Source organism: Caretta caretta, chromosome 1 (genome assembly GCF_965140235.1).
Source record: "Caretta caretta isolate rCarCar2 chromosome 1, rCarCar1.hap1, whole genome shotgun sequence".
Taxonomy (NCBI): Eukaryota; Metazoa; Chordata; order Testudines; family Cheloniidae; genus Caretta; species Caretta caretta.
This window is the reverse complement of record NC_134206.1, coordinates 282476019-283629451: the sequence shown is the minus strand read 5'-3', so window position 1 is coordinate 283629451 and position 1153433 is coordinate 282476019. Positions and strand designations below refer to the sequence as shown.

Sequence of the window (1153433 nt, the reverse complement as noted above, 5' to 3'; positions counted from 1 at the left end):
TTGGAGAGTGGTCAGTTTAGATGAGCTATTACCAGCAGGAGAGTGAGTTTGTGTGTGTATGGGGGTGGGGGGGATGTGAGAAAACCTTGATCTATGCAGGAAATAGCCCGACTTGATTATGTAAAGAGTTGTCACTTTGGATGGGCTAGCACCAGCAGGAGAGTGAATTTGTGTGGGGGGTGGAGGGTGAGAAAACCTGGATTTGTGCTGGAAATGGCCCACCTGTTGATCACTTTAGATAAGCTATTACCAGCAGGACAGTGGGGTGGGAGGAGGTATTGTTTCATATTCTCTGTGTGTATATAAAGTCTGCTGCAGTTTCCACGGTAAACATCTGATGAAGTGAGCTGTAGCTCACGAAAGCTCATGCTCAAATAAATTGGTTAGTCTCTAAGGTGCCACAAGTACTCCTTTTCATTCTGTACCTGTTTAAGCATGGTCATTCTACAGCCAGTATAACCTATTCGACTGGTATCCACACTGCCCTTCCTCCTTATATACATTCTCCTACCCATGGCTGTATCCTTTCTTACTTTGTTTTCTTCCCTCTCAGTGCTAAAATCTGGCGTGGAGATTACTTGGACATCTCCCAACCATCTCCCCCAAATTCCTAGTTTAAAGCTCTCTTAATCAGTTGTGCCAGCCTCCATCCTAGAAGTCTATTTCCTTCCCTACTCAGATGAAGTCCATCCCGAGAGAACTGTCCTCTGTCCATGAATGCCTCCCAGTGGCCATACATCCCAAAGCCCTCCTTATAGCACCACTGCTAAGCCATCTGTTGATAGTCATCATCTTATCACACCTTTGTTGCCCTTCTCAGGAACAGGCAGAATCCCACTAACGGTCACCGGAGCCTCGATTTCCTTAAGAGTCTTCCCCAGCCTAGCATAGTCTCCCTTAACACTTTCCAGCGAGAATCTAGCTGTATCATTTGTTCACACATGAAGGATAATTAGGGGATTCTTTCCTGCTCCCTTTAGGATCCTTTTCAACCTCAGGTCTACATCCCGTATCTTAGCACCTGGAAGACAGCACACCCTCCTATTCTCTGAATCAGCTCTGGTTACAGGCCTGTCTATTCTTCTCAGTAAAGAGAACCTGATCTCATAGACCTGCCTTTTCCTGGTGACGGTGCTGTTCTCCAGTCTATCCCCTGTTCCCTCTGGCTGCAAGTTCTTTCCATTCCTATTCTCCCTTGTAATCCTCTTCAACCCATCTTGTATCCTCCTGGGGCTCATATTTGGTGTAGTCTCCATTGACTCTTCCCCTTTTCCTATAGGACTAGCTGCTCTTCTCTTCTTCCTTGCCTTTCCACCTTCAGTGACTACCTGCTGAGCCCCTTCTTCATTTTCCAACTCTGCAAACCTGTTTTTGAGCTCTATTTCTCCTTCACTAGCCCGTCTTTTCCTCTGCCTGGTTCTTTTAGTTACATGCTTCCACTGACCACTTTCCTCACCCAGTCTCCCTTCAGACTTCCTAACTCCAGGCTGAATTTAGTTCTTGGAATTAAATTACTTTAACTTTTGTCCTGTAATTATATCACCCAAACTCCTAAGTACTGTTAAGAGCCTTTTAGACCACAAACTGATGTCATGTTAATTACTGCTCCTGGGTCTAAATTTTTCTTAATTTACAGCAGTATAAATCCAGAGTAACTCCACTGAAGTAAATGGGGTTAGTCCAGACGTAAGGTGAGGTGACAGAGCAGATTTTCATAAAAAGTTTTTGTTGCTGCTGAAACGTTTGGAATAAGTGTGAAAGAGGGATGAAGTCACTTCAATGGTAGTCTAACTGTATTACATTGAGATGCATAATTTCGATCATTACAGTTATATTTTGCTTCCTTGCTTTTCTGTGGTTTAAATAACATAATGCCCTGGGGACTAGGAGCAAAATGGAGCCATGACTAATCATTGTGACTTGCCATAAGGCATGTCAAGAAAACCCCCAATTTTTGTGATGTAAATCACTTCTGATTTCCTTTCCAAGACTTAAAAGCAGTGTTATTTATGGTGAAATGAACAATGCACAATATGCCAAAATGTGCAGCTATAGACCAAGCATCCCCTAATTTTGCTGATGCTGTTGTCTGTGAGTGTTTGTGTCTACTTACTGTAGCTACAACAAATAATGAAAAGGACTCTTTGAACTACGCTCTGTTTAGTCTATATCAGAAATATTTAAGTATACTCTTTTGACTCTCTGTAGCGTACAGTGCAGCATCAGCATTTCAGCATGCACCTGAGAAGGTGAAGGGCTTCACTCCATGTATGGGTGTAAAGATTTAATGTACAGTTAATAAATGTAGCCTGTGTACTCCTGCCCTCTGGAATACAGATTATGTGGAGACCAAGAATTAATCCAACCTAGGAACCATACTAATGGTTCCCCAGTCAAGTTCATGTTGAAAATAAATACACTCCTGGCAGAGGCAGCTTCATGGGTTTTCCGCTCCATGGAGCTATTTTATAGTGCAAGGTACTTACCACTGAGCCTGAAAAATCCATCTCACTTAAGGTCTGCCAATGAGGTGAATTTCCCAAGTTGTTAAGGTACCTTGGGAAACTAAGAATGATGCCCCAATTAACCTTTTGGGGCCATATCCTCAGTCATACTAAGGCTGCTTCATGCACTCTAGTAGCACAAAGCAGCCATAAAGCAGGCTGACCAGCTAAAGGAGGATCGCCAACCCCCCTTCAAGTAGTTTTTAGTGTAGCTGGGCAAAGGGGGTATTAACATGCCCTGGCATTCCCCAGCTGTTGGATTGGCTCCTTGTGAGAACTGGCAGCCAGGAGTTAAATTACAGCAACCCTAAGGCTGTCCACACTTATGTTGAGGACCAGATTGGTGCTTGGCCTGTCCCAGGATTGGGGGTGTAAAGGACCTGTCTCCCCTAGCACTGTGCATCTTGGGTACAGCCCAGGATGGGACCGTGGTCTGGTCTCAGTGCATTTTCTCTCTCTGGCAGGCAACCCTTGATGTACATTTACAAAGTATCATTGGTTGAATTCTGCCTTGCCGTATAAATTCAGGATTGGCAATACTGGCATTACAGAGGCTGCATCTGGGGCTGGCACAGAAAGTTGAAGAAAGAAGGGGAAATGTTTCTGACCTGTAAAGTTTTTTCCACAGGGTCCCCTACACCAGTCATATAGATCCCTGGTTTTCAGATTAGCAGTTTTGATTTCAGGCAGGGAGTGAGTTCTATTTTGTAGACAATTTTTCCCGAATTGCTTTTGGCATCAACTGAGCCAGCCTGAGAAATATGAAGGGCTTGTGTCAAAACTGAAAGGGGCTGTTGCCATCTTTTGGGATGGAGGAATTATGCCCAAGTAGGTGGACTAATATAAGAAAGCTCAAAAAATTCAACAGGTGTGGAAATGGCATACATCATAGAATCATAGAATATAAGGGTTGGAAGGGACCCCAGAAGGTCATCTAGTCCAACCCCCTGCTCGAAGCAGGACCAAATCCCAGTTAAATCATCCCAGCCAGGGCTTTGTCAAGCCTGACCTTAAAAACCTCTAAGGAAGGAGATTCTACCACCTCCCTAGGTAACGCATTCCAGTGTTTCACCACCCTCTTAGTGAAAAAGTTTTTCCTAATATCCAATCTAAACCTCCCCCACTGCAACTTGAGACCATTACTCCTCGTTCTGTCATCTGCTACCATTGAGAACAGTCTAGAGCCATCCTCTTTGGAACTCCCTTTCAGGTACTTGAAAGCAGCTATCAAATCCCCCCTCATTCTTCTCTTCTGCAGGCTAAACAATCCCAGCTCCCTCAGCCTCTCCTCATAACTCATGTGTTCCAGACCCCTAATCATTTTTGTTGCCCTTCGCTGGACTCTCTCCAATTTATCCACATCCTTCTTGAAGTGTGGGGCCCAAAACTGGACACAGTACTCCAGATGAGGCCTCACCAATGTCGAATAGAGGGGAACGATCACGTCCCTCGATCTGCTCGCTATGCCCCTACTTATACATCCCAAAATGCCATTGGCCTTCTTGGCAACAAGGGCACACTGCTGACACATATCCAGCTTCTCGTCCACTGTCACCCCTAGGTCCTTTTCCGCAGAACTGCTGCCTAGCCATTCGGTCCCTAGTCTGTAGCTGTGCATTGGGTTCTTCCGTCCTAAGTGCAGGACCCTGCACTTATCCTTATTGAACCTCATCAGATTTCTTTTGGCCCAATCCTCCAATTTGTCTAGGTCCTTCTGTATCCTATCCCTCCCCTCCAGCGTATCTACCACTCCTCCCAGTTTAGTATCATCCGCAAATTTGCTGAGAGTGCAATCCACACCATCCTCCAGATCATTTATGAAGATATTGAACAAAACCGGCCCCAGGACCGACCCTTGGGGCACTCCACTTGATACCGGCTGCCAACTAGACATGGAACCATTGATAACTGCCCGTTGAGCCCGACAATCATACACACACACACATACACATACACACACACTTCATGGTAGGTGAATAAAAGGATTCAGGTACTGTATTGGGTACGGTAAAAGGAACTAATGAGGAGGGAAGATTAACTTTAAGTTCTTTTCTTTTCCCATAAATCCATACTGTCCATTACAATAGCCCTCTTTGAGTCTCAAATGAAACATGCTTTTGTGCAACTATCAGAATATTTTGACTTGTTAGACTAGATTATACTTCAACATGAGTGAGAACACCACTGCAGTCAATTTATCAACATCATGGGAAGCATTAGATACGGTGGCCCAAAGCCCCAAAGAAATGTGGGTATCTATCTCCCATTGAAATCAGTGTGAGGTAGGTGCATAAATTGTAGAGATAGAAAGGGTAATGAAACTGACTGGTGCCATGGAAAAGTTAGGACTAATATTTCAGGGAGAGGTGACACGATAGCAATATATAACTGTAGACGCACCCATGTACTATTTATTACAATGCTAGAGCTGGGCCATGCCCGGTGAAATTGTCAGTAATTTAAAAAGGGGTACACAGAATGCATAATTAATTTATGATACTGCTACCAGCTATTACTGAGGCCAAGAACTAAGCAAGATTCAAAAGGGTTAGACACTTTGAAACAGCATCATCCACAGTTCTGTTTTCAATGGCAAAGCTTTAGAGGGAATGTAAATCCTCCTGCATAATCCACCCACTAGTTGCCTTGGGGTAGGAGGAAACTTCCCCTCAGTTGGCAAGTTATGCCACCATTGTCCATTTTTCTTAGTGCACTTTCAGCTGGGCTGTGGGAGGAGGTAGATGTCTGCTTTGAGCTGCCATAGCACCACCTCCTCAGTTCTATTTTGTAAATGCTGTTCTGCCTCACCCTACTCACTCTCAGTGATGAATATAGCTTATTCCAAGGGCAACCAACCAATGCATCCTGTTGGGGCTAGCTTTAAAAAAAAAAAAAAAAGAGCTGGGTGAAGAGTAAGAATGAAGCCTTCCTTAGAGAAAAAAAAATCCTAGCTCCATGAATCCACCTTATGCTTCCATCTGGTGCTGATACCTGGACTGGGGGTGTGTGACTAAGTTATTTCTGAAAACCAGGGAAAACATAGGCCATGACCACCGTGCATCTTAAGCTAAGTACCTTTGATGGCTGTTCCAGCCGGTCTAGAAATTGTCAAATAAAATTCTGCTGCCGGTGGCACAGACAGGATAAAGAGGCGTGTGCGTAATAGAAATGACTGTGCTGGGGCTCAGATTTACTTGTGGCAGGGGTGTACTATAGAGCTGCAGGCCTGCTCCTGTCCTCATCCATGGATTAGTCAGCCATTGTGTGCCTGCTGAGCAGGGCCTAGAAGAAAAGGGGATTTTGGCCCATGCATCAGTTTGCTCCTTGAGGGTTTGATTGAGTCATATGCATTCCTTGCATATTACTTAATGTGAACTGGTCAGATGAGCCCAGTAGAACCATCTCAGGAATATGCCCCCACTCAGTGTAGGAGCCTAGCTCCTGTTGTTGGAGCTTCCCAATCAAGAGCCAGGGAGTAGGTGTTTGCACTGGCTAGCTTTGATGTTAAGCACTCTTGACTAGCTATAGTTAAGTCTGCAACTTTTGACATTTTATTTTTGAACTACAGCACCATCCCTAGGAAAGAATAAGTGATAGTATTAAAAAAACCACGAGTCAGGGGCTTTGTAAGCCTCCTTAAGAAAAGCCAAATCATAAGTCCCCTCTGCTGGGTCCACCCCAGAAGTTAATAACTTAACCTTGGTCTGCAAGCTGGCCTGACATCAACCTTTCCCCTGGGGCTGGTGTTGTTTCAGTTTGCGTACAAACCACCTTGGAAGGCCCCAGGTGGAACCAGCACTTAGCTAGTGTTAAAAGGTGCCATTCTGTGTACAAAATACTTTGCTTTGTTAACAAACATGCTGAGATGGTTCCTTGTGTTACTGTTCCTTATGCAGAGGGTGCAGCAAACCAGAGACTGTGTTCCAATAACAAAAAGGACAAAGAAGCATTAGTATGGAGAATGCTTTCCCAGGTGTTTGGCTGCTAGGTCTTGCTCACATGCTTATTTATTTAGGGGGTTGGCAGAGAAGTGATGAAGGAATTTCCCCCCAGGGCAGAGACCCTAGGAGTTTTACACCTTCTTTGGCAGGATGGGGCATGGGTCACATGCTGGCTTGAACTAGTATAAATGGTAGATTCCTTGTAATGTGACATGTTTAAATCAGGAGTTGAAGACTTCAGTAACTCAACTGGTGGTTAGGGGGGTCTAATATAGGGGGAGGTGTGTGATGGTCTGTGGCCTGCAATGAGCAGGCAGTCACACAAGATGAACTAAGAAAAGGAGTACGTGTGGCACCTTAGAGACTAACCAATTTATTTGAGCATGAGCTACAGCTCACTTCATCGGATGCATGCCGTGGAAACTGCAGCAGACTTTATTTATACACAGAGAATATGAAACAATACCTCCTCCCACCCCACTGTCCTGCTGGTAATAGCTTATCTAAAGTGATCATCAGGTGGGCAGGACAGTGGGGTGGGAGGAGGTATTTTTTCATATTCTCTGTGTATAAATAAAGTCTGCTGCAGTTTCCATGGCATGCATCCGATGAAGTGAGCTGTAGCTCACGAAAGCTCATGCTCAAATAAATTGGTTAGTCTCTAAGGTGCCACAAGTCCTCCTTTTCTTTTTGCGAATACAGACTAACATGGCTGCTACTCTGAAAGATGAACTAAGCACTTGGCTTTCCATGGGTTGCTGGAAGCTAGAAACAGCTATGCATCCTTGGACTTGGAGAAATGGCTTTAATCACATACAGTGCTTTCACAGAGCCACTTCAGAGTAGTTTGTGATTGCTAGTATCTCCTCTTATCAATTAAAAATAAGTCAGCTTCATTTTATTCCTCTTCCTTTCTCCACCATGTCTGGCAAGCAAGGAAGCACTTCATTTTAAATTACGTTAGGACCCTGTAAGTTTTTCCTTTCTAGACTGATTAGCTACATACTAAAAGAGATAAGAATGAAAGGATTGGACTTTACCGTGGCAACCTAAGACTCTAGAGTAAGAGAGCATGGTAGTGTGGAAGACTGAAAATATTAGCGGTCATTACATGTAGAGACAGTGGTGAAAGTTCCTTGATAAGATGTGATTGAGTGATGCCCTTTTAATATTTTGGCAGTAGCAGCAGAGGTCAATCAGTTTTTGGCTGCGTGCACAAACAATGCAGGAACATGCCTATCTTCTCTAGACTTTTAAGAGGTTCCATCAATAATGCTTGTTTCCTTCTTCCCCATTCTACACAACTTGCCCTCCCCCAACCTTTGGGGCTGTCACATAGTTGATTACAGAGCTGCAGGATTTCAAAGACTACATCCATTAACTGCCTCATCACCTTTTTTTTTTTTTTTTTTTTTAGAAAAGGGGGGGTTCTTGTTTGCAAGGCTTACTTGCCCACTTGGTCAGTTCAAGTCTAACTAGTTTCTATTAACTCATTATCTGTTTTTCAAGCATTGGAACAAGACTGCAGTGTTCTCCCAGGCATGTTTTAGAAGACTAACAATTTGTTTGAACTTTAAATGTTAGTTTGTGCAGTGAGAGATAAAAAGGAATCTTTTAAAAAAGTGGAAGTCAAATCCTAGTGAGGTAAATAGGAAGGAACATAAACACTGCCAAATTAAATGTAAAAATGTAATATGAAAGCCAAAAAAGGAGTTTGAAGACCAGCTAGCCAAAAACTCAAAAGGTAATAACAAAATGTTTTAAGTACATCAGAAGCAGGAAGCCTGCTAAACAACCGGGGGGGGGGGTGTGTGTGTGTCCTGGACGATTGAGATACAAAAGGAGCATGTAAAGACGATAAAGTCATTGCAGAGAAACTAAATGAATTCTTTGCTTCAGTCTTCACAGTTGAGGATGTGAGGGAGATTCCCAAAGCGGAGCTATCTTTTGTAGGTGACAAATCTGAGGAACTGTCACAGATTGAAGTGTGTACTTTATGGAAAGATGGTCCTTTGTGCCCTGTTTTGTTTTTTTTTTTTTTTGCTTGAAAAGAGTTTGGAAAGGGGCTGTCAGCCCAGTTTGGGTGGACAGAGGTGCTTATGTATCCCACTTGTGGGTGTGGGTTGTGTCCCTTTCTGTGCCTGAAACACAGAGGCTATCAGTCTAACAGACTTCACCAACAGAGCCTGGTGCTTGAGCTCAAGCGGTGGAGACCCATGCTTTCAGCTCAGGAAATCAGCGACTCAAGTTCTTTTCATTGTTTCTTTAGAGCTTTGGCAAAAGAAATGGTCACTTCCCCAGGTTTTTATTCTTCTGATGCAGTGTCACTAGTTCTCCAAGAATTCTTCAGGTCTAGCACTGTATACCCTATTGGTGAAATCCTGGACCCACTGAAGTTACTGGGAGTTGTGTCATTGACTTCTAAGGAGACTGGATTTCACTTAGTATTTCTACAGTGGGCAGGAAACGGAAAAGTAGACAGAAACATGACTAAATTAAGGCAAACCCAAGGCCCTAGGTACACTCACAATGCTCCCCCACAGCTCTGTCTCCATATGGAATACCTAGTAATACCCCCTGCATCCTCTAGTACTTACCCATGCAGATGCATTCTAGTTATGGGGTAAGTGAGCAGGGCCCACTCCCCACTTCTCATGCCAGAGTCCATTGCTGAGGAGGTGTTGCCAAGGGTGCCCCTATTCAGCAGGTCTCTGAATGAAACCCCCAATGGCATACACAGGGCAATTCAAGGCTCTTCTTCCCCCAGTCATAAGGGCTAGAAGCTTTTTAAGTTAAGCAGAAACTGGTGTAACCACATGACTCCAGGTGCTGAGGCACTAGGTCCGAGTGCCTTCATCCAGCACTGGTCTCAAGCTCTTTATACTGGTGAGTCAGAGGGTAGCAGTTTTTACCTGATAATTTAAAGATAAACTAAACAAAAAAAAGTCACAATATGCAAAGCTTTATTGAAGTGGAATGACAGTGCTAACAGTGTTCATTAACATCTGGTCTACAAGAAAAATAGAGAAATATATAGTGCTTTAGTATTTGGTAAAAGCTTGATCTAAGCAATATTATAATACACTAGTGTCAGTTTCACAGTAACTAGTAACACTTAAGCTGTGCCTTGTTGCAGAGGAAGAGTCTCTATGAACAATGATCAGTCTTGGATTTTACTCTTTCACTGAGCATGAACAAGGGCACCTGCTCCCTGCCCATATCCAAATCCTTTGGGGCCAAAGTTCTTTGCATAGCAGCCTGAAAGGAAGGGGAAAAAAAAAAGCAATGTTTTCAGAAAAGACATGTTAGGATGCCTGCAAGTTACTGGACTTCTATTGCTCAGGACTGCTCAGCAAAAGCAGTGTTCATGGAAGGATGCTAGAGAATAGAGCATTTAGAGCCATTTAACTATTCCTCAAACAGATCAATAAGTAATATTGCACAGTTGCAGAACAATTTTTAGCAATACTGCAGTGCTAAATGTCAAACACTGTCAAAAGGGAGGAATCCTTCTGAGATGTCAGCACAGGATTCCCACTCCAGATCCGAACTGGAGATCTCTACTCCTTAGAACACATGCTACTCTGAACTGTAGACTGTTAGGGTTCCAGCATGTTTCTTCAGCTTACCTTTACAGTAAATTTCACCTTCTTTCTCAGTCAGGGTTGTGGATTCTAGACTCTTCCCACACTTGGCACATCGGAAACAGTTTTTATGCCAAGGCTAAGAGAAGCAAAGAGTATAAGTCATTGTATTTACTAGACACTCTTGAGAGTAACTTTTAAATAGCAATAGGTACACAGACTCCTGTAGCCTAAAGCAGACAAGGATCCTACTCTAGGAGTTTTCTGTTTCTCACTTAAATAATGCAACAACATGATAGATGACAGAGACCAGCTCTTTTAACAGATTGTTTCAGATGCAAGTCAAAGAAATATTATGCTTTAGGTAAAACACTAAATACATTTAGGTTTTGCCAGAATCTAACAACTGCAGCCCCAGCCACTTGCACTTATCTTTAAAACCCTCCCCCACCTTTATCTTGGTTTAAAGGACACTGAACTGGTTTGATTAAATGGTGTTTTCCATGCAGAGAAGCTGCTATACGAAGGGAATTTTGCATCACAGTAATTGGCCTACCTGACTCTTTCTGGCTAAATATGCTGAAAAAACGGTTTTTAGCCAAACCTTGCTTCGATTGTGTGTGTCCCTGCCCCCCCACACCCTATTCAGCAAAGAACTTTATCAAAATCTATTTTACCTTTCCAGCTCCTATTACTTTCTCAGCAGCATAAACAGAATCACCACATCTAGAGCATTTCTCTGCACCTCCAAATTTCTGAGCAAACTTTGAAGTATTTGGACTTGTTGTAGGTCGGTGAGGAGATGGTGTGCTAGAAGAGGTATATAGTAGGTCAGTCTTGTGTGCCTATTTACCCTCTAAAACAGTGGTCCTCAAGCTTTTCATGTCAAAGCCCCCATTGCCCCTGTCTATACCCGCCTTCCTCAAGCCACAGTCAGGAACCAGGGCCAGGAGTGGGGCCGCAACTCGAGGGGAGGGGTGGACAGGGGTAAGGAGGCCTAGGCTGGGGCCAGAGCTGTAGTCGGGGCTAGGAGCCAAGGGCCAAAGTCTAGCTGAGGGCAGAACAGGGCTGGGTGGTGCTCCCTCCCAGCCCTGTCACATCCCCTGAACGTTCCTCCATGCCCCTCAATGAGGGCACACCCCCAGTTTGTAGACAACTGCTCTAAAAAGAGGAGAGCGGGGGATATCTGAATACAGGATACAAATAATTATTTGTAACGATACACACCTAGGTTTCGCCAGAATCCTTAATAACTGCAGCCCCAGCCACATGCATTTGTCTTTAAAATCCACCCTCACCTTATCTTTTTTTTTTTTTTTAAATCAAGACACTGAAGTGGTTTGATTAATGGTGTTTTCCATGCTGAGAAGCTGTTATTTTAAGGCAATTTTGCATAATAATAATTGACCTATCTGACCCTTGTATTTAGTTAACGACAACATGATGTTAAGTTTCCTCCATGCCATAGTACTTCCCAGTTACCCAGAAGGTGTAAACACCACAAAGTAGTATCTAATACCGGATGCTGACTTGGTGAGCCATTGCCCAAGTCAGTATGCCAGTTTCTAAATTAAATTTGGAGATACTGAATGAACAACCTCATGAGAATTTACATCTCAACTGTTAAGATTAGAAGCTGGAATTTTAGCAAGACTGAGCTACGAACAGTTGAACTTTAATGGAACTAGATGTCCAATTAAACCTTTCATGAAGTCATCAGAAGTGTGTACTAGTTATGGCATTTGCTGTTTAGATAGCAAACTCCTACTCTGAACAGGTTTTGATATAGCTTTAAGTACTTTTAACTGACCTGCTTTAAAGAACCAATTCTATCACACTTTTGATACTGCCTGGCCAACTAGTTGCTATACCTGACAGACTGAAATGCAGTAAGGCACTTCAATTTAGAGCAGGATTAAGTTTTCCATATAGACAATAAATCTGTATACCACCTCAAATCCTCCTTTATTTTAATTCATAAAAAGAACACAACCTTGTCAAAGCTTAGCATATGAGCCTATCAGCCAATAAGTCAGATTTGAATACTAAACAAGACATGTTCAGTAATCTTTAAACTTGCATAAAGCCAGTAACCAGCACAATATAATTTTTCATAATCCAGAGAGATTAAAAGCTTGATCCTAAAGTCTTGCCTTCAGGTAACTCCCACTGATAACAGTGAAAGTTGTGTGCAGCAGGACTGCAGGAACACGCATCATGGGTTCAGTGCACCTCTGACCTACAGTGTCTCTCTACTTCAATATTCTGCTGTGGGATATGCTGGCATTTTAGTGTGTTTAGAGCATAGCCACATTATACATCTGTAAGAGCATTTGGCCTTTAACTCCTGCATGAAGAATCTTTAGCACAACATGAAGATCACATGCCAACTGTACATCTTGCAGTGAGATATAATGAAGAGTTGAACTTACTTGTCATGCTTGATGCCCAGTCTCTCGCCTCTGTCCATGTTGAGTGTACCTGCTCCTTGGCCATAGCCATAACCTTTAGGACCATACTTTTTTCCATAGCAGGACTTGCAGTAAACCTCATCATCATGAATTGCTACAGTTGTGCTGTCTAAGTTTTTCCGACAAACCACTGGGGAAAAAAAAAGTTTTAAATTGCCAGAAGCCATAGCACATGCAGTAAATAAAAAAAAAAAAAAAAAAAAGTCAAATGCCAGATGTCATGGGTTCCCCTGTCCACAGTTGTTCCTTATGAACTCTTCCTAATGAGCTGTGGGACTGCTGAAAATTAGAGGAGGCAGCTTCTCTTTTGAATTGGTGAATTATGTTTAGCTTCATAAAGAGGCTCTATTCCCTCCCACCCTCATGGTGATGATATTTAAAGAATGGAAACTTGTTGTAGTTTGATTAATGAGGTTACACAGAAAACCAGATACTAAACTCAGCCATTTCCACTCTTGCTTCAAGTTACATGGAAACAAGCATCTGCATCAGTGCAGAAGCATTTAATTGTCTGACAGTTCAGGGCCCTCTGTTCACATGGGCAAGCTGCTTCTCCACAGCTTTTGTACTGCTATTTTAGACCCTGGGGTTTGTTTTACTTTTTATGGATACCAGACTAGAACTGTAAACCCAAGAACCAGATTGCTTTCAGTAACCCAATAATTTCATCAGAGGTATCTTTCTATTGCAAGTGGCTGATCCTCCTTTTCGGAGGAATGCAAAACTTCAGGAAGAATGAAAGCATGTGTGAACGGCAACATTTTAGCAGGCAAGAAAGAATTAGATGTATTATGCAGATTGATCGGAGGACAGAAGTTAAGACTTGCCCAAGGTCACATTGTAAGGACTACAGCTATTTCTGCTTCCCTCTTCTAAACATTGCTTTTGTAACTAAGTTTAGTGCCCTTTCTTCAGTCATAGCATTTTGATGCCTGTACAGGGTGCAGGTTGGACTGAAAGCCCAACTACAACCCAGTTCTTTAAGACTTTGTTTAAAAAAAGCTGTAAGAGCTTCAAAATACACAGAAACCTTTGTTTATTGCATGGATTCTGTAGACCAGTGGTTCTCAACTGTGGGTCGGGACCCCAAAGTGGGTCATGACCCTGTTTTAATGGCTGGTTTGAGCTTCAGCCCCCCATACCCAGGGTGGCAGGGCTCAGGCTTCAGTCCCCACTCCTGGGGTCATGTAGTAATTTGTGTTGTCAGAAGAGGGTGCAATGAAGTTTGAGAACCCCTGCAGTAGACAGTTGATACACGGCATTTTATAGTAATTAAGAGCAATTAATCAATTTTAAAATACAAGTCTTTAGTTTTGCTGAGTTTAAAACAAAGACTTAAAGACATAAACATGACCTTGGCTTCGCTCATAGTGAAATATACTAAACCAACCAACTGTTTGACTGCATGTTCCAAGTTTTAATAGAAGAAACTTCTATAAAAACTGAACTTAAGCCAACTGAGCCACAGCCAAATAATTTGCTACAATTGCTGTAGAGTACCAGGAAAAGGAATATAAACACACCTATATCCCATCACCACACATAGATGGGATGTTGCAGATATTAGTGGCAAGCTAATTTTGAAAGTCTTCCTGTTTGTAACTGTAGTTTCCTTAAAGCAAGGCTGAACCCTAATTCTGTCCCCAGATAGTTGAGGCCAGAAAGCTGGGCAAAGTGACACTGCATATTTGCAATAAGTTGAAGTACTCTGGTTTTGTTAGACAGGCAGTTTGTGAATTTTTAAGAATACCTTTTTTCCAACTAATAAACAATCTTTACAGCAGAAAAAGCTAGTTTTGATGCCTGAATGAGTTGGTTAGACTGAAAAATAGTGACTTGGACTCTATTCATCTGAAATAACCCACAGCCTCCTATGCCAAGGAGGGCTAGGATTTTCGCTCCGCTAAACGTATTAGTTAGAAATTCAGCCAAACTACTGATGCTTTAATATCCTACGCAATCTACATGGACCTGGGTGAAAGAGAGAAAGGGAGGACTCATTTAATTATTCCTTCAGCCCTCCATCTACTTTCCAACAGATACAGAGGTAGAAGCTTGGCTCTACAAAACTGTATCGAAACAAATCAAGCCTTCTTGCTGTGCCATTACCTGTTTGGACAGAATTCAAATGTAGGTTTCTCACTCTAAAACATGTTCCTTGCCTTTTTCCAGACATAAAGTTGTGAAGGAGAGATCTAGGCTCAGTTTAACAAGTCTCTTTAGGACCTCTCCCACACCAGAGAGGAACACCTTTCTTCAGTGGTTCTGGTTGAGCTCTCCCTCTACTGACATGGAGGTCCTTATGAAGCATAAGGGAAAGGGTGACAAGTTAACCTAAATCTGACAGCATTCATAGCATTCCTGGGGGCCCCCAAAACTAGACCACTCTGGTAACTTGCACTGCCATTCAGTTTCCCACATGCCAACTCAGAGCCTTTATTATGTAACCCCAATGGATACATTTGTAGAAGAACATCTTGCTCTGACACTGTTCAGTCAGACATGCAACAGAGCCACTGAAACTTTCATTGACAAGAGTTGGCATGACACGAAAAGCAGCATGTGAGGAATACTTACTGCAGAGAAAGCAGCATCTGTGGAAGCTCCTCCCATCACACTGAACCTCTTCAGCATGGTAGACTGTTCGTCCACAGGCACCGCACTTGTTACCGCCTCCCCAGTTTGGCATCCTGACTCTGTGAAGATACACCAGTAATCTGAGACAGAGCAGCAAGATCGAGATTGTTCACTGAATTATTTCACAGGTACAGTTCTCAAAGAGTCAATACAAAAGAGTCTGAGCTAAGAACTGTAGTAATTTAACACAATGCTGCCAGTCTGCCAGATTTTTGGCCGTTTTGAGCCTAGTTCTATAAGAAAGTGTCTACAGTAGTCAGATTGTGAGTACTAAACACATTCTACATCCCAGATAGTACTCATAGGGTCAAACAGCCTTTATGGGCTTATCTGTAATGCTGCAGGAGCCTCCAATTAAGCAAAAGGAACAAATCTTTAAACCCTTAAGTTCCCACTGTTGTATGCAATATGGCTTGGTGCATTAAGCAGGAGACCTGGAAACAGAAGATAATGCCTCCCAAAAACCATTTTTTTTACATTCCCTGTTCAGAATTTTGAAAGTTACATGAATTGGATATGCACAAAGTTGCATGCATAATGGCTTTACTGTACCTTGAATGAACACCCTCCCAGACGGATGTAATTTCAGTTTCTATACTTCATTAATCCGGTTTCTCTCTTCTGATGGAAGCCAACCAATTGTGCCAACAAAGGCATTTTGTTTTTCTGCAGAGTCTATGCCTTGGAAAATGGCATAAACCACAAAGTTTGCCTAACTGGAGAGCAATTTGCTATGCTAAGAACAGTGTTTTTCTGAACTAGTGTCTGAAATTTAGTGGTTAATGGGGATCATTTCTGAGGCATCCTCGTGCTAGTGACATAAAATCTCACCTTCACCAGGCAGGCATGTGCAGTGAGCCCAAATATTCAAAGTAGTAATTTTGTGAAAGAAAATGGCTGACAACCACAAGCATGTAGTATTATTTCTTGTCACGTACTAAGCTGCAGTAAATTTTAGGAACACCATCATTATTGCACTTACTGGTTTGATACTTAAATATTTGCTAGTAGAGACACTCCACCCCCTACAGCTGTAAAGGAAAACTAGTGCTGCTAGGATGGCACTTCTGTGAATGCCAAAAGCTAACTGCTGAAAAAAATTCCAATTTAAGCAGAAGAGCACTACAGTTAAGGTAGACACTGGGAGGCCCTTGGGACAACTGGATTTTGTTTCTCAAATGAGACTGTTCATTAGATGTAATTTTCCAGACAGTCAAGATAAAAACATTGTTAGTTCTTAAATCTTCTTTATAGAGTGCTGTTGCAGTGAGAGGTCAGGATTTTTAATGAGAAAATAAATCTTAGAGTTCAGCTGTTTCCTCATGCTCCCTCCCCCTACTTTTTTCCATTTGTTGGCTCTTGTTCAAATGGAGACTGTGAGCTCTTTGGGGCAGGGCCCATGACTATACGCTGAACACCACAGTGGAGGCCCAGTTGTTAGTTTTTTAATGCAGACCCAGAATTCCATTGATGTTGTAGTTTTAAGACAAGGATTTCACCTATGTGTAAATATTACGGCAGTAGGGTATTGACATAGGGAAAGTTTACAGGGTCACAAGGCCTGCCTAACAGCCCTTGGTGCCTTTGAAAAGTTCTCCTATACGAATCAGAGGTAGACATGGAGGGGGGAAAAAAAAGTGGAGGCTTCTCTGGCAGAACTCAGCCTCTCTTGCTACCTCCAATTACTGAAAAGGCAGACCTGTCCCTGATCTGTGCTTTGGACTCCATCTTATTAGTCAGAGGTTGATAGGAATGACATCTGAAGCTCCCTCTCACACTCACCCATCCAGGACCTTCTGTTCAGGGAGGATGTGAAGAAAGAAAAGGGGAGAAGTATTTTTCTCCCACCCCCCCAACTTTCAAACCTGCATTTGCTGTTCCTAGTAGTTCCCCCAAAGAGCAGTAGCAAGTACTGTAGTCAGTACGACTCCTGACCATGGCCAGTGGGTATAATAGGCCGGGGAAGCTCAGCTTCCCCTAGTGCTGGCACTCCCGAGACTCCAGAGAGGTTACTGATGAACCCAGAAAGCTGAGTGGCAAATTCTGCCTCCTCAGCCACCCTAGAACCTGCATGGGGCATATGAAAAGTTTCTTCCGATGACAGTGAGACCTTTGATTGGGGTCTGGGGAGGGGAGGAATGGCGCAGCTGCAGCTGGCCCAGGGCTCCTCCAGTCAAAGGAGGAGTGCTTGGGCCTCCAGCCAGCCCAAGGCACCCCCAGCCAAGGGGGGGCAGATGCTCATGACTCCTCCAGGTGGGGGGCTTGTGGCTCTGGGGGCTAGCCTCTCCAAAGGGGGGCTCCACCCACCACCCATGCTCTTGATAGTTTCACTGCTGTCTGCAGGGTTTTGAATTGGAGTTGTAAGGCTGACTAGTGTCCTATAAAGGAATGCTTCCGAGTCACTATCTTTGGGAAACCAGGCTGTATGAATGGCTTCTGTATCTTTGTAGACCAAGGATTGTGTCTCTAGGGTTACCACAGCTCCTTGAGGAACTGAAAACAATAGCGGGGATGATTAAGGCAAAGCACAGTGGTTATAAACACCTCCAGAGAAGTACCACCTTCTTAGGAGGCTCTCAAACCAGATTCTCCAGAGACCAATAGACAAACGACTTTGGGATAAATGGACTGACCTTAAACTGACTTGGGGTCTTCATTCAGATTCCTGATCTAGAGACTGATCAGAACTTTAACCACAGGGAAAACCCAGTGGTGGGGATTTGAAGGACTGACACCTACTAGAGCCCCAGACTGGCTTTGGGGTGACCCTTGGTGTGCTTTTAAACATGCATGTAGGTTCTTTTACTGTTATATGCTATTGCTGTAATGGTTTTTCCCTTAAGAGTAAATGTGCTTGCTTAGAAGGAGCTGTGTGGTAACTTATCACAGCTAGCAATACACTGTTCACTGCCCTTGGAGAGAAAGCCAAGTGTAGACACTAGACTTTAGGCAGACTGGCGTGCTGGGGATATCACAGCATAGATCAGGGAGCTGTGCAGCCTGAAAAAAAAAATCCAGTCAGAAGGGAGTGAGATACAGGTCTCTGCCCAGAGAGGGAAGGACTGGGAGCTGGAAACCTTTAAGTGGGTGCCCTTGGGGGGATCACAGAGGGGAAAATACAGTTTCAGGACAAGGGTGACAGCATGCCCTTCAAAAGGAATGTTGCTTAGTAACTGCTAAGAGACCTTTGCTCAATGGGGGGGGGGGGGGGGGGGGGGGGGGGGGGGGGAGGAACGACAGCCACTAGTGGAATGTGGGAAAACAAGATTAACTGATTAACTCAAATTGGGACATCTTAAGCAAATTCTTAAGCAGAGGTTTATGGAAATGTTCTGTTTAATACAGAAGTGGCTTAGTAGCTGTTCCATTTGTGGTGGTGACATTAATTTAACTACTGAAATATTTCTTTGTGCACCCTTTCCAAGAGGTTAGCACAGTTGCTTCTCAATGGGTTGGCAATAACTAATACTCTGAGCGGGCTAGTAAGATTTGTTTTATGACACCACTATTTGTCATTCTTGGCATCATTCTTGGCATTGGTAGAGTCTAAAAATTAAGATTCCATTTCTTTTATTCAAGTGTTTGGCTGTGTTACCACACAGCAGCTGACATCAATCATGGCAAACAGGGTCCTCTGAAAGAGGGATACAGGCTGCATTTCTCTTCCAAACCCTTGTACATTAGCTGCAGAATGGAGAAGAGATTCCTTCCCACTTTGTATGCGTCTGAGAACAGGCCAAGTTGAAATTTTGTTTATTAAATAAGCTTCTTTCTTGGGCCTCACAGGGCTTTGGCACTGTTACAAGGCACTGACCTGCCTTTTGTTTGTTTTCACATTTGAACCCCCCTATGTACACACACATTATTTAATTGCCTCTTTCTTATAAAAATATTTAGTAAGAAGGATAGTCCCTGTACCCAATCACTGGGGCTGAGACCCAGGTTCACAGCTCAGTTACAGCCTTACTGGGAGAGTCAATTAATCTACCCTGTGTCTCTGTTCCCCAGCTGTCAAATAGGGAAAGCACTGCCATACCCCAGAGAAGCACTGGGAGGATAAAATCCATTATGAATTACAAGATGCACAGATACTACTGTGATAAAGGCTATGCAAGTATCTAGACAGAATTTAAAGGAAGTCAGAATTTGATGTTCTTAAGGCTTTTGATTTTCAAACTTCAACAAAGGTTAGTGCTTCAAGAAGGTGGGTGTCCCTGAGGAGACAAGGCCAACTGTCCTCCCCTTTAACATTTCCATAGGAGCTTCTATAGCAGTATTCCTTGAGCTATCAGCACAAGTCATCCCCAAGCAGTCAAGATTAGAAGACGGACTTCAGTGAGAAGCAGTCTGTTAATCTGTTCCACATACAGCACCTCAGAGTGGCCAGATAGCTAGAGAACACGGTATGTAGTCCTGCCCTAAAGATCAATTCTTTCCACTTAAAAGCTAGATATCATGTGTTCTGTCTACATTATTCCAACATGAGCTATGCTACACATTAGAGCCCCACAGGCAGATTAATAGCATTCTGATTTCAGTCCTCCGAAGGGTAGGGAGGATGTTGTAGCTCATGAAAGCTGCTTGCAGAACTTGATAAAACTTCTGCTCGTTCAGGCAGGCCTTTAATGAATTTAAGAGCCATTGACGTGGTACTAAGTTTTCCAGATGTTTGTACCAACGGTACCCTATAATTCTGAACTATTTTGTTTTTAGGAGTTCTTGGCAGCCACCCTCCTCTCCACAGGAGCATACACCTGGACTTGCAGTATGCGCCTGCCAAGAGGTACTCAGTTCTATACCCTGCACCCCTTCTCAGAGTGGTGCTCTGATTTATGCCACGTTGAAAGCCATGACTGTACTACCCCGCTCCCATTCCCCAGTTCGGTGCCATTCTCTGATGGGAATATAGGGTTAAGTCAGCAGTCACTAATATTTAAGCAATTTTTTTAAAAATAAAACAATGCAAGTGTTTGAAATGTTTCATTCTACATTAAAAAAACACCTTATCTTAAAAGGTGTTCCTTGCCCTTGCTCAGTGATTGGTCTAGAAACTCACATTTCATATTATGTTAAGTAAAGCATTTGTCCGAGGGTTGGACAAAAATTCTGTAGGCAGTTGACCTTAAAGCTTTGATTCTTATTGAAGATTGGACTCTTGTTTTGTGCATTTAAACATGCACAGTGTGTAGAGTCACAAGTAGGACATCTTGCCTAAGCAGCAGTCCGGAAAAGAAGCCAACTTTAACCCTTCAGAAGTTTTAGCCATGATGACAGAACTCAACGTACTAGTGAAGGACACAAGAGCCAAAATTGATCGAGATATTTTACAGGCAATATGCTAAACAGCAGCATGTGAGGAAAGTGCTAAGCCATACTCCCATGCAATTCAAAGGGATCAAGGCAGTGAGGATGCCTCAAGAACACCTAGAGGCAGCTACTGTGCCCTGCAATTAGGCGACCAACCCTGTTTGCTACCAAAAGAAGAGATACGTACACACAGTAGTAGGTGCATGGGTAGAGCTGTGCCTTCCAGGCAGCTCCCCATCCAGGAACCTTATACATTATCTACACATTAAAAAGGATACCTGGGTTTGAGTTTCCACTAGATGCAGTCAAAAGACTAGAGTTTTGTCAGAGCCAGCCAGAAGCAGAAAAGCTATAAAATTAAAGCAATAGGAACTTAAAGAGTGGGGTTACTCCCCTGCACATAATATTTTACATAGAGCTGCATGAAATGTTCACATAGCTGAACAGTTCACAACCAAGTTGCCGTCACAAGCGAACTGCAAACAACTAACTGTTTCTGGGTTTTGGAGTCCTGGCCCATGGGAAAATGCAGCATTTCTTTACTTAGTTTCTCCTGCTCAGCTCTGCCCCCCAAACTGACACTTTCCATTTTCCACTTCAATATTTATCCCACTTCTAGAACTAGTTGTGGGAAACAAGTATGCAGATACTAGGATTATCACTACAACACTTCCATATACGAGCATGCACTAGTATAATCTCCCTATGGCACAGAAGGGCCCAGTTAGCCACCTTCGATACTAAACCACAAAAACAAAAAACTCCACAAACACGCACTACTGGTTGGATACGTCATGGGGCAGTGACCTGTTTGGAATCCTGTTAAAAAAGGCAGGGCAAAACTAAGATGCTCTCTGAGCCAATGGAGATTCCCCCATGCCCTCCACACCACAAGATGACTGTTGCTTCACAATGTTCTCTGTCATTCCACTGGATGAGAGGACTGTCTCCTGCCAAAGCCCTGCAAGTTTATTTGCTGAGCGCTCTGAGCTGGTTCAACCATTCAGTCATGGAACCTGACAAAATAGCAAGAGACCTTACCCCAACTGTCCAAATCTGCACAAAACTTAGCTACACTGTACAAAACTGCCTCAAAAAACAACTCACCTTAGAGTCTGGAAAATGTTGCACTACTTTTAGAGACACTTCCCCCCCCCACGCTCCCGATGCAGTGTTTTAAAAAAAAAAAAAAAAAAAAAACTCCATGATGCTTTCATACAATGGCAACCTAGAAACAGGGAAATGTGAAGCATTTACTATTTAGTGTTTAGTATTTATAGTTTCTACTGATAGGCTGTTGTAGCATGAGATTCCTCCCCCTCCAAAAAACCCAAAAAAACCCATGCAACTTTCTTAGGGCAAGAACTGTCTTGTACAGCATTGTCAGCACTTAGCACTTAATAGTCAGATAATCAAGTTTTACCTGCTGTGTACTTGAACTTCTGGAAGTAAACCCTGCTTCAGGGAAGTGAGCCCCTGCTTATGAAGAGCGCTGAGGGAGGGGGGAGAGAAATCTTTCAAGCTACTAATCTTACATCAAGCCAGTTTTAGATGTACATCGGACTAGCTTTTCTAATAGCTTTAATAAGAGACCCCACCAAGCCATTCTAGTCATGTACTACTCCAAATTTGTTAGTGTAACCATTGTGACAAAAACAGAATTGTTGAAAATGGAATTGTTTTGGCCAGGAACATAAGTAATCAGCTTGGCAAGCTAATGCTATGTGCACACATATCCACTACAGTGGAACCTCAGAGTTATGAACACCAGAGTTTCGACTTGACTGGTCAACCACGCACCTTATTTGGAACTGGAAGTACACAATCAGGCAGCAGGAGAAACTAACAAACCAACCACCCCCTGCACAAAATGCAAATACAGTACCATACTGTGTTAAACGTAAACTAACAAAAAAAATAAAGGGAAAGTTTAAAAAAAATTAGACAAGGTGAAGAAACTCTTCTGTGCTAGTTTCGTTTAAATTAAGATGGTTAAAAGCAGCGGTTTTCTTCTGCATAGTGAAGTCTCCAAGCTGTATTAAGCCAATGTTCAGTTGTAAACTTTTGAAAGAACCACCACAACTTTAGGAACGTTTCAGAGTTACCAACACCCTCCATTCCTGAGGTGTTCGTAACTCTGAGGTTCTACTGTATGTGCTTCTTTTCCACAGGTATCAGATAGCAAGTGAATTTAGATTGCTTCATAAACTGATGTTTTGAATTTATGTACGTTAGTCCACTCACACCTTCCTGCCTTCCGTCAACTCAAACTTTGAAATGCAAACCCTCCAGACCCACTATTCTCAAGTGATTTTGAAGCAGCTCTTTGCTCTCTTGCCCTCCCGGCCCCCCAAGATGCTGGAGATTCATAGACAGTAGAAGATATGGTTGAACTCAGTACCCCACAACAAGCTGGGCTACTGATTCTACACTACCATTACCCCACAGAAACTGCCAGTTAGTTAACTTAGCTAATTTAATGCTATATAGCATAGTTTTAGGAGATTAAGTTATTGCAAGTATCAATCTAGTGTATCCAAACAGATGTACGTGTCAGGGTCAAGGCATTTCTAGCAAACTAGCAAAATACTAATTAGTCAAGCACCCACCGATATCCGCATTATTTAAACCATCCAATATCCAGGGATTTAATTTGGCCAAGGAGAAAGGCAGGGCCGGATTTTCAATTAGCCAGGTGCCTAGGGGCACTAGTGTTCTAGGGGCACCTGACCCCTCTAAAACTCTGTGCAACACGAATGTCAGCTGTAGGCAGGGTGGGTGCTGTTCCCAGGGGCACGCATGGCGTAAATCCAGCCCTTAGCCTAATTAACCCAATATATTTTTGCAGAAATGCCCAGAATTGGGGGCACACACTCAAGTTTACTGGGAGACCACAAAACCCGCACAGGTGGTATTTTGGTCTCATTAGGTAGCGAAAGCCATTTCGCTGCCATTTGAAATCACTGCCCTACTCACCCGAGGTGCATCTGCCCCCAGGGCTGGTTGGGCCAGCTTCAGGCTCCAACACGAATGCACCGCCCCAAGGAGTCACTGCATCTAGGAGGTCCGACAGGCCAGGGATTTCCCAACCCGAAGGATGCCGCGATAGGAACTGGCAGAGAGTGGCTCGGCTTCAGAGGCCCTACACGGTGCCGTGAACCCTGACGCTCTTCGGTGAGCCACCTGTGATGACGCCCGGCCTCGCACGGAAAGCCCAGCGGCCGGGGCTGGAGAACAGGCGGCAGTACGGAGGAGCCCCGGCCAGGGCAGCGGGCCGCCCTAGCCCGACCCCGCGGGCCCCCGCTCACCACCCAGGGAGTCAGTGTGCGCTGGGGCGGCGGGGTCGCGTCTCTCTCGTCCCGCGCCGCAAGCCGGCGGGGGGAGCGCGAAGCCCGGCAGGCGCCCAGCGGCGGGGCGCTCGGGCTGTGAGGCAGCCCCGGGGAGCGCGGGCAAGGCAGCGCCCAGGGCAGAGCAGCCGGCAGCCCCCGCGCGCTGCCCCCCGGACCGCCAGTCACAAGGCGGGGCCCCGCTGCAGCGCCAGGACGCCGCCCGCCAGCCCAGCCAGGAGCCGCCGGCCCCGGGGCAACCGGATACTCACCGCAGCGCCTCCGCTCGCAGCAGCTCGGGGAAAGGCGGCAGCAGCAGCCGGATTCACTCTCCGTAGCCGCCGCTGGGGCGGCCCCGGCGCCTGTTTAAAGGGTCCGAGCGCGGCCGGGGCGGAGCTAGAGCGGGAAGCCCAGCCCCACCCGCCCGGCTCCGCGCGCCTCCCCGGCCAGTCCCCGGCCCCCGCCCCTGGCCGGCCGCAGGCCCCAGCCACTGGGGACCTTGAACCAGCGGCCTCCGCTGCAGACCCTCCCCGCACGCCCCGGACGTCTCCTGGAGGAAGGTTGGGGTCCCGGTTTGCAGGAGCTCAGCTCGGGCGGCTCTGGGAGTGCTCAGCCGGGGAGCTGGATTTCAAGGCTCCGCGGCCGCAGGGGGGAGTGTTAATCTAGGGCTGGGCGTGCAGGTAGTTTGGAGACGGGGTCTTATTCCCAGCCCTCCCCCTCTTCTCTCCCCGCTCCCAGCCCGTAGCTGTGTCAGACAGCTGAGCTCCGCTAGCTGGGCTGAGACTGAGCGTCGCCTACAACTGCAATCCGGGGTGACCACAAGAAACGGCACGTTTCACTCTGCTTTCTGCCATAGCAACGCAGGCGTCTGGAGTAAGTGTTCAGGCTGCGTTCGCAGCGATCCTTCAGAACCCACTTCAGAGGACGGTGGCAATCAGATGGTAGACATCTAAAAAAGAAAGCGGTAAAGCATAAAATCTTGTCTAGGAGAAAACCCTTATTTTTTGATAAATGTCTGAGGAAATAATTGTGCGAGCAGCACTTTTCCGGCTCTTGAAAGTCAGTAACCTATAACCTCTTGTTACTAAAGAGAGAGATTTGCTAATAAGACAAAGCAGCTTACTTTTCTACAACACCTTTCATCCAAGAGGATCCGAAGGTGTTTTACAAAAGGCCATGAATCACTTCACCCAGGTTTGAAATGCAGCCGCTTCTGGAGCAGAGTGTAGCATCTGAGTTACAGGATAGAAGGACAGGATGTGAAAAATCCTATACGTAATAATGATATAGAAAGGTACATATCCAAATTACAATTTAACCATGGCTAACAACTCCATACTCTTGCACAAATGCTGAGGGATCTTTATTGACCACAAATGGGCACAGCCTCCTATTTATATCTGATCAGAAGGATTGCACCTCCATCAGTGCAGCACCTCAAGATATCATCCTGAATTCTTAATTGAATTCTTGACTAGTGGTGAACTTGGGTTTTGAATAATGTTTAATTCTGTGTTAGAAAACAGTTCTCTGGGAGCCATGTTTGAATTGTGTTTTAATGTCATTTTAAACATGGCTCCTTCTTTAGTATCAACAGGATCTAGTGCGTTGATTGTTTTTGATTCCTCTCTATCTATAGTGTTTTCTCTGATCAAGAAGAAGCCCTGTTTATTAACCAAACACTAAATCAGCAGAGTATTCAGACAAAGGTGCTCTTTATTTCAGCACAGGGAGTACTTTCTCAGCAAACTCTTATGTGTGGGCATTTTCTTACAAAACACTATAATTATTCTAAAGTAAAATGGCATTTTTGATAGCATCACTTCCTGTAAGCCCTAAATCACAACACCTGCTGCACATTCAGAGACCACAAATTGTCCGTATTATAAGATTAAAAATTACATCCACAACAGGCATGTGAATAACAAGAACAAATGCTAGCTGGCCTCTCCCATTAGAATGAGATAATAGGAGCACTTAGTGTTCAGAAGTTGCTGCCTGTGTTTGTGATGGTTACTTGCAGATATTTTCCTTCGTTATTATTATTTTTCTTTCTCACTGCAATGAATGATGAAGGGCCACATTCTGCTGCCTTGCTTATGCACTCCTTAGAGCTTTACTCCATGATCAAACTCATTGCTTGCTCTCTTGTGGAGTAAGGTAGTACTCATCGTAAGTAACCATGGCAGTCTGCCCCAAAGTGATTTTCCACAGTGATGCAGCACAAAAAATGCTAGCATTTATGTTATAAGAGGCCCTATGGGCTTTAGAGAAAAAGAAAAACAAAAAGAAGTAGTTGTTAGCTGACTTTCATGTCCTTCCTTTGACACTGCAATAAGAGAAAGGATCTCCTCTGAAAGAACAAAAGAGGTGGACAGAGCCAGAAGTTTGGCTACTGCAGATTCTGTTTATCGTGTCTAATGCACATTTCCTCTAGTCTGACCAATCCCGCTCCCAGCCCCACAGTGAGCTAGCTTGGAGATAGAATATTTATCTCTTCACCATGGTTCCCCTCCATATGCTAAGAAGTTTTTTCTTTTGATAAAGCTTTCTAAAGACTATTATAAATATAAACAAAGGAAATCTAAATTAGAATAAAATGACTTTACAGTTCTGTTAAGATTCTAAACTACCTAACACAAGGAAATTCAGAAACCAATTGGCACTGTTTTTAATAACTTGTCTTATTGTAACTAGAGGCTGAGACCTGTACAATAGCTTGACACTATGGAGTGAGTTCACATAGATTAGCTGACCGTCTTAATTCCAAGACTAAGTTTCCCCACTTTTGATCTTTTGTCAGTCTAATGTAGGGGCAAAACTATGGGGGAAAGGGAGACAATCATAAGTTTGTTGACACATCAATGACTGTGTTGACGCACAGCAAAATCCTCCAGAAAAAAAATTAACAGTATTGTATATTTGAGAATTTTGTATAGCTCTGTATTCACTATATTTTGTAGAATCACTGTCTGAAAACAAGAATCAGGACTCATTTTCACCTGTGTTTCGCTTTTCTCCACATAATATATTTGTTTTGATTCTGGCTGTTCCTGTTGATAAACATAAACTTTCCAGTCAAGGGAGCAAAAATTGAGATTTTTCTGTACTTTCAAAGGTCATATAAAGGGAGGAAATTGTATATTCAGAACTTTGTACAGATAAAATTTGCATCTGATCCCCTAGCACCTTGACTCATTACGTTTCCCTCCTTGTTTAATCTGCAACCTTGGATCAGGTCTTTATTGCCCACAAATGGACACAGCCTCCTACTTATATCTGATCAGAAGGATGGCACCTCCATTAGTGCAGCACCTCAAGATATCATGCTGAATGGTTAATTCCTACTCTTCATTGCTGAATTCTCTGTCTGACCTCCACCCTGACTCCTTCAACATTGCTCATCTATCCCCTCTTCCAGGCCTTCTGTAACTTCCAGTCTATCAATGACCATGACTCCTCTTCTGCTCTAAGACCCTCTCTCTTTCCTTTCCTCCATTGTCTAGTCATTGACACCTCCTTTGACCCTCACAAGGTCTGCCCAGCCAAGCTCAGCGGTAGCTCATTCCCTCCAATCACTGCTTATTTGAATAAACAGGATTGTTTTACTGCTACTTGTTCTCTCTTTGTTTGTTTGTTTGTTACACCCTATGCTAGGATGTAAATTCTTTGTGTGGGAAAACTTTTTAAAGAAGAAATTGTCTTTTTAATTATATATGTGTACAGCACCTAACACTTGGGTGGGGGGAGGCTACTTCCTGTTTGGGGCCTCCAGGCACCACAGTAATATAAATAATGATAAAATCATAATTGGCTCCTGTGCCATTTTGGGAACTTGTGAGCAGGAGCTCCTCTTTCAGACAGATAGTAGCATGGGGCAGTGGCCAGGAAAATGAAACTGGCAGCCACTGGAGCCTGGGACAGGGAAGAGGAGGAGGAGGAGTTGGTGGGCTGGAAGCTTGACTCACACACCTGGACAGCCAACCCCATCTCCTCAATAGCCTTCACAAACATGGTTAGCGCCATCCTGACATATGCAGCCAGGCCAAACCAACATTTGGAGAATGATTTTGCTTCCCAGCAGCAGGAACCCAGATGACGTAAAAAACACCCAACTTCATAGGGAGTGTCCCCAACCCAGCTAGCTGTCCCCAAAAGTCTCAGCTACCATAGACATCGGGCATAAAGAGAAGTCAGATCCACCAGCCAGCAATCACCACCCACTAACTAGAGAGGATAGCCAGCCTGCCCAAGTCTGGACATAGAAGAAGAAAGAAGGAGACTCCAGATTCCAATGTCCAGGGGGTGGGGGTGAGGCCTGGCTGCCAGGCTGGAATTCAAGAGTAGGCCAAGATTTGGACCAGCTGTACTCCAGAGCGATGTGTTTGCCTTGCAGTGGAATATCACAACTGTGAGCATTGTCAGCTATGAAAGAGTTTTGGGGTGAGTTAAAACCTGGCCTGTGTGTGCCCACATGAAGGTTTCCTGTGGATTGTAAATACACCTTTGCCATTGTAAATAGACCCTTTCTTCAATCAGTCGTATAGAACTTCAATGCAAAGGACAGTGTGTATGTGCCCAGTCACTCTAAAAGTAATGAAAAAAGGCTTTCTTTGTCCATCTCCTATAAATCAACATTTAGATTCACTGTGGTGTGTGTGAAAGGCAGGGGTTTTTTTTGGGGGGGGAGGTGTTTTTTCATTTGTTTAGGGTTTTTTTTGCTTTTTATTTTTTTGTAAGGGGAGCTTTATTATTTCCATGACACTGAGTCTAGATAAAACTGGATCCTGCCAGTGTTTGGCCCCAGCCCCCAAATTCCACTGCTTAAATCAGTGGTGGGCAACCTGAGGCCCGCGAGCCACACGCAGCCCGTCAGGGTAATCCACTGACGGGCCGCGAGTCAGTTTGTTTACATTGACCGTCCGCAGGCACGGCCGCTAGCAGTTCCCATTGGCTGGGAACGGTGAACTGCGGCCACCGGGAGCTGTGGGCAGCCGTGCCTGCGGACATTCAATGTAAACAAACCGTCTCCCGGCCCACCAGCAGATTACCCTGACGGGCCGCAGGTTGCCCACTACTGGCTTAAATGGAGAACAAATCTGGCTGCTGCAATTGCACACACAACCCTCCCTCCCCCTCTTCCCCAGTAAAAAAAACCCCAACCTAACCTTTGACATGCCTTGGTGCAAGAGTGCCACAGCCACAAAAATCCAGATCTGGTACCTGGATCCAGCGGTCATTCTGAGTTCAGCAATTTATAATTAGAAAAATGTTTTAAGTTTGGATAAAAAGATTTGAAAACATCTACTGACTTTTTTGCTCCCTTTATGGAAGTGGCATATATAGGTTTAGATTGTTGGTAGGGAAGTATTATTCTGTTTCCTTCTGATTTCCTTGCCTGTGTTGAATGACTTTATAAAGTTTCTGAAAGTATAAACAAGCAGCACTCTCCCGTCACTTGTAAAACCGTTGAAACAAAGCATGCGCACTCTCCCCAAATCTTTGGTCATAGCTGTGCTGTAATATATGACAGTAGGTTTTGCTTCTTTTTTTTTTTTGAGGCTGAATAAATCACAGTTTGTCTGACCTAGTTTGCTTCCAGAACATTTGTTGTATGTCGCAATCTTTAGCCTTTTTACAAACCACTAAGGTCTTTCCACGCACCTGGGATCATCTTATCCTGGATTGCTTTTATAAATGTTGCCCCAACTTCTGTCTACTTAAAACAAAGAATGTCAATCTGCTGTTCTATTACTGCTCCTTGTTATTATTTTGTATGTGTGTCTGTGTGGTGGGGAATTATTCTGCTTCTCCCTTTCTGGATTTTAATGAGCCTTGATAGTTATACCCTGACATGGTTATTATTCAGAGTATCTTGTACTATTAATAAAAGTATTCTTGTGAATGCTGAAATATTGTAGTCAGTAAAACAACAATAAAAAGATTTGTAAGTCATCCCTCCCCCCCACTTAATATGAAAGATTATTTTAAAGCCAAAGGTAGGCCTTCTCATTGCTATAAACCTTAAAGACCAAGTATTACACAGTGATATCCTCAGTATCTCAATTAATTTCTCAAAACCTGTTCATAGCAAAGGGGGATTGTAAAGTAAGCTTTACACAGTATTAGTGAGAAAGAGAAGCGAAAGCAATTCATGCTGTAACCTTTATTTGCCCCTCATCAGATATGCTTTTTCCTTGTCTAAATTTGCATACGTTTTAATACTGCTTTCCTCATACATAGTGCTTTTCAGTCGTAATCTCAACCAACTATTTAATTTATTGAACAAAAATATAAACTAATGATAAATCAACAAAATTTGAACAAATGCACAAAGAAGGAAGCACAGGCAACATAATTGTAGAGTTTACTGTACAAAGACCTATGATTATGACTTTTGAATGAGCTGTTAAGTTCCAAAATATAGAGTTAGTTAGAGATATACGTCCAAGGAAGCTTCTGTATAAGTAAGTTACATTTTTAAAAGTAATTCCCCTAACCTGAGAGGTTCTCTTTGTAAATTCATACAATTCTAGCTAATCTAAAAAGCCCTGTTTGTTTACATGTGTTTCACCTGTATGGAAATCATTATCACCTAGTGACAATGAGCACTTACTTTTTTAATGATTACTGAATTACATGATCTTCCACTCCTTAATCAATACAGTTCTATCAAATCTACAAACAATTGCTTAGTGGTTTGAGCACTGGCCTGCTAAACCCAGGGTTGTGAGTTCAATCCTTGAGGGGGCCATTTGGGGCAAAAATTGGGGATTGGTCCTGCTTTGAGCAGGGGGTTGGACTAGATGACCTCCTGAGGTCCCTTCCAACCCTGATATTCTATGATTCTATGAATTGCATCTTTGTTTACCTGTATATTACCTACATGAAGATCATTGATGCTACTCAACATCTAGGTCATAGGTCAGATTTGTGACCTTATTTCAAGTCTATGCAAAGTGACCTTGCGAATGACATACAGCATGACATTCAATGCCTAATAGTTTCAAAGGAGTTTGTTATTCACACATTGGCTCTCATTGAAGATTTGCCTGCTTTTAAGATTAGAAAAGGTTATTTTTAAGGATAAGCTTTGTTCTAAATGATAACTAATGCTGACCTGCATCTGTACTTAGGGCCTGATCTAAAGCCCATGGATATCAAGGGGAATCTTTCAACTTTGGATCATATTCTCAGAATCCAATTCAGCAAACTGTTCTGCTCAGTTGTCCTCATGCCCTGGTGGAGTGCCATTGACTTAAACGGGGTCATGATATGTGCAGGGCTGTACACATGCAGGCCAGCCTGCAGTCACAAGACCTCAGTTTTTCTGAAACATGCCTGCAAATAGGCTGTACTGTTTTACAATCCTTAGATGTGGGCTTTCAAAACATTTTCAGCTAAGTTTGATCAGGGCTGTAAAGGAATTCTTGTAAATGGCTCAGCTCCTCATTAAAGAAGCGTGAGTGGAGTGAAATTCCTTGTTTAAGCAACTCTTTATAAGACATTGCTTAAAGAGGCAGATGTCTTATATTTATTCTGTTTTTTCTACCCCATGTTTAAATCCTGGTTGAGGTCTCTGTAGGCTTATCAAAAACCCACAAAGAAGATGAAAAAAACATACAATTTGTATTTAATCCTAAATACATCTAGTGAAGTAACTTGCCATGCAGACTGCTGGTGCTGATGCTATCAGGGTCATTGAGCTTAGAAGCTGAGCAAAATATTGAAGTTATTATATTCAAGTTCTGAGGTTTTCAGAAGAGCTCTCAGAAAAGCTTAGCAAAACTTGAACTCCATTTAAGGTGCCAGCTCAGCAGAATGCTAATACCTGTATTAGTAATGACATCACTCTCCTGGCAGGGAACATAATTTTGGTTGAAAGCATTGGTTTCCTTAATAAAGGTTGACTTACTCACTGTGCTTACAGGGCCAGATTGTGCCATGGAAAAACCTGTGGGTGAGGGCTTAACTGGTCTCAGAGATTTACAGGAGCTGTCACTGTCTGACAGAATTTCATTAGTTGCAGAACTAAAGCTGAGGTCCCAAACAGCTTGTTTCAATAATGCTGTGACTTTCTTTGAAGACAGAAACGAAGTGCTTTTAATATTCGATAGCAGACACAGAGTGGCTATCAGGGTGAAATGGGCTGACTTTGCCACAATGTGGCATGACTGCTGAGAGATTTGCTGGGGATGGGCCCAGACTCGTCACACAGCAGTGTCTGATATGGGACCATCTGATTAGCAGATGGCAGTATTGCCATGAGATGAAAAATCAGAAGACAAACCGAAATATATCGATGAGATTGGAAATAAATCTCATATTTACACAAACTCTGTTCCCAGTATGAGCACCCTGTGGCCTTCCCAAGCACTGCGGCACCATTGCATCTAGCTTCATATCCTGTAAGAGCAGAAAACATAAAAGAAAATACCCCAGGGTAGGGGATTATTGTTGCATTCTCTGTTTGCCAGCTAGAGAGCATCACTTCAGGCTTGGTTGTGTCACCCCTCTTTTGCTGGCAACCAACCCCTCTCATACCCACCTCAGATCTAATTTTCTTGGCTGACTGTGAGGTCCTAGGTGACCCAACCCACTGTAAGCTTTGCTAGGAAAGGAGAGGAGGGACCCAAGGATCCCTTTGGTGCCAACTGGCAGAGGGCACAGGGAGTCCATAGGATTTTATAGGGATCCCCGGATCAGATATCTGCATAATAGTTCACCAAAGGGAGGCATGTGAGGTCTCTACTGAGAGCCAGTAGCCCACTGGTCATCATAATCATTGTGAAATGTATGGGTGGATAATATTTAAGGAATTATGTAGCTATATGTAGCTTATGTTGTTATGGTCTTGGAGTTAAGGCTGGTTACCTCGAGATGAGGTAACTTGGAAATGTTCCTTTCAGGCAGAAGGTAAGAGACACCTATCTTCTTGTCTGGCCATTTGTGTATTGTATACCTCACACTGTGTACCTATTTACATACTGAGCCAGAGGCTGAATGAATGAAATACTGAGAGATCTGCAAGAGAAGAAGTCTACGGGATTAAATGAACAATAGGGAGTGCCCTGTTCATGAATAAAGATACAGGATTAGTCTGGTATATCTGGGAATACAAGAAGACACACTTAATACTTCACCTGGCAGGCATACTCACAGTATGCTTATCTCATGAAAGGAGGGTCACAGCCAGCCTGGCTGTAAAGCACTGGAAGGATTTTGGGTGAGCAATACTCTACAGACATGAGAATATCTTGATAATTAAGTCTAGGCCCTACGAGGCATGTTATAATTTTATTTTATAGGTATCCATTTGTTTCCAATACTTGTATTTGCTACTTCTTGAATCTCTATGCTTTGTTTGTTCAACTTATACTTCATTTCACTACAAACATAACTAAGTGCTGTGTGTGCTAAGTGAAGCAGTGATCTGAGGTGGATCTGGTAAGCTGGGGTGCACTGTCTCTCTGGAAGAAGTGAATCTGAGTGTCCAGTGGACCAGGGGCTGTACACTCCAGGCAGAACCTTGGAGGGCTCGCGGGTTGGGGTGTGCCAATTGCTAAACTGTATTGTGACAGCGGGGCCCGTGAGGCCTAGAGGGGAGTGAATGGTGTCGTGGTTGCCAGTGGAGTTGGGGAGCTGACTCACGGCAGGCACAGACAAGGCTTCCTCATGCTAAGGGCAGATGGTAGTGAAGTGCCTCACAACCCTAAGTGCCCCTGGGAACTGTCACAAGTTCCATTCAAAATTCCATGAGATTCTCCTAGTGGAATTTCCTTTGCATCTTTCCATAAAAGGAGAGGGACTCTGGACCTCACAGAAGAAGCCAAGGGGTTGTATTCTATAAACTCAGCAGCATTCTAAACTTCACTGGAAAATCATACCTCATCTCTGTGGATTCTGGCCTCTTCATACTGTTCCTTTGGCCTCCCTCCCTTTGGCAGCATGGCTTGCTTACGATCCATGACGCCACTGTCTTTTCCCCACAACGACCACACCCTTACCTCTCCCCTCCAATGCAATGGAAAGGGAGGGGCACTAACTCCCTGAATAGACTTCTGGCAGGAAATCTGGCAGGTCCTAAGGGGAGTAAACTGAAGTGAGAGGTTGCTCTGTAACTCCTTTGTTCCCAAGCATGTCTCCTCATACTTATAGAGTTTTAATGACGTGGAGTTTCTATAGAGGAGCTTGGTGGGATCACATCCTGTTTTGTCTCTTCCACCTGTGATAGGGAGCATCAGAGGTACACCACAGAAATCCTTCATTTTCAGTTCACAGTAACAAAATATTGAAGGGTGGATGTTCTCCATTCTGTGGAAAACCTACTGAAGGAGAACACTTATGCTCAAAGATACAAGGGCTGCTGATGAGCCAGAATTGTGCTGCCTTAATCACCTGGCAAAGCTGAATATGTGGCATCGCAGAAAGGGCTTTGTTTTGCTTCTTATTACAGCATGGGGAGCTTGTTTTTATCAATTCGGTTATTTTTATTTAAACTTTACCTAACAGCAACCAGAACCTGCAGCCGACTATTGTCTGTTCTGTCCCCTGACATCTGGGATGACCAAAATGGAGGATGACCTTTGGTCTCTGCAGCCATACTCCGCATCCATATATAAAAATAGCAGCGTCTCCCCACAAGGGCAGTGGGCATGGTCTCCAGTCCATACTGATTGAGGACGTGTGGCTAAGAATTGCTCAGATTCAGGGGAGCTCAGTCTTTATGTGCACAGCAGCTGTACCGCGGCTTCTCTCTGGCTTCCTAGTGGTACAGCAGGCTCAGTAGCCATGCTCCTGGTGTTCCCCCAGTGTCACTGCATTCCTGTGGCTCTTCTGAGGGGGTTGACAGGGTACACACAGGCAGCCCATCTGGCATAAATTCCACTACTTTGGGACAAGAATATATGAGAGCAGTTGTCCCCCTTTTCTGCCTGTGCTGTCTGACCTGTATAGTTGGTGTGCAGGGTTAGTGGTAGCTATCACATGATGACTCCATTTAGCTGTATTTTCCCAGGTATAACTTAAACTCAGCGGCGCCCATCAATGCTGTGTAATGGAAGGAAGCATATGATCCTCAAGTCTTAAGTCTGTGTTATAATTACTATAGTTGGTGCAGGTATTTTAATGACTTCTTTTACTAATTAATTATCTACTTTTACTGGTGCGAATAATTAAATGTACCCTGGAAACATTGATTGTGTGTGTGTGGCGGGGGGAAAGAAGGGGAGGTTTCAACAGGAAAAGCATTCAGGTCAAGACTGAATGCTTGCAGATGTCACTGTGTGGTAATTAGCTAATGCTGACATATAGGCCAACATAATCTACAGTGCGCCCTCATTATTGTCAACAGGACACCTAATCCGAGGCATGCAGCCCAGACTGTGTACCACTGAGTAACCAGGCATCATAATGCATTCTTCTCTTGTGTGGTTTCTTTGGATGATAATTTATATCACTCCCTACCTCACATATTGAGAAAAACTAGCTGTGCATCAAAGAAGAGTACTAAGAGCTACGGTCACTCAGCATTGCAAAATCTTGGCAGTGATCTTCATATCCTGGCACAAGACCACAGCAGCAGTATGGCTACAAGGGCATTCAGGGCCACTTCTCCATGCTGTTGACGGTTTGTTTTCAAGCCTTTGCTTATTAATTGTCTTTAGCAATGTGCTCCACTTTGAATGGACCTGGTTACATAACACACACTGCGTAACAGCGCACAAACCTAGTTTTCCAAGACAAAACAGGACATGTCCAGTACGCTCGTCACTAGCTACAAAACACTCATGTACAAATGAGAAGAAAGCACTAAAGAGATTTCTATAGAATGTTGTTTTCTTTTTTCAAGTGATATAAAATCTTCAGATAAAGGGAAATTCCTCACATAAAAACCACACAACCTACAAGGTTTTCCTTACCTGTCTTCTGGCAGCAACTTTGATTATTGAGATTGAAATAGTTTTTTGAATCAATTATTCTTTTATGTCATTGGTTTGCTTTTGACATTTCATTGGGCCTGGAGAGTGAGCATAGGTGTTCTGCGTCTGATCGATTTCGCTCTCTGTTGAAAGTCAATTTATCATTTTGATTGACGTGCATCAGCACAAGGCTGTAGTATTTGCTTTTCCAGCATTGCAGGGGAATGTTTAGTTTAACAAACTGAATTTTATTCGTATTTGCTTACAGTGCATGAAAATAATTAATTCATTGCAATTTCTCGCATGGTGGGGCATTAATCTTGGTTGGGACCTCTAGGTTCAACTGTAAATAATAATAATTTTAAAAGTGTATTACCCCATAAAGTTGATGGCCTTGTACACATGTAGAAGGACACGCACCGTTCCCCAAAAAACTTGCAGTGTAAATAAAATGAGACACAAGGACAGGAGTTCAGGAGAGGGTGACTATGGGGATTATTGCTTGAAAAGGTGGGATTTAAGAGGGGACTCAAAGGTGATGGGGTGGGATCTGAGTTATTACAGGGAATTCTTTCCTGGGTATCTGGCTGGTAAATCTTGCCCATATGCTCAGGGTTCAGCTGATCGCCATATTTGGGGTCGGGAAGGAATTTTCCTCCAGGGCAGATTGGCAGAGGCCCTGGGGTTTTTTCGCCTTTCTCTGTAGCATGGGGCTCGGGTCACTTGCTGGAGGATTCTCTGCACCTTGAAGTCTTTAAACCATGATTTGAGGACTTCAATAGCTCAGACATAGGTGAGAGGTTTATTGCAGGAGTGGGTGGGTGAGATTCTGTGGCCTGCGTTGTGCAGGAGGTCGGACTAGATCATCATGATGGTCCCTTCCGACCTTAATATCTATGTGTCTATGTGTGATGAGGGAGGGTGCTTGGTGGGTGAGAACAGGGGGAACATTATAGGCACCGTGACGGGTTGCCTTCCTTTAAGTTGCCACCTGATATACTGGGATGCCACTGAGCCCACCTGTCCTGCCAGCCTGGCCCCCCTTTACCCTGTTTTGCTGAGCCAGGCTCTTAAGCCTCCTCTAGCACACACACAGGCAGGGCCACACCCAGCTGCAGAAAGAGACAGACACTGAGATCAGCTCTGGGAAGACTCAGCTCAAGGGACTTGCCCCAGCACTCAGGTGCCCACCTCCTTTGGAGTGCAGGCCCAAAAGTATATTGTCTTGTGCTGTATAGAAAAATCTGCACAGCGCAAGTTCATAAAAATTCGCCCTCTCCCTCAATATGAAGAGAGATGTGCACAGCTTCTTCCCACCCCCCGCCCAGATATTGATTGCACAAACTGGGTTATGTTATAAACAATCTACTTAAACAAGGATCTATTCCCTATTAATAGTAGGGAAACTGAGGATCTGAGGATTTTCTGGACAAAACTCAGGATAGGCTTCTAGGGGCACAAAGCTCTACAGATACAGAGCAGGTTGCACAGAGGAGCCAAGAGGCCAGTGAAGAAGCTTGGCAACATGTGACCTCCAGAAGAGGTAAGCGGAATGTCCGGGTTCCAGTAACACAGACACAGGTAACTAACCGCTTTCATGTTCTCTCCACAGGTATCGTTGAGGAGAGCGGACCAGATGATATGTCTGGGGCGAGAAAGCAGAAGGAGACTCCGCTGTTTGGAAGGCATGAGATGCGCTGTCCTGAGGTTGGGAGTTCCACGACCACCACTCCCAAGAGGAGAAGGCGGGTGGTGGTGGTCGGGGACTCGCTCCTCCGGGGGACTGAGTCATCTATCTGCTGCCCTGACCGGGAAAACCGAGAAGTCTGCTGCTTGCCGGGGGCTAAGATTCGCGATGTGACGGAGAGACTGCCGAGACTCATCAAGCCCTCGGATCGCTACCCCTTCCTGCTTCTCCACGTGGGCACCAATGATACTGCCAAGAATGACCTTGAGCGGATCACTGCGGACTATGTGGCTCTAGGAAGAAGGATAAAGGAGTTGGAGGTGCAAGTGGTGTTCTCGTCCATCCTCCCCGTGGAAGGAAAAGGCCTAGGTAGGGAGCGTCGAATCGTGGAAGTCAACGAATGGCTACGCAGGTGGTGTCGGAGAGAAGGCTTTGGATTCTTCGACCATGGGATGGTGTTCCAAGAAGGAGTGCTAGGCAGAGACGGGCTCCACTTAACGAAGAGAGGGAAGAGCATCTTCGCGAGCAGGCTGGCTAACCTAGTGAGGAGGGCTTTAAACTAGGTTCACCGGGGGAAGGAGACCAAAGTCCTGAGGTAAGTGGGAAAGCGGGATACCGGGAGGAAGCACAGGCAGGAATGTCTGTGAGGGGAGGGCTCCTGCCTCATACTGGGAATGAGGGGCGATCAACAGGTTATCTCAAGTGCTTATATACAAATGCACAAAGCCTTGGAAACAAGCAGGGAGAACTGGAGGTCCTGGTGATGTCAAGGAACTATGACGTGATTGGAATAAGAGACTTGGTGGGATAACTCACATGACTGGAGTACTGTCATGGATGGTTATAAACTGTTCAGGAAGGACAGGCAGGGCAGAAAAGGTGGGGGGGTAGCACTGTATGTAAGGGAGCAGTATGACTGCTCAGAGCTCCGGTACGAAACTGCAGAAAAACCTGAGTGTCGCTGGATTAAGTTTAGAAGTGTGTGCAACAAGAGTGATGTAGTGGTGGGAGTCTGCTATAGACCACCGGACCAGGGGGATGAGGTAGATGAGGCTTTCTTCCGGCAGCTCACGGAAGCTACTGGATCGCATGCCCTGATTCTCATGGGTGACTTTAATTTTCCTGATATCTGCTGGGAGAGCAATACAGCGGTGCATAGACAATCCAGGAAGTTTTTGGAAAGCGTAGGGGACAATTTCCTGGCGCAAGTGCTCGAGGAGCCAACTAGGGGGGGCGCTTTTCTTGACCTGCTGCTCACAAACCGGGTAGAATTAGTGGGGGAAGCAAAAGTGGATGGGAATCTGGGAGGCAGTGACCATGAGTTGGTTGAATTCAGGATCCTGACACAGGGAAGAAAGGTAAGCAGCACGATACGGACCCTGGACTTCAGGAAAGCAGACTTCGACTCCCTCAGGGAACGGATGGCCAGGATCCCCTGGGGGACTAACTTGAAGGGGAAAGGAGTCCAGGAGAGCTGGCTGTATTTCAAGGAATCCCTGTTGAGGTTACAGGGACAAACCATCCCGATGAGTCGAAAGAATAGTAAATATGGCAGGCGACCAGCTTGGCTTAATGGTGAAATCTTAGCGGATCTTAAACATAAAAAAGAAGCTTACAAGAAGTGGAAGGTTGGACATATGACCAGGGAAGAGTATAAAAATATTGCTCGGGCATGTAGGAATGTTATCAGGAGGGCCAAATCGCACCTGGAGCTGCAGCTAGCCAGAGATGTCAAGAGTAACAAGAAGGGTTTCTTCAGGTATGTTGGCAACAAGAAGAAAGCCAAGGAATGTGTGGGCCCCTTACTGAATGAGGGAGGCAAACTAGTGACAGAGGATGTGGAAAAAGCTAATGTACTCAATGCTTTTTTTGCCTCTGTTTTCACTAACAAGGTCAGCTCCCAGACTGCTACGCTGGGCATCACAAAATGGGGAAGAGATGGCCAGCCCTCTGTGGAGATAGAGGTGGTTAGGGACTTTTTAGAAAAGCTGGACGTGCACAAGTCCATGGGGCCGGACGAGTTGCATCCGAGAGTGCTGAAGGAACTGGCGGCTGTGATTGCAGAGCCATTGGCCATTATCTTTGAAAACTCGTGGCGAACCGGGGAAGTCCCGGATGACTGGAAAAAGGCTAATGTAGTGCCAATCTTTAAAAAAGGGAAGAAGGAGGATCCTGGGAACTACAGGCCAGTCAGCCTCACTTCAGTCCCTGGAAAAATCATGGAGCAGGTCCTCAAAGAATCAATCCTGAAGCACTTGCATGAGAGGAAAGTGATCAGGAACAGCCAGCATGGATTCACCAAGGGAAGGTCATGCCTGACTAATCTAATCGCCTTCTATGATGAGATTACTGGTTCTGTGGATGAAGGGAAAGCAGTGGATGTATTGTTTCTTGACTTTAGCAAAGCTTTTGACACGGTCTCCCACAGTATTCTTGTCAGCAAGTTAAGGAAGTATGGGCTGGATGAATGCACTACAAGGTGGGTAGAAAGCTGGCTAGATTGTCGGGCTCAACGGGTAGTGATCAATGGCTCCATGTCTAGTTGGCAGCCGGTATCAAGTGGAGTGCCCCAAGGGTCGGTCCCGGGGCCGGTTTTGTTCAATATCTTCATAAATGATCTGGAGGATGGTGTGGATTGCACTCTCAGCAAATTTGCGGATGATACTAAACTGGGAGGAGTGGTAGATACACTGGAGGGGAGGGATAGGATACAGAAGGACCTAGACAAATTGGAGGATTGGGCCAAAAGAAATCTGATGAGGTTCAATAAGGATAAGTGCAGGGTCCTGCACTTAGGACGGAAGAACCCAATGCACAGCTACAGACTAGGGACCGAATGGCTAGGCAGCAGTTCTGCGGAAAAGGACCTAGGGGTGACAGTGGACGAGAAGCTGGATATGAGTCAGCAGTGTGCCCTTGTTGCCAAGAAGGCCAATGGCATTTTGGGATGTATAAGTAGGGGCATAGCGAGCAGATCGAGGGACGTGATCGTTCCCCTCTATTCGACATTGGTGAGGCCTCATCTGGAGTACTGTGTCCAGTTTTGGGCCCCACACTTCAAGAAGGATGTGGATAAATTGGAGAGAGTCCAGCGAAGGGCAACAAAAATGATTAGGGGTCTGGAACACATGAGTTATGAGGAGAGGCTGAGGGAGCTGGGATTGTTTAGCCTGCAGAAGAGAAGAATGAGGGGGGATTTGATAGCTGTTTTCAACTACCTGAAAGGGGGTTCCAAAGAGGATGGCTCTAGACTGTTCTCAATGGTATCAGATGACAGAACGAGGAGTAATGGTCTCAAGCTGCAGTGGGGGAGGTTTAGATTGGATATTAGGAAAAACTTTTTCACTATGAGGGTGGTGAAACACTGGAATGCGTTACCTAGGGAGGTGGTAGAATCTCCTTCCTTAGAGGTTTTTAAGGTCAGGCTTGACAAAGCCCTGGCTGGGATGATTTAACTGGGAATTGGTCCTGCTTTGAGCAGGGGGTTGGACTAGATGACCTTCTGGGGTCCCTTCCAACCCTTATATTCTATGATTCTATGATTCTATGGTTGTAAAACCTTTTCTATAGAAAATGAAACTTAATTTTATAGCCTCAGCCTCCTGGCCTCAGGAAGTAAAAACATTTTCTGTAAAGCACAGGAATTTTCTATATTCTTCCCAAGTGCTGCGTGCCAGCTGTGTTGTTAGAATAATTCCCCCGGTACTCTGATGCTTCTCTTAATGTATCTAGAAGTGCATTACCTGTATTCTTAATAAAGAGCCCATTGATTTATATTCTATTACCATCAACAATGATTTTTATTAACTCATCCCCCAAAAGTATATCTCCTGAATGCAAAAGTATTTGTCTAAAAATAAAGTTTATAGAGACTGACTTAGCAGGTAGAATTTTAAGTAGGATTTGGTATATACATAATGAAGTCTCATTCACCATAGTCACATACAATGTTATTTATTCTGCCCAGCAGACTTTAGTGGAAACAGATGTGGGCCATTTAAGTAAAAACTGTCTTCTTCTAACCCAACCCAATGGAAATATGACTAGTGCCACTGAAAATCTTTTTTCTGAGATTTTATCTATTGTTCCCCATTCATTTTCTTCTCTAAATTGCAGTTCCCTTTTGGCTAAAGTATGAAATTATGGCCTGCAATATTTCCCCTTGCGTCTTCTGTACCTTTACTAGTGTTTTCTTTCCTAAAGTAAAACATTCTTTCCTGCTTTTACTTACTGAGTCATTACTACTCCAAGTATAAATTCATAGATTCTCAAATTTCTTCAGATGTTTTCCTGCTTGTTTCTTTCTTCTTATTTCCTTTCTGGCTGCTTTGAACAGACTGTTTAAAACATACAAAACCAGATTTTCCAGGTAAATCTATTCTAAGCCGCTTGTGCTATAACGGATGTGGGCTATAGAAGTTTGAACAATAAAAGTGGTTTTACAAAGGTAGATCATGCCAGACTAACCTGATCTCTTTCTTTGAAGAGATAACTGATTTTTTTTTTAGACAAAGGAAATGCAGTAGATCTAATCTACCTGGATTTCAGTAAGGCATTTGATAGAGTTCGACATGGGAAATTATTAGTAAAATTGGAGAAGATGGGGAGTAACATGAGAAGTGAAAGGTGGATAAGGGGAAACTACAATGGGTTATACAGAAAGGTGAACTCTCCAGCTGGAAGGAAGTTACTAGTGGAGTTCACCAGGGATCGGTCTTGGGACCAATTTTATTTAACATTTTTATTAATGACCTTGTGTGACCAGAGTCCCGGGGAGCTGCACTGAGGTCACTCAGTTAGGGTGAACTTCAAAGAATGGGACAGACAATCCCCAAAGCTGGTGGATATTCCAATACTTAGATTCACCAAGCCAGCACAAAACTGCTTCTATAATACCTCACCGGTTACCCTGAAGCCAACAATACAGTTCCCTTAAAGCAACCCAACATCAGGCTCCCACGCAGACACCCAAGTCAAATATGATGAGGATTACTGAAAATCTTATTCATCATATAAGAAAGTTCTACTCATCCCAAAGGATTGGACACATTACCTCCCAGATCTTACCCAAATGCACATTTACAGCCAATTCTTATCAACTAAACTAAATTGTATTAAAAAAGAAAAAAGAGAGAGTACTGGTTAAAAGATCAATATACATACAGATATAAGTACAGTTCTGAGATCAGATTCATAGTAGAGATGATGAGCTTTGCAGTTGCAAAGAGTTCTTTCAGAATTAGTCCATTAGTCCAATGTCCATGTTCAGGGCAATCCAGTTAGGACTGGAGATCTCAGCCTTATGACTTACACTTCCCCTGCATGAAGCATCAAGCAGATCTGAGGTAAAAAGGATCAGGACCCAAGGGGTTTTTATACAGTTCTAGGCCTTCTCTTGACAGGTCGGAGTCCTTAAGTGAACAATAGGCAATCATGGAGACTTTGAAGTAGACCTATTTCCTAATCATCAGCAATAATTAGCTACCGGGATTAACATAAGGCAATTGTCTGTTTTTCCACCATTCACAGGTGATTTGCTATACATTTCAAAGAGAGATTAATACAGTGATATTACTATGTTTACAGTTCATTTAAATGTTAAGTTGTCCTTTTGATCTCTGAATTAACAGAATACAGCCTAGACAGGGACTGTTTGATTACATTGTTAACCTCTAACAGTATATATGTAAATACACAAAAACACAAACATTATCTACCAATATGTTCCTAAAGGTTGAATCTGGGTCAATTAGCCTGCAAGCTGCTTAATCCTTTCTGGCCATGCGTCACACTTTGTATAAGATTCGTTGCAATTATATAACAGTGGTAGCAATAATGATTTGCATGGTCATACTCTAATCAGATAATGTCGCACCTTGGCACAAAAAATGGGAACATGCTAATAAAATTTGCAGAGGACACAAAGTTGGAAGGTATTGCCAATATGGAGGAGGACTGGAACATCATACAATAAGATCTGGAGGATTTTGAAAACTGGAGTAATAGAAATTTAATAGTGCAAAGTGCAAGGTCATACAATTAAAAACTAATAACAAGAATTTTTGCTATAAGCTGGGGATGTATCAGCTGGAAGTGACAGAGGAGGAGAAAGACATCGTCTGGAATACTGTGTGCAATTCTGGTTTCCCATGTTTAAGAAAGATTAATTCAAACTGGAACAGGTGCAGAGAGGGATGACAGAGGAATGGAAAACCTACCGTATGAGAGGAGACTCAAGGAGGTTGGCTTGTTTAGCCTAACCACATGAAAACTGAGGGAGAGATATGATTGCTTTCTATAACTACACCAGAGGGATAAATACCAGGGTGGGAGAGGAGTTATTTAAGTTAAGGGCCAATGTGGAAACAAGAACAAATGTATATAAACTGGCCATCAACAAGTTTAGGCTTGAAATTAGACAAAGGTTTCTAACTATCAGAGGAGTTTCAGTGACGTTCTGGACTAGCCTTCAAAGGGGAGCAGTGGGGGCAAAAGAACCTAAGTGGCTTCAAGATTGAGCTTGATAAATTTATGGAGGGGATGGAATGATGAGACTGCCTACAATAGCATGGGGCCCATCTGCGAATGCTAGAAGCAAAAACTCCCAACGGTGGAGATGGAATTGTAGATGGGGAGGGCTCTAAGTTACTACGGAGAATTCTTTCCCAGGTGTCTGGCTGGTGGGTCTTGCCGAAATGTTCAGGGTTCAACTGATCACCATATTTGGGGTTGGGAAGGAATTTTCCCCCAGGTCGGATTGGCAGAGACCCTGGGAGTTTTTCACCTTCCTCTGCAGCATGGGGTACAGGTCACTTGCAGGTTTAAACTAGTGTAAATGGTGGATTCTCTGTAACCTGAAGACTTTAAACCATAATTTGAGGTCTTCAGTAACTCAGCCAGAGGTTAGGGGTCTATTACAGGAGTGGATGGTCGTGGTTCTGTGGCCTGCAATGTGCAGAAGGTCAGATTAGATGATCACAATGGTCCCTTCTGGCCTTAATGTCTATGAGTTCATGAGTTGAAGTGCCTGTTGTGACCATTCTGCAGCATGCTATTGTTTAGAGAAGCAGTGTGGTGCCGGGAACACACACAGGTCTGGGAGAAAGGAATGCCTAAATTCTGATCCTGATTATGATATTAACTTCATGTGTTTTGTTGAGCAAGCTGTAGGCTTGTCTAGACTAAGGGTATGTCTACACTACAAAATTAGGTTGATTTTATAGCAGTCAATTTTTAGAAATCGATTTTATAGAGTCAATTGTGTATGACACCACTAAGTGCATTAAGTAGGTGGAGTGTGTCCTCAATACCGTGGCTAGCATGACTTACAGAACAGTGCTCTTTGGGTCGATATCCCACAGTTCTCACAGTCTCTGCTGCCCATTGTAATTCTGGGTTAAGCTCCCAATGCCTGATGGGGCAAAAACATTGTCGAGAGTGGTTTTGGGTACATGCTGTCAGTTGCCCCTCCCTTTCTCCCTCCCTCACTCTCTGAAAGCAACGGCAGACAATCGTTTCACGCCTTTTTTCCTGGGTTACCCGTGCAGATGCCATAGCACGGCAAGCATGGAGCCCACTCAGCTCACTGCTGCTGATGTGAACATTGTAAACACCTTGAGCATTATCCTGGAGTATGTGCAGAACCGGGCTAAGAGACGCCAGCATGAGGATGATTGTGATGAGGACATGGACACAGACGTTCCTGAAAGCATGGCCTGTGGCAATTGGGACATCATGGCGGCAGTGGGGCTGGTTGATACAGTGGAACACCGATTCTGGGCCTGGCAAACAAGCACAGACTGGTGGGACCACACAGTGTTGCAGGTATGGGATGATTCACAGTGACTGCGAAACTTTTGCATGCATAAGGCCACTTTCCTTGAACTTTGTGAGTTGCTTTCCCCCGCCCAGAAGCGCAGGAATATCAAGATGAGAGCTGCCCTGACAGTTGAGAAGAGAGTGGCAATAGCCCCATGGAAGCGTGCAATGCCTGACTGCTACCGGTCAGTCGGTAATCAATTTGGAATGGGCAAATCTACTGTGGGGACAGCTGTGATCCAAGTAGCCAATGCAATCACTAGCATTCTGCTATCAAGGGTAGTGACTCTGGGAAATGTTCAGGTCATACTGGATGGCTTTACTGCAATGAGGTTCCCTAACTGTGGTGGGGCGATAGATGGAACACATATCCCTATCTTGGCACTGGACCAACTTGCCAACAAGTATGTAAACGTCAAGGGGTACTTCTCAATGGTGCTGCAAGCACTGGTGGATCACAAGGGACGTTTCACCGACATCAACATGGGATGGCCGGGAAAGGTGCATGACACTCACGTCTTTAGGAACTCCGGGCTGTTTGAGCAGATGCAAGAAGGGACTTACTTCCCAGACCAGAAAATTACCATTGGGAATGTTGAAATGCCAATAGTTCTCCTTGGGGACCCAGCCTACTCCTTGCTCCCATGGCTCAGGAAGCCATACACAGGCAGCCTGGACAGTAGTAAGGAGCAGTTCAGCTATAGGCTGAGCAAGTACAGAATGGTGGTCGAATGTGCCTTTGGATGTTTAAAAGCTCGCTGGTGCTGTTTGTTGACTAGGTTAGACCTCAGTACAACCAACATTCCCATTGTTATTGCTGCTTGCTGTGTGCTCCATAATATTTGTGAAAGTAAGGGGGAGATGTTTATGGCAGGATGGGAGGTTGAGGCAAATCGCCTGGCGTCTGATTTTGAGCAGCCAGACACCAGGGCGATTAGAAGAGCACAGCTAGGCTGCACATCAAAGAGGCTTTGAAAATCAGTTTCATGACTGGCCAGGCTTCGGTGTGACAGTAGTGTGTGTTTCTCCTTGCTGCAAACTTGCCCCCTTTGTTGATTTTAATTCCCTGTAAGCCAATCACCCTCCCCACTTCGATCACAGCTGGCAAAGGAAATAAAGTAACTATTGTTTTGAAACCATGCATTCTTTCTTTATTAATTAAAAAAAAAAGTGAGATAATTGACAAGGTACCCCAGGTGAGGTGGGGTGCTGGAGGAGGGAAGGACAAGGCCACATTGCTTATTGTAGCTACACTAGAAATCAAAACTGTTTGAATGACAGCCTTCTGTTGCTTGGGCCATCCTCTGGAGTGGAGCGGCTGGGTGCCTGGAGTCCTCCCTCCCCCCGCGTTCTTGGGCATCTGGGTGAGGAGGATATAGAACTTGGGGAGGAGGGCAGGCAGTTATACAATGGATGCAGCAGGGGTCTGTGCTCTTGTTGGCTTTCCTGAAGCTCCACCAGACACCTCATCATCTCTGTTTGCTCCCCCATTGGCCTCAGCATCACCTCCTGCCTCTGCTCATTGCGGTCACTTAATGCTTTTCTGGCCTCTGCCACTGAATGCCTCCATGCATTAAGCTGTGCCCTATCAGTGTGGGAGGACTGCATGAGCTCAGAAAACACGTAATGGCGAGTGCGTTTTTTTTGCCTTCTAATCTGCAATAACCTCAGGGACAGAGATGATAGGGGGAGCATAGAAACATTTGCACCGGAGGGGAGATAAAAAGGGAGAGTAAAATTTAAGATGATACATTTCTGAGAACAAAAGGGAGACTCTTTCACAGTGAATCAAGCAATTCACAGCTGACAGCACATGTGCTTTAGATACAAGGTCGCATTTTGCCTTTTATATTGAGCACCTGCCGGTTTGGTGACACATCACAAATGGCTGGGCAACAGAATTCGGTTTCCAGGCAGCCATAGTAAGCCTTTTGGTACGTGGGGTTGGCTTCTTACACCTTCATAACATGTGGGAATGATTTCAAACTGCAGCCCCATCCTTTCCCATAGCAAGCAATGGATTGGGTTTCACATTTAAAAGGAGGGGCTGTGGTTTACGGGAGGATGTGCAGCAAACAGCTTCCCCCCACCCCACTGTGTGGCTATTCTCTGGGATGATCCGTTTTAGCCAAGCACAAACAACCCAGCATGAACAGGGTCCTTTTACTGTTCCCTTACAAAAATTCCCTTATTTCAGCCAGCTGACCATGAATGATATCACTCTCCTGAGGCTGATACAGAAAGATAAAGATCGAATGGTGCTTGACATTTCCTGCCACGTTTTGTGCTGCAATGATTCCAGACTACTTGCTACTGGCTTGGCATGGTAAAGTGTCTTACCATGGAGGACGAAATAAGGCAGCCCTCCCCAAAAACCTTCTGCAAAGGCTTTCAGAGTAAGTCCAGGAGAGCTTCATGGAGATGTCCCTGGAGGATTCCCGCTCCATCCCCAGACACGTTAACAGACTTTTCCCGTAGCTATACTGGCCGCGAATGCATCCCAATTCTTCAGGGCAAATCAAACATTAAACACTATTGCTTTTAAACCCTGTACTGTAGTTACCAATGTGCACTCACCAGAGGTGCCTTCTCCGGCTTAAGGGTCGGGGATCCCGCCTTGGGAGGGTATTGGCTCCAGGGTGATGAAAAGGTCCTGACTGCCGGGGAGAATGGATTCACAGCTTGCCTGCTGCACATTCTCCTCCTCCTCCTCTTCCTCATCCACAAAGTCCTCCTCACTGTGCAGGTGTCCACGGACAGTGGTGGGGTAGTGGTAGGGTACCCCACTAGAATGTCATGCAGCTGATCATAGAAGTGGCATGTATGGGGCTCTGACCTGGGGCGACCGTTTGCCTCCTTTGTCTTTTGGTAGGTTTGCCTAAGCTCCTTAACTTTAATCAGGCACTACTGTGTGTCCCTGTTGTAGCCTCTCTCCACCATGCCCTGTGCGATTTTGGCATATATATTAGCATTTCTTCTTTTTGATCGGAGTTCAGCCTGCACAGATTTTTCTCCCCATACAACAATCAGTTCCAGTGTCTCCCATTCACTCCATGCTGGAGCTCGTTTGCAGTTCTGGGGGGAATGGTCACCTGTGCTGCTGAGCTTGCCACACTGACCAAACAGGAAATGAAATTCAGAATTTCTCGGGGCTTTTCCTGTTTAACTGTCTAGTGCATCGGAGTTCAAAGTGCTGTCCAGAGCGGTCACATTGGAGCATTCTGGGATAGCTCCCAGAGGCCAATACTGTCGAATTGTGTCTGCACTACCCCAAATTCGACCCAGCAAGGTCGATTTTAGCACTACTCCCCTCACTGGGGAGGAGTACAGAAGTCGATTTTAAGAGCCCTTTAGGTCGATGGAACAGGGTTGGTTGTGTAGATGCAGTCATTTTAAAATCGACCTAACATGGCTAAATTCAACCTAACCCCATAGTGTAGACCAGAGCTAAGATTTCAGAGTATGTTGTTAGAGCATGCTACTTAACACATTAGCTAACATATTTTAAAAGTCTAGAGTAGACAAAGGCACATGCCATTTAACACATGCTTAACTAGTCATGTTAAAGCTTAGTGAGGAGCCTAGGCTTTAGCTTAGCCAATTTAACATGTGTTAAAGTCTATACTGTCTTGTCTACAAAAGACTTAATATGTTTCAGCAAGCATGTTCTAACAATACATTCCTTTAAATCCTGGTCTAGACAAGACCACAGAGCCTAATCCAAAACCCAGTGAAGAAAATTAGAAGACTCCCAATGACTTCAGTGAGTTTTGGACATCCATTAATCCTTTTCTTTGTCAGTTTCCCCCATCTGTAAAGCGGGAATAATAATAACCAACTTCACAGGAGGTGTGGTGAGGCCTAAGTAGGTAGGGCTAGATCATGAGATCATATGCAAACTGGTACTCTGAAGTTGTAAAGTGCTCAGGGTTATTCTTATGGTACCATTCCTTTAGCAAACAGCCTTTTGTTTTTCATTTCTGGTCTGCAGTTTCAGATATTTTCCCCTCCACTGGCCACATGGACAACATTCAAAATTTAACAAACTTGGAGTATCTTACAAAATGGAGCATCTCATAGCTAAGATAATGGGGCAAAAGTATAACCATCAAACAGGATTTTGCAATATTAAAGCTTGTTTTGTATTATTTTTGCATCCTGAAATCTAACCTATACATTTCATTGTACATTATAACACAGGAACTTTCATTCCAGACTGTTCTTACTTGGCAATAATACTCCATCTTATGCCCACCAGGCACTGTATATATTCCTTCACAACTAACTTTGAATGTTAAGCAAATAATTATCTGTTTCTGAAATTCACAATTTAAATTATTTTTTTATTTATTTACATGTACATTCCTTCTATTTTGTCTTGCAGTCAGATATCTTTTTCAATTCAGTATTATTTTCTTAGCCAAACATGTTAACAAAATCAAAACTGAGCAACTGTTGCTAAAAGGCAGGCATTTTATGTGGAATGTAATACAAAGTACAACGATTTCTTATTTCAAATAAACACAAGATGGACTAAAACTACTTTTTATTGTTTGATTGTACTTTCTATGGACCAAAGCTTATTGAAATCAATGGAAAGACTGAGTAATTTCACTGGGCTTAGGATCAGGCCCTATATAAACTGGGAAAATCAGCTGAGAGATAAGCACTTTAATTGTTGGTGATACTGTATTTGCTGACAAATACAAGTAGTAGCCATTCACTTGTGCTATCTTTGAGTTCAAAGAGGGCTCGGCAAATCCAGTGCCCAGCAACAGAGCCTCTGATGTACTGACCAGCTGCTCGCTCAGCACTGTGTGGTTCATCCTTCCTGTTCAGCATCTTTGGGTACAATTTTCAAAAGTGCCTATCAGACTTAGGAACTTAAGTCCCATTTTCAAATGGGGCAGGCACTTCAGAGATTAAGTCCCACTGATTTTCGATGAGACTTCAACTCCTTAGGTCCAGATTTTCAGAAATATTAAGATGCTTACAGATGCAGATTGGTACCTTGCTAGATTTTCAAAAGCCCAATTAGCTGCCTCGGTCCCATTTGTTGCAATGGGAATTAGTTGCCTAACTTTCTCAGGAACTTTTGAAAATCCCTCTAGGCACCTAGCTGCATCTTTAAATTCCTTCGAGAATCTGTTCCTAAGTGCCTGAGTGTCTTTTGAAAATGGGGCTTAGTCTTCTAAGTCACTTAGGGTATGTCTACACTACGAAATTAGGTCAAATTTATAGAAGTCGGTTTTGTAGAAAGCGGTTTTATACAGTTGATTGTGTGTGTCCCCACTCAAGTGCTCTAAGTGCATGTAGTTGGCGGAGTGTGTCCACAGTACCGAGGCAACTGTCGACTTCCGGAGCGTTGCACTGTGGGTAGCTATCCCACAGTTCCCGCAGTCTCCGCCGCCCATTTGAATTCTGGGTAGAAATCCCAGTGCCTGATGGGGCTAAAACATTGTCGCGGGTGGTTCTGGGTACATATCATCAGGCCCCCGTTCCCTCCCTCCCTCCGTGAAAGCAAGGGCAGACAATCGTTTTGCGCCTTTTTTGTTGAGTTACCTGTGCAGATGGCATACCACGGCAAGCATGGAGCCCACTCAGCTAACCATCACCATATGTCTCCTGGGTGCTGGCAGACGTGGTACTGCATTGCTACACAGCAGCAGTTTATTGCCTTTTGGCAGCAGGCAGTGCAGTATGACTGGTAGCCATCATCGACGTAATCCTGGGTGCTCTTTTAATCAGGCGCCTGGGCAAACATGGGAGTGACTCAGCCAGGTCATTTCCCTTGTTTCGTCTCGTGGCGATTCAGTCCTACCGGCAGTGTGCTGTCTTTTAACCTCCAGCCAGCAGAATACGATGGCTAGTCGTCATACTGCACCCTCTTCTGCCGAGCACCCAGGAGATGATGATGGCTAGCGGTCATACTGCACAGTCTGCTGCCAGCAAGATGTATAAAGATAGATGAAGTGGCTCAAAACAAGAAATAGACCAGATTTGGTTTGTATTCATTTTCTCCTCCCTCCCTCCTTCCCTCTGTGAAATCAACGGCCTGCTAAACCCAGTTTTGAGTTCTATCCTTGAGGTTTTGAGTTCTACCCTTGAGGTTTTGAGTTCTATCCTTGAGGGGGACATTCAGTTTCTCGCAAAGCCACCCCCTTTGTTGATTTTAATTCCCTGTAAGCCAACCCTGAAAGCCATGACGTCAGTTGCCCCTCCCTCCGTCAGGGCAACGGCAGACAATTGTTCCGCGCCTTTTTTCTGTGCAGACGCCATACCACGGCAAGCATGGAGCCCGCTCAGATCACTTTGGCAATTAGGAGCACATTAAACACCATGCACATTATCCAGCAGTATATGCAGCACCAGAACCTGCCAAAGCGATACCGGGCGAGTAGGCGACGTCAGCACGGTGACGTGAGTGATGAGGACATGGACACAGACTTCTCTCAAAGCATGGGCCCTGGCAATGTGGGCATCATGGTGCTAATGGGGCAGGTTCATGCGGTGGAACGTCGATTCTGGGCTTGGAAAACAAGCACAGACTGGTGGGACGCATAGTGTTGCAGGTCTGGGATGATTCCCAGTGGTTGTGAAACTTTCGCATGTGTAAGGGCATTTTCATGGAACTTTGTGACTTGCTTTCCCCTGCCCTGAGGCACAAGAATACCAAGATGAGAGCAGGCCTCACAGTTGAGAAGTGAGTGGCAATAGCCCTGTGGAAGCTTGCAATGCCAGACAGCTACTGGTCAGTCGGGAATCAATTTGGAGTGGGCAAATCTACTGTGGGGGCTGCTGTGATGCAAGTAGCCAACACAATCAAAGATCTGCTGATATCAAGGGTAGTGACCCTGGGAAATGTTCAGGTCATAGTGGATGGCTTTGCTGCAATGGGATTCCCTAACTGTGGTGGGGCCATAGACGGAACTCATATCCCTATCTTGGCACCGGAGCACCAAGCTGGCGAGTACATAAACCGCAAGGGGTACTTTTCAGTGGTGCTGCAAGCACTGGTGGATCACAAGGGACGTTTCACCAACATCAACGTGGGATGGCCGGGAAAGGTACATGATGCTCACATCTTCAGGAACTCTGGTCTATTTCAAAAGCTGCAAGAAGGGACTTTATTCCCAGACCCAGAAAATAACCGTTGGGGACATTGAAATGCCTATATATATCCTTTGGGACCCAGCCTACCCCTTAATGCCATGGCTCATGAAGCCATACACAGGCACCCTGGACAGTAGTCAGGAGCTGTTCAAGTACAGGCTGAGCAAGTGCAGAATGGTGGTAGAATGTGCATTTGGATGTTTAAAAGCACGCTGGTGCAGTTTACTGACTCGGTTAGACCTCAGTGAAACCAATATTCCCACTGTTATCACTGCTTGCTGTGCGCTCCACAATATCTGTGAGAGTAAGGGGGAGACGTTTATGGCGGGGTGGGAGGTTGAAGCAAATCGCCTGGCTGCTGGTTTCGCACAGCCAGACACCAGGGTGGTTAGAAGAGCACAGGAGGGCACGGTGCACATCAGAGAAGCTTTGAAAACCAGTTTCATGACTGGACAGGCTACGGTGCAAAAGTTCTGTTTGTTTCTCCTTGATGAAACCCACGGCCCCTTGGTTCACTCTACTTCCCTGTAAGATAACCACCCTCCCCTCCTCCCTTCGATCACCACTTGCAGAGGCAATAAAGTCATTGTTGCTTCACATTCATGCATTCTTTATTCATTCATCACACAAGGAGGGGGATAACTACCAAGGTAGCCCAGGAGAGGTGGTGGAGGAGAGAAGCACAAGGAGAGGTGGTGGAGGAGGCAAGGACCAGGCCACACAGCACTTTAAAAGTTTAAAACTTTAAAACTTATTGAATGCCAGGCTTCTGTTGCTTGGGCAATCCTCTGGGGTGGAGTGGCCAGAGGGCCCCCCCTCCCGCGTTCTTGGGCGTCTGGGTGACGAGGCTATGGAACTTGGGGAGGAAGGCAGTTGGTTACACAGGGGCTGTAGCGGCAGTCTGTGCTCCTGCTGCCTTTCCTGCAGCTCAACCATATGCTGGAGCATATTGGTTTGATCCTCCAGCAGCCTCAGCATTGAATCCTGCCTCCTCTCATCACGCTGCCTCCACCTTTCAGCTTCAGCCCTCTCTTCAGCTCACCACTTACTCTCTTCAGCCCACCACTTACTCTCTTCAGCCCGCCACCTCTCCTCCTGGTCATATTGTGCTTTCCTGCACTCTGACATTGTCTGCCTCCATGCATTCATCTGTGCTATGTTAGTGTGGGAGGACAGCATGAGCTCAGAGAACATTTCATCACGAGTGCATTTTTTTCGCCTTCTAATCTTCACTAGCCTCTGGGAAGGAGAAGATCCTGTGATCATTGAAACACAAGCAGCTGGTGGAGAAAAAAAAAAGAGGCAGTGGTATTTAAAAAGACACATTTTCTAGAACAATGGCTACACTCTTTCATGGTAAACCTTGCTGTTAACATTACATACACAGCACATGTGCTTCTGTTCCAAGGTCGCATTTTGCCTCCCCACACCACGTGGCTAGCCCCTCACCCTGCCCCCCCCCCCATGGCTAACATTGGGGAACATTTCTGTTCAGCCACAGGCAAACAGCTCACCAGGAATGGGCACCTCTGAATGTCCCCTTAAGAAAAGCACGCTATTTCAACCAGGTGACCATGAATGATATCACTCTCCTGAGGATAACACAGAGAGATAAAGAATGGATGTTGTTTGAACGCCAGCAAATATACACTGCAATGCTTTGTTCTACAATGATTCCCGAATACGTGCTACTGGCCTGGTGTAGTACAGTGTCCTACCATGGTGGGTGGAATAACGCTGCCCTCCCCAGAAACCTTTTGCAAAGGCTTTGGGAGTACATCCAGGAGAGCTGCAAATGCCAGGGCAAATTAATCATTAAACATGCTTGCTTTTAAACCATGTATAGTATTTTAAAAGGTACACTCACCAGAGGTCCCTTGTCCGCCTGCCAGGTCCGGGAGGCAGCCTTGGGTGGGTTTGGGGGGACTGCCTCCAGGTCCAGGGTGAGAAACAGTTCCTGGCTGTCGGGAAAACCGGTTTCTCCTCTTGCTTGCTGTGAGCTATCTACAACTTCATCATCATCATCTTCCTCGTCCCCAAAACCTGCTTCTGTGTTGCCTCCATCTCCATTGAAGGAGTCAAACAACACAGCTGGGGTAGTGGTGACTGAACCCCCTAAAATGGCATGCAGCTCATCATAGTAGCGGCATGTTTGGGGCTCTGACCCGGAGCGGCCGTTTGCCTCTCCGGTTTTCTGGTAGGTTTGCCTCAGCTCCTTAAGTTTCACACGGCATTGCTTCGGGTCCCTGTTACGGCCTCTGTCCTTCATGCCCTGGGAGATTTTGACAAAGGTTTTGGCATTTCAAAAACTGGAACGAAGTTCTGATAGCACAGATTCCTCTCCCCATACAGCGATCAGATCCCGTACCTCCCGTTCGGTCCATGCTGGAGCTCTTTTGCGATTCTGGGACTCTATCATGGTAACCTCTGCTGATGAGCTCTGCATGGTCACCTCTGCTGATGAGCTCTGGCCAGCGTGGCAAGCTGCAGGTGACCATGCAAACAGGAAATTGAAATTCAAAAGTTTGTGGGCCTTTTCCTGTCTACCTGGCCAGTGCATCTGAGTTGAGAGTGCTATCCAGAGCGATCACAATAGAGCACTCTGGGATAGCTCCCGGAGGCCAATACCATCTAATTGCGTCCACAGTATCCCAAAGTTGACCTGGGAAGGCCAATTTAAGCGCTAATCCACTTGTCAGAGGTGGATTAAGGAAATTGATTTTAAGAGCCCTTTAAGTCGAAAAAAAGGGCTTCGTTGTGTGGACGGGTGCAGGTTTACATTGATTTAACGCTGCTACATTCGACCTAAACTCCTAGGGTAGACTAGGGCTTAGGCACTTGTAAATTTTATCCTTTGTTTCCAACCTGTCCATTCAAAGTCTGGCAATGAGGCCACAGGCTAGTATGTCACCATGCCAGACACTTTTTCCAGTGTGCTCACGTACCTGTTTTACTTGTTGTGCTCCTGCCTTGGTAGCTGGATTGTATGTGTTCAAGCAGCCTTTGTGTTCACTTGTGGAGATATCACCACCACCACAGAGACTGGAAACCTAGTAATAGGTGGGGAGAGGCCCATTATGCCTTAATTCACCTAGGGCCCTGCTCTGATAGTGATACTTAACAGAGTTTTACATAGGCATTTAGGGCTAGACTCGCAAAGGGACTTAGGCCCCAACTGCCACATGAGACACATAAGTCTCAGATTTTGGTGCCACCACAAAACTGCCACTCAGCTGCCACCTAACCCTGGAGTCACCTAAACTCGCTTGATGCCTATATTTTTGCAGTAAAAGTTCTTTGTGTCTATAAGCATGCACACTGCTGCCTCAGTCTAGGTATCTAGATGCCAAAGCCCCAGTGCAATTCACAAACAGGGGGGAAGATAGGATTTACTCCACCTATCTTGCATATAGGGCCTTACCTAGTAGGTGTACGCAGAGGCCACCTAATTCTACAAAAAGCAGCTGGTGGAGAAGGGGAAAAGACTTTCCCTTTTATAACTTTTAGCCCAGTTAGACTTTTTAGCTGGGCTGCGGAAGACCACTGGTTTCAAGCCCCACTCTGTCAGATGGGGCAAACATGGATTTGAACTTGGCTCTGCTACTTCTCAGGTGAGAGGCCTAGCCACTGGACTATGGAATAGTGGGATGGGCTTGTCCCTCAATCTCTTCTGTTGACATAGGTCTGCTTGGATGGATAAATAAATCAGCACGGGGCCAGAAAGAGAGTGACTCTGTAGCCTGGTGGGTAGGGCACTCATTGGGGCAGTGGAGGATCCAGTCCCCCTGATAGAGACTATTTAGTTATCCAGAGTGTAACATCTTTAACAGGAGAGGCTGAGGGAGCCCCAACATCAGAGTATCCTATAGCTCAGTGTTTAGAGCACATCAGCTGAGAGGTGGCAAATCTCTGTTCTAAATCCCTTCTCTTCCTCCAGCAGACCAGGGACTTGAACCTCAGTTCTCTCATATCCCAGGTGAGGGCTCTGATCACTGGGCTGAAAGTTATGAGGGAGGTTCTTGTCATGCTCCTCCTCAAGTGGGTTCACAGCTGAGAATCCCAAGCAGACATGGGCACCTCCCTTCAGGCTGGCCTTCGGTGCTGCACTTCCTGGGCAGCGTGGGGCTTAGGACACACCCTCCCACTGGCTAGCGTAGGTAGCTCCGCCTGCTGGGTTTTTATGACTTCCATTCTTAGGCACCTATCTCCCTTTGTGAATCCCCATAGTTTTCTAGGATATGTCTACACTGCAATTAAAAACCCGCAGCTGGCCCAAGCCAGGTGACTCGGGCTCACAGGGCTTGGGTTAAGGGGCTGTTTAATTGTGGTGTAGCCATTTTGGCTTAGGCTGGAGTCCAGGCTCTAGGATGCTGAGAGGTGGGAGGGTCCCAGAGCTCAGGCAGCAGCTCAAGCCCAAACCTCTATGCTGCAATTAAGCAGCTCCTTAGCCCATGCCCCGCAAGCCCAAGTCAGCTGGCATTGGTCAGACACAGTGTAGACATACCCCCATTTGCCTAAAAATTAATCACTGCAGCACTCAGCATCACAATGCCTATGCTCCTTTGTGAATTTAGCTCTTATGGCTCAGCATACCAATGGTTGACATCGTCCAGCATCCTAGTTAGATCCTTAGCTGGTGTGAATTGTCGTAGTGCCATTGGAATCAATACTTTCCTGTCTCTATATGTTGCATAATTGCACAACACTATATGATGGGACAAAATTCTTCTTGACTCCAGCGGGTGACCATGAAGGAGGAGAACTGGTAGCTTTTTGTAATGATTCTTCTAGCTACTGTATCTTCAGATGTTGTTTTTATTCAGATAAGTCTAACCCTTTCCTGACTCTTACTAAGCTAACTGCCTCAGTAATGGAGTACTTGTGGCACCGTAGAGACTAACCAATTTATTTGAGCATGAGCTTTTGTGAGCTACAGCTCACGAAAGCTCATGCTCAAATAAATTGGTTAGTCTCTACGGTGCCACAAGTACTCCTTTTCTTTTTGCAAATACAGACTAACACGGCTGTTACTCTGAAACCTGCCTCAGTAATGTCCATGGCAATTTGTTATAGTGTTTATTTATTTGCATATACTTCTATATACTTCTTTTTATCCATTTTACTTGACTTGTCTTTTAATTCCATGAAATGCTCTGTTGTTCTTGCATTATGGGAAGTGCAGGGCACATTACGGTACATTGGCTTTTAAATCCCTCTTTGTGGGGGAGCTCTACCGCTCCCTCACTCACACACCTGTAAGCCCTTCTTTGGCTCTTTTCTAGTTTTGCTATTCCCAGTTTGAGATGAGATGAAAAATCAATGCCATATGTACTGTGTTCAGCATTTTCATATGGGCTGTTGGGACAGCATGGGTCTTTACAGCATAGCACATGCTTTACCAAGTGCTTTAATGCAGCGCCTATCCAGTGCCAAATCTAATCTTAGAACACATAATAGAAGAAAAAGAGGTATTCTAGAGATCAAAGTTGGTCAGGAAAGATCTGGACCCTCATTTCAATTTGAAATTGAAATCCATAGCTTACATCTAAATTATTAAAACTAAGCTGTTGTTCCTATGGCTTTCCATTCCCTTTGCAATTTATTCATTTTTTCTTTGTATAATGAAATGCCTCTAGAGCCCGACCTATTCTTAGTTTGTGTCCTCTTATTCTTGTAGTGAGCACTAGATCAAGTCATCCTCTAGCACACAATCATTTTCATTGCTTTCGCAGTTTTGACTAATCCCTTTTCTCCAATCTAATTGCATTGAACTTTTTGAATAACTCAGATCAAATCTCTGTATTGTTCTGATTTGCTTCAGCAGCACCTTTTCCATTCCATTTTTACAGTTTAATTCTTATTTCATGTTTTAGATGTAGAACAAGAAAGAACTATTGGAAGACTAAATATATAATGGAAAACAGTGATGCAGGATATTACTGGTATGTTAGAATTTAAATATACTTATAAATAATTGGATGCGTTGATTAGACACAGGCATGTACGATTTACTAAATTTTATCTTAGTCATATATAGTAAATCACTGTAAGGAGTTCATATTTGATTAAAGGTGTCTATTATTGTTGGCATTAAATAATATTTTTTCCAGAAATGCTAAACCATTTATGGCACTAGACCGGTTTGTTATTTTGGGAGTAGATAAAGTCTTTCATTTAGTTTTTTGGCACTCAACATAGCTCTTAAAAACATTTTGCTTTGTTATGATTTAGATTTTCTGTTGCTGTTAGTTCCTAGTATTAGGTGTAATCTTTTTTGGATGTCTTCCCGGAAGGTTTAATTTTTTTGTGAGGTAGGGGATGGCATTTATAGGTCATGTGCAGCAATGTACCTGCTTCATTGCAATGTCAGCATTTATAATTTGTTCCAAGATCAGTGGCTGTCATTGTTGCTGTTCACTAGATATCAAATATTAATTTTCATATAACACACAAACGGCTCAATTATGGCTTTTTTTTTTTTGGTCACTGGTGCAAGTTTTGTTCCATTTTCTATGTGGCGTGTAAGTATAAAGAACTTGATTCCTAAATCTATGGGTCCAATTCAGCAAGACACTCCTTATGGCCGGACTCTTGTGTCTGGGTGAGCCCCAGGAAGTCAGTGAGACTTTAAACGGTGTAGGGGTCAGCCTGCAACTTGCTGTATTGGTGTCTCAGTTTTTATGTTGTCTTGATTCCGGGAATTCCCATTGATATCCTTGTGAGTTTGCTTGAGTAGGGATCGAGTAAGGCCCCAGTTCAGCATATGCTTGAGTCCTATTAGCTTGAATGAGGCTTAAGCAAGTGTTTAAAGTTAAGAATGTACTTAACTAGTTTGCTGAATTGGGCCCTCACTTTGAGGCCCCAATACTGTAATCTTTGTACATGCGTTGGAGTCAATGAGACTAATTACTCAAGTGCTCCTTCACTTTAGTTAGGGTTGCAGAATTGCACCCTGAAGGAGGAGCTCAGGATTTGACCCAGTAAAGGGAGGGAAGTTTATCTCCTGTTGCCATCTATGCATCAGAGAATCCTCAATGCCTTTGGTTTCGCTGGGTTCCACATTTTCTTGACAGTTCAGTAAAGGTGGTAGGGTTGGGATAGTTTGCATTTGGGGTCTGTAGTTCTCTTGTGTAAGCTCTGCAGTCTGACATAGTTATGTGATTGGAGTGCTTCTAAATTGAAATGTTCCCAAGTTTTGCCACACTGTTATTTTTTAATATCTGAGCAACCGACATGAATCCCTCCAATTGTCCAGTTTTGCCATAGAGATATTTTTTTGGTTGATCCCTAATACTGAGTTTCCCTGCATAGGGCCTAAGCGTGCCACATTTATGCATGTATTTAACTTCCCACCTACAAGCAGTCTCACTGGAACTATTTACGTGCATAAAGTGTGTAAGTGTGTCCTAGATCGGTCCCATAGATACCTGTTCATGAAAATATTTAAAACAGGCTGGCATTGTTTGCCTGATAACGCCACATTCATAGCTGGTAATGATTATGCTGGGAAATAAGTGGGTTCTACCTGTATTGCCAGTGTTCATTAAGGGAAGTGGGGGTGGCTTGAGAGAGAGAGAGTGGGGGGAAAAAAGATGGAGAATTTATTTTGCAAATGAAACCAAACCTCAGGAAGGGAGCAAGTTTTGATCTGATCTGCTGCAACTTATGTGAGGTGTGTTTAGAGCAGGGGAGGGAAGCCAGCTTAAAATGAAGAGCTATCCCCTATCCATAATCAGTTTTCACGTGGGGCCTATGCAACAGTTCCTGGACTCCCTGATTCTCACCTAGCTCCCTAACAATGCATCTGCAACTGTGCAAGATTGGGGGTAGGATGACGTGGATAGTGCTCATAGCATATACGTGTACAGTGTACCTGTCACCATTGTGCACAGATTCTTGATCCATTAAGGACCCCCATAGGATGGGAGCCAAGAATGAGTAATCAGTGCCAGGGGCAATGCTCCCCCAATATTGTGTGTGGAAGAAATCTGCAGCTTCAGGGACCCCTCTGTGTGCATTTCAGGTGGAAGAGCTGTCCTAATTAATTTATAATCTGAGTTAAGACACAGTCTGAGGAGAGAGGGTAACAAGCACTTGGGGCAGGAGGTAGGGAAGGTTGGGAAAGGGGTCCAACAATAAGCTCATGTGAATGTTTTGGTTATTAATTCACAGTTGAGTGTTAGTAAAATATATACACATACCACTACTGGGCCAAATCCTGAGCACTTTACTCCATTTGTACTCAGTCAAACCTCCCACTAACTTCAGAAAGTTGCCTGAGTACAGACTAAGTATAAGTGGAGAATTTCACACATTATGAAAGGAAGACTAGGGCTGAAATGTCTGACAAAAGAAATATGATTTAAAGACCGTTTTGAAGGAGAAGAGGGTGGAGGCATGGGGGACCTACGCAGGAAGTGGGGGGAAGTCTTAAGCATACGGGAAATACTAGATAAAAGCCAGCTAGATTCTACTGGAGCGTACAAGATAAATGTCAAAATAATAGGCTCAGATAATGTTTCTTCATGGCTCAGTTGTTTGGCTGGCTTGTGATTGGCTCCATTGCTGTAGTTATTTCCAGGATAGTTGTCACTGCAGGCTCGTCAGTTTTACTTAATTCTCTGGCATGTTCAAAGAATGGATCCCAATTAAGGCCATTTTCTTAAACTTCATCATTGTGGTCACGGCTCAATTTGTGCATTCCAGCTACATGACAAGCTTGGCAGAGCTGTTCTGGCGTTGAGGGAATTGCTTGTAACTCCCATTTCCAGACAATCAGGATTTTTCCTATCAGCATGAGATGGTCTGCTAGTTTTAGCTCTGATCCGAATTTGCTCAGACCTGAAAAGGCTCCCAAGAGGAAAGTTGGAAGAGTAACTGGGACCTGTATTTCTTTCATCTTAAATACATCTTCATGAACTGTCAGAAGGGAGCTTTGAATCACTGGGAGTTGAGGGCACTCAGCACCTCATAGGAGGCATTCAGCAATGCACAGGATCAAGTCCTAATTTGGGATACAGGCAAAAGAAATGTGTCAAAATATTGGTCTCTCCACACCGTAACAAGCTACAGTTCTGCTAGTCACCAATCAGTTGTAGGCTGCAGGTTTTGAGCCCAGTGAGGTCAGGGACTTAATGGATCATACTGTTTTCTGCTGTCTTCCTCTATCATGCAACTCAGTTCTTACTCTGATATTAACTGGAAAAATGGCTTTTAAGTTCTTGCACTAGTGTTCTCAAAATCCATACATTAAGTGTTTATTTCCTGTTTACTATCAAATAAAGCCATTTCAAATGAGGCTAGTTCTTTGCTTGGTTTTTTGGGGGTTGCTGTGTACCTAACAGTATAAATTTGGCAATATAAGTTATATCAGGAAGTACAAGAATACTTTATGTAGATACTTTATAAATTCTGAAGGGAGGAATATGCCACTAGTAAAGGACTGTTGATAACTGTCTACCCCTATTTGCAAGATTTCCCAGTAGCTAATTTTTGCTGGACTGAAACATGAGTTGCCTTACATTTGGGATAGGGCGAGAGGTTTGTGGTATTTCCATCTTTGCGCTGGCCACAAACATTGCTTCTCAGGAAGTTAAGATTGAAGAACAGAAATGATGCTTCCTTAAATTCACTTTGTTCCATAATGAACTGAGGAGATTTTAATTCCAGCTTCTTGCCTTCTGAGAGTCCTGCGAGACAGGAGATGTCTATTTTTCAGTACAGTAGAATCCCTCTTGCCTTTAAACAATTTGTGTTATAATTTGTTAAAATGTGCCTATCCATTACTGTAGGGGCATATAGTTAATACATATCTCAGAAATGCAAAATGTCTTTACTACCAACATTAGAGAGCTCTTTTCAGCCACCAAAGCCATCAGGAACTACCATCCTCTCTCCTCAACTCACTGACATGCATTCAGTGGCTCTCTTCAAGGAAAACCTTCTTAATCCAACTCCCACATTATCTGAATGTAGGTACAAACCTCCTTTTAACAAACAAATTTCATGTCTTCTGTTCCAAAAAGCTAAATGGGGTTGTAATCTACGCTATTGCTCTCAGCTGAGAAGCTTCTTAAGAAGAAAGGGAAGGGTTTTCTTGCCATTAGCAGAACATGTTCTTGGTTTTAGAAGTTTGGATTGAGATTCCTGTGTTGAATAAATGGTGGGCAAAGAAGAAAAGAAGCATTGCTTTAGATGGAGTTAGGGGGTTCAAACCCAACAAGATAAATTGAACTTGTGTGTGATTTGGCATTTCTCTCAGACTGCTGTTTTATGACTTACGGCACTATTTTACTCACACTTTGGATCAGTCTACACTACTAAATTTATTGTGATGGGGAAAATTATTATAATATTGTAGTGTTATAATAATTTTGTTTTGCTAGTGTGGACAGGACCAGATCTTACCAGGACACTAGGGTTGTGAAATGGTTCAATAGCATTGTTGTTGTAACATAATTTAGATGTGCTCACATTGGCAAGACCAAACTGTATTGCTGTATATTATTATATAGTCAGAGAAGACTATGTTATAATGTACTGTCACAATATAGTAAACCTTGTAGGGCTCTTTCAGAAAAAAGAAACCAGTGACCAATATTTCTTCTTTGAATAAGGTTTAATTTCTGAAATTTTGAATAATTTTTGTGTAGTACAGGGAAATTTTTTTCACCGAAGCCCACATTCAACTTCAAAGCCAAACTGCTCTCACTGAAACAACAATGTACATGTTGTAACAATACTTGCCTGCAGATGCTAACTATTTAGAACATTTTTTTCCATGTGAATCATCCATTCACTCAGGAATAAAATTATCCTGTTAAATAGAATCTAGCCCCATGACAAAAAGCTTTACATGTTTGTTGTAGGTTTGTGTTTCATAAAATAGAAAAGCATCTTTTACTATTAAAATTGTATTAGTTTCACATTACTAATTTATGATTACTTAATTTTTTCCTGTGTACACAACACGTTTTCTTTGAGACATAAAATAAGACCATTTCCTCCCTCACACTAATGCGAAAATGCCAAAGTAGAATGAATGTCAAAGGCCTCGATCCTACAATGAGATAAAAGCAAGGCTGATCTTAGCATGAGGACTGATTTCTATGGGGCTACGGGTGGACAAGGAGCCAGTCTGCATGCATCTTGTTGCAGGATAAAGTTCTAAAAGAGAAACATTCATTATTAATCATTCCCATTCCCTTGCTTTTATAATTGAAAAATACAGAATTGTGTGTTACCAGAAGTCTGTGTTATGCTTTAAAAGTAGAGGATCATCAGGTAACACGAAAAGTACATTTTTCTAGTCACGAGACAGGCAGAGTGCTAAGCGAGCCCCCATTATCAGATGCTGAGTCTCACAACTAAACAGAATGCTGCTTTTCATAGATATTATGTTGGTCCGTTTCACAGCCCAAACGAAAAGTAAACAAGATCACCAGTTCCAGGAGTGATTAGTTCTGGTAATTGTTGTGCTGCTTTCTTTGTGCAGTTTACTTCTATAAATACACACTTGGGGAATAATTTATCTAGTGTACCAGGACACAGTAATTTCCTATATAATTTCATCCAATTGCTACAGGAACTCATTTTGGGTTAGCAGCAGTTCCTCATAAATCATTAGTAACCATTAACTTTGTGATTGCTAATCAAGATTTCCAGGCTACATTCTCAACCTCTAAGTTCTTCATTAATCAAATTACTGACATTCTTAAAGGCAGCAGTCTACATCATGTATTTTCTGAAAAAATGTTAGGGACATCTTGATGTCTTTTAAAAATTATCTGCTTCACTCTGACTGATCCATAGGAAAATCAAAAGCTTTCTGCAGTTTGCTGTATAAATTGCATTCAGGTATTTTGCACTTTGTATTGATGATGATGATCATTTCTCACGGTCTGTGATACTAAGACTAAGAATTACATTGTTATGAACAAAGCTAGACAAACATTTAAAGAAGAAATTATATCAGGCACAGTATTTCCCCCATCTGTGTGCCTCTTCAGGCCAATGAAGATCCTACCTATTTATATAACTATTAATCGCATCTTTTCCTCAAGGCCCTGTATGGTAGTAACCTAACTTCCTATTGAAGAGACCTTTTGGAGCCCCTCAGTACCACTCTTGAAACAGATGAAGGCATTGCTGCTAAGTGACATAAAACCTTTCCTAAAAAAGAAAAGGAGTACTTGTGGCACCTTAGAGACTAACCAATTTATTTGAGCATGAGCTTTCGTGAGCCACAGCTCAAGTGAGCTGTGGCTCACGAAAGCTCATGCTCAAATAAATTGGTTAGTCTCTAAGGTGCCACAAGTACTCCTTTTCTTTTTGCGAATACAGACTAACACGGCTGTTCCTCTAAAACCTTTCCTGTCTTCCAGTCACCTGGAGATACAATCCCAATGTCCTGTTCCACTACAGCCCCTTTGCACTACGCCAATAGCACAAAGGGGACAGAAAGCCAGGGGATCTGGCCAGCTGAGAATCCCCCCAGTACATCGCTGGGAGAAATGGGGGTCAGCCAGAGTTTCTCTGCACTCTTCCATCTGTCCCCTTGGGACCATAGTCAGCTGAGCATAAGTTAACACAGCCCTTTGAGCTGTTCTAGCTTACACTGGCCCCAGAACTGGGGAGCTGCAAAACTGATGTAACCACAACCTCTGCCCTTAGTAGGATTCTGCACCAATTATAGCTTGGCCAGACCCCAAAAGCAAGTCTACCGTGTCTATGGTTTTCCTAGCCTCTGCTGACACAACTTCGAGAAGCCAGACCTGAAAAATCAAGATCAGGTCTCTTATGGAGTGTGAAGTAAAGGGTTAGTACAGAAATCACTTATTGGGGGTGGGGGGGGGGGGTGGGATGTTTTCTAGCACTGTGCCCACAAAACTGCTGGGCAGAAAAGCCCAGATCCACAAAGGGATTTAGGCTCCTACCTTCTGTTAATTCCTAAATATCTTTATGGATCTGGGATAAACTTCTGAACCCTAATCTGTGCTCTGACACTGAGACCTTAAGTGAGCAACTCAAATTCTCTCTTTCAGTTTTCCCACTTGCAGAAAGGGGATCCTAACAATTATCTCAAAGGGCCATTGTGAGGATGAATTTGTTAAAAGCACATGGAAGAGGAAAATGAGGAAAGTAGAGACTATTTTATGAAAAATATTTTTTACCTATGATTGACTAGGACACACAATAACATGCTACTTTAACAAACAATGGCAAAGGAACTATTCAGTGAGGTGAGGATTTCTGAATTACTGTTCACTGCCCTTTGGCCGGCGCCCTGGCCCACCACTTTTGCATGCCAGCATTGGAGGCCTGGCCCTCTGGAGCCATGTACTCCTGTTGCTGCATGTCAGTGCTGGAGCCTTGCCCCAACCACTGCTGCTTGTTGGTATTGGAGTCTTGCCCCAACTGTTCTTGCGTGCTGACCCTGGAGTCCTTCCTTACCACTGCAGCACATCAGCTCTGGGGCCCTGCGCTGTGGTCCCTGCCTGGTAGAGAAGAAAGCTGATCACAATGTGATTCAAGCATCAGGACTGATTAACTTCGGGTATAAATTTAGTAACGGAGATAAACTACTTACATGTGTACCTCACAGGGTGTTGTGATGATTAATTGGTTAATGTTTGGAAAGTCCTTTGATAATGAAAACATTACATACAGTGCAAGGTTTATCATTGTTGCTTACTATATGAATCCCTTGCCATTACATTCGCTATTAAAACAGATTTCCCATGAAATGGTATGTCATAGCCACATGAATAAGATCAGGCCCTGTTCAAAGTGGGCTTATGACAATGAATTCCAAAGGAACGAACACTCATTTGCCACTAATTGTAAGGTGACTTTAATAAAAGCTTTGAACAGATTCCCAACAGCACATATTTTCCAGAGACTGACTGGTAATGTTCAGTAAAACTGAGAACAATATGACCATTAACAGTATGTCAAATGTCATCCAGAGTTGCTCACATGATTCATCACTTCACTGCCTCTTTTGTGCCTGTATTTTCATACTTTCGAAGGGAGAGGACTCATAGACCAGACACCATTTGATGGGACTGACACAAGGAAGAGGATTTTCATAATTGTGTCAAAATTTGGACTCCCTGAGCAGTGTTTTTGTAGAAACTTACAAGATTCAGTTCAGTAAACCCCTAAGGATGTGTGATTAGTCTTTGGGGAAATGAGAATTTCACACCATACTTTTCTTAAACAAGTACACAGTCACCTTCATGGTTGCGGTTTCAATCGTAAAACAGATTGTAACAGCACCAAACCCTTAAATTTAAAGATATAAAACTATACCTCAGAAAAATACTTATTTTCTTGACTGATGAGATATCAGTACTGTCATCATTTGAACTTCATAATGAAATATCATTATTAATAATTTACTGTTTATACAGCCTTAAAATATTCATAGCTCTCTAAATGAATCTGTTTTTTTTTTAAAAAAAGGGGGGGAGGGGAATTGAGCCCTGATTATGCAAATTTTATTCAGGCAAAATTCTCATTGAAGTGCATAGAAGTTCCTTTCTGCATCAGGTTAAGACTGTATGTTATTGTTCCGAGCCTGATCCAAAACCCATTGAAGTAAGTGGGAGTCTCTCCATTTTCTTCAATGGGTTATGTATCATACTATAATTTTTTAGAGCTGTTTGAAGTGTGTGTTTTTTAAAAATGGTTTAGAAATATTCTCAATCAATAAAAGTGCCAAATTTGATTAGCTAGGGTCATGTTAGTTTATAATTAGTCAATATTCTGACAGATGCCAGCTACTTATGAAAATGTTTGACAAGTTTCATGAATGTCAGCATGAAAGTTTGTCTGAAAATGTGTGCTGGATATACAGTAGAACCTCAGCGTTACAAACACATCGGGAATGGCAGTTGTTAGTAACTCTGAACTGTTCCTAACTGAACAAAATGTTATGGTTGTTCTTTCAAAAGTTTACAACTGAACATTTACTTACTTAATTTACTTAATACAACTTGAAAACTTTACTGTGCAGAAGAAAAATGCTGGTTTTAACCATCTGAATTTAAATGAAACAGTTTCCTTACCGTGTCAAATCTTTTTTTTTTAAACTTTCCCTTTATTTTTTTTAGTGTTTATATTTAGCCCAGTACTGTACTGTATTTCCTTCTTTTTTTTTTTTTTCTTTTTTTCTTTTGGTCTCTGCTGCTGCCTGATTGCGTACTTCCAGTTCCAAACGAGGCATGTAGTTGACCGGTCAGTTCGTAACTCTGGTGTTCGTAACTCGGAGGTTCTACTGTAACTTGTTCGCTATTCTCCTGTTTTTAGAGTTCCAGTCATCCAGTCAGAGAGCAGGAACCAACACCATGTGACTTAGGTGACCAACCACAAAACAAAAATAGCCAATTTTTGAAGCAGTTTGCGAATAACTCATTAGCTGAAAATGATCTGTCCAAACTGTTTTGCAAATACTTACAGATAACAAATACATCTGAGGAAAACCAGGAGTAGCTTGTGGAGGATTTGCTTACAAAAAATGGTCTAAATTTGTAACTAATGTTCAAAACAAATAGTTCAACCAGCTCGTGTTTAATCTGTGACAACTGGCACATTTTTCCCTGGTGATGGAGAAAGTGACAAATGGATGAATGTATTATGATGCCCAAATTCCCTATTTAGGTTAAAAAAAAAATTCAAGGCACTCCTTGCTGTGCTGTCAATTCTCTTCAGAAGTTTAGCAGATGTTACTCCAGTCTGCTCCTGAACCCATTTGGAATGACAATTGTCAGTGTCTGAAAGCCTGTGTCAAGGTTCCTCCCCCACTCTGAACTCTAGGGTACAGATGTGGGGACCTGCATGAAAAAACCTCCTAAGCTTATCTTTACCAGCTTAGGTCAAAACTTCCCCAAGGTACAAAATATTACACCCGTTATCCTTGGAATGGCCGCTACCACCACCAAACAATTACTGGTTACTGGGGAAGAGCTGTTTGGACGCGTCTGTCCCCCCAAAATACTTCCCAAAACCTTGCACCCCACTTCCTGGACAAGGTTTAGTAAAAAGCCTCACCAATTTGCCTAGGTGACTACAGACCCAGACCCTTGGATCTTAAGAACAATGAACAATCCTCCCAACATTTGCACCCCTCCTTTCCTGGGAAATGTTGGATAAAAAGCCTCACCAATTTGCATAGGTGACCACAGACCCAAACCCTTGGATCTGAGAACAATGAAAAAGCATTCAGTTTTTACAAGAAGACTTTTAATAAAAAATAGAAGTAAATAGAAATAAAGAAATCCCCCCTGTAAAATCAGGATGGTAGATATCTTACAGGGTAATTAGATTCAAAACATAGAGAACCCCTCTAGGCAAAACCTTAAGTTACAAAAAAGATGCACAGACAGAAATAGTTATTCTATTCAGCACAATGCTTTTCTCAGCCATTTAAAGGAATCATAATCTAACACATACCTAGCTAGATTACTTACTAAAAGTTCTAAGACTCCATTCCTGTTCTGTCTCTGGCAAGAGCAGCACACAGACAGACCCTTTGTTCCTCTCCCTCCTCCCAGCTTTTGAAAGTATCTTGTCTCCTCATTGGTCATTTTGGTCAGGTGCCAGCGAGGTTACCTTTAGCTTCTTAACCCTTTACAGGTGAGAGGAGCTTTCCCCTGGCCAGGAGGGATTTCAAAGGGGTTTACCCTTCCCTTTATATTTATGACAGCCTGGAATTATCCAAGCATGTTGATCAACAGAAATCACTTCAAAATAAAGCTATTGGTGTTTTGCAACTGCATGGTGTAGAAGACATCAGAGTATAATAGGTACTGGGCCAAATACATTCCTTATGTAACACCACGGAAATAAGTAGAGCTACAAAAGGAATGAAACTGGCTCTGTAAGAATCTAAAGACCTCACAGATGAGACTCCTTTATTCCCAGTGCTTATTTCAAAGCCAAGAAACAGCTAGGATCAACCATATGAAAATGGAACATTTTATAGTGATGGTCCAGAATATTAAATTTTAGTAATCTTTGACTCCAACATAATCTTTGCTAACAATATTATATTGTGGCTGTAGTCTCTTCATAGTTAAGGTTGCAACTAGTTTCTGTTAAGAGGCCCTATTTTACGCATTCCATTTCCCCCATAACTTTGGCTTGGAAAATTGGTTTGACCAGAAAATTACCAGAGTTATTCTGAAGACCAAGGAGAGAGTTCCTGCAAAGTTTGAAGATTATCAGAAAAATGAGTTATGGGTTGTTGAGTGGTTCACGACTGTGAGTGCCAACCTCAGGACAGACTCTCAATAAGAGCGGGTGAGGCCCCAAGCTGGTTGTATGTTCTATGATTAGAATTGTAGAATCATAGAACTGGAAGGGACTTCGAGAGGACATCTAGTCCAGTCCCCTGCACTCGAGGCAGGACTAAGTATTATCTAGACCATCCGTGACTACTGTTTGTCCAACTTGCTCTTAAAAATCCCCAATGATGGAGATTCCACAACCTGCCTAGGCAATTTATTCTAGTGCTTAACCACCCTGACAGTTAGGAAGATTGTTCCTAATGTCCAACCTAAACCGCACTTGCTGCAATTTAAGCCCATTGCTCCTTGTCCTATCCTCAAAGGTTAAGAACAATTTTTCTCTCTCCTCCTTGTAACAACCTTTTATGAACTTGAAAGCTGTTATCCTGTCCCCTCTCAGTCTTCTCTTCTCCAGACTAAACAAACCCGATTTTTTCAATCTTCCCTCATAGGTCATGTTTTTTAGACCTTTAATCATTTTTGTTGCTCTTCTCTGAACTGTCTCCAGTTTGTTCACATCTTTCCTGAAATGTGGCACCCAGAACTGGACACAATACTCCAGTTGAATCCTAATCAGCGTGGAGTAGAATGGATGAATTACTTCTCGTGTCTTGCTTACAATACTCTGCTAATAACATCCCAGAATGAGGTTTGCTTTTTTTGCATCAGCGTTACACTGTTGACTCATATTTAGCTTATGATCCACTTATGACCCCCAGATCCCTTTCCGCAGTACTCCTTCGTAGGCAGTCATTTCCCATTTTGTATGCGTGGAACTGATTGTTCCTTCCTAAGCGGAGTACTTTGGATTTGTTCTTACTGAATTCCATCCTATTTACTTCAGACCATTTCTCCAGTTTGTCCAGATCATTTTGAATTTTAATCCTATCTTCCAAAGTACTTGCAACCCCTCCCAGCTTGGTATTGTGCGCAAACTTTATAAGTGTACTCTCTATGCCATTATCTAAATCATTGATGAAGATATTGAACAGAACTGGACCCAGAACTGATCCCTGCAGGACCCCACTCGTTATGCCAGTCCAGCATGATTGTGAACCATTGATAACTACTCTCTGGGAACGGTTTTCCAACCAGACTGGAAGGACTGAAGGTTCTGTTGGTTCTGCTTTGAGCAGGGGATTGGACTAGATGACCTCCTGAGGTCTCTTCCAACCCTAATATTTTATGATTCTATTATTCTAAGAGAACACCACCTGCACTCCAAACTCTCTCACCCTTACTCCCAGAGCCCTGTAGTCACTTCTGATCTGCTGAGGGTCATACATCACAGTATCATTAGTGTCCACATGGATGAGTAGCATGGGAGAATAGTCAGAGGGCTGGATGATCCTCGACAATCCCTCTGTAACAGCTTGGATATGGGCCCCTGGCAGACTGCATACCTTCCAGCAGCCAGTGTCCTCCCTGTACCAGAGCCTTATCCTCCTCCCCTAGTGGTGTGACAGCAATCCTCTCTTGCTGGATAGTGTCCTCAGCCTTGGAAGTCTCCATATAAATACTGTCAATGAATTCCTCATGCGCACGGATGCTCCTCAGCCTGGCCACCTCCTCCTGTACCTCTCCCACCTGCTTCCTGAGAGATTCCACCAGGAGGCACCTCGCACACTGGATGGTCCCCCCAGCCTGGCTTTCTGAGAGTGGGAAATGCAGGCCACAATCTCTTCAAATCCACACCAGGATCTGGGTAGAGTCATCCGTGGTTAGGTTCTCTGTCTGGATACAGGCGCAGGTGGAGGAGACAAGAGCTGTGTTGGCACTGGCAATGCAGCCCTTCCTAACCATAAGGATTATATTACAGCTCCAACTCCCTCTCTCAAACTCCCCTCTTCAGTCGCTCCCTTTGGTTGCTTAGCCTCTGGCTTTTAAGGCCTTCCCTCCTAGGTCAGCCTTCCCCCCTCATTAATCACACAGGGGGAGGGTGATCACAAGGCTGATTAAGGCTGATCAAGGGAAAAACGTCTCAAACTGTCCCCAAACACACAATCCCAATTGACCCAATTGACCTTGTAACTGAAAAACCTGAAAGAAAAAGAAAAACATGAACACAAACAGCCAAAAAATCTCACTCACCCCAAGGTTAGTACTCGCACCTTGTTCGTTCAGCAGGGGGATCTCCTTCGTCCTCTCTCAAACTCCCCTGTTCACTTTCACCAAACCAGTAACCAATGTGAACTCCTGACACACTATAGCAGTCTTACCATGGAGTCACAGACAGTCTGTTTCGGCATTCTAATCTATGTTGCCACCCAGGCAAACTGGGCTTAGTGATTGTTGGTTTACATACACCAAAGATCACAAAAGATTCAGGTTGCTTCCAGTCACTTATCTCTAGTCAATTTGTTCCTCAGATCTCACATCAAAATCAGTGCTTTAGCCACTTCAATAACAAAACAACTAAGGATTTATTAAGTAAGAAAAGAAATGGGAGAGTTATTACAAGGTTAAAGCAAGCAAACATATATACACAAATGAGTTACAGGCTATAGTTTTAAAAGGTGACAGAGTGCTACAATCTGTCAGCTCTCTGTGTCTTTGAGGACTAACCCAGTTGACCCTGGGAATCTCTGTTTCTGTTTCATAGCTTCGGCCCTGCCAGAGTCCAAACAGCAAAAGAGATGAATTTTTTTGTCAACTATTTTTATTTCCTTCTTCCAGAATTCAAGCTGATAGGATGAGCCCTTCTGCACTCTTCATGGGTGTGCAGGGGCAATTAGCAAAATCTTTGTATTGTGGTTTCCCCCAGTGGCCCATTTAGTTTTGACAGTCCTTTCTGATGGACAGGAGGTAATACCTTTCATAGGGATTTAGCATTTTGCACTAAGGGCTTGTCTACACTGGCAATTAACAGCGCCGCAACTTTCTTGCTCAGGGGTGTGAAAAAACAACTCATTTTAATAGTAGTACTCTGAGCTTTCCAATGTGATGGATCTGACCTCTCTCCCCCGCCACGGCAGCCCTGGAACTGGGATTGCGAAGGATGGGGGGTCTCTCTCTTTTCCACAGCAGCCACAGAGTTGAGGCTGGGAAGGAGGGCTGTCTCTCCCCGGCAGCCGCAGCCCTGGAGCTGGGGAAAGTTACCTCTTTCTCTGGCCACTACAGCCCTGCGCATCCCAAATTCCCTCCACCCCGTCTTCTCGCCGCACTGCCCCCTCCCAACTACCCCCTATGCTCCCCCAAGGCCACCACCTCACCTTACTTGTGCATCTGCTCCAGTGTCTAGGCACCCAATTAGTGGAGCCGTGCAGGTGTGGCTCCACTAATTAGGTGGGTGGCCTTTCATTCTCTCGTGTGCGGGTGCACACCTTGAGGGAAGTATCTGCGGACCATGTGAATGGAGCTCGCGGACCACTGGTGGTCCACAGACCGCAGTTTGAGAACCTCGGCCCTAAACCTAAGCTAAAGGAAAAGCTCCTTGAGGGAGCTTTATGTTCTTGCTAAGCTGCAACCAGTCATTGTACATCAACACTGTCACATTAAAATCAATGGCAGAATTAGGCTTAAAACTATCTGCAATAAATTTAGTCAGTGCAAGGTTTTCAGGGAGATTTAACTGTACAGAAAACTTGAAGATTCAGTACCAAGCTGTTTTTCAGCTAGACTACAACAAAGAACTGTTGGACAAAATTCAAAATTTCAAATCAAGGAACATTTTTAAATGACCCATGTGATGCTGGCAGACCAGATGCCAGCTTTTGCTAAGGCTTTTGGCCTTAGTTGAGCACTGGCAAACTTATTTCTGGAAACCAGTCCAGCTCACCTGTGTGTTAGGATGGTTAAGATGGGTATTGGACTTATAACATGTTTAGTGCTTAGACTTTATGAAATGCTTATAGTTGCTACATGTATTTATCCTACTTCTAATGTCTGTATTCCATGCTCTAAGGAAGTGGTCACCAACCGGTCGATCGTGATCTCCGGCGGCGTAGCAGGGCTGCTGCTAAGGCAGGCTCCCTGTCTGCCCCGGCCCCATGCCACTCCCGGAAGCAGGCAGCGTGGTCCTGCAGTCCTGGGGATGGGGGGGGGCAAGGTTTTGTCTCCGCTGCTCCTGCCTGCAAGCCCTGCCCCTGCAGCTCCCATTGGCCAGAAACGGGGAGCTGTGACCAATGGGAGCTGCGGGGTGGTGCTTGCAGAGAGGGGCAGTGTGCAGAACCATGTGCCCCCGCCCACCCCCTGGGGGCCACAGGGCGCATTAGCCTCTTCTGGAAGTCGCGTGGGGCCATGGTAAGCAGGAGGTTGCCTTAGCGGCAGCCACACTGCACCACCAACCAGGAGCTGCCGGAGGTAAGTGCTGCCCAGCAGGGGGCCGCACCCCAACCCCCTCCTGGAGGCAGCACTCCAAACCCCTTCCTGCACCTCAACCCCCAGCCCTGAGCTCCCTCCCACAGCCAGCACCCCAGAACCCCTCCTGCACCCTGAACCCCCTCCTATACCCCAAGCCCCAGCCCTGATCCCCCCTCCCAGAGCCAGCACCCTTTACCCTCTCCTGCACCCCAACCTCCTGCCCCAGCCCAGAGTCCCTTCCTGCACCCAAACGCCCTTCTAGAGCTTGCACCCCTCACCCGCACCCCAGGCTCAGACCAGAGTCCTCTCCCACACTGTGAACCCTTTGGCCCCAGTCCAAGCCTGCACCCCCTCCCGAACCCCAACCCAGTGAAAGTGAGTGAGGGTGGGGGAGAGCTAGCGATGGAGAGAGCAGGGCAGGGCTTTGGGGAAGGGGTGCGGCCTCAGGGAAGGGGCAGTGTAGATCCTGGGTTGCCCTTAAATTAAAAAAAGTGATCCTGGACATAAAAAGGGTGGAAACCACTGCTCTAAGGTAACACAAAAGTGTTTGCTATATAGGTAGAACAAAAAAACTTTTATTAAGTTTTTTTTTTAATAAAGTGCTTTCATCCAAAGCACTTTACAATAGTTAGCTAACAGTACAAAGGAGCTGTTGGGGCTGCCACTTGCTGTTTACCTAAGCGAGACCAACGACAACCCCGGAACCCAGGTACCCTCAGACTGGGAGCGTAGGAAGGAGCCCAGGGAAGCTGAATAGGGTTCAGCTAAGTTACTGACTGCAAGCTGGACAGTGTGTTGCAGCCGGATTCCCTGCTGACTCAGCGGTGGATCAGTTCCCCCACTGTTAGGGCCCTGGGCTGGGACACAGTGGAGCAGGTGGGCCTATGTCTCCCTACATCCCACAGTCAGGGCTGGTAGCCTCCCCACCTTTAGGTCAGGAGGCCTGCATTGGTCTGACGCCAGCATGAGCTAGGACACCAGATGGTTTAGCAGGCTCTCCCATCAGAGAACTAATCTCCCCCTAGACTGCTGAGCTGCTCTGCCTGACAGCAGGCTAGAGCCCCCTTACCTGATTACTGCCCTGCCCTGATTGGTAGACAGATAGGCTGAGCAGTAGTAAGTCTATCTGCCCGCGTAAGTCTGACTGCAAGCTAGAGCCGTTAACTGATTATGGCCCTGTCCTGATTGAAGGTGCTAGGCCTAGAGACTTGCTGTCACCTGGCCCGACTGTGGGGCAGATCCATTAACTGTGTGCTGCCCCACTCTGGCTGAGTGTCGGGGCTACCAGACCCAACTGATACCCAGCCTGGACTGAAGACTAGGGCCTATTAATTGTTGGCTAATTCCCCCTGAACGGAGTCGCTCTAGAGCATTGCAGTGAGGGGCATGGTCTCCCTCCTTGACAGGTGGAAAGAGAACTGCAACTGCCTTACAGGAACAAAGTAAACAAAACTCTAGTGTATGCATATCCAAGGTTGTAGCTACAATCCTATTCTAGAAAAAGCGACAGAGTAAAAAAGCCAATCTTATAAGGGTAAGGGTGTCTACACTGGGGGATATACCAGTATTACTAAATTGGTTTAAATTCACATCTGAGATTATACCAAAAATACTTTGTAGAGAAGTTCCAAGTCTGATTTTGATCAGCCTTATAACTGGGTGGGGGGATAGGGAAGGAGAAGATTTTCATGATTTCAAATATTTATGGCTAAAACTCATTGACAGCTGGAATTTTTCTTCTTCTTTTTTTTTTTAAACTAGATGACGTACGGTTTGAGACTAAAGGATTTTAAAATGGCTTCCTTCTGAAGTTTTTGCAAAGGATCCATAATTACTTTTATTCTTTTATCTGCCAAGCAAAAAAAAAAAAAAAATCACATTATACCACAAGATTTGAAACATGGATAGATTTTGACACTGGTTTATGCAAAATGCATTTTTCAAGGGAAGGAAAAATAAATACTTAGAAAATTGCTATTTCCATCATTTTTGTTTAGATCACAGAGAGGAAAAAACCCATTGCAAAGAAGAATATACATGTTGTGGTATGACCCATCAAACCAGGCTATTTTTCAAACGTGAAAGGAGACGTCGGGATGTGGTGAAATAACTCTTGCAACTGGGAAATTCTAAAACCAGAAAGATTTTATTTGAAAACAGGATCGAAATGTCTGAGTAAAAACAATGCAGCTACCTCCCTCACTGTTTACAAATAACATTCCTGGTATTTTTGGCCAGCTACTAAAATGAAATTTTCAATTGCCGTGGTGGTGTATGCTGCAACAGTTTGATCATTTGTAATGACAACACTGGAGTCATTACATTATGAACCAGTTTTGCTAAAAGTATAAATCTTGAGAAGTTAAGTAACCCGATATTCCTTCTCCACTAAGCTGATATTCTTCCATTAACTCAAAAATCCACTTTCATTTCTTCTTCCTTTCTGCTGCTCTTGCACTAATTTACATATGTTTTGGCCCTTCCAAAATACTCTGTTTTCCAATTAGATCCCTCCATTACATAATAATTAAAGACAAATCAGATTATGGTGATTAGCATAAATTATAAGACATTTTGTTAATTTCTGAGGGCATATTTCTACAAGGGATAACATACAAATTAGAAGGCTAATTAGGCCAAAATTACCTTTGCTAATGAATCTAAGTAGTCATTAAATCCGCTAACAGAAGGGGCATTTTTCTGCATTAGAGGCTGAAGGTGTAATTTTTCAAGTACCAACACTAGCAGTAAAATCCTTGAAGTTTCAGGAAGATTAAACTAAGGGCTCAGTTCCAAAAATATATTATTTCTACAAGAATCTGATTTTTAATCTTTATACTTTGAAGGTCTGAGGAATGACTAAGATCATTCCTTTAAGAGAAGAGGACAAGTCTTCAAGTAGAGAAGTTTCATTTTTGCTGGGGGTCAGGACAAAGAAAGGGGTTCAGAAGAACCCATATGAAATTTTACATCACAGTGTAAGTGTAAACTGTACATTATGCAGATATCTTGTAAGGTTTTAATGTACCTTAAAATGTAATGTCCTGGTCTATCTCTAAGAGAGGCCATGCCTCCTCACTGTCATGCCCTTAGCACAGCAATCAGTTAGTGAGGCAATTAGCTGTCTTTAAAGTTTCAGGCCATGTCAAGGTTCCTCCCCCACTCTGAACTCTAGGGTACAGATGTTGGGACCTGCATGAAAAACCTCCTAAGCTTATCTTTACCAGCCTAGGTCAAAAACTTCCCCAAGATACAAAATATTCCACCCTTTGTCCTTGGATTGGCCACTACCACCAAACAAATACTGGTTACTGGGGAAGAGCTGTTTGGAAACATCTTTCCCCCCAAAATACTTCCGAAAACCTTGCACCCCACTTCCTGGACAAGATTTGGTAAAAAGCCTCACCAATTTGCCTAGGTGACTACAGACCCAGACCCTTGGATCTTAAGAACAATGAACAATCCTCCCAACACTTGCACCCCCCCTTTCCTGGGAAATGTTGGATAAAAAGCCTCACCAATTTGCATAGGTGACTACAGACCCAAACCCTTGGATCTGAGAACAATGAAAAAGCATTCAGTTTTCTTACAAGAAGACTTTTAATAGAAATAGAAGTAAATAGAAGTAAAGAAATCACCTCTGTAAAATCAGGATGGTAGATACCTTACAGGGTAATTAGATTCAAAACAGAGAACCCCTCTAGGCAAAACCTTAAGTTACAAAAAAGATACACAGACAGAAATAGTTATTCTATTCAGCACAATTCTTTTCTCAGCCATTTAAAGAAATCATAATCTAACGCATACCTAGCTAGATTACTTACTAAAAGTTCTACGACTCCATTCCTGGTCTATCGCCGGCAGAAACAGCATATAGACAGACCAAGACCCTTTGTTTCTCTCCCTCCTCCCAGCTTTTGAAAGTATCTTGTCTCCTCATTGGTCATTTTGGTCAGGTGCCAGCGAGGTTACCTTTAGCTTCTTAACCCTTTACAGGTGAGAGGAGTTTTCCCCTGGCCAGGAAGGATTTCAAAGGGGTTTACCCTTCCCTTTATATTTATGACAGGCCACTTGGGCTGGGCTGAACAATAAGAATCTATGAACCTCAGCCTTCAGGCAGGGCTGGGCAGCAAATGGGTAGAGGGCTCAGACCTGCAGCCAGGGCAGAGTAACAAAGTGTCTATGAGCCCCAGTCCTCAGCCAGGGCAAGGCAACAAACATTCTAAGAGTTCATCCCTCAGACAGGGATGAGTATTACAGGGTCTAGCATCCCAGCTCTGGTGGACGGTAAACTAGCACAAGATCCTGGCCTATGGTGGGGAGGCTGGGTAGGAGGACCTGGGCCCATTCATCTCCACTGGGTCCCAGCCCAGGGCCCTAACAGTGGCAGGGCATCCCATCACTAGGCTCAGGGGGGAGTCCAGCCTCAACACACTGACCTATCTGCAGGCAGCAATAAAGCCAGACTACAGTCAGCTGTCCCTGGGCTACTTCCTCCCCTCCTGCATCCAGGGGTCATCCTCCATTTTCCCAGAATATATTGCCAACAGGAGTCCCAGCAGCTCCTCAGTGTCAGGAATAGCAGGGCACTCTGGAAGCTCACACAAGCCCTCAGGGCAACAGCAGTCCTCCTTGCTGTCCCACTCCAGTAGAGGGGAAAAAGCATCTATCTCCCACCCAACTGAGTTGCAGGGCCCGCCTTTTATACTTCCACTTCCTGCCCTCAGCTTCCAGCAGGGTGGGCGTGGCTATCCTGGCTCTACAATCCAAGGGGCGGGTTGTGGTCCCTTCTGGTCTATCTCTGAGGGAGGCCATACCTCCGTGCTACAGTACTACACCTGCAATTGTTCCCTTGAGGCCTCCTTCTGTATAGTAGAACAGCTACAATTCATCTCTTGGCCTTGTCAAAATGAGTTGGGTTACTACTGAAATCTATGGGGTTCCATGCAGGTGTTGGGTCTGCCCAAAAAAAGCTCATTGAAGGACTGGTGTTTGGCTATCTTTTGATAGTTTATGATCCAAGCCCTCTTATTGTGGGAAAACTCCTGTTGAAGTTAAGGGAATTAGTCATGACAGGAAGGATAGTCCTGTTGTTAGAGCACTAGTCTAGGACTCTGGCAACCCAGGTTCTTTTTCTCTTAGAATTCCTGTGTGACCTTGCACAAGTTACTTTGAGACCCAGCTCCTCAAAAGCATTTAGGTGCCTAAATGGGAGTTAGGTGCCTTAAAGGATCTGTTCCTCAGTCTCTCTGTGCCTCAGTTCCCCACCTGTAAATTGGGGATAATAGCCTTTTATAGCAGTGTTATGAGTATAAATGCATTAAATCTGAGCGGCTCAGATACTACACTATTGGAGGCCACATGAGTACCAAAGAGAGAGTGAGGATGGCAAGAGTTGGAGCTATTTTATTTACAGGTCTGTAAAAGGTATTATTCAGAGCTTTTTCACCTAGCTTTCAATGGAGAGCCTTGGCACCATATATATATATTTTAGTTGAAGTGTTATAGTTACGCTATTTCTGTTTTAAGACCCCCTTTTTCAGGTGTTAGTTACTGCTGAAACTTTCAACCTCTGAGCTGAACTTTTCTTCACCTGGTCTCACCCCAGGATAAATGTCACTGGAAAGTTTAAGTGAAAATGCCTCAGCTGTTTCTGAGGGTGAGGAAAATACTCGGCCTTTATATTTTAAAAGAAAAGGCAATAGCTGTAGATCTTTTTGAACAGCTCGAGTGCTGAAATGGGTGCGGGGAGCAAACTGAAATGTGACAGGAAAATAGGCCTTAAGGACAAGTGCTTTCAGTATTCCAGTGAAACTAGACAAGTTTCAAAGGCTGTTGAATGATAGTTGTTAGTTACAGTATGCACAACTGTTTATATCTCCCATGTCCTAAAGAAACGTAGGTTGCACGGTGCATGGTTGTATGGTTAACTAGGCTGCATACTGAAAAATGTTGTGATCTAATGCATTGCTCCCTTCCTCATTCACTCTGCAGCAAGTCAGAAAACAGTAGGCTGCAAAAATGTAGTAATGAATAAGCAGTAAGGTCCAGTAAGTTGTGAGTAGCTCCCTGTCTCCTTTAGGTTGGCTTGGCCTCCAGGGGGCACTAGTGGGAGCACTCAGGAGAGTTGAGGGACAGCAATTGTGTCTAGCCCCCAGGTAGGGAGAGAAAGCTCTTTATACTACCGCAATGGTCAGGCACAAGTAGGCCATGGCTGTGCACTATTTGAAGTATTTGTTCAGGTGGGCCTAGACCCAACCAAAACTAAAGGCCCTCCCCCTCAGCTGAGGGAAAGGAGCCACTAACCCAGGTTTTAATTGATTTCTTGGGGCAACAAATGAAAGTGAGTGAGACCAGAGGTAAGGCATCAGAGATCCAGAGGGGAACAATGAGAAAAGTACCCCTGACAGCACCTACTGCTCCTCAAAGGCATTCAGGGAGTCAGTGGACACTGCCCAGAGGAACTCTGCCTGGATACATGATTGGATTAGGTACCAGACATAGGGCCCACAGTCATAGAGCACTGCCTTCATGGAGCTTTCTCCTCCTGGAGTGATATATGGCCATCTTGGCCAGTGCCAAGAGAAGGTTGACGAGGAGGGCTCAAGACTTTGGGGGGCCACAGATGGGGTGTGTGAAAACCAGGTGGTGTGGGGAGAAGTGGAGCCAGTAAGTAAGAATTTCTAGAGGAGCTGGAAGAGGCCATAGCTGTGCATCTATTGCAGTTTCCGGGAGACAGTGGGCCTAAACCTGCCCTTAGGTTAGGACAAGGAAGGATTCCCAAGCTAGGGTTACGGTTGCCAAGAGTAGGGTTCCCTGGTCTAGGGTTAGGGTTGTCATTTGTAGGCCTCCCTGGGTTAGGGTCCCCAGACTAGACTTAGGGTTGCCAAAGGTAAGGTTCCCCAGGGTATGGTTAGGGCTCCCAAAGGTAGGGATCCATTGGTTATTGTTTGAGTTGTGAAGAGTAGGGCCCTCAGGCTAGGGTTAGGATTAGGGTAGCCAAGTGCAGAGCTTCCTGGGCTACAGTTAGGGTTAGGACAGGTAGGGCTATCTTGGCAATCGTTAGTGTTGTGAAGGGTAGGCCTATTTGGTCCCTGTGTACATGATAGATCTGCAAAGGGGATCCAGCTAGTAAACAAAAGGGGAAGGCCCAGAAAAAGTACAGATCATCAACTGACAACAACTGAAAAAACAGGAATGGAGGTGAGGGTCAGTGCTTTATAATCAGGGTTCCAGAGGGGCACAGCGAGCAACTGACAGTGCCTTTTGCTCCTCAGATGAGTCCAAGGAGCTAGTGGATGCTGCCCAGAGATACTCTGCTTGGCGACAGAAAGGAAAGGATTCAGAAAGGAATCGAAATAGGCCCCACAGTTGCAGAGAAGTCCCTCCCACCCCTTCCAGCTTCCTTTTCCTGGTATGGTGGATGGCTGTCATGGCCACCGCTCGGAGGAGGTTGACAAGGAGATCTGGCAACTTTGTGGGGCCATGGATAGCATAGGTATAGTTCAGAAAGTGCAGGGAAAAATGCAGCCAGAACCTCAGTAGGAGATTCTGGAGAAGCCAGAAGAGGGACTGCAACCTGGCTTAATCAGTGTAGATGTGCACGAGTGTCTCCCTCTCACTACAAAATGGAAAGGTGTTGAGGGAGTTCATGTACCATGCCAGGTACACACCCATGCTCACAGAACTGTGAAGGCACCACCAGCTAACATCCCCAGCAGACCACGGAACCAGAGCAGAGTACATGCTGGCCCACCAGGTTCCTCGCCATCTGCAGGTGGTAGCAGGTCCTGCCACTTGGTGTTGGGGCAGGACATGAGGGCGAGGAAGTGGATGGTATGAAGCATGAGCATGCACAGATTTTTCTGGGCACGGTCTGGTGGCGGACCAGCAGGATGGTGTTCAGCTGGCTCAGATGGCATGTCAGGCACTGCTGGGGAGGCTTGCGGGGCAGGGGCCTGACAACAAGGTCTGGAGGGTTAGGGTTGAGAGGCGGGCGGGGAGCACCTACTCACAGGATCTGCTCAAGGAAAGCAAGAAAAGTGGAAGGCAAGGCTGCCCTCCTCAAGCACATAATGGGCGACACACTGGGTGTGACATGGACAACCCCATGAACCAGCCTAGCTCTGGAGGGTCCACCCACTCCCTCCAATTGTAGCAGGAAGTCCTCCCCACTTGGCAGCTGCTATGGATCTGGTTGCCAAAATTAGCTTCCAGTTCCTGAGGAGGTCCTGGTAGAAGACCAGCAGCTCACAGAGGTCTTAAGGAAGACCTCTAAGGTGGAGATAAGAGCTGCCGGTCATATCAGAGTGTTTGGAGGTGGTGGAGGAAGGCGTGTGCCAGCACGCTCTATGCCGGACTACCTGCACTGTAAAGGAGTCTCTGGAGGGCTGAAAGGCAGAAGGCATGGACCTGTCTGCAGCTGCTGACCAAGCCCCAGCTACCCTCCTCCAGGTGGAAGCTCAGGACCCCAAGAGAGACCCAGTGCAACCCCAGTCAGAAAAACTCCAGGATATTCTTTTGGAGGCTGGCCAGGGTTCCTGGGGGCAGGCTCAGGGTGTTGAACTGGTGCCAGAGCATGGACAGGACCAGCTGGTTGAGCACCAGCACCCTCCCTCGAAGGGAAAGGCACTGGAGCAGCCCTGTCAACCTCTGCAACCAGTCAGCCATCCTGACCTCAAGCACAGGCCAATTCTCCAGCAGGGAGGGATCGATGGCAGAAAGATAGATGCCCAGATAGAGCAGCAGACCCATGCCCCACTGGATGGACAGAGCATAGGTGGGAGGGAGCTCACCTCACCACCAGGCCAGAGTTCTAGAGCCAGGTGACCGGGGTGGAGGAGGCTGCTGAGTAGATGAGGCTTTGGCAAGCCTCCACCTGCACCAGGTCTTCTGGGTGCTAGGCCATGAGGAGCATGTCGTTGCCATATGCTGACAGGACCACCCACAAGTCTGGCTCTTGCAGTGCCAATGTCATCATCCTCTTGTGGAGGAGATGGAGGATGGGCTTAATGGTGATGGTCTAGAGCTGGCCAAGCAGTGGGCAGCCCTGACGCACCTCTTAACTGAAAGTGATGGGTTCAGTCAAAGCCCAGGTGAGCTTGACCAGGCCACAACTTCATGGGGACATGGACAGGGTGTGAATATATGAACAATTGTAGGGAAAAGTGCAGCCAGAACCTCAACAGGAGGTTCTGGAGGAGCCAGAATAGGGGCTGCATCCTGGCACATTCTAGGTAGGTGTGTGACAGGTTCTCTCTAATGCCGCAAAAGGAAGAGGCATCAGGGATGGGGGTGAACTGCGCCAAGTATACACCCATGCTCACTCTTCATGGAGGAGCCGCCAACTGATATGCCTGGCAGGCCGTGGGACCAGGGTGGAATAGAGGCTGGCCCACCGGGCTTCCTCACCCTCTAAAGATGGTAGATAGTCTTGCCACTTGGTATTGAGGCAGGACATGAGGGTGAGGAAGTGAAATGTATGGAGCACGAGTGTGTATAGGGCACGCAGCCGGCTCGGGTTATGGAAGGGAAGGGAAGGGGTCAGGGGGGCTCATGGGACAGGGGCCTGATGAAAAGGTCCGGAGGATCTGGAGTGAGGGGTGGGCGAGGAGTACCCTCTCACAGGACCAGCTCAAAGAAAACCCGAGAGGTGGGTGATGAGGCTGCCCCCACCTCCTGGAGTATGTGCAGGGGGGTCTGAAGGGTGGAAAGCTCCATGCACCGACCAAGCGCTTGGGGATCCACCCAGTCCCTCCAGTCATAGTCCAGGAGGTCTTTGATTCTAGTGGTTTCTGCCAGGACCAGCCTCTGGTGCAGCGAGGGGGACTCTGCCACCTGCACACAAAGTTAGGGGTTGTGTGGCAGGGGTTCCATGAAGAGGTCTGCCCCCTTGGTGGTTGCAATGGAGCTGGTTGTCGAGAACAGCTTCCAGGTCTGGAGGAGGTCCTGGTAGAAGACCAGCAGCTTGGAGAGGTCTCGCAGAAGACCTCGTGGGTGGAGAAAAAAGAGCTGCCAGTTGTATCGGAGGCCTCAGGTGGCAGAGGAAGGTGTGTGCCAACGTGCTCCATGCCGGACAACCTGCACCATAAAGAAGTCTCTGCAGTGCCTTGGAGGCAGAAGACATGGACCTGGCTGCAGAGGCAGACCAGGCACTGTCCTCCCTCCTCCAGGGAAAGACTCAGGATCCCTGAAGAGACCCAGTGGAGTCCTGGCCAGAAGAAATCCAGAGGTACCCTCTGGAGCCAGGCCAGGATCCCCGGGGCCAGGCTCAGGGTATTGAGCCAGTGCCAGAGCATGGACAGGACTAGTTGGTTCAGCAGCTGCACCCTCCCCTGCAGGAAGAGGCACCGGCTCAGTTCTGTCCATCTCCGCAGCCGCTCACCCACCCTGGCCTCCAAATCCTGCCAGTTCTCCGGCGGAGAAGGATGCATGGCAGAAAGGTAGATGCTGAGATAGAGCAGTGGACCCAAGCTCCACTGGATGGCTTGAAGCACAGGTGGGAGGGAGCTTGTCTGCCACCTGTCACTGACCATCAGGCCAGAGCTCTTGACCCAGTTGACCCAGGCGGAGGAGGCCGCCGAGTAGATCACCTGGCAGGCCTTCACCAGCACCAGGTCGCCCGTGTCCTGGACCACAAGGAGCACGTTGTCAGCGTACACCGACAGGACCAGCCACAACTCCAGCTCCCAGAGCACCAACCCTGCCAACCTCCAATGGAGGAAACAGAGGAAGGGCTCAATTGCCAGAGCTGGCCTGACAGCGAACACCCCTGACATACCCCCCGCCTGAAGCTGACCGGCTCAGTCAGAGTCCAGTTGAGCCTGATCTAATACTCTGCAGAGGCAGACAGAACCCAGAGAAAGCCCATGAAATAGGGCCTGAAGCCAAATGCCTGCAGAATGCAGATGAGGTACTCATGATCCATCCTGCCAAACACCTTCTCCTGGTCCAGAGGCAGGAGTGTGAGCAACAGACCATTCCAACTCACCAGATGGAGTAGGTCCTGGACCAGATAGAGGTTGTTGAAGATGGTCTATCCCAAGACACTGCAGGTCTGCTTGGGGTATATCATGTCCGCCAGCATGAACCCCAGTTGTAGTGAGATGGCTTTCACTACAGCCTTGTAGTCTGTGCTGAGGAGCGAGATTGGGTGCCAGTTCCTTAGGTCGCAGAGGTGCAACTACTGCAGCTTGACGCTATGAGGAAGAGGGGCCTCCTTCCCCACTTGAGAGTGAGGGACCACTACACTGCTCTAGCCAGTCCTAGTTGCCCTCGCTGACCATAGAGAGTTCATCCTACAGGACCCCACAGGCGTTGGTGTAGATTGAATCTGGGGAGAGGAGGCTGGCATAGAAGGCCCTGGCCTTTCTGCACATCTCCACTGGATCTGTGATGGGGGTGCTGTCTTCTTCCAGGAGGCAGGTGACGTGCTTCTTGGCCTACCTCTTTTTCTCTAGGGCATAGAAGCGGGACAAAAAAATCCATCTCCTGAAGGAGCTGTATGTGGGATCGAACAAAGGTGCCCTGGGCCCGATGGTTAAGAGCCCAGACCTTGTCCTGATTATCCTGATGCTCCCTGCAGAGAGAGAGATCCCCAGGGCAAGCTGCCAGGTGCACCTCTAGCTCCAAGATCTCCCTTTCCAACTACTCTATTGCTGCATCCCTCTTCAACATGGCCCACTGGGTATCGTTGCGACAGAAGAGGCTGTGACTGAAGTGCCAGTAGGCTGGCTTCGGCCTGTCAGGAGTCAGCGAGGCCATCATGGCCACCAGGTAGTGGTCTGAGAATGGGGCTTGCCTGATGCTGGAGGAGTGGGCCTGCAAGATGTGAAAGCAGTAGATGTAAATATGGTCCAGCTGGGAGCAGCACGACTGAGTGTCCTCCACCCAGACAAAGGCAAAGGTGGTGGAGTCATCCAGGTGGTAGTTATGCCAGACGTCCACCAGGGATTGATGGTCAACAATCTCCCTGAAGACATCTGTGGTGGCCTGGCTCTTTGCCCTGAGAAAGTCTCACCCATCCAAGGTGGTGTTAAAATTCCTACCCAGGACAAGGCATTCCTAAGGATCCAAAGTGTCGAGGAAAGCAGATGCCTGCCGTTAGATGAGCAACCATTCTGTCCCTGGTATGGGGCATAGATGTTGACCAGATTGAGAGTCAGTTCCTCTACACAGACATGAGGTGCAGCAGCACCCGCAGCACCTCAGCCCAGAGGTCTGGGGAAACTGTATGGCCACACTGCCTGAGAGTGTGGTGGCTGAAGTATGCCCTGTCTCCTCTCTCCAGCCATCAGCTAGCTTCAATAGCCGGCTTGGTGTGAATTTCCTCCAGGAAGAGCACAGAGTACCCTCCTACCAAAGGAAGAAGAGCACCTGGCACCTATGGAGACCCACTCTACAGCCCCTGACATTTTGGGATGCAAAGATGGTGGGCCTCATTGCTGGGGGAGTGAATCCTTAGGGCCAGGAGCACCAGCTGCCTCCGCAGAGCCACACAGAAATCCATGGCCCATCCCAAAAGCAGTCAGGGAATCATGGAAGCTGTGGGCCTGCTGGTAGGCTGTGGTGTCCTGCTTTGTGGTCCCCTTGCCTTCCCTCACTGCGGCCCTCATGGCCTGGAGGAGAAGATCGAAATTCCCCTCTGCTGGAGAAGAAGCTGTACCTTTCCCTTGGAGCTGTGGGTGTCTGCCAGGAACTAGTGCAGGGACTGCAGTGCAGTGCAGTGGGGTCGAACACTGTGGACTCAACTAGTCAGCCCACTGACTCCCAGTCATCCTCCAGCTGGGTCCCCTCAGCATCATTATTGCCTTTAGGCAGGGGTGGGCATGCCCTTCTCTTGAGGGTAGTGGACCCTCAGCACAGCCCCATTTCTTTTAGCACTGCATTGTCTGCCTTTCACCCTTGTGTCAGGGACCATGGCAGAGGGAGAATAGCAGCCCTAGGTGGTACAGGGAAGAGATAAGCAAAAAAATCATCTTTCCAGGGTTGTCTCCCAAAAAAGGGAAGAAGACAACCTCGGGGGTGGCACCAGCACAGGAAGTGCAAGAGAAAGGGGTGGGAGTGGGATTACAGTTCCCTGGCAGCCAACCCACAGAGGTATGCCACCAGCTCCCTGGGCACCAGGGGCATTGGGCTAGGCATGGGAGGGCCCATCAGGTGGGGTGCACTCTAGGTTGGGCCCCCCAAACTGCTCAAGTGACAACTGCTCTGCCCCAAGAAGGGATGCCCCAGAAAGCCCCGAGCCTGTCTACTCGGCACTGGCCATTGCCTCAACAGGCTCAGTGGCCTCTGACTGTGTGCCATCTAAGGCCAGGCAGATGGAAGAGGCAAGGGGGATGCACCCCAAGGATGAGGATGGGGACAGTGTCCAGGGCAGCAGCTTGAGGAAGAGGAGAAAGAAGAGGAGGAGGAGGGGGCACTTTGACAGAGTAGGTGCCAGACTAGCAGAGAGTCATCCATCCCCTGGGTGACAGGAATTAGACCCAGTGACTCGATCTCCACAAACATGGCCTGGGAGACCCTCACCTGCCAAAATGGGGTCCTCCCCATTAGCAACCATGGCAAATTCCACCTCAGCACCAATGGGAAAGGGTGGGAAATGGAGAGATGGAGGGGCTCCCTCTGAGGCCTGCTCCATACAGGACTCCTGGAGGGAGGAGGCAGCATTACCACCCTCTGGCAGCTCCAGCCACTGGATTTTCTCAGGCGGTGGGTGGGTGGGTGCAGAAGTAGGCCTAGAGATGGCGGCCCCCTTTGAGGAGATGCTGGACCCTCGACTTACGCTTGCTGCATTTACCCTGAGCCAGGACCCAGCCCTTCGAGGTGGTATTGGTGGAGGGCTGGCCAGCAGGGGCCAAAGGCAATGGAGTCAGGGCTCGGGGAGGCAGGTGTGGGGGAACAGGGTGGTCTCCTTCGTGGGTGCCTCTTCCAGGCCCTGAGCTATCTCAACATCCCTCTCCTCCTTGGGCCTTACCTAAGAGCTGGCATTAGGGGGGAGGGATAGCTCAGTGGTTTGAGCATTGGCCTGCTAAACCCAGGGTTGTGAGTTCAATCCTTGAGGGGGCCATTTAGGGATCTGGGCCAAAAATTGGGGATTGGCCCTGCTTTGAGCAGGACGTTGGACTAGATGACCTGCTGAGGTTCCTTCCAACCCTGATATTCTATGATCAATGGCAGGGCCTACCTGTTTGGCTGGACACAACTGTGTGGGGATTGCCTCAGTGTCGCCAGAGTGGGATCACTTCCAGGTGGGGCTTTTGCCCCTTTTTTTCCCCTGGCCTTTTCCCCTAGGCGAGGGGGCTTCCTTGGTGATGGTGGAGGAGGTTTGTTAGCATTGTAATCCCTCCTAACCTGTGCCTGCTGCTGCATTGTAGGAGCTGTGGGGGCGGATGGGGGGAAAGCCAAGATGAGGCAACAAGGGTGACCAGGGGTCCCTCTCCTCAATCTCTTTCCCTTCTCCGCATGGGTGAAGCTCCAGAGCAGAAGCCCTGCACATTGCTGAGTTGGAGTCCACCATTAAGGACGGTGGCGGGAACAGCCACCAGAAGGGAGGGTGGGAAAGGTACAAGGAAGGGAACGCTAAGCTACATGTGGGGGAGAAGGTTTCAAATGAAACCTGGGGGTTGTCAAGAGAAGCAAGAAAGGTGAAGGGCACAACAGGCACTGTGTATGTGTGGGTGGGGGGCACCAGTTCCTCTGGTTGCACCGGATGAGGGACAACTGTATCAGTGAATGGGAGGTCACAAGTGCAGGGGAGTGTGCAGGTGCATGGGGTGAGTGGGCCAGGTGGGGCTACAGCAAGCAACGAAGGGGGAAACAGAACAACAAGGAATTGAGGGCTTGGGCTGGGCAGTGGAAGCAGACAGGTGACCTTCTTGGGACTAGTGCAGGCAGAGAGGCAAACAAACTTGCGAGGGGACTGGGTGGGGCAGGCAGCAAAGGGGAAGGAGGCAAACTGTAAGGGGTGGGGGCTGGTAGGCAGAGTGGGGGAGAGAGTTGGGGGACGAGATGGGAGGGGTAAATCCAAGAGCGTGGGGGGCATCACATTCCTCACAAGTACATGTGGCAGTCTGCTGCTGCAGTCCAAAGGTGGAGAGGTGGAGGGAAGCAGGTTGGTGAGCAAGTGGAGGCAGTCCACAGGTGGACTTTAGGAGTTTATGGTCTGGGGGTAGCAGCAGCTAAAGCCCAGATCCAGTAACAGCACCTCCAGCCTCCTTATCCTCATCAACCACAGCAAAGGTTACCCCCTCTCTCCGCAGCAGCAGTAGCAGGAACAGCGCATACACACCCCCTCCTCTGGCAGCAGAAGAAGCAGCAATGGCAGCCGGCTAGAAGACTCGCCCAGGAAGGAAGAGCCCGGGGAGGGCTCCCCGGGCTAGGGCTTGGGTTGCCATTTGTAGGGCACCCTGGCCTAGGGTAGAAATGGTTAGGATTGCATAGGGTAAGACTTCCAGGGTTATTGTTAGGGTTGAGAAGGGTACAGTTCCCCTGGCTGGAGCTAGTGTTTCCATGGGTAAGGCTCCTGGGCTAGGGTTAGGGTTAGGACAGGTAGGGATTCCCGGATTACTGCTAGTGTTGCTAAAAGTAGGACTCCCAGTGTTACGGTTAAGGAAGCATTTCCAATGGTAGGGTTAGGGTTAGGACAGAATGGGATTCCTGGGATAGGGTTAGGGTTACCAAGGGTAGAGTTTCCTGGGTGATTGGTAGTGTTGTGAAGTGTAGGGATCTCCAGGATAGGGTTAGGTTTGCCAAGGATAAGGTTAAAGGCCCTTCCCCATAGCCTTGAGGAGGGGCCAGTGAACCCAGGCCACAACTCAATCTTGGGGGCAACAAATGAAAAAACAGTGACAGGAGTGAAGGTCATAGGGTGAGAATCAAGGAACTGGAAGGAGACACTAAGGAGAAAACCCCGACAGCGCCCAGTGCTCCTGAAAGGCATCCAAAGATGAAATGGACACCGCCCAGAGGAACTCTGCTTGATGAGGCAACAAGGGTGACTCACTAGGGATGTGACTGCACTAGGGATCAGAAGTATTTGCCACAGTCACAGAACATCCCTCTGTCCAGCTCTGGTGTGATGAATGGCCATCATGGATAGCTCCAAGAGGAGTTTGACAAAGAGGCCTCGTGACTTTGTGTGGCTACAGATGGGGTGTGCAAAGATCAGGAGATGTGGGGAGAAGTGCAGCCAGAACCTCAGTAATAGGTTCTGTTGGAGCTGGAAGAGGCCATGGCTGTGAAATGAAAGAGGTAGGGCTCTGAGATACTGCTTGCACAAGGTTGATGATGGGGTCAACTGTGGAACTCCAAGCATGGAGGCCTTAGCATACATAGTTTGTGTGGAAGTAACAGACTACCAGCCTAGAGCAGGTAGATGTGAAGGACTTAGTTCTGTTTTCTGCATCTACCACAGCTGAAGAGGGACTGAACAAAATGAGATAGAGGCACACACAAATTGAAGCAGTAAAGCAAATATCTCCATGCCTTACTTTCAAATCTGTGAAATGAGGATATGCTTCATTTTCGTGTCCTTTGTCTTCTCTATTTAGATTGTAAGCTTCCTGGGGCAGGGCTGTCTCTTCCTAAGTGTATGGATGTCACCTTTTACAATGGAGCCATGATGTCAGTTGTGGCCATTAAATGCAACCATATTTTTAATGGCAAGAGTAATTAACTAACCATTGTAACAATTTATCAAGGGTTCTGGTGGATTCTCCATCACTGACCATTTAAAATCAAGATTGGATGTTTTCCTAAAAGATCTGCTCTAGGCATTATTGGGAAAGTTCTATGGCCTGTGTTATACAGGAGGTCAGACTAGAGGATCGCAGTGGTCCCTTCTGGCCTTGGAATCTATAATAATAGTAAATCATCCAAAGATGGCCCTATTACATTCAATCTCTCTCTCACACACACACATACATGTCCCCAGAGGAGCTCTCATTGCCACTCCGTTTGGTTACATTTACATCAATTGGCCAGGGGTTTTTCATCACTAGAAAACGTTACTCTGTTTGACAAAGATTATAAAGAGACAAATTAGTGGGCACGATGTTGACCACAACTTCTCAGTCAGCGTAGGCCAAAGTAAATCACATTCAGTATCGTCAGTCGCTCATGATTAGCGGACATGATGCTGAATATAACTTGTCCTAGTCTACACTGATTCATCATGGTCAGCACTGTGCCACCTAATTCATCTTTGTACAGTCTTGTTCAAACACAATAACATTGTTTAGTTAAGACAAGCCCTAGGAGACTTCCTGATTAAGGTTAAGGGAAGCATACTTTTTCTACTTTGGTAAGAAGGTTTTTTGGCAAAATAATGAGCCAGTTTATAAAATTAATCTTCCCTGTGGCCCTGTGTCAGAGTGCTAGAAGCTACACAGGTGAGCCAGCACTTTGATCACTCAGGCATCTGTCAGCTCCCCTTGTAGGATTGCCAACCCTCCTGGTTTCACCAGGAGTCTCCCGGAATTGGGCTCTATCTCCTGGAGGCGACTGAAGTCAAACTGGGAGATTTTAGGCTGCTAAAAGTCCGGCAGCGTAGCAGGGCTAAGGCAGGCTCCCTGCCTGCCCTGGCCCCATGCCGCTCCCAGAAGTGGCCAGCACACCCTTGCAGCCCCTGCCCCAGGAGCTGCAGAGAAGTGCTGGCCACTTCTGGGAGCGTCGCAGGGCCTTAGCAGGCAGGGAGCCTGCCTTAGCCTCGCTGCGCCACTGCCCAGGAGCCGCCCGAGGTAAGTGCTGCCCAGCCGGAGCCTGCACCCCTCACCCCTTCCCACACCCCAACCTCCTGTCCCTGCCCAAGCCTATAGTAGTTACCAAGCAAAAAAAAAAAGCTGGAAACCATAGGGTATCAAGGAATCCCAGATGACAGAGTGTGATAACTTGCTTCTATTAGTGGATAACCTAATACCTAAACCCCTGAAGCTAGATATTAAAGAAAAACCCCAGCTCTGCTGAAAGGTGTTACAGAATCTCTGCGTACAGGAAAGGTAAGAAAGGTGGCCAAAAAAGGCAGGTTAAAACAGCCTGTCTGATAAAACAGGCTGGAAGCAGATCCTAAACGCTGTTAAAGCTGAAGGAGACATTACTTAGGAGGGTAACAGGATTCTGACTTTTCTGACCCAAGCCACAGGATGCGGGCCAGACAAAAGTGAGCACTTAGGAGGTGAAGTGGCTCTTCTATTCCTGTAAAACTCCATCATTTCTCTGGATAAATTTGTGAATTCTGGGGGACATAAATTCTGCCAAACCTTTACCTGAGAAGATCACTAAGGCAAATGTATTTTGTATCTTGATAGATTGAGGGGAAGCAAAGGATTGAGCTACCTAAGTTGGCTGCTTATAACAGACACTTCAAGGACATGGATACCTTAAAATGCTGACAAAACCCATACTTTTGAACATATGAACTTACCTGATGTACCCTGACTTGTGATTACACCAATCCTTTGTTCACCTGGCTTGGTTTATGCGGCTTCCCTGGACAGACTCTGATCGTTTAGTACAATGCAGTTTATTTTTCAATTACTTCCCTTCAGTTGTATGATATATAATTTCTGACTGCAAAGCAACACAGTTCCACTTGCATAGTGTGACGGGCCTGAGTGTCCCCTGCCTTGCAGCGTGTGCGATCATTTACATGAGTGCAAAATGAATAAAAGTGTACAAAATAATACAATTTTGATTTGTTAGCATTTTACATCCACTGTATGCTCACTTTGCACAGGTGTAAGTGACTACAGAGAGTGCAAGGCCGCAGAGAATCAGACCCAAGAAGAATTCTGAGCTCAACAGGGACACTAGCACCCTTTTTCACACTTTACTTTGATTTAAAAAAATTGCTTCTGGTATCCAGGTATAGTTTTGTCTAATCTCTGTCTGACTTCTACACTTCAGAAAACAAAATGAAAAAGGGCAGCTTGGAAGGGGCATGATAAGGAGAAAAATGGGTGGGAGGAGGAAAGCAAACGTTAATCGTTCAGCTGGGTTCCGGACGGAAGAGGAACGGGTTTGTTTATGTGACAGACAGAATGTGTTTCAAAGGGAAGGTGCTCCCATGACCGAGCAGTTCATGAGACAAGAGGAAAGGGCGTAGCAACAGTTCCAGTTCCTGAGCATCCGGACTTCAGTCTTGACAGCAGCTTAGTCTCTAGATATCAGAACATTTCCCAGCAAAGCTGGCTCAGTGGCTCACTTGGTCATTGTATTAATATGTGTCAATGGAGGGCAGTGCTTCAAAACTTTCGGAACCATCTCACCCTTCATAAAATCAGGAACAGGGCTAAAGCTTGACTTTGTGAATACAAACTCAGAAAGTCAGTTCTGTGGGTATTCAACCGCATACCCATGCTATTTCAGCCTGTCTTCAAACTGACTGGCTGGGCCTAAAGTGATGTTTATTACTACGAAGCTTGATAATTGAAACTACATTGTAGTCACTGGTACTGATCATCCATTTCTCCTTTCATTACAAGCTTGCGTGGCTGCAGTCAATAAAAGCAAGGCTTTGTTAAAATTCCCTTTGCACTGTCCTGGTATCCAGCCTGCCTATCCAACAGCAGTGATTGCTCTTAGCTCCTGAGCAAGCTCCTGGCTTGCTACTAGAAACCAGACTGCACATAAGGATAGAATACAAACAATTTCTTTTCTGCCTTACTTCTCCCTCACATGTTTCCTGAGCTGAGTAGTTTGAAGAAAACATATCACACTGTTTTTGGCCTGTAGTCTCAAAGTTCCTCTTGTGTACTCACTCTTCCTAATGGAAAATGAAAGGGATTGCGCTGGCCATTTTGGTATCAATGGTTTCAGGGGAGCAATCTGGGGGTATGTCTACACTACAAAATTATGTCGACCTAAGTTATGGCAACGTACTGCCACCACATTAATTACATCACTTGTGCATGTCCACACTACGCTCTTTGTGTCAGTGATGTGCATCCTCACCAGGCGCCATAGACAACTCATGCCTCCCCATACTGTGGGAGCACAATCTAAATGGGAGGACAGGTGACCTTCCCTAGTGTCTCCTCTGCCCAGTGACACCCCCGGCCCTGCGCCCAGCCTGGGATTGCTGCGCTCTCCCCGCTCCACCAGTGGTGGGGAACTCTGTCCTTCTCCTGCTGCACCACCCCCTGTGGCACATTTGGCCACTCTTCCTGGCAGCCTGGCCCGGGCAGGGAGCAGGATGGAGCCACTTCTCATGGGGCTGAAGCTGGCTGCTCTGGGTTGCTGACTCTGTGCAGTGCAGCAGCTGTGTGAGAAAAAGCCTGGCTGGGGAGGCAGCAGTGGCCCACTCCCTGCCAGGCCCAGCTGTAGGGGACACGAGCTGAGTGAGCCAGAAACATGCTGGGGAGGAGTGGGGACTCCGAGTCTCTCGGCCCCTGTCCCTGGCACCTGGGCCCGGGCAGGGGATGGCCTGCCGCCACCTCCCCAGCCAGGGTCTCTCAGGCAGCCGCCGCACTGTACAGAGCAATGACCCAGAGCAGCCGGCATGACAAGGGCTGGTCCTTCCACTTCCAACGTGGGCAGCCGGTATTGTAGGCTGGGGGAGGCTGTGCCTCTCAAACAGAGTAGCATGGCCCTGCCCATGTTACGCCCCCAGGCCAGGCCCCCTCCTGCAGTTCCCAGCACTTTCCCCTGACCCAGGCTGGCTGGGGCTGGCCAGCTTGCCTCCCACAGGTACTCAGGATGGCTGGCTGTGGGGCAATGCTGCCCACCCGGCGCTTGGACTGTGCCACCTGGCGCACCAGGACTGGGGCCTCATCCCCCGGCTGCCTGGCACTAGGGCCAGGGGCTGCGATGGGGGTGCTCCGGGCTCCTGCGGGAAGGCTGAAAGGGAGGGTCCTCTAGCACAAGGGGAGTGGCCTGGGGCTAGCCTCCCCCAATTGGCTGGGTCACGGGCCACCCATGACTCCCTGCCTGGGCCTGAGTGCCAGGGACAGAAGCCAAGTGAGCCGGGGGGAAGGCACAACAGTAGAAGGACAGAGCCCTTCTCCCTCCCCCTCAGCAGGCCAAGCAGAAATCTGGGGGGCACTTGACCCTACATGCCCCTCCTATGCATCACCTATGCCAGGAGCGCTTGCACCGATTTAACAGTCAGCGTGAGGTGTTGTGGGACAACTTCTTGAAGGCAGCTACAGTCAACGTAAGCCATGCAGTGTCTACACTGACACTGCATCGACCTATCTACATTGACTTTGAATCTATACCTCTCATGGAGGTGAAGTTATTAAGTCAGTGTAGTGGGCGAGTTACATCGGCAGGAGCGACATTTTAGTGTCGACATTTACAGAGTTAGGTTGACGTTGGCCTAACTCTGTAGCAGATCAGGCCTGGGTGAGAGCGAAAGACTGTGATGGCAATAATAAGACATTTTTTCCTCAAACCAGGAATCAGCAATGACTGGGTGATCAAAGGGATGTGAAGACTTTCTTCGTTATGCATCAAACTCCATAACAACCTAGTCTATCATTTGTATTCCTACTCTCCTGGAGCACTGCACAGCACTGCACTCCCAAGGAGCATTTCTAAACACTCTTTAGTGGAGCTGCCCAGGATAGATTTAACGTATGGACATCCCCATTCACCCTGTCCTAAGCCAGATGTTGCCATCTCTCCTTATTTCTGTCCATTTTCTCTCCCACTTCTCCATTTTTTCTTCTTGTCTGTGCTTTTTTCCCATTCTGGATGTTTTGCATGGTTTTCCTGACTCTTTCTTTCCTTATTTTTTTTTATCCCTCGCCTTGTTTCCCTGCTCACCAGAAGGCTACATACTTGCGGGGGAAACTTGATCTGGCAGACTGTCATCTGGGCTTGTAGTTCTGTGCAAGTGAACTCTGTCTGAAGTCAGCTATGTGAGAGGCCACTACAGTAGCAGGCAGGGAAGACTTTCAGTGAGTTACCTGCCTCTTTACCTACAGATACAGCAAGCAGCATGTGGGGTCAGGAGGGACCTAGATCTGGCCTTTTGAAACTTTCTCCACCACCCACCCTGATCCTCTCCTTTGTACCCCTTCCTTGACCTGAACGTGTCCGGTTCCTTCTCAAGGAAGCCCATGTACCAGGTTTGTGGAACACTGTCTTAGGCCATTAGATTGCTTTGTACCCAACATGTCTTCAAACCGTATTCCAGACAATGACCATAGCCTTTTCTTTTGTCTTGTCACCTTTACATCTCTGCTTTGATTACAGAGTTCTTTTTCCCTTCAGAGCACCAGCAGGGAACTGCCCTGATATGTCAGCTCATCTTTATTTAAACAAAAGAAGTTTTTATTGGCAATTTACATGTAGATAGGAAACAGCAATAAACAGGTTGTTACACACCTGATAGGGATATTTAACTGTGAAAAGCAGCTTCAGACCAGCCTTCATGGGAGATTTGCAAAAGCACAAATGGGAATTATGAGTTTGCAGCCCGTGATGTTCAGTGGGAATCAGGCGCCTAACTGCCCTTTGTGTTTGAAAATCTTTCCATAATTTTTAAGTTACAAAATATAGGTTTCAGAGGAACAGCCGTGTTAGTCTGTATTCGCAAAAAGAAAAGGAGTACTTGTGGCACCTTAGAGACTAACCAATTTATTTGAGCATGAGCTTTCGTGAGCTACAGCTCACTTCATGTAGCTCATGAAAGCTCATGCTCAAATAAATTGGTTAGTCTCTAAGGTGCCACAAGTACTCCTTTTCTTTTTGAAAATATAGGTTGACCACGTCCAAGATAGGTTTCAGAGCAGCAGCCGTGTTAGTCTGTATTCGCAAAAAGAAAAGGAGTACTAGTGGCACCTTAGAGACTAACACATTTATTTGAGCATAAGCAGATGTAGCAGAAATCAGTTCAGCCCTTGACAGTCTGTCAGCATCCTTTAGAGTAGCCCCTCTTCACTGCTATGATCTTAGACACCCGGTGCAGGCCTAGAATGTTGTTTCTCTGAATTGAAGGTGTTACCACCTACAAAAGGTGCTGGATTTTCCTGTTCTGATGTCAAAATACACATTAGCTTTTGTTGCACTCACACCCCCTGCCGTTTGAAGTTTAGAGAAGGCACAAAATGCCAGTTTCCTTCTTTTCTTATTGCAAAAATGTGTATTGACTTTTGTAAAACTCTCTCTTTGGTGATAGGAAATCCTTGTTCCTTTCATTGTCTCTTTTATCCATTTGTTTAAACAGAAAGGCAAGTTTTAAAACAGTAACAAGCCCAAAATTCTTCAGCTAATTAACTCTTTATCTTGCTACAGACTTCAATCAGCACTTTTTCATGAAGCAAAACACTTCCAGTGCCTCAATCCTGCATTGCTTATACCTCTAAAATTCCCAGTGACTTCACTGACTGCTACTACATTGATGAGCATGGTATCTTACCCTAGACAGACAGATCACATCCAATCATGTTAATTATGGATTCTCACTGGTGGCCACCTGGGCAGATGTGCAGCTTTTGAATTAAGCAAATAGGAGTATAAATCTAATTTAACATTATCCAGAAAAATAGAAATCAGTTGTACGGCTGCAGTAAATTAATCCAATATTTAGCAAAAAACTTTCTTTGGGCCATGTATTATCAAGTGCCTTGGGATAGCAGGCCTGAGGGAGCTGACTTCACAGAATCCAACATGGCAGTAGCTGACCTGAGTGACACTTGATGGTGCAGACTGCAATGGACTGAAGCCAACAGAGTGGGGAGAGCTGCCTCCTGGTTCTCATTTGACCCCCACTGAGTTTAACTGGATATTTAGGAGTGCAGCTTAAGCGGGTGGGGACTGTTCTGTGAATAAGAATTCTGGGCTCCGACAAGCCAGGCAGTTAATAACTGGGATGGTGTGGTTGGCCACCCCTTGCCATATACTGTCTGGGTTTTACTCATTTCATTTTTTTAAATCTATAAAGAGATGTGTATCTTGTTTTTCCAAATAAAAATTATTTGTGATTTCACATTCCTCCAAGGGACTCCTGAGTGCTTGCAAGTGGGGAGGAAACATCTGTTATGGTGACTGGGGGACAGGGAGGAATTAAAAGGTCCTAAAACTTGGGAGAAGTTAAAGTTTTAGGTGGGAGCTCAAGCCAAACATTTTGTTTATTTTAAGTGGAATCCCCGGACAGCAATATAACTGTTCCTACTCAGGATACTATGGATACTTAGCAGAAAGGTTACATAATAATAGGTTATATGACACCTTTTGAATGTTCGCAGTATGCCTTTGACAAACGCTTAGGGTTTATTGGGAGTTAGTCTATGTATTCCTGTAGGGCCTAGAAGCCCTGGTCACAGAGTAGGGTGCGTTGTGCTAGGTGCTGAATAAACACTAAACAATAAGATGGTTCCTGCTCTGCTAGATGGTGCTATGGCAGATGGTCTTCCTAGTTCTGCCTATCTGAATGGAGAGCAGTTAGTTTTTGAAGAAATGCCTGGTTTCCCCTGTGGTGCAGTTCTTTTTAGAAGATGAGGATATCACCAGTAAAGTGTGCTTTAGCTGGTGGGACGTTCTGCAAGTCACTCAAACACCTTGGTGACTCCATTTGCAGATGTGTAAAATGGGTGTAATACTTACTGTAATGTTCTGGCACCATGCAATGTTTTGTGTGCTTGCATGATGGTTATGACGTGTAGGCAGCAGCTATGCGAAAGACAATGAATTAGAGAAACTGTGAGTCTGTGGGACAGCTGGAAATAAAATTCAGGGATCCTTACTGCCAATCTCCTGTTCTTACTATTGAACAATACCAGTGTACCATGTTTTACTGGCTAAATATATGTAAGTGCTTTATAAGTATCAGAGAGGGAGAGCAGGTGAACAGCTCATCGGAGGCTACCAACTTCAAAAGAAGAAGCTAGAAAGGCAAAGAGAATTACCTTGGGATCTTGCTACTCCTGACATATGGTGGCTGCATCAGTCTGTTTCCAAAATAATTCTAGAGATTTGCAGAGTCTTAGCTGCAACAAACAAAATAAAGTCAGTTTTTCTGTCTAATAAATGGTTCAAAATGCTTACAGTTCTGGATGCCCCCAATCCTGTTCTTAATAAAGTTTTGCCAGATTGGACCATAACGAGCAAGATTGGACACTAACTAACCTGTCTTTTGAAACACAGAACTATCGCATTGCTCTTGCAATCCCTGCCCAGGAAAAAAGCTCAGGTGTTTTGCTTGTAAAATGACTACAGGATCGGGCCATAGGGTATTTCAAACATTTCAAGATATAGCCAGCAATGGACTTTTAATGCTTTGATCATTTACTGCTGATGTTTTGTGTTTTTCTCATTCTGCCATTTTACCACTGATTTTTACAAGAATGTATTTTATTTCACAGAATTGAACAGAATTTGGACAAAGAGTCATCAGTTAAGATTCAGAGGGGAGTAACCATTATGAGGTAATCCCAAAGTTGCAAGTAGTCCCCAAACCCTGCTTGCGTCTCCGTCCTCCAAGCATGACAGCCTCTCCTTAATGTGAGCACTCTTTTCATTCCCAGCATGCAATGTCTGAGATGGAATGCTCTTGAACATATTTAGGAGACATGATCTGTGGTAGAGCTGATATCTAAAATAATCGAGGTGTTAAAAACTGCTTTAAAACAGAATTGCATTCCTGTGAAGTGATATATTGTAAATTAAATAATGTGTCTATCAAACTGAAAGTTAATGGCATACAGTTTAGAATTAGGCATCTAGTATAGTATTCATATCTAGAAATTCTTGTTCTGCTGTCTGAAAATGACCATGAGTTTTACTGTGATGATTTTAAAATACACCAGAAATATTTGGTTTATGTAGTTTTTCACTTTGTGTCAATAATATAGAAAAAACATAGATGCCTTTTTCACTTACTTGGTCCGAACATTTTACACAGTGTACAGCTGTGGGTCAAATGCTACTTTCCTTACTAGCATGTGTCCTCCCCACTGTCTTTTATGGGATTATTTGGATGAATAAACTGAGTAAAGATTTTTTTTTTATCCATCACAGGCCTGATCCAATGCCCACTGAAGTTGATGGAAAGACTTGTTATAGCAGTCTCGGATGATGACCCAGCACATGTTGTTCATTTTAAGAACACTTTCACTGCAGATCTGACAAAACGCAAAGAAAGTACCAATGTGAGATTTCTAAAGATAGCTACAGCACTTGATCCAAGGTTTAAGAATCTGAAGTGCCATCCAAAATCTGAGAGGGACGAGGCATGCAGCATGCTTTCAGAAGTCTTAAAAGGCAACACTCCGATGCGGAAACTGCAGAACCTGAACCACTAAAAAAGAAAATCAACCTTGTGCTGGTGGCATCTGACTCAAATGATGAAAGTGAACATGCGTCAGTCTGCACTACTTTGGATTGTTATCTAGCAGAATTCATCATCATTATGGGCGCATGTCCTCTGGAATGGTGGTTGAAGCATGAAGGGACATATGAATCTTTAGCGTATCTGGCACGTAAACATCGTATGATGCTGGCTACAACAGTGCCATGTGAATGCATATTCTCACTTTCAGATGACATTGTCAACAAGAAGCAGGCAGCATTATCTCCTCCAAATGTAAACAAACTTGTTTGTCTGAGCAATTGGCTGAATGAAAAGTAGGACTGAGTGGACTTGTAGGCTCTAATGTTTTACATTGTTTTATTTTTGAATGCACTTTATTATTTTTTTGTATTATTCTTCATTTGTAAGTTCAACTTCCATGATAAAAAGAGTGCACTACAGTACTTGTATTAGCTGAATTGAAAAATACTATTTCTTTTGTTTTTTACAGTGCAAATATTTGTAATAAAAATAAATATAAAATACACTTTGTATTCTGTGTTGTAATTGAAATGAATAATTTGAAAATGTAGAAAACATCCAAAAAATTTAAATAAATGGTATTCTATTATTGTTTAACAATGCGATTAATCGCGTGATTAATCAAGATTAATTTTTTTAACTGCACAATTAATCACAATTAATATTTTTAATCGCTTGACAGCCCTAGTGGGAATGTAATTCAGACAAAAACTGTAAGAATTATTGCAACCACCTCAATTGCTTACAGATGTTCCAGGTAGGCATGTAGATGTCTCTTTTGTTTCCGGAAGAGGTCTTGTACTATTTTGCACCTATTCAAAGTGATTTTTCCTGTTGTGACTGTTTCTTACAGGTAGGCGCTAAAGTTTTACATTGTTTTGTTTTTGAGTGCAGTTATTGTAACAAAAAAAAATCTACATTTGTAAATTTATAAATTCACAATAAAGAGATTGCACTATGTCTGAAGTAAAACAGCTCCCGATCTATCATGTAAAGAGCAAAAGCGAGGTATGGCAAAATACAAAAACAGTGCATCAGTGTGTGGAGGATAGAAAAACCTTATAGACAAGTGAAATGACGGCAAGTGAAAATAAGATGAACATATTCCTACTTTTCCTTCTGGTGTGAATGGATTAATGTCATGATAATAACTATACTTAGGGACAACATACAGTGGTTTTTTTTAGGGGAGGAGGAAATTCTGAAGCATAGAATTTAAAGACTGAAAAGTGCTGTGTGGCCAAATTTGGAGATGGAAAGCAAGTTATATACCTTTACGTTGCCTTAGACTCCCTGAAGCCTGCTTACCTTGCTTACCAATGTGTGCTGGTCAGGGACTCCAAGCTGGTGTAACCTACATCCTAAGGAGCTGGAACATGGTGTAAAGTTGTGTAAATTAAAGCAGGGAATGGCCTGCTATAGCTTAGATGTTCTCACATACTCCTGTTGGTATTTTTCTCCCTTTTTTGTTGTCATCTGGCCCCTTAGTATATGAGTTACATCAATTTAGGCTCAAAGGGACAAATTCAGAGATGATGTGACAGGAGGGGTAGTGTAAATGACACATTGGTAAATGGGTGGGTGTGAGTCTAAAGGAGTCTAAGATAGTGTAATATGCACATTGAGAGGGCTGGAAGAAGGTATAAATTACACTGATTTATGTATCCTCATAATGGTCTTAAACACTCCTGTGAATGTGGCCTAGTGAGTTCATTTCCCTGCAAATGCAGGAGAGTTCCCTACAGTGAATTTGGAAGGCAGCCAGGCATTTTTAAACTTCCCAGCAACTCCCTTTTGAGAATCACTCCAGAATGGTTAGCTCTGGATTCTAAGATATTTGGTATTTATGCAAGAACAGGTTCTCAAGGTATTTCCCTATTCATCTTGCATGAATCTCAGTGCAAATCAGCCCAGTTGTGCAAGAATCATTAGCAAATGGTTTGAGTCCTCCCCTTCTCGCTTCATGACCTGACACAAGAAGGAAATAAGATAGACAGTGTGGCAGATGTTGACAAGAGGAGGTGGAGATGGCCCTGCCTCTGTTCAATGAACATTTGTTCATTGGACAGAACATATCACAGCTGCAAAAACTGTTTGGGATGACCTTTGTGAAAATGCAGGCCAGAAAGAAGGTTGCATGATATATTTCTTCAGTTAGGTATTTAAAATTTACTGCTTGCCACTTGAAGGACACATGGTCTAGTGAACACTGAGTTTGGTGCCAGGAACTCCTGAGTGCTAATCTCAGTTAACATGGACTGCCTCTGTGACCTCATGTAAATTCTTTAACCCTTCTGCTTCAATTTCCCCATCCGTAAAATGGAGCTAATGATAGCTACCTCCTAGGGATATTGTGATCTTAATTAGTTAATGTTTGTAAAGTGCTTTGAAAATGTAAGTGCTCTTATTACTTCAATGACAGTTAATGTCATGCACTTAGGAAGGCATCCCATCATTTAGAACATACTCCCCAGTTGAGTCTATCATAACTACCCCGCAGAATACAGCATTCAGAGCCATCCCTGCAACCTTTAGGCTTGATTGTTGTCTATTATTTAATTACTTCAAGAAACCTCCAGAACAGTCACTGTCTTTCCAGTGTCAATTATTACCTCCTTCTTTTTAGCATTTAATTAAAACAATGAATTATGTGATTTCTTTTTACAGCGCAGTATACAGGAGCTAAAGTGTTTTGCATGCTTCAGCATGATTTGTCGCTCAAGGCAGCTGTAAAATGATCTTTTCTATCAGGAATGATTCATGTAATCTAGAGCACCTAATTTCCAAGCAAACAGCAAAATCCTATTTAGAACTGGGAGCAACTATTAAAATGAAATAAGTTTGAAACAGATACATTTATCTTGTGCTGAATCTCTGGAAGCCATTGGCAGGTACTGTTATGAATGTCTGTTGGAGGTTTCAGACTAATATACCTACATGATTTACAGTGTAGTCTAATACATTACCAGTAGAGCTCCCCAGGAAAAAGGAAGCAATGACAAATTTAGCTGAGGGCCAGGTGTCCAGTGTGGATTTTCATAGTGGCTAGGCTTAAAGAGCCAAATTCTGATCTCAGTTACTCCAGATTTATACCAATGAAACGGGTCAGAATAGGGTTGCCAACTTTCTGATTGCAGAAAACCAAGAACCCTTGCCCTGCCACCTGCTCCGAGGTCCCGTCCCTGCCCTGCCCATTCTCCGAGGCCCTGCCCCCACTCACTCCAACCTCACTCCTTCCATCGCTCGCTCTCCCCCACCCTTGCTCACTCACTCATTTTCACCAGGCTGGGGTAGGGATGTGGGAGGGGGTGAGGGCTCCAGCTGGGGGTGCAGGCTCTGGGGTGGGGCTGGAGATGAGGCATTTGAGGAGCAGAAGGGAGCTCAGGGCTGGGGAAGGGGGTTGGAGTGTGTGGGGGTGAGGGCTCTGGCTGGGAGTGCAGGCTCTGGGGTGGGGCCAGGGATGAGGGGTTTGGGATTCAGGAGGGGGCTCTAGGCTGGGGGCGGGTGCAGCTGAGGGGTTCGGAGTGTGGGAGGGGACTGCGGGCTTGGGCTAAATGGTGGCAGCACAAAGAGGCCATAGCAAGGCTCAGGACTGAGCCCAAAGTCAGCCTCACATGTCAGTGTTGGTACAGGGTGAGGCCAGAGGGCTAGTTAGGATACTGGTGTGCAATAGTCTGTAAAATATGTGGAAACACGAGATAGCTCAAGGAAAAGGATGTTATCATCCCCTGTAATTGGGTTTCTGTATCGTCTTTGGGCTTGTCCTCACAGAGACTCAGGCTTAGTTTACAATTAAAAAGTTCTGTTGGCATAGCTACATCTATCAAAGGTGTGCAAAATACTCACACACCCTAGCGACGTAGCTATGCTGACAAAACCCCCAGTGGAGCTGCAGCTATATAGATGAAAGAGGGCGAGGCGATGTTCCTACATCGAGAGACAAACGCCTGGTCGTGTAGGCTGCATCTATACTCCAGGGCAATGGCAGCATAGCTATGATGACGTAGCTATGCCTGCATAGTCTCTGTAGCGTAGGCATTCCCTTAGTGTGCGGCGAGCCAGAATGTGGATCTACCGTGCACGGCCTGCTGCTCATTAAGTTGCCATGTGGACTCTCCCACCATGTCCTTAGAGTTCCGTACATCTGTTGGAAACAGGAGGAGGTCAAAGCGTGCTATGGAACTTGTAGTGCATGGTAGCAGGGTCCACGCAGCCAATTAGTGCATGGCAGTCAGTGCGCTGCAGATTTATACCCCAGCTTGCTGCGTGCTAACTCTCCATACAAGCCCTTTGTTTCTGGATTTTAGATACAAACAACTGCATTTAAAAAAAAGGCAAAATAGGCTCCAAGTAGCTATAGGGCCAGGGCCAGCAATACCTTACTCATGGGGAGTAGTCCTTAGTCTCAGCAGCAGTCTTATTCAAGTCAATGGAGGGGGTTGCAGGATTGGGTATCTAGCTTTGAACATACTCAGCCCAATGTGTTGGAAACACAGAGAGGTGTATCAGCAGAGCAGATTGTCAGGGTGCAATAATAATATTGGCTTCACCATACAAGTGACATCTCTTATATATTTGACTTTTTTTCTCTTATTTGCTGCTAATTTAGAGACTGCTTAGGTGTCCTTCTCTCCACAATCTTCTCTACTTTTGAATCACTGCGTAGGTGGGAGTATATTTGCTGATGATAATCCAAAAGTTTTTGCAGAGGGAGACCGCCAGAGCTAGATTTCTTGCAACAACACATTGGTGGGGGGAAAAACAGGTAGGAGAGGAATGTGGAACCTACTCAGAAACACAGCTAAAAACATATCATGGAATTGCATAAAAAATGTAACTACAATTTCCTACATATTACCCCACTGGGGAACAAGTAGTAAGAACGGCCTGCCCCGCTCTGGAGAGGTCAAAGGGTGTAGCCTCAATATATCAGAAGCGGGATACAGAGAGAGGCATAGAAAAGATCATAAAGAGGGATGCAGGGAGAGGCATACAAAATATCATCAGAGGGGTACACTACAGAAAGAGGCATACAAGAGATCATAAGAGGTGCTGGAGGGAAATTCACACAGCCACTGAGGTAGGGTACAAGCAGGAAAAATTGGGGGCTACTTTCTAACCTCCAAGACAGCTTAACTCTGTCAGTTGTGTTGTTTAGGCATAACCTGTGCTTGACTTGAAAACTCTTTGGTGAGGGGTGTTTACATCAGTGGTTGGGGATTCTGAGGCAGAGAGGGTCAGTGTCATCTTCCTCAGGAAGTCCCTATAGAATCTGAGGGGGGAGTGTAGTGAGGCAGAGAGGCCTCCCTCCAAACTTGAGAGTGAGGGACCACTACACTCACTCTGGTGGGCAGAACCAAGCCCGTCCTGCCCCCCTCGCCAGAAGTACCAGAGTGGGAGCCAGGGAAGGAGATGAATGGCTCCATTCTACTGCAGAACCCTGGAGCTGAACCTGTGCTGTGCAGCACCCTGCTCCCAGAGGAGACTGACTCTGGAGAGAAGTTGCCGGGACTTCCATTCGCTATGTATCCAGAGGAGTCAGAGGATCTGTGTGTGGTGGGTTTCCTGCAGGGTGCCACCTGGAACTGAAGTACTACTGAGCCCCCCTGACCCACCAACCTGGGCTCCTTTACACTGTATTACTGTGACAAGCTCTCTCTAGGCTCCAGCCTGCACTTTCACCAGCAACCATACAGGCAGGGACACACCCAGCTGCAGTTACATGCAGACGTTCTGATCAGCCCTGCATGGGCAGGCTCTAACTACCCAGCTACTCAGGCATGCACCCCTTCTGGAGTGTAAACCTAAAAGTATATTGTCTTGCGCTTCATAGGGAACTATACAGCTTAAGCTCATAAAATTCACACACACACAATGTGGAGAGGAATATACAACAGTTTTCTGCCCAGAGTTATGACTCCCACACGCTGGTTTTAGACAAAGCAAAAACAAGTTTATTAACTACAAAAGATAGATTTTAAGTGATTATAAGGGATAGCAAACAGATCAAAGCAGATTACCTAGGAAATAAACAAAAATGCAAACTCAGCTTAATATACTAAAGAGATTGGATAAGTGATGATACAAGCAGCCTGCAGATTCTTAAGGGGCAAGCTGCACTTGCTTACAGCTTGGAATCCCCAGGTGTTCCATTCACAGGTTAAAAATCCCTTTAGCCTTCATCCAGCACTTCCTCCAGTTCAGTCTTTGTTCCTCAAGTGTTTCCAGGAGTCTTCTCTCTTCTTGGAGGGGCATCAGTGAAGAACCACAATGGTGTCATTCCCCTGCCTTATATAGCTTTTTGCATATGGCAGGGAACCCTTTGTTTCAAAGCTTGGTTCCCACACCAGTCAGCAGAAAAATTCTGATTTCTCAAGATAGAGTCCAGCACAAGGTGACCTGGTCACATGTCCCTGTAGTGTCACAGCAGCCATTACTCAGTGGCTATTTGTAGAGTTCTCAGGAAGGCTTCCCAGGTGAGGGATAAGCTTCTCCTAAGGCCTATTGTTCTCTCTAATGGCTCATTAAGTTGAATGGGCCCTTCCCAGCCAGCCATCTAGACTGAGAGCCTTTTGCCTAGTGGGCGTTACCCAGGTGTAACTACATGTGAGATACAGATACATAGTTAATATTCATAATTTCAGGTACAAAAATGATACAGGCATACTAATAGGATAATCATATTCAGCAAATCATAATCTTCCAATGACATCTCACATGACTTATCTTGCATAAAATACATCATAACTATATCATAATTAATGATAAATAATATCGCTATGAAGACTATGGAGTGCAGTGTCACACTGTGGACTACAAACCGCGCCACCCAGACTGTGGTAAGAAATAGCCCAGGGAAACCAGACTATAGTCCGGTTTTGTTGCTGGAGCTCGAGTCAGCGTTTTGGCTGGATGCCCCCTCTGACCCAGCGGCAGACCACTCTGCCACTGTTAGGGCCCTGGGCTGGGACGTGGTGGAGTCAGTTGGGTCCATATACCACTACCCCCTGCTACTCTACCTGGGGGTGGCAGCTTCCCCGCCACAGGCCGATAGGCCTGCCTTTGCCTGCTGTCTGCCCAAGTTAAGACACCAGATCTTTTGTTGCTCCACCCTGTCTGAGGGTTGGGGCATGCTAGATTCTTACTTGTTGTCAGCCCCTGCTGGGGGTCTGTGGGCTAAAGACTGCTCCCTGCTTTGTCCCCCCCTCAAAGGGGCAGAGCCTAGACTGTGTGTTTGCTGGCTGCCTTAGCCCCAAAGCTTTGGCTAAAGCCTGCTCTTCCCCATCTGAAAGGGCCCAGGGCATCCCCTTGTAGACTGTTAATTGTTGTCTGCACCAGCCAGGAGACTGCGGGCTGAAGACTGATTACTGCTCAGCCTCACCCAAGGGGACTAGAATTCCAGACTGTTAAAGGTGATTTATGGCTGCTAGGAGGCAACTGACGGTAGACTGCTTACTGATCAGCCCCGCAGTGGGACCCGGGCCCAAGTCCTTCTGCCAGACCCAGTGAGGCAGAGTAGCGTCCTTCCCCACTGGAGAGCGAGGGACCACTACAGGGGGTAAGACAGTGGGGCTCTTTTGATCCAGCCCCATCTCCCACCTAAAATTCATGAAACCCCAAATGTGTAGCTAGGGCTTCTACAGGTTTTGAGGTCTGGCTTTGGTGGTGGTTTGTATTAGCTGAATACAGCTTCCCCTTTCTTCCATGTGAATGTGATGGATCCCTTCTTCATCCTCAGCAGATCACACAAATCCTGATAGTATCTAAGTTCACCCTTCCTGGGGTTTGGAAGGAAACTCAAAAATCCTAATGCAACATAAACCTCATCCTATGCCCCCTCTTTGAGCTTGGTTGTTCTGAGGGTTTCCTTCCAGGACCTCCTCAGTTCTTAGCTCTCTACTTTCCACTAGCCTAAAGAGACACTCACACCTCTTTTATAGCCAGGTTGGAGATAGCTGGACCTATCTGCCAGTATTACTCAGAGTAATTACCCTGAATCTTAATGCAGGATTGTATCACTTGAGTACAAGGTGACTCAGCAGAAAAGCCCTGCATTCCCATACATGGTCTCCATGTCTGCTGTCCTGTTACATGTGGGTCCAAGGTATTTTTGTCCCATATTTGCACAAGTTCTTTTCCATCTGTGAGTGAAGCCAATGAGAGTTTTGCTGTGTATGGAGTGAACTCTTGGGGAAGGGACAGGTTTCATTCTGAAACTTGCATAAATTAATAATAATAATAAATAATTAATTAATAAGGACTTCAGGGTTTGGCCCAGATTCATGTTAAAACTTTGACACTTTAATTTCTAAAGACTGTCAAGTTTGCAATGAAGAGTATACTACTCCGTTATTTGAATGATCTTCCACAAGGTTTAGTTACTGAATCATCATGTGAGGTTTCTGAATGAGTTTCCTTTCCTGTAATTATTAGCTCACCAGCTTCCTGGCTTCTTGCAATCTCATTTTCTCCTGCAGTCTATGTTCCAATCACAGATATAGATAAATAGATCCTACGGATAATCATAAAGGTCTTTGTTCATTAGTTCACAGCCAAGTGAAGCTGAGCAGACTCTTCTCTGATCTTGCCATTGCTGAATGGAAACAGAACATTTTATTATGGTAGCATTGCTTCAGTGAAGCTTAATTGCTAAACTGAAACAGTCTAAAAGTTTGTAGGGTGAGAGCCCTTGTCGCTGTGACTGGACTGATCAATAACATATCCCTAGACAGAAGACTTGTTAAGCAGGAGTTAAGGTTACGTTACTGATGTGTAATGGCTTACCAGAATGCTGTAATTATGTACCATACAAGGATTACCCAGGTCATTCAGCTTTAAAAGAAATCAAAGAATGTTACAGTATTGCCAACTTTTGCAATTTTTGGTGACTGGCAGGATCTTGGCTGGGGCCAGTGACGTGATGACGGGAGAAGTTCCAGTCCTCTAGGGCATTTGACCCCTCCTTGTGGGAGAGGGCAACCCTCTGATTGGATCCCTGACCCCCTTCACCTCCTGGGGCAGAGCAGCCATGCAGAGCTCTCTCCCCCTCCTCTGCCCCTCAGCAACCTGAGGCCAGTCTGACAGGAGAGGTATGGGGAGGAGAGAACAGAAAGAGCCCACTAGCTCAGGGTGACTCTGCTCCTTCCTCCCCCTACTTCAAGCAAGGGGGAAGGGATGGCTCCTCCCCCCCATAGCATCCCATCTGGAAAGAAGTAGGGGAGGTGAAGAGCACCTGAAGCTTCCCCCCCAACCAGCAAGAGGGAGAGGGACCACACTAAAGCTCCCACAGGCCTGGGAGATGGGGGTGAAGAACCCCTGGAGGAGCAGAAGTGAGGCTGGGGGGATGAACTGATGGGTGGACTGAGGTCTGGGTGGGGGCTGAACTGATGGAGGAATGGGGGGGGGATGTTGTTGATAGGGACATTGGGAGCAGACAGAATTAATTACTGGGCAGGAGACGGAGAGCTGAGGGTGAGAACTCCTGCAGTAGGGCCAAGATCACCTTTCCCAATAAACTGGGGAGAGTGGACAACACTAATTGTTATACACTGTGGATGGGCAGTTTACAAATCAAGAGACGGATCATGGAAACACAATATAGTTTCTTTTTTTAAAATATCTCATGATTATTTCGGCAAATCTCATGATTCTTGATTTCTCAAGGTTGGTAACACAACATTAATGTATAGAAACACTCAGTGAAGTCACCCAAACAACTGTAGGTCTACCCCGAACAGATGCTATGCAATAACCATATCATAACAATTAAAGCATTTTATGTCCCAGATCAGATTAAACTGATGTTTAAAAGATAAATTAGGTTGTTTATTTTTTCCCCTCAAGGGATCCCTACGGGGCAGAGTTAATTTTTCCTGCAAAAACAGTATTAGTGGCAATGATGCATGAAAAGCAAATGCCCCGCCTGTTTGAGTCTCAGACCTCTGGGGCTCATAAAAATTCTGTAAACTAATTTTTTGTCTTTGGAGTGCACCAAATTGCACCAGGTGTTAGGTATTTTTAAAAATCCTCTTTGGGAGGGTGCAGCTGGACATTGCATTCCACTCTTAAAGAAAAGAGCTTGAGAGAAGTAGAGAAGGAGATTGGAGATTTAGGCTGGGATTCTCAGAGGGAGTCCAGGGAATTGGGCAGCTGGGTGCCTAACTGTCTTGGACTTCTTTGAAAATCCCAACCTAAAAGTCAATGTCTAGATCAAATCGCATTCATGTGACTCAGAGATGGAGAGCTGAACATTCAGTGTTTGGAAAGTCCAGGTTTTTTATGAGCCAAAATGTGGTGAAAGCTCTGATTAAATCTGGCGAAAGCTGACCAGCCAGTGAACCCAGCCAAGCTAGCCTTGTGCCTGATGGCTAAGGAAGAGAAGGATGGCAGAGACACTGTTACAGAAGACTGGTTTAGTCAGAACAGAAATACTTTCTGGTTGGGAAAGTTTTGATAAATTTTTTTTGTTCAAAAATGCCAATTAGGCACAACCAAATTTTTTCATGGGGAAAATTTAGAAAGGAGTTGGTTTTATCTCCCTGTGGAACAGGAAAAAAATTCAAAATACTGAAAACGTTTGCAGGATGGGAAAATCATTTTCCTGCCTGCTCTAGTCAGAAGTGTCTGTGCTTCCCACCCAGAGCATCTGTCCACAGTGCTGCTGAGGCTTCTGCATGACAGATCTTAGGATGAAAGCTGCTGCAGAAGAGCACCAGGCGAATGCTCAGGCTGGAGTGTCTGGGATCTGTTGCCCTCTAAAGGATGAAATCTGTGTGTCCTAGGCCTGCATTACCACTAACTGAGGCCTGGTCTACACTACGAGATTATGTCGGATTTAGCAGCGTTAAATAGAATTAACCCTGCACCCATCCACACAACGAAGCCATTTTTTTCAACATAAAGGACTCTTAAAACCGATTTCTGTACTCCTCCCCAACGAGGGGATTATTGCTGAAATCGACATCGCCGTTTTGAATTAGGGTTAGTGTGGACGCAATTCGAAGGTATTGGCCTCCGGGAGCTATCCCACAGTGCACCATTGTGACCGCTCTGGACAGCGCTCTGAACTTGGATGCACTGGCCAGGTGTACAGGAAAAGCCCCGGGAACTTTTGAATTTCATTTCCTGTTTGGCCAGGCGAGCTCATCAGCACAGGTGACCATGCAGAGCTCATCAGCACAGGTGCCCATGCAGTCCCAGAATCGAAAAAGAGCTCCAGCATGGACCGAACGGGAGGTACTGGTTTTGATTGCTGTATGGGGAGAGGAATCCGTGCTATCAGAACTACGTTCTAAAAGGTGAAATGCCAAAACATTTCAAAAAATCTCTGAGTCCATGAGGGACAGAGGCTACAGCAGTGACGCAACACAGTGCAGCGTGAAACTTAAGGAGCTCAGACAAGCATACCAGAAAACCAAAGAATCAAATGGACACTCTGGGACAGGGCCCCAGACATGCCGCTTCTATGCTGAGCTGCATGCAATTTTAGGGGGGCTGCCACCACTACCCCACCCCTGTCCGTGGACTCCGATGATAGGGTACTCTCTGCCATGCCTGAGGATTTTTGTGAATGGGGAAGATGAGGAGGAGGAGGATGAGCTTGAGGAGAGCACACAGCACACCATTCTCCTTGACAGCCAGGATCTTTTTATCACCCTGACTGAAATACTCTCCCAACCCAACGAAGCCGGAGAAGGGACCTCTGGTGAGTGTACCTTTTTAAATATAATACATGTTATAAAAGCAAGTGTTTTTTAATGATTAAGTAGCCCTGAGGACTTGGGATGCATTTGTGGCCAGTATAGATACTGGAAAAGTCTAACGTGTCTGAGGATGGAGCGGAAATCCTCCAGGGACATCTCCATGAAGCTCTCCTGGAGGTACTCTAAAAGCCTTTGCAGAAGGTTTCTGGGGAGAGCAGCCTTATTCCGTCCTCCATGGTAGGACACGTTACCACGCCATGCTAGTAGCAAGTAATCTGGTATCATTGCATGACAAAGCCTGGCAGCGTATGGTCCCGGTGGTTGCTGGCATTCAAGCAACATCCATTCTTTATCTCTCTGTGTTATCCTCAGGAGAGTGATATCATTCATGGTAACCTGGTTGAAATAGGGGAATTTAATTAAGGGGACATTCAGAGGTGGCTGTTCCTACTGGGCTGTTTGCCTGTGGCTGAAAAGAAATCCTCCCCGCAGTTAGCCACGCGGTGTGGGGGGGGCATTGGCACTAAGCTGTTTGCGTTTGGCTAGCAGGGATCTTCCCTGATACTAGCCATGTGGTGGGGGGAGGGGTAAAGCGATCATCCCAGAGAATTGGATTGGCGGGGGGGTAGTTTGGTTTCTGCTGCTGCACGTTAACAGGAAAAACGCAGTACTAAATGACCAATTCAATGTGCTTTGCTTGGTATGGGAGAGGAGGGCGCTGCTGTTATGAAGGTTGCAGAAGCTGAAAGACTGTCGCTTACCATGGCCGCCTGCAAGCTGAATTCTTTTGCCCTGCAATGCGTGTGTGATCTCTAACACCAAAGCCGCTGGCACTCAATATAAGATGCAAAATGTGACCTTGTATCAAAATCACATGTGTTATGTAAAGTGAATAGTGTTGTTCACCATGAAAAAGTATAGCCATTGTTCTGTAAAATGTATCTTTTAAAATACTTCACTCCCTTTTTTCCCTCCAGCAGCTGCAAATGTTTCAAGCCTCCCTTCTCCATCCCAGAGGCTATCTCAGAAAAGGCGCCAAAAAAAACGCACATGCGATGAAATGTTCTCTGAGCTCATGCAGTCATCCAGCACTGACAGAGATCAGCAGAATGTGTGGAGGGACACAATAGCAGAGTACAGGAAAGTGGCCGATGAACGTGAGGAGAGGTGGTGGCAGGAAGATCAGAGGAGGCATGAGGCAACGCTGGGGCTACTGCGGGATCAAACGGACATGCTCCGGCGTCTGGTGGAGGTTCATGAACAGCAGCAGGATCACAGACTGCCACTGCAGCCCATGTTTAACCACCCTCCCTCCTCCCCAAGTTCCATAGCCTCCTCACCCAGATGCCCAAGAACGCGGGGGGTGCGGGGGTGGAGGCTCTGGGTACCCAACGACTCCACCCCAGTGGACAGCCCAAGCAACAGAAGGCTGTCATTCAAGAAGTTTTAAAGTGGCCTTTTACTTCCCTCCTCCCCTCCTCCCACACCCCACCTGGGCTACCTTGTGAGTTATCTCCCTATTTTTATAATCAATTAATAAAGAATACATGTTTTTTAAATGATAGGGACTTTATTTCCTTTGCAAGCAAGCTGTGATCGAAGGGGGGAGGGTGGGTGGCTTACAGGGAAAATAGAGGCAACCAAGGGGTGGGTTTTCATCAAGGAGAAAAAAACAGAAGTGTCACACAGTACCCTGGCCAGTCATGAAACTGGTTTTCAAAGCTTCTCTGATGCACAGCGCTTCCTGCTGTGCTCTTCTAATCACCCTGGTGTCTGGCTGTGCGTATTCAGCGGCCAGGCAATTTGCCTCAACCTCCCACCCCACCATAAACGTCTCCCCCTTACTCTCACAGAGATTGTGGAGCACACAGCAAGCAGCAATAACAATGGGAATATTGGTTTCGCTGAGGTCTGAGCAAGTCAGTAAACTGCACCAGCGACCCTTTAAACATCTAAATGCACACTCTACCACCATTCTGCACTTGCTTAGCCTATAGCTGAACAGCTCCTTACTACTGTCCAGGGTGCCTGTATATGGCTTCATGAGCCAGGGCATTAAAGGGTAGGCTGGGTCTCCAAGGATAACTAGAGGCATTTCAACATTCCCAACAGTTATTTTCTGGTCTGGGAAGTAAATCCCTTCCTGCAGCCATTTAAACAGACCAGAGTTCCTGAAGATGCGAGCGTCATGAACCTTTCCCGGCCATCCCACGCTGACATTGGTGAAATGTCCCTTGTGATCCACCAGTGCTTGTAGCACCATTGAAAAGTACCCCTTGCGGTTTATGTACTGTCTGCCCTGGTGGTCCAGTCCCAAGATAGGGATATGCGTTCCATCTATATCCCCACCACAGTTAGGGAATCCCATTGCAGCAAAGCCATCTAGTATGACCTGAACATTTCCCAGAGTCACTACTTTTGGTAGCAGCAGCTCAATGATTGCGTTGGCTACTTGCATCACAGCAACCCCCACAGTAGATTTGCCCACTCCAAATTGATTACCGACTGACCGGTAGCTGTCTGGCATTGCAAGCTTCCACAGGGCTATTGCCACTTGCTTGTGAACTGTGAGGGCTGCTCTCATCTTGGTATTCTTGCACTTCAGGGCAGTGGAAAGCAAGTCACAAAGTTACATGGAAGTGCCCTTACACATGCAAAAGTTTTGGAGCCACTGGGAATCATCCCAAACCTGCAACACTATGCGGTTCCACCACTCTGTGCTTGTTTCCCATACCCAGAGTCAGTGTTCCATGGTATGAGCCTGCCCCAGTAACACCATGATCTCCAAATTGCTGGGGACTGCAGTTTTTAGAGAAATCTGTGTTCATGTCCTCATCACCGCGCTTCCGTCACCTGGTTTTTCAGTTGCTGGTTCTGCATAAACTGCATGATAATGCTCAAAGTGTTTACAATGGTCATAATTGCTGCAGTGAGCTGAACAGGCTCCATGCTTGCTGTGCTATGGTGTCTGCTTGGGTAATCCAGGGAAAAGGGCATGAAATGATTGTCTGCTGTTGCTTTCATGGAGGGAGGGAGGGTTGAGTGATGACATCTAGCCATAACCACCCGAGACAAATTTTTGGCCCCATCAGGCATTGGGAGCTCAGCCCAGAATTCCAATGGGCAGCGGGGACTGCGGGGACTGTGGGATAGCTACCCACAGTGCATCGCTCGGAATGTCGATGCTTGCCACAGTACGGTGGACACATTAATGTGCTTAGTGTGGATGTATGCACTCGACTTTATACAATCTGTTCCCAAAAATTGACTTCTGTCAAATCGGAGTACTTTCGTAGTGTAGACATGGCCTGAGACTCTGCTTTAGCTCCAGGGGCAGTGGCCTGCTGTTCTCTATAAGCATCAGAGTTTTGTCTCCACTGCTGCTGTGGAGTAGTGAGTGGCCATGCTGTTCAGTCTGCAAAATGTTAACAATCAGGCCCTGAATACACACTCCAAGTAATACACAAAATCCCCTCTGGGACTTTGTGGAATTTGCCAACATCACAAACGCATCATTGTTCTATTTCTCTTCTCTCCTTATTCATTCGCATCTGCCCTTCTCCTATTCTGACCCTGCCATTAAAGGTCCTGCCAGGGATCTCAGGATCAGCACTGACCTGGTTCTCTCTTCCCTGGAAGTTCTCTTCTAGTTCTTGCTGCCTCCCCCCCTACCCTTCTCACTCTTGTTCCTGCCAGACTTGACAGAGCAGATGCTGAGGCCTGGATTGAGGGTAGGGGACAGATCCCTCTGAGGTCATAATGTCATGCAGTTTCACTAGACAAATACCAGCCCTAGGAGCAGGAAGGCGGCTGGGTCCCCTGCCCCTCACCTCTCATGTTGGGCTCCCCCAACCCCAATTTTGTTCTTGACTTCTTAGCCATTTTAAAAGTGGTATTTTATGTAGATTGTGGTTAGAGCAGGGGGGACCAGGAGGCCTGACTCAACAGTTCTATTGCTAGCTCTGCCATGGAGTCACCATGTGAACTGGGAAAAGTCACTGCACCTCTGGGTCTCTGTCCCCATCTGTGAAATGGCGATAGTAAAATCCCTTGCTGTTCAGAGTGTCTGGTTATGGTTATGTGAAAAGCACATTTGTGTAAAAGGGATGAAAACTGAATAGATTCCCCAGTCCCACCCTTCTTCTCTGTGCAGCACCTCCTCCCCTCATCCCCTGCAGGACACAAGGTTTATCACAGGCCACAAAAAAAACTGTTGGGGGGAGGGGGTGGGGGTGGGGAGTTGTTAATATACTGAGAACACCAGATCTGCCCCAGGGTGAAATCTTGATCGACTGAAATTCGTGGGACTTCTGCCATAGACTTCAATGGGAGCAGGACTTCACTCCGAGACTTTAATTCAAAACACATAAGGGAAAAGGTTGTTTCCTTCTGAGACACTCAAAGAACCATCCATTCAGCAAGTGCATTTGGAGGAATTTAACTTTTCTCTTTTCTAAATTTGCTCAGTTAAATTACAGTAAACATTTCAGCTACCTCTATTTAATTGAAGAAAAGTAATTTCCTCAGACTGCTAAGGACCTGACTCAGAGTGGGGGGCCTTTACCTTGACTTCAGTGGGCTTTGGAGCAGGCCCTAAGAGGGGAAATCTCCTTCTTCAAGTATCCCATTAAAATCAAGCGATTTCGTTTAATAACCTTCAAACCAAAGCTCCCTCTTTTAGAAAAGAAGGGTTTCTTCCCACATATCTCCCCCTTTGCAAAACTCTGCCTTTGAGAGGAGAAAGAATCATGATTCCTTTACCTCCTGATTCCAACAGTTCTACCACCACAGCTGGAGTAGTGTCACACTCAAAGCTCATCTGGTTACATTTGATGCTGGCATCTGCAATCCAGCCAACCACCAAACTGAATCTTGAGTATGGGCCCTAGAACTGTGCTTCATGTTGCAGCTTGATAGACACACAGAGCCTGATTCTGATCTGTCTCTCACCATTGCAAAGCAGGAGTAACTCCAGCAAGGTCCAGTGGAATTACAATATAAAACCAATATGAGGTTAGAATCAGACCCTCAGATGTCCCCCTCACAATCCTGTGCTAGGCCCAATCTGTATTCTTACCCTAAAATCAAGTTTTGCTGCACAAGCCCTCTCCAACTATATTTGACCAAGCCCAGCAAGTTAAAGGAATAGTGCCCCCATAATTATACACATCAGTAGCCCTGTGTAGTTGTGCCATCTCCTCCCCTCAAAAGCACTTGCCAGCTGCTTCCAAACTCCTCTCAGGTCCCTCAGACACACTGTCTTTATGACTCACTGCTCACTAATCATTCCTCCAACTGCCCTTCAGGTGACTTATGTCTGTTCAGCAGAATCATCACATCAGCATCCTGTTAGACTCTGACTTTTAGCCCTTCCCTCAGAACCACCAAACCGCTCACTTATTCCTAGATAAATAAACTGCATTAGGCTACAGTGAAAGATGAGAGTACACATCAGTAATTTGGGATTTTAAAAAAATGCAAGAAGTTTGTAACTATCCCCAAACAACCATTTTAAAGCCAGGAAATTCAGAATTAAGATTAAAATATCCAAAGATAAGGTGCCCAAATGCACAGTTAAGGCACCAAATCAACCTTAACTCTGCCCTATAATGAGGCCATACAATGACTGCACAATTACAGTTAATACATACTTAGACCCAAATTCTATTAAACTGATTTTGCTTCAGCGTTGCTGCCTTAGGAATGATTTCAATCTTAGCAACAACAACAATGGAACGTTTTGCAAAAGTCCATCCCAGAAGTGCATGCTTCATCTGTGGGTTAGCAGCTCCAAGGGATTCTAAGAAATCTCCTCCTCCAGTCCCACCTTGGTGTTCCTCACGGCCAAATCTGGGATACTACAGGACAGTGGTGTCATGTTTTAGCTCCTGAATTTTCTTGCAACAAATGTTGTGTCTATTAATCTGTATGGTTAGTAACATTCCATGATGACAGGGCTACTTGCATGCCTTTTGTTTTGTTTGGTCTTGCACTAGCTACCCATAGTCTATTGATCAAGGGATTGCCAAGGACTGCTGGTAATTATTTCTATGTCACCTCATGATCTCACTGATGTTCCCCTTTTCCTCCTGTCCCCATTACACTCACTTGGTGTACTTGGACTTATATTAGAATGTAAGTTCTTCAGGATAGGAACTGTGTCTTTGTATGTGTTTGTACAGGACAATGAGGCTCCATACCTGCTAGGGCAGGGGTGGGCAAACTATGGCCCGTGGGCTGGATCTGTCCAACAAGCTGTTTTAAGCCGGCCCGTGAGCTCCCGCTGGGGAACAGGCTCTGGGGCCTGCTCCACTCCCGCGCTCCAGCTGGGTCGCCGGGTCGGGGGCTGCACCACACAGCTTGGCCCCGCTCCTCCTAGAGCCAGGGCGCTGGGTTGGGCGCCGCACAACGCAGCTCCCGGGAGCAGCCACAGGGCCCCACTCCAAGGGTTGGGGGCCACTCCATGCATAGGAGCCAGAGAAGGTACATGCCACTGCTTCCAGGAGCTGCTTGAGGTAAGCGTAAGCACAGCTCGGAGCCTGCACCCCGAGCCTCTCCCCATGCCCCAACCCTCTGCACCAGCCCTGATCCCCCTCCTGCTCTCCAAACCCCTCAATCCCAGCCTGGAGCACCCTCCTGAACCCCAAACCTCTCATCCACAGCCCCACCCCAGAGCCTGCACCCCCAGCTGGAACCTGCACCCCTTCCAGCACCCCACCCCAGCCCTGATCCTCCTCCCGCCCTCCAGATCCCTGGGTCCCAGCCCAGAGCATCCTCCTATACCCCAAACTCCTCATCCTCAGCCCCACCGAAGCCCACACCCACCACCTGAGCCTTCACCCCCTCCCACACCCCAACCCCAATTTTGTGAGCATTCATGGCCCGCCATACAATTTCTATTCCTCGATGTGGCCCTCAGGCCAAAAAGTTTGCCCGCCCCTGTGCTAGGGGCTCTGGAATGCCTGTGCAATACAACTAATAAATCATAATGATTATAGGAACAGTTCTTAGGGCATCTCTGGCACCTTTTTCCTTTTCAAGATGGAGCAGTTGTCTGGAAAAGGGCTGCTCATCTATCCCAGGTATTATCAGACTATGCTGATTTTTTGATGTCCAGCATCAAATGAGTGAATTTATGAGCTAGCTTGGGGCTGGCTAACGTCAGTGGCTACCAACATGCCCAGTTCTGACAACTCTGCACAAGAGGGTGGAAACAGCACACAGAGTTACTTGATGATCGCATATCAGGTAGACAGTGAGACAACTAAATTACATCCATGGCACCCAGAAATAAGTGCAGGTACACAAAGGGAGAATAAAAAGTTTGCTTATGGGCTAAATGTATTTAAACCCCTCTACAGTAAGCCAAGATCTAAAAGCTGGTGAGAAAGAGTGATCCATTTTTATATGTTTTGAAACCTGAATGCATCTGTTTCCAGCTACTGCAGATTTTGAACATGATCGGTTACCCTGTGTTGAGACTATTTATTTCAGTTCTTTGGAGTCTGATCGTATAATGGAAAAGGTGTCAGGAGGTATAAAGAAAAATGTCTCTCAAAATTCCCAGCAGCTGCAATTAATTTTTTTAAAAACATATTGAATTTTAAATTATGCAGAAAACATGAGCAATGGCATAGTTCTTGCAGCACAGGGAAATAGGAGAAATAATCATATGTGTCTTCCTGCTGCTGAGATATACCCGCTGTTACAGAGCTTGGAGCTCATTGGAAAAGTTTATATCCTGATACAGCCGCCGCTTATGTGGGAAGAGTTGGCAGATATGCCAAGATTGTGACATTTACATTGCTTCAGCTGTCAGTTCAGAAACTGGAAAAAGGCCTCTGGGTTTTTATCACTCATGGATTCAATTTCTCAGACAATGGGGAAAGCCAGAATTGCTCATTACTTCTGAAATATGTGTACCATATGATGGGTATGAAGTGTTAGGACAAACTGGTCCTGCATGGGTACACACCGTGTGGGGAGGAGGGTCGGGAGGGGAAGTGGCGAGAGGATAAAGTATCACTGTTGCTCTGCATTGGGGCTCGACGCAATCACTCTCTTTGAACTCTCCTGGGACCAAGGACTGTTGTAGGCTAGTAGCAATCAGTGTTTCTAAAGGCAACCCAGAGAATTACAGCCCCTGCATGGAGAGAGTAGATCTGTGTACCTCACCAGTGAATGGAGATGGCCCAGTTCAGCGGGCAGTACAGATTGCATTCTTGCCACAGGGGTAGTAATGACAATGGTCTCATTGCACGCCTTGCAGCTCCTGAAACAGGCACAAGGCCACAGGAGTAGCTGGGTTAACACACCTCCACACCACCCCCGGAGCCTTAAATATACAATATACCGTAGCCTTTCACCGAAAATGAAATAATTTTGGTTATAAAACAAAATTCCTAGCAGAAATCATTTAGTTTTTGCTCCAAGGCACCTTATCACAGACTTTTTGATGTGGACAGCTGGTGAAATCTTGAGTTGGGATATTTAGCTGTGTGTGCTGTTTTGTCATTGCTGTGTGGTTGTGAACAGTTCAGCTACGTCTACGTCAGCTAGGAAAATTGTGTGCCCAGTCTTACAGTTAGTGTTTACTTTCAAGTCAATGAGTGACTCTCTTGCGTAAGGCTTTGCAGAGCTAGGCCCTACGTTAGTACCTTTCTAGTGAATTATTCTTCAACACAGTTCTTTGAGCATCATCAGTCCAGATCCCCACTCTTGGAATGCATCCTTGCCCTGCTGCAAGGCCCAGGACCCTCTGGAAAGCTTTGACCACCAGGGCCAGCGTAGACTTGTTTAATTCTCAAAGGGTATATCTACTCTATGAAATTAGGTCAATTTTATAGAAGTTGATCTTTAAACATTGATTTTATACAGTCGATTGTGTATGTCCCCACTAAGCGCATTAAGTCGGCGGAGTGCGTCCTCAGTACCATGGCTTCCATCGACTCATGGAGCAGTGAACTGTGGGTAACTATCCCACAGTTCCCGCAGTCTCCACTGCTCATTGGATTTCTGGGTTAAGCTCCCAATGCCTGATGGGACAAAAACATTGTCGTGGGTGGTTTTGGGTTCATGTCGTCAGTCTCCCCTCCCTCCATCCCTTTGTGAAAGCAACGGCAGACAATCGTTTCACACCTTTTTTCCTGGGTTACCCATGCAGATGCCATAGCACGGCAAGCATGGATCCCACTCAGCTCACCGCTGCTGTTGTGAACATTGTAAACACCTCGCACATTATCCTACAGTATGTGCATAACCTGGCTAAGAGACGCCAGCATGAGGACGATTGTGAGGAGGACATGGACACAGATGTTCCTGAAAGCATGGACTGTGGCAATTGAGACATCATGGTGGCAGTGGAGCTGACTGATACAATGGAACGCCGATTCTGGGCCCGGCAAACAAGCACAGACTGGTGGGACCGCATAGTGTTGCAAGTATGGGATGATTCACAGTGGCTGTGAAACTTTTGCATATGTAAGGCCACTTTCATTGAACTTTGTGAGTTGCTTTCCCCTGCCCTAAAGCACAAGAATACCGAGGAGAGCTGTCCTGACAGTTGAGAAGGGAGTGGTGATAGCCCTGTGGAAGCTTGCAATGCCTGACTGCTACCGGTCAGTCGGTAATCAATTTGGAGTGGGCAAATCTACTGTGGGGACTGCTGTGATCCACATAGCCAATGCAGTCACTGACGTTCTGTTATCAAGGGTAGTGACTCTGGGAAATGTTCAGGTCATACTGGATGGCTTTGCTGCAGTGGGGTTCCCTAAATGTGGTGAGGTGATAGATGGAACGTATATCCCTGTCTTGGCACCGGACCAACTTGCCAACCAGTACGAAACCTCAATGGGTACTTCTCAATGGTGCTGCAAGCACTGGTGGATCATAAGGGATGTTTCACCAACATCGACGTGGGATGGCTGGGAAAGGTGCATGACACTCGCATCTTTAGGAACTCCAGGCTGTTTGAGCAGATGCAAGAAGGGACTTACTTCCCAGACCAGAAAATTACCATTGGTGACGTTGCAATGCCAATAGTTCTCCTTGGGGACCCAGCCTACCCCTTGCTCCCATGGCTCAGGAAGCCGTACACAGGCAGCCTGGACAGTAGTAAGGAGCAGTTCAGCTATAGGCTGAGCAAGTGCAGAATGGTGGTCGAATGTGCCTTTGGATGTTTAAAAGCTCGCTGGCGCTGTTTGCTGACTAGGTTAGACCTCAGTGCAACCAACATTCCCATTGTTATTGCTGCTTGCTGTGTGCTCCATAATATCTGTGAGAGTAAGGGGGAGACGTTTATGGCAGGGTGGGAGGTTGAGGCAAATCGCCTGGTGTTCGATTTTGAGCAGCCAGACACTAGGGCGATTAGAAGAGCACAGCTAGGCACGCTGCGCATCAGAGAGGCTTTGAAAACCAGTTTCATGACTGGCCAGGCAACAGTGTGACAGTTGTGTGTGTTTCTCCTTGCTGCAAACCCACCCCCTTTGTTGATTTTAATTCCCTGTAAGCCAACCACCCTCCCCCCTTCGATCACAGCTGGCAAAGGAAATTAATTAACTATTGTTTTGAAACCATGCATTCCTTCTTTATTAATTAAAAAAAAGTGCAATAACTGACAAGGTTGCCCGGGTGGGGTGGGGTGGAGTGGGGCAGGAGGGAAGGACAAGGTGACATTGCTTATTGTAGCCGCACTACAAATCAAAGCTGTTTGAATGACAGCCTTCTGTTGCTTGGGCAGTCCATTGGAGTGGAGTGTCTGGGTGCCTGAAGCCTCCCCGCCCCCTGCGTTCTTGGGTGTCTGGGTGAGGAGGATATGGAACTTGGGGAGGAGGGCAGGCAGTTATACAATGGATGCAGCAGGGGTCTGTGCTCTTGTTGGCTTTCCTGAAGCTCCACCAGACGCCTCATCATGTCTGTTTGCTCCCCCATTAGCCTCAGCATCGCCTCCTGCCTCTGCTCATTGCGGTCACTTAATGCTTTCCTGGCCTCTGCCACTGAATGCCTCCATGCATTAAGCTGTGCCCTATCAGTGTGGGAGGACTGCATGAGCTCAGAAAACACGTCATGACGAGTGTGTTTTTTTCGCCTTCTAATCTGAAATAACCTCAGGGACAGAGATGATAGGGGGAGCATAGAAACATTTGCACCTGCGGGGGGATAAAAAGGGAGAGTAAAATTAAAGATGATACATTTCTGAGAACAAAAGGGAGACTCTTTCACAGTGAATCAAGCAATTCACAGCAGACAGCACATGTGCTTTAGGGACAAGGTCGCATTTTGCCTTTTATATTGAGTGCCTGCTGCTTTGGTGACACATCACACACGCCCTGGGAAACAGAATTCGGGTTCCAGGCAGCCATGATAAGCCAAAGAGTACCTGGGGTTGACTTCTTATGCCTTCATAACATGTGGGAATGGTTTCAAACTGCAGCACCATCCTTTCCCATAGCAAGCAATGCCGGTTGGGTTTCACTTTTAAAAGGAGGGACTGTGGTTTTCGGGTGGATGTGCAGCACACACCTCTCCCCACCCCACCGTGTGGCTATTCTCCGGGATGATCCCTTTTAGCCAAGCACAAACAGCCCACATGAACAGGGTCCTTTTACTGTTCCCTTACAAAAATTCCCCTATTTCAACCAGGTGACTATGAATGATATCACTCTCCTGAGGCTAACACAGAAAGATAAAGACAGAATGTTGCTTGAATGAGACCAAAACCCAGGACCATTCACTGCCATGCTTTGTGCTGCAGTGATTCCAGACTTCTTGCTAGTGGCTTGGCGTTGTAAAGTGTCCTACCGTGGAGGATGAAATAAGGCAGCCCTCCCCCAGAAACCTTCTGCAAAGGCTTTCAGAGTACCTCCAGTAGAGCTTCATGGAGATGTCCCTGGAGGATTCCCGCTCCATCCCCAGACATGTTAACAGACTTTTCCAGTAGCTGTACTGGCCACAAATTCATCCCAATTCTTCAGGGCAAATCAGACATTACACACTATTGCTTTTAAACCCTGTACTGTAGTTACAGATGTGCACTCACCAGAAGTGCACTCACCAGTGCCTTCTCTGGCTTCAGGGTCAGGAATCCCACCTTGGCTCCAGGGTGATGAAAAGGTCCTGGTTGCTGGGGAGAACGGATTCACCGCTTCCTGCTGCGCATTCTCCTTCTCCTCCTCCTCTTCCTCATCCACAAAATCATCCTCCCTGTTGTGTGAGACTCCCCCTTTGCAGGTGTCCAGGGACAGTGATGGGGTAGTGGTAGGGTCCCCCCCCCCAGAATGTCATCCAGCTGATCATAGAAGCGGCACATATGGGGCTCTGACCGGGAGCGACCGTTTGCCTCCTTTGTCTTTTGGTAGGTTTGCCTGAGCTCCTTAACTTTCACGCGGCACTGCTGTGTGTCCCTGTTGTAGCCTCTCTTCATCATGCCCTGTGCGATTTTGGCAAATATATTAGCATTTCTTCTTTTTGATCGGAGTTTGGCCTGCACAGATTCTTCTCCCCATAAAGCAATCAGTTCCAGTGTCTCCCTTGTGGTCCATGTTGGAGCTAGTTTGCGATTCTGGGGGAACTGGGTGGTCACCTGTGCTGCTGAGCTCGCCATGCTGACCGAACAGGAAATGAAATTCAAAATTTCCCAGGGCTTTTCCTGTGTACCTGGCTAGTGCATCGGAGTTCAAAGAGCTGTCCAGAGTGGTCACAATGGAGCACTCTGAGATAGCTCCCAGAGGCCAATACCGTTGAATTGCGTCCACACTATCCCAAATTCGACCCAGCAAGGTCAATTTTAGCACTACTCCCCTCACCAGAGAGGAGTACAGAAGTCGATTTTAAGAGCCCTTTAGGTCGACGGAATGGGGCTGGTTGTGTAGATGTAGTCATTTTAAAATCGACCTAAAGAGGCTAAATTCTACCTAACCCCGTAGTGTAGAGCAGGGCTAACTGCTGGTGTTCAGACACCGTGGTAATGGGTGCAGTACAAGAATGAGAATGCACTGGAATACAGCAGCTTTCCTGCACAGCACAGAAAGGGACTAACTGTGTAGCTGTGAGCTGGTTAAAACACACCAGCACTGACTCTGGGCTATTCCGCATCTGATGAAGTGAGCTGTAGCTCACGAAAGCTTGTGCTCTAATAAATTTGTTAGTCTCTAAGGTGCCACAAGTACTCCTTTTCTTTCTGCTATTCTCATAATACAAAATATCAGGTCCCTACATAAGCAGTCATACAGTTTTGTGAACTGGTGTATATGTATGGGGAGACTTTGGCAAATCAGTAAAGTGCCTGAAACCACTATGGCTTATTGCTACAAGCAGCCAAGTCAGCAGGCTGTAAATTAGCCAAGTCAGCAGGCTTAGCTTAACCAAGGCAGGAGGGGGTGCCACAGAGAGGGCAGCTTGACCCCGCGTCCTTCCTGATAAGAATTGTGTTGAAGTTGCTGATACATGCATCTTAGAAGAGCAGGATGTGCCCCAGGAATGTTTATTGGGGCCTCAAGGCTGCAAACTCTGGAAAAACCCACACTTGGTTAATCGATAATCAGAAGGAACCTCTCGCTTGACCATTGAAACTGCTTACTTAACAAGTTTGCTTTAAGGGACATGTCATTCTATTACCAATGTATAAATAAGGGGAAAAAGTTTGAGTTAGTGGGACTCTTCAGGACTGGACTCTCTCTCTCTGGATGCATCTTGTGTTTCCCAGCCACACTCAGCTCTGGTAATTATCAAGGGTTGGGGGTGTTTTACTAACCTGTTGTGGACGTGTGTATAGGTGCTTGAGACTAAGTAAAGTTTAGCTTTAAGTGAAAGCACTCTTGTGTTGTCCTGTGTGTGCCAGCCATTTATCAGTCGGACGGCCATGTCTTCCCTGATTTATTTCCTGACACCACCGCGCAGAGAGTAAAAGTTACCAAGAGCTTTGGGTTGAAAGAACCCCGGGTAACATATATGTAAAAGAGTTAATCTTTGTCTTCACTGGCTAAAGAAACTAGTTAGCATCTTTTTAGACCACAGTGTTTAAACATCATTCACTAGATAGGGATTAGCATGGTTTCCCTGGCCAGTGTAGACATGGTATTAAACACTGAAGTGACATATTCACAGCAATTTGTGTTGCTAAATGGATGTGCTGCTGTGTTTTGTATCAGCTGGAGCTTTTTCAGCATGTATGTCTTCCTTTCTAGCAATGCATTTCAATAATCAGGCCTAGAGGTTATAAATGCATGGATCACCGGGGTCATATCTGTCCCCAGGATCAAACGAAAAAGACAAGACATCACTGAGACAAATTTAGTGAGGAAAAAATGTCACCTGGTTGCAGCCAGTTGTAAATAAAATGTCATTCAGTAAAAGGTCCAAAACTGAATAGCAGGCTCCTGACATATTTACATGCTATGTTTCACAGAAGTGCTCTTATTAACATACCCACATACACATAGCCTCCGCTTAAAATTAATGTATACATTTAATGTGAGGGACTTGTTGGCACTCTGTGTTATTACTGCCAGGGCTTTTTTATCTACACTTATCCCACACCTTGTGGTATCAGTTTCAGTTTATATTTCTATCACTCCTTGGTGTACCTTTCCCTCAGTTTTATGAAGGCAATTAGCGTTTACCTTATCTCCTTTAATCTACTGGGACTAAGTAAATTCCTGGTGTAACTCCACTGACTTCAAGGTAGTCACATTTGTTCATCAATCTCTTTAAAAGGAAACCAGTATGTTTATTCAAATGTAACAGAAAAAAACCCAACAAACACTCTGAGTCATAGTCACATGTACATAAAGGTACCTTTACGCTGGTCTGTCAGTGTAAAGACACCATAAATCACAGAAATCATAGAAATGTAGGACTGAGAGGGAGCTCGTGAGGTCGTCTAATCCAGACCCTTGCACTGAGGCAGGACTAAGTATTATCTAGACCAGTGGTTCTCAAAGCCGGTCCGCCGCTTGTTCAGGGAAAGCCCCTGGTGGGTTGGGCTGGTTTGTTTACCTGCTGTGTCCGCAGGTTTGGCCAATCGCGGCTCCCACTGGCCGTGGTTCACCATTCCAGGCCAATGGGGGCTGCAGGAAGTGGCGCGGGCCAAGGGATGTGCTGACAGCACATCCCCCTTCCAGGAAGCAGCAGGTAAACAAACCGGCCCGGCCCGCCAGGGGCTTTCCCTGAACAAGCGGCAGACCTGCTTTGAGAACCACTGATCTAGACCATCCCTGACAGGTACGTGTCTAATCTGTTTGTAAAAACCTCCCGTGATAGAGATTCTACAACTTCCTTATGTAATTTGTTCCAGTGCTTAACTACCCCGACAGTTAGGAAGTTTTTTCCTAATGTCTAAACTAAATCTTCCTTGCTGCAATTGAAGGCCATTGCTTCTTGCCCTATCCTCAATGGTTAAGGAGAACAATTTATCACCCTCCTCTTTATAATGGCCTTTTATGTACTTGAAGACAGTTATCATATCTCCCCCCACCCCATTCTTCTCTTCTCCAGTTTAACCAAACTCGGTTTTTTCAATCTTACCTCATAGATCATGTTTTCTAGACCTTTAAGTATTTCTGTTGCTCTCCTCTGTACTTTCTCCAATTTGTCCGCATCTTTCCTGAAGTGTGGAGTGGTGCCCAGAACACTCCAGTTGAAGCCTTATCAGCGCGGAGTGGAGCAGAAGAATTACTTCTTGTGTCTTGCTTACAACACTCCTGCTAATACATCCCAGAATGATGTTTGCTTTATTTTGCAACAATCATAGGTGCTGGAAGTGGGGGTGCTGCCGCACAACCTGGTTCAATGTGGTTTCCATCATATATACAGGGTTTACAGTTTGGTTCAATGGTTCTCAGCACTTCCACTATATAAATTGTTCCAGCACCCCGGCAACAATATTACATTGTTGACTCATATTTAGTAGGCAATCCACTATATCCCTGAGATCCTTTTCCGCAGTACTCCTTCCAAGGCAATCGTTTTCCACTTTGATTTGTGCAATTGATTGTTCCTTCCCAAGTGTAGTACTTTGCATTTGTCCTTATTTAATTTCATCCTATTTATTTCAAATCATCTCTCCAGTTTGTCAAGATCATTTTGAATTCTAATCCTGTCCTCCAAAGCACTTGCAACCCCTCCCAGCTAGGTATCCTTGACAGACTTTATATGTGTACTCTGTATACCATTATCCAAAACATTTATGAAGATACTGAATAGAACCAGCTCCAGGACAGGGCCCTGTGGAACTCCACTCAATATGCCATTCTAGCTTGACTGTGAACCATTGATAACTACTCTCTGAGTATACTTTTTGAACAAGTTGTGCACCCACTTTATAGTAGGTTCATTTAGGTTATATTGCTCAAGTTCGTTTATGAGAAGGTCATGTGAGAGAGTATCAAAAGCCTTATTAAAGTTGAAATATATCACATCTACTATTTCCCCCCATCCACAAGGCTTGCTACCCTGTTGAAGAAGGATATTAGGTTGGTTTGACATGTTACTTATCACCTTATTTATTCTAAGTTTTTACAAATTGATTGTTTGATTATTTGCTCCATTATCTTTCCAGGTACGGAAGTTAAGTTGACTGGTCTGTAATTCCCTGGGTTGTCTTTAATCCCCTTTTTATAGATAGGTACTATATTTGTTCTTTTCCAGTCCTCTGGGATCTCTTCTGTCCTCAATGTGTTCCAACGGTAATCACTAATGTCTCACAGATCTCTTCAACCAGTTCCTTAAGTATTCTAGGATGTATTTCATCAGGCCCTGCCGACCTGAAGACATCTAATTTGTCTAAGTAATTCTTAACTTATATATGTATATATTCCAGTTTGTGCATATGTAATTTACTCCACTTTGAGGACCTTTTACATTGTCAGAGTGGTGTAAAGAGGCCTTGGTGTAAATAAGGATCTGTCCCTCCGTCATTGTCATACAACATAAATCCCATGACTTAATTTTTTCCCCAAGTTTGTTAATATAATCACTACTGGCCTAAAACAGTTTCATTCAGCCTCACACTATCAAAGCAAACACGGTTGTCACTTTTTGTACTTCGCATTCAGGGACAAACTCATTCCAGTGAGAGATGGAATGTAATAATTTGTGATGTCTTTGTTGTGGCACAAAATCAGCCCTGAAGATATTTCAGGACTGTTCTAATGCCTTGCCTGACATAGGACATCCATGTCCAAGGTGGGACTGTTATTTGAAACACGGAGGGACTGGTGGCCACTTTATATGATACAGCCTCCCTAAAGTCTGTGGGAGTTACAGAGCTAAAGCCCAACACACCCCTTGAATATCTACCCCGAAATATCAAAATCATGCAGCTGAATTACAGACTTTAAACATAGAAGATTGTAATGGAAATGCTAAATACCCACACACAATTAAATATAATGTTAAAATATTGTGACTAATTTGTATGCTACTTTGGGCACTCTGAGTGCCTATATAGCTATTTCAAACATTGTATAATCTTGTAATGTGTAGAGCCCAGAGACTGAGAGACTCCAGTCCTTCTCAAATAGAATTCACGGCTGTATATTGATTTATTAATTGCTGCTGCCAGAACTCATGACTTCGTCTAAACCAGTGAAAGTAATATCTCGATATGCCAGTGGAATCAATGGGTTAATAACTTGGAGAAAAGATTTTTACAGTTCTTTATTTAGGCAAGCAGAGGTACATAGGCCTTCTGCAACAATCGAGTCATTTGATTAAAATGAAACAGAAAAGCTTCTGAGACCAAGCTGGCATGGATTCTCTTCATTGTATAAAGAGCACTAGTTGTGCCACACAAAAGTTCTTTTGGAAAATACACTGGTTGGCAGAGGGACAGACTAGATGATTAACAGATTGTTTCCATCTCCAATTTCTAGGATTCCTTTTAAGGAACCACTCAGTCCATTTCCCCCCACCCACCCCCTACCCCCCGATGCTTATTTAATGGCCATATCCTGTGAAAGATTTGTTTCTAGATTTCCTTTCTTTAGTATTGCTGTGGGCTAGACTCTGACTTGGACTATGCACAGGTAGTAGGCACTGCATACCTTCCAAAACAGGTGAGTGGGTGGGGCAGGAGACAGGTAGAGCCTTTTCTCCACCCCACAGCATGCTAGCCGCCACAGAGGGTGTAGGCCTGGTATAGGCCAGCATTAAATTATTATCACCCTCTGGAGCAAGGGGGAAACAGGGAAGAAAGTGTGCCTCAGAGGGCTGTGCCTAAGCAGTCATACTTACACATCCTAGGCTACTTATGGGGTGATACAGCTTAAGCAGTTGCTTCAAGTAGTAAAATCTCTCCCATTTGATGGAACTGATCTGGGAACTTTGGTTGCAGTTTGTTGGCAGGATTGGGCACCTCAGTCTGTGTCATTGTGCAGGAACATATTATGAACCCATATAGTGAGTCCACATGTTCATATCTTGGTTTCCTCTTGATGAATTTGGGATGTGTTTGATACGTCAGGCCAGCTCCTCAATTGATGTAAACGTTGTCTTTAATGGATGTATGCACTTTTACACCAGTTGAGAAGCTGGTCCTGTTGTATGTTTACTGTGAATGACAAAGCTATTTCGGGCATCAAAGAGAATCTCCTTACTGCAGTTCTGTTGGTAGGATTTACATATCCAATGTCACCATCCACAAGTTTCTGAGTTTCATCCCAGTATAATTATCCAGAGGACAGAATGAACTGATTCAGGGAATTGTAGTGAGCAAGCACCATAGCAAGATACCCATTAAATGACTACAGTGTTTTGCTGACATTGCGCATTTTTTGCAGTATTGTTTCCAGTATCATACCACAGCTGTTCTATGTTTTCCTAGATTTGAATGAAGTGACCTAGCTTCTTTTCTGGTTCAGATGTGGGGGACTTGTTGGCACTCTGTGTTATTAGTGCCAGGGCTTTTTAAACACCACTTATCCCACACCTTGTGGCATCAGTTTCAGTTTATCACCCTGTTTTCAAACGTGTTTTCAAAGTTGTTTCTTGTTTCCCATACACTTTTCCAAGCTGCTTTCAACAGCTTGTGTCTTGGTGAGTGGATGTAGGGGAAAAAAAGCTACAGAGGGTATGAAGGACATAGAAAACTGAAACAGTGTCAAAACATAGGAGGTAATAATTAGCACTTAGGCAGTGCTCTTCATCCATAGTTCTTAAAGCACTTTATAAACTGGTTAAGTATCTTCATTATCCCCTTTTTGCGGATGTGGAAACTGAGGCATGGAGAGGTATGGGCCAAGATTTTAAGTCACTCATGATTTTGGAAGCCTTCATTTTTGAGTGCCCAATGTGAGCCACATTAAAGGGGCCTGATTTTCAGAGGTGAGTGCTCAGGACTTTTGAAAATTTGGCCTTTTCAGGTGTCTCACATTGGGCACCCCAAAATTGAAGCACCCCAAATCACCAATCAGTTTTGAAAATCTTGTCCTAAGTGATTTACCTGAAGTCACACAGCACATCTTTGAGGGAGCTGAGAGTAGGGCCCAGGTCTCTTGAACCCGTTGTCTTGTGTGGTATCCACTGGACTCCACGGCTGTCCCCTTTGGATGCTGCTGCCTTGGGTGAGCTGAACATGGAACAAATGGTGCCAGTGGATTTATGTTATAAAACTTGCCTAAAAGCCAATATGACCTGCATGATTATATTCTTTACCCCTGTGATCAGTGATTTTGATGCTATGGTCCTTACAAAAAGTTGTGATGGTCCTAGCTAAATGGTCTTCACCGTGTCCATACTTGGCATAAACATTATGATAATTGACACTGGGCTTTAAGATAGCGACCAGGAACAGAACCAGATATTATTGTAAAGTGTTTAGCGTTAGGCATAGTGCATTTCTGTGGCTATGTACATTGTTTTGCCAAGATACAGGATAAATCCACATTTGTGCTGCATGTGATGCGTGATTTGGGTTATTGTAGTTATAGGTAATGTTTCTAAGAGCTAACTGCGGAGCAGAAACTGCAGCCACATGTAGACTGTACAAAATATGCTCAATCAATAGAAATTCTGATCCTGATCAGAGGTTCAAAGCCTGCTAGGGTCAGCTCAGCCCTTGAGCTTAGTGTTGTTTTTTGAGTGTGTCTCAGATGGTACCTGAAAGGCAGATATCCTACCTACTCTTTGTGAACACTAAATATCTTACAACAGTGTTCATAAGAATTGATATTCCTGGCCAAAACTTCCCTTGTATCCCACTGTGGGAAGCCATTCACTGTGCACTAATTGTCTACTTGGCAGCTGTCCTCCTCCCCAGAGGTGGTAGCATGTCAGTGATGGTTTATGATGGTTTATGTATCCAGTGTATAAAATGGTGAGATCATTGGAGAGGAAAGGTGCTACATAAATGTGAAATGATTATTATTTTGCTGGTTCCTACTAGACCACTGTCTTTTTTAGGTTTCAAGTATTACTTGGAGAGGAAAGTAATATCTTATTCTTCCCCCAGTTATGACAAATTATTTCATCTAGTCTACCTTTGGCCAGGGAGAGGCATTAAACAGTCCTTTCTCCCTAAAAAGAAAAGGAGTACTTGTGGCACCTTAGAGTCTAACAAATTTATTTGAGCATAAGCTTTCGTGAGCTACAGCTCACTTCATCGGATGCATTCAGTGGAAAATACAGTGGGGAGATTTATATACACAGAGAACATGAACAATGGGTGTTACCATACACACTGTAACAAGAGTGATCAGGTCAGGTGAGCTATTACCAGCAGGAGAGCAGGGGGGAAAAAGTCTTTTGTAATGATAATCAAGGTGGGCCATTTCCAGCAGTTGACAAGAACGTGTGAGGAACAGTTGGGGGGGTGAGGTGAGGGAATAAACATGGGGAAATAGTTTTACTTTGTGTAATGACACATCCACTCCCAGTCTTTATTCAAGCCTAAGTTAATTGTATCCAGTTTGAAAATTAATTCCAATTCAGCAGTCTCTCATTGGAGTCTGTTTTTGAAGTTTTTTTGTTGAAGAATTGCCACTTTTAGGTCTGTAATCGAGTTACCAAAAAGATTGAAGTGTTCTCCGACTGGTTTTTGAATGTTGTAATTCTTGACGTCTGATTTGTGTCCATTTATTCTTTTACTTAGAGACTGTCCAGTTTGGCCAATGTACCTGGCAGAGGGACATTGCTGGCACATGATGGCATATATCACATTGGTAGATGCTCAGGTGTCTTACTTTGGAATTTAGGGCTATAGCTTGTAGCACTAATAATTACAGTGTGTCTGCAGACAGAAGAAATCCCAGTCGGTGTACATGAACATACAATCAATTTTCAAGGTAATATGTTAAAAATGATTCAAGCCCATACACAGTCTCTTCCTCATTATTGAGGTATAATTACTCACTTTGGCTCATTATCTTCCCATTGGATTAAATAGTCATTGTAACCTTCTTCCTCTATCTCAGAATCTAGTCCTGCACAATGTAAACCAATTTCCTTTTGACAGTGTGATTGAGCTGTGTGTGCATGGATGAATATGGCTACACAAAGAACTTCAGGTATTAAATATGTCAGTTTTGCTCTTTTAATTAGTCACTTAAACTTGGATAATACAACATGGAAATTATTACCCTTGTCCATTTCTTCTTGGCAAAATCAAGTATTTAAAATAAAGTAAAAGCCTCTTAATACTGCCCCCCAGTCCATGTAGTTTCCTCATCAGCCAAATCTTGAGTTCCTATTGAAATTACTGAGCATTTTACCTGTGTAAAAACTGTGTAAGCCCCACTCCACTCAGCCGCCCCCAGACCAGTGATCTGCTACAGCCTGAAATGCTCTTTGTACAATGGGACTTAACTATGGCTTCTCTCCCTCCCTAGTGAAGTCAATGGGAGCAGGAGCCAGCGCTATAAAAGGTGTTTCACTATTTTAAGGTGGGGGCTTGATCCTGCAAGCCTTATTCAGTGCAACCTCTCATTGACTCCAGTGGGAGCATTGACTACAATGGGAGTCAGGATGGAGCCCGATCAACAAGTTGTCTTTCAGATCTAGCTCCCAAATCCTGTAAACAAATAACTGGAGGCTTTCGTTCTCACTGCATATTTGTGCTGCACTTGGAAATAAGGAGGGTTAGATTCACTGGGCTTCTTTCCATGTTGTTTTCTGTTCATCTTACCCAAATAGGTATTCTAAGCAGTGTGAACAATCGTAAAAAGTCACCCACTGGCTGGCAGGTATTAAAATAAGTGAATTACAGGGAAAAGATTCTGACTGCCCTGCAGGGGGCACAAGTGGGGCTGGGCATAGATGTCTTTCAGGGGGCAGCCTGGTGTGATCATAGAATCATAGAATATCAGGGTTGGAAGGGACAGTCCATCTAGTCATCTAGTCCAACCCCCTGCTCAAAGCAGGACCAATCTCCAGCTAAATCATCCCAGACAGGGCTTTGTCAAGCCTGACCTTAAAAATATCTAAGGAAGGAGATTCCACCACCTCCCTAGGTAATGCATTCCAGTGTTTCACCACCCTCCTAGTGAAAAAGTTTTTCCTAATATCCAACCTTAACCTCCCCCACTGCAACTTCAGACCATTACTCCTCATTCTGTCATCTGCTACCACTGAGAACAGTCTAGATCCATCCTCTTTGGAACTCCCTTTCAGGTAGTTGAAAGCAGCTATCAAATCCCTCCTCATTCTTCTCTTCCGCAGGCTAAACAATCCCAGTTCCCTCAGCCTCTCCTCATAAGTTATGTGTTCCAGTCCCCTAATCATTTTTGTTGCCCTCAGCTGGACTCTTTCCAATTTTTCCACATCCTTCTTGTAGTGTGGGGCCCAAAACTGGACACAGTACTCCAGATGAGGCCTCACCAATGTCGAATAGAGGGGAACGATCACATCCCTCGATCTGCTGGCAATGCCCCTACTTATACATCCCAAAACGCCATTGGCCTTCTTGGCAACAAGGGCACACTGTTGACTCATATCCAGCTTCTCGTCCACTGTAACCCCTAGGTCCTTTTCTGCAGAACTGCTGCTGAGCCATTCAGTCCCTAGTCTGTAGTGGTGCATGGGGTTCTTCCGTCCTAAGTGCAGGACTCTGCACTTGTCCTTGTTGAACCTCATCAGATTTCTTTTGGCCCAATCCTCTAATTTGTCTAGGGCCCTCTGTATCCTATCCCTACTCTCCAGCGTATCTACCTCTCCTCCCAGTTTAGTGTCATCTGCAAACTTGCTGAGGGTGCAATCCACACCATCCTCCAGATCTTTTATGAAGATATTGAACAAAATCGGCCCCAGGACCGACCCTTGGGGCACTCCACTTGATACTGGCTGCCAACTAGACATGGAGGCATTGATCACTACCCGTTGAGCCCGACAATCTAACCAACTTTCTATCCACCTTATAGTCCATTCATCCAGCCCATACTTCTTTAACTTGCTGGCAAGAATACTGTGGGAGGCCGTGTCAAAAGCTTTGCTAAAGTCAAGGCACAACATGTCCACTGCTTTCCCGTCACCCACAGACCCAGTTAACTCATCATAGAAGTCAATTAAATTAGTCAGGCATGACTTGCCCTTGGTGAATCCATGCTGACTGTTCCTGATCACTTTCCTCTTGTCTAAGTGCTTCAGAATTGATTCCTTGAGGACCTGCTCCATGATTTTTCCAGGGACTGAGGTGAGGCTGACTGGCCTGTAGTTCCCAGGATCCTCCTTCTTCCCTTTTTTAAAGATGGGCACTACATTAGCCTTTTTCCAGTCATCCGGGACTTCCCCGGATCGCCATGAGTTTTCAAAGATAATGGCCAATGGCTCTGCAATCACATCCGCCAACTCCTTTAGCACTTTCGGATGCAGCACATCCGGCCCCATGGACTTGCCTGCACAGCCCTGAGTGCAAAGTGCAGAGGACTGTTAGCCCCACTAGCCACACTACACCTCCCTCCCTCCCCTGGGATGAGCTGAGAAGGACGGGCCCATGGCCCTGACCCCTGTGTGCACTGGTGGTGGCTCTAAGTTAGTGGTGGAGGGAGTGCATGCTGTACACTTGCAGTAAAGAGACTTAAGAGCTGCTCCTGAATGTTGTGAAAGCCAGAGCCATCCTGGCAGTGGGATTGTGTGCAGAGGCGCATCGCTCCAGCAGCAGTACCAGAGACATTGCCGCTGACTCCACTACTGCTGATGTGGTGCTCCACTGCAGCCTCACTGCCAGGGCAGCTCTGGGCTTTAATAGCTACAAACTGGCAGATAACGGGAAGGGGAGCAAGAAAGAGACAGAGAGTGAACACTGTGATGGTGCCCCCCATAAGGCTTTATGGAAATATGCTTATGAATGTATATAGGACATAACTGGAATATGTTTTATTCTACATATGCCATATAACATGTCTCTGTAAAGGTCATGATCTACTGAATCTATTAATCCTATTTGTATGTACGTGTCATTTTTGTATTTGAAGTTATGAATATTGGCTGTGTACTGGCTTGATTTTTCAGTAGCCTTTGTAAAGCATTTGGTCAGTTTCTTGAGAAAGGAATGTGCAAATTAAGTACCCAATCAAGAAGTACTTAAGGGACAATGGATCTTGGAAGGCTCCAATCCACATAAGAAGTCTACGTGAGGATGTTCAAGGTAGCAGGTAAGCAATGGCTGCTGCCTGTAAAAACTGAGTCATGCATGGACATGTGACTTGTCCATGTGACTCCAAAACTCCATCTTGGAGCAGGACTTTGCATAGGAGAGAGGAGGGGGGTCTCCACCCACAAGAGAAAATCTATTTAAGCCCGTGAGAGAGCCCTCCATTTTGTCTTCAGCTGGCTCAAGAGATAGCCTCTCCACCCCCAAGAATACCTGAAAGAAACTGGAACAAAGGACAGTAACTACAGGAGGTTTGAGTGATTGCTGGACCCAGATTAGAAGGAGGCTAGTCTGTAAAAGGAAGCTTACTGGAACACCACTGAGGGTGAAATTTTGTCTGTATTCAATTTTCTTAGACATAGACTTGCATGTTCTATTTTATTTTGCTTGGTAATTCACTTTGTTCTGTCTGTTACTACCGAGAACCACTTAAATCCTACTTTCTGTATTTAATAAAATCACTTTTTACTTATTAATTAACCCAGAGTATGTATTAATGCCTGGGGAAGGGGGGGCAAACAGTTGTGCATATCTCTCTGTCAGTGTTACAGAGGGCGAACAATTTATGAGTTTACCCTGTATAAACTTTATACAGGGTAAAACAGATTTATTTGCGGTTTGGACCCCACTGGGAGTTGAGCATCTGAGTGTTAAAGACAGGAACACTTCTTAAGCTGCTTTCAGTTTAAGCCTACCGCTGTTAGGGGATATGGTTCAGACCTGGGTCTGGGTTTGCAGCAGGTGAGCGGGTCTGGCTCAAACCAGGCTGGGCACTGAAGACCCAAGCTGGGAGGGCAGGGAAAGCAGGGGCAGAAGTAGTTTTGGCACATAAGTTGGAAGCCCCAAGGCAGCCCCATCACAAACACTTCCTGTTACTGACAGCTGTGCTACACATTCTCATTAGTGCCATAGTCATCATAACTTCAAGAATTCTGGGGCAGTTCCTCTTCTGGAGTAAATTCTCATAACTCCATGGAAAGCAATTGACCTAGGACAATTTGCACCATCTGAGGATCTGCCCCATTATATCTGTCCAATCTGTCTAATCATTTACCCCATCCTTGTCACTGTACTAGAATTGCTGGGTCTCTCATTGCCTGAGGATGGAACTCTATTAGTTCTCACCAAACTTTAGGGCTATAGCTTCTTCAGAGATTATCTATTAACCCCCTCATTGGAGAGCTGTTTTGCCGGAACTGATGTGAGTGTTCTGTTTTTTAACTAAACCAGCATGATCCCATGCATTTCCATGTACGTGAGTTTGTATGGATATCTTCTTTGTTTTTTGACTTGCAACTCCTGTCACTGCATCCTCACTTTTCCTTTCAGTTTGAGCTATGATCAAACCCCCAGATTCAAAGTGAAACAGGGGAAAGGACAAGTATGACCTGCTATCACATCGGACTGCAAAGTTCACCCGTTTTTTGTGCATAACCATAAACCGACCTAGGTTTGCTCGACTCTGGGCCTAGGTAGACTTGAAAGGTTTGAAAGCCTCAGGGAATGTTTTGATTGGTTCAGTTCAGGTCACTTGAGCTCAAAAAGGATATTGGAGAGAAAGAAAGGGGTTTCAGACATGGACAATGAGAATGATTAGAGGCATGGCTAGACTTCTGTAGAAAGAGAGTGAGCCCTGGTCTACACTGGGTGGGGAGGAGTCAATCTAAGTTATGCAACTTCAGCTACGTGAACAAAGTAGCTGAAGTCGATGTACTTAGATCGACTTACTGTGGTGTTTTCACCATGGTGAGTCGACTGCTGCTGCTCCCCCTTCGACTCCGCCTGTGCCTCTCATGGCGGTGGAGTACAGGAGTCGACGGGAGAGTGCTCAGGGGTCAATTTATTGCATCTAGACTAGACATGATAAATCGATCCCCGCTAGATCGATCGCTGCCTGCCGATACAGCGGGTAGTGTAGACATAAAAGATTTAGATTCTATTTGAGTTCTCTGGTGTAATAGGTCTGTAAGGCTATGGAAGTTATTCCAGCCATGAGGCAGCAGAAGCCTCTTGACTAGCTCCACTGCTGTTTTTGGCCTGAGAGAGGATCCTTGCATCTTCTGCAGAGACCCCTAGCCCCCAGCTCCTCTATCTGGCTGGGTACTCAGTAGATGCCTGACTGAGCCTGAAATTCAGTCTCTTCTCTAATATTATACACGAGAAAGGCTGCAATAGCTTTTGCTGCCTCAGTCTCTTACAGGTAATCCTGTATCTAAAGCATCTTGTAGTATTTTGCAGATGTCTGTTAGAACTAATAGGTTCCAGTTCATCTGATGTCAACCGCACCCATTTCAAGCGGAAACTCACATTAAAAACCAAGGGTGCACTCGTGGTCAACCGGCAAGATTAAGGTTATTCCAAGATTCTCAGACGCGTATTGAAATAACACAATGGTAGATTTTTATTATATTGCAGGTTGGTTGGAACTGTCATGCTTTCATAACTTCATCAGCTACTTGCTGGGCCCAGGGTAACGTGAGGAAAGGAGTTGGTAAGACAGGAAAGTTCAGATTTGGTGCTAATGTGTTAAAGGAATGGGACTAACACTTTGCATTAACTGTACTAGCACTTTTCATCTGAAGGTCTCAAAGCCCTTCACAGCATTAATCAACATCAGAGCACTTGTGAGATAGGAAAGTTTTATTAGTTAATTATTATAACTATTTTACAGACGGCTAAACATAGAGTGATTTGTTGAAGGTCTCACAGTATGTTGGGAGCAGAGTTGGAATAAAACAAAGTAGCCTGATCCTCCTCACTCTCTCCCCAGTGTACATCTGTGATAACTCCATTGAAATTATTAGGGTTATGCCAATGTAAAAAAAATTGCCAATGTAAAAAACACAAAAAATTATTAGGGTTATGCCAATGTAAAACTGGTATAAGTAAGAGGAGAATCCAGACCCAAGAGTTTTAACTCCTAGGCCATGTCTACAGACCAGCAGTCGTAGGCTGTGCATTTTTTTCTAATTCTAGAAGCAATTCTAGAAGCAATTCTAGAAGCAATGGGTGCCTTAGTGTAGATCAGATGCCAGTGCTTTTACAACCAGGATAACTAGAGCTGAAAAACTGAAATTGAAAACAATCTTAAGTGTACACAAGACCCAAATTGTGTCCTCCAGCTAAGAGCGACTGGGCCAGATTCACCTCTGACACCAATGTAAGTTGGGCGTGATCCCCCGGACATCAATAAAGTTACACTGAAGTAAATGAGAGGAGAATGAGTCCCATTCATTCCGCCTCTAATCCAAATCCTGCCCAGGACTTCCATTTCTGTGTATATGCTACATTTATTAAAGCCACTTTGCATTCCAGGCACATGCAGATGCTTTTAGCATCAACTAATTGTTACCAGTTAACAGAGACAGTAGAGGGGAATAGGGTCATTAAACCACATATTGTTGGGCTATCAGTTGAGGCTCTGGGACAATAAAAAAACATATGGCATTGTACTGCCACTGTTCCAATATGAGACGGAGAATGAACTCACAAAAAAAACAAATAAGAAATATTTATTCTTCCTCTAATCAATTCATTTTTGTGGAGGAGAGTCTTTATATCCACAGCTCACTTTTACACTCCCCAAACTCTTTCCCTTCACTAGGGCCTGATCCAGAGCCCATTGAAGTACATGGAAAGATTCCCGTTGACTTCACTGGCTTTGTATCAGAGCCCTAAAGTACTAATCATGTCCAGAATATGCCCATTGCAATGGATGTTTTGGTTGCATTCTGTTGTAGCAAATTACAATATTTTGGGATCTACTGCACCTATAACTGCCTTACCTGCAGCCTGCCCGCTAATGCATGTTTTCTAGCTCTGCAAACTACTGAACAGCTTCAAACAGCTGCCATTTAAAAAAAAGAAACCAGCCTCACACAAAAAATGTTTCATCCTTTCCCCAAATATGGAATGTTCTCCCCAAAATTAAAATGGCCTCCCATTCAGGATGGGCAATATTCAGACCTGGACCAGGGACAGGATTAAGACTGGACATTGTGTGACCTCGCGAAGTGAATAATGGAAGCTTTATACATTTGGAAAGTGCCTATTTACAGTTTCCCAAGGAGCCACAAGGCACCAGAAGGTCCTGAGATATCAGACGTTGAAGTCAAGATATCTTTACATATAGAAAAGCTCTTCTGTTACTTTTGGAGGTTTTTAAATATATCGTAGTGTCATAGAGTTTAAGGCCAGAAGGGACCATCAGATCAGCTAGTCTGACCACCACCAACACCCAGCACCTGCACACTAAACTCAGCCACTGATATTAGCCCCAAGTATTACAGCCCATGGGAGACTAGACTGTTATGTGCCACAGGAAGAGAATAGGAGGGACGGAGGTGCATCAATGCCCAAGGCCTGCACAATGGCAAGGAAATGATTAAGTGAGTCCTGGCGAATGACCTGTACCCACACGCTACAGAGGAAGGCAACCGCCCCCCCACTCCCGCTATCTCTGCTAATCTGACCTTGGGGGAGGGGAGGTGTGATCTGTTAGACCCTGACAGATCCAGCCAGCCAAGCACCTGAAAGAGAGAATGCTCGGTTCTACCTCAGAGCCCTGGCCCACCTCTTCCAATGTCCCATCTCCGGATGTGGACATCCTTGATGCTGCAGAGGATGGAGATTAAAAAAAAGAAAAAGAATACTTTGGGGCGTGAGGGTGGAGTCCTTCGTGACCCCTGCAGGTGGCCAGCTGAAACCCTGAACCATGAGCTTTTAGGCACATAAGACATAAACGGAAGTGAGTCCCAGGGCTGCTGAGACCTGCCCCATACCACTTATATTGTTTCTTTCTCTCTGATCCCCACTACAGTTAGACTCATGGTAACAAAGGAATCTGACCACAAGTGGAAGTTTACAAAACTTAGTCCCAGTAGAATTTTTAAAGTTTTTTTTAAAATGTGTCATATAAATACAGTGGAACGGTGTGGCATTAACATTTCACTGGCGTTCGTTTGAGATAACATGTTATTTCATGGTGATAAAGCCTTCATCTTACACCACAATATTGGGCACTCGTGTATTCCAACACATATGTAAATCAACCTCATATAGCTCTAATGTGAAACTGAGTTGAGGACAGTATCCTAAGAACAAGCCGCAGTGTCTCCAGGACTTTTTCCTGATCGGCCATCTACACAGTAGGACAGTCATCAAGCTTCCATTTAACAAAGACTAAAACAAAGCTCAGCATAACACATGTAATAGAAGTCAAAATATGATCACGAATGACTGAGGTTGTAGCCATTCCCGAGCAGCAAATGGTGCAGTGACAGCTATAGCCAAGTACCCATTTATACTGCCTGTGTACCAGTCTTTAAGAAACAGTGAAGGGGTAGCTTTATTGCTGGGAGGTCCGGCGTTACCATGTTAGTTCTACCTCCATTCCATCCTAACTCCTAGGATCAGAGTTTTAAAAATCCTGGAGCTCCTCCACTTCTGATGGCTGGTATTTCACTGAAGGTGCATTCGACCCTGATGGACTTAAACACTGAGACAGCAGCAGCCTAAAGATCCTGGCCCTTGTCTGGCTGATATGTGCCTGAGGGTTCCCCTGGTGGTGGAATGCTGGGGAAGTGGCTCCTACCTCATTCATTTTCTGGTCCCTGGAATGGGGCATAGCCAGGGAGCCATGATGGCTGGCCAATTCCTAGAGGCTTGAACAGCTTCTTAGTGGCCAATGCCAGCCAGTGTAAGGTGCTCTAAGTAAGTTGCACCCCAGGACCAAGCCAACAACCGCAGCTTTGTGTTTGGGGGGGGGGGAGGGAGGCAGGGGAGGAAGCTAAAAGTGGCTCAAAGCCCACCAGTGCTGTGTCAAGCACAGAAACCATGCCTCTAAGGATCTGGCCCAGTGTTAACAAATTAACAACTCAATCCATTCCCCATGGACGTCAATAGCAAAATGCCCATTGACTCCTAGAGGGAGCAGGATCACAGCTGAGGCTTTTGGGGCCTGAGCCAGTGTGCATGGAAAACAGTGGGACTCATTCCTTCAACTTCAACAGGCTTTGCACCAGGCATTTGAACAGTAGCCTAAAGTGAGGGGAGTTACACAGCTGTAGATGAGAAGAGAATCAGGACTTTCATATATAATGCCACCAGAGCCTCTCGACAGGCCACGTTTAACAACAGAGTTGCACCAGGGATAAATTTAACCCATTGTGTTTGTAGCGTTGTAGTTCCATGTTTCCTTTCTTTTAATTTTGATACATTTTCAATGAAAATACGGGTCGACCAGATTTTTTTAACTATGTATTGTCTCTTTGACCCTGCTGCGTTGTTCTGTTAGGACAAGAAATTTATTATCTGAGTCACGTATCTCTTTGGTACAATTCTGTTTGTTTACAAAGAATGCACACAGAGTCCCATTCCCCTGAACAAAGTAGGAACAAACACCAGCAGGCAGCTTCCTTGCTCAGTGATCCGCAAGCCTGCCTTGCCAGCCAGTCCTGTGCCCCAAGGAGCTGTCCTGCTCTGCTCGCTTGCCGGCCACGCTCATACCTTTCTCTTAGGCTTTCTGACTGCTTTTCTCTCTGCCACCCACACAAACACATCTGCAAACAATCAATGTCTCAGCCCCTGCATTTACAATCTGCCCCAGGGACATGCTCTGATTCCTCCTGAGTTACTTCTTGAGCAGGCTTTCCCAGGTGGCCCAGTGCCTTGGGCAATATCTTCAGCTAGCTTACTCCATAAACATGGTCCCCAAACCTTTTACCTCGTACCCCCCCTTACTCCTGTCTGCACACCTACGCTGGAGCCAGGGCTGGGAGGGGACCACGGCTTTGGGGGTGTGGGACACACAGGCAGGGGTGAGGATTTCTGAGGCTATGGCCACAGCTGCAGGTGAGGGCAGGGCCAGGAACAGAGCCTTGGGAAGGGGATAAAGGGGGGTGGGTGGGAGGCTGGGGCCAGGAGTGGAGCTGTCCTCCATGGGGGTTGGCTCCCTCCCTGTCCTCCATGGGGGTTGGCCCAGGCCCCCCCACAAAATGTTTTTGAGCCCCCCCTGGGGGGGCACTCCACAGTTGGGGGACCTCTGCCATAAGGGGACTCAACTGCTTCTTCCATTTAGTCTGAATGAAGGGTGGCCTGCACATCAGCTTTAATGTGGTTTGTGATGGCCTATTGCTCAAAGACACATTTGAAGGCAGCCATTAATGCCTTTCAGCATAACAGTATTAGCCCTGATCTACACTAGGAGTTGAGGTCGAATTTAGCAGCATTAAATCGATTTAACCCTTTACCTGTCCACAAGACAAAGCTCTTTTTTTCGATTTAAAGGGCTCTTAAAATCGATTTCCTTACTCCACCCCCGACAAGGGGATTAGCGCTGAAATCGGCCTTGCCGGGTCGAATTTGGGGTTCTGTGGATGCAATTAGATGGTATTGGCCTCCATGAGCTATCCCAGAGTGCTCCATTGTGACCGCTCTGGACAGCACTCTCAATTCAAATGCACTGGCCAGGTAGACAGGAAAAGGCCCACGAACTTTTGAATTTCATTTCCTGTTTGGCCAGCGTGGCAAGCTGCAGGTGAGTGCAAAGCTCATCAGCAGAGGTGACCATGATGGAGTCCCAGAATCGCAAAAGAGCTCCAGTGTGGACCGAACGGGAGGTACAGGATCTGATCGCTGTATGGGGAGAGGAATCCGTGCTATCAGAAATCCATTCCAGTTTTCGAAATGCCAAAGCATTTGTCAAAATCTCCCAGGGCATGAAGGACAGAAGCCATAACAGGGACCCGAAGCAGTGCCACACGAAACTTAAGGAGCTGAGGCAAGCCTACCAGAAAACCAGAGAGGCAAACGGCTGCTCCGGGTCAGAGCCCCAAACATGCCACTTCTATGATGAGCTGCATGCCATTTTAGGGGGTTCAGCCACCACTGCCCCAGCCCTGTTGTTTGACTCCTTCAATGGAGATGGAGGCAACATGGAAGCAGGTTTTGGGGACAAGGAAGATGATGATGATGAGGTTATAGATAGCTCACAGCAAGCAAGTGGAGAAACCGGTTTTCCCGACAGCCAGGAACTGTTTCTCACCCTGGACCTGGAGCCAGTACCCCTCCCGAACCCACCCAAGGCTGCCTCCCAGACCCGCCAGGCGGAGAAGGGATCTCTGGTGAGTGTACCTTTTAAAATAGTATACATGGTTTAAAAGCAAGCATGTTTAATGATTAATTTGCCTGGGCATTCACGGCTCTCCTGGATGTACTCCCCAAGCCTTTGCAAAAGGTTTCTGGGGAGGGCAGCCTTATTCCGTCCACCATGATAGGACACTTTACCACTCCAGGCCAGTAGCAAGTACTCTGGATTCATTGTAGAACAAAGCATTGCAGTGTATGTTTGCTGGCGTTCAAACAACATCCGTTCTTTATCTCTCTGTGTTATCCTCAGGAGAGCGATATCATTCATGGTCACCTGGTTGAAATAGGGTGCTTTTCTTAAGGGGACATTCAGAGGTGCCTGTTCCTACTGGGCTGTTTGCCTGTGGCTGAACAGAAATGTTCCCCACTGTTATCCACAGGGACGGGGGAAGGGTAAGAGGTAGGGGGAGGCAAAATGCGACCTTGGAACAAAAGCACATGTGCTATGTATGTAATGTTAACAGCAAGGTTTACTGTGAAAGAGTGTACCAATTGTTCTATAAATTGTCTTTTTAAATATCACTGTCCCTTTTTTTTTCTCCACCAGCTGCATGTGTTTCAGGGATCACAAGATCTTCTCCTTCCCAGAGGCTAGTGAAGATTAGAAGGCGAAAAAAATGCACTCACGATGAAATGTTCTCTGAGCTCATGCTATCCTTCCACACTGACAGAGCACAGATGAATGCATGGAGGCAGACAATGTCAGAGTGCAGGAAAGCACAAAATGACCAGGAGGAGAGGTGGTGGGCTGAAGAGAGTAAGTGGTGGGCTGAAGAGAGGGCTGAAGCTGAAAGATGTTGGCAGCATGATGAGAGGAGGCAGGATTCAATGCTGAGGCTGCTGGAGGATCAAACTAATATGCTCCAGCATATGGTTGAGCTGCAGGAAAGGCAGCTGGAGCACAGACCATCGCTACAGCCCCTGTGTAACCAACAGCCCGCCTCCCCAAGTTCCATAGCCTCCTCACCCAGATGCCCAAGAACACGGTGTGGGGGCCTCCAGCCACCCAGCCACTCCTCCCAGAGGATTGCCAAGCAACAGAAGGCTGGCATTCAATAAGTTTTAAAGTTTTAAACTTTTAAAGTGCTGTGTGGCCTTGTCCTTCCCTCTTCCACCACCCCTCCCGGGCTACCTTGGCAGTTACCCCCCTATTTGTGTGATGAATGAATAAAGAACACATGAATGTGAAGTGACAATAACTTTATTGCCTCTGCAAACGGTGATCGAAGGGAGGAGGGGAGGGTGGTTAGTTTACAGGGAAGTAGAGTGAACCAAGGGGCGGGGGGGTTTCATCAAGGAGAAACAAACAGAACTTTCACACTGTAGCCTGGCCAGTCATGAAACTGGTTTTCAAAGCTTCTCTAATGCGCCCCGCACACTCCTGTGCTCTTCTAATCGCCCTGGTGTCTGGCTGTGCATAACCAGTGGCCAGGTGATTTGCCTCAACCTCCCACCCTGCCATAAATGTCTCCCCCTTACTCTCACAGATATTGTGGAGCGCACAGCAAGCAGTAATAACAATGGGAATATTGGTTTCGCTGTGGTCTAACCAAGTCAGTAAACTGCACAAGCGCGCTTTTAAACATCCAAATGCACATTCTACCACCATTCTGCCCTTGCTCAGCCAGTAGTTGAACAGCTCCTGACTACTGTCCAGGCTGCCTGTGTATGGCTTCATGAGCCATGACATTAAGGGGTAGGCTGGGTCCCCAAGGATAGCTATAGGCATTTCAACATCCCCAATGGTTATTTTCTGGTCTGGGAAAAGAGTCCCTTCCTGCAGCTTTTGAAACAGACCAGAGTTCCTGAAGATGTGAGTGTTGGGGACAGTGGGGCATGGCCACTAGATAACTCGAGGGGATGGAAGACCACGAGTGTCGATGAAGCCCCCTCGCACTAGGCCCAGGTGTCCTTGCCCCTCCCCCCCCCCGCCTGGAGGCACTTGCAGCAGCTCTGTGTACTAGGCCCAAGTGTCCTTGGCCCCCCCGCCTGGAGGCAGTTATGCTGAGAATCTGGAACAATATGTTGCAGAGTCAGACTGCCTGAAACTAAGCAAGGCCACACAGGGGAGATATGGAAGAACAATGCTGAGTAAAGCAGCTTTATGTATAGTTTAACAAATGATACAGAGAACCAGGGAACTAGCTGGGAACTGGATTGGCTGGCTATATGGATACTTAGGGCAGCTTGCTATTGGATAAGTATGCTGGGAAAAAGGATGTATAAAAGCCTGTATAATTTCCTGCTCTGGGTACAGGATTTGAGATTCAAATCTCCCTGTACCTTTTTGAAGCTTCAAATAAACTTTTCTGCTTCTCCACCCCGTTGTGATTATTGGGTGTAGCACACCGGGTAGCGAACCAACTCAAGCTGTTGTTCAGCCTCTCGGCACTGGGTGCCGGCAACACGAGCATCATGTACCTTTCCCGGCCATGCCACGTTGATGTTGGTGAAACGTCCCTTGTGATCCACCGGTGCTTGCAGCACAATTGAAAAGTACCCCTTGCGGTTTATGTACTCGCCGGCTTGGTGCTTCGGTGCCAAGATAGGGATATGGGTTCTGTCTATGGCCCCACCACAGTTAGGGAATCCCATTGCAGCAAAGCCCTCCGCTATGACCTGCACATTTCCCAGCGTCACTACCCTTGATATCAGCAGATCTTTGATTGCACTGGCTACTTGCATCACAGCAGCCCCCACAGTAGATTTGCCCACTCTAAATTGATTACCGACTGACCGGTAGCTGTCTGGCATTGCAAGCTTCCACAGGGCTATTGCCACTCGCTTCTCAACTGTGAGAGCTGCTCTCATCTTCGTATTCATGTGCTTCAGGGCAGGGGAAAGCAAGTCACAAAGTTCCAGGAAAGTGCCCTTACATATGCAAAAGTTTCGCAGCCACTGGGAATCATCCCAGACCTGCAACACTATGCAGTCCCACCAGTCTGTGCTTGTTTCCCGGGCCCAGAATCAGCGTTCCACAGCATGAACCTGCCCCATTAGCACTATGATGCCCACATTGCCAGGGCCCATGCTTTGAGAGAAGTCTGTGTCCATGTCCTCATCACTCTCGTCACCGCGCTGATGTCGCCTACTCTCCCAGTTTCGCTTTGGCAGGTTCTGGTGCTGCATATACTACTGGATAATGCGTGTGGTATTTAATGTGCTCCTAATTGCCAAAGTGATCTGAGTGGGCTCTATGCTTGCCGTGGTATGGCGTCTGCACAGAAAAAAGGCGCGGAACGATTGTCTGCTGTTGCTCTGAAGGAAGGAGGGGCGACTGACGACATGGCTTACAGGGTTGGCTTACAGGGAATTAAAATCAACAAAGGGGGTGGCTTTACATCAAGGAGAAACAAAAACAACTGTCACACAGAATGGCCACCTCAAGGATTGAGCTCAAAACACTGGGTTTAGCAGGCCAATGCTCCACCCACTAAGCTATCCCTCCCTCTGGTATTTAAGGCAGGACTGAATCTCCATTAAAGTTTTCAAGGTGCCCCTGGCAGACCTCACCAAAATGATTGTCGGCCGTTGATTTCATGGAGGGAGGGAGGAGCAAATGAATACAAAACAAATCTGGTCTATTTCTTGTTTTGATCAACTCCATCCATCTTTCACATCTTTGGCTGGCAGCAGACGGTGCAGGAGGACTGCAAGCCATCCACATTTCCTGGCTGCTCGGCAGAAGATGGTGCAATAGGACTGCTAGCCATCCTCATCTCCTGCCTGCTCACCCTAAAATGGCACAATAGGACTGCCTGCAGGACTAAAGAGAATGACCTGGTCGAGTCACTCCTAATTTAGTCCCTGCATCCATGTCTGCCCAGGCGCTCCTGACTGACCTTACCAAGGCAGCCAGGAGCATCTCGGACATGATGACAATGGTTTACAGACCTATTGCACCATCTGCTGCCACAAGGCAATGGGTTGCTGTTGCTGTGTAGCAATGCAGTACCATGTCTGCCAGCACCCAGGAGACATACGGTGACAGTGAGCTGAGCGGGCTCCATGCTTGCTGTGGTATGGCGTCTGCACAGGTAACTCAGGAAAAAGGCGCGAAACGATTGTCTGCCCTTGCTTTCATGGAGGGGGGATGGAGAGAGGGCCTGACGAGATGTACGCAGAACCAACCGCGACAATGTTTTTTGCCCCATCAGGCATTGAGATCTCAACCCAGAATTCCAATGGGCAGCGGAGACTGCGGGAACTGTGGGATAGCTACCCACAGTGCAACACTCCGGAAGTCGACGCTAGCCTCGGTACTGTGGAAGCGCTCCGCCGAGTTAATGCACTTAATGCACTTAGAGCATTTTGTGTGGGGACACACACAATCGACTATATACAAACGATTTCTAAAAAAACGACTTCTATAAATTCGACCTAATTTCGTAGTGTAGACATACCCTTAGTTTCAGTCTGCTCTGGGCTGCTCAGCCAAGACATTGGGCCATCCAGACTTTTATCCACAAAGCTGCTGCTTTTAATTTTCCCTTCTTATTAAAAGAGCTAAATCAGGGGATATTTACCGTTCCTGCTCTAATTACCTTTTTTTACTTCAGAAAGCAGAGTTAAAAGCACAGTACAGGTGATAAGCTACTGCAATTTGCATTTCTGATCTTTCATATGAAAACTAAAATTCAGTTCTTTGTAGTGGAGTTGGACCAGAGTTAATGTTCCTCACACCACATTTACTCTTGTTAAACTTGTTATCTTTTTCAATTAAAAAGAAAAACTTAAAACTGGTAAGGACTCAGGAAAAAAAATCCACTATTGAATCCACTGGGAATACTAGCAGGGGTTTTTTGCTACATACAGTCAGTCATAACTCACAGGTTTATTGCATACTACAAACATTTGTTCCCAATGCAGGCTACTAGTTCACATTTCCTTAAATGCTGGGGTCCCAATTTTGCACCAACTGGAATCAATGGCAAAACTCTCATTGACATTAATGATAACAAGATCAGGCTGCAGGTTAAGCAATCAACTTGTTCTTTTGCAATTAAAAAAATGGAAAACTCAACAGAAAGTGAAATGCTTTAGCTGATTTAACAAATATAGCAAGTTTTCTACATTCCTGCACATTAAAAATATATTGCAGAATTGCTGCTGACCTTGACTCATTATGGAAGAAGAAAATGCAAGCGACTGACTGCCCCATCTCACATTAAGCTTCTTTGCAGGTAACATGTCTATAATTGTTTCAGGTGAGTCTCTGGGTGAATGCTAATGTATAATACCTTGCATTGTTTGCCTACACCCGCCTATTAACACATATTGTGATTCACCAATTTAACACAGAGAAACAACCCACAACCTTCTGTGTTCACATAGCCCTTTGTGAGAAAGAGGCGTCTTGGGCTACTGCCATATTCTCATTTTTTGGGCTGGGGGAAAGGCAGTTAATGGCTAATAAGCATGCACAACAATATGATTGCAGTTGCATGGCAACGAAAACAGACAGCAGAATATGGGAGCACTGCGATGAAACACATGAGCGTGTGAGCATACATTCAGGTACAGGGAGAGGACTCCCTGGTGGATTAATATGAATGCTTTGTTAATATCTTTGATAACCAGGTGCATGTAGGAATGTAGTTTCAATGTTAGTACTAATTATTTAGGCTGGACCGTTATGCTTTTAATAAGAACAGATTTAATTTTTTTATTAAAGCTAATATTAAAAAAAAATCTAATACATAAGTTGGGAAAAGAGTGTCTGTACACATCTGGGTATAGTGCTTAGATTATCCACAAATAAAGTTAGTTTTTAAAAGTCATATGATACATAGATTATATAATCAGCAATAACCCAAATTTAGGTGAATAGATTTAACAATACAGTTTAGATATTAGAATCTGAATACTCGAGTACATCACTCATGAAAAGTTATACGGAGATTTGGTTGTGGAAAGCAAAATATATCAATGAGTGGAGATTGTCCTTCAGTAATTGAGAGGTAGGTAGGTTGTCTAGTTAGAAAATACAATCCATGAGGAAAGTATTTGTTACTTTCCTGACTGCGCTTCTCAGCAACCCACCCCCTTTGAAAATGATGGGCTATATGCAGGTGGCTGACTTTAAAAAAAAAAAAAGTGTTTAGTTTTATAACTATAGCTGTCACATAGACACTAGTGCCATCTCGTGGAGAACAAGGGCAAGAATATTGCGTGGTTGCTAGAGGGATGGGATGGACCAGCATAATTAATGCACAATCTGTCATCTCACTAAATGTTTAATTTCTACATTCCAGAGGAGCTGCATATAGATGTGCTGCATACACAGACAAGGTGGGATGCACAACCTGCTCCATGTATTAGAAAGCCATGGCCCACTCACTCAGGTGCATGGGCTTCACTGTGTAGGTTCCAGGGGGCAGTCCATGGCCTGGCCTCCTTGCCACTTCCTTTTTGATGATTTGCTCCCCAGGAGCAAGTGGGACCTGCAAAATGCTGGGACTGCTCCTGTGGAATGCCTTGGTACAACTGTGCCGAGGATTGGGGTGGCTTCTGGGTAGGCCCCTTCTACCATCCTGCACGGGCTGTGCAAGAGCCACTCGTCAACTGAGGGACTGATTTAGACAGCAGAGCGTTTATTTAGTGGAGGTGATGCACAAGATGGAAAAACTCATCTTCAATCTCAGACTAGGGGACAGATTTTGACTCCTGATGTGGCCCTTAGATGCTGTTCTGGCTGCATATAGCAACCATACAGCTGGTTGTGGGGGGAATTCCCTCAGCATAAGTACAGTATAGGTCTGCTGTCAGGCGCCCTACACCGCCTGCCCCTCAACCTGCAGTGTTGGGGGCAAGGGGTTGGAGTGGAGGAGGGAGCAGGGTAGTAAAGCAGAGTTCTGTAGTGACTCTGAGGATGCTCTAACTTACGCTTGGGCTTGTTCCCGTCCCTGGAGCATCCCAGAATCAAGGTACAAAAGTGAAGTAAAACTTTCTGGAGGCACAGAATTGGACCCTGAGTTTGGAGGGTTGTAAGTTAGAAAAAAAAATCCTATTATTTTACTTGAAAATAGCACATTTGGTATAGAAGTAGAAAAGAATAACACAAGGGAGCTCCTAATGCCATATAATAATACCTAGGTCTTACATAGCATATTTCATCAGTAGATTTCAAAGCCCTTCACAAAGGTCGGTCTCATCATCCCCATTTTCCAGATACGGAAGCTGAGGCACAGAGAGGAGAAATGACTTGCCCAGGGTCATGCAGCAGGCCGGTGACTGAGGCAGGAATCAGAGTAGCAGCCGTGTTAGTCTGCATTTGCAAAAAGAAAAGGAGTACTTGTGGCACCTTAGAGACTAACCAATTTATTTAAGCATAAGCTTTTGTGAGCTACAGCTAGTGAGCTGTAGCTCACAAAAGCTTATGCTTAAATAAATTGGTTAGTCTCTAAGGTGCCACAAGTACTCCTTTTCTTTTTGAGGCAGGAATACAACCCAGGTCTCCAGAATTCCATGCAGTTTAAGGCTATGGCTACACTACAGCCTAAGTTGACGTTAATTATGTCATTAAGAGGTGTGAATTAGCCACGCCCCTGAGCGACATACTTATGCTGACTTAGGTGCCAGTGTGGACAGTGCTATGTTGGTGTGAGAGCTTCTCCCACCAACAGGGCTACCGCCGCTCACAGGTGCTGGAGTAATTAAGCAGACAGAAGAGTTCTTTCTCATCAGCTTAGAGCAGCTACAATAGAGTTTACAGCAGCACCCAGGATGACACTCTTGAAAGCAGGGGACAGAGCATCCTTGTCTATGGAGTGACATAGCAGGAGACTAGGCTGAATCCACACCTGACCATGCATCAGAGCATGTTAGTGTAAGCGGATTCTGGATGAGCTCTCCCCTGACATCTAGTGGTGAGCTGTGGAAAAAGATTTCAGAAGCGGATCTTGTTTGCATGGACACACCCACCCTGCCTAGGTGCTCAGAATGATGGGATTGCGTGTCCAAATGATCACTTGTGGCTGGTGTTGGATCCCCGGACTCCTGGAGCAGAAGTCATAAAGGGTTGTTATCCTTGTTGTGTGAACTGAGGGCGGCTGGCAGAGAGGCGTGGCAAAGAAGCTGGTGGAGAGGGCCAGGGTAGACCCCCCCGCAGAGGCATGGCAATCAGCTGTTAGGGCGATGAGCGAGTGCCTGAGCTGTGCAGGGTGGGAGGTGAACTCTGTGGACGAACCTCTGAACTCTGGGGCCACACTGGCCAAGGACAGCAACTGTGAGTGGGGTACAGAGAAGGAATGGGCATGTTAAAGGGATTTTTGGGTTGCTGGACTTAAGAACTTGAGGGGAAAAGGACGCTGCCCAACTTACTTGGGGGTGGATCTTTTGCTCATGGTTTATGTTTATGAACCCTAGTTGCAGTGTTTTCCCAAATTAATGCTGAGTTGCTTCCCTCCTTTTATTAAAAGTTTTTGCTACACTAAGACTCTGTGCTTGCGAGAGGGGAAGCATTGCCTCTTAGAGGTGCCCAGGGGGTGAGTGTAATTGTCCCATGTCACTGGGTGGGGGCTCGAGCCAGTTTTGTGTTGTATTGTTGAAAAGGAACCCCTAGAACCCTGAACCCGGCCCTTGTTGCTGCTGGCTCCACCTGGTAGAAGGGTTACATTACAAAACTTGTCTCTTTTGTAATAGCTAAGTCAAGGCATTACAGCAGCAAAGAACACATGGTGTGAGACTCAGGACTAAGTTTCTGAGAGGCACAGCCCAGAATTTGCAGTTGAGGGAGGCTAAGATGGCTTTAAGCCATTCTTGAGCCCTGCTGATTCTGAGCTACTCTGGAAGCCAGAACAACTCTAGCATAATTTAGAGAGACCCTCAAAGCAGTTTGTTGTTTGACAATGGCACCAGCACTGCCCAGAATCTCTGCAGCATGTGCCATGGCCCTAGCCTGACACTCCCCTCTGGCCCATAGCCCCTTAACATACCTGCCTTATGAGGGAGTTTTTGAAGGACAGCCTGTGGCTGTCTCCCTCAATTTCTGTACTGGGACTTTTAGAGCATCAGGATTTCCTCCGCACTCTGAACTCTAGGGTACAGATGTGGGGACCTGCATGAAAGACCCCCTAAGCTTATTTCTACCAGCTTAGGTTAAAACTTCCCCAAGGCACAAATTCTTTGCCTTTGGATGGTACGCTGCCACCACCAAGTGATTTAACAAAGAATCAGGGAAAGGACCACTTGGAGTTTCTATTCCCCCAAAATATCCCCCCAAGCTCTTACACCCCCTTTCCTGCGGAGGCTTGAGAATAATATCCTAACCAATTGGTTACAAAGTGATCACAGAACCAAACCCCTGGGTCTTAGGACAATAGAGAAATCAGTCAGGTTCTTAAAAGGAGGATTTTATTTAATTAAAAAAAAAAAAAAGAAAAAAGGTAAAAAATCACCTCTGTAAGTTCAGAATAGAAAATAACTTTACAGGGTAACAAAAGATTCAAAAACACAATAGAACTTCCTCTAGGCTTAGTTTCAAAGTTACACACAAAAAAAAGGAATAAACCTCCCTCCAGCAAAGGAAAAATTCACAAGCAGAACAAAAGATAATCTAACACACCTTGCCTGACTTTTACTTACAATTTTTGTAACATGAGAAAAGAAAAGGAGTATTTGTGGCACCTTAGAGACTAACCAATTTATTTGAGCATGAGCTTTCGTGAGCTACAGCTCACTTCATCGGATGCATACTGTGGAAACTGCACACAGTATGCATCCGATGAAGTGAGCTGTAGCTCACGAAAGCTCATGCTCAAATAAACTGGTTAGTCTCTAAGGTGCCACAAGTACTCCTTTTCTTTTTGCGAATACAGACTAACACAGCTGTTACTCTGAAACCTGTAATATGAGAGACTTTTAGGATGGTTTATAGGAGAAGGAGTTTTATGACCTGATACTTCTCTGCTTCCCAAGAGAACACACAAAACAAAGCCTCCCTCCCCACCCTAAGATTTGAAAGTATCTTCTTTCCCCATTGGTCCTTTTGGTCAGGTGCCAACCAGGTTATTTGAGCTTCTTAACCCCTTACAGGTAGGAGGGAATTCTAGGCTACCCTTGGCTGTATAGTTATGACAGAGCCCCTTTGCACTATTCTGGGGCTTTTACTCAGTATACAGGGGCCAAAGAAGAGGTGAGAATCTCACCCATGGTAAGGAAAGCTGCAGACCCTGGAAACCACTCTGAGGTGCTCTGTGTGGATCTCAGTTACTGTATTTGGTGCTCAGATGCTAAAGTGATGAGCAACCTGGATACATTTTAGATAGATAAAAGCAAAAAAAACTCCTCCACCATGGCTGTGGTTTTTTTTTTTTTTTTTTTAGTTCTTTTATTATTTTGTAAAGTTTTAAGATTTTTCTAAAAGGTATTAAAAAAATGCAACGCAACAACAGTGTGCTTGTAGTACAGTTATACGCAGGTAGCTACAAAGAACATCACTAGATAAGAGGAAAAGGAGGAAGTGATGTCGAACCAGTGAAGAACAGTTACAAGCAGCAATAAAATTAATATCTATATAAAACTAGCAGTGCAATGATACAAAGAGGAAGTAGCTTTACATTAAAAATACAGCTTTTTAAATACAGAAATAGCACCTTTTACAAAAGAAATTGAGAAATGTAAACCTGGTAGGTAGATTCAAGTATATAAATTATACACCCCCCTCCCCACCCCCATCCCCCCCAACACTTGTACCAGAGCATAAAGGTTTCACAAACCCTGCACAATATCGTGCACGTGCACTTTCCTCAGTGCAAATTCCAATCCTGCTTCTCTTTCGCGGTTTTGCTGATTTGTTTCACTGAACACAATGGAAGAGGAAGTATAGACTGCCATTGCCTCGACTACCACAAATAGGTCTGCTGCACTTGATTTGGGGTAACTGCTGCAAGTTCTTCTGCAGGTAGCATGGTTTGATAGGTTATTTTACACTCCACAGTGGTCTCGCTCCTGCTCCTATTTACCTGGGTGAGAGTTTTGCCATTGACATAAATGGGACAGCGTCAAGCCTCCTAGCAACCCTTGCACTCTCTGTATATTACAAAAGCTAAGTAGGCCTGATTCTGCTCTCACCATAATTAGTCTAACTCCACTGACTTCAATAGAGTTATGCCTGATTGGCATTGGTGAAAATGAGATCAGAATCAGGCCCAGTGTTTTAATGAAAAGTCAACATGTGGAAGTAGATATTGGAAACTGAAGATTTTCTGTCCCTGTTTGTTTAAGAATAATTAGGTCAGTCATGAAACAGAGCGCCCTTACTGACAAAATGAGATGGGCTTTGCAATGATGATTTAACTGTGGAGTAAAAAGGCTTAATATTTTAGATCACTCCTCCTCCTTCCAGACTGCCATTTCACTAACATGCTGCTCACAAGTACAGGAGCAAACAGATTGTACGGAGAATCTACACTAGTCTCACAATCTGGAACAATAGCAGTCTGTTTCAGGCCTGAACAGGTACTGACTTGTACTAGCTGAGGAAGAATCACAGCATCAGTAGCTGCAATTATGCTTGGCACTATTAATGTTAGCTACAGACTTCATTTCACTTTGGAAAGCAATTTATAATTGGGTGTGTAAGAAAAAAAATGAATCAAATACAATCATGTAAACTTGCAAAACTGTAGTGTAAAAAATAAAACAAGTTTTGACAGTGGTAAGGTTTCCCTTCCCCACACCTGAAATTTTCTGTTATAATTCTCCTCTCAAGTTGTTTTTGTTTTTCAAAAGGGATTAAAATACTCCCTCCTTATAAGGCTGTTATTGGTCTACTTCTAACATAAGGCCACCGTACTCCCACTTCCAGCTCCACTAAAATTCATTCTTAAATTCCATATTGTAAGGACACATTTCCTTATAAAAAAACCCACAACAACATCTTTCACTCCCAAGACTGGAGAAGTAGCACACTAGACTGTCTGCTCTCAAGGGAGCAATACCAGTAAACACACAACATTCTCACTGCATGAAAGAGCTGATGTGGCTACCCATATTTCTGATAAAAACTCAAAACAACATGATAATATTAAAAAAGACTGAAAAAATACAATTGCAGACTAAGTTTGTGAAAATATCTCAAATCAGTACTAACCATTACATTATTTCCACTCTTTGAGGACTCTGAACGCTAAGTGTGACATATGCCTTTCTTTATTCCTACCTTCCCTCCAGGAATAAAGGTAACTACCTCCCCCTCTTTCCAAATTCATGACTCCTGCTCATTGATATTCTCTTTCTACAATTTAGCCATATATGTGCCTAAATGCAAACCCTCTCATTTTTCAAGTGTATTCAAACATGCCATTCATGGGGGACCGTCCCTGTTCTTAATCTCCAGCCATATTAAAACGTAGTTGGATAACTATTCTTTCTAATGAGAGTTACCAAAACCCCCTATTGTCACTGGTGAACAGTTATGCACACGAGTATTCCCTTTGGAAACTGGATCTAATCTTGTGAGTAACTGCTCATCACTGTAATCTGGCTTTAGAGAGAGATTCTAGACCATATATTTCAACTGGAGATGAAATCTTAATACACACATTTCAAAGGTTCACTATTCCCAAATTAGTCAGATTGTGTTATTTAGGAACCAGCTTCTAGACTATTTGTCAATTAACTTGTACATGTTGCCCAGTAAAAGACACAAGACAAGGACTAATACAGTTCATTAACACAACTACCAACAAAAGTTAAGATTCACAGTTATTTTGGTCTTAATATTTTTCATATGTATACATTCATCCATACTGTAAGTTTATTAGGCTTTTGTAAAACAAGTGCAGGGAAAACTGTACAACAGCCAATTAATATTCAAGTAGTCGTACCCTGAGAAAATCTGTTATTTTGAGGCTGCAAAAATTTTGCACTAAATCCCATTCCAATGTACAAAATAAATAACAAGAGGCTGCATTGCTGAGGCAGAACTTGACAGATTGGAACCCAGCAAGCCGCTGCTTTTACAACTGCAGGAGGTTATCGTTTTTTACCACAGATTTACTCAGGGTAAGTAGAGGACATGTAAAAAACACTCACCCTAGATAAGTGCTAGACAGCTCATTTAAAAACCACCACCCAAACAAACAAGAAAAAACAAAAAAGCTCCATGAGACTCCAGTAAGTCTGTTTGCATCTCCTCACAGCAATATGATATTTTTCAAATTAAAACCACAAATGCAATTTGATGCTCACATTGCTGCACCGTGCACAAAGTTTGAACCCTAACTAGTATTAAATGAGCAATTAATAAAGATATTTCAGTGATAGGGATGATTCATGAAAGAGAAAGTTAAAGAACTAGTGGGCAAATACACAACAGGGAAGTGTGCCAATAGGGATGATATTTTAACATGCTCCTCTTGTTATGCGATAGCTGCTTCTTTTGTAACAACTATGAAGTCATATTACACTATGACCACACCTTTGCAATGAGCTGGATTAGTCACTGCCACTACTAGAGATTTCTAGTCTTCTCTGAACAGAACTGGCATTTCTGGTTTGGTTGCCTTCATTTTTCTTCCATGCAATTGGATCTCCAAGGCTGCCGGGAGTTTTGAAAAATGCTTCGTGATGTGTAGGACGAATGCTCTTCGGAGTAAGTGGGGTTGATGATGGCTAGTTATAAAAATGAAACAAAGCAACTCAGAAGTGTCTTATCCAAAAGTGAGAACACACAAAAGTGAGAATTTCAAACCAGGTGTCTAAAATTAGGCTCCTAAATTCATATTTACACAACTGAAAAAAAAAATCAGACAAATTCAGTTTAAAGTGCCTGCCCTACCTCACTGTCAGGTGCCCAATATGGATTTTAGGTGCCTAGTGCTAGACATCTGGTTTGAAAACTTTAGCGAGAGCTTTATAACACAATCCTTTTCCTTGGATATGCAGCCTATCACTCTTTTTAGTGGTTATATTGGGATTGATTTTTGAATTCTCTGTTACAACAACATTTTTCATAAGTTTGCAAACATCCAAAAATATTATTTATTTTTAATGGCTCGGCCATTCCCCAGTAGCGAAATAATAATTTAAAAAGAGTAAAACTAAAGCAAAAACAAGCATAGTGGATATGAGAAGCAGGTAGCGAGGTACTACAACTAGGGCTCCATGTCTGTCACGAAAGTCACAGATTCCATGACTTTCCGTGACTTCTGCAGCAGTCAGTGTGGCTGACCCCAGGGCCACCCAAGCAGCTGGCTCTGGAGCCAGTGTTCAAGTGGCCCCAAGGGCAGCCACACTTACTGCTGCTGGAGTGGCCCCGGGGCCAGCTGCACTGGCTGCTGCTGGAGCGGCTCTGAGGCCAGCCACACTAGCCACTACTTGGGCAGCCGGCCCCAGGGACTACCTGAGCAGCGGTCCCTGAGTAGCCAGAGAAGCCACTGCTCATTGGCCCTTGGTAGCTGGTGTCCCTGGCCTCAGGGCACTCCCCCCGCGCAGCAGTGGCCCCTAGCTCCTCTCTCAGTAGCAATACCCCCTCCCCCCCCCCCCCCCCGAGATTTAGTCAGGGGTATTTATAGTTTGTTTATTGCTTACTGACCATAACCTGTCCATGACTTTTACTAAAAATACCTGTGACTAAATTGTAGCTTTAACTATAATGAATGCAGTTTGATCTCATTTATAGAGCTAAACACAGCTGATTTCCTCCCCATTCTGAATTTGTATTTGTGATTTCTTTACCTAAGAAAAATCACAAACACTGTGTTAATGGCATTATTGTTAACGCTAGGTTGCAATCAGTGGTGAGCTGGTTCGCACCAGTTCGCTGGAACTGGTTGTTACATTTAGAAGCCCTTTTGGCCGGTTGTTAGGGACAACCAGTTCTAAAAGTGGCACCTTAGGTGCCAATTCCGTGGGTGCTCCGGGGCTGGAGCACCCACGGGGAAAATTTGGTGGGTGCAGAGCAGACACCAGCAGCTCCCTGCCTGGCCCCAGCTCACCTCACCTCCACTCCGCCTCCTCCCCTGAACACACTGCCCCACTCTGCTTCTCTGCCCCTCCCGGTTTCCCGCGAATCAGCTGTTCGTGCAGAAAACCTAGGAGGACTGAGAAGCAAGCGGCGGCTTCGCGCTCAGGCCCAAAGAGGCGGAGCGGAGAGGAGCTGGGGGCACGAGGAGGGCCACCCGTGCTGCAGCAGGTAACCCGGGGGGCGTGCAGGGGAACCGCTCCCTGCCCCAGCTCACCTCCGCCTCCCTGGGCCTGAGCGCGAAGCCACCGCCTGCTTCTCAGCCCTCCCAGGCTTCCAGCACAAACAGCTGATTCGCGGGAAGCTGGGGGAGGGGGCGGAAAAGCAGAGCGGGGCGGTGCGTTCAGGGAAGGAGGTGGAGCGGAGGTGAGCTGGGGCTGGGAGCTGCCAGTGGGTGGGGGCTCTGCACCCACCAAATTTTCCCTGTGGGTGCGCTCCAGCCCCATAGCACCCACTGAGTCAGTGCCTAAGACGCCACTTTTGATGTGATCAGTGGAAGGAGCGGCTGCTCCCTCCCAGCTATGCTACCCGCCCCCTAGGAGCCAGAGGGACCTGCCAGATGCTTCCTGGGAGCCGCCCCAGGTAAGCCCCACCGGGACTTCCCACCTCGTCCCTCAGCAGGTCCCTCTGGCTCTTAGGGGCAGGGCAGGGTGGGCACCCACTACAGTGGCCCACGAGACCCTCCTGCCTGGTTCTGGGGGCAGTCAGGGGACAAGGCAGAGGGGTGGATGCGGCAGGGGTCCTGGGGGGTGGGGTCAATATTTAACCACAATGGTAACCACTGCACCAGCGTTTGTTATCCTCTCACTTTGAGACAGAGGAACACACACCCTCTGAAGCTGAGTAAATAACTCCAAAACCAATTCACTTGCATTCAGTCTCAGCCACTTGACCCCAGGACTGCACTTTCGTATAGCTTCCCTTTAATTAATTCCTCACCTGTTGCAGTTTCAGAAGGGTGACTGGAGGCCCCGTACAAACTGGGGATTCCAGTTTAACGGTGCGGCAAGATCTTCCAAGTATAGGGCTCAAATGTACCGCAGAAGGAACCGGCTGCTGTGGATCCACTGAAGGTATTTTGGAGGTCTTCGGAGTAACCATTGCTGTGGTGCCAATACAGACGGGCGTTGTCGACGTTAGGCCAGGCATGCTGAAATTCGTGGACGCAGTGTTTGGAAGAGAGCCAGGAGGAGCAGAAGAAAGCGGCCCGGTGATTGCTAGAGAACAGAGAAGAGGGAAGGGTGCCAAGGATGTAGACGGCACTACCACACAGGGAACACCAAGAGATGGTAACTGGCTTGCAGGCAGACCAACAGCACCAGGGGGTTGGTTTGCAGAAAACAGGAAGTTAAAACCACTTAATCCTAAACCAAAAAAAAAAAAAAAAAGAGAGAGCAAATTAAGGAATTAATGCAGTTTGCTAATTGACATTAACCATACTACACAGTTATTCGGTAAAAGGGAGAAGGCAGAAAGTGAAGTTGTTTAGGAAAAAGGTAATATGAAGGTTATAAACAGCCCGAGAGAGCTGCTCAGTCTCTCTACATTTGTTATACTCCCACCTTTCCTCTCATCTTCCTTTTATACTTTTCTCTCTTTAGATTGCCAACATCTGTAATGCACCAAGCACCATTTGCTGTTATAGAAATAACAAAAGAACCATAAGCTGCACCCTGTATACACAAGCTTAGTACTTGTTTCCCCACTAATAGAAATAATTGACTGAACTACTTAAAAAAACAAAACAACTTATACACAACTTTAAAGTAGGGCTGTCAATTAATTGCAGTTAACTCAAGTGATTAACTCAAAATAAAATTAATGATTAATAAATTAGCCATTTTAATAGCATTGTTAAACAATAATAGAATACCAATTTAAATGTATTATAAATATTTTTGGATGTTTTTCTGTTTTCAAATATATTGATTTCAATTACAGCAGAGAATACAAAGTGTACAGTGCTCATTTTATATTATTTTTTATTACAAATATTTGCACTGTAATAAAGGAAGAAATAGTATTTTTCAGTTCAGCTCATACAAGTTCTATAGTGCAATATCTTTATTGTGAAAGTGCAACTTACAAATGTAGATTTGTTTTTGTTACATAACTGCACTCAAAAATAAAACAATGTAAAACTTTAGAGCCTGCAAGTCCTCTCAGACCTACTTCTTGTTCAGCCAATCGCTCAGACAAACAAGTTTGTTTACATTTATAGGGTGCTACCTGTAATTCCCCACCCTGTCAGGCACTTTCACGATAAAGAGATTGCACTACAGTACTTTTATGAGGTAAATTGAAAAATACTATTTCTTTTGTTTATCCATTTTTACAGTGAAAATATTTGTAATAAAAAATATAAAGTGAGTACTGTACACTTTGTATTCTGTGTAGTAACTGAAATCAATATTTTAAAATGTAGAAAATATCCAAAAATATTTAAATAAATGGTATTCTATTATTAACAGTGTGATGAAAACTGTGACTAATCGTGATTTTTTAAAAATCTTGCGATTAATTTTTGTAATCTTTTGACAGCCCTACTTTAAAGAAATAACAAATTTATAAAAATCCACTTGTTAAGGGCCCAATCAAACTAACTGCAGTCAATGGAAAGACTTTCATTGTTTTCAATAGGATCTGAACTGGCATCCAATAAATTGGATCTTCTGAACACCTTCATCAACCTTTCAAAGTAAGATCCCCAGCCCATAAGTTGCTCCACATAGGGGAACCCCTGCATCCATGTGGAGCTCTAGTGTCTTTGACTCAGTGTCACAATGGGACTAAATTCCAAGAGAGCAACCTCTCCATTCCACAGCAGCTTACTCTGTTGCCATAAAATCCTCTTCCCTAGACTTCACTCAGGTGCCTGGAAAGGGGAAAGCTTGTAACTGTCTTTAGGAGAGCAACTCAACTCCCTGGACCTCAGTTGCTGCACTGTTCTCCAGGCTGCTGAACTCACCAGCATAATCTTCTAGTTCTAGTTGGCTACAAACTGGACTTCAGCTCTGGCTCCCTGCTGTCTAGCTCCATGGACCAAAGCATGCATTGTAATGCAAGTAACTATCCCTTGTGCCACCTGCAAACTGCTTCTGGCAAGGCAGGGAGCCAGAAAACAAGAATTTACGTGCCTGGCAATAAGAATAGGACAAATTCTGCAGCAGCAAATTCCATGACTGTGGAATCCACAAAGCCCTGCTTGAGATGAGTGAGGCAGTTCTCACCTGCTAGAGCTATTATTTCAGGCTCATGAAGACACCAAACACTAAGGCTACATCTATACTACAAGCGCTACAGTGGCACAGCTGCAGCTACACTGCTGTAGTGTAGAAACTACAGTGACAAAAGGGGTTTTTCTGTCACGGTCATAAATCCATCCGCTCAGGAGGTGGTAGCTAGGTTCATAGAATCATAGAATATCAGGGTTGGAAGGGACCCCAGAAGGTCATCTAGTCCAACCCCCTGCTCAAAGCAGGACCAATTCCCAGTTAAATCATCCCAGACAGGGCTTTGTCAAGCCTGACCTTAAAAACCTCTAAGGAAGGAGATTCTACCACCTCCCTAGGTAACGCATTCCAGTGTTTCACCACCCTCTTAGTGAAAAAGTTTTTCCTAATAACCAATCTAAACCTCCCCCACTGCAACTTGAGACCATTACTCCTCGTTCTGTCATCTGCTACCATTGAGAACAGTCTAGAGCCATCCTCTTTGGAACCCCCTTTCAGGTAGTTGAAAGCAGCTATCAAATCCCCCCTCATTCTTCTCTTCTGCAGGCTAAACAATCCCAGCTCCCTCAGCCTCTCCTCATAACTCATGTGTTCCAGTCCCCTAATCATTTTTGTTGCCCTTCGCTGGACTCTCTCCAATTTATCCACATCCTTCTTGAAGTGTGGGGCCCAAAACTGGACACAGTACTCCAGATGAGGCCTCACCAATGTCGAATAGAGGGGAACGATCACGTCCCTCGATCTGCTCGCTATGCCCCTACCTATACATCCCAAAATGCCATTGGCCTTCTTGGCAACAAGGGCACACTGCTGACTCATATCCAGCTTCTCGTCCACTGTCACCCCTAGGTCCTTTTCCGCAGAACTGCTGCCTAGCCATTCGGTCCCTTGTCTGTAGCTGTGCATTGGGTTCTTCCGTCCTAAGTGCAGGACCCTGCACTTATCCTTATTGAACCTCATCAGATTTCTTTTGGCCCAATCCTCCAATTTGTCTAGGTCTTTCTGTATCCTATCCCTCCCCTCCAGCGTATCTACCACTCCTCCCAGTTTAGTATCATCCGCAAATTTGCTGAGAGTGCAATCCACACCATCCTCCAGACCATTTATGAAGATATTGAACAAAACCGGCCCCAGGACCGACCCTTGGGGTACTCCACTTGATACCGGCTGCCAACTAGATATGGAGCCATTGATAACTACCCGTTGAGCCCGACAGTCTAGCCAGCTTCCTACCCACCTTGTAGTGCATTCATCCAGCCCATACTTCCTTAACTAGGTCAACCTTACTTCCTAAGGTTGACCTAGTTGTGCCTGCCGTGCGGGTTAGGTTGCCCTAACTACATCACCAGACATACATTCTCCTTTTCAAGGTTCTCTTTACAACCGTAAGGGCTAAAACATTAAAAAAAATAAAAAAATAAAAAGCAGCTCTGGTGCCAAAGAACAGGACTGTTGTGATGGATAACATGCGTTACTTTAGGAATACGGGAAGCCTTCGTTATTCGCTGTAATCCATATTTAGGTACCTAAATAAAAGTGTACTGGTTTTGAGAGAGTTGCTGAGTACAAGCAGCTCCCATTGACTTCACTGGGATTGTGGGTGGTCAGGTTTTCTGAAATTCAGGTCACTTTTATTTAGGTGCCCAAATCTGGATTTAAGAACCTCACTTAAGATGCCTAAATTTTCAAGTTTAGGCCTCATCGTTTAGTCATAATGTATCCCTGTGAATCTGTATAGTCCTTACCTGCAGCTGGCTGCACATAGAGATACTGTGGAAAGAAGGGTTGTTTGGTATTTTCTTGAGAGATGTGCTCTTTTCCCTGTGAGGAATCTTCAAGGTCTCTGTTCCGAGATTGCTTTTCCTGCTCCTGAGAATCGAAAGGTTTAGTTGTATCCTCTTCTGCAGCCTCATCAGCAGCAGGAGTTCCTAAGTCAAGATGAAAAGCTCCTAGATGCACATTAGAGGCACAGCTGCTTCCCAGGGGATGTTCTACATCAGGTGGCTCAAAAGGTTTCTGAGCAAAAACAGAATTAGGAGGGAAGAGTCCAAATTAAAATAGTGTATGAGGTACCATCTCTCAGATACTTTCCTTGACTGAAGAGTGAAATTCACCCAGGTGCAGAGGGCCAGCACAAGGCCTATGCACCACTTAAGTCATGGTTTGAGGGCTGCACAGTGCACGGGCCATCTGCACAGGGCTAAATTTCACCTTAAAGGCTTAGACTTATTAAATAGATGTAGTTCTCTTGCAGAAATACCCCTGAAGTGGGGTGTTTTTTGTTTTTTTTATGTGAAGGAAAAACTCAACAAGGATTGTAGATCCCTTGTAGATGCCCCAGACAACTCAGATACAAACACTGATGTGAGGCCAGGACCTGCCCCCTACTTCAGCACCTGAAGTGGACTCTGAATGTGATCCTCCTCCCTTTGTAGAAAGTGGCTCATTGGCCTCCAAGGCCCCATCCTCTCCCCAGCCACTCATCCTGCTGAGGGGAGAAGTTGGCCTGGGAGAACAGAGAGGGAGGCAAGACAGGGAAGAGGGGAAGATGCATATCACCTCCCCTATGGCTCTGTAGAATGAGCCATGCTGCCAAGGTGAATCCTGCTGGGACAAGAGCTGGTGTGGAGGAACAATGTCTCCTGTGGAACTGCCAGGTTTGGAGGCAGCTCCAGTGACAGGACAATGTGGAGAGGAATCCTGACAGATTTCTTCCCCTCTTGAAGGTTTTTCTGTGGTAGGGAGTGAGCTGGGCAGTGGCTCTGTGCAACAGGTGATCCGTGCCTCATTGTGAGGCAGTCATTTTTCACCAGAGGCACAGCACACATCTTCCAATTAATGCTTCACCAAATGTATTTCTCCCCGCCCCTGATTATACTTGTGCGGGGAGGTGGCATTTGTTTCTCTAAATAGGTATCTGCAGTGAATGTTTATCTGCAGAAAAGACTATTTCAAGTAACACAAGTATCTTTCCCCTGCTCTCAGCCTTAGCAACAAAGTTGGGTGTCAATTAAATGCACTTCCCTACCTTGGGTAGCACCAATGAGAGGGGAACATCACTCTGCTCCATAGTCTTCCTTTTAGCAGCTGGCTCTATGCTGGCTGCAGGCGTGGAGAGAGATGCACACTTCTGGGAACTACGCTTGTGACAGTTAACAGCACATACAGCAGCTTGTGGCTTTAGGGGTGAGGCCTGCCCCTCAGGGCTTCTGTTGCACTTTTCTCCTGCAGTTGGAAGGTTCTCCGTTGACAGACTTTCCTGAGGACTGCCACATAGCATGAAGAGAGATGCAGCGGGGAGGTAAACAAAAGGCTGGTTGGGGAGCAGAGCAGGTTTCCCATTCTCTGTTTTGGAGGCTGCCAAAGTGGGAATCTGCAAAACTTGGCCATTCATACCATTTGGCAGAGAGAAGTGTGACATGTCTGAGTGAGCAACAGGAAACACTGGGTGAGGTAAGGGGTTAAAGCAAAAATCAGAGTCCCCAGGATCCGGAAGAACAGAGAAAGGAGAGATCATGGCTGGGTTCCTTGATGAATTTAAGATTGTTTCAGTGGCACAAATTTTACTCCTAAAAGATGTAAGGAAAAGAGGGGGAAAAAAGTGTTTAGTTCAGAATGACATCCCCATAAACCACCCTTAAAATAAAACAGTGAGGCTCTCTGGGATTGTGTGTGGAGACTACCTGACAGAATATAGTAATTATCCAACACTTTATCAGTCACTTAACATATCATGTCAAACCACAGAGAAGCTGACTCACAGATTCTTTTGCTGTGCTACCATTCAGTTCTTTCAATAAGTGCTAGCAGGGAGATACAACATGCACCCACATATTAAGGGCTCCATGCTATTCTCACCTACGTTAGCAGAGGGTGTTTGGAATTTGGCAGTGTAGCAGAACAGCTCTGTAGCATGCTTACCCCTTTCCTCCAAAGAAGCCTCTCTGTGGGGTTTAACTTCCAGCCTTTTAGATGGGGAGGAAACAGTAGCTCTCATTAGCATATTCTGGCTCCAAATTAATGAGTAAAGTCAGTATTAACTTGCATGGAGAGTAGATCAAAAAACCCCAAAAGATTTGTCGTTTTGTTAAAAATATTTTGTTTCATCTCTTAGCTATTAAAAACTTTCCCCCTTTTTCCATTGGAAAAAAATGAGGGTTTTTTTTTGTTTGTTTGTTTTTTAAAAAAGGGGAGAGGAAGAATTATTTCTTCACAATTGCAAGATGGAAATTCTGTTTTTTGTTTCAAAATTTCAACAAGCTCTACTTGTACAGGTTGCACTTCCACAAGTCCAAAAACCCCCGTAAAGGTTCTGGATTCAGCAGCCAGTGTGTGCATGGGCTATTTTTAAGAACCATGCTGATACAGGGCTGGGAACCAGTACAGAGGCACTGCAGCCCAAAGTCACAGTAGAAGTTAGGTGGCTCAATACCTTTGTGACTCTGGGCCTGGGCCTGCCAGTGGATGACCCAAGCCTATTCGTAGCTCATCTGAAACTGGTTAAGGGAATTGAACCCCCACAACCCTGACGAAAGAATGAAGGAGTACAAATTCAGTTTTCTTGCCCCACTGGGGTGGAAAAAGCTCATGGTTAAGGCTACGATTTAGTCACGGTCCATGACCTGTCCATGACTTATACTATAAATACTCCTGACTAAATCTTGGGGGGGGAAGGGCCACTGCTGGGAGGGAGGGGCACCAGACCCAGCCCACCAGCTACCAGGGGCCGCCAAGCAGTGGCTGCTCTGGCCACCCCTGGGACCGCTGCTGTGGGGGAGCTGCTGCTCGGCAGGGGGGGAGGGGGGAGGAGGAGGTGCTGCCCGATGGTTAGGGGAGGAGGGCCAGGAGCAACATTTGCCAGGGCCTGCTGTTAGGGGCTGCTGAGCAGCAGCTGCTCCAGCTGCCTCTAGCACTGCTGCTCAGGTGGTCCCCAGGGCCAGATGCCAGGGGCTGCTTGAGCAGTGGCTGTTGCGGCTGGCTGCGGGGCCACCTGAGCGGCTGGCCCTGGGGTTAGCCACAATGGCTGCTGCAGAAGTCAGATGTCGCAGAATCTGTGACTTCTGCAACCTCCGTGACAGACATGGAGCCCTACTCACTGTAGGAGAACTTGTAGCCCTAAGCATCCAATAAATATATTGCATGAAAATTTCAAAACACTCCAGGGGATTTATACATATATAGTCCATTAACTGTATAGGAAGATGTGCCTAATTCCCCATGACTGCTTTGAAAATCTCAATAGCTGTTTTATTTCTCTATTAAAAGTGACGCATGTTGGTGTGAATCTTTTACATGCACCTGGGAGAACAAAAGCCACCCGGAGAGCCAATTTCTATTCTCTAATGGAAGTCACTGGAAATTATAGATCTCCATCTCAAGTGCAGACCTTGACCTTAAATTAAAATGCACAGGGCAGGGAACTGTGCAGACTTCAAGTTTTAAGACCCAACTTACTTTGTATCCTTTTCCATCTTCTGTCTGCAGACAGCTGCTAGATTTATCATTTTGGAGCAGTATTCATCTGAACCTACAATGCAAGCTGAAAGAACAATGGGACATTGAATTAAATTACAGATTTACTAAGCACATTTTCATATTGGTAATACAAAGAATGGAAAGCAGTTTTTCTACCAAGGCATGTTTTTATAACATTCACTATTTGGTCTGAGCAGCACCTCTGAAGAGCGGAGCACCCTCAATGCCTTGCAAGAATCACCTCAGCATCATGCAGGCTTGGGACAGTTGACAGGGAATTCTGGAAGGACCTGCAATTGCTTTATAACTTTACAATTCTAAATTGTGAAAGTGCTATAAACTGGATTGTTACAGTAAACTCCATTTTACCAGGAACGAAACAATAAAAATCTGTTCTCTTTCTATTTAAAGAATCTTAATCTGACTGTGCCAAATTTCAGCAGAAGAAATAGCACCATACTTTCAGTGTTTAGAGAACAGAAAATGTACTGAAAAATAAAAGCACTGCTCCAAGGCTGAAAAGTGACTGTTAGTGGCAGACACAATGGGTTAGGAAAGAGCAAAAATTCTTGGTAGTTACCTTGCCTTTCCCTATGTGGGCTGTTGGGTTCAGAGCTGACCTTCCTTTTGATCCCTTCAGAAGGCTGAACAGTGTTAAATGAAGCATGCCGTGCAAGCCTCTGTTTTCCATTAGCATAGGTTTGATGTTGGGCACACACCCCTCTTTTCAGTTCTGGTAAAGCAGCAGATGTTGGAACATCAGTTCTCAGTTCATCTAAAGGAATTGGTTTTTGTAAAGTTATCACCTGAAGGACACCTGTTGTCATGGCAGCTTCTGCCCTGTCATGGAGCTTTGCTACAGACACAGCAGAAGAAAACCCCTTTAAACCCTGTACTATTCTAACACCACAAAACTATGTCAGAGCTAGCAGACAAGACAAGGTCCCCCATACCCACTCCAGGACTGTATATAGCTCAGATCCTGGGCTACATCTAAGCTCTACTTGGAGCAGCTGCAGGGAGTAAAATGGGAAGATGGGGAAAAGTATCATTAACATGAACTCTTACTTCTCCTTTATCCTAGGGTTGGCCTGCCCTAAAATAAAGCGGCATAAGGGCTCTACTTTGAGCTGTCTCCCAGGGGCATGTCTGGGAGTCAAGGATCACCAGGAGGTAGGCACACCATGGTCATGCCCTTTATCTCCCAAAACAAACCCCTCCATGTCAGGGGACAGGAGGCAAAGGAGCAGCTCTGCACCACCCAGGTGATTCCCCATGTAGGGGGAACAGTCAGCTGCCTATTTAGCACCACTGGATGAGCCAGAATGTGGCCCTAAGGACCTGATTTTCCACTGCTTTGCACCTTAAACTAGTGTAACATGCAAAAAAACAAAAAACCCCAAATGTATCCATAAATATCTCCATTCTCACGTTCTGGCAGGGATTTTAAAGGCTGCCTAGATAGGTGACCTACATTAGGAAATCAGACACTACACATTTATGGGTACAGAAGGTAATGAATTCTGACTCACTCTTCAACTAGAAAACAATCACATAAAATTTGGGAAAGAGCAGGGTGGTTTAAAAATTTTTTTTTGATTGTTTTGAAGAAAAACAATTTTTTATTTAAATTGGATTTTGTTATTTAAATTATAAGTTTTTCTTTTTAAAAATAAACCAGTTTAAAAAGAAATCTGTATGAATACAAACTATGTAAAGGCCTTAACTTATTATAATCTCTTAAATAAAAAATGAAATATGCTGAATCCATGAGCCTCTATCAAAAAAAACCCAACCAACCAACCAAAAACAATGAAAGGCTGCTTTTCTATAAAAAGAAAGAATCAGGGAAAAACAAATTAACTTTTGAGGTCTGGCTTTATAAATTTGGCACACTAGGTCATGTACTGTATTAAGGGCTTATTTTGTTTAATAAAAATAAATGTTATATGAGGTTGTGTGCTTAATTAAATTCCAGTTACCATCATAATGCAGCTTGACACAAATCATGAGCACAAAGTTAATTATGTAGTAAATAAGCAATATATTATTCACCATTTTCTAACACACTAAAAATGTACAATTAATAAATAAGAGTCTGACAATATTAAGCTATATAATTGCTTATATAAATGTATATAGTTATTGTGTACCCTCCTAGGTAGCCAAAAAAAAAATTCAAAATTGAATGTAAAGGCTCTATTTAGCTATAAATCAACATATTTTAACGGTTATATTAACCAGTGAGAATGTACCTTTCTTTAGAAAATAGCTGAAGTACAAATGGAAAATTATTAAAACCGCTTATTTAAACTGAGGCTTTCCACTTAGTGATTTAAATCAATCTACTTTGGAAGACAGTTCCAGAAAAATACATAAAAACAAACAGACAGCCCTCCCCCTCCCAACCACCAACTACACAAATTACCACTATTTCCACTGAATTCCACAGGCCCAATCCATTTGAAGGCTGGTTTGCGACCCCTTTCTTCTGTGACATGCACTTTCTTTATGAGCCCTAGGCTGGTCAGAACGTTGGCGATATCATACAGTCTTCGTACCTTTGCTGGAAGGTAAACAAAAGTGTAAAGAAATATACTGTAAATATGCCTGTACAACAGTGGTCCCCAAACTGTGCAGCACACTCCCCTGGGGGGCCCAGAGGAATTTTTTTTGGGGGGGAGGGGGGGCGAGATGGGCCCAGGTCAACCCCCATGGGGGTCAGGGAGGAAGCGTCACCCAGCTCCACTCTGTCCTCAGCCACAGCTTCGGCCCTGGCCTCGACCCCGAGTCCCAGGCTCCTCTCCCGGCCGTGGCTCCCAGCTCCAGACCCCTGCACAGCTCAGCTCTTGGCCATGGCCTCTGAGGGGAGGACAGGTTGGATTATGGGTAAGGAGGGGGCACAACAGAAAAAGTTTGGGGACCACTGCTGTACAAGATAATGAATTTCTGCCATAATGTCAAGGTAACTTTGGAAATAGGTTAAAAGGAAGTACGTCAGTTTATTCAGAAGTCACTTTGGAAAAGCATCCTCTCTTCCTTCTGTCCAATGGTTGCATTCCCCAGCAAGAGCAGAACTGCTTGATAAAAATGTTTCATCCCATCTTGAAGGCAGCAGCATAGGAGAAAACTCACATCAATCCATTTTTTGTTTTTATAATCCCTACAACTCCAACGGATTGAATGATGATGTAGCTGGATGACAACACCCATAAATTGTGCAGCTGAATGCTTCTTCTCCCCCCATATCTGAATATTCAGGGCAGGGGTAAGTTTTATATATAGTTAAAAAACCCTTAATCACAGATGATTCTATCCATGTTGTCTGAGATGGGGGAAAAAAAAAAAAAATCTCAGATGTCAAACTGAATATGCCTCCATTTCCCTGCTGACTGATGATTAATCCATTTCTTAACAGTGATACTCACTTTTAAACTTGCTGTGATCCGCTGCATCCTGGCTTTCTTCTATCAGTATTTTTGCTGCTATGTCAAGAGTGACTATCTTGGTTTTGGAAACAAGGAACAGCATGACAAACTTTTGGCTCATAATCCGCAATGACTTGTCCTTTCTGCTGTTTGCAGATGCTGCGTTACAAACGAAACACGAGTCTCTTAACATATGTCATCTATTACAGACAAGAAAGCATTAAGAAGGTTTCTCATGTACAACAAGGATAAAGTGTTTCCTTGTTGGAAAGCATAAATCTTTTTACAGGCAGCAAATAATTATGTAAGGCAGATGGACATCAGCATTTTAGCCGTCTTCAAAGGGTAATAAAAATTAAAGCGTAAAGAATTGGTTTTAATTGTTATGGAGTCTGGGCCTGATTCCCTGCTCCATTGCAGTATAACTGTTGAGTGCCATGGAGTTTATACCAACATTTGACCAGTGTAACAGAGTGAAAGATCTGGCCCTCTGTTATAGAAAAGGACAAAGCACTATTTACCAGTCAGAAGGGGACGGGGAGAAGAGAGAAACAAAATGTTTGACAAAGTCCTTCACAAAAGGCTGTTATGGAAACTAGAGGGACAAGGTGGGTGAGGGAATCTTTTATTGGACCAACTTCTGTTGGTGGGAGAAACAAGCTTTCAAGCTTACACAGAACTCTTCTTCAGGTCTTGGAAATTTACTCAGAGCGTCACAGCTACGTACAAGGTGGAGCAGATTGTTTAACATACCGTATATACTCGTTCATAAGCTGAATGTTTTTAGTAAAAAAGGGAAGCATTAGAGAAGGGGGTCGGCTTATGAACGGATATAGAGAGGGGGAGAGATGGGACACAGCCCCTCCCCCAACAGAGGGGGCAAGGAGAGGCAGCACAGCCAGCAGACCCAGAAGGGAAGAGGCAGGGTCTCCGCTTCTGGCCACGCTGCTCTCCCCACAGCCTCCGAAGCAGCTGCAGCTCCGGGGCTGGCAGGCTGCAGCCGTGCCGCCCAGTCTGGCCCAGCGCGCCAGAGCAGACTGCGGCTGCGCTGCGCGGTCTGGCCCAGCCCGCCGGAGCAGGCTGCAGCCAGGCCAGAGACATCCTCCCCTGGCCCGCCCCAGCTAGGGTGGGAAGGGATGGAATGGGGAGAGTGTGGGGGGTGGTCACAGGGGTTACCCCCAGCTTCTCCCTGCCAAAAATTTCCCCACCAGTTGATGTCCCGGCCCGTCAGGGTAAACAGTTGGCACGCCAGGACACTTTGTTTACTTAGGTTTACCTCTGTGCCTGCGGACACTTGAGGTAAAAAAAAAACCATCTCGGCCCACCAACGGCTTATCCCGATGGCCCAGGAGCCAAAGTTTGCTGACCCCTGAATTATAGGGTCGGCTTATGAATGGATCATGGAAAATTTTCCATTTTTACTTATCCGTCTTGGGGGGCAGGGTCGGCTTATAAACGAACCAGCTTATGATCGAGTATATACGGTAACTAGTTAACATGTGTTTCAAGGGACTTGTCAAGGACAGGCCACTGAGTGTGAGGGGAAAGACTGGAATTGCTGCCATCTGTGCTGTACCTGCACTGTGAATAAAAAGAGGAGCCTCATTTCCGAAGTGGTGAATTCAGCACCTTTCACAAGCAATATCATGTGTTTTACATTAATAAACAAATCAATTAAATAAGAAAAAAGCTACAGTGTATGTTGAACAGTATGACTGCATCTGTATACAATCAACCATTAGTCATCTTACCAGAGGGGCAATCTGCCTCCGAAAAGTCAAATAACTGTCTGTCTTGGGAATCCAGAAAGGTCTCCTTTTTACATTCTCCAAATTTATACTCAAGGTCCTGCTCTTTATGCTGGAAGTAAGCCATCTGTTCTTCGTATTTCTGGAGCTCTCCGATTTCCTGAAGGTTTTTCAGAGTTTGACTCAGGCTGTGTCGTCCGTGCCAACAGTACTGATTCTTGGCCACACGGCTAACGAGGTGCAATGATTCCAGAACATTCACTATGTCATAGATGCGCCTACGCTCAACTCCTGTTTTAAGGAAGAAAAGCATGCCTGTTTTTAAAAGCATGCCTGTTTTTAAACATGCTTCTACTCACTCCTCCTTTTTGTATAATCGTGCACTGAACAAAATCTACTCACAGCAAGTTCCCTCTTTCATCATTTCCCTGGGTAAGTCACAGAGTCTGCTCCTACTTAAATCAATGGGAGTATAGCCACTGGGCCCGATTTCCCATTGCCTTGAACTTGTGTAGTACTGTGTAAATTACAGGCCCCGTCAAATACATCACAAAGTGTAAAGCAATGGAGAATTGGGCCTATAGTCTTCAATGGGAGCAAGAGCAGGACTTTAATCTCTGACCTCATCTACGCAAAGGGAAATTTTCAAAAATTCCCCATAGGTACCAACTCTGGTTCAGCTCTACTGGCGTTAGCAGTGTTTGGAGCCTGAACGATTACCAGGCCAATGCCTGCAGTCACCATTTTAAACAGTCATCTAATCCCACTAAGAGCTAGTCTAAATGACAAAGTGCTGGCAATAGCTGTCTGCCTTAGGGCTCACAGCATTACTACCAGCAGTGGAGCAGAACAAGCATTGGTAATGGTGGGAAGTTTTGAAAGATTTCCCTAATGTAGACAGGGTCTCTATGTGCATGTTTACCCATCTGTAAAATATAGATAATATTTACCAGTCTTGTGGGTACTGGGACTTTCCAATTTGTTATTGTTTTAAAGTGCATGGAGATTTTTTGTGTGAAATGTGCTACGAAAGTACTGAGTGCTATACATAGACATAATTTACAAGACTAGTTCCTTTGAGCACCAGTACCATAAACCCTCTCCTACATGATTCTCTGCATAGAATCCCAGTGCCTTTAGCAAAGGTATGTTGATGGGAAAGGAGATGATGGCACATTGTACAAATATCTTGACAATGATTCCCAGCCCCACATTGCCCCCAAACACTGGCACTGGAGCCCAAAAACAATTAAGATCAAGATATATATTTTTAGCAAAGCGCACCAATGTCACCCTCCCTCCCATCCCAATCCTCAGTAGTCTGCCAATAGGCTAAGAAGCTGTTCAGAAGAAACAAGATTAAGTTGCTAGAGTCAGTGAGAATCTATGCACCCTGTAATGTATTGAGATAAATTTAGTCTCCATCTGCAGTCTGATCCTGCATTTCTTAACATTGCTTTAACATTCCTATGGACTTCAGTGGGAATTTTGGGCAAACAAGGAATGCAGGATCAGATCCCTCACAATAAGATTTAATTAGCAGGAGAGCTGGAGTGATGTCTGAAGAATTTGTAGATAAACAGGAAGGGAGAGAACAGACAGATATCTAAGCTAAAGTCTGTAGGCTTGACTCACACACTTCTATCACAGGGAGAGACTGTCCCCCAGGCAGTTTAACCCTGGGAGAGGGGAGATGGTGTTTGCACCTCTGTCTTCTCTCATGGGTACAGCCAGAGAAGTGCAGCTTTAATCTGTGAACCCTATTAATGAAGGCTGCCCAGGTACCATAGACCCCGAGCAGAGACTGGGAAGCACTGTGTACTGCTGTGACTCGTAAATGGATTTTTCATAGCCAGGAGCTGAGTGAATACAGCTTTACCTATTGATGGCAAAATCTACATTAAAGCCATTATTTGCTACACAAAGATCAGGAGTGGTATAGGAAATGAAAACCAAAGGGGAAAACAAACCACTATTTTAAATAAGACACAAACTCTACTACTACATTTAAATAAACTCCTTTGTTTTAAGTCACCAATGAAATATTTCTCAAAAGGAAAAAAGAATCCAAGTAATTTCATGTCCAGTTAGCAGTGGAGGACTACATGTGTTCAGCTTCATGAGGGCAGAGTACTGGGATTTCATACTAAATGGGGATAACTCTAATACTTAAAACAACAATTCCTATAAAAAAAAATTCTTAAAAAATGATTACCATTGAAATCAGTCCTTATCTATTTGATTTATTCTTTTCTGCATTCTCTTCTGTTTCGCTAAGTCTTTGTGAGGTGCCCAAAAATGAACACAGTACTTTAGGAGCTGTCTCACTAGAGCCACATAGGGAGTAAATCCCTTCTCTGTTCCCACTCCATCCTCCTTCCCAAAATATAAAAACTGCATCGAATTTTCTGAAAGTTCTTATCTAATTTGCTGTCTCTTTCCTATGAAATAAATCTTTGATCTGAATTATTTTTCTCAGATGCAATACTTTGCATTTATTCAGGCTGAGTCTTATTTTGCTATCTCTATTATTTATAGTCTCTCTGGGTCCCTCTGTATTATTTCTTTGTCATGGATGAGGTTCACAATAGCTCCCGATTAAGTCTGACTTGCACGTTTAGTTAACACACAGTTTACTACTTGCGGATAATTAAAGAGGATGTTAAAGTTGACCAAAGATAACATTGGTCCCTGAACCACACCACCCAGATGCCTCCACCCAGTTCAACACATTGCCATTTATCATTCCCCTTTTTGCAGTCCTTCTGCCAGTTTTCAATGTGCAAGACATTGTTCACGTCCAAGACAATTTGACTATTTAGATTCTGGAAGATACTGTATCGGATGATTTATTGAAATCAAGATATACAACCTACTGATTTCCCTCAGCCACCAATTTGTAGTTCTAACCAAAAATTCGCCACAGTTCTTTTGCATGATTTGTTCTTTATAAATCCTGCTGCTTACTGCTCAGACTTCAATTAGCAAGAAAATAAAAATCTAGGCATACATATTTAGCAGCAAGATTAGTTCACCATGAGAGCACTCAGAGTGATTTGCAACTTTTTTTTTAAATGATAGGGTTATGTAATAATGTAGTGGTAGAGATTTTTTTAATTATTGAGCACCTGCAGCTCTTGCTTAATTTAACTAGAAGGGTGCATCCAGCACCTCCAAAAAACAAACAAAAAAACCCAGACCTTAAATGTATTCTACAAACTGCTCAGTTCTTTTAAATGGGATCTACTTTAAGTGCCTTTATGTGGTAGACATATTTTAAAAGACTGAAGTTGTCCAGTTCTTGCAGCATTTATTTCAGGCATACATACCAAGACTAGAAGCCACTTCATCCAAAGAAATGGTAGATTTTTCTGCTGACAAAGGGTAACTTGGGTAGCGAGCTAGAAACTTTTGGCATAAGAGTCCTAAGCTCTTCTGTTTTCTGCTGGGTCTCTGCTTTTCAAATTCATCCACTGTGCCATCATCTACCATATCATACTGTTGAAAAATAAATGTTATTCCTTTATTGTAGAGCTTCAACAGGCATGACAATAGAAAAACAGGGAACATTTCAGATTCTAACATTCAAGCTCAGACTACTGTTACAAAGGATAAAATACACATGCCCAAGTGCCTTTACACAGGCTTAGAATGTGATCTTCTCTTTAAGCATCTGGGTCACATGTCTTGACTCATGAACTTGTTTTATCCAAAATCCAGATACTGTGGAGATTATGAAAGTATTTACAAGGACATCCCATGGTGGCCAGGTGTTGGAGGACTCAAAAGGTGTAACTATGTTCCCACCACCAACAGATAAGATCTTATTTGGAAGTAACATTCCCTTTTGAGACCATAAAAAGGAGGATTTCTGCAAACACCTTGGAGTGTCACTGACCATAGATGTCTACCAACCACCAGAGGGCTCCTGAAAAACCTCTGCATAGAAATTCCACCATCCCTCTATTTGTGGGTATATTGCTTTAAGAGCTCAGAGGCATGTGACCCTAGTTCTGGGGGATAAAATTCAGCTGTCTCAGCATCTTTGGCTTTTTTTTTTTTAAAACATGTTTTGGCAGGTTGTTAACTGAATAAAATCCTGTGGAAAAGAATTAGTAGGCCCTTGTAGTATTCCTGAAAGCTGGAGACCTCAGGTATATATAAGAAGGTATGTTTGTTACAATAGCCCCTAAACAATGAATGGACTGTAATTTTTATTTGGACTAGTAATTCTGAAGTATTGATTCTCTTGTTGGAGTGAAGTTGTGTATGTCAATTGCCTGTGAGCTTTTTTTAACTCTTAAGACTTTCAGTATCTCAACTACCTCTTGCTGTAGCATAAGTAATGAACCCCCATGCAACAGATTATGCTTGGGAATAAATGCCCTTGGTTTTCAAATGGTTTGAAAACTGCAGTTTTCACCTAATGTTTTTGTAATCTATTTTTCCACAGACAAGATTTTGTTCATGAGGGTAAATTTAACAAAAACTGAAATATGGTCTATTAATTTATTCCAAGTAACATACTGAAGAAATTCAGAAAACTTGGAGCAGTCACGTGCACAATAGCTGAGTTAAACTCCATTTTAAACAAACTTTACTGTACTGTTTAGTCAATAACTACTTTTAAAAATACTTAATAATAATACTTACATGGCTTTTCAGCAGTAGCTCTCAAAGTGCTTTATAAATAAAGCCCTACCAAATTCACTGTCCATTCTGGTCAATTTCACAGGCAGAGGGTTTTAAAATTGGTCAATTTCACAGTTTCAGATGTTTACATCTGAAATTTCACTGTGTTCTAACTGTGGGGGTCCTGACCCAAAATAGGACTGTGTGTGTGCGCGCGTGTGTGTGTGGGGGGGAAGAGGGTTTGCAAAGTTGTTGTGGGAGGCGGCCTCCCCAAGATTGCCATCCTCACTTCTGTGCTGCCTAGGCAGCAGCTTCCAAGCTGCCTGTAGTTCTGGGAGATGGGTAGGATCTCCCCCATGCTGGTAGGAGTGCCCCAGTTGGGGCTCCTAGCTGCTAGTCCAGGGCAGTGACCAATTAAGGCAGGGGCCCCTGGCCAATTTGGGGGCCTCCTGGAAAAATGGATGCCCCACCCTGGGGCTTCTTCTGGGGCTAGAAACCCTGAGCCCCAGCAGGAGCCCTGGGGGAAGACGCCTTGAACCTGGGCAGCCTTGAGCCCTGACGGCCTCAAGTTCTGGCTGGGGGGACCGAAGCCCCAAGCCTGGATTACCCCAGCTGTGGTGGTGGTGAGGCAGCCCCAAGCCCGGGCTGCCCCGAGACCCGGCTGGAGCAGCAGGGGGCAGAAGCCCTGTGGGGAGGTGGGGGACGGGGTGTGTGTGTGTGTGTGCCCTCCAAACCCAGGCTGCCCCAGCTGCAGCTGGCAGGAGCGAAAGCCTCCAGTCCTGGCTGGCGCTGCTGAGGGAGGAAGCCTGGAGCCATAGCAGGAGCCACCGGGGGTGTATGTGTGTGCAGAAGTCCCGATACCAAGCAGCGGGAGGTGCCCCAACCTCCAGCTGGAGCGACAGGGAGCAGAAGCCCATAGTCTGGGCTGCCTCGGCGCAGGGGGCGGGAAGGTGGAATCCCCCAGCATGGGTTTCCCCAAACCCTGGCTGGGACAGGGAGAAGGACCCGAACCCAGATTGCCTCAGCTGCAGCTGGCAGGAGTAGAAGCCCCCAGCCTCAGGAGCTGCCAGGGGAGGAAGCCCCAAGCAGCGTCGGGAATTACGAGGTGGGGGAAGTGGAAGCCCCGAGCTTGGGCTTCCCCAAGCCCTGGCCAGAGCAGGGGAGGCCCCCCAGCCTGGGCTGCCCTGGCTGTAGCCTCTGGGAGCGGAAGCCCCGAGCCTGCCAGGAGCTGCTGGGTACTGAAGCCACAGCTCAGGGCCCAGAGCCGGGACAGAAGCTGTGGAGGGGGGAGGAGCCTGCAGCCCAGCTCCTGGACTGCTGCAGTGCAGAAGTTAGGGGGTACCACCCTCATTTCTGTGCTGCCTCTGGAGGTAGGTCTGATCTCCCCACCAAGAGCAGCCGTGCACGGGAAGGACAACTCCTGTCTCTCCCCAGCATAGCTGGACTAGCAGCTAGGAGCCCCAGGCTATCGGCAGCAGGGGAAATCAGATTTTATGGGGAAAAGGCTTATTTCATGGTCCGTGACATGTTTTTCATGGCCGTGAAATTGGTAGGGCCTTATTTATAAAGGTCAATATTATCAGCCCCATTTTACAGATGGGCAGACTGAGGCACAGAGATGAAGTGATTTGCCCAGGTCACCCAGCAAGCAATGGTAGAGCTTGGAATAGAACCTATGACTCCTCAGTCCTAGTCCAGTGCTCTATCCACTAGGCCATACTGCTTCACCAAACCCAGCAATTATTTCAGTTATCGTTTTGGAGAAGGAAACAACTAAAATTTAATGTAGCATTTTTTTTTTTTTTTTACACATTGCTTGTTGAAAGCTAAGTTGTGTGTGATCTTTCAATAACTTTGTTAGTCTGCTTGCCCCAGCTCTGTCTTTCCCCCACCATTATTCAAACAAGGAAATGCTATAAACTGGTTCAGTGCCGTACTCGCTCCTAAAGAATTGTGAGCCTTTATGCCTATAAAATAGCATTTTCTTAGAACGAGGGCCTAGTGACTAGACTCTAGTTAGTTTCATGTTGCTGTTGTTAGATGCCCCTTTTGCCAGTGGTTCCTATGAGCAATAACTTGGGATGGGGAGCTAATGGAGCAAGAAACAAAAGGAGGGGATGCTGCTGTTGGATGAAAGCTGAAATTGCTCTCCTACAGCTCCAAGCTGTTTGGAGGGTGTGGGTTTTTTGTTTTTTTTTTTTTAAAGGAAGGATGGGGAGCAGAATCCCCTAGCAAAAACCCAACACCACGTTGAATGTAAAATCCTGCTTAATCAGGAAACCATTCAGGTGTAATTTTTGACTATTCTCATCCTGACTGTTAGATGTGGAGGTGTGTTTTGCTGAATGAGGTATAAATGTGGTTTGCCAATCCAGTGTGGCTAAGGTATACAGCTTCTACAGTCCTATTTTTAAAAATGCCCAAGACTTGGTTAGTTTGTCTTTAAAACAGTTGTACAGTAGCCAACTGCGCTGTTATGCTGAATCTGTTTAACTGACTTAGCAGTTTTCCTCTCCTTGTGGCTAGGCCTTAGTTTGAAAAGGACATCAATTGGCAAGGGAGGGGAAGTAACCATCCAGTCTCCGAGTATCTGAAGAAATACTTAGACAGTAAGTTTTTAAGATGGTGATCTTTGTCTGAAATGGCTTGCACGCTGGCATTGCTATATAAATGGTCATCTTTGAGGACGCTTTCAAATAGCACTGCTCTCCACTCCTAGTAAAGGTGAGTGGCAGGAAGACTGAGGAAGTAATAGTATTTTTTTAAACCAAGTAATAAAATATCAATTAACTAGTCAGCCTGCAGCAGGTAGAAGGCAGTGTGTGTCAGTTATGTCCAAGCTTACTAGATTAAGTCTCTTACCTGTACAGAATCAGGAAAAGCATCATTCTGCTCACTGTTCTCAATTGGTCTGAAGAGCTCTTTCTTCTTTTCCCTGTCCCTCATGTCAGGGCTAGCAGCACTAATAAGCATCTTCAGGTTAGCTGTGGGGGTCCATGGATCTGCCAGAGGTCTGTCGACAAGCTTAACAGGTGTAATTGGATTTCTTTCTGGGGTGCAGCCTTTTTGCTTTGATAAATCAATTGGTTCATTTTTCATGGGAGTCTTTGGATTCATTCTGGATTGATCAAATATGTTTTCCTATGAAAAAGAGGATCATTTAGGGTTGAAGAGAAGCAACAGTCCACCAGTCAATGCCATTGTTCATATGAAGGTAATGAGTCCCATCATACTCTGACATATATTTAGCATAGCTCTTATTAGCATCAGATGCAGCAAAGTGTATACCATACATCAGTGTATGGTGTACAATGCAGATAAGATACCACCATGAATTGCTTCAGATGAAATCAGTCAGTCAAACCTGTTGTCTGTCAGTCTTCTATGTTCTGCCTTTTCATATAAGCCAACTGTGCCACAACTGTAAACCAACTGGTCCAAATTATGAACCCAGTTTATCCCCTGGAGTCTTCCTGCTGAATTTGGACTGAAGCTTAAATAGTTCACTAGTTACTTTGCACTTAGGAAAAAACATAGCATTCTATTTTGGAATCTCCATAGTGGAAAGCCCTTTTTGGGGATTTCACTGAAATCTACTCAGCCCAGATGGAACACTTCCCTAATTGAAGCAAATTGACTGCTATAGTATCTACTGCTCAAAACAATGAAAATATATAACTAAAGCAGTATTAACGATAGTCAAGCAAGCTGCTGGGAAGGGGAAATCTACATATGACTTGTTCTCAAAGTAAGGTAAGAACAAGAATTACCTCCTTGCCCCCAGCTACATGATCTGATGCTCATTTTTCACTTAGGTTCTTATACAGGAATGAGGCTGTGACTACTCTTTTGTCCCTTCCCCCTACCACAAAAGTTGTGTTACAGTCCAACTTACTTAGATGGATTGACTCAAGTAGGCATCAATGTCATTCCTTAATTAGCGGGAAAAGCTGCTTTTGAGCAACAGGTACTCCCTCAGTTGAACAGGTTTCTCACTCTACACCAGAGGGGGCAAACTACGGCCCGCAGGACCGTCCTGCCTGGCCCCGGAGCTCGTTGCCAGGGAGGCTAGCCCCCGGCCCCTCCGCTGCTGTTCCCTCTTCCCCCACAGCCATGCCACTGCGTGGGCAGCACTCTGGGTGGTGGGGCTGCTCGCTCATGCACGGCAGCGCGTCTGGCTCCAGCTTGGGTGGTGTGGCTCCAGACATGCTGCTCTTAGCCACATGGTAAGGGGGTCAGGATGTTGGATATGGGGCAGGGGGTTCCGGGGGCAGTCAGGGGACAGGGGGTGGTTGGATAGGGCAGAGGTTCGGGGTGGGGGAGTGGCAGAGGATGGGGAACAGGGAGGGTTGGATGGGGGTAAGGTCCCAGGAGGGGGCGGTCAGGGGTAGGGGGTCCTGGAAGGGGGCGGTCAGGGGACAACGAGCAGGGGGGTGGATGGGTGGGGAGTTCTGAGGAGGGCAGTCAGGGGCAGAAAGTGGGAGGGTGCGGATGGGGGTGGGGGCCAGGCTGTTTGGGGAAGCACAGCCTTCCCTACCTGGCCCTCCATACAGTTTTGCATCCCGATATGGCCCTTGGGCCAAAAAGTTTGCCCACCCCTGCCCTACACTAACAGGATGGAGAGAATGAGAAAAATTAGTCTTACTTGGGCTTTGTTTGCTGCAACGGAGTATTACCAGTGGGCAACACATCACGCACAGTTAACCTAAAGTCGATGGATCTAATCTGTTTACTGAATCTGCCAGCTACCACTGGATTTTTCTTTGTTATTGTTCTGATCACTGATTCTGGACTGACCAGTACCCAGAGAAAGCCATTGGTACTAAAGCCCTACCAAAAATTTTTTAGCCCTGAGAGATCACAAGACATCAGACATTAAATCATTCTGATTACCATTTAATAACTTCTGATGCTTTACATGGATTAAAAATGGCAGTTTCTGGCTTTCAAATGGTATGACTCAGTTTCTCAATCTAGCAGTTTGAAATACTGGTTGCAGATATCTCAGATGAAGTGAGAGGTAAGAGATGAAGAAAGTAAAATGATAACCAGAAATTAATATCAGATTTTACAACTTGCTGTTCTTAGAAGCCAAGTCTTTAGTATCACTGGAAAGTGTTCTTAAACTATAAGGGCTAGAAATGAGACCCTGAAACAGTTACTGGTCCCTCAGTCAAGTAGTGTTTTTGGTGTTTGTCCTGAACCGAACATAAATTCCTCCACCTCAGATGTGATGTTTTAAAATCTCTGCAAAATGAATTTTAAAAACATAACCAAATATACATAATAGAACTTTTGGGATAGATATTGTTATAAAAGTGGTCTCATTTTCATTGTTGGTGCTGCAAGGCAGAAGTTCACAGAAAAATGTACAAGATGGAAAAGCTATCTAAAAGGCATAAGTTTTTATATGAATTTCAGCTAAAATTATTGCTCCATTCAATTCTCAGTGGCTCGAGAATTATAGCTAATTGATAAGGAGACATCATAGAATTTTGTTTAAACTAGTGCACTAGTTTATCCAATTTAATTGGAATGCAGAAACTGGATTTTAAAGTTCAAAAATTTAGCCAGATGTTATTGCTCCTAATAGAAAGCCTTCCATAGTTTGCTATCTGGGGATGAGGACAGACATCCAAAGAGTAGGAAAAGGCACTGTGCTCTGGACATTCAGAATGATTACATAAAATATTATAATGCCCAATTGGATTATCCACAAGAACGTAAAGGAAGATATTTTTATTTCAGATAAGTGTTGTGACTTAATACACTGACAAAAAGGGTTCAAGGTAGGGGTGCTTCCTGGTATACATGTTCAGTATAGTTAATCCACTTAATATAGTCTTGGAATTTCAAATGTGGCAAGGATTCAACACTTAATCTAAAATAGAAAAAAAACCCACCTTTATATAAAGCTGTTTTTTATTATGCTTGGTGCTAATGTAGTTATAACAAAAGCAGATACCTAGAACTAGCAATCAAGTTACTTGAAAGTTATCCCTCTGAGCTCCCATTAATTCACCCAGGTGTACAAACGTTACACTGAGCAGCAATAAGTAATGGCTGAAGCTGTAAATGGATGCCGAACATGTACCTACTATCTAGCCTTGACATCTTAATCCTCCTCACTGACTCACCTATCCCAGTTTATCTTAAAAAAACAAACAAAACAAAACAAAACACAACCCTTCCTTTCTCCCAGTCCCATATACTCCTTGGGAGGTCTTTAGATCCCAAATTTGCCATTACCCACATGGATTCATAGTATGTGTAAAAAGGTGAAAAGAAGAGATTCTGGGGTGCCTCTTGCTCCAAGGAGGTTGAAAGTACAAGGGGAATGTAGAACAGGGAGAAACAATTTTGATTATGTGCATATAATATAATGTTCCATCAGAAGTAGAAGGCCAAGGTGAAGTGGTCACATTGTTAGCTAAGACACTGCATCAATCCATTAAAAGGCTAGCAGAGCAGTGATGCAGCTGTCCAGTTAGTCTTGATTTGCAAACAACAATATTGCCAATCCTGAAAGCTTTTTGAAACATGCAGACCCATAAGATTTTAACCTTAATACACACAACCAGCTCCTAGTGCACATATGTGTATTCTAGGCTCTATCGTAAGCCAGCAGGAAGCTTACAGAAATGCCCTGGAGAGGGGATATTTAAATGATGTGCTCCTGGGAAGTACATCTTCAGATGCATCTGCCTCATTACTCACCTTAGACCTGTTTCAAAACTATTTTGGCTGGGTCTAACCCTGCCTCATCTAAGCCTATGCTTTCTGCATCCTTTCACAACCATATGTAACTGGGTCTCAGTGTGCTCCATACAGTTACCCAATATGGCTTTATACATAGGATTTTCTGTAATCCTTTCCCCAGATGGCAAAGGTATTGTTAATGTCCTCTTTAATTAATCCTGACTAAATTCTTGACTGCTTCCTTGAAAGGACAAGGGGGTGGAGGGGAAATGGGCCTTTCATTCAATTTAAAAGCCAAGATGTCTCCTATTTCCCACCCCAAAATTATCAACTTGACATGCTGGCAGGAGCAACTGAGCTGGGAAGGAAGGAAAAACTAAAATGGCAGAGAGAGGAAAGAATATTACAATGTTATATTTTAGTCTTGGTGTTTAAGAGGGCAAACTTACTACCTTGGGCCTTATCTCAAAGGTCAGTGGGAATTAGACATAAACAGTCCTATAAATAATAGTTTATATTCTTAAATAGCCACAGACTAGCAGGTTATATTCATCTCTAGTACAGAAATACTAGTACACGTTTGTAACATGCTAAAACCATTTTCAGAACCTACCAAAGTCCATTCACCTGGAAAAAAAAACAAAGGTAGTTCAAGGTACAACACATTTTGCAACAAAATTCGAAGTCCTCAGGTGTTGGTGTTGCAGTATTGGCCATAAATCTTACTCAGAAACACTGTTAAGTGTTATCTGTGTCCATTTACTCACCTTTTGTGCATTTTTCCCATCTTCATCTACCAGATCGATTCTTGTGTGTCTTGGGCTGATCAAGTCTTTTAGTGTTAAGCAACTTACCTCCATCTGTAAATTATAAAATTGCACAGGTTAAGTTTGATATTACTTCATTTAAACACACACACACACACACACACCGATTTCCAGAGGCTAATCTATAGTTTCCCTCCCATCCCCAAAAGGTGACCTTGGCAGCCTGCAGCTGCCCTCCTGTGACCGTCACCAACTCTCAGCGTTAGCCCCAGGAATCAGCCTTTCCCTGAGAAATGCTGGAAAATCAACCCCGTGGGACACGGCTGCAGTGCGTGAGGAGGGAAGGCGGCTGAGCGAGCTACCCCAGCTCGGTGGGAGCCGGCGGCGACCGAGTCAGCAGCGCCGAGGGTCTCCTGCGGGGCAGTTAGTTTTGGCGCAAAGAACCTGGAGGAATCGCAGCTTTGAATGAATGGGACAGAAGAGCGGCCGGCCAGCCCCCGGCGGGGAGAGCTCGGCAGAGCCCCGCTCCCCCTGGGCAGCGGGCGGGGGCTGCCCGGCTGCCCCTGGCACTGAACCCCCAAGTCCCCAGGCACGAAAGGAGGGGCGGCTCGTACCTGCTGATGCAGTTGGAGGCTCAATTCAGAGCAGCCTCCCCCCCCCCTCCATATTCCCCAAGCCCGGCAGGCTGGAGCGACAGGGGGAGTGCGCGGCAAGCCTAAAGAAGTGGCTGGGGCTCTACTGGGGGGAGGGCGGCCCCCCTCCCCCGCGGCTCGTCAGCCCTTACCTCTGGGATACAGCCCTTCCCGGCCCTCGCTCACGGCCTCCCCCGCAGCAGCGCCACGCACTCCGGAGCAGCCGGGAGGCGGGGGGTGCATGGGGGCAGCGACGGGAGAGGAGAGCGCCCTGTGCCCAGCCGCGGCCGCCCCGCCAACGTGCCGGCGCCGCTGCTGCCGCTGCCCGGAGATGCCACTCGGCGCTAAAGCTTCTATTCTGGCGCCCTGAGACTCACTTTTACAATCCGGCCAATCAGGCGCGGCCGGCGGGGGAGCTCCCGCGGCGGGCCCCGCCAATCAGCGGCGCCGCCCGGCGGTCGGAGAAGTTGGCGCTAGAGTCGGCGCCTTCTCCCTCCGGCGGCGGCCGCTTTTCGCTCCCTTCCCCGCCTCCCCCGCCCACCTTGGTACCTGGGATGCTGCGGGGCGGCGCAGAGGGCCGGGCGGCCCTTTGTTAGGCATGAATGGGCCGCTCGAGTGCTGCTAGGGGGAGCCTGGGCGGGGAACAGATGGAGCCGCCGGGAAGATCACGGGGGGGGGGGGGGGGCGCGGAGCCACTTCGCTTTCCCCCTGCCCCGCTGCCTGCTGTGGAGGATTGTTCAGCCGCTTCCCCGGCCACGGGAATTCAAGTCACTAGGGACGCGCTCCCTGCTGCCATCCTTCTGACTGGGGGGGGGGCACCGCTGTATTTCTGAGCTGGGGGGGGGGGGGGGCAGTTCAAATCCTTCCACTTTCCGAAACAACACCGGACGCTTCACTGTTAGGAGTTGATCTTATCAAAAGTTTACTGTACAGCTGTGTAGGATCAAGCTTGCAGATGAGACCAAGCTAGGGGGAGGGTTACAAACACTTTGGAAGACAGAGCTAAAAGTCAGAGGGAGCTTGATAAATTGGAGAACTGGGCTATAGACAACAAAATGAAATGCAACAAAGACAATGTAAGGTGCTACACATAGGGAAGAAAAACCAAATGCACAAATACAAAATGGGGGATAACTGGTTTGGTAGCAGCACTGCTGAGGAGCATCTGGGAGTTGAGGTGGATCACAGCCTCAACATGACTCAGCAATGCAATACTGTTGCAAAAAGAGCAAATGTAATTTTAGGTTCCGTTATCAGGGGCATCACATGCAAGTCAGGGGATGTGACACAGTACCGCTCTACTCAACGCTGGTTAGGCCTTGTCTGGAGTACTGTGTCCAATTTTAGTCACCAACGTATAGAAAGGATGTAGAGAAACTAGAAAGGATCTAGAAGTGAATAGCAAAGATGATCAAAGGGATGGAATGCAAGCCATAAAAGTGAAGGCTGAAGGAACTAGATATGTTTAGTGTGGAAAAGAGGAGTTTAAGGGCAGGGACAGGATAAGATACTTGAAAGGCTGCCATTAAAAAAGATGGAGAAAAGTTGTTTTGTTCTCCAACAGAGAACAGGACAAGAGGCAGTGGGTTCAAACTACAGCATAGCAGATTTAGATTAAATCTGAGGAAAAACTTCTTAACTGTAAGAACATTAGGACAAGGGAACAAACTGGCTGGGGAAGTCATAGAAGGTCCTTCACTGGAGATTTTCAAAAGGAGGCTGGATAACTATCAGTTTAGTCACCAAAAAAAAAAAAAAAAAAATCCTGCATCTTGGCAGGGGGTTAGACTAAACCCTTTCGGTCCCTTCTAACCCTATGATTCTAAGAGAGCGCAGTCTTGGGGCAGAGGCTGGGGGTGGTGGTGGGAATGGACCTAAAGCTGCCTGTATTCAAATGCTCCCAAACTTGGAGTGGATGTGGGTCAGGACCCAGATTGTGTAGCGGCCTCCAGTCTCTAAAAACAGGCCAGGTCACTGTGCGTGTGATAACTGTGTTTATGAACAGGATCAATGTTAGCTGGTTGACATAGTCATAGAACCATAGGGTTAGAAGGGACCGCAAGGGTCATCCAGTCTAACCCCCATGCAGTCCAGTCAGCAGATCCATGTGAGTGAAGCGAGGAATCTACACCACAGTACTTAGAACTTTAAACATGAGGTAATTCCTCACAATCTCACCCAGGCTGTTTGAAAGGTTAAATGCTAAAATAAGCATATGCTTCTGTGAAGGCAAAGATCTTGACACAAATTCTTCATAGAATGCTGGGTCATTCCCGCCACCCGCATTCAAGAGACGCAGAAGTAATTGTCCAATAGTCCTCTCAAAGACCAGAAGAATCATTTTCCCTGGAAAAATTCACCCTAACAAGATGTTGGAGTTTGAAGTTCATCTCTGGGAACAATCACATGCAAACAGTTAGTATACCTTCATGAAAGGCTCAGAATATGTACTATGCTCATTGAAATGGATAACATCAAATTTTAATCAATGGCTATATATAGTAAGCACAGATGAGAACTCTGTCTCTAACATCAATAGAAGGCAAGGGCACTATATTGCCCAAAGTTCAGTCTGACAGCACTCCAAATGCATAAAGATAAACTAGGGAGAGCTGCAGCAACTAATGATAGGGGTGGTTCCTATTTTTCTGGAGTGTAGAAACTCAATGTCAACCGCAAGTTCAAAGGGGATGGGAAAATGACAAAGTAATTGATGTCTGCTGTACAGTTGTACAGCAAACTTTAAAATGTTCAATCTAAACTTCTCCTAAACTTGAGATCATTAGAGCATTCATGAAGAAGTCCCCAGCATGTAATGTTGTTAGTGGTTTTGTTTTCTATGTTTAGTTTGTATTTATGATAATTAGTCTTTTGCTTCCTTAGCTACAAGCATACTGATGCGTCTGTCCTGTGCTTTTTTGTTTGTTTGTTTTGGGTTTTTTGGTTCTTTTCCAGAAGGATTCCCTTCTTGAGTTACTTGTGACTCTTTGTGGGAGTTTTCACATATGATTAAAATCACTAATTCTGGTAACTTGTAAAATATTTATTTTTTGTCATTACATGGCATTTGTTGCTCGAAGTCAGCTTTGAATTTAACTTTATTCCAAAAGTCTAATCACTAGGAAACAGGACTATGAGTGATTTCAGAGTAGCAGCCATGTTAGTCTGTATTCACAAAAAGAAAAGGAGTACTTGTGGCACCTTAGAGACTAACCAATTTATTTGAGCATAAGCTTTCGTGAGCTACAACTCACTTCATCGGATGCAGTGAGCTGTAGCTCACAAAAGCTTATGCTCAGATAAATTTGTTAGTCTCTAAGGTGTCACAAGTACTCCTTTTCTTTTTGAGGATTATGAGTGGTATTGAATTGTACAGATGATACCTTAACTTACTTATTCTTATCAAGAATAGTACCCTGCTCTATTCTATTCTCCTTTCAAGGTTACTTACTGAGAAAGTTCCCAGATCACTATAGTTTGTTGAATGGAATGAAACACTAACTCCTTTCTTTAAAAAGACCGTGGCATTCTTTAATTGCTCTTTGTGTGCCTTATGGGAAAATGAATGCTAATTTGTGATCCATAACCTATTAAAATGTATAAATTATTAGTAATTCTGCATTCGTATCAGCAATTACATACTTAGAAAACAAACTTTATTCTACCCAATAGGTAAACTAATACAGCTCTGAGCCACTGTCTATGCAGTGACTCATAAAGCATACCCAACTGAAAGAACTCAGTCAGGCCAAACGAGAATCTTGCATCACACTTTACTATAGTCAGATACTGGTTCTGACAGGCTATTGGGGAAAAACAAGTTCAAGATCTGAGAACCCTTTGCAGTGAGCTGCACTCCCCTCTAAGTAGGGCCCTACCAAATTCATGGTCCATTTTGGTCAATTTCATAGTCATAGGTTTTTAAAATCGTAAATTTCATGATTTCAGATATTTAAATCTGAAATTTCATGGTGTTGTAACTGTCGGGGTCCTGACCTAAAAAGGAGGGGTGGGGTGGGTGAGTGTGTGTGTGTGTCACAAGGTTACTGCAGAGGGGGTTGCAGTACTGCTACCCTTACATCTGTGCTGCTGCTAGCGGGGCACTGCCTTCAGAGCCGAGGGCCTGGCCAACCAGCCACCACTCTCTGGCTGCCCAGCTTTGAAGGCAGTGCAGAAGTAAGGGTGACAATACCGTGACCCCCTAAAATAACCTTGCAACCCTGGCAAATCCCTTTTGGATCAGGTCCCCCAATTTGAGAAACACTGGTCGCTCCCATGAGATCTCTATAGTATAGGGTAAAAGCACGCAAAAGACCAGATTTCACGGGGAGAGACCAGGTTTCACGATCCGTGACGTGTTTTTCATGGCTGTGAATTTGGTAGGGCCCTACCTATAGGGCTGATAAAAATGAATGTGCTATTTAACAAACCCATTATTTATCCTGATATAATAAACTTTCACCTTGATTGACATCTTATCTCTGTTCTTAAACTGTAGATTTTATTGATCAGTCATAAACAGCTGCACATTAATTAGTAATCTGGCAAAAGTCTGTGAATTTATTAGGAGTAATGGATTTCTAATTGGAGTGTAACTGCATTGGCTATAGTTCCAGAACAATGACCTTCTAGTTCCTTTAGAAGGTTGTTGATGATTGTGGGCTTGATGAAATTCTATGCCCTGTGTTATTCCGAAGGTCGCATTAGAAGATCATAATGATCCTTTCTGGCCTTAAAATCTATAAGTGATTAAACAGAAGCAGAGGCATCTATAGACTGGTGTGAGACCAGGGAGTCAGAACCAGATAAGCTACACTATGTGTGTCTCATTTAAAATGCTACTGTTTTCTAACATCTTCAATGGAACCGGGGCCTTTAATAGACACTTGAGTCATTGTCTCTTCTTGCTTTAAGTTAAAGATGTCTCTGACTATAAATTGCTGAATATTTAAGCTCACTGGGAATAGCAGTATTGGTAGCAGTAACTCTCTCTTCTGGGATACAGAAATTAAAAATCTCAAAACAAGCCAGTTTCCAAAATCAGAAGTCCTCAAGTAATTTTCAAGTTGTAAGTTTGCTTCTAAGTTTGTTCACCGTTAGAAAAGGTTTGTATTGGCTAATATGCACTATTGTAATAGTTTAACAAACTAATTACTCGGGATAGTTATTACTTTACTGAAAGTAACTCAGACCATTTCCAGGAAGTCATGTTTTGCACTATTGCTTTACATGTAACAAGCAACAAGAGCAAGGAGCGGGTGAAACAACACTTCCTTTTCTAGATATTCCAACTGAATCAATCTTGCTGTTCTTGAGAGGAGATTAACTATTGTATCTGTGAACATGCATATCAAAAAATGCTTCCCCTAATTATTTTCATCTCCATACAGAATATCTACAATGTATGTCAAATATTCCAGTACATCACACAGGGTAGGCTTATAAAAGTCAAATGCTAAATTTAAGCAACACTGATCCATTTCTGACTCCTCCCCTTTATTGAGTCTCCTCTAAAGAAGCAATATTCCGTAAGATTATTTAAATTTCTTGATGACTGGAGAGCACACATAGCATATGTAACTCTTCTATTTTTACTGTGTAACCTATATTACACTCGCTCTTTAGAGCCGTGCCATGTATATTACTGAAAAATAAAACCAAAATACGTTAATTTAATGCAATTCAATTTTATCTTTCCTGTTGCAGACCCTGAAAATATATTCTCTTCTATGCAGGATAGGGCTAAATATGCCAGTGCTATACAATATATAGGTAGCACAATACAAATGCTGTACTCTGGCACAGGCGACAGAAAGCATTTGGTTACAAGTGAAATACTTATACACAATTTTAATTTATTAATATTTCTATAATGCCTTCCACCTGAAGAGTACAAATAACTTTGTAAACGTTAATGCTTTTAAACCTCATAAGATTACTTTGAGGGAGGGAAGCATTATTGTTTTTGTTGAAGACTGAAACTGAGACGTAGATCAAGTGACTTGCCAGGATACACAGGAAGCCTTTGGCTGAAATAGAACTCTAATATCCAGAATCAGTCTTGCACTTCATCATGAGATTCTTCAAACTTGCTGCTTTCACAGGGTCTTGAATCTTTAACAATGACAGGCTTACACTCAAGTGTTTCTCATTCATTTGTGTTAAATGTATTAACAAAATAAACATTTCTAAACTCTCTGAATAAAACTCTCTTCCCTCTGATTCAGATTTCACTTGTTTGGTGTCAGTCATAAACCTACTGTACTAGTTCTTCATTTGATTATGGTCTTTCCTGAATAAGGGAGAGATAAAGACTCAAGAATCTAATATAAAGAAAATCAAAATGTTTATTTATATTATGGCATCAAAGTCTCAATCAGGACTGAAGCCTTATTGTACTGGTTACTGTAGAAATATGGAGACAGGTTCTATTCTGGACAGTTTACAATCCAAAATTTTTTTGGGAAACCTTTCAGAGCTCCTTTATACATCAGAAAGACACAGGAGAACACAACCCCCACTCTTCCATTACAGGTTCCTGTTATGGAAAATAAATTAAAATAAGTGTCTTTCTTTTGTTTCATATTGCATTAGATCCAGAGGTGAAAGTAAGCCAGTCCGGTGTATCAGCAAGAGCCGTTACACAGCCGACCATACCAGCAGGAGGCAGCTTCCCCAGGGGGGCAATTTAAAAGGGCCCTGGACTCCCGATAGTGGCTGGAGCCCCTGGTCCTTTAAATTGCTGCCAGATCCCTGGGATAGTGGCAGCAGCTGTGATTTAAAGGGCCCGGGGCTCCCGGCTGACGTTACCACAGCAGGAGCCCCGGGCCCTTTAAATCACCACTGGAGCCCCGCTGCCAGAGTGCCAGGGTAGCAGCAGTGGCTGGGAGCCCCAGGGCTCCCAGCCACCGCCACAGCTACTGCTACCATGGGGCTCTGACGGTGATTTAAAGGGCCCAGGACTCCCAGCTGTGGCTACCGAAGCCCCAGGCCCTTTAAATCGCCGCCGGAGCCACAGGGTAGCAACAGCAATTTAAAGGCCCCGCCCCTTCCGCCCAAGGCCCCGCCCCTCCTGCTCAGGATCCCATCCCTGCATACCAGTAAGTCCCTTAAGTTACTTTCACCCTTGATTAGATCTCTACATCCCAGTAACAGTTGGTAGCCCATTATACTGATTGCTGTTGAGACCTAACATAAGATCATCTCTGTCCCAAAGGGCACAGTCTCCACTGCTTTAACTTTAATTCAAGGGTTGTAAATTTGCATACCCAGCTATGAAACTCCAGAAAAAAAACAATGCATAACTATTCCTATATAACATTGATAGATTAATAACTATAAATGTAGTGAACATTCTGTACTACAAATATTCAAAACTGCTCTTTGTTGCTTAAGTGCTAAATTTTCATTGTGCAAAATGGCCTGCAGGCTAGTTCTCCCTATGGCTCTGCCACTTGGAAAGTTGAGCTTTTTTAATTGTGGGTACAAAAAAAATAAATAAATTTTACAGCCCAGTATTTCCCCCCCTGACATTTTCAATCCTTTGAGACCAAGAGTAGAAAACTTCAGCTGAAAAGGAGGATGTTTTTCTGAAAGCATAAAAAGAGGTTATACCGGAAGTCCCAATGTAACCCTAACAACATGTTCTACCAAGAGAAATCTTTAAGGATCACACAGCAAAATAGTTACAGTGAAACCATCTAACTCTTCACTAACCACAAATATCATCCTATTTGAGGAATACAATCAAGAAAAATCCAGGCAAGAATGAAAACAGAGCTACGGGTACTTACAGGTCCCCTCAGTTTTGTACCACCTTTGTCTCTGGCCCATTTCTATTTAGCTCTGAGAGTGAATACCACTTCACTGTAGTTTTGCCATTCTGCCCCCATTCTTGGAAAAGTTCCTAGATTTTCAGGCCAGAAGTCATTGGATCATAGTCTGACCTCCTGTCTAATACAGGCATTAAATTTCACTCTGTTACTCCTGTGCTGAGCCCAGTAATTTATGCTTTCATTGAATGCGACTTTCAGATAGGCAGTCAGTCTTGATTTGAAGATGGTAAGAGACAGAGAATTCACCACTTCCCTTGGTTGTTTGTTCCAATGGTTAATCATCCTCACTGTTAAAAAGTTGTGCATTATTTCTAATTTGAATTTGTCTGGCTTCAGCTTCCAGCCAATGAATCTTGTTACATCTTTGATCTAGTGGAGGATGAGCCTTTTGGTACCAGGTATTTTCTCCCTGTGAAGGTATTTATTATACTAATCAAGTAACTTTTTTCAGAGCTGGTCTACACTACCGCTTAAGTTGATGTAATTTGCGATGCTGAGTGGTGTGAAAAAGATACTCTCCCTCCCCTCACCCCCGCTCCCCCGAGCGATGCAAGTTACAGTGACTTAAGCACGGTTCACACTGACGCTTCTGCCTCTCGTGGAGGTGGAGTAATTATGCCGACAGGAGAACGCTCTCCCATCAGCATTGCGCATCTTTACCAGACGTGGCATAGCTGCACTGGGGCAGCTGCAGCGATGTAGCACCATATTGTAGACTTGCCCTCAGTCTCTTTTGATTGAGCTCTTTAAGTCTCTCACTGTAAGGCATTTTCTCCAGCCCTCACATCATTTTTGTGTCTCTTTCTTGCACCATCACCAATTTGCAACACCTGTTCTTTAAAACTGACACCAAAACTGTACAAGGTGTTCCAGTATCAGTCTCACCAGTGCCATATACAGAGGTAAAATCACCTCCCTACTCTTACTTACTACTCTCCTGTAGAGGTAGGTGGGAAATGGTTTTACTATCCTGGAAAACTTTGAGATTTCAAAAAATTGGGATGAAAATGCAATCTTAAATTTTGACAAACTGAACATTTTGGTTTGGATCAATGGAAACATTTTGTTTTGATTTTGATCTTTTTAATCTCAAAATAAATTCTGCTTTGTCCTGTCCTCATCATTATTTACCACTCTGCCAATCTTTGCCATCTGCAAATTTTATCAGCAGTGATTTTATTTTACTTGCAGAACATACACTGTGTTCCAAAATACCAGGTGCCTGCCTGCTATTTGAAATCTGTCCCCAAAACTCACTGCTTCCACAAACTAGCCCACACCATTAAAACTGCCACTGCCCACCCATCTATTTAAAATAAAATGGTGAAAGCAGTTTCAAGATGGTCTCCTGTGCTTTTTCTTTTTGCCTCTTTAGGCTCTGATCCTGCAGTCCAATCCACACAGGCACACCACCATGCCTACATGAAGCCCTATTGAAGGATTGGGCCTATTACTGTAAGCTCTTAAGGGGAGGGACGTTGATTAGTTCTGTGTTGTGTACAGGGACAAAACACAACAAAATGAGTTGAATAAGTTCTCCATCTGCAAAAATGTCACAATAGAATCCATTTTACCTGAAGGATTCTGATAGCTCTGTTTTATGAATTCCACTTTCTAGAACAAGTATGTTATGGTTATGCTGCACATGCAAGTATATTTTTGTCCGTCCTACCTTGAAAGATCTACAACTAGATATCTGAACTTAACACTCCCTGCTCCCCACTAAATTTGAGGTAACTGGATAAAAATGGACCTATATCCAAAAACAATTGCAATTAGCCTTTTAAACAAAGCTGTTAAGCAATGGTATTAAAAGAGCAATACCTTATACATTTCCTTTGTGAAGAGCAGTTCCTTTCTTTGGGCCCAAATCTGCAATAGGAAGGTGTTCAGCATGCTGCAAGATCAGACCCTCAATTTATTGGTTTTAGTGAGATGTAAGAACAGAAATATCCAAAACAAGATCTGGTGGCAGTAATGGGGGACTTTAACTACCACCGAGATGTCTGTTGAAAAAGTAATACAGCAAAGTGCAATGTTCCACACATTTTTGGAATGTATTGGGGACAAATTTTTGTTTCAGAAGGTGAAGGAAGTAACCGGGGAACAGCCATTTTAGACTTTGTTCTGACTAACGGAGAGGAACTGGTAGTGATTCTGAAGGTGGAAGGCAATTTGGATGAAAGTGATCATGAAATGACAGATGTCATGATTCTAAAAAAAAGGAAGGAGTGAGAGCAGCTAAATAAGGACACAACAGACCTCAAAATAGCAGATTAACAAATGCAAAGAACTGGTAGTAAGGTCCCATGACTCCTGTGTCTACACTACAGCCTATGCTGGCAAAATTTATGTCACTCTGGGTGTGACTATTCCACACACACACACACACACACGTACGTACCCCAAGCAACATAAGCTACACCAGCATAAGCAATCATGTGCACAGCACTAGGTCAGCGGGAGAAGCTCTGCTGCTAGGGTGACCAGACAGCAAATGTGAAAAATCCGGACAGGTGGTTATAGGAACCTATCTAAGAAAAAGACCCCAAAATTGGGATGTCTGGTCACCTATCTCCTGCCAACATAACTTACGCTGCTCGTGGAGGTGGGATTTTTTTATGGCGACGGGAGAGCTCTCTCCAGTCAGCATTGAGCATCTTCACCACACGCACTGCAATGGTGCGGCCATACAGGTACGGCTATGCCACTGCAGTGCTATATGTATACACATGGCCTTAGGCAGAGGTTTTCTGAGCAGTATTTGGCTGGTGAAATACTTCAAATATTGAGTTTACATTACCATTCATTTTAATTCTGAGAGAATAAATCATAGCAGGCGCATGTTCTCCTGGTTGTGTCCGAGCTTAGAGGCTTTATACTGTTATGCTGAGAGATACTGGTGACTGCTTGGATCACAAACCTCTTTGAGATTGGGTATGAGTGCACCCTTCACTTAAGACCGTTGTAAGAAACACTTAACGGGCCACCCCTAGAACAGTAGGTCTACACAGCAGCTGGGAGGTGTGATTCCTAGCACAGGTTGACAGACTTGTGCTAGCTAAGGTCAAGCTGGCTCATTAAAAATAGCAGCGTGGCTATTGCTGCAAGGGCTAGCGGCTTGAGTCCAAGCCATACAGTCTGCTCAGAAACTAGCACCATGTGGGCGCCACTGGGTATTGGTCTGACTGGGTGATGCAGGAGCTGGGGTCAAATGAAGGCAGAACAGAGGAACTGAGGCCTGGTCTACACAATGCAGTTAGGTTGACACAAGGCAACTTCCATCAACCTAGCTGAGGATGTGTCTACACTTAAATTTCACATCTGCTGATGTAACTGCCCTGCTATGCTGACTTAATAATGCCACCTCCCCGAGTGGCGTAGAGTCAAAGGCAATGTAGCTAGAGCAGTGTAGACACTGCATTACTTACACTGACTTACCGACCTCCAGGCACTGTCTCATAATGCCCCACACTGACTGCTCTGGTCACTGTTTTAAACTCCGCTGCCCAGGCTCCAAGTGGACAAGAAGCCATCCCTTCCCTTTAAAGCCACACACATACTCATGGCTGTGAGCTATCCCCCCGCTTCATTTCTCCAACACCCCCTCTCCCCAAGGGTTATACTCACCCTGGCTGGTGCTGTGACTGACACTGTGCTATATCAATCCCAAGGAGAAGTGAGAATGCAGAGCGCATAGCTTTCTGGGATCAAGGAGAAAGAGTTCAGTGTTGTAAGTTTTGATTTCTGTCATGACTGAATATACTGACAATGGTACCTCTGGGTCTTGTATCTGTAGCTGCTAGTATTGTGGTCTTGAGGGTCCCTCCCTCCACCCCCATGGAATGCCTGAACCATATAAGGAGGAGAAAGAAAGTGGACTTGGGATGACGTGTCCCAGGAGATGCTGGTAGCTTGTGCTGCATCAGAGAATGAGACCAGAGCCTGGGGGATGACTCTTGGAGACAGCATGGAGAAGGAAAGAGTGGAGAGGGCTGGGAATCCAAGCAAGAAAAGGAGAGGGAGATGCACCAGGACACAATGGGCTTCTCATGTACAAACAGAAATGCTGTGGACTCTGGTAGCTCCGCAGGTTCAAGAATCCCATGCTTGCCTCCCTCTTCAGCCAATAGCCTCAATGTCAGGACCTCCCTACACCCCCCTTAACATTCCATGTTGTATCAGGGGTCACTGCACTGCCCTTCCACTCCACGCCAGTGGACATTAATGACAATCACATCTGCATACACACCCTGACCGGTGAAAGACATGGTGGGCATATGCATACCTGAAATGGAAATGACCATTCTTTCTCCTCCATAAGTTCTGTTCCCCTAATTTATTAAGTTTTATTAAATTCTAAATGCTTGTTTATTTGCTGGGTTACAGAATAAAATTCTATTTTTTGGAACATATTTCATCTTTATTAGTTCCCAATATATGTTGACTGGTGCTGAGTAGACCTGACATGCACCAGTTTCCTGTTATTTCATTTTATTCATTTTATCCATAACATCATTCACAAACAATATTAATAGGTGCATTGGCAATGTTATATTCCTGCATACACAGCACTCACTGCAAGGTTCATACTGGGCTGCAAAAGAGCAAGGCCAGACAGAGCACACTGCAGCAACACACACTATTCTAGCTCACTATTAAAATGGTCTTTCAAAGCCTTCCAAAGCTGCATAGCTCAGCATTGAGCTCTTCCTATAGCCCTTGTATGTGGCTGTTCAAATTCAGCAGATAGCCACTCCACATCTGCACGTGCAATGTAATAACTGTGACAGCTGTATGCCGATGTAACTTAGGTCAGTGTAGCTTTGTAGTGCAGACATGGCCTGAGAACAGACAAGAATAGAGATAAACGTAGAGGCAGAAACTGAGAGCCAGGCAGCAACTTTCAACTGGAACATCCCCATGGCCCTAAACTTTGATTCAGATTGAAAAGGGGCAACCAATATTTACATCTTTGGAAATAAAACTCCCTCGTATAATCATAATGCCCAAGTGTTTTGAAAGGTGGATACACTTGCCTAACATTGTTGGTCTTTTAGATGCAACTCAGGTGCCCTTAAGGGCAGTATAACATTTCACTCAGATATTCAGAGATGCCAATAAGAAGATGTGGTGAAAATAATATAAAATCATTCCTGGCCATTTATTGTATCTTATGGAGGAAAAATTTGCAGATCATGCTAAGTGTTAATGAATAAAGTAGTACTTCATGTAAGCATGATACAGTGCAGTGAGTTTCATGAAGAACATCCCTATGAAGTATTTACACCTATTTTACAGATAGTTTAACTGAGACACAAAGAAGCTAAGTGACATGCCAAGAATCTGCTGGTGACAGATTAGGGAATAGGCAACCGGAGTCTTGTCTGTTCTAACCACTGGACTCTTTATTTCAGGAGAAGAGTAAAGACCTTTCTCTCAATAACTTCTGCTAGAGGATTTAGATCTGGGTCAGTTGCCCAGTAGGGGCTATTATTGAGTTCCTCCTTACTGAAGCTAATGCTGGTGAGACCAGTACCATGTTCCATTATATTTCTCAAAAAAATGGATGGTTTAGAAAGCCATTAAAAATAATTCCTTAGCCATATTACTTGATAAAATTCTTGGTTTTAATTTCACATGCTGGACTTAACTCTGCTTCAGATAAGACCTTTTTCCACCAGCAGTTCCATCCAATCCTAGAGTACTCGCTTAGTGGGGGAGAAAAGCAGAAATGGAAATCAAATATCTTGGTCTAAACCAAGGCCCGCAGTTTACTCTGCTGTTTTTAAAGGCACTTACAATATTCATAATGGACATATAGCCAGGTGTACCATAAATCATGGGAGTACAGCTTTAGCTGAATCTTGCAACAACCCAGAATCGTCAAGTGTCACCCTGTCATTGTTGCTGTGATCATCTCAATCAGATTTTAATTTTTTTTAAAAGTAAAATGTAAAACGGAAGGGCTTGTATTTTTGGAATCATGATACAGGATCTTATCTATTGCTACCATTGGCATTGCAGCTATAAACTGCATAATTATGCTGCAGCAGTGTTCTGTTTTTGTACAGCCCTCTAGATTGTGTGAATGAGCTGCAGGATGTGCTATCAGATGCTTCCTCTACCTTGGGGAATTCAGTCTTGGCATGAAATTAATCTCTTACAGCTGCTTTGATAGAGCAGGTGAAAAGTGAAAATAATTATCAAAGCTCCATGGCTGCTGCTAATTGTATGAAACCTCTGAATATGCCTGTGCCATAGGTCTCTAGCATAGCTTGTATTTCACTGAAATGACAGTGTTTAAAATAAAGAGCAGCACCATTTTCTTCTTGAATGGCTGCAAAGGCTAACTAGTCAATCACACAGTTTTAAAGAGTCCCTCATATTCTCAGTGCAAGCTTTGAATTAATTGCTTATTCAACATGCTCAAAGTCATAACATGCACAACCTGGGCTACCCAGAGTACATAATGAGGCAAGAAGAAACTATTTCTCAATCTATGATGTAGGACAGTGGCTCTCAACCTTTTCAGACCCTTTCAGGAGCCAGATTTGCCTCGTGTACCCTCAAATTTCACCTTACTTAAAAACTACTTGCTTACAAATCAGACACCAAAATACAAGTGTCAAGGACACTATTACTGAAAAATTGTTTACTTTCTCATTTTTACCATATTATAAAATAAGTAGAGTATAAATATTGAACTTACATTTCAGTGTCTAGTAAGTAGAGCAGTATAAACAAGTCATTATTTGTATGAAATTTTAGTTTGTACTCACTTTGCTAATGCTTTTTATGTAGCCTGTTGTAAAACTAGGCAAATGTTGATGAGTTGATATACCCCCTAGAAGACCTCTGCATACCCATGGTTGAGAACCACTACTCTGAAACCTCATATAGGGTAATGATTCCTTAGATGTGATGTGTAAGCTTGATGGAAGTGATACACATTAACAGCATGATCTGTCCTTTTTAAGGAGGCATGGAGCCTGGGACCGTCCAATCGCTGTTCCTTGAAATGGCCCCTTTAAGGAAATAAGTATTTTTTTTTTTTGAAGCAGAAAACTAGCTGGGTAATGGGGCCAGGTGTTATTCAGATAGTTTCCTTCTTAACATGATAAAACCCAGCTGCAAGGTGACTGATGTAAGGAAAGAAAGCAGATAGTCTAGAGAGGAGAATTACAGGGAAGTATTGAGTCAGGAGAGAGGCTTTCTGGAATATACACCAGAATCTGAAGAGATTGGGGGCTGTAAAAGCCTGCCTGAATCACAGCACATCCCCAAGAAGGAGGGCTGAGGCGATTCTGAACCAAGGTGTTGAAGTGTGAGAGTCTCAGGATTAAAGTTGTCATCAATGGGAATATGGATGGTCAGGCTTACTGCTTAAGGCAAGGGTGGTCAGGCCTAGGGTTAGAGCTGGAATCAGGAATAGAGTACAGCTGGGAACAAGGCAAGCATAAGAGAGATCATAGTTGTGGCCATGTGTATTGAATAGCCAGATATTAAATCTTGCTGTTAAGCAGTCAGGTGCGGTTGTCAAGCAAGTAGCCTGCCCTGCTGTAGCTTGGCTGTGCTTATAGACCCCCTTTAGAGTAGGCAGGGGCAGTTATGAGCCCTCATTCCTGACAAAGGGAGGCTCTGTGGAATGGGGCTGGTGCCTGGATGGAATGCACTGTAGAAGCCTACTCAAATTGTGGCCCAGCCCCAGGGAAGGAAGTAGTAGAACCCCTTTTCCAAGAAGGAGTTGAGTCAAAGAAACTGTATAGGAGGAGTCCTAAGCAAAGGACTCCAGAAAGGCTAGGGGCTGTGGTGGTACTGGCAGAGCTCCCTGGCTCAGAGGGAATGGGAAACATGAAGCCTTGGAACAAGGGTGAGTTGGAACTGAAGCTACCTGGTGCCCAGGTAAAGCCCCCCCATTCCTGACAAGACTTTCCCCTCATCAACCCTACCCCCTTGAAACACCCACCATCTGAGCCCCTTTGTACTCCAGCCAGAACCCCTACCTTCAGTGTAACCTTATTAGGGCAGGGTGGAAAATGATTTTCCCATCTTGTGAACATTTTCCTGATCTCAAATGTTCAGTTTTGTCCTGGTGTGAAACCTGAGATCTTTTGAAGTTATATATAAACTCCCAACAATCAGGTTGTTTTGAACTACAACTGAATTTTTTTTTTCATGTTTTTCTTGTCAAATCAGGCAACAGGAAAAAGTCATGTTTGGATTGAACAAAACATTTTCAGTGTTGACTTAAATCATTTTAGAAATGCATTTTTGGCAAATTTACTATTAGCTGAAAAAATGTCACGCAGCACTATTGACAATCTCTTTCATTGGGGAGGAGGAACGCTGCTTTGTAGGTAAAGAGGCTTGTTGCATCTCATAAATGTAGGTAGGTAGATCATGGTTTATACAGTGCTTTGAAAATTGTAAAGTACAATAAGTGCAAAAAAATACCTAGAAAAAGTGCATTGAGCCATATCAATCATGGATATGTTGAACTGAAGTGTACAAGATTGGGTATATGTGTCACATTTTGAGTAGAATTTGACTTGATTCATGAATGTGCTAATATATGAAATGGCTGTCAGCAGATTTTGATTCTGGAAAGCAACTAGTGCTAGAAAATTTGACAGGATAAAATTTAAATGTGTCTGTCATTCACTACTTGTTGGTCCTTATGGACTTTTTTTTAAAAAACAGGTATGGTATCTGTCTATGTTGGCATCTTAAATGACAAACCATGATGCTATAGTTCAGAAATGATACATGCATGAGATGTGGAAGAGAGAGTATAGTAAGTAACCTTCTGTATTCTAAGTAATTTCAACAAGAGCACACTAATAGCTTCAGCAGACAGGAATAACTGTCAAACTGGTGCTGAAAAGATCCTATTAAATCAAAAGGAAAGAATATAGGCCCTCTATCAGCAAAAGCAGCTGGAGTGCTCAAGTCCATTCTGTGACTTCTGAAACCTACCTCCTCAAAGAAAGAATATTGCCTCCACAATGAACTTCATGGAGCCCAAGAAGGCAGAGGAGAAGTAACAGCAGAACGGAAGCTGGGCAGAACTAAGGTCAAGTACAGCACTCCACTAGGAAGTGGGAGACCTGGGTTCAAGTCTATGCTCCAAATCAGGCAGAGTGGGGATCTTGGTCTCCCACCTCCTGGGTGAGTGCTCTAACCACTAGGCCAGAGGTTCTCAAACTGTGGTCCACAAGCTCCATTCAGGTGGCCCGCGGATAGTTCCCTCTAAGGTGTACACTGGGTGGCCGCACACGAGAATGAAGGATGAGCGTGAGATCCACAAAGGGACTTAGCCACCTAACTGCCACTTTAGGCACCTAATGCCAACGTTTGTTACCACTGGGTCTTCAGACTCACTACTCAGCTGTCGCATAACCCTATAGGTGCCTAAATTCCCTAGGCACCTGAGGTTCTGTCAGTAAAGGCCCACAAGCACCTAAGTGGGCATGTGCAAACCCACCTAAATTCTGATGCTGCCAAGATGCTTGGTGACCTTGCTCACACCTAAGCGCCAGCAGGGTTCACAAACTAGAAGTTCCCCCACCTATCTAGCCTGTTGGGCCTGATCCGGTAGGCATGCTCTGAGAGCACCTAACATGCACAAAAGATAGCCAGGCATGTGTGTCCTCAGATACCCAATAGCCTAGTGCAGTGGTTCTCAAACTTTTTTTTCGCGGACTACTTGAAAATTGCAGAGGGTCTCGGTGGACCACTTAATGATCCTTCCAAATGTTTGTACTGTTAGCTAATTATTGTAAAGCGCTTTGGATAAAAGCATTATATATTAAAAAAAAAAAAACCTTAACTCATTTTTTGTAGAACAAAAAAAACTATTATGTGCTTTTATAATATCCGTAGTCTTACCTTTCTAATGTGATGGATGTGCCCTCTCTCCCCTGCTGTGGCAGCCCCAGAGGTGAGGCTGGGAAGGAGGGCCATCTCTGCCTGGCAGTCGCAGCCCTGGAGCTGGGGAAAGTTGCCTCTTTCTCTGGCCGCCGCAGCCCTGCAAATCCCAAATTCTTTCCTACCTACTCCTCCCAAGGTGGCCACCTCACCTTACATGTGCATCTTCTCCAGGGTCTAGGCACCTAATTAGTGGAGCCATGCCTGCATGGCTCCACTAATTAGGTGGATGGCCCTTCATTCTCGTGTGCGGCTGCCCAATGCACACCTTAGAGGGAACTATCCACGGGCCACCTGAATGGAGCTCTCAGACCACAGTTTAAGAACCTCTGGCCTAGTGGTTAGAGCACTCACCCAGGAGGTGGGAGACTGAGATATGAATCCTCACTCTGCTTGATTTGGAGCATAGACTTGAACCCAGGTCTCCCACTTCCTAGGTGGGTGCTGTACTCCCTAGGCCATTGTGGGACTCTCTAAAGCTCTCCTGTTAAAACTGTTCCACTTCATATAAGCCCAGTGGTTCTCAAACTTTTTTTACTGGTGACCCTTTCCACATAGCAAGCCTCTGATGCAACCCTCCCACCCCCTTATACATTAAAAACACTTTTAAATATATTTAACACCATTATAAATGCTGGAGGCAAAGCGGGGTTTGGGGTGGAGGTGGAGTCGTGACCCCCAGTTTGAGAACCCCTCATATAAGCCATGATCTGTATTGGGCCAGAGAGGCAGGCTGTAGCCCTATGGCTAGGGCACTTACCTTGCACACAGGACATCTAACTAGGGGGCTATTGGCTATAATAAGGGGTGTCACACTTTTCATGTGAGGTATGACATGGCTTAGGTGTCCAGTTCCAGGAGAGGGTTCATGGCTGAGAAACCTAAATGGAGAGAGGCACCTCCCTCTCGCCTGGCCTGAGGCACCTAACTACCTTTGAGGAGCAGAGTTTTGGCCTTGCACCACTCCTTGGCATTTACTATTGGTTAGCCTAGGTAGCTCTCCACTCACCTGCTGGTTTCTGTGAATCCTATTATTAAGCACCTAACTCTCCCCATGCATTGTATAGGGAGCCTGGGTGCTTAACTTGAGGCTGAGGGCTCCATGGGGGGCCAGGGGCCTAAACACTGGGCACTGCAATGCTCAAGCCCCTCTATGGATTAGGCTGATGTAACTTGTACAACATCTAGAATGAAGATGTGTGCCCTGAAACCATTCTGCTGTTCATGTCCCTTCAACCCTCAAGTCAGTTACTGGGGAGAGTAACTTTTACATGAACCTGAACCTTCTTTCAATTAAAAACTATCTTGTACTTTATGAAAGAGCAGGTACAAAATATGCTTGAGTAGAGTAGTTGTAGAGAGGTTTCTAGAATATCTAGTCAGAATAAAATGAGTTATCAAATTGTATGAGAAATTGGACTTGGTTTAAAAATATTTAATAACCACAGATGTAAAGTCTTCAAAGGTATTTTTAGCCATTTCTTGTCAGTTTTACAAGAAATGAAGAGGGAGAATCCAAGGGAGTAATTTTTGAACGTAAAGTGTAATTATCATGGGTTGGGGAAGTAGGGGTATTGGTATGAAGGAGGCCAGGCAACCATATTTCATTTTTATAGCCAATATAATGTGGTGACAAAACACAAAGGGGGGATAATTTCTCTCTTCCCTTCTGCCCTGAAAACAGCTGCATAAACCTGGTGCTTTGAATTTTGAAACATTCAACTTGCCTAGAATCCCATTTAGTAAGTTGGATAGCAGTCAGGCAGGGTGGCTGAGAAGTCCTGTCACTCAGCAGCATGAACACACCCTTTCCTTAGATCATCTCTCCCAAACTGATGCTGGAGAAGAAATTCCTCCTGGTCTTAATGGGTATGTCTACACTGTGTGGTAAACCCAGATTTGTGGGACCAGGACTTGGTGTTGTCAAGCCTGGACTTGAGCATCCCAACGGCATGGGTTTACAGTTGCTGGATTGGAGTGTCTCAGCCATGCTAGCACATGCATACTGCACTACTCAGACCTTTTGATTCAGGTCTGCAGCCTGACCAGCATCTATGCTGCAAAATGGCAGGGCTTGGCCCCAAATTACTGCAGAACTTGGACTCTGAACCAACCCCCGGCAGGGTTCTAGGAGCTTGGTCCTCAGTGCTGGCTAACCTGAGTCAGTCTGATTTATGTGGATGGAAGAGGGGCTGGGGTTCAAACCTGACACAGAGCCCAGGCTATGTACAGTGTTGATGTACCCAGGTTCCTCACTTCCACCCATTTTGCTCTGAAGGACATCCTTCTCAAACTGACTGGCTTAATCTCCAGTGACAAAATTGGGACTAATAGCTTTTTGCCAGTCTTTACAGCATATGTGGCAATGTAGACAGAACTCGGGTACTCTTACAATTGTTGTCTAACCCTACTTTTGGTGGTGGTAGACAACGTGGTGATAAACATAGCTCAGCGAATCTAGACTAAACTTTCACCATGGCAGCTCCACTGGTGGGAGCACTAGCCGTGAATTAAAGGTCTGATTTTTCTTGATGTATACAAAACCATCCTCTAACCTCTATGGTGCAGCTGTTATGCATAGGCCTGAATTTGCTCCTTTAGCATCAGCTAAAAGCTGCTTCCTGGACTTTATTGAGGGAAATCTTTATTGCCATTGTAGTGGAGATCTTGGCGTATACAAGGACTTGTATAATTCCAAATGAGATTAGATCAGATCCTTGCCTCCTCATCCAGCTTCTTGCACTGCACAGACAGTACAAAGTAGCCCTCTAGTGTAACTGGGGGTTCCCCCGAAGGAAATAGCTGGGTGGTGTAAAGCTGATATACTTGCCCCTTATCACTGCTCTCTCCTGCATGTCAGGACAAGAAGATAAGCCATGGTAACCGTGGAATTGGACAGGGATAGCAGACTTTGTGCTTTTGTGATCCTTTGGCTGACAGAGTGGTAGATATTGTGTAGAGACAGACTTTTTTTTTTTTTTAAGCCCCCAAATGAGTTCACCATACTTCAGCAATCATCATATGGAGATTTGGCAGTGCCTATTATTTTTACTTTGACACTAGTATGTGTCTCTCTTGTGACCGTTATGGGTTTGATTTAGAAATTACCGGGTGAAAATCTATGGCCTGTTTTATGCAGGAGGTCAGATTAGATGATCATAATAGTCCCTTCTGGCTGGCCTCTGAATCTATGAAAGATTCAGTCGTCTCTCATTCATGCTCAGCATTGTAGTTGGAAGGCTAAAGTATGCAATTGCTCACTTCATTAAAAAGGGTGTGGGGGTGTGTGTGTGTCATATGTACTCTTGTGTTTTCCTGTTAATTGTTAGCAGCCACCCAACTTATAAATTAATGCAGCACTTTAAGCAATTCCATATTAACATAAATTTAGACAAGGTACACCACTTATTGGATCAACAAATAAATTTATGCATATGTTTTCAAGCCAAAAAATCTCTCTCATGTGTTGGCAGTTCTATTGCCTATAAAAAAAATTCTAATCAATCAGAGTGCTAATAGAATAAGTTCTCCAGATTCCCTGGATAGCTATTTAAAAACAAACAAATGTAATCATTTTAGTCAGGTATGTTGAAACAGCACTTATTAATGCTAATGCATTTGAGGTCTTTGCTGTAGCCTTTTCTGTTTGTAAAAAATGCACTTTGTTTTTAATTATCCCAACAACAAAAGAACACCAAATAAATGGAAATTCATAAGTATCAGGCCTGACAGCTTTCAAATGAGAATGTAATGTAACTATTTACCGACAGGTGGAATGACCATTCTGTTCACTCCATCTTTTGTTACGTTACTGCAGTTAACAAGATAATACATTAGCTGGAGAGTGCCATTGTCCAATAAGGTTTGAAAACAAATTATTCAGTATATGAATTGTAGGGAAGCAATGTGGGCAAATGGACAGAGCACTAGACTGAGACTCAGGAGACCTGGGTTCTATTTCCTGGCCACTGGCTCACTGTGTGATGCTGGGCAAGTCACTTCCCCTCTCTGCCTGAGTTTCCTCATCTGTAAAACAGGGATAATGACCTTGAAATCCATTGTAAAGTGCTTTGAGATCTGCTGATCAAAACAGCTAGGTATTACATTTTTTTTTAATACAATGCCCTATTTTTGCTACATGTCCTTGTAGACATAGCCTGCAATCCCCACTTGGAGCTGGGCCTGTGATTTCCAGTTCAAGCAGACATCCTCGCACTAGCTCCATCAAGCTAGCGTGCTAAACCTGTAGTGTAGCTGTGGTAGCATGAGCAGCAACAAGTGGCTGCATGGACTAGCTGCTCCAAGTATGTACCCCTGGGGTCTGGGTGGGTTTGTACTCCGAGCAGCTAGCCTGTGTCACCATCAACTGCTGCCCATGCTGCTATAAGGACGTTATCTTTAGCGTGCTAGCTTGAGGAGAGCTAGTGCGAGGATGTCTGCACAAGCTGGGGCTCACACCCCTAGCTCCAAGATTGGATATCGCCTCAGAGATTCTAAAGCAGTGGTTCCAGTGCAGGGGCAGGAGGAGACTAATTCGGGGAGGGTCAGTGCAGAAGAGCTGTGGGGGCAGGAGGAACAGCTTGACCGCAGACACATCCTGCCTCCTGCAGCAAATATGCTGTTCCTTAGGTGTGTGTCAGTTTACCAGTGTGAAACCTGCCTGACTTTCCACTGTGCTTCTTTTTAGGGCTTGTGATGCAGCCACATGTGAAAGAGGGCTGTCAATTCAGCCAGCAGTCTGCAAGCCCAGACTTGCCTTCTCAGTCAGGGAGTGGTGCTAGTAAGCAGTCCTCCCAGCATGAGCAGCATGTAGCAGTCTGTTAAACTGCGGGGGGAGGGGAAGGAGGAATAAACAATGAACGCAGCAAAATAGCAACTATTAAAAGGGGACAGGAAAAAAAGAAACAGGAAGGGCGGGGGAGACAGGACGGGACGACAAGGGACCCAGCAAAGACAGGATGAACATGGAGCCAGTTTGTCAACACCCAAGTAAACCTATGTGCTCTGTGTTGTACAAGACACAAACACAGTCCTACCGCGCCTCCAGAGAGCTTGTACTTAGTGGCAAGCGTAGCTGCGTGTGATGCAGAGAGACACAAAGGGGAACCCTACCTGATCTGTCCCCAGGAAGGATCTGTTTAAAAAGGTTATGAACCATTTTTCTCTAGTGCTTAAAATTCACTCTTTACTCTTAGCAGTTGCCATATGTGATCAAAGCACTGGTCTGAATTTAATCTTTTTTTCCTGTCCTCTGTGAGTGCCCATATCTGCTGTTTAACAGGAAGGCCAAGATTTCAGAGTGAAATAATGCACCTAGTCTGCTGCACAGTGATGTAAATGTGGAAGGAAAAGTGTTTAATTTCAAAATATCAACCTCCAGTTTTTGCTATTGTTATCTGTAGGGATCAATATACCAAAACACTTAAGAGTACTTCAAAGAGAGAAAATGCAGCTTTCCTCAAACAACGAGAGGCCAGTCTCCAAGTTCATTAAATGGAACTCCTTTTTTTTTTTTCCCTAGCTTATTTCTTAGCAACACAATTTAGATAACAAGAAACTATTGGCTATAACACGGGTAAGGTGAGTGAGGTTATTAAGAAAGAATGAGAGCTAAAATCAAAACCTCTTGGCTGAGATTTTCAAAAAGGACTAGTGACTTTGAACGCCTCAATTTTTGGGTATCCCATGTGAGACCTCTTTTTTTTTTTTTTTAAAAGGGACTATGTATCAAAGGGTGGGTGCTCAGCACTTACCTTAAACGTGGCCTCATTTTCGGGATCTCGGGTTGGAGTCCCAAAAATTGAGATACTTAGGCCCAGATATTGCTGAATTCAACGTTGCATTGCTGAACTGATTTAGGAGCCTAACTATTGTTTTCAAGAGATTTAGGCTCCTAAGTGCCTAATTACCTTTAAAAATCTGAGTTCACATCATTACTGACTCTGAAAGTTTTGACCAAGATTGTGTCACGACACAGTGAGCTTGAGTCTCACTTTACCCCACTCTGGCAGTGTAAAGAGGCCTTAGAGAAAGTGTAAATTACATGTAAGGACCTCTTACAGTGCCAGAGTGGGGTACAGCACCTTAGAGTGTAAATGAAAATCAGCCCGATAACTTAATCTAGTTTTACTCCTGAGTAATAACCATTTAATTGGACCAGCTCTCAGGCCAGCTAATCTTTCTGCCTCCCTGTGCTAAGGGGTCGTCGCTTGGGCTCAGAGGGATCCTGCAAATAAGCAAGCACAAGGGAGGCCTGTGGCATCTTTCTCTTTTCCATCTCAGGCTTTCCACAGGATTTTGGGACTGGGGCAAAAGTGACCTTCATGGCACTTTCTCCTCCCTAGGCATCTGTCTGCTCAGCTACGACTACGACTCAGCTCAGCTTGAAGCATCATTAGTAGGCATCCTATCTGCCACTCCTCCAAAGGGTTTGAGCTGTCTAATCAGTCGCTGCCAGGAACCATATTACTAGTACCAAACTTCTATGGAAAAATACCTCTTCTCCCTCCCCCCGCCCCAATAATATTAGATTGGGGTAGTCTGCACTCCTGGCAATGAATCCCCTGAGAAGAAAGTTTTTCAAGGCAAACGTGTAGCCTCCCTGCTACTTCATGCTGTGAGAAGCAGCTCACATAGTCACCAGCTCAGAGGTGACAGCTCTGAAGAATAAAGGACAAAACAAAACGTTTGCTTGCTGCCACTAAGCAGAGAGTCCAGCAGGAGGCTCCAGAAAGGACAAGGACTCCAAAAGCTTGCTTCACCTGGGTGATCTGAAACATGGAGCCTGAGGAGGCTGGGCCATGGAGGAGAAGGAGCTGTAGCTGGTCCAAGAATCTGGCTGACATGCAAGGCCAACCAGCTATAGGCTCAAGATACCTTGCACTTGGAGCAGGAAAAGATGCAGCATCCCTGTTGCTCTGATGGAAGGAGGAAATAAACACAAGGACCCTGGGCTTGCTGGTCCTAAGGTGGGATCATAGAGCCCCTTTGGAGAGAGGCATACGTGTGCTCTACCATTCTTGGACATTAGGTTGCTCCAGGAGGTGGCTCCAATGTTGCCATCTCCAGCAAATTTGTTTGGGAGTCTCATTAATATTTGGTCTTTTTCTTTAAAGACCCATTTTCTGCACTCATGTGACTGAGTGTCTGCTTTCAGATTTGTTTTTTTTTTTTAAAGTACATTTCTAGCCTTCATTGTTTCAGGCTTTTCCCTGAAATCATGAATCTAAAGTGCCAACACCATAAGGCAAATATAAAGAAACAGAAGCTACATATTTGTAAGCCAAATGCATGACTTCTGAACATCTGATTCTTGATTTTTTTTAAAATGTGTGGGATTAGCAATACTGGGCTAAGTGTAAGGTCAATGTAGTGGAGTTTCCTTAGAGCCCCCTATTAATGTTAGGGTAGTAATTCTCCACCTTTTCCATGTCATGATCCTGTGCTACAGAAGAAAAAAGCTTTGGGGCCGCTTTTGTAAAATGCACAAATTCTGTGTAAAATGCATTGACTCTTTATGAATAAATTTATTTCTAGCCACAAAAGAGTGTTTGTGACCCCTTGAAACCTCCCTCCCCCCAGGTTGTGACTCTGCCCCATCAGGCTGAGTGTTTATGTATAAGGGGAACATTGCTCAGACTGAATTGTCTTGAGAAATGTTTGTTTGTGTTTTTTGTCCCGTTCCTTTAGGACCATTACAGGGACTATGAATCCAGTAGTTTCACCTAGAGTCTGTATCCTGTCACTAATTAGATGCTGTCGATTTCCAAAGCATTCATGGTTCTAGGCCCTTCATAGTACAGATAAAACACTCCTGCTTCAAATAGCCTTGTGTATTGGTGTTAGAAAAGTGAGACAAAACTATGGCTTAGGCTCCTCCAGCCAGCAGCAGCTTCTGATGAGGCCACTGAAAACCAGCTGCTATTGCAGTTGTTCCCAGAACAGCTTTACATGGTGCAGTACCATTTCTGGGCTTGGGAAACCAGTGTCAACTGGTGGGAAAGGATCATTCTGCGGACCTGGGATGACCGGCAGTGGTGAGAGAATTTCAGGCTGGTAAGGGCAGTCCTTTTTTTTTTTTTTTTAAGAGCTGCACTGAGCTACCTCCACCAACAGTGCACCATACCCATTGAGAAGCAGATTGCTATTGCCATATGGAAACTGGCCTCCCCAGAATGTTCCTGATCCCCAGCCAATGAATTTGGCCGAAGGAGCTTGACAGTTGGGCCCATTATCATTCAGGCATGTGATGTGGTAAATCTCTGAGACTATTGATGGCTTTATGTGCATGGGGTTCCCTAACTGTATGGGGCAACTGATGGAACCCATGTGCCTATCATTTGCCCCGGCTCCACAGCTTAGAGTTTATAAATAGAAAGGAATATTTCCCCACAGTGCTCCAAGGGCTGGCTGACCACCATGGCAGGTTTACAAACATAAATGCAGGGTGATCTGGAAAGGTCCATAATGCTAGGATCTTTTGGAACTCAGCTCTATTTATCTTAATGAATAAAGGGCAGTTTGCCACCAGGATCGCTATGGAAATTCATGCAGAGACCACTCCAGTTAGCCTGTGAGACCCAGCTTGTCCTTTGCTTCCCTGATTAAGGAAGCCATTCACAGGCCACTTGCACAGAAGAAAGGAATTATGTAACTACCACTTCAGTAGCTGTAGAATGACAGTGTGCATTTGGCCATCTGAAATGAAGATGGTGCTGTCTGTAGAAAAGGTTGGAAGTTACTCGGGGGTGAGACTTGCCTAAGGCTATAGCTGCATGTTGTATTTTGCCCAATATTTGTGAGAGTGAAGGAGAAATCATTAACAATGGGTGTGAGGCTGAGACATGAAGACTTGCTCAGCAGTTTGAGTAGCCAGCCAGGCATCCACGAGAAAACAGAAATGGCCGGGGCAGTCCTGTGAGGGATGCCGATTGCTCGTGCTTTGACTCTGAGGCATGAAAATATTCTGTGGTACTTCCACCTGTGATCCTGCGGGGGAGCAGAGGGCTTGTGAGCAGCATGGTATCTCTCTTCTTTTTTTTTTTTTTTAAATTATTATAAATTGATGGTAGAAGAGGCACATTGTGGTACTCTTTATTTCCCTTGTGTCTGAGCCTTATACGTTTCTTATACGTTTCTAAAATGTACAGATTCTGTGTAAAATGCATTGCTGACTCTTTATGAATGAATCATTTTTATTATTAAACAATTTATTGTTTAATAAATGTTTAATTAAACAACAATGAAAGAAAGCTTTAAATTGATGCAGTGCGGCAGAGGGCTTCAGCACCCAGATGAGTCTTGTGTCTGTCTCTCCTTGTTCTCGGGCCTTCTGGTGTTCCCAGCTATCAGGGGTGTTCGATGGCTTGAAAGAGCTGGCCTCCCAGGTGCAATTGTTCTCGCCGCCCTGAGCTGGGGCGGGAATAGCATGTGGGAGCTCAGTTGCAGGGGCACAGTGTGGAACATATGCTGGTGTTCCCAGTACCATGTATTGTCCAGAGGATGCAGAACATGTCTGTTCTATACAAAATTTCTTTTTCTATACAAATACCTCAGCAGGGAGTTGTAGTCCAAATACCTTTACAGTCCTGCAGTGACTATATGTACCTCATGTAAACTGAGACTACTAACTTCACTTCTCTTTGGGTAATCACTGTCTCAATACATGGTTGACTTTTTGCATGACTGAGTGTTTTCGCTATCTGAATATGCTATGGGAGGGGAAGAGAGGTGGGGTAGGGTAGAGGTTGCAGTTGTGCCATGCTGCTGAAGGCCATTTTCAGCAAGGGAACAGGGTTTGATCAGGGGAGGGGAAAGAGGAAGAATAGGTAGATGTTGATAGCTGGGGCTTTAGCATGAGACAGAAGCAGATTCCCTGGCAAGCACAGATGCAATTTTGAAAGTGTTTTGGGAAGGTGAGGAGGGGATGCAGCAGGTGGGTCCTGAAGAGTCAAAGGCTCCTAGCTCCCATTTGCCTATAATGGCTGTGGCGGTTGGGCAACTGGAACAGAATTTAAGTGGAATATGAAAATCTACATTCAGAAGTGAGTTCATATTCAGCTAAAGGATTTACTAATAAAAGAAATCTTATCACAAAACTTAAATCTAGCCCAACCACTAGGGGTTCTCAGAATTCCAATATAGGACTTGATTTTCCAGAAAATCATTTCCTTCAACATTTGTTACCACTTCTGTGCAATGCCAACTCCAGTTAAGGATTTTGTACTGTAACTTCTGTTTGTAACTCCATATTGGTCAAAAACTTTCATTTTTTTTAAAAAAATAATTCTCTTCAAGATTTTAGAAGAAACCAAACCTAGTTTTGACTCAAATAAATTAAATCTATTTTGTAAGGACTTAACATCACAGTCAAGTTTCCCTGAAAAAATATTCAAGGAGAACCTGTGTGGAAGCCTGACTTTCTGTAAACTCAAGCAGAAAGAGGCTTCAGAAAACAAAGTAAAACCAAAAAGCTTAGGAACCAATTTTCTTACATACTGCCTTTGATGGGATGTTCTGAATGTGTCCAAAAAGTGTCACTAAGCAACACTAAAAATAACATGCAGTTTCAACATTCAGGTATAATAAGTGGTAAAGGTGCAGTAATGAGTATTTTTAAAAAAACATCATAGATACTAAGGTCAGAAGGGACCATTATGATCATCTAGTCCGACCTCCTGCATAACGCAGGCCACAGAATCTCACCCACCCACTCCTGCGAAAAACCTCTCACCTATGTCTAAGCTATTGAAGTCCTCAAATCTTGGTTTAAAGACTTCAAAGAGCAGAGAATCCTCCAGCAAGTGACCTGTGCCCCATGCTACAGAGGAAGATGAAAATCCTCCAGCGTCTCTTCCAATCTGCCCTGGAGGAAAATTCCTTCCCGACCCCAAATATGGCAATCAGCTAAACCCTGAGCATATGGGCAAGATTCACCAGCCAGATACTACAGAAAATTCTTTCCTGGGTACTCAGATCCCACCCCATCTAACATCCCATCACAGGCCATTAGGCCCATTTACCATGAATATTTAAAGATCAATTCATTACCAAAACCATGTTATCCCATCATACCATCTCCTCCATAAACTTGTCAAGTTTAATCTTAAAGCCGGATAGATCTTTTGCCCCCACTGCTTCCCTTGGAAGGCTATTCCAAAACTTCACTCTGATGGTTAGAAACCTTCATCTAATTTCAAGTCTAAACTTCCCAATGACCAGTTTATATCCATTCGTTCTTGTGTCCACATTGGTACTGAGCTTAAATAATTCCTCTCCCTCTCCGGTATTTATCCCTCTGATATATTTATAGAGAGCAATCATATCTCCCCTCAACCTTCTTTCAGTTAGGCTAAACAAGCCGAGCTCCTTGAGTCTCCTTTCATAAGACAAGTTTTCCATTCCTCGGATCATCCTAGTAGCCCTTCTCTGTACCTGTTCCAGCTTGAATTCATCCTTCTTAAACATGGGAGACCAGAACTACACATGGTATTCCAGGTGAGGTCTCACCAGTGCCTTGTATAACGGTGCCACTTCTGAAGGGAGGGACCCTTGATAAAACACACTCCAATACTCCCCTTCATAGCATGAGTCTTTCCACCCCTTACTATGCTTATGGTTTTTTAGGAGGGTGAGTTGAGAGGGAGGCTTCAGTTTTGGTGGAGTCATGGAGTTTGTTGACATATGGTCAGTTTGAAAAATTATACATATTTTAAAGATTAGAGGCATGTCCAGTTTAATAGGCATATGCTGGAGAATGTTATGGGGACTTGGAATAGAGAACTGGTCCTTTAAGTGTAGGCATGGCCAGGCACATGTTACTGGATATAGCCCTGTGGTAGTCAATTGGCTTGTTTAATGTACTGTATACTGAATAATAACTCCAGGGCTTTATCTGTAAAACTAAACTGGTTCCTTTATTCAAGAAATATTTACAAAGCTGTTCCAGCTGTAGTTTAGCATTCCCAGCCATGTGCACATGGTGTGTCTTCCTGGTTCCTTCTCTAAACTCTTCCTTTCTGCAGCTTCTGTTCCTCCATGTTCCATGGAGGTTGCTACACAGCTGAGCAGTAATGGGTAAGCTGAGTGTGAATCTGCTGCTGCTCTTTTTCTCCTGTTCAGGAGGAGGCCTAGTTTGACTGTAGCAGTGGAAGAGGAGGGGAGGCACTGAGTCAGAATGTCTGGAATACTCTGAGAGAAGCATGGTATTGGGAGTGTATTGGGACCCAAACAGTGTTAAGGTCTACAGAACTGAGTTGCCTACAGCCTGAGCCATGGAATTTGAGGCAGTGTGGAACTAGGGATTCTTTCAAGACCAAGTTTAGGAGACAGTCTGGGAGAGAGCAGGAAATACCTGGTGTAGCTCTTTCTACAGAAGAGTACAGGAAAGTCAGCTGCCTAGGAAGAGCCAGAGGCCAAGAGTCTGGAATGGAACCAGCAGAGTCCTTTTGTGCTGAGGGAACTGGGGCAAAAATCTGCAGGATTTTGGTGGAGCAGGATGAGTCAGGAGGCCTTTGGAAGGTGTTGGGAACTACAAGATTAAAAATAGCTGTGGTGGTCTTGGCTGCTGGGGCCTTCTCCAGTACCTGTCTCATCTTGAGCAAGAGAGCATTCAGTACAGCCCTCAACTTTATCAAAACATTTCAACAAGGTCTAGTCCCCATAAAGTCACTGCCTTCTGACTCTGACCCAGGTAAAATGCGTTGATGTCTTGACCGTATCAGCAGAGAGGTCCAGGATGGAATCATCAGGATGACCGAAGTCTCTCCTCAGCTACTCTGGGAGGCACTCTCTCCAGGTAAGGTGAGACTCAAACTTGCAGGGGGCAAGCTTGGTTGCTCCCTGTGCAATACCTGTTCTGTGATTGATAGATCTCACTATCCTGCTGTAAAGTCGCAATATGGTACTCTTGATTTGCACTAAAATTCACTTACTCTAAGTTTGCTAAAAAGTTTTTATAATTGTATGTATTGCCACATTCATGTCTGAGTTGTACAAGCATTTTCAAGCTTTAAACATTGTTTAAAGACCAAATACTCTAATTCTGACAACTTTTAGCCTTACCATATATTTAGCTCCCTCTTTAGTGACAAATAAGTGAGCAATGGGTTCTATTTGGTTCCTAATGCAGAAGGTGGTTTGCATTTTCCCCTCTGCTATTCATAAACTAACTGAGATAATCTGGAATCACAAAACAGGCTGAACCAGGCCTGATGCAAATGAGACAGAAATGAAATTTAGGACATGAACAAGTGTAATGTAAAAAATACACCTCTGACTCTGTAAATGAAGGTTTTTGGATTGTTCTATCAACCTCATCAATATCAATTCAATTAGAGCACATCTCTGTATGATGTTGATTGCCCTCACCTTCTCATTGACCTCCTATTCCATAGTTGTAGCAATGAAGGATTCAGTCCTACAAGGCCCAGAGTGCTTCCTGCAATGTAATGATTATCCTTAATGTTAAGGGTCTGATCCAATCCAATTCCTACTGAAGTCAATGGGAGGCATTTAACCTTAATGACTATTTGGGAATTGAGGCTGCTTTGCACAATACAGGAGGTGTTTGGGAGCCTTGTAAGACTGGGCCATTAATGAGTAAAAATGCTGACTGATCACTTGTTAAATACAGTTTATTATTCGTTTAGTTTCTATAATCAGTGGTATATCACTAATCCAGCTATGAATGATTAAATGTACCTAGAATTCAGAGAGGATCATTTTTATGTTCTAGACTAACACTTAACTCTCACATTGAGACTTTCAGGATTCCCCTGTTTTAGATGAATATACTCTTCTTTTTTACTTCCTATCCTAACTATTGGAAAAAAAAACAGGAGTACTTGTGGCACCTTAGAGACAAACAAATTTATTAGAGCATAAGCTTTCGTGGGCTACAGCCCACTTCACCCCTATGTTAAGTATCCTCACACTTCTTGTAAACTGTCTAAATGGGCCATCTTGATTATCACTACAAAAGTTTTTTTTTCTCCTGCTGATAATAGCTCATCTTAATTAATTAGCCTCTTACAGTTTGTATGGCAACTTCCTCCTTCTCTGTATGTATATATCTTCTTACTATATGTTGTTCCATTCTATGCATCCGATGAAGTGGGCTGTAGCCCACGAAAGCTTATTCTCTAATAAATTTGTTAGTCTCTAAGGTGCCACAAGTACTCCTGTTCTTTTTTGCAGATACAGACTAACAAGGCTGCCACTCTGAAACCTGTAACCGTTGAAAGACTGTAGTTTTTTGTTTCTCTCTCTTTGTGATGGAAACCCTCCCAATATAACACAGCATTTTATTTCCTGAAATGAAAAGAATATACAGCACTTCTCAGCTTCGGTTCACATATCAATGTTTGTTTTCTGAAAGAGGTGCAAGGTGAACGGTACCATGATCAGTGTCAGCTCAACAATTGGATTACAGGCATATGCATGAACAAGGGAAGAGGAAGGAGGTACGTTTAAAGGCATTTAACACAGAAACCAGTTTAAATTTTCTTTATCTTTAAAAGAATTTTTTTTTTAAATGAAGCTTCTCAGATCTTTACCAGGGTCACGATGCTAAGGCCAAATCATGTGAAGTGCTCATCACCTTTTGGACTGCCATTGAAGTCCCAGTTCAACCTGACTTCAGGGGGACCAGTCACAGGTATAAGAACTATACTCCATTGTAAATTGCAGGACCAGGCTATCCCTGAATCAAATAGACCCCTGGTGTACCAGGTGAAAGTTCAGTGGTGCAGATAATTTTAAACCTAGCATTGCTTAAATATATTTGATAGGGTTTGTGAAACATATAGAGTTTTAGAAGGTATTTGAATTAAAGCATAGTGTGTTTCAGGGGCAATAGGTGGCACAGACAATGGAGATGAAGACACTGTGACTTGAAGCTGGTAAGAGTTCACACATGGAGGGCTGTCTAATTTGGGAGCTTCATGAGCTGTCGTGGGATAAGGGGGAAGGTCCTCTCATGGATCAGTAACTGGCTAAAAGACAAAAAAGGGTAGGAATAAATGGTCAGTTTTCACAATGGAGAGAGATAAATAGTGGTGTCCCGTGGGGTCTGTACTGGGACCGGTCCTATTCAACATACTCATAAATGATCTGGAAAAAGGGGTAAACAGCGAGTTGGCAAAATTTGCAGATAGTTACGTTCCAAGCTGACTGCGAAGAGTTACAAAGGGATCTCACAAAACTGGGTGACTGGGCAACAAGGTGGAAGATAAAATTCAATATATATAAAAGCAAAGTAATGCACATTGAAAAACCATCCCAACTATACAAAATGATGTAAATTAGCAGTTGCCACTCAAGAGAGAGATCTTGGAGTCATTGTGGATAGTTCTCTGAAAACATCCACTCAATGTGCAGCCGCTGTCAAAAAAAGTGAACAGAATGTTGAGCATCATGAAGAAAGGGATTGCGAAAATATCATAATTCCTCTATACAAATCCATGCCCATACAGTGTGGGGTTCTGGTCTACCTGTCTTAAAGATGTATTAGAATTTGAAAAGGTATAGCAAAGGGCAACAAAAATAATTAGGGATATGGAACACCTTTCCATATGAGGATATATTAAAAAGACTGGAACTTTTCAGCTTGGAAAGGAGACAACTAAGAGGGGATATGATAGAGGTCTATAAAATCTTGACTGGTATAGAGAAGGAAGTGTTATATACTCCTTCACCTAACATAAGAACCAAGGGTCACCCAGTGGAATTAATAGGCAACAGATTTAAAACTAACAAAAGGAAGTCCTACTTCACACACTACACAGTCAAGCTGTGGAACTCCTTGCCAGGAGATGTTGTGAAGGCCAGAACTATAGCAGGGTTCAAAAAAGAACTAGGTATATTCCTGGAGGATAGGTCCACTACTGGCTATTAGTCAAGATGGTCAGGGATGCAACCACATGCTCTGAGAGACACTAGCCTCTGTTTGCCAGAAGTTAGGAGTGGATGACAGGGGATGGATCACCCAATGATTACCTGTTCTATTCATTCCCGCTGAAGTATCTGGCATTAGCCACTGTTGGAAGACAGGAAACAGGGCTAGGTGGACCTGTATGGCTGTTCTTATGTTTCATAGATTCTGTTCTTAGTAATGAGACAAGCTATAATACATACTGTATCACAATTGCATTTAAATTAGCATTGTCTGAATGGGAAGACTGAAAACAATAGAATAAGTTGGTTAAACTCTTTTGTAAAGGTATTTTACTTTCCGTACTTCCACACAATAGATTACCTTTTCCTACATGAGCTATTAGTAAGGCAAAAAAGTAGCTTAATTTCCATTCTAGGAACAGCAGATGGAACTGTTTAAGTTATGCCTCTACATAATCTAAAAGAGAACAAAACATGATATTTTCACAACATGGGCAAAATTCATCCCTGATGTAATTCTATGAATTCCAATGGATGCTCTTTACCTTTCGAAGGGTGACCTGATCTTCAGATACCCGAATAAAGGCACTCAACTTTGGCAATGTTGTCATCTGTAATTACATAACGAGCCAAACTGATGCCTGGGGTAAGGATGTCAAAGCTGATGGAGTTGTGCTTGGGATGAATTTGTCCCATGGAGTCTTTAGCAAAAGTAACACATTGCAGGAGGAATGTAGGATTTCTTATAGGAGGAGTCAGTGAAGGTAAGAAAAGTTTGTTTCTTGGAGCAGTAAACCTATCTATTTGCTTTGAATGTAAACCTCTTACCTTTTATACATTAAATCTGTGAAAATGTTAGTGGAGACCTTAAATATATGAATGATATGCCTTATTCTGCCATCTCTATTGTTTGTCTATTTTTTTCCTTTTCTCAACTTTTCCAGACAACCACCACAGAGTATTTCCAAAATGTCTCTTATTTCTAAGACTTTACAACCAGCATAAAAACTCCTTGTTCCATTACTGCCACATGTAACCTCACCTAGTTCAGTACTGGTAGAAATCTTAGAAGGCCTCACAGTGGAAAATCTTTAACCCCTTACCTTCCTTTCCTGTAGTTCTTCATTTTTGACACTTCGGACACTGGTATTTCCAGACTGTCAGCCCAGACTGTACAGAGCTAGGAGCATAAATTTAAGATCCTTTTTCTTTAAAAATCTGGGCCCAAAATCCTGTCTAGCAAGCTTATAGAGGGCCTGCTGATCAGCAGGGTGGGAGGGTTTAAGCACATGATACATTTACTGTAATTTGGTAATTTAGCCCATGTTAGTTAAAGGAAAATAACTAATATTTTTGTGAAGAACTGTTGGCCAGAGGAACTTTTGGTGTGTCCTCCTAAAACTGCAGTAATGGAAATACTGATGCTATATTTCACCAAAACCTTAAACTGGCATTTATTTTTCTCTTCAGTTCTGATTATCAAGAGATGTATGTTAACAAGGGGCAAAGCTCCTATGTATCCGCTTTCTCCTCTTGCCTGATTCAGTTGGGAATTCCATGAATTGGTGCTAGTGACATCACAGCTGGCTTCTGAAGAAACAATTGTGAGGTTGAAAATGCTGGCACTTACTTATGCTTAAATTTCATTGTAACACCAGGAGGGAAAGCAAATATTGATAATAAGGCTTGGAGCAAAGTCACTTTAAAATAAATGTTTGCCCCAGTACAGTGCTGCTCCATTTTCCAGGCCATAGTCGGGGCTAACATACCTCATTGTTTCTTTTACTACTGCATTAACAACTACTAAATTGTAATATGTACCCTATTTAATTTAACAGGAAATCTGGAAAAGGTCTTGGATGATAGTGACCTTTCTATTTCTTCTGTCACAGCTCTTTTTCAGCCTTGTTACAGCTTTGATTAAACTGTAAAAGAAACTGGATATATTGATGGTGCAAGTGCCATCCTTCAGACCAGAGCCTAGGAAGAGGATGATGTAGTTCTCTAATCTCAGCTGTGGCTATTGGATTTATTTCAGTGCTGCATTCTGCATTCACAGATGATATTCATGGGGGACTGAATGGGTCAGGGAATTGGTAATAAGCGATAGAGCCTCTCACCTCTAGGTTACTGATCTGAGTCAGCTCTGACTAGTGGTTACCAGGAGCAACTCACATCTGTGGTGTGTCTGATCGATGTAAAATGAGTTGGTGGTCTCTGCCAACAAGGATGCCAGTTTGTTGAGCTGTTTCAGCAGTCCCAGGATTTATATGTGCAAGAACAAAGCTTTTCCCCTTGAGGAGTTCTCTCTAGCAGGTAAAGACACATTATTAGCAAGTGGTAATGGAGATTCTTGTGCAGCATTTACTATGTGCATACCAGGGGACTTGAGTTTTCAGGAAGTTCAATCGAGCACTTTTCATTATCACTAAAATTCGTATGAAGAAACAAAAATCCAAAATATATTCTTGGAGTTGTTTAAGAGGAGGTAGGTAGCTTTTCAAATCCCCTCTGCACTGCTTAGCTGTAAACTGAGAGGGACTCAAGGGGTGTGTGTGTGTGTGTGTGTGTTTTTAAATGACATCAGTGCCTGTGTATACAGAAGGCTTTGCTATCCATAGTGCTGGTTGAAGAATTTGTTAAATTGCTGAATTTCAGCCTTTTTTTTGTTTGCAAATAGATTGGCTCTTAAGAATCTGTACAGTTGTAACTGGTTCAAAGTATTTCAACAATTTCATCCTAAAAGTTGCTTTGGAACAGGTTTTGCTATTTGTTACTCTCTCCTATGGTATTGTTTCTGTACTCTAATTGGATGAGCCACTAAATATGGGCAGGGGGGGCATTTAGGCCCTTCATTCTCTCCAGGAGAGGGTGGGAGCTGTTTGTGGGCTTGGGAGGAGCTAGGCCATCATGATTAGAACATGCTTAGGTTATTTTAAAATTTCCTTTCCAGTTCTGTGCAGTCCCTATTATGAAGCTTGTGGATAGCTCCTTGCATGGCTTATTTAAATTACTCTGTGCCATGGATTTTTGTACTGCCCTAACTAGAGGGTGTAACATACTCATCTCACTTAACGGCATTAGTGCCAGGATTTTGGGCTGGAGTTTAAGGAAACATCTTGAATCCACTTTGTGTTGTCTGATGTTCACTTAAAATGTCATACTTACTAAGTGCATTTATTGAACTTACTGGTGTCCACTTTACCACAGTTATGTCTCAAATAAATTAATATTTTGTGGCAGAGGTATGTGTGCATTGTCCTTGTGGTTTCGTCTGATCTTTATTATAATCTCTGTCAGTGCTATAAGGAATATTTCTAAAAGTTATTCTTTTTGTAACTACACACAGTAAATGGAGGGGCTGTGCTTTAATCACCAGAGAAGATGTGCATATGGGTAAAGCAATAGACTCAGGATATCTGGGTTCTTTTCCCCAGCTGTGCCACAGATTTCAGCATAACTTTTGACAATTTACTGTGTCCTTGTTCCCCATTTGTCAGATAGGGAAGTAGTATTATCACCATCTCATGGGAGATGTTTTGAGGAGAAATTGTTAATGCATGTCAGGTTTTAAGAACTAAAATAACATGCAACAGTTTGGTGATGCTTCTGCTGTCAGTTCTATAATTTATTTTATTGGCCTTTGTTTAAATGGCTGATACACTGCTTCCACTTGCCTCTCTTGAAACAATGTATTTAATGACAATACATACCTGTTATGGGCCTGAAATCTTTTTTTCATCAAGAGTCAAAAAGAAAAAATATAAATGAAATATGTCAAATAGAAATGTGATTTCTAACTTGCCAGAAAGTTCATATTTCCCCCCACTTCCTCCAGTTTTACTTACAAGTAATATGATCTACTAAGTCCCGTCTCCCCGTTCCTCCCCCCGCCCCTTGTAACTAAATGGTTGTCAGCTTAGACATGTCAGGACATTTCCAGTCAGATGCTCAGATAAAAACTGAAATTGCCTATACCAGCAAAACAGGAAATGTAAAAGTGGCACTTACCACCATGGCACTTTTCAAAGCGCTGGTAGAAAATTCACACTGTAGATGAGTCTACATCAGTTCCTCCTCTGCACTTTTTCAAATCATGTATAATGCTTATCAAAGAATCTGATAATGCAGCTAGATCTCTGTAGTAGGAGGCCATGCTGTTACATAAATATACACCTACAATGCAAGTGTGGAAGAACCCAGTATGAAAGTATGGTGTTCTGTTGTGTTCAATTACTGGGTGATAGAGAGCTAAATTATGGGACTACAGCACTGAAAGATGATTAATAAAGTTAAAAGAAAACTCAATTATAGCTCCAGAATTAACTTTTTTTTAAAAAAAAAAACAAAAGCCCTTTCAAGTACATGCTTTCGACAAAGACTAACATTTTAGTCATGTAGAACAGTTTTCCCTCACCTGTATAGGTTAGTCTCTTTTCCAGACCACTGCAGAATGTGAGCACTCCTTCTCTGATGCCCCTAAACTAAAGGCAGCATAGCTGAAATGCATGAAGTAAGATGAGATGACAAATGCTGTGTAGGAAAGGCCTTTGCAAACTGACTGATAAGTACTATTTGAAGCCATTTATCAAATCAAAATAGATAATTTCAGTTGCCTCCTTTTATAGGTATATTATTGGACATTTCCAGGCTCCATAAGTGAGTTAGGCAAGTGCCATTTATTCATCTGCACTGTTTATGCCATAAAACCAGCACAAAAGAAAAAAAAACAAAGATGACAAAATTCATTTGCCTTTAATTCTCCATGAAATGGCATCAATCTGCAGCCAAAGGCCAAATCAAAGTTATGCTCCTCAATCTGTTTGTCTGCTTCTGTGCCTGACTTTATCATTTGTTATGCCTAACCTTGGTTCTGTCGGATTTTATGATGATGATCTGGTGTCATTGTTTGCTGTGGTTTTAGTTTCAAAAACTTGTCTGCAGGATTTGGTCCTCTCTAGTGCACTGTACTTTTGTAAATGAATTGTATTGGTCTAAAATGCAGTGGGAAGGGCTAACCACCCTGATTAAGATTCCATCTGAGATCCTAGGCATGTACGTGGGCTGCCAGCTCCTCCTGCCATTCATGCTGTGGCTGCTACACTTCCATTTTGAGAGCGCTAGTTTGATTAGAGCTAGTACGGGTATATTTACTTGAGATAGAAATTACTTCTCCAGTGTAGAGAGACCCTAACCATGTTTTGTACAAACACACTAAGGGATGTGTTTCATTGGACACCGGTTGAGGAAATCTCACTGAAGTAAATGAGTTCCCTTTCATGGAGCACTTTACAGTATCCTACTCCAACAGACATGCCTTACTAAAGGTGCAACACAGTTGGGCGAGGTGGAATAATGGCCAAGTTTTGCCTTTTAAATCCCCATCTATCCCCTGAAATAATAGGCTGTTAATGTTTCTCTCCACACGGCTGGGGTCCTTGTGAATTCTCACTCCTGGCTCCACCAAGTCTTTGTACATGGTTGAACCTATGCCCCAAAGAGCTTACAATCTTACAAAGAAAAAAATAGTGGATGCAAGCGGGGGAGTGGGGGTACCGGAGTGAGACTACAGTGACATATGAATCTAGCACAGTTTATTTTTGAAGAGCTTCGTGGAAGAAGTGAGACTTGCAGAGGGCTTAATTTAATATCTTTGAAGAATTAAAGTAAAATGTGGACATCCAATTTTGTTTTGATGCCACCATTTTTGGTTATTTTTTATTTTTCAGATAATATAAAACAAGGATGAATACCAGTAGCCAAACCCCCCGCCCGGATCAATTATACATGTAACCCTTCTGCCCGTCAGAGTTGGCAGCAACAAGGGCCGGGTTCAATATCTAGGGGATCCATTCCAATAACACAATGCAAACCGGCTCGAGCCCCCACCCAGTGACCTGGGACAAATATATACCACCCCCGCTGGGTGCCTCCAAGAGGCAATACTTCCCCTCTCGCAAGCACATAGTCTGAGTGTAGCAAAAGCCTTTGTTTCTCTCTGTTATTAAATGTGGCATTATGTTGGGGAAACACCACCACCAGGATTCATAACACAACCCATGAGCAAAAAAAAACCCACCCCAAGCAAATTGGGGCATGCCCTTTTCCCTTTGGTTCTTGAGTCCAGCAACCCCAAATCACCCAAAGTCCCAAAAGTCCAGTGCCCCAAAAGTCTCTGTCCCTGGTCAGGGCAGCCCCAGAGTTCGAAAGTTTATCTGTGGAGCTTTACCTCCCAACCTGTGTGGAAATGGGACGGGGGTAAGAGGCACCTTACATGATCTGAAGCTGACCGCTCCATAGCGGTGCTCCACTCTGCCAGCTGCCCCACGAACTCCTTCGCTCAGCTGTGCTCCGCTCCGCTCGCCACCCCACGAACTCCTTTGCTCAGCTCCACGGCCCACAAGCAGCTCCTGCCATCCACAGACTGCTCCGCGTCAAACTGCTTCACCAGCCAGTCCACAAGGCACTCCAGCAGTCCCGCAAACTGCTCCACAATATATCTTCAAGCTCCCCCACTACTTAACACAACACTCAGTGATTTCAGCTCTTAGGTGAATTCAGCTTGTAGTAGGGAAGCCCCAGTGCTGGTGCACTGTCAGCCCAAAGTGAGCTCAGCAGCCTGTAACTAGATTCTAATGAAATCAAAATTAGCTCTGATATTCCACAGTGGAGAGAGGAGGAAGTGCAATTAGCATGTAAGGCCCTCACTAAGGGGCCCATGCCACCAAGTATCAATACTTGTCCCCAGCCTCTCTCCATTCACATAGTTTTGGAACCCATGACCCTTGCCTAGAGAGTGCTACTTAGTTGATGGTGAATCCCTCCATCATAACAAAAGGCCACGTACACTTCCCATAATCAGGGTAATAATTTATTCTTCCTGCCCCAATAACAGAGACACTGGGGATCCCACAGCAGCCAAAGTGACCATTTGGGCAGCTATGGTCTCATTCTAGGTGTGGTGGGTGTGCCTATGCAAATGAGATCGGCCCCTGAAGTTCTTTTCCACAACTTGCCACACCTCACCACCAGATGTCAGGGTGGAGCTCATCCTGACACTGCTTACATCCTCCCCCCAGCCGAGACTTTGTCGTCCCGACAAATCACACTCCCTTTATACCAACTCATTGGTTTCCTCCAAAGGGCCTCAGGAAGCCCACTTTAGCTTCCACAAGCCTGTGTGCTAAATGTATTGGCTCCTCACTAGTCACCCCAGGTGCATCATAAGTTAACCGTTTCACTTGTCTTATCACCCTGTCTCGTCTATTGAGAATCTCTGTTGCCGAGGTAATGGGAAAATCCTCTTGAGTGACGGATGGAGAGGCTTCCCTGGAGGGTCCCTCGGCTACTGGCGTAGGCCCCTGCACTCCTAGTTCTAACGCTGGAGGGTCCAAGGTGCCTAGGACATCCTCTACCTGTCTGTCCCCATTGTCCAATAACCTGTGTGTGTCATCACAGGGGGGGTCTCATCAGCAGCACCGGGGTATCAGAAAGGGGCCTAAATAGTTCTGCCATTGGGTTTAGGGCGGAAGAGGGAAAACTCTCGTTTGGTTGAGCTGATCGAGACTGAAATCTTGTCTCCATCCCAGGATACACCAGGGTTGTGTCTTCCTCCTCAGACTCACTCTCAGATGTGCAGAATAGGGGTAAGTTAGCTGCAGGGGGCCCACTGTCTGTGTTGGATGGCGGCTTTGGTCTAGCACCTCTGTTCTGCCTGGCGGCCCTGCCGTGGCCCATCTCATAAGGGGTGCTTACCAATTCCCCCACAGGGAGCAAAAGGTTTCTATGCACCGTCTTTATTTGCCCTGGACCGTCTTCAGGTTTGATCTTGTAGACCGGCAGATCTCCCAGCTTTTCCATCACCAGGTAAGGTATTGCCTTCCATCGGTCAGCTATCTTGTGTTTGCCAGCAATACCCAAATTTCGCAGCAGGACTCTGTCCCCCGGCTGGAGCTCCTGCGAACGCACTCTAGCATCATATCGATGTTTGTTGCGGTCTGCGTTCTTCCGAGCCGCAGCGGTAGCTAAGCGATAAGCATCCCGCAGCTTTTCTCTTAGTCGGGATACATATTGCTGATGAGTTTCATAGCTATCTCCATCCTCTGATACACCAAAGCACAAGTCTATGGGTAATCTTGGTTCTCGCCCAAACATCAAGAGATATGGGGTGACTCCCGTAGCATCGTTCTTTGTGGCATTGTAGGCATGCACCAGAAATGCGACATGCTGGCTCCAGGTTGCCTTCTGCTCTGGTCGCAAAGTTCCCAACATATCTAATAGGGTTCGATTGAACCTCTCTGGCTGAGGATCACCTTGGGGGTGATAAGGCGTTGTCCTAGACTTTTTAATTCCTGATATCTTCAGCACCTCCTTCAGAAGGTGACTCTCAAAATCCCGCCCCTGATCAGAGTGTATCCGAGCTGGGAATCCATAGACTGAGAAATATTTGTCACACAATACTCGAGCAACGGTGGTGGCCCTCTGATCACGTGTGGGATATGCTTGTGCATACCGTGTAAAATGGTCAGTCACTACTAGAATGTTTCCAACATTCCTCTTGTCTACCTCTACAGACAAGAAATCAATGCATACCAACTCCAAAGGTTTGTTGCTGGTGATGTTCTTGAGATATGTAGCCCTCGTGGGCAGAGTTTTCCTTTGAACACATCGAGCGCAAGTCTCACATTTCCTGCGAACATCTTCAGCCATTCGGGGCCAATAGAACCTACTACGAATAAGTTCCAGGGTCCTCTCCATCCCTAAATGCCCAAAGTCATCATGCAGGGCCCTCATGGCCAGGGCTCTGTACTTTTTTGGCAGTACTAGTTGTGCTCGTTGTTTTTGTAAAGGGTCAGTGGTCATTCGGTGTAGCACTCCCTGAATCAGTTTTAGTTTGGTCCATTCTCTCAATAGTAGTTTACCCTCCGGGTTAGGTGGGACAACCGCAGCTGGGCTTCGCCCCTCCCTTTTGGCAAGTAGTGTATCACGAATGTCAATATCTTGCCTCTGGGCTTCTTGCCAGTCAGCCGCATTGAGCATGGGCAAAGGAGATTGGTCTAATGCAATATAGTTCACTGAAGCAGAAGGCATGCATTCAGGGGGCAGGCCCAAAGCTTCTGCAACACATCCCTGAAGGCCCTCACGGGCCTCTGGCTCTCGGCGACTCACACTGCAAATAGCTCTCACTCCATCTGTGGGTATCACAGCAACTTCTGGAGCCTGCGGACGCCTGGACAATGCATCTGCATCTACATTGCTTCTCCCTGATTGGTACTGAATGCTGAACTCATAGCTAGCCAAGGCGGCCACCCATCTCTGCCCTGTAGCATCCAGCTTAGCACTTGTTAACACATAAGTCAGTGGATTGTTATCTGTCCACACCTGGAACTGAGCACCATACAAGTAGTCTCGAAATTTCTCTGTGATGGCCCATTTCAAGGCCAAAAATTCCAGCTTGTGGGTGGGATAGCGAGTTTCACTATCAGACAATCCTCGGCTGGCAAAGGCTACAGGTTTACATTTGTCTTCCACTTCCTGGTACAGGACTGCTCCCAGACCCTCCAAACTGGCATCAGTATGCAGGATAAATGGTTTGCTTGGGTCAGCAAAAACTAGGACTGGAGCATGAGTTAGGCAAGTAATGATTTCTCGAAAAGCCCTTTCACATCTCTCATCCCACCGTGGCCCAAATGGTGCAAAGGGGCCATCGTGTCTCTGCACAGGAGGCTTTGGGGACCTCCCCTTATTCTTGGACTTAGATTTGTTCTTGCTGGACTGATGTCCCCTGGTAAGATCATTCAGAGGCTTTACAATCGTAGCATAGTTTTTCACAAATCTGCGTTAGTAGCCACTAAATCCAAGAAAGGTCTTGAGTTCTCTGTAGTTACTTGGACATGGCCATGTAGTGAGTGCTTCTATTTTATCAGGATCAGTACTCACACCCTCTTGGGACACAATGTGACCCACATACTTCACTGAGGTGCTGCAGAACTGGCATTTGTCAATTGAAAGCTTCAGACCATAATCCTCCAACCTATCAAGCACTTTAAGAAGTCTTTCTTCATGCTCCTCTAAGGTTCTTCCAAACACAATCAGGTCATCCAAATAAACTAACACTTGCAGTAAATTCATGTCTCCCACAACTTTCTCCATGAGACGTTGAAAGGTGGCAGGTGCTCCAGAAATCCCTTGGGGCATGCGTTCGAACTGATAAAACCCTAATGGGCAGATGAAGGCTGTCTTCTCCTTATCTTCTTCTCCCAGAGGGATCTGGTAGTAACCACTTCGAAGATCCAACACAGAGAACCACTGGCTTCCCAGCAAACAGTCTAAGGCATCTTGCACTCGAGACATAGTGTACTGGTCGACCACAGTACGGCTGTTTAGGGTGCGGTAGTCAATACACATCCGGATTTTCCCATTCTTTTTGCGGACTACCACAATGGGTGAGGCGTATGGGCTGCGGGACTCTGTAATGATGCCATTCGCAGCCAGCTCCTGAAGATGATGTCGCACATCTTCCATCTCAGAGAGAGCAATCTTCCTAGATCTCTCCCTGAAAGGTCGAGAGTCATGTAGTCTGATATTGTGCTCTACTCCTTTTGCACATCCCACATCCCACTCATGCAGTGAGAACACCTTGGATCTTTCACAAAGTTTCTTCCTCAGGCGATCTTTCCACTCCTCGGACACTGGTGAATCTCCAAAGTCAAACTTTGCTGGGTCTATTGTCGGAACTTGAGTTTCACACTGGGGTTTTACAATCAACTCAGGCTCAAAGAGGTCTGCTATCTTTTGTCCTTGCTTCACAACAACATCACGACTCATTTCATTAGCAATCAGTATAGTCACCCTTTCCTGGGCTTCAGCAGGTAGGGTTATGACTCCACTGGGGACCAGCACTCCTTCCGGGAGCTCTCCTCCCATCGTCTGCTCTATCATTGCTAACGTCCCTTTACTGCCTTTCAGACAGGTACTCATGACAAGCACTTCTTGCTCCGTCCTTGCAGGCACTACTAAGGGGGTCGTGCCCGTGTACTTCAGTGCCCCAAGCGGTAGCTCAGATGTGTCCCTTTTAGCGCTCTCAATTTTCCTATAGGCTTCAGCACAAAGCGTATGGATCATCAGGGTATTCAGGTATTGGTCCCCAGCCTGCCTTCTGCAGTAATCCGCGAGTACCTTGAAGAGACTGGAGTTGGTCCCTATCAGCACAGACACATCAGAAGTCCCTTTAGGGTCAGGGCATATTAAGGCAGCTGTGTCTACCTCTTCTCTTACCCCAGCAACCTCCTCTGGGAATTCCAGGTGCACGATGACATACCCTTGATAGGGGTATTCATCCATGCTGAGGCCACACAGGCCAAGGCCAGTCAGTGGCTGTATAGGCAGGTGCCTAAGCATCTGTTGGTAGAATGACTGAAATATAATAGTCACTTGAGATCCAGTGTCAAGCACTGCTTTACACTCCACCCCTTCGATCCTCACCGTGACCTCTGCTCGAGGCCCTATCAGTCCTGCAGGGATCCCAGCTGGACAGTCTTTTCTGGGGGAATCTTCAAATCCTGCAGACCTGGGGGGTCCCCGTCCCCAGACCCTCTGGCAGCTACCGGATCTCTCCCAACTGATCCTCAGCTTTCCATACACTAAGGAGGGGTTTTCTTCATTACGGCACTTGGCAGCACTGTGTCCATCCTAACCACATCGGTAGCAGAAGAATTGACCTTTCCCCCTTCACCTGGGGGGAATGGTGGCTCTAAGTGCGGGCTTCTGAATCGCCACAGTTTGAGGCTCCTTATGCCTGGAAGTCTTAACTCGGTCAACGGTACTTTGCAGCTCAGCTATCCGTTCCGTCAGGACCTGCATTTGTTGGGCAAGTTCCTCTCTGGTGCTCACCATCAGTACACTGGCCGTTTGCAGTGGTGTTGTACTGGCTGGCTCCGATGTTTGGGCTTCCCAAAACTCACTGGCAGCCTGCCTTTCTTCCTCCTCTCTGACCTCTTTTATCAGCTGGGAGTAACTTGGGGGATGTTCCCGTCGTTCTCTTAGCTGGAGATGAAGTAGAATCGGGTTCTGATACTGAGTTCCTCTTACAATTTGAGCCAGTCTGGTCTGATCCATCTGCTCAGCAGTCACTGCTCCCCTCATGACAGCTCTCTGAAGCAGTCTCTCCAGTCTCTGTATGTAGGCTGAAGCCTTCTCGCCCTTTTGTTGTCGGGAATTAAGGAACTTACAGCAGCTGTCTTCAGGGCCCTCTACGCTCCCAAAGTTGTGTTCAAGGGCCTCTAGGCAGTCCTTCACACTGACCCCAGGGTCAATGAGCTTCAGGGTGCGAATCACATCTAATGCTGGGCCGCCAAGGCTCTCTATAAGGCATCTTCGCTTTTCTGCATCTGGTACGGCCCACTCTTGCAGCATTTCAGTGGTATGCTCTAACCAGGGTTCAAACTCCTCCTCCCCAGCAAATAATCTTAACTAACGACAAAAGTCTGACTCAGCATGGGGCAGCACAACCTTTTCCAATGTTTGCCCCAGAGCTTTTGTCCAATCATCAGCCGAGGCTGCAGCCTCTGAGCTAGAAGCTGCTGAGCCAGGGCCCAACAAACCTGACATATTAGCCATTATACAAACAGTAATTTCCTCAAAATATAAGCACAAACAAAAAAAAATATAAATTGTTTCCCAATGTAGTGGATCACTCAACAGGTGCTTGCGAGGGGTACTGACCCAGGCGATCCCGGATGAGCCCCCAAAAATGTAACCCTTCTGCCCGTCAGAGTTGGCAGCAACAAGGGCCGGGTTCAATATCTAGGGGATCCATTCCAATAACACAATGCAAACCGGCTCGAGCCCCCACCCAGTGACCTGGGACAAATATATACCACCCCCGCTGGGTGCCTCCAAGAGGCAATACTTCCCCTCTCGCAAGCACATAGTCTGAGTGTAGCAAAAGCCTTTTAATAACAGAGAGAAACAATGTGGCATTATGTTGGGGAAACACCACCACCAGGATTCATAACACAACCCATGAGCAAAAAAAAAACCCACCCCAAGCAAATTAGGGCATGCCCTTTTCCCTTTGGTTCTTGAGTCCAGCAACCCCAAATCACCCAAAGTCCCAAAAGTCCAATGCCCCAAAAGTCTCTGTCCCTGGTCAGGGCAGCCCCAGAGTTCGAAAGTTTATCTGCGGAGCTTTACCTCCCAACCTGTGTGGAAATGGGACGGGGGTAAGAGGCACCTTACATGATCTGAAGCTGACCGCCCCATAGCTCCATAGCGGCGCTCCACTCCACCAGCCACCCCACGAACTCCTTCGCTCAGCTGCGCTCTGCTCCACCAGCCGCCCCACGAACTTGTTCGCTCAGCTGCGCTCCGCTCCGCCAGCCGCCCCACGAACTCCTTCGCTCAGCTGTGCTCCGCTCCGCCAGCCGCCCCACGAACTCCTTTGCTCAGCTCCACGGCCCACAAGCAGCTCCTGCCATCCACAGACTGCTCTGCGTCGAACTGCTTCACCAGCCAGTCCGCAAGGCACTCCAGCCGTCCCGCAAACTGCTCCACAATATATCTTCAGGCTCCCCCACTACTTAACACAACACTCAGTGATTTCAGCTCTTAGGTGAATTCAGCTTGTAGTAGGGAAGCCCCAGTGCTGGTGCACTGTCAGCCCAAAGTGAGCTCAGCAGCCTATAACTAGACTTCTAATGAAATCAAAATTAGCTCTGATATTCTACAGTGGAGAGAGGAGGAAGTGCAATTAGCATGTAAGGCCCTCACCAAGGGGCCCATGCCACCAAGTATCAATACTTGTCCCTAGCTTCTCTCCATTCACACAGTTTTGGAACCCATGACCCTTGCCTAGCGAGTGCTACTTAGGTGATGGTGAATCCCTCCATCATAACAAAAGGCCACGTACAGTTCCAAGCACAGTTCCCATAATCAGGGTAATAACAATTTATTCTTCCTTCCCCAATAACAGAGACACTGGGGATCCCACAGCAGCCAAAGTGACCATTTGGGCAGCTATGGTCTCATTCTAGGTGTGGTGGGTGTGCCTATGCAAATGAGATCAGCCCCTGAAGTTCTTTTCCACAACTTGCCACACCTCACCACCAGATGTCAGGGTGGAGCTCATCCTGACACTGCTTACATACACATTTCCCTTGATGTCTCTCTTCTTGTAGAATGCTACTGAAAATGTAGCAGTATTGCTATTTATTCCCATAGTTCCCTCCACAAGAATGCTCTGCACTTGTTTTTCAGAACACTAAATTTTTCTTATTTGAAGCAGGACTTAGAAATAGCAGAACATACACACTTGCAACTACAATCAGCAGTATATCTGCATTTCAGTTTTTACAAGCGTGGCCATGCCGCTGTACCTCGGAACTAGGAAGGTGGGTGTTCCTTGTATTAAAATTTTCCACACAGGTGAAATTAATGCTGAATTACTTTTTACATAACCCAGTGAAGCCAGTTAGGTATTATATAATGTTAGTCTGTTTCCAGGGGGTACAGAGTAACGGTGTTCACAGTCCACCAGACTTAATCACATCCTTCTGGTCTGATATGTATTGAGATGTGCATTTCTTTGATACCTAGGTGACCAGCTAGCAGTCTGACATCCAGCGATGATTGTTGTACAGTTATTGAACAAACAACCTGAGACAGACAAAGATATGAGCAAAAAGCTAGTAAGAAATGTGTGACACTGATAATCATCACTTGAATGGATCCTCTCACAAATAAACATCAGCTTACTCACCTCTTCACACACTGGTTTTTCTCTAGTAAGCCTACAGTAGCAGCCAAACTTGTCCATTGTTATACCCAGGATGAGGAATACAAAGGGCACAGGGTGCCTTGGAGGAGCTTTTGGCTTCCCTTTTAAGAGAAAGTTGAGATACGAAAGTGCAACGTGTGCCATTGAGAAATTGGGCAGGAGGAGGGGCGGTGGTGCTGACTGTTCTCTTAAGTCTAAGATTTTGATGTGTGTTGGAGGCTTTTCTTTTAGTGTAAAGTGCTGTCAGATATCATTGGATACCTTTTTGCTCTTAAGGTCTCCAGCCTTACACTAGTGTAATTCCTTTAACCAGAGAGAGCTACTTAAGATTTACAGTAGTGTAAAGGAGAGCAGAATTTGCTCTTGTGTGTGAACAGGGCGATGCACACTTGTAATGCCACTAATGCCTTGTTTACACAAAGTTGCACCAATTCAACTAAAGCTGTTTTAAAACCGTTTCAGATAAACGTGTGCCAAAGTCTGGGAGGATACTTACTTCCATTTAAACCAGACTTATTTTCATTTAGCTTTAAAAAAAGATTCCTCAATAAAGCTAAACGGCAATAGACTGCTCTTTAAAATCAAAGTAGTGGTTAGAAGTGTTTGCATCACTTTAAATCTGTTTTAAAAACATGTTAAACTAGTGCAACTTTCTCATGTAGTTGAAGGGTAAAATTCCCCAAAACTACCTAATTCCCATTTTCAAGAGTCACTTAGGCTTGAAAGACCCATTGACTTAGGTTTGAGTCATTTTGAAAATGGGACTTAGGCCTTGGGAGAAATTTCTAAAACAGCCTAAACAGCAAAACAGTCTCTAGAACCCGCAAAAGGGTTCACTTCGGGTGGAGCAAGGACCTAAACTTGGGTCACCCACATTTGAGGGGAGTACCATCACCAATCGGCTATTGGTGGAGCCTCAAACTGACCTCCCCCTTCCCCTCTTGGTTTTTCTGCAGTAGGACAAAAATTTGGAAACCTCAATTTTCAATCATTTTTTTTTTCTGGACAGCCTCACCAATTAGCGGTGAGTATAAAAACACTGCTATAATTGTTACTTTGCAGGCATCCCAGCAGACAGGCCAAGTACTGATCACAGAGAAAGAATTACACTCAAATCAGAGGTGATTCCCTCCAGGTCAGGGCTAAGACACTGGCAGGTAGGTGGAGCCTTGCTTTGCCTTTTTCCATGCAGTAGCAGCTTTATGAATGAAGTAGGCTTTAGTTTCCAGGATTTTGCTGATACTTTGCACGAGTCCTAAAGTAGCATTTTAAAAAAATATATTCAAAGCCTAGTCAATATCTAATCACAAGAGTATGTAAACATCAACACCCAGATGCCACAAGAATGAACTCTGGAAATAGAGCATAAAAATTCACTATCCATGTGCCATATGTACATTCTAAAGAAAATATTATACATGAAAATTTATTCATTCCCTCACAGTCCTTCCAAAATAGCATATGGAAACACCTCCTTATGCATTCATTTTGTTCCTCCTCACACCTGTTAGCGATTTCTGATATTCTACAAAAAGAAGCAGCCATTCACTGTTTGAAAGCAACTTTTTGGCCCACGCCAACTGAACAGCTTGTGCCACCAATGATTTTGACAAAAGCTGTTCACCTAAAACATCAGAAAAGTGAATCATAGTTAGCAGGGCCATCTCTTCCCTGACTAAATAAATGAGTTAGCCGCAGGGTAATATACAAATCTTCTGCTACATGCTGATTTAAATTACCGAAGTTTTTTTTAAGTTACAATTTAAATTGATTAGCATTTTAGACTGTTAATAAACCTAATCAGCTTTCAACAATATCACTAAGCACAGCGGCCTACCAGAATAAAAAAATGTAAGAGTTCCAGTTTGGATTTTAAAAGTTAAAAGTATTTCCATCATTCACTTAAATCTATGCTGGATTCTCCCTCTACTATCCTTGCACCAATCTTCTACCATCCATTACTGCTATAGATACAAGGGGTTATGACTTCAAAAAGTCAATTAGAAGTCTGGAATGGAAGCTCTCCTGTACTTATTTCCTCTCTGCTGAAGATACCTAGCCATGAGAGTGGCATTATTTCCCAATACATCAAATCATTAGAATTTATATCTCACCATGTGGTAGAAGAATAGAGATGCAGTTATGTATGCATCACCTTAAATATAAAGCATATAAAGACTACTTCCATCTCTTCTGTTTGGTACAAGGCATGCATGACGATGCCCTTATAGAACAGAAATACTACCATTAAAATACTTTCACTAGAGAGGAGTGAGATGTAAGTTTCAAAATTGGCTCCAGATTTCAAATTTAGCCCAAAATTGTGGGTGTGTGTTATCCAAGGTTTTGGTTCTGACTCAACTCTAAATCATAAAAAAACAGCAGGGATCAAAATTCCAAATCCATTAACCTCTTAAGTGTCTGCCAACTTATACTTAAATAATCAAGTCTTATTTATCAAATCCAGTAAGTAGAAGGTCTAGTGCAGTGTTTTCCAAACTTGTTCCACCGCTTGTGCAGGGAAAACCCCTGGCGGGCCGGGCCAGTTTGTTTACCTGCCGCGTCCACAGGTTTGGCTGATCACGGCTCCCACTGGCCACGGTTCACTGTGCCCGTCCAATGGGGGTTGCAGGAAGCGGCAACAGGTACGCCCCTCGGCCCGCGCCACTTCCCGCAGCCCCCATTGGCCTGGAGCAGCGAACCACAGCCACTGGGAGCTGCGATCGGCCGAACCTGCGGATGCGGCAGGTAAACAAACTGGCCAGACCCACCAGGGGCTTTCCCTGCACAGGTGGCGTCCCAAGTTTGGGAAACACTGGCTAGTACATAAAGCACTAGGACCTCTAATATCAAGTTTGCCAATGGTGTGTTGGATGGGCTTGTTTAAGTCTCTTAACCAATCAGTATTTGTTCCATTATCTGTATATCCTGTACATAAATTATACCATACTAAAATTTTACCTTCCAGGGATGTCACAGAGATTCATTCGTACAATGTTTTAAACATGTAAATGCTGAATAGTATTGTTGTAGCATGTAAATGAGAAGTGTTGAAGTCTTGAAGAACTTGATGCCCTCTTGTGTAATTAGACCAATCAAAATCAGTCCCTTCCTCTTGCCAGAAATTAACAAAATGAATTTTAAAACAAGTTCATACAAATTTGAATGAAAATTATTTTTGTAATTTTTGTGGGGAAAATCCCACTCTTTTTACTTCCTCTCTGCCCATTAGAAAAGGTAGTAGCAGTAAAAAAAAAAAAAAAATCCCTCTCCTCTCTGTTGCTTTCCATACTTTTCTTGGGGGGGAGGGGGGAGGAAGGGGAAAGAATTTTTTAAAGAAAAAGTGAAGACAAAACATCCCTCATGGTGGAGGGGCAGTGTTACTTTGTGTAGCTTAAGGAGAGTTAAAGTGTGAGACAGTGTTACAGTCAAAATAAAGGTGCTTTTTAAAGTAACTTTCAACTCTAACACTGGAGAGAAACTGTTTCACTTTAAAAATAACACTTTTAAAAGTAAGTGTTACTCCCCCATTTAAACTGTTTTCCAGTAGACAAAAGGGGAAGGGCAGTGAAAGACTAAGAGGACTGGCATTTCCTTAGAAATTAGAATTAAGAAATTTTGAAAAGGGGCATTTTTTTACAGGGTTTCCCTTTAAAAAAAAAAAAGAAAAAGAAATTAAAAGAAAATTGCATCAATTAATTTTTGATGAAACCCTCCTTAAAATACTTGTTAATTATGCAAGAATTGCAAGGACCCATTTCATTCTTTTTATAAATGGAAATGGGCTTTTTCACATTTACTGGGGTAACTGCACCTCTGATCCCTCCTGATCTAAGTGCACCCCCTTTAGGTCTCAGGCCTTGAGCTGTTACTTGTCTCTTGGGGTGGAATCACATGATTCTGCCACTCAGACTGGGCCCTGGGTTGTAACCCCTAGTAATGAGCATGAATCAGCAGGTCTGACTTGTATCAATGACAGTGGTAATCAGTGACCAAACAGCCTACCTAAAGCAAAGTATTTATTAGAACAAAAGCATTTCAGAGAATTTTAAATAGCCTATACAGAAGCCTGCTTCCTAGATATCTACTTTTCTTCCGCATGGAGACCTTACTAATAAGACAAGCTCCCAATAGATTCTTTCACAGAGCCTCTCACTTTCCCCTTGTCTCCCTGTCAGAGCTCACTGACAGTCAGCGGATAGCCCCTGGTGACTCTCACTCCCCTCCTCAAACCCCTTTTGCAGGGATCAAGATGCTTTTTAGGTGGTCTCTGGCCTCTCAGTATGGCAAAACAACTGTGTCACTTCAGCCTAGATCCTGGAAGGATGTAACTGTCTTTCCATCATGGGCTTGACTGTTCATATCTGGAAAGCCATTGTGCCACTTCCACGCACAGAGTAAGACCCCCCTGAATTCAAGCATTATAGGTATATCAAACATTCTACTACTCTGCCCCCAATAACTTCTCTTCACTGACCAAGTCACATAAAGTGTTCATAAAATTACTACAATGCAGTATTGAAATGTTATGACAGATGTGGAGCTGGTATGTAGTCTTAAAACACAACTTTTCTTTATCCTGATTTTGATCAGTTCAATATTTGAGCATGTTCATTTTCAAAGTGTTGGTCGGAGCCAGTTTTGAATTATAAAGGGGAGAAATTCCACTTCAGAATAAAATGGTGAGCAAAAACTCCTTGAGTGTCTTTGTCCATATTAACACTGTAAATATTTCAAAAGCAAGAGTTATCACCTAGCAAGTGCTAACTGCAGGTGTAGACTCATAATATCTTTATAGAAATAAAATGGAGTTTTACTTATGCCCTGCAATCCACATCTTCTCACACTACAGTCTTGGAACAGTTCCAGTTCTTTCCCCAACTTCTGCTTTCACCTATGGTTTGGACTAGTGGAAACTTAAAATACATGCCTTTATTTTCCTCACCCCGTTTTTGTTTCCGCACCACCATTTCATCATCTCTCCTGTGCGTGCATGCATGCACACAAACTGTCTTACTATGTCTTGCCTGGCCAAACTTCTTAGCTAAGTATTGTTGAGCTGCTAAACTACATATTACAATATGTAACTAAACACAGAACAAAAGGCAAGGCAAATATGGAACTTAATTTTGATAGTGATTCCTTTTAATTGTATTAATCTTTCACTGATGAATCCTTAATTAATATTGGGAATTCTATAAGGGCAAGCCATCTGGAAGGCTTGGTAAGAGATCTTTTCTCTGGGTAAAGTATGGAAATCATGCATTTATATAGCCCCTTCCCCATGGAAATCTGAAGCCATTAAAATAATAAATTTTAAATCTTACACCTCTGTGAGGTAAGAATTATTCCTTTTTTTACAGGTGGAGAAACTGCTACAGAGGGACTGTTTTTGTGTGAGTCATTTGTTTTTGTTTTGTTGTGGATGTGTAGTACTCCTTGTAGCCATTTCCAGGTGAACAAAGTAGGCGTAAAACATTGCCACTCTGATAAGGTTTCATTTTGCACAGGTGTAAATAATTAAGAAAGTACATGGGGGGGAAAACATGACCTTGCCAAAGTGTGTGGTATGGATGGGAACAGAACCTGGATCTGTTTCCCAGATCTGTGCTGTTCCATTGTAACTGATAAGTATGTCTGATAGCTTACAAAGATCATGTGTTAGTACTTTTCTACATAAACATTTTTTCACAGTAATTAAATGCTGGGTAGGGTTTTTTAACTTAACCAAGAGATGTAAGCCAGCTCTAATTGGTGCCTGAAGCAACAACAGTAACTTTCAGTGCAAGGGAGAAAGCTAACTTTATCATAATTCTGGGTCTAAGACACTAATTTGCAAAGCCATATTCAAAAGCTTTGTCTTGACAGATTGTAGATGCTATGTCACATAAAAAACAAGATTTGGTGCTTCTAACTGCAAAGAGATAGGAAGCACGCTCCAGGGAGCAGTGAATTGGACAATACCCTTTATGGCAGTCAGCCAAGGCAAGACACATGCAACAATACAGAAATGTAAATCAGCGGTTCACAGGCAGTCTATCAAACACTGTGGCTGTTATCAAGTTTGTTCATAATGAAAAATGTGTTCATCAATTCTTTCCTCTTCTATACCTCTCCTCCCCAAGCACTCTTCTCCAAGAACTCTGACTACGGCGACACATCTATTAAGATGTACTGTACTCTCCAATAATTATGCTTCATAATGTACATAACCAAAACAGGCAATTACAAACATATAAAATCAGGTGACAGTATAGGGAATATAGAGAAGCAGCCTTCATTCATTCTATGCATAAAGATATCATGCTTCTGTGCAGAATAGTTTGGTTATCTGGTAATCTCTTCAGCTACCAGATAATTATGCACACCGTAGTTGTCATTTTTCTTTTAAAATGATTTTTTTCCCAACACTTGCCACACAGTGCTGGCTGAGATGCCAGTTATTTTTCTATACAATAAATGCAATAAAGTCAATAACTGAAGTAACGCTGCGTTTATAAACAAAGCACCCTATCTGGGCTTTTGGTTACGTGTATAGCATCTCTTGATAGCAGTGGAAGGTATGTGCACGTTTTTGTGTGTGTGTATACATACAGACAAAATATTGAAATACAATGACTTTTACAAAGTCAAGCACTGAAAAAAATCAGGACATGCAATAAATAAAGTTGCACCTATAATCTTTGACACTTTGTGTGTATGTATTATGATAGCCTTTAATTACATGATCACGTACTATCTTTTCCACGGGACTTCTGCTTCATTCAGTATATAGGATGCTCAATGAATGAGCAGCCGTTCAATATGTCTTTTTATCATCATTCAGTGTGTGGTCTATGTCTTACTGCACCCTGCACTGAAAGATACAGTACTTTCCTCCTGGGAGCTTCTGTGTTAGTACTTTACAAACATTAGTAAACTTACATTTACAATTCCTCCCAGAGAAAAGAAAATATTGTCCCCATTTTACAGATGCAGAGCCAAGGCACATATACGACTTGTTTCTGCCATAATAAAAACCTGAGCTGTTCCCATCTCTGCCAAAAGTAGTCTTGTGTGATATCTGTTACCATCCTCTAAAATGGGGACAATGGTACCTGCCTGCATCATAAGATAAGGGTGTGAGGCCTTGCTATGACAGATACAGATTTATTAACCCTAGTCAGTGCAAGAGCTGGGACGAGAACTCATGATCTCTGACTCTGCGTGCAGCACATGTTCCTAAGGCCCACACGCAGCTGGCAAATATTGTGCAGCTTTGTGCAACCTGTCATCAGTCAGGGGGAAATAAGTGATCACTTTTTACGGCACCCTGGAACAGTAGAAAGGACGTGAGAGGTGGCAAGAGCCTGTCCTCTTGTACCTTGCAAAAGCAGGTGCTGTGAGCCTTGATGACGGGGAGGAGCAATTGCAGGGAAATTTCAGCGCTGACCCTGAAGCTCTAGACTGGAGCATGCTCGATGAAATGAAACGTTCAGAGATTTTTAGCATCCAGCCTCATAAAAAGCTTTGCGCATGTACAAATTGAAACTCTAACTCCACATTTAGATGGATAGTCATGGGGACATCAAAAGAGCCCTCTCTAAATTCCAGGCTACTCCTGGGCCAAATTTCTAGCCCCTTGTCCAAAGCATGGAGGTACTAGAGCTTCTCAAACACCAGGTATGAGAATTTAACATAGGGGAACATATGCTTTACCAAATCCTGTTTGTTGACAATGATAGCGTATCATTTCAAACATTTCTTCACTGACCAGCAGTTTGTGTACTAAGAACCCCAACCCTTTCTGCGACACGAAGAAAATTACTGTGTTTACCAAGACAATTATAGAACCTCTTCTGTTGTATGAAAACACAGACATTTTCATTTGCAAAAATGTTTTGAGCACCAAAGAAAAAGGAAATATTTTTTCGCACAATGCATAACTAGATTGTGGACGTCATTGCAACAGGATGTCATTGAGGACAAGACTTTAGTAAGGTATAAAAAAGGAGTGGATAGTTTTATGGATAAGAATGTCCAGAGTTAGAATTATAAATTCTAAGAAAGTTCTGGGAGGGGCACAAAACTCCCTGCTTCAGGTCTTAAACAAATCTCTTGACTATTAGGAGTTAAGAAGGAGACTGTCTTAGGGGGTTGCTTATTCTACATCTGTAGAATAGGGTATCTTGCACCTACCTCTAAAAGTTCTGGTCTCTGAGATCATATACTAGGTGGAGCAGGAGTCTGATCCAGTATGGCAATTCCTGTGTACAATTTCTTAAAAGCCAACACATTCAATACAAATTGCAACAGGAAAAAATCTCCACTCTAGAATAAAATGAACACTATACCAAAATGCCCATTGCCCTTTCCCCTTACAACCCCCCAAGAAAACATATGGTCTCCGCACCATGACCTGAGGCTCAATAGACTGACTCTGTCAGAATAGAGAAAGTAAATTCCATGACCCTGTGCTTCCCAAGGCATTTGAAGCTGGAGGGTAGAAACCCTGGCTAGTTTTCTTCTGGGGACAAACCCTTCCCCCAACCAAATTAATCTGGGGACTTCACCGAATCTCCCTTCCCACTTAGCTTCCTCCTACAGACTTTTTCTTGCAGCAAATGCTGTTGTAACAATGCTTTGTTATAGCACTTAGCAAGGAATTTTATTAGACAATGGAAAATAGTATTATTGCTGAAGCAACTTCGTCTCTCTCTGGCTTGCTGTAGCAGTTTTGCCTAGAGCCTCTAGTCCTCTTCCTGTAGCTTCTTGCTGCAGATAAAAAGAAAACAGTATGCATAACCTCAAAGGGATGATGCTCCCCATTTTAATGGTGCTGGTGCTCCTGTATTTGAGGTGTAGGAAAAGTGCCTTCCTCTTGCTTCCAGATCACTGAGATGTGGGGGGACCTTTAGTGTGGTGGGTCCAGGTACCTTTCCTTACCTGAACTCCATTTCAGAGATGTCGGGCATGGAGAGGGCCTATGAGGTCCTCCTTAAGACTCTCTCTTCCTTGGATGACTCTCAGTCAGCTGTAGGTGAACTTACCATTAAGCATGCCCATTTTATTCCTGCATGTTGTTCTTTAAAGCCACTCATTGACTCTTTGCCCTGGAATATGGGCGAATTTGGGCAGCTGTGTATGTCTGCATTCACCTTTATGGGGCCTCTTCCTGGTGAAGAAATCAACCAGGATAACAAGTAATCTCCAGAGCTATAGGCTGAGAGATTTATGGAGATCTATTAGACAAAAAGGCGTCTTAGATACAGTAAAATAGAAGTAACTTAGTAAATTAAATATAACAACTTTAATATAATGTACAATTAACTATAATTTCTCACTTACTATATTAGTGCTCTGTGCTTTTATTTGATCTATTTGCCAGCTAAAATTTCTGAACATAAATTTGACCCACTCCACTCACTTATCTATTTAAGTTTTATTTTCTTTGGTGTGGTTTATTAAATTGAGGAGAGACTGAAAAGAGGCAAATGACTTGTACAACAGGCTCTCTTCTATACTTGAACTAAAAAACCACTTTAATTTCAATATGTAAAACCCAACACTTTTAATACCAATGTTTAAAATTTGTAAATATCAACCTGGGGCTTTTTAACAAGGGGCCCAATTTAGCAGAGCACTTAAACACAGCTGCCTTGAGCCCATTACATGTGTAAGACCTGCTGTGATGGGTGTATAAACCCAGCACAAGTCAGGAAAAGATTAATGGGCTGCTGGGACGGCCTACTCAGGCCCACCCTATGATACCTGAAGTAGGTGCCAGGCTTTGAGGGAGGAGCTCATTGCACTTGGAGTCTGGCTAGAAAGGAAAGCAAATCTTAAACTCTCATTGTGGTAGAGATGCTGATGAAGATTGCTGTCTACCAGGACCTTCCTGAGGAAAGGTAGGCCTGATCCAAGGTGATTGCCTGGGCTACCAGTAACTGACTTAGGTTTACCCATGTCCAGGAGGGACAGAAGTATTTGTTACCTGGACACTCCGCAGAGTTCTGGAGGGGTGGAGAAGTTTACATTTGTGTGTGTTTATTTTGGACTTTGGGTACCTTGGAAGAGGTGGAATTTTTGCAGGATTTTCTACCCAGGATAGGCTGGAGGCCAGACAGCTGAAGAAGAGGAGGGAAGTAGGGGTAGAGCGCTGCTGCCCTGTGCTGCACCAGAAGGGGACACAGGGAGGCAGTGCGGCTACACCTGGTTATAGTCTCACTCTGGTAATTACAGTGGATGGGATCCACAAGGGACTTAAGCATTCCAACACTGAGCATCACAGTGCCTACCTTTTAAGGGGCTGGGGGGGGGGGGGGAATCACAGGAACAACACTGTGATGCACAAACCAGAGTTAGGTGCCTAGGCTCCCTGTACAATTAACGGGGACAGGAGACAGGCCCCTAAGAATGTGATCCACAAAAGGCAGCATTCTAGATGGTGAGCTGCTACCAGGGGGTGGGTGTAGTTAGCTAGTGGTTAGAGCACTTCCCTGGACTGTGGGAGATCCAGGTTCAATTCCCCCTCCCAAGCAAAGGAAGAGAGAGGATCTAAACGGTTGTCTTCCTCCTCTCAAGAGAGAGCTCTAACCACTGAGTAATGGGGTATTGGATATGGGGTTTCCCCAATCTCTCCTGTTGAAGCTGTTTCACTGTGGGTGCCCTAAGGTGGGAGACCTGGGTCCAGTCCCACTGCTCCAATCACTTGTTCATTATTTATCCACAGAGGAACACCTCCAACAGGAGAGGCTGAGGGAGACTCAACATCAGAATAGCTCAGGGGTTAGAGCACTCTCTGGAAAGGATTTAAAGATCAGCCCCCACAACCTTTCTCCTGCTCTGGTGTAGAGGGGGAAATGAACCTGAGTATCCTGCATCCCCAGTGAGTGCTCTAACCAATGGGCTAAGAGCTATAATGTGGTCAGCACCATCATTTCCTCTTGCTTCTCTGGCCATATTCTGAATGGGACTGGATCCGGTAGGCATGCTCAGAGGCTGCCTACTAGATCAGGCCCCGTACATGAGATAGGCGGCCAAACTCCTACCTTTCCCTAGTTTGTGATTTGCTCTGAGGCTTAGGTGGCAGTTAGGTGTCTGGATGCCTGGAGCGAGGCAGCAGTAACTTAAGTACAGAGGGAACTTTTACCCTGAAAACTTAGGTAACACGTGAGTTTAGGAGCCTACAGTGTATGATGCGAGTTTTGGGGATCACGATAGAGCCAAAACTGGGACTTAAGTATGTCTACACTGCACCCTTCTTTTGGCAGCATGTAGAGTACATACACTACACTCCTCTAGCCCAGTGTAGATGGTGAGGCACTGCTTAGGTAGGTAGAGTAAAGACACGCCTGAACCCTTTAGGTATGTACCCAGATCTCTGCTTGCCCAACCAATGCCTTTCCTATCTATACTACTAGTTTTAGCAATGTGGTGTCCCAGTGCCAGATTCTTTCCCCGCTGCTTCCCCTTGCCAGAGCCCTTCACTATGAAACATAGCTGCATACCACAGTGCAGATTCAGCCCGCTTTTCACTGCGGGTGTAACTACGCATACCCTTCATTCCATTGTAAGGGATGTGCCGGGTAGATGTAGTCTTAGGTACCTAAACTACATTAGCACTAATTGTCTCACTTGCCTTGACTATAAAATACTAATTCAGATGGCCGACTTAATAGACAATCATATCTTTATATGGCTGAACTGTTCTCTAACCTGACTTGTACATGCAAAAGGCCAAATGCTGGATTACCAGGTTAATGGGTGTGGAGCCAAGCTATACCTCTATCACTTGACTAGGTTCCAAACCCACAGAACATGGCTTCGTGCTGGAGGGAAGAGGTTCTCCCCTTGGCAATGGATGCGGAGCTGCACTGTAGCCATCCAGTCCATTCTCCAGAGGCAGACTCCACTCCCATTCTGGCATCTCTGGGGTTTGATCTGCAGGTGAGAGGATGCCTTCCAAAATGTCTCTGCATGTGGAGTACAACACCCGCTAAAACAAAATTGGTGGGGTTATGCAGGAGCAAAAGAGAGAGGAATCCAGCCCTGTATATATTGCTGCTTGAACAAAGCTGTATATTTTCATGAAATACTGAGTATCTTTAAGTGATTGACAATTGGGCATTGAAAATGGAGTGATGATCTATTGACCATTCAAGGAATGAAACGTATGAAGAATTTCTAAAGAAGTAAAACTCTACTCCAGACACTAAACTTGCTGCTAAAATTGCAATGTAAATGAAGTACTAAGCTACTCGGTTTGGGTTACAATCTGAGGCTGTCAGAGGATACCTGTACGTTACCTGAATGCAACACATTTAAAAGTCTACCCTCATGTATGCCCTTGCAATTCCATGGGTTGTATGCCTGCTGAATTTGAGCTTTCCGTACTGGAAAATGCATACACACAAATTAAATGAGAGCCATAGTGTAGAAATAAGACCATTCCCTACAGTTCCTAGTGTAAGGGCAGGTCTACACTACACTTAGGTTGATCCACTTAAATTGATCTAACTTATGTCGCTCAGGGGTATGAAAAAGACACCCCCTGAATGACGCATGTGACCTAAGCACTGTCCACACCAGCACTATGTCAGTGGGAATGATGTTTGCTTTTTTTTGCAACAGTGTTACACTGTTGACTCCTATTTAGCTAGAACCCCCAGATCCCTTTCTGCAGTAGTCCTTACCGGGCAGTCCTTTCCCATTTTGTATGTGTTCAATAGACTGTTCCTTCCTAAATGGAGTACTTTGCATTTGTCCTTATTCAATTTCATCCTATTTACTTCAGACCATTTCTTCAGTTTGTCCAGATCATTTTGAATTTTAATCCTATCTTCCAAAGTACTTGCAATCCCTCCCAGCTTGGTATTGTCTGCAAACTTTATAAGTGTACTCGCTATGCCATTATCTAAATAATTGATGAAGACATTGAATCAAATCGGACCCAGAACTGATTCCTGCGGCCAATGGGAGCTGCAGGGGCGGTGCCTGCAGATGGGTGTGCAGAGCCGACTGGCCGCACCTCCGCATAGGAGCCAGAAAAGGGACATGCCACTGCTTCTGGGAGCTGCTTGAGGTAAGTGCCACCCAGAGCCTGCACCCTGAGCTTCCCCCTGTGCCTCAGCCCCCTGCCCCAGCCCTGATCCCCCTCCTGCCCTCTGAACCCCAGCCCGGAGCACCCTCCTGCCCCTCAAATGCCTCATCCCCAGCCCCACCCCAGAGCCTGCACCCCCAGCTGGAGCCCTCACCCCGCCCCCGGTACCCAATTTTGTGAATACTCATGGCCCGCAGTACAATCTGTATTCCCAGATGTGGCCCTTGGGCCAAAAAGTTTGCTCACCCCTGCCATAGGTAGTGCTATGTCAATGGGAGCTACCACCTCTTGAGGTGGGGGAGTACCTACACTAATAGGAGAAGCTCTTCTGTCAGTGGAGGTAGCAGCTTCGCTAAGTGCTACAGGGGCATCGTATCTTACAAGGGACCAGATTTTAAAGTTGGATTGCAATTATCAAAATAGTTAAAGCTGCTTTCAGTGTATACATTCTCTTTTTAAGAATTACTAAGTTTGTGTCACAACCTTATTGCTGTTTGTCAATGTATTTATTGAGTGAATAAGAAATCATTTAGTTTATTATTATCTGGATATTCTCATGCTTGGAGGAAAATGAGGTGGCTGGCTCACAGTGAGAGGTACAAGTTCATTTTTCCATTGTACATCATGACCTAATGCAACTCTCTGGCTTTGATTCACTCCTAAGTTACTTGCTCATCCATACTCATGAAAATTGTCATTCTTTGAATTTTTGATTCTATTTTATCCTTGAAAAAAGTAAAATGTTAGAATTCTATCGATGGATAAGTCAAAGCTAAAGATTTTAATGCTCATTTTACTCTTTTACATCATGTGTATTCATCAGAACACAGTGTATGGTGCATGTAATGGCAATTGAGGAGAAATGTTAAAAGATATTCTGAAGGTAATGGCCAAAATATTTTTTCGCTTCACTTTGCTTAGAATTTTATATAATTAATTGGGTAAGCACAGTGGTTTGCTACTGTAGGATTGTGGTATGAGTTGTAGGCTGCAGACACCAATTCTTCTGAAACTTTTGTACAATCTTTCTTCACCAAAGACCTACATGTATAAGGAATGTTTGATTTCCTCAATAGCAAATACTTACCCAAGAATTTACCAATAATGTTTTGTGCCATCCAGCAATGAAGTATATATGTACTACATTTGTTTTATAGTATAACACAGATGTATTTACCTATATAAAGATTCATGATTATTCCTATGTATATGAATTTTAGATTAATCTTTTATTGCAGCTACTCCCCATTAAACCTTGGCAGAACATATGCTTTTAAACATAAGAATATATATGAAGAATATTAAAACACATTTAAAACAAAAGTGACACATGCTTTGCAAATAAAGGAAAAGTATTATTTGGATCCATACCAGTGCCAAATTGACAATGTTTTAAATTCATTTTCAACTTAAGTTGGGAGACAAGGGAGGGAAAGGTAGGAAATTACCCTGTTTACATCCTGCTCCTGCTCCCACTGAAGTTGGTGGCAAAACTCCCATTCAGGTCACTGGAGGAAAGAGCAGTTCCTTACACTGCAGATTAACAAAGTTGACCAAACATGTACAAAAAGGCTTTTTCTCATAGCAATGCATGGGAAATGTATGTGGCACGTAACTCCTATAAATGGCATGGGAGTTGTGTAAAGCTCCAATGAATCGATAGACAAATATAGACTTGACATGAGCTAAGTTGCATAATTCCTGATTCATATAACTTTTTTTAAAATATACCCTTTCTCTGCACTTTGCCCAGTGATAACATTTAATTTTTTAAATCAAGAATAGAAAGAAACTTCCTTGCTAAGGAATTAAAAAATGTGGTTCTTTATCAAACAGAGCATGTACTAAGTACTGAAATACTCTGAAGCAAAAGAAATTAAATTTTCTGGGCTATACAGCACTAGTTGTACTGTGGTTTTTATTATTTTGTTACTTTTGATTGCCACAGGTCACACTTAATATCACCAAGAACATCTTGCCTGCTCCAGAGTAATGCAACACAATTTAGAGATACAGCTGCAGAAAGGAGAAAAATGTCTCCAAGAGCAGCTCAGGATCATAGCCGTGAACTTACATGACATGCACACAGTGGCTGCTTGGAAGCCTACATTTGCAAGCTGCTCTTTCCTAAGAGGTGATGTGATTTGCCTCAGCCTTTGAGAGAGGCTGCCAACTAAAGAAAACCCTCAGATTCATCTGTCATATGTTAATCCTCAATTTCAGCCACATGAAACTGAACAAAGGTACCCAGAAGTGAGCTTTGCTTTAATAATTGACTTAAAGTCTATAAAAAAACAAATGACTCACAACATCAATACTTTTTGAATTCATGCCAACTTTTGCTTTCCTCTTGCCCTATCGATTGTTACAGGTCCAGGGCACGCCTCCACTCCAGCTCTGTTTTATGTGTGAGATTGTGTATTGTTTCTTTAAATGTATAGCAGACGGAGGGGCTGAGTAAAAGTTCTTTCTTCAGTGTTAGAAGAAAATGGTGATGACTCAGCCTCTGTCACATGCCGCTCTCTAGTGTCTAATACTGTTCTCATTGAAGCCAGTAGGATTACTGCCATTGGGTCTGATCTAGCATTCCCTGTGCATCAAAAGTTCCTATTAGACAATGAGAATTTTGGCTTCACAAAGACTGGGCCCTTCGTTTCATACATTTTACCATAACAGTGCGGATTAGAACCAGTATAAAATGGGGCCTGAGCTGCAGATATAGGGATTTCACTTCACCCTTTCTCCCACAGCCAGAGTGGTGTTTGGAACTGGAGCTCTGGTTTAGTTCATTTTAGAGCTACATTTGGATTGGGATTCTGAACGCACCCTTGCTCCCCAAAAATTCAGTGATGTTCACATCCAGGCTGTTAATTCGGGTCCATAACTAGATTTAAACACATACTAGAGTGTTTAAGGTAGTCAACCTGGCTAGGGCTGCAAAGAAAACTTCTGAGCCTCAAGGGACATAAGGAAGGTCAGAGAGCGTGTGTGTGTAATTTAAGGTCACAAAGAATTGATTTCCACATTGCATTTGTTTGAAACCTAGTTATTTGACATAAAGGTACACAACAAAAATAAAATGTCAAGTAGCAACCAAAAAGAAACAAAACAAAAAAGGAATATATTGTGTCATTAATGTAGGGTGGAACAGGAAAGCTAGCAGTTAAAGTCTTTCTAAGGAAGGGTTTGATTTATTTCAGTAGAAAGGAACTTAAATGTAGGAAGATGACCATTGCTATTGAATGTAAATTTTTATAAGAGATACAAACCTCTCAAAATCTGGGTAACTAAAACATAGGCAGGTAACTACAGATGCCCAAGTGGTCTGCTTTAGCATTTGTTGTAAGTAATCAACTTTAAACAGTTTTGATTTAAAGACTACAAGTAATGAAGAATCCAGCACATCACTAGGTAAGAATTACCAGTGGTTAATTACCATCACTGTTAAAAAATACATCTTATTTCTAGTCTGAATTTGTCTAGCATCAGCTTCTCACGTTTGGATCTCATCATGCCTTTTTCAGCTGAATTAAAGAGCTGTGTAATATCAGAAATTTCTTCCCTGTGTCATGTAGTATTATTACACTATGATAAAGTCACTTCTTAATTGTCTCTTGGATAAACTAAATACCTGTGAGTCTAAAGAAACTTAAGCTAAGGCATGTTTCCCAGACCTCAAATCTAGGAACCTGTGGCTCTTTTCTGAACCCTTTCCAGTTTTTCAGCATCCTGTCTAAAGTATGGACACCAGAACTGGACACAGTATTCCAGTAATGGTCAAACAATCCCATATGCAGAAGTAATACTATAGCCCTTCTCTTACTAGGTATTCTCTTATCCATCCATCCAATGGTCACATTCACTCACTGCTCTACAGAATTACACTGAGCTACAGAACTGCACTTATGTTCAGTTAGCTAGCTACTGTAACTCTCAAGACCCTTTCAGAGTCATAACTTTACAAGATACAGCCCCTTGCATCTTATAAGTGTCACCTACATTCTATAACCACTTCTGCCATGGGCAATCATATCTAGTGGTTGAAATGAGAATTCAGCCTATGGAGTAGAACTGGGCTCAAGGTGGGGAGAGTCCAGGAAGAAGCCAAGGGTCAGTACTGGAGGGACAGAAGACAAATGCCAGAGCCAAAGGCTAGAGAGAGAGCCAGGGATCGACATCAAAAGACAGAGTGGGAGCAGGCATGGTACACATTGACCAGTCACGGATCTGATGAGTGGGCCAGGCTTATAAGTAGGGTGGCTAAACCAGCAGCCAATCAGGGCCATGGCTACTCTCTCAGTTCCAAGGCAGTGGGACTGGGCTCACTGGTTGCCTGACAGCTAAATTAGTCGGGGAGCAGGCCAGCAGCTTGTCCTAACTGGTCTGGACCCTGACACATTCCTGGTTCCTAGAAGTATGATCTTGCATTTGGCTGTGTTAAAATGCATGTTGCTCAAATGAGACCACCTTACTAAGCAATGCAGGTCAGTCTATGTAACTGACCTATCCTCATCATTATTTATCAGTCCTCCAGTTTTTGTCTCCTGTTCAAATTATACAAGCAATGATTCTATATTTTCTTCTAGATTATTTGTAAAGATATTGAATTCTCAGTGGGTGAAGAACAGAGCCCCGCAGGACTCCACTACAAATATCCACATTAGTTGCTGATTTCCCATTTAAAATGACTTTGAGATCTATCAATTAAAGAGATTCTAATCAATTTGAAATGGGCTATGTGGATTTTGTATAGTGCAGAATTTTATCAGAATATCATAGCTAACTCTATTATGGTGGCACAATTACCTTAATCAATCAAATTTATGAGATCAAACCATAACAAGTTTGTTTGATATGACTTTCCCCCCATAAAATCCAGTTGGTTGGTGTCAAGGTTCCTTCCCCACTCTGAACTCTAGGGTACAGATGTGGGGACCTGCATGAAAAAAACCCCTAAGCTTATTTTTACCAGCTTAAGTTAAAACTTCCCCAAGATACAAACTATTTTTCCTTTTGTCCTGGACTTTATTGCTGCCACCACCAAGCGTCTGACAAAATATAACAGGGAAAGAGCCCACTGGGAAACGTCTTTCCCCCCAAAATCCTCCCCAAACCCTACACCCCCTTTCCTGGGGAAGGCTTGATAAAAATCCTCACCAATTTGCATAGGTGAACACAGACCCAAACCCTTGGATCTTAAGAACAAGGAAAAAGCAATCAGGTTCTTAAAAGAAGAATTTTAATTGAAGAAAAAGTAAAAGAATCAACTCTGTAAAATCAGGATGGTAAATACCTTACAGGGTAATCAGATTCAAAACATAGAGAATCCCTCTAGGCAAAACCTTAAGTTACAAAAAGACACAAAAACAGGACTATACATTCCATTCAGCAAAACTTATTTTATCAGCCATTTAAACAAAACAGAATCTAACGCATATCTAACTAGATTGCTTATTAACCCTTTACAGGAGTTCTGACCTGCATTCCTGCTCTGGTCCCAGCAAAAGACACACACAGACAGAGAGAACCCTTTGTTCTTCCCCCCAGCTTTGAAAGTATCTTGTCTCCTCATTGGTCATTTTGGTCAGGTGCCAGGGAGGTTATCTGTATCTTCTTAACCCTTTACAGGTGGAAGGGTTTTTACTCTGGCCAGGAGGGATTTAAAGGTGGTTAGCCTTCCCTTTATATTTATGACACTTGGCATTAATTATTTTGCCATCTTTTAATTCTTTACCAATTGCAATCCATATCAGTCTTTTCATGACTTTACCTGGGATTGATGTCAGGCTAACTTGCCTCTAGTCTTTTCCTAGTCCTCTCAAATTTTGCCATTGTTTCAAGTTTTGTTAAAAGTAGGCTGTCAAATGATTAAAAAAATTACAATTAATCAGAGATTAAAAAAATAGTTGTGATTAATTTCAGTTTTAATTGCACTGTTAAACAATAATAGAATACCAATTTAAATTCAGCATGGAAGCATGGCCTCAAGAATGGTGATTGAAGGGACATATGAATGTTTAGCACATCTGGCACATAAATACCTTATAACACTGGCTACAACAGTGCCAGGCAAATGCCTGTTCTCACTTTCAGATACATTGTAAATAAGAAGCGGGCAGCATTATCTCCAGTAAATGTAACCAAACTTGTTTGTCTTAGCAATTGGCTGAACAAGAAGTAAGACTGAGTGGACTTGTAGGCGCTAAAGTTTTACATTGTTTTGTTTATGAGTGCAGTTATGTAAAAATAATAATTCTACATTTATAACTTGCACTTTCATGATAGAGATTGTACTATAGTACTTGTATAAGGTAAACTGAAAAATACTATTTCTTTTGTTTATCTTTTTTACAGTGCAAATATTTGTAATAAAAAATAAAGGAAGCACTGTACACTCTGTATTATGTATTGTAATTGAAATTAATATATTTGAAAATGTAGAAAAACATCCAAAATATTTATAATACATTTAAATTGGTATTCTATTATTGTTTAACAGTGCGATTAAAACTGTGATTAATTGTGACTCTTTAAAAATCTTGTTAACTTCTTTTGCCTTAATCGCTTGAGTTAAGTGCAATTAATTGACAGCCCTAGTTAAAAGTGAACATCGGTGGCTCGGAGAACTCCTTGGCCAATTCGTTTAATACTCTTGAGTACTAGTTATCCAGCTCTTCAGATTTAAAAATGTTTAACTTTCACAGATGCTATTTAATATCCTCCCTAAGTACTGATGGAATAGAAAGATTTAATTAACACTGTAAGACAAGAATACATCATTCTGCTTCTTTCCAAATACAGAATGGAAATATTTATTGACTACTTCTGCCTTTTGGCATTATGATTGGTAATTTTACCATCATTGTCTAGTATCAGTCCTACACCATTATTAGGATTATTTGTTCCTGATACATATAAAGAATTCCTTCTTAAAACCTATTGGCTGTAGACTTTTCATTGATACCTTTTGGTTTCCCTTAATAATATTTGCATTTCCTAACTGCTGATTCGTCTTCTTTCTTTTTGTTATTTTATTATTTATTTTATTGCTGCTTTTACCTTTCCAGGACAGATTTTTTTTCTCCTCTATTTTTGGGCATGTTAAACTATTTTCAATGATCAGTCACATTTGTTTAAATAGTTTCTCCCACTCAATTTTGCTGATAATTGTTTGTAGCTTTGGGAACCTGGCCTTTTTAAAGCGCCACTTGTGAATGTGTGTATATGTATATGTATATATATTACTGATCAGGACTATATCTATTTGTGCATAGCAAATACAACTGGAGCATTATCACTTACTTCGGGGAACTGTGACGGGATCCCTGGGGTACAACCTAGAACTGTTGGACCATTGTGACCCCTTAACTTTCCAGCCTGGGCCTTCTCACACAATGCTTTGCTAGTGACAAGCAGCAAACCCCTCTGGGAGCTGTTATCACTCAGCACAACAGCAGGTGAAGCCACAGATCCAGCCAGATTGCATGAAGGCACCCAAAGCCTCTCATGAATCACACAGAGAAAGGCACCAGCGAGTTTCCCCCAGCTCCCCAGCCTAGGAACTCAGAACTGTACCATCTTGCCCTGGTCAGAAACCTGACTGGCCTAAGTTTATTACCCAGTCCACCCCTCCCTTAATGTGGCGAGGACATGCACCAGCTTTTGTATACTGAGCAGAGGTTTCCCAAGCACTTCAAGCAAAATACACTGTTTTAGGTAAAATATAAAACAGGTTTATTAACTACAGAAAGATCGATTTTAGGTGATTGTAAGTAGTAGGGAGAAAAGAACAGAGGTGGTTACCAAAGAAAATAAAAATAAGCACTCAATCTATATTTTAAACCTCATTACACTAGGCTGTATTTAGATCAAGCAATGTTCTCACCCCACTGGATGTTACAGTCTTTAATGCACAGACTTCCCCCCTGAATCCTGGTCCAGTCTCCTCAGATGAGCTTCGTCTTCTCAGCATCCCAGTCACCTACAGTGTAGGTGGGGGAGGAGAAAGGCCCCCTCATGCTGCAGCTGTTCCTTATTTTATACCCTTGGTATTTGTGCCTGACAGACACTAGCTCAGGCATGTCCTGGTGGGCTTTGCTGAATCGCGGTGCACAAGCAGCCCCGAGTCACAGTGTTTGAGCAGTTCCCATTGTGTAGTGCTTGCATAGTTGAGTCATACGGTTGACTAATGGGTGGTCAACACCCATCTGGATAGAGATCCTTACAGCACATTTCAGTAACAACCATACAGCACAATCTCATAACTTTATACACACTAGCGAATACAAATTGGGCCAGAACCAAGGGTTTCAGCAGATCATGACTTGTCATATGATATCTTACATGGCATACTTTGTATGAAACATATCACAATTATATGACATTGGTGAATATGAGGGTTCCAGGGTGCTTCTTAGGAGTCCAGAGTGCCATGGCAACCAACAATTTTTAGTTCAGTTATCAATTCATCTTTATCTTTTATAAGGTCTAATATAGAATTACCTTAAGTATTGTAACACATTATAATAGACAGGTCAATAACACCAATAAATTATCCACATAGAAAGATCTTATTTCCCCTAACAAACAAAGCAAAAGGAGAATTTGATACTATGGAAAAGCTGGGTGTTACTGAAAATCTTGAATACCCTACTGTGACATTCCCCTCTGGCGTTACCTGGACCGGTGATCTGCTAGGCCACTCCAATCCTTGACTCTGGGAGCCAGCCTTACCCTGCTCTGCTGTGAGAACCCCCACTCCTGGGCTGTTCATGCACAGCCTCGAGCATGTAACCTGCTCCCAGCTACTTGCAGATGAATGACACTAGCCAATATCTCTGGTCCCAGACACAACCCTAGGAACCCCCATCTTGCAGTGCCCAGTTATGCCCGCTGGACGCTGCAAGCTTATATCAGTTTGTCAATTTAACAAAGAAATTGATATGTACCAGGCTTGTTCTCCCAAGGGGAGTCTCTGACACACTGCAAACCAAATGCACTGCTTCAGGTAGAATAAACAAAAAGATTTATTAACTATAAAGATAGATTTAAAGTGATTATAAGTCAGGGCATAACAAGTGAGATTTGGTCAAATGAAATAAAAGCAAAACGCATTCTAAGCTGATCTTAACACTTTCAATGTCCTTAAAAACTAAGATGCTTCTCACCACAGGCTGGCTCTTCAGCCAGGCTCTCCCCTTTGATTAGTGGTTCAGTCGCTTGGCAGTGGTGGTGTCTGTAGATGTAGGCGGAAGAGAGAGAGCATGGCAAAATGTCTCTCTCTTTTATCATTTCCTTTCTTGCCCTCATGGCTTTGCCCCCCCTTCCCTCTTCAGAGTCAGGTGCGCATTACCTCATCGCCGTCCCAAATTGCCCAAAGGAAGGGGATGACTCCCCATCCAGGGTCTAACAGATTCTTTTGTTGCTGCCTAAGCCAGTGTCTATTGTTCCTGTTTGGCTGGGCTGGGTTTGTCCCATCCATGCCCTGACAAGGTGTGAACTGCCTCTCTGTTCTTCGAGAGTTTTTGCATGGGCTTGCTTTAAGCCATGAGGATACATTTTCAGCCTCATAACTATATACTTGAAATTATAGCCAATAACCTTACTATAACATTACTGTAACAATTACTATAACATCACTCTAACAACCATGCTCAGTGCATTATGAGCCTTCCGAAGACCCAACATGACAAACTTTGCATTGGATACCACACAATCATTTTATAAAGATGAACATGGGCGTGCTGGGTGCTCCTCCAAGGTGCAGAGTGTCACACCTACAGCCTCTGTTAATATTTGCAATTGAAAAGCCGATTAAAAATCATATGTATAGATCCATATGAAATAAATAAAACCATAAGTATGTATTCGATTTTAAATGACAGTTAAGATCTCAGAGGAAAACATATTCTCAGCATTAGATGCAGAATGTGCATCTTGATTCAAATAACTTTGCCTGCCAGACTTGACTTAATATGCCATTTGGCTGTTATACATTTGAGCAAATGCTGATTAGCATTACTTTTAGAGTTTCCAAGGTGTTTTAAAGAGTAAACTTCACAGATATGGATGATTACAGGATGCTGAAATTATAATGTATGACCTAATGTAGGTTAGGAACCCTAAAGAGCACAATGAAATAGTTAAACAGGTTTTGTAGAGAGCAAGAAAAACACTCAACTCTCAATCTAAAGTAGGAATAATTGATTTAACAGAAACAATGTCCAATATGGATATGTCTCCAGAACCAAATAAATAACACCTTTCTAATTACGTTGTGGTGCCACCAGAATACAGCTTGTAAATAGTTACAAGGGCTTTAAATGGCTGGTGGGGGAAAGCCATAACAAATTAAATGGTTGGTGGGGGAAAGCCATAACAAATTCACTGAGTCAGTAGAGGGGATCTGTCTGATCCCACTAAAATAAAAGCACTAGTGGCAGTGATCACTTCACAAAGCAAAACAGATCTATAGAGACTTATGGGGATGATAAACTGTTTGGCAAAATTTGTTCCAAGTATGTCTAAAATACCCTGAGGGTCAGTGCTGGAAAATGACTGTGTGACAGATCAGCATTAATCTCTCAATCCATATTTGATATAATGCAGTGATGTAGGGAGAATTAGAGGAAGATGCGCTCTGGGTCTTCAAACTCAGATGTGAAGCAGAAAATGAGCTGGATTCAGGCTGAAATCTCCAGCCAGGACAGTTAATATGGAAAAGCATGACTACTGGGCTACTGCACAGAGAAGAAGGATCTTGCAATGGGGACACACTTATTTGGAAATAAGATGTGAAGGGGGGCTGGGAAGTAGTTACTGAATACTACATGTCTTCAAAACAGCTTCAAAGTGTTCACAATAGTACAGGAAACAGGAACCAAAGCTGTTCAGCCAAAGCACTGAAAATAATCCCAAGTGAGTTTGGAGCGTACAAAGTGGACATTTCATAACATAACTCCTCGGAAGATATATCTGGGTAAGTATCTTTGTGTAAGAGGTCATGAAGTCAATGGAGCTACATAGATTTACACTAGCTGAGGATCTGGCCCAATATCTCTGTAGGCTGCTGGCTAAAGGATCAGCGGGAGAAGAGAGGATACAGTCTTAAGCAATATTTTACCTTCTCATTTTCTCCTTTGAATAGGAACGAGGCAGGCTAGCTTGGCACAGATTTATTGGCCCAGATCCACACAGGGACTTAGGTGTTGCAATGCTCAGCATCACGGTACCTAACTTTTAAGCACCTAGAAGATCACAGGAACAACACTGCAATCCACAAGGCCTGAGTTAGACATCAAGGCTCCCTATATAATGAATGAGGAAAAAGAGGTGCTTTCGAAAATGGCTCACAAAAGCCAGCATGCTAGGCAGGGAGTGGCCTAAACTAACCAATGGGAGATGCTGATGAGAGGGGTTTGTGCTAAGCCCCACCTCTCTCACAGGGATAGGTGCTGACATCCGAGCTGCAAGGAGACACCTATCTCTTAGTGATCCACAAACATGAACCCCTCTCCTGGAGCCAGGCTGCTTTGGTGCCTAAATAATTATTTGTGGGAATGAGTTAGGTGCCTGCCTCCCTGCACACAACATGGCTAGAGGAGGAGGTGGTGCCCATCTTATTATTTTTAGCCTGGTGATCAGAGCACTTTCCTGATTGTGCAAATCCTTTCTCCCCATCAGACAGAAGAGTGGAGGGAAACTGAACCTGGGTCTCCCTCATTCGTCTGCCAGATTATGAATAAGACCCAATCCTGCAGGCAGCCTCTGAGCACACCTACCAGATCAGGCCCTGCATGTGAAACATGCAAGTGAATGACTCTCTTCCCCTGGCTTGTGGAGTGCTCTGGGACTTAGGTGGGAGACAGGTGTCTGGATGCCTAGAGCAAGGCAGCAAAGCACAAACCCAGAAGCAGACACTTCGGCTCTGAGGGAACTTCTACCCTGGAAATGTAGGTGTCAAGCAAGTTTAGGCACCGACAGTGTTCAATGGGAGTTTTGTGGATGGCCGTGGAGCCTACATCTGGGACTTAGGCACCTAAGTCTTGGGTTTAGGTACCTATGCAGCTTTGTGGATCAGGGCCTTTGTGCATATCATTTCTGTATTAATCCATCCTGTATCACTACAGCCCCTTTGATTATAGACTGGAGATTTCATGTCGACTGTCCTAAAGAGATTAAACAAATTAATTGATGGTTAATCACATTAGGGATTGGCCAAGAGCAAACCATAAATGTCTGTAGTCTGGAACAAACATTTAAGGTTACTCATGTGGGATGATCACTGCTGCTTATGGGCACTGTGACCATCCCAATATCATCTGAATATAAAACCATCAAGTGGTCCCGATGTATTTAAGTGTAATGCTTTTTGTGTGTATGTGTATCCACACCAAGGCACAATTGACGAGGACAGGCATGGCACAGGTTCTGAGTACTGCTAACAAACCACACTTCCCACATGCATGCAGAATTTCAAGAATTTGCTAAGACTTATTAGCACAGTACATCTCCTTGCCAGGAGAGCCACAGAGTAACAGGATAGCTGCTGGAGCCATTGAGACAGTGAAAAATCTCTTCAAGTTAAACATAACAAAGATCCTTATCTGCCCCTGGTGGAGATTAGAAATACACCAGGAGCAAGACTGGCTGTCTCAGCAGAAATACTAATGAGCAGATGAACAAGGACTCTTCTTCCCACAAGAGCAGTTCCTCAAACCTAAGCAAATACCAATCTTTCAAGTATAGAGAAGGCAAATAGAATAGTCTTACTATGACAGAAAACAAGGATAGAGTGAGAGTCAGACAACAGATTTATCACAGAACAGATATTCACATTTGGAAGCCAGCAAGAATTGTTACTCCACTTGGGAGCAATTGCTATAGGTTTGAGAAATGAGGAGAGGCACAGGAGAAACTGTCAAAAATGTACTTGAAATAAGACAGTCCAGATACCTGTTTATAAAGGACAAAAATGATATCTTGATTGCTGAAAGAGCAGATGGGAATATGTGAGAATCTGTATCAGTGGTAGAAGAATCAGTGCGGACCAGCATTGCTCTGAGCCAAGAAAGCGCTTGGCTGAAACCGCAACATAATCAGCCTGGGTGAGTCATGTTAGTTGCTGTATCCTGAGAAAAACAGCCAGGACTGACAAACTATAGCTGACTCTGCAGCTGTGAAATGTGTTTCCAAACCTAGTGATCTATCTGAGTTGTTTTTGAGGAATTAAAGAAGCTAGGACAGGCCTTCTGTTGCTAGGACAGGGGTGACAGTGCAAACAAATGTTAAACCCCTGAGCCTGAACAGTGTGAACTAGATGTTTTCAGAAGCTTGAACAGATTCTGTACAAGATGAGTACTCATGCAGCTAATGGAAAGGGTGTTGTCTCTCAAACTAACCTTTCTGCTGTATGATTATTAAATAGTGCAGCTCCCAGCAATTAACTAACACTAATCCTAATTATGCTCACAAGAAAGAAGCCCACAAGTTTTATAAGATAAGGGGCAATATCACCTAGATTTCTTTTATAAACAAACCCAGCAATGTTAATTTCAACTGTATTCAGAATAAATATTTCCTGTCTTGTCCCCAACAGCAAGGAACAAAATGGATAATGGAGTAAAATATTATAATGAACTGGCTGGTATGCCACTGCCCTCTACTGGATGGAATCAGAACTCCTCAAGTGTGTGAGAGACCATATACCGAGGTACTGAGGGCTAAAACTGTACCTCATCTGTGAGAGTAACATTAAGGGGCTGTGCTATTGGACCAGCAGACTATTGGTTTTATTGCCACTACTACCATGACATTAATGGTGGCCCTAGGGTGCGGCACAGTGACACAGGTGTAAGCAGCCACAGAATTGTAATATTTTCAAACTTACAAAAGGTATTCTAAAAATACGCGTTAGAAAGTATTGCTTGATATTGTAATTCCAATTTGCCTGTTATCTTATTTTATGGAACTACAAATAGAAATTTGGATTGAACGTGTCCACTGCTAACAGTACAGCGGTGGGAAAAGTCAATTGTAAAAAAAAAATCTGGATTTTTCAAGAGTTATTTTTTATTTTGGTTTCTTTTCAATAAGGAAATGGCAAAAGGAAGCTTCTATATCAACAGAAATGAAAATGTCTTAGTGGGTTTAAGCATATCTAGTTAAAATGCTCTAGATCATCAACAGTTTAAAGTTAAATGGATTTGTGCTTACTGCTTCGAAAAGATAAGTATGTATTTTGCATTTTGTGATGGCATGTTTTCTCAACTTCGTCATCTGCGATGTAATCATCATTGTCTTCAAAAAGCCACAGCAAAGGTGCTTGTAGCTATCTGGCAGCCTCGTTTTTTTCAAGTCATGTTTTGGTGACATTTGGTGAAAAGAAACCTATTGCGATATAACTCAGTCATTTTAATTCAATTTTCTTTCTTCTTATTTCAGATATATGAAAAAAGAAAAGTTAATTAAACAAGGAATACCAGCCAGAGTACAGCAGCGGTGACATTATTGCTCTGCAGTAGTGAAATTAAAAGCTTGCCTACTGCCTTAGAAAACTACAGCTCCCTGTAAGTTGATTCATGCTGGCAGATCTCTGAGCTCATGAGGAGCTCCACTGACCAGCTCTCTTGCTTATCTAATGGGACCCAACATTGGCACATGGGTCAGAGAGGCAATGTGGTCTAGTTGATAGAGCATTAGACTGAAACTTGGGTTCAGTTCCCAGCTCTGTCACTCACTTGTATGCAGGGCTGGCCTTACCATGAGGAGAACTGAGGCGGCTGCTTCAGGTGCCAGATGGGAGTGGGGGGCACTAGGACCAGAGTGTAGAAAATTGTGTCTGCTGCTGGTACATATGTATTCTCTCTGCTCTAAATGCACAGAGATGGTGGAGTGTGTGCTGGAGGAAGGAGAGCACAAGAGACATAACAGGCAGGCAGGAGAAAAGGTGAGAGGGAATAAACAAAAAGCAGCAGGAGCTGAAGGGAGAGAGAGGAGGAGGAGCCTCTTATGTAGCCTCTCTAGCAACCCCAGGAGCCTGGACTGATTAACACCAGCTTCTCAGGGAGCTTCCTGTTTCCTGATGCTTCCCTGAACCCACTTGAGGTGAACAGGCAGTCAACTGAAGTAGTAGGAGCCAGTTAGGACCTTAAGACGCTGAAATCTTCCCTGACTCAGGCCCTGCTACCAGCCTGTTTAATTGTCCCCTTCAATTGAGTGTTGAGAGCCACTATAGCTGGCGCAGAACAGCAGTCATGAGTGAAAGAAGAAAACGCCCCTCTGGGGCAGCATTCAGAAAAAGAAAGAAAGCAAAGGAAGCTGTTCTACCTAAGCAGGAAGGAGCTCTCCTGAGATACATAAACACAAATGTTCATGGGGAGCCTTCTGGCTACAGTGAGGATGTGAGTGGTGAGGAGATGCCTGATTGTCCAGTTAGTCAGAGTGCAGGTGACCTGGCAGCTACTGCAGCATCCATATCTCCATCTCAAATGGATGTAACCATGCACTTTCCTGAAGAAAAGTGTAGATCAGAGAAGAGTGTGGTGGAGGCGCAAGAAACAGCTGCTGAGTTTAGTTCCTTAAGTCTAGAGGATCCAGGACTGTGGACCCACTTGAGCAGTAGCCTGAGGGACTTCCTTGTACTACATGGGCCACAGCAAGTGAAAAATTTCATGTTCCCCAAAGACAATGAAAATAGAAGTTTCCATCCAACACTTTACTGGCATGAAATCCCCAATGATGACAAAGTGGAGAGGCCATGGCTTATGTACTCAAAAACCCAGAATGCTGCATACTGTTTTTGTTGCAAACTCTTCCAGTCTAATGTTCCAGCCAAATTGGGTTCTACAGGAACAAAGGACCGGAAAAATCTGGCTAGAAATCTGGCATGCCATGAGAAGGCAGCAAATCACCAGAGAGCATTCCATAGGTGGAAAGAGCTTGAGATGAGACGAAGGTTAAAGGCCACTATAGATGAGCAGCATCAAGAGAAGATTGCATCAGAGTCTCTTTACTGGCAAAATGTTCTGAAAAGGGTCATTGCCATTGTGAGAATGGTTGCTACCCAAAACCTAGCACTGCGTGGCACTTTAGATCAGCTGTATGTGCCAAACAATGGAAACTTCCTTAAAATTGTGGCGGTGATGGCTGAGTTTGATGCTGTACTTCTGGAGTATGACAGATTTATGTTACCAATCTTTCTGGGGCATCAGGTGATCAGGCTGAGACTGCAGAATCTTTAGGGAGGAGATGACGGAACACACCACGTAACTCAGTTTTAAAACTTTATTGATAAAATGATAAAATAACAGCAGAGAGTGATGGGTGCTCCTCATGTCACTCAGAGGAAGGAAGAAAGCGTTAGTGCCCCAAGCCCTAACCCACTTTCATACTCACACACGCTCTACCCAAGGCTGGCCAAGCCTGGGTGTAACAGAAGCGGAAGAGGGGGAAGGGTGGACGGGAGTTCTGTCCTGTACTCACAGGTCGTCCAGGGTCTGCTGTGATCTCCGAATTACTCCAGCTCTAAGGAGGGTTTTAAGTCCTGGATTCCTTTGGGAGTGTTCCATTCCACGACCTCTGTTCCTGGTGCTCTTTGTGCCAGTCCAAACCGGCTCCAGGGATGCGAAGCTCTGCTCCCCCCCACTCGTCGTCTCACCTGTGTTTTTCATCTCTGCAGCCCTGGTTTTTTCATGGTTGGCTGTGGAGAGATAAACTTCTCGTCTAGCGCCATGACCTTGGACTAGGGCCAGCGTCTTATCATTGGACTGAGCTTGCTAGCTACAGTGTTGAGTTAACCCTTTCTCTGAAGGGTTAAAATCCATAGCTGATGTAATAACTTGGTATATGGATTTGTGTACAGGCCCAAAGTCCAGAGTTTGGTCAAGAGATCAGAGGCCTAGCAAATAGTGATTAGCTAAGAGAAAGCAGAATAACCAAAGATAACCTTGCTTTTGCTAAGATATGCCTAGTCAGCAAAATGCCAGATGTTGGGGGCAATAATTGTGTCTTATTCAAAGTTGCAAATAGAACAAAGAAGCCCTGTTTCTGTTGTGTTAGTTTCTTCTGCAGGGAGATGTTCTTCCCAAACATCCAACCTTGAGTTTATGAAAGGTTCAAGCATGTCAGTATAAGATATGGCCTCCTCCCACCTCCCTTTTCCAGGAACCAATGCCTGCCTTAAAACACAAATGAACAACTTGAAAGAATCTTTATTGCCATATACTTTCACTGTTTCTTTGCTTTTACCCCTAGATATGTACCTGTCAGACAATCAAAGGAGCTACTTCATTCCTATGGACCCCAAATCAGAATTCAACATATATCTTTTATACTAATACATTTTCTGAAGTACTAATTAAATGTTAAATATTAATTTGTCAACTTGAGACCATGAGCGGAGACATTATGCAACCTTTGACCATTGGCTACTGTGCTCTCATGTCTTGCTGCTAGACGTATCCGGGGGTGTGGGACTGCCTACCCCGTCACTTTCCCCCGCCCATGGAAAATCCATATATTCCATTGTGATCAATTGATTGACAGTGTCTCTAAGCCTAATAAGCGAGGTGACACTCCATCAGCGCTGTACGTAATAAACTCCTGTGCTTGACCTCTACACGGTATGGATTTATGTCCTTCATTCTCCTTCCCCCTTTGGCCTCTTGCAGCCTGCAAAAGAATCTTTCACTCTTCACTCACATCTTTGACCCCCAGTGCTGATCTGCCTTCCCCAGGGGAACCCCTGAGGTTGTGACAGGAGCATCTAAGAGGAGCCACCACCCAAGAAATGTACACACACCACTACCATGGAAAAACATTCAAAATGAGATCATACAGTTACTGGCAACAAAAATCAAACAGAAGATTATGGCAGATCTGCAGTCAGTAAGATATTAATCTGTTATTCTGGACTGCACACCTGACATCAGCCATATGGAACAAATGACTTTAATGGTGTGTTTTGTAACAACAACAGAACCTAGTGAAAATGTTCCTGCAATCGTGACTGTCAGAGAGCATTTTCTAGAATTTATTGACACTGACGATACTACAGGAGTTGGTATGACAAATGTGCTTCTTAAAAAGCTGGAAGATACGGGTATTGCAATAGCTGACATGAGAGGTCAGGGCTACGATAATGGTGCCAACATGAGAGGAAAGAACAGAGTTGTGCAGACAGGGATCCGAGAGTTAAACCCTCGAGCTTTTTTTTGTCTTGTGCAGTTCTCATTCATTGAACTTGGTGGTCAGTGATGCAGCATCAGCTTCTAGTGGGGCTGCTGAATTTTTAAATGTAATTCAAAGCATCTATGTATTTTTCTCTGCATCAACTCATCAATGGCAAATTTTGAAGCAACATCTGGGAACATCCTCTCTGACACTGAAACCACTGAGTGCCACATGATGGGAAAGTCAAGTGGAGGCAGTAAAACCTATCGAAAACCAAATTGGGAAGATAGATGATTCCATAGTTGCCATTATGGAGGATAATGCTATGACAGGAACTGTTCATGGGAGAACCATGGCAGAGGGAAATGGAATCACCAGAAACATACATAACTTCAAATTTCTGTGTGGCTTAGTGTTGTGGCATGACATACTGTTTGAAATAAATGTTGTAAGCAAGAGACTCCAAGGTGTTGACCTTGATATATCTGGAGCAATGGAACAAATGGACAAAGCAAAGTCATACCTACAGTCTTACCAGTCAGATGAGGGATTTCAAAACATTCTGAAGAGTGCACAGAAGTTGGCAGAGGAACTTCACACTGAAGCTTTTTTCCCACCCATTCAAGAATACAAGAGTCACCGAAGAAGAAGACATTTTGATTATGAAGCACGGGCTAATCCCATAAGAGACCCCAAACAACAATTCAAAGTTGAATTCTTTAACTAGGTGCTAGATTGTGCAATACAGTTAGTTGAAGAACATTTCATGCAGCTCAAGGAACGCAGCAGTATATTTGGGATGTTGTATGATATTCCAAAACACCTCACTATACCTGAAGAAGACCTACACCAGCAATGCAGGGCACTAGAGACAGTGTTGAGACATGATGATATGCACGATATTGATGCGAGTGATTTAGGGCATGAACTGAAAGCCCTTTCAAGATGCATTTCAGCAGGATCAACTCCAAAGGTTGTTCTGGAATATATGTGCATAAATAAGATGACCACGCTCTTTCCAAATGCTTTTGTTGCTCAGCACATACTTCTAACACTTCCTGTAACAGTTGCCAGTGGAGAATGCAGCTTCTCCAAGCTGAAGTTAATAAAAACACATCTACGCTCCACAATGACACAGGAGACGCTGGTCGGCCTTGCAACCATCTCAACAGAGCATGAGCTGGCCCAGACTGTGGACCTTCAGGAAGCAGTTCAAATCTTTGCAACCAAGAAGGCACAGAAAGCACCCCTTTGATTATTCAAACAGATAAACATTCCAGGGTTTACTATGGCAGACAAGAAAAGTTAAATTTGCTGTTCAGGCGTTTGAAAGTTAAGTGTTACTTAACATTTTTGAACAAGACATTTTAAGTTGTTTGTTCTCCTTTATTGGGGTAGGTAGCAGAGCAGTACCATGAGAGGAGTAGAACAGGAAGAAGGCAGAATTGAGACCTTTCAAAGTTTTGGCCCAAGCGAGGGGACATGGTGGCATCATTTGAGCTCCCCGCCTCAGGTGCCAAAATGTTGTGGTTGTATGAACTGGGGTAAGTTCTCTCTGTGCCTTGATTTCCACATCTGTAAAGTGGGGATGACACTGACTTTCTGTATAAAGCACTTTGTGATCTATAGGGGAGAGAAACTATAATCAGGACTACATATTATTATTATTATTATTATTACAGGTCCACCTGCTGAAATCAGCTCACAGTATCAGGGCCTAGCCTCAATAATCCCTATAGTGACTCTAAGGAAGTAAAAGGGAATTTTGCAGATACTGAGGAAATATGATTTATTTGTCTTACTTAAAATAGGCACATTTCTAAAGGGCACCACGGTACAAAAGCCCACATATGGGAGGAAAAAGCATATGTTCAAACATTAATTGAAGTAAGGCATTATATACTTGAGCAAACCAAAGTAGATATTTAAATTCACAACCCACACAGACATCTGGCAACTGGACTATGCAACTGGCTGATATTCACGCTCCTATTCTCACACATTTCTCAGGTGTTGCTTATTTGTATTTTCCAGTTCCAGCATGCCTTTTCAATGCGCCTACCCAAACAGACAATATTGTCAGAGACAATTATGTCATTATAATGCAGACTGTTTTTTCCCCCTTAAAGAGAAAGTTAATTAAATAGATCTTGCTGACGAACACAGAAATTGGGATGTTTTGTCAACTACAGAGTTTTGCATGTTATACTCAGGACACTGCATTGCTTCTGTTTTAATGAGCCATGATATAAAATATGTTCCTAGACATGAAAAAAAATTCAAGTAGTAGGAGCATGCTCCATTTTACCGCAGGGCAATGAGATCCAAAAGCAGGTGCAACAGATACACTCAGGCTTCAGGGGGAATAGTACCAATTGCTTTAATCATCATCCTTCCCTGGAAGCCACTGAAATGAATAGGATGAAAGGCAGATTGAGGAACCCTTCATGGCCCCAGGTTCACAAAGGCTGTGTAAGTGGGAAGTTGGAGGAAGGGATGTGACTACTTGTCATACACAAGCAATCACTTGCAGTCTAGTGTGAACATGGAAAATTTGCTTTACCTGAACCTTCAGGTAAAGTTCTAGTTATCAGTGGGGAGTGTAACTCTCCCTCTCCAAACAGAATTCTTTCACATGAACCTCTTCGTGTATAGTCCTCTAATTTGGCACACTCCTTGTGTATTATCCTAAAATACAATCCACGGGGAAGATTGTAAATGCTGATGAAACACAACACCTGACTTCTTCTTACCTAGCACCAAATAGGTGAGGGGGAGAGAGTATTTCCCACAATGTGCCTGACAGCAGAAAGTCTGCAAGGGGAGGAGGTGACGGCTACAAACTGCTCTCTGGCCAGGACCAGTACAGCACAAAAGTCAGGTGGAGCTAGCTAAGCAGTACATGTTGTAGAGAATACAGAGACCCGGCACACTGTGTTTGGGGTGACTGCAAGGCTGTCAATGTTTCCTCTTTACATAGACTCTTACCTCCTTGCTCTCTAATGCCTACTGGCCACTCTGAATAGTGGCGCTAAACATTCACAGCTAACACCACATCCCCAGTTTTGAAGAGGGAAGGATGATAAAACCTTTACCCAAACTTTTCATTAAACAACATGTAACAGGAATGAAACAGCAACACAAAACAAGAACAAACAGCCCTGTGGTGGTCAGGGAGACTGCCTTACCCTTCAGCCTTGTGTCAGGGATTTATTCCTTTTAAGACATGCTGCTACTAGTCCTCTGATTTGCTTTTATTCCCAAGAATTTATGTAATCCTCCAGGAATACAGGAGGGTGTCTGTTTCCAGCTGGGTATCTCCTTGCAGGGAGGACATACTGGCAGTTTTATGTGGGCAGGTAGTGTGTTGTTCACAGGTTCAGTCTCAGGGTAGCAATCTGAGTGTATTGGAGGTCCATCTGGTGATGCAACAAGACAATACCTAATCCAACAGATGATTTCTGATAGTAAACAAAGAAAGGAGGATCGAGGGTTCTGACACATCCCTACACTGTCCCCTTTTCTTGAGCATTTTTCACCACAATGTGATCTTCTGGAATTAGTACTCTCAAGGATTTGACTCAAGGGTCCCTGTCAAAGTCCCTCTTCTGACGGGTTTTGTATTGACCATCCTTCTTCCGTAGTCTCTAGGAAGTCAGGCTAATAAGGTTCTATTTGGGAAGGGATGGATGGGATCGTGGTCCTCAACTTTCGTCCATCAACAGTTCTGCAGGGCTGAATCCATTTGCTAGAGGTGTTGACCAGGATGCCAACAAGGCAAGATGAGGATCTGAGGATTTAGAAAGAAATTGTTTTAGTGTCTTTACTGCAGGTTCTGTTTCACAGTTACTCTGGGAAAACTGAGGGCTGGATGTGACATGAGTGAAACTGCAGGTATCTGAAAACCTTTTACAGGTCTCAGAGAAAAATTGAGGGCCATTGTCAAAGACAACTTGCTCTGGAATCCCGAAATGGGCGACAATGGGTTTTATCCTCTCCACAACTGCACTTTATGGGGCTGAGCAGCCTGACAGTGAATCTTTAGAAACAATGAGTCATTGAAAGATCAATTGTACTATTCAGATAGAAAACATCAGTCCCAACTTTCTGCCATGGCCTCCCTGGTACAACAGGTGGCAATAAGGGTTCTGGTGGGTTGGTTCCAATGCAAGCCCAAATATCACCTTACTCGGTGCTCTGTTGTAGTTGTTTGCTCATCCCAGATCACGCAACAGATTGTTCAGCTCTCTCCTTGCATTCTGTAATGTCTTGATTCCCCTCATGTAGTCAAGGATTTCCTGTTGCAATCCTGATGTAGAGATAACCAGCCTGGATTCTTTCCAAAACAGACCTCAGTTTATGGTCAGATCCCTGGAAGCCACCCAATGTGGTTTCATAGAGATTTCTGACTTGTCCGTTTTCCTTTTCCCCCTTTTTGCAAGGGTGTTCTGTGACCTGTTTGGGTCTTTAATCTCTTCATGGTGTCAGAGTGGGATCAAATACAGAGACCCAGAACACCATGGTTGGGGTGAATGCAAGGCTGTCTTTATTCCCTCTTTAACCAGATTCTTACCATTCCGCTCTATGCCCCTACTGGCCGCTCAGAGTAGTGAGTCTAAACCTTCACAATAACACCACAGTTTTGACCAGAGCACCTGGAAATTTTGCTCATTTGGAGATTCCCCTCTGCAGTGCCCACAGGTGGAGTTCCTAGGGCACCTTTGGTAGAAGTTAGTTCCCCTACCCACAATCTGTGAAAAACTAGGAAATGATAGCAGCAGAGTGTATCCTCTCCAAGCACAGGGGCCCTTGCTGATGCCAGGAAGGAGCTAATGATCAGACAGGCCTGATCCTTCAAGCCTTACTCTGAACACGAGTATAAGGGAGTTTTGTTTAACTATGGAGTGCAGGAATGTGCCTCTAGTTCCAGTTTAGAGTTCACAGGAAATAGCAGGGAAGGTGGTGAGGCTAAAAAAAGTGACTATAAAAACTAATCTTCTTGTTCCATATCTCTTTCCTCCTCCAAGTTATTTCTAGCAAATTTGCTCACTTTACAATTTTTGTTTTTTAAATAACTGGCACTGACAAAGTTTCTCTTGAGGGGACTGAAGAGGAATGCAGTCGCACTTAAATAGTGCACAGCAACACTGCTCAGCCAGTGAAAGCAGAAAGTGAAGGATAAGGTAAGGCTTTAGGTAAGGAGAGCATTAAGTCTATTAACATTAATATGTACATTAAAATTCTCAGTGAGAATTTACCCAGGACCCAAGCACTAATACATCTACACTAAGGGTACACCCCCACCTGGAGCTGAAGGTGTAATTTCCAGCTCAGGTTGACATTCGCATGCTAGCTTTAATTGAACTAGTGTGCTAAAACCAGAAGGGCTGCTGCTTTACTATGGTAACCGATGTAACCTAGGGTCTCAGGCACGACTGTATTCAGGATGGCTAGCCCATCCTACTGCCCACACAGCCATGATTACGCTTCTATTTTTTAATGTGCTAGCTCAATCAAAGCTAGCATGTGAATGTTTACCAGAGCTCTGAAATTACACTTCCAGGCAGCTTGCAGTATAGACATACCCTAAGTGCTCTGAGGGGTTTTAATGACTGCAAGTGGTAAAGACCTTGATTATATGCTTCATGCAAAAGGCAACCCCACAGTGACCTTTACTAGTTGCTGGAGCATAGATTCGGTACTGACTATATGGGGAAATCACCTGTCCAATCACCTGGGCTGCTTCCTGTAGCTCCTGGTGGTACCCATTCAATGTTTTCCAGCCCAAGACTGACCCAGTCATAGAATCATAGAATATCAGGGTTGGAAGGGACCTCAGGAGGTCATCTAGTCCAACCCCCTGCTCAAAGCAGGACCAATCCCCAATTTTTGCCCCAGATCCCCAAATGGCCCCCTCAAGGACTGAACTCACAACCCTGGGTCCAGCTCTGCTTACTTTCTGAGAGGTAACAAGATGGCAAAATGGGGTTGTATGGCTGTGCCATAAATAGACTTAAGGCAAATATAAATGTTATCATCCTTGTAAATCAACTCTGTGTGTATTTTTCCATCCTAACTGTGTCTTTGCTTATATTCATCCAGAAAACACCACTCTTATCTACACCCCAAGGGGTGTGATGTGTTATAAAGGGAACTATCAACAATGTTGCCATGGGCATTGATAGAAACTCCCCTCCCGCTGGGCTGAAAATATGTGCCTAAATTTATGAACCAGTGATCAGTTTCCTTCCCCTTTCCCCCTGGAACTTAGTAATAAAATTACTCTTTTGGAATCTACATCAACTCAGTGTTTGCTTTTCAGATTGAAAGGAATCTGAAAGTGGATTGAAAAGAAACAAATAAACCCACAATTTAGAATAAAAGGAGAAAAAATAGTGTCTAGAAATACCTAAAAAGCATACAACATGCTTGTTACTCAAAGCATCCCTGCCCTTCAAATATGTCTCTCTTCTGTCAAGGGGATACACTACAACAATATTCAGTTCCAGGAACATGCAGGCAACGTGACACATTAAGAAAACAAATAAAGAAAAGCTTGTTCTAAAGCCTCCTGTAAATGACTAGGAATTCTTTAGCACTGTGCCAAATACCCTTCATAAAGATGCAATTCTGTAATGAACATGCCAAACACTTCTGACATATGTGTCATTCATAGCTTTGTCACTCTACAGAGAAAACTCTGAGCTCTCGTTTTCTAAAATTGGCTTTGCTTTATGGAAGAAAAGGATTCCAGCAGTGCCCAAAGGTACTCAATGGGGTCAACTCATTGTAGAAAATATACTATACATCATAGTAATCTTTGTGTTCATGTTTGTCACCTCCTTTTATTTTCACTTCTGTTTAACTCCCTTTCCAAATACAGAGGCCCCCAAATTGATGGAGTTAAGTGATCTAAATCAAAGATCACTGTCTCTCAAGACAGATCATGTCCTATGAAACTTCTTTGGCCTACAAATCACTGCCTTCCTTCTAGCAGGTGGTGTCTGCTAATGTAAAGCTACTTAGCCAATTAAATGTGACTCTGGGCAGTAGGGGTTTTTTGTGCTTGTCTCTATGGAAAAGGTAAATAACCAAATGAATGTGGCTATGGGTGTTACCAATGTATTTAGCTACTCCCCTTGTAATCTCCCCTCAAAGTTACTGTAAGAGCTTGACTAGATTTATCAGCTGCTTTATAAGGAACAGCAAGAAACCTAAATTAGAGGTTGCTAAGTTACAAACCGGTTAAGACAACGGCGTGTTTCCAAATTTATACAAACACCATGTCTTAATTCCAGGAAAGCATAACAAACAGGCTCAGCTGAAGATGGCACCAGCTCAGAGTTGGTGAGCTTGTAAGATGGATTTATCTCTCTATTTCTCTGCAGGGTAATTCAAAGAGGCAGTACAGCATTCATATTCTATTACAACATATAAAGTCTGAGAGAAATAATGCCTAATACCCAGCATGGGGGCTTTTTAATGATAAAGACATAATATTATGCAGCATTTCCCACAAGTCAAGCTGTGCAGGCCTTCAGTACAATCCTCCTACAAATACACCCAAACATGTATATTCTGAGTACATGAGGAAAATAGGCCATTGTTGCAATGCGTACAGAATAGATCTGCCTGCGTACACAGATAAGATAGACATTAATCCGCAGATTGAGGAAATGGGATTTGAGCTGTGCAAATTCCAGTTCAAAAGAGGAAGTCTTCTCAGCATAGATGTCTTTGTTATCAGTGTATGCTTAGCTAATAAATGGTTTATTAAAAATTACATGGCTGTGAGTGGCTTACATACATATTACTGGGCTTGGAACCCTGTGGAATTACAGACTAAAGCACGGGGGAGGTGGTCAGGAGAAGTCTATACAATGTATGCAGAAGCACTAGGAGTGGTGGAGGTTTTTCTATAGGCAGCACCTTGTAAGTGTACTTAGGTCCCTAGCTTTTATTTTTTCAGATGTTCTTTCTAAATCATCACAGTTTATCAAATAAGGCTGCATACCAGCATGATGGGAGCCGTACATTGTTTAGTGAGGGGAAAACTGCTAAGTAATTTAGGGTATGTCTTCACTACCTGCCGGATCGGTGGGCAGCGATCGATCCAGCGGGGGTCGATTTATCGCGTCTAGTCTAGACGTTATAATCGACCCTCGAGCGCTCTCCCGTTGACTCCTGTATTCCACCGCCATGAGAGGCGCAGGTGGAGTCGACAGGCGAGCAGCAGCAGTCGACTCACCGCGGTGAAGACACCACAGAAAGTCAATCTAAGTACGTCGACTTCAGCTACATTATTCACGTAGCTGAAGTTGCGTAACTTAGATCGATCCCCTCCCCCCCAGTATAGGCCAGGGCTTAGTTCCCCAAATTTGTCACCTTAGTGTCACCGTAGGTGTGCTGTCAGGCACCAGGCGGCAATGCAATTAAATGTAAGGTCACATGGCAGACACCTTTAAGCCCACGAGGTTGCCATGTTCAGATGTGTGCTAAATAGCCATATGGCAGGGAAAGGGCTAAAGAGGTTATTTAAAAATATATTAGGTGGGGCATCCTCTGTATTGTAAAGACCACATTTAGCCTTCAGGAAGGTGCAGCAGGGGTGTAAGTTAGAGGATTTGCCCGTAAATAGCTAGGTGGTTCTGTTGATGGTAGGTTTTTTGGGAGGCTCTTAACAAAAGAGTCTTAGGGGCTGCCTAAATGCAGTCCAGTTGCCTATGGTTCTTGAGGGGCTATTCAGCAGCCATGAATAGTTGGAGAGCAGAAGCCCCCTTTCCCAGGCCATTCTCCCTGCACTGGTGCAGGGGGGTGGCTGGAAGACAGAGGAAGTAGAGTAACTGTACCATCTCTGTGCCTCTTGGAGGGTTCCCAGGTAGCTTCCTGGTTGCACTATGCTGCCTGAGCAGTGGCCAGAACCTGGCTTGTATGAAATGGGTAGTGGTTAGCTTGTCACAATCATTTAAAAAGTTCAGTACAGACTTTGAGAAATGGGGAGACTTAGTAGGTCTGTACTCCAGTTTTTACAGTGCAGGATTGTTACCCATGTTATATCAAACAGTCAGACATATGTTCAAATCCTAATTGAGGTCCAGCTTTAAAAAGCTTTGGCCATCTAAGCCTAGTCTCTTTATTACAAAGAAACAAGTTCCTGATTTCTTAAACTATTTTAAAGTGAATTTAAGCCTCATGTAACATGTTAGATTGACAGGACAGGGGACTCTTATTTATCTACCATAGACTTGGGTTAACAATCCAAGCACTAAATTCACTTTAAAATATAGGGGCAAGACCACAAGATACACATTAAAAATGTTATACTGTAATTTAGAAGCTTATGTCCCCCAAACAGTAACAGTTCAAAGCTCTGAGCTTTTCTTCCACTTACAGATCATCCTTATCACATATTATTTTCCTTTATACCTTGCTCCATTCTGAGCTTTAAATGTCTCCTGAAAAGGAATTTCACTACCGAGAAATAACTAAGTCCACTCTCTCATCTGCTCTGACATATCCAGTGCATCCACACCATTGTAATATACATTAAATCCTCTTTGTGCTGGTTAAAGTCAGTGATCCTGGTTGCAGCTGCAGTAGAAAAAATGTTTTGTATTCACTATTATTTTTCACAGACATACATTTATGTTTTCCTTTTGGCAGGATTTCATATCTAGGACATCCAATAATAAATTAACCCCATATGGCAAGAGTGAGTCTAGACTGAGCCTTTCTGTTAGTAGCCTTGGGAACAGATGGTCTATTGGTTCATTATGCATTTGTCAGTACACTAATCTCTTACTATCTAACAGCAGCTGATTATAAAAAGTAGCCCTCACTCCATGTTACTGGAAATCACAATGGTCCCTACCACCATCGCTACCATTTTAATCATTACAGTACCACCTTGCACAACTGCTGGAATTGAAATGATGGTTGAAAAAACAGCCTGAGGTATGAGGTAATGGGTTTTTATTCAGTCTTCTTTTCTTACCTTTATTACTATAGTTAGCACAGAGGCATGGTTCTCCCCCTTCAGGGTATGAATAACTTGTATAGAAGTTACGAAATTTAATGGGAGTTACTTATATTCCCGAGGAAGAGTAAGGAAATTGGGTCCCAGGATTTTTATTTCCCTTCCAAATGAAAGAAGGCTATTTGTCTAAAATAAGGGAAGGGCCTGGATGGGAAGTGACCCTGGATGTGAATGAGTATTTGATATTTTTGTTCTTCAGTTTGTGAGCGAGACCATACAGTCTTCACTCCAACAAAAGCCCATTGACTTGATTGGGAGATTTGTCTCAGTAAGGACTTCCAGATTAGACTGTTGTGGCCTGCACCCAGTAGATCTAGCTCTGCATCCGTGTGTGTGAGCACATGTAGCACTAATTAAAAACATTACTTTCTCATCTGCTGCTGGCACTATTGTAGTTTTTACTTGGCCACACAATTGGCTTTACACAAGCAGTCTTGCCAACTCTTACCATTTTATCACAAGCATCGCGATATTTGGTATTTCTCTGAAAGCCCTCGCTCCTGCAGTCATGTCATTACATAAGAAACTGATTTTAAAAAAAGGTTTTAGTCCTTATGATTGCAGAGACAAGCTTGAAAGTATGATCCTTAGAGGCTCAAAAAACAGAACAGTATTCACATTTTGTACAGAGAGATCAAGATTTTTAAGCCAATCTCATTGATTTCTGAACATTTAGCATTGGCAATACTACATTAGCTAATAACAAATTTAACCTACTGTACTCGATTCATAATGTGGCCATGACTTTGATCGCTATTTACTTTTGATAAAATAAATTACAAAGGATCCTTGCATGTATGTTTCCATGATCAATGAGTAAAATAATGCATATTTTCATCAGCTGACCTGCATGGGCGGCCAGTGACCCGGCTGTTGGAGGAAGCTAGCCCCTGGTCCCAGTTTCAGATGGCCAGGTGCCACGGCCCCAGCACCAGCCACCCTGAGTCCCCACAGCAGGCCTCAGCCACAGCCAGCCTGGGCCAGAGCAGAGCACAGGGAACTGCAGGAGGGGGTCTGGGGTGGAGCATGGGCAGGGCCACGCCAGGCTTTTTGGGGAGGCACAGCCTCCCCCAGCCTATAATACCCACTACCCATGCTGACCTGGACTGTTGTTTTTTCAGATCCACATGCAGCTCTCCACATGGGAGAAGGTGTAGCTGTCTAAAAGGTATCATACCCCCCTCCCAATGATCCTGATTTGATGCCACTTTGGACTAGACCTAGACGTTTCCTGAACCTATTTCCCAGCTTCATTATGCTAGGTGGAAGCAGAAAGACCATCTCTGTGCTTCTTCTTTATATATCTGCTCTAGCCAGTTCAGCTATGAAACTGGGTCAGGAAACTCCTAACTTTAGCCCTAGACTTTAGCAGCAACGAGGAATTGGAAAACTGATCATTTTAGTATACTGTTTAAAAGCATCTTTGTAAGCTAAGGACTGTTAGGGCTTTCCCCCCTGAGGCAGCAAAGCATCCTTTGTTTTCAGAGCAGGCTGAAGAAAACCACCCTCCAATTTTGTCCTGCTTAGGCCAGAAGAGAGAAATTATCTGTGAGATGTGACTGTGCCTTAAACTGGCAGGATGCATCATTTTCTTTCTTTTCCTTGTTTCCCCCATATTTTCCTATTACTTCTGACTACTTTCCCTGCCTATCTCAGGCCCTGATCCTGAAATTCACTGTGTGTGGACACAGCACTGCATCCCATGGAAGTGCATTGACTTCAGAGAGCAGGGGTGCGGGAATAATTTGTATAATGAGGGTGCTGAGAACCACTGAACCAAACTGTAAACCCTGTATATAATGGAAACCACTTCAAGCCAGGGGGTGCGGGAGCACCCCCAGCACCTCTAGTTCCAGCACCTATGTCAGAGAATCTCCACACACAGAGAATTGAGGTTCTAAGTGTGGTCTATGTACAAGATATTTAAATTAGTTCTCTGCAACACCCATTAACAACTAAACAGCATTTCCTCTCAGTAAGGCCAGTAAAGCAAACCATACTTGGAGGCAGCAGGACAAAACCTTTAGGAAAATTTTTAAACGTGATTTTAAAGTTCCTTTTCTGATTTTTCCCAAACTCTCCAGAAAAATTGAACCCTCAATGAACCCTCAATGAGACATGGTATATGAAAATTAATGGATTTGGGGTTTTTTTGTGGAAGCTAGCACTGGGGTTTAAAAATGTGACTTAGAATTAACTAACTGCCAATCCATAATATAGCTCTTCATAGCAGTTCTTTATCAGTCCATAAAAGACTGATAGTTAAGTCACATTAGTTATTTAGGCCTGGAGCCACAAAGGGACTTAGGGCTTGTTTACATGGTGGGGTAATGTGCACTACCATTTCTAAAGGGGTGCAATTTCTAAAGCTCATTAATTGGTCTGTGTAGACCCTGCTGGTACACTTTAACATAGTGCTGTTTGAAACAGTACTATGTAAAAGCACACTGGGGAACATTTAGTGCACACCAGAAGGGTCTGCACAAACCAAATAATGTGCAATGCATTCGTGCCTTTAGAAGTCACACTCCCATTGAGCACATTACCCCGCTGTGTAGACAAGCCCTTAGGCATAGTGATGTCTAGCATTTTAGGCATCTAGGAAGTCCCTGGAACAGCAACGGGATACACAAAGCCTGGGTTGGGTGCCTGGGTTCCCTATACGATGTATGGGGAGAGACAGGCACTGAAGAATGAGATCCACAAAACCCTCCAGGTTACGTAGCAGCTGAGAGGTGGTTTTGTGGATCACAGTGGCTGGATGCCTGAGTCCCTTTGTGGACCTGGGCCTTCCAGAGCAGTAGTGTGCTGGGCCCCAGTCCTGCAGTGAGCCAGGATTCTCACGTCCACTCAGAGCCTAACTGACTTTAATGCAGCTACCTGCAGGACCTCATCCTTGCAGAACCAGCTGCCAGATTAGGGCCTTGGTTAAGTGCATGAGGTAACATAATGAACTACTGGTTTTTATTGGACTGATAAATGAATGTTAGGGAGGGCATTAATGCTTAAAATGTATGGTTTCAGAGTAGCAGCTGTGTTAGTCTGTATTCACAAAAAGAAAAGGAGTACTTGTGGCACCTTAGCGACTAAATAAATTGGTTAGTCTCTAAGGTGCCACAAGTACTCCTTTTCTTTTTTCTTAAAATGTATATTATTCATATAGCATGAAGTATAGTAACATGCTTATAACACGGGTAGAAATAGATCAAAGCTTCATATCCAATTTTCCTTTAGCTAAATATAAAATCTATGTCCCAAGGAATCTTTATTTATAATTTATTATAACCTTAGAAAAATCTCACAGTGGTTTACAAATTACACTCAGGAAAGTTACACTGAGCACATTCTAACGCAGGGGTTCTCAAACGTCATTGAACCGCGACCCCCTTCTGACAACAAAAATTACTACACAACCCCAGGAGCGGGGACCGAAGCCTGAGCCCTACCATCTTGGGCAGGGGGACCAAAGCCAAAGCCCAAGGACTTCAGCCCCAGGCGGGGGACCTGTAACCTGAGCCTCACCACCCAGGGCTGAAGGCTTTGGGCTTTAGCTTTACCCTGGGTAGTGGGGCTCGGGCTTTAGCCCCGGGGGTGGGGCTCAGGCTTCAGCTTCTGCCCCTGCAAGTCTAAAGCCAGTCCTGGCGACTCCATTAAATCAGGGTCGTAACCCACTTTGGGGTCCTGACCCACAGTCTGAGAACCACTGTTCTAACTTAAACATTGTGTTTTCCAAAGAGATTTGAGTTGATTACTGGAAACACAAAGCCAAACTGAAGAGAGCAGCAAGTTTCACAAAGAGAAGCAAGAACAGGAACTGGCATGATTCATACCAACATTAACCAGACTATATAACAGAAAAATAGATAATTTTTAAGGCTTTGATGAGATCGTATGCACCACCAGTCATAGACACCAACTTTTCCCGGCACCGGTGGGTGCTCGCCCCCGGCCTGCCCCCTCCCCGACTCCACCCCTGCCCACCCCCCCGCCCCTGCCCTACCCCCATTCCAACCCCATCCCCAAAATCCCTGCTCCAACTCTGCCCCCTCCCTGCCCCTATTGGACTCCTTCCCCAAATCCCCACCCCGGACCCCCCTCTTCCTGGAGCACGCTGCATTCCCCCTCCTCCCCACTCCCTCTCAGCACTTGCCACCGCGAAACACCTGTTTTGCGGTGGCAAGTGCTGGGAGCTAGGGGGAGAAGCGGGGATGTGGCATGCTCAGGGAAGGAGGCAGAGCGGAGGTAAGCTGGGGTGGGACGCTGCTGGAGGGTGCAGAGCACCCACCAATTTTTCCCCGTGGGTGCTCCAGCCCCAGAGCACCTACGGAGTCGGCGCCTATGCCACCAGTAGAGACAGCAGCAGCATTTTTAAAGTACTGAAAAGCTTTTAAAGTCTACATTACAAACAGGGCATTGTAATAATCAATACAAGCAGTGGCAAAAGCATTAATTAAAACAGCTGCAGTATCAAGATCCTGTGAAGTATAGATTTAATATAATTTCTGTAAGTGGAAAAAAGAAATCTCACCTATTTGTCTTGTATTCTGGCTAATTTGCTACAGATAAAAAGTTTTCATACTCTTCCTTTACCGCTGATTCATATCTGAAGAAAATTAGTCAGTCACAATACATTTTTGTATGGGAGCTACAGTCTACCACCAAACCTCTTGTTGTTTGGAGTTTTTTATAGTGACCTAGGAGGTCAGCTGATGTAATATATCCACAGCACATAGACACTGTGAGAATCCATGCATAATCAGGCCTGGAGGGACATCAAGAAACCAAAAATACCATGTAACATCTGCATAACAATATCCAAGGTTAGGATGTGTGGTGAAAGCTGCCATTAGAATTCTGTAGACAGAGAACTACACAAGCCTCAGGACAAAGGCATGTGGGGAACGAGGGATTACTGCTAGTTAGATAAAAAAGTAAACAATCTAACACACCCAAATCAAACCCACACAAGCCAGTGGTACGGGACTTAAAAGATAATAAAGCCTGTCCAGCAAATCTATTAGCGACATAGTGTCAGATGTTTAATTCAACTTGCAGAAAATCCCACTCACCACTTAGTAGCATGCACTATTCTAAACATGCAGTAGGACCTACTTGTTTTAGAAGATAGGTAGAATGTAGTGATGTACCCCAAATACAATCGCTTGATGACTGATAAAACAAATTGAGTGAAATAGTCAGAAATCCAGTTTCTCTGTTTTTCAGGGTGAAGACCTATTTCCACTCTCTACAGATGTGTCAATCCCCTCTCTCCTTTTTTTCTTTCATCTTAATTTAAATATATTGATGGTAGTGTCTACTAACTGCAGATTTTGCAATCTGTACTCTGATCTCAGGGTAACAGGGTGATCTGCCCCTTTAAAGGCAGCTAGCCTTTCCCAAAGGTCTGTTTGGCTAGTCCTGTCTAATTTATCAGACCCAGCAAGGAAGGGCTATAAAGACTAGAGCTCAGCAGCGGGAGGGAGATGGGGTCCTGCAGTAGGCCCTGAAGCAGTAGAGGGATCGAAGGGAAGGGTGCGTCCTCCTTCCAGCACTAAAAGAAGAAAAGGGAAAAGTCTCTGGGAGCTGTAGCGCAGGGTGGGCAGAAGAATTTATTTTTGTGTTTGATGTTTTTGCCTAAGATCTATATTTTAAGAATAAAACTGCCTGGAAAAAGGCTGTAGTGTGGCAGTCAAAGCTTCCTGGATGGGTGGAATTCAGGCCAGTTGACCACATATGGTGGGGAATGTGGGCAGGTGATCAGCCCCGAAACTGAGGGAAATTGAGGCAGCAGCCAGACGGGGTCGGTGACCCTGTGACACTCAGGTTGGACTCAGAGTCACTCAGTCAGGTGAAGAGAGTATTTTCGTTTTCAAGTCATTGAGTCATGACCTCTTCTGCGCATCTACACTGCACCAAATAAGTAATGACAATCACAGTAGTTCTGGTGATACAGTCTGTGATGCAAAAGCTGCATAAGTGAAAAGACCCACTGCATATTGGACTGACATATCCATCAATTCTCACTAAGTTTTAATTGGATAGCCTCAGTCAGCTCTTACTAATAACTGATGAATATCCCTCTGAGTTTACCTTGCTTTAGTGTTAGCTGTGTTTACCGAGCTACCCTTAAAAAAGGTGTTTATAATACTTTATCATGGTATGGAAACTTTGCAGTATGTTTTCCTCCATTTGTTTTTGCAAATATAATTCACAAACAATAGAAATCACTGTTCTCTATGGAAAGTTAGTGGTGAAAGAGGGGTAGGGAATTTGTACATTGTTTTAAGGGAAAAGGATGTCATGTGCAATATCGTGAGAAAAGTAAACAGAATGCAGCTCTTTGCATATTGTGGGCAGAAAAACAAGTCCAGGAAACAGGTTCTAAAATGGGTTGGACCAGTGGAGGCGACCATGAAGCAAACAAAGTTGGCTATTTTTTGCAAATATTCAATAACAGAGAGAAGAAATAGTTGCTGGTGGCTGGCTAGTAGTATATAAATAGTCATAGCTAATTTTTGTTACTCTTTTTCATGTACATGGTGCCTTTCATCCAAAGACGTCAAAGCACTTTACACACATTAATTAAATCTCACAGCACAACTCTAGGCAGGTGATTATTACTACAGTACAGTAAATGGAGAGAGAGAAAAGCTGAATAACTTGCCTCAGGTCACTCAGTGAGTGGCACAGCTCAGCCTAGAACCCAGGAGTCCAGACTGCCAGTCCCCTGCTGCTGCACAGATGACACATCTTTCCCCCTTTCTTGTCAATCCAAATATGTTTTCTAGCAAGCACCAAAGAAACCTTATTTTGGCAGATCAGAACACAGCTGCCAGAGCTGGGAACATTAATTGTGATACCTAGGTCACTTTCCCAATTGCCAGAATGTGGCATGTGATTTCAGGCACCCTGCCTCCCCAACCCAGGAGAATTGAAGTCTGTGGTTTCCATGGGAAACAGCTGAGACTAGAAGCATCAACTTGCAAAATATCTTGAGAATTCAGCTGATTTATTTGTCATGCCCTAAACACGTCACCACTGCATGCATTAGCTGTCAGGAGCTTCTTATTTGTGCCAAATATTGCTAGCCCTAAACATAGAGGGCCAAATTCTGAACTGACTTACATACTAGACAATCCCTTTGGATTCACTCTCTTACTGATATGTTGAAGTCAATGGAATAGAATGGAGTTTAAATCAGCGCTCAGTGGTTTGAGCATTGGCCTGCTAAACCCAGGGTTGTGACTTCAATCCTTGAGGGGGCCATTTAGGGATCTGGGGCAAAAATTGGGGATTAGTCCTGCTTTGAGCAGGGGGTTGGACTAGATGACCTCCTGAGGTCCCTTCCAATCCTGATATTCTATGATTCTATGACTGCTGCAGGATTTTTAAAGAAAACTGAACCCACCTTTCCCAGTGCCACATTTTGAAAGATTACATGGTGAGAAGCAGTTTTCACCCATATATAATTTTTAATTGCACTTGATATTAAAATTTTGAAACTCTCGTCAATGCCAACCGCCTATCTGAAAGGTGCTGTTATATTTAATATGTGATGGAAATATCGGGCTCAGTTTTAGTGGCACCGAGATATGTGATATATCCCCTTTTAATTGGTTTCACAATCTGAAAAAGAACTTCAGTCATCTAATTCAGTGTGTAAGCACCACCGGAGTTATGCCAGGAAGGAATTTAGCCCATTATGTTTTATTTTTCTAATGGTTCAGGTGATTGTTATAGCTGGAACAAAACTGTTTTTCATTGTCACGGGGTCCCAGTATTTCCTGTCACATACAATATCATTTTCCAGCAATAATATAACGTAGAGTATCTCAGAACATTCAGAAGAATTAATAAAAGGCTAAATCCACACCCTACCGAAGTTACTTAGGGAAGTCTATGAAATGTGCCATGTCTCCAATGCATGCAAGTTTGCAGACCCACAAGCAGAGGCAGAGGATGTGGCCCTCTAATTGCAGGTGCATTCTGGGATCCGTGGGGAAATCCTGCAGAATGGCTAACTGATGAAAACAACCTGATTAAAGAAAACAATATTTTATCATAGGGGTTCTCAAACTGTCACCCGGGACCCCAAAGTGAGTCACAACCCTGTTATAATGGGGTCACCAGGGCCGGCATTAGACTTGCTGGGCCCCAGGACCGAAGCTGAAGCCCGAGCCCAGGGGCTTCAGCCCCGGGCAGCAGGTCTCAGGTTACATGCCCTCTTTGCTCAGGGATGAAGCTCCTAGGCTTGGGATTTAGTCTACCAACCTGGGGCGGCAAGTTCAGGCTTCAGTCCCCTCTCCTGGGGTCATGTAGTAATTTTTGTTGTCAGAAGGGGGTCGCAGTGCAATGTTTTATTCCAAACAGGATCATCTCTGTAGCTAAACATCTCTGTCTCCATCTTGAAGTAAAATAATCTACCACATTTGAAACTATATACATTGCTGGGGGAGGAGGGAAGCATAATTTCTTACATCATTTAAAACCACAGTAAATATACATCTCAGTGGAGTACTGCATTTAAATATCCCTACCACCCAGTGTCTACATAGCATTAATCTTCAGACTCATTGTTACAAATCATTTCAATTGCAATCATTCCCTTAAACTGATTTTAGTTAGATTAATCTTATTTCTTCTCATTAAACACATCTTTCATGCAGCGTATAAACCAATAATCCAGTTGTAATGATTCTTTTGATTCTTATCAAAAAGAACAGTGGAGAATCAGAGTTAATGATAATAACATAGGGGCTACATTTATTCAGCTAAACTTAGAGTCTGCTGTTTGGGTGGCAGAGCTTCTGTGGGTTTTTCTGAAGCGCCTGCCTAAGGGCTGAAGTGAATAAAATTCAGGAGCTGATAGTGTCTTTGGGCATTGACTACAGCATCTGGGCATTGGCAATGCTTTCCTTCCACTCTCCTGGAATTATCCTAAATATGACATCCCTTTGTCTACTGTATATGTGGCATCTGACCCCATACACATGTTAATTTCCTTCATGAAAATAATGTAAGTCTATTTGAGTTAATTTAATAAAATATTTTTAAAAGCCCCGAGAATATGGTGCACCTGAAAGGTGCCAGATTGACTGAAAACCTCTAATTATCCCTAGAATGTTTCTAACATGGGCCGCAGCAGTGCAAGCTTCCCGACAGTGCCATCCTATGATGCTTCAACCCTGACACAGAGAGAGATCACAAACCAGAGGATGGTTCAGTGTCCATGCCCATTCAAACCTGGGCATCTCTGCTAAAACTGACATCAAGGTTGCCAGTCCTGGGTTTTATGATGTGAACATTTGTCCTCATGTCACACAGGCCCTAAGATGCTACCACACACTTGTAAGCTCAGGCTTTGAAAACAAACCCAAAAGCATGTGGGCACTTCTGCATTAACATGTGTGCACTGAGAGATGGGTGTGCAAAAGTGAATGTACACTTTTGTGTGAGCAGGTTTGGAAATGTGGGCCACAATATACTGTTGATTGAATGTGTACCATGAGAACAGAGATACCAGCACAAAGGGTAATGCTCTCCCTATGCAAATGACAGCACCCTTTTTGAAGTTTCTCTGCATTGAGTTTATGAGAAGGAGCACATATTTTTTTGCTTATGCTTATCAGAGCTCTGTTAATGGCCATTTTCATGCTCAGTTTCCTCAAGGTTGCAGTCAGCTAGCTGATTATAGAATGTCAATATTTATAGGAAACCATAATGTACAGAGCTAATGACACAATTCAATATTAATGAAGAGTGTTTTCATAAATATCAACATTCAATAATCATCACAGCTTCCGCATTAATACTTCCTCTAATTTCAAGCGGTAATGAACATGTTTCTTAAAGTTTCCAAGCTGCAGATCATCCATCCAGTATGCTTTTGACGACTTCCATCTGCTGTGTTTTGTACTGAGAAGAAAGGATCATGAGTCCATATTCCCTGCAACTAACTTTGAATGGGGCACTGATCCTGCAAGTTATCTTGTCACAATCTTTGGCTTTTTGGACTGATGGAGATCAGGGATATTTTGGAGATGATGACATGCATACGTCCCAAGTGCAAGATGAATAATCACAGCAGGAGCACCTCCTAGATTTATCCATTTAATTCCTATGTCTGCCTTAGAAGAGATCAATGGATTCTTTTCCCATTTGCAGGATGAGCATTGCATTCTCAAGCCTTTTAAGTAAGGTGTATGTGGATGAGAGAAAGTTCCAGCAGGGTATGCCATTGATTAAGAGAGTGGCACCCTGCCACCAGGTAGAAAGATCCAAATTTTAAAATGAATTCTGTTTCAGTCATAATTTATATTTATACAGCACCTTACATCCTGGAGTAGAATCACAGAATATCAGGGTTGGGAGGGACCTCAGGAGGTCATCTAGTCTAACCACCTGCTCAAAGCAGGACCAATCCCTGACTAAATCATCCCAGCCAGGGCTTTGTCAAGCCTCACCTTAAAAATATCTAAGGAAGGAAATTCCACCACCTCCCTAGGTAACGCATTCCAGTGTTTCACCACCCTCTTAGTGAAAAAGTTTTTCCTAATATCCAACCTAAACCTCCCCCACTGCAACTTGAGACCATTACTCCTTGTTCTGTCATCAACTACCACTGAGAACAGTCTAGATCCATCCTCTTTGGAACCCCCTTTCAGGTATTTGAAAGCAGCTATCAAAGTAGCCCCCAGCTCTTTCTAAACTCTATATATGCAAGAAATTAAAGTCTTAAAAATAAAAATCCATACCCACAAAACAAAAAGTGAACAGAAAGTTTTGAGACCTGGTTCAATGTGCTGACGTGGCAGGGGAGATCATTTTAGAGACAAGAACCACCCCAGTGAAGACTTTGTCTTCTATTGTCTCAAGATTGTAATGAAGGATGGTCAGCAACTCCAACCCCAAATCTTGTGGTGACATATAAACTCATAAACATTCCCTCAAGCACAGTCCCATACTATTAAAGCCTTTAAATACGAATAGTAAGCCCTTGAATTGAACCTCATGGATTTTTGGGAGCCAATTTTATTAACAATGCATTGGCACCATCACACTCACAGACAAAAGCTTTAAGAAGTCATTCTTCTGTGTTTAAAAGCTACCACCTGTGAATAGCACATCTGAGTAGCCAGCATAGAGGCCATGCAGGAAAGGCTCACAATGGCAAGGTTCATTTCTGGGGCATTTGGGGAGACAAAGCTTACCACTTCTGAATAGTTTAGAAATGAAAAAAATAATCCAACATTCTTGACACTGCTGAAATATGTGCTTCCATGTTCAGTTCACAATTAAGAATTACAACTGCATAATTGCAACAGTAGAGAGAACCTCAGCTTTATATCTTATCCAAAAGACAGCCCTTCTACTGTTCCCTAGCCCCAGACTGTCTCAGTGAGGAACAGTATCAACTATGGAAGAGCTGACCCCACTTTCTGCAACACTTGGGTTTCCTTAAGGAACATCTACACAGGGACACTTAGAAAAATGAATCCAAAATTAACTAAAGGTGTGAATTAATCTTAATTAAATTAAACCACATTAAGACCACTGAATGGTGCGTCCAAACAAGAGGTTTAGTGAGGTTAATTAATCCACTTAAAATTCACATGGTTAGTTAAATTGGATTAACAGCATGCCTGTGCAGACAAGTCTTTAAAGGCTTCCCATCCACATACTAACCAGACTTGCTTTTACTTCAGACAAAGACTTCTATCAACTTAAGTGGGCACTGAGTCAGGTCCTTATATTGCAAGATCTGCTGAAATCAGCATGAGCTGGTATTTCAGCAGGTCATTGTGCTGTAAGCAGAAGTGACTTGTCAGTGGTGTAATTTTTTTTTTAAAAAAGGAGTGGGTAAACTAACCTAAACTAAACTCCATTTTCCCCAAATGAGCAATGGGTAAACTCTGTTTACTTGCTTTTGCCCTCAGTGAGACTATTGCTTGTCATATCCACCCACGCACTGCTATTCTGACCATCACAGCAAAGAGATTTCTGTATGCAAAGAAGCAACATGATGGTACCAGAAATTAAAGGATGAAAGCTCTTCCTAGTCATCACTGAGTGGGAGAGGAGTGGAAACAAGGTGATGAGGAGCCCATGTTTAATTGCAGGAGGAAATGGTGGGGTGGCAAAATCTAACTTAAGAAAAGAAAGAAAATGTAGCTGGCTTTTCTGCTAACAAAGGAATATCTACTGGACTAAGCAGAAATCTGGGAACCAGGGACTCTTGAGTTTTAATGCCACCTGTCTAATTCACTTGCTGCATGGGCTTGTCCACTCTGGTAAGTTCCCTGTGTCTATTTCTTCATCTGTAAAATAATGGAATGTGAAATAATATCTAGCTTAGTCACAAGGATGCTGCGAGACTAATGTAGTTAATGTTTGTATGCTATTGTGAAAAATACCAAATGCTGTGTAAGAACTAAGTGTTATCATTTTTTCCTTGTCTTGAATGGTAAATGGTTCATTTGCATAGCAAAATCTCTTTATTCAAAAATTTTAATTAATAGTGATAATCATTAATAAAATTAGTTATATCCACATTCACTATCTCCTGGATCATCCAGAGCTGTAAAAGGCAATGCTCAATTCCTTTGTCCACTGCCCTTTTTCATTATATTGACATTGGCATAAAATAAAATTCTTGATCTTTCTATAGTACAAGTTCGACCTTTTGTGCAGTAATATGAAGAACTTGTGACTGCAGAAAGCTAATTTTACCTAATTTTCCTGTGGGAATTAGGGAATAGGGCCAGATATTAAATTTGCCTCCTTTTGAATAAAATGTATCAGTATTTATGGCACATTTTGGAAAACTGCATTAACACTGTTATGCATAAATAGATCTTTGACATGAAAGTGTGAAGTAGATCCTGAAATAGATGTTAATGCAAGAAAAGGGTCATATTTTCAAATGCATATTAAACATTTCCCCTGGGTTCCAAAAGTGTTTGCTAAACAATTGCAGATGCAGATTTGTTTTGCTGTGAAATGCTGTTTTTGCCACCACCTGATAGGAAGCCAAACAAAATGATCCATTAAACAACTGTAATCACAAAATGGAAACCTCTTTCCTTGTTAATTTGAAATAAAGCACATTAAAAGAAAGAATGACATTTTAAAAGTTATTTAGAAGAGTGAATAATTATTTTTCTGTTCAGAATTTGTCGCCCCCTTCCCCCCCCCCCACAAAAAACAGATGTTAACCTTATTGCATTATGGCTTCTACCAAAGCTCCCTTGTTGTAGTAATTCAAAGTAATTTGCATGGATACGTTGTAGTTTTCTTTGATAGGCCTCCTAGCTGAAGTCCCTTTAATTCTCTTAAGCATGTGCATTGCCTGTAAACGTTGGACAGCTTAGGAGAAAGAAGTATTCAAAAATAGGCACAATTCCTTCATTTAATTGTTTTTCATTTGAATTAAAGCAGTGCCTAGATGCCATGTATCACCGCCAGCTGTGATTGGGGCCCTATTGTGCTACAGCTACATAGAGATAGTCCCTGAACCAAAGAGTTTACAGTCAAAATGGACAAATCAGACAAAAGGCAGTAGGGCAAACACAGGTTAAGTGACTTGCCAAAGGTCACACAGCAGGTCAGTGGCAGAGCTAGGAACACGTGGTGAGGAGGCAAAGTCAGCAAGAAAGCAGTAGGGCACTAAAGAGAAGCGTACTGATATGATCCTGCTATAGTGTGAAGAATGTATTTATAGATACTTGGTGCTGACATGACAGCATACTCTGACAATAGGGAATGTGGTCTGAAGGAAAAGAAACATTGTTGGCCTGAAATCCAGTAAATACTTATGATGTCATCCACAGACCATGAAAACCTGCTTCCACCTTTGTACAGGGATTTTCTTGGGCAAATGTTTATAGTTTATGATGGGCCTGTATCGGAGATCGATGGGTGGAAGCTGCTGAGGGAAAGTGGGGAATCATTGCACCCTCCTGCCATCTTGGCCATGACCACTTCTCGTCCCACACTGCCCACTTTGTAAGTGACCTTACCCTTTTTGGAACCATCATCTTAAGGGAGGCTGGGGCTGCTATTTGCCAGCCCAACCTCCTTCCCTGAAAGACTTTGTTCAAATGGGTCTCTATTCCAGAGTTTACACTGGCATAAACCTGGGCTGAATAAAACCAGAGCAGAATAATAGCCTAATAACACAGGCAGGACAAGACATACGCATAAGGACAAAGCCTGTCAAGGCAGTTTCTTTCCCTAGCCATCTCTGTCTCTCGGAGTAGTGAATGGCCATTTTCCGGAAATCATTTAAAACTAGTATAGACCTAGCCCTACAAAAAGATACCTCCTACCAGCCATTGGGGCTCAAGGTTATCAGCGGAAATACCTCTTAAATTCCTTTTATTATTCATCTGGAGTTTAAGAAAACACTTTGAATAGTGTAATACTGTGTACCCAGTAGACGGATGCCAGAGATTGCATTAAAATAGTATAAAGACAGCCTGAACTGTCTAATATGCTGGGCGATCTACATCCATATATTAAACTGTATTGATCTGTGTGCCATGGAGAAAAAGATTAAACAATGAATCAGGCCACATACTGTCTGCATCTTAGACACACAGGGGTGGTGTTTTTCACTGCTGCACAGGGAGGCTTGAAACCCTCATTAATTGTAACAGGAGTTGAATAAGCTCAGAAGAGGAAGCCTATAGATTGCAATACTTAGATAGGCTGGCTGTTGCAGAGTGAAAACGAGCCAGGGTTTCTCTGTAATCCCCCAGCCGTGCTGTTTGAAGGAGAAGGAAGGACAATGGTTTGGAGTGTGAGGGAATCTTCTACAAGAATCTGGAAATGAACAGATCCAAGTGAATAAGGCTGGAACCACCCAACAAGTGCACATAGCCACTACCACGGCGTGCAACTTTCCTACATTTGTAACCCTCTAGTCCTGCTATGTCGCTAAAGTGGAGCCTTGGGAACAGCTCAGCTGTCAAGAGGCTGTGTGCTCCCACCAATAATTTTTTAAGAGAACTGGCTCTTCAGCCAGCTCAGAAGCTCCTTTCTGCCTTCCACAGGCTCTCTCCTGCACTTACCTCTCCACGGCAAGCTGGCTGTTATTCCTCTTACAGATGCTGATGTAGCTGCTAAACTTGTGCGGCTGACCTGCTGCTGCTCAGGGTCCTGGTTGCCACGTTCCTCTGCTTGCTGCTCCTCCACTCTCCACTCAGCCTGATTTCCCAGTGCTTCCTGATGCACTCACTTCACTCCATCGGCTCCGGCTCCCAGTCTGCTGATCACAACCTCTCTCACAGCGGTTCCTGCTCATCCAATCTCCACTGGAGAAGAGATTGTCTTTTAGATCCTCATCAGCTACTGTACCATTGATTTCCCTCCAAACCTGACTGGAAACAAACATTGGGAATGAAGGAACTATTAAAATGTGTTATTTAATAATAAAACCCCCTCACCTCCTGAATCACCACCCTCAGGCGAAGGACTTGGGGCCTGTTGTTTAGTACTCCAAGCTGATGTGGCAGGTGGCCACTGCACTGAGTATTGCACACATGCACACGAGACTGACTAAGGAGCAGTAGGAAAGTCTGAAATTCAGAATCAGTGTCAGGAATTCTGAGGGCTGCCTCTGGTCTCAAGAAGCCAAAGTGTTTTTAAAATGCTGTTCTACATGCATTCCGGGCAGGGCTGGATTATCCATTAGGCTAATATGGCTATAGCCATAGGCCCTCCTATTTTTAGGCCCTACTGGTAAGGCAGGGGGTGCGGCTGGGGCTGAGTTGGGAGTGGGTGGGGGGAGCGAGCGAGCTTGCTCATGCAGTCCTGCTGAAGCGCTCCTGGCAGCAGGAAAGGCAAAGCAGCCCCCTGTGGCTTGGAAGGAGCTCAGGTCAGCTGGCAGCATGCTGCGTCTCCCCGCGCAGCAGGAACACGCTGTCGGGTATCCGGTTAACAATGGTGACCGGACACTAAAAAGCCAGTTACCACAGGAACCCGTGGGTGTAGTTTGAGCAGATATTGTGTGTGTCCCCCAGCTTGCCCTACCCCCAATTTCTCCGGAGCTCTGCTTAGCTGTCAGGGAGGGAAGAGGCTCCCTCTGTCCCTTTCCTCAGCTGAGGCTGGCAGGCAGCTCCAGGATGCTGGGTCCTGGTGCCTGCTGCCCATCTTCTATGTATGCTGGGTCCCATTTCTGGACAACTGGTGAGTGACGGGGCCGGGGGAGCAGAGCAACAGGGTGGCAGGGGGAAGAGGCAGTATTAGATGGGAAGCTCGCGCAGAACCTGCACACGCTCTATCCAGCTCCAGCCGGAACTATTGCCCCTCCCATGTATAAGGAACGAATTCCCACACATTTGTAGGAAAAACAAAACAAAACATCCCATTCTGGGTACCAGTACTTTACATATTACAGTACCTTCCATCGAGGGGCTTCAGATTTATGATGCACTGTGTTCAATACTGTATTGAACTGTACTAAAAATCAAAGAAATCCATTTTTTTTCTTTGATGTGTTTTTCTGTACTGGGATGCACAGGCAACCAAGTTCTTTCCTTATGCTCAGCCTAGTTCCACAGATCAACACATCTTTGTACTTTTAAGGGGCTGCAAAAGCACTGGAGGAAGCTCAACACATAAATCCCCTTCTTAGCAGGCTTTGATAGAAAGACTGGCTGAATAGTCTAAAGGTAGGTTCTGTCCATGTGCTGGTTCTCTAGCAGTTCAATCCACCATAAAAGTACCTTTGATTGAACGTAAAGCTAAATAAAGCTGAAGTTAGTCCTCATTTTTCTGCCCCAACTCAAACCAGCTTCTTTCCCAAGTGGAAAATGTTGGGTAAGCATGGAATGTGTGTGGTTCGAGAAGGGAATGAGAACACAGGCCAATTCCTGCTGACAGTTATACCTGTGTAGCCTTATTGACTTCCGGGAGAACAGATTTTTGCACAAGAATAGATTTTGGTCCCTTCTGCTTTTTCACACCTGGTATAAGCGGAATCTCATTCACTTTCCTCCTCTAAACTCTGAGCACTTTAAGGGAAAAAAATAAGCAAGATCTGCTTGATTTACACATACAAATGAAACAGGAAGCTCTCCCTTCATTCTACACCAGCCTTAAACAAACACCAGACCTGATGTAACGAGGGTGTCACTATAGCAGGTTTGGTTGGTTTTGTTCTTTTGAAAGATCTTTAATGGTTCTTTTAAGATGCTGATTTTCAGTGAAGTCTTTTTGTTCAGTGGGGCAGAGAACACAACAGGGAATAGCTCTGTTTTGTCAACTCCTAGTCATTCAGAAGCTGAAAGGCTTTAGATTAAGTTTGTTTAATGTTTGTACAGCGATTTTGAAGAGCTAACATAGTACAGAAGTGCTAAATGTTATGACTGGGCAACCATCTAAAGATCTGTGTCCCTTCTAGCTGTTACCTTTTTCTTACGGAAAGCTTAAAACAAACAAATGCAAACCGTAGGGGGCTGGTGCACACAGAAGTCATGCTCAAAAAGCTTCATGTCAGAGCTGCTGATCACACATTCTAGACTAGATAATACTTAGTCCTGCCATGAGTACAGGGGACCGGACTAGATGACCTCTCGAGGTCCCTTCCAGTCCTATGATTCTATTCCATGATTCCAATTGTGGAAGAGCTTGGTGACAGAATGGCCTGATGTGGTGAATCACTGGAGATTAACTACACAAACTGTATCATCCCACAAATAATATTTGGGTTCAATGTGAAAACAGTAATTCATTGTCCTCAGCCAGTGCAATAATGGGAGGGAGCTTCCAGACCAAGACAGCCTAAAATGCAATTCCACCCAATGTCATTTTCCCACTACTACTTCCTCTGCTCCAGTGGATTTTACACCTGAGTGGTTTTCTTGTACATAATAAAAGCTGGCTGCCTCTCAGACTGAAGTCAGAGTGAGATGGGATATGTGGTGTAGAATCCATAGCTTGGGGGAAATACCTGCAGGGCTTGGCTTTGCACTGTGCCATGTGGAGAGCTGAGGGTAGAAGCACAAGGTTGGAAGAGGTGAGCAGGATGGGGAATGTTGCAGTGTTCATCCTCGTACAGATGAGCACTCCACTACCTAGGAGGAAGGAGGCCTAAGAGAAGGACAGCATAGCATCCCTCGTGCTACCTCTTACTCGGAAATATCTGTTTGAAGAACTGAGTGTAGTGAGAGTAGAATAAACTTATTAATTTTACAAAAATAAATAACATGTAAATATGTATGTAGAGAAATGTTTGATTTCATAATTTTTTTTGCAATACGTAATTCATACTTAGGCCCTTCCCGCCCATTAGACTTATGCCCCACCAGAACCTTAATCCAGCCCTGTCTGTATGGAGATATTAGGAGAGCTGGTGAGACACAGGTGACAGTCCCAGCAGTACCTGGGCAACACCAAGCTACATCTTTACATCATACAGGAAAAGTACCGTTTCCCAACTCTCTTAATGCCTAGCCAAGACCATTTCCAGCATGAAGAATAACTGGCTAAAGCTGAACCCAGGCAAAACTGAGGTGTTGCTTCTTAGAAAACGAAAAGCACTTCTAAGAACTTTCCGCTTCTATTGAGTGCCTTCAGCTTGTTAAAAAGATGTTCAACTTTGGGCTCCTCAGTGGTTTAGGATGCCCAAACAGCAATAGCAGGAAAACCCACACGTCTCTCTCTGCAATTGGCCAGGAGATTGTGATGCACATCATCAGACCTGGCCACTGATATTCTCTCATTCCCTCATTATAAACCCAGACCTGGCCACTGTGATCCGTGCATTCATGGCCTCCAGGCTTGATTATCGAAACTCCTGTATAGGAATGAAACCATACCTCCTCAGAAAGCTCCAGCTGGTGCAAAACGCAGCAGCCTGTCTGTTCAGCAACACAGGTCACTGTTAGCCTGTCACACCAGTGCTCTGCGCACTGTACTGTACTCTCTATTCAATAAAGAATCTAATTCAAGATCTCTCCTGATAAACTCCAATATCATAAAGGGCTTTGAGTGTTACCCAAGAGATCACCTCTCCCTCCACAGTAGTGATGACCCACAACAGCTACATTCCACTGGAACCATGAAACTGTCAACTGAAATAGAGGAGACTTCTGACCGTGGAGTCGGAGCTTCCATGGGACCTGGATCCATATCATGGAACTAACTACCCAAAAAGATAAAAGTGACCATAGGCATCACTGTATTTAGAACAAAATTCAAGACCCATTTCTTTCACTTGACTTTCCTCAAAAAGCTCTTCACTCAGACAATTAAAACAATTTATAAGCTACTTCTCCTACATGTTGAAAAGAAAGAAGGTGAAAGATCAATTTTGCAAGATTTTGGAGGTGTTTAGATGTTACTTATGCTTCTCATCACTATATCTGGAGGCACAGGCGCCGACTCCATGGGTGCTCTGGGGCTGGAGCACCCACAGGAAAAAAATAGTGGGTGCTCAGCACCCACCGGCAGCCCCATAGATCAGCACCTCCCCTTCCCTCCCAGCGCCTCCTGCCCACCATGGATCAGCTGTTCAGTGATGTGCAGGAGGTGCTGGGAGGGAGGAGGCAGACCAAGGGCAGGGTGTGCTCAGGGAAGGGGTGGAACAGGGTGGGAAAAGGCAGGGTAGGAACGGAGCAGGGGTTGGAAGAGGAATGCGGGGCCTGAGGCAGAGCAGGGGCCGGGAGGGTAGTCAAGTACCCCCAGGAAAATTAGAAAGTCGGCACCTATGTCTGGAGGGATTAGCTATGGCAAGCTTCCCCATCAATACACTGTCATTGTGAGCTGTGGAGACCTGCACATGTCACTCTACAGAACCTGAGACCAAGTGTCAATCAGAAAGTCATTTGAGAGTGAGTTGCTCTTTCTCCTTCATAGGCTGAGCCTTCTGCTTCTGCTCTGTGGTCATCCCCTACTGACCTGAGGGCAAAGTATCCCAAACTCAAAGCCAGTAGTGGGTGATTGTACAGCCCCTAGGATGTTTTGCAGTTACCCAGGCACAGCCAAGGAACTGGGGATGGAATTTCTGCTGAAGTCAGCATATGCTGCCTTTGTGGTTTGACTGTATGATTTATACAATAATTAACAATTCTGGTCACAGCAAATTGTAATGGAAAGCAAGAAGAAAAACAAATATGATCACGTTGAGGTGAATGTGTGGTTCCTAGGGAAAGGGAAACTGCAATTGGGTTAAATAAGGGCACTTTAGAAAAGTAAACAGAGAAGCCTGTTTCCAAAACCAGCAGTTTCTTGTTTTAGTTGTTGCACAAACCCTAAAGATGTAATATAATTGTAATATAATTTCTGCGATGTTAGAAAATAAATAAATAATGCAACTAATATTTTGAGAGACAAGGTGAGTGAGGTAATCTTTTATTGGACCAACTTCTAATTATTACTATTCTAAATATTACTTCACCCAGAAGATGGTCCAATTAAAGATATTACCTCACTCACCACCTCTCTCTAATATCCTGGGACCATCACATCTAATACAACAGTGCATATGCTAATATTTTGGATATATGTACTGTATGCTTATCCAAGGATCCTTAAGCATTTTACAGACCATAGTGGATTAACCCTCAGAGTAAGGAGGTAAGGAAGTATTATAATCTCATTTTACAAAAGGAAAAAGTGGGGCACATAGTGGGGATGTAACATGGCCGACACTACTCAGGAAGGGTCAGGTAGAATGAGGCTGTGATCATGAAGAAGATATTGGCGGGGAGGGTTAAAATCCACTCAGTTGGGTATTCCATAGCAGCATGAGGAACCATGGTAGGAATGAAAAGATGGAAACACTGAAGAATGAAAGTTTAATAACTTATTACATTGATTGCATTTTATGGACATGTCCCAGAATTAATATTTTTACCACAGTAGTGAAAAGAATAAAAGAACCATGTCCACAGACTAAGCTACAATATAACTTGGAATATACATAAAGAGTGAAATACCACTTAAGTTGAAATGTATATAGTATGTACATTATTTTAGCAGCTAGATACTCCAGCTGATACTGGGACTAGGCACTGTACAAATCATGACAACACTCCCTACCTCAGAAAGCTTGCAACATAAATAGAAAAGACAAACAGGAATGAACAGAGGCACTAAGAAGTGAAGTGGTCACACAGCAGATCAGTGCCAGAGCCAGGGATGAACCCAGGTCTCCTGAGTCGTAGTCCTAACCATAAATTCACAAAATTTGTAATTTGCAATTGGCAGGCAGGCTACATGTTGTACGGTTCTTGAGATTGGATATAATGATCTATAGCTTTTATTATGATCAAGATACCATACTCTGACACACAAAAGACAACATTGTTCATTTTCAGAAAAAAGCCTGGCATATTTAAAGAACTTCTCAGAGGTCATTTGATGAATGAAAATTGAATTAATTATTATTTTAAGGTGTGAGCCATTTCTATTAATCTAACTAAACCAATCCTGAGTTACACAAAATATAGACATCCATTTTAAGTGGTTAAGTCTAGGTAAGGAAGCTAAGCCAAAAGGAAGCAGAGTGCAAAAGACGAGAAAAATTTTCTTCTTTGGAACCTAGTTAGAAGATTATCATCTCTCAGGCTCTTGCACTGAGTTTTAAGAGAGATTCTGGCTGAAAATAATCAGAGTGGACTGTGTCTAGATATTGATGCATACTTTATTGCACCAAATACATGCCAGTCCATGATATGTTCAAAGATCTTTGAAATACTCTGTGCAGAATACACAGAAAGATTGTTTATAGATTCATAGATACTAAGGTCAGAAGGGACCATTATGATCACCTAGTCTGACCTCCTGCACAATGCAGGCCACAGAATTTCACCCACCCACTCCTGCGAAAAACCTCTCACCTATGTCTGAGCTATTGAAGTCCTCAAATCGTGGTTTAAAGACTTCAAGGAGCAGAGAATCCTCCAGCAAGTGACCCATGCCCCATGCTACAGAGGAAGGCGAAAAACCTCAAGGGCCTCTTCCAATCTGCCCTGGAGGAAAATTCCTTCCTGACCCCAAATATGGCGATCAGCTAAACTCTGAGCATAGGGGCAAGATTCACCAGCCAGATACTACAGAAAATTCTTTCCTGGGTAACTCAGATCCCACCCCATCTAATATTCCATTGGGCCTATTTACCATGAATATTTAATTACCAAAACCGTGTTATCCTATAAAACATGCTTAGAGGAGAGCATACAATATTTTTTGAGAAAACTAAAGATGAGTTATCCAATACATTTATTTGATTTCCAGGACCAAGCATTTGCAGTCTAGACTTACAGCTGTCATTTTAAAAAATACTTAATCAGTCTGTCACTAGACTGTTTATATTGGTGAGGTTTCCAACTTTGCATCACAAGAAGATGAAAAATAGAGCAGGAGATACCAATATTTCAGAGATTTTCTTTTAGGGGAAGAGATGTAATGTGTCTCCAAGGCAAATATATGGGCTGCTCCAACCCCCATTCTTTGGCCCTGTCACAGGAGGGTGAATTGAAGAGTTGATATTTTCTCATTCCCTCATGCAAAGTGAAGGAAGCACCTTCTTCCTCCAGAAAAGAGGAAGTTGTAATAAGTGCATATTAAAATATGCACATTAAAATATGCACCTGGACAAAAGGGCAGCCAGTTCATACAACTGAATGTGTGCAGGGGTGTATGAATGTGTCTTGCCACTTTTCAGCTCATCCATGATTCCCAGATATAGGGAAGAATTAATCAAGGTATTCAATCAGCATAGATCTCCCAACATGGAGAGAAGGAGCATGGGATCATTCGGTCTCCTTTGACAGGCTGTAGTGAATCGACGACACACCGGTGCGGTGTCTCCTGCTGGTCATCCTGGGAATTAGCTCTCCAGCCTAAGGAGCACCCTCTGCAGGCCGGTGTCTCGCCTGTCGCTGGCCCCCCATGTCCCTCCCAGACCCCGGTGCCCCTCTACCTCAGGGTTCTGCCCCCAGCAGTAACCCACAATCTGGGTCTCCCCACCCAAGGGAACCCCTAACCCTCTACCCCCACCTAACCTCAATGGCTACTGCCAGTCATCATCTAGCTCCCGCTCACTGGGGCAGACTGCAGTCTGTAAACCACTCATCATCAGCAATGAGGTTGGATCAGCTGCCTCTGCCTGTCTCTGGGCTGCACCTCCCAGCCCCAGAACCTGTATAGGCCTTTAGCAAGGCCTCAGCCTGGGGAAGTTGCTAGGCTGGAGATCCCCAGCTCCTCTGGCCTTTCCCCAGCCCTGCTCCGCTCCGTGTACCCTTTTTCCCTAGGCAACTAGATCCTTCTCTCTCAAGAGCTAGAGAAAGAGTATCTCAACTCCTCCCTGAGCCCTTATATAGGGCCAACTGTGGCCTGATTGGGGCGCGGCCCCAACTGTGGCTGCTTCTCCAATCAGCCTAGTTTATTGGTTTCCCTGGGCAGCCCTTTCCCAGGGCTGTTTTAACCCATTCAGGCCAGAGTGGGGTGACCGCCCTGCTATATGGGCCTTAGAGGGAGAATTCCTTCCCTCTTCCCCACAAACCAGAGAAGGTAAAACAAGTCATTTTCCAGCATGTACAAGACGTATAATTGTGAGTTGAGGAGCTGCTTTTCTGGAAAAAAATATAGTCCAGCACTTCTCCAAAGATTTGCCTGTGTCTTTGTAATTTGTGTTACCTGGTGCTGAAGGTTACAGTCACTCCACAGCAGACTCTGTGAAACAGGCCAAAAAAAGTTATTTTGACAAAGTTAGAAGGTGGTCAAAAATAAGGTTAAAAATGGAAATTATCTGAAATCTTAAAGCTGCAAACAGATTTATTTTAAAAGTCACCTTCAGGGAGCCTTATCTGGCTGGGTTGGTTAGATTAGTTCTCATGCTGTTTCTTGAACAGTATAGAGGCCACTGAATGCATTATGCACCTCCATGATATTCTGTCTTGAGCCTAATATGGTGTGTTATGTGGTAGAATGCCCGTGAGGGACAGGCATCTGTTGACACCATCCAGTCATCATGTTTTAGATCTTCCAAGGGGGTCTTTTCCATCCAGCTTCCATTGGGTCAAAGTCAAAGATGATTCTTGCAGGGAAGCTGGTAGGCATTTGGAGAAGATGACCATACCACCTTGGAAAGCATTCGGTGACCATTTGAAAGAGAGGGACCTGTTTTTCAAACATTTTGGTTCTTTGTAAAACTACCCAACTGTTCTGTTAATGATTTGGGATGTTAAACAGCAGGGATGGTAAAAGTTGCATGACACTGGAGATTCTCTACCTCTGTGGTTGAAGTCACCAGGTGATAACTCTACTCCAAGCGGCATGTAGCCTTCTTCTGAGTGACGAACAGAGAGGGGACAAAAAAAGGGTGCAGGGGAATAACAGAAGTAGAAAAAGAGATGAGCAAAAATGTCTGAAAAGAAAGATGGCGACTGTGCCAGGGTGTAAAGGGACACAAGAGTAGTGCCCTCATCTTTCAATCCATTAAACAGTGGCTCCTTCAGGAATAGTTGCAAACAACTAAACTATGGAGTCACGACTGTGATACATTATCTCTTCCCAGTAGTGAACAGGAGAACTTGACCCATCTTTACTTTCATCTTTGCTTCTCACATAATCTTGTCTATTTCAGTTTCTGACTGAGGCATGATTAATTCCTAATGACTATCCAAAAAAAAAAACAACAACAAAAAACCCTGGGTAACTAGTGAAAAGGGCACATTTATTCTGCTGTTTGTTAGCTGGCTTTAGCATCATGGTGTTGAGTCTTAATGCAGCAGTATGCACTGCACAGGAATTTACTTCTAGAAATGATGCAATGTTTGAGCATCAGCATGGGTTGTCAATCATTCCTTGGTATTCCAGAAAACAAGATCAGGAGGTATCCATTTAATCATCTGAGCTACCCTTGGTAAGAGGTTCCTGATTGCTGTATCTTTTTAGATATTCAAGGTTTGCCATGGCAGAACCAGAGCAGCATTTTTAAAAGCCTAGAAGTACCTACTGTTGTCTGTGTATGGTATAGAAGTAGTACATTTTCTCCGTCAGGCACATAGGAATTGCTTGAGTACATGGAAGGGCAATATGGAGAATCAGTAGTAAAGAGTATGATTTACAGGTGTGCCATGCAGATTAAAATACACAAAAATCGTAAGGAAATTTACAATTTCAAAGCAATTTGGGATTTAAGCCAATTTGTCAATATTTACATAATCCACCATTTCTTTAGCTATCTTCCCTGTATAATAAGTTCTGGTGCATGGAAGTTTATTTCTGCTTTTAATGTTATCATGTCACTGCAGCATAGTAGGAGAATGATACCAGAGTAAGGAAAAGGATTTTCTAGACTATCCAACTATTTTTTCCTGACAATTTTTAATGGATTTTAGGGCCAGCTAATTTTCAGTTCAGTCTCCTCAAAGCCCCTTTACTAATTGTTGGCAAATGAGGTGCCCATGTTAGGAAGCACCTGTAGGTGTTCATGACCTGGCAAAGTGGCAGATCTGCAAGGCCTTGTTTAACTAAGTTATTACCCTCTCATAATGATTTCTTAGAGTATCTTAAGAAAAACATGGGCCTGAAGTAAAAGTGAATTGAGATAAACGTTTCTATCCTCTTTTTTAAAAAAAGGCTTATCTGCGATGGCACAACTCACTAACCCAATTTGCTGGCATTTCCACCATGAATCCTGTTTTTCCAGAGTTTAGAGAATAAAAATTCCCCTTGGTTTGTAACTTGGCTATAATTCTGAGGTATAAACACTTGCAAAAAATCAGTTTGGTCTTTAAGTAATCTGAGTCATAACTATTCTGTGGCCTCATAAAATTCACAGTGATCAGTTATTACACTCACTATACTTATTATAACAATATACATTTCACAGACATCAACAGTAGAACTTAGGATCAAAATCTCAGACTACTATGACTTGTGCTGAAGAAAAATCTCACTCGCTGTAGTATTTAGGCATATGTCTTTTGTAGGCTCACCACTGCTAGTCACAAACATAAAACTGGTCAAAAAATGGGAGAAAATTCTGCAAACTCTCTGGACAGATGACTTCTCCTGTGAAGCACCATGGCCTCTCCTCTTGGAGATGGGAAGCAGTACATCATGGGAGTCCCTGAGCATGATTCACAATGGGAAATGTAGTCCCATTTGGGTGCCACAGAGGAGAATGAAGACATGACACAACTGAACTACAGCTCTCGTGCAGCACCACAGCAGTATTCCCAAATGGAAATATTTTGGTTTCGGGACATTCATTTTTTCCGTGAAAAAAATCAAAATTTTCCACAGAAAGCAGACGTTTTTCATGATTATATTGTATTTTGTCAAAAACGCAATTTTTGGTTAAAAAAGAATTTAGATGGACATTTTTCAACCAGCACTACAAATACTTGAGCAAATCTAGTGAGGCAGTTACGAAGTGACAAAAGAAATGTCATGGGACACCTGGCTTCGATTCACTGTCCTGATCTCACAGTTTCTGGTGTCGGCATTGCGCGGGAGGTGACCCAGCCTTGGGAGGGAAGCCCCCTCTTCAGCTGATTAGCACTAGTGCTGACAGTATCTAAAGATACTGCCTTTCTCAGGATGGAAGGTGGCTGCAACATGGGCATAGAGAGTGGGTGTATATTGAAAGTGTGGACTATGGAACTGCTCTCCAAGGAAGGTAGAGAATTCCTGGAGGAAAAATAGGAGTTTGTCAGGTTAAGATGCTTTCTGTTCTCACATAACTGAATTTGCTTTGATCTGAATTTGACAAGTGATGTGTATATTATCCAACTGCAAGCACTTTGATCTCTTAGTTTAAAAAAAAAACAACAACTAGCCCAAGGGCCAAAATCTGCTCTCAGATATGTGCACAAAACTCCCACTGTCTTCAAATTATTAACTATGAAAGGTGGGAATGGACCAGAAACATAAATTACCTGCATTTTCAGAATTTCAAGAGTGTCCATGTAGTTCAGATAGTAGGACTTTCCTATCTGGGCCAGGAGATTTTGGGTTTACATTCCACACCAGGATTTTGGTTCAGTACAATGTTAGAGGTGTTGATGTTTGAATGAGGTGTTAAACTAAGGCTCATCCGTACCTGGGGTCCAGGGAAGTTGATTTTCCTGTTGATGAATTTTTCCTGTTGATTTCAGTGGAGCCAGGAATTTATCCCAGCTCCTAAAATTAGTCTTAGCTACATAACCGTTATTCTACCTAACAGCCACCTTCTCAGTGAAACTGATTGTAACATCAAAGGCTCTGAATGACTTATCAATGAAATGGCTGCTACATTACCTATAGAGTCACTGTACTACTAGACTTTGTCTTGTAAATGAAAAATACTGTGTACTGTAAAACCAAATTATAACCTCTGTGCATAACATTATCCTCTCTAAATATTGTCCAAACAAATACTTACAGTACTTACATTAAAAATATAGTAATTGTAGCTCCAGCAATCACACTGTAAAGTACTTAAATACATATTTACATGATCCATGTATCAGATGCCATAATAGTGCTTGGTAGTGTTGGCTCTCAGACTTCTGTAAGGAATGTTAATATTTTTACACATTGTTATAACTTCCATATATCTTGTTGCTTTGATGAATTGACTTGCCCCTTGATGGCCATTTTAAATTTAGGATCTTGACTTTTGCCTGAAATCTAAGCTGAAAATGTAACATTGGTCTAAAAATATTACATTTAACATATCAATTTATTAAATCCCTTTTCAGGAATATCTTTCATCAGTTGTAAAAGTCCTTCCAGTACATACAAAACCAAGTCCTTTCAATCCCATAGGAAGCCCCATTCAAGTCAATGGAGACCTACCTGTGTAGATCAGTTTGAAGCATCAGGGCCCAAAACATTAGTGCTTGTAATCTGTTTGGTATATGCTAGAAATATAACAGTTCAAATTACTTATTAGAAACTGAACTGTAGTTTCCCTTTACTTGTGCATCTGACATGTAATTAGTATGAATGAGTTTTAGAACACTGCTAGGCACACCTGAGACTTTTGTTTATCTGGTAGTATCCACCTTATGGGGTGTACTGTATAAGTTTTCACTGTCATTTCAACTTGTATATAATTGGCTCTGGTATATGAGAGCAGATGCAGGGCTATTGTCACAGCTTTTCATTTATATGTTTAGGGTGAAATTCAGAACAGAGGGCCAAGAAACCCTACTATAAGCCCTGGGTGAATTTCTCTCCACAACATGAAGCTCTCCTTTCTGCCCTGGTGATGTTAAATTAAACCTGTTCACAAAAAATAGTTCATCCAAAAAAAAAAAAAAAAGCTGGTTTTATCTCATTTTTACCCAGACAATGTACACAAGACCCAAAATTCCATGTACTACCTCCTCCACCCCACCTGCTACAAACTCCTATACTCTGCTAGCTGTGGGGGAGTCCGCCGTACTGAGTCAGACCAATGGTCCATCTAGCCCAGTATCCTGCCTTCTGACAGTGGCCAGTGCCAGATGCTTCAGAGAGCAGGAACAGAACAGGGCAATTAAGAATGATTCATCCCCTGACACCCAGTCCCAGCTTCTGGCAGTTGGACATTTAAGGACAGCTAGAGCATGGGGTTGCATCCCTGATGGATCTATCCTCCGTGAATGTATCTAATTCTTTTTTTAACCTAGGTATAACTTTTGGCCTTCACAACATACCATGGGCGCCAACTTCCCCTCTGCCCGGTGGGTGCTTAACCCCCCACTCCTACGGCCCTGCCCCTGTACCATCCTCACCCCGCCCAAATTCCATCCCCTTCCCCAAAGTCCCCACCCCGCCTTTTCCCACACCAGCCTCGTCCCCTCCCTGTCCCCATTCCACCACCTTCCCCCAAGTCCCCGCCCCTACCCCACCTCTTCTCCGCCTCCTCCTCCAAGTGGTCCCCGCTTCTCCCCCTCCCTCCCGGAAAGTGCTAAGTGCTGCCAAACAGCTGTTAGGTAGCAGACGGGCAGTGCTGGGAGGGAGGGGGAGTAGTTGGGATGCTTAGCCAACATTTTCCACTTGGGAAAGAAGTTAGTTTGAGTTGGGGCAGAAAAATGAGGACTAACTTCAGGTTTATTTAGCTTTAAGTTTAATCAAATGTGAGGTACTTTTATGATGGATTGAACTGCTAGAGAACCAGCGAATGGACAGAACCTGCCTTTAGCCTATTCAGCCAGTTTTTTTATCATAGCCTGCTAAGAAGTGGATTTAAAATCCTTGAGGGAGAGGGGAGGGAGAAACCTACAACATTATGTGTTGAGCTTCCTCCAATGCTTTTGCAACCCCTTAAAAGTACAGAGATGCATTGGCCTGTGGAATTCGGCTGAGCATAAGGAAAGAACTTGGTTGCCTGTGCATCCCAGTACAGAAAAATACATCAAAGAAAATAATCCATGTTAACCAGATACCTGGCAGTGTGTTCCTGCCACACAGGGAGATACAGATGGGAGTGAACAGAAACAGTAGGCTGCTGGCTGAACTGCTTCCAAGCCACAGGGGGCTGCTTTGCCTTTCCTGCTGGCAGGAGCGTTCCAGCACGGCTGCGTGAGCAAGCCCACTCCCCACCCCATCCTGCCCCAGGTACGCCCCCTGCCTGACCAATAGGGCCTAAAAAATAGGCGGGCCTAAGGCTATAGCCTTATTTGCCTATGGGTTAATCCGGCCCTGCATATAGACATGATATAATGTGGGGAAGAGGACTGAGCCTTGTGATACCCATACAGGTGAGGGCTCTGGAGGTTGAGGAACAGTTCCCCTTAATGACCCTCTGGATTTGGTCTAAGAGGAAGAACCTGAACCATCTCAGGGCATTTCTGTTAATCTCTACAGTAGTCGTGCCCAGACTTTTCCCTGTCATGCCCCTCTCTTACCAGTAATGGAATCTGTCCACCCCCACCCCCACTGCTGCACAGCCAGAGCTTCCTCAGCAGAGGAGCTCAGGCTGAAGGCGGAGCCGGGGGCAGAACTGGGAATAGGGGAGGAGCTGAGGCTAGATGCAGAGCTGGCCTGGGGGTGGAGAGGGAATGATGGCAAAGCTGGACTGAAGGCGGAGCAGAGGGCAGAGTGGAGCTGTAGCTAGGGTCGGAGCTGGTCTGGTGGCAAAGGAGGACTGAATGGTGCTTCCTCCCTACCCCCCATGGGGGCTGACCCAGGCCTCACCACATGCCCCCCTGAATGCTCCACTGTACCCCCCCTAGGGGATGCACCCCACAATTTGGGTACCACTGTTCTACAGCCTCTTGGAGATTGGATGGGAATATTTAGTGATCACTGGTATCAAATGCTACAGAAAGCATGGGTGTCTTTCCCTTGTGTATGGACAACCAGAGAACAACAAGTGTTGTCTCAATAACATGCTCTGGCCTGAAGCTTGACCAAGAGGGATCCTCAATACTGACATTTGAGAAGTGTTGGGGGCATGACCTGTGATGTGTTTGTTTTGCGAATGACTAAAAAACAATGTCACAAATCCAACACCTTTCACAAGAACTAATTTAATTTGAAAAGCCTGTGAAAAGGATCCCAGTTGCCCCCAAACATTAGCACAGATTTCCCATACCAGTCAGCTGAACTGGCAACCCACTGCACATGCTCCCACCATCAGGTTGTTACATCTGACGTATTTTACAGATTCTGAAATCTTCCTGCAAAGCAGCATTGTGTTACAATTCTAGTCCTAAACTACTGCAATTCCAGACCCCCTGTACTGCAATAGATTTACTTGAAATTCATAAATTTCCTTATCGGCAATAAGATTCCTTAATGGCAGAAGCTGCAGGGGCTGGCAATCGCTGTGCCAGCTCATTTTTTGTCTTGGTTTGGTGCTGGGGCATTTTTTTGGATGGTTTCATTTGCAGTTTGTGGTCCTTCAAGTTAAGATGATGGCAGGAAATAACAAGTTTCAGAGTAGCAGCCGTGTTAGTCTGTATTCGCAAAAAGAAAAGGAGTACTAGTGGCACCTTAGAGACTAACCAATTTATTTGAGCATAAGCTTTCGTGAGCTACAGCTCACTTCATCGGATGCATACTGTGGAAAATACAGTGAGGAGATTTATATACACACAGAACATGAAAAAATGGGTGTTATCATACACACTGTAAGGAGAGTGATCACTTAAGATGAGCTATTACCAGCAGGAGAGTGGGAGGGGGGGAAGAAAACCTTTTGTAGTGATAATCAAGGTGTGCCATTGCCAGCAGTTAACAGGAATGTCTGAGGAGCAGTGGGAATAAACATGGGGAAATACTTTTACTTTGTGTAATGACACATCCACTCCAGTCTCTATTCAAGCCTAAGTTAATTGTATCCAGTTTGCAAATTAATTCCAATTCAGCAGTCTCTCGTTGGAGTCTGTTTTTGAAGTCTTTTTGTTGTAATATTGCGAACTTTAGGTCTGTAATCGAGTGACCAGAGAGATTGAAGTGTTCTCCGACTGGTTTATGAATGTTATAATTCTTGACCTCTGATTTGTGTCCATTTATTCTTTTACGTGGAGACTGTCCAGTTTGACCAATGTACATGGCAGAGGGGCACTGCTGGCACATGATGGCATATATCACATTGGTAGATGTGCAGGTGAACGAGCCTCTGATAGTGTGGCTGATGTGATTAGGCCTTATGATGGTGTCTCCTGAATAGATATGTGGACACAGTTGGCAACAGGCTTTGTTGCAAGGATAAGTTCCTGGGTTAGTGGTTCTGTTGTGTGGTGTGTGGTTGCTGGTGAGTATTTGCTTCAGGTTGGGGGGCTGTCTGTAGGCAAGGACTGGCCTGTCTCCCAAGATCTGTGAGAGCGATGGGTCATCCTTCAGGATAGGTTGTAGATCCTTGATGATGCGTTGGAGAGGTTTTAGTTGGGGGCTAAAGGTGATGGCTAGTGGCGTTCTGTTATTATCTTTGTTGGGCCTGTCCCCTGTAGTAGTTGACTTCTGGGTACTCTTCTGGCTCTGTCAATTTGTTTCTTCACTTCAGTAGGTGGGTATTGTAGTTGTAAGAATGGTTGATAAAGATCTTGTAGGTGTTTGTCTCTGTCTGAGGGGTTGGAGCAAATGCGGTTGTATCGTAGAGCTTGGCTGTAGAGAGTGGATCGTGTGGTGTGGTCTGGGTGAAAGCTGGAGGCATGTGGGTAGGAATAGCGGCCAGTAGGTTTCCGGTATAGGGTGGTGTTTATGTGCCCATCGCTTATTAGCACCGTAGTGTCCAGGAAGTGGATCTCTTGTATGGACTGGTCCAGGCTGAGGTTGATGGTGGGATGGAAATTGTTGAAATCATGGTGGAATTCCTCAAGAGCTTCTTTTCCATGGGTCCAGATGATGAAGATGTCATCAATATAGCGCAAGTAGAATAGGGGCATTAGGGGACGAGAGCTGAGGAAGCGTTGTTCTAAGTCAGCCATAAAAATGTTGGCATACTCTGGGGCCATGCGGGTATCCATAGCAGTGCCACTGATTTGAAGGTATACATTGTCCCCAAATGTGAAATAGTTATGCGTGAGGACAAAGTTACAAAGTTCAGCCACCAGGTTTGCTGTGACATTATCGGGGATACTGTTCCTGACGGCTTGTAGTCCATTTTTGTGTGGAATGTTGGTGTAGAGGGCTTCTACATCGATAGTGGCCAGGATGGTGTTTTCCGGAAGATCACCGATGGATTGTAGTTTCCTCAGGAAGTCAGTGGTGTCTCGAAGATAGCTGGGAGTGCTGGTAGCGTAAGGCCTGAGGAGGGAGTCTACATAGCCAGACAATCCTGCTGTCAGGGTGCCAATGCCTGAGATGATGGAGCGCCCAGGATTTCCAGGTTTATGGATCTTGGGTAGCAGATAGAATGCTGCTAGATCAACCAGATCGGGGTTCCAGGAGTGTGTCTGTGCGGATTTGTTCTTGTGCTTTTTCAGGGAGTTTCTTGAGCAAATGCTGTAGTTTCTTTTGGTAACTTTCAGTGGGATCAGAGGGTAATGACTTGTAGAAAGTGGTGTTGGAGAGCTGCCTAGCAGCCTCTTGTTCATATTTCAACCTATTCATGATGACGACAGCACCTCATTTGTCAGCCTTTTTGATTATGATGTCAGAGTTGTTTCTGAGGCTGTGGATGGCATTGTGTTCTGTACAGCTGAGGTTATGGGGCAAGTGATGCTGCTTTTCCACAATTTCAGCCCGTGCACGTCGGTGGAAGCACTCTATGTAGAAGTCCAGTCTGTTGTTTCGACCTTCAGGAGGAGTTCACCTAGAATCCTTCTTTTTGTAGTGTTGGTAGGAAGGTCTCTGTGGATTAGCATGTTGTTCAGAGGTGTGTTGGAAATATTCCTTGAGTCGGAGACGTTGCAAATAGGATTCTAGGTCACCACAGAACTGTATCACGTTCGTGGGGGTATTTTCCAGCTTTGTGTTACCGCCGTATCCTCAGTTATGTGAGGACTCCTTCTCTATCCCATTTTGATCTGCTGCTACATTTTCTACTCTGTTTGCTGGTTCTTAAAAGATCAAAAGCCTTTTTTTTATGTTTAGAAAAGCACATTAATTACCCAGACAGGTTTGGTTTGCTGAAGGTTGTGTGTATTATCCATTTAGCTGGAGGTTTATCATGCTGTCATAATAATTCATCAAAGAGATCACAGTTTGCTGACAACACTGGTCAACTGATGTGACCCACAAGGACCACCTGTGGTGGACCTGATGAAACAGCCTGTAGCTCTTACTCCAGCATTTCTGGCATGCTTTATGTGCCACTGCACCTCAGGCATGTGCTATGTATCTTCCATCAGGTCTTCAAGAGACAAGCAGAGTGATTCAGAGAGTGCTGATAAACATAGAAGATATGAGTCACAGCTGCCCATGTCATCTCTTCTTCTGAGGTTACCATGGCTGTAAACAAGGGAGAATAGGAATAGCCAGACAATCAATTTACAGAACACTGAAAAGGTCAAGATATTATAGTATGCTGTATTGCACAGAATATACAAGGTACTAAAATTCTGATGCTTCATTCTTACGACAATAATTGCAGTGCAAGGTTAGAATGGCACAAAATTCAAGTGTTGTGACAAGTATACAAAGCAAATCCATACCTATTTCAATTACATGCTTACTGCACTACTTTTGTCTGGTCCTCTTTGGACCACTAATATTTAGGTGTTGTGTCTGAGCACAAGAAGCTTATTTGACCAGCAATTCAGGCTGAAAATCTTAATGCTTGTTTTGTTTCCCCAAGACTGACGTTATTCTGGTTCTGAAATGTGGGGTAACCTCAATCAACCTGTCACCTCCTACAATGGAGGAACTATAAGCTTTTTTTTTCTCCTCTCCAGCCTCTTCTCCTTTCCAATTTTCACTTCCATTCTTTCACATATTATTCCTCATTGTGGGGGAAAGAAGTTCTGTTGGTTTGATTTTGACTAGCTGTTCTTTTTTAACTGGGGCCAATCCCTCCTCTATGCCCAAATCATCAGCATGACTGCAACTTAGCCTGCCTCCATCATTTGGGTCTTTGGGACAGAATATTCCACTTTTTAAGCTCATGGCTCCAGTCAACTTTGAACAGGTGGGTTATGGGAGATAGTGCAGCATGGACAGTCTCTGGAGTTCCAGGATCCTCCACATTTCTTCTTCATCCCCTCACCCATCTCAAGAGATATTGAAATAGATCAAACCACCCTGAAGGAAGTCTCACACACCTGAATGCTAGAGGTAGTAGAAGCTGCCCCCAGTCTGCAATGGTCCTCAGCCCACATGGTCCACCAGCATCCTGCTGCCTTCCAGCTCTTCTCCCCTCAGATGTGGGTTGTCTCACATCCAAGCCGGGCTCCTCTCCGGTCCCGTTCTCCCCTCCCTAGGCTATGGCCCAGAATGTCTCCTGATGCCACCCAACTCAAGGCCCTGCCCCATCGAAGGGCTGATGGCTGAAAATTAGAGGGTTATCTTTGGGGGGGGGGGTCAAATAGAGCACCCCAAGTCTAGCCGCTGCCTCTAGAGGAGGGTGGGACTTGGGTCACCTAGTTTTAACCTTTGCATGTGTCCTACATAGCCTTAGATATTTTTTCATAGCATCTGCTTGTTTTATATATGACAAATAAAGTATCTGAGTTTTTTTGTATGTAAAAAGAAAAAAAGACAAAAGGTGCCCAGAGCTCTACTCCATAATATCACAGTTAAAAAAAAAAAAAGATCAAGAGGAATTCAGGCCATCTTAGCCAGCCAGAGCTGATGTGGTGGGTAAAGGAGATTCAATTCATGCCTGAGACTCTAGCTTCCATTATCACTTTATCTCTCCAAGAGACTTTCTGAGTTCAGTGGATCTCACAGAAGCTTATTTGTATCTTCCAAGCAGACCTAGTCATCTGCAATTTCTCCCATTTTGCTACAGAAACCTCTGCTATAACAAAGCTACTAAGAGTGTTGTACAAGCTTGTTTCTAATGTTAACCTCCCAGCATCACCAAATGGCACTTCAGAGTACTTTTGCTTTGTAATAATGAAAATATAACTTTTATGATGGCTTGTGGTTATTGTAGTTGTGCTATAACAGTTTACAGGGTTATTTTAATCTAAAATACGTTGGGTTTTGCTTCTCAGTTCTCTGTTTGTTTAAAAGTTTTTGTAAATGAAGCATAAATGAACTAGAGAGCATTTTCTGTGAATCTGAGGTTGAAGGTGCAAGCCAGGGTCTGAATGACCTCTCTCTTGCCATCTATTGATGAACTGGGGGAAAAGATCTCAGGAGCAGACTGTATTTGCATAGACACACCTTCTTTGCCTATGTGATCAGCAGACAGATCTGTTTTGCCCAAGTGATTAACTCTGGCTGTTCTGGTTTAAAAGTCTTGAATGCAGGGGTAATGAAATTATTATTTCTTATTGCATGACTAGAGGCCAGCAGAACTGTACTTAATATGCCCTAACTGAGAGGGTCACCCTAAACTGAACCTCGCTCGCTAAGCAGGAGGTAGTGATGTTAATGCCAAGTAGCTATTAGTAGTAAGAGGGATAGATGTTTGTATGTAGTATGAGAATTCTGTTTAATTAGTTCTAAGTATTGTTTGATTCTCTAGTGCTTAAAAACAGAACTGATAAGACTCCGGTTGGAGTCTTTGTTTCTACTTAGTGATTGCTAGAGCTGAAAACACTGATGAACAGTTTTAAGAGACTGAACCTTAGGCCTGGTGTGGTGGAAGACAATGCGGAGGGTAAAGCCATAATAAGTGAAAGCCTATGCAGTGAAATCAAAGAGTTGATATTGTTAAAAACTGGCCTAAGTGGTATAACTTCAGAGCACCTAGAGGTGGTGGCGGCAGCAGCAGCAGCGGTATTGCTCAAATCCCCCCCCCCCCATTTCAGGAGTGGCAGATGAATCCGTGGGAATGCAATCCTGAATTCTGGAACTTTGCTGATCTTAGGCAACCAACCAGCTGTGGGTGGGGTGCAGCAGAGGGAAAGGGGAATGGTAAGTTAAAAGGGCATTTGTCCATCAGACTTTCACACTGCAAGGTGGGAAACTGAGGCAAGGAACTATTACCCAAGATATTGTGGGGAGGATGTTTACTTATGGTTTGCTTTTGAATTGTTGTTGTGATGTTTTCCCAAATTAATGCTGAGTTGCTTCTGCTCTTAATAAAAGTTTTCTTTTGTTATATGCAAACTCGGTGCTTGTGAGTGGGGAAGTATTGCGAAGTAGTGTTTCGTTTCCCTAGATTTTTGGGTAGGGGCTCGAGCTGGTTCTGGTTTGTAATGTTAGAAGGAACCCCTAGATATAGAACCTGGCCCTTGATGCTGCCTACACCACCTGGCAGAAAGATTACAAAAGTAATAGCTCAAAATCAAAGAGGACTTTTCAGCAGCCAATTTGGATCCCCAGCTGGGTATTCCTTCACTTGAAGATAGCATATAAAACATCCAGTGTATGGAGCTGAGAGAAACTGCAGCAATTGGGAAATGGAAGATTCAGAAAGACTAAGGCTATAAAAAGAACTGAGCAAACTGGTAAAAAGCTGTGAATTTGGTTAAGGGAGCTGAGAGTTGGCCCTTTCCTCAGAGTCAGACTGGAATTACCAATATTATATGTGCAGCTGTCACTCATTATTAAGGTTGCCTGACACTTCCCATTATAAGACCCTGTTGTTTTCAGTCGTTTATAACTTTGCCAAACTTCAGACATTTAGGCAAGGGGAAAATACATTGTTTTGCCCATGTTAAAAATTTTTGGTGACCTTTGCTTTGAACAGATTCACCTCCCACATGCATTGGAGCGGGGACTTGAAATTTGGCACAGGGCTGGCCTTTGTGTCAGGAATGTGCCTTTTTACTCTCCTTGTGAAAATCCACCCAAATTTGGCCCACTTATAAGCTTTTGAAAAATCACAGTTTGCACATACTCAGTAGAGATTTCTTTGATTATTACCAGCTTGAGCCACTTACAGCTCCTAGTGCTGACCAGACTGCACAGAATAACTGAATTCATGCTTTCTCAATCCAAGGTTACAGGGGCAAAACTGGAGTTTCACTGGAATGGCTGCTCCTTGGGGGGGAGGGGGGTTGGGTAACCAGAATGGAGACTCCAGGGAATCTATTGCTCCTGTGCTCTCAGTGACCCTCCTATTGGCACCCAGGTAGCATTGAGAATGAAACTGTGAATCAAATACAGAGGGGACAAAAGCTGGACTGGGGAGGGAGAAAGGAGTAGATTGGGACAAGGAGACTTGTGAAACTGTGACTGGGATGGGAGAAACTGGGATTGGGAACTGGGGCTGGAAGTGGAGGCTGGAACTGGGAGTCAGGCAGGGAGGTTGAGCCTGGTTGCTGCAGGGTGGGGAGGCTGGAAGTGCTTGGGCAAGGAGACTAGGACTGGGAAGGCAAGAGAACAGGATAGGGACAAGTAGCCAGGGGTGGGGAAGAGAGAGGACTGGGACAGGTGTAAGTTGGAGGGAATGAGGCAGAAGGAGTCAAGCTTGGGAGGAATGGGCAGAAGAGTCTATGCCCACTACAGAACACTCCCCTCCAGGGCGTAGAATGGAAACCAGGTTTCCAGAATCTCACCATTTCCCTGCTGTCAGAAAATGTTTGTGAAGCACTGGCAAAGTGTTTCGCCGCAGGTGCGGCTCTTGGTGGTAGTAGCAAATATTCAAATGAGAACTGGCAAAGTGTGTGTCTCATCCCCCTGTAGCGCTGGCCCATGCAGAAGATGACACCATATTAGTGCTATCAGTTACTCCATTAGATCAAGCAGATCTAAATGTCCCCCCAACACCATCTGATGAACCATGTAGATGTCAATATGGTGTCATGGTATGGATTTGGTTTGTCAGTTTGCATTTTCAAAAACCACCCCCCCGCCCATGATTAAGGTTGCAAAGTCAAGCACTCACAAGTTAGGAAATGCCAGAATTAAAGTTGCTTTTGCAACCTTACTTGTGCCCCCTTGTGCATATGCATTGTGATACAGTCTTTAATTACATGATCACACACTATTTTTGCCACAGGGCCCTCCCTCAATCAGTGCACAGGATGAAGGGTGCTTCCTGAACAAGCAGTTATTCAATATTTTGTTTTCTCCTTAAGTAGCTGCATGCCTCATTTACTGTGAACTATTCAAACCCTGCTCTGAATTCTTAATTCTGAAACCTCCCAAGTTTTCAGTGCTTGACTTTGCAAACTTTATAATGTTCTTTTAACATAGGTGGTGGGGGGGTAATTATATGTAAATCAAGAACCCACATACTTGCTTCTGGTGAAGGTTGACATCTTATGGATAGACTTTTCAGGCTTTGAGAGGCGTGTGTGTGTCTCCTGGGACCTTGTGGGGAGGTTCTGCCAAAGGATGAATCCAGTAAACAGATAAAGAATGCACTGCCTCTCCACTGGGGAATGTGTCGCTAGACTGAGCGTATTGGCTCTTGTCTCCCAGAGAGTTTTCCAGCAAATCCCAGAGTTCCCCACCGACACTAAAGGGAGCAAAGCCTTCTGATCTAAAAGAGCCAATGAAACTCATACAAGGTGACACAAAAACCTAGAGGGTGGGCAGTGCACCCTCACCACCATGGCTTTATATAAACTAACAAAGTCAGAAAGTGAAAACAGAAAATGGATTAAAAGAAACAGCTGGTTAAGCAGCTCTACTGCAAATACCCAGCAGGAATGCGGGTGCTTTAGAGAAGGACAGCATCAGGTCACTCTCTCTGCCCTGGATAAGGGTCTCCACTCTAGTATTTTCCATGCAGTTTGCACAGGCCATATACAGGCTAGCAACTCTCATGAGTGTCATGCACCCTGCTCTTGCCCATGGCCCAGTGAGAAGCTGCCCTCCACTCAGGAGCTGCTGCCGGAGACGTAGGTCTGGTGGCACCCACTAGAGGCTAGTGTTGGTAGCCTGGGCGGATGGCTTTGGAGCACAGGTCTCGGTAGCCGCCATCAGAGACTGCTGTTCCAGGCTTGCAGCTTCCTCCAGAGCCTCAGCGCCCTACTGGGAGGAGGGAAGCAGCCACACTGCCAAACCAAGAGCCGAGGGCACCAGCAGCAGCTCCAAACTGCAGGGAACAAAGTCAGAGGATGGGTCCCAGCCAGGGCAGGGGCAGAAGGGTTAGCGGGACCCCTGCAGGAAACCAGCTGCCACTGAGCTACTCGCTTCTTCCCACTGCTGCTGGATTCCTGCCTGGGGCAGTACCTACTTGGAGAAGGATGGAGCTCTGGGAACAGGGCCTGAGTACAGGCCAGGGAGCAGGGGAACACTGACCAGAATTTAAGGTGTAAGTGAAGCGGAGGGCCCAGGATTCTGTCTCCCATCATTCCAGAGGCAGGGGCAGGAGGCCCCCTCAGTTTCCATGTGTGCCCTGGGGGTTCGTGTCAGACTGATTTTGCATACACAGGGTGGGTGGGGATGGGGATGGAGACAGACTTGAAGACAGGAGTTATGTTGTATAAATCTCATGAGTTATAAGATCATCTGCTGATTTTTACTTATTTATTTGTCTGTCCCCTGACTTTTGATCTTGTGACATTGGCAATACTGGCTGTTCAGAGTCTTGGGTTTTTTCTATCAAGGGCAGGGACTGGTGCTTGCAGAGGATAAAATGTGAACTTGGGCTCTACCCTCAGTTCCCCCTTTGTCTCTTCCAAATTTCAGAACTGCCTGTCCTCAGCCTTTTAATCCTTCTCCCCTTGTGGAAAAATTCATGGCTTTTAATTCATGCAGAGAGTTTCTCACGACCTTCCCCAAAGCCCACTGGCTATTTTCTGAAGATGTGGGTGCTAGCTGTTTTGATATTTGGATTAAAACCAGTGCTCCAGAAAGAGGGCTTATGCAATTGCTTTCATATTGAAGTCTCTCTTGGAAGCAGATCTGTATTTACATGAACCTGTCCTGTTTGTGTAGTGAAGGGAGACATGCAGGCTTACACACAAATGGTAAACCCCATGGAGGTGCAGGTGAATGTGCCATCCAGGGGAATTCAATACCTGCAAAAGGCTTTGCGTATTTAAAGGTAAAATACCCTGATGTGGAACTCTGCAGCCTTAATTAATTATTTTTGCTTACACTCCTTTTCAGTTATTAAAGATTACGATACAGCTTTTGTTTTGGACATTTACATTTATTAGCAAACGTGTATTACTAGTGATAAGAGGTTAGAGTGTTTTCCTAGTTGAGTACGACCAGTTTGTTCTATACCATAAAATATACAGGATGTGCAACATGGCTAAGTTAACATTTATGGTAGAGACTTCAGCTTTTGGAATTTCCCAACTTTTTAAACCTTAACATTATGTTAACACTGGCTGTGTGCTTTTAATATGCAGTATACTGCTGGAAGCAGAAACAGAACACAACTTTTTGCCATTAGGTAATTCATGAGTCTTAAAAAGTAAATTTTGTCCAAGGTGAGGAATTACCACATGGAGGATGCTAATGCACTTGACAAGTGATATTGAGTAATTCTTTATGACTGGTGAGAGACTCCTCTAGGAGTTGTGGACAAGGTCACGTGTCCATTGGTGATGTAATTTCTAAGGAAATGAATGTACCTAGTCCACAGGGACCGATTTATTATTTTGTCATTGTATGCTTTTCTTTGTTTTGCCCCTCCACTTACATGAATGCACATGAGCTAAGATAATTGATCTCATTTAAATACACAAGCCAAGATACTGCAATTTTAAATTAATGTGTTGCCCTTAATTATTCTAAATATCTTTGAAATAAATTTACATTTAAAGCACTCCATCCTTTGCATCAAATATATGCATTTATATCCCACAGGAAGAGAGAAGAATGTAATTTGATATAATATTTTCCTATGCACAATTCTGCAAATCTGAGTTACATCTGTCTCAAGAGTACTCGCAAAAAACTTCCCTCCTTTTCTTCTTCCATCTGGTAACTTTTCTTTATTAAGTATGAAAAGCCTTGATAAGCAGAATATGTTAGATATTACAACCACCTTTCTGATTGCTAAGGTGCCTCTCCCCTTAGGATTTAAGCATCTCTTTATTATTCCCCAGTATGGTTAGTAATAGCATGTTGGTTGGTTACCTACAACAAAATGGCAAAAATATTGAATTAATGTAATGAAATAACTTCTAACTAAGATTGGCAGCAACTTTCCAATAAATAGTTAAAACCACTGCAGAGGCTCCTCGCTGGTAAATAAATTGGCTTAGAAAACGTTTGACAGGCATTGTCTTTGACCTGGAGGGTTGCTTTCCAGTGCACTATTGATGAAAACACTTTTCTTCAAGTGGTTACTTTTTGTATTGTCTGGCAGTCCCAGACAGACAGACTTCCACAGCTGTATAACCTGTGAGGCGCAATGGTCAGAAACAAGAAAATATGCCTTCCAGGGGAGAAGTGTAACCACACAACTTTTTTGGAAGCTGAGAGAGGCCATTACAAACAGACTAGAACTGGACAGAAAGGAGTTGGTGTGGTGGGTGTGTTGCCACCCGTTCAAAACAAAACTCTGTAGGAACATACTGTAAACAAAGTATTCTAAGATAATTTACTAATCCTGTGTCTTATAAAAAAGAAATAACCTGCTCCTTGAGTCTAAGTTTCCCAGCTGACAATTATCTTTTCCTCTTTTCTCAGAGATGCATCACCTGAAGTCTTGTACTGTGCTTTATTATTAAGGATATTAGTACTGTTGATCTCCCTTCTGTCTTGCACCTTAGAGAGAGGCAGGCATGTGTGCCCTTTTACTTTCTATGGCACTTCGCAAACTACAAGCAAAAATCCATATTATTCTGTTTAGATAGCATAATCAGTATATTGCAATTTATGGTGAGATTTGAATAATTGGGCATCTGGGGAAACTGAATATCAACACCTGCCTTATGTTACATCCTTGCCAATGGTCTTTTCGTTTCCTAGTATTAAGGTCTTGTAGTATTGCTAGCTGTTGTTTCTCCCATATCTTACCATTTTCCTAAATGGCAATTGTTGATTCAAGTGCCTGTAATTGTTCAGGAGAGGCAAACACCTCACTGTGCTGATAGATTTTTTTTTTTTTTTTGGTCTTTTGAATCCAAGTATCACCCTTTTCGCTCATTTCCCCCACCTGCCCCAATGTGCTATTGGGTACAGTTTTGACAGCAGCAATGCTGATTTGCTCTCACAGTCGTAATAAATCCCAGGTCTAGCTAGCAGGTGGTGTTAAAGGGGAAGTTTTCTCAAAGACATAAATGGGATTTGCGGGCCTTTTTTGCCGTGGAAAATCTCTCCCTGTGCCACCACTGGCTAAGTAGTCGTCGTCCTCCTCCTCCTCTTATGCGGAGGGAGGTGAGGAGAAACCCACACCTTTGCCACACCCCCAGTATAGGAAATGGGGAGCCCTGGCATGCTGACTTAGTGGCTCTTTCTCCCCAGGGGTTGGCTCTCTGCCTGGAAGTCTTTCTCTTTCCTCCTCCCATCCACCTAGGCTTCCTTCCTCTCACTCTGTGGTTAGTCTCCCTCTCAGTGCTGGGACATGGAGAGCATGGGCACCTGAGGATCTTCTCTCCCTTTCCCCTACCAGGATGGGAGCAGGTATGATGCTGTCACCAGCAACAGAGCTGATTTGGGCCATCTGAATACTGGGAGGCAAAACATTCCCAAGAGCTGAAATAATTCAGCAGCCCCTCCCCACGCTACATAACAGCTATACTGGGTGAGACCAAAGGTCCATCTAGTCCAGTGTTCTGTCTTCCGACAGTGGCCAATGCTAGGTGCCCCAGAGGGAATGAACAGAACAGGTAATCATCAAGTGATCCATCCTGTCGCCCATTCCCACCTTCTGGCAAACAGAGGCTAGGAACACCATCCCTGCCCATCCTAGCTAACAGCCATTGATGGACCTATCCTCCATGAATTTGTCTAGTTCTTTTTTGAATCCTGTTATAGTTTTGGCCTTCAGAACATCCTCTGGCAAGGAGTTCCATAGGTTGACCATGTGTTGTGTGAAAAAATACTTCCTTTTGTTTGTTTTAAATCTTCTCCCTACTAATTTTGTTTGGTGACCCCTAGTTCATGTGTTATGAGATACAGCCGTACTGGCTTTCTTCTGCAATATATTTACAAGGGCTGCATGGTGCTAGTTACTCTGGGTGAAAGCTGCCCCTCCTATGGGCTAGACTTGAACAACCGTGGAGCTGCCCCAGGGAAGTGGGGAGGCTAAACTGATTTGAGTGGGATCATACATGGGTAGTCTGAAACAGGCCAATGCGGCAATGTCCAAGTGGGTGGAGGACATTTGTAGGTCAGAGGGTGAAGGTGGGTGAAGGTGGTAGCTTAATGAGTTGCTTAACCAACTATCTCTATTCACTGGTCACAAACTTTGTGTCTGTGTGCAGGTTGCATTTGTTGCTACAGTTTACTTTGTAGCCTGGCTTCAGATCGGGGCCAGGATCCCATCCTCTAAACCCCTGTGTAGGTCTTGCAGGTAAAGCCCATCTGCTCAGGCTTGGCCTTGCTCATGTCATTTTGATATAGGTGTAATTAAAAACAGAGAGGCTGGTTACCTTTCAGGCATACTTCTTAGCCCCAAAAATTGCAGGTGCAGGTTTTGCATACCTTTCCCCTCCCTTTTTGTCCATCTTTTCTGTTTAGATTGCAACTGTCTGGTACTACATGTGTGTACAGTGCTTATTGCAGATGAACCCTGGTCTTTGTTGGGGCCTTTGGGTACTACTGAAATACATATCATTCATAATGCATAAGGCTTCTCATAGAAAACAAAAATATACTCATGCCTTGTGTATATCTCTGGACATCTATATTTCAGCATGTTCATTGCAAGGTCCCTACAGGAAACTTCTAGTTAAAACGCTTCGTGCCCCCCCCCCATCAGCTGGAAACGATCTTAGAAAAGCTGAGATTTTTCTCAGGCACTATCCCTTTAAATTCCAGCTGTGCGGCTAGGAAACAGCACCACTCGCAGCAAAGCACTGGGCTGGGGCTGCTGGTGTGAGACTGTCCTTTTGCTTCCAGCTCTGGCAGCCAGGCGAAGATCTGATCACCCTGCTGAGTCCTCTGGGGGAGGGAGAGAGGAAGGGAAGAGGGAAAGAAAGAGAGAGACAGCGAGACATACACAGAGGAAGAGGCATAGAGCTCCTGCTCAGAGCTCATCTGCTCACTGGATCAGTTTCCTCCTTGGTGGTGGAGAGGATGAGGGTGGCTTTTCCCCCCCCTCCTCAAGATGATTTCCATAGTAACCTGATCAAGTGGTGCAATTTAGCAAACTGAGGATTTTCACTACCCCCCTCAGAATGACATCTGACAGGTAAGACTACAATATCCAGTGGATAGATATTTTAATCACTTAGATGCTTCAAAAGTTCTTTTAAAAAATATAAGCTACCCAGATATAATTCTGCTTATATTAAATAATGATGCAATTTCAGGTGGCTGAAATACCTCCTCCCCCACCAACACACATTCTCCCTCTTTTTATTGTCTAACAATTGTGCCCCCTACCCACCAGCCTTCCCCCTCACCCCCCCCAAAAAAAATTGTCCTAAGAGGGTCGAGTGATGGGTTTCCAGAGAGGAGTCTGGACAGGCACTAATGCAGAGGGCCAAGCATTTGGCTCTGGGGTAGAGGAGTAGGTTGGGGACTGTCTACTTTGGAAATGCTGAGTGTTTGCTCCAGCGGCTTGTGCGTGGATGGTTGTTTTAATGCAGCAGCAGCATCACCTACATGGCCAGAACCCAGGCAGGCTTTGGGGGCGTTGGAGCAGTGAGTGAGTGGGATGTGTTGCCTGGGGTTTCCATCACATGAAAGGAGGATGCTTGCTTACCTTCTTTGTTTCTTTCTAGATTGGTTTTTATTCCCTTCCCTTTGTTTCTCCTCTTTTTGATGTTGCCCCTCATTCCCTTCCTTCTTTCCCTGGTTCTCTCATCTCCTTCCTTCTTTCTTTTGTTGTTTGAGGGGGAGATTAAAACACACCCATGGACTTTACCTTAAAATCTGCAACATGTAAGAATACAGCCACACAACCAGGCATTTTCAGTCTGGCCAACACCTAACTGTATATCTATCTATATATATCTATCTATATTAGTACTTTATTGCTCTTTCTCAGATTCTGCCATAACACATTGTACCTAAACTGTGCTTCCTCATTAGAAAATCGTCTATTTCAGCCTAGCTCTGTGCTCGCTGCTGGAGAGAGGAGACATGTATTGTATGTGGCATTAGACATTGATCTAGGAGCTGGTACCTTCATTTCGCCAAAGCAGTCATTGAAAAGAAGTTAATATTTTGATTTGTCTCTTTGGCCATATTAATGTTTAGCTGTAAAGGCTGGCAGATTAGGGGGGTGTGGGCAAAAGGAGTGGGAGGTGGGAGGAAGGAGCTGTAGAGATGGGCAGTTTTTGTGTGTGCGCGCATGGGGGGGGGGGGGAGAGGAGAATCACCAGTGCCTGGCAGTTGGTGTGTGTGTCTGAGGGGAGAGGGAGAAAGTGGAGAAAAGCAGCCTGTTGTTAATTGCCTAGGTTACAGTTCCTGACTCTTTGGACTCTTCTGTGTCCTAGTGCCCTCCATATTAGCTCACTGCATGGGCAGCAGGTCCAAGGGGAGGTCTCAATCTGCTCTCTGGGGAAATGATCCGGAGAGGTACTGAGCACCCACAACTTCCTTGGGAACTGGCAATGCTCGGCATCTATAGGCACTATGTAAAGAAACATTAGGCTGTAATACTTCCTTATAAATTCAGTTGTTGAGTTTAGTGTGAGGGTGCTCAGTGCTGTGGGTTGCCTGTGAGATATAGGAGGTCAGACTTGAGGATCTTGAGGTCCCTTCTGGCCTTAATCTCTATGAATTGGAGGGATTTCTTGGCCAGGATCATCTAGAATCTCTCTGTATAAAACTATGCTCCTTGACTACTCAAAAGGACCTGACCAGTAGACTGCAAATCTACTTGGACAAGTGACTGTAACGTGGCTTAGTGTGGTTCCACATTTCTCATCTCATTGACTTTTAAATGAAATTTGCTCAGTTTACATGTATCGAGATATTAGTTCAAGCTGCCAGCCCTGAGAATTCTAAGAATCAAGCTGTGTCCTTTCCGTTTCATGCATCCTCATCAGCAAGAAATGTTCTGCAGAAGTTCTTCCTTCACTTGTACATGTACTCCCTCATTGTCTTCAAATATTGACCTAGGTTACACCTGCGCAATCCCACTGTCTCCACATTGGGGTGCACGGGTGTAGAACGTGTACAACACTGGAAGTTGCTCAGATACTACAGTGATGTGTGATATAAAAGTCTATATGAAATAGAATAGATGAGGGCAGAATTTGACCATGCAAAATGAATTCAGTTAATAATTTCTTCCATTGTAGTGCTTAGATTACTGTGATTACTGGTGTTGACAGGCTGAAAATTGTGCATCTAGCTAGGTTTCAGAGTAACAGCCGTGTTAGTTTGTATTTGCAAAAAGAAAAGGAGTACTTGTGGCACCTTAGAGACTAACCAACCTAGCTATTTTATGCTAAATCTTACTAAAATTATTACTGATATTCTGCCCTTTGTTTTCTCCCTAAACTTGTTTATTTCACTGATATATCATAATTAGCCTCATTCAGACAATGCAAAGATTCACATGTCTGAAGATTATATTACTTTATGCTAAAATCAAGTCATTTATAGTTAGTTGTAGGCATTCTGGTAAAGGTGGTACTTTGAGGGACCACTGATAAAGTTTTTCCAGATGACACACAGATTTAGGGAGTGGTAAATAATGAAGAGGACAGATCACAGACATAGAGTAATCTAGTTTGTTTGGTACGGTGGGTGCAAGCAAACAATATGCATTTTAATATGGCTAAATGCAAATGTATACATCTAGAAACAAAGAATTCAGGCCATACTTACAACACGGGGGATTCTGTCCTAGGAAGCAGTGACTCTGAAAAGAGATTTGGGAATCAAAGTGGATAATCGGCTGAACATGGCCAAAAAAAAAAAAAAAAGTGAATGGGATCCTTGGATACGTAAACAGGGGAATCTTGACTAGGAGTAGAGAGGTGATTTTACCACTTCTGGAGCATTGTGTCCAGTTCTGGTGTCCGCAGTTCAAGAAGGATGTTGATAAATTGGAGAGGGTTGAGAGAAGAGCCATGAGAATGATTAAAAGATTAGAAAATGTGCCTTATACTGACAGACTGAAAGAGCTCAGTGTATTTAGCTGAACAAAGAGAAGGTTAAGGCGTGACTTCATAACAGTCTATAAGTAGCTACGTGGGCAACAAATGTTTAATAATGGGCTGTTCAATCTAGCAGACAAAAGTATGTTAAGATTCATCTGCTGGAAGTTGAAGCTAGACAAATTCAGACAGGCAATAAGATGTCAATTTTTAGCAGTGAGGGTAATTAATCATTGGGTTATGGTGAATTCTCCATCACTGGCAGTTTTTAAATCAATGCTTGGATTGGATTCAAAAGGAATTATTTGGGGGAAGTTCTATGGTCTGTGTCATGCAGGAGGTCAGACTAGACAATCTCAGTGGTCCCTTCTGGCCCTGGAATCTATGAACTACTAGATTTATCTTTATTGTGCTGATCACCATAGTTTCTAGGTACTATAGACTTTAAGGTCAGAAGGGACCATCATGATAATCTAGTCTGACCTCTTGCACATGGAAGGCCACAGAACCTTACTTACCCACTCCTGTAATAGACCTATAACCTCCAAGTGAGTTACTGAAGTCCTCAAATTGTAACTTAAAGACTTCAAGTTACAGAGAATCCACCAGCAAGTGGAATCCACCCATTTAAACCACCAAGTGACCCATACTGCAGAGGAAGGCAAAAAACTCCCAGGGTCTCCACTAATCTGACCTGGGGGAAGATTCCTTCCTGACCCCAAATAAGGCAATCAGTTAGACCCTAAGCATGTTGGTAAGACCCACCAGCCAGACATCAGGGAAAGAATTCTCTGTAATAACTCAGAGCCCTCCCCATCTAGTCCCAACAGATGGAGATGGGGCGATATTTGCTACTAGCAGTCACAGATGGGCCACATGCCATTGTAGGCAATCTCATCATATCATCCCCTCCATACATTTATCAAGCTCAGTTTTGAAGCCAGCTATGTCTCTCTCTCCCCCGCACCCCCACCTGCTCCCCTTGGGAGAATGTTCTAGAACTTCTTCCTCTGGTGGTGAGAAACCTTTGTCTAATTTCAAGCCTAAACTTGTTTATGGACAGTTTATATCCATTTGTCAACATTGGCCATTAACTTAAATAAGTCCTCTCCCTCCCAGGTATTTATCCCTCTGATGTATTTATAGAGAGTAATCCTATCTCCCTTCAGCCTTTTTTGATTAGGCTAAACAAGCCAAGTTCTTTGAGTCTCCTCTTGTAAAATAGGTTTTCCATTCCTCTGACCGTCCTAGTATTCCTTCTCTGCACTTGTTCTAGTTTGAATTCATCTTTCTTAAACATGGGAAACCAGAATCACACATGCTGTTCCATATGAGGGCTCACTGTGTCTTATATAATGTTACTAACACTTCCTTGTCATTGCTGGAAATACCTCACCTGATGCTTCCTAGAATTGCATTACCCTTTTTTGTGGCTGCATTCTGAGATTGACCAATACACTCAGGTCTTTCTCTTCCTCTGTCACTTTCAGCTGATAGGGTTTCAGCTTATAGAAAATAGCAGATTAAAGGAGCCAGTTGCTGGAATTACTATGTTCTTCTTTCCTCCTGTAGGTTATATTTCAGTGGGTCTTTTGGAGGAAGGAGGGTATGCTGGTCATCCATTGTTAGAGTAAATTGTATTCAAATAAATTAATCTTGCATTGCACTCTAAATATATGAGACTTGTCTTAGTCTGAGTTATGGCAGGAGAAAGTTCCAGAGCTAGAGGCATTTTACTGAAAACTCACCTCCTCTAATACCTGCAAGTTCCCTCATGGTCTCCATCAATCATAGCATCCCCTAGAACAAAGCAATCGAGGTATTGATCACAATCCTGTGTCATGCTGAGCTTCAACTCCTGTTGACATTTGTGCAAGCTGACAGTGCTCACACCTTGCAGGAATAGGCCTTGTTGTGTGCAAACATTATTGTTCATTTTATATTAAAATACTGCCTAGAGAACCCAGTGAGGGTCCAGGTCCCATGTACAGAGTACTGTACAAACAAAGGTATACATAGGATCCATATTTCAAATTAGATGGAAAGCTCTTTGAGACGATCTAATTTGACACACAGCAACTGAATGTAATAAAATAAAGGAGGACAGGCAGTTATATAGATTGGCAAATACTCATATTGATGGCTCCGGACCTCTAGATTATTTAATACAAATTGTTTTTAAAATGAAATAAAATCAGCTATCCTCAATTATCTCACAACGTAAACATCACTGATTGACTGATTTCTTGTAGTAATCACAGCAGAATTTGGCTCATCAGGTGATATTTGAAATACAGGTAGTCCATGATTTAGGCTGGACTTAACCAAATGAAGTCTTTTAGATTAGAAAGAAGATATAGAAAATGGTCTGATACCAGGTAGAAGCCAGTGAAGAGTATCGCTCACTGGCATAACATTTTCTCTCTGAATTGTTTTAGGCAGGAGATATGCTTCTGCATGTGATACCAGTCAAAAATCCTCTTAATAAAAATGTAAAAAGTACAGAACTTCCTAAAGAACTACTTGAGTGATAGCTTCAGAGATTTCTTGTAAGTTATCACCTCCCGAGATTTTATTGAAATCCTCCTATATAAAAAAACAAAAAAGAAAACTTAGACAAGATTTCTGAAAACTCCTGAAAAACATGCACATTGGAGAAAAAAGATTTAACACTAGAAAGCCTATGAGTCAGTTGAGTGGGATGATTTCTAATACTATAAAGAACTCTGATTTGAGGGATAACATGATTAAAATATGTATTATTTTGAAAAGGGGTGCCTGTGCTATTTTGATGCTCTTGGCATTAGCAATGGAATTATTAGCTATGTGCTTTAGAAATTCTCCCGCTATCTTTTCTGAAAACCATTTTGGTGAACAGCTGTCAAAGATGTGTGAAGAATTATTAGCAGTAAATCATGAGCCTTGGTTGTGCAGGTTGGACCTCTCTAGTCTGGCACTCTCTGGTCCGGCAACATCTGTGGTCTGGCATGATTTTATTTTGTGGTTTTTATGCTTTATCTACTTATTTCCTTGTGCCAATACAATAAACTTGTGTAACGACACTAACACTTTGTTATGAAGAGAGCCGATAAGCCTTGGCTAGGCTGTGTTGCAAGCATTGGTCTGTTTATTCGCCTTGGCAAGATAAAAATAAAAAGAGACCCGCTCGCTACAATGTTGACCTCCGGGGTTCGGTGAATTCTCTGGTTCGGCACTGGTCAGGTCCTAAGGGTGCCTTACTAGATAGGTTCATCTTGTACCTGAAAATCTGAAATCCTGAGCAAATGACTTATTTTGGGAAGAGCAACTGCATTAACAATATTTGCTTCACTCATATTCTAGTATATTTACAGTGGTTGAATTCCCCTCTCCCCAAATCATAATTGCAACATCTAGCTTTTTGTGGGTGAGTAGAATGTCTTAAATTCACACAAACACCTTACAATTGCCAACTGAGTTTATGGATGCAGGGGTGAGTGTTCTTCAGTTTTATATTAAATGGAAAACTGACTTCGGGAACTGCCTGATAACTTGGTAATGAATACTGAGAAGCAAGCAGGTTTCAGAGTAGCAGCCGTGTTAGTCTGTATTCACAAAAAGAAAAGGAGTACTAGTGGCCACTAGTACTCCTTTTCTTTTTGAGAAGCAAGCAGTGTGCAGTAGGTCATTACAGTTAAAGTCTATTTACCAAGGAGGAAAAGATTTGATGGTAAAACTTTAGCGTGACCATATAATTGTAGGAATAGAATATTCACCCAGTAACCTGATAGGGGAGAGAACTACATATCTCATACTAATTATTTGGGAGGGCAGATTCTTATAGTATAAGATATATACTCAGATAACATAAAGAGAAAGTGTCAAAAAATGACAGGGAGTCATCTGATGATTTTTTTTTCTTCAGATCAACACAACAAAATTGAGACACTCTGATCTCTCTTTAAGGACATTGCAGACAAATGCATTATCATTCCTTTAGAAAAATAATTCCAGTCAACTGTCCTAATGCAGAAGCCTTTGCTCACACAAAACTGATTAGTCATCCAAACAGCGAGAATAGTTTTAAAATAAGAGCCAATAGATCTTAACTTGGAATATTCACAGGAGAATTACTTCAGTTATTTAAAAGCATGTCAGTCTGCATCAAGCATCATGAGTTATGCTACAAACAATTACATAGAGAATGCTAGACTCCAGCTAAAATAGCGTCATTTTATTCAAAAGCATTCCCCCGGGTGGCTTAGAAACAAATTAATTGGAAGGCCTTGGTTCATATGTTTTGGACATGCTCTCCTCTGAATAGCTTCTGAACATATGTTACAGAAATTATGGAAGGTATATTAAGAATCTATATAGGGCCAAATCCTAAAATCCTTAGTTTGTGAATGGGAGTTGGCTTGACTAAGGACTGAGTAAATGGGAATAAATATTGAATTAAGAACATTAGTATTCAGCCTATAGTAAATTTTTCCAAGTGTTTGCTTACGTCAGGATGTAAACTGCTCATTGAACAAAGCCACACAGAAACATGCAGTGTTTATAGTCATTTTGTATCTTTCTACTGAGCTGTGCTCCATGGCTGTAGACTTGAATCTGGGCCATCACTGGGGAGGTTCTGGGAGGTTTCCAATATTGGGAGTTTCCTTGGTAGATGATACCAAGTAATAGTCTTAAACATGACACTGCTGCTTAAAAGATACAGGTGATGATCCGAGCTTAACACAAATACATTATTAGTTTAGATGTCTACAAATGATGACATTTAAATCCACATTTTCACTGGGCATGGCTTAAATGATGTTGTGATCTCCTGGTCATTTTAATATTTCACTGCAACTGCTCTTTTTCAGCAGGAGACAGAGCATTGAGTCAGTTTTGATTAAGCATCTTTAATTTGACATTGAAAGGTGGATTATGTTAGAGACAAGACATAAATTACTTTCTTGTTTACTGTACATTGGCCTTAGGATTTTTTTTCTGTGATCTCATCCATAGATGAATCAATTAGGCGCTACCATCCCCTTACTATTTATTCTGAATACTTTGACAAAAGCTTAAGATTGCATATACTTGGTTCATATTTTCAGTCTCAGGTTTATTACATAAGAGACCTTAGCACATATTCGCTTTTGGATATCTTTAATTATGTATATGTTGTGAACAGTTTACAAATTAAGTATAGAAAAAAGAAATTCCTTAAGTCATCCTGTGGGTGACTAGTAAATAATTTGGTAACTCATGTCAGGGCAACCTGGAAATCCGTGGAAAATATACCATTCAGTTATTTACATCTTTAAATGTTATCCCTAGGGAATGTTCTTTCAAATGGGTAGCCACCCACATTGGATAAAGCATGCTGACTACATGTTTGCTTGAATGCTGAACAGTGAAATAGTTAACAGCTTTGGGTTTTATATTATCATTAGTTTTCAGAGTCAACACCCCACTGAGATAAGTGAAGCAGCCCAAATTAGCCTCTGAGAGCTATTGTTACCATTCTTCTGTATGCACAGTGAAGAAGATAGCACTGCACGGGTTTATATTTAATGGTTAATTTTACAACAAGAAAATTCTATTCTAGTCTAGTTATTCTACTAAACCTCTCACTATGAACTTAAGAATATTTTTTTTAATGAAAACATTTTGCAGCAAAAATTGGAAATACCCAAACTGAAGATGCCCCAAATCTGTGGGATTTGTAGAACTTTCATGCATTTAGATTTTCATTACCCTTACTCCTACTGTTCTGGGTTGTTACATTCACTATAAATTTGCACCATATAACAGGACTGTTCGTACGGAAGTAGATGGCACAATGGATTAGTGCACTTTGCCTCTCAATTTATGGACTCAAATTTTGGTTTAGGTCCCTAGTGGACTGACTATGCAGAAAGAAGACAATGTAGTCAGCAAAGGATTTCTTCAAAGAATAATTTTATAACCAGAAATCAAAATGAGTTAAAATAATCAAAAAATGTAATAATAGAAAACTCTCCTGTCCTGGAGTTTATGCCAGTCCTCTGACCCTGAATTTGGAGGCCTTCCTTCCTTAAGGGGATTCTTCCTGTTCTGTCTCCCCAGCACTCACTCTTAAAATCCATTCCCAGAGTACCCGTGCAAGAGAAAGGAAAAAGCCAAAGAGCAGGAAGTGCCCCTGTACTCTCACTCTCACAAGTGAAAGTGATTTTGCTTCATTGCTGTGCTGGATATTTGTCCATCAGAAAGTCATCTCACAATTTGATGATATCCTCCTCAAATAAGGGCACACAAGTGAAATAGCATGAGTTGGGGGTTAGGAATTAAGTGCATTGACAGAACTAGGTAGCAAAATTTGAATAGTCCTTGCTTATATTATTCCTGACTAACTGGATGCCTTCTGGTATGGTGTGCCTTATAAATATATACATATTATTCCATCTATCTTAAGAGCACCAACAGGTTAGTTAGCAAAATATAGGACTATGGTACCTAATTTCAAGGTCAATACTTCAAATAAGTAGAGGGGAGAAAGGAAATCTGACTCTCTTCCCACTAGTCCTAAAGCAGCTTGGCCTGAGTTTTTCTCTGTGTACGTTATCAAGATCAGATACGTAGTCTTAATTCAGAAATTTTTGAATTCAATATAAGTTTAGATGTGTTAGTAATTAAGAACCTGGTGCAAGTAAATGCAACTCCATTGACATGACTGGAGCTCTGCAGGCTCACACCAGGTCTGAATTTGGTCCCTCATGTTTAAATTGATGAATACAGTTTAAACGTTGTTTATAATACAACTCCAAGCTCTGGTTAGCAGCGCCAATGTAAAACTGCTCTTCTGTAACTCTTTCCACTGAAGATGACGGAGATTTTTCTTCTACCGTAATTTGACAGTGTTCAAGAAAAGCTCTCTTTCTATAAAGAGTGCAGTAATGTTAAGGATGGGAAGTTTCATTTGCTTCCTTCTGACATTTTTTGAAGAGGATTTGTGGCTCAGAACTCTCAAAGGATCCTGATTGCACAACAGACCAATGTTTTATCCGTGAATAGAGGTGAGATGGTAATTGCAGCCCACTTTCAATCTCTTCCCATGCTCCTCCAGTCTCCAAGCCATGATATTGTCTCTCTCAGTAAGCTCACTTAATTGTTTCATGCAGCAGTTTTGGTGTTAGCAGGCTCCAAGACTTCTTTATAATGACCAGTCAGTTGTATTCAAGTGCAGTAATGACTCATTTCAACTGTCTAGGGGCATGGACTCTCACAGACTTCGACAATGAGCAATTTTCTGTCCTGTCAGTGATCTAAGTATTTAAACCATGCTCCTCACCATGCTTTTACAGAATTGCACAAACCCAAAACGTAAAATCTAAACCTATTTTAGCTTAGTTACCCATTTGGTGGTTCTACCTTTTCATGATGGGCAGTGTTTATTTTATTATTGTTGGAAAGTTGTGGCTAAAAGATGGCTTGTGGTGCATAGAGAGATGCTACAGGGTTGTGATTGTTCATAAGCCTTCTGGAAGGAGTTCCATAGCCAATGGCCAGCCAAAGGGAAGACTATCCTCTTCGTCTATTCTTCTTATCCTTGTTGTTGATATTTTCCATTACTCTTGCTAGAAACACAACAGTCACCCTGTATCTAGATAGTAGATACTATTGATACCAACAGGAACTCTTCACATAGATTGGCATACAATATGGACTAATGCAGGAACAGTTAGTACTTTATTACTCTTGTGGCCTGGAACCTCAATATGCATCAGACAGAAAATATTCTCTCTAGGCCAAATGTAGGTCTGATGTTAGTGGGTACAAGTCTACTGCGTTTGAATGGACTTGCACAGGGTCCGAATTTAGTTCCCATATGCCAAATGTAATATGTTATTTGATATTAATTCTCTAAGAAAACATGTGTGGTTTGATGTGCTTCTGTGGTATTTACTAACAAAACAAATGGATTTTTATTGAGCTGTGAGCAAGAACAGGGTAAAATAGGGTATGCATTCTGTAATACCTCAGTGTTATGAGGAAAATTAATAGATCATTGATTTTTCAGATGCTCAAATTAATGAATGAGTTGGAACTTGCTTTCAAAAAGTAGTAGGCCAAAAATGTCACCTGCCAGTTGTGTTTGGATGAAGGCATGCATGTAATGCTTTCATCCCTTTGCATGCTCTGTTCTTATGAGCAGATACTGAAACTGAAATTTACAGAAGTTCTGCTTCCTGAGATTTTATTTTTTGCAAGATTACCATTCAAGGGTCTGTTGGCATAAAGCAATTCATAGAATATCAGTGTTGGAAGGGACCTCAGGAGGTCATCTAGTCCAACCCCCTACTCAAAGCAGGACCAATCCCCAATTTTTGGTCCAGATCCCTAAATGGCCCCCTCAAGGATTGAAGTCACAACCCTGGATTTAGCAGGCCAATGCTCAAACCACTGAACTATCCCTCTCCCCACTGATAGTGTTCAATGACCTATACCCATAATTTAGTCTTTGGGGATTGAAATTGATTTTCCTCATCTCTGACATGAGAAAATCTAGTGTGTGCCCCTCCACCCATCTCCTGAAAGTGTACAGTGGACTAATTAGCAGATATTGAGGCATCAGCTTTTAGGGCAGCAGAAATCTGCCTTGAGAGCACCAGATTGAGCAGTTTTGTCATGTGTTACGATTCTAACCAGCATTTATCAATCCCTCTGAGGATTTCCATAGTCACCAGGTAGGTCATAAAATGATGTTACTGGGCCAAGATTCACAGTAATGGATCCTCCCCATCCCAGCCCTCCTACTCTTTCCTTTCTTACTGCCTCTATGCTACCACACATGGAACAGGGCTTTCAGCTACACAGTGCACTCCCTACCAGCCCCACCCATCCACCTGCAAAATGGTGCAGGTTCCACAGCCGGGGGAGACTCCAACCCACTGAGGACATGGGCTGGATTTCATCCCCAATGCTAACCACTCTTACTATGAATTATGTTCTGGATTCACATACCGTAGACCCATCTATGACCACAAACATGATTTAACTCCTGATAATATTAATCAGAACTTCTCTATGGAAGCCAGCCCTTCAGTCAGATGCACGCATACCTCCCTGTGAAAACCAACAAGCCAAATTTGGAGTAAGGTGCAGTCCTTTGAGGAATTTAGCCATAACATAAAGCTCCATTGCCAGTCTGTCCTGCTGAGCCCAGGTATATCAATTGATTTAAGAACAGTGGTTGATTTTTTTTTTTTAAACATAGTGCTGCAAGACTTAGGTACACTAGGACGAGCTAAACACAAAGTTAAATCCTTGACTCTGATTTTTATTGATTCTCTCCTGCCCCCCCGAATGTCATTGCTCGCTTAGTGGTGTCAGTGCAACCCGCCCCTTTCAACCACCGATCTCCCCACCCCCCTCAAAAATCATGCTTCTGTACATAACATGATGAAGGCCTATTTAGTTCAGCTCAAGGGTTTATGAAAATCAGACCTTAGTAGTCAGAGATGAAAAAGATGTATTATATCACTGAGTCCTTTCCATCTGGAAGGAATGAATACAGGAATAAATTCTGTGTTGACTTGCACCCTTTGTGCCTTCAGTGGGATTGTGTTGGATTCAGACTGGCTCAGATATTGGCCAATAGTCTCTGGATATGGGATGTAGTGATTAATGCTTCACTCGGTTCAATAGTTGCTTCTTTGCCTTTTTCAAAAAGTTACTTCAAAACAAATGTGGAATTTTTAAAATAAGCTTTTAATTGTTAATTTTCTGACACTCTTTTAGATAATTTTTATATTTTGAAATTAACTCCAAAACACTAGAGTATATCCGTAGAGAGACTCATGCTAAACAGCACAGGGGTTGTTGAGATTAATTGTTCAGATGAAATTGACTCATATTCTGTTCTCTAGTGCACTGGCACAAATCTGCAGCCACTCTATTTAAATCAAGAGATTTACTTTGGATTAACATAATTATCGCTAAAATCAGAATCTGGTCCAGAGTACCTGATTCTCCTCTTGCTTACATCAGTTACACTGGTGTAACTACACTGACGTCAGAGGAGGCAATTTTGTTTTGTAACCGTGGTTAGTGAGACCAGGTCCATGATTTAAAAAAATTAACATGACAAACTCTTCAGAAAAGAAATGACGCTGTTGCTTCTCACCAGTGATCAGGTTTCTCGACTTTGGAACCAGATGGCAAATCGTGTTTTCTGTAGAGCAGTGCTCTGAAGGTTGAGTGCTAAGTAGTTACTACTTTCCAACCATGTGAATCCGTGGGACAGAAGGCAAGAGTAGTCCAGGGGAGTGTTTGAAAGACAAGGAGGAGGAGATCATGCTAATGGAAAAGAGGTGGGTGGTAATCATACATTAAGGACCTTGGGATATTAACCTTTGATTTGAACATGGTTTTTTCACGCTTGATTTATAGTTGAAATAATTTTTGGGAAAAGTTCCCTTTGGCTTTTCAAACAATACAGAAACATTTCTGGTTATTTTGCTTGTTTACAGAAAGGGGAAAATGGAATGGTGTTATTCATACTGACAGTCATTTGATTGCATTTATAGAAGTAGCTGACTGCCTCTTATTTGGAGCCTATACAATTTCATTTGGAGAGCAACACATGCTGCATTCATCGAGAGGATTAGCTGAATTCCATGAATTAGGAGGATGACCTTGCAGCATATAATATGTTTGGCTACATGAAAACCTTTCATTATGTTTCCTCCTGCTTTTTATGTTCCTGGAGTTTGTTTGTTTGTTCAGACCCTCCTTATTTATGCTTTTTTGAGTGAACTTTCATTTCAACATAGGACAGAAGTCTGTCCTTACATAAAAGCATGGGACTCCTGTTGACTCCAGTGAGAACTACATGCCATCTCAGAGTAGGATTGGGCCTATGCCGTGTGTAGGATGCATTTGTTGGGTTGACTCTTAATCTATTTGAATAGACTATTTTATATTTTAACTTCCAGGCTAACAAGTTGCCCTCTTCATAAATGACTCACTGTCATCTTTCCAAGATAGATTAACTGAGTTCAGTGCAATTTGCTGTGTTTTGTTCTTCGACCTTAAAAACTGAGATTCTATCTTAGTCTGAATATTAAGGCTGATATTTTCCAAGTTGCTTAAGGGCTTTGGACATTCAATTCCCATTAAAAGTCCAAATCCCTTAGGTGCCTACAAAAATTGCACCCTAAGAGCTGTCTTGAAAAAGCAGAAGTTTGCCCAATGTCTTTAGCCAGATTTTCTTCTTTCCTTAACACATGCCGCTAATGGACATGCATACTATAAATAGATATCTTCCAGGCTGCTACCCTTGCGTCCAAGAGAGGTCAGCACTGTAGTAGTGGTTTCCCCCTCCCAACTCCCACTTGTATGTTTATAAAGAGCTTTGGGATGAAAAACTCTATGTAAATAACATGTGGTTCATGTTTTGTAATGATACTATGCAGGGAATTTTTTATATTTTTGCATAAAATGCAATTGCATGAGCAATTCTATTTTCTATGTAAATCTCTAGGTACAGTATGCAAAGAACATAAAGCTATAGTCTCTGTTGAACTTTAGTTATGCTGAGATTTTAAAAAAGGAGTAGATGACACGAGTGAAGCCCAATCACCATAATGGTGAAGCATCTTCATTGTATAATACAGAAATATACTGGATCCGTTAGCTTTTTCAGTGATGGAATTAAAATAGAGGCATTCTAAGAATGAACCAGTGTGAATGACTGATGAGTTTCTGAGGGAATAAGGTTATATTGTTCTTGATAGTTTTCAGTGAAGTTTACATGAATGTGAGTGCAACTGCTAGATGTGGGAATGCAGGCATTTGAACTGCCAGTGGCTGCCTAAGGTAACTGAAGTGAAGACAAATGGGTCCTTGAGGGCAACTGAAAGCAACATAGTTGGGGAGACAAAACCTGTTAATTCAGTCAGTTTTATGTAACTTCTGATTTAGGTCAGTATGACAGTGCAGTAAGCTGCGTATAAGGTGAAAGCCATTGCTGAAACTCTTAGCTAGATAACCTGTATCAGCATGTCTTTTGAGGAAGAGAGACCATCAAGAGCACATCACACCCACGCTCAGCACATTCCACTAGTGCCCGCCTGGATTTTGAAAACACTTCAGGGTCCTGTTCCCAGTCGCATTAAAGGGCTAGGGCCTGACTAAGAAACAACTTCTCCATTTGCAGCCAAATAGGTGTGCTTGACAAAAGTGCAACACCTGATATAGCTCGGGGTGAAACTCTTGGGAGCATGGGGCAGCGTTCTCAGCAGAGGCTTTGGACTGTAAAATGCCTTCTTACCAAAGAACAGAGTGAAGCTAAACCAGACTAGTTTCAGAGTACAGTGAAAGACCCGCCTTTCTCAATCAGGCTTCCCTCAGTAATGAGGTCTGAAGAAAACTCTCTAGCTGGATGGGAAACAAGAAGTGTGAAGAGCAAAAGGGTGGGGAAGAAGAAGCACCCAAAGCAAAGAACGGAGGAGAGAGTAACAGATGTGTGATGCACAGGAGTGCTTGAAACTGGCTGATTTTTATTTCCTGGCCCCAGTCATATGACCTGGGTTGACTTACAGTATTGCCAATACCAAATGTTCAAAAATTATATACCAGACATCTGTATGTCACAATTATGGATGCATTAGAGACACTTCAGACAGTTACTTTATTTTAAAGATTTTTCTTGTTGCAGCACTGACGATAATGGTTTAAAATACTATTTTCCACTTGGCAATTTTATTGTAATGCCTTCTGAATGGGTTGGTTTTAAAGGAATGCTGAATATAATAGTGTGCTGATCCGTACACCAGGTGATCAAATGTGGATTGGTCCTTGCTGCATCTGCACCCTATCAAAAGATTATTAGGATGAGGCTTTATAATGTACACCCTTTCTCTTTGGAGATCACATTTTTTCCTCCTTTTATATCCTCTAATCTTTTTTTCATGTAGAACTTAGTGAACTCTGCAACTTGTGCTGAAATAATGCAAATAGAAGTTTTGCGTCGGTGTTGCCAAAGGCACATTTAAGGGGAATATTAGCTGCATTGCAATGGCAAATATACTCAATAAGCTGAAATCTCTGCTACTCAGAGGCACCACTCAGTTGACGAGAACGGAGTTGTACTCATCTAGAGGTTTGATCCTGCAAGGTGCTGAATACTGTGGCCTTGATAAAGAAAAAACATTTAAGCACATTCATAGTTCCACTGACTCCAAAGTTAAGTACATGCTTAAGTGTTTGTCTGGATCTGGGCCAGAGTACTTGGAGTCTTGGAGGATCAAGCCCTGTGCCAACAGTGGATTTGGCTCGGTCATTTAAGGCCAACATTTGTAAATTTGGTTGTCTAAAATTAGGCACTTAAATCAATAATTAGGCCCCTATATAAATGGCCTAATTTTCAAAGATGGCCGCTTTGTTTCTTCTCCAACTCACCTCTCTGGGCCTTTATCTATACTCCCACAGTGCATGGGATGACCTCCCTATCTTTATTTCCCCAAGCCACAATCTTCTCATTCAAATCCACTCCAAAACACTGTCTTCTTTACATTGTGTGAATTAAAGTGGCTTTACAAGAAATTAACGGAACCATCAATGTGTGCGAATACTTGATCTGATTACTGTAACCAATATTCTTCTTCACCCCATTCATTCTATTTTTTTTACTCTCACTTACTGTGTCAGAACTAAAATAGATTAGATGTCATTCAGGGCAAGGACCATGGCTTTATGTTTGTTCTGCAAAGCCCCAAGCACATATCTGAGCACTATGTAAATAATAAAAATATTAGCTGAAAGTTTAGCCTGTATTTATGAACTTGGGCCTGGCTCAAATATGGAATTTGTAACAAAACCCCAAATCAGGTGAATAACAGCTACATTCATAATATTTTTGCACCATTCAGGGCCCAATTTGCTTTCATAGATTTTTAAGGCCAGAAGGTACCATTAGATCATCTACCAAGACCTTAGTGGGATGATGTACATGAGAAAGGTGTTCAAGATTTAGCTGCACAACCCAATTCTGGCTGATTTAAAACCCAACTATAGTTTCCCACAAAAAGAGCTCCTTGGTTTTGTGTGCATTCCATTGCAAGACGTCGGGTTCCCTACTGTCATGTGACAAAAATGCCCAAGTCCCAATGCCAACATGGGCTTCTAAGTCATTTAAGTGCCTTCAAAAAGGGTACATGCTTTTCCACTCAAGGAAACAGGGTTATGATGCAAAGCAGGTTTTTCCCCTTTAAAATTCGGCACATGTTTTATTATAGCGATGGGAGGGCTGAGAACAGCAGCAAGAAATGGGTGTTTGCTGCCATTTCCTGTAATGTGGGGATCCAGGGCTCCTCAAACATCTTTATGGTTACAATAAACTGCAATCGTTCAGGTTTTTGGGGAGTACTGAAAGGAAAACCTCCCATTCTTCTCCTGTTCATCACACTGATAAGAGCCTCATCTTTCTCCACTCTCCGAATGCAATAGCCTCTCTCTCTCTAACAGTTTTTATTATACAAGAAGGCAAGGCCAATTCAGAATACTGAAAAATGTGCCTTTCTCCTCGTCGGTGGAGAATGGACAGAGTTCAGGGGTAATACTCAGGTTTAAGAGTATCCTTTGTTCCCTCTCTTCCCTATCCTTTCCTCCCTCCCCTTTTCCCCCTTTCCCCCTTCTCACCCAGTAGTAGTGAGTTATCTGAACAGCTCTCTCATGCCATGAATACATTTAACATTGATATGTATTCTCTTTGTGTAACAGTACACTTATCAGAGGAAACAAATCAGACTATTTATTTGTACCACATGGCAGCATGTGTCTGGGAAAATGATCAAAATATTCCACCACATGCAGGACACTCGAGAGCACTGTGTTTGTGGATGTCTGGGTGGGTCCTTCAGTAATTTGCATTTCTCCCTCTTTTATTTTCTTCAACTTGCCACCCACCCAAGAAGGCTTGACATGCCACTCTGAGAATCTCCTTCCTCGCCAGGTGTAAGTAATGTCAACCCTGAGTGTATCCAGGATGTTCTCTGATTCCCCACCGGGTAGCACATTTCACTGCTACTGCACTGCCAGGCTGGCTATGGGCTAGCTCCATTCTGGTCTACTTCTACCTGTCTTCTCAGAGAGGCATCCAGCTGTTTGCAAATTGTAAATATAGCATCTCACTTACAGGTCCATTACAACTGTTTGGTTCTCCAGTGCCAAGCAGTCATGTTGATTTTATTAAATCTAGTAAATTTGGAATGTAATCTTTCAGACCATTCCAGAAGTCTGCCAGGAAGGATATGTGCATGCTATTTTGACAGATGTCAGACAGGGCCTAATTCTGCCCTCAAATACCTTCATGCAGCTCCCACCTATCTTTGTGGGAATTGTGTGTTCAAGGGGCAAACTGGACCTGCAGTGTGAAGAGAATATCTTGCCATAAAGTAGCTTGAACAAGCACTGGAAAAGATTATTATTAATTTCCATTGCATAGTGCCTAAGACCCCCCAACAGAGATTAAGGCCCTCATTGTACTAGGCATAGTACAAATTTCACCCTATCACACGGAGCTCACAATAGGATTTAGATGATGTACCACAGACAAATAAACAGACAAACACAGAGGTGAGGAGAAAATTGGAAGGACAAGGTAATTGTAGAGACAGGTGCATTTCCATGTATGCATTATTAAAAACAACAATCCTATATTGACAGGAGATAAAAATTAGGAGGTCTTTAACCTCCGTTTTATGATACAATGAATAGTGTCTGTCTCAGTGGCAAGAACCTGTGTGCTAGTCTTATTGGGTGAAAGACGAATCTATCTGCACCTTTTACCATGCTTAAAATTGGGATTTCAACCTTTCTATGCAATTTATCCAAAATATCCCATAGACTGTGAGGTAATGCTTTCTGATGGTGACTTTCAGATGTTGTCATTCTCGTGTCATTTCTAATATGCTCATTAAACAAGAGACAGCTGCAGTCCATCCTCCCACACATTCCACTACTGGTGAGCTTGGGGCTGACATGAAAAATCCACAGGAGTGAAGCAATTCATTCTTTACACGATGTGGGTCCTAGGCTTCTTTTCTACAGTTGAGATTGGCAATTGAGTCAGATCTCATCTAGCAGTTTGGTGATCTAGTCTGTTCAGCCAGGTAGGAATGCATAGCAGCTGAATTTAAACACAATCCCAGGGGTGAACAGCTAGTGTTTTATGCAACAAGCTGCAGTTTAGTTACCATAACAACTTGGTGCACACTTTGTAATCTTGGCACTCTGCCTCTGATGTACTACAGTCATTCTAAAATGGGCTTTTATTTTATTCTTGTAAAATCTCTTGGTACATAATAGTTCTTTTGGACTAAGGGTGAAAACCCCCCCCGCAGGTCAAAGTCCTTACTTTTCACTGTGTTTATGCTGACCTTTCTAAATTTCATTAGTATATAGAACATGTGGATACCAGAATTATGCCATTTTGCTTTCTAATTGTAAACACTGGAAAGTGTGTGTGTAGTAGATATCCGCACAGAAAAAAAAAAACCACTTGTAGATGACAATTTCAGTTTTCTGGAGTTGAAGGGCATAGTCAGTTTTATACAGCAACAGTAAAATATTACCCTGACTGTAATGGCATCATATTGTTCCCATAGTATGGAATGATTGGAAGCTCAATCAGGATAGAAGCAATGTGACACAGGTTATTAGTGTAAACTAATCATCACTGTAAAATTTAAAAACCACATTTAATTATATTGATGTTAAAGGGACACTGTCAAGAATGATATATCAACATTTGCCTTTTCTCTCGTCTCTATCTGTGTGAAAAGTCCGTGCAATTTCCCATTTGACCTATTCTCCTCTGGTTTCTTTAATATAGCAAATTTTCATCTGATACTAATATAGTATTGTTAACTCTCATGTTTTTATCACAACACTTGTGGTTTGGGGTTTTTTAAACCTGTTTCATTAAAGTATGATGAAAGACTAACAGATCACAAATTTTCTCTTAGTCAAAATGGCCACCATCTCTGATTGTGGCCAGTGGAGCTGAAGACAGCAAGATGGCTACCATTTCCCTATGGTGTATCTGCATGTGGAAGCGAGGCTGTCCTTAATAAAATTGGCTACAGTGCCACTTCCCGATATTGAAGTAAGGTTGACAACTTTCTACTCGCACAAAACCGAACACCCTTGCTCCGCCCCTGCTCACTCCATTCCCTGCTCCCTCTGTCGCTTGCTCACGCCACCCTCACCGACTCGCTCATTTTCAGCAGGCTGACTCAGGGGGTTGGGTTGCGGGAGGGGCTGAGGGCTCGGGGTGGGGCCAAAAGTGAGGAGTTCAGGGTGTGGAAGGGGGCTCTGTGCTGAGGCAGTGGGTTGGGATTCAGGAGGGAGCGAGGGCTCTGGGGTGGGGCCAGGGCTGAGGGGTTTGGGATGCAAGAGGGGGCTGTGGTGTGGAGCTGAGGTGTTTGGTGTATGGGATGGGGCTCCAGACTGAGGCAGGGTGTGTGTGTGTTGGGGGTGAGAGCTCTGGGTTGGGGCTGGGGGTGAGGGGTGTGGAGTGCAGGAAGGTGCTCCAGTCTGGGATCGAGGGGTTCAGAGGGCATGAGGGGGATCAGGGCTGGGTCAGGGGGTTGGGGCACGGGGGAGATGTGAGAGCTCCAACTGGGGGTGCAGGCTTGGGGGTGGGGATGAGGGGCTTGGGGTGTAGGCAGGTGCTCCAGGCTGGGACCTAGGGGATCAGGGCTGGGGCAGGGGGTTGGGTCGTGGGAGGGGTACAGGCTCTGAGCAGCGCTTACCTCAGGCAGCTGCCGGAAGCAGCAGCATGTCTCTCTGCTCCTATGCAGAGTCGCAGCCCGGCGGCTCTATGTGCTGCTCCATCTGCAGGCGTCGCCCTTGCAGCTCCCATTAGCCATGGTTCCCGGCCAATGGGAGCTGCAGAGCCAGCACTTGGGGCAGGGGAAGCATATGGAGCCCTCTGGCTGCCCCTACGCATAGGAGCCAGAGGGGTACATGCTGCTGCTTCCGAGAGCCGTGTGGAGCCACAACAGGCAGGTAGCCTGCTTTAGCCCCGGCCTCTGCTGCTCCGCCAACTGGACTTTTAATGGCCCGGTCAGCAGTAGTGACCGGAGCCACCAGGGTCCATTTTCAACCGGGCATTCTGGTCGAAAACGAGACACCTGGTAACCCTATATTGAAGTCAGACCCACAGTGAGATGGCTGCCACTCTACAGGACACCAGGACTGTGAGGAGCAGCAAATACACTGTGAATGGTGTATGGGGAAGTAGGAGACAGATTTAAGGTGTGCAGCAGAATGGGGTGGGAAATGAAGTGGAGGGGGTCCAGAGCAGGGGGAGGCAGGGTGATCGATAGGGGGGAGTGCTATCCAGCAGAGAAGGGTGTCGGGGAGGGGGGGAAGCAGAAGGAATCAGGGAAGCATTGTTTCTTATGGCTAAAACAGTCCTATTTTTTTTATTGTGACATTATTACTCATATCAAATATTGATGCAAGCTTTTTGCATAGAAACACTGTCAATATAGGTTCATTTCTGGAATATTACACATACTTTCAACACTGAACTTTAAAAAATATATTTAATGAAGGGAGATTCTATAACACTGTGCCCTCTAAGGATGCTCGTTACTCATTGGGTACCCATTAGCTAACATTGATTAGTTATTTCATGCTTATTTGTGAATGTCATCATCTGTTCATTTCTTGCAGTACTATATAAACATAAAAATTTACTCATATTTAATGACACCGTATTTCTTTTCTGCTGTTGCATACAATGTACAACACTAATTTTTAGAAGACTCTCCCAGCCGACACATTCCTCTGCACTTTGTTCAGCTAAATTCAGAAAGCAGGAGTTATTGTAAAGTTCTTTAATATATATATCTCTGTAACTCATCAACCTTAAAAAGTAATATAAAGTCTATGTGCAAGTGTGAATTTTGATGCATTAATCTCAGTGATTCTCAAACTATTTACCATCCAGCCCTTCTTTTATTAAAGGAAATGGATGGCAGTTCCCCTATTTTAGGGATGAAGAGAGGGCAAATGGCATGTCTTTCTAAGCAGCCAGGGAGAGGCATGTATCTTTGTGTGCATTAAAAATGGACTTGTCAACCTGAAATTATGACATGTGCATTGGCAAAGAAGTAGAGGGAAGTTTAAAAGGTGAAAACAGACTGAAAAACATGACTTGATGGCTTGTAAAATCTCATGAGTTTTGATCTCTTGAGGTTAGCAGTACTGCTAATGGGAGTTCAGGCCACAGTACAGCAGAACAGTTAAGCACATGCATAACTTTAAGCATGTGAGTAACCTCCCTGAATTCAAGATAACTTCTCTCATATATTAATGTTAGGTGGGTGCTTTAGTGCTCTGCTGGATCGGAGTCCAAGTGGACTAGATCTGCGGTCTTTACTTTGACGTAAGGATTGTCAAATTTGGATAAGTCCCAAGGACTAAGAAATCACCAATGGCCAAAATTTCAACATGGCCTCCAGGTCGCTTCAAACCAGCCTCTATATTTTGCATCAGTAGTTTTGAATTTGCAAATGTTGTAGAGCCTCACAAACATTTGCATTCACCAAACAGATAGATTGAGATAAAACTACCTGATATGTGAATGGGAAATTGCTTTCTTATGCACAAATTTGGGTATAGAGGTAGAGGCAGATTCTAAAAGTGTTGCCTTATCTATTAAAATACTATTGTTTCTTGAATGCTTTTTTTAAAATGTCATTTGCCCAACATTTGTGGTTCAGCTACACAATAACCTGTCTGTGTGTGTGTGCAATGAGATACTACAGTTTAAGGCCAAGATTTTCAAAAGTGATTAGTGATTTGGGGTACCTTAATTTTGGGGGGTCAACTTCAGACATCTTACAGAGGCCTGAATTTCAGAAAGTGAGAAATACCCATCCTCTGACAGTTAGGCCTTAAGTTGGACCAACCAGAATCCCTTATCATTTTGAAAATGTTGGTCTAAAACATTTCAGCAATTATTGCAAGGAACCGTGAGTAAAAGATTTATTTTAAAATTGTAAAATACTGTAACTGTCTTTTAATAAATAAACAAATCTCACGGAAGAATATTTTTCTACCAAATTTCTGAAAGACATTGCACTGCTTGTTTATCCTCAAGAACTCATCCTCCTGCAATGATAGGTTGAAAACATAATAACCCTTAAAATGAATTTCCATGTAAATACAGATGAAAGTCATAATCCAGTGGAGAAAGTCTGCTGTTTATTGCTAAATCACTGTAACTGCCTCCTTCTCTTTCAAACCCACAAGAATATAGTGGAATAAAGAAATTTACTATCTCTCTATGCATATATCATCCAATTGTGATTCCTGGCCCAGTCAGCGCCATCGAAAATTTAACCACAATCCCTTGAGTATAGATGGTCAGCGTACTAGTGTACTATTCAACTGAGTCAGTACTCCAGTTGGTTTCTTAATGCAGAGTGGTTTTCCATGTGCTGTTCTAGCCATCCTGGTTTATGTTGTCCAAACAAATAACAGTGCCATGCAAATATTTTGAGGGATTTATGCATGACCAATTTTGATGAAATTCCCATTCCCTATTTACTAGATTTTAATTTTCTATAATACATCTCAGGTAGCTCAGTATTTTCTGAATTTCTGAGATAACAGCTTGAGCATTTGTATTCTGGTCAGAAAAATGGGAAAGACTCTGAAGTTATTGTACTTTTCAAGTACTAACTGTATTATTAGCAAGAAGAATTTGCTTTATATGGTAATTTGAGGCCATAACCAAAAAAGTATATACTTTCACTAAAAAAGTCTTTCTATGTTTTTTCTTCTGTATTTCAAAATTATAGTTTGAAAATCAGCAGACAATAAACTAAGTGGTTTTAGGACAACTTTTAAAGTAATTTTTGTACCATAAGCAATCAGAAACATCAACTGCTCATTTGTATGACTTCCAAAATGCTGACTTTGTCTTTTTTTCAATAAACATAATAAGTAGTTGCATAGGAATATACAATTTTAAAAACAAAAAGAAATTATTGTGAGGTACTGGAATGTTTCATGTACTGAATGATGAAATATATAGTTCAAGTATTTGTATTATGTTAAGCATCAGATAAGGGAAATGTATTTGAAAGCACAGTTCATATTATTTTAATATTTATAGAATGGTAGTTTGTGTAATTGTTTTGTATGGTTTTTTGCATAGTTATTGCCTTCCAATATTGGTAGGGAAAAGACATGCAGCATAAAAGGAAAAGGAGGTGACTGAGCAGAAATAGTTTTCCTGAGACTTTTTGCTTAAAAAAAATTAAGTGTCTGTAGGGAAACAAAGAATGTGCTAGAACTTCACAATGCTGCTCCAGTACAACACCAGTGAAGCTGTAAACATTAAGTACTTTCAGGGCTTGAATGAGAATGGAACTCTCCATTTACAGGGAAATCTCTTCAGAGTCAGATGGAAGTGAACTGGTTTTGAGTTCGTTTTATTCCATTCATTCCCCCCCCACACACACACGCACTTGTTCAGCTTCTCCCATGTTAAAGCTTTTGAACCGTGATCGAACATACTATAACCGTTTCAGAGCAGTGGAAATGAAGACAGCTAAGGGGTTTTTTTGCTTTTCATAGCAACAAATCCTGTTTCTCCATCGTTCTTATCTAAATCATTTGCAGAAACAGTAACTTGCACTTTTTTTTTTTTGGTAACTTGGTTGGTGCCTGAGTGTACATGGAATTCAGTTGTTGACTTCTTAGTAGTCTGAAGTGAGCAGCTAATACTGTGTTATGACTTTGTGCCCTCAGCTCTTCTGTTCTGATTCTCTCTTCCTTTATTCTCAAATTTCTATTCTGTCTGATACTCCACCACACCCTGCATCTTTAGACCCTGAGTCTAAACTGTCGCCTCCAGCCCACACATATTTTCAGTAATGCTCAAATATAATTGAACACGTCCACTTATCTTTCTTCCTAAAGAACTGAGGAAAACCCACCTATCTCTAATGCTATTTGTTTCTCCCATCTAAGAATTTCTCTTATCAGTTTGCCTATAAGACATCTATGTATATTTCCACAGTTTTTCAGACTCCCAACTCCATTAGAATTAAGAATGAGGTGAAAAATTTACATAGCAATAGTGGAGAATACAATTTCTTCATTAAGATTAATTTCTTTGCATCTTCTTAAGGCCCCAGTTTGGCTATGTCTGCCATATAGAGTTTGTGGCAGGAGTGGGGGCCTATGCTGATTCAAATTTTGAGAGAGGCAAGATCATTTGATGCACTATCTTTATATAGCCGGCGTGGAGGGTTAATAGCAGTAAAATAATGCCCATAGGTAAAACAGTTCTTAAGCAAGTGGTATATTCCTTAACTGAAGAGTGTTTTTTTAGCCACAATACAGTTGTTTGTTTTAATAAAATACAGTCTTCCATAGGGCTCAGAGTACATGTGCAAAATTTAATCAAGCACTCATAAATACATAGAAACCCAATTATTTCAGAAGTGGACAGAAAAGACCAGGTCTCACAAAGGCCAGTATATCTGGAATATTTTGCATCAACATGCAGAATGAATTTCAAATCCAAGATCCTCTGCCAGGAATGCTCTGGCCCTACCTGCTAATTTGAGTGCCTCAGTTGGTGTCAGATGATGAGGCAAATCACTGGGCACAAGACAGCTTGCCAGTTTTTATTACAGCTTTTAGTGCCTTTGTAGATGGTTAGTATTTGTGTTTAATTTTGGGTGATTTCCTTCTCCCCTAGTTTGTCTTTATCCTTCTCTCACCCCTATTTTGCTGGTTGGGAGAAAATTACTGTTCTTGCTCTTCTTGTGGAAACAGTCATGCTAGAGAGGAGACAGGTTCCATGGGTGTTTCTTCCATTCCCTGTTCTAAAGGCTCCACCAGGAACAGTATTTGGGGAGGCGGGGGACTATAAGGCCCCTGCTAGGAACAGTATTTGCAAAGAAGGCACTATGTGTTTCCCTCTCCTCCATGTACCACCTTGTTTTACTAAGTTCTGCTTCGGTCAGGGAAATGTAGCGCCAGAAAGGATTGAGATGAGCTTCTCTATTGGTTGAGGATGGAGCGCTAGCCCTGCACTGGTCTCTTTTAACTGCCACCAGTGCGCTCTTACTACTGGCACTGTCTGTCTCTTGCTGTCCATGTCAAATGTCAGTGCTGAGATGTACCGTGTTAACCAAAATATTTTGACTAGTCAGCAGCAGGATACCCTCAAGCAGTTATTTTGCTAATCTCAGCATTTTCTACCTGCAGAGGAAAAATGCTAACAGTTTCTGTGTGACCCTTATTCAGTGCGACGGCTACATTTCACTGTCAGCTTATATTTCACATTGCATCTTGTGATTTGATGCACAGTGCAAGGAACTATTTTTATTATCTACCGCATGATAAATAAGATCTAAATGAGAAGAGCATTCTACAGTAGCTCAGAATCAAGAACAGTACAGAGTGCTTCCAAGACTCTAAAGAATGGCCAGAATTATGGGCAGAGACCTGGACTATCACAGACTTTTTTGACTGCCTCATTATTTAAATAGCTACTGATAAATGAGGTGCACAAAATGACACTAAAATGACTTGTGATGTCAGCAAACATTGCTGCCTAGAAATGGCCAGCTGCTGCTATTGCTCTGAGAAATCAGAACCCAACTTTGCCTATTGTGTTCAATTCAAAATCAGAAACTGTTTCTGATCCCTTCTGGTAGCCTGTGGGGGAAAGGTCCATTTTGCCCAGAAGAAGCGGGAAAGAGAAAAGGGAAAGAGCCTGTCTGTGTAATGTAGTTGGTATATTAGTCATTTTTAGAGGAAATTAAAATCAATATTTCTGTGATTAAAAATAATGTATCGAATATTTCCTGTTTGAGGGTGGTTAGAGCGACATATTGCAGCACGTAGCTGCAGCTGACTAGCAATATGGATTAATTATGACCACCAGCTACTGAATCTCTTATTATATTTTTAATCTGTTCCTACCACTGACTATGGTATGAATGCCAACATACAGCTCTGTCAGCTAACCAAGCCTGTCCCTACTCAGTCAATAGAGAAATGAAATCAGTGGGAATTTTTGCCTAAGAATGTAAGATTGGACCCATAGTTTCTGCTGACTAGTAGGTATTCTTTGGTGCTCAGTGAGTTCTTTTGTTTCTTCATTCATAACAGTGTTCTATACTAAAAACATATACGTTATAAAAAGTATTCTGTGGGCTCTGTTCTTGGATTTTTTGTTCTACAGAAATTTAAAGGGATAACTGGTTCAAATCCTAGAGGGTCAGATTGTGCTAGGATCTATATATGTGCATTTGGTGATGGGAGGAAAGGGCATAAGGAGCCTTCCCCACAACATGACTTGTGCCTTTCTGCACATTAGCCAAGCACAGTCGTGACACTTTCACTCGGAAAGCATAAGGACTCCCAGTCTAGTCCCACTAGACTCCCCAAAGTGGGTGGCTCTGTGATTCTGCTCCCACTTAATTTCTCCATTGATCAATACATCTTGCCCCCAAAGAATGGCAGAGGAAGTGCACATCTTTTTTCAAAGCAGGGGATGCAGCATCTGCACTCCTGGGCCTTGTCTATAAGAGAAAAATAAGTACCATTAATTAAATTCACTGCTGGTGCGGCTCCAACAGTGGAAACTGTTGTATAGATAAAGCTCAGGAGCTTTTAGCCACCGTGTCATCTAACCTGGTCCAGCAGACATGTTATTAAAATGACTGAGCTCTGCCTACATTACAGCTGACACCGATGAATTTGGGGTCCTCATTTTGCAGTGTATATGCAACCTCCCCTTGAGCTCCAGGAGGTGTTGTGCCTAGTCAGACACCATGTAATACGGGGGTGACGTGATGCCCTTCTGTACTACCCCTTAAGTAATTGGTCACAATGTAGCCTTGACTTTAAAACAGAAGAAAAGTCTTTGAGAGCCAAGACATGAAGTCCTTGCTTGGACAAAATCTCTGTTGACCTCAAAAGTCTCCTGAAATCAGTGAACTCTGGATCAGGCCTTTAGCTCAGACAATGAAGACAGATTAATGCATTAATGACTTTCCGGTTCTGTTGCACAACTATGAACATGTCTTGATTGCAAGCCCTGCTGGGGAATATTTGACTCCAAACAGTTTTACACTGATTTTTTTTTTAAATCATGAAACCACTTCTACAAATTATGGCTATGCTCCTGAAAAAAATCAAGTGTCATCCTATGAGTGGTTCATTTAAGTCCTGTGTCAGGTTTTGTAAAACCATGTTCTTATTGACTTTTGTTAATAAATCCTGAAATAGAGCTCTCAGCTATCTAGTGACAGTATTCCTTTGTTTACATATATAAATGCATGTCTTTAGATTACTAATGTGGATGCATGTTGGTAGTTTAATGTTTGTGTATAGGTTAGCTACCATTTAGAACTGAATTTTGTACATAATTTTTGGCACACGTAAATAACAATACCTAGACCTTACATACCAAATTTTATTCCTGGATCTTGAGGCATTTTTCAAAGAATGGATAAGTGACTTAGCCAAGGCCACACAGCAGGTGTGGCAGATCCAGAAATAGACTCTTGATTGCTTAGAACAGAGCCTATTCAGTGGACCATGCTGGTTTATAAAAATGAGTTTAAAAATCACCATGACTTAAAAGGAGAATGTAAATATATATGGGCCCAACCCAATTCATGTTTCACTTAAATTAATACCCAAGCCAGGGCTCAAAACATTACAGCCCCATGGCGGGTGCGGTGTGGAATAAGAAAACTTCAATGTTCTTGTCTTTAGCATTACACACTTTTTAATTAGTAGTTTTATTGAAGCTACTTTAGTCCTCTGATTTTTTAAAACATTGTCTTTTTTTAATGTAAACTTGCTTCCTTGTATATCCAATTGAAAGCCAAAAAGCATTTCCAGTTTGATGGTCTCATGGGATATACCCATGAATTCCCAGCAGTGTGAACAGACAGCCTAGATTCAATTAAGCAGGTTGGTGTACTCACTCATTCGTAACAATATGCTACAGTGGGTTGCAGATAGGGTTTTGGTTTTTTTAATTAATTGGATAAAAACAAAATTCCTACTTTATCTTAAATTTTTTCTTAGCTTCAAAATTACCGTTCTGATATGTCTCTTCAGTTTCTGGGAGCAAACACTCTGAATTTGGATGTGTTCCTGCCATACAGAAATTTGAAGGCTTTTGAATTATTTTAAGTACCATTCTATGAACCTTAATGTTAATTCTTTTGTTAAGTCATCAGGTCATCACAATTTTTTATGTTAATAGAAAAAGCAACACTTATTCAGACAGGAATGTTATAGCACATTGTATGGAGCAAGCAACTCTAAGGTACACGTCTTCCTATGAGGTTACAAAACAATCTCTGCCTGATAAATTTTATCAACAGGCATTCTGAAAAATCGCTGATAGACGACAGTGTTCATTTGTGTCACATGTTGTTGTACCATAGTGATGTTTTGGGTTTGTAATGCATGTTTAAGAAAATCTTTTCAAAAATAAAGCTGTATAACCAATACTTTAAAAATGCTTGAGGGGATCATTTTATTAATCCTATATGCAATATCCTTCCTGTCAAACAGTAGAATTTAGATGGCAGAATCAATAATGTAGGGCCCACATGGGAGTTGCTAATACACAAATTAGAGCATGGTGCTTCTGTGCTTGATAAGCAAGAAAGCTTGTATTCTTTCAGCCTTTTATTGCCAAACAATCAAAGAGAATTATGGGCAGAAACAATCCAATAAAATAAAATGGAATATTTCATGAACTGAGATGTTTACTAACAAGAATAGAAGTAGTTCTTTAAAACCATTGCTGCGTACAGTAGTTTGGAGTTTACAGTTTAGCAACAAAAGACAAATTACCAGTGTCTTCCTTTAAAAGTCTAACATAGAGTCAAACCAACATCTAATAAGATATAGTAACATTAATATGAATTTTATTTGTGTTTCTGGTGTACTTGAAAATTTTTTTGCTACATAAATTCTTTCTATCTATCTGTTCCATACACCAATGTTCATTCAAGTTACTCTGTGAAAATATTAAGGATGTCAATTAGCTATAATGAAGTAATGTAATTTATTGTCTAATGGTTATAATAATGATCTAAATATATTGAACATGAGGCACCAAGTGACTGCTCTGGTAATTGTTCAGATATATGCTTGTTTTTGTAATCAATGCATTATTCAGACTATCTTCAGTGGAATTTATTACCTCATTTTCAGTTTCAAACTACTTAAATATTCAGTAGCTAGTCCCACAGAAAATTGCGATCTCCACGGCAAAGAATCATGGTGTCAGAGGTCATGGTGGTTCTTTTTCATGTCTTTGAAATGACTCTTTAATATTCTAAAAAGGGCAAAAAGTATGGAATTTGCATTTAAAGCACTGCTCTCTGATGTTACATTGCAATGAGTATATCTTTTAGATAGTGGACATTTATCACTGTATTGCTCTTGAATCTGGAAACGCTGCAGAAGGTAGCTGAAGAACCTTTACAATCATGCAGTTCAAGGTAATACATCAGAAACTGTCACATGATTACTATGGTAACCATCAAGCCTGTGGTGTAGCAAGCAGGGTAGGTACAATTTTCAGCTCATCAAGTGTTCATGGTGATTTACTTGTTGACACTGCACATTAGATATAGCAATGTTAATGCTCTCTTCAATCACCAGGGACGAATACCAATCCCCCATTTTATAAGGTGATATGCCATAGTGACCTCAGAGAAACATTTAAAATGGTAAAACTGCATCTCTGTCAGTAAATTTGGCATAAAACAGCATAAATTACTGGGTTTAGAATGCTATTTTAAGCTGTAGTAACTTTGTCTGAAAGGTATTTTCTAAGTACTTCCAGATAAAGGAATTATTAGGATTCAGTATGAAAATCCTGTGTTTGCTTAAGCATCTGTAATAAGGGTACATTGTGCGAGCGTGTGATTGCAACATCACCCAGTTCTGTGCTGGCAAGACTGTGACAGCTGTGTTATACAATATGGTGATTTGTCTTTGCTGTCCCATGGTATTCTCCATAGAAATGATCTGAATTTCTGAATCAGTATTGCCATTGCTGTTATGTCTTGAACTGATTATTTGAAAATGGTACATAGTTTGCATTTAAGGATTACACACACATCTGGTTTGGCTCTTTCAGAGGTATATTGAACTCCTTGTACCTTGGTATCGGGTAGGTGTGCAGAATAGTCTAGTGGCTAGGTCAGATTCAGGAGGTTCCTAGAATGAATAGATCTACTTAACCATTTTGTGTGGGGTTTTTTTTTAGCGGTACAGGGCAGGGTCTCTTACCCATCTAAAATCAACCCAATTATAAAGTATAGGTAAAAGCAGGGACATAGTAAAAGCCAGATCAGCATATTGGCTTAGGTTTTCAGGTTAGAAAAAATTGCATATGAACCAATAAGAAACATTCTATTAGACTAGCATTCCTGAAAAAGAGCTGATTTATTGTGGAAAGGATGTTACCCTGTTTAAAATAATCCAGAGATTTGATGCCTAGCTGCATTCACCCATCCATTCATTCTTCTCAGACAGTTCCATGTGTTTTGCAGTTTCCGGGGTCTTTTAGATGAGACAAGGTTCTGTGTACTCTGAATGAATATTTAAAATTCTCAAGGCAGTTTTCTCAGAGTAGGTAGTCGCGCCAGTCTCACTGGCCAAAAATTCCTTCCATTGCTCAGCTGTGAAGTGTGCTATCTACCTAGTAGTGTTTGTGTTCAGCTTCTGTTGAAACCTCTTTGTTTTTATGCAGTTTTTTAAATCTCAGGGAGCCATTTATTGGCTGGAAATAAAATGAGGCTTTGTCTTTGTGTTTCAATTCCTAGATGGTGGAAATACCACACAGAGATCATAATTGTGCTATTTAAGCCCCATTCATGGCTCCGTGAGGTATTAGAAAGCTGTGGAGAGCATCAAAAGAAAATAATTAAAATACAGATCTTCAACCCCCATTTGCACACCATCTCCCACTTAAGCTCTTTAAGAAATGTCTAGTTTTGACTTAGTTTTCACCTTCAGAATGGTCAGTACATTGGCTGGTTTGATGAATCTTACTCCTGCCTATGTCACAATATTGTGGGGCATCTATGCAGGACATCTGGAGCCCATCTATCAATAGTTTCTCTGCTGACTGCTATTCCAAGTCCTTTCCCTTCAGTGTTGTCAAGAATTGGAAGGAGACTCCATGGAAAAAAGTACTAAAGGGTCAGCATTATCTTCTGTGGAGAAATCTTCTCACATTTGAGCAAGGATGTTGCCACAGTTTCCAGGCCCTAAAACCTCCCAAAACAGGAAGGAATGGATTTTGTGGGATCAGTGAGCAAAGGGGGAGCATGCCATTGAGCGACTTCTCTTCCTTTTCCATTCCCCCCAGGGTGTTTTTCTCTTCTGCATATATAACTAGGGAGAGAATATGGGCCATATTTTGTAATATACTTTGGGATCCTTGAGGATGAAAAGTTTCATGCATAGTTATTAGGATTTACCTACAGTTGCCACAGAGTGGTATATATATCATAGTTATCTCCCAATGTTGTTATGCCAATTTATTTCAGCTGAGGATCTAGCCCAGAGTAACTGCACTATTAAAGCTGCATACCAAAGCTCTTCTCAGTTACAGTTTGACACGCGAATGGGTGAGTGTATTTGAATTTCTCTAGTTCAGTTTCATTGATGTCCCTTTTGAAAGTATCATCATAGCAAATCCCAAAGGGAGGTAGCCTTCTGGCAGAACAAGGCCACCCAGCTCGATCTCTAGGTGGGTCGTTGAGGTAGTCTGGTTGGATATTCAGTTTATATCCATCGTTGGCGATCCTATCTCACCACCAAAGCTTTTGGTGACCACGTGATCACTGGCCATGTAGCAGCATTAGTTGGAAAACATGCTTTATAATTTGCTGGTCTTTCATCTTAATAATATGTCAATACCAAGAAAGCCTCCAAAATCAAACCACTGCTGATGGAAGCAATTGCTGGGCTTGGCTATGAATATCCTCATTACTGACCTTGTCCTGCCACTTAAGATGGAGCAGCTAATGAACATGATGGGAATCAAAATGTCAGTCCCTCTGAGGTCATTCATGGTGTGAGGGCGTTTACACTGAGCTGACCACCTGGGCATTTGTCACATTTGTCACAATTTGTGACAATCTGGGCATGTGTCCTTGTTGCTGTAAGTTTCTCTGCCACTCAGGCAAAAAGGACCAATGGAACCTTGTGAAAGAGTAACACTGTTTCGCAAGTAGAGGTGTTACAGTTTAGGTGTATAGAGATCAGCCTGGAAGTGATAACTCAAAGTGCCTATACACCTAAAAGGTAGCCAGTAAGCTTTAAGTCAATACTGTGAACAGAGTGAAACTCTCATTTATGCCTTGATGCTATCTCCATAGTGAAGTTTGTCTGATATGATTTAATGGAGAGACTTGTTCCTTAATAAAAGGTTAGTTTTCTTCTTTATTGAGACTTCCCTTAACCTAATAAAACAATGTACACACACCATCCTGTCTAATGACTTGTGTTCTATGGATCAGTTGTGCATTGTACTGCAGGGAGGTGGGATTTATGAGGTCAAACAACATAGAAGTAAAATACTGTACATTACAGGGGAAGGAAAATTGCAAAAGAAAGAGCATGTTTTTGGTTAAAATTATGATGGAGATAGATGATGTCTGGTATTACTTTCCAGACCACAGTTACTTAAAGATTGTAGTTTAAACTTCCCCTTTCTGGCAAGTCAAAACTGGAGCTTCATGTGAAACATTTATCTTGGCTTTGCTGCTAAGTGGCAAACAAATAAGCATTCATGTTTTCAAAGCCCTGCTAAAGTCCTGTCTATGCTGAGATTTAAAACCATTTAATTACCTTTCTAGACAAACATGATTGAATCTAGTTCTTGTTAGAAAGCTACTAATATGGTTTCCTTGGCCAGCTCACACAAAAGTTGCTCTGCATGTTTTAGCCAAGTTACTTACCTAGAGAGAAACTGCTAGCCCCCTTAATAACAAAAGCTATGTTCAGAAGCTCTTCTCTGTATAGGTGCTAATATAATTTCAAATATCTTGGTAAACAAAGTCTAAGAAGAAAATACTAACTTAACATCACAAATGTCATAGACAATTTGGTCATAGGCAAGACCTTCTGTATTTTGCAATTTTGCCTATGCAAAATTGAACTTTTGTCACAAAATTGTGATTCAAAATCTAAGCTTTCATTAAAAATAAAATTGTTCCCAACATTTATGGTTGCAAAGAAAACCTTCAGCATGCAAACCGCTGTCTTCTGATAACCTAAAACTATGAATGAGAGGAGTAAGCTGCCATATTCACCTCAGTGGGTTATTAATTAAGAAATCTACCAAGTTGACGATTTCAAAATCTGTCTGGTTAAGTGTTTGACTGCTAATCCTTTTAGCAGACATCCAGCTAATTTGCCATCCCACAGTCCCCAAATAAATATTGTACTGATTATAGCATTTATTTTTATATTTAATTTAATTAAAAAAACAAAACTATAAGCTGCTGCAGAATTTCCATTAGAAGCTACAGAGTCATGCTGCAAAATTTAGGTCCAGTGTTACACATAGACTACACAGAGTCTTGGTAAAAGTTGCACTTTCCGATAGACTTTGCTGCACCAAATATGAAGTATGTGTTCATTTGAAAAAGGAAGTTTGTAATCAGAAAACCTGAGAAATCTCACTGCAGGGATTCCTTTTCTTTGTTTCTCTTTATTGCATATAATGCTTCTGCCCCTTCTGATTCTGAGGGCCGCTGTCAGACAATTGTTTTTGATGGCTTCTAAATGTTATTCTTCCACTACTTTTTATGCAGCTTTGTATTGTCGTTTCATCTTGTTTCCACAGTTTTCACTGATTCCATTCCTAAGCACCTCCTGGATTCTACCAATGGTGCGACCTGATAATAGGAAGGCAGTGATGCTATGGCAACTTTCGCTGCAATGGTGCTCTGTGAGGACTACCCATCAGTCCAGTCTGCTAAGATGGGTAAACACTGATAAATGGGGGCTAACCCAATTATTGTCAATGTTATGCAGTAGCAGAGCAAGAGTCTTTTGTAATGCTCTGACTTAGTGCTTTTTATATACTGTGACACTGAGCAGTCGTCATTATCTCAGTGTTTTATTTTTTAAAAGCAGTGTCTTTAAAAAAGGCTTATAGGGAAATCCATTGTTTTTTAAGGTCCTGAATGTTGGAAAGAAAAAAGAAATCTGTTTTCTAATTTTTAATTTTTATATTTTTATAGGATTTATTTTGTTAAACGCTTGTTCTCAATGCATAAGGAGACTCAGCCTCCTGAGGTTGAAGGTGAGGAAAGTCATCCTTGCAGAAGAGGAAATCCAGGACAGCTCTCTGAGTCATCTTTGAGATGCCTGAGTCCTGCGGGGGTTGGGTGTAGTAGTAAATATGGGAAGGCCTTGCATCTCAAGAGGCAGCATTTCATGGGCATCCTACAGTCTCAAAGAGTGGGACAATGCTAATGGAGAGGCTGTGCCTTAAAGGGAAAAAGGGTATTGTGGGGGAGGGAGGGAGGAAGGGAGGAAGATTGGGGGGGTGTTATACATGAAATGCAAGCTGGGTGGCTTTCTGAGTGTGAATGGGGAGCTATGTGGGGATGAAAGGTGTTTCTGGGGCAACATATGTGCGTCTGAAAAATTTCTCACAGATCGGGCAAATGACAGCACAATGTTGGGGCTGGAATCTGTGAAGAGCTTCCAAGGGTGTGGGAGTGTGTTTTTCTTGGAGTGGACAGGTGGCTGAGGGGAGCATGAATGCTATGGAAGGTGTCTTGGTTCAGAGGGCAGGTGTTTCACAGGTGAGCACCTACAGTGTCTCTCCAGTGGAGGAGTATATGGAAAAATGCAAAGAGAGAGAACATTTGGGAAGGAGCAAGTCACTAATACCCTTTTCCAAAATGTCTGCCCCCTCCCTCCTGCCCCACTGTAGGAGAGCAGTGTTGCATGTACCACATTGTGTATCTTATTTTCAAGTCATTATCTTTGTAGCCTATTTCAGTTGCAAATCAAGTAATTGACTTTTCATGTCATACAAACCTAAAATATATTGTTTTAAGAATCTAGGTGGACAGCAACATAAATCAAGTAGGAGCAGGTCACTGTTCTGTGTTTCTTGATCTAAATTGAGAGTATGCTGTAATGAGACTTAAAAAGAAATAGAGAGGCTGGGTTTGCTGTAGCAAAGTATGTGTTTGTGACTGACAGCCCACAGAAGGGAAACAGAAGGCCTCACACATGCAACTGGCTATGTCCAGGGTCAAACCCTAGCAAAATAAGACCAGATAGATGCACAAGGAAGAATTTCTCCCAGTTCACATCAAAAGGAGCAGTTAGCCTGGTCTACAATTGAACAATTTGCCAGAAGCTTGTGTTGGTATGATTTTAAAATTAAATAAATCACACGCTGATAGTTGCAGTGTTGTACTCAGTAGTAGTCATCTTCCTTTTGGGCTAACAAATGTTTGACATACAGCAGGGTTATCCAAATGTCATACCCAAGGAAAAGGAACAATGGAAAAAAACCCATTTGAATTTATAGATATCAGGTTTTGTTTCTAATACAGTTTTATAAACCTTCCCTCTCCATTTACATTTTTGGGTTATTTTAATTTGTTTCCATAAATATCAATTAATGTATTGTATATATTATCAGTGGTTAGAAGTACACAGGAAGGGAAATTTCTGTGTTTACTGGCTTTTTAGTGTTCCATTGTTGTAGATTTTGTTGTTTCCTTCTCTATCTGAAATTTCCCCCCCTTTTCTACAGGATTTTTTTGGTTTTGCTATTCTTTTTTATGCATGAGTTTTCATGGAGGTTCTTGTTGTTTAGTTTAGTCATTAACAACAGTACATTTCTGGAGAACTTCGAATCTGTTTCTGCATGAGTGGAATGGCTGCTTCAGATCAAATGAGCAGGTGACTCTTCTCAGTTCAGATGCGTGCAGCCAGTGAAAATTTGTCTCGTGTTCTCCAAAGCCTGGCAGACTCATGGGCTAGATTTACGAGCGTTAGAGTATTGTGCCAAAGGTTCTTGTAAAATGTAGGTCCATTCCTCTTTTATTGATATCCTCCTAGTTGTACTTTCTCAGAAATATATTTGTTTCACATCTAGGTTATGGGTTCAAATTTCAGTGAGCTCAGTTGTGACTGAAAGCCTGTGCCATCCCATAGTTATTTGACTTACAGTTTTCTAAGCACAATGATGCACAGAGGGCCTCAACAAAAAAAATTAGACCTTCACTGTCAATCTCAGTGGAGAAGCAAAGTATGAAATGGGGAGCCAAATGTTATGCGCATTTAAAACTCAGAAGCAGGCCTTCATTTTTAAAATACATACAAATGTTCGCACACAGCTTTCAGCTTCTTCTCTCCACTTGTAACTTATTGCTTCCTGTGTTTCCAATGCTACTAATGCCAAGCTTACTGGTCTGTAATGTCCTCGATTCTCTATGAATCTTTCTGAATATCCGTGTCAGATTAGCTTTTCTTCTGGCCATGGGCATCTCCTCTATTTCTAAGGAGATTTTCTTTGGCTTGTCTGCTAACGGTTCTCCTGTCTGTCCAAATTTCTTTCAGCAGTTTGGTATTGATCTGGCTATTGCGTCTGAGATCTCAGATGCTCTAACGTTTTTATAAAATGTTGATCAGCTGAGCTGAGATCATCCCCTCCACTTGTGCAAGTGAAGGGGAACTAAGGCAAGTAAAAGGCCTGAAGTCAGTCTGGAAAGGGGAGGAGTGCTATCTCACCACAGGACAGCATTAACTCCCATGCAATCCCCTCCAGAGCTGCTACTGAGCAGCTGCTGGAAAACTTAGCCAGTGACAGCACATGGAACAGCAAGGAGCATCAGCTGTTTACTCAGGATAGCTCCTGAGCCTGCAGATCTTGGGACTGCCCTTTTCCACTGATCTCTGAGAATTATGGGGCTGTGAGACATCTACATGGGAGTCTCCAAGCCGTTCCCAGTAGAGGGGTTGATGTCCTGAAAACTACATGAGAGTTACTTCATGGATTTCTCAGTCCCCTTCTAACAACAGCTTGGGTTTGTTTGTTTGTTTTTTGGTGGGAGGGGGCAGTCTGGCCCTTGTTTTTATGTGATATTCATTCTCTTCAGCATTTCCCCTTTCTCCCCTGAAAAATGTATCTTTCCTTGGTCTTTTGTATGAACGCACAGAATACATTTTATTTTATGGCAGTCTTCCTGTTCTGGAAATAAATTACTTTCTGAGTTGCTTAGCAGTCTCGCTCTCCCTCCTTTTCACCTCTTATTCCTTTTATGTGAAAAAGCAGGGTTTTTTTTTATCCTAACCTCTTGTGCAGTCTACTTTTCATGTTGTGCATGTATTCATTTCTTTGATTTAGTTTTAAGTGCACTCTGAAATCTTTAGATCCCACCTCCATTCCCTGTTGTTTTATCCCTCTCTCTTTCTTAGCCTTGCTTATTTTTTGCAGTATTCTTCCCTCCCCCCCCGAATGAGCTTTCTACCTTCCTTCTCTCCATCCCATTTTGTAAAGTACTCCAAGGATACAGCATCCAGTAATTCCCACATTGTTCAAAATTTGTGCTTTGCAAAAATCCGACCTCCCACCCATTTTTGGTCTTTTGTAATTTTAATTACAAACATAAGCTGAATTATAATTCCCCTTGATTAGGTAACAGCTATATTTCCTGTCATATATATATATATATGATTTGTCTCCTCTTAAATATCTGTTTCTTCCCCAATCTGGGAAAAGCTTAACACCTGAGCATGTTCCTCAGAAACTGTTGCAAAACATGGAGTAGGTCTGCATAGGTGTTACTGAGAGCAGAACTTGGGCTTTAAATTACAAATATTTGTAAAATACTTGATAAAACAGGTGTTAAATAAATGTCATTTGTAGTCAAAATACTGACTTCCATTTATGCTAGACACAAGTGACCACACCACATCTTAAGTGGGGGTTAGGAGGAGGGTCACTGTCTTGGCTTGCTGGAGGAAGGGTAGGAGTGCTTTACAGGTTGGGGGGGGGGCAAGGAGGTCAGAAGCTGTTGCAAAAAAGGGGAGGTGGGGGGTCAGTGTGGTGATGCTGACTCATTCTCTGGGAATGGAAATGTGGAAAGCTTGAAAAGGGGCTCGCCTGGGCATGAGAAGCCCCGTCTCCATGTAACACCCACCCACCGTCCCTGCTCTTGAGGTGGCAAATATCAGGTTTGGTTTGGACCTGCTGCAGCCACTCCTTTTTAGACGAACTGGGAAGGAATTTTCCCCTCATCACCATATTTTTTTGCCTTCCCCAGCAGGTGTCAGGGAGGACCTATTATGGTGAAGAGGAAAGGGGCTTAGGCTATATGTCGCAACTCATTTTGTAAGTGTGGGGTGGAAGTCCAGTGCAGATACTCCATAGGGAAGGCATCTAGTGACCTGATAAATGGCCTGGTAAAGGACTTAAAAAGGAAGTGTAGGTTAAAGGAACAGAATAGTGGGGTGGTGTTTTGGGGCTCCTCTGATTGGTATAGCAGGGAGCCAACCCCACTTTCTTATAGTACACTTTAACCCTCCTCCGAGATGGGCCAGATGATAAGGTCCCAGCAATGGATTAGCTGGGGAAGAGGACCTCTATGGAAAAAGAGGGGGAGCTGGCAAAAGACCCCTGGGTAATTATGGAATGAACATGGCGTTGCCTGCACTGTACACTTTTATCTGCTGGGTAGTCGCAGACATCTAATAATAAAGTTGTGGCCTGATTAAATCTGTATCAAGTGTCTCCTGCCCTTCTTACAGTATAGCTGGACAATGAAATAAACCTTAATGTCAGTAAGTACTGCTAGGTGCACACTTATGAAAATCAGGCCACCTATTTAGGATGACTACCGTTACGCACCTGCTTTTGAAAATCTTGAACATAAAGTTAATTATATTTAACTGCTGTCTGGTATTTCAGTATAAAAACTTAAAGCAGTACCCAGAGTTATCAAAGTATACTGCTGCATTTGGGACTGATTCCGTACATATTCAGGTCATGCTGGAGAGCGAGTTACTTAAGGTAGATAATTTAACATTGTAAAAATGCTTGGGGATATCCTGGACAGCCTCTTGGGGAGGGTTGTCTTTTATTAAAAGTCATCTTCAACACAGGTTTCTATGTACAAGTCTGTTGCTTCCCCCAGTACGAGATCTTCAGAACAGTTTATAACTGTCTGCATTTACCCCTCTCTTAATTTTCATTCTCCTCTTGCCAGGTTTCAATTGATTCCAGGATGATAAAATCTATTTTTGTGCTTGTATTTCTGGTGTCTTTCTTTTCTTTGTCAGGCTTCTTGCATATATGTGTACAGCACAAATGGAGTGTCCTCTGCATGACCTCCCTACCATTTTCTGAAGTCTTTAGCACTGTTTTCTGAAGTCTTTTTTGCTCTCTAGACTTTACAGTATCGGTTTCACTGCCCAGTACTATTTCCTCCTGTCTACTGATTTGCTTGTTTTATCTGTTTGTTACGTCCTTTCTGGTTGCTGTAAAACCCCATCCTCTCCTCTTTTCCTGTCGGAAATGGCCGTTGCTTGGGTTAGGTAATTAACGGCTTCCCACCAGATCTAAGGGCTGGAAACCAACTGGTGTTTTGAAGGTTGATGCAGGTTGCAGGAAATAATTAGCCTTTGATGCCTCCCCAGTTCATCCAATGGCAAAACACTGAGGCCTGGTGTATACCGTGTTATTTATTTCAGTGTCTAAAAGCACCTATCTGTAAGCATTTCTAGGCACTTATACAGCATTCATAAAAAACACATACAATGGCAAGGAAAGTGTGTTAGCATGATTTACACAAGAGGTGTTGCTGGATGTCAGATGTAACATTCCCATAGTGATGTCCATGCCAATGGTAGAAACAGCTGTCCTGCTAGTGTAGACAACACCCTGATAGCAAAGCAAGAGGCAGTCCTAGGTGGCTCCTCACTTGAATGGTGGCCCCTTGCCTCAGGCATGTAACTAAGCATGTAGCTAAGATTTGGGGCTGAAAGTAGTAGCTGTAAGCTGACACGACAATTTTCAAAAGCTTGCATGGATATAAGAGGTCTAGTTAGAATGTACGTTTGGGTGCTTGGAGGGTTTCCAAATCAGGAATTCTATGAGATTCCCCATGATGGATGGAACTCGCACACCTCTGAGGTGTGGACAATGCTACTTACTAGAATGGAAACTACATGTCCCATAAAGTGTGTGTGTGTGAGAGAGAGAGAGAGAAAGAGAGAGAGATGATGTTTATGACTCTTGTGTCCTACATGTGTAGTCCCAGATCCTCTTTAAAAATAAACCACCCCTGCTCAGAACCTTAGGTTCTGCTCTTCTCCTTTTCTATCTGTACTACTCTTTCTTACAGTTTATATGTTCTCTTTCCCTATTTTTCTTCTTTCCTCATTTTTACTGCTACATCCTTCAACCTGCTCCCTCCTTTCCCCTTTTTCCTAGCTCTTATATGTCTAATTTTCACATCTTTTGCTGCCACACAAATTCTCTCTCATTCTATTTTCTTACCTCCTTCCACTTCCAAGAAATAGATTCCATTTTGACCCTCTGTGCCCTGCCACAATTTGATAGTGAGTCCTGGTGCTGGTGAGGAGAAATCTGGACTAGGGCCCAAGCTAGGCCAACAGAGTCCTGCCTATGTTGTCAATGTGTCTCAGCTGCCTATAGGCTCACTACACACAGCCCTTTCCGGAGTTAGTGCAAATCTCTGACTCTACTTATGGAGGTCTTGAGGACTTGTGTGGAAAGGAAGGCTCACTGGAGGCCAAGTTGGGAGTGTAAGCTGACAACATGTGATAGACCTGGTGTGGGATGTTCCTAGTGGCACATTTGCTCTTAGCCAATCTCAGTTGTTAATTTTGCCAGTTTAGCTGGTGAAATTTGCCCCGCTAGGTGATAAGGCTGCTTCAGGACTTTGTAAGATTGATAGAGGCACTGGAGTAGGCTTTCAAAACAAGGACATACATGGTGTTCAGGAGCATAGGCAACCCTAACCCAATGGCCCTTTCCTGAAATATTAGGGCCAAGTTTTGGAAAAATTTTACACCAGACAGGAGCAGGACAATGAATAGAAAATGCAACAACAGACCTATCAGGGAAGGTGAGCGCCAGCTTAAGTTTTCCATTATAAGTGTAGTCCCTCCCCTGAGGTTTGGTTCCATCTCCCTGGCGCTTGCTAATCAGAATGACTTTTTCCTTTCCTTATATGGGTTGGGTCCTTGGTTCATTGTTGCACGACCTGGTGCCTCCACCTCTCTGTGCCTGGGACACAAGCAGTAATGGCCACTGGGAAAATAACTAATAGTCCTATTTTTAACAAGGAGCCTGATCCAGTGCACAAGAAACAAAATACAATAATACAAATCCCTGCCAATAAAATCCCATGCCCAAAAATAAATACAACAAAGGGGGACTTTACTGGGGACAAGAAATAGAGGTGCTAGGGAAGGAAGGTATTAGTGTTAACTAAGAAATACTAAAACATTAATAATGCAGCAAATTCCCCACCCCTAACCACTGTACCCCAAGCCCCAACTCCCTCCCTGGCACCCAGTTGGAATGCCTAGAGTCCAGAGGAGGGTGTAGCTGCAGTGCAAACATTGGCTGACTTAAAGAATGGAGCCCTCTTACAGCGTTTTCACGCCTGGGGGGTAGCAGGGCCCTCCCTTGGCTCCTTGGTCCCGAGTCCTGGGGAAGTCTCGGCTGGCTCTGGGTAGCTAGTACTGGGCTGGTTATTTGCCTCCCTGGATGCCGGTCTCTGCAGCACTGGAACCGTTCAATCACACACTAGATCCCACAGCAGTTCAAAGCTTCCCTTTGTGAGGATTTGGAGCTAAGCAGACAATTTGACTCCTAGGCTGTTCTCCTCCTTTCTCAGCTAAAGTCAAAGGTTCCAAAAGTGAAACTAAACTTAGTCCCTTCCCTTTGTCTGTGGGTCAGGCTGTTCTGCCCAGCCCCGAGCTTTACTGGCTCACAATTGGGCCAGCAAACTGCATCTATAAATCACTCCATCAGAAACCTCCCGAGTGGTCCTGGCTAGAGTTTGCAGTCATTTCTGTCCCTGCCCTGTATTCTAAGCATGCTGGGAAATGGTGCCCCGAGGCTCGGGAGGAGTTGTTGCTGTACTCCATAGGGTAGGACTCCTAGAGCAGGGGTGGCCAACCTGTGGCTCAGGAGCCACATGTGGCTCTTCAGAAGTCAATATGCGGCTCCTTGTATAGGCACCGACTCCGGGGCTAGAGCTACAGGCACCAACTTTCCAATGTGCCGGAGGTGCTCACTGCTCAACCCCTGGCTCCAACACAGGCCCTGCCCCCTTCCCTGAGCCTGCCATGCCCTCACTCCTTCCCCCCTGCCACCCAGAGCCACAGAACAGCTGATCAGGAGGTGTGGGGAGAGAGGGGGAGGTGCTGATGGGCAGGGCTGCCGGTGGGTGGGAGGCACTGGGTGCGGGAGCTGCTGATGGGCTGCTGAACGTATTACTGTGGCTCTTTGGTAATGTACACTGGTAAATTCTGGCTCCTTCTCAGGCTGAGGGTGGCCACCCCTGTCCTAGAGGCTCAGTTCAGTGTTCTAAGATCTGACAAACTCCAAAGGAGGTTACACAGATATTGAATTTTCTCAGAATGTGCACTCTTTGGGGTAGAGACCATGTCTTCCTTTGTGTTTGTATAGTGCAACCCAAGTCCTGATTTGTAGCCATTGGGTGCTACCATATTAGAAATAACAGTAATAAATCCATGCAGCCCTCTTCTACCATTGAGCCTAGGGTATGAATGTTCTCCCTTCACTATACTGTAGTTTCACTTTTAATAAGCCTTATTTACATTTTAAGATACAAAAATTCAACCTTAACTAACGACAGTAGAGAAAAGACTGTATTTAATATGTTCATTGACTGAAATGTTAATGTTCAACACTCAGCTTCCAGGGAGAAACAAAACAAAACAGTGGTGGAATTATATGTGTGAAAGCAGGAAATTGGTTGGGCAAGCTTTCCTCCTCTCATCCTCAAACATGATTATGTTTTTCTGCTGTCTGCTGATCAGCTATTGACTTATTGGCACTAGGATTAGACTTTGCAGTGAATAAATTACCAGGGGAAAAGTATGTTGCTCTCTAAGAATAATCAGCTTTCTTGGATGCTGCGTTCACTGGAATGCTCAAGATTTAATAGAAGCAGAGACTTTTCTTCTCTGTTTACAAAACTGTCACAAACCTGCATTGCTGACAACTCACATTGGCCAGTTACTGTATGTTCTCCTTGGTGCAGTGCTGTTGAACTGTGTATGGAAAAGTCATTAGCCCCAATGGTAAGACTTGCTAAAATGACTAGAATAGAAATAAAAAATATTCAGAAAGGATTAAAACGAAATTAGCAGGGTTGGGGGAAAATGTCATCCAAACACCAATATTGTAAAGAAACAGTATCTAGGAGGCTGTAACGCAGATTAGGTAACATGGGGCCACTGAAGACACAGGTGCTGAATCAGACCTGTGGCCCCATACATGCTGGGAAGGCCCATCATGGTCCAACCATGTTATAACATAGTCAAGCCACTGCTGTGTTTCTATTATGGTCAACTCCCAAGATAATATTTTCTAAGCAGATGGTCCCCTAAAGGGAGAGAAGACACCATGCTCTAAATGAAGTCTAGGATGTTTTATTGCAATCACCTCGGGAAAGTAGTAGTGAAATTTGTTCTCTATTTTTGGCTTGGTTTTTGGGGTTAGAGTTGCCTGGCACAATTTTGAACTCTTATCTCCTGTAAATCAAAGATTAGAAGGTTGCGTAGGTGATTTAAGGGCTAATTTTCAGTGCCCTGGTTGGTGCATATTTGTACACCTACATTGTGCTGCACAACCTGATGTGCATATTCAAACAGAGGATTTGCACTTCTAGACACATGCACATCAAGATCTTGCACTTTTGCACCCAGTTGTCATCATGCAAAACAGATGTATATTTGCATCTTTGCAAATACAAAGTTACCCAGCCGTATGCCAAAAACTGGACTCTGAGGACAACTGTAATTTATTTCTAAGACTTTTCAAGTAGCTGATATGCCAGAATTTGTTTGGCAAAGATTCAAAACTACCAAAGTAAAGATAACAAATAATTATCTTATATCTGACACCTTCATTCCTTCAAGACTGCTATTCATGAGACATTTGAGGAAAATTCTGATTAACTTAAATGTCTAAGGGCACCCTGTGGGGTTTAGTATCCTCATACCTTCTTGTCAACAGTCTAAATGGGCCATCTTGATTATCAATACAAAAGTTTTTTTTTCTCGTGCCGTTAATAGCTCATCTAAATTAATTAGCTTCTTACAGTTTGTATGGCAACTGGGGCCGGTTTTGTTCAATATCTTCATAAATGATCTGGAGGATGGTGTGGATTGCACTCTCAGCAAATTTGCGGATGATACTAAACTGGGAGGAGTGGTAGATACGCTGGAGGGGAGGGATAGGATACAGAAGGACCTAGACAAATTGGAGGATTGGGCCAAAAGAAATCTGATGAGGTTCAATAAGGATAAGTGCAGGGTCCTGCACTTAGGACGGAAGAACCCAATGCACAGCTACAGACTAGGGACCAAATGGCTAGGCAGCAGTTCTGCGGAAAAGGACCTAGGGGTGACAGTGGACGAGAAGCTGGATATGAGTCAGCAGTGTGCCCTTGTTGCCAAGAAGGCCAATGGCATTTTGGGATGTATAAGTAGGGGCATAGCGAGCAGATCGAGGGACGTGATCGTTCCCCTCTATTCGACATTGGTGAGGCCTCATCTGGAGTACTGTGTCCAGTTTTGGGCCCCACACTTCAAGAAGGATGTGGATAAATTGGAGAGAGTCCAGCGAAGGGCAACAAAAATGATTAGGGGTCTGGAACACATGAGTTATGAGGAGAGGCTGAGGGAGCTGGGATTGTTTAGCCTGCAGAAGAGAAGAATGAGGGGGGATTTGATAGCTGCTTTCAACTACCTGAAAGGGGGTTCCAAAGAGGATGGCTCTAGACTGTTCTCAATGGTATCAGATGACAGAACGAGGAGTAATGGTCTCAAGCTGCAGTGGGGGAGGTTTAGATTGGATATTAGGAAAAACTTTTTCACTAAGAGGGTGGTGAAACACTGGAATGCGTTACCTAGGGAGGTGGTAGAATCTCCTTCCTTAGAGGTTTTTAAGGTCAGGCTTGACAAAGCTCTGGCTGGGATGATTTAACTGGGAATTGGTCCTGCTTCGAGCAGGGGGTTGGACTAGATGACCTTCTGGGGTCCCTTCCAACCCTTATATTCTATGATTCTATGATTCTATGATTCCACCTTCTCTGTATGTATGTATATATCTTCTTACTATATGTTGTTCCATTCTATGCATCCGATGAAGTGGGCTGTAGCCCATGAAAGCTTATACTCTAATAAATTTTTTAGTCTCTAAGGTGCCACAAGTATTCCTGTTCTTTTTGCGGCTACAGATTAACATGGCTGCTACTCTGAAACCTGTGAGGTTTAGGGTGTTTTATAGGGACAGTCTAAATAAATGTAAGTCACAGCAAAACTATGTTTATGGCCACATTGTACCTGACAGGTACTGGTCTATTTTGGAAGTGGTGCAGAGTCATATCACCTCTGGCTTGTAGGTCGTGTGCACACACCACCTTCCCTTAAGAGGGGATATCAAACTAATCCATGTGTAAGCTGGGGAATAGTGCCGCTATTGTGGGGAACTTTCCTGGCTTCTGCACTACCCCGGTGAAGTGGGCTAGTGAAAGGATGTGAGTCCTCGCTCCTACTTCCTTTACCCAGAGGCCTCCCTGCCCTTGAGGACTCCCCTTCTACTCTCCTGTCTGGCAGAGTCCTCGTAACCCCAACAAGACTGGGCCCAGGATTCCTGGGGGGCTCGACCCCCAACCCTGCTGTGGTCACCTAGGACAGGGGCTAGGGTGCCCCACTCCGGGGTATTCTCTCTGCACTGGGCGCTTCTCTGACCCACTGATCATTACATACAATTTAAAGCAAATGCAAGTTATTTAATCAACAATTAATTTTAAAAAGAATAAGGAAAAATGGGAAAGGTTAAAGGAAACACATCACCCCGCTCTGTGGCAGGGAACATCACAAACAGTGTCTCTGGAATGTCAGGGCAGTTCCCAGCCTGTTCCTTGTAAGTCCCAGGCCTCCTTCTCAGGCCCCGGCTGTGCTGTAGGGATGCTGCGGGTCGGATACTTGCTCTGGTGGTGGCCACACGCTCTCAGGCTCTAGGTGGCAGGGCCCTTCTTCCCAGCGTTGCCCCCGCCCTGTCGGGGTTACCAATCCCCCTCCGAGTCTGGCCTGCAGAGCCTCCTGGCTGAGGCGTTTCCCTGTGCTGGGCCCACTGTCCAGGATCCCCCACCCCGTCGCTCTCCTCAGCTGCTCGCGACACCCGGCTCCGGACTGCTCCTGCTCCAGCTCCACTCTGCCTCAGCATGGCTGCTGCTCTGCCTCCAGCTCTCTGGGTTGCTTCTCTGGCCCCTCTGGCTCTGGTTGCTACAGCTCTGCTCCCAGGACAGGTCTGCTCTGAGGGCTGCTTCTGTGACTTTGCTCCCAGCACTGACCTGCTTCGCGGGCTGTTTTTCTGATCCCTCTGGATCTGGCCCAGCTCTGCTCCCCAGCTCAGCTCGGGCCCCTGCTTTCTCCTTAGCTCAGCCCCACTCTGTCTGACCCAGGCAATTCCAGCTCACATGGAGGACGGGACCTCCCTGGCCTCCTGACTCCCTGATTAGCCTGCCCGCCCTTTCATTCAGGCTGACCTGGAGCATTGGCCTCTCCCCATTGTTCCTGGGGACTGTCCGTCTCAGGGTCCTGATTCCCCATCGACCCTTCTCCTTTGAATACTGGGAGCTAGCAACTAAAACACCCCCACTGAATGTTAGTAAGGGGGCAACAGTCCCCTTTCATTTGCAACATCTGGCTAGAGTAGAAAGAGGGGGTCAGTATGTGGTCCCACCTATTCCCCTCTCCTTGATCAGTGCCACAAGGTGTGCTAGGAAGGAGCAGTCCCTGAATCCAAGAAACACTGTCATCTCTTCCAGGTAAAATATTCTGTTGCTTATTATAGCTCTCAAACATCAAAGCTAGACCGAGGGGTTGAAAGTGTCAATATGTTATTAATTCTACAATGGCAAGTTCCTGGCACCAGTCATTCAGATAAAGCACTGCGATAAAGTGAAGCAGTTTAAAATTACAGCAAGTTCAAAGCAGATACAGTCTTTCAGTTGCAGTATCTTCAGGTGAAGAACTGAGATGAGATTGGTGAACTTTGATTGATCGTTTGTTAATCACACCAACAGGCTGAGCTGACACAGCCATCTGCCCTTACAAGGTACTGTGCTGCCATTCATTACTATCCTGTCAGTCACACTGACTTGTGCAAGAAGTGTTTTCAAGAAAAATTAAACTCATGCACGTAGCACGTGGCACAGGTGCAGCTCACGTGAATTCCAGCCATGTGCATTTCACGGGGGCTGTGGAAACTGAAAGCGCAAGTGCCCTGCTGGTGATTTCAAGCAATTTGGGGAAGAAGAATTAGATTAAAGTGCAACTCTTAAAAAGCACCATCTTGCTCTGCCTATGAGCTCTTTGTGGCATTGAGCCGTAGCTGCTTACTTTACTGTTATTAGCATTGTGGGGTCAGTATAGCTGTGAGGTTGCAGGCTGCAGGGGCAGTCCTGTGTGTCAGAGTCCTATGTGAAGCAACATAGTGACCCCATGCAACTTGTGTGTGCCATTGCCACCTTTCTCCCACTGCAGTGAACTTCCTCCTTCATTTGTTTATAAGGCTCAGTAGCCTCTGGTGACAACTCTGCCTACACGGACTGGTAAATCATGTAGTGGAGTCCAAGTGCTACTTTCTCAGTAGTGGAGGGGAGGGCATTTCAACCTCTGTAGTGGTCTGCTCATGCTAGAGCAGGGTTGGCAAACTTTTTGGCCCGAGGGCCACAGCTGGGTGGAGATATTGCATGTAGGGCCATGAACGTAGGGCTGGGGCAGGGGGTTGGGGTGTGGGAGGAGGTGTGGAAGGGGGGTGTGGTGTGCAGGAAGGAGCTCAGGGCAAGGGGTTGGGGCGCAGGAGGGGGTGCAGAGCGTGGGAGGGGGCTCAGGGCAGGGAATTGGGATGCAGAGCGTGGGAGGGGGCTCAGGGCGGGGGTTGGGGTGCAGCTGGGGGCTCAGGGCAGGGGTTGGGGTTCAGGAGGGGGTGCAGAGTGTGGGAGGGGGCTCAGAGCAGAGGGGTGGGGGGTGTGGCAGGGGGCTCGGCAGGGCGCTGGGGTGCAGCAGGGGGCTTGGAGTGGGGGCTTAGCATAGGCAGTTGGGGTTCAGGAGGGGAGTGGGGTGCAGCAGGGGCTCAGGGCAGAGGGTTGGGAGGCAGGGTGCAGGAGGGGTGCGGGCTCTGGCCTGGTGTCGCTTACATGCTGCTTACATGGGTTGCGGGCTCTGGCTCCACACCGCTCCTGGAAGTGGCCAGCACCACGTCCCTGCGGCTCCTGAGACACATATGTGATCTGGGAACATATGTGATTGTGTAGGTCTTAGGCCACCCTAGGTGGGTTGGATTCTGTTCTGCCTTGTGAATCATCAACAAAACTCATCAGCTATAAATTCTTGTTGAAGGCACTGTTGTGCAAGACACAGCAATTAAAACAGCTTGATTTATTTTGAGATTCCAGGTTGAATTTGCAGTACTGGCAGATCAAAAAAGCATATTTGGAGTTGCAAACTGGCTGCACTTTATATGTGAGTTAGTGAGAGAGAATAAATATGGAACTCCACAATGTCATTTTTATAGTTACTTTCAGGGTATAACCACACTTTAATGAATTTAAGCTAAACTTTTAAACAGCTTTTCACTTCCTTGGAAGAATGTTTATTTGCTGCCATCATCGGGTTTTAGAAATATTTTAGATGCATTTTGAACCCTTTGCATAACAACAATAAAATGTTCAATAGCTCTGTGTGTGTGTGTGTGTGTGTGTAATTTCTAGTTTGTTTTCCTATTTTTATTCTACACAGCAATGCGGCAACTTTATTATCTGTCTTGCAGACTGCTAAACAACAATTATGTGACCCACAGAGACCAATTAAAAATGGTTCTTGGCTGTTTACTTCCAACTTTTACACGGGGCAGCTTGAAAATTGTGCACCAGAATCTTAGCTATTCATTGCCCCCTAATAATCTTCATTTAACTCCAGCAAGCTGTCTGATCACTGGGGGAGGCTCAAGTGGGAACAGCAGTTCTTTTCCATTAAGAAAATTTCCAACCCTATATGAATCTATTCACTAAGGGAATTTATCTCTTCCCCCACCCTGATATAAGCCAGAAAGCGACTGTAATGCCCAAGGCTTCTATCATGTAAAGCTTTTGGCTACAACAACCACAATGGGGAATTACAAACAGAAATAGATCTGTGGGTGGGACATGATGATGTGCAACATCAGAGTGCAGAGGTGCAACAAAAGGGAGATTATGGCAGAGCGAGAGATTTGGATAGTTAATTGGGAAAGTGTTGCCATTTAGTTATATAGCAATGGTGCTGAAAAATGTTCAGAGCCATTGTTAATGGCGCAGCTTCCTGTTATGAAACAGTGATTCATAGATGTGAGGACACAAAAGTTAAGTTTTATAAGGTTGTGGTGAATCCCATTCTGTAGATGGCAGAGGCTCAAAATTGTGTGACTAAATATATTATTGTTCTCTTCCCACTATCCACCCTTGATTTGACCCCCTACTCCACTCATGGTGTGTTATGATACATTTCTTGACTTTATGAACACATCTTCTCTTCTTTTTGTGTATGGAATTGAAATAAAATTAAAATGTTAGGGCCATATGATACTATGTGGTTCACACTGAAATTAGGGTTTATTTATGTGTTTTAGGAGGCTGAAAGCAGCTGCGGTATCTCAGGATACCAGTGTGTGTTCTTATCACCACATTCTGGCTGATTTATAACTTCTCTAATTGTGTTACATACAAGGGGAAAATGGCATAACCTACAGTATGTAGAATGGAAAAAATGGCATAACCTAAAATATGTGGAATGGGTCCATACCATTGGGAAAGGATGGCGCTTCGGGAGGATATTTGAATTGTAAGTTTAATGCCTAATACTAGGGAGTTGACTGGCTACATGCACTTTTGCACGTGTCAGCTAAATCACAGACAAAATACAAAAATTCTAGCATTCAGGAACATTGTGGATTTGTGACAGTCTCTAAAAGATTGGGGTGCGTAAACCAATGATTAGTTAGTGAGACATTTCCCCCCCGTTCATGTTACTTAAAGGAAAATTCTACCTATTTTCCTTAATAAAGCATTCCAAAATTTCAAGAGCGTTTGGCAATATACTTCATTGCTTCTGGATGAGCAAAAGGCATTGAGCGGGGTTTTCTATTTGTCATCACTGTCTCCTAGTATGCACAACTAATTGGAAATTCTTATCCAAGCTGTGAGGTTGCAGTATTTCATTGCACATGTAAAGCACTTCACATACATGCTTTCAGGCTGCAATATGATCAGTTTCCTATGTCATACTGCAAACTAGCTGTGTTGGTGAATATTTTAGCTGACTTTCCCTATGACACACAACCCTGTAATCCCTGCTGATAAATATGCATCTTGTGCTATATAATTATTTGCTCCATGTATCTTAATTATTTTAGGTTGGAAGCATTCAAGTAATAAGTAGAATGCTGTTTGGGCAAATTTTATGCACACCTCTTAGGCCCCTAGGTACACAATACTGAGTGCCTCTATTACACAGTCATACGTATTATATACTATTGGCCTGTGTTTGTGACATTTTTGCTAAAAGCTGACTGGCAGTAATAATACGTTTTATAGCTGTCTTTCGGATTATCAGATGGGCCTGTCTGTGCTGTCCATTGATTCCTATAAACATTAAATGTACTTCAGATAATACTATAGATTATAGTCATGATCATTTTGGGAAATTGAACTTTCAGGTGACAAATTAATAGACTTAGACCAACAACATTTTCAAAACTTGCCTTTGACCTGGCAAGTTGTGGGTGTCCAATTTGACATCTGGTACCTCAAGGTAGGCACTTAAATTAAAGAACCCAGAATTAGAGGCTTCTACTGGGTTTTTTTTCACCTTCCTCTGAAGCATGGGGTATGAACCACTTGCAGGTTTAAACTAGTATAAATGGCGGAATCTCTGTAACTTGAAGTCTTTAAATAATGATTTGAGGACTTTAGTAACTCAGCCAAAGGTTATGGGTCTCTTACAGGAGTGGGTGGGTGAGGCTCTCTGGCCTGCAATGTACAGCAGATCAGACGAGATGATCATGATGGTCCCTTCTGGCCTTAAAGTTATGAGTCTATTTGTAAACTTTGGTCTTAGACTCCACTGTGTGAAATATGCCAGAATGAAGCTTCTTGTAGTAATAAATCTAGCCCCATATCTGGGACTGTCTGTATTGGCTGGACACTGCAGGCCAGCACCTCAGAAATACAGTCAAACTACTCCCATAGGTGGAATCACTGACTGGGACTGGTGCGGGTGAAAGGCATCTACTTTTCTTTGTTACGCACAGCGATTTTAATTTTAACCATTTATTTCCAAACGGCAGCACCTGGCTCTTGAAATCTTTAAAAAAAAAAAAAAGAGTTGTGCATAGTAATGTGTGAATTGGAATAAGGCTTATTTACCTAGGAAAGGGCAGTAATTAAAAACTAGTACACAAATGTGTAGAGCATGATCAAGTGGCATGTGTGTGATTCTTAGATAGGTACTTGAATATTCAGAAGCAGCCTATGAACGGGTTCCCTTGTCAACTGATGATGTTGGCTTTTTTATATGATCATAAGTATATTGTGGTTTTGAAGGGGCTGGTATAGATCGTTGTAGCAAATAGTCATTTAGTAATCATATACAGTCTACTCCTGATTATCCAAACCTCTGCATTAGCTAAATCCCTTCCTTGACCCCAGGCATGAGATATATGCTTCAGAGGGCATGTGTCTCATACGGGGGGACAAGGAAGGGGATTGGATAATGCGGCAGTTCAGATAACAGAGCAGAGGCCCCTGGCCGGGACTGTGAAGAGGAAAAGCCCCCAGTCGTGGGGGAGGCAACCCTGCTGCTGAATGGCTCCTGCGGCAGCGCAGGGAGTGCGTGTCACCTTGCTCTCACACATGTGAGGGATTGGGACCATGACAGGGCTATCCTCTGCCCCACCAGGACTGCAACTTTCCCTGTACCTCATGCCTGAGGCATTGGATGTCACTGGCCCTGTGGCAGCCCAGGGAGCCCTGTGCAGCCCCATCGTGATGTGTTTTTTGTAACTGTGAATTTGGTAGGGCCCTACTCATGGAAGAGAGTGTCAATAGGTGGTTTAACACATTACCAATACATAAAAAAAGTGAGTGGTTTTGTGTGGATAAAAAAGATTTCATGACTCTATTTCCTCCTTCAGATGTCTAAGCTTTCTTGCAGTTTTCTGAATTATTCCTTCAGGAATCTGTGTCTGATAGGGAGGAAGGGATGTGGGTGTGGGTATGGGTGTGTGTAGGTATGTGGATCTCTGTTCTTTCTACTACACCTATGTCAGACTTTTCAGATTGATGCACTCTGTTTTGTGAGTTGGGGCCATATATCCTTATTGTTTTTTAAGAAAGCTTTCCATTTTCATTTATTCCTCCCCTCTTTCCTTTGTGTGCCTCCCACTGTATAGGTCCTCTGAACTAATACCATAAGTGACAACCAGTGGTGGTAATGAGGCTGCAGACTTCTTTATAATTGAACCCTGTCAACGCTGTCCATTAAGTCTGCAGTGTGTGTGCTGGCTCATTAAACCAAGCCACTATAATTTCTTCTCTCTGTGGTTTTCTCCCCCCTTCCACAACATGGCATTTGTTCAAATAGTCAGTCCCTTATTTTATATGCCGAGGTTCAGGAACGAGTTGCTAAGTGCTGCTGTAGTTATCTGCTTGGCTGGTGACACACTACAGGCCCGCCAGCTGTAGGCCGGAGGACCAGGTCAGGGTTGGAGAGTGTTGCTGATTATGTACCTAAAACAGAGACGCAGTTCTGCTAAAACTATAGATTCCATCCATTCAGATTTCACACATCTTGAATGCCTAATGCCAGTGTGCATATGAATAGTTGTATGTAGACATAATTTAAAAAAAAATCAGGGAGTATAGTGCACTGAACTGGGAGTCAGGAGACCTGGGTCCAATTAATTCCCTGGTTGTCTTCTGACCTGCTGTGTAACGTTGGACAAATCACTTTACCAGTCTGTGAATTTGTTTCTCCTCCCATCATCTGTCTGTTCTGTCTATTTACACGACAAGAAATTTGGGCAGGGATTTTTTCATTTACATTGTGTTTGTACAGAGTCTGGCGCAATGGGATTCCTCTCTCAGTGCATCTAGGCATGGCTGTCATTCAAATAACTTAAAGCAAAAATAAATCTGAATGATTTAAATTGGAGAAGGAAAAAATATTGATTAAAAATATCCCGTCCGTCTCTCTGCCAATGCAAGATTTTCTTCATCAGTACATATTCTATTGCTTTTATTCTAATGTGTAGTATAAACACTCCCAAGCAAAAGAGTTTTGTTCCCGTTACCTTGAGAGATTATTTGACAGTCACTCTCAGGAAGATTTTTTGCATATTCAGAGTAAGTATTTCCTCTTACTTTCATCTCATGGATCCTAGTTAAATTCTGCCCCCCTTTTTAAAGTTATCATAGGTAATTGGTTCACCTCCTATTTTACTATGACACAGTATCAGTGGATGTCAAATACTACCTGGTCTCCAGAGAGGCACCTTTGAAAAATTTAGGATTTTAGACCTTAAACCTAAATATACAGAGAGATTTCCTGGACCTAGAATGAATAGAGCAGCCTTGTCCTTGTATGTAGAAAGCAGTAGTGCTTGGAGCACAGGCCTGGGAGTTGAAGACTCCAGGGTTCTGGTCTCAACTATGAGACCGATGGCTGAGTCATTTCACCCTCAGCATGGATGGGCATCAACTCTATTGATCTACCCTTCTATGGGTTTTATATAGCCCCCATCACTGGACCTCACAATCCTTAATGTCTTTATGTGCCCAACAGCCCGGGAGGTTGGGCAGTAGCATTATCACCGTTTTACAGATAAGAAACAGACACAGAGAGGCTAAGTGATTTGCCCAAGTCACAGAAGAAGTCTGTGGTGGAGCAGGAGTTGAACACAGGTCTACCACAGATCAGGCTAGCACTCTAACCATGGGACAATTCTTCCTTTCATCCTTTTTTGTGCTCTGTTTCCCACACTGCTTTGGAAGAGAGAGAAGGAGCTGGAGTAATTGAAAAGCCCAATAATACATAGCTCTTATATAGCGTTTTTCATCAGTAGTTCTCATAGGCTTTACAAAGAAGGTCCTATCATTATCCCCATTTTACAAATGAGGAAATCGAGGCAAAGACGGGCGGTGACTTGTCCAAGGTCACCCACCCAGTCAGTGCCTGAGCTGGGAATAGATCCCAAGTTTCCTGAGTCCAAGTCCAGTGCTCAGAGTGATAGAATTGAAGTTCCAGGGGTTTTTATTATGTGTTTTATGACTTCACCCATTCGTGAAGAAGAGCAAAAAGTGTCTGCCTGTTTGATAGGCTTAGGGTCTGTGTGTTGACTTGTTTTTTTTCATCTGAAGCTATGGTTGGCGGAAGAAGCTTATATTTTTCTTCATCGGGAATCTACGGCTATTTTTTGTTGCCGTAAGGTGCTTTTTATTTCTATAATATACAGACACCTAGACACCTCGCCTTAATACTATGACACTAATATTTTGATTTAAAAAACAGCTCCTAAATCAGCAATATTGTGCCTGGAAATTATTTTCACTCTTTTCCTGAGACTTTTCAGACTGTAATGTCTTTTTCTACAGTGTCTGATAATGCAGTGTGCAATATTTCTTCATAATATCAGAAAGAAGCATTAAAATGTAAAATTAGAATAACTGAGTGCAATACAGTAAAGCTCATTGCAATAGGTTAATAGACAGCATCTGTGCAGGTTCTGCAAAAAAAGGTTATGTTCACTTCCAATAAATGTGTACAACTTGTGTCTGTTGATGGACATATGCACTAGAACCTCAGGAATAATACACAGCTCTTAGAATTTTCTTTAGGATAGAAACATCTTACAAACCCACAAACCTGGACCTTGATTTTCAGTAACCTGGAACGTTCTATCCTATTCCCTCCTCCCCCCATCTCCCCTACTTGAAGATAAGGAAGGGAAAGCTTCATGGGAGTTTTTAAAAACGGAGAAGCTGCTTCTTTAAGGTAACATTCTGCTCCTTTCCAGCATCAAAATACAGTTGCCTGTGGAAGCTCCAGAGTAACAACCTCAAGGTGCAGCCATGGCACAGCTTTAAAACTGACAAGTGGAAGCTTTGGTTTGTGTTCTTCTGACAGCCTGGGTCCTTCAGATGCTCCTTTTACAGTGGTAAGCAGGAAAACCATAATTGTGTGTGTATGGGTATACATGATTGTGTGGCTGATATAGTGCCATTCAGAGGAAAATAATACAGTTAAAAGGTCTAAACATCTACCAAATGTACTGGCAAATACTGGCTGCCTAATAGAGGTGGGTTTTTTTTATGACGGGTCAAACATAACTATTTTGGAAAGCTGGGGATAGTTTAAAGTGGTCTCTTAAGATGGTGGGTTGCCTGTGAGGGAGTGATCCATAGTGCAAGTTTCAATGTGTGTGTTATCTATTACCTGTGCTTCTGTGTTTCAAGGGACACTAAGCTGAGGTTCTTATTTTGTCGATATGTGATGTGAGGGAATCATAAGGTTTCAGTCAAGCTGTGTTTTAACTCCAGATCTCATTCTGCTTCTTGTTTTACACACACACACACACACACACACACACACACACACACACACACACACACACACACACACACCTTTTTAATATGGCCTGCACGGAAGAAGTGTGAAAACTACAGTATTGCCAGTCCCAAGCACTCAAAAACCATGAGTCAGGCCCCCAGAAATCATAGAATCATAGAATATCAGGGTTGGAAGGGACCTCAGCAGGTCATCTAGTCCAACCCCCTGCTCAAAAGCAGGACCCATACCCAATTAAATCATCCCAGCCAGGGCTTTGTCAAGCCTGACCTTAAAAACTTCTAAGGAAGGAGATTCCACCTCCTCCCTAGGCAACGCATTCCAGTGTTTCACCACCCTCCTAGTGAAAAAGTTTTTCCTAGTATCCAACCTAAACCTCCCCCACTGCAACTTGAGACCATTTCTCCTTGTCCTGTCCTCTTCCACCACTGAGAATAGTCTAGAACCATCCTCTCTGGAACTACCTCTCAGGTAGTTGAAAGCAGCTATCAAATCCCCCCTCATTCTTCTCTTCTGCAGACTAAACAATCCCACTTCCCTCAGCCTCTCCTCAGAAGTCATGTGTTCCAGACCCCTAATCATTTTTGTTGCCCTTCGCTGGACTCTCTCCAGTTCATCCACATCCTTCTTGTAGTGTGGGGCCCAAAACTGGACACAGTACTCCAGATGAGGCCTCACCAATGTCGAATAGAGGGGGACGATCACATCCCTCGATCTGCTCGCTATGCCCCTACTTATACATCCCAAAATGCCATTGGCCTTCTTGGCAACAAGGGCACACTGCTGGCTCATATCCAGCTTCTCGTCCACTGTCACCCCTAGGTCCTTTTCCGCAGAACTGCTGCCTAGCCATTTGGTCCCTAGTCTGTAGCTGTGCATTGGGTTCTTCCGTCCTAAGTGCAGGACCCTGCACTTATCCTTATTGAACCTCATCAGATTTCTTTTGGCCCAATCCTCCAATTTGTCTAGGTCCCTCTGTATCCTATCCCTGCCCTCCAGCGTATCTACCACTCCTCCCAGTTTAGTATCATCCGCAAATTTGCTGAGAGTGCAATCCACACCATCCTCCAGATCATTTATGAAGATATTGAACAAAACCGACCCCAGGACCGACCCCTGGGGCACTCCACTTGACACCGGCTGCCAACTAGACATGGAGCCATTGATCACTACCCGTTGAGCCCGACAATCTAGCCAACTTTCTACCCACCTTATAGTGCATTCATCCAGCCCATACTTCCTTAACTTGCCGACAAGAATACTGTGGGAGACCGTGTCAAAAGCTTTGCTAAAGTCAAGAAACAATACATCCACTGCTTTCCCTTCATCCACAGAACCAGTAATCTCATCATAGAAGGTGATTAGATTAGTCAGGCATGACCTTCCCTTGGTGAATCCATGCTGACTGTTCCTGATCACTTTCCTCTCATGTAAGTGCTTCAGGATTGATTCTTTGAGGACCTGATCCATGATTTTTCCGGGGACTGAAGTGAGGCTTACTGGCCTGTAGTTCCCAGGATCCTCCTTCTTCCCTTTTTTAAAGATTGGCACTACATTAGCCTTTTTCCAGTCATCCAGGACTTCCCCCGTTCGCCACGAGTTTTCAAAGATAATGGCCAATGGCTCTGCAATCACAGCTGCCAGTTCCTTTAGTACTCTCGGATGCAACTCATCCGGCCCCATGGACTTGTGCACGTCCAGTTTTTCTAAATAGTCCCTAACCACCTCTTTCTCCACAGAGGGCTGGCCATCTATTCCCCATGTTGTGATGCCCAGCACAGCAGTCTGGGAGCTGACCTTGTTCGTGAAGACAGAGGCAAAAAAAGCATTGAGTACATTAGCTTTTTCCACATTCTCCGTCACTAGGTTGCCTCCCTCATTCATTAAGGGGCCCACACTTTCCTTGGCTTTCTTCTTGTTGCCAACATACCTGAAGAAACCCTTCTTGTTACTCTTAACATCTCTTGCTAGCTGCAGCTCCAGGTGCGATTTGGCCCTCCTAATTTCATTCCTACATGCCCGAGCAATATTTTTATACTCTTCCCTGGTCATATGTCCAACCTTCCACTTCTTGTAAGCTTCTTTTTTATGCTTAAGATCTGCTAGGATTTCACCGTTAAGCCAAGCTGGTCGCCTGCCATACTTACTATTCTTTCGACACATCGGGATGGTTTGTCCCTGTAACCTCAACAGGGATTCCTTGAAATACAGCCAGCTCTCCTGGACTCCTTTCCCCTTCATGTTAGTCCCCCAGGGGATCCTACCCATCCGTTCCCTGAGGGAGTCGAAGTCTGCTTTCCTGAAGTCCAGGGTCCGTATCCTGCTGCTTACCTTTCTTCCCTGTGTCAGGATCCTGAACTCAACCAACTCATGGTCACTGCCTCCCAGATTCCCATCCACTTTTGCTTCCCCTACTAATTCTTCCCGGTTTGTGAGCAGCAGGTCAAGAAAAGCTCCCCCCCTAGTTGGCTCCTCTAGCACTTTCACCAGGAAATTGTCCCCTACGCTTTCCAAAAACTTCCTGGATTGTCTATGCACCGCTGTACTGCTCTCCCAGCAGATATCAGGAAAATTAAAGTCACCCATGAGAACCAGGGCATGCGATCTAGTAGCTTCCGCGAGCTGCCAGAAGAAAGCCTCATCCACCTCATCCCCCTGGTCCGGTGGTCTATAGCAGACTCCCACCACTACATCACTCCTGTTGCTCACACTTCTAAACTTAATCCAGAGACACTCAGGTTTTTCTGCAGTTTCGTACCGGAGCTCTGAGCAGTCATACTGCTCCCTTACATACAGTGCTACTCCCCCACCTTTTCTGCCCTGCCTGTCCTTCCTGAACAGTTTATAACCATCCATGACAGTACTCCAGTCATGTGAGTTATCCCACCAAGTCTCTGTTATTCCAATCACGTCATAATTCCTTGACGTCACCAGGACCTCCAGTTCTCCCTGCTTGTTTCCAAGGCTTTGTGCATTCGTATATAAGCACTTGAGATAACCTGCTGATCGCCCCTCATTCTCAGTATGAGGCAGGAGCCCTCCCCTCACAGACATTCCTGCCTGTGCTTCCTCTCGGTATCCCGCTTTCCCACTTACCTGAGGGCTTTGGTCTCCTTCCCCCGGTGAACCTAGTTTAAAGCCCTCCTCACTAGGTTAGCCAGCCTGCTCGCAAAGATGCTCTTCCCTCTCTTCGTAAGGTGGAGCCCGTCTCTGCCCAGCACTCCTCCTTCATGGAAGACCATCCCATGGTCAAAGAATCCAAAGCCTTCTCTCCGACACCACCTGCGTAGCCATTCATTGACTTCCGCTATTCGACGGTCCCTACCCAGGCCTTTTCCTTCCACGGGGAGGATGGACGAGAACACCGCCTGCGCCTCAAACTCCTTTATCCTTCTTCCCAGAGCCACGTAGTCCGCAGTGATCCGCTCAAGGTCATTCTTGGCAGTATCATTGGTGCCCACGTGGAGAAGCAGGAAGAGGTAGCGATCTGAGGGCTTGATGAGTCTCGGCAGTCTCTCCGTCACATTGCGAATCTTAGCCCCTGGCAAGCAGCAGACTTCTCGGTTTTCCCGGGAGATTGGGTTAAAAATCATCATGAGACATTTAAAAAAATAATACATTTGGGGTTCTTCATATTTGTCTTGTGGTGTTTGAGCCTCAAGAACATACTTTGGTCACGGTTTTTGAGGGTTTTTTTTCCACAGTCGCAAGGGCCTCCTTTTTTAAATGAAAGCTGAGAATTTCATGTAATTATAGAGTTGAGGAAGTTTAAAGAGAGACACTGAATATCATGAAACCTGCGATAAAATCCCAAGGGTGGGCAATACTGAAACTAACTCCTGGATCCAATCATTTATACGACTCCGCCCACTGACGTCCATTTTACCTTGGTCCTAAAAGTCTGAGGAAACCCTTTTTTCCACTCTGGAGTAATTTAGGTCTGGATTTCTTCAGTAATTTGACTCCGTAGATTCAAGCAGAAAACTTTATGAGGCAGTTCCTCTCATCCGGCCAAAGCGTGCGCATCGCAAGATTTGTGAGTTGGGACAAAGGTAACTTTCACCCGCTTTTTTCAGTCCCCAAACCCTGGGGCCAGTGAGCTCTGGTTGGGGCGAGAGGCTGCTATAACTAATACCAGCTGCCCACTGTCCCCAAATAGCTACGCTAGTGGCCAGGAAACTTTGGCATGTAGTTGTGCCCTGGCCACACCCAATTCTTCATAACATACTCCCAGAACTGCTGGTGGGGTGGGATAGTGGGACAGGAGCCATTGTATCCACTCTAAACCACCTGAGGAATCCCCTCCTTCCATCCCCCCGCCCCAGTGTTAGGGGGAATCCTCAAGAGACTGGTTAATTTGGTTTTAGTGTTACTAAATCACACAGAGCAGCCAGATACAGTGTTACCATACCATACTACTGAAAGATGGCAACCAAATAGGAGTGGCAACTATAGTCCTGGAAAGAGCTGGAGGCAAACTGACAGCGCTTCAAAACAGGTCAAGTTCGTCTATTAAAAGCCCATTTTGTAATGTAGATGTTATTTTTAATGCAGTTTCAGATGTAAGCCTGTGGGCTCATTCAGATATATTCAGAATTTTAGGAAAGATCATCTGTCTGGATGTAACCCTGAAATACTGCCCTTTTGTCTATCAGAACTTGTGTGTGTTAGGTTTTTACTTTCCCTTCTGGAGAAACAACAGTAAAAAAAACCCTGAAGTTATACCTTGTGCTTGGAAAAGCTACTCACCGTGAATACTTTCCTTTTCTTGCTCCCTAGTTTAGAACAACGGAATGCTGGAAATACTTGATTTGTTTTGCTCTCTCGTCTAGTTTACCATACTCCAAAGAGTGATGATTTCATTTATTGTTAGGCATGTAGTACAGCTTTGAAGCCTCATAAACTTTAGGTCCTTTTATGATCTTTGTTAAACTCTCTTTAAAATATACAAATACAATAAAATTATATGGGGAGTTATTTTGAACATATAATCTACTTCAGGTTAAACTTTCCAGAGATTTTTTCCATGGTGGAATTCACATTAAGGATTTTTAATTTTTTTATTAACATAGAAAACTAAAAACCTGCTGTGTTTGTGAATATATATGTGTGCTGTTTCTTTTTAAAAGTGCAGTAAGTCAGGAAGATGGGGAAGGCTGTAGGTGGAAGCTCTGCAGTGAAGCAGAGAGACAGTGGTTTTAGAGAAAATATGATTTTCCATATTCTAATAAAGTTAGAAGAAAGTAACTCTGTGATTCTTTATTATACTCACATGACTGTGTTGTATATAGTGCATCATGTTCAAAAATACACACTGGTCTCTATCACTCTCCCATTTTCTCCCATGGAAAAATACCCTGAAATTTAAGTTAAAACTTCAATCAGCATGGAGTCTGAGAATCTGTGGGGAAATCAGGATCCATTTCCATGCATCTTGGAACCTCCAAATGAACGGGCACCCCTACTCAGCTGCTTCTCTGTCCCTCTCTGACTTGGCAGCATGGCTCATAAAGGGCCTGTTTTCCTTGCAGAGTTCACTCAAGTTACAACTTGAGAGTTGTCCCTAACTAATTCTAGCTAAGCTAACTCGAGAGGCATTAACTTGTGTTCTCTACACCTGAGTTAACTCTGTACTGAAGACACAGACTCAGTTACAAGCTGTGCTGCCCAAGACTATCTATCCTCTTTCTCTCAGGGGTCAAAGTCATGGAGGGACAGGTAATGTTGCAAACAGCTGCATTAAGCTCCCATCCAGATTTCTGGTTTGGAGGGAAGAGTATGCTTTGCAGAGCTGCTTCACCTGTGCTCTATCCCCAAAACCAGACATCTCACCCATTTGTTGGGGGGTAAAAAATCCTGGAAACCCAGCTGCACAGTATGTGCCTGGAAGGTCATCTGTGGGTTCAATGAGAACATGTTTGTCAAGGTTCCTTCCCCACTCTGAACTCTAGGGTGCAGATGTGGCAACTTGCATGAAAAAACCCCCTAAGCTTATTTTTACCAGCTTAGGTTAAAACTTCCCCAAGGTACAAACTATTTTACCTTTTGCCCTTGGACTTTATTGCTGCCACCACCAAGCATCTAACAAATATATAACAAGGAAAGAGCCCACTTGGAAACGTCTTTCCCCCCAAAATCCTCCCAAACCCTACACCCCCTTTCCTGGAGAAGGCTTGATAAAAATCCTCACCAATTTGCATAGGTGAACACAGACCCAAACCCTTGGATCGTAAGAACAAGGAAAAAGCAATCAAGTTCTTAAAAGAAGAATTTTAATTAAAGAAAAAGAAAAAGAATCACCTCTGTAAAATCAGGATGGTAAATACCTTACAGGGTAATCAGATTAAAAAAAATAGAGAATCCCTCTAGGCAAAAAAACAGGAATATACATTCCATTCAGCACAACTTATTTTATCAGCCATTTAAATAAAACAGAATCTAACGCATATCTAACTAGATTGCTTATTAGCCCTTTACAGGAGTTCTGACCTGCATTCCTGCTCTGGTCCCAGCAAAGAAAAAACACACAGACAGAGAGAACCCTTTGTTTTCCACCACCTCCAGCTTTGAAAGTATCTTGTCTCCTCATTGGTCATTTCGGTCAGGTGCCAGCGAGGTTATCTTTAGCTTCTTAACCCTTTACAGGTGAAAGGGTTTCTTCCTCTGGCCAGGAGGGATTTAAAGGTGGTTAGCCTTCCCTTTATATTTATTGTTGCACCGGTTTTTCTTCTATTCTATGAGGGTAGGGCTTTCCCCTACTCAGTTGCCTTTCTTTGCACCATGCATGAGGCCCCAATGGGTTGGAAAACTTCCAAGTAGAGCTCATTAACTGGGACTTGTCTTTCACTACTTAATGGAAAATCGTGGGTGTCTCTCTGGTCACTAGATGGAGGAGTGCGTTACAGCTGAGTTTTGCTGCCGTTAGCTTTCTGATAAAAGGCTTTTATGGGTGATCTTTAGTCATTCACCCTGGACAGTTCATCAGGTAATCGTTTTGAATGCATTGTTTGACTGATGAGAGAGGCATTCCACAGACAATTTTAAGGCACTATTCACCAGAAGATCAAGCCACTCCAGTGCTGAAGTTACCTGGGAGCGATTTTATTGCGTTGAGAAATGTGACTGCAATTGCCAAGATGTGTGTACATCACACAAACCTGATTTTTGTTAGTTCTGGGTACAAATGGCATAATAAAAGTGTCTGGCATCAGGCACAATGAAACTTCCACAAAGTGTTTTGAATACCGTGAAGTACACATGCATGTTTCCTAGGAGAGCTTTCCTTTACATTTGGATGAATTAGCTGCAGAACTGTGGGGCAAATATAAATAACTAGGTAGTGCAGGTGGTGTATTAAGGTTGTCCCATTTAAGACCTTTTCCGTTATAAGACCCTATTTTCAAATCATAGACTTCAAGGCCAGAAGGGACCATCATGCTCCGCTATTCTGACCTCCTGCACATCACAGGCCACAGAACCTCACCTACCCATTCCTATAATAGACCCATAACTCTGTCTGAGTTACCTGAAGTCCTCAAATCATGATTTAGAGACTTCAAGTGACAGGGAATCCACCAAAAAGAAAAGGAGTACTTGTGGCACCTTAGAGACTAACCAATTTATTTGAGCATGAGCTTTCGTGAGCTACAGCTCACTTCATCAGATGTGAGGGGGGAGGGATAGCTCAGTGGTTTGAGCATTGGCCTACTAAACCCAGGGTTGTGAGTTCAATCCTTGAGGGGGCCATTTAGGGATCTGGGGCAAAAATTGGGGATTGGCCCTGCTTTGAGCAGGGGGTTGGACTAGATGACCTCCTGAGGTCCCTTCCAACCCTGAGATTCTATGATTCTATGATTTCTATGTATACCGTGGAAACTACAGCAGACTTTATATACACACAGAGAATATGAAACAATACCTCCTCCCACCCCACTGTCCTGCTGGTAATAGCTTATCTAAAGTGATCAACAGGTGGGCCATTTCCAGCACAAATCCAGGTTTTCTCACCCTCCACCCCCCCCACACAAATTCACTCTCCTGCTGGTGCTAGCCCATCCAAAGTGACAACTCTTTACATAATCAAGTCGGGCTATTTCCTGCATAGATCCAGGTTTTCTCACATCCCCCCCACCCCCATACACACACAAACTCACTCTCCTGCTGGTAATAGCTCATCTAAACTGACCACTCTCCAAGTTTAAATCCAAGTTAAACCAGAACATCTGGGGGGGGGGTAGGAAAAAACAAGAGGAAACAGGCTACCTTGCATAATGACTTAGCCACTCCCAGTCTCTATTTAAGCCTAAATTAATAGTATCCAATTTGCAAATGAATTCCAATTCAGCAGTTTCTCGCTGGAGTCTGGATTTGAAGTTTTTTTGTTTTAAGATAGCGACCTTCATGTCTGTGATTGCGTGACCAGAGAGATTGAAGTGTTCTCCAACTGGTTTATGAATGTTATAATTCTTGACATCTGATTTGTGTCCATTTATTCTTTTACGTAGAGACTGTCCAGTTTGACCAATGTACATGGCAGAGGGGCATTGCTGGCACATGATGGCATATATCACATTGGTGGATGTGCAGGTGAACGAGCCTCTGATAGTGTGGCTGATGTTATTAGGCCCTGTGATGGTGTCCCCTGAATAGATAGGTGGGCACAATTGGCAACGGGCTTTGTTGCAAGGATAAGTTCCTGGGTTAGTGGTTCTGTTGTGTGGTATGTGGTTGTTGGTGAGTATTTGCTTCAGGTTGCGGGGCTGTCTGTAGGCAAGGACTGGCCTGTCTCCCAAGACTTGTGAGAGTGTTGGGTCATCCTTTAGGATAGGTTGTAGATCCTTAATAATGCATTGGAGGGGTTTTAGTTGGGGGCTGAAGGTGACCGCTAGTGGCGTTCTGTTATTTTCTTTGTTAGGCCTGTCCTGTAGTAGGTAACTTCTGGGAACTCTTCTGGCTCTATCAATCTGTTTCTTTACTTCTGCAGGTGGGTACTGTAGTTGTAAGAAAGCTTGACAGAGATCTTGTAGGTGTTTGTCTCTGTCTGAGGGGTTGGAGCAAATGCGGTTGTATCGCAGAGCTTGGCTGTAGACGATGGATCGTGTGGTATGGTCAGGGTGAAAGCTGGAGGCATGCAGGTAGGAATAGCGGTCAGTAGGTTTCCGGTATAGGGTGGTGTTTATGTGGCCATTGTTTATTAGCACTGTAGTGTCCAGGAAGTGGATCTCTTGTGTGGACTGGACCAGGCTGAGGTTGGTGGTGGGATGGAAATTGTTGAAATCATGGTGGAATTCCTCAAGGGCTTCTTTTCCATGGGTCCAGATGATGAAGATGTCATCAATATAGCGCAAGTAGAGTAGGGGCTTTAGGGGACGAGAGCTGAGGAAGCGTTGTTCTAAATCCGCCATAAAAATGTTGGCATACTGTGGGGCCATGCGGGTACCCATAGCAGTGCCGCTGATCTGAAGGTATACATTGTCCCCAAATGTGAAATAGTTATGGGTAAGGACAAAGTCACAAAGTTCAGCCACCAGGTTAGCCGTGACATTATCGGGGATAGTGTTCTTGACGGCTTGTAGTCCATCTTTGTGTGGAATGTTGGTGTAGAGGGCTTCTACATCCATAGTAGCCAGGATGGTGTTATCAGGAAGATCACCGATGGATTGAAGTTTCCTCAGGAAGTCAGTGGTGTCTCGAAGGTAGCTGGGAGTGCTGGTAGCGTAGGGCCTGAGGAGGGAGTCTACATAGCCAGACAATCCTGCTGTCAGGGTGCCAATGCCTGAGATGATGGGGCGCCCAGGATTTCCAGGTTTATGGATCTTGGGTAGTAGATAGAATATCCCAGGTCGGGGTTCCAGGGGTGTGTCTGTGCTGATTTGATCTTGTGCTTTTTCAGGAAGTTTCTTGAGCAAATGCTGTAGTTGCTTTTGGTAACTCTCAGTGGGATCATAGGGTAATGGCTTGTAGAAACTCGTGTTGGAGAGCTGCCGAGCAGCCTCTTGTTCATATTCCGACCTATTCATGATGACAACAGCACCTCCTTTGTCAGCCTTTTTGATTATGATGTCAGAGTTGTTTCTGAGGCTGTGGATGGCATTGCGTTCCGCATGGCTGAGGTTATGGGGCAAGTGATGCTGCTTTTCCACAATTTCAGCCCGTGCACGTCGGCGGAAGCACTCTATGTAGAAGTCCAGTCTGCTGTTTCGACCTTCAGGAGGAGTCCATCTAGAATCCCTCTTTCTGTAGTGTTGGCAGGGAGACCTCTGTGGATTAGTATGTTGTTCAGAGGTATTTTGGAAATATTCCTTGAGACGGAGATGTCAAAAATAGGATTCTAGGTCAAATCAGCAAGTGACCCATGTCCCATGCTGCAGAGGAAGACAAACAAACAAACAAAAAACCCAGGGTCTCTGCCAATCTGACCTGGGGGAAAATTCCTTTCCAACCCCAAATATGGTGATCAATAAGATCATGACTGTGTCAGCAAGACCCACTATCCAGACACCTAGGAAATAATTCATTGTAGTAACTCAGTCTTCCCCATTTAGTGTGCCATCTCTGGCTATTGGAGATATTTGTTACTAGTAGTCACAGATCGGCCATGTGCCATTGTAGGTAATCTCATCATATCATCCCCTCCATAAATTTTCAAGCTCAGTCTTGAAATCAGTTAAGTTTTTTCCCCCACTGCTCCCATTGGAAGGCTGTTCCAGAACTTTACGCTTCTGATAGTTAGAAACCTTCTCCTAATTTGAAGCCTAAACTTATTGATGGCCAGTGTATATCCATTTGTTCTTGTGCCAACACTGGCCATTAACTTAAATAGCTCTTCTTCCTCTCAGGTGCTTATCCCTCTGACTTATTTATAGAGAGAAATCTCCCCTCAGACTTCATTTGGTTAGCCTAAACAAGCCACAGTCCTTAAGTCTCCTCTCATAAGATAGATTCTCCATTTGTCTGAGCATCCAAATAGCCCTTCTTTGCACCTGTTCCAGTCTGAATTCATCTTTCTTAAACATGGGAGACAAGAATTGCACACAGTATTCCAGATGAGGTCTTACCAGTGCCCTGTATAATGGTAATAACACTTCCCTATCTCTACGGGAAATATCTCTCCTGATGCATCCTAGGATTGCATTAGCCTTTTTCACAGCTGCATCACATTGGTGACTCATAGTTGTCCTCTGATTGACCAATACAGCCAGGACTTTCTCTTCCAACTGATATGTTCCCAGCTTATAGCTAAAATTCTTGTTGTTGTTGGTCCCTTAGTCCATGAGTTTGCGTTTTGCACTATTCAATTTAATCCCATTTCTAGTACTTCAGTTTTCAAGGTCATTCAAATCTTCTTGAATAATGTTCAATCCTTTGTATTGGCAATACCTCCCAACTTTGTGTATTTTATCCCAATTACTGTTTACCTCTATGTCCTTAACTACTTTCTCTTTCAAAATTAGTTCCAAGACCTTGCATACAACTGAGGGCAAACTAATGGGCCTGTAGTTTCTTGGATCACTTTTTTTCTTCCTTTCTTAAAGATAAGTACTATATTAGCAATTCTCCAGTCACAGATGCATTCATTAAAAATCCTTGCTATTGGGTTTGCAATTTTATGTCCCAGTTCCTTTTATATTCTTGGATGGAGATTATCTGGGACCTTCAATTTTGTCCCATTAAGATGTTTAAGTTTAACTTCCACCTTGGCTATGATAACTTCCAAATCCTCATTTCCATTAGCAACCCTGCAACTACACATAAGCTCTTCATTGCCTTTGTTAAAAACTGAGGCAAATAATTTGTTTAGGTGCCTAGATTATCTTTAATCTCCACCCCATCCTCAGTTCTTAGCAGTCCCACTTCTTTCCCTGTTTTATTTTTATTTATATGGCCATATACTTAAAACTTGCTTAAAACTTTGCCAAACTTTAGCTGTTTGGGTTGAAATTTTCCATGCTGGATGTGTGTGTCAGACTGGTGGGTTTTGGTTTTTTTGATGAAATTTTTAGCAAAAATTGTTTGGCCATTTGCCAGAAATTAGGTTAGGGGAAATATTGTTTTGTCTATATTAAAATCTTACAACTACCTCATTCAGAAGCTCTAGCGCCTCCTTGTTTTAGATCAGGTATTTGAAATTGGAAAGGGGGGTTGTCTTAGTGTAGAAATTTGCCTTTACTGTTCCTGTGAAAATTCATTCAAATCTGGCCATGATATGATTTTGGTAGGTTTGGGAGCAAATCGATAAACTAAACAGCAATAAGTCACCAGGACTGGATGGTATTCACCCAAGAGTTCTGAAGGAACTCAAATGTGAAATTGCAGAACTACTAGGTGCAGTTAGTTACCTATCATTTAAATCAGCTTCCGTACCAAATGACTGGAGGATAGCTAATGTGACGCTAATTTTTTAAAAGGGCTCCAGAGGTGATCCCATCAATTACAGGATGGTAAGCCTGACTTCAGTACCAGGCAAACTGGTTGAAACTGTAATAGAGAAAAAAATTGTCAGACATATAGACAAACATAATTTGTTGGGGGGAAAGTCAACATTGTTTTTGTAAAAGGAAATCATGTCCCACCAATCTGCGAGAATTCTTTGAGGGGGTCAACAAGCATGTGGACATTGGGGATCTACTGGATATAGTGTACTTAGATTTTCAGAAAGCCTTTGACAAGGTCCCCCACCAAAGGCTCTAAAGCAAAGTAAACTGTCATGGAACAAGAAGAAAGGTCCCCTCATGAATCAGTAACCGGTTAAAAGATAGGTAACAAAGGGTAGAAATAAATGGTCAGTTTTCAGAATGGAGGGAGGAAAATAGTGGTATCCCCCAGAGGTACGTATGGGGACCAGCACTGTTCAACATATTCATAAATGATCTGGGAAATGAGGTGGCAAAATTTGCAGGTAATACAAAACTACTCGAGATAGTTAAGTCCCAAGCAGACTGCGAAGAGCTACAAAAGGATCTCACAAAATTGGGTGACTGGGCAACAAAATGGCAGATTAAAATCAAAGCTGATAAATGCAAAGTAATGCACACTGCAAACATAATGCAAACTATGCATATAAAATGTTGGGGTCTAAATTAGCGGTTAGCACTCAAGAAAGAGATCCTGGAGTCATTGTGGATAGTTCTCTGAAAACAGCCAATCAATGTGCAGCAGCAGTCAAAAAAGCGAACAGAATGTTGGGAACCATTAAGAATGGGATAGATGATAAGACAGAAAATATCATATTACCTCTATATAAATCCATGGTATGCCCACATCTTGAATACTGTGTTCAGATGTAGTTACTCCATGTCAAAAATATATATTGGAATTGGAAAAGATTCAGAAAAGGGAAACAAAAATGTTTAGGGGCATGGAACATACCTGAGGAGAAAGAAATAAGATAGGGACTTTTCAGCTTGGAAAAGAGACAACTAAGGGGAGATATGATAGAGGTCTATAAAATCATGACAGATGTGGAGAAAGTAAAAAAGGAAGTGTTATTTACTCCTTCTCATAACACAAAAACTAGGGGTCACCAAATGCGATTAATAGGCAGCAGGTTTAAAACAAACAAAAGGAAGTATTTCTTCACACAACACACAGTCAACCTGTGGAACTCTTTGCCAGAGGATGTTGTGGAGGCCAAGACTACAACAGGGTTCAAAAAAGAACTAGATGAATTCATGGAGGATAGGTCCATCATTGGCTGTTAGCCAGGATGGGCAGGGATGATGACCCTCACCTCTGTTTGCTAGAAGCTGGGAATGGGCGACAGGGGATGGATCTGTTATGTTCTTATGTTCTCTGAAAACTACGTTCACACATGTTAAGTGGTGCAGCTGGTTGAAACTCAGAATTTCTGTTCTGTAGGAAATTCCAGCATTGTGAAATTTATTTTTGTTTCAGTTTGGAATGAAAACTGTAAATCTTGGAAATTTTAATGTGAAATTAAATATTTGAAAACTTTTTGTTTTGTGTCAATCAAAGTGTTTTGTTGTGGTAAAACTGAAATGTTTAGTTCACATTTTCATTTTTTATTTTATATTAAATTATCACTTTCAGTATAAACTAAACGAAACTTTGGAATGAAAAGCAATTTTGAAATGTAAAATCAAAATGCAGTGCTCTGATAAGGTTGAAATTTTTTAAATTCCAATTACACTTTGTTATAATTTTTTTTAAACAACATTTTGTTGAAATTCACACATTTTTGTGGAAAGTTTTGGTTTCAATTAAATGGCAGTTTTTTGGTGGAATATTGTTTCACTGGAAATTTTTTGACTAGTTCTATTCAGAGGAGACTTCTTAGTTTGTCAGATGAGACACAGAAGAGTGTATCTACACTGAGCCTGTTCCTTCCCAGGTCTGCAGAGCTGAGCTGAATTTTCCCTGCTCCTTCTGGCAGCCAGGGGTCATTGTAGCCCTAGGCACAGGAACTGAGATCAGATTAGGTGCTCTCAATGCTCCCCCTGTTGGAAGTTATAGGGAGTGAGGAGGAGAAGGAGGGAGCAATATGACTGGAATACAGAAAGGCGAGAAACTGGGCCTGGGTGGATGGTAAGGGGAAGACTGGGGTAAGAGGATATGGTGGGAAGACTGAGATTATGCCTGGAGAAGGGCAAACACAGTTGCCATTTTTAAAAAGGGGAACAAAGAGGACCCAAAGAATAATCCCATAGATCTAGAGAAAGAATAGAGTGCCTATAATATTTGTAAAGCAAATTTACTCTCTTGTTTGTGCTAAATGACCTCTGCTTTTACCTATATTTCTTCACTGCATTCACTATCCAAGTAGCTAAAGAGGATAAAATACCAGTTGCTATTAAGTATAGGTAGTTTCCTTGTGCCGAGTTCTCCTTTTCTTGTGGAGAAACCCAAGACGAGGACCAGAAAGCCAGAAAAATCTGCAAGGTTTATTTTCGTTTCCTGTAGCATGTGCCTCCTGGTGAGAGGAGTTTGAGGGTTGGAGGGTGAGGTCTCTCAGCTCTGCAAATCTAAGTGGATTAGAACTTGTGGATAAAGAACTCACTACTTGTGTGGAGTAAGGAGTCATCTGCATGGATGTAGCTTTTCTCAAAGCCCTCTCTTTCTTCCCTAGCAGGATAGCTTTTGTTATAGATATTCTGTTATTTAGGTTCCTCTAAAGGATCTAAAGGAAGTTATAGCTCCCAGCTGAATCAAGTTCTGGCTGGATTTCTTAACCCCCTCCCCCGAAAACTACAGACATAGAACAACTCTGTAATTACCACTTCCCTAGAATTCCACAGAGTCCCATATAGAGGAGGACAGTTCTATAGAGCAGTATCCCTCTTTCCATGCAGGCAGGAGATAATCCATCTACTGAAAGTCAGCACCAGATCCTGGAGTTTGTTTTGCAGAAAGAGAATGGAGAGACCTATAACAACCAGTCCTACAGTTTACTGAAAATAATTTAGAAAAGAAAGACGAAAAAATGTATCGCTAGGAAGAAAAAGAAACTGGGTAGGAGGATGATTCAACACTCTAGATCTCATTAGTATTAAGAGACAGGGTATAATATATGCTACAAATCAGTCACCTAAATTAAATTGCAAATTAGTCTAATAAAATATTGCATGGTAATATGATAAGAACTAAAATACAATATTACAATGTCAGTGGTAGGTTTCAGATCTTTTTTTTTAACATTTGAATTCTAGAAAGGTTTTTAAGGGCAAAACAATGGCTTTGCAATGATTACACACAAATCTTATTCAAGAGAAACGTAAAAGATCTTTTGGAAACAAACCTTCTTGAACTATGCAGTGCTCTGGAATTATTATGCCATAGGCTATTTTTAATTGATACTTCCCAGCATTTTGCAAATGGAGCAAAAAGTGTAATGCTTGGAGGCATGTGCATGAACAACGCAGGGCAAATGTGCGGCAACTGTAGGTCTCCCTTCCCCCTCCCTTCAAACCTGTGAGGCCTTCAAGTTGGAAAATAGCATTTAACTACATTTAGTGGCTAAATAACCCTTTGTTATTTAAAAATGTGAATATATAGGGCTCTGTTTTTCCATTGTTTATATGTGAAGTAGCTCATAATTCCACATAATCTGAACACAGATTTTTCATTTATTCTCTGTTTTAGCATCTGGTACATGTCTCTGGAAGATGGCCCAAATAGGGGTTTGCTTAGTTGTTAAGCATCAGGAGACACATCCCTGTATTTCTTAGGTATCCAAACTTCCACTGAAGGCAGTGGACATTCTGTATATGCAAAGACTGGAAGATTAGGCCTCAAGTTTGATATGTGCCTAGCCTTCCGACAACCACATATTTAAATCACAACAGGACTGACCCAGACTTCTATCTTCCCAGGGCAGATAAACCAGTTCATTGTGTAGTACTTTAATTTCTGTGAGTTTGGGGGCAGAGAGAGGGAAGACTTTCGGTGAGACCTTAGAAACCAACACCCGTCTACTCTGCATGGATGTTAATGGTCCTATGAAGTGCTTCATAAACATATGGTTTTGTGTTAGAGTCCTGAATTTTCTAACTTACTTAAATGGCTCTCATCACCATAGTAACGGAGTGCCTCCTTGGTCAGACAGTTCTTCCCTCACTCCACACTGTTGTTCAGTGTTCCGAAAGCTGCTTTCCTATGGCCATCCATCCAGTCGTCAGTGGTGTAGGCATCTAGACTGCTAAGTGCTTCATGATGAAAGGCTTTAAAAACCATTAAATATGGTTGAAATTGGCCCATGTGGACAAGTTGAACTCATTTTGCCCTCCTGACTCCCTTTTTAACATCTTGAAAAAATTAGGTGTGCAAATTAGTTTCTTCTGGTTACTTGAGCTCTGACTTATGCTGTGAGCACTCGAGGCCCGTACAGCTGAAGTCAGTAAGCAAATTGACCTCAATGGGAGTTTGATCAGTTCTTACTCAGCAGATTGCCAAAGCCCTAATTGAATTTGGTAGCATCACTAGTGCCATGTTTTTACTTAGATTAATGAGTAATATCTCTTTCTTTCCTTTTATTCCAGTGTAAAATAAAATAAATCGGAGAGACCAGAGATTCTTTTGACAGAACATGGAATATGCAAAGGGATGCAGTCAGTTTGATAAGCGACTCTCCTTTTTGAAAATGCTTTACTTACTATTGTTAAACTAAATCCTAAGATTACCATAATTGAAATCAGTTACAGGAACTGAGGTCTAGTTATAGGAAACCAGATGATGAGTCACCCATTGGTTCTATTCCTGGCTCTGCCTCCATCGAGCTGTGTGACCTTGTGGAAGACACTTCACTTTTGTGTAGATAAAACACAGAGATATTTTTTTTCTCTAATTATAATTCTCTATTGTTCTACAGTAATTTTCACCTCTACAGCCCAAAGCCCTTTATAAAGAAAGTTATCACTTACCCCCATTTTTCAGATACCAAAGCTGAGGCACAAACACCTAAAATATGTTTAAAACCCAGAAATCCTGAGGTGGTTTTGCAGGTTTTTTTTAAATCAGTCCTTATACAGGCCAACCCCTGCTACAGTCAAACTGAGTAAAGCTCTCAAGGTTTAGCCATCAGTGTTTAGTTTGCTTCTGTGAGTTAGACACTTAGTGTTACCTGAACTTAATGATTTTGTGTCTTAATTTCCTATTTTTCCTCCCAAAATTGAAAAAAAACATTTCAAACCAGGTTGATTATATTATAGGGCACACTCAGACCCAATAGCATGTTCATTTTATATGGTGATCTTGATATACGATGCTCTTGATTTCATGAGGTGCCACTCCCTAAAAAGACATGAAAATATTGTTTTCAGTTTCATTCGGACGCTGACCTACCACTAAACATGTATTCATATTGTGACAGGGTCAGGCCAGATGGCTACAGGAGAGCGATAGAAGGCAGATATATTAGCCCCAGGTTAAGTAGGTCCCTTTTCCCTGGGTAAGGTAACAGGGAAGGTTCCCGAACAATCAGGAACCTTCTGGAGACAATTAAGACAGACAGGCTGATTAGAACACCTGCAGCCAATCAAGAAGCTGTTAGAATCAATTAAGGCAGGCTAATCAGGCACCTGGGTTTAAAAAGGAGCTCACTTAAGTTTGTGGTGTGCATGTGAGGAGCTGGGAGCAAGAGGCACTTGGAGTTGAGAGTGAGAACGTGGACTGTTGGAGGACTGAGGAGTACAAACATTATCAGACATGAGGAGGAAGGTCCTATGGTGAAAATAAAGAGGGTGTTAGGAGGAGGCCATGCGGAAGTAGCCCAGGGAGTTGTAGCTGTCGCACAGCTGTTCCAGGAGGCACTCTAGACAGCTGCATTCCACAGGGCCCTGGGCTGGAACCCAGAGAAGAGGGCGGGCCCGGGTTCCCCCCAAACCTCCCAACTCCTGGTCACACACAGGAGGAGTTGACCTGGACTGTGGATTCACGAAAACAGCCAAACTGAGGGCTTCCATGAAGCTCCAAGACGAGCAAATCCGCCAATAAGCGCAAGACCCACCAAGGTAGAGGAGGAACTTTGTCACAGTATGTATGTTTAGAAGACTGCACAGCCTTTTGCTAAACATGCTTGTGAACATGAACAGTCTGGAGTTTAGCCATAATGTACAAACATATTTAAAATCACCATGCTCCACTGAATTCAAATGAACATGCTAATTCTACAAGTTTTGTTCAGGAGCAACTGTGCTATGATTTCTTTCTCTCTCTCTCTCTTTATTTTTTATATTTTACATGGCTATAGTTTGGGATTTAAGCAACTAAAGACCAAACTTTGGAGTTTACAGGGATTCAAGTTGTTAAACTGAATTATGTCTTTTTTTAATACAGTGATGCAGATTTTTTACCAATTTTTTATAAACTCATTGAGTTTCATTAACTTGTTCAGAAGGAAGCCATATCTGAATTTATTACACATGTGATACATGTGCACACCGGAAATTCATGGATGGCATGTACTCATATGGATCTCAATTCAGTATTTACTTAAGCAGAAAGTGGGGTTTTTTTAGGTGTGTGTGGGGGAAGAGTGTATATATACACAAACACCACAAGGAATGTTTCTTTTTTTAACACAATTTGATTTAAAATTGTCCCCTTAGTGGTTTGTATTATTGTAAAGTCCTGCCACAGAACAAGTAATAACAAAAATAACTCATTAATGACGGTTTTTGTTTGGACTCAGTCCAATGCCTGCAGCTTGATGTCTGATGAGTAGACAGTCCGTAGCATTTTATCCATTTCCTAGATTGGACATGAGAGAGTGCCTGGATTTCTGTGGACTAATTCATTCTTAACTTGTCTTCAGCAATAATGTCACAAAGAGCCAATAGCAGGATACAATCTAAATTATTTTGGCATTTACTGTTTGCATTATTATTTTAATACAGCAATATGAATGAAATAGAGGGTTTAGACTTGTTGGCTCCATGTTACAATAAGGCTGTTGTCAGCTTGGCAATAGTGTAGTGTAGGGCCAAAAGGTCACAGACTGAAACTGTCATTGCAGAATCTGGATATCTTCTCAGATCAGGGTTTAAGTGCTCACCAACTAATAACCAAAAACTTACTTGTGACGAGCTAGGGGTGTGTTTTCAAAGTAATACATAGGAATTAGACATACAACTCTAACAAAGAGGAAATTGGGTGCTTCATTATTACAATGTATGGGGCAAATTTACAATAAACTATAATGAAACATTACTCTTGATAGCTTTTGGTTTAGGAGTAGGCAGGGTTGTCCTTGAGGAGAACAGTATGTTTCCTTACTGAAATGCATACAGCATTATTTTTCTGTAGAGTAATGTACAATGTGCTGGGCTGGTAGAATTGTTAATCCTTTGACTCAGGCCCCGATTCAGAAAAATGCTTAAGCACATGCCTAACTTATAACATTTTATTTTCGTTTGGACCCTTCTTTCTTGCTATTCTATGATTTAAAAATATCTTCTAATGAGATATTGTGGTTCCCCATGCCCTGCAATTGTGAGGCGTAATTTACAGCAGACATCTGAGGGCGGTGGGGGGAAGAGGGGTGTGTGTGTCAAAGATTTAAAGGTGTCTGATGAAAATTGGTAGAATATGTGATTCACAAATGGAGAGAGCACTGTGTATTGTGTAAAGAAATACGACCTTTTGTTTGTTTTAAACCTGCTGCCTATTAATTTCATTTGGTGACCCCTAGTTCTTGTGTGAGCAGAAGGAATAAATAACACTTCCTTATTCACTGTCTCCACAACAGTCATGATTTTATAGACCTCAATCATATCCCTCCTTAGTAGTTTCTTTTCCAAGCTGAAAAGACCCAGTCTTATAAATATCTCCTCATAAGGTAGCCATTCCATACCCCTAATCATTTTTGTTGCCCTTTTCTGAACCTTTTCCAATTCCAATATATCTTTTTTTTGAGATGGAGTGACCACATCTGCATGCAGTATTCAAGATGTGGGTGTGCCAGGTATTTATATAGAGGCAATATGATATTTTCTGTCTTATTATCTATCCCTTTCTTAATGATGCCCAACATTCTGTTTGCTTTTTTGACTGCTGCTGCACATTGATTAGATGTTTTCAGAGAACTATCCACAATGACTCCAGGATCTCTTTCTTCAGTGCTAACCGCTAATTCAGACCCCATCATTTTATATGTATAGTTGGGATTATGTTTTGCAATGTGCATTACTTTGCATTTATCACCATTGAATTTCATCTGCCATTTTGTTGCCCAGTCATCCAGTTCTATGAGATCCTATTGTAGCTGTTCGCCATCTGCTTTGGACTTACCTATCTTGAATAGTTTTGTATCATCTGCAAATTTTGCCACCTCACTGTTTACCCCTTTTTCCAGATCATTTATGAATATGTTGAATAGGACTGGTCCCAGTACAGACCCATGGGGGACACCACTCTTTACCTCTCTCCATTCTGAAAACTGACCCTTTATTTCTACCCTTTGTTTCCTATCTTTTAACCAGTTACCAGTCCATGAGAGGACCTTCCCTCTTATCCCATGACAGCTTACTTTGCGTAAGAGCCTTTGGTGAGGGACCTTGTCAAAGGCTTTCTGAAAATCTAAGTACACTATATCCACTGGATCCCCCTTGTCCACATGCTTGTTGACCCCCTCAAAGAATTCTAGTAGATTGGTGAGGCAGGATTTCCCTTTACAAAAGCCATGTTGGCGCTTCCTCAACAAATTATGTTGATCTATGTGTCTGACAATTTTGTTCTTTACTAGAGTTTCAACCAGTTTGTTTGGTACTGAAGTCAGGTTTACCAGCCTGTAATTGCCGGGATATCCTCTGGAGCCCTTTTTAAAAATTGGCATCACATTAGCTATCATCCAGTCATCTGGTACAGAAGCTGATTTAAATGATAGGTTACAAACTACAGTTAGTAGTTCTGCAATTTCACATTTGAGTTTCTTTAGAACTCTTGGGTGAATACCATCTGGTACTGGTAACTTATTACTGTTTAGTTTATCAGTTTGTTCCGAAACCTTCTCTCATTTGTCACCTAAAAAGAATGGCTCAGGTTTAGGAACCTCCCTCCAATCCTTAGCCGTGAAGACCGATGCAAAGAATTCATTTAGTTTCTCCTCAATTGTCTTATCATCCTTGAATGCTCCTTTAGCACCTCAATTATCCAGTGGCCCCACTGTTAAAGAAGTTATAGAAGACTTCCTGCTTCTGATGTACTTAAATTTTTTTTGCTATTACTTTTTGAGTCTTTTGGCTAGCTGTTCTTCAAATTCTTTTTTGGCCTTCTTAATTATATTTGTACACTTCACTTGCAGAGTTTATATTCCTTTCTATTTTCCTCACTAGGATTTAACTTCCACTTTTTAAAGGATGCCTTTTTTTTTTTTTTTTTTGCTGCTCACTACTTCTTTTACTTTGTTGTTTAGCGGTAGTGGCACTTTTTTGTTTCTCTTTCTATGCTTTTAAATTTGGGGTTGTCATAAATATAAAGGGAAGGGTAAACCCCTTTAAAATCCCTCCTGGCCAGAGGAAAAATCCTCTCACCTGTAAAGGGTTAAGAAGCTAAAGGTAACCTCGCTGGCACCTGACCAAAATGACCAATGAGGAGACAAGATACTTTCAAAAGCTGGGAGGAGGGAGAGAAACAAAGGGTCTGTGTCTGTCTGTCGGTATGCTGCTTTGCCGGGGATAGAACAGGAATGGAGTCTTAGAACTTTTAGTAAGTAATCTAGCTAGGTATGCGTTAGATTATAATTTTTTAAATGGCTGAGAAAAGAATTGTGCTGAATAGAATAGACTATTTCTGTCTGTGTGTCTTTTTTGAAACTTAAGGTTTTGCCTAGAGGGATTCTCTATGTTTTGAATCTAATTACCCTGTAAGGTACCTACCATCCTGATTTTACAGGGGTGATTCCTTTACTCCTATTTACTTCTATTTCTATTAAAAGTCTTCTTGTAAGAAAACTGAATGCTTTTTCATTGTTCTCAGATCCAAGGGTTTGGGTCTGTGGTCACCTATGCAAATTGGTGAGGATTTTTTACCAAACCTTTCCCAGGAAGTGGGGTGCAAGGGTTGGGAGGATTTTGGGGGGAAAGACGTGTCCAAACTACGTTTCCCAGCAAACCCAGTTAGAGTTTGGTGGTGGCAGTGGTTATTCCAAGGACAAAGGATAAAATTAATTTGTACCTTGGGGAAGTTTTAACCTAAGCTGGTAAAAGTAAGCTTAGGAGGTTTTCATGCAGGTCCCCACATCTGTACCCTAGAGTTTAGAGTGCGGGAGGAACCTTGACAGGGGTTTGCATTTAAATTGAGTCTCTATTATGGTGTTTTTAAAAAGTTTCCATGCAGCTTGAAGGGATTTTACTTTTTGCACTATACCTTTTAATTTCTGTTTCACTAACTTCCTCATGTTTGTGTAGTACCCCTTTCTGAAATTAAATGCTACAGTGTTGGGCTGCTCTGTTTTCCCCGCCACGGGGATGTTAAATTTAATTATATTATGGTCACTATTACCAAGGGGTCCAGCTATATTCACCTCTTGGATCAGATCCTGTGCTCCACTTAGGACTAAATCAAGAATTGCCTCTCCTCTTGTGGGTTCCAGGACTAGCTGCTCAAAGAAGCCGTCATTTAAGGTGTCAAGAAACTTTATCTCTGCATCCCGTCCTGAGGTGACTTGTACCCAGTCAATATGGGGATAGTTGAAATCCCCCATTATTATTGAGTTTTTTATATTTTAATAGCCTCTCTAATCTCCCTGAGCATTTCACAGTCACTATCACCATCCTAGTCAGGTGGTCGGTAATATATCCCTGCCGTTATATTCTTATTACTAGAGTATGGAATTACGATCCATAGAGACTCTGTGGTACTGTTTGGTTCAGTTAAGATTTTTACTTCATTTGATTCTACGCTTTCTTTGACATATAGTGCCACTCCCCCACCAGCATGCCTTCCTATATATTTTCCTTCCTATATATTTTGTACCCTGGTATTACTGTGTCCCATTGATTATCCTCATTCTGCCAAGTTTCTGTGATGCCTGTTATATCGATATCCTCATTTAATATGAGGCACTCTAGTTCATCCATCTTATTATTTAGACTTCTAGCATTGGTTTACAAGCACTTTAAATCTTATCACTTTTTAGCTGTCTGCCATTACATGATGTAATTGAATGGGACTTTTTTCATTTGACTGTTTCTCATCAGATCTTACCTGTATTTTATCATCTTTCATCCTCTGCTTCTTACTAGGACATAGAGACACTCCATTAAGAGATCCTCCCCTAAGGGATGTCCAAACCACATGCTCCTCTGCACCTGTCAGCTTTCCCCCAGCCCTTAGTCTCTCAACAACCTTTTTAATTTTAAGTGCCAACAATCTGGTTCTATTTTGGTTTCGGTGGAGCCCATCCTTCCTGTATAGGCTCCTCCTTTCCCAAAAGTTTCCCCAGTTCCTAATAAATCTAAATCCCTCCTCACTACACCATCGTCTCATCCATGCATTGAGACCCTGCAGTTCTGCCTGTCTAACTGGCCCTGCGCGTGGAACTGGAAGTATTTCAGAGAATGCTACCATGGAGGTCCTGGACTTCAAACTCTTACCTACCAGCCTAAATTTGGCCTCCAGGATCTCTCTCCTATCCTTCCCTATGTCATTGGTACCCACATATACTATGACCACTGGCTCCTCCCCAGATGTTGTTTCCTAGAATAATAATCTGCATTATAGCACTGGATTCGGAGTTAAAACAAAGCAAGCAGGAAGATTCTGATCAAACATTGAAAGATATTTGTTTCAAAGTACTATTGTGGAGTCTTAAAGCCATGTTAAGCTCCTCCTCAATTCTATTGTTCTTCAGAGGCTTTTCAGCAACATTCAGTCTAATTTAGTTTTCCCTTGCAATATTCTATTTAAATTAGTATTAAAGAACTGTAATACAAAGGATTAAAAACAAAAAATAGGACTTTTCTAGCCCAAGAGCCCTGGTTGTAACCTTGGATTTGTGACCAAATTGTTCTATCACAATTTAAAAAACGTTCTTTTGTCACAGTTTCACTTCTTTTCTGAAGAGCTAAATTGTGATTTGGACTACATGCCTTTTAAAATGGAGGAGGAGACAATAAGAAAACCCTTTATACTTGGTTCCCTGCAAGTGGGAGTAAATGATGGTACTTATCTGCTTACTCCCTTTCTCTGAGCAGTTTGGAGAGGAATAGAAATTGCCTTGGGTCCACTTATCCCGCTTGCTGGTTGTCCAGGTGGGGGTTGGGGTGACAGTAATCTATTGCTGCTAAGAAAAATATGTATCCACCCTCTGAGAACAAGTAGCTCATGGATCACTGAACAATGATATAGTGTGGGGGGAAGATTTAGTGATCCCTCTGGAACACAATGCCTTCTGGGTAGTGCTGCTCACATACCACCTCTGGCTAGGACTGTACTAGAGGAATGGTCTAGCTGTGAGAACTTCTTTGGTAGTAAAAACCATTTGAGGACCTATATTGTGTATTTTCAGTGAGATGCTGTCTAAAATGGATTCAATACCTACTTCCATCAAGTGGAATATGCTTGGTGTGTGCTCTCTCTCTGACTCATAGCTTTTATAGCTCTGTTTTCATCTGCAGTCTTTTAACCACTCAGACCCTGAATTTGATCAGTCATTTTCTGCAAGTCTGGTTCAGGCCTGGTCAGTATTCGGATGGGAGACTTCTTAAAAACCAAGACAACTCCATCAACAACCAAGCCCCCAACATGTGGCACTGTTGAGGGTTCAGTAGGTGGCACTATCCTCTGAGCCTGCAAATCACCAGTAGCAGAGAAAGCCAGTGTGAACAAGATTTCTCCAGAGATAGGGAGGTTAGGGTGTAGTAATTCGCTTGCCAAACCTGGGGCATGACCCCAGACATTTTCAGTCATCCACTGCCAGCATTCCACCCCCTTACCGGGAACAGTGGTAGTGAACTCAGCACGCTTCCTGGAAGTTAATGGAATCACTGATGCGATGGCTTTGCCTCGGCTGTCCCCTGGCCTGCGCCCAGATCCTAACTCCATGTTAGGCTCAGTGCACCAGTGTGTGCAAAATTCCCCAAAGTGCCCACTTCACAGCCATTGACTATGAAAGATTGGCCTGACAACAAAGTTCAGGTCCAGAACTGAACTATCTGAAAGTTTGGATGTGTTTGAATGAGGGTTTTTTGTATGGGCCTGCCTCTGTGGTCTATAAACCTATCCTCTATGTTTTATACAAGAAATCCCAACTGCTTGCTCTGTGTGGTGTAACCCCTTTGGGGTTTAGAGAGCATGGCTAATTTAAATTTTTTTTCCTAAGGGGGGAGGGGAAGCAGTGAGAGAAAGGAGGGAAACTCTAGGGGGTGGCTCTGGAGCTCTGGAGAGAGAAGAGCTGCAGCAAGCAGGCCCTCGCAGAGCGAAGCAGCAGAGAACCTGCCTGAAGCCTGGGAAGGACAGGGCGGCCAAGATAGGAGCCAGGAGGAGCACTGTGCCAGGGAGGAATCGCCCGGGAAGGACAGGCTGGAGCTGGACCCAATATCAGTATCACTGCTGCCCAGAGCTGCGTGAGGCTGCGAGTACTGGGGCTTGTGACTCTGCACTGGGAACAAGGAGGGAGGCTGCTAGCTAGTTAAGTGGGGAGGTGGTCACTCTGTGTGGCTTTGCAGAGAGCGGCAGAAGAGGGCACTGGAGGGGTTTGTTGGGGAAAGTTCACTGGCACCGAAGACGACCAGGAGCACCCAAGACTCACATTGGATTGGAACTTTGTTCAGGACTCCTGAACTCTGTGTGCAGACACATTCCTCGGTGTCTGCCCTTTCAGACTGTGCTACCACTGGGCCTGTGGGGCCTTGGTTTGGATGCAACCCTGTTTTACCGCTCCCCCTATATTTCCCCTTGTTTTTCTCCTCCCATCCCTCTGTAAATAAATATTTCCCTTTCTTATATCCATTGTACTTTTCCAGTGGCTGTGTGTGTTCACTCTGGGGGAGTTGGAACAGGTGCCCCTGGGGTGGAAGAAATTTTTCCTGCTGCATTCCTGCGTACGCCTTCTCTTGGCCAGAGCTGCCTGCAGAGCAGACTCCATCCTGGTCACAAGGACACTAAAGTTACAGTGTTTAGATGATATCTGCTAATCCCATCAAGTAGATTGCTTTTCAACCTCTGCTCTTGGAGAATGTTAGGGCATGTCTACACTACAATAAGGATATTTCTAAACTGTGATAAAAGACCCACGGCAGAGCTGTGGCGGGTCTGGGTCAGTTGAGTTGGGCCCACAGAGCTCAGGCTTTGGAGCTATAATATTGCAGTGTAGATGATCTGGTTTAGGCTGGAGCCTAGGCTCTGGGATCCTGGAGTGGGGAGGGTCCTCGAGTCTAGGCTCTGGTCTGAGCCCGCACTGCAATTTTATACCCCTATGAGCTTCAGAAAGCTTACCTGGGCTAGCCATGGCTGTGCTGTGCGTCTTTTATCACAATGTAGACGTATTCTTGATCATCCACTTCCCACTGTTGCTGGTTGCTACAAAGCCATCATGTAAATAGCCATTTACATGTTGCTAGTTTATAACATACTTCAACTTGGGCAATTAAGGCCTATATGGCACCCCATCTCCTGTAGTCTGTCATTATGGAGATGCTGCTGAAACTCGTTATACAACTGCTGGAGCCCAAATGTCCGACCTGAATTAAGCAGAAACCTTTTTCCCCTGAGGTGGTTAGCTGAAGTGCTGCATTTCTCTCCCAGATGCTGAGAAAATTCAGTCTGTATAGTCCTCATGAAAACAATGTTAAAATTAAACATTCCATGGAAAATTTACATCGTGTCACACATGCTTTCAAAAATAGCATCTTGTCGATGGCATTCAAGCAACAACATTTAGTTGTGGTATTTTCACAGCTTTTTAAGACATTTAATGATATTTGACATTGAAATATAATGTGAATCTGCTTTCATTTACAGTGTGCTTTGGGTTAGCAGTGCCTGGGTTGATTATAAAAAGAAAAGGAGTACTTGTGGCACCTTAGAGACTAACCAATTTATTTGAGCATAAGCTTTCGTGAGCTACAGCTCACTTCATCGGATGCATACGTTGTATGCTGTAGCTCACGAAAGCTTATGCTCAAATAAATTGGTTAGTCTCTAAGGTGCCACAAGTACTCCTTTTCTTTTTGCGAATACGGACTAACACGGCTGTTACTCTGAAACCTGGGTTGATTATGACTGCTGTCTAAGAGCATGTCTATACTGCCCCACAGTTTGGATTTCAGGAGTGTGAGTATCCGTGCACATCAAGTATTGCACTATTACCCTCTGTGTGGGTATGAACTTAAAGGCCCCACTTTGCACTAATGTGGTCCTGTGTAAAGAAGACTACATTAGTGACCAAACAGGGCTACGTTAGTGTAAACTAGGAACCTTTAAGTTTGCTCCCACAGCATCCACATGAGGAAATTATAGCATAGTCCTTTGGTACATGCTGGAAATCACTCCGGCCCCCTAAACTAGTACAGGGGAGTGTAGTCATAACCAAAGGCTGCGAGCAGGGATGCTGGAACAGTTTCTATAGCGAGGGTGCTGAAAGTCATTGAACCAAACTGTAAACTCTGTATATAAGGGAAACCACTTCAAGCCAGAGGGTGCTGCCAGCACCCCCTGGATCCCTAGTTCCAGCACGTATGGGTGTTAGAGAATGGGCCACTTAAGATTGCATTCAAAAGCTTTGTTTCCTTTAGTTGCTTTCTTTTAATTGGAGCACCTGTGGCAATTTTTATTAGTTTCCTCATCCACGTTTGGAACAAACTTCCCATTAAAAAAGAGAGTTGGAAGTGCTGCGCTTTCATAGCCAGAAGGCACGTCAGTCAAAATCAGCCGTGGCTAAACTGGATGTTTTGGAGTGGGGACTGCTATAGTTAACAAATTCTCTCCAGCACCAGAGCTCCTTCCTCTTAGCGCCATATGAGGCCCGAGGTAGTCAGTTACAGCTCTCTAATTCTGCTGGGCAGCTATAAATCATGCTTCTGGCATAGGGTCTTCAAAAGTGGAAAATTTGCATCGTATTGTGGAGGTCCACAACACCCTCTGCCCATTCCTGATATACTGACCCCAAAGTGGGGAGATGGGGGAGCAGTGAGGACACAGGCTTCAGGCCTGGCAGTGACACAGATATGCAAGCAAGGAGTTCCTCTAAGCCGAGTAGTAGGATTCCCTACTAGTGATGTATGGCAGAATAACAGCCCCTTTACACCACCTGAGCGGTACAAATGGGCTGTAACCAGGCTCGAAAATGTGACCCTATGTTGTCTTGTGTATTGGCTGGTTCATTCATACATGTGTGTGCACAGTAGGGGCCAGAGAGCAGCACGTAGAATGGCATATCAGCTGGGACTCAGAAGTAAGTCTGTGGGGGGGGGGGTATATGCATCATCACCTTCAAGTTTCACTGAAAGCTGCCATTGATTTCAGTGGGGGAAGAGTCGGTCCCATCATCCCAGTAACTGCCCTTGCTTAGGTGTGCTGTCCTCAGTGAAGAACCAGTGCCCTCAAATGCAGTGGGAGTGCGGGGGACACACAGATGACACACACAAATGTGAGCAGATCCTCAGCTCGGTGTCCATCTCAAACGCATGATCTTGGTGTCCACTTCTCCCAGCTCTTTGGGGATAGGGCTGTGGAGCATGCAGCTTCTCATGCGGATGGCCTTGAGCACATTCTGGGTCTCATTCCATAGTTAGGAGAGGGACAGAACAGGAAGAGTGCTCTCACTCAGCTTAATTTGAGAGAGTCACTAATGTAGGAGTCACAATCTGGCCCCGATACTAAGATCTATCTGTAAAAATAACTGCATCTTTATATAGGAATAGGTTTACCATGTAATCAATGATACCCACCGTAACAAAGCCTGTTTTTATGCAGCTGGCAAATGTATAAATAGTCTGCCTGTAGCAAAAACATGTTGTCAAGTCATTAACTAAGCACAGCATCTTGCACTGTTAGACTCCTGCAGCTCAAAAATCCATCTCTTGTTCCCAAACTGTAATAGCCAAATATATGTTTAGATAATAGCAAAATTACTTAATCAGTATTAAGAGTCTCAGAAAATAACCCACAAAAGAAAGGAGGTTTCTGATTAAGATCTTGGGGTTGAACTAGGTATTGTCCTCTGTTAGAGTGTCCACAGTACGGGCCAATGTTAAATGTCTGAGTGATTTGGGCCTGCAGGCTTTGAGGTCCGGGCACAGCTCTGGCACAGTCACAAATAAAGTCTGTTTCAACCTTGCATAACTTTTTAGAACCTTTTTTTCCTTAAATTTTTGCGCATGTCACAGTTGGGTTCGTCTCTCCATGCATAAGCCTGACAGGCCTGACTTGCACAAGCATGGTATGAAGTTGCACACCAGTGTGTGTGCTTGCCTCTATATGTCTGTCTTTACACAATCAAAGAACTAAATTTGTATTTCCTAGGGCTGTGTTAGAGAAGGGAAAGGAAGTGTGTTAACTGAACTAGCCCTGTACTTGAGAACAGCCACAGAGATTCCAGTTGAAACTATGGAGCAAAATAGTAGCCACAATAAATAAGAGAGTTTGCACCAGACAGCATCCCTTTCACTGAGATGACCCTAATGACCTTTTCTTTGAGTGGCCCAAAGACTGGTAACATTGGCTGGTAACGATTATTTTGAAAGGACTGTGACACATTCACATTTTAACTGGATAGAACATGTTTGGGCCTGTAGATTGTGAGGTTCTGCTGTGGAAGGAATATGGCCTACTGCTTAGAAATCAGGACTATGAGCCTGCCAAGATTCCTTGCTTCTAATCACAGCCCTACCACTATCTTCCTGTGTGATCTCTGACCAGTCACTTAACTGCTCAGTACCTCAGTTTTCACATCTATAAATTAGATCAAAAAGGTGCTCTTTAAATGAATATCTCTCTCATCCCCCCCTCTACTTGTACCCACTTAGTTTGGATGTTCTTGGGGCAGAGACTGTTTTTATTATGTCTAGTACAGCATCCAGTATAACAAGGCCCCAATGGTAATACAAATACATAATAAGCCCTCAAAGCCCTCCCCCCCCCACTAGAAGCATTACATACATTTATATTCTATGCACAGTATTATTATATTGCTTTTCAGTGAATGGTCATGGGTCCTCTCTAAATGGCAATGTGCATCTTTCCCTTGTTAGCTTCATCACTTCTCATCCACTTGTTTCATTGTTACCTACTGATTGTGTCTTGTCTCAGTTTAGATTGTAAACTCTTTGTAGAATGGACAGTCCCTTATTAGCAAAATGAGGCCTTGATCTGATTGGCAACTCTGGCTGTTAATGTAATGAAAATAGTAAATAATAGTAATTTCCCCCTGAGATTACAGATATCCACAGTGATTTGCACTGTTAGTAGTGTGGACACACTTATCAATAGAAATTTTAGTTTAATACACATGGGTGGAGTAAAGTGAAATATGTGACTGCTTGAGATTTATTACTGTTTGTACAAGGGAAGCAAAGGTACAATGTACACACACAAGCATAATTGCCATGCTTAGTATTAAATGTTTATTCAGGTTTTATGCAAGGGTCAGGGAATATCATTATAAGTCATATCAATATAATATTACAGTTGTGAAAGGAGTGTGTTTCTCTGCATTTTGTTATGGAAGAAAAAAGAAAGTTATTCTAAGTAGTGGATAAGGTAATTCAGAGTTTGAAATGAATAGGTGTAATGGACTTGTGCTTTTTTTTTTATAGGCTCTAATTCTTGGGCTGTATGTCAGTGCAACAAAGCTAAATGCTGCCTGCGGAGACGTCTGATTTATTATCAGATTGTTACACTATTAAGGACTACACAACCAGAGGGAGATTTTAACGGATTGTGGCCGAGAAAAATGTATGATCTTGCAAATGTGGAAATACTGTTTAATTTTCTAGCCGTAGTCCTGCCCTCACTGAGACTTGTACAATCCCAATGAAGCCAGTGATGTCAATAGGTTGCACAGATCCAAGAATTTGACCCTTTGTCTCCAGTTACAATACTCCTAGGGAGTGGTCAGTGTGCAAATGCAGTTTCAGTAGAACCTCAGAGTTACTGACCCCTCAGGAATAGAGGTTGTCTGTAACTCTGAAATGTTAGTAACTCTGAACAAAGCACAGTGTGGGCTCCAGATCCAGCAGCTGAGAGTCCAGGCCAGATTTCAGCAGCAGTTGCACTTCCTACTCAGCACTGGCATGAGTTTGCAAGCTTTTCTCTCTCTCTCTCTCTCTCTCTCTCTCTCTCACACACACACACACACACACACACACACACACACTGTGTCCTCCTCCCAGCCCCAGCGGAGGGCTGGTACAAGCAGTGCATCCCCCTCCTGGCAGGGGGGTGCAGGGGTGAAAGTGCTGCAGACCCCAGCGCTGCTCCTGTTCTGCTGGCCTCAGCTATCTTGAGCTGGCAGCCCCCAATGTCTTGCTGTAGGTGGCCGCCCCACAGGTGGTGGTGTTGCTGGGGACAGATAGCCCAGATGTGCCTACCTTTAAGATGCAATACAGGGACAGTACAGTATTTTCTTTCTTTTTGGTCTCTGCTGCTGCCTGCTTGGTTAATTCCGGTGTCACATGGTGTGCGGTTGACTGGTTAGTCCGTAACTGGTGTTCATATTTTTGAGGTTCTGCTGTATTTGTTTTTAGAAATTGCCTTCACAATTACTTGTCTAAGCCCAGCTGTCAATGGACAGTCCAAGGAAATAGCAGCTCTTAACTTTTTATACTCCCATGGCAAGATAATGCATTATTAAAACAAAATGAGGTTATGGTTTGATTAATCTTTTCACTATCATATAATAAGAATAATGTTAATGGCATCCTGGCAACAAGCAGCTTTTATGAGTATCCAGTGCCTTGGCTATGTTTCAGTGTTTAATCACTCTGCCATGAACAATATTTCTGAAAGAGTAACTTGCAGTGAGCATTCTGATTCATCAAGAACATCCACCACAGAATTATTAAACAATTAGTCTCGATAGGTCATATTTTCATGGGCCATTAGTACATGCCTCAAGTGTTTTGGGAGGTATGAGGCTGTAGTAATAGCTGTATTTCAGCAGAAATAGAAAATCTATATACTTAAATGAATGTAGCAGGTTTACCAAATCCTGTTATTTTTCTTTTCTAATCTCCTACAACCTGTTCTGCACCAGAATGGTTAACTATAAATCCCACTGATCCTGCAGTCCTTACTCAGGCAACATTCCTGTTAATGTAATTGAGAATTAACCCTGAGTAGAGACAGGAGGATGGGTCACATAAAAGTAAGGTGAAAAGAAGGAACTGGAGTCAAAAAGAGTTTTGCCAGTGACTTCAGTAGGAGCAGAAGCCTACCCATTATGTTTTGCTAGGCTGAGGATGGTGGATTTGAATCCTTTATAAAAAGTGACACTGTCACGGTCAGAATTACTTCTGCTGCCTTACATGTATATGCATCCATAATTCTCCTTTTCTGTTCACTGTCCTTCCAAGCTTTTCTGGGGAAAAGAACCCAGGAACTGATCTGGCTCTAACCAATTTTTCTTGAAATATTACATTCTCCTTCTGACATACTAAAGATTTGTTAACTTAAAGGTACGACAGGCGATTTAAGCCTATTTTTCAAAGAGGTTGAAGCCAGGCAATTGTAATAGGAGTTTGAGTTAAAATTCCATTATTCTGAAGTAGTCAAAGTTCAGACATCATTAGTTGCCCTAGACATAAAATGAACCATTCCTATCTTGAGATGTAAAAGTATCATTTATTACCAAAGCTACATAATTGCTTTAATTATTCACAGCATTTCCCGGGATTGATTCGTCTATGGCTTTTACAGGAATTTGACTTTATTTTAAAATGATAGAAACATGCAATATAAAATTCCTTTATCTGTGGTATATTTAGCCTTGAAAACATTAATTATTTCCCTCCTAAACCAGAGGGTAGCATTTTTCTCTTTTCCTGTTAATTACAAACCTAACTCCTGAGATGTCAAGACCACAGTTATCCATGTTAACAGAAGTATGGATTTTCACATTTTGCCTTGAATTATTGCCTAGTATTAAAAGATACTTAATGAAAGATTGTCTGATGTTAAATTAGCTTTCACATTCACTGCTTCCAAAGAATAATGTTAAAATAACTTTACAGCCATGGTAAATTTAGACGGTGAAAAACAATAGTTTTTTAAGATGTGTGATTTCTCTACGCTTGCCCATCCCAGTCAGCATTTGGGTAATTCATTTCAGCTATTTTATGCTCAACAGCTTATTTTCCTTGAACTATATTATATTGATCTTTGTCATTTATCTAAATGCCATTATGTGAAGACACACCAGAGACCTTCAGGTTTGAGTAGGATAGAAACAACAATGACTTGTTTCAATATGTTTATTTTTTACACATTTCTGTGTTTTGAAAGTACCACACGGGAGGTATTTGTAAAGTAAGAAAATGTTGCCCCATCTTGTAGTCTGATTTGTATGGATGTGGGGCCCCAGTGCCTATCCTGAGTACTATTGATTTAACTGGAACTACCACTGGGCAAAACTGTCCACGCAGTCAATTAGATTGCAGAGTTGGGATCCAGAAAATAAATACATCAATTCAGGGGAGATCTTTGCTTTCACACTAGGAAAACTTGGTCCAACTCCTGCAGCATTTACTCACATTACATAAGAATGGCCATACTGGGTCAGACCAAAGGTCCATCTAGCCCAGTCTTCTGACAGTGGCCAATGCCAGGTGCTTCAGAGGGAATGAACAGGGCACGTAATCATCAAGTGATCCATTCCCTGTCACCCATTCTCAGCTTCTGGCAAACAGAGGCTAGGGACATGATCCCTGCCCATCCTGGCTAATAGCCATTGAGGGACCTATCCTCCATGAATTTATCTAGTTCTTTTTTGAACCCTGTCATAGTCTTTGCCTTCACAACATCCTCTGGCATGGAGTTCCATAGGTTGACTGTTAATTGTTTGAAGAAATACTTCCTGTTTGTTTGAAACCTGCTGTCTATTAACTTCTTTTCATGATTCCTACTTCTTGGGTTATGAGAAGGAGCAAATAACACTTCCTTCTTTACTTTCTCCACAACAGTCATGATTTTATAGACCTCCATCCTATCCCCCCTTAGTTGTCTCTTTTCCAAGCTGAAAAGTCCCAGTCTCATTAATCTCTCCTCAGCTGGAAGCTGTTCCATGCCCTATCATTTTTTGTTGCCCTTTTCTGAATCTTTTCCAATTCCAATATATATTTTTGAAATGGGGAGACCACATCTGCACACACTATTCAAGATGTGGGCATACCATGGATTTATATAGAGGCAATATGATATTTTCTGTCTTATTATCTATCCCTTTCTTCATGATTCCCAACATTCTGTTAGCTTTTTTGACTGCCGTTGGACACTGAGTGGATGTTTTCAGAGAACCATCCACAATGACGCCAAGATCTCTTTCTTGAGTGCTAACCGCTAATTCAGACCCCATCATTTTATATGTATAGTTGGGATTATGTTTTGTAATGTGCATTACTTTGCATTTATCACCATTGAATTTCATCTGCCATTTTGTTGCCCAGTCACCCAGTTTTGAGAGATCCTTCTGTAGCTCTTCGCAGTCTGCTTTGGACTTACCTATCTTGAGTAGTTTTGTATCATCTGCAGATTTTGCCACCTCACTGTTTACCCCTTTTTCCAGATCATTTATGAATATGTTGAATAGGACTGGTCCCAGTACAGACCCATGGGGGACACCACTCTTTATCTCTCTCCATTCTGAAAACTGACCATTTATTTCTACCCTTTGTTTCCTATCTTTTAACCAGTTACCAGTCCATGAGAGGACCTTTCCTCTTATCCCATGACAGCTTACTTTACTTAAGAGCCTTTGGTGAGGGACCTTGTCAAAGGCTTTCTGAAAATCTAAGTACACTATATCCACTGGATCCCCTTTGTCCACACGCTTGTTGACCTGCCTGAAAGAATTCTAGTAGATTGGTGAGGCATGATTTCCCTTTACAAAAGCCATGTTGGCTCTTCCCCAGCAAATCAAGTTAATCTCATTAGTAATCTCATGTATGATTACTTGAGGAATCTATGTACAATTTATTAATTGCAGTTTGATGTTAGGGACTTTCCTTTTTTATCTGTTTCTGGCTGCAAACTCCACTTTGGGGCTTGCTTGCCTTCTCTATGGTCCTTTTACCTCCATGTTGGACTGTGAAATTCCAAAGTGTGGTGACACAGGACTAACAATGGAGGGTTATTAAACCTTGATTCACAAGGAAGCCCCTTTGGACAAAGGGCTGTTTACCATCCAGAAGAAACAGTCTGCTAAGCGCGGCTGATAACTAAGCAATGGACGACTTGATGAAGGACTTTGATCATCTTCTCAGGCTGATAAGGGGTCACCTGACAAAGGGGACTGGAGGTTATAACAGAAAGGATCTCTTACTGGCCATTTCAGATAGAGATGAGACAAGACCAGATAGACAAGACCAGGTTTCAGAGGAGAAGCAGGAGGGCAGGGAAAAAGGAAGGATCCCAGATTGCTTAGAAGACACTGATCCAAATCCCAAAAAAGATTCCATAGTAGTGAGGAAACTGCGGTGGGGATGCATAAAGGCATTTTATTGTTTTGTCTGAATTCATATATTTCTTGTGCTGTCTCAAGAGTGATTGGTTTTGCAAACTTCTGAAAAGTCTGTTTCATGTACTTCAACTATCATGTATCCTTGGAGAAGTAAACTGTAAGCCAGAGTGCCCACGAGGTGCAATTATGGGAAAGGCTGTGCTGAAGCAACCATGGAGTGGGGGGCAGTCAGCACTGGTCTTGGTGCAGCTGGACTGTCAAGACCCATTTCTGTGAAGGGGTAGCAGAGACCCTGTGCCCAGGAAGCATGCCAGATAGCATCCCAGATAACCTCTGAGGATAGGACAAGAAGCAATGGGCTTAAATTGCAGCAAGGGAGGTTTAGGTTGGACTTTAGGAAAAACTTCCTAACTGTCAGAGTGGTTAAGCACTGGAATAAATTGCCTAGGGAGGTTGTGGAATCTCCATCACTGGAGACTTTTAAGAGCAGGTTAGACAAACACCTGTCAGGGATGATCTAGATAATTAGTCCTGCCACGAGTGCAGGGGACTGGACTTGATGGCCTCTCGAGGTCCCTTCCAGTTCTATAATAGGTTAAGAAAAGCGACAATGCTGGAGCATACTCAGAGCAAGGGAAGCTTATGACCACATGGGTCCATCATGTGGGACCCATGCCCAGTAGCAGCATGGTGAGTGTAGAGCAGCTTTGTCAAGGCTGTGACACAGTTGACTTCATCTACTAATTTGAGAAAGGGCTGGCACTTGAGGCCCTTCGCTTGAACTGTAGCCCTTCACTGCTGTACGAGTCATGCATAAACGACGTGTGTTTACGATGCTGTGTACGTGTGGTAGTGGGAGCTAATTTTATTGTTTGGCATTTTTTAAGGCTTCACATTTACTATGGTAGCTTTATAGCTTTATTAAACAGGCTTGAGGAAGAAAGTAGCTTCATTCAGTTTCTGTAAAGGTTTAGTTGACTATGCAGAAACTAGTGAACAAAGATATCTTGTACACTTGTGATCTTTTTTGTTAGAAAATATTACTAGCAAATGGTATATTTGTTTCAGGAGGCTTTGTAGGGTAGGTACTTGAGGGGTTGTGGGAAGAAAAAGCATGACAGAACTAATTGTGTAAAATGTGATGTGCAATGTAAAAAAAACAAACAAGACAATGGGAAAAAAAACTATTAACATTAAACACTAATTGCCTACCATGCCATGACTCAGGCCTTGCTGACTCTGGTACCTTATCGGTGAGCAACATTTCAACTGCTGCTTACTCCTACACCTTTCAATTACCAGGCTTCGTGGTCTCACTTTGTAGTTTTAGGCACTCAACAACTACAGATGTTGTTTTCTTGAACTGTCTTCCCCGAGTTAGAAAGGAGATAGATTTGCCAATAGATTTGAACATTTCCAAATATAATTTTAAAAATATATTTATATGAGGGGGAAGATCCTGACAAATATATTTTAATGAGGGGGAAGATCCTTAGCTGGTGTGAATTATCACTGTATTAAAGTTAAAGGAGCAATGTCACTTTATCCCTGTAAATGTCTGCATACATATGTTTTGAATTGGGGAGATTTGTGTGTGTGTGTGTGTGTGTGTGTGTAGGCTCCTGTTTTTGCATTGTCAGAGTGTGATACTGGAAGCCAGAGTTATGTTCCTAATACACTCAATGACATGCTGTGTGATCTTGGGCAAGTTATTTTACCCCTGTCTGTGATTCAGATTGTGTGTGTCTGTGTGTATCTATATGTAATGTTACACACAAAAACTGTATTAAAATAATGTTAAAGTTGCAAAGTCAAGCACTCAAAAATTAGGAAATGCCAGAATTAAGGGTGTCCATGCCTGCTTCTTACTCCAGTCTCCCCCCTCATAATCCCCTAAAGACCTGGCTCTTCTCCCTCTGCCTTCTCCTTCTCACTGACTAGAAAGCCAATAGGGACACTGAGAGCATGGGAGAGACAGTGTCCCTACTCTCCATTCTGGTGCTCGGTGCCCAGCAACTGGGAACAGCAGTTGAACACAAAAAAAAGTTCTGTTCAGCCACGGCAGATTGGGCTGGAGCATGCTCAGTGCAGGTGGAATCTTTGGAGAATTTAGCTGCCCAATTCCACCAACCACATGTGAACTGAGACTTTCAGAGGCTCATCACTTACCACATTTAGGCTGATTTTTCATAGGAATCATAAAAGATACATCTCTGACACCAGGGTGACCTGCCTGCCAAATTCCAAATCCCTGTTCCAAAGCATGAACACGTAGAGCTTCTCAGTTAAACAGTTGTAAGAATTTGTTAACATAGGAAAAACAACTTTTTTTCCCTTAACTGTTTTCTGAGAAATAGCTGAGCCTTTTTGCTGAAATTCTCCCAAAAGATTTAGCCTCAGGCAGATACTTGACATGAAAAATTGAAGCTAACTAGTTAAAGATTGGCAAAGTTATAATCAACTTAAAACAGAGTATTATGATGGGAAGTGTTGTGCAACCTAAACATTAGGCAGTGCTAGGGTGTCACTATTATATCTGTGTGTGTGTGTACATACAGGTACAGTATGTGTATGAAAGTATGTAAACATCTGAGTATTTATATTCTATTACATAACATTTAATTTGCATAGCATTTTCCATCTTAGGAGCTCAGAGAATTTTACAAATATAAATAGATTTATCATCAAGCCCCCTGTGAGTTAGATAAGTATTTAGATAATATTTTTATGGATTATAAAACCCAGTCTTTCATTTCCTGATCTGGTGCTAACCACAAGTTTATCCTTTCTTTTTTTAATGGAGCTATTATTAATAAAAGTTTGTGCAACAGTTCTCAGTAGAGGTTGTTAGAGATCATTGAGCCAAGCAGAGTTAAGGTAAACAGTTCATTAGCTGCAGAAAGTGATTGTTTGGAGAATATTTACTTTTAATCTAAGATAGAGGTTCATGGATTCATTGTAGCAGCATATGAGGCTCTCTGATATTATGGGGATGTGTACAGTATAAAAAATTTTTTTGTATCATATAATCATAAAACTTGCATATGACTATTTTCTTACACTTATACTGTTCTATTGTTATGAAAGAGACCTTTACTACTAAATATTCTCTCAAAAACCAGCTAAAAGGGATTTTATAAATGTCATGTTACTTTTTTTAAAAAAATCCTTGTTTTTGCAAGTCCATTGGTCTTTTTTGTCTAATTTGTCAGGAGTGCCTTAGAGAAAATCAGAAAGGTATATCTAGCTGTGGGAGATAAATGAAAGCTTTGCTTTAAGAAATGTAAAGCATAACTATGAACTGAAATGTGACTATCTAAAAAGTGCACCTTCTCACCCACAAGATCTGCTCCTACATTTTTATTCCAAGTTGCATCTGTTTATTTTAATGACAAAATGAGTTTTCACTGCATTTTACTCCTGTTAGTAGACATACCAGAGCAATGGAAGAGTGATGTGGGCTCTGTTTGGTCTTAGACATAATCAACAAAATTGTTAACTAAGTTCCAATTGCAGGGCCAAATTCAAACAGTGCAGGTGCACATGTGTATTTCAGTGCGGAACTTGAAGGCTATGGAGTTGAAGAGGTATAGCTGAGGACAGAATTGGGTTTGTTGAAACATTTTTTTTTTACTGATACTCCTATGTGAGTGAAAAAGAACCTAGCTTGACATTCAGAACCTAGGACCTAGGTTGAGGTTGCAGGGCTAGGGGAAAAAAAAACTTTTTATATGTGGAAACTAAGTAAATTTGATCTGGAAATCATTGATGCATCAAAAGAAAAAAGTGTGGACTTCCAAAAAAGACACTTCTTGAAGTAGAACCACACTCTGGGCTTCAGTGGGCTTTGGACTAGGTTCCTAAACACATCCTTGCTGTCAACAAAGCCATACAGGAATTGGCGTGGTAGTGTTAAAAGTAGCAAAATAGTTGCTAATATATATTGGTATTTTTGCTACAACCGAGAAAATACTATGAATTAAAATGTATACTTTTTTATATGCTTTAATTTAGGTTTTCAAAGGTTTTTTTAATTTCCTGCTTTTATGCTAATACTGCTTATCGTCCTGTTTGTTCATTAAAATAAAGTCTGAGTTAAATTTAACATTTTTATTCAAAGTCTGGGAAAAGAAGTCATTCTGTTTCCTCTCTGTCATTTGTCCCACAGGGCTGTTCAGATATTGTTACAGTTACGTGCATTTGGGGAAATTAACAAGGATCCAAGTTACAGTGCTGAATATGCTATAGGCATGGTGCAGTATCTTCCCTTGTTACACCTAAATTCCATTACTTGGCAAGAGTAAAATCCCTGTAGAGTTAAGCCAAGCAAGTTAACTGATATAGAGCATTGGCTGTCTTCTGACACTGTTCGTGAGTATGTATGGATAGTACATTAGTGTAGTAATATATTGACATGCAAGGCAAGGTTCCCGTTGAAATCCATCTGGCCTATAGATAACATTTATAAATATGATTACTTAATATAATAATGATGCATGTACCAGGGTCCAGGTTGTCCCCCCTAGATTCATACATGAATGAACCCTGTGTATTTAACCCTCCTTCTAAAGGAGGGATGCTGTGGCACCTTACAAGCCTTCCTCAAAACCCTGAGGAAGGTATCCATGGATCTGGAGTCCAAGCAGGGCGCAGAGAGGAGAGGGAGGCAGGGCTGAGGGGAGGTTGGAGGGACATATGTTCCTCCAGTGGACCACATGGAGATTCTCAAGAAAAGACAGAAACATCCTGAGGCAATATTATCTTCTCTGGGATGTCATCAGTTCAGTCCATCCCAACCCCAAGGTCCCAGGAAATCACCGGAAGCGTGGCTCTGTTGGAGAGCCATGGGGGCCAGACTACAAGCTTCACGTGGATGATCCTGGCCTCTCAAAGAGCCCTGATTACTCCTGGGGATCCTCCATGTTTGGGAGTGGCAGGGAATGATTCAGGCTGGGGTAACAAATACGGTTAACATCCATGTACTCATCACACATCAGTATAGAAATCTGGTTCACATTCATTATGAGGTGCTGAAAGGGGAGGGAAGGAGAGAAATCCCAAGTTTTACCTTTCAACCCTCTAGAAGAGATCACACAAAAAAAAGTCTCCTCTTTCGTGTCTGATTTCAGTAGGTCACAAAAAGCAGGAAATTTATGTGCCTTTTAGAACTAGAATCTGGAAAAAAAAATTCATTCATTCCTTGTGGGCCTTGTGATTACAGGAAAAATACAAAACTGAAATTTGATATTTCTGTTATAAGTCACCTAAAGGTCATCGATCTAACAATTTATGAAACATATCGTTTTCTACTGTGATGTCTTCATGTTGGGTATGAGGCCTCCAATTTGGAGAAACGAGGGGAAAGTGAGCTCCTCTCAGGTCACTAGTTCTATTGAATGGATTTTAGTAAACAAATTTAAGCAAAAACAGACTCCAATGAGAGACTGCTGAATTGGAATTAATTTGCAAACTGGACACCATTAAATTAGGCTTGAATAAAGACTGGGAGTGGATGTGTCATTACACAAAGTAAAACTATTTGCCCATGTTTATTTCCCGCCCCCTACTGTTCCTCACATGTTCTTGTCAACTGCTGGAAATGGCCCACCTTGATTATCACTACAAAAGGTTTTTTTTTCCTCTCCTGATGGTAATAGCTCACATTACCTGATCATTCTCATTAGAGTGTGTATGGTAACACCCATTGTTTCATGTTCTGTGTATATAAAATCTCCCCACTGTATTTTCCACTGTATGCATCCAATGAAGTGAGCTGTAGCTCACGAAAGCTTATGCTCAAATAAATTTTTTAGTCTCTAAGGTGCCACAAGTACTCCTTTTCTTTTTGCGGATACAGACTAACACGGCTGCTACTCTGAAATTTAAGCAAGACATCCAAGTGTGTTTAGATGGTATCAGCGTTGACAGCCATCTTTCACCAATAGGTGGAGACTATCCACTAATACTCAATGTGTATGTTCAGCTATGCATACGATTGTGTACAATACATACATCAGCTTAAATGTTGTGCTTTGAAAATAATTAATCAATCATTAAGCCATATCCTCTGAGACATTAGCTGTGTGTATGAAAAAGGATTATATATGGTAATAAAGTTACTTGTTTTGTATGTAAAGCTTAACTATAATATACAGTAGCCTTTTGGAAAGATGTTGGGATAAAATTTCTGAATTGCAGGGCCAGGGAAAGCAGGATGGGAATAATTGGGGCCAAACTCTACTCTCAGTTACACCCACAAATCCCCCAAACTTTAAAGTAACTAGGATAACTTTTATGGCATTGCATGGGTGTGACTTACAATGAACATGCCTCCTAGTTTTCTCTCTGCAAGTAGCTGTTAGCTGGGTTTATGACATGTGTTTGATGCATCTTATTAGTAATAGCTGTCAGTTGTGGAATTTCTGGAAGTTATACCAATATTTTTGCGGCTACATCTCTACTCTTGACAAGTAATGGATACTGACATTCCGTGGCTCAGGTGACATAGATAAATCTGCACATGGGATTCTCCTGTGTCTTGTGTCTGTGGTAAGAACCTTAAAATCAATGTGTCCTTTCATCGATTGCTGGCAGGTGCATATCTTTGAGTTAAAATGTGGGAGCCAGGAGTAGTATTGTGCTGATTGAATGCAGCACTTTGCCACAATGAGCAAAAATTCGGATGTGGTTAGGAAGAAATCACTGGAGATTTAGAGGTTGATTTGGGAAGCTGCTGTAACTTGACAGCTAATTGATAACTTGGTACTGTAGCTCTGTTTTTACTATAATTGGATGCAGGTGGAGGACTTCTTCTCATCTGGAATTAAGAGATAGCAGTACACAAACTTTCCTGAAAGGATAATGGTGATAATGCTGCCCTCTGTTTTTGTCCATTTGCACCTGTCTTTGACAGCTTGTCTATTTGGCCCTTAATCTACTGTATTTTGGGGGTGTTTTGTGGGTAAAAAATATTTCCCATACATTTCTGCTATGTAAAGGATTTCTGAGTTTTTAAAGGTTAGGATAGTGGATGGGTCTGTACAAGTATGTTAAAAAGAAAAATGTCAGCATTATTTCAGAAATAGATGTTTTCAAGTTTGGTTCTCTATAGGTAGTTCTGGTAGGGTACCTTTATTGGTCCAAATCACTAGTGTAATTTAGTAGCTAATAAGAATACACAAAAGGGTTATGAATAAGGCTCCTTATATAGTTTTTCGTTGCAATATGGTGAACTAAAGGAGTGTTCTGTGATACTAGGTGATGATCCATGCATTTCAAGTGTTTTTTCAGACCTCTCTCTAACCAGATAACCAGGAAATTAGAGAACTTGCTACTGTCTTGGACTCTGGCTCTGAACGAAGAAAACAATGAAGTTATTTGATCAGCTCACAGCTGACTGATCAAATCACTTTATAACCTCTACAATGCATGTGTCTCCGGAGGGAGTAACTAGATTTTTTGTGTTAAAGTAGGGAAAAGGGAAGGTGCTCATGTGGAAACTACTGTTCACTCCGTTTCCTTTACTGTATGCTTTTATGTCATCAAATAAAGTCAGACTCTCCCCACAGTATTAGATAGACAAATACTGCTCTACTTCGTCCTCTTTCTTTGTATAGGGCCATTCTGAGTTCAGAGCCTCCATCTTTGGAATTAATTCCTCCTTCAGGTCTGAGAAAGGCAGAGTTTACCTACCTTCAGGATGTGGCGCAAGGCACATCTGCTTAATTTGGATGTTAGCCAGTTGATGGGTTTGATGCTGATTGAGACTGGGGGTTGTTGATTCTTTTCCTTGGCTGAGAGTCTGTCTTCAGTTGATGGAGGCAGGGGCATGGATTGGTCTAATATTGTGCCCACCATCACTCAGTATCTGGGCATGAATGCAAAAAATTGAAAATAATATCAATTGCTTTATCAGCAACAGGTCTTGGTGGTCCTTCAGAGTGAACATTTGGTGTCTGGCCATAGGGCAGATCCATAAGATGATTGAGAAGTATGATCCTCCAGCTGCCTCAAGCTCAATAAGATTTTTAAAAACTTTCCAACTTAATTTTCCGAACTCAACTACTCTTAGAAAGAGGCATTTCCTCCCTGCAAGAGACTGCATATCTTTGTGTACTAAAGAAGCTTATTGGAATGGATAAATCAGAGATTTGACAGAAGATATCTTCTGACTGCTAAATCCATCTCTCCTGGACATTGGAGAGCTGCCCAGTAGATGCAGTGTTTGCTTTGGCTACCCAGTTTTGGGTCGAATATAGTGTGCCCTTTACTATTTTATAAATTGAATTTGAACATGCACCTTTACTTGTCATTTATTTGTACCCACTTTCAGATAGAGGTGGATGACAGAATAGGAACTGTATGAGTGGTGACAGTCCAAGATTCCCCTCTTCATTCTACCCTCAGTGCTGACCTGGAAGGGGACATCTGCAGGAAAGACAGGGTAGTATAATTTCCATTCTGTCCTTTTGCTATGGATGCAAATTAATGCTAGTTGCGGTGGAAGTTCTACGTTATATGGACTGTTTTCTAGTGGGAATTGGATGGAGGCTAACAGCAGTCCCTCAAAGGCAGTCGCTACCAGCCTGTGGTAGATTTGAACCTTGAAGTGAAATGCTGCATATTCCATACAAATGAACTTTAAATGACATTTAATACATGTAGAAGAAAACTGCTTTTCTAAGAATAACTTCATTAATCTTTACACTTCATAAAGATCACAATATACATTTTTTCTTGATTTCTTTCCCCTACATAAACTAATCTTTGCAAAACCAAAATTGCTGTACCTAGTTTTTAAAGGTCAATGTAACCTTTAGAATGAGTGGGGGAGAAATGAAGCTTGTTTCATTTAAGGCTCTTTGGTGCTTATTAGACATTGGCTCAGCAGGGAGTTCTGGGAGGCACTGTCTGTCTCTGAATTCCCAGGTGCACAGCTTAATAGGGTGCAGTGGGCACTCCACTTTGCAGCCAGCCCACTCTACCTTGGCCCCTGCTTCCTCCCTGTACCTTCCGGTATGACAGCAGCACTCAGCAGGAACCAGTCCTTGAACTCTTTGGGTACAATACACTCCTTTCTGCTCCCCATCCCAAAGCCTTTTGCACCACTGAAGTCCCATATAGGCCTTTTCGGTGGTGATTAGGCTTCATGCAGGTTCTGTGGTCAAGAGTGACTTTTACCCAGTGAGTGCAAGGACTGTAGTTGTGACAAGTAACTCTTTACACCTTATTAACCCCCTTTTACTCCCCTTTCCCCCACACTCCCATGCAGGAATTGGACACAGTCTAGCTTTTAGAAAGGAACTGGCCTCTCAACTTCCACCTCTACCTAGCACATAGTCAGCCTCGATTATGAGCAAGGCCTGTAGTACTGCACTGCAACATGGACACTCAGGTCCACAAGCACAAAGGAAAAAGTCATGGGATGTTCTGATGTGGGTCTCTCTCAGTCTCTGTAGTTGAAGTCATTCCACTTTGTATTCGATAATTAATTTTTTATTGAGCCAGAGAGGGAATGATTTTTGCCCAGTGGTTTGGGCACTCAGCTGAGAGATCCCTCTCCAGATCCCTTTTTCTCATCAAGCAGAGGGGGGAATTGGACCAGGGGCTACATGATGGATGAGTGTCCTAGCCACTGGTCTACATATAATTCTTCCCCTGCCCCTAGCTGTTATTTTGTGGAATTTGGCAGGAATTTGAATTTGAACTTTAGCCAACTGACTTAAACAGAGGGTTTCTGCTAAATTGAGGGTATGTCTACTGTGACAAAGCTCTATCCTTGCCTCCGTGGGTCCCGTGTTTCCTGGCGGATTTTGCTAGCCTCAGAGGCTCACTGTGACCCTCCACGTAACCCTTCTCTCTCTAGAGACAAGGGTCACAGTCTACTGAGCTATTTTCATCATAAGCCAGTGAGGGAGGGGAGGAGAAGTTATCCTTCCTTGCACAGTCTCTGTTGTCTCCCAGTCTCAGTGATTAATCAGGGGGCAAAGGTGGCGGGGCGGGGGGAAGCCTGGGCCCACCCTCTACTCCGAGCTCCAGCCCAGGGACCCTAATAGTATCAGCTATGGTAGCTGACCTTTTAGAAACATAACATGTACAATTCCCTGGGCTACTTCCCCCACAGCAGCCCTCACTTCCTCAAGCTCCTCTTCACCCTTACCTCAGGGTCTCCTTCCTTGTGCCTGATATGGTGTGTACTATTCAGCCTCTCCAACAGCACAACTTCCTTCCACAGCTCCTGACATGCACACCCACCTGACTAACTGGGAGGCTTTTAACTAGTTTCAGCCAGCCCGATTGGCTTCAGGTGTCCCAATCAACCTAGCCTTCTCCTTGCCTTCTGGAAAGTTCTTAATTGGCCCCAGGTGTTTTAAATGACCTGGAGCAGCTGCCATTTCACTTATCCTGGTACCAGGGATTTGTTTAGCCTGGAGCTAATATATCTATCTCCCACTACTTTTCCATAGCCATCTGGCCTTGCCCTGTCACATATTTCCCTCCCCCCCTCCCCCCTCTCCCCGCTCAACACCATAGAGTTGGGCATCTTGGGACGCCAGGCAGTATGCTCGTGACAGACCATCAGCATTGCCATGGTGGCATCCAGCCCTGTGCCATATGTGGAATTGGAATGGTTGGAGGGATAAGAACCACCTGGTGACCCTTGCATTCTTTTCCTTATTCCGCTGCATCCACTGGAGGGGTGCATGGTCCGTCACAAGAGTAAATCGCCGGCCTAAGAAGTAATAACGCACTGTCTCCATAGCCCATTTGACAGCAAGACATTCTCTCTTGACTACTGCGTATTTCTGTTCGCTTGGGAGAAGCTTTCTGCTTAGGTAGAGGATCGGGTGTTCCTTTTCTCCCACCATTTGCGACAGAACTGCCCCCAACCCCACCTCGGAAGCGTCTGTTTGTAAAATAAATTCCCTGTTAAAGTCCGGGCTATGAGTACGGAGTCATTACAGAGAGCTGTTCGAAGATCTGTAAATGCCCCCTCTGCTACGTCGGTCCACTTTACCATGTCTGGACCTCGGGCTTTCACCAGGTCCGTTAGGGGACTTGCCCTAGTGGCGAAGTGGGGAATAAACCATTGGGTAGTAGCCTACCATGCCTATGAACGCATCGACCTGCTTCTTTCGGGTTGGCCAGGGCCAGTTTTGAATTGCCTCTGGCTTATTCATTTGGGGCTTCACTATGCCCCTTCCCACAATATATCCCAGGTACCTAGTCTCTGCTAGCCCTATGGCGCATTTAGCAGGATTAGCAGTGAGGCCAGCCCGCCTTAAGGTGCGCAGTACTGCCTCAACTTTCTCCAAGTGGGTTCTCCAGTCTGGCGTATGGATGATGACATCATCTAGGTATGCAGCTGCATAACTAGTATGGGGGCGCAGCAGCTTATCCATGAGGCGCTGGAATGTGGCTGGGGCCCCATGTAGCCCAAAAGGGAGGACGGTGCACTGGAATAGCTCATCCAGGGTGGAGAATGCTGTCTTTTCTTTAGCTTCTTTGGTCAGAGGAATCTGCCAGTACCCTTTTGTCAGATCCAGTGTAGTCAAGAATCGGGCACTACCCAGTCGGTCAACCAGTTCGTCGATGCGTGGTACGGGGTATGCATCAAACGGGATATTTCATTCAGTCAGCGAAAGTCATTACAGAATCTCATGGTACTGTCAGGTTTAGGCACTAGAACAATGGGACTGGACCACTGACTGTAAGATTCTTCAATAACCCCTAATGCTAACATTTTCTTTACTTCGGCCTTGATTTCTTCTCTTTTGGCTGCTGGGATTCGGTAGGGTCTCAATGTTACCTGGGCTCTGGGGATCATGCGGATGTGGTGATAGGTCTCAGTTGTCCACCCTGGTTTTGTAGAGAACACATCTCGGTTGCGATTAATCATGTCGGCTGCCTTGATCTTTTGGATCGGCGTCAAGTCGGATGATATCCTCGCTTGCTTGTGTAAGTTATCCTCCTGGGGAAGGGTCTGCTGCATGACTAAGCATGCCTCTCGATCGTGCCAAAGTTTTAGAAGATTGATGTGGTAAATTTGCTCCGATTTCCGGCGGCCTGGCTGCCGCACCTTATAGTTCACCTCTCCCAGGGCTTCGATTATTTCGTAGGGTCCCTGCCACTGGGCCAACAGTTTACTTTCTGCTGTGGGCACCAGTACCATCACCCGATCCCCTGGTTGGAACCGTTGAAGCTTCGCTTGGTGGTTATAATGGGTTCGTTGGGTCTCCTGTGCTCTCTCCAAGTGTTCCCGTACAATGGGCGTAACTCGGGCTACCCAATCTCTCAACTGCAGTACATGCTCAACTATGTTCCTTCCGGGATTTGGCTCCTCTTCCCAGGCTTCTCTGGCTATATCCAATATGCCCCAAGGGTGGTGCCCATATAGTAGTTTGAATGGAGGGAAATCCGTGGAGGCTTGCGGAACCTCCCGGATGGCGAACATGAGGTAAGGCAGTAGGGTATCCCAATCTTTCCCATCCCGGCTCACCACTTTCCTGATCATGGCCTTGAGGGTCCTATTGAACCTTTCCAGAAGGCCATCTGTTTGTGGGTGGCATACAGAGGTCCGTAGGGCTTCTACATGGAGCAATGAACAGAGATCCTTCAACAACTTGGACATGAAAGGTGTCCCTTGATCAGTCAATATCTCCTTGGGTAGTCCAACCCGGGCAAAGATCTGTGCTAGCTCCTTAGCTATTGTCTTGGAAGCTGTGTTGCGCAGGGGAACAGCTTCCGGGTACCGGGTTGCATAGTCCAGTACAACAAGCACATGTTGGTGGCCCCGAGCTGTCTTCTCTAGGGGCCCTACCAGATCCATGGCTATCCGTTCGAAAGGAACCTCTATTATTGGAAGAGGTATCAAAGGAGGCTGCAAGTGCGGGTGAGGGCTATGTAACTGTGACACTCCGGACAAGAGGTGCAGTATCGCCGGACATCGTCATGTACTCCTGGCCAGAAGAGCTTCTGCAGGATCTGTGCCTGGGTTTTCTCTACCTCTAGGTGTCCTCCAAACAGGTGACTGTGGGCGAGACTCAATATGGCTTTTTGATGTTTTTGTGGCACCAGAAGTTGTTGTATCTCTTGCTCCTGCATTTGCACCACACGGTACAGGAGATCTTTCTTCACTATAAAGTAAGGTCCCGGACCTTCCCATCCACTGGTATCCCATTGATCTTGGCCACCTCTTTCCTGGCATTATCGTATCTGGGGTCCTCTGCCTGGTCCCGCCCAAAAGTCTCTCTCCCGGGACGAACCTGCCCAAGCTCCCAGGGGCCAGCTTCTGCTTCTTCCAACGGCTTGCCGCCGTCATGGCTGGGGGCAGCTTCTGGCTCACCTTCTGTGGTGGAAGTTTTTCTGTTGGCTGCTCGCGTCCATCTGCCTACTAGGGAGGTCTTCTGGCCCTGGGTCAGGATCCGGGTTCCCAAGGCCTTCGCGGCCTTCCTCTCTTTTTTTGTCTTCCAGGTCTTTCGGGGGGCTGAGAACAGATCCTGAGAAATCTCAGCGAACATCGGGGGTTGACATTCCCCCGGTGACAAGTCGTTGTCCTCAGGGTCCCCACCTCCCTCCAGCCTCTCCCGGGGGAGTAAATTATCAAATCCTGGATAGTCCCTCCCAATGACTACAGGATATGGGAGTTTAGGAACTACGTGCACGGTCACCTCAATGGGGTTTCCCTGAATCTCTGTCTCCACTGGGATGGTGGGGTAGTGGCTCACGGCCCCATGCACGCACGTCGCTGCTACGCGTTTGCCTTGCCCCATCACATTACACTGCAACAGAAGACCTGCAGCATGGCTGTGGCTGCTCAGATTGGCTGACTCAGGCTCGTTGGGCTTGGGTTGTGGGGCTATAAAATTGCAGTGTAGACATTTGGGCTCAGACTGGAGTGTGGGCTCTGAGACCTCGTGAGGGGGTGAGTCTGTGAGCCTGGACTCCAGCCTGAGCCCAAATGTCTACACTGTTGTTTTTAGTCCCGCAGCCTGGTCCCTGATCGGGGCTCTGAGACTCAGTGCTATGATTTTTTTATTGCAGTATAGACATACCCTTAGTGACAACTTCTTGTTAGGCAGCCCCACAGCTTCCTCAGGATTCTGCCAGTCTTAACTTTGCCCTGCAGGTTAACCATCGGTATACTTCTATTCCTAGAATCTCCAGAAGCGTCTCCCTGCAACATCCAGCCTCTGTCACACAAATTAGCGAGTCTGCTGTCCCTAAAGAGACAGAATGCACACCAGCCTGTTGGCACAGCAGAGGATGCACATCTCACTTTACTTAAACAGCACTGAGATGTAAAACAGGAATTAATAAAGAACAGAGATTTAAGTGATACTAAGCAAAGACAATGGAAAAAGAAAATGGTTACAAATAAAACAAAAACATGATGGTGCTTCCTAGTGACTAAAGTGTAACTCAACAGGCTACAATCCTTGACTAAGATAAGATAAGTTTCTTCCCTAAAGAAACCTTGCAGTATCATTCACCCCCATGGTAAGAGATCCACCATTCAAAGAGACAAAGAGCGTTGTCCTCTTTTTGTCCCCTGATGGATAACAAAGGAGTTCTCTCCCCTTCTTATAGTCCAGTTAACCGTTGGGAGCTGACATTAAAATGCAAATGAAGCATCCTTTGTGTTGGTTTCATGATATTTGATTCTCAGCTGAGACCAAGGCGAACAGGTAAGTCAACATTTCTTTGCCTGGGGAAGGCTTGCAATCCACCCTGCTCTGTTACATGCTTTTAAACTTGTTTTCAATAGACACGTACAACTTTTCAGTTAACATACATCCTGCAACATCCATGATGACTGGCATGCCATTCATTTTCATTTGATACCCTACACAACATTCTTTATAGATAAATACCCCGACAGCAAAGTGTTAGGTTTAGAGAGTTGGTCAGGCTTGATACGAATTGCTGTTACATGGCAGTGAGCCCTTTGCCAGTGGGCAATGAGGGGTTCTAAAGGCACACTTCTGTGACACTGGGGCTCAGTGTCTGAGAAAAAAGTGCAATTTAGACTGTTTTTTTCTGACAAGGTTAATTCCCAGTTGTTCAGCTTTGGTTTGTTTTTAGAAAAGATCACGTCCCCTGCAGGATACCAAATTTGTACCATATTGTAGAATTCACTGTCTGTTTTTGTACTCTTTCCTATGAAGTAGCTCTATATAATGGAGCCTGAATTACTGTATATTGCCAATTTGCCAGCATTACACTGAGTCGAGATCTGTTGTAAATAGCATTTTTCAGGTAATTTTTGTGAAAGCCTTTGCCCTGGATTTGTTATCTTAATTCTTTATTGGATCTTCCTTTATTGGTATCAGAGCAGTTATTTAATTTCTTCAGCAGCAGAACACCAAGGTTTCACAAATTAAGGAAATATCAGATATTGGATCGTTTGCTTTCAAATTACATGGGGATTTTTTTCAAAAGCCAGTTGATTGCATTCATATTCTGGCAGTACTGTACAGTTAACATGAATGAACATATGAATTACATATGAAGCAAAAACAATCCTGCAGTCCTTTGATGGGAGGTAGATGTTGCTTTTATTAGCAATGCATATATTTTTGACAGGCCCGCTAATTGTGATGTGTAAGATCAGGAGCAAAGCTGGGTATGCTTGCGATTAACATTGGCATTCCGATTGACCATAAGGGGTATTAGAATCCAACACTCCGAGAGCTGCCTGTGCATATTGTTTATATTTGATGTATGAAGTGCATAGCAAGACGGGGTTACAGCAGTTCTGAAATCATAGCTGTTCCATATTTATGGTTGCACCTGATTAGTTCAGCTTAGCATCCGTCTTTGCATTCAGTTCTGCCTCAGCTCGCTACTCGTTCAGCAAGAGAAGTGCTTGCATTTTCAGGTGTGTGTGCATATGCTTAAAATGAGAACATTTCAAATGTCAGACCATAGCAGTTTGGAAATGATATTTTATTTAAATTTTTTAAAGCTCAATGAAGGAAGCTGAGCCAATGTGTAAGGGACTGCGGAAGACTCTGTTACGGCCTAGCTAGGGGAAAACCGCTTTCTCGCGCCAACGGTCATTGTAGGACACAAAGAACTGGCTGTAACCAGCCCTTGGCCGGTTTCAACTACCGCATATGGCCCCTTGCGAGGTAGAGGAAAACCCCTTAGGAAAGTACCTAATTATATATTCATAATATGTTAATATGTAGGGCCTTTTTACTGCTGCTTGTCCACCCCTTCGTCGGACTCCGTCCCAGGCATAGCTCCGGTGTGCTGGGTTCCCTGCCTCCGTGACTGCAACGCTTGGAGTCCCCGTTGTGGGTGTGTCACTTACCTTCATTAAAGCCAATAACTCGCTGCTTTGCTGCGTGGGAGCCTCATTCTTTCGGAGCACTCCTGCCAGGCCTAAGGCCTAGCACAAAACACAATGTAAAGCTATGGCTGAAAATTTAAATGCAAAAAATGTCAGGACATTCAAAGTGATGCTTACCATAACAACCATGATTCTCACACCTTGCTTTGTATACCAGTATGTGCCATTATTTTTTAATGCCTTACTACATGTTTGGCTGATTTACTGTAGAAATGATTGTTTTGAATGTCCTGATCTGGGCATTTAAATGCTCAATTGTAAAGTTAAGGCAGAATGCAGGGGTTTTGATTGAATTCCCTTTTCTCGAATAAAAACAAAAAAAGAGAAAATTCAAGAAATTAAAAATGGGTAAATCAAGACACTCTTGTGAGGAGACACAAAGTACAGAGTTCTCCTATATCCCTGCACTCAAAAGTGAGAGTGGAGATCCCTTCTTACCCCATTCCAGCAATAAGACCACTGGCGGAGAGGGGAGCAGCAGGAAATCTCTTTCATCTAGCAGAATTTGCAGTTCCCTGCTCTCTCTCTTTCAGAAGCAAGGAGGAGGTAGAAGGATTGAAGAAAAAGAGAGAGAGAAAACATGGCTATAGCAAATGGGAATGCTGGGAGCTTTTGCAGAGGGAGTGCAATTGTTGGGATAATACCACCCCCACGCTCACTTAAAACCCTGCATATAAGGGTTAAAATAAGAGTATGAGAGATCATGGGTCTCACACCCTCCTTCACAGATCCCCAGGTAATCCTCAGACCACAGTCATCGCTCAGAAGCTTGCCAGGACTAGCAGGGAGGGTGGGCTGGTTCATCATAGGCACCACCATGAAGTGCTGAACTGGAGGAAACATCCGGCCTCTCTGATTGATTGGCTCAGATTCACTATATAAGGCAAGAGGAGGCACAGGAAGTTGTCTGAGCAATTAGATGAATCCCTGGATGGCTGCTACATTGGACACTGCCTTCTCTTGTCCCTGTCTTGTTCCTGATTCCTGCCCTCCTGCCTTGTTCCAGATCCCTGCTTTTATGCCCCACCCCTGGCTTCTAATGCCGGCTTTGACCCTGGCTCAATTTCTGACTCTGACTCTAGTTCTGACCCTTGGCTTTACTCCTGACTCTGTCTCCATCGCTGACCTCTGGTTCCTGACTCCTGTTGTGACCACTAGACCTCACTGCCTAAGTCCCAGTCTATGGCAGACGGGGAGCTGAAGGAACACAACTCTGCATCCACTCCCTGGCCTGGAGAAAGGGTGCTCTCCCACAGCTTCCCCTCCTACTTAGTTGGTGTAGTGAGAGCTCCCTCTCCTGTTAGAATCAATTTTAGATTCTGCCTGCATAATATTAAGAATGTTCATTAATATTTCAAATACACAGTTCCCTGATGGAGAAGGTAACATTCATTATACAAATATTTCCTGGCTGAAGAAGGTCCTTTATTTGGGGAACAGAATGACACTGTCACCCTGTAGTGCTCTGTACTTTCTGACACTTCAGTCACCATATCAGAGTTGTCATAAGAGTGCTTGAGTCAGGTAATTCCAGAGCTGGGCCTGACATATAAAGAAGCAGTTTACTGGTTGTGTACACAAAGATGCAGCCACCACAACCAAAGGAAAGTTCATTCTAGACTTATACCAATCACCATGGCGACATGTATTCTCTGCTAGCAACTGGAATTATTCTTTAAAGACTTTAATTAGAAGAAGGGAGCGAGCCCCTCTCTCTTTTTAACTTATTCATTAATGATTTTGTCAATCACTATGATCAGAGTTAATTGTTATCCCTAAAAGTATATCCAAAATGTTAATTTTACACAGGTCTAGTTTGTTGCACTAATCCTGATGTCTTAAGACTCAAAGCCTTTCTCACATTATTCTCACCTGTGTGTGTGCATGTGTGTTGAAGTTGATTTGCAATTGTCTTGCTTCAGAGCCTCAAGAATGGTTCAGCACAGTGCTCTGGTTGTGCAAGTGGTTTGCAAAGGAATCATAAATTGAGAGAGCTGAGTTTGCCAAAAGGTCACAAAACCCTGCACCTCACACTCCCATCCAGAATACTTTTCTTCTGAAAATTTCTCTATGCACCTGGAGGGTGGGCACTCCTGAGATCTTCACTGGGTATTGGACAGTTGCTCCCTTTATCTGCTGTCTTCAGAGGGAGGCCTGTCCCATTACTTTTAGAAAAGCTTGTCAGGTATTGGCTGAAGGAGTATGGTACAGCCTCTGGCTAACCTGAGCCTAGCTCTTCAGAGGTTCCTGCTCCAACATCCCTTGCGGTTTCCCAAACTACATGCAGGGGATGGGGGGCTCAGTCTGAAGGAAGTGCCAGCTCCTTTCCCAGAAAACATTTCCCAGATTTGGGGATCAGCAGGTGTAGCAAGAGGGTCCCCCAAAAGAATGATGATGGAGTGGCCACACAGCTTCCTCTGAAGATACTGAGAAAAGGGAGCAGAGCAGAAAACATTAGAGTGGGTGCAGTGGGGGTTACTGGTCAGTGTGCCATACCCTTCACAGAAGATGTCATATAAAGTAGACGTGTCACAGCTGTGGGAAGAGAGCAGGAGCAGATGCTCACATGGCTTTGCTGTTTTGTAAATCCCTAGTGGGGACGGCATTGAGTACATGACTACGTAACCATCGTTAAGCAAAATTGTAAAATTTTGTGTGGCCGTAGTGAGCACATGCTTGAGCCTGGACTTCAGATTTGGCTTGGGGCACCTTCTTTTGATGACATACAGGAGTCGCCTTTACATATTTAACATTTGCAAACAGTGATGTTGCAATATTTCCCTACACTTAATATGAGAGAGGCTGTGTGGATGGATGGTCTGAGCACAGGACAGGGAGTCAGGAACTTGTGTGTTCTAATGGTGACTTGCTTTGTGATCCTGTGATCAAATTATTTAACCGCTCTGCTTTAATTTACCCTTTTGTGTAATGAGGCTAATAATAGTCACCTAGTGTCCAGTGTAGTTGGCACTTTGTAAAGATTGCACATTACACATTGTAAAATTACTATTACAAAGTAATAGTGTTACAGGCTAAAGTATAGAATTTGTGTATGCAAATAACAACTTCTGCATTTACATGAATGTTTGAATGAGCACATTCACACCTATGCGAGCTGCACACACAAATGAAATGCACAGTTGTGCATAACCCTTAGTGTCTGACCTTTTTGTCTGAATCTTGTGCTACCCCCCACCAAAATAGTTAAAACATGATCTGAAGCTGTGGGCTTGAGCTAAAATTTGGTACTTCATCACTACTCTGAGATACTATTGTAAGATGGAAATAAAAGTAGTACCAAGTAGGGTTTTGTTTGCTTTGACCATAATAAGTAGATTTATGGAATTGGTCGAACAAGGAAACAACCCTGATGTTGAGGGAGGTGACATCACGCAATACACTTGAGAAATTGCTGACAAATTCTTCATTCAAGTGATGATATAACCTTAAATGCTTCCAGAGTCAGTGTCAGTTTGGGATATTAGCTGCATAACAGCTAGTCATGCGAAGTGGATCTCCCCATAGGCATCCCCCAGTTTAGAAAATATTATTTTGAGTAACTGTTATTTGCTTCTTTGTGACAGCTCCCCTCTTTTTGGTTTATTTTTGGGCCCATTTTCAATCTGCTTTTTCTTGAGCAGTGCAATAGGATTAATTCCCTAAGTAACTTAGCAGTTTTGTGCAGTGTCCCTAAAAAACTGACGTTCTGTGCTTGTATTCCTGTGTATCTCACCCGTGGTATTGTATGTCACTTTTGAGGGGAGCCACGATAATGCGGTGTTCATTTAAATGTCAAATTTAAAATGTATATCTGAGAGTTAAGGATACAACCCTAACTAATTATTCACCAGAGGATTCTGAAATTCTGTGTTAATGAGGAAAAACATGCAAAAAACCAAATGGCTGAACATCAAAAGCTGATGTAGTGAATGTGCAAGAGATTTAAAACTGGAGAACCTAGAGCAGCCCTTGCCCAACATGCATGGATGAAAAAGGAGTGAGTTTAGATGGCTTAAAGCAATAGGATATGAACTAAAATCCCCAAATGCCAAAGAGAGTGAGGAAGACCTGAGACATCCGCAAATCAGGAGTCCATGTGCCCCGCATGAATGAGGGATGTAAAACTGATGGAACTGTTTAAATGTGGAAATATAATGTGGTATTTTTGGAACCTGGAGGGAGAGATAGCTAGGTAAATCTTCCCAATCCCGATAGGTGAAGACAACACTGGTAACATAGGGAATCTTCCAGAAGAATTGGAATTGATGAGTATACTGTTAGTGTAACCCACATACCTCCTGGGTGTGGTGTTCTGTCCCATCTAGTGGCATTGAGAGCACTTAAAGAGAGAGATAAAATGAGTCTGCTCTACAGCCTTAGCTAACAGTGAGTTGGCTTTTAGCTCATGTGGTAAAGGCTCATGCTTTAAGCCCCAGAGGTCCCAGGTTCAATCCCACCCGCTGATGACTGGGATCTGTCGGTGTTACGTTAGCACCCAGGACTGAGATCACCATTTGTTTGCCACGTAGGGATTCGGTTACATCAAAAGTTGTGACTGAGTATTCTGGTAGCAACCACAGCAAGGAACACACATATTTCTGCATTTGGTGAACAGAGTAGCACTGTTGATTTTGGAGATGGACCTTGCTATGCTTAGCCAAGCCTTTGATGCCTCAAAATCAGACTAATGTAAGTAATTCTGCATGATGTTACATCTTGAAACCACTGGGAAATTGCTGCTGCAGAATGTGGCTGCCATTTACGTAGCAGTTTTACACTAGCAGCCTACACCACCAGTGCTCTGGAACCTGCATTTGAATTTGAGTAGGATGCTAGTTGGTGGTTTGTTTGTTTTTTTGACCTGGAAAGCCCTGAATGGGTTGAACTTAGTTAAACGAGAGACAACATCTCTGCTTGTGTCATGCTGCCATTGACAGAGGTGCTTGAGCTGTTGACCTCTCATGAGTGGGCAGCTGTGAAGGTGCTTTCTGTGATGACCTCTATAAAGTTTCCTGAAAGAGTATGGGAACATTTGTTCCTTTGTAGCTTTAGTTGCCCTACAGAACGTTATAGGAGTGAGGTGTTCATAGTGTGGTGATCAGTCTGTTGTTTGTTGTTATGATGCTTAAGATATTGATGAGATTGTGACTTTGTTACAAAGGTACCCAGATGGGCATCTGTTGAATGGCAGACATCTCTTATAAATGGAAATAAATACAATAAATAGGAAATGTATATGGGACTGTACTAGCAAGTGCGAGTGGCCTAGAAAATATCTTTTGAGCAGATCACTGAATGCTAAAAGATTCCAGGGGTGCAGGAGGCAGCGGCAGTGGGGGTGGCTATGGTGTTACGGAGTACCTTTCCCACGGATTTTAAAATACTTGCCATTTAGTGGATTCTTTATGAGTCAGAGAAACAATTTATTTTATATTTTATTTTGTCTGCCCCTTTCCCCTTCACTCCATATTTTTCCTGCCTTCTGTTGTTTATCTTGGCTCATCTTTTCCTCCATATTTTAGTGTTGGTTCTATTTCTTTCTGTCTCCTTCCACCTTCCTTATTGCTATTCCTCTTTCTTTCCCCTGCATTGTTTTCTCTCTTCCTCAATGATTTAATCATTGCCTTCCCTTCAGTGTCTCCTTCACTCACTTGATCTCGGTCTTTTCCTTTGTCCTCCTGTTGCCCTTAAAATACAGTCTCTCTATTCCCTCATGCACTCTTTCCTTCTTCCCAATACACACATCCTCTACACCTAAAACCAGTGCTACCCTCTCATCAGCAATCTGATATTTGCACTCCCTCCCCTCCCCTCCTCTCCCTCCCACACAAGCATCTCCTCCAAATACACTGTCTCTTGCATCCATAAAGAAAGAAAAGAAAATGCTGATTATGACCCCTTAGGCACCAAATCCCACTTAATCTGGTGGCTAACCTGCATATGCATGTAATGTTTCACTGAGCAACGAACATGGCTAATAATATTCCAGTACACATTCTGGTTCAAACAGTAAAATGTATATATTTGGAGGGAAAAAAGTTCCCACAATGTTAGGCTTTAATATTTTCTCTTATTTTTAATTAATTTCTAAGCCCTCCAGCTACCAACACTACTCTGAAGCTTCAAAGTCTTGGATAAAACAAAGAAAAGAAAAAACATCGAGAAAATGAATGAGGCAGAGTTGTGGAAACTAGAGAATGAATAAAATAACACAGAGTTTACTTGCCACTGTTCAAGCACATTGGATCAGTGATCAGCTTTCAGCTATTTGTAGCCAAGATTTACGAAGATGCACAAGTGAATAGGTCAGGTTTTCACGCTCCTACACATAAAAATGTGTGCATGTTTATGTCTAAGATATATATCTCATAGGTATGTTTACCCATATGAATGACCTTTAGATGACTGACTGATTGCCCATGCAATTCCAGTAAATGTGCATGCATTTTGTTATGCGTGTTTGTGTATGCAAGTGTCTAAAAAAACTATTTTGTTCATCTTGGCAGCGCACACAGCTCTGTTACCATCTATTCTCGAGCTGGTTTCCCAGAGGCACAGGCAAGGATGTTCTCAGTGAAGTGTTAGATAACTGGTCTGCAGGCCTTGCAGAGGCTGCTACCTCATACACCTCAGTCTCATCTGAAAATAAATTGTGTTCTGGCTGCTTTTACTGTTAAGGTGCCCCTGTCCTTTCCCAGGGTGAACTTTACACATCTCAGAAATTCTGCAGGGCTGTCTCTCTCTTGCCTAAGGAATGGAGGCAAATGGTATTGAATGGCTGGTACACATCTCTCAAGCATCAGTTTGCTTATGCCATTGTGCATCTGATTCTGTGATATACTGAGCACACTCATCTCACACAAAGGGCTCAGATCTTTGGCCTCTCCACGCCTAAGACTCCAGCTATTCAGTCTCATTGAGGGTGAAGGAAATATGTGCCCAACAGTAACATAGAAACCATAGAGTTTGCCATATTGGATCAGGCCATTGGTCTCTAGCAGTGGCCAGTTCCTGATCGGGGCTTTACACCCCAATTCAGAAAAGCACTGTCAAGCTAAGTTCCATTGACTTCTTTAGTATGTTCTTAAAGTTAAGCATATGCTTAAGTTTTCTGCTGATCTGAGGCCTTAGTGGCCAATATCTAATTGTTTCAAAGGAAGGTAAAATCTTCCATAATGTACCTAGCAAACAGTATGCTGTTGTACGTGAGAGGAGGGGTGAATTCTATTATAACTCTGCAATGAGTTGATGCCCTGAAGCATGAAATAGCAATCAGTTTCTGTGCCATGAGTATCAGACGGTGTGCCTTTCTTATCATCAGTTCAGTAATACAGCAACAAACAATTTTATTTTATGAACTGCCATTCAGAAGAGGCCCAGCCTGCTGAATTGAAGCAAATTAACACGAAGTTCAACCAGCAGCAATATATATATTTCTAAACCTAATTATGAAAAGCTAATTTAAAAAGTGTTCAGAGGTTAGAGCCATAATATATAAAGTATACTCTAATATAATACATAAAATATATTCTAGTTCCATTACCTATCTCCCACTTCCCCCAGAGAAGATTTAAACTTGACCCTAGGCAATTTCCTGGGAAAAACTAGCTTAGGGCAGAGTGCTGGTAAATGCTGACTTAAACCCAGATAAACCAGGAAACTGGGAAAACTAATTGCATCAATGTCCATCAAGCACAGAAGGAATCTTTTCAAACTTTGGATACAGCCATTCAGAACTGAGGAATAGGCTCCGTCTATCTACTACATCAAAGTTGGTCTTCTGCTACAGAATGCTACATGGCCAAATGGACCAGGACTGGTAGTCTGCAGCTCTGCATGCTTCTATAGCTTAATGCTTCAAGCCTACAATTTAGCATTATTGTCGTTTTCATATAATCAGTTTTTGTCTTTTGTCTGTATAATATTGAAAACAGAAATATTAGTCAAGACCTGTATAACTTCCTTGAGAAAATACCAAATCAGAATGTATACAGACATTCCAATATTCCATATGATAACTGTGTATATTAGTATTATGCCAACTGCATTTTTATTTTTTATTTATACAACCCTAATTTAATCTACGACTCTAATGCTGTATATAACCACAATTTGACTATGTAACTAAAACTAAGAGTACTGTGGTGGTCATCAATGAAACAGTTTTCAAAATAGAAAATGTCTTATGCTGGGACAAAATCGTTTTTCCCAGGGTGGTACAAACCATGAATTTACTTGGTGAAAACTACTTCCGGTAAATACCATGCCACCCCTTGCCCATAGGAATTAACAGAGATCATTAGTTGATGTGCACAAGCTATATGGTGGGATCTAAGGAGGAGGTTTTTGGAATTAATTGAGAAACTTAACAGTAACAAGTCACCAGGACCAGATGGCATTCACCCAAGAGTTCTGAAAGAACTCAAATGTGAAATTGCGGAACTATTAACTATGGTTTGTAACCTGTCCTTTAAATCAGCTACTGTACTCAATGACTGGAAGATAGCTAATGTAATGCCAATATTTAAGAAGGGCTCTAGAGGTGATCCTGGCAATTACAGACCAGTAAGTCTAACGTCAGTACCGGGCAAATTAGTTGAAACAATAGTAAAGAATAAAATTGTCAGACACATAGAAGAGCATAAATTGTTGCGCAAAAGTCAACATGGTTTCTGTAAAGGGACATCATGTCTTACTAATCTATTAGAGTTCTTTGAGGGGGTCAACAAACATGTGGACAAGGGGGATCCAGTGGACATAGTGTACTTAGCTTTCCAAGGTCCCTCACCAAAGGCTCTTACATAAATTAAGTTGTCATGGGATAAGAGGGAAGATCCTTTCATGGATTGAGAACTGCTTAAAAGACAGGGAACAAAGGGTAGGAACAAATGGTAAATTTTCAGAATGGAGAGGGGTAACTAGTGGTGTTCCCCAAGGGTCAGTCCTAGGACCAATCCTATTCAACTTATTCATAAATGATCTGGAGAAAGGGGTAAACAGTGAGGTGGCAAAGTTTGCAGATGATACTAAACTGCTCAAGATAGTTAAGACCAAAGCAAACTGTGAAGAACTTCAAAAAGATCTCACAAAACTAAGTGATTGGGCAACAAAATGGCAAATGAAATTTAATGTGGATAAATGTAAAGTAATGCACATTGGAAAAAATAACCCCAACTATACATACAATATGATGCGAGCTAATTTAGCTACAACTAATCAGGAGAAAGATCTTTGAGTCATCGTGGATAGTTCTCTGAAGACATCCATGCAGTGAAATTAATGGGTAGCAGGTTTAAAACAAATAAAAGGAAGTTCTTTTTCACTCAGTGCACAGTCAACCTGTGGAACTCCTTGCCTGAGGAGGTTGTGAAGGCTAGGACTATAAGAGGGTTTAAGAGAACTGGATAAATTCATGGAGGTTAAGTCCATTAATGGCTATTAGCCAGGATGGGTAAAGAATGGTGTCCCTAGCCTCTGTTTGTCAGAAGGTGGAGATGGATGGCAGGAGAGAGATCACTAGATCATTACCTGTTAAGTTCACGCCCTCTGGAGCACCTGGCATTGGCAACTGTTGGTAGACAGGATACTGGGCTGGATGGACCTTTGGTCTGACCCAGTATGGCCATTCTTATGTTCTTAAGGGTTGGGCTATTTTTCGGTAAGAAGGAAAGAACTGAGACCATGTCAGGATTTTACAATGTACCAATAACCCAAGCAATGACAGGAAAGCATAATACAACCCATGGTTTAGTTTGTCAATCTGAGCAGTGCCATTTTGAATAGACTGAAGACAACAAGTAGATTCCTTTGAAGCCTGAAAGATAAAGCACTGCAATTAGTTTACTCTTTAAGTCACAAAAGCATGGACCAAATGCTCAGCATTAAGGTCATTTAGACAGTTTGCTGCAGTGCATAAATGATAAAGTGAATACTTCTTATTTCCATTTCTTATCGGAGAACTTAAAGAGAAATGAATGCAAACCTTCAAATATTGCAAGACTTTTGGAATAGCATCATTACATCTTGAATGACAAGCTCAGTACTTGAAGTAATATTTTTATCTGGTAGGAGAATTTACTTCTAAAATTAAAAATTACTTTGTTACTCTTGCTTTTGTAATAAGCATGTTAAGGTTATCTCATCAGTACCTTAGCTTATCTTCTTCTGGAAAAGTAATTACCCTTTACCAAATATAAATTACAAAGGACAACCCAATTGTAGAACACATGCACTATATTTCCGAGGCTTTAGTGAGTGGGAATGCTTTTGTTTTAGAATAAAAACCCCATAGTGGTGCAAACCGATAATAACTGTCCATGGAAATATTATAAAACATCATTAGAATTATTTACACAGATTGCACTGGGACAGTCTTTTCATTGCTTTCTTTGTCTTATATGAAAAGGATATTCTGTATTAGGCTTAGTCACATGCTATGCCTGGATATAGTTAGTTACAGAATATATATTGAATATTCGCCCAATTATTTACATTGCAGATTTAAAGTATTATACAGTGCAGTAACTACTCTGCTTATTAAATTTCTGTATCCTGAACCCTTCCAAATTTTTCTTTTGATGCAGTATAAGGCTTGTTGAGATGATTACATTAATAATACATTGCTATCAAAAATTAAAGTGCAGCACAGAGAACATGCTAATAGGTTTCATTGATTTACACTTGTAAATGGGTGCAAGCAATCAGAAAGCAGGTGCAAACCTGACTTTAAATGAACCTGCAGTGATAATACAGTGCCAGAATCAGTGGTAAGATTCATAGCTCTGGAGTTGAATAGGGAAAAATGTTAAACATAATGAAGTTACTGAGGTTAAAGCTTCTCTGGGATTTTTTTTTCCTGGTGTGAATTCTAAAACTCATTTCAGTGATTTCACAGTTTCCCATTCCATTTCTCTTTTGATTCAGTTCTATATTCTCAATTTTAAAAATACAGTAGTGGGGAGGGAGTAGCTTAAAATAATACGCAGGATGAAAAATATACTCAGATTTTTTAAAGCATTAGGTAGGATTCAGAAGGATCAGAAAAATACTCAGTGACTATTTAGCTCCAGCTAAGCACAGCACTCTACAGTTTGATATTGTTTGTGAGCCACACCATCACTAGTTTTGGACAAGGTAACTATTCTTCTCCAAAAGCAGAAAAATGTATTATCTGTCATACGAAATCCCAGGGAGAATATAGAGGAGTCAAACAGAACAAGATTGGCTGTCCTTCAATTTGCTGGATTTTTGTTTTTCAATGAAGAGAATTGTATTACCATTTGTAGAGATGTGGGGCCATGTTTGCAGCTGGGCGTCTACTAGATCTCTATTTCCATACATGCAAGATTACCTCTGAAAGTAATCAACACACATACTTTAAAAATTCTAATTCATGTATATGCAAGAGTTAGAATTTGCACACACTAAACTGGTTTGGTCAAATAGATTTTGACCTGCAAAACACAACATTGGCATGGATGTATTAGAATTGTTCCCATGTGTGCATGCACTAAAAATTTGCTCCTGCCTAGTATGAGTATGTGTATTCTCTCTCTCAGTTTTGTGCATACACAGTAGGAAGTTGTGGCCACAGAATCAAGCCCTTGCTCTTTTTTAATCATCTCAGATACTCCATTTTAGTCTTGCAGGCATTCCCCATGGCTTATTCAGGACCACATAGGCAGCACCGAGAGAGAAGCACACTTATTTTTGGTACAATCTGTAATTTTTTCCCCCTGGAGTCTCTCTCTGTATCTGGGTATACCCCCTATTCCTGTAATATCTGAGCGTTTCACAGACGTAATGAATCATCACACACTCTGGTGCATGGAATCATTAACACCCCCATTGTATCGACTTAGAAGTGGGACATAGGGAGAAGTAGAGGAAATTTGTGTCAGAGCTGGAAGTAACTGTATATGTTAGCGGGCTATTCCTATGTCTTTATTTCCTGTAAAGCTTTAAATTTCAGTCAGTGGAATTTTAGATATATTGCACCAGTAGCAGGGGGTTCAGGCTTTGAGGAGAGCAACTGAACACCATAATCCTGCATCTCTAAGAGGGAGATCATAGAATCATAGAATATAAGGGTTGGAAGGGACCCCAGAAGGTCATCTAGTCCAACCCCCTGCTCGAAGCAGGACCAATTCCCAGTTAAATCATCCCAGCCAGGGCTTTGTCAAGCCTGACCTTAAAAACCTCTAAGGAAGGAGATTCTACCACCTCCCTAGGTAACGCATTCCAGTGTTTCACCACCCTCTTAGTGAAAAAGTTTTTCCTAATATCCAACCTAAACCTCCCCCACTGCAACTTGAGACCATTACTCCTCGTTCTGTCATCTGCTACCATTGAGAACAGTCTAGAGCCAAATGCTCTAAATCTGTGTGCAGAGGTACTCTGTTGATTCACCCATGAAGCCAGACCAGGTGGGTTTCACTAAGCAAAGATAAGAGGCTGAGAGCCCCCCTGACAGAAGAGTTAAAGGGATGGGAGAGAGAATCTTAAAAAAGGAAGGTATAAGAGTAAGCAGGAAGCTAGAACCAAATTTATATTAACCTGTTTTGAAACATAGCTGTACATCAGCTGTTTAATTTTGAGTTAGGACACACAGAAAGCTGAGTAAAGGCAACCACTGAACTTGGGGTTGAGTTGTTTAGGCCTACCTGCCTTGTGTTATGAGGGATGCATGTTTACAGAGCCAAATGCATCCAAGCTATTACTTTGTCAGTTTCAATGATGTACCAGTAAAGATGAATTTGGCCCATTTGCTAGCCAGGTGGGAAGGAACTGCCTCTCATCAACCTATCATTCGCAGTCACTCCCAGCACACATACTTGCAGATTGCCAGCCTGAACGTAGGCCTACAAACCCAGAAAAAACTGCTAATGTTGCTCTCTCTCTAGTGGTGAGCAGTTTGCTTCCACCAACACTTTCCCAGCACTTCAAATCCACTTTTTTTTTTTTTTTTTTAAGACTCAGTAATTTTTGACACTCTGTTTTTGGAAAAGTCGTATAGATTTAAAAGAGATGACATGCTTCCTATAGATATTTTAACCATCCTACAGAATTTAACAAAAGAGTTAATGAAAATGACCTGGTCTGGCAGCCTGATTAAGCCAAACTGTATTCTAGCTGGCAATCTGCCAGGCTGTGTGGGGTTGGTGGGGTGGTAGGTGATTGATACTGAAGGGCATGCACCCTTTTGACTTGATGGTGAATGCAGCAAATTCATCCTCTCTATAGAATTCCACAAACTCATTAAAACATTTCATAGATAGGTCTAAATCTCCACTAAATGCTACATTTTTATAACTAATGTGCATAGAATCCTATGGATTTCACCCCATTTAATGTAAATTCTATAGCAATTTTACAGAAGCATTTGGCTTAGCATTGGAGATAATTACCAATGAACCCCTTAACCTAATGCTACTGACCCCAATTCTATTTACATATACCTGTGGCTATTAGGGAACATTAAATTTCCCATTGGCCATATGGTATGTTTGTGTGTGCTGTAGCTTGGTGGTTAGGAGAGAAGAAAGTCAGAGCTATCCATTCCATGACAAGGCTAAGGAGAAAATGTTGCTTTCTGAATATGTATTGGCTGGTAGCTAACTCACTGAGGTTCTGCTAAACAGAGTCCTTATTGTGCCTCCATATTAGAAAATACTGTATGCAGAAGGAGACGAGTTGAACAGAGGCAGGAAAAAACACAAAAGTTAATTATATGTGAAATGGGGAAAAAGAGAGGAAGGACACGTTTGTCGAGAGCGTCATATTCTCCTATCTTCAATGGGAAAGAAAGCAGGAAAAGGGTTCTGTGAGAATAATACTTTGACTCTTGGGTGCATCTGATTAATTTCAGTTATAGAGGCTGCAGTCACATTGAATATTCTCCACGTGTTTCACTTTTCCTTTTTGCCTGCTGATGTTCAAATAAAAATTGGTAACTCAGTCAGATAGTCATATTTTTTTCATACAATGTTCATTGAAAGTAAGTTCAAAAACAGGAATTCAAGTCAGGAATTCATTATAATCAAATTATTTTCTTGTGCAGTCTGTTTATGGCACTCAACTGTACTAAATAATATTACTGGACTTCTTAAGCCGCACCTTATTATTATTATTAATTTATTTATTATTGCCTGGTTCATTTAATTGTAATGTTCATTACAGAGTTTGTGAGGTGTAGGTTAAAAGTAAAAATCTCTGGAGTTGAGCTGCCAATAATCATGCTAGGAGTTTTAATTATAGAACAATTCTTCTAATTATTCTGTTTAATTCTGAGAAGCAAAGGTCACTAGAATAAATTTTCCTTGTATGAATAAGCACTAGGGAAATTATTTAAGATCAGCCTATTACTATGTGAGATGACAGTCCATTTTACCATTCCAAGAGCAAATGCACAAAAGGTACTTAGGGGTCAATGTGGGACCAAATATCTGTACTGTTTGGGTGGTATTTTAGGGTCACTTTGGTGATGTTAATATACACAATTTTTAAGGGGAATTTCTATAAGTGCTCAGCACTGGCTTGACTGGTACCATTAAGTCCGTGGTGAAAGTCTCATTGATTTCAGTGGGAAGAGAATTAGGTCAAAGGCTGAGAACTTCTGAAAATCTCACTCCTCCTTCCAATATAGGAGGGAGAGTATAGTCCAGTGGGTATTACAAGTGACTGGGAATCAGTGCTGCTGGCTTCTCCTACTGGCTCTACTACTGATGAGGCATGTCGCCATGTGTAAGTCACTTAACCGATCTTTGCCTCATTTTACTGATCTTTACAATGGGAATATTAATACTTTTCTATCACACCAGATTGGTGAGGTTTTGAGAGCCTCTGAAGAAAAGGCATTACTTAATAGAAGTACAAAGTATTATTAACTTTATTATTATAATAACATTGGAATATACTTGGTCCTAGTATTTGTGGTCATCAGATGCCACTGCTTCGCTTAAGCATAATCAACCTCCGAAGCTTGTTATTTGCTCCATATAATTTGCTGCTATGACCATTAACACCTAAATATAACCTTTAAATTAAGTTGATGACAGAGATCCAGGTTCTACCCTTAGATGCTCACACTCAACTCCCAGTGGATTTAAAGCTACCAGTGGCCATGATTGGGCCTAATATTTTGATCAGTTTTTTCCCCCTCCCATCATTTTGCATATGTAACTCCATTTTTCTTGCTCAGAGTTACGTATGCACATCAAGAGAAGAATATGGAATGACTAACTAGTTGTCTTTTAAAGCTGACATTCTAGGAGTGACTGTAAGAGTGCCTTTATGAAACAAATGATTCTGTGAATGCTAAGTGTTGAAGGTAACTTGTGAACGTTTCTGTGGGGACATTTTTTTGATGGGTAATTGAAGAAGGCAGAGTTAAAATATATGATGTTATGCAGTGACTGAAATTGAACTGGGAAAAAAACATAAACAAAATGGAAGGCATTCGGTTTTTCAAAAGGAAAGCTTTAATGGACATTGGTGAAGAAGAGACCTTTGGGTGGCAGGGAAGCACAGTTTCCTGCTTTTAAAAAGAATTTTGAGCTCACAGAAATAATGAAGAGTTATTATTTAAAGTTGCTTTGAGGGATGCATTTAAGGGTTGTATGTTTCTATGCCGTGTTTCTTTTTTCATTTGCAGACCCCTAAAAAATTTTGAATGGAGGTCCAGACCCCTTTGGAAATCTTAGACATAGTCTGTGGTCCCCCAGGCGGCTGTGGACCATAGGTTGAAAATGACTGTTCTGTGGTAACGACAGCCTTTTGCTGACCCTTTAGACATAGTCTACGGACCCCCAGGTCCACAGATCACAGGTTGAAAACCACTGTTCTACACTAAGAAATTGCACAGATGAGTAGGACAGTCACTTTATTTTTGTCAAATCAGAGGGCCATAATCATTCATTGTGTGATATGTCCTATAAAGATGTGAGACTATGTCAACTGGATACACCTGATAGAATATGAAAAGCTTTGTATTTATACTAGGGCTGTGAAGTGATTAAAAAATTATTGAGATTAATCACAGAATTAAATTTTTTTATCTTGATTAATTGCACTGTTAAAAATAATAAAATACCATTTATTTAAATATTTTGGTTGTTTTCTACATTTTCAAATATATTGATTTCAATTATAACACAGAATATAAAGTGTACAGTGCTCACTTTAAATTTATTTTTGATTACAAATATTTGCACTGTAAAAAACAAAAGAAATAGTATTTTTCAATTCACCTAATACAATTACTATAGTGCAATCTCTTTGCCATGAAAGTTGAACTTACAAATGTAGAATTAGGAACAAAAAAATAACTGCATTCAAAAATACAACAACGTAAAACTTTAGAACCTACAAGTCCACTCAGTCCTACTTCTTGTTCAGCCGATTGCTCAGACAAACAAGTTTCTTTACATTTGGAGGAGATAATGCTTCCTGCTTCTTGTTGATAATGTCACCTGAAAGTGAGAACAGGCATTCACATGGCACTGTTGTAGTCGGCACCACAAGATATTTATGTGCCAGATGCACTAAAGATTCATATGTCCCTTCATGCTTCAACCACCATTTCAGGGGACATGCATCCATGCTGATAACGGGTTCTACTCAATAACAATCCAAAGCAGTGCGGACTGACGTGGGTTCATTTTCATCATCTGAATCAGATGCCACCAACAGAGGGTTGATTTTCTTTTTTGGTAGTTCGGGTTCTGTAGTTACTGCATCAAACTGTTACTCTTTTAAGCCTTCTGAAAGCATGCTCCACATCTCATCCCTCTCAGATTTTGGAAGGCACTTCAGATTCTTAAACCTTGGGTCGAATGCTGTAGCTATCTTTAAAAATCTCACATTGGTACCTTCTTTGTGTTTTGTCAAATCTGCAGTGAAAGTATTCTTAAAACGAACAACTTGTGCTGGGTCATCATCCGAGACTTCTATAACATGAAATATATGGCAGAATGTGGGTAAAACAGAGCAGGAGACATACAATTCTCTCCCAAGGAGATGAGTCACAAATTTAATTAACACATTTTTTTTAACGAGCATCATCAGCATGAAAGCATGTCTTCTGGAATGGTGGCCAAAGCATGAAGGGGCAGACAAATGTTTAGCATATCTGGCATGTAAATACCTTGCAATGCCAGCTACAAAAGTGCCATGTGAATGCCTGTTCTCACTTTCAGGTGACATTGTAAATAAGATGCGGGCAGCATTACCTCCTGTAAATGTAAACAAACTTGTTTCTCTGAATGATTTGCTGAACAAGTAGGACTGAGTGGACTTGTAGGCTCTAAAATTTTACATTGTTATGTTTTTGAGTGGAGTTATGTAACCAAGAAATCTACAATTGTAAGTTGCACTTTCACGATAAAGAGATCGCACTACAGTACTTGAATGAGGTGAATTGAAAAATACTATTTCTTTTATCATTTTTACAGTGAAAATATTTGTAATAAAAATAATATAAAGTGAGCACCTTAAACTTTGTATTCTGTGTTGTAATTGAAATCAATATATTTGAAAAAGTAGAAAAAAATCCAAAAATATTTAATACATTTCAATTGGTATTCTATTGTTTAACAGTGCGATTAAAGCTCCAATTAATCACAATTAATTTTTTTGTTAATTGCGTGAGTTAACTGTGATTAATCAACAGCCCTAATTTATGCCATTCTTCTTTGTTTTTTTATTTATATTGGCACTTGAAATTAAGAATATTTTTAAATGCTGAGAACTGTCTTCTACAGAGCAAAGGGTATTTTTCTAAAATTAATTTTAAAAATTGCAAGTGAAACCTTCTTACAGAACTATATGATTGATGTGAGAGGGGATGCCCCATTGCCAAACCATGGGCTGAGGTGGAGGTATGTAAGTCAACATGAGAAAAATTTGATCTTCAGGCTGTATAGTAGTTAACTTATATTTTTTTAAAAAAGTTATTTTTTTTAAAAGTCTAAATCAAAATGAAACACTCTGATTGGATCTGATCTGAAATTTTTTTGGCTCATCAGTTCCTGAAAAAGTTTTGACATTGTCCTGTATTGGGATGGGAAAATTTTCAAAAACTCAAACTCTTGCAGGATGAGAAAACGGTTTCCTGCCCAGCTCTCGTGACCATTCATCTAGTAGCACTGAGCAATTGATATTGTTGGCAAACAATGGCCAGTATTCTCTCTTGCCAATATTTTAATGTGCTGTCTCAGTACTTAAAGTGTCCTCCTCTTTGAAATAGTCATTAGACATGTCAGCAACACAACAAGCCTATTCACTGGGTATAAGGAAGGGAATGCTGTTGCCCAGCTTCCTCTAAGCTGGACCAAATTGTATTGTCTGATCCACCAATAGGCTCATCTGATTGTCGATGGAAAAGATTTTTGTGCATGTTTAAAGGTTCTGGTGTCTTAACATTTCTTGTATGAGAAACAGTCTGTCCTGGTTACATCAGATTCTTTGCATATGTCTGTGAACAGCATGAATGGTTCGGCAGCAGGGCAATAATGTGATCAGCGGCAGGGCAATAATGTTCACACTATGATTTCTGGCTTTCTAAGCCACTGTTTAAGTATGGAGGTGGACAGGCAGTCTACAAGCCCCTTACCCTTGCACCAGCTATATGTTTTCCCCTGACCTTTGCCATTCCTTTATGCAACAGCTCCATTAGGGGGATCATCTGATTGAATGTGGCTGCATCTGCACTCTGTCCGTGTCTGAATTCCTCAAAGGGTTTTGTGGATTTGCCACAACTGCACTGTGACCTTCCACTTCTGCAGGTGGAGACTTACATCCCCATTTCCCATTGTATTGAGTATTGCACAGTTCATCACTACTTCACATTAGGAAAGATGCTTATCGAACATGCAAAAGGTGATTGCCACTGATCTGAATTGTGAGACCACATTTTTCCTTCTCCCTCTGTATTTGCAGCCTGAGCATATGAAAATGGCCATTTATAATTTTACTGAGATTGTTCTTTCCTTTGAGACATGTTTGTTTTTTTCAGCTTAGAGGATGACTCACCAGTGTCCATGGTGATGACTTCAGAAGACCTAACTGATGTCATATAGTAAAATAGAGATTGTAAAGTGCTGCACAGCATAATGGTATCATGCTGTGTTGTAAATATTTCCCTTTATTTCTTAATGCTACCAGATGAACTTGAGCAGGTAGCATCACTCTTTTCTACAAAAACAACAAGGAGTCCGGTGGCACTGTAAAGACTAACAGATTTATTTGGGCATAAGCTTTCATGGGTAAAAAACCACTTCTTCAGATGCATGGAATGAAAGTTACAGATGCAGGCATTATATACTGACACATGAAGAGAAGGGAGTTACCTTCTCTTCATGTGTCAGATTGGCCAAACCGGACAGTCCCTTCATAAAAGAATAAATGGACACAAATCGGACATCAGGAATGGTAACATACAAAAGTTAGTAGGAGAACACCTCGATCTTCCTGGACATTCTATAACAGGTTTAAAAGTAGCTATACTTGAACGAAAAAACTTCAGAAACAGACTTCAAAGAGAGAGAGCAGAACTAAAACTCATTTGCAAATTTAACACCATTAGTTTGGGCTTGAATAGGGACTGGGACTGGCTGGATCATTACAAAAACAGCTTTGCCTCTCCTGGAATTGACACCTCCTCATCCATTATTGGGAATGGACTACATCCACCTGATCGAATTGGCCCTGTCAACACTGGTTCTCCACTTGTGAGGTAACTCCCTTCTCTTCATGTGTCAGTGTATAATGCCTGCATCTGTAATTTTCACTCCATGCATCTGAAGAAGTGGTGTTTTACCCATGAAAGCTTATGCCCAAATAAATCTGTTAGTCTTTACAGTGCCACCGGACTCCTTGTTGTTTTTGGGGCTACATACTAACAAGGCTACCCCCGACACTTGACTCTTTTCTACATTATCTGATCTCTCGGGTGATTCACTGTTTAAGTGAAATGTATGTGGCACAGCATAAATAGGGCTGTCCTACAATGGTAGGAATTTCAGTATATAAATGGAAAGCATCACACAAGCTCTTAGTAGCTAGACGGTCTTTAGTGTATTGTGTGTCTTAACTATTTCCACCCTTCTTTATGTAATCCCTTATGGCTGTTAATTCAGTAAGACAGTGTATACTGTACAGAGGCAGTCAAAGCATTATGCATACAAAAGCCCTTAATGAGATTAGTGGGGAATTCGCTAATGGAATGAATAGAGTAATTCACTGTATGCAAAAATAAATAAAGCAAAGCATAAAATACCATAGAAGATTAGTGGGGAACTCTGAATGGAATCTTTGAATCTGTATACAACCTGAAAGTATGAGTGGAGAAGGCCCATATGGGCTAGGAAGTGGTGGGAAGAAGAGGAAGATCTGTGGGGACTAGGCAGGCCAAAGGTGGAGTGTGGCAGGGATCAGGGATCTATTGAACCCAGTAGCCTTCATATCAGGGGCTCGAAAAGCTTACAAGCAAAAGAAACAAACAAAAAGATTCAGATTTAATTATCTGCATGAACCCCACAGTGACCTCAAAAATAATCTTGTGGTAGCATCTAAATCCAACGTGTTTAAGAGATAAATCTGAACAGTTGGAAGTACCTTTAAAAGCCAGATTGAATTCTCTATTACCATTGCAAACTGATGTTAGATTTCAGTGAAATTATTTGTTTTGGTAATAGTGTAATTATTAAACCATTTCCTGCTTTTTCTTATGTGTCTCTCTCATCAAGTTGGTCCAATAAAAGGGATTACCTCACCCACTGTGTCTCTCTGAAATCATACTTGACTTTCTCCTTGTGATGAAATAAAGTATAAATGCATGGCTAGTATTACACACACAATACAATCTATTTAAGTTTCGACTTGTGTCATCTCAGATCCACCGTAAACAGATGGGTGAAAAGGATCCTAGCTCTAACTCTTAACTTTTGTCACCACAGACCACTTTTAATATCCATACAGTTACGTAAGAAAAGGTGAGAAATATACATAAGACCCACATCAGCTATTATTTTACTTCTTGCAACTAGTGTAAGGTGAATTTAAATTAATGACAGTCTTTACTGATTTTTTTAAAGACATTACCTGTATTTATCAGCTTTTAAATGCCACTTCCCACCTTGTGCTTCACTCACTTGTCACTTGAGAAGTCATTTACCATCCATTTTCATGGCTCCTGTGATCACTGCAATAGAAAGTATATCAACTTACCCACTCTTCAAAATGTTTCCATGAATTTGACAGCTGATATCTAAACAAATCTATTACTAAAATGGAGTAATAGGAAGGAGAATATGCCACTCCTAGTTTTGAAGATAAGTTTTTAAAATAGAAGGCACACACAGCCTGCTATTATATGCAAGAACCTGTTTTCTCGTTACTATAATATCACAAAGAAGATCAAATACAGCTACAGTATAGAACATGCCATTTGTACATGTTTATATTTTTTTAAAAAAAACCCTTTATGATGTCAGAAGACTTATTTTATAATGTGATAATAGTCACACAGCAGTAGTTTGAATATGTGTTTATGAGAGGCTGACTTGAAGGAATTCTTTTCAATAAAGGCCAAAATAGGCTCAAAATATTATTCTTTCCCCCTTTTTTAGTTTTCTTAATCAAATGAATGTAAGCACACTTTGAACACTTTGGGCCAAATCTTCAGGTGCACCTGAGATATGCGCAGTGCACATGGGTAGGGGGGATACAGATACTTTTCAATCACATGAACTCCCCAAATCTTGGGGCAGCTGGTGAGCAAGGTAGCCCGTGGTGCATTTTAAAGTAGCACTGAACTTGCACTGGCAATAACAGCCCTGTGAGAATGCCTGTGCAAGGGAACTCCCCAGCTGACTTTTTAAGACAGCTCTCTGTTCCAGAAGTTGTGTAGAAGGGACAGAGTAGGGGCAAGGATCAGGTCCTATGTTTTCAGGGTATTCTGTTAGGTTATATTTGTGTGTTTTGAGACTTAGTCCTCTACTTCCGGGTCTAGTGAAAAATTATTTAGAAATTTTACTCTAGTTTTTTATGGACAGCTGACCTTTCCTAGCCTGAGAAAATAGTATTTTTCAACTGGAGAACAGGATGTGTGTGTGTGCGAGAGGGAGGGATAAGGAGGTTGGACCCTGAGTTTTCTGTTCTTGATGCAAAAAGCATAGGGATATCTATTGCGATAGAATGAGAAAAGCTATGTAAATCTTTGCCTGTTGGGTCAGAGCATATGGAGCTTAGCATTGCTTCTTCCCTTACAAAGAGCATAATGCAAGGTTACATTTGTTTGTTTTAAACTAAACCGTACACATTTTCAAGGGAAGGTGAAGCAGATTGTACTCATAAAAATGCAGACACAACTGTCTGTGCCCTCAGAAGTTGCAATTATATAGGAAAACAGAAATGTCTGAACACAGAATGGGCGTGTGCATGCACAAGTACGTGTGCAATTAGCCATTTCACAGGGGCAAATATGAATTGCAGCAAGGCCCTGCTCCAACTCCCATTGAAGTCAAAGGAAAGACATCAATTGACTTTACTGAGAGTTGTACTATGTCTCACGTTCACGGTTATGGGCACAACTTTTGTGCTCTCCCTTGCAAAAGTAGCTCAGAGTGATTAAGATACGAAGAGAATGAATCATTTCATAGACATCATAGACATCATGTTATCGTAATTATGTTGACTTGTTTGGGAGGGTGCAAACTATTTTAGGGATATTTATTATCATTCTAGAGGTCATTTTGGTGAAAAAAAAGTGTTTATATTTTCCCAAGCTCCACTCACAACCCAAGCTTCTCTCATTGCTGATGCCAAAGTGAAGATGCCACTCAGAGATGCTCAAATAAATTTGTTAGTCTCTAAGGTGCCACAAGTACTCCTTTTCTTTTTGCGGATACAGACTAACATGGCTGCTACTGTGAAACCACTCAGAGAAGAGTAAGCAGATCTTTAGAATGTAATTATCCCTATTCATTCTTGCATGGCTTGATCAGCCTTGGAATAGTTAACCATGGTGACAGCTACATTGTCAACATTAGGCTTCAGGATTAACACCCCATTCATCTGAATGGGAGCAGTTCACCCTTCTTTGAACTAATGTTCCAGATTGTCCATTGACCAGACAGAGACACTATGATGGTTCAAATCTAGATGACGTTTTTAAGATTATCTTCACATTTCTAAGGGCTAGAGACTTTTTTTAAAATGAAAGCTTGGGATCTGGAACAAGATGATTGCAGCTACCACCAAATGTACTGATTCACTGAGCCGGCACTAGCTGGCCCTTTGACACTGAGGCATCCCAGGATAAAGGAGCAGGTAAAACTCCAAAGATGCTGGCCAGCTTAATGGGATGGGCTTTTTGGAATATACCCAGGTGTTTGTTGAATGCCAAGAGCTCGTATTAGTTGGAGATAGTGAGATGAAAAGACCAGGTTATGTGGCTAGAAGAAAAGGCTGGAGAGGAAGCAGAGGAGGGTATGGGCTATGGACGGCAGATTTTTTGTTCCTGTTTTAAAGGGTGCCCTTCACCAAATCATTGTAAAGGGAGCCTCTAAATATAGCACAGTGAGGTTTGGGGAAGTGGGCAAGATATTGTTCTTCTAGTCCTCTCCGCAGTTACATCACTTATGTAGACAGACAAAGGGGATAAGAGGAAACTATGCAGAAAGCACTAGAAGAAGGAGTGCTGAGTTGGGGCAGGAGAAATAGTGGAATTTTGCACTTTTCTTTTTTGTCTGCTCAATGCCATTTTCAAGATTCTGCACAGTATTCAAATTCTACTTCCATAGAGGAAGCAAAGCTAGTGGTTACTAGTTACATTGCATCCTGCTTCAGTGGTGCTGAGATGAGGTGAAGTAACATCATTTTTTTAAAACAGAGGGATCATGGTGTGAGGAAAAGCAGTTTACTCTGATGACTTGCATTGTGTGTGAGTTTTTGTGAATGGTCTTAGCTTATTGTCTCTCAGATGGAGAGCTTCAGTTTTGTAAGAACCAACAGAGAGAGGCTAGTGATGCTTAAAAAGTATAACCAGATGTAACTGCGAGTGCTCCAATTTAAATTTCTTGAAAAATTTATTTGCACTCATTATGAAAGCATCAGATTTGTGGGTTCTCTTCTTTTTTCCCCGACATGATTTTCTCCTCAGGCAGTAAAACATTAATGTGAGTATAAAGCTGCCAGTTGTGGAACTATCCTCAATAATAATTGTTAGGAGGGAGTTATTTGACTTCTGTTTAAGACTGAATACTGATGATTTAGGCAAATGTGTAAACTGTGGCTTGTTGTAACCAGCAATAGTTTCTAAATTGATTGTGTTTGTTCTGAATATACCTAAAGGCTTTGTTATAAACTTAGGTTTTATAAATTAAAGTATAAAATGAAAATCACTTCACCCACCACTGCTGTTACAGCTACCCCTGACATAGAACATGACAACTATTTAGAAGCTGAAGATGTTACAAAACTACACAAAGTTTACAACAGGAAATAAAGAACTGAACTGAAACTACAAGTTCATAGTGAACTGAAACTACAAGGAGGATTTTCAGTACATAGCGGACATTACCCAAACTGCAACAAATTTAAGGCTGCATTAGTAATTTGAGTAGAATCCTTTTATTTTCATGGCTTGTAAACTGCTTTGAAAATTCACTTTGGACTGAGGCTTTGTTTCCAGTGACTCACTCTGTGAGAACCTTTTCAGTTAAACTTCCCAAACTTCTGTCAAATGGTTTATAAGTTAGTTAAGTTAAACTTCTTCTAAGAATTTCATATTCATTTCTCCTAATTTTATAATTTTTACTGCAATTCACCTCTGAAAATTGGAATTAGGCTTCTAAGTCACTCAGGTAGTTCTGAAAAATTTACCTCAGGTTCTGAAAATTTGGCCCTATAAGCCAAAGCCTCTGGGTCTATTATCTTAATCTCATAAGATTTGTAACAGAGTGGGGTGGGAGTGGGGGCACCCAAATTATAAATCTCCTAGTTATGGGAAAATAAAACACATTTTCCTCAATTTTGAAAGTGTTTCCATTTTCATATGTTTGAACACACATTTCAATTTAAGCAAATATTAAGACCTAAATAACATAGGTGGATTCTCAGCCTAAGTGCTGCTTGGAATGTGAATTATAACTTTACTTGTCAATATAAATACATAATAAGGGTGCATTTTATGGTTCCACAAAATAAGCTATTTTAATTAAGTACTGCATGAATTTATAATATTGTATTAATCATGACAAAGGTGTGGCATGTAATTGTTAAATCTGTTGCATGGCTTTTTTGCTAGATATTTATGTAATTTACAAATGATGAGGTAATTAACATAACTTATTTGAGAGATCCATATTACTGTCCTTAATTACATAGTCCCAGCAATTTGGCATATTGAAGATACTCTGATAAGAACTCTCATGATCCCGTTCCATGCAGTCCTTGCTTCCTGCCCTCCAGACATCTGATTGTAATCCTTAAATTTCTGAGAAAATCATCATTTCAAGATTATCATAATGCATGTAGTCTGGCGAATCAATCCCATTAATCTGTGTTATCCTAATTGTCTTGGTTATTCTTAGTTTTATGCTTTTTGTAAGTTCATTTAAAAAGCTAATGTTAACACAACCTTGAGGTTGAGAAATTAAGCACGTCCAATATGGTCTTTGTATCATTATGAATGTTTTCAGCTCATACAGCCTATAATATAGTACATACTGGGTCATTCAAATTTAAATACTCATAACTTTAAAACTAATGAATACATTTTTCTAGAAACTGGTTTACGTAGATCTCACTGACACTTAAAAATCAAACCGACTCTTTCCGCAACTGGTACCTATTTATATTTTGTATATATGACTGGAAGCAGTTGGGAAATAAATGCTCTCAACTCCCTTAAAGAAATCCAGGAAATTTCATTCTAACGGTATGCATCCGATGAAGTGAGCTGTAGCTCACGAAAGCTCATGCTCAAATAAATTGTTTAGTCTCTAAGGTGCCACAAGTACTCCTTTTCTTTTTGTGAATACAGACTAACATGGCTGTTACTCTGAAACCTACAGTAAAGACAGTATTTGAAGGAACTTCTTTTACGCAGAAGCTTAGGTGTGCCTGAGCTGAGCTCAGTGCACTGAGGGGTGAATTGAGAGAGGTGGCTTTATACCACCTTTCTGCCCTCCACAATACTGAGATTTGCTAGGGACTGTTACAGCCCCTGGCACATACATTAGAGCAACATTGGGGCTTCTCTACTTTATACAAACAGAAATGAGACTCTGAGCCATTTTCCCAGACTCTGGTTGCGGGAGTGCATCACGTTATGGTCCCACCCTCACATGACGTCTCCCCATCCTTGACACACACCGCCATGACCAAGGTTGGGGAATCCTCAGCTACCTGTTTCAATCAGCTTTCAATCTCCTTTGTGCCCCTGAAGTGGACTGAGCTCCTTATCTCTGAAAGAAATCTCTTTTCATCTGCAATCTTTGTTATAGTTAAATAAAGAAATACTTCAGCAGCTGATTAACTGTTCTAGGGACTATTTTATACTTCCTTCTCTTCAGACAGTGGTTATATTTAAAAATAAAAGAGCACTGGAGATTTAAAACTAGAATCTGAGGATGACCTGCAGCTTTTCTTTAATAGATTATAATCTGATTCCAGTCAGGTAGTGATAGCATAATTAGTTGCCTGGTATTTCAGAAAGTGGTTGACAGTGATACAAAATTATGTGTTCCTCCAACTGAAATGAAAATAATTGACAGATTCATTTGACCATGCGAGATATTAAGTACTCCCCCTCGCTCTCTCTTTTTGCATTATTGGAGGACAGTATTTTTCCCCATTACCATATACCTGCCATGAACAGTGGAATGTCAGAGCACCAGCCAGAATATATGAGAAGAGACAATATGCCCTGCAACATCTAATATACATGTGCATAAAGCCAAAAGATCAGAATGGTCCTTTGCATTATTACTTTACACCTATTTTTTTATTTAATGATTACTGTTGATTTCCTTTGTTGACATTACCCAAAGCAACTATATAGCACTGACTTGAAACAATTCTATAGCATTGGGGCACTGCACATGAATTAATCAAATACAAAAAGGGGCCTGAGGTATATTTTAAAAAGAGAGAAGAAGATTAGAGGTGACATTTTATCTGGATAATGCAAAAAGAAAAGCACAATTATTATTGAATAGAAAAGAAACTGGTAATCCGATACACTAGAGAAGATGGGGAGGTGAGTACAAAAGAAAAGGTAATTAGAGTGTGAAGAATGGGTTGGTTTAGGTGGTGAAAAGTTCAGGTTGTATGCAGTGGTGGCAAATAGGGATTAGAGGGTTAAAGCCAGTTAGTGGATGAAATGGTGAGGAATCTGTTTCATTACAAAGGGATGAAAATCTAGGCTGCTTGGGAGAGGATTAGTACTGGGAAGTGATAATTGCAGTTGGAAAAGGAAGACAATAAAGATATGCACAAAGAAGAGGATAAAATTTTTTGAAAAAGAGAAGTAAAAAACAGGATTTAGTGGAACAGAAATTTGCCATTTAAGAGAAGTCTCTCATTTAATTCTGGAGGAGATGACGATAACACAAATGACTAATCAGTTTGGTTTTAGTTTTTCTTACATGGTTTGTCTCTCAAAACCTTTCCTGGAGGACAGAGGCAGAGGTGTCACGGTTGTGATTATGTGAAAAGGATTTGGAGCACTTACCATTTTTAGCTGCTGCCAGGTATGCTCTGAGGGGTAAACTTTCAAAAACACATTTGGATGATGCACATACAAAAGCTTGAGGCTTGCTGGCTGTTAATGGATTTGAAATGCACAGCTCCCATGCCGAGTTTGCATCCCTAAATCTGACAAGTGTCTGCCCATTTCTCCTCCAGTAGATTGATTATTTATATATTTTTAATAATGGCAGGACATTTTATGCAACATGTGAATTTCTGTGCTATTAGTGGAAAATTCTGGTACCTGAATAATTCTAGATGCTAAGAATAGAAGAGAAAACACATCAGGTTCTACTCTAAATGATAGCCATTGGAAAAAAGGAAGGTATAGAATGGTTTGACAGATTTTTTTTTTGTACATGAAATTGCAGCGACAGTAAATACAGTTGGTCAAATCATGGTAATATGTATTCAATATATTATTCAACGATTAAAGGGAAAAATCATTGAATGAATTATTCAATAACTATTATTCAAGCATTTACAGATTAATTTAAAATGTAGTCACAAATAAATTATTTGAAGCAACATGACAAAATTAGTCAGATAAATCATGTGCAATTAATGATTTGACCAGCTCTAATGACTGAGTCTGTGTAGACATTGTTTACTATTATTGTTTATTACTTACATAGCACTCAACATGTACGAGGGTGGCACATTAGAGAGATATAAAATACACAGTCCCCGCCCCAAAGACTTTATAAAATGAAAAAACTACATACCATAATTAATACATTGGGATATTTGGAAATGGATATTTACATTTCAAAGCACTATCCCCTCTGTAAAAGCTGATGGCTTTCCTGAGATGATCCAGGAGGCATGTGATGAGGTGTCCACCCCACATAAGACTTGAAGGGGTTAAGGTGGCCAGCTAGGCCAATTAGCTCCCCAACCTGCATCTGGAGGAGGAGCTGGGGCAGGGGGGACAGGGATTAATTAGACACAAGGCTCAGCTGGACAGGAACAGGAGGGGCCTGTATAAAGCCCATGAGCAAAGAGCAGAAAGGGGGCTGCAGGGAGGAAGTCTGCAGTCACTCTTTGTGGGAAGGGACGTGTGTTTGAGGCTAGAGATCGGTTGCCTACAGTTAATCCCTGGGAGGAGGGAGTTTGAGCTGGCAAACCCAGAGAAGGGGGAGAGCTGGAAAGGCTCAGGGGAAAAGCCAAGGCAGAGCTTGGCTACCAATGAGAGGGAGGGACCCTGAGCTGGAACCCAGAGTAGAGTGCGGCCCCGGGCTCCCCTATGAGCCAAGGGAGAAGTGGTGTGTACCATGGTGGAGAGCAGACTGCCTGGGACGGTTCTTCTTGGAAGACTTTGATATCCGAGAAGGGGAGGACCTTAGTGACCTGGCGGGAGGGCCAAGTCGCAAACAGGAGGCTGGAGCGAGAGGGTGGACAGACTGCCAAAGGAGGGCACTAATCCCCAGAGAGACCAGGGGGAGGTGCCACTAGCCGTGAGTGGACCATGTGACAAGGTCTCTTTACAGATGTTTGTGTTTTTAATTCCAGCAGCCACAAGCTGGTGATGCTATTAGTTGGATGATGTGATCTCAGAAAAAGCAAAGAAATAAGATGAGATTATGTACATACTTGGGATTATGTACAACAGCTTGAGATTCACTAGGCAAAATAGGAGGTTACTACCAGACAGCAAAGTCTTCTCAGCTTGCTCTGTGGCAAACAGACTAGTTTCAGAATCAGAGTTTCCTAATAAGTTTCTCATGAGCATAGTTTGGGAAGGGTATGGGCAGGCGTGGAATTTTCCCCCTCCCCCCATGTGTGGCCCTATTGGCCTGATTGGAGCTGCCCCCCAAATATAGAAGTCAAACTACACCTATGAATTGTTTTTGGGTTTCATGCCACTGCTTGTGGCTAGGGTCTTTATTACTTATTTCATGTGTACTAAATAAATTGGTTTGGGCCCCCCACTACAGAAAGGATGTGGACAAATTGAAGAGAGTCCAGCAGAGGGCAACAAAAATGATTAGGGGGCTGGGGCACATGACTTACAAGGAGAAGCTGAGGGAACTGGGCTTATTTAGTCTGCAGAAGAGAAGAGTGAGAGGTGATTTGATAGCAGCCTTCAACTACCTGAAGGAGGGCTCCAAAGAGGATGGAGCTAGGCTGTTCTCAGACATGGCAGATGACAGAACAAGAAGCAGTGGTCTCAAGTTGCAGTGAGGGACGTCTAGGTTGGATATTAGGAAAAAAATATTTCACTAGGATATTGGTGAAGCACTGGAATGGGTTACCTAGGGAGGTGGTGGAATCTCCATCCTTGGAGGTTTTTAAGGCCTGGCTTGACAAAGCCCTGGCTGGGATGGTTTAGTTGGGGATTGGTCCTGCTTTGAGCAGGGGGTTGGACTAGATGGCCTCCTGAGGTCTCGTCTAGCCCTAATCTTCTATGATTCTATGATAACAGAGCCCAGTCAGGAATAAAGCCCACTTTCATAGATACCCCTACTGTACAAACATATAGATGGTGACTGTCCCTGCCCTAAAACAACTAAACTAAACTGAGACAAGTTGCAGCAAGTGACTTTGACAAACAATATGAAGGAAGAGGTGAGGGAGAATAAGGGTAAGAAAATGATGGTGAAATGATTCCATACATATCTATTGCACAACTCGAGTTTTCTGTCTGGAATGTCTGGGGAGTTATCGATGGCTACCTTACCAAAAATGGTATAGCTCAATTGTTTGTTATGAGAAGAGCATAGATTCACAAAAGACTGGTAAATAGAAGTACTTAGTCAGTACTGTATACGCTGGTTTGAAGCCTGTGAGTTTTGATGAATATCCTGGAGAAAATAGTAGCTGTACAGTTGCAGGAATATTTGGCCTCTAATAAAATTATATGGTATACTTCAGTCTAGCGCAAAGCATGGACACAGAACAGGTTGCTTTTATTAGTTTCGAATTATTTGCATGACTTCAGTAGCAGGGGGCATCCTCAGCTCCCCAAGTCACTTACTTAGGTGCCTACTTCTAAGCAACCAAGTTTGAAAATGTTAGGTATAGTACAGTAAATGTCCATAGTATTAATATAAGATCTTGGAGTGCTTTGCAGCTCCACACTAGCCGCCTTCTGCATGGAAAAAGATTTTTCTTGTGGAGAAGAAGCTCAGAACTGAGGCACTATGCAGATTAGTGTTGCTGTTGTAACCATCTGTTGAAAGTTAGACTTAGCATCACGCCATATGCTGAGAAAAGGCAAACCATTGAAAACTTTGATGCCTAAGGAAAGGGATGATTGGTGTGACTTTTAGTTCCTAGTAAACTATCTCTTTCTAGTCCATTGGTTCATCTAGTTATCTAGTAAATCTAGAAAATCTTTGTGGTAAGTAAGAGCCTTTATGCTTCATCCTATACATATATTGTATTTTCACACACTAAATAATTGGAGGAGGAAATGCTGTACTTCTATACAGGAAAAAGAAAGATTCAGATTTGAAATATTCAGTTCTTTTTTTTTGTCTAGCAATAAATCTGAAATTGCCTTTGAAATTGTTGAATTATCTGATTTAAAAAGCACTAGCATTGCAACTGAATATGCTTAGCATTTGAAAAACAAAGACTGTATTTCTTTTAAAAGAAACATTTAATGGGTAGCTTTTCTGAGGGGGATTTACTCATTTCAGAGGGACCAGGATCCAGTCCTAAATCAGTGGGAATCTGGTTGTTGACTTGAGAAGTAACTGAATTGGACTCTCAATTATCTCAACGCTTAGTTGGACAAGGAATTAATAGACTAGATTACAGGAGTTTTGTAGTACAAAGAATCTCAGAATGTATCATCATAGAAAAGATTGTGGCTAATAAGACAATGCCATTGTCAAAAAAGTGGAAGATGTCTTTGACCTCTTATTGTCACTTGAATTGAGGTGGTCAAGCAAAATTTATATTCTAATCAGAAAGAGAGTGTGAAAGGCCACTGTATATGTAAAAAGAAAAGGAGTACTTGTGGTACCTTAGAGACTAACAAATTTATTTGAGCATAAGTACTCCTTTTCTTTTTGCGAATACAGACTAACACGACTGCTACTTTGAAACCTGTATATGTAAAAGGAGTTATGTGGGTAGGCACTAAGAAGGTTAGGCTGGTCAGAGATTCACAGTTTCTATCCTTTCATTCATTTTGGTTAATTTCTCTTTTTCAACACCCTGTAGTTGGACAGGTGGAATTATTATTTGTGAATAAAAGATCTGAGTAATTGAGTCCTTTTTCTGTTTAACAACACTGTCACTAACATCATGAGTTCTGCAAATGTATTTGTTACTTGCGAGTATTTGCCAATTAACTATGAAAAAATTTCTGCCGATGGGTTTTTGCCAACAAGTCACTTCTACTTTTCACTGTTTGTTATTCAGTATTTGTGATGTCTGATTGGTCTGTTGAGTCATATGACATTGTTTTGACTCCTTGATTAAATGACAAAGTCTTTCTGGGAGAATAATTTATGACCTGTATAGCACATGGCACATGGGTTACTGTAGTTCATGAGGAATTGCAAGTATTTGTGTGAAGAACAGCCATTCCACAAATAGTCATGTGACTAAAAACCCTCTTGCTGTTAAAGTTTAGTAGTTACAAATTACAGAGGGTACAAACATGGTTGAACTGAACAGTTGAACTGAACAAATGTTCCCACTGTTTTTGCAGTAACCCAGCAGTCCTGCCCTGTGCCTTTGCTCACAGTATTACTGTGAGTAATTGCTTCAACATGTGCCCAGTAAAATTAAGGCAGTTCTAAGAGTCAGTCTATGGAGGGTACTCTAAGACTGTTGTAGCTGACTCCCTTTCTCTGTCAACATCAGCCAGAAGTCCCTAAAGGATCAGTACCAAAGCAAGTGTCTCAGGGACATATGAATGATCCTTCTGAATTATTTGGGTTTTGTGGGCCTTTTGAAGAGAACTATAAATATTAGGTTAGCCTCATTTCATCTAGAGCCTTTCCTCTTGGATATAACACATGGTAATCTAGGTTATGAACTCTCTCCTGAAGAATAAGAGGAAATTCACCAAAATATGAAATGTTCTTCTCTGGTAGGAAAGATTTCCTTGATCCCATGACTCTCTAAGGATTTCTCCCCCCAGGGTAAAATTCTGTGCTGCTCCTCTAAGATTTGGCTTTAAGCAGTCTTTGTGCCTTCCTGATCCTGGGTCACTCTGGGGGCTTGAGTGGTCCCTAGTGTAATTTGCACATCTTTGGGGGGGCGAGTCTAAGTTACAGTAATGTCCTTGGCCTACCCTATGGGCTGCAGCCGTGCCTGGAATCTCCGCAGCAGTGTATGATGCGGCCCTATTCCTGCCACCCTCATAAACAGCAGGCCACCCTCCACTGCAGCTTGTGAGAGGGTCCTTGGGAGGCAGCCTTATGGATGTCTTCCATTGTGCTTGCGCTGAGGGAATCCTCCCACAGCTGCAATTCAGGCATAGTACCCTTTTCAGCTGCCTCATCCCTTTGCTGCGGCATGAAGGGGCCGGGGGAGGAGGATATCTCACTGAGTACATTTACAATAAAATTGGTTTACAACATTTTTTCTACTTTGTGTGTCATTAATCAATACAAACAGTTCTAAACAAGAGCTGACACAGTTCCATCTGCGTAAATCTTGATAGTTGGGCTTGTGCAATATTTCACAGTTCAGTATTTTCATGTTCTCTAATTTAGATGAGTCCGCTACTGAACATCACCAGGAGAGAAATGTGAGCTCCTTTATTATTAAATATCGCTTGGAACCATTAAGGTTCCTTAAAACAATAATGAAAAATTACTTTGTCTTTAAGAAGCAATATTTGATATATTTCCTTTGAGATACGGGCCATGAAGTACTGTGCAAGTACTAGCATACAGTATTCTAGTGCTCTGAATTAAAGGCGGCCATTTCGTTATGTTAGCATCACCAGTAGGTCACAGTCAGATAGGGATCTTCTATGGTCTCATCAGAGCAAATTAGATACAATGGGCTAAAATGAGTGATGTGGTGACTCCACTGAGCTATGAGGAGAGTGGAATATATAATAAGGCACCCGCACACATTTCTTTGGGCTATGGGAATAATTGAAAATATGTCCCTCGGGCCAGTGCTTAGAGAATGTGATGGAAGGGCAGCAGAGATCGGAGAGCAGTATCTAAAGTGAGTGTTGAAAATTAGAGTAAAAATTGTAACCAAAAGCTTGAAAGAGAAGCTGTGTTGTCAGCTGGAAAAAAACAAACAAATAGGAGGTTAATAAACTGCATCTAGAAATGAAAGCTAAGATTAGAATTGACGTTTGGCCAGGAGGTCTTCCAGGGCTGTGGGAAAAAATAGAAGCATAGAAGTAAGACGGCTTTTTTCACCGTAGCTTGGGGAATGCCTCTTAGTGCAAACATCACCTCTAATCCTGTTTTTGTTTTTCTCAAACATACTTCAATAATTATCCTTTTCTTATTTTGCTGCCTCAACCCTTTAAAATGAAGAGGGATAGTGGAGACAGAGAGAGAAGAGCATTTGACTATCAGCCCTTTATAAATTAAATGCACTGTCTGTGCTCTCAAACAATTTTTAATATTAAAGCCATTTCTTGGGTCCATATACCTTTGGTGACCTTCCATGTCTGTTTGTGGAAAAATGATCTTTCTTTTAACATGGCTGCCAAAAGTTTGGACCTGACAGCTGCTATTGTACAGCATATTTCAGAAGTCAAGGCAGAACCTCATGTTAACACATTCATCTTTGAGAAATAGCCATTGTTCTTTAGTAAACAAATAGCCCGAATGGTACTGACTGCCGAGGGGTCCAGTGTTTGTAAAGTTTTGGAGCTTTAAGGAAAATAGCTGATCGTTAATTTATTAAAAATCTTCACCTACGTCTGTACTGCTCCATTCTAATCCAGGATTTTCCCTAGTTTTGAATCGCTCCTGAATGGCTACAGGAAGATGGTGTTTCAGAGAGGTCTCAGAAATGCAGTGCTTTCTCATGGTTTGGTGAACCAGCTGTTCTGTTTTTTTTCTGATGGAACAATCCAGCTGTGCAGGGTTTTGTTTATTATCTATAATTGTTGAGTAGATGTAGAGGGGAATAGTCCCCTGCAGAAATAGGGCAAGATTGTGTTCTATGTGCCCATGCAGCAAATCAGGGAATGTAAGGTGATTTCTTCCTGCCCTGCATGGGTTACCCATATTGTGGATCACAGCATAGTGGGGAGAGCAGTCTCTGTGAGGAGCTTCCATACTTGTGGGCAGGGCAGAGGCTTCACTTCCCCTTCTTGCTCCCTCTAAATGAACAGGCCAGCACAGAGGCAGAAGCAGTACACTAGGTAAAAGGCTGTTGCAGATTACTTTCCTCTGGAGCGTGCAGAAAACCACGGACTGAGTCATGACTAAGTCACAATTCAGTCTGTGGTCGGCTTGTGGGTAGTGTATATGGGCCTCTTCCCAGTTCTCTTGGTAACTTCACAGTCAAACCTGTATTTAAAATAGAATGACTTATAATTTAATCTAGACATACTAATGGAGTGGTGTGTGTGTGAGAGCATATAAAATCAAGTGGTGTGTCTCTGATCATATAAAAATGTTATCCCGCTCCTGACGTAGTGCTAGAGATGCTAAGCTTTGTGGTTCTGTCAATCTTATCACTCACAAGGCAGACTGGTAAAAGACAGGACAATATGTGTTAATGTGTATCTACAGCAGTTATACTACAATTCTCTTATATACTGTGTTATCATTAGAATTGAAATATCAAAGGCTACAAAGCAAGACCTTCAAAGGCTTTATTGAAAATCTATTTTTTCTTTACCATTTGTTTTAATTTTAAATCTTATGGTAAAGCACTATGAAAGAAGCATTTTGTGCTCTTGAGACTACATTTTATAATGCATTTATACAAATCTGGTAGAATTTGCATTGAAACATGTATGCTAAAAGTTTCATGATCTTATACAACTGTGGCCTAGTTTATAGTTGCTTCCTGCTGCAAATGATAGAGGTATCACATGGAGAGTTTTCGAGAACGCTAGCAATCCCACCAGTTGCCTTTATAATTTCCCCATGACGTTGCAAGAAAAAGAAGAGTGGCAGCTCGTTTCCGATCAATAAAACAATTTTTGCTACTCAATGAGAGAGGGGAGCCACTTTCATTTTCTTTTGCAGGCTCATACTTTTATGAGTAATTGCTGGCCTGCTTTGTAACTCATTGCAGCATTCTTAGGCAGAGTAGGAGGTTAGTTAAATTTTATGACCTACTTATATATTTAAGAACTAGCTCTTTATAATGTAGATCCATGATTGATGCTCAAATAAATTGGTTAGTCTCTAAGGTGCCACAAGTACTCCTTTTCTTTTTGCGAATACAGACTAACACGGCTGTTACTCTGAAACATGATTGATGTGTGTGCCATTAATCAAATAGTTTATATTTTCAAGAAACCCATTTTCTTTTATACATGAATGGTTAGTCATATAAAAAGGGGGAGATGTTACTGAGTGAGGGGATAGGAAGTGGATGTTTTTGATGGGGAGGTTGGATTTATGACCAGAAATAATATTGTGTAAGTCTAGGATGTGCAACAGATATAGCATCTATAGAAGCTATAATGCAGTGGAGTATTTCTTTTGCTTTCTACCCTTGCCTCCTTTGCAGTATTGTCCTACAAAATGATGCCAATTGGTAGTAATGAGACACTGATGCTTCTAATATTACAAGTGAAAGCTGATGTGCCTTTCACCACTGAAAGCTGTCAAGTCTGTAGCTTGTGATAAGCTGCCTCAGTAATGAAGGCAAAGTCATTGGCAGTCCCTCCATTCTGATGTCTGTGCTTATGAGTGGATTATTTAGTTTTGTCTGAGACACAGGGATGTATAACATCACTGCAGTTCCATACCAGAGATGCTAGGTTGCTGTTTTTCATTGAACATCCTTGCTTTCCCTTTACTGACTCTCCTGCTGCTTTAGTGTTTCTTTGGATTGTTCAGGATGAATCTTGAGACATTTAGGAGCTAGGTAATAGCTTGGCCAAGCTGCCAGCCAATATGTTGCAGATAAAGCAACACTTAAAACTTTGAATATGTTCCTTTAACTGATTCTAATGAACTTTATTTAGCACCCAAAGAACAATAGTCTACATCACAAAAATAAATATATTAATCTGCTTGTACTAATTATTATTAGACATACAGCAATGGATGCTCAGGGACAATGGCAGATTTAATAATCAGCAAGGTCAGCAAACTGTCACGGCCCCTCTTCCCCCTACCCCCAAATCTGGGGCCCCCGTCTCCTTGTCCTGTTTGCCAGTGGCTGAGGAACAAAAAGATGGGCTCCGGTGCAGGTTTTTATTGTGGGCCCCCACATGGCATCATGTCCCACATTCAAATAAACTCTCACTTCCCTCACCCCACCCCAACTTGTCCCTGCCTCTGCACCCCTGCTCTGGTCCCCCCGGACCAGGCCCTGCACCAGTGCTGCTACTGCTAGAGCCGTGACCCCTGTTCCCGCCAAAAGCCAGAACTGCTGTCATGGGAGCCTGAGCCATGAACCATCCCTGCTGCTTTCACCAGAGCAAGAGTCAGAGACTCAGCAGAGAACAGCGCACTGGTTCCTGCTGCCTGCATCTGAATTTGCCTGGGCAATGGGAACAGAGGAAGGGCATCCAACCTAAATGGAGGTTCTGCCATTGGTGGTCCCACTAATCAGAACTCGTGGCAGAGCCACCATTTTAGAGGCCCCCTCAGTACGCAATTTCAAATGTGGGCAGTGGGGATCAGTTCATTGCCCTTCCTAGAGATTTCAGAGGACCACAAACAATGGCAGCAGCTGGCACGCCCTGGTTCTCATGGGTGACTTTAATTTTCCTGATATCTGCTGGGAGAGCAATACAGCGGTGCATAGACAATCCAGGAAGTTTTTGGAAAGCATAGGGGACAATTTCATGGTGCAAGTGCTAGAGGAGCCAACTAGGGGGGGAGCTTTTCTTGACCTGCTGCTCACAAACCGGGAAGAATTAGTGGGGGAAGCAAAAGTGGATGGGAATCTGGGAGGCAGTGACCATTAGTTGGTTGAGTTCAGGATCCTGACACAGGGAAGAAAGGTAAGCAGCAGGATACGGACCCTGGACTTCAGGAAAGCAGACTTCGACTCCCTCAGGGAATGGATGGGTAGGATCCCCTGGGGGACTAACATGAAGGGGAAAGGAGTCCAGGAGAGCTGGCTGCATTTCAAGGAATCCCTGTTGAGGTTACAGGGACAAACCATCCCGATGAGTCGAAAGAATAGTAAATATGGCAGGCGACCAGCTTGGCTTAACGGTGAAATCCTAGCGGATCTTAAACATAAAAAAGAAGCTTACAAGAAGTGGAAGGTTGGACATATGACCAGGGAAGAGTATAAAAATATTGCTCGGGCATGTAGGAATGAAATCAGGAGGGCCAAATCGCACCTGGAGCTGCAGCTAGCGAGAGATGTCAAGAGTAACAAGAAGGGTTTCTTCAGTTATGTTGGCAACAAGAAGAAAGCCAAGGAAAGTGTGGGCCCCTTAATGAATGAGGGAGGCAACCTAGTGACAGAGGATGTGGAAAAAGCTAATGTACTCAATGCTTTTTTTGCCTCTTTCTTCACTAACAAGGACAGCTCCCAGACTGCTGCGCTGGGCATCACAACATGGGGAATAGATGGCCAGCCCTCTGTGGAGAAAGAGGTGGTTAGGGACTATTTAGAAAAGCTGGACGTGCACAAGTCCATGGGGCCGGACGAGTTGCATCCGAGAGTGCTGAAGGAATTGGCAGCTGTGATTGCAGAGCCATTGGCCATTATCTTTGAAAACTCATGGCGAACGGGGGAAGTCCCGGACGACTGGAAAAAGGCTAATGTAGTGCCAATCTTTAAAAAAGGGAAGAAGGAGGATCCTGGGAACTACAGGCCAGTCAGCCTCACCTCAGTCCCCGGAAAAATCATGGAGCAGGTCCTCAAAGAATCAATCCTGAAGCACTTACATGAGAGGAAAGTGATCAGGAACAGTCAGCATGGATTCACCAAGGGAAGGTCATGCCTGACTAATCTAATCGCCTTCTATGATGAGATTACTGGTTCTGTGGATGAAGGGAAAGCAGTGGATGTATTGTTTCTTGACTTTAGCAAAGCTTTTGACACGGTCTCCCACAGTATTCTTGTCAGCAAGTTAAAGAAGTATGGGGTGGATGAATGCACTATAAGGTGGGTAGAAAGTTGGCTAGATTGTCAGGCTCAACGGGTAGTGATCAATGGCTCCATGTCTAGTTGGCAGCCGGTGTCAAGTGGAGTGCCCCAGGGGTCGGTCCTGGGGCCGGTTTTGTTCAATATCTTCATAAATGATCTGGAGGATGGTGTGGATTGCACTCTCAGCAAATTTGCGGATGATACTAAACTGGGAGGAGTGGTAGATATGCTGGAGGGCAGGGATAGGATACAGGGGGACCTAGACAAATTGGAGGATTGGGCCAAAAGAAATCTGATGAGGTTCAATAAGGATAAGTGCAGGGTGCTGCACTTAGGACGGAAGAACCCAATGCACAGCTACAGACTAGGGACCAAATGGCTAGGCAGCAGTTCTGCGGAAAAGGACCTAGGGGTGACAGTGGACGAGAAGCTGGATATGAGTCAGCAGTGTGCCCTTGTTGCCAAGAAGGCCAATGGCATTTTGGGATGTATAAGTAGGGGCATAGCGAGCAGATCGAGGGACGTGATCATTCCCCTCTATTTGACATTGGTGAGGCCTCATCTGGAATACTGTGTCCAGTTTTGGGCCCCACACTACAAGAAGGATGTGGATAAATTGGAGAGAGTCCAGCGAAGGGCAACAAAAATGATTAGGGGTCTGGAACACATGACTTCTGAGGAGAGGCTGAGGGAAGTGGGATTGTTTAGTCTGCAGAAGAGAAGAATGAGGGGGGATTTGATAGCTGCTTTCAACTACCTGAGAGGTGGTTCCAAAGAGGATGGTTCTAGACTATTCTCAGTGGTAGAAGAGGACAGGACAAGGTGTAATGGTCTCAAGTTGCAGTGGGGGAGGTTTAGGTTGGGTATTAGGAAAAGCTTTTTCACTAGGAGGGTGGTGAAACACTGGACTGCGTTACATAGGGAGGTGGTAGAATCTCCTTCCTTAGAAGTTTTTAAGGTCAGGCTTGACAAAGCCCTGGCTGGGATGATTTAATTGGGGATTGGTCCTGCTTTGAGCAGGGGGTTGGACTAGATGACCTCCTGAGGTCCCTTCCAACCCTGATATTCTATGATTCTATGATGTGGTTGCCAACCCTCCAGGATTGTCCTGGAGTCTTCAGGAATTAAAGATTATGTCATGTGAAGAAACCTCCAGGAATTCGAACAAGGAAAGCTGGCAACCCTCAGCAGGCATATGCTGCGCAGCTGAACAGCTCCGAATCTGCAGGGGCCCTTCAAGTGCATGGGCCACTGAGTAGCTGCACCAGCTATTCCTCGGCCACTGCCACCTGCCAGGCCCACCCTGACAAGTAGCTGGGTCAGTCATCGTGGCAAGGGGCCCTCTTGCTGCCTCAGGGCTGATGCAGTTGCATGTATCTAATGGTGCCCAAGGCCAACAGGACCCCATTTTAATACAGGTCCCAGGGGACCCACCCCCACCTGTTCTGCCATGTCCTTGAAAAATCCCACAGCATTTAAAGATGCCAAGCATTTGAGCATGCTGGTGAGAGCTGAAGTTTCCTATCACATCCTGCAGGAGTCACAGTCACTGGGCATACTCCAGCACTGAAGGGACTGCCATTGGGAAATGTAGTTTGTTCCTTTAGCCTCCTCTTGCGGTGGGACAATCAGAGATGTGTGTCTGCCTGCTCCAGCCTCTCCCCATCCCCACAGCAGCCTCCCCAGCCAGACTAACTTTAGTTGTGCCTACCTCTTCTGGATTTTGCACAGAAAAAAGTCAACATTTTTTTTAGGATTACCCTACAGCTGAAAGATAAAGTAAGGAGCACAAAAATACACTTGATTTAGGCCTATACTTCCAACTTAGTTATTCTCACACTGGAAGATATCTGCAAATGAAAACCAAAAATACAAGGAGAAGTTCAGTTTTAGAAAATGAAAAGAAAGAGCGTTTTGTTATTACAGACTGCTTCCAAAGATCCTAAGCAGTAGAAACTATCATTTTGTAACCTTCCTGATCAACTTCTGCATTCTAAAGTAGAAAGTCAAGAACTGCTTGTCAATTCAGCAAGCATAAATCTGTTATTGTGTCAAGGTTTAAGTCAGGAAATGAATTGTGCAGTACCACCGAACTTGCACCTGGAGTAGGAGCTGATGATATTTTCCGAGAAACTTTGCTTGAAACCAGCACAACTGTAGATGAGCTACAAATCAACAAAGCCAAAGATCTCATAGATGACCCTAAAACCAGAAAAACCCAAAGACCCTGCAGCTGAACTTGAAGGGATAAATACCAAAGGCCCTCTAGATAAGCAAGTCACCAGTGAATCAGGTCAAAGCAGTCTTCCTGCTGAAATAAGTTTGATGTTCCCATCTGATAAAAGCTGCTTTCAAGATTCTGTTTTATCAATTGAGCAATTATGTATGCTTGTACAAATTGGTCCTTGTCAGCCCACTGAAAGCGATATGCCAATGGGCAGTTTCCTTTTTTCCTCTTCATTTTATGGAATGAAAAATGCACCACATGAAAATTTGCATGTCAAGTGTCTTAGCACATCTTTCACACTATGCACACTGTCACAGTTGTTCGTTATTTGGGGATATAGAAATTTTAAAATCAACATCTTTAACAGTGATTGGAAAAATGCTAAAGTCAATATCTGTTCGTGGGAGACGCAGCCATGCAGTTACATGTGGTAGCTCTACGGTTTGCATGTTTTGATAAACAAGCATCTGAAAATATTAGGACATGGGAAGAAATACTAAAATATTGCTTGGCACAATCAAAGCTTTGGCTCTTTTAGGGCTCCTCTTTCACAGCCACCTTGAAGTGCTGGAGAGCAATAATTGTGGGAATTACTTGAGCATTAGGAAGCTACTTGACAGACATCATACCACTTTTGCCCAGCGTATCACTGACACCGAGAGAATGAAGTACTTGAGCAAAACAGTTACTGCTGAACTTAAGTCTTTTAACATCCGAAACCAGAAGGCATATACTTAATAGCTACCAAGAAGTTAATTTTTTTTACTGCCATTGCAGATGCAACCACAGATATTAGCTATGTTGATCAAACGGCCAATTTGCTTATATTGGAGGAAAATTAAATATAAAAGAGCATTTTGTAAGCTTTGTGGCAGTAAGTGCAGCAGGTGCTGCATCCTTGTGTGACCAACTACCTAATGTTTTATTCTGCAAGTATGGATTAGATGCCAAATATGTGTCTGGACAGTAATCTGATTGGACCGTTGTTAGGGCTGGAGATTCGTGGAGTACTGCAAGCAAAAATGAGAGAATATCTTTCAGGCAGTGAGACAATGTATGCACCATACATCCACTGCCCAGCACATCAAATTAACCTAGATTTGGTGCATGCTACTGAAGAGAAGGCCAATCCAGACCTGAAGGTTTTCTCCACAGCTTTGTGGGAAATACCTAAATATTTCACAAACTCTAACCATGGATGTAAAAAAAACAAATGATTGTCTAAAATAATCTTTATCTTAAAACTCTTGATCGAGAGAGTACAGTTTGGCAAATGATTAATCTGTTTCTGAATGCAGGAATACTGAGGATTTATATCAAGAAAAAAGCAACCTGTCTTTGATAAGGTACCTCAATCTGTTATGGTGGCATAGGATCTTAGTTATCATGGCTGCCACCTCTGGAATTCTGCAGTCCTTGACCTGTTCAAAGTTCTCCAGACATTTTGAGAGCACAGTGAATGAGCTCAGCAAACTCAGATCTGGAGAAAAAATTGAGGAAATTGTAAAAATATCAGAACAGGTGGGAAGCAATAGGTTTTGAAAATTCAAACTATGCAACCCACAGAAAGAAATGCGTACACTGAATGGATGGTGAATTTGCATATGATTCTGTGTTAGAAGCAAAGGATCACCATCCAAGGAAATATTTCAAGGTCTTAAATAATGTGATCAGGGAACTAAAATCTTGATGTGAGGGATTTCAAGAGGCAGCTACTCTATTTCGTTTCCTTCATCCCAGGCAACTTCAGAGTATAACTTTAGAAGAGTAAATGAAGGAAGTTTTTTAACTCGTGGAAAATACTCATATTTTTCTTTAGACTTGGTTCAAAAGATTGTATTATTTTACAAAGGACACAGTTGTTTGTTTTGTCATTTGCAGTCCAGCTGTTTTTTGAATTTCAATGTATCAAGTTCTCTTGATGATGTTTGACTACAAATGGAAATGTTGTGTCGACTTTTTTCTCACCATATCAATTGGAGTGGCTAGTGCTGAATGCAGAAAAAGCACATTAAGACATGTCAAAAATGACATGGTTCAACACTATCATAGATATGGCTGAGTGACCTTGTGTCTCTCAATTGCCAGGAGAACAAGATAGCAAGGTTGGAGCTGGACAGCATCATAGAACAATTTGCCAAGTAAAAGTGTCGCTGTGGTATGAAGTTCCAATAATTGGAAATACCCAAGCCAATAGAATTGGGGTGAGATCCCACTTTTGTTTAGGCCTGTGACTTTTATTTTATGTTTTGGGTTTGTTTGTTTTTTACTTTTTATCTTTAAAAACCTTGACATGACCACTGGTCCCCATGCTGCATGTTTGCTGACCATGCCCTGATCCTTAAATCTGTCCCTGCTCCAGGACTGCATAAAAATATTGACCAGATAATATTTCGGTTACTAGTATGGGTTCCATGTCGAAATCATGATGGAGGTAATTCTGAGGACTTTGCTCTTGTTTGAAGAGTTTCTGATCCATAACTAACTTAATAAAATAATTTTTGAAATAAACTCCATATTGAAACTTGAATACTAAGTTTCTCCAAATAGTTTTGTAGGGTAAGTCACTTGTTCTGCTAATATGAAGGAACAGAAGTAACCAGAGTGATAGAAATTGTTTTAATGGGGATTCTCAGCAATGCTAGTCACTTTGGATGACAAATTTAAAATAAAACAATGAAATAAAAATAAAGATGACTTTCTAGCCCCATATGTTTCACAGATCTTCCTTGACATACTGAGATAACAGGGAGTGACAGTGCTCTTTGGATTACAGACTTTTATAAAGTTTTGACAAGTGGATCCCTGAATACCGGATATTTCTCAGCATGCAAGCTGTAGGTTTTTGGTCCCATTTTTTAGAGTTGATTAACTGAAAAATATAACTCACTGTGACAGTCTGTTTCCCTGTGTTCACCCTTTCTACAAGACTATTTAGTACAAAGTATGCCTTGAGACATATCATTTGAAAACTCATAATCTGCTGAACATTATTGTCCAAGTTAAATATGTGTGGCAACATTGTATGTAAAGTTATGAAATTCTGTTGTATAAGACATGTTCCAAGTTTAGAAAAGCAGGCACAAACCAGTTCCTTAGAGACAAAAGGCAAACTGACGCCTCAGCCAGGTGTCAACAAAATCAAATGGACTGTCACCTGGTTAAGTGGCCATTGGCAGGAAAAAGGGTGTGAGCGAGAAATTTACATGTTGGCAAAGAAAAAGCTGGAATTTCCCTCCCCCGCCCATAGACTTGCTGTTGTCTGAACCCCACCTGGAGATGATTCTCAAAGAAGAGAAATGCTATAAGTAAAGAGAGCAAACTGCTCAGATTACCTCTCTTCTCTCATCTCTATTCACGGCATCAACAACACTAAAAAGACAAAGGAAGCATCACTGAACTGCAGGAGTGTTCATGGCTGAAGAAATGCAGCCAGACTGCTGTAAGCATGTGGTGAGAGAAACCTTTTTGCTTTGAATTTACTTAGCTTGCTAAGTAAGGTATTAGTTTGTGTTTCACTTGTCATTTCTTTTTAACCAATTCTGACTTTTATGCTCATTACTTGTAATCACTGAAAATCTATATTTCTGTAGTTAATAAACTTGTTTTATCTAAACCAGTGTGTGTTTGGATTGAAGTGTTTGGGAAACGTCATTTGAGATAGCAGGATTTGTGCATATCATTTTTTTATTAATAAAATGACGGCCTTTCTATGAGCTTGTATTGTCCAGAAGGAAAGAGCTGGGCAGTACATGATGCACATTTCAGGGGGCAAGTCTGGGACTGGGAATTTGCTAGTGTCATTCTGCAACATAATTCTTGGGTGGCTGTCTAGATCACTCATGACTCAGCTGGGAGTAATTTATATGGTAGAGGCTGTGTGGGAGCTGGCTAGGAGCGGTTGCTTTCACAGCAAAGCACTGTAAAAGGCACCCCATGTTGGAGAACTGAGGGGACATGGCTGTTCAACAGTCCAGATTGTACCCTGGGTAACGTCCCACTCCCAATGTACATTTTCAGGTCTATAACAGTATGAGATAAAACAGTGAGCTTAACAGAGTAAGAAATGCAAGGAAAATAAATCCCATAATTTGGAGTGTCTAAGCTTTACATGTACATAGGAATGTGATTTATTTGGCAACTTGGCAAGCTTATGATGTTAACTTCTAAGATTAAGGTGTGTAAGAAGCTCATGAAGGACAGCATTTATATTTCCCCTGTTTTCTCTGATGCTGGTTATCTGGCTGATTATTTATCTAATTAGGTCTGACAGAAGTGAGCTGCATTTGGAAAAGATTTGGGAAACAGTAACATAGTAGCTTAGCACAAGCACCAGCTACACAGCCAGTTATAATAGTAATCTTGTAAATACTATTTTATTGTCCTGAAAGGCATACTGACTTGTTTTAAATTTTGTATGAAGGATTTCTAGGATCTAGTATTAGTGAATCACCATTACTTAAAGTTCAGAACCACCCGAGCACTTTAACCTGATAGCACTTCAAAGGAGGAAGAATCCTTGTGATGTGTGATGTTCAGTAATTTCAACCTTAGTCTTGCTAAACCATCAGTTGTGACATGTTAGAATTTTCACCAGTATTGCAGAATTTGGGTAAGTGGAGCACCACAGCATTTTGGCTGTAAAAGTGGTTTTCCTCCTCCTCCTTCACAGATAACTGACTTTTTGGGACATGGTCAGAAATAGTCCTCTAAGTGGGTTTTCTAAAAGCACTGATTGCTACGCTCACATTTCTGCTGCTTTGTTTTGGAATGGTTTTCCTTGTAACTTCTTTGACTAAATGCTATTTTGAAACATGTTTGTTTCTTTTTCTGAGTGAGTAGAGAGGACTGGACCTTGGATTTTCAGAGCCCTACCTGTGTAAGGTATGGGGCCATGTGAGCAGGTGTTACAAACCTGCTCCAAATAAATTTACATAAGCTCTTTCTGGTACACAGATTTATAGGTAACACAAATAAAAAATAAAGTTTCTCACCACACTTGGCACTTCTTGTTGGATCTCCCTATCCCAGTCCCGAGATCCCTCTGACCAGAGGGTCATGCCCACCTTTCTTGTATCATAGTGAATTTAATAAGCTGTATTCTCCAGTCAGCAGAATTTACTCTGTTGCTTTATTCAAGATTCTAAGTCCTGTTAACAGGATAGAAAAACAGACACAATCAAGAGGGGGGAAAAGGGTGCTTATCTGGGAGTTGGGGGGAATGATTTTTACAGCTGACACAGTGCTTATCTGTGGGGAGTCATAGAGAATTGGTTCCTCTTTGCTGGGAGTGGGTTCTCAAAGAGTGTAGTCATGAAAAATGTATGCCCCTCTCTGAATGCCTACATGGCCCTCTAAGTAAGACTGCTGCTTAAGAGTAGCGCTCCATGCCCTTTACATATCCCAGACTGGCAAAGAGGATTGGAGGACCTGCACAACAGTAAGTTCTCTGAATCGCCACTGAACCCTTTATGCTGCCCACCAGGGAGCACTCATGGAACAAGACTCCTTGCTGTCATTGTTCAACCCAGTGGAAATCCTGCCTCCTCTTTCGCTGCAGACCCACACTAGTTCCATTGCCAGAAGATCTTCTGTGGTGTCGAATTCAGGGCTTAAGTAGCACTTAGTGATGAATAGACCTTTGGTAAGGCCCTCTGCACTGTGGTGAATTTCACAATGACCCTTTACTAAAATCTGCTTTCTGAGCCTGTAAGATCTTTATGACAGGGACTGTTTTTGAATCTGTTGTACAGCACCTTGCACAACGGAGCCCTACTTCTGGTTAGGATTTTGCCACGCTACTGCAGTATAAATAGTGAATGAGAATAATACAGAAAGAACCAAGTGTTATACCAGGTGCTTTCTTGGGGCTAGAAGTTGGGGTGGCGGGAAATGGTATCCCAGAATGAAGGGGAGAATCCCAATTTCCACCAGAAGGATTAGAATTTCTGGACCGTGCCAAGTAGGGCAGTTGTGGGGGTGTGAGAGCACCTGTGGACTGAGTTGCATAAATGAGAGGAGGACATCATCCTACGCAATCTTTACTATCATTGCTCCTGTTCTATAAAGTCAGTAAAATTGTACATGATGATGAAAATCACATATTTGCTTCCTCTAGTGTATTTATAAACATTCACAATTATATTGCATTTTAAAACAACACAAAGTATGCTAATGTTTTAGGGTCAGGTTTTCAAAAGCTTCCAGCATCTCCCATCAACATTAATATTGGCTTTAATTGAGTTGCTCTTGAATTACTCCAGGGTGACTGAGTTCTTAATTTTTATTCCTTCCCAAAGAGGATCTTACATCAGTGGGAGCTGTTAGTGCTGGGCACTCTTGAAAACCCTGTCGTTGACATAAGTACCAAATAGGAGCTACTGGGTGATGAGCTTTGAAAACCTGTCCCTTGGGTTTTTATTGGGATTTAGAAAAACACAACATGTAAACCATTAACCAAGTCAAATGCCAGCTATGGCCAATAAAATGCGAAGCCATTAGTCCATCCAAAGTGTTAATCAGTCTGGAATCTAAAAAGCTGTAGGATAAAATTTTCAAAAGCATCTGAATGATTCAGAAAACTAAGTCCCATTGAATTTCAATGAGAGGAAGGATGGTCCGTTGGTCGGGGTGCTAGGTCTGGGCTGTGGAAACATTTCACTGCTCCGTGTGACCCTGGGAAAGTCAGGTAGTTTCTTAGTGCCTCAGTTACTCATTTGTGAAACAGGGATACTGCTTTACCCATGAGGAGAAATTCATTAAAGATTATGAGGAGCTCAGATGGTTCAGTGACCGGAACCTTTGTAATTATTTCACTTGGGCACTTTTACATGTAGATCTGTTGGGAGGATTCACAGCAGGAAGAGTTGCTTTTCAATGTCACTAGATCTTGGGCTTATCTGAATATTTCTTTCATGCTGTGTTAAGATGAAGTCTAGCTTATGTATCTTTTCCATTACTACCAAAACTGCCCGATACAATTTACTGTAATTTAAATGAATTTGCAGTACCAGGCTGTTTTGCTGATATTGTGAAAGTGGTAAGTTACACTTGACAAATAGGGCATGATTCTGCATCTTTTCCCTTCTTACACCAATGATATTCTATTATGGAAGTTACTCATGATTTGCACAGGTAGAACAGGGAGCAGTTTTAGACCCATCCTTTTTACTTTTTCCATTTGTGACATGAAAAAAAGAGGGACCCAGGTGACATTGCCACCTCCAATGGCTCTGGCTAAATCTAAAACATCATCTGATTTGGAGACTGGGGGAAGCAGAGTGGAGGAGGAGGGAGACAAAGTGTCCTTTTCCTTCCCTACCGTATTTTTTCTCTTCCTAACTCTTTTCTTTTTTCTTTCTGACTAATAAGAGTCAGGCTCAACCAGCCAAGACTGTATATTTTTTAACAGCTAGAATCTGTATTTTCTATCTTTGCTGTTGTTTTAGTTCTGCTTTTGTATGAGTCGGTCTTGTTTTGTCTTTTGGGAAATGGGATCGGAGTTTAGCAACAACAACTGCAGCCTAGTGCAACTAATGTCTCTTTTCATATAAAGCACAGTTGTTACCATCTTTATTACCATCTAAAAGACTGGATCAAACAAGGTTTTTGCCCCCCTTTAAAAACACACTCTATCTAGAGGAAAAGGGAGCAAGGGATGTTGTTAAAATAAAAGTCTGCTTAATGCTATACGTTTCAAATGCTCTAACTGTTTTCCCGTTTTCTGTATCTTTAATAAAATGTTAAAAGGATTTTTAGTGGTGTGTTCACTGTTGTACGAAGCAGGCTGAGGTCCTCTGTAGGCCAAACCCTGAACCTTGTTTAAACACTGCACAATGTTGGACTATTTCAGGGTCATGTTAACACCTTTTAATCCTTGGGCCCCCTTTCTACCATCTAAATTAATACAACAGGGACAATTTAATGAATTAGCTCAAGGACAAACTTACCTGAAATAATAATTATGACCTATATTTTTGCCTGCTAACATGATGGGGATTATTTAAGCAGCAGTGGGCTCTGCCCAGCACTGAAGCTTGTTAGCAATGCTGTCTAACTTTATTTTTGCCTCACCTCATATTTGATGTGTGCCAGGATTTTGTTTAATCTTTTTCTTTATAGTAGATTAAGACACTACAAAATGTGCCATAGGAAACAGTCTTGCATTGGCAAGGAGATGAATGATTGAATACCCGTGGGCTTCTTCCAATTCCAGGTTTGATTAGTCTGTGATTTTTCCCAAGTATATGAATATATAATGGCTTGTTTTAAGAGGTTAGCTGTAAAATAGTGGCCTAAGAAATATAATTCCCAGTTGAGGTTACTTTTTTATTATTATTTTTTGTTCAGATAGCAGTATTTTATCCAGCTATTGCTTGAAAAAACAGATACAGGTACCTGTTTCATTACTTTTTTTCTTTTAATTAAATTGTGTTGGCATTTATTTTAAAAGAATGAAACAACGGGGCTGATTTTGAACTCGCCTCTGTGTAATTCAGGTACAACTCCACTGAAGTCAGTAGAGTTACACCAGTGAAAACCAGTGTACGAGAGAGGACTAGTTTGTTGAATCCCTGGTCTTTTCCTGAAACTGTCTAATAACGATTTCTGCTTCTTTCTCTACAGCAACTTTCCTATGGTGGAACAGGAAGGACATAGTGTCAGAATTTCTTCCCCAGCTCATTTAACTCAGTACATTCTGATGAGAGTATATATAGCAACTTTAGCCCTGATCCAGCAAAGCACTTAAGCATATGCTTAATTTTAAGCAAAGAAGAAGTCCCATTAGTTTCAAGCATCATAAACTTAGTGTTGTGTAGTGTCATTATGACAGCCCTGAAGTCCAATAAAGACCAGTTGCTCAGCTTCTTTCCCTTACGCTCATTGCCCCTCACCTTCCTGTCTTCCAGTAACCACTTAGAAAAGTAAAGCCAGCAATTGGCACAGTAATAAACCTTCCTCAGTAAACAAGCACAACCTAATTATAACATCAGGAATGGGAGGGCTGTCTTTGAGAGGAGTAGTCTGCAAATGCTGGGCCCCCTTTTGTGTTGAGCCACCTCACTGAGCTTTTACGTTAATATAATTGGTGAATTTTTTATGTTAATGTGTATATATGTCTGTTCATATTTCCACACAGCAGCAGATCCATTGCATTTAACATGAAAAATAAAAATTAATTTGCTCTAACATTAATCATATTTTATGGATGAGGTTCATTTGCATTGGGTTTTAATTTTTGTTCATTTACCTACAATTATCACTGCAATTTACAGAAAACTACAGTTTAGTCATGAGGGACTTTAGAATAATGGAGTAGTGAATGAATGCATACATATATGTTTCAGTTCCAGCCATCTGCTAGACATTTGAGTTGGGAGTTCTACTCTGCTGATTTGAATCCGTGCTGGCAACTTTGTAATCCCACGTACTGTTGTCTACTAAAGGGGCGCACATGTTCTGACTTCGGATGTGCATGTGTCACTGTTGTGGAAGTCCATGCAGGATGGTTATGCCACAGCTTTCCCTCTATGGATGTTCTCTTTCTCTTAGAGTAGACTTTTTAATAAAAGATTATGTCTTAAATTGATGACTTATTTCTTTCTCTTACCTGGGATTTGAGACTGAGTTATTGTGCCCACCCAAAAAGAAATCAGCTGGGAGAAGGAGGCCCCACTGAACTCCTTTGTGAAGCTTGATTGTAGTGGGGCAGAGCAGACAACTGCTGTCAGTGGACTCTTGCAGGCATTGTGGCACTCCACTGTGAGAAGAGAAAATGTTACTCTGTTAAATATGTGACTATGTCACTAATAAATGTGATTCTGTACCATGTGTTAAGTGGAGGGTGATGGGGATACAAGCTCCTGCTTCAGGTTCTTTAGAAGATCTTAGCTCGACATTTCCATACTCTCCAATATTTTCTTTTACTAGAGGCAAAGATTTCCTGGCTCTCCCACCTTTGGTTTTGTAAAGTGTACTAGTTTTTCATAGATTTTATTCTTCAAGTTATTGGTACCTATTAAAATTCTGAACCACAGATAGAAAAAGCTGTTTGTCTTGGAATTGTACAGTGGTGGGAGAATGACTTCTCTTGACTAAACTATATGGGGAAAAATATTTACTTCTGCTGCTACCTCATAGAAATGCAGCCATTTCCTTTAACCACAGGGTCTGTTGAATACATAATTGTGCTTATGACCTTTTTTATTGTGTTATGAATTGTATCATAGGAGATTATGTGTTATCTAATATTAAATTAACTGTTTAAAAAGAGAATATATGATCACAGTCAAAAACAATATTTCTCATGCTCTAAGGAAAAAAGAGCACAAATGGTCTACATGCTTTCCCTGTGTGTATGTTTGTGTATATGACAAATGAAATAAAATCTCCTCTTAGCTTTTGATTTTCACAAGGGCATTTTGTTTTTATAGCATTTGTTTTACTTTATTTTTCACTGCTCTTGCATAATACGGTTAAGTTCATACAATGATTCTTAATTTTCAAAGTGAGTTATGGCTAGTACAGCTATTTTTCTTTGGTACTAAACAAACCCTTGGCCTCTTTAACATACATGAAGTCAACTCCAAAATAAACCTTACCACACATAAAGGGATGTATTGTAAAATAAAACTAAGCAAAGGAAATCTGTACAGAAAGCACAGAAACAAAGCTAACAAACAAACAAACAAACAGCAGTGGCAAAACATAAACTACAGTTACCGCCTTTTAGGTGACCGCAAGTTACTAAGTTAGACCCAAGATTTTTAAGATGACAATTCCAAGTTAACCCATTATTTTATTCTAAAGTTCAATTTATTTTTATTGCAGATATTTCACTTGTCTCTTTGATGATAACCCTTGGCACAACCCAATAATGGCTGCTAAATTTTTGGTGGAATTGTTACTATTTTAAAGTAAACTAATCTTATTTCAACCACTTTTCCTATGAAGTAAAAGGAGAGTGAGAGTTCTTCAGACTCCACTCAGAAAATGTTGACCTGTGTTAGCGGTAATTAACATGGTTCCTTTTGGGAAATCATAACTAAGAACCCGAATATAGCCCATGTTTCAGAGGTATCTTAATAAATTTTCTAATATGAATAATTATAAATCAATAAGAATATATTTTGGGACATACACATACAATGCCCCCCTCAGTCTTCCCCTTCTCCTTTCACCTGCTTTTGTTGCATCCTATTTAAAGCATCCTTTGCGGAAGACTCACTCCTCCATTTTAAATAGACTGGAAGGGTCTAGGTACGCACACACACAATTACCTAGAGCCTTCCAATCTATTTAAAATGGAGGAGTGAGTCATACACACACAGAGAGAGAGAGGTTAACTTTGAATTGTGATCTTAAAAATCTTGGATCTAACTTAGTATTTAAATAGGTTTCCACCAGGTTGTTTGGCAGCATGTTTTTAATGGAAACAGAAAATAAATCTTAAAGGGAGTAAATGCTTATTGCCATACTTATTTTTATATAAGACATTTAATGTGAAATTCATTCCCTGATCAGAGGTCCTGCAAAAGTCGCAAACCCCACTTAAATCCTGAAAGAATAATTTAATTACCACTCTTAGCACTATAAGAGCATAAAGTAACAGCAGCCAAGGAGCAAGATAGTCTAGGCAGACATCCATGATACAATAGCTACAAGGCCCACTAAACTATTAGCCCCTCTCTTGCATGAAATCTACTTCTGGCTGAGCTCTTCAAGCCTCTCTTGGATGTAAAGATTAGGCCAACATTAGGCCCTCTCCCTGGGGTTTCCAAAACTCTTGCTGCTTCAGTGGCTAGCTACTAGGATTTCTTCATCTCCTCCACTTGAGGACAATTGGTCATTCTGCGTAGTCAGTTTGAACAGCAGTCAGAAACCCATTGTTCTGGATTACCAAATGCTTCAATGCAGAAACCCGATTTACTGGTAGAGGAAAATATCCTTTTTTACCCCCACGTACCTACCGTTTGGGTTTGTAGTTTAGCCAACATCCACCCTGTCAAGGAGTGCTCAATAAAACTCCCTTCAGATATGTCAACAATCCTTTGTGTAGAGGTGGAACAGTAGTTTTAAAGTGAAATACCCATCCCCTTGCTCCACAGCTCCTCTAGTTCGCTGCTGTCTTGACCATCTCGCGCTCCTCCATTAATTTGTGTATCAGACAGTTCAGACTCTTGCCTCACTCCCATCACATCTATTTTGATAGTAAAATATGTTGATATCTGCCACTGCAGTGTCTGAAAATGCTCTCCTGTACACTTTGGTTCTTCCGCCACTGTAAGAAGAAACTTGAGTTTACCTATCAGGGACTCTTCCATTACAGCTCTTAACATGGAGCTCAGTGAACTGATCATCACCAGCTTGTCACTGTGGATTTCCCACATTCGTTTCCACTCCTCTAGTACAGTAAATATAGTCTGACTCTGCAGCAGCTTGTCTTGGAGATAGGATACTGCTGATGATAACAATGTTTGTACTCTCACAATTTTGGCTAACAGCAAATAATGTTGTTTGTTTTTCTGATTAGAGGTATGCTGAACCTCTCTGTATTGTTGGTAGACATTTTCCGTGGAGTTGGCTTTACTCTCTGACTGGTATAAGAATGCTGTTTAATGCATTCTGTAAAGATAAATTCTTGCAGCAATATAGAAAGATTGGAATAGAAACATAAATAACATCATTCACTTCCATTTCTGTAGGGGAATATTATATGTGAACATTTTTTTTTGCACTTCTGGCTCTTAGACACTCTTTCTTGAGTGGATGCAGTACTTGTCTGTTTATACTTGCTCTTCAGTCCTTAGGTGAAATCCTCGCCCTACTGAAGTCAATGGCAAAACTTGTATGGACTTTATTGGCGATTCTACCCCTCGTGTTTATTCTTGCCTCTCACATTGTTCTTTTGGACATTGCATCTTGTTTCTATTATCAAGATTGTATTTAAAATTCTTTGTTCTAAGATTGTACACTAGTTCTTTGATTATGACCAAGCTCAATACAAAATTGTGGACTGAATAATATTTTTGTAACTCTCTGGCATGGACAGGTCTATAGTTCTCAAAATCTTCAGAGCCCTGATTAATAAATGAGCTCATGTACAATAATTGGAGCTTTTACAAAGGCCACAACCTTTTGAAAGTATTGTACCACACATCTGTGTCTGAGGTACTGAGGTCATTGAACATTGTAACTGTGCTCAAATATTGCAGTATTTCAGATATCTTCGTGTGTTTAATCTGTGTGTTTTAATGTACCCATCACCGAGCATCTGAGTTTATATGAGTTAGAATATCTAATAGTCTCTGATAACCCTGTTGGACAGCTCTTGGTGAACACTTTCCCTTTAAATGTTGACCTGTGTAAATGTCTTGCTGTGTTTGCAAAATTATTCTTGCATCTGTGCCAAATTTGCAAAATTCCTTCTCTGTATACCATCATTTTACATGCAATATATGGCTACCTGGAACAGCCTGCGGAGGAGGATAAACTCCAGGCAGGAGGTACTAGGAAGCAGACAGACCCTCAGGGAGGAGGAGGTTTTGTTCTATAATTGGTCACTGTAACAGGGTGGCTTGATCCATGGGCTGCAGAACCTGGGGCTAACCCAGCCCTGATTACAGGATGGGCCAAGCCTCAGTTGAATCAGGTGATCCCAGGATAAAAAGGACAGGGAGTTGCAGTACAGGAGGGAGGCCCAGGGAACTGCAGCTAGGTTTATAGACACTCTTCAGGGAGCAGGAAGGCTCCTTCAGAGCCCTAAGTTAGCAGGTGAAAAGCACAAGAAAAAGGAAAGAGTGAGGAAAGCTGTCCAGCCCGGGAGCCCTGGGGGATTCCCTGTCCAAGAAACAGGGGAGAGACTGAAAAGGCCTGTGGAGAAGGATATACTCCAGGCAGGGAAGCAGACAGACTGGGAAGCAGAGAGACCCCCCAGAGAGCAGGGATCTGCACCCATCTGAAAGTGGGATGAAGATGGTGAGAGTTTTCGTTTTGAAAGACTGTTATTTTGGACTACGGGAGAGGGAGACATGAATTAGGGGTGGGGGCCTAGAGGCCCAGTGTGTTCCCAATGGGTTAAATAAATGAGGCCCCTTGTGGGGATTGTTTAAGAACTCACAGTTCAAGGGTAGGTCAAAGAGCTCTGAAGGGAAAACAGAGGCACTCTGCTGCTGAGTGACCTCCAGCCACAAGGGGGTGGCCAACCCTGTTAGTCACATATATTGTTTAACTCTCTATAATGCAAATTTCCATAATCTCTCCAAAAATGCAGGAATGCTAATGTACAACCTCATACAAAATTCATTACCAGGCCAATAGACATTTAAATATAATGTTGTTGTTGCTGTGTAAAGAAATGCCTATGCTGGTGATGAATGGATTTGTCTATGGACTGAGCCATAGTCAGAAGAAGTGTATTGTTCTTCTTCTCATTTACATAATTAAATAATAAAATGCCTGGATATTGCAAATGCTAACTCACCTCTTACCCCAACATGTGCTCCACATAGATTTGTAGTTTATAACATGTGCATTTGATTATGGGCATCTCTTGTTTCTTGAAACTATTTGACATCTGGAAGAATGTCTTTATAATGTCTGCATATCTTGAGCTGCTTCCAGAATCTCTTGACAGAAAGCTCTTTTCCTTCTGTACATTAAGCAGGCTAATGGCTATGTCTTTTCAATATTAACAACCTAAAAGGACTATAGCTCCAGTGAAAACACTGCCAGCTTCCATTTGTCTTTCCTGGAGGCTGGAACTTTTTGACGGTGCCATGGGTACAAGTAACCCTTTTTATGGCAACCGACAGGTGTTGGGATGTTATGGGTAGATGGAGTGCAGGGGGAAATGAATGTCTGCATTGGTGAGTACTGATGCTCATATTTCTTGCTGATATAAGTGCATTTCTTGGTAGTGTTGCTGTACATGCTGCATAAGCAATAATGAGCTCTTCCTAAAATGACTATTTGGGGCCAACTGCAATTTCTCTCTGTAAAATACTTAAAAAAACATGCAGTGACTTTAATGACATGGCATATGTTAACAGAGCAATCACTGTTTATGGCTAGTTTGTTGAAGGGTAAGAAAAAAGCATTTATAGAAGTATAGTGCATGAATAATATGATTGGCAGAGTCTATAGCTGATACAGAAATATGCTAATATAGTAAACTGCTTGGGAAATGTTAGTTGCAGAACAATTCTGAGGCTATATGTGCCTATGAATAAAAGTTCCATTAAACAAACCATAGCCACTGTTGCAGCGGAGGGGGGTTGTCTTCGCTTGCATGTCTGGTAGAGACCACTGTTTAAAAACTTGGGTTCCCCTCTGTGCAGAGAACTGTCACAAAGCTCTGTGCTTTGACTTTGTCAGTGCCCAGTGTGTAAAGGCATCTGTATGTTTGTCTGATACGTATTAGTTGTATAGTAAACTCTTAGTACCTTCATTGAAAAGGATCATTGTGACCAGAGGCATATCTGGCTGAAAACCTGTTCTCAAAGAGTCGTCATCAATAGTTCACTAACAGACTGGAAAGACATTTGGCACACTTCAGGATGACTGTATGCATATTTCCCCCTTCATCATCTATCAAGGGCACCCACTCTAAGCTTCTGGCTCCTGAACCATCACCTCTCTTGCATGGAGATCAACCTCTCTCTCCCTCCTGACTTTAGTTTTTTCTAGGCTGCAGAGTAACCTGCCTACATTGTGATATCTTCAACAAGCCAGACTGCCTAAAGAGGCTAGCGTCTGCGCTTTGCTTTCTCTTTGAAGGTTTTGACACCTGTAATCACTAGCAGGTATAAGTTACCATGCTGCTCTTTCTAAGCAAGTTCATTTATTCTTAAGGTGAAAGGGTGAAAGCATTGCAGATAAGATATATTACAACAAAATAACATACACATACTAAAAAGTTTACCAGAGATTACCCCCAACTCCAGTCTTGGGCCCTGGCCAGTGTCAGTCCTTCCAACCCTTCCCTAAAAATTGCCTCCCCCCTCTTTGGTCAGACAGTCCTGTCTGTTTGCTGGATCAGAAAGAAGGACTGAATCAGTTTAAACTCAAGCTATTTATCCCAAAATCCTTTCTTTGTCTGTTGATCTCTGGAGAATCCTGTTTGAATGAGCTTATGCGAGCTGCCCCAGGAGCTGGTACCACTATTTTTAGTTCCTGGAGGAGGTATGGTAGTAGGGAGTAGAATGCAATCATACATAAGCAATTTATTTAAAGTAATGTTCCCCAAAGATAGCGTATGGGGTTGCAATATTCTGTATCTCACCCGTAAAGAAGTTATAAACAATCCTGGCCCACAGTAATATATAAACAATACAATAAGGACTGTCAAGGATATTGTAGGAAATTGCCATTCCTGTCACAGATGTATGTAGTGAGATCCCATAGAGGTCTGTCCTGAGTCCAGTACTCGTCAAAGTTTTCACTAACAACTTGGATGTTGGAGTGGAGAGTATGCTTATAAAATCTGCAAATGACACCAATAGCACTTTGGAGAACAGGATTAGAACTCAAAATGATAAATTGGAAAATTTGATCTGAAATCAACGTGATGAAATTCATTAAAGAGAAGTACAAAGTGCTGCACTTAGGAAGGAAAAATCAAATGCACAAATACAAAATGGGGAATAAATGACTAGGCATGTAAAAGTCAAATACTCTGGAATGTTAACGTGTTGTATGCAAGACACGGGAGGTAATTGTTCTGCTTTACTTGTCACTGGGGAGGCCTCTGCTGAAGTATTGTGTCCAGTTTTGGTCACCACACTTTTACAAATACACGAACAAATTGGAGAGAGTCCAGAGAAGAGTAAATAATAAAAAGGGTTAGAAAACATGACCTGTGAGGAAATGGTGAAAGAATTAGGCATGTTTAATCTAGAAAAGAGAAGGCTGAGTTTGGACATGATGGTCTTCAAATATGTAAAAGGTTGTTATATAAAGACGATGGTGATCAGTTGTTCTCCATGTCCATCCAGGGTAACAAAAGAAATAATCAGCCTGGTTTGCTGCAAGAGAGATTTAGGTTAGATATAGGAAACACTTTCTAACTATAAGAATAGTCAGTCACTGGAACAGGTTATCTAGGGAGGGTGTGGAATCCCCGTCATAGAGATGTTTAAGAACAGGATAGAGAAACACCTGTCAGGGATGGTGTAGGTATATGTAATTCTGCCTCAGCATGGGGGGGATGGACTAGATACTCTCAAGAGATCCCTTCCAGCCCTGCATTTCTACACTTCCCCTTTTTTAGGCTGTATGCTCCATGATACCTTCAATCTGTGGTAGCCAAAAAATAAATATTTTTCACTGACCTTCCAGGTTCCAAGGCTAGAAGGGACCATTGTGATTATCTAGTGTGATTTGTATAACATAGGCTTTCCCCCCAAATAATTTCTAGTGCACACTTTCTCGAAAAAAAATTCAAATCTTGACTTAAAAATTGTCAGTGATGGAGAATTCAGCTCAATCTTTGGTAAATTGTTCAGGTGATTAAAATGTACGCCTTATTTCCATTCTGAATTTGTCTAGCTTGTTAGTCTGTGATGCTTTCTTGGGGTGCCCAGAACTTGTTACTCCTCTGCCTTAGCAAAAGAGAGACTTGCTGGAGCTAAACTGGGTGACTTCTCCCTGTCACTCCAGTCTGTTAGCACACCCCAGACAAACTTCTCAGGACTCTGCCAGCTCTTACTTTACCTTGCATGTTACACTTGATGCACCCCAGTTCCCAAGCCCCCTGGAAGAGCATTCCTTTGGAGTATCCAGCCCTCGTCACTGCACACTTGCAGAAATGACCACGTCTGCTATCTCCAAAAAGACAGTGCATACACCAGCTTATATGATTACTATTTGATTACAATTACTATTAACTTGGTCATGTAGTATGCATTGCTTGATTTCCCAGGTAGCTGTCACCGACCGCCTCTGAAAAATGAGTCTCTGCTTGCTAAGTGGTATGAAGAGATGCAACTCTGTCCTGACAAAACACAGCTTTATTGACAGCAATAATCCTGCAAATATCTAGGGGCAACACAGATTATTTATCACAAAAAAAGGGAAGAAAGTGCTGCTAATAGATCTTTAGTGACCCAAGGGAGTGGAAACATGGAGCCTGTAACCTGCAAACCAAAGCGGGAAGACTCCCTTTATGACTTAGGACTTTCTGGCATCGACATGAAGGATTCTAGTTCCCTTTGTGCTCTCTCCAGTCCGACTAACGTAATTAATTTCAACTGAATATTTTAAAAAGGAGCAGTAGGACAGGGCTGTTTTGTTCAATGGACATTTTTTCATCTATAAATCAGCTGGTTGATGGCTGTGCTGACCTGGGGGAGGAGGAGAGAATTCATTAATGCTGCTAAAGTAGTTTCAATTCAGTGTCCTGGCCAAAATCCAGATTGGGTCAAGTTTAGGATGTTCATTTCAGTTAGATGATCATGTAGTTGGCCTTTTGTTAGCTTCTCTATTAGCTTGCTCTGACGTGGGAGGTGTGACCCTGGGTTGTAGTTGGCTAGGACTAAAAAATCAGATTGGGTTTCTTCAGAGTTGATCAGACTACTGTGTGATTGAAGGAGGAAGGGAAGAGTCCTTCTCTGACTGATACGTTGGCTATTTCAGTCAGGAGTGGCACCAGTTGTTCATAATTCTCTTTCAGAAGCCAGGAAGGGCATGGTTCCGATTCACAAGTCTTGGATCGGGACTCCTGTAGGATGTCCAGACCTTCTTGATGACTAAAGGTACTGAACTCTGGGAATGCTGGTGGGCTGTCTGTTGGTGGATATAAGCATAGTGGATCCATTCTGTGTGAGAAGGCTTTCCGAACATTCATGATCTTTTCATCAATGGAGGATGATAGTTCTTCACAGTGGTTGCTGCTTGACTCCGATGCAGGTTGTAGGCATTAAGGATTGCTGAAACCCTGGATAACTCCTTGTGCTGGGATTTGGCAGCCTAAGGGTATGTCTACACTATGAAATTAAGTCAAATTTATAGAAGTCGGTTTTGTAGAAAGCGTTTTTATACAGTCGATTGTGTGTGTCCCCACACAAATGCTCTAAGTGCATGTAGTCAGCGGAGTGTGTCCACAGTACCGAGGCAACCGTCGATTTCCGGAGCATTGCACTGTGGGTAGCTATCACACAGTTCCCGCAGTCTCTGTTGCCCATTTGAATTCTGGGTAGAAATCCCAGTGCCTGACGGGGCTAAAACATTGTCGCGGGTGGTTCTGGGTACATATCATCAGGCCCCCCTTCCCTCCCTCCTTCCGTGAAAGCAAGGGCAGACAATCGTTTTGCACCTTTTTTCTTCAGTTACCTGTGCAGACACCATACCACAACAAGCATGGAGCCCGCTCAGCTAACCATCACCATATGTCTCCTGGGTGCTGGCAGACGCGGTACTGCATTGCTACACAGCAGCAGTTTATTGCCTTTTGGCAGCAGACCGTGCAGTGTGACTGGTAGCCATCGTCGACGTAGTCCTGGGTGCTCTTTTAACCGACATCGATGAGGTCGGGGCGCCACAGCAAACATGGGAGTGACTCAGCCAGGTCATAGAATCATAGAATCATAGAATATCAGGGTTGGAAGGGACCTCAGGAGGTCATCTAGTCCAACCCCCTGCTCAAAGCAGGACCAATCCCCAACAGAATCATCCCAGCCAGGGCTTTGTCAAGCCTGACCTTAAAAACTTCTAAGGAAGGAGATTCTACCACCTCCCTAGGTAACGCATTCCAGTGTTTCACCACCCTCCTAGTGAAAAAGCTTTTCCTAATATCCAACCTAAACCTCCCCCACTGCAACTTGAGACCATTACTCCTTTTCCTGTCCTCTTCTACCACTGAGAATAGTCTAGAACCATCCTCTTTGGAACCACCTCTCAGGTAGTTGAAAGCAGCTATCAAATCCCCCCTCATTCTTCTCATCTGCAGACTAAACAATCCCACTTCCCTCAGCCTCTCCTCAGAAGTCATGTGTTCCAGACCCCTAATCATTTTTGTTGCCCTTCGCTGGACTCTCTCCAATTTATCCACATCCTTCTTGTAGTGTGGGGCCCAAAACTGGACACAGTACTCCAGATGAGGCCTCAACAATGTCGAATAGAGGGGGACGATCACGTCCCTCGATCTGCTCGCTATGCCCCTACTTATACAGCCCAAAATGCCATTGGCCTTCTTGGCAACAAGGGCACACTGCTGACTCATATCCAGCTTCTCATCCACTGTCACCCCTAGATCCTTTTCCGCAGAACTGCTGCCTAGCCATTTGGTCCCTAGTCTGTAGCTGTGCATTGGGTTCTTCCGTCCTAAGTGCAGGACCCTGCACTTATCCTTATTGAACCTCATCAGATTTCTTTTGGCCCAATCCTCCAATTTGTCTAGGTCCCCCTGTATCCTATCCCTGCCCTCCAGCGTATCTACCACTCCTCCCAGTTTAGTATCATCCGCAAATTTGCTGAGAGTGCAATCCACACCATCCTCCAGATCATTTATGAAGATATTGAACAAAACCGGCCCTAGGACCGACCCCTGGGGCACTCCACTTGACACCGGCTGCCAACTAGACATGGAGCCATTGATCACTACCCGTTGAGCCCGACAATCTAGCCAACTTTCTACCCACCTTATAGTGCATTCATCCAGCCCATACTTCTTTAACTTGCTGATAAGAATACTGTGGGAGACCGTGTCAAAAGCTTTACTAAAGTCAAGAAACAATACATCCACTGCTTTCCCTTCATCCACAGAACCAGTAATCTCATCATAGAAGGCGATTAGATTAGTCAGGCATGACCTTCCCTTGGTGAATGCATGCTGACTGTTCCTGATCACTTTCCTCTCATGTAAGTGCTTCAGGATTGATTCTTTGAGGACCTGCTCCATGATTTTTCCGGGGACTGAGGTGAGGCTGACTGGCCTGTAGTTCCCAGGATCCTGCTTCTTCCCTTTTTTAAAGATTGGCACTACATTAGCCTTTTTCCAGTCATCTGGGACTTCCCCCGTTCGCCACGAGTTTTCAAAGATAATGGCCAATGGCTCTGCAATCACAGCCGCCAATTCCTTCAGCACTCTCGGATGCAACTCGTCCGGCCCCATGGACTTGTGCACGTCCAGCTTTTCTAAATAGTCCCTAACCACCTCTTTCTCCACAGAGGGCTGGCCATCAACTCCCCATGTTGTGATGCCCAGCGCAGCAGCCTGGGAGCTGACCTTGTTAGTGAAGACAAAGGCAAAAAAAGTATTGAGTACATTAGCTTTTTCCATATCCTCTGTCACTAGGTTGCCTCCCTCATTCATTAAGGGGCCCACACTTTCCTTGGCTTTCTTCTTGTTGCCAACATAACTGAAGAAACCCTTCTTGTTACTCTTGACATCTCTTGCTAGTTGCAGCTCCAGGTGCGATTTGGCCCTCCTGATTACATTCCCACATGCCCGAGCAATATTTTTATACTCTTCCCTGGTCATATGTCCAACCTTCCACTTCTTGTAAGCTTCTTTTTTATGTTTAAGATCCGCTAGGATTTCACCGTTAAGCCAAGCTGGTCGTCTGCCATATTTATTATTCTTTCGACTCATCGGGATGGTTTGTCCCTGTAACCTCAACAGGGATTCCTTGAAATACAGCCAGCTCTCCTGGACTCCTTTCCCCTTCATGTTAGTCCCCCAGGGGATCCTACCCATCCGTTCCCTGAGGGAGTCGAAGTCTGCTTTCCTGAAGTCCAGGGTCCATATCCTGCTGCTTACCTTTCTTCCCTGTGTCAGGATCCTGAACTCAACCAACTCATGGTCATTGCCTCCCAGATTCCCATCTACTTTTGCTTCCCCTACTAATTCTTCCCGGTTTGTGAGCAGCAGGTCAAGAAAAGCTCCCCCCCTAGTTGGCTCCTCTAGCACTTGCACCATGAAATTGTCCCCTACGCTTTCCAAAAACTTCCTGGATTGTCTATGCACCGCTGTATTGCTCTCCCAGCAGATATCAGGAAAATTAAAGTCACCCATGAGCACCAGGGCGTGCGATCTAGTAGCTTCTGCGAGTTGCCAGAAGAAAGCCTCATCCCCCTGGTCCGGTGGTCTATAACAGACTCCCACCACTACATCACTCTTGTTGCTCACACTTCTAAACTTAATCCAGAGACACTCAGGTTTTTCTGCAGTTTCGTACCGTTTGGTACAAACGGTCATTTGTTTCGTCATTTCCCTTTTAAGTTTCATCTCATGGCGATTGAGTCCTACCGGCAGTGCACTGTCTTTTAATCAGCAGCCAGCAGAAGATGATGGCCAGCAGTCATACTGCACCGTCTTCTGCTGAGCATCCAGGAGATGACGATGGCTAGCGGTCATCTCCTGGATGCTCAGCAGAAGACGGTGTGGATGCTCAGCAGAAGACGGTGCAGTATGACTGCTGCCAATCTTGCTGCCAGCAAGATGTATAAAGATAGATTAAGTGGCTCAAAACAAGAAATAGACCAGATTTGTTTTGTATTCATTTTCTCCTCCCTCCCTCCATGAAATCAATGGCCTGCTAAACCCAGTTTTGAGTTCTGTCCTTGAGGTTTTGAGGTCTATCTTTGAGGGGGCCATTCAGTTTCTTGCAAAGCCACCCCCTTTGTTGATTTTAATTCCCTGTAAGCCAACCCTGTAAGCCATGTCGTCAGTCGCCCCTCCCTCCATCAGGGCAATGGCAGACAATCGTTCTGTGCAGACGTCATACCACAGCAAGCATCGAGCCCGCTCAGATCACTTTGGCAATTAGGAGCACATTAAACACCACACGCATTATCCAGCAGTATATGCAGCACCAGAACCTGGCAAAGCGAAACCGGGTGAGTAGGCGACATCAATGCGACGACAAGAGTGATGAGGACATGGACACAGACTTCTCTCAAAGCACAGGCCCTGGCAGTGTGGGCATCATGGTGCTAATGGGGCAGGTTCATGCAATGGAACGCCGATTCTGGGCTCGGAAAACAAGCACAGACTGGTGGGACCGCATAGTGCTGCAGGTCTGGGACGATTCCCAGTGGCTGCGAAACTTTCGCATGCGTAAGGGCACTTTCATGGAACTTTGTGACTTGCTTTCCCCTGCCCTGAGGCGCAATAATACCAAGGTGAGAGCAGCCCTCACAGTTGAGAAGCAAGTGGCAATAGCCCTGTGGAAGCTTGCAATGCCAGACAGCTACCGGTCAGTAGGGAATCAATTTGGATTGGGCAAATCTACTGTGGGGGCTGCTGTGATGCAAGTAGCCAACGCAATCAAAGATCTGCTGATATCAAGGGTAGTGACGCTGGGAAATGTGCAGGTCATAGTGGATGGCTTTGCTGCAATGGGATTCCCTAACTGTGGTGGGGCCATAGATGGAACCCATATCCCTGTCTTGGCACCCAGAGCACCAAGCCAGTGAGTACATAAACCGCAAGGGGTACTTTTCAATTGTGCTGCAAGCACTGGTGGATCACAAGGGACGTTTCACCAGCATCAACGTGGGATGGCCGGGAAAGGTACATGACGCTCGCATCTTCAGGAACTCTGGTCTGTTTCAAAAGCTGCAGGAAGGGACTTTATTTCCAGTCCAGAAAATAACCATTGGGGATGTTGAAATGCCTATCGTTATCCTTGGGGGACCCAGCCTACCCCTTAATGGCATGGCTCATGAAGCCATACATAGGCAGCCTGGACAGTAGTGGCAATAAGTTTCCCCACATGGTTACGCCAGTGTGCCTCAACCCTGACCTGGAGGGATCATGTGTAGTTTCCGTGTCCTAATCAGTCCTTTGCCTCTCTGCTGAGACTATGGCCTGGTCTACGCTACACATTTAGGTCAATGCAAGGCAGCTTTTGTCAACCTAGTTGTGCATGTGTCTACATTTAAATTGGTCTCCCTGCTCTGTAAGTGCCCTATTACACCAACATAATGGTGTAGAGCCATGTTTGATGTACTAAGGCCAACGCAGTGCCAGTGTAGACACTAGGTTACTTATGTTGACACTAACTGTCTTCTAACAGATGTCCCACATTGCCCCACATTGACTGCTCTGGTCACTATATTGTCCACTGTCCAGGGGTCTAGGAGCCTCCGCTCCCCTTTAAAGCCCCATTAATTTTTGAAATTTCCCATTCTGATTGCCTGGTGTGGTGAGCACACCTAGCAGCTCTCCATTGCTGAGTGCAACTGTCCAGCTGCCCATGGCGGCTACACGCTCCAGATGCACTCCTTCCTGCAGTAGTCAGGAGATATTGGCTCTCCTGGGCCTGTGGGGAGAAGAGGCTATGCAGCCACAGCTCTGAACCGGCCATAGAAACATCAACATCTATGAGCAGATTGCTCAGGGGATTCAGGAGAAGAGATATGACAGGGACCAACAGCAGTGCAGCATGAAAGCCAAGGAACTGCAGCAGGCATACCAGACGGTCAGGAAGGCCAACAATAATTCTGGTGTCAAGCTGCAGACCTGCTGCTTTTACAAAGAGCAGCATGCCATCCTCAGTGGAGACCCTACCCCCACTCCCCCGCAGCACCATGGATACCTCCGAGCAGGAGTTACAGGCCCTTGCCGTGAACAGTGAGGAGGAGTTGGTGGTGGACGAGGAGGAGGAACATGGGGGACAGGTGACTGGGGTGCATCTGCTCAGTGAGTCGGAACCTGTTTTTGACTGCACTGCAGGCCAGTCAGTCCCACCAGTTGAGCACGGGCGAGCCCGATGCTGGGGAAGGAATCTTGGGTAAGTGTGTAGATACATTTCCCATTACAGGGATGGCAGTTCACATCTTTTGTCTTTTCCTTGATTTACTTGTGCTAGAAAAGGTAGTGGTACAGCCAAGAGAGGTAGAGTTGCTACCTGCTTTTCATTCCCCTCTAGAGTTAGGCAGCGGGGGCTACGTAGAGCAGTTTGTTTATGTACAAAGGGATGTCCCTTGACTCCTCCTGAGAGACCTCGAGGAAACATTTTGGAAGGTATTCTGCAGACCTTTGCTGAACATTTCTAGGGAGGGTTGCCTTATTTCTTCCTCTGTGGCAGGAGACTTTCCCATACCCTTCAACGATAACTCAGCAGACAGCACTGCAGTACCCCGGCTAGCAGCAAATGGGCCCAGGTGGCTTTGGGACTCCAGCAACAGCTGTGCTCTCTCTTCCTTTGTTACAGTCAGAAGTGAGATACCAGCTAAAATCACCACTGCTTGTGGAAAATGGTGCCAGTATTCAGTGCCACTGCCCTACACTACTAGAATAATGCAACCAAGCAATTCCCTTGGGAGTGAGTTCAGCATCTTAAGTTTTGCTTTCTGTAGTGAATATGCTGACAATGGTGTTTTATCTTCAGCTACTGTCATGCCCCTTCCACATCCACAGAATGTCTGACCCAGGTAGGGAGGAGAAAGAAGAGGACTTGGGATGACATGTGGAATAAGATTCTGCAAGCCAGTGCTGCATTGGACTGTGAGTATAGGGCTTGTAGGATGAACATTGCAGTCAGCCTGAAAAAGTAAAGAGTAGAGAGGAGACAGTCCCAGGAGGAAAAGAAGAGGGAGATGCACCAAGACGTAATGGGGCTTCTCAGGCAGCAAACTCAGTTATTGCAGGCTCTGGTGGACCCGCAAGTTCAACATCCCTCGGCTCACCACCCTCTGCAGCCCATTGAGAACTTAAAATCCCTTATACCACCCCTCAACGTTCCACGTGGCATCAGGTTGCTGCTCTACCCCTACCACTTAATGCTGGGGGACATTAAAGGCAATCACAGTTTCACATACACTGACTGTGAAAGCCTCAGTTGTGTATGTGTAGCTGAAATGGACATGAATGTTCTTTCCCCTTCATAAGTTCTGTTCTCTTAATATATTAAGTTTTATTAATCTTTTAATGTATTTGTTTTTAAATTGTATGGGTGTTTTCCACTGATTTTGTTACAGAATAAAATTCTGTTATTTGGAACATAATCCGTCTTTATTAGTTCACAACATATGCTGCCAAGTATTCCGCAGTTCTGAAAGAAACCAATTATCTATTACTGCAGTGTGTCACAAGTCATAGGATCATTCACAAACAAAATTAATAGATGCATTGATAGTGTTACACTCCAACATGTACAGCAATCACCACAAGATTCCTACCAGGCCCCCCACACTCACGAAAAACAGGGTCAGGTATAACACATTAAAACAACACACACTACTCTGGCTCACTGTTAAAATTGTCTTTCAAAGCCTCCCTAAGTAGTATAGCTCCACATTGAGCTCTGCTATTAGCCCTTGTATCTGGCTGTTCAGATTCAGCAGACAGCCTCTGCCCTCCTCCAGGTAGCTTATAATCATTGGGATACTTTTCTCACTGAGATCCAGTCTTGTGAGTTAATAACACCAGTGACCCTTCAAATGACCAAAAGCACATTCAACTGTCATTCTGCACCTGCTGAGTTGGTAGTAAAATTATTCCTTGGTGCTGTCTAAGTGGCTCGTATACGGTTTTATAAGCTAGGGAAGCAAGGGGTTGGCTGGGTCCCCCAGGATCACTATTGGCATTTCAACATTACCAATGGTAATCTGCCAGTTGGGAAAGAGAGTCCCTGCTTGCAGCTTTCTGAGCAGTCCTGTGCACCTTCCTTGACCAGCCAACACTGATGTCGGTGAAGTGTCCCCGGTGATCCACCAATGCTTGCATAACCACAGAAAAGTAGTCCTTCCTATTGATGTACTCAGTGGCAAGGTGGTCTGGTGCCAAAATAGGGATATGTGTGCCATCTATCGCTCCAGTGCAATTCAGGAACCCCACTGCTGCAAATCTGTTTACTGTGTTCTGCACATTGCCCAAAGTCACAGTCTACGCAGGAGATGATAAATGGTCCCAAAATTGTGCGTCACAACAGCTCCTGTGGTAAATTTCCTGACTCCAAATTGATTCCTGACTGGTAGTAATCTGACATTGCAAGCTTCCATAGTGTGATTACTGCTTGCTTCTCCACTGTCAGTGCAGCTTTGATTGTGGTACTGCTGTGCTGGAGGGCTGGAGCAAGCTCAGCACACAGATCCAGGAATGTGGCCTTGCGCATCCAGAAGTTCTGCAGCCACTGCTTGTCATCACAAACCTGCATTCTGATGCAATCCCACCAGTTAATGGTTGTTTCTTGGTCCCAAAAGTGGCTCTCCACTGTCTGCAGCTGATCTGTGAATGCCACCAACAACCTTGAATTGGTTCTCGCTATGTCCCCTTGCAATCTGTCCTCCAAGGAATCATCATGTTCCCCACTCGTTGGGTTCTTCTTGCGGCTCTACAGGTCCTCCAGGATTGTGCAATGTATGCTTACAATGCTTATGACAACAGTGCAGAGCTGTGCGGGCTCCATGCTTCTCTCAGAGATGGTGGACAGTGAGGAGGACAGCACAGCACGAGTTTGTGGGAGTTTGAGGAAAAGGCTTGAAAATTAGGGGATGCAAACAACATGATAGGATGAAGACTGTTGCAAACTGGGAAGTTGACCCCATGCTCCCAGTCACCCCTGCACGACTTGTTTCAGCCCCATGATGCATTGCCAAAATTTCCCAAAAGACAATGCGCTGCATGCGCAGCAATTTGCACAATGGGATACCTACCTGTGATGCACCTCACTCTGCATCAGTACTAGCACTCCTGGTGAGTACATGCACCGCCGACACAAGGAGCCAAGTAAGCATGCGCACAAGTGACGTACCAACTACAGCGGCTGTATGCCAGCGTAACTTGAGTCAACGTAAGTTTGTAGTGTGGACATGGCCTACCCATTAGTGCCAGTTCTGCTGTTGGTGGTGTTTTGGGGTGCACAGTTGTCCACTAGGAAGAGGTCTGAGACCATTTAATTTTTCATAGGCCGCCATTCAGCCAGGAGATGGCAATACCTTTTGATAGCTACTGACCTGAGCTGGATTTTAAGTGATTAACATGCAAAGGAAAGGGAAGACACCCTCTGAAAGAGAAGGGAGAATAGTATAAGGGATGAAGCATATGAATGCACAGGTACATAATGGTTAAAGTTGTCAAAGCTGTCACCATTTCATGCTGAACTAGGAAACTGGCAAAAAATAATCAGTTAAATCTTTTGCCTTCAGTGTTTCATTGATGTCACAGTAAAGTATTTTTATAGATGCTAAGGGATTTGAAGATGGTTGTCAGCCAGTCTGTAAAAGGCAGTGTCTGGATTGGTTGGGGAGCACTGATATTGTTTCAGCTGAATATATTTTCTTTATGAAAGCATGTGAATAAAGAATCTCTGTGCATTAGGTGTGTAATGCATACTATATGTTTGTTAAATTACAGGCCTTGTTTTCATATTGACTTTGTATGATCAATAGTTAATATATAAGGAAATTTACAAATAGGTAACATTTCATTATTATTACTAGTTTTACTGTTATGTGGTAATAGCACCAGGGGCTGTTCTTATTTGTTTCACCTCATTTAACCCAGTCCTTTGAAAGTTAGAGGGCATATTTCTCTGTGTGAATCAATTCACACACATTGCATGTAGAGAATTACACTCTTGATATAGTGATGCTGGTGGTGTAACCTGACGTCTTCAGTGGTATATGAAGAATTTGCCATTAAGATGTTGCACTTCATAGACTTAGAGCCCAATAGTATTTCCACTGAAGTCTGAGTGTATTAATATTGACTCCAAAGGAATCAGGATTCGGTCTTTAGACAATACATATTGAGCCAGATTGTGAACTCCTTATTAGAGCTGTGCAAAGAAATGATTTTTTTTCAGTTCACTGACAATTTTGAGAAACTGGGGGGAAAATCATATTGGGTTGACCCAAAGCCAAAATTTGTTGAAATATTCAATGAATTGAAGAAAAAATGTTTTGATTTCAAGATATTTTTAATAGTTTTAATTTGTGAAAAGTTGTGCTGTCACTGAATCTGCATTTTCTACCCTTCCCCCCACCCGCAAAAAAAATTTCTCCTCACTCTATTCCTGTTTAACTTGCGTCACTTATGATTGTCTAGTGACCAGTGCCAGTACGTGGATTTTTATATTGAATCCAGGTAAAATACTGTGTGCTGGCTTTCTGCTCACCCTAGCAAATATGACAGGTTTCAGATTAGCAGCCGTGTTAGTCTGTATTCGCAAAAAGAAAAGGAGTACTTGTGGTACCTTAGAGACTAACGAATTTATTTGAGCATAAACTTTCGTGAGCTACAGCTCACTTCATCAGATGCATTCAGTGGACTGCACTTCACTGAATGCATCCGATGAAGTGAGCTGTAGCTCACAAAATCTTATGCTCAAATAAATTTGTTAGTCTCTAAGGTGCCACAAGTACTCCTTTCCTAGCAAATATGATTTTTTTCATGTATTGGATAACTGCTGATTAAGCTATTTTACTTCCATGTATCTATTTTGGAGAAAGCCATTCACGTGTTCCTGAAACCCTGAATATATCCTCTTTTCTCCTCCTCTTAGTATTTACTGTACTCTAGGCTGTGTGCTAGAGACCCAACTTCTAGTGGGCAATGTCTGGTTGAAACTCTTTTGCAGCCAGTCAGTAACACTACTAATCTAGCAGGGTGATGCAGCGTTTTCCCATCTGCTCCAGGGGGTTGAATTTGCAACAGTCCCGAACCTGCCAACAAAAGACCAGACTCATCTCTATGATATAGTGGTATGAAGCATTAAACGTAGGGCTGCCAGGCTAGTGAATGCAAACCACACATAAATTAAACAATTAAATTCTTGCTTTATGTTGCTAGGAAATATATGGAATGATTAAGGTCTCTTTGTGTGAAGTGCTATGTAAGGAGTAGCTTGGGTGGTTGCACAGTAATACTAGACTCTGATGACAGCAAGCATTCAACATACTGTAGGTTTAACACTCTTAGGCAGCTCACTTTCTTCCTGGTATTGGTTTCTGGGAAGGATGAGCTGTCACCACTCTTGATGTGTGTAGAGAACAGAGGTCTCCTGAGATAAGGTTGTTCATTATGCTTCCTGAAGAACCATTACATTTCTATCAGTGCAAAGTGATCCACTCCTTGGGTAAAGACATTGTTTTCTGATCCTTTTCTTCTATGCTAAACTCCACTTGGACAAATTTGAATCTACAAACAGCAAGAATGTAGAAATCTGTAAGTAGTAATATCAGATTCATTTTAGACAGGATGTTACAATGGATGACTAGATGAACAAATTATACATTCTTGCTGCATTGTCTGGTATGTACTCTGAACGAACCTGTATAAAACTGAAATATGCCATTCAAATCAAGTTGCTTTGTATAGATTTACTGGATTGTATATGTGGTTGTAATGTTCTGTTTTAAAAGATGTCAAAATTTTATCAGCTTCATTATAACTTTAAGTGTTGTGTAGTAAAATTATTACCATAAAATCTTGGGTTTTTTGAACAGCGTGTCTTTTTCTGGGGCCTCTTTTAAGCAAATGCTTCAAAAACTGATTTTAGTACAAAATATTGGCATATTAATAAATGAGGAAAAAACAATGAGGAAAAACAAAGTGTAAAACTGTAAATGTACCAAATCTATATTTAATCTGTGTGCATATACATATAAATAAGTCTACAGCATATAGCTGTATGTATGAGTGTATAATACTGTGTGTGGGGGAGTATTTGTGTGTATTACTTATATTAATGTAAATAATGCCACATATATGAAAGGTGTATTTGTAGATACACTGTGGTCTGCTCTAAATTACCCAATTGTACTGAAAAGTTCTCAGTTATAGAAAATTAGAAGTATTGGGATAATATTATATTAGAGTAGAACATTTTTTTATATTTGAAGGAAATTGTATAAAACTATTAATTGCCAAAAAAATTCTTTGTCTCTCATCACAATTGACAGTATAATTCCACTAAACAATTTAACACCGTTTTTCCTCCGCCAGTCTGAGTATCTAGTCAACATATACATCAATTGGGCTAGATTTTATTATTTCAGAAATCAGATTTGTTTAAAAATAGTGAGTTCTGCTGTTGTGGTCCTCTGTTTATTGTTTCATTCAGCCTCTATAATTGCTCATCCTTATTCCAGGTAGTGCTAAGGATAATGAAGCCAAGATGTCACATATATGATACGCTAGTGTCAGCTAGATAAACATTCGTCACAGCCCTTACCAGTTTATGGACATATGCATTTGATCACAACAGTAATCATGTTTGTTTTGGGAATGGCAGTGGTATGATTGCTGATGACCTCTGACCTTTGCATTTGTTTGCTACATGTTACTCTTTGTTTGCTACATGTTATGAATGGTGATTATCAATCATGTCTCTGAGACTGACAATATTTAGACATAAATGCCTCACTGCAAACAGTGCACATTTCATGGTCTGATTAAGCAGTGTCTCTGCATGAACCACATTTTAATAACTAGTAAGGCAAGTTACATGACAGTTGTCTTAACAGAGAAATAAGAATTTTGTATTGTTAATCATAATGTCCTTTTTCTCTCCCCTTAATTTACCGCATTTACAAATATCTTCAGTGTGTGCGCTTTTAGCACTTTTAACAGAATTGTAACTGGTGCTGTTTAAAAAACAAGAGTGTATTTCCTACACAACAAGCTTTTAAAAAGGGCAAGTTTTAGTTCAGAGCTGTACATGTAATCATTGTTTTGCTGCTTACAGTGAGGGGAAATTTACTAGTGTTATTCTCTATGGAATTATTGTGCTTCAAGCACAAATTTAATTCCACTGCTTGAAGATAAGGGGTTTTAAGGAAAAGTGTTTAAAGCTTTCTTTAGTTGTTAGTGGTTTTATTTATATATTTTTAGAAGGCAAAACAGTATTAGTGTTTTTCTTGTATGAGTCTTTGATGGTTTGAAGGTTATACAATACTGCTAAAGGGAAATGTTGCTTGGTGAAATTTTATAAAGAGGATTAAAATAGCATTATTCCTAGATGGCTATAAATTAGTAAATACTGTTACAAGCCTGCAGTACCCTACAAAATTGTAGTGATCTAGGGGTAGGGCTGTGTGTGTGCGTGTGTTTATAAAATACAAAAAAAATGTGGAACTAGTAATGTGCAATGGAGCCTTTCATCTTTTGGTCATTGGTTTGCATCACGACCAGGTCAACCACCTTTTTACGATGTTTTACTGGCCTAAATAAGTTTTAATCATATTACCTGTGAAAAAGTGGCTACATTGCATACAAAAATGCATAGGTACAAATTTTGCTTACCTTATGCAACTAGGGTGAAGATCACCCCTGTGCAGAGGGCCAGCCCAAGGCCTATGCAGCCTTTAGTGCCTCAGAAGGCATAGGCATGACCATTTTAGGGTGTGCAGGTGTACAAGTCCCATTAACTTGATTGGAAAGACTTGCATGAGTGAAGTACCATTGGTGCCAATTATCTAGGGAGGTCCCAGTTTACAAGCTCTTTATGGGTACATCTACATTGCAAAAAATCAAACCAAAACAAAACAAACAAAAAAAACCCAAAACACAACAAACAGCAGCGAGTCTCGGAGCCTGGCTTAACTGACTTGGGCTCATGGGGCTGTGCTATGGGACTAAAAATAGCACTGTGGACGTTCTCATTCGGGCTGAAGTCTGGGCTCTGAAATCCAGTGAGGGCAGTGGGTCTCAGAGCCTGGGCTCCAGCCCAAGCAGGAATTTCCACACTGCTAGCCCCGTAGCGAGAACCCTGTGAGCCCAAGTTAATTGATCCAGTCTCTCAGACTCACTGCTTCAGGGTTTTCTGTTTTCTGTGTTTTGCAGTGGAGATGTGCCCCGTAAGGGTTTAGACATTTCCTCTTTAGGACAGAAATGAGTAACTGATTTCCAATGGGAGTTAGGTGCCTAACCTGCTTAGGCAATTTAGAAAATCACACGAGGCAGCTATCTGCATCTTTAGGCACTTAGTGCCAGATTTACAAAGGTGTCTATGTCTGGTTTGCAACATTTTTTAACCTATTACATTCAAAAGGGACTTTGGCTTTTCAGAAAGCAGGGGCGAACCAGTGAGATGATTACCTAATACATCACACAAGTGCTTAAAGGATTATATAGTTAAATTCAACCCTAGAGCTGGATATTTTTATAATTTTCATGTGTATATCATTTTTTTTACAAACAGAATATTACTGCAGAGATCAGTTTTTGATCCCACCTTTTAAAACATCATCTTTAAAGATCTGGGTGGCAGAGGGGTAAACAGCATATTAATGAAATTTACAGATGGTACTTACATTGGAGAAGTGCCAACAACTGCCAGGACAGAGGAAAAAAGGCAACAAATCTAAAAAGTGTAGCTATGCAGGGAGAAAACAAGAAATTCAATTTGGAAATAAAATTAGGGCAAAATAAATCTATAACAGAGATTTCAGTGAGATGGAGAAGCCTTGAAAGTAGTAATGACACTTAAAGGTGATAGGAAATTTGCTGTGCACTGTGTCACATGGTAGAAAAACAGACCAATTCACTTTTGGGTGGCATATGTCTCACAGAGCAAGGAGGTAGTGGGAGATCAGACCTAGAAATTTGTTTTCAGTCCCAGATCTGCCACGACTAGATGTGAGCCCAAACTGGAAACCAGAAATTGTACTTCCATTTTCCTCCCCAAATTTTGAAAAGGTCTGGAACCCACATCAAAATATTGCAGCGGAGGAGTGTATAATGAGCCACTATTTCTTCCTTGTATCTCAATATCCTTGAATTTAGGAACACAGAAGTTGCCATAACTGATCAAATCAGTGGTCCACTTATTTCAGTAACCTGCCTTTGGCAGTAACCAGGACCAGAGGCTTTAGGGCAGTGGTTCACAAACTATGGGGCAGGCCTCCCAAGGGAAGCGCAGAAATATGTTTAGGGAGATGCGAACTGTGTGTGCTTTTTTTTTTTTTTTTAAAGAGCTTTGGTTGTCAGCTCCTGGCAGCTGGGGCTCATGCAGAAGGGCTGTGCACACCTGTGAGGTGTGGGAAAGGGGATAAAGGGGATTGCTGGATCCTCCCCTGCCTGGGGTTTACTGCCAGATTCCCCAACACCAACCAGGGCTGACAGCCCAAGCTCAGGCTCTCCTTCTCCACTCCTCCCTCACTGGGAGGTGGCAGTGGGGCTCTGGCTGTCAGCCCCAGGGCAGTGGGGCACCATCTGTCAGCCCCCTCCCACACCCCAAACCTCTCAGCCAGCCTGGTGAAAATGAGCAAGTGAGTGACAGGGGGGGGGAGGATGGAGTGAGCGGGGGGAGGGGGACCTCAGAGGAGGGCGGGGCAGGGGGCAGGCCAAGGATGTTCAGGTTTGTGCAAGTAGAACGTTGGCACTCTATCCTCTTGCCTAAAGGAAGCTGTTATTCCAAATGGGAGGATGGGCTGCTGGTGCCATGGGCTGGATATAGGAGGTGGTCTGTGGGACCCCAGCCCTCTCTTTTCCTTTCCCAGAGTGGTGGTGGTGGCGGCGGGGAGGGGGGGGGGCTCTATCCCCATTTGGTATCCTAAGAGAGGGCAATGGCCTACTAGTTGGGTCTACATGGTTTATGCGGGGATCCGAGCTTGTTGGCGCTCTCTCTCCCACTACTTCGGAAGATGGAGGTGTTCATGGTGCATGTGGTGCTCCAGAATGTGGGATGGGACACTGGGGCCGTGCACGGAGTCTGGTGGATAGTCAGGGGATGGGGAAGTGGGCTACCTGGCCTGGCTTTCCTGTACCTACCCCATTGTTATAACTACTGTGGCAGTTCCCAGGTGTTTGCATTCTAGTGCATGCTGCTAGTGCTTTGGCAGTGGTATGGGCGTAGCTCTTTAGAATATGCATGTGTTCAGTTATTATTTCGGCATGCTGCTAACATTTTTCCTAAGGTACACAAGACAGAATGGAAATGGTGACTTTTAACCATTTACATCTCAACCAAACCTAATGGAATTTCCTGGCACAAAAAGAGGCAGTTATTTAGTCTGAGGGTTTTCTTTTTACCAAATTCCAAAGGCCTGCAAAAAACAATGGAGACGTTAGAGCTTCTCAAAAAAAGATTGCAAGAATCTTTTATGGGGCTAGGTAGCCTAAATACAGGGGTTGCTACAAGTTCCTTCAATTTTATTTATTTAATAAAAAACTCTTATTTCGTTGTTATGGTCCAATCCTATTTAGAGTCCTGCTACATTTTTGGTCTTGTTGATATCTTGTGTCAAAGAGTTCCACAGGGTAATTTAACACTGAGTTTAAAAAAACTGTATTTACTTTTATCTATTTTAAATTCACTGCCTTTTCAATGTCATTGCATGTCCCCTTGTTCTTGTATTATGAGACAATAAATAAGAGTGCCCAAATTACCTTCTCCATCATGCTTCCCTCAATTAAGGAGCTCAAGGAACTGACTTATGAGGAAAGACTTGAAAGAACTATATAGGCCAGGTTTCTACAGTTGCCTAGAGGTGCCGAGCACCTGCAACTCCCATCATCTTCAGAGTCGTGAGTGCTTAAGTACCCTTGAAAATCAGTCCTTACATGAATATCTTGACTTAGTGATAAGTAAGGGGTTGTCTACATAAGAAAGTTGCACCAGTTTAACTTAAGATATGATTAAAAACTGATTTTAACTGGCACAAAAGGCTGTGCAGACACTTGTTTCAGTTTAAACCAGGTCTGTTTTAGTTTTGCTTAAGTTGGTTTTGAACAGGTTTAAACTAATACAAAGAAAGCCATTCTGAAACCGAAGTAAGAGTGACCACACAGTAATTCTCACCAGTTGAGCTAAATTGGTTAAAAAACATAAGTGAAACCAGTAGGGGGCATGGTAAGTTTATTTGAAGAGTGTAAGGAAGGAAGTTAAGGAATTAAGTAAAATGGTTCAGGAGGCTATAACTAGGAATAGTGGGATGAAACTGAGAGAAAATTTAAGGCTGAATTTTAAGAAAAAATTTCTGGCATTGAGATCTGTTATGCTGCTTAATATAGTCCTGAAGGAAGTGCTGTGAACTGCCTCGCTTTTAATAAAGATAGAATAAAGCTGTAGAAAATATACTGTAGGGAACAATCCTGTATTGCCAAAGAGATGGGCTAAAGAACCAGCTCTAATTTATATGAGTCCAGCAGTTCTCAACATGTGGGTTGTGACCCCATTTTAAACCAGGGCTGGCTTAGAGTTGCTGGGGTCCAGGGCTGAAGCCCAAGCTTCAGCCCTGGGCATTGGGTCTCAGGTTACAGGCCCCCTGCCTGAGGCTGAAGCCCTTGGGCTTCAGCTTTGGTCCCCCAAACCCGGGGTGGTGGGGCATGGGCTTTGGCCCCCCGCCCAGGGTGGCGGGGCTCAGGTGGGCTCAGGCTTTTGTTGTCAGAAGGGGACTGCAGTGCAATGAAGTTTGTGAACCCCTGTATTAGTCTATGGTTCTATGATCGTGGAGACTCAAATAAAAGGACAGTCTTCCAGGTCATGGTTCAGTTGTACCAGTGGGGAAGTGTGTTTGTGCTGAAACATTCTGTAGACTTTGGTCTCCTGGGCTTATGGTTGGTGCCTTTTGGTCTAAAATTCACATGTAACTTTTTTACATTCCATTTTTTTTTAAATAGTTGTCTCGCTTGCTGAGCTAGTCCTTTGCAATGTTTTATCTAGCAGCTGTTTGGTGATTCAGCCACCTATTTATTTAAATCATTCAAATTAATTGCAAGAAGGTAGTCTGGACTCATGTAGAATATTAAGTTATCAGGCCTGTGAGAGATGTGGAGCATTGCTTGCTATATTTAATATGCAGCTGTATCTAATATCCAGAGATAAACATGTGGTACACCTGAAGATGCTGCAGCTAAACAAATGTTGTGAGAATTAATTGGCAGCTTTTGAAGCAGCCATGAAATTGACAGGGACATGTTCTGGGAAGATAGATATGATTTTTGCTGTATCACTAGTAACAGGTGTGGATTTAAAATGCTGCAGAAAAAAGCAGTTAGCTGTTTGATCAAATTGCATTATTCAGCATGTTGTAGAGCACACTATGAGAGACTTTCTTTTTGATTTAATGGTATTTTTAAGATTGGAGGATTTAGAAATATCGATGGAGCAGTATGCCTTCTCCAGTTTCCGCTATTGTATGGTAGAGGGTTTAACCCTTTCATGGGGGGAGGGATAGCTCAGTGGTTTGAGCATTGGCCTGCTAAACCCAGGGTTGTGAGTTCAATCCTTGAGGGGGCCATTTAGGGATCGGGACAAAAATTGGGGATTAGTCCTGCTTTGAGCAGGGGGTTGGACTAGATGACCTCCTGAGGTCCCTTCCAACCCTGATATTCTATGATTCTATGTAAGTAATTTGTAGGACTGCTCTGTTTTGGAAGGGTATGCGATTTCTTTTATTTTAAACAATGCCATATATTATACCTGAGACCTTAGGGAGCACCTTTGTCTATTTGACTCCTTCACTGCTGCCAGACAGAACACATTTCTCAGTGGAAAGGACTGTCATTCATAGGGTATCAGGCTATGTCGGTCCGCATTGCAAGAAGCACTTTTTTTGTGTGTATCTGGTTACCAGGAAGAATAATTCCCCTCAAACTTTTCACTGCTTCAGAAAACTGATTAACACCTATCAATAGTGGACTGTGTCAGGATTCTGAAAAAATATATAGTGAAAATTACATTTATTATTACTAGGACTGTCAAGCAATTAAAAAAATGAATCATGATTAATCACAAGATGAATCACGCTGTTAATAGAATATTTATTTAAATATTTGTGGGTGTTTTCTACATTTTCAAATATATTGATTTCAGTTACAACACAGCACAGAACGTGTCCAGTGCTCACTTTATATTTATTTTTGATTACGTATGTTTGCACCATAAAAAACCAAAAGAAATAGTATTTTCAATTCCCCCATTACAAATACTGTAGTACAATCACTTTATCATGAAAGTTGAACTTACAAATGTAGAATTATGTACAAAAATAAGTGTAAAACTTCAGAGCCTACAAGTCCACTGAGTCCTACTTCTTGTTCAGCCAATCGCTCAGTCAAACAAGTGTGTTCACATTTGTGGGAGATAATGCTGCTCGCTTCTTGTTTACAGTTGTATACAGGCATTCACACGGCACTGTTGTAGCTGACATTGCAAGATATTTACGTTCCAGATGCACTAAAGATTCATATGTCCCTTCAGACTTCAACCACCATTCCAGAGACATGTGTCTGCTGATGACAGGTTCTGCTCAATAACAATTCAAAGTAGTATGGACTGACACATGCTCGTTTTCATCATCTGAGTCAGATGCCACCAGCAGATTTTCTTTTTTGGTGGTTCGGGTTCTGAAAGCATGCTCCACACCTCATCCCTCTCAGATTTTGGAAGTCACTTCAGATTCTTAAACCTGGGTTGAGTGCTGTATCTTTAGAAATTTCACATTGGGTAACTTCTTTGCGTTTTGTCAAATCTGCAGTGAAAGTGTTCTTAAAACAAACAACATGTGCTGGGTCATCATCCAAGACTGCTATAACATGAAATATATGGCAGAATGCAGGTAAAACAGAGCAGGAGACATACAATTCTCTCCCAAGAAGTTCAGTCACAAATTTAATTAACACATTAGTTTTTTAACAAGCGTCATCAGCATGAAAGCATGTCCTCTGGAATGGTGGCTGAAGCATGAAGGGGCATACAAATATTTAGCACATCTGGCATGTAAATACCTTGCAATGCCAGCTACAAAAGTGCCATGCAAACTCCTGATCTCGCTTTCAGGTGACATTGTACATAAGAAGCAAGCAGCATTATCTCCTGTAAATGTAAACAAACTTGTTTGTCTTAGCGATTGGCTGAACAAGAAGTAGGACCGAGTCGACTTGTAGTCTCTAAAGTTTTACATTGTTTTGTTTTTGAGAGCAGTTATGTAACAAAAAAAATCTGCATTTGTAAGTTGCACTTTCATGATAAAGAGAATGCACTACAGTACTTGTATGAGGTGATTGAAAAATACTATTTCTTTTATCATTTTTACAGTGCAAAAATTTCTAATATAATAATATAAAGTGAACACTGCACACTTTGCATTCTGTGTTGTAATTGAAATCAATATATTTGAAAATGTAGAAAAACATCCAAAATATTTAATAAATTTCAATTGGTATTAACAGTGCAATTAAAGCTGCAATTAATTTTTTTTGAGTTAGTTGCGTGAGTTAACTGCGATTAATCGACAGCCCTAATTTTTAATTTTTATTACAGTAGCTCCTGGAGGCCCCCACCAAAATCGGATCCCTGTTGTGCTAGATGCTATACATACAAGTAATAAAGAGAGAGTCTTTGTCCCAGGGATCTTACAATCTAAATAGACAAGAAAATCATGGGAGAAAGGACATATTATTCCAATGTTGTTGATTGGGATTTGAGACCAGACAAAATCTGGGCCTCCTAGTAAATCAATATTTGGGATCTATAACATTAGAGGACAACAGAAAAGAGAAAATAGACATAAAAATTAAATCCATTTCCTCCCCCATTACATAGGTTTAATAACTTGTAACTTTGCTTATAGGCCAAAATGCCTAATTTCTTTCACACAGAGGAAGGCATGTCTGAGCAAGGCTTATCAGACAGAATGAGCAATGTATCTTCTGTATCTCTTTTCAGCCTGCAGACTTTGAATACAAAATTACAAGTTTCCAACACAAGCATCAAACATTAGTGCACTCCTTCCTACAGTTTGGTGCATAACTAAAGCAGTAAGCCAAATCCGTAAGAGAGAGGTGTGAGCCCATGCCAAAATGGTCTGAAGGAACTATTGCAAAGGAGTAACATGAATGGGGCCTAATTAAAAAAAAAATAAATTAAATCCCTATGGAAACATGGAACTTGACTCGTCTGTCAGTTGCCTATGCATAGCATCCAATTAAGTCAGTGGAGGTTGGATGTGCACAATTGGGTTGTCAAAGCCTGTGGAGGGTGTGTGTGTGTGTGTGTGTGTTTTAAACCTACATTAAGCCCTTTCTCAGCACATTAGCCTGACCTTGGCATTTGAAAAGGGGTCATATTCTTGCACAGATGAACTGTTCTTGAACAATTTCTCCAGTGCATTAGGCGTAGACAAGACTTTCTTCAACATCAAACATGTATGTCTTTTTTCTTTAGTGACTGAAATTCAATCTTTATCTTCATTGTGATCACTCACTTTCAGTTACTGTTTGAGTGCCCCTTCATTCTGCCTACATTGTTTTTTTATTTCATCGCTTCCAGATTAGCTTACTGTGATATTGGTACTTTCTTTTCTAACCAAAGTTTTGATTTTTGTTAATATAAATTGTTCTTTGCTTCTGCAATCATGTAAAGTATATGAATTTATCCAGTTATCTAATATCCCTATCTAGGTTTTATGCTGTGCTATCTGATCACTTATCTTTGATTTTTGACATGAATCTAGGTGAAACATGGATGATTTTTACTTTTTTTAATGTGACTTTTGGGTTCATTCAGGTTCTAAAATCAAAGCAAAAAATGAGCAGTAGCAACTCAAAACAAAACAACATCTAACAAAGAAATAAGGTTTGCACAGCTCCTTGGGAAATGACATTTCAGAATGAGAGAACAACTTCAAAACAACGAGTTCTTGTAACTCAAGATGTTGCATGCCCGCTGCATTGCTAGCTCAGGCTTCAACACTTGAGCTTCAACCCACCCCGCCCCCAACGGGTCAGCTAGCTTGAGTTTAAAGCATTACTTGAGCTAGAGCAGGGGTGGCCAACCTGTGACTCTGGAGCTACAGGGGCTCTTCAGAGGTTAATATGCAGCTCCTTGCATCGGCGCTGACTCCGGGGCTGGAGCTACAGGCGCCAACTTTCCAATGTGCCAGGGAATGCTCATTGCTCAACCCCCTGCTCTGCCCCAGGCACTGCCCCCAACTCCACCTCTTCCCCCGAAGATGCTGTGTCCTTCCTTCTCTCCTCTACCCCTCCAGAGCCTCTTGCACATGCAAAACAGCTGATCACAGCAAGCGGGAGGTATGGTGGGGAGGGGGAGGCACTGGGGCCTGGAGTGGGGGAGCGGATGGGGGGCTGCTGATGTATTATTGTGGCTCTTTGGCGACGTACATTGGTAAATTCTGGCTCCTTCTAAGGCTCAGGTTGGCTATTCCTGAGCTAGAGACTTGTGTGTGTGGACAGCAGTCGAGTTAGGGATAACACTTGAGTTATAACTTGAGTTAACTGTGCTGTGACGACACGTAGATTGGGTCCTTGGGCTACAGCCCCTGTGTGCCACTCATGATTTCTCTGCAGGCCGGACTAGGTTCAGCACCTGGGAGTCTTCCTTTGGGTGCTGTGACCATTGGTGAAAACGGTGACCCAAAGCAGCTTTCTCAAACCAAAGCATTTAACCTGAACAGCAGGCACAAAGCACAACACAGGAGTAGGATTTTAGTACAATAAAGGATCTGTACATAAGACTATCTGACCTATATCCCTAGGTAAGCCTGTCTCACCTCAGACACCCCAGCCGCTGGAGTCTGCGTTCACCTTAACTCTAAACAGCCCATTTCCCCTGTTCAAAAAAGGTGTCTCTTCTTAAGTTCAGTCAAGTCTTTTGCCTTCTCTTGTGTCTCCTAAGCCAGTTTAAGCCATTTTGACTGGCTCCAAAGGGTGTCAGAGATGGGCTTCACAGCAGATGACTCCGCTTTAGCTCTGGTGTTTTCAGAGATGTTGTCCTCCTTCCTGTGCAGCCACCCCTTTCTTAATTAACCCCTTGTATTGATAAATTAAACAACCTCACAACAATCCAGCAAACAGCATATATTCATAAAATGTTAGAGGCAGCCTCGTGTCTTTCACACTCATCTCAAACTATTATTACAATATGATATATGTGTTTGTAACTAGAGCAACCAGATACTTACATAAGAGTAATTCATGGTCTTTTACAGTTGTAACCCATTCTCTCCAATTCATTATCATCCTTTCCGATATCTAAATAGATTCTGTAAGCTCATAAGTGCATGCACCTTTCTTCTTAGTTTGTAAAGAACTATGGACTCCTCCTGTGCCAGCCGTAGTAGTAAAAATATGGCCAAAGTATACTCACATGTGTATTCATACAAATAACAAACTCATATTTTCCCACTAATGGTTCCCAAAGCACTTGGCAAACTTTGCATGTACAAATTATGTTGTCCACCACTGAAGTGCAGCCGTCTCAGAGTTGAGATGCTACATTTGTTTTAACAGTGTTCAGTAACACTACAGAACAATTCTGAACAGGAATGGAGAATATTATGTATCATTGAAATTAGAGGGGGAATTTAGATAGGGAATTTAAGTAATTGCACGAGTTGAAATATGGCCAAGTCACTGAAGATAACACCTCTATTCTAGCACGAAGTGCTATAAGATATATATTAATTTAACATATTTGAAAGAGTGCATCTCCAGCAGCACAATGCCTGCTCAGATGATAACCCAATTTTGTTTAGATGGTGGCACTCAGTCATGTGTCTTGGTGTAGAGTACTTTGCCTCCAAAAGATTTATTTTGCTGCATTTGAGTTCTTTAGAAAATATGATAAAAAAGTGGAATGGGGCACGTAGTTGATATTGACTCTCTCTCAAGAATATATTCTTGGATATATTTTCTCTCTCTGATGCTTGATGGCCAAAGAATGATGATGGAAGCGAGAAAGAACATTCCTGTCTGACACTGTTTTCACGTATGAAATAAAATGATATATAATAGAGGCTGTATAGGTGCTATGCAGAGCATCTCAGTCCATATAATGAAGTTGCTAGCAAAAGCTAAAATGAAGTAAAAAAAAATGATCAAGTACATTCATTTGACTTTTGTGACAGGACTATAGCCAGAATCCAAGCAAACTCCATTCTGGGAGATATTGCTGACTGCTGGGGGTGAAAGTAAGGAATTACAGTTGCTTCAGCAGTTATAGCATTATAGCAATGGCTTCTGGGAGTATGATAACCAACGGACAGCTCCCACATATTGCTAGGGAGCACTTTGCTTTAGCTAAAAAATGTGAAATGTGGACTCAATACAAAAATGTGCACTCAGCCTGGTAAAATAAAGGGAAACACTATCCTGGCCTGCAAAATATCACTACAGAAGCAAAACAATACAAATCCTATGTTATCCTGTGGTGGTTTCTTTTTTTTTTTTCTTCCAAGTTTGTGCAAATCTGTTGCTTGTGAAAATGAAGGCCTAACTTGGCATTGGCTAGAGCAGGAACCGGTCAGGCGCATGCACTCCATCCTGACCAAAACAGTGCAGCTGGTTCACCAGTGGTCCTCCCTAGAACATAGAATAAAAATAATATGTGGTGATTTTTGTCATGTGAAACAATGTAGGGACTAAGCCAGTCCCACCAAACTAGCTATGTTTGAGTCCTAAAGCCAGGGTTTAAACAAGGTCTTCCAAGGTGGATGCTGACATATTACCCTATTTTGCCATCTCACCTGCAGGGTAATTTGTTTTGATTTATTTATGTTGAGTAAATTAAGAATCAGGACGTGATGAGGGAACTTGGTCCATACTACTGTATTTCTTGCAAAGGGTAATAAAAATATGGAATAAGTTACCTGGAAATGTTATTGGAACAAAGAGTCAAATCCTGCAGCCCGTAATCAGTCCTTTCAGTGAAAGGCAATAGGAACCTTTGCCTGAGTAAAGATTGAGGTGTTTGTCCTAAATAGTATAAGTTAAAGCAGCACCTAACTTTGTGTCTGGTGATCAGGCGGATTAAGAGGAACAGTGATGATGGAGGAAGATGTGATTTAAAATGTCATTCAAGCAAGGAAGGCATATTAGACTGGGTGGCCCTTTTCCTTTTCTTAAGGAGACTGTTCCTGCACCATTTAAAAGTCAGTGGGAGTTTTGTCATTGATATAAATGGGAGTAGGATCAGGGCCAAGATATTTCTCATTAGTTTCATTTACTGAAACTTCCAAAAGTGAAGAATATTTCAGGTTATTATTATTATAATTTATCTATTAATAATATACTTTGCTCTTACAAAGCTTTTCACCCTCAGATGCACATTACAAAGGAAGTTAAGTATTGTCTCCTTTGAGTCCTAAGGATGCACGGCTGATCAAAATAGGTACATCTTACTTTTTATACCATCCAATTAAGGACCTTACACAATATCCGTTGAAGTCAGTGAAAGCCTTGTCATTGACTTCAGTAGAGCTGAATCAGGCCCCAAGGCCCAGATTTTTAATGTTATTTAGGCACTGGTGCACTCAACATTAGAACTCCTAACCCATTCAAGAGCCTACATTTCATTTTCATTTCCTAAGTGGAGAGATGTTCTGGAGAGACATGGGCTCAAAATAAGCAGAGGAAAAAAAGCATATGGTGTGTAATTTTAATAATGTGAACACTGAAGAATTATGCTTGAAACTAGATGGTGTGACAAGATGGCTGATGTTAGTCTGGTGGGTCTGGAGATTTTCTTGGTGGGGAGCTAAGATGCCACCCCTTGCCCCTGTTCTTGGGGTGTCAATGGCCCCACTAGTGGCCCAAGAAGGTGGTAAAGGAGGGAAGCGGGGGAGGAGTCTGAATTTGCTCCTCACTCTGAGCTCCAGCCCCACTCAACCCCTGCGTGTTCTTATCCTCTTTCCCCTTGGGTAGGGTACCTGCAGTCCTTAGATGCTGGGGAAGGGAGTCTCCCTCCCCTACCAGGGTAGCATCCCCCTTACTTTGGTTTTCTGATTTTCCAAGTCTCACAGCACACCTCCAAGCTCCAGTCCTCTCTCCTTCCTCCTCTGCCTCTGTCTGCCTGAAGCAGGAGGTTTTATTAGGTTCCTAACAGGGCCTTAATTGACTGCAGGTGATCCAATTAACCTGCAGCCACCTTCCCTAGTCTACAGGGAACCAAGACTTAATTAGCCTTGAGTTTATATATTTCCCCTCTAGTACTCTCCCACTGTTCCCTGGCCCTCCTGTATTACAATGGGCAGACAATACCAAAAACACAAAGTTTCAAGTATCTGGGTTCCAGAATCTGGAAATTGGAATTGTCTGGCTCAAATGGAGAGAGAGAAATGATGTAGTATATGACAGGAAGATACCCGTAAGATTAAAAGGGAAAGTCTATAAAATAGTGGTGCATCCAGTTTTAATGTATGATGCTGAATGTTGGGCAACAAGAAATATGAGCAAATGATCTGTTCCATTGAAATGCTAATGTTGAGATGGATGAGTGGTGTAAACAATAAAGACAATATGAAGAATGTGTAAGCTAGAGTCATGCTCAAAATAACACTCAGAAAAAAAAAACAATGAGGAAGCGTAGGCTCAGGTGGCTTGGTCATGTAAAGCACCATCTAGACGAGGTGGGTAAGAGAATCCCTCAGATCAAGCCTGAAGGAAAAAGAGGCTGACCCAAGAAGAAGTGTTAGGATGTCATAAAGGAAGACACATTTGTATGTGGGATGATAGATGAGATAGCACTGAACTGAGAGCACTTTGGAGGGAGAGGATTTGTAGAGCGGACCTTGTTTGGGATAAACGCAAGGAAGTGCCTTAGTTTCTTGAAGATGAGACTTAGCTTACTAAATAAACTAGGTTTTGCAGCGCTTAAATACCTTTAAAAATCTGGGCCTGATTGGTTTATGTGCCAGACTGTATTGTGATATGTATTTTGAAATGATCAGAGATTATCAGTAAATGTTACCTCTCTGTTACCTGAATGAAACTGTTAAAGAACTCCCTTGTTCTTTGTTCTCTGTTGCCTTACTAGTCAACTGACTGACAGAGCACTGTCATCAAGAGTTTGATACTTGGATTTTTCATTACAGCATGAATAATGAGAAATACAGTTATGAAAGGCAGACCTGTTTTTTTTACTATTATTGCCTACGTGTTAAACAAATCCCATGTAAAATAAAATAGAGAATTATAAATTTGGGGCTACCTTAAATCTGATTTATCAACTCAGGGCATGAGTTACAATCCCTCATGTTGAAAAGTTTGAAGACCGCTGAAAAAAGTACTGAATGAAATACATACAGACTGCCTTTCTGTGCATTGCATGTTTAAAGTAACAAGGCCAATCTAATAAAAAATATTTGTATTCAGTTCCGCTCCTGCATTATAACACCAGTAGTTTCACAGTATGATGGGATTGCTTAGTAAAGGGGATAATATGATATACATGTCAGACAACAAAATGAACCAAGAAGTCAAAATCAAGCAGTTCTTATCTTGGACACACTGAGCAATAAAATTATTTTAAGTCTGCAACAAACTTTGCAAAGTCCAGATGATGTTTGGAGCAACAGCATTTCATGTGTGTATCCTCACACCCTGCAATTTATGGATTTAGGACACCCCCAAGAATTATTGAAGTTTATAAACTATTACTGAAATTTATCTGCTTTGTGATGCAATATAACCTTTTCATTTATAAAAGTTAGTTTTTCACTGTGCAGGTACAGTAAGTGCTAATAATCATACTCAGTACTGTTCATCTTAAGTATACTTTAGAAACATTAAGGGCTTGGTCCAAAGCCCCCTGAAGTCTGAGATCCTTTTCGTTGACTATAGGGGCTTTGGATCATGCCTTAAATAACGCATAGAAACATATTTTCCATATAGTGTAAAGATTTTGAATAATCTTTTGTGAGTATTTCCATAACCTGGTGCTGCCCTTTTCCAGTTGAAAAAAAATAAAAGCACTTTCATCTCAGAATCTACAATGCCAAATGGAATCAGTTATTTTTTCTGGGTTTTGTACTTCAGACTAAAACTATGCTTGGCAAAACAAAGCTTCTCATGTGATGCACTCATCCGATTAGTTCCCCCATGCAGTATAACACACTGATTTCACCATCAATCCCCTAACTCACCAGTAGAGATGTACCTTTATTTATCAGGATACCCTGACTGAATGAATGAGTAGCCATTTGCTGTTATCACAAATATAACATACAGTGGAAAGAACTAAATGTTGCACATTTCAGTGGTTCTGGGAACAACTACAGCTTTATTACTCACAGAACCTCTGCTGGATCAGTGAGATGGACTTTGACTACTCTGTTTTGAGTTGGATACTTTGGGTATGTCTATACTGCAATGTAAGCCCCAGGTTAGTAGAACTCAAGTTAGCGGTCCCTGGGTTTGTTAACCTAGGGCTTGGGTATCTACACTTGTTTGTAACCCCAGGTTAGGAATTGTTGAACCCTGGGTTCCAACCTAGGGCTCTAGCATGTATGCTGCAATATGTGAGCCTGAGTTCAATCACCCATATCTCAGACTTCCTAACTCCCTCCCAAAATGTGCCATTCTAGCCTTTTGTTCATGGTGCAGTGTGGGAAGGCATGACGGTCCGCCTAACTTGTCTGTCCAGAGGACAAAGCAAGTTCGCCTGTGGGATTGTGGAATACTTTTGGTGGACTCCTAGAGCATGTGTCCAGTGGGGCCACGTCTACACTGCAAAACAGTAGGCCTTGAACCCTGGTCCTGGCTTGACTCAGGCTGAGACCCTCAACCCCTGTGGTGTCCTGGGACCCTGGATTCGATCACTGGGTTAGTGTGATTTGTGTGTAAATGGAATGGGGGTTAGGCTTGTACCTGAGCTTACATTGCAGTGTAGACATACTGATTGTGTGCTTTACCCTGTGCTATAATGGGCTTTCACTATGTGTGTCATTTTTGCATGCTCACTTTAATTCCGCTGTTGGGTTTATCACATCCACTGTTCATCCTCATGCGTAACAGTTCACCTAACATATGGCAGTAGCCCTGCACAACAAACGCCCATGGTGTATCTTCTTAATGAAGTGATTCATGAGAGACCTTGCTCCTGTCACGGTAGAGGAACTATTGTTTCTGGGGGTTTTTTCTGATTAGAGTAAACATGAGTGTCAGAAACTGAAAACTACATAAGAATCCCTGATCTCACTCCATTGACTCCAGTATGTTCTGCCTTTAAAGTCTTAGGCAAAAATACAAAACAGAAGGAGGAATAAACATGGAGAAGTTCTAACCCTAGGAATGGGTTGGAAACCACGTGGTAGTGGGAAATCTTCTGTCACAGTCTGAGCAAAGAGCAGCATCCAAATATAAATGATCTGAAAGTGCAGAATACTCATTGAAATCCTGATATGAATTACAGAAAAACTTTTGGAACCTTGGGTGCGTAAAGTTTGATTCCCAAAGCCACAGTTAGGCAGCTAGATAAATGTGCCCTGAACTTCAGAGGTGATGGATCTCCCCAAGAAGATAATGGCAGCATGAAGCTGCTTTTATCTAGGTGCCTAGATATGCAATTTGGAGACTAATTTCAGGCACCTAAGGTTTCAAATTTTTGGCCTGCCTACATATTGTGATAAATTACATGTTGACCAATACCCATATACCCGAGGGCCTGTTTCAGAGCCCATTGAAGCCAAGGGGAACCTTTCTATTGACTTTGTTGGGTTTTGGATAAGGTTCTGTATGAGCGAATAATCTTTTTAAAACTAATTTTATTGACATAAATGACATATTCTATTGCACTTGTTCTACTACTGCTCGTTTCTTTATACTCTCTAACTACAAATATATTTCATTTCCAACCAAATGGTTATAAGTCACACTGAATATTGTGCATTTAAAATGTATTGACAGTATCATAGAATCATAGAATATCAGGGTTGGAAGGGACCTCAGGAGGTCATCTAGTCCAACCCCCTGCTCAAAGCAGGACCAATCCCCAACTAAATCATCCCAGCCAGAGGTCTGTCGAGCCTGACCTTAAAAACCTCTAAGGAAGAAGATTCTACCACCTCCCTAGGTAACGCATTCCAGTGTTTCACCACCCTCCTAGTGAAAAAGTTTTTCCTAATATCCAACTTAAACCTCCCCCACTGCAACTTGAGACCATTACTCCTTGTCCTGTCTTCTTCTACCACTGAGAATAGTCTAGAACCATCCTCTTTGGAACCACCTCTCAGGTAGTTGAAAGCAGCTATCAAATCCCCCCTCATTCTTCTCTTCCGCAGACTAAACAATCCCAGTTCCCTCAGCCTCTCCTCATAAGTCATGTGTTCCAGATCCCTAATCATTTTTGTTGCCCTTCGCTGGACTCTCTCCAATTTATCCACATCCTTCTTGTAGTGTGGGGCCCAAAACTGGACACAGTACTCCAGATGAGGCCTCACCAATGTCGAATCGAGGGGAACGATCACGTCCCTCGATCTGCTGGCTATGCCCCTACTTATACATCCCAAAATGCCATTGGCCTTCTTGGCAACAAGGGCACACTGTTGACTCATATCCAGCTTCTCGTCCACTGTCACCCCTAGGTCTTTTTCCGCAGAACTCCTGCCTAGCCATTTGGTCCCTAGTCTGTAGCGGTGCATTGGGTTCTTCCGCCCTAAGTGCAGGACCCTGCACTTATCTTTGTTGAACCTCATCAGATTTCTTATGGCCCAATCCTCCAATTTGTCTAGGTCCCCCTGTATCCTATCCCTGCCCTTCAGCATATCTACCACTCCTCCTAGTTTAGTATCATCTGCAAATTTGCTGAGAGTGCAATCCACACCGTCCTCCAGATCATTTATGAAGATATTGAACAAAACCGGCCCCAGGACCAACCCTTGGGGCACTCCACTTGATACCGGCTGCCAACTAGACATGGAGCCATTGATCACTACCCGTTGAGCCCGACAATCTAGCCAGCTTTCTATCCACCTTAGAGTCCATTCATCCAACCCATACTTCTTTAACTTGCTGACAAGAATACTGTGGGAGACCGTGTCAAAAGCTTTGCTAAAGTCAAGAAACAATACATCCACTGCTTTCCCTTCATCCACAGAACCAGTAATCTCATCATAGAAGGCGATTAGATTAGTCAGGCATGACCTTCCCTTGGTGAATCCATGCTGACTGTTCCTGATCACTTTCCTCTCGTGTAAGTGCTTCAGGATTGATTCCTTGAGGATCTGTTCCATGATTTTTCCGGGGACTGAGGTGAGACTGACTGGCCTGTAGTTCCCAGGATCCTCCTCCTTCCCTTTTTTAAAGATTGGCACTACATTAGCCTTTTTCCAGTCATCTGGGACTTCCCCCGTTCGCCATGAGTTTTCAAAGATAATGGCCAATGGCTCTGCAATCACAGCCGCCAATTCCTTTAGCACTTTCGGATGCAACGTGTCTGGCCCCATGGACTTGTGCACGTCCAGCTTTTCTAAATAGTCCCTAACCACTTCTTTCTCCACAGAGGGCTGGCCACCTACTCTCCATGCTGTGATGCCCAGCGCATTTCAATTAAGTACAATACATTTAAATTAATTTATGTGAGCTTCATCCTATCAATTAAGTCAGTTCAAATGCAATTGGCTTTTAATTGCACTAAAGGCATCAATATTCCACAGTTTTATTGTAGCACAAGCTTGAAAATATATTTTTGGCTCTTTCAGTTATTGTTAATAATAGAACAATGCGTTTTGGCAAGCAAATATCACTTGTATTGATTTTATTTCCAACTGTAATCCTCTACAAACATTTGTTTTTAAACTTCTTACACTGGCTGGGGACTTAATAATTTGACTGTGAGTTTTCTCTTGCCTCATGACCCTGTCCTTGGCAGGTGGACTATCACCTTCCTAAGACACTGACAAAAAAATGTTCTGGAATAGTATGGCCAAAGGATGTAGGACTAATATCTGTGCCTTTGCTCTGAGCAGTTTTTATTGGCCTTTTTCCTGGTACACTGCACAGAGTTGCATATGTGGGTTTTGAGAATGGTATCATATATAGCCTATGGTGGTGAGGGTGACAAGCAGCTAACCTTCTCAGAGTATGGCATTTCTTACAGCTAGACTGACTCACAAAGCAGCTTTAGTAACTACATTCAGTAATAAAAGTGTCATAGAGAGGAGAGAGAATTAACTACAAAGGGTGATGACAAATTTTAAACTAATCTTGTTACATATCTTTTTCTCAGCAGGTTCACAGACGGGATGTAACCTTATTTAAAATGGAAACTTGTGATGGAAGATAACGGTTGGAACTAAAGTATTGGGTGAATGTTTCTTTTTTAACGGGTGACCTTTTAAAAACGATATGCTGGTTCGGAAGGTACAAGGAGTAAATTGCAAAGTTTATTTTCTCTACTCGATCGATGGATTTTTTTAATCATTCCTTGGAATCAGTGAAGTTCAGAGAAGGCATGTGATGGAAAAAGCAGCAGGTCTGTGTGTTTGTAGTTCCCACATTTTGGATTAGTTTGCTGTCTTGCTGAACTGATTCCGTTTTGACGGGCAGGGCATGAATGGGATGGATTTATCTTCAGAAATGAACAGACATGGAAGGAATCCAATAAGTCACAAGCTAGAAGATCAGAAGAAGGTAAGATTATTGTTGATGCTAATTAGTTATCTTTGAACTGCTTATGCATTCTTAATGTGATTTCAGTAAGCTGGAAACTAAAATGCTTTACAAGATATATTAATCTGCCTTTATTATTGCTGTACAGCCGACTGTTGTTATGAATCTGAATTTCATTATTACATGATCATTTTGCTACTAAACTCTCCTGAATTTGTTTAGCAAAGTAGTTGACAAAACTTTTACTTTGCTGTCAATGCTGACTTCATGCCAAAGTCCTGCTGATCTGGAATATGTGTTTAACTTTGTGCTGACCTTGTCTAAGTGCTTTATCCCTTACAGTGAGAGCATCCCAATAGTAATTCTGAACAGTTCTGTTATCAAACTTGTCATTAATTTTGGTTCATGTTTCTGGACTACCTTATGTAGTTTAATTAAATAAAATGACTTTATGTGACATCAAGCATCCTTTTGGCTGATATCGATCCTTCACTATGATAGATCTGACTTTTTTTGTGATCCCAAGAGGATAGGTCGCTCTTGGAGGCACACCTTCCGAATCCATTTCTGTTGCTTCCTTAGTATATGTTCTTAAAATGTTTGAGTGTTCATTGCACAGGCTTGAGTTTGACATTCTTCAGACTGCCCCATTTTGCCTCAGTCCTGTAGTGGGGCTAGTACAGTGCTATTTATGTCTTGGGCTTCTCTTGAACACAGACTGGTAAATGTTTAAAACCGTGTGATGGTTTTTTGCTCAGGGACTAGGATGAGTCCATCAAACACTGTTTCACTTGTGATCTAAGCCAGAATATAAATTGAGTAGACTAGTTAATACATGAACCTCCTGTGGCACCTGCCCATAAATAAAACTGTAGCAAATGATGCCTACTGGGTTTTATGGGTTCCTTAGCATATGCACCTGTTCAGCATGTGCACCCTCCCCCCTGAAATAATAATGTAAAAAAGAAATTGGGAATTTCCTCCTTCTCCCCACTAGAATGAAAAAAAAAACATGCGAGGCCCTGAGCTCTGTAGGTCTGAGTTCAAAGAACTTGCAACCAGTTCTGAGAGTCACTGCACTGGGCAGTAACATTTCATTGCTTCCAAATCACTTTTAAGATTCCAGTGGAAGACTGGTATGTTTCATACTGAAAAGTTGATTATTATACAGGTTTGTCAATAAGAGCCACTAAAACTTGGGAAGTTAAATAGAAGTAAAAGTCATTGGCCAAGTAATTAATTTTGAACTTGAATTGAAAGCTACAACTCAGTGGACTTTACTGACAGCCTAAATGCAACTCATATACTTTAAGGTCAGAAGGGACCATTATGATCATCTAGTCTGACCTCCTGCACAGCTCAGACAACTGTTGCAAGTCCAGTCAGAACTCAATACTTGGAGCATCCCTGGAGTCTATGTGTGTGTGTCTCTCTGTTGTTAAACTAGGCCATTCACAGCTGTTAGTCTTCTGAAAGTATTGAGAATTGCTGGAAATATAACAGGATAACACGTATGACAAAACGTTGTCAAACTATTGGTACTGAGAACATTCATTGAGCCTTTGAGCTCCTTTTTGTGTAACAGAAAATACTCAAAGATATGATGTGGCATAATTGACTTAGCTTGAGACGTCTTTCCAATCCCAATTCCCATTTGTCTACTACACAAAAGAAAAAGATGAGCAATATTAGTATTAATCAAAACACAAGTATTGCTTTCTGAATATTATCCAATTCTGAGTGGAATGTGCTTCAGTCTGGTATTTTAAACAAATCTCTCTGGTTCCCTCCTTTCCTCTCTTTCTGAAAATGAAATATTGCTCCTTCCTGGCCTAGCAGTGGTGCTGAACCTATTATGCAGCAGATCTAGGTTCGGGGGAGACTCTTGTTTCCTAGAAAGATGGAGATTGTTTCAAGGGTGGTCTGTTGTACTTGGGGTCAATTTCTTTTCTTTAAATAAGTTTGAGGATTCTTTATCCAGCACTAGAAGAACTAACTAAGCAAGAACTGGAGAACACTGTTTTATAGCTTCTAAAATCATTGTGTCCTGTGATCTAGATATTTAGGAATTAATAAAAAGCAACAAGAATTTCTGAAATACATTTTTATTGCTAATGGGCATCTTTAATCTTTCTGTGAGAAGCTATTGTTATCTGGTTCATTAACGAATAGACTGGTATGATTTTAAAAGGGTTTGTATGTTAATCATCCAAGACTTTTCAAGGCCTGGTTTGTAGTGTGTACAAATGTGAAGTGCAGGCATAAGCAGCGTGGTTATTTATTCACATTGTACCTGGTTGAAAGCTAACACAGAAATAAATTTGGCAGCATTGTGCCCTGCTTTTATAGAAGATCGCACTTCCTTTGGCAGACTGCCTGACTCAACTTAGTACCTCCAGCGCTCTGGTGAAACAATACTGCCTTACCTGGATTGGGCCAGGCAGAACCAAACTGAAGTTCTTGCATAACCCATATTCTCATAGGTAAACAGAAAACTCAGTGCTCTGGGGAGGTTTAGTTGTAGCATCACAACTTCCAGTGGCCACTCTGCTACCTTGTACATGGCAACATTGTTTTCGTGATGGACAGTTGAGCATGAGCATAGGGAATCCTAAAACAAGACAAATGATAAAAACTCATTTTTGTAGTAGGTACTCGTGACTTTTTAGTTACATGTACATTGGTGCCCATTAAAAAGGTAACATTTACTACCAGATACTACCAGATGGTATGTGATATCTGCCCAAATTGCACATTTTTGGGCTGAGGGGGTTAATTCTACATATAAGATAAAATAGAGGTCCATTACCTCACTGTGTGGTAACCTAGAAAATGTCCTATCTGTCTCAATATGTACTTATGTAGCCTTCATTACTGATAGGTGTAAGTACTGCATGCTTATATGACACTCATACTGTGCAGATTTGCATTCCATTGTATGTGACCTGAATTTTATATCTGTACATACTTGTCCCATGGCTGAACACCTGTGCAGTCCAGGAGTCATTGGGTAAATCCCATGATAAAATGATAATTCTAATGATTTCTTTCAGTATTCCATTACATCTAAAGAACTGGCAAGTGTCACACAGAACCTGCATTTGCCCCTCTCCTCACATTCTCTCAACCCTGCAGAATTTTTGCACATAGCCAGGCTCCAGGAATGAGCAGGAGTTTTTCTGAAGCTACTCCTTTCACCCATGGGGGCTCAGTGGTGCTGGGTGCCAGAACTGACAGCAGGGAGACTGTGTCTTCAGAGATCTCAGTGCTCTCACCTATTGGCCACAGCAAGAAGGAGGAACCTACCTGACTTTATTGCTGGGGTGGCAGGACCAGAGGGGAACAGGCTGGAAGAGTTTAATTTATAGATATCAAGGCCAGAAGGGATTGTTGGGATCGTCTATTTTGACCTTCTGCAGAACAGGGGCCATAGAACTTCCCTGAATTAATTCCTGTTTGAACTAATGGGCTGGGACAAAAGTATCAGAATGAGGGTAAAGGAGAAAGGGCTGTTGCAGGATCTCATACCACCTCCGTGATCATCAGGATCTTCTGGCCCTTCCGCCACCTTCCAAAAATGCTCCCAGGGTCCCTCACCCCAGGCTGTCCCTCTGGTTCATATTAGTTCTCCAAACTCCTCAGTCGTCCCTCCAACCCTGTGCTTCTGTGAGGTACCATTCCCAGGGCTCTGGGGCACCCTGACAGGGAAATCAGTGCCCATTTCGTACTGGAAATAAATGTCACTTGTGCAGCTACCTGCCCACAAAGCTTTAAGACTAAACTCTTAAGATCTTCATCTATTTTTTGTTTGCATTGCGTACTGTAATTGCTGCATTTCTTATGTTATCTAATCATACAATTCAATGACACATATCTGAATAGCTAGGGGTTGTCTTACAGACTTCAATATGATACACACGTTTGACTTTAATACACCCTGAAGTGTACAGGGAACATGAGGATATCAGCTTGAACAACTGGCTCCTGCAGTTTGCCATATTTGACTATGTTAAACAACAGTGAAGGCTACTTCAGCTGTATTTCATTATTCAGTATTGTACCTTTTGTTTTATAAATCCACTGAAAATCAGTGATCTGCTCTTCATATGCATAATTTACAGTCAACAAGCACAAATATATATAATCTATTTTACTTGCTTGCAAAAGAACGTCCGGTATTCCCCAATTAACGTAGCTATTTTTTTGCAAGTCTTGCTGAAGACATTCCTTTGATGGACTACCCAGGTTCCTTGGTATCTTCAAAAAACACCTGCTAGCCTGAGGCGGACAAAGGAAAGCATTTGAATGATTGCTGCAGCTGTGGCCTTGTCAAAGTAGGAGACCACATGCACGTAAGGGTGCATGTATGTATGTGCATACGTGCAGGTGTGAGGCAATGCTCAGGCAAATAATAAAACTGCAATATCTTCAAGCATCGCTTATGCAGGTGACCTTGTGTAAGCTTGTAAAAATGCTTTCAGAAAGATGGAAAAAGTATAAAAGGCATCCCAGAAACAACACTGCTTCATCGCTCAACAAAGTTTTGGCATGTCTGTTTTGTTGTCCTAGTGATTTACTGCTCTCTCTTTAATGTTACCTAAAGATGGGGACGGAGGGGAGGAGGGAAGAGAAAGAGAAAAATAGGTTCTCTCTGATATCTACATTCAGTATACCTGACACATTTTCTTCCTTTGACAATAAGTGTTTTGGGAGTATATTTGTTCATTGAGGTCTTGGTCTATTAAAATATTTCTTGTTTGTATTTAAAATCACTCCGTTTTAATGGAATGCTATAGTAATGGTCTTTCTGCACTCTCAGTAATAGGATTTGCTACATCAGTGTGCTTACATCATAGGTAAGGACATAGGCCCAGATTTTTAGAAGTATTTAGGCATTGCTCCGCTCCACTTTGCAACGTCTAGTCTCACTTTCAAAAGTGACCAAGGCATGTAGGAACCTAAGTAATTGACTTTCAATGGTACGTAGGCTCTGACGTCACTTTTGACAATGAGGCTTAAGATCTCAAGTAGTTAGGCATTGCAGTGCTGAGCGGAGCAATGCCTAATACCATTACAAATCTGGGCCGTAACATAGTCTGATTCTGCAATCTTGACACACCTCAAGCTCCTACTGTACAAAAAAAGTATAAATGTCTAAGTGAATCCTAAATTAGCAAATATTTTTCTTGGTATTCTCTATTAACCTCCCTAGACCAAAATTTGAACAAGTTGGAAAGCTAAGAATCCATAATTTGTAAACCTTGGTATTATATTAGCATATAAATAATTTGACCTATGTTCCTGATATAATTTATATTATCAGGAAACGTTAATTTTTGAGAACTTTGAGATTTTAAGGGCCTGATCCAAAGTCCACTGAAATCAATGGTCTTCACTGGTTTTGGATCCTGCCCTAAAGCTTTGTCTGAGCATTTTACAGAGATTGTATTTACTTTCAGTTCAAAAAGTGCTGGGTCCTGCAATCCTTATATAGGCAAAAGGACTGCTGATGTCAATGGAGTTTTTCTTGGCTACAAAAACTCCAGAATTAGGCAAACAAATAAAAAAGTAACAGTAGCAAGGCCAGCACACCCAAAAATTAATTTAGTGTTTTTTAAAATTACCTAGTTGAATAAAATACTAACCATAACAATGGGAGTTGTAACATGAAAATTCAATTTTTTTCCATCATCAACAAAGTCAGTTCATGGGTATCTTGGACATGCAAGTGACATGAATGTGTGCATGCCAGCAAAATGTACTGTTCGTCTAGCCTTGCTGTTTTCCTTCTTGTAAGGAGGAGGATTTTCAATTTTATAAGAGTGCTGTTCTGTGTCCTGCCTACTTACTAAAATGGAGCAGATGGGGAATAGTGGAAGGTGTGTTTACTAGCATTTCAATTTTCCCATTTAACTCTCTTTCCTAGATTTGGTTTTGGAAGGGTCACATAGCTGAACAGGGATCTGAATAATGTTGCAGATCTCCTCTTGGAAGGCCCCTCTCCCATCCACCCAAACATATCTTGTCTCTTCCCAAGTTCTCCTGTACTGCGCTGGGCCCCACCTTGCCTCACCACATCCGTATGTCTCTCAGGGAACACTTTAGAAAATGAAGGACTGAAGACCTAGTTAGGAATTGTAGAGCCCCAAAATCACATTCACTACTACCATGTAAAAAGAAAAGGAGTACTAGTGGCACCTTAGAGACTAACCAGTTTATTTGAGCATAAGCTTTCGTGAGCTATAGCTCACTTCATCGGTGAGCTGTAGCTCATGAAAGCTTATGCTCAAATAAATTGGTTAGTCTCTAAGGTGCCACTAGTACTCCTTTTCTTTTTGTGAATACGGACTAACACAGCTGCTACTCTGAAAACTACTACCATGTGTCTCTCAAAAAACTGAGAAGACTCCTGTCCATTGATTTTTACAACAAGCAGTGTGTTTGTCCCTGGTTTTGCCATTGTTGTGAACTGGGCACCCGAAGGCAAAGCCACCCAGCTGAGCAGGTAAAATTGACTGCAGGATGACTGAGTTGTATTAGCGTTTGCACAACATGCCTCAAATGGCATGTGACCAGGATTCATCACTGAATTTGGTCGGCTGGTTGGATCATTAGCTTTCCCGGCCCGGGCCAGGTACTGATAGGGAGCATGACATGAACGCTGATCCTGAGGGCATTTGTGTTTCAAGAACCATCTCATAGCAGGCCTGCCATGTGTTGCCACCCTCCCCTTTCCTTCCCCCTTTCCTCCACAATGCCTCCCTGTGAGCCATGTTCCCCAGCACAAGTCTCTTGATCCCCTTCTACCCATCTGCCAAAACCCTCCTGGGCAGACTCCCTGGCTCCCCCCTGAAATCATTCCATGTGCTGCTCTGCTATAAATTCTCCCAATTGTAAAATCCATTTACTCTATGTTAAATGTGCAGTATTTAACACACTCTATTATACAATGGGAAAACAGATTTTAATAATTCAACAAATAACCTTTTCCCTTCCCTTATTACTATTTTAGGACCATGCTAATAAATATGTAAGCATTTGTGTTTAATATGTATTTGTTCTGTTCATTGCTTTTTTGATTTTCTGTAGCAGGCTCTTAATTAGAAATGTTTTGACCCGAGCTGAACATAAATTATTGGTACTTTCCTTTAAAAAAAATTGCCTGGCTTTGTTTTGTTTTCTGTTTTTCATCCTTATACATTAGTCCTATAACTGGCTGCTTTTCTTTCAGCCCGATGTTATCCTTTAAGCTCTTGCTGCTAATGCGTGCTTGATACAGAATAAAACTCATTACGGAATACAAAGTAGAAGTTACACCAGAATGTCGTCTCTGTCTGGTCGAAGGGACTCAGCTGCTTAGCAGTTGTTTGTGTTGGCAGATTTTTGTGTAATCAAATAGCTGAGATGAACACTGCTTTGTATGTACACATACTATATTATTTCCTGACATGCACTGGAGAGGGGGTTGGAGGAGAGAGAAGGGTTTGTGATTTGTTTTGTTCTGATTGCCTTTTTTGTTTTCAATGCCTTTCCAGCAAAATGTAGGTTGTAAACACTGGAGTAATATAATGATTATTGATTAATTATATAACACAATGGTACTTTGCTCAGCAATAAAAAGTGACAGATTCATGTCTCCCTGAATTTAGAATCTTAATGAAACTTACAAGAATGTAAACTTTTGAACTAGATATTATGGGGCCGTGTTTATTCTCCTTTACTTAAGGTGATTACTACTTGTATTCCAGTAAGGGCCAAAGATCCCAGTCAGGATTGAGGCCCCATTGTGGTGGGCTCTGTAAACAGAGTAAATGCCTCAAAGAATTTACAATCTAATTTGAAACAAGGCACAGCCAGAAGAAGTAGGAGGGGGCATGAAAATAGTGACAATAAGGCCATATGGTTACATAGCTTTACTATTAGGCAACTTGATGGTTTCCAATAATTTCTAACATTTTTGTTTGTCAAAAATAAAAAGGTTGTAACCAGCCTTCCATTATAAATCCTATTTTTCATCCCTTGCTATCTACTTTGACAAAGAAAATTCTCCTTCTTAGCCTTGGGACAAAGGAGAAGTATTTTGATTTTGGTGGCAGTAAATTGCTGAGCAAATAGGCTAAGACATTAGGCTTTTCTGCTGCTGCTGTTCGCTAGTAAGGTTTGAGTAACCAGCCTGTATACATTGGCTGCTATTAAGTGGTCAGTGCTTGCCAGCCATGACTGTCATTATTTCCTAATCCAAGTGAATGTGAATGATAATTATTTAGCTGCTTCTCTCTTAAAATTGCTGCCTTTCAGCATTTTGGTCAGTGGGAGCAACTTATGCTGGAGGCAGTGTGGTTTAGTGGATAGAGCACTGGATTGGGAACCAAAAGAACTGGGGTCCAGTCTCAGTTCACTCATAGACCTGCTGTGTGTGACCTTGGGAAAGCCCTGGTATCCGGATAGGTAGGTCTACACAGCAACAAGACACCCACTGCTGGCCTGTGCCAGCCAACTTGGGTTCACAGGGCTGGGGCTTTTTCATTGCTGTGTAGACTTCTGGGCTCAGGGCTAGAACCCAAGCTTCAGCCCTTAGTGTCTAGGAGCTGTGTGCAGACACACCCTCATGTGTCTCTGTTTCCCTTCCTACCTTTTGCTTTGTAAAGGTTTGGACTCCCCCAGCGGCACCTCCTGCTGGTAGTTCTTGGGAATTAGCTCGATTTCCAGCCCAGAGTACCCTCCGCAGGCCAGTGATCTGCCCTACCACTAGTCCCCGGTCCCTCCCAGTGCCCTTGCCTTAGGTGCTGCCCCCCTGGCAGTACCCCCACTCCCTGGGTCTCCCCACCCCAGAGCACCCTCACCCACTATCCCCACATCACCCCAGTCGTGGCTACTGCCAGTCACCATATCGCCCCCGTGCCAGACTGCAGTGTAAAAGCCAATAATCACAGGCAACATGGGGTTTGGACTGGCTGCCTTTACCCACCCTCAGGCTGCCCTCTGCAACCCCAATACCTATATGGGCCTGGGAAGTTGCTGGCCAAGGGCTTCCCAGCTCCTGGGGCCTTTCCCCAGCCTTGCCTCACTCTAGGTCCCCAGGTGAATTCCCCTGCAGCCAAGCCTGTGTCTCTCTCTAGCCAGAGAGAAAAGGAGTAGTTGTGGCACCTTAGAGACTAACCAATTTATTTGAGCATGAGCTTTCGTGAGCTACAGCTCACTTCATCGGATGCATACCGTGGAAACTAATGTCTTCTGCAGTTTCCACGGTATGCATCCGATGAAGTGAGCTGTAGCTCACGAAAGTTCATGCTCAAATAAATTGGTTAGTCTCTAAGGTGCCACAACTACTCCTTTTCTTTTTGCAAATACAGACTAACACGGCTGTTACTCTAAAACTAGCCAGAGAGACTCTGTCTGACCTTCTGGCTCCCAGCCTTTATAAGGGCCAGCTGGGCCCTGATTGGGGCGTGGGCCAGATGTGGCTACTTCCCCAATCAGCCCAGCTTCTAGCCCACAGCCATCACCAAGGGCTGGCTTTTCAGCCCTTCAGGGCAAGAGTGGGTAACCATTCTGCTACATGTCTGCATAGACTGTTAGCCCTTCAGGGTGATTGTAACATGGTGACCAGCCCCTTTATGGGCCAGGGGACGTGGGTCCAGCCAGTCCTGTTTGATCATCAGACCCAGCTGGGAAGAGGTTAGGTGTTTTCTACAAAGGGCTGAGAGAGCTCAGTTGGAGGGGAGTTGCAGGAAGGAGGTTAGCTACCTGGAGCAATGGGGAGAGATGCAACTGGAAAAGCATCTGGATCCCTGCAACCTGCTTTGGTTGTGAGTTTTGTGTTTGATGAATAAAACTGTGCAGCGAAGGAAGGTTTTAGAAAACACGGGGCATTGTGTAAGTCCTTCCTGAGCTGAAGAGAGACCAGTGGCATACAGCGAGAGTCTCTCTTACTTTCCATTTATACCGCATCTAGTACAATGTGGGATCTTGGCTGGGACTTCTAGGTATTACTGTCATCTTATTATTAATCATCACAACCTTATGACATAGTTGTAACATTTCATGATCCCACATCATGATATTACAACAATAGTACATGGGTCCCAAAAGATATTCTGGACTTTTTAATGTGAGATTCCCCTTTTGAAGTGTGGTCAATCCTCATATTAGCAGATTAGGGGTTGACAGTACTGTCTGAGTGATTTTTCTAAGCCTTAAATATTGCGCTTGTTTTTGTAATCAAATTAGCTTCGGTCAAAGTGTAATCCGCTGTTTCCCTTCCCAGAAATTCCAAACTTCCTAGGAACCAGTCAGATTCTCCTCTGTGTTGCAAGTTGGGTTCAACACGTCCATGATTACAAACCTATAGCTAGAATTACCTCTCAAACTTGTTAAAAATGAATAAACCAGATCTTCCGCTCCCTTGCAGCCTCTGACAGAACAAATAAGCCTCAAACATAAAAAAATCAGAGAGGAGTTTTAATACGCAGATAGACTGGAGCAGAGACAAGGTGGGTGAGATAATATCTTTTATTAGATTAAGAAAAACTCCTATTGGTCCAATAAAAGATATTACCTCACCCCTCTTGTGTCTCTAATATCCTGGGACCAACATGGCTACAACAATACTGCATAGATTGGAGCACTTTATTTGTTCAGCTTTTTTGCTTGGTGCTAGTTGTCCTGCCATGTTTTACATTCTGCTCCAAGTGCTGAGAAGGTCTTGCTGTGTTTGGAATAACAGGGACACTTTTTCTCAACCGCTCTGTATGTTTGATGGCTGCTTTACTAATCCATTGTGTTATGTTGTCTTGAAAGATTTGAATTGGATTGTAAAGTCTTTGGGGCAGGGACTGTGTCCTCCAGGGAAATTGCTTAGTGCAACTGGGCCCCAAAGCTGATTGAGGTCTCTGGGAGGTTCTGCAATACAGATTTAACATAATTTCTTCTACTTTATTTGTATGTCTGTCAGGTGGAGTTCCCAAGCTATCCTGCTCCTGTGATTCACAAGCACGCTGACTCTTCAGGAGCTCTCACCAAATTTCAATGAGATGCCTCTTTCCTGCTGCTGTAGCCGAATCCAGTGACGAATTAGAGCAGCTAGTGACTATATTAAAATTTGTGTATTTGTGAGAGGGAAATAAAGGAACTTTTTAATACTCTGCATGCCATAGCAAGTCATCGCGTATGGGTTGAATGCATGCTTACAAAGTAGTTTTAAATTATATCCACAGCTGCTTATATAAACTCATTCTTCCTTATTACATATTATATATATAAGCATACCTATTCTTAAGCAATTTGACAGAAACTGAGTAAAACCAAACCTGTTTAGTATTTGACTGCTACATAGAAAGGCTACCAAGTGGTATTATTAGTTGAGCCCTTTACTACATATTATTATTTTTATTTTATTACTTTATTTATTGTTAATATCACAGTAGTGCTAGACACACCCACTGAAATTGGCAGCCCATTGTGCTAGGCATTGTACGAACACATGGTAAGACACAACTCCTGCCCTAAAGAGCTTACTGTCTAAATAGAGAGAACAGAAATGTGTAGATGAAAGGAAGTGTTATCTCCATTTTACAAATGAGGAACTGAGGCACAAATAGATGTGAATCCAAATCCTGCCTGTTTCAGTTCAGTGAGATTGCTCACATTTGTAAAATTAAACATTTGCAGGATCAGGTGTTGTCAAGGTCCCATAGAGTTTATAGCAGAGGCAGAACTTGAACCTATGTCTTTTGCAACCCAAGCCAGTGCCTTAACAACAGAACCATACTTCCCCTCTGTATTGTGCCTTATGATTGCAAATTCTAGTGGTACAGTCATGCTGTATTTGTACATAAGGGCACTGTTGAGATATTTAATAATTTCCAAAAGTAATGTTTGGTTACCAATATCCTTTTTTCTCCAGTGCCAAAGTGCAAAGGAGTGTCTAAAGGGCAGAGAAGCATTTAGGGAAGGTTTGCATTTTATCCTCCACTCTGAACATCCTTCCCTTTCTCAGTTTCTGTTACAACTAAACATATAAATATTCATTTTGATCAGTAATTAGGTGTATAAATATCCGGTGTATTATTGTATACCTACTGTATATAAATAGAGCAATGTTTGGTTGCTTAAGGGGAAGAAAAAGTAGACATAACTACTAATTTTTTTAACCGACACTTCAGTGTTGTTGTATTTCCAGTACATGAAAACAACATTTATTTAAAATTGAAGGATACTTTGTTTTTGTTAAATTGGAATGACAAAAAGTATTAGTTTATCATAGAATCATGGTTAAATCTGGTATAATTCTGTTTTAGTAGAGAGGGAGACACTACCTGGTACATCAGTCTTCTTTTCAATACGTTTTTAATATTACATTCCTTCATGTCATCTTCATCTGTCAGCATCATATATTGCTATTCCCTTCAACTGAATTTCTTGCCAGAGTGACATAATACAGCTCTAGCCCTTAGGCTTTGCGACTCAGAGGAAAAGCATCCTAGCTTCCAGACTTTTTTTTTTAAATCTGAAGGTATGCAGCAGGCCAGTTGCTCTTCCAGTCTAATGTTCATCATTCATGAAGGAAAAAATAAACCTTTGAATTGAATGTGCATTTACAATTTGGCTCATCGACGTTTTTTTCTGCCTGCCAGTTCATGGTTTGCTTCTCCTTTCCTTCTCCATTGCTTTCCCCCTTCACTGTCAGCCTCATTCTCCCTGCTGGCAATACTCCTACCAAGCTCTTCCTACACTCTTGCCTTGCTCTTTTTTGCTTTCACTTCCTCGTGTACTTTCTCCTCTTCCTTCCTTTTCCCTACTCCCTTGCTCGTGTTAACTCCCCCTTCTATCATTCCCACTCTCATTCCCTTGCTACCCCTTTTTATGTAGAATGTAGTCACAATGAGGCAGGCCAATAAGCACGTTGATCTTTTATTTAAATGTTATATCCCTTCCCCCCATCTTTCATCTGTTTCTGTGACATGTCAGTTCCTCAGAACAACATTTGTGTCTTCCTGTGTTTGTACAGCATCTAGCACAATGAGACCTGGACCTTAACTAGGGCCTTTGGGTAATACAAATGACAACAATAGTAGCAACAATAAATGGAAATATGAAATATTCCTTTTGCTGTATGTCTCAAAAAATGAGTTTTTAAAGAAGTATGAAATCTACATTTCTTAGGCTTTGCTGATATGAAATCTCATTTTTGTGATTTGATTTCCATCCACGGATGTTTATTGTGACTAATTCGCCATCCTTGTCTGTAATCAAGGTGGCAGTTGCACTTCTCACACATGCTTTTTCTTTTTGTCTTATCTCATTTGCTGTTATATTCTATTTTAATTTAATCAACCAGGATTTGAGCACAACATAATTCATCCACGGAGAGGAAGGGAAAAGGCTGCCTCTCTCTGCTGCATGTGGTGGCAAAGTCTCCACAGACAGCACAGAAGGGATCTCTGATGTATATGGAGAGAGACCCCTTGAAAGGGGCTGCTTTCAGCAAAATCAAGCTGATAGGCTTGGTCCCCCCTCTCCACGCCCAAAGGTCTCTTCCCCTGACTTGAAAAAGAGCTCTGTGTGGCTCGAAAGCATCTCTCTCTCACCAACAGGTGAGTGTCTCTCTCTCTCACCAATAAAAGATATTACCTCACCCACCTCGTTTCTCTACTTGTGGTAATGACATTTGTTGCGTCAGTTCTGTGAGCGAGAGCACAGTAATACTCATGCCCACAAGTAAAGAAATCTAAGGGCAGCTGCCAACGCTCTGTTTTAATGAAAGATTTTTAAAGCATATGCCCACAATTTGCATCTTGGAATGGATGAATTCCAGCAGGGTGTGTGAAAAAGGTCACATGGCTCTGTATGTACTGGTTGGCATCAGAAAAGAGAACAAGAGGAGACTGTAATACATAAACACATAGTGGTTCCCCGTTATGACTCTGAGAGCTCTAATAAGCTTCAACAAAGAACCAACAAATGCTACATCTTTGACACTGCAGTTGCCACCACTGAAAAGGAACATTTACCCACAGTTACCACAAAGTAGAATGTGAGGTGCTAGTGTTATTTCCCAATACTTTCCCTACCCTTGTGGTAACAATGGGAAAATATTGACTTTTTAATGGTAGGCACTTTTTCTGGACCCACTGCTTATATGCATCTCATTGTAAACTTCAGCTGAGGCACATTAATGTTAAGGCCTAAGCACCTTGATTTTGTTGACTCTTGTGTTACGTTTAGATCATAAGCTCTTTGGGACAGGACAATTGTCTGTCTTTTGTGAAGCACCTTGCGCACTTTTGTGGTTTATAAAATAATTAATAATAATGCATATGTATGCATTGTTATACTGGAGTCATTAGTACATTGTTTTCAAGAAGAAAGATATTAAATCATGGGACAGGAAGTGAGAGTTCTATTCCCACTCCTACCAACTTCTGTGTGACCTTAGGCAAGTGACTTAAACTCTGTTTTCTCCATCTATAAAACTAAGGAATTTGCGACTCTTAATTAATATTCACAAAAAGCTTTGAGATACGCAGATGAAGGCCCAATATATTTGCAAAGTATTTTAAAAATACATTATTTATTTATTTTTATTAATCATAATAATACATGCTACTTTTTATTTTATTATTCATTTTATTGTTGTGTTCTGGTAGTACCTAGAAGCCCTGCTCATGGACCAGGATCCCACTGTGCTAGGCATCTGTACAAAAGCATAACAAATAGATAGTCCCTGGCCCACCATTAGATGGTCTAGTCTGGTCTTTTTGTCTCTGACAGTGGAATATTCCAAATTGTTCTGTAGAAGATGACCCCTTCCTTGCTATAAAAACAAAGGTCAATTGTGTAGTGTTGTGCTATGTGAGGGAGTTGGGGAAATTATTCATCTTAAAATAAGGGAAGGTTTACAGATTAAGCTCCCTCCCCAACTACCTCGACCAAGAAGGAGCATATACCTTGAATCATGCTAGTTGTTATCCCTTGTAACTTTTTGTTTAAGTTACATTTTTACATTACATTTACATTTACAGTTACATTTAAGTTACAAGTTAAATTTTCCTAGTTAGTTTCTTGGATCCTGTTTATTAAATAAAAATATCAAACCAAAAATCAAGAATTCCAGTCACAGTTGGGACAAATCACAGATACAACAAGAAAAATCCGAACTCTCCCTAGCCCAGACTCTTTATCCGGAGAACTAGCGGATCAATTTGATATGGATCCCCATGCCGATTGCCATTTTGCCAAGCTCATCTGTTTTTATTTTTGTTTTTCCTCAGTCATTGCTAGCAACTAAAAGACTGCACAAACAGCGAGACTATAGGTTCAGGTGAGTTGTTCTGCACCTGAAGACAGGCTGGACAGTAGCTCTGCCATAGGTAGTATTAAAGTACTGTTTTAGCAACTGCCACAGTCTCAAAAACAAAACAAAAACAATGTACGCGGCATATGTCTGCCCTCTTTTACTGTCGTAGATAAGGCTAAATCCTCTGGTGTCTGAGAAAGTCAGAAAGGCAATTGTCCATAAGTCTGACCGTGCATCAATGGAACTTTTATTTTTAGGTCGAGAGATCCCAAATAAAGATATTAAGGGAGCAGAATAGCAGAAAATGTTCCATGGTATCCTCTGATCCAGAGCAGACTTCCTGTGGGCAGCCTTTATCTATTGTGTGCTTCCCTCGTAGGTTACCTCTGACATACAATTTACTGTGAAATACTTGCCACTGTATTATCCCTGTACTTGAAGGGAACTCTAGTTTGTGTTTATATGTTACACTTGGTCATAGTTATCTAACCTCTTCCAAAATGACAGTGACCGCTTTGGTTTATTGATTCTCAGTTCATCAGGTTGACTATACATTGTGTAGAGAAATATGTCCTTAATTAATTTAAACATGTTCTACCTATCAATTAAATTGAGTGTCACCTTATTCAGAGGCTGAAATCTGATTGTGTCTCACAAAGCCAGATATTTATTTTATATACCCGTATACTGGCCTGTAAAGTAAAGCAGTGCAGGACAAATATCAAGTGTGGGAGAGGGGAGAAAGAGAATAGAAAAGAGCTATCCAGAGAACTGGGATTTAGTTCTTCCCTGGAAGCAGATGGAGCTGGTAACACTGAGCTTTCGAGTGGCATCAGTCCCTTCGTAGAAAGAGTTTTCTGGCTCTCAATCCAAAGCAGCTCTGTTTTTACAGATTTTACTAGTTGTGGAAGCCAGCTTGTATGGCAGCCCTGGCCACAAACAAATAGAATAAAATGGCACAAATAGTACCCAGGAGTCCAGGAAGCCAGAGCTTACATTACTTTAGGTTTAAAAGCTGCTGTATAAATACTTGGCTTCTCATACAGAAAAATACTTCTGTTTTCTACATTATTCGGTAATCTGTGGTAATGATCCAAAACAATGCAGTAAACACTGTTATAAGCAGAGATGGGCCCAAGCAGAAAAATTCAAATGTGGACCTGTCTTTCAGAAGTCCCAAAGTTTGTGTTTTTAGATCGGGGGGTTCATTTTAGCCCAACTTGAATCAAGATAGAGGGTGGCTTTTGTTTTTCTATTTTTTTTTACAAATATGTTGCATTTTATAAGGGCTGCTGTATGCAAATTATACAGAATGAAGACAGCTGCAAAGTACCCCTCAGGTGGTCAGTACTTCTTTTCCTTTCTCTCTCTCTCTCTCTCTCATTGTTGAGAGAATGATTAATGCAAGTTAAGTCATTCTTCCACAGTGTACACACAAAGTGTGGCTGCTGATTCTGGCCAATGCAAATTTGAGTTGTCAAAAATCGTGTAGTGTTTTCTTGATATGTCAGTTCATGGCAAAGCTAGAGAGAGAGACACACAGACAGAGTTCTCTTTTGTTAGCAGAACAGCTGGCAGAACAGACTGGAAATTGTGCTCTTCAGGAATGAGCTTTCACCAAGGTAAGTCCAGTGTCAGATCTTAAAGTGCCAAATTTGCAACCCACATTGTGCTGTTTTGTTGAGTAACACGGAATTTCAAAAGATTCAAGTGAAACAGTGGGAAAATAATTTTTCTTTAAAAGAGGGGACTGTGACTGAGGTGATTGCTGTGGCAGCTGTCCAGAGAAACTGGAGGCAGCTCTATGTGGGAATCAGACACTCTACAATGGTCTAATTGTTTATTTTGTTTCATTTCATTTGTAATCAACTCCTCTCTTTCCTTAATGGGACTTTACTTAATAAAACAAGCAAGTAAAATGCCCATTAAGGAAAGAAAAGAATTCATTACCAGCATATAATACTTGTGAAAATGCTTCTCGAATACAGGATCTTAGTTAGAGCAATGCTGTTTTGATTACGTTAAATACTATCATTTTCTTTTCTTCCTCTTTTTCCCTTACACAGCATGTGTTTATGATTGCCATGGGCATAAAGTTCCCAGAAATGCATTATTTGGAACAAAAAAGGACTTAGCTGAGGGAAGGAGAGATGGTGTTGGGGGGTTCTGTGTGGGGAAAGCACACTTTGCTTTTAATATTTATTTTCTATATTTTTTAGTAACACTGGAGATTTTAGAAATCTTTTACTACTGTACATTAAGGTTAATGCTAGGGATCAAAAATAAGAGTGTAGTCTTTTGCTGTACTTCCCAAAATACAGATCTTGTTGATTATTTCACAAGTATTTCATGTCTTGTATCTAAGAAGTGTAGCTTAGCAAATGTTCCTGGTATATGCCATATGCAGCTATAACACAATCTTTGTTTTAGCAAATTTCATTATGAATTACTCTTCAAACGGACTAATACAGTAGATATCCATACAGTGATTTGGATAAATGAAATATATGGAACTGTTGTTAGTGATTCCCAAGATAAGGCTTCCTTTAGATTTGAACTAAAATCCCTCTTTGTTACACTGTAAAGATTTAAAGGAGTGTCCAGATGGGTGGCACAAGGGGCCTGATCCAAAGCCCACTGAGATCAATGAGAGTCTTTCCAGTGACTTAAGCAGGCATTGGGTCAGGCCCTTGTACTCTTCAGAGGACAACTGAGTTTTCCATATACAGGAGTGAAGTTCTGGAAAACCGTCAAAGAGGAGCAGTGGGGGCAAAAAACCTAACTGGCTTCAAGACTGAGATTGATATGTTTATGGAGGGGATGGTATGATGAGATTGCCTACAATACCATATGGCCCCATCTGCGACTGCTAGCTGCAAATATTTCCAATGGCCGGAGATGGGACACTAGATGGGGAAGGTTCTGAGTTATTACAGAGAAGTCTTTACCGTGTACTTGGCTAGTGGTTCTCTTCCACATGTTCAGGGGGTTTAACTGATAGCCATATTTGGATTTGGTAAGGAATTTCCCCTTCAGGTTAGATTGACAGAGACCCTGGGTTTTTTTGCCTTCTTCTGCAACGTGGGGCATGGGTCACTCACTCATCTGAACTAAAGTAGATGGTGGATTCTCTGTAACTTGAAGTCTTTAAGTCATGATTTGAGGACTTCAGTTGCTCAGCCAGAGGTTATACGTCTATTACAGGAGTGGGTGGGTGAGGGTCTGTGCCCTGTAACGTGCAGGAGTTCAGATGAGGTGATCATGATGGGCCCTTCTGGCCTTAAAGTCTATGAGTCTCTGTAAAATTTGTAGTAAAATATTTACTACATTTTGCAGGAGAAACATTGAATAATATTCCTGTTTTAGAAAATGTCCCTGTTTATCTCTCATTTATTTGGCTAAAGAACCGCAGTCTCCATGAACTGTCAATTTTTAGTACATATGCATGTACGCGCACACAGATACATTATGATAACATCGTAGTCATAGGCCACTTCTGAAAATTTAAGATTAAATAATCAAGAGTTCTTCACCTCATTCAGAGCAACCTAACAGGTATGCCAAGGAAATCCACCAACTGCTCAGATCCAGCAGCTACTCCCCTTTCTGATGCTAGATGGATCAGCTGCTTCTTTGGAATTGCAAGCTGCCAAGCTATGACAACATGGACTTCAGCTCTTTCTCTCTCTCTCTCTCTCCCACCCAGTCCCCCACCCGCATCCTAGACCCTGCTAATGGGTTAATGAAGAATTTGTAGACGTTGGGAGTTGAAGCCAAACTTGCATCTCTGCTACACAGGCAGCTGCTCCCTTTGACAAACCAAACTCTGGTCTTTCGACTTCCACTGTACAGGCAACATAATAAGGGTTGTTTTGTAGGCCACACAGAAATGGCTGCAATTACATTTTTTTTTCTGGGGGAGGGGGGGAAGTCTTAACAATGAAGTTGTGGATTTAAAAAATAACCAACTATCAAGATTCCTTCCCCACTCTGAACTCTAGGGTACAGATGTGGGGACCTGCATGAAAGACCCCTGAGCTTATTCTTACCAGCTTAGGTTAAAAGCTGCCACCACGAAAGTTTACACAAAGAACAGGGAAAGAGCCCACTTGGAAATGTCTTTCCCCCCCAAAATCCCCCCAAGCCCTACACCCCCTTTCCTGGGGAAGGCTTGATAAAAATCCTCACCAATTTGGATAGGTAAACACAGACCCAAAACCTTGGATCTTCAGAACAATGAAAAAACAATCAGTTTCTTAGAAGAAGAATTTTAATTTAAGAAAAAGTAAAGGAATCACCTCTGTAAAATCAGGATGGTAAATACCTTACAGGGTAATCAGATTCAAAACATGGAGAATCCCTCTAGGCAAAACCTTAAGTTACAAAAAGACACAAAAACAGGAATATTCAGCACAATTTATTTTATCAGCCATTCAACAAAACATGGGGGAGGGATAGCTCAGTGGTTTGAGCATTGGCCTGCTAAACCCAGGGTTTTGAGTTCAATCCTTGAGGGGGCTATTTAGGGATCTGGGGCAAAAATTGGGGATTGGTCATGCTTTGAGCAGGGGGTTGGACTAGATGACTCCTGAGGTCCCTTCCAACCCTGATATTCTATGATTCATATCTAACTAGATTGCTTACTAACTTTTTACAGGAGTTCTGACCTGCATTCCTGCTCTGGTCCTGGCAAAAGCATCACACAGACAGACAGACCCTTTGTTCCCCCCCCCCTCCAGATTTTAAAGTATCTTGTCTCCTCATTGGTCATTTTGGTCAGGTGCCAGCGAGGTTATCTTAGCTTCTTAAGTTTTACAGGTAAAAGGACTTTGCCTCTGGCCAGGAGGGATTTTATAGCACTGTATGCAGAAAGGTGGTTACCCTTCCCTTTATATTTATGACACCAACCAAAATCTATTACAGAGGATCCCTCTTGGCTTGGTAGTTAAGACAGTGTTGAGAATTGTGCTTTACAGCAAGATAGAAATCTTTGACTGAATGTGGTCTCCAGATGTATTACAATAACTCTTCAGAGAATGATTGAATTTTCTCTAATAATATTTACTTATTTACTAACATTGACAAAGGAAACAATTTAAAATGACCCCTTTGTGAAATTTCATCCAATATTCTAAGATTTCTGTAACTAAAGAAATGTCTAAATGTCTAAATGTCACACACATACACTTTTTCATAGTACCTCAAACACAGGGTGGTCTTCAAATTTTGCTCATATATATTATTCCCCATATTTATTAAAACCTAATTTAGATCTGTGAAAACAAGCCAATGGAACGGCCAAGGTCTCCCAATGATTTCCATCTCCAAAGCTGCCCAGCTTGTCTGCCAAAGCTGTGCTTCTTTCATATACCCCACCATCTCTGGATATAGTGGAGAAAAAAGGAGGTAATACTGGAATGGTGGTAATGGATTTGGAGATGAGAGGGATTGCTACTATGGGGGCATTTTGAACAGGAAACAGCAGCACCAAAGAGAAACTATGCTCTGAACCTCCTGTGATTTGTCATAGTTTTATAGATTCCAAGGCTGGAAGGGACCATTGTGATCATCTGGTTTGACTTCCATGAGTTAATTCCTGTTTGAACTGAATCACATCTTTGGCTTTTTATTAAAAATAAATAAATAAATAAAAATCTTGATTTAAAAATTGCCCGTGATAGAGAAACCACAATAATCCTCATTGTTAAAAAATTATACTTTATTTCCTGTCTGAATTTGTGTAGCTTCAATTTCTGGCTGTTGGATCGTGTTATGTCTTTTTCTGCTAGATTGAGAGCCCATTGTCAAATGTTTGTTCCCCGTGTAGGTATTTACAGACTGTAATCAAGTCACCCCTTATTCTTCTCTTTGTTAAGCTAAATTGATTGAGCTGCTTGAGCCTATCACTATAAGGCATGTTTTCCAGTCCTTTAATAATTCTCCTGGCTCTTCTTTGTGGAGTGATCAGATGTGTGGCTAACGACTATAAGTGGGGACTTCATGACTCCTCCCTTTGCCTCAGTGGCCAGTTAGAAGATGTAGGCCACATATTTGCAGGGTGCATCCATGGTGAAGGGCTGCCTGGTTCCTGCATGGACTTGCTAATGTGCTTCCTTCAGCTGATGAATGGTTAAGATCTTTAGACTAGCATATGTGACTTGATAGTCTATGTAGATGCCTCCCCCACCCCATACACAGATATTCTGTGAACTCTCTCCGGTATATCAATGTGCTTCTTGAATTGTGGACACCAGAACTGGACACAGTATTCTAGCGATGCCAAATACAGAGGTAAAATGACCTCCTTACTCCTACTCAGGATTCTTCTGTTTATGCATCAAAGGATTGCATGAGACCTTTTTGGCCATAGCATTGCACTGGGAGTTCATGTTCAGATGATTATCCACCATGATGCCCCCAAATTTTTTTCAGGGTCACTGCTTCCCTGGGTAGAGATTCCTATCTTATAAGTGTGGCCTACATTCTTTGTTCCTAGATGAATGCCTTTACATTTGACCATATTAAAATGCATATTGTTTGCTTGGGCCCAGTTTGCCAAGAAAGGCAGATAGCTCCATATCAGTGAGCTGTCCTCTTCATTATGTACCACTTTCCCAATTTTTGTGCCATCTGCAAACTCTATTAATGATTATTTTGTTTTTTTTCCCAAGACATTGATAAAAATGTCAAACTGTGGCTGCACTGCTAAAGCACTGGAATTTAAGTGAAGGACTTCTCCTGTCCAGCATGCTTCTCAAATCAGTGGGAGAGCTCAGGGCAGAGGTCTGTTGTGGAGCAGGCTATGGAGGAGAGTAGTGAGGGGGAGTGAGCCTCTTCACCCTGTCCCAATTCACTCTTCTCACAAAACCCACCTCTTTTCTGAGGATTTAAGGATGGTGGAGTTATTTGAGGATGGCTGGGGCCTTAAAAAGAATGGGGTGTTTATTTAGGGCTTAATTCTGCCATCCTTTCTCCTCAAGTCATCCTACTGAGGTCAAGGACAGATCTAAGATATTCGGTCATTCAGGTTGTGTAGAATGGGGCTGTACTGGCCTGGTTTGTTTCATTTAAATGTTTGTATAGTGTCTAGGATCAGTGCTGTTAGTATGTAAATTAGTTTGTGGAAACTCTGCATCTGTATGTAAATTCAAGTAAATAATAAACCATATTTGTATCTATTGCATAAACTGGCTTAACAATTTGCCCCTGGCACATTCCTGAGTGATATAAGAGTGGAGGGTCAGTAAATTAGGATTCCAGCACACACATCATCATAGTGCAAAACAGTCATGTAGGTGATGCAGCGTTTCCACAAACTACATTACAAAGAAAAATAGACAAGCCAAAGTTAATAACAAAGTAGAATATGGTGAATACTTAAGTCACCACACAGTGATATCTGAGGTGACCATATTTTTCTATAATCATATAGAAGATGCATTAGTAGGGTGACCATATGTCCTGTTTTGGCCAGGACAGTCCCCTTTTTAAGTTCTGTCCTGGCCATCCTGCCTTTTTTGACAAAAATGGTCATTTGTCCCATTTGCTCTGATCGGTTGGCAAGAGCAAATGACTAAATGCTCAGTTTACCAAAACATTTGGGTGCACCCCCGTAGGGGAGTGTGGAGGAATGTGGGGTGGGGTGGTGGAAAGTGACACGAGGTGCTGAGCAGTGCGGAGGTGTTTCAGGCAGCAGGAAGCGAGGGCAGCTCTGGCGAGCCTGCGGGCGGGGTGTGTGTGGGGACTCTGGCGAGCTCCATGGGCTGTCCCATTTTTACTTTAGGAAATATGGTCACCCTATGCATTAATCGTAAATGTTGACTTTAATTGTTGACCTTTTTAATTTGCATTAAACATAAAAAAGAAACTGGTTTCAGCAATGGGAAATCAACTTGGCTATTTTTACCTGCTCTCCTTTGCAGACAACTGTACACCCCTCTAATGGAGTCAGAGCTTAGTTAAAAAAAAGAAGACTAGGATGGAAAGAAAAGAAAAGCCTTTACTTTAGAGATCACTGTGGGAGATAAAACTGTTTCAGCCTGCTGTCACATTCACAAATGGTGACTCCCTTTATGTACAGATCTGCTTTGACATATTATTGATAAAAGAAACATGGCCATCTTGGTGATGGAATTTAAAATTCACCTTTTTTTTCCTCTGTCTCAAACATTCTGCTTCTAAGTGTGGTCTTTTGTTAGAGAGAGCACGATTGGGTATTCCTGAGACCTCAAGATTCCTGCACTTGGTCTTCATCAGAAGTTTGATACTCCTTGTCTTATGTTTTCTTCCTATAAATATGGAGTCCTTTCTCAAAAGAAAAGTTGCTAATCTTCTTCTAACAATTGCACAAGAAGTCTTACTGTAAAACTGTTAAGACCTCAAACATTTGGCCTTTAGCTGCTATCTACGCTGTACGTCTTGCTTTTATATTTGAAAAGGCAGCTGCAGGAAAAAAGGGTTGTACAAAAAGGTGCAGAGAATTATTCCAGTAATAATAGCATAGCTACTCCCTTTGAATCACCTACCAACATTGGCAGGCTTGCCACTGCAACCACCTGTGAGCGTCCCTAAATCAGATTTTTTTCTTCAACAATATTTTCGTTCACTTATAAAATTAATACTTTGTTGTTCATCAATATTGTTTAATTTTAATAAAAGTAATAAAATTTACCAACACAGAAATTTATCTGCTTCACCAATTCAGGAACCTGCTGGTTGAAACAGGATTCAGATGAATAACATACTTGTAGCTGTTTAGGGAATCCGAAGTTTTTTACATGAAGCACAGGATATATGCTGGCTATGAGAACCAAGCTCAGCCTCAGTGCCCTAGTAATGCAGATTCCTATCTATAGGAGGAAGCACTGGAAGATAAGTACCTACAGCAATTTCAGATAAAGATATAAATGTTAGGTCAAGTTACCTTCAAAAGAGTTCTGCATTTTGTGGTGAGAGTTTTGAGAGTCCCAGGCTGCTAGTGATATGGAAAATAATATGGAAAACGTGAGAATATTATTGGACTGTTTCATGAAGGTGACTTTTAGTGAGAGTTTAATTGGACTTCTGAGTCAATGAGGCTCTAAAGACCAATGAGAAGAGAACCAAACTGTGGCTCATCAGAATAAAAATACAATTTATCTTTTCCCTGGTTGAGAATCTAAGGAAACTGACTGGCCTTTAACATGCAGATGAAATGTAAGAAATTGTTTATCTGAGTGCAGGTTTTTTATATATGACTTTTTATTGTCCTAGTACATCTCTAGGGCAAATAAAGAGGTTTTTGATCATCCTGTGTAACTAAACTTTTTAATAGGGGGTAAGGGGAAAAATACTGTATGAGTAGGAAATGAATACTTGTGCTTCCTTCCTCTAAGTCAGTTTCTTTTCTGAACCATTCCACAAGATAAACATAACTGTGCCTTTGTTTGAAATCGTCTGCAGTGGTAAGAGTTATTAATGTAACAATGACACTATCTTTGGTAAAATATATTTGTCAATTACGGGTTGTCTCAGCTGTCTTTATCCTGCAGAATTTCTCAGGTACTATCAGATTTCTCTGAGATTCAGTAGTGCTTGTTCAGTTTTTGAACTGGTATGCCAAATAAAATAATTTAGCTTTTTTGGGGGGAAGGGAAGTATATATATAATGCTGAAAGAATGAATGAAGTTGTAACATAAATGGGATAAAAGGTTCAAGTGCTGGGTGTAGCATGCGTTGTGTCAGGCTGCAGGACTGAAGACAGATTAGTTGAAATTTGAAAGCTCTTTTGAAGTGTTGTTTGCATTAATTGACACGATGCCCACTAAACCCTGCTTAATGACCATCATTGGCCAGCAGGTAAGTTGTGACTATGGTTTACAGTACAAAAGTTGGTCATTTCCCTGTTACCTCATTCTACTTCCTTCTGTTTGCTAAACCAACATTGTAAGCTCTGTGGGACAGAAACCATCTCTTTACATCATGTCTGAATAGTGCCTTGTAGAGAAGGCTTATTTTTTAATGTTTACATTTTAGATTTAGCCATCCTACTTTTGCTAAAGACTAAAAAACATGCTTTCCGTGCCAGTCGGAGCATTTAGGCAGAGCTTGGGCAGAAGTCTGAAGTGTCACCCTGTATTGCAGGGTGAGACAATGCTGGGGGGGACGGGACTCCTTTTTTTTTATCCTCTGTCATATTGCAGATTTGCAGTCTTTGGATACATGCAAATACCTGCTTTTGGCTTGGTTTGACAGTAACCCTTTTAGGAGGAATAATTAATACTACCATAACTATCCTTACTATCATTATTATTTATTAGTCACATATGTTCAGGAAGCCCTAAGGGCCACAGTCATGATAAGGGAGTCCCATTGTACATACACAAACAAAGACATAATCTCTGTCTTGAGGAGTTTAAAGTCTAAGTAAAACAGGTAGCTTATTTAGGGAAATTAGGTCTCCTCTAAGAGCAGTTTCTGCTGTCTCTACCTTCCTTATGTCCTTATTTATAATATATTTTAAATGTCCAGAAGTCAAAATATTTGAAGGTTAGAATGCAAACAATAAACTGGAAATATTTTACCATATTAATGTAGAAGAATTGAACAATTAAAATAGTATCAGAGCTTTAAAACACTATAGAAGATCATAGATATTTTTGTGTAACAGTGTCGTCTGTCAGGATGCATTTAGATACACTGATACTTAAGCACGAATAATACATGTGGTCAAGGTAATACAGAAGAAATGTCAGTTTACTCTGTTGTAAGTAATTTTACATGCTAGGTTTTATAGTTCAAAAAATGTTTTAACACTGATTTGTTTTCATTGTTGTTATTATCCCACAGGCTTCACTGAGTATTTTTAGCTGTTCTCTGTTTTGAAAAGCAAGCAAATAGCTTAATGCAAGTGACAATTAATGTACAGTTTCATGCTTTCATTTAAAAAAAAATCTCTTTGTATATAACCTGCCTCTGTGGATTTCATATTGTATAAGCAGTTGATAGTGTTTCAGTGTTAACTTACATTATGGTGGAAAGGGTTGTTTCATGGCACTTGCTGCCTGTGAAGAGCAATGAACAACTAAACCTTGTTGTGTATGTACAGTTGATTTAAGTTCTGCCCCTTTGTGATGATTAACTGCAGTGTAATGCTGAGATATTACTCATGCCGTTTTGTTCCTTTTCCCCTAATTTAAAGGAGGATACATGGTTAAGGGGGAGATTTGCAAAGGCACAAATGGTGAAAGCTAATGGGACTTAGGCACTTAAGCACCATGTAACTTCTCTACAAGTAGTTACATTACCGTAATGCCCAGAAGCTCCAAACAGAATCCAGGCCCTATTGTGCTAGGCATTACACAAACATATATGAAGATATCGGTCCTGTCCCAAAAAATTATTCAAAATCTAGGGCCTTGATCCTGCAAGGAACTTATTTCAGGATCAGAGTCTAGATGAGCATATTAAACTGAGTAATGAAAACATTATTTATGTATAGGATTCTGTATAGCTTTGTGGTGTTCCATTTTCTTAGAGGTAGTGGAATTAATGCAGCAGTATTCTTATGAATTGAATAACATGCCAACCACACCTATTTCACAAATGTATTTTTTCAGTTTCAGATAGTCTAATGCTGGCATGGGGCAATAGTCTAGCATCAGAAGATGCATGAGATCACTTTTTTGTTTTCATGCTGATAAAGGGAAAATATTCCTAGCAAATATTTGGTGGTGTTCTATTGTTTCTGATGATGAAGAGAAAAGAACGGCTTAGGAGTTGCAAAAATACAGGTGCTTCCTTTAGTTTCATTATAGCACATGCAAGGAAACGCAGCTATGTGACACACCCTGACAAGAAGGGAAATTCACTGCTTTATCTTATCTGCCTCAGGACAATATACTCAATAAATAAGGATGAAGGGGGCATTAGGTGCTATGGAATTTGAAACCAGAAATCACTGATACCTTTGAGCTAAAAGGGAGAGGACTCTACTACAGTGACAGGGCAGGCTGCTTGAATCAAATGAAAGTGAACATCTTTTGTATCCGAATAGGACATAGTTGTATTGATAGCTGAATTTACAAGATTTTGTAGCATTCTCTTCATATTTTGCCAAGATTAAGGTGACATCTTCTAGTTGCCCAAGAACTTCAGCAGGTTTGATGGACTTCTATCTGCAAGATGGAAGGGGGACTCTTATGAAGGGTAGACTGGCTTTGTGTGTTAAAGATGATGCCCAAGTTTGGAGTATAAACAGCAATGAGCACATCTAGAAGCAAATTGAGGTAGAAGTAAATATTTTATCCTTAATGGCAAAATACAGCACTATTGCTGCATGTCCTTGGTTATGTGTGTACTCTTAATGAATATTATACTGTAAATTAATTTGGTAGGTATAACAGCAATGTTCATCAACATCAGGAATAAACCATCTCTGTCCAATGTTAAACTATTGTTGTATGGCTACTTCTAAAGAAGTTTCCAACTTCTCTTCAACCTGCATGCTCAAAGATCTTAAGACACCTTCCACCTTCCTTTCAGCTTTTGCCAGACAGCATCATTATTTATTCTTTCCACTAAGAAAGCATTTTTGGTGGCCATGTATTCCACTTAAAGAGCTTGCAAGTCTTTTCAATGAATTTCTAAGACATATGAACTAGAACTTGCACTGAAATCCCATCAGAAAAAATTCTCTCATCATTATATGCTAAATGCTAAGGACAAAAACGTGGCATTTAAAATCATAATACTAGATAGCAAATCATGCAAAACTGAAGTAAATTGAAAGACAGTAGTATAGAATTGGAAGAAGATAAACTTCTGTACTTAAGACCATGGTATAATTTGGATGATTCAATATTTGTGAGAGAACGTACTCTGGTTACAGAGAACAAAGCAGCTCATCATGGTTAACACAGTTACCAAGGGACTGATTTTCCACTTCCATGCAAAGTCTATGTAAAGTGCTGCCAATCTGATTTAGCAGTATTTTAGTGACTTTGCACATGAGTTGCACAAGTGTAACTAACTAAATAGGGTGCAAGGCAGTGGAGAATTGGGCCTCAAACTTTAGCTGTACTCTGAAGAATGACTGTGTAAAAATGGCCCCTTCTTACTATACAGGTTTATGTGATGTGATCATTCAGAGATGCATCTACTTCTTCAGTAAGAAAAATGAGTTTTCAGTCCTGTGATGGGGTGTCCATCCCACATGAGCCCTGGAGGGGTTAAGATGGGGAGCAGGACCAATTAACTCACTAGGCTGCACTTGGAGGAGGAGCCAGGGAGAAGGGATTAATTAGAAGAGACTCAGCAGGGGCCTGTAGAAAGACCAGTAGCTGAGAGCAGCTAGGGGGCTGCAAGGAAGTAGTTTGCAGTCACTCTTTGGGAGAAGGGAGATGGGTTTGGGGCTATAGCAGCAAGTAGCCTACACTTACTCTCTAGGTGGAGGGAGTTTTGCAGCTGGGAAAACCCAGAGAGGTGGAGGAGGAGCCAGAAAAGTAGGAAAGGCTCAGGCAGTGCTTAATTTGTGCCAAGGCTGAGCCCGGCACCTCTAGGATTGGCAGATAAGAGCCCCAGAACCTCTGGGCTTGCTGTATCACTTATGAATGTAAAAAAATGGCTTGAGCCCCAGCACCTAATTACTTGAATTCCAACACCTCTTTCATTACAAGCTACAAGCATTGGGCCCAGGGGAAAGGCAGCAAGGTCTGAGATAGGACAGACTTTGGCTGCTGATGAGAACCCCTGAGCTGGAACCTGGAGAAGAGGATGGGCCTGCGTTTCCCTACTAGCTACTAGGGGAAATGGCACAGATCAGGCAGGAGAGAGAGTACTGCCTGGGGCAGTTTTCACTGGAAGACTCTGATACCCTGCAAAGGGGGGATACTGATAGTGACCTGGCCAGACGGTTGCAGAATAGAAACTCCCTGCTTGGAAAACACTGAAATGGATATATTATGTTGCCATCTGGTGTTGATGGATCTTCAAAATGTATTGATTACCTTGTAAGAGTTTTATATTACCTTAGTGCACAGGCTATCTGTAGTGCCACACTCTCCAGTTCATTTCTCTCAAAGATCCGTTATGTGAAAATGCTGTTCTGAGACATCTACTTAGAATGACTGGTTGGTTGAGCCTTATCATAAGGAGGAGAAAGAATGGAGCAGGAGCCTTCAAAGCTTTGCTGCCATCACTGAGGTTATGTTGATTTAGTGTTCATTGTTGTGTGTCAGTGAAGTGTGCCTTGAAGGTGATAGCACTGTTGAACTCAAACTGAATGTACTAGAGCGGTTTTTAGTACCTGAGATGTTGGAGTGGCACGGCAGAAGAAGGGCAAATGCTTGGTATTATTAAGTATTAAGTGAAAACTTGTGAACACATTTTTGCCTCTATATTTGTCATTGCACAGCAGTGCCAAAATCAAACTAATGTGATGTTAATGAGTAACTGCTAACAAGCCCCCAAATACAAATTTAAAGGAAAGAACTCTTTTTTGTGGGACCATTCACCTTGTCCTATCCTTTAGTTCTACCTTCTCTCCTAGGAATTTCAGTGTGTGTATGTATATAATGCATATTCTGTGTGCTAGGGGTGTTTAACCTATAGTCTTAACTGTGGCCCTCCAGGGTGACTGTGCTAGGAAGAAAAATTGTATTTATATTTTATTACAAATTGAAAATGTGTTTTCCCCAATAGCTTTTTTTCCCCCTGAGAGAGAAGGGGAGAGTGAAAAGCAAAATAGCCGTTGAGCCTTCGGAGGAGGGGAGCAAGTACTGAGAGAACAGGAAGCTCAAGATATGTAGTCTCCACAAGAAAAGAAGAGGAAAGGGACCAAACTAGCTGCACACAAATAGATGCAGTAATGCTGGTCCTCCCTGGAAATTGAGTCTAGGAAGAGGGAAGGAAGCACTGGTTCAACAAAAATAAGGTAGGGGTAAGAGTGATTAATTTTAGGGCAAGGAGCAGCCACTGCAGTTGTTTTTATAATGGTGATAGGGCCCCAGTAATTGTCTTGAATTGATTTTGAGCAGGGGGCAGGTCAGGGCGGATCGGTGTAGTAACAAGGGATGTGGGAAGGTGGGGGTATTCCTGAAGAGCATAGCGGGGAAGAGGGCAGAGATTTGGGGGTTAGGATGTGTTCCTGGGCAACAGAGTCCAGACAGCTAAGTCCTTGAGGTTTTCTTGGGAGGGAGGGAAGGATGGGGTTGCTGGCGAGGAAGGATGCCTCCTCCTTCAGGTCTTTAGGCTGAAAAGGTGGTTTCCCAGCAGATGGGTTGGGGTAGAAGGCTGTGATGAGTTGTGTTTCTGAGGGACTGGAGGGGGCTACAACCCAGGACGTTAGAAGGAAGTACTTTCCACTCCAATTCTGTCTGATACTCAGGAAAAGCAGCTGAGCAGCTTTGAACCTTTGGTGTTCAGGATCTGAGTTGAGAAATACTTTTATGTTCTCAGTGTAGCTTATTGAGAATTTAGGAGAGGATAGCAAGAAGAGGGAGGGAAATGACCACTTTAAATGGCCCTTCCCCTCCTGAATGCACCCCCTTGACCTTTTGAAATAACCTGATTGGTCCTTGGGTTTAAAATGTTGGATACCACTGCTGTATGTTATGATAGATGTATGTCATCACTAGCAGTATTTCAGGACCTGCTCCAGTTGAAGTCAATGGGAGCCTTGTCATTGATCTGAAATGGGAGCAAGATTGAGCTTTAAGCATTTAAGATAATTTTTTTTTACATTTTTTAAATTGAGGGATGATATTTTTCATATTTCATTAGAAAATACTTGTCTTGGGATGTAGGGTTTTTTTTTATTAACTTGTCTATTAGTTATTAGGAGCAGAGTTCATAAACGATGAGGGCTTTTAAGGCTCAAACTAGTGGCCTCCTTACTGAAGGAACATTTTCTTATGAGAGCTCACCAATTTTCTGTACTTATTTTTCTCAACTTGATTCAGAATCTTCATTTTTAAATGAGTCTAACCACTGAGGTCTACATGTTGTGCTTTGTACTTTATGTGAAACTAGTCTGTACTACCCTAAGCTTTCTATACTTTCCTGAGTTGCTTTTTATAACAAAAATCTGATGTTAATAAGCTCTCTGTGCCGTGCCGCTGACCTAGTTATGTGTGACTGGAGTCAGAATGGGAAGAAAAGACTGCTGTTTTTCTATTTTTGGTTTTTGCTGATAAAATAATTTTAAAATATCAGATCAGAAAGACCACTAGCTATTCTTTAAAAAGGTAAGCATGGGAAATATTGATTAAAATTGCAGACTAACAATGACTTTAATACAGGGATTCTCAAACTGGGGGGCAGGACCCCTCAGGGGGTTGTGAGGTTGTTACATGGGGGTTTGTGAGCTCAGCCTCCATCCCAAGCCCTGCTTTGCTATCAGCATTTATAGTGTCTTTAATATATAAGGGGGGTGTCACACTCAGAGACTTGCTATGTGAAAGGGGTCACCAGTACAAAAGTTTGAGAACCACTGCTTTAATATAATCTTTTCAGAAAATTCACATATTGGCTTTGAAAAGCATATTTCATAAATGCAATAACTACTGTAATATGCCAGTTAGATGATTTTTTTTAAATTACAGGATTTTACACTCAAAGCCATGTGTTAGATTTTTCTATGTTAAGAAGGATATAACAGATCTTTTTTTGCTATCTTCTTACCTTGTCAGTTTAGATTATATTTTAAAATCATTCCTTTATTTAACAGTGTAACAACTTATACAGACCAAATTACCTCTTTAAGGGTGACCTAGGCAAAGTAATATAATACCAATTGTTTTGATTTAATTTAAATGCTATTCTTTGAATATAATGATATTAAACCCTCTAAATAAATACATGCACATGAAGATCAAGAATTAGCAGGAAAAGACACTTGGAAATCACTGAAGGAGAATGCATCAATTTGCAGATGCGTTACTGCTATTCTGATCCTAGGTTTTTAATGATTTTCAAACAAGTAGCAGATGCTGTAGGAAATGTGTAAGAGTGTATCACATTAGCCCTGTTCAGAATGTACTTGCACAATTCATAAATATAAGATAAGGCTCCAGTATTCTGCCATTCAGAACAATATACCGTATTTTAATAGACATGCAAATGGGATTAGAGTTGTGCAGGATCATTACCGTTCACATCCTTGAGCTGCTGTAAACAGTGGGAATGTCATTGTCTGTTGTGGGCTTGTTAGCCTGTTTCTTTCTGTCAGAAGCTTTGTGGAGTAAGTCCTTATTAGAACTAATCACAAGTGTCTGTTAGGGCACTGTTGTTCCTGCTCATGTTATTCAATGAGAACGGGGCATCTCCTGTATTAACACACTTGTGGTTTATCTGATTTCAGGCATTGATATTTTTACCACAAGTCAGATACAAATAAAATGAAGATTTGGAACTGAAATGTTTCCCCTTTCTATCCGTGCCATACACATATGAACCCCAAAATATTTGTGTTCTCCTTCCAGCAAACAGTAACATGTTGGAAGAAGAAACCCCACTATCTTTTGATAGTGAGTGGGGGAAGGGACACTGAACCAAAATGTTTCTAGGAAGGCTTTTAGAGATTTTGTCTGTTATTTATTCTTTCAATTTGTATGTATGTTTTTAAAAAAACCACCCATCCAGCTGGTGCCTCTTACAAACGTTTAGATGAGATATTGCAATACATATACAAATTCAGTAGCTACTACTCCCCATACAACAAATAACCAAACACAAATCAACTTAACTTACAAATACTCCAGTTTCCCCAGACATCCCAACCATCAGTCATCTCCCGCACTTCCCTAAGCTTGAAAATATAGATCTACCTTGCAACATGCCAGGGAAGTCAACAAATCTGGGTTATTTTCCAAATGACAAATGTCCTCATGAAGAATGCCCTATTGGCAGTTCTTTCTGTGTTAAACTGAGAGAGACCCAACTCAAGCCCCTCTGCTATCTCACCTGGGGCAGTACAGCACGTGGACAGAGGTCGTCTCTCAAATAGGCAGGTCATAGCAATTGAGGGCTATATGCACAAAACCAGCACCTTAAACTCAAGATGGAAATCAATAGGTAACCAGTGCTCCATGATATTGCCAAGTGAACTTTGTATTTTGTACCAGCCTTGGTTTCTGAATGGTTTTAAGGCATAGACCCATCTAGAGTGGGTTGCATCAGTGTAACACATGGCCCTGATCATGGCAATACTGTCCACATCTGAAAGAAATAGTTGTGAACTTCTCTCCAGGCACAGACGGTAAAAATCAGTATTGGTCTTAACTGGTCATCCGGTACCAGATGTGAATCTAACCAGACCATTATAGTGCGAACTTGAGTGACACACCACCAAAAGATTCCTTTCAATATAATCTTAACATATCTTCCAGTTGATTTCCTAGATTAACTGGAATATTTGTTGCCATGATAAAAACACTATAGTTACGATTGTGCTTAACATTTCTGGTATGGACTGTAGTTCTTGAGGGTCTACTATGTAAATTTGTTCCAGGCTAGAACTTGACTTGGTTTTTGTCTTGGAAATGATATTTTTTTTTAACAAATTTAGTTTAAATTGGTCTACATAGATTTTAAATTTAGACGTTTTTACAATTTTGTCTCATGTATTTACAAGGAACTGACAACATCGTGAAATCTTAGATGATCAATTATTATTAAAGATTGCTTGTTTTGTATTGTAAGCATATATGTTACTTTACAAACATAGCGTAAGGCATGTTTCCTGTCTAGTAGAGTTTATAGTTGAATATGCTGCTATTCCTTCAGTGCCGTCTGTTTAAAAATATGGGGATCATATGTCACAACTTTATCAAAGTCTGGCAGTGAGTTATTTTGGGCTAACAAATATTTTAAGTGTCACGGGCTTGCATGAGCCAGTGGAGCGCCTCATGAGGTGAGCTCACCAAGTCTTACAACAGTCAAATTAACATTCAGCTCAGGATGGTCCACTAGGGCTTCACATTCCATAAAGTAAACAAAACCATCTTTTGTTGACTCAAACAAAACGATGCATTCAGAGTTAGGCCTGGACTAGACCAGTTTTCTTAGGTTAAGACACAGGGAAATCCTTCCTCCCTTGTTCCAGCTTCACCCAGCACCCTTTGGAAGAAGCAGCCAGCCTTTTTAAATCCTCCCTGCTGGGCCCTGGTTGGCAACTGCCTGCTCCCAGCCCTTTTAGCTGCTGGAGGACCACTTTTCAGTGGTTCCATCTGCAGCTGGTTCTAGGTGGTCTTTCTAGGCAGCTACTGGAGGTCTAAGCTCAATGCTCTTTTCCTCAAAAGAACCACCACCTTGAGGTGGGATGTGCCAAGGCAGCGAGGGCCTCCAGCAGGAGGCAGGAAATGCCTGATATACTCTGTCACAAAAAGCTTTATGTTCAGTTATGCTGTTCTTCAAATAATCCTTTCTAATGGTTATCCCTCTTATTGTCGAAGATGTTCCACCCTTCTTCCTGTTTTCTCCTCTTTCTCCTCCTCCATCATGGGCACTATCCTGCAATGCTTATTCTGGGAAAATTCTCACTGAAATTTGCAAGAGTTTTTTGCATGAGCAAAATATATAGGATTGGCCCTATATTATTATTTATTCCAAAGATACAGGTATGGTATATCCTCACTTTTAAGCCTGTGCTCCTGACTGAGACTAAGGCAGAAATTTCCTAGGCTCAAGCTGCAAGGTCTTCACCATCTGCAGGCAGTGTCACCCAGCAGCCCCCTGATGCTGCCTGTCACAAGTTACTGATTGTCGTCGGTGGAGGAAATTACTTGCATTGCTGTGGCCAGCTGTCATGCCACCCAGCTCAGTTTGCAGCTTAGCTTATTTTACATCAGAGGTTTTGGGTCCTGTCACCACATCTTTCTGATGCCCATCACTTTTAATTAACATTTTAACTGTGTCTGGTCAGAATGTCTTCGAAGGAATATACTAGTTGTGCCGCAGCTAATGCCTCAGGGCTTTGAGTCCTAAGGCTTCCCATACCTCAGACTCTTAAAATTGCTCGATTACTGCTTGGTGACTGTTCCCTCTCCAATCCCACATTTCTGAGTATGTGGGAAAACCCAGTAGCTTCAGAAAGTATCTTGAGGATGGGCATACTGACTAAATCCTCCTGTCAATTGCTGCCACTCTGTTGGAATCAAAGGCCCATTTAACCTAGCTAAGGATCTAGCCCATTGTGTCTGTCATGGGCAAACATGATTTTAGCCTCCTGTGTCTTGGAAGAGGGGTAATGCCTGGGTCAGCTTGTGGCTCAGTGCATAGTTATTACCACTGCGTTGAGCAAAATTGACAGAAAAACCTAAAAGCTTCACAATAACAGTTTCCAGGCACAGAACTCTGGGGTCAGCTGGCTGAGCTGAAGGACTGATGCTCTCATATCCCTTCTTTGCCTCACTGATGTGCCTTGCTTTTCACCTGCAGGAGGATGGGTCTTGTACCACATGTCTGGCTGGCATTGTCCTGCTCCCCCTGCTCTTGTCCATGTGGCTCTGTAAGGCAAGGACAGAGTTTGGCTACAGTGGTAAATTTAAACAAACAGGGCCTAATTCTTGTTTACACCAAGGCCACTTTACATCACCCTGGCTGCGTAAATGGATCTTATGGTAGATATAAATTCCACTACCAATTGTACAAATTCAAAAGGAAAAGTATCATAGCAACATTAGCTCATCCATGTTGCATATGTCTGATATGTAATATTTTGGATATTTAGGTTATTAAATGTATTCCCCAATACACACATTAGTTAAGTGCTGTGTGAGTTAGTTAGCCAGCTTTTATAACCTGAGTTTTTGATTTCTAGACTCTGTTTAAATTCACAATCTTAATATTGCAATACAATTTTTGCATTTTGTTTTAATGAATTTCAAAGAGCACTGACCTAAAAGCTCCCGGCTCTGTAGAAGCTGGCACTTCTGGATGCAGCTGCATTCTGAGCCTTGGCATCTGCTGTTTGAAGTTGCAGCTTCAGCTTGAGCTGTGTCTCCTTCAGAGGGGAAGCAAACACATTCCTAGTCTCCTCAGACAAGCTGTGCTGGATGCCTGCTTCCTCACTTTTCTCAATATCTACACACCTAATCATGTGTAATCCTTATGTTACCGTACACAAGGAAAATATTGTGTGCACACAACCAAATGAATTTGTGATTGTATATGTATTTACACAGACACATACCTGTATTTTACCCTACAAACCAAATCACTTTGGAACTATGTTTATAATGTCTTTCTGTTTGCCAGAAGCTGGGCTGGGAATAGGCAACAGGGGAAGGATCACTTGATGATAAACTGTTATGTTCATTCCCTGTGGGCACCTGTCATTGGGCTCTGTCAGAACACAGGATACTGGTTTGGACCTTAGGTCTAATCCAGTATGGCCGTTCCTATGTTCCTTACGTAGTAGATCAAGACCCTCTGAAAAGATTCCATAATCTCACTTGACTGTTTTGCCTTGCTATTCTGGGTCCTTATGTCATATACCAACTGACATTGCTCAACTGACATTGCTCTTTTTTCCATAAACAGGGATATGAATCTTTTTGGGAAAGAACAGCTTCATTTTTTCAGGCCTTCCCGGTGGAGACACTGGGTCCACACTATGCTAGAAGACTGCATGTGTCAACCGTTCAATAATAACAGAGGCCACTTAAACCTCCAAAGATGTAATGTCAAAGGTCTGGACAATTTTAAGCTGCTGATCAAGTTTTGGTGGAGTTTTTTTATCAACTTCAAAGATAAGTTTGATTGCATTCAGAGGAAAATGTGACTTCTTTTGTTGGGTGTCAGATACTTGTGCTCACTGAGGCTCTTAAGGTGTTCGGCAAACTTTAGGGTATGAGCTAGGATTTGTATATATGCCCCTCATGGCTAGTTAAAATCTAACAGGCAGACATTGAGTCCAGAAATAGGGTGTCAGATGGTAGGGTCCTTCGCAGCAGTGCAGAGCTGTTTTTCTTGTTCACGCTGGTGTTTGGTTTAAATATCTGGTATCTAAATATCTCTCTGAAATAGAAGCAACAGGGAGAGGGACATGTAGATCCTACAGGGAAAATGTTAGAACATCTAAATTCCAAAGAAAGCTTAGATTGATGCTTAGGTTTTGTTTGGTGTTATTTAAGTTAACAATAAAGGTAGATCCCAGAAATGGAGTAAGTTTATACTTGAGAGCGCACACGTGTGCGTGCGCGGACTTGGTTAGGAGCAGAATGCAAATGCCACCTGTTTACAGTTCATTATTGCTGGAGTTTATCTGCGTCTCGCTAATGGCGGAGAGTGATCTATCGTCTCAGAAACAAAAAATTGTTTGGCATTTTGCTCAATCCTTTATTTTTCCTTGACTCACTGCATTCTGCTTTTATACTTAGTTGTAGTACAGAGACTGTCTTGGAGTCTTTAGTTGACCTCCTTTTAGAGGTGGACAAGAATGTTCAGACACTTGTTTATTTTTTGTTTGGTTGATTTTTTTGGGGGTGGGGAAGGGGACGTCTTTTTTTTTTTTTTTTTTTTTAAAGATCTGTTAACTGCCTTACATACCATTGATCTCCAGGTTTTATTGGGGTCGCTGTGACTTTAGTGAGGGGTGACTTCAGTTTCTCTATCCTTTTCCCTCTGAAAGATCTCAGAGTGTAGTACTGTTGATTGCACTTTTGTCCTGTACGTTCTTAGGCCTTTTCACAATAGCACTGACCAGTTTTCCTAGTTTTGACATGGCCTCAGGGTTAAGCGTGTTTCTATTCTGTAACCACTCCTTTGAAATGTGTATGTAAGGCTACTTGGAGAGATAATGAGGCAATTTGGACTGCAGTGCTTTGCAACCAAACTGGACTTTTCAGTTTTTCAGGTTTCTGGATATGTGATTAAAAATTAGGGCCTGAATGAAGAGTGTTTTGAAGCTCAGTCTGGATAGGATAAATGTGATGCTGATTGGCTGTAGAGTTGAGATCAGCTCTCTTGACAGATATTTGCCCAGCTTTGTTAGTAAGGTGTGTGGTTGAGGGGTCCTCCCTCTGCTTTCAATTATCACAGTAGACAAAAATCAATTATACGTCTTTAATTGGAACCTTTCTGTTAAGAGCCAGACCTCACCATGTTGGTCCATGTCTTTGTCACTTCAAAACTGGATTACTGCAATGCACTGTACTTGAGGCTATATCTGAAAACCCTTCAGAAACTTCTGCTGGTGCAGAATTAGTCTTCCTGCTTGCTTACCAGTGTTTCCTGCAGGAGACCTGTGCTCCACAGTATGCATGGGCTTCCAGTTAATTTCCAGCTATACGATTTTATTAGTAAAGAAAGGAGATGGAAAGCAGAAATATGTTATGGCAAAATAATTATTAAAAGAAAAAATGAAATTGAGAATAAAAATAAAAATAAACACCCATTACACACAGCTATTTGTTTTACATCTGCTATGAACTCACCACAATATTCCAATAAACAGGTTACTTGCACATAGCATTTGCTGTAATTCTGAAGTATAAAAATAATCGATTTACATTATATCAAAAATGTATTTCACTTGTACTATATATACATATACGTTACACTGTGCAAATTAGGGCATTTTCTGTTTCTGGGCCCTTAAATATATCCTCATATATTCTGCATTATTGAAATCCTTATTCTAACTATTCTATTTTGAGCCTTAGCTTTCCCTCCTTGTTAACTCTGTTTTTAATATTCATTATGAGGTATTAATGAAATTCTATTTCTCCTGTTGAGAGTATGCTTGTAATACTAGCAGACTATCATGCACAGTGGTAAGGAAATTAGATTAGCTTTTTCTCACATTAACAGATTGATTCTGTGTGGTGGCTTTATTAATTTACTCACATCTATTTCAAATCACTCAGTGCTGTTCTGTTCTTTACGTGCCACAAATACTGTAAGATTGAAAAATAAAATTATCATGAAGAGCTAGACTTGGATGTTTTCACTTGTATTTGTGATGTGATCTAATTTGATTTCTGCTTTTCAGATGCTTCAGTCATAGTCACAGTAAATTATTGTGTTATTATTTGCCGTACAGCCAAAATGTAATGGGTTCATGAATCCAAAGCATGAGACATACTGTAGATATTCTTTAAGAGGTACAGTGTAATCAGAAGATAAAGCATTTGAAAGAACAGCTTTAAATAAAATATGCTATTGGTTCATATAAGAAATTTTTGATTTTTAAATGCATTGTTTTTATTTTTAAAAAGTAGTCTCCATGCAATTCCTCTTCTCTTTAGAAAAGAGTCTCGTAATTTACAGTAAGTCCTCTCAGAAAGAGAAGAAAACAAGTAAATCTGGGAGCCTGGTTATGCAAGCTTTACTCCCGTTCAGTAGTCCTCATGGTCGTGCTTGAATCTGCTCTTGTGAGTAAAGACTATTGAAGATAAATAAGAGTTACAGAATTGGGTCATAGGTTATTAATGGGGTGATGCCAAATGTTTCCTACTGTTTTATCTGGTAAAACTGTTATTGCTGTAATTAAATGTTTCCTGCTGACTGGGGTGGTGTTCAATGAGCGTAAGAGGGGTAGAATCTTTAACAGTACTTAGACCAGAGCTTCTCAAGCTATCTGAGGTTGGGGACCGGCAATTTTTTTTCCCTATGTGCGCGCAGACCGGCAGCCGATGGCTCCGCAGACCACCACTTTGTGTAGCACTGTTTTAGACTACACCTCGATCTTTTTCAGTCTGCTGTTTGGCTAATGCTTAGTCAGCTTTTAGTAGTAGTTTTTGTTTTGTTTATTTAAAACATTGAGGCCAGTCTACACAGCAAGTTACTGCAAAGCAAGATGGTGTGCTGTAGATTCATACCCTGGCCTGCTGTGCAGTAATTCTTTGTGGAGACAAGCCCTGAGATTAATATTGCATAAACAGCTTTATGTAGATGTGTATTGTATTGTTTTGTATCTATAGCCAGAGCCGCCACTTCTTGTAGTTTTTACCTATTACTATTGTGAAGTTCTTAGGGTGGGATTTTCAAAAGCACTCAACATTGGCCCAGCTCTGCTCCAGTTGAAGCCAAAGACTGTCCCACTCTTATTTGTTAAGAACTGGTTAAAGAAATTTGAAATATGTTGGGAAGCAGTGTGTCAGAAGCTGTGGCTGTGTTTGGCATGGGACATACCCAGGTATGTGTATACAGGACTATGACTTTAAGGCCGTGTTGAGTAGGGAAGCATGGAGGGGCTGTCTAATTTATCAGCCCCAAGATGCGCTATGCCTCGGGCAGGCAAGACATGTCTGGAAGGACTAGGGGAATTCATGCAATTGCCTTTGTTGTACACTTTAATAGGAAGCAGTGTCACTATCCGTGGACCACATCAACACCATCATTGGTGCATAATGTGTGAGGGTCATGAATCTAGCCCAGGGGTGGGCAAAATTTTTGGCCTGAGGGCCACATTGGGGTTGCAAAACTGTATGGAGGGCCGGATAGGCATCCCCAAACAGCTTGGCCTCTGCCCCCTCCCACTTCCTACCCACTGACTGCCCCCCTAGAACTCCCCACCCATCCAACCCCCCTGCTCCCTGTCCCCTAACTGCCCCAACCCCTATCCACACTCCTGCCCCCTGACAGGCCCCCCGGGACTCCCACACCTATCCAACCCCCTCTGTTCGCCGTCCCCTGATCACCACCCCCAACTTCCACCCCATCCAACCGCCCCTTGACAGGCCCCCCAGGACTCCCACACCTATCTAACCTCCCCCTGCTCCCTGTCCCCTGACTGCCCCTCAGGATTCCCCCCCTCCTTACCATGTCTCTCAGAGCAGCATATCTGGCAGCTGCGCTGCCTGGCCGGAGCCTGCCGCACTGCCCTGCAGGAGTGTGCAGCCCCGCTGCCCAGAACGCTGCCTGCGCGGCGGCATGGTTGCAAGGGGGGAGGAAGCAGGGGAGGGGACGGGGCCTAGCCTCCCTGGCCGGGAGCTCAAGGGCCGGGCAGGACAGTCTCGCAGGCCAGATATGGCCCACAGGCCATAGTTTGCCCACCTCTGATCTATCCCCTATCTAGAGTCCCCCACTCCTTGTGTGATAGGAACTCAAGCGCTAAGTTTGTGTCAAACTTCTGCAAAAAGTAAGGGGAGGTGGCTTCTTGTGCCCTCTCCCTTCCCTCCCTTGTGCACCCACACAGCATATTATGCACAGTCAAATCCATAGCTTCTAAGCTCTGTACTGTGTCCACCAAACAGGCTAATTTATCCACTCAGCGGAGAGTGATGGAAAGCTGTGCCACCCTCTGGGGAGTTTTGGAGGGCCTGTGTCTGAAGGAGGCGCAAACTCTTACCAAAGAGTCCAGTGCGCAGGAGCTGGATAGGCTGCACTCCAATTTGGTTAGTGGGCGAGTGCAGATGGAGGGGTGATGGTCTCACCTTTTCCTTCTGCCTTTGGGATTCTCTGTGGCCCAAGGGTGCATTAAATGAGCAGTCCCTGTGCTTCCTGGCTTGCAGGAGCTGCAACTGTTTTAGGTATTTGTGCAGGCTCCTTGCACACTGTCCTCCTCCCACGCAGGAGCCTATCTCAGTCTGACCCATATGCTGAATTTAGCTCTTGAATGTACTTTCCCTCATTGTTTCTTGAACTCCACCATGGACTATATGTAGTTTCATGGATAATCAATACTTTTGACAAACACATAGTACAGATGAAAAACAGGGGAAAAGATGGTTCCAGCCTAGATTTTTTTTTTGAAAATTTGGAAAATATCAAGAAATGTTGGACCTGGATAACTACAGCTGTTTTCTCCTGATTACTGCAACCTAGAAAAACCCATTAATTGTCTATCAGAATTTTCAGGTAATGAAGGTCTGAGTGAATTAGAGCAATTGCAGTAAAGAAAACCTAGGACCCCGACTTTGTGCGAGTGGACCTTGGTGCCTGCCTGGATGCCTGTTGTCTTCAGTGAGGCTCCACACAGGTGTGTGGGCCTGCCTGAACTCAAATAGTTGCAGGACAGAGGCCCTACTGTGTATGAGGTGCACCACTTTTTTCCAGTGGTGTATGTTACACTTCCATTTTCAATAAGGGATTCTGTAAACATTGTGTAACTTCTCTGTCTGGGTTAGTAGCTAATCATGAGACTGACTTGATTTTTGATACACACACACACACACGCGAAATCTTCTTATTCTACGTCTGAAATGCATAACAGTTACTGTTCTGTACATTGCCTAATCCAAGTGATGCAAGGGCCCAATGCTCTACAATACTGTTATTAAGGTAGTGTCAAGCTGTCTGGCGTGGCTCCAGGGTAGGAGTACCAACCTGAGACCAGACTGTAAAGAAGAAGGAACACACACCAAATTGGTTGTGAGTTCTATACTTAGATTTCACCAATCAATTATCAAGTGTAAACTCTTTAGGCACCACAACAGCCTTAACATGGAGTCACAGACCGTTCCCTTGGGTATGCCCATCTATCTTGCCATCCAGCAGGCTTCCCTTTGTGATAGATGGTCCCTTACATTAAAAATCACAACTATATTCAGGCTACTCCCAGTCCCAAAGGACCAATCACTTACCTGAGATCAGTTGCACTTTAGATCTCACACCAAAGATGACCGCTGTAGCCAATCCTATAATAAACTAACTAAAGATTTATTAACTAAAAAAATGAGAGTTATTTACAAGGGTAAAGCAGATACACAAACACACACCAGTCTTAGGTTCCAAAAAGTGGTAGAAGCTTCTATAATAAGCAAGTTTTATATGTCCTTTAGGGCTAACCAAGGCTAAGCAGCTGGGGATTCCTTGCTTATGCTTAGAAATCTTGTTCTCTCAAGATCCAAGCAGCATACAGATCTAGTTTCTTCCTGTCAGGGATTTATATTCTCTTTCCCTAGAGTTCAAGCTGATGGGATGAGTCCTTGTGCACATCTCTTCCTGGGTATGGAGGGAACAGTCAACAAAGTGTTTTGTCGTCTGATGTTCCACGTTGGCTTGTCTGGTTTCTATGGACTTCCTTTTGTTGGGCAGGAAATAACACTCCTGTGGCAGACTAGAATTTCACTCTTGGTAATGTTTCTCTCCTGACTGTGGGGCTTTACAGTTTCAGAGCAAACAAACTTATACAGTTCCAAAGCAAATGCTTAAATATTACTTTATAACATGGGATACAGAGATAAGTGAGATTAATGCAATTTACAGGCATTTCGTAAAGTCTGAAGACATTTCTATAAACTTAACATCTATTTTAACAATGCTGACATAGAGGTGAGACAGACTGGTTTCCAGTTATACATTGGCCAGTGTTCAGTTGAGTTGGCACCTGGTCTGTCACCGTCACAGGCAGTTCATCTGCTTTTTATTTGAGGTGGTATTTTTATTATTGCCTACATTTATTCTGAAAGGATGGCTTATCAGTTTGGTGATTCTAAGAAAAGGAATAGAAGGAATCTTTTTACAAGGAAGTCTTTAAATGGTCACACATATAATCTTACATTTTGGCAGCTACCACCTTCTCTTTCAAATCATTTTGTGATGGTTGGTTCTCGATGGAAGCATCATCTACTGGTTAGGGGGTCAGTTCCTCCTTAGTGCAGGGGGGGAGGGGAGAGGAAAGGGGTTTGGTAGAGAGGCCCAGGTCCTTGCTTTCCACCAGCCTCCTGCCCAGGGCCGCCTAAGGGTTGCCAAAGGCCAGGCACCCAAGAGCACCTTACAGCTACCTTCCCCGGGGCACTGCCTACACCCCCACCTGCCCTATAGTCCAAGTTTTGCATTCTGTAGCAAAAGGTACTGAAGAAAAGTTATTACCAGACGATTGGGCCTAACAGGTAAGCTCTTTTTTTCCCAGAGGAACTGCTGCATTCTCCCTTCTCAGGAGATCCCAGTGCAGGTCCTTCTCTCTACCTTCTCAGAAAGGGTCTGACCTGTCTGGCTTCCTTTTAAGCTCCACCTTCATCTGGCTCATGCGCTGCAGGTGTGTGTGTGTCTAGGCCAAGAATTGCTCTTTAACCCCTTCAGTCTCAGTGCGTGGTTTATACCCCCTGTCACACACACCTTAAAGTCTCTCCTGCCCATGAAGCCCCTATGAAGTAAGTCAACAATAGTATTTATTTTTGGATATTTAAAAAAATAACTGTTGAGGCACAAAGATATGCACTTAACTGAGTCACTTGGTAACTGCATTGGTGAAACCCTTGCATGTCTTTGCCCCATTATCCTTATGCTATATTGTGCCTGTCTTGTTATATCCTATCCAGAATTAAATTAAAATGTCTTTGGATTGCCGTTCTGTCTGCAAAGCAACTGGTTGCTGTAAAAACAATAAATAGAATAACAAGTCATAATGCATAGCATACAGTTGCAGAAAGATTCACATGTATAATAATGTTTCATTGTTTCATGTTCTCTATGTATATAAATCTCCCCACTGTATTTTCCACTGAATGCATCCGATGAAGTGAACTGTAGCTCACGAAAGCTTATGCTCAAATAAATTGGTTAGTCTCTAAAGTGCCACAAGTACTCCTTTTCACGAATACAGACTAACACGGCTGCTACTCTGAAAAATGGCTAATATAGCACTTGCTTACACATATGTTGCTTGTAAATTCCCGTGAAAGGGGCACTCTTCTGTTCATTATAGCAGGCTTGATCCAGGGGCAAAGCTCCTATTTATTTTGGCGCAAAATGACCCATCGATTAGGATGCTAGAGAAGTGGACAATATGCATGCAACATTGTTCCTTCACTACAGGTATATTGTTGCATTATCCTGTTGCTTGTTTTTCAATGTGTAGCATTTCCTCTGAAGGAGCTGCTTGAACCACAATGTCATGGTCAGCATTTAAAAAAAAAAGATTAATTGGAAACTTGCTTTTATTACAAGAGGCCTAGTGTGGATGCTGACTTTTGTGTTTCTATAAGTGGTCCATACATCAGGCTTAGGGGCTGTTTTCAAGGGAGAATGTTGCAGTGTGTATGTCACGCCTTCCCAATAATGCCGGAGCAGAGAAGCTACTTTTTAGTGTGTCTGGGAAGGGGACAGGTAGAAGAAAATTGTCTGGTAAAGAAAAGAGGCTTGATTCTCTCTTTGAGTTTTGGGCTCTCTCCAGCAGTAAATTCCTCTGTTGTGGAGATGTGTGGCACAAGCTGTGTTCTACCCCTGTTCTACTATAGGGCCTGGAACTGATTGGGTCAGCCTGGTGAGTTGATTCATGGTCACACCATGAGGAGTAGATTGCATTGTCCTTCCTCAACTTCCTCCCATGGGCTCAAAAACTCAGGTGGCATCAGACCACCAACAAAAATAAAATAAAATGCTGAAGTATCACTTGACTTCCTCCACCAGCTTTCCCAACCAATGCCAACATAAATGGACAGTATTGTGAGTAGGGTCCCCTCAACATAAGATTCCTGGCCTAAGGGGTTTTCCCTGAGAAAGATAGTGGGACACAAATCTATTTCACACAGGTATATGGGGCCATCACCACTGCGATCAGGTGCTCAGGCATATCAGTTCCTATCAGTTCTTAGTACTAAAGTGGGAAACTTGATGGAAAACTAAGGCTATTAAGAGGCATTGGAAAAAGTAGACTTACAATTCTGGCTGCTATTACACACTATAGAAGGTATTAGAGATCACGTGCAAGTTGAAGCAGTCCCTGGAGTAAAACAATAAAAAGTGCTACTTTTCAAGGGGTAGCTGGAACAAAGCCAGGTGCTGAGGTGAGGTCAGTAATTGCCCTCAGGTGCATCAGAGTTCTCTGCATGACTCCCAACCAACCCTTTATGGAATTAACCCCGATTGGTACCAGCTTCTTTTAGTTTGGGAACAAATGACTATCTACAGCTTTAGTCAAAGTGAAGTTACTGGATATTGTACAGAGGGGTCCTGTATGCATCTATGGGAACAGCTTTGCCCCAGTCTCAAGCAGCCTATGGAAATGCCAGAACATGAATTAAACCATACATCTAATTCAGATCAGAGGAATATAACCTATTCCTTCTCAAGGGCTGCTCCCCATTCTATTTCTAGCCTCAGAGAATAAGGAACAAACAGAGAATCGTTCTGTCTGAAACATCTGAACAAGTTCCTAAAGTAGTCTTAGCTTCACATTCCCATTTTACCATACCACAAACAGTTCTCCTGCTTTGCATATGGATGGTAGGATGCGGGTTTTTTTCAACTTTGATCATTGCCATTTAATCTGACCAGTGCTCCCAGGGTCTCTTTCAGGATCATCGTATTATACAAACTTGACTTTAAGGAAGTAGGAAATTTACTTCTCTTTCTGGATAAGATTTCTGATTAGGGCTCAGTACAGAGGAAGACAAAACAAATTTACAGAATGATATGATTCCTTCAGTATCTTGGATTCATGCTAAACACAGTAGTGTGGTGCCAGGGAAGATGACAGCCTGGGGTGAGGGTGAACACTATCAGGTACAAGATCTCATCTCAGGAGAATGTTAACTGAAGATGGGCATAAAGAAACACAAGTGGTGTGTCAAATAAAAATCCAGTTCTTTGTGAGAACTATTGGGAATGCTGATCTCATACAGAGATGTGGTTCAGTCACCCCAGAGTTCACATGATCCATACCCAGTTCTCTTGGTCTCACTGAAGAGGTCAACTATTGCAAAAACTGGTCCTCCATCCAGGACCAGACAAGTTCAGAATGTATATTTGGATGAAGTGATTAGCACTTTTATGGACCCTAGAAAGAAGTTAACCAGTAGAACTTTCTATTGGCTGAAGCAAATAGACAAGTAGTTCTCACAATCATCATAGCACTCATTCCCAAAGTAAATTAAACAAATATTCTTCCATCTGTCAAGTGTCAAAGCTCTAGGAGCATTGAATCTCAGGGCAGCAAAGTCATTTCTGCTGCAGTGAGATCTGCTAGGTTGCCATGTGGCCATTGATACATGAATCCATCACTTTCTCCCATTGGTCATCTAATCTTTAGCCAATGCCATTTTTGGCTGAAGTCTTCCCCTCCTTCATTGCTTAGGGAAAACGAGAGGATTTTTTGTATACCACATTTCAGATGCCCATAATTAATGGATGGTCCTGTTTTCCACCCTGGAGGCATGCTGCTATGGAAAGCCCATTGTAACAGATTGGTGGACCATAGCATAGTGAAGAATAGGAAAAATTATCTCTGCTTACCTGAAAATTTCACTTCTTCATGTAATTAAGTCCAAGATCTAGCCTACTCTGGAGACAAATGAATCATCCTAAACGGAGATGGAAATTGACACCCAAAGATGCAGGTTTATTCTGTTAGGGGAAATTATTCCCATAATCTGCAATAGCAGAAACTGTTATTTTTCTTCAATAGTTAATGCAACCTGTAAATTAGGGTAGTTTTATTCTATTTTCCTAACCGTGGAAGTTGTCTCAACTGGAGGTAACTTTATGGTTGGGTCACTCTCCTCTGCCAGTGACTGACAGGTTTGTTTTGTGTCCCTATGCTTCAATCAGGCCAAAGTATCCCTTGTAACTAATCTGTGAACTTTATTACTTGGAGAAAGGAATTTGTCAACTAAGCACGGATAAATGGTCCTAGTCTATATTCTGTGCCCTACCTCAGAAACCTTGAAACCGTTTTGTTTAACCTGAAATAAGACTCACATATTTTTTTCAGGTTTCAGAGTAACAGCCGTGTTAGTCTGTATTCGCAAAAAGAAAAGGAGTACTTGTGGCACCTTAGAGACTAACCAATTTATTTGAGCATGAGCTTTCGTAAGTGAGCTGTATTTTTTTCAAACAATCTTCTTGGCAACCTTTGATCTTTTAATGTTGAACTTCTGTTGCAGTAACCTAGATTTCTAAGTTGTTTGCAGTGTTAAAGTCATCTTGGTCCCAGGATATTAGAGAGAGAAAAGATGTTACCTCACTCATCTTCTCTCTCTAGAGTTCTAAGGTAATTCCTGACAACAAGTCTATTACTCAACATGAACCCTGATCCAGAATCAAAAGAATCATTTTACTTCTGCATTCCTTTTTGCATTTCTTTTAATGAATTCTCTATTGATTTCCTTACTACAGGGAAGTTGACAAGGATTTAGTTGTAGTTAGTCATTGCAAAGTCATTATCTGGTTTGCATTCTGTACTTTGCTGGTTGTTGCTTGTATTTTTCTATGTTAATTACAAAAATTAATATAGAAAAATACAAGCAAAAATACAAGCAACAACCAGCAAAGTACAGAATGCAAACCAGAGTAATTTGAGTATGAGCAAACCAGAATGCATTTGAGTAATTTGAGGTCTGTGGACATTTAAAAGAATGAAATGCATGTTGTAATGAAACTCTTAATAACAAGAATCTGTAAGAACTTTTTTTATTGAAATGTCTTTTTTAGATCTGCATTAGAGCAAGGCAGAGATTGCAAACAATTTTGAAGAAATATTTTTTTCAGATTTTTAATAAATTTGTTTAAACTGTCAGAGTTGGCAGCAACAAGGGCCAGATTCAGTATCTAGGGGTTCCTTTTCAACAATACAACACAAAACCAGCTTGTGCCCCCAGTCAGTGACCTGTGACATTACACACCACCCCCTGGGCACCTCTAAGAGGCAATACTTCCCCTTTTGCAAGCACAGAGTCTGAGTGTAGCAAAAAACTTTTCATAAAAAGAGGGAAATGATGGAGCATTAATTTGGGGAAACACCGCAAACAGGGTTTATAAACATAAACCATGAGCAAAAGACCCACCACCAAGTAAGTTGGGCAGTATCCTTTTCCCCTCGGGTTCTTAAGTCCAGCAACCCAAAAGTCCCTTTAATGTGCCTGTCCCTTCTCTGCACCCCAGTCACAGTTGCTGTCCTTGGACAGTGCAGACCCAGAGTTCAGAGGTGCATCTTCAGCTTTCACCTCCCACCCTGGGTGGAGTGGGGGTGATAAGGAGGCACCTTACTCGCTCTGCTGCTCGGGCACTCACTCTTCACCAGCCGCCCTGCTGACCACACATCTCCACCAGCCATGATAAGATGTCTTCAGGGCCCCCACACTTAAGAGAGCTCTCAGTGATTTCAGCTGTTAGTAGGGGAGCCTCACTGCTGATGCACACTGGGCAGTCTCTTGCATCAGAGACACTGTCCCAAAGCAGGTTTAATACTTAGGCCTAGATATCAATAATTTCAGCTTTGCTGTGTTTAACAAGACTCTCAAATGAGTCTAACTTAGCTGTTATACAGTGGAGAGGAAAAGTTAAAGGGTGTTTAAGACCCCTAGGCAATGCCCACACCACCAGGTACTAGTACCTATCCCCACCATCTCTCAACTCACTGGGCTTTGGAACCCATATCCCCTGCCTAGTGAGTGCCATTAAGTTGAGGGTGAGTCCTTCCATCGGGATATGCCAGGTACAGTTTTGCTGCCCTTGATTCACACAACAAGGATAACTAGCTTTTATTACTCCTGCCCCAATAACAAGGAGACTGGGGATCTAACACTAGCCAAAAGTGATCATTTGGGCAAGCAATCCCATCATGCTGAGCACCTAGGCAGGGTGGGTGTGCCCATGCAAACGAGATCAGCTCCTGAAGTCCTCTTCCACAGCTCACCACCATGTCAGGGGAGAGCTCATTCAAACTCTGCTTACAACTGTATTTGCACCTCCTTTGTGATTACTTTCCATAAAATATTTTTGTAAACACATTTTTTGGCAGTAATAGTCATCGGCCTTCAGTAGCCTAGGACAATATCTGTGTGAATATGTGAATTTGTCCTGAAAATATATCTCTTTTTACAGACTTATGAGACAACCCAATAATTTCATGCAATCAAACTCAAAGATATTGCCTCTGTGGCAAGGTAATATATTTTAACTGCTGATTCGTCTGACTTTCATGGTATCAATGCATTTTAAAGTTGCATAGAAAGCTTTTATCATTTATAGGAGGTTCAATATTTTCATCCAACATACTTTCCAGAGAGTATGGAATGTTTTTACATGAGTGCTCTCCTCTGGCCTCTTCAACGAGAGCTGCTAATCTCAGATTACAGGTTTTCCTTTTGTTCTCCAGAAATCTGATTTTACAATATAGAAAATCCATTGACCTGACCCAGGACACCAGAGAGCTTTACAGCTGTCCATTTCTGTTTGTATAGTCTGCATATTGTCAAATACAGCTTTAATAGTGTTTTCTGGTATTTCCGAATTTTCTTGCTAATTCAGGGCTAAAATAAGGGATTGCTCCTAACCCATTGTAAGAAACTACAAGGAAATGCACTGTTCCAGGAACAGTCCAGGGAAGGTATTGTGGTTCTTAGAGTCACAGTGGGAAGTCACTCATTAGTTCTGCTGGTTGGTATATTGGAGATAGTGGTGCAAATGTTTTGCCTATTCCCCACTCACCCTTATGGGGCGTGGGGGGTATGGGGGGAGGGAGGGAGATATGGAATAGAGGCCCTGTGGAGACTTTTCCTCCTCTCAGTCTCAGACTGGTGATCTGGGGTCTCTGTATATCCTTGAAATACTGAGGGGAAGTTGTTCCTCACACAGACTGTGAAGAACTGTGGTGATTAGTACCATGTCAAGTGAGGTAGGATAGGATCTGTCATTATATGTAAATGTGTGGGGGAGCTCTGTGGCAGCTGCTGCAGCCCATAGCCATAATGTAACTTCCCAGGTTGGAATCCAGCCAGGACAATGTGGTTAACATCCCTGCTTCTATGAGAAATATTAGTAATCAGGGCCTTGGTTTTAGGCTTCAGTAAGGAAACTGCATCTCCAACAGCATCGTGCCCCTTAATGTCATGCCAAGAGCCCTGGTTCTGTACTGACTCAGAGTTAAGAGAGCAACCTAGCAAATAATGAACACCAATCCTGGGGCACTCTGGATTTCACCGAGGAGGTCTTCCAAGTGCTGACTAACGTCAATATTTTGTAGCTTGTGAAATCTGATGAGATTATAACTGGAGGCTGTGTAACTGTTTCCATCATCAAAAGGAAAGATATTCATCTTTGAAGGGGATATTGAGAAAAATAATTATATTAGGCTAAATAATCAGCAAACTCTGGGAGAAGCAAAAATCAGAAAGAGGTTAACACTTCTCTTTCTCAACAACTGCTCCCTCCCACAAGAGTGTCATTTTTATCCCCCCAGAAGCCCTTTGACTTGAGTTTCCAAGATTGTTGTTTCTCCTGTGGTTACAACCTAGGACCTGCCCCCTTGACAAGCTAATCTGGTGAATTCAATAGGGTGTTGGAGGGAGGACCTCAGAGTGAACGGCTCCTGCATTGTCTCTTAGATGTTGGCCAATGACTGGCTATCTGAAGCCAATGGTCTCTTACCTCCAGTGAGCCTCTTCTTGAATTGACTTCATGTTTTCATTCAGTAACCCCTGTGACAAAGTTTCTGCTCTACCTTGGTGGTTCTTGCGCTTAGTGGTGGATTTGCTCACCTTGGAGCTTCACAGCAGCCCTCAGCTTGGCCATTTTTCTGAACCCACAGTCCAGGTCGACGACTCCTGTGTCTGACCAGGAGTTGGGAGGAACCCGGGCCCGTCCTCTACTCCGGGTTCCAGCCCAGGGCCCTGTGGAATGCACCTGTTTAGAGTGACTCCTGGAACAGCTGTGCGACAGCTACAACTCCCTGGGCTACTTCCCCATGGCCTCCTCCCAACACCTTCTTTATCCTCACCATAGGACCTTCCTCCTGGTGTCTGATAATGCTTGTACACCTCAGTCCGCGTTCTCGCTCTCAGCTCCTAGTGCCTCTAGCTCCCAGCTCCTCACACACACACCACAAACTGAAGTGAGCTCCTTTTTAAAACCCAGGTGTCCTGATTAGCCTGCCTTAATTAATTCTAGCAGCTTCTTGATTGGCTGCAGGTGTTCTAATCAGCCTGTCTTAATTGTCTCCAGAAGGTTCCTGATTATTCTGGAACCTTCCCTGTTACCTTACCCAGGGAAAAGGGACCTACTTAGCCTGGGGCTAATATATCTGCCTTCTATTACTCTCCTATAGCCATCTGGCTGACCCTGTCACATCCCCTTACAACAGACCAAATATACAGAACATAACTATTCCTCAACAGTTACCGACCAATTCCACATCCTTCACACAAAAATAGATGGAAAAAATGCTTTACACACACAAGAGAAGCTGTAAATTCTCTGCTTATTACCTGATTTACCTGTTGCTGCTCAGTATATTGCTCCATTGAAAAACAAGTAGTATGTAAATGTATTTGCAGTTGGTCTTTGATCCCAGACAGGCATGTTATTTTCACATTTTGTACTCTGGATCCTGAAAATGAAATGTGCATGTATTTATTTGGAGAGTCTTGGAATATCTGGGTGCACAGGATGCTTAGACCCACCATAAAGCTGCCATTTTTACCCAGATTAAGGGAGCAATAGTTCATTTTTTGTACATGAGGATTCATCATATTACTCATGCTCCATGAAATGAGAGAGTTTGTGAATTTTTGTTTGTTTATTTATTTTTTAGAAAACATGTAGGTAACATCTGTGTGAAGATTCACTTTTAAAAATTCCTACTCCCTTTGTCTCACTTGTGTTGATGATGACGTCCAAGAGATAGCATCATGACTCCTCTGCTTCCCCTCCCTGCCCATCTGCTTTCTGCCGGCTCAGAGGTACTAAAGTAGAAATAGAAATTACTCTTCACATCTTTTCCTCTTTAGTGTCTCCATTGATAACACTTGACTTAACAGTTAAAGATGTAATTCTCAAGAGTATGCACTTATTGAAATACAAATATACAGTATACATAGAGCTTGCTTTGTGCAAACTTCTATATGCCAGCAATATATCTAAGCAGCCTTACTAAATGCATGCTCCTTACCTGTATCTGTATTATGTAATTAAGGGCACATACTCCATGATTTTGCAGAGAGGGTATTAATCAGGCATCTGTTGAGGTTATCCAATTAAAGCATAAAGCAAGAGTGTTGGGGATAGCTCAGATAGACATTTCATTTATCTTTTCTAGACTCAAAGAATGAATCATAGGTCACTTCCAGCACTTAACTTTGCTCTCCTTTCAAGGGAGTTTTACCACCGATTTCAGTGGGGAGGTAGGCCAATGCACTTTTGAAAATCTCACCTTAACTGTATATGATTTATTTTGTATTAAGGAAAACAGAGAAAGGAAGAACAAATAAGCAATCTCCATGTGAGTGAGAGCAGAAATTCCCATTCTACAACAAAAGGTTGAGAAAACCTGACCCTTGAGGAAAGGTTAAAAAAATGTTTAGTCTTGAGAAAAGAAGACTGAAGGGGGACCTGATGAGTTGTCAAATGTGTTAAGGGCTGTTATAAAGAGGATGGTGATCAGTTGTTCTCCATGCCCACTGAAGGTAGGGCAAGAAATAGTTGGCTTAATCTGCAGCAAGGGAGATTTCAATTAGATATTAGGAAAAAATTTCTAACTACCGGTAGTTAAGGATATTAAGTACTGAAATAGGTTACCAAGGGAGCTTGTGGAATACCTATCACTGGAGGTTTTTAAAGACAGGTTAGACAAACACCTGTCAGGGTAGTCTAGGTATACTTTGTCCTGCCTCAGTGCAAGGGAATGGACTAGATGACCACTTGAGGTCCCTTCCAGCCCTACATTTCTATGATTCCATTATTCTGGATTCCCCCTACCAAATATGCAAGAAAACTTTTTCCATTTCACAGGTGCCATATGGATTTTTGTATTTACTGTTAGCTCTAGGGTTCATACCACATCTTGCATAACACAAAATAGTGCTTTCATCAACAGAAATATTTGACTAACGTAACTTTGAAATGTCGTTACTTAGTATTATCCTAATGAGCCCACACTGGACTCTATTCTGTCTCATGTTGAATGCTGGCCTTTGTTATTACTTAAAAAAGGAGGTTTTTAGTCCGTGATTAAATTGAATAAATAGCCATTTAAAATGATTACACTTGTCAAAATAAAGAATGGGAGTTGTATTATTTTTTAAAAAGATTACATGGTTCCTGAGAATTTTTTTTATCAAATAAAATGGAGGATCAAAATAACCAATAATTGAATTAAGTATCATTTGTAATTTTGATTGTTGAACCCTGTCTGAATTCTTCCTTCTGTTGATATTTGAAATTTCAAGGACACTCTTGATGTGGGATTGTCTGTTAGAGGCAATGTCTGCCGATCCTCTGCAGGCATTTCATAGAGGTTTCACATGGTGTGCCCTGTCAATTTAGTTCACACATGATATATAGCATTAATTATCCGTGGGCTGCTGAAAGGATAAATGCTTTTATTATTACAGGATACCAGCTAGAAGAAAAGGACGAACAAAGACAGTTGCCATTATTTCACTACTTTTTTTTTTTAAATTGTCATTTTCTATTCTCTTAAACTCAGTGATTGTTTAAAAAGGACTGATTCTTGCAAAGACTTTTGTGTTCAGAATAACTCTATAAATATATTCAAAAGTAATTAATAATAGGTATAAAGAAAAAAGAGGTGATACAGATGGAATGCTGAAGTATACAGTTGACTGTATGCAAAGAAAATCTAGCTTTGCCCATGTAATAAAACTAACAAACAATATAGATTGGAATGATGCTTTCTGTATTAACTGGTAGTTAAAATGGGACTATGTTGATATTAATTTTTTACTTTCCCCTCAGAACACTGCTGTTACAGAAAAACAGCTATCAAAATAGAAGTGGGAAAAAAGATGCCATCTTTACCTGGGGAAATAACACACAATCAAAGCACTTGTCAGGCTGCACAGAATTACAGTGGGGCTGGGTTACAGGGTGCCCTCTATAGAACATGGATTTGATTCACTCTACAAGCCAGAGTATGGGTGTGTCAGTGCAGGATTCTCTGCAGGAGGGGAGAGTAGGCTGCAATACTGCTGGCTTAGGGTGACCAGAGGGCAAGTGTGAAAAATTGGGGTAGGGGGTGGGGGGCAATAGGTGCCTATATAAGAAAAAGCTCCCAAAATCGGGACTGTCCGTATAAAATCGGGACATCTGGTCACCTTATGCTGGCTGTCCATGGGCAGCTTTAAAAACTGACTATATCTTCATAGGAGCTCTGTCAGTTGAGACTGTACAAAAGATGTGCTGAATAAGCCATTTCCCAAGTGCCCTGATCCAGCTCCTTTCCGTAGCTGCTTCCCTGTCCAGTTTGAGGGCTGCCTTAGTCAGTTCCAGGCCCCTTTCCTGCTGGAAACTATGCAGTGAATCTGATCACCTGAATCTCAGTAAATCTGCCCCACTTTCCAGTTAATCTGTCTGATAGCCATGTACAAAAGATTTGATCATGTATAGGTGTTCTTTTTTTTGGTATGACTAAAAATAAAATACAATGGAAATTGCCCAAATGTGTACTCATCTCACGGGAAAGTTTTTGCTTCATTTGGTAACTATGATCACTCCTTTTTTTCCGTGGCATGAGCCAATGATTCTCCCATTGGGGATTAGATTGTTGCTGCTATGTAGCTAGGCAGACATTGGAGCCAGGAGTGATTTGGTTTGCTGGTAGTTCCTGCAGCAGCCACCAGGCCTACAGAAGTTCATGTACAGTGGCCACTGAGAAAAGACTTCACAGAGGTGCAGCGTTGCGTCCTCCACCCCAGTTTAGCCCTCTGAGGAAGAACTGAAAGGAAATAAGACTGTGTAGGCCAAGACTGAGTCTCTAGTAAATGACCTGAGGGCTTGCAACTTGACAGTTCTTGGAGAGGAACAGAATGATTTAATGGAATTAATAGAGGAAAAAAGCACTGAGAAAATATTATTATCCTGGATAGGAAACAAGTCCCAAATACACTAACATTAGAAAATATTCTGTAAGGATCAATCCCACACAGATGACCTGAAAAAGGCTTGATCCTGTAATTCCTGCACATTTGGAACTCCCATTGATTTCCTCTGTATGCATGTTGTCAAACACGTGTGAGGGGTTTTGAGGACAAGAGGGCATTCAGAATGCTCAGGAAGAGCCCCACATGGCATCCCAGGATAAATGACTCCCATGAAAACCAGAGGATAAGGAACTGGTTCAGCAGTTCTGTTCATCTCCTTTGTTTGCATCCTACTAATTCTACATCACTGACTCTGTTCTGTTTCTCCCCTCTGGACTGCTATCACTGAGCTCTGTTCAGTCTACTCTCGCTCTCTCTCTCTCCATAGGTTCAAAAATCAGCTGCTATTCCTAGCCTGCCTAGAACCCTCTGATACTAAGAGTCATTCCCTTTTTAAAATTTTCTTTTAGGAGCAGAGATTACAGGGATAGCTCAGTCTTATAAGACATATATTGCTTAGCTGTTAGAGTGTGAAAGGTGAGCACCTCGCACCAGGGGTCAAATTCAATCCCAGGCCTCTCAGTCCCTGAGTTGTTGATCACTGAAACCATCAAGAGAGCATTTTGTCAGTTTTTACGGCTGACTCTAACCCTCCTGGGCATTCTTGAGTTGCAGCTCATGAGATGTCTTTTTTGCTGTGCTGTTTTTTTCTGTCTTCAGTCTATGCTCTGTATAATGAACAGGACAAAATTCCAAGCCAAATTTTATTAAAAGGAAATCACTAAAAACATTCTGCTGGCTGCTTGTGTACTCCTTGGGAATGCTTTAACGGTTGTGCTTAAAAGGAAAGGTCACCTTTTACATAAGTGCTATTATTCTATGACTTTCAGAAATCAGAGACAAAGGTAGGACCCTCATTGAGGCTGTAAACACAAGGGGCATCCGACTGGTGTTTCCTGATGTGGGATCCTGAACACTAATAACACAGTTCTGCTGAGACACCACTTAGAATATTGAATTCAGTTAAATAGTCCAAGGATTGGAATAGAGGGAAGTCAGAGAAAATGATTGAGGCTAGCGGTTTTATTTGAGGAATAATTTTAAATAAGAATATGTAGGCCTTGATTCTGCAAAGATTTATGCACATGTGTAAATTTTATAGACTGTGAATAGTACCATTAAATCCAACAGGATTATTTGTGTACGTGTGGGAGTGGGGGACTGATTGGTATGGATGGGGCAGCAAAATGTCTAGTGCCAGCCCTGTTGCCTGGTGTTCTGCTAGTCGTAGCTCAGTTCTATCTTGAGGAGAGCCTCGCAATTTGGTTTTGGTCATATCTTGTACACTGACTTTCTGCAAAGGAGACTGCCATTCTGGAAGCCATTTCAGTAGGCAGAGTAGGACGAACGACAACAGTTACCTTTCCCCCACCCAAAGTGATTTCTATGATATTGAGAGGAAATATTGTACCTATTAAAATGCTTTAAAAACAAAACAAAAACCTCACTTTTTCCCCCCTCCAAACTTTCCTGGCTTGGCATGTATTTTCTGGAATGCTGATGCTGCAAAGGAATTACTAAGTCACATTGAAGAGGGGCAGATCTGTATGACACTATAGGTGTGTAGCTCTGAAGTTAGCTCGGAACTGAATAAAACCTGAATTTAATAGCCAGTATTTGACGTAGGTTCTCAATTATTATCCCTGATCTACAGATAAGTAAATTTAGGGCACTATCCTAAAGATTAGTAATTAGAAAGCTATTTGTAATGTGATTGGCATTTGTGTACCCCAATGATACAAACTGTATTAAAACCTTAAATAGTTATGTAAGGGGACTGTTGCCCCCTTACTAACATTCAGTGGTGGTGTTTTAGTTGCTAGCTCCCAGAACTAAAAAGGGGGAAGGGTCGTTGGGGAATCAGGACCCTGAGACGGACAGTCCCCAGGAACAATGGGGAGAGGCCAATGCTCCAGGTTAGCCTGAATGACAGGGCAGGCAGGCTAATCAGAGAGTCAGGAAGCCAGGGTGGTCCTGTCCTCCGTGTGAGCTGGATTTGCCTGGGTCAGACAGAGTGGGGCCGAGCTAAGGAGAAAGCAGGGGCCCAAGCTAAGCTGGGGAGCAGAGCTGGGCCAGATCCAGAGGGATCAGAAAAGCAGCCCAGAGAGAGCAGAGCCTGTCCTGGGAGCAGAGCTGCAACCCATGAAGCAGGTCAGTGCTGGGAGCAGAGTCACAGAAGGAGCCTGCAGAGCAGACCTGTGCTGGGAGCAGAGCAGCAGCAACCAGAGGCAGAGGGGCCAGAGAAGGGAGGTGGAGGCAGAGCAGCAGTCGTGCTGAGGCAGAGTGGAGCTGGAGCAGTCTGGAGCTGGGTGAGGTGAGCAGCTGGGGAGAGCGAGGGCAGTGGGCCCAGCACAGGAAGACGCCTCAGCCAAGAGGCTCTGCAGGCCAGGCTTGGATCGTAACCCCGACAGGGCGGGGGTGACACTGGGAAGAAGGGTCCTACCACTTAGAGCCTGAGAGCGTGTGGCCACCACCAGAGTAAGTGTCCAACCCACAGCATCCCTACAGCACAGCCAGGGCCTGAGAAGAAGGCCTGGGACTTACAAGGAACAGGCTGGGAACTGCCCTGACATTCCAGAGACACTGTTTGTGATGTTCCCTGCCACAGAGCAGGGTGATGTGTTTCCTTTAACCTTTCCCATTTTTCCTTATTCTTTTTAAAATTAATTTTTGATTAAATAACTTGCATTTGCTTTAAATTGTATGTAATGATCAGTGGGTCAGAGACGTGCCCAGAGCAGAGAGAGTACCCTGGAGTGGGGACACCCTAGCCCCTGTCCTAGATGACCACAGCAGGGTTGGGAGTCGAGTCCCCCAGGAATCCTGGGCCCAGCTTTGTTGGGGTTACGAGGACTCTGCTAGACAGGAGAGTGGAAGGGGAGTCCTCAAGGGCAGAGAGGCCACTGGGTAAAGGAAGTGGGAGCGAGTACTCAGATCCTTTCACTAGCCCACTTCACCGGGGTAGTGCAGAAGCCAGGAAAGTTCCCCACAATAGTGGGACTATTCCCCCGCTTACAGATGGATTACTTGGCTACACCTTTCTGTTTGTTGAGCCATGAATAAACTTTCTTGAGTCATTATTTGGTTCATCTCCAGAACTGACAGAACTCAGTACTTAAGGTCTGATTTGGATTCAGTGGGAGTTGCAGGTCTTCAGTACCTTTGAAAATTGGGTCATAATCAAATTGCCCACAGTCACACAAGTAGGTTGTGGAAGAGTGGGATATAAATCCCATGTGTCTAGGCTCCCAGAAAAGTCAAGCCAAAGGGGAAAGCTTTGAAATTAAAATTGTCCAGTTGAAATGTGAACAGATCTTTTAAAAATGACCAAGTACAAAAAAAACTTTCAGAACCTCAATTATTAACTGAATAAATGGTAGGTTTAAACATTAATAAAGTATAACAAAAAAGGTTTCCTCATTTGACGAGATCTTTATTCAGGCTTTCTTTGTGCCTCTTGCAATAATTATTAACATGATCAACACTTACAGCTCTGTAAAGAAGGAAGTTCAGCTTTGGGTATTAGTTAAATTGTTAGCTGTTGCTGGGTGAAAAACCTGAATGCAGCTCTTGGCAGATGTGAAAACAAAAAGAATTGTTTACTTTTAAAATGTGTTTTACTGTTATAACTAAGATTTCAAATAATTGTATGTATTTTTTGTTTAAAGCATTTCAGTTCAACTTTAGTTTTGTTACTATCCATTTGAATAAGCTAAGTGGTGGCATTATAAGGTATAAGGGACTTTTGGAGAAGTGAAATGTGAAGGTAAATAACAACTCATTAGGATTTTGGCAGTAAATACTGGGTATATACTACTGTTACACTGGTGGCAATTCTGAATGCCATTTGGTGGGATATTAACAGGAGAGGTTGATGCTGTATTTTTTTTTAATTGCCATTTAGATTTTGTGTCCATGAAAATATTAATTTAGTAGTTGCAAACAAAATGGAAAGACAGGGTGTGTTTCATTTCATGGTACTTTGTTAGCTGTACTTATTATTTTGTAGTAAGGATTGCTGAACTCTGGGTTCTAGGTTTCTGTAGTCATCATCACTTTGCTGAAACTGCTAGTTGCAAACATAAAATTATATGGGTTTAGCCTCAGTGGGAAATTCGCAAGCATTTTTAATGTGGTTTGAGTAAATAAACATTTGTCATCTTTCACATTCCAGGTGTATAAAGAAATCTCAAACCCGTTTATTAACTGAGCTGAACATTGAAAAGATACCATATACAATAGGCAAAAATACCATTTGCTTGGCGATAATTACTAGTGTTCATTTTCTCACTTAAGTGATAGGACACATCACACTGTTGCCATAGCAACCTCTATTCTGTTCCATTAACTGCTTAATGTGAATTTATGAATGCAAGTTTCAATGTGTGAAGAAAAAGGCTTGAAATAGAGTGTGATTCATCATTTAAAATGTGTACAGCCAAGTTATGGGCTAATTGGACCTTTCTTATTTGTTTTTGAATATTAAAATAGCATATATTATGATCTATAAATTGTGTGGGTAACCAATTAAGCAGGAAGTAATTTAATATTAAATGAATTTCAAAATGATTTAAGTATTTCTCATTTTGAAAATGTTTCAACCGTTTTGTGTGACATTAACAAAATAACATCATTTTATATTTTTATGAGGAGTTGGAAGGACATTGGCTTTTTTATGGTATATTTGAGACATGTTGTATGTCATTCTATTTTAGTTCAGATTGTTAATTTTGGGTTTATGGGTCTTATATGATCCTCACTAATTTAACTCCATTATTTTAATTAGTGTTACTCCTGATTCACAGCAGAGAAAAAGGAGAACTCTTATGGTTAAGGCACTGAAAGGAGCTGTGGATTCAAATTCTGGGTCTGGTCACAGACTTCCTTTGTGACCTTGGGCAACTCACGTCATCTGTGTCTACAGCAGTTCCTGCCTGTAAAGTGGGAATAAAAAGCCTTGTTATATCCCACCTTTTGTGTGTCTTGCCTGTTTAGGCCAGATCCTGTAAACACTTATGCTCATGTATAACTTCATGCATGTGAGCAGTTCCATTGAGTGTTAGTGTCTGCAGGATCAGCACCTTGGATTGTAAATTCTTTGGGGGCAGGAAATATGTCTTGATTTATTATGGATAGGGCCCTACCAAATTCACAGTCCATTTTGGAGAGCCGTAGCTGCTGGCTGGGAGCCCAGCTCTGAAGGCAGAAACTGCCACCAGCAGCAGCACAGAAGTAAGGATGGCATGGTATGGTATTGCCACCCTTACTTCTGCGCTGCTGCCTTCAAAGCTGGGCACCTGGCTAGCAGCTGCTACTCTCCGGCCACCTAGCTTTGAAGGCAGTGCAGAAGTAAGGGTGGCAATACTGCAACCTCCCCATAACCTTGTGACCCCCCCCTGCAACTCCCTTTTGGGTCAGACCCCCCAGTTTGAGAAACGCTGGCCTTCCCCATGAAATCCGTGTAGTATAGTGTAAAAGCACACAAAAGACCAGATTTTATGCGGGGTGGGAGACCAGGTTTCATGGACCGTGACAGATTTTTCATGGCCGTGAATATGGCAGGGCCCTAATTATGGATTAGGCTCTAATCCTAGCTGCGGTTTATAAGCACTACCATAATGAGAATAATACATTAAAAAACAAAATAAACCCTACATTAAAGGAATGATATTAATATTGCAAAGTAAAGCACCCAAAAGTTAATCAATGACAGAATTAAGACTAATTGGGCAGGATGGTCCCGAAATGTATATTTCCAGTCCTGGTCCCAGGCTGCATGACTCTGGGATGGCATTTTTCCTGGATTCCCTGCAGCGCCGCTCCGTGACTGCCCTAGGCTCAGGGGTGGCACCAGCCTCCTCTTGGTGGGGTAGGGGCTCAGGTGGGCCTTAGGCTCCTCTCACCACAAGGCCCCTCCCTCTGCTCCTCCTCTTCTCCCTAAGGCCCTGCCCCTGGCCAGACCAGAACCTAGAGCTGGGCAGTAGTAAGAGCCACCTATGGAGTCCAGGCTGCTGTAGGGAGCCCTGGACCCTCTGCCTGACCAGGGTGGTGTGACCTGGGAGACAGAAGGACAGCTTGGGGGCTGCTCTTGGACACACCTGTCCCCTGCCCAGGGCAGGTGGAGAGTCTGGGGCTCCCCACAGCAGCCCAGGCTCTATAGGTGGCTCTTATCACTGCCTGACTCTGGTTTCTGGCCTGGTCATGGGGCCTCATAGGGAAGAGGAGGAGCAGGGGATGGGGCCACATTGGGGGGTGAAGCTCCTGCATGTATCAGGTTTTTGTATTTTGAAAAGGTAGTCAGCCTAATTAAGACTTCACATACAACCTTAATTTAGCTCCATTCTGCATATATGTTAGGATACAGCCTTTAATTATTTGATCACATACTACTTTTGGTAAGTTGTTCAGTGTTTAAGAATTGTTATTCTTTCTTTGGAAAAAAGTCTCAAACTATTCAGTGACGAGTATAAAGAAGTAGGAAGGAAGTGTTTAGGTTTACTGGGAATAATAAGAGATGCACTTTTTTATGTTTGATGCTTTCAGACTGACAATTGTTCTCATTACAGCATCTGTAATCAATCCTTTTTTAATAGCACATTCTCAGTAGAATCAGACCCTGGGCTTCATTTTCATGTAATTCCAGGAAAATTTCAATTTTATATTTGTAATTCAGAAGTTCACCTTTGAGGATGTCATGTACTAGAATGAAAGACGTGCTGTGTAGATAGGTGCTTTAGTAACATATAAGGTCAGACATGACTCACTCCCATGTCCCTCTCCCTTTCATTTTCCATTTTTTCCTCTAGATTTTTCCCAATCCTTTTATGCCACATTTAACATTTTTGCTGTGTATCTCTATGGCTCTGTCAGCAAATGAGGATTGCTGCTATTCTGTATTAAGGATGATTCCTACCACTACTAGTCACGGAATCAAAGAAGCAAATTCTGCCCATAGATGTCTGCATACATACATCTCTCATTGAATCAGTGATAGTCACATGTCTGTATCTGGGGTAGACAGTTTAAGGTCAGTTGGGAGCTCTTGATATTTGGCTTCATAAGTATGTGGTGTTGTCTTAAGATAACCTAACTGAGCTTTTAAAACAGAGAAGATTTAATAGAGTCCTTGACTTTAAGTCTGGAGCGGTGTAGGGAGCAGGGGATGGTGGTCAGGCCTAGTGGTTAGTGTCAGGCACCTGGAACCAGAGCTGGGGTCAGAGTCAGATGCCAAGCCTAATGTCAGAGACACAGTCAGGTGCCAAGCCAGGGGTCAAAGCTGGAATCCGTGTCATGGGTAGGGTGTAGCAACAGGGACCTGGAGCGAGGCAGGATACCAGGAACAAGGTGGGAAGGCAGGGCTCAGGCAAGTAGGCAGGGTCAATACTAGGAGACAGCCAAGGATTCACCTAGTAACTCAGACAACTTCTTGTGCCTCTTTCTGGTTTAAGTAGAGCTTCCCAGGCAATTGGTGGGACTGGATGTCACTCCCAATCCGAAGCCTCATGGGCAGGGCCCTTTATAGCTAGAGCTACTTTAGCTTTCCTTCTCCAGTGGTTTGGGTGGTGGCTGTGGTCTGAATGCTGCCAGGAGACCAAGGAAGCCATTATTGCTGTTGGAATGCTGACAATAAATGTGATCATAGATGAGTAAAATTAAGTCCTCTAAGCTTCAGGCAGTGGTAGTCCTTTTGGCATTCACAGAAAAGATGCACAAATATTAAAATTTTCTGAACATATGTGAAACAGATAAATAAAATTAAATAAATGTTTAACTTCCAGGGAATAAAGTATTCTGTCATGGAGAGAGTCAGACAGAGCGGGGAAAATGAGAAGTTTGTTGATGTGGAAATCCACGTTCACGATAGATCTCCATCATTGCCAGATTTTATCTTCTCAGTAAAAAAAAAAAAAAAAAACAGAACACCCTGAAGATATGTGTATGAGTGCTTTTAATAAAGTAGGAGCTCAGTTCTCTTACTTATCCAGCAGATTTTACTACAATTTAACACACCACCTTACTACAATTTAACACACCTCCTTAAAATTCAGTGCCTTGAAAGAGACTTTCTCTGTTGCTTAAGATGGGAATCTGTGAATACTTTAAAAATGAGGAATGTGTCCCTTGAAGAGTCATGGGACTGGATAAGAGAAAAATAAATGGGCCGTGAAATCGACACACCTAGAAGTGATGGTCTGTTGGAAAGATCTGGCCACCAGGTCACCCATCTATGGAAGAGGCATCATAGCTATCAAGTCGGCGGCCATCAAGTCTGAAAAGAAAGTGGGCTTGGGTACAAGAGAATGATTATCCTTACTGGTGAGGTGGGAGAAGGGAATGTTAATGATGGAAGGAATAATCAGAGAGTAATTTTCCTTTTTCTAATCACTGAACTACCCCGCTAAACTATGTTAAGAGTACTGTGGAATAGGATAGTTTGCATTTTCACATGTTGTAAGCAGGATGAAGTCTTCTGAATCATATTGATAAAGACATAATTTCTCTTGTTGGTCTGGACTCCTAGAGCCTTAGACTGTTGTTCGAAGAAGACAGGAGGATCTGGGTGACTTCCAATGTAAGCCACTGCATTGTGGGGGAGAGTCTGGAGGACCAGCCAGCTGGCATAGCTGCAATTCTTTTGTAGCTTCCTGTTCACATTGGTAGAAACCACTGTAGAAACTGTATCAATTCAGCAAGAGCTGAACTCTAAAGGATTTCTCCCAGGTGTTATGACTATATACATAGATGCAAGTGCTTCAAGGTCAAAATATTTCAGTTAATGGTTCCTTGCAAACCCTTTTCATTTATTCAGCCAAGACTTCATTATGCCTGGTTTCTACTCAAAACCATGAACCAGAATGTCTGCCCTGCAATAGGTCCTGAGTAACCCCTCTTGGTTTCAGGGTTTGCAGTGAACGTTTCAATGATTAGAAGAAGTTAGATATTCATAAGTGGAAGTTAGGATGACCAGATGATAGTTAGGAAGAGACGTTATTTCTTTGTAACCTTCTAACATAAAAGCGATAACTTTATTAGATTACATATGTGTAGAGGGTGTTCACGTGCATACAGTTTATTACTTGTATTGCAGGAGCAATGCTAACCCCTTTTTAACAAGAAAACCTGATGCAAATGTGTGAATCAGGGAGTGGCAAAAGGTTGAAGTTTAATCCCACAATTCTTTTTGGCAGCATGCTATTAAACAAACAAAACATAATCATGTACTATTTGTTGGATGGTTGTTCTAAAGTGCCTTGACTTTACAGCTGCAGGCATTGTATAATATAGCAACACAAAGAGGTGTTGTAAGCATGTATAGTTAAGAGAGGGGAAAAGAGAAAAAGGAATCAGGGCAAATGGGAAAAAAATGGCAAGAGAATTTACTGAATTTCAATAATTATAAAATGATCTAGGTCACTGTTTTATAAGGAAAGAATTTTTTTTTATGTTGCTTATTTCATGTTCCTGCTATCCCACTGGGAACCCTATGCAGGAATATTCCCCTCAGTACTAAAATAGGCAAGGTATTATAATAAAAGCAAATAGGGGGTCCCCTTGAACTGGTTGTGGCCCTAAGCAATTGCTTAGGGCATGTCTACACTACAGACTTAAATTGACCTATGTTAAGTAATTACTGTGGTGGCTGATGCCCACAATTCCTTCCTTCTGTTGGTGGTGTGGTGTCCTCACCAGCAGTGCTTCCACCTACTGAGGAGGGGCAGTGTGGGGGGCTGAGAGCCAGAGCTCTCAGCTCCATGCAGCTCCCCGGCGGGAGCCCAGGTGCCTCCTGGGCTCCCCGCTCCCAGATGGGAGCAGGCCGATCACCCAGGTTTCTCACTTTCCCATTGCCCGCTGGGGCTGGGGGCCAGCCCCTATAGCTTCTCGGCCCTGAAATTGACAACAGAGCCAACAGCTGACACCCTAACTACACCGACATAAACCCTACGCCTCTTGTGGAGGTGGAGTTATTGTGTCGGTGTAGTAGGGCACTTACATCAGTGGGACAAGGCCTTATGTCGACCTAACTGTGTAGTGTAGATCAGGCCTTAGTCTGCTAATGCCTAGCGCTTGCTCTGCTTATATTCAGTTTTAATTATTGGATTGAAGTCAGGGGAAAAAATAGTTTTAAACATGGAGTTGAAGCCACGGAAATATAGCTAAATTAACAGTGGGTAAAAAGTGACATGATTTAAAAAATGTTGAATGCTCCTGTGTTTTTGATACATCTATATATTAAGGTAATGAAAGCCATTGTATTTCTATCAGCAGCAGATTATCAAATGTTTAAAATGATTTACAGTGTGTGGAGAGCTGAGTAATAGATTTTCAACAAAACTTGCATCATTCCATTTAGGATTTTGAAGCCTGCTGATTTAGACCCAGATTCAGCAAAGCATTTAAACGTGTGATTAAGTCCCAATGATCTCAACAGGACTTAGAAACGTTTAAAGTTAAGGATGTGCTTAAGTATTGTGCTGAACAGGGATCAACTTAAGCATGTGTGTAAGTGCTTTGCTGAATCAGGGCCTGAATGAGTAGGCACTGATTGATCTCTGGTTATAGTAGAGGTATATTAGAGAGAGGAATAGTCTGATTTTTCAAGTCTCCTTTAGTATAGCCAAAACCCACCTTTGTTTACAATTGCTTATTCTTTACAAATATTCTGAGTATTTAGGTAATACTGAATTGTTTTGCATTTAAATCTAAGTTTCAACTGTTCTGTTACTTATGAAGAATGCAATATATCCTCTCCAAAATTACAGCACTTGCTTTTTAAGTAAAGAATGAATTTTCTGAGAATTTCCAATAAATCCATCAATTTCTACACCTTAACATGTTTAATTTTCTTTTAACGTTAATATTAACTCTGGAGTTCCTGGATTTGTTTGTTTAGGTAATAATTACAACAACCCTATATTGTATTTTACCCTAAATTACTGATTCTATTCTCAGTTTTAGCTCCATCTTAACATAGTTTTTCTCTGACAATGGGTTAATCAAGAGTTAGATTCACAGATGGTAGACACCCAGCGATGATACATCTGACTGGAGTGGGATGCTATAATTCTCCTGAAGTCAGCCAGCACTACCCCAAATGGGAGTAGGTCTGATGGACAGGTAACAGGGCCAGGAAGCTGGGAGATGGATCATTGGATCTTTCAGTGATCTCATGACAAGGTCCATCAGTTGAAATCCTCTGGGCTGATTTAAAGCTATTCACAAGGGTAGAACCTGTTGGTGAGGGACGTCATAGTTTCCCCTTCACCACAGCTGTCCTTGGTGGTCATAGGGGGTGCAGATTGTACTCACAGAGGTTAAATTTGCCCCAGTTTCCTAGAGGGGATTTTAAGGCAAAGAATGCATATTCTGGATATCGTGTTACAAAGTTATAGGCATCAGACTGTTTCTTGAATGAACATTCGCCAAAACACTAAATGGGTAATCCCTGATTTGCAAATTTCATGAGTCTTAATTTGATTCTGATTATCCTATAAAACCAAGTAATTGGATGATTTCAGTCTGTAACATAACTCCAGAGTGACTAGAATAAAAGAGATGCAGTTATTTCAATTTTCTGTTTAGTTAATATTTATGTACTTTCTGTGGTGGTCAGTGTGGGAGGTTAAAGAGCAGTGTTTTCCAGTTAATCCTAGAATGTACTCAAAAACAGGATTTGTGAGTACAAAATCCTGAGCCCCTTTTATGTGATTGGAATGGATGGCTGTGTAAGCAATCTCTTCGGGGGGTCATGAGTTTGAGGGATGGTTAGCTTGATGTGCAAGGGTTGGTGGATGGGATGTTCTTTTGGAGGGAGGTGCAGAGCTGCTCAAGGTCCTGTAGGGAAGTTATACAACTAAATACCCTGTGCCCTCCGCCAAGCATCTCAACCTTGATCTTGGTCCTATCCTTAACCCTCTTCTCCACTGGGAGCTAGGAAGGATACAGTAATCCCTAGATGGAAGGAGAGCGGTGTTGGAACAGGAGACCCGACATTAAAAAAATAAACACATTTGTATCTAGGCCTGTCCCAGCGTGGCTGGCTCTTATGAAGGGAGATAAGTCCCAGCCCACCTGTGACATAGCTAATTTGACTCCTCAGGTGGAGAGAATTCAGCAAGTCATGTGACTACACGGAGACTCTGGGAAGGTATTAAAACAGAAGCCTGTGGTTAGTCAAGGAAAAATGAAGCTCTAGGAAGGGAGTTGGGGCTGGGCAAGAAGACCCATCTGCAAGTTCTCTTTTCCTTGTGGGAAGAAGGCAAAAAGGCAGGCCAGGCCCTGAATCTTCTCCATGTGCTTAGAAAGCAGAATGGGGAAGTATCTCAGGCATGAGGGGTTGTGCCCAGGTTTAAGGCTGGGTGGAAGAGTTTTGGTGTTTGGTTTTAGAACTTTATGTTAATGAAATCAGACCCCCCAGGAGGGCAGTTACTGGGTGAGCCAGAAGGTGTGGAGTTCTGGAGCCCTGAAGAGGGGAAACCGAGGCATGGCACTGCAGAGTGACCTCTGACCTCAAGGGCAAGCACAGGAGGTGGCTGCCCTGTTACAGGGCTCCAATCCAGCAAGGCATTTGGCACATGTTTAATTTTATGTATCTACATAATCCCACTGACAGCAAGGGACTACCCGTGTACTTAAAATGAAGCAAGAGCTTAAATGCTTTCCTGGATTGGGGCCTTGGTGTGTGTGGTGGGGGTAAGGAAAGCTCAACCTCAGAGCTGTTGGCCAGGTGAGCTGAGGAGAAACTTATCCCCCCACCAAAAAGAGATGGGGAGGCGCTGAACAGCCTAAGTTCTTCCTCGATACTGTAATGAACAGTGCTGTATACATCCTTGGATTTTTATAAGTGAGCATTACAATATCCAGCAGGCAGATGTGGGTGGAGAAAGAGATTTCAACTCCTGTCAACAGAAAGGATGGGTCCTAGTCACACCTCAGTGGAGTGCCTGATGCTGCCAGGATGCAAGCAGAACTGGGTCAGGTCACACACTTTTGGTGGCCTCTGTAGCACAGACATGCCAGGATGCAGGATTTAGCCTCACATTCATTTTTACACCATTAAACTACAATGCTCCCGATAACAGAGCATGTAGGTAGTTGTTCCATTGTTTATCTGTTCAGAGACTGTGTGGAGTATGCAAATATGATGCTTTCTTTGTGAGAGCAACAGAGTGACATAAATCCTGCCTGTTCAGCTTTATGTTGTAACTCAAGAGGCGCTTACAATTGTTCAAATCACAATGTACTCCCATTTCTCCTTCAGATAATTATCTTTATTTTATTTTGGTTAAAAAGAACGTGTAGTAGTTTGAGATTGCAATTAATAAATAAAAGGTTTTCACAGCTAATGGGTTCCCTTTCATACTCCAAGGGCAACCTTTGTCTTGCTGTTTTTACAGCTTTTGCCATATTTATTTGTATAGTATAGCACAGGATAGAGTGAGGTCTCCTTAGAGATTTATTCAACTAGTGATTATCAATTGAAAAACTAATTTCAGATAATCCCCATGGGTGAGCAGGACTCCTGCCTCCTCCAGCACATAGATGGATGGTGTTCACTTAATGAAGAACTATGCAATATTGTGTTTTGTCCTCATTGTTCAATGTGTGACCGCAGGCCTTATTAGCTGCTCGCTGTTCACGCCTTGCTCAGAAGACCAAATTAATGGGTTTTTCTTTGGTGTTATAATAGATCACTATAGTGTCTGAGTGCGTCACAAACACTAATCAGTCTTTCTGGAAGTATTTTCTTGTGTACAGGTTGCAATGTTTGATGGGTTTGTGCATGTTTAATGTCTATACTGTGATTTCTGGCTAAGGGAATTTGAGCCAGAGGTGAAACTGGAGGAAAATATAGTCAAATATTGTCACTGAGCCTTGTTGTGTCCAAAGACATACATTCTGGGTACCTCAGAATCATTTAAAATAATCAAAGGGTTTGGGGTAAGGCCAGAATCCGATTAACTGCCATCCTTGGATGAATGAACAGATGAATGAAATGAGCTTGATTCTTAATTTCTTTACTGTTTTGGAGGTATGTATTGGGCGTCTAATTTTCTCTCAGTGCAGGGACAGTTGCACACACAACTTCCCAATGCACTGAGAAAACAATAATAGACCCTTTCATCAGTAAACACAATTAGAGATTACTCTGTGTTCTGCACCTACTGTAATTGCAAGGACCAATCTCATTAGATTCTGACTACAGAGTTTGTCCTTTCAAGCTGTAAGCATTTTCCATGTGTCACCCTGTTGAGTGGCTTCTGACCGAGAGTGCCAACCTCAGAGCACACTGTCAAAAAGCAGGGCAGACACCCCAAACTGGTTTTATGTTCTATAATTAGATTTCACCAACCTCATAACAAATGTGAACTCCCAAAGTACTCCAATATTCTTATAATGGGGTCACAGACAGTCCCTTTAGACACTCCAGCTGGACTATGTGATAAATGGTCACTTGCACCACAGATCACAAAATATTCAGGTTGCTTCCAGTCCCAAGAGACCAAGTCAATTTGTACTTCAGAGCTCACACTAGTACAATGTTGGTAGCCAATCCTGTAATGAACTAACTAAAGGTTTATTAACTAGGAAAAAGGAATAAGAGTTATTTACACGTTAAAGCAAGCAAGTATATATACACAAATGAGTTCCAATCTGTAATTCAAAAGGTAACAGAATTGTTGTAATCTGTCAGTTCAAAGTGTCTTTCATGTCTACACCATACCCAGCAGCATGGGGATCTCCATGCTTATGTTTTGGAATCCTTGTCCTTCAGAATCCAGACAGCATAAAAGAGATTCAGTTTTTCCTTGTGAGGAAGTTTTATACCCTCCACTTCAGAGTCCAAAACTGATGGGACAAGTTCAAGCTTAGGACTTTTCTTCCTGGAGGTAGTTAGGAATGCAGTCAACAAGCCTTCTGTCCTTTATGCTACACAATGCCTCATTTGCCTTCAGTGGGCCATCTTGTATTCAGAATGAACATTTTACCTTAATTTCTGATGCTTTTTCTTTTTGGTGAGTTACACAATTACAGAGATTTACAATGCAAACATTCAATATAACTTTATATCATGAGCTATAGCGGCTAGAAGTGAGATCAATACATGCAGCATCCTACAAGCATTTACAAAGTCTAAACACATTCTTATCAATTTAACGTCTAATATCACACAGGTAAGCAAGCCTGATTTCCAACTATGCGTTTGAAAGTGTTTAGTGAGACCTGGGGCCTTGGAATGAGCTGGCACCTGATCTGCCAGCATCACAACATGATTTCAAACTGGTTGCAATTATTATTTTTTCCTGCATCAGTTCTGGGAGCATCTAGGGCTGAAATATTAACATTTTAAAGAAATACAGGGTACTAATCTGTGACCCATTGCATCTGGCAGTGCATTTCTCTAGTACATTTACGCAAAAAATATCTGGTATCTGCTAAGTGTTGATGTTTTAAATTTAGGCATCTGCTGCAGTTTTTTCAACTTTAAATAACTAGGCCAAAATTTGAAAATTAAATGCCTCAAATTCATACATTTAAGTGACTATTTAGACACCTGACTTTGTAGCCTGATTTTTAGAAGTGTTGAGCATTTGCAGCTCTCCTTGAAAATGTTGATTTCTGCTCATAATCTTGATCTCAGATAGAACAGGCAGTATAATTTGGGAGCACTTAATTGTCAAACCAAAGATGTTTGACAGGAAAAAAACAAAGAATTATGTCTGTGTTTTTATATATTTGATTACTTTTCTTGAGTGACTGTGCAAACAACTGTACCAATGTTCTTAACTTATGAAATTGCTCCAGGAGCAAAAATAAATACTTGCAAAATGCAAAGCATTGGAGAATTGTCTAGGGCTGGGAGCTCTGGTAGCATTAACTGTACTATACTCGGGCACTTTTCAGTAAGAAGTGTCACAAGGAAATTTTTCCATAACTGAGTCAGTAAGAGCCTCTCGTTTATATTGTGTGGCTTAATGTGTTCCTTTAAAATTTCCTTTTAAACACATTGTGCTGGGGAATGGCATTTGCAATGCTAATGCAATTAAGTAATAAAAGTCCTTCTTAAGCACTCAGTAGGATTATGGAAGTATAGAAATTTGTAGATTTCAATATAAAGAAGAAAGTAAAACGTTATTGAACCCTCAACAGAGCATAATCCAATAGCAAAAATATTGTAGTAAAAGTTTTGTGTAATTACATGAATTACACTTGATTTCAGTGCAAATAAGAAAAAAACCCAAAGTTATTTTTCCTTTTGAGTCTGGTTTTCATAGGAGCTATTTGTTCCATTCCCTAAGCTAATGTAAGAGCATTTTCAGTAGTCAGGTGCCTCTGTAGTTTCCACTCCTCCACATTACAAAACTGCATGAACTATGAACCATTTAACTTACTATCATATATGTTAAACTACTTTATATATACATTTGTACTCTAAAAGGTGGAGTTAAAAATCAGAAATGTTATACATGGATTTTCCTGCGAAAGCTGATATTCACACCTACCCAGTTTTAAGGAAGAGATTGCTTTTTTGGTTCAAGGTATTTAGGGAGCCATCAGTGGAAAGCCACCTGGCAATATGAGCTATGACTTAAAGGGATGGATGTTCTTACCTTGAAAACTGCTGCTGTGGCTGTCACTGGGAAGGAATGAACTGTAGGCAATAGCAATTCAGGTCTTCTGTAATAGTTCAGGCTCAATTAGAAATATCTTTTTTTATTGAGTAACCCTTTTTTTATTGAGTAGTACTATCATCAGTAGCCCTTTACGAGTGAAATAAAAATGAATGTGCTTAACGAGAAAAATCTTTTTTTTTTTAAGTTTTCCATCAGGTTTATTATATCTTTTTGGCGCTTGGTGTTGGGACCAACACACCAAGGTGGAAGTAAAATAATTAGATGTATCTTTCTAAGACAGCCTTGTAAGGCTACGACATCCCGTGAAGCTTTCAGTCCAGAAAGAGAGAGATTCCTGAATTCCATGTTCAGGCTTAATTAGTTATGTCCTTATGATGATGAGAGAGTGTTCTTTCTGATTTTGTTCAGTATGTTTAGGCTTTTGAAATGGAGCGGCTAATACTTTGTGCAATGGCTTACAGGAAATATTTTCCCTTTCATTCTGTATTTGAAATTGGAATGAATTACAGAGTAAAGTTTCTGCATATTATTAAAATCACCTTTATCAGCACTGGGAACTTGACAAGAACTAGAAGCTAGGGTATTTTTTTTTATTGGAGATTGCTGAGAAAATAACATATCAGTGAGGCAAATTTGTCTAAAAAGCACTTCTCTTTGTTTGCAGGCTTGCTTCTTCACTGCCATTGTGGACAACAGTGAATTGCAAAGTTGAGGTTTCTATTACTGTTTTACATATTGCAAAACCTGTTATCAGGGTGACCACATATATTTCAGAGACATACATGGCAACTGTTTTGAAAAATATGGGACAAAGCTTATTTTTAAGAGAGCAAACTCCATTATGGTTTTTATTTAGTGTACAAAATCCTACATTAGAATATACAACCCTTTGCTGAAATATAGGGCACAGTGTGCATGATGATAAAATTGGATGTGGGATGTAAGACCTGAAATAAGGTGCATTCCGTAAAATATTGGACAGGTATAAGGTCCTTATTCCTTACACTTTATAGATGATTAGATAGTCCGGTATTTTCTATCAAGTATTTTCTAAAGTATATTTGCTTTGAAGAAAATATGAGACATGAAAACCTCTGTGAGAAGATGCTCCTCTCACTTGGGATGCAGATGACAGGCCAACTGACGTAAAAGGCCATTACTTATTTGATTCCTCTGGTTGGATTGTGCTGGACACTCTCCGGGCTCGCCTTCCCTCCCATCTATGCTGTAGACAACGTTCCCTGAAGATAACACTGCCACCTTGAGATCAGAAACTGTAAAAACATATTCAGGAAATACAGACAAGACTCTTGTCTTCTAACATTGTTTCTTTACGGTAGGGGAATTAGCTATCTTTAACTTGAAAACTTAACTCTTCTGCTCAAGCACAGTAAGTCAACCTTTGTCTCAGATAATCAAACTGCTACTCATTAAAAGGTGATTTTCTTACTTTCATCTTTAGTAGTGTCTTTTGGGTGCTTAATTGTGAGCTTAAAAATCATTCTGCTGTGGATGCCTAAAAATATAATTTGGACAGCTATTTTATTTCAATGAGCTTTTTAGTTTTAAGTTATTCTTTTGATTGGGCCTCCCTGTAATCTCAGATGTCACTGATTAAAGGCCAAATTCCTACCTAGGTTACCCCTAGACAGCCCCCCAGTTGCCTCCCATGTAGATGTATGGGTGCACTGATGACAAAGCTGTACCTGTTGATGCAGAGGGGTAAGTGAAGGCAGAATTTGGCCCTAATTGAGAATTTTGCTGAAGAAGATAAAATCTCTTTGAGTTCACTGAAAAAAAAATGCATCTGCAGATTCACCTTCCCTTCTTGTATCAGCCCCAATATGTTAATTGACTTGGGCTGATCTATAAGTAAGTAAGTAAGAGGGAACTAATTAGCATTGCAAGGCTTCAGGAGCAGGTTTTGTTTTAAATGGACTGTGAATTATTCTGCTTGAAGACATTGCTTTACCAGCTACTGCAACTATGCTCTAATGAAACTTGACCATTATTTTGACACTTAGTAAAAATGTATTTGATGGAAAAATATAACCCCCAATATGCTATGCAATCTTCAGCTTTAATTCTCTTCCTAAAGTTTGCATACAGTTAGTTTTTTTTTCTGTTTAGACATTTACACCCGTCAACATAAGCAGCAGTATTTCCATTCCCTTCCTCTTTGTCTGTTTTGTCTATTTAGACTGTAAACTCTTCTGGTAGGGATGTCTCTTTCTATGTGTTTGTACAGCACCTAGCACATTTGGGCTCCAATATTAGTTGAGGCCTCTAAGCACTACTGGAACACAAGTAATAAATAATGACAATAACAATGGAAGGAAGATGCTCCTGTGGTTAAGTCTTTGGACTTGGACTCAGAAGATCTGCTCCTTTCCTGTGGTTCTGCCACAGACTTCCTGTGAGATCTTGGACAAGTCCCCTGGGGCCAGATTTTTAAAGGTATTTAGGTGCCAAGTGGAATTTTGTGAAGCATTTAGGCATCTAGCACCCATTGAAATTAATGAATATTTGGCACCTGATTGCTTTTGAAAATCCCATTATGCATGTAAATACCTTTTAAAATCAGGCTCTTAATCTCTCTGTGCCTGAGTTCCCTATTTGTAAACCACAGATAAAAATGCTCCCTTGCCTCAGGCATGTTTACTATATGTTACTATAGAGATGCTCAGAATCTCTGATGATGAGCACCGATAAAAACTTGAAGTGCGGAACAAAATGTTAAGACAGCGTGTCTCTCTTCTCTTCCTTTGTAGCATTGTCTTAGATCTCTTCCCTTATATCCCCTTGTTACTCATTTCCATTTCATTTTCACTGCACAGTTTTTGTTGCTCCAACATCATTAGGGCTGTTCTTGTAATATGTTAGCAGAATAGCAAGTAGAAGGCTGATCAAAGAGAGCGGACCTGATGGCCTCAGAGCAGCACTGCATTTCCACACAATAGGGATCAGAGGAGTGGGAACATGGAGAGAACTGGCAGGAAAAATGGTGGGCAAGGGGAAGGGACAGAAGGGATTTAGTGGCAGGAAATCAAGAGGTGGTCTCTAAATGATGACCAGAAAACGATCCCCAAAGTTGGGATTTCTTGAGAAATGTTTTATTGCAGTTGTTTACTTACATGTAATAAGCACATAATAGTGTGGACAGTACATCAACATTGTTTTCTTGTAGCATGGGTTAGAAGATGGAGAAAAATGTTGTTTGTTGAGATTGTGGTATTGTAGAGGCTTAACCAGATATGGAAGTTGGAATACTGTGCCTGTAGCTTACTGTTCTTCCATTGACTCTCTCACTGATTTTTGGAAGGATCTGGAGAGAGAAAAATGAGTGTTAGCTTTCTCCCTTCAAAAGAAAGAATATAGCTGGCCCAGCCTGAGTATGAATGCTGCTGAGTAAGTACATTACAGACTTACTGCTCTAAATTGTGCGTTTATAGTGGCGTCAGATTTTTCGATAGAGCCGTTAAGTGTAGCACTCATTTCCTGCATATTTAAGCATTCTCTTCAGGAACTCTGACAAAGGAAAATATGTTAATTCCTTTAACCATCAATTATCAAATTCACATGTTGTACATCAAATGATCAATCAGAAGAATACCTCATTTTAGTGAAAGAGCAATTGTGATAGAGATGTGTCTTACATTATTTTTAGTTTGTGCTATATTGATACTCTGTCTTCATGTTGGCTGGAAGCAAATGAGGCAAAACCCTGCACAAGTCACATGAAGCCTGCCTGATGGATCGATTCAGTTAGCTTCAGTAGAGTGTATATACAGCATGATGTGGATGTGTAAGTAAAGTAGACTTTAATGTTATACCTAGCACAGTATTACCAAAAATGTGAATAGGAATCAAAAAGGGATGTTAAATGTATCTTTGGATTTTGTTATTGGCACCCATCACTGCAGTCTTAAAGGAAAGACTTTTTTATTTTGTTGTTTTTGTTTTAAGCCATATAAACGTGAAAGGGGCTGGATTGACAACACTGGAAATCTATGTCATTGATTTGTTTACAGCACACAGGAACCAATGTATAATTACTATGGGTGGTCATTTTTGTGATTGGAGGCATCTTTTCACTGTAGAGTGGAGTGATACTACCCATCTATTTCAAATAGGCCACCCATTTAAAAAAATTAAGAAGGTTTTATTATTTATATCTCACGTGAATATAGCAGTAACATTTTATATGAAGATGTAAATGTTTAGTCAAATTTATGTAATAAGGTAGACACTACAGACCTGACACATCATATGATGAGCATAATGATCTATATAATAAGATTCCAGTTTTGTCATCTGTCTGTATGTCACTCTGAAGCCTAGAATGTCTGCTGAGTCAGTGAGAAGCAATGGAGACAGCTACAGGCATGGTTAAAAGCTCTTTTTGTTCAGAATATCAATAGATTAAATCATCACGCTGATTCGCAGTCTGTTACTATCCAATTTGTAAGTGCTCAGATATTTTAACTTTATGAATTACACATGTGCAGTGTACAGCTAAGTAAAGTACGTATCTATTCCATGCCAAGGTTACTAACTCAACCAATCACCACCATTTCTCTACAGCTAATTTTCATACCACAGTTTCACAGCTGAGCAGAGATGGTGGATTACTTGGCCCAACTGCTATACCTATTCAGCAGCACGGGCTAGTCATGGACTAGAACCACATTCTGCTAGGTGCTATACAAATACAAAACAAAAAGATGGTCCCTCCCCCAGGGAGCATACATTCTAATAACAAGACAAGAATCAAGAGAGGGACACAGCGAGACTGGTGGGGCAGTACAAGGAAACAATAAGACAGTTTCGGTCAGCTTGATAGGCGGTGGTCTCAGCGAACCAGGAACCTAACCGTCATGTGTTTTCTAGTCCTCATGAGAAAGGAGAGATTTGAAGATGAATAATGAGGTATCTTCATGGAGAGCACCATCCAAGCATGTGGAGCAGCATGGGAAAAGTCATGAAGGTACTTGGTTAAGAAGTGGAATGTGGATGCTGGTATCATGAGCTGCTTGAAGGCAGGAGTTGAATTCTCGATAGAGAAGGAGAGATAGGATGGGGACAGGCTGTGAAGAGCCTTGAAAGTGAAGACCAGCAGTTTGATTGATGCAATACAGAAGGATGAGCCAGTGGAGGGTAGAAGGAGATGATTGATATGGTCAACGTGCCGGGCGAGAAAAATGAACTTTTGCAGCAGCATCTGGATGGATATCAGCAGGACAAGATTACATTTGTCAAGGCCAGAGAAAAGGATATTGTGGTTCTCAAGACATGAGATGATAAGAGCCTGGATTGGAACTTTAGCTGTGAGGATGGATAGGAAAGGCCATATCTTAGAGATGTTACGCAGAAAGAATTGGCAAGCTTTAGACATAGTTTGGAGGTAAAGACATCAAGAGAGGTCCACATGAAAGATGACGCCCAAGTTGCAGGCCTATGTAACAAGTGGGGTGGCAGTGTTGTCCACAAGAAAGAAGTAGAGGAGAGGGGGAAGATTAAGTGCTCTGTTTGAGCCATATTGAATTTAAGCTGACAACTAGACATCCATGAGGAGATGTCAAAGAGACAAGCCAAGATTTTAGTTTGGATGGAAGGAGACAGGTCTAGAGAAGAAGGTAGAACTCTGAACCATCCGCCTAGTGGCCGTAGTTAAATGTGTTTAGGGACGAGATCAGCCAGACGTGAGGAGGAGAGGACCAAAGAAACCCCTCTGGAATCCCTACAGAAAGCTGGAGGTGGATGAAGAGGATTCTTCAGACTTACACACTGAAGGAACTATTTTTAAAAGCTTGAAAAGAATTATGTTCTTATGTGAAATACTAGTCAGAAATCTATTTTTATTTTAATTGGGTTCATTTATTTCATCTCCTATTTATGAGAGATCGTTTCAAGGTTCTCATTTATTTTTATTATTGTAGCAGAAATTAACTTACGCTTATGTTTACTGTTTTTATTTACTAGATGGAAGTTTATCTGCTGCAGCTCCCTGCCTGCTACTTCCATAAATCACTCAGCATAACTAGATCTTGTGTATCAATCAGTACTTACCCGTGTACCTACAATTTAACAACAGAAGCTAACTAAGAGGTAAATACAGGGCCTAATCTTTCCTCCCCATGCAAAGCTTGAGTAAATTGGCTTTGAGCAGGGTTTCTCCATGGGGATAAAGGAAACATAATCATTCCCTACACCACAAAGGGGAAGAAAAGCTGCTCCATAGCTGCAGCTATACCCTCTGAACCACTGCACTCCTTGCTCTGGCCCCAGTTAAGTGAAAATCTTAGAGATGTCCTTACATCAATTTGTGTTCAGCAAAGCACTTAATTATGTGCCTAGTATTAAATTCACTTGGACTTAACCTTAAAGTTAAGTACATAAGTGCATGTTTAAGTGCTTTGCTGAATAGGGCTGGTTTGCTGTACTGCGAATGGAGAGTGTGGCCTTTGGACCCTGCTCTTCCCCCAAAATTCACCTCAGTGATACTGCAGATGGAGCCTCTTGAGAGCACAGTTTAACAGAGCTCAGGGCTTTCCCTGACTTGTCATCTTTATTCACAGAAATGGCACTGGTTCAGCTCCCTTTCGGGACCTAATCATCTTTAGAGAGTGTATGCAGGATTTTGGCTGTATTATAGCAGAGCTCAATTAGGGTTGAGAGTCGCTTATTGTTTACAAGACCAACTTGACTATTCTAAGGGCTCTAAAATCCACAAGCTAACTCAGTTTGCCTTGACATTTGATGTACCCCATGGTGGTGCAGGGTAGTAAAAATGTGATGCAGCTGTGAGGAAAAGGCTAGTTTCATTCTGGGAAGTATTAATAGCAGTGTTGTATGTCAGATAAGAGAGAGGTAACTGTCCTGCTGTACTTGGCATTGGTGAGGCCTCAACTGAAGGACAGTGTCCAATTCTGGGCACCGCACTTTAGGAAAGATGTGGACAAACTGGGAAGAGTCCAGAGGAGAGTAACAAAAATGATAAAATACCCAACCTACTATGAAAGGTTAAAAAATCTGGGCATGTTTAATCTTGAGAAAAGAAGACTGAGATGGGACCTAATGATAGTCTTCAACTGTGTTATAAAGAGGATGGTGATCAATTGTCCTCCATCTTCACTAAAGGTAGGACAGGAAGTAGTGGGCATAATCTGCAGCAAGAGAGATTTAGGTTGGATAGCAAGAAAAACTTGCAAAGTACAAGGGTAGTTAAGCACTAGAATAGGCTTCAAGAGAAGTTGTGGAATCCCCATCTTTGGAGGCTTTTAAGAACACACTGGACAAACACCTGTCAGGAACGGTCTAGATTTATTTGGCTCTGCCTCAGCACTGGGGATTGGATTTGATGACTTCTCAAAATCCCCTCTAGCCTTACATGTCTATGAATATATGGTAAATTCTGGGGTCATTTCATCAAAGGGTTCCTGATACACAACCCACCTAACTTGAGCTGTGCATAACATTTTCAGATACTTACAGCTTTTTTTTTTTGGTGCAGAGCTATTGACTCTCGGGGGATGTGGAGATTGTGGTAGCAGGGCAAGCTCTGTGCTGTTTGGGGAGTGCATGGTGGGGACTCTGCCTCTCTGCCAACCTTTAGTGTGGTGTTCTGATACCGCTACTGAGGGGCCAGCACATCCCTAGATAACAACCCTTAGTAGTATATTTACAGGCCAGTAAGCCTAACTTCAGTAGCAGGCCAATTAAATGAAACTACAGTACAGAACAGAATAATCAGAGAGATTAACACAGTAGGCTGGGGAAGAGTCAACACAGCCATTGTAAAGGGAAATCATGAGTCACCAGTCTGTTAGAATTCTCTGAGTGGGGGTCAACAAACATGTGGACAATGGTGATACAGTGTACTTGGACTTTCAGAAAACCTTTGCTAAGGTACCTTACCAAAGTCTCTTTACCAAAGTAGGTAGTCATGGAATAAGAGAAAAGATCCTGTCCGGGATCAGTAACTGGTTAAACGATAGGAAACAAAGACGAGGAATCAGCATCAGTCCCAAAACCTAACAGAATGTTAGGAACCATTAGGAAAGGGATAGATAATAAGACAGTAAATAACATAATGCCACTATATAAATCCATGGTATGCTCACATCTTGAATACTGAGTGCTGCTCTGGTTGCATCATCTCAAAAAAGGTACATTAGAACTGGAAAAAATACAGAGAAGGGCAACAAAAATGACTAGGGGTATGGAATAGCTTCCATATCAGGAGATATTAAAAAGACTGGGACAGTTCATCTTCTAAAAGAGTCTACTAAGGCAACGGTTCTCAACCAGGCATATGTGTGCCTCTGAGGGTACACAGAGGTCTTCCAGGAGGTAATCAACTCATCTAGATATTTGCCTAGTTTTACAACAGGCTACATAAAAAGCATCAGCAAAGTCAGTACAAGCTAAAATTTCATACAGATAATGTCTTGCTTATACTGCTCAATACACTGTACACTGAAATGTAAGTACAATATTTATATTCCAATTGACTGATTTTATTACTATATGGTAAAAATGAGACAGTGACCAATTTTTCAGTAACAGTGTGCTGTGACACTTTTGTATTTTTATGTTTGATTTTGTAAGCAAGTACTTTTTAAGTGAGGTGAAACTTGGGGATACACAAGACAAATCAGGCTCCTGAAAGGGGTACAGTAGTCTGGGAAGGTTGAGAACCTCTGTCATAAAGTACCCGACCCAAAACAGATGCTTTATTTAAGGAGAAACATAGCTAATACGGAAGAAATCGTTACTCCTTCAATTTTAATTAGATAAACAATACACACAGGACACAGATTCTGATTTTTGTAAATATACTTTCAGGGTGTGGGAGGAAATAATGTATATTTGTTTAACATTTAGGAGTTATACCATGATACAACATAGAGAACAAACTTTGAACTTTATACTCTGTATTCAGTTTTCTAATGCTACATCTTTTGTTATTATCAGTATGTTATCGTAACATTGGGCTGCATCACAGAATACCCCCAAATGATTATGTTACCATGTGGAGCCTTTGGATGGATATATATGACCTTTATAAAATAGTCATTTGGCTAGGAGCCTGGAAAATCCTCATACACTAATTAGAGAGGGGCCTAAGCAACAAAATTCAAAATCTAAGTTTCTGTCCAGATTTTGAAGTCAAGGTCTTCTGACTCTCAGTCCAATGTCTTCTCCACTGGCACACACTACCTACTGTATATACTATGGCCCAGAGAGTAGATCATCCCTTTCTTTCCAGCACTGGAAGGACTGCACTTAGAATTCTGCTCAAGTTGGCACTAGAAGTGTAGCAACAAATTGGAAGGAATTCAGAGAAAATCATCGACAATAATTAAGGATTTAGATTCATGAAGATATATTAAAAAGTAATTATATTTAGTTTGACTAAATGATGAAATAGCCAATATGCTAGCACAAGATGATTTTTATGGGAGATAGCTGAGAAGCAGTAATTCAGAAAAGATGGTAGATGGTTGTCTCTGCAAACACTTTGTTGTGATATGAACATTATTGCTTGGCTGCTTCTTTGCTAATCCACAGAAATTGCATGCTAGAGGGTTGTACAGTGCCTTACATGGCAAGCTGAATTTCAATGGTACGCATTTTCCTGCATAATCATGTTAATGTTATTTAATCAGTGGTTGTGTTGTTGTGCCATTTACAGTTTATCACACTTTCCTATCCTCCGGGGTGGGGCCAGAAATGAGGGATTCAGGGTGCGGGAGGTGGCTCTAGTCTGGGGCAGGGGGTTGGGGTGCAGGAGGGGGTTCAGGGTGAAGGCTCTGGGTGGCACTTACTTTGGGGGGCTCCCTGGAAGTGGCAACGTGTCCCCCATCTCCTAAATGTAGGAGCGGCCAGGAGGCTCTCCACAGTGTGCTCTGCCTCTGCTCGCAGGCGCTGCCGCTGCAGCTCCCATTAGCTTTGGTTTCCCCCCGGGCCGTGTCTATGTCTGGGAGTGGAGGGACATGTCACTGCTTCTGGGAGCTGCGCAGAGCTGGGTAGGGAGCCTGCCTCTCCTGTGCCAACAGGACTTTTAATGGCCACCAGGGTCCCTTTTTGACCAGGTGTTCCGGTTGAAAACTGGACACTTGGCAACCCCTACCTAGCATAATGGGGATGGAGCCACTAGGCATTTCTGTAATGGAAATAATGGATACTAATAATTGTTATGTGACCTATTTATTAGTAGGCTAGCAGAAGCAAGGCAGAGTTTCCAAAATAGTGACATTAGGCACAAATTCAGCAACAGAGTCACATTTATTTATTGCTGGAAGATGGTACAGAGGCAGGTCCCCTCCTGTTGCTAGATTTGCTGTTACAAAACAGTTCCCCTTTTTCCCAGAGGCAGGAAACACCAGACACAACAATGAACTTCCTCGGAGAGTTAATTTCTCCGACCAGGGTTCTTCCCATTTGGGAGCTGAAACACCATTTAGGATGATTTGTAGCTTTTTAGAGAACATTTTGTGTACCACGTACTGGGTAATAACATGAAAGGATGTTACGTTTCTTAAAATGAAACTGTCTCTTTATTAAGAGAACTATCTACAGAGATGCAACAACTGCAGCTAGGATTCCAGCCATGGACATACAGACTGAGTTCCTAGGGCTTTCTCCAAATTCTTCCATCCTGCAACCTGCGCTCCCTTCCTCCAAGTTCCATGCAGGTTGCTACAGTGCACAAGATGATTTTGCTGATCTGTCATTTTGTTGTACCTTATACTTTAGCTTTGTTTGGATTTTAACCTCCATTTACGTTTATGGGGCAGGGACTATGTATTCCTTTTGCTTGTACTAAATTGAGCACATTGTGGGCACTTAACAAATAATAAATTAAATGTTTGTTTTGGTTTGATTAGTTGTTGCAAACCTGCAGGCATACTATAAAGTCTAGTGCACAACTCATTGTAGAGTAAGGATAAAACCATAAGCCAGAATTTTCAAACTTGAGTGTCTAAAGTTAGAAATCTAGATAACTAGCTTTAAGCACTCAAGGTTGAAAACTTTGGCCAAACCATGAGGGGAAAAGACTTCCGTTTCAATATGTCAAACAAGTTGATGTAGATTGTAGATTATGCTGATAATGATAGAGTGAACAAAACACTGAAAATCAGCTGAAGGAGCAAGAAACTAGCTGAAAGAAAAAAGTTGCTTTAAGATAAAAAAGAGAACAGAGTAATAAACAGTCTGGTTGTGATGCAGAAATTCTCATAAGGCTGTAGTCCAGCCCCCGGTACACACATTATACTCCCTCTTCAGCATTACATAGATGTCCAAGAAAATAGGCATGACTGAAAAACAAAACCCTATTAAGAGAGCATGGAACAATCTGGATTTTGCTAGTTAAAGGACTTAAAGCATGAAAGAGAGAGCTGAGACTAAAATAAGGTGAAAGATGTGCATGAAATAGCAAATAATATTTTAAATGCTAGTAGGGATGCCTGAGCTAAAAGCTTTGAGCAGTTCAGACAGTTAAAGTTTCATAAAATAGCCTTTTAAAATCCTCCTGCTTAATATGATTCAGTATAATTTTCCAGACTGCACAAGATGATCCAGACATTCATTGGCTCATCAAATCCCAGTTTAAATAATCTAAAAGACTGTACAAAAAGTTGAGCCAGGAGTTTTCTGTCATTTTCTCCCATGGAACTACTTGTTTGAAAATATTAACTCCTGAAAATTCTGGATACTGAATTTGCTGGATCTTCTCAATATCCACATATCACCAGTGGCTTTACTTATTCAAATTTACACTAATTGTACAGAAAACAGTGGATGTCCCAATCTCTGTGCACTGTTGACATTCTTAAATATATATTCATACAGAAACGGATTCATGTATTTAATCTGAGATAACATTACCGATGAAAGAAAAGGAGTACTTGTGGCACCTTAGAGACTAACCAATTTATTTGAGCATGAGCTTTCGTGAGCTACAGCTCAGTGAGCTCAGTGAGCTGTAGCTCACGAAAGCTCATGCTCAAATAAATTGGTTAGTCTCTAAGGTGCCACAAGTACTCCTTTTCTTTTTGCGAATACAGACTAACACGGCTGTTACTCTGAAACCTGTCATTACCGATGAAGTGAGCTGTAGCTCACGAAAGCTTATGCTCAAATAAATTGGTTAGTCTCTAAGGTGCCACAAGTACTCCTTTTCTTATTACCCAGGAAATATGTGATTATAAAAATAAATAAACCATACAAACAAACTCACCCCCTCCAGCCACTCTCCAGCTTTACCAACCTTCTTGCAAGTAAGGGAGAAAAGAAGGGCTTTGTATTTTGTTCCAACACATGATTAAAATTTTATAACATTTTATGTGCTTTCAGGGAAATGGGAAAAAAATAAGAAATATTTTAATAAAGAAAATACGGTTTCTGTTCTTTAAATCGCCAGATTGGTGCTTAGCTATTAATGTGAGTTGCATCTAAAGTAGGTAGGGAGGACCTGGTCTATCTAATTTATCTATTGTGTCTGTTTTGTGTGATGAAAGGGATCATTTGACTTAGCTAGAACGTGTTTCCCTAGCAGCAGAAGATGGCTATTGTTTTAACAGCTTTCAAATTTAAAAATGAAATGCAAGGGACATGAAAGGTACCCTTGTCTCTGCTTTTCCATAAGTAAGTGCCTCAGGTTGTTATAAGGTCAACTAATATAAGGAAAAGAAGATTTGAACATTTATGAGGAGGAGTTTATAATCCAAAATTTAATCCAAGGGATCATAACTGCTGAATTTAAAGATTTAGTTGACTATGCAGATGGATGCAAGAGCCCTTGCTTAGAGACTGAAGTAATTTTACCAGTTTATAAGGGACACTAGGCTGAAGTTAAAATGAAATGTACGGTGTGTCCTATTAAAAGTGAACTATGCAGCATGTGAGGAGAGAGATTACCTGGGTTTACTCAGTTATTTTTAGCTGAGGTATATTCCACAGACTTGGGTTAACTTTTTTTTCTGACAATCTCCATTAGCAAGATTGCCTGTTAGGTAGGAAAAGCAGGTAGGAAACGGGGCACTCCCTGAATTTCTACTTAGATCTTCCACTGCTTTGTTTTCATGGGGATGATCCCACCCTACAGAACCAGCAGAGGATTCAGCTCCCTAAAGAAGTGGTTCCCCAGAAATCTGCAGAGGTTCTATGCCTTTCCACTGATTCATTGGACTGTCATGATGTGAACAACTGCTGTTGTGAACCTCCTCCCTAAGGGATTATCAGAGTGTGAGGGCAATGAATGAGATAATGTTGACAGGGAAAACATGAATTTACTTTGAATAACCCCATACAGTTGAGAGGGAATACTGCCATGGAACCAGGCATGATCTCTCATTCCCACCCTTCTTACTGTTGACCAGCCTCCTCCCAAGTAACAGATCCTTGTGGATGGGGCTTCTGCAGGGCTAGGGAAAGGACTACAGTGCACAGACCTATTACTTTCTCTTCCCCTCTTCATTGTCCAGGCTAGATGCAACGGATATGCGAACCCCAAAGTTAGAATGATAAAAATGGGTGCCTTATGGGTGTTATAGGTAGAGAGCATAGTAACCTATACTTAAGGTTTCCTAATACTTTAGATTATGACTGTCTGTTTTCAGTTGCATATAACTCAGGCTGAATTTTCCATGCTTAGTCTCTGCATGAGTTTGAACTTTTTTGCACTACACACACATAGTATTTCTCTTTCAGAAATGCTCTCTTCCCATCCCTGCTGTATTCCCAGTTCCTCTGAATTTATATATTCCTTTGCTCTATTTTCACTATACCTTTCATTAATTTTTTTCTCTCTGCTCCTTCTTTCACAGTGTCCTTTAAGCAGCAAATAATTCTAATGGCATGCAAGTTCACACCATACTTTCAAACACATCATTTGAATGGATTTGTGACTAGGCAGAACTACCGATACTTGGTCCATCCCCAACTCTTTGCTTTATCTAGTAAATTTCTCAGTTTCTTTTTCTCTTCTTCTACTGACCTTATTTTCCAGTTCCTTTAACGCTTTGCTTACGTGCTGAAACTTTCGTCTCTTCAGGCATGAAGCGATTGTCAGCAGGTGACAATCTTCGCTTTTCTGGCAGTTGGCCCATAACATCAGGAGACTGAATTCTATCTGGCCAGTGGGGATGATCTTCCTCCTGTCTTTTGCTCTGGCTCGTAAAGGGCTTGGAACAACCTCTTACACTGGGAAAGCATATCCGGATAGTAGACATTCTGGGACATCCCATAAGCTGTGGCCTAAGTCTCTTACTTAAGGAGTGAGAAGAGGCATAATATATTTTAATTGTTATTTATTATTTGAATTGGGGTTGCCCCGGTTGCAAACCAGGACCCCATGTACTAGGCACTGTACAAACAGAGAACAGAAGATGGTGGTTTGAAAAAATAAGGCACACAGGCCTTTTTACAGGAGAACTTTTTTTCTTGTGAAAAGTGAAAGTACCAGATATAATACAGAAATTGAATAACGCATGGTTCTCTTTAAATGTGGGTTTGGTTATACAAGTGGATGGGAAGAAACGTTTTGTTCCCAACTTTCTGACATTTGAACACTCAGGACCAAATACTCTCCTCGTATGAATCAATGTGACTATGACACAGAAAATTTTCGGAAATTAATAATTCAGGGTTGAAGACGAGGTTTGGAATTGAGTCAAATAATATTTGACAGTTTTATCAATCAAATTATGAAATGTTATGAAATATACAGGACACACGTATATAATTACCTTTTATTGACAGACAAATCCTTTTTATGAGAGGAAAGATTTCCTGGAGGCAGTGTTGCAGTATGTGTGCATTCTTTGTTCTCTTTATGATGTATCCCTAAATTGATAAAAATAACAATTGGCAAATTGATTTATCCCTAAATTTTTAAAGTGGTGCTCAAGGTTTGAGCTATACATCTCTCTCTGACTTTAATTGACTTCCCATTGACTGAGAATTTACATGTGTAATGGTTGAGATATTTTTTGGAATAAGACCTTGTGTAAATCTCAGATATTGAAAAATCTGGCCAAGGAAGTGTTCCGTGTGTTGTTGCTGAAGTTTCTGCATATTTGTGTTTGGTTACATGCTGCTTGGCATGCTGCTGGCTACATGTGCATGGCAGGCGTTTTCTTTTATTTAGTCTCGCATAAAAATACCCTGGGCACATTACACATAAATTGTTACAATAAATGGCTCAGCCACTCTGAATGAAACCAAGACAGGATATCTGACACCTTGCAGAGGGCAAAATAGTAACAGCTTCTGAAATCTAAATTACCGTTTGACTTTCCCAAAGGAAAGTCTTTTCCTAGCTGTTCTGTCAATATTTTGGACTCAGGGAATCAAACTCTCTACTTGGATATGTGCAACGGCACTTGAAGCCATGTGAGTTTTACATAAGTAGCAGGGGACAGAACTGAGCTGATAATTGAATAATATATAGTGAGCTAAATCCTGAAGTCCTTACTCAGACAAAGCCCCTATAGACTTTAACAGGAGTTTTGTGTAAGTAAAGACTTCAGGACTTGGCCCAATATTTTTATGAAAAATAATTAATGTTATTTTTTTCTAAGTAGGTATCTGTACATGTAGGGGAATTAAATTATGTGTCTTTGGCACTTTCCCCATGACTGTGCTGAATCTGGTTAAGAGTGAGATAATGCTGTAAAAAGAGAAATAGCTGGAAGGTAAGGGGGAAACTGTACAATCCTGCTGTTGTGGAATTTTATTAATCTTCTGATACAGAAATTCGCAATCTGGGGTTCCAGATGGAATTCAGATACAGCTTCATTTGCTTTTAGGTATCCAGAAGCAACCAAGGATTCAAGAGAAACTTGGTATTCAAGAGACCTTCAGTATCAAAAGGTGGTAAAATCCTTCAGCAAAGGGAGTTACATAATCTTGCCCTACATCTTCCCACTGTTTGTTTCATTTTACCAACATTATCTCTGCCTTATCCAGACTGTATGTTAGCCAGCAAGCTTTCTGGCTAGACAGTAGGAAAGCAGCACACACATTAGAGATATCCCTCGATTGTGAAAACATTTCCAAGTTCTCTTTTGTTTCCAGACTCTCACTAGCTCTGATCTTCCCAGTTCCCCATATGTGCTTGTTGAATAATTCCACAGTGCTTCAGAAATAAGAATGAAAGTTGAAATTTTCAAGGCTAACTCAGGGATTTAGCCACAGGACTTCCATTGATTTTAATAGTTATCTGGCTAAATCCCCAAGAACATACTGATAGATTGCAGTGTGTTAAAGGTTAAGGACATATTACAGACCAAAAAAGAAGGCACTTTTATTCACCCAAACGTTACCAATTACTTATCAGTTCTGTTACTTTTCATTGTGCTTTATCACTACTGTGCGTTTAAGAAATGTCAATATTTTTATTCTTTGTATAGTCAAATGTGATGTAATGCAGGATATTTCCATTCGGGAGCGTGTTGCTAATTGTTGTTAACAATTCTTCATACAAATCAAACATGAACTGCTAGTATTATCTGACTTCTTAGGTATTGCTTAATTTAAAGACCAGAATGCTATAGTTTGACCTGATGGCTATTAAATTCTGAGTCAAGTGTCACAAATATTACTAATTAGATAAAATGCCCCACTGGAAGTCTTTGATGATAGTCTCAATTTAATATGCTCTTGCAAATGAATTCTTAGACTGTGGAGCAATTAACTTGTCACTGTGTAAGCCGTTACATTTACTGCTTAAAGAATTACTCTGAATTCTGAAATTAAATCTTGTTACTGTAGTTCAGGAATTCTGCATTTTTGAGGTACTGGCTAGATGGATTCAAAACTTTGTCTTTGAAGTACAAAGTTGTAAGGTCACAGATGAATTCAACCTCTCAAGAAGGGTAACCTATGATTAAAAAAATGAAAGGTCATAGAGGGCTAAGAAGAAAGAATAAAAGAATACTTTGATTTAACTTCCTCTTTTCTTTCTTATAGTAATCCAAATTTGCCAGACCCTATCTAACTGTATATTTGACTTGCATATGAACAACTAGAAGCCAAGTTGAATTGCCTTTGAGGAAAGTCCCTTTTGAATAGCGGTCCTTTCCCCCATCTATTTAATATATCTACAACATAGAGTCTTTAAAATGAATGCTGGAGTTTTCATCATTATATAATATGTACAATATTTAATGTACTATATATAATATGTAGCATTTTAAATTGCCTCTTTGTATAAGTAAATCTGAGTACCTCTGTTCTCAGGAAGATGTATTTATATTCAAATGAAATCAAATCTTCTTTTCCATACAAAGCTGGATTTGGTTCTGTAGGGGCATCTAATTATGAAACCACATTTTTCAGCATACTGGTGACTGAATTCTCTCCCCTCTTTTTTTTTTTTTTAAAAGAATGAGCTTCCGATGTTTTCTGTAGAAAGTTAAGCCCCACTGACATTGAGTAATTGTCTTTACAGCTCACATACACTTTGAATTTAAAATTTAATCTGTTCAAATCAGCTTGCATTACAAGCGACTTGTGCTTAGCATGTTCCATGAATGATTCAGTAGATCTTAATAGCTACCTTAGTAATTTCTTATGAATCATTGAAAGAGATCACATTAGTAAATGTTGGTGGTAAGTACTAGGAACACTTTGCTTGAAATAGTTTACCATGAGCATTGTTGAATCAAGAATCTGTGTCTGTAACTGCCATAGAAAGAGTTGTTTACTGCCTCTTAGATTTATTGTATTTGAAGAAGAGGGCATTCAAGATTTTCCAGTTTCTTCCTGTGAAACATAGAATTAGTGTGCCAACCTGACAGCCATAGTACAATGCTTGCCAGCTTACATACAGAACTATGCCTCATTGGCCAACTCATGGAGTAATATAAATATATGTAATGTCAGGAGTGGCTTAATATTGTCAATGAGATGAGAGAAAGTGCTTTTGGCTTCCACAGAAATCCTTCCTTATATTATATTCATTATAGCATATAGAGTAGTTTTGCATTTCTGTAAAGGCAAATAGTATTAATAGCAATTGGGTGAATTGAAATATCTCATGGGAAGTATCATTAGAAAGGGAGGTTCATGTTTTGTAAACTTGATGTTCTAAGGACTTATGAGTAGTATTCAGTGCAGCAGCAAAGGAAGTATAGTGCTTTTTCCTTATTATTCTTCACATAAATATGTAAATTATGAATGGGGAATGCTATTATTTTTTCTGACATGGTAATTTTTGGTTAGATTTAGCTTCTTGGTGAAAGAGAAGGCTAAATATCATCCTTTTGAGAACCTTAAATCTAAACCGTGGAGCTGTGATTATCATATGTTCATTATATTTAGTGTGTTTTGCTAGAAAAACTTTCACTTTTTTTCAAAGTCATAAATATCAGTGAAAAGTGATACTTTTTAAAGCCATGAAACTTTAAGGTATGTTCATGGCTTTGGGACATTGTATGGTGATGCAGAGTAACTATGATAAATTGAGCCATATAGTTCCAAAGAGAGTCAGTAGAACCTGAAACAGTCATAGAATCCATACATATATTTAGTACTGGAAGAGACCTTGAGTGGTCAAAACATGACCAAGTACTTAACTATCCTTGTAATTAGGAAGTTTTCCCTAATATCTAACCTAAATCTCCCTTGCTGCGGATTCAATTGATTACCTCTTGTCCTACATTCCTTGGACATGGAGAACAGTTAATCACTGTCTTCTCCCTAACAGCTATTAACAGGTCCCTCAGTCTTCTTTTCTCAAGACTAAATATGCAAGATTTTAGAATGATGTCTAATATAATTTACTGTTTGGGATTTTTAAACTAAATGAATATGGATGCAGTATTGTAACATATGTGGGGCTTCATTGAGATGGTTCGTTGACCAACATTGACTGGGGCTTATATGAAGAATGTATTTCAGTAAACAAAATTCTAATAACATCAGAGCACTTCATTTTGACTGTAGTTATTTTTTGTGTTATATTACATAATAAAATCTAAATGGTAAAGTCAAAATGAGGTGATTCATTAATGCCATTTTGATATTTCCAAAATGAATTTTTTCAAAACATTTGTTTTTTGAGAAATTTCAAAATATTTACTTTTTGTTCCAATTCAGGATGCAAGGAAATTTTGAAATGTTGGAATTTCCTGCCAAATGGAGGAAGCGCTACTGTAACCCACACCTCTTGGGTGTGGTGTTCCGTCCTCTCTAGTGGCACGGAGACCACTTAGAGATTAATGAGTCTGCTACACCCTTAGCTAACTGCCATGAGGCTTTTGGGTCATGCATTTAGCTCCAGAGGTCCCAGATTCAGTCCAGCCCGCTGATGACTGGGGTCTATCAGTGATACACTACTCTTTTGACAGGCAGCCAATTTGTTTCTGTCTCAACACTGCTGGTTTATATTCTGCAAAGACGTTATCATGGTCTATTTTATTTTGGTCTATTTTTATTTCAGTTTTCCTATTAGACCATAGAATGGAGTAAGCAAGTTTCTTCTCAGCACTTGAGACTTATGGGTCTGAAACATTATCCCCAAATAAAATGATACAACCAGAGCAGTGCAAATATGGCAATGAAATTGTTAATGTTCAATTTGAGGTTGTTTGAGTTTTGTAAGATAGTTGAAAATTTATATTACTTTTTGCATTTATCGTCTGAGAAACCATCTTCAGTGGAAATTAACAAATGTAAATGTAAAAATATTTCACTAAATTTATGAAATATGGAGCGATAAGAAGCCCATTTTTCAGAAAAGTATCACCAGCAAATAATTTTTTCTTTGATGCAAAATTTTATTTCACAAAAAGAGAATTTTTGCTAGTCATGAAATCTCCCAAAACAAAACTGCACAATTGTATATTTTCCCACAGTTTCGTGCAGCCTTTGTTTCAAGAGATATTTTAGTTCTAAGTTATAGACACTCTTCCTTGACTAGCCTTAGAAGTTAATGAGGTCTGCTGAGAGATGTCGACCTGTATATGACATATACAGTAGTGGTGGGTAAATAAGTGTACCAGCATGTTAGAAAGTTGTAATCATCTCTGTTCCTGCACAACAGTTTTATGTATGGAATTATCTTTCAAAAAGCGAAGCCTGCTCATTTAGGACTCAATCTTGCCAGGTGTTGAACAGACACGTGAGGTGGGCGTTGAGTGCCTTGCAAGATCGAACCCTTAATCAATCCATCCTCTATGTAGAACACCAGTGTTGAGAATGTCTGAGGGATATTCTTCAAAGTAAGGGCTAAATTGTGCTGTTTAGGTGCTGCCCTAAGAATGGAGAGATGGAACCACACCTCCCAAGGGGGAGTTGCAGGGCACTCTAAGCGTCAGTGTGGCCTATAAGGGATCAGAGTCAAACAGTCCAACAGTTACTTGAGAAGTTATGCATAAATATAACTACAAAAAATAGCATCTCTCTCTCTAATTAAATGTACAATTGGGGTGGTGTTAGACACAGTCTTATGTTTACTTCTCTGTGTCTGAAATGAACAGACACCATGTAGGAGCTTAAATACCAAAGTATGCTAAGATTACTTAACATGGTTTGTGATACATTACTGTACATACATATGCATTAGTAAATATATGCAATTTTATGAATATCTGTTACCCACAGCAGTAATACAGTACTGGCATTTATATTGTGCCTGCTCTGCTGGGTGGCCTGGAGCAAGTCACTCATGTGCTGTGTGCCTCAGTTTCTCCATCTGTAAAATAAGAACAATGTGGGTCTCCATAAGTGCTTTGAGATCTACTGATGGAAAGAGCTATGGAAAGGCTAGGTATTATTATAATTTCCCATGTGATGGCCCCAGATTTTTACAATCCAGCCGTGGATCCACTGACTCAGTTTTTCTTCCTGTGTGGAAGAAGCTGAAATTTTCTTATTAAAACTCCTATCTCCTCTACAACGATAATGGACTCAAGATGGCCCGGTTATAACACTGTTATCCCTGGGTGTAATACAAGTAAAAGTATTGTAGATGGGAGCCAAGCACCTCCATGACTTTGGGGTTAAGTACTGATGGCCTCCAGGGAGGGGCTGCTTCAGGAGGAAAAGGGTGTTCAGCCTCAGGCCATGTCAGCCCCAGAAAGTTTTGCCAGTAGCAGCAAAGCAGGCCAATGGCAGGGCCAGGAATACAACCCAAGGCTTTAGCCTGGTCTAGTTTACATTCAGGGAGGAGGGATAGCTCAGTGATTTGAGCATTGGCCTGCTAAAACCAGGGTTATGAGTTCAATCCTTGAGGGGGCCATTTAGGGATCTGGGGCAAAAATTGGGGATTGGTCCTGCTTTGAGCAGGGGGTTGGACTAGATGACCTCCTGAGGTCCCTTCCAACCCTGATATTCTATGATTCCATAACATCCCAAAGTGCTTCACAAATACATGCAAGTGTGTCTATATGATATAATGCTACAGAAATAGCTGTGGTGCACAGTATAATTGACAAAAGGGGGGAGAGAGAATTTTTGGCCAGTGACATGGGGCAAGCCCTTACTCTTAAAAAAATTATTGTGGAGTCTGTTTGAAGCAAGAGTTCAGTTTCTCCTAATTTTTCAATGGAAAATGGGAGGCAACCTAGTGACAGAGGATGTGGAAAAAGCTAATGTACTCAATGCTTTTTTTGCCTCTGTCTTCACGAACAAGGTCAGCTCCCAGACTACTGCACTGGGCAGCACAGTATGGGGAGGAGGTGACCAGCCCTCTGTGGAGAAAGAAGTGGTTCAGCACTATTTAGAAAAGCTGGACGAGCACAAGTCCATGGGGCCAGATGCGCTGCATCCGAGAGTGCTAAAGGAGTTGGCGGATGCGATTGCAGAGCCATTGGCCATTATCTTTGAAAACTCATGGTGATTGTGGGAGGTCCCGGACGACTGGAAAAAGGCGAATGTAGTGCCCATCTTTAAAAAAGGGAAGAAGGAGGAATCCGGGGAACTACAGGCCAGTCAGCCTCACCTCAATCCCTAGAAAAAGCATGGAGCAGCTCCTCAAGGAATCAATTCTGAAGCACTTAGAGGAGAAGAAAGTGATCAGGAACAGTCAGCATGGATTCACCAAGGGCAAGTCATGCCTGACTAATTTAATTGCCTTCTGTGATGAGATAACTGGGTCTGTGGATGAGGGGAAAGCAGTGGACGTGTTGTTCCTTGACTTTAGCAAAGCTTTTGACACGGTCTCCCACAGTATTCTTGCCAGCAAGTTAAAGAAGTATGGGCTGGATGAATGGACTCTAAGGTGGATAGAAAGCTGGCTAGATTGTCGGGCTCAACGGGTAGTGATCAATGGCTCCATGTCTAGTTGGCAGCCGGTATCAAGTGGAGTGCCCCAAGGGTCGGTCCTGGGGTCGGTTTTGTTCAATATCTTCATTAATGATCTGGAGGATGGTGTGGATTGCACCCTCAGCAAGTTTGCAGATGACACTAAACTGGGAGGAGAGGTAGATACTCTGGAGGGTAGGGATAGGGTACAGAGGGCCCTAGACAAATTAGAGGATTGGGCCAAAAGAAATCTGATGAGGTTCAACAAGGACAAGTGCACTTGGGACGGAAGAATCCCATGCACCGCTACAGACTAGGGACCGAATGGCTTGGCAGCTGTTCTGCAGAAAAGGACCTAGGGGTTACAGTGGACGAGAAGCTGGATATGAGTCAACAGTGTGCCCTTGTTGCCAAGAAGGCCAATGGCATTTTGGGATGTATAAGTAGGGGCATTGCCAGCAGATCGAGGGACGTGATCATTCCCCTCTATTCGACATTGGTGAGGCCTCATCTGGAGTACTGTGTCCAGTTTTGGGCCCCACACTTCAAGAAGGATGTGGATAAATTGGAAAGCGTCCAGCGGAGGGCAACAAAAATGATTAGGGGACTGGAACACATGACTTCTGAGGAGAGGCTGAGGGAGCTGGGATTGTTTAGCCTGCAGAAGAGAAGAATGAAGAGGGATTTGATAGCTGCTTTCAACTACCTGAAAGGGGGTTCCAAAGAGGATGGATCTAGACTGTTCTCAGTGGTAGCAGATGACAGAATGAGGAGTAATGGTCTCAAGTTGCAGTGGGGGAGGTTTAGGTTGGATATTAGGAAAAACTTTTTCACTAGGAGGGTGGTGAAACACTGGAATGCATTACCTAGGGAGGTGGTGGAATCTCGTTCCTTAGAAGTTTTTAAGGTCAGCCTTGACAAAGCCCTGTCTGGGATGTTTTAGTTGGGGATTGGTCCTGCTTTGAGCAGGGGGTTGGACTAGATGACCTCCTGAGGTCCCTTCCAACCCTGATATTCTATGATTCTATGATACAATAGCTACATTTAGGACAGCTTAGCCATTTAAATAGTGAAATAACACAAGACAAACATTGACTAAATGTGGCACGTTCATAAATCTACATATGGGAGTTCTGACTATAAGAGGAGGAGCTATGCTAGTCCTAAATATGTTTTGTTTAAAAATACTATTTAAATCACTAACCCCTTTCTAATCAGGCTTTCTCCACTGACAGCGTTGGGCAGAGGATCTGCTTCTGCTCACTTTGCACCATTCAGACAGCCAAAGGGAGTGGAAACTTCCTCTAAATCACCGATTGAGGATACCTGTGTTATGGGGGAGTCCCCAGTAGGCACAGAGCTGGAATAGCTGTCTCCTACACCTCCCTTCCTATAATTCAGGGGCACTGTGCATGTTGGGGTGGGAAAGGGGAGAACGGGGGAGTGGCTGGAGCACATTGCACTTTGGCAACACCCAGCTGTCATATGAACCCTAAGACCATAGCCAGCTGATGCCATTTAGAGTAGCCCCCAGGCTGTTCAAACTCATGGTGGGGCTGGAGCGGGGGCAAAAAATCAGGGAGCCATAACAAGCTTCCTGACAGACAATGGAAACTGCAGCAGAGACTCTGTCCCCACATAAAGAAAAGGAGTACTTGTGGCACCTTAGAGACTAACCAATTTATTTGAGCATGAGCTTTCGTGAGCTACAGCTCACTTCATCAGATGTATACCCCACATACTTGTCTAGAGTGAACCAGTGCCGATGTAGAGAGAATAATCACAGCAATCAGCCATATAAAGGCAGCCATTGAAAGCTATAAGTTGTCTACTATATATGTGCAGGACCAGGATCTTGTGCTGGTGGATTGCATTGCAGGACTGCAACTTCACTCAGCATAGGGTGCTCTGATTTTGTGTCTGATTTTTGTCTGGAGTGGTCATGAGGATCTATAAACAGAATATTGCAAGCTGGTGGGAAGAGGGAAATATGTGCTGGCAATGAAAAGGACCGTGTAAATGCCTCCCAGGAGTAATTAAAATATGTTCCAAAATATTTCACTTGTTAAAAATCAAGTTGATAAAGAAATGTTGTTAAAATCATGCCCTTTTGTATATTAGAACTCATGGGTCTGATTCTGATCTTACTGGTCTTTTACATCTGTGTAACTTTACTATCAGAGTTACTCCTCATTTACATGGTGGCAACTGATACCATACTTGGGAATATTGCTTTGATTTATGTACCAGATAATGTATCCTCTAAGCTACATGGGTAGTTTTTTACTGTCTCCTATGTAAATTTGTAAGTTGTTAAATTTTCTACACCAAAGCTCCACTGTTGTTCCTTGAACATAGTGGAAATATAGTGGAAATATAAGGAGAACTAAAAGCACAAAATTAATAACCTTGTGAATTTAAGGGCGCAGATTTGAGATAAAGACTATTTTCTGGCTTATCTACCATCTACATGACTCTTTTTTTACAGTTAGATTTAATAGCGTACATACTTTTTTTGTTTTCTTGGTGAATAGAAAGTTGTTTTATGTTTTTGTTAAAGACAACATTTTACGATCAAAATAATTCAGTGTTATAGTGTAGTGATCAGTTGAAAATGGAGACAAAATGCATATACTTCTTTCATAAAAATGTGATTTCCATAGGATTTGAACACTATTTTTACAATATAAGGAGGATCCTTTAGCCACTTAGCTATTTTCTTAACATCCATGGGATTTCAAGTAAATTAATTTGCAATAGAAATATATTACCTCACACTGGACACCTGTTACAAATAGCCATGTGACATTGCACCCCATAATGCTTTATAGAAGTATGCTTATGAGTGTAAATATGACATAACTGGAATATGTTTTATGCTAGATATGCCATGTCACATATCTGTGCAAAGATTATATTCTTCTGCATATATTCATCCTATTTGTATGACTGTATCACTATTGTATCTGAAACTAGAAATATGAAATATAACTCTGAGTTCCTATTGCAATTATGCAAAGTGTGGGCCATTAATGGTGGTTTGGAAACTTGATGGCTCCCATTAACCAGGACAACTGACTGTAGATGGCTCTATTTACTTGTAAGCCTTCCTGTGAGTCAGGACAGGAAGAATGAAGGCTTGGGGTCTCACAGGACATGTGACCTTGTCACCTAATAGTGGAATCCATCTTAAACCTGGTGCTTTTCCATTTAGGAGGTGGAGTGGAAAGCCAGAGAGGTACAAAGGATTCCTGCCTTGTGCAAAAGATATATAAGGGGGTGGAACAGAACAAAGGAGGCTGCAGTCATGAGAAATCCCCTAGCTACCACCTGAGCTGGAACAAGGACAGTACTGGGGAAAGGATTGGGCCCAGAGTAGGAAGGCATCCAGTCTGTGAAAGAAGCTTATTGAAACATCTCTGAGGGTGAGATTTTATCTATATTCAGTTTTCTACTGTATTAGGCTTAGACTTGCGTGTTTTATTTTATTTTGCTAGGTAATTTACTTTGTTCTGTCTGTTATTATTTGGAACCACTTAAATCCTACTTTTTGTGTTTAATAAAATCATTTTTTACTTATTAATTAACCCAGAGCAAGTATTAATTCGTGGGGGAGCAAACAGCTGTGCATCTCTCTCTATTGGTGTTACAGAGGGCGAACAATTTATGAGTTTACCCTGTATAAGCTTTATACAGAGTAAAACGGATTTATTAGGGGTTTGGACCCCATTGGGAGCTGGGTATCTGAGTGCTGGAGACAGGAGCACTTCTTAAGCTGTTTTCAGTTAAACCTGCAGCTTGTGGGGGACGTGGTTCAGACTTGGCTCTGTGTTTGCAGCAGGCAAGCGTGTGTGGCTCAAACAAGGCAAGGGACTGAAGTCCTAAGCTGGCAGGGAAAACGGGCTCAGAGGTAATCCCAAAGGGGTTTCTGTGATGCAACCCATCACAATCCATTTTAGCTAAACACCTTCTTCCCTAGTCTACATAAAGTCTTACTGTCACTTGTAGAGTGACGATGTCAGTAAAGGCAGAAGAATCTAGCATCAGAAATGCACTGCTGTGCACACAGGCAGACCCCTGTTCACCATTCCATCCCTATTCAGCAAAGCACTTAAGCACATGCTTTGCTATAGACACATATTTAACCCTCATATATTTCAGGCGTTCAGATGCTTTGCTGAATCAGGACCTAAACCCCACATTTGCGGTTTGCAAAGGAAAGTCTGACCCTACCATTATTATAGGGTTACAAATGATGCTGCAATAATAAACAATACCAATTACAAGTTCTGTCATTATTGGCAGAGCTAGTTCCTTTAAAATTAACAAGAGAATTTGGATGACCACAGTTTCACCATAACCAGACCTTTTTCGTGTGGAGTTGTCTTTCCCTGTTATAAATGGCTCTGGTAGCACCCCTCATTATTAGGATTGCTTTACATGTCCCGTTATACGACCCTGTTTTCAGTTGCTTGTAACTTTGCTAAACTTGAATGATTTAGGCTGAAATATTCCAAGCCAGGTGCCTGTCTTAGGCTGAATTCTTTTGGAAAGTTTCGGCAGAGAGGTTCAGCCCTTTCTAAGAATGAGGCTAGACAAAAATATTTCATTTTCCAAATATTAAAAGTAATGCTAGTGATCTTTTCTTTAGGGAGTTTTAGTGTCCCTGGGCTTTGCAACAGGGACTTTCAATTTGGCATTGGAGTGGCCTTTGTGTCAGGGATGTTCCTTTTACTGTTCTTGTGAAAGTCCTCTCAAATTTAGCATATTATAAGGCAGGGGATTGAAGGAAGAGCAAAGACAGGCTGACAGTTAAAGCAGTTGAATGCTGTCCTAAAGAACTAGATTAAATCCCACTCTCGGCCAGAATTCCTGTATGATGCTAGACAAGTCACTTAAACCAAAACTTTCACAAGTGACCACTAATTGTGTGTTCCTCATTTTCTGGGTTCCCAGCTTGATGCTTTGGGTGTGATTTATAGAAGTGCAGAGTGCTCACAGCAGTAACTGTGCTCCGAACAATGCTATATCATGCTAAGTACTCTGAAAAATCAGGTCCTAGGCATTTTAAATTGGACATCCAAAATTAATGGAAATTTTTGACCTTAATTTCTCTCTGCCTCAGTTTCCCATCTGTAAAGTGGGAATAACAATACCCCTCACACAGGTGTTGTGAACATAAACTGTTTGTGAAGCACCCACATACTATAGTGATGAGCAGCATAAAAAAAAAACATGAGGAAAGTAATAATTCTGTATTCAGACCAAGGTTTGAATAGTGTATAGGAAATAAGGCATGTGGTCAAACATTGAACAACTAGGACAATATCGAGTAGCTGTTCATTAAGTGAGCATTGTCCATTCTGTGCATTGGATGAGGCAGAGGTCCTGTGGAAAAAATAGTATGGAATCATGTAATTAAAAACTGCATCATAATGCATATGCACAAAGAGGCCAAATTAAGGTTATACAGGCAACCTTAATTCTGGCATTTCCTAACTTTTGAATGCTTGATTTTGTAACCTTAATATATTAAATGCTCTTTTAATGTTACTTTTTGTGTGCAGTGTTCTATAGAGTTAAAATCGAAAAGTTGCTGTTTGCAAATATTTTATGCATTTCAGACGTGAACCCTCTCACTCAATGGCAGTTTTCATGAAAGTACAAGGGTAGAATTTGGCCCTCCATTTGAGAAACCATAAGTTAAGAAATTCAGATTTGAGTGAAATGAACCATATGTTATATGCTGTTGAAGCAAAACAATGCATCTTTTGCTAAAATGCATCCCATTGTGCCTGGTTTGAAGAACAGGTGCTAGGTTTCTTCTTTCACTATGAATTTCATAGTTTGTTAATTTCTGTCACAATATCGATATTATTTAAAATAATATGTTTGTAAACTAACATTTGGCCTATAACTATATAAAGAGAATTATGTTTAGCTTCTTCATAGAAGCGTAATATTGTAGCTCATTGATATAAGCAAAATAAAAGTTAATGTAAGCAGCAATAAGATTTAGCTCTGTCCATAAAGTCAACTTTTTTAGAAACATAAAATACACATGTGTATTTTTGACACAGTAGTGAATCAGAGACTTCATTTAAGGGTTGGAGTGGGAGGGTGAAGAGGCTGGAGTAGTTGTGACTGTACTTTGCTCTAGAAATGGAGTCTAGAAGGTTTGTGGGGAGAGAGTGAGTTTTGTATGTGTTGGGGAAACACGTATAATATCTAAGTAACAGTGACGATATTTTTGTAAACATTGCCTGCTGTTCCAATCCCTGAAGCCTATTAGTTGTGCCACGACTATCATTAGAATGTAAGCTCTTAAACCCAGATTTTTAAAGGTAGTTAGGCATTGCTCTACTCAGTATTGCAATGCCTAACTAATTTAGAAGCTTAAATGTCACTTTCAAAAGTGATTTAGGCACTCAGGGAGGCCAAAATTCCATTGCAAGTCAATGGGATTTAGGATCCTAAGTGCTTAAATTACTTTTGAAAATTATATTTAGGCTCATATATCAGTTCGGTTTCCTCTAGCTAGCCAGATCATTTTGTTTGGCCTGCATAGAGGCAGCTGGTGAAATTATTCTTTGGGGTGAGTGCTGAGCAGGGAATAGCTATGGGTGGACCTGGGTTGCCCACAACCTACCCAATTAGCAATCAGGTCCACCTAAATATGAACACTAGGCATAGTGCTTAAAGTGAAGGTTGTTGAAGGGGGTGCAAAGTGGAGTGGAGCCCCAAACTGGATGCAGGAGCTCATGCACTGAGGTGCAACATCAACCATCTCTCTATCACTGCTGCAGGGGAGGGGATCTGCTTCATGCCTCCCCCCCCCCCCCCGCTCTGATTACTGCCTTCCCATTGGCTCCCGGCTCCCACACCCAATCTGATTGTGGCCACCTCCCTGCCCCCGGTGAGGGAGGCTCTGGGAGCCCCTGTACCAATGGGGAGGCAGTAATCAGAGCTGGGTGGCACAATGGCAGAGCTGGTTCTCTGCTGGCATAACAGAGGGGCAGCTGGGGTAAATTTGAGTGGCATTGTGACTTGATGCTATGGGTTCTGCTGCTCCCAGTCTCTGCCTCTGCTCTGCTCAGGAGCTGCTCAAGAATATCTGCTGCCCTAGCCAAAACTCTCACAAGTTTGGCAGCGTTTGTTTAAGAAAGGTGAATTTGCCATAAAATGCCTACAATAGGCATAATCTCAGCATTTCTACTGAGGCAAGACTTACACAAGTTGTATCAAATTAATATCAAAATACTATAAACCACACAAAAGCTTCCATGAACATCAATTCACTGCAAAGTCTGGCAACACATGCCTTAAAAATAATGTAATCAAATGCATTTGGACACATGAGTGTATGGTACTTGCAGCTTCACATAAGTCTTTGTTGCGGGCAGTTGGCAGTAGACATTATTTTACTTTTTCTATTTGGATGAGACTAACCTGGAGCTACAAACAAATAAAAAAAAAAGTCCACATGAATGTTTCAATAGTAAATTGAAAATCTATAGGGATTGTGTAATGAAGAGCCTGTGTTCCCTGCCTTTTAAGACTAGCAAATATGTTTCTTAAGACATGAACATCTAACCTGGTTGTCAGAAGTTCCATATGGGAATCAGTAGATCAGGACTTTCTTTGCTTTCTTCACTGCAAAATCTCTAACCACATCATTTAGATCCAGTGCTTCGGGTAAAACATGTTTGACAGATTATTTCAAGACCCACTAACCACATTTGAGACACGGAAGATCGCACATAAGAGTTTTGGTTTTGAGTTTTGGTTTTATGAATTTTGGTTTTGAGAAGATGCGCTCAGCACTGGCAACAGTTATGTGAAGTGTCAGAAGAATACGCAGGGCAATAAATGTATTGGGGAAAACTGATGCCATGTTATTCAGGCAGCGGATGTATTCCAGCTGTTGTGTAGGACTGGCCTTATGTTCCACTCTGTAAGCAAGCACTGTCAATTTATCTCATAACTCTGAAGCATATATATCCTTCAAATCACCATCTGTCTGGATGAATTGGAGAACAGTGCACTTTTCAAATAATGTCTCCTGACTCCTTGAAGGCAGTTCAGGAATTTCTACTAAACACTGAAAGACTTACTAAGTTTTTGATGTTGAGAAAATAATTCCTCAGCTGACTGTATGGCAGTATCACTACTGAATAAAAGAAGTTCACTTTGGAGCTCTGTTCAAGGTTGACAGTTGGTTCATTGCAAGCCTCAGTGAAAGAGTCTTCTTCCTTCAGCTTTTGACTTGGATCTCTTCTTCAAATCTTCCTTGTAAGTTAAGTGATTCTGCTAATTGTCAAGCAATAGCAAGTGCAGATGCAAAACTGCAATCTGACCAATAGTTTTGACAGAAATCTTGTAGACTGCTTGCTTAATTGCTTGACATGGAGGTCAAGTTTTACCACTTGTAAAGTCTTGCTCACTATGTTAATTTCAAACAAAATATCATGCCCTTCCACTAAGCTGCACAGAAATTTGAAATTAAACATTTGTCCAGTGATGGATCTTGCTTCTTGCGAGATTTGCTTCAAGAAGTACCCGTGTTGCATCATCAGCTATGGCTAGTCTGACAAAGCTCTGTCCTTGCCTCCATGGGTCCCGTGTTTCCTGGTGGATTTCGCGAGCCTCAGAGGCTCACTGTGACCCTCCACGTAACCCTTCTCTCTCTAGAGACAAGGGTCACAGTCTACTGAGCCATTTTCATCATAAGCCAGCGAGGGAGGGGAGGAGAAGTTATCCTTCCTTGCACAGTCTCTGTTGTCTCCCAGTCTCAGTGATTAATCAGGGGGCAAAGGTGGGGGGGAGGAGAGCCCGGGCCCACCCTCTACTCCGAGCTCCAGCCCAGGGACCCTAATAGTATCAGCTATGGTAGCTGACCTTTTAGAAACATAACATGTACAATTCCCTGGGCTACTTCCCACAGAGCAGCCCTCACTTCCTCAGGCTCCACTTCACCCTTACCTCAGGGTCTCCTTCCTTGTGCCTGATATGGTGTGTACTACTCAGCCTCTCCAACAGCGCAACTTCCTCCCACAGCTCCTGACATGCACACCCACCTGACTAACTGGGAGGCTTTTAACTAGTTTCAGCCAGCCCCTGATTGGCTTCAGGTGTCCCAATCAACCTAGCCTTCTCCCTGCCTTCTGGAAAGTTCTTAATTGGCCCCAAGTGTCTTAATTGACTGGGAGCAGCTGCCATTTCACTTATCCTGGTACCAGGGATTTGTTTAGCCTGGAGCTAATATATCTGTCTCCCACTACTTTTCCATAGCCATCTGGCCTTGCCCCGTCACAACAGCCATGCATCGTGCACTTCTCAAACTTGAAACCTTAATGCTCTGACTCTGCTTTCCCAGCTTGTTCCAGACAGTTGTTTCACTGTAAGACCTGAGTTTCTGTTATTTCCAAAAATATCCCATTGATACGTTGACAGTGAAAAATAAACAAAAATTGCCTGAATGACCCCACCAAAGCTTTCTGCATCAGTACAACATCCAGCAGCATTGTTCAGTACCAGGTTGAGCGAATGGGCGTTGCTAGCCATGAAAAATGTTCAAGTTATGGTTGTGCACCCATTTCTGCACTCCACTATTCTTTCCCCTCATATTAATTCTGTTGACGTAATCATGTCTGCAAGAGATAGTCCCATCTTGTTTAACTTACGGAGAAGAACTTCCATCATACCTGCACCAGTTGAATCATTCAGTTTCACAAAAGCTAAGAAGTTTCCCTATATTTCCATGTTTACATCTTGTTTTCCTCATCTTGTGGAAATCTATCTTACAATCACAGTGATTTGTTGTATGTGTCTAATTTCTGGTGTACATTCAAAGATGACTGAGTAATATTTTGACTCCTTCACCAGGGATAAGATTTTGCCTTTGATTTTGATACTAAGAGGTCAATCAACTCTTCTGAAAGTTTTTTTTCCCCAAGGGAATGAAAATAGGATTTATTTGATGTTATTCTTCTCAAATGTTCTTTTGCAATGCCATCAAACATGCCCATCAACTCTCAAATTTTACAAAATTTCCGTTACTTGATTTATACAGCCTGTCTGAATGGCTCAGAAAAGCCAAGTTCTCAACAGCAATTGTCCAAGAATGAGCCATAATTCTGTGCAGATCATTGCCCCAGTGTTCTGTTTTGACTTTTATACACTGATGATATTGATCAACTGTCTTATTACAGTTTAATCTTTCTTCCATTTTCCCACATCTAGACCAATGAGATGTGATCAAGAGATTTTTCATGACTGCAGATAATTTTTTCCAGTTTCAAATGCCATCGCTTGCCAGCCCAGACATCACATTCAAAGTAAAGATCTTGCAGCAAAAAAAAAAAAACACTTCCACTGCTTACTGAGTAAAGTTACCAGATCCTTGCAACAGCCCCACCAGTTGACATATGGTGCTTGTAGTGATTTGGAGCAAACTTCCTGTTTCCAGAGTGGGAAGTTCAAAAGATTTTACTTGCGTGGGTCCTTTTGCCACTAGCTGTTCTGCAACTCTTCAGTTTATTTTGGACCATTGGACAGTATCAGATCAGCATCAGTCTTCTTTTCGCTAGTGATGTTGCTTATAGTACTCATATAATCACTATCTTTTCCTGAAGAGGCTTTGTCCGACTCCAATCCAAGAGTGGTTTTTACTTCAATGACTTCATCACCAGGCAGTTCTGGTTCCTTATTTTCACAAATTTCCTCCACATCTCCAGTATTAGCAACATTCATTTTTCATATATTTTAACATAGAACCTTTCTGTGACTCACAAAAAGAATCTTTTTCTGCTTTGTGTTTTTCATATTCTGCACCAGACAAATACTTTCCGTTATCTGACATTGTAAAGCTCCAAGAAGCAAAAAGCACTTTTTAAAACTCATGTTGGTGTTTGCAGGACCTGAATGATCAAAAAACTCCTAACTGAGGTCATTCATTGTTGCTAACAGTTTGTGACCTCAAGTAGGAGTTTGTTATTTAAGGTATTAGTGACACTGGTAGACTGCTTTATAATGAGTAACTGAATTGTAAAACTATCATTTTGTTCTCATTTCAGTTTCGTCAGTCAAGAATTGAAACTATAAATAGCTTCTACCAGCAATTTGCTGCCTTAGAGAGCTACCTAGTTTGCCTATAGCTAGAGTGGCCCCCGGCTCTGCTCCCCATGGATACAGGCTGTCTGTCTTGTGAGGAGCCCAGGTCCCAGGCTTCCCATCAACACAGGGTCCATCTCCATCCCCACACCACCCAGCTCTTATTTCCTCCCCATTGACAGAGGTGTGCCCTGCCCACTACTGGAGGGACCCTGGTCAGAATCTCATTGGCTCTCAGTTCCCAATCAGCCAATGGGGAGAGTCTGAGACTGTGGTGATAGGGAAGCAGCGGTGAGCAGAGTGGTTCTGAGGTAGGAGCAGCTTTAGTAAAAGACTGTGTCCTGCAGCAATCTGCCTCAATCTTTAATTAAAAAAAAAAAGGCTGTATGGCTTGTCAAAGGGTTTCAGTAGATTTTGTGGTCCTCTACTACCTTAAAATTGCATTGCTGTCCCTGAGTTATGCATTGCAATGCTGAGTGCAGCAATGAATAAATACCTTTAAAAATCTGAGTCTTAAGGCCAAGGATTTTGTCTTCCTATACATTTGTAAACCACCTAGCGTATTTGAAGTATTACCTCAATATATACAAATAATAATAATATTAAGAGTTATAATAATTAATTTACAGTAGTTGTGATTACTGTATATAGATTTAATCAGAAATAGTGCCAAGCGAGAGCTTTTACATGCACAAATCTTTTCAGCATTTGGAATGTGCTGAAGTAGGCATGAAAGGCTTGAAAGATAAAGAAGGATTTTAGGAATTTTAATACCACATTAGTTTTCAGGCCAGACACAGGGCTTTTATGTTTGTTTTTATCAAGAATGCTTCAGCTACAAAAAGAGAGATAATTTTGCAAACTACATTTTTTGCAGGTAATTAGTCCCTAATGTGTTCTATAGTTCTTCTTGGTGTTTTGGAAACATTCTGAAATAGTTCAACATTTCATGTTTGCAAAGGAGTAACTAAATGTAGATTTTTTTTTCTATTTGCATCTGTGTTTCACAGTAATAAATTCCATGTGTTATGTTTTAGCATATAAGCTCTGATTCATTTAACTGGGAATGGAACAAACAGTGTAGACTTGAGTACCTCCTGCTTTTTATCTTTCATACTCTATCATTATTTGCATATTGTTGGGATTCATGTTTTGTAATACCCAGACTAACCAGCATTCTATATTACCTATGCTATTAAATATGCAACACATATTACTGCTGTATTGTATGCTATTAGAATATGTGTCTGGTACTTGAAATGTCTTAGTAAAAACAATAAAAAAGGTGCAGAATGAACATACACACTTTGTTTTTAGTACACACAGTGCCGTAATACAGAACAGGTCATGATAGATTATCCCTGGCTCTTACACTGGGGTGGTGTGAGAAAGGGAAGGGTGCAAAGATTCATGCTGCCCATTGTAAGGCCATAGGGGAACACTGTGATTAACTGGTCTGACCTCCTGCATAACAAAGGCCTCTATCTTTTTTAGAGAAACATCCCATCGTGATTTAAAAATTGCCTGTAATGGAGAATCCACCACAATCCCTTGACAAGTTGTTCCAGTGGTTAAGTACTGTCACTTGTTAAAAATTTGCATCTTATTTCCAATCTAATTTTTTCTGGCTACAGCTTCGAGCCATTGGATCTGGTTAGACAGTTGTCTGAAAGAACAAAAAGAAGGAGGAGGCTTTTCCCCTTTGTGTGCCCAGCACAGGAGCCCGAGCCAGTACCTGCACTCAGGAAATGCGTGGACTGTTCCCTCATTGAACCCCACAGGGCACTAATCACCTTAAATGAAGCAGAAAGGAGACAAGTCTCTCTAAAAACCACATTGACCACAGAGGCCACAATCCAGCAAAGTACGTAAACACATGCTTAAGTTCCTTACTGGATCACAACCAGCGTTAGGGGAACAAGCTCACTGTTCTAGAAAGTGGTGCAGGCCAGGCTGCACGGTCCCGTCCCCTTCCCCCCCGCCCCAGTGCACTGAGCTACCTGGGCAGGGTTATTGTGAGGCACAATCCCTCCATCCTCAAGCTCATGATGGCATGGTGAGACTTTGCATCACCCCTCCTTTGGGCTGGGGACTAACTGTCACAAATGGACCATTAGTGTTCATCTTGCCTGAATTTCCAACTTTCACCACAACATTGTAGTGTGGTGGTTACATTAGCCACAACATCAGTGCTTGGTATTTAGGTTCATTTTTCTTTTGAGAGTTGCATGTGGAATCCTCAACCTGACCTGCAACTGAATGAAAAAGTAACAAAGAATATGACTTTGGGAAAGGATTTCCTCATTAATTGGGCCTGATATTTATATATTACTAAATATGACTGGCATTAGGCTGGATTTATCAAAGAGATACCAGGTATCTGTAGATATTTATTTTTAAAATGTTAATAAGTGGCACTGCTTTCCCAGTACAAAAGTAGAAAGGACTGCGAATAGATATTAGATCCTGTAACTTTCACCTCAAGCTTTCTTGTTAGAAGAAAGACCACATTGGTAGTAACTGACAGTTAATTATAGCCTGCCAGTTGTTGGTTGGCCTATATAAAATGAGTTGATAATTTCACTTCAATCCAAAATGGCCAGATACCCACAGTTTCAGGCAACACCATGACAATTAGCTCTAATTATCATCATAGCATGAAGTTTCAAGAAGGGGTAGGGGGAAGAACTGAATTAGCCTGGAAACAGAATTATCCTCTCATCCTCTAGAGGTGCTCTTTCCATTGTAGTATTGGCAGAGCTTTGTGGGATAAGACTGCATCACGACTGCCCTGTGATGTAATTGATCTGCAGATCAGCAGCACACTTTCAGTTTCTGTAGCTATGAATCAGTCACCTGTCACAGTTAAACACTAAGCATCCAGATTCTCCTATCCATACTCATGTTGAATAGTGCCTTATTCCAGGAGTAGCCCTACCAAAGTCGATATGACAGCTACTGGAGTAATGTGTTACTCAAAGGAAGGGTATCCAAATCTGTTCCTAAATTCATTTTTTAAATGTTTCTCATATCCAAGAGTAGACAAACAATTGTGAAATTTACTGCATGTTTTACAGTAAAATTGCACTTACTCTATATAGCTTATGGACCAATTTGATGTTAACGAAATGCCATTTCTCTGGAAATGTGATACTTATTGCTGGACTAATCATTTACTTCCAAATTTTAAAAAAAGGAATTGTACTTATTAATTTAAAAACCAATCACCAGTTGTCATCGAATCCTGCCGACTAAGTGAAGAACTTTGTACCATAGTAGTTTGAACCAAGAAAAACATTCTGAAATGAAACTTGGTTCCTATCACCCTCTTCAGTATTATGGAAGGTCAAAAAGTCTGTTCAAGAAACAGGAAACACTGTGTGTTTAAGAACTGGTTTAATGTAAATCTGACAGAATATTTAGAAGTTAGAAAGATGTAGACAATGGTTTTTAGGCTCCCTCTTTGAAAGCCCTGATGCCTGAAAAATTTCAATGTGTTTTATTCTTTCATCAACCATGCCCAGAGTAGTATTTCCATTTCATAAATGGAGCTAGAAATCAACTTCCCCAGAGCAGCACATCATTTCCCAGTTTCAAACCCTGATAAATGTTATGATTTCTATACGCTGATACATAAAGTCTGTGAAGAGTCTTGATGAAGACAATATTGGAAACCTAATTCCTAATCTGATCTGCTGTGAATTTTCAGTTTAAAGAGAAACTTGATTGTTATGGTGAGGGACAACAGATTTAATAAAATGCATAATTGGATTAGTATAAATTGATACCATAATCCATTACTGCTCAAAAAGGACAGAAAAACAGTTTTTTTTAATTAATGGTTGGATTTTCCCCCTCAAGATAAGTTCTTGCTTACGTAAACTTACATCAGGAAAAAGAAAAGGAGTACTTGTGGCACTTTAGAGACTAACCAATTTATTTGAGCATGAGCTTTCGTGAGCTACAGCTCACTGTAGCTCACGAAAGCTCATGCTCAAATAAATTGGTTAGTCTCTAAAGTGCCACAAGTACTCCTTTTCTTTTTGCGAATACAGACTAACACGGCTGTTACTCTGAAACCTTACATCAGGAAAGTAATTCATATTGGAGCTTCTCTTTGTATATAGTTAGATACAAATTCAACGTTATGATTTCTGAAGTTCATAAAAGTCAGAAGCAAAGGTGCTATCAAATCACTACAGAAGTGGATACGGGCCAGGTGGTAAAGATAGTCAAGTGGGATTTGACCACAATAAAGCCTGTTCATTCAAGGCCATTTAAAAACTCAATTAATGTCATGAGTCATTGTTTGACAATTCAATTAAAGTCTATGACTTTCCCAGTTGATTTAATCAGTTACTTCTGCCTAATTTAATAGATCCTATGTCTTTAGCTGTTAAAGCATGATCGGCATTTCCATGTTGAAATGGTTATACAGATATCATGATTTGGCACAATTCAAAAGAATTCACTGTGTCTATCTGTGCATAGAGGTACCTACAGAAAATATAGAAGATGTTCTTTATATACATTGTTTATTGTTGAAAATAAGATCTGAATTAGGCCTTTTAATGAAGCTTCAGCCCTTTTTCTTTACAATCTGTGGTTTGGAATATGCTTATATAAATCTTACGTACTCTCGAAAATGAATGTCAGGTTTTATGAAAGCATTTTGATGTTAAATCTTTCCTTGCTTAAAGAACTGGTTCTTGGATTTGAAGAAGACACCTAAAAGACTTCTTGGCATTGGAAGCATTTAATGTATTATTCGACCAATTACGTTTAGAATAAAGAAAATTATTCTTCCTTTTCAATTCATTTGAAAGATGTCCTTTTGGCAGCATTTTAGTTTTGTGATTCAAATATTCACTTTCCTGAAAGTGAGGACTACAGGTGTATACAAACCCTAATGTTGTTCATCATATATACTATCTGCATTGAAAAGAGTTAGCACTATTAGATGTAATTGGTCCAGCTCCTCAGCTGGCATAAATTGGTGAAAGTGCATTGACTTCACTGGAGCTATTCCAATTTACTCTAGCTAAGGGTCTGGCCCAGTTGACTAGTACATTGTAAAAAGAAGTAATTTTGTGAAACATTTGTTCCATATATTCATAGATATATAATGACTGCCCACTTCATTTCTCTTAAAATACATTTAAAAGTTCTTGGAATTTATTTCTTATCACTGAATTTACAAATAACATTCTGCGGTGTAATCTTCTTTATGTGGTAACTGCATATCTTTTCTTTCATCCTTTGTGAAGTCTGTGGAAATATGGGAAGGATGGCCAAGTGTTTGAAAACAGGACTGGAAAATCAGGGAAATGAGTCTTTTTCCGGGTTCAGCCATAGATTTCCAGTGTAACTTTTGGCAAGTAACTTAACATTCTTTGTGCCTGAATTTCCCCATCTGTAAAATGGGGCTTGTAATACCTACTTGTAAAGCACAATAAGATCTTTCTACACCAAGGCACTACAGATTAAGTACAGAATATTATTGTTGTATTTTTGAAATTGGACTATGACTGTAGTGTTAGGTATGTGAGACATCAGAAGACATATCTTAATAATATTATCTTACATTGAAACAAGCCTTTCATCTAGAAGGATGTCAAAGTGCAGAGGGCACTGCTGCCACTGAAATCCATTGTAAAACTCCCATTGACTTCGGGGGGAGCAGGACTTCAGCTATTTGTAAATTTGGACTGGAAGAACTGTTTTGCAATGTACTATAGCACTAAATGACATTAGTCAGGAAATGAGGAATAATATTCTATCTATTTGGAAACATCATAGGGAATTTATTTAACTTGGATGTACTTGAGTTAGAATTTGACCAGGTTAAGGGGAACAGTACCCCATTATGTTTTACTAGAAGTGCTAACAGATAGTAACAAGTAATGCCTTCCTGTTTTGTGTGTCATCTGAAATATTGTATGTGAATAACAAATTCCTTTTTGAAGAGGTAACAGCAATGTTGTTGTTTAGAGATTCTTCTTTCAATATTTTCCATAACTGTGAACTAGAATGAGTAGAAGAACAGGTTGGCTTTTCTTAATATATTGCCCATATTTTTTCTAGAAGGTATTTCTATTGTTTCTTATACTGAAGAGGTATTCTCATATATAGTTTTACTGTATGTGCCACATGCCATCTTCTGGGCATTTTTAGAATTGTCAGTTTGTTAAAATTGCCCTTAAACTGCTAAGTTGGTCGTTTCTGTATTTAATTATACGATGAAGAAACTTAGAATAGTTGACATCCATCTACATTACAACATTATCCTAGAAGAAATCTTGAATTTCTTAATGAGTCATTTTTAGAATTGCAAGATAATGGTTTCATTCTCAGTACTAAATACACTGGGTATTGTCTCAATGCAGGGACAACAGTTCTTTGTAGAGCCAACAAATTCATTGACATCGCAGGAGTAAGTGTGCATTTTTTACAGACTGCAAAAAAGCACTGTAGGAAAAAAAAGCAGAAAGAAATGAAGAGCAATATTAAGTAGCTGAAATGAGACGTGTTCAGATACCAGAATGATGAGAATGGTATATAAGAACCATAGATAGAATTACTATGTTAGAAGTTAGTTTTGTGCAAAAAAAAAAAATTGAACCAGTTCAAATCCCAATTTTTGGAGAAATCTTATAGTGGGGAATGGAGGGCTCAGTGGGCAGAACATTACATTTGTTGACACGAAGCCAAAAGTAGGATCTATATCCTCTGGACTTGTTTAGGTGATGCAGGCTTTTGTCCCCTTTCATCCATATCCTAACTCTCTCTCTCTCTCTCTCTGCCAGGTACTTATCCCAACTTGAAATCGTCTTCCACCAAATAGAAATGTCCCGTGACTTGTCTACCCTCCACTATCTCAAAATCCTCTACTATTAATGAACAGATCCTGCCACTCTTACTCCTGTTGCATATCTCTTTATTCATTGTGTAACCCTTTGGAACAGTGGTTCTCAACGTTTTGTATGGGTGACTCCTTTCATATAGCAAGCCTCTTAGTGCAACCTCCCTTATAAAGTAAAAACACTTGTTTATATATTTAACACCATTATAAATGCTGGATTTAGTTTCAATTTATTTCTTATCACTGAATTTACAAATAACATTCTGCGGTGTAATCTTCTTTATGTGGTAACTGCATATCTTTTCTTTCATCCTTTGTGAAGTCTGTGGAAATATGGGAAGGATGGCCAAGTGTTTGAAAACAGGACTGGAAAATCAGGGAAATGAGTCTTTTTCCGGGTTCAGCCATAGATTTCCAGTGTAACTTTTGGCAAGTAACTTAACATTCTTTGTGTATGTCTTTGTGCAAAGCAGTGTTTGGGGTGGAGGCTGACAGCTCGTGACCCCCCCATACAATAACCTCACGTCCTAACCCCCAGTTTGAGAACTCCTGTTTTGGAAGCTTGTTGGCCTTCTTAATGAGTAATATGGACTATTCAACATGAGTAAGAGTGGCTGGATATGACCCTTCATTAGGTTGCTGTTTAGTAGCATTTTGTTGCTTAGAGAATGAAAATTTTAATGGGTGGGTTTAATTCCACTTTGTGGACTAGTATTCTAGTTGATATAAATGAAGGCTCTTCCTACTTAGGGGTTTGGAATTTTTGGACGGAGTCGGGGGAGTTGGCTTATTTTCATTTGACAGTAATAACACAGCTACATACTTAAATTTGTCCTTTGTTTATTTTGCACTGTCCACTGTTCTCCTTAATAAGATTTGAGGTTCTAAATAGGTTTTTAGATTATATACACAAATTATATATGAATCTTAAAGACAATTGGCAGGGGGTCATCATAGTCAAATTGGATTAGAATTGAGAGAGGAGATCTGGAAGTTTCTAAGATAATTATAACAAAGCTTGCATTTTGATGTGGAGCTGCAGAAATTTTCCTTTCTTTGCCAGGAAATTGATGGTAAATCTAAAAAAATCTCAAAGCTGTCCCTTTCAAATGGTCCTGCTGTAGATGCTGTATCTCTAAAGAGATGCTGTGAATATGCCATCAGTACCCATATGGCAGCCAACAATTCCTTCTTTTAAACCTTTCCCAAAATATTCCCTCCCTTGTGAGCTACTTCTTGCACTTCAGAAAACACAAACATTTTTTTTCCCCCTGAATTCCCTGGTGGATAATGTGCTTGCAAAAGAAGCTATGGGTTTTTATGCCCTATTAACTGTGAATGGAAAAAAAAATGCCCTTGAGAGTTGCCTAAGTGAAGTCAGTTTAAAAACTTTTAAATGCAAACTAGACAGCTAATGATAGAGCATGTGCCTGAAAGCCAATATGAGAGTATCTCTATGAGTTAAATTAAAGAACTGTTAAATGTGCCTTTTGAACTAGTCACATGTTGTGGGGGGAGGAAAGAAAAAATGTAATTTTTAAGGAACAGTAACTTTAGAATTATTGTTACAGGGATTAAGAGTGAGTGAATGGAGCTGATCAGGCAAATTACACAAAAAATCTCCAGGTTTCAGAGTAACAGCCGTGTTAGTCTGTATTCACAAAAAGAAAAGGAGTACTTGTGGCACCTTAGAGACTAACCAATTTATTTGAGCATAAGCTTTCGTAGAAGTGAGTTGTAGCTCACGAAAGCTCATGCTCAAATAAATTGGTTAGTCTCTAAGGTGCCACAAGTACTCCTTTTCTTTTTGCGAAAAAATCTCCACTGACTACTCAACAGCTCACTAATGGGCAGGTAGTCAGAACTACTATACTTGAAGAAATTTTAAATTGAATTTCAAAATGAGAATAATCAGATATTTCCTATGAACATAGAATTAGAACTAAATAACACAATCCTGCTGGTCAGTTTAAACTTGTATTGCAGGCATTGGCCAAATTCTCCACCAGTGCAGCTTTAATGGGGCATTCCCCGGGGGAAATTTGCCTCTGTTCCTTTGGATATGGATGAGGTTCTTCATTTTTAAGTTACCCAAAATGTAAAACCACCTTACTCAACTCTCAGCTTAACAGACACCTGTAATGAATCCTTTCCCTATGCAGTGAAGTACACCTTAATATGCCAAATAGATAGAAGCTTCTCATAGGAAGTCCAGTGTAGTGTAGTTGGGATGGGTGTGCGTATTCCAGTTTAATTGCAGAGGTACTTGTGCACTCTCAGCTTCAATGCAAAACAGAATTCTTCCCCAAATATTGTGTGCCAATAGCTGCAGCCACCATGAAATGTAAATAGTTCAAAAAACAAAAAGAGGTGTAGGAGAAACTAGCAATATGTCAAGTCTCAAACCACAGAAATATTCTTCACATCTCGGGAGATAAAATACTCTCTCAATCTTTCATTTTGAAACGGTCTGGAGGGAAAAAAAGCTGGGGGAACTGTAACTAGGGGGTATAGCCGGTAAATATATTTTTTGTATATGGTCAACTCCCTTTAACACGTTTGATGCACAACATTTAAAGCAAAGTAGACATATGGGTTGTGTTCACTTTAATGTGATATTTAACTTATATTTTTAAGTGGGAGTCCTCTGCCCCCATTTCAGAACTCTAAGGGATTCATATTTACCTCCACTTACGTCTTCCTCCATGTCACAGACTTTAAGGAAGAGGATTGAATGGGGCTCCCTGCGAATCCCATCAGTGCTCTTCCTACAATGGGGATCTGTAGTTAACTTTAATGTAGTAAATCCTTAAAAGTAAGTCTAGTTTTGAACTCCTTGAGAAATTGTCTGGTGCAGAGCTTTTTATCTCTGCCAGGAGACATCAGAGAAATTAATGGAAAAGTAGATTTGGAGTGCTACTGTGTGCAGTTCTCAAAGCACTGACTATGTAAAACAGGCATTCTGAAACCTACCATAGGTAGTCTCAGCTGAACTTTAGTGTAATCTCTAAGGAACAGATCCTGCTGACCTAATGCAGATAAAACTCCCAGTGAACTCGATGGAAATTTTACTTGTGTAAGGACAGCCGTATCAAGACATGTTTTTATTTGTTATTACTGTAGCGCCTCGGAGGCTAATCGTGAACTAGGACCTCATTGTGCTATGCAGTGTACCAACACAGAACAAAAAGATCTGCTTGGCTTTGTTGAGCTCTCTCCCAGATAATTAATTACTCCTTGTCCAAAGTTCCACTGCAGTTACTAATGTAATGCCAAACAAACATTGACCTCTGACAGTACTGTTTGACATCACTTACCTCCATTTTCCTTTCCTTGAATTCTGATGGCTCAATAGGACTCCATTTACTACTCCTCAGAATTCTGGAATCCTATTTGCTGCTACTACTAATGGGATTCTGCTTGCCATTTCATGTGTGACAGTTTAAGATCCTGCCTGCTTTCCTGATTCCATAATCTGAGGTGCCTCTCTGGTTCTGAAATCCTGTGGATGCTCTTGATCCTATTTGTATTTTCTGTGTCCAGTTTCTATTATTCTAAACTTTGTAGCTAAATTATAACTCAAGGGATGGGATAGGATAAACCTCTGTGTAACACCAAAGAGAGAGTGGAATTATTTTGTGTTGCCCCAGGAGATAACTAAGAATAATGGGATGAAACTGAGCAAAGGAAATGATAGGTGAATATCAGGAAGTGGTGAAATCCACATCGCTGAGTCATTTAAAATGACACTGGAAAAAGAATGTACTGCGGGGAAGAATCATGCTTTGGTCCCAAGGGAGAGAAGTGAAGTGAACAAAAGATGACCTCATAGATTTGTTTTATCTGTCAAATCTTGATTCTTTCCTTGCCATGCTCTTCCTTTCTCTTATTGATTCATTTTCAGTGTATTGTCATGCATATTTACACATGCTCCCTGATAGATTGATAAAAAGTACAAAGATGATTATTTAGAAATAACTCATTAAAAAAATGTAGAAAAAAGTTACCAAGTACAGTCATCAGTTAAATTACAGCTTTCCGGGTTTTTGTCCACCTGGTGACTACTTCACAGTTGATGAGTTAGTCCAAGAGTTATAAATAAAATAAGAGATTTCTCTCTGAAATCTTTCAGAAAATTTTCCTGACAAAAAGTCATCAGATGGGCCCAAGCCTACTTACCTTCTTTCCATGTCCATCACTGCCACAAATGCCAGAGAAATGTCAGTGCACTTTTTTCCTATACACATTCTGTTCTTCGTCTCTTCTTTTTGTCCCCTTTGGCTTAATTTAAAATTAATTAACCTATTATACTTAATAGATTTTTATTTTGTATTAATGTGGATATTTTTGGCACCGATTTCCATTTTATTTCAACGTTTTGGTTTAATTTCTATTTAGTTTAACATTTTTTTATTGGCCTGAACTTTAGAACCATTACACTAGTTAGCTCATATCCAAACCAAATGACTTATAAACCAAACAAAAGTAAAGTACTTTTGAAATTATGGATTAGTTGGTACTTCATGCAGATATTTGAACTAAGGAATAATTAACATTTCTGGAAATCCCTTTATTTTGGGATTTATTTATTTCAGAGAATGAAGTAACAGAAGCCTCTGTTTATTCATGTTTTCTTGGTTTGGAGAGACTGTTTCAGTGTCCCAGATGGTCCTAGTGAGACTTGGGTTTTGTTGTGGTTCCTTAAGAAACCAGAAGCATTTTGTTTCCTTCCCAACCAGCCACACGCCTATGCTGTGTACACCCTGAGCAACAACTGACTCTCATCTACTTAATTTCTGTATAGCTGAGAGTAGTCATGTGCAGAGGAAACTGCACTAGCTCCCACCAGGCTCTTTGAGCTGCTCCAAGTCCCTCATCCACCTTCTAACCTTCCAGCTGCTCTGCCTTCCATTCTTACTCTCAGCAAATCTTAGGGATCTCCTGGATCCCAGCAGGGAAGCTGGGGTCAAGAGAAAAAGGGTAGAGATGAGAAATGAGTGAAGAAAGGGTGCAGTTGAATTGAGGGAAATGAGAGGGGAAAAGCATTCAGAGAACTGGGAAGGAAAGGTGATGAAAAAAATGGGGAGAGAACTAGGGAAAAGAAAAGATAAGGAGCAGAACATTTTGGGTTCAGATTTTGGGCAGGGAGAAAAGACTGACGGGAACATTTCAAAACCTTAGGTTAGTGGTCGGTTGAGGGAAGATAGAGAAGTGAGAGGAAACAAAACCAGAAAACCCCAAAAGAGGTGAAGAGATTATACAGACAGGAGGAGAGAGAAGCAATAAATCAGGCAGGAGTTGAAACAAGTGGTGAGTGAGAATAAGAATTAAACAAAAGAAGGGCCTATGGAGGGCAAGTTAATATGCTCTAAGGAGGGGGACACATGCAAAAAATGGCAGTGTTTCCCAGATGTTCATTTTGAAAATTTTTTCACCCTAAATCAGATTGTTTAGAAATTGGAACTTTTCAATAATGTGACAGTGCACTTCTCCATGATTGGCCATTGTATTTCCTTGTAGATCAGACCTACTAAGAGGACGGATTTTCTTGGTCCTGGAAGTCTCTCACCCAACTTCCTTAGTGACAGGTCCCACAAAGCAGAAGCTCATTCTCTAGACTCTCAATTGCTAGACTTTTATTTCTTCAGTTGTTGTCTCCCAACTCTAGGGTGCACTGTTCTGACGACTAGGTAGGCATCTTGTGTCTACCTCAACTCTCTGGCCCAACTTACTCCCCTTTTTGGATTTCTGCTATTTACTGCCTTTGAATATATGAGTGAATGATGTTGCCCTCTAGTGGCTTATAAGTAGAGAGGACCTACTACTACTACTGTCAGTTTCCTGCTCTGTTCTGCAAAGCACAATTTATGACTTCTTCACTCTACCTCTACGTATGGAAAAAGCTATTTTAGTTAATTTTTAAAGGTTTTAAAATATTTATAATTTCTCCCCTCTGTCTTGTACAGTAGAACTAATCATAACTGATTAGTGCAATATCTACACTGCAATCAGGAAAAGTGATTGCAGCACATGTAGAAATACCCAAGCGTGCTTCGATCTACTCAAGTAACGATGACCATGAAACTGCAGCAGCACGGGCAGTGGATTCTCAAGTATGTACCAACGTCCTGGGTGGACAGGGCTAGCCCGGGTTACGTGCTAGAATCACACCTCCTGACGGCAGTGTGGGCATAACCTAAGCTATCTAGCTTCCTAGTTGGACTGATGCTAATGTAGTTATACATAAATAAAATTTCTCTAAACATGGTTTTGTTAAGCATATACAGAAAATGTGGTGGTGTTATGTAAAAGTTTTATTTGACCTCATTCGGAACGTTCAGCGTGCATAACTCACTTCCGAGTAAGGTGGCCATCCTGAACTCATGCTGGTGCCTTTATATCACAGCTCAACATCATGTTGGTTTTTTTTCTTTTGTGTGTGTGTGTATATGTATATTTTGAAGTCAATGGACCTACTCATATGCCTAAAGTCAAGCATGGACCTAAGTGCTTGTCAGAATTGGGTGAGTGCTCACAAGATTGAACCCTATAAAACACAATATCAATTTTTGATCCCAAGTGCCACAGCTTTTACTATAAAATTAAGGATTTTTTTTTAAAAAAAACAAACAAAACAACTTTCACCTTTCATATAACCTGTAAAAAGCTATTTTACCTTAAATGTGCTACATCATGACTTTTGCTAAGGCCACTCTATTTTATCTCACAGTGTCATGTGACCTTCTCAACCAATAGCAGAGCTCCAGGGGTAACATCAACAGTTATCTCGTATCATTGTAAACATGAAAAGTGACAACCGTTAGATAATTCTTTCTGTGTTTTCCCCAGAATCCCACCATTCTTTTTAAAACAGTTTTACAAAACATAGTTCTTCTTAAGTCCTTGTGTTGATTGGTAATGGTTAAAAGTCCATTAATTGACATTTAAGTCTGTGTTAAATTCCTTTCCGTGCTATAGTGTTTGTGTCTTGCAATATGGGTTACAAAGTTTGGTAGAAAAAAAAGGAAATGTGTCCTTAAAGCTTCCCTAAGTGTGTAATAAGTTTAAATTTCTCAAATAACAGACTCTTTCAGCTCCAAATGTGCTCCTAGCATCTGATCTATTTTGCTTCTATTTTAGGACACAGGGTTATATGACTTTTGGCTAAACCAGTGATTGATTGGCTGATCACCAATTTTGCCACTCTCACAGCATGGCTAATGTTCTGCTAAGAGTATAAATCTATTTTATATTGCATGATCTTGTCAACCATTTATTGCATTTGACAGTCCAAGGTTATAATAAATACATTGAGGGTGTGAATGTAAGGGGTGAGAGGGGGTTTAATTTCAAGACCATGGTTATCCTTTTAACAACAATCAGAGTAATGGAAACAATAATCACAACAATAGTAACTGAAATTATTTTTAATAGAAATATTTAATTGGCATTTTATTGACAATGCAAAGAGGAAGAAAGAGTCAGAGTGAGTCACAGCCATTCTAGGGCAGATCCCTTTGGGTAAGCATATATGGCACGATCGATAAAGATGAACGTTAAAGTTAGTATGTCACAATACCAGGCATAAAGAAAAATGTGCTAAACTGTGTAAAAAAAAAGTGCACAGCTGTGTGTAAATTGTCAATAGGGGATATATTCTACAAGAAAACTGCTTTACTGTACATCTGAGTTAATGTTGGTGAGAATGAAAGGAAAAAGTGTATAACTTTTAGCAGAAATACTCTGAAAGACTTTTTTTTCCGTTGAAAGAAAAAGAAATCAGATTATTAAATTGCAGTAAAAAGAGTAATATTTAAGTATTTATTAAGTGAAATAAAAGCTTCCATTGCCAGGAACTATTTTTTCAAACAAACAAGTTATTGGTGAGTTTTTAAGTAAAATTCATTTTTCTATTAGCTTTTCTTAATATACCTCAGGGTGCATCATTAATGAAACTCGGCATGTGGTCTGAATACCCCAAGTTTGCTGATGTGGTCATTTTCATTTCAAGTATTTTTCTTAACTACCACGTGCCAATTTTGCTGAGAATGAAGAAAGAAATTATGATAAAGATCAGTCTTTGTTCCTGGAGGCCTCTTGTTTACATCATGACATTGAAGAGCTGTGCCGAACAGCTTTTGTATTCCAGGGCCCATATCATCCCTGTAGAGCAAATTTGCATATCACTGTGAAAATATTCCACTGAAAAGCTCCCCACAGGAGGATAAAAGGTATTGTTGTACATTTACAAGATATAACTCCAAGTTATAATTATACTGTCTGAAACTATTGGTGTATAAGATTCAGGCAAACTTAAAAAGAAAAAGACAAAATGCAAACTACCCCAACAGCCTAGAAATAAACATGCTATTCTCAGTATTACTCCAGCATAGTATTTGTAAACATTGATTATATTAGCATTTATACAATTTTTAAAAGGAGGGGGTTATATCTCTTGTTAGAATTGCTAATTGAAATGGCTAGAACAAAGGATTGGATCTTTAAAAAAGTAATTTCAGAGTGGCCATTATTACGGTCAGATCAGATTTTCAAACTCTGAATGCCTGACCCTTATGAGCCTTGTAAAACCCAGAAAATATCTTCAATTTTTTTAAAAAAAACGTTCTGATCCATACATTAAAGATTTGGAAAAGAGCAGAGTACAAGATGTATGCTATTTTTTAAAGCTGTGTGAACAATCAATTGATCTGAAACTATGTAACACATTTTCATTGTTCATGGTGAAAAAAACTGGAAAAAAATAATTTCAGGTGCAATCCACTGTTTTGTTCCATTTTCATGCATTTTAACTTCTTTTTTAAATTGAAAACAAAGGGATTTTGGAAACAGCATTCACAAAACTATTGGTCCTTTGTTCTATCCTATGGCCTTGTTGGTTAGAGCAGTTCCCTGGGCTGTGGGAGACCTGGATTCAAATCCATATTCTGCTTGCTTCAGAGCAGGGACTCATGCTTGGATTTCCCACATTGCAGGTGAGTTTCATGTATTCCCTGGGCCAGAGAGAGTGAGAATGGCTCTACAATCTGGTGGTTAAGAAACTCTCCTGGAAGGTGGGAAATCCAAGTACAAGTCCCTGCTCTGAAGTTGGGTTTCAGTCACTACTTTGTTAAATATTGATTTATACAAAATGAGACAGCTTCAGTGTGAAGGATCAAGAAACATCCACCCCAGAAAGCTCAATCACCCAGTGGTTAGGGCACTCATCTGCAATTCAGGAGACCCAAATTCAAGTACCTGCTCTGTATCAAGCAATGTGGGAACTTGAACCATGTCTCCCACATACCAGGTGAGTGTTCTAACCACAGGGCTGAAGGAGTGTAGCACCTCCCCTGGTGGTTTTGTGAATGGCACTTAAGTCCCTTTGTGAATCTAGCCCGCAGGTACGGCCGCTCGCAGCACCCAGTGGCCACAGTTCGCTGTTTCCAGCCAATGGGAGCTGCGGGAAGTGGCACAAGCTGGGCCAGACCAGTGAACCACGACCACTAGGAGCTGCGAACGGCCGTACCTACAGACGTTCAGGTAAACAAAGCATCTCGCGGCCCACCAGGGGCTTACCCTGAACAAGCTGCGAACCAAGTTTGGGAACCCCTGATCTAGCCTATGCTTCCTCCCTACAAATGTTTTGGCTGAAACTATTCAGTGAATTTGACATGAAGTCATGACTCATTTCAGTGGACTTGAAACTGTTTTCAGCAAATTAACTATTTGTCCAAAATGTTTTGCCCAGCTCTGCTGATTTTCTTGTTAACAGAAGAACCTCAGCAATCCTTACTAGTCGCTGGGAGGCAAATTGTGGGTTAGCTAAATGAGCAAATTAGCAAGAGAACAAACATGATTAAAAATAAATCAAATATATCACATTAAAAAACGTGTTTTGTTCTCTCTTTTGACAAGTGCAATTTACAGTAGTTTAATTATTTACTATAATACTTCAAAGCATGGAAGGAAATGTCCTGTAATATATTTTGTAGAAGCAAGAAGTCTTTATAATACGACAACTCCCCATAGCACTTTGCTATGAAATAACAGATTGAGAAGTCTGGTGAGACTAGCATGCAATTTATGAGCATTATTGGGTTTTTGGGTTAGCAAAACAAGAACTGTTCAAGTTCTGCTACATATAGTAAAAAAAATTAATATGGTGTAGAATCTATGTGAGAGTTAATTACATTTTTTTAGAACCCTGAAATAGGTGACATCTTAAAATGTTGTCCGTCAGTGTAACAAGCCATAATATCGAAGTTTAATTTTGATAATGATTTTGTTGAAGAATGCACCCTTGGACACCAAAAATCATCACTGTGCCCTTAACACTGGTTATGACCAGTATTTGCAATAAGTCAGTTTGTTTGGGATCCATGCTGCCTCTAGTTTAAAATGTTCCTTGTGTTTGGGGTTGGATGGTAGGGTAGGCCAGGCCAAGCTAATGCTAACTTTCAGATCGTTAATTCCTTACTTACTTTTTAACACTGACAGGGGTCTGAATAATAGGGGAGTTAGATTATACAAAGCCTAATAATGAATCTGAGTAGGGAGATATAACATTTGTCCAATCTTTATGAAGGAAAAGACAGATGCTGCTTTTATTCTTCATGTGCTTCTCTAAGAATGAGCAAGAATTAGTAAAAATGGATGTGTAAATCTGAATTGAAATGTCAGGATCCAAGGAGGTGACTCAGGCCTCTGACTAGTTGTACACTATGTAACGTAACTGACTTCAGTGAGATTACTTTTGATTTACATCACGATGAGATCCTATTTGGACTGAAGAAATTAATTTTATTTAGATTGTCATCCAATCCCACGTAAGATTGACACTAGATTATGCGGAGATCAAATCATGCATTTTTCTCCTGATTGTTCAGCGTTTCTGGGTACAACGTTTGGATTATTCATGAATATATTGTTTCATGGGTGACATTTACCTCTCCTAATATGAATGCTGCTTTGTTGTACTTCATCACTGCAATTTAATAGGGATAATATTATGTTAAATTACTTACTAAGTAGCAGACATCTCTCATCTCTGACATTTATATGTGAAGGTGTAGGAGCTCTGATATGGTAACTGTATGAATGCATTCTCTGAAGTTCCACATTCAGTAGCATACTTTCAGATGCTGGAGCTCAAACAGATAAAGTATCCCATATTCTAATGGTGCATTACAGTAGGTTTTGGTTACTGCTAACAAGATTTTGTTGATGTCTGCAGCAGTACTCAAATTACACCAAAAATTGCAGAAATGGAATAAAATGAAAAATACTCTTTTACAATCTGGTAGAAATCGCTTTAATTTATATTATTATATGGGCCATTGAGTTCTTTGAAGAACATCCAGGCTGTTTCCACACTTATTTTTGCAGGAATATGGTTTAAATAAAAGAACAATCAGAACTATTCTGGGATACAGCCACATTTTTAAATTGCCATTACTGGCAGAATATTATCCAGTTCCTTTGAAATTAGGAATGTTCATCAATATAATAGTTTTCAGCCAGTTTAGTCTGTGATGTCCCATTAACATATTGTCCACAGTTAACGTACTGACGGAGCTTTTTTGCTCCTCCTTTGCAGGGCTTGAGCCTGCCATGAATTAAGAAGTATCAGTTCAAGAGTTCAAAGGTTACAAACATGAAGCAGATCGTGGGCCTTGCTAAAGTCCCCTTGAACTGCCTTAAATCAGCCCTTACTTATTACCGTTATTTATTATTTGATATTACGGTAGTGCTTAGAAGCCCAGTGGGAGACAGCATCTGCTTCAAAAAGCTTACGTTCTAAATAAGACAGACAAATTGTGAGAAGGAAAATGACTTGGTCTAGGAATAGAGCCAGGAATAGAACCCAGGTTTGGTGCCATATTAATTAGACCACAATATTGCCTAGTGTGAAGGAAAACTCATTTGGCATAAAGCTCTCTTGCTATTAAGGAGGCAAGAAAGAGGCATTTTAAGGTTGGGAGTAGGGAACAATGCACTGTGGTGGTCTGGGATCAGTGGAACTTTCCTATGTGGCCATTTCAGCCAACATTAATTATAGCAATCCTCAGGCTGCTTTAAAATGTGCTGCTAGGAGCCACTCTGGCCACAGGATCAGGAATGATAGAAAGATAGCTTAAATCTGCTTATTCTTATCCCACCTCAGCTGCACTGAGCGCTGTGTAATTATATATACTCTTTGTTTGCCATTTTTGAGTCAAAATGTTATTTTTGTTTCCAAACAGCATTTTGAAAGGAAACAACAATTTTTGTTTCATTTTGACTTAAAATATCATTTCATTTGGTTTTTCTGTTTCAAAAAAACCAAACCAACATTTTAAGTTGAAATGAAATGAAAAGTGTCATTTCTAATCAACATATTCATATAAAACTCATTTTGGTTTGGTTTTTTAAAACTGAAAAACTGCAATGAAACAATATTTCCCATGAGAAAATTAAAAAAATTAATTGGAATTGACGTTTTGCTGTGAAAAAATTTGGTTCAAGTGAAACCATATGTTTTGGTGGGAAAACTTTCCACACGCAAAATTTTGAGTAGTTCTGTTTTGTACACTCTCAGCTTTGTGGTACCTCACTGTGGGAGTGGAGTGGAACAACCATGAAAGGGATGTCTGCACTCCAGGCACACTGAGGAGGTGCTGGCTACAAATTTGCCCATATGAAGAGGAGCATTACAGGCACACCAAGTTGCTTACATGGATCCATTGTCCCAAATTGTCTGACAAAGGGCGGTGTACACAATTTCAGTCCATAGATTGCAGTAACAGCTAACAAGGGAGTTAGCTGTCATGGCGCCTCTTAATGGGTTGTAGGCCAGTTATTTAGCTTTGCATAAGGAAGGAATACATCCACAGAGTATTTCTGGAAGATTAACATGTGCCTTATGTGTTGTTTATATACGGCATCAATGTAAAGAACTCCAGCATTACAAATATTATTTTAAAAATGCACAAACTGGTGAATTTTATTGCTATTATGAAATTTCCTCATTTCATTTCAGTAAGGTTAGAAGGAAACTCAAGAGCTTCATTGGCCTGCTACAGCAAGGTGAATCAGGGTAAAGGAGCCATACCCTCTGTCACAGGGTATAGCTGGGTCTCCGACAACCCAGTCTGAGATACCTGCTGCCATCATCAAACTTCTAACTTGGAAATTTTATCTCAGGGCACCCCTCCCACTTCTCCCTTGTTACAAGGACTCTGTTTCTAGGAGCAGGGGTCCTTGATAGATATGGTAGTAGATGAAGACCCTGTACAGACCCTTTGAAGACCCTGTACAGAAATCTCCATTCATCAAACTTCACTTCAAACTAAATTCAGGGATTTGTGACTTATTGTTTACAATTAAAAATTAAAACCTATGAATGAACTCTGGTACTGATCATCTGGCAGGACCCTCTGTCCTTTTTGAGCCTCAGGAAGTCTTCTTTCAGGGTTACCTAAGTCACTGGTCTGACGTTTGCCCAGTCTAATCTCATCACCATCATCTTAGCAGCCCAGATCTCTATTATCCCTGATGGACCTGTCTCTGCAGCCTGGAGGGAACTTTCTTGGCAATTTCCGCTAACCTGGACCAAACCATCTCCAGCTGGCAAGTCTCCACTCTCCCTCCTCCAGTGGTCCTCTTCCAATGCTGACTTTGCACCTAACATTCCAGGGTGGCTCCCAGCAACCCAATGGGCCCTCACAGAGTCTTTAGGTTTCAAAGCACTTTCTCACTTCCACCCATATATTTTACCTCCCCCAAACTTCATACCTAAAATAATATAAATGCAACCCATACCTTAACGTTCTCCACAGTCTTTCTACAGGGATTTGTGCTGTCAAGGAGGCAGATGTTGGCTAGTTAACTCAGATGGAATGATTCAGAAAGTGTTTCTATTCTGGTAGAATAAAAGTAAATTTCACAGGAATACAGACTGCATGTTTGATCCTCATCTTATCCAATGAGTCCAATAAATTATTTCATTCCTGATGCTTTTTGAACATTTTCATGATATTATGATGTATATGCTGACCTTAAAAATGTGGCTTTAGTATTTTTTTGAATCCTTGTTCTGAAATTTTACTATCTTGGTGGATCTTCTGTGTAGCAGTTTTGCTGAAGGAGTCTGTATGCACTCTGATCCTGGGTCAATGTCTACTACATCTTGGTTTAATATGTCTCACAGAATTGTAGTTTTTTGAACAAACTGTAGGGCATTCTCTCCTCAACTCCCTACATTACCACTGTGATTCCTACATTTGAACAGTAGAATAAATAAAATTCAGATATTTCTGAGCTCAGTAATTTCATGCACTATCTCCACCTCATGACTGTGTCAGCAAGTTTAGTCCATTCAATTTATTTTTGAATGGCTTGAGTTATTATTTATTATTGAAATATGAAGCCCTTTTCAGTTTCCGCATTTCTGGCTGTCTAGACATTTATACTAAGGTGTCTGACCACTTACAGATTTGTTAGAGGAGAACCACTTGCAAATGTAGGGCAACTGAAGAGTCCAATCGCTCCAATGTTGAAATGCGGTCAAAAATCTAGTCCTTTGCACACGAAGAGGCACACTAACTTGACACCATTGCCCTCTCTCCTCTTTGTTTGATCCTCATAGAGAATTTTTATTGTCTTTTGAGTAGTTAGATGCATTGAAGGCCAGTATCACTGAAATTTGTAAGTGCTGATCTCAGCTTCTTCTTTTGAATAATAAAGTTATTGTAAGTATCAACTCTGCTCTTCTTAAAATTGTGATGATCATGTCCTTCCTTTTTGTGTGGCTGCTGCTAGAAGAAAATAAGTAGATAAATGAAACTGGAGCCAACACAGAGCCTTTTAATTTCTCCTCAGGATACAGGCACTGGTTTATTTGTTCGCTGGCACTGGGAGTATGTACTTGCCTCTGTGCCATTGATGACAGCTGGAAGAAAGAAAGGGGAAAAACCTGACTAAGATTGAAGACAGCCTTTTTATTTCTTATTATAACTGGGGTTGTAGCACTGCCTATTGTAAAAGTTGCCCAATGCTTCCCATTATAAGACCATTATTCAGTTGTTTATAACTTTGCCAGATTTTAACTGTTTGGGATGGAATTTTTCATCTCTGCCTCGGGATTTTAAAAAAAAATTAGCCAAAATAGATCAGGCGTTTCTGAGAACAAGGCTAGGGAAAAATACATTGTTTTGCAACTTTTTCTTTGAGACGATCCCCATGCTTTCATGGATTCCAAGGCCAGAAGGGACCATTGTGATCATCTAGTCTGAGCTCCAGTATAACAGATGATAGAACTTCCCCAGCATAATTCCTAGTTATACCTTTTAGAAAAAACACCCAATCTTGATTTAAAAATTGTCAGTGATGGAGAATCCACCACAAGCTTTGGCAAATTGTTCCAATGGTTATTACTCTTGTTAAAAATTTATGCCTTATTTCCAGTCTGAATTTGTCTAGCTTCAACTTCCAGCCATTGGATCATGTTATACCTTTCTCTGCTAGACTGAAGAGACCATTATTAAAAATTGGGAGCAGGACCTGAAATTTGGCAGGGCGGTGGCCATTGTGTCAGCGACGTGCCTTGTAATGTTCCTGTGAAAAAGTTATAAGCCTTTGAAAATTCCCTATTTGTACATGCTCACTAGAGATTTCTTATAGTTTAGTGGCTAAAATCTTTGAAAAATCTGTCCTCACTGGGCATACTCCATTCCATCACAGCTCCTGTATGTGACCAGACTCTGCATGCATCATCCCCATACAGTGACGACGCACATCCATCCCAGGGCTGGAGAGGCAAAGCTCTGATTGGGGTCAGGGTCTCGGATCTGGGAGAGGAGAGAGACTGGCACTTGGTTGGGCAAGGAGACTGTGACTGTGAGCCAGTAGGGATTCTGGAAGTGGGACCCCATGAATACGGCCCTATGAAATTCACTGTCCGTTTTGGTCAATTTCACAGCTGACGAATTTTAAAAATAGAAAATGTCATGCTTTCAGCTATTTAAATCTGAAATCTCACAGTGTTGTAATTGTAGAGGTCCTGACTCAAAAAGGAGTTGTGGGGGGTTTGCAAGGTTATTATGGGGGGTGTTACAGTACTGCTGCCCTTACTTCTGCTCTGCTGGTGGCAGCAGCGCTGCCTTCAGAGCTGGGCAGCTGGAGAGCGCATCTGCTGACGGGGAGCCCAGCTCTGAAGTCAGAGCCACCAGCAGCAGCAGCCCAGAAGTAAGGATGGCCTGGTCTGGTATGGCTATTCTTACTTCTGGGCTGCTGCTGGCGGCAGCGCTGCCTTCAGAGCTGGGCAGCTGGAGAGCAGTGGCTGCTGGCAGGGAGCCCAGCTCTGAAAGCAGAGCTGCCGCCAGCAGCAGCCCAGAAGGGAGGATGGCCTGCTGTGGTATTCTGTGCTGCTGCCTGCAGAGTTGGGCCCTCAGTCAGCAGCTGCCACGCTCCGCCACACAGCTCTGAAGACAGCAGCACAGAAGGAAGGGTGGCAGGGTATGGTATCGCCATCCTTACTTCTGAGCTGCTGCTGATGCAGCGCTGCCTTTGGAGCTGAGTGCCCGGCCGACAGCCACCGCCCTCCAGCTGCTCAGCTCTGAAGGCAGTGCAAAAGTAAGTGTGGGAACCCCGTGACCCCGCTAAAAATAACCTTGTGACCAACCTGCAACTCCCTTTTGGGTCAGGACCCCCAATTTGAGAAACGCTGGTCTCCCTATGAAATTTGTATATGATAGGGTAAAAGCACACAGAAGGCCAAACTTAATGGGGCGAGACCAGATTTCACAGTCCATGATGCGTTTTTCATGACCTTGAATTTGGTAGGGCCCTACCCATGAGAGTAATGGGGGCAGAGATTAGAAGCCAGTTAGCAGAGGAGAGGGGAACACTGAGATCAGACAAGGTATGTGGGAAAGGCAGGGTCATTGGGACCAGCTGGACAGGGAGACTTGTGTAATAAGGTTTTTGACAGTTCAAGTTATTTTATGTAGAAACAATATTTTACCTCTTTGCCCCCAACTCTCTGTTTTAAGCTAATGTAAAAGGACACTGAACACCATGCTTGATCATAAAAATTCCAAAAGGTATCAGAAGGTATAGGTTGCTATCATGCCTTTGTTATCTTTGTGCTGCACTTTTAAATTTATAAGGACTCTGCCTGTGTGCCATTTTGTAGCCTCATATTACACAGGAGACAGACTAAGTAGGATCTGTCGTGTAGACTTTCCGTTTTTGTTCTTGGTTTTTTGCTTAATTGATCTGAAATCATACACTTGCTTCTATGTGTGTGGAGAGAAAATCATCAGAAAAATCCACTGAGTAAAACTTGCAAAAAGGAAGTACAGTGACAGATCGCGTGTGTCTCTTGTGTCTTTGAGTATAATTTGAAATGAGATTGTCAGCTTGTTTAGGGCCCAAAATGTATGTCTGCCTTAAAGAAAAGTAATCCCATGCACCATCCCTGTGAGAGGAGATGGATATGTTTTCTGGTGTTTTACACAGTTGTTACTTGCCTGGTAGACCTCTGAAGTTTCATTGCCAAACATGTTGAGCCCTGATCTTTTAAATGAGGACAAAACAATAACAAACATATTAGAAAACTGTTTTTGGAGCAGCACATTTCAAATGAAATGGAAATAACTAACTTCATGAGGTGTAGGTGTTCCTTTAATTTCAGGTATATGATATTGTATCTTTTTGTTTTTAGTGAATTATAATAATAATAATAATAATGTCAGTATGAGATGGTAGAAAATAGAACACGCAGCTTTTTTTTTGTATTGAATATCTTGACTAGTTGTGATTCTGTAATCTTGAATATGTATTCACAAGTATTCCGGGAAAAAGAAAGGGGGAAAAAGAAAGTGTGTGTATTATCTTCCAGGGAAGTTTGAAGGGAATTCACCTTTCTTTAAGAGAGGAACATTTAAGAGTCTTCACTTGTTCTCTTTTTACTTGCATTTGAAAAGGAGAACCTTTGTTTCTAGATTTTGGTCTAGCAATAGTTACAGCACGTTTTGCTGGTTAATTATAGATACAGCTTGAAATAATAATCACAGAGCTAACTGTCCACCTACTTAAAAATCTTTTTTTTCATCTTTGCTGCAACAGCTTTTTCATGTCAGTTACAGTCTGTCCAAATGCATTTTTAAAGCATTTCAAAACATTATACAGACATTTGCACCACGGAAGACCACTCTTCCACAGAGAATGTTCAGTTTAACTTCTAAATACATGTTTATATTTACATAACACTCAAGTGTTAATACTGATATTTCCAATGGGAAAATGTTGGTTGACTTGACGTTTGTCCTTGTGTATGTGTGTGCAGGAGACAAATCTGACTTCATCTGTTAAACTTCAGGGCTGTCAGGGAGCAGTGACATTTCAAAGGAGATCTCCCAGCATTCCCCCGAATAGAGGCTCTCATGATATTTTTGCATTTAAAGAGGTTCTGTCAAGGTTGACAGGCCAGTAATGTAGTTGCTTTTACAAAGCAATTGTTGTTTTAAATAACTTTCCCGCATCAAAGATATCAGCCCTCTGAAATAGGCTACATCAATTAACTCTTACTACACAGGCTAGTCCACAGGGGGCAAGGCTGATGGGAAAGAGGAAGCAATTTAATAGTATATTAGTTTACAAGTTAAATTTGTTGAAGGACATGCATATGTACTATATTACACAAGATCACTTGGGCATGTCACGGTACCAATATACTCTCCACCCTCACTCCCCCCACACCCATGATCAGTAAGGGATTGGAATTGAATCTCGTTTAACTTTTTATTTTCCATGAAATGTATAGCTTGACGAATATAGGAAGTATTATTATTACGCACAATCTATAGATCTCAAGACTCTTCACAAAGATAGGGAAATAGTATTGACAAGGACGATCAGAAGGAGTCTTCTGTATAGAGAGCTCTGAAAAGGACAAGCAGTAAAGGGCTTGTTGGGATACAAAAGCGCTGTATTAATAACTTCTGAGACCATCAGGAACTTTAGGACTTTATTCTTATGACGTGGAAGCTTGGAAATACATTTTCTTTAACACACAATGGTTACATGTTTTGTTATGTATATATGTATGAAAAATCAGTAGTATTTGTGCATGGAGGAACGCTTCCTTTAGGAAAAAAATTTAGAAATGTCCTCGATAGGAAGCGTTCCTGCATGAAAGTTTTACTACTCAGATGCATATTAGCTAGGCTGTTTTTTGTTTTTTTTTTAATTTTCAACTTGAAAATGTAACAAATCATTTAAAAAGACTAATGTCTGGAATCCTTAACGTAAGACCTGCACAATAGCAGTCAACATCTGAGCACTATGAATAGGGACATGTTTGGAGAAAAACAGGAGTGCAGCATTAAATTCTATCAAAATGCACTGAAAGTTTTTTTGGAGTGACAGAGTGGGAAAACAGTACATTTAGTTTTTTGCTAAAGATAGGAAGAGTCTCTTCTAAATAAGGACTGTTGGCATGCAGGGACTGGAGTGATTTTTCCAAACACATTAATTTTTCAACTGAATAACATTGGCAGTATCCCTGCCAGATTTTTTTTTGTTAGGTCCTTAATCTCCATAAATGTTCAGGCTATAAAATACATTTAAAGTTGTTCTAAAAAGCTGAGTTCTTACTAAATTCCAATTTAGAGAGAGACTTAGTGTTCTGATATGTATACCGAGAGCCAAACTTCTGAACTTACAGTCACCCATGCAGTTCCATCAATACAGGCACTCAGATACTATACCGATAAGCATAGTATACAAACCTAGATAGATTAAATTTACTATGGTTCTACAGGTGTTAATTACCAATCCAAAACCTACTGAAGTCAGCATGTGTTCTTCCATTAATTTCAGTGGGTTGTGGATCCGGTGAAATCAAACTTTGGATCAGGCTAAATGAGGCCAGAATCTGACTCTGATTATAGTAGTTGCAGAGAGATTCTAGTGACTGCTTTCTAACTGCCTGTCCTCCTCAGCTGAAATGTACAACCTTGAATACTATGGATCATCACTAAAGAAATGCCTATAAATAAATGAAATTCTATAATCTACTCTGTTTTAAAGTAATAGTACTTAATTTCTTTGTATATTTATTAGCAAAGAAAGCTGGCAAGATAGTTTGTTCAACAGTGCTCAAGGATCATAAATACAATACTGTCTCCATGCTAACATGAAACTTCCATGCAACAAAACAAGCCTTTTACAAGAAAACCTTAAGTAGGCTCAGCTGATAGCGAAATGAAATCCATATGACAATAGTTACTGTACATCAAGGCAATAATTTTGGTTTAGAATAAAATTGGTCACCATGGATCTGTCATGGAATATAATCTCTGATGTGCCATATCTTGGCCTCTTATTTGTTTTACAATCCTCTTCTGGTTAGAGGCTTGATCCTATACTGGTTTCATTGGGAGACTCACCTGAGTGAGGAGTACAGTTTTGGGGCTCTATTACTCACCATGAATCTATGTTATTCACTACAATAGAAAGTTAGGGCACACAACACCTCTTTTGTCTTCAGTTTTGGATATGAAACTGTGCTTTGACATTTTTTATTTGACCCTGTTCTTCCTAAATTACACCAGATTACTTCAAAGTTATTACTCAGTTTGCTTTCTCTTTCATGCTTTGTTGGCACATCACCATGAAATAATTTGATATATGACTGAACCATACTCACTGCAACATATAAAAATATCACAAACCAGTACATTTAATTCTTCTTTCATCAAATAGAATCTTTAGAGTCCAATCTTACTTAAACCAAATATGCAGGAGGTCAGCCTAGATGATCATGATGCTCCCTTCTGACCTTAAAGTCTGAGTCTATGACTCCCACCCCCAGTTCATTCTAGAATACAACAAAGTATATGCTTTTAACTCAATTCTACAACTCCAGCTGGTGTGAATTGTAGTTCCTTTACTATAAAGTGACAGAATTTCTGTCACAAACAGTTTCAATGGGCCTCATCATGCATCTGCATTGCATTTGTTGGCCTTGTATGTTATGTGTTTTTATTGAATTGTACTGTTGTATGACAAAGGAAAGTCAACAAATGTTATGTTACTGTGAAAGATGATGTAAGGGGTAACGCTTCAACCATTCACTTCTTAAACTGTGGTTTAGTGAAATGACGTGGGGTAAGTAAGGCCATATCACAGACTCAGATCCCACACATCTGACATAGAGTCCATATTACAAAATACAACTGTACCTGAATGTCCATACCATAACTGTGCCCTGCATGCATGGCAGGTCTTGCTCTTTAATGAGGAAAAGTATAATAACATATAACATAATACTTAAAAGTATTTCTTCCAGTGTTAGAGAGTGGTTCCTTTGAGTCTGCGTTGAGAGAAGAAAGAGAACACTGGGCCAAATTCAGAAGTGAGTCTGAGGGGAGACTAAGTTGGTGTAATTTGCACCTTTTTCTAGTCTTCTCAGTGAGCATGTTACAGCAATGTAGAGTGCCCTATATTCATTTACTTAGCTTGATGTGTGATTTACGCTCTCCCTCCTCACCCACTACATTTCAGTTTGGCCCACTGAGTTTGACAGAATCTTGATAGTGTAATGCTAAAGAGCCAGGAAACAAGAGGGCAACAAGAAAAGTAACTAACAGGAGGATTTAAGAATGCATTAGTCAAAGTAGAGTGTAGGAAACACCTATTTTAAATTTTACTTTCCGGCACCACACAGCTCCTCAGAATTTATAGGAAAGTTGTAAGGTGCATGTATCAGAAGGGAGTATACATACACATAAAGGAGTCTCACCTGAGTATAAAGGAACATAATTTACACCAACTTACCCATTACCTCTGAATTTGGCCCAGTGGTTGGAGTTTTCCAATGCAGTGCATTGTTCTGGGCAGTCCTGAGCTTACTGAAAAGGGGCAGGGTGCATGAGAGTGGTAAATGTGGATTATACTTTTACCAAACTTTGAAGTTCCTGGAAGCATAAACATCAGCTGACTCTTTCAAGGGTTTATTCTTTCATTAGTGCACACTCAGAACTTCCTTTAAATATGGCCCAGCCCTTGCAAAGGCAGCTGCCCACGCCCCCCCCCCCATTTAACACAGAGATTTTTTTTTCTGTTCAGGGAATGAAGGATCCGGTATTTTACTGAACACAGTAGCAATGCTGGAGACTTTGACTGCGGGGAGTTGTAGAAGTGTTTTGGGGTGGGTAGATGATTGAGTGGTTTCTCTTTACCTGAATCAGTTCATAGTACTAACTTCCTTTTCCTTACCAGTGCATTTGAAAGTAGTTATCTTCATGCCAGATGCATGAGTAATGGTATTTATAAATGGCATTTAATATTCCACACAAACTGGGGAGAAGATATTTCAGAAGAAAAATTAAGAGGGATGAAAAAAGATGAATACTTGAAAATTGCTCTGTGAAAAAGTCATTTCCTGTTAGGGTTAATATTGAATTTCTCAAAAGAAACTCAGTATCTGATGCATTCAGTGCTTATTAGGATTTCCCCCTTTTTTTCTTCGCCCTATCTGTACTCTAATCATTCAGTATAAATAACATATTGCAGTTCAAGGCTAATCATTTTCCGTTCTTTCACAAATCAGTCAGCTATTCCATGACATCAATTATTTTAAATGATCCTTATGCTTGATTATTTGGTTAGTGATTTCGGAACAATATTGGAAATATTAGACTTTAAAAAAATTAAATCATATACTGCTAGACAGATGAAAGTTTATCTTGTCCAAAAACATAAGACTCATGGCTCATTTTTATCTTTGGTTTCCCGCTGTAAAGAATGGGTGTCAGCTTCCTATGTAATTTTGATTTGTTTATCCAGCAGTTTTGTTTGTCCATGCAGTTTTTTCTGTGCCAATTGTGGTCAATATTTGGTTTCCATAAAAGGTAGGAGTTTTCTTTGAGGCTATCTTTTTTTGCCATTGCCAAACCCACAACTGATGCACTATTACTTCCACTTTTGTTCTTAATTTAAACTTGGCATAGTGTCTGCCTTTGGTGTAAAACATGAAACAAACTCCATTCTAACACTAAAACTAGGAGGCGACTCCTTTGCTTCAGATGTGTTGTGGTTTTATAGAAAGGGGTTTTATGCTTCATAGAGGGTGTGGGGGGTGCAAAGGGGGATTTACCTGTGGAAGTTCTTTCCTTCTCTATCCTGAGACCCTTTTCTTTAGGAATAAAAAAAAGGGAACTGGTTTATTTTAAAGAGAACATTCAGCCAAAAAGAAACACTAACCCTCTCCTTCAAATCTGATCCCTTAATCAGAAAGATCTTTATTTTTATTTGAACAATCTGAAAGTGTTTAAAAGTGGAAAACCCAATTCTGGTTCACACATCATTTCAACTGCAGGGCTTGTACAGTAGCAGTGGCCATACCAGGACTGAGGAAAACTCTTCTCAGGTTGACATGGAAGCATTTTGGAGGCTACATATTTTTTTCAGAGCAAACAGTGGATGTGGAAACATTGCAGAATGTAACAATTCTTCTTCTTCTTCGAGTGCTTGCTCATGTCCATGCCATATAAGGTGTGTGTGCTCGCCCCATGCACTGGTGCTGGACATTTTCCCCTCAGCAGTATCCGTAGGGGACTGGCTCTGGCGCCCTCTGGAGTGGCACCCACATGGCATGGTATAAGGGGCGCCGCTGGCTCCCCACACCCTCAGTTCCTTCTTGCCGCCAGTGATGGTGCTGGAACGTCTTCTGCTTTTGCTAGCATTGATTCCTTCCCTGTTCTTGTGAACTTTGAAATCCTGTAAAATAGTTGTACATAGTTAGTAGTTTTCTTAGTTACCTGTAGTAGTAGTTCTCAAACTCTCCGTTAGTTCCAAACGCGGCCCAGCTTTAAGCCCTGTGATTGCTGCAAACGGCCTATGCCCGTCAGTAACCCACATACCAGCTGCCTAAGGTGCTTAGGCGAAGGGCACATAAGTGACAAGTGCTGTATCTGCAAGTCCTTCAAACCTAGGACAAAGAAGGAGCACAATATCCGTCTAAGAGCTCTCTTAATTGAGTTGGCACTCACTCCAGCACCGGAGCAGTGGTCTGACTCCACACTGAGCACCATGGCCTCCGTGCACAGTGCTCCCCTGGCGCCGTCCACAAGCCAGCACCAGTTTTCCTCCACGGCTCCAGTCAAGAAGCCGAAAAAGACTGTGAGGGGAAAATCTCCTACCTCCTGCAAGAGAAAGGAGAGGGCAGTGGGTGAGCCAAGACTCGTGGTGGGCAGCTCAACACCCGCCTCGGGAATTGGGGCCCCAGCTCAAGTCAAGCGGTGCAGCCCATCTCATGCCTTCCCTGTGGCTCCAGATAGCGGTGCAGGCCCCAGCCAGCTTCAGGTGCCGTCGGCCACTGAAGCCCTTCAAGCAGCTCAGGAGATCCTGATGTTCCCGGTGCCGCCATCATCGGCTCGTGCGGTACCCCAGTCTTGGGGAAAACCTGTGGTGGGATCTATGCATGTGCCCCCTTTCCCACTGAGAGGGATGTCCTGTCAGCATTTGCCCTCCCGCAGCCGTCATGCCTCAGGACGGGAGAGGCAGGCTCAGCGGAGCCCTCTTTGGGTCCCTGCATGGGGAGCACTGATTGAGAGACTCAAGACGTACCTCGCCTGTAGATTGGTGCAGACCCTCTGAGGCATGCGTCACCCGGCAAGAACTCCAGGACCACCCCAACCATCTTCAAGGGCCTGGTACCAATCCTGGGACCGATGGGGCACCAGAGACCGCTGATCACCGGGCCGTCATCACCCATCTCCAAAAGGAAGGTCACTCTACTCAGGACGATCCTCCCAGCAATCAGCTCATAGTAGCTCCCGATCCCGTTCAGCTGGTACCGGTTGAGTAGCGTGAGGCGTGGATGGCTGGGTATCCAACGCAGATCCGCTGAATGCCATCAGTCCCTGAGAGCCCGACCAAGACAGTCTTGCTCGGACAGGTTGGCTTCGGGACGCAGCAACCGGCACTGGTTGGACAAGAGCCTGATCCTGGTCGCCTGGGACTGACCACTCTGCTGGTAGCTTCAGCTCAGAGCGAGGTTCTCTGACTGCAGGACAAGCCCTGGTATCGATGGTGCCAACTACATTATCAGCACCAAAACCTGTCCCATGGCCCCAAGTGCAGTGGCTGGTGCCATGGTACCCATGGAACCCTTGGGGGTTCACCCAGCCTTCCCAGGCTGCCCGATCAGTGTCGGGAAACTCGGAGAGGTCAGCGGCCTCAGTATCCCATCCCTCTCTGGTGCTGGAGTCTTCGGAAGGTAAGACCCTGCAGGTCCAGGAGGACCCAGGGGAGCAAGCTGCTGGACCACCAATGGATGTGGAGGTTCCCACGGCACTGGCATCGTCCTCATCATTGCCAGACAAGTCTATCACGGGGCCCCCTCACCCAGTGCCTTGGAATGATACCACGGTGCACCAGGAACTTCTGAAGAGGGTCGCTTCCAACCTGGGGCTTCAAGCAGAGGGACTGAAAGAGCCCTCAGACTCTCTGTTCGACATCCTCTGCTCCACGGCTCCTGCCATGGTGGCTCTACCCATTCATGAAGGGGTTTCTAAGATCACTAATGCCCTGTGGCAGACCCTCTCTTCCCTGGCCCCTATCTCTAAAAGGGCCAAACACAAGTATTCGTGCCAACCAAAGGGCATGAGAACTTATACTCCCACTCAGCCCCCAATTCTCTTGTGGTCGAGGCAGTTAACTACAAGGAGAGGCAGGGACAACCTGGGGCCACCCCAAAAATAAAGCCTCGAGGAAGCTGGATCTTTTCAGACGAAAGGTTTATTCATCTTCCAGCCTTCAGCTGAGAGTGGCTAACCTAGCTATGTTTCAAAGTAGCAGCCGTGTTAGTCTGTATTCGCAAAAAGAAAAGGAGTACTTGTGGCACCTTAGAGACTAACCAATTTATTTGAGCATAAGCTTTCGTGAGCTACAGCTCACTTCATCGGATGCATAAAGTGGAAAGTACAGTGAGGAGATTTTATATGCACACAGACCATGAAAAAATACACATTGTAAGGAGAGTGATCACTTAAGATGAGCTATTACCAGCAGGAGAGTGGGGTGCGGGGAGAGAAAACCTTTTGAAGTGATAATCATGGTGGGCCATTTCCAGCACATTTCCAGGAGTTAACAAGAACATCTGAGGAACGGTGGGGGGGGTGGGGAGGGGAGGAATAAACAAGGGGAAGTAGTTTTACTTAGTATAATGACTCAACCACTCCTAGTCTCTATTCAAGCCTAAGTTAATTGTATCCAATTTGTAAATTAATTCCAATTCAGCAGTCTCTCGTTGGAGTCTATTTTCCAGTTTTTTTGTTGAAGGATAGTCACTTTGAGATCAGAAATTGAGTGACCAGAGAGATTGAAGTGTTCTCCGACTGGTTTATGAATGTTATAATTCTTGACATCTGATTTGTGTCCATTTATTCTTTTACGTAGAGACTGTCCAGTTTGCCCAATGTACATGGTCTCAAGTCCAAAGGGATATCACGATGCTTCAGGCCACCTGCCACTCTCTGGGCCTACTGGTAAATGAGAAAAAGTCAATGTTAGTGTCAGTGCAGAGGATAGAGTTCATTGGAGCGGTCCTCGACTTGACCTCTGCCAGGGCATTCCTGCCACTGGAAAGGTTCCACACATTTACGAACCTCACCGCGGAAGTCTCTGTGTTCACTCTGACTACAGCCAGGGTCTGTCTGCACCTCCTGGGTCACATGGCAGTGTGCACTTACGTGGTCTGCCATGCCAGGCTTTGGATGCAGTCCCTGCAACAATTGCTGGGGACGGTCTATTCCCAGTCCCAAGACCCTCTGGAAAAGATCATTACCATTCTCCAGACGATACTTACCTCACTGCAATGGTGGACCAACTGCAGGACAGTTCTGGAGGGGGTTCCATTCAACAGCCGCCCTTACTCCATCGAGTTGGTGTCAGACACCTCGGACCTCGGCTGGGGTGCACATCTCGGTGACTTCCAGACACGAGATGTGGTCCCTGAAGGAGGCAAAGATGCACATAAACATCACAGAGCTCTGAGAATGACACGAGCAACACATCTGAGCAGTTCGGCTGGTGTGAGAAGTCTTCCTGCCCCACCTGTTGGGCAAGGTGGTATGAGTCCTGGCGGGCAACACAGCCTCAATATTCTACATCAGCAGGCAAGGGGGAGTGTGCTTATCGGCTCTCTGTCAAGAGGCACTCCATCTATGGGACTTCTGCATCAGCTACGAGATCCACCTGGAAGCTTGTCACCTTCCCAATGTCAAGAATAAGCTGGCAGACCAGCTCAGCAGGGATTTCTCCTCTCACCACAAGTGGTCGCTCCATCCAGACATAGCCTGCATGATCTTCCAAAGGTAGGGAACTCCCCAAATGGACCTATTCGCTACCAGATGGAACAGGAAATGCCACTGGTTTTGCTCTCTGCAAGGTCTGAACAAGTGTTCCCTCTCTGATGCCTTCCTCCTGTTGTGGTCAGGGAGCCTGATGTATGCTTTCCCTCTAATTCCACTCATCGACAGGGACCAGGCAAAGATCAAGAGAGACAAAGCGCCGGTTGTCATGATTGCCCCGGCATGGCCTTGCCAGCATTGGTTCGGCACGCTAATGAGCTTGTCAGCTGGCCCTTGCCCAACTGCCCGGACCTGTTATCACAGGACCACAGCCAGCTCCTGCATCCCAACCTCAAGTCCCTCCACCTCTTGGTGTGGATGCTGCGTGGCTGAACCCGGAGGAACGGACCTGTTCGGAAGGAGTCTAACAGGTCCTCCTGGGGAGTAGGAAGCCCTCAACCAGACTGACTTACCTGGCCAAGTGGACAAGGTTTCCCTGCTGGGCATCCGAGCGTGGCATCTCTCCCTCATGTTCTTCCATACAGGCTATCCTGGACTACCTACTCCATTTGAGGAACCAGGGCCTGCCACACTCTTCAATTAGAGTGCATCTAGCAGCCATCTCTGCTTTTCACCCACTGATCCAAGGACAGACAGTGTTTTCCCATGACATGATGGTCAGATTCTTGAGAGGGCTCGAGAGTCTCTTCCTGCAGGTATGGACTCCTGTCCCTCAGTGGGATCTTAACTTGGTCCTCCCTAGCCTCACCGGCCCACCCTTTGAGCCGCTGGGTTCCTGCCCCCTTTCCCACCTGGTGGCAGTGATATTGGCAAGACGGGTCTCTGAAATTAAAGCCTTAACCTCAGAACCTCCATACATGGTTTTCTACAAAGATAAGGTTCAGTTGCAGCCACCTGGCCTTCCTGTCAAAGGTGGTCTCCACCTTCCATACGAACCAGGACATCTTCCTCCTGGTGTTCTGTCCAAAACCACACAAGACCAGTGAGGAGAGGCGTCTTCATGCCCTGGACGTCTGGAGGGCCTTGGCTTTCTACTTAGAACATACCAACTGTTTCTGAAAATTGATTCAACTCTTCTCTGATACAGCGGATAGGATGAAATGTCACCCAGTGTCCTCACAGAGGATTTCCAATTGGATTATCTAGTGCATAAGGACCTGTTACGACCTGGGGGGAGGGGTTCCACCACCATCGATTGTCAGAGCCCACTTGACGAGTGCAGGCGTCTTCAGCAGCTTTCCTGGTGCACATCCCTATCCAGCACATCTGTAGAGCCACAACCTGGTCCTCTGTTCACACGTTTACTGCTCACTAGGCCATCACGCAACAGGCCGAAGATGACACTGGGCTCAGCAGAGCTGTGTTGCGATCTACGCGTCTGTGAACTCCTACCCTCTCCAGGGTACTGCCTTGGAGTCACCTAATTTGGACTGGACATGAGCAAGCACTCGAAGAAGATAAGACAGTTACCTTTTCTGTAGCTGGTGTTGTTCGAGATGTGTTGCTCATGTCCATTCTGCAACCTGCCCTCTTTCCCCACTGTCAGAGTTTCCGGCAAGAAGGAACTGAGGGTTGGGGGAGCCGGCAGCACCCCTTATACCGTGCCATGTGGGCGCCACTCCAGAGGGTTCCAGAGCTGGTCCCCTACGGATACTGCTGAGGAAAAACCTTCCAGCACTGGTGCATGGGGCGAGCACACGCACCTAATATGGAATGGACATGAGCAACACATCTCAAAGAACAGCAGTTACGGAAAAGGTAACTGTCTTTTACTGCTTAGATCACAATGGGAGTGATAGAATTGGGAGCACAGAAAATGTCTCAGTTTCCCCTATTGTTGTAATTATTATTTATTTACTTAAGTTTGAACTGTGCTTCTCACAAGAGTCAGTTGATTTTATCATATTGCACCCTTTGTTATTTTAAAACAGGTTATACTGTATGTATTGTAAAAATGTTATAAAATACCATGGATGAAATCCTGGCCCCATTGCAGTCCCTAGTTTTGCCATTGACTGTAATGGGGAAAAGATGTTTCTCGAGGGGATCAGAGTGTTCTCTGGGCAAGATTCTACCATCCTTACTCACAGTGAGTGTTAACTTATTCCTTGAGCAATCTCTAGCAAGGTACTAGTGAGCATAAGGCTGAGAAAGCAGTGTCCTTTGGATGGGATTTTCAGAAACACTCAGCATTGACCTAACTCTGCTCCCATTAGGCTCAATGGGAGATTTATGATTGTTTTCAGTGAGAGCAGAGTTAAGGTAATGTTGAGTATTTTTGAGGATGCCACCCTTTATGACTGACTAATGTGTGTATGAGTGGAGATCATTTCTGTACAGATGGACATAGGACAAAAAGGATCATTCAGGTCACCGAATAAACAAAATCTTAGCACTCTGTCGTCATTGCAGTTGGAATGAGAATAACCAGCAAGCTAATCAGCCCCTGCCAGGACACATGTTCTAGCACATAATTTTATCAACCTCAGGCTTCTTTTTAGCAGCCTATATGTTCACTCAAATTGACATACCAGTCCTTGTTTGGCATTTATAATGTGAAAATAGAGGAAAAAACAGGGAGTGTTATCAGGCTTTTTAGTAATTTTTTTTAAACCCGTTTGGTTGGATAACTTGTCCAGTTTGCCTTACAGTACTTATACAAAACCATAGTTTTCTGAAGCAATTGTTGCACTATACTGTTGTCAGTACTTTATGATCAAGATCAGTGTACAGACAATCAACTGAGCTCTTCTATCCATCAGGACAAATGCAACAAGCAAAATTTTTCTTGTCAATAGAAATACAATAATTTTGCTTAATTATTTAGGGCTAGATTGTGAGCATTGCTCACATTGCTAGTAACCCTACTGACTTCAGTAAGAAGATCTGTGGAATAAGATGTTGTCCAACTTGGGTTAGAGTTTCAGAATCTGAGGCTGGGTGTACACTACAAACGTACATCAGTATAACTACTTTGGTTTAGTCATGGAAATTCAAGTTGCCTTGGTGCAAATCTGTAGGGTAGGCTGTATATCAACAGAGATAATGGAGTTAGCATGTAGACAGAATAGTGGAGGCTTAAGTCCTGAATTCCCTGCTGCTTCATCAGTAGAGTTGTACTTTGGAGGTGTTTCCCTTTGTCCTCACGCCCTGGTTACAAGTGAAATGTTTTCCTATTTCTACTTTTGGAAAGGAAAAGGAGCAAAGATGCCTTCATATTTGTTAGAAAAGATCAGTTCAATTGGTGATTAATGATGTGGCTTGGGATGTATTGCTAGATGGTATTCAATATTTTGTAAATTAAAAAAGGGATTTCTGCTGAATGTAAGTTTCAAATGAAAAGAACAGGGTGTAAATAAAGTATTGATTTGATTTCTACTGATACTTGTACCAGTGCTTTACTGAAGCTTTCAAAGCAAAATACACCAGGGATTTGGATACTATCAATAACTGATTGGCTACTGCACCTGGATATAATAAAAGGATTAAAGCCGGTATAGCAGCAAAACTTTATTTTGTATTATTTCAGTTAGCTATCATTTCATTATTTATACTAAAATTTTCAGAAGTAGATACAGCTACAGCCTATTCCAAAAAAGAAATTAATGAAATAAAGAGCTTCGTGTGAGTACTAATAAAGCTAAATAGTGCTAATATCATGCTGGGAAGTGTACAATAAAGAATATATATCTATATAAATGATTAATTTCAAATTTATTTTACTGAAGTGATATTATATCATGCTGGGAAGAGTACAGTAAAGAATATATCTTTCCAGCATGATACAATATCACTTCAGTAAAATAAATTATGAAATTAATAATTTCAGGCTAGCATAACCAAGAGGAAAATAATCCAAAAGTCTTAGCACAGGACTGTGAGCCACAAATTCCTGAATTTTAATCCTGGTCCTGAAATTTACGCATTCTGTGGCAATCAATTCCTCTGCCTCTAGTTTGTCTAGTTCCAGAATGGAGAAAATGCTTATTTGTCTTCCTCACAATGCTATTGTAAGAAATAATTAGCTAATTTTTGTAAAGGTGTTAGCAGAGGAAAAGAACTATACACGTGAAAAAATACTATTATCGCAACAATGTTTAAGGGATGCACCCTATAGTGTATATTCAGTAGCAAGCGAGATATGCATACACAAAAATTCTACAACTGTTTTAAAGCTTTAATTTGTTCAGCACTGTCCTGTGCATAGTGCATTTACAAGCATCACTGCTAGACTACAATTCCCAAACATAATTTAAGGGGCATCATTTTCAATATATCTATTCCCATAAAGAATCCATATAGGACATATACAGTAGATCTTTAATAACCATATTATACTCCAGCATCAATTACAAGAATAAGAAAAAAGAGAATTTTGCTTCAACAAGGGTCAATTAAACAAACAACAGGGATAAGACTTTAAGTACAAATCAGATTATGTCTAAACTGAGCAAACCCATCAAGTATTCCATATCTGCTTTATTGTGCTCTAGTTCCTTGTATTATGTTCCCTAAATCCCATCCTGAAACTGGTTAGATGAGTTTGAGTCATATAAAATGTAACTTTTGTTTTTATGCAGACCTCAGAGTTTAGTAGAGAAATAGGAGTAGTTGTGACAGCCTCAGCCATATATTTCTGTTTCACTGAGACACATTCCTTTCTCTTTGCCTGCATCTTTGGGCTCTGGTCCAAAAATAACTGGATTGTGTTTATATTCTGTCCCCCTTTGCTTTTGCCCTCTTCCGAACCCTGTCATGCTCAGCACTTACTGTCACTCTCATTTCTGGGCTTATTTCATGATCCTTTCCCCAGTCTTTGTTGTGAGAGCCATTGTAACAAAGCGGCTTTTGGTGGGACACAACTGAGAGAATCAATTCAGGACAAATTGCTTAGAGCAGAGCAGTCACAGCCCAGGGTTGGGTGTCCTTTGTTACTAACGCATACCAAACCAGCTAAACAGAGAGGACTTCGGTTTTACCCCACTGGCTAAAGAGAAGTCATAGAAGCAATTACCTCAGATACTCCAGTTCCCTTGTATCACCACCAGCACCACTCCTTATGGGGATGAATGGTTATGAAAACCAATATCCCAGTAAAAGAAAAAGAGGTTTTTCCGATCCCAAAGGACCAAGCCCCAGACCCAGGTCAATATACAAATCAGATCTTACCCACAAATCACACTGTTGCCAATCCTTAGAATCTAAAATCTAAAGGTTTATTCATAAAAAGAAAGAAATATAGATGAGAGCTAAAACTGGTTAAATGGAATCAATTACATACAGTAATGGCAAAGTTCTTGGTTCAGGCTTGTAGCAGTGATGGAATAAACTGCAGGTTCAAATCAAATCTCTAGAGTACATCCACAGATCCATAGATTTCAGTCCATTGTTCAGAGCTTCAGTTTGTAGCAAAGTTCATCCAGAGGTAAGAAGCAGGATTGAAGACAAAATGGAGGGGTTTCCATGGCCTTTTATATCCTCTGCCATGTGGAAGGAAAGCCCTTTGTTCTTACTGTGGAAAATCACAGCAGCAAGGTGGAGTTACAGGTAGAGCAGCCATTGCTCACATGCTACCTTAAACGTCCCCAGGAAGACTCCTCATATGTGGATTGGAGTCTCCCAAGGTCCATTGTCAGTTAAGTGTTTCTTGATTGGGCACTTAATCTGCAAATTCATTTATCAAGAAGCTGACCAAATGCTTCACTAGTGCTACTTGGAATCAAACACATTCAGATACAAGTACAGAGCCAATATTCATAACTTCAAATACAAAAATGATACACACATACAGACTGCCTAATCATAACCAGCAAATTACAACCTTTTCACGGACACCTTACTTGACCCCCTTTGTACAAGATTTGATGCAACTATAGGACCTTAGTTGCAACAATGATCTATATGGTCACAGTTCATGTCAATAACGTAACAGCCATGTTACATTATTTTGTGCTGAATGCCTTTAACACTTTCTTCAGAAAAAGGAGGGAAAAATGGTTCCATCCATGCCACAAGCTCAAAATGTCTTCTTCAACCAGAATTCCTAATACTCTCAGTAATTTTAGCCTCAGCTTGATTGTCTACGAATGCTTGTGTTTGGTCAGTCAAGATTTTTCTAATCAATTTATACAGAGAGCTAGAGAATCAAGAACTGAAAAGTCTTCTGGGCTAGAAAAAGCTGAAACAAAACCCTCAACAATGTTCAATTCCTTCAATTCATCTATCAAGATCACTGATTTTAGAGGCCATTGGGTCAATGTTTCCTCCAAATGAAGCCTGCGGTTTGTCACTCTCAGCAGGGAGAGTATGGGTAGACAATGCAGTGCTTTTCATTCGATCAACAACTCACTGATATTCCACAAGCTGTCAAGCTGTGAATGTTCCATCTTTAGATATGCTTACAGATATTCTTGGAAACATACCTCTTATGAGCCCTGGTTCAGCAAAGCATTTAAACATATACTTAAAGTTAAAGACACTTTTCTTTTTAAATGCAGTTACACAAAACATTTCCATAAAATTCTCAATATGAATAATTTGGGTTCCATTATAGAATGAAACTGGACCCGTTTTCATTAAACGTTAGTTCATCTTTCAGTGCATTTGAGTGAAAAAGATACTTCAGTGAAAATCTCTAAAATTTCCCAGTTTTACAAGGCAATTACTAATTTTGTGAAATGGACAAAACAAAACTGTGGAAACCTTAATGGAAATGTGCAATACTTTGCACAGAACTACCATTGAACAAGGTCACAACTGTGTGCAGGGTTGGGGTACTGATGAAGAAATCTAAGTCTTCAGTTTTACTTTCCTCTCCTTCGCTATTCGTATACCAGGTCCTGATCAAACAATAAAAATTAAAATGCATTAAAGTCCTACTCACGCCAGAATAGTGGTCCAGTTTTTGCCACTGATTTTAGTGGAAGCAAGATGGAGCCTGGTGATGTTCTGGAGGGGATATTGGGGAGTTCAGTGGAGTTCCTTGTTAAAATTCTCTAAGCAAACTGAAGGAGGTTGAGGTGATTTCTCTGCCTCTGATGAAGTTCACACTATCTCTGGATGGTGCTAAATTCCCTTGCCATAGTTGCCATGTCCCTTCTCTCATAAATATATTTCTAAGAGCATATAGTTTGGACTAGACTGTGAGTCAAACCCACAGCCAGATCAAGGCTGCTCACCCAGCTACCATGACTCCCCACCCCGTCCCCTGAACTTGCCGTGATGTCAGTGATTGAGCGCTCAGGCATGCTGCAGCAGCCTGTCCCTGGGCAGGGCTTGAGTCACATGACCTGCAGTCACACTGACCCCAGCAGAGCTGCAAGTTAGTTTGTGCAACAGCCCTTCTCGGCCAAGAGCCCTCCTGGTGCCTCACAGTTTTACAGACTCCCTAGACTTCCAGCCCACCCTTTGATTCAGTCGCTGTTCCTGCCCCACCCTTGTTCCAGCCCATTTTAGCCATGCTCCAGCCCTGTTACTGACCCTTTCCAGCCCTGCACCACCCTCCTGACCCCCCGACTCTTGGACTGACTCTCACCAGGCTTCAACCTTTGACCTGCATTTGGATTCAGACCACTGACCTGATTTGGCTTGTCTGCAAACTGTGACCTCAGATTTGATCCATGGTCTCGGTTTCAGTGCTGCCCTCAGTCTGGTCCTGACTCTATGGTTGGATTCAGCCCTTGTACCTGTTCATGCCTATGGCTCTAGCCACTAGGCCTGACCACGTCAAACCCAGTGCCTGACACGGACCACACTAAATACAGTAGAATCTGAGAATTATGAACACCTCAGGAATAGAGGTTGTTTGTAATTCTGAAACGTCTGTAAGTCTGAACAAAACGTTATGGTTATTCTTTCAAGTTTACAATTGAACCTTGACTTAATACAGCTTTGAAACTTTACTACGCAGAAGAAAAATGCTGCTTTCCCCCCCTTTTTTTTTAGCAGTTTACATTTAACACAGTACTGTACTGTATTTGCTTTTTTTTTTTTGTCTCTGCTGTGTAGTATCAGTATACTCAGCATATTTTCTGGCACTCTACTGATCCTGCCCATTAGACTGTACTGCCAGGGCGGTCATCCAGACTCAGCTGTGGGGATAAAATGCACTTCTCCTCCCTCCCTCAAAGGGGGGATGGGGTGTACCAGCCCCATGACAGTCCCCAAAATGGAAAATAATTATTTTGAATGTGGAACATAAATAGTAGGAATTGTAGTGAAAAATTTCTATGTTTTAGCTTTCTTTTTATTGTTTTGTTCCTTTTTACTGTTTCAAAATGGAAAGTTATGCTAAGCCACTCTTGCACATTCTCATGTTATATATCAGAGAAATTAGGAGGTCCATAATTGCACGTAATAAGAATCTGATGCTTAATAATTTTGGTGTGAATAATAATGCATATGCTCAAATGGCTTTACAAAAGATGGTAAATATTACATTCTACAGATGTGGAAACAAAAACACAAAAGGTTAACTGATTGGGTCAAGGCCAATCAGGGTGAGGCTCAGAAATAGAACTTAGATCTCCTGACCCCTGTCCTTGGTCCAGTGGACCACAACTAATCCATAAGGGTAAGTTTGTAATAAATTATAAGTGTTTGAAGTTTAATTGATAGCCAGGAATTAGTGCAACTTGCTAATGCATGGAGAGCACTGTTCAAAGATACTTTGCATTCTGGCGTACACACGTACATACATAAATACACACACACATTTTTGTTATTTTCATGTCTGTAGAATAGCACAGTTTGCAAGGAAATTCTCAGCTGAGAAATGTCTTGAGACTGCAGATCATTCTTCTGTACCTTTCCTCTCCTCATGAATTTTAAATATGCAAGAGATGCATTCTGATACAGTTGAGGGCACAAAAGTAATTATGGACTTTTTCTTTGCTTTGGACACACTTATCTCTGGAGGTTGCTTACATAGATGTGGAGCATAAGTACCAGCTGCATAAACCAGGAGTCAGTGGGAAATTCACAGAATACTTTTTTATAGTAAGCAGAGCAGCTGAGCCTTCTAGACTTCAGAACTCTGCTAAAGCCATCTGGATACTAATATATTAAACTAGGACTGGATGCATTTAGGATTTTTTGTGTGTGTGTGGATGTTTAACCCAGATGTTGCACAGTATGTTCATGTGTACTGAGAAAATCACTGGTTTCAACTCACTGTGATTACATAGCCAAATAAAACCCTTTATCTCATTCTCGATTATCTGTCTTTTGACAATCAGTAGTTGTTCACAGTGTTGTAGCTGTGTTGGTCCCAGGAATATGATAGAGAAAGGTAGGTGAGATGATGATATATTTTATTGGACCAACTTGGTCAAAGGTACAATCTTTCGATCTATGCAGAGTTCTTTGGGTCTGGGGAAGGAAGCAGAGTGCTTAACAATCTGTCCCAACTTGTATTTATCTCAGACACTCTGCTTCCTTCTGCAGACCTGAAGAAGAGCTCTGCTTAGCTCAAAAGATTGTACCTTTCACCAGCAGAAGTTGGTCCTATAAAGATATTATCTCACCCACCTTGTCTCAATCTTACATGCTGATTCAGGTCTGAGCAAATAGCTGGAGTTTTGCCCTAGTTGTGTATGTACTTTGGGAGTCATATCATGAGAAGTATGAAAATTGAAATTCCTCTGAACTGTTTGAAAAAATCTAAAATCTTTCTTATCATGTTAAGTAGTTCATGTATGATCAATAAATAGAACCTTGCATTAACCCATTGAAGCCCCTGCTTAAAAGATCCCTTTATATAGTTTATATAATACCATCTATACGTTTAAAGGCTGATCCTGCTCCCTTTGAGGGATCAGGGCTTAAGTTTGCAAAAGTACTTTGGGACCTTCAGAGAAATTCTCTTAGATATTATTTGCATTATTACCTTGCTTTTTGTTTTTGTTTTTTAAAATACTTTGACATATGTCATATGAGGGTGCACTTTCTTGGTTGGAATAAATGTATTTCAAAAGGCTAGAAAGTGGACAAAACATTTTCACTTGTTTTACGGTTTGAGGGGTTTTTTCTATAGGAAAAATGTGACTACAGGCAGAGCTTTGCTAATAAAGGAGAGGACCTAATTGACTAAAAATCCTTCCTGGTCACACACCAGGGGCAATGGGCACTGCCAGACAGAGCTGTCCCCGGGGTATGGTGGATTGGGCGACCGCCCTGGGCCCCGCTCTTTGAGGGGCCCCTGCACTGAGATAAAATAGTGAGGAGGCAGGTGGGCAGGCGAGTGGGGTGAGGAGGCAAATGGAGAAGCGAGCAGCAGGTGAGCAGGTGGGGCGGGGCAAAGAGGAGCCCCCCTACCAGAACCTCTCCCTCCCCCCATCGCTTCCTGCCCGCCAGTGGGCCCTGTCGATCAGCGCCTCCTCCTCCCTCTCATCACTTGCCGCTTGCTGTGGATCAGATGTTTTGCGGCATCAGGAGGCACTGGGGAGGAGGGGAGAGGAATGAGGGCGCAGCATGCTCTGGGGAGGGGCAGAACTGGGCGGGGAAGGGGCAGAGCAGGGCTGGGAAGAGGCGGGGTGGAGTGGACAAGGGGTCGGAAGAAGTAGGGCATGGGTGGGGCCTTGGGGAAGGGGTGGAGTGGGGGCAGGGCCTGGGCGGAGCCAGGGGAAGCACCCCCTGGCAGATTAGAAACTCAGTACCTATGTCCCAAGGCCCGCCCGCCCCTAGGGACGGCCCTGGTACCAGTTGGTTAGCTGGTCAAGCAGGATGGGAAATGGTTTTAGAAAGCTATATCTTCATTATTAATTGGGAGCAAAAGTAGCTAAACTGAGACATCTCTTCTTATTTCTAGTTGGGAGCAGCTGCAACAAGACTTAAATAACATGGATTCCTCTTATCGTCTCCCAACATGGGATGGTAGCAACTGCCTTTCTCCAGCTCTGGCCTGGAGAAGAGAGGTTATAATTTTTGAATGCAGCATTGAACATCTATCTGTCAGGTATTAGTTGCTTCATTCCAAGAGGATTAGTACAGTGACACTCAATTATAATGCATTTCAATGTATTTTCACTCCTTGGATGTTTACACCTACTTCAGGGTCCTGTCTTTAATAGGGACAATTGGTAAAAATTTTCCAGCTTTGCTAGACCCAGTTCAGTTCCCCTAGTGGTAGGAACATTGGAATTCTGTGTGTAGATGGGCTGGTGGCTGCTGCATCGTGTTGATTAGACCCTGCTCTGAGCATGATTAGTTGTCAAAGTGCTTAAAACACCAGCTTCCTGTCAAAGCAGATTTGAAGCTCCCAGGAGTGATAGTCCATTGAAATACTTGACGGCAATGCAAAACTTTCTTTCATTTCTCTAGAAGCCATTTCAGAATGTGCGACTTTGGCCGCAGAGCATAACCTCTATGTGTTGGAATGAATTCCACTTTTTCAATGGGTTACATGTTCTACTGTACTGAGCAGTAAAATCCATTAAACTATTTTATGTAGACTCTAGACAAGTATAGTCCTGGCTAATAAGCAGTCTAACAGCGTTGGTCTTACACTCTCTTAGAAGAAGAGCAAGAGCTATTGTGGGGTACCAGTTTCTTTCCATCTCTTTCTTCCCTCCACCTGAAGGCTCCTGTGGCACCATAATGCTTTTTCCATTCACTGTCACCCTTTGTATCTCAGTATTCCCAAAAGAAGGTCATTACATTGCTGCTGCTGGGTCCAGGCCCAGAACATGAGATGCCACAGACAATGCGGTGTCTTACAAGATTGCACTGTTTGCACATCCTTAAAATTGTCTCTCCTGTATAGAGAGTAATTGTTATTTGGGAAGCATAGGTAATGTACTCTTAAATCTTCTTATCTTCAATTACGGGCAGAATTTTCAAAAAGTGTCTAGGAGGCATAGGAGCACAAGTACCATTGAAAGTCAATGTATTCCTAAGCTACTTAATTGCTTTTGAAAATTCCAACCTATATTAAGTACAGAAAAGAAGGGTGGTCTCTGTGGATAAAGCAATAGACTGAGGCTCATGAGGTTTACAGTCTGTTCCAGTCTCTGCCACCGATTTCATAGTTGATTTTGAGCAAGATACTTAATTTCTTTGTGCCTCAAGTTCCCCAGCTACCTCTAGGGCTATGTCTATACTTACAGCGGTTTGGAGTAAATACACTGCAGGCCCCCTAACGTGGGTATAAATAGCAGCGTAGACGATGAGGCACAGCTCAGGTGAGTGGAGTAAAGACGTGTCAGAACCTTAGGGTGTATACCCAACATGCTGTCTACCTGTCCAAGCACACCCTCCCTGGTATACACTGCTATTTTTAGCAGTGTATTGTCCTGCTGCTGGAGCCTTAGCCCGCTGTAAGGAAACACGCCGGCAGCAGGGAAAGGCTGTGGCAGTGGAGGCAGTGGGAAAAGGCTCTGAAAGTGCTCTGCTTCTGGAGCCTTTCCCTACCTCAAAGAAAGGCCCTGGCGGTGGGGAAAGGTTCTGGCAAGGGGAAGGCAACAGGGAAAGGCTCCAGCAGCTTCTGCCTGCTGGAGCCTTTCCCTGCTGCCTTTCATTGCCATGTGTAGCTACACACTGCAGCGTGGAGGCAGCCTGCTTTTCACTGAGGCATGTAGCTACACACACCCTACATACTGCCGCTGTGTAGACAAGGCGTAAGTGTATCATGAGGATAAATTCGTTAATATCCTGTACAGTACTTGGATACTAATGATAAATTCCACTGAAAAAATCTACTAATCACCAAACTAACTAAGTACAGTACAAAGATCTCTATCACTTTTCAAAATAAGATTTGACATAATGCTGCTGCCTGTTGGCTTTACATTTTTTTAAAAATCTCTTTTCACATAGATCTCTCTGGCACATGTTAAATGCTTGGCTGCCAAAAACAATCAATTTATAGAGAAGTGCATAACTTCCAGAACTGTGAATTATTAAATGATGTGTCTTATATGTTTTCTGTAAAAACATATTGGTGGTTATGTTTGAATGCATGAATCCTGTCTGGTCTAATCATTCTTGCAAATAATTACTTAGTAATGTAAAACTTGTCTCCTTTATTTCTTTTGCTCTCTAAGGACCCAATCCAACTCTCATTAAAGTTAGTGGGAGTCTTTCCAGTGACTTAAGTGGGAGTTGGATTGGACCCCAAGATCGAGCAATCTCACAGCAAATGTGGAACCACAGGGCCAAACTGTACTTTGTGACACTGGTATAAATCCAAAATAACGGTAACATTTTCAAAAGTGCCCAAGTGACATAGCTTTTAGGGCCAGATTTTTAAAGGTATTTAGAAATGCTGATTGGCATCTAGTGAGATTTTCAAAACTGCCTAGCTCCCACTGATACCAATGGGCGGTAGGTGCCTGGGCACTTTTGAAAATCCCAGTAGGCACCTATCTGCATCTTTAGGTGCCTAAATACTTTTAAAATCTAGCCTTAAGGTACTTACACCCAGTTCCTTAAAGGTATTTAAGTGCCTAACTCCCATTGATTTCACTTACTTGCTAAGCTACCACGGTGATTAGTGAGATATAAATATCTAACTAGGTGATAGGACCTTCAATGGAGTGACTCCAGTTTTATACTAGCAAAACTCAGAGCAGAATTATTTGGCTCACAGTAAGTTAGCTACAGGATATGGTTAGACAACACTACAGCTTCCACAGCTGCACTAGGGCAGAAAAAAAATTAATTTTTTTCCAGTGCCGATTTGTGTACTAAACTGAATGAAAGTACTGTGAGAGCAAAGTTTCCTCCTGCAAAACTGGGAATGTGATTCTTAAAAAGAAACAATTGTTAAAATGTTAAAGATATACCTTAGGTAATCTGACCAAATATTTTGTTCTGTTTAATAAACCAGTTAGCACTACATAAAAACCATGTCAAGAAATAAGCAACTGATTTTGAAGCATAATGATTTCCTACTAAGGAAGAAATTGACACAATGCGTGAAATCCTGGCTGTACTGAGATCAATGAGAGTTTTGCCATTGACTTCAGAGGGGTGCAGAATTTCACCCACTATATTTACTGAGGCTGTGATCCTGCATACATTTATGCACATGCTTAACTTTATGCATCCGAGCAGTCCCGTTTAATGTAATGGGATTACTCACGAGTGAAAAATTATTCATGTTTTCAAGTGGCTACCGGGTCAGGAGAAAAAAAAATAAAAATCCTATGCTTGTAACACAGGCAAATAAAAGGAAAGAAATTCAGCTGACCTCTAAGGCTTGTATATAAAAAGGCACATTAAGGTGAGACCACTGAAACTGCTCAGGTGATTAAAATTAAGTGCATAAACAATTGTAGGATCAGGCCCACAGGAAGCAGTTGACAAGGTGCCCCATCATGCTGAGGTGATTTATTAGCGGTTTGCCTTAACTGCGAATTTCCTTATTTTCATTGGCACTCCTCATAACCTTGCTATGATTTAAATAGTTTTTGAATTTGTTTATTTTGGTTTCTAAGTACAGTAGTTATAAATGGGAAAATAAATCAGATAATATAATTGCCCTTTTTTCCCTGTTTTACAATTTAAGTTTACAAAATACAAACCATAATTACTCAGTTCACTAATTACATATGTTTTTCTGGCTCATTATTGTTATGAATGGGCAATAATTTCTTAGAGAGACAAGGTGGGTGAGGTAATATCTTTTATTGGACCAACTTCTGTTGGTGAGAGAGACAAGCTTGTAAGCTAACATAGCGCTCTTAGTAGAAAGCTTGTCTCTCTCACCAACAGAAGTTGGCCCAACAAATGATATTACCTCACCCACCTTGTCTCTCTGATATCCTGGGACCAGCCGGGCTACAACAACACCACATACAAGTAAGTTGTTATCATGTATGGTCTTTTGGGAAGGGAGTGTAGTCTAGTGGTGATAGCACACGACTGAGACTGAATTCATGGGTTTTCTTCACAGCTCTTTTACTGAGTTGCTTAGACATGCTGCTCAAACTTTCTGTGCCTGTTTCCCTCTGTAGAATGGTAATACTAATACTTACTGTGGTGAAGTCAATGGAAGTTTTGCCTTCAAGGAAGCCAGGATTTCACTCACAGCGCCTACCTCATAGGAGAGTTGTGGGGCTTAATTAAAATGTTTAAAGATTCTTTGAGATTTTTGAATAGAAGGTTCTGTATAAGTTCAAAGTATTATTAGACTATTTGTTATTCAGGGAATAGTTACCCTTTCACTAACTTTATGTTAAAAGGTGTTGCGGATGAGTGGTTCTCAAGCTGCGATCTGTGGTTCATTGATGGTCTGCAGACCACTTCCAGGTTGTCCATTTTCAGATGGTTTAAGAAGCACTTTCAGGTGGTCCATGTAGGGGCTTTGTCACCATGGCAAAGCATCAGTGTTCAAGCTTCTTATAGCTCAATTCATGACTTTAAATTTCCAGAGGCTTTCTGACCAATTGATTTTTTTGAAAAAACTTACCATTTCTGATCTTCCTGTTCATGCATTTCTAGTCCAGGATTTAATTGGTGTAAATTTGCAGTTTAACTTCTTGTGAATGCCAGAGTTGTATGGGAGGAGGAGAAACGTGAAGCTTAAAGTGACACAAGGAGATTAGAGATAGTGGGGACTGGAGGCAATGATGAGAATGTCATTACTAATACATACATAAAATCCTATCCCCAAGGAAGGGGAAATAGTACCACAGATATCAAAAGAGAGGTGGGTCATAAAAAAGCAGCTGCACCCATTACGCTATCACAAGTTTATTTTTATCTGGTCCACTCACACGGTCTGAATATTATTTTTTATGTAACTGATGGCTATGCTTTCCATTGAATAGAATTGAGAAGTTGGTAGGAGAGTTGGTTACAGGAGAATCTCTTCCTTAAGAAACGGTCTACAATATTATCATGTTTGAAAACCAGTCTTGTAGATTATATGTTGCTAAAAATTATGTTCATGTAAAATATGTAATACAATCCACAAAAAGTAGTTATAACTGCATAAGCAATTGCTGACTTCCTTATTATTTTTTAAAAGCAATACAGTTAGACAGTATCATAGAAATTAGAGAGAAAAGAATTTAAAATTTAAGATTAAACTTGTTAAGTTTATGGAGGAGATGGTATGATGGGATAACATGATTTTGGCAATTAATTGATCTTTAAATATTCATGGTAAATAGGCCCAGTGGCCTGTGTGGGATGTTAAATGGGATGGGATCTGAATTACGGCAGAGAATTCTTTCCTGGGTATCTGGCTGGTGAATCTTGCCCATATGCTCAGGGTTTAGCTGATCACCATATTTGGAGTCGGGAAGGAATTTTCCTCCAGGGAAAGGAATTTTCCTCCAGGGAAAGATTGGAAGAGGCCCTGGAGGTTTTTTGCCTTCCTCTGTAGCATGGGGTATGGGTCACTTGCTGGAGGATTCTCTGCTCCTTGAAGTCTTTAAACCACGATTTGAGGACTTCAATAGCTCAGACATAGGTGAGAGGTTTTTTGCAGGAGTGGGTGGGTGAGATTCTGTGGCCTGCGTTGTGCAGGAGGTCAGACTAGATGATCATAATGGTCCCTTCTGACCTTAATATCTATGAATTACATTAGACTCCATGAATTAAGACAACAAGGTCATCTAGTCCATGGATTCTCAGTCTAGGGGTTATGACCACTCTGTCCATCCTACATTGGAGAATGGGAGGTGTGTCTTGGCTAGGTTCCTGTTAGTGGTCTCAGGGGTCCCACTTTAAAAGAATTTGAGCACCACTGATCTAGTCCATTCCTTCAGAGTTAATGCTGAATATCTCAACCTCTTCTCCAGGTTTTTGCTTTTGTTTTTCTTTTGTCTAAGAACTTAGATTTAAAGGGTGAAATTCACCCTTGTGCAGGGGGCCAGCTCAAGGGTCTATGCACCACTTAAATCCTATTTTGAGGGATTAAGAGGGACTTAAGTAGTTCATAGATCTTGTGCTGGCCCTCTGAACAGGGGTGAATTTTATCCTAAATGCCTACAGTGGGAGAAATCCTTCAAGAAAAAAACAAAATTGCTTCTGACTTGTTGGGAACCAGTAAAAGCATCCAAAACCATTCAGTTCTATTTGTTTTGGTTTTGAAGAAAGTCTCCCTCCGACTTGGGTTCATGCGGTAATTTATTTTATGAGAACTTGTTACTCTGGGGTGGAGAGAATCATGATAATTCAGGACCAGTTCTTTTATGAAGAGTCTTTTTCCATAATTAGCACTGGTTCCAAAATGCTGACAGAGCTGAACCACTGCTCATTATGAGTCAAAGCTGGACATGGGTAAAGTTTAGTTGGAAACTTACCAGAAAGGTTTTGAAGGCAGAACTATATTTTATGTTCAGTGTTACATTTTTATCTTCGTTTTCTGTCCCTTTTAACTACTGTTATGTAGTTAGAGGGATAGAAAGTCATTTAAGAAGTTAGGATAAAGTTAAATTGCCTGACTCAAACAACCAGAAACAAAACTGCATTTTGAATGGGTTTTAGGATCACTCTCGAGGGCTAAAATGCTCCTTTGTGACAGCCACTTTAAGCGATGTGATATGATAGCACTCAGCCTTGATTCTGCTCATTGACTAAAGTGCTTATCTCTCCTACCAGCTTCACCATCATCACTATTTTCAACGTGGCTCTAAGAATCACCCCATCCAAAGCCTTGCATACTGACAGGTTTCAGAGTAACAGCCATGTTAGTCTGTATTCGCAAAAAGAAAAGGAGTACTTGTGGCACCTTAGAGACTAACCAATTTATTTGAGCATAAGCTTTCGTGAGCTACAGCTCACTTATCAGATGCATACTGTGGAAAGTGTAGAAGATCTTTTTATACACACAAAGCATGAAAAAATACCTCCCCCCACTCCACTCTCCTTACAATGTGTATGATAATCAAGTTGGGCCATTTCCAGCCCAACTTGATTATCATACACATTGTAAGGAGAGTGATCACTTTAGATAAGCTATTACCAGCAGGAGAGTGGGGTGGGGGAATGTATTTTTTCATGCTTTGTGTGTATAAAAAGATCTTCTACACTTTCCACAGTATGCATCCAATGAAGTGAGCTGTAGCTCACGAAAGCTTATGCTCAAATAAATTGGTTAGTCTCTAAGGTGCCACAAGTACTCCTTTTCTTTTTGCCCATCCAAAGCAAATTGATCCTTCTGGGCATTTCAGCAGTATCAAAATCTCTATTAATTTAATCAGATTCATAATGTAGAATGCATTTTCTATTGTCTTAACTAGCTGAACATAGTAATGCACACAAATGATGTAAGCTGCTGTCAATCAGACTTGGCATATGGTGGCACCACAATGACGTATTTGCATGCTATTTATCTGAATACTCAGGGTAACAGTAGCAAATAAACATCTGGCAGGGTTTTCTTAAAGCTGTGGTCCTTTACTGTCTCTTCTAATTAGTTGATGTGTTTTTAAAGGTGGAGGTCACTTGTTTTCTCTTGGGTACAATGGTGTCTCTATTTTGGGGTATTTTGTCAAGGGTTCTCACAAGCAGTATTCAGATGGTTGGACTCTGTTATGAAAGCTTTTAAACACTTCTGTTCATATCTAAATTGTGAATGGAAAGGTAAATATTTGTAATGCTTTGCCAGAGAAAAATGAGGGTGAAGGCAAATGATGATCCAGTAGCTGAGAAAATATTACTTAGCCTTTCTACGTATGGAGAGGTTCTTTAGGTCTTGGACATATTCAGCAGAAACGTGTCTGCCTAGTAGAGAAATAACTGGAGTGCGAACAGGAGGTATACTTTTGTCCCAGTCAGTCATTGCCTCTCATGCTCCCAGACACCTTCCAGGAGTGGGAAAACAGGGGGTGCATTCCTGAAGACTCCTCCTAACCATCCCACACTGCAGTAGAAAGAAGATGGCTCTGAGGAACCTCAATCCTTCCATGTGGCCAGAAAGGGAGCACTAACAAACCCTTTTCTCTACCAGCCACAGGGATTAAGAGAGGAAGTAGAACCACAAGGAGCCCCTACTGCCACTTTACAGATTGGGGTGAAATCCTGACACCATTGAAGTCATTGGCAAAAATCCCATTGACTTCAGTGGGGCCAGGATTTCACCCCAAGGGGAGCGTCTAACCAATCATTTATAGATCTGTGAGCAGCAGGGCAGGGGCTGAGTGGGACTAGGGAAACAGTCTTCCTTTCCCACCTTCCATAGGCCAATCAAGAGGGGAAAGAAGGGAGCTGGTCCTGGAAAGTGGGACTTCCCCTAACCTTTCCACACAGAATGGAAGAGTGGAGAGCATAACCAGGGAATGTCAGAGAGAGTCTGGTGAGAGTGGACATATATACTGAGTTGCTTTTTAGTGACTTCTTTACTATCTTTTCCAGTCCAGGCTGGATGTGTCAGTGAGTAAACCTGTTTGAGTCAGGGATCTGTTACAAGAGAGCAGTGCAACATTGTTAACTATTTAGTATTGACACACTTTAGAAAGGAAGAGAAAATTGGAGCTGCAATGGAATTCTGGACTCACCTTAGACTCATACCTGCACTATAATAAATTGAGGCAGACAAGGGGAAGATCATAGAAGGATAACCAGTGCTGTAGCTGGGATTTGGACCCAAGATATCCTAGTTCTCAGACTGATGCTCAGATCACTAAGCCACTGCCAGTGGTCTGTAGTACTGCTGTAGAAGTTCAAAGTACCATTCTCTCCACTCAGTCTTGGATTGAAGCTGAAGAAGCTCCAGGAAAATAGCCCTAGCTGAGGAAGCAAGTGGTGAGAAATTAATAGTTCCACTAGGAGGGCTTTATTGTTGTTCTTTGTTTATTTTCATCATCATCTGATCATTTTGTCTGTATTTTTGTAGTTTTGTGTGTATGTTTCCACTGTGTTTTCTCTTTTAGTATTTTTTGTTAACTTTCCCAACTCCTCCATACTGAGAATGGAAGAAAAAATATTGCAACACCAATTTGGATTTTCAGTCTGTACCAGATGCTTCTCCTTCTTATTAACCCCAATCCTTATTGGGATTACAGGGACAAACCATCCCGATGTGTAGAAAGAATAAAAAATATGGCAGGCGACCAGCTTGGCTTAACAGTGAAATCCTTGCTGATCTTAAACACAAAAAAGAAGCTTACAAGAAGAGGAAGATGGGACAAATGACCAGAGAAGGGTATAAAATATTGCTTGGGCATGTAGGAGTGAAATCAGGAAGGCCAAATCACACCTGGAGTTGCAGCTAGCAAGAGATGTTAAGAGTAACAAGAAGGGTTTCTTCTGGTATGTTAGCAACAAGAAGAAAGTCAAGGAAAGTGTGGGCCCTTTACTGAATGAGGGAGGCAACCTAGTGACAGAGGATGTGGAAGAAGCTAATGTACTCAATGCTTTTTTTGCCTCTGTCTTCATGAACAAGGTCAGCTCCCAGACTACTGCACTGGGCAGCGCAGCATGGGGAGGAGGTGACCAGCCCTCTGTGGAGAAAGAAATGGTTCAGCCCTACTTAGAAAAGCTGGACGAGCACAAGTCCATGGGGCCGGATGCACTGCATCCGAGAGTGCTAAAGGAGTTGGCGGATGTGATTGCAGAGCCGTTGGCCATTATCTTTGAAAACTCATGGTGATTGTGGGAGGTCCCGGACGACTGGAAAAAGGCTAATGTAGTGCCCATCTTTAAAAAAGGGAAGAAGGAGGATCCTGGGAACTACAGGCCAGTCAGCCTCACCTCAGTCCCTGGAAAAATCATGGAGCAGGTCCTCAAGGAATCAATTCTGAAGCACTTAGAGGAGAGAAAAGTGATCAGGAACAGTAAGCATGGATTCACCAAGGGCAAGTCATGCCTGACTAAACTAATTGCCTTCTATGATGAGATAACTGGCTCTGTGGATGAGGGGAAAGCCATGTTATTCCTTGACGTTAGCAAAGCTTTTGGCACGGTCTCCCACAGTATTCTTGCCAGCAAGTTAAAGAAATATGGGCTGGATGAATGGACTCTAAGGTGGATAGAAAGCTGGCTAGATTGTCGGGCTCAACGGGTAGTGATCAATGGCTCCGTGTCTAGTTGGCAGCCAGCATCAAGTGGAGTGTCCCAAAGGTCGGTCCTGGGGCCGGTTTTGTTCAATATCTTCATTAATGATCTGGACGATGGCATGGATTGCACCCTCAGCAAGTTTGCAGATGACACTAAACTGGGAGGAGAGGTAGATACTCTGGAGGGTAGGGATAGGATACAGAGGGCCCCAGACAATTTAGAGGATTGGGCCAAAAGAAATCTGATGAGGTTCAACAGGGACAAGTGCAGAGTCCTGCACTTAGGACGGAAGAATCCCATGCACCGCTACAGACTAGGGACCGAATGGCTAGGCAGCAGTTCTGCAGAAAAGGACCTAGGGGTTACAGTGGACGAGAAGCTGGATATGAGTCAACAGTGTGCCCTTGTTGCCGTGAAGGCCAATGGCATTTTGGGATGTATAAGTAGGGGCATTGCCAGCAGATCGAGGGACGTGATCATTCCCCTCTATGCGACATTGGTGAGGCCTGATCTGGAGTACTGTGTCCAGTTTTGGGCCATGCACTGCAAGAAGGATGTGGAAAAATTGGAAAGCAGTCAGCGGAGGGCAACAAAAATGATTACGGGACTGGAACACATGACTTATGAGGAGAGGCTGAGGGAACTGGGATTGTTTAGTCTGCAGAAGAGAAGAATGAGGGGGGATTTGATAGCTGCTTTTAACTACCTGAAAGGGGGTTCCAAAGAGGATTGGGTCTAGACTGTTCTCAGTGGTAGCAGATGATAGAAGGAGGAGTAATGGTCTCAAGTTGCAGTGGGGGAGGTTTAGGTTGGATATTAGGAAAAACCTTTTCACTATGAGGGTGGTGAAGCACTGGAATGTGTTACCTAGGGAGGTGGTGGAATCTCCTTCCTTAGAAGTTTTTAAGGTCAGGCTTGACAAAGCCCTGTCTGGGATGATTTAGTTGGGGATTGGTCCTGCTCTGAGCAGGGGGTTGGACTAGATGACCTCCTGAGGTCCCTTCCAACCCTGATATTCTATGATTCTATGAATACTTATGGGTTCTCCCAGATGATGAAGACAGCAATGTCATAAGCAGTTTGTTTTCAGCTCTCCCCTATTTGTCATCCACCGTGCTGTCTTGGTGTATGCTCTTATCAGTCTGTTAGTATGTCAGTGGGTGGAAGGTCCCAGGGCTCAGGCTCCAGGCTGATTCTGAATGTCTACACCACAATTAAACAGCCCCTTAGCCTGAGGCCCATGAGTCCGAATCAGCTGACACGGGCCAGCCGTGGGTGTTCAGTTGCAATGTAGACACACCCTATCTGTCTTGGACCTGGGAGAGATGTATCTTTGTGATCTCTAGAATGGAGTTATTTATTTTGTCTGTGCAACACAGAGATAATTTAAAGGGAATGTTTTTCTAAAATTGTTTTATTTCATTCTATGTCTGGCCAAATAAAATATATTTGTGTACAGTCGGGCAGCACGTCAACAGCAATGTAGTTCAAACAATGAAGATAATTTCTTTAACATTTTGAGGTTGCCTACGCTGAGGCAGTGTTCTGTGTGGAGGGTAAACATTCTAATAGGAACAGTTTATTTATGTGAATCCCAGATCTCTGCTGCAACTGCTGTTAAATATTCCAGACGACCATCTTTCATCTTCTCCTAGATCATAAAATAAACATTTTTCTCTGTTAGTAGTCACATACTATATATGTGCTGCTGTGCTTGGAATTCGGAGTACTCCATAGTGCATGTCTTTTGAAATAATCCTAGCATGCGCATCTCAGCAGCAAAACAATGGAAAAGTTCACCAGATGGGAAGCTCTTCTGTGCCATGTATATAAAATCCTAAAATAATTTTGAAGTAAGGTTTTAAATTTGAATTGGCATTTCTGAACCTTCACTGGTGCTTGTAGTCATTTTGCCTCATTTATGACCCTGGCAGAATTGAAGCCCAATATGCGAGACTGTGAAATGGTTCATATTTCCATTAATATTAATTCTAGAAAGAAAAATTCAAGGACAATACTGTAGCCATTTATTATTCTTGTGTGAAGCTTGTGTCTGTTGGCATGGGCAATTAGTGATGTAACTGTGGTAATATGGGGGTGGGGGTAATAGTTATTTATTGGTCTTTCATCAGTCAGTTGTAATGAGAGGAAAACGACACTCAGACACCCAGGGAGGAGGGAGAAATATAGCATTTCAGATAAATTAATTACAATATACCCTTATTCCTAAAATGTGGCTTATGTGAGAGCTAAGCGGCAATTGGGCCTTGTGCTGGCGTTTGCACAGGGGTGAATTTCACCCAATATGAATAACTGCCTTTTATTTATTTTGTTTATCCTCCAGTCCGTCTGCATAGTAGATGTGGCCAATTCCTAACAGAGTGACAGGTTTCAGAGTGGTAGCCATGTTAGTCTGTATCAGGAAAAAGAATGAGGAGTACTTGTGGCACCTTAGAGACAAACAAATTTATTTGGGTATAAACTTTTGTGGGCTAAAATCCACTCCATGCATCTGATGAAGAGGGTTTTAGCCCACGAAAGCTTATGCCCAAATAAATTTGTTGGTCTCTAATGTGCCACAAGTACTCCTCATTCTTTTTCCTAACAGAGTGTTATTCAAATAGTATTTTCAGACAGGCACCAACTTTTAAGCCAAGCGCTGAGGACAGTTTTTGTAGCTAAGTTAATATATTATTTGAATGTGAATCAGTAAATTGGTTTTATGGATTGTTTGGATGTTAATAAGCAATCTACTGTGACTTTTTATATGCTGTAGTTCAGAACTGGTACTTAATATTTATGAAGTAAACCACATTAAAAATAAACTATTTGGTAATGATTGAGACATAAATTATTTTTTTTATCAGCTATTCAGTTTGGAGTGGAGCACCTTTTGATTACAGGTATTTTATAGTTTACAACAGTATTTTATAACTGATATCCTATTCATTGCAACATGCTGCTGCAGCTTTTGCCACTGATTCACCATTAGCTTTATTTGTATACTATGTATTTAATATAACATAATTATTAGTTTGTTTAATAATTTTAAGTATTGGAATTTTAAAAATTAACACATCTAGCCTGTTCTCTCTCTAATGCAAAAGGCTTTGTAAAAGAATATCAAGATAAGTAAATTAACATTCTCTGCCTTTTAATTTTGTTTGCAAATGTATCTTTATTACTTTAGGGCCTGCAGAAATTATATGAATTGTATAAATGCCAGTTGTTATTTCTATTACAATCAGCTATCTTCACTGATTTAATTTAAGGGAAAAAATTCTGGCACTGAATATTGATTTATGAAATATGTGTGAGTTCATCTCTGTGGTTTGAAATAATTTGGATACATATTTTTTAAAGTAAAAATAAATTCCAAAGCAAGATTTTCTTGAATACATTTTCAGATACAGACTCAGAAATGTAAATATATATATTTTTTCACTCAGATGTTTATCTTTCTAGATATTTCATGTCTTTATCTTGATTGTTACTGGTTCTAATTAGTAATGCATATGTGATATTTGCCATTCTCGTGGTAAGTGTGCTTCTGTTCATGTTTGATTAATTGGCAGACAGGGTATTATGAAGTTAGATGCTTAATAGTTATGGTTTGTCTCTCATATGCTATGCCAAATCAATATTTTCTTAAAATGGGATTGAATTTAGTTCCAAAATATTAATGGACACAAAATAGTTAACCAAAATGCATTCTGAATTTTTTAAATCGAGCATAAACCTTTGACATTTCAAGTAGTTATTTTGTAGATACAGAAGGCCAAATTCTACATTGCTTCAGCATATGCAACTCCGATGAACCTCAGAGAATTTGGATAGGAATAAACAATTTATTTATTCAGCATTTGCATATTCGCTGAACCAAGCAATAGCAATGGCCAAGGGGAGCTCTCAGAGCCCACTGCTCAGTTTGGTTAGCTGGCACTCCACAACGTGTATCATTGTTTGATCTGCGCTGCAACTTGGATTGTCTCAAAGACTCCCATGGTGCTGGTTGGCTGCACAGGGGCATTGCCCAGTCAGGAATCAGTTAAGAAAGGTCCACTGATGATGTGGCAGGTCGAAGTGGGTAGTGTCTGTGACAAGGAACTGATTGGTGGTTGGTGTTAATCACCGGTCTTCCCACCACAGAGACTCTGCTGTCACGTGCTGGCATGGCAGCCTCGACTGCAGTGTGTGTCATGATGAAAGACATGTAGTTGGTGGGCTAAAATGGTCACTGAATAAGGGCAAGCTTGAGTTGGCACATACCTTCTCCAGCAGCTTGCCGGCTGCATTCTCCCTCCTGATGTAGGAGGGAACAATGTGGATCAGAACTGGAATCTATGGAATCGGTCCTGTGATGATGCACATTGTTGAGTTGAGTTGCACGTTGAGTTGGTGTGTGTTGACCAACTCCATACTGATACCCATTACTCTGCTATTGAGTACAAGTGACAACTGCTGAGATTCTTAGGTTTGGAGCATCCACTCCCTATGAAGAACCTGCCAGTGTGCTGAGAAGGTTGTTGCACACCTTGACCTTCTCTGCTATCTTGTTCAGGTGGCTTTTGTATGTCAGATGCTCGGAAAAACAGATGAGTGGGTTACCCCAGGGGTCAGTACTATCCCCAACCTTGTTCAATCTATACATCAATGACCTGCCACCAACCCAGTCGCAGAACTTCATCTATGCAAATGACATCCGCTACGGACTCCAGGCTCCGACTTTCTCTGAGTTGAAGAAGATTTTGAGTGATGATGCTGTAAAACTGGCCGATGCTAAGAGGGAACTAAACATCGTAATGAATGGCCAGAGGCTGAAGCATGAAGCATACCCAGTTTACTGAGGAATAACCAATGGAGCTGCTGAGTGCTCAGCACTTTTGAAAATTAGGCTACCATAAGATGTCTAACTCTGATTTGGAGCCTACTTAAGGCTCCGATTTTTGAACATATTAGTCAGGGTCTTGGCTCTGTGAAAGTTAGTAGTCCTGGGGTAGAAATTTTACCTACACAGTGCTTCAATCTGTAAATTCTTCCTTGCATTGGTTTCCAAAACAAATTATTTCACAGGATGAGAATGCTGTACAAGAAAGTCACACAACTGTTCCTCTGGGGAACTGTAATCAGGAGGGCACTGTGTGGGACTTGGGAACTCTTAGTCTCTTTTGAACCTATTTCAATGCTTGGAGAGACATAAAGCTTTTTTCTTCTGTTTTAATTGCTGTATTCTAAAACAAATAAATTGTCAATAGAAGCATCTGAAACACATTCTTATGATTTGGCTCTTCTGAGTTTCTAATTGCTTGTCACAGGGTCAGCTCACCACTGGTGACACCTCCTCCTGGCCATCCTGGGGATTAGCTTTGCCAGGTGCTGCCTTATTTTAGTGGTATCCCTACCCATTGTCCTTTCTCACCCTGTAGGCCTCTCTCACTTCAGGAACCACAGCCTCCTCTTCATGACTCGGCCCTTTGGTTCAGTCACCATACGTGTTCCCCACTGCTGGGGGTGCCAAAGTCTTTCTTGGCAAATGGGGTCAACCTTCTACTCCAAGTTCAAGCTCAGGGGCCCTCTGGTCAGCAGCCAAGGCCTGCACTGTCCTGCCTTGCTGCTTTCCCCAAGCATTTGCCCACCATTCTGGCTTCCCCCTACTCTCTGGGTTTGCCAGCCTCCCAATTCCCACCTCCCAGGAGGTAAATATGGACTACCCTCTATAGTCTCAGTACACCTCCCTTCACCCAGGGGAGTGACTGCAGACTACCTCCCTGCAGCCCCTTTCTGCTCTCAGCTTCTGGGCTTTATAAAGGCCTCTCCTGTTCCTGTACCTCTGAGCCTCGTTTAATCAACCCCTGCACCTAGAGGTGCCAGAGCTCAGCCATGGCAAGACCTGGTACAAATTAAGCACTGTTGCTGGACATTTGTCAGTGAGCATGCAGGTCGTAGAAAATAAGGTGTGGTTGCAGTTTATTATCAAAGAGTGTACTTGGTCTTCTTTATTCTTTTGAAGGAAACGTTGCAGTGTCTATTGAGTCAGTGCTGCAGTACCTATGGTCTATGTACTGAAAGCTATTATACTTTATTGGTTACAGCCTAATTGGGGACCCCTTAATCAATGGATTCCTGAAACTGTAGTGCTTTATAGTGTCAATGAGTTCTCAGGGACCTTGTAACAAGCACCTTAATGACACAATTAGATTCACATCTGAGAAGGAGCTATTATATTCAATCATGTCCAGCTGACTGCTAACATAGATGGCCAAGTTATAAACGCCTGAAAATAGACATTAAAATTGAAGCAGCATTAGGCCCTTAACTGTAATGACACAAATGGCACTAGTGTCATAAAATGATTGTGCCCGCCTGGCATTCAGCAGAGCATTAAGAATCAGGTTAGTTTGATGAGCAGTGGCCCTAGAGAAAGACTTGGACTCCCCTCTGTGTACGCAGATGGTACCATTTTCCTTTCATGGTCCAAAATCACATGTGATTTACAGAACAAGATTCTCAAATATGGGAGAGAGTCAACATAAGGAGAAAAAACAAATATGTCAACTTTAGCAGTGGTGCAGCATATCTCTGTGTGGAAAGGTTAGATCTCAGAGTTGATCAAACAATTAGCCAATGCTCCTCTCTGGAAGAAGGAAACAGATGGATTACTTACAGACTAGTATTGCTAGGAGATCTGTGGCATTGACTATAGAGGAAGTTTCTCAGAGTGGCCTCCTAAAATGGCAGCCAAAAGGGAAGAACAAGGAACTGGCAATACACAGAGGAAAGAAACCGGCAGTTTTAAAAATTGCGTTCATGGATCTTCAGACTGTGTGTCTGTCTCTCCCTCCCTCCCTCTGATATCTCTGACTTCGGGATATCAAATATATTTATAAGGATTCATAGATTCCAAAGCCAGAAGGGACCATTGTGATCCTCTGGTCTGATATCCTGTGTAACACAGGCCATAGAATTTTCCCAAACTAATTCCTAGATCTTTAACTCAAAACCGAAATAATATTGAAAAAATAGTATTTATATGCAGGTTAGTCCACATTTAAAATTACGTGTTTAGTACTGTTGGATTATGGCTAAATATCACAGAGGCCAGACTATCCTTCCCATGTGAAAAGATCTTTTAGGATCCTATCTTGATTTAAAAATTGCCAGTGATGGAGGATCCACCACAACCCTTAGTAAATTGTTGGAATGGTTAATCACCCTTGCTATTAAAAATATATGCCTTATTTCCAGTCTGAATTTCTCTAGCTTCAATTTCCAGCCATTGGACATAAACATAATCAGATCCTATAGCTTCACAATATTGACAACCTCAAGCATTCAAAAATCTTAAATCATGACCCAGAAAATCATGATTGGCTTAAAAATCATGAAATTTAAAAAACATGGTTTTGACTCTTTTATTTGCTTTCTTGTTTTTCAGACTTTAATGTTCAGGTTCTTTGCAACCGTGAGAGCTAGAAACTTTATTTATTTTTTTCTTAGTTTTTTAAATGAAAGCTCAGATTCTCACAATCACAGGACTTCAGAGCAGGCTTTACAAAAAAATAGCAACCATCATGAGACTCATGATAAAATCACAAAAGTTGGAAATGCTGCCTTTAACTCAAAACCGAAATCATATTGAAAAAATAGTATTTATATGCAGGTTAGTCCACATTTAAAATTACGTGTTTAGTACTGTTGGATTATGGCTAAATATCACAGAGGCCAGACTATCCTTCCCATGTGAAAAGCTCTGGAAAGGGACTGTTTATTTGCCTTTCTCTGTGAGGAATCCTCTAATTACTCAAAATTGTGTCTTAATGCAATTATGTCCAGTTATTCCTCAAAGGAGGGCTGGGAATGCATAGTGTTTACCTCACTTCAAATAAGATGCCCCAAACCTGGCTGATTCCCTGAGATCTGTGCTAAGTCAGTTTCATCAATGTAGAGGCCCGGTACGCTGAATATGGGTCATGGAATGTATGGGGCCAGTGGAATGTGTGTAAGGTTGCTAATTTTGGTTGGACGTATTCCTGGAGGTTTCATCACACGACACAATTTTTAATTAAAGAATAATCTTTAATTCCTGGAGACTGACTATCCTGGAGGGTGGCAACTCTAAATGTGTGTTCTCTTGTTTTAACTACATCTCTTCCCCCCACCCCCGTAAACCCCAGATTGTACAAAGGGGTTCTGCAGAGCAGAGGCAATGAGTTCCTGGGGGGTGCTCAACCCTCGCTCCACCCCAGACTCCGCCCCCACTCCACCCCTTCCTCCAAGTCCCTACTCCACCCCCGCCCCCACCTCTTCCCGCTCCTCTCCCTCCCCTCCAGTGCCTCCTGCACGCTGCTGAACAGCTGATCACCGGTGGGTGGGAGGCGCTCGGGGGGAAGGGCGAGGAGCTGATCGGTGGTACTGCCAATGGATGCTGAGCACCCACTGTTTTTTTACCCTATGCTGCAGGGTATGAGAGGGGGCAGAAATGGTGCTGTGGAGCCATCTGATTTCCCTCCCTTGAGATACTGGGTGAATCTTTGCAATGAGGGCCACTCTGAGGAGGGCAAAATTCTCAGCTAGTAGAAATTGTTTAAAATAAAACCCACTGAAACAATCCAAATTTCCTTTGTGTTGGGAGCAGGAGAGGGATTTTATCCCTGTCATTCCCACCTCCTGTTCAGTCTTTTCTGTGAGATAGGGTTGCTAACCCTCCAGGATTGGCCTGGAGTCTCCCAAAATCGGTATCAATCTCCCGGTGACTATTGAAAGCAAAATGGGAGATTTTAATACAATATTTCAAGAAAATGACATTACATCATGTTGGGGGGAAAAATCTCCAAGAATAGCTTCAGTCAGAGTTGGCAACCCTACAGTGGGATGGGAACTGACAATGTCTGCTTTTGCGATTAGGAGCTCCTTTTTTAACCTGCATCTATGGCACTTCTGAGGAGAGAAATGTTGGTTACACAGCTCCCTGTGCCCTCTTGCTCCCATTTTTGTTGGTAGACCACCTCCACCTCTGCTCCTCTACCCTGTTCTGTCTTCTTGGTGGGATGCAAAGGCTGCAGTTGAGTCCTGGAAGATCAGCATTGTAAGATTTTTGACCTTAGCAAATATGGCTGCACATTATGCTTTCTCTCACTTCCTTCACCTCTCTCCTTTATTTAGCGTTGTTTAGCAGTTTGTTATAGATTGAATCTTTTAAAATGGAAATTACTAAAATTACTATTTTAACTGGTTTTTATTCTTGAGAAGCATTTGTTTACTACGGCAGTGTCTGAGCATTTTATCTGGGCATACTGCCTCCCATACTTTCATGTCTCTCTTTATTGGTGAAAGCAGAGTTTATGTCTTAAATAACGCTTCATTTAGGATGAGCAATAGATCATTCAGCTGATGCTATTAGGTCACTGCCTATCTGGATCTGCATTTGCTGTCTAGAGAAAAAAAGAGCTATTATTATCTAATGATCCCAAAAAAGTGAAATCATAACTCATATTACTAAACATTTTCAATTCTTGTTTTGGAGACATTATATTGATATTGTGCTATAATACAGTTTGTGCTGGGTTGATAATTCTTTTACTCAATTTAAGTGCACAGCTGTCAAGTAAAGGAAGTACCTTGAAATATTCATTTGCAAGCATGTTTCCAGCGTACAAGATGTAAATATATTTCTTTAGTGCCTATAATTTTCTGTGGTTTGTGTTTAAATAGTCTTATTGTTTTTATCATGTTCTGTGAAGCAACCTGTCCTATCCCTTTCAGATTTTAGAAAAACAGACATTCTTTCAAAATCAAATCAACAGATGAGAAAAGTAAATCAGGTTCCTAGGTAACCTGGAAATATGAATTTATCAGCAATTACCTCATTGGAAGACAAATTGGGATGGACATGGGAGGGCACCCGTGTACTAGAAAAACTGATCTTAAGAACTGAAGAAAATATTGAGGGGCTCATTTGTGGTTTTGCCATGAGCAAGGAGCCCTACATTTGTTGCAATGCCCCCGGAGCGGACTGGAAGTCCGAGAGTTACAGTGTGTCTTCTGGTTTCCCCTTGCTTTGTAGAAGTTCTGAGTGCCGGGTTATAGGTCCTGCAGTATACTTCACTCTCTCAACACACATGTATGCTGGGTGGAGTCAAGACTTTGCCAATTTCATGTCCATCACACTTGAACAGTGGGTGGCGGAGACATACAATTCAAGAAGGCTCCTCATCTGCCTAGATTAATAGATTTTAAAATTTTTGAGGCCAGAAGGGACCATTGTGATCATCTAATCTGACCTCATGTATATCATAGACCACTGGATTTCCCTGAATGAATTTCTGCTTCAACTTCAATAGCTGTGGTTTAACTAGAACTTGTCTTTTTTGGAAAAAGATCCAATCTTGATTTAAAAAATTTCAGTGATGGAGAATCTACCACAACCCTTCGTAAATTGTTCCAATGGTTTATCACTCTTACTGTTAAAAAATTGTGCCTTGTTTCTAGTCTGGATTTGTCTAACTTAAACTTTCAGGCATTGGAGCTATTTATGCCTTTGTCTGGTACATTAAAGGGCCCTGTTCTGGTATCTGCAATTTCCCCCCTTAACTGCCTTATGTGGCCAAACAAATAGAGCCACAATCTGTCATGAGGAGAGCACATTTCTTCTTGCATATAGCTAACAATTTGAATACAGCATCAAACTAATATTTGCAGGATTCTTTTATATTTTGTAAGAGAAAAACCCCAAGTTTTTCTACATGATAACTATTTTTGTAGCATATGAAACATCTTTACTGACACCATGAAAACAGGTAAACCTTGTTTGATTTCACTGTAGACTAGAAATGTGCCTGAATCTTGAAATAATACTTTGTAGTAAAAATTTGTTGAATCTCAGCAAGCTGGTCAAATTTGGCCTGGTTTTGAGAAATTCTTTGGCTTGAATCTTTATTTCCCAAGGTCTTTCCACCCAACAGGTCCTTCTTTGATTGCCCTTCTTGGGAGAAGTCTTGTGGCCTATTACCACCTGGTCTTTCAATGTGTTCTGAACATCACCTGAAAGCCTCTGCCTTTCTTGGACTCTTCATTGGGTAGCTTATTGATTTCCTTCGTTCTTAAATCTTTTTAGGGATTGGCCTACTCCTCTTCCCAAACCATCCTCCTGATACGGATCTTCATGAGGTAAGAGGCCTTTCTGATCCACTTCCCTTAATTCTTCTTCATCAGAATGTCAATATTGGTTCCTGCTGTCCCCAATGGACTACGGTTTTTACCGCATTCTAGGGCCTGATTTGATGTACTCAGGAGGGCACTGCATGGAAATATGGAAACTTCAGCCTTATAGCTCTTTTGAACCTCCTGCTTCAATGTATTCTGATTTTTGGTGTTCATTTCAAGCTTTTTTTGTCCAGCTTTTTATGTCTTCTTCTTGCAGTCTGTGCACTTTGTTACTGATGGTTGATATAGATCTTGGCAGTGATGGCTGTGTGCGTTTTATTTTTCATTTGTAATACACTGATTATGTTTCTTGTCTTGCGATATAGTTCCCATCCTTGCCTTCCCTGTTACTCTTGAGGTAGGTAGTAAGTTCTTGTTTTTGTCTCTTGTCTTCACCAGCAGAAAAAGATATGTTTCCTGAGGCACACGGTCTTGTATCTTAAGTGCCCCTTCTTGTGCGTATACTTTCCTTCTTGTATAAGGAACAGAAATGTGGAAGAGAAAAATGTGAGTAGTCCAGAAGCAGGTGACCCTAGATTGCTCTCTTTGTTAATAATGCTTCTGAATGATTGCCAACATATCCTTAGTGACTGTTTGACAAAAAATTAAATAGATTTGGACATCTGTATGCTTAAAATAAATACAAACATCCTGAATAAGATAAGCAAGCAAGATTATTTTCTATTTTACTGGAAATGCAGCAGTTTGAATGCTGGTGATTCCATATGTGCAGAGACAAACGCTTCCTTTAGAGAAACGGTCATAAAATGTACTTCAGAAGTGGAAACTAGGATAATCCAGAAGTGTGTCTGCAGCATGCAGCTTCTCTTGACACATGTATGCAGTCTTTATTAAAGCCTAGCACACTGAGGAATCATGCTACTCCACTGCCCACCGAGCATTTTGAAAATCTATCATAGTAGTTTAAAACTATGTGCAATGATTGCACAGTAATTTACATTGTAAAGAAGGAACAACATTTCTATTACCCCCATTTTTCATACCTAAATTACATTCTTGCTCATGATCCTGAGCAAGCGTGTTACATTCTTTTGCTTAAGAAATAAATTAAATCCACATCAAACAAAATGTATTTGCTATATATTTTTTTCTCTTTCTGGACTCTGTTGCTCAAATTGGGTTGAAATGTTCAGTTCCACTTTATAGCAAAACCACAGTTTTGTAGCTTTTTCCATGGTGAATTACAGATCAGTTGTGCTTTCAAGGTTGACAGACATGGACTTGGTTAGAGTATTGTATCTTTCTTAAGTTGGGTTCCTTATGTTCCACTGTAGCAAAAACTGACTTGCCAAATATTTTTATTGGCTTGTCACCTTTACTGTTGTAAAAAACATTAAATTGAGAATCTATTAAAACCAGATTCTAAAAAGCCTGGAATTCTTAAATATATGTTGGAGTGCTATGTATGGGGTCAATTTAGTTGTCCTCAAAATTAGATAATCTGGAGCATCACGTAGGACACGTAGAATGTTTTGTGCAGAATTCAGTAAGGAGAGAGCAATGCAGACTTGTCATAGTCATAACAAAATCAGAATTTAATTTTTATGAATATGAAATACTGTGGAGCACTTGAATGAAAAACACTTATGCTGAAAAAACAGAGCATAGTGCAAAATATTTGGATTGTTTGTATCCAGTATGGTACCGGGGCCTGATTATTTACATTTTTTTGGCAGACTTATGCCTGTTTAAAAATGTTAAAGATAGCCCCCATGTACAGTCTTTGCAGGTGCTGCTTCAGAATGCTCTTCTGAAAAGTGTATATGATTAGTTGGAATGTCTGGCTGTAAATAAGGAAATAAAATCTTTGCTATACCAGGGTGCAATAACACAATATTTATTGTAGCATAATAGTACTTAGCATATTTTATAGTTCCCATTAATGTATCAGCTGTTGCTAAATGCTACTGCATTGTGGTATCCGAGATATCACAATTTTCTTCTACTTTGAATATGGAATAACATTTGTAAATGTGTTATATTAGTTGACAATTGCTTTCTGTTTCAATGGTGACCATTTTATATACAATTCAAAGTACAGCACAAATATTGCCTCAATTTGACAACACCGCTCTGAGGCAGGGGGATGTTATGGTTGCCTGTTTAGAAATGGGAAAACTGAGATACTGAAATTAAATGATCTTTAGGGCTTGTCTACACAGGGACACCCAGGAAAGTTAACTAAAAATTAACTAATGGTATGAATGTAAAGTATGTTACTTAAACTATACTAAACCCCTCATAATTAAGGTGGCCTTGATTTGGTTTAATGAATTAAGATAAACTGAATTAAGGCCACTTTGTGAATTAAATAAACCAAATTAAGGCCACTTTAATTCTGAATGAGTGCATCCATACAGGGGTTTAATGTAGTGTAACTAATCCACATTAAATTCATGCCGTTAGTTAATTCGGATTAACTTTCCTGAGTGTCCCTGTGTAGACATGGTCTTATTCTCACTTCCCAAGATTAAGAACTCTGAGGACACGGTATGGAAAGCTCTTGCATGATAATGTTTTTGAATCTATGCATTGTGTAGCATAAAGAGTTTACTAACAGCATTTCTTTCTCCTTAATGGAAGGCTATCTTTATGGATTCTTTTTGGATGTGTCTACATATTGTATTTTCTATAAAGGCTCCATCCTGGGTCTGTAGCTGGCTTTTCATTCTGTATTTACATACTGATCTTTTCATTTTACTGTCCTGTTCCTTCTGCCTTTTTGACGGTTTTGGATTGAAACTGAATAGGATGTCTTGATAACCATTTCCTGACACCAGATCTTTCTACAGGACTTCCATTTGTATTGTATTTGGACTCCAAGATATTGTATATGGAAAAACAATAAAATGCAAAGTTTAAAAAACATTCTTTTTCAGTGAGACTATAAACTCCACCTCAGACTCTTCCTTACAGCCTTGTTTTCTAATCCTTTCAAAATACTTCCATTCCATTACAGCAATCATGAGTTGAACAGACTTTCAATTGTAGATAGCTGTTTTTTCCTGCTGTTTCCATATGCACCAGACATTATGCATATGTATTGAGAAGTTTTCCTCAAAATCTGGCATCTTTCTTAAAACAAATACAAGAAGCAATACAAAGCAGTATAATTTCCTTTAGTGAGATTATTCAAAAATTTAAAGTTTCATATGTGCATACGTTTTTGCAGGATCAGTGTCTTAGGGTCTAGTGTGTTTATACAAAACATAGAGTGTGCTTCTATAGATTTGTTGCTACCTTTGTGATATATATCAAAACCATTGTTTTGGGTTGTTGTTGTTGTTTTTTTTCACCCTGGTGCTGCACCTGCTGCCTCAGCAGTAATTTCCTGAGAGGGAAAATATACCATTGCTAGGCAGTGCTAACCAGTAATGTTCAAAAAAGAAAGTAAATAATAACAATCGTGTTAATTTCCACTCCCATCTGAAAAACTGTGAAGAAATCCGGTGAGTGTCGCTGTACAATTAACAGCCTGGCACTTGGGTTGTCAAAGGTATGACAGTGGCATTAAAATAAAATTTGACAGCACCCACTGGGGCCTGGTCCATACTAAGGTACTTAAGATGTGTCTGCACAACAGCTGGCGGGTGTATTTCCCAGCTCGGATATTTACAGATACTCTGTGCTAGCTCTGCTCGAGCTAGCACCTAAAAATTAACAGCGTGGCCATGGTGGTGCAGGCAGCAGCTATGGCTACGTACCTAGGGGATTGCACAAAATTGCACTTGGGTGGATAGTGCAAGCTGCCACCCATGCCCAGGTGGCCACACTGCTATTTTTAGGTGCTAGTTTGAGGAGAGCCAGTGCACCCATGTCTATCTGATCTGAGAATTACACTTTCCTTGGGGAAATACCCCACTTAGTACCATTGCCACTGGTGGAATGCCCACAGTCATAGCTAGTATAGGCCAGTCACATGCCTTTTTACCATTTTCTCATTGAGGCCTGTTCTGAGCTGGATGGGACAATGTTGGGTGGCATTAATACTCCAACCATTGCCCAACACTGGTAGAGCTGCAGCAATGCTGGTTGAAAGTGGGAGATTTCCCCAAAGCTCTTAATATAGCGTTAAATACACAGAATGACACGAAGCAAATAAGTCTTTGTAGCCAAAAAAAGTTAGATAACTGGGCTAGACAAGAATGCATGTTCTGTCAGTTTTGAGGACCTGTTGCCACCAGGTATTTCAAGTCAGCTGAGGTAATCTGAATTGCAGTCAGAGTATAAAAAAAGATTCCAGATAACCATGCTATGTATGGGGTAATGGTCTTGGAGCACTTCTGAGGGCAGACAGTAAATCAATGTGAGGAAATTAAGCATGAGTATGCACCATTGAGCTAAGAAGTCCTGGAAGATCCACAGTCAACAAGACACTGAAGGACAGACGTGTTGTAAGTGAGTCTGAGAGTCATCATAAACTCCTGGGTAATTATTGAGGAGGGATTTGTGAACAAAGGGAATAAATGACTAAAACAAAATCATGAATGGAAAAAGCAGGTCTTTATATTAAAGTTCTCATGTTTCTTCTGCTAAGCGAATAAAAGTAATTCTCATGATAAATGTAAGGTGTCCAGTTTTACATGTAAATATCTTTTCAAATACTTTAATGATTTTCCCCCTAACCTATAGTATTTATTAGGGAAGTGTTCGTAGATTATAAAAGATCTTGATATCACATTTTGATACAAACCAAAACCACAAAGAAGTTTTACAGGGTTTTTTTTTATTATTTTTAAAAACAAATTACTATTCTGTTCAAATTTCCTTAGGTATAGTTACTTACTACATTTGCTACTTCATTCCTTCTTATTTAATTAAGATTTCAAAAAGATCTTTTGGAGGTGCATTGACCTTTGTCTTCCAGCTGAATGGCAGTTAAAGGACACAGGCATCAAGCTGTTAAATATAGGCACTGAGGGGAACATGTTAGTATGTAAATGAAACAAGAGGCTAGAGGCTTTAGCCTGGTCCTTGGCTCTGGCACAGAGTTGCTTTGCGACATATTACTACACCTAAAGTTGATGTAGCCATCTATGGGAGGATCAACCCAATGTCGGTGGTTGTGGCAAGGATAAGATAGCATGGTGTTTCTCATGACCTTGATAATCCTCAGCTGTTTTGGCGCCTTTGCAGCTGGCAAAACTTTCTGCAAAGTTTACTTTTTGGGGGAACATCATTGAGACTTAAAGCTAAGTCTATAAACTGTGGGTCTAATTCTTCCCTATCACTCTTGACTTATAATGGTCTAACAGAGGGGAAAATCAGGCCCTATAGCTAATGTAAAGTATAAAACAAAAAGTAAGAAAGGGTTTTTGTGGGGAGAGCTTAATTTTTCTCTCGTGTCTTAGGGCCTGCTGGTGCTAGATGATGTACAAACGTAACAAAAGAGTTCCTACCCTAAAGAGCTTACCATCTGAATATATGTCAGGAGACAATAGATAGATATTGTTGCAACCTGGTCTGGTACCCCACTTTGCAGTCAACAGTCTGTTGTGAGTGGACCCAGTAGCGGGGTCCTGCATGCTTCCGAGCCAGCTGAGCCTGTGCAGAGTCTAGTTGCCGTTTCTAGCTCTGGGACTCTAGGGTATATTCCCAAGCTCAGACTTCTTTTCTGATGCCCTTCTGGGACATGGGACTCTGCCATCCAGCCACCCTAGAGTGCAAAACCAGCACTCAGGCCCTCCCAGTTGTTTACATATGCTCCCCCAGTGTTTCACCTGGACTATTGGTACTCTGTGCTTCTAGTTTAACAACATGGGAGGAAAGCCAGGACACAAGTTTAGCAAAGGAATTTGTTAACCGCAGAAACTGTACATTTAAAGCACTTGAGAGTTACAGATCTTTGAAAATTAAATAAAAGGCCTGTGACACAATCTCCCCTGGCCTGATTTCACCCTTTCTGTGAGTCCGAGGTTTGTCAGAATTTTAGGCTAGGCAGTCTCTTCTGCCAGTCCTTCTTATATGCGGTGATGGTTGGCCCCCTGAACAGAGCAAAACTTAGGTAGGGTCTTAGATAGGGTCTCTGTCTCCTGTCCAAGCGTTCCCCTGGGATGCTCTAGTCCCATCCTTCGGTTATCCTTGATCTGCCTGCAAGCCCGTATCTAGAAGAACCATTGTTCCACGGGATGGACCAGGAGTTGAGAGACAATCAAAGACACTGGCTCCAGATTGCAGTCTTGATGGCTACTCCGTGCTAGTTCCTCAATGAGGTGTTAAGCACCTTTTCTGGCCAGGGTAGCTTTGTTTAGTGCAATTCAGTAGGCTTACTTTGGGCAAGTTTAGATGTCTGTTCAAGACGTAATACAAGATGGAGTTCATAATTTGATACAGACATAACCCACTCTGTCACAGATGCAACAGACATGGAGAGAAAAAGATACAGTGAGGAAATTATGGTTGGTGTGATAAGCAGCGGTCACTGCACCTCAGTTGCCTAGCCAATATCAACTGTTCTGGAGACATCTTGACAGAGCTAAGTTTTAGGGAAGGATTTGAAAGAGGACAATGTTGTGGATTTACAGATTTTTAAAGGGATTTTAAATGATAATCCAAGTGGGAAAAATGTTTATAATAATGAATTTTCAGTCTGAACTGTAGCCTTCCCAATTTTAGCACTGCGTAGACAAAACATTAAAATGTGTTTTCATTTCCCGTCTCCTTCTCTTTGCTCCCTTTTCACAAATCTCTCTGAATGTAATAATTTTGCTGCCTGCTCTCCTCTCTATTTCTTAACTTGTGTTTTATTTTAATCTTTTCTCGGTTGCCATCTTCCTGCTCATATTTTTACAATCTCTCCTTGAGAAACCCACATCAGACTTTTGAATTCAGATGTCTGGGTGGCTTCAAAATTAGATAAAATGAGTTTGCCCCTCATGTAACAACCACAAAGTGGCTCTGTTTTTTTCTTGGGTGTCAAAAAAGTATTGCTTCGGTCATAATTTTTCTGGCTTTCTTGATGGTCCAATTAAGGTACTGTAATTTGTATTAGCACTTTTGAATAATGTCATTATTTCAAAACTGTCTCTCATAACATGAGATGTTTTAGTATTACATTCAGGCATCTTTCTCACTTCTGCCATTTCAAAGAGTGATTACATATTAGAAAACCTCAGGGCTTCCTTCTGCCCTATGATATGTATGCACAATTCTTTTTGATTTAAAGTTGCATAGTTTTGGCTGAGGGCTGGATTGAATCTCCATTATGTGAATTTAGGGCCTGACTCTGCATCCACATGTTGAAGTCTTATTATTTCAATGAGAATTTTGCAAGTTGGATAGTTTCAGAATCTATCCCTTAGGAAGTACAACTCATTGAATGGCCAGGTCAAAGCTGTTAATGTGCTACTGGCTTTTGAGTATAACTGTAAGTTCTGCTTATTTTTGACTTCATCCAGTCTCATTTGACCATATGTAAGAAAATTAATTAAATATAGTTTATTACACACTATAAATTATACATCTGATGGGCTTTAAATTTACAATACCCATGTTTAACAAGAGGTACCTTGTGCTAAATGCAGAAAACTGCCTGGTAACTTTCAGCTTGCCTCTTTAATAACTTATTATTAATGAAACTTTGTTTTTAGTATCAGGCTTCTCAAAAGTAAAAAAAAAAAAAAAGTCAAAGAATTAAAAAAAGCACAAAAAACCCCAAGAATTAATTTTAATCTAGGAATAAACTAGTTATAGGATATGTTTTAAATCTATGTAATTAAAGGTTTTGGATGAGTTAGAAAGTAGCTTTAGTCATAGGATTTCTGATTGGAGTTTAGTCATGGAGTATCCACAGTAATATGGATTTTTTCCTACATTGATCAGATGTGAGACAGTAGAGTGAGTAGCGATGAAAGTACTTTGGCGTCCAAGTCATGATTCATAAATGCCCCTGTTTGTAAGGATAACAGTACAGTACTGCTATTTGCTCATTGTCAGTAAATGGGTAGAGAAACACATTTGGTCATGAAGGGGATATGGAGAACTTTTATCTTTTCTTCTAAATATTTTAGGCAGTGGTTACAGACTCATCCATAACCAATGTGTTTAACAAAAGTATAAAAAAACAAATTCTGCTACTTCCTCTTTAGGAAATTTCATCACAGCATTCTGCATTTCCACTGTTTAAGTCAGCTACATTTTGATTGTGTTGAAATCCATATAATTATCATGGTACACTTAAATATGTCTCTGGCTCTGCTCTTTCCACTAGCCGTTGTGGCCTGTTGAGTTGCCATGATTCCTTACCTACATTTCCTTTGTCAGGGTGAGGGAGAGCTCAGACAGGCTTTCCCTCCAGCCTCACTACCTCAGAGCTAGATTGGGCAGCCTTGTGGTGGAGAAGCAATCCACCAACTCCTCTGGTAGGCTTTGGCCCTCCTTCCCAGGGGTGGCCACAACTGTGCTCAGAGTTTCCAGCAGTTGTCTAAATACACCTCTACCCAGATATAACGCTGTCCTCAGGAGCCAAAAAATCTTACCATGTTATAGGTGAAACCACGTTATATCTAACTTGCTTTGATCCACCGGAATGGGCAGCCCCGCTCCCCTGGAGCGCTGCTTTACTGCATTATATCCAAATTCGTGTTATATCGGGTTGCATTATATCGGGGTAGAGGTATTGTTGAGTGTGTATATGTGGAGCTGGAGGAGCATCAGGCTGGTCTCCTCCTTTGCCCTAGAAAGCCAACACTTCTTTCCCCCCAACACCGCGTGGAGTAGCCAGGTGGGAAAGTCAGTCCCCAGCCATTAGAGACAGATTGGTGGCAAACCGTAACCACTGTGTGAGTATCTTCTTGTATTGCAGGAGTATCCTGCTGATTTCTATATGCAGAATGGCAGTTGGCATGAAGACTTACGGAGGGGCCCCAAAATGAGGCTGTGGTGGCCATCTCAGTGGAGGCTGAGTGGGGTTCATGTGTGGAAGAATACGCTGCCTAGGAGAGGAACAGAGTACTTTTGCCATCTTTTAAAAACTATGTAAATAAACTTAAACAAATTAACACAATACAGTGGGGGTGTCAATCAATGCCATGGTGGGGATAAGAGGTTCTACTTAAAAACGTACTAATGGGCAAGGACAGGAAAAATGTAAAATCCAAAATAAAATAGGCATGGGATAAAACAAAACAGAAACAGGAAAGAAAAAAGAACTTTATAACTTATTTTTAATTTATTTTATTGTCAAGTGTTTTGAAGTCAATAAGGAGGACAGGTTTAATAAAGAGGGAATTACATTTTTTAAAATGACAGTGAGGATTAAAAAACAAGGCCCCAAACCTGCAATCATCTATGAATTTATCTAAATTTACTGTCATGAAAAGTCCTATTGATTGAAATTGTAGGATAGGGGCCCAAGTGAGAACAGTGGCAGTTAGCATTTTTCTGATGTTCAGTATTGACTGACTTCAGAATGGAGTCTAACCCTTGCGTGTGTGCTGTACAGGGAGAGGGAGGCTATTTTATATGATGATGAACAACTTAAAATACACTGGGCTTGATCCTCAACTCATGTAAATTATCATAACATTAATAGAGTTAACAGAGCTACGCTGATTTAAACCAGCTTAACATCTGATCCAATGTTTATAAAATGGACCAAGCTACAAGGAGTACTCTGATTGGCCCATGCCCACAATTATGGAACAGTCACATTTGTTGACATTATCGGTCACAATCCTCCTCCTTCACGTTCGTATTAGTGGAGCTGGTTGGAAAATGGAAACGGTACGAAAAGTTAAAATTTTCCATGGAATGAAAATTCCAAACAGTTTTGATTTGGGACAATCAAAACATTTAATTTTGGTAATGTAGAATCGTTTCATTTTGATGGTGAATCTTTAATTTTGATACAGTAAAAAAAATCTGTTTTCATAATGTCAAAACATAGTATGTAATATAATGCATAATGTAAAATGTGATAGAATAAATTAATATTTTAAGAAGTCAAAATCAAATAAATCAAAACAATAAAGTTGAAATAAAATGTTTTTACCTTATCAGAATGAATCATTTCGACATTATCTAAACAAAATGAGAAAATTTTGTGAACAGCACCATCCATTAGCAGCATCCTTTTCTCTGGTCTTGACAAATGCAATCTTGCCCTGCTCGTATCCATTCAGAACGTTGCAGCAAAGATGATTTTCTTACCCTATTGCTTTGACCAGGTCAACCCTCTTTGCATTCATCCACTAGCTCCCCTTTCTCTATTGCATCAAACATCAGCTACTTGTCTTCACTTTGAAGGCCCTTCATGACCTATCCCCATCCTACCTATTATCTTTCACTCACTATTGAGAGATTGACTGTCACCTCCAATCAGTCTATAATGCCAGCCCCCACCATCTACTTGTTAAATTTTCAAATAAGCTTTCTCCCATGCTGCCCCTCCTCATTGGCAGGAACTCTCTAAAAAGATGCTTCACTGTCCACCTGCAAATCCCTCCTTAAAACTGTGATGACTAGAAAAAATGTTGACAACAGTTAGGCCCTTGGTATGCTGAGACCACTGCCTGTCAAACTTACCAGTATTGTCTCATTGTTTCCTTGCACTTCCTTGTCTGTATCCATGTATTGTCTCTTGCCTTATTACTTACCTTGTAAGCTCCTTGGGGCAATGACTGTCTTTTTGTTCTGTTTTTACAGCTTTTAGCACAGTGGAGTCCTGGTTTTATAGCCAGGGCTCCTAAGTGCTACAGTAATACAGTTAAAGAATTATGATAATACTTAGGGTTGTATACAGCCACCCCTAAGGACATAACAGCCATACTGGGTCAGACCAAAGGTCGCTCTAGCCCAGCATCCTGTCTTCTGACAGTGGCCAATGCCAGGTGCCCCAGAGGGAATGAACAGAACAGGTAATCATTAAGTGATCCATCCCCTGTTGTCCATTCCCAGCTTCTGGCAAACAGAGGCTAGGGACATCATCCCTGAACATCCTGGCTAATAGCCGTTGATCGACCTATCCTCCATGAACTTATCTAATTCTTTTTTTCACCCATCACTGTAATATCTGAGTATCTTCCATGTAAAATCAATAGCATCATCAAAGTCCCTAGTGGACTCTCATGGAGACTCTAGCATTTCTCCTTTTCGGAGGTCAAAACTCTGTTTGGAGAAATTTTTTTTGTTTGTTTTTGTTTTTGGAGGGGAAGAGTTGGTTGGGGTTTGGGAATAAAAGTGGTGTTCAGTTTGTTTGTGTTACTCAGCGTGAAAAGGGTTGACCTCCTTGAGATACATCCAAGAAAGGGTGAAAATAATATGTTTACATGTATTTAAAATCAGCTTAAAACATCGGAGGCTTTAAGATTTGAGTCCCTTCGTGATTTTGCTTGAACTAGCACCTTCAGTGTTTTGCTCAGAGGTAGCAATTGTGGCAAGCAACTTCCAACCTTTACATAACCCACTGCTCTTCAGATGTTTATATTCCTCTCACAAATGAGTTTTGACTTCAAGTTGGCTCCAAGTGGAGTAAGAGAATTTAATTAATAATAAAAACCTTGCTAATTTCTCAGTTCAGTTCAGTTCAGAGCAGCTTCAATCTGAGCCAGAGCTGTTTCAAAGATATCACACAAGAAATGCTGAATAGCCCACTCCGCAGCTGCCAATTTAAGCAAATACCCTGATGGTCCTAAAGTTCCTAGATGCTTCACTGCTTTTTGAATGTATTTTAAACTGACTTGCATAAATTTCTCTCCCCCCAGAAAATATTAAAAGACAACTACTGTGCATATAAGGCCTGGTGCAACAACCATTGAAATCAGTGGAGAGACTGATTCCACTGGAAGTTGAATTGGATATATAGCTTCCACCAAAGCTTTTGAACAATTAATCATTTTAGGACTAGAACTGTTAGTGGGAGCTTTGCCTGAATAAGGATTGCATAAAGGCTGCTGGATTTGGCCCTCAGTTGTGTGTTATTTAAAGTACTGCGTAAATCTAAAAATAATGGGCCAGATTCTCAGCTGGTATAGATCAGGCATAGCTCCACTGGATACTTAAACCAAACTGAAGACCTTATCCAAAAGGATGAAAATTAAATGGAGCCTGAAATAAATTACAGGACCAAAGTTTGACCTGCTCATCTCTCTCAGCAACAGAAGTTGGTCCAATAAAAGATATTCCCTTACACATGTCTGCTCTAAAACGGACTATTTCTATTTGAAAAAGTCTCCTGTTGAGTGCCTTTATATAAAACCGACTCTCCTTTAAAAGGGATGGGGTGTGTGTGTGTGTGGTCTGAGCAATCTTGAAATCCCAGCTCCAAGAAAATCAATCCATCCGTCTCATGAGGAAGATGGACCAGACAACCTGATAGGCATTTTTCCAATTCCAATTTCTGCAGCATTGTCAATGACAAATGGAGGGCGTTTAGTTCATTTAGAGCACTAGTGTGCTCATGCAGATTTCATTTGATCCCACTGGCTCCCAAGAATAGAAAAATGAGAGGTAGTGAAATGCACATCGTTCAGTAAAGTGACAAAGAAGAAAATTTGTCAAGAGAAAATGTTGTATGAAGAGGGCTCAATTTTGGGGCCACTTAAACTTGACAAATAGGTAGCATAAAATTTTAAGGGCAATTTTTTCCTGGTGGAAGCATGTTAGAATTAATTGGATTTATACCAGGCATACCGTTGGCTGAAAGATTATAATGCAACGCCACATTTTAACAAAACATTTAATTGTAATAATTTGAATTATTCAGAAAAGTGATTTGTAATGTTTTCAGAGTTATTGACCCAGAAATGTTTACAGGGTGCACGCATAATATCACACTATTGGGGATCTATCTACTGGGCAAACAGACATCACTCTATAAACTATTCAAAAAACATGTACCATGTTCTACAGTCTAGAAACAGAAGGAATTAGGTGGCCAAGTTTTACAGGGTGTCGTCTGCTTACGCGACATAAAATGGTGTTTTCATACACAAACTGTTCCCACAGTGCTTTCTCTGAAAATGTCTCTCCTAATATTTACATTTCAAATAATCAGATTTTTCCTTGATTTTGAAAACAAATATTTCCAATTGTGGTTTGTGTTGAAAATCCCAATATTTCGTAGCGACAATGAATAGAGTGGGTCAAAGGAGAAGAGAGGTCATCGGTGAATAAGTGGAACATTCAGATATATGCTGGGGATTTGGAATCTTAAACTACTGTGTATTTACAGTAGAGCTGAAGGCCAAATTCTTCTCTGGCTACTGTGCTATAAATCCAGAGTAACTCACTTGAAGTGCAGAGAAGTTGCTCCGGGTTTATACCAGGGTAAGTGGGAGCAAAGTTTGGCATTGGGAGTATGTGTTTGTCTTGAATATAAACCAGGGTGAAACAGCCCAGTCACTGACCTTAAATGAAACCTCTTTAGGTTCAGAACTCAAGTGATGTGTCCCCTCCACTCTCAGTTTAGTTAATAAAGCTGGGGGAACATATATTCCTATTTCTCATGCTCTGGCATTTGTCTCATAAGAGACATCACAGAATACATAATATTTGAATCAGAAGGTGCTGAGACACAGCACAGATTATTGCACAACCTCCGAGTTCTTAACTTTAGAAAGTCACATAAAGAGGGTTTATTGGGAAGGTGTTCCGATATTATGGTGATAGATGCCAATGTAAGACCTGGATAGACAGATAGGAGGTCAAAAGGAAGGAAGGTATTGTGGGCAAATGATGCTGGAGCTTGTCTGAGGGATTAAACTGCAGAGTTGAGAAGGTTAGATAATGAGAACAAGGTTGACAGGAGCCTTGGGAAAACATCATGAGGAAGAAGGATGACGGGATTTGAGATCCAATCTCAGGAGATCACAGGGAAAGTGAAAGAATTTCAAAATGTTCAAGTCAGTCTTTTCAGAAGGGGATTGAAACTTTTTCATCAATTAACCTAACTGAACCTTTCAAGTCCATCCATTGCTAGCTACAGACCCAGCTGCTCATCACATGTGCTGCAGGAATGATAGTGCTGTACTGGTATTGTTTCTGAGAAGAGAACAGATATTGTCTAACTTCTTCTCACCCTCTGGGGTGGGAGGGGGGAAGGTAAGAACAAGAGAGAGTTTTGAAGAGCAGTGAAGAAAAAGAAAGGCAATCTAATTGCAGCTTTACTACATGTAGGGGGCCAGATCCTACTGATATAAATTGATGAGAGTCCATTGAAATAACTGGAACTAGGCCAATATATATCAGATGAAAATCCATATTTTTCTGGACGTTGTAGTATCATGATCAATGGAACTGGACTTAGGGGGCCTGTTTTCTCTTGAGGGACTATTATTGATGGGACAGAAGGGGAACCGGGAATGCGGGGAGTGAGGCTGGAAGAAAGTCGATACATGGACAGAGCAGTGCAGAGGGTTTAATAAAGGTCCAGTTGTTCAGCTGAACCTGCATTCAGCATCACTCTTCGCTAGTGCAACATGGTGGCAGCAGCGGAGCCATGAGTTCTCAGCAGTGCAGCTGCTGGCAGTGTGAGCTATGGAACTCAGTCTGAAGCCCCCTGAGCCCTGGAGTTTGTATACACAAACCTAGCCCAGCAGTGAAGCCAGTGGAAGGAGGAGACTGAACTGTACACAGACCTACTATTCAGGAGGATGACAACAGTGGGAAAGCAAAACTTTTTATTTTACCTTATTGGGGGACAAAGCAGCACCACGCTGAAGCTCACCCCTGTCTCAAGCCTCACTGCAGTCCTAAGAGCCCTGGGGACCTCTTGCTCCTCAAAGCAGAACAAAACTTTGGTGTGACACAGGTTTCTTCGTAGAGACCAATTCAAAGGAGAAAGGACAGACCCCTGTGTTACTGCCTTACACACCCGGGCTGCTACATGCAATTTTGGGGACTTAGACTCCGATTTGGGACAGAATAGTTTGCAGCACTTGATATCACCACTTGTGGGAGTGGCAGCTCTGGGATGGCGATTTCACAGACAGATGCTTAGTCGTGGGGCATGCAGTGGAAGCCTCGAGAAAAAGAATGAAAGTCCTACAAGGTACAACATCCCCAGAAGTACATGCAGTGAGACAACAGCAAAGGAGAGCACAGTTCCATACCCATAAGGAGATGCATTTACTGTGGGAGACATCATGAGCAGGTAAAGGAGAAGTGCCCGCACTAGGACAGCACTGCAAGGAATGTGAAAGTTGACCCATTTTAGCAGTGTGCAAGAGCAGAGGAAGATCTCAGTAAGATTCAGTCAGACTTGTACAAGAGGGGAGGGAATGACACATCAGAGAGCAGTGATGACATTGTGACTCTCCTGGAGTCTCAGAGCATATCAGGTTCAGGCTGACAGGACAAGAAAAAAATAAGGGATAATCCCAAGCTGTGTGCATGTAACAATGTTAATAGGAAAACGCCCTGTGCAATTTCAGCTGGATAGTGGGGCCTCCTGCAAAGTTATTCCTTGGGGTGAATTGGATTTGAACACACCCATTACAAAAAGCACATGCAACCTAATAATGTACAACGAGAGCATCATGCGGTCCACAGGAAAGTATGAACTCCTAGATACTATCCCAAAAAATAACAAATAATACCAACTGAAGTTTGTGGTAGTGAATGGCAGGGCCATCCCTAGCAATTCTGGGGCCCTACGCAGCCCCCCCACGGGGGGGGGTGGCAGGCCTCTGCTGGTGGGGACCGGGTGGGATGGCTCCAGGTCTCCGCGAAGGGGGAAGCTGGGGGGCTGGCCCCAGGCCTCCGCCAGTGGGGGGGGGTTGGCTTGGGGAGCAGGGGGGAAACAACCCCCCAGTACTCACCGGTGGCGCGGCTGAGGCTGGGTTGCTGCACTCCCGCTGCTGGTGAGTGCAGGCCCAGCCCAGCTGCAGAGCTCAGGGGAGTGGGGACTGGGCTGAGGCAGAGCAGGGGTGGGGCTGGGCCTGCAGTCACCAGCAGCGGGAGTGCAGCGACCTGGCCTCAGCCATGCAGCCGGTGAGTGCTGGGGGGCTGAGGCAGGGAAGGGGCGGGGTGGAGCAGGGGTGGGAGCCTGCGGAAGAGCCAGAGCAGGGGCTGGAGCAGCTGCGCAGGGCACCAGGAAATTTGATGCCCCAAATTTCCTGGTGCCCTACGCAGCTGCATGCTTTGCTTGTGGGTAAGGACGGCCCTGGTGAATGGTGAGCACCACACACTTCTTTTTGGGAATACAGGCATATAAGCCATAGATCTGATCAGGGAACTGCATCAGAAATTAATAACTGTAGTGCAGGAAGCAAAAGGGGGAGTCCCAGGTACATTGTTTTCAAAGGCAACGGGTGCCTTGAAGGAAAGCTCTGACTGGAAGTGTACCCCATAGTGGAATCTGTGTGCTTATCAAAAAGAAAAATTCTAATGTCACTAAGTAATCCGGTACGCAAGGAGCTCACGAGTCTGCAGAGCAGGCATATCATAGCACTTGTAGAGGCCAGTACAGGCTGGGGAAAGCAGCATTGTAGTGGTAAAGAAGCTGCCAGGCAAAATATTCCCAGAACTTTCGAAAGCCAGAATCTTTTTGGTATGGGTTTTGGCACATACGCCTGAATAAAGGGTCCAACAGGCTTCAACCATTGCAACACAATTTGTTGGCTATAGAGGGCTGTGCATGCTAATGAACATAAGCCTGGTACCAGAGGAGTTCCAGAGAAGATTCCCCAAGCACTGAATGGACTGCCTGGGGTGAAAATAATTGCAGATTATATCCTCATTGTAGGTGAAGGGAATAAAGATAAAGAAGTGAAATGGGATCATGACAGAAATCTACCTGTTTCTTCTTTGAGTGCCGGTCCCTAGGTTTATTCCACATGTGGGTATGCATGGGTGCCATGTGCCTGAGTCTGGAAATTCTTCAAAGCAGCGTCTGTTGACCCACATACGTGCGGTAGTTTACCTCGTGTTCTTGGCTGAGGGTATAAGAGATGGTGTGGGTCGACACCTCTCCAGTTGCTTCTTACTACTGCATGGCCTCTACTCAGAATTGTGTCCTTCTTCATAACTTGTAAAGTGAAGTTGTTGTAAATGGTTCTTATATCTTGTTTAGTAGAGTTAGTATAGGATAGTTCCCTACTCCCACTCATTTAGGAGAAATCCTCCCTGGTTCTAGGACTATGCCCAGAATCCCAGGATTCAAGAATTGTCTCCTGCCCTCTTTCTTTCTCTGTCAGTGACAGGCATCAATGGTGCCTGTGCTGCCCTGGATGAAGCACACATCTCTGCAAAGTGCAGTATCTGTCATTCTTTCCCACCCAGAGCTAGAGAGGCCTGAGAGCTCCAACTTAAAAAGCTCCTGATGGAGGTAGCTATGAGGCCCCACTCTGACCCAGGCTGTACATCAGCCTCAGTCGACTAGCAGCACCCCTCCAAGCATGAGCCTTTGAGCGGAGCCTTTGCCGCTGAAGCTTAAAGACCCCCCCCCCACAGGGCTCCCCATGAGAGGGCACTCTCATGGACACAAGGACAGATCCCAGCAGAAGACTGTCCATAAGAAGCACATTTCCTCTCCGAGCTGATCCAGGTTGGGTGAGACGTCCTGTGTGAAACCCACAGTACTGGCTCTGCTGAGGGCCCCTAGGCTGGAGGGCAAGGCATGAAAAAAAAGAGGGAACTGGCAGTGATGGTGGGCCCAAAACAGAAAGATAGAAGCTTCCCGGTCCCATCTAAGAATGCAGGTCTGGACTGCACCATTGGTACTGCCTCATTTATTTTCAACATTGACCGACTGCAAAAGATATGCCAAGTCCTTCAAGTGTTCAGACTCTGGGCCATAGAGAGACCTTTGTAACACCAGAGGATGTATTCCTTCTCTCCTCAGTCTCCATTCCGTTTGGACCCTGCACTCCTGAGAGACATTCTTACCCCACAGGAGGAATCATTATCCATGTCCTAGAAGCAGCTTCATCCCCACGCAACAGTCAGGAATGCCCTGGTACCGATGGTACCACTACTACCAACAGAACCTTCCTTGTAGTCGGAGGAGTCAGAGGAGGGAGCTGCATCAATATCTCTGAGAAGGCACAGGAGCCCCAACAGACAGTGCTTACCATTCCTTTGGATATGAACCCCTCACCCCCAGGGAGATCTGGTACTGATTCCCTTTGCGGGGGGCACCAAGACCGATGGATCCTTCCTTCTGGCCCTATTGGATCCCCTCTCAGGAGTCATAGCACTCTTCCCCTTCTCATCAGCCAGTTCCATCTGTGTATGAGGAGGAAGACCTGGAGCCAGTTTTGATGGTACTGACAGGTGCATCCTCATCATCTGTAGATGACACCATTATTCTGTCATCGCCTTCTCCACCAGATGACCACTGCCAGTATCAGGAGCTGTTGCAAAGGGTCACTAACAATCTACAAATTCCACTGGAAGAGGTCCAGGACCCTCAACCCTGCTCTTGGATATTTTACAGCCACAAAGACTGACCAGAATAGCCCTTTTGATTAACAAGACTATATTGGAATTGGCTAGAGGAGTTTGGCGTACACCAGCTTCTAGTGTCACTACACCAAAGAGACACAAGAGGTGTTACTTTGTTCCTGCCAAAAGAGCTGACTTCCTATTTTTCCAGTAGGGTGCCCCTAAGTCATTGGTGATACAGGCGACTACAGAAAGAACTTGGTCGCACTACTAAAAATCTACCCCGGCAGAAAAGGGGCCAAAGACACTGGGCCTCGTAGGTAGAAAGATCTTCTCCTTGGCAGGTCTCTAATGTTGCATAGCTAGTTACCAGGTTCTATTAGCTAAATACAATTTCAAGTTCAATCCATCCAGTTCATACTGGTGACTACATAAGAGTGCAAGTGATCCAGAGGAATAGGAGATACTTAGGAACCAGCAGTCAATATTTAGAGAGAGCCTACAGAGATCATCACAGAATGGAGAGGCAGCAGAGTGGAGGCCAACTGCACAAAAAGGGAGGAAATTGACAAAGAGTTTGCTAGATTCAGCAACAGGTGCCAGGGAGACAAAGAGAGGGTGCTTCAAGTGTGGTCATCTGTTGAGGAGACCAAACTATCTCAAAGACTATATAACTAGCTGAGTCTGTAAAAGATAAGACGCCAACGTGGTAGCAACCTTGGGCCACAGAGAACCGGGGTGAGCATCTGGGCATCAATTATCTGTTTTTAATGTTTATATTAAAATGTTTTTAAAATAGGGAAAAATCTCATGATCAGTGGAACTGGAGTCAGAGGGCCCAGGGACTTTCATGAACAGATTACGAATGAAACAGAGATACAGGGATTTAGGCTGGAAGCAATTTAGCAACATGGACGGAGCAGTGCACAGGGTTTAATAAAGTTTCACTTTATTCAGCTTAACCAGCATTCACCATCACTCTTTCCAAATGAAACAATTGCGTTGTTCACTGTGATGCCACGAGTCTCTAACAATGATACTGTCAGCTTTCTTCACTGCTAACAGTGTACCATTGTTAATGTCTTCAGTGGTGGCGATAAGTTTGCATTAGCTGATTTTCAGAAAACAGTTACTATCACTTTTGCCAGATGCTCTCACTAAATGTCCACTTCATCTTCCTTCTGGTTTTGATATCTTCATGCTTTGTTCATGGTTCATCCTACCATGCTGTTGGTGAAAAAGATTATTATTTTGGCTTCTTATTTTTTTCATATTTGTGCACGTTGATGTTGTCTTTATGGCGGCCATATGTTTGTTATGTGTTCCAGTTCTAAAAGCTTAGCTGATGGATGCAAGCTGGTGAAGAAATTTTACCATTTGTCTCCTATGTAACACTTTTGTTGAGCTTGAAAGTAAGTCCAATGTAATAATGTAGTCTCCTTTTTGTGCATGCTACATCAGTAAGGTAATATTTCTGAACAGTATGCTGAGCAGCAGGAAGGAAGCAACTAACATCTGCAGGATCTGAACTTATTTCTGACAGCTGTGTGCTCCCGAGGGCTCCCTTTTTTGTGAAAGATAAAAAACAAACCAGGTAAATTGCCAAGAGGTCAGTCATGAATTTTAAACATATGTATATATATGTGTGCGTGTGTATGTATATAGATGGAGAAAGAAGAAATTTGTTGAACTTCTTACTGAAAACCTGCTATTTTGATAACCATTTCAGCTTCCATTAAGATTGACACAAGGCAGCTGTCTAAAATAGAAGTAAGGTGTTTGGTAATGATAAACTTTAGCTTGTTCTTGCCACCTATAGAACCAAACACTTTTTTAAATTAGAAAGTTTGAGATTAAAACATCTTATTTTGATGGGGACATATAGAATCATGAAAACTGTTGTTGCCAACATTCCAGAATGCATTCCAAAAACACAACAAAATGGTATAAAACACACACTTTCAGGTCTAATTATAGGAAATATTCACATGCAGATAGAAGATGCAGGGAGGCAGCTGATATTCACAGTATATGTACTAGGCCTATTTTTACTTGAGATAGAGGAGGTAAAATACAGCTCATTCACTCAGGAGCAAGAGCATGGTTGAGCTTTTCCCTGGACAGTTCATGACACACTAGGCTTTTTTATACCGTTTTTCCCCTATAGTTTTGCTAGTTAAGTTAGCTATCTCAGTGTAAAAACACATTTATTTTTTGCAGTGAGAGCAAAGCTTTAGTCTGCTTATTTACTTTGCTTTGTCCTTGCTGAAAAAACAAATGTGTTGTTACAGAGATAGTTAACTTGAGAGAACTGCCTTGATGTACAATTGTAGTGGAGACAAGCTTCTGTAGTTTTTATCTCCATGTAGGCAGTTTAAGACAACCTCAGTTAGTGGGTGTAGCATTGAACTTGACTAACGACAGTTCCTGGTCTCCACTAGGATTATATGTTGAGATAGATTCTGTATATCGAGTTAGCTATCTCAGTGAAAAAAACCACACCTACTTTTGCAGTGAAAATATAGCCTAAATGTGCCTGAGCGTTAAAGCCTGTATGAGGTCTAGGACCTCATTTAAACATTAGCAGTTCTGTTTAGAACAGAACAGCCCTTTGCCGATGGCACAGAGCAGCTCATTTGCAGACATTGAGGTGGTGGTTTTGCTGTTCTAAACTGAGCTGTGCCTGCATTTGTTATCAGGAAGTGCTGCAGGTTAAATGCCAATACGACTCTTCAGTCAGTTTGGAACACATGAGATAAGGGATAGGGATTTTTTTTTTTTAAATAGCAATTTAAAAAAAAAACATAATAGTGGAGGAAGGTTTATTTGGTAACAGAATTAGTTGGACTGAATGGAAGACATGTCCAGTAAATATGATTACATGCCCACACAGATGAGATGTAAAGGGGGTTCCTACTTCATTAATCTATATGGGCTATCTAGACGTTGGATCCAGGTATGTAGGAGAAGCAGGTGCTGTGTGTCTGCTTACTCCCTCTCTAGACCTGGTTCATGGGAATGGGTGAAAAATGGGTGGAGCCTGGGCTGCTGTGTTGGTGCAGAGGGTGTTATAATTTGTTGCTGATATAGACAAACAGCAAATGGCCACCCCCTTGAACAAGAAGAAAGCAAGAGGTAGATTGTGACTCAAAGTGCTACTCCTGAAGTAGTGTGGCTCATCCACTACCCCTTGTTCAGGGCCTATTATCAAAATCTAGCCCTAAATGTCTTGTCATATTTATTCTTATGCAGTATTCTATATGTTTTGTGTGAACACCAATTATACTAAACTCTCAACACAACCCATTTTCATGAAGTAAATTTTTTCCTGGCCGTTCTTTATATACACTTTTGGCAGTGCAAGTTTTCTCCATATCTCCCAAACTCTCTATGCAGTAATTTCCATAGACTATAGGGATATCTGCTGGTGATAGCAGAGCTGATTGACTTCAAAGTCTCTCTCACTGTTGTTGCCGAACTTGGCCAAGAGTTTGCTCATGACTGTAACAGATGTTTCTGCTTTTTTAAAAAGACCAATGGGAACCTTATGAAGGAGGTTTTTTTACTTCAGTCCAGAAGTGAACGCCAGCATAGCTGTGATTTTGAAACTCTCACAGGAACAAAAGTTGATCAGCAGCAAGTAGATCTGAGCCAGTATTCTTAGGAGCAAAGGTTCCCTTTCCAACAGATGAAAGCATGAGTTTACCACTCTGCCAGCTACTTGATGGCAGATAATCAACAAATTCCTGTTTGGTCTCCATTCCTTTAAGACGATAGGTCATTTTTACAGTTCATTAGAGAATTTCGCAGTGAGTTTATTTTGTGAAGAGAATTTGGATCAAAATTCTGAAGAGTTCACACGTGCTGACACAAAGCATTGCTTTGATTAACCTTCTGAATATTACTAGGTTCTTGCCCAGCTAATTACGAATTTAAACATTTCCCTAGTATTACAAAATAAGTGAGGTAGGTGTTTTTAGGATTTATAGTTACTTTCATTAGCAATCTTTGGTGTAGGGAAACCTTTCCTGGGAACAGTGATGGTGGGGGAAGAAATAGGGACCAAACCATTTTTGGGGGGAATAAAAAATTGAGCGTCAGCCCAAAATCAAATTCAAACTTATTTTAAAGTTTTAAAAGAATGAGTGATGACTTTCTTTCCTTTTTAGACTTCTTAAGATGCTTCCTATTCCAGCTGAAATTTGTTAGAATCTCTTAATGCCTAGAAATGTTATATAGGGTTATGTATTCTAGGACATCTCTGATCTAGAGTAAGCAAGTTTTGAAATCAGCAGCCATTCAAAGGCCCGCAAAAATGACGCAAGAACCGAGGGATCCCTTCATAGGTAGGGAACCATTTGGGAATGACAGAAAAGGCATAAGGGGTAGAGGGTATTTGTTGAAGGTCAGGGAAAGGATGCTAGAGAGGCCAGTATGGCTGCTAAAGGTCAGGCAAAAGACCTGCGAGACAATGGCTCAAAGAGCAATCAAAGGGGAAGATGGCAGAGAAGGAAGGAAGAACCAAGATTTAGGGTATATTTCGAATAATCATTCAGACCAGCTAATCCAAACTGAATTTTGAAGAAGATCTCTTGAGGTTTGTTCATCACTAGTTGCAATACCAGCAGGATTCTGAATTTTCAGCATTTATCATTTGCTCCATCTGCTTAGTAAGGAAGAAATGGTTTATCCATTTTTTTTTCTTTTACTCCTCCTGAAAAGAGAAACTTCTGCTTTCATTAAGCTTTACCAGCTGTCCATATGGTCTAGTCAATAGGTCAGTGTGTATGCAATTACTATTAGCCCTTGTTCAATCTTGCAGCAGTTTTTGTTTGTTTCCCAATCATATTGTGTTTAATCCTGATTACTTTAGACCAAACACTTAAATGATTAAATGCAGTGCACATCATCAGAAATAATGATCAGTTATGGGAATATTTTAGCTTGTGTGTGTTTCTATTAATTTGAAAGCCTCAAACCCTCCAGCAAAAGGGCACCAATCCAGTGACTCACTTTGTAGCCTTGGGAAGTCACTTATCTTCATGATGATTCCTCTTGAAAAATTAACATTTTAGTATTTGACCTACCTCCCAGAGACGATGTGATGCTAAATTATGTGTAAATGGTTTTGAAATCCTCAGTTAAAAGGTGCAAAGACTGAATAAAGAAAGAAAAGGCTCTGACCTTTCTTCTTCACACCAACTAACATGATAAAACCAAAACCTCCCAGTTGCGTCTTAAGGGTCAAATTGCTCATAGGGTAACATAGTACCCCTGCATGACAAATGTACCTCTTGAAAAATTTCCTTCTCCCCGTACACTGACAAAGCAGAAGAATTTCCTTTAGGAAGCAGGATGCACCTTTCCCTGTGGCTGTAGTTACAGTTTGGATTGTATATCACTTTAGATCCCAGACTGTTATGGAAGACAGTCAAATCTTTTGAATTTAGTATGATTGCAAACAGCATCTGGTTATTACAGATAATCAGTCCATTTTGTATGTTGCCCTTTGTTTAGCAAAATTAATCCACATTTGTTTTGTAAAATGAAATACAATAGGATTATTTTGTGTTATCACCATAGCATTTTAACTGGACAATTGAATCTTATCATTGTCTAATTAACCAGACTTCTTTTTACACACCAGCTAGAGGCTTTTCAGGAGTTTAACTCGTCCTCAACTCATTACCACAACTTGGTACTACTTAAAAATCTGAGCCTAGTTTACTTGGATTTATTACACAAGTGATGATAACAACACTTTTAATACATTAATATTATCTGTTGCCTTTTTTAAATATTAAAATTGCTTCCCCCAATTATATTTATCCAGTAGCTTATAGGAGGAGGAAAATGTGAGTTTTTGCTATAACAGCATGTACAAAACAGTCAACATATTTGAAATGGTTTCAGGAGTGGGACTAACCTACTTGGAGCCAGCAATCATACCAGCAATAGCCACAGCTGTTGTACGAGAGGGGCAAAGTGGGGGAGCAACACAACCTAGAGTTTTACAGCTTCTGGACCCCAGACATTTAGCTGTTTTGACCCTGGAAACATGCAACAACTTCTCTGAGGAGGATTAGACAGCAGAGGGATCAAGTAAATCTCTTGGCACCACTTGGGGCAGGTGTCCTCCTCCTTGCCTCTTCCTGTGGTCTGAGAGACATCCCCAGCTGTTTATTCCTGCATTCAGTTTGGCAAATGTTTGGGGGTGGAGAATAGGAGCAGCCTTCACAGCCCTAAAAGTGTCTGATGTCAGAATTGATATGGACGGAAAGGAGACTTGTGCTGGAATCTTGTACTGTGGTGGATTGACTAGCAGAGGTGTGGAATGTTGGAAGGATGACTTGCCAGTGGTTGAATGGGGAGGAGAAGAGGATTGGATAGTGGTGGAGAGGGTTGGGTAGCATGAGCAAATGATGGGGATAAGGAAGGGGGTACTTTGCCTTGGAAAGGGATTTTAGTGGTTTGGGGGCAGTTTTGTACATATCAGGGAATGTATTTTGTAACAAGCTATATTACGGTTATATAACTGTGTGACTGAATTTTCATTGCCCTCATCTGCCTATCCTCCAATTTCCCCACCTATTGCTGTTGCATCAGGTATACCATTAGAATGCAGGTCTTGTGGGGCAGGGACTGTCTCTTCCTACATGTTTAGAAATCCCCTGGCATAGAACATTTTGAATGCTACTGTAATATAAATAATATATTATTTATGTTCATTTTGAGTTCAGGATCGTAATCACAATATAATTTGTCCTGTTTTTTCCATTAAAGTATCACGCTATCTTTGAAAAACTGCAGAATCTGCTGCTTTGACATAAACGCTATTGTTTTTTAAAGATTTCCGAGGATGCTTTCCCAAAGTATGATAATTTGGAGATTTTAGCTGCATACTTGCTGTGTGCTGAGGTCCAGAAAGAAAAGGCACCAGCCACTTAAACCTTCCGTGATTTGTATATTTTGCCCAGGATTCAGGCATCTGAGCAGCACCTCTCATTTGTCCTATTTACTATAAAGGGCATGTTCCAATGGCAATGAATAAAATGTAAGCCAAACCTGTAGGAAGTGTAAGGCTTTCATCTCCTTAATTTTGACATGGATCTGCCCCTCTGTATTATCTCATGACCTCCCTCCCACTGTCTTGCATATTTTTGCAACAACTGCTATTGCCCTACAACCAGCCTCTTTTCCAGATTGTTCCATCAACACTGCACTGTCATCAGCCTTTGGGAGCATGATGCACTGTTAAGCATGATGCCTAAGAGTTCTGGCCTAACAAACCAACCTGGGAAAATGTTGTTTCGGGACCTGGATTTCCTACGTCATAGCAAACACTGGACTTTTAAATGTGTTCTGCCCTTTTTTTCCCCTCCTCTTTTATTTAGTGGTAGGATAGGAAATCCATCGCAAAAGTTACTACAGTTTACAGATGAGATTACTCAGATTTTACACATTTGTTTACTCCACTATTCAAAGAAGTAGATATGACAGCTATTCTCTGATCTGGTAATGCATACACTGTATGTACACTGTTCCATTTTGAGGTTGACATGAACTGTAACTATGTGAATAGCCTGTTAGTTATTTAGTGCTTTTAGACAACTGCTGTATAAACAGATTGTTATGGCTAATAATTATTTAAATTTAATGTGCTTAGTACTATACAATTAACCAAAGAATAGTCATCTCTACTCACCACTTTCTCCATATTGTTGACAACATCCTTCACGTCACTCAGCTTCATAACCTGGGGTCATGTAGCGGGGTGGACACCCACTCAAGCCCAGAGGGGTTTAAAACAGCCCTGAGAGAGGGCTGTTGTAGAAGGAAGGCAGTGGGGCTGATTGGGGAAGCAGCCTTAGCTGGGGGCCACACCCCAATCAGGGCCCACCTGGCTCTATAAAGGTTGTGAGTCAGAAGCCCAGGGAGACTTTCTTTCTGCCTGTAGAGGGAGAAGGGCCTGGCTGCAAGGTGCTGAGCAGGACACCTAGTTTGGAGCAGGGCTGGGGGAATCCCAGGCTGTGGGCCTTGGTAAGGTCTATTAGGTATGGGGGTTGCAAGGGCAGCCACAGGTAGGTAGAGGCAGCAGGTCCAAACCCAACCTTGCCTGTGAGGAGTGGCTTATACTGCTGTCTGCCTCAGGACGTGGGGGCTAGCTGGTAACTGGCAGGAGCCTATGACTGAGGTGAGGTAGGGATAGTGGGTGGGGGGTTGCCCTGGGAGGGGGAGACCCAGGACTGTGGTGTACTGCCAGGGGGCAGCACCCAGTGAAAGGGGCACTGGGGTCCTGGGAGGAACATGGGAGCCAGCAGCAAAGCGAGGTGCCAGCCTGAAGATGGTGCTCTGGAGGCTGGAATGCTAATTCCCTGAGATGACCAGCAGGAGATGCTGCTGGCGAGTCTGTGTCTGGTTACAGGTCATCTTTGACTCCTGTTATGAGATGCATGAGATACAGACTGTATTCAAGTCCTGGCACTTTTCTCCATAATAACTTTAAGATATATCTGTTTCTTGCTGTCCATATCACTAAATCTTTCATCCAAGCCTTTTTCACCTCTTTTGTTTATTGCACCCTCCTCCTCAGTTTGTCTTTCCTGACATTCACTTTGTTCCTCTCAGGTCCATTCAGAGCACTGCTGCTACGACTGCCTTTCTCACCCATTGCCTAACCATGTCACTGGCCTCTTGAATTCCTCCCCTCTCTTTTCTCAGCTTGGTCAAATACAAGCTTTTGTTCCTTATTTTTAAAGTCCTTCAACAGCTAACCCTGCTCGCGTACCATTTAGTTTCTTATTGTGTTGCCTCCTGCCCATTCAGCTCCACCAGCAATGCTAGCTTCTATAACCTATTTGTCCATTTTGCACGCAAGCAATTTCTCCTGTGCCTGTACACCTGTAACACCCTCCTCCAGCTAGCCTGGAAAGCCTACTCTTTATTCTTTCATATACCTTCTAAAGACCCACATCCACTGTGAAGCCTATAGGAAGGTGTCAAGAATAGCAGCTAGGAAGATGGTCAGTAGGGACTTCAGATATTTATCTTATTTGCTTGTTTGTTTATCTCTGATTTAGAATTTTAAAAAAAATGAACTGACTTCTAACTATCTTGCTGTCTACATAGTGGGCCTACATAGCTGTTTACATAGCTTTTACTCATTCTTCTTTACTCATTCCTTCAAATATTTCGACCCCCACTTGCTGCATGTTGTCGTTATCAGATTATAAACCCTTCAAGGTTTTATTCTGTTTGTAAAGCACCTAGCACACTGAAGCCCTTAATCCAATTGAGGCAGTTAGGCAGTGGCAGAATAATAATAACAATAATGTAATTAAAACAAACTTCGAAAGAATAACCTGTTACTGGTACTGATTATTACCTCCAAAGTCTGTCAGCTATACTTTACTCTTTTTTTCTTTTTTTTTTTTAATCAGTAAAGAAGTAATAGGTTGCTTACTGATTACTTTTAGGGTTTTTGTGTCAAGCAAGTGGGTTGCGGAAAGAGAGTGGAGGCACCATGACCTCATCACTCATCCTCAGGAGAGGAATAGCAAGATTGCCAAAATATATAACTCTGTTTATTTACTTCTCAATGTTATAATTTTAAGAAAGAATGTGTTATAGTTGTGTGCTGTTTTAACGAGCATCTCATTTACTATCCATTAGTCTTGTTAGCAGGTTTTTCGTCTTCAAGCCATGGGGGTGGAACCCATCACCCTGTGCTTTAGTCCAAACTCTGAAAATCTCATCTGAGTTTTCTGCCTCACAACAGGCAAAATGGCAGATCGCACATGTCTATTTGTCTACAGCTTTAACTGTAACAGCTGTGTATAAAGATCCTCAGATGCTGACACGTACATTCCCTTTATGATGATGCAGGAAGACAATAGACAGCACAAGGTGCCTTCCTCCTTTGTGCTGTATGCAAGGACTTGGAACATTACATTCTGCTAGCACCCTTTCTTGTAGCAGAGAGGTGCAGTGTATAGATTCCAAGGCCAGAATGGACCACTGTGATCATCTTGTCTGACCTCTTATATAACACAGGTCATAGAACTTCCCCAAAATCATTCCTAGAGCACATCTTTTAGGGAAAAAAATTAGGGCTGTCAAGTGATTTAAAAAATTAATCCTGATTAATCGTGCTGTTAAACAATAATAGAATATCATTTATTTAAATATTTTTGAATGTTTTCTACATTTTCAGATATTGATTTCAGTTATAACACAGAATACATGTATGGTGCTCACTTTATGTATTTTTGATTCCAAATATTGCACTGTAAAAAACACAAGAAATCGTATATTTCAGTTCACCTAATACAAGTACAATGGTGCAATCTCTTTATCATAAAAGTTGAATTTAGAAATGTAGAATTATGTACAAAAATATAACAGCATTCAAAAATAAAACAATCTAAAACTTTAGAGCCTAGAAGTACACTCAGTCCTACTTCAGCCAACTGCTCAGACAAACAAGTTTGGTTGCAATTTGCAGGAGATAATGCTGCCCGCTTCTTGTTTACAATGTCACCTGAAAGTGAGAACAGGAGTTCTCATGGCACAGTTGTAGCCAGCATCGCAAGATAGTTACGTGTCTGATGCGCTGAAGATTCATATGTCCCTTCATGCTCCAACCAGCCTGATGATGGAGTCTGCTTGGTAATGATCCAAAGCAGAGTAGACCCAGGCATGCTCATTTTCATCATCCGAGTCAGAGGCCACCTGCGGAAGGTTGATTTTCGTTTTTCATGGTTCAGGTTCTGTAGTTTCTGCATGTCAGTGTTGCTCTTTTAAGACTTCTGAAAACATGCTCCACACCTTGTCCCTCTCAGATTTTGGAAGGCACTTCAGATTCTTAAACCTTGGGTCGAATGCTGTAGCTCTTTTCAGAAACCTCACATTGGTACCTATTTTGTGTTTTGTCAAATCTTCTGTGAAAGTATTTTTAAAATGAACATGTGCTGGGTCATCATCCAAGACTGTTATAACATGAAATACATGGCAGAATGTGGGTAAAACAGAACAGGAGACATACAGTTCTCCCCCAAGGAGTTAAGCCACAAATTTAGTTAACATTTTTTTTAACGAGCATCATCAAACTAGGTTCACCGGGGGAAGGAGACCAAAGCCCTGAGGTAAGTGGGAAAGCGGGATACCGGGAGGAAGCACAGGCAGGAATGTCTGTGAGGGGAGGGCTCCTGCCTCATACTGGGAATGAGGGGCGATCAACAGGTTATCTCAAGTGCTTATATACGAATGCACAAAGCCTTGGAAACAAGCAGGGAGAACTGGAGGTCCTGGTGATGTCAAGGAACTATGACATGATTGGAATAACAGAGACTTGGTGGGATAACTCACATGACTGGAGTACTGTCATGGATGGTTATAAACTGTTCAGGAAGAACAGGCAGGGCAGAAAAGGTGGGGGAGTAGCCCTGTATGTAAGGGAGCAGTATGACTGCTCAGAGCTCCGGTACGAAACTGTAGAAAAACCTGAGTGTCTCTGGATTAAGTTTAGAAGTGTGTGCAACAAGAGTGATGTAGTGGTAGGAGTCTGCTATAGACCACCGGACCAGGGGGATGAGGTAGATGAGGCTTTCTTCCGGCAGCTCACGGAAGCTACTAGATCGCATGCCCTGATTCTCATGGGTGACTTTAATTTTCCTGATATCTGCTGGGAGAGCAATACAGCAGTGCATAGACAATCCAGGAAGTTTTTGGAAAGCGTAGGGGACAATTTCCTGGTGCAAGTGCTAGAGGAGCCAACTAGGGGGGGTGCTTTTCTTGACCTGCTGTTCACAAACCGGGTAGAATTAGTGGGGGAAGCAAAAGTGGATGGGAATCTGGGAGGCAGTGACCATGAGTTGGTTGAGTTCAGGATCCTGATGCAGGGAAGAAAGGTAAGCAGCAGGATACGGACCCTGGACTTCAGGAAAGCAGACTTCGACTCCCTCAGGGAACGGATGGCCAGGATCCCCTGGGGGACTAACATGAAGGGGAAAGGAGTCCAGGAGAGCTGGCTGTATTTCAAGGAATCCCTGTTGAGGTTACAGGGACAAACCATCCCGATGAGTCGAAAGAATAGTAAATATGGCAGGCGACCAGCTTGGCTTAATGGTGAAATCCTAGCGGATCTTAAACATAAAAAAGAAGGTTACAAGAAGTGGAAGGTTGGACATATGACCAGGGAAGAGTATAAAAATATTTCTCGGGCATGTAGGAATGAAATCAGGAGGGCCAAATAGCACCTGGAGCTGCAGCTAGCAAGAGATGTCAAGAGTAACAAGAAGGGTTTCTTCAGGTATGTTGGCAACAAGAAGAAAGCCAAGGAAAGTGTGGGCCCCTTACTGAATGAGGGAGGCAACCTAGGGACAGAGGATGTGGAAAAAGCTAATGTACTCAATGCTTTTTTTGCCTCTGTCTTCACTAACAAGGTCAGCTCCCAGACTGCTGCGCTGGGCATCACAAAATGGGGAAGAGATAGAGGTGGTTAGGGACTATTTAGAAAAGCTGGACGTGCACAAGCCCATGGGGCCGGACGAGTTGCATCCGAGAGTGCTGAAGGAATTGGCGGCTGTGATTGCAGAGCCATTGGCCATTATCTTTGAAAACTCTTGGCGAACGGGGGAAGTCCCAGATGACTGGAAAAAGGCTAATGTAGTGCCAATCTTTAAAAAAGGGAAGGAGGAGGATCCTGGGAACTACAGGCCAGTCAGCCTCACCTCAGTCCCTGGAAAAATCATGGAGCAGGTCCTCAAAGAATCAATCCTGAAGCACTTGTATGAGAGGAAAGTGATCAGGAACAGCCAGCATGGATTCACCAAGGGAAGGTCATGCCTGACTAATCTAATCGCCTTCTATGATGAGATTACTGGTTCTGTGGATGAAGGGAAAGCAGTAGATGTATTGTTTCTTGACTTTACCAAAGCTTTTGACACGGTCTCCCACAGTATTCTTGTCAGCAAGTTAAGGAAGTATGGGCTGGATGAATGCACTATAAGGTGGGTAGAAAGCTGGCTAGATTGTCGGGCTCAACGGGTAGTGATCAATGGCTCCATGTCTAGTTGGCAGCCGGTGTCAAGTGGAGTGCCCCAGGGGTCGGTCCTGGGGCCGGTTTTGTTCAATATCTTCATAAATGATCGGGAGGATGGTGTAGATTGCACTCTCAGCAAATTTGCGGATGATACTAAACTGGGAGGAGTGGTAGATACGCTGGAGGGGAGGGATAGGATACAGAAGGACCTAGACAAATTGGAGGATTGGGCCAAAAGAAATCTGATGAGGTTCAATAAGGATAAGTGCAGGGTCCTGCACTTAGGACGGAAGAATCCAATGCACCGCTACAGACTAGGGGCCGAATGGCTAGGCAGCAGTTCTGTGGAAAAGGACCTAGGGGTGTGTCATAAATATAAAGGGAAGGGTAAACCCCTTTGAAATCCCTCCTGGCCAGGGGAAAGCTCCTCTCACCTGTAAAGGGTTAAGAAGCTAAAGGTAACCTCGCTGGCACCTGACCAAAATGACCAATGAGGAGACAAGATACTTTCAAAAGCTGGGAGGAGGGAGAGAAACAAAGGGTCTTTGTGTCTGTCTATATGCTGGTTTCTGCCAGGGATAGACCAGGAATGGAGTTTTAGAACTTTTAGTAAGTAAGCTAGCTAGGTATGTGTTAGATTATGATTTCTTTAAATGGCTGAGAAAAGAATTGTGCTGAATAGAATAACTATTTGTCTGTGTATCTTTTTTGTAACTTCAGGTTTTGCCTAGAGGGATTCTCTATGTTTTTGAATCTAATTACCCTGTAAGATATCTACCATCCTGATTTTACAGGGGCGATTTCTTCATTTCTATTTACTTCTATTTTTATTAAAAGTCTTCTTGTAAGGAACTGAATGCTTTTTCATTGTTCTCAGATCCAAGGGTTTGGGTCTGTGGTCACCTATGCAAATTGGTGAGGCTTTTTATCCAACATTTCCCAGGAAAGGGGGGGTGCAAGTGTTGGGAGGATTGTTCATTGTTCTTAAGATCCAAGGGTCTGGGTCTGTAGTCACCTAGGCAAATTGGTGAGGCTTTTTACCAAACCTTGTCCAGGAAGTGGGGTGCAAGGTTTTGGGAAGTATTTTGGGGGGAAGGACGCGTCCAAACAGCTCTTCCCCAGTAACCAGTATTAGTTTGGTGATGGTAGCGGCCAGTCCAAGGACAACAGGTGGAATATTTTGTACCTTGGGGAAGTTTTGACCTAAGCTGGTAAAGATAAGCGTAGGAGGTTTTTCATGCAGGTCCCCACATCTGTACCCTAGATTTCAGAGTGGGGGAGGAACCTTGACAGGGTGACAGTGGACGAGAAGCTGGATATGAGTCAGCAGTGTGCCCTTGTTGCCAAGAAGGCCAATGGCATTTTGGGATGTATAAGTAGGGGCATAGCGAGCAGATCGAGGGACGTGATCGTTCCCCTCTATTCGACATTGGTGAGGCCTCATCTGGAGTACTGTGTCCAATTTTGGGCCCCACACTACAAGAAGGATGTGGAAAAATTGGAGAGAGTCCAGCGAAGGGCAACAAAAATGATTAGGGGTCTAGAACACATGACTTATGAGGCGAGGCTGAGGGAGCTGGGATTGTTTAGTCTGCAGAAGAGAAGAATGAGGGGGGATTTGATAGCTGCTTTCAACTACCTGAAAGGGGGTTCCAAAGAGGATGGCTCTAGACTGTTCTCAATGGTAGCAGATGACAGAACGAGGAGTAATGGTCTCAAGTTGCAGTGGGGGAGGTTTAGATTGGATATTAGGAAAAACTTTTTCACTATGAGGGTGGTGAAACACTGGAATGCGTTACCTAGGGAGGTGGTAGAATCTCCTTCCTTAGAGGTTTTTAAGGTCAGGCTTGACAAAGCCCTGGCTGGGATGATTTAACTGGGAATTGGTCCTGCTTAGAGCAGGGGGTTGGACTAAATGACCTTCTGGGGTCCCTTCCAACCCTGATATTCTATGATCAGCATGTAGGGTGACCAGATGTCCCGATTTTATAGAGACAGTCCTGATTTTTTGGGTCTCTTTCTTATATAGGTTCCTATTGCCCCTCCATCCCAGGTCTTGATTTTTCATACTTGCTGTCTAGTCACCCTATCAGCATGGGAGCACGTCCTCTAGAATGGTGGCCAAAGCATGAAGGCGCATACTAATGTTTAGCATATCTGGCATGTAAATACCTTTCAACGCCAGCTACAAGAGTCATGCGGACGCCTGTTCTCACTTTCAGGTGATATTGTAAATAAGAAGCTGGCAGCAGTATCTCCAGTAAATGTAAACAAACTTGTTTATCTTAACAATTGACTGAACAAAAAGTAGGATTGAGTGGACTTGTAGGCGCTAAAGTTTTACATTGTTTTGTTTTTGAATGCAGTTAGGTAACAAAAAATTCTACATTTGTAAATTATACTTTCACAATAAAGAGTTTGCACTACAGTACTTGTATAAGGTGAATTGAAAAATAACATTTCTTTTGTTTATCATTTTTACAGTGCAAATATTTGTAATCAAAGATAAGATAAAGTGATCACTGTACATTTTGTATTCTGTGTTGTAAAAGAAATCAATATATTTGAAAAAGTAGAAAAACATCCAAAATATTTAATACATTTCAATTGGTATTCTATTGTTTAACAGTGCAATTAATTAATTTTTTTTGTTAATCGAGTGAGTTAACTGCAATTTAATTGACAACCCTAAAAAAATCCAATCTGGATTTAAAAATTGTCAGTGTTGGAGAATCCACTATGACCCATGGTAAATTGTTTCAATGGTTTAATTACTCTCACCGTTAAAAAATGTACACCACATTTCCAGTATGTTCTTTTCAACACAACTGTATCAGACCCTCATGTCGGATGCAAAGAAAGAAATTGTACTTGTGGTGTTTACCCTGTTAGCCACTTGCTGGCACTGTTGGTGGTGGTAGCACCCAAAAGGGGATAAATTGAGGGCACTGCCATGGGTTTGCCACTCTTCTGCGTCAGCCAGCTGAGCTTGGTTTGTTGGGTTGTACCCACTGCAAAATGTGCTCCCTCGGAGGACCCTTGGGTCACCTGGAATTCTCCCTCAGGTCTCCTGCTACAACCTAGGGAGGTGATGGCTATAAGAAGGAGATAGTTGACTTTTTTTGCACTCTTTTATCATTCTGCTCTTGTGTAAATGAAGAAAAAAACTGAAAATATTTCTGTGTAAATTAAGTGCAGTTGTATTCTGAAAAGTAAAGGAGTACTTGTGGCACCTTAGAGACTAACAAATTTATTTGAGCATAAGCTTTCGTGAGCTACAGCTCACTTTTGAAAAGTAACACTCTAAAAGCAGTGTAAGGGTCCACATTTATTCTCTTTCAAAGTTGCTGAATTTAATTTTTTTAAAATGTCTTTTCTAACTGTCACCACGACAAATGTAACCTGAGATCTGAAAGTCAAACTGTCTTTTTTCTGACTTGAGTATCATTACTAGTAATAAATATTCTGCAGTTGGGACTTTGTTAATAATTCTGATTGCAGTGTTAGAGCCAGGATAGTATCTTGGTCATCCTCCCACAACAGTGTCCATTCTGGAGAGAGAAAGGGGAATGAATAAAAAGTGCCAAAGACATATTTTTTTTGTCCATAATGTCAACAAATATGACTCACAAGGAGTTTGAGTCAGATGGTACCATTTTTACTCCAATGCTTTTTTCAGCACACTTAGTCACACTTAAAAGGGGCTCACCTGCTATGGATGCTTGAGGGAATTTATGCTTACTTGTTTTTTTATTCTGAATAATGTGCCTAGAATTCCCCATACTTTGAGAGAGAATAGATGGTGCTTCCTGCCCAAGAAGTATTTTAATGGACAATGAATGAATTATGAATCTATGTCCATAATTGATTTCCATGCTAAGGTCTGTCTACACCTAGATTTGACCAGGGCATAAAGTAATATTGTATGTCCCTTCTTATCAACGTGTATAGTCCACTGTGACTGATTTTGTAGCTTGTTCTGGCTGGCATTCCTAAGTGTCAAGGATTTGATATTGCCAGATAGAGTATTTTTACAAATAATGGACTGAGAGTACACTTTAGACATGGATTTTATGGAGATTTAAACATTTTAGTATGGGAAGTGTTAATTGAATAGATGATGTAAGCAAAAAAAATGAAATATTATGTTTACTAAATCTTGTAACAAGGCTTGTGATGTTCCTATATCCTGCCCTTTGTTTTTGTATGGATTTTTCACAGCAGAGGCAGACGTTACCCATGCTATGATTCAGCGTCTGTCGCTAGCCACGCTCTTGCACGATTTTAACCTGATTTCACGGGATGAACAGGGAATGAAACAACGTAGCTCATGGCTGTCAGCGATGAAAAATAGGCAGGAATCAGACAAACAACTTCATCTCAGAGATTGTTTCCGGGCTAAAAACTCTCCCAACAGCTGTTTGCTTTGGCTGCCACTCAGGTTCAATTTTTTTTTTCAAGTTTTTGGGTTTTTTTAAGATGTGGGCTGGTTATTTATGTAGTCAGGAAGAGGTCTGTGTTTCCAGTGTTGTGGTCTCAGTGCTGTTTTGACAGTTGGAGTACAAGGAGATTTCTTTTTTCTGTGCCCCTCCTCCCCTTCCCCCCCACCATCCGTTCACTTAATGCACAGAATGGGAATGCTGTAGAGAGAAGAAAAAACAAATTTATGAGGTTTTTAATCCCAGACAGGCAGCTTTGTGTCAGTTACCTTCAAGAAAAGTTCACGCCCCAAAGGAGTGTTTAGTCTTACACAGCCACTGACTAAGCAGTGTGTGTGTGTATGTGTGTGAGGGAGAGAGAGACACAGACAGAGATGAAGGAAAGTTTTTTGCCGCCTCTCGAAAGTTGTAGTATTGTTTTAAAGATGACTTTTGTTTAAAGTATTTGTTCTGGAATTACTGAAACTGGAGTCAACCAGACTGAGGTCAGAAGCATTTTCTTTGGCAGAAAGAAGATACTTTTATAGAAGCCATGCCTGTACTTGGGGTTGCCTCAAAGCTAAGACAACCAGCTGTAGGGTCAAAGCCTGTTCATACTGCCCTTCCGATACCAAATCTTGGCACGACTGGGTCACAGCAGTATTCATCAAAGTCTTTGGAGCTTACTGGGGCAGAGAGCTCAATGCTTTCTTGTCAGCTTACGTTAAAGTCAACCTGTGATTTTGGAGAGAAGAAAACACTTCAAGGAAAAACCAAGGAGACAGAGGATAGTAAGGTTAGTTCTGAACTTTACCTGCATATTGAACTCTTAAAATGTTGGTTTACTTATGCAAAGTCTGATATCTGTCTTTAGCAAATAGCATGGTGGATGTGGAGTGCGTGTGTAAAATAGGAACTAGTTTATGTAAATAACTTTCTATAGCCAATATACTAACACATATTGTAACTGTGTTTAGCTCATTGTTGGAGTTTGAATATGTTTGTTTTTAAATGTACATTTTATGATATCTAATGGAGTGATCCTTCATGACAAGCTTCTGGTGAGGGTGAGTCATATTGCACAGTGATAAAAATCATGCTGAGACCCAGATAAGTAGAACTATCACATGACAGGGCTTAAGAAAATATTGAAACTTGGCAGCTTCATGTTATATTGCAATGTTAAAAAGGGCTCCCACACCCACACTTACTCCCCAAGGGAGATGCCTTTAAAATAAAAACAGTCCATTGATTGTTCTGTCCAACTTTCAAAAGATCTGGCTAGACTGGCTGCAGAAACTTTGATCCAGAAAAACAGATCCTTAATGAAAAGTTACCTGTCTTATTCACTTCTTTAAAATAGCCTTATCTTGTCTGCTCCCCTTCCAAAGATCTTTAACCTGCTCTGATTTCATTGTGATGTAAAGCAAAATGAAACATGTTTATCTGGGGGCAGATGCCATGATTTTAAGACTTTTAAGATGTTTGTCTTTAGTCATTCCTAATCTCATTGCAGTAGTTTAAAATATATTCTGTTTTGAGGACAGCAATACCATTAAATCTGTTCTTGTCAGTAGTGTACAGTTTTGTGGATCCTTCACCCACCACAGGGGTGGCTAGCCTGTGGCTCCGGAGCCGCATGTGGCTCTTCAGAAGTTAATATGCAGCTCCTTGTATAGGCACCGACTCCGGGGCTAGAGCTACAGGCGCCAACTTTCCAATGTGCCGGGGGGTGCTCGGTGCTCAACCCCTGGCTCCAACACAGGCCCTGCCCCCCCCTCCACCCCTATCCACCCCCTCCTCTGAGCCTGCTGTGCCCTCTTTCTCCCCCCCCCCCCCGAGCCTCCTGCACACTACGAAACAGCTGATTGGGAGGTGTGGGGAGGGAGGGGGACATACTGATTGGCAGGGCTGCCGATGGGTGGTAGGTGCTTGGAACCGGGGGGGTAGGGGGGTGGATGGAGCTGATGGAGGGCTGCTGACATATTACTATGGCTCTTTGGCAATGTACATGGGTAAATTCTGGCTCCTTAGGCTCAGGTTGACCACCCCTGACCTACCATGTTCCAGGGATTAACATGTAATATAAATGTAATGTAGCAGTGTTTGCATGCTTACTTTCCCCCTCTTTATCAGTATCGCTGATTCTTGAACACTGATTATCTCACTGTTAAACCGATTTCTATAATGGCTTCGTTTTTATTTTAAGGAAACTTGCAGATCATCTTAGCTATTACAGTGGTAGCAGACACACAGTGTATGTACTTTGTCTTAGTTTGAGAGTGCTGTGCCTTGAGAAGTCCAGGTTTTGTGTCTAAAGCAAAGGACTGGGAATCTGAAGATTTCAATTCTGTTCCCAGCTCTGCCACAGACTTCCTGTGGGATCTTGCGCATGTCCCTAATTTCTCTGTGCTTTCAGTTTCTAACTGTCATAGGGTTCTCTGAAGCACCCAGCATTGCCTCTCACACAAGAGGGTAGTTGCTTTATAGAAAAGCTCTATAGAAATTCAGAGAATTATTATTCCCACCTGTTCGGGAACAGAAACAGCTTCATTTTTCATCACATGATTGCAATGTGAAGATTACAAATAGTAAAGCCTTTTGACACACTAAAATGGTGTTAATCTGATATGCTTTAAAATGTATAGCTTCCTGCTTAGTAGTTTTAGATAAACTGAGGAACGGTAAAGAATGTTTTCTTTAATGTTGTGCTTTCATGGGTTACCATGGGGGTAGTGTATCAGTTCTGCAGGTTATTTTCAGAAAATAGCATGCAAATTTAAAATAGCCACTTAGTTGTTCTAGTTAATGTCAACAAATGTTTTGGAAGGGATATAAAACCTCATGCTTCTGGGTTTAAACCAATCACTGAGGGGTTAGGATGAGAGCCTCATAGAGGCAGATTATCTCACGTCTGCCTGCTATGGGGTCCTTGCCTCTCCCTCTGAAGCATCTGGTGCTGAGCACTATTGGAGCCATGCTAGACTAGATGGACGATGGGGTCTGATCCAGTATGACAATTCTTATGTTTCTAGGGCCAAATTTTCAAAAGAGCTCAGCACAAATAGTTCCCTGAGTTCTCAGTGAGAGCTGCTTGGTGTTGAGCCTTTTGAACATCTGGCCCTTAAAGGCTAAGGCCAATAGGGTTACACTGAATCTAAAGTTAGGTTCCAAAATCCTTAATTGGGCCCCTAAATAAAACTAGCCGGATGCGCCAAAGTGCTGAGCACTCAAATTTCTCACTGACTTCTGCAGTTTTTTTTATAGTGTCCACTGAGTGCCTGAAGCGCCTGCTGAAATCAGGGGACACTAGAGAGAAAAGCTGTTGAAGTCAGTGGGAAATGTGAGTGATCAGCACAATTGAAAATCAGACCAGTTTCATTTAGGTGCCTTAATAAGGATTTTCAGAATGTAACATTACACACCCCAGTTTGAAAATTTGGCCCACATTTGTTTTATTCTATACCTTCTGGTATATTTGTAAGCTTTCTAGTTTTCTGTTTAAACTTATAAACACCAATAAAATAATCCCAATACTCCTCTCCCCCCACCCCAAAAAAAAAAAAAACAGAAAAAGAAAACATTGCTTATTCATTGAGCACTGGAAAAACACCAGAAATGGTTAACTGTAGCTAAGGCTTCTCTACAAGGAGCAGTAATACAGACTATAGGGGTGTGATTTCTAAAGCGCACTCACATGTTGTGCATTAATTGGTCCATGTAGACCCTGCTGGTTTGCACTAAAGGTTACCTAGTGTGCTTTAACATAGTGCTTCTTGAAACAGTGCTATGTTAAAGCACACTGGGGAAAATTACAGAGAGATTGCTCATTATAATATATACTACTATAGTGAGTAATGTATACAATATATGTCACTCCTAACAGTATATACAAAGAGAGAACCCTGAAAACCCATGACTTTTGGACATCTATATTAAACTCAAAAATTGCTAAAAAATATAAACCCTGAAAAAATGAAATTAATAAACCCTGAAAACAGAAGTCCTATATATTTCCCATTCACATTTTAAATCAGTTCTGGGAGGTCATTTTATCAAAATATTTTGGGGCACAGGTAGATGGTGGTGGTTAGTAAAACTACCTTTAGGTTCTCATTGCTAATAAACACCAACATTCCAGCCTTAAAATTATTGAATGCTGTTTTCTCACATCACTTAGTGGGAGATCCACTCCTCCCTGCCTCCCACTCTTCCCTTGGCTACCCTCAGTCACATTAGCTAAAATGTGCAGCTAAGCACATGTTTTCAGTGAGTTATTAGGGTTAATGTCCCTTCAGGTTTGCTCTGGGCAGATGTAAATTCCACATTACTGATGGCACTGTCCCAAAGTTGACCACTTTCGAGTGCTGTTCTCAATAGTACTTGGGTTGATTTTCTTGGTTAGCAAACATATTAATCAAACATATGATATTCCTACATGGCTCTGTGGTATACAGTGCTGTACTTTAAGAATGTTTCCATTATAACAGTGATCAGATAAAAGGTCTTTTACTTAGTGTAATGAATACCCAGTCAAAGTTTCCAAATGAGAGAGAGATCTGCTTATACAGTATACAGTTGGTGTGCTTACGGTATATAATTGGATATGTGGTAACTGATTTTTGAGGGAAAAAATGTTGAATGTATATCTGTAAAAGACAATGGAATATATGAATTAATCATCTGGTTAACATTTGTCCTTGGCTGCTGTATTCTAGGTTCAACATTGCTTTTTAGGGCATTACAAATGCAACACTGGTGATCACTAACCTCTCTTGTCATGTCTGGAAGACACTCAGATTGACATATATAATCTCCATTGTATATTCAGTCGCTATAAGTGCTAAGATTTCCAAGATAAATCTGGATTTACACATGTCAACACAGTAGGTCACTCTGCCATCCAGCTGTTTCCTCCATGACCTTCATGTATACTGCACCCGATTGTTAGAGACTTTTGACACTGCTGTTGGCTTTCTCACATTATTACATTGCCAGGGCTGGCTATAAATACTGCTGCAGAAATTAATTCAGTGCTCCCCGTATGCTCCACTTTCCTCACTTGGTTCTGCTGTCCTTGCACATGTTGGACTGTTTTGTGGACATGATATAGTTTGATGCTTCCAGCTATAGTAAGGTCAGTCTGCACAAGAAAGAGTATTTCCCTCTTTTTTTAAAGAAAAGTATTGGATGGAAAAAATGTTTGAAGATATGCTGTTTTGTTTTTGGTTGGGTGGGGAAATAATTAAACCTAGGAAACTCTTTGCAACAAGTAGTTTATTCATTTGTTCATTATTTGAAACTGTTTGGCACATAGTTTATGCAGACATGTTTCAGGTCCGAGACTGCTCCTGAATTATTACATGTGACTTGCATCAGTTATGCTCGTAATGCCATATGTTTGTTCTGTATGATTAGTCACCTAAATCACGTGTTATACCGGCTTCCTGACTGGCTGACTCCCAAGCTATTTTAGGAGCTTTTAGGTTGATCATGTGAACACTTATGGTGTGAATACTCACACCAAATATTTGTACAAATGTATTCACAACACACTTTCCCTGGAAATCTTACAGTTTATACCTATGTATGTGCCTAGAAAGGGAATGCAGTTGTTGGAGTGAATTTAGAAGGTGAAGTCCTGGCCACACTGAAAGTCAGTGGAGGAAATGATTTAACCCATGGTTTTCATTAAAACCAATGTCCGTAAATACCTTTTTTATATTATTTGTCCAACTTTGAATATTAGTAGTTCATGTTCCAGTGATACCATTTTCACGTTGCTTGCTGAAGACCATGAGATCAAAATAATCTATATTGCACTGGAATAGTTTGTAATACTGTCTCTTATCGTAGAGAGCACCACCAATCCATAACAGCACTGAAAAGAATGTGTAGAGTGAGACGGTAGATAGGTAAATTAAGCAGAGGCCGGACAGTAAAGAAATGTGGGCAGAATTTCTTTATTCAAAGCTTACATTTTGCAAAAACTACTTTTCAGATTCACCAAAATTATACTTCTCTGCACCATGCTGGCCACCTACATACCAGAGGTGATTCAATCCAAAAGAGGGCAGGTGGTATGGCTAATGTCCTCCCCCTTAGGTGTTTTTGTGTGGATGCACAAACACTCATGTGAGGCCCGCACTAGCAGATAATGCTGATGGAATGCTTTGACTCAGCACATCCCTGAGCCACGTCCTCTTCTAGCCAGTGTTTTACCACTTTTTGACCTCTATAGTAGTCTGTGTTCTGCTCCCCTGACCTTACCCCTGTGTCAAAACTTTCTGTTTCAGGGGCTCTACACCTTGGCTTATGCTGGCAGAAACTGGCAACATCTCAAGTTGACTCTGCCTCATTCATTTTTGGTACCTCTCCTAGAGTTTGCGACTTGATTGATAAAATTTTATCCTTCAGTCCTGAGTTAATTTATTCTTGTTGTCCTATAAGTCTCTCTCATATTAGTATGTCATTGCTCCTCCTGTTCAGAAACAGTTGATTGCTTCTAAACCAGTTCTGACCATTCTAAAGTTGGTCCAATTCCTGCAAACCTAAAACCTCCCTACGTATAGCAACCTTCAGACCTATATTGAGATTCCTGTAACATAGTATTTACTGACCTTTTAAGAGAGGTTATAGGCTAAGAGTTTCCCAGCCCCTTTTCAGTATTGAACAAAATAATTCTTTGTCACTGTCAAAGGAACTCTGAGAATTGTAGAATACTGCAAGGCTTACTGAGAAGAAATGCCAGAAAATATATCAGCCTTCCCTGACTGAGTGGGGCTCTCTAACAGGTGAAATGGGGAATCATTCAGCCCAGGGGTGTGTGTGGAAAAGATCTGTAAAGAGGCAGTATAGAGAAGAAGAGGTAATTTAGTCTTGGACAGGGATCCCAGCTCACAGAGGAGAATGCAGCATTAGGTACCAGGGAAGTTCAGGAGGATGCAGTTAAATATTGAACTGAAATGAAATATTTCAATTCAGTTCCACAAACTGAAACAAAATTTTGATTCAGGAATGTCAAAACTGTTTCAATCTAAAATTTCCAAATCAAAAGTTTTAGGTTTTTTTAATGAAAAGTTGAAATTTTCCATCAGGGAGAAAAATCACTTCCTGACCAGCGCTATGAGTATTAACCCCTGTGTCAACAAAGGCAAAGGCTGTAACCCAGGGAGGGACAAAGATGTGTTTTGTATTTGGAGTTTAATATTTGTCAGTGGGTACAAGCTCCAGAAATCAAATTGAGGCATGGTCAACCTCTATGACAGAAAGGTAAGAATCCATTACTTTTCCTAGTCTGGTCATGAATAGAAAGCCAGTAATATCTGACCAAATGACTCTTGAGGCCTAATTTAACTTACATCATAGAACCATACCTAAATCCTGGTTTGAGGTCTTCCAATGTACTTTAGCCTACTATTCCACTGTGATGTTGGAACCAACATGAAAGGCAGCTGCTCTTTTTTTCTGATATAGTAAGTCCCGCCTCTCCCCAGACACCAGACTTGAGGCAAAATTCTGCTCCGCCTATTAATATCAAAAAGTTCCGTGAATGTAGGAAGAAGAGAATATCTTTTCCCATAATTCACATTCGGCTTTCTCTTTCCTCTCTCTCTCTCAAAGCCATTTCCCCACTTACTCTCCTTTTATCAGTGAAGCATGATCTGGATGGCTAAGAGTCTCTTTTTTTTTTTTTTTATTTTAACCTGGTCTTGCAGAGTAGGGAATACTGTGACAGCTCTGTTAGCATGCTTACTAACCCTACCTGATTTCACCCACAGATACTTAGTCAAGTTGTTACTTCAGTGCTGAATTCCATCTCCTCCTTGGTTTGGCTACTTCCTGCTGACAGTAAGTTTCATCCACCATGGCTGAGGATATGGAGCTGGGTCATGGAGTTATACACTGTTGAAAGGTATAGGTAAAGGAGCTCCAAGAGATAAAGGCAAGGAGCCAGTGAGGGCATGGGAAGAGAGGTGGAGAAAATGATCCGGAAGTTAAGATGCACAAACCTATGGAACCATAACAATATACAGTCCCAAAACAACTTTCCTCACCCAATTGGTGCCCCCTACCTGCAGCTGAATTCTTAAGTGGAGGAAGTGGCCTCCTCAACCACTGCATCTTCAGGGGAAAATGGCAGGCCCATTTTCTCTTCCTGCACCATTGGAGAATTTATCTGCCACTTTCTTGAGATAAGGTGACATAGGGGTTTTCTCCTCATTCTGTCCAGTTGAGGGGTGTGTGTCTGAGGGCTCTTTCCACTGTCCCCATGTTACTTTAGTGGTGATCTGTACCATCTGTCTCTCATCTCTCTGTCCCAATACACCTACCCCGTGAATCATCTATCCCCATTTCTTGCAATCTCTTTCCCTACATCTGTTGGTATCCCCTTCCTCCATCCTTTGTCTCTGAGTCCTTTTCCTCACATATTGATCTCTTCTAAGAGAGCCCACACTATGTCCCTGGATTCCCTCTGATTCCATGTCTCTTCTTCCCATGTTTTGGATGACTTGCATCCACTATCTCTGGGTCCTCTTCTCCCAAGTGCATCTCATCTTCAGTCCTGAGATAGTGACCCTGGGAGAGTAGGAATGGGCTCCCTTCTCTATATCTTCCCAATCATGCCTCTGTCCTCACTCTCACATTAAGGGTGTCTAAGGATATGCTATTTGGTATGGAGTGGGAGGAGGAGGCAGCTGCGGTCTGTTCTTCTGGCTGCTTTCTCTATTGCTTAGTTAGCTTTCAGCAGAATGGCCAAGGAGAGAAAAAGGGCAGTGGAGGGAGCCAGGAACCTCCTGCCTGCTTCCCACAGTGGCCGCTAGTGATGGGAAGCCAACATTGTTTTTAAATTGCTGAATTAGCTGCCAAAAACTTCAGCCAGCACTGCAGACACCTGGGACTGCATGTGTTTAAAATGCAGGGCAGCCTTAGCCAAACTGGGACAGTTGGCAGGTATTCAGGATATCAATTATTTTAGTTTCTTGCCTTGTGCTCTGTATTCTTTCTCAAACAGATAGCATTCCTTGGTGGCATCTTTAATATGCTCTCCATATCGAGCACCATCAGCGTATACTATATTGTCATTGATTTAAGAGCATTCTACTGTATGTGCTTAGAAGCTGCTTTACTCTTAAACATTTCTCTCATCATCATCTTTACCAACCACATTTCAGTCTAATTGAGATAAATGTACAGTAATCCAGCTAGGTAATTCTCCAAACCTATATGCTTAGGAGTAAGATACATTTCCAAATACATGTGTGTGGTCAAAAGCTGCTCTTTCTGTGGTTTGGGTTTCATTTGTAATGGTGAATAAGGCTGAGAGGATACTTACCAGTCTGAGCTACAAGCCTCTGCCTGTTCTTTAGTGTTTCTTGGTTTATTTAATTGTATTTTATTTTCTTAGCAAATGAGAAAACAGAATATAGATCAAGTGGGTTGTATTGTGAAAAATGGTACTAAACTTCAACAGAAAACAGTTGTTATATATTTGTTTTACATTTGTGCCGAGAGGCCCCAATAAAGATTAGGCCTCATTGTGATAGGTGCTGCACATATCCTTAGTTAAAGACAATCCCTGCTCCAAAGACCTTACAACATAAATAGATAAGACAGACAAACTGTGGGAGACAGGAAAACATATTATCCCCAATTTATAGATGAGGGGATCAAGGCAGAAAGAGACTCAGTAATTTGCCTTCAGTCACACTGGGATTTTGTGGAAGAACCAGGAATTAAACCCAGATATCCTGAGTTCCAGTTCACCACCATAACCACAAGACCATCCTTCATCTTCCGTAAAAAGAAAAATCAATTTTGAATTAAATGTCCCTGTAGTGGGGTATTTTTCCTCTTTAGTTTTCATGGAATGTTCTTACTCCTCATTCCAGACGAAGTCCATGATAGTTGAAGGTGCTGAGCGTTGCTCAGGATGAGCCTCGGAGTTAATATACAATTTAAGTTTTTCTGTAGGAGCAAGTAGACACTCTATTTTGGTTTTGATTTACCTGATTAACATACATTGTGCCATATGCCTTTAGGAATACAGGATGTCTTGTGTTCCTTATAGTGTAGGGAAAGTATGCTCCAAAATCATATGTTTATTGCTAGGCTCACCACTTATTAAAATGTGATGTGGGAAGAATAAATAGTCACAGAATAAAAGCAGGCCTCTTTCAGGAAAGGTTTTAATTTTTGATCATGATTCCAGCCCATGAATATTCTCCAGTTTCTTTTTGGCAGAAATGCTTGTACTTGATAGACAATAATGGCATCAATTACAAATGTGAATTGCTTGTTTTCTTAAAGCAAGAGTTAATTTCTGGTCTAAGTTTGCTGTCTGCTTTTTCTAATTTAGTAAGATCTTGAGTTAATTTTGTAGTTTTTCCTTATACTTCCAAATAGTGCACATGGAGAGTAGTTAATTTTAATGCAGCTCTCTGTTTCACTTTGACCTGATTCACAGGATGAAGTTTGGAGACAGCCCATGATTTAACAATAGCCTTTTGACAGCAAGGGTGTTTGGGAATTAAACTGGACGGGGGGGGAACATCTATCTACTCTCAAATTTATTAGTGGAATAGTTTGTACAAATCTTCAGTTGCCCATGATGTTTTTAATGTCACCACCCTTTCTTTTTTTGTTTTTATTGGAAGGAGAAAATTGGCTGAAAGATAGCATAACTTATTTAAAATTCAGTAAAGGAATGCACAGTGTTTTGTCTGGTAAATGCAAGTAGATAATTCCCTTGTGTAAAGTGTGCAGCTTTCTGATGGCTCTTATGTATGCACTGTGTAAACTAAGTTGAGAGGACTTGGAAAATAAGCAAATCAAATCAAAGGGAAGCATAATCCTAAAGTGGCTAGGGCAGGATCGGCGTATATCTGGGTATATAAACTGAGAAGGTGCCAGCCACTAAACATGTCTGCAACTCCTTCTGAGTAAAACATGAGCAAAGATAGCCAAGTTCTATATTAGGATTGTGCTAACCCACTTTCAGTGTGATATTTGTTCTGTCTTATCTGTCTAGCCGTTTTTACTTATGAGACTCTTCTCTGCTGCTTTGCCACCCTGTGAGCCTATCACTATGGAATACGTTCTCATTCAGAATATCTGCTTTTCACCACGTGGTCAAAATAATTATTCAGGTGACAATGTCCAATTAACACAGCTGCCATTCATTTGAAAATCCAGAGCCAACGGAGATGTTGGGGTGTCTCTTGCATTTCCCTTTTCAATGTATTGTTCTGCAAACCTTGACTCTAAATGTCTAACACCTGGCTTTGCATCTTGATAGTACTGTGCTAGACTCCAAAGGATTTGGCTGTGGATGCTTCCTGTTGTGCATCGGGATTTGATTTACAGGACATCTGTAAAACCACCAAAGCTGAGTAATCAGAATAGTCATGCGCAGAAAGATGACTCCCTAGTGAGTGTTGGAAAACAGTAGAACACTTTAATTAAGCAGGAAAAGGCTGCATGGCTTATACATGATTTAGGATGAGTAAGACTTAAGTCAAGGTGCAGGACTTTTACTCATCACTAACTACAACAATGGAATTTCCTGGCAACACATCTATGCAGTAAACAGGGCTTCATTTTTTGTAAACTGTCTCTGAAACAGAAAGGAAGAGAACCAAAGGGACTGTGTAATTTATAAATAGCAATGGTTATGTTAAAGGAAACCTCTAGTGAACAAATACAATGGTTTAGAGAGCTAAATAAATAGTTATAAACAGGAATATATATTGAAAATAAATGTGCAAAACTGTTTTAGAAATATCTGTCACTGTTTCAGTGTCTCCAGTCACTGAATGGAACTGCTGCCTTGCTCAGTGCTGGCCAGCACTCCCAGTCAGAGACCCATTGTGCTGGAAAAGAGAGAACTGAAGGAATATTAGGGAGCAGTAGAAATCTGGAAGCTTCAATGCTGTGTGTTCTATTTATTTTAAAAAATAATTGTTTACATCCTGGTTCACAGGGACATGGTGTGGTCCAGTGAATAGGGCACAGCCTGGGAGCCAAGACACCTATCTTCTCTTCTAGGCTCTGCCAGTGACTTACTGTGTAAATTACTTTCCTGTGCCTCAGTTTCTTCATGTGAAAATTGGGAATCATGTTACTTGTCTGTATTTGCAGGGGAAAAGGACTCTTCAAGGGCTAAATACCATTATCATTGATGGTTGTTTTAATAGTAATTAAACCAGATTACTTACTTTTGAAAATAGTTATTGAATTTACCTTAAAACAACTTCGAAGGGCCCTTTGATTTTAAATGGTGAAGCAGATTGTTTCAGATCTATTTCATGTCGTCAGACTCAAATTGGCAATTTTCTATTGGTTTTTAATTGTTTTTTATTTCACTTAAATCACTTTAATAACCTGCTTATTGGTTTATCCTTGTTTGTAATTAGGCAAACTGATGAGAAAATGTACATAATAATGCCATTTTCCTGCAAAAAATATTATTCTGATTTAGGGACAAAAGTGGTGGGGCTTCAGCACAGTGGTTGCTTCCCATCAGTTGTGTGTGGTAGAATCCCATCAGTGCAGTATTTTACAAGCTTGATTTTAGATTTGCACAGTATTATAGCTAGTTTTTGAAGGGGTGTAGATGAGACCTTCCCTGGGGACTTCATCTTGATGTGGTGGGAAGGCTTGTGTATTCCAATAACCCTGAGAGCTGGTAGGATGTTTAACTCCTGGTAAGGCCAATCAGCACGGACAGGTCAAAGGGTAGGGACCAGACAAAAAGCAGTCCACCTGGTAACTGGCTGATTGCAGATGCTGAGTGGGATTCAAGTAACTTGAAAAACCTCATGAAGGACCAGTGGTTTCAGGTGGTTGAGCACCCCGGGAGAGTAGTGGGACCTCCCAGTGGAGGAAATGTTATCCAAAGGCAGAAGGGTTAAATCACAGATTTAACCAGTGGCAGCCACAAAGTGGAGGGAAAGCAATGGAAAATCACCTACTCTACTTTTTCCTACAAGAACTTTCATGGCAGAACAAGAGAAAATAGATAATTCATGTGTGGTGCTGGATGGTGAGACCCTCAAGTCAGAGAGCCTGACAAAGTAAACGGGGGAGGAGGTTCTGGCCATTAAGAGTACCATTTTCAGTTATGATGGTGCTGTACCCAGTCCTGCTGGAAGTACAGCACTTGATGCTTGCACCAAGGTAAAGAGTGACCTGAACTTTCTTCTCCAAATTATCAGAATTGGAGCATAAAATGTGAGGAGTATGTATGAAGGGAAGCTTGACACTGTGACCATATGAAATAGATAATGTGGAATTCCAGAGCTGTGCTGGAATGGTAGGGGCCCTTTCATGAGGATGAATAGATACACAGTGAACTATTCAGGATCTGAGAAAATGGGATCACATTTATCTTATCCTAGGAGACATCCAAGTGTCGTCTTGGATATGACCCAATCAATGATAGAATCAGTACAATTCACTTATGACCTAAACCACGCAACATGTCAACCATACAGATATATGATTCTACAACAGCTGCTGAAGCCACTGCAATTAATGAGTTCTATGAGCAGCTTGAAGAGACACTTGTTAAATCACCAAGAAAAGATCTCCCTTGTAATTTGGGACCTGAATGCAAAAGTTGAAAGCATATGGCCTCATAAAGAAGTAATAGGAAATAATGATATAGCAATGCTGGAGATTGAACAGCCAATGGATAAAGACTTTCCCCAGTGCAGACTGCAGGTCAGATTATCAACCACTAGCCTCAAACATAAAATTAAAACTTAAAAGATAAGCTATTCGGCAGGACCACTGCACTGGAATCTGATCAGAATCAACTAAAACTACATTACTTCTGTCCAGAACAGGCTTGAGGCATTGTCACTGGTGAAAGAGGAGAACAACTTGAATGAACTATCAAGTTTGAAGCCGCCAAAGTACACATTCCAAAAAGTCAGCATAGTACCACACCATGGCCGACTGAGAAGGTGTTTGAGCTGGTGGAACAATGAAATAGTGTGGAAAAAGAATGGCTGAAGAATGTGGAAGAAAATACAAGGTACTGAACACAGAGATCCAAAGGTTTTAGGGTAGCAGCCGTGTTAGTCTGTATTCGCAAAAAGAAAAGGAGGACTTGTGGCACCTTAGAGACTAACCAATTTCTTTGAGCATAAGCTTTCGATGAAGTGAGCTGCATGCGCAAATAAATTGGTTAGTCTCTAAGGTGCCACAAGTACTCCTTTTCTTTTTGAGAGATACAAAGGTGGAGATTAGACGAGATAAAAGTGAACACATACAGGAAAAATATGCAGAACTTGAGAACCACAAAGAGTAAGAATGCAAAATGCCTGTTCAGAGTGGTTAGACTTCTTACCAAAAAGTTTTACCCATAATCTAACACAGTAAAAGAACATGATGGGAGAATCCTCACTGAACGTGATGATATCAAACACCAGTGGAAAGGTCACTCTGCCAATCTGTATGCCTCATTAGAGCCATTCACAGGATGACAGAAAGGAGAGTGCAGAGATGAACCATCAATCCTGTAAGTGGAAATGTTGTGTGCTATTATGAAAACTATGCTTGGGGAAAGCACAAGGAGTAGATAATGTACCAGCAGAACAACTAGGGGTGTCACCTACCACTTCACACTTAGACCCATGTGGGGTATCATCAAAAAACTACAACCCATACTCAATAGGGACCTCATCATGAAAAGTATTTCCTGAACCTCCATTTCTGGTCTTCAGAGAACCCCCCAAGCTCATCATCAGAAGCAAGCTCCCCATAGACCAAGAGACACCAACTCAAAGTGGCACCAGACACTGCCAGAACAACAGATGCAAAACCTGCAGACATATCTCCACTGCTACAAAGATGAACAGCCCCCACTACCCACCTTTCAGGATCCGTGGATCCTACACATGCCTACCCAACTTGTCGTATACCTCATCCCATGTACGAATAACTATGGGCTTGTCTACACTGGCACTTTTCAGTGCTGCAACTTTCTTGCTCAGGGGTGTGAACACCCTGAGCACTTCAAGTTTCAGTGCTGTAAAGCACCACTGTAGACAGTGCACCAGCAAGGTATAAGTACAGGAAAAGATGGGAGTTGCCTTACCAAGTGTGAGGTCTGACGTACACTTGGTAAGGCAACTCCCATCTTTTCATGTGTTTATACCTGCTCCTGTATTTTCCACTCCCTGCATCTGAAGTGGGTTCTAGCCCACGAAAGCTTATGGCCAAATAAATTGGTTAGACTCCTCATTGTTTCTACCTTGAATGGTCCCTTAGAATATGTGCTAACTACTTTATGCTAAACAATATGTTCCACCTTGTATTTAGCTGTGACACATACCTTTCCCAGACCTGAAGAAGAGCTCTGTGTGGCTCCAAAGCTTGTCTCTCTCACCAACAAAAGTTGGTCCGCCATCTCTCTCTAATATCCTGGGACTGACACAGCTACAAACTCACTGCATACAACTTTGGAGGAGTAGGACACACTAGCGTTAATGGAAAACTTGACTCTTTCTATCCAGAATATTATTAAAGATAATCCCATATAATTGGAGAGAGCTCATACAATCTCATTGTGAAATCCTGATATAAATTCAAACACTGGAGGATCGGAGGTGATCACATTTTCAGACTGCAGGAACAGAGAGGGTATCCTGCACTTACAATTAATTGTCTCAGCATAGATGACACTAAAGAGGGTGCTCTCACTATTAGACCATCTTCTTCTTCAAGTTCTGCTCCTTGCCAAACTATGGGTGCTACGTGTGGATGCAATAGTTTCAAAACCCATTCCCACTGCAAGAACTGAGAACAGACTTAAAATTTGGTCCAAGGTGAGTATCTTTCTACTGATTGTGGATTATTTAAAAAAAAAAAAAGATACTGGTCTTTCAGAAAGATGATTGGCTTCAGTTAGAGAAGCTACAATGTGCTGTAGATATGAGCATCTGTCTTGATAGAACTTCCACATTCGTACATCTATATCATGCATCATCTATGGCTAGTTTTTATATGGAATTTTTTTTTAAAGTAGTATTGTATACCCCGCAACAGGCACTCTCTGATGCAAAAATAAGAGAAAATCAGAGTTAGGGCTCTGAATGCCCCCTCCATATACTCAGAATGACTATAGCTGAGCTCTTAGAATAGTGGTATTACTCCTAGTTTTGATGCAACTTACTGTAGTGGTATAGGGATTGGGCACAAGAACATTATCTCAAATGTTCTTTCTTTGTCCAGCTATCCTGGAAGGACTGGATGTGGTGTTAGGCTGCCACTTTATTCTTAAATATCTAGAAGTACCCAGTAGGTAAAATTGTACAGTGCAGGTAATTCCATATACATTTCCATGTAGTTGGGGGGGCTCCCCGCTTCCAATCCTGGTCCCATCCATCTCCCTGCTGGGACCCTGCCATCCCCCCTTGTATTACTGTCATAATAGTCATATGAGGCCCCAACCCTCCTTTCTTCACTCCTTCAAGGGATTTCTTCTTTAAATGCTTTACCAATCAATTTTATCTGATCACTATCCATTCCATAGGAAGTGCCTGCATTGGCCTTCCGCCACAAGCTTACATAATTTGTAAAGTTACAGCCTAATTCTATTTCCCTACCACACCAGGTCCCTAACTTGATGTGGGGAAGGCAAAAACCGCACCTTGCCTCAGCCAATCTGGCGGTGAGGGAAAATTCCTTTTCAGCACCTCAAGAAAAGGGGTGTGACATTTTGTACCTTGGGGGAGCGTATTGTAACCCCCATATTTTTCATTTTCATATAATTGTGATCCCACACATAAAGCATGCCTTGTAAGGTATCAGGGGAAAGGTTATGATCTGCTGAAAGTTATTTCTCTATCCATATATGTGTATCATTAATGCATATAAAGTTATGAGAATTGTGTTGTATGATGGTCACTAAAACATGCTGTAAATTGGGGAATCAGCCAAATATTAGCTCCCCAGAGACAACAGCAAGGAAAGTAACACCCAGGCGGGGTGTCAAATAGCCCATCAACATCCATTGTCCAGTAAGGGAGCTACAATGCAATGACTCACCTGCATGAGGCCCCACCAGGGGAATTGCTCAACCTTGCTTAAAGAGACTCAGCAGTGCACAGCAGACATGCCTGGACTTGTATTCTACAAGTACATGGACTGAGAGTATAAAACAGACAGAGTGGACACATACTGGGCCTTTCTCCTGCCCCCACTTATGCTGCAACAAAGACACTGAGAAGAGGACAAGACTCTAACACAGGAGATTGGCCCAGGTTTAAGGAACAAGCCTGTATATTAAGGACTGCAATATCCAGTGGGGTGAGAAACTCCTTAATCTAGTTGCTGCCCGGTCTAATAGGGTTGAGAGTTTAGACTGCGTGCTAATATTTTATTTTGTTTTGGTAACCACTCTGACTTGTTATGCTTTGATTTATAATCACTTAATATACCTTTATAGTAAATAAATTTGTTTGTTTGTTCTACCTGAAGCAGTGCATTTGGTTTGAAGTGTCAGACTCCCCTTGGGAGAACAAGCCTGGTACATATCAATTTCTGTGGTAAATTGACCAACTGATACAAGCTTGCAGCATCCAGTGGAAATAACTGGACACTGCAAGACCGAGGTGCCTAGTGTTGTGTCTGGGACCAGAGATATTGGCTAGTGTCATTAGCTTGCAAGTAGCTGGGAGCAGCTTACATGCCAGAGGCTATGGGTGAACAGCCCAGGAGTGGGGGTTCTCACAGCAGAGCAGGGTAAGGCTGGCTCCCAGAGTCAAGGATTGGAGTGGCCTAGCAGATCACCAGCCCAGATAACACCAGAGGGGAACGTCACAGGGGGCAACTAGTGTAATGTCCTCAGCAGATAATGATGAAACCTGGTATTTTAACCATTTCCATGGAAGGAAGGAAGGGTGGGTTATGCTAGCCTGGTCCAGGTTAAAGAGGGCTTATCCAGAACCACCATGTATATAAATACCCTCCCCTCCCTTCTTGTGTGCTAGGGCGGGGTGGGGTCAGGGTCCATCCCCCCCACCCACCAACATGCTCCAGCCATACTGCTGCTTTCGTCTTTACCTGAAACAGGTAATCCTCTCGGGGGGAGGGGCCTTAAAGTGAGCAATGACCCCTTTCCTAGGAGCCTGCTGGACAAGCCCCATCCCTGCATTTAAAGGGGGCAACTCACTGTTGCTGTCTAGCCAAAGAGCTTAAGGGGAGGACAGATTTCAAATTAACACAAAAGCTTAATATGAATGCAGTTCTGTGCACTTTAATTTCTCCTTAAAGCTTTTATTTTCTGGGTTGCTTCCTCGTCCTTCCATTTTTGAGTGCATCCTGCAGTTGCTGTAAAGATGTTCTGAGATGTGTTACAGTGTGCCAAGCATTGGCATGCCTCACCGTATCTCAGAGCAGGAAACATGGATTGAAATGGAGACAACTAAAAGCATTAATAATGCAAAACATTGATTCAGTACACTGCTACAGCTCCTCTGGAGCCACTATGATACAGTGAGGTAATAAGCACGGTTTTGACACTTCGGCTCCATTATGCTGAACTGTGTCTACTGGAAGCATTATAAAGATATGTCTCTAATATGTGGAGTATATTAAATATGTATGTAGGGCAAGGTTTGTTTTATTATATATGTAAGTGTTGGGGAGGGAAAGGGGCCAAACATATCTAAATGCACTTTAAACATAAAAAAAATCTTTTTTATGAAGGTGGGAAGATTTAGAAAAGAGAAATTTTCTTTTAATATTTATACTTGATCACCACCTGCAGAAAGTCCCTTCCTGGTATGGGATAGCCCTGCAGCATCCTGGCCTTGGTGATTTGGTCCTCTGGCTAAGCCATTAACAAAAAACTCCACCCCTTCTAGGGTATACAAGTCTAAAAACAAACTAGTTTCAAACTGGGCCCTGGTCTTTTTTTCAATAACTCAGACCTCTTGACACACTTCTGCCAAAACTTGCGGGCTTAGCTTCCCTTCCTTGGCTCCTTTTCATCTCTTCCCTCCTCCGTGCCCCTTTGGGTTGCTTGCTGCTCCTTACAAAACAGCCACTCTTCGGCTTTCCTACCTGGAGTCTTTCCCTGCTTTGGCAGGCCACTTCCAGCCCTACCTACCTTCAGTCTTTTTTCTCCCCCGCTGTTTCAGGGTCTCCTGCAGAAGGCTTCTGTTCTCTGCAGTTCTCTCTAGATGTCTGCTGCAGTTGCCTCCCCCTTCTCCAGCACTCAGGCCTCTCCCTTATCTATCCTAGAAGCTTGGTTGATTTGTGACCCATTTCCTGCAGGTGAGGAGGTGAGTTGGCTGTGTCACAGGGCGGGCTGAGACCATATCCAAAGCCAGCCACGCCGTGCCAATAGTCTTATAAAAATGACAAACAGTACTTATCACTAAGTGCTGCTCCTTTTCCAAACTCTTACAAAGGCACCCTAATTTTTACAATGACTCCAGTGATGCAAGAAATAATACTAATACTTTTTATTTGTTACAGCTTACTATTAATAGCAAAACTAAAGCAGAGAAGTCAACTTGCCCAAGGCTACAGAGTGTGAATCAGTTCCAAGAACCTGAAATTAGAACTGAGCCCTTCAGATCTGTGTTCCTCTGTAATTGTCCTCTCAGCTCTTCTCATTCTCTCTCACTTTAAGGCCCGTATTATGAAAATATTGGGTTATTAGACATTATTAGGGTGGTCATTTTAAACTGTTTTCTTTAGAAAGATGTCAGAGTCATCAGTTTAAACTAAGGACCAATGGTGACCATCCAGGCCCTATTGAAGTCGATGGGAGTTTTGCCATTAACTTTAACGGGGCCAGGGTTTCACCCCAGCTGCTTGAAAAGTACAGTTTGTTAAGGCTAGCCATTTATGGCTTCTTACGCTGTCACAGAATATGTTGTCAAGTTGTGCAGACAGTTTAAATGGTTTTTTTATAACAAAACAACCAAATCAACTGGTGCAATTTTGCAAATAAATAAATGAATAAAATGCCTCCAGTCCTAGAATTTGTCATGTTTCTACCCTTGTCTAATAAAACAGATTTATAAAATGATTGAGGACCCAGTTCAAAATAAAAATAAACACAAACCAAACCCAGAAAGTATTTTTCTTCATTGCTTTTAACTTTTACTTCCAGACAGAAACAAGTGTGAAAACGTAAAAATTTGTGCTTTTGTTATTTCTGGCCCAGCCAAAAGCAGGAGGTACCAGAAATCTAATGAGACTCCCCTTTTATTATTAGATTTGAACCTCAGCTTTCTTCAACGCAAAGAATCCCAGTTTTGGTTTAAGAAACCACTGACATTTTTGAGTGTCTCTCTGGACTCAACTTCTGAAGCTTTTAAAAAATTCATCCAACATCTCTAGAAAGCCTTTCACAAAGAGGTTTTATAATGAAAGTTGGACAGAAACTGCCACAGCTGGTGCCACTCTTATGGAGAACCCATTTATTGGCGTGTATGTGCATCAATTGTCATGTGTGTAACTGAGTTTCAAATGGTTGACAGGAAAGAAATGAAGAATGAGAAAGCTAATTAGCTTTGCATTGAGAAATGGGCCTGGAATAAATCCCTCAGCTTTGGGAAAGTTTTTTGGTACATATCTGAACTTTTTGTGATTCTGGCCCATCCGCACTTTGACACATGACTGGTAGTTTCTGATAATCAGCTAGTTCTTACTTGCCGCAGACATCTCATCCTTATACGTGAAAGGGATTGGTTCAAAAGGAGAACAGATTCCTGTATACATTCTCAATGTTAAACAGAAAATGAGATGTTGTACACAAGCCTGGAAAAGGAAGCAAAAAGACTTTACTCTCTGACATGCTTGCTCCCTCCCCGACCCTTCAGTTAAATTTGTTTGTTTGGACACTATACTCTCTGCAGAAAGTTGAAAGGAATGAAGTACTGTAGATTATAGGGTTTTTTTACATATATTGAATATTTAGATTCTGTGTGTTGCTTTCTGTTTGTGACTTGTTATTGTGACTGGTATGTTGACGTCCTTGGAATTTCCAAACAGTATAGATGACAATTTCCTAATTCAAGAAGTGTTGCAGTAAACAGAGGGGAATTCTATATTAGACCTTGTCCTAATAGATAAAGAGGAACTGATCACAGAACTAAAAGTTAATGGTGACTTCGGTACAAAAGTGATCATGACTTGATGATCACATTTATCATGTGCAAGCAGAGTAAAGTCCAGACCAGTTATATGGTGCTTTAATAGGGCCAGTTTCATCAAGCTGAAACCACTTATGAGCCATATCAGCTGGCAGGAAGAATGTAATGAGAAAAATGTGAATGGTATTTGGGAATCATTTGAGAACATCTTACTAGATGCCCCAAAAGCCACAGCTGAGGAAGAAGGCTGTGCTGCTACACTCACACACAACAACAACAAACTTTTTTAGAGGAGAAGCAAAGGTAGTTGTAAAAAATGAAAAAAATATAACAGATGGAAGAAAGGGGAAGTTGATAGTCATGAATATAAATAAGAAGTTAGGAATTATAGAAAATTGATGAGGGAAGCCAAGGCACACAAGGAGAAATCTATGGCCAGCAAAGTTAACGATAATAAGGAGGTATTTTTGAACATGTGTTAGGAACAAAAAATAATCCTGAGAATAGTTTGCTACTAAATGGAAATGGTAGAATTATCAATAATCATGCAGAAAAGGCAGAAGTGTTCAATAAATATTTCTGTTCTGATTTGGTTGGAAAATAGGTGATCATATAGTGAAACACTTTCCATTCCACTAGTATTTCAGGAGGATGTGAAACAGAAGCTACTAAAATTAGACATTTTTAAATCAGCCGGTCCAGATAACTTGCATCAAAGAGCTGGCTGAGGTGCTCACTGGACAGTTAATGTTAGTTTTCAATAAGTCTTGGAATACTGGGGAAGTTCAAGAAGACTGGAGAAAGCCAATATTGTGCCAATTTTTTAAAAAAAGACTAAATGGGATGGTCTGGGTAATTATTGGCCTGTCAGCCTTACATCAGGCAAAATAATGGAGTGGCTGATAAAGAACTAAAGCAGGGTAATGTAATTAATCACAATCAACATGGGTTTATGAAAAATCAATCTTGAAACTATCTTGATTTTTTTTTTTTGATGAGATTGGAAGTTTGGTTGATAAAGGTAAGTCTATTACAACACTATTAAAGTTGTGTAGGCATTTGACTTGGTACTGCATGACATTTTGCTTAAAAAAACCCTAGAATGATGATAAATTGACATTAAATAAATTAAAAACTGGTTAACTGATAGGTCTCAAAATGTAACTCAACAAGTGAGTCTGTTTCAAGTGGGGTTCCCCAGGGATCGGTTCTTGGCCCTATGCTATTTAACATCTTTATCAATGACCCAGAAAAAAACATAAATTCATCGCTGATAAAGTTTTCAGATGATGCAAAAATTGGGGGGAGTGGTAAATAACAAAGAGGAAAGGTCACTGATTTAGAGTGATTTAGATCACTCAGTAAACTGGGTAAATGTAGTAAACAGTAATATGGCTAAATGTAGATGTATATATTTGGGAACAAAGAAGGTAGGCCATACTTACACAATGGGGAACTCTGTCCTGGGGAGCAGTGAGACTGGAAAATGATTCTGGGGTCGTGTTGGCTAGTCAGCTGAACATAAGCTCCCAATGTGATGCTGTGGCCAAAAAAGCTAATGTGATCCTGGCATGAATAAACAGGGGAAGCTTGAGAAAGAGTAGAGAGGTTATTTTACCTCTGTATTTGGCACTGATGTAACTGCTGCTGGAATACCGTGCCCAGTTCTGGGGTCCATGAATCAAGAAGGATATTGATAAATTGGAGAATATTCACAGAGGAACCAAGAGAACAATTACAAAATTAGAAAACATGCCTTATAGGGATAGACTCAAAGGGCCCAATCTGTTTAACTTAACAAAGAGAAGTTAAGGGGTGAATTGATTGCAGTCTGTAAGTACTTACCTGGCAAACAACAAATATTTATTAATGGGCTCTTCAATGTAGCAGAGAAAGATATAACATGATCAAGTGGCTGCAAGTTGAAGCTAGACAAATTCAGACTGGAAATAAGGTATACATTTTTAACAGTGAGAGTAATTAACCATTGGAACACTTTACTAAGGGTCGTGGCAGATTCTCCATCACTGGGAATTTTTAAGTCAAGATCGGGTGGTTTTTTTTAAAAGATCTGCTCTTGGAATTATTTGGGGGAAGTTGTATGGCCTGTGCTATATAGGAGGTCAGACTAGATGATCAGAATGGTCCCTTCTGGCCTTAGATTGTATGAATTATTGTGGGTTGGTTTGTTTTTTTTCCCCCTCAGCTACCATAATAAATAGGGTTGGCACGCCATTGCCCCCATTTCCTTGTACCGTATGGTACAATGAACAGTGCATGTCAATTTCTGCACAGTATAGCCAAGCACGCTCATGTAAAAACTGCGTATGAGGAAAGGGTAATGAATCGGACTGTTTGAAAAGTCTGAGGAAATACTGATAAGTAAAGTAGCTCATAAATTCCACACAGACAATTGCTCATTGCTCTGAAGATGAAAACTGAGCTGCCCCTCGCATCCTGCGCATGACTGACTGACTTAGCAGTAAATGCTCACTCGGTGAAACTCTGCTTGTGTACCTTTCTGCCAATGTAGGTTCTTGCCTTTTTGTCCTAAGTTACATGTACTAAAAAAATCCAGTAATCATAGGCTGCTATTCAATAAAATCATGTTTCCTTAAATAACATGTCTTTTTTTAAAGATGCGTAATATTTGGTGCCCAAAGAAATACAGCTGATTATTGTTAATTCAGTGACATGTATATGTGGCTAATAAAGTTGGTCTTTCTGCAGAACTAGCAGTGGAGAGGAGGGAACACAAACAGATGGAGGAGATCTCCTTTCACTGCAAATAAAGTGTGTGGAAGTGATGAAAAATATTGAAGGGCTTAAAAAAATCCAAAACTATTTTTTCCTTTTGCGTGGGTCAGAGAAGTCCAGGATCAATTTACACAAGCAACAAAAGCTTCGAAACTCTTGCAGTTTGGGAGGAGGGATGTTTCCCCCTTGTTTACTTAAACAACAGTAATACGTTTTTCATTAGTGATCACACAGGTTTCTGGAGGCTGGTAGTATCTGAAAGTGGGCAGCCAAACCTTAACTCACACAGATATGCTCAGTGCCCATTTAGAGAGCTGGGTTACAATCACACGGTGTCTGACTCAAAACAAGGTAGGAAAAGCATATTCTGCCTCCTTTGGGAGGCCTCCACGTCCCTGCATGAATTTGAAAAGGTATTGCGTATCTGAGTGCTAAAGCATAATGTTTGTTGTACCCTTGAGCATGACACGAGAGAGTGAGGGCTGGGTCCTAAGCTGGTGTAAATCTACATAGTTCCATTAAAGTCATCAGATCTATGCTGATTTCCATCAGCTGAGATCCGCTTCTGAATCTTCAGAATAGACTGGGAATATAAACCTGAGGAAAATCAAAATGAGAATGAGGGGATCCAAAATGCTATGGAGATGAAGATACTAAAGTATGTCACCTGCGTATAAAATTGATAGATATAAACAGGGAGAAAGTCAATGTCCTTGCCATAGTGAAGTCAAAATGGGACATTACCCAAAGATACAGTAGGTAACCACTTCAGTTTTACAAATATCAAGCAATCTTACTGTGTGAAAACAGACAGGATAGCTCCAGAGAGATTTTCCAAGAGAGTTGGTTGGAAAACACACTATTGCAGGTAACTTGAGAACTCCCCACTTCTCTATCTCACCATGGTTTTACACAGTCTTTGCATTCAGCTGCCAGAAACGGAGGCCCCACATTCATTTGGTCTGACCACTTTTCTAAAGGGAAAAGGGGGGTGATACTGATCCAAAAGCTTTTGATATATTTAAAAAAAAAAAAGTCTGGAAAAAGAACAGTTCAGCTATCTAGAGATGGGATGTTTATAAAACGATTCTCAAACTTTTCCACAGTGGGTCCACATCTTTATAGAGAACTTTTTTGAGGATCACATCCTCTCCCCTTCACTGTCATGTGCATGCACCTCTGTTCTCATTGATGATTGAATAACATCCCTTAGACAGGGAAGTATTGATGTAGTTTAGCAACTGAAAACAAGAAAGCAAGTCAATACCATGTGACCAGATAGCTCTATGTGGACCACCGGTGGCCCTTGGCCCTCAGATTGGGAACACTGACTAATAAAATTATACCCATTAAAAAGGCAAGTGAGCAGCCCCAGAGGTAGCAAGATAAATGGTTGGTGAGATGCCTGCAGCCACAGGAACATCAGTTTGTAGCATCAATTTTCCGGGTGTACAGTAAATGGGCCTATCAAAGGTATGTTTTAGTGTTCTGCAGTCAGTGCAACAAAGACAAGAGGTTTAACAAAACCACAACTAGTACTACTCTAGTGTCTCTCTTTCCCCAACAAGTTCAGTGATCCTGTGTGTGGGGAGATAGTGAATTGTAAGAGTAATAATTACTCGCCTTGTGTTGGTGTGTTTTGAGTATGTGGAGAGGAGAGAAGGGTAAATACATTAAATGTTATGGATTAGAAGTAAACTTGTCCAACTTGAATATGTAATATTTCTATACCTCTGTATGTTTCCCCATAGTTTCATAAGTAACTACTGATTTTGCCTGCCTAAATATTTTTGGTGCCCAATTTGAGGCACTTCAAAGGGGCCTGATTTTCAGATATGACTGAGCATCCGATCATCTCAAAATCAGACCCCTTTTAGATTGTTTAAGTTGGCCATCCAAAAATTGAGGGCATCATAATTAGTTACTTCTGAAAATCTAGGCCTCCCTCTTTTTCTTTCCTGGTTAGGTTAACTCTTTCAGGAGGCTCAATCTATTTTTTTCCTCCCCATCTTCACATTCATTTTCTTTATGGGAGCCACACTGAGTGGGACCCTAATATATGGCCTTACGTCTAGGAGTTATCTTTCTTTTCAGCAACTCTATTGGCTTGCCTCATTCTTCCCTCTTCCTCTATTTTTAGGCTTATTCTTACTAGGTGAAATCAAATACTGATGGAGAGTTGAAACTGAAATAACTTGCAAGCTCGTTTAACTCAAAAGTCAATTCTTTGGCCAAAGTGTGCCAGTCATGCAAAGAGTTTGCAGTAGCTCTAAAAAAATTGCCCATCAGATTTAAGTATTATCTTTCCTCACTAAAGTGACTTGCATAGCTTCCCCACAGTGTAGGTCTCTTGAAATATAATAATTGTTTACAGCTGAGATGCTCTCTCATACCTCTGCATGATAAAATACGGTATGGATATTTAATGGCACAAAAAACTATTGATTATTCTAACGAAAGTGCATAGGCTGTCTTAGAAACTGCCATAGAAGCTGATATACAAAGATTTTTCTTGTCTTGTCCCATTATATAAACACAGGAGTGAGACAGGTCAGATGAGATAAACGTAAAATGTGGTGGTGTTTGTTTGGAGACAGTTACAAATCACTGGCTCAGCTTCAATTGCAGTGAGCTAAATTCAGTCCTCAATGTAACTCTATTGAAGTCAGTGTAGTTACACAAAGAATGTGTTTCACTAAGTGTCCATTATGGTAGTTGTAGTGTGGGAATTGTGCAGTGTGGCTTACTTTAAAAGGGTTCTGCAAAAGCTCTCTTTCTTGGGTTAAAATATTTTTTTGTTTTATGTTCCTTTCATACTAGTCTTTTAGAGTCAAAGACCACATATTTTTAGACTTTTTTCTATAATACCTAAACATGACAATATCTCAGATAACAATTGCATACTATAGATAATTATTAAAATCAGAAAATGAAAGTTTGCTGCTCTTTCATTATTCATTAATATTATAATATATATATATATATATATATATATATATATATATATATTCATATTTCAGTAGAGCCCTGTCGGGCTTTACTGTATAAAGAAGAGGCACCATGGCCCCTGCCCCCAAAGGACTTAGTCTTATAAGAACAGCAACATAGGATAGGTGGAGGAGAAAGGGAGACAATATCACATATCTAATTTTTATATATGTTTTTTGTTTCTTTGCAATTATGTATGATTATATAAGTATTATTTTTTCCTTCCTGACCCTTGGCCCAGCCATTATATGCTGGCTGATTTCTTGTTAGACATCACAGCAGACATTGCTCTTGAGATGGGTGTTGAACGAGGAGTCTCATGGCCAATTCCAGGAAGGCATTCCATGCCCAAGGGGTGGGGCTGAAGAAAGCATAGATGTTTGTGGGAGGGCTGGATTCATGTGTGGTAGATCCTGCTGTTGTTTGGTGGAACAGGGGGGCAATATGTTAAGAAAGAAAGAAGAGTAGATAAGTATGGAGGGGAAGAATTGTAAAGGACCTTGAAGATAAGAATCTGAAACTGTGGAGGATAGGGGGTGTCAGTGCATTCAAAGGAATATGTAGATATGCTCAGAGAGATGGCCAAGGAAATAATCTTAGTAGCTGGGTTTTTTTCTGTTAATCAAATGACATATAGAGTAATTGCTATTATTTCTTTGTTAAAGCATATTGTACTTTACTATCATCTTTTCTGTAAATTGTCATGAGATCATAATAGTACATGTTAAAAATCAAATTTCAGCTATTTTTAAGAACACCCATTTTGATATCTACCTTGGCAAGCACCTCTCTAGTTCTTATTTACAATGTATATGCAGTTAATCTTGGAAAGTGCAATGCATACATTTGAAAAGAAAATTAAGGGGTTGATTCTGGATCTGATACAGGTCATGAAACAGGGCAACTCTTTTGACATCAGTGGAGTCTTGTGCAGAGGCATAAGTAAGATCTGAATAGGGTCTAAAGAACCCATAAGAATGGCTACACTGGATCATACCAATGGTCCATCTAGCCCAGTATCCTGTCTTCTGACAGTGACTGATGCCAGGTGCTTCAGAGGAAATGAACAGAATAATGAAGAACATTTATTTTCTCCCGTGTCCCAGTCTGGCAATTTGCTTTAAGCGGACTTGAGAAGTTTTTTTGCATAAATATGCTGTCCCAATACATTTTATCAGAATCTTTTAGGTTCTTAAAGGAAAAATATAATATAATTACTAATATTTATTTATTTTCCTGTTGGCTTTTACTTATACAAAGTGATACAATCTTGCTCACTAATCAATATCCTAAGAAATGGTCTCAAGTTGCAGTGGGGGAGTTTAGGTTGGATATTAGGAAAATCTTTTTCACTAGGAGAGTGGTAAAACACTGGAATGCATTACCTAGGGAGGTGGTGGAATCTCCTTCCTTAGAAGTTTTGAAGGTCAGGCTTGACAAAGCCCTGGCTGGGATGATTCAATTGGGGATTGGTCCTGCTTTGAGCAGGGGGTTGGACTAGATGACCTCCTGAGGTCCCTTCCAACCCTGATATTCTATGATTCTATGAAATACCTATAGACATTGTGCTGCATCATAGGTGAAAATATGAAGTCTTCTCACTGAGTGAATAATAGCGCTGTAGCCCTCCTGTAATTAGCCACTCTATTTTTCTGTTCTATTTCTATGTTCTTTTGTGGTAACCATTTTTTTCCCTACCCAAAGTCTCCATGTTGTTAGCCTTCTCTCTGACCACAGAGGGCAAGATCATGATATGACAAGCTCTGAAGTACCACTGCAGAGCTCCTGCTTTGGCCAGAGGGGATTACTTGATAGCAACACATGATCATTCATCCTACTTCCCTTCAGGGGCTGAAAATTTTGCTTACACAGCACTTCTAGTCCCTGTTCAGTTGCCTCTGACAATGTGATTTGTGGGAAGTGTTCTGTGACAGGCCCTCTTGCCTAAGCCCAAAGACAGATGTCATAGACAGACTGAGAATCACTGACACTATCAGTCAAAGCAGGGTCACCTTTCTGAGGCTGGAGGTAATTACTGTGCCCATGGAATCCATGGGGTGGATAATATATGAGATTATGGCAAGAGGGTGACTGTGTCTCTGATCCATCTGAATTCCTCCTTTTCATGGTACAGATGTCTGACACATGTAGACTAGAACTGGATGAATAACTGATTTATTTTTTTTAATTCTTATTTGTGAGTGTGTGAATATTTAAGTATTCAGTGGAGCAATAACTTGAATTTGCATCTCTCACCTCACAGGGGAATGCTTTGACTACCAGGATATAGACATATTCTCTCTCTCTCCCATTATTTATACACAGTGGAACATCTTCAGCAGGAGTGATTGAGAGAGTCCCAAACCACAAGGCCTCACAGCACAGTAGTTAGGGAACTCTTCTAAGGAAATGGCAGTTCAAATCCCTGCTCCACATCAGGCAGTGGGGAGAACTGAACCTAGGTCTCCCACTTCCTGGGTGAGTGCCTTAATTACTGGGCTAAAAGTAATAAGGGAGCCACCACCGCGACCTTCTCTTTCTCTTCTGGCTGTTTTGTGAATGGTGCCAAAGTCTCCTTGTTCTAGCTTGGGAAAAAAAAAAAACCCAAAACTATTCAGTGAATGTGTGTCAAATTCACAATAGGTTCACTCAGCCCGAAATTGGATATTTTTTCCAGCAAATCAAGTATTTGTCTGAAAAATGTTGTCTAGCTCTAATACAGGCATCTTAATCTAGCTCTGTGTGCTACTGTGGCAACATCAGCTGTCTGCTGGCTAGCACGTTTCTTTAATAAGAGAACAGGTTTTAACATCACGTTTAATGTATAGTTTTCAACTAAAAAACTACTTTATGTGGGGATATTTAAACCTAGTGTAGTTTGAAATTTTCCAAACCTCACAGGCTATTTTTGAGGTTTACAAAGCTCGTTAGAACTTGGGAACATCCTCCTATTACTCATCCCCATTATTTCAAACTCTTCTCTCTTCCCCCTGGCACACCCCATAGATGATTCAATTTTTTTTAAAAAAAATCTAGTTTCAGGGAAACCTATGGTATGTGTTAAGGATAGAAGAATGCCCCCTGCTTTCCCACCAGAGCTAGCTTTTCTCCTAATGGGTGGCCTGTACACAGTATGTATACTATATAATGTGATCAATACAGTGTCTGTCTCCTTCTCTGCTGCTTTGCATAGGAACAAAGGACACAGGAATGGAAGGGGACCACCTTGGTTACTGAGTCCAGACCCCTGCTGTCGCAGGCAATCCTATCAGATAATCTTAATCATAAATTTATCAAGTTGCATATTAAAACTAGTTAGGTCTCTTGCCCCCACTACTCCGATTGGGAGGCTGTTCCAGAACCTCACTCCTCTTACAGTGAGAAACCTTCTTCTAATAGCCTGCCTGAATTTATTCATGGCCAATTGATGCCCATTCATTCTTGGGACAATAATGTACTATTAGCTTCAATAGCTCTTTCCTCTCTAGTGTTTGCCCTACTGATGTAAATGTACTTTGTTCCCTGGCTTTCTATTTCTGGAGTTTCTGGAAAACACCTGTAAAAGTCTCTCAAATTTTCTTCCATCTGTGCTTATTTTAGGGCTTGTCTTCGCTGCCAGGATAAATTGACTGAAGTTATGCTAGTCCAGCTATGTAGCTTAGGTCGACTTATCCTGGTGTCTTCACTGGGCTGCGTCAACGGGGTACGCTCTCCGGTCAACTTACCTTACTCTTCTTGGGGAGTTGGTATACCAGAGTCGACCAGAGAGCACTCTGCTGTCCATTTAGGGGGTCTTCACTAGATCCACTAAATCGACACCCACTGCATCGATTGCAATAGCTCCAATTTACCAGTAGTGAAGACAAGCCCTTAGACTGAAAATTTTGAAGGTCAAATCCTGAGGTCAGTCTTTACTAAGGGAAAACTCTTGTTGAAGTCAGCAAAGCCGAGTAACCATTTCAAGATTGGGTTAATGGAAAAGTAGACAGTAAAAGTAATTGTTTATAATCTGCAAAGCTATAACACTCACCTGTAGTCCCATAATAAAATAATATCATATTCTTTCTGTTATATTTGTCCAAGCCTGTTTAAAAATTGATAGTAATTTCCTTAAGCAGGCTGACTTCCAGACATGATACGTGAGAGAGAAGGAAAGACGAGACAAAACTGGCTTGATATACCTTTTCATTAGGACAGGGTTCAGAGTGGTAGCCGTGTTAGTCTGTATCAGCAAAAAGAACGAGGAGTACTTGTGGCACCTTAGAGACTTATGCTCAGATAAATTTGTTAGTATCCAAGGTGCCACAAGTACTCCTAGTTCTTTTCATTAGGATAAATCTACAGTTCTTAGTGCCTACAGTTGTTGCTATCTAAGCTTTTCATTTTTGTCTTTGTAAAACTAGATAATGCTTTGCAGTATTCCTGCTATTGCCTAGATTCTCTATACTTGGTATTGTGAGTACTTAAGAAATACCAAAATACAGTTATTTAGTTGGAAAGACAACTATAAAAGCTTTAAAGGGTATCCATGGGATTTTGAAGCATGCATTTTAGTTGTTCAGTCATACGTTTTTTCCCTGTGTTTGAATAAGGCGGCATTATGTAAGGGGCCAGAAAAACAAAACAAAATTAACTGTTTGGCACACTTCATAGAGGTTCAGTCAGGGAGGAAGAGAGGATTTAACGGTCAGAATATTAGAAGCAGCTGTGGATACCTCAAGCAGGTTTAAAACTTTAATAGAGCTGCATATGGTTTTAAAAGCAAATGGGGAGGAGTGCTGGCATTGGCTCACACAATTTTTGAATGGCAAGGAACATAATATTTCAGTAAGTCTTAGTCAAGCTGTTTTAATTAGCCTACAAAAGAAAAAAAGATCTTATGAACTAAAAACATCTTGCACTGAGTGGGTAAACTTGATCAGTTTAGTCTGAATTATTTGGCTTCAGTCTACATGTCTCATTTGATGTTTGCTGGCCTACGAACAAATGCAGAAGAGCCATGCAGAAGAGAAGGATTGGAAAGTGCTGTAGAATCTGTACTTTTCAGAGACATTTGTCCCTCAAATTTGTGTACTTGAGCCAGAGAGTTCAGGGTAAGGCTTTGAAAAGTAGTGCTGCAGCCACATTTATCTGGCATTGATGCATACACAGGGGATACAACATTGGCACAGTTACAAAAAGGGAACTGATTACAAAAGTATATGGTGTGGTGGTTTTAATAGGGTCACAGTTTATTAAAATCATACCAAGCAGAAAAGGAAAACTCTTCAGAAACTTTTATTTCTCTGTTTTTTTTCCCTTTTCTTTTCCCGTTCCCTTTTCCCAAAAGCTCTTCCTCTTTCCCCTCTCCCCCCCCAAAGAAAAAAGGTAGAATCCAGCTATTTTAATATGGGATCATTAGAATACTCTGCCTCTATAAAAGAACCAAAAGATCATTTTGTCAGACAACCAGTGTGCTACAGAAATAAGTGCAAAGTTCAGGATGATCATAATGATGAGTCTGTGAAAGTTCACAGTCAGATATTCTTCTTGAATGTAACATGTGCCTTGAAATCTGGAGTTAGGATATGGTTAAAACTAGTAGAACCAGTTTTTATAGCTTTTTAGGGCCTAATTAAACCATTGGTGAACTGACAGCTCAAAACCCATTATCTGTGAGTTTAGGAAGTTTGCAGATGTCTGTAAGTGCAAACAAACCTGTCTGGCTTGAATCCTTCATGTTTTAGCCACCTGCTGAATAAGCAATAGGACCAGTAAAAAAGACAGTTGCATAGACACCCTGTTCTTTTACTTTCCAGACAGAAAGCTTAGCAGCCAATTTTAGATAATTGGGAGAAAAACGGAAAAGAGGCAATAAGACCCCTCTCTCCCTGCCCTGGAGATTTAAAGTGTTTTTCCTCAAGGTTTACTATGCTGTCATAAGGTAGAATTGTGCTCTTACAAAAAAGGGTTCAACTCCATTTCTCCAAGCCACTAGAAAACCTGCTGTTACTAGGACATGGCCCAAATGTTATTGCAAATTAAGGGACTTAATCAACTTTATCAGATGATCAGAGGAGCTACTAGCTCTGAAATAATTTTCAAGTAAATCTCTTATACTGCAAGCCATGTCGTAATTCTGGGTTAACTCCCACATATATTGTCAAGGGTTGGAGACCATTTTTCTTTTCCCTTCCTTCTGGTGTTTTCTCAGTAGAGATTTGGGATTCTTGGATAGGGGGGAGTGGCGGGGAGGTTCTCCCTTTTTTTTTTCTTTTTTTTCTTCTTCCAAATGGGTAAACTTGGCTTTCTGTAATTCTTAAGGGGCTTCTCTAGATGTCATTAAAATTAATTCTGTTCCAATTCAAATGTCTTTGGAGAAGTATTGAATAAGGCAACAGTCCCTTCACTCCCCTTATATTAGACTAAGTACTAGGTACATTTCATGTACTCGAATTCAACAAGCAAAAATGTGCAGCTGTTAGCTCATTTTTTCAATGGTGATGTTGGCCAAATGAGAATGTTCTGTGCCCTTTTGGTTATTTACATCCAAGATGCTCCTTTCTTCCTTCCACCAGTGTTGTCTGGATCTGTTGGCTCCATGATGAATTGATTTTAAATCCAGCAATGATGAAATAGATGTTTTGCCATTGGTGAAGGAGGATACAAATGCCAACATGGCCAGACTTGCAGAGGCTGCTGAATAATTTGAGAATGTTTAGTTTGGCTTCATATTACAACGGGGGTGGGGAGGGTGGGAAGGGGGAGTTGGAGGAAAGTGACCAAGAGTCAGTTTTTGAATTCATTCTGAGATCTGGATAATCCACATAAAGAAAGAACATGTTACAATGGAAGGAAGTAAATTCAAGAACACAGAGGTTATATCCTACTTCCTTTGCTTTTTATACTAGCGTATAGTAAACTCATTACACTGTACTAATGAAACGGATAGGGGACTAGAATTGCTTTCCTGGGGAAGGTGAATAATTTTTCAAACCTGATTACTAAAATACCTTAGTCCCAAAAAGAAACCTTGCCTAATGCCTACATAGTACATTAGGTATGCAATGTTTGAATTAACATACACTCTGTTCTTGTAAATCAGCACGTTTTTATTCTGAATGTCTTTTTCCATTTATTATAGCAGAGTGGTTGCTGTTGTCTTGGTGAGTTGTGTGACTTCACCCACAGAATTGCCTCAGTTACAACATACATTAAATAATCTTCATCTGATAAACATGACAGATTTGTAGTTAACACCGGTGGTGGTTTTTTTTTTTTGCCAGTCTCAGATAAACATGTGGATCGTGTCTGCAAAGGCAAGCAGTCAAAACACAAAGGACAAACTAATGGACATATCTGTCCAAGAACAGAAACATGGATGTGTCCTCTGCAAAGATAACAGACAATTTTATTTGCATGTGGATATTTTTATGGTCTATGCATTTTTATTTCATAATAGAGAACTCTACATGGGATGTCAAAAAGATATGAAGAGAAACTTCCTACTTTCCTATTGGTTGAACATTTATTGGACCACATGTCTTTGATCATTCACTAAACCACTTAACACATTCTGTATTACAGCCATTGTATGGTGAACAGTACATTAAAGCATATATTAGTTTTAAAGTCTTGTAATGAATTTAATCTTTTTGCAGTGGAAAACTTCTCTAACTTTGGGTATGTTAGCAATTCCTTTAAAAAACACACACACACACACACATACACACTCTGCACTGAAATCCAGTACCCTTTTATTTTCTAATTGCAAAAGGAACATGCATTCACTCGACATAAAAATATGAGATGCTTCCGGTTGGCTACAAGTACTGTTCAAGCAGGCTTTTAAAGACTCATTTGGAATGAAGATAGTTGAATTGTCTACAGAAGGAAAAGAAATTATTAAACCACAAACAATTATGTTTAAAACAAGATTGAGAGTATGACAAACCCACAAAAAATGAGGAAATTCAGAGTAAAGGTTGACAATTTGGTCAGAGACAGTTTATCTATAACTCACCCCATTTTTATGGACGTGTTACAGTAACAAAAGTAAAAGGAAACAAACGGTAAGGAACTGTTCTGGTCAATCGGCTCTGCAACAAATGCTCTAAAATATTTCTGAAAACCAAACTTATGTTGGTCAAGCTCTGGAAGACCTTAACTATTGTCATGCAAGCATAGATTATATTTTAACTTGCGACGCAGAATGGGCCAAAGTCTGTGATTTTTTTAATAGGGCATAACTCTCACCGAAGTCTATGGGAGTTTTTGCAAAGAATCACAGAATTTGGTCAAATGTCAACACAGATTCCATGACTATTGTGAGTTTAAGAGCAACCTTTTTTTTATATTACCTACACATGTTTTTCCTTATGACTGTGACGAGAGGTGAGCTCAGGTCATGACATTCAGATATGAACTTGGATAAATATCTTAATTACTACCCCAAACTACTTTTCTGGCACACTATACACTGTGTATGGCTTTAGAAATGTTATACCTGACATCACTTTGGATTGAATTCTACCCCTGAATGCAACTGGGAGCCATGCATGTCTGAGAACAGAATTTGGCCCTTCAACCCGTAAGGTCTTAGAAAGCCAAATGCCCTCATGATTATTATCCTTGGAGCTTTACAGAACATATAACACTGGTTGTCTGCTTTTTCTTTCTTTCAACAGCTGAACAGGTATCAGCAGGTGTTCCTAATGAGTGTCACCTAACCATCCTTACGAGCTCAAGCTGAAAAATGTTGCTCCTGTACCTGAGGTTCCTGCATGGAAAAGAGTTATACTCCTAGTGGCCATCTGTTCAGCCATGTTCTTCTATTTATAAACAGACAGTGAGGGTAGTAATCCATATCAGATGGATAAAAGATGTTATCGCACTGTATATTTTTTTGTTTCGAGTCTTCATCTGGGTTGTTAAAATACTGGATTATAGTAACTAGTTACATATAAACACAGTACTTCTTACAGTACGGACAAAAGTACAGAGTTACTTTTTACAGATGTATTCAGGAAATGTAATTTCCTTTAAGTTAATTTTCTTGGTAAACTGACTTCCTTTTCTTGAGTTGAACGATAATGTTATGGATTTTAACCCTGTGTTCATATTACTCTTTTTTTTTTTTCCCTCTCTTCCTCCTCTTCGGCAGTAAATGACAATTATGTGCCTTCAAACATATATTTTCCTGGTTTCTGACAGAGCATTTAATTTCTGTGCTCTTCAGATGATCATTATCTACAAATTTAGGCATGATATTTAGACTCATCTCTGCTATGCACAACCTCATGTATCCAAATCTGTACTGTTTAGGGGATCTACTCTTTTTTTCCCAAGGGATTATGAAAACAAACCTTTTTATCCCTTTTCAAAGTTTCTCCGTATGATCTTACACATCACAGTCACTTTACTTTACCAGGAGGCTATTTTCAAAAATTTCTTAGCAAATGAATGGAGTCCAAATAGTGCACATGATCTGAATTACAGTTCTACTGCAGAGGTCAGTACAAGAGATTTTTCTAGGGGATTCCACTCACGCTCTAACAAGCGGAGTGATGGGTTTTCACTCACTTTTGTGTTTTCACTCACTGCCATTATGTGCACCATCAGAAGGAATGGGATATGTTTGTCTCAGTCCCTTTGATGGCATTCTGTAAAGGTAGCCAGCTGAACTGCAAGCCAGTCAAGACATTGAGAGTTATAGGATGCAGTGGTCTGAATTTAATAGATCCTAGAATCTCTTAAACTTCCTGAAAAACTTTGGATTCAGACTTTCTCCCGTGTCTAAGCTAGTAGACTGGTCACTCTCTATTGATGATAATTTCTGGTATGGTGATCGAGTGCTTGCCCCTGCCTGCCAGCAGTAGGGGAACTGAAAAAGTCCGCTCTGTGTTGCAGTCACAGCAAATTAGAGGGATCAGAAGCTCTTGCATAGTTGCAAGGGCATCTGGGTAGGTTGTAGATAGTTGTACCATGAAATACTTATGTTCCCCCGGCTGCTTATGGCCAAGTTACAGGATGGACTACTACACCCCCAGAAGACTTTATGGATGGTGAGATGGATGGCCCCTTAATAAGTATTAACTCCAGCCCTAGGAGTTCCCATGTGCCACGTGACATGCATTCCCTCCTCCTGCTCACCTACCCACATCTGCTTAAAGTACTCGTGAAATTGCATGCATCAGCACAACTACATGGAGCATCCCTTAATAGAGTCTCTCTTGAGCTACATGAAGTTGTTGTGGCACCTCCTTTATTTTCACTTGACCCCCCCCCCCCGAATCCTCAGCAAAGTGAAACCTTGGTAAAGGCATAGGCTGATTATCTGCTGTTGCAATCTCCCTCCAACTGTCTTTCCCCTAATGAGGGCCTCTGCGGAAGCTAGTGTTGATCTCTGAGTGAATCTAGTTGTTTGGGTCACTCACCCTAATTTAGTGTTCCTGAAATTGATTTCCTGAAAGGCAGCATGAGACATCACGGTGAAATACAAACAGCATGATGATATTCCCTAAGTAAATAAAGCTGGTACAGTTCATGCATGGCTGTAGCTGTCTTTACTCTCTTGCTTTATACAAAATATTTGCCCTTAGACCTATATGTTCTAGTATTGCAAGTTTTTCTACTTTTCAGTGAATGATAATTCTGTCAAATGAACAGAAGAAATTTACTCTCCATAGATCTCATACATCCTTATACAGTGCTTTCAAAGACTGATCTCTGACTCTGAGTAATAACATTAATGTTAAACACTGTGCATATGTTTGCAAATTATACAAAGACTTTAAAATACTGAAATACTGACTGTCTGACATACTAATATTGACTGTATGATATGGCCTGTACAGTGCATTGTAAATTTCAAAAGAGATTATGCATGAGCAGAGTTGTGGTAAAAGCAAGACTTTTGAATAGACAATTCATCTTACTTTATGTGTCTTCTGTGAATATGAAGGGCAGGGAGTTCTGGATAGCAGAGGGAGAATGTGAAAGTAATACTCTATGGCTAATAGAACAAAGACATGATTTAGGAACAAAGAGCAATGTGAGGAGCTGGGAATCTTGGCACATCTGGTGAAAGTATAGGAGATGAGAAGGTCTGGTAACCCAGGTGATACGGGGAAATCTGTGGAGTGCTTTGTAAATGTGTTTTGGAATCACTGAAAGGGATGCCACGTGGCTAATCACAAAACCCCAAAATATCAGAGAACACTGAAAAACTAGTAAGCCTAATGTCAGCCCTGCACTGAAATATTCATTGTGGCCCTGAAGTATAATGTACCCATGGTCAGTCTGCCTGCTCCATTCTTCTGGCCAGGAAGGATCTTGCAATTTACAAGAATGCTGCTCTCAGATGACTGTGTGCTTCATTGTCCTGATTAGGCAGACAGAGCAGAGCTATGGTGCTGCATGCATATGCGTCTATCCATCTTTTACTGGCATTTGTCACCACAGTATCTGTGAAAGTATGACTCCTAAGAAATGTAGCGCACTGTGTGTGTTGTGCATGTGTTGGTCAGCTGGCAATTCATGTACGCTGCTCTTCTCACTTTGGTGTTGGGAGGGTAATGGGGGTGCTTATAGAATTTAGAGGCCAGTCCTCATTTTTTGTTTTGTTTTGAGCACACTACTTCGGTCTAAGGTCAGGCTTGACAAAGCCCTGGCTGGGATGATTTAACTGGGAATTGGTCCTGCTTCGAGCAGGGGGTTGGACTAGATGACCTTCTGGGGTCCCTTCCAACCCTGATATTCTATGATTCTATGATTCTATGAATTCCTGAGTTCCAATTACAGCTATTGCTCTAACTGGCTTTGAGAAAGTAATTGAGGCCATATTTTCAAACATGGGCACCTAGACATAATGCTTAGGGCTTGCTCTAGTAAATCACTTAAGAGTGTGCTTAACTTGAAGCATCAAAGTCGTTCCATTGACTTTAATGGGCTACTTACGCTTGAATGTTTTGCTGGATCAGAGACTGATTTTTCAGAAGATCTGAGTCCCCACAGCCTCCAGTCAAAGTCAGAGTTACCTGCTGGTGTTAAGCACCTCTGAAAATCAGGACATTGGGCACCCATGTTTGAAGTATGGCCGAAGAGCTGTTCTTGATGCATTACACACAAAACATGGTAAAAAGGCACCGTGACAGTGTTTCTCTTGTAAATTATTTTGGAATGTAGCCAAACACTCTCACAAATGTATGCCAAAAGAATAACGGCAAGATGCTTCATAGCTTTATATACATTCTGGATCATATTAGGCATGTTGCTTATAGTGAAAGTTACGAAAACAACCATAAAAGCTGCTTCTTGCCAAATAGTATTATTGAAGACAATCCTACCTTAAAGATGTGCATGTTGGTAGAATTAGTTCTGAACCAGTCTGTAACCCTCACATCTCCACTCATTCTTCAAAGGGAGATCAAAGAGTCTATTATCCCCCACCTGTTGCTCTGAGCTTTTGCCTGAGACATGCAAGATTAATAATGAATTGATACTGTTCCACCTGCATGCTTCTCTGGATAATGTAAAACAAATCATCACTATGTAAAAAAACTCAAATCTGTAAAAGCAAGTAGTTCAAAGTCCATAGGACTGGTAAACACCCGAAGATTAAAAAAATAAAATAAAACAAAGATAAACATGGAAGACTTGTCACGACTATAGTTATGTTGCTGGTGAACAGCAGGACAGAGTACTTTTTGCAAGTACTGAGAGTAGACTTTAAGCCCTTTGGAACAAGGACCATATCTATTTACCTGTTTCTATAAAGACCCTATAAAGACCTGCACTTTTCAAAAATAAAACATGGAATTGTACCCAAGAAAGTAGTCCAGAAAGTACTCAACAGGCTAAATTAGCCTTCACAGCTATTGTCCCATAAGAAATGCCTTCTGGGCTGTCCAGTTACATAGGCTAATTCAGATTCATATGAGGAATATCTTCTTTCCAGGAATCACAGATGGCTGAATTACACGTTTTGTACTGCCCCCTTTCCTAGAACAGTCTCTGATTTAGCCCACCTGATTGCCGTGGTAATTGAGTTCTGGAAGGATACCTTGATGGGGTAGTTCAGTGAACATAAATTGGAATTGAGCATGCACAGGAATTGAACATTGTAAATGTTTTTCACTGAACACAGCATGTATTTCACTCAACATCAGTTACAGTTGAAAGACATTTTAAAGAGCTAGGATTCCGTGTTAACCCCTAATCTGCCCAGCACTGATTTTCCTTAATTCTAGTATAACCAATATGATCAGGCCCTTATGGAGCTTTTCCTGTGCTGACAGGTTTATTTGTGTAAGCCAAGGAGAACCAGTGGCCTCTGTCTCCATAGATATTACATGTATTGAATAAAATAATGACCTACATTTACATAGTGCCTCCAAGCCAGAAGTTCTTTACAAAGTCGAGTGCATAAAGGATACTTCCCCCAACACCAAAATGCATTACCTCTGGGAGGAGCTGCAATAGCCACTTAACATCAAACATTGTACAGTGTAGTTTAGGATTGGAAATAGAAATTGATTATCCACTGAAAACTATAGGAGGAAAAATATGTAGAATATAATTATGCCAGTTGGACTTTGGCCAGAGTAGCAGAACTAACACCTGGTACTCATGCATATATGCACTTTGGGATCTTTAATGATCACAAACAGTTAAGAGCTTACATTTACATTTTATTTGAAAAAAGCATTCCTGTCTCTCCCCCCTTCAAAGTGACATACGTGGCTTATTTATTTTAATTTATTTATAGGAATTTCTATGGCCCTCGTCACTGTAGTATCTCAGTGCCTGACAAGCATCAATGAGTTAAGTGTAGGGAAATATTATCATCCTCATTTTCCATATGGTGAAAGAAGAAATAGAATTCAGATTTCCAGGCCTCCAAGTCTGTGTCTTACTAACCACAAAATCATCCTGCCTTTCCTTCAGTTCACAAAGGGAAGTATGCCACCTGCTAAGTAAGCAACACCACTTCCCGTAGCCTCTGTGTTTTCCGTGAATGTCTGAAATACAATTACTAACTGGTCCCAAATCTACGTTCACATGAGATCTGAAGAGCTCATAGTTTCAAACTTTATGACTACGGAACTTTTTAAAAGTCCTATATATAAAATAGCCATAAGTAGAAAGGCAAGAGTTCAGCTCTGTAGTGATTTGGTGGCCTCCAACCAGCAAACTCCTTCAGGTGGTGGTGAGGATCCAGCCATTAGGAGCAGCTTGTAGGATTAGAGCCTATTAAAAAGAACCCTGCTAAAGAAAAGAGAATCCATAAACAGTCTGAATATCCATGCTTAAATTGTTAAAAAGTTGTTTATAGTGTGTTAATGGAGATGACTTAAATGAACAATGTACTGTGTATGAGGTGGTTCATGATAGATGAACATTTATGAATGCCATATTTTGTATATCAAATTAGAGATGCTTGTGCCAGATTTGGGGAAATAAGAATGAATTTCCCCATGAAATTGACACATTTCAATTAGCAGTACTACAGCCACACACATTTTTTTGCAGGAAACCATATAATGGGAGGAAGAATGTTAAATCCTGAATCACGAAATGAAGAAAAGTTAAGCATTTAAAAGGATAAAGCAAAAATATTATTCGAAGTAGAGAAATTATTTCACGTCACTGTTTTTTTATTTAACTCCACCCCCTCCCCCGGCCCATTCCTTGAATAGAATGGTAAGTGTGTGAAATACTTTTGTTGGGACTGAGTGGGGACTGAGTTCTGACCAGTGTTTTACCATTAGAGAACAGGTCAGAAATTTCCTCAACTAAATCATATCCCTCTCCTTTTCAACCCTTTTTCCAACGAAAGAGGCCTAGTAACTGGATTTATGCACTATTTGTACATGTATTACTGAATCAGGTTATGATATCTCCAAAGACTTTACTATTTTTTATTATAATTATTCTGGTAGTAAGCATCATCTGACTAGAGATGGTCTCATTTTCTCCTGGCCCTCCTCATTTTTCTCTTTTCTTTTCTTGGTCCTGTGTGACAAGCGAAGGACTTCCTGAGTTCAAGTTTAAAAGCTACAAACACAGTCTTCCCTACTCCCTGTTACTCCCCCGACACTCATACTTACCTTCCTCATTCACTCTATTCTTCTCTTTCTTCCTTCCCCATGACCTGTCATTCCTCAATCATTCTATAACCACATTCATTATCCCCTTCTCTCCTGGGGTAGACAATGATATAGAAAATGGGAAAGACAGAAAGATACAAAAGCCTTTTCTACACTTGATTCAATGAAACACATGACTTCGACCCACCTCTCTCTATCTATACAGAGGCTATTTGCCACACTTGGCTTTGTAATTAGCCTTTTTTCAATTTTATTTGTTCTAGATCCATAGACTTCCCAATTCATAGAATTCTAGAATATCAGGGTTGGAAGGGACCTCAGGAGGTCATCTAGTCCAACCCCCTGCTCAAAGCAGGACCAACCCCCAACTAAATCATCCCAGCCAGAGCTTTGTCAAGCCTGACCTTCAAAACTTCAAAGGAAGGAGATTCTACCACCTCCCTAGATAACGCATTCCAGTGTTTCACCACCCTCCTAGTGAAAAAGTTTTTCCTAATATCCAACCTAAACCTCCTCCACTGCAACTTGAGACCATTACTCCTCGTTCTGTCATCTGCTACCACTGAGAACAGTCTAGAGCCATCCTCTTTGGAACCCCCTTTCAGGTAGTTGAAAGCAGCTATCAAATCCCCCCTCATTCTTCTCTTCCGCAGGCTAAACAATCCCAGCTCCCTCAGCCGCTCCTCATAAGTCATGTGTTCCAGTCCCCTAATCATTTTTGTTGCCCTCCGCTGGACACTTTCCAATTTTTCTACATCCTTCTTGTAGTGTGGGGCCCAAAACTGGACACAGTACTCCAGATGAGGCCTCACCAATGTCGAATAGAGGGGAACGATCATGTCCCTCGATCTGCGGGCAATGCCCCTACTTATACATCCCAAAATGCCATTGGCCTTCTTGGCAACAAGGGCACACTGTTGACTCATATCCAGCTTCTCGTCCACTGTAACCCCTAGTCCTTTTCTGCAGAACTGCTGCCGAGCTCTTTGGTCCCTAGTCTGTAGCGGTGCATGGGATTCTTCCATCCTAAGTGCAGGACTTTGCACTTGTCCTTGTTGAACCTCATCAGATTTCTTTTGGCCCAATTCTCTAATTTGTCTAGGTCCCTCTGTATCTTATCCCTACCCTCCAGCGTATCTACCTCTCCTCCCAGTTTAGTGTCATATACAAACTTGCTGAGTGTGCAATCCACACCATCCTCCATATCATTTATAAAGGTATTGAACAAAACCAGCCTGAGGACCGACCCTTGGGGCACTCCATTTGATACCGGCTGCCAACTAGACATGGAGCCATTGATCACTACCCGTTGGTCTGTGCTATCCATTGTCTAGATAATCAAAACATCCATGCAGCTCTGAATGACAGTCACATACTGGCATGATAAAAAGTATTTATCTTACATACCAAATCAAGGGAAAAATGCTTAGCTCTTACAAATGTAATGCTATTAATTTGTTCTTACAACAAGTACTGTATCTCAGATCCCTTCACAGCTATTTATAATGTTCCTACAAATATAAACTAAGTAATTATTAATATATGTATAAGTAAACTATGCATCAACATAGCAAATAATGTATCTCATGGGGTATATCCCTAAATGTTTTAGGGCAAAGGTGAAAAATGATACAATAGGAAGCCTTGTGTGTGACTTGGGAAATAGAATCTGATTTCTGTATTTTATTAGAAAGAGGATTAGAAGCAATGGGAAGGGGGAGAGGATGGATAGTGAAGTGGAATTGTAAAAGAGTCAGGGAGTCAATTAGTTGCAGGCAGGCTTTTCCAGATGTTGGAGATGGCATGGGAGAAGGATCAATCTCATAATACCAAGAAAAAGAAGGCAATGGGAACAAAAAGGAAATTGGCGTATAAAGGAATGTGTGGACTGGAAAGAGATGAAGTGAGAAATTCAAAGGAAGGGGCAGGTCTGTGGCGAGTCATAAAACCGGGACCGAGTGAAGAATTCTGTGGGATGATCGTTGGAGTGAGGGGAGGCGCTGCTGAATTTTGCACAGATTGAACCACGAAGGGTTGAAACTGGGCAAGAAGGAATTAATGTACTCAAGGTGAACAATGGAAGAGTGGATCAAGTGTCGTGTCTGTATGTGTGGTGTTTTCAGAGCTGACAGGCTGATTTATTCCAGGCCTGAGAAACATGAAGGGTGAACAAGATTATAGATTTAAGCCAAAGGTTCCCAACCTGCTACTCGGGTGAACGTTTGACAGGAGTCTAGGAGTTTCGTGGTGCAGCTTTGATGACTAGTACTCTGGTTACCATTTACCAGGACAGTCATTTTGAATATGTTGAGTTAAAGGGAGTTAGTCACTATCATACATATGAAGAATGTGGATAAAGGCATAAAGTGAGGAAAGGAACAGAACAGTGAAGGGGATAGAAATGTGGTTATTACTTGCATTGAAATAATAGCCCTTTCAGCAAAGGACTTCACTGTGAGAGAGCCATTGTGGGAAAAGTCTAGCAGCAGAAACACAGGATAAATTAGGTGTAAGCCTGAAAGGCTTTCCCACAATATGCTGGGACACAACCCACCCTGCCTTCTAGTAGGTGCACAAGAATCTGCTTGCAGCAGAACTGGTGTGTGTGGTTTCTCTGCATGGGGAGGTTGGCCAGGACGGACACAATTAAGGTAGTTTGGCTATTGAGAATAGAGATTTGGGAACAGGATGAAGGCAGGCCAGGGAATGGATAGGCCCAATGGATCTGTCTCTTTGTGGACTGTTTTACATGACTGAGAGCAGGCAGTGTTGAGTTTGTCTCCACTTTCACAGCATGGGATGAGGGATCATTTATCCTCCCACCAAATCTGAGGAACTCCCCAGTCCTCAGCTTGGCTGGTTGGGTTGTGTGCTGGGGAGTGGGTACTGGATTAATGCAGAGGAACAGAGAAACCCACAGGATATTCACCTTTGGCTCTGCTCCCTGGCAAGATAGTGGGAAATAAGGCTTTACCCAGGGGTTTATTTGAATTTAATTGTAAATAATATGAGCACTAAATCCCCTAAAAGTTTTACAGGGGGTGGGATGCACTGCCAACAGACAGAATATCAAAAACTATTCCCCTATAGAACGGATGGATATATTTAACCGTAACTTAGACACACATCTGAAATTAACAGAATAAAGATCCTTAAAATATTACTGCTCATGAAAATTGGCTGGGGACAGCAAAGTGGAGGTAGGACTTGATTTAGAATTAACAATGAAATACTGTTATATATGTGTAATTTTAAAAGATCACTGTGAGCTGCTTGAAAGGATTTCCAGCAAATGTTACTTCTTCAGCATTATGTTGTGTGACATTTTTTTACTGTGCACTGAGAATTTTATAAGAAGTAATGGGAATGACAACACTGCCTTGAAAAAACAGAAATGTCTGAGTAAAGAAGCCCTCAATTATTATTTTCTATTAAATAGGGTAATATGTATTTATCATTAGAGAGATACTCTGTCGGGATCCAATCACAATCCAAGCTATCTCCTTCAAAGAGGAAACGGGACGTGGAAATATTGCACATTTCTTTAATCTACCTGGTCACTCTTTGGCACATTTCATTAACCTAAGTGCTCATTCTTTGTTACATAGTGTTTCTTTAGCAGCAGAGAACTCTTTTTAGAAACTCTTTGAATTGGAATTCAGTCTTAGGTCTTGTGTATACATAGACATGCACTGATTTAACTATAGGTGTTTTTAGATTGATTTAATTAAACCTGTGCAAGCTTCCATGGAGACATTTATATTTTGATTTAGCTTAATCATTTAAAAAAAAACAGAATAAGATAAGCTGATATAAGACATTTGTAAACCAAAACGGTAGTGTCTGCACACAAGCTGCATCAGTTTAACTAAACTGGTTTAAAAACATAGCTCAACTGGTGCAAGTGTTGCGTAGCCAAGGCCTAACTAATCTGCTTAAAAATTCTGTTTTAGTTCAGAAATACCTGAGCAGAATATCAGTGAATGGAGGAGCAAAATTCAATTCTAATAAAATATTAGACTCCTTTTAATGTAAGTCACCTGATGAGGGAAGTAACTTCCATTCCACAATTGGTCATTCTAAGAGCTGGAAAACATATTTCCTTTGGAAAAAAAATAGGGGGGTGTCAATGTGGATATAGGAAAATCATATTTACATGTTAAGAGTTTTACTTTGGGTATTATTTTTCAAAGAAAGAAGCCAAATGCTGCTCTTAGTTACACATACACAACTTTCCTTGGGCCAAACTCTGTCTGATGGGGTTAGCTTCTATGCATCAAAAGATGGAACTCGGCTCCTGGATTTAAGGAAAGAGAGACTGAAAAGCCTATGTTTCAAATTAGCCTTCTTAGGATATGCTGGGGTAAATTTTAGACAGTGTTTGCGAATACTTCACCAAAGGATAAATAAATCTGTGCAAGTGAGACAATAAAACTGAAGATTACTGCTGTTTTGTGAGTGGCACATTAAAGCAAACTATGTGCAAGGTTCAGACTACCTGCAAATTTAGATGAGGCATCTATGTTCATTTAAGATTTAATTAATCCAACTGTAATTCATATTAGATTTTCCTGTTAATGTTTTTTGTAAATTACTTACTGCAGAGAGGGGGGCCCTAAGACCAAATGGTGCCCCAGGCAAAGAGTGTGTCCGCCCTGCTCTGTTGGTTAATCTTTTAAATACCTTATTTTTATTTCATTTATAGTCCATTTAATGACTTTGATGCACAATTTGCATACATGATTTATCTCTGTCATATAAGATGCTAAATTTTCACACTAGGTTCTATAAATCTGTACTTATTCATGCCATATATACACAAATAAAAAATTGTTTCCTCTAAGCTTATAGAAACTTTTTAATTTTAAAAATAACTGAAATGTACTAACATCAAGAAATTGAACTGTACACAAACGTAGGGTGGACCAGTATTGAATAGTGTTACAGTAGGTGACAGCCTTAGAATATTAACCCTAATCCTTTAGTTCAAAAGGTCGCTTTTCTCACGTTTGCCCTAATGTCCTGAAGCACAGCATCAGAGAGATCAAAAAACTGGCCAATGGCATTTTAAAGCAATAAAATAGCACGTGACGTCACTCTCTTGTTGGCCTTCATTGATCAAAGATATGTTTTAATGAGCCTGAGCTTCAAAAAGCTGCGCTCACCACTCGCAACTGTGACCAGCAGTGAAGCAGAATCCTCAAAGCTATCCACACATTAGGAAAAGTGTCCTTCAGCTCTGTATCATGAGTGAAATGGAGAATTTGGAAAGGAGAGTGCTTCCCACATGGCAAAATGTGAGGAATGTTTTCTAATTTGACATAAAGGTCTTTATCGTTGACATCTGAACATTCCCTTGTGTCAGCATCTGGTGAAGTTCCATAAATTGTTCACGAGTGTTTTCCTGTCCACTGGCATCTTACTAAGGTCATACAAAAAACCCCAGGTCTTTTTGTGGTGCTTCATTTCTCTGAACCTTTCTTTGATGGACACTGGAGCAGTGTCAACGAGTGAGGAAAAAAACCCTCCCTCTTGTTCTGCAGACTTAGAAAGTTATCAAACATTACGTGTTAAGCATGGCAAACGAAGTAACCATATTTCTTTTATATTGTTCTGTAGATGGAGGTTCAATAGCTATCTCTGGGCTCTCATTAAATATGTCCTTTATTAGTTGCTGCTCACACTCTTCAAGTCTTAAAACACAAGTATTCTTTCACAATTACACAATAAACAAGATTCACAATATCGGAGCTGGGCTTTCACATTAGTTCGTTCTTATATCTCACTGACTGAGTGACTGACTGGCCCCTTATATACCTGCAAGGATATGGCTGACAACATTCTAGGAGGTTCAAGGAAAATGTGGTTCTTGGAAAGTCTAGAAGGTTCTACAAAAGTCCAGAACATCCTAGGAGGTTAGTGAAAAATGAATCCACATATGGGATACTAAGGAACCGTCCTAGATTGAGGTGTCATTAGAGGAGGTTTTGGAACAAATTGATAAACTAAAGAGTAATAAGTCACAAGGACCCGATGGAACTCAAGGACTGAAGGAACTCAAATGAAATTGCAGAACTACTAACTGTAGTCTGTAACCTATCATTTAAATCAGCTTCTGTACCAAATGACTGGAAGATAGCTCATGAGACGCCAATTTATAAAGAGGGCTCCAGAGATGATCCCAGCAATTACAGGCTGGTAAGCCTGATTTCAGTACCAGGAAAACAGTTTGAAACTATAGTCAAGAACAAAATTGTCAGACACATAGATGAACATAATTTGTTGGGGAAGAGTCAATCAAAAAGCCTGACAAAGGAGTTGCTGTTGTCATCATGAATAGGTCGGAATATGAACAAGAGGCTGCTCGGCAGCTCTCCAACACGAGTTTCTACAAGCCATTACCCTATGATCCCACTGAGAGTTACCAAAAGCAACTACAGCATTTGCTCAAGAAACTTCCTGAAAAAGCACAAGATCAAATCCGCACAGACACACCCCTGGAACCCCGACCTGGGATATTCTATCTACTACCCAAGATCCATAAACCTGGAAATCCTGGGTGCCCCATCATCTCAGGCATTGGCACCCTGACAGCAGGATTGTCTGGCTATGTAGACTCCCTCCTCAGGCCCTACGCTACCAGCACTCCCAGCTACCTTCGAGACACCACTGACTTCCTGAGGAAACTTCAATCCATCGGTGATCTTCCTGATAACACCATCCTGGCTACTATGGATGTAGAAGCCCTCTACACCAACATTCCACACAAAGATGGACTACAAGCCGTCAAGAACACTATCCCGATAATGTCACGGCTAACCTGGTGGCTGAACTTTGTGACTTTGTCCTTACCCATAACTATTTCACATTTGGGGACAATGTATACCTTCAGATCAGCGGCACTGCTATGGGTACCCGCATGGCCCCACAGTATGCCAACATTTTTATGGCTGATTTAGAACAACGCTTCCTCAGCTCTCGTCCCCTTAAGCCCCTACTCTACTTGCGCTATATTGATGACATCTTCATCATCTGGACCCATGGAAAAGAAGCCCTTGAGGAATTCCACCATGATTTCAACAATTTCCATCCCACCACCAACCTCAGCCTGGTCCAGTCCACACAAGAGATCCACTTCCTGGACACTACAGTGCTAATAAACAATGGCCACATAAACACCACCCTATACCGGAAACCTACTGACCGCTATTCCTACCTGCATGCCTCCAGCTTTCATCCTGACCACACCACACGATCCATCGTCTACAGCCAAGCTCTGCGATACAACCGCATTTGCTCCAACCCCTCAGACAGAGACAAACACCTACAAGATCTCTGTCAAGCTTTCTTACAACTACAATACCCACCTGCAGAAGTAAAGAAACAGATTGATAGAGCCAGAAGAGTTCCCAGAAGTTACCTACTACAGCACAGGCCTAACAAAGAAAATAACAGAACGCCACTAGCGGTCACCTTCAGCCCCCAACTAAAACCCCTCCAACGCATTATTAAGGATCTACAACCTATCCTAAAGGATGACCCAACACTCTCACAAGTCTTGGGAGACAGGCCAGTCCTTGCCTACAGACAGCCCCGCAACCTGAAGCAAATACTCACCAACAACCACATACCACATAACAGAACCACTAACCCAGGAACTTATCCTTGCAACAAAGCCCGTTGCCAATTGTGCCCACATATCTATTCAGGGGACACCATCACAGGGCCTAATAACATCAGCCACACTATCAGAGGCTCGTTCACCTGCACATCCACCAATGTGATATATGCCATCATGTGCCAGCAATGCCCCTCTGCCATGTACATTGGTCAAACTGGACAGTCTCTACGTAAAAGAATAAATGGACACAAATCAGATGTCGAGAATTATAACATTCATAAACCAGTCGGAGAACACTTCAATCTCTCTGGTCACGCAATCACAGACATGAAGGTCGCTATCTTAAAACAAAAAAACTTCAAATCCAGACTCCAGCGAGAAACTGCTGAATTGGAATTCATTTGCAAATTGGATACTATTAATTTAGGCTTAAATAGAGACTGGGAGTGGCTAAGTCATTATGCAAGGTAGCCTGTTTCCTCTTGTTTTTTCCTACCCCCCCCCAGATGTTCTGGTTTAACTTGGATTTAAACTTGGAGAGTGGTCAGTTTAGATGAGCTATTACCAGCAGGAGAGTGAGTTTGTGTGTGTATGGGGGTGGGGGGGATGTGAGAAAACCTGGATTTATGCAGGAAATAGCCCGACTTGATTATGTAAAGAGTTGTCACTTTGGATGGGCTAGCACCAGCAGGAGAGTGAATTTGTGTGGGGGGGTGGAGGGTGAGAAAACCTGGATTTGTACTGGAAATGGCCCACCTGATGATCACTTTAGATAAGCTATTACCAGCAGGACAGTGGGGTGGGAGGAGGTATTGTTTCATGATCTCTGTGTGTATATAAAGTCTGCTGCAGTTTCCACGGTATACATCTGATGAAGTGAGCTGTAGCTCACAAAAGCTCATGCTCAAATAAATTGGTTAGTCTCTAAGGTGCTACAAGTACTCCTTTTCTTTTTGCGAATACAGACTAATACGGCTGTTACTCTGAAACCTGTCATAGTTTTTGTAATGATTTTTGAAATCATGCCTCACCAGTCTACTAGAATTATTTGAGGGGGTCAACAAGCATGTGGACAGGGAGATATAGTGTACTTAGATTTTCAGACAGCCTTTGACAAGGTCCCTCACCAAAGGCTCTTAAGCAAAGTAAGCTATCATGGGATAAGAGGGAAGGTCCTCTCATGGATTGGTAACTGGTTAAAAGATAGGAAACAAACGGTAGGAATAAATGGTCAGTTTTCAGAATGGAGAGAGGTAAATAGTCATGTCCCCCACGGGTCTGTACAGGGACCAGTACTGTTCAACATATTCATAAATTATCTGGAAAAAGGGGTAAACAGTGAGGTGCAAAATGAGGAGAGATTAATAAGACTGGGACTTTTCAGCTTGGAAAAGAGATGAATAAGGGGGGATATGATTGAGGTCTATAAAATTATGACTAGTGTGGAGAAAGTAAAGAAGGAAGTGTTATTTATTCCTTCTCACAATACAAGTATTAGGAGTCACCAAATGAAACTATTAGGCAGTAGGTTTAAAACAAACGAGAAGTACTTTTTTCACACAACACACAGTCAACCTGTGGAACTCCTTGCCAGAGGATGTTGTGAAGGCCAAGATTATAACAGGGTTAAAAAAAGAACAAGATAAATGAATGGAGGATAGGTCTATCAATGGCTATTAGTCAGGATGGACAGAGATGGTGTCCCTAGCCTCTGTTTGCCAGAAGCTGGGAATGGGCGACAGGGGATGAGTCACTTGATGATTACCTGTTTTGTTCATTCCCTCTGGGGCACTTGTCATTGGCCACTGTCGGAAGACAGGATACTGGGCTAGCTGGACCTTTGGTCTGACCCGGTAGGGCTGTTCTTATGTTCTTATATGTGAAACATTCTATTTTCCCTCTTGTTGCTAACAACAACAGCACCCCAAGCCCAGCACCCCGAAAGCCCGACACCCCAGGTGATCACATGGGTCACCTGCCCCTAAATTCAGCCCTGACGGCAGATACAGTTACTTCATTATGGATTTCTCAATAAATTCTCACTTCATGTATGAAAGGCTTTTCTTTTAACTTCAGATAAATGAATTAGTGAGTCGATGTATATTCATGAGAATTTTGCATTCCTATGAATAACTTTGTAATTTATATCACATGAATATAAAGTGCATTGTATCATAGTAGAAATAGCACCCTGGGCTTCACACCTGTATATTTTCTGGTTCAAAAGTGAATGTTAAATCTGTGTCTGGTTGTGCACATAACTCCGTAAGTGATCAGCTCTGTCAGTGTTGATAATTGTCAACCTGTGTTGAATTGGCCTAAGAGGTTTTGTCATAATTGTTTTACTTCCTTCCACCACCTGCAAATGCAGAGCACGAGAGAGAACTAAAGTGAAATAAATAGCAGCTGTTCTGTTCCCTGCTTTATAAGTTTGTGCTACACGAGAATTCTCAGTGAGAGTTCAAAGCACTCGAGACAGGAAGATGGGAAGGTGATACAAACTGCTAACTAGAAATAGTTTACAGGAAGGGTCATGTGAATAGAAGGGCCTTGAAATCTGGCATTCTGTTTTTATGGCCTGAGGAGATTTTTATTTGTTCATCTTTCTATGATACTTCCAGAGAGTATAGAAGTAATGGTAACTAAATATACTGTAAGGATGTATATAAATACTTTGGTAATAAAAAAGACCAATTAGAGTATGGGAAAACCATATCCTATCAATATGAATGACTTTGCTATGTAATACTAGTTTTCTTTAAAAACACAGATGCATCTGCTTAAATGCGTTTCCCATAGAAATGTAGTGCTGGATTGATCCAACACAGTGAAGATTTACAGTCTTCTGGAGTTCGCATTGTGGGTGTTAAAATTATTCTTATTCTTGGTATTCAGTAATTCCTGTATTTTTACAGTGCAAAGGTGTTCACCACCTGCTTCTGTGAATATCTACCCTACTACATAAGGGTATCCAGTAAGGGATATGCGAGATTTTAGAAAGTCTTTTCTTCTCTTTGTAATGATTTCAAATGTACAAATATGGAAGGATGTTCCTCGTTTAAAAAGATATTGAGTGATGAGGACAATAAAATCAGGATTCCCCCTCACATTTGCATTCCTATTTAATGTAAATATGTGAGGAAAGTTTCTGCATGTGCACAGTTGGTCTTTCAGAGTTTGTCACATGGTTTCTAAAAGAACCTCACTCATAAGACACCAATAAGATGAATTAATCTTTACAGACCACTGTCAAGGTTGGCTGGCCACAAATATACAACTCTTACTCCACTCTAAAATGTCCATCTACATTTTATATCGATCACAAAACCACTATGCACTCTCCACAACAAGGCTAGAAATGAACTATCAAAGGACTATATGCTGCACTCCCCCAGTTGGAAGTTTGGTCATACGCCCTGGGGGCAATATATGGCCTAATTCATTTAGCCTTGCTGCCTTAGAGACAGTATGCCTAATGGTTATTATGCTTCCCCTTCAGTCTCATGGTCTAACTGCTCTCTGGACCAAACTCTTCCCTCAGCTACATCCACTGAAGTCTTGAAAATTCGTGCTTTAATAGTCTGGCAGGTAGAGTTGTGTGATACCTGACTGTTTTTTCATTTACTGACTATCATCTGATTAAAATATCACGATCACATTTATTTAATTTAACCTTTTCTCATAAGATAAGGTTTGAGTCCTACTTCCCTCGTCCCCTTTGAAGTCAAAATTCACAGTGACTGATAGAGAAGAGAAGGAAGCAGGTATCAGCTGGTGATCCAGAGTTCAGCAAAATAGATGGACCAAAAAACTATGATTCAACTAAGAAGCCTACACCCAAACTAATCAGAGTGCACCTTCAGAGTGCCAGGAGCATTTGCTGCACCAGAAAAGGAGATCAAAGAGGCCTAGTTCTGGAATGGAAAGGACTGCTGATATTCATTTTCAAACTAATTGAAACACAACGAAGATACCAAAGAATAACTGTACTACCCCTAGCAGTCATCTTCATTTTAGAAATTTGAGTCTCTAGCTCTTAATAACCACATATTTTTAAAAGCATAATTGACATTTGGGTAGAGGATGGAATGGTCATACTTAGCTCTTGCCAACTTTTACTATTTCCCTTGAATTAGAGATTGGTAATGTAAAAGTATTGTGAAAATTTAAAAAATATAAAATAAGAATAATCTGTTCCTGTGGAATATCCATGTGGAAATTTAAAGAACTAACCTGCTTTTCACAGTTAATGCTGTTTTAAGCCTTGTCTACGTTGGGGATGAAACCTGGTTACAGTTGTCAGTCGAGCTGCACCAGTGCACACCCCTCGGGTACACAGGCCAAACCGCTAATAGCAACAATTTACATCTGTGCCTTTCAGTCCAGTTTCAAGTAGAGGAAAGTACATGGTGCAATTTTTGTTTATACAGTTTTGCTTGTCTGGGTTTGGGGTTTGCACTAATGCATGCATGAAATACTCATTGTCGACAAGGCCTTAGTTTTTGCACTTCACTCATTTTGGACAGAACCACTAGACGTGTGAGGCCTTGTTTATAGTCTTTTCTACTTCTTTCTTTGGTACAGCAGTGCAGTGTCTGGATTGCAAATACTGCAAGGGGATACTTCGATTAGCTTTTATATAAAACAATAATTTCTGTGAAATGAAGAGCAAAAATTCCTCTGAATAGTTATATTCATATTAGATATTACAAAACCCCTTTCCCAAGAAAATCTAAATATCGAGTCTATACTATGGTATTTGACAAGGTCTATATGTAGATGAAAAATCTTATAAAATATATTTTTGTCAAAATCCTTACTTGGTCTACAATAGTAATCTATATTACTAACACTGGAGGAATATGGAAAACTTTTTACAATTGTGTTGGCTGGTTGGTTGGTTTTTGCAATTCACTTAGGGTGAAATTCACCCCGTGCAGAGGGTCAGTGTAAGGCCTGTGCATCACTTAAATCTCACTTATGGTAAGCTCTCAAAATAGGCTTCTAGCAAGACATAAGTGGTGCATAGGCCTGAGGCTGGCCCTCTACACAAGGGTAAATTTTACCCTCGGGCCCAATTCAGCAACCTGTATTGACACTCATAGAATATCAGGGTTGGAAGGGACCTCAGGAGGTCATCTAGTACAATCCCCTGCTCAAAGCAGGACCAATCCCCAATTTTTGCCCCAGAGCCCTAAATGGCCCCCGCAAGGATTGAACTCACAAACCTGGGTTTAGCAGGCCAATGCTCAAACCACTGAGCTATCTCTCCCTCCCAAATGCACTGAGTAGCATTTACACATATGAATATTCCCAATCCCTAATGACTCAAATGGGGCTACATGTGTTTGAGTGCTAACTAAGGCCTTGTCTACACTTGCAAGGTAGAGCGCATTAAATCAGCCCTGGGCGCCCTAACTCCTGAGGTGTCCACACTGGCAAGGCACTTAGAGTGCCTGGACTCTGCGGCTGGAGCGCCCCTGGTAATCCACCTCCACCAGAAGCATAGAGCTTTCTGTGCCTTGGCTGAAGTGCTAGGGTGTCAGTGTGGAGGACATGTTGCATTATTGCACTGTGATTGGCCTCTGGAAGTCAAGTGGCCACTCTGGTCATTGTTTTGAACTTAGGTGCAAGCATGCGGATATCCCCCTTTCAAAGCTCCATTTCTGACAGCTGGCTGCTTATCTGCCCCAGGACACACAGCAAACCATTACTGTGGAATGCTCCTGCTGCAGAGGCAGGCGTTTGTGCGTGTGTGTGTGTGTGTGTGTGTGTGAGAGAGAGAGAGAGAGAGAGAGAGAGGCGGGGGGATGGGGGCTGATGTTGGGGTTTTCCCCTCCCCCCTGCTGCTGCCTGAACTTACAAAACAGCATGCTGACACACACTCTGCCCCCCAAAACACACTGTCTCTCCCCTCACATACACACAACACACTCCCTGTCACACTCCACCACCCCCCACCCCCATTTGAAAAGCAGCTAGCTATCCAGTAGGATGCCCTGGAACAATGGGATTGGGAAACCTGCCCCATGTGATACTGTGCTTGCCCCATGCACTGCTCTCTGTGGCGTTGCAAGAGCTGCTAATGTGGACATGCTCCACAGTCACAAGGAGCACAGTGTGAACACACAGCAGCGCTTTCCCTGCTGCTGTCTGTGAGGGCTGGTTTAACTCCCTGTGCTCTACATCTGCAAGTGTAGACGTGGCCTAACATGAGTTCTTACTTTGGAGAGTGAAGCTTGACTGGCGAATGTAACTTCCTAGTTATTGCAAAGATTTCTGTTATATTAGCCCAGTGGTGGCGCATTTGGGATTGCCAGAAGGCAAGAAATGGATCCATCCAAACCCTGCCTGCTGTCTTGTTTTCAATCAAATTAAGTAATAATAATAATATATAATGAAAATGCTTCTGTTCTTATCAGGTTTAATAAAACCCATTTTTCATAACAAAATTTAGACTTTAGGCATAAGCAAAGTTAGTTTCTTTATTTTTTGTTATACCTTATTGATTTTTTCATTATAACAGTCTCATCCCTCTGAAATCCCTTTGATTTTTCCTTAAATTGGCCCTGGGAAGATGACTAAAATCAATATCAATTTTAGATTAAGGAAGTTAAATTTTTTCAGTGCAGTTTTTAAATTACTTGTGTGTAAATAGGGAAAACTTATCAAAGTGCCTGTATTCAACAAATGACGGAAGAAAATTATGCAGATAAAAGAAATTATAATGACAGATTGGCTACGTTTTTTTTTTAAAGTTCTAGTTGAGCAAAAGCTTTATTTTAAATAAAAGACAACACTGAGTAGAAGTAGAAGTGGAGAAAAGACATTTGGTTGATTAATTTCTGCTTTTTTCAGTGCCTTGTGGATTACAGATTAATCCTGCGTTAAACAGAATGACTAAATATACTCCTGAGAAAATGGCTTTCAGAAGTCCTAAAGGAAAGAATGTGGACAAGTAGACTTTAGCCTTCAAATATTCTGTTGTCCTCTGTCCATCAGCCAACTAAGCACTAAATTCCTCCCTGAATCAGTATATGAAAAAAGGACACATAAAAACATCACCCCAAGGCTCAGCTGACGCACAAAAGACTTGAGAAATCAGTTGGAAGTGAGATGAAAGAAAGTACACTTAAATCAACAGGGAAGTCAGACTCTTGCAGTGAATACAAGCAGACAGTGTGTAGTTTGTTCTTAATATAAGGTCATAATTTGAGATTTTGCAGGGATTTTTTTTTTTAAAGATACTGGTTTTTCCATAGAAAATCTGCACAGTAGAGTAATCACATGCCCTGGATTCAGTGAGTTTAATCACATGTCCGTTAGAGCAGTTTAATTATTCTCGTTTCTGAGAGATGATGTTTATTTATTCATTCATTCATTCACATCCTTGGAGTTTTAATAAACATTCTTTAGTTATCACGATGAACATCGCATAGTGGAAAAAGCTGCAGAAACCAACACAGTTAACAATGGTTCAAATTTTAGGCTGATCACAATGTATTTTTAGTGAGTTTTACAAGAAAGTAGTTCTTCCCCATCACAGATTTTGTCTGCTCATCTGCTCATCTTTCCTCAGTGAGTTTTTAGTTTGCAAAGATTTAAAGTCTCTTGCGTATAACACAAGATACTGCCATTTGGAAGGTAATTCCTTATGAAACCAGGGAAAGTAGGTTCTGCAACTTATCTAAAAGCACTATGTTGCAGAGAAATGTTAAGCGTAAACACAAGTTAGGACCGGGAAAGGGGTGTATTCATAGAATCATAGAATATCAGGGTTGGAAGGGACCCCAGAAGGTCATCTAGTCTAACCCCCTGCTCGAAGCAGGACCAATTCCCAGTTAAATCATCCCAGCCAGGGGGCTTTGTCAAGCCTGACCTTAAAAACCTCTAAGGAAGGAGATTCTACCACCTCCCTAGGTAACGCATTCCAGTGTTTCACCACCCTCATAGTGAAAAAGTTTTTCCTAATATCCAATCTAAACCTCCCCCACTGCAACTTGAGACCATTACTCCTCGTTCTGTCATCTGCTACCATTGGGAACAGTCTAGAGCCATCCTCTTTGGAACCCCCTTTCAGGTAGTTGAAAGCAGCTATCAAATCCCCCCTCATTCTTCTCTTCTGCAGACTAAACAATCCCAGCTCCCTCAGCCTCTCCTCATAAGTCATGTGTTCTAGACCTCTAATCATTTTTGTTGCCCTTCGCTGGACTCTCTCCAATTCATCCACATCCTTCTTGTAGTGTGGGGCCCAAAACTGGACACAGTATTCCAGATGAGGCCTCACCAATGTCGAATAGAGGGGAACGATCACGTCCCTCGATCTGCTCGCTATTCAGAATCTCTCCTTTACAAATCCTACTTTTTATTGTCTTCTGGGAAATTCTGGATCAGTGGTAGCCATTCCTGCTGCCTCAGTGTGGCTGAATCCTGTGGTCTGTGTGCGCTTTATTTCCTAATGAGCCTTTATAATCCTGCTCCCTTTTTCCCTCCCTACAGAGTTATCGAGGTCTGATTTAATTGCCATGATCACCTGAGGAAAAAAGAGTAATTTAATCCAAGGAGTTGGAGATTATATCAGCCAAAGCATATTAATGAGTGCATGTTTTTGTAATCAGTAAGGCCCTACTTAATTAGCAATATTGCATAAATTGCGGATCCCGCAATATTAGGCTTCCACTGCAGTTTTGACAGCGCGAGTGCTGCTGTGCACAGGGCTGAGAGTGGGAGTCCCGGGCCCACACTTCGTCCTGGGCTGCTGACAGCGAGAGCCCCTGTTCTCAGCCCCAGGCAGTCAATAGTAGGAGCCCATGCTTTCAGCCCTAAACTCTCACTGTCAGCCTCAGGCTCCCACTCTCAGCCTCAGGCGGCCAGAGCTGCCACTCTCAGCCCGGGGCTGCTGCTCTCAGCCCCAGGTGGCTGACCTCAGGAGTCCCCGCTCTGAGTAACAGGTGGCCAACAGGCGAAAATCACACAACAATAATAATGGATCTTATTACCGCAAATAATAAAGCCCCTTATTGCTTTTCTGTGATTATCCATGGCTCGTCTGCAGCTCAAACACAGTTTTTGACCGATAATCCCGCTACTCAAGTAGGGCCTGAAATAATCAGGCTAATAATGACCTCCAGACACTGCTAAATATGGAGAAAAAAAACCCAAATAAAACAGAGCTCTAAACATTTCACAAGACTGGCTTTTTTCACATCATCTGAGAATTTCAATTTGGGCTTATTTATTTGGGAGTGTTGTCTTGAGAGGCCAGGAGACAAATTCTGTCATTTATATAAATAAGAAACGTTTTGTAACCCTCCTCATTGCCAAAAACCCAATCACAATCCCTACAGGATACAAAAGGAATGATAAGTCCTTGGGAAGGATAAACAACCTTCATAATTTAAATGGCTAGAAACACAGTAGAAAGTGGATCACACTTCCTATCTAATCAAGCAGACCACTTAACCCACAGTTTCATTTGTGTCATGTATACCAAGGAGACTTATACTTCTGTTCCTAGGATGAAGGTCAACTCTGCCTAGAGACCATCTGATTCAGAGCTATAAAATGCTTGAGTAAAATGGGCTTTCTGAGGGAATTAAGTGGATGGAATTCACATGCTCCAAACTCATTAGGGTTTCAGCCCCTCAGGTGCCTTTGTTGCAAGCTATCATCTGAAATAGTGATCACAGCACTTGCATACCACCTTCTCAGCCATTAGGTCTAGCCAATCATGTGTCCGGTGGATCCTTTCCCAACCCATTTTCGAAAGCTCCCTTTCCTGAGCCTCCCTCTGAGGTAGGAATGGATTGCAAACACTGCCCCTATGGCATATATACTCTACCTGCACCCAACCACTCCTACTACCCTGGAGATCCAGGGGTTTAGATAGCATTCAGGGCCCTAAATTTAGATTTCCATAGTTGCTCATTTCCTACTCAAACCTTCATAATCAGTGCAGCTGTTGATATTTTGATTTGTAAAAGTGAGGGTAAAAGAGGTCTGATTTTTCAGATGGTGCATGCTTACCAAGATTTAAATTCTCACATTACTGATCAGCTGTTGATATTTTGATTTGTAAAAGTGAGGGTAAAAGAGGTCTGATTTTTCAGATGGTGCATGCTTACCAAGATTTAAATTCTCACATTACTGATCAGTTATAAATTGCATTGTTTTCTGACATTTTTGTGTCTTATCTTCTAATTAGGAAGCTCAGCTTAAATGCCTTAATTGGCTGCAAATCTTTGTTTACAGACTCTCATGGAAATTATTCTAAGAAAAGAACTTTAAAGAAAAAGCATCTCAGAAAAGCTAGTACACGTGACAAACCATAGGAAATTAGCCATGCTTATGGGAAAGGTACGGGGATATATAGAGTAGTTCACCTCTAGAACCAGTGGTTCAAATCCCACCAACATCATTAATAGCTAGCTGTTTAATGGCCTCTGTAAAATTAGTGTGTGGTCTTAGTATATAGGTTGTGAACAGATGTCTACATCTCAAAAATCCCCTACTAAACTGGAACTAATTTGTACCCTGTTGAAGGTCTCAGCAAGGAGGCCAATGACTGTGTTAGCATGGAGGTTAAACTAGCTTCTCATTCGCTAAATGGCTGTCTAGGTGGCAGTTGACACAAATTGGTATGCCAATTCTGAGAAACTTGCTGCCGTACATAGCTTACTGTTCTTTGGGTAAATGGAGAAATACAGTCTCTGTAGCTGTCAATCTGACTCCTTAGATGAGCATCAAATTCAGTTAAAAATAGAAAATTAACAGTGGATATTGTTTTACAAACTCAAAAAGGCAATAGGACTGATTCAGGCCAGTTTAAATCTGGAGTATCTGCATTGAAGTCAGTGGAGTTACTCCACTGTAAATCTATTGTGAGATGAGAGTTGGGCCCGGTTGTGTATAATAACATAGAAATAATTTATAAGAACATAGAACATAGAAATCAAATGGACCTTTTAGCCATCTGTAGATAACGTGTGTGTCTTTCATCAATCTCAGCATTTAAGTTGAGAGCTGTAAAGTGCAAAATCCTTACAAAGCAGTAGTTTTTCCTCCTAGGGCAGTAAACCCCAGAAATAAATGATACATTCCTTTTCTGGGAATATTTTACAGTCTCATGGAAGGTTTGAATGTGAAGTAATGAAGATATTTGTGTGAACCACTTGTGTGCAACTCCATACAGTTTTTATTCCATATTCACAGTAGATGTACAGAATATCATACTGACAATGGTTAATTTATTCAGGAATATACATGGTTAGAAAGTCCAGTCCACTGATTTGAACACAAGAGAATTTATAACTCTAAGGCTTTCAGGGTGGCCAGAATGTCTTTACTTCTATTCATTTTTGTATTTGCTCACTGAAATGTGAACTGCTAAGAGGAAACAGATTTCTTTAAGAATATCCCCTCTTGTGTTACATGTTACATCACGAGTTATGGACTTCTCCTTTTCAGTTGTGGGCATGAATGCCTTCACTAAAAGCAACTTCTAAGGAATTGTGTACCACAAAACTGCAAAAATTCTAGCAATTCTGTGTGATCTAATTATTATAGCTATAATGACTGTTATCTTAGATCACTTTGTTTTTCATTACATCCTTTGGCATGTGTAACTATGTATCAAGTAAATGTATAAATGTACTAGCAAAGATTTACAGCAGTGACTAGTGATTTGTAAAAGTGAGAGTAGAAAGGGTCTGATGTTCAGATGCTGCATGCTTATCACTTTCTGGAAATCAGACCACTTGAAGGTATCTCACGTTGGGTACCCAAAACTGAAACATACAAAACCACGAGTCTAATTGTAAATTTGTTGCCACTTTATGTAAACTACTGCAGACACTGGTGACCAGGGCTAAATTCATATTTTTGTACATGGTTTGAATATCACCCTAAACCTATACTTTATTTCCTTCTCTGAAATTCTCATCCAGTCTTGAGATTTATCATGAAGGTATAGTTGAAGGGACCTATTAAGTCATCAAGTCCATCCACCTGCCCATGGAGGAATATTCCCAATAGTATATTCTAGAATGCTTTATCTAGCTTGGTTTTAAATTACTCAAGCACTGGGACTTCCATCACTTCCCTTTGGAGATCATTCAAAAAGATATAACGGCCTTACACACAAATGTTGACTAAGGAGGCAAGTTAGCACTAACCCTACATACACAAGGTTCACATGGCAAAAGCCTACTGAAACAATAATACAAAATTGTTCTGTGTCAGGTGTTTCCAAACTGTGTTCTGAGAACCACTGGTGATTTGTGTAGAGCCAACTGATCACACCTAATAATCCACCTCATTTTTCCAAATGCCTGGTGTCCCGACTGCTGATAGTAATGGAGATGTTGGTACTATAGAGCTGTTTTTATGGCAGGTTCATCTGTAAAATACTCTAATGGGAAAAAAATATTCTTTTCATAAACCTGCAAAATACATTTTAAAGATTGCCATTACCACTTTTCCTATCAAATTTTATAACTTTGTTATAGAATACATACCAGGCTGTTTTACTGAAGTTTGATCTGACACAGTATAAGGCTGGGTCAGTGCCATGCACCTGGGTTATGCATTAATATAGGTCCCTCAGCTTTGAAAGGAAACCTGCTGGGTATCATATCTTGGGATGTATCATTTAAATTTCATATAGGTATATGTTTAAAAGGTAACTTTTAATATCTTTGTTGTTGTCTGAATATGGAATGAAACCTCTTAAGCAACCACTTTAGGGACCAACAAAAGTCAGTTATGTTAGCAGAGTTAGGGCGTGATCTAAAGCCCACGGAAGTCAATGGAAAGATTCCCACAGACTTCAAAGTGCTTTGGATCAGATCATTGGTCTTTAACTAAATGTTGAACAAAATTCTACTGTTAGTCTTTGGGAGACCTTAAAGTTATTGCTTAAAACAAGGGATTATTTATTGAAGGTGTCCTCAGTGCAGGTTCCACTGCATATATATTAGACATAGTGAATAAAAGCTATCTATCCTCCCTTCTTACCATCTACAATGGAGACAGACACATATCCCACATATGCAATGGGATAGTTATGTGATACATAAATTTGCAACCATCTGATAAACCGCATTTACCATGCACAGTTGACAGTCTTAATTGCTCTCTGCTCATTCTATCTAGGGTTACTACTCATATTCTAAATCTGAGTGGTATAAGGCAGCCACTCTCAGCTTTGGAATCCAAATCAGATTAATAAATAACAGATGAGGCATTGGATCTTGCTCTTGAACATTTGGGTGCATTGTATATTAGCCTACAGGTGACTGAAAACAATTCTGAGATCTGAGAGAATACAATGGTTGACATTGTAATAGACTTGCTTTTGATTGGTTGAATATGACTGTAACTCACTGGTGGAGTGAAACAAAACAATGTGTGTGTATGGACTGTTGTCACCCACTACCATGTATTATAGTTATATGATACTAAAGAGGCAAATAATATAGGTAAAATGGTAGTTAACATGGGCCACGTTGTGGCTGAGCCTTACACAGGTGTGTGGGTCAGGGAGCAGAGCAAGCCATCCTGTACCCCCATGAGTATACATCTTTCTAGAAAGGCTGGGGAGCAGCCAAGGCACCACTAAAGGCTTGTGCAGTCCACCTATGTAGAGAGCTGCCTGTGGCTCACTGTGGCTTCGCATTGCCCTCTATGCATTTTAATGGCTAAATGCTACCATTTGGTTCCAGACTTGGAAAAATGGTGATGCACTGATATGTTCAAAGAGACACCATCAAGGCTGAATAATTATTACATTGTATGTTATTTAGCTATCCATTTAATATCTGATCTACACAGGCATCCAGCCCTTTCTTCTCTAATCTTTGTGTCCACTGCCTCTTTCATCCTGTGTGTTATGCGGCAGAAGCCTTACCTTACAGCAGAGAGTAAGATCATTGTTTTTGGGTATTCTGACAATGATTCCATGTCCTCATTGGTCAGAAGGGGTCACTTTTTCCCAAGTTTCTTCAAAAAGCTCTGTCCTTTTGTTAAGATGATGTTATAATGTACTTTTGGCATGCCTGTTCTAATGTGATAATCTCTGGTCAATTTGTTGTTTTTCAGTGTTTTTATTGCAGCATATACTTCTGACATCTCTATTGGACTAATATTGATGTCAAGTTGATCAGATTCACGTTTTGTCAAAATTTGATGCTGAGATGGCACTGGTTCTATTTGAGGACTTCTTTGAAATGATCTGCCCATCTGCTTTTCTGTGCTACTTCAGTTGTAAACCTTTTCCTGTCTTTCCTTTTGATGGGCTCATGTGTAGATCCTGTGTAGACCAGATATTCACACAAAGGACCATCACAGAAGAATGTATAGAATAGCAAGCTCCCCATGAATCAAATTCATTGATTTTCAAAAGGCATTTGACAGCCTACACAGACACACATTGTAGAATATTCTTCAGTACTACAGAATCCTAGATAAAGTCATCAATATTATCAAGCCCAAGTACAAAGAGGCATATTACTCTGTCAGGATGAACAACCACACAACAGAGTGGTTCAGTGTGGACACTGGCATGAAACAGGGTGGTTGTTTTTTTCTACAGTTGTTTGGTATTTCCATAAACTGGATAATGAAAAAAATGTATTAGCAATACATATGCCAACACAGCATGGATAGAGAGCAAATGCCTAGAACACCTAGACTGTGCTGATGATTTTACATTACTGAGCAACACCTCTGAAAAGTTACAAAGACAGACAGCTTGGCTAAACTAGCAGGCCAAGCATTATTTATACTAAAAAAGAACATTATTGAAACCCAGACGTCAAGTATTAACATCACATTAGAAGGCAAAAATCAAGAAAGTAGAACAGTTTGTCTACCTGGGCAGCACCGTATTAGCCAATGGAGACCTCAAAAAGTGGTGTCCTTGAAGTGACATCAAGGATAGCAAAGACATCCACAGCACTTGCTAAACTCAACAACATATGGGAATCAAAGACATATGGCACCAGAATAAAACTGAGAATTTTCAATGTAAACTTAATCTCAGGTACTAATATATGGCTACGAAAGCTGGAGATCAACTAAAATGTTAGAAAACTAGACACCTTTGAAAATAAGTGCCTCTGAAAGATTCTGGGCATTGATTGGAGAGACTTCACCCCCAACAAAGTGATCTGAGAAATCACCAACCAGTGCTCCTTTCCACCAGAATCAGAAAGAAGTGCTGGATATATTTGAGGGATGTACTCTGGATGCCAACCGCAGATTCCCACGTGAAGCTGTCAAGTGGAAACCAACATGTGTGAGGAAACAAAGACGCTGAAGAAAGACTTTAAGAAGAACCCTTAGTAGTGAGGACAGAATAATCTTTCTCAACACCATAGAGCAAATGGAAGCAACAACAAATGACAAAGAGGAATGGAAAAGACTAATTTCCGCCCTGAGCAGCAACATTGGGCATGGGAAGGATGTTAAAAAATATTCACTTAATAATTGATATTTTCTGATGTGTGTGTTTGTATACACACCTTAATGTTGTTTTAATGCATATTGTTACACCTATATGATGTTTCTAAAGGAAAATTAAAAAGAAAGAGAGAGAGACACTGATAGTGCCTGTCAGCATTTAAACAGTCTGAACTGGACTTTGAACTTCACACTATCTTGAGATGAACAGAATGTTGGGAGTAAAGTTCACACACTTCACTGAGGTGAAATGGAACAGAGGATGTGTGAATTTGGGAAGAATATGCTATGTGTGTCAAGGGGACATTTTCAGTCTCCCTCTTGCATATTGCCTCAGCTTCAGCACCTGATCCTGTCTGGCTACACCAAGATACTCTATTTAGAGTCTACGTTGGATTGTCTCAAAGGGAGCCAGTCTATGGATCCGCTAAAAATCTTCCATAGATTTTAAGGCCAGAAGGGATCATGATCATCCTCCTGCATAACATAGGCTATAGAATTTCACCCAGCTATTCCCTCATTAAGCCCACTAACTTGTGATTGAGCTAGAGCATAGCCTTTATAAAGACAACCAATCTTGACTTAAAGGTTCCAGGTGCTGAAGTACTTGCCACATCCTTTGGCAACAGTGCTCTATCCTATTTAAAAGATTAATTTCCCTCACTTTTAAATTTGCAATCTTATTTTCAGTTTTAATAAAGATGCAGATACTGTTGCGCATACTCAGAAGCAATGTTTCTGCTGATTAGAAATTGTTCGTTTTCATACCATTCCCACTAAAACTTAGCAAATGTCCTATTCCATAATAAGGATTAGTACAGAATACTACCAGTACAGCTAGAAGACAATATAATCATACACATTCTCACTAGATAGCAAATCCATGATCTTCTACTCACTCTGCTTTCTCTGTACAGGATGCCTTGAAATGGCAGAATAGCTTTAAGGTAGCCCTGTTTATTCAGAAATGAAATAATGGTGAGGGATGTGGCTATATAATGGAGACCTCCTTAGGTATCTGCCCTCTGATTCTGCCCTGTAGCGCCTTAGGCTGGCACATTTTGAATATCTGCTTCAGTATATACCTCCCCACTTTCTATAACAGTTTGAAAACATTAATTGTTCAGAGGTTATACTTTTTTTAAAATAATTGTTTATTCTTGTCTGACACTCCCCTTCCTTTGCATTCCAAAGTGTCATTGTGATTGGTATTTTTTGGTATTTATTATGTGTGCATGAATGGTTGTGTCTGTAGATAGATATAATTTTAGAAATTAAGAGAAGAAGTTATCAATATGTATATTTTATTCATTTATTACATAGAAGCACCTGTCTCCTGACCCTTAGGTCTTAGTGTTATACCTCTATTTTAGTGTGTGTTTTGAATATTTATGCTAGCACACAGTTTCTAATTTCCATTCAGATTAATTTGTTTTACTGTGTACGCTGTGCTTTATAGGAAATATGAATGATTTCTTATCATTATAGTCCTTTCAGTATTGTATGTGCACACTAGAGTGGTGTAAAAGACTTATCTCAGTACTCATTTGCAAATAATGCTGATTTAATGGATTCTTAACTTTGAAAATTTGTGATAGTCACTTCCGCATTTTAAAAATCTGCTAAACATTTGTGCAAGGAGAATAATTAAATACAGATTGACTGTACCCTTTGTATAGAGTATAAAGCAATGTGCTTTTGAGCTCCACGGATGCTGTGTGAAAGCTAAACATTGGCCTTAGCATTTTGTAACAGTATTCTTTACATTAGTATTTTTCTCACATTCAATCTAATCTAATCTTATCGTGTCTGTCCATCCCATGATTGTATATAGTGCCTATCAAAGTAGTATCTAACAGTTCCCAGGTAAATTAGAGCTGATGGCAAAATTTCAAAGTTTTCTGCTCTTTCCCTTTTCTGGTTATTGAAAGCTTTACTTGGGATAAACATCTGTTCTCCTTCTTCTTTTAGATACAGGTAGGGCCCATGTATAATGCAATTATGCATATTTAGGGTGACCATACATTCCGTTTTGGCCGGGACAGTCCCCTTTTTAAGCCCTGTCCCGGCCATCCCGACTCTTTTGGCAAACTGGGCACTTGTCCTGTTTTATCTCGCCAACTGACCCTATGCCCAGTTTTGCAAAAAGAAAAATGGGGCATGTCGCCCTAGGTGGACACAGAGGAATGTTTAGGGTAGTGAGCGGTGACGGCAGGTGGCTTGGGCTAGCCCTACTCAAAGGAGCTCAGGCGAGCAGCAACACCAGGCAGCTAGGGCCAGCCCCACACAACAGTGCCAGGTGGCTCGGGCCAGCCCCTCACATAGGAGAGAGGACACTCAGGCTAGCCTCGCATGGAGTCTTGTTTTTACTTTGGGAAATATGGTCACCCAGTGCATACATTGTGTGTGAGAGAGGTTGTTCCAGACCTGTTCCTCTGTCAATTACCTGTTAATTATAAATATTGAATACAATTAATGTTAAATCAATACATCTTGTCTAACATTTGGTGAATAAAAATTGTACAGCAGGATTACCTCAGTGATATTTGTGTCATTTTTTACTGCAGAGAAATATATAAATTTCCATACTAGATCAAGGTAAAGGTCAGTCAGGCTTGGTGTACTGTTTTCAGTCGGGCTTGGTGTATTGTTTTCAGTCGGGGTCAGTATCAGATTTTTCTCAGGAGGGTGATGTGCTCCAGAAGTATCTAGCTATTCAGTGCTGAGCTTGAGATGGAGAAGAGATTTTTTTTCTTCACCTTCGTAAGCGATTAGCTTATTATTTTAAGCATGGCATTTGATTAATATAATAGCTATCTCAGCTTGCTTTATGTACCAAAGTAATAGTGGTCATGAAAATTATCCAGCCACAATATTCTGAGTTGACGCTAACAACTTGATATGGTAAAGAAGTATTCTCTTCCATGTGCTCTAAATTTAGTGCTGTTTAGTTTCATTTTAAGTTCCCTTATTCTGGCATTAAATGAGAGGATAAAAAGTAATGAGCTTTCACTGTGCTCTTCTTTATTTGCACCTCTCCCATTTGCATGCACCTGCTGCATGCTATGCTGACCATGCATCTGCAAAACATTCCTGATTCTTTCCTGAAGCTAGTTTCATACCACTTCCTGCCCTAAGAACACACACAAATGGGTGTCTTGTGGATATCAGCAGTCACTTACTCCCTTTTTTGTCCCCAAAATTTCCATCTAAGGCATCTGTGCTGAGGAAGGTAAGAATTTGATACCAGTTGACACTGTGATTAGACACAATAGGCAGTGATATCTTGCATGGTACCATTATCATAAATACGTTTTGAAGAGTAACCTCTAAATTTTGAATGCACTACATGAGGTTTTAGCTGTGGAACCACCTTTAAAGTCAATTGGAGCTGTGCTGCTAAAATGTTGTGAAATGGGCATATTCTGCTCTTTGTTCCGCCAGTGTAAATCTGAAGTATGGTTTGAAGGCATTACTCCAGATTTACAATAGCACACCTGCAGAACTTGGCCTATTACTTTGAAAAAGTAAACAAGAGTCAGTACAGACATTGTGTTTGGTCTCCCTAAAACAATTACCCACATAAGGATAATGAAAACAAGTTTAATTAAGGAAATACAGAGTCTCTTTTGCTGCACAGATAAAGTATTGAATTGATGTTTTTTATGTTTGTTGGGGTTTTTCTTCCTGCTTCCCCATAAACCAGGATGGTTTTAGGGAATTTACATATTTCATTGATGTGTTTTGTAAAATAAAAAGCAGTTATTACCAAGAGATGAAAAAACGTAACAGGAAAATGAATCCAAATAAGCTGAACCCAAATGATGCTGCTTCTGTATGGGGAAGGGTGGGGTGGGGGGGACGCTTCCTGTGGATACAGTTTCTTGTCTGCTTTTGCTTTAGTATTGTTTAAATACCAAGGTTACCATGAATACTATGAAACGAACAACATTGATGGGTTGGATTTCTTTTTTTTACTGAAATACTAACCACTCTGTTGTGGAAAACTCTCCTTTTCCTGTGAGCATGTTAATGAAACAGAGTAACTGACCTATTTATTGCTTTAGGATTTTATCAAGCTCGATTTCAGCAGATGGATGGCTAAGTGAGCTCTCTAGTATTGAACAAATTCCTCTATTTCTCAGGTTTTCATTAACTTTTATTTTTACCCTCATGGGCTTTCAAAAGAGATCAGAGACTTACTTTTACCCAACTTTGCTTTCAGTTTCAATCTTCATTCATTTTCCTAGGTGGTGCCCTTTTTTTCTCCAGGCCATTGTGCTAATTTCACATGTATTGCAGTGCCTTGTTGTGCCTGAGCAGTTCATTATAACAGTTTACTTGGCCACAGTGTATTCTGGGGTTTGAGTCTGGGTAGAATGCCATAAGTAAACCTTATCCACTGAACAATGGCCTTTAATATACAGATATATACATTATACGGGTATAATGAAACCTGTACACAAGGCCAACCTCTGTGTTAATAGACCACTTCAAAATATCCACAAACATGCTGAGTGAGTCTGATCACCCTCACTTGGAAGCCCACCTTGTTTAAGCAATCAGCTTTTATTAGTCAATTGTGTGGTTGCTTAAGATAGCTTTCATTGTAGAAAGGTATATTTTTAGAATAGCGGCTGTTGTCTTCTATCACTAAGGTAAAGTTCTGCGCTCTGCCTTATATGGAAAATAACTAGACACTATAAGATTTAACCTGAAAGAGTGAAACATGATAGATGGATAGTGGGCTACATGCTGGGATCATTTGGAAACTGAGAATGCTGTGTTAAGAATGGCTTCAGAAAGATCATATTACACTGGGGCTTTGGTCTGCATTGGCTGGGCAGACTTCAAGGTGAAGTTCAACAAACCACTTCTGCTTCCATGCAAGAATACCACAGCTGAGGTCAGTGGAGGTGCTTGAGATGGAGGCCCCTGACTGTAATGAGAGCAGGCAGAGGCTTAAGCTATGGAATTTGGTTCCCTCCATCATCTGCCAAAGCATATTTTTGTTAGTCCTCTAGGCATGCTGCAAAGCTCTTCTGGTAAGGGCATAGGCTGGGGTGCTGCTTGAACAAGGTTATTACTATTGTTTGGGGAAATTCATTAGGATGATCCTGGCTGGGCAATTTGTTTGTTATTGATTTTATTCCTGTTATGTGTAGTTTAGTTCTGGTACTGCACCTAGACCTATAGATAGGCGATACATAATTTGAAATAAGTAAATAGAAGCACAGCTGTTGGATTCAAAGATGTGGTGAGGTTGGAAGACAGGAACTCCTGAGCTTGTCAAGTCATATAACTTCTTTGCTTTCAACTTTAAAATGGGGAAATATATTTATTTCCCACCAGTGCTGTGAGGACACTGAAGATGAAAAGTGCTAAATAAACACTATTGTTAATTATCAGTAAGATAATTATTTTATTATGTATTGTTTTTATATGTAAGACATACAGCTTATCAGTAAAATTTTCAAAGGGATGTAAGAAACAAAGTCCTATTTTCAAAGGACACTTAGGCACTTGGGAGCCTGAGTCTCACTGAAAGTCAATGGGACTGAGGCTCCTAAGTCACTTACTCACTTTTGAAAACTTTCCCCCATTATGGGTGGTGCAGATAGTAACACACATAATCAGTGTTGTCCATCTCTTTCCATTTGAAGACCTTGTTTAAAGTTGTTTATAATGGTGCCAAACTTTAACCATTTGAGTTGAAATTTTCCATGCTGAATGCTTGCCACATGCTGAAATTTCAGCCAAAAATGCATCAGCCTTTCTCCAAACAAGGTGGGGGGAAGTATGTAGTTTTGCATTTCTTAGAAAGATTGTTACAACCATTTCACTGAGAAACTCTAGCACCTCCATGTTTTGAAACAGGGGCTTGAAATTTGGTGGGGGCATGCCTGAGTGTCAGGAAAGTGCCATAAAGTGCCCCTATGAAAATCCTCCATGAAAAAACTCTAATTTGAACATCTAATGAGCTTCTGAAAATCTCAGTTTGTAGATGCTCAGTAGAGACTTGTTGAGAGTTTGGAAACTGAATTTTCAAAGATTCTATCTGTATTGAGCATGTTCTATTCCTGGGTTGCATAGACTGATCAGGACTTTCCCTGCAGTTGTTCCTCCCGTTAGCCAGGAAGTGCAAATTCAGAACACAGAGACTGACTCTCCTCCCCTGTCAGTGCTCCCATGCCATCACCCAAGTAGGAAAGAGGACTAGGTGGAAATAGTGTGATTGAAATTCCAAGAGGTGAGGAACTATGCCTAGTGAGGTGGTGAGGGGGCTGACTGAGACAAAGGGAGGTGTGGGAAGGCTGGACCAAAGATCTAAGAGGGAATGGATAACTGGGACCAGGAACCTGGGAGCAGTGGGGCATAGAGTATATAGGTGACTGGGATGAGGAGTCACAGGTGGGGTGGGTACTAGGACTTGGAGCCAAAGAGGAGAAATAGGGGACACTGAGACTCAGGGACAATGACAGGGTGTGGAGAGGCCAGAGGCAGAAGTGTTAGATTTTGAGGAGGACGGGGGAAAAAAGGTTTTAACGACTAATGCTCTCAACCTGGAATAAAGCCCAGGATTTCTGAGCCTCACCCCATCAAGTCATAATTGATCAACCATGTAAGGTTGCTGGCATCCTGTGCACTGAATGAGGCAGTGGTCCTGAGGAAAAATAGTATGTGGTGGTGTAATTAAAAGACTGCACCTTAATGCACAGGCAACCTTAACTCTGGCATTTCCTCAGATGTGAGTGTTTGACTTCACAATCTTAATTTTCTTTTAATATATTTTTTGTGTGTAATATCAATATATGTTGGTATTGTATTTTTCAGCCTTGGTAATATTTGATTTGTGAAAACAAAGGGAAAGATGAACTTCAAAGTTCGCTTCCTGGAAGCACATTCTAATTCCTATATTGCCTAGTTCCTTTCCCCGCCCCCTTCCCTCTCTTCAATTTCCTTTTTTCTTATGTTATCTTTCCATTTGCATTGTATTTTACCCCATCTCATTCATCCTTCTATTTCACAATCTACTGTTTCTTGTCCTCTATCATCTTATTATTTAAGATCTTTTAAAATTATATGCAGAACATTTGTTGTGCTTTTTCTCCACCTTGAATAGTGAATCAACTCAACTTCCTCTGAAACGCAGTCCTGCTCTCTATGCCCAATTCCTCCTGTCTTGAACTATTTAGCGGAGGCATAGCCATTGAGAATACTGCTGATGGGAAGTGTTCTCTCCTCATAAAGGAATAGCTGGTGATGTAAAGCTGGTATATCTGTCTCTGTCTATCTGCTGCTAGCCTCCTCTGTATAGGGGCATGTCAGGTGCAGGAAAGGAGGCAGTCAGAATGTGCTTTGCTCTGGAGCAGAGGCTCTCAAACTTTCCAGACTATTTTCAGGAGTCTGATTTGTCTTGCGTACCCCAAGTTTCACCTCACTTAAAAACTACTTGCTTACAAAATCAGACCTAAAAATACAAAAGGGTCACAGCATGCTATTACTGAAAAATTGCTTACTTTCTCATTTTTACCATGCAATGATAAAATAAATCAATTGGAATATAAATATTGTACTTACATTTTAGTGTATAGTATATAGAGCAGTATAAACAAGTCAGTGTCTGCATGAAATTTTAGTTTGTACTCACTTTACTTTTTTGTAGCCTGTTGTAAAACTAGGCAAATATCTAGATGAGTTGAGGTACCCCCAGGAAGACCTCTGTGTCCCCCCCAGGGGTACACGTACCCCTGGTTGAGAACCACTGGTCTGGTGAAACAAATATCCCCTGGGACTGTTCTAGCTGAGGTAAGTCAGAACATCCCTCAGGCTGCTTTCATGTGTACCATGGACCAAACCAACCTCTGGCTGCACCCAGAATATTGATGGGGTTGGTGAAGCAGGAAATGTGGAATAATACTACCTCCAATGCTCCTCCTGAGGTGCCTGGCCACTGTCCTGTAAAACTGCTCCGTATCATCTCAGCATCCAAAAAATCCTTGGCCATTCCTGGCTGTTTTCTCTATTGTTCACGTAAAATGTACCACTGCTCTGTGATGGATGACACTTGCTCAAGTGTGTGTCATAATAAACCCTAATGCTTCTGCAGCTATGAAATTTCTGTTTTAACTCAGGTGTTAGGAGGTTAATGCTACTGAACCAGAAGAACCTGTTCTTTCCCTGAAAACAGTCATGAAGTCATATCTGGTCATTGATATGTTACAGCATTATGGCTGAAGAGCTTACACAGTAAGTGGCAGGCTATGGGTGGCCCAAATTGCCTTTTCCCCTGTTGTCCCATGAAGAATATTAAGCCATATATTATGTAGGCATTTCAGGCATGATGTCTTTCTTTGCAGTACTTGCTAAAACGCCATGGGATTTTTTTAGTGTTGTTGCTTTTAAACTTGGTGAGTGAAAGGAGTGGAAATCATAGAACATCTTAAACAAAATTCATTGGGCATATAATTTTCCAGTGGCTCCAGGGGCTTGAGACTGTTCCCTAATTAAATATGAATCTAGTTCACCAGACTGTTTCTATATTAATATAGTAAATATTCCAAGCCTTCATTCAGTTTGGTCATATTATCCATAGCTCCCAGTACATCATAAAACCGTCTTCCCCTTTTTGTGGTAACTGCTTTTATTTCAGTGAATGGTAAGCACATGCAGCCTATAAGTCTCCCAATGCCAGATATTGATTCCAGATCACCTTCTAAAATTCTCATTCCCATGCTGGGTGCTCTATTCCACTCTGCCATCCTACTTTATTATGAACTTTTGTTTTGCAAAATTATGTAACTTCTTATACTGATTTGATACAACATTTTGATTTAACTGTTGCATTTAATTTTATGACTGAACGTCATGAATAATTTGCCGTTCAGTTAACCTCATTCAGTGTGGGAGTATTGCAACCTTTCCCTATTGTAAACTGTGCAATTGCAGTACATCTTGAGTCCCCGACTGAGATGTATTTGGATCAGTATGTAAAGACTTGTGATGCTGGAGAGTATAAAAATAAGGTAGTTCTAGCAGCTGTCTTGTGCATTAGAAGCTACTGAGAATATAAGCAAAGGAGGGAAATTACAGAAAAATGAAAGCTGCCTTCAGGCTAACAAAATCTTTTTCCTTTCCAAGTTCCTTCCCTATTCCTTAATTGAATACCCTCTCATACTACTTAAAGCTTCACTCTGGTCTGCCATACTGCTAAACAAACACAACTTTTTCGGAATCTCTCCCGCTCTTTGCTTCTCTGGTTGGTTGAATTTGTCTCGACCTGTCCTACTCCCTCCCCCTCATCACCAGTTCCATGGTTGTCCAAAATCCTCTTCCCCATCCCTGGACTCCACCTGACTTCTCAACCTTCTGGAGAAAAAAAGCAGTCCAGCTCTTTCTGCTCCATGATTCTCCATCTATTATTGGAAGGCCATAAACATAGTCGGTGTGACTCAGCTAAATCTGGGAGAAAAAAAGAGCCATGATTGTGAGAAGCTTCACTGTAGAAAGTGGCAGTGGTAAAAGACAGGGCAAGAGTCTTCAAAGATGGTTCATTTCAGGTTGCCCTTCTCTAGGCACTCTGAGCTTTCTTTAGATATCATCCAGTTGACACGTGAAGAAATAGGTTTTCCCATAATGCAGGAAAAATCTTTGGCCATAACTTTGAGATGGTGTTCCAGCTGGAATTTTGGATTTAAGACAGTGGATTTCTATTTTGCATAAGAGACCTTTTACCAGAGTGCTATGCCCTGGAGATGTCTTAGAAGAAATACTGGATAGGATTGTGCTCCCCACCCGTTTTCAACCTGGGCTGTGCGCCATTGGCTTAGACTATTCGACATAGTCCCAAGGTGGGGATTTATGGTGACAGAATAAAAAAATAAGATTTATTTTTATTTAGATGACCTGTTGATCTTCATCAACTCTCTGCCTGCTCTCAATTTCCAATATTTTAACATCATAATTAAACAAGTTGAGTTTAGTGCCAAATGTCTCAAGCTTTAAATGAGTGAAATTTCAAAAGATAATGAGTGTGATTCGAAACACACTGGAAAGTCCTTCCCCAGGAGAGTGAGATACATTAAAACATGTTTTAAAATTAATCCAGAAAAAGTGACACAACGAATGAATGAGACTTGGCAGATCAGTTGACAAGATTAATCTGTAAAAATTTGTGGCTGATCATATTAGGACTGGAAAAAATGTAAATGGAAAACTGTTTGCTAAGCATGTGTTATACATTTAGGTTCCAATACAAATAGATTTGAATTAATCTCGGCCTCCCAACCTCCAGTGTTAATGGAAATGAATATTGGACTTGGATTGGACTATCAAATCAGATAAGCCTTTTTCTTCATTTATATTTGGTTTATGAGCCCTGAAAAAACCTGCCTTTCAATCTGGCCAAAACATTTCAGGGCTCTTGCCTACACCTGTCAGACTTGCATGACTAAACCTTCCCAAAATTACAAAGAAAATTTCAGGGTGTGGGGGATTTTCTCCTTATGCCTTCAGGAGTTTACCAGATATTTGAAGGTCTCTCGCTTTCTTAGTAGACTGGTATGACATCTCATCTTGCTGGTTGCAGGCAGTGTAAAGCTGACTGTAAGATCCAGGTAGCTACTGAAACCAGTACCAGCTTGAGATAATTTTAAATGTGCCTTTCAGATGAAACGTCAGTGAACTGAGAGGAGAATTTGGCTCAGTCTTTATACAAATTTGGCTGCATTTCAGCGATGGCTAAAATAATCCTTATGTATGTATAATATTATTTGTATATAGTTTGTACATTGTTTGTAAAGCTCTTTGGGATCTTGCTGGAAGGAAAGTGATTTAGGTGAATATAAATCATTTTAATTAAAATTGTTTCAGAAGTGCATTTCCAGTGACTGCCTGGGAGTTGAAATCTGCTGTCTGCAGCACAGTCATTGATGAGCTGGGAGAGTGCAGAATTCAGCACTGACCCTCAACAGCATTTAAAGAATCTATAGGTGCCAGATAGAAAGGGCCTGGTGAAGGGAGCGGTATTTAGGGGGCAGGTCTGGCTGGTGAAGGGGAGCATATGAATGGGAGTGTATTTCCAACAGTTAGTCTGAATTTTGGATCCCACGTGAATATTAGCCTGCATGAACAGTTTGGCTTTTTCAGAGGACTCATGCTAAGTTAAGATGCTTTGGAGTGTCACTTGCTCTTCATCAGGAGACTTAAGCTAGAGAGTATTTATTAGCCTTTAAAAAAAATCTGTATTGGCCCAGCAGCATGATGAGGCAGCAGTTTGGAATAAACATTTGTAAGCTGGATGGGGAGAAGTAATGCAATTAACGTGAATTGGTTTCTTCCCGTTTATTTATTTATTTTTGTGATGATTCTGATAAAGGTCCCTGAGAGTTTACTTTGGGAATTAGATACCATTATGACTTGAATTTTATGAGCCTCCCACAGGTATTGTTTGAAACTCAGTATCATGCAACCATTTTCATCATTGCAGGTCAATCTTGATTTAGATATCTGGTGTATATTGTCTGAAATTAGTTTGTAAGCTGCTCAAGGAAGAGATTGTGTTTTTATTTGCACTGGGAGATGCTTTGTATGCTATCTAGGAACCTTTCAAACAAATAAGAATCAATAAAGTTGCATTGGCTGTAGGGGGGAAGCATGGTGCGGGATGGGGTATGTTTTAATTCTAAGGGAATTTGAGTTCAGCACTCACACACAGACCTCTTGTGCAGTAGAGGCAGGTTGCTGTTTATGAAATGGATTCAACTCACTTTGCAGCAACTCTGGCAGTTTTAGAAGCTGTACTGTCGGATTATGTAAGGAACCACATCCCGTTGTAGAACGGTTGATACAGTGTGAAGGCCTTCAGAGAGAAGGTCAAGTAGGATGGAAGGGATAAGAAAGTAAAAAAAAAACCCATCTACAGTATATTATTAGTTCTCTCTGATCAACATCAGGCCTATTTGGAAAGGTGTCTAAGTGCTGCCATTGGATAAAGCTAGAGCTGATACTTTTTTAAAAAGGATAAATTCCTGGCACATTGCATGGCTCCCTCCTGTTGTTGGGATGTGCTTTTTTATTCCATTTTGAAGCTGGTGGTTTGGGTGGGAAGAAGAAGCCAGAAGAGAAGAATTATGGAATGCTCTATATCCCACTGCTGTCTTTTTGTGGTGATTTTTTAAAAATTTTGGTTAATATATTTGAGTATTTTCCAAAGTATCTTTTTTCCCCAAGTTTGATGGAAATTTTGAAAAAGGACTTTGCCTGAATCTGAATCTAAGATGAATCAGCCTAAAAATTATAAATGTTGTTGGTACCTCTGGAAACATGGCTTGTGGTCCTACGTCCTGCTTTTGGAATGTCATGTGAAGTTAAAGAATTAAAGCAGTGTGCTCACTATTTTTTTAAAGCTTGCTTCAGTTATTTCACTGATGACAATGAAAACAAGAAATGTGTGATTCTATTTTTATAAGGACATATATAATTTGCAGTCTTTCACAGGGAGGCTAGTGCTTGTACCTCCATTGTCCCAGCCTCAAGCATACTTTATTGGTTTGTTTCATCATTGTCATTAATATTTTTGTTTTTTGATTTTCATCTCCCTTCTAGAGTACTTCCTTCAATGGTAGTTGGTAGTTTTGATCACTGCTGGTATTATGCTGCTCACTGCTTCGATTATTGTACAAGTAACATTCAAAAACTGTTAAACAGGGTAAAATTGAACTATTGGTATATTTAAGCACAACATAGAGAGATGCAAAATTGAATTCTAATTCTCTTTGTAGGTTTCAGTATATTAACATTATTTCAGTGTGCCATTCATGATGACCACTGGCACAAGAGGATTAATTTAAATTAAAGGATTGCTTTTCAGTTGCCAACTGGTATAGATTCACAGTAGCTAGAGATAAAAAAGACCAACAAGATCAGAGTCTGCCTCTCCCTTGTAGCAGGGTATTGTGGTGTTTAGATGTTGCTTGTAATTATTAGAATTGGGAACGCTGGCTGTTGGGAGTCTGAAAAGACAGGAAACAGGAAGGAGCGGGGAGGAGTTGAGAGGCTGGAAGAAAGCTACGGAGGGTGCAGCAGCAGCTTGGTAAAGAGATTTCCACTTTGAAAATAAAGTCCTGTTGAAGCTTGTTAGTACCTTGCCTGGTTGATACAACATTTTGGTGATGAGGATGGATCTTCTGCCTCTGAACCTACCTGCACCCTTTCTGCAAAGCCCAGGTGAGCCTCCAATTGCTTTCACTACCTGGATCCATATGTTTGAGATTTATCTGCTTGCAATCAGTGCTACAGAGATTTCTGAAGAAAGAAAGCGTGCTCTGCTAATCCACTGCATTGGAGTAGAAGGGCAGCGTATATTTTACACTTTTCCCCTTGCAGATGATAAATATGAGACTGCACTTACTTTTGCATTAAATAATTTTTTTGTGCCAAAAGTGAATGTAGTAGCTAATCACTACAGATTTCGCCAGCGTGAGCAGAAACCAGGGGAAACTATAATACAGTATATTGCTTCCCTGAGGAGTCTGATTGTAATTTGTGATCTTGGGAATATGGCAGATGAGATGATTAGAGACCAGCTCATTGAGAAGACAACCATGCTTCATGTAAGAGAACGCTTACTTCTAGAGCCACAACTTACACTAGAAAAAGCAATAAGCATTGCTACTCAGATTGAGTCAGTTACAGCTGAAGCCAAAATAATGAGCATGGATACAGGAGGCACAGTCCAGGCTGTGACTCCTTTGCAGAAAAGTTCACTACCACTGCAGACACACAATTGCAAGAGGAAAACTAATGCAAAACCACCGAATCAGCAAATTCAAAATACAGTAAAACCATGTTTTCGCTGTGGATCCCCACAACACCTTGCAAGCTACACAGGATGTAGCTCAGTGCAATCATTGCAAAAAGATTGGACGTTTTGCTAAAGTGTGTCGCAGTAGCCAGTTCAATCAACAGGTGCATACAGTTAAAATACCAGACGTTACTGTGCTGAGCGTGGACAAAATCACTACTGCACATATTCCAGAACAGATAAAGTGCACTGTAAACGTTTCCGCCATACCCTCAGGCAAACCACACTCTATTCAGCTAATGTTGGACACTGGCTCAGCAGTATCTATACTACTTGATTCCATCAACAGTTGAACAGAACCAAGCAAAGTCTAAGGCTTTCACAGACAAGCGGCGGGGTGCTAAGGAACCAAAGTTTGAGTGTGGTTCCTTCGTTAGAATACGAAAACCTGGAATTTTACACAAAGGGGACCATAAATTCAGCTCCTCTTAAAATCATAGAGAAGAAGGGACCTTACACCTATCGACTTTCTGATGGGAGATTATGGAATGCTTCTTATCTTGCACCTGCCTATGCACCAAGAGGAGATTATGCCAACACCCAATCTGTATTGGATGACTTCACCATAGTACTAACACAACAAGACATTGCACTGGAACCGGGGCTTGAGAGACAGCCTGTCAGACCCAGACGACCACCTGTCTGGACTAGAGACTATGTTATGTAGTATCTACAGTGTTTTCAGTGTAATATTTCTGCCAACAGTATAGTATCTTGTTTCATATTTGTTCCTGTGGGTTAGAACAATAATGTTTATTTTAATTGGTAGATGTTTTAGTGGTGTTTAGATATTGCTTGTAACTATTAGAATTGGGAGCACTGGCTGTTGGGAGTCTGAAAGGACAGGAAACAGGAAGGAGGGGGGAGGAGTTGAGAGTCTGGGAGAAAGCTACAGAGGGTACAGCAGCAGCTTAGTAAAGAGGTTTCCACTTTGAAAATAAAGTCCTATTGAAGTTAGTACCTTGCCTGGTTGATACAACAGGTATCTTCCCTCAAAAGCTGTATAGATTGAAAAAATATATAAATATACCACAAGCCAGTAAAGATTTTCTCAATTAAAAAAAATCAAGAAATCCTAACTTGCATGGTGTTTTGCTAATATGTTTACTGCTCTTTGCTGGAAATATATAATGAGGCAATGGCCGTTGAGCCTCTGCTGTCAATATACAAATATGAACCTGTTTTTCATTACATGCATTTCTGTGTGATGCTTCAGTATTAGGAGTAAATCTGTTTATTTTATAATGATCCCCTAATGGTGTGAGACTCCCTGTTAGCCAATAAGATATCATGTCAGGAAAGCAATTCTAAACCATTATTTTTGGGTACATCTTTCTTTCTCTGGCCCATCTCCACTTCTACTATCATTTTCCCAACTAGAGAAGCAGGTGCTCTGCTAAATTTTAATATTGTCTTTAATGAGATTCTGGCATCCTAATACTTCCTGGGAGGTTTGTGGATTTATCCATATGCCATTTAGATACTTGAATTAATCCTTTTAATCTTGCAGAACAGAACTAATTATCTCATGTTATGCTTGATTTTTGTCTGATACAAAAAGCGTATTATACACTGCTTTCAAAAACAAAGCATTTCAAGTGATGTCAGTTTGCTGAAATACACTAAGTTGTTTCTGTTAGAATCACAATTGCAAATATACACCGTTATAGTGTTTGTGCTAAAGGCACCTGTTTGGAATTTATTATTGCCCTGAGTTGATTATGGATGCTAGATATTTTGGTTACTTAATAGACCGTAATGAATGAATATTTCTCACTTCTCCTGTTCCAGAAGTCCTTTAGAGTTAATAATGTTGTGTGGCTCACAGGTAGTGCCAGCTCTAGCTTTGAAGTGTAAAATGATTTGGCTGAAAGTGCTGAACATAACGTTGTTGAAGCTACAATGAACACAGTCCGGGGGAACATTGAGGAGCCTAAGAGTGAGTCTATATTGGGAATTGTTGTTTGGAGCACTCCATTGTTTTGAAAAGGAAATTGGGGTAGGAAAAGGGTTACAGCTGCATATCTGCAGAACTCTGCGTATGTCAGTAAGTTACCTCTCTAGTATTTCTAAGGATTTTAATACAGTTCTTTCCCACAATATGAAACACTCCAATTGTCAATGCAAGTGGATATAGATTTACAATATATTTCTTTAGTTTAATATAGTTTTTACTCACTATATGAAGCACTCTGCAATTTTGAATATGTATGGAGTCCAGATTTTACCAAACAAAGCTTTCCAGATACTTTCTGCCAAAAATCCAAGCCAAGAAAATAAACCACTCCCATAAAACTATGGGATGCCAATTAATAGTGGCTTTTAGCATACGCCTTCCAGTTTTCATTCTCATTTAGGCATTTTGAGTGGTTGTTTCAAGAAGTGTCCACAAATTGTATGTTTTTTTGTGGGTTTGTTTGTTTGCATACAGTATATCAAACAAATGTACAGTAAAATCTGTGCACTTCCTGATAGGATACTAAAATACTAATTTTATATTCCAGGTGATGCTTTTCATAGTAAAGTCTCCTGTAAATAAAATGTGTGCTTAGCAACAGATGCCCTTGGAGGCCAGTCTGGAAACTTACAAGGGAGGTATTATTTTTGATAAAATAAATTGCATTCTATTTTGATCAAAAAATTGGAATTGACACTTGAAGAAAAATAGCAAGGTCATATCTCCACTCCCTTCCCCATAAAAATAAGTTACTAAATAAAAACTCATTGGCTACTTTAGCTATTTTATGAGTGCAATGGTTAAAGGGAGCTGTTACAAGAAATAAAAATCAGATTGTGTCAGACAAAAGATAAGGAGTCAAAAAGTCCAGATAAACTCTTCCTACGTTTGGGCTCTGCAGAGATTATTCATACTAAATTTATTAAATATTTATTATTTATACTAAAAATGTATGATTACACATTCTGGGTTTGGTTCTGCACTGGCTTGAAGCAGTTGTGTGCAAGGAAGACCTAAAGCCAGCCAGAAGATATTGATATACAGTGATTTTCCAGTAGAGGAGAGCCAGTATAGCAGATCAAAGACCACCGCCACTGCTGACAGCCGACATAGGATTGACTCAGGGTTTCTTGCACTACACTTGTCTCCAGCTGTCATATCAGCTACTTCAGGCAGCTGCCACTAACTGGAGAGATTTAAGGCTGCTCTAATTTATGCTGGGGGATTGGCCTGCCCAGACCTGGCCCAGGCTCGAGTGTGTGCCATGGCAGTATACAGCAGTATTCATCTGTGTTTACTCAGTTGATGCAGTGCAAATGTATTGCCATGTTTTAGAACACTGTTTTTGTCCTATTTTTTTTTATTTTAAAAGGATGGAAAATCTCGTGGTAAACCACTGCAGTTAATTCCTTTCTTATCCTTTCCTTAGTTAATTAGGTTCCCTATGGCATATATACTGAGCTTTCAAAGCAAAATGATCTTTAAGCAAACAATTCTGTGGCTTTCTATGCTCTGTAAAAGGACACCACAATTCAAAATGTGTTGTCTCCTTTGGCATTTGCTAGCTCGTATTATTGGATCTGACTGAGAGTAAGGTTTCTGGAAACGGCTCTGTTTTTAATACATGCATATGTCAAAATACATATATGGCTGAAGGGAGTGGCTTAATGGTTTGAGACCTGATTTTTAGAGGTGTTGAATAGCCAATAGCGTCTGTTGACGTCACTTCAGTTGAAGTTATAGGCACTCAGTACAAGGCACTAAGCCTAGAAATATGTAGACTTGCACATTTAAATCTCAGCAAAAAATCAGCCATATATCCATATATAGTAGATACCTTGAATTCTGCAGCCTGTGGGGTGGTGGTGTATTTCTTTTCAGTGCAGAGTAAGGGGAGGCAAATGTCTTAGTTGTCCCAGGAGGAGCTCTGGTTAGGGGTAAAAGACTCAGTGTTTCTCTTCTGTTGATGCCTTGCTGTAGGAGAAGTAATTACGTCACCTCTTTATGAAATGTAGTTGATTCGTCATCTTGTGCTTGGCCAGCTGCTGTGGCAGAAACTGGAGGAGGAGGATGTACAGCCCAAGCTCCCTCCACTTACTCACAGAGGGAGCATTGGGCAGCAAGAGGTAATAGTTTTGGATTTTAGAATAACATAGTTTCTGTGAATACCTGGGTTAATCTTACCATAGAGTCATAGAGTTTCGGCCAGAAGGGACAACCAGATTGTGTAGTCTGACCTCTTATATATCACAGGCCATTAAACCACACCCAGTTACTCCTGTATTGAACCCAATATCCTGGATGAGACTAGTGTACTACAGTTCTCAGGACACTAAACCTTTGTTTAGTGCCACACGAAGAGTACAGGAGATGCACCAATGGCTGAGGGCCCATCAATGGCAGTGCCCTTGAGTAATAAAGTGAGGGCCCTGTCTCAGCATGGGATTGCTGTTAAAAGCCAGATACTTATTATATTAAAAACATACACAGTGCATTTGTGAAAAGAAAAGGAGTACTTGTGGCACAAGTACTCCTTTTCTTCTTGCGGATACAGACTAACACGGCTGCTACTCTGAAACAGTGCATTTGTGGACTCTATATTTTAAAGAGAATTTTCTAACTAAACTACAAGACAGTCAAGATAGTGTTGTTAACTTATCTTTGCATAGCTATATCACTTATAAGAGTGTTTCATATACCTTTTTCAGGCACAGTACTTCAGGAACAATAATAGATGAGTAGAAAATAAACGTTTAGCTTTCTTTAACAGGCATTTTGTACTAGACAATACAACAGCAATAGTCATCTATAGATATTGACTTGCATATACATGCCAGCTACCATAAGTACAGTTATTTTTAGTTAATTGTCTGGTTTTCATTGACCAATAATAACTATTGTTTGAGAACACACACAAAATCCTACTTACAACTATTATAACAGTTGACTGCTTCAACTCATTTTAAAGGTAACCCTTTCCATCTAAAAGCATATCATATTTGCAAATGATCAAATTTAGTGAAGTGACTAATACAGTTTCTTATTACAAGCATGTGTCAAGTATTAGATACAAGCAAATCATAATTTACTTTAAGTGTATGATACTTTATAAATGAGATCTAAAATGTTCCAATTATTTCATGTCTATATGCATGGGAATAGCATTTGAGCCTTAATTGTTAAAATCATTTGAGCATTTGCCTTACAAGCAACCTAAGAACACTCTATACCATGCTAATCTCGTTCAATTCCACTCCATTGTCTTTCCTGACCTAGAGAAAGGAGTTGAAATGGCAGAATTATTGGTTGTTTAGTATACATGAGTACTTGTGTTACAGCATTCCCAGATAATCTTTCTGATGGGATTAAAAGAGGGAGTAACTTGATCAGATGGCTGTCAAGAAATATATTTTATATGGACTGGAGTTGGTTAGTATTGAGAGGCCAGAAAAGAGGAGGTTGTTACAGTAATCAAGCTGGTAGATGATTAAAAATTGAATTATTAGGCATCTAGGTTTATATATTCAGGCTTAGATACTTACTTAGTTATTCCCACCTGCCAGATCTTGTGATAAGTCCCCACTGACAACCCTTCCAGCTGTCATTCCTGATCAATCTTCAGAAGTTTTTCCAGCCCTCAATTCCTGCCAGCTTGTTCATTCAAATATGTATACTTGGGCTGGGAAGTCTTTTGAATGTGCAGCTAGAAAAACAAAAACAAAGACGCTAAGACTTGCATATTCAGGGAAATCATTCTGTCCCTCCTGGAATTTCCTGGAGCTCCAGGACTGTCGTGTCTACTTTGCAACTTCCCTGCTGTTGTTCTATAGAACAACCTAGCCCAGTGGTTTTCAACCTTAGACTTCTACGAGCCCATACGCTATGTGTAAAATTTCCAAAGGGGTCTGCATCTCCATCTGAAATTTTTTAAGCATCTGCAAATGAATAAAAGATTGAAAACAACTGACCTAGCCCATCACATGCAAACTGAGGCCAATCCTGGTCCAATTGCAGTTAAAGGAATAACTCCCATTGATTTCAGTAGGAGCATTGGCAACTTCTGTGCCATTCATTCAGAATAGTACTTTTCCTTTCCATAGTACCTACTGTTCAAGGATTTAAAACCAATTTATGAACATTAAAGGCTTGACCTGTAATTATTAATATCCCCATTTTATAGATGGGGAATCTGAGATATACATGAAATCTGTGGTGAACAGAACCCAGATCTCTTGTCTCCCAGTCCTGTCCCTCAGCTACAAAACTATCCTTCCTCTCTCGGTCAGTATCATTCCGGTTGGCTTTTCTGTGCACCAGTGGGATATATTATTAGAGTGCTTTATGATATTAGCCCATTTCCAAAGAATGTAAGATTTGCCATATGGGATCAGACCATTGAATTATCTACTCAGATATCCTCTCTTTTTTCAGTGGCCAATATCTGATGCTTCAGAAAATGATGAAACCCCTCATAATGTACAGAGCCAATTGTGCAGCACTCTACATGTGAGGAAGAGTGGGAGAAAATGTGGGGGCAGAGAAGTGTTTTCGGACCCCATACCTTAAACCTGAGATCTGATTATTATTATCTCAGATTGCACAGCTACACAACTCATTAACGGACATATAATTTATCCAGACTTCTCAAAACCGAGCCATAGTATTTGACCTTATGGAGTTAGTAATTTAGACAGCAGACCAGTTCTAAACTTGTGAACTCAGAAATATTCCATCACAATTGTAAAAGGCATTTTGACGTATGCTTCCTACTTCAGCGAAAACAGACTCACAATATTAATGGGTGCCAAAGGACACAAGCCTATCAGAGCTAGGTACACGCACCACTGCTGAAAGTATCACAGCTTTACCAGTGCTCCTTTCCTGTAAGCAATCATAGAATCATAGAATATCAGGGTTGGAAGGGACCTCAGGAGGTCATCTAGTCCAACCCCCTGCTCAAAGCAGGACCAATCCCCAATTAAATCATCCCAGCCAGGGCTTTGTCAAGCCTGACCTTAAAAACTTCTAAGGAAGGAGATTCTACCACCTCCCTAGGTAACGCATTCCAGTGTTTCACCACCCTCCTAGTGAAAAAGTTTTTCCTAATATCCAACCTAAACCTCCCCCACTGCAACTTGAGACCATTACTCCTTGTTCTGTCCTCTTCTACCATTGAGAATAGTCTAGAACCATCCTCTCTGGAACCACCTCTCAGGTAGTTGAAAGCAGCTATCAAATCCCCCCTCATTCTTCTCTTCTGCAGACTAAACAATCCCAGTTCCCTCAGCCTCTCCTCAGAAGTCATGTGTTCCAGACCCCTAATCATTTTTGTTGCCCTTCGCTGGATTCTCTCCAATTTATCCACATCCTTCTTGTAGTGTGGAGCCCAAAACTGGACACAGTACTCCAGATGAGGCCTCAACAATGTCGAATAGAGGGGGACGATCACGTCCCTCGATCTGCTCGCTATGCCCCTACTTATACATCCCAAAATGCCATTGGCCTTCTTGGCAACAAGGGCACACTGCTGACTCATATCCAGCTTCTCGTCCACTGTCACCCCTAGGTCCTTTTCTGCAGAACTGCTGCCTAGCCATTCGGTCCCTAGTCTGTAGCTGTGCATTGGGTTCTTCCGTCCTAAGTGCAGGACCCTGCACTTATCCTTATTGAACCTCATCAGATTTCTTTTGGCCCAATCCTCCAATTTGTCTAGGTCCCCCTGTATCCTATCCCTGCCCTCCAGCGTATCTACCACTCCTCCCAGTTTAGTATCATCCGCAAATTTGCTGAGAGTGCAATCCACACCATCCTCCAGATCATTTATGAAGATATTGAACAAAACCGGCCCCAGGACCAACCCTTGGGGCACTCCACTTGATACCGGCTGCCAAGTAGACATGGAGCCATTGATCGCTACCGGTTGAGCCCGACAATCTAGCCAACCTTCTACCCACCTTATAGTGCATTCATCCAGCCCATACTTCTTTAACTTGCTGACAAGAATACTGTGGGAGACCGTGTCAAAAGCTTTGCTAAAGTCAAGAAACAATACATCAACTGCTTTCCCTTCATCCACAGAACCAGTAATCTCATCATAGAAGGCGATTAAATTAGTCAGGCATGACCTTCCCTTGGTGAATCCATGCTGACTGTTCCTGATCACTTTCCTCTCATGTAAGTGCTTCAGGATTGATTCTTTGAGGACCTGCTCCATGATTTTTCCGGGAACTGAGGTGAGGCTGACTGGCCTGTAGTTCCCAGGATCCTCCTTCTTCACTTTTTTTAAAGATTGGCACTACATTAGCCTTTTTCCAGTCATCCGGGACTTCCCCCGTTCGCCACGAGTTTTCAAAGATAATGGCCAATGGCTCTGCAATCACAGCCGCCAATTCCTTTAGCACTCTCGGATGCAACTCGTCCGGCCCCATGGACTTGTGCCCGTCCAGCTTTTCTAAATAGTCCCTAACCACCTCTTTCTCCACAGAGGGCTGGCCATCTATTCCCCATGTTGTGATGCCCAGCGCAGCAGTCTGGGAGCTGTCCTTGTTCATGAAGACAGAGGCAAAAAAAGCATTGAGTACATTAGCTTTTTCCACATCCTCTGTCACTAGGTTGCCTCCCTCATTCATTAAGGGGCCCACACTTTCCTTGGCTTTCTTCTTGTTGCCAACATACCTGAAGAAACCCTTCTTGTTACTTTTGACATCTCTTGCTAGCTGCAGCTCCAGGTGCGATTTGGCCCTCCTGATTTCATTCCTACATGCCCGAGCAATATTTTTATACTCTTCCCTGGTCATATGTCTAACCTTCCACTTCTTGTAAGCTTCTTTTTTATGTTTAAGGTCCGCTAGGATTTCACCGTTAAGCCAAGCTGGTCGTCTGCCATATTTACTATTCTTTCAACACATCGGGATGGTTTGTCTCTGTAACCTCAACAGGGATTCCTTGAAATATAGCCAGCTCTCCTGGACTCCTTTCCCCTTCATGTTAGTCCCCCAGGGGATCCTACCCATCCGTTCCCTGAGGGAGTCGAAGTCTGCTTTCCTGAAGTCCAGGGTCCATATCCTGCTGCTTACCTTTCTTCCCTGTGTCAGGATCCTGAACTCAACCAACTCATGGTCACTGCCTCCCAGATTCCCATCCACTTTTGCTTCCCCTACTAATTCTTCCCGGTTTGTGAGCAGCAGGTCAAGAAAAGCTCCCCCCCTAGTTGGCTCCTCTAGCACTTGCACCAGGAAATTGTCCCCTACGCTTTCCAAAAACTTCCTGGATTGTCTATGCACTGCTGTATTGCTCTCCCAGCAGATATCAGGAAAATTAAAGTCACCCATGAGAATCAGGGCGTGTGATCTAGTAGCTTCTGCGAGCTGCCGGAAGAAAGCCTCATCCACCTCATCCCCCTGGTCCAGTGGTCTATAGCAGACTCCCACCACTACATCACTCTTGTTGCACACACTTCTAAACTTAATCCAGAGACACTCAGGTTTTTCTGCAGTTTCGTACCGGAGCTCTGAGCAGTCATACTGCTCCCTTACATACAGTGCTACTCCCCCACCTTTTCTGCCCTGCCTGTCCTTCCTGAACAGTTTATAACCATCCATGACAATACTCCAGTCATGTGAGTTATCCCACCAAGTCTCTGTTATTCCAATCACGTCATAATTCCTTGACATCACCAGGACCTCCAGTTCTCCCTGCTTGTTTCCAAGGCTTTGTGCATTCGTATATAAGCACTTGAGATAACCTGCTGATCGCCCCTCATTCTCAATATGAGGCAGGAGCCCTCCCCTCACAGACATTCCTGCCTGTGCTTCCTCCCGGTATCCCGCTTTCCCACTTACCTCAGGGCTTTGGTCTCCTTCCCCCGGTGAACCTAGTTTAAAGCCCTCCTCACTAGGTTAGCCAGCCTGCTGGCAAAGATGCTCTTCCCTCTCTTTGTAAGGTGGAGCCCGTCTCTGCCCAGCACTCCTCCTTCATGGAAGACCATCCCATGGTCAAAGAATCCAAAGCCTTCTCTCCGACACCACCTGCGTAGCCATTCGTTGACTTCCACGATTCGACAGTCCCTACCCAGGCCCTTTCCTTCCACGGGGAGGATGGACGAGAACACCACTTGCACCTCAAACTCCTTTATCCTTCTTCCCAGAGCCACGTAGTCCGCAGTGATCCACTCAAGGTCATTCTTGGCAGTATCATTGCTGCCCACGTGGAGAAGCAGGAAGGGATAGTGATCCGAGGGCTTGATGAGTCTCGGCAGTCTCTCCGTCACATCGCGAATCTTAGCCCCTGGCAAGCAGCAGACTTCTCGGTTTTCCTGGTCAGGGCGGGAAAAGCTAAAGCTAATGCTAAAACCTAAAGCTAGTGCTCATCTTCCTTTTTTATGTCATTAAATGACTACAGCATGTGACTTGCATGCTGGATGTGGGAGGTGAAACTCTTTTCCTTCCATTGCTAGTAATTTTTTGTCCTACACCTGAATTGTTTCTGGCTGAATCATTTAGCAACATAAATAATATATTCTTAGGCTTAGCAGAATTCATTTAAAAAATTGTTTTAACAGATAGTGTCAATGTTAATATTTAAGTATTTTTTTCAATGTTTATTGATTTACATTTTCACAGTTGCACAAAATTGTGGGTTTTAAGTTTTTTTTTCTTTTGATCAATTTATATTTTCACAGTTGCAGGAAATTAAGGCGCGGCAGACAATAGTGTGGTCATAAAATTATGATATAATGGCAGATGTTAAGATTCAAAAAGTTAAATCTTTACAACCGTTAAAATGCAAATTGTTAACATCATATGTCAAAATATACAAACTACCCTTAAATCCAAACTCTAAGAAGTTCTCGGGCAGCATTTTTTTAATTTTGCCTATCTGTAATTTCTGTTATTGTCAATGGCAATATTTTGTGTCAGTTTGTGTGTACAGTGAAATTGATGTTTACTGACACTTACTGATTGATCAGTAATCCTTCCAACCTTCATATTCTTCAGATTTCCATTTGCTGCGCCACTGTTTTACCTTCACTTTCATCTGTGATGTGCTTTGTTCTGATTTTGATGCCTGGATAGGATGACAGCATTGAGTGGTGGCAGGACACTGCTGGGGAAGCCTCAATCAGTTCCTGCCACTCCAGCCCCAATCAGGGGAAATGGATTGGGGCTGGGTAAATAGCCGAGTTAATAGTCAGTTAATCACTGACTGCATCTGTCAGCCTCATTAGGCAGGAGCCTTCAGGTGGGAGGAAGTGAGTGAAAAGGGCGGCAGAGACCAGGAGGAAAGGGAGGCTCAGGGAGAGGTAGGAGCCTGCTACTCTGTTGCTGACTAGGCCTGAGTTAGACCAAGCCATTGTAAATAGCCTATATATCAGTGGTGGGCAACCTGCGAGCCACAGGCTGCACGTGGCCTTTCAGGGTAATCCACTGGCAGGCCACCAGACAGTCTGTTTACATTTGCATGGCTGCTCGCAGCTCCCAATGGCCACAGTTTTCTGTTCCCAGCCAATGGGAGCTGCGGGAAGCGGTGGCCATCATGTCCTTGGTGGCCTGCCAGCGGTTTACCCTGATGGGTCACAGGTTGCTCACCACGGCTGTATATAGTAGGAAACTGGTGGTGGGAAACGGACACAAATAAAGAGCACGGGAGTTGCACCAGTTTGGAGTGTTCCAGAGTCTGTGAGGAGTGGGGCCAAGCTGCTGGGTATGCAGGGGCACAACGGGCACCCCGTTATAAGGGAAGGACATTGAAAACCGCCAGAGCCAATGAGCAACCCAATTCCCTATAAAATAGTAAAAAGGGATTAGAGTGCTTCAAATTTTTGAATGGAATTAGCACAGTAGCGTATTTCCTGTCCAGTGGCAAATCGGATTTTAAGGATTTGCAAGCAAGATATGGCATAACATTTTCATGTAAGCAATGTGCTCAGAATATGCTTTGGTGAACAAGACTGTTTCCATTTGTATGTCTGACTTTAATGTGTAGCTTTAAGAATTCCATGTACGGAACTTTGCAGGCTGTAAAATCAAAGACTCTATTTTTAAAAATATTGTAGGAAAAGCTTGTGTCTTAACTATATGCATCTTGTTCTCAGTGAACAGGACACTATTACCGTTGCATTATTATTGTGTCAATATTCTCGATTAATGGTCATTGCAAAGGAAAAGTGAGGTTTCTTAGCTGTAAAACACCTCCAGGAGGTGAAAGCCAAAATCGTGAGAGATGCTGTACACCCACAGCTCACTCTCTGTGAAGTCAAAGGAAGTTGCAGGTGCTCAGCACCTCTAAGGATTTGGCCCATAGAAAATGCCTATGGGCCAAATCTTCCTAATTTAGGGCTAGACTGTGCAATCTGCACAAAATCCTGCATAAGGGTCAATGCAGAGCTGCACCAGCCCAGGGGAACAGACTCCTACAGGGATGCGTGATGCATGGGCTGGTTCAAAGGGGGCAGGAAGAGCCTCCTTTTGGATGACTTGCTTCCCAGAGAGAGACAGAAGCGAATATTCCCCATCACAGGGGCTGCTATTGTAATTGGCCCTTGTGTGACCCATACAAGGTGTTGTGCCTCCATCTGGGATTGCCTTTCTCCTGTGTACCCGTGCAAGGATGGATTCCAACCTAGTCCTTAACCTAAACATAGAAAGCTGGCTTCTGCTTATCTGTTGTCTTCAGTGGAGTCACTCTGATGTACAGTGCTGCAAGTTAGGTACAGCTCTGGCCTGGAAACTATAATATAAGATCCAACTGGAAAACATCTTTACATGTTTTAATTCCTGTGTTTAGGGAGATGAATGTTGTTTATGTTCACTGTAAACTGCAGCCTCTAGTCTTGGCTCTTTGACATCCTTGCTGGGTTAGAGAGGATGTTGCTTGTGCTTGGGAAAAGGTGATTACATTAAGCATTCTGCTGGTAAACTGACTTCTAGCAAGTATACTTAACATGTGCAAACACACCTGTTTAAGCATGGGAAGAGGGCAACGTTTAATTATTCTTTTCTTTGAACTTTGAGCCAGGAATGCTGTAGTTTGTGGGTAGTCCAGCTGGGTTTATTTACTGTGACATTGGAACAACAACAACAATAACAATATATTTAGACAGCAGAGGCCCATAGCACTGAATGTCCATGACCACACTGTAGGGCTTTATTACAGGCATGTAAATCTCCACAGGGTTATTACTACTCTTGTGCCACCGGGTTACTCATGGGCAGGTTTCTATTTCCTTAAATTGTTCAGGAAAGAAAAATAACCCTCCTCTCTACTAAGCAATCCACTAATATTTGCTGCATATTCTTTCAAATACTTGAAAGGCTGCCATAAAAAAAGATGGAGAAAAGTTGTTCTCTCTTGCCACAGAGGGCAGGACAAGAGGCAATGGAATCAAACTACAGCATAGCAGATTTAGATTAAATCTTAGGAAAAAGAAGAGTAGGACAATAGAACAAACTGCCTTGACAGTTTGTGGAAGATTGTCCGGGTACACCTCAAGAAGGACAGGAGATTTGTTACGGGTTTTAATCAGGCCGCAACTTTATTATATAGATGTCTGGGACTATGCAGCAGATAAAGTGAACAGTGCAGGCAAATCCATACTTACTCAAATCAGTTCTCCGAGGTTTCCACCAGCCCCCCCTTTGTTTAATCCATGCTTATTCGAATCAATTCTCCGGGGCTTCCAGCAGCCCCCCTTTGTTTAATCCATGCTTATTCAAATCAATTCTCCGGGGCTTCCACCAGCCCCCCTTTGTTTCCATCCAGGTCCCCCAGCCGACCCATGGCTTGGACCTTACCATCCACGACCCTCGTAAGAGGGTTAAGGAGGGCTATGAGAATGGGGGGGGGGTTGGCTCCCTGCCGTACCAATCATAGGAGTCCCTGAACCCCCTCCCCCGTTCTGTTCCTTTATCCAGTACCTCCTTTTAAGTCCTTTACGAGGCCATTTATCTGGTCACTGGCTGCCCTCCCTATGGAGTACCTGCACTGAAGATCCGCCCAACCTTACAAAATAAGTTGCGACATATGGCCTACCACCTTTTCTATTCACCAGAAAAGGTCCTCCCTCACACCTGCTGTGGGGAAGGTGAAAAAACCACACTCCACCAAAGCCAATTCTGGTGGTGCGGGAAAAATTCCTTCCCAGACCCTCTTTTAATAGGGGCGACTAGCGTAATGCCCATAGCAGGTCCTAAACCAGCCTGCTATTTGCCTCCACTAGGGGAGGGAGGGTGGGTGCTGGCTACCTCGCTACATGGAACAAAGAGACTTGCCCCACCCAGGTTTTGTACCTTTACAAACTCTGCACACCTTTAGTTGTGGTGCAGTCATTCTTCACTGGAGGTTTTCAAAATGAAGTTGGCTAGCCATTAGTCTTGGATGATTTAGACACACAAATCCTGCATCGTGGCAGGGGATTAGACTAGATGACCCTTGCAGTCTCTTCTAAGCCTATGATTTTATGATTCTGTATTAATTACACGGGGTTTGATTATGTGGTCTGACACACACATAGCCTGCACTGCAGTGTAATACTGCTTGAATTTTCCCATTATGGAGCAATATGTCAGCTTTACAGAAAGACACTTGTCATATTTAAAAGTCAAAGGGCTAAATTCAAGGTGAGCTGTAGCCTAGAAAAGTGTCCACAAGGTTGGGAGAAAGGAGTCCATGAGTTCTAAGCTTACCCCTTCTACTCACTGCTGTTGATATTTCTGTCAAGTTCTCAATAAGGTTTCATACTCAGGCCAAATGTAGAAGAGTCAGAGAAAAATTGTTCAGGGGTTGTGATGGATGACGTCTTCGTTCTCAAAGCTCTGTCAGGTGTTTCTTGTGGTTTTTTTTAATTGAATTATTGGTAAGGCAGACCATCATGCACATTCTCCTTCTGTGGTCACAATAGATAGTTATATAAAGTCTACTGGCTAACACAGAACATCAGCCACCTCAGATTGCTGCTGCTGGCCATGAAGTATGGACTTGCATGCAGTGGAGAACTTGTTCAGTTCAACATAATCAGGATCCACACAATGTCATGCAAGTTGAGCCAAGGTTGTCTACTTTCTTAGTCAAAGTACAGAAAGTCATACATATTTGCTATTCATTTATCTGTTAACTTCTTCAGTAACTCTGCTCATAATGAATTAGTCGCCTGGAGCATGTCTATCTAAAATGTTTAGGTAGTAAAACTTTTATTTTTTCTCAAAAAGAAAAGGAGTACTTGTGGCATCTTAGAGACTAACAAATTTATTTGAGCAAAAGCTTTCGTGAGCTATAGCTCACTTCATCGGTATTTTCCACTGAATGCATCCGATGAAGTGAGCTGTAGCTCACGAAAGCTTATGCTCAAATAAATTTGTTAGTCTCTAAGGAGCCACAAGTACTCCTTTTCTTTTTGCAGATACAGACTAACACGGCTGCTACTCTGAAACCTTTTATTTTTTCTGTATCTGCAGATTTAAGATCAAAGGTAAATAAATTTCTCGAGTGTTGGCCTACTTGTTGAGTCATCATTTCTTCATAACATCAAACTAAGGAATCCCTCCAATTTTCTCTGTAATTTAAAAAAAGAGCCTTTTACTAGCAATGGCCGAAGGACATCTGTGAACCTCTCACAACCAACTAAAATACACAACAAATTAAGAATATCTGCTTTATTAAGAATGCGAGTTTTTCTTCAGTGGAACAGAATGACTTGTATTTACACATGCACTCTATGGTAATTAAATATCCTTCACTTTATATCTGATAAAAAGAGAAGGGTGCCTTTCTTTGTGGATGGTTGTGTTCCAAACTTTATCGCTATGCTGATTATGCAGTTATTGCCTTGTGCCCTCTGTGTCATTGTGGTTGCTGTTTGATTGGAATTGGGAGCGTGCCACTGCAAATAATTAGAATATCCTGTTTTTAGATTATTGTTTACAGGACTGTTTTGTATCATTAAGTATGACTGATCATTGTGAACATTATATGTACCATTTTTAGGATGTAGTAATATTTTTAATGGGTTACAGCACAAGCCACTTTATTTTTCATATGCCATAGTATGTATTTTACAGCCACAGTTTATTTCAGATGTTTCGTGAAGCATCCCTTTGGGGCACAAATTAAATCATATCCTATATGCATGTGTGTTTTACTTGCTTACTGTTTGACGTCCATCTGTACTGGAGTCGTGTTACCTGCATGCTTTTCCTGTCGTGTTGTATAAATATCCATTTTTGAGTGCATACGTCTATGGATTTATAAGATTTAACCAAATTGAGGGAAATATAGTACTTTCACATGCACAATACACTACACAGACACATAATATTTTGAGAGACTCACTTAAGAGTTATCTGGCTGAATCTGGGTTTGTTTTATTAAAAAAAAACACAGACTGAAGAAGCAGATCACCCACTTTCTTTCAGTGTACAGAACATCTTTTTTTCATTCTTCATTAAACAGACACAGATGAATCTTAAATGCTTCAGCAGATTCTATCATGGAGCTTTCGGCTGAGAATTCTGTTACTGTATTAACATAAAACATTATATTAATTGAGATATTCACATTGAATATGACAGTAAGCATATACTACCTGGAAAGGAAAGCAGAGAACAATGTCCTATATTCAACTGTTTCAAAGCATTCTCTGGGTGCAGCTTGACTTGGAATTTCCATCTTCTGCTTCCCCTCCAGCTTATAGTTTCCATGTACTGAAATTTGGTAAAAGTGAAATAAAAATGTATTGGGTCTCTATATGATTTCAAAATATTCCTTCAGAACACACTTGCTTTCTGTCACTGATAGCATGATTAACTGAAAGCACCTTAACAAGAACAGACTTCTATTTTTAAAGGAGAGAAAGGACAACTATATGAAAAATAAAGGACAAAACTTATTTTTAAGGGACATCATCTCATGACACTTTGTGTGCTTATGATATATGATTAGTACCACACTCACACATTTATATCACAGTGTGTCTTTGGCGTGATGGTTGCTGAAATATGGAACAAAGTGCATCCCATGTTAGCTTGATACATGACATGGGATGTGAGGCCTCAGTCTCTGAGCCAAAACCCAGTAAAGTCAGCGTTCTATCATAGATGTCATCACTGAGATTCAAATATTTTTAAGGAGCCTCAATATGACCTCTAATTTTGTTTCTGGAGAACTATATGATATTGCTTGCACAAAATTAGAGCAGTTCCCAGAGCACTTTACAATATTGTCCAAATTTTACATGCAAAGAAACTAAGGCAGTGTGCTAAAGTCCCAAATTTTCACCCTTTTTGTCTGATTTAATAGATTCATAGATTTAAGGTCCAAAGGGGCCACTTTGACCATCTAGGCTAACCTTCTGTATAAAACAGGCCATGGGACTTCCCTGAATTAATTCCTATTTGAACTAGAAGCATATCTTTTATAAAATAAATCCAATTCTGATTTTAAAATTGCCAGTCATGGAGAATCCATCATAACCCTTGGTAAGATGTTCCAGTGATAAATTGTCCTCACTGTTAAAAATGTGTGCCTTATTTCCAGTCTAAATTTATCTTGTTTCAACTTACTGCCATTCGATCTAGTTATACCTTTGTCTGTTGGCTTGACGAGCCCATTATTAAATATTTGTTTCCCCATGTAGGTACTTATAAACAGTGATCAAATCAGCCCTTAATCTTCTCTTTGTTTAGCCAAATAGATTGAGCTTGTTCAGTTTCCCACTGTAAGACATGTTTTCCAATTTTTTACTCATTCTCATGGCTCTTCTCCGAACACTGTCCGATACATGAACATCCTTCTTGAATTGTGGACATCAGAAAAGGACAAAGTTTACCAGTAGTGGTCACACCAGTTCTAAATATAGAGGTAATATAACCTCCCTCCTTCTACTTGATATTCTCCTGTATATGTATCCAAGGATTGCATTAGCCCTTTCAGCCACTGCCTTGTACTGGTATCTCATATTCAGATGATTTTCCACTGTGGCCCCCAACTCTTTTTCAGAGTCACTGCTTCCTGTGATAGGGCCCACCATCCTATAAATATGACCAGAATTCTTTGTTCCTAGATGTATAACTTTACATTTGGTCATATTAAAACACAGATCGCGAAGTGATCTGGTTCACTCTGTGTTAGTGAGATGTCCTCTTCCTTATTTACCACTCCCCCAATCTATGTGTCATCTGCAAACTTTATCAGTGGTAATTTTATGGGTTTTTTTGCAGGTCATTGATAAACATATTTAATAACATAAGGCCAAAACCTGTCTGCGAGGGACCCCACCAGAAACACACCCGCTCGATGGTGATGATGATTCCTCTTTTACCATTACATTTTGAGACCTGTCAGTTATAAAACCATTTAATGTGAGCCATGTTAATGTCATGTTGTTGTGATATGTTGGCTGGAACCAGGAAATGTTGATGGGCAGAAAAAATGAGAAAACAACAGTAAGTGAAAAAGTTAACTAAACCCCAAAGCAAGTGGAGTGCATATTCTCTTCTTCAAGCTTTGAGTGAAATTTTAGGATTTTTCTTATTTTATTTGACGTGATTTGCTTATCCCTTGCTACAATTTCTTAGTTTAGGAGAATTTTCATGCTTGAGTTGTTTGGGATTTTAGTCAATGTCCTCAAAAGATGCCAGGCAATAGCACAGCTTAGTCCTGCTCCACCATACCTCCAAGTCCAATTTCTGAATTACAAATCATATAATTCGGCTGTTTTACAAAATAGGTCCTTTTTACAATGGTATAATAGCACATAATACAAGAACATATGCTATGTATGTGGTTTAGATTAGAGTTACAAGGGAGATCAAATCAGCTTTCTGATTAGAAAATAGTTGGAACCTTAAATATGGAGAGGCTATCACCAGTTCATAATAACCTAAAGACCTGTCTACCTGAGACACTGCTTCTCTCCATGTGATGAACTGCCAGAGCTGTGGTCAGAGTTGGTGCTTGAGCAAGTTTCTTCTCTTTATGTATTGGGACTGCTGGCATGGTGTTCCAGACTCTAGAACGTGCTCTCTCCCTTGAGCTGAAATAGCTCAAACATGATGACATTCCAGGCACACTGCAAAAGCCGTCAAAGTTTCACAATTTTCAGACCAAACCAGTTTTTCAAGTCTCAGAGATTGGGGGCAAAAAAAAAAAAGACTTTATATTGGACACTGGTTTCAGCCTTATTTACTACTGCCTAGTAAATAAGTTTCACCATAAAACCTTCTAGGCTCAGTGCTGTATGGCACTGCTGTGGCTTATATGATGTTAGTGCCCTCTATACCTAGTCATAGGCTGATTGAGGCAGAGTGGCTGGTTCCGTCTGAATAGCAAGGAAATTGAAGAATAGCAAGGAAATTGAAGAGTGGAGGGTGTTTTTAATTTGCAAATCACTTCACAATCTCTAGTCTCATTTGAGTTTGTGAATTATTTTACTCCACTTATTTTTACATGCATCAGAAATATTTTGTGACCCAAAGGAAAGCCTATGTAAATGCAGCTCTGTTTACCCTTTGCATGAGTCTTAACTCTGCCTGTTGTGGATTTATTAAAGAGAATATAAGAGACTAGATATGGAACTTATCCCAGCCATGACAGGACACAGATGTTTCAGAGATTTGAACAAGAGAGTAATGCAAGGTTAGAATAAATGCTGTAAAGACCAATTAGATTATTTCATTCATTCCCAAAAGGGATAATCACCGATTTTATTAGCAAAAGATTTATCTACTCTGGTCCTTCCCATTCTTGCATTAATGTTGGAGCTCTAAGCATGTTATGGACTGGCCCTATGGATGGTCAGAATGTATGGCGGCACATATGTAGTGACAGGAGGGGAGCAGGAGCTCCAGCAGGGCAGCCAGAGCCAACCATGGCTACTGCCTCAGGGAAGCCCGTAGTGTCGGCGCAAGAAGGAGAAGGGCATCCCATGCTCCAGTTGCCCCATCCCAGAGGCATGAAGTAAGAACTCCAGCAGAGCAGCCTGAACCAGCCTTGGCTTCCTCACAGGAGGACACCTAGAGAGCTACTGCCTGTGCCTTTTGCTGCACACCTCCTCCTCTGGGCTGGCAATGGCAACACTGCTCCTTCCCAGATCACCTTCTTCTCCCTGCCCTCCCAGCTCTGTTTCCCAGTCTGTGGGGGAGGAGATCTATTTGGCAGTGCAGAGCACAGAACTAACACTAACTCCCTCAGCACTAATAATGGACATTTTTTATAATGAAAGAATATCACACACATGTGTGCATGTGCGTGTGTGCTTCAGTTTCATCCCATTCCTTTCAATCCCATTATTTTCTTGTCACTCTACTACCCCTGGTTTGGTTCTGTTGTGTCATTTTCCCCCTTTTTGTTACAGGCCCAGATTTTTGCAGGTATTGCCTCTCTCAGTGTTGCAGTGCCTAATAGATTTAGGAGCCTAAATTTCCTTTTCAAAAGGGGATTTGGCACTTAAGAGCCTAAATCCCATTGAGTGTCAATGGAATACAGGCTCCTATGTGCCTAAATCCCTTTTGAAAATGAAATTTAGGCTCCTAAACCAGTTAGGTATTGCAACACTGAGCCCTACCACACCTGAACAGCCATAAAAATCTGGGTCCTAATGCCTTAGGGAAGGCTCTATCATGGTTAATTTGTGGTTACTTTATGCTACAATATGCAATGCAGCTAGTGTGCTTCTCCATCAACCACTATGCCCACTCCAGGCTCTTCCCCTGCCCTGGAGACTGAGCAGTATCCCTTGTGGCACCACCTATGCCCTGCAGGAAACCCAAGGCATCCACATTGTAGTGAAATGCACTGTGAGGATGCAGCTGAATCAGATTTCAATCCGTGTTTTATATGAATGCAAACATACATGGTAAATAGTGCATTCTCTGTTTTAAATAATTGTTGGAAGGTAATTTGAAGGCCTAATATTTACAAGGAATGCTGAACCTGAACTGAGATCTAAAGACCAAATCTGGTATATTTAAAATGAGAAATCTCCAGGACTAAAATTGTTCTAGGAATCTCTGTATGTGATAACTAGTGTTGCCTCCTGTTACTTCTGAAGGCTCAGTGCTATTATTAATAGTCTCGTGGTGTCATCACTGCCATAAAACAGGTCTGCAGAGCAGAACGTGTCTGCTTGATTGTTTTGCAGCTACTATATGATTATCTAGCTCCTTCCTGTGGCACTTCGCAGCTACTGCATGGGACCTATAATACGTTACCTGCAGTGAGCTAGTAAAAACAATGATTTGATCAATCTATTAAAAAAGTTAATCCATCTCGCTGCAATGAATGAACATATTGTTAGGTTATATAGGAAAAGGGGTGTTGTTATTTTTGGGGGTGGTGGTTTTTTATGTTTACCAGATACAAATCCCTACACACACACACAATCTGCCAGTTTTGTTGTCTTTCATCTGACTGAGGGGTAAAGCTTGGAAAGTCTTTGATACCAATATATTGTATATTGGTCTCTAGCACTTGTGGTCAGCTAAAGGTGAGCCAGGATTTGGTATGAAACGTGAAGAAAGGGAAAGCAGTAAGTCACCCCAAAAGTTACTGGAATGATTGGATTCACAGACTGAAATTGTACCTGGAAATGTATATCAGCCCAAGAAGGGTTAGATACATATTCCAGAGACTGCCAATGGCTGCTTTACGGAGAGTTGCTGCTGCTTTTTTGCTTAACTGTGATTGGTGAAGTTCCAGTTAATTAAATTGTATTTTTTAACTGAGGATCATTGAAGGTTGTTAATGAATCCACACTCCTACTTACAAGGTAGAACCAAAAGTTAAAGATCCTGATGTTTCAATTATTTTGCTCTTTAGATAGTTTCTATTCATTAACAAGTAATTGTCCTCATTTGCTCAACTGGGATTCAAAAACCTGAATTACAGGTTATAATTTACTGAATATTTTGTTAAATGAAAAGCATTGGCTTCCATTTTGCCTATAATTTAAATCACTCTGTTTTCATTTTCTGGATTTATAGCTGAATCATCTTAATAGTTTCCCCTCTCACGCAATTCCATAATGTCCCAAAGAACTTTTTGTTTTCTCAATGATCATATGGAAAGCCAGATGGAGAGATGGAAGAGAAAGCAATATTTAAAAATAACATGTTTACTGCATGCAGCTTTTGCTGCCTGCAATAGACAGGATGCTGCCATACACCTGGGATGCATTTGATTTACAGCATTTTACAGTATTGATTTTCAGCACAGCAGGAGCCTTCCTTCCATTCTGTTGAGGTTGAGCTCAGTCTTCTAATATTTTTTAATTCTAATTAAATTTGATATTCCAGTTTTTGTATCTGAAAGTTTCTTTCTTTAAAGAGAAAAATAAACTATTGCAGACACACGCTAATTTTCGCTTTAACAATTAGCTGAAGTAAAAACTTGGCACTGTTAGCTTAGTACAAGGGTTAAGTAATTTAGCAGGTTGATGTGCTTAACTATTCTACTTAAACTGTAACTGTTGGAAGACCAAACAATATATGGATTGTGTCTGAGATCAGAGGTTTTGACTCCTAGGTCACTGATTCAAATCCAGTTGATACTGGCAGAGACTCAGGGCCTGGTTCTCTGGTGCCCTCCAGTGTGACACAAAGGGGCTGTAAAGGCTTTAGATCAGCTTACTGGAGAATTCCTCTGAGTAGGGAGTAACCTGTACAGCGGTCTACACAACACCCTCACAGCCCCTGACAGAGGGAGCATGGCCAGAACACCACTGCAACCCAACTGTTCTTGACTATTGTAATAGGCCCTTGTGGGCAGCCAGGCATAATTTAGGGCATCTGTGAGGCTGCTCTTGCTTATTCTGAGTGTTGGGCAGGGCACTGGATGGCACCTGAATTTGATGAGGCACTAAGGTAATATAAAGCTACCTTTGCCCTCGGTGATGTTTTGGGGACCACCCAGACCAGTAAGGGGATCTGTCACAACCTGCCCTTTAACTTCAGGGGCATTTGTGCTGTGCAGCTATGCTTCAATTCCCTGATGCCAATAGCCTACCCACAAGCATCAGGTCTGATCCTGGCTCTCACCAGCCCCGTTAGAGTGACACGAATAGCTCTTCCAGGCCTGCGTCTCCCCAAACACATTCTCCCTCTGAATTCTTAATTACCAGACACTCAGACCATTCTCCTCTGGTCAGCCCTGAAGGCATGAAACCAGACCCCCGGATACCAGCTTACACTGGCACATACGCTTCACACAGTTTGCACACCAGAGGCTGGCTTGGATGCAGATAAATAAAAAAAAGTGTATTTAATAGAACAATAGATTCAGAGATGAAATCCTAAGGGAAAGCAAACACATACAAGTCACACAGAAAAGAAATGTAACGATGCAACCTCGGGCTTTACACTTTCCTATTAGATACAATCGCTTTTCTAATACAAGTACCTGTTGCCTTAAAACACTTTCCCCCTAGCTATAGGAGTGATCCAGTGTTCAGAGACCGTCTCCTTCCTAGAGGCGGGCCCTCAGGTTCTGGATAAAAAACCTCAGTTCCAAGCCTGCTTTCAAAGGCCTTTTCCTCCGCGCCCCCCTCATTCCACAGTGACTCATGGTTAATTAGAGGAGAAAATTCCCTCCGGATTTGATGTTTGCAGCCTGGATGTTCTTTTCAATTTTGAGTTGTCTCACTGTCTTTCCAATAACTCTAATGGTCCACCATGGTCCTTTCCTTGGCTGGGCAATGAATAGTTACTTGTAGCTGGTTTCATGAAAACAAATGGTGTGGGAGGAGCCCCTCCCTGCCTGATTGTTCACCTGCTCTGGGGTGTAACTGAATTTTATGAGCACAGTTTTCTATATACACAAATATATACATGCATAACCATGGTCTATATACATGGCCATCAAGTTCAGAACATTACAAGCTTTCATAAGAGACCTTACTAGACATATTTTATAGTACAATGACATAGTATGCAATCAGTTGGTTGAACTGCTTATTTCGAGAGTTTAAAACTTTTGCTCTCCTCTTGGAGTGTCTGGACCCTGATTGTCTCCCCCACTCTATTTTTTCACCAAAGAGTGCAGAATCAGGCCCCAAAAGTCGTTTCTTATTGAAAGTCTTGTCTGACCCAGCTAAAATAACTTGCTGGTCTCAGTCATGTTCCTAACACAGAAGTGCCCACTGCACAAGATGCAGCACTACAAACATTGCTAAAATTGTTGGCTGCTCCAATAGACAGCCTAAGTATTCGATGGACACAAAGACTGAACGGCTCTGTTCAGTCTTTCCATAGATGTCCTTTCTAAGTCAAGACACATTGATAGGCCAGAACTTGCTGCTGGCCATGCCGTATTCTGTGGGTAAATATAGGCAGCTAGGAAACAGGCTGTTAAAAATAGCGTAGTACAGATGCTTTGTGTAGGCGGGGGGACAGCGGTGGTAGGGAAGGATATGGTGGGCATTGAGACAGTTCTCTCATGCTGTTCAAAATGCAGCTATTTTTTATAGCAGCTGCTAAATGCTGTATATCTGGATGTGGGGAGTGGGTGGCAGTTACTGATCAGGTATCAGAGAAACATAGTGCTCCAGACAGTTGCCCAGTTTATATATTGCCTCTTTAAATAAGTTTGAAAATACTTGTAAGGCCCAGGCATGGAAAAATGCAATAAAGGGTTTTTAAAAATATGACTTCACTTGAGTTGCATTTAACTAGTTCTGTGAAGCTAAAGTAAATAAGAAGGGGGTATGCGTGCTATGAAAGCAGTGGAATTACAGTTTACCCCACTGCCCCTTTCTACCTTACATATTAAAAATTTGTGTCTAGACCTTTGTGAGTGGGACTTCACGGGGTTGTGGAGAGGGCAATAATTAACCAGAGTCAATGACAGAATGCCAGGTTGGTATATATTTTGGCAGCTAGAGAAGGTGTCTGTTTCTTCAGACTCCTATAGACTACCAACTTCAATGACTGGAGAAGGTGTCTAATATCTCCTTGCTGTTTGTAACAGTTGGCTACAGCTCTTTTTTCACTGAGCAACATCGGCATAATGGCGTGACAGTACAATAGACTAACTTTTGTAAGGAAGGATGTCTTCTCAATAGTAAACACTTTTTAAAAGATCCCTTTTGAAATCTGAAAGCTTCTATTCTGTAGAAAGCAAGCAAAAATTACAGATGGATCCTCAAACCACAGGATATGGATTTTACCACTGTTTGTTTATAAGACTGTCTAATATATGAGCATTTAGACAAAGTGATTAAAGCACCAAATTGGGAATTAGTATATCTGGTTATGTTCCCAGCTCTGCTCAGCCTCGAGTGATTCACTTAAATCACTCTGTGTCTCAGTTTCCCCACCCCTAAAAAGAGATTCATTATGTTTAACTATCTCACAAGGATATCAAGGCTAAATTTATTAATGCCTGTAAAGCACACTGAGATCCTCGCATGGTGGGTGCTACAGAAGTGCAGTGTATTACTACTTCATTTTGGCTGACAACAGATGTGAAATCAATTTGACATTTGACATTTCCCCTGTATTCCACAGGATATGCACAACTTTCAGCAACCCAGATTAATTAATTAATTAATTAAGTAAATTGGAGTGGGTATGCTGTAGAACCAGTGATTTATGATTAAACCACCCCCTCCCAGAAAGAAAGGAAACAGCATATCAGAATTTCCCATTTTCACTTCCTTAAACTGCAGTATTCTAAAGCACTTTGTTTCACTACAGATTCTGCCAAGTGCATCTACTGTATTCCTCACAGCAATGTGTGAAGTATCAAAATGAAGTTCGCAACTATATTTGGGTATCAAAGATTGTTTAATTTTCCCTGCTCTTGAGTGATAGAATGACAAGCAGTTCAAGAATGCTAGGGGAAACCAATGTAACTTGAGAAGGCCTGTGCCCTAGTTCAAATTGCTCTATTTCAGCATTGCAAGTAGTTAAATCATCACAGACACTGGGACCACACAGATATAGAATTTGTTCTTTTCTGTTATCGTGTTGTTGAGACTGGCCCTCTATGGCACAGATAACACAGACTCCCTGTTTACATTGTTAACTGTTCAAGCCTAATGTTGAAGTTGAATAGTCTTTTGTCAGACGTGTATGTAAAGAACAGTGGCAAGAGAGGAAACTCATTGTCAAGGAAATGAGTAAGTCGGTAGTTCATTCCAACAAGCAGTAATAAGACTGCATTAGTAAAGTAAGTGATGGCTCTGGGAGGAAGCGTAGCAGTGACTCACTCTGGTGTTTGTGTGGGTTTTTTTTTCTTAGACTTGCACTGTGTTTAAAGCAGCATGTCCATCAGTTTAAAGACTTCTAGGAGAAAAAGATTTTTGTAAACATAATTGAACAAATAATGCAAGCTAACATGGTCTAGTGCCAGATTCTGCAAGATGGTAAGCATCCTGTGACAGTTTTTGGGGTCACATGAGGTGTCCAGGGTGAATTAGCACCATGTGACCACTGTGAGACGGAGCCCTGTCTGGGCCCACAAGGGGACATGCTCCCCAGTCCCTGGCTGCTGGCTCACTCTGCTTCGGGCTCCACATGCCCTGCTCTTTCCTCCTGCAGGCTAGTGATTTACATCCCAATTTGTTATACTCAAGTGCCAGTCCCTTATCTTCTGGAAACCCGCTATGTACATCGCTCCGCTGCCTCCATGGAAGCAGAGCACCCAATTCACTGCTTTCACCTCACTTCAACAGTCTCCTTAGCACTTAGGTGTGTCTGTAACAAAACCAGATTGACGTTTATTTAACAGCGTTTGAGATAGAAATTCAAATAAAAGCAAATGAAAGGATTTGGAAACATAAAGTTACAGGTAAAAAACCCCCATAAAATTCAATCAATAGCCTATAGACATTAACAAGTTACTTTCCTGTCTGATAGGGTATTTCTCACCCAATGGACAATTCTTGCACTGCCTGCCAAGTTTAGAAAGCTGGGATCCACCTTTTTCCTCTGTGATGGATAACAACTTGTGCTTTTTCTTCTACTCTGATACAGTTGCAGGCTATTGTCTCTGAACCCAGGGGCTCCCCTATTCAGAGAGCTCTCCAGGGGCTTGTTAGTTTTTGTAAATGCTCGGTTCCACATGGTCTAGACAGCAAGCAAAGTGCTGTCTCTGCAAATGTCCAATTGTTCTCCATGTTGATTGAGTTAGCCTTGAGACCCCGCCTTGCCTCAGGTGAGAAGTCTCATGTCTATTGTTTTGCAATTTAATAATCTACATGGGTGGTTCTCAAACTTTTTTTTTCACGGACCACTTGAAAATTGCTGAGGGTCTCGGCGGACCACTTAATGATCTTTCCAAATGTTGTTTGCACTGTTAGCTAACTATTGTAAAGCACTTTGGATAAAAGCACAATACAAAAAAAACCCTTAATTATAATTAATGTTTTTTGTTCTACAAATAAAAGCACACAATTCATATTTTAATATCAATAGTCTTATCTTTCTAATGCAATGGATGTGTCCTCTCTCCCCCACCACAGCAGTCCCCAAGCTGGGGCTGAGAAGGGGGTCACTCCCTCTCTCCCCCACTGCAGCAGCCCCCGAGCTGGGGCTAGGAAGGAGGAGGGTCTCTCTCCCGCCACAGCAGCCACAGAGCTGAGACTGGGAAGGGTGGCTGTTTCTCCCCTGCAGCCACAACCCTGGAGCTAGGGAAAGTCACCTCTTTGTCTGGCCGCCACAGCCCTGCACATCCCCAATTCCCCCCACCCCCTCTTCTCAGCCCACTACACCCTGCCACCCAACCCCTATTCCCCCTGAGGCCACCACCTCACCTTACATGTGTGTCTTCTCCAGGATCCAGGCACCTAATTAGTGGAGCCACGTCTAAACGTCTCCACTAATTAGGTGGGTGGCCCTTCATTCTCTCGTATGCGGCAAGTGCACACCTTAGAGGGAACTCTCCGCGGACCTCCTGAATGAAGCTCTGCGGACCACAGTTTGAGAATCTCTGATCTACATTTTACATGGCTCTTAAGTTATTTCCCATACAAGTATCTCACAATAACCATGACAATCAGCTAGTTCTTAGTTTTTGGCAGAAAATACACATGACCTCTTTGGTTCAATATTGAGAAGATGGTTGGACGCAGGGAAAATATACTTGCCTGGATACGTCTGTGTCACAGTCCTCAGCTCCCACTTGAAAGTGCTCATCATGTCACACTATTGGGGTCCTAATAAAAAGCAGATGGAACTGTTGACTTGTATCATCGTCTTTGTGTGTCTTCTCCATCCTGCACATGCTGGATGTGAGAGTTTTCTATCAAAGGGTGTGGGGGCATTTTGTGTTTACACTCAAGGAATCTTTTTAAAGATAGATAATTATCAGCCCCTCAGGTATTCTGATAATCATGAACTATAAAGTCCTGCTTCTCTATTCCACATGCCATTTTCTTCAGAGAGTTTGGTGTAAAAGAAACAGCACATCAGCATGATAACATTCTTACAGTTCCATATATCTGACATACATGCTTCTCATTTTTTACAACTAACTTGTGAACAGTTGGATCCCTGAAAGAATGGACTGAATGAGATGTGCATTCTCTAATGGGGGCTGTGGGAGAGGGAGGAGGGCAAGGCAGATAACAGGGTGGTGATCCCTGCAGAAGAGGAGGAAATGAAACCGTACATTCCACTCCAGCTGTTTGATATTTTATTTATATCAACAACATTTTAACCTTTTCATTCTTGGACCATTTTGTAGGTGAAGGATCTCCTGGGTGCTTCACTGCTGAGGTGTGGTCCACTGACATTGCTTTGAAAAATTCTGATTTATATGATAAATATCTTTCAATATCGGTGTCTTTGTAACTTTTTCTTTGAAGTTGTTAAAATATTGAAAAAAGGGAAAGTGTTGGGGTGTTTTGCTTGTTTGCAGGATGCTGTCTGTTCTTTGGATATTAGATAGAAAACAGCTGCTGTTTAGTGAGAGGGATCGTTTGAGTTGTTGTCAGAATTGGGATTGGCATAGCTGATTATGTCTGGGTGTGCAGCATGAAGAAGGAAATGCTTGACAAAGTTTTTTTTTTTTTAAATTTGTAATATGAAATTAACCCAATGTAATTGGGTCAGATGTTAAATTACATGTGGTTTAGTGGGCCAATTTCTTTGGAGTAGAGAAAATAGTTCAGATTATAGTATACTATAGTAATAGTTCAGAGAATGGCTCTCTTCAGTTCTTTCAGGTAATATCTCTCAAAGTTGAAATCCTGGTGGTAGAGAATGCATGATGCTGTACATTTGATATACAGGTTTTATTATCATGAATTCATGGTGTTCCACATAAGCTGTAATGCAATCTTTAGAGCACTCCTTATAACCATGCTTTCTGTATAGGCCACACATGCTAAAGAAACACTACTTTAGAAATGTTTTAGAGGAGGGGTTCTTAAACTTCTTTTCATCGTGACCCCCCTCTGACAAAAAAATTACTACATGACCCGGGGGCGGGGGAGGGGGGGCAGGCGGGCAAAGCCAGAGCCTCACCACCCAGGGCTGAGGTTTAGGCTTTGGGCCTCGGGCGGTGGGGCTCAGACTTCGGTCCTGGGCTCCAGCAAGTCTAACGCCAGCCCTGTGAACGCCATTACAATGGGGTTGCAACCCACTTTGGGTTCCCAACCCACAGTTTGAGAACTGCTGTTTTAGAGAGATTAAAAACATTTTAATGGGGCTGCTTTTCATCTCCCTCCTCTCCTAAGACAGGTGAATGGGCATCACAACTGTGGATGAAATCAGAGTTAACAAATGCAAGGTGCTGTACAAAGCAGTTTTCTGGGTAAAGAGGGGAAATCTAGCATGGCCACTCTTACAGAAGTGCTCTTTGGGAATGGGAGAAAGCAAGACCCTCTTTCATTTCCAGAATGTAATGCAGAGAAATTTTTTTAAGTTCTACAGTGGTCAAGATAACCAGTTATTGACATATCCTCATTAGATCAAGCAAGTTATCCTGTAATTTATGACATTCCTTATTACCAAGTGGAGAGGGAGCCTTTTAATGAAGTGCTCAGGAACTTACAGAACTTACATGGGACCAAAGTTCCCAGGAACTTTGAAACTCTCTCTCTCTAAGTGCAATACTTTATGGTGAGGTGCAGTAATTGTGTTATGATGGAGAACAGATGCTGATCTTGTGGTTAAGGTACAGAACTGAGATCCAGCCCCGGATTCTCTTCCTGTGTCAGCCACAGATTTCCTGTGTGATGTGAGCAAGTTGTTAACTGCTTTGTGCCTTTGTTTTTAATCTGTAAAATGGGGATAGTACTGTTTCCCTACCTCCCCAGAATTCTGTGTGGTTAAATAAATGCCTGCTTATAAATTGAGTTGAGATCCTTGGATGGAAGAAGATGTCAAGTGCAACACATTATTTTCTGTGTTTTCTTCCAATGGTAATATCACTGTTTATGGACATACTGTAAAAAGTCCTTGTGTATAGTACATAGTGAAGGTGAGAATTACCGCAAAGTCTACGATGTCTCTTGCCAGCAGAGGATCCTATTGCAGTAGTAAGTTATTACACTTTTCCTTAGGCCAGCGGTGGAGAGCAGCGGGGATCAACACAGCCCATGAGGTAGGGCAATGTTGGCTGAGAAAAGGCTGGTGGGCATGGATTTGGCACTGCTGCACAGCACTCCTTTTGAGCTTGCAATGGTAGCCACAGCTGCCCCTTCCTGCCAGGAACCCCAGGGGAAAGACTCCTAGTATTTTCTGAGATGCCGTGATCCTTGCTGGCACATGGAGGTGTAATTTCCACCTCCCTTTCAACAGGCGACTCTGATCCCTCTGTGTGTGTACACTGTACATCAGGGGTCTCCAACCTTTTTATACACAAAATCCAGGCTCGGCCCTGCCCCTTTCCCTGGGGTCCCGCCCCTTCCCTGAGGTCCTGCCCCACTCACTCCATTCCCCCCTCCCTCCGTCACTCGCTCTCCCCCACCCTCACTCACTTTCACTGAGTCAGGGGGTTGGAGTGTGGGAGAGGGTGCAGGCTCTGGGCTGGGACCGAGGGGTTTGGAGTGTGGAAGGGGGCTCCGGGCTGGGGCAAGGGGTTGGGGTACAAGAGAGGGTGCGGTCTCTGAGAGGGAGTTTGGGTGCAGGCGGGGGCTTCAGGATGGGGCAGAGTGTAGGGGGCAGGAGGAGATTCGGGGTGCAAGAGGGGATGCGGTTTCTGGGAGGGAGTTTGGGTGCAGAAGGGGGTTCGGGGTGCAAGAGGGGGTATGGAGTGCTGGCTCTGGGAGGGGGCTTCAGGTTGGGAGTTGGGGTGCAGGAGGGGTGTGGGCTCCCGCTGGGCAGCACTTACCTCTGGCAGCTCCCGAGGGTGGTGCAGTGGGGCTAAGGCAGGCTCCTTGCCTGCCCCGGCCCCACACCACTCCCAGAAGCAGCCATCACACCTCTTGCAGCCCTTGGGGGGGCACATAGCTCTGTGTGCTTCCCCTCTCTCAGCAGGCACAGCCCCTGCAGCTCCCATTGGCTGCAGTTTCCCATTCCTGGCCAATGAGAGCTGCGGGGACAGTGCTTGCAGGCAGGAGTAGCGCATGGAGACCCCTGCCTCCTCCCCACCCCCCAGGGGCCTCAGGGGCATGCTGGCCGCTTCTGGGAGCAGTACGGGACCAAGGCAGGCAAGGAGCCTGCCTTAGCCCTGCTGTGCCACTGGGCTTTTAGCGGCTGGAGATCGCGATCAACTGTCAGAGGCTCCAGGATCAACCAGTCGCTCACGATCTACCGGTTGGTGACCACTGCTGTACATGTAGCTGTGCACTCTGTTTCAGTATCTATCCGCACACTTTCTGTACAATTATTCTCACTCCCTTTGCTCTGTTCTGGGATGTCCTTCAGCTAGCATTTTTTAACCTTGTGTCAATAAATGTTGTTTCTGTGCTGTCAAGTTGCTGAATAAGATGGGCTGGTCAAACTCACCCCACCCCTAATTTTCATGCAGAATGGACACAATATACTTCCGGACTATATGCTGTAATTCCAGTGACATGACTGCTGTACATTTGTTGCTCTCACTCTCTTCTGTGTACATTACAGCAGGCTTAACTATAGGCAACAGAGCAAATGAACTGTCGCAGAACAGCAGGAAGTTGTGAATATTTGCATAAAATGAAGCAGAAGCATTTCAAATACAGTATCATGAGCATCAAACCCAGTGAACCATTACACACACAAATTTCTGTTACCATTTCCTTTAAAATCAAATATTTTAAATTGTTTGAAGTGTGTGTGTGTGTAAATTTAGAGAGATGGAACTGGAGGGTGGTGGGGTTGTGGTGGAAGTGATTGATCTGTGACAGCAGTTTCCTTGATAGTCATAAGGGGAATTTTTTTCTTGGTCACACTGAGTTTGAACACTCATGAAACAAACTGAATCATTTCAAGTTTAAAATAAGAGACAAAATGGCAAGAGGAGGGGAGGACTGTGTTTTTTAAAATAATGTTAAGACAGTTTCCTTTAGTGCTGACTTCTTAAAGTGGAATGTGATGCAGATTAGTTCTCATATGTAAGCCAACATTTGTCTTAACAGTTTTTATTGTCTTCTTTCTCTTTTCCCCTCTCTCCCTCCTTCCTTCTCCTCTGCTCTGCAGATTTACACTGACTGGGCTAACCACTACCTAGCAAAATCTGGCCACAAGCGGCTGATCAAGGATTTGCAACAGGACATTGCAGATGGAGTTCTGCTAGCAGAAATCATCCAGATCATTGGTAAGACCTGTGCTCAGAGAAGCAGCATGAGCTGACTCCTTGCATGAGGTGGGGGGAGGGATATATAACTTAAGTTGGATGTATTTAACAATTGGATGAACCCAAATAATACATCCTGACTTGGTCCATATATCTCTGAAATGTACGTGTTTTTAACTTGTCTTAATACGTGTGTGTGTGTGTGTGTGTGTGTGTACTATACTTTAAATGGCCCAAACTGTTTCTTACACACTTTGAATTGTCAGAAATGAATGCTGCATTAAAGCATATGTTTCCCATGTGTGCATTTTGTTAATTGGCGTGGCTCATACTTTCTGGGATGCCTTGAAACTGTATCCTGACCCTGCAAAGACAATTTTGGAAGATTTCATGTCAGCAGTCATTTGGCAGGGGCTGAAGAATTAGCAGCAACCTCCTTCACACTTCCCTTTTGCATGATTTGTGCATGTGGAAGAAACTGCTGCTAACAAGAGTGTTGTTACTGTAGGGCTGTACTGTACTTGGAAGGGAGCTCTGTGTCAACAAACCCCTGCATACTTTATTGCTTTGCGTTTTCTATTCTTCTTCTGTTGTTTTTCTCCTCCCCCCCTATTTATTCTTGTGGGGTTTTTTCACGTTATTGTTTTTCTTTAGCCAATGAAAAGGTTGAAGATATCAATGGCTGTCCCAGGAGCCAGTCTCAAATGGTAAGAATAACATATATTCTTAGTAAATATTAGAATCTCTTCTCTTTGTTAAGATGCTTTTTAATGATTATTTATTTTGTTTAACTGTGGAATACTCAAACCCATGTATACTATAAACTACTAATTCTCTTTTAATCTTCCTGATACCTTTATGCATATGTTTGGTGCTTGTCAATTCACTTTGGTACAAACTAGCTCAGGGTCTTGAGTTAGCTGAGCAACAAAATTTCGTGAGTCCCAGTTAACATAGTGAACTGCTGTAACAAACCTGATATTCTCCTGAATATCCAGATAATTTCATTTAACTTCAGTTTGAAAGGCAATAAACTCAAGAACAAATTTTAAGGGGAACCTTTGTGTCTGGACAGCTGGTTTGAAATACAGGCCTTGCCAACTTATTTTTGAATATAAATAGCCTTCTGGCTTACCCACTCTGAAGTCCATTTAAACACACTGACTCCAATATTTTCAGAAATATGCATGTTGGGCATATAGCTCTCTGAGCTATAACTGGCTGCCAGCTAAAGGCAGGTTAATACTCTCTGGCAGCTAGCCTTAATTGACTGTGATTCAGATGGACGCTTGTTCATTTTTTGCTGTCTTGATTGGTTAGTAAACTCCAGGCTTAATACAAGAGAACTTCATTAGCAGGTTGTGGAAATGACAGGTACAAAATCTGATTTTCAGTTACATCACCTCTCATCTGTGGCAATCATTTGATATCAACACTGCACTGTCTTTGAACTGCTCCACTAGACCAATTCCAAGGAATTGTAGCTGCTTCTTCACATTCAAATAATATGTGAATAATTTACACACGTTCGCTGCTGGCAAAGCTTTGGGAGTGAGAAGATTTGGGTACGTCTTTTGGTGAGGTTGCGTACTAGCAAACTACTGAAACTGGACAAGAAAGTGGAAATTGGAGATTATCAAGAGTGTTTACATTTAGTCACCTATTTTTAGGCAAGGTTTTTTTTTTTGTAAACTGGAAAAAGAATAAGGAGAGATTTTTAGGTAAAATGAAACTAAGTAATGATGTGGTTGTTTTTTAAACTTTGACAGAAACCAAAATCATTAACAGTATCATCTAGTGTTATCTCTGCTTTCTAACTTTGTATAACAACACACACACACACACACACACACACACACACACACACACACACACACACACAGAGTTATTATTATTCATTGCTTGTATTACAGCAAAAAGTAGAGGTACCAGCTGAGACTGGAGCCCCATTGTGCTAGGCACTATGCAGACGAGTCGTAAAAGTCAATCACTGTCCTGATGAGCCAAGACACATGTTCAGGGCAGGAGGAAAAACAAAACTGTGGAGAAGTAAAGACTTGCCCAAGGTCACACGGGGGCTGGGAATTGAACTCTGTGTGCTAGGCCATGCTGGCTCCCTTGTTAGCGTTTTAATAGCATTTTAGACCTGTAGATCTTAAAGCAGCCCACCAGGGTTGGGAAGCATCATTTTCTTCAGTTTTGCAGATGGGAAAATGGAGGTTGTGAGATGTTAAGAGGTTTGCCCAACGGAATACAGTAATGGGAGAGCTGGTAATAGCACCTGAGTCTCCTGAGTACTTGTAGCTTGTACTGTGCCCTAGCTACTGAATCTAGCTGCTTCCTTTTCCATAGCTGTTTGCCATATGCTTGCTTTCCTGGCATCACTTTGCTGTTTCTTTTACTTCATAGGATGATCACTGTTTGCCTTTGCTTTCTCCCCTCCTACACCCCAGTAAACTTGTAACTCTCCCAGCGGGGTAGCTCTCCACTTTTCTCCTTAATTTGCTTAATAATTCATATTGCTAGATTCATAGGTTCCCAGGCCAGAAGGAACCATTGTGATCATCTAGTCTGAGTGCCTATATAATACAGGCCATAGAACTCCCCCCAAATGTGCTAAGATTGCATTCTCTTTCTATGACATTTTCAATAAAAGTGCCCCAGGACAAAGTGTTCTGACTGAAAATGTAAAATAAAACAATAAAAATAAAACAATAAAAGTGGAATGTGATGTAAAATAAAACAATAAAAGTTAAGTACGTAAATGCCGATGCATGGATCGACAGTGGCTGCTTTGTGCTTCTTCTTTGGCACCACAAAGTAGCTAGAAACCTAGTAGTTCTGGGCCACTTAATGTTCCTCCTGTGTAGAGGGAATCTTTGTGTGTTGTAGTGGCCCAGTGTCTCATCCCACTCCTGGTTGCAGTCAAAAGGTCATGGGCAGGACATACTTATGCCTCAGGACTTCACAGTGCTGGAAAAGTCCATTGGGGACATTGGCAGCCTTCAGGAATAAAGCTATCTTTGCTCCACCTCTAGCTTATGTGAAGAAAGAGGGCATTTACCTGGGTGTCCTGCTGCTGAAAACGTAACTTGTCCTGCCACGACCGAAAAAACACAGCAGGCAATGGATGTGGGTTAATTAGGCTGCAACTTTATTCATGTAAAATATCTGGGAGTACCCGGCAATAAATTGTAAAGTGCAGGTCATCATCATTTCCTTAATCATTTGAATATAATCCCCATTGAAATTCCAGCTATACCGTGGCTGGGAACCTGACACCTCTTCTTGTATGGGGTGAAAGGGAGCTGTAAAAGAAGGGGAGCATCAGCTGATGCTCCCCACTGGTCCACATGTGGGAACCCCAAACCCTACTACTTCATCTCCCTTAACAGAGGCTAGGAAAAGGAGGGAAGTTGGCTCCCTGCTGTATGAGACATAGGACCCCAGGCTCCCTTAATCAGCTCCCTTAAGGGATGCTTTCCTTCAAATCCTTCATCAATCAATTCTATCTGATAACCATATCCCTTCCATAGTGAGTACCTGCACTGGACATCCGCCACAAGTTTTACATACTAAATTGTGACTTTATAACCTTAACCCCACTGCTCCACCCCACCACGTTCCAGACTCACCGTGGGGAAGGCAAAACCCCTCACCCTGCCTCAACCAATCTGGAAGTGAGGGAAAATTTTTTTCCCAGCCCCCAAAGAAAAGTGCAACTAGCAAAATGCTTGCAGTGGATCATGAGGAAACCTGGTCCTTTTGCCAAGTTTGTGGGTGGTGTCAGCCCAATACCAGTTAAAAAGGGCTTCTCCAGGGCTGCATGGGGTATAAATACCACCCCACCTCTTGTCAGCATGAAGGACAGCACAGTGACTTGCTCCTGACCTGGCCACTAACTGCTTCCAGCTCTTCCTGTCTGTCCCTGTAAACTTTCCCCCAACCCCTGCCCCACATTGTAGGGGGAATCTCTTAAAGGGGCCATGCCCCTTTTATTTCAGACAGGTGGACAAAGCACACTGGATGGAAAGCTGTAGTGAGCGCATTCTCTCTATAGATAATCCAGTCACGTTGCCAGCACTGATTCATAATTAACCAACAACAAACAAAATACCTTCTTAGTGCTCTCTCTGACTCTTGTCTGTTTCGGAGATGACTTTTAAGACACCTTAGTTGGTAATTCACCCATAATTTTAGTTCCTAAAAATCTAGTTTTTAATTGTTTCCTTGCAGTGATCTACCCAAATACTTCCTTTTCAGTGTCTACAGTTCATTCTCATGTTGGCAATGTGCACATAGTAAGCCTGTGGCCAGTGGGGCACCCCTAAATCTTTCAATTCTTCTACCTGAACAATGGCACTAAATTTTTATCAGACTTTGATGATGCCTTCAAAACAGTCACTAATATAATCAAAGTCTTCTTCACAAAAGTCCCAGGAGCACATTCACATTGAGGGTGACAAATGTTCATTGCTGAATACACAAAAATTGCTGGGAGAAACAAAGAACACTAATCCAAACCACAAAGCCACTAAAAGCGTTCTAGAAAAGCAGGGCCTCCATATCAGAGTCACATACGTAATGATCACCACAAACTTCAGGGCTCACGGATGCTGTCAATTGACAAGTGGGAACTAAACTAGGACACCTTTGTTCAGCCATCCACCAAGGGGTTTTCTCTTTCATCTAGATTTATCTACCAGATTTAGAACAACAGGAGATACCAGAATTTTGCACTTAAGAATGGCACTTGCCCTTCTCCTTCCTTGAATGAACAGAATGGTATGCCTATCCCTGTCCAAAAGAGGGAGCAGTTTTTTCTCAAATTAGGAACATTGGGTTTGGCTTTAAAGCACTGGTGAATCCCTGCTATTGGAGACATGATGGCTAGACATTGCAAAGTAAAGTTGTATATCAAAATCCACCAAGCCACTTGATGCTTTTTGCCAATTTGGCCAAGCATCTGCACTTAGAATTGTTCTTTAGAAATCAATGTTTTCCCCTTTTTTAATCCATATTCATGAAAGTGACTGTACAGAGAATATTTTCCTTCATATAACAGGGATTATATACTTTGTGAAAACTTGATGGTTCGAGTGTGGTCCCTAGAGTTCCACATGAAACTCTGTGGATCTCATTGAATGGACACTAGCAAGGCTGGTATGCCTGAAGCTAGATCAACCATCGTTGTTTTTATTTGCAAGTGTGCCTGCCTGACTGTCCACACTTTAAAAAGGATGGTGACAAATTGGAAAGGTTTCATAAAAGAGCTGCAAGAATTACTTGAGGTCTGGAAAACAAGCCTTATATTAAGAGACTAAAGAAGCTCAATCTATTTAGCTGATCAAAGAGAACATTAAAAGGTAACTTGATCATGGTCTGTAAGTATCTAAATAAGAAACTATTTCTGATAATGGAGGATTTCTAATCTACAGGCTAAGCATAACAATAGACACAGTTTGTAAGTTGAAGCTAGAAAAATTCAGACTGGAAATAAGGTGCAAATGGTTAACAATGAGAGTAATTAACCACTGGAACAATTTGTAAGGATATGGTGGCTTCACCATCAGTTCAAGTCTTTAAGTCAAGAGTGGATGTATTTCTAAATTATATGTTCTAGATCCAACAGAAGCTATGGATTTGATTCAGGAATTACTAAGTGAAATTCTATGGCCTGTGTCATGCAGGAAGTCAGACTAGATGATCATAATGGTCCCTTTTTAACTTAAAAGTCTTTGACTATATGAAAGGAGAAAGGAAGGGATGGGCGTAGAAAGCTTGGATTGCCTTCCTTATGGTGAATTTAGCAACTAAAACCTATGAGTTGTGTCCAAACCCAGTGATACCCTCCACTCTGAGAAATAAAAATTATAGATGAGGAAACTTTTTTTTTTTCTTTCTGGGGGAGAGGACTCAACAAATATTCTGTATTTTCCTCATTGAATTTACAGGCAAAATTCAACCTCCAAATTGTATCGCCTGTGCCCCTGCCCAGTGAAGGAAAACAGAATCTGCACAGTGAGGAATGGATAGCATGACACCCATATACTGCCATCGTGCACACACTGGTGTGAAATGCTGAGAAGCTGGGACTTCTCTGTGTTTCAACCTTTGGTTTTGAGGAGTCGATACTAAATAAAGTACTATGGTTTATTTTTAAAAATATGAGGAATTTGGATTAAGGATACCAAAGGTCAAATCTGTAAATATTGCAGTGAAATCGGTTATATACATTCTGGATATCATATTGATGTTTACACATCCGAGTAGTTCCAAGCCAGTTTTTCCATTAAAGTGTGTTATACTCTGAAATGGTTTATATTCTGAAATCAGATTACAATAGAATATATGTATTACAATAGAATATATATATATTTAAGAAATCTATATTTAAGAAATATAGGAGTGGGAACTTCCTCCCTAAATACCATGACTACACATTCAGTCTGGGAATTTGAAAGCCAACTTGAGTTCCTTCCTTCTTATGCCTGAGGCCTCCTCTACAGGCCAATTTCTGACCTCAGTTATACTTGTGCAACCTCCTTGCCTTCTAATTCTGCCCCCGGTGTTTCTTGACTAACCCCATGCTTTCACTGGATTTGCGCAGATGTACACAATTGGCTGTAATTGGAATTTAGTAGAAGTATGCAATAAATTCGAGAATCCAGCTCTCTCTCTCTCTCTCTCTCTCTCTCTCTCTCTCTCTCTCCGCTGTGCTGGCTCTGCAGTGCTAACACAAGTGAAAAAAGCAGTAGAAATGTGTTTTAGTCACTGCTGTAAGGAAGCATGATTCTGGGTACACAAAAGATACAGATCCACCAAGAAAAATGGTGCCATTTTTATGCAGTCACTTTCAGAAGACCTACTCTTCAAGGCCCAGATATTATCATTGAAGTTTTATGAGTGTCCATTTTGGAAAGCAAAACAAGGCAATCTGTTTTCCCATAGCAGGGCAAAGACCACTGGGCTGAATGGGTCTCTTGTAAGTTTTTAAAATAACTTTGAAATCTTTACTGTTTGAGATGCATCTAGATAGAGGCACATGAAAAGGAATCACTCACAAGTTCTCTCAGAAAGGCCACAATATCAGTATTGTTCAAACAGCAGGGCAGTTTCTCCTATCTATCCTGCATACTTATATGACTTCCGTCATTGCAATGTCTGAGTATGCACTTCTTTCCACTTATTAAAAGCCAACATCTCTTCTAAATAGTGACTTCTACACTATAGCTATAGAACTGGCTAGGAGCATAGAGTCCAGAATTGTATGCGCTGAAACCAATATGATTTTGTCTATGGACTTGTACAGCTATAAACTAAGAAGGGCATTGCATTTACTAGGGAAGGTAAGAAGGTGTGGAAGCTATATGTGTTGGTCTCACTTGGTTGCAGGGGCATGCACAGGAATTTAAATTTCACTGCTTTGGGGGGAGGGCACGTTCTGTGCCCGCACCATGGCCCCAGGGCCAGAGGAGCTGTCAGCTCCCACCGCAACTCCAGGGCTGGAAGAGAATGATTTCCCCACTGCAACCCCCCGGGGCTGGAGGAACTCTTTGCCCCTGTCAATTATTGAGAGGCTTGCCCCCTGCCCCCTTGTGCATGCCCCGGCTTGGCAGGAAAAGGCTTTTGATCGTCTATAGTCAGGATACTGGAAAACTGAGTGTCCACTCTGTACAATGGGGCAGAAATTAAAACAGTTTCATTAGCCTCTATGGTATTTTCCTTTACAAGGGAAATCTGTCAGGGATATATATTGTCATCCAGTTTATTTATTGGAAACATTGGCTAACAAAACTGGGGAATTAGAGGGAGTTAGAATTGGGGCTGAAAGAAGCCTTTTGTCTCTCTTATAGCTGAAACTGTTATGTACCTAAATCAGGCTGAATTGCTCCACTAAACCCATCAGTGCATTTACCAATTTGGCCAAGAATCTAAACTCAGAGTTGCTTGGCAAAAATCACTGTTGTCTCCTTTTAATGATCAAGTCACCAAGGATATGCTTAGTGGGCTGTAGAAAAATTAAAATAGTTACATGTGTAGCTTGTCCAGAAAGAAACAGACTGATTCCATTAAATACCAATTATATACTTAGAATAATATAATACGGACTTAGTATAGTAATTCACCAATGCTATTGAAATACTTAAAGTCCTCTATATGTACCATTTTCACAATGTGGATGTGTGAATATTTTACAAAATATTGTTATTTTAAAAGAATGTTTACATTCTAAAGTCAAAGGTCAGGAAATGCCACAATTCAGGGTGTCCAAATAATCTTACATGCCCCCATTATGTGTATTTGCACTGTGATACAATCTTAATTTATGTGATCACGTACTATTTTTCCACATGATCTTTACCTGATTCAGTGCACAGAATGAGAAGCTTTTCAATATTGGCAAAAGTCTCCATTAATTTGGGTGCCAGTTTGAGACACTTGGGCCTGATTTTCCAGAGTACTTAGCATGTGTATAGAATTTTATATGAGTTCAAAGCACAGCTCTCACTTGCTTCAGTTGCAGTTGTGAATGCTCATCACTTATGCAAATCTGGACCTAAACATCTCATGTTGGGCATTCAGAAAATGAGGAACAATTATTGGCCACCTGTGAAAAGTTTGGGTTAAAGGACTTGACCAGCATCAGACTGGGGGGGGGGGGGGAGGGTGACACTCAGAGGCAGAGATAGAATCTAGTACTCCAGGGCAGTTTTCCCATTTAGAGACCCCCTCTTCCAGATCAATTTCTTTGTCAGAATCCCTCTCCCATTTTTTTCATGTCAGTCTTTTTCTTCTCTACATCTTTTTCAATCAAAATTGTATATATCTTAGAAATTAAACCTTCTGTTCTGCTTGCTCCTGGGTCAATTCCTCAAATGTGGTTAAAGGTCTTAAATACTGTATCGTAAAGCATATGCACAAGGAAGCAAAATTCAAATGGCATAGGCAGTGTTAAGTCTGGCATTTCTTAAGTTCTTAGTGCTTGACTTAGTAACCTTAACATTCTCTTAATGTAGTTTTTGTGTGTTTAAAAAAGAAGACGACATTCCACCATGTGGAACCATATTGGTGCCCACAGGGTTCATCAGCAAGGTAGGAACCTTAAGAGCCACAGCACACACCTCTAACAGGGTGACTGGTATTCTCTATGTGGACCAGCCACTAGAAGGGGGGTATATGTGAGACAGATACCTGCTTGCCAATGGGTTTCACAGATACGTGCTTACAACAGAGAAATGTTATGAATCAAAATATGAGTTCTCTACCAGATTCTGGGGGTCATCTGACCTAGTGGTTATATAGGCTTCTTTTCCTGGACACCAGCAGCAGTAGCATTGAGCGCACAGGAAGGACTAGTTCCCTGCTCTCAATTCCAGAATTCTCCAGCTATGAGGAAGAGCCATTGCAGGCTAGAGCATGCTTAGTGCTGACAGATTGTTTAGAGAATTTAGCTGCCAGCCTCTGACAAGTATCTACTGCACTTGTACAAACTGATTTTCAAAGTCATATAACCCGACCAAATTTTGGTGGCTTTTAATGGGGACAGCAAAAAACAACTCTCTAATCCTAGGTTGATCTCCCTGTTGATCCCAGGTCAGTTCCTGTTCCAAAGCAGGCCGGCACTAAGGTTCTTAGTGAAATAGCTGTCAGAAAGTTTAAACATCGGCAACAACAATGTATTTTTTCTCCAATCCTTATCTAATCTATGATGTTTTTGCTGAAACTTTCCACACCCAGAAAAAAGAAAAGAAAAGAAAAAAGAAATCAGTCTGAGGCAGGCAACCAGCATGGGAAATTTCAGGCCAAATGGCTAAAGTTTCTCAAAATTATAAGCACCTGACAACAGCATTATAATGGAAAATATTAGGAAACTTGGCTGTAGCTTTTGCTGCCAGCTCCATCTATAATAATATATATGTGTATACAACAGGCACAAACATGTAGGCAAACTCATTTTTGTGAGGAAGGAAGTATTGAATTTTTAGTTCTCTCAATTTCATTTTTGCCATTTTTAATCATGACTTGGCTGATACAATTATAGTCCTGCTTTAGTTTTTTTTTCCTGGAACCCTTTATTCTGCACTGAAGCAAGCAGTCCTCTTTGCAACCATATGAGATCAGAGAACATTAAAAGAACCACAAAGTTTTTGACAATTTATCTTCACAAAACGACTCGGAGTTATTCATTCGCACCAGACTGTGAGCTACATATTCCGTTGAATTGCTCACATCTGATTGTGTGATGTCATAAAAGAAAATGCTCAGCAGGAACACATCCTGGGTATCATGTGCTAAAAAACAGTGCACTAATCAGTAAAGAGGAAGCACATGCACTCGTTAGCCCTTTTGTTTAGGTTTTCGAGTTGCTTGTCATTTGAACACATTTAATCCCAAGAATAAATCAGCAGCTATTTAATAAAAAAAATCATGTATCAGTTTCAGTGAAGATAGAGAAAACACTCACCCTATATAGTGTAGTATATTAAAATACACTTAAAGTCGATCATGAACATATAGAAGAACTATGGCAAGTATTTTAGAAAGCACCTGTTGGTCACAGCAGTGAATACATTTCTCCCAATATAGTAGCAGAAGGATTATAGTAAATATGTCTGCTATATAGTGGTGTATCTTTATGATCTTGTATCGCAAAAAAAAAAAGTAGCATTGTTATGAATACTGGGAATGTCTCGAATGCTTAGCATATTTAAAAATAGCAGATAAAAAGCATGATATTTAGGTGAACGGCAAAGACACAAGTTCAAACTTTACAAGCAAACAAAAAGTTGTTTTGAAATGGTTTTCTTTTACAGTATGTCCTAACTGGCTTGTATTAAATGCCAGTTTTCATCAAATGCTTGTGTGAGTCTTTTGGACTTGGATTTAAACACTAAGGAACTATATTACAATGTATGACCCCACCGTGGGAAATATAACTAAGATATATCTAAACTGAGTTAATCTGCTAATGTCACAGACAAGTTATCACAAAGTCTTTTTATTTCAGCAGAGTTCATTAATTCCCCTCCGTGTAAGGGCTTTTGACCATGTTCATAGCAATATAAACTGAATCTTCTTACTTTTTATGTAACTTACCTATAAAAATTTGCTCTGACCTAAAACTTAGTACACAAGATCTCAGTTACAATTGACTAGTACCACTTTTCTTTTTAAATAAACATATACATTATTTGCCAGCTTTCTGGTGTCATAGGAGTATTTAAAACAGTCATGCCATGGTTTGAGGAGGCATGGGCCAGATCCTCAGTTGGTATTAATCAGTATGGCTCCATTGAAATCAATGGGACTACACTGATTTACCTTACCTGAGGTTCTGGCCCAGTGTTTGGATATGGATTAGTTTCACTGTTGTGGTTCAGAGTCAGTCAAAGGTAAGGCTCAAGTTTGGACTTGATCATACCAAGATCTCACATGTTGATAGCATAAGATCCCTGCTATCTTGAATGGCGGAGATCTTACCAGATCAGTGGTACTTTTGACACTTTGGTCACTTCTGCTGTTCTGGCTCAGTACTTCTCCTCAGGACCCTAAAGTAGCTTTTTGCAGGAGCAATCACCCAGGTTTATATATACAGTATCAGCAACGGTGTATGGAAGATGTAGGTGCGTAGGTATACTTCATTTTTACACATGAACCTGGGGCCTCCCTTTGAACCTGTAAGGTCTTTGGACCTTCTGTGATAAGCAGTCAGATCCTTACATGGTGTAAATTGGCGTAGTTGACGATGTGGTCCAAATACTTCACTTTTTAATAACACCTACTGGATTTTGGGGTCTAAAAATGTTTGGAGAACTATTTCAAACATTTTTACATCCATGTACTTCACATAGATATGCTAACTTTGGCTATGGCTAGAAGTGAAAGTGACAACATACAATATGGTATCTTGTACATCCAGGTAACTCAAGTGCTTCAGAAGACTGTGATAATATTTTTTTGGCTAAGCATCCAAGGAGGAATCCTGGCTCTACTGAAGTCAATGGCAAAACTCCCATTAATTTTGGGGGGCCAGAATTTCATGCTCAGACTTATGAGTGCACTGCTTATGAAACAGAACTTTGACGTTTCCCCTTCACTAGGACTTTAGGCACAAAACTCTGTGTTAAGAGTATGGTGAAACCCCACAAAGGGTGCTCAGATAGCCTGTTGATGAGCATGAGATGAAAACATAGCTAGATGGCTATACTGCAGGAGTTGGTTTATATGTGTAATCTATTTTAATTCTTTATAGTGCAGAAGTATGGCAGATTAGAGCATTCTTTATACGAAGTTTTCAGAATATTGAACATATTGAATATTGAACAACACTTAGGTACAATAGCATGATTGAAGACTAGAATTTGAGCCTTCCATCTGAACACTTGGCTTTTGTGGGTTTCTGATTTAAATTTGGATTTCTTTTGGTATACTTTGCCGTCTCTTTTATTTAATGTGGTTTTGCACCTCTTAAATGTTCTTTTAAGCTTCAGTTTTATTTGAATCAATAACATGAAGACTGAACTTAAAAAGAAGCCAATGACATTGGTTAAGCTTTATTTTTCCTTATAGGTTCCTGAGAGCCAGAAAACCAGCCATGTGACCATAGGTCTGTATGGGGGTGTAATTAGATTTCTGTAAACAACTCTCTGTGCAATGCTTTGAATATTTAGAGACTGTGACTAATTATTAAGTATTTTGTAGGACCTTTCATCTGATGAACTCAGTGGGGTTTTTTGTCAGGGTTTTTTTGTTTTTGTTTTTTGTTTTGCATATTTTTGAGTGTCAGGAGTTCGCATGTTGTAGGAATGATTATTTATTGGCTGTAAGTGGAACTGAACATTTGCAGTCAATCACAGCTCTGAAGTGTGAAGTATAATTACACTGAAAACTGACAGGTGAATGTGTGTAATTAGAAGATCAGGGTTGATTCTTATGAAACCAAAGGGCAAGTCAGTAGAAAATATTAAATTCTCGATGTCTCTCCTCCACATGCTGTAGCATTGTAGCTTCCAATATAATCACCAGTGAGTGAGGGTTAGAAAGCAAAAAGGGCATTGGGATGGATTCCATTTGCAAAGTTCATGATATGTCTAGGAATAAAGTGCTCTATAGTTTTATCTGTTTCTGTATCCTGTAAAGAGAACTGAAATGCCCTCAAAGGTTTAAATCTTCTAAATAGGCACTTTATTATAGTCTGCATTTTGACCCAGTGGAGAGGAATTTTGTTTAACAGAGTAAGGGATACATCTGTATGATGCCTTTCACTTTTCTGAAGCTGGTTAATCTCCATAAATGTTTTGATAAAGGTACCTAACTGAAAGTAAGGCATTGCATAACACTAAATCTATATCTAAATCTATAGGCAGACTCACTGAAATAACAAAGTGCTTCTATTTGTTGTATCTGCTTATGTTTAAACATGAGCTCCCAGTGTAACACCATGGCCAAAAGGGACTAATTCAATCCTAGGATATATAAACAAAAGTATTGAGTGGGAGTAGGGAAACTATATTATTTCTGTATTTGGTACTGGTATGACCATCATTGGAGTACTGTGTCCAGTTCTGGTGTCCACAGTTCAACATGGAGGATGTTGATAAATTGGAGAGGGTTCAGAGAAGAGCCACAAGAATGATTAAAGGATTGAAGAACATGACTTATAGTGATAGACTTCAGGAGCGCCATCTGTTTAGTTTAACCACAAGAAGGTTAAGGGGTGACTGGATCATGCAGAACAAATATTTGATAGAGGACTCTTCGGTCTAGCAGACAAAGGCATAATAAGATCCAATGACAGGAAGTTGAAGCAAGACAAATTCAGACTAGAAATAAGGTACAAATTGTTAACAGAGAGGGTAATTAACGACTGGTACAACTTACCATGGGTTGGGGAAGATTCTACATCACTGGGAATTTTAAAATCAAAATTGGATATTTCACTAAAAGATGTTCTAGCTCACAAATTAATTCAGGAATGCTCTATGGTCTGTTTCAAAGAGGAGTTTTGACCAAATAATCACAGTGGCTCCACTGAATCTATGAACCATGTAATATCTGTAAGAAAAATATCTCACAAATCCTTAGAGTAGTATTTATCTTTAATTTTCTGCCCTTCCTAGTTGTGCAGCTCTTTTACTGATAAGAGAAATTCCACACATGTACACAGAGTAAAATACCATCATAGGGAACTACAGTAGAACTCCATTTATCCGACCCTCCATGTTAACTAAACAACCAGTGCACATGGGTCCAGAAGCAGGCAATCTTTTCTGTGGCTGTTAGATGGCGATGCAGCCTGGCACTTTCCCATTCTCTGGATTATCTGAATTGTTGATTATTCAGTCTGGTCCTGGTCCTAGTTAGATTGGATAAACATGTTTCTGCTGTACTGTGAAGATCTAAGCAGAGAATGTTGTGCTTCATACAATTCACGCTCTAACCTTCCAAGTGACCTTTTACATTCTTGTATGAACAGATCAGTACATCTGCCTGTTGCACGGTCCAAGTATTTGGGGAGTTAATTTGCTTTAACATTGCTGGGGTCACTGTTAAAATTTTGCTTTCGAAGTGTAAGGTGGATGAATTTGGGTCACATATTTCTTTTTAATATCTGTTGGAGATGGAAGTGGAAGGTATGTGGGTTTTAAATAACTCCAGCATCATTTCCTCAAAAATTTTGCCTCCGAGACCTTCCACATACCAGTAGTTATTATTCTCTAAGGGGAATTTTCTCCCCCAAATGCCTCCAATAACTTTATTTTTAATTTGTGTAGATTTTTTTTGTTGAAAGGCCCTGGCTGAAATTGGAACAGACTTTTGGGTTGACTTTACTTGGGTAGTTTAATGCTAAGTATTTTCATTAAATGCTTACTTAATTATTCCGTCAGTAAATAAAGACTTTATTAGGGAACAGGGAATGCCAATAGGCTATACCTAACATCCAGAAAAGTATTATAATTTCCATAGAATGATTCTCCTATGTCCCTTATATCCGGGTGAGGTAACAGGCCACCTGCACCAGTGAGTAAGCAGAACCAACTTAAATCTCCCAGTAGAACCAACAACAGCTGCTAAAAGGATGGGTTTGCAGATGTACATCACCCACTCAGACTCAACATTGTCTTCCAGCAAAATTGCAAAAATACATTTAATATCAAAATAAAATTATTGGGGAGCCATTGGAAATGGAACCCTTGACTAAGGAATTAGATTATTTTAAATCTTCTAATAATCTATTCTGATCTTTCCCTATATTTTTGCAATTTTTACTGGACTTTGGTGTGTCTCCAACCTTGACCAGTCACCAACCCCACCCCTCAATAGCATGAATCCATATTTCCATGGAGAGTGCTCCGCACAGTCCTAGGCAAAGGCAACAGTGCTGCAGAGGCTGCTCAGCATAGGAAAATCCATGCTTAGAAGTTTCCCTTGGCATACAGATACTGGACCCAGTAATCAAGGTACCTGAAGATTCCTCCGTGGGAACAGAGTAGGTTTTTTATAACTTCAGGACAGATTCAAGGCTTTGGATAGGTTTTTTTTTTCCCCCATGAGTTCATATTTGGAAGTATTTACTGATTTTGGTAATAAACTTGATTAAATTAGGCATGTACTTTTTTATAGTGGACATGGATGAAAGCAAAAGCAATTCAAGAAGTTTTGTTTGGGAGTCTAAAACATTCTTCCATTGTGCTATGTTGATAAGAACACTCATTTTGAAGAAGTGAGATCAACATGAAATTAGTCATTTTCACCAATTTGAAACTAGCTCACTTTCAGATCTTTTATGCCTGTTAAACAAGTGTACGCTATACAGTATCAAAAAGCACCCAGCCAGTTAGATGTACTGTAACACCTGTAAGAAAGAGGATCAGAAATCCAGTCCATGTTATGTCCTGAAGTTCCTGAGCTTTACTCCTTATCTTATGACTTAATATGGAAAAGAGATGGAGTAAAAATACTTGTTACAGCAGGGACCAGCCCTTCTTGAATGTGTGGAAAGCACCTAGCACATAGTGGGAGCTACCATAAATAAATTAATAATAAAAATACCAGATACTATATAAACATTTTACACCTTTTTGGTAAATAAATGAACCATAGGGACATAGTTCCTGTGAAAAATTGGTGAAAGCACCAACACTACCAGAGGAAATGGAGTACCTAACTCTTCGTAACTTTTAAGAAAGATGAGGCCAATCATTTTAATGATTTCCAATAATTCCTGGTTATTTACACTTAATGTACATTTTCAAGAAGAGAAACAGCTGTATTGTATGGGGAATGGGTGTGACCCCTATATTTAAGTTGCCTTACACTTTCCAGATTTCTATAAAAGGACTTGGCAAACTTTCAAAAGAGCTGAACACCCTGTTTTCACATCCAGAACGAAAGGAACGTCTCAGTCCTGAGCTGTTTTGAAAATCAGGCCATGTTATATAGGTGCCTAAATGCAACCTGAGTTGAGTGGAAAGTCTGGCGCATAAGGATGGACAGATAAAAGAAAAAACTTGGGCTGATTTTCCATTCCATTATACCAATGTGACTCTGTTGATTTCAGCAGAGTCACACTGGGATAAATTGGGTGTAACCGAGAATCAGGCCCAAAACTCATACTGGCAAAACCATAACATGTGTGTGTGTGTGCACATGCACACACAATGTAATTGGAATAGCACACAGTGTTTTCTTCTGTAGCTTGTTTACTGTGCTACTTCAGTGTCCCCTCACCATCACTACCTTAACGGAGAAAAATACTAGAGCTCTGGGTAGTTTATTTAGCTCATGTAGTTGTAATAGCTGGGAAATCTATATGGTGTTAAAAGCCTTCAGACTCATATGTCACCTGTGTGGTGTATTTGGTCTGCTGTTGATTATTCTAATCTCTGATAAAAAATGTGAATACAGAATTGCTAATACTTTTCTCTTTATGAATGTACCTTTATAATTTTCTACACATTTAAAATAAGTATTCTGCATGTTAGTGAAACTTAAGTTTGCAAAATAGGGAAACATGCTGAAAAAAGGCTCCTAAAAGGAACAAAGTTATAAGGCAAACTAAAAATGTGGGTGTTTCCCACACCACAAATGCATTGCCAGCAAGACACAGATGTGTGCAGTATATGAGCCAATGGAAAAAAAAAAGTGAGCAAAGATACTGTTTTCGAATACTCCAGAATGGCTTAAAGTGGGCTAGGCCAAAAAAGAGAATTACTGTGTGTATGTATGTGAGTGTATATGTGACCTAGCCAAAAGTGATGTTGCACTGTCCAATTTAAGTGGTGATTACAATATAGGCCATCCCCACCCTTGAAATATTTTCCTGTTCTTTCCAGGGCTCACTGCTTCAAGCCTTGGGGCTATAATGAATGTACAGGATACAGGGATTCATGCAGTAGGAGAGGACCCTGTGCATATTTCTGATTGAAAACGAATAGAATTATAGTTTAATTGTGTAACTTTTGAGCTTTGTACTCTTATTTCTCAGTCAGGCAGATCCGCATCAGACACTATTCCCTTGTTTTAATAAAAATAGTTCTGTAATGGTCCACAATAGATAGTAGCGATACTGTTATGCTTTGGGTGATCGCTACAGAATTCTGCGCTATATTTGGATACAATAATAACAGCTGCTATAGAAAAACCTAAAGGCTGGGTCTGTATTGGGTACATTCCTGACTAGCCTCTCTGATGCAGTAGGGCGGTGCTCTTCAGTGAATACATTAAGAAAGACCATTTCACATTCCTATCACTCTACTTCTGGTAGCTAACATTAGAAAGCATTGCTCTGTCCTTTTAAAGGGAGCTGTGTCATTAGAATGTATTCAGGTAAGCTGTCAGAGCCCTAAAACTTTATTATGAACTTATTAAAAATTTTATAGTTAAGTAGTGACAGACGTGACACAAGAAGAAATAGATTCATCCCATAATGAAGTTGTGTATCTCCTATAATACAATGTATTAGGTATTTTAAATGATGATCACAGAACTGACTCCAGAGTCTGATCTATTTGATCTTCTAGTAGTCTATCTCCCTTCCAATGCAGGATTTTTCCAGTTGCATATTTATTACAGTTTTGTCCAATCTAATGTGAAATGCCAAGTGTTGGGCCTTCTTGTGTTCTTCTGGTAGACAGTTTCACAAGCTAATACATGTCAGTCAGGTGCTTTCACTGATATTCTGGCTAAACGTTCCCCTTCCTAATAATCTGTTTTACTGAAAGGAGGCTGTTAAAAATGGTATCTTCTTTCTCAACAGATCTGTTCCTTGTGTGTATTCAGAGTATCATATTCTAGTGACTAGCTAAATTTTTACTGCATGCCAGACCTGTCAGCACCACAGAACTTAAATGAGAATGAGCTGTATGCTATTCCATCTTGTTTAACAGCAGCAGAATAGTTTGCTATTTTTGCATTAGTTATACCTGGAGGTTTAATTTGTAAGGTTGCTTATGAGGGTGACATTTAACCTGTATGACTTTTATTAGTGATAATGATCTATAAGAGGGAAAGAACCAAACCTGACTTTGAGAGCTCAGGTTTATATGGTGGGATATGTAAAACAAACAACAAACTTTATTTGTAAGCAAAGCACATTAGAAATGGAATCACTGTGGCCCAAAATATACAGAATTCCACAATACGTCTTTTACATCCTTCTTTTGAAGTGTGTTTGTATTACGGAAAGTATATGTGGCATTCCATGGTTAGTTAGTTTCAGTAACTGCCAGAACAAATTTTTCTCAGTTTGCAAGTCAAAATTTTTTTCTAGCTGCTCGCCCTGTGAACTCAATGAGAAACCTGTAAGTCAAGCTTTGTTCACCCTTCTCATGCATAACACCTATAATAAAGTTTCTACAGATAAATCCTTTAAGTAGCTATACCTTTATGACTTAATTTCCTTTAGCTGTGCTGCAATTGGAGCTCAATACGTGAATCAGAACAGAACCCAGCTCAATCTCCAAAGATGTGTTGGCTAACAGAAATAAAAGAAATAAAAATCTACTTATATCACTAAATAAACAGATAACATTTGGAAATATACACAGGGAGCAGATCTGTATTAAACAAGAAGATGCTATATTTACAAAGACACCTTCATACTTCACTTTGAGGAATCCAGTACATAGCATGGCTGTTTAACAGATACAGGCATATAGGCAGTAATCACATTCTTTGTGCATGTTTTTTTAAGGTAAGGAAACTTTGCAGATTTTTGTCTGTCTGCTGTGAGCTTCAGAAGAAGGCATACCAATTAAATGCAGAGATTTATCAGCGCTTCATATGAATATAGACAAATATACTGCTTTATTAGTTATTATTATTTGTCTTATGAGTACCTTGCAGTTCAATTTAAACTTGGAAGTGGAGAAAGTATTGTCTGCCAACCAAAGGAGATGAAAGCTAGTCTTAGCAAACACAATCATAATAAATAGACATATTCTATATGGTGAGTCACTGAAGAGTTTCAATCCCACAAATGAGCTATTCCCACAAATTTACTTACTGCTGGTATTAGGTATTCTCATTCATTTGTGGAGACGTGTCTGCTGTAGTTATTTATTTCTATAGAGCAGCGGTTCTCAAACTGTGCGTTGGGACCCCAAAGTGGGTCACGACCCCATTATAATGGGGTCACCAGGGCAGGCATTAGACTTGCTGGGGCCCAGGGCCAAAGCCCGAAACCACTGCTTTGGGCCAAACCCAAAGCTCGAGCCCCACTGCCTGGGTGACAGAGCTCAGATTTTGGCTTTGACCCCCCCTTCCCGGGGTGGTGGGGCTCGGGCAGGCTCAGGTTTTGGTCCCCACTCCTGGGGTTGTATAATCATTTTTGTTGTCAGAAGGAGGTCATGGTGCAATGAAGTTTGAGATCTCCATTATAGAGTACTAAAATGCCACAATGCTTCCCATAAAAAAAACAATTCATATCTACAGTGCTTTATTTGTTACAGCAGATTTTAATACATATCTTCTTTAGTATTATACATAATAATTAGGTGTATCGTATTTGTGGTATTACTGTGTATTTCTTAGAGATGGATGGGTCCTAACTACAAAAGATCTGTATCTGAATGATCAACCCCCTATATTTTGGGTGGTATTTAGATGTGGGGACTTGGTTGGATCGAATATCCACAGTAAGCCTTGACATTTGGTATTTTTTAAAGATTACAAACAAAAATAAAAGCATGCATTTTTGATAAGCAATTTTTAAAAATATAAAGATAAAAGACCTGATTGTTAGAAGCAGCCTACCAGTTTGTGGGAACAACTTTGCAGGCTCCATTAAATGCAATATCATTTAGACCCTGCTATCTGATTGTGATCATAGAGCGGGTTGGTTTCTAAATTACAGACATTTTCCCTGAGTTTATGTGTGTCTGCAAAATTGGAGCCAGGTCTCAAAATCAGCCCCAAATATTGTTGAATTTAAGAAAGAAGATTTATATTATTACAGAAACTTTTGGTCACTCTGAAAATTAATTTCATTGTCAAGCATACAGACTCATTGGTAGCAATAGATTTTGGTATGGCTAGCTACGTGTGTGTGTTTGCATCTATCTAATATATGGGCAATGAAAGATTTATTGTGTGGTTATCTATTCATCCCTGGCTTTTAATAAGAGCTATGTTTTGTAAATGATGTGATAAAATCTGAAGTAATGATTGAAAATACTGTTTAGCATATAGACTACCTGAATGTGAAGATCGTATAATATGATGAGCCATTACTGTGGGATTCCGAAACCAAAATCTCTGTTTAAAAAACGGTTATGGTTGTGAAGTGACAAAAATGTATTATTTTTATAAAACGGGCTGAGCAACACTTTGGGAATTAGCAAAAACAGTGCAAAGTTGCTCACCGGTAGCCCGATCCTGCACACATTTATATGTACACCTCTGTTGATAGAATTGGGCCCATGTTTGGTGTTCCTGTGGAAATCAGTAAGCCTACCTGTAAACCTGGAGAACTTTGCTTTCCTGAACTGGTTCTGTTAGGGTTGCCAACCCTCCCGGTTTCGCCAGGAGTCTCCTGGAATCGGGCTCTATCTCCCGGAGGCTACTGAAGCCAAACCGGGAGATTTTAGGCTGCAAAATGTCTGGTGGCACAGCGGGGCTAAGGCAGGCTCCCTGCCTGCTGTGGCCACAAGCCATTTCTGGAAATGGCCGGCACATCCCTGCAGCCCCTGGCTGAGGGGCCCAGGAGGTCTCTGTGGACTGCCTTCACTCTGAGAACCGCGGCAAATGGGAGCTATGGGGGCAGTGCCTGTGGGCAGAGGCAATGTGCAGAGCTGTTTGGCCCCTCAGCCCCTCCACCCAGGGACCACAGGGATGTCTTGTCGGCCACTTCCGGGAGTGATGCGGAGCCAGGGCAGGCAGGGACCCTGCCTTAGCGCCACTGTGCAGCCGACTGGGAGCCACTTGAGCTAAGTGTCGCCAGGCCAGAGCCCTCACCCCCTCCTGCACCCCAACCCCCTGCCCCAGCCCAGAGCCGCCTCCTGCACCCAAACTCCCCCCCAGAACCTGCACCCCTCACTCCCTCCTGCACCGCAACCTACTGCCCCAATCTGAGCCCCCTTCAGCACCCAAACTCCCTCCCAGAGCTTGAACCCCTTCCTGCATCCCAACCACCTGCCCCAGGCTGAACTCGGAGCTCCTTCCCACATTCCGAACCCCTTGGCCCCAGCCCAGAGCCCGCACCCTCTCCCACACCCCAGCTCCCTGCCCTAGCCAGGTGAAAGTGAGTGAGGGTGGGAGAGAGTGAGGGATGGAAAGAACGGGGGAGGGGGGTGGAGTGAGTGGGGCAGGGCGTCAGAGAATGGGTGGGGCAGGACGGGGCCTCGGGGCGGGGTAGGGGTGGGGAAAAGGGTGTTTGGGTTTGTGTGATTAGACAGTTGGGAACCCTAGGTTCTGTTCAGCTAGACTGCTCGATAACTTTAATTATATTTGTTCTGCTAATGAGGAACATCATCCTTCTTAACAGTTAGGGTTAAAGTATTTTCTGAAAAGGAAACGGGGCACAAAAAGTTTGTAGATCAGGTGTCTGTGGTGTTTGTGTCAGATCTACATGACATGTATCCTGTTTGTCACAATGCAAAGAGTGCACTCCCTGAGGCATAAGCAGATAGAGTGCTACTTTCCACTCTTGGTGTGAAGTAAAGCTGTGTCCCAGCCTATTTTAACCATGTCACCCGCTACTTAAATAAACATGGTGTTCAGAGATCCATACCACTCTTGATTGAAACAGCATTGAGGAGTGGAAGTTGGTTGAGGTCTCTTAGAACTTCTGTAATTGCAAAATTATTCTCATCTGTTTGTACATTTGAATAAAAAGTGTTTGGGGCTGTTGGGGTGTCAGTTCAAAGAATAATTGTGGTTAGCCAAGGCAAGAAGAAGGCAATTAAAGTAATGTTTATGGATATACTGAAAGGTTAAAAATGGAATGCTTTAAAACAAACTTTTCTAGATTGGAAGAGAAAGGAAGTGAGGACTCCAAGAATGTATTAACCAGTGGCTTATTCAATCTTCTAACCATTCTCTAAACTTGTATTAAAATGCAATTACTGTCAGAAAACTGACTGTAAAAATTACATTTAAGGGCTTCTGATTTATTCTTCATCAATGACTCCCCCGTATCAAACTTGCTCAATTTGCAAGTCAAAACAATAATTGACTATAAGACTTACCCTGAAATGACAGCCTATTGTCTGAAAGCCAGGCTGTGTTCTTATTGCTTCGTATGCTATCACCTACACTAATGGTTCTGGAATTGTAGTTTACAGTTCTGTTGAGGACTCAGAAGCAAAATGGAATTTACATTTTACTTCTTTAGCTGTACAGTAAGTTTAACAGATGTGGCATGCAAGACACAGGCTGTAGGGAGTAGACATATGAAGTAATTAGGTGATATTTTTATAGTTTCTTTTTTGACCATAATCACACTTTTAAAAACTACCATTAGGGCTATTATATTTATGAAATACGCTTAGTCTCCCAACTATATATACACACCACATAAAAATAACTAAGACACATTAAGTAACAGAGGCTGCAAATGTTCCCAATAAATTAGTTCAGATTTTTATAGCCACAGTCTCCTGATTCCACTATAAAGGGCATACGATTGCTATGAAATATGTCTCAGTAACATCATAAAGTGTGTCAAGAAACCTTGATTTAATTTTTTGTAGGTAGGTGTGGCTGAATGTTCAATCTCAGTCCTTTTTTTTTTTTTTTTTTCCAATTTAATCTCCAGGATTTTCTATTTGGGTAAAATTTGCCTTCTTTCAAGTAGTTCAGTGTTTGCGCTGAAAGTTGAAAGACGAACTCAACTTTTTTATCATTCATCTCTAGGCAGATCTTGATTTGTGTTAAATTCCCTGATAAAGCAGAATTTCCCATCAAGTTTCAGAGGAACAGCCGTGTTAGTCTGTATTCGCAAAAAGAAAAGGAGTACTTGTGGCACCTTAGAGACTAACCAATTTATTTGAGCATGAGCTTTCGTGAGCTACAGCTCACTTCATCAGATGTTTACCGTGGAAACTGCAGCAGACTTTATATACACACAGAAATCATGAAACAATACCTCCTCCCACCCCACTGTCCTGCTGGTAATAGCTTATCTAAAGTGATCAACAGGTGGAGAGTGAATTTGTGTGGGGGGGTGGAGGGTGAGAAAACCTGGATTTGTGCTGGAAATGGCCCACCTGTTGATCACTTTAGATAAGCTATTACCAGCAGGACAGTGGGGTGGGAGGAGGTATTGTTTCATGATTTCTGTGTGTATATAAAGTCTGCTGCAGTTTCCACGGTAAACATCTGATGAAGTGAGCTGTAGCTCACGAAAGCTCATGCTCAAATAAATTGGTTAGTCTCTAAGGTGCCACAAGTACTCCTTTTCTTTTTCCCATCAAGCTATTTTTGCATAAGGAATGCAAATTATATTGTTTAAGGGCCTCTTCCTGCACAAAAGTTATGCCCAGGGTAAAGATACTCACGTTCAATTGTTTTCAGGATTGGGCCCTAAATTACCCAGTTTGTTTTTGCTTTCTATGATGCCAAATGATCCCAAGTAAATTCCATTAACATCTTAGAAAATGGCAGAAATAATGGCCATATTCTGATTTTACAGTGGTGTAAACATAGAGTAATTCCATTGACTTCATTGTAGTTACACCAGATCTAGTGTAAATATATTTATTTTAAAAAGTGTTAGCTAGCATATTATTTGTATTTATTTGCAGAAAAAAGGGGACGAGGAAAGAGATTATTCATCACTCCCTATATACCCTAGTAGCTCCTGAAAACTGTTTGATCAATCCGTAAGGAACTTACATTATCAATCTTTGTTTTCTGCAGCCTTAGCTTAGTGTAATTTGTTTTGCGTGAAGCATTTTTCGCACATGCTCTCACCTTTAAAAACGTTGCCCATGTGTTAAAAGAGACTCTCTGTGTAGGTTTTAGAGAATATTTCTTCAATGTGCACTTCTTGAAAGCAAACAGAAAGTTTCTGTTCATTTTATAAAATATTATTTTCAAATGGTAGAAGGAGAGCTGCAGTCATAGGAGATATGCAGAATAATTGAAGGGCTTCCTCCTTATTTATTTGCACTGCTATTCAGGTGAAAAGTGTTGTTCCAGCCTGGGAAAAAAAGATAACCTCCAGGCTAAGCACCTTTTAATCAGCTAATAATTTATCCCCCGTATGCTTTGTGGATAGAAAAGTGCCAATAAATCTTATTGTAAAATGTGTGAATGTGCAAATGATGCCTGTTCAAAGAAAACAAAATTCATTGCATTTACCAGTTTATCTACAGGTTTGTATATTAAGACGAGGGTGAATCATTTTTTAATATGCTTTACAATTAGATGATGTGAACAATAGATATTTTAAATAGGTTAAACCTTTTCTTTTATCTATGCAGTCTTCATCAGCTTTTTTAGTTGAAAACTTAAGGTAAAGCCAATCTGCAGAAGACACTGGCAACATGTCATTTTGCCCATTTTTGATAGAAATTTAACTAGACACATCAAATCTTTGCGTGCCAAGTTATTAACTTAAAATGTGTTGTTTAATGTTTCAAGATTTATGAAATATAAAACAAACAAACAAACAAAATACAGGACCACAACAACCAAGGATGGTGACTCACAGAAACACTGTTTGGAACTTTCCATTTTCCTAACCTATTAAGAAAAAGTCATTACATTTATTCTGGGATTACTCATTTTACAGGCAGAATTGTCATCGTTATATTGCTCTTGCTCTATGCTTCTTTTCCTGTCATCTACAGCTGTGCTTGGTATCTGTGCAATGTGCTGGACCAACCATGGCAGTCACCATCCTGATGACCTTTACTGAGGAAGTATATTTTAGAGAAACTTTAACATAAAATATACTAATAGATGAGTTTTTAAAAAAATTTTAAGAAAAACCAAACGAGGACTCATTGCTGTGACATCATCATTTTCTCAAAATTACACTTCATCCCAGACAAATACCTTCTTTGGCACACTTGTTGAATGTTTTTGCTCACATTCTTTCATTAAGGCAGTCTCCCACATCTCCAGACACACGTGTAGTGTTTAATCCTCTATGGATGCTTTCATTGCTGCTTATTTGTAGTGTACAAAATCCAGTTTTATGTTAAGTAGGTGGGTTGCTGATCTGTCAGCATGCCATTCTGGATCGGGCCTTTATGAATTGTTTTTAAGCACCAAAGTGGACAATGAAAGCTTTATAGCAATGCTCCAATTAGCGGTAATCATTCTTGTTAAACTCTGGAAAAGAGCTGTAGTATGTGATGAATGTAAAGTATTCATTCCCTTTTTCTCCCCTCTCTGCATTCTCACTCTAGTACATTTTGTAAAATAGCCTTAAATTGCTTGTTATTTCTGTTCATATTGCAGATTGAGAATGTTGATGTCTGCCTTAGCTTTCTGGCAGCCAGAGGAGTAAATGTTCAAGGTCTTTCTGCTGAAGGTAAGAAAAATACATCATCAACACAGATAATGGAATTCCTTTCTGAAAACTAATTTTCTTAATACAGATTACTTGCAACTAAACACCATTCTGAAGCTGCATTGAATTGCATTGAAATACACACACACACATATACATATAGAGACAGGGGGAGAGACAGACATGGTTTAAACTTCCTTTCCAGTTTAATTAAAAATTAAATCAGAAAATTCAATATGTATATGAAAATTGGGGCAATAATTTAAATGAGTAATTTACTTTTCTGTATTTTGGTTCCTTTTCCTTTCCCCCCAATGATTTATAGCTACAGGGATTTCCAGATGTACATTTTTATATATTCATACATAAAGTATATTGGATTGGATCCTACAAATATGCAAGCAAGTGCCTTTGCCCATGTAATTAGTCCCAGTGAAGATGACTCACTTGAGTAAAGATATTAATATGAACAAACATTTTTAAGAGCAGGCCCAAATCTAGTAAATATTTGTGTGTGTGGTATGTATAAAATGGAACAGTGATTGGAGCATTAGGAAGAGATGCTTAATATTAATATATTAATATCTAGTAGTATCCATTTTTATTGTATTATAACCCTCAATGTACAGTCTGATGTACTACTATTTATGTATGTTTATCTTTAACATGTTAGGTTAAGCCTAGTCGTCCAACTTTTAGCTTCATTAATGTGCTATGCTTGCATTCTAAATACAAATGATACTAAAACAAGTGGATTTTTATCACTGCCTTTATGCAGTATTACGGAATTAGTATGATGAATAAAGGTTTAACCGTGAAAGGGGTTGAGCACTCTTGCAAGGTGCTGAGTACCCTGAATGCCCTTTGACTTCAGTGAACGGTGAGGGTGATCAGTACTTTGCAAGATTTGCTAATTGTTCAGTTTTGCTTTAGCACAAATTACTGAAAGGTAGAAGGCTGAGTACTCCTTTATCAGAGCTGGCAAATGCAATAGTGTTTCTTTCTAAAAGGTAGCCAGCAAGAAATCTTTGAATGAGATCTTTTGTTCCATATTAAAATTAACCCAGACTTCTTATTTCTCACTATCGCCATCTCAATAGGATCTTAGTAGAACAGTAACATTGCTATGTAAGGTTTCAGAGGAACAGCCGTGTTAGTCTGTATTTGCAAAAAGAAAAGGAGTACTTGTGGCACCTTAGAGACTAACCAATTTATTTGAGCATGAGCTTTCGTGAGCTACAGCTCACTTATGTACTTGTGGCACCTTAGAGACTAACCAATTTATTTGAGCATGAGCTTTCGTGAGCTACAGCTCACTGATGAAGTGAGCTGTAGCTCACGAAAGCTCATGCTCAAATAAATTGGTTAGTCTCTAAGGTGCCACAAGTACTCCTTTTCTTATTGCTATGTAAGTGTGCACAAAAGTACAGCATATGGTGTCTTTGTCACATTATTACTCAGTTGTCTGATTAGGGGAAGTTACTGCCTTAATTCAGAGTATTACCTATTTTGTGAAGATATCATCTATTCTCTATTATATCTTTCCATCTGCTAACGAGAATACTTAGCATTTATATAATGCCTTTCATCTGAGGCTCTCAAAGTACTTTACAAATTGAATTTATTGTGAAGTATAATTTGGATAGGTAATCCATGGTGTTTTACACTATCAAATGAGAGAAAAAACAATCATTTATTTAAAGGCTAGTATATCATATCTACACCATGCTGTAGCATGTTTTAGATGAAAACCCCTTCTTAATTCTACTCTTTGTTTAATAACAATGATCAATACACACTGAAATTCACTCCTGCATCTATACCTTCTGCTTTATGTGGATAACACACTGTCGGTACTTATAGCCTATTAAAAGTACAATGTTAAAAACAGAAATATTTTTTAAAGACTTTATCAGTCTTTGAAACCTAATTCTTCTTAAAATGGTGAGTACACATCTCAGTCTTCTTTTTTTTTGAAATTCGTATTTTAATGCAATTATGTCTGTTTTTTAAATATTACAAAAATACATTTTATTGATGAAATAGTCTCACTGTTTGCAGCAGACAGATGGCTTACCTAGCTATTTTAAAGAAAGAAGGGTTTGATCCAGTATTTCCGAGACTGTTATTTAAGCCAGTGGGAGTTTTCAGTGCTCAAGTAGCGCAGGAGCAGGGTGTCAGTATACAGAGGTTCTGGGTGAAATTCTGGCCCCATTAAGTCAATGGCAAAACTCCCACTGACGTCAGTGACAACAGGATTTCACTCTCTATTAGAGTAGGAAACACATTACAAATATTGCATTATCATCTAGAGTTCTATAACCACTGCATTTTGATTATTTATTTGGCTATCCTATATAGGACATTCCCTGTGGCTGTCATAAGCCAATAATTTATATCCTATATTATAAAACTGTGATGCTGAATTAAATGCTCTAATGAGAGACAGTCCACTGGGATCACTGAAGGATTCATTTAAAGAAAAATTATGCTAACTGAATCTAGCAATACTTGAAAGGCAAAGTCACGGATATACCCTTCTCTTTGATTACATAATGCACTGGCATTTTTGTCCTGCTTAAGTCAGTATACAGCAAAATGGAGAAGCTCTAAAATGACATATACTGTATTGTCATTATGTCTTCATTTCTGTAGATTTTTGGTAACATTGTCCCTCTTTCTTTATTTTCAGTGCTGTTGTGTCCTTATTAGTTTTTGGTGTTTCACTATAAAATATTTATTTTGTATTAGAAAACATCTAAATTCTCTCCTAGCAATTTTGTGTTCTGTTGAAACCATAAATAATAATGATGATAAAAAAAATAAGGCACAAAGTTCCTTCCAAAGAAAGCTGATGACACGAACTTTGGGTATAAAAGTAAGGTTACAAATCCTTGGGCAATATTGTGCTCGCAGTCACACTAGTGTAAAGTTGGAGTGAATCCTTTGAGACTATTGAGTTCAGTGAATTTACTCCAGATTTACCAGAGCAGAAGGTTGACTCCCTTAAGTTTATTTCTTCAGCACGAACTAAATGTAGTCCCACCATTCCTCTTTAGGAGAGGTAATTAAGGAAAAGAGAAACGTAATTCATCCATTTTTCCTTAATAAATGCAACTTGAACTTTTAAGAGACTCTTCCACTCGTTTGTCAGAATATTTATGTTTAAAGCTGGTTATCTGGATTTTATAAACTAGTAAGTCTGTTTCTTGTAATAGGCTTTGGTGAATGGTGGGTTATTCATCAGCGCATGCTGCAAACAGTCACAGGAGCAGTAAAACCTAATATCTAAGAAAGGGTTTCACAGCCAGCTGCCACCTGATCTGACACTTGAAAAAGGAGATACTGAACAGAACTAATTTTCAAAACTGTATTGTACAATCACCACTGGAGAACCCAAAGGATAATAAAGAATAAAACAGTAGCAGCAAAAGGTAATTTTTTTTTCAAGTGTGAATATATACGTTATCTAAAAAATGCTTTTGGGTCCTTCAGTGGTTGGAGAATCTTAGCAACTTCTTAGCAACTTCTGAAAGTATGGTAATAAAAATAATTGTTTTCTCTCTCTGAGTTTTTTCCAGAACCCGTGCATTATAAAGTACGCAGCTAGCCACACATATTTTCGGGCACCCTGTTTTTAGCCGTTCATTATTTTTTAACTTTCACTTTCTATTGGGAAAAAAATTAACTATGATGCTGCCAGCAATTTGACTTATAAAGTTATTTAATCTGATTATCTAAGGGGGAGACAAGATGATCACATCATTATTCAGTATTGCATCAGGTGTAATCTGAAAATAAGTTGGCAACTGTCAGGGAGAATTTATTAGGAGGGGAGGACTGGGGACTATGATTAATCATTTTCTGTTAAAGGAAATGGTTTTGCAAAAAAATATTTCTGGAAATGATAAGAAATAATTAGTCATATTACTCATGGCCTAGTAGCTCATTTTGACATACAGATTCTTCCTTTCTACAGAAACTTGTGAAAAGCTGTTGGTCTCATCAAACTGATAAAAGATAAAGTTCAAAACTGATCATATCCTGCTTTAGAAGTAAATGTAAATATGGTTTAAGATGGAAGTGGTAGATGAGTGGGTGTGTTTAGCTTAAAAACAGATAGAGTTTGATCTTTCAAAGAGAAGATTCTTCTTTTATTAATCATTTCAAGTCACAAAAATTAGTCTGTTGCTATAAAATGACCAATAAACAAACCAATATCAAGCACAGAAAATAATTTTAAATAAGAATTATGCTTTAAATGTCATCAGTGAGGTTGTCTTTTGGAAGAATGTTCTTAAAAAACGTTGTTTCACTCTTGTTTTCTTAATGGCGCACACTTACCTGAACAATGATCCCAGTCTGACTTCAAAAGTCATGGCTTCCTAAAAGAACATAACATGTAGGAAGTGTTCTTCTGTACAGCTCTGGTGGTTCCATGGGAAGTTGAAGATCTTATCGCAATTTTCATAGTGTTCTGTTCAAATTTTCCTCTCATTAAAATAGGTTCTAATGTACATGGCGGTGTTTGCTATTGTTTAATGGAACAAATGTAAGTTGGCTGCTATGTTTTGCCAACACATTCATGTATGTGCTAGTAGCTGAATTATTCCTTCTTAAAGAGAAAAAAAATAGTTTGCTAAGGATATGACTGTGAAAATGCTTATATAAATTCTGTTCTAAAAAATTCATTAAAAAGTGCTATAAAGCTCCTGCACTTTAATACATCTATATTTGCAGGAATAATAGAAATCTAGCCTGAGATACTCTTTTGCAAGATAAGGTATTGAACAATTTAGATTAGGCATTGTTAAAATTTGTAGGTTTGATGAAAACCTTTCATAAGAAGTGAAGCACCAAAGTAAATTGACTGTGAGGTTTTGAGCAGACCCACGTGCTCCAGATAATTTCTTTAAATAATGCTTTTTTCCCCTGAGGCTACTTTCTTGACACTAGGATCATTTATAAGATGGGAATAACATTGTTTACTCAGTACTTAATCTCAGTCAAGAAACAACAAAAGTAGAGAGTGAGGAATGTGAGACAGGAGGAAGCTACCAGGAATCATCTTAGTTATGTTGGTGGCAGTGTAGACAGAGGAATATTTGAACCGTTAAAAAAAAAGAAATGGTTCTTCAGTCTTTCTCATTCAATATTAGAATGTGAAATGAAAAGCTAAAAATAATATAAAAGAAACATTAGAAAAGCTTCTGAGAAATCCTAAGCACCAGGTTCTGCTATGAAAAAGCTGGCTCATATATGGTAATCTGCAGTTCCAAGTCTTCTGTTTTTAATTTGTGGGAGGATTCTCTAAAGCTATTTGATAGAGGTCAGTATATAGAAATCTGCAGGTAATCTGCCTTCATGCTGTGTGCAGTAGGATTGGCATACCACTCCAACACATGTATGATCACCTGGAATTTTACTGGAGCACAAACAGAGAGAGGAACTAGAATCTCCAAAACGTCCTTGTAAGACGATTTAGTTTCTCAGTACTGTCGGTTCCTGCTTATCTGCTCTTGACTTTGCTCCACTTTCTACTTCCTTTGTGCTGGCAGTGCCAGTCTGGAATGTCCGCTCATCTGCTTCTCCCACAGCCTTCTTCACCTGTTCTCCGTGCTGATTCCTAGGCAGGGACAGTGTCTCTGAAGTGACCTAGAAGGCCACTACCTTTCCTCCATCAGATCTTTCCACAATACATTATACATCCACAGTGCATACTAGAATTTGGTCAACTAACAATGGGAAGATGGGGTGGGGGACAACCAAATAGAGCGGATGTGTATTTATATAACCCCCCTCAAAATATATATAGATGTAAAAGGTGTGTATATGTATTGCTAGGTTCTCTGTCACCCACCATTTGAATATTCCTTCTCCTTTTAGATGGTAGGTTCTTCAGAGTTGAGACAATGTCTTCCTGTATGTGGACAATCTGTAGCACATAACCAAAATATAAATAATAATAAAGCACATACAATATACTGTATTTCCTGGTAGAAATGAAAAAAAAAAAAAGGCCAGACATTAGGAGCAATTACAGTAGAGGTGTAAAATTAAATTCTGAATTTGAAGGAAAGAGGATTGCAACCACCTTTGTGGGAGGATTATTAATTGCAGTTTTGATGCAGTATGTCTTGGGGTTGGGGAACTGTTTTGTCCAATTCACATTCTCTAGAGGTATGGACAATGGCTGGAAAATGGAGATATGGGGCTAAATCCTCTCAAACGCTTGATCTCTCCAGTCGGACAGCATAGCCAGCTCAGATACAGTCATTCCTGCAGACTTTGCACAGAGGGTCTATCAGAGTGCTGTGCCTGTGATGACCCCAAATTGATTAGTAACTGGCTAGTTTTCAAATATCTCTCAACTAATTTGGCCTTTATTCTGTGAGATTTTTTTCTTTAAAGATATTTTAACTACCTTTTAATCAAACCTGTTTGCATATAACCACAAGTAGAATTGTTTTATTTTAAACGTTGGATTGAGAGAATTTTGATTAAGAAATATAAATAACTTCTTTAGCAACTGTACTCCTGTCCCCTATACCTCTCACAAGTCTTTGTACTGATTTTAGGCAGAGGGAATATATTGATTTCACGTTCATTGCAGATCACTTGAGCTCTTGAGGGCTTTATTGCATTAGGAATTCTACCTGTGTTTGTGTTCATATCGGTTCATGTCTAATCATGGCAGCATTATAAAGACAGATGGGTAGTACAGTGTTAAGAACAATCTGCTACCATGCCTGCAGTTCTCCAGTAATGGAGATGCTGCATAAGAAGTAATGACTGATAATTAAGCAGTAACTGCAATAACAATGCAATTAAGCAATAGTGATATGATGCTTGAATACACATACACACGTATATCTATAGGTGTATATAGACACACACAAATATACACACCTACACATACAAAAGTGACAGTCTAACCCTGGTGTTTTCACTTCTTTTTTATAGAAATAAGGAATGGAAATTTGAAAGCCATTTTAGGACTGTTTTTCAGTTTGTCTCGGTACAAACAGCAGCAGTACCATCAGCAACAATACTACCAGTCTTTGGCAGAGTTACAACAGCACGTCTCTCATTCTTCCCCTCCCGCTGAAATCAGCCAATCCAAAACACAGCAAGATATGCAGTCCAGGTAGGTCTAAGTATTCTTCTCTGCTAACAGGGCCTTTTTATTTGTTTGTTTACAAAAAGGCCTCGAGCTCTCTCTGTTTGGACAGAAATTTGTAGAGGGTCAAGACCAGAAAAAGCTGGTCACTAACTATTTAAAAGCCTTTAGCATTTTACGTAGCCATTACTTTGCTATGCATAAGGGCACCATAGATATTTTATGTGCCGAGGTGGTATAGTAGTTGTGTTCCTTTGGAGCAGAGTTGGATGAACAGTGAATATTTATCACCATATTTGGTTGAATTTTTTCATGTTTTTTTACTGTGTTTGTGCACTTTTGTGTTTGCTGTGCAAATGTTCTGGAAGATGACTTTACTGGCCTGGATGTTATAGGGAACAGCACATTATACATGAATATTAGAAAATAGAAAAGCAAATTATGAATTTGTTCACAGGAGTATCTCACTTAATTCTTAGAGCTAAACTCATCCATTTGGGGAAAAGAAACAATACTGAGTCATATGTGTGCCGAATCAAAACCAGCTAACACACCTCATATGTAGTATATTGACCATTTGCAATGAATTTCACATGCCTACTCTCCACAGCGAGAGTCATTTGCCTAACTATGCAGTGAATAATTTCAAATAATGAATAAACGAGAAAAATATTAAGCTATTGGAAAACCATTCACAATAAACAAACAATCTCCCCTATGCTGTATTTTCTGTGAATTATTTATGCAGTCTACGTGAGTAGTTTAAAAGAAAAAATAGTGTAAAGGGTCAGCTGGCTTTTCTCAGTGTTTTGTCTTAAGGGTTTGGTTTAAGTGTTAGGTATCAAAAGCCATTGAATTCACAGTGATGGAGGTTTTAGCTGTTGCATTTCATTGGTTTCACAGTGTAGCTGAAAAACATCTTATGAAAGGGTTGTTATATATTGACCGTGACATGGGAACTATTTTTTAAACACAAATATCTCCTTCATTTGAAAACACATTAACATTGTTGACTTTACTGGAAAAAGCAAAAGATAGTACAGACAACACATATATAAACTCATTTGAACGGCAGCCTTTAGACCAGAGCGTTAATCTTGTAAATGTTCAGTTTTGTTTTGTTTCATCCATTTGTTTGTTTGTTTAAATGACAGCTGCTTACTATGTGAACAGCCGCGTGTGGAAAAATGTGATATGTCTCACTCAATACTAGATTGTAGAAGTATTAGAATGCACTAAAAATGTTTTGGTACTTGTATTCATTCACATGTACAAATTCTTAAACTGTTTTGTTCCCCCTACATTAATGTTAAGGACAAATATGTTTCCTCCTCTGCTGAGAAATTGTCTACCAGATTTCAGTTCAGTGGAAATGTTTGCCTTGAAGTTATGAATGCAGTAAAAAGTTTGCAGTGGAAGTGCTGGTTGGGGCATTTTAACTGTCTTATCTCATTTGAAAGGCTAAGAAAATTCAGAAATAGTAGTGTTTAGATTTGCCTTGGATATCAATTTCAAAAGCACTGATCTTTTTTGCTTTCCACTGAAAATTAAACTATATGCAGATTTTTTTCTTATAGAGCTCTAATTTAAACACTGATCCTGCAAGATGCTCAACTCCCATGGAAATCACCTGATAGTTGAGGGTGTGCAACACCTCACAGGAGGCAGTCAATATCTTGTAATATTGGGCCCTGTGTACCTTTGCTTTTCACAAAATAAAGACTTTCCTTTTTTCAGTTTTGCCTTTCCTCTTGTGCTGGAAGTGACTTTGAATGAGGCTCCCCTTGTACTCGGTGTTCAGCACTCTGACAAATAGTAAATAAGCCTTTGCTGCTGATACACTTTACACCTAGTATAATAAAAGAAGTGGAAAGTTTATTATAAAGCAAGTTGTTAGGGATAGGCAGCAGTACGTCCATATTCCTTCCTCTGCTTCACCACCACTTTACATGCAGCCTGTACATATGTGTAACAGGGTCCATGACCTGCCTCTCTTCCTGGGGCCCGCTTGCTGCCCCCAGTAAGTCTCAGAGAGGCTTCAGGGTTGTGCAACACCCATGTCTTTATTTACCTATAGTTATCCCACCACCAGTGTTTATCTATTTACAAGCTTTACAGGATTATTCAACCTCTTTTACAGGCAGAGTCAGCCATCAGCAAGGAGGCCTCCAGTTCCCTCCCTGACTTCTCCCTGGCTGCCCCCCAGCCTTCTGGCTCCCTCCCAGCCTTTATAGCCCTTGGCTTGTCAGGCTAGCAGTTGTTGCCAATCCTCAGGCCAGCATCAGGCCTTTTCCATCAGCCCCAATCTGTTTCCCCTGATTGGAGCTGACTGGGCAGCGGCTAATTAGGTGCTTTTGCACCAGCACCCTGCTACAATATGTGATTGTCAGAGAGACTTTGAAGGGAAAATCAAAATTTTATAACGGATTTGGAAGAGAGTTATTACAGTGTTATTACAGTCTGTTATCCAGTCCTTTGCTCTCTATCAGCAGGCACAGGGTTAATTTTAGACGGGGTGCCTTTCATTAGTAGTCATCCAAGATTTCAAAGTTTTTCGAACCAGCCGTCTACCTACACTTCTTTTCTCCATTGCTACAACTTGAACTGCCTAGTGGTATCTTTTGGAGTACTAGCATGATGCTAGTCTTCCTAGCCAAAGTAGTGGATCAAAAGATGGACACAATAAGCACAAAGATCCTCCCCTTGGTTCTGTTGACTATGTATGCCTCCTTATGTTGAGAGCTGTGATTGTGATATATTCAGAGCCCTGATGTCTCATGCCCTCTTGGAGGATAAGAGGTACAAGAGTTGAAGCAAGTTTAGCTAGAAGTCCTGTCCAGGTGAGGGGTCACTACTTCACTTAGGGTATGTCTATGCTGCAATTAAAAACCCATGGCTGGTCCATGCCTACTAACTCAGGCTTGCAGGATTTGGGGTAAAGGATTGTTTAATTGCAGTGTAGATGTCCGGGCTTCCTTTACTAAATCTGTGTGCGGTTGAGATTTGGTCCCTGAATTACCCTTGTATCACTGTACGCTATGCTGAGCTATTATAAATCTCTATAGTTTCCTATTTGGTTAACAGAAAACAAGAATTCAGTTATTATATTCACACTTGGAGAAATTTGATCTCATTCCCCCATCCATCCATCTCTTGAACTTTTTATGAAGGACATAACTTTACAACATCTCTTTTGCAGTATAGTTTTAGTGACCAAGACTCAGGCATTTGGTTCTGAATGTTTTCTTTAATATTTCCTTACAAATACTTGCCATTATCTTGATCTGCTAGTAGTTTAGGAAGCTATAGAACATAGAAGAATTGACATCATGGAAAGTCTAGTATGTTTATTAAAGTTAACACTTTTCTTTTGCTGCTGTTATGGAGGAACAACAGGACAATGTCATATAATAATGAGCCTCTCGACTGACAAAAAAAATTAGTGCTCTTGAAAAATCTGCATGGAGAAATATATATATGCATGTGAAATATTTGTATGACACAGAGCAGCACTTTATTTGCTTGACCATGATTTTTTATTCTAGATATAAATAAAAATAGCATTGGGCTGATTGAGTTAGATGTTGCTTAGCTAGAAGCACAAGGTGAATTATCGTTAATGTTTCGTAAAACAAAACCATTGACATATTTTTGACAATTAATTTTTAACATAGGGACTTAAAACTTACCTAGTTCATTAAATGGTAATAATGTCTCAATAAAATGTAACATAAAATTGCCTTGCACTGTTTCTTTTTTCTGTATTATCAGAAGAAATTATCCTACTCCAATAATCTATCTAGTGGAGTTAATTAAATTGTACAGGTCTATCCCTCCATACCTGATCTTAATCTTAAAGATGATTCTCATAAAGATAAAGTATTGTTATAAGTCTTCCTTGCAGCTATTACTTGAATATTTTCTTGCTTAACCTGCTCCAATTTCCACTGTATTTCCTTGAGAGCTCCTGTTTTTAGGTAATGCTTAATGCTCTGAAAAACTCTGTCAGTTAGAAAACTAAGGTTAGCAAATTATTCATGGCAATATTAGGGACATGTTCAAAACATTTTTTGTCTATAGTAAATGTATGCAATACATATTTGAGGCCTATGACCCATTTTTACCCAGGAAAAATTCCCACTGATTTTTGGATAAGGACTATAGGATTGACCCTTATGTGGCAGAGGCAGGATAACTAATATTTGAATGGTATGTTTATCTTCATTCACTCATAAATAATGATTTATATAAGACTTCACATTCATTATGAACATCTGTCTTCTTGTATGTGGGTTAATGGCAGTACAACCCTCTTTCTGTTTCTTCTTTGTATATTTTGTTCACCAAGAGCACCTACCTGAGGCCACTGTGAAAATACTCTTTGTGTTTAATGGGCTGTATAAATTCAACATTTAAATGTATTTTGTGTATAGATGTAAACACAACAAAGTGTGTATACTGCACAAGGAATATGTTTTATATACATTTTTTTAAAATGTTAACATCAACATTTAATTTTCATTGTGTAATTTGGAGCTTTGAGAATGTCTTTTATTATTATTGCAATTCCTTATTAATAATGTTTATTACTCTGCTGGGGATTATCTTGCTATTTGCTCCTGTCTGGTTCGTCTTTTTCCCCAACACACACACCTTGGCTGCCTCTTCAACCCAATGGTGAGAATATTTGAGTGTTGGTCTCTGTGTGTTGTAGATGTATTGTAGTTTGTGCTGAAATATACAAATATGTGACTCAGACTAATTTCATTTGTTTTTAAAAATAGATTGGATTTGAATTAAAGTAATTTATTAAAACAATCAGGTGGTAGACAATATCCAGAATATTGCCCCTTTAAGTGAAAGCATTCAGAAGTCTCGAAGTATTTTGTGGGTACATTTCAAAGTGACATAACAGAAGTGTAGTAGAGACCACAGGTTGGTGAGAAAATTCATTTTGTGGCAGTCAGATATGATAAGACGATTGCCTAGATTCATCTTGATTTAGCCTGAGATGAAAGAAAGTATTTAGTTTTATTACTTGTGTTTCAGTGAAGCACTTTGAAAAGTTAACTCTTTGTAGATAGTCTACTGCTGTAGAGATAAATATAGTCTAGATTATGAAAGTATTGGCCAAAAGTCAGGATCCTCCATCTTTATTTCAGCAACCAGTAGCTTCTATTTGATTAATGTTTGCTTTGCTGTTTTATTTCCTTCATCAGTGAAAATTATGAAATTATGGATGTCATCATTTCCACTTCGAAATACAGGCCTCAGGTGAAACAGTTATAAATGTGGAAAGGGAAAATACCATCAATAAGTCGCACTGAACATAGTCAAACTATAACAGTGGGTAAAATCCTAACCCCATTGAAGCCATTGGGAATTTTGCTGCTGGGGTCAGTGAGGCTAGGATTTCACAGTAGGAATGTAAAAGAGAGGCTCAAAATACAAAATGCAAGTTTGATCCAGATTTCAAAGTGGATGGTGTTTGGATCTGGGGTTTTGGTTCAGGCCTTTCTATGATTGTCACTGGGCTTGAATCCACTCCTGAGCCCATTGAAGTCAAAGGAGTTTTGCTATCAACTTCAATGGGAGAAAGTTTGGGCTCTTTAGCAGCAGCAGAAAAAGAAGTAAGAATCTGATAGACCCAGGTACTAAAATGGATCGGAATCAACAAAAATCGCACTTCATAGAGAACCAACGAGGCTGCATTTGCAATCATTACAGTCCCCTTTTAAGTAAGATTATTGTGGAGAAGCAAAAGTTCCAGTGCATGCTTGCAGTCAGAATGTTAAAGGGGTGGCAGGATAAGGTTTGCTCTGAGAGAGGAGATAATGTGCCCAATCCTGTAAAACCAGTTCAAGCCAAAGTCCAAACCGTAGGAGTCAGACCTGCATCAATAGGGAAGGATTGTGCCCCCCCCCCCCCAATGAATATCATTTGGCCTATAGACTTCTGGAGGCAGCAGTTAAGTTTCAAGTTTCAGATTAAGGAGGCAATGTCTTGGGCTGAGAATGGAGAGAGTTAAAGGAATTTACAGTAAGAGAAGTGTCATTATCCAAAGAATAGTCAATTTATGGAAAAAATATTAAAGATAGCAATGCCACTAAATGTGAACAATACTAAAAATGATTTAGACACCTACTTAAAGGAAAAATATGTGGTCAGTAATAAGCAGTAACTCAGTGGAAATAATAGACTTAGATTGGTTTTCTGACCTCCTTCCATCTCAAAGTTTCCTGCGTTCCTGCATGACTAACTATGAGACTTTGCTGCTACAGTATCTTAGATAGGTGTCTCATGATTTAGTTATGATTCTGTTGTTGCTTTGAGCTTTGGCAATAAAAAAATATCATGGTGCTGGTGGCCTTATTTATATATGTCAGTACAGATACATGACAACAATGGTTCCATTATATTTTTTTACACCACATTTTGCTAGTGGATTCCATTATCACAGCAATACATTTAAACTTGCCATAGTGTTGATCTTCCAACCACCCAGATACTAAAATAAAACACATGTGGATGAAAGCAAAAGTTCTTTCTCATTTATGGATTAGGCAGTAGCTGGTTTCAGTGAGCTGTCAGCAAAATTCCAAAAGATGGACAAACTATTTTATCACATACAGGAATGATGTGCGCAGCTTGAGATCCAGATGGATTTTGTTAATTCGTTATATTAAAGGAACACCCTGTTTTTTTAGGAGCATAAACAAAGTTAGGTGGCTGATCTTTGTAAGCAGTTACATGTATAGCCAATACACTGAACTGAGTTTCATTTTGCTTCTTTCTCAGAAGTAGTAGAGGAAAAATGAAGCATGTTGCATTCACAACTTATTGTATCCTATACTATGCTAGGTACACAAATATTAATGTAATGCCTGCGATTATGAATGTAAACGGCCCCAAATCAAAATATGAAAAGCCAGATTCTAGTCTCGGTTACACCACAGTAAATTCAGAGTAAAGGCATTGACTTCATTGTTTTTATAGGGCTAGCTGTATCTTTACAGTCTGCTCGGAGTGAGTGGCGTTACATCACTGCACCACCGCACGAGTAAACCAAAGAATTAATTGTGACACAGTGAGTCACAATTTCCCTCTGCCCGTCCTGTGTCCAATTACCCACTCTGGTAAGGGCAGAGCCAAGGCTCTTCTCTTTCTCTGTCCCCTCCCTGCCAACATGATCTCATTGGGATATCAGCTGTGTAGCTCCTGCTCTCCCCCCTACAACCAGTGTCCGTATATAAGCAGATGTGAGCAGACGCATAAGGCGGGGACATTATTCCCTCTTTCTCCTCTTTGTTACTTGAGTAAAGGCTATTACAATCTACCCCAAAGTAACGGTTGTCTTAGTAATGTTAATATATACTGTATATAGTTAAATCCATTTGGAAGGCCATGCAGAATGTAGTAGAGTGTTTAATAAGTGGTGCATCTCTTTGTGAGCACATGATGCTCTATCCCTAACCCTAGGATCTGCGCTAGCTGCTTGTTGACTTCCTCCTTGACCTTAAGATGTTGTTTTTACTCATAAAGCCCCAGTTGTTCTGAGACCTTCCTATCTGGGAGACCAGCTCTCTTCCTATTCCACCCTGCTGCATTTGAGATCAGTGAAGGCATTTGGGCTGGAGTCGTTTTGGTAGTTAAAATAGGGAGCTGCTGGGATTGACTCTCTGTGTGGGCCCCCCCATCTTTGGAATTCACTCCTCCCATTCATCCAGATTGGTTGATCTTTCAGGCATGCTGCAATGGCCAATCAATTTCAGCAGGCATTTAAAGATGGTTGAGGCGACTGGAGTTAGATTTTGGGTGGGGAAAATGAGGGTTGTGAGATGTTTATTTGTAACCTATTTGCTGAAAAGTGGTTGGTTTGTTGGGAGGTGAAATGTGCTTGCTATTTTGATGTTGGTATTGTATTTGTTAATTAATGGCAAGGGAGTCTAGAGAGTAAGCTAGGCATTCTTTCATGTTGTTCTATTGAAACCCAATCCACTAAAATAGATACTAGCTCTGATGACTAGTTGTTTATTTAAGCAAATATGTTATATGTAATGCAGATGGGTTTTATAAATTGAAATAGTGATTTTCTCTATTAGCCTTTCAGTCCACTTCCTGCACCTGTGGGTTCAAATCCCATATAAGTCAGCAGAAGATTGTGGTCTTATTCTAGCTTCTGTTTGTTTACTTCACATAACTACCAACTGAATTTGCACATTTTGCATTGACTGAAAGTTTGTGCAGGAAATTACTAAAATAGTAAGTGTGTTTCTGGCCAGAGTTCACTTTGAAGTAATTAAAAAAGCCATATATGTAAAAGTAAAAAGAAAAGGAGTACTTGTGGCACCTTAGAGACTAACCAGTTTATTTGAGCATGAGCTTTCGTGAGCTACAGCTCACTTCATCAGATGCATACCGTGGAAACTGCAGCAGACTTTATATATATACAGAGAATATGAAACAATACCTCCTCCCACCCCACTGTCCTGCTGGTAACAGCTTATCTAAAGTGATCATCAGGTGGGCCATTTCCAGCACAAATCCAGGTTTTCTCACCCTCCACCCCCCCACACAAATTCACTCTCCTGCTGGTGCTAGCCCATCCAAAGTGACAACTCTTTACATAATCAAGTCGGGCTATTTCCTGCATAAATCCAGGTTTTCTCACATCCCCCCCACCCCCATACACACACAAACTCACTCTCCTGCTGGTAATAGCTCATCTAAACTGACCACTCTCCAAGTTTAAATCCAAGTTAAACCAGAACATCTCGGGGGGGGGGGGTAGGAAAAAACAAGAGGAAACAGGCTACCTTGCATAATGACTTAGCCACTCCCAGTCTCTATTTAAGCCTAAATTAATAGTATCCAATTTGCAAATGAATTCCAATTCAGCAGTTTCTCGCTGGAGTCTGGATTTGAAGTTTTTTTGGTTTAAGATAGCGACCTTCATGTCTGTGATTGCGTGACCAGAGAGATTGAAGTGTTCTCCGACTGGTTTATGAATGTGATAATTCTTGACATCTGATTTGTGTCCATTTATTCTTTTACGTAGAGACTGTCCAGTTTGACCAATGTACATGGCAGAGGGGCATTGCTGGCACATGATGGCATATATCACATTGGTGGATGTGCAGGTGAACGAGCCTCTGATAGTGTGGCTGATGTTATTAGGCCCTGTGATGGTGTCCCCTGAATAGATATGTGGGCACAATTGGCAACGGGCTTTGTTGCAAGGATAAGTTCCTGGATTAGTGGTTCTGTTGTGTGGTATGTGGTTGTTGGTGAGTATTTGCTTCAGGTTGCGGGGCTGTCTGTAGGCAAGGACTGGCCTGTCTCCCAAGACTTGTGAGAGTGTTGGGTCATCCTTTAGGATAGGTTGTAGATCCTTAATAATGCGTTGGAGGGGTTTTAGTTGGGGGCTGAAGGTGACCGCTAGTGGCGTTCTGTTATTTTCTTTGTTAGGCCTGTCCTGTAGTAGGTAACTTCTGGGAACTCTTCTGGCTCTATCAATCTGTTTCTTTACTTCTGCAGGTAAAAGTGTATATCACCTGCCTTACGTTATACTTCATTCATGTTAATGTTACCTGAATAACAGCTTCATAAGCAATAATTTTAAATTTTTCTTTAAAATATCTGTTCTGATGTTAAGGACCACATTTTCAAATGGCCTTTGAAAATGCAGCAGTAGTATTTGCAAAAACACCCATCCATGTGCTTCAAAATCCAGCAATTGTGCATACAAATCAGACAGTTGTGCATTCAAATACTAATTTGTGCTTACACCTTTTTCTTTTTTTGGAGGCCCCTTTCAAAGGCAAATTTGAACCTTCTCCCAAAGGGGACATTTAGGACTACATCTGTGATGATAGGTGTAGCAGAGACTGGCAGGGCCCCCTTGGCTCCTGCCTCTGCTAAGCCCACAAAGTCACTCTGAGACCGTGGAGTTAGTAACTACTGGCACAGTTTATTCACAGATTTTTTCCCCACCACCGTTTTACCATATACAGTTGACCCTTCACCGTCGCAGGCAGGAGGGAAGAGCTACCTTCCAGCTTCCTTTCCCTGCATTTTCTCTTTCTTTCTGCTTCTCCCTGGCTTCCCTGACCCCAGGCTAATTAGGCATCAGCTGTCTCTGCTTCCCCAGTTAGGGCCAGGTTACCTCCAGCCAGCAATAATGTATTCCCTAAATGGGAGCTGGCATGACAGAGGGATAAATCAGTAACCCTTTGCCCAGCACCCTGTCACAATGGCAAATAAATATTTAAAATACTATTTTTCTTTGTTTGGTTTAAGGAAAATGTACTGGTTCTTAAAGATGACAGCCTGAACCTTTTAGTAATCTTCTGTTTATTCATACAAAACTGATACAGCATGGCAGTAGCAGTAAATAATTCCCCGCACAAACCCCTGTCATAATATGTTCATATCATTTTCATCCTCACAAGAAACAGAGGAACCAATACTGGTGTTTGGTAAATGAAAAAAAAAAAAAACAGGAGGACAATAAACAGTAGAAAAAACAAAAAACAAACAGTAGAAAAAAACCTATAATTTTTTCCCCAATTGTTTTAAATTTAAGCTTTTCTCTACCCCATCTTTCAAAGGTTCCCCATCTCTTTTGGCTCTTCATTCAGACTTGGGAGAGGGATCCTGGAAATTCTGTCAATCTCTAATCTCCTATTATCTGCCCTGGTGTAATGTTTATAGTCATCAGGAGTTCTTCCTCCTCCCCTGAGATATATCTGGTGCATATCACCACATTGTCCTCTGAAAACCTGGGAAAAATAATTCATTTCAATCCATAGCACTGATTTCTCATGTCAATAAATTATCCTCACCATCTGTTTAAGAACCATAATGTCTCCTTCATTGTCGTCTTGTTCTTTTTGCATTTCAAACTGTAACTATAATAGTTTCTTCACTATCTGTCCTCACAATTTAAATAAAAATTAACTCCATTCTGTAATCTTTTAAATATTTAATTCTACCTGGCACATGCCTTATTCTCACCGTTGATTACTTTTTACTCAATATTGCTTATGTGCATTTGGCCACAATTTATTCCTCCTGGGGCCTGATCCAAAGCCTATTGAAGTCAAAGAGAATCTTTCCATTGATTCCATTGAGGCTTTGGATCAGGCCTTTATTGCATTTGCAATTAGAAGAAACAGAACCCTTAAAAATACATGAATTTTTCCTTGAGTGGCTCTCTGTTTCTCTCTGTGTTTTGGAACTCTTGTGTATGAGATCAGATTCTCTATTCATGGAGAAAAGAAAAAAGATCCTACTTCCAGCATCAAAGAATTACATGTTGTTGTTTTTATCAATTAGTGCCCAGGCAAAAGAGATTAAGATAGAAATTAAAAACATGAATGTTTAATATACTTAAGTATGAGATATACCACATTTATAAGAGATAGACAAGCTGTTTAGAAAGATAGCTTATATAGTGGTCTGTGTTTTGTCCTGCTTAATAAAAACACTCTGCAACATGAGAACATGCCAAAAATTATGATAGGAGTTTTATTAATTTCTTTTTATGGTATGACTCATTTTAGGCACCAATTCACCAGTCCATCCTCATACAACAAAACACTTACACATTTGCTGAATAGGGATGGTTTTAGGAGCATGTTTAACTGTTTTGAGGAATTGGGGCCCTAAAAACCTCAATCTTATTTTAGCATCTGCAAACAAATTTGTTTTATCCAGAATGGTATCAAAGGATCCAAAAGAAGTCAGATAGAAATAAGAGGGAGCAAGAACTAAATGCTATGTAGCTCCCTGCCATCTGGTACGAAAGATTCATTATACATCTGCTTCTTTTGCAACTTTAAGACTAGAATTAACATAGGTACTCTGAGATAGACTCATTCTGTTACTGGGTCCTTAGTGGAACTAAGACAGAGTCAATCAGAGGTGAATGTGTATATGTATGTATATATACATATTGCTGTATGGCTGCAATCCCAGTCTGACAGAGCACATTGTTATTTAATTGGGTGCTTTGTGTGGAAAAAATATTATTTTTAAAAAAAAGGTGTTTGAGGTACGTAAAAGTACTTATATACCAATTTAACTAAAATTGCTAAGTTATTGTTGGTTGGCAGTTTTTAGTAATTTTTTTCTTTTCATTATTTTATTGACATCCTTTCTTATGTCTTTAAGGGTTCTCATTTCATTTAATTGTTATTAAACATTTACTTTGTGGTAGTGCTCACAGGCCCCAATCAGTATTAAGGCCCCATTGTGCTGTACAAACATATACAAAGGCACAGTCCCTACTTTGAATGATCTATGTATATCTGAAGTCACTCTGTTTTGAAAGAAGGAAGTCAATGTGGAGAAAGCAGAAAAAATAAGAGGGAAGCAAAAAATGCCTGAGGTAGGTGGGGAAGTGAGGAGCCCTGGCTCTTGGCAGCGTGCCTAGTGGGGAACTTGGGAGCACAGGAAATCATGAAGTTTGAAACCCCAGGTTGCTAGCTCCCTTCCAGGCAGGCTGCTGAGGCGCCAGGAAGCTTAGGGAAAATCGAAATTTTCTGGCAGAAATTTTTTTGATTTTGTGAAAAGAAAAAAAAAAAAACCTACCTGAATATCATTTTGACAGAAAATTCCCATCCGGCTGTAGTGCGTACTCACCCCACCAACGTGGTATGACTGTACCTTGTCATGTCAAATTCAGGTACTCAGTAGGGTAAAATGATTTTGATCACATAAGAAAACCTTTTATTTCTGTTTTTGTTTGCTTTTTGCTTTTGTTTTGTTCTTGATTTTTTTCTCTCTCTAACCAGAATTAAAGTGTCCAGCAATTTTAACAAATCACATGGCTGATATTTTCAGAATTACAACCTACAGGACATCCTATACATTACAGATGGATTGGCACACTACCATCACACTATATAGTAACAGCTGCTAGAAAGACTCTGTTTTTAATAAATAGCAAAGGATATAGGGAGTCATTACATGGGTTTCCATTGAAGCTGGGGTTTAAAGTACTGTCAATTTGACTCATGCTGTGTATCCAGCTTCCGATGAGCTCTATCCCTCAGTGTTATGTGCTGTATACAATTTCATGGCGCTTCCTCCTTCTCATTCCTTCCTTCCTGTACCACTCAGCCATTAATGTTCTTATGCTGTTTGTCTGCAGGCAAGGGAGTAAGCAGACTGATTTCCCTGGAATTGACTCCAAAGTCTTCCATTAATTCATTGTCTGCCCTTCACCCTCACTCTTCACAGATGGTCATTTGAACTGATGAGTTCATTACACTTTCCTCATTCTTTCCCAGTTTGCTCTGGTAAAATTAAAATTCTGATCCCCCCTCGTCCTCTGAATTAACCAGCCTTTGGTGAACAGGCATCGAAGAATCTTTAGCATTGTTACTTATGGAAACTTTTGAGGGTTTTCATGCACCTGCTAGGAGCAGTTTCTAAAGCCCATATCCCTGCTTGCAGCTGACCTATTCAGTTTTCTTTCATTGTTTGCACCCTCTCGGGCCTAAAGATCAACAACAGAAACGAGCCATTTTTACCATTTCATTGGGATTGTTGCGACTAGGTTAGCAGTCTATGTGTCCTTAAGTTGCAAGAGAAAAAAAATGTTACGGCTGATTCAAAGTCCACTGAAGTCAATGGAAAGAATCCAGCTGATTTCAAAGGGCTTTGGATCAGACTCTTTCTTGCCTTTTTCAAACAGGAATTTCCTAATGATGCAATGCAGCACGGCTGCCCTCGGTCCGAGGGCCGCCCAGAGGATTCAGGGGGCCGGGGCAAAGCAATTTTGGGGGCCCTTTAATTAATTAAGCGCCTTTTAAATTTTTACTCACCCGTCTTCGGCGGCATTTTGGCGGCGGGTCCTTCACTCACTCTGGGTCTTCGGCGGCACTAAAGGACCCGCTGCTCAAGACCCGGCGCGCCGCTCCCTCAGTAAAAGTGCCACCGGGTGAGTAAAAGCCCCGCAGCAGGAGGTGCCTTTTTTGTGATCGTTCCCCCTGCTTGCTCCACCTGGCTATGCTACTGGCCCTTCCATAAAAAAAAAAAAGTTGGAATACTGTAGAATACTATATTCTCATGGGGGCCTGGGGCAAATTGCCCCACTCCCCCCTCCCCCTCCCCCCCCCGGTGGCCCTGCTTGGTCCTGTGCCTATCTGTTAGGCTGCATTGACTGGGCCATTTTTGTAACTGTTACAACCAGTTTTGATGGGAGCAGTTAGCCAAAAATGCAGGGTCTTGTGGGTCGTTCCAGTTGGGAGGAAAAGTTAATGATGGAGTCAGGTAGTTTTTTGATGCAGCCCTTGTCTATTTACAAAGTGTGTACAATGTCCTGTTTCCTGGAACATAGCAGGAATCAAACAAGAGGCTGTGTTTTTACTCACAGTTCCGAGCCCCTTTTCCAGTCAGCACTTAGCCCACAAGATCCCTCTTCGAGAGCTTGTGTACAAATAGAGCTGTTCCCATGTGTAGGAGCTAAACAGGAATAAGGCACTCTTGTTCTGGAATAAGAGTGTGGTCAGGAACAGCTACTGTGCTTTAAATTTACACTCTACCTTAATCCACGTTAACTTTCAACTATGGACAAGTCATTTGCTTTTCTTGGGACCACGTTCCCAATGCTGTTTTCTTTCTTTCTTTCTTTCTTTCTTTCTTTCTTTCTTTCTTTCTTTCTTTCTTTCTTTCTTTCTTTCTTTCTTTCTCACTCACACACACATACACACACACTTCTCTACTACAAATACTGCAATACCCAGTGAAACCCCTCCTCCCACATAGTTCATATACCTGACTGGCCTGATGTGCATTCTTTTTTGGCTGTGACATGTGCCTGTATTTTGGTTGAAAGCCCCTATGGTTTCAGCTATCAGGTACCAGTAAGGAACTTAATGGCATCTTATAATTATCTTAGATAAGCAGCAGTTACAACCCCAAGTTTCAATGCACTTTAGACTAACACATAATAATACATTCAAATATGAGCGTGAGCCTGCACTGTATGTGTTGCAAAACTTCATTTTTTTTCTGACTGCTAAATTATGTCTATAGGCAATCGGCAGTATTGGCAATATTTTCTTTTTAAAAGGTAGTATAATTCTTGGAAGAATGCTAGACTTTTGATGTGTTGAAGGTCACATCCAGTGGTTCTGGAGCAATTTTTAAAGTGGGGGTGCTGAATGTGATGTATTTGGGTTGTTATTCCTACTTCAAGGCGTGCAGCACGCCCAACACCTGTAGTTCCAGCGCCTATGGTCACATTTGTCAGTATGGGGCAAGCAGTTTTGGAAAAGGTAGCTGTGCAAGAAGCTAATCGGTCCATCATCGTCTACTGCTAACCAAGAGACATAAACCAAAAGTAATTAGGGACTTGATGAACCCATTGTATTTACTGGTTACAGCCTTTTTCTCTCTTCCTCCTCCCCCCACACTTATTTTACATATCTTTGGAAAATGAATTCAGTTTTCAGAAGAAGAGGGACTGAAATGCTTTTTAATAGATTTTGGAGATTTGAAAGCAGTCTCAAGACAGAAGCTCCCTGAACTTGGAAGGGGTTAGATGGAAACAGAGAGATACTTCGCTAGCAAGCATTTTCAGTTGAATATCCCTCTGCATTTTGTCTTCATTTAATGGAAACGACACCCTCTGTACCTGCAGACTGGCACACCAACACCTCAAGAACATGGAGAAGTCATAGTTGTCTGATCTTTTCAGCTGCCTTGGAAAATTATTGTTCTTCTAGGTCAAAAAGCTACCGTAGAGTATCGCTGTACATGGCATTCACAGCTTTCAGGCAGTGCCTGAGATGCATCCTATTCACTTTGCTTTAAAAATCACTGTCTGTGTTAATTGTACTTACATCATTTTGTCTTACACTCAGGAGTTACTCTCCAGAATTTTGTAACACATCATAATTTTCACTAATTTCTATTAGTGTGCCTTCCCAACAGTGTAAAAGTGACACTTCAGCATTATGATGCCGTCATGTGACCTGCCAGGTGTGTGGGAGACCTCAAAGGGTGAGCTATTAAGGCAGAGAATTAGTCTTAAATATTCAGCCTCTGAAGTAAAAAGGAGAAGTTGCAGTTGCTTTTGGGCTTCAAGTGCCCAGCATGTTATTGTGAAATTGCGATAGATGATAAAATAATACAATACTGTAATAGAAGATATAAAATAGTATGGAATGTGTGTGCGCCCATATATATAGAACATGGGCTAATTACTATTTTAAATCCCAGAGGAGATGCTGTCATTTCAAACCATGAATTGTCACTGTTCTGAGGTTATACAACCTGTCTATTCCAAAGGGCCGTGGCACCGCTGTCTCTTTGGGTGGCTCCACACCCCAGTGTTAGGACTCGTATACTCTTATATCTTTCAAACCGTGTGTGAGCAGGGGCCATTTCCAACCTGCAGACACAGTTCACATATTTTTAGAGGTCATACTGTGATCCCTTACTGGGGTTGTATTTATTAACACGGAAATTAGCAACAATAAACACAAAGTTCGGTTCCCACTATCTCAATAACAGTCTGGGCACTTGAAGCTCAAAGGGAACCAAAGTATCTTGTTTTACTAGCGGCTGACTATTTAAGAATAATTCTCTGCCTTAATATCTCACAGTTGGAAAAGGTCTCCCACCCACCTCTTTGTCATCCTAGCAGGTCAAATGAAGGGATCATCATGCTGAGCTGTCACTGTTACACTGTATTCACTATTTTCAGTCACTATATTCAGCGAGACTAATACGCTGCCTAACTTAGTGCATCAGCAGAAACCACTTAACTTTTTCCTACCAGAATCAATACCTCCTAGCAGGGATAGGTGTTTTTGGCAAATAGTGCTAGCCTATTATACAGGGCCAGAGGGCCAGAGGTGGTGGCTGCTGCTGCTGCTATTACTGCAGTGATTTAAAAATATAAAGTGTGGGAGTTGCTGGGTTTACGCCAAACCAATCAAAATGGAGCTTGCATTTTACTTGGTTTCCTCCCACATCCTCAAAAGCCCTAAGGCTCTGATTTCCCATTTCACCTGACCTATGATTAAAATCACCTTTGTGCCTCCCCATGATCTGGGGCTCTAAGACCTGACGGCTGCTCTACATTGTATCAGCCATAATAGCTAGAGTATATCGGCTGCAGCTCCTCCCCATAGCCATGCGTCAGACAAACCCCTCATGCAAATTGCTGGGAGACCCGGTCGTATAGAGCCACACTTCACTAGGGAGTGGCATAAACTGGCCGTAAGGCAACAGAGATTCAGCACCAGGCGTCTCCTGCTTGATGGGACACATGTCTGGCCTTCCAACAGGGTTCTGTTGTAGTAACCCCCTAGCACGGACATGTCTTGTATTGCAGAAATGCCCTCTGCATGCTGAAAGAGGCTAAGATGCGACTCCTTATGGAATGTGACAGGAAACCTAAATAAATAGCAGGAGTCGCCTATTAAAGCATCTGTCTGAGCAATGCACTTTGTTACAATTAGCTTGAGTGATAATGACAGAAAACATCAGTGGACACTTCTATATGGCTACATTTATCAGCAGGGTATCTTTCCTTTGGTGTCAAGTATCAGAGGGGTAGCCATGTTAGTCTGTGTCCACAAAAACAAGGAGTCCAGTGGCACCTTAAAGACTAACAAATTTATTTGGGCATAAACTTTTGTGGGTAAAAAACCCACTTCTTCAGTTGCCTTTCCTTTGGTGGGTTCAATTTATATCTGCATTTTGTGTCCACACTGGGTATGTAGCTGCAAATTGGAATATTTGTTCTCCTCTAGCTACCTAATTGCAGATACAGATCAGGTAGCTGGAGGCAAAAGTACTTACATATTTGCCTGCAGTTCTTTTTGAAGACACAAAAACACAAACACAAATTTTGAAGCTGCAGATTACACTACCAGTGCTGAAACTTGGGCATTCTGAATTTTTTCCCAAACTGTCTATATCTAAACGTTAATACGTTTTTCTAAGTGAGGCAAATTACGGTGCCGTCCATTATTTCATAATCTGTACATTGCATTACTCATATCCTGCACATTAATTCATTCTTTGCTGATTAATTTGGGTTTTCTGTACATGTTCAGCTTGCATTACATTAACTCATAGTTTGCTGGTAAGTGTGTGCTTTCTATATGTGTTCAAAAATTCTTTAATTCAATTTCTCTGTTTCTTCTCATACAGTCTGAGAGCCAGATATGCAACTCAGTCTAATCACAGTGGAATTGCAACCAGTCAAAAAAAGACTTCTAGGTCAGTTAATATCTCTCATTTATTGCTTATTAGTGATACTCAACTGAGTCAGTGCCCATTGGTATTTTATTCTTTGGACATAAGTAAACATTGCAATGTGTAATCATGCAAATTTTGTACCACAGAGCTTTGTCATGGGAAAGCCTTGCACCTGACTGGCAAAAGCAAATTTGTACAATACCATTAGCCATATTTGTGATTGTTATATGTCCTGCATCTTAGTATCCTGCATGTAAAATATCAGATTTGAGGGGTTAGAAGGCTTAGGGATTTAGTAAAGCTTTTGACTCAACTTCTTACTTGAGTCACAAGTGAAAATGAATTTGGAAGTCCATCCAAAGCTCCTGTGTCCACATCCAAAATCATCACACAAGTCTCGTTCATGGAGGGTTGTCTATTTTGGTGGGATGTATTCCTGGAGGTCTCAGCACATGACATAGTCTATAATTAAAGATTAATCTTTAGTTCCTGGAGACTCCAGGACAATCTAGGGGGGTTGGCAACCCTAAATTCCTGGATGTCAGGAGCAGAGGAGCAAAGATGTAGCAGACAAACAGTTAGGGACTGTGTCTACTGTCCCTGGAATAGCACAGGTAAAGCCCCTCTTCATGAGATACTTGGATTTGGAGACACAAAGGGCCTCAGCTAAAGCTTGAAGTGTACTTGACAGAGCTGTGTGCAGAAGCTCACACTTTCCCTGCCTGTCCTGTTGTCTGCTCTAGCCAGTGCTACTAATCTTTCACTTTCATGAGCACTAAAATCCACAAACAGATTTTTAGAAGAAAAGAATTCAAGTCCCTCTTGCTGTTGTAAGTTTGTGTTTATGATAAGCAATGTCTTTATTAATCACACTGTTTGCTGTACAGTTCATTGCTGAGAACAATGGACTATAAATAATGTAATCCACAATAAAGCTTGCATTTCATAATGTGGTGCACTAATACAATCTGAGTGACTGGTGATAGCTTGCAATGAGCCATACCAGCGTGTAGTTGCTTTATGCCTGTGATCATAGGTCTTCAGTCTCATTTACTACTGACACTACTGTCTTGTCCACCATTCAGCATGTGTAGGCTAACAGTTTTTATTGTCTAATACTTTAAATCTATGACAGTGTTGCCAAGGCCCTGATCAGAGGTATGTGACTTGTCCCTTATCTGTTACTTCCTACTTTGCATTTCCTTGGTTGCTTAAAATGATTCTGCAAGGGCAATTTGTAAACTGAGTTCAATTAATGACCGTAAATGAAGTAAATTGGAAAGTATGTAGAGCAAGTTACCTCATGTATAATGTGGTTACGGCTGCAAGTTTGAGGATTCTGGCATGTAAAATATACACTTAAGTACTTTACATTTTAATAGAACAGATGAATTTCCAGTGTTGCACATGACTTCTCATTGCTTTTTTTTTCTCATTACCTTTGACAAACGATCTCAGGGCTCTGACTGCCTGTCAAATTAGGGTAATGAGAAAGAGCAAATGGATTTTTAAGTTTGTTTTAGTGCATTCTTCAGGGAACAGAAGATCACTAGAATTCATGGGTCATGCTAAAGGTTAGAATGCATACAGCTGTAGAGACAGTCTGCTCTGGTCTCAGCACAGAGACTAGTGGGGCAGGCTGGCAGCCAGAATGAGCCATAAAAATAATGAATGGATTAGCTCTCTGAGGCTTAAATCAGTAATGTAACAGAATGTGGGGCTCTTTATATGTGTTATCTAATGAAACTAAAATGATTTCAACATTTTTGATGTACCAATGTGTTAAGCAAAACATTTATAAAAATCTAACATTTTGGAGTCCTTTAATTTCTTTCCTCTCTCCCGCTATTGCCCTTTCATGATGCATCATATGATGACACTAGTATCATTTGAGAACTCTACAATAATTCACGCTGTTGTTAGCAAAGTCTTTGAAATTACTCATCACATTTGCGTAGTCCATCAGTAACAGAATATGGGTATTATATCCCTATTGCAAAAGTCTGTTGATGATCTGAGTATTTTATTATGTGTTGTATAAAAAAGGGGGGGGGGTATATTTGCATTGGTGATGGAGGAAATTTGAAGCAGACTTGTATTAAATAATCTTATGTCAGAGAACTGAATCAAGCAAAATACAATGATCGTTTATACATATTACAGACAATGGCTCCTAATTTTTTCATAACACTACTACATAGTAAGGCTCAGATGGTGGCAGCAAATAGTAACAAATGAACTGCATAGTCTGCATTATATTCTTCCATAGGGTATACATACATCTGCAATATCTACCTTAGCATATTTATTTTCAACATTCTGCATTTGAGATAAATATGCAGACCAATTTGAAATATAGTTAGAGCTACAAGCCAATAGCTATTCAAAATGTATTTGAGTGAAGTGGCTTAGTCAAAGTCTAGTTATTGTGCTATAAATGCAATTAACTAGAGTATTTACCAGATTTAGAGAATTTGGGGTATTTCTTCAAAATATTTTATTGTTATGTTCTCTAGTCAATTTTACCGTATTTACTCCAGAAAACAGACTTGTGATATATTTAAATAAAATATTACACTGTAATAATATATGTGGGTGAATCTGTTTTAGCAATGTTAATGGCAAATGCAAAGCATCCTTGTTCCCTGTGATGCTATAAAACATCTTTTTCCCTTTTGTGTGTGTTAGGATTAACTGTTATTTTCATTGATCCTGCTGAATCTAACTAACTTGATTCCTGTCATTCTTTGTCATTATGTGAAATCATTGTTATTCATTTTACTGGTTCCATACTTTGGTCTGATACTTGACAAAGTGTGTGTTTGATGTCTTTGCATCTTGTACAACAAAGTAATTTCTGATTATACTATTCTAGGCTTCCAGGGCCCTCAAGGGTGCCAGCTGCAGGCAGCAGTACCAAAGTCCAGGGAGCTTCTAATTTAAATCGGAGAAGTCAGAGCTTTAACAGCATTGACAAAAACAAGCCTCCACAATATGCAAATGGCAATGAAAAAGGTAAGTGCTGAAAAGCCACCAGTGACTGTTTATAGACAACACACAAAGTCTGAAAGCAGAAAAGAAACAATCCCATGTGTAACACAAAAATGATAATTAAAGATGGGCCAGGAAGGTGGTGTTGAGATTAGGTTCAGGTTCATAGCTGAATCAGGGCTAAAATGTGGGTTTGGACTAGTCAGCACTGAAATCTTGTGAACAGTTATTGCAATATTTTTACCCTCATTGGTGAAAATCTCATGAGATTCGCTGTGAAATAAAAGGTGACTTGATGTTTCATGGGGGAAATACTGAGCCTGATCCAAATCCCATTGACTTCAGTGTGCTTTGGATCAGATGCTCTGCGGAGTCAGCAGTTTGTATGGGATTTAGAACCAAAATCTTTGGGTTGCATAACCAGACCAGAACCATAAACTGAGAGGTGAGTTCGGACCTGGAGATTGAAGTTTAAACCCATTTTCTGAAAATTTTGAAGGGGTTAGGATTCAAGTTTCATATTTTGCTTCATCTTTAATTACAAGCTGCTATTCTATCTACTGATTTAATTGCTTATGTTCTCCTCTTCATCCCCATCACTTCTTGATCTCCTCCCTGGCATGTGGAGCAGTTTTTCTAGAAAATGTCCCTCTTTATTCTTTATTGCAACAAGAAGAATCTGAAAATTCAGTATTCTGAGTTGTGTAACTACTCCAGGCCCCTTTCTTCTCTGTGTAATGAACGGCATTCTATTCATATCTCTGGGTTAGAATATAGTCGAAAATGATACAATATGCATAATACCCATTTGCATCCTTGGGGTCTGTGGGAGGAACAAATATGCAGTGAATGTTCTTCATCTAAGCAACAGGCAACTATCCAGATTTTTTCTGCAAAATTCTGATGAACATGCTTTGCCCCTAGCAGCATCTGAAGATATAAATCCATCCTTTTGATAGTTATTTCATTATTTTTACTATTAGGGACAAGTATTTTGGATAGCTCTGTAGTTGATTTTATTTTATCATCAGCTTGCTTATGGCAAGACATGCAGATTACATCCATAAAGCGTACAGGATATGTACTGAGCAGACAATATATAGTTCACAAATACTATAGTGGACTTATGAAGTAGGAGGTGTGGCTGCTTGAATGAAGGTATGTACAATAGTTTAGGTTTTAGAAATGAAACATGATTTTGACATAAGTTTGCAGTTGAAACAACAGCATATGGAGGAATGAATGATTAAAGGTGGGAAACTTTTTTCCATAGTTGTAGATGCTAGTTTTTCTCAGCTCATTGCTTGCAAACTGTCTTTGGACTGCTAAGGCTTGCCTTGCAATGCACATTCATGTGGCTTTTTCTGTGATGGATTTCTTTACTTTCCCATTTCTTTCCTGCACAGAATAAGAACCTTGATGAGATTTTTAGTGAAGTCATCACTTGAAAGAGAATAAGGGCTGCTTTGTTTGTATATAATCATTCGATTCATTTTACAGGATATAGAAAATGTAATGTTGCATAAATACCGAGTACTATATTTTAAATTTTCTGTCTCTGCTCTTTTTTCTTACTTCAAATAACAGCAGCAAAGATCTGAATACATTGATTTTATATGAAAACATAAGACAAATCAAGTTTATTTTACAGACATATATATGAAAGCAGAAGTTAATGAGGAAAAACAACTATAGTGAGTGCTGGGATAGTAAAATATTTCATCTAGGATCCTAAAAGGACAAACAGAAAAGTGTATCAGAATCCACCATATCAGTTCCTTTGCCTAAAGAGAAAAAAACTGCACCAAACTGGTTTTAAAGTTAATTATTGTGATGTGTATATTGTTTAATGTTTCTGTGACCAGTTTAAATAGAAACATTTTCATATCTAAGAACTTGTCTGGCATGAATGTATAGAAAATATGTATGAAACAAACTTTCTTTCTAATAGTACTACTACTACTAAATAATAATATTTAGCACTTGCTACTAAAGTAACTTGAAAAGTTGTTTTTCCACAGCAGCACAGCACAGCACAGGGAACTGAAAGCTCTATTTTTAATGTATGGTCTTTGCCATGGGCACTATACAACGAGACAAATTAATGCTAGCAGCCCGAGTAATACCAGTGTATAGTGCTTTCATAATATTAAGTGACCATTCTGATAACCTTCCTGTATAGTAAATATGAATATATTACAGATAAGTAAGCTGAGGCAGAGAAGTTAAATTGCTTGCACAAGGAAGTGATTGTGTGAGGAGGCATCAGAACTCAGGAGCTGCGGACTGTCAGGCCTGTGCTCAGACCACTAGTAGTGCATAGTTCTCTTCAGCATGACTCAATATATGCTGTATGAGTTTGAATACATTACACAGGGTTATTTACACAGTTTACACACATTGACACATGTTATCAGGAATTGGTATTAATTGAAACTTCAGTTACTGTATAATTAACATGGTTTCCAATTGAGTTACTATCAGGGATGGACATAAATTTACAGATTCAAGTGCCCAATCCTGCTCCAATGCAACCAAGAATGGACCCAAACTCAGATCTGGCCCAAACCTTTACACACACCTTGACAGTTCTTGGACCCTTTTTGAGGTTCATTTGTAACTTATAAATAAGTAGGGGTGTATCCCGTAAGGAAGAATTCACATGAGGCGAAATTCTGACCCTGTTGAAGCCAATGGGAGTTTTGCCATTGACTTCAGTAGAGCCAGAGTTTCACCCACAAAGTCATTCTGCCCGAGTTAGAGTTTACTTTATGATAGCTTTGATTAGGACATGTCGACCCTGAGTACATAACACATATCAAAAATCTAAACACGACAATGCTAGAGGATTGCAGTGAGTTGGCTCATATGGGCTAAGTCAGCTGATCTTTTTCCTTCTTCCCTCCCCTGGATGCTATATCCTTTGGAGGGATTTTAGTCAGAGTATCCGTCTTAATGGAGTGTCTGCTTCTGAAAGAATAAATAAAAAAGAAAATAATAGAAATAATTCTTTCATTTTGAAATAACAAGAATGAAGTAATTTAACTTAAATTCACACTTTTTAGGAAGAACAGCCCTGCAACAATACACATTTATCCCAAATATAGACTTGTTGCAGGGATTCTCAGACTGTATTCGGTGTACCACCTTCAGAATTTCAGTCAGTGGTAGTATACTTTAAACTAAATCTCATACAGCCTGACTGTGCCCACTTACCACCAATATTACAGGTTACCACAGTTTGAGAATCACTGTTCTAAAGCATAACATTGCGTGAATTGGAAAGATAAATGTTGTCAGTTAAGAGTAGGAAAGAACAAATGTTCTGATTAATGTTCTCACCACAACGTGCTGAAAAAAAGACTTTTAGAATTTGACTATTGCCCCTAAATTATTTGTGTTGCGTGGAGCTTAAACTGAAATATTTTCACTGTAGTGAAACGGAGTCATATGACTATAACCCCACTTAATAGTTAAAAAAAAGCCTAATAAAGATAAATGCTGAACTTCTGGCAATGAATGTTTGTAATATAAAATAGTTTTACCTATCTTTGGGGCATGCATATGTAGCTCTCCTGTGGAGGTTTTCCCAAGAATCAATAAGCATGTGGGGTGGGCAAACTGGTTTGAAAGTGTTTGGTTATGATCTCATATTTTCATTGTCAACAATCTATTGGCTAGTCTAAGCTGCTTTCTAACCTTCACACAACTCCTATTGAATTGATTGGGATCACTCATATGCAAGACATTTGCTAAACTTTAAAAAAACAAAAAAACCAACAACTTATCTCCCTTCTCGTATATTGACTGTTACAGAGCACTCTAATTGTACTGAGTAAACACACCTTGTAAAAACCCCTGTCACATCAGACTCCCTTTTAAAGTTTCCTTTGTTCTTATGTGTAGTCACTCACCCTTTAAACATAGCAAAATAGTTCTAAAGCTACTTGATACTAACCCTCCCTCCCCTCAAAATACATAAATGCATTGTGAGATTGCATCTTTGGAACCATCATTGCATCGCTCACAATTACATTTCCACCCTGCTTTTATTCTGTACAACTCTGACAAATTGGCCATGCACTTAGGGGCAAATCCAGTGCCTCACCTCCATGAAGGCAGGAGAACAGGTATGGCTGTACCACATAAAGGACGACTGGGATTGTGCAGAAGTATGCACCTCTATGTGGTATGAAGTCCTTTTATGGGGCAATGTACTGCCCTACAGCAGACACATGTTAAAGGTGAACAGAGCTATTTCAGCCAGGGGATGAAATAGCCTTCACAGACTGGCTCCCCAGCCATTCTGTGGGCTTGTGGGGAAAATGTCTATACCTGTACATTTCACAAGCCCTAGCTAAGCTACAACTGGGGCTTTGGTCTGGAAATGTTACATGAGAGATTCTATTATATTGGTATTATTAGGCCTATATGCTTGTCCTGGTTTCATTTTATGTCCATTATTTTGTTACGCGCCTTAGGGAAAATCTGACATTGGCTACTGTCAGAAAGTCTGCATCCAGGAGAGGTAGTGCAGGATGGCAGTTCACTATGCCAATCCAACTCTCTCAAAAGCAAAAAAAAAAAAAGGCACTGTAAGATGATGCTTAGGGGGTCAGAGCATTCTTCTTGGTGTATGCTCCTGATCCAGTAACATATGCTTATGTACATATATCCCTGTCATGTGCCCCTTTACACAACCATATAATCATTGTTCTCATAGCAGGAAAAATCTGAGCAGGTAAGTGGAAGAAGAACGTTGTGTGGGTGGCTGTTTCTGATTAGCATATATATAGGCAACAACTGAACTGTCGTTTGTGCTGGATTGTATATGCAAACTTCTGTATGAGTTGGTGATTTACAAGTGTCATAACCATACAGCTAAGGGTAGCCTAGAATTCCTCCTTACCTGTAAGGGGTTAAGAAGCTCAAATAACCTGGTTGGCACCTGACCAAAGGGACCAATGGGGAAAGAAGATACTTTCAAATCTTGCCGGGGGAGGTGGGGGGTGGGGTGGGGAAGGCTTTGTTTTTGTGTGTTCTCTTGGGAAGCAGAGAAGCATCAGGTCAGAAAACTCCTTCTCCTATAAACCATCCTAAAAGTCTCTCATATTACAAAAATTGTAAGTAAAAGCCAAGCAAGGTGTGTTAGATTATCTTTTGTTCTGCTTGTGAATTTTTCCTTTGCTGGAGGGAGGTTTATTCCTGTTTTTTTGTAACTTTGAAACTAAGCCTAGAGAAAGTTCTGCTGTGTTTTTGAATCTTTTGTTACCCATAAAGTTATTTTCTATCCTGATTTTACAGAGGTGATTTTTAACTTCTTTTTAAATAAAATCCTTTTAAGAACCTGACTGATTTCTCTATTGTCCTAAGACCCAGGGGTTTGGGTCTGTGATCACTTTGTAACCAATTGGTTAGGATATTATTCTCAAGCCTCCCCAGGAAAGGAGGTGTAAGGGCTTGGGGGGATATTTTGGGGGAATAGGAACTCCAAGTGGTCCTTTCCCTGATTCTTTGTTAAATCACTTTGTGGTGGCAGCGTACCATCCAAAGGCAAAGAATTTGTGCCTTGGGGAAGTTTTAACCTAAGCTGGTAGAAATAAGCTTAGGGGGTCTTTCATGCAGGTCCCCACATCTGTACCCTAGAGTTCAGAGTGGGGAGGGAACCCTGACAACAAGTTTAAGATGTAAACGTAAAAATAAAATTTAAAAATTAAATACATAAATATATTAGTCAGTATCAGGAAACAAAACCTTTTATTCCACTTCATTATCCATAAAGATGGACTATTGGTATACAGATATACAGCATCTGTTTAAGATGGAGATAGTTTGCCTGACAAAGTATAACGTAAATTACATAAGGATTTTTACGTTTGTCTGTAGTATCTGGATTCTGGACTTTAATACGGTATATGTGTTACAAGAAAACAGAATATCTTATTTCATGTATCTCTGATGCCAATTGCCATGATATATGTACAGGCTTGGAAGGATTTGATCTTTTTTTGTTAAATGTCAGTAAATGTTGATTTTGCCATACATGCACAAACTGACAAAAACATATTTTCCATTGATGAAAATAGAAATTGACAAAAAGGTTTCAATTTTTATTTTGTTTAAAATTTCCCAGGAATTTATCAGTATTATAAAAAAAATAGAAGCAGGTGAAAATCAGTACAATAAATTAATTTCACAATTTTCTGCGTAAATATTGTGGTTAACACTGGGGGACTGGAGCACCAAAAAAAAATAAAAATAAAAATACAAACCCAACAAATAGCAAGAAGTAAGAAAACTGAAAGTGAAAGCAGTTCAATGGTTTATTTCATGGACTGCACATTAACAATGTGTGTGCACATGCATGCACGTGAGTGTGTACGTATATCTTCCATTACATTGCTTGCTTTAACAGAAAGCCTCGTATTTACACTCAGACAAATTTATTATTAACATAAATACAGCTACCTAATGTAACGTATCTGATTTTCTTCAAATAATCGGTATTTTCATGTACTTGAGTGGTCCAGGACTGTGGTGCAAATCAGTAAAGAAAAAAAAAACCAACCACCACCCACAAATAATAGCTTATGTAAAACCTGGGACTTTTGCAATAAAAATCAGTGAAAACGGAAAATGAAGGGCATTATGGACAGGCAATGAATGACAAATGCTGCTTGAGGACTTATTAAAGTTTGATTTAAGGGTATTTACTTAGTATATTTGTATGTGTTATGTTGACAATTTTTGTTTTAAAGCTTTAACTTTTTGAATCTCCACATATATTGTCATTAAATAATTATTGCTTGTCCCCCCCATGATTAGGGTGACCAGACAGCAAATGTGAAAAATTGGGAAAGGGGTGGGAGGTAATAGAAGCCTATGTAAGAAAAAGACTCAATAATCGGGACTGTCCCTATAAAATCGGGACATCTGGTGACCCTACCCATAATTTCACTCAACTGTGAAAATTTAAATAGATAAAATTTGAAAAAAAGCTTAAAAATAAACATGGATACACTCCGTCAAAATTATTTTTAAAAAATCAAATTCTGCCAAGCCTACATATATGCAGCTTGAATCAACATGCTGGAAATATTGATTTATGTTGTTGTTATTGAAGAAGAAAAGTTAGTGTCCTTATGCCATAATAATCAAAACCTCTCTTCACTCTTTAAGCTGGTAACCTACAGATTTAAGATGTAAAACTAAAATGTAAAAATTAAATACTCAGATATATGTTGTTTGGATTCACTCTGTATCAAAATTACCACAAGGTGGGGACAGATATCATGTAATAAATAGCTGAGTTGAACTGAATGTGCTCAGCACACTAACAGATCTGCAGGTTGAAGGAATGCATTTAGTTGGGAGACAAGGTCATTCAGTATCAGGAAAAAGAAAAGGAGTACTTGTGGCACCTTAGAGACTAACCAATTTATTTGAGCATGAGCTTTCGTGAGCTACAGCTCACTTCATCAGATGTATACCGTGGAAACTGCAGCAGACTTTATATACACACAGAGAATATGAAACAATACCTCCTCCCACCCCACTGTCCTGCTGGTAATAGCTTATCTAAAGTGATCAACAGGTGGGCCAAAGTGATCAACAGGTGGGCCATTTCCAGCACAAATCCAGGTTTTCTCACCCTCCACCCCCCCACACAAATTCACTCTCCTGCTGGTGCTAGCCCATCCAAAGTGACAACTCTTTACATAATCAAGTCGGACTATTTCCTGCATAAATCCAGGTTTTCTCACATCCCTCCCACCCCCATACACACACAAATTCACTCTCCTGCTGGTAATAGCTCATCTAAACTGACCACTCTCCAAGTTTAAATCCAAGTTAAACCAGAACATCTGGGGGGGGGGTAGGAAAAAACAAGAGGAAACAGGCTACCTTGCATAATGACTTAGCCACTCCCAGTCTCTATTTAAGCCTAAATTAATAGTATCCAATTTGCAAATGAATTCCAATTCAGCAGTTTCTCGCTGGAGTCTGGATTTGAAGTTTTTTTGTTTTAAGATAGCGACCTTCATGTCTGTGATTGTGTGACCAGAGAGATTGAAGTGTTCTCTGACTGGTTTATGAATGTTATAATTCTTGACATCTGATTTGTGTCCATTTATTCTTTTACGTAGAGACTGTCCAGTTTGACCAATGTACATGGCAGAGGGGCATTGCTGGCACATGATGGCATATATCACATTGGTGGATGTGCAGGTGAACGAGCCTCTGATAGTGTGGCTGATGTTATTAGGCTCTGTGATGGTGTCCCCTGAATAGATATGTGGGCACAGTTGGCAACGGGCTTTGTTGCAAGGATAGGTTCCTGGGTTAGTGGTTCTGTTGTGTGGTATGTGGTTGTTGGTGAGTATTTGCTTCAGGTTGCGGGGCTGTCTGTAGGCAAGGACTGGCCTGTCTCCCAAGACTTGTGAGAGTGTTGGGTCATCCTTTAGGATAGGTTGTAGATCCTTAATAATGCGTTGGAGGGGTTTTAGTTGGGGGCTGAAGGTGACCGCTAGTGGCGTTCTGTTATTTTCTTTGTTAGGCCTGTCCTGTAGTAGGTAACTTCTGGGAACTCTTCTGGCTCTATCAATCTGTTTCTTTACTTCTGCAGGTGGGTATTGTAGTTGTAAGAAAGCGTGACAGAGATCTTGTAGGTGTTTGTCTCTGTCTGAGGGGTTGGAGCAAATGCGGTTGTATCGCAGAGCTTGGCTGTAGACGATGGATCGTGTGGTGTGGTCAGGGTGAAAGCTGGAGGCATGCAGGTAGGAATAGCGGTCAGTAGGTTTCCGGTATAGGGTGGTGTTTATGTGGCCATTGTTTATTAGCACTGTAGTGTCCAGGAAGTGGATCTCTTGTGTGGACTGGACCAGGCTGAGGTTGGTGGTGGGATGGAAATTGTTGAAATCATGGTGGAATTCCTCAAGGGCTTCTTTTCCATGGGTCCAGATGATGAAGATGTCATCAATATAGCGCAAGTAGAGTAGGGGCTTTAGGGGACGAGAGCTGAGGAAGCGTTGTTCTAAATCAGCCATAAAAATGTTGGCATACTGTGGGGCCATGCGGGTACCCATAGCAGTGCCGCTGATCTGAAGGTATACATTGTCCCCAAATGTGAAATAGTTATGGGTAAGGACAAAGTCACAAAGTTCAGCCACCAGGTTAGCCGTGACATTATCGGGGATAGTGTTCTTGACGGCTTGTAGTCCATCTTTGTGTGGAATGTTGGTGTAGAGGGCTTCTACATCCATAGTAGCCAGGATGGTGTTATCAGGAAGATCACCGATGGATTGAAGTTTCCTCAGGAAGTCAGTGGTGTCTCGAAGGTAGCTGGGAGTGCTGGTAGCGTAGGGCCTGAGGAGGGAGTCTACATAGCCAGACAATCCTGCTGTCAGGGTGCCAATGCCTGAGATGATGGGGCGCCCAGGATTTCCAGGTTTATGGATCTTGGGTAGTAGATAGAATATCCCAGGTCGGGGCCCACTTTATTAATTGTACGATGCACTACTGATAATACACTTGGGCACACAAACAACTCTCTTTAAGGAACATTAAGGGTGTGATTTAAATTAAAGATTAAGAGCCAAATTAAAGCTCTGAGTGCATCTGTAACGTATCTGGCGCTGATTACAATTTGTGATATATGTGTTATGAAGCAGTGTCTTGAAGGCGCCTGTGGGTACTTGCTGTGTGTACAACACAACAAGCTATTGAGGAAATGCCAAAAAGTAATTTTTACTTTGTTTACTACTGTCTCTTCATTACACAAGCTTAATATTACTCCAAAGGAGATATGGTAAGGGAGGTTTTGTTTTGTGGGTTTTTTTTAAATCAATACTTTTTGTAAGTAAATGAACACAAGTTAAAACTAGTAACCTACAGAGATACCAGAATATCAGAGTTAACACACCAGAACATAGTGGAGTCATATATTGTTATACATAGTCTGCATATACTTTTAACACTTTTAACAATGAAGCGCATGAAAACTGGGAATAAAGGCCACAATCCTCACGTGTAATCAAGGAGTACTCTGTGCATGTCCAGATGTGAGTGCAAAGGAGTCTTTGCTCACCTCCCATCCTGGGCCATCAGCCACTAGACTGGTCCCTGGAATAATTAAAGAAGCCTAAACCTTGCTATAATCGACACCAGCAATCCACAGCCCCTAGGCTCTGCTCCAGCAGCTGGGGCTCACCAGAAAATAATAGCGGCCCAACCGCAACCTCTGCACTGGTGGCTGGGAAGGAGGTGGCTCTACAGGAGTACCACAGTAGGCCCTGCTTGAAGGCTACTTCATGCCACTAAAAGGCTAGGATCTGTCTCAAAGCATTCCCAGTTTTGGGGGTGTATTTATGGGATAAGCTACCAGAAGAGATTAGAATGAGATAAACTCTGACCTATTTTAAAGACCACCGTAGACTCCATCTATTTGCTAAAGTTTTCTCACAGTAACTAAATCCTACAGAGTTTCCTGGAACTCGGGAAGGATAAAGAGCAGAATCTTCTGTGAAGTCCACTGTGGGCATAGGCATGCAGAGCTAATTCATCTGGGCAGGGCCTGCATATTATCGTGACGGGTGTTAGAAAAAATAAGATAGAGCATCTGTTTAAGATGGAGATAGCCTGATAGATGGCATCACTAGGATCTGGATTCTTGACCTTAACTAATACTGTATTTATGTTAGGAAGAAACAGATTTTGTGCATCTATGGTGCCTATTGTTATGATACAAGTGGAGTGTGGGTCAATACTGCTGTATTTTGTTTTTGTTGAAGAAAAATTAGGGCACCTCTCCCAGGATACTTACAAGCCTCTACTCCCTCTTATGAGCTGGTAACCTGCTTTCATTTAACAATGAAAGCAATCTTTGAGCTATAGAACTTATAGTGCAAGAAACAGAACTGTAAATAGCCCTGGTTTAACACTCAAAGGAGAAATGCTGCTAGTGTCCTTTCTCACTAACTATAATATTTAGATTCTTGGACCTTGGGCTCACGTTTCTACATAAAGCTTTAAGTGCAGTTTTGGTAACACATGAATAGTATTTCAAGTGGACATTTTGTAGTCCTGCCTCAGAAGTATCTGCAACTCTGAAATTGACACTGAATAATATGGACACATCTAAGCATCCTTTCAGTAGCCCTCCTGGTATTCTGTGCAACAATACAAAATACACTAACTTGAAACATCATCTGAGCTAATACAATTATGCACAATAATTGAGAGAACATACTTGGTGGTTTCAATGGGTTTAATCACCATTAACACTTTGTTTCTCTGATGCCACAGAGTAATGTTAACCAGCAAGTAGCACTCAACTACTCAGGCCCCCACACTTAGCAATGTGGGCTTAATTTAAAAGAGCTCATTCCCAATGCATGTGTTTTTCATACATCAGTCTGTTTTGCTTAAGAAGGCAGGCTGCTTGTTGGAAAATATGGTTAGTGTTTAAAATATGTTCAACTGTATTGATTATTACACAGAGGGCCTGATTCTCATTTATACTAAAGCCCCTTTGTCCTGCTCTGGCACTGCAAATGGGTTTTAGGACTAATCTATAAAAGGATTTAGTGGTCTACCTCATACTTTGGGACCTAAATCCCAAATTGAGATCCTCAAAATCCCTGTTCAGCTGCCGCCTAACCCAGCATGTGCCCACATTCCCTAGACACAGGAGGGTGTGTCTACATAAACAATTTGTTCATGGTAAATTTGGGGCATGCATGAATCTATCCCAAATCAACCTGCCTTGGACTAAATGTCCATGTGGACCCTGCTGATGCACATTAACATTCATTAATGTGTTCTGATCTAGTCCCATTTCAGTGAGCACTAGGCAGGCTAGCGTGGAAAAGATACACACCTCAATTTGCCGAGAACTAAATGCTCACGTAGAGAAATCCTCAGTTTCTGCTGATGGGTATGCACACAGTTGCTAGAATCCTGATATCCAGTGCCTTGTTCACACCTAACCCTCAGCAAGATTAACGAACTAGGCATCCCCTACCTTGCCTGTGGGATCCAATCTGGTAGGACTCAGGTCACATTAGAGTATGTCAACCAGATTGGGACCCAGGCTGAAGCTGTCTTCTACCTTATAGCCCAGTGGTAAGAGCACTTCCCCAGGACGTCGGAAACCCACTGAGCTAGGGGGTACTCTGGGGTGAGTCTCCCTATCTCTCCTTTTGAAGCTGTTTCACTGTGTATAAATAAATAATCCATTGGGCCAGAAAGAGAGTGAGACTGACCCTGTTGCACAGTGGGTAGGGCACTCCCTTGGGATGTGAGAGTCAGAACCCAGCCTCTGCGCCTGTCGTATTTATGCATCCGATGAAGTGAGCTGTAGCTCATGAAAGCTTTATGCTCAAATAAATTGGTTAGTCTCTAAGGGGTCACAAGTACTCCTTTTCTTTTTGCGAATACAGACTAACACGGCTGTTACTCTGAAACCTGTTTATAGACTCTAACAGCTTCAACAGGAAAGACTGAGAGAGCCCCCACCCTGGAAAATTCTATTGCCTGGGTGTTAGTGCACACACCCAGCCTGGGAGACACGCAAGTTCAACTCCTCCTGAGTCAGAGTAGAGCCTTGAAACCGGGTCTCCCACTTCCGAGGTGAATCCACTGGGCTACAGAGTATAAGGCCACTGATTCCCCTCCTTGTTTTTGGCAAAAAAGGGTTGAATTGATTTCGGTGCCTAACTCCAAGAGAGAGTTCAAGGCTCTGAATCCTGGATGGAGGGAGGCGCTTCCCTCCAGCCTGGAAATAAGTGCCTAAATCTCTTTGAAGGGTGGAGCTTGGGCCATACCCCTCTCCTTGGCATTTCCTATTGGCTAGCTTAGGCAGCTCTCTGCTCACCTTGCTGGCTTTTGTGAATCCTATTCTTAGGCATCTAACTCTCCCCGTGCATTGTATAGGAGGGAGTCTGGGTGTCTATCATAGGGCTGCGGATTCCACTGTGCAGCAGCGTGCTTGAAGTTAGGTATTGCAACACTAAACTTAAATCCCCTTTGTGGATCTAGCCATTAAAGTAAATAAGAATCAGATCCTAAATAACTGTCAGTGTTGTGCTGTTGCAGAACTAGCAACTGCTATCAAGTACTGTCAACAGTGAAACTTTCTGACATATTTTCTCCTGTCCTGGAAAATGCACTGTAATCAAACCTCTGTCATCAGTCCTAGCAAAGAAGTATGGTGCCCAAAAGGTAGAATTAAATTAGACATTTCAGGGCAGTGGCCCAGAGACGTGTTGGTATATGTGCTAGACATTTTTTGCTTGTAGGAACAGAAACAATATTTCCCAGACCACTATCTCTAGTATAGGTTTCTCAACGTAAGTGTTGTATTTCTCAAAAACCAGAAAGGAAAATCTTTACTTTTGTTATCTTTCAAAATCCATCTTTTTCCCTTTCAGCGTCTCAATTCTGTGATTGGAGATGTTCGCTAATTTACTGACATCTGGGACATAGAGTCACAGAATATCAGGGTTGGAAGGGACCTCAGGAGGTCATCTAGTCCAACCCCCTGCTCACATCTGGACCAATCCCCAATTGAATCATCCCAGCCAGGGCTTTGTCAAGCGTGACCTTAAAAACTTCTAAGGAAGGAGATTCTACCACCTCCCTACGTAACGCATTCCAGTGTTTCACCACCCTCCTAGTGAAAAAGTTTTTCCTAATATCCAACCTAAACCTCCTCCACTGCAACTTGAGACCATTACTCCTTGTCCTGTCCTCTTCTACCACTGAGAATAGTCTAGAACCATACTCTTTGGAACCCCCTTTCAGGTAGTTGAAAGCAGCTATCAAATCCCCCCTCATTCTTCTCTTCTGCAGACTAAACAATCCCAGTTCCCTCAGCCTCTCCTCAGAAGTCATGTGTTCCAGACCCCTAATCATTTTTGTTGCCCTTCGCTGGACTCTCTCCAATTTATCCACATCCTTCTTGTAGTGCGGGGCCCAAAACTGGACACAGTACTCCAGATGAAGCCTCACCAATGTCGAATAGAGGGGAACGATCACGTCCCTCGATCTGCTGGCTATGCCTCTACTTATACATCCCAAAATGCCATTGGCCTTCTTGGCAACAAGGGCACACTGTTGACTCATATCCAGCTTCTCGTCCACTGTCACCCCTAGGTCCTTTTCTGCAGAACTACTGCCTAGCCATTCGGTCCCTAGTCTGTAGCGGTGCATTGGGTTCTTCCATCCTAAGTGCAGGACCCTGCACTTATCCTTGTTGAACCTCATCAGATTTCTTTTGACACAATCCTCCAATTTGTCTAGGTCCCTCTGTATCCTATCCCTGCCCTCCAGCGTATCTACCACTCCTCCTAGTTTAGTATCATCCGCAAATTTGCTGAGAGTGCAATCCACACCATCCTCCAGATCATTTATGAAGATATTGAACAAAACCGGCCCCAGGACCGACCGTTGGGGCACTCCACTTGATACCGGCTGCCAACTAGACATGGAGCCATTGATCACTACCCATTGAGCCCGACAATCTAGCCAACTTTCTACCCACCTTATAGTGCATTCATCCAGCCCATACTTCTTTAACTTGCTGACAAGAATACTGTGGGAGACCGTGTCAAAAGCTTTGGTAAAGTCAAGAAACAATACATCCACTGCTTTCCCTTCATCCACAGAACCAGTAATCTCATCATAGAAGGCGATTAGATTAGTCAGGCATGACCTTCCCTTGGTGAATCTATGCTGACTGTTCCTGATCACTTTCCTCTCGTGTAAGTGCTTCAGGATTGATTCCTTGAGGATCTGCTCCATGATCTTTCCAGGGACTGAGGTGAGGCTGACTGGCCTGTAGTTCCCAGAATCCTCCTTCTTCCCTTTTTTAAAGATTGGCACTACATTAGCCTTTTTCCAGTCATCGGGGACTTCCCCCGTTCACCACGAGTTTTCAAAGATAATGGCCAATGGCTCTGCAATCACAGCCGCCAATTCCTTTAGCACTCTCAGATGCAACGCGTCCGGCCCCATGGACTTGTGCACGTCCAGCTTTTCTAAATAGTCCCTAACCACCTCTTTCTCCACAGAGGGCTGGCCATCTACTCCCCATGCTGTGATGCCCAGCGCAGCAGTCTGGGAGCTGACCTTGTTAGTGAAGAAAGAGGCAAAAAAAGCATTGAGTACATTAGCTTTTTCCACATCCTCTGTCACTAGGTTGCCTCCCTCATTCAGTAAGGGGCCCACACTTTCCTTGGCTTTCTTCTTGTTGCCAACATACCTGAAGAAACCCTTCTTGTTACTCTTAACATCTCTTGCTAGCTGCAGCTCCAGGTGTGATTTGGCCCTCCTGATTTCATTCCTACATGCCCGAGCAATATTTTTATACTCTTCCCTGGTCAGTTGTCCAATCTTCCACTTCTTGTAAGCTTCTTTTTTATGTTTAAGATCCGCTAGGATTTCACCGTTAAGCCAAGCTGGTCGCCTGCCATATTTACTATTCTTTCGACACATCAGGCATCTGACATCTTCTGATCAGAATGATTTCTTGATCTAATATTAAGATACGATTATAATCTTTTAATTATTAAGAGCTTTAGTTTCAGAAGTAAAGGAGTACTTGTGGCACCTTAGAGACTAACCAATTTATTTGAGCATGAGCTTTCGTGAGCTACAGCTCACTTCATCGGATGCATACCATGGAAACTGCAGCAGACTTTATATACACACAGAGAATATGAAACAATACCTCCTCCCACCCCACTGTCCTGCTGGTAATAGCTTATCTAAAGTGATCATCAAGTTGGGCCATTTCCAGCACAAATCCAGGTTTTCTCACCCTTCACCCCCCCCACACAAATTCACTCTCCTGCTGGTGATAGTCCATCCAAAGTGACAACTCTCTACACAGTGTGCATGATAATCAAGGTGGGCCATTTCCTGCACAAATCCAGGTTCTCTCACCCCCCTCCCAAAAACCACACACACAAACTCACTATCCTGCTGGTAATAGCTCATCCAAAGTGACCACTCTCCCTACAATGTGCATGATAATTAAGGTGGGCCATTTCCAGCACAACCCACCCCCATACACACACAAACTCACTCTCCTGCTGGTAATAGCTCATCCAAACTGACCACTCTCCAAGTTTAAATCCAAGTTAAACCAGAAAACCAGCAGGAGAGTGAGTTTGTGTGTGTATGGGGGTGGGTTGTGCTGGAAATGGCCCACCTTAATTATCATGCACATTGTAGGGAGAGTGGTCACTTTGGATGAGCTATTACCAGCAGGATAGTGAGTTTGTGTGTGTGGTTTTTGGGAGGGGGGTGAGGGGGTGAGAGAACCTGGATTTGTGCAGGAAATGGCCCAACTTGATTATCATGCACATTGTGTAGAGAGTTGTCACTTTGGATGGGCTATCACCAGCAGGAGAGTGAATTTGTGTGGGGGGGTGGAGGGTGAGAAAACCTGGATTTGTGCTGGAAATGGCCCAACTTGATGATCACTTTAGATAAGCTATTACCAGGAGGACAGTGGGGTGGGAGGAGGTATTGTTTCATATTCTCTGTGTGTATATAAAGTCTGCTGCAGTTTCCACGGTATGCATCCGATGAAGTGAGCTGTAGCTCACGAAAGCTCATGCTCAAATAAATTGGTTAGTCTCTAAGGTGCCACAAGTACTCCTTTTCTTTTTGCGAATACAGACTAACACGGCTGTTACTCTGAAAAAAGTTTCAGAAGTGAAAGTTACATGGTGCCTCCATGTTCTCCTCAGCTCTGAGAGATGGACACTCTAAAACAACATGACAGAGAAGCAAAAACATTATCGTTTTGCAAACCATATACTTAACTGTAGCCTTCTGTGTATAAACCAAGTTTAATATAAACTGCATTTTCTGTCCGTTTTTGAAATCTCAGTTGTATCTGTGCTTTTAAAGGCATAACTAATCAGAATATCATTTTAGAGCAGGGGGAAGAAAAATAATTCTGTCATTGCAAGATATATGATTCTTACTCTTTTTTTTAAAAACAGATTCACCAAAAGGCCCTCACCCATCTGCAGGCATGAATGGAAATGTGCAGCATCCCACCAGCACTGGGCAGCAGCCGGTCTCTGCCATACCCTCTCCAAGTGCCAGCAAGCCTTGGCGCAGCAAATCCATGAATGTCAAACACACTGCCACCTCCACCATGCTGTCCGTGAAGCAGCCTAGTCCCGCCACGTCCCCAACTCCATCTTCAGACAGGCTCAAGCCACCCTTTTCTGAAGGAGCAAAACCCCCTTCATCTGGACAGAAATCCATGCTGGAAAAGTTCAAACTGGTTAATGCTAGGACTGCTTTAAGACCCCCCTTGTCATCAAGTTCAGGACCCAATGACAGCGGAAGAGAAGATGATACCTTTTCGGAGTGTGGCGAAATGGACGGCTTTAGCAGTGGGCTAAATAGTGGTGGCTCCACCAGTAGCAGTCCTAAAGCGTCGCCTAAGCTAACCCCTCCAAAAGCTGGAAGCAAAAATCTCAGCAATAAAAAGACTTTGCTACAGCCAAAGGACAAAGAGGAAAAGAACAGGGACAAAAATAAAGTTTGCACTGAGAAAACAGTAAAGGAAGAGAAGGATCAGGTCACTGAAACATCGACAAAGAAGAGCTCAAAAATTGCAAGCTTGATCCCAAAGGGGAACAAGACTACAGCAGCCAAGAAGGAAAGTTTAATACCCTCCTCTAGTGGGATACCAAAACCTGGATCAAAGGTACCAACAGCAAAGCAGAGTGCATCACCTGTTTGTGCAGGAAGTAAAGAGTCTGAAAAATTCAGGACTACAAAGGGCAACCAGTCTCAAACGACAATGAAATCACAAGCTAATGAGAGAGCCTCCACTTCCTGTAGTCTTGCTTCTTCTGAAGGAAAGGAATCTAGCCCAACTCTGACCCCTGGTTCTTCTGCAGCTCTTTCTGTTTCAATGGCTGCAAGCAGTGGACAAGTCACAGGAAATGGCATCGTCCAACTTCCTCAACAACAGCAATATAGTCACCCAAACACTGCCACAGTAGCTCCTTTCATTTATAGGTAAGGTCACTAAAACAATTTTGTGTTATAATTTATAAGAAGTGTAACTGGAACTGATAGAATAATTCATAGAGAATCAAATGGCTAGTGGATTTTATCTGTTTGTTCCCAAGTTGTACACAAACATGATTTTCCTAAAATTTGTGCACTACTCAAAATTACTCTATGAATAGTTGCCGTGGACATTTTTTGGTTTGTAGCTCATACATGGGCAGTTTGTTGTGAGTATTTGCCATTTGAAATTCAAGCAGTTTTGATTGGGTATGCAAGTCACATGATACATTTCTGGTTGATGAGCATAACTCTTAAAATCAGATTTCCAGTGTTGAATACTTTTGCTTAGATTTCAAAAGCTATTTTCTGCCAGTATTCTGCAATATTTGCTTAGAATTTGCTGTTTCCTAAATATTCTTAAAGTAAACTTTATTGGAATCATCACAGAAGGTGACACAAAAGAGGCATTAGCGAGGGAAATAATTTAAAAATTCTTGCAAATATTCACCGAGGGCGAATTGGGTTAGCATGGGGGTAGATTGCAGCATCCTGATTCTACTCTACTGACCCCAGCATAACAATATTGCAGAAGGGCAGCTTTACATTAACCAGAAGGTATAATCTCTTATGTTAGTATAAGCAGGGGAATAGTCCTGCTATTGTGGGGAACTTTCCTGGCTTCTGCACTACCCCGGTGAAGTGGGCTAGCGAAAGGATCTGAGTCCTTGCTCCCACTTCCTTTACCCAGTGACCTCCCTGCCCTTGAGGACTCCCCTTCCACTCTCCAGTCTGGCAGAGTCCTCGTAACCCCAACAAGACTGGGCCCAGGATTCCTGGGGGGCTCGACCCCCAACCCTGCTGCGGTCACCTAGGACAGGGGCTAGGGTGTCCCCACTCCAGGGTACTCTCTCTGCACTGGGCACTTCTCTGACCCACTGATCATTACATACAATTTAAAGCAAATGCAAGTTATTTAATCAACAATTAATTTTAAAAAGAATAAGGAAAAATGGGAAAGGTTAAAGGAAACGCATCACCCCGCTCTGTGGCAGGGAACAAACAGTGTCTCTGGAATGTTAGGGCAGTTCACAGTCTGTTCCTTGTAAGTCCCAGGCCTCCTTCTCAGGCCCCGGCTGTGCTGTAGGGATGCTGTGAGTTGGACACTTGCACTGGTGGTGGCCACACGCTCTCAGGCTCTAAGTGGTAGGACCCTTCTTCCCAGCGTTGCCCCCGCCCTGTCGGGGTTACCAATCCCGCTCCAAGTCTGGCCTACAGAGCATCCTGGCTGAGGCGTCTCCCTGTGCTGGGCCCACTGCCCAGGGTCCCCCTTGCTCTCCTCAGCTGCTCATGACACCCGGCTCCGGACAGCTCCAGCCCCACTCTGCCTCAGCACGGCTGCTGCTCTGCCTCCACCTCCCTGGGCTGCTTTTCTGGCCCCTCTGCCTCTGGTTGCTGCTGCTCTGCTCCCAGGACAGGTCTGCTCTGCAGGCTGCTTCTGTGAATCTACTCCCAGCACTGACCTGCTTCATGGGCTGCTTTTCTGGCCCCTCTGGCTCTGGTTGCTGCAACTCTGCACCCAGGGCAAGTCTGCTCTCTCTTTCCTGTGCCTCTGGCTTTGGGGCTGCAGCTCTGCTCCCAGGACAGGGTCTGCTCTCTCTGGGCTGCTTTTCTGGTCCCTCTGGATCTGGCCCAGCTCTGCTCCCCGGCTCAGCTTGGGCCCCTGCTTGCTCCTTAGCTCAGCCCCACTCTGTCTGACGCAAGCAAATCCAGCTCACATGGAGGACGGGACCCCCCCCTGGCCTCCTGACTCTCTGATTAGCCTGCCTGCCCCGTCATTCAGACTGACCTGGAGCACTGGCCTCTCCCCATTGTTCCTGGGGACTGGCTGTCACAGGGTCGTGATTCCCCATCGACCCCCCCTGTGAGTACTGGGAGCTAGCAACTAAACCCCCCCCACTGAATGTTAGTTAGTAAGGGGGCAACAGTCTCTTTACATTAGGTAGGATCTGGTGTAATGGATTGAAAAACAAGAGGTAAACTATGGCGGCTAGAGATTTTCATTTTACACAATAAGGAAGCTATAATAAGGGAAGCTACTATTATGGCTGGTTTCAGTAATAGTGATTGCAGTTTAATAAGGTTTCAAATGTCAGCAGTTGGAGGATTTTTAGATTCAGTTGGGGGTAAATTAAACATTTAAAAAAGGAAAATTTGATAAACTGAGAAATGTATTATTAAGTAGAATAGGCTGGCAGTTTTTGTTAGCAAGTGGAACTTGTAGATAAAAATTGGCTAAAGATTAAAGAGGTGCTGGAGTAGACGCAGAGGGAGCATATATCATTATGTAAAACTAAACACGGCTTCAGAACCAATGTGGGTGAGTGATAAATTATTGAAGTTTATTGTGATTAAAAACAGAGCTCCAAAACTTATGAGGGGGAAAAAGCCATAGAGCGTAGTTTTTATTTATTTTAATATTCAATAGCTGGCCTCTTCAATTAAATATATAGTTGAGCATGTGTAAGAGAAATATTTAATGAATTGATGTGATTCTGAATAATTGAGTAAAGATCACATATTATGGTAATTCATGGCCTGAAACAACTTCAGTGATATATGCAATTTACTATACTGAATATAAAATGGAATATATATATGAATATAAAGATATATGTGGACCCCATTCTGCCCTTAAATGCATATGAAACTAACATTTGCCACATGGTGATGCCATTTCATTGCATGTTGTTACAATATGGAAATATGTTATCTTTTTGTTATGCTGCATCAAAATGCAAAATACATTTGGACTATTAAAGGGGAGATTCAAGTGCATTTGCCAATAGAATTTGGCTTTATGAGTAATCCCTAGAATGCCTCAACCAACTGTATTTGAAGTTAAATCTTGCTTGAAAACAATTCAAAAGCCCAAAATCTAATCTCACACCAGTGTTAAGAAGAATAACTCCACTGACTTGGCTGGAGTTACTTCAGATGTACATCTGTGGAACTGAGAGCAGAATCTGTCCCACAGATCCTGTACTGAATGCAGATACACGCTAACTCTATTCCTTGCGGGTCTCAAGGTCTTCGAAATAGTAGACAATGATTTTATAGCAGAGTATAAATATAATCAGAGACAGAATATCCATATTTACAAACTCAGCATAATTATTCCTGGGGCGCATATGGTAAATAGTACTGTATGTGAAGCCAGGTTGGTGTATTTGCATTTTCTCACTAGTAAACACAACTGTTTTCTTAGTTGGCCACCGCAATGTATGCAAATAATTCTCAAGTATGCCTGTTAGCTGCTAAAATAACTCCAAAGAATAATGGGCTGATAAACAAAAATCACTGTCCAAAAGAACTGTTTTTTACACAGTGCTGTCAGCTGGAAAAAATGCCCAACTCCTGCAAATATACACTGCTGTCCTTGTAAAGTGATAGGCCCAGTGTAATTCAGCAGAAACCCAGCAAAATTCTATATGTAATCCTGCAAACCCCTATAAAATTGTACCAGCTACAACACAAGGGTCCAACCTGTATAGGCTCCCAGCAATGTACCATATGTAAAAAGTAAGTTATTACTTTAGCTGGGTTACTTGATGGTAACCTCTGAATATCAAATACTATACAATTACAGAGAATTTCTGTGGCCACAGTGACACTAATGTGGATTTAGGGATAGTAGAGTAGTAGTAGGGACTGTTGCAAAGGAGTTTCTTTGTGAGATGAGCATGTATTTTTCTTTCAACAAGGAGTATGATGGCATAGTAGTCATTATGTGTTGTAGGTAATGAGTCATAGTTGTTATTAGTGTGCTGTATCTAAAAGAGAATGTTCCATAAGCCATCTGAGGGGTAACCGTGTTAGTCTGTATCCACAAAAACAATGAGGAGTCCGATGGCACCTTAAAGACTAACAAATGTATTTGGGCATAAGCTTTTGTGGGTAAAAAACCCACTTCTTCAGATGTCCCATTAGGATGCGCTGAAAGGATTTATTATGAGTGTCAGCCTTGAACCCTTAGTGCACAATTGCTATCTGATGTCATATTTATCCCCCTTAAACACCAGGGCAGGCAGATTCATCAGGGATCACCCCTTCTCTTCAAAGAAAAGAGACCATAGATTTGACTATGACGGAATCTAAACTGATGTGACCTTAATTCCTCCAGCCTCCTCAAAACATAACAACTTAGATTCAAACACAGTTATGAATGTGCAACTAACAATCCTATACACGTCGCCTCTGGACTTGGTCCACAGAGTCCAACTGATCTAAGGTACATCTGCACTGAAAGTAGGAGCATGCTTCCTAGCACAGATAGACAGATGTGCTAGGTCTGCTCCAATTAGCATGCTAAAAATAGCAGTGTTGCAAGGGGTAGCATGAGCAATGGCTCGGGTCAGCTGCCAGAATACAAACCGGACTGGATCACCTAGGTACGTACTTGGGCAACTAGCCTGAGCCACTCTCTATGCTACCCTCGAGTGTAGTTTACTTGCCAAAAGGCTTGATGAGAGGGATGTAGCAGGAAAAGTAATAGAAGGGTCTAAGTAGGTGTACAGTTAGTTAAAATAGTCCTGGTGCTAATTTAGCCTACAGCTTCTTACACACTGAGGGAACTACAAAACTGGTGTAAATTACACCATCACTGAAATTCAGTGAATTTGACCATGGAATTTTACTCACCTTCACACGATGCTGCTAAGCGTTCAGATACAGAAGGGAGCAAAGTAGCACAATGGAGATACAGTTGCAGGGGAAAGGGAAGAAAGAGGCAAGGCTGAAAAGGAAAGGCTTTTAATCTTGCCCCACAATGTCAGGGATTTTACATCATCATTGCTTATACTTTATACAGGTCATGAGAGGGATAGATTAATTTATATTAATTTGTAGTTATTGACTACATTTTATTGCCCCAAAATATTATGTACACAGTATCCCCTAAAAGTTTTAGAGTAGTGAGGATAATATTTTGCACTTACATATTATTTTCTCTTTCTGATCTGGGCTGTGTACACTGCCAATCTTCCACAGAAAGGAAAACCTAAATAAAAGCTTGAATAGTAACACAAATGACAAATCCACTCCATGGGCTAGTGTAAATTGTCCTTGTGTCAATGAAGTCAGTGAAGTCAAAGGCACTGTGGCACTTTACACCAACTGAGGATATGTCCCATGTATTATCCACAATCAAAAATATATCTTTAAAAGGCAATCCTTGAATTACATTAAATGAAGAAATAATTAGGACTGTCGAATAATTGCAGTTAACTCACACAATTAACTCAAATTAACTGCGATTTAAAAAATTAATCGCAATTAATCTAAACAATTAATTCTAAACAATAGAATAACTATTGAAATTTGTCAAATATTTTTGGATGTTTTTCTACATTTTCAAATCGATCGATTTAAATTACATCACAGAATACAAAGTGTACAGTGCTCACTTCAAATATTTGTAATAAAAATTGTATAAACTGTAAAAATGATAAAAGAAATAGTATTTTTCAATTCACCTCATATAAGTACTGTAGTGCAATCTCTTTATCGTGAAAATGTAACTTACAAATGTAGATTTTTTTTGTTACATAACTGCACTCAAAAACAAAACAATGTACAACTTTAGAGCCTACAAGTCCACTCAGTCCTACTTCTTGTTCAGCCAATCACTAAGACAAACAAGTTTGTTTACATTTACAGGAGATACCACTGCCTACTTCTTATTTACAATGTCACCTGAAAGTGAGAACAGGCATTCACATGGCTCTTTTGTAGCCGGTGTTGCAAGATATTTATATGCCAGATATGCTAAACATTAGTATGCCCCTTCATGCTTCGGCCACCATTCCAGAGCACATGCTTCCATGCTGATGATGCTCCTTAAACAAATAATGCATTTGTTAAATTTGTGACTGTACTCCTTGGGGGAGAATTGCATGTCTCGTGCTCTGTTTTACCCGCATTCTGCCATGTATTTCATGTTAAAGCAGTCTCGGATGATGCTCATTTTAAGAACACTTTCACAGCAGATTTGACAAAACGCCAAGAAGGTAACAATCTGAGATTTCTAAAGATAGCTACAGCACTCAACCCAAGGTTTAAGAATCTGAAATGCCACCCAAAATCTGAGAGGGATGAGGTGTAGAGCATGCTTTCAGAAGTCTTAAAAGAGCAACACTCAGATGTGGAAACTACAGAACCCGAACCACCAAAAAAGAAAATCAACCTTCTGCTGGTGGCATCTGACTCAGATGATGAAAATGAACATGTGTCAGTCCACTCTGCTTTGCATTGTTATCAAGCAGAACCCATCATCAGCATGTCCTCTGGAATGGTGGTTGAAGCATGAAGGGACATATGAATCTTTAGCGCATCTGGCACGTAAATATCTTGCAATGCCAGCTACAACAGTGCCATGCGAACTCCTGTTTTCACTTTCAGGTAACACTGTAAACAAGAAGTGGGCAGCATTATCTCCTGCAAATTGTAACCAAACTTGTTTGTCTGTGCAATTGGCTGAAGTAGGACTGAGTGGAGTTATAGGCTCTAAAGTTTTACATTGTTTTATTTTTAAATGCAGTTATTTTTTTGTACATAATTCTACATTTGTAAGTTCAACTTTCATGACAAAGAGATTGCACTACAGTACTTGTATTAGGTGAACTAAAATATACTATTTCTTTTGTTTTTTACAGTGCAAATATTTGGAATCAAAAATACATATAAAGTGAGCACTGTGCACTTTGTGTTCTGTGTTTGACAGCCCTAGAAATAATTGAAATGTTTATAGTATTATTTAGCCTTATTTTATGAACTCGTAATGTGATATATGCCATCATGTGCCAGCAATGCCCCTCTGCCATGTACATTGGTCAAACTGGACAGTCTCTACGTAAAAGAATAAATGGACACAAATCAGATGTCAAGAATTATAACATTCATAAACCAGTCGGAGAACACTTCAATCTCTCTGGTCACTCAATCACAGACATGAAGGTCGCTATCTTAAAACAAAAAAAAACTTCAAATCCAGACTCCAGCGAGAAACTGCTGAATTGGAATTCATTTGCAAATTGGATACTATTAATTTAGGCTTAAATAGAGACTGGGAGTGGCTAAGTCATTATGCAAGGTAGCCTGTTTCCTCTTGTTTTTTCCTACCCCCCCCCAGATGTTCTGGTTTAACTTGGATTTAAACTTGGAGAGTGGTCAGTTTAGATGAGCTATTACCAGCAGGAGAGTGAGTTTGTGTGTGTATGGGGGTAGGGGGGATGTGAGAAAACCTGGATCTATGCAGGAAATAGCCCGACTTGATTATGTAAAGAGTTGTCACTTTGGATGGGCTAGCACCAGCAGGAGAGTGAATTTGTGTGGGGGGGTGGAGGGTGAGAAAACCTGGATTTGTGCTGGAAATGGCCCACCTGTTGATCACTTTAGATAAGCTATTACCAGCAGGACAGTGGGGTGGGAGGAGGTATTGTTTCATATTCTCTGTGTGTATATAAAGTCTGCTGCAGTTTCCACGGTATACATCTGATGAAGTGAGCTGTAGCTCACGAAAGCTCATGCTCAAATAAATTGGTTAGTCTCTAAGGTGCCACAAGTACTCCTTTTCTTTTTGCGAATACAGACTAACACGGCTGTTCCTCTGAAACCTGGCAGAAGGATAGGTCCAGCTCCACAAAAGGACTTAGGTGCCCAACTTCCACTTTAAAAGCTTAAGTCCAAATTTTAGGTGCCATTGAGCTCCTCAAAAAACATGTTTAACTGCTGCCTAACTTTGGAGGTGCCTAAATCTCCCTGATGCCTAAATTTTTGCTGTAAAGTCCTTTAGGTGCCTTGGTTTCTACAACTAAACTTGTGCACAACACCTCAGTCTAGCTGCCCAGGGATGTATCTCATGACTGAGCCCTCGTGGGAGCCTTAGACCAGGGAGAAAGTGGTTCAGTTCCTTCCTTTGCCTAATGAGGGGAAATGATTTGAATGTGGATTTCCCACCTCTCAGATGAGTGCCCTAAGCACTGGACTATAGAATCATTCTTATTTTCTCTCAGGGCCAATGCAACAGCTTCAACAAGAGAGACCCCTATCAAAATCTATCATAGCCCAGTGGCACTTGCCTGAGAAATCAGAAGCCCATGTTCAAATCATTTCCCCTCACCAAGCAGAGGAGGGAATTGAACTGGCATCTCCCACATCCTGGGAGATTCCCTTGACCACTGGGTTAAAGGTTATAAGGGAGCTGCTGCTGCCTGCAGCATTCTGGCCATTTTCTGTGGAGTTAAGGATGTGCCACTGCCATTCTTGCAAGCAATCACAACCTCAGGAGGAACCAAGAGCAAAAGGAGCAGTTTCTTAGCTTCTAACCCCTAGCCTCTTTAGCCAACACCAGACTCAAAAGCTCTTTCTCTAGTTTTTCCCAGGATCACACTGTGCTTACAGGGCCCTGCTTGGCGTTCTTTGCCTCTCCCTCTCTCTATCCTTCTTTGTTCTCAGTTTCCACTTATACATACATATATATAAATACACATACACACACCTCCACACACGCCCCTAATGGAACCCTCTGGTGCTAGTTTCTGGGCAGATTGTGTTAGGATTTGTTTTAGATGTTGCATCTTAACTGTCTCTTACAACTATCTTAAATGAAGGGCTTGTTCACACATCTGTTTAAATGAGGTTTTAACTCAACTTATTACAAGGTTTCATCCAGCTCATAACAATATGCGTGAAGTTAGAGTAATTGCTAAATGAAGGACTGTCTGGAAAACATTTACACCTCAGCATGCTGTCGGGAGTAAGATTTTCAATATTGGTTTAATTAATGAAACAGTTAACAGTTTACTAAAAACTGCTCCCTACTTCTCTTCCTGTTTGGTGGTTCAGACACTTTTATTACTAGACCACTGGTAAGGGTTTGCAGTTATATGGGACTTGTACTGCTAAGATAGGTGAAGTATGGGACATGGGTGCTAAGGTAGGATTGAACCTCCATAGGCACTGAGAAATGATTAATTAATGGCACTGGACTGTTAAGGAGATTTGTATCCTAGCTGTAGTATTTTGAGAAGAGTTTAGCTGCTCCCTTTAGTTACCGTGGAGGCTCTTTACAACTCAACATTTACCAATCAGCAGTGCTTGCCAATACCTCAGTGTCTCCTGTTTTAAAGATAAGAAACTACTGTGGTCACCAACTGTGGTAGTGAATGTTGAGTTTTCAGTTGCACCCATTGTACCAGTAATTTATATATTGGTTATGAAATAGCTTACGATAGATTGTGCTGCTAAACAAACAGCAAGTCATTTTTGTTGTTAATTGTCAACTCACAGAAACGCACAGGAGTGATTTGTCTGAATCTGCCATTTACATTCCCTGTTGTGAGATGAAGATGGCAAATTACAAAGTCTTGCAATCATAGCTAGCATTATAACCCTGCCCACTACATGCTTTATTTCCAACAAAAACACACTAAGGTATTTGAAACAGCTCCCTCCGTACACATCTTTACTTCATGAGGAGAGGCCAATGCTTTCAACAGAACATGGCAGGTAAAGAGAGAATAAGTGTAGGGAGAGTGGGGGAGGGGGAAGATTACAATAAACATTTTTGGCTTATTTCTCAGATAAAACTAAAGCCCAGTACTTCAGTTACCTGTTGTTTATTGCCTAATGATTATTCTTTTAAATATATTTTTGTATAGTTGTGATGCTGACCTAGCCCTCAGATCAAATAATCAATAAAATGCACCCAAGACAGCTGCACCTCTGGGAGTTGTCAGAAAAATTTAAAAAAACATCATATGGAATCTTTCGGAATGTCAAGTAATAAAATGTTAGATGTCATCTGTGATTATCAAAAGGTGGATATTCCATTAAAAACAGGAAGTTATTGAATGTATTAAAGATATTAATTACTGTGTGCAGAGGTCCAAATTCTGCTCTTAGTTATTCTTGTACAGTTTAATTTAAACTAAATTTAGTGGGGTTTCACAGATGTAGTTGAGGGCAGAAGTTGACACACGTTTTATTGAAGACCAATTGGAGGTAAAAATCATTTCCTATTGTCATGATTAAAACAGAAAGGAGATTTTCATGACAGTTGTTTAATTAGAACTAATTAACCTTCATTGCAAATGTTCAGCGCTAGAAGATAAGTCAGTGGTGGGGCTTTGCCTCACCTGCAATTCTATTTGCTTTCCTTGATCTCAGCACAGATGTGCAAGAATTAAAAAAACAAAGAGGGATGGAGGACTAATATTTAAGGTTAATGAGCAAGTTATTTAATTTTCTGTGTGCTAGCCTGAAGACATTGGGTCAAATTAATCCCTGATGTAATTCTAGAGAAGTCACTGGAGTTACACCAGGTATTAGTATGATTCCATTGATTTTGCTCCCCTCAGTGCACTGGAAAGGACTTATCATTCGCAATGCAGATTGCACCAGTCTTCACTGCTGAAGATATTTATTAGCAACAAGTGAAACTAAAATGGTCCAATTAAGCATAGGAACATCTGGATGTTTGATCAGATCCTTATTCAAACTACCACACCCTGTAGGCATGGCCAGATTAAAGCAGTCCCAAACTCTAGACACACCCACATATGTGGCCCCCACAGCCATACCTTGATCCTCCCTTAATTTGAACAATAGTAGCAGGGTCCACCACTACAATAGCTGAGGAGCCCAATACCACTCCTGTTTGGACAGGCAGGGGCCTCCCTCTTCCCCTGTGCCTGGGCAAGCAGGGGTACATCCCAAAGAAGGATTCAGCCTCATCCACCGAGGCAGAGGATTCTGTATATGTGGGTGTGCCCACTGCCGTCACCCTAGCAGAGATCTGATGGGGCATCAGAAGGAGGGCCCAATCACTGAGTTTCTACTGAGGTTGTGTCAGCAAGGGCCCCCAGAGTTCCAGAGGCTTGGTGTGCTCCAGTGGTGGTGGGACCCAAGCATCTCCCCCCACACCCACACCCCTATGCCCACCCCCGGCTCCAGTGGCTGCTGTTCCTCTCTCTTCTGGAGCAGATACCTTCTTGGCCTCCCACTTCCAGAATAAATAGAAGGTTTCATGTACTCCACTGCAAGCTGAATTTAAATTCTGCTGCAAGATTCTTGAGTTCTTCCATGGAAATTCTGCAGAAGCTTTCGATAGTCAAAACAACTGAGGTTTTATGTATTTAAATATGAAAATGCCAAATACAGCCAGTACAGCGATTTCTGTGTTGTTTATTTTGGTAGCAAACCCAAATTGTTTTACATTGCCCTCACACTTCCAGTTTTGAGTCAGATAAATGGGGCAGATATTTCATGCCTCCCGAGCTCTTGTTTCTGGCTGTCTGCAAACACAAGAAGACACCACTGAATCATTTACATTTGGTTCATATTTTGAAGTTATTCTTTGCAACAATGAAGACTAGAAATATAATTACATTTTTAAATTATAGCTTGGATTATGATGTCATCATGTGGCTCCAAGAGGTAAGTCCTTGGCATGTGCCTAGTTTTCTATGCCACAATCAACCTTGCCTGTGAGGTCTGCAAATTTGGTGTAGAAATCTTGCAAGTGTTTTTTCTCACAGTATTTCACTACTTCCACTCCTGGTCCCAGCTGGAATCAAGTTTTTGAAGAGCAAAGAAAATAGAGGGGGACAAGGTTCTATAAATGAAATGTGTCATATTGCTAAAAACGTTTGGGTTGAGCTTGGGCAAGAGAATGCTTAGGATGGTTCTCATTTTATTGACACAAAATTTCCCATCAGGGTAGGAGCCTTTTCACCTCTTCCTACCCCAGTTATGACCATACAGTCTATACTGCTGAGTGAGATTCCTCATTGTCACTCTGCTTCTTAGGACGCAATTCTGAAAGACCTTGAGCGTAAAACTACCAGGGATGTGAGTGGGAATGCCGTGCTTGCAGCCCATGGATTCCTTGTAGTATTAATTAATTAAATAATTAGTGTGTCACAGGAAATAACACCCAAGAATTAAAACCAGTTCATATGATGGCAGTTAGACATTTGCTTCTTCACCATTCCCCAAAACTACAAAAACTGGCTATAAAAACTATGCATGTTGCAAGCTAGCATTTGTGTTTATATTTCTGTTTAATACAGTTTTGAGTACCATAAAGAGGTAAGAATTCTACTGAAACAGATGTGTTTGGTTCTTTGTATATTGAGATCTGCTCCCTCATTCACTTAAATGAGTTGCTGAATAAATCCACTAAATACACAACTTTGAAGTAAATGTAGGAAAATAATTAACTGGTTGCTATTTCATAAAAGAAATGTCTTTTAAAATTAATCCTCAAATTCATCCAGTATTTTTATCAGTTACTCCTATGAACGGCATCTGTGCTGGGGCCACCCCAAAGGGCATCTTGTGCTTCCCACAATATGTTATGGAAATGGGAATTTTAGGAGTCTAGATGTAATTTTAAGCTTTCAAAATTGGAAAATATATATAAAAAAGGATTTAGTAGGCCCTTATCAGAAACCAGAGGCAATTAGTGTTTTGGCATGTAATTTATGATTATCAGCACAGGATGTAAGGATGGCAAAACTGAACTCTAAATTAAGATTTTTAGAGGGAGTTGTGTGTCTTGTTGCACCCTGTTCACACCATTCCGTTTTTGTGTTCTTTTTCCACTCATGTACAAACACAGTGATGACCATTAAAAATCATCATTTACCAACAGTTTCCCCATCCTGCTTTCTGAGACATTGCAGATTTTTCCTAAGAAGAGACAACTATTGTACGAACCCTTGGGAAATGTTGACTGTGTAATAGTTTACCCCTGTTTAATGACAAATAAAGGTATCCAGTACTGTACTCCATAGTGTAACAATGTTTTTTATTACATTTTAATAGTTACATATATTTAGTTCACATATGTTCTCAAGAATACTGGTCATTTGTTAGCAATCTAATAGAAATGTATAATTTTTACCTGTATCTCAGAATTTCCCAAGAGTTGGGTGGTCACATGACTAACAGTAACATCATGAAGAGGAGCCAAACTGCACATAACTTTGAACATTTGGGGATAGATTTTGATTTTGGATAGCCCTAAGCAAGGGATTATGTGTAAACTGTACTGCTCCAGGGATGCCCCAGGGGATAGACACATGCCTACAATTCATCCATTTCTTCCGCCTTTGCTCCCAGGGATAATTTACTGCTGGCCTTTACCAGCAGTAAATTACTATGCTTCATACAAAAAGAAAAGGAGTACTTGTGGCACCTTAGAGACTAACCAATTTATTTGAGCATAAGCTTTCGTGAGCTACAGCTCACTTCATCGGATGCATACTGTGGAAAGTGTAGAAGATCTTTTATACACACAAAGCATGAAAAAATACCTCCCCCCACCCCACTCTCCTGCTGGTAATAGCTTATCTAAAGTGATCACCCTCCTTACAATGTGTATGATAATCAAGGTAGGCCATTTCCAGCACAAATCCAGGGTTTAACAAGAACGTCGGGGTGGGGGGGAGTGGTTAGGAAAAAAAAAGGGGAAATAGGTTACCTTGCATAATGACTTAGCCACTCCCAGTCTCTAGTCAAGCCTAAGTTAATTGTATCCAATTTGCAAATGAATTCCAATTCAACAATCTCTCACTGGAGTCTGGTTTTGAAGTTTTTTTGTTGTAATATCGCAACTTTCATGTCTGTAATCGCGTGACCAGAGAGATTGAAGTGTTCTCCGACTGATTTATGAATGTTATAATTCTTGACATCTCATTTGTGTCCATTTATTCTTTTACGTAGAGATTGTCCAGTTTGACCAATGTATATGGCAGAGGGGCATTGCTGGCACATGATGGCATATATCACATTGGTGGATGTGCAGGTGAACGAGCCTCTGATAGTGTGGCTGATGTTATTAGGCCCTGTGATGGTGTCCCCTGAATAGATATGTGGGCACAGTTGGCAACGGGCTTTGTTGCAAGGATAGGTTCCTGGGTTAGTGGTTCTGTTGTGTGGTATGTGGTTGTTGGTGAGTATTTGCTTCAGGCTGGGGGGCTGTCTGTAGGCAAGGACTGGCCTGTCTCCCAGGATTTGAGAGAGTGTTGGGTCATCCTTCAGGATAGGTTGTAGATCCTTAATAATGCGTTGGAGGGGTTTTAGTTGGGGGCTGAAGGTGATGGCTAGTGGTGTTCTGTTATTTTCTTTGTTAGGCCTGTAGTAGGTGACTTCTGGGAACTCTTCTGGCTCTATCAATCTGTTTCTTTACTTCCGCAGGTGGGTATTGTAGTTGTAAGAATGCTTGATAGAGATCTTGTAGGTGTTTGTCTCTGTCTGAGGGGTTGGAGCAAATGCGGTTGTATCGCAGAGCTTGGCTGTAGACGATGGATCGTGTGGTGTGGTCAGGGTGAAAGCTGGAGGCATGTAGGTAGGAATAGTGGTCAGTAGGTTTCCGGTATAGGGTGGTGTTTATGTGACCATTGTTTATTAGCACTGTAGTGTCCAGGAAGTGGATCTCTTGTGTGGACTGGACCAGGCTGAGGTTGATGGTGGAATGGAAATTTTCAATTTTCAATAACAGAACGCCACTAGCCGTCACCTTCAGCCCCCAACTAAAACCCCTCCAATGCATTATTAAGGATCTACAACCTATCCTGAAGGATGACCCAACACTCTCTCAAATCCTGGGAGACAGGCCAGCCCTTGCCTACAGACAGCCCCCCCAACCTGAAGCAAATACTCACCAGCAACCACATACCACACAACAGAACCATTAACCCAGGAACCTATCCTTGCAACAAAGCCCGTTGCCAACTGTGCCCACATATCTATTCAGGGGACACCATCACAGGGCCTAATAACATCAGCCACACTATCAGAGGCTCGTTCACCTGCACATCCACCAATGTGATATATGCCATCATGTGCCAGCAATGCCCCTCTGCCATTTACATTGGTCAAACTGGACAGTCTCTACGTAAAAGAATAAATGGACACAAATGAGATGTCAAGAATTATAACATTCATAAACCAGTCGGAGAACACTTCAGTCTCTCTGGTCACGTGATTACAGACATGAAAGTTGCGATATTACAACAAAAAAACTTCAAAACCAGACTCCAGCGAGAGACTGTTGAATTGGAATTCATTTGCAAATTGGATACAATTAACTTAGGCTTGACTAGAGACTGGGAGTGGCTAAGTCATTATGCAAGGTAACCTATTTCCCCTTTTTTTTCCTAACTCCCCCCCCCCCCAAGACGTTCTTATTAAACCCTGGATTTGTGCTGGAAATGGCCCACCTTGATTATCATACACATTGTAAGGAGAGTGGTCACTTTAGGTAAGCTATTACCAGCAGGAGAGTGGGGTGGGGGGAGGTATTTTTTCATGCTTTGTGTGTATAAAAGATCTTCTACACTTTCCACAGTATGCATCCGATGAAGTGAGCTGTAGCTCACGAAAGCTTATGCTCAAATAAATTGGTTAGTCTCTAAGGTGCCACAAGTACTCCTTTTCTTTTTGAGAAAAAACAGACTAACATGGCTGTTACTCTGAAACCTGTCATTATGCTTCATACCCCTCACATATACATAGATGCTGGCTTAGCCATTCTGGCCATTGAGTTGGGGGTTAGACTGTTACCTGCCTGAATATTGCCTACCTGTGTCAGGGAAAGATTAAGCAAACAAGGGCCCCTGCTTATTCCCTGACTCAAGTCTGGGTTGTTTATGTAGGGATGTAAAGTCCTTACTCCCTTGGTGAAATGTGTCGTTTAAGACAGAATGTAGCACCATGCAATGAGGGTAGAATGTGGCATTCATGATATTTTCACTGTATGCCTTTTGTTGAGATGAATACAGTGCAAAAAGATGTCAGTTATGCCCTGAATTAACATTTACCATTGCAGTGTGTATAACAGACATCTGTTATAATGAGTCTTCTTGGTTGATTTCAGAACACACTCAGAAAATGACAGTACCTCTTTACCACCTGCTGACTCCTGCACCAGTCCTACTAAAATGGATTTATCATACAGTAAGACTGCCAAACAGTGCCTAGAGGAGATATCTGGTGAGTAGCATGTAGGAAAAACCTCAGTATAGGAATGTATATTTCTTTGTTTACATAGCTCTCCTACTAATAGCTTAGCAATGGTTTAAAATAATACCTTTGACCTCTACTCATTATATTAAATATGCAGAGAAAGTGGATCACACGCTGTTAGCACTTCAACTGCAAATTCTTTTATCTAAGATGTCTCACTTAGAATATCCTCTTCATCATTTTGCAGAAACTGGAGTGTTCATAAATTAGGATTTCAAGACATTATTATTACTGAATGCTCTGTGAGGAACCTTGAGAAGCCTATCTCGTAATGTGTGACACTGGGAGAATAAGATCAAATCAAAATGTCAGAAGCTGAAGTGTTAATAACAGAACATTTTTATTTCTGTAAGTCAATCTAGATTCAAAAAAGGGAGTAACTGAACAAATCCTTACAGCTGTGCTAGCCTGTGGCCCACTCAGCAAGGTTCTGTCTTGGGGTTCCCTCTAGATATGGGTTGAAATCCTTACTAAATTCAATTGTATTTTTTTTGTGACTACGGGTCAGATCATCAGCTGTTGTATGTTGGCATAGTCCTTAGATGTCAATGGAACCATGACAATTTACATCAGCTACGGCCATTTCCGGTCATAAATCTAGCTGTCAATGGGCACAAAACAAAGTGCGCCACAGCTGAGTTTCTCATTAGGATTGAATTGCATAGAAGAGCTGTGTACTTTTAAAGGGCTTGTTTGTCTGAACTGTGGTTTCCTTTTTTTACTCTGTACCATGACTTTCAAGCTCACTTTTAGAGCATAAAGGGTGAAATGTTCTGGAGGATGGCGTGGATTGTACTCTCAGCAACTTTGCAGATGACACTTAACTGGGAGGAGTGGTAGATACGCTGGAGGGTAGGAATAGGATACAGAGGGACCTAAATAAATTAGAGCAGTGTTTCCCAAACTTGGGAGGCGAATTGTTCAGGGAAAGCCCCTGGCGGGCCCGGCTGGTTTGTTTACCTGCCGCATCCGCAGGTTTGGCTGATCGCGGCTCCCACTGGCCGTGGTTCACTGTGCCCGGCCAATGGGGCCTGCGGGAAGCAGTGGCCAGTAGGTCCCTCGGCCCATGCCACTTCCCGCAGCCCCCACTATCCGGGCACAGTGAACCACGGCCAGTAGGAGCCGCGATCGGCCGAACCTGCAGATGCAGCAGGTAAAGAAACCGGCCGGGCCCGCCAGGGGCTTTCCTTGCACAAGCAGCGTCCCAAGTTTGGGAAACACTGAATTAGAGGACTGAGCCAAAAGTAATCTGATGAGGTTCAACAAGGACAAGTGTGGAGTCCTGCACTTAGGATGGAAGAATCCCATGCACTGCTACAGACTAGGGACTGAGAGGCTAGGCAGCAGTTCTGCAGAAAAGGACCTAGGGGTTACAGTGGACGAGAAGCCAAATATGAGTCAACAGTGTGCCCTTGTTGCCAAGAAGGCTTACAGCATTTTGGGCTGTATAAGTAGGAGCATTGCCAGCAGATCGAGGGACATGATCATTCCCCTCTATTCAGCATTGGTGAGGCCTCATCTGGAGTGCTGTGTCCAGTTTTAGGCCCCACACTACAAAAATTGGAAAAGCTTCCAGCAGAGGGCAACAAAAATGATTAGGGGACTGGAACACATGACTTATGAGGAGAGGCTGAGGGAACTGGGATTGTTTAGTCTGCGGAAGAGAAGAATGAGGGGGGATTTGATAGCTGCTTTCAACTACCTGAAAGGGGGTTCCAAAGAGGATGGATCTAGACTGTTCTCAGTGGTAGCAGATGACAGAACAAGGAGTAATGGTCTCAAGTTGCAGTGAGGGAGGTTTAGGTTGGATATTAGGAAAAACTTTTTCACTAGGAGGGTGGTAAAGCACGGAGGTGGTGGAATCTCCTTCCTTAGAGGTTTTTAAGGTCAGGCTTGACAAAGCCCTGGCTGGGATGATTTAGTTGGAGATTGGTCCTGCTTTGATGACTTCCTGAGGTCCCTTCCAACCCTGATATTCTTTGATTCTATGAAATTATGGCCCATTGAAATCTACCGGCGTTTTGCCATTTTGCCCCAAATTTTCAAAATTCAAACAAATGTTAAAAAACACATCTGGTTTTTCTCACTCAAGATGTAATTTGTTTAAAGGAACTCATTTGACACACACAACTCTGAAATGCTATCACACTTAGAAAGGATGATCAAATTTGCCCCAGTTTTGTCAGACTGCTTTGGCATCTGGCCTGATTCATATTAAAGTGGAGGTTTTATCTTGTTTCAGGATAGGTAACTGGCTCTGTCTCAGTTTTTCCTCAAGTGTCTCCAAACTGACATCCCGCACCTGCCAAATTCTTGATCAACTTTTTGACAAGTAGCCCAGTCTGAAACCTAATTAAGTGTTCCCTTTAGGTTCCAGTTAGATATATATTATCATGGAAACTTCTTGCATTCTAAATTAGTTAAACTTAATCTTTCCTAAAGGCAGATACGTGGCTCATTGGTCTTATTGTAGGCATAACAATTAAAAACATGCACATCTAAATAGGTGTAAATATTACAAAAGATGTTTCAAGAAATTATCCGAAGGGATGGTAAAAAATCACTTTTGTGCCTGCTGTAATGATCCTCTAAGATAGCAGGTATCCAGTCCTTTTACTGTTCTGTGTCAAAGTGGCAAATGCAGCAAAAAAGAGAGAGTGGCATATGGGGCACAAAGAGACATCAGAGATGTTTCTGATCTCATTATTCAGACTCTGTCATTAGCTGCAGACTGCCATAATGGGCAGCATGGCGGCACCACTGTGAGAGTTCAGCCATTGTTTCATTGTAAATTTGGCACACGGAGGAAACCAAATGTGTGTCACTCATAATTGGCAGTTAGAAATATGAGGAATGGCTGGATCAAACAATCACCCTGTGCAGCAAATGTATTATTAGCTATATATGTGCTGAAGAATATCATTTGGAATCTATCCATGTGCTGGCTATTCAGGAGACTGCTCTAGGATGAGCTAAGCAGGGGTAAGACAGAGATTTCCAAGCTCCCAAGTATATTCCAGCCACTCAGTGGGATAATCATCCAGCAAGGGATGTCATCTGTACCAAGGACACATGCAAGGGTGATTTTTTGTGATATGGACTCTTAAGTAGATAGGATGGGAGAGAATTATGAGTTGTTTTGTCTTTCTGTAACCTTTCTCTATTACATTCTATTTAGGTTCTTATACTGTGCCCATTATCATGTTACCTAAGCCCCAGGCTTGTTTTGGTTTTTGAATGACTTGATACGCAAATCCACTAGCCAGAAGTACAGTTAGTCAAAAAGGGTCTAATTCTGCAAGGTGCTGAGCGTCCCCTGCAAAATCATTTGTACAAAGGGAATTGAGGTCACTCAGCCATTCACAGGACTGGGCTCAGAAAGTTCTGTCCCATTTGCATATTTGTTTCATTTGTCTTTTTGGTCTTTGTTATTGTTTTTAAAGTGCCAAATGTTTACTGGGTGTTTTGCTAGGCAAATAGAAAGACAAGATTTCCCAGTCAAAGTTCTGGCAAGTCTAAGGGCCTGAGCCTGCTTGCACTGTATAAAGTGAAGTACATGCATAGATCTCTGCAAGATCAGGGCCTAATTTTAGGTATGGGGTAACAAAAAATGAGGAAGGGAAAGAGAGCAAGGAATAGGGTTACTAGAGTAATAAAATAAATTCTAATCCTAGTTTTGTTATTCACTCACTGTATGACCAAGAGCAAGTTGGTTAAACTTTCTTCACCATTTTCACCATCTGTAAAACAGGGATATTTGCCACCCTACGTTGCAGAGATGGTGTGGGTATTAATAAGCTAATTATACAATAGCACTCTGAAAAAAATGTACATCTCTAGAATTGCAAAATATTATTTTAGTAATCCAATTATGTTACTAAGCTTTTGCACAGTGTTTACATGTTTAAAGAGTTTAGCATGCCTGTTAAGGCTGATTCCCCACTCTGGAACTTCCAGTGCAGAAGGTGGGGGCCTGCAAGGACTCTAAAAAATAATACTTACCACTCTAGGCTGTATTAAATTCCCAAGGTTACAGCTTCTCTCTGACCTTGGATTGGTAGATGTTGCCACCACCCAAGTGCAAAACCCTCTTGAGAACCCAGGAAGGCGCACTTGGGACTTCCTTCCTGTGGGGTACCCTCAAGCCCTTTCACCTCCCCCTTCAGAGAAGAGCTGAGAAGAAAAACAAAGGAAATCAGATGTTGTCACTTGCTAATTAAACGACGTGCACAAACCTCTTAGGACACAAAAATGAAATTCTGTTCTTAAAAAAGGTAAATTATATAAATAAAAAAAGAAGAAAATACATCTGGGATTTACGCTTTTGCTAGATTTAAAAAAAAACAATTACAAGGATTAAGCATCGAGAATAGCTTTCTTGAGGTCCAGCTAAAAGGTTACAAGCAAAACAAAAGCACCTGGGGTTAGCACAGAGGAATCCACAAACCATAAAGAAATAAAAGAGATAAACCTAAATGTGTCTTCCTCGACATTTCCTAATCTACTTACATATCTGGAGTTTTAGATGAGTAGTTTCTAGGCATAATACTAATATTTTTTCATACCTGGCCCAAGCTTCTCACAGCATAACTGTTCCTTGTCTGCCTCTCCCTGAGAACAACCACAGACAGACAAAAGGGGAGTCTTGTTTCAATTTTAAAAAGTTCTAGCCTTCCCATTGGCTCTTTTGGCCAGGTGCCCACTCACTTCCTTTTACCTATGCATAGCAGTAAGACTTTTAACCCTTTACAGGTAAAGCAAATAGAGAACAGCTACTAAGAGGGATTTTATAGCTACTAGCTGGTTGGAAACCCCTTCATTTATCACAATACCATAAATAATTATACATGAAGTTGCAAATATTAGCTAATTATAAATACACCATTCCTGATGTTTCATGTGGAAGCACTATACAAAAGTTAGGAAGGAGGCAAGGAATCATTTTAAGAATTAGAATTATATCCCAATATTAGCAGTGGGATTAGCATATCAACTTTGTATTTTCAGATGTGCACTTTTTTCCCCTTTCTAAAAGAAACACTTGAAAAGGATTTTGTAAACCATGTACACATGTACTTAGAATTAACTAAATTTAGCATGTTATTCTAATTCTGTGGATTTTGAGGGTCTATTATATAATTCATTAACAAAGGGCCAAACTGTGCATTCAAACATCAAGGAAAGTTGTGTGTGCTTATCTGAGAACAGAATTTGTCCATAGATTATTAAATTTGTAAATCATTTTTAAGATTCCTTTGTATGTAATGCATTATACAAAATAAGGTTTATTATTTCTATAAGCATGGGGTTGGGAAAATTCCCTATTGTCCTCTCTAAAAATGACACTTCCATCTTTAGGGTCCAGTACATTAGATTGTCATGTAATTGAGGAATATAATGTAATGTTTGCTACCTCAAAACTTCCTAATGTGATTTCTGTTCTATAGCCTGTTCCTGTTCATGGTTTTAGTTATGTTTCTTTGTTTCCATTTATATTTTTTAAAAATTTAAAATGGGAGAATGAGCTTTAGAAGACTATATTTCAGTAAATAAACCTGGGACTCTTCCATATTGGAGTCTCAGGTATTGTCACATTGCGGGGGTACATAGTAGATCAGAGGGTAGGTTAAAATCATCATTACAAAGGGACAGTTATCATAATTCAGAGTTCTTTGTGCTGTGCATTCATCCCAGGTACATTGTGTGCATCTAATGTATTTTAGGGGATGATGAAGATAGTAATAACCTGGGCACCTGAGACAGGGGTCCCATGGAAAAATAGCGTGTGATCATGCAATAAATATCTGTAGTACATTACATATGCACAAAAAGGGGCGAATTAAGAATGCACAGGAAACCTTAATTGTAACATTTATAACATTTAAGTGCTTGACTTTGCTACCTTAATACACTAAATAAGCTGTTTTATCTGGCACTTCACCAACCGGAAAGCTCTATAAACTGGAATTTCTGATCTTCATTGAAAGTCCTGTTTATAGTCTGGTTAGTGCAGGCGGGCAGGGGTTGGGGTGTGGGAGGGGGCTCAGGGTGCCGGATCCAGGGGGCACTCATCTAGGGCGGCTCCCTGCAAGTAGTGACCCGTCCCAGCTGCTTCTAGGCAGAGGCGGTGCCTCCACCCACAGGCCCTGCCCCCGCAACCTCCATTGGCTGCGGTTCCCAGCTAATGGGAGCTGTGGGGGCAGCACACAGAGCTACCTGTCGTGCTTCCGCCTAGGAGTAGCTGGGTCAGGTCGCCGTTTGCGGGGAGCTGCCTGAGGTGAGCGCCCCCTGGATCCCCCTCCCGCACCCCAACCTCCAGCCACGCACCCCCTCCCGAACCCAAAGTCCCTCCCTCTTAGTTAACCCCCATTTTTCACTTACCAGCACCCTCCATTCCCCCAACATGCTGTATAAAACTGCTTTTCCTGTAACATTTTAAATGTAATTTCTGTAATTTTAAATGTAATTTATTTGTTGTGTATCTATCTATCTATCTATTTGCACCTATTTTAGATCAATCGATAGATAGATAAAGTACACACTTTTCTGCTGCCAGGTAGGTCTTGTTGCTGATTGCAGCATACACAGTGGCTGGCTGGAGGACTAGATGCATTTCTCAGACTTCACACTCTTGTGTATGATATGTGTGGGCAAGCCCATTAACAATCCTGAGTAGCATGGAGGAGTCCTGCCCTATTGCTTACCCTGAGGAACAAAGACACTGCCACCTTCTCCCCGTTGCACACCAGTGCTGCATTAATTTGAAAATGAAGCAATTGAAAATAGTCCTTTGGCCACTAGCATCGTGCAAACAGAAGAGTGTTCATTGCTGACATTCTTTCTCTCTCTTTCTTTTTGGAGGAGCAGGGGAAGTGGAGTAGGGCTGGATTTCCTTTAGTTCATTTCATTTTGAACAACCTTCCCATCTGAGTCTCTCATTTTCTTTCCTGTACGCTTTTTGTCTAGAGGGGTCCAGCAGTGATTTAGTTTTCAAAGTGATCATCACTGACATCATTAGATCTTTATTTCTTTTGTTGGAGTCCCCCAGGAAAAAATGCACCCCTCCATTTTGTTGCTAGGAGATATATTTTTATCCAGCCCTACCTTAGGTAGCAGCTGTAAAATGAGAGGCTGAAAAGCAAATACGACACTGGGGCAACTCTTAATGCCCATCTATTACTAATATAGAAAGTCTGCAAATAATCTGTCCTTGTGTGTCATTAATTCCTGGGGTTTCCCACAATACAGTGTGTTACAGGTGTATTATGATGCTGACAGAATCAGTGTATTGTTATGTAGCATTTCTATATTTATTTTGGACATTTATGCACAGTATTTGGCCAAATTGATTGCTCCTGGGTAGACCTTTGTGTTTCAAAAATGGGATAAAATTCTACTTTAGTGCTAATTTTCTGTTCAAGCACCTTAATTATTTATACAAGTATTTTTTTCCCACTGGGAGAAGATATATTTTAAATGTTAGTCTCTATGTATAAAAGCAACATTTAGCTCTTGTAAACTTTGTTTCAGACTTGAAATTGGGTGGCTTTGTAAGAAAATTATATTCTTTCCATAGAGTATTTTATTTAATAGGTTCCTTTTTGAAGTTGTGAAGCCTTGATTTTGATCAAAGCTTTATAATTCCATAGTAGCTTCTGAATCCCAAGAATTTTTTTGAAGGAGGAAATGAAATCTCTCACTTTATAAATCACTGCCACAGAGTGGGTAGCATCAGGCTCCATTCTTTAGTTTCTTTATCCTCTTAAATTATATTTATTAATTTACAGCAGAAATTGCAAGATTCAAGAGCCATTTGCAAATCTGCTTTTTAACTGTCCGCAAAGGGAGTAGCAGGGAGAAGGAACAAATAGTTTGTCATTCTTACCTTCCAGGGAGAAAAATAGTATTTCAGTGCGAGCTAGGGCTAATATTGTAGCGGCCCAGTCAGGTGAAGCGGTGTCTTGAAACCTGTGGCATTTTAAACTAGACAGAGGCTTCTATGTCTCCGGTTTAAATCACCAGGATGTTTGCTGCCATGGCAGCCAGCAGCATCCACTGCAGTAGCAGGGAAGAGTCATAGATCTGGGAATGCAGGATGAATACTAAAATGTGAGGAGGCTCGTGCAGAGCTTTGCTTCAGTGGTTAATTTTGGCTCTTATTGAGCTCTGACGCGTAGGCTGTACTTGCAGCTCTGTGTCAGCCCATCTAAAGTAAAGAGCTGTGCGTTGGGATCGGTCATGATCTTGTGAGAGGGGAAAAAAGCACAAGACAGTACTTGCGCTGTACTTTGGATTTCAGAACACTGCAGCTGTAGAGAGAGATGCAGGCCCATCATTCTGATGAGACTGGTGATTGGATGAAGAGGGGAGAATGCAGTTGGCTTTTGGGATTACTTCTATGTGGGAGCAGAGTGTTTGATCAACTCTCTTCTGCTTGAGAGAAATTCAAGTAAAAATGCCTGTAAGTATTGCAGATTAACGTGACTGGAAAGAAGTGGCTTAGCCCAGGCAGCAATGTACATTTAGAGAAAATGACTGTGCCTGTCTAGTCATTTACAGCACATAAACTGGATGCTTGAGCTTTGCTTTTCATTACAAATGCAAAGATGTGCTACATGGTGTGTGCATCGTACAGTACTGAAAGGGTCACACCTGAGACCTGCTTAAAGATCTGAGCTACTGTAGATCTAGGAATATGAAATCTAGCTGAGGTGAAGCTTTAGCTGAAAGGATGCAACGACCTGCTGAATTATCAGTCTTTAAAGGCAAGGATGTTAGAAGAGGGAATGCTCGTCTTCAGAAACAGAAGTCTTTGACCAACCTTGCACTCATAAGTGAAGGGGAGAAGAGACGATACTCATACAGGGAGAACTGGTTTGGAAATGCCTCGAGGTCTAGCCAGAATTGTCATCAGAGAGAGGCAGAAGTTGGAGATAGAATCTCATTGTCCAAGTTGCTCTCGCAGTCGGTGCACTCTCTTCACCATAGCAGCAGTGCAACACCCCAGGAAACTGAAGTCTTACCACCTGCTGGAAGCAATAAGTCAAGTAGACGATCTGGAGGCCAGTCTACAGATGCAGGTTTTGAGGTTGGTAATGAGGAAAGGGACAAATCAGATGATGAAAATGTCCCCTGCAAGTCAAATTTCACTAGCAGGAACTGGGCAGAGGAAGAAGAAGAAGGCTGCCTCCGTGAAGGGACTGCACAGCTGGATGAGGATGTCATAATGACAATGCTGGGCGACCTAGAACAAGTACTTTACACTGATATGTTAGGTAAGTTAATTTCTGGTTGACACAAGAAAGGGCAGAGAGTTACATAAGTATTAGAACAGATCTGCATGGAGCAGACTTCTGTTGTTGACAGTAATATTGTGAGACAGAATTGGGTTCGTTTGCAGTAGTATATAAAATTGAATTTTAGAGTATTCCTCTCTTGCTTCCTTTGTTCCTTTTAGCTTTAAAGGGTGTAGGTAATGAAGACCAGTTTCTAAATCTTTTTTGATAGGTACATTAGCAGCAATACGGTATGTGAATGATTGAGCACAGTTTTCTTAGCTCTTTAAAAATAAAGGGAAACATGTGTTAACAGTTTATTAATAAATATTTTATTTCTGTTTGAATAACTTTCCTTCTCATTAATGTAAAATTAGGATCCTTGGATTCTTAACAAGGATAGTTTTAGTAGGCAATATTATGGCCTAGTTATGACTTTATCCTCACATTTTCCCTCCACCCTGCAGGTAATCTCATCCATAAACATGGAATTTCAATAGAATTGTGGGTGCCAAAGCTTCACATTCTAGCTACATCAATTCGTGATAGCAAGCATCTAAATTTCACAGTTGTAGGAGCTTCAAAAAGCTTCTGAGCTGCTGGTATTACTTTTCATCTCATTCCTTGGAAGGATGGGTTGTCCAAAGTGTTCATTTCAGAAGCTTTTTGCTGTTGTGAAGGAAAATGGTTGAATGGTATGCGTCTTTTGCCAAGGCTGTGTAGCGTGTATCTAGTCTGTAGGTTTCCTACTGGTACATATTTGGATTCAGACTGGAGTTAAAGATTTAGGATGTAATTTATGAAGAAAGTAAAATTTAGTAAAAATGTTTCATTTTAAACTAATATAGAAATTAGATATATTCTTAACGTTTAGGACCAAGAGTACTTTACACTGAGGTGCCAGGTTTGACTTTTTGCATGGAGATTAGTTAAGAAATCTGAATGGTATACCTGACTCTGTCACTTGCACCTCTGTGAGCTTTCATTTCCCCACCTGCAAAATGAGGATAATTATACCTTCCTTTGTAAAGTGCTTTGAGATCTAAGGATGAAAAGTTCTACATGGGAGCTTATTATTATTACTATTATCTGGAAATACTTTGATGAAAGGCTCTATATAAGTGAAATTATTATTTTATTATTATCTGCTTCAGGCATTAATTATAGTTAAGGCTACATTTTAGTCTCGGGTATTTTTAGTAAAAGTCATGGACAGGTCACAGGCAGTAAACAAAAATTCACCCCCTGTGACCTGTCCATGACTTGTACTATATACCCCATAATCTTGGATGCTCAAGCAGGGGGGCCGGGGGTGCCACAGATGCTCGGGGGAGTGCCATGGGTGCTCTGAGGGGAGCAGCCTGGGACCTCCACTGTTTTTTTTTTGGGGGGGGGGAATGGTTGGCAGGGCTCGCAGGCTCCCTACCTAGCCCCGAATGGCTCCCTGGAAGCAGCAACATGTCCCTCCCTCAGATCCTAGGCAGAGGTGCGGCCAGGGGGGCTCCACGCACTGCTTCCACCCCGAGCACCGGCTCCGCAGCTTCCATTGGTCAGGAACTGCGGCCACCCGGAGCCCTCACCTCCTCCTGCACCCAACCCCCAACCCTGGGTCCCCTCCCACACCCAAATTCCTGTTGCTGCTGTGGGGGCCGTGATGGCCCAAGACTGCCCCAGCAGCAGCCAGTGCGGCTGGCACAGGGACTGCCTAAGCTGCTCAGGTGGCCCCCGGGCCAGCCACACCAGCCACTGCAGAAGTGAAGGAGGTCCCAGAAAGTCACAGAATCCATGATTTCCATGACCTCTGTGACAAATTCACAGCCTTAATTATAGTCCGCATGTAAGTTTTGGAATTATCATTATCAGGATTATTGATAAAGCAATTAACGGCAAACATCACTACTGGGAGTCTAACATACTTGAACAATGACTTCTTTAAAAATGATCATTTTGATTGTCTGTGTTTGTATCCAAACGGGGGGGGAGAGAGAGAGAGAGAGAGAGAGAGATGTAGATATTTGCAGAGAGAATCCATGGTTTAGTGTGCTATAAAGCTGCTCTATGCAAGAGTTTTTGATGTCTGCATTAATCATGAGTGTTGAAGCCTTGAATGAGTGAAGCAGGTCATTCCAGATGAGTGCAAATAAAATCTTCATACTATACCCTCATGTAATCTGCACATGACATGCCAGAAGGGAAAAAAAATTAGAACCCTTTTAATTATTTTTACTGATTCTATTTTTCTTTTTTCCTACCTGTAAAGCTATTTCACTTTAGTAACAAAAGCCCACCAGTAAAGGCCTAAAAGAAGGAGAGAAATTAAAACTAATACAGTTTAGAAACCTCTAGAAGTAATACTAAATCACTTTTCTTTACATAATAATGTTACAATTTCAGTCCGATATCTTCTCATCTGTTTGTGCTAGAAACAAAGAGTTTTGTGCCATTGGAAATGGGGGATTATTCAGTTTCTAATGGCCTTTTCTTTGAGAGATTACAGGAGAATAGACTTTAAACATGTCATATTTCCAAGATAGAATATTGCCCTCTTGAGCTTTGGAGAGTTAATTTTGGGAGAGAAATACTATGTTTTGAGGGAAACAAATGGTGGCCCCATTCAAGGATCAAGACTCCATTATCATATGCTTTGTACACACACAATAAAAAAAGACAGGTCCTACCCAACGTATCTTATATTCTAAATATATGACAAGGGACAACAGGTAGAAACAAACAAGGGAAAGGGAGAGGATTAAGTAACAGTGAATATTAAATATTGAAAATATTAGCAATAATGTTAAAATAACTACACACAAAAAAACACACCCAAATAAAAACATGGCAATTCTAAAATCCAAAGATTTTAGAATATGGAAATGAATAGTTAAGGCGGATAAATATCTAGATATCCTCCGTCCCTCAGATAAATATACACATGTTAAGTATGGATATTGCACAGTCTAAGAACGGCCTTACCTCTGCCCCCTCACACCTCTAAACCTCAGTGTACAGACAAGGAAATCCTCCTACACCATCCCATTATATATTATATACATTTCCAACATGGGCTACAAACCTTTACAGATGAACAAGATCCACAGTCCCAGTCTTCCCTCACACCATATCTTCCTTCTTACCGTCCAGTTACAGAACTGAGATTTGACCTTCCCCATCCCAATTTGCATTATGTTCAAAATAACGTGCATATTATGTCTTATTTTCACAAACAATTCCTCCCCGCACCATTTCCCCATCCACTGCTACACATGATATAGAAATCCCAATGTACTGCCTCCACCCACCATGTACAGACTAGATCAACTGTTCTCAAACTGTGGGTTGGGACCCCAAAGTGGGTCGCAACCCCATTTTAATGGGGTTGCCAAGGCTGGCGTTAGACTTGCTGGGGCCCAGGGCTGAAGCCAATGCCCAAGCCTCACCGCCTGGGGCAACTGGGCTCAGGTTACAACCCCCCCACCCTGGGCTGAAGCCCTTGGGTTTCAGCTTTGCTTCCCCTCCCCACCACACCCAGGGTGGCTGGGCTTGGGCTGGCTCAGGCTTCAGTCCCCCCTCCTGGGGTTGTGTATTCATTTTTGTTGTTAGAAGGGGGTTGCAGTGCAATGAAGTTTGAGAACCGCTGGACTAGATGGGGTTTGAGAACAGCGGGACTAGACTGCCTTTTTTTTTTTTTTCACCTTCACAGTGCAAGTCATAGACCCAACCTTCCAAAAACATACTGTACCACATTTAAGCAAATCCACAATACACATATAAGCCTGATTTCAGAAAGGTACTTAAATGGATGCCTACCTTCAAACACATGAATAGTCCCATTGATTTCACTGGGACTACGCATATGCTTAAAGTTAAGCACATGCTAAAGTGCTTTATTTAGTTGGGGCTATTGGCATCAGACATACGGCTGGGTTTACACACATTTTTTCCACTGCTCTAACTATTTCAGATGGGTGTGATTTTTACAGAAATAGTTATACTGGAATAACCCCTAGTGTGGATGCTGTTATACTGGTATAAAGGTACCCATACCAGTATACTTTATTCCTCTTCATGTACATGAATAAGCTATAAGAAATGTTTATACTTGTGTAACTGTGTCCACACTTGAAGTATTGTACCACTTTAACTATACTGGTATAATTAAGACAGAACAATTTTTGCCTGTCGACAAGCCCACAGAGTTCTCTGACTGGTACTATACTGCATTCACTTACCAAGGAGGAAAGGAGTTGTTTTATCTGGGAAATACATTGGTTTCAGTTGTAACGGTTTCAAAAATGTCTGAAGCGTTTGTTGGATGGATGGATGGTAGGTAGGTAGGCAGGTACCAGGATGCAGAACTGAGTTAGAACATGAACCCAAAGGAATGTACCTCTAGCCAAAATTTCAAACTGGAGAAAAAAATTAGTGACCTGTAGCCCAAATTTCCTTCACCTTTCCAGTAAATTGGGCTATTTTCAGATCAAAACAGTTTAGGGGTGGAGTTAAAATTATTATGGAACCTGATTGCAACCTTAACTAATGTGCAATAACTATCGGTTAATAACACACACATAAGCCATATATAGATGTTTATGTTTAAAATATATATATTTAGCTTTTGCCATAGGATACCTTACAGCTTCCACACTTACTTCCCATTCTAAGACACATTATTTTCATTCCTTAATACATAGGAAACTGTGGTATCATAGATACCACGGTGTGGTAACTGTTAGTGGATATTGACTTCTTAATTATGACTGCTGTATGCATGTATATCCACAGTCCAGTGAAACAAAGGTGATTCTGGTGGGTTGAAGGATGCAGGCAGAGGAAAATAGCATAGTAAATTCTACATTCTTTGGATGAATGGGAGGTATGTGGGCCTTTTTTTTTTTAATTTTTTTTTAACTAAGAGGTCTTATTGGATCCTCAGCTGTTGTTAGAAGTTAAATAGCATTTGTGGCCAAACCATATTTTTTCCTCTGTGGTTCGCTAGCAGTTAGTGTCAATTCCAGCCTTAGGCTGTCCTCACTACAGTTTATTCATTCCTTCATCACCTCCACATTGATTATTCAATTAATTAAACCCCCTTCTTCCTATCTAGATTTCTGCTGACAAAATAATCTTTCTCTTTCATTGTTTCAGTCTGGTTGTGCACCTCTTTGAGTCTCTTTGCTGACTGCTCATTGCCTGGTGTGTCTTGCTTTGAAACACCTACTTTAAGATCTCATAGCCCCTGTCTACATTATAGTTACATCTGGATGGAAAACAGAATTTCTGTTCCACTGAAAATTCCAACATTTAAACATTAAAACATCAAAAAAAATCCTTCCAAATTACAATGAAAAGTCAATTTTTGGAAATTCCTCATGGGACAGAAATTCAGAAAGTTTTCTCTTTGGAAGCATCAAAATGTTTCATTTTGGTTAACGTAAATTGTTTCATTTCAATAAAATTGAAACAGTGTAATATAATATTAAATATAGCATAATATAGTATCAACATTAATATTTTAATATAATATAAAAGTGAAAATAATGTCACAGTGAAACAAGAATGTCAAAAGGATTGTTTCTAAATTTTCTAGCGAAAATATTGGCAAATTTCACACCAACCCACAAAATATTTTAATTTTGATGAAACTCTCTTTTCCTGTGAAAAATTGTTCCTCCAAATTTTTTCTGGTGATCTCTAATAATAGACTTAGTTTTCTCTTGCCTTTCTCTCTGACTCTTCTGCTCTACCAGTGACAAAACCCTTTCCTCCCATCACTGATATTTCTATGCATTCTATGTTTAGATCTCACCTATAAATTTACCTACAGGACATGAGGGGAACAAAAGGTAGCAACAACACAAAAAAAGCCAGCAGTACGAAGAAGTGTACGTGCCTTACTGAGTAAACATAAGATTATGTTGTTATCACCCTGTCCTTTCTCTCCCCTTGTGTTTCTGACCTTCTCTTTTGTGTCATGTTGAATTCAGATTCACAAGGTGTTCTCCTGACATCAGCAAATATGAGATCGAAGCCAAAGCAGTTGCTTAATATCACCAGAATCCTGAGATGGAATTACCAGGGAAATGCTGAACTTGAGTTAAATAATACTTAACCTATTTTTAAAGGATTTTACAATTTCATAACTGATGATAACATTTGTAGCATGCTGACTAAACTGGGGTTAATCAGGTGATGTATAAGGGCATAAAATGATCAGTCCTGGAGTCAGGGAGGAATAGTTTTCCCCATTTGTTCAGAATTGTACAAATTGCTAGAATTATGTCCACCCCCACCCACCACAAAGCATCGCAAATGGGACACTGTCATAGGCAACATTCTGGGTGTGATAAAATCTGTGATACTGTATGTTATTTAATACTATACTCTTCAAAAGAAAAGAAATGCAAATACAGGGTAGTTAAATGATTATGTTAAAATAAACAAAAACTGCTAGATAAACTATACCATTTTAAAAATATATTAATTTCTGATTTTAATGTATATTAAATATTTGGTAATTTTTGTTGTTATTATGTTTTATATTTGATATTGTTTGTTAGGCTTTTACATTCTTCCTGGGTAACACAGTATTTCACTGTGCATTTTATCTTTGTGGGTTTATTTATTTTTTGTATAGCAAAAAATTATGGGTTTGATGCAGGAACTTCTGGGTGTCATGCAGGAGGTCAGATTAGATGATCATTATGGTCCGTTCTGGACTTAAAATCTATAAATGTATGAATTTTATTGGGACTTAGTGTTTTATGTCCACTGTGAGGGTTATGGGAAATAAGGCTCCAGCTCAGGAAAGGGAAATCCCTACTGAGGAAGGGTGCTTAAGTACAGGCTTAACTTAAGTGCTTTCCTGAATAGTGATAGATTTTAAGTATGTGCTTAAAAGTTTTCCTAAATTGGGGCCTTAGTCTCCACAATCCCCACAGGGACAAAACGAAAACACTGTAAGTCTGAGTATCATTCATAATTTTTCAGCCTTATCGAGACCCCTCCACTAACTTGCTATTTTTAAAATGAGCTTTTAATCACCACAAAACTTATGCTTGCTGTGTGTGTGCGCGCAATATTATTGGCAGGATGGGTGTGTGCATGTTGTATGTGGGTGGATGGATGGACACATCTACAAATACACTCTGGGAGCTTGTGTATATTCAAATTTTAAATGATACGTATGATATGTATGTGTATACATATATAAATTATATCATGTATATAGTTGTCCGCACACATGCATAAGTTAGTTTATATCTATATTTGTAGACACACACACGCATACGATATGTGCACGTGACTGCACACCCACACAGAATTTATATTATTGTTTTTGTTTTCTTTCAGGGGAAGACCCAGAAACAAGAAGAATGCGAACAGTAAAGAATATAGCAGATCTACGACAGAATTTGGAAGAAACTATGTCCAGCCTTAGAGGGACCCAGATAAGCCACAGGTACTATTTGTGCATGGACTCCTTACATTTTGGAGTGTGGAACAATACTTGCAGTCAAGACCTCCAGGCTTACCATTAGAGGTTTGCAAGGGAAAATTAACAGTGCAGTTTGTGAAGATAATATTCAGATTCACACAGATAATATTTGTGTGTCTGGGGTTCTTGTCATAATAATTTGATGTAAGTGTTATGTTTACCCTTCTGTAAATAATATCTCAGGACTCATTTGGAAGCTTGTCTACAGTTTTAAATCTCTGATGTGTACAAATAAAAAAAAATCTTGTAGAGAAAAAAGTGTTGGGTTATTATATACCTGGTTTACATTTCTACGCTCCACCTATCCGTGCCACTTTTGCTCATCTTTATTTCTCAGAAAGAGAGAGAGAGAGAGCACAATTAATTGACTTCTATGTTTTGTTTCGCAGCACATTGGAGACAACTTTTGACAGCACTGTGACAACCGAAGTGAATGGGAGAAGTATACCAAGCTTGACAAGCCGATCCACGCCTGTGACTTGGAGGCTTGGCCAGGCCAGTCCTCGCCTCCAGGCAGGAGATGCCCCATCCTTAGGTAGTGGTTACCCTCGCAGTAGTGCTGGTCGCTTCATACATACTGACCCCTCACGATTCATGTATACCACACCTCTTCGCCGAGCAGCTGTTTCTCGCCTCGGGAATATGTCACAGATTGACATGAATGAAAAAGGAAGCAGTGATCTGGACGTGTCCTCTGAAGTTGATGTTGGCGGTTACATGAGTGATGGGGACATTCTTGGGAAAAGCCTCAGAACAGATGACATCAATAGTGGGTAAGTGGCATTTTACCCAGCCAAAACCCTAATGCAGGACAGGGCAAATTGAACTGGGTTTTGTATAAAGAAATCTAACCTGGTAAATGTAGAATTGCGGACACTACATAATACTTAAACAAAATGATAGTGCTGTTCTAACTGTTGTTTGTCCCCTGTTGAAGTCAACGAGAGTTCTGGCATTAGCTTCAGGGTGAGCAGGAGCAAGTTTTTAGAGGCATTAAGATAAAGTATTTATTGAGGTTTCCACAACTGTTTCGTAAAACCTGTTTTGTTCTATTGTTCCTTAGGGGCTTTTTCAGTATTTTTCTTACATTTTTTTGGATGACATATTGTATTTTCAGATGGGGCTGGTGAAAGGCAGTTGCTGACAGGCCTGACTTTTGCTGTTTGCATGTCAGATGCTGTCTGTTATAGTCTTGTGTAACTGGCCTTTACCTCAGTTCTTCAACTGTGCATATCATTTCTGACCTGTAGGAATATCCTTGGAGATAGGAATATGTCAGTCACTATTTTCTTCTGGTTAACCCAGGAGCAATGGATGACAATTATTTTCATCTCTGCATCCTATTTGTGTTTGTTCAGTTGATTTTCAGGGACTGATTTCAAGCGGATGGTGAGAGTAGACTACTGTAATTTTTGCATATAGAGATTCCATGTCCAGGCTCCACTTAAAAAGACCTTTTTAATGTTTTTTATTTTAAATACAAATGAGCTAGCGATGATATTCCAGGTTGATTTGTGGGTATCTCTGAGACTCTTGTCTTTGGGACTTCAGACAGGAGCCTTATACTCATTTGCCACTTAGGCATATTTGTATTAAGTAATTTAAACTCTAAGAATTTGCTTTGAGGGCTAGAAATTCCAATATATAATTTAAGACAAAAGGCCTCATTTTCAGTTTTATCAATATTTGAATTACTCTTTGTTGCTTCCTAATGTACCAGATAGTGTATAGCAGGCAAAGCGCAATTTAAAGGGTGTCTTATGTACAGGGCACATTATAATATTCCAGGGTGCTTTTAGTGGACATCAGAGCTTCACAGTAATTCTGTCTGCTCAGACAACTGGAAACATGGGACACAGGAAATTATGGGACATAATTCACCAGTTTATACCTAGTAGATCAAATCCAGCCCATTAATCACAAGTGATTTAAAGATTGTTAACATCTGAAGGCTATTCAGTGGCTTGAGTGAAATTAGTTGTTGGTCTGAATCTAAGTCTTAGGGGACATTTGACCACATCACATCACACTTAGCTCAAATTGGGACTCTTGCTGACAATCTTATCAGAGATATCAAAGGTGGAATGGACATGAGACTGAGTTACTCGAACCCTAGAGATGGCCTCTGCAGGTCACAGTTGAGGCACTTTAATGGGGCAGGTTAGTGTCACAACCCATTCTCTAAGTGACTGTGGATGTGAAAATGTCTAGCTTAGTGTATTGCCTGCCTGCCTTTCTGTGGTATGGGGAACTGTTTTCGATAACAACCACAGCAATTCTACACACCAGCCTGTGGAAGACAAAGCATGATGGGGAGCTGATGTAACTGATCTCTGTAGAAGTGTTAAAGAATGGATGATGGTGAAACAGGATGTACTGTTCCAACAACTTATCCACATTATGGCATTGCTGGCCGTCTTATGTGAGGTTCCATGCCTCTGCCTGGATTTAAATAACAAGCTAAAAAGAAGAGGAAGAAGACAGCTCAGAATGATTTAGTGGTGCCTGCTGTTTCAAAGTAGAAAGGAGTGTGTGAAATGCTGCACAGTGATGTTTGAAGTTCCCTTTTCCATAAAGAAAAGTATGTTATACTTGTGCTTTGTTAAAAAAGAGAGGAGGAGCTTTTGCAATGCTTGATGTGAAATGTATTAATTAGCTTATCACATTAGAGAATGATGAAGTCATTGTGTTGTGTGATTTTTCTTTACGTTGGTAGTAAGGATGACTCAATATACTGTGAGTAGTAACGTGGTCAGCTAACATACTGTAGGTACAGTAGATATTAAAATACACATTCATATGCTCTGAAAAGTCAAGATCCATTGAGGTATGTAAAGACTTATCTCTTTTCCCTCTCCCATTCTCACTTTAATTACTGTAAACACTTGGGGATAAGAATCCATCAGTAATTAGGAATTAGTGCGAGGAAGGCCTGCTTCACAAGTTAAGCCTCTCTACCGTGGCCCTTATTTATATGAGGGGGACACCTTACAGACCTGGTTGTGTTCTAGCCACAGTTGTATTTAATGTGCAATTCCACAACTACAGTATTTACTACATGATAATCTAATCGCCTTTTATGATGAGATTACTGGTTCTGTGGATGAAGGGAAAGCAGTGGATGTATTGTTTCTTGACTTTAGCAAAGCTTTTGACACGGTCTCCCACAGTATTCTTGTCAGCAAGTTAAGGAAGTATGGGCTGGAAGAATGCACTATAAGGTGGGTAGAAAGCTGGCTAGATTGTCGGGCTCAACGGGTAGTTATCAATGGCTCCATGTCTAGTTGGCAGCCGGTATCAAGTGGAGTGCCCCAAGGGTCGGTCCTGGGGCCGGTTTTGTTCAATATCTTCATAAATGATCTGGAGGATGGTGTGGATTGCACTCTCAGCAAATTTGCGGATGATACTAAACTGGGAGGAGTGGTAGATACGCTGGAGGGGAGGGATAGGATACAGAAGGACCTAGACAAATTGGAGGATTGGGCCAAAAGAAATCTGATGAGGTTCAATAAGGATAAGTGCAGGGTCCTGCACTTAGGACGGAAGAACCCAATGCACAGCTACAGACTAGGGACCGAATGGCTAGGCAGCAGTTCTGCGGAAAAGGACCTAGGGGTGACAGTGGACGAGAAGCTGGATATGAGTCAGCAGTGTGCCCTTGTTGCCAAGAAGGCCAATGGCATTTTGGGATGTATAAGTAGGGGCATAGCGAGCAGATCGAGGGACGTGATCGTTCCCCTCTATTCGACATTGGTGAGACCTCATCTGGAGTACTGTGTCCAGTTTTGGGCCCCACACTTCAAGAAGGATGTGGATAAATTGGAGAGAGTCCAGCGAAGGGCAACAAAAATGATTAGGGGTCTGGAACACATGAGTTATGAGGAGAGGCTGAGGGAGCTGGGATTGTTTAGCCTGCAGAAGAGAAGAATGAGGGGGGATTTGATAGCTGCTTTCAACTACCTGAAAGGGGGTTCCAAAGAGGATGGCTCTAGACTGTTCTCAATGGTAGCAGATGACAGAACGAGGAGTAATGGTCTCAAGCTGCAGTGGGGGAGGTTTAGATTGGATATTAGGAAAAACTTTTTCACTAAGAGGGTGGTGAAACACTGGAATGCGTTACCTAGGGAGGTGGTAGAATCTCCTTCCTTGGAGGTTTTTAAGGTCAGGCTTGACAAAGCCCTGGCTGGGATGATTTAACTGGGAATTGGTCCTGCTTCGAGCAGGGGGTTGGACTAGATGACCTTCTGGGGTCCCTTCCAACCCTTATATTCTATGATTCTATGATTCATCACCTGCTCCATAAATTTGCTCCAGAATCTAAGCTTTCATTAAAAAAAAAAAAAAAAAAAACCTAACGTCTATGGTTGTGAGGGAAACCTTCCATGTGTGAATCAAACATAATCCAGCACAGTGCTATCTTCTGGAGTCTTCAAACAGACTGCCTGAAACCAAGGGGTTGCACATTTACAGTACTTTTCAGATTGGGAACGACTTCTTAACAAAGGGACATATGTTGTGGATGTTTTCATGTTTAATTAAAAAAAAATCAAACAACAACCTTCCTTCCCGCCCCCAGCGCATTTTAGTATACTCAAAATTGCTGCAGAATTTAGGTATCGCTTGCCAAAAAGTACATAGGGGCTCACAAACTAAAGCCACGATCCTTGCCTGCACTGCAGCAGCTTGGCGGTGCAATATCTGTGCCAAGCTGCTCAAAAGTCAGCTTAGCTAGCCATGGCAGGATCTTTTTAGCATAGGCGGATCCTTCAGTGGCATACAATTGGCATAGCCATTTCTATGCCGCCTCTTCCTGGCTGCTGGCAAAGTGGCCATGTGCTCTGATAATCCCAGGCTGCTGTATTAGCCCCATGAACCCAGTGGCAATTGGCTTAAATAAGAACAGCTCTCAGAGGGACTCAAAAGGGACTGAACCAATATACAACTGGCCTGATATTATTACTTGTAGAGTATCATACAGCTGCATGATGCTATACAAAAGTAGCGTCTTCTCCGAAGATCTTACACTTAAGACAAGAACAACAGGATGACACAACAACCCAGGAATGGGATGAGGAAAGGGGGAGCATGGGAGACAAGGCAATATGATAATAGGGTCTCTTGGGAGAGTAATGCATAGATCTTGAGGGTTACACAGATTTGTGGTGGTGCTTAATTAAAGACCATAGAGCCCCTAAAGATATGACTGAGTTTTAGGTAGGAATCTCAGAAATTCTTGCTGCGGCTTACAGTTCAATCACCTTTAATTAGTCTTTAGTGATTTACATTAAGCAGCACCACACTGGTTGCTGTAATTTTTAGCCTTATAAATTTCATTCAGTACAACATGAAGAAAGCAGTATGAAGCCACCACATGGAAAGATGACAGCATAAATGGTCAAATTTTTAAAAGCCAGCCTCCATTTTTCATGAGCACAATTAAGACTATTGGCATAGCTGACTATCTGATTGCACCAGAGTAAGGACTGTAAAGTCAGATTCGTAAGCTCTGTCTTCTGTTCACCCTTTCAGATGGAAATGCTTGCTTTTATCAGGGCTATGCTTTTTCTTAATTCTGGTGCTATTGCCTTCAGCCAGCATCGTAAAATGCAAGACAGATTCATGAAGGGACCTGGAATATTGTAAGATTTAACACAACTCTTTTTCCTGTGCTAAACACAAACAAGGCAAAAAATCCTAGAGAAATAACAAGAGTGGCGGCAGAGGCTAATCTCTTTGTGAGGGAGACAGTGTGATGAAAGGCGATACCCTGATAATATTAATACAAAAGTATTATAAGGTGGGAAAATCTTTACTTTGAGCTCTGAATTCAACAGCCCATTAGCTGTAGAACAAAACATAATTGCCAGATGTTTCCATTTCCTACTGATTGGCCAGACATTTATTTTCAGGTACATGACAGATGGAGGACTCAACCTGTATACAAGAAGTCTGAACCGAATACCAGACCTAGCTGCCTCCCGAGACGTAATCCAAAGAGGGGTGCATGATGTGACAGTGGATGCTGACAGGTAACACCTTTTTTTTCTATAAAAACTATCGGAGCTTACAGACAAGGTCTGATCATCATTCAGACCTGCCAGCATTTCAAAGCTATTCCTGAGTAGCAGTGGATGACGGCAGGGTTCATGGCTCATTGGAATCTTAGCCCTCAGGATTGAGAGGACCTAATGCCACAGTAAGCGGGGAAAAACGTCTACCTGGGAACAAGAGTCTGTCAAAAGGAAGAGAACATGGGGGAAGAATCCATTTTGTGAGGATGGGGGAAGAACGTCAAGGAGTCCAGAATGGGGGTGCAGTTTGGGGGTTAAACTCTCCGAAATAGGACATGATGATTTTTTATGGCAAGTCTTGTAAACAGGGATACATGGGAAAAACAAATAGAGTGAAAATGGCGCACAGAGCTGGCAAAGTGAAAAGCTAACACAGGGAAAAGGAGGAGAAGGGAAGGAGCAGAGCTGGGGGCAGGAAGCAATATATACAGGACTCATTTGTGCAAGATGGCCACCCCCCTGCTTTTGGAGCAGCATAGTGCCAAATGCTCCATGGAGAGCTGTAGTGTCAACTCTGCTCAGCTCTCCATCTACCTTGTACCCCCAGGGATGCTAGAAGAAAGCAGCCTCTGTGGATGCAGGGACTGAAGTTATAACTAGCTTCTGTACAGGCATGCAACAAGGGAGAAGACTCCTTGCATCATCCTCTCATTGTGCACCTGTGCAAAATCCAGGCACAGTCCATCCCAGCATGTATACCAGAGATTCACTTGTGCAAGCCTCGTTGAGAAGAGGATCTTATATCCCTTTTCCTTTAGCCAAAAAATATGTTTTTCAGAGATGGACTCAAGCCACCAAGTCTGGGTCTAAATTCATAACCCATCTTTTGCAGAGCTCAGAGTTGTTCAGAGCTTGGATTTTAGTCCAGACCATTCCAGAGACAAAATCCAGCTGCAGAGCTTGGCAGTGTTGAGAATTCAGGGTGTGGTTTTTGTCCAATTTTTAAAAATCAAGTTTCACTTTAGGGGAAACAAAGAGAGGGTTTTATCAGGGGGCGGGAAAGATTCACAAATTTGTACTGGTTTTGCAAACCCAGCAAATTAGCTGAAGCAGCTCCCATGACCTCCAACTCTATGAGGTCAATCCATCCTTGGGATTTCTGATTATTTATAATTTCCTAAATTGTCTGAGGAAAACATGTTCATGATGCAAGGCTCGTACAGTCTGGATTAGTCAACGAATACATATAATGTACAAAAAGATGGTTTTAATCTGGAGGTGCGGTTACTTTTCTTTCAGTGCTTTTCTTTTGTAAATGAATTACCATGGATAGACTTTGCCAAAGAAGTTTGTTTTAAAGAGGAATCTAAGAAGAGAGGTTCATTTAGGGAAGGAAGGGAATTCCAAGCATTGAAGGAAATGCAAAGGAAAGAGTAGGAGAGGAATATATATAATTTGATTGGAGTTGTCTTAGGCAATAGAGAGGGAGGAGGAGGAAATGAAAGATGAGATGTAGTCAGGATAGACTTGTGTGGAGCCTTGACTGTGAGGAGAAGCAGCTTAAATTTCATGTGTAAGAAAAAGGATGGAGAGTTTGGAAGATGGGAGAGACAGGATGAGTTTAGCATTAGGTATTCAAAATTGTTAGAGATGGGCCCACGCTGCAACATTCAGATACCAATTTCAAACCACACAAAATTTCAGAAGTAATCTGACCCAGGTTTTTAGCTCAAATCCACTGTAGAGTGAGGGTCCAGATTTTCCTTGCTTTCTAAGCTCTCGACTCCAGTCAGGGATTTTGGTTTGTGAACACCTCTAGAAATTGTGTTTCGTAATATATGTGTGGATGTCTTCTATATACTATTTATGTACATAAATATTTTGCTTGTCTATATTATTCAGGGGGACTGGCTGCAGCTCCAGTTATTAAGGTTGCTAGACATTTGCCATTATAAGACCATTTTCAGTTTCTTATAATTACCTGTTTGCCAAATTTTAACCATTTGGACTGAACACAATTTTTTCCCCATGTTAAAAAAATTATGGTGACCTTTTTTTTGAAAAGCCTTAGCCTCATTCAGTGCACAGGATCAGTCTGCTCTAGGGATGAATCGGGGTGTGTAGTAAAGGAGACAGTGTCTGTCAGACTCTTGCTTCATTTGTTCAAGAGGTTGGAAGGTGTCTAGTGAATGAGGCAGGGGTTTTCAGGGAGACAAAGGAATGTCTCATGGTCAAGGCACTTGAATGCTGCCCTAGAGAACTGAATTCTATCCCCGCACTCCAGCAGAGTAGCTGTGAGCAAGTCCCTTAAACCACACTTTTCACAGGTCACTACTCCTTGTGTGTTCTTCATTTTCTGGGTGCCGATTTGATACTCTGTGGTCTGATTTGCAAAAGTACTCCGCACTCACAACTGAAGTCAATGGGAGATGTATTCTGGACATATAAAGAGCTGTATAATGCTAAATAACCTGAAAAAATGAGGTCCTGGCCATCTTAAATTGGGAATACAAAATTAGTGGAAACTTTTTACCTTACTCTCTCTGTGCCTCAGTTTGCCATCTGTAAAATGGGGATAATACCACCCTTTCGCCTCACAGATGTGAACATAAATTAACTTGTTTGTGAAACATTCAGATACTATAATGATTAGCACCATAGAAAAGCCCCTGGGGAAATTAATAATTCTGTCTTCAGAGCAGCGTTCGAATAGTGCCCAGTAAATAAGGCACAGAGCCAGACATTAAACAATAAGAAGAAAATAAAATATTGAATTGCTGATCACTAAGTTCCACCTGAACACTAAATAAGGCAGGGGTTCTGTGGAAAAAATAGTCAGTGGTCATGTAATTAAAGGTTATATGATAATGCATATACGCATGGGGGCTGAATTAAGGTTGCCTGAGCAACCTTAATTTTGGCATTTCCTAACTTTGCAACTTTAATAATGGCCCTTCATATTAGTTTTTTATATGTATTGTAAGTATATCCTATGCCACCAGGCAGAATGAGAATATGATGTTCAAGTGCCAAAAACGGTTGTTTGGTTTTATGAGTTCTTGTGACCACAGAACTCATGTTTGCCAAAATGGAAGCTGATGCACAAGAGAGCTGTGTTTGATCATTCTAACGAAATGAAAATAAACTATTGTGCATTTCAACAATGTGCACTAGGTGGACTAAGCCTAGGTGGAAAAAACAATGCAAGTTTTTGCCGTGTGACCCTTGCTCTGACTGGTGGGATGGATTTCCATACTTTATCATAGTGAGCGTACTTACAGTTTGATTTTTATCCTCAAATAGTGTTGTGGATATTACTTTCATACCCTGAGGGAGAAAAAGACTTTATATTAAGGTTTGACTTACCACTTACATGCTATACTTTCATGTGGGAGGCAGTGCTCACTCTAATTTTTCCCACCGAGGTGTGGAATGAATTTTGTTATGTGCACCAATATGGCGGTGATGTGTGACTCATCACCTTCATATCTATGCCCATAACAAAATTCATGTGGTGCGGGTGGGGCTGAGGGGTTCAGAGTGTGGGAGGAGGCTCAGGGCTGGGGCAGAGGGTTGGGGTGCAGGGATGTGAGGGCTCCAGCTGTGGGTGTGGGCTCTAAGGTGGGGCCAAGGATGAGGGGTTTGGGGTACAGGAGCGTGCCCAGGGGCTACGGCAGGGAGAGAGAACTCCCCTCAGCTCTCTTTCACCGCAGCAGCACCTGGGCTGGGGGGGAGAGGCGCCTCTTTGTGCCACAGCAGCTCTGGGGCTGGAGGATAGGCGCCCCTCCCACAGCTGCAGCAGGTCCCCCGGCGGGTTCCTCGAGCACCTGTGTGGCACTGAATAGCTTCTACAGGGAACTTAGGTGGGAGGTCTATAGTCCTATATATCTGCCTTTTGAGGTTATGAAGGACATATATGTGCTCCTTAAGAGAGAGTAAAGTACCAGTTGCCTTGCCATAATGCCTCTTTCATGACGTTACTGCATGATCTTTTTGCCCCTGCCCACCTAGTTGGAAAGCACTTCATTGGCAGCTGTGTGCAGAGAGAAAATATCTTGACATTACTGCCGATAGATATTTTACATTAGCATGCATCCAGGAAGGGCTTTTTTCTATATTCTCTCCATTACTACAGCCAACAACTTTTGCTGAAAGTGCCTCCAAGTTCCTGATGGAAATTGCACTTGGGTTTTCCCTGAAACCTTTAATTCCTTTGTATCCTTTATGACTTTTTGTATTCTTCAGTTGGCAGTGCTCTCCAGCCAGGTGGGCTAATGGTTTCTCTTGGGGAAAATGCTAGTTATGACAGATGCATGCACTGGATCTGATTTTCCTCTCACATACATGGCTAAAAGAGGACTCACTGCACTGAAGTCAGTCTGGGTACAGTGGTGTAAGAAGAGGAGAAGCAGTCCTACGGTGTTAATGATTACTCAGTAAGCAACTACAGCTGGCCTCTGCCTCTTTCCCTGGGATTCTCAGACAGCCAACTAGTGGAGGAAGGTTCTCCCCTTCCCACCAACCCATGTGGAAACCTAGCATGAAAGAGTTCTTTCTAAATAACTTATAGGTTGTTCATAACATTATAACAAGTTTAAACACATGAACATCCAATATGTCTGTCAGAGTTCAAGAGTTGCTTACATAATGCTATATACACAAAACTCTCAAAAGATTCATTATAGCAGGTCATTTCACTGTATGATTCATATCAGCTCAGAAAAATGGATGAAGAGACATTGGAAACAGCAGAATTTAAGATAGTCCCATGGTTCTTGTATTGTAGATTTTCTTACTTGGACACTTTTTATCTTTAAAGTCCAATTTGCATGGATCATTTGCTGTTGTCTTTCCTGAGGTGCAAGCAAAGTTCCAGCTTGAGCAGATGAATCTTTTGAAGTGGGTGTGCATTTGTGTGTAGCTGGTGGTCCTTCTGTGATTGAATTATATTTTTATTTATCATCTTGCCCTTCTACCCTGGACTCTTATTGCTGCCTTTTGGGATTCACTAGGAGAGCATCTGAGGTGCATTCTTAAAGTTTGAACCTTTTTGGAAGTAATATAAACTAAAGCAGGTTAGATGTAAGAAAACAGAATTAATTAATTCCCTGGAAAGTAGAAAAATAATTTAGAAGTGAGTGATAATGATTTGCAAGCCATTCTGTGTAGCCAGAAAATAAAAAGCCCGACTGTAGCCAAATCCAAACTTGTTATAAGTCAATCAAGTTGTTTCTACTTATCTCAGGATGGAATTTGGCTCACTCTATCAAAAAGCTATGACATTTTCCTTACTTTCACACTAATCAGCAGAAGTGGGTCACCCCATCTTTCTTCCTCCAACACTATCTTTAACTTTATCCTTTCTCAGTAATGTGCCAGACCTCAGGCCAAGCATTCCATTTAGTTACATTTTATCTCTGTGAATCTCTCCATAAATTAAGCCATGTGCTTGGGGTCACGTCCAAGAAGTTAAGTGGCTGGTTCTCCATGAATGTACCTCTTATGTGCCTTGGTCACTACCCAGCTCGAATGCATTTTTATTGCACTGTGCTTGACATGAACCCCTTTTCACATGGTTTCAGCATTCTTATGTTTAGGGCTTCCTTAAAATGCTTGTACCATCTGTTACTTGTGCAGAGGATTTGGCAGTCATTTTACGCTCAGCTCAGGCTGCCCTGTTGTTTGTTCTCAGCCAAACCATAATCACCATAATACATTATTAATTATAATTATAATAAAATAAATCCAGATTTTGCCTGCAGTTTATTAACTAACTTCCTGCCTGGCTGACTATGAGTCTTTCCCAGTATTTGCTTGAGTAGATGAATGTTGAGTAAGAATATTGTATTTTCTTAAAAAAGAAGTTTGGGGGATTGAACTGTGAACCCAGTTTCACAACATACAGTTCTGTTAGGAGCAGAAAGGATTATGAATGATGACTTCAAATTTTAGTAGGTGACATGGATTGTTTCCCCTACACACTTCATTTTCAAAATGTCGGTCACTACATTGAAATCATTGATATTATTTGGAATTTTACTCATTGGACTGTTTGTCTACACATAGGTGTTCGGTATACCATAAAAGTCATCTGCCTCTCGGGACACTCCTGCTTGCCATTTATATTTCAGTCCTGTAATCATTCTGTGCCTTCTTCCGTGAGTCCCTCTTGTTTAGTACTAATCTGATTAATGTACCCCTCTTCTCTCATATTAACACTGTAACTGTTGCCTTTTCATTTAACCTCTTTCCTGCCTTTGATGGTTGTGATCTCTACAGCATTAATAAAAATAATCACACCAGGTCTGTGAAATAATAGGTAAATAAATCAGTGAATAAATGTTTGGTTTTTGCCCAATCCAACAGGCCTTACTCAGGCAAAACTGGGAACCCTACCAACTACGAGTCCACTGCTCTTTGCATTACAGCTTGACATTCCTCTGCTGCATCTGCCTTCATCACAGAGTGCATCTGGCATTGGTACACTATGGCACACAACAAAAAAGGTCATTATATTAGTTTTGAAAACTGGCATGATTTACCAGATCATGTGACCTGTTTTCATAATTTTTCATGGCTGTGATTTTGTAGTACACTGTATAGCCTAAGGTCACAGTAACAGTGAAATAACCTCAGTACTTTTGCTGTTATTATCCTGATATCCCTGAAAAACATAATTAAAGAACCCATCTTCTGGTATAATTTAAATATAAAACTTTCTTTTTACTATTATTGCTTTCTTCATCAGTTTTAATCTTCCAAAATTTCTCTCAGCATCTGTTACTGTTAACCTCTTCTATCATTTGTGTTCATTATTTTCAAATCATCTTGCCTTTCCATAGTCTCTGTTGTAAATCTTTACTCATTTTAGCATATGTTGTTGCTATGCTATCAAAATAATACTCAGCTAGGAGTATCTTTTTCAATACATATTTTAGGGTTTTTTATAATATTTCTATAAACCAGCAGTGCTATGCTAAACTATATAAAATCTACACATGTTTTTATACAGCCCATGTTTGATAGATAAATCCTGTCAAATCAGTGCTGTTGATTTATTTTGACACCTTAAGTCATTAAGCGTACAAAGACACTGTGGATGAATATGTATTCTAAAAGATCATAAATTAATCTTGAAAGCTTGTCCCTTCCACCAACAGAAGTTGGTCCTGTAAAACGTACCACCTACTTTGTCTCTCTCATATCCCAGGACCAACACAGCTACAACAACACCGTAAACATAAGTCAATAGTAAGTTTTATTTTAGCATGATTTGTAAATTTATATTAATTTAGAAAGGACATTTTACTTTGATTGACTATTACTGTGTCCTTGGTCATGTTTTCAAAAGCAAGAACCTGGTCAATATGAATAAAATAAAGCAACCTTTGATCTAATTTTTGTGGGATTCTACTCTTTCTTTGGTTGCTTTAAATTTTTATACCAATCAACAGAAACACAAACCAAAACACTAAATATTTAAGTTCAAATGTCTTATTAATATCAACAATATAAACAGTGCTGTTGATATTCTGTCATAAGTTTGTTAAACTGTCACAGACCTGCAATGTAATGTCTGCTGATGTTAAGCTTACATAAGGAAATTACATTGAAAAGGAAAGAAAAGTAGATGGCAGATGTTTAGCTCAAAACAAGAATGAGCTGCAAGTGATTATTTATGGGAAATGAATAACAAATGAAGTTTTCTCTTTCTCTGTTTTTGTTAAATAGTAACAGAAAGAGATAATATCAGTTAATTAGCTGGTTCAGATTTGTGAAAGTGACATATATGGAAGTAAAAACAACAAGGAGTCCTTGTGGCGCCTTAGAGACTAACAAATTTATTTGGGCATAAGCTTTTGTGGGCTAAAAGCCACTTCATCAGATGCATGGAGTGAAAAATACAGTAAGCAGAATATATATTATAGCACATGAAAAGATGGGAGTTGCGTTACCAAGTGGGGGGGTCAGTGCTAATGGGCCAGTTCAATTAAGGGGGAAGTGGCCTATTCTCAACAGTTGACAAGAAGGGGTAATTCACTTGGTAAGGCAACTCCCATCTTTTCATGTGCTATAATACATATTCTGCTTACTGTACTTTTCACTCCATGCATCTGATGAAGTGGGTTTTAGTCCATGAAAGCTTATGCCCAAATAAATTTTTTAGTCTCTTAAGGTGCCACAAGGACTCCTCGTTATTTTGCTGATACAGACTAACACGGCTACCACTCTGAAACCTGTCACCATATATGGAAGTAACTTTTTAGTCTTCTGCAAGGAGTGGAAGTGAATTGGTTTTCATATGATGCTAAATGGGCTAAACCATTTAACTTATTGTAGGATCATTAAGATGAGAGACATCCATTTGCAGCTGATCCATTGTACATTCCGTTTAATCTACCCTTAGAGAGTGGGTGGTATGGACATATTTACTAGTGTCATATGCATTCTATTTGCATTCTTCATTTCTGCTTAACTCAATGTTTATTTTAAATAGTTATAAATTATTTGCAGTGAGGCTGGATTTCATTATATTTTAACAAAGTGCAAATATTTCCTTTCAGGAAGAATGTAGATGGGATTGTTTTGAGTGTAACCTACTATTTCTAAGGAGGATATCAGTATGCATGATGAAGACTCTCTCAGACATGCAGAGTGCTTGAATACACCTTCAGTAGCAGCATCTTTCTGGTCCGCTACTGTAACTAATTACTAAGGGGAAAAGAATGATTTACTGTCTGTCTTTAATTAGAAGAATGAGATGGGAGCAAGCTTTTGACTGCTCACAAGAACACTCCAGGTTTAATTATATAAAGATTTAATTTGATTCTCTTTGGTGTGGTATGCATTTGATTCCAGAAGCCAGGGAATACACTATATTCTGTAAACTGACTTGGTTTCACTGATGACTTGGGGAGCTGGCCTTCTCTGATGATTGTCTTCTGCTGTTGTGCCACTAACAAAGACCTATACTGGAGAGCATACCCTGTACTAAGTAGAATTGAGATTACAGCTCTGAAAGATTACAAAAATGATCTATTTTAGACAATTACTTCATTAGCCCCTTGTAAAAATTGTGTGTCTCTTTGTGTTGGGAGCTTTTCAGGGTTTACTATATGGGATACAATAATATCTGCCCAAAGAATGGATCACCAACCTACTTTTTGCTCTACTTTGCCTTAGGTATTGATAATCCTCAGAGATACCTGCTTCCTCCTAGAGAAAAATATTTGATTATTAAAACAAAATGTCTTGCTCTCCTGCCTTAAAAATGTTATGTTTAAGAACTGCTTATGTACTATATGTTTAAGAACTGCTTATGTACTGATTGACTGCTTACTAAGCTTAAATAAACATATGCATGCGTGGCAGGCAAGGAGAACACCATTGCATGACTCTTGAAATTAACCTCTTCAAAGGAAGTAGGCTTATTCAAAACACTGAAAATCTCTCTTGTGGATTTTTTGGCTAGAAATCAGTGTCTTGGAACATTTTGTATTTGGCAGCTTAAGTAGAATTCACAAATGATGGGAAATTATGAGTAAAACTAAGGGCCAGATCTTGGCCCATCCTGCAACACCCATGTAGGGGGGAGGTAAAAATGGACATAAGGCTCCCTTGTGCCAACTAGCTATGTTGTACTGCACCTCTGCCACCCCTCCAGGTGCATGAGGGGTGGGTGGGGCTAGGAAATGATGGAGCCCTAGTAATGCCCCTCCAAGACACTGGGTCAGGACATTGGAGGATGTGCACTGCTCTGAGCATAGGGCTGTCCCTGTTGGAGCAGGTATAGAACTGAAAGGCAGGTTGTGACTCTTTTAGCTGCGTCCACACAGCACACCACTGGAGTTGTCATGTAACATACATGTAGCTACACACCACAGTGCAAAGCAGGCAGCATCCACATTGTGGTGTGTAGCTATATGTGCCAATGAAAGGCTCTGGCAGAAGGGAGGCAGAGGGGAAAGGCTTCAGCAGCTCCCTGCTGCCAGAATCTCTCCCTGCTTCCAGAGCCTTTCCCTGCTGCCGGAGCTTTTCAGTGCAGTGGAGAAAGACTCCAGCAGTAGGGAGGCAGTGGATGCTACACTGCTAAAAATAGCAATGTAGTTGGAGAGGCATGACTTGGGCAAGTAGAGAGCAATGTAGGGTATGTACATATCCATACCCTTCAGGCATGTCTTTATTCTATTTGCCATGGTCCAGACTGTTATTTATACCCATGCTAGGGGACTAAATGAGTATGTGCACTACACCCTGCCGTGTGTGCAGTGTAGACAGACGTAAACTTTGAGTTGCAATTCGCTTCATGCACTACTTTTGGGACATGACAATAAGATGCTATTCCATACATGAGGCCGGTAGGAAAATTACAATATGTCCGTAATGTATGTTTTCAAAATGAACTTTGGATTGGCAATTATGATGCAAAGCAAATTATGCAAATTATGGTGGAATTTTACTTGCCCACTATATATTAGAAGTAAAAATGATTCCCAGGATCCAGGCTGAGAAATTATCATGCAGTATTTGTAACTAGGTGAAAGTGAAAAGAATTAACACGTCAACAAGGCTGAACAGGTTATGGAACATGAAAACCTTTACATTTTCAGAATAAGAAAAGGCTATTCAGCCCAGGAAGTTTGGTACAGTCATTGTCCAAGTTGACAAACCATGAAGCTGTGATTTGGTAAGGATACATCACAGAGAGTAGCCACCAGTCAATGTACAGAACATCACTCACTGTGTAATACTCTCTGTAGAATACTAATATGTTCACCTCTTTCTTTGAAAGGTTTCTTTCCATGCAATTCTATCACATTCTACTTTTCAAATCTAAATTGTGTCACTTCTGAGTCTCTCTTGATCAAGAAAGGAAAAGATGATCCTTTTTCATAAAGGAGGTTCTGGAGACTTGCTGCCCTTATTTTGGTTCCCCTGTGGTGACTTCTCCTAACAGACAAATATTTGGTACATCAGTATGCTTGGAGTTTGTTTTCGTTTGAAGTTACAGCATTAATCTCATCTGTATCTAATTGTTAAAATATTAAGCCTTCAAAGATTTCCTTGCCATATGTAAACAAAACATTGTCATAACAATTTAAGCAGGATCAGATGTGCAAAATTAATAACGGAACCCGCAATGCATTTTACAAAATCTTTTGTACCAAAGGATACAATTAATTCATAATTCAAACCTGCTAAGTGCATCGAATCATTTAAAAGAATAAACTTTCTTTGTATCAAATTTAAAAAAAACACACTTTTCCCTAATTTAAACTCTCCTAAAAGAAAAAGGTGTTAAAAGGTTTCCAGTGTGTTTTGGCTGTGAGGTTTAACTTCCTTAGTTATTTGCGTGGGAGAAATTATGGTCCAGAATATTTCAGATTGAAGCACAGAACAGAAAAGGGTGGACGCTGAGTGGGTAAACTCATGAAAGCAAAAATTGCTTCATTCAATTTTAAAAGAGTTTGTAGCTTTGAAAAGAATTGCATTGCCTTGGGAACAACAATAATTGACAGTATAGGTATTTCTCATTCCTCAAAGTGCTTAATTTGGAAATAAATCTTAGCAATATACTTTAGAGGATTGGGGTTTTTTGCTTAACATATCTGTGATAAAGTACTTGGAAGTAACAGGTGAGCCAGCACTCTGATCACTCGGACATTAAGTAGATCCCCCAGAGAGGTCTGAGGGAGGAACCGAATGTAATTATCTAACCAGGTTAGGCATGCTAAGGGATTAATTAGCCCATCAGCTGAGGACTGGCACAAGAAGAAAGTACAAGGAGAGGAGCAGGGCTGACTGAGCCTAAGTTTAGAGAAATCTGAAGGAAGGGAGACCTCTTCCCCTCTCAGGCCCTTGGGGAAGGGGTGATGGTATAAGTGACACTGTAAATCATTGATACTCAGATCTCAGTGGTTCAGGAGCCAAATTAGAGATCAACATTACCTAAAAGAGCCACAGTAGTGTAAATTCATTGTTTCATTTAATACATATATATATATATATATATATATATACACACACACACACATTATATATATGTATACATTACACCCATGTGAAATGTGAGAATTATATATAATTCTCACAGCAAAAATGACTGACCAAGTATTCTATAATTGGAGAATATAGTAAAAGCATCTTGATTGGTTAATATCTTCGATAGGTTAATAATTAAATCACATAATATTTTAATATCAAGTGCTGCAAAGAGCCACAGGAGACACATTAAAGAGCCACTTGTGGCTCCCAAGCCTCAGTCTGAGTATCACTGCTGTAAGTAGTATTGCTGTATGGAACTGTAAAGGTGTTAACCGAAGATCTGTAATAAACTGCTCAGTGTGGATACCTAATCGGTGGAGTCTGAACTGTGTCTGGGGTGTCAGAAGGCAGGAGCAGAGCATGCCCAATTAAAATATCCTACAATTTTAAATCAGACACTAGTATATTACCTTATCCAAAAATAAATGAAATTAAATAAATCAAATAAAATTGAACAAATTGCTGGGGAAAGGAACTGAACAAGAAATCACATGATGAAAAACATTACTAGGTCATTTAGTGCATATTCCTATTGGTCAGTTTAGTCTCAAGTGATTGGGACTTTCACCACTCTCTTTCCCCCCCCCCCACCCAGATACAAGCGGGGAAGGGACTGTCCACAGGTGGATCTGTGCAGGAGTGCAGATGACTACCTTCATGGCACCACCCACTCACCTCCTCAGAACCTTCTGGAGCTTGCTGTGCATAGGTCCAGAACTGGAAGAAAGTGTGGATTTCTGTGGGAGAAAGTGGATTTGGGTGGACTGGGGACAGGGGTGGGTAAACCAATGGCAGGCCTGTAAGAGACACTGGCTCCCTCTGGTTCCCACAGAAGTTTCCAGGGAATGATGATAAAGCCAGGGCTATTTTATATTTTCTGTGACACCTTTCTGAAGAGTTCTATGGGCATCCTCAGGAAAATCCTCAGGGAAGGGATCTGTTGGGAGCCTCCATATAAATGACACTGGCCTCCTCTGGATCCTGCAGTGAGGGAGGGATAAACCTACAAGATACAGTGCCTTTCCCAGACAGACACCAGGCATGTCCTATGTGGGAGTTGCCTTGACTTAGGCAGAGACTCAGCAAAGAGTACATTAATGTAGGAAGGACCAGAAATGCTTTAGTGGCCTTCAATTTGGGAAGTCTAAGTAAGAGAGGGATGAAGACCAGGTCTTCTCCTCCCCATTACTTCCCCAGTTGGCTACATCCTTCTTGGCTAGGGGCCAGGGAGGCAGACCAGCTAGCACTGAGCCCAGGCAGAAATAAAGGTCCAGAGCAAGATGCAGTCAGGTTGGGAAGCAGGGGATGATAAATCCCTGGGTCTCCATGACTTTGCCCCTCACTCATCTTTCTGCTGTAACTGAGTGGTTCGCAGTAGAGGAGGGTGGTTTTTTTTGTTTTTGTTTGTTTGTTTGTTTTTGGCACAGACATTTAGTGGAATGGTGTCCATACAGCTGAATTTTGTGAGAATTGGTTTCCCTGGGAAGAGGCAGTTCAAGTCCAGAAAGAAGCCCCCATCTGTGACAAAAAGGGCTACTACAATCCTTGGATGTATATTCAAGGGAGTAGTGAGCAGGTGTAGAGCGCTGATTTACCTTTGCATATGGCATTAGTAAAACCGATACTGGAATGTTGTTTTTTACAGTTCTGATGTCCACATTTTCAAAAGGATACTCGAAAAATGGAGAAGGTACAGAAAAGAGCCACAAAAAGTATTCAAGAGGCTGGAAAAAATGCCTTACAGTGAAAGATTTAAAGAGTTCAATCTGTTTAGTTAGTCAAGAAGAAGACTAAGGTGTTGATTACAGTGTTTAAGTACCTTCACAGCAAAAAAAATACTGGATATAAACAAGCTCCCTAATCTAGCAGAGAATGGCATAAGAAGAGACCAATGGCTAGAAGTTGAAGCCAAACACATTCAAATCACTAATCAGGCACATTTTAATAGTGAGGGTGATTAACCTTTGAAACAAACTGCCAAATTAGGTGGTGGATTCTCCATCTCTTGATAGCTTCAGATCATGCCTTTCTGGAGGATATGGTTTGTCAAATACAAGTTATTAGGCTCAATACAGGGATAACTGGGTGAAATGTAATGGCTTGTGAGATACAGGAGGTCAAGCTAGATAATCTAATGGCCTCCTCTATTAATTTCTATAAGGACATTGCCAGAGAATCTAAAGCAATGCATGAATTTGTTTTTTAATAGTCTTCCTCTGGGAAGCTGTGAGACATCCCAAATATAGATATTGCAGTCCCTCTGTGAATAAAATTAGTTGGCCTAACAGAGGAAACTTTCATTCCCTAAAAGATCATTTTGACAGAAAGTTTGGGAGAGATCATAGGCCTGTCACAGACTATTTTGGTGAGTTTGGTGATACCCTTCTGCTCCAAGGCATTATCTTTTGGACTTTGGCTCTGGATTCAGACTCTCTAAAGGATGACAAATAGATGAAGGTCTTGGCCAAATTCCGGTAACCTCACAGGGAGGAGAACCACTGGTAAAAATCCTGGCACCAAAAGTTCCAGAATACGCAGAGGTTCAATGCCCCTCTTTTTAAAGGTGAGGAAACAAGCTTTTCAAGGCCTCTATGTTAAAAACGTACTGCTGAATCCAAGGAGTTCTTCCTTTTCTTGGAATTATTCAGATACTCCTTTCACTCTTGTTACAAGAATATATTCCAGTGGACTATTTGCAGGTACTGAGTCAGACAATTCTAGGCTCACTCAAAGGTAGAGGCCCACACCCTCAACTGAAGGGGAGGAATCATTGGACCCAGGCTGCAACTGAATATATATTCCAGGGAAGCTACTGGGCAAAAGGCTCAAGGAAAAGACAAAAGCCAGCAAAATCCGCCAAGCTGCCTGAGGAGAATTTTTGCTGGTAGGCAAGCAATTCTCTCCCCCTCATCTTAGGGAAAGGACAGTTATCCAAGATGTTAAAATGCAAAGGATGTGATACAGTTCCATTTTTACCCATAATTCACATGAGTAGAGGTGCTAGGAAAAGATTATATTGTCTTAGGTTGAGTTTGTTTAGTGTGTATCAGATATGTTGTTTTTCATTAATTTTAGACACTGTTGAGAGCAACTTAAAGTGTTCTATAAACTGTTCCAATTATAAATTGCAGAAAAAGGTCAAATATGCTTCTAATTGGTTTATTGTCCCAGTCTGGAATGTGGTTGCTCTTAGCTAGTCATTAGTTTTGTTTATATTTAAACTTAATCATATCTATTTATTTATGCTTATAATTTTTATTGGAGTGCTTCATGCAGCTTCATGTGCTATATAGTACCTTGGGTCACGGTTGGTATTGTAATCCTTGTTGATTGCATTATTGTTATTGATAACTGACATCCTGGAAATAAGATGTTACCACTGGCTAGATGATAGTGTTGATCTTATTACTCACCTTGTTTTTGTGTCTTGTGTAAAAACATTAAGGCCACAAACACAGTAACCGAGAATGTAGGCAAATTCTGATTTAAAAAAAAAATCAAACCCATTTTTTAAAGAAAAGGCGAGGTTTTTTTTTTTAAGTACTACTGTTTGTTTTAAATTCCAGCTGTGCAGGGCTTCATTGCTATGAAGTCTCTTACCTACTTGTAATTGCAATGAATTGTCATCACATTTTAAGTCTGCTTCAAAAGAGAGTTCAGTGGAGGTGGAAGGAAACTCTCCACTGACATAAAACTTGAGCTAACTCCTGCACCAGCCACCCCGTCACCCAACCCTATATCCTAGGTAGGAGTGTGTTGTATCTACTCTGTACTTCACTGACCTTCATCTGGTGTAAGGTCCCATGAGTATACTAATGCATGCCATGGCCAGGACTGGTGCTGAGTAGCATGCAGAATCAGGGAACTATAACCACCACCTCCCTGACTCCCTTACATTCCCATTGGTGCACAGTATGGGAAAATCTGCCCTGTAATGCAGTGCTATGTAAGTGCTAAATATCAATGTTATGCTGACTGCAGGCACACCACAACCATGATAAAAAACAGCTTCATGAAGTAGCATTTTCCTACCAACCCTCTCTCCCCTCCTAAAAAATCAGTGACTCCTGGCGAGTCTTCCTAAAAACAACAAAAAACTCTAGGCCTGACTTTCATCGCCCGGATCGCAAACCACTGTGCATTAATGTGACTGAACAGTGCAATCCTTGACTTTATAAATAAAGAGAATAACCATATATCCTTGTTTCAGCATTTCTACTTTACGTTGTGCTTCTCCAACTGTTTTACACCACTCTGGCAGCACAGAAATCAGAAAGCATCCTTAACCAGCTCCCTGTGGACTCCCCTTTGGAAGTATACACTGGGTAGTATACATAAGGTGTAGCAGATTTTCTGGATTCCAGTGCAGGGAATTCTCCTTGGAGACAGGATGCATGGTGATGCCCGGAAGCCGGAATGGCCCCTAGGGTAATGGGCAATTGGGCATAATTTATGTTATGTGTACACTGCAGCTGGGGTGTAATTCACGGCCATATAGACATACCTGCACTAGCTGTAATCTAGCTAGCTCACTAAAAATAGCAGCAGCGTGGGCTATCAACACGAGCACAGCTTACACTGAAGCCCATGCAAATTCAACATCACTATTTTTAGTGAGCTAGTTAGTTAGATTACAGATAGCATGGGTATATCTACATGAGCTGCAGATTACAACCCCTGACTGTAGTGCAGATGTAGCCTTCGCGCAACATTGAGGCTCCTCTAAATTACACTGAAAGTCAGCTCTCCCCCAGTCAGCCCCAGAATCAAGGAAAATGCAAAGATGATCTAGAGCCACCTTTGCTCCCACAACTCCTCAGCCTTGCCAAGTGTTTCTCAGCCACCATTCATGATCTAGCTTGAAATTTTCATAATGATACTAATTATCAGTGCCAAGTTGAGGCTGCTTTCACATAAGAGCTACGTGATGATCAGGGGGCCTCTTGTATTTCTGCTAGTAATGTTTTCATTTTCATGAAAAATTGTCTTACCTTTTTATTGCTGTTGCTGATCAAGATTATATTTCTATAATCACTTCAAGACCCCAAATTGATTTCTGATCATAAGACTGCAGTGCTGAAGTGCATCAGCCAGCAGTTGCTGGGAAACCAGCACTTCTCATTCAAGTGGCAAGGCTGCATTCTGTGGAATGTAATAGTTTCTGGAGTCTCAAATATGTATGTTGCTAGAATTAGTGATACAAGTCTAGCATAAACCACAGGTAACATCAACTCCATCTAATTATCTCACACATTGATTTTTCAGTTTGTGATTTGAAGCAGTGAGGCCATGTACTAGCTAATAGCTATGCTAATGTGGAAAGAAAAAAAAAAGATAGGATAATTTAGCAATAAACAAGTAGTGTTCATTGTGTCCTGAAGACGAGATTTCCATTAAAAACTGGTAGGTATAACAAACTGCTAATTTTCCAATGACTTGTACTATGGAGAATTACGTAGTAGAACTGTGAATAAAACTAAGTTATAAGAGAGAATGCAAAGATTTGGCTGACATGCATTAGGCATATGCATTTTTAAACATAGAGAGGCACCAGTAGGAATTTTACACCACTATATCTTCACAGATTGACTGACTTCTATTGAATCTCTTGTGAAAAACATCTTTTGAATTAAAAAAAAATCACCCATGGTGTGCCACAGTATAAATTTTCTACTGTACATAGGGCCACGTCTTGCTGCATGATGTGCAGTTAGTTCAAGATGCTGGATGTGACAGTTGTAGATTTAGTGAATGGCTTTCTCTTTTCACTTGCCCCTCAAGAAGTCCATTAGGAGAGATTAATAAATTAATGTGCATACCCTGGCAGCCTTTGTTCTTTAGGGAAACCCAACCAGAGATGAATCCTGCTCTCCTTTCCAGCCTCTTGCTCTTCGTGATCAGAGAATAAATAAGGATTCTAGACAGCCAAAGATCCAGATTAAAGAATGAATATGTGGCACCACTGTGGTTTTAGAAGAGTCTTTTATGATTTCACCAGGTGAATCTCATGAGAATGTTATAGTGGTGTATTTTAGTAGATAAGAATGGGTGTTATGGTTACATTTTCATCCTTTGTCTCTTTAAAATAGATAAAAAGCCGACCCTCCATTGACCCATTGAACCCCAGAGTCCTTTCATTTCTCAAAGGAGAAATCATGTGCTACGCACAGTACAGTGGTCACCCTTAAAAACTTCCCAAATCCTCACCAAGGTTACCATGGTATTCCCTAGGTTTTCATAACAGTAAGTAGAGAGAATCCTGTGAATGCTTCTCTATTTATCTAAGGCAAAAGTGGCAAGTCTGTAAAAGTGACCAATGTATATAGGAAAGTCAACTCTCCAGCAGGCTAAACACTGAAAGGGAGCAAACAGAATGCAGTGGGGGCAAATAGTCCTGGTACTTGACTTCAGAGCGAGGAAATGCCAGATTATATTTATAATTGTAGTCCAGGGCTGGAAAATAGGATTTTGGTGACTCTTGATCCACCACAAGTCTCCCACTGGTAATAATTGAAGGTTTGCATGAGACATAATGAAGAGATATTGGCAGGAAAGCATATTTCAAAGTGGCACATGCTACATATGTACACAAGGTATATGGTATTCACCCATCACAGCTGCCCTTTTGGCACTAGCTGGTGTACTAGGGTCAGGACCATCACCTCAGCCCCGTCCCTTCTAAGTACGTTATCCTTTGCTATTTTAAGGGCTGCCAGCTATGCAAGTAAATCCCTTTTTATGATGAGAAAATGCAAGCTTTGTGGCTCTCTTCCACATAGGTACACTGGGTCCCTGTGGTGGAAGAGGAATGACGAATGAACCATAGGAACAGCCAAATCTGCCATGAAAGCTACAGTGTAGGAGATGTGACTGAGTCTGTGTTCCAGCTATCCTCAGGTGCCAGAATGACCTTTTAAGGCCATTGGCAGCCCAGGGGAAGTTAAAGCCACCCTAAATTCCCTACTGCCCCCAGTGTCTGGGGACCCAAAAAGGGACATAAAGTTATCTCTACCCCCATCTTTCTCATTATGTGCTGACTGCAACTAAGATGGGCCAGAGACTTTCATTCCTGGTATTCAACCGGATAAATGAATAAACAAAAATAACTGGTTAAAACCAATCAGTATTTTTGTGTCTCAATATTTTTTTCCTTGTGAAAGAAACATAAAATCAATGTATTTGTTGGATGGGAATTTACAGAATCAACCCTTCCTTTTTGGAAAATGAGTATTACTTCAGTTTTTCTCTAGCAAACTCTTTCCCTTGACTTTTCAAAAATAATGGTTATTGGTACAATGAGTTAGTCTGCCAAACTATTTTTTCTTGTTAAAGACAGATTGTAAAAGGAGGTCACTAGCTCAGCTATTTTTGAGTTATCATTAATTTAAACCCACTCCTCATTTATTAATGGGCTTGCTTTCTGTCTAGCACTAGTTTTTCCTCTGATATATTTATAAAAGCCTTTTGTATTCCCATTTGGATAGTGTTACTTCATGATGCTTCTTTGCTGCCCTTATCTTTTCTCTGCAAGACTTGACTGAGTGTATATTATTAATTGGTTGCCTCCCTCTTTTGCATTTTCGATACAGGACTTTTTCAAAAGCTCTGATCTTTCAGCAGGTTTTTGTGAAGTCGCATGGGCCGTTTCTTGTTCCTTGCATGTTTCTTTTAAGAGGAATTGAAGTCTGTGGCATCTTTTCGCTGGTGCCGTGTAGGATTGTCCAGCCTTCTTGGGTGCTAGTGATTTTTAATACTTGGACTTTACTTGCTAAATATTTTAATTCATCAAAATATTATTTCTTAACATGTAATATCATGGTACTGCTATGTTCCATAAGCTCATTCCTTACTGTACTGAATCTCAAGCATCTCTAATTCTTTTCATGTTCTCCATCAATTACTCCATATTAGTAAAAAGAAAGTCCAAGATGGTTTCCTTTCTAGCTGGAGTCCCTACTTTTTGGGTCATAAAGTTTTCTTCTACCTAATTTAGGAACCGATTTGATGATATAAGCTTGGTTGAATTTGTTACTCAACAGGTATCTCTCTTGGTATTACAATCCCCATAAGTATTATGAGGTTTGGTCTAACAAAATTCATGATGATGCTCTCCTTTATTTTTTTTTCTTTTATTTCTTGTATCCTCACCTAAAGAATTTCACCATCTGATCTTTTGATTGTGGAACTGTAGCTCACTAGTAATGCAGCTTTTATATATAGCTTTACCCTTTTACCTTTTCACCCCATTCTGGCTTTCTGATAAATATAGAGACAAACTATTTTCACTTTCTTGTTTTGTATATGAGAATAATCCCCCCTCAGGTTCTAATTATGTCCTCGTTTACCTACCTAATATGTACTTATGTACACACACCGCTGTCTATGGGAATTTTAGTACACAAGTAATCTTTTTAGTCTTCAATTCTAGTTTCACAAGAACTCCATCTTCTGCCTGCTGGAGTTATTCTTCTCCCATTTGGAATGAGCATGACATCCATGCATTAATGAGGGTGGCTTGGTTAATATCCTACACTCTATACTGAATATGTTTATTATGCAGTATTGAGATAAGGACGGAACAGTAGAGACAAAAGACAACGACAAAAGATAGTTGCATGTATTCTATTTGAAAATGAGTCTTTAACATCCTGACAAATGCCCTTGATGTGTAACATTCAAAGAACTGACTTTAGCTTTGCAAAGTGGGTGGAAAAAAATTATACTTGAACATAAGAGGAGGGCAGAAGTTCATAAACTGGACAGGAACCTAGTTCATTGAAACAGGCTTTGCTGTCCAGACTGTTTTTGTATTTCATCTTTTTCTCAGTAGTTCATTCTCTGACTTGAAAGATGTCATCATCTATTAGAAAAGGGGGGGAAAGGATTTTTTGGAACATTTATTTTCTCTCTGTTGAAGTCATTTGTGCCCGTGGCTCATATTATTTTCATATTTAGCTGCCCATGAAGTCTCAAACATTGTCAGTGTAGTAATTTATTTGCAAGCGTATGTGTGCCATGCTGCTGGTTTGTCTTCTTCTCAGATTTTCTGCCTGACAGTTGTGTTTTTGTTCTTTTTCTCTGTAGCTCTAGCCAGTTAGTAGCTCTGAGTTTTGGTTTCCTCTGATTTTCACTCAAGCTGACATTTATGGGAAATGAGAGAGCTTCAGGATGTTGGAGAATAAAGAGGGATGATTGGCTGCTGCTCTGGCAATGATTTATTAAAGCTGCTCTCTTTATATCACTGTACTTAAGATTCTGGCAGCAATTACCATTTTAAACCCAGAGAGCCAGAGATTTATAACTCCTGAGGAATAGTTTGCTGTGTGATAAACTTTGACATCCAAGGTCAAAGCCTAAGAATTAAGTCTTTTTAAAATCAGCCATTTATACGTTCAGACTAAATTGTGGCCCTTGCTCCCATAAATCAGTGAGTTTGGGAGCTATTTTCCCCTCACATAGCTCAAATTCTAACTCCTCTATGTTTTCTCAAACAAAATAGCATGTGTTCTGCAATATTAAGGGAAAAGGAAGGGCACTGTTTGGGTTTCAGCCTGATTCATATTATGAGAAGGTGTATTTTATTATTTAGTATATAAGAGGCACGTTGCTGGTGGCAAAAGAATTAAGTAAAGGATGGAAATACTGTTCTAAATATGTGAAATGCCTCTGTATCTAGGAAAGAGTATTTTTCCCCTACCTTAGCTAATAGAGAATAGTGCGTTTCTGACTGTCAGTCTGTACAGTTATTGCACTAGATGTACTGTATTTCGTGCTAGAAGTATACCTGGATTTAATTGCCATTGCCTGGACAAAAAAATACCCATCATCAGGCCGGATTAACCTTCTGTAGGCCTGGCGCCAAACGTATTTGTGGATCCCTATGGGGGCAATGGGGCATGGTGCAGGGGATTGGTCCTCAGAGCAAGGGGCCCGCCAGGGCAAAGGGGCAGGGTGCAGCTGGGGTAGCCCCGCCCAGGCCCAGTGCGAGGACACTGTTTAGAAACCGGCAGCCACCAGTCGCACACTGGCCCGCCCAGCCCTGCACTGCCAGTGCACCTCTTCCCCTTGGGGACAGGCCCGTGCACCGCACCATGCTACACCCCCGTTCAGCACACCCCCCTCCTATGCCTAGCGCCACACCGCCCAGAGACTCTGCCACAAACCCCTAGGCTCTGCCCAGAGACCCCCCCCCCACACACCACCATAACTGCACAGTGCCCTGCACATCACCACCTACTGCCCAGTGCCCCACTGCCCACAGACCCCCCCACAGTGCTCAGTGTCTCCACCACCATAACTTCACAGTACCCACACACAGACCTCCCTTACTGACCAGCACTCCCACACAGACCCCTCTATCCCAGCACCCCAAAACACACAAACCTGCCCCACCCCCCCAGTGTCCAGCACCCTTCACTCCCTCACTGCCAGCACCCCTCCACAGGCCCCGCAGAGACCCATGGCCTGCTGGGAGGTGACTGTGTCAGCCGGGCTGAGCCAGCAGCACACCAGGGTCAGTCCCGGGGCGGGGATCGCTCCGGCCCCTCAGGAGCAGCGCAATCAGCCAGGCTGTATCAGGAGGGGGACCTGCCTGTGCTGGGCTCCCTCAAGAGCCTGCCCGGGTGTGCCCACCAACCCTGCCTGCATGGTGGAGACTGGTTGCTGGGTGGTTAGCCCTTCTATAGGCAAGCGGGACCTGCCAGCTGGGAGCAACTCACACATCAAGGCCTGGGCCCTGGATTGTCCTGGGCAAGGGGCCAGACCCGGCCATGTGGATGGGTTAGAGGGGTCTGTAAGGGCCTGGCGCCATGGTAAAGCCCATACTGTCCATCAGTCTCAGAATGAGAAAATGTATCAAAAGCAAAAATCTAAAGTTCCAGAATGAATACATTATCACTGGTAGTTTTTTATTGATTCCATAACAATAAATAAATTGGCGTGGCCAGTGATTTGTCTTAGCACTTAGCACATGGATAGCCTTAAAGAACTCCGCGATAAGGATTAGATTGCTGGTGTTAAGGACCTATACAACAGTCACTATCAACGAATGAAGTCCTTTTTCTCTCACTCCTTCCCCATCTCTCCCTCCGTAGCCATTCAACATCCAAGCCACAGTGCAAAAACTACCTTTCCATAATGCAGTAGAGTCAGGGCCTCATCTAAGAGGACTTTATACAGAACAGTGATCTTCAGTGGTGCACTTCATGGGACTGTAGACAAAGACAGAGATACTGTGGGTGGGTCACAGTAGGCAGGACATGCCAGCAATAATCTGTTTGCTCACTCATGCTCATGTGCATACACATGTAGGTGTGTGTATGTGTAGGTAATTGGGGGCAATGGACTGTGACTAGGATTCCAATCTGTTCAAGTTTTCCCCAGATCATCTCTTTTGAGGTAAATCTTGGAAAATCTGTAAGAGTGCTGAGAATCAGCTGTCCAGTTTTATGGGCTATGGGATGTAGTTTTTGCTTGTTTGTTTGTTTTGTTCCTCAGAAATGGCAGTCCTAGTTGTGAACCACTATTGACACTCATAGATGTGGCTCCATGGGTGCATTAAGCACTGTTTGTCTCCATCTTTGTAGGTCCTGTGTATAACAGCTGTTTTCTGTAGACTTTGAATATGGTTCAGTAAGCTGATTGGAGGTAAACGCTAAGAGGATGTGATCTTAACAAATGGGTAGCAATGACATAGCTAAGTTTATAGCATTTACATGATAAAGTATAGCAAACATCTTCAGAAAGTGAACCCATAAATAATAACACTACACATCCAAGAAATAAATACAGTGAAAATGTTTTGGTTTAAACTATTCATCTAAACCTGTTGTAGAGATACAGTACATCCAAGACACTGTTTAGCTTCTTACAGTCAGTCGAACTAGATAATTACAGATTTACTCTGACAGGGCTACTTAGAGCTGCTAATTATTTAACAAATACAAAATGTTTACTTGGCGACAGCATACTGTATATTTCAATTGGATGATTTTGTACATCATATTATAGTCCTGCATTGGAAATTGATAAGATGTGCATGTGTGCTTTGATTTTTCCCTTTCCTGCAATAGTACAGAAGAAAATATACTACTTTATTGTCATATTTCTTGTCATAATAATATTTAGCAGTTACATATCACCAGTACAAATCACTTTTCATTTTTCAGTTAAATTTACAAACTTTAATTTATTCTCCCACAGTCCTTATCAGTGGTTATTATCATTATTTTATAGATGAAGAAACTGAGGAAGAAAAATTAAACTTGCCCATCAGATGAGATTATCAAATAAGCTAATTTATGGAGGTTTTTGTCCCTCCACTTTGCTGTGACAGTGCTGGTAGCCTTCATTCCAAACTTGTCCACTTTCCCCCCAGAAACCTTTATACCTCCCTCTATGCAAGGGGCAAGTCTCTGCATCAATATTCATAAAGCTGCCTCCTTATCCTTTCATACATTTCTCCTTAAACCTACTTTTGCCATGTTTCCCACAAATCTCTCCCATCTGTCACTGATTAGGCAAATGACGTCTGTTCTGTCTCTGACTTCTTCTGTGCTCAGCTCTGTTACCTCATCCTCCCACCATTCTTCACCCAGCTTGTCTGTTTTCTCCTCAAGTTGCATCCTATCACATAGATTGTGATCTCTCTGGGGACTGGACTCTCTTCTTTGTTACATGTCTGCAAAGTGCTGAGCACGATAGACCTTGAGCCCCTACAAGCTACCATGATTCAAATAATAATCATTAATAATCATTCATAATAACAAAATAATAATCATCAATAATAATCCAACACATCCTAGAGAATTCGTTTTTGAGCTAGGGTTAGAGTTTAATCTAACCTGCTGCCCAAGCCTATACTTTGAGCACTTGACTATGCTTTTCTTTCAAAATATGATATGATATATTGTGCCGTCCATTTCTCACCAGAATTTCCCTGTGAAATCAATGAGGAATCCTGCTTAAAAATAAAGGGCATGATATGGCTCATGAAAAGAATAATTGTAGGTAATTGAGAGCATGAAAGTCAACTTAGCTGTGTCTACACTGGGGGTTGGGTTGGCATAGCTAAAGTGCCTAGGGGGTGGATTTGTCACGCCCCTGAGTGCTATAGCTATGTCAATCTAAGTTTTAAGTGTAGACCAGACCTCAGTTTCCTGGGCATTGGGCCCAATCTATTGAGCTCAGCAGGGTGTCAGAGAGAGAACTTCAAAACTAATAGCTCTTGCATTGTCCCTTAAGTGTTGATAGATGGGGGGCTATCTCAAGCCATTGTACTCTTTCCCGCTTATGTGCAGTCAGCCTCTTCTTGAATTAAATTTGTTCATACAGTAACCCCACTGTCATAGGGCTCCCTGCCAGGAACACAATCCTGTGGCAGGACAGGTACAGCTGTCTCCGTCTCCCTCCTGCAGTCTCCCCAGAAATAGTCCAAAGCATCTTCTCAAATATAAATAAGGCCCTGGTGGGATTCATTTATGTTCTGTACACATAAATCATAGAAATCCCAACACCATAGTCCAGAATTCCCCCAGCATAGTCCAAACAGTGCATGCAACGTACAGCCCCGGCGTCCCTGGCCGCACCCAGTGCTGCAGAGCAGCCCTCTTCTGTCTTTATAACAGGACAGCTACCTAAGCCCTTCCAGCTGGAGTGTAGCTAGCTCTACTGTTCCCAGCAGGAACTCCAACTACATCTCTGCTGGGTGCATCTTTGCCAGGGGCGCATCCCTTACTTCCCCTGGCCCTCTTATTGTTCCTCTAGTTCCAGCTTTGCGGCCTTGGAGATGTCAGTGTGAAAGCTCCTCCACTGCTCCCCTGTCTTCAGTCCTCTCCAGCCCTTGGCTATGGGCCAGGTCAGAGCCAGCAGGCAACTACCTCTGCTGCTGCTTCTCTTGCCTTCATCCCTGTCCCTCTCCCTGGGAATGGCTTCCTGGTTTAGTCCCTCTGTGGCAGTGAATGCAGATCTGTCTCTCCCCTCCTACCACCCTGCTGTGCTGAAGAGACCCCCCCTTCAAGTCCTTCCTTCAACTGGACCATACCCAACAGGCCTGCGGGGGCAAGGCTTCCTGGGCCCAGAGTTCTTCCTGTACCCTTAACTCCCTGGTGTGGGGTTTATCCACCCCATCACAGCTGTGTATGTATAAAGGGGTTAGGGTCAGGCGTACTGTAAAACGGAACCCTTCCCCACCCAAAGTTATCCTGGGGGGGATAAGAGACAACTCATCTCTCACAGCCCCCGGCATTACTCAGAGGAACAGGCCTGTGGTTCCCCACCTGTGAGAAGGGGTAGGACTGTAGTAACTCCAGGGGCCTTCCCTTCCTCCTGATCTACCTAGCAAGGCTGCCTCAGCAGAGCCTTACCTACTGAGTTTCTGGAACATTCTGGATTTGGGTTTATAGCTGCAACCTAATTACCCTCCCTCTTGAGGGACATTACAGCTCCTCATGATACCCTGAAGACTGGAGACTATGACAAGGGAGCTAACAAATCACTTTACCCTCTTGTCACGGTACCTCCTCTCCAATTCTGCTTTGTACCCATGTCAGATCCATCTGTAAGGGGGAGTGCTCCCACGCTGTTACTGGATAGATTCCTAGTAAGTAACATACCCTTAACTGTGATAATAGCTTTATCTTGACCTAACTGTTAAAAAGGGACTCACACACAGAACACCAAATCCAGTAAAACAGATTTGTCTTTCACAGGAACAGCTTGAAAATGGGAGAAACCTTATTAGCAGGTTTCAAAATACACTAAGCAGTTGAAAGGTTTTAAAGTATACTAAAGCAATCGTTATGCTACTTCCTACACCCAAATGAAAGGATGAAACTCTTTATATGTATATGTACAAAAAATGCACTTTAAACAGTAACAGTCTCTTCTGTGGGGTGGTGAAACGTGGCTCTTTGGTTTGGTGGTTCCACCAGAGGTGTGTGATTAGGATAATGCCCTGCCTACTGGGTTTGGCATCACTCACAGCTCCACACAAATTATCAAGCAATGTTTGATACTCCACTCCCTCCACATCCCCTTTTTTCTTTTTGTGGAAGCCCACCAATCTTCCCCTACAATTTGAAATATCAGTAGATGCTGTTCCTTTGTAGGCCTTAGTGAATGAAGAAGACTCACCTACCAAGCAGGAGAATGCACCGGGGAGAGCGGACACTCACCCCCCAGTAGTCAGGGGTCAACTGAAAAAGAGAGAAAAAATAAAACCCATCCTTCTCTGAGCTCCACACTCCCCTGTCTGCTGTTATGTGGGGCCGCCATTGTCGGGGCTATTCACAGCTCACACTGGTCTTTGCCTCAGGACTGGGCAGGACAAGCCTCTGTAGAACCGACTGCAGGTACCCCACAGGACTCGCTGCCTTCTGCTGGTTCACAGGCTTCTGCGAACTCCCCAGGCCAGGACTAGTCACTCTCACCTGCAAGGCTAGTCTCAGGGCAGTGTGGTGGGGTGGTTTTTGCCACCTGCTTGCTGGGTTTGCCACCTGTTTGTGGTGGGTCCCTGCTAGGAATGCCTCTTCCCCCCCACCCACGGCTCCACCCCTACCCCATCTATTCCCCTCAAAGTTGCCCTGCTATGGTTGCTAACCCTCCAGGATTGTGCTGGAGTCTCCAGGAATTAAAGATTCATTTTGAATGAAAGATTATATCATTATGTGATGAAACCTCCAGGAATACATCCAATCATCATTGGCAATCCTATTCCCCGCTCCACCTCTTCCCCCTCAGGCCCCACCTCCCCGTCCACTCCTCTTCCCCCATCCCCGCTGTCACTCACTGCTTTTCCCCTCCCATCCCCCTGCCTCTGCCTGGGTAAGGAAGGATGGTAAGGAGGGATTCACCTACGGAGCCAAGGTTAGGAGCTGCAGCTACCCGACACAGCTAGGAGGTGGCCCCGGCTCTCATTTAAAAGATGTGAAAGATTTGAAGCAATCTGCGGGGCTCTTCTAGCAAGTCTATATCGTCATGTGGTGCTATTACAGTTACTCTTTTTGTCTTCCTTGCTTCATTTCCTCCAATTCTTTTTCTTGTCACAACTGACCTTAAATTAGACTGTATTTTCTCTTGGTTTAAGAACTGTCTCTTATAGGTTTGTATACAATGCAAGCACAATTGGAGTCCCAGTCATGATTGGAATATAATGAATAAACTTAACAATAAATTATAAGTGAATTATTTCAATTTATGAATCTCTGATATTTTGAAAGAGATAATAACTCATATCTATAGGTAAAGCTTTACAAGCTACTGAAAGCTCCCTGAGATATTTCTCCTATTTTTGAATATACATAATAAAAATTGTGTCTTTGGCTGCTTCCTATTTTTAGGCACAAATAAGAAAATCACATCGGATCCTATCTATTCCCTGCCTAGTTTGGTTGCCACCAATATGTGGGTAACTATTATTCAGGGGTCACTTTATTTAGGATTATTTGGCAATGAAGGCATAGGTATTATATAGATGAATAAAAATGGCCACATCAAAACACAGAGGCTTTGGAAACAAGTGCTCAGTTATGTGAAGAAATATTAGCTATGAAATACTTTACGCAGACAAAAAAAATTAAGTGTACTGCCATTCACAACTAAAAATATCTGTTGGAAGATAGACCATCTCTAGACTATGCCCTTTGGTGATGCGTGTTACAAACACATTGGGGATAGAATAGGCCAGTTATTGAAACTTTCACATTCACATACCATGAGAAAAAATATGGCATATTATAAGACGCCTTTGTTGTATACCCACAAATAAAAAGCAGGTGGCAATGTTCTACTTGCATTTCAAGATATCTAGTCTATTGAGCCTCATTTATGACTATATTATGGTCCTGTCTTAGTCTGAATGAGATGTAAGTGTGGCATATATCTTACTGAGTGTAATTTAATCTAAGCATTGGGGCCAAATCCTTGAGTCTGACCTATGTTTTCTTCCAAGCTGGCTTTATGCTATATTCCCCCATGACAAAGGGGCATTCTCTGGCTTTGGTTGTCCAAAAGGGCCGGGATATCATTTGTTTTCTTTTACTAGATCTGCACAGATGACTTTGCATTACTAGTGAAGCAGATGGAAGCAGTCCTTAAATAATTTTGTTTTGTTGCCCTCCTAATGGACGTGTCCCATCCCAGTTCCAAACATCAAACTACAACTGAAAGTATTGATTCTGTACCTGGTAAAGTGTAGGTGCCCTACATTCCCATTAATGTCAGTGGCATCACAGCCAAGGGGTGATGCACATCAGAGAGCCTTGGGACTTCTCTACACACAGCTTTTTTTTTTTTACCAATTTAACTATATTGGTTTAGAAACCAATATAGTTAAATCAATGCACTCGTCTGGTGTGGACTGAGTTATACTGGTCTGAGGCGCTTAAAGCTGTATAGTTAATTTCAATATATTTGATTTTAATATAGTTAATCATTACCAAATACCTGCCTTTAGAAAGGCAATTTAAGGGTTTTACTCTGTTGGCTTCCACTCTCAGCCTGCGTACACAGAGTGTTCAGCTCATATTCTAAAGGTGAGGGGAATCAAATAACTCATCTGAAAAGAGTCTGGCAGCAGAGAGATCACTCCAGGTTCGAAACATGAATATTCATCAGATGAGACTCACCTAAAATAATCAGCAGGCACATCATTATATTAGTCTTTCTCCAGGAAAAAATGTCAAGTTTGACATACCGTACACTGCATTTATAACCTGACTTAAAAAATGATGGCGTTTTAGATAGAGGAATCTTTTCAAGCAGCATTAAACAGAACATGTTAGCAGTTTCCCATTAAAATGCTTTCAGTATTTCTAAAGTTCATTGATTTCAGACACATAAAAGGCAAAAGTGTGTAAAGATATAGACTTACTACTTTGCAGCAAACTACCTCCTTCACTCCAAACGTTAATGATAAAAAGAGGAAAAAATACACCTAAATAACATTCCATCTCCTATGTGGGAGTGCTAGTTTGGAGAGATGGCTAGATTAATACAGCGGACCGAGGCTCCTAATTGCCACTTTATTCTGGGGTGGAGCTTTCTCATATCTCCTGTTGAAGCTGTCTTTTTATAAAACACTTAAATATCATGGAAACAAAAACTAGACTCTTGGACTCCCACCTTTCAGGTAAGTGCCCTAACCACTTGGCTATACAGTCATTCTCTCTCTCTCTCTCTCTCTCTCTCTCTCTCCCCTAAAGAATATTTAAGTATTCTATGCAAAATGTAACAGCTTCAACAGGAGATAGTGAGAGAGCCCCTCCTGCCCCCAGTACTCCATAACACAATGGTTAGTGCTGTCACCTGGGAGAAAGTCTCTATTCCACGTCAGTTAGTGTGGGGATTTGAACACTGGTTTTCCACATCCTCAGTGGGTTCTCCAATCGCTGGGATATTGGGGGCACTGCCACCACCTCCTCTGGTTTTCCCTTTAGAAAATAGTGACATGGCTTTGGCACCTAACTCCAAGAGAGGGTTCACAGCTGTGCATCCCCAAGTGGAGAGAGGTGCTTCTCCTCCAGCCCAGACTTTGGCCAGGTCTGCACTAAAGAAGTTAAGTAGACCCAGCTAAGTCACTCAGGGATGTAAAATATCACTATGTAGACAGTACTAGGTTGATGGAAGAATTCTTCTATCAACCTAGCTTCCGCCTCTCAGGGAGGTGGATTAACTACAGAGACAGGAGAACCCCTCCTGTTTCTGCAGTGAGTGTCTTCTACACTAAAGCACTGGAGGTATGGAGTAATCTGCCTATAAGGGAAAGTTTCTTCCTAACATCAGGTAATTTATGGTTGCCTTATGCCTTGAAGCATGATGGTTTTTATCTCTTAGATGTTTTTATCCGGTGTAAGGTAAGTGTCGGCATTCTTGTTATTTTTATAAACATCTAATACTTTTTAAAAAAAGTACTAAACTCCCAGTTTCAATGGCATCTTGTGGCAGTGAATTAATTCCACCAGTTAATTATGGATTGTGTAAAGAAAATATGTTGTATCAGTTTTAATTTTGTGGCCCTTCAATTTCAAATTTATTTTGTTAAATCACCCTTTAGCTGAGAATTTATGTCCAGTTTCTGCTGGAGACTTTTTAGTGAGACTTTTTGCTTCTTTTGTAAAACCCCTGAAAACAAGCAGTTTTTAATAGAAATGATTAAACATTTTTAGCTATTGAACTGTAAATAGTGCTGAGTGACTCTAGAGGTTTGCTTCGACAGGGCTCTCATGGAAGCTGTAGATCACAGAAAAGCAATAAACAACAGAAAACAGTGTAAGGACAGAAATAGGCTCAAGACAGAAAATTAAAATCAGTAGAGCACTAAACAGAATCAAATGTCAGCAAAAGACGTCTGGACTAATTTTGCTATAAACAGCTTGTCTTGGTTCTCATTCAGGTTTGTTTTATATGAAAGATCATAGTAGAGATAACTTTATTTTGGTAGTGGGAGAGAGCAGAGGAAACTCAGGAAGATGTACAGTTTGTGGCTCAATCTGTGAGAGAGCCTTTAATGGCTTGTTTATTTTAAATGGGTGTGTACTCAAAAATCCCACAAAATGTAAGCCATCCAGACAATACTGACAGTTTTGAGTATGACCAGAGACTTGAACCACCAGTTTATCACATTCAGCTTCTCCAAAGGCTTTAAACAGAAGTGTTATAATGGAAGAGTTATATGGAACAGCTAGTCTCATAGGCTTCTCATGATTCCTTACATGTCAGACAATACAATGGATGTGTTGTGGTTACATCCCAACAATCTGGGGAGAGAACAAAATCCAAACACTTTAAATAGGAGAAAGCTTGAATGACTAAATAAGGAAACGGTGGTCTAATACTGCATGATATAACCAAGTTTGCATTTTTGTCATAAAAATAACGAAGTTCATAGTTGTAATATGTTTATTGAAATACTCATGGCTTTTGAGATTTTGTGATTTTTGTATCTGGGTAGGTGGATATAAGTAGCTGAGGCAATTTCTGCATCTGGTCAAGCAATATAAAAATCCTTTTACAAATACTTCACTAAAAATGAATTTTGATTCAGGCAGTTTGGACTCTTTCACTATTTTGTTGTTCACAAATACTAGTTGGATGAAGTTTTGTTCACAATTATGTTTCTGAACAGCAAATTTCAGGCCCAGCACTAAAATTTGTTTAATCCAGCAAATGAAAGAGAAGTTTAGGTCAATCAGTCAGGAAGAAGAAGCTAATATTATGTGAGTGGGTGGTCACACACAAAGCTCAACTATTGAGTTTTGAATAGTTCATAAACAACTCGCTTCGAAACTGTTTGCAAATAATCTTTCCAACCCATAGCTCAAGTATGTTCATTCACTGATTTTACCAATACATTTGTAAAACTTGTCTGTTTGTGAACAATTAACCATCAGAAAAAAGGGCTACATTACTTGAATAAGCAGTTTTGCCAAATGAATTGTTCGAGTTGCTCTACCAGATTCAGTGAGAAAGTTGAGAACTGCCAATTTAAAATCTGGGCTTTGCATAGAAGATGAGAGAGAGCAAGAACTCTTATTATTTAGGACCAGTGATTTAGCATAAGGTGAAGGGAGGGCAGAGATTCTGTGATATTTAGTTTGTAGTCACAGAGCTTATAAAGATGATTTAATTGTCTGAACATTACAGCTGTTCCTGCTGCCTCTGCAGTGACTGAAGCAGCATAGCAGCGCTCAGTGTCTGCACTGCTGTGAGGCTGAACTGGTGTTCTGTTTTCATTTCTACCCTAGTGGGTAGATGTTAAAAAAATCACTGTCACCACCACCTTATTAATATTCTTAGCAGAGGCACCAAAGAGCATGTAGTATGAACTATCCTCATAGCCCTTGGAGTCGTCCTGTCAGTTCATTTTTTAGGCACACTGATAATGCAGTGTAAACGCGCATGAACCTGTCAGTCCTGCCCCTTTTATGGGAATTGAGAACTTCAGGGTCTAGGCATGAAAACTGGGCACTTTTTATGAGCAGTAATAGTCATTTCAGAGGAAAAGTATATGTGTAAAGCACCCACATGTGTATTATAGAGACAACATTCCTTCTCTCATATAGTTATAATGGACTAATTCATTGTTGCAGACAGTATACTGCTGAATGAAGTACCCTTTAACTCAACCTTATATGTCTAGGATTCAGCCAATCAAGCAAGTAATTTGCCTAACAGCCTAGTACTTCTTGCTGATGTCTACAGCTCTGGCCTTTGTAAGTAAAATCCATACCATTCTCATACTGCACAGGAGTGTACGAGTCTCTTTCTACTATAATCCATCACATGTTTATGATGTTTTGCTATCTGGGTTTCTGATGGCTTGCTTGCATTCTAATGCTTTTAAACTCACACAGCATTAAAGATTAGTCTATTTATCCTTAGCTTTCTTTTACATGGGATAAACCTAATTCTAGTCCCTCTGTTCTTCTCCCTCTCAGAAGAATCCCAGTCTTTAGTCCAACTCATACTCTTCCTCCCCTTCTCATGTGGGCAAACACCTTCATGCTCCTTGTGTGTAAAGAGCGCCCCCCACCCCCAACTATCAGATTCATCTCCCCTATCATTTGTTGCTGGTTTTATGCTTCCCCCCTTTTTTTTTACACTGCCCCTATCATCAGTTCCTCCTGGGCCTCTTCTCTCCTGTTGGTTCCTAACTTGAGGGAAGGGAGGGGTCAGGAGCTGGTGGAATGGGAGTTTAGTTGCCTCTGGAATACAAAGTGACAGGAATGGCTGCTGACAGAAATGTGAGATGAGTCAAGGGTCTTGACACGTCCTTGTCCTAATTTAATTCCTTCTCACCATTTTGAGCTGATCAAAATTTATCCAAGGCACAAAGTTCTTTAATTCTATGATGTAGTGTTTAATATTGGAGAGACTGACATATTTCTTGAACTTTGAATGGCTGTTAGGGTGGTCTAAGGAGAGAGTCTTCAGCCCTGTGACATAGTGTAGGTTAGCACTTTTGAGAGAAGCAAGTCCTGGCCTTCCCTAAGGCATAGGCCTTTCCCTAAGGTACCGGTTCCCGGACTAATGTGATTACGGCTGCATCACAGCTTTCTTTTTTTTTTCTTTTTTTTTGGGGGGCGGGGGGAGTAAATTTCTGTCCCTCATGGTTGTGAAGAAAAACGTGTCTTGAATGCATCTACTTCAACAACCTGAATCTGCAGACAGCCTTAACAAATATCTGAGAGGGGTGGATCTCATTAGGGTATTAACACCAAGACCCACTTCTCAAGGGGTAGGGGCTACCACCACCACTCCAGAGGAGAACTCTGTGAGGCAGGTGGAGAAGAGTACAGTGGTCATGGCCCATCCACCCAAGCAGATACCCCAGGGCTGCTAGAGTATGTAATAGGGCAGTCCCTTGATGTCATTCCTGTCTTTTTGGAAAAAAAAGTAGGTGATCCCTGATGCCACTCCTGGCTGGGGGAGAAGGGAGCCCCATGGTGTTGCCTCTTTTGCACAAGAGGCTGAAGCTGCTACTGTTACACCAGATGGGAGGCAGGGCCACTTGGGGCATCATGTCATAGTGTGCCTGGGGCCTGGATTGCCATAATTCAGCTCTGCTCAAAAATAGTTTCATTCTGCCCCACCATACACTCAAAACCTTTCCTTCTACCTCACACAGAATCCCTCCCCTCCACCCCTCTCAGCTTCCTAGGCACTCTAGGTAGATCCTGAGATATTAAACAGTAAGTAGATCCCAAGGCCTTAGGCTCAAGAATACAGTTCTGCAGCTATCTGTATACTGTATCAGCTAAATATTGGGATGTTATGATTACATATTCTTTTATTTTCTGATGAAGATGCCTAGAGGTAAAAGACAGTAAAATGCGTCCCATATTAAAATCCTGTAACATACACCGTGCCGATAAACTGTGTCAGTAATGTCTTGAATGCCTTTTTTCTTTTTTGCTCAATCTTTCAATGATAGTAATTCGGGCACTTTCATCCATTTGAAAGAGAGAACTCGTGGTGAGATGCATTAATGCTGCCACCTTTTGAGCAGAAAACAGTATTATTAATGCATATCTCCACAGCAGTTAAGGGAGGAATGGCCATATGAAATGTTCTGTTGTTCAGAAGTTGGACAATGACTTTCTGAAAACTTTATGTCCTGAGTTTTAAAGCAAACACAGTTATTAAAAAACTGCTTCACAGCAAAAGTTTCAGCAATACCTGCAAGACAGCATGTTATCTTCAGGGACAAAGGTTCACCATTCAGGAAAGCACTCTAACTCATGCTTAACTATAAGCATCTGCAGATGTCATAGGTGGGCATATGCATAAGTGCTTTCCTGACTTGGACCAGAGTGTAGAAAAGTTGGAAGTTCTATAAAATGTTGGAATCCTTTGTTGGTTATTTAAAAGCATTACTTATGCATATACAACAAGAAAAGTACCTGTGAGGACAAGGCTACAATGAGATCCCAGTCCTAATTGGAGCCTCTGGGCGCTACAAAGTACAATTAATATATAATAGTCATTAATAGCCATTTGAATTAGAGGAGATATAAGCAGTGAACATGACTGAGGGACATTTAGAAATGCTGCAAAAACCTAACATAAAATCAAAGAGGAAAGCTACTATTAAACCTAATAAGCAGAACTTCCCTTAAAATAAAATAAGCATATGTGAGTGGGACCTTTTGGGAGGTGAAAGCATTTTTAAATAAATGTTCAGAGCAATACTGATAAATGCTGGGCAAATTAGCTCTGAAGAACAAGAATTGGATACCGTTTGAAGTGCATGTTTACTAAACTCAATAAATAAATCTCTAGGCATAAAAAGAGCCTAGAAGACGTCAAAGAAAAAAAAACCCAAAAGAATTTAAAAAACCCAAACCTCACAACTGAATATGAATATTACATGAAACGATTTATTAAAATGGAGAAATGGCTGCACTAGATAAAAAATCAAGTCAGTGTGGGCAACATCAGAATAATTGGTATTTCAGTTGGAAAGGATTGCCCAACCCAAATGAATGTGCAGAGAATTTTTTGACTAATTTACTTAATCTGAAAACAAAATGATCCACCAAATATTGAGAAAAGATTTTTATTTTATTTTTTTTTGTCTAGAATGCAATATGGGAGAGAAGCATGGGGTGGGTTTGGGAATTGTTACTTTATATTCTTCTGAAAGCTTTAATAAATTCTAAAGGAATATTAGCCACCAGGGCTTGGTCCTTGAAAGCAGGAATGACTTCATTGTTTCTTCCCAGGCCCCATAAACTGAGGCATGGAAATGAGTAGCGAGTGGAATGCAAGAGTTTCATGAAGAAGGCCTAAAAATGGCCTAGTATTCTTTCTAGCAAAGTTGTGAATCTAATACTGGAACACTAAACTAGTTCTTCGTCAGTTTGAGAAAATATGAAAAATATGACACCTTAACCCACTCATACAGAAAATAAAATAGCTTTGTGTCCTGTTAAATTTATCACTCTCTTCCTGACAAACCATTATCAGTATCATGCAGGTGAAAAGAATAGTGTGACTAAAATGGTGGGTCACATGGTACCTAATGTACTAAAATTTGTATATGGGGCAGAAACCTCACTGAGTTTCAGATGGTGATGTTTCTTCCTAATTATTCCTTTTTGCAGCATCTCCCCCGCCCCTCACTTCCCACTGATAGGATAGCAGATTCAGTCCCCTGAATCCGTGGATGTCCTGAGATCCATATGGGGAAGCCTCCACAGAGCAAGGGTATGCGCAATGGAAGCCCACTGTTTCCATATAACTTCCCAAGGTTAAACCATTCCTCTGACTTTCAAGTTGTCATTTTTGTGGTTACCTCCAAACTCTGTGGTAACTGTGCTGAGTCAGAGAGGAATTTACTATGGGTTCCTCCAGTAGCAACTGCTTAGGGGATTTCTGACTGGTCTTGAGAGGAGTATGTGATGGAGAGCTGCTTCTTCCCCTCCACAGCCCCTACTGTGGTTCACCAGTCATGGAGCCTTTACTGACGGAACTTCCACAGTATCATGGGGCAGGATGCATGGGAGCCTGCTTCCCCCTCCTCAGGTTTAGCCCTACTCTAGCACACTTAGTCATTCTGTGCACTGCATTTTGTGGGGCAACAAATTCCAGCTCTTTCCCACAAACCAGGCCACAGCTTGTACACTTAAGCACTACCTACACCAAAGATGAAACTACATTAAAACAGCTGTCTTAAGTACATTTATTGCTGGTAGGGTCATAGAATGGATGACATGACCATCATGATTTAATAGTTTTTATTGCATTAGCATAGTAATATATGGCTTTAGTGATAATACAGTTTAATCAGTTATGAGAAAGAAAAATAAATCCCCGTCCATACTTATCAGCAAAATTGGGCTTGAAAACTGTTAGCAACAACTGTACTTAAACAGTTTATGAATGTGGAAGAAAGAATATGTATGGGGGAAAAGATTACCAGCAGACTGAGACTTTGCCTTCTGGTAAATGCCTTTGTCTTGGTGACAGCTGAAAAGTAATTATCCAGGCTGGGGTTCTCCTCTGAACATTTAGTACTAGGACCTATAGGTTTACTTGATTTTTTATATATTTTCAAACAAGTTTGAGTAAAACATTTTGATTATTCCAATACCACACTTTGAATCAAATGGGAGACTGACAGTTTACAAAAGTGAATGTCAAGGTTGTAAACGTCACAAACCAAAGATTTTTGGGTTTAGTGTGATTTCTCTTAAATGGGCCGTTTATGTTCACTTATACTGTGTGGTTCTGTTTCCTGGTTTGTTTGCTGGGTGGGAGCTGACGATGTCAGAAATTATTTTCAGAGTAACAGCCGTGTTAGTCTGTATTCGCAAAAAGAAAAGGCGTACTTGTGGCACCTTAGAGACTAACCAATTTATTTGAGCATAAGCTTTCGTGAGCTACAGCTCAGCTCACGAAAGCTTATGCTCAAATAAATTGGTTAGTCTCTAAGGTGCCACAAGTACGCCTTTTCTTTTTGAGAAATTATTTTGATTGCTAATACAGCAACCAAGTAACAAGGTAACTAGTAAGTTTGCTATACATCTCTTTTGTATTTGCCCAAGAACTTTAGGAGTTGTCATTTATTTACATGAATTCAACTCGTGCTAATTAACTTGTCTGTATGTGTGTTTGAAAAAAATTAAATGCATTCTTGGATCCAAACAGTATCTTATAAAACATAACAAAGAGCAGCAGGGAGCTAATTCCATCAAGAGCTTCATTTCCACGGTTTATGATGATAGTGTCAACATGTCGTGATGGAATTATTTCCTTGCATCTTACTTCAGCCCATACATCATTTTCTATGGGCTATTTGAAATTTAATTAAAAATGGATGCTGTTTATCCGCTTCATACACCACCAAGAATCGCATGTTCCTATGAACAATATATCTTTTTTTGTCTGATGTCTATTATTTCATTTGACTAACACCTGCCTTAGCAGTTCATTATACATAGATTTTTCCTTTTGATTTTTGCCTTATTCTTATTACATATCTAGAACTAGCTGATGACCCGCTAATATATCTATAATATTTTATTAACAGTTGTATACAAAGACAAGTAGAAGCAAAAGGGACTCTGAATCTCATTCAGCTCTTGAGCTGTTTCTATTCAGATTTCACAAAATATATAAAATTAACAACTGAAAAACAATTAAATATTTTATGGATCAAATTGGAAAACCAAATTATTTTCTCCTGGTGCTAAGTGCAGATTATTTCTGACAATATCTATAAAGCCTTGGGAAGAAGAAAAAAGGGCTATGTCGACTCTGAAAAATGTACTATACTACTATTTGTGGACTAGAATTAATTTCTTCAGTAGGGTGTAGTTTTCTAATTGGAGCTTCCTAAACAAACGGTTGGTTTCCTTAAATATGAAAGAAAATTACTCCCAAAATGGTGAGAAACAAAAGCATCTCTGCATATTTATAGCTATTTTTTCTTAGTTGTAAACAATTTTCCTGTGAAAATGCTGAATAAATCTATTTTCAAATATACATGACATAGTTTTCTATCAATGACCCTGAAGTAATACAGAATTTACACTTCAGTGGTTGCCTTGTGAAAGGACTGACAGGTAAGGAATTCATTGCACTTGCAGAGCAAATGGAGGTGAAGTATGACTCTAGCTGGATATGTTTTCGTTTAGCTCTGAGGGGAGAATAGCTATAGCAAAATTTATAACCCATGTAAATTTTTGGCTGGATTCTTACTTTGATTCTCACAGTCTGTGGTTTGAAACAACGTATTGATTTTATGTACTTAGTGCCATCTTTAATCTGTCTGTTAAGGGTCATTGTCGCTGTTATATAAATAATGAGCTGCAGTGCCCAGAGTAGAAGACTTAACATTGATTAATAGATGATGGATTGAACTTGGAAGGAGAGAGTTTGCCTGTTGATATATTGGGACATAAGGAGGGGTGTTGCTTTGAGTAAAACAGTCCAATTATTTTCTTATCTTTTCTCTTTAATGAGCTGGGAAATCATTTCTGCTTTCACAAGTCAGTTCAGGGATTAGCTAGAATATCTTTATTCAAGGCTAAATCCTGCCCTTGCTCTCCTGGTTTATGCTGGGAGCAGAGGCAGCAGAGGATCAGCACAGTGCAAAGCTCAGGGCAGCAGCCTGGACTGCACCGCAGAGCTCACTTTACTGGTGCTCTCTCTAAAGGAGCACCATGCACCTCCGGTTAGAATACACTGTACACTGCTAGTCTAGAGGCTGAGAGATGCATCATACTCCTTAACCAATAGACCATGGAACTGTTGAGGAAACTGGCATTCTTCCCTATTGCTGCCTTGCTCAGGGGGGGCAAAAAGACTCCCTGCACCTTCTTCCAGCGCCAGCTCACACATACAGCATAGGGCAGGCATTGGCACAGTGTGGCGACATCAGTAACATGGGGCTAGCTTGTGATACCTTTACACTGCATGTAGCAGCTTACTTCACAAGTAGTCATACTGACTTCAGTGGCACTATTTGTGGCATTAAGGTACTATCCAGAGGGTGAAGGGGGCATTACAATCTTGCCCATAGTAAGGAAATCGCAATCTGCTAGCAGTTATTAAGCACACATAAAAATATGCATCTACATCACCAAGAATAAGCCCAGTTGTAAGGTGTTTCCTACCAGCACTCTTCTGCTTAATTCCTGCAATGGACCAAACACTAGCTGCATGGTCAGACATCATACTGTTTTCAAAACTAGATGCCACAGCAGGTGCCTCAATAAGGTCCAAGTTGTAGCTTGACCTATGCAGCCATTCAGGTAATAAGTGGGAATAAAACGCCATGCCTCCTACATGGCCTCCCCACATCTCCTCTGCAGTCACAGAAGGGAAAATTTTAGCTTCCCCTCTCACCCCCAGTGCCAAGGGCTAGTAGCAAGTTACTACTCCAAAGGGAAGGAAATATGCCTTTCTGATATTCCCACTGTCATTCTTGCTGATAACAACCCTGTAAGAGAACTGCCTAGTGGGCACAACATATGGATATGGGAGAATCCAAACTAAACACATTTCCAACAATCTTCACTTGCTTTGCTCAGTATCTGTTAAACTTTCCAGAAATGGTGGGTGGTCTTTTAAGCATTTCTAAATCGTTTGTCGCCATGGTGTCAGGGCACCAACAATAGCATCTACGGGAAATTTGTATAGCTTGGGAGAGTGATCTCATAGCACCAGATGGCAGACTGAAGAGCAGTTGCCTACATATCAAGACACCTCCGCGAAAGAGAATGTTATGTTTAGCCTTGGCAGGATTTGATTTGATAGATGTCAGTAAACGTCAATTGCAGCTGACACACTGAAATCAACATTTAAAATTATCAAGCAGTAACAGTCAGCGGGACTGCAGCCTCTCCCCCTCCCCCCCTTGGGCCTTCAGGGATCCAGAATCACCAGCTCTGCAGCCCCACTGTCATGGACCTGCTCCCTCATGCCCATAGCAGAAGAGCTGTGTATGGCTCCCTGCACTGCCGCAGGGCAGGTGACACCAATCCCTGCAGGCCTAAGGTGTGGGGAAGGCTGTGGTCCTGGCAGGGCAAAGCTGGGATCCCTGGGCAGGGCTGTGAGGCAGAGGACAAGTTCTCTGACAAGCGAGAGGCCACCCTGCTACTGAACGGTTCCTACCTAGGGACAGAGCCGTTCAGCAGTGGGACAGCTCGTCATCCTCCTTGCATTCATGGCCCAGCGTCTCTGCTCTTCCAGGAATGCAGCCTTCTCCATACCTTACACCTGCAGGATAGGGTGTCACCGGCTCTGCAGGAGTTCAGGGCATCTTCTGTAGCCCTGTTGTTCCGGACCCACACTCTCATTCGCTGGGAGTGCTGAGGGTCTCTGCTTTGCCCCACCAGGACCGCAGTCTTCCAGCCCTCTGCAGCAGACTGCAGGCTGCCCCGCACCTTGTGCCCAGACTCTTGGGCCCCCTGCAACCCTGTGGTCAGTGCTACCCTAACCCTAATTCCTACCCAGCCCCTTAATTTTCAGCAATTATAAAAATAGTTAAAAATATAATCAAATATTTAATTAAAATCAATTAATCATCAAAATTATAAAAATGAAATCTGCCAAACCTAATTATGCTCAAATTTAAAACAGGCCTTACCAGTGAGTTTGGTTTATGTCTCTGTTAATACATGCTCAATGTGTCACTGTAAAACAGATCATAAACACTTAAGGCCAGATCCTGGCCCCCACATTGGCAGCACAAAGCAGATAGAAATATTGCTGATCTGGCCCCACTTGAGGATTCCTCCTATGTGGTGGGATCCTAAGATGGCATAGGACTTAATGTGACTTCCCACCCCCATTTTGGTTGTGCCAAGCATAACTCAAATATAGTGCAGGATTTGAGTCTAAGTGCTGTTATTGAGGTTAGAAGTCTTTGATGAAAATCATCTCATAGACTCATAGAATTAAAGCCAGAAGGGACCATCATGATCATCTACTTTCACCCCTTGCAGACCCCAATCCTCTGGCTGAGTCATGATTTAAAGACTTCAAGTTACAGAGATTCCACCATTTACACTAGTTTAAACGTGCAAGTGACCCGTGCCCCATGCTGCACAGGAAGGGGAAAACTTCCCAGGGTCTCTGTCAATCTGACTGTGGGAAAATTCTTTCCTGACCCCAAATATGGTGATCAGTTAGACCCTGAGAATTTGAGCAAGACCTACCAGCTAGACACCTGGGAAAGAATTCTCTGTAGTAACTCAGAGCTCTCCCCATCTAGTGCCCCATCACCAGCCCTTGGAGATATTTGTTGCTAGTAGTTGCAGATCAGCTACATGCCATTGTAGGTAGTCTCATCATACCATCCCCTCCATAAACTTATCGAGCTCAGTCTTGAAGCTAGTTAGGTTTTTGCCCGCACTGCTCCTCTTGGAAGGCTGTCCCAGAACTTCATTCCTCTGATGGTTAGAAACCATTGTCTAATTTCAAGCCTAAACTTGTTGATGACTAGTTTATATTCCTTTGTTCTTGAGTTCACATTGGCACTTAAATAACTCTTCTTCCTCCCTGGTATTTCTCCCTCTGGTGTATTTATAGAGAGCAATCATATCTCCTCTCTGCCTTCTTTTGGTTAGGCTAAACAAGACAAGGTCTTTAAGTCTCTTCTATAAGGTAGGTTTTCCATTCCTCTGATCATCCTATTAGCCCTTCTCTGCACTTCTTCCAGTGTGACTTCATTTTTCTTAAACATGGGATACCAGAATTGCACAGAGTATTCCAGCTGAGATCTCATCAGTGCCTTGTATAATGGTACTAACACTTCCCTGTCTCTACTGGAAGTACCTCACCTGATTCATGCACAACACAATTATTTTGATGGACAATGTATTGTTTTTCCTCTAAAACTGAATATATCCTAAGAAAGACAACTTATGGGCCAAGTACAATGATCAAATAGAAGGGGACTGAATTGGCTGCCTTATCAGTGGGAAGTGATGCTAAAAGCAATGTTTAGGAAGAAACTTCACCATCTGAAACTAGTGAGGTTTGTGCCCCTTGTATAGATTTCAGTAGAGCAGTATAGCGGATTCAGGATAACATGTGATCCACCATTAATAAAACTATTCTTTTCTTCAACATGATATTGACAACAGTCTATCAGAAAGAGACTGATCACTTTAATAGAACACAGAGCTATTTTGCTTTCTCTAGCTGGATTAGGGTGTCAGTGTACTTGTTGCTCATTTCCTCAAATTTCTTGAGTCAATGGAGACCTAGTTTAATATCCCCGTATTAGATTCACAGCTTTGCCAGAAAGCATAAAGGGACTTTTTTTTTGCTTTCATCATGAAACTGCCTGCATGAAATCAAGATTGAACAAAGGAAAAATGAGACTTGCAAGAAATGCATCAAACTGACAAAGCGGGGAGTTGGATTCACCAGAGTAACCTTCCAACAGACCCTGTAGCACACTGACTGGACTGTAGTTGCCTTTATATGGCTGATGGTCTGCTTTTCGTTTGAAGCTTTAGGGCACTCTGGCTTGAGGTGCTTTCAAAAATTAATGAAATACACCAGGGTGGAGACAGATTCCAAGCAATAGTGCAGTGATCAGTAGGGTTACCTGCACTGAGCTAGCAAATTCAGGGCCTTATATAAGCTCATATAAATAAAGGCTGGGGAACGGAAGGAACAATTACTATATCCACTGCATCCTATAGTGTTGCCTGACAGACCTTGACCGCAAGTAGTGACTTTTTCTGTAAAAGGACATTATAGATGTTGATTATTTTTTAGGAATGCATTGAGCTAGCAAAACTTATCAGCACCACATCCACTCATCATACAGAAGCTAAAATCAGTCTGTACAAAACATGGGTTCCTGAAGTCCTTGTTACTAACTGAAGTCCTTAAATTACGTTCAGTGTTAATACTTATTATTTATTGAGTGTCAAAACCGTATTCAACAATGTGCAGGACACAGAGGACGTATTTTCTGGTCTGTAATTTTCTGCCATTACCTCCATCACTGACACAAAGAAATTGCACGTGTCTGCAGGTGTAATTGCATAGGGTTTAGTCAAGTATTGTCTGGCTTGTTTAATAGCCTTTGTGCCAGAGCTCTGGCAAAGGGAACTTTGTTCCCCTGCTATGTTGAGCAATGTCTGATCCCTTATCAAATATTTTAGTGAAAATACTTTTGTGTATATGCTTAAAAATAGCTTTTTGTGACCATTAGTACAAGTCAATCTCAGTCATTTGGATGTTCATGGAAAACAAACACAAAAGTAGCATCAGCACATCTGACTGTAAATTATTTTTAAATTTGAGACAGTACATGTAGGAAAAATGTTTATAAATTCATCCAGCTCTGCAGTCTAACCGTATACACACGTATACACATGTTGACTTCAGACACCTCACTATTAGCCCACAATATTTCCAGAACAACTGGGAGCTAGTCAGGTCAATTAGAACCATAAAAAGTTTACTATACCAAGATCTGTCCACTGTTCAAGCACTGGTGAAACAAGGAGAAGAGTGATATTGAAAGCTAACTAATGGACATGTAACTGGTGTAGAGAGCAAGTTTTTCATTCATAGAATTCATGGAATGTCTTCTGTGTTCAGGCAGTTGGCGCTTTTCATATAGCATTTGGATTTATGAAGTATTAATAGGCTGCCTTCTGTGATAAGAGGAGACAATTCAGAAGTGATGGTCTCCACTTAAGTAGAAGGGGTATTTTTGGCTTCAAAACTGGCAGGATTTGTTAGGCAAGGAGTAACTAGAATTCTCTTTTAGCCATCTGAAATAATCTGTTAGGCACATCTAACTTATGAAACAAGAACTGAATTGTTCTGAAACAAAAGGAGAAACATTAGGAAAATTAGTGCACAGAAGTGTCTTTACACAGCTTTCAAGGAACATGGGAAATAAGCTTTTGGATGGAGCTTATAACCTAGTGAGTATAACTGAAACCTTGGAATACTCAGAACTGTAAGGTAAGTATAGATAAATATTCACACACACACACACACGCACAAAACCCCACAGGTATGTTAAAAGACCATTATTAAGGGTGCAAAGTCTAGCACTGAAAAGTTAGGAAATGCCATAATAAAGGTTTCCAATGCAACTTTAATTCTGCCCCTTTGTGCATATGCATTATGATAATTATTATTTACATGATCACATAATTTTTTTTCCCCCAGGACCCTTGTCCCATTCAGTGCACAGAATGAAGGGTACTATGAACTATTAGATATTTCGTTTTCTCCATGTTGTTCAGTGTATGTCACTAGGCCTTATTTACTATACACTTTTCAAATCCTACTCTGAAGACTGAGTTTCCTCATTGGATTTTCTATAATGCTCATCACTATAGTATCTCAGTGTGTCACAAATATTAATGAATTTATTTCCACAACTGCCCTATAAGATGAAGGGTGGTGTTATTCCCATTTTACAGATGGAGACTAGAGGCAGAGCGAGAGTAAGGTCAAAAGCATCTGCTAATATTGACTGCCCAATTTGAGACCCAGCCCCAAACATTGGTGGAGATGGGCCCCCGGGCCCTGAATATTCCCGAAGTACAGGCACCACGGGCCCATATAACTCGTCGTCCTTGTCCAGTTCTGAAGGGCAGCATTCAACTGCTGAAAGCATCCTTTTTTTCCTGCAGTACCCTGCCTCTTTCACTACCTGCCTTCCAACTTATGCAATAAATGAAGGAGAGGTTCATAAAACAGTGTCCTTTACAATAAAATCCCAATTCATCACCACCTCTGTTCCATCCAGTGCATTGAATGAGGCAGTGGTAGTTGTGAAAAAATGTAATTAAAGACTGTGGCATAGTTATGATTATGTAATTAAAGACTATATCACAATGCATATGTGCAAGGGGGGCACATTAAGGTTACACGGGCAACCTTAATTCTGGCATTTGCTAATTTTTGAGTGCTTGACTTTGCAACCTCACTAATGTTCTTTTAACATAGTTATTTTGTGTGTAATTTTCTAGTTTTTTCTAAAAAGCAAATGGGGGGAAAAACAAGAAAAAAACACATTGGTAATCAGCAGGGTTGGAACCTTTAGTTCCTCTACACAGACTTCAGCCACTTGAGTTAACGGAGTAACTGATAGCAGTAGTATTTTGTTATCTTCTATGTGGACCAACAGTAAAGAGGGATGAGACACATTGTGCTATTGGGTTTCACATGTATTTGCAGACAGCAGAAAAATGGGGGCAACTCTGAAATCTTGGGTTCCATTCCAGGCTCTAAAGAGGATTGTGCTCTAGGGGGGCACACTCTTCTAACCATTCCCCAGAAGCATGTCCCCTCTACCATGTCCCTGTCTCTTCCCTGTCTCTGTCTCTTCCCCATTCCTGGCGCCTCACCCCTGCCTCATTCTCCTCATCTAGCCAATCACAGTCTCCTTGCCCAGTAAGTCTGAGTCTCACCCTCCAGACTCCCAGTCCCAGACTCCTGGCCCACAGCTCCTTATCCACAATTTCTTTGCCCACCCAGTCCCAATTCCCCCCTTCTGGCTCCTCATCAGAACTCTCTCTCCCTGTCTCTGGCCTCAAGTCACACACCTCCCCATCTGTTTCACATCACTGTTGGCTTCAAGTCCCAATTCTCCATTTTCTGGCTTCTCATCAAATGTCAATGTTCCCCCATCCCTTGTTACCCTGATGGGCCATATGCCGAAGGTTGCTGACCCCGGTTTATCATTTGGCTACATTTTCATGAGGACAGAAAAAAGGCACATCCCTTATATGAAGGCCATCCCCTTGCCAAAAGTCAAGTTTCCTTCTCCAAAGCATGGGAGTGGAAGAAATTTTCAAAAAGGTCACCACAGTTTTTTAATATGGACAAAACACTATTTTCCCCAAGTCTCATTGTAAGAAACAGCTGAACGGTCTTGGCTAAAGTTTAAAAAAAAAATTCAGCCTGAGATAGACATCTGGCTTGAGAAATTTCAGTCCAAACAATTATAGTTTTGGCAAAGTTACAAGCAACTGAAAACACGATCTTATATGGGAAGTATCAGGCAACCTTAGTAATAGATAGTGCTACCAAGTGCTCACCTTTATGATTATGCAGGAGAGATAGAAAGGAAAAAATAGATTCAAGACTTATACAATGTGTCAGAAGCCTCTAAAATGCTCCTGAGTTTGACAGTGAACAGTGTATTGAAGGATAAAAGGAATTAGGACCAGAAGTTACTGTGTGTATCTGCTCCCAACACCAGGAATAGACGAGAGGTAAAAGGAAATATCCTTGGACCAGTTCTCAAGGCTGTGTGACCCTGAGAACTTTCTACAGGATAATACACTCATCACAGTCTTTAGTCAAACATTTGCTTGATAATAACTACAGCTAAACATTTACCATCAATGAGAGTCCTCAATTACATACAGGACAACTTAATTATCCAGAAATGAGATAACCTAAGCCTTAGAGAAGCCATACTAGATCTATTTCCTACCGATAGGGAGGTAATGTCTGAGAATCTGAAATAACAATGGTAATATTATAATAAGAGAAGTGATGCAGTTACATGAACTTTGTAAAAGTAGTCTGGACAGTGCGCTAAAATGCACTCAAGAGAACAATCTTCCACTACCCGGAAGAATAACTTACATTACCTACTTTGTAGGGTGTTTCCATCTCTAATATTTCTGAATCTGCTGTATGATGCAAAGCATTGCATCTTTCAACATAATTAGCTTAATGGACTATCCTCAGCAGAATTTCAGAGAGAAAGAAGGCTGAGGACACTTCTGTGTGTGCTTCTAGTTCAACTTCAGCATACTGTGAATAACCAGACTTGAAGAGATTCCAAAGGAAAGATGCTGAAAAATCCCAGAACCAACAAATAACTACGATGGTATGAGTGGAACAAAAATAAAATAAAATAATTGGGACTGAGCATAGGCAGAAATTGTGTTCAAGAGCTCCTAAACATTTGGAAGACTTCTGACCACCTGAGATTAGAGAAATATTCCAGCCATATGTAGTGAAAACTCTGAAAGGTCAGTAAAGTAGATGTAAAACATTTCTCTGCATATCTTCTAAGGCCGCCAGAAGTGCTTCCAGAGCTTACCAAAACACTGAGTGAGTCTTCGTGACAAGTGTGAAACATCACCGAGAAGCCATAGGAGAGTGAAAGCATGATCTGAAAGACTAATTCCGCCAAGGCACTTGAGCTTCAGAATACAGAGACTGTCTGTATGTAGATTTTGTGAACATGCTTCAGTTACGTAGTTTTAAAACTGAGATAAATTAGAAGATTTGAACCTTCTTCCTGAAAGGTTTATGGTGACATCCTCAACTAAGGATTAAGGGTGTAAAGAAAAGAGAAAATTGGAGTTAAAGATTGAAAAAATATTGTTGCGAGTTGTCCAGCTCTGAGAAATGCTCTAAGATGGGTTTAATAAAATGGGTGTGTTTTGTTCTTAGTATTTTATACTCAAACATGGTGCCTGTGACAGCATACAACACATCAATATCACATCCTGCTTCTGATTGTATTTGCCAGGGCATACTGTCTTTGATAATATCTAACTATAATTAAAGGTATTTCCAGTTATTATGCTTGACAGTACTGCAAACAGTATATACCTAGGTTACAAGTAGTATTTGAATAATGGCTTTTATAGGCTGTGAAGCTCCCTATCTGTCACATTAGACAATGCTAAAAGGGTGAAAAGGCAGTAGATATAAATGATTAGTGGAAACAAATAGAAGTCCTAGTAAGGCATGTGTAAAAGAGTCTCTCTGGGGCACCTCTCTAGCTGGATTGGGGCCCCTTGCCATGCTCTGTTACCACCACAGGCTCGGCCCAGTCCAGGCCCAAGCCTTTTAGTTCTCGCAGTGGGCCCTGCCTTTACAGGCCGTCTTGCTTTGTTCACAGGTGGGGCACAGCAAAAGTTCAAATTCAACAGAGAACAAGCCCCTTTTGGGATCAACAAAAAGAGACAAGGTCAGTGGCACCCCCTAACTTCAGGGGTGCCTGCATAGCAGCTTTACTGCAGTCCTTCTGGACAGGTAGCTAAAGGAGTCTCCCCCTGCTGGGCAGGGCGGCTCCAGCTTTTTTGCCGCCCCAAGCAGCGAAGGAAAAAAAAAAAAAAACAATTGAGCTGCCACCGAAGAGGAAGAGAGGGAATGAAGGACTTGCCGCCGAAGACCCGGACGTGCCGCCCGAACTTTCTATTGGCCGCCCCGGGCACCTGCTTCCTTCGCTGGTGCGTGGAGCCAGCCCTGCTGCAGGGGTTGCCCCTGGTTTCACAGACTCTTGACAGAGCTGGGGAAGTCTCTGGCATTGGGTTCCTTCTGCTGCTTCAAGAGCCACAGCCTTCTCAGCACTTCCCCTTACGGACAGCAGCTTCCTTCTTTTAAAGTGGTCCGGTCTCCCTTAGTACACCTTTAGAGCCTCCTTCGCCCCTTCCCTGTCAATGTGGGGTTTATGCAGCATGTTTTTAGAATCAATCAGATATAAAACTGCATTCTTAAATCGTGTTTACTGTCTATGACATGGCAATGGTGCAGAAGCTCTATTTATTTGTAACCCTTACACTGAATACCAGAGAATGCAGTATTGTAGTCTGCTCTCACCCTTCTGAAATAAGTTTCTTTTGCCACTGAAGTCATGTACTAAATTGAGTCTCTACCGTTGCAGTATTCAAAGAAACGGTCTCTGAGGCTGCTAGGATACCGGCCAGTGCACTGAACTTTCTGATCTCCTCAATATCTAGATTATTTATAGCTTCTACTGTCACATTCCAAAGCCTTCCATGTAGTAATGAATATGTGGGTTTAACCCTCTGTAGACGCACATGTACAACAAGGATTGTCAGATTTTTCCATTGTTTTCCCTGCTCTAATATTAGCAATACTATAGATTCCCAGTGTCTAGCTTTATTCAACCTGTTAATAGGAGCTCCAGTTTTTAATATATTTGGATGCAAAGTGTAGGACTTACAGAATGTGCCTTTTACAACTCTGGGAGTCTATAGGCTACGACATAATAATGTCGCTAGGGCTTATTTGATATGAATCGAATTTCAGTATTAAACATTAAAAGTGATAGACTGAATTTTTCACACTCGCTGGACTGGCTGGCTCCTATATTAAAGAATAAAACTGCTGAGGGAATGATCCAGACCTGGATTAATAAGGGAACTGCAGGCCAGGATGGAAGTTTGTTGGCTGAACTCTGCAGAGAGGCTATCATATTGCCTGTCTAGTACTACTACTCTCTCATTTATGGAGGCATACAAAACATAACTTTATGTCCTTTTCTTGCTAGCATGATACTAGCAGTTGTATGAAATAGTTTATTTGGAATTCAGGTAGTAGCAGGCACCACTTTTATCTGTTCTGTGGCAGTTTTGTACTTGCTGACATTCACCTGGAAGATCTGAATTTCTCCTAATCTCCTTAACTCCCCCATTCTGCCCTGTGTGAGTTTTTCCCCATAGGATGTAAAACTCAGGATCAGATTGTAACACTACAGAGAGATACTCAAGTGGAGTAGGGGCCAGGAAATGCTGCAAGATTCCTGTAGTCCGTTGAGGGGAGTGGCTCCTCCTCCCCCGGGTCTGTGGGCAACCAGTCTGCCCCACTACGTCTCTGGGGGTCGCCTGATGTGGGGAATCGGGGGGTGACAGGAGACATGCGCTCTGGCCTGTGGTCAGGGCCGAACAATAAACACAGTTATGGAGCCCCAGCCTCGGAGCGGGGCAGCAAAGAGTCTCATGCTCCAGCCTATACTCAGGCAGGGAAGCAAACAGTCAATCAGCCTAGGCTCTGGTTCAGAGTGGGGCAGGAAACAAAGTCACCAAGCTCCAACTCTCACTCAGGTGGGGCTGCAGGCAGTTAATGAGCCCAGGTGCTGGTTCAGAGCCTGGCAGGAAACAAAGTCACTCAGCTCCAACATGCTGACTGACCCTCTGCCAGCTTTGCAGCCAGACAGGGGTCTACAACCCCTGGGCCACTTCCACACTCCCTCTCCACTGCTGGTCCAGTGAGGTAAGGTGATCAGCGGGTGCCTCAGTTGCCAGCAGAAGCTCTGTCGGGGTTGGGCCAGCCGGCGGTCCGGGCCAGTCATTTGTCTCCTGCGGAGTCAGGTCATCCTGGGGTCCGGGTGGTCTGGGCCAGTCATCTGCACTCTGCGGGCCTGCAGCCACCTCCCAGCACGAGTGCTCAGGGGATGCATGTATCCCCTCCAGTGGCTGGGCCCCTACTGAACTTCCGGGTCCCGCCTTTATACTTCCACCCCGTCCCTTCGCTCCTGGGGGGTGGAGCTAGGGGGTAGGGCTCCGCCCACGAAGGGGAAGGCCAGTCTGTCTGGGGCGGGCCAGTCCAGCTCACTACAGTTCCCCTCACTGAGTTTCCTCTGAATTCTTCTGTAAGGAAGTTGGAGATGGAGTTTTTCTAACTCCCTGTACCCCAGCCCCTCCAGGTTAAAAATAGGGCTTGCATGAGAATATGTAGATGATCTTGCCATAGAGCTGTCATAGCCCTCTTCCATACCTGCTTCCCAGATCTCCTGAAGCAGAAAGGACAATAGCAACAATAGTTTGTGTTTCTATGAAATGTATAACTTCTGTTCTCTAAGTAACCAGCTCCAGTGAATGTTTGATCAAAGAATCTTGCTCTGATGACACAGCACTCACCAGACAAAGGCTGAGACAAGAAAACAGAGCTATTGGAATTATTGGCTGCCTAAATGACAGTTGATTAGGCTGGAGAAGAGATATTTCCTTTGTTTTTCTGTAGGCTGGAAATCCATAGGGTACTGCAAGCTGTTAATAATGCTTTGGCTACCAATACAGGTAGCTTTAATGGATTTCCCTGCCAGTGTACTGAATGTGATTGCAATGAAGCATGAAACAGCCTTTTTTAATGACTTAGACTAGTGCTTGCCCAGAGCTGATATTACATTTTTAAAGACGTCCTGGTCTTTCACTAATTGAACAGCTACCAGTACACATTTGAAAATGCGTGATTAATTAGAAATGTCTGAAAACTAATGCGTATTGTACATTACCAAATATTACTTAATGTTCATTGTGTAAACCTCATGCAAAAAAGGTACTATAGAGACTATTGTTTTGAGGGCATTTCCTGTCCGTTGGCTTTGAGTGGGTAAATAGATATCCTTCTTTTTCCACAGCTGGGATGACAGCAGCTCAGTTAGTAGTGGCCTCAGTGACACTCTTGATAACCTCAGCACGGATGACCTGAACACCACCTCATCTGTCAGCTCTTATTCCAATATTACTGCTTCTTCAAGAAAAAATGCTCACACTCAGGTAAGTAGCTTTTCATTGTTGCCTCTTACCATACCCTTTCAAGTGCATAGTACATCAGCAGGGCCGGGTTAACCCACAGGCTAATATAGGACCTCTTATTTTTAGGTCCTACTGGTCAGGCAGGGGGCGCATCCGGGCCGGGTGAGGTGGGGGAGTGGGCTTACTCACGCAGGCCTGCTGGAGCACTCCGGCCAGCAGGAAAGGCAAAGCAGCCCCCTGTGGCTTGGAAGGAGCTCTGCTGGCACCCTGCTGCTTCCGCTCCCTCCCGTCTGCGTCTCCCCGTGTGGCAGGAACACACTGCCAGGTATCCGGTTAACACTGGTGACCAAACACTAAAAATCTGGTTACCATGGGAACCCATGCCAGCCACGGGTGTGGTCTGAGCAGGCTTTGTTCCCTCTCCCCCCCCCCCCATCCCACACCCCCAATTTCTCCGGAGCTCTGCTTAGCTGTCACAGAAGGAAGAAGCTCCCTCTGTCCCTCTCCTTGGCTGAGGCTGGCAGGCAGCTCCAGGACGCTGCCTGCTGGGTCCTAGTGCCCATCTTCATCATCTATTTGTGCTGGATCCTGTTTCTGGACAACTGGTGAGTGCCTGAGGTGGGGGGGGGAAGAGGCAGTACCAGAGCGGTGAGGTGGGAAGCTCGCACAGAACCTGCACACGCTCTATCAGCTCCAGCCAGAACTATCACCCCTCCCATGTATAAGGAACGAATTCCCACACATTTGTAGGGAAAACAAAACAAAACCTCCCATTCTGGATACCAGTACTTTACATATTACAGTACCTTCCATCGAGGGGCTTCAGATTGATGATTCACTGTGTTCAATACTGTATTGAACTGTACTAAAAATCAAAGAAATCCAATTTTTTTTGTTGATGTATTTTTCTGTACTGGGATGCACAGGCAACCAAGTTCTTTCCTTATGCTCAGCCTAGTTCCAGAAGCCAACACATCTTTGGCTTTTAAGGGGTTGCAAAAGCACTGGAGGAAGCTCAACACACAATGTTGTCAGTTTCTCCCTCCCCTCTCCCTCAAGGATTTTAAATCCACTTCTTAGCAGGCTTTGATAGAAAGACTGAGTGAATAGGCTAAAGGCAGGTTCTGTCCATTTGCTGGTTCTCTAGCAGTTCAATCCATCATACAAGTACCTCACCTTTGATTTCTTTTGGGTTTCATTCCAAAAATGTAAAGCTAAATAAAGCTGAAGTTAGTCCTCATTTTTCTGCCCCAACTCAAACCAGCTTCTTTCCCAAGTGGAAAATGTTGGGTAAGCATGGAATGTGTGTAGTTCGAGAAGGGAATGAGAACACAGGCCAATTCCTGCTGACAGTTATACCTGTGTAGCCTTATTGACTTTCGGGAGAACAGATTTTTGCACAAGAATAGATTTTAGTTCCTTCTGCTTTTCACACCTGGTATAAGCAGAATCTCATTCACCTTCCTCCCCTAAACTCTGAGCACTTTAAGGGAAAAAAATAAGCAAGGTCTGCTTGATTTACACATGCAAACAAAACAGGAAGCTCTCCCTTCATTCTACACCAGCCTTCAACAAACTCCAGGCCTGATGTAACAAGGATGTCGCTACAGCAACCTTGGTTCGACGTTCTTTTGAAAGCTCCTTAATGATTTTAAGGGTGCTGATTTTCAATTAAGTATTTTCGTTCAAGGGAGGCAGAGAACACAACAGGGAATAGCTTTGTTTTGTCAACTCCTAGTCATTCAGAAGCTGAAAGGCATTAGATTAAGTTTGTTTAATGTTTGTACAGTGATTTTGAAGAGCTAACATAGTACAGAAGTGCTAAATGTTATGACTGGGTAACCATCTAAAGATCTGTGTCCCTTCTAGCTGTTACCTTTTTCTTACGGAAAGTTTAAAACAAACAAATGCAAACCGTAGGGGGCTGGTGCACACAGAAGTCATGCTTAAAAAGCTTCATGTCAGAGCTGCTGATCAAACATTTAGACTAGATAATACTTAGTCCTGCCATGAGTGCAGGGGACCGGACTAGATGACCTCTCGAGGTCCCTTCCAGTCCTATGATTCTATTCCATGATTCCAGTTGTGGAAGAGCTTGGTGACAGAATGGCCTGATGTGGTGAATCCCTGGAGATTAACTACACAAACTGTATCATCCCACAAATAATATTTGGGTTCAATGTGAAAACAGTAATTCATTGTCCTCAGCCAGTGCAACACTGGGAGGCAGCTTTCAGAGCAAGACAGCCTAAAATAAAATGCCATCCAATGTAATTTTCCCACTACTACTTCCTCTGTTCCAGCGGATTTTACACCTGAGTGGTTTTCTTGTACATAATAAAAGCTGGCTGCCTCTCAGACTGCAGTCAGAGTGAGATGGGATATGTGGTGTAGAATCCATAGCTGGGGAAAATACCTGCAGGGCTTGGCTTTGCACTGCGCCATGTGGAGAGCTAAGGGTAGAAGCACAAGGTTGGAAGAGGTGAGCAGGATGGGGAATGTTGCAGTGTTCATCCTCGTACAGACGAGCACTCCACTACCTAGGAGGAAGGAGGCCTAAGAGAAGGATAGTGTAGCATCCCTCGTGCTACCTCTTACTCAGAAGTATCTGTTTGAAGAACTGAGTGTGGCAATGTGGGGCTGACTGCAAGTTACCTTGGCCTGTTGTTACAGAATGGTTTGGGGAGAGCTAGTAGTGAACTGGCTTTGGACTGCCGGGCTGGCTTGCAGCCACTCAACTGGACAAACAAGTAAAGAGATAAGGAGGGCCTGAGAGTGTTAAGTGTGGGAATAGAAAACAGTAGTGTTTCCTGCCAGAGCCTGCTTGTGGATGTACATGCCCCCCCTTAGAAAGAGATGATAAAAAACAGCTATGCAAATTGCTTTAGACAAACAGTCTCACCTGAGGACCCTGGCCTTGGGGGTGCCCAGGAATTCCCCATGCTGGAGCAGCGCCTGCTACAAGCCCTCAGGGACAAGGCTGGAGGGTCTGGGACTGTCCGTAGCAGAAGGGGCATAAGCATTGATTCTTGCTTGCTTGGTTGCTGGAAAGCACGTATCTAGTAAGGCGTGAAGGCTGGGAAGCTTATTGTACTTTGGCAATAAAACCAGTTATACTTATGCATCTGGTGTGGCTTCACTGAGTGTATCAGAGCCCCGCCCCTTTGGCCTGACAGGTGAGAGTAGAATAAATTTGTTAATTTTACATAAATAAATATGTATGTAGAGAAATGTTTGATGACTTCATAATTTCTTTTGCAATATGTAATTCATACTTAGGCCCTTCCTTCCCATTATATTTAGGCCCCTCAGAACCTTAATCCGGCCCTGTCTACCAGGAGAGGTGTATTTAAACACAATACATAAAAGTATATAGCATACTAGAAAAAATATCTTCAGTGGCAGTACATCCAAAACAAATGACATGATGAATATTGGACATGGTTTTCTATTTTATTTATTTTCAAGAAACATTGCATTCTAGTAAACACAGAATGTTGTGTAGTTGAATCTGGAATATATGGATTTCTACTCATTGCATCTTACTCTGTTACAAATGGTACAATTTAAATTAATCCGATTTTCATCTGTCATGACATGTAACATATCAGGGAAGGAAACTGTAGACTTTATAGCCATAGGGAAATTATTTCCCTTTTCCCTCCATAGGGAGAAAGGAACTGGCAGAAGGAGGCTGTTCTTCTGTCTCCTCCATGGGGAGAGGTGAGCCAAGGGTGGGAGGTGAGAGCTTTTGTCTTCCCCACTCCCCTCCAGGAAGAGAGGGGGACGTTTGAGAATGTCAGGGACATGGACCTGTGGGCATCTTCTCCCCCCTGATCCAGACCTGCTGGGACAGCTGCTCAACAGTCCTGCTCTGTTCTTGTGAGTGGGGTTTCAGTGCTTCTTCTGGGTTCCCCTAGCACAGGAGACTGAGATCTTCCAGAATAAGGGCTCTAGTGGGCTGCTGCTCCTGGTCAAGCCAGGGCACACCTGTGGCGAACAGTTGCTTCAATTCCTGCCTGTATGGTGGTGTAGAACACCAGAGGCAGCTTTCTGCTCTTGGAGTGATGAAGCAGCACTAGTACCACAGTTGATAACTTTCACGTGGTAAATAAGCACCCTGACTTTCACAATGAGCCAAAAATCAGGCTAACCCCATTTCAAAACAAGGCCAAACAAGTCGATCCCTAAGAACCCCAACACTCTGTGACTAGATCCCCCAGTGTGCAGTCTGGGACTGTGGTGGGCCTGCTGTGCACCCCTGACTCTCTCCCTGCATGCTCCTGCTTGCCCCCTTCCCTGCCCCTTTCTGGGAGCTGATCAAAAAAAGAAGCTACAAGCTAAACAAACAACAGGCTACAAGCCAAAAACTAGCCAACAAGCAACTCACAAGCCAAAACCAAGCCCAATTTCTGCATTTTTTCCTCAGGTTTGGCCTGTCTGACTAATACTCTCCTGTCTAGTACTCATTCACAGTCTGGCCCAGGCCCCTCTTGAAGCCAGACCAAGACAACCTCCAGGCTTGTCATCCCCCAAGCTTGGCCTTGTTTGTGCAATTTTGTATTTATTTTTTTTATCCATTTATTTCTTTCAAATTAAAAACATTTAAATAAGCTGCTGTCCCAAGGTCTAGACACCATTAAACAAGTAGAAATTCCACAGTATCAAAATATTGTGCTCATAAACATCAATCAGCAGAAAATAGGTAAAACCCCTTCCAGGAACACATGTCATTACCCCTCACATCTCCTCAAAGGCCCAAAAGAGCGTGCAGAAGGTTAACAACTGCAGGCTCTTGCAGTGCAAAGAGGAAAATGAGACCCACAGTCAAGGGGCCTTCACAAAGAATGCACTGCCAGATGGCTCTTGTTTCTAGAGAGGGACCTCAAGTTTGAGCTCCTCAGCTGATCACAACTAAAAGACCACATGGCACAGGTGTCTCAAGTAACCTGATCTCTGGGCTTTAAATGTCAACACTGGCACTGAATTCCACCCGGACCCATTCATAAGCAGCCAGTGCAGCTCAGTGTTTTGTGCTCTCAGCATGCTGCTTCACTTAACATGTTCTGAGCTAACTTCAGTTTCGTTGTGGTCTCTAGATGTAGCCCTACATAGAGAGGCATATGCTGCAGCTGGGAGCATGCTTCCCAGTGCAAGTAGACAGATACACTCGCTCTGCTTGAGATAGTGCCCTAAAAATAGCAGTGTAGACAGGGTAACACAGGTGGCAGCTTGGGCTAGCTGTCCAAGTATACACCCAGGTGGTCCAGGGAGGTTAGTAGTCAGGTGCCTCACCCGTGCTATTCCAGCTACACCGCTCTTTTTAGTGCGCTAGCTCGAGCAGAGCTGGTGCATGTTTGTCTACCCACACTGAGGAGCACGCTCCCAGCTGCAGTGTAGACATATCCTAAGCGCTCCTCTTAGCATAAGAAGATGCAACAAAGTCACATTGGGCATTGTTGCTACCTGAGCTACCAGTGGCAGGTCCAGAATAAGTCAGGCCTTTAAATTTCAGGCCTGTGGTACAGAAGGTGGTCAGACCCCCTCTATCGGTGTGCCAACGTAATCATCTTCAGTTCTTCCAGTTGTTCTCTCCCAACCTATCAGGGTTATCTCTATCTTCACAAGGCTGGGCTTTAGCCACTTAGGGATTGTCTACATTATGCTGCAGTGGAGATTTCAGGGTGTGAATTGTAGAGTGCACCAAAGTGTTGTGATCCAATTGCCCTGTGTGGACGCTGCCGGTGCAAATGTAAAGATACCTAGTTCACGTTAACATAGTCCTCTTTCAAACAGGCTATGTTCATATAGCTATTATGGCTGCTCTACTCCAGTTGGGGAACATCCCCTGGCAACAAAGAGATAGTGAGCTCCTTGCTGCAATCAATGTACGTGACTGGTGTAGCATAAATGGGCTGCAGCATAGGGAGGAAATTGGCCTGTTTTTTTAATAAAAGAGGATTAACAGTCACTTCATGGTGGCAAAAGTACTTTTAAGAAAAGGATTTTGTTTAGCATTTTTGCAGATGATGCAATTTGCTTTAAAAATGTATCTCTACATGTATTTAAAAGTTTGTCTTTGAGAAAAGCTCTTGGAATATTACAGTCTCAGTAACATCATCATGGACAAAAACTCTCTGCTGAAGAACCCAGCGGTATTTGTATGCATATTTGCTTGGATTCTTTTCCCATCTTCTTTGTACAAAATCTGTTTCCCTGCCAAAAGCATATGCAAGACTATGTTAGCATAGTCAAACATTGCATTTTTAATGCCGCAAATACTATACATTTCAATAGCAGCTAATTATTACTATATGCTGTCACAGGGTTACATTCATTATAGGTGGCATCTCCTCTTGGCTGTTCTGGGAATTGGCTCCCTTACAGGTCTGACACCTTCCCTTGCAGTTTCTCAACCTGTTGTCCTTTCTCTCACTCTGTGGCCCCTCTGTCACTCCAGGAGCTACAGCTTCCTCTTCATGACTCGGCCCTCCGGCCAGGTCACTTCGTGGTTTCCCCTGCCAGGGTATAGAGTCTCACTGCACCCATTGTCCAGGCAATGCCACTCTGTCAGTGGTTGGTAGAGGAAAGCAGGCCAGCTCACTACTCCAGGTTCCAGCCCAGGCACCCTACAACACGCAGCCAATGTCTGCTCAGGGTCCAGCTTTGCTGCTTTCTCCCTGGACTGCTTCCTATTCCACTTCCCAGAGGTTTTCTGCTTCACCCTTCTCTTTTGTGGGTATGCCCTTTCCTCAGGGCCAGGCTGCCAGGATCCTACTCTTTCCCCGGCTCCCTACTTCCCTCTCTAATGCACAGAGATTGGCTGGAGACTTCCTCACTCTTCCTCTCTCTCTCTCTCTCTCTTTTTATGGTGAAACAGACTTGCCTATATAGTCTGTAGCTGCCACCAACTATAATTCCTCAGTACTTAACATTTTATAGCCTCTCGCTCTGCCCTGTGTCTTTCAAGTAATGTAACAGCACCTTTCAAATAATAATCCATTTCCTTCAAGTTTTTACTATATCACATCATGTATTTTTCCACTTAAGACATTTAAATTCCTCAAAAAGCTTTTCCCTTTCTTTTTCAGAACCCCTACATACCCATAGAAGGTGATCTCTTTTTCCTCCACCCTACAGAGCACACATAGTCCATCTTTGTGTCTTTTTATTCAAAAAGGATTTTCAGCCAAAATGGCCAGTTAGTACTCTAAGCAAAAGCACTTTGTTAGTTCTGTCCAGGCCTGGAAGTATGTCATAATTCTCAAATCTAGAGCACGATTCAAAACAAGATCTTCATCTTTTTTTCATTAATCCATTTTTTTTTTTTTTTTGCCATTCCTCTTCTAAATTTGTCTGTACTAGGCTTTTGAATCCCTGTTTACTCAGGGGTATCGCTGCATCAATCCTTCCATTTCTTACAGCGTTATTAGCTGCTTTGGCTGCCATTTCATTCCCTGTTATCCCAAAAAGCACTGATCCAAGCTGATGCTACATGTATCCCCATCTGTACTAACTCTGTTAGAAATATAACTTCATTGATTAAATCACTTCTGCATACTGAGACATCCTTTTTTATCACCATAAGGCCTGAGATTGAATGCAAAAAAATGACTGCTGTTTCTGCTGGGTGTACATCCCAGATCCAATTTAATGTTAGCATTACAGCTACATAGTCAGATATTCTTTTGGATGTATTAATTCCCAATATTTGTATACAATATGCCATCCCTATTCTTCCTGCCTTTCTTTTTTTTTTTTTTTTTGGACCCATCTATATATATTTGACAAAACCAACTCCACTTTTCAACTGTAGACTGGTACACTTCATTTTTAATACCTACTGTCTCTTTTTTTACTCTTAAATTTATAAAATTAATCTAACTCAACATTTGGACATTTGACTTTCCATCCATAACTGATTTTGCCATAACTAAAAATTTTGACTTCATTCAACTTTTCTTTGTTTTTCAATTGCTGCATCACACTTTTAACTCAAATGGTATGTGGAATTCTAACGTTGGGTGCTTTAGTTTGCCTATCAAATTCCCAACAATTGTCATCAGTTTGTTTGGTACTTTCATCGTTGCAGTTCCCAGTAACTCTGGCCTGGAAGGTGAGGTCCAGTAGTTTCATTCGTAGTGTAACTGGCATTTCACAGATAGAAGCTATCTGTAGTGCATATAAGTGTTGTAATAAACACAGCACACACAATTCGTAGTGCCTGAGCTTGTATTAAATCTAATTTTTTAAGTTCTGATTGTGATGCTGACCCAAAAACTTAGCAGCTGTAGTCAATAACTGGTATGATTAAGGCTCTGTATATCATCAACAATGTTTTCCTATCCACCCCCCATCCTCAAGTAGTCCCAGCAAGACTTTTAAGCAGGTTAATCCTTTCTGTACATTTATCTTTAACATAGTTTATATGATCTTTCCAAAGTAATTTAGCATCAAATATTACCCCTAAGAATTTTAATCTTTTAACTATGTCTGTTTGTTCTCCAGACATATACAGTTAACATTCCTTTGTAATTTTCCTTTTTGTAAAGATCAGTCCTGTGGATTTAGCAATGGGAAAGTTGAAACCCCATGCATTTCCCCAATCAGAGTTCTCCCGTAACATTTTGTTGATTCTCTTTTCTGCTACCTTTATATTCCTGCTCCTAACCCGCATAGCACAATCATCTGCAAATAGAGTGACACCTACACCCAGCACTTCTTTTTTTGGGAGATCATTCACTGCAAGAGGGGCCTGGGCCAGACTGTGAATGAGTACTAGACAGGAGAGTATTAGTCAGACATGCCAAACCTGAGGAAAAAATGCAGAAATTGGGCTTGGTTTTGGCTTAATTGGCTTGTGAGTTGCTTGTTGGCTAGTTTTTGGCTTGTAGCTTGTTGTTTGTTTAGCTTGTAGCTTCTTTTTCTGATCAGCTCCCAGAAAAGGGCGGGGGAGGGGACAAGCAGGAGCATGCAGGGAGAGAGTCAGGGGTGAACAGCAGGCCCACCACAGTCCCAGACTGCACACCGGGGGGATCTAGTCACAGAGTGTTGACGCAAGTGCTGGAGGAACCAACTAGGGGCAGAGCTCTTCTTGACCTGCTGCTCACAAACCGGGAAGAATTAGTAGGGGAAGAAAAAGTGGATGGGAACCTGGGAGGCAGTGACCATGAGATGGTCGAGTTCAGGATCCTGACACAGGGAAGAAAGGAGAGCAGCAGAATACGGACCCTGGACTTCAGAAAAGCAGACTTTGACTCCCTCAGGGATGGGCAGGATCCCCTGGGAGAATAACATGAGGGGGAAAGGAGTCCAGGAGAGCTGGCTGTATTTTAAAGAATCCTTATTGAGGTTACAGGGACAAACCATCCCGATGTGTAGAAAGAATAGTAAATATGGCAGGCGACTAGCTTGGCTTAACAGTGAAATCCTTGCTGATCTTAAACACAATAAAGAATCTTACAAGAAGTGGAAGATTGGACAAATGACCAGGGAAGAGTATAAAAATATTGCTCGAGCATGCAGAAGTGAAATCAGGAAGGCCAAATCACACCTGGAGTTGCAGCTAGCAAGAGATGTCAAGAGTAACAAGAAGGATTTCTTCAGATATGTTAGCAACAAGAAGAAAGTCAAGGAAAGTGTGGGCCCCTTACTGAATGAGGGAGGCAACCTAATGACAGAGGATGTGGAAAAATCTACTCAATGCCTTTTTTGCCTCTGTCTTCACGAACAAGGTCAGCTCCCAGACTACTGCACTGGGCAGCACAGCATGCGGAGGAGGTGACCACCCCTCTGTGGAAAAAGAAGTGGTTCGGGACTATTTAGAAAAGCTTGACGACCACAAGTCCATGGGGCTGGATGCGCTGCATCCGAGAGTGCTAAAGGAGTTGGTGGATGTGATTGCAGAACCATTGCCCATTATCTTTGAAAACTCATGGCGATCGGGGGAAGTCCCGGACGACTGGAAAAAGGCTAATGTAATGCCCATCTTTAAAAAAGGGAAGAAGGAGGATCCGGGGAACTACAGGCCAGTCAGCCTTACCTCAGTCCCTGGAAAAATCATGGAGCAGATCCTCAAGGAATCAATTCTGAAGCACTTAGAGGAGAGGAAAGTGATCAGGAACAGTCAGCATGGATTCACCAAGGGCAAGTCATGCCTGACTAAACTAATTACCTTCTATGACGAGATAACTGGATCTGCGGATGAGGGGAAAGCAGTGGATGTGTTGTTCCTTGACTTTAGCAAAGCTTTTGTCACGGTCTCCCACAGTATTCTTGCCAGCAAGTTAAAGAAGTATGGGTTGGATGAATGGATTATAAGGTGGATAGAAAGCTGGCCAGATTGTCGGGCTCAACGGGTAGTGATCAATGGCTCCATGTCTAGTTGGCAGCCTGTATCAAGTGGAGTGCCCCAAGGGTCGGTCCTGGGGCTGGTTTTGTTCAATATCTTCATAAATGATCTGGAAGATGGTGTGGATTGCACCCTCAGCAAGTTTGCAGATGACACTAAACTGGGAGGAGAGGCAGATACGCTGGAGGGTAGGGATAGGATACAGAGGACCCTAGACAAATTAGAGGATTGGGCCATAAGAAATCTGATGAGGTTCAACAAGGACAAGTGCAGAGTTCTGCACTTAGGACGGAAGAATCCCATGCACCGCTACAGACTAGGGACCGAATGGCTTGGCAGCAATTCTGCAGAAAAGGACCTAGGGGTTACAGTGGACGAGAAGCTGGATATGAGTCAACAGTTTGCCCTTGTTGCCAAGGCCAATGGCATTTTGGGCTGTATAAGTAGGGGCATTGCCAGCAGATCGAGGGACATGATCGTTCCCCTCTATTCGACATTGGTGAGGCCTCATCTGGAGTACTGTGTCCAGTTTTGGGCCCCACACTACAAGAAGGATGTGGAAAAATTGGAAAGCGTCCAGCGGAGGGCAACAAAAATGATTAGGGGACTGGAACACATGACTTATGAGGAGAGGATGAGGGAACTGGGATTTAGTCTGCAGAAGAGAAGAATGAGGGGGGATTTGATAGCTGCTTTCAACTACCTGAAAGGGGGTTCCAAAGAGGGTGGATCTAGACTGTTCTCTGTGGTAGCAGATGACAGAACAAGGAGTAATGGTCTCAAGTTGCAGTGGGGGAGGTTTAGGTTGGATATTAGGAAAAACTTTTTCACTAGGAGGTTGGTGAAACACTGGAATGCATTTCCTAGGGAGGTGGTGTTATCTCTTTCCTTAGAAGTTTTTAAGGTCAGGCTTGACAAAGCCTTGTCTGGGATGATTTAGTTGAGAATTGGTCCTGCTTTGAGCAGGGGGTTGGACTAGATGACCTCCTGAGGTCCCTTCCAACCCTGATATTCTATGATTCTATGATTTATCATAATATTAAATAAGGTTGGGCTGATAACACTTCCCTGTGGTGTACCATTTTTAATATTATATATATATATTCAGCATAACTTTCCCAACTCAGACTTGCGTGGTCCTTTTACTCAAAAATTCTCTAATCCACCCGTACGTTCTTCCGTTTATCCCTGGTGCATGTACTTTGTACAATAACTCTTCCCTCCATAGCATGTCATACACCTTTTCAATATCTAGAAAGACAGCTATAATGAAATCTTTGTACCTCATACTTTTTTGTATTTCAGTTTCTAATTTAGCAATGTGATCACTCGTGCATCTTCCTCTCCTAAAAACCACTCTGTGCCTTATCTGTAATGCCATTGTTTTCCAAACAAACAACCAATCTTTCATTCACTATTCTCTCCATCATTTTACACAGATAGGATGTAAGGACAATTGGTCTATAGGTATCCACTTTTGTGGAAAGTTTGCCTGTTTTTTGTATTGGAATTACTACTGCATGTTTCCATTCAACCAGTCTCAGTCCTTTGGTCCATATAGTGTTAAATAATTCCAAGAGAACCCTCAAACTGATTTCACAGACATATTTAAATGTTATGTTATGTACCTTATCTTTATAGATCTATTTTTGCTGATATCAATAGCTTACTCAAGTTCTCGCATACAAAATCATTAATTCAGTATAGTATTTTCATGTTTAGAAACATAGAATCATGGAGTTGGATGTGACCACAAGGGTCATCTAGTCTAACCCCCCACCAAGATTCAGGATTTGATGTGTCTAGACCATCCAAGACAGATGGCTATCCAGCCTCCTTCTGAAAACCTCCACTGAAGAAGCTTCCACAACCTCCCTAGGCAACTGTTCCATTGTCCTACTGTTCTTACGTTTAGGATTTTTTTCCCCTGAGATTTAATCTAAATCTGCTATGCTGTAGTTTGAACCCATTGCCTCTTGTCCTGCCCTTTGTGGCAAAAGAAAATAACTTTCCTTCATCTTTTTTATGGCAGCCTTTCAAGTATCTAAAGACCTCTATCATATCCCCCTTTAATCTCTTGTTTTCCAAACTAAACATACCCACTTCCTTCAGCCTTTGTCATATGGCTTACACTCCATCCTTTTGATCATCGTGGTCGCTCACCTCTGGGTCCTTTCAGGTTTCTCTACATCCTTTCTATACATTAGTGACCAAAACTGGACACAGTACTCCAGCTGAGGCCTAACCAGTGCTGAGTAGAGCAGTACTATCACCTTCATGTTATGCCTCCATTCATGCAACCTACAATTGCATTTGCTTTTTTTGCAACAGCATCGCATTGCTCACTCGTGTTGAAATTGTGATCCACCACAACTCCCAGATCTTTTTCAGCAGTGCTGCTGCAAAGCCTGTTATCCCCAGCCTCTGTTTGTGCATTTGGTTTGCTTCCGTAAGTGTAGCACCTTACATTTATCTGTTGAATTTCATTTTGCTGTCTATAGCCCAGTTCTCTCATTTATCAAGATCTCTCTGAATTTTAGCTCTATCCTCCAAAGTACTGGCAACTCCTCACCCCCAATTTTTTGTCATCTGCAAACTTGATCAGGATGCTCTCTATGCCTAAATCCAAGTCATTAATAAAGATGTTAAACAACATCAGACCCAGAACAGATCCTTGTGGATCCCCACTTGAGACCTCCTCCAATCCGACATCATTCCATTAACAGTTACTCTTTGTTTGTGGTTGTTTAACCAATTATTTATCCACTTAATTATACTTTATACTGTCCTAGCCATAATTTTCATTTTTTCTGATTTTTTCCATTTGTGACGTATCACAGTGGTTCTCAAACTGTTTTTTTCACGAACCGCTTGAAAATTGCTGAGGGTCTCGGCAGACCACTTAATGATCTTTCCAAATGTTGTTTGTACCATTAGCTAACTTTTGTAAAGCACTTTGGATAAAAGCACTATTTATAAAAAACTTAATAGTTAATTATTTTTGTTCTACAAATAAAAGCACACAACTCATATTTTAATATCAGTCGTCTTATCTTTCTCATGTGATAGATGTACCCACATTCCCTTGCGACGGCAGCCCGCGAGCTGGGGCTGGGAAGGAGGGGTGTCTTTCCCTCTCTCCCCCATTGTGGCAGTTCCCGAGCTGGGGCTGGGAAGGAGGGGGGTCTCTCCTCGCCAGAGCAGGCACAGAGCTGAGGCTGGGAAGGAGGGCCATCTCTCCCTGGCAGCTGCAGCTCTTGAGCCGGGGAAAGTCATCTCTTTCTCTGGCCGCCGCAGCCCTGCACATCCCAAATTCCCTCCACCCCCTTTTCTCACCCTACTGCCCCCACCCACCTACCCCTATTCCCCCAAGGCCAGCACCTCACCTTACATGTGCATCTTCTCTTCTGCCATGCCAGTGCAGCTCCACTAATTAGGTGGGTGGCCTTTCATTCTCTCGTGTGCTATCTCCCAGGTGCTCACCTTATCCGTGGACCACCTCTGCTCTATCATAAATGCAATAAACTAGGGCTGGCTGTCAATTAATTGCAGTTAACTCATGCAGTTAACTCAAAAAAATGAATCATGATTTAAAAAATGAATCATGATTAATCGCAGTTCTAATCGCACTGTTAAACAATAGAATACCAATTGAAATGTATTAAATATTTTGGATGTTTTTCTGCATTTTCAAATATATTTATTTCAGTTGCAACACAGAAAACCAAGTGTATACTGCTCACTTTATATTATTATTTTTAATTACAAATATTTGCCCTGTAAAAATGATAAACAAAAGAAATAGTATTTTTCAATTCACCTCATACAAGAACTGTAGTGCAATCTCTTTATCAAGAAAGGTTTCAGAGGAACAGCCGTGTTAGTCTGTATTCGCAAAAAGAAAAGGAGTACTTGTGGCACCTTAGAGACTAACCAATTTATTTGAGCATGAGCTTTCGTGAGCTACAGCTCATGCTCAAATAAATTGGTTAGTCTCTAAGGTGCCACAAGTACTCCTTTTCTTTTATCAAGAAAGTGCAACTTACAAATGTAGATTTTTTTGTTGTTACATAACTGCACTCAAAAACAAAACAATGTAAAACATTAGAGCCTAAAAATCCACTCAGTCCTACTTCTTGTTCAGCCAATCGCTAAGACAAACAAGTTTGTTTACATTTGCAGGAAAAAATGTTGTCCGCTTCTTATTTACAATGTCACCTGAAAGTGAGAACAGGTGTTCACATGGCACTTTTGTAGCAGGCATTGCAAAGTATTTACATGCCAGATATGCTAAAAATGTGTTTGCCCCTTCATGCTTCAGTCACCATTCCAGAGGACGTTTCCATGCCGATGACACTCATTAAAAAAATAATGCGTTAATTAAATTCGTGACTGAACTCCTTGGGGGGATAACTGTGTGTCTCCTGCTCTGTTTTACCCACATTCTGCCATATATTTCGTGTTATAGCAGCCTCGGATGATGACCCAGCACATGTAGTTCGTTTTAAGAACACTTTCACAGCAGATCTGACAAAATGTTAAGAAGGACCAATGTGAGATTTCTAAAGATAGCTACAGCACTTGACCCAAGGTTTAAGAATCTGAAGTGCCTTCCAAAATCTGAGAGGTACGAGGTGTGGAGCATGCTTTCAGAAGTCTTAAAAGAGCAATACTCCAGTGCAGAAACTACAGAACCCGAACCACCAAAAAAGAAAATCAACCTTCTGTTGGTGGCATCTGACTCAGATGATGAAAATGAACATGTTTCGGTCTGCACTGCTTTGGATTGTTATTGAGCAGAAACCATCATCAGCATGGACACGTCCTCTGGAATGGTGGTTGAAGCATGAAGGGACATAAGAGTCGTTAGCACATCTATCATGTAAATATCTTTCAACGCTGGCTACAACAGTGCCATGTGAACTCCTGTTCTCACTTACAGGTGACACTGTAAACAAGAAGTGGGTAGCATTATCTCCTGCAAATGTAAACAAAATTGTTTGTCTGAGTGATTGGCTGAACAAGAAGTAGGATGGAGTGGACTTTTAGGCTCTAAAGTTTTACATTATTTATTTTTGAATGCAGTTATTTTTGATACATAATTCTACATTTGTAAGTTCAACTTTCATGATAAAGAGATTGCACTACAGTACTTGTATGAGCTGAATTGAAAAATACTATTTCTTTTGTTTTTTACAAAGCAAATATTTATGATAAAAAATGAATATAAAGTCAGCACTGTACCCTTTATATTCTGTGTTCTAATTGAAATCAATATGTTTGAAAATGTAAAAAACATCCAGAATATTTAAATAAATGGTATTCTATTATTGTTTAACAGCGCGATTAATCGTGATTAATTTTTTTAATCACTTGACAGCCCTACAATAAACCTTTATTTTTTTCATCACTCGTAGGTCGCCTATACCTTCTGCAGTATTTATCATATTCTTTATAGAATGAGGCTGTGTCTGCATGTTTTCCTGTGCTGATTATCTCTTCCTTTTCCACCTGATGTTTTGAGAGTCTCCGTACAGCACTAACACAGCTGCTACTCTGAATCCTCATGAGATATGTTAACAATTTTTGTCTTGTGTATGTCTTTAGCTTGCCTTGCCACGATACACTCTCTCTATGCCAGACTGTCGTTATCACTGCAGTTGCTACATTTGACCTCTGTCCCTTCCATAGCATTTTCATAGGAGTGCTTTCTCCTACATTTATCACATCTTGTTTTCCCTTTACACTGTTGTTGGCACTAATAACACCTTAAGGGAGAGATGATATATGGCTTGGTTCTTTAATATCTGAAACCTTAGTGTTACTTTCTCGGGTAGAGTCCCTCCCTTACATGTAATCAGTACAGCTACTGATGGCTTGCTTTCTCCTCCTCGTTTAATAATTAGTCATTGACTTTAACACTTTATCTTCTCCTATGCTTACGGTTATCTCAACATTGGTCAGCTCTAATGACACTCCATATATTACCCCATTTTTTTTCCAGTCAAATACTTTGGTAGCTGCAGCTTATTTTAAACTTTCCATAAATTTTAGTTTTTAGCAGTTTGTCAGCTTGTTCTTTGTTTTTACATTCAGCTAAGAGATCACCATCTCGGAGCTGTAGACAACCTGTGACCGCCAATAGTGGGCAGACACAGTGTAAAGTTGGGGCCATGTGACTGGCCCACGTCTAACCTCTGGGAGGAACCTTCCAGCCCCACGTCCTTGGACAGCCAATCCCACCAGCTTCTGGGGATGGGGTTAGGGCCACAGGAGCAGGGAGAGTGTGCCTCTGGGGTGACCCAGGGAGACTCGTAACACCAGTGTCTTCCTGAAGCTCCCGTGCCCTCACAGACACGTCATCAAGGGGAGGGGCATGACCAATGCTCCTACCTTCAGCTGAGCAGAGGTACCCTGCTGCCAGCACCTTCCCCAGCAACCCCCAGCTCTGTGGGCTGCCACGCTCTCCCCGCCAGAGTTACCTGCCCAGTGGAGGCGGGGGGGGGGGGGCTCCGTCCTTCTGCTGCTGATCCTCCCCCAGCATGCTTCGGGCTTACGTGGCCCCTGTCTCTGACAGCCGGGCCCAGGTGGGAAGCGGAGAGGGCGGGGCAGAGTCACTTCTCTTGCCAGCTGAGGGTGGCCGGTCAGGGTTGCTGCCTTTGTGCAGCATGGTGGGTGTCTGCGATAGAGCCCAGCTGGAGAGGCAGTGGCAGCGGACTGCCCCTCTGCTCCCCGCCCAGCCTGGCTGCCAGGGAGAGGGGCCAAGTGAGCTGGAAGTGCCAGGGGTGAGGAGCAGCAGGCACTCCCCCGCCAACAGGCCGAGCAGAGCAAGCCATGCAAGGGCAGCTCAGCACTCAGAGAAATCGAGGGGGGGGGGACTTGTTTGTGAAATCCCTAGGGAGTGGAGGGACAATAAGGTGTTACAGCTGAAGACTGAGGTAAATTGGGTTTTATAATAGCATTCATAATATAATCTGTGGTACAAAGAAATCAGTTTGCTTTATTCTCCTTCTCTTCCTTGGATTTAAAAAATGAGAAAATATTGAATGAAGCTGAGACTTACCATTTCCTGTGATGTAAATGTCTTGTAGCTGAAGACTGATTCAGAGAAACGGTCCGTAACAGACAGTGAAAATTGGGGCAGCACTGAAGAACTGAAGAAGCCGGAGGAGGACTTTGACAGCAATGTAGATGGCAGTGGTAAATGGAAGGGCCTTCCCTCGGGGCTGTCCGAAGACTCAGAGAAGGGAGGTCAGAAAACATCTCTGTCTGTTTCACAGACTGGATCCTGGAGGAGAGGCATGACTGCACAAGTCGGAACGACCCCATCCAGACACAAAGCTGGGACAAGTGCTCTCAAGACACCAGGTAGTATTATGTCTCAGAAAAAAAGAGTCTGTAAGGGGTTAAAAATAATTAATAGATGTTATAAGCATGTCACAGGCAGTAGAAGGTGTTACAAATGGTTATAAACAATGGTTATAAGCCATTGACTCACCTATTAGTCTCTACAACAATTGATTAATTAACAATTAAAATATATATTAATTATTTATTAACCATTTATAGATGTACCCTTAATATAAAGTGTGACTGAATTTTGCTTTATTGTCATGGGAGTAGATAATTTCTTATCAGGGAATTGTAATGTATTGTTTCCCTGTTTTTCTTTCTGTTATTTTATGTTCTCGGAAAGACTTACACCAACAGTTGTTGAGAGTGTAAAACAAAAGCAGCACAGATTACAACAGTATAGGGGAAAAGCATTGACACTGAGGTGAGAGAAACCAAAGTGAACATTTTTGAATCAAAGTTTAAGGGTCAAATGAGGCTCCAGCTATAAATAGTGTAGCTTACTGCTGAGAAAAGAATTCTGTCTCTTCTTTTTAAAACTTGTGAAACTTTTTCTTCAATACGAGATGACTTGCAAAAGTTCAGAGATATATCATCCCCACAAAGGCCACTTAAAAATAGTAGCAACCGGTGTCAGTGTTTTGGCAATCTAATTTTGAAGCCAAAAATCATAAGATGATGGGAAGTAAAGATGGAAAAGACCTCTATTAGATTGTCTAGGCCAGGGATCAGCAACCTTTGACACATGGCCCGTCAGGGAAATCCGCTGGCAGGCCGTGACAGTTTGTTTACCTGCAGCGTCCGCAGGTTCGGCCGATCATAGTTCCCACTGGCTGCGGTTCGCCATTCCAGGCCAATGGGGGCTGCGGGAAGTGGCGGCCAGCACATCCCTTGGCCCGTGCCACTTCCTGCAGCCACCATTGGCCTGGAACGGCAAACCGAGGCCAGTGGGAGCTGCGATCGGCCGAACCTGCAGACGCTGCAGGTAAACAAACTGTCCCGGTCTCCTAGTGGATTTCCCTGATGGGACGCATGCCAAAGATTGCTGATCTCTGATCTAGGCCATCCTTCTGCCAGTGCAGGGTTGTTCTCTGCAGTACGTTTTCTAGCACATGGCCCTGTCTAGTCAAAAATGTTTCTTTCAAGACCATTTAAAAAATATTTTATGAACCAGCAGAGGAGCCTTCAGCCCAAGTCTGGCATGGGCTAAAGCCACCTTTGCGTGTCCCTGATTCTGGAGCTGCCAAGTGCCAGTCTGGCCCCAGACTGTAAATTTAGAGAGGCCTGAAGACTGCTTTTATCTACACCATCTACAGCACCCCTTCTGGGTCCATTCCAGCAGCTAGAGCTCATCTGGACTCAGATATGCCCTAGCTACACCCCTGCTCTAGCAACTAGGAGTAGGGTGGCATAAGGATCACTACTTCTGCTCTGTACCACCCAAGGATTTCCCTGTGCTGGTAGAATCCTCTGTTCCATTGGAACAGAGCAAAGCAGCCACAGTGCAGGAGAAAATTGAAGTTTTTATTTATTTTGAAAAAAATCCATACACTCTGTGTATGTATGTATATATGCACATATGATATATACATGTGTGAGAGAGTGTACAATGCACTGTGTGTGTATATGTACATATGTACCTATTTCTACAATAATGGAATTGGATAGAATAAGAGAAGTGTATTAAAAACTTCTTCCTCTTCATGACAGTTTGACACCACAAGAGGAACCACTCCATAGAGCTACAAACTTGCTATAATAATTTGCTATATTAATGAAATACTATGATGTTCTCAGTATAAATGTCTTTAGAAGTTCTTATGATCTTAGAGTAGGCAATCTACGAGAAATCAAAATTAAAGAATGTAAAGAGAAGTGACCGTTTTGATTGTCACCGCAAAGGTGTTTGTAAAGGTAAAATAAAGTGATTGTTTTAAATCATATTTGTAAACATTTTTAACATTTCACAGTAGCACTGTATAGCAATGTAATCTAGAAAGATGCATGTGTGTATACTAATGAGGACAGTCTCACACAAATAACAATCGTGAGGAGATACTGGGGATATGGCAAAAAGAATTAAATCATAATACTGGCCTGATGCTAGATCAACAGTATTATGACTTATTATTGCCATTTTGTAAATACTCATTGATCATTGTTTGCACCTTTACTATCACAATGAAATTAACTGTAAGTGAATGAAAACGTATGCAATGAAAGCAAAACTGAAGGATGAAGGCGAAGTCATTTCTTCAAAGATAAGTAATGTATTTTTGAATTGTTAATTGCTGTTAACATTTTATTTTCACATATTATTTCTTCAGTATACTGTATTACTAACCAAAAAACAACTTTGTCTAAAAATCATAGTTTGAGCTTCAAGCTCTTCTTACAAATCACACGAGCTATGCCCACATCATGTATATGTAGCTAGAAATCCTCAGTAGAATTTCAGTCTTTTAATACCTGATGTTTATCTTTAATATACTGCATCTGGTACTGACTACTGACAGAGATGAGATATTGAACCAGGACTAGATAGACTTAATATCTAATATTGAACCAGGACTTAATTGGTGTGTTCTCTTATAGCAGTTTATCTGCTTGTATATAATTTATATCTCAAAATACAACCGTGTAGTAATTATATCTTGATATTAAGATACTATAGATATAAATATGGAGGTCTATATAAAATATACTCTTAATTAGGAAAAACAGATGATGCAAAGGCTTCTGAAAAAGTGAAAACTCCCCTCAAAGGCACCTCTATTCAGCGCTCTCCATCAGACGCAGGAAAAAGCAGTGGCGATGAAGGAAAAAAGCCTCCCTCTGGCATTGGACGATCAACTGCTACTGGATCCTTTGGATTCAAGAAGGCGGGGGTGGGATCTTCTCCTATAATCACCACAAGTGGGGCAACCATAACAAGTGGGTCGGCGACTCTGGGGAAGATGCCCAAATCCGCAGCCATTGGTGGCAAGTCAAATGCAGGGAGGAAAACTAGCTTAGATGGGTCACAGAATCAGGATGACGGAGTATTACATGTTAACTCGAAGACCACGCTGCAGTACCGGAGTTTGCCACGCCCTTCAAAATCGAGCACAAGCGGTATTCCCGGCAGAGGTGGACACAGGTCCAGCACCAGCAGCATTGACTCTAATGTGAGCAGCAAGTCTGCAGGGGCTGCCACCACCAAACTGAGAGAGCCCACGAAGATTGGCTCAGGGCGCTCCAGTCCCGTCACCATCAATCAGACAGACAAGGAAAAAGAGAAAGTGGCAGTGTCTGATTCCGAGAGTGTTTCATTATCCAGTTCCCCCAAATCCAGCCCAACCTCCACCAGTGCCTGTGGGACACCGGGACTCAGGCAGCCAGGATCCAAATACCCAGACATTGCCTCGCCCACATTCCGAAGGTAATGGGTTTGCTATGAAATCCTATATTTAAAAATAAATAAAGTGTGAAAGAAATATAAAATATTTATTAACAGAATTCTTAAGGAATGAGGCTCTCACTGCAACTCTGAAATGAGTGTGTCTTGAATTTTGACCACTGTCCCACAGTAGCTACATGTAAATCATGAAGAGTATAACAAGTTCTCATTGAATATTCAGATAAATCCCCAAACAGAAGAAAGTCCTCTCATTTATGGAGGTTCTGTCACTTTAATGGTGTTTGCAGCCTGTGGGGGGGAAAAAACTAATGAGCATTAAATAAAATGAGCATTAAATAAAAACTAATGAAAAATGAAAAAACTAATGAGCATTAAATAAAATGAGCATTAAATAAAAACTAATGAAAAATGAAAAAACTAATGAGCATTAAATAAAAAGTATTTGCTTTTAAAATCGTCAGCAACCTCTAGCTACAAGGATTTTATTATCTTTGTCGTTTCATTACGTCCCTCATCAGAAACATTAACAAAATGTGAATCCGTTGGAAATGCCCTAGTCTAATGTTTATGAAAGTGCACTAGATGAAAGACTTCCATTGTTTAAGTAAAAGCCAATGCTGCCCTCCTGTGGTCTATAGCCAATACATCTCCATTTAGTGGCTGTGAAATGACTGACCTACTGTTGATTATCATGGGCTTTATTATAAATAAAATAGATTGTTATGCCATCTTTATTGATTACTTTATTTCTGTGACAAGTTCTGCATTTATATTGAGAGTGTATTATGGACTGCAAACAAAGTGCTTAAGATATTTTCAGCAAGAGACTAAATCATCATTGACTATATTTCAACTTATTTTGCGGGGGGTGGGGCAGAACATAGAAACATAACCTCCATAAACTGCTGGTAACAGCCACATGACATGCATGTCTGTCCTTTCTGCCCTTGAAAAAGGATTGACACATTTAGCTCTGTGTATATTATTGTATCTGACTAATTACTGTTTGGCTCATATCCATACCACCATCTGTGCAAAAGGGGCGGGGGGGGGAGTGTGTATGGGGGGGAATCTTACACAAATATTTAGCTGTTTGACACTGTGAAGAGTGCCCTTTTACAAGTGATTCCTGCAATCATTTTAGCTGCTTATTGGAAGTAATGTTTTTAGCAGTCTAATGGTTTAAGTGTAGGAATGTAGGACTTAAACTAACTACTGGATCTGGGTGAAAGTTTAATCTGTTTATGCAACCATAAAACCAAAGATTTGCTTGTTTTTCATCTCTGTGTGAAGGTCTATACCTAAAGAGAACACATCTGAAAAACAGTGAATGAGAGCTTTTGATAATAAAATAAACCCCGTGTTAGTGTGATGTAGTTAAGTGGATTTAATGTTGAGAGGTGATTAATCAACAAGGAGTACATTATTTTAGTAGCAGTAATTAAATGTGGAATTTGGCTCTCGTGATGTTATGCCTTGAATGTTTAAGGTGGGTGTCAGTTTCTCTGAATAACAACTAAAACTGTTTGTTTTACTTTTAGGTTGTTTGGTGCCAAGGCTGGTGGCAAAGCTGCCTCTGCACCCAATACAGAAAGTGTGAAACCCACATCAGCAATGCCCAGCCCTAGTACCACATTAGCACGGCAAGGCAGCCTAGAATCTCCATCTTCGGGTACAGGCAGCATGGGCAGTGCAGGTGGGCAAAGTGGTAGCAGCAGCCCCCTCTTCAGTAAACCCTCGGAATTAAATACAGATGTTGTAAGTTTAAGTCACTCCTTGGCTTCCAGTCCAGCATCTGTTCACTCTTTCACGTCAGGTGGTCTCGTGTGGGCTGCAAACCTGAGCAGCTCCTCAGCTGGCAGTAAGGACACACCAAGTTACCAGTCAATGACTAGCCTGCACACGAGCTCTGAATCTATTGACCTCCCTCTCAGCCATCATAGCTCTCTCTCTGGATTGACAACAGGCACTCAGGAGGTTCAGAGCCTGCTCATGAGGACTGGAAGTGTCAGATCTACACTATCGGAAAGGTGAGCTTAACTGTAGACGCAGTGAAAACAAAAACAGTGAGAATGCAACAGAAACAGAAACAACAGAAAGAGAAAGCCCAAACGAACACCATCAAGAAGAGAGAGAGAGAGAGTTAAAAGTAATCTCAGGCACTAAGCCTGGCACACAGCTCTTGGCCACTTTTTGCAGTTTTACAAACACATTTTCTTACTTTTAAAAATGTTTTTTACTCTCTTGTTGCTCTGTGAAAGAGCAGCACGAAATCAAAAACCAACGAAGGCCCCAATCTGGCAACTTGTTTCCCATGGGAGATCCTGTGTGCAGTCCCCATTGAGGTTGATGGGAGGTTCACTTGGGAGGTAAACTTGCAAGGTCGTGGCAGGGCTACACAATGTTTTGACAAGTTCTGCACAGAACATGCAGTCCAGCACAAGAGAAATCCCACCTCCCCATAATCTCGTCACTGTCTTGTCTACCCACAACTGCTGTACTGCTTTAACTATGCAGGAAAAAGTACAGCGCCTCTAGCATGGATGCACTTATATCAATATAAGGGTTCTTATACTGGTATAGCTTATATGTCTGTACAGGGAGGGAAATAAGTTGAACTAATACGGAAATGGTTTTCCCATCCCTGAGAGCTTTTGAGATTTAAAAAAAAAAAATCTTGACTTACGATGGCAAAAAGTTCAAATCCCAAATATGTTTTTGAACCAATAATCCAAAAAAAAAAGTAGACTAGGTCAATAAAAGTGTTTTGTTTCAATACTTGTGAAATGTTTCCTTTCAATTTCAACCATTTTCAATTTTGTAAAACATTTTTAGTATAAATTTACTAACAATTCAAAGTGAAAAGTGGCTTTGAACTGAAAACCAAAACTGTTTGTTTAGAAAATGTCAAAACCAAACATTTAGACAATTTCAAAACTTTTTTTTAAAAAAAAATTGAAAGATTTATCAAAACCAAAGCCATTCCTACAAACAGTTCCACTTTTGATGTATCGGCATTTTCCAATGAACTAAATGTTTTGTTGGAAAATTCCCAACCAGAAATAAGCTGTACTGGTGTAAGGCACTTTTGTGCTGGTATAACTGCATCCCCACTTGGGGTTGTACCAGTTTACGTATATTGGTAAACAAATTACGCCTATAAGCATCATAGTTATGCCAGTGCACAATCTGTGTAGACCAGCAGAAAGATAAAAATACATTGACACACACGTGATTTTAAGTTGTCCTTGGCCCCTCAATGTATATGTAGTAATTACATTATATTAGGGCTGTTGATTAATCGCAGTTAACTCACACGATTAACTCAGAAAAATTAATGGTCTTTAAAAAAATTAATCACGATTAATCACAGTTTTAATCACACTGTTAAACAATAGAATTCTAATTGAAATGTATTAAATATTTTGGATGTTTTTCTACATTTTCAAATATATTGATTTAATTTACAACACAGAATATAAAGTGTACAATGCTCACTTTATATTTTTATTAAGAATATTTGCACTGTAAAAATAAACAAAAGAAATAGTATTTTTCAGTTCACCTCATACAAGTACTGTAGTGCACTCGCTTTACCGTGAAAGTGCAACTTACAAATGTGGATTTTTTTTTGTTACATAACTGCACTCAAAAACAAAATAATGTAAAACTTTAGAGCCTACAAGTACACTCAGTCCTACTTCTTGTTCAGCCAGTTGTGAAGACAAACAAGTTTGTTTACATTTATGGGAGATAATTCTGCCCTCTTCTTATTTACAATGTCACCAGAAAGTGAGAACAGGCGTTCGCATGGCACTTTTGTAGCCCGCATTATAAGGTATTTGCATGCCAGATATGCTAAACATTTGTATGCCTCTTCATGATTTGGCCACCATTCCAGAGGACATGTTTCCATGCTGATGACGCTCATTAAAAAAATAATGTGTTAATTAAATTTGTGACTGAATTCCTTGGGGGAGAATTGTACATATCCTGCTGTGTTTTACCCGCATTCTGCCATATATTTCATGTTATAGAAGTCTCAGAAGATGACCCAGCACATTTTGTTCGTTTTAAGAACACTTTCACTGCAGATTTGACAAAATGCAAAGAAGGTACGAATGTGAGATTTTCTATAGATAGCTACAGCTCTTGACCCAAGATTTAAGAATCGGAGGTGCCTTCCAAAATCTGAGGTATGGAGCACGTTTTCAGAAGTCTTAAAAGAGCAATACTCCAATGCAGAAACTGCAGAAACCGAATCACCAAAAAAGAAAATCAACCTTCTGTTGGTGGCATCTGACTCAGATGATGAAAATGAACATGTGTCGGTCTGCACTGTTTGGGGTTCTTATTGAGCAGAACCCATCATCAGCATGGATGCATGTCCTCTAGAATGGTGGTTGAAGCATGAACAGACATATAAATCTTTAGCACATCTGGCACGTAAATATCTTGCAACCCTGGCTACAACAGTGCCATGCATTATATGCCTGTTCTGACTTTCAGGTGACATTGTAAACAAGAAGTGGGCAGCATTGTCTCCTGCACATGTAAACAAACTTGTTTTTCTGAGCAATTGGCTGAACAAGAACTAGGACTGAATGGACTTTTAGGCTTTAAAGTTTGACATTGCTTTATTTTTGAATGAAGTTATTTTTTGTGCATAATTCTATATTTGTAAATTCAACTTTCATAATAAAAAGATTGCACTACAGTAATTGTATTAATAAGAAGAAATGGAAGGATGTTGAGTATATGCTAAATCTTATAGTTTTGCAAAAGATGTTTAATATCACATTAAAAATGTTAATGGCTTGGCATAAGCAGCTCCCACTTCTAATACTTCATGTATTTGTTCAGTGATTTAATTTCAGTGATTCCAAATACTTTGGCCTCTGGCGATATTTTAAAATTTTGTATCTGTCCACGTGGAGATATTTTGACTGAGTCCTGAGAGAGCCATATATGATGTTGATCTGGCCTCAGAATGAATCAACACACAAATTTCTAGAGAAAGTTGTCATTTCTTGATTTATAGCCCCAGTAGGATCTTTGTAGTCTGATTTTTTTCCCCAAAAGGTCTGTTAAAAAAAACTGTGTTGTTTTATGCAGTTGAACCTTCATATGCTTTTTCCAACAAAAATGTTGTTTTGCAACATTAAGAGACAGAAAAAGGTCCCCTTTCTCTTCACGCTGTAAGCCACAGTTATAGGGGCACTGGTTGCTTTCCAGACCCATACTGGTAGTAGACTGGAAAGCCGTGCGGGAGTAGCTGTAGCAATATTTCTTCTTTCTTTCTTTACTGGGAGCAGTTGCATGAGACTGAAAGAGCTTCTAATAAGCTGCATCACCACCTGCAGGCATAGCTATATCAGCATAGCTATACCAGCAAATCCTTTTAAGTCTAGCCAAGGCTTGAGGTGCGAATTTATACCACTATAACCGTATAGACACACTTATTCTGGAATAAGACTGGCTTTCTCAGTTTATGTTATGTCACTTTGGAAGGCCCCCAAAAGCCAATCCTATATCCAGAATAAGAGGGTCCACATGAAAAATTATACTAGTATAATTTCTATCGGTTAAATTATATCGGTATTGGCTGGGGAAACTATCTTGTGTAGACAAACCCAAAGTCAGAGATTCCTCTGTATTTTTTACCTCTGTGGAGTATTTACAACTTTTATGTTCCTCTTCTGTGTGGCCAGAGCAGAGGAGGAGGGATATTAGATAAGTGTTGCAGAATTAACACCTGTCTAGATGGTCAACAGGCAGCATCATGGGCTGCTGTGCTCAGCAGAAGTCAGGTAGCTGGTTACAGCTCCTTGATTCTCCATCTCTTCCTTGGACTACTCCCAGCTAGAGCAGCCTAGGTGCTGCTTTAACTTGTGCCCACTGATTATGTTCCCTAAGGGTCCCAATTTTATAGGGACAGTCCCAATATTTGGTAATTTGCCTTATATAAGCACCTATTACCTCCCACTCCTTGTCCCGATTTTTCACACTTGCCATCTGGTCACCTTACCTGAGGACTATAGACCAGTTAGGTATAGCCAAGTGTATTTCACACCATTCACTTCCTCACCCAATCAATGAATCACCTCCCTGAGCTAGGGGCTGTGAGTAGGGAAAAAGAGGGATCATCTGTGATCTCCAGGGACTTCTGGAGAACCTCAGAGAGAGACTTGTGGGTGGTTTCCACAGCTTAAAGGGATCAGAATGGGGATAAATAATCTGCCCCAATGTTGAGAAGGGGAATGTGGGCATTTATGCATGTCTGCTTGCAGCACTGCTGTTGGTAGATTACAAGGTGTATGATGATGTTGGTATTTATAACATTTTGTGCCATTCTCCCCCTCAGTGGTTCTGACTTAAGGCAGTTCACCACACTTGTGATGGGTCTTCCAAGAAACTCTAGATCAACATGTTAAATCTGACTTGTTTGTGCATTATCTCTAGAGGTCTATAAACAGTAGGATCAGCGTAGCTGTGACCTAGCAGTATTACTCTGCATTACAATTCAGAAAATCTACTTTCATTTACTGGTTCTGGTTTTTCCTTTAATCCCATAGTTATTAGGGTTTGTAGAAGCAACATGCTCAGCTTCATAAAGGGGGAGGGAGTGCGTCCTGATGCTAAAAAATAAAAAGACCTAGCCAGTTAAGGAAGCTAATTAACGTGCTGTCATATTAGCATTAATTATTAATAGCTGCAATGTGGACATCTCAATTTTGGAGGATTAGTCAGAGGATTTAATAATATTTTTAAATACAGAATAAATGCTTGTTTTGTTTCATTTTGGGCTGCTAAATCATTTCCATTCCCCAGTTAAAGAATATTCACCTCTTTTTCATTTGGGTATCCAAATTCAACCCCCACCGCACCCCCCCTTAGAGTGGGCTCCTAAATTATGGTGGCTGTTAGGTTGTAGTGTGGACATGAGTCACAACATTTCAGGCATTGGTTCTTTAAATAGTGTCGCTATTTTAGGGGTCATGGTGTATAGCTTATTTTCGATACATGAAAACATACAACCTAAAGAAATAACTAACTTAGGTTAGTCTCTAAGGTGCCACAAGTACTCCTTTTCTTTTTGCGAATACAGACTAACAAGGCTGCTACTCTGAAACCAGAAAATCTATTCCTTGTCATGGGCTTTGGAGTATACACAGAAGGAAATGTTGTTGATATTATGATCATTATTATTTGTTATATACTGAAGTGGCACCTAATGGCACAAATCAAGAATCAGGGCCTTGTTTATTACAGAGGACTAGTAAATGCATGAACCATGCATTTAAATCCATGTAATCTCCTTCTCAGCCTGGGTTAATTTTTGATGACTGTTCGTGTGCCATGGTTAGGCTGGAAATCAAGTTATAGGTTTATCACTGGACCAACCACTTGTAGACAGTTATAGTCAAGCTTACACTGCATCACCTCTATGGGCATGTCTATACTGCCTGAGGTTCAGACTATCGTGGTGTGAATAGCAATGAGCACCAAAATGCTGTACTGTAACTCCCCCATGTGGATGCTGGAGACGTGAACTAAATTCCTCGTTGACATTAACGTAGACCTCTTCAAATAGGACTACATCACTTCAAATAGGACTACATCAATGTGAGGTAGGAATCTTTTAGTTCATGTCCATAGAGTCCACAGTGGGGAGTGCCAGTGCAGCACTTTACACACTGCTGTTCACACCCCTGTAGTATAAACTGTGGGGCAGTGTAGACAAGCCCTGAGTAGCTTCCCTCAACTTTCTTCTCCCTGTGCAGAGTGAGGCCCTGACTAAATTAAGGACATTTGCTTTATTAATTCCTACCATTGCTAAGACCGGTTGAGCTCCTCTGGAGTTAGTAACGCTGAGAGCCCTAGCTGAGATGAGTGGCTGGTTAGAGCATTTTCAACATCTTGTCAACTAGACCTGCTGTGAGCAAGGTTACATAAAACTATGTTGAAAACTCCAGCACCCCATCTGCATGAGCGCTCTCAGCACTGCTAACACCACTGAAATTGAGCCAGTTAGCAATAGTGTAAAAGTTTTAGAACTTTTCCCTAGGAAGGCAGTGTGGATCCAAGTGACTGTTTGTCTCTGATGCTTCTCTCGATGGTGTAAAGTACATGCTGATCAGCTTTGTGGTGATGATGTGATGGAACATAGAACCACTCTCCCCCCCGCATACACACACACACACACACACACATATTTCATTTAATCCTCATATTGACATTGAATTATATTTCCAAAATAAAATAGTGTATTTCACTGAAGGGCCAGATCAAGTGTTGCAATTACCAATCAGCTGAAATCCTAGATCATAGGTGCCAACTTACTCAGCTCCCGGGAGTGCTTGACTCCCACTCCACCCCAGGTCCCGCCCCCACTCTACCCCTTCCTTCAAGGACCCACCCCTGCCCTGCCTCTTTCCGCCCTCACCCTGCCCCTGCCCGGCCCCTCCATCCCCTCCCCCACCTCTTCCTGCCCCCACTCCTCCCCTTCTCTCCAGCGCCTCCTGTCCGCCAGCGGGGGGGAGGCGCTGGGTGCTGAGCACCCACTAATTTTTTTCCATGAGTGCTCCAGCCCCGGAGCACCCATGGAGTCCACGCCTGTGGCCTAGATCATTGAGGGAAGATAAAACACCTGAATTATTTCCTATTTGAAGGAAAGTAAGTGACAGTCCTTTTAAGCAGCTCCCTGTCTCTGGAAGGATTTATACTGCTAAGAGCCCAGTTCTCCTGTGCCTTGCATCTCATGTTGTTGTTCACTCCAGCACAAAGTGAATTTTAAAATGCTGCTACCATCTGATCTGGTGGCATTTTACACCCTATCTGCACTTGCATTGATTGCACAAGAAGCAAGACAATGGTGAATCAGTCTCTGTATATTTAGCACATCTTCCTACAAGCAGAATCTGCCACTTAGCTTCTGGCAAGGCCATGCTGCCTCTTTGCAGGTGTCACAAACCTGCATTTTGCATAGAAACATAGCAAAAGATCACAGGGAGCTGTGAAAAATGCAGGTTTATTCTGTGATCGTATGACTCCCATACAGGTCGAGTCTGCATGACTCAGTAAGGAAGATTAAGAATTGGAAGGCAGAACTTCTGTCTGATTTGGAAACTTGCCAAATGGCTATTGACCCGGACCAGAGCACGTCTGGATGAAAAATGAACATGTGGCAATCCATGTCCTATCTTCCTCTCTAATGAGTCAGGGGTTTATCATAAAGAGACATTAAAATATATTACATCTCCTTTTGTTATATGAACATATGTAGACTTTTAGAGTTTGTAATTCTGAACAGTCCTGTTTACTATATGTCCTTAGGGGTTTTCTTTGTTTTAACAGCATGCAGCTTGACAGAAATACACTACCCAAAAAGGGACTAAGGTATATACTTTATTCAGCATGATTGCAGCTTCTCTGTTGTTCTGTAACCTTTTCTACATTGTCTCTCCGTCTCTTTCTCCTTGCTGATCCTGTTTACAACAGAGCTCCTGGTGCTTAGGTTTAAATCAAGCAAACTAGACCCTTAACATTAGATTTTCTCTTTCCAGTCTGGCCTAGTGAATAAATTGAGTATACAGATATATCGTGGAAAGCAAAAACGATTAAAAATAGTTTCCTTATATGATGAATGTTAAGAGACCTTCAATGCAGTAGATAAATAAGAGAGTAACAAAGTATTTTTGCAACACAAAGCAAACTGAAAAAGGGCAGAATAACAAGGTTTTAGAGATGGGGCAGAATGTGGGCTCTAAGTATAAGTAGCCATGGATTTGGTGGTGGGGGAAACAGCCATCGCAGATCCAGCTTGAGCAGTTAAGGATCCACAATCTAAAAGAGACACATTTCAGCATCCAGGGTTTGAAAGCATAAGACACACCCCAGCTGTACTCAGACCCCAGCCCAGCCACCCACATGACTTCCACTCATCACTGCTCTCTTCTTTTCAGATAGGGAAGGCTATCTTCAGACAGGCTACCACCCCTGTCCTAGGCTCCAGGTTGGGTGGCGGGGGAAGAGACTATATGGCTACTCCCACTGTCTCTTCAGGTAAGGCTGCCATATCAGCCTGTCCACTGCTGTAATCCAACAAAGCTCTTCTGGATCAGCCCACCTTCCTCTCCACCAACCCACCCACCCACATAGTCTGACATACAGCCCTTCCCACACTGGAACTGTATGTCCTAAAGCCCTGCTGTTGATAGGAAGCTACACAATATTTTCTGGGCTTCAAAGTCCAAGTGCTAGGAGTGGGTCTGCATCTCCCCAATGCCCTTTGAATGAGAGAGGATGAAGCCAAATTTCCCACCACCCCTTAAAGAGTGCTGTTGGATGGAGGGAGTACCCCAAAGAGACAAATAGGAAAAGCAGCCAGCTAGTACCCCTTGAAGAGTCCAAATGGGAGGTGGAAGTTTGTGGTCCCATCCTATAAAAACAGCAAGGGTGAGTGAGGCTGGGGATGGGGTGGAGGGCAGGGAGTTACGAGTCAGCATGTGGGCATAGATGCCTAATTAGCTATTGTCACGGGATTTTTCACCATTTTGGTCTGATGAAGGCTGGATCCCAGTTATAGTCTGTACTGCTACTGGGGCTTGTGTTAAAAATCCGAACCCTGAATTTTCACTTCGGCTACTTCCAGATCCAGAAACCATTGGGGTAGCCCACCTCTACCAGGTTTAAAGAGCAGCATAATGCATCATTTTTTTAAAGAGAGAAAAGAAAGAATTATTTAATCTGAATAGGATACTTTTAAAATATCCCACAGTTGGCATAAGAACAGTGACATGAGAAATTACAAATTCATTTAATCAGCTTCCTAAGCAGAAATGGAAGTGCCTCATAAACCCAGACGCTAAGATAGCAAACGCCTGGGTTTCTCTGGGATGACTGTAGAACATTGGTGGCACATGATAGCGGGGAAGAATGTGAGAGTGCTCTTCAGTTGGCATAGAATTGTGCTGAATGAAGTTTTATGGTGGGCTATCACAGTCAGTTGTAAAAACAGGCTTCTGATTGAGACTCAGATGCTAAGAAATACCTGCACATTTCTAATGCTAGATTTTCCCTTCCTCTAACCTGATCAATGGGTTGGCTGTTCTCCCTGTTCTACCTTTGATCAGTTACGCTCATTGTATTGGTTAGAAATAGCATACGGTTGATTGATAGATTTGGTTTCCAAACTTTTTTGTTCCAGAGAACTTGTTTCCATTTAAGTGATTATTTGTCCTTACCTAATTTGGGAAAGGACACAATGCCATGTAGCATTCCACAAGACAAACATCCCATTTGATCACAGTAGCTACCATTACCAAAGGAAATTCCTTTTTTCACAACTGTTGATCTGTTTCAGCTCCCTTTGTCTTACCAAATGTCCACGTGCTCGAACACTCCTGTGGCACACTTCTGCAGCCAGTCATCTTTCTTGGCTTTCCAGTCTGTCATTCATCCACTCTACTACTATGGTACTCGGCCTTTGCCTCATATTATTCACCGGCTACAGCTTTCTAAGTCCTTTTCTCTCAGCTCAGCTGTCTCGTTGGTATGATTTATTATGACATTTCACCAAAAAAAGGAGAATGTTATTTTTGTTTGTATGGGGTTTGTTTGTTTTTTTCCAGCAGTGTTTTTCCCCCCCTGGGAGATCTAAAAAAGATGCTTTAAAGTCAACTGTAACAATTGAGTAATTGTAATTAGATACAGGACAGTCAAGATTGTTGTTCTGCCTGACCATCAAAGCTTATCTGATGTTGACTATTGTTCGCTGCATTGTGAACCCTGTTAGTCGTTGTTGTTTTAAGTGTGCCAGCTCTGATTTTTCAGATATACCCCGTCATCTCGGCAGACCAGCCAGGAGGAGGGCAAAGAGTGGCTGCGCTCCCATTCCACTGGAGGTCTGCAGGACACCGGCAGTCAGTCCCCTATCGTTTCGCCTTCAGCTATGTCTTCCTCTGCAACTGGGAAATATCACTTTTCCAACCTGGGTAAATGAATTTTTTCCCTTACTTTCCACACTAAAAAATAATCATATAACTGACTATTTTACAATGCATTTTTTAGTCTGTCTAGCTAGGTACCCTTTTTTTTTATTCCCCCACGCCCCTTTACCATAGTATCTGGGCACCCCACAAACATTAATGAATTTATCCTCACAGCATCTCCATGATATAGGCAGGAGTTTATCCCTATTTTACATGTGGAAAAGAGACACAGATTTCCTGCCCAAGGCCACGCAGGAAGTCCACTGCAAAGCTAGGAATTAAACTCAAATCTCCTGACTGTTATGGCAGCGTCTTAACCACAAGACTGTCCTTTCTCCCTCACAGCCTGATCCAGCCATCAACAGGATTATTTCCAATGGTTTTAGTGGGCATTGGATCATACATTTAATCCCTTCTCCCATTTGGGTAATAGTACATACTGTAGCTTTGTTTTGAGATGGGCCCAGATTCAACACTGGGAACATCTGGAACAGTAGATAAACTTCTTGGCTGGACCATTTATCTGTTATGGGCCCAACCACAATCCTGTCTCCAAATGCCCCCACTCTTAAGAATAGTTTGGATCCAGGTCAGGATCTGAACGTGGCTGCTCTGTTCCTGCTCTGGATTTTATTACTAAGACCTCTTTTTCACCTTCTCTTTATGACAGAAAATGCTACTTTCGGTACCTGTAGTCAAATAAACTAAAGACTTGAATGGGTGTATGTTTTTTTTTCTATTAGTTGTTTTTGGATACACACACAGGGGTTTCATTCCAGTTTTACAATGTTTTGTGTTTTGTTTACTTTATATGATCTTTCTATTGAAATTTTTTATTCAGCAATTTTTGAAAACTTAGAATCTTAAAATGTTTTGTTTGTTGGGTCTGTCTCTCTGTCCTTCCACAGTGTTTGAGTCTCACTGGCTTAAACAGAATCAAATGTCAGACCTGCTGTAATTGTCATGCTCTAATAGCTGGCCTACAGAAGGTGTGAACCCTAGTTTTACACTAAGCTCTTATGTTTGAGGCCATTACTACAGAACTAGCAATAACCTGTGAAACATTCACACTTCTGTAGTGCTGCTGTTAGATCTGTATCCTCTGTAGGTTGCAGCCCCTAGAGAGCAACTTTATCAGGCACAAAAACATAAGGCTTTATTATATTACCTAAAATGCTGCACAAAGCCATTTTTATAAGCAAAATTAGATATAGTCTAAGCAAACCACTGGCTGGGACATTTTCGTGTGTTTGTATTGGTTTTAAACGTAAAGATACCTCTCTTTAGCACAGATTTCTCCTCGCTACATATCACTATTATTTTTTCCCTTCTTCTTTTATAGCTCTTGTGCTCACTTGCTAGCTTTTCCCACAAGCAGAGACCAATATAATGTACTATTGCAATAGCTTATTTTGCTCTGTCCTTCCTCTTTTATCAGAGTAACAGTGCTATGGAATAAATGGCTCTCAGAAAACAAACACCGCTGTTATGATTTCAGACACATCCAGCTCTGCTGGGAATCTTTTGGTCTATAGCAGGAGATCAAGACACAAATCAACAGGCTGACTCTGGACAGACAGTATTGTTTTTCTGGGCCCTAATTTTACATGGGCCAAGGGGCTCATATCAAGCCTCCCATTTCACTGGCAAATCAACTTTCCAATAGCTGAGAGTAGTTTCCTGAGTGCTGATCTGCGGCTGAACCAAGAGTAGATCAATTTTATTTTGGCATAAGCTTTTGTGGGCTAAAACTCACTTCATCAGATAAATTTGTTAGTCTCTAAGGTGCCACAAGGACTCCTCATTGTTTTTGCTGATACAGACTAACACGGCTTCCACTCTGAAAACAGTAGATCAGTTACTCCTGTTTCTTAATGTCAGCCAGCTGGCCCATGTGGGAGCATCTGTTGAATATGGTGATAGGTACTATAGAATACTCTAAATAGCACACAAAGAGATTAGAAATGGATTTTTGCAAAGGGCCTACCTCAGTGGAACCTCAATTTATAGGTACTCTATAATCTGTATAATCTGTAATCTATATAACAATTAATAATAATATTTGAAACATTTAACTGCAGAGAATAATTGGCTTGGTTAGTAAAGTTCCCCTGTGAACAAAAATGACAAATGAATATTCACTTTTAATTTTGTAATTGGTGGTGTTCATTTCTTCCTCTGATTTTCTGTCTTATCCATTATTACAGCCTCTCTTTGCCTGACAAGACGAACAAGTGGCTTAGTCAGATGTCAACATTGGTATTGCTCTGTGTTCTGCAGCATTATTATGTGTAACTCCAGTTTCCCCTAGACCGACTACTTTGGTTTTGCATGATAACTTCAGGCCTAAGAATGAAAACCTTAATTTCATCATCAGTGAAAAGCCCACTTACCCCTGCTTGCCGCTGTTTTCATTTTGCACAGAACCAAATCCCCGATAATGGAACGTACCTTACAAATGACGCTTTGCATTGCAGTGAGTCCAACCAACCTGTCCCAGTTTAACCTTCCTGGACCCAGTATGATGCGTTCAAACAGCATCCCTGCGCAAGACTCTTCTTTTGACCTGTATAATGACTCCCCGCTGTGTGGCAGTGCCACATCCTTAGAAGAGAGACCACGAGCAATCAGTCACTCAGGCTCATTCAGAGACAGCATGGAAGAAGGTAGGGCTGAGTTAACACTTCGATGAGCGAAGGAAACACAAATGTAGCAGGATTCTATTTGAACGGCCACCTTGAGTTGTAAATATTGAAATAATTCAGTCAACCTTTCTGATTTATAGTGAACTGGACTTGTAGCACCTCTTGCTCTGTTTGATCACAAGCGCAGGTACTTACAATAAGCTGGGATAGGCAAGGACGTGTTCTTTATACACTGAACACATTCTGTGTGTGACTTATTAATTTCCTGGAATAGTTTTTGAACTATAGGAAGTAGGATGCAGAAAATGTGGAAGGAAGGGCCTAACTCTTATTCTTGGGAAATGATTTTCTCCTTTCGATATAAAATGCTTGTCCGTGCCTTGGTTATCTCCTGCCTTGACTACTGCAGTCTCCTCCTCACTTGATGGTCTTATTCCTATCTGTCTTCCCTCCATTTTTTAAAATGCTAAAACAGTCTTCCTCACCTCTGTTATTATTTAAGTGATGACAATGTGCTTGGCAGTGTACAAGAAACAAAAATAAGGATAGTCCCTTTCCCCAATCAGCTAACGTTTGTGAGACAAAGAAGAGACAGGATGTAATGAGTGACATAAGTAACAGATTATGTATGTTTTAAATTGTTTTATTTGGCTTTTTTGTTGGTATATCGGTGTGTGGCAGTGGAAACGGGACAGACTGATTCCTCAGTCATCTACTTGGAGAAGTTTGGTGAATTGATGCAAGCAGACAATGTCACCTAAGGATAAGATCTTGACGGGACTAGTGACAGCACCCTGAGGGGAAGGGGCAGTCAGAAGGAAACAACAAAAGGAACAGTGGAAGTGTGGAGAATAAGACCAGAAAATCCAAGTTAAAACAGGGCGCCAAGTATGAAGTTGCAATGAAGAGGCCATCAGAGACCTTGGAAAGAGCAGTTTCACTGGAGCAGAGTGGGTGGAAGCCAGACTGGAGTGAATGCATGAGTGAGTTAGGGGAGAGGAGGTCAATGCATCAGTAGTAAATGGACCTTAGTAGTTCATAGACCTTTGAGGTAAAGGGGAAAAGGGGCATGAGTTGATACAGATGAAGGGGGAAATGTGGCCAAAACGTATTTTATTTTGGATAGGAAATTAGAGCTAACTTACACAGTGAAGGAAAGGAGCAAGAAGACCATGTGAGGGTCAGAGTTAGAGAGGCTGAATATGTGAGAGTAAGGGCAAGGGAAGTTAGTAACTGGGAGGGTATGGTATCAAGGGCAGAGCAGGAAATGTTCTGTGATGGCAGGTGGAAGGAGGGGTTGCAATATCATTTATAAATTTCTCAGGATGGGCATTGGATCCTGTAGTATCTTGAAGCGTACCCAGGATATTGGCAATGATTACCAAATACTAAGGTGATTTAAAGTCTAGGTTGCCTATCAAGAAATGTTTTAATTGTTAATGTCTTATGCATGGCACACACACATGCTTCAGACAGTTCTTAAAACAGCATAATATGGTAATAATTTTTTTCCTGGTTAAGAACAAATATGAAACAACATGCACAACTGTGGAATTTTTGTTCAGACAATACGGAACAACATTTCATGTTACTATATTAAAGATAAACCAACAGATCTTCTCTGAGGTTCTGTAGTGGAGCATCTTCCCTCAGGATCTACCTTAAAGACTGTGAGGCTAAACAGAAGTGGCTTTCAGATGTTCTCTCACTGTAGTCCTAACTGGCCACTTTCCAGAGCCCAATGGCCCATTCGTTGGGACCAAATCCTACAGTCTTTATACAGTGCTTATAGAGGGTAAAATCCTTTGATGGTCAATTAGAATACAGCAGTGCATATTGCAGCACCACTTGCCTTTAAATACAAAGGTGCCAAAACAGACTACAAGTCCAAGCATGCAGTGCTCTGTGTTGATCTGAAGAGAATTACCAGATAAGAAAGACCTGGGCATTTACAGTGGCTCCTATATCATTGGCAAGGCACTCCTCCATATGAAAGATGAGATAGCTGCATGCTGTGTTTTAGAACTCTGCAGTCAGCACTCTCGATAGATGCGTGTTCGTAGCTCCATCTCTGGTCTCTTGAAACTGTGTTTATCAGGTGCTTCACTGCCAAACAATAGAGATAATGTTTGGTTTACTGGTGAAAATACTGTCTCATTAAAAATCTCTCGTACCTACAGTACACAGGCAAATGTTTCTCCATTTAGAGCAATCATTTCAAGTTCAAGAAAAATAACCGCTGTTTGTGTACACTGATAACCTCTAATAGCTGCTCTTTGTGGAAGATTGTTTCTCATTTTGAAAAGAGATGCCCTGCTATTAAGCTCCACAGGAAAGGTCTCATGCTGTTTCATCAATATTTTATATAATGGCACTTTTTTTCCCCATTTTTTGTAGTACACGGGTCCTCATTATCACTGGTCTCCAGCACGTCCTCGCTCTATTCTACAGTAAGTATTGATAGTTTAGGAAAATAAAAAAAAGTCCTGCCTGCGATATTGTACATCTCCAATAAAGCTTTCTAGCTCACTAAATAGTTTTAAGTTTAGGTGGATTAAAATTGCATGTAAGTATTGCCAAAAAGCAGTGGAACAGCTATTTGACTTCAATTATTATACTTCTGCTTTTTCATATATAATTAGCATCTTTTTTTCTTTAAGTGGTGAATTTAGCGCTCACTAATCCTTTTGTGGTATAATTTGAAGGCTGAAATATAAAAAAACCGAACATGCTGAGGCCAACCTCACATGGGGCTGCTTATTATCCGCTGCACTATATTATTGTGCTTTGTCATTTTTGACTGATTGCATCATTGTTTGGTGTTTGTGCTCTTTAAGAGTGAGGTCTTGTAATTGGGTGCCCTGTGGAGCATTCTTTTAATGTTACTGTTTGAGAAATTCCTCTTAAAAGTACTGGGTTGTTTGGGGGGATACAATGTCTAGTTTAAATGCCTGTTGATCCTTCACAAAAATGACAGTATGTAGATGTTCTTTTCAAAGAGAAAAGTAGTTTCTTTAAAATTAATTTATTTCATTAAATATGTTCGCCCAGCCCGTATGGAAGTTTGGTTTTAAGTCTTCATTTGATTTGGACTTTTTTGTAAAAAGGAAATATTAATTCTGATTTTTGTGTGATATGTTGTTGCACCTGTTATGCTATTGAAGGGTAATGATTTACTTACAAAAGCCTTGATAACAGAGTAGCTGCAGTGCAAGACATATGTCCATATTTTAAATGAGAAGAGTTATGTATGTGTTTTGTATATTCTCTTGAGTAATAGATAAGTGATCCTTTGTAATCTTTTAGCTAACTACAGTTAGAATAGATGTTGTCTAGCCCCTCATGAGGATGAGAAGGTGCAAGGAGCATGTTTTCTCAATCCTCACCCCTTTGTACCCTATACCTTTACAGAAGGGGCATCCTTTGTCTCAGTCCTTGTGTTGCTGGTGACAAGCTCTGACGTTTTCTACTGTTGACAGTTGCTGCCTCACAGTCACTACTGAAAAGCCAGCATGCCTCTCTGAGTTGCCTCTTGTGGTGGAGTGTCTCCACAGACACTAACCCCAAAACAGTCTCTGGCAGTAACATTCAGAATAGCGCCTTTCTCTTCCGTTTTCCTAGTGGAAGAAGCCCTGCTGCCACTTCCCTCTCTTGGAAGCATTATAATCTATTCTCATAGGGAGTATCAAAAGCTGTATTTCAGCTCTGATGTCAGTTTTTAGAAAAACTGGCCGATGGACAAAAAGCAAACGATAAAGTGACACCTGGAGCTTTCATCATTTGTTTGATCAGTCAGTAGTTTTGCAATAACTCGGTCCCGATATTTTATATTGTTGCAAGGATATAATAATAATTTGTGTTTGCATAACCTATGCCACTCAAGATCTCAACGCACCTTTCAACCATTAGCTGAGCCTAACAGCACCATATTTCAAATAGGTGACCTGAGGCACAGAGTTTAAAAGACTTAGCCAAGGTCACACAACAAGTCAGTGACTAGCAATACATTTTGAGACTTCTGACTACAAAGATTGGCTTTCAGTATCAGATCAGCTGAACATAAAGAACAACGTTTCATTGTTCAGTGATGTTATGCTTTGCCCCACTTCTTCCAGAAAGAGGTAGCTTCAGAGGGGTTATGGTACACATAATTCATTTTTTACCATTATTAGATCCCATCAGGAAGAAGAAATAAAAGAGGTGGAAGTTTTCTGCAGTTCAGGCCAAAAGTATCATGCAAGAATTCCATAGTAGCCCTCATTTCAATAAATGTCTCAAGTAATCATGTTTATCAATCTCTTTAACCACTGCTTTCATTTTTAGCATTATAATTTTGCTGCAGCTTAATCAGTAATTAGTGGGGAGACCAAGAGAGAGTAGCAAGTAAAGAGCATGATATTTAGATTATTATCAGCAGAGATCAGCAAAAGAGCTGGAGTCTGAGATTCAGAAGGATGTACTCTTTGACTTGCTGATATTGCATTTCTCACAATGGAGAGGTCCAATGAGAAAGGACTTCAGAATTCATCAGTTTTTTCAGTATGTATTGGGGTTTTTTTAATTGTTTTTGCTTGTTTGACCTAATTCCATTTGTGGTTTCAGTTAGGATTCAGACATATTGCAGATCTAGCTTTTGGAGACATTGTGCATGTAAGGAGCCAAACAGTTTTGTTTCACAGCACAGTTTGCCATATAGTGGGTATTAGTAGATTGTGGCATACCAATAGTTTCTCAGCTTTGACAGTAAACTGGTGTATCTTACTCTATAAGGAGCTGACAGAAGGTGCACAGTAGTGTAAATTTAAAATAGCCTAATGTAATTTATACCTTCTTACACCCTTCTGTTTGTTGCTTTATTTGCTGTATTCCTCTCTACTGGCTCCACATGTGACATACACTTAGAGTCCCTTAGCTGTAGTAAGCCAACTAAGAGGTGATGTGTAAGGGAGTTGTAAAGTACATGTTAATATTTTGTTGTGAGGCTAAAAATTTGATTGTAGTGGAGTCAGTTTAAGCTCCCTTTAGACTCCAGTAGACTTTCCTCGGAATTTGGCTGTCAGTATCACATTATGTTCCAAAAGCCTGGGGCTGGACTGCTGTGATGTTAGTTTGCATTTTAATTTTAAGCCTTAAATTAATTAGTTTTGTGTCACAGGTTATAGTTTACAAGTCGGTATTGCCTCCACAACCACATTTCATTCCTTCTGTTTACAGCCTTCACCTAGAATCAAAAGACCAGTTTTCTGGAACTTGTCCTTTTGAGGAGTGGGTATGGCTTCCTGTGGGGACTACCTGCTCAATTCTGGTTTTTGGCCAAAGGGAGTCATCTGATTACTCCTTTGCCAGATATGTGCTTCCTCCTTTGCCTGATATGCAGTGGCTGCCATAGTATTGTCAACTGCTTTGGGTCCAGAAATGAAGCAACCTACATCATATCCCGATGTGGCATTTTCAGTTGCTTCATTCCGCAAGCACAACAGTATTCTTGGAAGTACAGAATTCCTTTGAGTTCCTTGAATGACTCCTCTTCATGATCATTGGTTAGAAAACATCTTCATGTCTAAATGCCCTATCAGTGGTCACCATTAAAAAGACAACATTTACAAAGTGGAATGTAAGATGTAATGTAATGTAATGCCACTGTTTCATATTCAAAGGCATGCATTTGGTAGTAGCATAGTATCTCAGATAACATATTTTCATAACCATTAGTAAATGTTAGTTTTAAATGGTGCTAGATATTACTGTAATATATATTACTCTATTAGATGGGTCGCCTGATTTACAGTAAAACATCTGTAATTCTACTAGTGATTTTGGTGGTGGCATCAATGTACACACAGGTACACACACACAGTTACACTGCAACAAACTTTCCTTGATGTTTTATAACTGCAGGTGTTGTTACTGCAGTTCTTCTACTGTTCTTAAGAATCTTTTAGCAATTATAATAGACCTGATCCTGCTGTCATTACTCAGGCAAAACTTTGTTTGTACTCAATTTGAGTTATTCCAGTAAGGGCAAAAGGAGTTAATTCACTGTTTTGAATAAATAAATGAATAAATGAATTGAATAAAGATTCAATTTAAAATTCAATTCTTCATGAAGCTATATTGGGACATGTAATTTCTTGCTATTTTTGTGACCTTTATTATATTGCATTTGATTCTGTTTTTAAAACGGCTATTTTCTCTCTTTCCTTGCAGGCAGAAGAAAAGGCACATTCAGAGGTAAAAATCTTCCCTCAATGTGATGGGATGCTTGTATAGTAGTATTATTAGAGCTCATTAGTTGACAGTATTGCTACAAAGTGGAGATTTACTGCAAAAAAAGACTCGATGCTAAAAATGCGTTGCAGCTGTGCTGACAAATGTTTTTCTAGTCCTCAATCTGCAGGATTTTTGGATCAGTTACAAAAAGGATGGAGAGAGTCAATCAGTATCTCAACCTTGAGGCTGAAGGGGTCGGGATTTGTCTCTTTACAGACTGCATCAGTACAGTTCCCTATTTAGCCAGAGACATCTATGCAGATCAAAGCAAGTGCTTCCTCTTGGGAGCAAGAAAACAAGGTCCACTCTTGAGCCTGTATCACCCATATCCTAACATGTTGCACAGTACTAAATTACAGAATCAGTCCACGTTGATGAATTTTAGAGAAAAGCAGATTGTTGCCACATGTAAATCATTTCTGAAGTAAGAAAAAAGCCACTCTCTCCTCAGATTCTATATGAACTAGTAACAAGAGTAGGTCAGCAGCTGGATCCAATTATAGCCTTACACAAAGGGAGATATTAGTCGCAGTAAAGAGGCTTTCTGCTGGAACGCGGGTAGTAAAATGGCACCAAGGATCTTGCTGCCCCTTCACACAGACACGCACTTTTTTAAAACACTTTCTTAAACCTTCCTTGATTCCTGCAATCATTCTGCTCTTCTTCCACACTCAAAATGTTTAATATACAGCAAAGTTTGACACTTGTTAAAAGGTGTTATGAAATACTGTGGAGATGGAAAGAAAAATAAGCATATCCTCTCTTACCCCACACTATATTTCAATATTGATTTCCCCTAACACTTTCTAAGGTCTTTTCTATGAAAGATAAAGCAGAGGATTTACTGTTAACTTACAGCAGCTTAGGTGGCATTTTTACATACTTCACTTCCCAGTGCACAGAGGTGAAATCATCCCTCTTTTTTTGCATGAAGAAGCTCCTTATCACTCTGTGTCTTGAACATGAGTTTCATGGACATTATCAGTCTCTAGGGAAACAGGGTATTGAATAGCACAACATGAGAACCACCTTATTGTAGCTGCAGGCGTGTGCTACAAGTGTAACTAAAACAAAAAGGGGGAGTAATTGGTATTGAAAACAAGGGAGAGAGGTTGGGGAAGGGAAAAAAGTCAGTCCAGAATGAAGAAAAAGCTTAGTAACCTATGTCCCTTGTTTTGCACCAGTGAGAACATCCTTGGTTCACATGCTAGCCTTTGTATCTATGAGTACTCATTGATTTTTAAAGCATGCACAATATTTTTCTTTTTGATTTTCATGGGAATCACCTCACTAAAGCACTGCAATGTCCTTTATAAATGTAAGCATTAATGTGAAAATGTTGTGTGTGCTCACTTTTCTCGCCTGGCTTTACCCATCTTATTTTTGTGCTGGGGAGGAATCCATTGTATGTGAGAATCTGAGAGAGGTTTAGAGTGAAATCCCCCCTGTGCAGAGAATCAGCACAAGGCCTATGTAGGTAGCTCTCAGGTAGGAGTTAAGTGGGGTTTAAGTGATGCACAGGCTTTGTGCTGGAGATCTGTACTGAGTGAATTTAGACTTGGGTTAAATTTATTTTCAGTCTTGAAAGTATGGAGAAGAATTTAAATGCACTTGTTATATTTGGCCCGCAGTATTTTAAAACATATGTGGCTTTAAGAGGGCATACAGTTATATTGCACTGAATGCAGGGAACATTTTCTTATAGCACATGTAGTAATCCTTGGAGTGAGTGCATCAAGTTCTTTTATTTTCAGGATCTGAGGCTTTATCAGGGGATGGTACAAATGATATTATATATTTAGAGCCAAATTTTCAAAAATTAGGGCCTAGAAAATTTGGTTCCAAACTTCACATTTGCATGTCCAGGCTGGAAACTGTGTAAATACTGTAAGTACCCATTTGGACATCAAATAAGAGCTCCCATAAATGCGGCCTTTGAGTGTACAATGAAAACATGCACAAATGCTATGTGCGCAGTTTAGATGCCAAACTATTATGATTTTATAATTTGGCTTTTTGAGTAGTTTTACGATTAATACAAATGGAATTACAATACTGTAAAACATTAGTGATCCTCTAAAGAAAAAATAAAGGAAATGCAATAGCTGATGAAACAAAAATGTGATATGAGTTTACCTGTTCTCAATCCAGCAAATTCATAAACTCCGAAGGGAACTGGTTGCATCACAGGAAAAAGTTGCCACCCTCACATCCCAGCTTTCAGCAAATGTAAGTAGTTTTTGTTTATTATTGTAAATAATTCTTGAAACAAATAACTTCCAAAATCTGCTAGTGTACTAATAAGTTCTTAAAGATGTACCAGAATCTTTCAATTAAGTACATGTGAAAGGTGCCCAAATCACGGTCCTGGAGACTTGAGGTCCTTTTAACTATGTATTTATTTCAAAATGTCTATAATGCACAGAAAAGGTTGGTCTGGGGACCTCTATCCACTGAACAGGTACAATATGGGCATCCCACCAAATAGCTTGACCCTAAATGGAAGAGTTCATCTCCTGGTGTTAGAGCCTTTCAGTCTCCATGCTGCTCAGTCTTTAGTGTCTCTTCTGATACTGTCAACAAGAGTACAAGCTGTAATGTTATTTTGTGGTGTGATACCTGTTCCCTAAGGACAGGTTTCAGAGTAACAGCCGTGTTAGTCTGTATTCGCAAAATACAGCTCACGCTGTAGCTCACGAAAGCTCATGCTCAAATAAATTGGTTAGTCTCTAAGGTGCCACAAGTACTCCTTTTCTGTTCCCTAAGGACGCAGTTCTGCTGCCCTTATTCATGTTTAGTACCTGAATAGTCTCATTTTACCCAATGTGAGTAAGGGTGACAGAATCAAGCCCAGTGAAATGAAGCCACCAATCCATTTTATGGGTTATTGAACAACCAGTTGAATGTAAAGGACTTGAGTCATATCTGGTCAGAGACAGATACGAAACAGCAACGTATAGTAACAGTGAAAGACACTGTATTCCATTATATGTCACCTAAACCACCAAGTCCTCAAAACACCTGTTTGCTTGTCTGAACCATAATGAAAGTCTCATTTTTGTGATGGTTATTAAATTTCTGCTACAGAGTACGTCTATTACATTTTTAAAAAATTGAACAGCAAATTTGTGGTGCTGCCTTACTGAATGATATAGACACCAAAGGAGGCAGTTAATTCATATCAGCTGCAATAAAACAATAAATTTTTTGAAGATTTATTATATTAGTATGCTCAGTAAAAAAAAATACCAAAATCCTCTATTTGGAAAATTCAAATAAATACCTTATAATCATTTTTTTTATAAAAAGAAGAATAAATATTGAAGTAAGTACTGTGTTTGAAATATATTTTGTGTTTCTTCCAACTTCTGCAAAATGAATTAATTTGGCTTTCACTGAAGTAGGGAAATTGTCGTTGTCATGCCGTAAAATGTAAAGTGTCATCTTATGATGGTGGTGGGCGTAGAAAATTATCCAGATAGCTTCCTTAGATAATATGGTTTTCTTACAGTATATATGTGGTATATATATGGAGTTAAGTGAAGGTTAATATCAAGGGACTTTCCAGCATAGCTAAACACACAATTGTCCAGCCAGGTCTCCAGAAAGAGTTTTTACAAACTAAAATTTTCCAGCTATTTTCCTGTGTTGAATTTCTGGGTAGAGAAACTGAAAAACTTAAGAGCCATCACTAACTTCACCTGTACTCCACCAGTGTCCTAGACCCATACCAGTTAGGTTTCACACAAAGATATGCCACAGAGACAGTGGTATTTGATTAAAGGAAACCTTGCACCTAACCATAGAAAGTGGTCAGACTTTGCAGATGATACAAAACTACTCAAGATAGTTTTATCCAAAGCAGACTGTGAAGAGCTACAAAAGGATCTCACAAAACTGGGTGACTGGGCAACAAAATGGAAGATGAAATTCAGTGTTGATAAATGCAAAATAATGCACATTGGAAAACATAATCCCAATTATACATATAAAATGATGGGTCTAAATTAGCTGTTACTACACAAGAAAGAGATCTTCGAGTCTTAGTAGATAGTTCTCTGAAAACATCCAGTTAATGTTCAGTAGCAGTCAAAAAAGCGAACAGAATGTTGGGAATCATTAAGAAAGGGATAGATATAAGCTGGATATGAGTCAACAGTGTGCCCTTGTTGCCAAGAAGGCCAATGGCATTTTGGGATGTATAAGTAGGGGCATTGCCAGCAGATCGAGGGACATGATCGTTCCTCTCTATTTGACATTGGTGAGGCCTCATCTGGAGTACTGTGTCCAGTTTGGGTCCCACACTACAAGAAGGATGTGAAAAAATTGGAAAGAGTCCAGCGGAGGGCAACAAAAATGATTAGGGGACTGGAACATATGACTTATGAGGAGAGGATGAGGGAACTGGGATTGTTTAGTCTGCGGAAGAGAAGAATGAGGGGGGATTTGATAGCTGCTTTCAACTACCTGAAAGGGGGTTCCAAAGAGGATGGCTCTAGACTCTTCTCAGTGGTAGCAGATGACAGAACGAGGAGTAATGGTCTCAAGTTGCAGTGGGACATGTTTAGGTTGGATATTTGGAAAAAAACTTTTTCACTAGGAGAGTTCGTGGAAGTAAACAGAGGTGTAAAGACCTAGGGAGGTCGTGGAATCTCCTTCCTTTGAAGTTTTTAAGGTCAGGCTTGACAGAGTCCTGGCTGGGTGATTTAGTTGGGGATTGGTCCTGCTTTGAGCAGGGGTTTGGACTGGATGACCTCCTGCGGTCCCTTCCAACCCTAATATTCTATGATTCTATGATAAGAAGATAGAAGATATCATATTGCCTCTATATAAATTCATGGGACGCCCACATCTTGAATACTGCAAGCAGGTGTGGTCACCCCATCTCAAAAAAGATATATTGGAATTGGAAAAGGTTCAGAAAAGGGCAACAAAAATGATTAGGGGTATAGAACAGCTTCCATATGAGGAGAGATGGATAAGACTGGGACTTTTCAGATTGGAAAAGAGATGACTAAGGGGGGATATAATAGAGAGCTATAAAATCATATCAGATGTGGAGAAAATAAATAAGGAAGTGTTATTTACTCCTCATAACACACGAACAAAGGGTCTCCAAATGAAATTAATAGGCAGCAGGTTTAAAACAAACAAAAGGAAGTATTTTTTCACACAATGAACAATCAACCTGTGGAACTCCTTGTCAGAGAATGTCATGAAGCCCAAGACTATAACAGGGTTCAAAAAAGAACTAGATAAGTTCATGGAGGATAGGTCCATCAATGGCTATTTGCAGGGATGGGTAGAGATTGTGTCCCTAGCCTCTGTTTGCCAGAAGCTGGGAATGGGAGACAGGGGATGGATCACTTGATGATTACCTGTTCTATTTATTCCCTCTGGCTCACCTGGCGTTGGCCACTGATGGAACACAGAATACTGGGCTAGATGGACCTTTGGTCTGACCCAATGTGGCTGTTCTTATGATCTTATGACTATTTTGAACAGCACCATTTCAGTCTCTGAGTGATATCAGTGCATGGAGCAATAGCAGTAGCTTGACATTAAACTCAGGGAAGATGGATATAATAACAGAGGAAGAATAAAACACCTTATGAAAACTGGTCAACACCATATCATTACTCTCAGAAGAAAACACTTTGTGGCTTTTAGTTCCTTCTGGATACATAACTGACACTGCAAAGGCACATTCCAATAGGTGCAAAAAGTACCTTCCACTTATGATTGTCTAGAAGTCAGAAATTCATCCATATAGCAGTAGAGTTGATCATGATGATCCATGCATTTGTTGGATCCATGCAGATTATTGGAATGCACGCTATCTAGCCATGACACCTTAGACGCACATATGCTCCAATTGGAACAGCATTCAGCAGCTTGCCTGTCAAGCAATACCGGTCAGCAGGAGCACATCATCCTGGTCATTACACACTGAATACCAGTTTAAGTTTGAGGTTTGATATTACTGCCTCCCAATGGAATGCCAGTTTAAATATGAGGTCTTGGCTTCGCTCTTCAAAGCCCTCCATCAGTTGCACCAGGTTATCTCAGGAACTCCCTCTTCCTTGATGACCAAGACCAGCCACCACAGGTGCACTCCTCAGGAACAATGAAACGATCACCAAGAGCAAGAGTAGTGTGAGGGGATGACAGAACTTTCCTAGCAGCTGGTCCAAAACTGTAGTGATCCTTTGTTGTTTACAGTGTTGTAGCTGTATTGGTCCCAGGATATGAGAGAGACAAAGTAGGTGAGATAATAAAATTTATTGGATCGACTTCTTTTGGGAAAGGTCCAAGCTTTCGACCTATGCAGAGCTCTTCTTCAGGTCTGGGGAAGGAAGCAGAGTGTCTGAGCTAAATATGAGTTGGGACAGATTGTTAAGAAGAAGGAGTTACAAGTGTTGGAGGCAGTCAATTGAAATGAAGTGGGCAATTGTGGGTTACATTGTTATGCATAAAGGGTTGGAAGTGGGAAATTAAGGATAACAGGCAGTGTGGTGTGTTATAAATTTGTGTATAAATTGTAATAAGCCATAAAATGATCCTTCCTGTAAGAGCTAAAATAACCAAATGCTTCTGACAGGACTAAAGTTCTATCTTTTCAATGTAGCTCTCCCATCGTATCAATGATGATAATTTCTTCTTAAAAATCTTACCTGTCCTAGAATAAGGGGAAGAGGCCCACAGAGATTATGCAAATTTAGACTCTCTGTAGGATTTATATAATTCTGTAAGCTATTCAGAATACCACAGTGATGAATGCAGTACAAATATAGATAGATGTGGAGGGGAGAACATTATAAAACTGTGAGTGGAATTCATATGCTGCAATAACAGTGCTGATCTATAACTAATGGAAACTGGGCTATTTCATAGAGAGCTCCCTGTTGTTCCTCTCAGTTGTCATACAGAATTGACATGAGTTATTGAATGTGTTATCAGGATATAATGAAATATAAGGAATGTGAGCACTGTGTGTACTGTGTACAGTTACTGTGGTTTCAGAGTTACCAGATAATTGCTGTACAATCCAGTGAGGTTTTTAAAAGCAGTTCAGGAAATAACTAGAGTTACCATCTTTGGTAAAAGTTGAGATGTTTGAGAGAGAATATTTTTGTACATTTTACTTGGAGTGTGCTTCCCTAATAACATGTGATAACACAATACATTAAGAATGCACTGTATCTACTCAGTGCCTTTCTTACTTTAAAACCTAGAGGTACTGAGAATTCGGGGATGGCTAAAATTTAGATCTACAGAGATTTCCGTTAATTTCAGGAAATGTCTGTGCATTCTCAGGTACCAGTGTGTGGTAGCTTTGGGAAAATGATGATTCTCTGATGAAATTTAGGAATCCCTCAGCGTGGCTTGCTGTTATTGGGTTACTCCACTGAGATTTTATAGCCTGAATGACACCATCTTGGGCTGTGATTTTTTTTTCTTCATATCTCACAAGGAAAACAGTATTGGGCTCGATCTTTACTTTGATGGGAGGTCAACATAACACAATCAAAAAACCAAGGATGTCTCCAGATGTCATACTGGTGATTTGTTAGGTGGCACTTTTCCTTCTGTTACTAAACCAGTGTTCCTGCATGTTTCAGCACTGCCCCGGAGAAAATCAGGAAGCAGATTGTTGCTCAGCGAGTCACAATTTGCCTCCCTGTCTTCTCCCATGCTCTCGTCTGATTCCAGAAGCAGCATATGATACCCCACAAGCAAGCTGGTCTATGCTTGCCAGCATGTTGGGGTGGGAGAAGTAAAGTCTAGGCTCTACCCAGTCCCCACCCTCTCCCACTCACTTGCACAGGGACGGGGGAGACAGGGGCTCTTCCCCCTCCTATGCTACAACCTGCAGTACAGATAGCCAGTGCAAGGGAGTAAGGGGATACAAGGTGGGTTTTTTAGTCAAAATTACTTTTTGTTTAGATTTTTACTTCAATTTAATTTTTTAAAGGAAAAAACAACTTGAAAATGAAACAAAACTACATTTTGTTTGACACAAAATGATTCCTCCCCCTGCATTTTTTTGGAAACAAATTATTTGCACAGCTCTTTTGTGCATCTGTGTGTATAACAAGAATGCCAAGTGGTAAGACCTCTAGTCTCACAACAGCACAGTAAATATATAGATTCTATATTTGTCGATATGTACATATATATGTAAATCTCTGCATGAGAGCATGTATCTGTGTATGCAGATATGCACCATCTGTGGTGGTGATATCCATGTGCTAAACTAAACTTATCATGCTCTCTTGACTGTGTCACCTGCCTACTAATCCATCTCTCTGGAAACTGCTTATACCATTCTAAACTTGTGAGCAGTTTTAAAAGAGATCCTGGTAGCAGCAGGAAAAAACCTTCCAGAGAAACTTCTCCTTTTTTTCCAAACCCCTCAACATCAGGAATTCCTCCAAAAAGATGTTAGATGAAAAGCAACCACTACTTATAACTACAACTTTCTTGCACGCTGTCATGAGATATATATTTTACAAATCCATCTGGTGAAAATCACTGTCAGAATTAAGCCAGTCCTAGGCTGCTTCCCTCCCTTATCACTGATATAAAAGATTTAAGGCCTAATAGAAAACACCTTCCTATAAACCCAAAGAATCAAAGGGACCATCTTGCTGATATGCTACATGTAAGCATGTTCTGTGTTTTCTTAGGGATGTTTTATCAGATCTCATTTACTATTAATAAAAAGTACAGAAGGATTTATGTTTTCAATAAATTATAGCTTATGTAATCATTTAATTGTTATCTGGACTGTGAAATTTATTCTGTTCACAGAGTAAAAAAAACCAATATAAATATTGCAAATTAGTTTAAAGATAATTTTTTATATATAGTTAAAATTAATTATCAAATGACAAACTCAGGTAGGCTTTTCATTTTAGTTAGACCCTTTCTTCATCTTAGTAAACACAGGTTTTAGCTATCAAATCAATTCAGAATTCTAGTTGTATATCTTTAAAGCTCTGAGGTATACTTGACAAATCTCCTTCATTTCACTCAGTTTGATACCAAAGTTACCTACATTCCACAGAAATGTGAAGTTATTTAAAGCAGAAATTATCATGAAACAGTCAGTTTTCTAGAAGTTACACTAAAAGGAGGAATCTCACAGCATTTTTAGTTCCCTGCATGAATAATTTTGTGGTGTCCCTCATGTTGGGTCTTTGTCACACATAACCTCTCACTTTTGGGCCACAGCAAGTCAAATGTTGTATGAGAGTATTTCCTGTATTGTATTAATCATTTCAGATATCCCTGTTGTGGAAATATCCATCTTTTGATCCTCAGTTCTTGAGCCTCAAATTTCCCAGTCCTTTCAGTATCTGGAAAATATGCAACCCTTTGTTCTCACTCTGCTCTGGGGAGGAAAACCTATTGCTAATATTCATCATTAATAATTACCTCCTAAGCCACCCACCCAACTTATTTTACTGTATAAAGTTTCTCTTGGCAAAGTCAAGCAAAAGTACTCTGTGGGAGTCAAAATGGAACATTTTTGTCTTTCATTTCATTTCTATATTATTATGCAGCTTTTCCTTCATTTGCTTAGTCATGAAAGCATTTTGGTAAGGTTTATGCAGTACATGTATTGCTACAAGAATTGACAAGTTGAAATACGATCAGATTAGCCAAGGCTTTGCTTTCTGTTTTTGGGTTGAAGCCTATCAATTACAAGGTAGACCATTCTTCAGATATTTGAAAACCCTTGTTAAAAGTTTTGCTTGTTTGGGTTTATTTTTGTTATGCAAGTTCTGTTATATCAAGCACTCTGCTTCATTTTATCTATTTCTTTCATTTGATAAACTCCAAAGTGTTTTACTTGTGAGTGATTAAACCTATGCAGAGTCCAGCTGCTGCTTGGGTGCTTAATTCACAGTTAGTCTGAGATTCTGGCTTAGTCTGTTGCTTGGTTCGGTGCCACTGAAGGGCAAATCTCTATACTAATTAAGAAAGGGCAGCTTTTAGTTCAAAATGTATCCAATCAGCAAACTTCCTGCTTGACTGACAAGGGCTCAGATTCCAGTCATCAGCCTGAGCTTCAGTCCTCCCCTGTGTTTTCAGTGTGACTTTGATCAATGCCTCGTACTGTATAAAGCTGAAGGGTGCATGACGGCAAAACTGTAGTAGACCCAGGATGCCACTAGAAAACAGAGGGGGTTCTTTGGCTAACACTCTTGTTTGGCCAGCCCTGAACCACTATCCTATGGCCAAACAACAAGATAATAGCAGGAGGCGAACAGGAAAGGTCACCAGATATACATTCACTTCTTGCAATCAGCCAGATCCCTTGTGGCCTCTCTCACATCCTTTCATTCAGCCATGTCAGGTGGGAGGAAATTTATTTACTTATCTTTATTTTATAAATGTGAGCAGAGCAGTATAAGCTATAAAGAATGTAAGCAAACATAGCCTTGGATATATAGACATCACATTCAAGTTGGGCATTAAACCCAAGATTGTATTTTCCAAGAATGTCATAAAATTCAGTGAGTAAAATCAGGTTCTGGTCTTCTTACAATGTGGGACTCATTCTGCAGATCCCGTGCACACACGTCTCCAGTTGCTTTCCAAGGGAGTTGTAGATGCAAGGAATGCAACATCAGGTCCTATAGTAAATTTGGCATTAGTTGTATAACTTGTTACAAATGAATAATATTTGTATATACTTTGCTCTAGAAATGCTTTTAATATTGCCTAACAACATATTGAATGGCTATGCAATTCCTTATCTATGGCTCCAGAGTATCACTTCAAGTACCAGTATTGCACTACAGATGTAAAAATACAAGCATGTTTGTGTTGAAATAAGTGGCATTTATGCTAATTATTCTAGACTATTTTACTCATTATTTTAATTGTGTAGACTGTAACTGAAGCCATCTTCATAATCAACTAAGCCTTTTGGGATGCAAAGGATTGATTATAAATATTTTTAAAGTATTTCCATTCAGAAATATTATTTTATAAGAAACAAGAAAGGGCTGTTCTTTCCATATTATGGATGATTTCAGTTCCTCACCCAAATATATCAAAAATATATTATTACTCAGTTTTTTAATTGGAAATTCAAAAGTGTAAAATAGGTACCTCATTTAAATTTCTAAATATTAATAAGGATTTTTTGTAGAGCAAGTGTTGCCTGGCATTATGCATTTCAGTTGTGGTTTGGGTAATCAAGCTGAGAGGACTTTTCCAGTGAACAATCTGGCTAGATTGTACTATGCTTAGTCACTCTAATAGGAGTAGTCCCACTGGCTTCTGTTTAAATAAGTGCTCACTAAAGTCCAGCCCTTTGAATTAAAAAAAAATAACATTCTTTATTTGGTAGGCCATTACTCTATTCTATTGTGATAGACAACAAAGGTAATAAAAGTAAATATTATTCAATACAAAAATAATTCTCTAATTATTGTCAGCATACAGTTTGCTTCTCATTCATGAGGTTTATGAAATAACTAACTAAAGAGCATGTTTTGAGCCCCTTAACATCCGCAAACCCAGTCTTATTTTTACTCCTGGCAGAGTCTCTCAGGCGAGATCCATCATCATCCAGATGCAATACCACTCATGCTTTAAAATTATGGAATTTTTAACTGCAAGGAAAAAAATACATTCTATCATAGACTAATTTTTTTTAAAAAAAACCATGATTGTGACACAGCTATCATTCTCTAAAGCTTTTCAGGCCACAATATGTTATATCTACATCAGATAATATAGCTTTTCAATCCTTAATTTTTCCCATAATCATCTGGTTAAATATTCATAGAGACATGCAATGTAAATTAAAGATTATACTATATGGAGCTCTGAATTTAAGATATAGATGATAATAAATATGCCCAATTACCTTCCGAAGACTTGTACTTTATTACATCATAATCATGAAAGAGTGGTATAAATTATGTATAATCAGAGCAAACAATTACATGTCCTCTTTGTGGTTTGCATGCCCACACCAAACACTTGGGAGTTATACTCATGGAAGACTGCGTGCATATCTATTCACAGATTTTTTTCATGAAGCAATGAATGGAGAAACTCCATTATCTTGCTGTTAACAAATGTAAAATAGGAGAAAATTAGCTGTAATTCCTCTATGAGAGTATGTTCTACTTCAGCTCTGATTATATACTGAGTCACCTGTCATATTCAAGATAATTAAAACAAGGTAAAGTTGCCTGGATTGTTTTGATAATACAGTGCTGATTTTTCAAGTGGAAAGTGGCCTTAAAAACTAATGGTGGTTTTAAAAGGCAGTTGCTGTTTTCTTTTAACTGACATGAGAGTGTGAGATTAGTGTAAGAAATCAAGTTGTGCTATTTCCAAAACATCAAGGATGACTTTAAACAGTATATATATATATATATATATATATATATACTGATTTTAAACTTATATATCTCCACTGTAATTATATATATATTGTTTAACAGTAAGATTAATCATGATTACATTGTTTTAAGTTAACTGTGATTAATGGACAGCCTTAAAATCGCAGTTAACTTAAAAAAATATAATTGTGATTAATCGCACTGTTAAACAATAGAATACCAATTGAAATGTATTAAATATTTTTGCATGTTTTTCTACATTTTCAAATGTATTGATTTCTATTACAACACAGAATACAAAGTGTACACTGCATACTTTATATTATTATTTTTATTACAAATATTTGCACTGTAAAAATGATAAAAAGAAATAGTATTTTTCAGTTCTGTTCATACAAGCACTGTAGTGCAATCTCTTTATCGTGAAAGTTTAACTTAAAATGTAGATTTTTTTTGTTACATAACTGCACTCAAAAACAAAATCATGTAAAACTTGAGAGCCTACAAGTCCACTTAGTCCTAATTCTTATTCAGCCAATCACCAGGACAAACAAATTTGTTTACCTTTACGGGCGATACCACTGCCTGCTTCTTATTTACAGTGTCACCTGAAAGTGAGACGAGGCTTTCACATGGTACTATTGTAGCTGGCATTGCAAGGTATTTATGTGCCAGATATGCTAAAAATTCTTATGCCCCTACATGCTTCGGCCACCATTCCAAAGGACATGCTGCCATCCTGATGATGCTCATTAATGTGCTAATTAAATTTGTGACTGGACTCCTTGGGGGAGAATTGTATGTATCCTGTTCTGTTTTACCCGCATTCTGCCATATATTTCATGTTATAGCAGTCTTGGATGATGACCCTTCACATGTTCGTTTTAAGAACACTTTCACAGCAGATTTGACAAAACGCAAAGAAGGTACCAGTATGGGATTTCTAAAAATAGCTACAGCACTTGACTCAAGCATTAAGAATCTGAAGTGCCATCCAAAATCTAAGAGGGACGAGATGTGGAGCATGATTTCAGAAGACTTAAAAGAGCAACACTCCGATGCAGAAACTACAGAACCCAAACCACCAAAAAAGAAAATCAACCTTCTGATGGTGGACATGAGTCAGGTCCGCTCTTCTTTGGATAGTAATCCCTCATTAGCATGAACGTATGTCCTCCGGAACAGTGGTTGAAGCATGAAGGGACATATGAATCTTTAGCGCATCTGGCACGTAAATATCTTGCAACGCCGGCTACAACAGTACCATGTGACCACCGGTTCTCAATTTCAGGTGACATTGTAAACAAGAGGTGGGCAGCATTATCTCCTGCAAATTGTAACCAAACTTGTTTGTCTGAGTGATTGGTTGAACAAGAAGTAGGACTCAGTGGACTTGTAGGCTCTAAAGTTTTACATTGTTTTATTTTTGAATGCCGGTTTTTTGTACATAATTCTACATTTGTAAGTTCAATTTTCATGATAAAGAGATTGCAGTGCAATACTTGTATTAGGTGAATTTTGTTTTTTACGGTGCAAATATTTGTAATAAAAATAAATATAAAGTAAGCACTATACACTTGGTATTCTGTGTTGTAACTGAAATCAATATATTTGAAAATGTAGAAAAATCCAAAAATATTTAAATAAGTGGTATTCCCTTTTTAACAGTGTGATTAATCGTGCAATTAATTGTGACACATTTTTTAATTGTGCGATTAATCATGATTAATTTTCTTAATCGCTTGACCGTCCAAATATATATATAAACTGTACTCTATAATTTAGGCTGACAATTTCATAAATGCATGCCAAATATCCAAAACAGATATCTGTACACACAATTGCTGATTAATCTCTAGGAAACTACATGTTTTCCATGTACACTTAGGCTCATGTTTATAAAAATTTAGCCCTTGAGGCATGAATCTTCTCAGGACAAGCTTAAGGCTGAGTTATGAAATAGAATATATATCCTTGAGCATATGTTGAAAGCAGATTGTTTGACTACTACTACCATAAATAATTAAATGTATGACTCTCTCTATGTCTACTTATAACACTGACTTTTACATGATGTTGCAGAATCTTTACATCACTCTAAAATGTGTTCAAAACTATTTACAGCGTTAAAAAACAGTTCTGAATATGGCCAGTCTCATGTGCATAATATCCTTCCATCTATGAGAAATAATATGCTGAGCGAGGGGATGGGAGGTTCCTTTCACCTCCCAACAGCATGCCTTGACATGAGCCAAACAAAATCTTCTGTGTTGTATCCTCTTCCCCCACCATTATTCTGCCTTAATCTTTTTTAGATTGTACACTTTTCAGGGCACAATTATTTATTTCTGTGTGCTTGGACAATATCTAGAAGATTTTGGGAACAACTAAGTACACCTTTGAACAACATTTGTTCAACATTTTGAACAACCTTTGATTTTGGGAACAACTAAGTACACATTTGAACAACATTAATAACTGTGCTCACAAAAGAATTAGAACTTGCATCTGCAAAAGCTGTTGAGTAACATATATGTTTGTATGCACCAAAGAGTTAATTTTGCACATAAATGGGTGCTTGAGCAAGCACAGTTAACCTCTTTGCATCCACAATGCCTACTTTGGGTGTGCATGTTTTGGAAACACAGTACAGGTGCCTAAATTTGAAAACTTTGCCTATAGTCATTTTTACTATTTGATTTTGTGACAGGAGATTCCATAATTCTAGCATGTACTGTATTCTCAATTCCCCACCAGCATCCTATATATTTGATTCAGGAGTGCTCTCCCCTTTGACAAATTTTATACTGTTTTAAACTAGGTACTTTTCAGAGCAATGAATTCACATTTTGTAAAAGAACCTCTGTCCTTTAACCATATCTTGTTCATCCTCTCTCATCTTGTCAAGTTCCTCCTGCCTTTTTCTCTTCTTTGCCAGTATGTGTAAGTTAAGCGTCAATCCCCCAGAAAAAAATAAGTTAAGCAAGGCGACCTGTGGATTTTGTGAATCCTACAGAGCTCCATTGAAATAGCAGTCCATTGCCCTCTTACAAACTCTTAGAGAGAAATCCCTCCATTTGAATATTTTCTGATACTGTAAGCATGAACACACTCTTTCTCCTTCTAAGTGACTCTTACAGCCATAAAAAGTTAATAACATCACTGACACGTTTTTCCTGCAATTCCTTGGTGGTTTAATAGCTGTAACATTTTAGATGCCATGACAATTGACTCTTCATATAAACAAATAAATACATAACAACTAACGAGTGTGTCTAGCCTAATACTTCTTGAATATAGTCTGTGCTGGGTATTCTTAGAAAATTTGAATGAAATATTGTAAAACAAAGCATTGCTGAATTTCAATTTCTGTCTGTTGCATCATTGAAAAATGCAGGCATCTAACTTCAAAGAAATCAGTGCCTTTATATTAAAACAACACAAGCGATATATATGCAGACTCAACCCACTATAAAGACCAGTAGGAATAAGATTATATTATGGCTCTCTGCAATGTCTGACACTTTCTGAAGAGTGTTGCTGTATCAGAGAAATAGACAAAGTAATAATATCTTAAAAGGTCATCATGACAGTATCTAGACACTTCCCATAGTCTGGTTCAATGGACTCTTCTAGACGAGCTTTGTATCTGGGACCCTGACAGCTTAGAACTTTTTTTAAAATTCGAGTGCATGAGTCCTTCTATTGTTATTTTCAGGAATGGGAAAGAATAATGTCAGGGGGGAAGTTCTATTGCCCAGAGTGACAAGAAGAGCAAATCATACTTAAATTTTGAAGGCTGCAACTAAAGAGTTGGAGAAGATAAAACTGAGTCTGGAAAAGTGGAAAATGCTGTGGCAGTTGGGGTGAGGTGGGAGAAAGCAAGTAGTACTGAGTGCTACAGATTACAGATTTTATTAGACCAGCCAAAACACATGAATTATACGTTATGTACCATGGAAGCTTTGCTCAGTCCATTTCATACCCTACCGACATTTCAGATGTTTTTCTTCTGTTTCTTTCACAGGCTCATCTAGTAGCAGCTTTTGAAAAGAGCTTAGGAAATATGACCGGCCGACTGCAGAGCCTAACAATGACAGCTGAACAAAAGGTATGCTTACAAAAGCAGGCACTTGAATGTGGAACATAGCAGATTATTTTAGGGTTTGTGTTTAAATTTAAAAAAAAATATCGAAAGAAAGGACAGCTGTGACAACAAGACAGACACATCTTTCTTTCCTGGCCATTTGATCAAATCTTCATAAAGCTCTATAAGAATTAAATTGTGCCACATCAGATTACCCTAACAAAATCACAGTATGGTTTGAAGATAAAATCTTTCATTTCCAGATTTTAATTAAAACATTTGTGACTCTTGGTTTAATCCATATGGAAAGATTCTTCAACAAAAGCTCATCATAAACAATCGGAGTATTTCATCCCAATCCGACAACATTGTCAGAATACTAAAAAATTGGCAAAAGAAAGGATTTTAAGTATAGAAAAATGAACCTGTTGAAAGTGTCTGTGAAATGTGACCAAACTGTTGTCTAACAGATTTGGTTTTGATTTTGCTATTTAGAGGGGAAGAAATATCCAAACCTAATACCTAGTATATGTAATCAGATGCATGGTCCCAGTTAAAGGAGCTGCAGTTATAGGGCCCAGTTCTGCCATTTGCTGAGCATCATGACCTCATCCAGCAAAGCATTTCCTTAACTTTAAGTATTTGAGTATTCCCACTAACTACAGCGGGCTACTCACAGTCTTAAAGTAAACCATGCACTTCAATACATTGCTGGATTGGCAGCAGGGTGCTCAGAACCTTGCAAGTTGGAGCTCCCAGAATTCTGCTACCCTTCCTTATGTTGAGTAGCCTGTTACTCAGCAAGTGCTCCCATTGGGCCAGACTGAACCCTTTGCCTGCTGATAAGCAATTATTCACACAAGTAGCTCCACTGAAGTCAATGTGAGTAGTGGTTCACTGTCTGGCCTCCTTTTGATTAAGTGGACCTGCTTACTGAGTTAGGAACTACTCTCAGTGAGTAAGGGTGGCAAAACCAGCCCATAAGTATCTCATGATAAAAAGCATTTTTGCGACTTTTTTTTATATTAAACAAAAAGTTCTCAAACATTTTATGTTAAAAACAATATTTAAAAATTTAAAATATTTAAATATTTAAAAATCTTTTCTAAGTCTAGTTTCCCTCAGCAGGCCCCCTATCCAGAAGAGATTAAAATGCTGACATTGAAACAAATCAGCTCATAAGTAAACTCATTTTCCCAGAGACTTGAAAGCATGTTTTGCTCCTTCTCCTCTTTCCTCTGCCACTGAGGTTAAATTCCTTTAGCAGCTTTAATCCTTATTATATAAAATGAGAGTTAGAAGGATTGATTCTTAATGCAGCAGTAAAAGAACTATTTTTAATTAAAATTGACTCTGCATTCCAGTGTGGAATTTGTGGCATGGAAGTGGAACAATGTTACTCTGTAAATTGCGTAGCTATTGTTGTAGAGCAGGTTTTTGTGCTTAACATTTTATGTACAGTTTAGAGTTTTTGATAATGATATACAAATTGAGGATGGAATTCATCCATTAAAGAATCATCTTTCAAGTTAAGGGGTGTAGAAGAGAATATTTGATCTGCTTTAGGCTACATAATGACTTTGAATGTCGTAATGAATGTTCAGAGAAGAGCCTTTCTTAGATCAATCTTTAGTGCTGAAATATTTTATTTTTCTTTCATAAGATTCATAGATTCTAAGGCCAGAAAGGGACTATCATGTGACCTCCTGTGTAGCACAGGCCATAGAACTTCCTCAAAATAATTCCTAGAATGTATCTTTTAGAAAAACATCCAATCTTGATTTATTTCAGAGTAGCAGCCGTGTTAGTCTGTATTCGCAAAAAGAAAAGGAGTACTTGTGGCACCTTAGAGACTAACCAATTTATTTGAGCATAAGCTTTCGTGAGCTACAGCTCACTTCATCGGATGCATAAAGTGGAAAGTACAGTGAGGAGATTTTTTATATATATACACAGACCATGCAAAAATATACATTGTAAGGAGAGTGATCGCTTAAGATGAGCTATTACCAGCAGGAGAGTGGGGTGGGGGGAGAGAAAACCTTTTGCAGTGATAATCAAGGTGGGCCATTTCCAGCACATTTCCAGGAGTTAACAAGAACGTCTGAGGAACAGTGGAACTATTTCCCCTTGTTTATTCCTCCTCCCCCCACCACCACCCACCCCCCGCTGGTAATAGCTCATCTTAAGTGATCACTCTCCTTACAATGTATATTTTTTCATGCTTTGTGTGTATAAAAAGATCTTCTATACTTTCCACAGTATGCATCCGATGAAGTGAGCTGTAGCTCACAAAAGCTTATGCTCAAATAAATTGGTTAGTCTCTAAGGTGCCACAAGTACTCCTTTAATCTTGATTTAAAAATTCTTAATACTTCATCATTATTACACAGCATTTGAAGTTACATAAATGCAAATGAGAGTATGTTAGCTGAATGTATTATTTTTGAAAGAAACTATATAGTCTATCTGGGACTTAATTTTTACCCTTGTGAGAGCCCACTGACTTCAGTTTGATCACTGATGTCTTATAATTTTTTTTTATTGTGGAAAAACATTTTTCCTTTGTTATATATTTTGAAACTCTCTTGGCTGTTCCCACAGGAATCTGAGCTTATAGAACTAAGAGAAACCATTGAAATGCTGAAAGCCCAAAATTCTGCTGCCCAAGCTGCTATTCAGGGAGCTTTGAATGGCCCTGATCATGCCCACAAAGGTATGTTTTTGTCACTGTCCAAATAAGTACTAATTTGTTCCCCAGAGAAGAGCAAAGCTGCTGGTTTTCTGTTATTTTGAGGACAGTATTTGTGGCAAGGATGAGAGAATTCTGGAGTCAGTGTTTGTCATATTTGTGGTGTTTCCACAGCTGAAAAACTCACATGCATCACCTATGTGCCACACAGTTCTTGGAGCCCTGACTTCTCAAATTTGTATGGTCAGGAATCAGTTGCTGAGTGCTGAAAGTTAACCCTTTCAGTACACCTGTGGGTATAAAACATGTCCAGGACTTCACATAACAAACCATATATTGCAAAGGTGTGCAGGATCATTCATGTTGTTAATCAACAGTCAAAAAAGGAATAACCAGAGAAGAAAGAATGATAAGGAAGGTGACTTTTTGTAAATGTCATTGATCATTTTTTTATAAGTAGCATAATTTATGAGCAACTATCCCAAGACCTTTTTACTAAATGTCTTCAATACAATGTAGCTTAATTCTAGAAAGTGGCACTTCTGAATAATTCCTTTAAAAAGTAGTTCCTCCCAGTATTTTGGGGTGTATGCAAGGAGTATGTTTTCTGGTGATTAGGATATGGCTATTAGAGACTTAAAAAAATAATAAAACCAAAAGCTTCACTGACCTATATTCCACTTCCAATATCCTTCACCTTCCAGGTCTTTTATTATATTTTATTTTCAATAAACTACTGGTTGCTGATTCCCAGGGTGACATGTCAGGGAGTAGAATCTTGCTTCAAAATCCAATTCAGCCAAGGGTCAAACAGTGTCCAGACCCTTCAGACAACAGCTCTGTAAGAAGTAAGTCAGTGCTTTGAAAATTATTTAAGCAACTGAACTGTAACATAGTTAGGCCCCAATCCTGGACAAGGATCTGCTTAAATATAAGGGTCCACTTGCACGGATTGCTGTCCGGGATTGGCACCTCAGTGAGAGCCCCCTATTTAATAAGATGCTTAAACTTGTGCCTGGCTTTATGCATGCGAGTAGCCCTTTAACTTCAATGGGACTATTCACATGCTGAAATACCTTGTTGAATCAGGGCTAGAAAAAACATCAATGCCTGTTACATATAGTATGTGTATTTGGGCTCCTTTAGAGAAAGAAGGTGCTGCATAAATGTAGGTATGACTTATTATATTGAAACTAGAGTCCATAGCATGGATGAACAGATGGTTTATACAGTATCTTCTTTTTTTTTAGATTTGCGTATAAGACGACAACATTCCTCAGAAAGTGTTTCCAGCATCAACAGTGCCACAAGCCATTCTAGCATTGGCAGCAGTAATGATGCTGACTCCAAGAAAAAGAAAAAGAAAAACTGGGTATGTGCTCAGCAGGTTTAAACCCATCGCCTAGATATTATGTAGCTTCCTCGTTCCTGAATAGCATAATGGCCCATTTCATCTACAATATTCTTGTGGAGCCAGAGAGATATGGAGCAGTTTATACAAAGTCACACTGTGATGTTCCTGGCAAGCCAAAAATTGTTGATTACCAGTGGGAAATTATTTACATCAGTCAGGATCAATTTAAAACAAAAATATAACATTAAAATAGCTGCTATGATTAAACAAATGACTGGGCTTTGATAACACTGTTTTAATTTTCTTTAGTAAAATGGATTCACTTAAAAATTGTTACCAAACAATGAGCTGAAATCTATTAATAGTTCGAAGAGTGAAAAAGATACAATGTTTAGAGAAATAAAGCTTTTTAATCAAACAAATCACAAAGATATCACACAGTATGAAAGTTTTATTGAAATATTTTCTATACATAATAAAAAATATGTTTTTGTTGTTTAAAAAATGTTTATGCAGGTAATATTTTAAAATACTCATCAGCCTTCATTCCCTTGATTTGTAATTCCCCACTCTTTCATGTTTCTGCAAGGTGAACTCTAGAGGAAGTGAGGTGAATATAAACCATGGAAAATTTGGCATGCATTTATAAAGAACCCTATCTTGGCATGATTGCTATTCATTTTGGCAGTAGGCTTTTGTACCTTCTAAAAACAGATTATCCTGTATGTCTTCTCAGTTTGTCTCTATTCATTTTAATCTCAAAGTTTAAAATGTAGAAAGGGGGAGTGTAGCCAAAATCCATTTCTTTCTTGTTAAAAATCATGAGCTGGAAAGAACTTAAATAATATTTCTTTGATTAGTGGTCACACTCCCCACTCTCCAATTATACCATTGAAGTAAAGTGCTTAAGTGCCTTACTGTTTTGTAGAGGGATCAGTTTGTCATCAAGCTTCATACAATTTTAACAAGAGCAATTTTCTGAGGAAAAGCACAATTTTTCCTAATATCAGTTACTCTTCTGAATAGACTACTCTATCAACGAATGGACTAATTACAATGTGAAAATTCATTGCAAACAAAACTGTTGTCCTCTTGGTTCCTGAAATAAATGGCTCTTTGGCTATTCTGTCCCTTTTCAATAATGGATAAGAGCTTCTAGCAAGAAAAGGCAATGCTTGTATATATGAAGAACTTGCTACTTTAAACACAACGGAAATAAAAAAATACCTACCTTTCAGCTAATGTTCTTCTCAACAGTAAACTAAAGGGCAAAACTTATATCACAGCTTAAATTCTCTTGCTTCTGATCCTAATTGTAGCAAATTATATGTTTGAATAGTTCTCCAGTTCAAACTCTTAATAGAAAAATAAATTAACAAACCACATCAATTGGATTTTGTCTTATACTTTTAGCATTTGATATCAGCAATGTCTGCCTGTATTCTAGAAACAAAGTGGTTATTTAAAACCAGTCACCTTGAAGGGAATGCCATGGAAATGGAATTCCACAGGAGGTTCATGGTTTTAAATGAGCACCCCCCTTAGCCAAAGCACTTGATCCTGCACTTTTTCCATAGCATTCAGTTTGTGCTGCGCTGAATTAATAAAAAAAACACTGTATCATATCTTTAGAGATACTGTGTTGCATATGTTAATACCTTGCTTCTATATACTGACCTCAGGCAGTGGCTAGGATGGCATCTGCAAACTAACTCCTCAAAATAGAAGCTGCACAAATCCAGAGAGGCAAGGGAAGTAATTTTTCTCTCTTTCTCTTTTCTCCAGCTAAGAAGCTCATTCAAACAGGCCTTTGGAAAGAAAAAGTCCACCAAGCCTCCTTCCTCACATTCCGACATAGAAGAACTCACCGATTCATCTCTTCCATCATCACCCAAATTGCCCCACAACTCAGGGGACTGTGGAACATTGTCATTGAAACCATCACAGTCAGCGTCTGCGTAAGTCTCTCTTTCTATACTAGCTGCACTTATCAAATATCTGGACTGTGAAACAGACCTCCTTAAGCCTGGCCAGTTCTACCTCAGAAACGATCACCAACATCTGCAACCTTTTCATAGCTCTCTCTCTCCATCCATCATCTCCGGGTTCTGACAAAAACCTGCACCCCACCCCCATTTAACCACTGTTTCTGCAGCAGCGCTGTCTTATAGTACAGCCCCTCCTCCTTCTCCTCTCACACCCCTTGTGTTAAGTCATCCTCAGATGGCTGTGTTGAGGGCATTGGGCTTTTCTCAGCCTTCCTTGCAGTGTTCTGCTCCACCATCTCCTTTGAACAATGCTCCATCAGACAACACTCTCCCCATCTATGTTGCTGTCATGTACCATCCCCCTGGCTCCTTCCCATCTCCCCTTCTGAGAACATCCCATGAGCTGCTGGACACCCTTCACTACACGTTTGTTCTCTTCGCCGCCAGTTCTTCTCCACTCTGACGCCTACATCCCCAACACCAGCCACTTAGTCACTTTGACTCCCTCCTGAAATCCTCCGCTTCTGCTGCACCCTCCTCCACACACACAAAGTAGCTGACTTGTAAAAGGGAAGCTTAACTTTGGCTTCCCTCCCTCCCTTCCCTCGTCCTCTCTCCCACCACCTTTCCTCACCAGTGCCATTTTATTCTTTCCCTCTGTCTCTGTCACCAATCTCACTTGCTTATTGTCTCTACTACCTGTACCTACCTCTACTCTCAGCACCTCTCCCTGTATCTACCTCCCTTTATGCTGGCTTTTTCTCCACAAAGAAAAAGGCATAGTCAAGAATCCCCCAACCTCAAAAAAAACCACCCTTGACTTCCTTTCTTTTTTAACTACCATTCCATCTGCTCTCCTCCCTTCATTTCTAAACTCACTGAATGCACCATTTAGAACAATTAATAGAGTCCAAGGCCAGGAGAGACCATTGTGATCATCAGTCTGATCTCCTGTATAACACAGACCATAGAACTTCCCCAAAATGATTCCGAGAGCAGATCTCTTAGAAAAGCATCCAATCTTGGCTTTAAAATTGTCAGTAAGGGAGAATTCACCACAATCCTTTGTAAATTGTTCCAGTGGTTAATTACTCTCACTCTTAACATTTTACACCTTATTGCCAGTCTGAATTTGTCCAGCTTCAACTCCTAGCCATTGGATTATGTTACTCTTTTCTGTGCTAAACTGAAGAGCCCTGGGATGGATGATAATTGCTGATGGCATTGCTGGTTAGGGTGCTAGGCCTCTGCTCACCCCACCTCCAATATTTCTCCTGGGCCAAAATCACACCCTGTTTTGGTCTGCTTTTTGGGTGGGTGTTGACTAGACCCGCTTGTCAGATCACCAGTCAGTCTCATCTCTCCTCAGGCTGACTGAATCCCAAGGAAGATATGGGGTCCCCTGCCTTCATGACTGGGGGGGAGGCCCTTCAGTCCATTTGTTGACCCTTGCGGCTGTCCATTCGAAGCTGTGGGGTTCTAAAAGTCTTTACCCTCTTCTTCCTCCCTCAAGGGAGAGTCTGGAAGTGAGGGTTTTTGTGCCCTTTGTAAGGAGGGGAGTTGGTAGGGGTGCCTGGGCCCTTCCTCTCCACCAAACTCCAGCCCTGTCAAGCTGCTTCTGCGCTGTCTGGCTCCCTTTTGTGCTCTGCGTCCAGCTCAAGCATACTCTCCAGTGTGGATGGGGGGTGGCTGGGTGGGGTCATCTGGGCCCAGAATTGCTCTTTACCCCCTTCAGTTCTGGTACAGGGTATATATACCCCATCACATGCTCTCCACCTCAAGTTCAGTGCCAGGGTACCATTATGGATCCCTTATTCTTCCCCTACCCATGAAAAAAACTCCATGTTCTTATGATCCCTTGCTGCTTGGTGAATTACTTGGAAACTATAGGGCAGCAAGAAAAACTACCATTGCATGATCCTAGGGTTAGTATCTTTCATCAAGTTCAGCCACTGGAGGGGTGTGTGGTCTATTACTAAAAGGAAAGGATTCCCCAACAAATAATATCATAAGGCACCTATGATCCACTTCATGACCAGGGTCTCCTTCTCAGTGACAGAGTAGGATTCTTGGGAAAACAGCTTCCTGCTAAGATAAAGAATGGGATGTGCTTCCCCTTCAGAGACCTGCAAAAGTACTGCCCCAAGAATCACATCTGAAGTGTCAGTCTGCAGTATGAATCATCTTGGAAAAGTCTGTACTTGAGAGAACTGGTTCCCAACTTAGCTGACCTTTCAGCATCTTGAATGCCTTGTTGCAGGCTTCAGATCACTGAATTTTCTTAGGGCTTGTGTCTTTTATCAGATTTGCCAGGGGGCCACAATGGTGGCAAAACTTGATACAAAGAGTCTATAATAGCTGGCAAGGCCCAGGAAGCAAAACACTTGCTTTTTTGGTGGTTGGCATGGGGCATTGGTACAAGGTTGTACTTTACCAATCTGCGGCTTCAGACACCTGCCACCTACCATATAGAGGAGGTAAGTTACCTCCCCGCTGGCCAGTCTACATTGGGCAGAGTTGTCCGTTAGTCCTGCCTCTCTGAGGGCTTGCAGTGATGCGGTAATGTGTTTTAGGTGATCGTTCCACTCATTGCTAGAAATGACAATATCTTTGCTGGATGCCACAGTTTAACGTCCATGGGTAACTAGTTCATTAGGCGTTGGAAGGTAACATGGTCTTAAAGTAGTAGATACCAAAAGGGGTGGAAAATGCAGTCTTCTCTGGTGATTTAGTTTTCAAAGGAATCTGATGATAACATTTTGTTAGATCAAAAGCAGGTATGTATTTGGCAGCTCCTAGCCCGTTCAGCAATTCATCTATCTAGGCATGGGTACTCACTGAATTTCAATATTCACTCTGGAAATCAATGCAGATCTGTGTTGACCTATTGAGTTTTGGCACAAGTATTATGAGTATCCACTCAGTGTGGGATTCCTCAGCCGCCCCTGAGTTCAGCATGGCCTGCAGTTCTTGATGGACTATCTCTCAAATTTTCGATGGAAGTGGTCAAAGGCTTTCTTTGACCTTTTCCCTCATTTTGGTGTCCATGTGATGGTAGGCGCCTCCAGGCAGCACCGAGAATACTGAGGAGAAGGCTTCAATCAGCTATCATAATTGTTGTTTCTGTTCAGGCTGGAGTTCTCCCTCCAATGGTATTGGTCCTGCATCATGGTGCTTGCAGGTGATCTAATGAGTTTTTGTAGGGGAAAAGGTGCTATGAGAAGGCCTTCTTGGTCCCCCCAAGCCTTTAGCAGTTTCACTTGATATATTTGCATTTATTTTCTCTCCCTGGCTGGTAGATATCATAATTGATCACCCCCACCCTTTGTAAGGACCCAGGGAGTAGAACCTGGATCTGCAGAGCCTGGGGTGGTTGATATTTCCATAGTGCCACTGGAAGGCCCTGTAGAAGCACATACAGGGAGCACTGTGGAGAACAGGTGCCGCAGAAAGTACCACTCATGAAACCCAGAGTGACAGTACCCTGTGGCCCTCTGATTGGACAAGTGTCCCTACTTAACCCCAAGGTTTGTCCAGGAAGTTGTCTGGGCAACCACACAGATCTTGGCCTGTTACTATGCCAGACATTACCTTGTCTCCTGAACTCTAGTCTCTGACTCCAGCCTGATTTTGACTCTGACTACTGCCTCATGATCCTAAGCTGGTATTGCCTGTGATCTCCAGTTTCTCACTCCAGCCTGACTTCAAGCCTGACTCTTGTTTATGGAGCTTGGCCTTGAGACTCCTCTAACTCTGGCCTGGCGACTTCTGTCCCTGGCGGGCAGACATCAGCCCAGCTGTGACCGCCTACACCCTGGTCCCTTACACCCTTCTTTCCACCTCAGATGGATCCTGCCACTTGGTCAGTCACTTTGAATCTGAGGTCAATAGCAACAATAATACCCTATACCTAGCCCCAAATTCTCACATCCTGGCCCTTTGGTTGCAGGTCCGTTTCTGGTTCTGTTGGGATTTCAGCAGGTTTTCTTTAGCAAAAGCCCTCAGTGTTTCCAAATTCTCCATCAGGTGGATCACATACTGTACCAAATTGGCTTTCTCATGGTGGTGGTCTGTGATCCTGCATGGCTGTCTCCCATATAGTAGTTCGAATGGTGAGAACCCTGTCAGTGCCTGTGGCACTTCATGGATGGCAGAAAGGGGTGTGGAAGTTACTAACCCCAGTGATGGTGATCCAAGGTCACAAATTTCCTAAGCATCTCTTTCAGTGTCTTACTGAAGTGATCCACCAGCCCATCTGTCTGGGGGTGGTAGACCAGTGTCTTCAAGGCCTTGATTTTTAAGAGGTTGCACAATTCCCCCATTAGCTTTGAAGTAAAGTTAGCCTTCTGGTAGGTCAATATCTCTTTTAGTATTCCCACACATGCAAAACCCCTCATCAGTTCAGTGGTGATGGTGGCTGCAGTGATTGGCCTAGTAAGTTGTAATATGAGTCTTTATCTCTTTTTCTCATATATAAAATACTGGTACATGGTGTTAATATAGTCAGACTAAAGTCTGACATTTTCCCTTCTTTAATTTGCCATTTAATGTTTTTATATGCGATGAACTATATCTTCTTTCCTTTGCAGCGGTTTCTTTTTAATTTTTCTGACCTGAGTCTCATGTTCTAAACCTTTTCTTTCCTCCGCTTGCTTCTGTCTGTCTAATGTGTGTATATGCAGGTCATCTGTAATCTGGGCACCAAAGAAAAGGCAAAATGGTCATGTGATATACAAGCATAGATCCCGGTAAAAAGGAGTGTGAGGCATGGAATTGCTATATCCAAGTGCTAACCTGAAGAGTGTGTCATTTTCTTTCCCAAAATGCATTTGCATGCATTCTGGCAATTGAAAGCTGACCTCTGTTTCATGTTTGCATACTACTAGCTATAGTAATACTGATTATGTAGTGCTTTTCCTCTTTAAAGTATTTTATAAACATTATTTAGAAGAAGTAATAAAAGCAAAATAACATCAGAGCAAATTGACTGCAAGCATTGACTGGTGCTGAAATGTGGCAGAAACTTGTTGTTCCATTTTCTGACAGTTCTATGTCATGGAATGGATTTAATTACGATAGCTAATGGGTTCTGGAACATGGTGTTCTACATAACAGGTGAGGCGAATTGTACTATTGTAGAATAAGAATCAGGTAGCTACTGGGCTTCACTAGACAAAGTCAAGTGAAATGCTTCTGTCTCTGTAACCGCACTGTGCAATGGTCTCCACTGTAAAAATCAACATTTAGCCACAGTTACATATTTACCCTATTATATGTATAAGTAAATAACTGCAGTATTTGAGAAACCATATATTATAATGCGGTGACTATAGGTAAATATGACAGCCCCTGCAGGGACTGTCTGTTAGATCATAAGGGTAGGGGCTATATTTTTGTGTATTGCACAGCACAAAGCACACTATTGGTGTCTAATAAATAGTATGTACCAATAGTTTAATTTTACCACCATAGCTCCATTTTGATCACTGCTACCTGGGGAAATCATAGCCTTTGCACAGAAAAAGTGGCACAGCTGAGAAATATATTTCAAGCCATTTGAAAATACAGCCATTCCACATTTGAAAAACCAAGCATGTAAAAAAAATTTCTAGGTTTTTGTACATACTCAGTTTTTACATCTTTTTTTTCTACCACAGGAAACTAACTAAATTTGAAAGATAAAAAAGAGAAATGATCATTTCATCTGGACATTTTACCTTTTTTTCTTTATTATTATTTTGCAGTTTGAACCTCTTCATATTGCTTTCATAAAATTCTCTCTCCATTCCTAGCTTTTACCAGCAGCAGCCATTTTCTGTTCTTTGATATGTAATAACGACACTGCTTGTAGGAGAGATGCTTCCTTTAATCTCCTGCCTATTTTCCTTCTCCTCTTTAGGATATGTGAGTGCACAGAGGCAGAGGCTGAAATTATTCTGCAGCTAAAGAGTGAGCTAAGGGAAAAAGAGCTAAAGTTAACAGACATTCGTCTCGAGGCCCTCAGCTCGGCACACCATCTTGATCAGATTCGTGAAGCCATGAACCGCATGCAGGTCAGTGCAGTGGCATAAGTAAGTAGGGCAGTGCTCACATAAAGCATGCTTGTTTGGTTTTTACTCGTTCCCATTATTTTATTTTGTTTATGTAGAGAAATGTCGGAACACAGGAACATGAGAGATTGATAGCACTTCCTAGCGACAGGCTTGATAACTCTAGACACTATAATGATAATATTAATTCTCATCATTTATATTACACTAGCAATCAAAATGTGTGTTGCAGATACACAGGAAAACATAATCCCTTCCCTAAGGCTTTTACAATATAAAAGGCTTGGGTGGGAAGAAGAGATATGACAGACAATCAAAGAGATCAGGAAGCTGATTGTTACACAGCTTGTCAACTCAAGGGGAGGAGGAAGGCATTATTATTTTTATGTACATGGACTATTCCCTCTACTGGACTCATTAGTCCCTGACCCAACTCTTCTCCACAAACCCAAACAATTTGTTTTTACTAGCCCACTTAAATTCTTGCTTAATTATTACCCATGACCCCCTCTCATGTCCTTCCTCAACCCAGCTTCTCAGCCTGCATCTTCCCAACCCCTGCCTGCTGACAAACTCCCCTTCCATCTGCATGAGACCTTATTCTGTGAAGGAAGGGGAAATTCAGAAAGGTGACTGCATTCACTGGAAGAGTCCTGGGGGTTTGGAAGCATGCTGGCTGCTCCCGCCATTACAGGATCTATCTCTGGAGCTCGTAGCGGCAGTCTTCACCACAGAGCCCTGCTGATTTAGGGCCTGTCTGTGTTCAATCCTAGCTGCACCTTCCCATTCCTACACCTCATCTGAACATTCAGTCTCCGAAGTGCAAAAAACAGCTCACAGAGTCTGGAACCTGAAATGAAATTCTGAGGAGGGCTCCAGCCCAGGTGTGCTCCTAGGATGGATGGAATGGTTTGCTGTGGTCACATGACTGCACAGGGTTGAGACAGTGCTTGGCTAGTCCCCAGTCCCCTGATGCTCCTGGCAATCACTGTTGTTGCCATGTTTCTCCTTCCTAGAGCATTCTTAAAAGGGAAACCTTCCTGGGCTCTCCAGCCCACATGGTGTTTCTGGGAGGGGAGGGGAAAATAAGTTGTATAGCACTATACTGTGCACACTCAGAGCACCCTAAAACCTTCTCAACAGAGCTTTCTCATTGCCCATCATTCTAATGTGGCTCAGCTGGGCAAATTGGTGCAATTAATAATTTCATATATGATGGGGAAGGGTTTGATATCACATGACTCATTTCACTGGAGCCCTATTCCAGATGTGAACCCAGGTGCCTTTATGTACCTGCTGGCATTTTTTACATGTTTGACCCCTTCTCTTCACTTCCCACCATTCTTTGCTTGTTTGGTTTCTTTCATTGGGGGTGTGGGGAGGATTGCTATCCTTTATGTTTTTACTCTTAAAATGTGGTTGAAGAGCCTTTATGAAAGTTTCAGACACTTAGCAGAGTGTGGGTGAATATGGAATTAAATCTGATCTGCAATGCCATCTCCAGGAATAAGCAGTTGCTGTGTACTGTGTTTCATGAAGCGTCTAAAAGCTAGATTTAGCTGGTACCAGGCTGTGCTCAGGCTAAGTTTTCATTTGATTATTGTAAACTCGATAATCTCTCGGCACCTCGGAGGATTTAGCTAACAAAAAAATCCTGACTGTTCTGATTCATCTGTCACTATATGTTTTCATCAAAAGTGGTTTTTTTTGGCTCTTATGTGAACAATACCATGTTGGGATGATCAAAAACTGTGTCTGATGTCAACAAGGGTTATGAAACAGTTAAACTATCTTATTTTTATTGTTTGGTTTTAATTTCGTATCTCCTTGGTGACGTCATTGATTCAATGTACTTCTAGTGGAAACGGTAGTCTTCTGTGACGTTAGCAGCATTATCTAGCTGAGATTTTAGTAACCACTTAAATGAAATAACTATTATATAAGATATTTGACAAAGTAAAATGGCTTTCTGGAGTGAAAATTCCAAGTGCAATATGTTAGACCTGTAGTAAACACAAGGACTTGAACATTGTGTTGATCAGCGGTGATATTGATGCAAGAGTAAAAGGAGCTTTTAGCATTCCCCCCCTCCCATTTCAGCACTGAAGGGAATCCAGTTTCTGCTAATTGTATTGTACTGTTGATATCTTGTTGCTTGCTGCTACAGAGCTGCTCAATCAGTTAGCTCTTGCTGGTGAGCAGCAAGTTGCCTGAACAACCACCCAGTGCTCAGTGGTTTTCAGAGACAAAAATCTCCCATGTTTCTATACTGATTTCTTTTTGTTTTAGAATGAAATTGAGATACTGAAAGCTGAAAATGATCGCTTAAAGGCAGAGACCGGAAATACCGGGAAGCCGGCTCGACCATCTTCTGAGTCTTCAAGCAGCACATCCTCTTCTTCATCACGGCAATCATTAGGGCTTTCTTTGAACAACTTGAATATCACAGACTCTGTTACGTCAGGTGAATAATACATACATATATATATATATATATATAAATATATATATATATATACATGATTAACATGAATGTATTTTTCTTTCATTTTTATCTTCTTAAAGGTCCATATTTCAAATGTGCCTTCTGAAACTACACATGCATTGATTTGTATGTATAAACCTCAGATCTGCATGTGCTAATGGGTGTTTGCACATGGATATCACAAACAGTTTTGGTGATCTCTTTTGAAAATTTGGCTTTAGAAGTCAGAGAGTAGTAATATCAGATTATTTATCCTACGCACAGTATGTTCCTAGCTCCTAGCAATGTTTCTCTTTGATTTTTGTATGCTACAGCTTGATATTTGATAAGAAGGGCACCATTGTAGAACAGGTGCCAAAGAACTGCTGAAATATGCATCTTTGTGGGACAAATGTGAGAATAGTTGCTGAAACGTTCCCTTTTATCTGCAGAATATTGTATTGTTCATTTCCTGCAGATTCCTTAAGAATGCACCATTTCTGCAATCAGGAAGGAAAGTGAACACAGTTTAGAATTAGATTCTAATAATTTGTTGTGGAATACTGATATGTAGTCTAGGTTAAGATGACCTTTTTTTCTTTCCATATACAGTCGGGTCCAGATCAACCCATTTACCACTTACTGTAGTGCCAAATCCTGCTCTGCTCACTAAATCCTCTTATTGACTTCTGTGGTAATCCCCATGTAGAAAAGCAACCAGGATTTAGGTTCTGAATATTCCCACATTATACAATACCATAGTGTCTGAGAATAGATAATCCCAATCTCCCCAATGTAATTCTTCTGCACTCATTGCATACAGTGGCCAAGAAACAGGCGTACTGTCTCAACTGTTAGAACGATGAGCATAGCAGAAGCAGAGAAACCATCAGTAATGCACATCTGTAGAAAGTATAATGCAATCTCTGGAAGCAATAACAGTGTGGCTAATAATTATAGATGGAGTCTGGGCAATACTACAGCTGGGGATGTGCCAACCTGCCTGACAATAATTTGAGTTGGCAGTCAGTCACAGTATCTTGCCAGTCATTGATTACATGGGTATTTGAGCCTCTCTTCTGGTTTAATTTTATATTTTATATGAAAATCAGCATGTTTTTCTTTACACGCCAGCCCTTTTGTTGCCTGGATTAACTCACTGAATGGATGAGGCTGTGTTGTCCCTGGACAAGGCACGATGTGTTTTTTCTACTACAAACACATTCATTCAGTACCTGGGAGGAAAAGTCTTATTATGCTTCCCCCCTCCCCCCCCAACTCTATGGGAGGAAGCCCCTAATACCAGAGCAGTGGTCTGTTCAATAGTACTAAATTTAGAAACCTTTTCATGAAAAGATCCTGAAATTGCAGCTCCAGATCTCTTGGTTCTGACTAAATCTAGAGTTCTATTAAGTCAGGTACAGGAAAAAAACAACAATAACAACAAAAATACACTGTAGACTGTGTATAATTCTGTGTGTGTTATTTATGCGTGCTCTTCTAGTATGCAAGCTGATTACTTCTGATTATAAGAACTAACAAGTCTAAGGACATACAGAGGAGAGGAAAATCCCATTCAAACATGTACCCATTCCAATCTAAACAATGCCTATCATTTTGCTATGGCAGCAGGGAGCTTGCAAGTGTTATGTTTCTACATAATATGAGGTTTAAACTAGGTTGTCACATGGATCCATGGTAGTTTTGAACACACTCCAGTAAGGAAAGCAAAGAAAAAAATGTATTGTAAGTAACTGAATGTATAGGTCCTTATCTCAGGATATACACAACCAAAGCTTATTCGGAACGATTGCCTTCACCAGCTGACAAATCATTACTTTTTCATTTCCAACAGCAATGGAGGAGAAGTAAGTAGCAATTAAAGCGATCATACTACAGATTGTTGTGATAGATTGTTGTGATAGCAGCCTTTCTTACTAAAAGACCTTGCAGCAAACATTAAAATAACAAGTAAAACAAAGCTTATATCGCTTCTCAGTTTAATCACATTCTATAAAATATGTTTGCTTCTTGTGTTGTAGATATTTTACTGGATGATGTCACAGATGGAGCCCACCCCAAAGAAGGCCACAGTGTTAAAATTATAGTCACCATAAGTAAGGGCTATGGTCGATCTGAGGTACATTCATTTTCCTAAAAGTCCTAGAATCACAAATATAGTAAATACCACCACTATAGCTGAGCTATTTTCACTTTTTTCAGTCAGGGACTGAAAGTCAAACATTCAACATACACCCTTTTTTTAAATCCTTTTTTCCTATATTTTTACCTAATCCAGGCATGGTCAAATGCAGTCCCCAAATCTTCTGCATTATGGCCTATTGCTGCTTTTATGAAGGCTCAGACTAGGGTGACCAGATGTCCCAATTTTATAGGGACAGTCCCAATATTTGGGGCTTTTTCTTATATAATTGCCAATCACCCCACACCTGCTGTCCTGATTTTTCACACTTGCTATCTGGTCACCCTAGCTCAGACAGACTACTAGTCTGACTCACTTTAAATTGGAGTATTGCATACTGGGACCTGTAGTCTCTTCAGATGGGCTTCTGTTAAAAGTGGTGGTCATTGTAATTTAAGTATAGCCCTTGGCAAGTTGCAAGTATGCTCCTCACGTGGACAAAATTGAGATGTCTGAGTTAATCAATTTTGAATCATATTCTCATGATCTCATGTTTTGTATTCCAAAAATCTTTTCAATATAATGTAACCTGTATTTGTATACAGTAAGTCTTACTTTATTTTTATTGCTTAGGTGCCACCACAAGTCTACATCACTTTTGCACAGATGGTCCCAAACAACTAAGCTAAAAGTATTAGCTCAAAGTCAAAAATTTGTAATATAGTTTCAGCCATAGATTTCTTAAAGAAAAGAAATCAATTTGACTACTTTGAAGTTAAGTGACTCAGTGTGAAGGGATAGGAGCTTACTTGGTCACAATTCAATATTTTTATACTGCTAGGCCCAGATTCTGCCCTGCGATAAGGCAGCTTTGTACTACCCCATGAAGCAAAGGCCAACCATTGATGTTTAACTCATGCATGTAACCCTAAATACAGGAGAAACTTAAAGCACTGTAATCTATATAATGTACTTTATTTCCACATATACAACAATATAATTAAAATAATGGGTGGACAATGGCATGAAGACTGAAGTGTCAACCTTAACATTACTTATACCTATTTTTATGTGTTAATTATAAGTTTTAGCATTGTATCTTAGAGATCTTTAATGTGGGTGGCAAACTGATTTCCTCCAATTTTAGTCCAGTTTGTGAATGCTCTCTCTTTCTCTTTATAGGATCAAAAGATGCAGGCATATTTGATAGGATCCATTGGGGTTAGCGGGAAAACCAAATGGGACGTTTTAGATGGAGTAATTAGACGTCTCTTTAAGGTGGGGCATTTAAAATTCGGTTGATCAGTTAATTCCATATTTTTTGTCTCCCATAAATCTCCTTGCTTAGTTTTGACTTGCGTAATTCATTTTTTTCATATAGCTTAAGTTAATGCTTTTGCTCTTTTTTAAGTTTATATATGCTGCTCTGTAATGCATAGATCTGAGTCTTCTTTAAATGGGACTCCACCTACACTAAAGTATGTGTTTTAATAACTTGTCTCACATGAGATGACCATGCATGCTTTTATATCTTGTATGTATGTATAATTTTAGGAATATATCTTCCGAGTGGATCCAGCTACTAGCCTGGGTTTAAGCTCCGATTGTATTGCTAGCTACTGTATAGGGGATTTAATCAGAGCCCATAGCCTGGAAGTGCCTGAACTGCTGCCTTGTGGATATCTGGTTGGAGATAATAACATCATCACCGTGAACCTGAAAGGTAAAACCACAACTATGTTTTTCAGATATTTTTCCTCTTCTTTGTTATATCCCTCCCAACCCCTCTATTTATCATTTAAACCTGACCTTTTTTCACCCCGTGTCCAGCACAGGAAGTCATTTGTCATGTAAGTTCTTTGTATGTGTTTGTATAGTACTTAGCACATTCAGGCATCTTGGTGCTTTGAAGTATAAATATTAAATAATACAAAAAAATTATTTCTCTTTTTCTCTCACTGACTTTAAAGTCACAGCAAAGGACAAATGGCTTTAATAGTGACCCGGGACAAAATTCAAGCATTTAATTCAGAAATGTTTCTAAGCCATCCTGCTCCACAATAGGGACTTTAAATATTTCAAAGAGCTGTACATTTTTTCTATGTTGGGGGCCTTCAAAAGGACTTTGCATCATTTGATGTGATATCTTTCTGCTGGTAACCCTTGTTGCTGTCATTTCAACCTTTTTATCTTAAATGCCTTTAATGTTTGAAACGCACGTCTCTGCCTCACTGAGCCTTCTCTTCACATTTACTTTGATTTTGTTACTCCCGCCCAGCTACTCGTGGTGGTGGTGCTGGTGCTGTTTTATCTTTTTGTCCCTTAGGAAGTATCTGTGCAATTCCAACTGTATTCAAACCCTGGAGAAGATAGAATTATTAGATAGGAGAATTTACCTGCTCTCAGCATGGCATGGATGTCAGCAGACACCATGCTGATTTTATGCTTATTTTAGACATCACCTTGAATGGAGACAAGTTCTTTTTTTCTTTTATTCCCAGGAGTGGAAGAAAACAGTTTGGACAGTTTTGTGTTTGATACACTAATTCCTAAGCCAATTACCCAACGGTACTTTAATTTATTGATGGAGCATCACAGAATCATCCTGTCAGGACCCAGTGGCACTGGAAAGACCTATTTAGCCAACAGACTGGCTGAATACATAATAACTAAATCGGGCAGGAAAAAAACTGAGGATGCAATTGCTACTTTTAATGTAGATCACAAATCAAGCAAGGTAAGTTACAATTAAAAATGACGAATTCGTTGCCTGATTTGTAGTAATGAGCAAGAGTTAGTCCTGCTAATTTACACATTGCTCTATTCCCTGGTTTTGTGGTTTCCTATAGAGATGGAACCTCTAATCAGAGTGAAACATGCAGCCACAACTCTCTGTAATCTGAATAGTGCATCGTGTGTGGAAGAGATGAATTTTGGGGTACTTGTCGGACTTCCACTTCACAAGATGATAAAGGCAGAATAAAATGCCATTTTAACTCTAGTCCATGGACTTCCAGTAACTTCTCTCTCTGAATACATTAGCTGTACAATATAGTGCTAGTCTGACTTGCATTTTGACAGTGAAAATGGTTGCCCAAAATTACTGGATGGGAGTAGGAACGGTGATCTAGTGCACAGGCACTGGATTAGCACTTGGGTTCAATCCCTTGCTTAGCACTATATAGGTTCTGGTTGCTGCTGTTTTCTCCTGAAATCTACAGTTGTGGTGCTGATAATACAATATTTAGCCCATGCTTCAGACAACATGCAGGTCGAATTAACTATTACCTCAGGTTGCCAAGGTATTGAGGGGATAACCATATTACCCACAAGTAACTCACAAGCCACCTATTACCCTAAACAGGGTGTGTAAATTGATTGGTACCCAAAAAAAGATCAGAAAATCAATGTCTTTGCTTAGAGTTTTGTGATGAGCATGTAGCACTGTTAGCATAGATTGAGAAGAAAGTCTACACAGACCATAGAGGGGATAAGAGAACTATTCCATCATAAACACCTATTTTCATTCCCTTTATGCAAATGATTTGTGATATCATTCACTCTGACAGAGAAGTGCTCACATTTATCAGAATTATATATAGAGAGAATATATAATGTGAGTGAGTCACAAAAACATTGCTTTGCTGGCTCACTGGCAAGTGTATGTGTGTATTTTCCTTTCATTTTTTTCTTTATTTTGTGCTAAGATATTTGACAAGTAAATCTCTTAGTTTGTAATAAAGAAAAAAATAAACCCTTGTCGTGTGTGCTTGAACAATACAGATGGTGCTACAGAGCTAAACTATGAAGAAACTCACGATTTTCCCCCAAGGCACCTCGTCGGAAACAGCCTAACATATTTATGCAACCAAACAAGAACTTTCCCAAAGCAACAAATAACATGTTTCTACTTTCAAAAAATGATTTTGCTATCACTGATCCAGGAAATGTTCTAGTATAATGAGAATGAGATTTCTGTCCAAAGTGCCAGGGATTCACAACAAGGATTGTTGAGAGACCGTGTACCGATATTGTGAAATCACTGAGGCAAATTCTGAGTGATGCGGGAAATGAAAAATCCCTATTCTAAGAAAGTGCAGGTTGAACCCTGCTCTCATTGCTGTGCTGTCTGCTATACTGTAGATTGCACACAAGGGACAGCTGAAAAGCTGGACTAGCCAGGAGACTGAGGAACAATAAACCATCAAGAGCAAAATAAATTGTCATGATTACAGACCATTCTTCCCCAACCCCAAATCCACCATTACTCCCCAGGTAGCTGGCTGTCAGAGAGAAATAAACGTAAGCAATACACTTTATTGTGGCATGTGACATGGCCGCCCCAAAGGGTTCAACAGGTGGTCTGTGAGGGGATGAAGATGATGGGCAGAAATCTGAGGGAATGGGATCAGTGAACTAGATGAGATAACAATCTATTGTTTTAATTGGGTTAATTTGGTGTTCCTAAAAGTGGGGGACTGATACGTGAATTAAAGAGCTCAGCCTTTTGGTAATGTAATATAGAGTCTTTTATTACCGGATTGCTGAGAAATGTATCCTCAGGATAGCAGGACACAAACTTTATTACCTTACCTTTAGTGAGACTTACCTACATTTTCGTTTTCACTATACCATGTCTGGTATATGTTTTTCTCTATATACAGCTGAAACTTTAGTTTTGCCCTGGCTGAGAAACAAGTCTTTAGGGTTATGGGAACTCAGTTGAGATATAAGCTGTGGGGGAAATTTCTTAACTCCCCTTTGTGCCTTTGAAAATCTCCCCCCTACTAAATGACTAAATGCATTTTACTCTCCTGTTTTATTTGTTTTCTTTTGCTGAAGGATCTGCGTCAGTACCTAGCTAACCTGGCTGAGCAGTGCAGTGCTGACAACAAGGGTGCTGATCTCCCTGTAGTAATAATTCTTGATAACCTCCACCATATTGGTTCTTTGAGTGATATCTTCAATGGTTTCCTCAATTGTAAATATAATACATGGTAAGTAGCAGGTCTTAATTCCCCTGCCTTCTGTGATTAAAACAATTGAAAGCTCTTTATTAGTGTGATATGATGAAATATGTTATAAGGAACCCTTGTAACTCATATTACGGTTCAGCAAAGTACTTAAGCATGTGCTTAACTTTAAATATGTGAGTAATTGTATCCCTATTCAGCCAAGCACTTGTGTGTACTTCACTTAAAGCATATTTTAATGCCCACTGACTTCAATGACATTTAAATGTATGCTTAAAGTTAAGCATGTGCTTAAATTCTTTGCTGAATCAGGATCTTAACCCCTTCCACTGCTGTAGAACACATCTGTGTCATGGAACACAGGCACATTAGTTCCAGAAGATCCCAGAGCCTGTGGGAGGGTAACAACAGATGTATGATGGTTGTTATCCATAAGGTGTTTTCCTGGATACAGGATGGACCCATGGAGTATGCTATACGGTAGCTGCTGTTTTTGTGGTAGACCTCCTGTTTCCAACAGCTATACTGTGAGCCAAACATTTACCTGGCTGTAGAAGAGTGGAAAAGTTGTTTAGACATAGTACCAAAGGAGAATGTGATTGACTAGCTGTCTTGTGTGGTCAAAAAAGAATAAAAAGTAATTAAGGTATTTGAAAACTGCTAGCGGCCTATTAATCAGGCTATTTCTGCTATAAAAGTGCCTGTGGTAAGGGCTTCCCTTCATAAAATATTTGTGTATTATGGCTCAGTGCTCCTAAGATTCACTGGTTCCTGGAAGTAAAACCACTAAACAAGCCACAGATAATGAGGTATATGAGCACTGTTTTGCTTCATTTATTTTTAGTGCTTATGACCACTAGTAAAATATAAGTGTGAAAAGGAAAAAAAAAAAGCAAGAACAAATATACTAAAAATAAGTCTGGCCAGAAATCATTGGAATTTGAGACCAAACAGCATCTGCACTTTCCTTTTGTCAAAGATGGCTCCAGGCAAGATAAAAATAAAGAATATTTTCTGAACAGGCTCCTGGATGGATTCTGTGGCAGTGAAGCTTCCTACTAAATGTATTACTTTTCTCTTTTTAGTCCCTATATTATTGGAACAATGAACCAAGGGGTTACTTCATCACCAAATCTAGAGCTGCATCACAATTTCAGGTAAATACACTTTCTTTGTCTTTAAATGTGTCTGTTTTCCCCTGTGCAGGCCTCTCAGCCTTCCTTCCTCTCATTCCAGCTTATCCTCCAACACCCATCTTGAATTTAGTCACACTCTACAGCTGTTTGCCTCTTCCCCCTTTCCCTTAATGACAGCTGTCTGTGTGGCACTTTTCCACCTGGCAAAACAGACAGAATATTATTCCTGCTACCCTACTGCCATGGCAGCAGGGTGTTCAGAATTGTAGTAATATGCCCACCTTATAACATACTGGATTTCCATTGGCTCAGAAAGCACAGGCACTGAGATCACCCTTGTGATACAGACTAAATTGATCCTTATGATTTATTATTAGAATTGACTTTTAGTAGATAAGCAGCATTAACCACTGATGTCACTGTTTCTGTGTTTAAGATGGAAGGCAATGTTTATTTGTTGTATGATTATTTGATGTTTTCTCTTCACATTAGGTGGGTGCTATGTGCTAATCACACAGAACCAGTAAAAGGTTTCCTGGGCAGGTATCTGAGAAGGAAACTGATTGAGACAGAAATAGAAAGGAACATGCGCAATAATGACCTCATCAAGATCATTGACTGGATCCCTAAGACATGGCATCATCTCAACAGCTTTTTAGAAACACACAGCTCTTCAGATGTGACCATTGGTGAGTCCTTGCAAGACAGTGTGCTGCTAGACTTTTCTCAGCCAGCAGAGTGAAAGATGGGTAAAGCCTGAACCTTTCATAAAGTTTGTAGAAGTTGAATTGACTTAGTAAAATCTTGTGTTTAAGCTGAGACTGAAAACATTAAATCACCATGGGAAATATGCCTTGCCAACCTGACCGAAACAAGGGAGTAATGGAAATCTCATGGGGAAGTCTGTTCTCCTGGGATTTCTATCCTTACTACTGGACTAAAGAGTTTCATATACAGTGTTTGCCATGGAAACATCGACCTGTACCAAGAATCTCCCCCCTAACCGTGTCTACATTTAAAAGCTTTGCTGCTTATCTGCACTATAATTAATGTAGACACAGGTTTCAGAGGAACAGGTACACATCTGATGAAGTGAGCTGTGGCTCACGAAAGCTCATGCTCAAATAAATTGGTTAGTCTCTAAGGTGCCACAAGTACTCCTTTTCTTAATGTAGACACAGTTACACTGGTATAAAAGAGCTTGTGCTGATATAGCTAATTTGGGTTCAGCAAAGTGAAATAAACTATACTGGCATAAGCACTTTTCTGTTGGTGTAACCGTGTCTTCATTAAGGCTTATAATGGCAAAATATCACATTTCTTTAGCTTTGCCACTAAAACATTCAAGTGTAGTTCAGACCTTAGAAGAGGGGGAGACGGACTCTAATTTTTTAATAAAATGAAGCTGAACTCAGTACGAGCCAATAATTGTAGTGCTGGATAAACATTCTCTTTATTCAAGTTTGCCGTGGTAGTCATCTTCCCTTACATTTTTTGGAAGGTTTTTTTCCCTCACAGTTCATGTTATTTAACAAAAAACTTTTCTTCTCAGGTCCTCGCCTTTTCCTCCCCTGCCCCATGGATGTTGATGGCTCCAGAGTGTGGTTCACAGATCTTTGGAACTATTCTTTGGTGCCATATCTTCTGGAGGCCGTGAGAGAGGGACTTCAGGTATGTAGGTAGAAACACTGTCTTGCTTCAAAAAGAAAAAGCATTTTTTGGCTTTGTTTTTATAAGCTTTTTCCAGGGTACGTTTCAGAAATGTGTCAGAGTGATGCGTTGTGCCACAGTAACAAAAAAAAGGGGGTAGAATTCTAGAAGTAAGCATCAGACCCCTTTTCTCCTGCACTTCCTGATGAATGATTTGGCTTTTCTTAAGACCGTGCTTGTCTGTGACACGGCGATACACTCTTGTTCTTCTCTTCACTTGTATGTAATGAAGAGGAGGAATTCAGGGTCACCACACCCATTGCGAGTGAGGACTTCACAGGGGAAGGACCTCAAGGACTTTATACTAGTGGAGGAACAGGCTGCAGCAGAGCTCCAACCTTGTCCCCATGGGTCCCACGCTTCCAGGCGGTTTATGCTAGCCTCAGAGGCTCACTGCCACCCTCCATGAAGCCCTTCTCTTTCTAGGGCCGGGTACAGTCTACTGAGTCCTTTTCATCATAAGCCAGGAAGGAGATTGATGAGAAAACTCCCGCAGTCTGTTGTCCCTACTGGCTTATTCAAGAACAGTTTAGCCTCCTGTCCTGGCAGGGGCCTGTCTTCCCCTCACAGGAGGTGTTTCTGTAGTGGCAGGCCCTCTACTCTGGGTTCCGGCCCAGGGACCCTAATGGCAGCAGCTGTTGGCAGCCAACCTTTCGCTGCCAGAGTTGCTACATTTCCCTAGGCCACTTCCTCACAGCTTCCCTGCTTCTCTCTCTTAACGCTTTCTTCACCCTTACCTTAGGGCTCCCTTTCCAGTGGCTTTAGAGTGTCTTCATTATCCAGCCCATCAGCCACACTTCCTCTCCTCTGGCTCCCTGTCTCTCCTCAGACTGACTGAAGGAAGCCCTTTCATTGTATCAGAGTGGCTTTAATTAGAGTCAGGTGTTCACATTAGCTTAACAGCCTCACCTGACTCTTTGCAGGTTAATTGGAGTCAGGTGTTCTCCTTAGCCTAACAGCTTCAACTGACTCTTTTTGCAGGCTAATTGGAGTCGTGTGTCCACCCTAGCCTGGAGCAGCCCCTGCTCTGGTCAGTCAGGGAACAGAAAACTGCTTATCCAGTGGCCAGTATATCTGCCTTCTACTACTCTGCTGTACCCAACTGGACTGGGTCTATCACAGGGCATAGCAGAGATGTCCCCCACACCCCCTCCTATCCCACCCACAACTCTTCCCAACATAGCCCATCTTTCCACATACACCAGGGTATGGACTGCAGCTGTTGTAGGAGGCAGTTCCCCCATGCTATGGTTATTTTCCAGTGGGCTTCTTCAGTTACTTTAAGGCACTTTGCACCAAGGGTTGGTGGACATGAGAATCTGACTCTCTTTTGTCTTACTGCTCCCTCAGTTTCTGTCCTCTCTAATGTCTCTCTTATTCCCATCTTGTCTGTGGCATTTTTGCTTCTCTTTTCTTTCCTCTATATTCCTAACTATTCCCAAATTTCTTGGAGTAATCCTGCTACCTGATTTTTTTTCCATTTTCTGTTTGGCCCCTTTACATTTGTTCTCTTTTTGTTCACTACAACTTTGCATGCTATGGAAAGAGAGACAAGGTGGGTAAGGAAATATCTTCTGTTGGGCCAGAAACAAGCTTTCGAGCTACGTAGAGCTCTGAGGAATTCAGAATTCTGAAGAAGAGTGCTGTGTAGCTCAAAAGCTTGTCTCTCTCACCAACAGAAGTTGGTCCAATAAAAAATATTACCTCACCCACCTTGGCTCTCTAATATCCTGGGACCAACATGGCTATAGCAACACTGCGAACAATATGGTGTGGAAACGTAACGTTTGCCAAAAATTAATCTGGTAATACAGCCAACACTCATTGAAATTACTGCTTCATAGGGTGAGGTTTGGAATCTTGCATTATTGAAGCATCTCTCTTTTCTAAAACTGCTTGAACTAACTGAGATAGGCACTGTCATGCCAAGATTAGTGCGGCTTATTTAGACGCGGGGGGGAGGGGGAACTAATAAGAAAAAAAAATACTGGTAGTCTCTCATGCTCCACCCACATGCCAAGTCCCACCCACTTGAGACATTCAAATGAGTCATCTTCATAATATGGTTATGTCTTTTGTTTCTTGAGTACCTTAATAAGCAATGAAATAGTTAACATTTAAACTGCCCTCATTAAACTGCAGAGTTAAAACAAAAATAAACTTGATATCAACAGGAGTAGTTCAATTAATTTTCACAATCATGAGGGCTACAGACTTTTTTTTAAATGAAAACTTCAATTCTGGAGCACAAGATGGCAGCATCCAGAAGAAATTATAGGTTTGCCACAAACCAGCCCAGTTCTTAGACATTCTGAATTGTTTAACAACAACATAATAATACACAGAAGTCCTACAGACTTGCTTTGTATATATAGATATAGCTATAGATAGATAGATAGATAGATACTGCTGGGCCTACACTATACAGAAAAGAAATGTTCTTATAAGAAGCAATAGGACCAAGATAATCTGAGTCCAGGAAAGATCATTGTGACACTCAGAGAAAATAGGACTCTGAGTAAACTGGAGATAAAAGGAGCTAGGTGAATTTCTTCTCTTCACCTATTGAAGGTGGTCCCTACTTAAGATTAAAGAGGCTTGCTTATTGTTCTACTACAGCTTCCCTAAGCCTGTATAAATGGAACATCTCTGTTTATATTTCCTATGTCCCCCTTCTTTGCAAGATGCGTGAAAATAATGTCACTTAAAATGGGTTTGTATTTTCAAAGTACCTCACAAACAACTTCTTGTGATGTTTCTCTCTCCTTTCCCAAAGTTCCACTTCACATTTTATCAAAACTTGTAGCTTCTACTGTTCTCAATTTCTTTTTGTTCTCATTGGGGGTTGTTAGGTGTGGAGCACTTTTGAATATGCAGCCATTTCATTTGGGTGCCTATTGGAAGTGAGCTCTTTTGAGCTTCAGGCCATCGCTGTGGGTGTTGAGCACTTTTGAAAGTTGAGTCTGTGCTGCAAAAGCTATTTAGATGTGTTTGATTTCATTTGTCAGATGTTATAAATAGTAATGTATAGAAAAGCACGCAGTCTAAATAACTAAATGTATTATATCCATAATTTAGATGTATGGTAAAAGAGCACCATGGGAGGATCCCTCAAAGTGGGTAGCAGATACTTACCCGTGGAGCTCCGCACCTGTGCAGCATGAATGGCCATCATTACTTCAGTTAAGACCAGAAGACATTGGGTTTGAGGGTTACGCATCGGCACAAGAAGGAACAACCTCCAAGCACATTCCACAAAGCGACACAGAAGGGGATCCCTTGGTAAGAACAAAGCTTTTTGTTTACCTTTGTAGTCTGTGTTTCAACCTAGCAATTTGAAATATAAAGAATACACCAGTTAACTGGTCCATTATGTATTTAATTTATATCAAAAAGAAGAAGAAAAGCATGAGAACATAGCAGAATAGAAAGCATCACCCTTATGTTACAATTTTAAAATCTCAGTAATTTCATTGTATGTATTTCCCATCGTCTAGGTCAGGGATCGGCAACCTTTGGCACGCGGCCCCTCAGGGAAATCCGCTGGTGGGCCGGGACGGTTTGTTTACCTGCAGTATCCGCAGGTTTGGCTGATAGCAGTTCCCACTGGCCTGGATGTGCTGGCCGCCGCTTCCCGCAGCCATTGGCGTGGAACGGGGAACCACGGCCAGTGGGAGCTGCGATCGGCTGAACCTGTGGATGCTGCAGGTAAACAAACCGTCCCGGCCCACCAGCGGATTTCCCTGAGGGGCTGCATGACAAAGGTTGCCGATCCCTGGTCTAGGTGCTTGCATGACCCTCATCATTATACTAGCTGAACACTTCACACACATTAATCAATTGACCCTCAAAACACCCTGTATAGTTGCAAAAAGAAAAGGAGTACTTGTGGCACCTTAGAGACTAACCAATTTATTTGAGCATAAGCTTTCGTGAGCTACAGCTCACTTCATCGGATGCATACTGTGGAAAGTGTAGAAGATCTTTTTTACACACACAAAGCATGAAAAAATACCTCCCCCCACCCCACTCTCCTGCTGGTAATAGCTTATCTAAAGTGATCACTCTCTTTACAATGTGTATGATAATCAAGTTGGGCCATTTCCAGCACAAATCCAGGTTTTCTCCCCCCCCCCCCCCCACAAACCCACTCTCCTGTGGTAATAGCTTATCTAAAGTGATCACTCTCCTTACAATGTGTATGATAATCAAGGTACCTTGCATAATGACTTAGCCACATAAACACCACCCTATACCGGAAACCTACTGACCGCTATTCCTACCTACATGCCTCCAGCTTTCACCCTGACCACACCACACAATCCATTGTCTACAGCCAAGCTCTGCGATACAACCGCATTTGCTCCAACCCCTCAGACAGAGACAAACACCTACAAGATCTCTATCAAGCATTCTTACAACTACAATACCCACCTGCGGAAGTGAAGAAACAGATTGATAGAGCCAGAAGAGTTCCCAGAAGTCACCTACTACAGGACAGGCCTAACAAAGAAAATAACAGAACGCCACTGGCCAACACCTTCAGCTCCCAACTAAAACCCCTCCAACGCATTATTAAGCATCTACAACCTATCCTGAAGGATGACCCAACACTCTCACAAATCTTGGGAGACAGGCCAGTCCTTGCCTACAGACAGCCCCCCAACCTGAAGCAAATACTCACCAGCAACCACATACCACACAACAGAACCACTAACCCAGGAACCTATCCTTGCAACAAAGCCCGTTGCCAACTGTGCCCACATATCTATTCAGGGGACACCATCACAGGGCCTAATAACATCAGCCACACTATCAGAGGCTCGTTCACCTGCACATCCACCAATGTGATATATGCCATCGTGTGCCAGCAGTGCCCCTCTGCATTGTACATTGGTCAAACTGGACAGTCTCTACGTAAAAGAATAAATGGACACAAATCAGATGTCAAGAATTATAACATTCATAAACCAGTTGGAGAACACTTCACTCTCTCTGATCACGCGATTACAGACATGAAAGTTGCGATATTACAACAAAAAAACTTCAGAAAAACCAGACTCCAGCGAGAGACTGCTGAATTGGAATTCATTTGCAAATTGGATACAATTAACTTAGGCTTGAATAGAGACTGGGAGTGGCTAAGTCATTATGCAAGGTAATCTATTTCCCCTTGTTTTTTCCTACCCACCCCCCTGACGTTCTTGTTAAACCCTGGATTTGTGCTGGAAATGGTCCACCTTGATTATCATACACATTGTAAGGAGGGTGATCACTTTAGATAAGCTATTACCAGCAGGAGAGTGGGGTGGGGGGAGGTATTTTTTCATGCTTTGTGTGTATAAAAAGATCTTCTACACTTTCCACAGTATGCATCCGATGAAGTGAGCTGTAGCTCACGAAAGCTTATGCTCAAATAAATTGGTTAGTCTCTAAGGTGCCACAAGTACTCCTTTTCTTTTTGCGAATACAGACTAACACAGCTGTTACTCTGAAACCTGTATAGTTGGTACATATTACCTCCATTTTACAGATGGGGAACTGAGAAACTGAGATTAAGTGACTTACCAAGGTCTCACACACACAGTAGCAGAACAGGGAATTGAACATCCTTCTTCCCATTCATAGGAATATCTCAGAATAACTTATTATTGCATCATTGCTTACTATATCGGGGGGAAAAGTCAGTCAAAATCATTACAAAACAAAACATGTAATGCATTATTTTATTTGCCCATTTAATATGCCCAAGGATGTTTGGATTTACTATTATGTCCCTTGCTAAAGGTATACTATATCAGCCCGACTAAAGTCCTATTATTTTATAAATCTCACTCGGTAGACTGCGTTTGTTATCATCCATAATTTAAATATAGAGAACCCCACTGCACCTATGGTGGGGGTGGTATTCTGAGAAATGGAGAAAGCCCAAAGAAAAGGGACCTTCTCTGAAGAAAATGCTCCGAAGTAAATTGGCACTAAAGAAATTACTCCTGAGTCCCCACAAATGCTCAGGGCGCTCATCTCCCAGAAATCAGACCATAAATCTCCAGATAATGTGAGGAATTAGCCTGTATGACCCACTGTTTCCCACCTGACAAATATAGGAGTGGTCCTTTGGCCCTTTAGGATTTGCAGTGTGAGTGAATCTCCTGGCCACTCTCCCAGCCCATTCACTATCCCTTCCACATTGCAGTGTGCAGAAATGGCTAAGACTCCTCCATTGTAGTGCAGAAGTAGTGTCCCACCATAATGAATCTTTGCTGTCTGGACCCTCTCCCATCCCCCATGTAGCAAAAGCGTAGCATCTTCACTGCATTTAGGCTTGGACCTGCATGCGTGAATCCAATGGGAGGGTTGATACTGACTTCAGTGGTGATGAATCAGGTCCACTGACCCTGTATGAGATAACAAGGCATTTCAGAATTTGTCTCATACATAGAATGTAACACGCACGCACACACATCAGTATTTGTCTCATACATAGGGTATATAACACGCACATTGAATTTGGAGCTTAAAGCTGCTTCGTAGTATCCCCAGTACAATGTTCAAAGCTTATAGAATTATCTGTGAATGGTTTAGCTATGAAGTATAGGACATTCAAGGATTCCTAAGCAAACTTGAAAAGGGTTCACACAAATAAAATACCTTCCCTCTTCTTACCTTTCATTGCATATTTTTTTGTTACAAGGAACCTGAACTGTTCACCTAAAAGGTGGCACTGTCTTAAAATTAGGTTAATGTTTTTCAGTGCTCTGAGAACTTTGGCATGAGTGCTGCTTTATAAATAAAATTATCGTCATTATACTGAGTTTGTCGCCAAGAATCTGAGCAATTTTCTCAGGCAGGCGTTGGCTTCTGAATGTTTATCAAATGCACTACAGGCTCCGATAATACCCAAATGAATTATGTTATGCTTCCCCTTTCCTCAGGACTATGGTCTGCTGTTTTCTGTTACTGTTCCTTTTGCTGAGGTCAGCTCTTGAGCAGCAGATGGTGCTCTTGTATGTAGCAGCTGGCTACAGTCCACCTCCCGACACACACTCTCTCTCTCTCTGAGAGGGTGTGTGTGTGTTCGTGTGATTATGTTTGCAGTTGCTTTTCCAATTTATTCTGCCTACATTAGCCAAAACATTATTGGAGGCTTGACTGTCTCCAAATACGGGCCCAGATGTCCAGCTGTGATACTGTTTCCTTTGCCTGTCTGTGTTGCAGCTGCAGCCATTCACACCGCTGAATTGTAGAGTTATTAGGCAGCGCTCTTATATCCCTATGGCTTATTAGACCTTTACCACTCTGTAGTATTTATTTAAAGCACAGAAGGCTGAGCAAGGAGTGGCAGCCACTGATATTTTGCCCATTCCGAAATCATTTTGCCCTTTCTCTCACTCTGGGTACCAGCACACTGCATACACCAGAATCGTTTGTTTAATTTTTGACGTAGCCCCTGCTGCATTAAATGCTACAGTGATTACATAAACATTTCCTTACCTCCTTTCTCAGATGAATATGCTAATGCGGCTCCAAGAAGCAGCAAATTACTCGAGTGCGCAAAGCTGTGACAGTGATAGCACCAGCCACCATGATGACATTTTGGATTCCTCTCTTGAATCAACTCTCTAGAGGGGACGAACCTTGGTAGGGGATTATAGTAAAATCTATTGCCGCTGACTACTGCCAGGATTAAAGCAGCACACTGAGGTCCGTGAACAAGGGCGGTGTGTTGTAGGTAGTCAGGAGGCTTAACTCTGCAAAGTCAGGAATTAAAATCTTAAGTGGAAAGCTTGAATTTGTTTAATTTCAAGGCATTTCAATATCAGTGGAGCCAAGTAAGACTCCATTAATCAACTGGAAAGGGCCCTAAATGGAGGGCAACTAAGCAGATTGCACATGTGTTAGCCAAACTGGAACCTTTTTTTTGTTTTTCCTCTCTCTCTCTCTTTAAAAGTTTACAGTGAAAACTTTGTTTTTTCCTTTACTTTTCTCTGAGGTGCTGCGTTAGCAATGCAGTCTTCTGATCCTCTTCTGATCCTCTGTTGTGCCACATGGTGCTGGTCACAGGACTACAGTAGTGTTTGTCGTACACTACTGCCCATTCCAAAATGAATCAAAGATGATGATAGTAACTCAATAAGCACAAACAGTATTGTGCTATCACCAGAAAACACTACTGTGATATGCTGGATAAGTGCCAATTTAATTCTTAATTGCCATGGTCACAGTGACACTCTCCATGAAGTTTTTAGTGTACAAGTCACCGATTTTATAAAGTTGTTTTTACCACAAAGGTCTTTTTTAACCACCTGCCCACTCCTTTACAGTTTTATACCAATTATTAACCAACACTGACTAAAGGCTTTTTAGGGCTTCGTTTGTTTGAGCCTTTTCAGTGGAAGAAGGAACATTTCCTATGGTGCTGTTTCACTGCCTTAAAACAGATTTCTAGAACAGTTTTACAGTTGGTTTAATTCCTAAACCATTGGTAATTTACACTGTTTTTTTTTTCATTTACTAACAAAATAACGTCAGTTAACACAGTAGCCTCATATCTGTATATCATGATTTTTTAAGAAATGGATAGGAGAAAGAACAGTTGCTATATAGTATTTTTATCTTGTGAATAGATTGCTCTGCCTACCCTAGGAAATATACAAGAAACCCAGAACCCACTTCCACTATCACCTAAAAGCTGAGAAAGCTGACCCAGGTCCATTCAGTCCTGTGGAATGGAGTTTTTGAAGGATAGATGTTTCGAATTCTTATCCAGCAGAGCTGGATGCACTTGATGCAGCATGAGCACAAATATTTGTTTATTTTTTTTTCTTTTTCTAGTTTTAAGCATGTTGTTTTGATTGCTATTGTTGTACATGAAAAAAAAATTAACAGCATTAAAGAACACTGAAGCAGTGATGTCCACTGTGGAAGAGGAAGACTTTATACTGTAAAAGTGGGTTGGTTTTGCACAGTCTACTGGGTGGGTATTGTAAATATAAAAAGCCTTGCACAAATCAAAACAAACAAACAAGAAATTGTATTTTATCCTGTTGGTGTTAAGAGATGTTACACTTGCTGAGATTTCCTCAATGTTGCAAACAAAGACAGAATGCAAACCTTAAAAGCTGTTTTTAACCTCGTGTGTTTGTCCTGTATTTACAGTTGCTATGACTATGCAGGAGCTATCAATGCTAGAGTGAGCATGTTTCAATTTGTATTTTAAGCCAATACCTTTTGGGGGGCAAAAATGAAATTTGAAGTGCATCTGTCATGGCAGGCTACAAACAGATTGCATGAAAACTGATCAGAATAATTGGAAAAGCTATTGCCACAAGAAATAACTGGATAAAATAATTTAAAAAAAAGAATCCAAGGGCTATGGCATTGTGTATCCATACTGTACACTTAAGTGGATGTTACCTTCAGGATGTGTAATTGGTGCTACTAACTCTTTGTGGCCACCCTGTGGTCATTTGCTGTAAAACAAAGACAAAGAAATCAATAGGAGTACTAGTGGCACCTTAGAGACTAACCAATTTATTCGAGCATAAGCTTTCATGAGCTACAGCTCACTGAGCTGTGGCTCACGAAAGCTTGTGCTCAAATAAATTGGTTAGTCTCTAAGGTGCCACAAGTACTCCTTTTCTTTTTGCAAATACAGACTAACACGGCTGCTAGCCTGAAAGAAATCAATGCAGTTTTCAATGGCACTGAGCTGCATCAGTGAATCTAGCAGTCCCTACACGGTGCTATTGCCCTAGTACAAACTCTAATTGATTTTATGCATGTAGAATGTAGTCAGACTGATGTGGAGCCCCAAAAGTTAGATCAGTTTCTATTGTAAAACGTCAGCACATGTATCTGAGAGCTGACTAAAAAACCAGCTGCTCTTTGTTATATATGTGTTCTGAACAAATTTGCAAATCTTTTCCTTCCATTTTTGACACAAACACACACAATATTACCATATACAAAACTTCCTGCAATACATCTCAGTGAGTCCACCTAGTTTACAACTTAAAAATTGTTTGTGAAACATTTGTCTGTATACATTTTATATTTTGTACATTTTTTGATGTAACATATCATGTAAATAGACAGAAACAGTGAAATAAATCATCTGAAAAGTTTTGTAGTCTTTGTAAAGCCCTAATAATAAGTATTTGGTGTCATCGGACTTAACTGGATGATGTATTTTTATTGGTTTATTGTTCCTCTAGCTTGTAAACCAGCTTGCATATATTTTTTTGCAGGTGTGCACACTGTATCTGTCTAAATTATTACTTTGTCATTAAAGTGGAATTATTTATTGAAAGTGCAGTCTGGTGTCTTTGCAATCAGGAACACTGAATGATTGGGTGGTATTTCAAAGGTAAAACACGTAAACAAAATGGCAAATGGAAGGAATTAATTTTCTATATATACTGCATAACTAATCTTTATAAGAACGAAAGCATATATTCTCTCTAGTTCCAGTGATCCTTTTGCTGCTTTTGAATGACAACTTCCAGGCAGAACTGCAAAACAGAGTGGTTAAGTAGTTTAGGAAAAATCTAAGGGCCTCATTCTCAATTCCACCAGTTTTATTCAAGTGCAACACTACTGCTTTCACCCATGTAAAATTGTTCCTATCATATATAAGATTTTAAGGTTACATCCTCGGCAAGTATAAATCACTGTAGTTTCACTGAAGTCAGTGATGGTCAGTGAAAGTCCATTATATTTTAATTCTCATAGAATCATAGATTTTAAGGCCAAAAGGGACCATTGTGATGATCTAACCTGGTCTTCGTTATAACCCAGGCTACAGAACCTCACCTAATAATTTCTGCATCAGGGCCATAACTTCTATTTGAGCTATAACATATCTTTTAGAAAGACATCCAGTTTGATATAAAACTTCAAGTGATGGAGAATCCACCACAGCCCCAGATACGTTGTTCCAATGGTTAATTACTATCAAAAAATGTGCGCTTTGTTGCTAGTCTGAATTGTGTAACTTCAGCTTCTAACCATTGGACCTCATCATGCCTTTTTCTGTTAGATTAAAGAGCAACCTACTATCAGAATTTTTTTCCACATTTATCATGATCGTCATCTCTTAACTTCCTCTTGGATAAATTGAATAGATTAAGCTTCTTTTGTGTGTCACTATAAAACAGGGGCGGGCAAACTTTTTGGCCTGAGGGCCACATCTGGGTGGACAAATTGCTTGCAGGGCCATGAATGTAGGCCAGGGGCAGGGGGTTGGGGTGTGGGAGGGAGTGCAAGGTGTGGCAGGGGGTGCTGTGTGCAGGAAGGGGCTCAGGGCAAGAGGGTTGGGGCAGAGGAAGGGGTGCAGCATTTTTTTCTGTTACCTGCAAATTGTACCAGCAATAATTCTGTATTTTCCTCCAGCACTTTGATAAAGATATTGAATAGCATTTGGCAAAGAACAGAATCCTGCTGGACCCCACCTGGAACACGCCAGATGATTCCCCATTTACAATTACTTTTTGAGATCTATCAGTTAACCAGTTTTTAATCCATTTAATATTGAACTGACTATCAGAATGTCATGTGGGACTAACTCAAATGCCTTATAGATGTCTAAATAGATATAACAACATGGGTATATAATAAATGTTGTCATAAAATTCAAGGTAGATGCTAATTAGAAAAGTCAAACCAGTTTTTACATGTAAGACAACAACTGTTTGATGTAATTTAACCTTGCACGTTTCTAAGAAGAAATGTGAAATTCTGAGAACTAGGGTGCAACATAGGAAAATTCTCCTTAATAGGGATGTATTTTTTCCAAGGTGAACTCTCACAAACTTTAACTTCCCCACTGTCTCCAAAACTGCCAGAGTGGTATAAAAGGGCATGCATGTAAGTGAGAACCTAATCCCTCATCCAATCTAGAAATTTTAAATTCATTTGCAGCCAAAACAAAATGAAAACGCTTAATTACACTTCAAGCCTATAAACAACAATATATTGTAAAAAGGAAATATAACTGTTGCAAGTTATCCCACATACATGAGCTAAGGGAACATACTACCATATTTAATTACCAAACTGTGTGTGTACAGTGCATCAATTTATCTCCTTATTAGCATTTATCTGGAGAGCTGACTGATGAATCCCTGTAGTCCAGTGACAGAGATTTTTAGACAACAGTTTCTGAGCTAATGGTATAGTATTCCCAGCTAAGTACTAGTGTAATTGGTTCTGCCTATCAAAACTACTGTTTATGCTATTATTAAATAAACATAGTGTTTCTCAGCATGCACTTTTTTCTTGATAACTAAATAATGGCACACAAATTAAATGCTACCACTGAGTTAGTCCATGCTACAGCTGCAGATGCACTTTCAGGAGACAAATGTTCTTCTATGGAATAATACCTGCAGCAGAAAATGGACTCTGTCATAAAAGATAAATTAACTAAGGCCTAGACTATGTGACCCCCTTTCTGCACTAAATTGCATTTTCCTTGTTCTTAATTCAACTACAATCTTAAATAAACACTGATAAATAGCAATGAGTGATCACATTGTTGCTAAAAGCTGGGCTTTACTGCACTCAAGTTTCATAAATGAAATAATACTTTGACTGCCTTTTGTCTGTACAGGTACTTGTTTTGTGAATACTTCTTTATTAAATCAGACTTTATAATTTAGAAAAAGAAAAGTACAGACAGGGAAATGAAACATCAGAAAAACAAGGTGAGTGGTAAATGCCAAGAACTAAAATGGATTTGTACGGTGACATATAACCAATAAGAATGACTTTATTGTGCCATCCTACATAGATGGACTCTGAGAGAACAAAGAAATAGACACCAGAACAACTATTAGCTGTACAAGAAAATCACAAGTAAAGAAAGGGCCCACTTAGCCCAAGTTAACTGTGTCTCAGCATTTACATTTCAATTCAACCAATATCTACAAGAAATCCTATGTTCTCTGCCGTGTAGGAAGCCCACTTAAAGGGCCCTCCATGTACCAAGTTTAAAAATGACTAAGATTTGCAACAAAAATAGTGGAGGACAAATCTAGAAATTATGTGAGGTTAAGTTACTGGACATAGGTTACTGCTGTTATTACAGTGCCAACAATGTCACAAGCACTTTATAATGTACCCTATAGCTTTACAATCTCAGGAACATTTCTGATATCAATGAATTATCATATTAAGCTGTGAAATAATATGGTTTGTTTGGGACACGCTTAAGTCCTCGATTCAGTAACCCATCCCTATTCAGCAAAACACTTAACCATGAGGTAAACTTTAAACACATGTTCAAGGCCCATTGACTTTAACAGAACTTAAGCAGGTGCTTAAAATTAAGGAAATGCTTAAGTGCTTTGCTGGACTGGGACCTACATTGAGATTTCTCAAAAGAGTGAAGTTACTTGGAACCATCAGGGAAGAGTCAAAGTGGGATGGCTGGCAGAGCCAGCCAAAAGAGCTAGAGATCTCTCAATCAGACAAGGCAGCTGCTGGAGAGGGAAGCATTATAGATTTTGCACAAGTTATCTGATCATTAAAATTTTGTAATAAACAAATGAAATTCCAGTCTCGGTTATTCCATAGATATTTTTAGACCACTTTAAGAATCAGGCGCAATTGAGAGATAAACCTTACTAAGAACTCAGTCTCCAATTACTTTTTCCATTTATTCTGCTAGAATATTACACCTGGAATTTTAAAGAAAGAATTGTGCATATTTTCTGCAGATTAATAGAGCCATCCACTTTTTTGATTCTTAATTAAGTTGTTCTGAGTCCTGGGGAAAATGCCAAATGCCTAACTCATGTTGCAGAGAGTGCTGGCAGGTTATCTGGAGAGTGCTATGCAATCCTTCATCATTACAAATGTTTTACTTTTCTTTATTTCTATTTCGACAAGCAAAGCCTATTGTTACACATTTTAAATATATAGTTCTCTCCGTCTATGTACCTGTGAGTAAACCAGTACTTCTGAATACTTCTTTAAGAACATTTTAACAGAAGAATACCCTTGATGTAAAACCAAGTTCAATCTTTAGACTAACATTTCCTCTATATTTCATATCACAAATCTAAACAAATACAATTTTAGAATAACTATTAAAAATGATATTGCAACAATTAATATTCCACAATCTGAGGCTGACGGACTAAGTCATTCCTTCATCTAAACTCCTGATTCTATCAAGTTTACAAAATAAATGCTTGCAAATCCTTTACAGGTACATAAATCATCTGGAAGTAAAAAGAAAAGGAGTACTAGTGGCACCTTAGAGACTAACCAATTTATTTGAGAATGAGCTTTCATGAGCTACAGCTCACTTCATCGGATGCATTCAGTGGAAAATACAGTGAGGAGATTTATATACACAAAGAACATGAAACAATGGGTGTTACCATACACACTGTAACGAGAGTGATCACTTAAGATGAGCTATTACCAGCAGGAGAGCCGGGGGTGGGGGGAGAAAACCTTTTGTCGTGATAACCAAGGTGGGCCATTTCCAGCAGTTGACAAGAAAGTCTGAGGAACAGTGGGGGGTGGGGGAGGAAATAAACATGGGGAAATAGTTTTACTTTGTAAAAAGAAAAGGAGTACTTGTGGCACCTTAGAGACTAACCAATTTATTTGAGCATAAGCTTTCGTGAGCTATAGCTCACTTCATCGGATGCATCCGATGAAGTGAGCTGTAGCTCACGAAAGCTTATGCTCAAAGAAATTGGTTAGTCTCTAAGGTGCCACAAGTACTCCTTTTCTTTTTGCGAATACAGACCAACATGTCTGTTACTCTGAAACCAGTTTTACTTTGTGTAATGACACATCCACTCCCAGTCTCTATTCAAGCCTAAGTTAATTGTATCCAGTTTGCAAATTAATTCCAATTCAGCAGTCTCTCGTTGGAGTCTGTTTTTGAAGTCACCTACTACAGGACAGGCCCAACAAAGATAATAACAGAACGCCACTAGCCATCACCTTCAGCCCCCAACTAAAACCTCTCCAACTTAACATCAAGAATCTACAACCTATCCTGAAGGATGACCCAACACTCTCGCAGATCTTAGGAGACAGGCCAGTCCTTGCCTACAGACAGCCCCCCAACCTGAAGCAAATACTCACCAGCAACCACATACCACACAACAGAACCACTAACCCAGGAACCTATCCTTGCAATAAAGCCCGTTGCCAACTGTGCCCACATATCTATTCAGGGGACACCATCATAGGGCCTAATCACATCACCACACTATCAGAGGCTCGTTCACCTGCACATCTACCAATGTGATATATGCCATCATGTGCCAGCAATGCCCCTCTGCCATGTACATTGGTCAAACTGGACAGTCTCTACGTAAAAGAATAAATGGATACAAATCAGATGTCAAGAATTATAACATTCATAAACCAGCCGGAGAACACTTCAATCTCTCCGGTCACTCGATTTCAGACCTAAAGGTCGCAATATTAGAACAAAAAGACTTCAAAAACAGACTCCAACAAGAGACTGCTGAATTGGAATTAATTTGCAAACTGGATACAATTAACTTAGGCTTGAATAGAGACTGGGAGTGGATGTGTCATTACACAAAGTAAAACTATTTCCCCATGTTTATTTCCCCCACCCCCCCACTGCTCCTCGGACATTCCTGTTAACTGCTGGAAATGGCCCACCTTGATTATCACTACAAAAGTTCCCCCCCCCCACTCTCCTGCTGGTAATAGCTCATCTTAAGTGATCACTCTCCTTACAGATGACATGATAACACCCATTTTTTCATGTTCTGTGTGTATATATGGTTAGTCTCTAAGGTGCCACTAGTACTCCTTTTCTTTTTGCGAATACAGAGTAACACGGCTGCTACTCTGTGATCTTGAAGTAAGTTGCTTGTTTTACAAATTGTTTTGTAACATGAATTGATTTTATTGTGCACTCTGATCGAATTTGCATTTAAATCATTCTTCTTTTATTAATTTTTAATTGCTTTTTTCAGGTAAATAATTTCATTCACCATGAAGGAAAAGGCCAAAATTAAAAGTTTCATAAACTAAGCAAAGCTATTAACATTTCACTCCCCCACAACTAATGGACTCAACATTCTTTGTAACCTCTTAAATAAGTGCTGAGTTGCCCTACAGACATAGTAATTAAGAAAATTAAAATTAGTGTCTTCATGAATTCATTGGATTAAGGTCCCCATTCAGGAAAATTGAGACAGCATTTAAATACATGATTAAGCCCCAAGGAAAATGAAAAAAGAACAGGAGTACTTGTGGCACCTTAGAGACTAACAGATTTATTAGAGCATAAGCTTTCATGGGCTACAGCATAGAATGGAACATATAGTAAGAAGATACGTACATACATACAGAGAAGGTGAAAGTTGCCATACAAACTGTAAGAGGCTAATTAGTTAAGATGAGCTATTATTAGCAGGAGAAAAAACTTTTGTAGTGATAATCAAGATGGCCCATTTAGACATTTGACAAGAAGGTGTGAGGATACTTAACATAGGGAAATAGATTCAATATGTGTAATGACCCAGCCACTCCCAGTCTCTATTCAAACCCAAGTTAATGGTATCTAGTTTGCATATTAATTCAAGCTCAGCAGTTTTTCCTTGGAATCTGTTTTTGAAGCTTTTCTGTTGCAAAATTGCCACTCTTAAGTCTTTTACTGAGTGGCCAGAGAGGATGAAATTTTTGAATGTTATGATTGCTGATGTCAGATTTGTGTCCATTTATTCTTTTGCGTAAAGACTGTCTGGTTTGGCCAATGTACATGGCAGAGGGGCACTGCTGGCACATATCACATTGGTAGACGTGCAGGTGAACAAGCCTGTCAAGGTTCCTCCCCCACTTTGAACTCTAGGGTACAGATGTGGGGACCTGCATGAAAACCTCCTAAGCTTACTTTCACCAGCTTAGGTTAAAGCTTCCCCAAGGTAGAAATTAATTTTATCCTTTGTCCCTGGATCTCCACTGCCACCACCAAACTCTAACTGGGTTTACTGGGAAACATAGTTTGGACACATCTTTCCCCCCAAAATCCTCCCAACCCTTGCACCCCACTTCCTGGGAAAAGTTTGGTAAAAATCCTCACCAATTTGCATAGGTGACCACAGTCCCAAACCCTTGGATCTGAGAACAATGAAAAAGCATTCAGTTTTCTTACAAGAAGACTTTTAATAGAAGTAAAGAAATCCCCTCTGTAAATTCAGGATGGTAGATACCTTACAGGGTAATTAGATTCAAAATATAGAGAATCCGTCTAGGCAAAACCTTAAGTTACAAAAAAAATACACAGACAGAAATAGTTATTCTATTCAGCACAGTTCCTTTCTCAGCCATTTAAAGAAATCATAATCTAATGCATACCTAGCTAGATTACTTACTAAAAGTTCTAAGACTCCATTCCTGTTCTAACCCCGGCAAAAGCAGCATACAGACAGACACAGACCCTTTGTTTCTCTCCTTCCTCCCAGCTTTTGAATGTATCTTGTCTCCTCATTGGTCATTTTGGTCAGGTGCCAGCGAGGTTACCTTTAGCTTCTTAACCCTTTACAGGTGAGAGGATTTTCCCTCCAGCCAGGAGGGATTTTAAAGGGGTTTACCCTTCCCTTTATATTTATGACAAAGCCCCTGATGGTGTGGCTGATGTGATTAGGTCCTATGATGGTGTAGTGAACTTAACCTTAGACACATCCTTACATCTTGAATATAAGGATAGAGTTAGGCATAGGATGACGTGTCTTCCCAAATCCCGTAATATTTACTCAGCCAAACTTCTCACTGATGGGAATAGGCAAGATGGCAGGATTTGACCCACAGGGGTTTTTTTGAGAGAGATCTTTCATCCAGGAATTTTAGTTTAATTGAACACTCAGGCACCGATTTCACCAGATCCTATACTGCTAATTCAGATATATCCTCTGAAGTCAGCTAAAAACCTCAGGCTATGCTATTAATCCAGCTGGATAACAGGCCTCTCACTATGCAGCAGTGGAGGTGGTAGCAATAAAATGTTATAAATTCCTGTGTGTAGTTACAGAGCAAGAGGTTACTTTTACCAGGAAAAATACAGATAAATGGTAGCATACATTACAGGGTACTCTGAAAGAAAGTTTTCATAGTAGGAGAACATGTGTGTGGTTCCATTGTTTGTCAGCCACTGCTGTATATCAGAATGGTACGAGTACTAGTATTGATAGGTCATTGTAATTACATAAGCCATAATTTTGTGGGGCTTCTGAAGTGGCTATTTCTAACGGACGTGAAACATAAATGAATGGCTGAGGTGATGGGCCAGAACGAGAGCATTGCTTCAGCAATAGCTGATAGTAAAGTATGCATCAAGGGCCATATCGTGCCATTGATTTAAGCAGAACTCCCTGATGTAAAGGAGAGCGCTGATTAAATATCAGTGGCACAATATGGCAAGGAGGATTCTGCAGCTGGCCTCACCATCACCTCCAGCTGCCCACCAAAATGCTAGGTTCCTTTATTGTTCTAAAATGTTGACTTTTGCATAGCCAGCGTTTTGATCAAATTTCCCATGGCCCAAGCTGTGGGAGAAAAGCTTTCTACCCAGCACATCTTGAAAGTGAACAAGAGCCCTACTGGCATTTTGAATGGAAATTAGAAACAGTCAAGTTACTATAGTGATGTTTGATAAGTAACTGTTCATGTTCAGCAAACACAGAAAGTACTTTCAGGAGCTGTCAATGACATAATATATGATTTTTTAGCACTTGTACAGCTCTTTTTATGCAGGTCTCAAAGCAGTTTACAAAACTGAGTAAGCTTTATGGTAAGGATTGAATAGGACCGTAACATTATTAAAGTCAGTAGAGTGTACATAGCATCCTAAGGACATTTTAATGTATAAGCCTGTGTGTTCAAGATGTTTCTAATACGTGAAAGCTTCTAGGGTGGATTGGCATTTCTCTTATAACCAGCCCTTTGGGGGCAAATAATATATCACGAGTCAATTTCAATGTAAGCTGTCAGCAGGTGAATTTTTTTTTTAACATCAACAACAACAACAAAATCCTAAAGGTCACATAAGTCATTTAGAGAGAAATGATACAGTTTGATGATGATACAGATAATGAACAGTTTGTTGTCTATGTTTGAGGATGGAGGCGAGGAGAAGGCATTAGATTTTTGGCATCAAAGATGAGCAGATTTTGAGAGGTTAAGAGATGAAATTTATACCAGCTCTTATCAACCAGCGTGTTACAAAAATAGCCATGTTTAAATATAGGTGTGAAATAAGTTTGTGTTACTGCACATACTTCTTTTGTTGGCCTGTGTAGATAGAAAAAAAATCCTAAAATGACTGTGCCACAAACACATTTAAACATGGTTATTTTCGTAATGTGATCAGTACGCTGAGCTCCTGAACCATGGCTCCTAGGTAGCTTAAGATATCAGTGATTGAGCTGGAAATGACGGCTAGCATCTTATTTTGAGCAGATGGTAGAAAGGGTAGCTGCTTTCTAAAAGAAGGACTATGGCTTTTCTGTGCAAGTGCTCAGAACTATATGGGGGGTGGGAGGAGGCATGTCTAGGGATGGTTTGAAAAATAGGAATGATATGACATGAAAAATTTCAAATGAAATTGAGCATTTTGTCTCAAAATTTTCATATCATTTTTCTATTTTTTTCATCAATATGGTTTGAAATGAAAACCAGCAGATAAAGAAAGGGTTTTTGGATAAATTGTCTTGTTTTAAACTGACTCAGGGTCTTTTTCCTGATCCAGCAAATGGACAGGACCCTTGGTCCCTGGAGGGCCCAATCCTTAGGGTACGCTGGGAAGGACTGAGCCTGCCAGGTTTGGAATTAATGATGGTAAGTGATTAGCATATGTGTGGGTTCTTCCATTGTTTTTAATACTGTGTTCTCTGTAATGCTTTTTTACTTTAAGAATAAAGTAGGTTTACTTAGAAACTGCTCCATTGTAACTTATAACTGTTGACAATCGCTCTGTTTTCAGTCTCTGAAGAGAAAGAAAGCAGGTGTCCTTGGGCAATCTGTCTGTGTTGGGCCGCACACAGTGAACACAGGGACCTGGCCAGCCTGGGAATACCTGTATCAGAAGGGAGAGAGATGTGGTTCTCCACCCAGAAAGGCAGCAGCTGGGGAGCTGGAAACTGAGACTGGATGCCTTTGCTGATGTACTATAACCACTGAGGGGAAATACTGGTGCAGTTGCCCTGAACGGTGACAAGAACAATGCGGTAAGAGAGGGCAGGGAGGAGAGACAGATGGAGCAAGTGAAAAGGAAGCAGAAGATGCAAGCAGGAGTCAAGTGAGCAGGGAGGCCTGAGGGGGAGGTGGGAGTAGGGGACCAAAGTAGGAGCAGTACCAGGGGGCCAGTGATAGTGGAAGCTATATGCCCACAAGTGGAGAGAGGAAGCATGGGCAGTGTGCTTGTGTCACTGGTGAAGGAGGAGGGGCCTCAGACAGGAGGGACTAAATGGGGAAGAAAAGTGGAGCGATGAGGAGGAGCTGAGAACCAGCCAGGGAGACACTGTGCCCTGAAGACTCAAGAGCTAATGACAGCACAGCTCAGAAGCACTGCAAGTCCTTTCGTCAAAGAGCAGTTCTTCTCTGGCACTAAATCAGAGTCCCGGCAGAAAGGGGTTAATCCTGTGTCTGGTGTCAATTCATTTCCTCTCTGAAAGGATCAAATCCATTTCTTCTCAACCATGTCCCCTCGTGTGCCTGGAAATATTTATACCACTGCCAATCTGAAGGCATTATATAAAACCCATTCTCTCTTGTTAGTCGATGAGATGACAGGATGTATAGAACACAAAACATTTATACATGATGAACTTTCTCCATCATACAGCATTTAGATCGCCTCTGTCACTGGGCTTGCTCCTCTTCCCATTGAAGTCAGTGGGAGCTTGCAACCAAATGTACTGTGAGCAGGATCAGCACCACCCATGCATAGGCCACACCTCAAACAGAATCTCTCCCCTAACAAACAAGCAGAGATGAATGAGAGCAAGCTGCTTGCCTTGCTCTCTCCTGAAGTGCTATTTTATACCCACCGTCTGCCCGCCCATCTGCTGCTCAATCTAGATTACCAAAACCTGAAACCATCCGCTGCTTTTTAAATGGGGAAAAAATGCATTTAAAACAGGACCAGAATACACATGATTTCAATTAAATGGCTGGGGCTTTGTGCCCTGTGCTGCTAGATGTGTGAAGTTAGATGAAATGACAAAGTTTGTGTCTTTTTAATAAAAAAATCATCTTTGTACATTCCCAGGACCTCATGAAAATGGTTTGTTTTTGTCAAAAATGTATTGCCTAGACATGGATGACCTGCTCCGGTGTAACTTGTTTGCTCCAGGTCCAATACTGCACACTTTATTCTGGTAGAAGGCCCCAATGATGCCAGTGAGAGTTTTGCCCGGGTGGGTGAACTGCAGGGATTGGACCTGCATTTTTTCCCCCCAGATTTCTGTGACATTCACTAAGCAACACCAAATGTCACAGAATGATGATGAATCTTGGCAAAATTGTGCAGTAAGGTTTTATTTGGTGAAACTTTGTATCACAAGGTGAACCTGGATGGGAGTTGACCTCAGTGATGAATTACTTCAAGTGGTTTCAGCTTCTAGTATTAAAAACATGCACATAACCTTTGGCTATCTCTTTAATGAGTTTAAAATCAAGGAGTTCTCTCTGCTGATAGCCCTTGATGCAGCACAGAGAGAAGCTTGCTGTATAAAGAAGAGGTTTATCAACAAGCAATTTGTTTTTATTGGAGTTAAGGTGTACCATTTTTCCCCCACCAAACTTGGCTTCCGTTAGGAAAAATTATATTATGAACCACTGAGCCTCTGTGGCGATGCACTGAGCAGCAGCAGATTCAAAGACGTTTCCAGCCGAGTGACAACGGACTGCAATTATACCTAAAGCACAAGAGGCCAGAACATAGCTTGTGGGCCAGATGTGGCCTATATTTAAGATGACCAGACAGCAAGTGGAACAAATCGGGACAGGGGGTGGGCAGTAATAGGCACCTATACAAAGCCCAGAATATCGGGACTGTCCCTATAAAATTGAGACCTCTGGTCACCCTACCTATATTGACAGGTTTCAGAGTAGCAGCTGTGTTAGTCTGTATTCACAAAAAGAAAAGGAGTACTTGTGGCACCTTAGAGACTAACCAATTTATTTGAGCATAAGCTTTTGTGAGCTACAGCTTCTGAAATGTAGCTTGTGGTCCAGCTGCTCTCATTTTAATTTGAAGTGGTGGCCCTTGGAGACTTCAAGTCCCAGCATGAAATGCTCAGTTCTGATACACAAAGCTAGGCTGTTTTCATAAAGTCATAGAGATTAAGGCCAGAAGGGATTACTACATCATTTGACCTCTTGTATATCAGAGGCCACCAATAACACCCAGCACCCACACACTAAACCCAACAAGGGTAATGAGACCAAAATAAATGAGGCCCGCAGAAGATTAGACTATTATGTGCCACAGGCAGAGAATAGGAGGGACTAAGGTGCATCAGTACTCGAGGCCCCTGCAATGACAGGGAAATGAAGGAGCATTGTGTGATGGACCCGTCGACTCCGCATTGTATATCTCCATATTAAAGACAAGAGTTGTTTCAAAAGATCCATTTCATGCAGATGAGCGAAGGCATTCAGACTCCTGGCAAGTTGTCACTCTAGCCCTCACATAGGCAAAGTTTGCACTCCCCTGTCTTTCAGAATGATGCACAAATGGCACGTTTAGGCTGATAATTTTTTTTAAACAGCAAAGTGAGAGCTTTCACTCTTCATTGGCTCTAAAGATGATGTGTGAGGATTTTCTTTTCTTTCTTGTCAATACGCCATACTATGGCTTATGATGAACAAACCAGTTTGGATAAAACAAAACTAAACCTTAATCCTAACTCGAACCAAACCTGGACTTTTTGTGAGGTATGTGGTGATGCATAATATTCAGATACCACTGCATTTCTGGCTGGGGCTGAAAGCAAAAATAATGGGGGAAGATCTGCTCTGTTGCCAAGGCACAACCAGAAAGTACTGCACATTTACTCAAAAACTCAAAGCAGTCACAAGTCACGTAGGCTAATGCTGTGACTGACTGTTGCACATGTCCTGTGCTGCCCAAATGGCCCAGCATGCACTGTCGTGGTGACCTTACAACCATACTTCACTGCTGGAGTGTGATGTCTGTTTACCACAGTAATCCCAGGCAGTGTGGGTTCTTCTGTTCAGTGGAGCTCTAAGGCAAGGGTGGACAAACTTTCTGGGCCGAGGGCCACATCTGGGTGGGGAAATTCTGCAGGGCCGGGGCAGGGGGTTGGGGTGCGGGAGGGAGTGCGGGGTGTGGGAGGGGGTGTGGTGTGCAGGAAGGGGCTCAGGGCAAGGGATTGGGGCAGAGGAAGGGTGCGGGGTGTATGAGGGGGCTCAGGGCAGGGGGTTGGGGTTCAGGAGGGGTGTGGGGTGCGGCAGGGGGCTCAAGGCAGGGGATTGGGGTGCAGGGTGAAGCAGGGGGCTCAGGGCAGGGAGTTGGGGGGCAGGAGGGGTGCGAGGTGCAGGCAGGGGGCTTAGGGCAGGGAGTTGGGGGAAAGGGGGCAGGAAGGGTTCAGGCTCTGGCCCGGCGCCGCTTACCTAAAGAGGCTCTGGGGTGGCAGCAGCGTGCACCAGGGCCAGGGCAGGCTGCCTGCCTGTCCTGGCCCCATGCCACGCTGCTCTGGGAAACGGCCGGAACCACGTCCCTGCGCGGCCCCTGGGGGAGTGGGGAGGCACAGGGCTCTACACACTGCCCTTGCCACACCTCCAGGTACCTCCCCTGAAGCTCCCGTTGGCCGCGGTTCCCCATTCCCAGCCAATGGGAGCTGCAGGGGGCGGTGCCTGGAGGCAAGGGCAACACACGGAGCCCTCTTCCCTCCCCGTCCCCCCCCCCACCCCGCCACTGGGACGTAGTGCCGGCCGCTTCTGAGAGCAGTACGGGGTCTGTGGCACCACGGGGGGCAATCCCCCGGGCCGGATCCAAAGTCCTGACAGGCCAGATCTGGCCAGTGGGCCATAGTTTGCCCACCCCTACTGTGAGGTTTTCTTTTTGGAAGTTTCAGGCCTCTTTATTTCAAGCACATTTTTTATTGCAATTGCTACTTTATTTAGTCAATATGTATCCCAATGACCAGTATTTAGTAACAGCACTTCGCTGAATGTTATTAACATAGCAAAGGAACAATCCTAAAATCCCATGTGCACAGGCCATTACAGAGATCTGACTACAACCTCCACAGCTAGGAGCAAGTACATACATGCACAGTAAATAATGTCTTGGTGATGACAAATGATTGGTTAATGCTGAAGAGACAAGATGGGTGAGGCTATATTTTTTATTGGACTAACTTCTGTTGGTGAAAGAAACAAGCTTTTGAGCTACACAGAGCTCTTCTTCAAGACATGCTTATGCTGATAGCAGTGATGAAGAAGGGAAACCAATATTTCGGCATGTGCGTCCAACCCTGTGAGATGGGTTTCAGACTATTCCAAGGAATAATAGGCATACATCTGTGCAGGAGCCAGATTTTCAGTTTCATGGGAAATTCCACAATTTTGAATTTTTTATGTTCCTAAACAGAAGGAAAACAAAAACGTTAGAAATTTCCTGTGAAACAAAACTGAAAAAAATAGTTTTGCGTTGATCAAAATATTTAATTTTGATAAAATCAAAAAGTTTTGTTCTGATTTCAACTTTTTCATATTATTATAACAAATTTTAACAAAATTTGAAATAAAAATCTTTCCATACAGAAATTGAAATGTTCTTTTCCAAAAAAAAAAAAAAAAAAGAAAGAAAAAGAAAAACCTCCTGTTTTGACGTTCTTGGAATAGAGTATTCCAATACTTTTTACAACTAACTTTTGTCAAATTACATGTTTGGCAAAATGTTTCAATTACAACAAAACTGCATTTTTTAATGGAAATTTCCTACCAGCTGTAAATGGACCATAGAAGAGGAGTTATGGTGGGGGACCGAAGATAACCTTGGAACCACTCATTCCCCAGTGCAAACATGTTCTTTTTCTTAGAATTGGGGAGTTTCTTGATATCCACCCCTTCCTCCGTGCTCCTACTGTGGTCACTAGCTCAAGGAAGAATGCAAACCCGGCAGCATCTTTGCTGTCTTTACAGATCCACTCCAATATTGACCACATCCAACCCCTAACTGCCTTGTGCAATCTGAGGATAGCACAGCTCGAAGTCGTGCAGCAGCAGTCATTATAATCAGCTTGAAGTTTCAGTTCCAGGCACTGGTGTGCATCATGAGCTAAATGAGATCTTATGCTATGTGGCTAATACTATAATTGCCATTGTCATCATTGTAAGGTTGTGACTGTCATCCTTCTGCAGTAAATAAAAATGGATGTGCTGGATTTCAGGGCGTTGCAGAAAGGGAGGATTTAAGGTGCATGGAGAAAATAATCAGGTAGAAACATGAATTAAGCTAGAAATTTCCAAATCCCACAGGAAATAACATGCTTTCAAGAAGGGTGTTTTTTTCCCCTCACAGTGATGTCACATTGTTAGGTAATTGCTATATTCCAGCTGAATGATTTTACAACACTTTTAGAGATAGCCTGGTGCTTATTAGTGTCAGGAGCATGACCATTTTAAAAGGGAAATAGACAAAATAGGAAACTTCTATACTCTGTTTTTACTGGTGTGCAATGCTGTTGGATTTTAAAGTCTTTTTTTTTCCCAGTTAAAGGGCTGTTTTGTAGCTTTCACAATTACTGTATTTTCTTCTGACAGAGAAGGGTTCAGAGGAGCATTAAAATATGACTTGTCATGTTTATTATCCTGATGTTTCTATGTTTAAAAATGGAAGGGGCAGGCGATGAAGGTGTTTTTCCAAGACTAAGGGAATACATCACTAAGGGCATTAGCATGTATTTCTCCTTCTCACTGTTTTAATAGCTTGTATGTTGCTTGATCAGCATGGAAGTGTAAATTTTACCTACCCTTTATAGAAATACGTGGTTGGTTTTTTATATCATGAGTATAATCTGGAGGAGGACATGTTGCACAGTGTATTTACTGAGTTTGTGAGGTGAAATTAAACAACAAAACGAGTTACAGCCCATAGTGATAACTCCTATTAACTGTGTGACATATTTGTGCAGGGGGGGTCACCTCAGTTCCTCCTATCTGTAAACTTTAAGCAATTTTCCCAAATGCCACAATAAATCTCTGCTTTTTTGCACACAGGGCGGGATTAAAAGCAAACTGTGCCTGTTTTGCACAGCAGAACAATTTAAAAGATCACAGGATGTATGTGAAGAATGTCTCACTATTTGCACGCTAAACAGGAGATCTGTGAAAAAGGTCAGCATCCTCCCAGAAGCACATGGTGCCAACCGTGCACTGGGCATTTGTACCAGGACTCTGGGTTCAGCCCATCTCCCATACACATGAATGCAGGCCCTTCATACTCTTGACCTGAGGCTAAATCCTGAAGTCCTGAGTCAGACCTTATTCAGGCAAAATGTTCATTGGCGTCAATAGGAGTTATAGTCCAGAGGGTAATGAACTGATTTAATACTTGTTAATATATGACTTCTGCTAGTGATGGTGGTGTCTGCATCTAGGAAACCATGGGCCTTACAAAATGGAACCCAGGTGGGACACCAACTCCAGTGGTCCTGCAAGGAGGCTTTCCAGAGAGGAGGGTTAATGACCTCAGAAGGCAAAGGGGTCTGAATTTCCTCGCTCAGGAAGTTTGTCTGTATATAGAAACCGTCTGGTCCAACCTGGTGCCATAACCAAGCCAACCTTGTTGAGCATCAAGAATCAGGTCCTGCAGCAGAGCTAATCTCCAGGCAGCCCTTATCAGTACAGCTGAGCTGCAGCAGGCTGCCTGATTAGCCACACCTCCTGTTTGGCTGCAGAGGCCAGCAGGTTGGCTCATAAGCCATTGGCACAATACCTTGCTGGCTTCTCAGTGCTCTTGTCATCCCCTTTGCCTGCTCCAGCCTCAAACCCTTCCTTGCCTGTCTGATGTTGGCAGAGCAGGTGCTAGTTCTTGCTAAGGCTGTGGGTATCAGCTGAGCACTGATAAATTCATAGCTGGAAAACAGACCAGCTCACCTCTTTGTTAGTATTGTTCAAGATAGGCGTTAGACTTGAATGGATGTGTTTAGACTCTATCAAATGCTTGTAAGTTATTGCATGCATTCATCTTGTGTGTAATGTCTGTATGCCATGCTATAAGGCAATATGTAAGATTTGCTTTATGATTTTAAAAATGCCTGCTCTGAACTTGTGAACCCAGCCAGGAGGAGTGGTTCCTTTGCCCATCAAGAAGGATTATCAAGACTAAGAGGGCCATTGTGAAACAGTATGATACAAAGACTAGGTTGATGGTCCTCTTACATCCAGGATGGTGCTATGTGAGAGAGAGCTCATCCCATCAGCTTAAATTCTGGAAGACGGAAATAAAAATAGATGACATAAAAATTCTTTATCTCTTTGCTCTTTGGGCTCTCACACTGCTGGAGATAGGGGAAAAAAAGCAGAGATCCCCAGCACCAAGCTGGGTTAGTCCTAAAAGCCATTCAGTGTTGACAGAGTACTATAACTCTGTCACTTTTTGGAACCATAAACTGTAACTCATTTGTATCCATATGATGCCTGCTTTAACCTGTGAATAACTCTCTCATTTTCCCCTAGTTTATAAACCCTTTAATTAGTTTACTATAGGATTGGTTACAAGCATTGTCTTTGGTGTGAGATCTGAGGTACAAATTGACCTGGGGTAAGTGACGGGTCTCTTGGTACTGGAAGCAACCTGAATCTTTTGTTATCTTTGGTGTAAGTGACCATTTACCACTTAGTCCAGATTGCCTGGATGGCAAGACAGACTGGAAAGAGTAAGGGACTGTCTGTGACTCTATGGTCAGACTATTATAGTGCTTCAGGAGTTTGCACGTGTTACTGGGTTGGTGAAATCTAGTTATAGAACATACCCCCAGTTTGGATGTTTGCTCTTCTTTTTGACAGTCTGCCTTGAGGCTGGCACTCATGATCGCGAACCATTCTGGACAGCGTGTCAGCGAGCTACCCCGCTTGCTCCAGTTCCCATCTTCCAGTTTGACCCTGGCTCCAGCTTCTGACTACTGACTCTGGCTTGACCCTTGGCTCTGGTAACCAGTTCCTGCCCTCCAGTTTGGCCCTTGGATCTGGCTTCTGACCCTGGCTCTGACCCTAGCACCTTGGAATCGATGCCCACTGCATCCACTAGGCATGGCTGCCCTCATCCTGGTCAGCTGAAAATGAGGCAGGGATAAGGCCTCTGTGGCAGGAAGACTTTAATATCTAGAGAGAGGATAAACCTTACTGGGAAATACACTCCACCAATTTAGACGCTGCCTCTACCCACAATTAATGTGTATTCTTTGATATTTCAGCATGCTAATATCTCATTTAAAAAATAAGCTTCCTGTGTCTCCATTGCTTTGGTGGTTCTAATCCTCCACTCTGCATTACCTTCCCTTCCTATATTTCCCGGTCTGCCATTCCTTCTTTCCTTCTCTCCCTACCTCCCTCTTTTCCCATATTTCAAGTTGTCTCCTGCCCTTCAACATTCTTTCATCTCTCTCTCCCAGCTTGGAGTTGGTGGCAGTGGGCTTTCTTGATTGGTTTCCTCTCTGCAGAACCAATATATTGTTCACCTGAGGTTGAGGGGGCACAAGAAGTTCATATCTCCTCTGCCCATATGTCCAAGGGGGGTGGAGGTAGGTCACTTGGAGCTGGACCCTCAAGCAAATATTTGGAGTGCAGCATCTTGTCACCCCTCCATTTCTTCATGTTTAATACTTCCAGAGCATGTAGAAACAACAAAGCTTTTTCACTGAGCAATGTATGGGAGCATCAGCACTGCAGCCTAGCCAGAGCACTGGCTCATGCCCAGCTGCCTTTGACCGGCCTGCTCTTGAGTAAAGACTGGGCACTTTTGACTACTTGTCTGTCTTTTCCCTGACAGCACCAAACCCTGCTGCTTTTGTAGCAGAAGCCGAGGACTGTTTGAAGTTCCCTGCAGCCAAGGACTCCTCAGAGAACATCCCTGAACCAAGGGTCGGCCCACGTTATTTACCAGCGGGGCACTAAACAGCTGTAGCTACGTTTCTGAATCTGGGGTCTCACTGGACTGGCAGGGCACTTTTGTTTGTTTTTGTTTCTCCAGAAGAGCTTGCAGTAGTGAAATGTTTTGTTTACCCTTCATCTGCATAATTGTTTGAAGCCACCGGTAGGCAGTACCTATTCCAGATGGTCATCGGGTTCTGTACAATCTGGACATCCAGGAAACCTTTTTGGTGGGGCAATGCTGCCTCCGCTTATTAAAACAAACACTTGTGTTAAACTGGGTGACTAACGATATTCAGACGGATAATTAACCCTAATCTTCCTGCTGTCTGATTGGAATCCTATATTTAGAACAAAATGAAACATACGCATTCACAGATATCTCCCCACAAACCAGGGGAAGAAGAGTGAGAGAGAAAGGGATCCTCATTTTATTATGTTCTCTTTGTACAGTGTTCTGATACCACCCTGATGGTGCAGTATGAATTCTGTGCGAGAATAAATGCATCATAGGATGTGTTACATTTTAACTGATGTTGCCTCCTAAGAGATAATAATCCTTACAGGGCCAGATCCTTCCCAAGAGTACATTGGTATGACTCTATTGACTTCAGCTGAGCTTCACCAATTTGTACTAACAGCGGATGAAATCTCATTGAATCAGATTTCACTGTTCTGCTGTATTAAAGTCTGGCTTTAAGGAGCCATAAGTCACTTATTCTAGCAGGAACAGTCTCTATCTTTCTTTTTAATCTTTGCAGGCTCTTCTGCGTCTACTTTGTTGATTCTTTTTTTTTTTCTCTTGTCTCTTTCTGTATCCAGTTCCTTAATTTTTCCTTTTAATAAAGATGTGACAAGAGATGTCAAAACAAGGGGTACGTCTTAAGCAAACTATAGCTTTGTTATTCACTATTAAACGAATAATAGACTATATTAACCTGGTCAGGCCTGTAGGAGATGATAGAGTAAGAGTCCATTGTACTAGGAACTGTACAGGCATACAGTAAAAGAATGTCCCTGCTGCAAAGGTCTTCAGATCTTAAGGATTGGAGGCAACAGGTAGATGAGAGAAACAAAAAACCCAAGGAGGGCAAGAAGAGGACTAGGTAAAAAACAGGTTTTGTAAAAACAGCCTCTTATCTGTGTGAATAATTCATATGTGTATTAAGTTAATCTGTAGCATAGTTTGCAAGCTGCCTGCTTCTGTTGTTTAGAATAGACTATGCAGGATTGAAATTTCAGAGCATAACATTTTACCTGTGTTTATATTACTCATCTGTGTCATAGCTGTTTTCTTTCTTTGCATGCTCCTGTGTGCCTAGATACAGGTATTGTACTTTAATCTTTTGACTAATTGGGGAACTGGGCAGGATGAAACAAAATGAGGTTAAAAAAAAGAAAAAAATTAGCCTCTGTCAGCAAGGAAACTCTCTGTGTCTCCTCTGTAATCAACCACATGAGAAAGCCCTAGTCAGTGTCCTGTAGACCAGTTGTTCTTGCTCAGTTCATTACTCATCGAATTCTACACCGCACACCCATTCAGAGACATAGAAAGCAAGGGTAGATCTGCTCGTTAGGAGTCAGCCTGTAACAGAGATGTTTCGAAAGAGTGCCTCGGCAGAGAGCCTTCCATCCTAGTTATGAGTTCTTAGTTAGAGTTGCTGTTTTTTACCTTTCAAGCACCCTATGCCTGATGTAATTATTCAGTGTAAAATAACATATTTATCTAAGTTTTTTAAAGGTGTGAGAACTAAGAGATAATTAGGAAATCAAAGTTTGTGGTATTGTTTCATTCCTTTAAATAATTACCAGGGGACACTGCAGAACAGCCAAACTTAGCCTGATAATTAACCCCAATTTGGCCAAATTCTCCTCTCAGTTTTACGGCTGGCACCCACTGTGTTCATTATCTGTTCCTTCCACTGCAAATGCACTTCAGATAGAGGGCTCCTCCTGTTATCTGTGTTCTCTTTCATTAAGCTTGTATGCTCCGGCTATGAATACTTTCTTATCGAAATCATTACTGCAGGTACAAATGTGCCTAGGAGGACACTAACAACTCCAGGAATATTCTTGTCGAAAAGAAGACAATATTGGGTTTGACTAGAAATGGATGATTGACTGAAATATAACTATACTGCTGCAAGATGTGAACTTCAGAGTCTCAAACCTATATGCAGCTTGCTGTCCAGACAATGCACAAATGTGTTTATTGCTGCAAATTTAAAATCATTTTACAATTACATGGGTAAGCACTGCAAAAACATGAGTTTTACTGTTTTGCCACAGACCAAGCTATCTTACTCCATTCACTTGAATTCCATTCAATACCTCTTCATTTTTCTGAGGTTTCTTATAAATCTATAGAAATCTCACCAGACTCCTGCACAGAGAATGACTTAGGGGGAAATTATACTGTCTAGTAGTATGTAATTATATCTGATCTTAAAAAACAAACAACCCCCACACATTCTAACACCTAAAAACTAATAGCCTGATCTTGTAGTCCTTAACATTGACTAAATATATCCATTCAAATCAAGGGAGTCTTGTTTTGTTTATGGAGTGCAGGTATTGATGCCTTTGCATTCAGCTTCATTTCAGAAGCATTCCAAGTAAGAACAGATAAGCTTTTTGGCCCATCTGACACTACTCACTTAGGGCCAGATTCCCCAACCCCGGACATCACATATGGCATCAGGTCTGCTTTTGAAAGTAACATCCAGCTTCATTCCTCCTTTGAATATGAGATATAACATGTAGGCTGAGATTTTCAAAGCCATCTAGGAGATCTAGACATCCATTTCCTAGCTGGCATCTTGGCCTATATGTTATTCACACTCGTGCAGGCAATCTAAAATCTCCAGTGGGATTAAGGCTATATTTGGGAATTGATCCACAAAACCAGGTTATTTTACTCATTTGTAGATGCAGATTATTGTCAGACAAAATCAATGCTGGGCAGCTGTATAGAAATAAATTAATATTATAAATACACCCTTGGGAGCAAAAATGTTCAGCAGAAGACTCCCCTCCCCAATTCTATGCCTTAACTTGGATTCCAACAGGCAGATGTTGCTTCCTTGATGCCTATATGCAATACATGTTTCTCAAACACAAGATGTGTCGCTGATATCTTCTCAAACTGTACTCTCTAGTTTTTTTCCTGCCTTTCTGTCTGTCACACTCTTAAATGCATCCATCCCTTTAGCATCTAAGTGCAGAGAGACAATTAAGAGTTGCACTGAAATTGTCCATAAGAGTCTACTCGGCATCATGCCTTGCTTCAGCTGTTATTACTTAGTCTTCGGGTATACTCAAGAATATCCCTGACACAACCACCACAATTGGTGTGCTGCACTGATGGGGACTCATAATGGCACGTCTACTTTGCAGACTCCTTTCAGTGGCGTGTAGAGTACATACATGGCTAGCCCCCATAGCATGGGTATAACATAGCAGTGTAGATGGTGAGGCATTACTTAGGCAAGTAAAGAAACTTCTGAACCCTGGGTATGTACCCTAGTATGTACTTTATATAGCACTCTGCTTGCCAAGTTGTGCCTCCTGTCTACACTGCTATTTTTAGCAGTGTAGATTCCTGCTGCCTTCCCACTGCTGGAGTCTTTCCCACCGCAGAGAAGACTCTTGCAACAGGGAGCTCCTGGAACTCAAAGACTCAATGCCCAAAGGCTCTAGCAGCTCCCTGCAGCAGAAATCTTTCCCTGCGGTGTGAAAAGGCTCTAGCACCTCCCTACTTCAAGAGCCTTTCCCTGCAGCAGGGAAAGGGTCCAGTGCAGGGGGAGGCTCCCAGCTGCCATGCCTTTTCATATATCTCCCACCTGCTAGATTCTTTCACTGCCATGTGTAGCCATACAACACAGGGTGGACGCAACCTGCTTTTCACTATAATGAGTAGCTGCATGTACCTTACACACTGCCACAAGAGTTGTGCAAGGTAGCCATAGCTAAATGTACACAAGGAAATGCAGAGGTTTGCATCTATTAAGTCAATGAGAGTTCACCCTTATTTATAATCGGATAAACCCCAATTAGCTCAATCAGCGCAAACTCAGTCCTGATGAGATTTTTCTCTCTTACTCCTCCTGCTTCCACCCTCTCATCATCACTTGTCCAAGAAAATGATTGTAATTATCGGGGCTGCTCAGTGCTGGAGTACACCAAACCACTAAGGTGCCAGTCAGGTGTACCATGCCTCGGAAGTAAGCATTGTAATTAGGCCTTGTAGGTGCTAACCCTGGTAAGTCCCAGTTACCACTCAGGGACATGGCTAAGGGAAAGGGTGTTTAACTAGAGCTGGCAGGAAAGGGAAAGTTACCCTATACCCTAGCTACAGAGGCTTAACAAGTTACAGTTTAAAGTGAGCAACCACAGTTTCTATTTGGGTCTCTGGGGCATTCTAATCAAAAGTCAGGGCTCTTCAGGACTAGTGCCTAGAGCACCTTCTCCAATCCGGTGTCTATTCAAGTAAATAGGGGCTTGCAGGTTTCCAGGCCACTCTCAGTTAGTGTGTTTCATTGGCCACTGTACTGGCTCCCTGCCCTACTGCTTCGGCTCTCTCCAGAAGCCCCATGCAGACCTGCACCCAACTGTAACATCCGTGTTGTATCAACCAGGCAAGGTACTAACAAGCTTCAACAGGACTTTATTTTCAAAGTGGAAACCTCTTTACCAAGCTGCTGCTGCACCCTCTGTAGCTCTCTCCCAGCCTCTCAACTCCTCCCCCCTCCTCCCTGTTTCCTGTCCTTTCAGACTCCCAACAGCCAGCGCTCCCAGTTCTAATAGTTACAAGCAACGTCTGAACACCACAGTCCGGCAGCCACAGTTTGTTCCGCACACAGCTCTGAGTTCAGTTCCTAGGGATTCTGCTCTGCATCCAGCTTCTCTGAAGATCCTGGCTTGCAGTACAACAGTTGCCTCCCAATTCCCAAAAGACCCCGGCCACCTCCTGGTTCAGGACCTTTCCCCGTGGCCAAGGACAAAGGGAAGTGCAGTGGGAGAAGGGCTGAGGCGTGTTGCAGTCTCCTGCTTAGCAGATCCATAACAAGATGTGTGGCTCTTCAGGCTCTGTTATTTAGGGAATGCTTTTGAAGAAAGAGTCTGGCATCTTGTCCTGAAAATGGACAAGTAGGCCTCATTCTGATCTCTTGAAGTAATTTGCTCCACAGTTGGGGCACCTCTCCTGACAACATTTTTCCGCAGCGCCCAAGAGTTTCAATAGTAAAAATATAGAGGAAGAAGAGAGTGAATTTAATAAGTTGACTTTGGCCTTTAAGACCATTCGCCTACATATCTTTACAGAATATCCAGCATGTCTCAATGAGGTGGAGAATTCCTCTGGGACAGATTCAAACATGATTGGAGGAACATACATGTCGCAGTCTTGAGAACAATTGGTTCAGTCACACCATCTTTTTTAAAAAACTGTCCACTATGGAAACCTGTGACAGCATTTACAGGAAAATTATCTCCTGGACTCACAAAGTAGTCAAAATTCTTCTATAGAAAATTGAATCTCTGGTTATTGATTTTCCAGCTGAGAAAATTTCAAGGGGAATAAGTTACTCTGAAATAAAGTTACAAGCTTTGCCTTGGCTTCAGTGCTCTTTTGTGAAAAAAATTACTTGAGGGCTCTAAATCAGCTTCCCTAGTGATATCTTAGGCTTCACGCACTCTCTAGGATGATGACCTAGTTGAGATGTTTGGCCTACTTCAGAAACAGAACTATAATAATCCTGGCAGACGTTTTTAAGTCTAAATGGTCTATATGGCTGTTGACATCTAGTGGTTATGTTACAGATGGTAAGGCTTGATATATTTGGCTTTTATTAGAATTCCTTGGGATGTATCATTCTATTGGATGCTGAAAACTTTCTCTAAAAACAATCCTTCTCCCTTCCATTTTAAAAAAAACCCTTTCATTGTATTATAATGTACACAGCCAATGCTGTATACTGAAAAGCTGCAGGCACTTTTGATCATGGATAACTTTAATCTAATTTAAGGAAGTGAACATGTTTTAACAATCTCATTCTGTTTGGAAGTTATCTAATACTGAAGTTGTTAGTCAAAGTTTAGAGCTTGACACTGTGTGACCTTGGCAACTACCTTGGGCCCATTCCAGCACTGTGTTAAGATTGCATTAGAAAACCTTCAAATGCAGGCTGCTTTTGACTGACACTGATGGGGTCAAGGTACTCTAAGGTGCTTCTTGTGAACTGGAGACTTGTTAACAGGACATTGGGGGAAAATAAACAAGTGAGCCCTAAAAATCTGATGTGACTTGCTAGTGTCACAATCTCACTGTTGTTTGGCACAGAAAACAAAAGTTATTTAAATTGTAGCTGACTCCCATTTCTAGGCAAAGAACATCCCAGATCAGTTTCTCCTAGGTCCCCTTTGTAGAAAAACTTGCTCTTGGATTACCATGGTAGGGCTACATTTTTCTAGCTTCTCTTTACTTTCACCTTCTTAGAGGACTGATGGCTTTTTATACAATGATGTACTGGCAGGGTACGCGGTCTCCTTTTTGTGCTGCTGCTAGTGTGCCTCTTCTTCAGGGAGTCCATTAATCATTCTTGATGAGTTTTACTGTGTACCTGCCGCACACTGTCTTTCTAATGACATTTTTACTACTAACGTTGATGCGTGTTTTTGTTCTTAAACCAGTTTTATATTGTACAGTATTATTGTCTTCGCAAAAAGAAAAGGAGTACTTGTAGCACCTTAGAGACTAACCAATTTATTTGAGCATGAGCTTTCGTGAGCTACAGCTCACTTCATCAGATGTATACCGTGGAAACTGCAGCAGACTTTATATACACACAGAGAATATGAAACAATACCTCCTCCCACCCCACTGTCCTGCTGGTAATAGCTTATCTAAAGTGATCATCAGGTGGGCCATTTCCAGCACAAATCCAGGTTTTCTCACCCTCCACCCCCCCACACAAATTTACTCTCCTGCTGGTGCTAGCCCATCCAAAGTGACAACTCTTTACATAATCAAGTCGGGCTATTTCCTGCATAAATCCAGGTTTTCTCACATCCCTCCCACCCCCATACACACACAAACTCACTCTCCTGCTGGCAATAGCCCATCTAAACTGACCACTCTCCAAGTTTAAATCTAAGTTAAACCAGAACATCTGGGGGGGGGGGGGGGGTAGGAAAAAACAAGAGGAAACAGGCTACCTTGCATAATGACTTAGCCACTCCCAGTCTCTATTTAAGCCTAAATTAATAGTATCCAATTTGCAAATGAATTCCAATTCAGCAGTTTCTCGCTGGAGTCTGGATTTGAAGTTTTTTTGTTTTAAGATAGCGACCTTCATGTCTGTGATTGTGTGACCAGAGAGATTGAAGTGTTCTCCGACTGGTTTATGAATGTTATAATTCTTGACATCTGATTTGTGTCCATTTATTCTTTTACGTAGAGACTGTCCAGTTTGACCAATGTACATGGCAGAGGGGCATTGCTGGCACATGATGGCATATATCAGATTGGTGGATGTGCAGGTGAACGAGCCTCTGATAGTGTGGCTGATGTTATTAGGCCCTGTGATGGTGTCCCCTGAATAGATATGTGGGCACAATTGTCAACGGGCTTTGTTGCAAGGATAAGTTCCTGGGTTAGTGGTTCTGTTGTGTGGTATGTGGTTGTTGGTGAGTATTTGCTTCAGGTTGCGGGGCTGTTTGTAGGCAAGGACTGGCCTGTCTCCCAAGACTTGTGAGAGTGTTGGGTCATCCTTTAGGATAGGTTGTAGATCCTTAATAATGCGTTGGAGGGGTTTTAGTTGGGGGCTGAAGGTGACCGCTAGTGGCGTTCTGTTATTTTCTTTGTTAGGCCTGTCCTGTAGTAGGTAACTTCTGGGAACTCTTCTGGCTCTATCAATCTGTTTCTTTACTTCTGCAGGTATTGGTGCAAAGTCAACAGGGTGAAAACTAGTTGGGGATGGGTCCTGGAGCAGCCTTTGAACCTTTGAGATGGGTTTTGAAAAACAGCAGCCAGCATGAAGAAGGTGTTACTTGTGTGGCTAGCTGCTGTTCCTAGCTCTGATGGAAGAGAGAGATGGCTATAATAGGCACCGCAGTAAGTAATATAGACCCAGTGTGAGTCAGCTTAGACGGTTAAGTAGCTTGTCAGACATTTTTGATAGCGTGAGCACGGCCACTCACAGACTCTCCAAAGTCTACGCAATTCTTATTAATCTCTTTGAAGAGTAAAGGGGACAAATACCAATTTGCACATACATACTCTAGTTTGCATAATGGGTGTGGTTTGGACATAACAAGATTAATGGCCTTGCAGACTCTGTCTGATGTCTCTGTTTGTGTTTAGTGAACTGACACATGTTGGGTTTGGAAGATTTTCATGCCAGGTAGAGGACATTCTAAAAGAGCGTGGCTCATCTGGTTGGTTGCAAGCTAGAAGTTGGTTATGAGGGGCACCTCTTGGGTCATCCCCCTCCCCCACCCATACACACCAGCTCAGAAAGGGGCAAAATCTCTAGGCTAGTAGGACCACAGGGAGACCCTGGGGAAAGGAGGGAAGGAGTAGCTTGTTCCATGCCTGTTGCTGTGGCTGCAGCATATATTTTTTCTCCACACCCGCCATCTCCGTCCCCTCCAATTCCTTATGCAGCTGCTAAATCTTCATCTTCCTCCTACCTGCAGGGTGCTCAGCTGAAGAGCAGAGGAAGCAGTGCTTCCAGGAGTTGTGGTGCCAAACTGTTTTCTTATGTACACTCCTGATTTTCCAACCCCAAAGAATTTGTAAACGGCATGTACTGTAAACATAGAACATGTATGGTATAGTGACCTTAAGATTTCTAAATGACTATATTGTTTAATGCTAAGGAAAAGAATACCACAACACTGGAAAATTCAGCAGCATTTTTAATGACTCATTTTTTTAATCAATACCCGAGCCTTCTTTCCACTATACCCTCCGATTGCCATGCTTTACAAAGAGATAATAGTAAATGTCATGTCTAGAAAAAGCAAGCAGCGTTGCTGCTACAAATCAATGGGAAGCATTATTCTGCTAAGCGTGACAGATATAAGTGACACAAATGCCATCTTCCCTGGAAATCACTGTTACAATATCTGATCCAAAAATGGATGCCGGGGCGTGCTGCATTCAGCCTTGGTCACTGTGGATCTAGCTGGCAGCAGAAATGCTTGCCGATATTAGGAACTGAATTTGATTGGAGTACCACTTAGAAATGTACAATGTGTCCTGCTTATTGTTGGTACAGTGATTTTTTGGGAAGGAGGCATCATAGAGCCATTTCCTTAGGAAAGTGAATTCCTGCCATATTTGAACAGGCTTGCATTCCTCTTTAATCATCATAGACATTCAGGTTTAGAAATAAAATAGCTCAAATCCTCTCATATCTAGCATAATTCTAAAACCCCCAGAATCATAGCAAGGGGTTTTCTTTATGGACAGATGGAGTTTACCTCCAAGGACAGAGAATCACCAAGGATGGGATTCTTTGTCTTTCTGCTGTTTTCTAATCTCTGCAAAGATGACAGTCTTTGTGGTTAGTCTGCAATGTTCTTCTGGGAAGTAGGCAGAAGTCCGTAAATTTAAACAGCAAGATGCACAAATGTCTGGCTTGATCAAAACCACAGTCTGGCACTAGCCTTGCCACTGAAGTAAATGGAAGAGCCAGACTGTCACCTAGTAATCTCAGTGCCAAGCATTCATTCCATCAATGCCAGAGCAGGTGCTAAATTCAGCCAGAGCTAAATTCATCCCATACCCTGAAAGTCAGGACATTTGAATATTAAAGTTGCGTTCCCCACCTTAACTTTACTTCCTTGCACTTTATGCAACCGTCTATAGTAAGGAGGGAAATATATGTGTCTAGAGTCCTGATCCAAAGCCCACTGCAGCCTTATGAGCGGTTACTCCCTTGTGTAGGCATGTTCCATTGGCCACAACTATTCCCTATGCTAGGCACACAAAGGTACAGACTCCCAGGTCCAGCCCCTCAAAGGTATAGAGGCTACCATTTAAGCACCACTGAGATTTTCAGAAAGTGCTGCTTTGCTGCCACGTAACCTTGTAGGTGCCCAAGTCCCTGCGGGTCAGCATTGGCAAAGCCTTGCTGCCACCCCACAGCCAATGAGCTGCTCAGAGCAATAGCTCAAAGCCCCCGTGGCCCAAAGCCGGATTCTCAAATTGGGAAGCAGGGGCTGATTCTGCAGGCGTGCTCTGGGCACGCCAAACACCTCATAGCTATCAGCTGCAGCAGGAGGGCCAGATGCAGGCCACTGGTGGGTGTGGTGGTGTGGAGCATCTGATCAAAAACAGCAGGGGGCACAGGGTGATGTAGCGTGAGTGTGGGAGAGGTATCAAGGGTGAGCAGGAGACCCGCAGAAAGAGAGACTGTTTTGGCTGAAAAGCTTAGGTAGCTTAGGGCTATCTAAGCAGCTGGCCAGGTTTAGGTATCCAACAGCTTGTCTACTCACTGAGTTACTGTGCAGGGTGTGAATCTTCAGCACACCAGCTTGCTGCACAGTAGCTCACGGTGTGGACACAGCTGCAGCACAGTGCAAATCCTGCTGGGCAGCTCGGTAGCCAATGGGGCCAGTCGCTGTACTGTTAAGCCACACTCTAGGACTTGCACTGCGCTGTAGCAGTGTGCACACAGTGAGTTACTGCATGGCAAACTGGCGCACTGTCCTGACTTGCCACACAGCGGCTTGCCGTGTAGACACACCCTAACTTCAGGAAAAGGTTTTGCAACTGAGGATTGTGAGTGGAGGGAGCTACCTATCTCTGGCTTACCAGCCAGCACACCAGCTCAGCCAATTAGGTGCCTAAGCACCTCTCTTCTCTCCACCAGTTCATTTCTGGAGAGCTTAGGTAGCTCCCTGCTCAGCTTGCTGGTTTCTAAGGATCTGTTAGGTGCCAAACTCTCCCCTCGCATTGCATGGGGAGCCTGGATGCCTGACTGCAGGCTGGGGATTCCACCTGCCTATGGGTTGGGTGTTGCAACACTGAGGGGAGCAATGCCTAGATACCTGTGAGGTGCTAGGCCTCAGCACCTTGCAGTAACCCTGGTGTACCTGGCTGGCTGTTGCTTATTGGTCAGGTTTGCCTCTTTGACTCACACTAGGACAGGTCCTCTTCACCCACTTCCCTCTCACTACTCAGCCTGCTGCCCTTCTAGAATCACCCCACCTGAGCTTTTCCTAAAAGGGCAGCAGGCTGAGCAGTGAGAAGGAAGTGGGTGAAGAGGAGCTGGCCTAGCATGAGCCAGATATTTATGCCACATTTCCTAACCCACTTCTTCTCTATGACTGCCCACCCGTTCATCCTGAGTTTGCTCGTTCACCACTGATCATTCCCAAGTGTCATGAGTGAAGGGATTGATGTCTGAAAATTAACACATTCGAATAATACAAAATAATACATATATTCAGGGGGGCTGGAGGGGGACTATATTTGCTGGGGACATTGGAACTTCCCAACTTTTGTGCACTTAAAAATGTAAATGGTAACGCTGTGGAACTGTAGGTTTTGCATTTAATTTTATTCTTACAGAGGCCTGCAATGGAACACTCTATATGAACCCCACTGAGTCTTGGGGATATTCAGATTTTGAATCCAAATGTCTCTGCCGCTTTCTATAATGGCTTGAACTATGACACAGAATCCAAAAGCCCACAAACATAGGGGAAGCTTGGCTTGACATTTGGTGAGAACCCCATGAGTCAGCTTTCTATTTATATTATGAGCCCCAGTGTTATTAGTTTTTAAATTTAGAGCTGTTAACAGACTTTTCTGCCTTCTTTTTCTGCTTTTTGAAGACAGCTTCTGTTTCACTGCAGCTGAAAGATAATAAGGACCCCAGGCAATGCAGCTCTTGCTGACCTATTTCTTTAAGTGTAGAATTGGCAACAGTTCGGGTTCTGGGACTGGAAAACATTCTTTTAAAAAAATCTTCTGAAAGATCACACTGTTCCACATACAGTGTGTTTTGCATATTTGTCTGCTCACAGACTAGTTCTATTGACATGGTTTGTGCCTGTAGGAACCAAAAGCACTTAGCAGAGTGGGTTGGTGTCTGTTATGAACATAGGGATAAGTAAAGTGGGATTTGGGAATACATTAAATGGTTGAATATATAGACTGTTTCGGTGGAAAGAGCAAAATTGCATGATCACCTTCCAGCTCTGAAAAATGTTCTTGTGGCGTGTTACCCAATGTATGCTACCCATAATTAGCGGGGCAATTTCATTTAGTTTGTTTGACCTCTCTTCAGGAGAGGTATCGGCTCTCCTGCTTGAACTAGTGGAGCTCATTTAATCTGACCTCATGTTATTAATGTGACCAGGCTTCCTCTCTCCTATGAGGATTCAGCCTGGCCATCATTCCATAAAGCTACAGGCCAAAACCTTGCCTCTGATAAGGCTGGTCTGCATTGGCAGAGCAACTAAACCCAGATAGAATTGCTCTGATATAACTGCCCTAGTGTGAGGAATCCCTTAACTCCTCTATGCTATCCTCTTCTTGCCCCGGCACACAGGGCATGTAGAAGGTCGGAAAAGGCATGGCTAGCGTGTACTGCCCTTTGGCACTCTCACACCATCATAATAGTCCCTTCAGGCTACGTACAAGCCAGCAGTGGTTAAAGCATCCCTGAGTGTACTCCATCTTCAGAGACCAACCCACCCATTGCAGCAGTGGGAACTGGATGAGTGCAAATCTGGCTTTGAGATATATCTTTGCCTTTTCTCCGGTGCACTTTAGCGGGGCTCTGGCACAGCTGAGCCTCTAGGCTTTTGTTTGCAAAGGCGCTATTGTACTCCATTTCAATGTGACTAAATACCACTAGTTCCTCCAAGACCTATTATGTAAAAGCATCCCAATGTCATGTGTCCAACAGAAGTTCACTCTTGCACTTTAAATGTATTGTTGAGTGGTTTACTCCAGATAGTGCAGCACACAGATATTTAGGGTATAAACACTGCAATGGCCCTTCCACCACAAACTGAGTGTAAATACCTCAAAAAAATGGTTCCAACTCAACTCACTTTCTTTTCATAGAATCATAGAATATCAGGGTTGGAAGGGACCTCAGGAGGTCATCTAGTCCAACCCCCTGCTCAAAGCAGGACCAATCAAATCATCCCAGCCAGGGCTTTGTCAAGCCTGACCTTAAAAACTTCAAAGGAAGGAGATTCCACCACCTCCCTAGGTAACGCATTCCAGTGTTTCACCACCCTCCTAGTGAAAAAGTTTTTCCTAATATCCAACCTAAACCTCCCCCACTGCAACTTGAGACCATTGCCTCTTGCTGTCATCTGCCACCACTGAGAACAGTCTAGATCCATCCTCTTTGAAACCCCCTTTCAGGTAGTTGAAAGCAGCTATCAAATTCCCCCTCATTCTTCTCTTCCGCAGACTAAACATCCCAGTTCCCTCAGCCTCTCCTCATAAGTCATGTGTTCCAGTCCCCTAATGATTTTTGTTGTCCTCCGCTGGACACTTTCTAATTTTTCCACATCCTTCTTGTAGTGTGGGGCCCAAAACTGGACACAGTACTCCAGATGAGGCCTCACCAATGTTGAATAGAGGGGAACGATCACATCTCTCGATCTGCTGGCAATGCCCCTACTTATACATCCCAAAATGCCATTGGCCTTCTTGGCAACAAAGGCACACTGTTGACTCATATCCAGCTTCTCATCCACTGTAACCCCTAGTCCTTTTCTGCAGAACTGCTGCCTAGCCATTTTGTTGATTCAGGCCTCGAATGAGCCAGGAACTGAAGCATGTGCCTACATTTAAGCACCTGAATAGTCCCACTGATGTCAGTGGCACCTCCTGTGTGTTAAAAGTTGGGCCTGTGCCCCACCACCTTGCTTAATCAGTGTTCCACTGAAATTCTTACAGATGATGTCTGGCAGACCACACATGTCTTAGATATAACATGAGACAACATGGTGGTCCTGCAGTGTGAATGCTACACACACACACACATAGCAAAATTGCTAATTATGTCCTATGCAACAAAATATAAGCAGCCACTATGGTTCAACTTTTATTATTTGGCATGTATTCTTCACGCTAAAACATGGATGGCAATGGCAATTGCACAAAATCACTATATTACCAGAGTAAAAATACTGGTGCTCCTCTGAAAGAATAAATAAGATTAGGAACCAGCAGTGCTATAATTCCATTCAGAGGTGTTAGATGTTGTGATATGTGCATGGCTCTGAGTGCTGCCCTTTGAAGAGCTTTTCTTTGTCAGCAAGTCCTGTCATGTTCTTGGAAACCCTATTAAGATTTCTGGGAAGCCCAAGAAATGAATTTGCTTAGATCAGAACAACACAGAGGCTTATTATGGCAAAATGTTTCCCGTGCTATGGCATCCAAGATTGGGCCACAAGATTATAATTGGATTAAAATCAGGAAATAAATTATCGTACTGAAGGGGAAATAATTCAGTTCTTCTTGTTAAAATAAAATAACTAGTGTGCTAAATATAGGCAGGGAAATGTTCAGTGTTTACTAGATAAGTCTGCCAGATGGTAGGCTGGCCCTTTCGGAGATTTGGGCTCTTCCCCACATGTGCCTTGTCATCCAGTCGCAGGTTGCGGTTTGGGTCAGGTGACCAGGGAGAACAAGGGAGGGGGCTTCCTATAAGAAAGAGCAAGCTCCCTCAGAGAAAACAAGACCAGGGGCTAGGGCAGGGCTTTTCAGGACTCCGGGGAGCTGAGAGAGTTAGGGCATGAAGCTCTGATGCAATGGTATCTGGTGATCTGGGGCAGAGAGGTACAGAGAAGAGGTACTCGACACCAACTGGAGAGACCTGCTGTGGGGGCAGGAGCAGAAGCGTTAAGGGGAAGAATAGCATTGAGAGGCAAGAGGCTTGAGGAAACACTAGGCAGCAAGACCTGGGTTTTGGAAATAAAACTGTTGAGCTCAGTCCTGAGCTGTAGAAGCTATAGAAGTGGTAGAGCAGGGCCTTGTTTTTGAACTATGATAGCTTAATAAGTCAGATTCCAAGGAGGGGTGTTTATTGACTTGCAAGCAATGGGGAGTAACTTTATTAGGAAGCCCCAAAAGGTGAAACAAAAGGATTCAGCCTCAGATTGGGTAAAACCTTGTTAGTCTTACCTAAAATTATAATCAGAATAGCCTTGTAACACTGTCCTCTGTTGCACAAATGGATGAGTCCTGTATGATTGTGTAGGCTCATGTAGATTCATTCTCATTGATGGAAATTAGAATGCAGGACCAAAAATTGCATAGCACATATATTTAATGACATTTTAAGCCATCCATTGTGTGTCTTGGGAATGTATTAATTGTTAAATCAGATTAATTATATAACCACCTTAAATCCACTAGGAATTTAATCATAGGTGTTTGCCAGATGTTGCATCTCTCCGGGGCCAGATTCTAGTTTATTTGCTTTAATCTGCTTCTTGCCTTGTGATGCTTCTCAGATGCTGCATCATACCATACAGGCTCCGTGTTGGTTTTACATACAGTAAATTCTATCATTAGAAAAAGCACTTAAATGGCTTTTAATGTGGGAGCCCAATATTCGCTTGTTCGTTTTTACCCCACAGGCCACTCTGGGATTTAGAGTAAGTATACAGTAATTTCTGAGTTTGCCAAACTCAATTTAATATTTATAGCCTCTGTAGTACAATACTGTATTTAACAGGAGAGAAAAATGAAGATCTGAATTATGCTAATACAGTGTTCCCTCCCTTCAGTATTCTTGTTCAATATAGACAGAATTTTGACTGGAATAGATGAACTTGCCCATCATCAATTCAAACCCAAATCTGAAGAAGAGTCTGAGCCTTTAAAATAGCTTCCCCCTCTATGGACAATGATACGCTATTTTCAATTTACTGTTATATCCACATAAACAATGGACGGTTCAGGGAGACAAGAAGGGCCTAAGTCCACCAATTATTACTCGCCAATGGTATGTGGGTATGCCCACCTGATGCTAATGAATGACTTGTTTCCATAATTTAATATTCCAGAAAAAGTTGAAATGAACAAGATCTCTGGGAATATACCATAGAGGGCAGGATTTGTCTGCCACCTCATATCTGGCAACCAGTTAACCCTGAGCACATGAGCAAGAATCCAATCTGTCTATAACCTAAAACTCTGAGTCATTCAAATTGTATCTGTTCATTTGACTCCTTGATTATTTGCTATATTTATGGTATAAAAGGAAGATTCTGAGTAGCCAGAAAGCTATCCAGTGCAACAATAGGAGCCAAGCTGTCCCCCACTTCACCTGAATGTAATAAATAAACTAAATAAATGTATAGCTTTCACAGCGTGTGGAGATCCTGGTACAGTATAACCTCCTCCCCTGCCCCATGTAATTGCTACCTTAACTCTTCAACCCCAAGAGTCATAACATGTGAGACACATTTTGTGTGTAGTGCTGTAGCAGTCAGGGATGAAGGAGGCTAATATATTCTGAAAGCATATAGTATTGGCTGATACTACACAATTACTGTTCCAGATTAGCAGACGCTAATCCTCATGCACAGTAGTCTATTACATGATTTTAAAGAATTATGATACACATTAATTAAACATACTCTCCTGGATATGCACCAATACAATGCTGAATCTTGTTTGGCCGGCAGGTTGTTTCCTATTCTAATGTACTTCTGATGCTTTGTCCTTAGTAATAGTCTTTTCCAAAAGGACTAATAAAACCGGTCACATTAAAAATGAACAAAATACATTGAAAACAGCAGGGTGTTCTCAGGGTAACCAAAGTACTACGATGATATAATCCAATTCCCAAAGCACATGGTCCATAATGACAGGGAACAACTGTTCATGTTGTCATGGCAACAGGAAATCTTAGGTTTAAAGTGTGTAGGGTTGCATATTCATAATTTAAAAAGATGATCCTAAGCATGCAGATAGTGCTCAGATTGCAACTACAGCACCTAAAACCAGTACCAAATGGCTGGCATATTTTTTTTAGCCTGCACACCTTTTCATTATTATTTGAAATGCCATTTCTTTTTCTTAAAAGGGTTTGCCTACCTTTCTTTTTATAATGTTCTTTTTAATCTGGTTTTATGGTATTTTCTAACCTACGCACATCTTTTTGGTACATGACTGGGGAGTTTTGTTCAGCTGTTCTGGAATATCAGATTATGGGCGGTTATTTTTAAATGAAATATGCTTTTATCTTTCTTAAGGCTTGATTGATTGATTTTTGAACTTCTCCATGTACTGTTGTGCTGGAAGTGTAAGAGTTAATAAATGAGGTCTTGTAATCCAAGAAACCAAAGCAATAGCATATCACTGCTATCTGGCTGGTTCAGCAGTATCTTTACATAGTGAAAGAATCTCTGTAAACAATAACAGAAAACAATAATCAATTGTCATGGTTGTCGCCTACTGAAATGTCCTTGATGTCCTGAGTACTGTAGCACTGTGCTGATAGCTGTATTATTTTCTGAAGCCAGGCAGATGGATTCACATAAAGGAGGAGAAAAGAAAGATTTTGATATTTTTCTCTGCCAAAAGTTAACCTGTTGGTGATGGAAATTGGGATTTCCCAAAGTACCTTATTAATGGTAAATGCAATCAGCCCGATATTAGTAACTCTGAACCAAACAGCACCAAAAAGTTCAAAATATGCAAACTATAGTATAAGTAACATCTTGGGTGAAATCTTGCCTTGACTGAAGTTAATGGTAAAATTCTCATTGTCTTCAGTGGGGACAAGGATTTTAAAATAAGATGTCCTGATCTTAGCTGTATACTGAGTGAAGGAAGACATATAATAAATCACATGGTGTCCTTTCTCGATCTAAGACACAAGACTGCTCTACTAATCGCACAGCATGAGGGAGCAAACTCTCCATGCTGCTATGTAGGGGCAATGGCTGCATTTCTCCATCTTGATAACTTATTTCACAACTTTGCAATTAATTGTTTAATTGAATTAGCACCTGACCTTCGGGATGGTTTTCCAAACCAAGATTCACATAAGAATGGTCCAGTCTCCTTGCCAACTGGTTTACTAGAGAACTCTGCAGTTTTCAATTTAAAAATACAAAAGTATCACTAAAAATAATTCCTGAAATATTCCAAAATGATTAAAGCAATGATGGAATGGAGGGGAGCAGGCAAGACATCACCCTGTAAGCTGTAATGACATCCGTGCATTGAAGAACACTGGTGTTGCAAAAAGGCTCAGTTTGTTTAGCAGTTCACTGTTCTGCATTATATTTAGAACTAACCCCCTAGATTCAACACAGCAGTGTTTGGTGCATCTGGGCAGGCATAGGCAGCTGTACACAACCTATCTTGTGCCCTGATCCTGAGGGCTTGCCAGAGAACAAACCAGCCCTTGGCACAAGTTAGAGAATTCTCAGTACTTCTCTAACTTGTGTGGGCATACAGCAGCTCCCAAGGAGCCACTATGCCAGCCATGGTTTCTGGAGTGCATCACATTCCTTCCTGCCACCAAAATGCCTCTTTGGAGGAGTGGGGTGTGTGTGTGGAGGGGGTAGGTAGCCAATCTATGCCTAACAAGGATTTTCCTGAGGGAATCCCAGCTGCTCCCATAAGGCAGATGTAAGTCCTATTTGTGCCACTATAGTGGCACAAATGGGACTTTATTAGTAACCAATTAATTTATTAGTAACCAATTAATTAGTTGAGAAACTTAACAGTAACAAGTCACCGGGACCAGATGGCATTCACCCAAGAGTTCTGAAAGAACTCAAATGTGAAATTGCGGAACTATTAACTATGGTTTGTAACCTGTCCTTTAAATCAGCTACTGTACCCAATGACTGGAAGATAGCTAATGTAACGCCAATATTTAAGAAGGGCTCTAGAGGTGATCCTGGCAATTACAGACCGGTAAGTCTAACATCAGTACCGGGCAAATTAATTGAAACAATAGTAAAGAACAAAATTGTCAGACACATAGAACAACATAAATTGTTGCACAAAAGTCAACATGGTTTCTGTAAAGGGACATCATGTCTTACTAATCTATTAGAGTTCTTTGAGGGGGTCAACAAACTTATGGACAAGGGGGATCCAGTGGATATAGTGTACTTAGCTTTCCAGAAAGTCTTTCACAAACACTCTTACATAAATGAAGTTGCCATGGGATAAGAGGGAAGATCCTTTCATGTACTGAGAACTGGTTAAAAGACAGGGAATAAAGGGTAGGAATAAATGGTAAATTTTCAGAATGGAGAGGGGTAATTAGTGGTGTTCCCCAAGGGTCAGTCCTAGGACCAATCCTATTCAACTTATTCATAAATGATCTGGAGAAAGGAGTAAACAGTGAGGTGGCAAAATTTGCAGATGATACTAAACTGCTCAAGACAGTCAAGACCAAAGCAGACTGTGAAGAACTTCAAAAAGATCTCACAAAACTAAGTGATTGGGCAACAAAATGGCAAATGAAATTTAATGTGGATAAATATAAAGCAACGCACACTGGAAAAAATAACACCAACTATACATACAATATGATGGGGGCTAATTTAGTTACAACTAATCAGGAGAAAGATCTTGGAGTCATCGTGGATAGTTCTCTGAAGACATCCACGCAGTGTGCAGCGGCAGTCAAAAAAGCAAACGGGATGTTAGGAATCATTAAAAAAGGGATAGAAAATAAGACGGAGAATATCTTATTGCCCTTATATAAATCCATGGTACGCCCACATCTTGAATACTGCATACAGCTGTGGTCTCCTCATCTCAAAAAAGACATACTGGCATTAGAAAAGGTTCAGAAAAGGGCAACTAAAATGATTTGGGGTTTGCAAAGGGTTCCATATGAGGAGAGGCTAGGACTTTTCAGCTTGGAAAAGTGGAGACTAAGCGGGGGATATGATACAGGTATATAAAATCATGAATGGTGTGGAGAAAGTGAATAAGGAAAAGTTATTTACTTGTTCCCATAATATAAGAACTAGGGGCCACCAAATGAAATTAATGGGTAGCTGGTTTAAAACAAATAAAAGGAAGTTCTTCTTCACTCAGTGCACAGTCAACCTGTGGAACTCCTTGCCTCAGGAGGTTGTGAAGGCTAAGACTATAAGAGGGTTGAAAAGAGAACTGGATACATTCATGGAGGTTAAGTCCATTCATGGCTATTAGCCAGGATGGGTAAGGAATGGTGTCCCTAGCCTCTGTTTGTCAGGATGGCAGGAGAGATCACTAGATCATTACCTGTTAAGTTCACTCCCTCTGGAGCACCTGGCATTGGCCACTGTTGGTAGACAGGATACTGGGCTGGATGGACCTTTGGTCTGACCCAGTGTGGCTGTTCTTATGTTCTTAACCAAGAATCTAGCCCCCCCTCTCTTTCTTTTAGGGCAGGGCAGGGAACTTTATAATGATCTTGATGGATGCTTGAAATAGAGGTGCTGCCTTCAACCTGTATTTCAGTTTTCAAACTTTTTGTACTGTTGACCCTTTCACACAGCAAGCCTCTGAGTGTGACTCCCCCCCCCCTTAAAATAAAAAACGAGGGGTTAATTTAACTTAATTAGGGCTCGGGGCTGTCAGTCCTATGGAGCTCACAACCCTATGTAACCACCTTGTGACCCCTCTGAGGGGGTCACAACCACTATTCCCTGTAAGCTGTGTGCGCGCGCGCACGCAGATCCTAAACCCCGCACACATGGTGAAACACCGCGTGCACAAAAATTTGCACAGAAGCACAATTAGCACAGAACAAATTTTTTGCCCACACGGCCTGTCAAAAGTTTGCACAAAAGAATTCTTTTGCCCACATGGCCCGTCAAAAATTAGAGGGAACATTGGTCACGACCCCCAGTTTGAGAACGACTGCATGTTTATTTTTACCCCTTTGCTTGTCCTCTATTACTGCTGCAAGATTTCAAGGCTATGTGAACCAAGCCCTGAGCTGCCTGTCTGTTCTGTTTCTTCAAAGCCCCATGTCTCAGTTCTGCACAAGGACAGAACCCTTGAAATCGATGTGGTGTGACCGCAGCATCTGAGTAGTGAGTATCACAAAGAAAGTGGGGATGTGCGGGTGGGAGAGAATTCATCGGTTTAAAATGTCAAAGCTAAAAATGCTGCTCCCCAGGATTTCCAGGGCTGTTTGAACCCAGCTGTGAGCTGTCTGCTTGTTCCTCTTCAGGCACTTCATCTTCAAAGAGCTACGGCCTCTTTAGAATCGAGATTTTTTCAAATCTGGGTTCACATGCTCCCTAAAACTGTTTGTCTAAAAATTCAGATTTTTAAAAACAATCCAACTATGCATTAACAAGTATCAGAGAGGTAGCCAGGTTAGTCTGGATCTGTAAAAGCGGCAAAGAGTCCTGTGGCAACTTGTAGACTAACAGACGTATTGGAGCATAAGCTTTTTTTTTTTTTTTTTCCCCACGAAAGCTTATGCTCCAATACATCTGTTAGTCTACAAGTTGCCACAGGACTCTTTGCCTATTTATTAACACACTCTGGTGTGTGCATTTATCAGCCTACACATTCACTTTGGAGGTATGCCGAAGGCATGAGATGTGACAAGTCTGCTGGGTGTAGACAGAACCTGATACAAAGCCCACTGACGTCTTGGTACTCCTTCCATTGACTTCAGTGGACTATGGATCATGGCCTTGATGAGTGAGGAATGCATTGTGTTATTGCGTACATTTTATAGCTCTCCAATTATCATAATTTGATTACAACAATTAATATTCATGTCCTAAAAATGGTAGTGGCAATTTTGCAAACAGAGTGGTTTTCAAAGAACCCTATGTGCATATAAATGGTTTAATTTAAATAAATGTTATAATTATCATCTTATTTGTAACATAAATCAGGACATGGAAATGCTAGCAGAATGCCATACAATACAACATTTTTGACAGAGAAAAATCCAGGCATTTACAAACATGTAAATGGGGGAGGGGACTCAGCATGTCCCCTGGATTGTTCAACCTGTGAAATCTTCAGAGGTGCAGGGAATCAAAGACAAGAAATAAGAAAGTGAAAGGCAAGCAAACATGGCAAAATTGAAGACAGAAAGTACACTGCTGTGGCAAAAAGACAAAACTGGAATTACCATGAGAAAATGCTGAGTTTGGATCCACTCAGCTGTCAGCATTTCAGCATTTTACCGCATTATTTTTAGTAAAACACACAATACAAAGCCTTTGCCAGATGACAAAAGCCAGTCTTCCTACAGAACTATAATTCTAGACTAGCAGGGTGGAAAATAATAGCCTAGCAGCACCAGGGTGTACAGTCAGCATGTCAGCTTTCAAAAAGTAGCAAAGCACGCCAAATGTTAGCTTTGCTCCCCTGCTTCGCAACACAGATTTCTGGCAATGTGAAAATGATTTCCCAGATTATCTAGGGCTCTGTCTGCAATATTTTGCTGTTTCAAAACATTGTTTTACACTGAGGATGTTAGTAAACAGCACTGTTGATGCATTCCTCTGAGATGTAGGGGAGACTTGCATTTCCTAGACCATTCTCTCGTTATCCCTTTTTCTGAGTGGACTGGGACTCTTCACCTCCTTCAGGGCCACATTACCATTTATTCATCACTGCTTATGTCACCATCCTCGATATAACACAACTGGAATTTCAGACAGGACTGGATGGGACTCCCTTCTGCATCTGCCCAGTCTGCTCCTTAAGGGCCTGATCCTGAGAAGAACTGAGCATCTTCCACTTACAAGGGGCTGGAGTTCCATTTTCACTGCAGTCATGCTACCCCACTCTGGCAGTGTAAAGGAGCCTTGAAGTGGAAGTCAGTATAATTACATTTTGCTTCTTTTGGATTGTTCAGTTCTCCCTTTCTTCCAAAAGCATATCTCAGACACATTCGGATAAGCTTCTAATTCCTGACTGGCAGCTGGAGTAACAGATACTGCTTAAGATGGCTACTCTACACATCAATCTGTTCACTGGATCAATAATTGATTCCTCTCACCTAAGACTGTACCTTGGCCATGCCCTGTGTCTGCTCCCTCATCCTCATTAGGAATAAATGGTCAGTTTTCAGAATGGAGAGAGGTGCATAGTGGTCCCCCAGGGTCAGGACTAGGACCAGTACTGTTCAACGTATTCATAAATGATCTGGGAAAAGGGGTAAACAGTGAGGTGGCAAAATTTGCAGATGACACAATACTACTCAAGATAGTTAAATCCAAAGCAGACTGCGAAGAGCTACAAAAGGATCTCACAAAACTGGCTGTACGGGCAACAAAATGGCAGATGAAATTCAGTGTTGATAAATACAAAGTAATGCGCATTGGAAAACATAATCCCAACCATAGATATTAAATAATGGGGTCTAAATTAGCTGTTACCACTCAAGGGAGAGATCTTGGAGTCATTGTGGGTAGTTCTCTGAAAACATCCACTCAATGAGCAGTGGCAGCCAAAAAAGCTAACAGAATATTGGGAATCATTAAGAAAGTGATTGATAATAAGACAGAAAATATCATATTGCCTCTATATAAATCAATGGTATGCCCACAACTTGAATACTGTGTGCAGGTGTGGTTGCCCCATCTCAAAAAAGATATATTGGAATTGGAAAAGGTTCAGAAAAAGGCAACAAAAATGATTACAGGTATGGAATGACTGCCATATGAGAAGAGATTAATAAGACTGAGACTTTTCAGATTGGAAAAGAAATGACTAAGAGGGGATATGATAGAGGTCTATAAAATCATGACTGGTGTGGAGAAAGAAAATAAGGAAGTGTAATTTACTCCCTCTCATAACACAAGAACTAGGGGTCACCAAACGAAATGAATACGCAGTAGGTTTAAAACAAACAAAAGGAAGTATTTTTTTCACACAATGCACAGTTAACCTGTTTAACTCCTTGCCAGAGGATGTTATGAAGGCCAAGACTATAACAAGGTTCAAAAAAGAACTAGATTTTTCATGGAGGATAGGTCTATCAATGGCTATTTGACAGGATGGGCAGGAATGGTGTCCGTAGTCTCTGCCAGAAGCTGGGAATGGGCGACAGGGGGTGGATCACTTGATGATTACCTGTTCTGTTCATTCCCTTTGGGGCACCTGGCATTGGCCACTGTTGGAAGACAGGATACTGGACTAGATGGACCTTTGGTCTGACCCAGTATGGCCGTTCTTCTGTTCCTCTTGCTCAATAAAATGTAGTGAAGATATGGAGGTTTGTTCACATTGCTCAGGACTGTGGATACTTTTCTTCACTATGCAGAAGCCACTGAAGCAAGAACTGAGGGCTCAGGTTCTTCACACATTTCTTCATCAGTGCTCAGCAGCATGCAGGGGTTGGCCTAAAACAGCAGAAAAGAGCAATATATCAGGGTTCTTGTACTGTGTAGATAGACTACAAAGAATCTGTAGATTCACTGTTAGTATATGACCTGAAAAGTCAATACAAAGATTATTTATTAAAAAGTAATGAAAATCCCAAGGAAATGGATTTAGAGTATAGCACATTAGGCCTGATCCATTTTGTGTTGAAGTCAAGAGAGTCTTTCCATTGACTTCAGTGGGAGTCGGAACAGACACTTACTCTGTAGATCATTGTATTACAATGTTACTCAATAATTCTATGTGTGACACTGCAAGGGAGGGAAGCAGTATCCCTATTTAATAGATAAGCATAGTAAAGTAGAGAGGTTAAGGGATTTCCACAAAATTCAGGACTTTGTAAAAGCTGTCAGGATTCTCTTTTAAATGAACCAAAGAAAGAGTCCAGAAGATAGGCATTTATTCTTAACAGGCCATCATATTTAACATTGCACACAGCTGTGTACAGATACTCATTTAGTATTGATTATTTATATTGTGATGATGCCCCAGAAAGTGAAAGGGCACTTTGAAACATCTAGAAAGAGGCCATACTGCTCTGAAGTACTGACATTATAAAAAGACACACAAAGGATTTTAGAAGGGACTCAACATCAAAGATGCCTCACTTTTTGTAAATCTTACTAGAAATTCTAACAAAGATGTACCTCTTTTAACTTTGCTGATGTTTAAGTCGAGTTTCACTGAGTTTTGTTTGTGTTAGGGCTGTTTTATTTTGCTTTATTTAAGATTTCCACCATGTTATGAACCCTGTTTTGTTTGTAAAGTGCTTTATGGTTTCAGAGCTGGTGCTTTTATACTACAATGGCTGCATTATAAGATCTGGGAAATTCAAAGGCAATGACAGAACAAAAGTGGAGAATGTGTATGAAAATGATGATGGATAAATAATATCTAACTATTACTTTAATAAGAACAGAAGAGCCCTTTGGAGCTTGCACAGGAAAGATGGATAGTATCAGTTTTTTAGACAGTTTCCCAGGAAGCTTTCATTATTATATATGTTCTTAGTACTTGAACTGTTGAGAAACATTTTGTAGTCTCTGGCCGTTGTGATGCCTCCCCAGAGGGGAGGTTTATGTTTAAAGCACCATTATTATATGAATACATTTTACTTAGAGAGAAGGCTAACCAAAACTTTGCATACTCTTTCTTCAGGGACGTTCTGATCCAAATCTCAATTTTGTATCTTATCCTTATCACTAGTTTTATTAGGCAAGTGAGAATGGCAAAGCTTTTTTGCTTTTTTTTGCTTTTTTCTTTTTCTTTTTTTTTTTCTGTTTTGGATGAATTATTTATTTAGTGACAAGTTCCATAGCAGAAGAAATCATTGATAAGGATTGATAATTGTTATCCTCTTTCTCTTCTCCTTTGTCATTCAAAAAACAGTTGGAGAACACTTCAACCTCCTGGATACTCAATTACAGACCTAAAAGTGGCAATTCTTCAACAAAAAAAACTTCAAAAACAGACTCCAACGAGAAACTGCAAACTGGAATTAATTTGAAACTGGACACCATCAAATTAGGCCTGAATAAAGACTGGGAGTAGATGGGTCATTACACAAACTAAAACCTACTTCCCCATGCTAATTGCCCCCCGTACTGTTACTCACACCTTCTTGTCAACTGTTTGAAATGGGCCATCCTGATTACCACTACAAAAGTGATTTTTCCTCCTGCTGATAATAGCCCTCTTTAATTGATTGTATCATTAGAGTTGGTAAGGCAACCCCCATCTTTTCATATTCTCTGCATATATCATCTATCTATCTTACTACTGTATTTTCCACTCCATGCATCTGATGAAGTCGGTTTTAGCCCACAAAAGCTTATGCCCAAATACATTTGTTAGTCTCTAAGGTGCCACAAGGTTACTCCTCGTTCTTTCTTCTAAATAGTAAAAGATTTTCCACACAGTTGTAGTTCTAACTTAGCTTGACTCATGCTAGTTCAGCAGGAAGTTAATATTAATGGTGTCTTAACTGCACAGAAGGAATCTGGAAATGTAACAGCAGCATGGCATGCTCCTTTAAGGGCCTGGGGCCTGGACCAGCCAGCCTAGTTACTAAAGAGGTACACCTGAACAAAGACAGTTGATGTCCTGCAAAGAATAGTAGGAAGCGGAAAAATTGTAGCTGAGAAAGTTACAGGAACTACAGTAAAAGGAATGAACTGCAGGGACTGCAAGAGACATTAGCCTTGGAGGAAAGACCCTGAGATCACAGACTACAGCCGCAGAGTAATTACCTAACGTTTTCATTTTGGATTTGTTGTTTCTTGGAAAATAAATACAGCCTGGCTGAAAGAGCCTGCAAGACTGATCTGTTGTGAGATTAGCTGGAGGGCCCTGAGGAGGGGTGAGATAGGATATGCCCTCAACCAACTGATAGAAAGGCTAAGGAGCATTCCTACACTGAGGCAGTGTCAGTTTCCTCCTCCACTTGTTTGGGGGCAGACCTACACTGCAAGCCTGATATGGGTGAGGGGCTGTGGAAGGCTGCTCCTAGCCAATGGTGGTGGTGGTGGTGGTGAGACCTGGGGAATGCCACCAGGGACTGGAGGAAATTAGACTCAAAAGGGACCCTGAGACCGAACTGAATTTCTGCTGGGAATGTTGAGATTGCCCAGGCTCCCATGGGGCCCTAGTGGCAAGACACGAAAAGAGACTCTGGCTGAGCCCAAGCTGAGGGCTGGCTGACTGCAAGAGGAGGAGATTCATGGTGGGGTACTGCAGGCCAGGAGGTGCCCTGGAAAGGGTGGATTGGTTACAGACAAGATTAGGCATTTTGGGAAAAGGAGTTTCTTTGATTAGCACAGGACAACGATATTATGGATAGTCTGTGTGATGGGGCATCTGTCCCACACCAGCCCTTAAGGGGTTAATAGAGCCCTGGGGAGGCTGCACAGAAGGCAGCCAATTAGAGAGGGGCTGCAAGGGGCAGCCAATCAGGGCTGGGATGGCCATATAAGAAGGGCTGCAGAGTAGAGCACCTTCAGTCATTCCCTGGGGCTGGAGGAGGGAGGTGGACTGGCTACCTTGTAGGCTGAAGGCAGCAAGCCACCCTGGACAGAGCAGTGCTGAAGGCAGGGAGTGAAAGGCAGCTCCTTGCAGGCTGCAGGGACCTGCAGGCTGAGGCCAGGGCAAAGAGAGTGCTGGGGCCACGGGGAAGTGGCCCAAGGAAATCTACTGAGTAGTCGAAGATGATGTAGCAAGTTGCAGCCATCTATAGGGTCTGTGGGCCGAGATTGGACAGTCAGTGTCAACAAAATGTCTCGTGGCGCACAATCAGATTACCCTGATGGGCTGCATGCAGCCTGTGGGCCGCAGGTTGCCCACCACTGGTCTAGAAAGAACAAGCTGGACAGTGGACTGTGATACTGTCCCCTGGAAGGAGGGAGCACAGAGTGTGGCACAGCCAGGGGGCTGTGTCCTGAAGAGGATGCTGTGGTCCCTGGAGTGACATGAGTCCTGGAGCAATAGTGACAGTGGCAGGACATCACCAGAAGAGGCGAACAGAGCTAATCCCCAGGACAGCCAGCAGGAGGCGCCACAGTGGTGAGTGAACCCTGTCACAGTCTGGAAAACTATTGCTGCTAAATCATTCTGAGATGTCAAATGGAGGGACTGTATGGGAACCTCTAAAGCAGTGGCTCTAGAACTGTAGCCTGTGCACCATAATCCTGACCCTCTTCTAAGCAGTGTCTGGAGCTGTTTCTATCACATTGATGAAATATACATAATTGAAAGGAGAGTTGATCCTGGAATCCGATCATATTTCAGCTGTCCAATAGTGGGTCTTTCATTCCTACCAGAGTCCCCTTGGATTCTTCTGCCTGTTTATTGTACAGGAATTGAAGCTAGTTAATGTTTGTTTCTCCATTGAGTGGATGTTTTAAGTTTTGGATATTACTGTTGAAGAATTGGCAAACACAGGCGGATAAAACCAAATTCCAAAGAGACCAGGACATAGAAGGGACGGCACCAGACAATGAGAATATTCAGTACTCTTCATGTAAAGACTTAAACTAAGGAAGAGGAATTTGGCAGTAAAAAATGCAACATATATGTAAGAAGCCAATCAGGTGTTTCCAACAAGCAAGTTCATTTTTATCACCGACACTGTCACCACCACATCATATGAGGGAAGAGTGACATTTAAATAAAGGGTGAGATTTTTGTGCTGTGCCTCGAAGAGACGCAGCACAGAACCTGCTTGTGAGCGGGTTCTCAAGAGGCAGACTTACAGCTGTCTTCCACAGTTTCTGCACTGGGGGAATCCTCCCTTGTTGGAGGGAGGCTTTTGGGGAGCCTTTTTGCTGCTCTGTGCCTTTTATGCAGCATACATGGCCTGGAGCAGGGATGAGGATCTCAACCAATATTGTTTTAAAATGCAGCAGTCTAACTTACCACTCTCCTTTGGGTCTCCCAATGTTTCCTTTCTTCTTCAGGCCTGTTCTTTGGACTCTCCACTCTTGCTAACACTTAAGCACAAGCATAACTCCACACATTCAAGGAGCCCCCTGGTTTTCAATTTAGCTATTCACTTGAGTGATGTTATGCATGGTTATAGTATAAAAGCATTAAATAATAAGCTCCTTGGGACAGTTTAGTGTTGTACAGATTCTCAGGACTGTAAAGTACCTTTCTGAATCATTAGATGCCTAAATCCCATTTAAAAACCTGGCCTTTATATGCTTGGGAAAGACTGTTAGATAGTCCATCAGATGATTTGCCTTGGGTCATGGTCCTTAATATGAAAAAAGTCTATGGATCACTATTCTTAAACACCTAGTTAAGAGGGGAAGGAAGGCTTCATGAGTTTCCACATTTGAACACCTACTACTGTTTTCCCTAATCAAAAGTCTTCTGTTTTCCTGTGAATATGGATTTTGTTCATTAATACATAGATGTCACTGTTGTACTGATAAATTCCAACTCCATGTTTATTAGGCCATTAAAGAAATCACTGTGTTGTTTTCAAACCAACCTTCTAATTGTATTAGTTTGAAGCTAAGTGCCTCAATGACCAAAATTATTGCTTTCAGACATAAAATAAAGTGCTATAAAACTAACAGACACTGTGGACTGATCATTTTTGTTGCCATGATACGTGGTTAGATTCTGCTCCTAACTCTCTCATATGAATCAGTTGATCAAAAGCAGCTTGCACAAAATCTGATGTTTCACATTTGCCAGGTGTTTGAACCAGGAAGCGTGAAATATTAATTTTTAAGCACTAATGTTATCCATTGACTATGATGATGTAATTTACTACATACTAGGAACAATCACTGTGAACAAAACAATATGTGTAGATTCCTGGAATTGCTGTGTCATATTAACTCATCAGTTTTCTTTATGAAATCATTCACCTCACCACTAGAGCAGCACCCACAGTGAATGTCTGATAGATGAGAGATGTGCTAAATTATTAAGAACTTTGTAAACAGAAAAAAATCCATTTTAAAATTAAAGATAGCAAATGTGGAAATTTGATTTTCTACTATTAAAAATCTTAAATTGGTATTTGTTTCCTAACTCTGTAACTAAAAGCTGGCACTTATGTTCTGAGAACATGAAATCTAGTAAATCGGCATTCAAATTAAACTTCCAAACTGCAATGTAGAGAGATGCTTGTATTTTAAAGCAACTTCAGGGACCTATTCTGCTCTTTCACCCTCTTGGTAGGTAGAGGGGTAATATTCTCTCGATTATGAGTACACAAGTCTATCTTTGCCCTTCAGTGTTCCTTGGGTCTAATATCCAAGGTGCATCTTTAAGTCCATATCTCTCTTAGGCCAGGTCTACACTACAGACCTATATTGGTATAACAACATTGGTTGGGGTGTGAAAAATCCACCCCTGAATGAGGTGGTTACACTGACCTAACCCCCCATGTAGACAGCACAGAAACTCTCCCATTGATATAGCTACTGCCTCTTGCGGAGGTGGATTAACTACACTGATGGGAGAAGCTCTCCGATTGGCAAAAAGTGGCATCTTCACTAAACACTGCAGCCCTTAGACAAGCCTTTAGAAGGATGTAAAGTTTTAGGCTCTTAATCTCACAGGCCTGGGTGTGGTTTTTATCTGTGAAATTATAGGCAACAGCAGAGTGGAAGATTTGTGGATCACAGTGGTGTCTAAAACTGGGATTTAGGCCTCCAAATCTGGGGTATAGATGATCTGTACCTTTGAGGATCTGGGCCTAAATCTCTGTCCATTATTAGAGGACCTGTGGTCCAATCCTTGCCCTTCCAGTCACCTAAAGCAGAGAAGAAGATATGGAAATTAAGCACCCATTTATGAGCCTTATAATCATGATGCTGTTTAACACCTGCACTCAATGATCAAGTGTATAATAAAGAAGAAATACATCTTTTTCTTTAGATTGTAAGAACAGAATAGACTTTAGGAAGTTCTTCTGTCTGTGATGGGATGTTGGCAATAATCCCATATTTGCCACTGACAGCTGGAGAGGAGTCAGCAGGTTGGCTTTTCTGGCCCAGGTATTGATCACAAGATCATAGAATCATAGAATATAAGGGTTGGAAGGGACCCCAGAAGGTCATCTAGTCCAACCCCCTGCTCGAAGCAGGACCAATTCCCAGTTAAATCATCCCAGCCAGGGCTTTGTCAAGCCTGACCTTAAAAACCTCTAAGGAAGGAGATTCTACCACCTCCCTAGGTAACGCATTCCAGTGTTTCACCACCCTCTTAGTGAAAAAGTTTTTCCTAATATCCAATCTAAACCTCCCCCACTGCAGCTTGAGACCATTACTCCTCGTTCTGTCATCTGCTACCATTGAGAACAGTCTAGAGCCATCCTCTTTGGAACCCCCTTTCAGGTAGTTGAAAGCAGCTATCAAATCCCCCCTCATTCTTCTCTTCTGTAGGCTAAACAATCCCAGCTCCCTCAGCCTCTCCTCATAACTCATGTGTTCCAGACCCCTAATCATTTTTGTTGCCCTTCGCTGGACTCTCTCCAATTTATCCACATCCTTCTTGAAGTGTGGGGCCCAAAACTGGACACAGAACTCCAGATGAGGCCTCACCAATGTCGAATAGAGGGGAAACGATCACGTCCCTCGATCTGCTGGCTATGCCCCTACTTATACATCCCAAAATGCCATTGGCCTTCTTGGCAACAAGGGCACACTGCTGACTCATATCCAGCTTCTCGTCCACTGTCACCCCTAGGTCCTTTTCTGCAGAACTGCTGCCTAGCCATTCGGTCCCTAGTCTGTAGCTGTGCATTGGGTTCTTCCGTCCTAAGTGCAGGACCCTGCACTTATCCTTATTGAACCTCATCAGATTTCTTTTGGCCCAATCCTCCAATTTGTCTAGGTCCTTCTGTATCCTATCCCTCCCCTCCAGCGTATCTACCACTCCTCCCAGTTTAGTATCATCCGCAAATTTGCTGAGAGTGCAATCCACACCATCCTCCAGATCATTTATGAAGATATTGAACAAAACCGGCCCCAGGACCGACCCTTGGGGCACTCCACTTGATACCGGAAGTTATGTGGTGACTCTCAGAGGGAACCCTGGCTCCACCAGTAGCTCTGCAAGTAAGGAAAAAGTGATATGCAACCATAAGGGAACCTAGAGAAGGCCGAACAGATGCTTGTGTAGGCTCCTAGTTGAGGGGATGAGAGAAGGGAGCCACCTAATAATACGATTGGACATGGGTACTCTGTAAATGCATAAGGAGACTATAACTAAACTGTGTCTAATGGTCCAAGTAAACGGTCCATCTAAAAGGCCTTTACCTGTTTCATTCTCTGACTTTGGGGCTTTGCCAGGGAGCTTATCTGTTCGGCACAATGAAGCCGGGTGGAGGATTCTTCTTGTTGCCATAGTGTTCTCTGTGGTGCCTAGTGCTATTCATTTATAGATTTCAAAGTGTTTTAGAAAAGTGAGCAAAACTATAAGAATTCCTATTTATTTTATAGCTAGGGAAACTGAGGCTCAGGGAAGCTAAATCTCACACAGTAAATCAGTAGCCCAGATGGGTGTAAACCTCAGGTCTCCTTGGGCCCAGTTCCATGCCCTTTCCAGTGAACAATACCTTTCCCCCACCCCGGCCCTGTCTTTCTTGGCAACTTCACTGTCACTGTTCAGTGAATACTATCAATAGTTAAATAATAACATTATTGCCTTTCATAGAAACTCATTAGATCACCTTCCCTGTGTGATGGGAGTTCCCAGATGTGGAACATGAAGAGCGAAACAAGAAAGGCACTCATTGCCTGGACATTTGCATTGTACTTGATTTCCTTTTAGAGAGTAATAGAAGCTATTTACTGCAATGACCTTTGGATCAGGCTAATAGGGACTGCTCCTTTTTCCACTGAAGACCATGACAAAACCAACAGTAACTTTGCTGGGATCAGGATTGGGCCCAGAGTGACTTTCCTATATTAGAATAATAACTGTGTAAATGATTTGCATTCCAAATTCGGCTGCTGCACCAAAAAGGAGATTACCAATAGATTGATGCATCTAACTACCACTTTATCGAGGGATTGTAATCTAACATTAATCAATACAACAAATAGAAAAGGCACAATTGATTAAATAGAATTAGAACCCTTTATCTATTTATGGAACAGAGTGTTAATCTCATGTGACAGGTCTGAACAACTTTTTGTCTCTGCAGGAATAAAATTAAATAAACATTGTATTTGGCAAATTGAACTGCAAAGCTTCAGGAAAAGTAAAGTCTACAGCAAGGATAGGCAACCTATGGCATGCCTGCCAAAGGCGGCATGCGAGCTGATTTTCAGTGCCATTCACACTGCCCGGGTCCTGGCCACCGGTCCGGAGGACTCTGCATTTTAATTACATTTTTAAATGAAGATTCTTAAACATTTAAAAAACCTTATTTACTCTACATACAACAATAGTTTAGTTATATATTAAAGACTTATAGGAAGAGACACTCTAAAAACGTTAAAATGTATTACTGGCACACAAACTTAAATTAGAGTGAATAAATGAAGACTCGGCACACCACTTCTGAAAGGTTGCCAACCCCTGGTCTACAGTGCCTTATTACCAAAGTACAGTGCTAGTAATGTCCCACATTCCTTTTAAAGTCACACCTGGTTAATTGGAATCAGTTTCAAATCACCACTTTATTTAGTTTAACAACATTGGACTTTCCTCAATTAGACCCAATTTAGCAACACATCCCTATTCAGCAAGGGCCTGATCCAAAATCAATGGAAAGACTCCAACTGATGTAAACGGGTTTTGGATCAGGCCTCAAGCTGTTTAAGAATGTACTTGGGTCCCATTTACTTCAAAAGATCTTAAGCATGTGCTTAAATGCTTTGTTGAATAGGGATGGAGTTAAGCATATGCTTTAAATATATTTCTGAACTGTGGCCTTTATGAGTCACAGGCTATAAATATCCAGAATTTAGACTAAACCTCACACAAATCATGCTTCAATCTAAAACATTTTTATTCTACTTATCAGATTCTAGTGTTTCTCATTTGCCTCTGTTGCTGTCCTGTTTGATGCATTCCAAATTCGTTTGCCTTTCGCTGTAATGCTGGTTAGCATCATGTTCATTTTGATTGAGTAACGGATGCTGTAACAGCAGTCATAACCTGTTGTCATTTATGGCTTTACATCACTCAGAACTGTGATTTGGGAAAATATTCCTTTTAATCACTATAGGCTTAAACCACTTGCAGACAGGATGGAAAAAACATCTGACTTTGAAAAAAACATGATTTTAATGGAAAATGAAAATTAGAATGGAACTTTACTGATTTACGCCTGCTGGGGAATCTGCCATCAAATTTAGCCTAGAGTGGCAATGAATTTCTTTTGAGTAACTGTGTTTCTGCTATGATGTTCCCATCCTCTTCTGCTGACTTCTAAAGGACAGGTTTCAGAGTAGCAGCCGTGTTTGTCTGTATTCGCAAAAAGAAAAAGAGTACTTGTGGCACCTTAGAGACTAACAAATTTATTTGAGTATAAGCTTTCGTGAGCTCACGAAAGCTTATGCTCAGATACATTTGTTAGCCTCTAAGGTGCCACAAGTACTCCTTTTCTTTTTTCTAAAGGACAGTGACTGACCTGCTTTCATTATGGATTCTCTGTCCGACAAAAGGTAAGTGGGGTCATCTCTGCAGTCAATGTGAGGTGACATGAGCAGCATAGTGGAACAATAGGCAATATTATGAAACTCTAAGGGAACTGGAGGGAATCTCTTCAACTTTCACCACTGGAGAGAGAGTTAGGGTGAAAGAATCAATTTTCCCCACACATCTTAGGCTTCAATGGTATAACATTGTCCCACGAAATCCTCCGTTGATTGTAGAGGACAGGAGAAATGAGGTGTCACTAATTCTATTGCTACTTTCAGTGGGCCTTTCAGAAGTGCAATGTATTTCTAAAGGTTTTTCTGAAGATGGAATGTTTTCAGATGGCTGTCTTTGAAATTATTGTGAGGGGATGAATTGGTATCTTAAAGAAATCCAGCCATCCTCTCACTCAGTGGGAAAAGAAGTTCCAGTGAGCGGGATGGGGAACTGTCCCCTAAAGACAGGTCTAAAGGGGTGTGTGTATGTGGTTTTTAAAAGTTGTGTTGGATCAGCAAAAACAAAAAGGCAGGGGCTGGGGACTACACAGCAAGAAGCTGAATGTATTCACTGTGATGGAGGCTGGCTTCATGGTGACATTTTCAGCATTGGTAAAAAAAATCAGCACAAATATTGGTAACAGGACCATACTTGTATTTTTCTCCTTGCTTTCACTACTTTTCTAAACTTCACCGTTCGATGCTTAATCCCTAGCCTATAATTTGCAGCTTTTAGTTGTTGGATATTTTTTTTTTGGCAAAATGCCATGTTGTAACTAAAAATAACTAGGACAGCATGAGCCAGGGTGGTTTTACAAACAGTAAGTGGAGCTTAGCAATCTTTAGCCTCTTTTCTGTTCAGAGTGGATGGTGGGAATTGACCTGACCGTTAACCTAAAGAGGGTTGGTGTCCCTCCATTCAGTGTCTTTGCCCTGCCTCATCTCACCTTGAACAAAGAGCTTTGACAGGCATCCTGTTTGGATTTATTTCTACTGAAACTATTGGATCAGCCTCATAAAATTAGCCATTGGGAAAAGGGAGTGAATAGCGTAAGAGCAGAGCTGAATGCTGAAGACAGTTTCCAGCCCGAGATGAAAGGAGCTTTAAGAAAGCTGGGCTGGTTCCTTCCTCCAGGCCAGCACCATGGAGTGAGTTCCTGATCCTTGTCAGACATTTTTCAATTAAAGCTCCTTCCTTTACCAAAAAAAAAAAAAAAAGAAAAGAAAAGAAAAAAAGAGAGAGATACATATTGGACAGAGCAGCCTGGAACATGTGATCACTGCTTGAGGCTCTTCTTCAGTAGTCTGACTAG

At 41.8% G+C, this 1153433-nt stretch overlaps 3 protein-coding genes and 1 long non-coding RNA gene across 17 annotated transcripts; 1 reads left to right on the top strand and 3 right to left on the bottom strand.

Moving 5' to 3' along the window:
* Positions 1 to 9391: 9391 nt before the first annotated feature.
* CSRP2 (cysteine and glycine rich protein 2) lies at positions 9392 to 24199 on the bottom strand. Of its 2 annotated transcripts, none has more exons than XM_048835728.2 (6): positions 24043 to 24199; positions 15078 to 15196; positions 12462 to 12630; positions 10707 to 10839; positions 10075 to 10168; positions 9392 to 9703 (listed from the first exon to the last, which is right to left on the bottom strand). In XM_048835728.2, the coding sequence occupies exons 2-6, from the start codon at positions 15187 to 15189 to the stop codon at positions 9627 to 9629; spliced, it is 585 nt and encodes a 194-aa protein (XP_048691685.1). In that variant the 5' UTR covers positions 15190 to 15196; positions 24043 to 24199; the 3' UTR covers positions 9392 to 9626. The 2 variants fall into 2 exon arrangements, with proteins under 2 accessions (XP_048691685.1, XP_048691684.1); XM_048835727.2 differs by lacking the exon at positions 24043 to 24199 and adding an exon at positions 23421 to 23576.
* Positions 24200 to 155290: 131091 nt separating this feature from the next.
* On the bottom strand, positions 155291 to 186566 carry E2F7 (E2F transcription factor 7). 3 transcript variants are annotated; one of them, XM_048835707.2, is made up of 13 exons: positions 186342 to 186566; positions 185558 to 185650; positions 180954 to 181232; positions 176789 to 176957; positions 173463 to 173750; positions 171712 to 171870; positions 170712 to 170849; positions 168864 to 169058; positions 168263 to 168347; positions 165837 to 166377; positions 164554 to 164824; positions 160515 to 160792; positions 155291 to 158224 (listed from the first exon to the last, which is right to left on the bottom strand). In XM_048835707.2, exons 2-13 carry the CDS (start codon positions 185648 to 185650, stop codon positions 158048 to 158050), a joined length of 2673 nt encoding a protein of 890 aa, XP_048691664.2. In that variant the 5' UTR covers positions 186342 to 186566; the 3' UTR covers positions 155291 to 158047. The 3 variants fall into 3 exon arrangements, with proteins under 3 accessions (XP_048691664.2, XP_048691663.2, XP_048691662.2); XM_048835706.2 differs by having other exon boundaries at positions 160515 to 160939; positions 168864 to 169016; XM_048835705.2 differs by having other exon boundaries at positions 160515 to 160939; positions 186342 to 186565.
* A 133718-nt stretch (positions 186567 to 320284) lies between these two features.
* Positions 320285 to 1098820, top strand: NAV3 (neuron navigator 3). 11 transcript variants are annotated; one of them, XM_048835701.2, is made up of 41 exons: positions 320285 to 320613; positions 376914 to 377054; positions 521905 to 522308; positions 841923 to 842040; positions 842674 to 842726; positions 867934 to 868006; positions 874949 to 875132; positions 893283 to 893351; positions 896206 to 896345; positions 913337 to 914372; positions 930307 to 930422; positions 947081 to 947189; positions 947615 to 947998; positions 953135 to 953254; positions 1005408 to 1005546; positions 1022968 to 1023244; positions 1025945 to 1026650; positions 1028171 to 1028659; positions 1035987 to 1036028; positions 1038465 to 1038625; positions 1041100 to 1041288; positions 1043665 to 1043717; positions 1047475 to 1047498; positions 1049689 to 1049766; positions 1063939 to 1064022; positions 1066603 to 1066714; positions 1067941 to 1068062; positions 1068634 to 1068654; positions 1069830 to 1070002; positions 1075932 to 1076085; positions 1078372 to 1078546; positions 1080589 to 1080686; positions 1081872 to 1081967; positions 1082244 to 1082412; positions 1083191 to 1083426; positions 1085532 to 1085686; positions 1086748 to 1086819; positions 1087291 to 1087487; positions 1088351 to 1088469; positions 1091587 to 1091790; positions 1096015 to 1098820. In XM_048835701.2, the coding sequence occupies exons 3-41, from the start codon at positions 522228 to 522230 to the stop codon at positions 1096132 to 1096134; spliced, it is 6948 nt and encodes a 2315-aa protein (XP_048691658.2). In that variant the 5' UTR covers positions 320285 to 320613; positions 376914 to 377054; positions 521905 to 522227; the 3' UTR covers positions 1096135 to 1098820. The 11 variants fall into 11 exon arrangements, with proteins under 11 accessions (XP_048691658.2, XP_074980448.1, XP_048691659.2 ...); XM_075124347.1 differs by lacking the exon at positions 376914 to 377054 and having other exon boundaries at positions 521908 to 522308; XM_048835702.2 differs by lacking the exon at positions 376914 to 377054.
* Positions 897465 to 938514, bottom strand: LOC125630151 (uncharacterized). Its single transcript, XR_007354574.2, has 3 exons — positions 938341 to 938514; positions 934458 to 934628; positions 897465 to 899291 (listed from the first exon to the last, which is right to left on the bottom strand). It is a non-coding gene; the product is annotated as an uncharacterized LOC125630151 (long non-coding RNA).
* Positions 1098821 to 1153433: the final 54613 nt, after the last annotated feature.

Bases quoted from the DNA above. Each gene is read 5' to 3' on its own strand.
- NAV3 (XM_048835696.2), top strand. From the start codon at position 731,065: ATGCCTGTACTTGGGGTTGCCTCAAAGCTAAGACAACCAGCTGTAGGG. The intron at 731,308-841,922 runs GTTAGTTCTGAA...TCTGCTCTGCAG, and splicing joins AGGAGACAGAGGATAGTAAG to ATTTACACTGACTGGGCTAA. The intron at 896,346-913,336 runs GTAAGTGCTGAA...TTTTAAAAACAG, and splicing joins TGCAAATGGCAATGAAAAAG to ATTCACCAAAAGGCCCTCAC.
- E2F7 (XM_048835705.2), bottom strand. From the start codon at position 185,650: ATGGAGGTAAGTTGCTTAACACTAAAAGACTTGATCAGCCCAAGACAC. The intron at 169,059-170,711 runs GTAATTTGTGTA...CAATTCCTTTAG, and splicing joins GGAATTCAGTGGAAATAGTG to ATGAACTGAGAACTGATGTT. The intron at 168,348-168,863 runs GTAACTACCAAG...TTGTTCTTTCAG, and splicing joins CCCACATAGGGAAAGGCAAG to CTTGCATTGTAGGTTCAGAT.
- CSRP2 (XM_048835727.2), bottom strand. The intron at 10,840-12,461 runs GTAAGTTCAACT...TACCTCTTCTAG, and splicing joins CTGGGCATCAAGCATGACAA to CACACCATCTCCTCACCGAC. The intron at 9,704-10,074 runs GTAAGCTGAAGA...CCTTCCTTTCAG, and splicing joins AGGTGAAATTTACTGTAAAG to GCTGCTATGCAAAGAACTTT.